This window comes from Bubalus bubalis, chromosome 13 (assembly GCF_019923935.1).
Source record: "Bubalus bubalis isolate 160015118507 breed Murrah chromosome 13, NDDB_SH_1, whole genome shotgun sequence".
Taxonomy (NCBI): Eukaryota; Metazoa; Chordata; class Mammalia; order Artiodactyla; family Bovidae; genus Bubalus; species Bubalus bubalis.
In genome coordinates, this window is record NC_059169.1 from 2,402,555 (window position 1) to 3,504,948 (window position 1,102,394).

At 45.1% G+C, this 1,102,394-nt stretch overlaps 3 protein-coding genes, 9 long non-coding RNA genes and 2 other non-coding genes across 28 annotated transcripts; 7 read left to right on the forward strand and 7 right to left on the reverse strand.

The window, feature by feature from the left end:
• Positions 1 to 70,419: 70,419 nt before the first annotated feature.
• On the reverse strand, positions 70,420 to 70,491 carry TRNAS-GGA. Its single transcript has one exon. It is a non-coding gene; the product is annotated as a tRNA-Ser (tRNA).
• A 13,310-nt stretch (positions 70,492 to 83,801) lies between these two features.
• On the reverse strand, positions 83,802 to 85,301 carry LOC102403045. The gene is made up of 2 exons (XR_326173.3): positions 84,697 to 85,301; positions 83,802 to 84,488 (listed from the first exon to the last, which is right to left on the reverse strand). It is a non-coding gene; the product is annotated as an uncharacterized LOC102403045 (long non-coding RNA).
• A 735-nt stretch (positions 85,302 to 86,036) lies between these two features.
• IRS2 (insulin receptor substrate 2) lies at positions 86,037 to 117,224 on the forward strand. 5 transcript variants are annotated; one of them, XR_006543963.1, is made up of 3 exons: positions 86,037 to 90,014; positions 114,807 to 115,252; positions 115,336 to 117,224. XR_006543963.1 is itself a non-coding variant. In XM_025262582.2 (2 exons), the coding sequence occupies exons 1-2, from the start codon at positions 86,042 to 86,044 to the stop codon at positions 114,809 to 114,811; spliced, it is 3,978 nt and encodes a 1,325-aa protein (XP_025118367.1). In that variant the 5' UTR covers positions 86,037 to 86,041; the 3' UTR covers positions 114,812 to 117,224. The 5 variants fall into 5 exon arrangements, 4 of the variants coding, with proteins under 4 accessions (XP_025118367.1, XP_025118365.1, XP_044783018.1 ...); XM_025262582.2 differs by having other exon boundaries at positions 114,807 to 117,224; XM_025262580.2 differs by lacking the exons at positions 114,807 to 115,252; positions 115,336 to 117,224 and adding an exon at positions 106,784 to 107,558.
• Positions 117,225 to 133,951: 16,727 nt separating this feature from the next.
• Positions 133,952 to 161,769, forward strand: LOC123328944. Its single transcript, XR_006543965.2, has 4 exons — positions 133,952 to 136,985; positions 150,334 to 150,442; positions 152,762 to 152,850; positions 161,633 to 161,769. It is a non-coding gene; the product is annotated as an uncharacterized LOC123328944 (long non-coding RNA).
• LOC102402830 lies at positions 152,846 to 163,106 on the reverse strand. 4 transcript variants are annotated; one of them, XR_006543964.2, is made up of 6 exons: positions 162,969 to 163,106; positions 161,625 to 161,735; positions 160,579 to 160,886; positions 156,447 to 156,871; positions 155,361 to 155,540; positions 152,846 to 153,988 (listed from the first exon to the last, which is right to left on the reverse strand). It is a non-coding gene; the product is annotated as an uncharacterized LOC102402830 (long non-coding RNA). The 4 variants fall into 4 exon arrangements; XR_006639881.1 differs by lacking the exon at positions 162,969 to 163,106 and having other exon boundaries at positions 152,847 to 153,502; positions 153,613 to 153,988; positions 161,625 to 161,739; XR_003102638.3 differs by lacking the exon at positions 160,579 to 160,886 and having other exon boundaries at positions 152,847 to 153,988.
• A 16,356-nt stretch (positions 163,107 to 179,462) lies between these two features.
• LOC123464527 lies at positions 179,463 to 187,020 on the forward strand. The gene is made up of 2 exons (XR_003102640.3): positions 179,463 to 180,553; positions 186,488 to 187,020. It is a non-coding gene; the product is annotated as an uncharacterized LOC123464527 (long non-coding RNA).
• Positions 187,021 to 190,066: 3,046 nt separating this feature from the next.
• LOC112578394 lies at positions 190,067 to 204,584 on the forward strand. Of its 3 annotated transcripts, XR_006543967.2 has the most exons (4): positions 190,067 to 190,290; positions 190,445 to 193,696; positions 203,285 to 203,355; positions 203,528 to 204,584. It is a non-coding gene; the product is annotated as an uncharacterized LOC112578394 (long non-coding RNA). The 3 variants fall into 3 exon arrangements; XR_006543966.2 differs by having other exon boundaries at positions 203,285 to 204,584; XR_006639882.1 differs by having other exon boundaries at positions 190,067 to 190,252; positions 203,285 to 204,584.
• A 28,047-nt stretch (positions 204,585 to 232,631) lies between these two features.
• On the forward strand, positions 232,632 to 250,412 carry LOC112578397. Of its 2 annotated transcripts, none has more exons than XR_003102643.3 (3): positions 232,632 to 236,872; positions 244,968 to 246,115; positions 246,595 to 250,412. It is a non-coding gene; the product is annotated as an uncharacterized LOC112578397 (long non-coding RNA). The 2 variants fall into 2 exon arrangements; XR_003102646.3 differs by having other exon boundaries at positions 249,827 to 250,412.
• Positions 250,413 to 363,118: 112,706 nt separating this feature from the next.
• Positions 363,119 to 376,768, reverse strand: LOC112578398. The gene is made up of 2 exons (XR_003102648.3): positions 376,595 to 376,768; positions 363,119 to 363,354 (listed from the first exon to the last, which is right to left on the reverse strand). It is a non-coding gene; the product is annotated as an uncharacterized LOC112578398 (long non-coding RNA).
• On the forward strand, positions 363,828 to 377,244 carry LOC123328893. Its single transcript, XR_006543893.2, has 2 exons — positions 363,828 to 363,956; positions 376,761 to 377,244. It is a non-coding gene; the product is annotated as an uncharacterized LOC123328893 (long non-coding RNA).
• A 52,213-nt stretch (positions 377,245 to 429,457) lies between these two features.
• Positions 429,458 to 434,803, forward strand: LOC123328945. The gene is made up of 3 exons (XR_006543968.2): positions 429,458 to 429,589; positions 433,486 to 433,599; positions 434,086 to 434,803. It is a non-coding gene; the product is annotated as an uncharacterized LOC123328945 (long non-coding RNA).
• Positions 434,804 to 441,297: 6,494 nt separating this feature from the next.
• Positions 441,298 to 958,814, reverse strand: MYO16 (myosin XVI). 2 transcript variants are annotated; one of them, XM_044927086.2, is made up of 35 exons: positions 958,663 to 958,814; positions 831,030 to 831,293; positions 799,383 to 799,453; positions 791,989 to 792,132; positions 766,781 to 766,889; positions 758,249 to 758,373; positions 745,311 to 745,436; positions 732,573 to 732,648; positions 729,710 to 729,863; positions 711,757 to 711,907; positions 704,121 to 704,231; positions 700,154 to 700,219; positions 698,274 to 698,401; positions 696,104 to 696,209; positions 689,700 to 689,817; positions 681,100 to 681,247; positions 643,950 to 644,061; positions 641,181 to 641,298; positions 640,348 to 640,419; positions 639,059 to 639,200; positions 618,951 to 619,023; positions 604,028 to 604,180; positions 600,938 to 601,138; positions 585,417 to 585,492; positions 580,186 to 580,361; positions 577,790 to 577,870; positions 576,487 to 576,692; positions 539,423 to 539,525; positions 519,066 to 519,162; positions 513,957 to 514,203; positions 510,034 to 510,305; positions 497,199 to 498,224; positions 470,558 to 470,716; positions 459,576 to 459,661; positions 441,298 to 442,583 (listed from the first exon to the last, which is right to left on the reverse strand). In XM_044927086.2, the coding sequence occupies exons 2-35, from the start codon at positions 831,253 to 831,255 to the stop codon at positions 442,374 to 442,376; spliced, it is 5,469 nt and encodes a 1,822-aa protein (XP_044783021.2). In that variant the 5' UTR covers positions 831,256 to 831,293; positions 958,663 to 958,814; the 3' UTR covers positions 441,298 to 442,373. The 2 variants fall into 2 exon arrangements, with proteins under 2 accessions (XP_044783021.2, XP_044783022.2); XM_044927087.2 differs by lacking the exon at positions 497,199 to 498,224 and having other exon boundaries at positions 958,663 to 958,775.
• TRNAY-GUA lies at positions 500,118 to 500,189 on the reverse strand. The gene has a single exon. It is a non-coding gene; the product is annotated as a tRNA-Tyr (tRNA).
• Positions 958,815 to 1,066,724: 107,910 nt separating the features above from the next.
• On the reverse strand, positions 1,066,725 to 1,099,481 carry TNFSF13B (TNF superfamily member 13b). 4 transcript variants are annotated; one of them, XM_006056228.4, is made up of 6 exons: positions 1,098,994 to 1,099,481; positions 1,098,808 to 1,098,895; positions 1,081,512 to 1,081,568; positions 1,073,556 to 1,073,668; positions 1,073,319 to 1,073,469; positions 1,066,731 to 1,069,895 (listed from the first exon to the last, which is right to left on the reverse strand). In XM_006056228.4, the coding sequence occupies exons 1-6, from the start codon at positions 1,099,309 to 1,099,311 to the stop codon at positions 1,069,783 to 1,069,785; spliced, it is 840 nt and encodes a 279-aa protein (XP_006056290.1). In that variant the 5' UTR covers positions 1,099,312 to 1,099,481; the 3' UTR covers positions 1,066,731 to 1,069,782. The 4 variants fall into 4 exon arrangements, 3 of the variants coding, with proteins under 3 accessions (XP_025118374.1, XP_006056290.1, XP_006056289.1); XM_006056227.4 differs by having other exon boundaries at positions 1,066,732 to 1,069,895; positions 1,098,808 to 1,098,898; XR_003102649.2 differs by lacking the exon at positions 1,066,731 to 1,069,895 and adding an exon at positions 1,080,378 to 1,080,728 and having other exon boundaries at positions 1,073,446 to 1,073,469; positions 1,098,808 to 1,098,898.
• Positions 1,099,482 to 1,102,394: the final 2,913 nt, after the last annotated feature.

Genomic DNA, 1,102,394 nt, shown 5'->3' on the forward strand with positions numbered 1-1,102,394 from the left:
TTCTTGGACGCCCTGAGCCGGCCGGGTGCCTGTGAGTCTCCCCAGGTTTGGCCACCATGCCTCTCTCCATCCTCCAGGAATACCATCTCATCGGAACTGTGCCGTCCAGACTCCCCCATGCTCCTTACCTCCATGTTCCGTCACTGTTCTTATTTCTGTGTGGACATGCCAAGCGTATGAAAAATGGTGACGGTGGTGGGTGTTCTTTTGGTATCAAGGGAGCTGTCCTGGATGGCCAATTGCAAAACAACCCCCATTTATAGCAGAGGCTTGGCTGCCAAGTTTCCTGGTCCCTGAGTGGGGAGTCAGGAGGGGAGGGGGAGAAACGTCTCCTCGTGGCTGTCTGTCTGGCGGTCTGCTGTTCGGGGCAGGAAGAGAACGTGTGTGAGGTGCTCCCTGTGTGTCTCAGATGAGCGCCTGTGGACGAACTTTCCTTTCTAAAATGTGTATAGTTGAGTGTGGTCATGCTTTGCTGTCTTCTCTTTGTCTTGGAGGGCTGTTTCAGAGGCTACTGGCTGGAATTCATGCTTGATAACAGCATCCCAGTGGACTTCCTGGCAATTTTATTTCTGTCATAAACGATTTTCATTAGCTATACATGTAAACATTATTGGGTGTCAAACAGTTATCAACCAGCTTTAATTCCATTGAACGGTGGACTCATCAGGAATCAGTAACTTGTGGTTGGTTCTCAGTTATGTGGGTGGACTGGCTGAAGTTAAGGAAGAAAGGAAGAGAGGAAGGAATAGGGGGGAGAGAAGTGGGGAGGAGGAGGTGAGGAGGGAGCCAGAGAGGAAGCTCTGAGCTCCTAAATCCAAAATCTGCCAGGCAATTAGAAACATACGTGAAGTGAATGTTGCATTTACTGACTACCTGCAGATCAGGAGAAGGCAGTGGCACCCCACTCCAGTACTCTTGCCTGGAAAATCCCATGGACGGAGGAGCCTGGCAGGCTGCGGTCCATGGGGTCGCTAAGAGTCGGGCACAACTGAGCGACTTCACTTTCCCTTTTCACTTTTATGCATTGGAGAAGGAAATGGCAACCCACTCCAGTGTTCTTGCCTGGAGAATCCCAGGGACAGGGGAGCCTGGTGGGCTGCTGTCTATGGGGTCGCACAGAGTCGGACACGACTGAAGTGACTTAGCAGCAGCAGCAGCAGCAGCAGATCAGGAAGTAAACGCCCTAATTAAAAGAGAAAATGCAGCATTCAGATAAGTCAAGTACATTGCGTTTCCTGTGCATATAAGCTAATATTTTATGGTTAAGAGCCATAGCCAGAATACGAATTCTATCTGGACACTTTTGTTGATATTTTTGTTATAAATTTAGAAGCATAGAACATACTAGGCTTTTTATAAACGTCACAGCTTATTAAGTCACTGGAAAGCTGGCAACAATCCACAGCTTTTCCGTATCTCAGTAATAATTCCCAGGCTGTTCTTCTGTGTATTCCCTTCTCCTGCCAAGTGCCTCCACCAAACAATTCATTTATTTCACATTAACTTCAGCCGTGCTCCGAGTTACTTCATCCATAGCCTTAAAGGAATGCAGTTAACCCTGCCAAGTATTTCTGCAAGTTTCTGCTTTACTTATAGTTTATCTCCTGCTTTCCATAGCCTTCGATTCCAGACATTAACTGGCATAAGTCAGGATGTACTGGAACCTTCACCTACTTACTGCTAATAGATGTTCCCTGAACAGTGTCTCTTTGGGGAGGCATCCTGACCATGCAGAATTTTCCTCTGATAGGTCATTGAGGAGTCTTCCTGACATTGAAATTTATTTGTCATTTTCCTTTCTGGAAGATTGCTCCCCGGGGTGAATCGTGCCTTTGTACCAATGAATCAACCAGTCTGGATCATCCGTCCGTGTGACTCAGTTACATCTGATTTTTATGAAAGTGGCTCAATTTTGTCACATGCCTGCCATGCCCTTAGATTGCCATCAACATGCAGAATTGCTAGAGATGATGTCTCAGTAGGAAATCCTGTGACTTTTCACCAGGAACTCATGGAAAATTACAGTATCTTCTGCCTGCCTAAAAAATAATAATAATTACCTTTAAACTTACAATGTATAAATTTTTGTCAGAAATTCTACTCACAAAAGAATGTGAGCTGATAGCTTTTTATGTCAACCTGAGGATCTCTGAGTGAGTCATGGCCCCAAGAGGGTTTGGGAGACTCAGGTCTAAATACCACCCTAATTAACATTGTTAGACAAAGATTAATTCGTTTGCTGTGGATTCACAGGGCACCTGAAACATGATTGCTCTTTATGAAGCAAAAGAAAACTACATTCCACTACACCATGTAGGTGAAATGTTAATTCTGGACTTTGTAAGACCTGATGAAGCTTAAACAAGCTAATAATATTTCACCAAAGAGAAGCTAATACCAGGTTGATGAATAAGGCCAATAGGAAAGCATTTTCAATTCTGCATGACACACTCTTGTCCCTTGTACTATAAATAAGAGAGTTGGGGACAGTCACATTGCTGCAGGCTGGAATTGTTTACCATCTGAGGTCACTAAAGCTTATTCTGGATCACAGGTTAATGACCCAACTTTTTTCTTCTAGAAGGAATGAGCCGTGGGTGAGTGTGTGTGTGTTAACTATGTCAGCAGCTAATTCAGTTCCTCTGTTCACTAGGTCTGGGTCTATTTTGAGCAAATGATATCAATAAAGTTGATAGAAGGACCACATGAGGTCATCACCCGTGATGCCTGCACGTGAGCGGCCACTTGGGGTTTTCTACACCAAGCAAAGATTTTGTCTTTGGTGATGAGAGATGCATAAAGACAAAAAGCAAGAGAAAGAAACCCAAATACTAGGCACCAATAACCTAGAAAGAGGCAAAGGAAGGCTTATTCTTGTTCAGTTATTAAGTTGTGTCCTACTCTTTGCGACTCCCTGGACTGCAGCATGCCAGGCTTCCCTGTTCTTCACATCTCCCAGAATTTGCTCAAACTCATGTCCATTAAGTCGGCCATGGAACCATCTCATCCTGTGTCTCCCCCTTCTCCTCCTGCCCTCAGTCTTTCCCAGCATCAGGGTCTTTTCCAATGAGTCCCCTCTTCCCATCAGGTGGTCAAAGTATTGGAGCCTCAGCAGGAAGGGTGCTGAGAGAAAAGCCGCAGAGGAGTCTTTAGACTTTTTTCCTACGGAAAAATCAGGTAATATCATGGAAGGCCACAAAATTTAAGTCAGTTCAGTTCAGTCACTCAGTTGTGTCCTACTCTTTGCGACCCCATGGACTGCAGCACGCCAGTCTTCCCTGTCCATCACCAACTCCCAGAGCTTGCTCAAACTCATGTCCATTGAGTCCGTGATGCCATCCGACCATCTCATCCTCTGTTGTCCCCTTCTTCTCCTGCCTTCAATCTTCCCCAGCATCAGGGTCTTTTCCAGTGAGCCAGCTCTTCACATCAGGTGGCCAAAGTATTGGAGCTTCAACTTTAGCATCAGCCCTTCTAATAAATATTCAGGATTGATTTCCTTTATGATTGATTGGTTTGATCTCCTTGCAGTCCAAGGGACTCTCAAGAGTCTTCTCCAACACCACAGTTCAAAAGGAAAAAGCATTAATTCTTCAGCACTCAGCTTTCTTTATAGTCCAACTCTCATACCCATACATGACTACTGGAAAAACCATAGCTTTGACTAGACGGACTTTGTTGGCAAAATAATGTCTCTGCTTTTTAATATGCTGTCTAGGTTGGTCATAGCTTTTCTTCCAAGGAGCAGGCATCTTTTATGGTCATGGCTGCAGTGACCATCTGCAGTGATTTTGGAGCCCAGAAAAATAAAGTCTGTCACTGTTTCCACTGTTTTCCCATCTATTTGCCATGAAATGATGGGACCAGATGTCATGATCTTAGTTTTCTGAATGTTGGGTTTTTCACTCTCCTTTTTCACTTTCTTTAAGAGGCTCTTTAGTTCTTCTTCACTTTCTGCCATAAGGGTGGTATCATCTGCATATCTGAGGTTATTGATATTTCTCCTGGCAAATCTTGATTCCAGCTTGTGCTTCATTCAGCCCAGAGTTTCTCATGATGTACTCTGCATACAAGTTAAATAAGCAGGGTGACAATATACATCCTTGACGCACTCCTTTCCCAATTTGGAACCAGTCTGTTGTTCCATGTACAGTTCTAACTGTTGCTTCTTGACCTGCATACAGATTTCTCAGGAGGTAGGTAAGCTGGTCTACCATGGCAAGATGGTATTCCCATCTCTTTAAGAATTTTCCAGTTTATTGTGATCCACACAGTCAAAGGCTTTGGCATAGTCAATAAAGCAGAAATAGATGTTTTTCTGGAACTCTCATGCTTTTTCAATGATCCAACATATGTTGGAAATTTGATCTCTGCTTCCTCTGCCTTTTCTAAATCCAGCTTGAACATCTGGAAGCTCGCGGTTCATGTACTGTTGAAGCCTGGCTTGGAGAATTTTGAGCATTACTTTACTAGCGTGTGAGATGAGTGCAATTGTGTGGTAGTTTGAGCATTCTTTGGCATTGCCTTTCTTTGGGATTGGAAAGAAAACTGACCTTTTCCAGTCCTGTGGCCACTGCTGAGTTTTCCAGATTTGTTGGCATATTGAGTGCAGCATATTCACAGCATCATCTTTTAGGGTTTGAAGGTCACAAAATGTAAGTCAGCTAATTTAATTTAATTTTATATTCTATTCGAGCCCAACAATGGATAGCCCCTCTGCTTGGAGTCAGAAGAATGTGACAAAGGAGAATTGTCAATGCTGGGATTCCCCGATTAAACCTCTCCCATTCTTATGAATTATTCAACAACAAGAAAATGTTGAGGATGGTGTAACGGCTGGTGATGTGGCTTTATTGTAAATTTCCCTTCTTTCCAAAGTATTTGGAAGGCAAACTGTAGTTCCTTAGATGAGGGAATCTCTTGAAATCGGGGCCGCCTTGAAACTGAGGTCCACCTTGAACATCAACTTGATGTTCTGAAGTCTCATAAGCTTTACTGGCATTATTTCACTGCTTAAACCTTCTAGCAACAGACAAATCCCATTATTTTTCCTGTGAAAAGTGCTACTCCTCGAAAAAAGCACCTGGTCCAGTTTCACTGGAGAGTCCGTTCTAGACTCCAAGGATAGTATCAGTGCTGCTTAAACCATTGCAGAGCTTTAGAAAGACTTCTTTTTCATAAGTCAACAAAAATAGAGTATCAAAATGTGATGACAATACTGCCTGCTACACACACACACACACAGACACATACACACACACACACGCGAACACACACACATACACACATACACACGCACACACACACACGCACACACACACACGCACACACACGCACATACACACATACACACGCACACACACACACGAACACACACGCACATACACACATACACACGCACACACACACACACGCACACGCACACACACGAACACACACACAGACACATACACACACACACAGACACACACACACACACACGCAAACACACACACATACACACATACACACGCACACACACACACGAACACACACACACGCACACACACGCACATACACACATACACACGCACACACACACACGAACACACACATACACACGCACACACACACGCGAACACACACACACACACGCACACGCACACACACGAACACACACACACACGCACATACACACATACACACGCACACACACACACGAACACACACACACGCACATGCACATACACACATACACATGCACACACATACACACACGAACACACACACACACACACGCACACACACGAACACACACACACACACGCACACACACACACACAGACACACACACACACGCACACACACGAACACACATACATACACACACACACACACGCACACACACACACACGCACACACACACGAACACACACACATACACACACACGCACATACACACACATACACACACATACACACACGCACACACATACGCACACGCACACACACATACACATGCACACACACACATACACACATGCGCACACACACACATACACACACATACACACATACACACATACACACACACACACACATAGACACACACATAGCCCAAACTCAGACTAACCTAAGAAAGCACATTGTGTGGATACATAAAAACTCTTACTTAAAACATCAGCAAGTAGAATTAAGGAGCACCAAACATTTGATTCTCCATGAACAATATGATAAGCCAGGGATACAAAGAAAGTTTCCAATGAAAATATATGTAATATGTACATGTGGAGGGGATGAAGAAGAGTTTATTAATAGGGGAACACTCTTCAAGGCTTTAGCATTTAATTACTTGGCAAAGACCTTGGAGATTGAAGTAATGTTACAAGTTTAACTCTTGAAATCTTACTTTTCAGTGTATTTTTGTATGCTAAATTAAAAAAACCACTCACAAAAAAGTAGTTTGTATCCATTCATTTTGTATGAATGTATAATACTAAGTTTCCACCTCAATATTAAGCAGATGAGAAACCCAATTAAAAGTAGCAGGAGATTGCAGAGACATCTTACAAAAGATGTATAGATGAGCAGACACATAAGATGCTCAACCCTGCTAGTCACCAGGGAAATGCAAATTAAAACCACCATGAGATGCCAACACATGAACACACACACACAGCAGAAAGTCTGAAGTCCTCGTCTCCTCGCCTCTCCATAAAATCTATTCCCCCCTTTTCCCAGATAACCAGCAACCCTGTTTCTGCCGCTAGAGATTAGCTCACCTTTAACAGAATTTTATACAAGTGTGCACGATTTAATCTTTCACGTCTGGTTGCTTTTACTCAGCAAAATAATTTTGAGGTTCACCTGCACAGCTGTGTGCATCATAGTTTAATCCCTTTTATTGGTGAGTGTTATCTCACTGTATGGATATATCAGAATCTGTTCATCTTGCTGACGGGCATTTGGGATGTTTCCTGTTCTGGTCTAATAAATAAAATTGCTGTGAACCTTTGTGTACAAGTATTTGTGGGGTATATGCTTTTATTTCTGTGGAGTAAACATCTAGGAATGAAATAGCTGGGTTATATAATAGATACCTTTCTTTGTCTTTACATTTAAAGAAACTGTTAGTTTCATGAAGTGTTGGACTGAAATGCTTTCTGCCCAACAACACTCAGCCTCTCTTGAACTCACTCAGTATGATAAGCCCAGCACCCTGTTTACAGTCTCTTGCAGTCGGATGGTGGCCTTTTCAGTCTCAGTCAGGTCATGTCACTTCCCTCCTCAGCCACCTGCCCTGGTGGGATGACGGTGGGACCACACAGAACCTCAGCCCTAGCTGAGTAAGCCCAGCCCGTGAGACCTGGGTCTGCAGGCCCCTGGACGTCTCATCTCATCTGTGCCGAGACCCGCTTTGCTTTACGCTTGGCTCCTGGAATAAGCCAAGCTTGTCTGGCTTCTGGGAATTTGTCCCTGGTCCTCTCCTTTCCCGGAACACTCTATTCAAGCATCTCATGAAGCAACTTCTTTGTTCTCTGCTATCTGATCTCTTCAACAGAAACTTCCCTAAACGTCTCATCTCCATGACGACCCAGTCTCACTCACTCTCCCCTCCCTTCTCTGCCCCTCAAGTCTCTCTGGCTGTGTGAAAAGGACCCGCGTGTAGCTGACTGGTCCATCTCTCACTAGAGCATACGCCCGCAGAGCCAGGGGTCTCCTCTGTCAGATGGCCCAGGTGTTGCTGCCTCTTCAAATCCCCAGGGAATCCATGCTGGACGCCACAGACCTCTGTTTGGGGCTCATGAGGAGTTCATGGTAAACCTGGGTGGTTTCAGAGCCCCAGGCTGTGGGCTTGGAGGCCGCGCTCAGGCTGGGAGGAGCCCTATCGACTTCTTGTACACCACCCGGGGCATTCGGGCAACTCAGTGCGGGAGACGGAGTGGAGGATTACACAAGGGGCCTTAAATCCTTTTCCAGAATGGACATCAGCCCTCTGTTCATCCTTTACTTACAGGACATGCCACACGGCCCTTGCCCGCTCCAAGGGCACATGGGCCTGGGGCGGAGGAGGAATGATTGCAGGAGGAGAAAGATTGCAGGAGGAGAAATGACTGAAATGATGTGCCCCCCACTGCCCTCCTATTCACTGGACCCAGAGCATCTAGAACTTAGTCACCAGGGCACGCCTTACCCTTGATTCGCAGTACATGCTTATTCAGTGAGACTCACCATGTTCAGATCTCAGTTTTTCTTGCCAGGGAGGCAAGATCCTAAGAGAATCCCTAAGAACTAGTGCCAGGGGTCCTACCCCCCTCCCCCTGGCACGTGTTCTTAGCCAGCGTTCTCTTGTACTTCACTCTCTCTCCCACTAGAGCTGACGCATTTGGTTATGCATTAACGCAGTGCACATGTGCGTGCTCAGTCGCTTCAGTCATGTCTGACTCTGTGCAACCCCATGGACTGTAGCCCGCCAGGCTCCTCCCTCTGTGGGGTTATCCAGGCAAGAATACTGGAGTGGGTTGCCATGCCCTCTGCCAGGGTGATCTTCCCAACCCAGGGATCAAACCCACATCTCCTGCCTTGACAGGCAGATCCTTTACCACTAAGCCACCTGGGAAACCCTAGTATTAACACAGTACTGAGAAATAATAGACTTCCCTGGTGGCTCAGACGATAAAGCGTCTGTTTAGGACACAGGAGACCCGGGTTCGATCCCTGGGTTGGGAAGATCCCTTGGAGAAGGAAATGGCAATCCACTCCAGTACTGTTGCCTGGAAAATCCCATGGACAGAGGAGCCTGGTAGGCTACAGTCCATGGGGTTGCAAAGAGTCAGACACGACTGAGCGATTTCATGTTCATGTTTATGAGAAATAATTGACAACATCAGCCCGCCACAAAGTATGGATATTACACATGGGTGTTCCAGTCTGGGAAGAATATTTTTTTTTGAAGGATATCTTTCTGGTGTTTTACAACTAGAAGGCCGGAGTGACCACTTACTTCTAAAAGGATCATTTTCTCTGATGCTCTCTATCTTGTTCGTTTTCATCACTAATCATATTACTGTTATAGTGAGCAATTTATCCTCTGCCCAGAAAGGTGGACTGAAGTTAGGAAAACAGCAAGCCTGTCTTTGAGTGTTCCTTCATTTTTGTCGGTACCAAGGTCTTGTCTGTGCATAGAATGATGTACTCAGGGTGTTGGAGGTCTGAGGAATCTTCTGTTCTGACTCACAGAGGAGCAAAGCAGAAGCCTGGGAGGTTGAAGGAGTCCCCTGGTTATACCTCTATCTAGGGGAGGATTAGGCATGAAAACATGAAGTCCCCACTTGTAGCCAGGAGCCAAACTGTCTAAGAAAAAAATACATAATCTTACTTTTGGTAAGTAGTTGGTTCTTTAAAAATTCATTCTTTAAAAGGCTGAAATAAGACTTCCCTGTTGGTTCAGTGGTAAGAGTCTACCTGCCAATGGAGGGCACATGGGTTCAGTCTCAGGTCCAGGAAGATCCCACATGCACGGAGCAGCTGAGCCCGTGTGCACAACTCCTGAGCCCGTGTGCAGTGACTACCAAAGCCTGTGTGCCCACGGCCTGTGCCCCACAATAAGAGAAGCCACCACAATGAGAAGCCCATCACCGCAACAGAGAGTAGCCCCCTCATAACATGAGAAAGCCCACTCTCAGCAATGAAGACCCAGCACAACAAAAATAAAGAAATGAAATAAAAGGGTGAAATAATTAAAACACGGTTCAAAAGGACACACACATCCCAGCTTCCATTGCAGCGCCGTTTACAATAGGTGAGATGGAAGCTACCTAAGTGTCCATCAACAGACAAATGGATAAAGAAGATGTGGTACCTACAGACAGTGGAATATTACTCAGCTGTTAAAAGGAATGAAACCATGCCATTCACAGGAGCATGGATGGACCTGATGTTTATCATACTAAGTGAAGTAAGTCAAACAGAGAAAAACAAATGTCAGATATATGTGATTCCAAAAGAAAAAAATGATACAAACGAACTTATTTACAAAATAGAAACAGACTCACAGTCTTGAAAGCAAATTTAAGGTTCCTGGGGGAAGGGTGGGGGAGGGACAGATTGGGAGTTTGGGTCACATACCCACTGCTCTGTTTAAAATAGATGACTAACAAGGACCTACTGCACGGCACAGGGAACTCTGCTCAACACTGAAATAGCCTAAATGGGGAAAGAATTGGAAAAAGAATATAATAGATTCATGTATTCATGTAACTGAGTCACTTTACTCTACACCAGAAAGTAACACAGCATTGTTCTTCAACTCTACATGGATACAAAATAAAAAAAAAATTTTTTTAATCTATCTGAACTCAAAGATGTCAGTAGGAACACACTATCTTCTCATCAGAAAGAACATATCACTTAAGTTCCACTGAAGTTGAGTCAGGATTTACAAAGCACCGGCAAAGCAAGCCCTTGAGGTTTCCATGAAATTTCATCCTGTATTTCTTGGAAATGACACAGAGATCCTTCATCACTGAGAGGAATTAAGTGAGATGTAAATTAAACTCTCTCCAGCAACAGCATGTAATTTACAGATATCAAACCCTCAAAACTGATATCATTTTTACTCTGCAGGAGAATTAAATTCTTGCTGGATCTTCATGAGCAGAAATCATGGAGCTTATATATTTTGGAACAATTGAAGAAAGGACTGAAAAACGAGAGTGAAATTTTTTCCCCCCTAAGGACCAATAAAATCTCCATGGTGCTATCTGCTTAAGCAACGCATTCCGACAAAGGCAACGGGGTGCAGAGGTTAAGGGCACGAACTCTGGAACCAGACTGCACCCGCCAACCCCGCTGCCTCTCACCGGCTGTGAGACTTTGGCCCGGCAGTGTCTGTTCCTGTAAACTAGGGGTGCTGAGCCTGACAGCCCCTGCCTTATAAGGGAGGTTGGATGAAATGCCTCAGAAGCATCAGTTATTGTGACCTGCTGTGTGTTACTCACATCTTTTTAAAAATATATTCTTTGTATATTTTATTGAAATATGGCTGATTTACACTGTTTCATGGGAATAGCAAAATGATTCAGTTCAGTTCATTTCAGTCACTCAGTTGTGTCTGACTCTTTGCGACCCCATGAATCGCAGCACGCCAGGCCTCCCTGTCCATCACCATCTCCCGGAGTTCACTCAGACTCATGTCCATTGAGCCAGTGATGCCATCCAGCCATCTCATCCTCTGTCTTCCCCTTCTCTTCCCGCCTTCAATCTTTCCGAGCATCAGGGTCTTTTCCAATGAGTCAGTTCTTTGCATCAAGTGACCAAAGTATTGGAGTTATATACCTATAAATACATCTATTCTTTTTCAAACTCTTTTCCATTATAGGTCATTACAAGAGTGTAGTTCCCTGGGTATACAGTTCAGTTCAGTTCAGTCATTCAGTCGTGTCTGACTCTTTGCGACCCCATGAATCGTGGCACGCCAGGCCTCCCTGTCCATCACCAACTCCCGGAGTTCACTCAGACTCACGTCCATCGAGTCAGTGATGCCATCCAGCCATCTCATCCTCTGTCGTCCCCTTCTCCTCCTGCCCCCAATCCCTCCCAGCATCAGAGTCTTTTCAATGAGTCATCTCTTCGCATGAGGTGGCCAAAGTACTGGAGTTTCAGCTTTAGCATCATTCCTTCCAAAGAAATCCCAGTAAGTTTTTGCTATTTATCTATTTTAATATAGTGGTGTGTATCTGTTCACCCCAAATTTCTAACTTATCCCTCCTGCCCAGATGGTACCAGCAGTGACCGTGCTGTCGTATCTGTGGTCTCTGATGGGACAGAAGGACCATCCACCCAACAAACACTGCCAGGTACCCACAGCCACGTTCCTTGGAGGGATCTCATATTTGAATATAGTGCACATAATTACCTGACTAATATTAACTAATTACAGAGGTCATGGGGGTCACCCCAAGCCTGAAAGTGAAAGCATTAATCACTTCAGTCGTGTCTGACTCTTGGCAACTCCATGGACTACGGCCCACTTGGCTCCTGGAATTCCCCAGACAAGAATACGAGGGTTGGTAGCCCTTCCATTCTCCAGGGGATCTTCCTGACTTAGGGATTGAACCTGGGTCTCCAGTATTGCAGGCTTATGCTTTACCATCTGAGCCGCCAGGGAAAGCCCTAAATGATCAAACTTCAGGTGGTTGTGACCTGCACGTGTTTAGGAGGCGCTGGCTTAGTAGCTAGCTATTGCTGATGTAAGGTCATCATCACGATGACCTTCATTATGATATATATTTTAATATGTACACAGGAATCGAACCGGGCTCTCCTGCATTGCAGGTGGATTCTTTACCAGCTGAGCTGCCAGGGAAGCCCCAATATATATTTTAATGTATCATAAAATGCATTCAATATACATGTAATAATTCAACTGTGTCCAGAGAGCTAGAAAGAGTTTAATTCAGATTTTTCTTGGGAAGAAAAGTTTATTAAGCAATTACATTATTTTTATGAGTCCGGATTAATTATCAGATTATTTCTACTCTCCTGGAAGAAGGGGGATCCGGGCTGAGTAAACCATACCAAGAGGAGGAAAGGGGCAGAGAGCCGAGAGTCCAGGGAGGCTCCAGAGGGTAGCACTGGGCTCCTCTCACAGGACTCTGGGGGCTTTGGGGTCTGGGAAGAGGGAGACAGCCTGGACTGGCCCCAGGAGGTCACTTCAACCCTGCTCACCCTTCAGTCCTGTAAAAGGAGACGGTACCAGTGTTGATGTCAAATCTCCATCAAGCGGAAGCTGAGACTGTCTGCTCCAGTGGCCAGATTGTGTAGTTCGTACCCAGCAGCTGCAAGGTAGGAAGCAGCCCGTCCCAGCTGAGCGGAGCCCAGGCTCAGCTTCCCGCCCGGGATTGCCAGGGTTCCCCCTCTTTCCTATCACCCCTTAGTACGCATCGTGTGTCTGGTTATAGGCAAAAGCTTTCCCACACTCTTTTGGTCATCAAGCTAGGCTTTTGAGTTGAGTCACCTTCACTAGAAAGGAGCTCATGCTAAGTATTTCTTTTTCTTTACAAAGGTAGAATATGAATATCATGCTTGTAAGAAGGGACACTTGTTTTGTATACACAATTGTATTTTCCAGACAGGAAACATTGTCATATACAGAACCACTGAATTACTTAGCTGCAGGTTCCCTTTGTCTATATGTGATGTGTTTGTTACACGTTTGTCAACCAACATCCTGCAAGTAGGCAAGGAAGCCGTCGCTACTTTGAAATTCTAATCATAATAATTGTAAAATTACAGAGAAACTGATGAGCCTGCAACAACCAGTTGATAGAATGTTGATGGTGAAAAATAGATTTGTAAGAAAGAGAGATGTTAGCCTCTCCGTCGTGTCTGACTTCTCATGACCCCATGGATTGTAACCTGCCAGGCTCCTCTGTCCCTAGGATTCTCCAGGCAAGAACAGGAAACCATTTCCTTCTCCAGGGGGGGCTTCATGACCCAGGCATCAAACCTGGGTCTCCTGCATTGCAAGCAGAGTTTTTACCATCTGAGCCTCCGGGGAAGCCTAGATTGGTAAGAAAGAGAGAGGGGGGCACCCTTACATCCACAACCAAACCTCTGAGAGGATGGGAAAGAAAAGTCACAGGTCACCTGTTTTGTCTGATATGCAGAGGTCAGGGAGGATGGGTCCAGACATGGCGGCCCGAGGGAGGGACCATGAGTCCTCCTGGGTGTGTGGAGAGGTCCCCGCCTCCCACTTCCCAAACCCTGATAAATAGGAAGATGTGTAGGCAGGGACCCTTCTTTAAGAAAAATTGAATATCTCTTTGGAGCAACATGAACTAGAAACCGGAGAAGGCAATGGCACCCCACTCCAGTACTCTTGCCTGGAAAATCCCATGGACGGAGGAGCCTGGTAGGCTGCAGTCCATGGGGTCGCTAAGAGTCGTACACGACTGAGCGACTTCACTTTCATGCATTGGAGAAGGAAATGGCAACCCACTCCAGTGTTCTTGCCTGGAGAATCCCAGGGATGGGGGAGCCTGGTGGGCTGCCGTCTATGGGGTCGCATAGAGTCGGACACGACTGAAGTGACTTAGCAGCAGCAGAACTAGAAACACTGATGGGTGAGCGCCCCCTATGAATAGACTGCTCTCTGGCTGGCCCCGAATCCTGCCTGTGACATCTGAGAGCCTCTGCGGGTCAGATCGCTGCCTTGGCCACCTTGGACCAGCTCTCATCCGCGCACGTCTGCAGGGAGCCTCCGGGGCAGCCAGTGGTGTCCTCGCAGTAGCAGCTCAGTGGACGGAGGCCCTTCCCTCTCCAGACTGGCTCCCTGGGAGCTCTTCTCACAGTGCAAACACAAGGCTCAGCCCAGGCTCCCTGGGGCTCTCACGGTAACCTCCGTGGGCCTTCATCACAGGACGAGAATTGCCCCTCTATCTGCACCCTTTGAAGGCTGCTGGATCTGACCCTGGTAGCCGGGACATAAGGAGTGGACAGTGTGTGTCTCTTCTCATGCCTTGCTTCTCAGCGTGTGGCCCCCGAGGCACCGGCGTCGCTGGGAAAGGCAGAGGCAGGACCTCCAGCCCCCTGGCCTGCAGCGCCAGCCTTCCTGCAGCCAGAGGCCCAGGGATGCAGGCCACGCCCGGGGCGGGATGCGGTCCACGCACGCCCGGGGGCGGGATGCGGGGGTGCGGGTGCACGCCCAGAGGCCCAGTGGCGCGGGTGCACTACCGGCACGGGATGTGGTCCACGCCCGGGGGCGGGATCCACCAGGGGGCGGGAGGCAGGTCGGCGCCCAGAGGCCCAGGGGTGCGGGTGCACGACCTGCGCGGGATGCGGGTGCACGTCCGGGGGCGGGATCCGTCAGGGGGCGGGATCCACCCGGGGGCGGGACGTGGGTCCACGACGGGGGTGGGATGCGGGTGCACGACCAGGGGTAGGATGCAGGCTCCTAAAGCCCTGCAGAGGTGACTGCCTGTGTTCAGGACAGTCTTCGCTTTCTAAACAAATTTTGGATCATGGGAGGGCTGGAGAGAAGTGGAAACACTCGTGTCTCTCTCATCCCTACATTTGAGGCCGCCCAACCGTGAACTCAGACATCAGGTCTCCTGATGTTCAGGTGACTATTTCTGGAGCATCACTGAATTTTTCCATTAAAAAAAAAAAGAAGAAGAAGAACTCTACGGTCTGACTACCACTAACATGTTTGTCCCATTTTCAGCTGAACATTGCACCCCAAGAAGGAAGGACAAAGACCGAGTGTCATGAAATACAGCTTATTTCTTCCTCTAGAGATCAAGAAGAAAAAAAAAAAAGCACTCTACGTCACCTTCCAAATGAATTTTACCTGAAATTTAACCCATTTTCTGAGTTGTTTGCTGTATCCTGTATCATCCCACACTGGAGCTGGGGTGTCACACATACCCTTGGGCTTCCCCGGTGGCGCTAGCGGTAAAGAACCTGCCTGCCAATGCAGGAGACAAGAGAGATGCGAGTTCGACCCCTGGGTCGGGAAGACCCCCTGAAGGAGGGCATGGCAACCCACTCCAGTGTTGTTGCCTGGAGACTCCATGCACAGAGGAGCCTGGAGGGCTTCAGTCTGTGCAGTCAGGAAGACTCAGACACGGCTGAGCGACTGAGAATAACAACAAATGCACACCCTCTCCTTTCTCTCTGTCTCTCTCTCTCTCACACACACACACATTAAAATAAAGACTGAGGACATGGCACCTTGTAAGTTGAGCTTGATCAGGGTCAATCTCCCTCCATACGGCATCACTTTGGGATTATTCCGTAATTCTGCTGCATCTGTTTTGTTACTGGGTTTAAAGCCAGCCTCCCAGAGACCTGAGCTGTGTGTCTGTGACCTGTTTCCCCTGAAGGGACTCCCATCCCGGGACGGGCAGGTCTTGCTTGCCTGCTGGTCTGGAATGCTCTGCGCCCTTGCTGTGTCTAGATGTGTGTGACTGTGCAGGCTTCTTCCATCGAAACCTCCCACCGCGCTGACTTGGCCTGTGTGACATGGGGCTTGTTCAGCCACCGCTTGGATAACCACCTCTACCCCACACTTAGATTTCGAGTTTAAAACATTAGAATGCATGCCCTTGTGGCTCTTAAAATTCTGCTTTGACCTATTTCAGTACATCCATGTTTATCCTGGAAAGAAACCAGCACAGTAGCCGTGGATTCTGTTTCGAGCAAAGTCAGAGACAGAGGGTGAGCATGGCTCTCGCTGTCCCAGGCTGACCGACACCACTCAGGGAAGCAGAGTTGCACTTCCCTGAAGTCAGGCGACAGGACTCCCAAAGCCCAAAGGAGGCTATTCCTAGGCCATCAGTCAGCTGGCCGACCTGTGTCTGGGCCCCTGAATCTCACAGATGTTCCTTTTACACATGGAGAATGAAAAGGGACACATTAAAGAGAAGATGCTTTACTAATGAGTAAAAGATCTGTTCATGCTCCACCAGTCCTTAAATGCTCGGGGTGGAGAGGGGACCAGAAACCCACAGAGAGCCCCCCTGCCCCCAGTCGTGGCACCTACATGGGAGACCTGCTCTGCACCCCCGTCTCCCAGGGCAAGAGAGCCCCCTGCCCCAGGAACGGTGTGGCGGGCATGGTGCCAGAGCGGTGAGAGTCTGTGAGCTCAAAAACCGCACAACAGCTCTTAAAAAGTGACGCTGTGATTGGAAACCCAACTGTTCGTTTTCTGAGGGCAAATCCTGGCATGAGTCCCAAAGTGGAAACCGCACTGAACAAAAGTGTTACCCTCATTTATGCGGTCCTCGCCCCATCCTCCTTATCCTCCTCATCCTCACCATCCTCCCTTCTATCGTCCCCTATCTTCCCTCCGTTCTCCACACTCCTCCCCCGTCCTCTCCCCATCCTCCCCATCCTCCCCTCCATCCTCTCTCTCCCTGTTTCTTTCTCCTTTGCTTCCTTTTCTCTCTTTTTTTCCTTCTCTTTTTAGACAAAGTACTCAGTGTCTCCATCAAATTCATTCCAAGTGTGTCATTTTGAAGGGCCCTGTGTATTAATCGGGCTCTGGGCTCTTACTGGGGCAGACAGTCCTGTGTCCGTCATGCGTGTGGATACAAACTCTCTCGTGTTTGGACACCTGTCAAAGCCTTGCCAGAAGCCAGGGCCGGCCGGGCGTGTTGCGGGTTTCTTTTATCCACGAATTGGTATCAGAAAGTGCTGGTATGGCTGGCTCTTAAGTTTCTTGGATTTTTGAGATGTTTCTCATACCAGTTCCAAAGATTATTTTATCAGTGACCTTTGTAGACTAACTCTGCAGTAAACAGGAAAATATCCAGCCACTGCGAATTATGTGATACTCTGAGACTGTCTAGACAGAGTGAGGAGGGCAGTGGATGGAGCGGATTCTTAGAAACGGAAAGCAAGTCGGCAGCAGGCTTCTCTACCGCAGGGACGTCCGTGCCTCCCTGTTGCAGTCTGTCCGTCCGTCTGCTCTGCACTTTTGCTTGTCCACCCTTTGGTCCCAGGACACAGAAGGATTTGTTTGTAGCTGGGTGTGTCTACCCTTTCTTCTGATTTAGTAACGGGGTGTAATGTCAGCGACAGGCTCATCCATCATATTTCTTCAGTCTCCTCGCTGCCTGGAAAAGTTAATAGGCGAAAAGTTGAGGGTTTTGCAGGCCAGGAGAACGCGTAACCGTGGAAGGTAGGCTGTGGGGCTTTAGCTACGAAGGCAGGAGACTTGAAAGGGGGACAAACGGATACACTCCCTTGAGCACGCTGTTGTTCATACACAAAACCCATCTTCAAGTGCTTTCTCCTCCCAGCACACAAAACACTGTGCTTATAAGCCTGTCTTTATTTAGAGCGTATTTACATGGTAGGTGTGAAATAAGACGTTATGAAAAAGACCTGATAATCCGGTCATCATTTACTGAGAAAGCGGGTGACTGTCTGATGAATGAATACATGCAAAACTACTGTCAGAAGAACTTTCTTCCTGAACGAAAACAAAACAAATCAGAGCTCCGTGTCAAGGTCCATTAGGAGCTGCAAGAAAGTACGAAGTAGGGCCCGGCCTGGGCAAAGCTTACACGTCCATCTGGGAGCAAGGCGGCGTGCAGATGAAGATGGTGATGCATCATGTGGTCCCCTCACAGGACCAGAGGGATGGGCTGATGGAAAAGATCAGGTTCCCATTGTGCCCAGGACTCAGAAATGGGTTGGCGGCCGTGAAAATGGCCCTGAAAGGAGGGGAAAGTGAAAGTGTTGGTCGCTGAGTTGTGTTTCTGACTCTTTGTGACCCCACGGACTGTAGCCCACCAGGCTCCTCCGTCCATGGGATTCTCCAGACCAGAATACTGGAGTGGGTTGCCATTCCCTTCTCCAGGGGATCTTCCCAACCCAGGGATCGAACCCGGGTCTCCTGCTTTGCAGGCGGATTCCTTACCTGCTGAGCCACCAGGGAAGGGAGGGGAGCCCCAGTCAAATGCAGAGGAAGAAGGACATACCCGTGAAGGTGGGAGAGGGTGCCCGGCTGAGTTGGCAGGCAGAGGAAGCAGCGGCCGGCTAGTCTGGGTCTGGACCGCTGGGGGTGTCCCGAGAGCCCCGCAGAACACCTGCCAGCTCTAATGTGCCAGCTCGCTGGGGCTGGAGCTGGGACCCCTCCTGTTCCCGCCGTACCCCACAGAGGCCTGTGGGGCAGCGTCTTCCCTGGGTCTGCCCCTGCCCCCAGCAAACTAGGAACCAGGGCCTCAGGTGCGAGCAGTTCACGTGGAAACACAACACCAGGGGGAGGTCAGCCAACAGAGGAGGGGCCATTCAGGGACGTGGGGGCACTTCTGCACGTGGCTGCCGCGGGGCACCCTCAGGGGGACGGGGACCCCTCGCTGCCGGGTGGCATCACCACAGACCCCCCCTGGGTCCTGGCCCCACTGCGGTCAGGCTCTCCTGGGTCCTGAACGCCCAGGAGCTGGTCGCGGGGAGCAGAGGCTCAGCCGGCAGGCGGGCAGCTGGGAGCGTGGGAGCAGGCAGGGCTCACCCATCTTCACAGCAGCTGCGGGGCCCTGCTGGACGTCTGGGTGAGATGGGTGAGTAAGACGCCAGCGGCACTTCCCCAGTGAAAATAAAGCAAAGCTGGGTCGCTGTTTCTACAGGGCTTCTTCACGGACTTGTTTTCAGTGACCGTGCCTTCGGGCATCAGGGATTGTCTGAGCCTGGGGCCAGGGGCTGGAGGTGGGCCTCTGCCTAGGTGCCAGCGCCCCTCCTCCTGGGGGCATCAGGGTTAGGGGAGGGCTGCAGGGGGAGGAGCAGGGGTGCCTGTCAGGACTTTTCAACGCTCCCCGAAGACAGGAGGAGCAGACTAGTGTGGAAAGACACAGGAGGGGGGTATTAGGGACTTGGGGGCCTTATTGGAAAACTGAGTCTTTGAATACTATTTTTTTTTTTGAAACATAACAATTTGTCACTTCCAAGGAAGATTCCCTTTGACTTCTGCCTGCTCTTTCCTCTGGAAAGAAGCTCAGTGGTTTCTGGCAATGTACAAGGATGGATGTTGATGAACACGAGAAATGGGAGCGAGCCTGAGCAGAGACCCCTGCCCCACTCCTGTGTCCCTCGAGAAGGATGCTGGGAGTCTGATTAGTGGATTCAATTAGGCCTGACCGAGAACCCTAGGCATGGCGGGGTCAGGCTTCCTGCGCTGTCCAGCAGCCTCCCCTGGCACTGCAAGGGCAGAAACCTCCCCGGGGCCACCGCACCAGAGACCAGGGTCTCCCCGAAAGGGTCTGAGGGAGCAGGGCTGACCAGCTTTCTCCACAAGCCTTTAAGAAAGAACCTCCCTCCCAGCAGCACCCTCCCCGCTTCATCAGGACCCCTTCCCCACTTTGAAGCCCCTCCTTCCTTGGGCTCACAGAGGGGTGGAGCAGAGCAGAGTGCATCATGGTTAGAGAAGAAGTCAGCTGGTCACTAAGAAATCAAGTCACTGGATGTCCCCTAGACTCTGCAGAGATCACATGAGCTGCCTGAGCCAGAGCAGCGTGGAAAAACCTTCCAGATTTGATCTCTGGGTCTGGAAGATCCCCTGGAGAAGGAAATGGCAACCCACTCCAGTATTCTTGCCTGGAGAATCCCATGGTCGGAGGAGTCTGGTGGGCTACAGTCCATGGGGTCACAGAGTCAGACACGACTGAGTGACTAACACTCACTTTTTTTTTTTTTTTTACATCTGAAACTAACATAGTAGTGTAGGTCAACTAGACTTTGATAAACAGAAACATGTATCATGTACAGGACTGCTCCCCTCATGCTTTCCAGTGCTAACCAGCAAAAACCTGGGAGGGGGTTCTCGCTTCTCCCCGCTTCGATGGCAGGCCTAGAAGCAAGACTGTGGCTCCATCTCTCCTTCCCAAGCCCTGAGGCCCAGGGTGCTGGTGCCATCACGGGGCTGAGGCAGGACAGTCTCCGCTTTGTGCACGAAGATCCTTTGAGCATGAGCTAAAAATCTGAGAAAAGCACCGCCTCCTGCCACCCTCTAAGCCACGCCCGGGCTTCATTCCAGCGTCTCTCCAGCGCTCACAGGTGCCGAGAAGACAGGCCAGGTGAACACAGACGCTCTCCAGAGGCCTGGGGTCCTCTGGAGGAGACCGGCCGCTTCCCCAGCAACCCCTCCTGCACCCTCGGCTGGCTATGAAGTGAAGTGAAAGTCACTCAGTCGTGTCTGACTCTTGGCGGTCTCATGGACTATACAGTCCATGGGATTCTCCAGGCCAGAATACTGGAGTGGGTAGCCTTTCCCTTCTCCCGGGGATCTTCCCAACCCAGGGACTGAACCCAGGTCTCCCGCATTGCAGGCGGATTCTTTACCAGCTGAGCCACCAGGGGCTGGCTGGGCCCTGCTTAACTCATAGGAGCTCGATTCTCCTGGGAAGCCGTTCCCTCCTGGCCCGGCGGAGTCAGGGTTGTGCCTGTCTTCGCGCCGTCCCGAGGACACATACACCTCACGCTGTGCCCCCGAGCTTGCCCCGACGGGTCTGAATCCCTCGCCTCTGTTGTCGCTGTTCGGTCACTCAGTCATGTCCGGCTCTCTGTGACCCCGTGGCCTGCAGCCCGCCAGGCCTCCCCATCCCTCTCCGATTCCGGGAGTTTGCCCACGATCGTGTCCATTGAATCCACTCCCCAGTACTGTCTCCTCAAGTGGGAGCTGTTCTGGCCCAGGCCTGGCCACAGAACAGAAAGCCCAGACGTGTTTCACGACAGAACCGGGGGGAATCAGAACACACGGTCCCTGGGGACCAGCTGTGATGGCGTGGGGGACACCAGAGTCTTCCAGGGGCAGAGCGTCCTGGAGAGTCCGGAGGCTGAGTGAGAGCTGGTCCAACCAAGAGCGGAGAACAGCCTCGTGGGCGGAGACTCAGTGCCGGCAGAGCCAGCGGCGGGGACAGCAGGGCTTGGGGGGCCCGAGAACAAGTCCCCACGAGGTGCAGGGAGGCCCCTGGGAGGAGGGGCAGGGCAGCCCAGAGGGCGACCGGAGAGTGGCCAGGGCATCGCAGAGGGCACCGGGGGTGGCGGGAGGCGGGCGTCACCGACAGGTGGACAGACGGAGCGACATAGCCCGGAGGTTCTGACGCCAGCGTCCCCCAGCAGCCCCACCCAGACCCTCCTGCAGAAACTCTCTAGTGGGACTCTCCTAGGTCTGGGCCTGAAAAGTCTGCTCTGGAGGGTTGGGTGGGCGTCCTGTGTCTTCCACAAAGGCCAGTGTTGCTGTTGTGAAGGAGGGAAAGGCTGGGAGTTTGGGGTTAGCGGATGCAAACTCTTATAGATACGGAGAATAAAAACAAGCTCATGCTGGGTGGTGCAAGGAACTATATTCAATATTCTGTGATAAACCATCGGGGAAGAGAATATGGAGAAGGATGTGCTCAGTCGCTCAGTCGTGGCTCTGCAACCCCGTGGACTGCAGCCCGCCAGGCTCCTCTGTCCAGGGGATTTCCCAGGCAAGACTACTGGATTGGGTTGCCACTTCCCCCTCCAGAGGAATTTCCTGACCCAGGGATCGAACTCGTGTCTCCTGCATTGGCAGGCAGATTCTTTACCACTGAGCCATCTGGGAAACCACGAGAAAGAATATATATAAAGTAATTCCCTTGTGGCTCAGAGAGTAAAGAGTCTGCCTGCATTGTGGGAGACCTGAATTCGATCCCTGGATTGGGAAGATTCCCTGGAGAAGAAATGGCAACCCACTCCAGTATTCTTGCCTGTAGAATCCCATGGACAGAGGAGCCTGGCGGGCTACAGTCCATGGGGTTGCAAAGAGTCACACACAACTGAGTGACTTCACTTTCACTTTCATATATATATGTATAGGAATAACTGAATTGCTTTGAAAAATTAATCATTTTGTTAATTTTTGCACTTAGAGCAGAAGTTAACACAACACAGTAGATCCACTGTGCTGCTGCTGCTGCTAAGTTGCTCCAGTTGTGTCCAACTCTGTGCGACCCCATAGATGGAAGCCCACCAGGCTCCCCCGTCCCTGGGATTCTCCAGGCAAGAACACTGGAGTGGGTTGCCATTTCCTTCTCCAATGCATGAAAGTAAAAAGTGAAAGTGAAGTCGCTCAGTCGTGTCCGACTCTTAGCGACCCCATGGACTGCAGCCTACCAGGCTCCTCCGTCCATGGGATTTTCCAGGCAAGAGTACTGGAGTGGGGTGCCATCGCCTTCTCCAAGATCCACTGTACTCCAACTAAAGAAATTTAAGACAAGTCCTGCTGATACTAACTTGTGTGGCCATCCCAGCAACCCCATGGAGGGGTCCTGTGTGGGCCGGTGTAGGACTGATGGGGTGCGGCCCGGAGGTGGAGGGATGGTCCGGCATCCACCCTCAGGTATCGCGAGGGCATGCTGACCAGCAGCCGGGTTTCGGGAGAACGGGTCCCCTGTCCCTTCCTCCAGCACACAAGCATCTCCAGGGCGGCCAAACCCCAGAGGGATGGATGCCGATGAGAAGATCAGCACGTCCCCGGGAGACGCGTCTCTATTTCCACGGAGGCTGCCGTTGCACCATTTTCATTCATAATCGTGGTGGCACAGCGGACGGTTACCGTTCTGTCCGTCGCGTGGAGGCTTCCTCTGTGAACAGGGTCCTCGCCTGCCCCCTCAGCCTCCCCCCTCTCTTTGACTCTCCGGATGATCCCTTTTGGATTCTGGGTCTGTTCCTGCGGTTTCTCAGCACTCCCCATCTATTCTCCAGGAGCACAGGAAGGGCTTCTGGGGATGGGGGAGACGGGCGACCCCTTTGTGAGCACGCTTCTTCTTTGTATGCCAGCCGCGCCCGAGGATGCCGGCTGTCTTTTGTCTGGGCGGCGGGCTGCTCCGTTGCCTGGCAACGAGCGGGCGCCTCCAACTTGAGAAACCACTTTCTCTTCCCGTCATGTGTGTGCTCGGCCAGAAAGACGACAGAGCGATGGGGGAGTCCTTGCCTCCTGGACGGGGTACCGCAGATGGTCCCCTCTCAGCTGATGCCTGATAATGTTTCAAGGGGCTGCTCTGTGTCATTCCCAGGAACACGGCCCTTCTTGTTCTGTCTGGAAGGAGGGGGCCTTGTCTGCCTCGGGGAAGGAGGAGCAGTGCTCTGGAAGGAGCAGTGTTTTCCTCTGGCCTCTGGGTAGCCAGGCGGCCAGGCCAGGTGTCTGCACCGTGTCCTGCCATGAACCTGCCAGGCAGACGGGCGCACTGGGAGCCTGGCCCCTTTCTGCATTTCCTGTGTGGCTGGCCGCTCCAGGCTGGGGTTTTCTCAGAAATGATGATGACAACTAGGTTTGCTTCTCATCCATCTTAGACAAGACAGTCGCGTAACAGCCAATCCGGCTGGCTGACATGATCGGCATAAAGTCATTACCCCGTTGATGCTCCTACCTTTCTGTTTGTAACGTTTGGAGACGATCAAGGTCTTCTGAAGCCGGGTGACCGAAGGTCAGGTTCCCTCGGAGTTTTATGAGCCCGGTGATCTTGGGGAGGAAGTAACAATAAAATCCTTCTAATTAGTCCGCCACATGGGTTGAGCTCGTCCTCCCTGCCAAGTATTGTGCTGAGCTCCAGCAGGACCATCCCATCCTCAACCCACGGGCATCCCGGGCAGGTGAGTCACTCACCTTATCTGCCCACTGTGGTTCAGTGGGGGATGATTAAGTTGCTTTCCTGAACCCAGAGACAGCCCTGGGCATCAAAGCCAGTGGCCTCCCAGGGGGGACCTTGCTTCCTGCCAAGCAGGGCACGGACGTGCTGTGATGCTGTGCCTGCCCCTGTCTGAACACCGCCCTGACTCACGGCCCCTAGTGCAGGCGCACAGGGACGCTTTGCTCAGAGCAGGATAAAGTCAGTCCTGCTCAGCTAGGCTCAGCTCAGCTCCCTAGCAGAGGGTACCAGCCACCCCGTGACCACGAGCAGGATGGCCAGCAACAGGCAGGAGCTTAGATCTTGTCACCCGAGACCCTGCGTCGGTGAGCAGCGAACCTGAGTCAGAGATTCCGTTGCCCACGACTCTCACAGCATTTGTTTTAAAGTGCATTGCACACTCGGTTGTGTCTGACCCTTTGGGACCCCGTGGACTGTATCCCTCCAGGCTCCTCTGTCCATAGCATTTCCCAGGCAAGAATACTGCAGTGGGTCACCCTTTCCTCCTCCAGGGGATCGTCTCGACCCAGGGATCGAACCAGAGTCTCTTGCGTCTCCTGCATTGGCGGGCAGATTCTTTCCCACTGTGGCACCTGGATTCTAACAGTTCTTGCTCAATTTTTAATAAAACGCTGATATGTCTGTGTGTAAGTCAGTCTGAACCAGCAGTTGACTCTAGTTGTAATTATTCCTGGTGACACCGTTTTCTCCGTTGTGTAATTTTTGGTTAAGGACCAACAATTCTACGTAAAAAGGATACTGGATCACTCTCCAAGTTTTAGTCCTACATCTGGAGCTCAATTATTGCATTTTTTTTATTGTCCCAGGCTGTGTGTTAAATACAATCTATGTACGCACTTTGAACTGAACTATAAAGTTTTGCCACTCAGTATTGGACTAAAATTGCATTTTCCAAGAACAGGCTTTGATCAAAAGGCAAGATTTTATTAAAGGACTGTAAATATTTCATAGCCTTTCTTATGTGTTTGCCTGAGTGTGTATGTGCATATGTGTGTGTAGACATAAATAGTATTATTGGTTGAATTATGTTCCCCCCAGTTCATATTTTGAAATCCTAATCCCCAGTACCTCAGAAAGTGACGTCACTTGGAAATAAGATCTTTGCAAAGGTAGTTCAATGAAGATAAAGTCGTCAGGGTGGACTTTAGTTCAGTCGGACTGTGTCCTTTTAAAACGGGGACCTGGGACGCAGGAGCACATATGCTGATAATGTCATGTGGCGATGAAGGCAGGGACCAAGGTGATGCGTCTACAAGCCAAGGACCACCAAAGACCGCCAGTCAGCACCCAGAAGCTGGGGGTGAGAAACAGGTTTTCCTTCCCGGCCTCAGAGGGAGCCAGACCTGCCCACACCTTAATCTCAGACTTCCGGCCTCCAGAGCTGTGGGACGATGTGTTTCTACTGCGTAGCCGCTCAGTCTGTGCAGTTTGTTAAGGCAGCTCCAGCAAACACATAGAAATTTATAGATGATGGATGGATGGAGAGATAGATGATTGGCAGAGAGATGATAATTGGCTGATGAGATTTAGCAACCTGCTTTGTATCCACAGTCATTTTCTTTATACATAGAGAGTCGGACACGACAGAGCAACCAACACATACATGTATATATATAGTCTGTTTATACATTTTATATATATATATATACTTAAATATATATATATATATAAATATAAATATGTGACTGTCGATCTGGATGCCTGCCTGCCTACTCAGTCACTTCAGTCATGTCCAACTCTTTGCAACCCCATGGCTGCAGCCTGGTAGGCTCCTCCGCCCATGGGATTCTGTAGGTGAGAACGCTGGAGGGGGCTGCCATTTCCTTCTCTGTATATCCGTGTTTATCTACATAAATTTTTATTGAAGTGAAATGTGCATTCAGACTGGTGCACGTGCTGTAGGCGGACAGGCTGGCAACTTTCTCAAAGTGGACGTATCTGTTAACCACTACCCGGAATCAGAAAGAGAACATGACCAGCCTCCCGAGAGGCTGCCCTCCCATCATAATCCACCACCTTCCCAAAGGTACAGCTATCCTTATTTCTGTTAACACAGGTTAGTTTGCTGACCTTGAAATTTATAAACATGGAAGCGTATCACACGTCCTATTGTGGACCTGACACTTTTTCCTATTAGGCTATGCAGTTTGTCCACGGTGTTGAGTGTAGCGGCATTTCATTTGTTTTCACTGCTGGACAATATTCCACGGTATGAACGTATCACACTTGATCTGTCATTTTACAGCTGAAGGTCATAATGTTGCCAGCTTGGGACTCCCACAAATAATACTGCTGGAAATATTTTTGCTTAAGTGTTTGGTGCACATTTGTATGCATTGTGGGTGAACATATGCTTAGGAGTAGAATTGCTGAATTGTAGAGCATGCATATGTTGGGTTGTAGAAAATACTACCACTTTCTACCATAGTTTCAGCTCCATGGGCTCACCAACACTCATTCCAAATCTTTTCTTTCTTTCTTTTTTCCCTTCTTGCTTGCTTTCTTCTGCTCTCTCTATCTCTCCTTCTTTCCTTTTCTTTCTTCTTTTCTGTTTTTTAATAACTGTAGCTATTCTGATGAATATGTACTGTTGCTTGGTTTTATTTTCATTTCCCTGCTGAGTTTGAGTATCTTCGCATGTTCTCATATGCTATTGGCTAGTTGGATAGACTCTTCTGTGAAGTACCGTTTCAAGTCCAGACTTAAAAAAAAAAATAGTTTTCTTGTTTTCCCTTATAGATAAGCAGGGAGTCTTCATTTATTCTGACAAGTCTCTCGTTAGCTATATGTATTGCAACATCTTTGGCAGCTTTGGAGTTTGCATTTCCAAGTTCCTTTTTTTTTTTTTTTTGGCGTTGCTGTGTCTCGTGAGGGCTTTCCTCTGGTTGCGGTGCTCAGGGACTGCCCCTCGTGTGATGGGCGGGTTGCTCACCGTGGCGGCCTCTCATTGCGGAGCTCAGCTCTAGGGCCCACACGCTTCGTTAGTTGTGGCGCTCAGGCTCAGTTTCTCCACAGCATGTGGGATCTTTCTAGACCAAGGATCAAATCCATGTCGCCTGCTTTGGCACAAGGATTCTTATCCACTGTACTTCCAGGGAAGACCCTCCAAGGTCTTAACAGTATCTTTTCATGAACAGAAGTTCTTCATTTTAATGAAAGTTTATCTCTGTCCCCCTTTCTGGGTAGCACGTTTTGCCTTCCATTTTTCTATAATTTTGCCTACTCCAAGATCATAAAGATACTTTATATTTCATGTTTAGATCTACAACCCACCTGGAATTTATGTGTATGATGAGGTGGGAGTCATAATATATTTGTAAAACATGGACACTCCGTTAATTCTGCAGCATTTACTGAAAAGGTCATCCTTTTCCCGCTGTATTACTGGGTCATCTTAAGCTTATATTAAATACGTGTGTATGAAGGGGGCTTTTTCCAGGTTTTCCTTTAGTTTTTCATCCTTGTGACAGTAACACACTATTTTAAACAGTGTAGTAAGAGCCTTGACATCTTCGAGGACAAATTTCCCAGTTTTGTTATACTTTTCCAATATTATCTTGGCCACTCACAGTTTTGAAACAGCTGCCAGTGTTTTGATTGAGGTCATGTTGAGTCTACAGAGCAAATCACAGACAGCCTCCAGCCTCTCACTCCACGAACATAGTATATCCTTTTACTTATTTAGATGTTCTTTGATTTATTTCTATACAATCTTCAACTTAATTACTATCATTAGATTAATTCCTGCTGCTGCTGCTGCTAAGTCTCTTCAGTCGTGTCCGACTCTGTGCGACCCCATCGACGGCAGCCCACCAGGCTCCCCCATCCCTGGGATTCTCCAGGCAAGAATACTGGGGTGGGTTGCCATTTCCTTCTCCAATGCATGAAAGTGAAAAGTGAAAGTGAAGTTGCTCAGTCGTGTCCGACTCCTAGTGACCCCATGGACTGCAGCCCACCAGGCTCCTCCATCCATGGGATTTTCCAGGCAAGAGTACTGGAGTGGGGTGCCATTGCCTTCTCCGAAGATTAATTCCTAGTTGCTGTCTTTTTAATGTCATTATATTTTGTGTTATATCCTATTCGTTTATTGCTGGTATAGAAATAAAATTGGTTTTCGCATGTGAACTCACCAGTGAAATTGCTAATTTGGTAAACTGATTTTAGTAGTTTGTCTGTGGACACATTTGGGTTTTCCATAGCTATTATCATCTTGTCTGTGAATGAATACATTTCTGTTTCTTCTTTTCAAATCCTCATACATTTTCTTTCCTTAAGATATTGGCTAGAAACTCAAGAAGAGCTATTCAGTAAAAGTGGCGGCAGCGGGCATTGCTGTTACTTGATCTCTAAGTCGTGTCCGGTTCTTTTGGGACCCCGTGGACTGCATAGCCCGAGGAGAGCCCAATCTCCTCTGTCCATGGTATTTTCCAGGCAAGAATACTGCAGCGGAAGGCCGTTTCCTCTTCCAGGGGATCGTCTTAACCCAGGGATGGAACCTGCATCTCCTGCATGGTGGATTCTTTACTGCTGAACCTCCAGGGAAGTCCTGGTCTTGGGGAGAAAACTTTAAACACCTTTAAAAAAGGTGTTTTGCATAGCTGTAGTGCACCTTTATCAGGCTAAAAAAATTCTTTTTATTCCTAGTAGTTTTAAAATCATATATGTATGCTGAATTTTATCAAACAGTTTATCTATATATATTAGAATCATCTGACTTTTCACAGTATAGTGAATTACAATGATCAATTCTTGAATCTTAAATCCACTTTGTATTCCAAGAATAAGTCTTGGCTTGGTTTGATGGATTACACATCTCATATATTGACTGACTCAGTTTTCTATATAGGCTTTCGTTCCGGGTTTTTGCATCTATACGAAAGCGGTGGCTTATAATCTTCCTTTCTGGTAATGTCCTCATCAAATTTGCTATTATGATTATGCTGTTTTCATAAAAAGTTGAGAAATACTCCCTGTATCTCTATGACCTGAAATAGTCTGTATTAAGGTCAATGTCTTTTTCTTCCTTAGAAGTTTGGAAATTTTTACCTGTGAAGCCACATGGCCTGGATGTTTGTATGGGGATGGGGATAAAGGTTTTTAATTAATACATTTATTCGTAAGATATAAGGCTCCTCCAATTTTATATTATTTTTGTCTTCATTTTGGTAAATTGTGTTCTTTCAGGAATTTACCCTTTTTATATAAAATTTCAAATTTATTGGTATAAGGGTTATATATAATATTCCATACAATCTTTCAAAGTCTATAATGTCTATAGTGATTTTCCTTTAGTGATATTGTTCATCTGGATAGTATTTGTCTTCTCTCTCTCTCTGTCTCATTCTCTCAATCTTGTCAGGAACTTAAAAATTTTACTACTCCTACAAAAAAACCAACTTTTTAACTTCTCTATTATCTTAATTGTGTATTTAGGTTTTAGTCTTACTTCTTATTATTTTTATTCCCTTTGTGTTTAATACGTTTGGGTTTTCAAACTCCTTGATCATTTACTGGGATTATACAATAGTTAGCCTTTCTTTGTTTGTAATATATAAATTTAAGGCTATGAATTTCCTTCTGAGTCTGGTTTTCACCTCACCTCACAAGTTTTATTGTGCTGCATTTTCATTATGATTTAGCAAAAAATATTTTCTAACTCCCTTTGAGACAGCTTCTTTAACTCATAGGTTTTCTTTAAGTGTATTACTTAATTCCTAATATTTGGCAGCTCCTGGCTATATTTTTAAATTAATTTCTAGCTTGTTTCCAATGTGGCTGCAAAACACAATTTTTAATTTTAATGTTTTGAGACTTTTTTTTTTTGAGATGTGTTTTATGGCCAGCATATTTTCAGTTTCGTTAAGCGCTTATGGGCTCTTACCAAAATAATCATATTCCTCTTTTGTTGGTTGGTGACTGCTAATTTAATTTTAGCCTCAGTTAAAGAACACTTGTGTTCCTTGATTCATTCCATTGGCTTCCTAGAGAAGAAGAGAACTTTAAATTTCTGAACGCTTACATGGCCATCAGCAAGAAAGACAAGCTCTGTTCATGGCACGTGCTATCGGTCAGGCCAAGTGGCAGCCTGTGTGGGGACAGATGTGCCCTCATCCGAGGCGGCTCACGTCCCTGGGTGGGGTGTCTGGACGAGGTAGACTTGCTCTTCTCTGCAGAGGTGCGCAGGGGTGTTCCAGGGTGTTTCCAGGCGTGCTCTGCTTCCTGTGGTCCTCCTGTTCATCCTTCCTCTCTCTTCCTGTCCCCTCTCTCTCTTCCGGTCCCTTCTCTCTCTCTTTGGCTGGGCTCTTGTTGGTCCTTCTCAGATAGGACTGCCAAGCCTCACGCCAACAGCCTCTTAACTGGTCTTGTTGCCTCTCATCTCACCTCAGCAAATAAAATGGTAAAATCCACACCACCCAGGTCACTGCTTCCAGCGGCTTCCCAGGACCTACAAATAGAGTCAGTCATGTCTCCATGACATCTGAGGCCCCCTGACCAAGCCCCATCCCGACCCCGTCTCATCACCCCGTGGACCGCGTGTGTGGCCGTGTTTAGCACAGCCCCTCGTGCTCAGATTTTAGGCTGTGCTATCCATGTGGGACGCTTCCCCCATCCTCACAGGGCCTACTTATTCTTTTTGTTTCACCTCTCTCTTAGCATCCTCTCGTAACTCTCCTAACCCCTTTGCGGCCCCACAGCTTGTCCTTTTCCTGCGATCTCCATCTCTCTTCAGCGTGTGGTGCCCTGTGTCCTTCTCTGTCACTCCACGATGTTGGCTCCTGAAATGCATAACCCTTGTTGAAAGTATGTTTTGGTCCCCTCCTTCCATGTGACTCCTTCAGAGTCACTTGATAAATGAATGTGGAATGGAATACCCTAGAGTCTGCTACTGCCCATAGTAACTTGTAAAGTATGCACACTTCTTAGAACCAGTTTTTCAAGTGAAATGAGTCATCTGAAGGTCAGGCTATATCAATGTGATATTTTCTCAGTAAGTATGAAGCAGGAAGCGTCAAACAGACAGCAGCCCAGAGCTGGGGATAAACAAGATTAAGGAGAAAGGGGCGTGTGGGTTGCCTTCCAACTTACAAGATTAGAATTTTCACTTTCTATGTATTAAAAATAAATCTACTATCTGAAATCTGAGGATGTGGTTAGCATGTTCCCTCCCCCACCGCCCCTTGGAGGGCTTGTCCTCTCGACGGCCAGTGTTTCAGAGTCTGCCTCTATAATCCTGAGCTCAGATATATCAGCTGCAGTTTGGGATGCTTGAGACGGGAGGGATTGAATTGGCAGAGAAAAGTAACCAAGAAGGAGCTGAGACGGCTCTCCCGATTATGTTTCATGTTCTTTTCCCTTTCTGTAAAGAAGGGGAGTGGACATCCTATCACACACCATGATGCAGCGGGCTTCTTAGCGCAGCGCCCAGCCTGGAAAACTTGACGCAGGGGTCAAGTCTGCGTGTCTTTCATTCCCTTCTTTTTCTGCTGCCAACGGCTGCTATTTCTTTCCCCGAAACTGACCACAGCTTAGACGTTTCGCTTCCAGCCTGTGCCCTCTAACCTGCCCTGGGCTCCATTGTTCCTGCTGGTTCTCGGGCCACCAGCGTCTCTCCTCTTGCACCACGTCGAGTGCGTTTGCAGAGCTATCTTCCTTAATCGAGGTATAGTCACGTCACTTGTTCCCACGAGCACACAATGGGTCCATATTCTTTGGCCAACCGTGTTTCACTTCCTCCGCCTAATTGTCAAGTCACCTCCTTACCCAATCCTGTCTGCTTCTTTTCGCCAAAATCTAGTGCAGAGTTTGCATGACTTGGTGGTTAAGAGGATGCATTTGGCTCCACTGTTTGCAGGCTCTGACACCAGTGAGAGCTATGTGCCTGAGTATCCTCACAGATAAAGCAGGTGCACTAATATCCCTTACAAACTGACGGTGAAAACTGAGTGCGCCTATATATGATGGTACCATACCTGGACTAAGCTGCAAATATGAAGATAATACGTACTGCAAGGAGGTGGATCTGCTTACTTCTACCAGCTTGTGTTTGCGCTTTCCTCTCGAATTCTACAGAATCATCTGAACTCTGGAGCCTTTCAAGACTGTGACCACATCCCAGGTCGCTCACAAAGATTAAGCTCCCCTCCGTGCTCCGAGCCCCCACCTTCTTAGATGGACTCTTCGAAGACTGACAGGCTAGCAGTTTCTTTTGTGATGGTTCATTTTTGTGTGTCAACTTGACAGGACATGGGGTGCCTGGATTATGCATTCTTTTTGGGTGCATCCGCGGAATGCATTTCTAGATGAGATTAGCATTTGAATCAGCGGCGCAGTAAAGCCGCTCGCCCTCCCCCAGGTGGGGGCAGGCGGAGGGGGGCACCCAGCCCTCCACTGAGGGCACAAGGGAACAAAAGGCCGAGGGCAGAGGAGTCTGCTCCGGGGCTGCCCACCCTCCAGGCAGTGCTGGGGGGTGCTGGCCTCCACCCTCAGACTGGGATTCCTGCTCCCTCGTGCTCAAGCCTTGGGAATTATACCACCAGCTGTCCTGGGGGGGTCTGCAGCTTCCAGATAGCAGAGGGTAGGACTCCTTGACCTCCGTGACTACTTGGCCAGTTCCTCACAATAAATATCTATCATCTATCTATCATTGTGCTGGTTCCTCTGAAAACCCTGACTAATCTGGCTTGCAAGTAGTTTATGTTGATCTCCCCTAGCTAAATTTTAATCTTAATTTATTATTCATGAATCCATTTTCTCAGTGAGTATTTATTGACACAGTGTTCCTGGCTTTGCAAACTTCTGCTCAGGGGAACACACCCTTGGTCTGCCTTGTGACCTGTTACTTTTATAATAGGATAATAAGCTCACAGTCTAGAGCAGACGTACCCTTTTAGTATTAGATCATTAGTGCTTATGTTAATTACGTCCTGGAGGCATCTGCATTTGTTCACTTGCGGTAAAATTTCCTGTAGGTATTTCTTTGGATATATATAAAATAAATATGTGTATAATATATGTATATATACATTTCAAGAAAAAAGTGAAAGTGAAAATGTTAGTCGCTCAGTTGTGTCTGACTCTTTGTGACCCCATGGACTGTAGTCTGCCAGGCTCCTCTGTCCATGGGATTCTCCAGGGGAGACTACTGGAGTGGGTAGCCATTCCCTTCTCTAATTCTTACTAATCCAGGGATCAAACCTGGGTCTCCTGCTTTGCAGGTGGATTCTTTACCGTCTGAGCAACCAGAGAAGCCCCTAATACATTTCATGTAAGATATAAAAACTCTATTCATACATAAATTCCATTCATATATGAATTCCATATATGTGAGTTTGATCTCTGTCTGTATATACACCTATGCTTGTCTGGTGGCTCAGACAGTAAAGAATTCGCCTGCAATGTAAGAATCCTGGGTTTGATCTCTGGGTCGGGCAGTTCCCCTGGAGAAGGGAATGGCTACCCGCTCCAGTGTTCTTGCCTGGAGAATCCCATGGACAGAGGAGCCTGGTGGGCTACAGTCCATGGGGTCACAAAGAGTTGGACCCAACTGAGCGGCTAACACTTTCACCCCACACATTCTTACCTGTGAAAAACAGTCATTGGTTAATGCCTTAGAGTTTTCACTGTGCAACAAGCGGTTGGTTGGTCTTCAAAGAAGCTCTGGAATGAGGTAGCCCAGAAGCCCCTCTGTGACAGTCACCATGAAAATGGACACATCGAGTCTCTTAAGTAAGCCTTCAGTAAAGAGAACAACTAACTTTGTTTAATTTAGGATTTTTCACACTTATATGGCCCTGCACAATTTTTCCTAAGAAATGTAGTGCGATGAGTTCTTATGACTAAAACTCTATCCCTAATAAGCAATTATTATTAAACAATATGTGTTTGTGGTAGTGAATGGACCCACAACGGATCTGAAAGAGGAAATATGAAGTGTCGCTAAGCTACCATGGCACTTTTACTATTTGTGCAAACGTAGGTACGGATATGGACTTCTCCAGTGGTCTGTATCTGGGCAGTAAAGAATCTGCCTGCAGTGCAGGAGACTCAGGAGACGTGGGTTCGATTCCTGGGTTGGGAAGATCCCCTGAAGAAAAGCATGGCAACCCTCTCCAGTATTCCTGCCTGGAGAATCCCATGGACAGAGGAGCCTGGTGGCTACAGTCCATGGGGTCGCAAAGAGGTGGACACGACTGAAACTATTTAGCACACACACACGTGTATAAAAGTTAATTATCGATTAAGCCTATTAACTAAATTCCTAAAATTCTGTTTATTTATTCCCTACCTGGTAGAAGCTAAAAACCATAATGGCATTCCTGTAATAGTCAAGTGTATCTTTTTCACTACCTGTCTTTTCCTGAAAATGTTAGGAGCCTATCTGGTTTGGCTGTAAGCCAGCTTGAATAGTTCACACCCCAAACCCACATTGTTCATCATTTCCCTATTTCAGTTCTAGTTTCATTTCACTCTGAATTCTTACTGTAAGTGAAGCGTCTGTTCCTTAGTTTTTAGTCAGTTGAAAGAATGCATAGGCTTTTACCATAAATTACTACACTAACATCGGAGAAGGCAACGGCACCCACTCCAGTACTCCTGCCTGGAAAACCCCATGGACGGAGGAGCCTGGTGGGCTGCAGTCCATGGGGTCGCTAAGAGTCGGGCACGACTGAGCGACTTCACTTTCACTTTTCACTTTCATGCATTGGAGAAGGAAATGGCAACCCACTCCAGTGTTCTTGCCTGGAGAATCCCAGGGACGGGGGAGCCTGGTGGGCTGCCATCTAGGGGGTCGCACAGAGTCGGACACGACTGAAGCGACTTAGCAGCGGCAGCAGCAGCAGCACACTAACATGGCCTTTCAGATGTGTGGACATTAGGAAAGACCCATTTTTTTTCTGAAGAAATATTGACAATGAATCCTTTTGGGGTAGACAGGGTAACGGGCCCCACCGGTGTCTCCGCCGGTCTCCAGAACACATAGACAGGATAAAGTTGCTGACCGGCTGACCCTGAGACGGGAGAGCTCCAGGTGACCCGGTGGGCCCGTGTGGTGGCGAGGGCTTCAGAGTCCGAGAGACACCCTGTGAGCCAGGCTCCATAGCCACTGCTGGCCTGGGGGTTGATGGGGCATGAGCCGAGGAGCGCAGCCCTGCAAACATCCTGACTTCAGCCCCGTGAGACCCATCTTGGACTTCTCACCTGCAAGACACCAAGATAAAAAATGCAAATTTACCACCAGGTGTGTGGTTGCTTGTTCCAGCAGTGGTTGGCAAGTAACATGCCCCCTCCTCCAGTGACTTGTGGGAAAGGAAGGAAGTGGTTCTCCTGAAAGTCTGTGCTGATTCAGCTTCCCTGGTGGCTCAGCTGGTAAAGAATCCGCCTGCAATGCGGGAGATCTGGGTTCGATCCCTGAGTTGGGAAGATCCCCTGGAGGAGGGAAAGGCTACTCCATCCAGTATTCTGGCCTGGAGAATTCCATGGACTGTATAGTCCATGGGGTCGCAAAGAGTCGGACGTGACTAAGCCACTTCCACTTTTCAGGCTATTAGAGAAAGCTTTTTGCTTACTGCGTGTGTGCTCAGTCATGTCAGTCGTGTCTGAGACAGTCATGTCTCTTTGTGACCCCACGGACTGTAGCCCGCCTAGCTCCAGTGTCTATGGGATTCTCCAGGCAAGAATCCTGAAGTGGGTTGCCATGCCCTCCTGCAGGGGATCTTCCTGACCCAGGGATTGAACTGGCATCTCTTATGTCTCCTGCATTGGCAGGTGGACTCTTTAGCACTGCTGCTGCTGCTAAGTCACTTCAGTCGTGTCTGACTCTGTGTGACCCCATAGACGGCAGCCCACCGGGCTCCCCCGTCCCTGGGATTCTCCAGGCAAGAACAATGGAGTGGGTTGCCATTTCCTTCTCCAATGCATGAAAGTGAAAAGGGAAAGTGAAGCACTAGAGGCAGAAAAAAGCTACCAAGGTCCATGAGATAGACACAGGGCTTGACGCAGTCATTAGACCAGCAGACCTCTCCCCACCTGCTCACATGGGACCTGGGATCCCTCCCCAGGGGCTTTGGCCCTGGTTCAAGCATCAGCTGGGACAAGAGGAGACCAGCGCTCAGAAGCCCCTCCTCTAGCTGTCTCTGCGCTCCCTCTGCTGTCACAGGTGAACTAACCATGCTGAAAGTCCGCTTCTCTGGTTGTGAACCTCTTCCATGGCTCGGTCCGTTCCTCCGAGCCTCCCTTTTCTCACGGCCTTTCTCAGGACGTGAGTCAGGAGCCAGCCTTCCATCTTCGTGCAAACCCCTCCCGACGCCAAACACCCATGATTTCACCTTCTGGAACATCCCTTCCGGCTCCTTGTCTTACCTCCCAGCCAGCACAAATCCCTGGGTCCGAGCCGCTCAGCGTCTGGTAACAGAGGTATCCTGGGGAGCCAGCGAGAAGCGGAGACTCAGTGCCCGGACGTGTGGGACGAGGCCTGCCTCCATGCAGGTCCCGGGTCCTCTTCTGTGCCCATCGATGTCCGAGTGGCATGGCCCACCATCCCCACCCTGTCCCAGCATCTCCATGCTGGCCCTCAGGACCCCATCCACCTCCTGGCACCTTGGTCCTCACGCCTTTGCAGGCTTGCTTCCTCACCCCCGCACCTGCGTGTCAGATGCCCTGGGCTCTCTGGCCAGACCCTTCTTCTGAAATTCAACCTGTTCTTCTAGCAGCTTCTCATCCATCCATGTGGCTCCTGGGGTCACTTACACATACCTGAACCCAGACACTGTGTCCAGCTGAGAGCTCTGTCTCTAACTCCAGGCTATAATGTATGTGCTGGGTGGAGCTCTGCAGCCTCCCAGCCCCACCGGGCACACGGCCCCTGGCCCACAGGACGCAGCTCAGTCCCAGGCTCCGCTGTTTCTCAAGGAGGCAGTGTCATCTCGACAGTCACCCTCAGGTCAACCCTGATTCCTCCTCTTTTCCTTATTCTACTTAGTGACCACACGACTGGAAAAGGGCAGTTTTCATTCCAATCCCAAAGAAAGGCAATGCCAAAGAATGCTCAAACTACCACACAATTGCACTCATCTCACACGCTAGTAAAGTAATGCTCAAAATCCTCCAAGCCAGGCTTCAGCAATATGTGAACCATGAACTTCCTGATGTTCAAGCTGGTTTTAGAAAAGGCAGAGGAACCAGAGATCAAATTGCCAACATCCACTGGATCATGGAAAAAGCAAGAGAGTTCCAGAAAAACATCTATTTCTGCTTTATTGACTATGCCAAAGCCTTTGACTGTGTGGATCACAATAAACTGTGGAAAATTCTTCAAGAAATGGGAATACCAGACCACCTGATCTGCCTCTTGAGAAATTTGTATGCAGGTCAAGAAGCAACAGTTAGAACTGGACATGGAACAACAGACTGGTTCCAAATTGGAAAAGGAGTACGTCAAGGCTGTATATTGTCACCCTGCTTATTTAACTTCTATGCAGAGTACATCATGAGAAACACTGGGCTGGAAGAAGCACAAGCTGGAATCAAGATTGCCGGGAGAAATATCAATAACCTCAGATATGCAGATGACACCACCCTTATGGCAGAAAGTGAAGGGGAACTAAAAAGCCTCTTGATGAAAGTGAAAGTGGAGAGTGAAAAAGTTGGCTTAAAGTTCAACATTCAGAAAACGAAGATCATGGCATCTGCTCCCATCACTTCTTGGGAAATAAATGGGGAGACAGTGGAAACAGTGTCAGACTTTATTTTTGGGGGCTCCAAAATCACTATAGATGGTGACTGCAGCCATGAAATTAAAAGACGCTTACTCCTTGGAAGGAAAGTTATGACCCACCTAGATAGCATATTCAAAAGCAGAGACATTACTTTGCCAACAAAGGTCCATCTAGTCAAGGCTATGGTTTTTCCTGTGGTCATGTATGGATGTGAGAGTTGGACTGTGAAGAAGGCTGAGCGCCAAAGAATTGATGCTTTTGAACTGTGGTGTTGGAGAAGACTCTTGAGAGTCCCTTGGCCTGCAAGGAGATCCAACCCGTCCATTCTGAAGGAGATCAGCCCTGAGATTTCTTTGGAAGGAATGATGCTAAAGCTGAAACTCCAGTAGTTTGGCCACCTCATGTGAAGAGTTGACTCATTGGAAAAGGCTCTGATGCTGGGAGGGATTGGGGGCAGGAGGAGAAGGGGACAGCAGAGGATGAGATGGCTGGATGGCATCACTGACTCGATGGACGTGAGTCTGGGTGAAATCCGGGAATTGGTGATGGACAGGGAGGCCTGGCATGCTGCGATTCATGGGGTCACAAAGAGTTGGACACGAGTGAGTGACTGAACTGAACTGAACTGAACTTAGTAACCAAAGCAAGGCAATGGCAACCCACTCCAGTACTCTTGCCTGGAAAATCCCATGGATGGAGGAGCCTGGTAGGCTGCAGTCCATGGGGTCGCTAGGAGTCGGACACGACTGAGCGACTTCACTTTCATGCATTGGAGAAGGAAATAGCAACCCACTCTAGTGTTCTTGCCTGGAAAATCCCAGGGACGGGGGAGCCTGGTGGGCTGCTGTCTCTGGGGTCGCACAGAGTTGGACACGACTGAATTGACTTAGCAGCAGCAGCAATTCTGTTTAACAGGGAAGCCTGGTGTGCTGCGGTCCACCGGGTCACAAAGAGCTGGACCCGACTGAGAGACTGAACTCAACTGGGGCACCCCCAGACCTCATCACTTCAGGGGACTCTCCTGTGATCCTCCTTCCCTCCCTCTGGGGCACAAATGCAGTGTAGTTCCGCAGTCACCTCTACAGTGGCCTTAACTGGATTCTTGTCCCTAGTCTCAGTCCATTGTTACCTGTTGTCTTTAAAAAAATACATAGTCCTGTAAGTCCCTTAATGAAGAACATGCAATGTCTCCCTGTTACCTATTGACCAAGGTCCAAATTTCTGTTAAGACATTCACATTTGCCTCTCATTTCTCTTAGTCTCCTCCTCCTGGTCTATGTTTTATATTAGTGACTCTCAACTCTACCTGCAATTAGAACCATCTTTGGTGATTTAAGGGGACCCCCCTGTAAAGAATGCGCCTACAATGCAGGAGGTACAGGTTCAATCCGTGGGTTGGGAAGATCCCCTGGGCAAGGAAATGGCAACCCACTCCAGTATTCTTGCCTGGAAAAATCTCACAGAGGAACCTGGTGGACTACAGTCCACGGGGTCTCAAAAGAGTTGGACACGATTTTGTGACTAAATAACAATGGTTATTCTAGAAGAACGGGTTGAGTTTCAAAATTGATACTTTAAGACAATCAGTGCCTGAGACCTGCTATACATCAGAGACTCTGGGTATGGGGTGGTATAGACATTATAATAGGAGTAGACAAGAATTCTTGAAATTCAAGGCCATACCACTTGCCATGGTTTCTAGCAGGTGGCATCTTAAGTCTCTACCCTAGCAAAGAATCATCTCTGTGAGGGAAATGAAAGAACATTCTTTCCTTTGCAAAGACAGCCCTTCTTGTAATAACCATAATGGATTTCACTTTCACTCCAACTTGGTAAAGATAAAAGTGAATGTAAGAAGTTCAGTAAAATATGATCTTCCAGGAATTAAGACTTGCCAGAGGATGCATTAACTTAATTGGTCTGTAGTAATAGAATGGGGCAAGTAAGAGTGGTCTTCACACGTATCATAAAAGGATATTTGTTGGGTAGATTTAAGAGAAAATCATAAAGTGATTTGTGCACGTGTGTGTACATCCAAGCATGAACTACCAGTGTGTGTGTGTGTGTGTGTGTGTGTGTGTGTGAGGGAGGAGTGTGTATGGGTGCAGGTGTGTGACTGTGGGGTCTTGAATGCTCTTTTTCATACCTGCTTTGTCTCTGAAGCCTGGTAAGGACACCCAGGAAGTCTGAGCTGGGACCAGCCGCACCCTGATCATTCACCAAAACCAGAGAAGGGGGGTGCTCTGGAGCCAGGGAGCTCGAAAGTCTCCTTGTTTTTTTTTTTAATTAATTATTTTTTTGAGGCTAATTACTTTACAATATTGTTTTGGTTTTGTCATACATTGATGTCGAAAGGCTCTTTGAATTGATCTACCTGGTGCCTCAGACAGTAAAAAAATCTGCCTGCAATGCAGGAGACTTCAGTTGGATCCCTGGGTCAGGAAGATCCCCTGGAGAAGGAAATGGCAACCCACTCCAGCATTCTTTCCTGGAAAATCCCATGGACAGAGGAACCTGGCGGTCTACTGTCCATGGAGTTGCAAAGGGTAGGACACGACTAAGCAACTAACTCTTTGACTCCATCCTGAAAACAGAAAAACTCACCTCTGGTGGAAATGAGTAACAGAAACGGATGGCAGAGTACTCCCATACCATCTTATTCTCAGATAAAGTAGAGTAAGGGAGGGAAGTGATGTTGCTACAGACAGCACCTGACAGGCACAGCCATTCACGACACCTACAAGAAACAGCACCCATGATGCTTCAACACCAACCAGAAGGGATAAAGAAATAACAGAAGATACTAAAGGGTGGCATAACTCAGAATTAGCACAGCTCAGGGAGGTGGGGACCGTAGTCAGGGATGAAGAGAGAAAATCATGTTGGAAATGAGATCTAAATAGGAAGAAATACAAGGCAAGAAGAAGGGAGCGTTTTAAGATCAAAAAGAGATTCAAGAAAAAGTGGAAAAATTGAGACAATAGGCAAAGACGTTTAAAAGAAGTATAGCAGAATTTTATAAAGAAGAGAGCAATGAAATAAAGGGTTAGAAACAAAACGTCAATCCATCTTCCCTGAAACAGAAAGGAAAGCCTATAGACATACTGAAACGAGCCCCAGCTTTCCTGCGGGGGTGAGCCCACAGGGCCAGCGGCTGGTGACGGCAAAGGGAGACTGACTCTGTGTGTTCGGCTTCTGTTCATGGGAACAACATGCGGATCCAGAACATCAACGTGGAGAAGAAACCAGTGAGGGGAACGAAAGGCTCAAAGCCCTTTCCCTAGTTCTGAAATGTGGAGCCATAACATCGCTATGGTTTCTATACTTAGGAAAACTCACTTTCTGTTTGTGATGAGTTTATCCAGATGTTCCATCCAGACAGACAATCCCTGCAATGGTGGATCTCGTCCACGGAGCACGTTGTCTTTCCAAAAGCGTTATCCAAAGACCTTTCAGGGAGGAGCAGGACCAGCTTGGTAACATCAGCTCCGCTCCCACGGCAGTAAATTAGGAAGCTCTGAGGGCAACCTCGGAGGAGGAGTAAGGTCATCTCCCCCGCTTAATTAAAAGAAAACAAAGCTGTGTGGCCTGACGTGTTCACTTACGCCACTGACACGTGTGCCCTGCTTGGGACCATCACTGGATCTGGGCTCACTAGTGTTCACGCCTGCCTTCCTTTCCTGGGAGGGCTATTTTGATTGTCTCACGATGAACACTATCATTCCACATCACAGCCACTCTGGCACTTGTGATGTTCCCTTGTGCTTTTCAAAGAAGCAGCTAGTAGGGCCATGAGGCCCAGCAGGATGAAGAACTGCAGATTGTTTTTCAGGTGTGAAAGAGAAAGAAGATGTCTGAAAAGTTCATTCTAGGCTCTCTGAACACAGCTAAATGCTCTGGAACTCAAGCTGGCCACTTAGCAAGTTCTTTCTGTATACAGCGAAACGGCTAGAGGTAACGTGATGGAGTCTCCTAAAGGCAAGAAAAGTCCACAGAAAATTTAGTTCTCCATCTTTTAGATCAGAAAGTTGGCAAGTTGGAAATATTTTATGAACATTTTAAGCATGGGATTTCTCAAGAAAGGGAGCTAACAAAGGAAATAGGTATTTTCTTATCCTGGAAATAAAACTGGAAAGAAACAAACAGGAGTTATTTACTTTCTTACCTAATAAGTAAGTCAAGTGTGAAGTCCTATAGGTGATTTTCCAGAAAGGGTGTTATAAGCAAGACACTTTCCAGAGAGGGCGTTGCAGCTAAACCGAATGAGCAAATATTTGGAACAGACCGTGTGCAAAGCATTCCCCCGCCCTGGGATTCCACAGAACACAGTGGTTTCTTCAGAAATAATAAAGGGCACTACACTAAAGTTAGAGATGAATTTTGACTTTTAAATATGAAAATTTAACTTTTGACTGTTGTTGACAGATGCCAAAGTCCCCAGTATCTTAAGGATTTACTTTGTTTGTATGGAAATGGAAGAAGAGTAAGAAATTATTTTTCTTTTTTAAATTTAAATACATATATATTTTATTGTAATAATATATTTATTTTATTGAAGTATAGCTGATTTGCAATGCTGTGTTAGTTTCAGATGTACAGCATAGCGATTCAGTTATACATGCATGTACACATAGTCTTTTTCAGATTCTTTCCCTGTGTAGGTTATTACAGACCATTGAGTAGAGTTCCTTGTGCTGTACAGGAGGGGGCTGCTGCTTAAGGCACAGTTGGGAATAGTCCATAAATAAGACCTGGGGATTTAATGATCACAGTCTCCAATGCTATACCATAAACTTCAAAATTGCTGAGACTAAGGTCTTAATTGTTCTCACCACGAAAAAGGAAATGACCGCATGTGACATGATGGAGGTGTTGGCTAACCCTGAGGGGGACTCACGTTGCAATAAATACATTTATGAAACCAAAAAATCAATACCCCTTAAACTCACACAGGGTTTATGTCGATTGTATCTCAATTAAAAAAAAAAAAAAAAAAAGACTTCTGTCCTGGAAGTGACATCCAGGTTCTGTTACCTCTCAAGAGAAAAGATGCCCTTGTAGTGAAAAGCGGCAATTTTGACTACAGAACGAGGAGCCGTGGCTTTGCATCTGGGAGTGCGTGGAAGTGAGGATCTGCCTGGTGAGGCCGGTCTGTACCTGTTAGAGCAGGAAATTGAGTAAATGTGACCATTTTGCCTTCTAACTGACTCTTCAAGCCCTCAGCTAACTCCTGCTTAACACCATTAAGTATCAGTGGTGATCTGCTGGGGGATTTGTTTCACTAACAAAGCAAACCCATGACTTGACCTGGGGCGCCTCTTGGACCACCTCAAGTGCCTATGAAAGCAAGAACAGATGCTGAGGAGCGTTCTTGGCTGGCATCTTGGAGATGTGATTTGACCCTGGAGGATTCTTCATGTTTAGGAAACACTTGTGCCGTGTTGAAACTTTCCTTGGTTTTCTTCCGCTGCCCAACTTTTCCATCAGGTACATTGTTTTACTCTTTCACTAAGCATTCTGAACAAAAGAAAGAAAACGGCATTTTGGCCTATTAATTTTTAAGAGGTTTGTGATAAGTTAAATCAATGGTAGTAACAGGCTTTGTCCGCAGACAGTGTGGGGCTTTGTAAAGAGAAAAGATGCCAGGTTGACAAACGCGGGTGTAGATCACTACTCTTTTTAATTATCTGCTGTGCAACTTTAAGTGGTTTAATTGACTTCTCTGAGCTGCGAACTCATTCTTTGCACAAATATGAGTGACTGCACCTCCTGCTGTAGAAGAATCAAGAGACCAGAACCCCCAGGAGGGGTTCAGGAAGTTCTCGTTTTGTCTTCTTTGTCCTTCACTCAGCCTTGTGACCTCATTACTGTGGATAATTGAGGAGGTTGTTGCTGTTGTTTTAAAATTTCAGGGGTCCTGCGTAGGTCTTGGGTCAAGTGTCAACTGACTGGGATCTTTCTGCTCAGGAATGTGCAGATGGCTGGCTGGATGAGGGGCAGGAGGGCAGGGCAGGGCAGGCGAGCTGGCCCAGTGGACCAAATGGAGCAGATAGCTGCCCTTCCCCTGTAGGCCCCACGGGAGGGTCCTGAGCCCCACCTGCCAGCTTGGCCTCCATCCTGGACTTCCCTTGTCCTATCTCGGGTTTCAAGGCCACTGGTCACCTGGGGCCAGCACTCGCCACCCAGAGCTTTCTTTCAGGCACCCACGTGATTCACATCCTTCCCCAATAGTGGAAAGACTGGATTCCTTCCGAAGCAAGCAGGCAGGGGGTGGACACTAAGGCTAGAATTTGCACGTTTTGAGGTCTGTTTTGTTTTGCTGCAAGCTAGCTGGGTAAACAGAGAAGGCAATGGCAGCCCACTCCAGTACTCTTGCCTGGAAAATCCCATGGATGGAGGAGCCTGGAAAAGCTGCGGTCCATGGGGTCGCTGAGGGTCGGACACGACTGAGCGACTTCACTTTCACTTTTCACTTTCATGCATTGGAGAAGGAAATGGTAACCCACTCCAGTGTTCTTGCCTGGAGAATCCCAGGGACAGGGGAGCCTGGTGGGCTGCCGTCTATGGGGTCACACAGAGTCGGACACGACTGAAGCGACTTAGCAACAGCAGCTGGGTAAAAGGCTCACTGAAAGCATTTCATTCAAACAGCTTTTATAGAACAAAGTGTTGGGTATTTTAAAATGAAAACCCTTTGGAAGATGGCCACTGGCTCAGGGCTGGTGGGTCAGGCGTGGAGGCTTGGTGTCACCAGCTGACATCTGGGCAGTGTGGCTCCTCCCGGGCTCAGTCCGGACGGCTCGGTGCTGGAGATTCCACCGAGCACCCAGTGAGTCCACCTAACTTGAGCTCTAGTGGAGTTGGGAAGATGCGTGGTGAATTAAACACCTCTAATGACTCATGCCCTGGAGTGTTTTTATAGAATGCAATGCAGCAATTGGAGGCTGTGTTCCCAGCTGCCCTGTGAGAGGGCAGTGGAGACCTGCTCTATTTTTAATAAGTGAGGTCATGGAGTATTTATATGTACCCTTGGGGCGGCCCCACCACAGAAACAGGAACGTAAAAATGTACACTTGAGTGACCCCGTGGCCCGGCAACTTCCAGTTTCATTACAGTCAAGCCTTTTATTACTTTGGTGTAAGGCAATAGAGAAGAGAAACAAAAGAAAAAATCTTCACGGATGAAGAAAGCATTTTCTCTTCACCTCCCCCCCAGATGTCGTTTTCTTTAAAAAGATCAACAGACTTGGTCTATTTGTCCATGGGATATTATCTGGTGATTAAGAGACATGAACTATCAACCCACAAACTTGCATGGAGGAATCTCTTTTTAAAAACTCTCTCCCAGAGCTTTCACTTTTGCTTCTTCTTTTTTTTTTTTTAATAAAAAACATGTACTGAAGTATAAAGTCGATTTACAGCATCATGTGCGTTTCAGGTGCATGGCACAGAGGTTCAGAGAGAGTGGGAGATGGCCCTACTCCCGAGAGACTGGGCAGAAGGATGAGTCCCATAGTAACGTGGCGAGTGCTGGGCAGAAAAGGGGATCTTCAAGGGGGATGTCCGGGGCAGACCTGTAGGATCAGCAGGAACCAGCCAGACCCAGAGGAGGGGGTGGGCAGGAAGGCCCCGCAGACTCCCTCCCGCAGTCCTCCAGGTGCCAGGTGGCTCCCCCGTCCCCAGGTTAGCTGGACATCCCGGCGGCAGCCAGGGGTACAGAGACCCATCCTCACCCTCCAGTGGTACCTCCCTCCCTCCAGGGAGCGTCCATCACTTCGTGGATTATCCTTCAAGGGACCGTCTCCAAAGTCCTTTGGGGCAGTTACACTGCTGCGTAATTTGAGCCATAACATCTAACACTTCTAACTCACCCGGTCACACAGCATCACAGTCACGAGGGGTCTCGGGAAGCCTCCATCCCTTCTAACGCTAAGGACTGAAGCCCTGAAGTCCAGTCTGATTAGTGCTTTCCCTTCACAGTAAGGCTATTTCTCAGAAGCAAGGTGAGAAGGACAGAGGAAACTTGGGGGGCAATCGCTTCATTTGGGCACCTTCGACCTGAACGACAGTGTGTTTATCACATCAAGGGCACGGATCCTGTGTTTTGAGGTCAGCCCGTGGATGGCCATGTACATACACAGTCCAAGCCGTTCTCAGGATGCACCCCCACTGCACACTCCTGCCCAGGTGTGGAGACTTCTGGGGGCATGTGACATCGCCCTGTTTCCTGGAAGTGAGCCTCTGGATCAATGGTCCCCTGCTGCTGCTGCTGCTGCTAAGTCGCTTCAGTCATGTCAAACTCTGTGCGACCCCATAGACAGCAGCCCACCAGGCTCCGCCGTCCCTGGGATTCTCCAGGCAAGAACACTGGAGTGGGTTGCCATTTCCTCCTCCCATGCATGAAAGTGAAAAGTGAAAGTGAAGTTGCTCAGTCGTGTCCGACTCTTCACGACCCCATGGACTGCAGCCCACCAGGCTCCTCCGTCCATGGGATTCCAGGCCCTGCCAGAAGCAAGACACAGGGGTGCTGGCTGTGGTCCCCAGAGCAGGTCTCAGCCTGCTAGCAAGGACTGAGAGCTGGCCCCTAAACCAAGCACCTTGGTTTTGTAGTAATTCACCTCCTAGGCATTCTCTCAGAGAAGGCAATGGCACCCCACTCCAGTACTCTTTCCTGGAAACTCCCATGGATGGAGGAGCCTGGTGGGCTGCAGTCCATGGGATCGCTAAGAGTTGGACATGACTGAGCGACTTCACTTTCACTTTCATGCATTGGAGAAGGAAATGGCAACCCACTCCAGTGTTCTTGCCTGGAGAATCCCAGGGACCGGGGAGCCTGGTGGGCTGCCGTCTATGGGGTCGCACAGAGTCGGACACGACTGAGCGACTTGGCAGCAGCAGGCACTGTCTGTTGCTTTGTTGCTGTATTAGTTTCTGGTTTTCTTAAAAGAGGACAGTGTGGTGCAGCCCTGAATATGCAGTTGGTGGCTCTGCTCTGTGGCTGAAGTGAAAACAGGGCTGAGAAAGGCCCTGGGGGTGGCTGGCTGGCTGACAGCATCCTCAAGCAAGCGTCTTTAGAGGGCGAGGGAGGTCGAAACTGTGGCTCCAAGACAGAAAACCACCACCACCACCACCACCAGCAACAAAAAATGCCTGTCATATGAAGATACAAGCTTTCCAATCCCAAACTTTTCAGTTAGCCTAGTAATTGTGAAAAGCAGAAGCTCTGTTTTGCTGTGTATCTGCCTGTCCCCATCCCTCTGATGTACTGTTTCGTCTGCAAACCCCGCGGGCTGTTGGTGTTGAAGGCGCTCTGTCTGCGCGGGTTCTCTGACGTTCAGGAAGCAAGCCCTCTGCGTGGGGAGCACGGGCCGCATCTCACGCGCCCCTGGTCTGCGTGGCGGGGTCCCCGGCCGGCTGTGCCGCTCAGGTTCCGGCTGCAGGGTGGTCGGGGCACACACGCCCCCACCCAGACCAGGGGGACTTTTCTCAGAGGAGGGAGCGAAGCGAAGGGAACATGCAGTTGTTGCAAATGAGAGGAGTTGAGACCAGGTTTGCAAACAGGTGTGTGTGCCGCCCAGACCGATCTGGGGCGTCAGTCACTCCCGTCAGGTCTCCGTCTCTGTGAGCCCGTCCCCAGGGGCGACTGTGGGCACCTTGGGGGAAGACGCGGGCAAATGGGAGGGCTGAGGGCAGGCAGGGTGGTCTTGATGACGCGGCTCGGGGTGGTGCTCCTCTGGAACTCACATGGGTGCTGGCCGTCCTTCCACTGGCCCAGCTGTGTAGCCGCTTCTGGGCGTCGGTTCAGATAAAGTCTGGGAGACCCTCCCCACCCCTGAGACGCTCTGCGAGCCCAAGACGCTTCATCCCGAAGGGCGATGTCAGCGGGGGTCCGTCCCCTTGCCTGTCCCGTCACAGCTGAGTCCTGTAGAGGAGAGGCCAGCCTGCAACTCTGTGCCCCACGACCCGGCACGGTCCTGCTGCTCATCAACATGGAAAGACAGCAAGGTGATACCACACAGCACATATTCAGTATCCTGTGATAAAGCATGATGGAAAAGAATATGTAAAAAATGCATATATATGTATAACTGAGTCACTTGATTGTACAGTAGAAATTCACACAGCCTTGTCTCCAATAAAAAGTAATTAAAAAAAAATAAAATGCTCACTCAAAAAAAAAAAAAAAAGGAAATTACCACAATGTTGTAAACCAACTCTGCTCCGTCAGTCGTGTCCAACTCTCTGGTACCCCACGGACTGTAGCCCGCCAGGCTCCTCCGTCCATGGGATTCAACAGGCAAGAGTACTGCAGTGGGTTGCTGTGCCCTCTTCCGTAAATCAGCTATGAGTAAGTGTTAGTCGCTCAATCGTGCCAGACTCTTTGTGACCCCATGGACGGTAACCCACCAGGCTCCTCTGTCCATGGGATTTTCCAGACAAGGATACTGGAGTGGGTTGCCATTTCCTTCTCCAGGGGATCTTCCCAACCCAGGGATTGAACTCCTGCACTGCAGGCAGATTCTTTTGGAAAAAAAAAAAAAAAAAGAAAGAATACTTGAGATGAACTCAGCCAGCAGGATGGGGGTGCTGAGCGCCAGCTCCTGGCCCCACCTCTGCTCTCACTGTCCCCCCACCCCCAGGCTAAGCACCCAGTTCCTGGACCACAGGAAGTAGACCCCACACATCACGGTGGCTTTATTGTCTCTGCGCTTAAGCTAATCATTCCTACACAGTCTTCCTGTTTTCTCTGAAATGTCTCTTGTCTTCCATAATTATATATATTTTGGAGTACTTCCTATGCCTCTGTTCTATTGTTTGCTTGATTATAAAAGAGAGGCTGCCTTTTTTTAGACTGAGCTATGAATTAGCCTATTGCACTAAGTTATGTAACAGGTATCATTTGAAACTGAATGGAAATCTTGCATTGTCATCCAAATGACAAAATTCCAGAGTTTTATGACGTGGCAAAAACTGGTTGCTTGGGTTAACTGATCCACAATATAGTTAATTCATTCAAGAGAAGTGCCCTAATTTTTCCTTTGATCACTCATGATTTCGTGAAAATGCCTTTTTTTCTGTCAAACATGGATATGCTTAAGCTTCAGCTGCTAAGGAAAGATATTGTAGAAAAATATCGAATGACGATAGAAAAACAGGCCTTACATATTAAATAAGAAAGTGTGTTAGAATTTCTATTACAATATGATCACAAATGTGAAAAAAGCTGGTAATCTTCTCTGGTTGGTGGGCTTATGAATGATTTTCATTTCCTTTTGTATATTTCTCTGGATTGGTGTTTTCTGAGATGAAACGAAATTTCCTCGTATCAAGGGGGGAAGTGTTTTAAAAATCTTTGGCATTTTGGAAGCTTAAGCTCTGCATTTCCTTGACCATCTGGAGAGCGAGGAGCCCTTAATTCACAGGAAGACCAGAAGAGCCGCACTGCTCTCCAGAGGTGTGCAAAGCTTCACTGCTGGGCTAGGTTCACAGCAGGAGGGAGGTCACTGGTATTTAAAGTTAGGAAGCTGAATTGGGGAAAGACGGGAGTGCTCTGAACTAAGAAGTCGTCAGTGACCAGGAGAACCATGGGCCCAGAAGGCTGTCGCTTCGGGGACTCACGTATTCAGAGAGCTCTAAGAGACCAGCCCTCCAGGAACAGTCGCTAAGTGCGTCACGGAAGGTCACGCCTTCCACGGGGACTCTAACAGCGCCCAGCGTTGCCTAAGGAGGGACAGCACCAAACGATGATATGGGAGAGACAGACTCTCCCATCACGTCTGCCAGCTCGAGATGCTTTGTTCAGAAATAACAGTTTCCACAAGGAGGAGAGCATTTCCAAGTGTGTGCTCTGTAAACCAGGCATTTTACATACGGCTTTCTGTTTGATGTCTGGAAAATAAATAACATCCCCATTATACAGATGACAACACTGAGGCCTGGGGAGTAAGAGCCCCAGAGGGAGGAAGAGGAACGATTATCACCCATACCTGCTCCCAGGTCCATCCAACCCTCCCCCTCCTCACCACCTTGCACCCCATCAGCAACAAAATGTGGCGGCTGCACCCCCTTTTTAGAAAATGCTTACTTTTTGGCCACATAGCACGGCATGTGGGATCTCCGTTCCCTGACCAGAGATCGAACCTGTGCCCCCTGCACTGAACATGGGGGTCTTAACCACTAGACCACCGGTGAAGTCCCAGCTGCACCATCTTGAACAAGCCCTTGTCTCCTAGCTTCAGCTTCTGCCTGTAAAAGGAAGTGGCTGAGTTAAGTGGATTTTGATTTCTCTTCAGCCCTTGAGTTTATGCTTCTTGACTGATTTCACTCATATGCTTGATGATGGCTTAATACAGGTTTTAATGAAACGCTGCACTCCTTTCAGCATTAACTACACACAGTCTAACGAGCAAAGCACAGCAAAGTCAAGTCAGGTCACAGGTTCAGGTGACAGGATTCCAGAAAGGCCGCCACCAGAACAGCATTTCCGGAGCCCCAGGCTTCCTTCACTGAATGAGAGCAGGAGGCTGGTGAGACCGGACCATTGCCTGCAGTGGGAGGGTGAGTTTCTGAGTGGTGCACTTAATTAAGCATTTACAGCGTGATCATGCTCTCCTTCCAAGATCCACACGATATGTACCGTTGAGGATACACAAGTAAACTTCCCATCTTGTTGAAATTCAAATTTCCTCAAAGTCTTTAAAACAAGACTCCAAAATGGCAAACGGAACGCCTCCCACCTTCACTTGGAGTCTGAACTAGGATTGAAATAAACATGCCCATCACACAAGAGCACGAAAACAAATATTTTCAGTGCCTGTAAGGGTCTGGGCTTGAGAGGCCACTGGAAACTGAGAGGATTAACACAGTAGCGTTTTAGACAATGAGCCAAGGGAGCCCTGGGGGGTCTTCTCTGGTTCAGGTAGCACTTGAACTTCGGTTTGTCTGCGGGTGATCTTTATCGAGTCTGGAAGGAAGAGTATGTTTGACTGCAAAAAACGTTACAATTCTGTTTTTTATCTAGTACTCAAAATGGGAAATTAAGTTCCTAATTTTTATGAATGTGTTTCTAAAGGCATACAGTTAGTGTTATTTTTTGAATTTTAAGAGTTGCATGTGTATTTATTGAGGTACAATTGACATATATTACATTTACATTTCTTTTTTATTTTCTTTTTTAAATTAATTAATCTATTTTAATTGGAGGATAATTACTTTACAATATTGTGGTGGTTTTTGCTGTACACAGACATGAATCAGCCACAAGCATACAGGTGTCCCTCATCCTGAAACCCCCACCTCCTCCCTCCCCACTCCACCCTCCGGGTTGTCCCAGAGCACCGGCTTTGAGTGCCTGGCTTCATGCCTTGAACTTGAACTGGTCATCTGTTTTACATATGGTAATATACGTGGAGGTGATGGAATTCCAGTTGAGCTATTTCAAATCCTGAAAGATGATGCTGTGAAAGTGCTGCACTCAATATGCCAGCAAATTTGGGAAACTCAGCAGTGGCCACAGGACTGGAAAAGGTCAGTTTTCTTTCCAATCCCAAAGAAAGGCAATGCCAAAGAATGCTCAAACTACCGCACAATTGCACTCATCTCACATGCTAGTAAAGTAATGCTCAAAATTCTCCAAGCCAGGCTTCAGCAGTACGTGAACCGTGAACTTCCAGATGTTCAAGCTGGTTTTAGAAAAGGCAGAGGAACCAGAGATCAAATTGCCAACATCCGCTGGATCATGGAAAAAGCAAGAGAGTTCCAGAAAAACATCTATTTCTGCTTTACTGACTATGCCAAAGCCTTTGACTGTGTGGATCACAATAAACTGTGGAAAATTCTTCAAGAAATGGGAATACCAGACCACCTGATCTGCCTCTTGAGAAATCTGCATGCAGGTCACGAAGCACCAGTTAGAACTGGACATGGAACAACAGACTGGTTTCAAATCGGGAAAGGAGTACGTCAAGGCTGCATATTGTCACCCTGCTTATTTAACTTATATGCAGAGTACATCATGAGAAACGCTGGGCTGGAGGAAGCACAAGCTGGAATCAAGATTGCTGGGAGAAATATCAATAACCTCAGATATGCAGATGACACCACCCTTATGGCAGAAAGTGAAGAGGAACTAAAAAACCTCTTGAGGAAGGTGAAAGAGGAGAGTGAAAAAGTTGGCTTAAAACTCAACATTCAGAAAACGAAGATCATGGCATCTGGTCCTATCACTTAATGGCAAATAGATGGGGAAACAGTGGAAATAGTGTTAGGCTTTATATTTTTGGGCTCCAAGATCACTATAGATGGTGACTGCAGCCATGAAATTAAAAGACGCTTACACCTTGTAAGGAAAGTTATGACCAACCTAGATAGCATATTCAAAAGCAGAGACATTACTTTGCCAACAAAGGTCTGGCTAGTCAAGGCTATGGTTTTTCCAGTGGTCATGTATGGATGTGAGAGTTGGACTGTGAAGAAAGCTGAGCACCGAAGAATTGATGCTTTTGAACTGTGGTGTTGGAGAAGACTCTTGAGAGTCCCTTGGACTGCAAGGAGATCCAAACAGTCCATCCTAAAGAAGATCAGTCCTGGAATATCTTTGGAAGGAATGATGCTAAAGCTGAAACTCCAGTACTTTGGCTACCTCATGCGAAGAGTTGACTCATTGGAAAAGACTCTGATGCTGGGAGGGATTGGGGGCAGGAGGAGAAGGGGACGACAGAGGATGAGATGGCTGGATGGCATCACTGACTCGATGGACATGAGTCTGGGTGAACTCCGGGAGTTGGTGATGGACAGGGAGGCCTGGCGTGCTGCGATTCATGGAGTCGCAGAGTCTGAGCGACTGAACTGAACTGAATATACATTTCAACGCTATTCTCTCAAACTGTCCCACCCTTGCCTTCTCCCAGAGTCCGAAAGTCTTAACTAATGACTGAGAACTGTTGGGGCATCTAGGTTATTTGGGTTGTTTGGTTAAAGGAACCTGTCTGCCAATGCAGGAGATACAAGAGACACGGGTTAGATGCCTGGATTGGGGAGATCCCCTGGAGGAGGGCATGGTGACCCACTCCAGGATTCTTGCCTGGAGAATCCCAGGAAAGAGGAGCCTGGCAGGCTACTGTCCACAGGGTCACACAGAGTTGGACACGGCTGAGCACGCATGCGTGTAGAGGGGTGTCTAGACTTCCTCTGTGTTCAAGGGCAAGCAGGCTATAGCTGGTGGCTGGAGCCGCTGGTGCCAGCTGCTGGCCAGCAGACTTGGCCTGGGGACAAGGATGCCTCCGTGTCTGAGCTCGGGGCGTGGGGAGGTCGTCTGGGATCCGGTTCTGCCGTCAGGCAGCCGTCGGGTTTTGGCTGGTTCTGCCACGTGTTTGAAGTCATGTGACCACAGACATGTCGCTCACCTTCTGAGCCTCCAAGTCTGGGAAGGCGGTTGAGTAACCCTGCTTCTTCCTAAGATGGCGGAGAGGCTGGCAGCAGATAGCCCAGCTGACCGGCCAGCTGAGGGCAAGACACGGGCCAGGAGTCCACTGAAGGCTGGCATCAGTGGGGAGGAAGTGGGTGTGGGGTGGAGTGCCCTCTCCAGGGAATCCCGGAGGGTGTGGGGAGGGGCGAGGGGGGCCCTGACCAGGGAAGGCCACGCTGCTCGGAGGAGGCCCCAGGGGTGGGTATCAGTCACTGGGTTCTCCTTCCCTCCCGAGACTGGCGCGTAACATGGTGTCTTCTTTCCTTTTTTTTAAAGCATCACTCATTGGACGACTCCGCCAACCACTCAGCATCACCTCAAAAATAACTCTCACTTGCATTTTCTCATGGGGGCTGCTCTTGGCTCTTGTGTTTGCAGGAAAGGTGAGTCCACAGACACGTATCTCCACCTGCCACGGGTTCTGGGGGCTGTCTCTGCACTGGTCTGCACCAGCAGCCCTTGCAGGCTGGAGAAGCTTGACGGCCGAGCCGACGTCATCAGCCAGAAAGGCCTGGCGCTGCGGCAGGGGCAGACCGGTGACCTGAGGAAGACAAGGGACTGGCCGACCAGAAACCACGCAGCAGAACAGGGCAGGGAGCGGACCTGGGGGATGGTGCACGCCGGTGACAAGGCAGGGGCCTGGGGAGCCCCCCGCCCCCACCCTCACGGGGGCATAGTGTCCCTGCGTTTCTCCCAGATTCGGCCATGGTCTGCCCTGACTGGATGGCTAATCTTGGATAATGTTGTCATTTAGAAATGTGAAATCGCACCATGCAATACCAAAGACACTCACTTTAATTTGAGGGAGGAGAAAGATAATTTCCATCTTTCATAGCTTCAGAGTAGAACGGAGCATAAGACCCACCATCCACTGAACGGTTTTGTCATTGGCTTAGAAAGTGGACGGAACAAATTTTGGTAAAGATATACAATCTTGCAATGCTAGTAAGCCAGGTTTGCAAAATTCACTTTTAACAGATGCTGATTAATCTGTAGGCAGCCATAAAATAAGAAGTCATGAGTTTTAAAAGTTAATTGTTTTATAGCATCCTAAGCTGTCCACCCATTAACCTATTTCTTTCTGTGGACCACCAAAAGCACAGATGGAAAGGGTTGTTTTTTTTTCCTGACCAGTTATACCATCATTTTACTTTCAAAGAAAGATCATGTCTGAACCAAAGGCTTACCGGGCAAAGTAAAGCTCTCCTGTGGGTACTCTTCAGGATGGTGTCATTACTATTTGTCCTGGCTCTTAATATTTCCCCATTGGTTTCAGCCAAGGGTGAGCGTGCTATTTAGAATCTGATGTACTACAAGAGTTTTCAAGGTAAGAATAATTATATGATCCTTATCTAGGGAGTGTGCCAGGGTTTTAATCTTATAATAGCAAAGATAACATTTTAACCTGACGTATGCCTGAGGTTCTATTAAACTATAACATTCAGAGCAATTTGGATTAAAATGCCCTGCAGTGTCTTGTCCTCAGGAGACTGTCGTGCTTCTGATGCTAATGGGGGGGGGGGGGAGTGTGGGTTTTGAAATAAACTCCCCACAAAACATAGTTAAAAAAATTCTCTTTCAATGGTGAGACAGAAGGTTGGTGCCTACTGAACCAACAGATGAGCAAATAAAGCTTCAAGGGAAGCTACAAGTTGTTACATTTGGTATTTTTTTTAAAAAGATACAGACAATGGGGTGCACAGTGTCGCTGGGTGGGGTGAAAGGGCAGAGACAGAACGGAGTGTGAGCCCTGTCTTGGAGGACAGGGGTCCTAGAGAGTAAGTCATATCACCCGCGAAGCTGTTTGTTACTTTACAGGAAAACAGCGATGTTTCCTTACCCGTCAACCATGGTGTTTCTGCATTCCACTTGGGGTCGATGAGGGGATTTTCCAAAAAAAGCAAGTCTTGGATACTTCTAGTCTGTTGATCCAAGCAATTCATATCGTGTTTCCAATAGTTTGCGTCTCAATGTTTATGGATGGATGTCCAGCCCCCCACCCCCTTGTCAGAAAGAATTGGAACCCTGCTTGGCAGGTCTGAGGTCTGGGGGAAGGGGCAGGAATGGGCCCCCATCTCAGCAGAAATCCCTCCAGAAATCAGGGACAGCACGTGAGAGACGGAGAGAGGGCCGAGCAGCGCCCAGATCTGCTGGGAAAACGTTTAAAATTCTAGGGCGTCTCAGTATCCCAGGCATGAGCCCTGCCTTTGGGCAAAGCAGATTCATAGGATCATAAACAAACCGGCCGATTGGCTGACTTTCAAAGTACATCTTATTGACAGGTCCTGTCTTCAAACATTTTATTAGTCAAATCTCTAATACTGCAACGCGTCCTCATTTGCTCAGTCGTGTCTGACTCTTTGCGACCTCAGGGACCGTAGCCCGCCAGGGTCCTCTGTCCATGGGATTCTCCAGGCAGGAATGCTGGAGTGGCTTGCCATCTCCCACCTCTGGGGATCTTCCCAACTCAGGGGTTGAACCCATGTCTGTTGCATCTCCTGCCTTGACAGATGGGTTCTTCCCACTGCACCACCTGGGAAGCCCATAAAATAACATTAGGAAAAGGGCTGCAAAATAAATAGTAAAAAATATAGGAGGATCTGCTTTAGAGAAAGAAGGGGGTGTGTGGGGGGCCCAGTGAGGTGCATTCTAGATGGTTGTAGGTGGTTCTAGATCAAAACAGCGAACTTCAAAAGCAAGGGAATTGCTGACTCGGGCTGTGCAGCAATTCAGGTCAACGGGAGCAGAAATGCTGCCAGAACCCAGTTCCTTTGAAACATGGTAGGATGATATTCAGTCCAGCAAACAGTGTGTCCATGGGAAATGCATTTCAGTAGGAGGTACATTGTTTAGGAAGCAGTAAGTAAGTGAAGTTGCTCAGTTGTGTCCGACTCTTTGTGACCCCATGGACTATAGCCCACCAGCCTCCTCTGTCCATGGGATTTTCCAGGCAAGAGTATTGGAGTGGGTTGCCATTTCCTTCTCCATTAAGAAGCAGCAGGATCTACATTTCATTGTAGAAGACTTTCTGTTGAATGGTTGAGTGAATATACCAGGTGTTAAAGGAGTCACCTTTTCTTTTCTTGTCTAGACAATTATTCTCACGAGGGGAAAATTCATTTAGTGACACTGGACAAAGAGGTGGTTTGTTAACATTAGACAACCTTCCACATACACTGGTCTTATTTTTCACGTTAACGCACCAATCTTTCGGGGCGTGGAGACCCCAAACAGGCACAACTAGCCAGTCTGCTCTCTCCTGCCCAGCACCTGGAATCTTCTCTGAATCAAGGTGCTGTTGGCCACGTCAGCAGTCTCCCCACTCGCTCTGTCAAGGTAACACTGTCTGTCAATCCAAAAGAGCCTGTTCTAGGCTCTTTGCTCGCTCTTGCCGGGTGAACACCAAGGATGTGTTAAACCACGGGGCGGAGGCTTATCAGAAGCAGGTGTCACAGCTCTATAAAAACTGCCGTGTCCGTGAAGACGAGCAGTCTCCGGGCGCTCCCTTCGCCTCTGCCCCTCCTCTCTGTTCCCGCCACCGCCCTCCCTGTGGCGGGAAGGAGCAGCCGTGGAGCTCTCCTAGAGGGAACAGTCCCGCTCGAGAACCCACAGGGATGGTGAACTGGCGCCTGGCACCCTGCAGCAACGCCCGCCTCGTGGTTCTGGTGCTGCAGCGTGCTTGTGTGAGGTCTCACCCTCGAGGAAACTGGCCTGTGGGGATCAGAGGCCTCTCTGCATCGTGTTTGTAGCTACCTGTTATTCAAAGTCAAAAAGAGAGAATCCCTTCCTAGTTGGGACACGCCCCTTCCCCCCATCTTTCTGGGTACCCCTCCTCCACAGCCCGGCTGGCTGGCCATAGTCACCCTGGCTCTGTGGGGTCTGGAGCAGAGAAGAGGATGGAGACTGGAGAAGCCAGGAGGCCCAGCCCCTTCTCCCCCTCCTCTGGGTTCAGATCCAGGCTGTCCCCGCACACCAGTCCGAGGAGCAGGGTGCCAACAGTTTGAAGGCATCTCTGCTATTTTGCATTCAGTACAGTGTCCATGTTCCCGGATGACAGCCCTCTTGAGATGGATGTTTTTATTACCTTAGAGGACAAACTCACAGCTATTCAAGCACATGGCTTTTTAGGTACTTTTCTGCATCTCATGCAAACGCCTGTAGTGATAACAGAGCTGATCAGAGGATGCCCTCTGGGCTCCCGGGGGCTGTGGGCGGGAGTCCAGGACAGTCCTCCCGGTCCGTTTGATTGGAGGTGAGGAAATCTGGGTGCTTTCCCCCACTAAAGTCCTGGGTAAAACGAGTAACATCACAGGACACTGGGAAAACCCAACAAGAAATTTTCAAGTGTTTTCCAAGCATTACTCCTCTGAAAAGCATTTATGTCCCGTCACCACATTTATTATAAGACGTATGCCTGTGGCATAAGGAACATATGCCTGTGCGTATAAGGAACTTTTCCCTCTGAGACCTGCAAAGTGTAAATCTGAAACAATGGAACAGAATTAAAGCATCTTCACTAGTGGAATGAAGATACTGCATTTTTGACATGTTGGCATAGCCACTGTTAATTTCTTTTTTTTTTCTTTAACTATTTTAGGACTTCTCTAGTGGTCCAGAAGTTAAGAATCCACCTGCCAAAGCAGGAGACACGGGTTTGATCCCTGTTCTGGGAAGATCCCACAGCCACCGACGCCCGAGCTCTGCAATAGAGGAGCGGCTGCAGTGAGGAGCCCGAGCCGCACAACTAGAGGAGGCCCTGCTTACTGCAACCAGAGAAAGCCCGGAGCAGCGATGAAGACCCAGAGAAGCCAAAATTGAAAAATAAAATAAAAAAAATACTTTATTGGGGTGTAGTTTGTTTACAATGTTGTGTTAATTTCTGCTACACAGTGAAGTGACTCAGTTACACGTACGCCTGCATCCTTCTTCCTGTGCTTTTCCATTATGGTTTATCACAGGACACTGAGCATAGTCCCCTGTGTTATAAGTAAGATCTTGCTGTTTATCCATCCTTAATAGAGTATATTACTTAGTTAGTTCATTCAGTCGCTCAGTCGTGTCCCACACTTTGCGACCCCATGGACTGCAGCATGCCAGGCCTCCCTGTCCATCACCAACTCCTGAGTTCACTCAAACCCATGTCCATTGAGTTGGTGATGCCATCCCACCATCTCATCCTCTGTCGTCCCCTTCTCCTCCTGCCCTCAATCTTTCCCAGCATCAGGGTCTTTTCAAATGAGTCATCTCTTCCCATCAGGTAGCCAAAGTATTGGAGTTTCAGCTTCAGCATCAGTCCCTCCAATGAACACCCAGGACTGATCTCCTTTAGGATGGACTGGTTGGATCTCTTTGCAGTCCAAGGGACTCTCAAGAGTTTTCTCCAACACCACAGTTCAAAAGCATCAATTCTTTGGCACTCAGCTTTTTTATAGTCCAACTCTCACATCTATACATGACTACTGGAAAAACCATAGCTTTGACTAGACAGACCTTTGTTGGTAAAGTAATGTCTCTGCTTTCGAATATGCTGTCTAGGTTGGTCATAACTTTCCTTCCAAGAAGCAAGTGTCTTTTAATTTCATGGCTGCAGTCACCAACTGCAGTGATTTTGGAGCCCAAAAAATAAAGTCTCTCACTGGTTCCACTGTTTCCCCATCTATTTGCCATTCAATGATGGGACCAGATGCCATGATCTTCGTTTTCTGAATGTTGAATTTTAAGTCAACTTTTTCACCCTCCTCTTTCACTTTCATCAAGGGGCTCTTTAGTTCTTCACTTTCTGCCATAAGGGTGGTATCATCTGTGTATCTGAGGTTCTTGATATTTCTCCCGGCAATCTTGATTCCAGCTCGTGCTTCATTCAGCCCAGCATTTCTCACGATGTACTCTGCATAGAAGTTAAATAAGCAGGGTAACAATATACAGCCTTGACGTACTCCTTTCCCGATTTGAAACCAGTCTGTTGTTCCGTGTCCAGTTCTAACTGTTGCTTCTTGACTGGCATACAAATTTCTCCAGGGGCAGGTCAGGTGGTCTGGCATTCCCATTTCTTTCATAACTTTCCTAGTTTGTTGTGGTCCACACCGTCAAAGGCTTTGGCATGCCCAAGGTGGGGGGTGTGGGGGAGGGATGGACTGGAATGTCACACTGACTAATCCCAAACTCCCCATCCAGCCGCCCCCCAACACCCACACGTCTGTCCCTTCTGTCTGTGAGTCTGCTTCTCATTTGTAGACGGGCTCATTTGTGTCATATTTTGCCACTATTAATTTCTAATTGTGTCATTACTTTAATGACTGTCAGATCTGTTATTAAAAAGGTTCAGTTATTAAAAAATTTTTGGAAAACAGTATTTAATAATTCTCAAACACTGACAGCAAATGAAGCATGTGAAAAATTTTCTCAGGGGTTTAAGTAAATTATTATTAAAGAACTGAACGTAAAAGGAAATAACTAATCCTGGTCTTTGAAGTCCATTTGGAATTTAATTGACTGTTAGGCCACCAACTGTCTTGGCACATGACCATTTAATAATGAGAAACTCAACCTTACATTAGGAAAGAGAGCAGCTTAATTCATCAAAAGCCACACCCCATTTGCATTGCTGTCGGTGAAGATTTTGGGGGAAAAGTGCAGAACATACAGTTTTAAGTGATTTATGAGCTTTTTAGTAGCGTTATAGCCATTGAGCTCTGGCAGTAATGAAGCTGTTTGTTGACAAGTTTTGTTTGACTTGGGCTGTGATTGCTCCCAGTCTCCTGCCTTAGAAGCTCAGGCTGAAGTTAATGAAGACATGGGGCGGTACGTTTTGAAAAACCTTAGTAATGCTGATAAACAAAAACATTTCCAGTGTTTCAACCAGGCTAAAACAATAATACCGCCGTATGAGTGAGTGAGTGAAAGTTGCTCAGTTGTGTCCGACTCTTTGCAATCCCATGGACTATACAGTCCATGGAATTCTCCAGACCAGAACACTGGAGTGGGTAGCTTTCCCCTTCTCCGGGAGCTCTTCCCAACCCAGGGATCGAACCCAGGTCTCCCACACTGCAGGCGGATTCTTTACCAGTTGAGCCACAAGGGAAGCCCAGGAATACTGCCTTATATTCAAACAAAATCAAGTTGGAAAATTGTATTGCTGTTCTGACAAATTTCATTCAACCCATATGGACTCTATTATCAAGATATCAACTTAACAATTAATTATCAGGCTTGAACAAGTATTACTCTCATGTTAGCACTGTGATATACATATAACCTGGAGAAGGAAAAGGCAACCCACTCCAGTATGCTTGCCGGAAGAATCTCATGGACAGAGGAGCCTGGCGGGCTACAGTCCATTGGGTTGCAAAGAGTCGGACATGACTGAGCAACTAACACACATATGTATAACTAAGAAATATGACCAACACCATGTTTACAAATTTTGATCTGGAAATGGACATAACCTTGGTTCCACCGCTGGGCTCTCCATGCTGAGGACACTGCATAGATCCTCACCAGCTTCTCTGTCTTGAGAGGTGGAACCAGAGACCTCAAAGGAAGGATTCCGCCTTCCCTTTGCATGAGCTCTGCTGCCCTGAGAATAGCATTTCGCCCCTCTGGACTGCAGGTCACTGCCCAGGATTCTAGAAGGTCATGGAGCATTGTGACTGTCAAGCTTCATCACATGAGGACCATTCATGTACCATTAAAATCTCCAGCAGCCACCATACAAAGAGCAGGCTTCCTTCTCCGCTGATGAAAAGAAACAAATAAAATACATGCATTTATTTAACTCCAGTCTATAAAGTCATTAGAGTTATGACTCTTAGCTAGTAAGCGTTGTGCTAATTACATACTTGACGTTAAAAGTGTACCTTATTAGTGTACTGATTTTACAGCTGAAGACACTGAGACCTTGAGAGATTAATTAACTTGTTCAGGATCATAGCGCTGGAAAGATGTGGATTATCGAACCTCCAAAATTTACCCCAGACCCTAAATGCCATGTTGCAGACCTTGTGTGGGGCACAGCCAGAAATGACTACCATAGGCTTCAGTGACATGCGAGTCTAAGGAAATTCTTCCTCGCCAGTCACTGGAGCATCAGAGGAGACAATTATACCTGTTTATTCATCCATAAGCATTGACGTGGGCTTCCTAGGTGGTGCTAGCGATAAAGAGCCTTCCTGCCAATTCAGGAGACGTAAGAGACATGGGTTTGATCCCTGGGTCAGGAAGATCCCCTGGAGGGGGGCATGGCAACCCACTCCAGCATTCTTGCCTGGAGAATCCCATGGACAGAGGAGCCTGGCGGGCTACAGTCCATGGGGTCGAAAGAATCGAACATGACTGAAGCAACTGAGCACATTGCTTACGCAGAAGCAGTGATGATGGGCTTTGGATGGATGCAGAGGGTGACAGATAAATAATCAGTTGTGTTGGCAATCCCATCACTGGCTAATAATGGGCTTATTTTGATTCCTCATGGCTGTGGGATGCCTCAGATTAGAAATGTGGGAGGCATGTACACTTTTGGAGAAAGCTGACTTCAGATGAATAAACAAAAAGATAACTCGAAACTTCTTCACATGGACACCACTGTATTATTTATCAAATGGTATAAATGCCTCCATTTAAGGAGGTTTCCAGGGTAAACAACAGGTAAGCAGCATGCCCTGCCCAGATTTTCAGGTATGGCTCTGTCTGAGTGTATTCACTGTGACCTAGTTTAGCACCTCGGAAAGAATTTTGCCCGTCTCTGCTAGAAGAACCTTATTTTCCATTGCGATCACTGGGCAGGTATATGACGCTGATTCTGAACTTACACCCAGTGGACACCAACTGACTCCTGATGTTTATGTCATGAACCCAACTCCACCGCTCCATCCAAACCAGAGTCCTTAAGCAGCTTTGGGCTGGATTAATCTCATCTGGGATTCAGTAAGACTCTTTTAACTGTAGGACTCATTTTTTGGGTGCAGGGGGTCCAGCGGTTACACACACGAGTGAATCAAGTGCACATGTTCTATCTCACTGTTACAAGAGGTTGGCATTTTGCCTGATCGAGCGGCATCTTTCCAATGCCGCGCTCCGTGCGTGTGTATTCATAGGGTGTCCTAGCGGAAATGTGCATCCACAGGTGTTGTCGTCTCGGTGACTAGTGTTAAATTGTTCCTAATTCCAACAGCATTGTTATTGTTTGGTTGCCAAGTTGTATCCAACTGTTTAGCAACCCTATGGACTGTAGCCCGCCAGGCTCCTCTGTCCATGGGATTTCCGAGGCAAGAATATTGGAGTGGGTTGCCATTTACTTCTCCAGGGGATCTTCCCAACTCAGGGATCAAACCTACATCTCCTGTACTGGCAGGTGGGTTCTTCACCATTTAGCAAGGAAGGCCCCCCACCCAAATTGCAATATCTCAGTATATATATATATATATATATATAAATCCCATCATGAAAGTTATTTGAGTGTGGTTTAAACGAAATCTTCACTCCTAATTATTTTTTAACCACATCCTTTATTTATTAACTTGAATCTTTACTTCAAATAGTCAGCAAGAGAAAACATCTCCCCACAGGAGTCCACTGACGCTGGAGCGATCTTCATGTGATGCCACTCTGCAGACGCCAACCGTTCTCCCTTCTCCAGGTTCTATTCGCTATTTGAAGTCTGACCAGCAAGTATTTACCAGCAATTCATATTTTTAAAGGAGTAGCAGAAATTTTCTTAACAATAAATATATTGTTAAGAATATATTTAACAATATATATTTAAGAATATATTTAACACTATGTCTCAATGATACTTAGATTGAAAAATAAAGGCTTCAAGAAAGTGTCCCGAGATGCAGAAATATGTGATACATTCTCAGTAAGCGCCAACAGGACACACTGTGTCGACTTCACTAATTGAAGCAAAAACAACAACAAAAAGCCATCCACGGACGTGTTGTTTTCAGGCTCAAAAAAATTATTGACGCACAGGTGCTGCTCACAATAGTGTGTGTCACGGGGTAACAGCGTGGTGATCCACAATTTTTAAATGTCACACACCATTTATAGTTACTAGAATGCTGACTTCTGTGCCCTGGGTGGTATACTCTTGGCATCTTATTTTATCCCTGAAAGTTCACTTACCCCTGTATTGCTCCTCCCCTTTCTGAACATAAAGAGCACTTTTGAAACTTTTCAGAAGCCCGACATTTCCCTACAAATTCTCTGAACAGGAATCTATCAGTTCTTTTCCTTTTGGCCAAAATAACAAAGTCCAGGCCTCTCAACATTTGTTTTATATGAATATTTTACCGGCGTGATTAGTTGCTGTACCTAATCTGTGGCTCATCACATCATTTTGAACAAAAATCAAAACCTGTCATTTTTTTCTTTTCCAAGGGGGCATATCCTCCAAAATATTTGAAAGACTCAAGAAAAGGAATGTTTGGAAGGAGGCGTCCCCAAGTAATGAAGATCCACCAGGTTCCGGACAGTTAGCACATCAGTGAACACGCGAGGTGCGGACTTTAGACTCTGATGGCAAGAAACACTGTACAAACTGGAAATTATAAATAAACATATTCTTTGCAAGTTACACAGAAAACTTTGTTATGAAAAACACAGCAGAGGAGGGGAGAGGAATTAGGTGTCATGTGGGTAATGCCCTGACGCGGATGGGAGAGTGTCCGGGGCAAACTCACGGTGCCACGTGCTGGAGTTCCTTGCCCGCCGCTGGAAAGAACGTCACGTTTTTCACCCAGAATGAAACAGGGAGCCAAGGATTGCCTGAGAGAAAGCCCGCTGTGCAGAGGGAATGGAGAGACACAGCTGTCCTTTCTGGGTTAAATCAAGTCCCCCAAAGAGACGCCAAAGCCCTAACCCCTGATAAACTGACAGACCGCAATGATACAGCTGTAAGCTGTACTGCTTACAAAACCAGGGCTTTGGGTTTAAAATGGTTGTTTAGTCCCTAAGTCACATTCACTCTTTGCTACTCCATGGACTGTAGCCTGCCAGGCTCCGTGGGATTTCCTAGGCAAGAATACTGGAGTGGGTTGCCACTTCCTTCTCCAGGGGATCTTCCTGACCCAGGGATCGAACCTGAGTCTCTTGCATTGGCAGGTGGATTCTTTACCACTTAGGCACCAGAGAAGCCCTTTAAACGTGGTGCATGCGTGCTTATTTGCTAAGTCACTATAGTCGTGTCCACTTTGCGACCCTGTGGACTGTAGCCCTCCAGGCTCCTCTGTCCATGGGATTCTTCTGGCAAGAATCCTGGAGTGGGTTGCCATGCCCTCCTCCAGGGGATCTTCCTGACCCAGGGATTGAATCTGAGTCTCTGGTGTCTCCTGCATTGGCAGGTGGGTTCTTTACGACTAGTGCCACCTGAGAAGCCCTTACACGTGGTAGAAGACTGTAATTTTTTAGAACAGGAAGGTGCCTTAGCAGACATCTAACCCAGGCACCTGCATGTGTTTAGATGGGAAGTATTGCTACTCAGGGTAAGTGTGCTACCCGTAATTACGCAGCTATAAATCGTAGGAACAGAAGCAGAATTCAGATGGCCGGTTAGCCCACCGCTGCTGCCACAACTACAGCTCGCTTGACTAAATGCCCATCGGCTCTGGCATGCCGGAAATGACTTTGAAGTGCACTTCTTTTGATGTGTCTGTTAATGGTTATTTAGAACAGCTTACTTAACACTTTTTAAGAATCAAACAGTATTAGAAAGAAGTAACTGTATTATTATATCTATGTTCTATTTTCACCCATTTTCTCTTCCTACTAAATTGCACCATTAAAAACAAAACAAAAAACCCTAAGTTATTATTGTGTCATTTAGCAAATGCAGTCACTTGGAGATTACGTGGAGGGAGCTGGGTAGCCTGTGTAGCAATTTGCATTGAAATGTATGCTAGACACCAGGTGATAATTTACGGACAATGCGTCCCCTTGTATTCGTCTGGTCATCGTGCGTTGAAAGGAAATATCGGTCATATGTGGAAGAATCCGCACCACTGGCCACTCGAGTGCACGCGCTTGTGTCTCACTCGCCGCCTCGCATGGAGTGGGGTGGAATTCCAGCAGGGCTGCCTGTGTCTGCTACTGGCCTTCAGTTCATGGTTCTGCTCCTCAGTTTTGTTGTTTTTCAGTTGCTCAGTTGTGTCCTACTCTTTGTAGCCCCATAGACTGTAGCCCACCAGGCTCCTGTGTCCATGGGCTTCTCCAGGCAAGAATACTGGACCTATTTGCCATTTCCTCCTCCAGGGGATCTTCCCAACCCAGGGATCAAACCTGCGTCTCTTGCATCTCCTGCACTGGCAGGCGGATTCTTTATCACTGAGCCTCCAGGGAAGCCCTCTCCGTGGTTTACCTATTTTCAGAATGTTCATGCAGGCTCAGTCTTCTTTTCCTTCCACTCAGCATCTCAAAGCTGCAGGCACCAAGCAACAAAGCCGAGGGAGGAGATGGGAGCTCACTTCCGCTCCGCTGAAGATGGCAGCGAGCGTAAGCTGAAAGACTGAGTGCTTTCATCTTTCCTGGGGGAGAGTCAAGGGGCTTCTGTGGTCTGTTCTCTCACGACTGCTCCTGCAGTACCTCTGCTGGCCCCTAGCTCTCCAGTTCCTTATTCTATGGGTCCTGACACTTCTCTTTCCACCAAGAACATTCCCCTCCATCCCACGTGACTCTGGCTGGATGGTTACCTCTGGGAACCCCGTCCTCAGACACCAAACGGGCTTCTGGCTCAGCCTGGCAATCCTGGTGTCCCATTTGCCCTTCTCAGGAGTGGATTCAAGACATAGAGACCAGGTAGGACCAGCTGGAGTCCTTTTGTGATAACCAACATGGAGATGCTGGCAGAAAGGCTCTTTCTGCCTCCAGGTCACTCGCTGTAAAGACCAAAGACCCAGTCGTCTCTCCAACCATGTGGAGAGAGTCAGCTTGCAGCTGTTGACAACAGAGCCTACAGGGAAAATGCAATATAAAGAAGTTGAGAAAGGGGAGGGGAGGGAGCAGAGGAGAGACAGAGGCTAGATTATACCCTACCATTTAAGCTTTAAACTCCAGGTCCCAGAGTGCATTCCATCTGGATTTCCTGCTCCAGATCAGTAGGTGTTTTCTAATGAAGTCAGGGCAGCATGTGGGTACCACGGGCTTCAAACGCCTTCTACATCTTTTCCCCTTTCTGCCTCCTAAGACACTCGAGCAGGTCCTGTGACTTTCCTGTCCTCCTCGGTCTTGGGCACACTCACTTTCTCAGACACTAAAAATCCCGCTCCCATCCTGATCAAAGACTTCCCCTTTCTTCCTGGTCAAAGAGCTCTTCCGTTCAGCTCAGGGATTCCCTAAAATGCGGGGATGGGTGAGGAGAGAGGAAGGCTGGCGTTTGTCCTCCGGTTCTCGGTGCCGTGGCTTCCCCCGGGTACACTGGCTTCCACAGAAGGGAAGGGAGTCGGTCCTGCCTGAACAGCATCATGGTCTGACTGTCTGTTCCTTGTTTGCTAATGTCTAGACACGGGCGTTTCCGCACTGCGGAGTCAGGAGACCCACCCCGACCCCACCGTGCCCCTCTGCCTTCCTGGGAGAAGTCCTGGGGCTCCATCCCGCTCAGTGACCTTTCCTGGGCCCCAGCTGGTCCCTGGGGAAAACTGGCGCCCTGGCCTGTCCACCCCCGATCCCGCAAGAGCGTGTTTCTCCGCCACGCCCTTCTTTGCTTCTGCCACTGTGGGTACTTCAGCCTTCCTGCTCCTCCAAGGAACAGCCAGTCAAGAGTCTCTTCCTCCAAATACGCCCGCCAACTCCAGGAGAGCCGGGCGGCCCCCTGAGGCTCCTGGAGGCAGACTTCTTGGTGCAGTGCAGGTCTTGTGAGGGTCTCGAGGGTACCCTATTTTCGTGAAAGTGCATCCTTGGTGGTCAAAGATTGCCCTGGATGTCCATCAGTTGACTTGAGAGCACAAAATCCAAAGTAGACCAGCAAGTGCCTTTGGGGACCGCAAGCTCGGCCATCAGTCCCCTCAACTTGCTCGTCTTCTGTCATTTTGGCTGGTGGTACTTGACGGTGAAGGGTCTCGGAGGACCTTCTGCAGGGGCTGTGGCCTTTCCCATCACTGAGGGGGGACAATCCCATCCCAGGCTTGAACCTCTGAGGCATGAGGGAAGTCCAATGTATTAATAATATCCCAAGACGGTGATTTCAGCTTAGACTGAGTTCATGGCAAGCCAAGGAGTCCTGACAGGTGCACCTCCTATATCTCATCTGTTCCTGAGGCCTTGGGGTCCACTTTTTATAGACACTAACTTCTCCCCTGAAAGGTTCCTATAAATGTCGGGCTGATTAATGTCTCAAATCCCTCCCATCCACTTGGCATCCCCTGGGAATTCCCCTCTGCTTACACAGAGGTCCCAAATATCCTCTTTCTCACTCTTTGGCAGCAAGCGCTGGATGGAGGTACAAACAGACAAGTCAGGGCAGAGAGGGACCCCCTGCCATCACCCTGCTGTGTCAGACCAGTAACGCTCCGTGTGAAAGTCCACGACCAGGGCTCACGACTGCCAGAAATGTCAGACCGTTTTCCATCCCCACAGAAAAGTACGCCTCTGTCTCTGTAGAGACTTGTCCAGCCTAGAGAAGTAAGCCCTATTAAATGATCTCAGAGACAATGAGGACTCTCAAAGAAAGGGCAATGAGTTGACATCAGCTTGAAAACAATGGAAAGGGAAGAGGCGCATCCACTGGCCAAGCCCGTAAAACACGGGTCTGATGATGCACTAGCGAGGGCAGGCCTTAGGCAGCTGCTACGAAGCCAGTGTGTTTGTAGTGGCAACCAGGTCAACATGTTCAACGATGCCAGACTCCCCAGAAACCCTGGCTGTGTCCTTGTCCACATCACGGGCCCTTGCCCCTTCCCCCAAAGCGACCACTATCCTGGCTTTGGCGCTTCCTTGCATTCTTTATTGTTGTACTGCTGTCTTTCAGTGGTAAGTCGTGCTGACTCTTCATGACCACAGGAACTGCAGCACGCCAGGCTTCCCTGTCCTTCACTATCTTCTGGACTTTGCTTAAACTCATGTCCATTGAGTCTATGATGCCACCCAACCATCTCATCCTCTGTCACCCCCTTCTCCCCCTGCTTTCCATCTTTCCCAGCATCGGGGTCTTTTTCAATGAGTTGGCTCTTTGCCTCAGGTGGCCAAAGTATTGGAGCTTCAGTTTCAGCATCAGTCCTTCCAATGAATATTCAGGGTTGATTTCCTTTAGGATGGACTGGTTTGACTTCCTTGCTGTCCAAGGAACTCTCAAGAGTCTTCTCCAGCTCCACAGTTTGAATGGCTGTATTGGGTTGGTACTGTATTGGGTTGGTCAGAAAGTTCAAAGATGCTATGAAAAAACTGGCAAGGATGTTTTGGTCAATCCAATAGTTAAACTTGATTGAGTTTTGAATTCACACATCACTCCCCACCATCTAATTCATGGGCTTACTGTTCATCTGTTGAAGAATGTGGACTATTTGTCCAGTTGTGCTTCTAAAGACTAGATCTTACTGATTGAGTCCAGCGGTTATCCTGTGCCTTCTGAGTGTGGCTGGATTCAAAGATTCGTTCAGATTTGGGTTCAGTTCCTTCAGTGAGGCCACATTGAACCGAACCCTCAGAAGGGAGGTCACGCCTGTTTATTTGTCCGTTTCGATGCCTCGATCCAGTAGATTACTGGGGATTGGTAAATAGTTTGAGTCAAAATTTATCATTTTGTTTCCATTTCTTAGCTAGAATAAGTTTATAAGAGCTTTCTCCTCATCTAATCTTTTTTAAATGTCTACAGTTGATGGCAGATAAGCATTAAAAGTGCTTGATTCTATCCTTTTATTTACTGAGGTTTCAAAATAATAGACTCGTTATTCATGCCTCTCAAGAAGTGACCAATTTGGCTTTTCAAAATATCATTATGATCACAAGGATTGAAGCCAATGTGACATACATCAGTCTTTGTCATTTCTACCCTTATTCAAACTCAAATTGCACCCTTTTGGCCAAGGGGGTATTTGTCAAGCTGGCTCATTAGTTCTTTTGAAATAAACCCAGTCGTCTTTTATTGCTTTGTAATTATCAGGAATTACAACATGTTTCAGGCTAATTGTGGTAGTTTCCCAGAGCTTCGTAGCGAAGTACCACAGATGGATGCTTTAAAGCAATAGAAATGTATTCTTACAGTTCTGGAGACCAGAAGTCTGAAATCGAGCTGCTGGTAGAGCTGAGCTGTGAGGGGAAGGACCAGGAAAAGCCGCTCCACACATTCCTCTTGGTTTCTGTTGCCTGCGATCCTTGCTGTTCTGACCCTAACAGGCCTGGCTCCAGTCTCTGCCTCCATCCTCAGGTGGCTCCTCCCTGAGGGTCACCACACCATCATCCCTCCCTCTGCGTGTCTCTGCGTCTCTTCTGTAAGGACGTGTGTCCACCACCACCTAGGGCATGTAAAAAAGGGAGACACTCATGACCATCTGCTCTCACCCCTCTGGGGCTCCACCTGGACCTCGTGGTAATGTTTTCCCATCCTTGCCAAAAGGTCAGAGACAGAATACATAACAACGGTTCCAAAGATTTACAAAGAACAATAGCTTACAGACCTTTATACCTGGGCCAAGTTTTTGTAAATCTGCAGCCACGTACTTTCAGGAACCCTCTTAGCATCACACTGGAAGTGCCATGCTGAGCCCAGGGCTCAGGGCTAGGGAATAGCCAGGGATTTCTGAATATGGCAGGATCCTTCAAGCCCATGTTTGCTCATGGTACCATGAGCAGGGCACCAGATGGGCTTCTCCAGCGTGGCTCTTGCCAGGGGCTGACTGGAAGCATCTGAACAGCGAACAGCCAGTGGATCGAGGTTCTGAGAGGCGGGCTGAGATCTGGGTTCCCTGGGGATTCTGTGTTGCTCTGGTGGCTGAAGGGTCTATGGGTCATTGTCTGAAACTCAGTGAATCAAGTGAAGTTGCTCAGTCGTGTCCGACTCTTTGTGACCCCATGGACTGTAGCCTACCAGGCTCCTCAGTCCATGGGATTTTCCCGACAAGAGTACTGGAGTGGGTTGCCATTTCCTTCTCCAGGGGATCGTCCCAACCCAGGGATCGAACCCGGGTCTCCTGCATTCCAGGCAGACGCTTTACCATCTGAGCCACCAGGGAAGTCCTGTTCCATTACTCGGGCAGCAGAATGTCTTGGGAGCCAGGACACCTGGCTTCTAGGCCTGGCTCTGACACCAGCTGCATGGCTTAGGGCAAATCACATCACCTCTCTGGGCCTCCGTGTTCACACCTGGACAGTCCATTCCTCTGAAAACCCCTTCAACATCTGGCCCTTTTCTTTCCTGTGGAATTCGTTCAGAAAAACTTCAACCCGACTTGCACTCCAACTTCTCCAGGTTCTTGAAGCAGCACTTAAATGTTACGGGCTGCGGAACGATGGGGTACTCAGATGGATGCGGAATGATGAAACTCAGAGCACTCTGCAAATCAAACTCAGCTCCTTAAAGAATCTGAGGGCTGAAGGCAGTCTCAGGTCACTGTTCCTTCACATCCCATCTCCCATCTTCCTTCCCCAGAGCTTCTCCCCAGGAAGGAAGGGAGGGGGACCTAGGACCCTAACCTTGGTTCCTGGTGTGTGTGTGTTAGTCGTTCAGCCATGACTGACTCTTTGTATTGCCATGGACTGTAGGCCACAAGGTTCCTCTGTCCATCCGATTTTCCAGAATATTGGAGTGGGTTGCCATTCCCTTCTCCAGGGGATCTTCCCAAGCCAGGGATCGAACCTGCATTGCAGGCAGATTCTTTACCGTCGGAGCCACCAGGGAAGCCTGTCCTGGTATGTAAGCACAGCTTCATCACTGCATCATTATTGTGATGTCTCTCCCAGCATACGGCTCAGCATGTTGCACACAGGAGGACCCAACCAGCCTTTTGCTCAGCTAATGGTGGGAACGGGAAAAAGTTACAGGGGCTGAGTGCATCCTGAGCCCGACTGTGGCCACACAGCTTTGGGGGTGGGGTGGCCCTGAATCTCCACTGTGCTCCTCAGTAGCTGTGGGATTTCAGATTAAGCACTGTCTGTGCCTCAGTTTCACCACCTATAAAATGGGGATGCTGAAGTGTTTGAGACCATCCCCGCTGTATCTTCTATTTCCTTCACTGTTTTATGTCCTTCCTCTTTGGGTCCTCATTAGTCAGGACTCCTGTGTGCAGGAGGGTCACAGGCATGCAGCAGAATGTGTGGACCACTGTCCACGTCCATGGACAGCATCTGCTGGGGCCACAGCGTCTTGGGGACACTGGCCATCAGACAGCGGTGATGATGCTCACAGGCTGATCTGGTTCTTCCAAATATGCCGAGCTTGGTGGCCCATGGGTAGCCCCAGGCCGGTGAAAAGACCAGGTGATTGCGGTGAACAAATGGAAGGGTATGTAGCCGTAAGACACCGATGCCACTGGGGACATTTTAAAGCAGTGTGGTTTCCATTTTGCACAGTAGCGCACATGCATGCGAAAAGATGGATACAAATGTCCTGAAAGTGCTGACGGCGACCACCTCTGGGTGGGACACTCATGTCGCCTTTTGGTTTTCCTCTATTCACTCCTCTGTAGTCTAAAGATGTTCTTCCCTAAGCAATTATTCCTTCAATAATCTAATCAGAATACAGAGGTAGCATTTTATACGGTGACAGAAATCAACCACCGTCTCAGCAAACATGTGTTCACACACGGAGGTTCAGTGGTGGCAAAGCCTCATGTGAAAGTGAGCGTGTGTTGCAGGAGGTTAATGGGGAAGACGGACGTATGTTTGTTATGAAATAATTACGTGGTTGGGGGTTAAAAGCCTCTTTGGGCAATCAAATTAGGGTGTTCCCCCTGGATCGTGGGTCCTGATGCTTTCTGTTCAAGGGCACCCCGGGTGATTCAAAATCAGGGCCTGCACCTCCCAGAACCCCCCAGGAGGGGCTGGCTGGTTAAACTTTTTTTGGATCTGGCGGATTAGAGTACTACCTGGTTCTTTTCTCCTTGATGTGGGAAGGTCAGCGTTTTGCATTTCAGCCTCGCCTTCCCTTCTTTAATTTTCTCCATCCGTTTCTGGTCTCTTTTTGAAATAAGAACATCTTTGCCAGCAAGATCATGCTGCAGTTTGTCTCTTTAGTGCTGTCGGGTAACCACGGAGTTATTTGAACCCTCTTGGTAGAGGTGAAGAGCTGTAATCAAGGTGCGTTCTTGTAGGTAGAATTCACATAACATAAAAGAGCCATATTAAAATACACGGTTCTGTGGCATGTAGTAACGTTCTCACGGGATGTAGTTTTGATACAAAGTTTAAGACTTTGTTTTTTTAGGGCAATTTTAGGTTTACCACAAAATTGGGAGGAGGGTTTAGAGGTTTCTCCCACCTGACCCCCATGTATAGCCTCTCCTGTTATCTTTTCACTCAACAGAGTGATACATATTTACCACTAGGGAACACATATTGACACATTATAATCACCCGAAGTCCACAGATCACCTTAGGTTAACTCTGGGTGCTCAATAGTCTGTGGGCTTGGATAAATGTGTAAGGACACAGAACCATCCTCACATCAAGCACAATTTTATTTTCACTGACCTAAAAATCCTCTCTGCTCTGCCTGCCCCCTCTCCTCCACCCCCAGCAGCCACTGCTTTCTTTATTTTCACTGACTCCATAGTTTTGCCTTCGCCAGGATGACATACAGTAGGAATTACACAGTAAGTAGCTTTTCAGATTGGCTTCCTTCACTTATTAACGTGCATCTCATGTTCTTTTACGCCGTCTATGGTTTGAGAGTTCATTTTAAAGAAATCAGTGAATAATGCTCCATTGTGTGAATGTACCATAGTTTATTTATCCATTGACCTATGAATGGTAGTCTTGACTGCTTCCGATTTGAACAATTATGAGGAGAGCCGCTATAAACATCTGTGCTCGCATTTTACACAGACATAAGTTTTCCACTCCTTTGAGAAAATTCCAAGGAGCATGACTCCTGGATGGTACGCTATGATTGGGTGTGGCTTGGAGAAGGAAATGGCAACCCACTCCAGTACTCTTGCCTGGAAAATTCTATGGATGGAGAAGCCTGGTGGGCTACAGTCCATGGGATCGCAAAGAGTCGGATACGACTGACCGACTTCACTTTTAAGAAATTGCCAAGCTGTCTTCCCACCAGCCCTGCCTTCCTCCCGCATCTCCAGAAGCCTTCCGTGTTTCTCTCATGCTCCCAGTCGCCGTCCACCCGAGTCTGCGTCACCTGAACCTCCCTTCCCTCCCGAGGCCGCTGCTGGCCGTCCACCTTGGCTTTGCTCAGAGTTCCGTGTCCTTTCTCGTCCCCGCCGCTCCTGCCAGGACAGCACTTGCAGCCCATCATGGAAGAGCTCATCCTCAGGGACGAGGCTCATCTTTCCTGTCTTCTCTGGGCTGCCTTCCGACCTCCTCCGCTCCACAAACACCTCACCCGAGAAATCAACTCCCGTCTGGACCCACAGTGGCTTCCCTGTCACCAGATCCGCCTCCCTGGGTCACTCAGCATCGTGATTCCCAAGGCTCTCCTCCATGCCTTCTCCTGATCCCGAACCCTGCTGTTTTCCCTGCTTCAAAGGCTGCCTCTCCTGAGTGTCCTCCGTCGGCTCCCCTTCCTGACCCTGACTTCGAAACCTGAGCATGATCTGGGCCCTCCTCCCGATTTCATCTCTCTCACTGCGAGTTTAGCACATTGTTGCTGTTCAGTCGCTAACTCATGTCCAGCTCTCTGCGACCCCAAATACTGCAGCATGCCAGGCTTCCCTGTCCTGCACCATCTCCCTAAGTTTACTCAAACTCATGTCCATCGAGTCGGTGATGCCATCTAACTATCTCATCCTCTGTCGCCCCCTTCTCCACTTGCCCTCAATCTTTCCCAGCATCAGGGTCTTTTCAAATGAGTCAGTTCTTCACATCAGATGGCCAAAGTATTGGAGTTTCAGCTTCAGCATCAGTCCTTCCAATGAATATTCAGGACTGATTTCCTTTAGGATTGACTGATTTGAGCTCCTTGCAGTCCAAGGGACTCTCAAAATTCTTCTCCAACACCACAGTTCAAAAGCATCAGTTCTTCAGCACTCAGCTTTCTTTATGGTCCAGCTCTCACATCCATACATGACTACTGGAAAAACCATAGCTTTGACTATACAGAGCTTTGTCAGCAAAGTGACATCTCTGGTTTTGAATATGTCATCCAGGTTTTAGTGCATCCCATGGATAAATATCCTACATGCCTGCACTCTCAAACCGATACCTCCAGTCCAAAACTCTGTGACCGCCTACCCAGCAAACCTTTCAGCATCTCAGATCACAACCACAAACGCACTAGGTCTACAGAGCCCTTAAACGTTAAAATACATTACTTTTACACCTCTGAATATTTAACAGATTCTTGTGTTATATTTTCCTTGCTTAAACCACACCTTGGGATGTTATGGTATGAATAAAGCTTTGACATGTCACAGTTGTATACTACTGCATTCATGTATGGTTTGACCAGTTCCAAATTGCTGATCTTCGACTTGCTTCCAAATTTCTGCTGTTCCAGGTGAGAATGGAATGAAGGTCCTCCAGAACATACTATTTCTCACACGCATATCAGGTTCCGTTCTCAACAATAAATACTCTTGCAAGGCAATTATTTCCCATATGTACCAATGATTTTTAGACATGAAATTGTCAAAGAGCACGGACATTTGTCACTTTAATGGACAGTCGGATTGCCCTGCGTGGATGCTGTTTGGGTCTGTACCATCAAGCAGCCTTGTATGGGAACCTTTCCTGACATCCGGATCAAGTAACCCAACTTCTTGATCGGTGCCAATCTGATGGATAAATGACTGTACCACACTGTGGTTTTAATCTGCATTTATCTTATTGTGAGAAAGGTTAAGCAGGCTGTTACTGGTTTAGACTTTCTTGCATTTTTTCTCATCACTGTGACCTTTGCGTCCAGATCTTTTCCCCCTTTTGATGTTGTGTTTGTGGTCTCTTTGTTGCTGCCTTTACAGGAGCCTTGAATGTATGAAGTAAACACACAATTAGCACTTCCTGTGATAATGTCTGTGATTTCTTTCCAGTTTGCTGTCTTTGATTTTGCCTTTCCTGTATTTTTCTGCACAGAATTCTATTTCAGAAAGTTAAATTTATCATTTGTCCCTTTCTCCTGCATCTGTGGTTTCATGTTTTAACATGTACATCTTTTATTCACCTGACATTTTCATGGAAGGAGACAGGGATGCAATTTTAGTGTGTCTTCAGATATATTTTCCGGTTATGCCAACATCATTTATCAAACAGTCTGTCTTCCTGAGACATGAAATAAAACGCCAGCTTTGGAGTACACCAACCTCCCCTGTGAAGCTGGATCTATTTCTGTACTAAAGGCTGCTGGCCCCTGGCTTTGCCTGTGTACACACAGGCTGTCTCCCCCTAGTCTGTGAGCTTCCCCGGGGGACTGAGACTTCGTTGCAATTTCCTTACGAGCTGATCACTTAGAGGCATGCTCACTGGAAGAGGAGGTGAGCTTTGGGGGTCCGTGGTTTGTGCCACAGAAAACAGCAAGACCTGCTTCTGCCCCCTTGTCCCCTCCCTGAGCATCACGGGGATAACATGAGCATCCCAGTGGTTGTCCCTGCAGCGGGGGCTGGGGTGTCCTGGCTGGTTCACCGGGCGTGGGGATCCACCTCTTTGAAGCAGGAAATAAGCAAGCCTGCTGTCTGTCCTGGAGGGAGCCATCCATCACTTTATTCCTTTTGTTGTTGTTGTTGAATCCCTCAGCTGTGTCTGACTCTTCTGCGACCCCATGGACTATAGCCCGTCAGGCTCCTCTGTCCATGGGATTTCCCAAGCAAGAATACTGGAGTGGGTTGCCATTTCCTCCTCCAGGGGATCTTCCCGACCCAGGGATCAAACCTGCGTCTCCTGCATCTCCTGCATTGGCAGGCAGGTTCGTTACCACTGAGCCCCCAGGGAAGCCCTCATCTCTTAGGGCAACTGCTACAAGCTCAGTGCCCAGAGGGGCTGGCACCAAGGGGACCCAGGGACTTGCATATCCAACTCACCCAGCAAGAGGTGTGGGGACCGGAGATACCCCTGGAAGGCAGCCCCTCCCAAGAGGCACAGCCGGGTGGCTGATGTACATTTGCATTTTGGAGTCAATAGGATCACACACACTTTAGCACAAAGTAGATGTTTAAGACACTGATAAATCTGATAGAATCAACTACTTTATTGGGTTAATATGAATTTATCACCAGATAATGTAACTGGGAACAATTTATTATTAATAGTATTTCCTACAAAGCAGGTAGTTCCTCATATTATAGACCTTTGGGATCATTGTCCAAAATATTAGCTTAAAAAATTAACTTAAAAATATGCTTGATAGAATTACTAATGTTTGACTAGTTGAAACGAATTTCCACTAAATGAAAGAAACTTTTTCCTTTTTTCTTTCTATTTTCATTCCCAGCGGAGTGGGTTTAAGCACTCTAAATCTCTCTTAAACAGATGTGCCTTGTTTATAAAATGGGCATTTTGTTGAAGTGAAGTGAAGCGAAGTTGCTCAGTCGTGTCTGGTTCTTTGCGACCCCGTGGCTCCTCCATCCATGGGATTTTCCAGGCAAAAATACTGGAGTGGGTTGCCGTTTCCTTGTTATTACAACTAAAATGTTTTAATGATGCCTTGTTACGTGTGAAACTGTAGTCCAGTCAGGACTGAGAACAGTATGCTGAAGGTCAGCTGTGGAGACAAAAACGCGTTTCCCCCTCCCCGGAAAGTAGCTGGAGATAGCAAACGGCACTTAGAAGAGTGAGCCTGCGAAGGATTTAAAAGAAGGGAAGAAAGAGAACCAGTGGAGAACAGCAGTGAGACCCACAGCGCGCAGTTTAACCACAGTTAGGAAAGACTGACATGAAGGACAGGAATGTCAATGCCATGAACATCGGGGTTGTTACTCTAACTGAACACGGATGAGGACTCGGAGGTGCTTGTGTGACCACGTGGAAGCCCTCTGACGGCTCAGGGCCCCCTGCAAGTCAGCCTAAATGTTAACTGCTCGACACCTAAAGTTGCCTCAGTTTACCTTTTATTTCTTCCCATGTATCCCCTTTCTTTGTTCTAACTGCAAACGGGATTTTCATCAGAAGATCGCTGCAAGTAACCAAGATGAAGTTCATTTCTGTTTTTTTTCCTTATTACATCTTCATATCACCTTTTCCTGGAATTTTCCTGAACGTTATATGATACGAGGAACTTTACGAAACTTCCTGGGCTTAAAGATGAAAATCACTTTATCTACCATATCTTATTAATTAGAAGAGGCTAAAACAGCAACATTACAAACTAAAATATAGTATTAAGAAAATTAAGAAAAATGCCATATGATCAGTGTCATAACAGACAATTTTTGTCTCCAAATTACATGCAACAATATTGTAACAAAAGATACAAAAAAAAAGAAACTCCTCCAATGTAAATCATTGAAGAAAGATAGTACTTTCTTATTTAGATAGTAAACAAAAGGGGCAAAACCTATGTTCTAGATAATTCTAACACGGTTGATGCTTAAACAGATAGTTAACGCATACCTTTAGTAATTTGATGCTTGCTGATTTTTATCTCTTGAGTTGAGAAAGATATAAATTCAACTGCATAATAAAGAATAATCCTACTTTTCTATTATTCTATAAGTAAAGAGTAATGTAACTTTTAACAATGACACTCATTAACAATCTGTGTATTTGTTTCCTTAAATTTATACCATGACGGATACAGTTGCCATTTTGGAATTGGAATCCACTCTTAGCGTGTAGAAGCTTTCAAACCAGGGACATACTTGCCAAAATAAAAACAGAATAATCAAGTAAAATACCAATATATTTCATTTTCTGTGTGCTGCTCAACAGCAGTGAAAAATATGGGTTTTTAATACTTACTACTATCGAAAAAGATATTCTTGTAGAATCAAATGTAATTTCAAGAAATTTTCAGTATTTAAGTCTTATTTTTTCTCTCTTTGAGCAAGGTGATAGGCTGACATCTCGGCGAAGAACTAGAAGCCATGAAGATGCAAGCTGGTGCAAGCACACCCAGTGACTCCTAGAATGTGCTTATCTGAACCGAAATCTCCACTTCACATGTAATAGCCAGCGGGAAATGGTGATAAGTGGCATCTGCTCTAACTTCACAAGTTGTTGCTCTAATTATTTTCTCATGAACCTCACGAATCCCTCTTTCCTCAAATTACTTCAGTTGAGTTAATATCATTTGTGTTCTAAGTGATTTAAACACGGCAAAAAAATATCCTATTCATAAAAATAGCTAGTCATTCTTAAACATTGTATATGGGCTCATAGGACCCAGAAGGGGAATTAAAGATCTACCTGGATGCTCGCTTGTGTCAGAATCATATATTTATAATATTGGCATTATGGGAAAACGATACGTTTATTATATTACAATAATATATTGATATACTGTTATTATAATATAATTATAACTATATTGCTAGTGGTAAAGAACCCGCTTGCCAGTGCAGGAGATGAAAGAGACCTGGGTTCAATCCCTGGGTGGGGAACATCCCCTGGAGGGAGGCACGGCAACCCTCTCCAGTGTTCCTGCCTGGAGAATCCCATGGACAGAGGAGCCTGGCAGCTACAATCCACGGGGTCGCAAAGGGTCAGACATGGGTGGCGACTGAGCATAGACATAACTATCCTAATTATATTAATATCAAGAATATAAATTATATTATTTGATTTGACTCTCACAGACTGGTGAACATCAAACGCCATAACATGTAAACACGCCGATAAACCACTTTCATCAGTTGTTATCATTATCATTGCTATTTTATGTATTAAGCTGTTGTTTTGTTTTTCTCTTTCATCCTGGTTAAAGGTACTTGAAGAACAAACTTGGGAGCAAATACATATGTCTTCTGATCCCTTCACACTGTTTGGATAACTTAGCTCAAATACCATCACTAACTTGAATATCTCTGTTATTGGCACTGCCAAAAAACTGAGACTAGAGCAATTATGAAAGAAGGTATAATTTATACTTTTAACTTTGATAAATAAGCTATGAGTTCATAAGTTCAAATTAATCAAAAAGGTAGGCACTTTTGCCATTTCACTGCCATTTGTCTTTTGTAGCTTTTAAAATGTTATTGATAGTTCTGAAAATGTATTTTCTTTCCTCCATACTTTTTCAAATACTTTTCAAACTCTCTCAAGATAACTTTGGCTTATTCTAAAAAAGAAAAAAAAAAAAAGAAGAAGAAATCGATAGGTCAATTTCGTGGAGAAATACAACCAAAAGTTTGTATCCTGATTGTAACCCTGAGGTTTGCTCCAGGAAATATTTGAAAATAATCTTGTTTAGATTCTTATTTTTAATTTGTTGGTTAGGTAGTTTTCTAAAGTCTTAAAGGACAATGACATACATTTTTTATATAATAGCTATTCTCGGTAACTAAAGATGCAAGTTGAGATATAAAGTGTATCAGAAAATGTGACCATATTAGGTTGATACTGAATCCAAAAAGAAAAGAAAAAATTATGAAGCTTCCTAACACAGTCATTCCTCATTTGTTATCTGACATCGTCTTTAGTCACTCCTTGATGCTACTTCTCTTTTATCTCAAGCAGTTTCTATCGACTCTAAATGTAAACATTTATGCCCAGCCAGGGTCGGTGAGCTTGCAAGCAGCTCTGCACAAAAGCAGGCACCTCTCTGGCTGTGAGAACTCGCAGGGGAGCTGGTCCTGCCTTGGGAGGAAGCCTTGCCAGTTGGTGGCAGCATTCACAAGAGCGGGTCATGTTTCCTCTCTTATCTGTAGGTTGGGTTTCAAAACAACTCTCGAAAACAGACTGAAAGGCGAGCTGGAAACGGCACGTGAACGACTGCAGGAAAGCGGGAGGCTTCTGACCGCAGCCCCAGACGCCAGAGCATCTGGCGACAAGCGGGCAGCCGCTGTCCTATTTACCTCCTGAGCAGTTTTGCAAAACCAGGGCGAAAGCTAGCTCCTAGAGCAAACGGTGCAACGGTGGGATCAGTGAGCTCTGGCTGACCTTCCTCCTTCCTTAACATCTGGGCTATGTTCAAGGGCACTCCCAGCTGGCCTCACTGCTCACCCCCTCCCCTCCCAGAAAGTATAGCTGTGTCATTTTAGAGCCCCCCCCCCTTTTTATTATGTCATCTGCTCAGGAAGTACATATTGAGAAGCAGACACTTTAATTCTGATCTGATAGAAACAAAACAAAAAACAAATAGAAGATAAACAAGGCTTTAACTCAGCAGCTAGCCATGCAAAACGTAAGCTATATTATATTTCAGGGCCAAGAATTCCAAGGAAGAGGGATTTTCTGAGAAGGAACAGTTTTTGTTTGTCTTGATGATTCAGTAATGTTATATAGCCATTAATGTAAACTTTTAATTTCCATCATGGAAAGTCTTTAGGGGAAAAAAGTGTGTATGTGTTTTAATATAGAAACATATTCTCAAAATTCAAACACAACAGAATTCAGGGATGAATGAATAAGAAATCTAAGTCACTGACTGTAATCACTCTGTAATTGCTTGTTTATATGTTAATATTTCTTCAATATAATTCTTTTAAAAATGAAAATGTTCTGAATATTGGATTAGCTGTCCTAGAGCTTACCACATAACTGAGCATTATTCTGAGCAGTATTAATTCAATTTCTACACTTTTCAGAATAATTCTTGAGCGTCAGAGTAGTTTGCTCAAGAATATATGCACATAAGAAATCATTTACTTTAGAAAACTCTTCTTCCCCAAAAGAATATTTTAAAAAAGGATTATTTAAAATGCATCAGGATTTTTAAAGAGCAAAATAAATACTGAAGTGGAAAGCTTTACCACTTCCAAGAAAATGATACAGCCTATGAACAAATCCTGCTTTTTCAAACATTTGCAAAGCCACCCCTTGACAGTAAATGATCCGAACAGCAGTTACATTCTTTCATGTAAAACATTCTGTTGCACAGCACTGGCATATTACAAAACCCTTGTGAAATTTCAGTTGAAACATATTAGCAAATATAGTTGTGAGGAAAAACTAGCAGCTAAAGTGTAGGAAGACCCCATATGGATCCTAGATGAGGGAAAGTCTGTCCTTGGAGTTCATTCATCACAGAAGGGGTAATGTATTACATAAGCTACTGAAATACATTATTAATTTATTAAAAAAATTTTTTTTGAAATACATTATTTAATATAGCAAACTTGATGGAATGCTGCCACTCCTTCTAAAGACTGGGACATACACCTCTGATGTTAAAATCTCTACTCCTAAAATACATTTTAAGTTAAAGCTACTCTAACTGCTCATATAATATTTCACTGACTGATCACCTTCAGTCCAGTTCAGTTCAGTCGCTCAGTCGTGTCCGACTCTTTGTGACCCCATGGACTGCAGCACGCCAGGCCTCCCTGTCCATCACCAACTCCCAGAGTTTACCCAAACTCATGCCCATCGAGTAGGTGATGCCATCCAGCCATCTCATCCTCTGTCGCCCCCTTCTCCTCCTGCCCCCAATCCCTCCCAGCATCAGGGTCTTTTCCAGTGAGTCAACTCTTTGCATGAGGTGGACAAAATACTGGAGTTTCAGCTTCAGCATCAGTCCTTCCAGTGAACACCCAGGGCTGATCTCCTTTAGGATGGACTGATCAGCTTAGTCAGTTCATAAATAGAGTCCATCAAGACAAAAGTACTGTCAAACAGCTACAGGGCTAAGAATTAAAAACAAAACCCAAAAAACTCTCATGTTAACTTTTCTCCTGCTATACACACTTCCTTATGTGAAACAGAGAAGAAAATTAATGGTCATTATTATTATTACTCCCTGGAGAAGGGAATGGCAACCCACTCCAGTATTCTTGCCTGGAGAATTCCATGGACAGAGGAGCCTGGTGGGCTACAGTCCACGGGGTCACAGAGTTGAACACAACTGAGCGACTGACACACATTATTATCACTATTATTTGTATTATGAATTATTGTATATTTTTAATATCACACTTTTATGAAATTGACTACTCTATGAAAGGTAATTAAATTATTCCAGAAAGGACTTTTTGGTTTGGTAAAAAAAAAAAAAAAAAAAATCACTGTGTAAGATTTTATATTAAAACAACAACAAAACCAACCAAACAAAAACCAATATTTGTTCGAAGATATGGCCATTTTGTTATCCATTTCGAGCCATGGGAAAACATTTCATCTGGGCTCTAGCTGGCAACAGGCCACACAAGCAGCACCCAGCCCTGCACAGGGAACAGGTTGGCAGATGTTATTAGCTGACTTTTGCTGGAGAACAGTTGGAAAAATCACAAGGTGTCAAACAAGCTTTAAATAAACAAATAGCTTATTTGGCAATGGAAAGGGAGAAAGACAACCAGTTCTTTCCTTGAGGAAGACTGGGATGTTTCTAATTACGGAGTTCCTTTCTGCTGGTTTCACCGGCTGACTTCTTAATGAGAATGGAAATTGTACTCCCACACTTGCAGCTAGAGGTTCTAGGACTTCAGAATGACAATTAGTTTGCAGTTTTGCTGCAGCTCTATGATCCTAGAGTATGAGAACACCACTGATAGAGAAGATAAATTCTTCACCCTTGCTTGTCTGTACCTAACCAGGGACTGACTAACTAGTATACGGGAGTGTCAGCTGCCAGCAGACAACTTCTGACACCATTACTGGAACGCTGGTATTGAACACCCATTGGAACAGCTTTAAGGGGTGGGGGGGGGGAGACAAAAAACAAAATCCAAGATGGACTTGTTGACATCCAAAGGGCACAACAACTAAATATTCAATGAGTATTTGAAAACTTATTTTGTTTGAAAAGCCAAAATCAAGCAGAGAAATCCTTTCTTTGAATAAATTATTATGGCATGATGCTAGAAAGAGGTTACCCCACAATCACCCTCTGCTTGCTAGGGTTACTGAACATTTAGGCAGGTCTGTTCACTGGAAATGATCACAGAGACAACAGAATTGGTCTTGAAGCTCCCGGATGAGAAGCCCCATCAACTCTCCTTGTTGGATGGACAGCTTGCTAGGCAACATCTGTTACCATAAAAGGGACAGCAAGATCTAAAAGTAATAGGACACACACACAATCACACACACACACAAATGTACATACACACCCATGCCCACTCACAGAAACGCGCACGGGTACACACACACACACACACACACACACACACACACCACTCATAGAAGTATTATTTTGTAAAGTATGGTTTGTCTAAAATGAAGGATCGACTTTGAACACACCTCTTTGAGGCAAATTCTGATGATTTTTGTGTCATTGATCCTTCTACGTTATTCATCAGTAACCATAATTCACATAGCAACTAACAAAACTACTACAATCTTTGGCTAAGTAGGGATCTCTCGGCCCGTAATATTAACTAGCAGAATTTTCAGGTCACATTTTTGCAAACATGTTCAAATATTTATCACTCTTTCAAAAATTACAATCTTAAATTATTTTTCTTCAAGGTATGACTCCATGACATTGGAAACGAAGACTTTTGTAAGGTATAGAAGGCATTCAAAGGCAAACTTCCAGGAGTTAAAAAAAAATTTTGTTTCAAATCATTTCATGAAGACGCAATTAAAAACAAACCAAAAAACCCGACTAAGGCTTGCGTCTATAGCCTTTTTCGTTTCAGCAGGATTCGTAGCCTGCTCGGATCTGAACTCGGGGACTCCCACCCTCAATAGCAGCCCTCACAGTCATTTAGGAGACGCGTTATATGGTAGGTCCTAATTTGTAATCGACTTTGAAAGTCACAGAAGCCACGTAGATGGAAATATCTGAAGCATCCAGGGGCATCTTTCACGCGGCACCCGCTGCGGGCGTGTAGTCCGGAGACGCCCACTACCGCGCCTCTGCGCGCGGGGCCGGGGGTCGGCGGGGGACTGGCCGCGGCCGCGGAGACCTGGCTCGGCTCGCCGGAGCCCGCCCTCTTCCTGGCACGATGGAAACTGCAGTCTTCTCCGCTCGCTCGTCCTCCCCTTTCTCCTGTTACATCTAAACAGACGATTTCAACTTCCCGAGAACCTGCAAGTGAATGGCGCTGATGACGCCCCGGAAAGGGCCCGCGATCGGGCGCGGGGGAAGGGCAGCCCTGAGCGGGTGGGACCCCAGGAGCGCCTGGGGCCCGCGCGGCGCGCGGCCCGCGGCTGGGGACGCCCCCATCCGCGCCCCTTACCGACCCCGGTTCCCCTTCCAGGAAGGGGCTCGAAGCTGCTATCGATCCTGAGCTCACCGGTGACTAATGGGATGCTCGTAAACAAGCCGCGGGCCGGGCACCAAGGGAACCACCCAGGCGCGAACCCGCAGAGGCGGGGGTGGTGGTGATGGGGGCGCGCGCCCACCCCCAGCCCAGGCACCGGATCCGCGCGCCGAAGTGTGTGCTGCTGGGGGAGGGAATTTCGAGGGGGCAGCCAAGTTCACTGCCTCCTCCGGGCCCCAGAGAGTGGGGCGGCGGCGAGGCGGTGCGGGGCCCGGGGGTGGGGGAGAGGTGCCACCGCCCCCTCCCAAGCCCCGAGCCCGGGCTGGCGGTCTCGCCCCTTGATCTCGGTCGGCCCCCGCCCCCTGCAGCGTCCCCTCCCGGGCGGAAGCTCCGAGCCCAATTAATTGAGTCAAAGGCGGGAGGGCCGGGCCCTGAGCGCGGCGGCCGGCCCCCGCCCCTCCCGCGCGCCCCTTTTCCCGCCCTGGGTGGCATCTCCTCCGCCGGCCTCCGCAACGAGCCTCTGATTAATGAGGCCCGGCCGCCCCCGCCCCGCCGCGCCCCGCCCCGGCCCGGGCCCCCTGCGGGAGGGGGCGGGGGAGGGGACGGCGGGAAACGCGGCCCCGGGAGAAAGGGGGGCGGGGCGGGGACGCGCGGCCCGCCCTCCCCGCGGCCCGCGCCCATTGGTCGCGCGCGCCGTCCGTCGGGGGGCGCGGCGCCAATGCGGACGGCGGGGCGGGGCGGCCGCGCCGTGTGTGCCTGCGTAACGGCGAGTCACATGTTGTTTTGCTCTTCTTAGTTCAGTCACTCGGTGCGCGATGTGTTACTCACTGTGCGGCGGGGACCGCGACGAGCCCGGGTCGCCGTTGGCAGCGGCAGCAGCAGCGGCAGCAGCGGCAACGGCAGCCCCGGCAGCGGCGGCACGGACCCCGAGTCCCCGGGCACACCCCGGCACCCCGGAGCGCAGCGCGGCGGCGGGACCCGTGCGGCCGCGCGCGCCGTAGGCTCGGCCCCGCGGCTCAGGGACCCCGACTCTCGGCCCAGCCAGAGAGTACCCCAGGCGCCGCCCGAGAGCCCGGGAGGCAGCGGCCGCGGGCAAGCCGGGCCGCGGGGAAGGAGGGGCGGCGGCCACCGCCCGCGCCGGGCACCTTCTGGGGCCCCGGATCGCAGAGAGCGCTGCGCCACCGCACGGGTGCCGGCCCCCGCGGGGCCTCTGTTCCGAACCTTCCCCACCTCCTGGGCCCGAGGGACGCGGGCTCCAGCGGGCGAGCAAGGGGTGGTGGGGAGCCGCCCGCGCCCCCCTGCACTCCGCCCCCCGACCCCCAGCCCCGCCCCCGGCCCCTCCAAACCGGGCCGGGCGGCGCGGCCTGAAGCGCCCGCGATGGCGAGCCCGCCGGAGCACGGGCCCCCCGGGCCGGCGGGCGGGGACGGCCCCAACCTCAACAACAACAACAACAACAACAACCACAGCGTGCGCAAGTGCGGCTACCTGCGCAAGCAGAAGCACGGCCACAAGCGCTTCTTCGTGCTGCGCGGGCCCGGCGCGGGCGGCGACGAGGCGGGCGCGGGCGGGGGCCCGGCGCCGCAGCCGCCGCGGCTCGAGTACTACGAGAGCGAGAAGAAGTGGCGGAGCAAGGCGGGCGCCCCGAAGCGGGTCATCGCGCTCGACTGCTGCCTGAACATCAACAAGCGCGCCGACGCCAAGCACAAGTACCTGATCGCCCTCTACACCAAGGACGAGTACTTCGCTGTGGCAGCCGAGAACGAGCAGGAGCAGGAGGGCTGGTACCGCGCGCTCACCGACCTGGTCAGCGAGGGCCGCGCGGGCGCCGGGGACGCGCCCCCCGCCGCCGCCGCCACCTCCGGGTCCTGCAGCGCCTCCCTGCCCGGCGCCCTGGGCGGCTCGGCGGGCGCCGCCGCGGCCGATGACAGCTACGGGCTGGTGGCGCCCGCCACGGCCGCCTACCGCGAGGTGTGGCAGGTGAACCTGAAGCCCAAGGGCCTGGGCCAGAGCAAGAACCTGACGGGCGTGTACCGCCTGTGCCTGTCGGCGCGCACCATCGGCTTCGTGAAGCTCAACTGCGAGCAGCCGTCGGTGACGCTGCAGCTCATGAGCATCCGCCGCTGCGGCCACTCGGACAGCTTCTTCTTCATCGAGGTGGGCCGCTCGGCCGTGACGGGCCCCGGAGAGCTGTGGATGCAGGCGGACGACTCGGTGGTGGCGCAGAACATCCACGAGACCATCCTGGAGGCCATGAAGGCGCTCAAGGAGCTCTTCGAGTTCCGGCCGCGCAGCAAGAGCCAGTCGTCCGGCTCGTCGGCCACGCACCCCATCAGCGTGCCCGGCGCGCGCCGCCACCACCACTTGGTCAACCTGCCCCCGAGCCAGACGGGACTGGTGCGCCGCTCGCGCACCGACAGCCTGGCCGCCACCCCGCCCGCCGCCAAGTGCAGCGCGTGCCGGGTGCGCACAGCCAGCGAGGGCGACGGCGGCGCCGCGGCGGCGGCGGCGGCGGGGGCGGGGGCCGGGGCGGCGGCGGGCAGCCCCCTGAGCCCGGGCCCGGTGCGCGCGCCCCTGAGCCGCTCGCACACGCTGAGCGGCGGCCGCGCGGGCAAGGCGGCGCTGGCGCCGGCAGGGGGCGGCCTGCAGCACAGCCGCTCCATGTCCATGCCCGTGGCGCATTCGCCCCCGGCGGCCACCAGCCCTGGCAGCCTGTCGTCCAGCAGCGGGCACGGCTCGGGCTCCTACCCACCGCCCCCCGGCCCGCACCCACACCTGCAGCATCCCCTGCACCCCCAGCGCCCCTCCAGCGGCAGCGCCTCGGCCTCGGGCTCCCCCAGCGATCCCGGCTTCATGTCCTTGGACGAGTATGGCTCCAGCCCCGGGGACCTGAGGGTCTACTGCGGCCACCGGAGCAACACGCCCGAGTCCATCGCTGAGACGCCCCCGGCGCGGGACGGCAGCGCGGGCGAGCTGTACGGCTACATGACCATGGAGCGGCCGCTGAGCCACTGCGGCAGCCGCGCCTACCGCAGGGTCTCTGGGGACTGCGCCCCGGACTTGGACCGAGGGCTGAGGAAGCGGACTTACTCGCTGACCACGCCTGCCCGGCAGCGGCCGGTGCCCCAGCCGTCCTCCGCGTCCCTGGACGAGTACACCTTGATGCGGGCCACCTTCTCGGGCAGCTCCGGTCGCCTGTGCCCATCCTGCCCTGCCTCTTCTCCCAAAGTGGCCTACCACCCTTACCCCGAGGACTACGGCGACATCGAGATCGGCTCGCACCGCAGCTCCAGCAGTAACCTGGGCACGGACGATGGCTACGTGCCCATGACCCCCGGCGTGGCCCTCCTGGGGACGGGCAGCGGGAGCTGCAAGAGTGACGACTACATGCCCATGAGCCCCACCAGCGTGTCAGCCCCGAAGCAGATCCTGCAGCCTCGCCCCGTGCCCGCCACCTTGCCCCCTCCTGGGGCCGCCGTGCCCACGCCCGCGTCGGCGGCCGGCAGGGCCTTTCCGGGCACCACGGGCAGCTACAAGACCGGCTCCCCGGCCGAGAGCTCCCCCGAGGACAGCGGGTACATGCGCATGTGGTGCGGTTCCAAGCTGTCCATGGAGAGCGCCGACAGCAAGCTGCTGCCCAACGGGGACTACCTCAACATGTCCCCCAGCGACGCGGGCACGGCGGGCACCCCGCCCGACTTCTTCTCGGCCGCGGGGGAGACGCTGCGGTGCGTGCCCGGCTACTGCTACAGCTCCTTGCCCCGCTCCTACAAGGCCCCTCACGCCTGCCACGGCGACAGTGACCAGTACGTGCTCATGAGCTCGCCAGTGGGCCGGGTCCTGGAGGAGGAGCAGCTGGAGCCACCCCCCGGCCCCGCGCAGCCGGCCAGTGCCTTCCCGGCCGCGGCGGCTGGCAGCGGCCACCCCCAGCCACTTCACCCCGCCGTGCCTTCTTCTGGGAGGCCCAGCGGTGGCGGAGGCAGCCGCCCCGACGGCTTCCTAGCCCAGCGCTGCCGGGCAGTGCGGCCCACGCGCCTGTCCCTGGAGGGGCTGCCGGCCCTGCCCCGCATGCACGAGTACCCACTGCCCCCTGAGCCCAGGAGTCCGGGCGAGTACATCAACATCGACTTCGGGGAGGCCGGTGCGCGCCTGTCGCCGCCCGCGCCCCCGCTCCTGGCCTCGGCCGCCTCGTCGTCCTCGCTGTTGTCTGCCAGCAGCCCGGCCTCGTCCCTGGGCTCCGGCACCCCGGGCACGAGCGGGGACAGCCGTCAGCGCTCCCCGCTTTCCGACTATATGAACCTCGACTTCAGCTCGCCCAAGTCGCCGCAGCCGGGCGCCCAGGGCCAGGACCCTGTGGGCTCCTTGGACGCCTTGCTGTCCCCCGAGGCCTCCGTGTACCCGCCGCTGCCCCCGCGCCCGGCCGCCCCCTCCTCTGCCCTGCAGCCGCCGCCCCCGCCGCCCCCACCAGGCGAGCTGTACCGCCTGCCTGCGGCACCCGCCTCCCAGGGCCCGGGCGCGGCCTCCTCCTCGTCCTCGGACACGGGGGACAACGGTGACTACACAGAGATGGCCTTCGGCGTGGCCGCCACCCCGCCACAACCGATCGCGGCACCCCCGAAGCCCGACGGTGCCCGCGTGAGCAGCCCCGTGTCCGGCCTCAAGAGGCTGAGCCTCATGGATCAGGTGTCGGGGGTCGAGGCCTTCCTGCAGGCCGGCCAGCCCCCAGACCCGCACCGGGGGGCCAAGGTCATCCGCGCGGACCCCCAGGGGGGCCGCCGCCGCCACAGCTCCGAGACCTTCTCCTCGACCACCACTGTGACCCCCGTGTCCCCATCCTTCGCTCACACCCCCAAGCGTCACAACTCGGCCTCGGTGGAGAACGTCTCTCTCAGGAAAGGCAGCGAAGGGGGCGGGGGCGGGGGCAGCGTCCTGGGTGGGGGCGATGAGCCCCCCTCGTCGCCTCGCCAGTTGCCTCCACCAACGCCTCAGCAAGCGCGGGCCTGGACGCCGGCTCAGCCCGGCAGCGGCCTGGTCGGCTGTCCCGGGGGCAGCAGCTCGCCGATGCGCCGGGAGACCTCCGCCGGCTTCCAGAACGGCCTCAACTACATCGCCATCGACGTGAGGGACGAGCCAGGGCTGTCGCCGCCCCTGCAGCAGCACCCGCACGTGCAGACGGGCGACAGGAGCGCCTGGGGCCGCACCCGAAGCCTCGGGGGTCTCATCAGCGCCGTGGGCGCCGGCAGCCCTGCTGGGGTGTGCGGAGGGCCGGGCCCCGGCGCCCTGCCTGCGGCCAACGCCTACGCCAGCATCGACTTCTTGACGCATCACCTGAAAGAGGCCACGGTGGTGAAAGGTGAGGGCCCGGGCCGGGGAGGAGCGCGGGCCTGCGGGGTGCTAGAAACCGCTTCCCTTCGGGGGTACCGTGACCTCAGTGCCCGAGTTCTGGCGCAGGGCTCTCGCTTTGTTTTGCCTTTGTCCCAGTGCCCGTCTTTCCCCAGAGACCTCGCCAGAGCGCTCAAGTCGCCTTTGAGTTGAACAGTGAGTTTTCCGACCGGGGAGGCAGATCTGTTTTCTTTGGCTCCAGAGCCCCTCTCCTCTTCCCTTCTGTGAACACCTGGCGTGGGGCGCGGCGCGGGGCGGGGCGGGGCGGGGCGGGGCGGGGTTGGGGGGCAGGTCAGCCACTCCCCCAGGAGGTGGCCCAGGGGCGTCCTCCCATCTGCGAGGTGGGAAACTTCCGCTTGGAGGGACCCGCCGCTGACGGCTCCCAGGCCCTCAGACGTCACCTTTCTCTTGGTTTTTCTGGAGCCTGGCCGGGCTGATTCTTGCTGAGCCTCAAAGTTTATAAAAACAGGCCCCAAACTTGTTTAGGAAACAAGCATCCATTTTGGCTGGCCGTTGCAGGGAGCCCTGAGCCATTTCAAGTTTACGTGGGGACCGTAGGAGTGTTTGCACCAGAGACGTGCCTCTTCTCTAGGGGCTGGAAGGGTGACGCTGCTTAAGCCAGCTCCGGAGCTTGAGCCCACCTGGGGTCACCTGGCGAGTCCCAGGCGGGTCTGGCCGGGCTGGGTGGCCCCATGCAGCGCATCTGGGATGTGGCTCCCAGTGCGCCTTCCTAAGAAGCTCCCCTGTTGCGCTGGTGCTGCTGGTCGGGGGGCCCTGGCTGGGGCCGGAGTTGGGGGCACTTGCCCCAGTTAGACTGCTGGAGCAGGTCTGAGAAACGACCTGTGGGGTCAGCCGCAGTCAAGGAAAGCGGCCAGTGGGCGGAGCCCAGGCGCCAGCATTTTCCCGGTTGCCCAGGCGATGAGAATCTGGGCTTCAGAGAAGACAGTGAAAGCCGGCCGCATGGGTCTTTTCAGGAGCAGTCACGGCGGGGCGGTGCCCAGTGCTGTTCCTCCCTGTCTCCTCATAGATGGGCAAGGACAGAGGTGTGCTTGCCTTGACCTGGTTGTCTCAGATCCTGAATGACGAGGGGGAGAAGAGGAGGGTGGGCTCAAAGAGTTTCTTAATTTTATAGCTGCTTCTGTGCAGGAAGATAGAGGCGCTGTGGGAACCCCAGAGCACAGAGTAATGAACAGTGCTCAGATGCCGGCCTGAGGTCAGCAGTCTGCCGGGGTTACAGGGTGATGATGGACACAGCTTGGGGATCTGTACACCTTGTTCTGAAAGCAAACGCTTCTGATGTGGCGTAAAGCCAGCATGTGTTTCCTCGCATCCGTGGGATTTAAAGTTACAGCTGGGTTCAAGAGGGCGGGGACATATGTACACCTGTGGCCGATTCATGTTGATGTACGGCAGATACCAACGCAATATTGTAAAGCCATTATCCTCCCAATAAAAATAAATTTAAAGAAGAAAAAAAAAAAGTTGTAGCTGTAGGGTGGATACCCTGTTATACAATAGAGGAAAAACTATTTGCTTTTTTTCTAAAATCACGTACTACAAGATGCAGAGAGGCACAGCGACCTCTCAGGGACACGGCCCTTCGGCATCTAATGATGCTGCTGGAAGCCATCAGGATGTGCCCCGTAAATGGCGATGCTCAGCTGAAGGTCGCTTTTCTTGGAGGCACTTAGGCCTACAGGTGCGTCTGAAAAATTGCTGGCATGTTTGGAGTTGAAGGATTATTAGGTGCTGTCCAAGACACAGGCCAGATAAACACAGCAGCGTAACTAGACTTGACTGGGGGAAAAATCCGCACGCACAGGAAGGGGTACAGACCACAGTGAACACCAAGTACATCTTGCTGAAATCTGATTCTCATCAGAAAAAACAGCCTGAGAACACAACACCTTTTACCGCCTCTGGTGGAGCAGGCAGGAAAAACCCGGACTGGACTGAGGAGGGCCCTGGGAGGCGGTTCTCGCAGCAAGCGGAACAGTGAGCTGGGGTGTGTGCCTCCAGGCCTGAAAGAATCCAAGGCCTTTCGGATAAAGTAGATACATTCAGAAACATGATTCAGGGCTGATATAATGCCCTTTTCAGATGAGGGAAAATTTTAAACTGCAAGAGATAAGTTTAGCAAGAGGCCTGGTCTGCCCTGTTTTGTTCCCGATTTCCCACCAGTATAACATTCTTCTCAACCTATAGGATTCAGGGCTCTGAAATCAAAACAGTTTGTAAGTTCCGTGGTCACTGAAATCACTTTGGATTGCTGTTTGTCCAAAGTTTCTGTGGGTGTTATGGTAAACACCCTCTTAAAGAAGGGAAAAAGACTTTTTAAGCAAAATAGATAACTACAATTGATCCATTGTGTCCAAACCATTTTTTCCCCCTTTCTTTCAAAAAGGCCTACATGCTAAATGGATTTCTAGTAGACCAATTTGAGCACAGAGAACAGCAGAAGAAGAAAGAGGAGGGTCTCATTTTAATTAACAAGGGAGGGAAGCTTAATTGTGTTCTGTGGAGCCAGAAAGGGACTGCCGGGAAACCTTGAAGGAGCATCCACTTTTATTTAACTCCTGTTTGCACATAGACATTGGTTTGTGATGCTCATAAATAAAAAGTTCACAGGAGATGAGTGTTCTTTGAGAGCATGATTTATGGAGGGAAGACTTGCAAAGCATTTCTTTGAAGATAAAATGGAAAGCGAGCTTCCTGAGTCATTGGGTGCATGCCCTGACCCTCAGAAGGGGCTGTGTTTCCACACCCAGCTCCTCGGGTTGCCCGTGGAAAAACTCGGTGAGCTCCACGGAGTTGGCATTGCTCGGGGTCCCTTGGGTAGTGTTTGGCATTTGGATAAGCGGTGACAAAGAGTTAAGGTTCCAGCAACGGGTTTGCTGGTTGGTTGGTTGCAGTAGAATTGGGGCTGGGGGCGGAGTTTCAGTGCTGGAGCCAATTAAAAAGTTAGTACCCCTTAGATTGACACCCAGACATGTGTTTATGTCTTTGTAAGTGGTCCAGAGAAGACGAAAATTTAACTCTAAGTTATGCCTCTCCCTTGGGAGCAGGGAGAAGGTGCTTGCTGTGTGTTTTGTGGGTGTGTCTGTGGAAAAGTCTAAGCCATCTTTACCGTGTTGTTGTTTGGGAGCAGACATGCTGCTGCTGAATTTACTGAGCATTCAAGCCGCTTTTTAAAATTAACTTTGTATGTTTGGTTGTTAGGATTATAGATTGTCCTACACTGTAAACTATGCTATTTTAGTATTCCTCTTTGGTGAGGTTTTTGTTCTAAAATTGGTGTGTGTGTATGTACAAGGCGGATTAGATAAGAATTACCCTGAAAGCATCTGTATTTAAATTTGTTTGATAAAAGGACTATTTATTCACATCCCGCAGAAAGAATCGTGGGATAAGAGAGCAACACCATCACCATGTATGTTTAAAAGTGTTGTCTGTTGAAGTCTTCAAGCAGGGGACCTGAATATTTTTAGAACTCCAAGGAGATGGCTTGACAAACCACACACACTTGACTTTCTCTGTGGTGCTTGCTTTTCCGCTTTGGTTGGCCGGCTCTTATCGTAATAAGCCAATCGTGTGCCCGGCTCCCACCCTGTTCCCAGGGGCAGGCGACTAAGGTGCTAATGGAAACACACACAGGCTTTCCTGAATGAAAGTCACATGACTCATTCTAGTTCCTTTATTGAAAGAGAAACCTTTACCAAAAGAGTACTGCGGAAAAGGAGGCAGGGTGTGTGAACACCAACCAGAAATCAGGAAACCAGGTTTCTAGTGCTGATCTTGGTGAGTCACGTACGAGACGAGTCCCTCTGTCTCACTTTCTCTGTCTGCAAAGCAAGGCCCTTATTACCCTCTCCTCCTGTGCTCCACCGGGAGGTCCAGGAGCTTGTCCACACCCAGAGAGCTTCAGCTCCTCTAAAGAAGAATGCCAATAAATCCCACGATGCTGTTGATACTTATTACCTTGAAACCGCGAGTATGTGCAGGAAAGACACTTCTGTTGATGCATGTTCTTAAATTAAAAACAAAACCCCAGACCCTCACAGTTGTCTGAACGTGGAGCCAGTACCTTCCTGAGAAATGCAGGCCTCTCCTGTTAGGTTTCACCCCAGTCTCTGAGAGCCTTTGTTTTCTCCAGACTCTGTTTCACTGGAGTTTTTTTTTTTTTTTTTTTTTTTTGCCATAGATAATTATCAGTTGTCACATAGTAGTGTTTTAAATCAGGTGGCAGAGTAACAGCAAAGGAAAATAGCATTCTAATCCTGAAACTATATCAGGACCGCACTTTCTGATGACCTTGTATGATGTGGCCATATATTTAGAGATATTGGCAAGATGAACATGTGTAACTGGAATGTAGATTTCTCAGACTGACAGTGTTGGCCCTTCATCTGCAGAGCATCAAGAGAAAAACAGACCCCTGAAGCTTTGAGCTGCTGAGTTATCACTGTTTGGGCCTTCACTGCTCAGGGTCGACTCACGAGAGTGGGCACTCCTGACTGTTTTTGGTTTGGTCGTCCCAACTGGCCAGGAAAACCTCCAGTGTTTGATTTATTCATTCTTCCACGGGCCCACCACCCTCCTGAAAAGGATTTTTAATAGATAATTAATGCTTTATTTTCTTTAGACCTTAGTATTAAAACGAGTCTCTTTCTGAAAAGAACTTGCAAAAGTTTCAGGACCAGCACGGGGATAATGGCTTTTCTGTTAAAATTCCCACTAATGCATTTTCTGTAGCAGCGGAGTTCCGAGAGCCAGTTAACTTTTTGGTATCAGATTTGGCAGGTGGAGAGGGTTTTTTGTTCTGTTTTTTGGGTGGAATCAAGTGTTCCCATTTCACCTTAGAAGCTTAAGGGAAAATGTATCTTGACTCTTTTATCTGCTTTGCCAAGTACACAGAGTGGGGGAAAAACTGAGCGGGAAGGCGACCACGGTGTCCTGCCCCAACAGCTGGGTCTTCACCAGGGCCCCTGTCATAGCTGAGTTTCTGTAGACTTTAGCTGCTGCAGACACGAGTAGAATGTTTTTCCATACAAGTTGGGGAAGGCTGTTAATGCTGGCATTTTTCATCCGCTGAACAATTTTCTGAACCTGCAAAATCAGTGGTTATAAACCTGTTACCGATCAGGTTGTAGGTTTCCTGAGAACAGTGCTCCTCACATTTCAGTGTGAAGATTCTTTCTGTGTTAGGTTCATCAGTTTGGATGCGTTCTTCAAGATGGCAGCGATTATTCTGAATCACTCAAGGCTGAATATTCTAGACAGAGCTAGTCTACAATAGATTTGTAGATTTGTTTCTGGAGAGAACTGGTGAAGTGATCAGTCAAGATGGAGGAAATGCTGAGGCTGGTAATTGCTCCTGACTCTTTGATGTCTTTCTGGCTGGCTGGCACAGACTTGCATTAACTGTGCGTGGAATTAAAGAGCAGAGAAGAAAGTGTGGACAGGGAGAGCTGGAGCCCATGTCAGAAACTAGCGTTCGCTCTGTGTGCTTGCGGGGTGGGGGGGGGGGTCTCATTTAATTGAATTCATTGCATCAGAATGGAATTCATTGAATTGGGCTGAAATGTAATTGGGTTAAAACTTGTAGGCTGCATGTTTACAAGTGTTGTAACAGTCGAGTCAGCAGTTCTGATTTCTTTTCTGTTGGATTAGGAAATGTTAAGTGTGTATCAAGTGACTTTTACCTGTCCGGAGACTTTTCTAAAAGTTGATCAGGCAAAGGTGTCTCCAAGCGTGGCCCTGTGCTCTCATGCCCATAGACAGGACTTAGAAAATATTCTTGGCTTATGGTACTTAATTTGGAATATTTGGTCAAATATGGTGGCCTACAACATACATTAAAGAATGATTACATGCATAACGTTTGGTAAACACTGGGCTTTTAGTATCAATTTTAATTAAAGAGTGCCAAACTTTGCATAAAAATTATCATTTGGGGGTGACGTGTGTGCGTGTATGTGTTTAGTTTCATAATTCCTCATCCAGTTGTGCTCCAAGAGGCTTGATGTGGATTTTTTTTTCATAATTCAAGCTCCAATGCTGAATAATAGTGCTCTCTAATCACGCGAAAGCCCTGTAACCTCAAGCATACTCACACTGCTGCCTGTGACTTTGGTCTGCCTGTTAGGTGTCGGGGCAGACACTTGAGTGAATTACTGCAGTACAGTGTTCAATTCCAGTTCTTTCAATGTGAAAAAAATAGGTACTATGTAGAGTTCATCAGATTAGTGATTTTAATAATTACCTTAAAATCCATATGTGTATCTTAATAATGATTTATATTTTTGCATAGAATCAATGCATAATCTTTAATATTTATAAACGAGACCTAGTACTTTTGCAATGCAAATTCAAAAGTCCATACTTATATCTGCCCATTTTTTTGCTTCCAAATTATAAGTGTAATTAGTAATCCCCCAAACGTGAAGAGCAGTGAATGAGGCTGAAAGAATGCTACTGAAAGCTGAGATGATGAAAATGCAACCGTTATCCTGGTCAGTGCTGAAAGATTATTGCATGTCCCTCTCTCTCTCCCCTTTCAGCCAAGAGAAGTGTTTAAAATTCAAAGAGTAGGGTTTTTGTCACTTTATAGTGTTCAGAGGTTTTGATACCTAGAGTCTCACATGGTACTCCAAAAGCCGTACCTCAGAGCAGAGCTGCCCGGGTCCCCATTTTTGGACTAAGGAGCCTGCAGCTCAGAGAGTCCCAGCAACCTGTCTTGGAATCCCTGAGCCAGGAAGGGTGGTGGTGGGTTGAACCTCACAAAGATGCCGTCTTACCACGTGACTCCCGGCCAGGGTATCCCGTCTTCTGCAGGCCCTACACACTGTCTGTTCGGGAAGTTCATGTGCTGTAGTGATCTTGGGATTTTCTGTAGACTCGCCTCAGGCAGCTTTCAAGTTAACAGCTGGGTTGTTGTTTCACTTGGTGCTACTTACTGAATCTCCCTGTCTTTTCTTCCACACATTCATTCAGAGTAAGATGGGGACAGCTAAGCAGGAAGACTGGATGATAAAGGAAAGTGCCCTCATTTTTTTTTTTTTATGTATGTATTTTTTTTTTTACACTTTTGTTGGTCTGTAATTGACTGATAATGTTGTGTTAGTTTCAGAAAGCTCCCTTATTTTTTAAACTGGTTTCCACACCTGCTAGGTTGAAGAGCTCAGGATTCAATATTATTTTCAAGGCTCTGGTGGTGGTGGTGGGTTTCAGAGTTGAATCAGACTGTTGGTTGGTCATCTGTTCTGGGGATCCCAGGCTGTCCTCCTGGACTTCCAGTGACCTGCAGAGTGGACACTTATATTCCGCAGCTATCTTTGTTTTCATAAAACAAACTGTATATTATACCTGATAAGATACTTCCCCCTTGCAACACCAAATGCTTGAGAGCTCTCTCCACACAGTGTGGTGAGAATCAGAAAAAAAAAAAGATCCAAGGTCGCTTTGAGGAAAAGGGGTGGAGAACTCTCAGGTCTAATGAAACTCACTTGAGGGTTGTGAAAACAGAGGCGGGGGAGGTGGGCGTCTTCTGCAAGGTCACTGATTTAATTAGTTGGTAGAGATGTTTGTAAACATTCTCAGGAAGGAATGGGATGTTCTGTGTCTCTGCGGGCCTGTGTGGTGATGAAGACCTTGCTCTTCTGACTCGGCCTGCCCCCTCTGGAATGATGTATTGTCTGTAGAAGTGCTATTTACTAGTCTTTTTTGTTTTGGAACCTCTCAGGAAATTGCTTCGTGCATGTGCTACGAGGTGTGATGGTGGACAGAAGCAGAGAAAGCAGAAACACTTAGATGAGGAAGCAGCCTGGAATCAGGGTGATGGCCCAAGCCCATGTGGGCAGTGTCTCCCGGGTGTGCAGAGGGCAAGGGCTCGGCGGTCAGTCAGACTCATGTGCTTCCTTGTAAGAAAAAAGAGAGAAGGAAGAAAGAACGTTCTTGGGGTAATTCAGATCAAAAGACCTCTACGATCTGGGAAAATGTAGATCCTTTTTCTTTGTTGGTGGGTCACCTTGGTCCACTGAGCCAGCATCTAGTGGGTCTGTGGTCTCCGTCATTCCGTGAGGGGTCCTTAAGATGCACTCCTTTTCTAAGTGAAATACCATTTACTCCTTATTACGGATAAGTCCATTAACAGTTTCCTAAGAAATGAGTCATCTGGTGGATGATGAGTCTGTCCGAAAACAATTTTAGAATTTGCCTGAGGACCCGTAAGTAACTCCTCAGTGGGGCTAAGTGGTGATCTTCTCCGGAAGAGATCATTTCACCAGTGCCCTTGTTGTTTTTGAGGTCTTTTTCTTTTTTTCTTGAGGAAAAAAATGTATTTTCTTACCTTCATTGTTACAGGATGAGACATGATTTTTCAGAAGGCGCTGCCTTCCTGAAGCGTAACTCCGAGCCCCCTTCAAATGGCAGAAACGAAGATATAAACACGTATAACGGTTCCCAGAACAGCTCTCCACGTTCAGAAGAAAGCGTAGTCGGGGCTCTTCCGCCTCGCGCCCTGGGGAGTGGTCCAGGGCTGTGTTTACACGAGCTGACAGTCTCGCCAGCATCCGAGCAGAGACCACTTCCTTCCTGGCAGATGCAGCCTGGGGGTCAGGCACCTGCCATCAGGAGCATGTGCACCAGCGATTCCCGCAGCGTCGCCGTCGGCCGGCGTGGGGTAAACAGGCCGGGAGTGAATGGGGTGATGAAACTGCCCCTTGGGATCAGACGGAAGCTGAGTTCAGGGGCCCTGTCTTGGGGCGTTGGCTCTGGGGAGCACTTCCCCAGTTAGGTGGAAAGCGGATGGGAATCGAGATGCGAGTTAAAGCCGCAGTGTCTCCCTGGAGGAGGTCTGACGCCTCCCCTAAAAACGTGCCCCCCTGCGAGGACCTGGGACGAAGCGCTGGCTGCCCGACCGGGTGCTGGTGCTGGAAAGCCACTGAATGTGGAGGCTGAGCTCAGTGGCCATGTCCCACTGTGGAGAAGCCCCGACCTGCCCTGGGAGAGACACACCTGTTCCCTAGCCTGCCAGGCCCAGTGGAGGCCCCACACGGTCCCTGCCGCTTCCCTCTTGTAGGGCTTCCAGAGCCCACGGTGGGTGGACGGCTGGATGGATGATGGGGCAATTGAGAGGTGGGGGAGAAGTTTTGAAATTAGGCCAGGGTGCTCTCCTTGAGTTCACAGACTGTGCAGGCAGTGTTTTAGAAACTCCAGGCAATAAGCAGGGTTAGGCAGGGAGTGGGATAGGGGCTGTGGTTCAGGTTGACTTTGTTTGAAGGTGAGGGATGGGGCAGTACAGCCCAGGACTCCTCAACTGCTAAGACGACGGGAACTCCTAGAAGGGGAAAGGGTCCGTTTCTTACACCACAGCCTGCATGCATTTTTTCAAAGATAAGTTGTTAACGTGATTTGTGGTGGTGCCATGCTATTGTTTTATTCTTATATGAAGTGAAATGAAGTCGTTCAGTCGTGTCCGACTCTTTGCAACCCCATGGACTATAGCCCGCCAGACTCCTCTGTCCATGGGATTTTCCAGGTAAGAATACTGGAGTGGGCTGCCATTTCCTTCTCCAGGGGGTCTTCCCAACCCAGGGATTGAACCCGGGTCTCTCGCATTATAGGCAGATGCTTTTACCATCTGAGCCACTAGGGAAGTCTCTTACATGATGCAGATACTTTTTTAAAGTTGTTTTCTAGCATAAAAGAGACCTAAAATAACACTATCCATATTATGCAAGTGAAACGGAAAACAAAGCCATAAACCACTCATATGCCCTTAACTTATAAGCTCAGTTATATTTATAACCAGATTTTTTAAACAAATGTCTAATCAAATATTTCTATCAAATAGGCTTGGCAAAACTACTACAAAGAACTCTTCTTACTTCAGCAGTTAAACTTTTAATAAAAGTACAGTTCAGTTGAAAATATTTAGATGGATTTTCACAAAATACCTTAGTAGCAAAACTGCAGTATCTGTTTCTTTTTTCTTTTGAATATTATATAACAGGGGTGGATGTTGAGCTCAGTTTCAGAAAACCCACCTTAACTGGTTGATTAAACAACAAAAAAATTAAACTTTAATAGTGAATGATGTGAATATATTCAATATGAAATATCGACACACTCCTACAAATAGCATTCATGGATTTTGAAACATTCTTTCAATTTCATTTATTTTGACAGCTGTTTGAAATGAGCATTTTCTTTCCAAGGTGAAAGTTCACGTAGCTTCCAAGTCGGTAGACGTTCCGGTGTTGAGGATCATATCAGAGCTGTGAAGACGCAGAATCAGGGACAGAACTTAATGCCGCTTTAGTTCTTGCTTCTTGCCACAAGCAGTTTAGCCTGTGGGTCGTGCTGGTTTATGAACAGACTTGGTACCAAATGCAATATGCACCCTAGTAAAACACCCCCGCTTCCCCGGCGTAGAGCGTTTCAGCCCCGAGAGGAATTCTGGGTTATGAGCATGCACCTTCGCCACTCCAGCCCGCGGCCATCCAGCTGGGATGCTCAGAGTCCATCTTTGCTTTCCTGCTTGAGCCGTTCTCGGCCAGAGACAGAGGATGGACCGTTGCTGCGGGGTCTGCAGGTGCCTTTGGCTGGAAAATTCCGGTGGGACCACAGCTTAGAGTGCCCCACCCACCCCCGCTCCGGACCACACACTCACTTGGGGTCCATCCAAGGAAGTGGAATTTCCACGCCAGTTTTCTTCTCTGAGAACCCCCAGGTTTGATCTGCTGCGGTCCCAGCCCTGAGCTGCCAGCCCCTCAGTTCTGGGCCATCTCACCTCACGACTCCCAGCATCACTCCATGCATCTTGTCTTTGCCGTCCGGCCCCAGAATCTTTGCTAGGTCCCGGGACCTGGCACCCCTTCCCCTGCTTTCTGAGTCTCCTCTGCTCGCTCATGACTCCTGCTGGAGAGAGACAGTCCCCTGCCGTCCATGCGAGGGGTGGCTGGACCCACGCCCACCCCAGTCACCTGTCTCTGCCTCTCGGAGCCGTGAACGTGAGCGTGCACTGTGTTCAGGGCTGTGGCTGTCCGTGAGGAGTCAGCATTTTGATTTCAGTTAATGTTTTTCTCATAAACGATCCGTGAACATTTCACATTATCACAATTCTATTTATAGGTCAGGCTTCAACCCTGCTCAGCTTTTAGACGTCCGGACAGTTTCTAAGGCAAGTTCTGTTTTCTTTAGCACTCCTGAAACTGCTTGGCACACCCTGACTTGAGCCTTTTAAAAAAACTGTGTGTTTTATCTTTTTTTTTTTTCCCTTGAAAAAGCAAGCAAACAAATGTCAGGAGCTTCCTTTCAGGGGCTCCAGGGAAGAGGGGAGGGTGGGCTTGGGAGCAGGAGAGACGGGGGCTGGGGAGGGTGCTCCTGCCTTCAGATTCAGACTCAGCCAGCTCGCTGTGCACGCGCCAAGTCTATTCAGTCGTGTCCCTGACTCTCTGTGACCCCATCGACGGTCGCCTGCCAGGCCCCTCTGTCCATGGGATTCTCCAGGCAGGAGTACTGAGTGGGTTGCCATTTCCTCCTCCAGGAGGTCTTCCCGACCCAGGGATCGAACCCACATCTCTTACCTCTCCTGCCTTGGCAGCCAGGTTCTTTATCACTAGTGCCAGCTGGGAGCAGAGATGCAGATTGTGACATGCTGTGGACTTTAAAACTCTCTCACCCATTTGAAAAAGACCAGAGTGCAGGCTGGGATGAAAGAGGTTAGACTTCCAAGTGGAAAAACAAACGAAGAAAAAGCAACCCCTACCCCACCACCACCAAAGCCAAAGGTACTGAATCTTCAAGCCTACCTTTGAAACTGAGGAAATAAATCTAATACTGACGTGTGTTCAGAGCGTGAAGTAATATAGGTGATAACAAGTGTTCCAGAAACTAAAACAAGGGAGAGGGGGGCAGAAGTTGAACAGGAGGCGAGGTCTAGGGATATTTATGGGGAGAGTCCGTGTGGGCAAAGGGAGTGACTAGGGGTGCAAAGGCCCTGGGGCAGAAAGTCGCTGGTGTGCCCCAGGACCAGAAGGAGACCCATGTAGCTGACGGGGAGGGAGCAGGGAGAGAGCAGAGGCTGCTGAGGATGAATGAACAGCCGCCTGTGGCCTGTGGAGCCTGGTGTCAAGGCTGTGTTCCGGCTTAACAGCACAGGCAGAAAACACAGTTGCTTTGGAGCCACATGTGAAGCGTTGAAGAGCTTTTCGTGTCGTTTCCCCATAGCGTCTTTTTTTCTTCCACTTAGGGTGCTCTATGTCACCTCTTGACTTTCTTTCTCAAAGATAGTGCATCACAGGTGGAGAGAACCCAAAGTTCTGGGGGAAGGAAGCCGCTGAGGTGTCACTGGGGTGGGAGGGCAGAGGGGACGTTGTCACAGGATGAACAGTGGCATCAGGGCACCCGTGTTCAGTCCCAGAGCTACGTATTCAGCTGCACAGACGTATCTGGAAAGCGCCTTATGATTTGTAACACGCGTTTGGTTGGTATTTCATCCTCAGGGCCTCCAAGGAGGACGAGTCTCTGTTCTTGCTTTTTAAAGGGACCACCCGAGGGGGAAGGGGCCCAGTGCTCGGCGGGCCTGGGGGAGCCACTGCCGGGCTGTGGGGAGCGATGCTCCGGGCGGCTCAGACTGCCTGGGGCTCCACGTCCTCTGGGCACCCCGGGGCCTTCCTTTGAAACACTGGGTCGGTTACTGCCTCCCTCCCAGGACGTCCATCCGGCAGGGGTGCTGTCCTGTAAGGAGCCCCAGGTCAGGCTCTGCAGCAGATGGGTTTCCTTCCTCAGCTGACTGGGAAACTAAAGGGGTAGATAAGTCAGTATTCCCTGTATTTCTTGGGGATGGGACCTCAACAGTTTCGAAAGTGCTGATGGGGTGATTTTGGAGCTGAGGGTGTCAGAGCCCAAGAAAAGCTAGTGAGTCACACGGGAAAGACCCTCCCCTCCTTTCATCCTGTCTTTGAGGAAACCGCACACTTGATACATAGACTGGTGTGTGGTTATTTGTAACTTCCTTGACTTTTAAGGACCTAACATGGGTTTAAGTCTGTCTATAGAATGTAGGCTGAGTTTTACTTAATTTTTCTTAAATAAGTAAGAAAGTGATGGTCTGGGTGAAGTATCTTAAGGAACTTCGTCCATTTGAACAAGAGAAAAGCGACGATGTCGTCCTAATTATTTATTTCATCGGTATTAGTCGTTATTTCTTCCCTTAGGGGCTGCCGTGACATCGTCCCAGACGGGAAGGATGAAATTCCGTTTTCTCGGTCACGTGTGTATCCGAGGAAACACACTTACGCGCCTGGGTCTCTTGATGTCTCTGGTTCATAAAGTTGGTCTAGAGAACTTGACGGGTAAGGAGTCCCGGCAGGAGGCTGTGTGTTCGCATGTCGGGAGTTTTGTGACCAGTACCTGGGGTCTCGGAGGGGGCCGTGCGGCCAGGGGCTGTGCCTGTTTCTCGGTGTCTGCCTTCCCGGCCCCGCAGGCAGACGGCTCACGTAGACTCGGAAATAACTGGACTCCCTCATCGTCTCGTCGGAGCCGTCCAAAACGTCCTCTTGTTCCTTTCGGTTATGGTTCAGGGCACCGTGGAGCCTCCCGCCCCATTCACGCTCAGTTCGATACAACAAGCAGGAATTGTGAAGTGGCGGCTGCCCTCGACGGACGATGGAGAAACAGGTTATCTCTTACTTCATGTGGAGCGGGTGTCACAGAGTCCTAACGCTGTGAAGTGCGACGCGGCGAAAGGGACCTTCCGGGTTGCGGCACCCTTGTCTGTGTGATGCTCCGCGGGGGTGGGGACGGGCCTCTGCGTGATCTTGGGGCGTCATTGCCGTCCTGTGCGTCCTCCGATTCCTGAAGAGGTGGGTGGGAGCCGCCTCCATTCTCGGGAGTCATAGAGAACTCCCGCCCAGCTTTTGGAGCCCAGGGATGTGTTCATGTCAGTCAGCACTTCCTATTACTGTAAGCAATGTCTTTACACTGAGTTGATCGTCTCCCTGCGTTTCTCTTAACTCTTCAGCGGCCTGGGAAGCTGTGTTGGCGTGGCTGGGTGTTGAGTTCCTGCCCTCTGCCTTCTTTCCAGGGGAGAAGGGCGGGGGAGCGGGTTTGTGACCAAGGCCTTCCCAGCCGGTCCCCTTTGTGTGCCGTCCGGACAGGCCTGGTTGTCCTCCATCTCGCGTCTGCGGTCCTCCCACCTGGAGGCACCTCCCTGCTCCGCATCTGACAGCTGGTGGCCCTGGGCCCTCCAGGAGGGGCTGGGGGCCAAGGGTTCCAACTCGAGGCTTCCACGGCTCTTGCGAGGGGCCCGGCTGTCCGGGGTCCCTCCCAGCAAGCTGGTTGAGGAGGAATTGTGCTGAGGTCAGGCTGTGCCGAGGCTCCACAGTTCTCTCGGCAGGTTTGCCCAGCCGAGGCTCCAGTTCTGAAGATATAAAGATGCTGCGGGTGTTGGCTGAACATAGGTATCCGGCAGCTTCACCTGGCCGGCCAGGCAGCTGATGTCTGCAGGTGAAGCTGGGCGGGGAGCAGGCGGTCATCTACAGATCAGGGGGTACCGGGGTCTGGGTTCCCCCGGCCGCTCTTCCCTGGGAAGGCGTGGCCATCAGCTGCTGCCTCCCCCCGCCCCTTTTTTTTGTTTCCAGTAAATGAAGCTGATAAAGGTGGTCTGGAGCTCTGCACGTTCCACGTTTTGTTACTAAAATCTCAATCAGGGGTACTTTCTTTGATCAGGCTGTGAACAGCTCTCATCGGCCACAGGGAATTGATACGTCCGTCTGCACTGGGGGCACGGCTGTGTGTGAGCCCGAGGGAACCGAGGTCTTGGGCCCCATGGTCCACCTGGCAGGGGGCTCCGCCCAGACGCGCAGGCCATGCTCGGGGCCTGCGGAAGGCCCCCGAGCCAGGCGCTCTGTGCCATGTCAGAGAACGTTCACTTCAAATGGCCCGGATTTAACCCCATCCCCCCCACCCCATCAAAAAACAATTCTGCTCTGTTCTGCTCCTTTCCAGTGAAAACAGGTGTATTCATTTTTTTCCGGGAGCTGTTTGCCCGCGTGTTTGTGCATTCATGGACTGTTTACTTGCTGCCCGAAGCTGCAGTTGCTGGTGACGTCACTCACGGGTGGAGGTTTGAATGAACCAAAGGCCTCAATGGCAGATGTGCCCCAAGACTCCGGAGCGCGGGGCTGCCCGGCTGGGGACCCGCGGCCTCCCCTCTGCAGGCAGAGCCTAGATCTCAGCCTGAAGGCCGGGTGGATTCTTCCCCCAAGGAGAGGAGCTGGCCGCCCGGTCAGGGATGTGTGGTCGGTGGGAGACTGACCCATCCCACAGCCTACGCTGTTGAGGCCCCCATGGTCTGTGTCCAGTGCTGGAAGACGGTTCAGGTCACTGGCTGGAGGGTGGCGGTGGGTCAGAATATGTTCCTCCTTTTTTCTTTAAATCCTTTCTTTTTTTTCCATATAATGATAAACAAGTCTTTCACGGCTCCTATTTTTAATACATTTCCAAGTTCTTGCATCATCCTTAAGTATAAAATATAGAGTTTCAGATTCCTGAAGGTGTATCTTTTTAACTAGACTCATAAGTATGTTTCCTATTCAGTGATATTTTAGAAAGGGTTTGAGTTGTGTTTGGCATAATTTCAGATTTCCGGAAGATGCTTATTTCAGTTTCAATAATAAAAACAAAATGAATCAAACTGTAAAACATAAAAGACCTAATAGAAACTCTTGAATATTTAAATATCCGAAGGAAAGAACAGTTCATTGGAATGTTATGTAACAGCAGGATATTTGGGGATGCTTGTATTTTGAATAAATTGTTATTCTACATTGCTTTCACTTTCTAGGTAGGTAGGTTTAGTCACTGTCGTGTCCAACTCTTGTGACCCCACAGACTGTAGCCCACCAGGCTCCTCTATCCGTGGGATTCTCCAGGCAAGAATCCTGGAGTGGGGTGCCATGTCTTTCTCCAGGGGATCTTCCCCAGTCATGGATTGAACCCGGGTCTCCTGCACTGCAGGCAGACACTTTACTGATAAGCCACCAGGAAAGCCCTTTATAGGAAAACTATAGTATTTAGGTTTGAAATATATACATATATATGTGTATATAAAGTTTCCACTTCATAAGAAAAGTATAGTATTTAGGCTTGAGAACTTCACCTAGACGCAGTATTAACATTTTTATAGTGTACCTACTATAGAGCTAAGGAAAGAATTGTACCATTCATAGATAGCATAGTTGGAATTTTAATGCATGTTCTATCATTTGGCCCCAAAACATTTATTGTTTTCGGGGGCAGACACATAAATAGTTGCATTTTCACATGACCCAAGAAAGAGAAGAGATTTGGACCCTTTTTGAGTTGCAGGTCTAATGTAGGTAACTTCTTTTCAAGTTGAAAGAGCAGTACTGTAGGATATATTTAGTTATAATCCGATTTATTCAATTCTGCTATGTTATTCATGAAACATCAAATAGACTTGTAAGGAAAACCGCTTCCAAAAGAGCGTGGTGGCTTCATAAATGACTTCATAACTTGCTTCCTCCTTCTCAGGAGGGTCTGTAACAGGATAGCAGGCTGTAAGTGGATGGGATCAGATCTCGAAAGCACGCAGGCTCGCAGATAATTTTCCAAGGGGCTATCCATGAGTCTCGAGGTGTAACACGCAGAGGGAAATACGTTTTAACTCTCACAAATTTACCCTTCCTCCTCCTCCTCCTCCTCGTGTTCCAGGGCCACAACGTCTCTGTCACCCTCACTCAACCCCACCGTTGAGAGTGAGAAACAGCTGCATCTGAGTGAGTGACCAGGGCCACGTTCTGATAAAACTCCATTTGCAGAAATGGCAAGGGCCGGGCTTGGCTGTGCATTGCTGACTTCTCTCTCTGAAGGCCACTCGTGTGAGGCGACAAAGGACTGCTTTCTCCCGGGCCTCGGACAACCCCGAGTCGCTTTTGTGCTCCTTGAGAAGATTTTCATCCCGCTTTTCTGCGTGTGAGAACTGACACCCACCACGTGGGTTTTGGTTTCCGTTGAACCCATCAGGGCTTTGTGAAGGACTTTAACAGGCCCGTGCTGAGTGCCGGGTACAAGATGGTCCAGGCGCGCCAAGCAGGGATCTACCATCCACAGGGCTCCATGTCCTGGGGGAGTTTAGAAAGAGCTGATGGTCGCGTGTAAAGGTTTAGACTCCAGGACCCAAAAGGAGTCCTCCTCACTCCTCCCTGGGTCCCTCCTGTCTTTTATTTGCAGAAAGGGGTAGCGGCGTCCCCCTTGCTGCAGTGACGAAACTTCTGGGAGAAGTTAAGGATTATCCTTTCTCGACGATTAGCCCTGAGGCGGCTGGCAAGTCACGGAGGCTCCCTCATTTGGCTTTACCTAGAAAAGGCCTTCGGAGAAGGCAATGGCACCCCACCCCAGTACTCTTGCCTCGAAAATCCCATAGACGGAGGAGCCTGGTAGGCTGCAGTCCATGGGGTCCTTGAGGGTCGGACACAACTGAACGACTTCACTTTCACTTTTCACTTTCATGCATTGGAGAAGGCAATGGCAACCCACTCCAGTGTTCTTGCCTGGAGAATCCCAGGGACGGGGGAGCCTGGTGGGCTGCCATCTAAGGGGTCGCACAGAGTCGGACACGACTGAAGCAACTTAGCAGCAGCAGCAGCAGAAAAGGCCTCAGTCGTGAAGTCAAAGTGAAGTTGCTCAGTCGTGTCCGACTCTTTGCAGCCCCATGGACTGTAGCCTATCACACTCCTCCATCCATGGGATTTTCCAGGCAAGAGTACTGGAGTGGGGTGCCATTGCCTTCTCCCGAGGATCTTCCCAACCCAGGGATTGAACCTGAGACTCTCGCATTGTAGGCAGATGTTTTACCGTCTGGGCCACCAGGGAAGTCAGAAAAGGCCTCAATTTCATAATTTGTAAGACAAGGGTCTGGGCTTCCCAGGAGGCTCAGCAGTAAAGAATCCACCTGCCCATGCAGGAAACATGGGTTCGGTCTCTGAGTTGGGAAGATCCCCTGGAGGAGGAAATGGCGACCCACTCCAGTATTGTTGCCTGGAGAATTCTACAGACAGAGGAGCCTGGTGGACTACAGTCCATGGGGTCGCAAAGAGTCAGACATGACTGAGCAACTAAGCATGCACTCATGCAGGAGAAGGGTCCGCTGGCAATTTAGGGGCATTTTTGCCTTTTGGGTCTTTTGAGTTGAAGCAAGTGCCTACTTGTTCAGTTATGTCCCACTCTTCCAGGCCAGAATACTGGAGTGGGTTGCCCTGCCCTCCTCCAGGGGATCTTCCCAACCCAGGGATCGAACCCAGGTCTCCCACATTGCAGGCGTATTCTTTACCATCTGAGCCCCCAGAGTTGGAGCAGAATCAGTAATATTTATCCTGTCATGATGGAAAAGTCTTGCCTTGAAAGAGTAGCTTATAGGATCCACACGTCAGGCTTTCAAATAACAAACAGGGAAGGAATGAGCACTTAAGTGTTAGGACATAAAGCCAGTGCAGACCGCCCACTGTAAAGTTCGTGCGGTCGCTGTGGACAACTGGGGAGGGGTGGGTGGGATCTGAAGTGTGTTACAAACAGTCTGGGCTTCCCTGGTGGCTCAGCTGGTAAAGAATCCACCTGCAATGCACGAGACCCAGGTTTGACCCCCAGGTCGGGAAGATCCCCTGGAGAAGGGAATGGCAACCCACTCCAGTATTCTTGCCTGGAGAATCCCATGGACAGAGGAGCCTGGTGGGCTACAGTCCTTGGGCTCACAAGGAGTCAGACACGACTGAAGTGACTGACACACACACCCACAAACACGCACACACAACAGTCTGGGACACCTGAATGCTCTCATCTTCGGTGGTTCAGGTCTCGTGTGCAGGTTAAACACGAGCAGAGCAGCAGAGATGCCTTTATTAGCCCAGCCTCCTATGAGTACTGGATGTCTCATCCTGTCTCCTATCGTGTCATTAACATCAAGTTGCAACTTGATGCCAGGAAATGTCTTTAATCACAAGCATTCAGGATGAAATGATTTTAATTGTCCGTGATGAGCTCACCTCCAGAAGGTTCTAGGTCTTCCACAAGTTGGGTTGGTCAAGTCACTGGCCGCACCCGTTTGTCCTGGGGACTCCGTGCTTCCGTATTTTCCTTGTGAGTTATTTTTTTTTTCCACTTGCAAAGTTTAAGTAACCGTTTTTCTTAGAATCCTTGGCTTGCTTGTTATCACACCCAACCTTACTTTTTTTTTTTTTTGTATATCCTAAGAGTGTTTTTGCTTTTAGTAAAGTGGGGAGATACTGAATTATCAGGTTGCCTTTTCTAGGAATTTCTCATGTAACTGAAAAGTTTATTTTCTCCCATCGGTTCTGTGTTTGACATAAGAAGTCTTAATGAACCTGTAGGACATGTTTGGGCTCAGCAGCGGGTTTAGCTCTTTTTTAATCGTGTTTGCTACTAGAAATATAAATGTTTATTTTAAGAACTATAATGCTTGCTTTTTGTCATGCAAACAAGTGTCCGTACTGCCCCTTATTCAGATCTGCCTGAAAATACTAACCCGTGTGTACCTGCTGCTTGGGTTTGCTTTCTGTCTGATGCAGTGCTGTTCACCAAAGCCCTGGGAGGTCCCGGTCCCTCCCAGGCAGGGAGGCCTACACGAGCCCCACTCGGGACTCTTGTCTACATCCAAACCCAAATAATCATAAGAGATCACTTTAAAAAGCCATGAGTCAGAACATGCTCCAGAATACTGTTTGAGTGTTGTTTTTTTTTTTTTTTTTTTTGGCCAGAGCACATTTCCCCGATTTATTTCTGAAACCTTCTTGACCCGCCACTCACCACATTTTGCACCGCGGTGTTTGCAATCTTGGAGGCCAGCTCGGTGGTGGTGTGACGTGTGTCCTATTCCGAGGCTTGGCGGCTCCCCTGCTTGTCTCAAGGACGGAGTTTTTCAGTGATGTGTTTCCTTTTTCTTTCTTTCTCTAAAAAATAGAGCATATTGGAGGCGGGCCTTTGCTGACAACACTTGTGCTCATCTGCATTCTGGTTGATCTTTTAAATGGAAGAGAAAGGGCGGAATTAGCCCTGGTCCCCAGGGAGTTACAGTAGCTGACAAAGGACTGTGTCCGTCACGAGGATGTCATTTGTCACCTGTGACAGAGTGGAAAGAAGAAGGTGGGCGTGGCCAGGCTGCCTGGTGTGCTGTGTGGAACAGCTTCAGTCTTTCTGCTGAAACATTTTTTTTTTGTAAATCAAGTAGCTCTCGACCGATGCTTCTGTGAATGGGTCTTTTTACACAGCAGTGTCTAAGCTACAGAGCAGTACCGCGTGTAATTATACGACCAGTTCAACGTACGTCAGTAAGTTTCCACTGTTTCTAGACACATTACCTCCAGGAGCAGAGTCAGGATTAGCATATGCTGCTCTGTGACTGTGTTCATGGGCAGCACGTGGTTCTGGCCACGTTTGCTCCTCATGTTACCCCGGCACCCCCTCAGTTCAGAGAATGTCTCACATCGTAGTGATCGGCGCTGTGGAGGGATCAGAAAATTAATCGTTTGTTCTTTGCCTTTAGTAGGATTAACATAGATAATAAGATACAGTTTTGCTGGAATTCATCGTTAATAAAGTTGGGGGTGATGATCTAGAAGTTTTTTTTTTCTTCTAGTTGGCTGAACCAGGCTAATTTTCAGGGGGAGGAGTGATTTTAAGCTTCCCTGGTGGCTCAGCTGGTAAAGAATCCGCCTGCAATGCGGGAGACCTGGGTTCGATCCCTGGGTCAGGAAGATCCCCTGGAGAAGGGAAAGGCTACCCACTCCAGTATTCTTGCTGGGAAAGTCCCCATGGACAGAGAAGCCTGGTGGGCTGCAGTCCATGGGATTGCAAAGAGTCAAACACGACTGAGTGACTGACACTTTCACTTTCAAAAGTAAATAAATAGAAGGTAACAGTGGGTACAGGTCCTGGGTCCCAGCTCCTACCTCTGGCCCCTTCTTCCTGGGATGCGGGGTGTGGGATGCAGGATGGAGCGACAGGACCAAGAGCGGTTCTGGATGCTCGCCTGACCGCAGAGAGGCTGCTTGCTCAGCGCACGTGAACCCTGAGGATCCTGGGTCGGGATTCCTGCCGGACCACATGCAGGAGGATTGCCCTGTGAGTCGGGGGTGAACCTCAGGGGTTTCAGCGGCGGGCGACGTGGGCAGCCTGGACTGACATTCTGGGGGCAGGGGATGCAGAGGCTTCCCGCCCTGACCAGAGGTGTTCGGGGGAGACAGCTGGCGTCCACGTTGTGCCGATGTGTCGGTCCAGGACACATCTACACGCTTGGATGACATCTCTGAGCTGACGCCTGTCCTCTCTCTGGCCTCAGCCTGCCCACATCCTCCCCATGTGCTGTGAGCACACCCTGCTCGCTCCCCATGATGGCTGAGTGTGGTGTGTGTGTGTGTTCTCGGGGCTCCCCCGGCCGCGTGCGGGGCCACGCCCCTGCCCCTGCCTTTCCTTGGAAGCCTGGGGCTGCCCGACCGTCGGCTCAGCGCCTTGGGGAGCCCTGTTCCTCGCTGTCCCCACGTCTGGCTGTGTCCCTGGGTTGCTGATGGCCCACGCTTGTGCCCTTGGAAGGGCTGTTTCTCCCTTCGCTGGTGACCACAGCTGAGCATCCTTCGGAATGCAGATGTCTGCAGAGGGCAGAGCACCTGTGAAACAGGTACTTGCTTCCAGGCCGGGACAACAGCCGTCCTGTGACTCCCATTCCGGCAGGAACTGCCTTCCTCGTCCTTCCGCGAGCCTCCCAGAGGCGCTGCTCAAGAGCAGAATTGGGAAGAAGGCCGAAAGGGCGCCGGGAATAAAACCACAGTTCACTTCTTGCCTCCTAGCAGCTCTCTGCTTTCATAATGCTAATGCTTAGAAATTAAAAGTTTTGACAGTTAATACAGTTTGTGCTTCAAAGAAATGACACATTCAGCTTGATTAGAACTGATGGAGTTCTAATGGTAGGAGTTATTTCATAGCCGTAAAACGTCTTTAAAAACAGAGCAAAAATGTCCATGGCCCTGTGAATCTGCAGATGGTAAAGGAAAGTAAGTTTTTCAGCAAGTATTAACCCTCATTTATATGACTGTGTCGGAGAAGGCAGTGGCACCCCGCTCCAGTACTCTTGCCTGGAGAATCCCATGGATGGAGGAGCCTGGTGGGCTACATTCCATGGGGTCGCTGGGAGTTGGACACGACTGAGCGACTTCACTTTCACTTTTCACGTTCATGCATTGGAGAAGGAAATGGCAACCCACTCCAGTGTTCTTGCCTGGAGAATCCCGGGGATGGGGGAGCCTGGTGGGCTGCCGTCTATGGGGTCGCACAGAGTCAGACACGACTGAAGCGACTTAGCAGCATATGACTGTGTGCTTAGAGTTTGAGGGGTTAGAGAACTTACTTGCTTAGCTGTTTTCAAGGTAATGGGGTTGAGTGTTAACATGAGATGTTTTAGCCACATTTAGCTAATCATTAGTATAAAAATAAACCGAATGGAACTCTTTCTGTAAGTGTGACCCGCAGGGTCATGACTACCTCTGCGGTGGCCAGAGGACTCTTACCGTAGTCAGGGCCAGGTTGACAAAACGCAGACTCATTTAGGGGGAGACTCGGTTCAGGTTGCTGTTGTTCAGCTGCTCAGTCGTGTTCAACTCTTTGTGACCCCTGGACCGCAGCACGCCAGGCTTCCCTGTCCCTCACCATCTCCTGGAGTTTGCTCAAGTTCATGTCCATTGAATCGGTAGTGCCATCCAACCATCTCATCGTCTGCCACCCTCTTCTACTCTTGCCCACAATATTTCCCAGCACCAGGGTCTTTTCCAGTGACTTGGCTCTTCACATCAGGTGGCCAAAGGATTGGAGCTTCAGCATCAGTCCGTGCAGTGAATATTCAGTGTTGATTTCCATTAGGATTGGCTGGTTTGATCTCCTTGCAGTACGAGGGACTCTCGAGAGTCTTCTCCAGCACCACAGTTCGTAAGCATCAATTCTTCAGTAGTTCAGGTAGATTTTGACAACTGCCTGTGTACTTAAGGGATGCAAACCCTTCACGTTCTCTGTTGAGAACCTGAAATAGATGGAGCCACGTCTGTGCTTTGGAGGAACTCAGGGGCCCTGTTCTCTGTTACATTTCATGTTCTGAGTAGTTTATGTATTAGCTTCCTTAAAAGATATAAGTCTTTTTAAATATAATGAGATAAAGTGCCACTGTCTCAAAATGCCACATTGTTGGGAACTTTAAGTCATGAGAAATGAAAGTGTTTATGTTGTGGGTAGACAGCCCTCGTCTGTGCTGGCTCTGGTTTGGGCACCGCCTGGCTGCAGAGCAGGTGCCCACTCTCAGCCGTGGGACACCCTGGACACTTCCGTCTCGCTGGCCGTCTTGCTGGGGTTAGCCCTCAGAGCTCAAGGTGAACAGAAAGCAGTAGATGTGCGAGGAGGTAAATCTGGGAGTATGATCATTAGAATTCTAAGTGATTTCAGAATAATACGCAGAGATGCTGGTTAAGTAACCTACAGCCTTGCAGGATGACACTGTTCTGTTTATGATGGCGTGTGGCCCACGAGTCGCTCATGTGACCGAGTGGTTACCAACACGGGGAGGGATGCTCCACCTGGCATTTTTGTTTAAGAGGCTTAAAAGAAAAGAGGTGGTGTGCTGCGACGTGCCAGTCTTCCCGGGTGGTGTGTCCCCTGAAGAAGGAGCAAACACATCCAGCAGAAGGAAGCTGAGGGAATTCGGGAAAAGTTGAGAAGTTTAGTCTCTCAGCCCAGAAGGGAGGAAGCAGTCGGAGCTGGTGGGCATCCTGCCAGGTCAGCACCAGGGGGGTTGTCGGCAGAGGAAGGTGTATGTAACGGGAGGTTTTGAAATCTAGGGTCATTTTAGGAACAGGGACTATTCATTGGAAGGACTGATGTTGAAGCTGAAACTCCAATACTTTGGCCACCTGATGCGAAGAGCTGACTCATTTGAAAAGACCCTGATGTTGGGAAAGATTGAGGGCAGGAGGAGAAGGGGACGACAGAGGATGAGATGATTGGATGGCATCACCGACTCAATGGACATGGGTTTGGGTGGACTCCGGGAGTTGGTGATGGACAGGGAGGCCTGGCGTGCTGCGGTTCATGGGGTCGCAAAGAGTCGGACAGGACTGAGTGACTGACCTGAAGTGAACGAGGAGTAGGGTAGAGGATCCAGTGAGAAGGGTTTCCTTGTGGGGCAGACGTGTGGACTTGTTACTTCTCCGCCTTTCTTCCTGTGACACATTTGCGTCATCCGTGGTCGGCAGCGCGCTGTGACTCGTGGTGAGGTTTTCATTGTCTCTGCAGCCCCGTGAGGGAGGCAGTGGTTCCTCCCGCTTCCCCCGACTATCCACATGATGATCTGAGCCCCGGGCAGTGAGGGGCCGTGGCCAGGTCACATGGCCTCTCCCCCCACCAAGGGGAGAATGCTGGCTAGTTTTCTTGCATTAAAAACATGACCCTCACTTGGTGGGTCTCACCAACACAGTGTGAGTCCATCAGCCCTGCTTCCAGGGACACCACGTGGGAGTCTGACCCATCGAGCTTGTCTCTGGAAAAATGGAGTGAGTAAACGTTTGCTTCCCAAAGAGGATCGTTTCCAAAAAAGGGACAAAAGACGGTGAAGAGGGGGCCCTTGCCTCCCCACCCAGGTGACTCTGTGTGCACAGAAGCCCACTGATGCATCTCCTTCCTCTTGCAGAGTGAAGACCTGTCTGGCTTCATCCCCGTGACGACACACATCACAGAAAACCATGGGAGGAAGATGCTCAGCATTTTTTTTTTAAACACATCGGAAGCTGCTTGCCATTTCCTTTTGGATCTGAGCGATCGTCGCGTGTGGACGCGCCTGTGACCCAGTTGGACGTGGACGCGCCCGTCTCCCCCGGTCTCTGGAGGTGGGGGGTGCGGTCATCCTCCTCGCGCTGTTTGTGTTTTGGTTTTCAACAACATGAGCGGAAGGAGTGACTCACGAGAAGGTCGAACAGTCTTGGTCGCGGCCAGTGTCTTTGTTCTCCTCGCCCTCGTTTGACGCAGCAGATGTATCCCGCAGAATGCTCGGAGATTCTCCCAGCTCACGTTCAAGTGGTAAAATCTGGTGTTTACGGACATCCGATCAAAACTACCACCGTCCTACCTCAGTCCCAGGTGAAGCCGGGTCGGCGTGGTTGGTGGGGGGGTCCCCCTCTGCTGGCTGAGTCTCCAGCGCGGTCATCTGCCTTATCCCCCAGCCCCGGACACAGCTGCTCATCGAAGTCCAGCCCAGGGACCTACGTGTTTACTCCCACACAGAGCCCCTCGTGGGACTGACGTCTCTCCACGGAGGTGCAACTAGAGACTGGACTCTGAAGATGGATGGATGAATAATAATTATTATATGTAACGGAAGCAAGCTACTCTTGCAAATCATCAACTGTACGGGGTGGGAGAGGGTGGGAGGGTAGGGTCTGGTAAGGCTGGGTGGGGATGGGGTGAGTATCTCTTTTTACCTTTAAGAGACTTGTTCCAGCTTCTCTTTGTAGGTGTTTATGTAGGCACTTCAGACTGCAGCCGCCTTTGATCCTATTGACAAGCTCAAACGTCTGTGCCGTCCTTAACCTTGAGCTTGCGTTTCTCTAACCAAAAATTCACGTAGGCATGGAGCCGTTCCAAGACGGGGGGTCAAGGGTTTGGCAGGTCTCTTCTAAAATGTGTCATCTTGACGATGACGCTCTCGTGTCGGGCCACGAGGCTTTCCCAAACAACGACAACAAAGACACAGACAGAAAAGGAAAAGGAACTGAGAAAGAAGGCATCCTGGGACACAGAGGAAGCAAAGCGATCTTGCAGTGCGTGTCACTTGTCAGAGGAATTCCCAACAAGCGACCCCCTTCTGTGTGTCTTCAGTGTTCTGGGAATATCAGTGTTGTGGCGATCGCTGAGGGTGTCCCCAAGAGCCGCCGCCCTTGAGCTGCAGAGTGTCAGGTCGCCTCCGCGCTCCTTGACGCACGGGGCAGGGAGCTGCAGGCGCCCCCCACTCCCACGGGCTCATCCTCAGTGCCTCTCCTCTGAGAGTCCTGTAGACGTTACACAAATTCGTTGGAGATACGAGTTGGGGTGTTTTTTTTGGGGGGGTGGTGGGGGAGAAAAATATATATAAATATATAGATATATATCAGTATAGAATAATGCATTCATAAAATGAGGCTTTTCTAGAGGAAGACCAAAAAGATTCAATGTCTTAAATCTATATTTAATCGCAATGCAAACGTCTTTCTCCTTCCACGCTGACCTTTCAGAACAGAGGATTGTATCGCAAGACAAAGTTGAATGTAAAGTGACCGCCCTGAACGTTGCTCAAGTTTCATGCTCCTGGAATCACACAGCACAACCGTGCACAGACCATCTGATGTTGGTTTGAAGGTCATTTTCAGTGTGTAATATAGAGAGACTTTATGAAAAAGATGTATAAAGTGTCCTAAAGTTTTGGTTTAGTTCTGGGACTCGGGATGGATGGAGTTGCTATGGAAACTGCCCCTCCCGCAGGACGGGTCGTGGACCCTGCCGGATGCAGCGTCAGAATTCCCTTCCCTCGCGTGGTCCTGCCACCCTCCCTGTGGTCATGTTCCTCCTGCCGCTTCAAACAAGCGACATAAAAAAGTTGATAATATACTAAATTTTCTTCTATCCTGTACATTTCAAAAAAATGAAAAAAAAAGGCATATGCAATATTTACATTTTTAATTTAGTTTACAGAATGGAACCAAAATGTATAAATGTTATGTTTGTTAAAACTTCACAATGTATATTGGGTCTTTGTACATTTTGCCTGACTTACCTTAAATTTAAAATATTTTTTGCTATATAAACTTTAACAGTTATGACAGTGTTTTCGTTTTGGGGGTACGTATTGTTTCTGGAGATCAAGATGTTAAATATATTTCTTGCTATCGTGAAATGACGAAAGACTGACTTCTGCTGTCTTCCACCGTCTCCGCTGTACGTAAGGACCGACATGGCACTGCCGGAAAGCAGACCCCACGGAACTAGACTAGTGCATTGTATTTAGTCTGTATTGATCATGGATGCTCTCCTTAATAGCCATATGCAATACAATAAAATGCATTATTTATGAAATGAAGACCATCTGCACGATGCTTTTTCCTGTGTGGATAATGAATTTGACATCAAGCCATTCTTCTGGTGTTCGGAGTCATTAAGTAAATATTTGGTTCTTTAAAAACGTTTTGTTACATCTTCATTTAATAGTTGTATACTGGAAACCAGAAAACACCCCCCCACCCCATGCCACAATGTGTATGAAAAGTCAATGTATTAAGAAAACAACAGAAAAAAATTCACTTTACCAAGCGTAGAATCATTGCAGGCATACAGGATGCTGTTTTGTTTTGTTATTTTCTTTATTGCCTTGATGTTTTTTTGTTATTTGATTTTAGTTATTTTCTTGGCCGTGCAGCATGAGGGATCTTAGTTTTCCCATCAGGGATAAAACCCCAGCCCCCCGCAGTGGAAGCTCAGAGTCCCAACCCCTGGACCACCAGGGGAGTCCTGGATGCTGTTTTAAATGCTGTGCAAACATTAATTCCCTTGTGGTTCCTAATAACCTTTGGTGATGGGAATTGCCATCCCATTTTATAGATGAGCAGACTGAGGCACAAAACAGTTAAAGGACTTCCTGGGGTGGGGGGCACAGAGCTCAGGAGGGGCAGAACCAGGACTCGGGTGCAGAAGCACACCCCTGAGTTGGTGCCCGTGTGCCTGCTGCGGCCCGACTCCCGAGATGCAGGTGTCAGACAGACAGCATCCAGGGCGTGGGGTGGTCACAGCACCGGAGCCAGGAGGTACAGAAAGCAGGAAAAGGACCTCTAGTGATTTTTATCAAGGGCAACTCCACCTCGTTAGAAATCGCTTTTTTATACATCCACTTCACTGGCATTATATCAATTGAAATGCAGTAACAGGGGTGGCATCTCTTTTGAACAAATAACAGAGCAATGTGGAAGGTGATTTTTGATTGAGGCTTTTAAATCTCAAGCCCATGAGCCCTGTGCAGCATCTGGGAACTTGGTGATGACATGCGGCCTGTTGGTGCCCAGACTGGTTGTTCTGGGGGTTCCTGTTAGACACCTAGGAGGAGGCATGATCCACAGGGTTAGATGCCCCTGAAATCTGCCATGTTAGTGATGAGAGGACTGTCAGTTTAAGGGAGACATATAAGGCAAGAATCAGAGTGTCTTTACCAACGTTGACTGTAAGTAAAGGAGGGAGGGGTTTTTAATCAAGGTCTCGTGGAAGCTGGAAGTATTCACCAGAAACCAATTTCTGAACTTGGAGGAGAATGCTAGATTAGCAGGGCATCATCCCAAGATGTAGGCTAAAGGCCCCCCACTTTGACTGGGGAGAGCTCGGTTCTGAGCTGTTCGTGGGCAGCGTGGAGGATGCAGATGGGCACCTTCAGGGATGACAGCACCCGTGAGCTCACCGGCAGGATCACAGCTGACCCGTCTCAAAGCCCGAGTCCCACGTGGGAGGTCGCTTGGCAAGTTTGCAGGCTGCTCGGACTGGTCATTCGCTGCTTTGTGCGTCTTAACTGTGAGCTGTGCGGGTTTTACTTCCTCATCCATTCCACCCTTCGGGGCCACCAGTAGAAAGACAAAGGGGGTCGTGGCCTGTTTAGACCTCGACGGCGCTGGGTCCACCGCCGCTCGTTTAGACCGCGCCTGTGATCGGTCCGCGCGATCCCAGATCTCCAGGCTGTGTGTTTGTCCACGGCTGGATGGCGTCACCGGCTCAGTGTATTTCCTCGTCCGTGGGGGTAATTGTCGTTTCCACATTGCTGTGATCTTGTTATGATGACCATCAGTGCAGCAAGGCCCGTGCTGCCCAAACAAAGCGAAACACACAAGACTCATGACCCTCAGGGGAGCAGAGATTGGCACCTCCGTTAAAATAACTGAAGATAAGCTTCCAATCAAGTGATGCCAGCTCTCTCGCCACGTTTTCCACCTGCCGCCTCCCTCCACCGTCCGGCGAGGCCAGAGGATACCCTGAAAGCATCACGCCCACAGCGACTTTACAGCAGTAGAGATTTGCTTGATAAGTGTCACGCCGGGTGTGCGGAAACCATTTTCCCCCTTAAAAATCGAGAGAGAGGCCAGGTTGTTAGTAATTTACAAGGGCATCACACGGCGAAAACCCAGGAAAGGCCCTACCTTTACAAAATTCTTTTATGGGTGTGGTCGCAGCCCTCTCAGACTCCTTGAAAGGGACGGGGGAGCCCTGGGCTGGGACCCAGCCTGGTGCTGCCTGAGGGACCCCCTGGTCCCTTCTCATTCAGGAGTCCTATCCTGGAAGAGCCAGGAGATGCCGCCTGGCCATTCTCCGTGTCCTCTTCCATCGGGGAGCTGAGCCCCAGTGGGTTTACCCCGAGCCCCACAGCCGGCCTGGGCTCCTCTGTCTCCCCTTCTGAGGGTGGGGGGAGCAGGGACCCCCGCCCTGGGTCCGCAGCCCTCCCACCACCTTCTGAGCATCCCCCGAAGGGGCTCAGCAGCCTCCAGGCTTCGCAGGATCCATGGGAGATGTCAGCTTCTCCCAGGTGGGCAGCAGAGGTTTTGCTTCCCGCTCTCAAAGCAGACCGGAGCTCCTTCCTCCCATCCAGTCTAGTTTTTGAAAACCCTCAGCTCCAGGCTGGCGGACTTCACTTCCTGCTTTCATCTGCTCAGCTTGGACCGAGGACGTCCGGCCCGCGGCCGGGGCAGCCCTTCCCAGGGCAGCACCTAGAGCCATACAGAGGCTGGGCGACCTCGTCCCCTCCCTCTGCTCTGGGTTGCTCGCTAAGTTCGGTGACTTGAAGACTCGCCCAAAGGGCAGTGAGTCCGCTGGGGCCACAGGGTCATACTGGGAAAATAATGTGTCTGCCTGCAGCTCATGCTCACCTTCACCCACTGGGGCGCGCAGGCTGCCGGCTCCCGGGGGCCCTCCAGGGTTCGCAGGAACTCCAGAGTCGCTCTGGGGACGGCCCTGTCAGGCCTCCTCCAAAGGGTCCTTGGATCCTGGAGGAAGCTTTCCACCGCAAATGTTTCCAGTTAGCAGGCAAAGCTGCTCCCCAACCCCTCCCACCACTCAACCTTCCTGCACACAGACTCCCCTCAGTGAAAGGGATGCTTGCCTTCCGCTCAAGGTTTTCTCCTGATCACCAGTAGGCATCCAGGTGTGGCTGGAAATCTGCTCCTGCCCTGGAGTTAATATCTGCCCCCTGAGGGCAGTGCACAGCTGGGCAGGCTGCTCTCCACACCCAGTGCGGCTCACGGGGTGATTCAGGTGGGAGGCAGGGCCAGGCGGCGGCCTCGGGCGAGGCTGCAGGGCGGCTGGTTGGTTCAGTTCTTCTGGAAAGGGGGTTTCACACTCCACATTCTTTCTGTGGGGGCTTTCCAGGTGGTAAAGAACCCGTCTGCCAATGCAGGAGACACAGGAGATGCGGGTTCGATCCCGGAGTCCAGAAGATCCCCTGGTATAGAACATGGCAACCCACTCCAGTATTCTTGCCTGGAGAATCCCATGGACAGAGGGCCCTGGTGGGATACGACTGAGTGACTAAGCACAGCGAATACCTCTCCTAAGCACCCACCTGTAGCAGGCATGGTTCGGTTCAGTCGCTCTGTCGTGTCTGACTCTGCGACCCCATGGACCGAAGCAGGCACAGGTCTTTCATAAAGTTCACTAATTTTACAATAAATGACAAGCACGAAGATAAGCCAGATAAGAAGCACTGGAGATGCTTCCCCCAATTCCCTAAACAACATTCTGTGAGACAGACGATTGTGTCAACCAGCTACTTGTTTGGTTTCAGGAACTGAAAATGACCCGTGGCCAAGGTCTCACAGGGCCCCGTGCCCGCCCCCGAGAGGTGATGGGAGGCCCGGCTCATGAGGAGACGGAGTGTGGGCCTCTCCTGGCTGTGGCCCGATGTGTCCGGGGAACGTGGAGCCAGCGGCAGGCACCAGGCCTGCTCCTCCGCGAGCCCGGCGGCTCCTGCCTGCTCTCCTGAGGGCTGGCCCTGGCGGCGGAGCAGGCCTGGGCTGGTCTCCTGGCTGACGGGGGAGCCTGTGGAGCAGACACTAGTCAGGCCGGTTGTCCCCACCCCGGACAGGAGCCCAGGCTAGACGAGGAGTCACCCTACTGACTCACAGACTCAGGGCCTGCCCTTCGGAGCAGAGGGAGAGGTGTGTGCACCCCTGGGCGTCCCTGCTACTTCCGTGGGTGACGTCGCGGGGCGGGGGGGGTTCCTCCTGCACTTCCTCCCCCAGTCCCCCCAACCCTGCCCCCCACCCTCCGTCACTGCTGCGCTTCCCTTTCGTCCAGCCCCCAGCCTGTCCCCCCCGACCCCGGTGGTCTCACGTGCCTCTCCATCCACATTATAGAGTCCAGCGGTCAGCCCAGAAAGTCCAGACACAGCTCACCTCCTGACCAGGGCACCTCGCGATCAGGGCCTCCTACACGGGACACCCGCCCTTTCGTTCCTGCCGCCCCCAGGATGCCCACCTGGGTTTTCTCATGCTCCCCTAGTTCGGCCTCCCCCTAGCACCCTGTCTCAGCACGGGAAGGGGGTCCTCGTTTCCACAGAGTCGTGTGCCCCATGCAGAACACCCACCCTCCCGCCTCCTCTTGCTGGACGACCAGCAGGTGAGCTGACCCTGCTCCGGGACTGGGATGTCGTGCCTGTTTGTTTGAGTCACTCTCAGGCTAGCTGGGGTGGGGGGCTGGGGTGAGGAAGTCAGCGAGCCCCCCTCGGGCCTCTTGTAGAGAGCAAAGACCAGCAGAGGCAGGACGCTGGAGCCCCCGGGGCTGCTCTGCAGTCAGGGAGAGCTTCTGAGAGAGAACCCGTCAGCTCCGTCTTGGAAGGAGGATGGATTTCCCCTCTTCCGGGTGGAGCAGGGCAGACCTGCGGGGACCGCAGGCCCTGCCCGCTGGCGATGGAGCCACAGCACCTTCTCTGCGGGCCGTTCACGATGAGACCCTCCAGTCTGTGGCCATCCTCACGCAGCTCTCCTGAGAACACAACGGTGGGAGCTGGGAGGCAGCTGTCCCCATTTCCCCAGGTGTGTGAGTTCGGAAGAGCACTCGGACGGGCACAGATTGTCAAGCTCCACACCTCCGCACGCACGGCTTTGCCTCCCCTGGGGTCCGGCCGCCCAGCTGGCCGCCGCCTCCTCCAGCCCTCCCTGCGTCCTCTGCCCTTTGACTCTCGTGGACCCCAGCATGCCTTCTGTGACCTCCTGGGCCTGCATTTCCCTCTCTGCGACCTCCTCCTTGGCCTCTGCTCCCACCCCTCTGCAGCTGCTCCCCAGCCCACAAGCCAGGATTGCACACTGACGGGCCTGCAGGCTGCCTCCGTCTGGATTTCTTGTTCAGTCGCTCAGTCTTATCCGCTGAGTCTTTGCAAAACCCCATGGACTGCAGTATGCCAGGCTTCCCTGTCCATCACCAACTCCCAGAGCTTGCTCAGACTCATGTCCATCGAGTCGATGATGCCATCCAACCACCTCATCCTCTGTCACCCGCTTCTCCTCCTGCTTTTCTGAATGGCATCCTAAATCTAACATGCCTGCAAGCATAACCTGTCTTCCCTGAAAACCAGTTCCGCCTCCTGACCATTTCCTCTGAGTCAATGAGGCTGACACTTCCTTCTGACAGCCTCTGTGGCCCTCCCCACGTCCCATCCATTTCTGTCTTTGGTGTCTCACCCGGCTCCATCCCTTCCTTCCCTAACATGTCGCTAATTCCACCTGCTCCGGTGGACTCTCTGCTCCAGCCTGTCTCTAGTCCCCACCTCTGTGTGTCTGCAGATTCTGTCGTTCTGATGCTCAGCTCAAATCATGTGAGTGCTCGATGCACAGACCCTCAGGAGATCCCTCTTGGTACCCAACAGAGTCCAAGCTCTTCTCCTTAGGGTTCCAGGCCCTCACGATTCAGCCCCATCTCCAGCCTCTCATCTGAGGATCCCCGGGGCCGTGTGGTCCAGGGACAAGAAGAAATCAGGGGCCCTCCCTACACATTTACGTGTAGGGAGCAGGCCCCCGGCCCGGCCCCAACAGATGTATATGTTTAGAAAATTAACTCAGAATGAGAGTATGGAGGTAACTGCGGTTTTCTAACCAGGGATAGTCCTTGTAGAAGTGTGAACATTCTCTAGAAGAGTGGATGGAGTAGTGATCTGTGGATGCGGAGGAGCGAACAGCTTGAGGGGAGCTTCAGCCCTTCGAGGGGCCAGACTCCCCCTTGGCCGAAAGTTTGCCCCTGTGCTGCTGGAGCTCAGAGAATGTGAATGTTTGGGTCTTCAGAATCATTTGCGGACTGGTGGGTTGATGTGAGGAGGCCGTTCTGTAGGGTCTGGGGTTTGATAAATGACGTTCATGGCCAGTTTGCTCAGCAGCTACACTCTGCTCTCTGCTCTGGCAGGTCTGTTCTTGGGTGATAGGATTATGTGTGACTCAGACAAACATCGTAAGCACGCATCATCTTTTTGGCCATTTGGATTTGATAAACCTTTCCATAAGAAAACTCCTAGATGTTTCTTTAGACGATCTAACCAGCTGATATTGGCCATTTGAGAAGCTCTCTCCCTGAATTCTTTCGTTCATTGAAAATTATGTTAAACCTCGTAACATGCACATCCATTTTTTTAAGGTATGGAGACTTGAAGGGGAATGAAATCAGTTTGCGTTGGGGTTGAGGGGGCAGCAGGTCTCGTGTTCCCTCCCTGAAGCCGATGCATCTTAATGGGAAAGGACGGACATCACTCCCTAAACCTACTTCCTACCCCATCAGCAGCAGATACAAGGACTCCTCCCTCTAGTAAGTTGGACGCTTCGTATTCTTGCTCTGTGCTTTAAGTGTGCCATCCTGGATTGGCGTCAGAGGGGCGGACGCACAAACAAGGCAGCAGGAGGAGGCTGCTTTTCTGTCCACCACTTCCTGTGCCTCCAGCTTCCTCATGCTCTCCACCTCCCTGCATCTCTCCCCCGCTCCTGTTCCCAGCTCTCGCTCTTCCTGCGTGACCTTTCAATGGAACTTTCAATCATGCAGATTTGACCTGACGCTGCCTCGGACCCCCTGACCCCCCCTTCCCAAGACAGCACCTCTCCACGTGGTCCCCAGAACCGCCCAGGCCCCCACCCGGCCTTGGGCTTGCTCCCACACTGCTCCGCTCGGCGCTCCCTCTGCCTTTCAGTTCATTCTTCATTCGGAAGCATCGTGACCCTGTTAAGAAAACAGGTCAGATGTGTCCCCGCGTCACTTGGAGGCAGTGTCTATGTCCTGGAAACCTTTCCGGCTCCGTTGCTGGCTCTGCCTCCCCTCCCCTGACTCCAGCCCTGCATCTCCTGTCTCTCTGCAGGGGCTGGTGCCTGTGGACACCTCCCTGTGCCCACCACGGAGGGCAGCTCCCTGGGCCTGCTCCCCGCCCGCCCCTCAACTTCCCTGCTGGGCTTCCTGGAGTTGGCTCCCAGATGAAGGACTTGAACCCAGATCTTTGCCTCAGGGACAAAGATTGGAGGCGCGAGACTGAGAGAATTATTTTCTCAGTCCGTGCTTCCCTGGCTAGTATTTAAAATGAAAACTTGAGCATTGCCTCAGTACTTCACACGCACTTTTCTGTCTTGCTTTTTCTTGCTTGTCCCTCTTCCCAAGACCATGTGTTTCCCTGATTGATCTTGTGTGCTGTCCATCTTTCCTATAGAACCTAAGTGACCGGGGGCGGTGAGGTCCGCCTTGTTCACACCTGTTCTCCAGACCCTAGAATAAGGCTGCCGTGCATACAGTAGGCATTCAATAAATGCTCTGTGAATCTTCCATCCTGGCAAAGTGGGACTGTCTCAAGCAGGTGTAATGTCATAGGCTCTAGGAGTTGGAAGGAGCCTCAGAGTGCTTGAGTCCTATTTTCTCGGCACAGAAATCCTAGGTAATCGATGAACTTGCGTCCCCTTGCGTTATTTTGGGGTTAAGGACTTGAAACTGCACACAGCCTGTTCCTCTGCTGGAGAGCCCCAGCTCCAATCCACAGACATTTCTAAGAGAACGCCGATGCCCATGCAGGCCTTACTGGATGTAGGTAAGTTCTCAGGCTGTCAGCCTGGGACTCCAAGAGGTGCCAGCCAGGGGCACAGTTAATGCAGGATGGATGAGCCGGAGGGTTGAGGTTGGAGACTGATGGGCCCTCCAGGCCGTAGCAGGCCCTGCCTCTGGACTGACTATGTTTCCTTATTAAATCAGCTAGTTTGGTACAGGGTCTCTGTGGCCCTAACTGGCTCACGCTAGCTATGCAGGTTGGGGGAGGGGCATGTACTCTAGACATATACTCAAAGCATGAGACAGTGGTGGTGGAATTTCTGCTGGTACTTTGTGTTTAGGGGTGAATGAGCACCCCTAAATGCTCATTACAATGAATCTTGACCTTCATTCATCTCTTTTGGAATTTTATAAATAGACGCTGATCTTCCCAACCTACGGATTGTCAAGCAGATTCTTTACCACTTGAACCACCTGGAAATCCCAAGTAAGGAAATAGAGTAGCTCTATTTTCAGTAAATCAACTGGATTTCCTTATTTATACTGCTATCTACTTCCACATGTTACATAAATTTTGGAGTAATCTGCTCTTTGGCTTAGAAACCGAATTGCCTTTGTTCAGTTCAGTTCAGTCGCTCAGTCGCTCAGACTCTTTGCGACCCCATGAATCGCAGCATGCCAGGCCTCCCTGTCCATCACCAACTCCCAGAGTTCACCCAGACTCACGTCCATCGAGTCAGTGATGCCATCCAGCCATCTCATCCTCTATCGTCCCCTTCTCCTCCTGCCCCCAATCCCTCCCAGCATCAGAGTCTTTTCCAATGAGTCAACTCTTCGCATGAGGTAGCCAAAGTACTGGAGTTTCAGATTTAGCATCATTCCTTCCAAAGAACACCCAGGACTGAACTCCTTTAGAATGGACTGGTTGGATCTCCTTGCAGTCCAAGGGACTCTCAAGAGTCTTCTCCAACACTACAGTTCAAAAGCATCAATTCTTCGGCACTCAGCCTTCTTCACAGTCCAACTTTCACATCCATACATGACCACTGGAAAAACCATAGCCTTGACTAGACGGACCTTTGTTGGCAAAGTAATGTCTCTGCTTTTGAATATGCTATCTAGGTTGGTCATAACTTTTCTTCCAAGGAGTAATTTTAATTTCATGAAATTAAAAGACACTTACTCCTTGCCCTTGTTACAGATGACCAATTAGCCTTATATTTTGCATTGTTGAATTTAAATCGCCTGACCCTTGATTTTATAGGGAACAAAGTTCTCTAAAATCACAAAGAAAGACGTATCCTTAACATCATCCAAGAAGTTTATGGATACAGTCCAAATTGTAATTCAGAACTGAGAAGGATGTATTAGGCTAAACTATCTAAAACCTAAGGCAATAACTATGACTTAACTTTGTTATCCTGGTGGCAGATACATGAACCACATGTGCGTAACGAGGAAGTCCTGGCATTATTGTATATCTTAAGGACCACTACCAACTTTCAATTTAAAAACGTGCTATTATACTGTTAGAAGTTGCAGATTGCGGATGCAGAGTCAGAGGCTGGAGCAGGCTGCTGGAAGCCGAGTCTGTCGTACAGTTTTGCAAGTTGAGGGTTCAGGTTTCTGCGGTTTTCAAACTTTGAGCCACTGTGATTCCCTAAAAATATATCATCTAGACAAGTCAACTTATTCCTTTTTTTTTCAGTTTTTTAAAAAAAATAGGGCATAGTTGCTTTACAATGCTGTGTTAGCTTCTGCTGTACAGCGAAGTGAATCAGCTCTATGTAGTCCCCTTATGCTTGAAATGTGAGCTGTTTGTGAATTTTCCAGACACGGCTGGGACAGGAAACAAGAAGAAAGGAACAGGCTCGTAGATGAGATGCCTACGGATTGGGAAGAGATGGACGCCCTTCCAGCCGTTTCCTCTGCAACTCAACTCCCTTAAATTGTACTGCACCGTCGTCTTTGCAGGGGAGTTGTGGGGGGGTTGGTGATGGATGAATTTTGAAAATCTGTGTTGAGGTGCGTCTCCTCCAGCACAATGCCAGTGAGGGCGGCCAGGGTCCCGGGGCAGACTCGGGAGAGGTTTAATCCTTGAACCTTGCATGAGGGAGGCAGGGGCCCCGCGGGGTGGCAGGCATGAAGGGCCTTTGCTGAACCCTGCCAGCCTGCAGGCATTCCTGATCGGGGAAAACACTTTAATTAATATGTAAAACAGCAGTGGGAAGAGCAGCCAGGTTAATTTCCAAACCACATCACTGCGGGCTGCGTTCCGGTTGTGAAACCCGGGGACCCTTCCCGGGGTTGCAGTTAAAGGCACAGAGGTGCTTTTGTAAATGTGGGAGCCGCCTCCGAGGTGCCCGGGGCCCTTTGATCTGCCCCCACCGTGGCATTCCTCTTCCCGTGCTCAGCAGCGATGCCTCGGCCGGGCAGGCTGTTGTTTTTCATCTCTGCTTTCTCCCACCGGCTGCTGGCAGTTGCCCGGGACCAGCCTGAAAGCGCATTGATGGGGGAGAGTGGCGGCCTTTTGTTCTCCTGCCTGCTGCTTGCGTCTCTCTGCTGCTGCTGCCTCTACCTGTGGAATGTGCAGAGGGGGCCCTCCCTGTCTGGGCTGGGACGGGAGCTCCATTCCCTGGCGGAGGTCTCCAACCCTGGGCGGAGTGTGTCACGTCCTCTCCGTGCTGAGCATCACGTGGTCCCTCCAGGGAGAGGTGTGTGAAGGAGCTGGAGCCTTCCCTGGCTTGGACAGGCCCCGCTTGCCCTGGCGCTGGACCGCTTAACCCAATTAAAGAGCAGGCGCAGCTGAGACGCGCGGGCCTGTGGGCACGTGTGCCCTCCTGGCTCGGCCGGCTCTCTGGCGTGTCTGTAGGCCGCCCTCCTCTGAGGCTCCCCCCGAAGAAAAGAGAAGCCTGTGCCCAAGTGATGGCCTCTCGTTATCCCGTCAAGGACCCCGTCCTGCCCGCTGGACGCCGCGCGTCTCCAAAAGCAGATAGGGGCAATTTTCTTGGGTCATGGACATCTTTTAATAATTGAAGCTCCGCCCCCAGGAAGAAAACCATATTTTTGCCTGTGTGCAAAATTTGCCCACATCCAAGTAGTTTTTCACACAGCCCGGTTCCAGCCCAGTCAAGGTGTCTCCACCAGCTTTCTGTCCTGTCTCCTCGGTCACCACTGCCAACGGCAACTCCACTGGCCACCTGGCTCTTGCCTGGATGGTTACTCTCACCCCCTGACCCCAGCCCTGGCACTGGTTAGCTTCCCATCCGAGATCCAGGCAGGTGCCTTGCCTTGAGCCCCAGGCCCCCCCGATGGCCTTTACAATGAAGCCCCAGCGCCAGCTTGGAAGCACAGCCCCTTGAGTCCCTCCCCTCCTCTGGGTGTGCCAAGCGCCTCGGCCACCCAGCCCTCCTGACCTCCCTACACTTTCCCGTCAGCCCCGTGTGAGTCCCCGGTTTGTCTAACACGCAGGCCTTTCTTACTCCCTCTGGGAATTCCTTGCTCCGAAGGACTTGCATGCTCCCTGGAGCACCACCCGGTCAGCCTCCCATGCCACTCAGTGTTCTCACTGGTGGCTGAGCGCCTTCTGCCTTCCCTTGGGCTTCTGCAGGCACCGTTTCTGTCGTCTGGGTCCTCCTCTCTGGACTGGCCAGGGCAGAGGCAGCCTCAGGTTTCCACAGGAAGGACTGTTGGGGGGCGGTGAGCTGGGGAGGGCGCTTGTCCTGAAGCTGAATTTCATGGCAAGGACCACGTGCCACGCCATGTGAAGTCCCTTCAGTCGCGTCCGGCTTTGAGACCCCATGGACTGTAGCCTGCCCGGCTCTTCTGTCCATGGGATTCTCCAGGCAAGAATGTCACCGTGGATTGCTGTGCCCTCCTCCAGGGGATCTTCCCAACCCATGAACTGAACTCACATCTCTCAGTGTCTCCTGCATCGGCAGGGAGGTTCTTTACCACAAGTGCCCCTGGGAAGCCCGGCAAGGACTATGTTCTAGCTTAAATCCAATGTATATTTGGGGCGGCTTGAGGGTTGGCGATTACACAGGGCAGGAACTAAGGCCCCAAGCCCGACCCTGCAACTGTTACCCAACTGGTCGACCAGACCCATGCCAGGGCCTGGTTCTGCAGCTGGCTCAGAGCCCACCCCATGGGACAGCTCTCTGTCCACCTGCATTCAGAATCCTAGGGAGAGGAAGGAACATGGGTTGAGCAAAATGCGACACGTGTCGATGTGTCTTGAGCTGGGCCAGGTACTCAATCTCTGGGAGCCTCACTTATCCAGCTTGTTGGTTCAATAATACTGCATCTCAGGGTCATTGTGGGGATTAGAAATATCACCTGCTTAAAACAGTCAGCACATTGCCTGCCACATAAAATATGTGGAATAAAAGTGGGATATTGGGGGAAGATGGCTTCATTCTGGGACCGTACTTCACCTGGGAAAGGTGGCTCCTTAGAGGTCTGGGGTGGGGGGATAGAGTGGAGCCCTGTTGGGGACTAGCCCACCCCCGCCATCACTGGTCCTCACCCATCTCTTGCTCCTTGACCGATGGCCACAGCCTGTCCATTTGCGTGAAGGCAGAGTCACTGTGGGGAAATGAGGCTTAACGTTTAAGGTTCATTCACCTCATTAGCACCCAGCAAGATCTGCATCCCTCTGGTCAGAGATGCTGGGGCTCAAAGAGGCTCCTTCCTGCTGCTAAGGTTAATTTTTGTGTGGTTCTGCTATTTCTTCTTTGAAGTTTTCTCCAAGACTTCAAGGAGGTCTACAAGAATGTGGAATTTTCCCTCTTGTCGCTGATGATGCCAACCAACTTTGTACCTCTTTCTCACAGGTCCCCACTCTGAGCTCCAACCGGGAGAGTGTCTCTTTGGAGCTTATATTAGGGTAATTATGGTACCCTTGTTTGGGGGCCTTTGCTGCTTGGCATGGACTCCCATCCTTCACAGTAACCCAGAGGCTTAGAGTGATAATAACTGGTTTGCAGAGTACTTAGGTGCTGGCCTTGAAGCCTCACAGAGCCTTTGAGGTAGGGGGTCCCAATTTGCAGTCATGGAGACCACTGCTTGATGAGATGAATGTCTCACCGGGAAGCCAGCCCCCCACCCCCGGCCAGTGCAGGCTGGCTTTCTCCCTTACAGAACTGGGAGCGTTGAGTTGATGTTGTTGTTCCAAATTGGATTACACATAAATTCTCTCTCCCTCCAACATTCAGCAAGCTTCCTGGCAGTCACTGAGGACTCCTGGCCTAATTGTTGCCACGGGTGATTTTCTCAAATCGCTGCCCTGGGCCCAGGGCCACTGAGCCGATTCACCACGCTCAAGAGATGTCTTGTCAGAGCACAGGTGATCATCCACCCTTTGATCCACCTCCCGCTCTGAGCCCCAGGTTAAACTTAGGAGTTGCGTAAGGCAAGGCAGACCCTTCTCACTCCTTCGGGAGTGGTGGTCAGCGTGAGTTCCCGGGGTGGGCGGCTCTGCTCCTCCCTGCCTTCACCCCAGACCGGAGCCGTCTGGGGGCCGGCTGCAGGTTCTGCGCCAACATCATTGGCGATCGCCAAGGACTTAGAATAGCCTGAAGATTATAATGCTGGACTTCAGATCCCATGGGGTCCCACTGCCGTGTCCCACTCTATCAGAACACTTAACACCCACTTCCTTTCTTGGCAGATAGATTTATGTACTTGAGTTACTTTTTTTTTTTAAACACCGAAAGCATTGTGTATTGGGGTATAGCTGATGAGCAGTGTTGTGATGGTTTCAGGTAAACAGTGAAAGAACTCAGACATATACATATACATGTATCCATTCTCCCCCAGACTCCCTTCCCATCTCGGCTGGCACATAGTGTTGAGCAGAGTTCCATGTGCTATACAACAGGTCTTTGTTGGTTATCCATTTTAAGTATAGCAATGTGTACGTGACCTTCCCAAAGTCTTTAACTATTCCCTCCCCCTGGCAACCATGAGTTCATTTTCTAAGTCTGTGAGTTTGAATTACATTTGATTGTTAGAAAAGTAAAAACAATCAATTTGGAGGGCCCTATATGCTTTTATGGTGGTTTCCCAGATGGTCCTTGTGGTAAAGAACCCTCCTGCCAATGCAGGAACCACGGGTTCAATCCCTGGGTTTGGGAAGATCCCTGGAGGAGGAAATGGCAACCTACTCCAGTATTCTCGCCTAGAGAATCCTATGGACAGAAGAACCTGGTGGTCTGCAGTCCATAGGGTCACAAAGACTTGGACTTGACTAAAGTGACTTAGCACGCACGCGCGTGGTTTTATACCTCCCTGCAATTCTGCTCTCGGGCTTGGAAGCAAGTGGATGAGTGAGTGAATGAATGAAAGCTCCGAACCTAAAGAAATCAAGCACTTGAGTATAGAAATGATGATAAAATATGTAATTGAGTTTCTGCATAGGGTCAATTAGAGCTTCTTAAAAGCTTGGGGCAAATTGCAAAGCATTCACAATTTATGGAGAAAGTAAATCACACGTTTTCAAACATCTGACACCATATATTAGCTATCTGAGTTTTTAAATGTCTCTACTGAAAAGATAACCCCTGCTGCCTCGACATCGTCGGTAGGAATGTAATGTACGAAGTGAAGCCATCATGGAAAACAGTATGGAGATTCCTTAAAAAAGAAAAATAGGATTGTCCTATAGTCCAGCAGTTCCACTCCTGGGCATAGATCCTGAGAAAGCTCTGATCTGAAGGTACAAGCACCCCGGTGTTCACAGCAGCACCGTTTACAGCAGCCAAGACGCAAACGCAGCCCAGAGGCCCATCGACAGCAGGGCGGATGAAGAAGATGTGGCGCAGATATATCCATATATGCAGCAGAGTATTGCTGAGTCACAAAAATGAGTGAAGTAATGCCATTTGCAGCAACGTGGATGGATCTAGAGATGATCATTCTAAGTAAAGTCAGACAGAGAAAGGTAAATATATGCTGTCACTTATGGATGGAATCTATAACAATGATACAAGGGAACTTACTTACCAAATAGGAACAGACTCACAGACACAGAAAACAAACTTCAGGCTACCAAAGGGGAAAGTGCGGGCAGGCGTAAACGTGGAGCTTGGGGTTGGCAGATCCACAACTGCATATAAAAGATAAACAGCAAGGAACTGTATAGCCAGGGAACTGCGTTCAGTATCTTGTAATCAACCTTTATTACATTATATATTACGTTAATAGAGGCTGAGGGCAAGAGGAGAAGGGGGCAACAGAAGATGGGATGGTTGGATGGCATCACCAACTCAGTGGACATGAGTTGGAGCAAACGCTGGGAGGTAGTGAAGGACAGGGAAGCCTGGCGCACTTTAGTCCATGGGGTTGCAAAGTGTTGGACACGACTAAGCAATTGAACACAACAATAAATCATAATGGAAAAGAATATATATACACATATAATTGAATCACTGTGCTATACACCAGAAACTACCTCAACATTGTAAATCAAGCATGCTGCTGCTGCTGCTAAGTCGCTTCAGTCGTGTCCGACTCTGTGCGACCCCATAGACTTCAGCCCACCAGGCTCCGCCGTCCCTGGGATTCTCCAGGCAAGAACACTGGAGTGGGTTGCCATTTCCTTCTCCAATGCATGAAAGTGAAAAGTGAAAGTCAAGTGGCTCAGTTGTGTCCAACTCTTAGCGACCCCATGGACTGCAGCCCACCAGGCTCCTCCATCCATGGGATTTTCCAGGCAAGAATACTGGAGTGGGGTGCCATTGCCTTCTACTTCAAAAAAAAAACCCAACAACTCGGGAGTACAACTTTTAAGAAATAAAGTAGAATGACTCCACCGTAGACCAGTGCTGTGCTATGACTGGGACAGTCAGGGCCGTGCTGGGATCTGCAGAATTTATTCCAGCCCCTCAAATGGTTTCATCTGACCACCTTTCTAACCTGCTTGTTATTCCTTTCCCCCGTTTTTTCTTCGTCTTCTTGGGAAGTATCACCTTAGTAGGGGGCACACCCATCACGTTTGACCAAGTGTTGAATTTAAGGGAGCCCGGAGGTGAATCCTTCTCACTGAATTTTGCCTATTAATGAAAGTCCGTATAAATCAAGGCTCCCACAGCTCTGGCGTGAATAAAATATCGCACCTGGAGGCAGCAGGGTGCGCCGAATTTTACTGTCTTCATTAATCTGCAAATTTGCCGTTCAAGGTAGAGGCTGCCCATCACGCCAGCGAGGAGATAGTCTACCATTTTCTTGGATCAAGATAGTGTTCTTTCTTTAGCAAGGTGCATCTCTTTTCTCTGATAAACACCTTGCTGTGCTTTTCTGAGGATTTACAAAATCACTTAGTCTTATTCTGCTTCAGGGCTTGGCTAAGCCTTTGAACCTTATCTTTAGGCGTCTGCTACCCAGAACCTAGACAGCATCAGCTAGACATCACTTTGCTGACAAAGGTCCATAGAGTCAAAGCTATGGTTTTTCCTATAGTCATGTATGGATGTGAGAGTTGGACCATAAAGAAGGCTGGGCCCTGAAGAATTGATGTGTTTGAACTGTGCTGGAGAAGACTCTTGAGAGTCCCTTGGACTGCAAGGAGATGAAACCAGTCAATCCTAATGGAAATCAACCCTGAATCTTCATTGGAAGGACTGATGCTGAAGCTGAAGCTGAAGCTCCAATACTTTGGACACCTGATGCAAAGAGCTGACTCATTGAAAAAGACCCTGATGCTGCGAAAGACTGAGGGCAGGAGGAGAAGAGGATGACAGAGGATGAGATGTTTAGATGGCATCACTGACTCAATGGACATGAATTTGAGCCAACTCTGGGAGATAGTGAAGGACAGGGAAGCCTGGCATGCTGCAGTCCATAGGGTCACAAAGAGTCAGACATGACTTAGTGACTGAACAACAACCTTTTACTCAGGTCAGACGTGGTAAAGACCCCAGTGCGGTCAACAGAGTAACAACTGGATCCCCAGATGCGGTCACAGGCCAGGTTCTGTGAATGAGGGAAAATCCAAGCTTAAGTCAAGGTCTAGGCAGGAAAGTTACTGTGAACTCTGGAAAAATTGAGACCTTAAATATTTTGGTATAGTCCAATCCAATAGTGAAAGTGACCTAGTCTGACAGTTATTCAGGATGTACAATATGTCTTATAAACTATCTTATCTACCGAGCAGATTCTTCCGTGGGGCCATCTGCTCAGTTCTGCAGCCCTCAGCTGTTCTTGGAACTGGAAAAAAAAAAAAAATCCTGCTTTGGGAAAAAAATCAATTACTTCTCTTATAGAGACATAGATTTAATGTGTCACAGGAATAGATGCTGTAGAAATCCGTAAATTGATCACACTGATTATGTCTCCACTTGATTGAGAGATCTTAGGGTAAATAAAGTGTGGCTCCATGTAGAGGCCGTCAGATGATGTAGGTTACCATTTTAATAATGGATTCAGCAGTTTTAGAAAGGAGAGTAAGAACACCATGGCATTTTCACACTGAAATAGATTTCAGGCATCTTTCCTGTCGTAATGCCTGGTTGAGGCTCTTTTCCTGGTGTTTTTGAAGCTGTGGTTCTCTGCTACCAGCAGTTTCAAAAATAAAAGCTTCGAATTTGGCTCCATTTGGGGTTCAGGCAAATTAGTGCAGTTTGTTCTGGTTTGTGCTTGAGGTGCTGTTGGGTCCAAGTCCTGGCATGGATGCTGTGTTTGTGAACAGGGCCTGCATCAGCTGAGCCCGTAAGTAACAGGAAAGGCTTGGCTGGCAGCGCTTGGCGGCAGTTACCCTGGTGCATTTGCATTCGTGTCCACAGGGCCTCTGCACTCCCTCCCAGAAGGGAGCATGGGCTCCCCCCCACCTCACCCTCATATTCAGGCTGAGCTTGGGGAGACAGAGATGGCAGGGTGTCAGTCGGTGGATAAATACAGATGTTGAGATGCCTGACTTCTGCTCCCAGCCCAGCACACCTGCCCAAGGGTCAGACACACACCTGTCAATGCTTGTGTTTGCTGCTGGGACCATGTGGGGTGGGGGGTTCTGAGGGGCAGGGCGCCAATGAGCCCCACCCGTGGGTCAGCGTGTCTGTCCTGCCAGGCAGCGCGCTCAGCCCTTCTTCCATCCACGTGAGCCTGGCGGTCCCCCCAGCTCGGCCCTAGGTCGTAGCGCCTGCGTTTTCACACCCGAGGAAGGTCAGGTCAGGAAGGACTGGACTGGAAAGCTCCACGACAGACAGTGGTGGGGCTCATTCAAATTCTTTTCAGCCCCCAAGTGGTTCTGTTTTCTGCCTCGCGGTCTCCGTAAATACAGGTGGATGGTAGCATAAATAAATTGTTAACTTCAGCATTTGTACAGGCCAAACATCTGTGAAAACCACAGTAGTCTGATTATAAAGATCTCATGTAAATCAAATATCTTAATATGGTACCACCAAGTGACGGCCACCTGTGTTACCTGAATGTAGCCTATGGTTGGCCGGGGATCAAACCCGTGCCCCCTACACTGGCAGGCGGACTCTTATCCACCACACCACCAGGGAATTCCCTAGGGAAGAACCTTTGTATCCTATTCCAAGTTCATCAGTAAAGGGGTGTTGCCTGTAAGTTTAAATTCTACATATAGACCCATCTCCGGGAACCCTGCCTCCCAGGTAATGAGGGCTAAGCTAAAATACCTTTGTTCGGCTCACAGGAGACATCCTGACCTGGCCCACCTGTGAACGGATGCAGGAAGGCAGAAACTGACACATCCCTTCTGAAGGCTGACCAGAACCAGGATTTGACCCCTTCCCCTTCCAGTATAAAAGCAGCCTGCATTCTAACTCAGGGAAAATGGGTCTTCGGGGTGCTAGTCCCCCATTGTCTCAGTTGACTGGCTTTCTAAATAAAATTGCTATTCCTTGTACCAGCAACTGGTCTTTAGATCCACTGGCCTGTCGTGCAGAGAGCAGTACAGCACTTACGACCGTAACAGCCACTTACGACCGTTTCATTAGGCCCCCTTCATCTCCTGCCCACCGAGGTGGGAAAGATACATCAGTATCCAGTTGATCAAGTAAGACCTAAGTTTAGTTGTAGACTCCATAACAATCTATGTACAAACCAAATCTATATCCATCTCTGCTTTCATTTGCTGTGGGTTAGTTAAATCGAGCAGGCAGCTAGAATATGCAGCCAATGCAGAATGTGGATTAAATAGATAAATGAAGTATTTATAGCACGTGTGATTATTAATTTTAGTACAGAGTAAAACTCTTACAGTGTGGTTTAGAAAGGTTGTGTTTTTCACTTTTTTAAAATGAAGGAATGATATTTTAATTTATTTTTTGTGTGTTTTGTGGTTTGCGTTCCTAGGTTTTCCTACAAGCTTTGCTCACAATTCTAACTCATGGTCCTTGGCTATGTCTTCATATATCATTACAGTCATCCTTTAAATGAACAAAATGGTCCCTTGAACCGTGGAAGAGGTGAATGACCTTTTGAAATAAAAACACACTGGTGCAATGCAGCCAGAAGAGCCAAACGAGTTGCAGCCAGATCAGAAGTGATTGGTTCAGCGGAGGTGCACCTGCCAAATCAAAGCTGCCAGCTGGGCGATTCTTGCGCATTTTCCTAAGTGGCTGTTGTATAAAATATTGAGGCTGTATATGTAAGCAACCATCACTCTGATGTTTAAAGAGTCTTGTTCTTTTATTTTTCCTTCCTGGAATGGAGAGGCAAGAGACCGGGGCCGACATATCGAGGACAAGAAACCAAATCAAACAGTGACTTCTTCTTTAAAGTAAGCCGGGCAAAGTCTTCCCACAGCAGATGTAATCGGGAGCTGCCTTTCTGCAGACAGAGAGAGGAGGTTAGGAAAACAAAAATCTCTTCCACTGAAGCAATTATCTTTAATTACTGATTGCTTGTAATGTTTTTCATTTGCACAAAATCTTCGGGGTAAATGATGCTGACAAAGACTGATGAAAAATGGGAAAGGCTGGTTTTACATTCGGGGGGGCGGCGGTGGTGGTTCTGAAGGACCACCCTTCCTCTTTGCCTACACGGACCCTGCTCCTTCAAAGCTCTGCTGCGACCCCTCCTCTTCAGGGCCCTCCCCAGCCCCTACCAGGCCCTGGTCCTTTCCAGCCTCCGAGATCCACCAGATCAGTTGCCAGAGCTTGCACCTCATCACATGGTTGAGCCCCTTCTCTTTAGCTGATAACCTGGGGGACAAGGGGGCCTCCATTCAGGGTTCATATTTAGCAGCGGAATTTGAGTAACTGTTTCTTGTATCGTCCCCGTCACATGGTCTGCACTGCAGACAGAAGGGAGACTGTGGATGTCTCTCTCTGTCCCCACAGGCCCTGGTGCCTGCCGGGTTGACCATGAGCAACTGGTGCATGGATGTGGAAATGTGGCCAGGTGACTTGGGCACTCTGGCTTCAAACGTATATTCAGATATTTGGAGCAAAATCAGACACTCTCTCCAACAGGTGGTAAACTCTGATCCTCCTGCCGCCAGCTGGGGGTGAGCGGGCTGTCTGCAGAATCGCAGTTGGCAGAGGACTTGACCTCTGCTCGGGGGTGTGCGTGACCAGATGCCAGGTCTGGTGCGTTGCTGTTCTTTGGCTTCTCAGGTCTGACCTTGGTGCAGCTAACGAGGTCCAGCTCTTCCAAGGCGGACCCATTGTCCACGGTGAGCAGTGTTGCAGTGGGAAGCTGAGGTTTCCTGATGAGATCATAGGCCTTCCAAACCCTGTGGCCGGCCCTTTATCACTGACCCTGACCAGACTCTGCCCAGGAGTTCATGACATTTGTTACCACAGGTCCTACCAATTCATCCCGAAGGCAAATTCTCATTCTGGATTCCATCGACATTTATTGCAAATATCACACACGGCACTAATTTCCTCCTCCAAAGGCAGTAGGCTCTCTCTTCTACTAGTTTTTACGAAGTTCTGAGAACTGTTTACTACTCAGAACACAGTTGGTATGTGAGACCAACTGTGAATTCCAAGTGCAAAACTAACCCTGAAGTATAGACAGGGTTTTGCCCTGGTGGTCAGCACAGTGGTGATGTATCTCCATTAAGTGGGGACGGTATGGATGGATAACAGCATTCAGAAATAGATTTGAGGGACTTACCCAGTGGTCTCGTGGCCTAGACTCTGCACTCCCAATGTGGGGGGCCCGGGTTCAATCCCTGGTTAGGGAACTGGATCCCACATGCTGCAGGGAAACATCCTGCATGCCACAACAAAGATCGAAGATCCCACAGAAATATATATATTTCAGTCCTTTTAGATATGCTTTCTATTTTTTTTTTGCAAAATACATATTTTATCATCCCAAGAAAACATGTGTCTCTCCAAAGTGTATTGAAATATTTAGGTTGGTAATTCAAGCACAATTTTCCTTGAAAACAAAGCATGATTTGTGTTCAGTTTCACAGGGTTCTTTGATTCTATTCCATACCCTTGAGATTTATATTTTAAGGAATTTCATCTTTTTGCCCTTTCCGTAATTCATGGTCAACCGTGAATCAAGTTCCAGAAACTACTGAGGCTGTTTTCCCAAATCAATAGGAAACTGATAATGCCCCCTTTTGGGGCTTTTTAGTATTAATAACAATTATATAGATATGCCATGCACTGCAAGCCTCTAAGGTATAGAGCAAATGCTTCAATGCACTGTCGCATATAAACCTCCCAGTGATCTTTATGCTTCAGGAGCTGATGAGATTTAGAGATGGGGAAGCTCAGCCAAGCCCACCCAGCCTGGAGGCAGAGATGCTATAGAAACCACACCCTGTGCTGGGCTCCTGCACTCAGCCCGGCTGAGTGAAATCCTTCCAGTTTGCTGGGTCGGAGCCCAAGGCATCCCCACCGTGAGCTACTCCTCTGTTTGAAATGTCAACTTTGTCATCAAAACAACAATCTTTTCAACTCAGTGCAGTGTTCAGGGGGGTGTTAAATTAAGTAGGAATCCTCCTTCCTAGTTTCCAAATAGCAGGGGAATCTGTTAGAACGAAAAGGGTCTTCTCATCCATAAGCCCTCACTTCAGAGCTGATGGGCACACAGGGTTGCTGGTATTTCTGGCGACGGAGGGTTTGGGTCCTGAAGGAAGTGAGTGAGCTGCCAGGCAGGACACCCTCTTAACGAGCAGGTCTGTGTTTACTGCACACAACTGACGCTGCCTGGGAAGCAGTCTGGCTTCCCGTCCATCATGTGGGCCTGGGGTGGTAGGCGGCCAGTCTCCAGGCTTCCATAGAAGGAGAGGGTCTCAGGTTCCCTTCTGAGACCCCTCATCCAGACAGCTGAAGAACATCTTTTCCTCTTGGCAGACCTAGAAATGGCCATGGGGACAGATGGAAGCTTTGAAAAGCAGACCTTGTAGGCTGGGTGTCCTGCACTTTCAGAAGGTCATGTTAGCCGTGTTCCTTACAAATACATCCATTTTGGGCAGAATGGAAGCCTTTGTAAGTGGGTTTTTCTGACTTGCCTTTTCAGATTGTTCAACATTTACTGCTTTCTCTAAGATTTACTGATCTTACAGACAAAGGCTTTCATACGGAGATTCAGGGAAATAGGAGTAGATGTATAGTATTTATATGACTAACTAATAGAATTATCCCCTAAAATTGTTTAAAGTCCAAAATCTAATAGCAATGGACTACCTCTCATTTTTGGTTGCCTAGATCAAATGTTTAGTTCTGAACATTCATTGGAAGGACGGATGCTGAAGCTGAAACTCCAATCCTTTGGCCACCTGATGCAAAGAGCTAACTCACTGGAAAAGATCCTGCTACCGGGAAAGATTGAAGGCAGAGAAGGGACGGCAGAGGATGAGACGGCTGGAAGGCATCACCGATTCGATGGACATGAGTTTGAGTAAGCCCCAGGAGTTGGTGATGGACAGGGAAACCTGGCCTGTTGCAGTCCATGGGGTCGCAAAGAGTTGGACATGACTGAGCAACTGAACTGAACTGAACTGAGATCAAAAACGATCAATTGAATCACTGTTGCTATGGATTCTGTGGAATTCTTGTACTAACCAGGGGCAATATGGGTCATCATTATCCATTTCTCTCATCAGATGTGATATTTTGATCTTTTTACATAATGAGAAGTTGAGCCCTCCAGAATCTACCTGCAAGGCAGGAGACCCGGGTATGATTCCTGGATCAGGAAGACCCCCTGGGGAAGGGAATGGTTACCCACTCCAGTATTCTTACCTGGAGAATTCCATGGACAGAAGAGCCTGGAGGGCTACAGTCCATGACTGAGTGATTGAACACTATGTTTAAAGAATTGGTGTCCCTTAGCAGTTTAGATCCTAAACTGAGCACCTTCAGAAAGAAGAGAGAGCATTCAAACAGAAGTGAGTTGGTTTAAGGAATGTAGTTCACGTCACCCACCTGATGAGTGACAGGTGCTGTAGGCGTGAACCCTCCTGGTTTCTCCCTGAATGGGCTATAAATGGCGACTGCAGCCATGAAATTAAAAGATGCTTGCTCCTTGGAAGGAAAGTTATGACCAACCTACACAGCATATTAAAAAGCAGAGACATCACTTTGCCAACAAAGGTCCGTCTAGTCAAGGCTATGGTTTTAGCAGTAGTAATGTATGGATGTGAGAGTTGGACTATAAAGAAAGCTGAGTGCCAAAGAATTGATGCTTTCAAACTGTGGTGTTGGAGAAGACTCTTGAGAGTCCCTTGGACTGCAAGGAGATCCAACCAGTCCATCCTAAAGGAAAACAGTCCTGAATATTCATTGGAAGGTCTGATGCTGAAGCTGAAGCTCCAATACTTGGCTCACCTGATATGAGGAGCCAACTCACTGGAAAAGACCCCGATGCTGGGAAAGATTGAAGGCAGGAGGAGAAGGGATGAGATGGATGGACGGCAGCACCGACTCGATGGACATGAGTTTGAGTGAACTCTGGGAGTTGGTGATGGACAGGGAGGCCTGGCATGCTGCAGTTCATGGGGTCGCAAAGAGTTGGACACTACTGAGCGACTGAGCTGAACTGAACGGAACTAGACTTGACTGACATGGAACCAGACGATTCTGGGTGAGAAAGGAACCATCTCATGGTGGCCAAATGGCACATTTTATGGGGAAAACTCTGTAAGACAGGCATTGTGACTTGTCTGAAGTCACATACCTGGCAATTGGCAACACGGAGATTATAAGTCAACTCTCCTGATCCTTAGTAGTGTTTCTCAACACAATCCCAACGTCACCAATTATTTCATGAGTCAGACCCGGGTTGCCTTCAGCCACATGGTGCTGCTCCGAAAGGGCAACGACTGTCTTCCTGCCCCTGTCTTTGCACAGCCGCTGTCTGCTGCACAGAAGGAGCTCAGCTGCATCTGCTGGACCAAAGCTTAAAGAACAAACATCGTTTCTCTTACAGCTCACTTTCAAGTGATTTTAATGCTTGTCTTTGCCAGTGAATGTCTGCATATTCAAAACTATGGTTTTTTCAGTAGTCATGTACAGATGTGAGACTTGGTCCATAAAGAAGGCTGAGTGCTGAAGAATTCATGCTTTCAAATTGTAGTGCTGGAGAAGACTCTTGAGAGTCCCTTGGACGGCAAGGAGATCAAACCAGTTTATCCTTAAGGAAATCAACCTTGAGTATTCACTGGAAGGATTGATGCTGAAGCTGAAGCTCCAGTCGTTTAGCCACCTGATGCAAAGGGCTGACTCATTGGAAAAGATTGAGGGCAGGAGGAGAAGGGGGCGACAGAGGATGAGATGGTTGGATGGCATCACTGACTCAATGGACATGAATTTGAGCAAGCTCCAGGAGATAGTGGGGGACAGGGAAGGCTGGTGTACTGCCGTCCGTGGGGTCACAGTCGGACACGATGTAGTGACTGAACAACAACAGCAAAGCGTATCTGAGGATACTAACGGTTTTGACCCTTCTGTTGCTCATGAATATGGTCATCAGAAGCTGAAAATAAGGAAAAAGAATTAAAATTCAGGTCTGCTTTGGTATTTGTTAGCAAAAGTGAGAAGGTTCTTGGTGACAGAGACACAGATGGATGGGGAAATAGAGTTGGGAAGCTGCTACTTCTGGCATCTTCTATCTTTGCTGTGTATGCTGCCATGATCGTGCATGGAGCTAATATTCACAAAATATGTATTTACAAAGCCCGTGCTCAGCAACTTTTGGTGATACTTAAGGCCATTAGGGTTGACCAATGCAGTTACAAACCCAATTAAACTTTGAAAAGCTTACTGAGCACTATCGCTTTCAGGAAGTCTATAGGAAAAGTATGAAAAAAAAATCCCAGCGAATTATTTTCTCTGGGGGGTATGGTTCCAAGAAAGCACTGTGACGAGCTTCTGCTGTTAATTCATCAATACAAGCAGATGTTTGAAGGTCATGCATGAAAACTATAGCCAGGGTACTAAGAAAAGCTACAAGTAGGTTTCATAGTTAGACACGGGATGTCATGTGAAGCATGGTGTGCGTCTGTATATCAGTCACTTGGTCGTGTCCGACTGCCTGCAACCCCGCGGGCTGTAGCCCGCCAGGCTCCTCTGTCCATGGGATTCTCCAGGCAAGAAGACTGGAGTGGGTTGCCATGCCCTCCTCCGGGGGATCTTCCCAACCAAGGGATGGAACCCGGGTCTCCTGCGTTGTAGGTGGTTGCTTTACCATCTAAGCCACCAGGGAAGCCCAAAAGAGTGGTAACTATAGTTAAAGTTGCTGTATTGCATATTTGAAAGTTGCTAAAGAGTTTTTTTTTAAATTTATTGAAGTATAGTCAATTTACAGTATTGTATTAATTTCTGCTGTATAGCAAGTGATTCAGTTATGAATATATGTGTGTGTATATATATTATTTTTCACATTCCTTTCCATTATGATTTTTATAGGTTATTGAATATGGTTTCCTGTGCTATATATAGGACCTTATTGTTTATGCATTCTATATATAGTAGTCAGCATCCGTTCATCCCAAACTCCCCATCCTTCCCTGTCCCACTGTCCCTCCCCCTGACAACCACAAATCTGTTCTCTATGCCTATGAGTTTGTTTCTGCTTCATAGACAAGTTCACTTGTGTCATACTTTAGATTCCACATATAAGTGGTATCATGAGGTATTTGTCTTTCTCTTTCTGACTTCACTTACTGTTGTTAATCTCTAGGTACAGCCATCTTGCTGCAAATGGCATTATTTCATTCTGCTAAAACAGTAGATCTTAAAAGTCTTCATCACAAGGAAAACAATTTTTTGATTACTATGTAAAAATTAAAAAAATATATTCTTAAAGCAGAAGAGAAATTTATTTTTCAATTTCTTCAGCAACAGTTTGTGGTAGAGCATGTTAGTTGCAGTGTTAGAAGAATCTGGTGAATTTTCAGGATGTAGGTTTATCTGTACTGGCTATTCTGTTGACTACGTCTTTACCTTTTCATTCTGCTCATGGGGTTCTCACAGCGGGAATACTGGAGTGTTTTGCCATTAAAAAGCAAAACAAGCAAAGACTTGCTGACAAAAGTCCATCTAGTCAAAGCTATGGTTTTTTCAGTAGTTATGTACGAATGTGAGAGTTAGACCATAAAGAAGGCTCAGAGCCAAAGAATTGATTCTTTTGAATTGTGGTGCTAGAGGAGACTCTTGAGAGTCCCTTGGACTGCAAGGAGATCCAACCAGTCAATCCTAAAGGAAATCAATCCTGAATGTTGATTGGAAGAACTAATGCTTAAGCTGAAGCTCCAATAATTTGGCCACTTGATGCTAAGAGCTAACTCATTGGAGAAGCCCCTGATGCTGGGAAAGATTGAAGGCAAAGGGAAAAGGAGGCAACAGGGGCTGAGATGGTTGGATGGGTCACCGACTCCGTGGACGTGAGCTGGAGCAAACTCCGGGAGACAGGAAGCCTGTTGTGCTGCAGCCCATGGGGTCACAAAGAGTTGGACACGACTTAGCAACTGAACGACAACAAACAAACGTCTTTACTTAACATGTTTTATATTACTTCTAAAGTCTGCTCTCCAGTATACAAACACCCCTCAGGGATCGTCTAAATGTATTTGAAGTCAAAAGTCAATACTTTTCCATTGTTTTTAGGGTTGGTGTTGTTTGCCTTCCTGCCTGCCCCCCTTACACAGATTCAAATTGCTTCTGAGATGATCTAGATGTGCTGAAATGTCTTGCATAGCAACACGGGAGCTGCCATTTATCTTTTCGGTCGAAGCCCAGCACCACGAGGTTAGGAGTCTGGACTGTACCAGAGACTCTTGAGTTGGAGTCTGGTTATCAAGTACGCTCTCCCTGCCTTTCCCTCCTGCTTTCCCCCCACCCCCAGGCACTGTGCCTACATCCCGTTCTCCTTCTTTCTCTCCGTGGGCTGTTGGCCAATTGCTCAGAAAGCATCGGCTGATAATTTAAGGTGTGACTGCTCCCAGGAGTGTTGCATTTCAAAAGGGACCTCCAAGGTAGAAAATACTTCAATTAAAGAAGCTGAGAAAAGGGAGGACCCTTGTTATTTTTTAACTTACTTGTAAGTGGATCCTCAGGACATTTAACTCAGTCCTTAGCTGGAGCCTCCTCGGAGCACCTTCCTGTGCATAATTCCTTCCAGTTCCGACAGCCCAGGACTCTGAGAGCACTTCCCACCTTCCAGGCATTACATCACAATAACTTCACCCTAAAATCTGGTTTACTCACCTGTGTCTTAGCTACAGACTGAGGCTGAGTGTGGTTGATTTCATCCCGAATACAAATATGAAAAATACTCAATTCTTGAAGGATGCCTCCACAGCCTGTGAAGAGAGAATTGGTATTTCCAGGGCCCTGCGCCTACTGTAACTAGCCACACTTTATAAACACAGTGATGGAGTTTAGGCTTTGAGTGTAAGATGCAATTACCAATTTGAGTCCCTGCTTCCCCAGATATTTGAATACACTGAAACATGAGGCTCCCAGTGTGGCAAAGTTTACTCACTAAGATTCTTTTGCTGCCCAAATCTGTATGAACAATCTGTACACACTATGCATGTTAACATGTGTATAGGATGTGTCTATACTTTGAATTCATTCTCTTGTAACACCACGCTTCCCTGGTGGCTTGTGGTGAAGAATTCACCTGCCAATGCAGGAGACAGGTTCGATCTCTGGGTCAGGAGGATCCCCTGGAGGGAGGGATGGCAACCCACTCCAATATTCTTGCCTGGAGAATCCCATGGATGGGGGAGCCTCTCTGGCTACGGTCCATAGGGTTGCAAAGAATCAGACATGACTGAAGCGACCTAGTATGCATGCATATTAATTTTACCTTTTTAAATGCTATTTTAAAACAACAATATCCTTTACTCTTAAAAATATTTTTCCATGGTCTTCTTTAGTCACTCAGTCGTGTTGCTGCTGCTGCTGCTGCTAAGTCGCTTCAGTCTTGTCCGACTCTGTGCGACCCCATAGACGGCAGCCCACCAGGCTCCACCACCCCTGGGATTCTCCAGGCAAGAACACTGGACTGGGTTGCCATTTCCTTCTCCAATGCATGAAAGTGAAAAGTGAAAGTGAAGTCGCTCAGTTGTGTCCGACTCTTAGCAACCCCATGGACTGCAGCCTACCAGGCTCCTCCATCCATGGGATTCTCCAGGCAAGAGTACTGGAGTGGGTTGCCATTTCCTTCTCTACCCTTTCATTTTTAAATTACATTTGTATTGAGTGATTAGTTTCTGCCAGGCACTGTGGGGAACAGAGGAAAAATAAATCTCCCTTGTAGACACAAGGGCTTCCTTCAGTCTGGAGGAGCTGGGGGTGGTGGCTGAATATTCTCTAAAGACATTCCAACTCTGATAGTGCATTTTTGGTGATTTATTTTATGTTGATATTTGTTCCCAAAGCATCCACTGTTCCCTGTTACCCATGGGATAAAGCTTTCAGGCTGACATTGGGGACTGACCACACTCTGACCCAAATCTGCCTTTCTAACTTACATTTCTCTTCTCCCTTACTAAAATCATTCTCTCCAGTTACAATGACTTCTACTATTATTGTCATTGGACACTGGATCACCAAAGAGTCCCCTCTGCTTCTGGGGCCCTCACTGCTTCCCGTGAGCATCCGATTTACACATATTCTCCAAGAGTCAGCTCGCTTCTCATCTCCTCTGTAGACTCCCTCCTCCACCCCTCACTGCTCATTCTGTGCAGATGCCCGTCTTCAGGTGTCCCCTCTGCCAGAGAGACTCCCTGACCTGGTACCCACTGTTCCCTGCAGGAACCTGCCTGGTTCCCATGGCAACCGCTATCTTCATCTTTCTCACCTCCCTCTTCAGCCAGGACGCTGGTGGACAGAAAGTAAGTTTGTGAACAGGAAGTAACTTTGTGGACAGGAAGTAAGTTTGTGGGCAGGAAGTAACTGTGGACAGAAAGTGAGTTTGTGGACAGGGAATTGGCCTCACTCATCTGGATCCCAAATGCCTAACCAACATGATGCTTGGTCCAGGGTGTACTTTCAGTAAAGGATTGATGGTGGATAAAAGTTCGTCTCTTTTCCTGTGTTGTAATATTATTTTACCTGAGTGTATGTGTGGGGAAGAGTGTGGAAAAGCTTTAAATCCTCCGTGGCTCCCCAGGTACAATTTACACAAGAGACCTTCAGTTAGCAGCAGTCCATTCCCAACATATGAAGTAGTTATATTTTCAGATCTTTCACAAGAGCTAATGATTTTAAAAACTAATCAATTGTTAAATACTTTGTGAATCATAACGAAGGTATTCTATGATAATTCTTAATTACATACAATTCCAAATGCTTCACTATTTGGAAATACCTGGGTGTCTTCAGTAGCTATATATAATTTATTTAATGTTTTTATAATCTGTGGAAAAATTTCTCAATATTTTTTAAAAAAGTATTTTCTTCTCTAATTATGCTTCAACTAAAATAAAATCTTAAAAACCTCCAATGATGGTATTCTGTGACTTCAGAGCCCCTGAAAGGCATCTGGAGCAATTTCATGGATCCTGTTTTATTTGAGCCTTAAAATAAACAGTGACTTAGACGGCTTCCAAGCGTAAGTACTCTCTCACAGTCAGCGATGAGGAAATTAGGTTAACACCCATCTGTGAGGAGCTGTGTAGAGAGCAGTAAACAAGCCACAGTCCGGTTCTTGTTGGCCCACGTGTTAACCACGGAAGCCGAAAGCTTGAAAGACGTCTGGAATATACATAATCTGAACAAGATGCAGCAAATCTGACAACCAGGGAAAGACAGGGGTTCTTAAAATTGTGACTTAGCAGCGTGGTGCTCACACACTGGTGGAGGGTGGTGACTGGTCCCCGACTCCTTGGGGTGAGTCCCGCTTGCCCTTCATCCCTCTGGCCTCGGGATGTTGCCTGACTGCTGGAGCCTCAGCCTCCTCGCCTCTGTGTGGGCGACAGAGTGGATAATGACGTGCTTCAAAACCCTGAAAGTTCTTACATCAGTCCTGGCATGTGCGTGGTCCGTGGCACGTGCTTGCTTCTATTATTATACAAATGAATTTGATAACAAGATGGTAACTTCACGCAGTATCTTACCGGTCTGTATTTTGTTCTTTATTCAGTTCATTCATTTATCCATAGATAAACCATTTTCACAGCAACGTCTCAATCCTGTGCTCACACGCGCTGCTTGACGGTGTTCCGTGAGAAGCCGCGTGCTGGACGCTACATGTCTGTGTAAGGCCAGGGGAGCAGGCCTCTGGACCCGGGTCCCGCAGGCCACAGGCGGCTCACACGCTGTTCTCACGGAGCCATCCTGAGGGCCCTGGCCCCAGTGACACATTTCAGGGAGCTTTCCTTCATCGCATGTGTGCCCTGCTGGCCTGGCCCGCGCTCACCTGCTGTGACATTCCCCAGGCTGGCCTCCTCCTTGGGAAGTAGGGGCCCTAGAAGAAGCTCCCCGTCCACCCCCCATGGCCCCCAGGACCACTGCGAAGGGGCACCGAGGACCTAGCATCACTAGGATGCTAGGACCTAGCAACACTGGCATCACTCCTGTTCTCTTCCCTTCTTGTGTGTGTGTGTGAGTTAATCTCTCAGTTGTGACCCTCTGCGATCCCATGGACTGTAGCCTGCCAGGCTCCTCTGTCCATGGGATTCTCCAGACAAGAATACTGGAGTGGGCTGCCATTCCCTTCTCCAGGGCATCTTCCTGACCCAGGGATCGAACTTGGGTCTCCAGCATTGCAGGCAGATTCTTTACAGTCTGAGCCACCAGGGAAGCCGTCTCTCCCTTCTTAGGGGATCTTATTCCTACCTACGCTCTGCTCCAAGCCCTCTTCCCATGACCCGTGGAGCAGTCACTCAGACTTTCTGAAATAAGCCTTGGCGTTTTATCTGAAGGTTTGCATTATGACCCCCACCTGCAAGGATTCCCAGTCTTTAAAGATGGATCCTGCTTTTCAGAGGAACCACCACTTCCCTGAGCTATGGGAGGCAGTCGGCCCCACCCTCGCCCTCTGGCCTCCCCTCATCTGCTCCTGGAGACTCTCCTGGGACAGAGTTATCCCCGCCTCTCTTTCAATTTCTCCTGTGACAAGAAGTGGGTCATTTTGCATCAGGTTGCATCAGATGATGTCAGAACGTGGAAGAAAACAAAGTGTCCTCCCCAGGGACCCAAAAATTCACAGCAGCGGGCTCGGGGGAGACTTGGGGGGGAGAGCGTCTATCTCAGCTTTAAACAGTCCCCCTTACACCCACTTGCTTTGTCATATTTTTTTTTCATGGGCATGAAAAACACATTCTTAATTCTTAAGTGTTTTCTAATGCTCGAGACTCATTTTGTTTATATAATAATATTCAAGGTTATATTCAATTCAATAATATTCAATATTCAGGACTTGATTTTGTGTTCATCCTTTTCCAAAGACAGGTGATTAAAGAAGCATCCACGGTAGGGCGGGGGGAATCTTGTAGAAAGCTTATACCCTGTTGATGACTGTCCTGATGCATTTAAAAAAAAAAAATGACTTTTTTTTTTGTCTCAGGATCAGATGTTTTGAAATAAAATTTATATGCCAAAAATATCTGCTTTTTTTTGTTTTTCTTTTGAGAGACAGAGGCAACAATAAGACTTGAACTGTACTTACTTCTTATCCTGGTTTCTTCTGCAGATGGTTTTTGATTACATTTCAGTAAAGAGTCTTTGACTCACATTGGGATGAGTTTGGGTAAACTCTGGGAGTTGGTGATGGACAGGGAGGCCTGGTGTGCTGCGGTCCATGGGGTCGCAAAGAGTTGGACATGACTGAGCAACTGAACTGATACATTTTCTATAGTGAGATCCTGGTCGACTAGCTCAGTGAAGGTTTTGGAGGGGGCCGGCCACCGGAGAACTGACTCAGGTCTCTGCTCAGAACGTGAGGGTTGGCTGTGTGGCCCTTGGAGCATCTGGGCCCTGCCCGCTACAGGTGTGAGGTCCTGTCTGTGAGAGGCTTTTGTGTGATAACTCGTCTGAGCATAAGAAAGGCATCCGCACGAGGGGGGAATATGTCGCTCACCTTGGCCTGTGCCTCTAACCCAGGGCAGCTGAGAATCAGTCCAGTTTCCTCCCTGCCCCGTGGTTTCTCCATGGATGCAGAGCCAGGCCATCCTGAGGCTTCCAGCTATGGTTCCCTGCATGGTGTCTGTCCACCCACAGGCCCCCCTATTTGAGGGGCATCCCCAGGACAGAAAGCCAGGAGAGGGTGACAGGGGGATTCTCCCTTGTGCTCTCTTCTCCCAAGATGATTTAGAATGTTCCACCGTGTTTGGAGACATTTTTTTTCAACTGCTTTTCACACCCAAGGACAGCTGGCCCCACTGCTGAGGGGGAAGTTCTGGAGGGCAAGGAGAATAATGGTGTAGATAGTGAACCTTGGGCTTCCCAGGTGGTGCTAGTGGTAAAGAACCCACCTGCCAATGCAGGAGACATAAGAGATGCGGGTTCCATTCCTGGGGTGGGAAGATCCCCTGGAGGAGTGCATGGCAACCCAATCCAGCGTTCTTGTCTGGAGAATCCATGGACAGAGGAACCTGGCGGGCTACCGTCCAGGGGTCGCAAAAAGTAGAACACAGACGCATGATTAACATTCTCCCTCTTCCCACCTGTCTGCTCTGTGTCCTTTTATTTATTTATTTTTAAATTTTCATTCATTCATGTTTTTATTTTACATTGGAGCAGAGTTGATCTGCATTGTTGCTCTCGTTCCAGGGGCACAGCAAAGTGATTCAGCTATGGAAATACATATATATCTATTCTCTTTCAAATCGTCTCCCATGCAGGCTGCTACAGAATGCTGAGTAGTTGCCTGTGCCACATGGTAGGTCTTTGTGGGTTCCCGATTTTACATATGTAGTCGTGTGTATATGTCAGTCCCAAACGGCCAGTTTATCCCTCCCCTCCTCTGTCTGTCTTGGCAACCGTACGTTTGTTTTCTAAGTTTGGGAGTCTGTTTTTTAAATAAGTTCATTTTTATCATTTTTTTTTTTTGGATTCCACATATAAGCGATATCGTGTGATATTTGTCTTCCTCTGATTTATTTCACCTAGTATGTCCTTTAGAATGTTTACATCATTTGTCTGTCTATCCATCCTCCTCCTCCTTCTCATCACCACCATCTCTGTCTTCGTACACACGTGTGTTCATACACGCATGTGTGTGTTTAGTTTCAATAGGGTGCGAGTGGTACTTGTCCCTCCCTGGCAGCACATAATATTATAATTATGCAACTTCTATCCTCTCCAAAACCAGGTGTGTGTGACTGAACTTGTCCCAACGGCAACGTAACCCACGTCACTCACGCTGACCACTCGAAGGAGTGTCCGCCGAGGCCAAGGCCTCCTGCGTTCCTTTAAACTACTTGTTGAGTGTTCTCAGCTTCCTGCAGCGGCCGGTGGTTCGTCCCCGACACTTTCTCCGCTTCTGTTCTCTGTCCTGGGAACTTTCAGAATTTTCCTCTCATGTTTGATGTTCTCACATGTCATCAGGATGTGGATGTACTTCTTCTTCCTGTTGGGTCCTTGGTGGACTGTGAGCTGAGCAACTTCAGCCCTGAAAACGATGCTTCAATCATTTCTCTTACTCTTTCTTTCTTTCTAACATCTCTGTCTCTGAATCTCTACTAGACAGTCTGAGCCTGCTGGACAGATCTTGCAAGACTGTGAAGTTTTCAGTTGCTCATCTGCCTGTTTAGCTTTGCTCCTGGATCCGAGGAATTGCTTTGACTCCGTCTGTGGACAGTCTGGCCCACACGGTGGAGGAGGACTGTCCAGATAACCAGCTCCGTGTTTCCATCCATTTTTATTTTGTCGATCCTGTGACCCTGATTTTATTTCCAAGCGTCTCTTTCTTTTCTGTGGATGCTGCTTCCTTCTTCTCCTTCCCCTTCCCTCTCCTTCTTCTAATCGCGGCCAATTCTAATTTTATGGGTGCAATTTCCTCTCTAATCTTTCACAATCAAATTGGGTTTATTATTATTATTATTATTGTTATTTCTGTTTCCTCTCTGGTGAGCTGCTTTATTTGTTCGTCATTATCCTTATCTTCCGCGCTGGTCTTTCCCCTCCTGTCTCGGGGCTCTGGATTTGCTGCCTTTTTATGAATGGAGGCCTGGGCTGGTTCCCGTGGGCGGTGATTGTGGGTTTCCTCTGCAGCCTGCACATCTGTTTCCTGAGCAGGCCTCTTCCGTGAATGGATAAGTCCAGGCCCCGTAGAAGCGGGTGAGGCGCCAACAGTAGGGAAAACAAGAAGGCATCCTGGGGGCCCTCCCCGCCCCCGCCTGGGCCAAGTGCCAAACCAGCGCGTTGATAACAGAGCTCGGAGACTTCTGTGCCTCCTCTGTCCTTGGCCTCGCGTCTCAGCGATTTTTCACAGCAACCCCTAAGTCAAAAGCACGTCCTTCCCCCTCTCTGTATAAGGAATTAGGTCCGCACAACGTATTAGCTATTTATGTCCTAACAACTTAGCAATGGTTTAAAAAACTGAAACCAGAGTCACATTACTGTATTATAAAATAGGTAAGCAACAACGACCTACTGTATAGCACAAGGCTCCACGTTCAACAGCAGAAAAGAACCTGGAAAATAACGTGTATGTGTATGTATAACTGAATCACTTTGCTGTTCCCCTGAGACACTAGAAATTAGCTATGCTCTGTTTAAAAACAAAACCTCCCAAATGCATGTAAACTTAAAAGAGAAAGCAGTATCTCTCTGCTATACTAAAAGAACCCCACGCTTAGTGGGGGCTGGATGTACCCGTTGGAATGGAGATGCGTCTCAAACGCTGGGGTCAGATCGAGTACCCCATCCCACATTTTCCCGCCCAGCTGGGTTTTGTCGTTCGCTGGCTTTTGTTATATCAGTGCCACTGCTCAAAGGTGTGATGTTGCGGGAAGGAATGTTCTTTACTGCTTTTTCCAAGAAAAGCTTGAGTGGCTTCATCCTCACTGAAGTGTCTCCAGCTTCAGTTCTAGACGCGTTATTCTGTTGTTATGTGTTTGAAGGTAGTGTTCTCTTTCTTCCAAACTTGCTGAGCAAAATCTGATTTTTAAGAAATTTGTATATCAGGGAGGAAATTTGACGTGTTGGCTGTATATGTGTGTGTATATTTATATATATATTTGTTGTTGTTGTCCAGTTGCCGAGTCATTTCCCACTATTTGTGATCCCATGGACTATAGCATGCCGGGCTTCCCTGTTCTCCACTATCTCCTGGAGTTTGCTCAGGTTAGTGACCAATGAGTTGGTGATGCTATCTAACCATCTCATCCTTTGCCACCCTCTTCTCCTCTCGCCCTCAGTGTTTCCCAGCATCAGGGAGTATATCTATATATCTATAGATTCATTTACTGAGATTTATCTGGGAATAATGGAGTGAGCTGAAAATCTTAGGCTCTGTGGTGTGACATTTAACATTTCTGCAAAGAATAATTTCAGTTGTATAATAGATTAGTTGTCAGGTTTGAAACACTCGTGAGATTTATTTTTAAAGCTGTGTGGTAGTTGCTGAGCGATTGGAAGGCCTGGATAAGTTCCCCCAGTTTGTAGGAAACTCCGTCTGTTTCAGAGCGTCTCCATGCCCTGGGGGGGCGGGGGTAGCAAGTAGCACATATTTGGGGAAAGAAAATGGAAAAGTCAAGGCTGGGGCAAAATACAGTTTCTGTCATAGTTACCTGAGGAATCTATAGGAGTGAAATTTGGGGAGTTTATGGCCAGTTCAAAAGTGAAGTTTATGGTCTACTGCTTGGGGAGAGAAAGGCGAATGAAGTTTCCAGGTAGGCTGGTGATTGTTCATTCAAAAAGAGGTAGAAAAATGGAATTGAGTCAGTCATGCTGGTTCTGACTTACACCTGGCTTGGAACAGAGTGGGGTTTTTCACCTGTAAGTGGACGTAAAGAAAATTGATGATGAGATGTATTGACTAAAATATACACACACATATATTTTTAAAGGAAGACTTATTGAAAAATCCAATTATTTCATTCCAACCTCTATGAATTTTGGTTGCCTGTGATGGACTTCCCATGAATTAGCCATGGTACCTCAAACAAGCCAACTTGCATTCCTAGGGCTCGGAGTCTTTAGCTGTGAAATGAGGCTGTGGACTGGGGAACACGCAGATGGCTCCCTGGCTCTGTGAGTGGCTGGGTTGCTCATCCATCCGTCATTTGAGAATAACTGAGGCTCTCAGCACGAGGGGCAGCCCTCTTGGATCCTCTCTTCTTTCCTCCTGAGATGCCATTTTCTCCTGGTTCTTTTCCTGCCTTCATTGGTCATATAGTCGCAGCTTTCTTCCTCTCTCTGTTCTTTTTAGATACTGTGATCCCTTTTGTTGCATTCCCAAACTGCTTTTTTCCTCCCGAACCTGTACGCAATTCATTAAAAGCAACTTTACCCATAAGTACGAATTCACCTATCAAATTAATACTCTTAGCCCAGGCCTCTTTCCAGAGCATCAGGCACGTATTATTCAATTCCCTATAGACATCTTGCTTCAATGTCCATAAATGTCTTTAACTCAGAATGTCCAGAGCTGAAATCATTATTTTCTGCCCTTAATTGATCTCTCACAATAGAATACTAATTGATTTTTTGCTTTCAATGTAACCCTCTCCAATCCGTCTTCCATCCTGTCACCAGAATGACCCTGATAAAACCCAAATCTAATCATGCTTCTCTCATGATTAAAAATCTTTCGTTTCCCCATTGCATTCAAAGTTCATTTAAAATCTCTTTGCAGCTCTCCACAACCCCGTGCTCACCTGCATCTCAAGCTTTTGTTCTCTACCAGATAGACCTTTCAAGCTCACAGCGATGGTGATATTTTTCTTGAGGTTTGCAGTTCTATCGGTTTTGATATGCGTGGATTTCCATGACCATCACTATGGTCAGGACACAAAATGGTCCGGTCAACTCCCCAAACCTCCCTCGGGCGATCCCTCACACACTCCCCACCCCTCAATCCTGGAAACCACTAAACTGTTCTTCATTGTTATTTGTTACTGTTCAGTTGCTAAGTCGTGTCTGACTCTTTGAGACCCAGTGGACTGCAGCACCCCAGGCTCCCCTGTCCTTCACCACCTCCTGGAATTTGCTCAGATTCACTGTCCATTGCATCAGTGATGCTGTCTAACCATCTGATCCTCTGCCGCCCGCTTCTCCTTTTGTCTTTAACCTTGTCTAGCATCTCTTTTCCAGTGAGTCAGCTCTTCACATCAAGTGGCTGAAGTATTGGAGCTTTGGCTCCAGCATCAGTCCTTCCAGTGAACATTCAGGGTTGATTTTCTTTAGGACTGCCTTGTTCGATCTCTTCTCAGTTCAGGGGACTCTCAAGAGTCTTCTGCAGCACCACGATTCAAAAGCATCCATTTTTTAGGACTCAGCCTTCTTTATGGACTAACTCTTATGTCTCTCACATTAGAGCTTCCCAGGTGGCTCAAGTGGTAAAGAATTGGCCTACTAATGCAGGAGATGCTGGAGAAGTTGGGGATGTGGGTTCAATCCCTGGGTCGGGAAGATCCCCTGGACAAGGAAATGGCCACCCACTCCAGTATGCTTGCCTGGGAAATCCCTTGGACAGAGGAGCCCACCGGGCTCCAGTCCATGGGGCAGCAAAAAGTCAGAAATGTCTGAACATACACAAACTTTGCACACACCTGGTTGAGAAAATGAATAGAATTATCCCATTTTAAAAAGTTTCCCCAGTTACTTAAATTGTTGGCACATTTATGGCTTACCTGCCAGAAAGCACTTAAACTGATGAAGAAAAGAGGAACAAGCACAAACTCCGAGCGGGATCCCTTGGATACAACTAACGGATGTTGCTTGACATCTGGGTTTTCCTAGAGAGCTGTCTTTGTAGTTGTGGATTTGGGTTGCATGCCTCCCATTCTTTTAAGCACTAAGAACGAAAAATCCTAGTTTGGAAAACAAGAGTTGAATATCAATACTTTCTTAGGCTTTGCAACTTTCTGGCGTTTCACTCCCTAAATATGTTTAAGGACCCCTGTTTAAATCCAGCCACTTTACTGGATACTCAAAAACACCAGTGAAGGCGTTTTGCCAGGACAATTTATGCCCAGAAATGTGTTACTGAAAATAAGGAGGGGTCCATTTTACTTGATATTGCTCATCTTTCTTTGTTTTTCTGGGTGATAAACAGGAGCTCTTTCCCCAAATTTCCCCATGTAACCGTTCAACGCTTCAGTTGATGTTGGCCGTTCTGTTACAGTTTAAAATGTCAACCACAGCGTTAACCTTTTACTGCAAAAGTCCAGACTTGCCCCAGAGCCTTTGGGCCAACGTCTTTTCTATTTGGTCTCAAAGGGCTCCATTTACTCCAAGAGGTCTGTCATGAGCCGGTTGCCATCAATCAGTAAAGGGTAGCTTTTGGGGGCAGAGACAGATGAACGCAGGGAGGAGCACAGGGACCCTGTCCCACAGGAGCCGGGCCTGCATCCACCCCCGTCCCCCCTTTGGCCCGCCTGGCCTCCGTCCTGAGAGGGTCCTGCCCTGTTTTGCCAGCCCTGGGCAGTCTGGAGGCACCGATGTCCCCACTCAGCCCAGTTTCTTGACCCTTCCCTTCGTTTTAGCCTGTTGACACAGCTCCGGGTCCAGATCTTAATCTTCTCTGTTTTCAGGCCATTGCCTAACGTTTCCCCTTTGGCCCGTCCACGCAGACCTGGCCGGAGGGGCCGCTCGCTGAAGCCCCACCTCGGCCTCTGTGGGCTCAGCTCCTCAGCTGCAGTAAACATCACCTTTTCCCCAGTCGACCTGCCGGTGCACAGAGAACACACCCACCCCTTCCTGCTCAAGTTACTCACTTGGACTTGACCGGGAGCCAAGCTGCTTTCACACAGGAGCCAATCGTGCGTCTCTAACTCTGTTTACCAAGGCGGGGTGGGGACCGAGGCTGCAGGAGGTGATACCAGAGGCTTTTTATCCTCAGGGCCACGGCAACCGCACAACATTTATTTCCATTAAGTGAAGTTTAATGTGAGGAAAGGTCGTTTCTCACGTGCCCCATTTTCAAACCTTGGCTGGTTCTCCATCCGACCACAGGTGGTCCCTCCCCGGCACGCTGGTCACTGAGATTTGCCCAGTCCTGTGCCCGCTGCCGGGGACCCGTGCACCCTGAGGGCCCAGCCCCGGGGCCAGTTACAGCTGTGTCCCGATCAGACTCTCTCTCCTGGCCATCCTGGCTCTTGGTGATGGGAGTAAAGACCGGAGCTGGCAGGTTCCTTAGGCCCTGAAACACATTAGGGAAGATTTCTGATGTGCAATAAACAAATGGGAACTGAAAACTGGCAGGTTGGTTGGGCTTCAGTGTTCTGGGAACAGGGTCAATTAATGCCACACTTTCACTGGACTTTAAATAGCTTAATGACTCTTCTTTGGTTTACGAAGCAAAACTTTCAGACTGCGTCATTCTCTCTGATGATCACCCCTCGTCCACCCCTACACCCCAGTCCTGAACCACTTTCTGGAGCCGCCAGCCCTGAGATGTGTAGATTGCATCCAGGACTCACCTGCCCAGGAGACCGGCCTCTTCTCTGCTGCAAGTTCCTCTCTCCACCTCTCTGTGTACCCGCCCCCCGCCCCACGTGCCCCTCCCTGGCCATGCAGGACTCTTCCCAGGAAAAGCACACACCTATATGATATCTAGACAGCTGGGCATCTGTGCTGCTGGGCTGGGGGAGGGGTCCTCTTCCCACCTTTGTAGAGCTGCCTTTCCCATGCTCTTCAAGAGTCATTTTAAACTTGAATGGTTTTCCCTGCAACTCCCCAATCCCTACCCCTAGCAACTGAGCAGGTGCCCTTGACTTAGACTTGCAACGAAAACAGAGACCAGCAGGACACATCCTCGCCTTGCAGACCCCTCCCCCACAACCACACTAGCTATCTCTTTGAAACTCAGGGAAGGTTGTTATGGACTGGATGTTTCCCTGTCTCCAAATTCGAATGTTGAAACCCTACCCCCTGTACCTCCAGCGTGCTGGTGTTAGGAGCTGGGCCTTTGTGGGGTGATTAGAGCTAGATGAGGACAAGGATGGAGTCCCCATGCTGGGACTGGGGTCTTTGTAAGGAGAGGAGGAGACCCCAGAGCTATGTCTCCCCTGCAGGAGGACCCTGGGCGGAGGTGGACCATACGGGCACCCTGCTGGTGTGCTTCCAGCCAACAGGACCCTGAGGTTCAAATTCCTGTCCTGGCTATGCGATTCTGTTACAGCCGCCGCGCTGACTGAGACATCCTGTAACTTCAGGGCAGCATGCACCACTGTCTTTTTCTGCACCAACCCATTATTTGGTGAAGTTCTCCTCTTCCCCTTTTCTTTCCTTTTTCCTCTTTTTTTTTTTTTGTCCAAGCTGTGCAGCATGCAGGATCGTAGCTCCAAGACCAGAGATCGAACCTGTGCCCCTTGCATTGGGAAGTGAAAGTGAAAACGGTAGTCACTCAGTTGTGTCCAACTCTCTGTGACCCCGTGGACTGCAGCCCCCCAGGCTCCTCTCTGTGACCCCGTGGACTGCAGCCCCCCAGGCTCCTCTCTGTGACCCCGTGGACTGCAGCCCCCCAGGCTCCTCTCTGTGACCCCGTGGACTGCAGCCCCCCAGGCTCCTCTGTCCATGGGATTCTCCAGGCAGGAATACTGGAGTGGGTTGCCATTCCCTTCTCCAGGGATCTTCTTGACCCAGGGACCAACCCGGGGTCTCCTGTACTGCAGGCAGAGTCTTTACTGTCTGAGCCCCAAGGGACGCTCCTCTTTCCTTTTCCTGCTCTTCCCCACACTCTGTGCGTGTATTTCTCCATACTCAGCACTGCATTGCCATCGTCACCCCGAAGTTTACCATTTCACACTCACTCAACAAACTTAGCGGCCATGCTGCTTGTGTCAAACACTAGATTGGCTCTCGGAAGGTAGAGAAGGAAGTGACAGCCACACTGTACCCATCGCCATCGGGGTCGTGTTGCTGATGTTCACTGATTGGCATCGACAGCCCAGGACTTGGGCCTTCAGCGCCGTGCGCCCGGTGAGAGCTGGGTCTGCACCGGGGCTGAAAGGCCAGCTACGGGAGAGAACGAGCGCGGTGCCCCATGGCACAGCTGCGTGTGCACGGGGACTGAGGGAGGGCTTCTGTGTGTGCCGAGCCAGAAGCTTCTCCTGCCTTTGCCTGCTGGGGAAGCAGTTCCTTGAGCTGAGTCTTCAAGCACGAGAAGGAAGGGGTCGGGGGTCGGGGGGTGGGGAGAGAGAGGGCATATCCTAGGCAGAGAGACAAGAAGGCTTGGGGATGAGGGGCTGGGGACAAGCTCGGTGTGTGCAGGGAGGTTGCAGCCAGAGAGAATTTCACAGGACAAGTGGTCCAGGTGCCGCCGGGGGGAGGGGAGGTAGCCAAGGTGAGCCCCAGCTTGAACCTAGGACTGTGGGGAGACGTCCAGGGGGTCTTCTGACTGTAGGACGGTGGGGAGACATCCAGGGGGTCTTCTGACTGGCCTCTATAGGGACCCTGTCGGTCACAGTGCAGCGCTGATTGGAACGGGGCCGGATCAGAGGAGGCAAACCTTTTTCAGCAACTAGGTGAGGGCCAGGGGGCCCTGAGCGATGGTGGGGTTGGTGAGAAGACCGCAGTTCTCCCGGCCTGGAGGGTGGGGTGTGGGAAGACAGATATCAGCTGTGTCCCCCTGGGTTTCAGAACAGGTCGACTTTGCCGACAATTTGATTCTATATCAGTTATCAATCTGTGCTGGTTGTTCAGTTGCTAAGTTGTGTCCGACTCTTTGTGACGCCACAGACTTCCCTGTCCCTCACTATCTCCTGGAGTTTGCCCAAGCTCATCTCCATTGAGTTAGTGATGCCATCCAGCCATCTCATCCTCTGCCGCCCCCTTCTTTGGCCTTCAGTCTTTCCCAGCATCAGGGTCTTTTCCAATGGGTCGGCTCTTCCCAGCCGGCAGCTGAGCTGGAGAAGGACAGACTACCGGTTTTCCTAGGTGATGAGGAGCTCTGGGGAGGGCAGAGATCGGGGAGGGGCAGGGGAAGGAGGACCCCCTGCCCCACTGGGCCTGCTGGGTTCTGGATCGCCGAACTGGGCTGGCTGGGCGGCGGGCAGGGTCTCAACCTGCTTCCATCATCCTGCTGCTCGGCTGGCGCGGCTCCCGGATGCCAGCCGTGGGGGGCACACCATCCTGCTTCTCCCTCCGGGCTGTGTTTTTCTCCGGTCTGTGTTTTCCGGCAAGTGGCCGAGTCAGGCGCTGTCTGAAACACACGGTTTCAGTCTTAAAGTTCCTTTGGGGGAAAAAAGTTAACTTCTTGGAAGAAAAAAAGAGCACCTTGGCACTAGCTGGTTTTCCGAGCTTCCTAGGCAGTACATGTGTGGGGGTCAGGCAAGCAGAGGAGAGGGCAGGTGTAGAGACACAAGGGGAAGGCGTGGTCCTCCATCCCGGGGCCCATCCTCTGGACCCACCCCCCGGGGGGACTCTGAGGAGCAGTCAGAGTCTCCAGGACACAGACTGCGTGGAGGCCCGGGGGTGTCAGTGGGCACCAGACGGGCAGAGCTGGAGACACATTTGATGACCATCCTCCCTGGAGATGGTGGCCTGCGTCCCGCTCTCCCCATCCTGGCTCCAGACCTGGGGGCACGCATCCCCACTGTGAAGGCTCTTTCACTGTCAACCCACGTTTTCCAGTTTTCTCTGGGACATCCTAGCCCTTCACTGCTCTAAGTCTTGGCTCCTGGACGCTGTCTTATCCGTGTCCCTGATGACATTTCCACCTTCTCTTTGCACCTCCTCTGATTCAAACAGAGCTCCTCCCAGAGACCCCCCCAGGGACAGCTTCATGCCTCTGCTCAGGTGTCCCCCTGGAGAACGTCCCGTCTCCGTGCGCCCAGGTCCCTTTCCAGCATCAAGGCCATCCCACGGGAAACTCCCCAGATTTCAGAGCTCTCTGATGTGACTCACATAGCTTGTGCGTCTGTCTCTGGAGGTTTCCTAGCCATCATTTGCGGTTGTGTGTTTTGCCCCTCCTGGACTGTGAACTTCCAAGGATGCGGCCATGTTTTGGTCCTAATTCAAGGTCCTTCCGTGTTCATCACCAAATTCTGCCCATGGGGGATGGCCAGTGCTGCGCCCGCAGGGATGGAAGGCTGACCCTTCTGCTCCCATCTCGGCTCAAAGGCTCATGTCAAGCTCTTCATAGTGGTGCCCGCGTCAAGGACAAGCCACACACAAAGCTTCCTTTATTTTTCTCTTCAGTCTCTACCCAAAACCTTTGAAATAAAAATGAAACCACTGAATACTGAAAATTCATTCATTCAGTAAGAAAATATTTCCTGTGTACAGACTATGTTGCAGGAATATCAATGGATGTCTCTCTCGCCTATCCCAACCTACCCCCAGAAAATCCCTGCCTTCATAAAGCTGCTCTTCTAGACAGACGGCAGATAATAACTGTAGACACCATGAATGTTAGGATGTGATAAATGCTGTAGGAACAAGACAAAAATAGAGCCATGTGAAGGGTAGAGGGCTATAATATTAGACAGGATAACCAGGGTGAGCCTTACTGAGGCAATCTGACAGTCCAGAGAGAGAGAGAGAATGAGAGAGCTTAGCCAAGCAGGCATCTAACGTAACAGTTGTTCAAGGATAACGGGAAAGAATTCTATCTGGAACATAATTGATAAATATGGCTTGTGTGGGTTTTGGGCATAATTTAGCTATTTTTTTTTTTTCTTTATCCCTGCATTAGAACTCTTCAAGAGATAACAGAGAAATTAATTGAATATTGTAGTAGAGTTTTTATTACAAATAGAAGACTTATAAATCCTACAGTAAAGGGCTTTGAATCCATCTGAATTTTCAAGGGAGGATTTGAGAATCTCATATTTATCTAACACGCGTCTCTGGGTGGAGTCTCCCTTGTTTTCGTCTTCCTCATCTGCTGTCCCGTGCATCTGGATGTTGCTTTGCTCTTCTCATGTCACTGATTTTTCTCTCTGACTTACCTTCCTAGCTGCTGCTCGTCTTCGTGGCGCCTAACTGAAGTGTCAGCGAGCGGCATTTGCGTTTCTCACGTTGCTGCGGCAGCTCTGTGCTTCCAAGATGAAAAGTTGATCCTCGAAACAATTAAATTAAAAATTATGTAAAACCATGATCCAAGATCACCACTTTTCATACAAGTTTTTAATTCAGATATTGAAGGTTCACATACAGCTGTGAGAAATAATATAGAGAGAGCCACATGTCCTTTGCACAGTTGCCTTTAATGGTGGTATTTTGCAAAACTACAGTAAAATATCCTAGCTGAGGCTGGCATCCACGCAGCCCCCAACCAGATTCAGATTTCTGTAATTCTACTTGTACTGTCTGTACAGGATTCAAAAGCACTCTTTTATAAGTATTGGTGGATATTCACAACCAATAGACCATACACCTTATTCAAACATTACTGAATTACGGTAGCTTTTGGTTGTATGTTTTCTCAAAGATTTTTTTTGTCAAACAGAAAGATTCCCCTTCTCCACCCAGATCTCACACATGTTCACATTTACACACACACACACAGGCAAGTCACATACCATACACATCATATACCCACTCAGATGCACTCACACACACACACTCGTACACCACTTGTACCATATGCGTCATACACCTCCTCATATGCACACATACTTACTCATATACACGCATGCAACACACACACCCCCATGCATACTATACGCTTTATGCACCCGCTCAGATGCACTCACACACACTCATACACCACACATACCATATGTGTCATACACCTGCTCATACGCACTCATACACACTCACAGACACACACACAACACACACACCCCCATGCATACTATATGCTTTATGCACCCACTCAGATGAACACACACACACTCATACACCACACATACCGTATGCGTCATACACCTGCTCAGATACACTCATATGCTCATACACACACACTATACACCACACACACCATCTGTAGATCCGGGTGGGGCCTGATCACCAGCATGTCTAGGAATAATGGCGTTTCTGCTAGGTGCCCCCGCTGGTCTGGGGCCCACCCCTGGGAAGCACCGGAGTGTGGGAACCAGGGATGCGGTGCAATTGCGCAGCTCTCCCCGGCGCGGCCTTGAGTAACTGACTTGCTCTCATTGAGGGTCGGAGGCCCCAGCTCGGCCAGTCTCACAGCCTTCCCTCAGCCCCGTTGTCTTTGCGCCCCCCACGCGGCTCTCCCCTTCTGGAAAGCCCCTCAATCCCAGACCCCTGTTGCCCCTTGCTTCCTCTCTCTTCTCCTCGGCCCCCGAGGGGTGGCTGCCCTCACGAGGTCCTCATGTGCTCCTCACCTCGCGACTAGCTCTCTCCCAGTGCTCTCACCCCCATTGCTAAGGCTTCAGTCCTCGCTTCTAGGCAAGTGATGCCCAATCTCTGTCCAGTCCCTTGGACGGCCGCATGCCATTCCTAACATGTCCTCAACATTTCCCCTCCACATCTGTCCTTGGTGTCTAAGCGATTAAGAAACAAGAGTTTCTTACTTAACATTTACTGATGTGGAAACTGGGGATGTGAGCTGGGGGCCCTGTCTCCACCAGGCCGTGAGCGTGTGCACAGCACAACAGGGAGTCCGCCAGCATACCTAGATTGAGAAATCAGCCTGCCTGCAAATCCAGCCCCAGCGGGCCGGCCGCGCGCTCCTGTAGACAACAGAGTGCAGATCCCCTGCCGCGAGTCAACTGCAAGCACAGTTCACTGAGTTGAGGATTTGTTATGAAATAGATCAACACGTGTGGTTTCCAGGCCAAAGTTACTCAAACAATGAAGGTCCTGGCCAAGTTGGAGGTTCTTTCTCGATGCTTCTTCGTGCTGCAGGTTCATTCACACTCAAACTCAAAGGCACACATGCCTTAGCCAGGAAACTGCGTAAGACCAGGTCCCCTAGAAAGTTTGATTGTAACGTTAGGTCCTCATCCAAATCCTAGCGACCTTTGCCTCCCGAGCTGATTGCAGGAAAGTAGGGCAGCGTCAAGGCCTTGCTGGAAGGCGTGATGAGGGATAAGAGCCATCATTTCTGCTTCATCGGCCATTGCCCCTCCTTTGGTTTATTTTATTTCTTTTGAGATATGATTCAGGTATCATAATATCCACCCTTTCAAAGTGTACAAGTCAACTGTGTTTGGTAGATCCACAGACTTGTGCAACCGTCACCACGGCCTCATTCGAGAACATTTACATCAGCCCTGAAGGAAGCCTTATCCATCTGTGGTCACTTCCTGTTCCTCGCCACCCCCAGCTCCTGGCAAACACCCATCTGCTTTCTGTCTCTGTTAACTTGGGCCTGCTGGTTATTTCAAATAAATGGAATCACACGCTGTGCGGCCTTTGGCGTCTGGCTTCTTTCATTTAGATAAAGTTTCAAGGTTTATCCGTGTGTATCAGTACTTCACTCTTGATGGTTGGGTAACATTCCATTGTACAATCAACCACATGTTGTTTCTCTGGTTTTATCATAAGGAGATTATTCTTTAAATGATAGCGCAATGTTTTCAAGGGTGTTCCTCCTGACACGGTCATGCCTGGATTGTCCCCTCACCCCTCCTGCAAAGCTCCTGTTGCTTATTTGGTGATCTCTCAAGTGGCGTTCTTTGCCGTGTTCTTGTCCTGCCTGGATGCTGCCTGTCCTGTAGACTCGGGTGTGGCCACAGCCACAGGCGGCTGCTGGTCTACCGTCACTGTCTCCAGGCTTTCCCTGAGATGGGCTCTCTGCAGTGGGGAAACGGGGGTCTTCTGAACCCACCAGCGAGGAGAGCACATTCCAGCTCCAGGACATGGGCAGCACATTTTCTGCACTGAAAGGAGAGCCAGCCCTGCTCTGTGTGTGTGTGGTAGGGATGGAGCAGGGTGGGGTGGGGTAAGTAGGCAGAAAGAATCAGTCTTTAGTTTTCCAAACACCTTTCAAGTCATGGAGCAGAGTCTATAAAAGTACACGGTGGTCCTCAAGACTCTGTTTCCTCCCCTCCATCCCAGGCTTCACCGGTTCAGAGTCAAGTGATGATCTGAGGCTCGGTGCCTGGTGGCATCACAGCCTGAATAACCCTTGTAGGGTCGCGGGCTCTCCCCGTGACATGACCGGCCACTCGGCCGGGCAGAGTCGATGGAGGGCTCGGTGGGGCTGGGAGAAGGGTGAGAGTCCAGCCAAAGCCACTGTGTCTGCTCAGCTTGGCTTGCAGGGTCCCCACCAGTTGGAGGAAGCTTCACGGTCTGAAGAGAGAACCCTCCACGGATTTACTGAGGAGCAAACACCCCCTTCCTCGACCCTGCACCCCAGCGATGCTAGGCTCCTCTCAGGCATGCCCCGGGAGCTGGCGAGGGGGCAGGGGGTCCTCCCCCAGCCTTGTGTGCCCTCTGCTGTCCACTGTCTACCTAGCTCAGCCCACCCTGGAGCACACGTTCTGAGAGCATTTGCTGAAGCAATCGTGAAGCTTGCCACAAAGATTTCTCTGACTTTGAGAGGAATATCCCCCTGTCTCAGAAGTCTGCTGTTTTGGTTTTGTGTTCTATAAGAATAAAATTAGTAACTGAACTTGTCTCTGAAGCTGGTGGAACAAAGAGATCCAAGAGCTCCAGTGTGGGATGGTCTTTCTTCAATTGTCTGGACTGAGCAGAGAGCAGACTTGGGCCCATGACTATCACGAGAAGGGAATGGCAACCCTCTACAGTGTTCCTGCCTGGAGAATCCCATGGACAGAGGAGCCGAGCAAGCTACAGTCCATGGGGTGGCAAAGAGTTGGACATGACTGAGCAACTAACACTTATCCTGAGGTCTAAATATTTATTGACTCAAGGTTTACAAGATTCTCTAAAACCAACCTCAGAGCAACATGGGAGGGGATGTGCTTTTGGGGGGACTCAGCCTGCTGAGTCACTGAGGGCCCTGCCTTCCAGGGTCTGGCCCCAGGTGGCTTCGGGAAGGCTCTCGCTGGTAGAGTTTAGAATGTGAACATCCCCCTCCATTTCTGGATTTCCTTTGTGACATTGGCTCAGGAAAAGTCACAAGAGGTCGGGTCGGCTTGACCCCAGCCAACACCAGACACATACGGTGGAGCTTGCACTCACCCCAGACCCTTGTCTCCTCGGGGGAGGGACGTAGGGTCAGGTGTCCAGCCAAGTTGCTGTCATCCAAACCTCTGACACACTGTGGGATGGGGGAACAGGGCAGCCCGCCCCCGAGAAGGGCCGAGCTGGTGGCCGTGGGGCTGCAGCTGGCTCAGCTGCTCTGTGGCCCTTCATCTGGACTGTGGATACCATGGAGCAGATTTAGAACATCTGCAGAAGACTCTACCATAGGAGACATTTTCTCAAGCATTTTCATAAAAGCAGCACGTCCTGGACAAGTGGACACAGTTCAGCTGAGCCCTGGTGCTCCTGGAACCATTAGGAGGAGTGACCCAGGGCCCGGTCTGAACCTCTGAACTGGACACACCTTAAGACCCCTCTCTTTATCTGCAGGGCATCAAGGGCTGGGGGGGGGGAATGTGACAGCCCCCAAGGCTCAGGACACAAGCAGGGCCCACCCCGGGGGACAGCAGGCAGCAACCCGCAGCCAACAGAGACGGTGCCTTCCGTCAGTGTGAACTGGGTACTTTGTGCATGAAGACGGGTTGGTCACGGGGACTTTTTGCCACATAAAGTGCCGCGTGTTTGTGCTTGCGTGTGCACTCAGTCACGTCTGACTCTTTGCAACCCCATGGACTGTAGCTCGCCAGGCTCCTTTGTCCATGGAATTCTCCAGGCAGGAATACTGGGGCAGGTTGCCATTCCCTTCCCCAGGGGATCTTCCCAACCCAGGGATGGAACTCGGGTCTCCTGCATTGCAGGCTCATTCTTTGCCATCTGAGCCACCAGCGAAGCCCAAAGTGCTGTGGCTCAGTAAGCAATGGGAAAGTCTGCAGGGCTGCTTTCTGCCGGGAAGGGGTGGAGAGGACCACCCCCTTCTTTCTTCTCCGTCACCTCCCTGTGCCCACCCTGCAGCAATGCAGAGAGCTCGGGGTGGGGAGGGGGCTTCAAGCTCAGCGGAGGTGGGGAGAGTCAGAGCCTCAGCGTGGTGGAGGAGGAGGAGGGCTCGCCCACGACTCAGGGCAGATTTCCGGGATAATTAAAATTTGAATTACAACCTTTCATACAAAACCTCTAGCAAACCGGCTCACATACTCCCTCTCACACCAGCGGGGCCTAATTTCACCTGACAGCTTTAAGCCCTTTGGACAAATATCCAAAGGGAAAAGGGAAGATTACGTTTCCAACTCGAGGAAGGCCCCGGTGGCCAACGACCGCAGCTGCCATGCGGAGTGAAGCCCACCTTGGTGGCAACCTGTGGCCCTGTGTCTTCAAGGAAGCATTCACTTAAAAAACGAGTGACTGTCTACAGGGAATATCTTTAGGGACATTTCTCACAGGATCACATCTCTGGTTGGAAACAATTATATTTTTGACTTGATTTTTTTTTTAACTGTTAGAAGCTGCTTTCTGATCTCCAAATACAAAATTCTAGATTCAAAACAAATACCTCGCCAGTCAACACCAACTAAGCCTTCTTCCTCCGCCCCACCAGAAAAAAACAAAACAAAACAAAAAACGGAAGCAACTCCCCCCGCCCCCCTCGCAGGGCCACGGATTGTAGGAGCTTTTAATCGGGTTTCAGAAACTCCAGTCCAAATAGGAATTCCTGACGTATTCCAGGCAGCTCTGATCTCCGGGCACTTAGCAACCGCGGGCACAGGCTTTTGAATTTGCTTAAAACTATTAAGAAGTAATTAAGTAGTTAAAGGGTCTTTTTCAGCCTGGCTGAGTTTGGGAAGGGGGTTCAAAGAAAGAAAACAGCACCCTTGCTGGCCCAGCCTTCTTTTGAGCTGACCTTGCATGCTAACAGATTCATCCTGTATTTTTCTGCTACTGCCAATTTATGGCCTACAGGAAACTAATCTTGTACAATAACTACCTTCCTGTACTTAGTTCCTAAATAGAGCCAAATGGATCTGGTGGCGGAAACACTCATCCGCGGCCCCCGGGAAGCCAGGCCGAGGCTGCAGGAGCTCGGAGGCTGAGGCGGGTGCTGGGCCCCCACCGCCGACCCCGCCGCGTCCGGATGCCCTCGCCTCTTGGCTGCCGTGTGCCCTTGTGAACGGAAAATTGAAAGCCATCTTCCGTGCCAGGCCTCCCGCGAGGGCCTCAGCTTCCATCAAGGGAGGGAGAGATGAGCCTTGGGAGACACGGTCGCGTGAATTTAGGGAGTGACGTGCACACAGCCTGGCACCCCGGCGCCGAAGACCTCAGATGCTCTGGTGTGAAAGAAGAATCCCCAGGGAGTGAATCTGGTGCTGAGCTGGTGACAGAGCTGTGTTCTCCTTTGAAAGTCAAAGTCTTGTATTATAAGGGGAAAGGAGGAAGAGACAGAGGCTGACTTTAGACCTGGTGACATTTATTCCAGAGTCCACGGCCAGGTTGAGACAACAAGGGTGGACCCAAGGCAACGTGATCCCAAGTTAGACAGCCTGTGGGGACCCTTCTCAGAGCCTCAGATGGCTGAGCTGGGAAAACTGTAGAGCTCTTGACTTTCCACAGGGGCCCTGGTCCTCGGGTTTTTCTGCTTCCCCACTTCTATCCCATGAATTAAATGACTTTACGTCCACTTTGCTCAGTGGCTCACTCAGTGCTGTGTAGACAGGGACCAAACCCAGATCTCCTGCATTGCAAGCAGATTCTTTACCATCTGAGCCACCAGGGAAGGCCCAGACAGAGTCCACTTCCTGTTAACTTAGGGTCTTGTTCTAAGTTGCAGGGAAGCCGCTAGCGCAGAGGGAAGTGGAGCCTTCTATCAGGGCTGGAAAACATGGCAAATCACCGCTGGGTCGGCACTTTAAATCCAGGGAGGAGGGGCCCCATGGAGGCACACAGGTGGGAAGCTCTGGAGTCTGTCTGTCCCAGGGGACTGACCGGTGAGGCCCAGGGCTTTCGATGCCCGTGCGGGATCCCAGGGCTCTGTGTTCAGCCTGAGCATTGTCACAGGGGAACCAGGGCAAGAGTGTCCCACATGGAGCCCCCACCCCGGGCCCCTTGTCCTGGGTGTGCTGGGCACCAGGTTCTCAAACCATTTACCTCCAACTGGGCCTTGAACCCGTGTGCCAGGACTGGAACGCAGCCAAAATCCGGTCTTCCAACTGAGATCACAGACCTGGTTTCAGGACCTAATGAAGCTCAGGCTCTTGATGTCTCATTGCAGAAAGAATTCAGTGAGAGACAAAGTGATAGGTAAGACGTGGATTTATTCAGAGAGAAATACCCTCCACAGACAGAATGTGGGCCGTCGCAGAGGGCGGGCGGAAGGCCTACAGACTTGGCGCAGATAGCGTTTATGGGCTGGATAACTTCATAGGCTAATGAGTGGGACGAATATTCCAGCTATTTTGGGGAAGGAGTGGAGATTTCCAGGAATTGGGCCACCACCCCCTTTCTGGTCTCCTGAGGTGCCTTGGAACTGTCATGGCCCTTCCGGGTGTATCATTTAGCTTGCTGATTGAGGATTCTCTGGGAGATCAGTTGGTGAAGAATCTGCCTGCAATGCAGGAGACCCTGATTCAATTGCTGGGTTGGAAAGACCCACTGGAGAAGGGATAGGCTGCCCACTCCAGTATTCTTGGGGTTCCTTGTGGCTCAGCTGGTAAAGAATCCGCCTGCAATGCAGGAGACCTGGGTTCGATTCCTGCGTTGGGAAGATCCCCTGGAGAAGATCCCCCGTATTCTGGCCTGGAGAATTCCACGAATGTTATAGTCCATGGGGTCACAAAGAGTCAGACAGGACTGAACGGCTTTCACTCACTTTGAGGGTCAAAGTCTAGTTGCAGTCCCTGTGTCTTCCTCCTGGACTCACTGGATTGTAATCGGTTTGTGTTGTGTCCTCAGGCCGCGCCTTTCTTTCAGAAGTTGTGCCCTGCCCCCTTCCCTCCTGTTGCAGTCCCTGTCTCAGGAGGAGATGTGAGCTTGCAGGTGGGGAGGTGATGATTCCTCGTCACTCAGAGCCCAGTGGGGATGTGGGGGAGGAGCGGAGAGCATGGTGCCGTGGCCACGGCCGCAGAGTGTCAGCCCAGGAGCGCCACTCTCCCCGGGGGCTACTCACCCGGTGTTCCTCAGAGTCCAGCCACGATGAAGCCCGCGGCCACGCATGGAGACCTTAATACAGGGTGCAGGAGTCCAGGGGGGCGGGCTCAGAGAGCAGCCCAGGGATGAAAAGAGGGGTGTCCAGGAGGGCAGGGGGTGGGCTCAGAGAGCAGCCCAGGGATGAAAAGAGGGGTGTCCAGGAGGGCAGGCTCGGAGAGAAGCCCGGGGATGAGTAAGAGGGGTGTCCAGGAGTCCAGGGGGTGGGCTCAGAGAGCAGCCCAGGGATGAAAAGAGGGGTGTCCAGGAGGGCAGGCTCGGAGAGAAGCCCGGGGATGAGAAAGAGGGGTGTCCAGGAGTCCAGGGGGTGGGCTCAGAGAGCAGCCCAGGGATGAAAAGAGGGGTGTCCAGGAGGGCAGGCTCGGAGAGAAGCCCGGGGATGAGTAAGAGGGGTGTCCAGGAGTCCAGGGGGTGGGCTCAGAGAGAAGCCTGGGGATGAAAAGAGGGGTGTCCAGGAGTCCAGGGGGGCGGGCTCAGAGAGTAGCCCGGTGATGAGAAAGTAGGGTGTCCAGGAGTCTAGGGGAGCGGGCTCAGACAGCAGCCTGGGGATGAGAAAGTGGGGTGTCCAGGAATCCAGGGGGGCAGGCTCAGAGAGTAGCCCAGGGATGAGAAAGTGGGGTGCCAAGAGGGCGGGCTCAGAGAGCAGCCTGGGGATGAGAAAGTGGGGTGTCCAGGAGTCCAGGAGGGCATGCTCAGAGAGTAGCCCAGGGATGAGAAAGTGGTGTCCAGGAGGGCAGGCTCAGAGAGAAGCCCGGGGATGAGAAAGTGGGGTGTCCAGGAGGGCAGGCTCAGAGAGTAGGCTGGGGATGAGAAAGTGGGGTGTCCAGCCCTCCAATCACAGACGGTGACCCTGGGCCAGTCCCTGGCATTGCTACCTCTGGGTCCTTAGCTGTGAGAGTTGGGGAATCCGCGTTACCTTCCTGGGATCGCTGGGATGAGCTGAATAGCAGAGTGAAGCAGGGTGGCCCTCGCTGCGCCGCCTGCTTGTGCCTGGCTCTCCTCACATGCAGTCAGCACCGCCCCTGGGTCAGCTTCAGATGTGCTGCAGAAGGTGCCGCCTCTGCGCGCTGTGAGACGCTGGCCACGGCCCGTCCGCGCGCTGTGAGACGCTGGCCACGGCCCGTGCGCGCGCTGTGAGACGCTGGCCACGGCCCGTCTGCGCGTTGTGAGATGCTGGCCACGGCCCGTCCGCCTGGCAGGTCACAGGCGTCGTGTCCTTTCGCCTTCCGGGCCTCAGGTTTCCTCCTCCCGCGGGGACACTAATTATACTCCCTTTGCAGGACGGCGGCGCTGGTCACATGAGATGCTGGAGCCGAGGACTTAGCGCGGAGCATAAACAGCCGCTCTGGTTATTTTTAGCACTGCCATTACCCGGTCCTGAGATTGCCCGGGCGCTTCTCACTGGGCGTTCACCTGACTGGCCTCCCCGAGCAGACCTTTCCTGACCCTCTCCTTTCCTCCTGGGTTGGCAGCCCAGGGGTGTCATTTGTGGCCTCACCGCAGGGGGTTTGGTCGCCATCCGCTGCAGTGGTGCCCGGGGCACGCTTGTGTCATCACCGGTCACACTCAAACGACCTGGGAACACCCAGTTGGAGTGGGGACAGCGTGACCCCGCGTGGGTCCACAGGGTCCCAGGGGTCCAGGGACTTACTTTCATCCAAAGTTCTTACCCTCTCTTTATGCATAAAGGAATCCCCTATAGAAAGTCTGAGTTTTAAACAATCATAAACTACTCACAGAAAAGCTCAAAGTACACCCAAATAATTTATTGCCTGAACCTTTGGAGAACGATTTGCCTCTGTTACATCCTACGACCCCTGAGCATTTTAATCTGTATCTTCTGAACACACGAATGGTCTCCACATGACCTCAACGGAGCCGGCAAAAACAGACTTAACAGAACACATCCCCAGATGGCAGGCACGGTTTCCCTAAAAAGCGGTGGAAAATGAAAGGACCCACTTCAGAACCTCACGTTGCATTTGGTCATCACGCTGCTTTGCTCCTCCCCGCCCTGGAGGAGCTCCTGGATCTTCTTTGACCCTCGCGACCTTGGGTCTGTCCGAGGCCTCCTCTTGACCAGAGGCAGCCAGGCGTCTGGCAGGAAGGGCCCTGCAGGGACGATGTCCATCCCTGGCCACTGAGATGGCCTCTGCTGGTGTCCTCACGCCTCCTCCCTTCGGAGATGACACCAGTCGGGTGGGAACCATCCTAAAACCGTGTGTGCAACCTGCTCCTCCTCCAGCAGTTGTTTATTCACTTGTCTATTTGCCCCTACTGGCGTGAACTTGCAGTTTCCAGTTCACTTGATGGATTATAATCTGTCATCACCATCACTCACCGTGATGCTCCGAGGTGCCTGGATCTGATGCTTCATCACCCTCTAAACACGTCCTCCCCATTGGCTTGAAGACAAGCTGCAGACGGACCGCGCCCCTCCCTGCCCTGGACTCCAAGGAGCGCTGGTTCCCCTAAGGGGAGAAGGGAACTCGGCAGCGAGGTCTGGAGCAGGTGCTGGTGTCTGTGGACAGAGCCAGCCGGCACGCGCACCCACAAGCAGCTCCAGACATATCTACTCATACTGAGAACCCCGAGTTCACACCGGAACCCCCTGTTCAGCAGGCTAGGATGGGCCCTGCCTCTCCTCCTGTGTCTGTAACCCCTGCCCCCAATGCTCAGCCTCCCCAGCCGCTGTCGACCGCCGCTACAACCTTCCCTGACCTGCAACCTTCCAGCTTCCATTTGGCCTCCTGCCAGACTGCAGCCCACCTGGGCTTTCTCCCCACACGGTCACCTCCACCTTGTAAGCTCTACTGTTGCTGTTCCTCCCACGTAACTCTCTCCTCCCCATGAAGCCTCTGGCCCTTTGTTCTGGTGCCTGGCACCTCCAGCTGTCCTCATCCTGCATCCCCACCCCAACTCCGACCTCCACTTGGATACACTCTCCATTCTGCTTGAGGTCCCAGTACTCAAGTGTGTCCCCGATCTCAGGCTGAAGCGGTCCCAAAGGCTGCCCTGTTCCCACGCCCTCCCCTCCCATCTCAGCCTCCATCCTGCTGCACCACAGCCCCAGGGACACCCCTGTGCCCAGCTGTGCCCTGGGCAAGGCTCACCTAATGCCACTCTGCCCCCCAGTCCTCCATGGCTCGTTCCACCCAACATGGACATTTACCTGGCTCCAGCCAACTGAGTGGCTTTAGGAGTGAATTGATGGGGAAGACAAGGGTTTCAAAGAAAAGAAGGAGACCCCCCTAAAATGCTTTAATGGTTTCAGCTACTTTCTAGAACAGTGCTAATAAAAACTCACTCTAAAAAATGTACCTTGTTATGCCCCAGGGCTTAATAGGCATGAAACTTGGTGAGGATGAGACATCTGGTCACCCAGACCTGCCTGTCAGTCAGCAGAGCCCCTGGGGGTATCCCTGGGGTGGGTGGAGGACGCCACAGTAACTGACGAAGTGCAGTGGCAACGGGCTCCCGGGAGCCTCCATGTCCATATCTGCATCGGACGTACTCTGTGCACCAAGCTATTGGCGGAAGTCCCGTGGCTTCTTTCTGTACTCTCTGTCGACCTCCTAGGTGATTCTCGGGACGTCCATTGGGGGGGGGCGGAGGCAGTGCGCTGGCTCTTACCCCCGTGTGGTCCAGGCCCAGGGTGATGCTGTCAAGATCCTTCGTATGGCCTTGAGACACAGTGTGTCTAGAGCCTGGACCCTCTGTGCTGGGCGTGCTCCGTCTGGCTCAGACTCTGCATCTGCTAAACACTTCAATATGCAGTGACTTGTTTAGTGAGTGCAATGTTTACTCAGGAAATGCCAACTAGCCAACAGAAAGGTTCACGAGCTCAGAGCCCATTAGCAACGGGGCCTTGTGAAGCTGGGGAGGGGAGGCGCCGTGGGAAAAGAAGGGCTTGCTCACCAGAGACCTGCTGAGACGTGATGCCTCTTTCCCTCCCAGAGTCACATACATTCTCGGTATTCCCATCTCATCTGTAGATGCTGAGGGTCACTTTAAGAAGGCATTTTCAGGGACAATTGCCCTTAGATAAAACGTTTATTATATGATTAAGTAAGCACATTCAAATCAAGTGGAAGATGACATTTCCGTTTATAGATAACGCTGGGATATCAGAATATTTGTAAACATCTAGCAAAGCAAACTGACAAAACTCAGATTCTTACTTCAAAGGGAATTTTAAAAATCGAGATGGACCAAAGGGTCAAATATAAACAAGAAAAAAACATATAAAGATCTAAACTGAAATACAGGTGGAAATGTAACCAACCTCAGAAGCGTGTTTTCTAAGCGTGAATCAATGGAAGAAACTACCAGAGGGAAGAGTCATAAATCTGACTTTGTAAAAATTAAAAACAAAAATTTAAATGAATGAAACCCAAGAGCAGGAATGAAATGAAAAGACAGAGACTGGGTAAATATTCTGGACAAATGGTTCATGGCCTCTGTTGAGGCAGCTCTTTTGCCAATCAGGAGGAGGAAAAAAAAAATAAAAGATGATTGTTCCCAAAGAGAAAATTTCCAAAGAGAAGAACAACAAAAATATAATTGCAAGTGGCCTAAATGAACTTTGAGCAAGTACAGAAGGAGAGAGGATGTTCCAAACTGATATGTCAGTCCCGGTGTAAAGAAAGCCTCCATTTGACACAGATCGCTATGACACATTCTGGAGCTGCTTACACATGCAACGGAGGAAAGGTGCAAAAAAACTGACATTGAAGGAAAAATTTCAGATCCAAGTCAGGAATTCTGCCAGCCCCCTAGCAGGCAGGGAGTGGTGACATGAGAACCCCGCGGACAAATCGGAATTATATTTTGTTTCATGACCACATTCAAGTTATTCTTGGGTAAAATGCATCATAGATTTTCCCAACTAGTTTGCTATGGTAAGTGTTCACTCCCTATCAAATAATCCATTTAATTAAAAAAAAAGAATAAAAATGATAGTACCTAATATGTACTGAGTACATTCTAGGTACAGTGTTACATATACAGAAATTTATTCAGTCATCACAATAAGCCTGAGCCTTAGGTTTTATTCTTATTATCCCTGGTTTATAAACGAGGGTTTTGTGTCTCAGCTTTCATGTATCAGTTCGTGCCAAAGACAAAATCTAAGTTCCAAGGGCTCCCTTAATGTTAGGCGTCAGCACCACCATCAGCTTCTTTATCACTGTCACCACCACCGTCACCATCTTCATCACCATCATCACCATGATCTCCATCATCACCACCATCAGCATCATCATCATCATCATCACCATCATCACCACCATCAGCAGCATCATCATCATCATCACCATCATCATCATCATCACCACCTTCACCATCTTCATCACCATCATCACCATGATCTCCATCATCACCACCATCACCACCACCATCACCATCACCACCACCGTCACCACCACCACCACCATCATCATCACCACCATCACCACCACCATCACCACCATCACCATCATCACCTTCACCATCACCACCATCACCACCATCACCACAATCACCACCATCACCATCATCACCTTCACCATCACCACCATCACCACCATCACCACAATCACCACCATCACCATCATCACCTTCACCATCACCACCATCACCACCATCACCACAATCACCACCATCACCATCATCACCACCATCACCATCACCACCATCACCACCATCACCATCATCACCTTCACCATCACCACCATCACCACCATCACCACAATCACCACCATCTCCATCATCACCACCATCACCACCATCACCACCATCATCACCACCATCAGCATCATCATCATCATCATCACCATCATCATCATCACCACCTTCACCATCTTCATCACCATCATCACCATGATCTCCACCGTCACCACCATCACCACCACCTTCACCATCACCACCACCGTCACCACCACCACCACCATCATCACCACCATCAGCATCATCATCATCATCACCACCATCATCATCATCACCATCTTCACCACCATCACCATCTTCATCATCTTCATCAGCACCATCACCACCATCATCACCATCACCACCGTCACCACCACCACCACCATCATCACCACCATCAGCATCATCATCATCACCATCATCATCATCATCACCACCTTCACCACCATCATCACCACCATCACCACCACCATCATCACCATCACCACCATCAGCATCATCATCACCACCTTCACCACCATCACCATCATCACCACCACCACCATCATCACCACCACCACCATCACCATAATTCTGGGCCCGGTTCCTTCTGGTCCTATAATCCCAAAGGTCTCCCACCCCTGATCTTTGACACTCCCACCGTTGCCACTTTGGCTGTTGAAAGATACTTTTCCTCCAAAGTAACTAAGTGTTAGTCGCTCAGTCGCGTGTGAATCTTTTCGGCCCATGGACTGTAGTCCACCAGGCTTCTCTCTCCATGGAATTCCACAGGCAAGAATACTGGAGTGGTTTGCCATTCCCTTCTCCAAGGTTTTCCCTCAAAGTGCATATCAAATGTTCCCTCTCTACAAACTCTGTGGTTCCACATCCTCAATGCCAAGTGAAGGCATATCTCCTTACTATGCTATTATATATATATATAAATTCAGTGATGATATGTGTCTATATCATATATAATGTATAAATATAAATATATATGTGTGTGCTTAGTCGTTCAGTCATGTCCCCATGGTTGTGTCCTCTCTGAGACCCCATGGACTGCAGCCCGCCAGGCTCCTCTGTCCGTGGGGATACTCTGGGCAAGGATACTGGAGTGAAGAGCCTATCCCATCTCCAGGGGATCTTCCCTACCCAGGAATTGAACTGAAGTCTCCTGCCTTGCATTCGGATTCTTTACCAGCTGAGCTACTAGGGAAGCCCTAACCATAAAAATATATATACACATGACTTTTAAAATGTAGAGTTTAGACCTACCCAAAGGTCCAGCACTTAGAACACTGCAGGTTATGGATTTGTGGAAAGCATGGAAAGCACATGACATTGCACAAGCTTCCTATGTTTGTATCAAATAAGTTGGTTACACACTAAAAGTGAACAAATTCTGCGTCACCCGCTCTGTCAATTACAATGCAGACCACAGCCACCTCCAGCAAAGCGCAAAACTATGGTGCCCACTTGGGAACAAATAAGGCCATTATTTGATATCTAAAGTGGACAGATCTCTTGAAAAAGAAATCTATTTGTTGGATTTCCCACCATCCTCTCCAGAATTTGACTCTTCTGAGTACGCCCTGGCTGAACAGGCTAAATGCTAACGATGCTCCGGAGTCTCATCACCTGAGACAGGTAAAGGAGGCTCCTGAGCCACGGCCCTCACTGTTTCAAAGCAGAGGCGAGAAATGACCAGTCCGCCATTGAAGCCGGATGTGTTTATCTGTACCCGCGTTCACTGGGGACAAATACCAGATCCACTTGTGATTTTTTTCCTACTGCTGGCAAGGCATTACCAAAATCAACATTGAGCTGCTGCGAGTGGGTTTGGAGATTATATGTATATATTTATTTAAAAATGAAGTTCTAAAATTGTAGCTAAAGCGGATGGGCACTGATCCCAGAGGACGGTGTTTCCTTCCGTGACAGCGCTTCTCGAGAGAGAATGTTTGCTGTGCTAAGATTCACTTTTAGGATTTTTGAATCTGTAGCTGCAAGAGCCCATCCAGAAAGACGAACATCCAGGAGGCAGATATGTACCTTACATGTGGAGCAGCTTGGTATTGCCAACTTAGATGCATGTCGATAGCAAAAAGCCTCTGTTTACGCTCCTTGGTACAGGGTTTAAGATGAGCGAGAACAAGGAAAACGTGCCAGACTCTCCCCACCCTCCCATCTTGAAAACTCCCGAGACTCTTTCCTCTGTCCAGTTAGATAATTTCATCATGACTATATAAAGGCTTTCATGGAGCTTGATTCTTTTAAAAACATACACCACGCCTTGGCATGGCAAACCTGAGACTCAGCATCATGCAGAAAGGCAGCGTCTGCATGTTGATTGCAGAATGGCCTCCCGCAAGGGCCGTGGTCCTGAGACTCAACAAACCTTTGGATGGTGGACTCTGGGGCTGTCTGAGGACACCTTCGGTGACAAAAGCTGAGCTTGCTCATTCATTCTGCTTGCCACCAGGAAAAACGGACAGCTGTCTCCTCTTGTGTGTGTTTCTTACAAGAGACAGGACAGCAGGGAGGAGGGGCAGAGACAGAAGGAAGGCATCCAAGAGGAAAGGACACTGAGGGGTCTGTAAACCAGCGACAAGGAAGCTTTATAAGGTAAGAGGCAGCCGATCTGAGAGACCCAGGCGTGGGTTCCTCTTCACGGTGCTTTATATGAGGACAGGTTCTTCAGATCAGAAGCGGCACAGACAGGATCCCACGGTCAAGGGAGTTTGCACTTTCTGCACCACCAGCGGACCCCCTGCCTTCCTGTTTGGTCACGTGGTTTAGCAGAAGCCTCTCCAGAGGGCCTCTAACCCGCATGGTTTAAAAGAAAATGCAGAAGAGGAATCTTGAGCATGTGGGAAGCCGCTGTCTCACCTCTCCCCTTTGGGACATGGAGAAGTCCTGCACCTGTGTGACCGTGAGGGCCTCTGTGGCTACCTCCACTTCCTTCTTTCTGTCTTGCGTCTCTCCCACAGCCCCCCTCCCATGGAGGAGTTCTCTGTCTGGTGCCCCAATGGCTCTCTGCTTCCCTGATAAGGAGCTTGCAAGGTTTCTAGCAACTTCCATGCCACTAATTCCTTCTGGGAAGTTCAGATGGACTGGAAGTTCCATGTAAAGGCACTGGATATTCATAAGGGCCAGGCTCTGCTCTGAGCTTTGCATTCAGTTTCTCATCTTTTTTTTTTTTTTTTCCACAAAACTGCTAGGTTTGAATCCCCACCCCCCACCACCTCAAATTATAAAGAAAAATGGCCTGGAGAATTCAAAATTTACCCCACTGACTTTTACATGGTGGCAGCCAAGATTCCAGCCAAGATGGGTAACTTCCGTCTTAACCTGAATATTTCCTGTGAGCGAGCAGGTCTTCCACATACTGTGAGATGATAGTTCCCAGAAACAAGCCTGATGGCCCAGGCCTCCTCTTGGGAACCAACCTGGGAGTCAAGGGCATCCAGGCTGCAGGCAGGCAGGGACTTTGCACGTGGATCTTGGAGAGAGCTGCCTGGAAGGCTGGTGAGGGTGGGGACTGGTGATGCTCAGATAACCCTGCCGTGACTCCCTGCAGTGGCCCCAGGGTGGGCTCCCCTCATCCACTCACTCTGGTCAAAGCTGTGGTTTCTCCAGCGGTCATGTACGGTGTGAGAGCTGGAGCATAAAGAAGGCTGAGTGCCAAAGAACTGATGCTTTCCGATCGAGATGCTGGAGAAGACTCTTGAGAGTCCCTTGGATAGTAGGGAGATCAAACCAATCAATCTTAAAGGAAATCAATCCTGAATAGTCATTGGAAGGACTGATGCTGAAGCTCCAATACTTTGGCCACCTGATGCTAAGAGCTGACTCATTGGAAAAGACATCAATGATGGGAAGGATTGAAGGCAGGAGGAGAAGGGGATGGCAGAGGACGAGATGGTTGGATGGCATCACTGACTCAATGGACATGAGTTTGGGTGAGCTCCGGGAGATGGTGAAGGACAGGGAAGCCTGTCATGCAATAGCCCACCTGGTCACAAAGAGTCGTACACAACTGAGCAAACGAACAACATCCTCTCATGTGCAACATCCTCCTGTGTCCATTGTTGCCTTGAGAGGATCCACAGAGAAGCCCTCACTTGTCTTATGAAGGTATATTACTGCTAAATTCAAGAGGAAGAGAAGGAAAAAGGGGAAATGAAGACATCCTTGGTTTAAAACTTAACTCTTCCCCTGAAACTGGGAACGAGTGTGTTGTTTATGTTGAAACTTCAGCCTGGCTTAGCTCACATGACACCATCTATCAAAATTCCTAGCTTGCAGATTCATCCTGCCAGACTCAATTATGGAGTTAATTCCATCCTAACTGGAAACAGAGCTTTTGGTTCATTTCCTCTCCAACCTCTCTTGGGATGCGTTTGATATGATTCCAGGGTGTCCAAGTTCAGGCCAGTTTGGTTGGAATCAATGGGCGTTTTCTGGCTCATCTTCTGTGGTGTAAAGACACACACACACATTCGCACACACCACACACTCACACATGTGCTTGTGTGCTGCCCCAAAGCACACACACGCACACACACTCACACTCAAGCGCAGGTGTGCACACCCACACTCACACACACACACGTGCACGGAAGCCCTGGCTCCCCTCACATCTGGCTGCACATTTTCGACAAGGTGTGCTCCTGCTCTTCCTCAACATTTGCAAGCCACGTTGTTGACCTCTGGCCTCTCTCCCAAGCTGTTTTCGTAGGTCACTGCCTTCATTCTCTCCCTCATTGCAAAAGTCCTGTTTCGATGAGCAGGGTCTGACAAGAACAGAACACCGTGTCTTCAGTGAACTCACCACAGATGCATTACAACACCGCTATCATCAGATCGCTTTCTCAGACGGAAGGAATTCCTGCCAGTTCTGATACGCAGCTGAGTTGCGGTTTAACTCCTCGTGCTGAGAATGCCACGGGGAGTGAGATGGAGCGGCCCTGTGTTCTCTCTACGCAGTGCAGGTAGAGAACACCTTTGCAGAGACAGATGCAACGTCACGCTGATATTCTCATTCATTCGCTTCAAGGTAATGCTGGCCAAGTTTTCTGCTTTTTGTTCAACTGGCTGTGTTTGGTAAAACTGTATAAAAGAATCATTTTTTGTAGGTGACAGTCACTGAAGATCATCAATTTATATGTCTTATCACTAAAGATAAGCTCCCATGGTTGGAAATGTCAGATAGAAGGAGAATATGGCTTTTGACTTTATTGTAAGACAATCAGCTTAAGCCTGCATGCTTTGTGCTAAGTCATTTCAGTTATGTCTGACTCTTTGCGACCCCATGGACTGTAGCCTGCCAGGCTCCTCTGTCCATGAGATTCTCCAGGCAAGGATACTGGAGTGGGTTGCCATGTCCTCCTCCAGGGGATCTTCCCCAACCAGGGATCGAACCTGCGTCTCCTGCGGCTCCAACGTTGCAGATGGATTCTTTACCACTGAGCTACTAGGGAAGCCCAATCAGTTTAAGAGAAAGCATACAACTTTAAATTAAAAACTAAATTAATTTAAAAACTATGGTCATTTTCAAAAATAAGAATATAAAAATACCCCAACTTTCTACACAAGAGCACTTACGTTTAATGACAACACAGATGTACTTTATTATTTATTTACTTGGCTGTACCATGCGGCATGTGGGATCTTAGTTCCTCGACCAAGCATTGAACCCAAGCCGCCTGCAGGGGAAGCATGGACTCTTAACCACTGGATGGCCAGGGGATCCCAAGCATGTACTTCAGTAGAATATACAAAATACAGTATATATTTTAGGCAGAGAGTCACTTCTAGTGAGAGGCCACTAGAAGTGGTCTAATTTAATTGTATCAGTTTAAATAAATAAATCAGTTTGTATAAAGTTTAATTGTATCAGGTTCTTGAGATGGAAATAAAATATGACGATGTGGTCATACAAGGTAAAATACATTCCTGAACAGGAAAAGCTCTTTTGTGAGTTGTATGTCGTGTTACCATCAGAGACACAGAAAGAGAAATTAAATAAGAACCATAGAAAGAGCAGATGCATGGAACTATAATTTCATGGAGAAAACGGTAGTTTTGTCTTTCTTGTAAGAACATGAACCATTTTGATTCTAAATGTCACTCCATCCCCAGATCCCGTGTGAGCCTGTCTTATAAACTGGGAAAGTGCATAAGCTTTTTAGCCCCTACTTTTCAGGTAGAGGGTTGCTCACAAGGTCAAGTTATCTGAGGCTACGCCAGAGCTCAGAGTTGGTCGTTGAGAGGGGTCAGTGGCTACAGGACACACTTCAGGGCTCCTCCAGGACAGAGGGCCGCAGAGCCTCAGCTTCTAGGCTGCGGGGAGGAGACCTTGGCTGCATCTCCGTCCTTGCTTTTCTGAGAGAGGAGGTCACGTTGTCGCTTAGCTGGGCAGTCACATCCCCACGTCGCGGGGCTCCAGGTGGGGTGCTGACAGTTGTGGGCCTCGGGTTCTGACTCCTGGTGTTCAAGTTCTTCTTAGTTGTATGACTTGGGCTGGGTTATTAAGCCTGGGAATTGCTTTCCTCCTGTTGGAATCATGACCTCTGCTCTGTAGAGCTGACGAAGGTGAAAGTGAAAGTGTTAGTCGCTCAGTCGTGTCCAACTCTTTGCAACTCCATGGACTGTAGCCCACCAGGCTCCTCTGACCGTGGGATTCTCCAGGCAAGAATACTGGAGCGAGTTGCCATGCCCTTCTCCAGGGGATCTTCCCTATCCAGGGATCGAACCAGGGTCTCCTGCCTTGCAGGCAGATGTGGGAGTTAAATTAGCCAGTTTTTGCAAAGCGCTCAGCAGCGAGCCCGTCGCCTGTGGAGCCATTGGTCAGTGTTCTCTGGGGACACAGCCACCACTGAATCACTTTCTGCACTGGGACCTTTAACCCCGTATCTCAGGCCTCTGGCAATAAGGAAACACTTCGTTTCCGGCTTGGGAGCGAAAACCATGACTCCAACTTTATGACAGGAAATACAATCCAAACAGTATTTTTTTTTCGCCAGGCTCAAGTTTCCTCCTTGAGATCACCAGGTGCCCTTTGCTGAGTCTCGGCGGGCACTTCCAGCACCGATTCCCAGAGGCCGGACTGTCACAGGGCCCTAGGGTTCCGGGAATGCATGTTTTCTGAATGTCAGAATCCTCGCACCCAAGTGACCCAAGTGGGGTCCCCAGACCTCAACTCCGTCACTTTCTCTCCAGGGGATATCTCCCTAACCAGGTCAGCTGGATCGTGTGGACATCAGAGCTCATGGCTCTCACCACAGTGTCATACGTTTCAGAGTTGAAGGGCACATTCAAAATTATTCTTCTAATCCCTTCAGTGTGCAGGGCATGAACCTAAGACTGGGCAAGCAGAGGACGGAGAAGCCTGTAGGCTACAGTCCATGGGGTCTCTGGACACGATTCCATACCCACTTCTGCCTTTTGAAGAGTCTAGCTTCCAGTCATCCAGAGCCCCGTCTGCATGTGGCATGAACTTTCTTGCAGGAGTGGAAACAACTTCCCCAAGATCGGCTGTCCCAGAGCCTTGGGGACCCAGCCTGGGCCCCCGGGCTCAGCCCTTTGGATTCTGTCTGGGTTAATGCTTCCATGGTGCTCAGACCTGGCAGGCAGCCAGGAGAGGAAATGTGCAACCTGGATGAAGAGCGGGCGCTCAGATGTTTCACCTCCTCCTCTCGTCAGTACCTTAAGGAAGTATTCATTTCCTCTCTTTTTTAAACTTCCTCTGGGAATGTTAAAAATGGAAGACTTTATTTGAGCTTATCTGAATTTGTTGTCACCTGCAAATCCAGACCTCCGTTTACCTGCTCACAATGCACTTGTCATCTGTGTCAGGAAGATTTTTACAGGTTCCAACATTCAGCTTGGATGAAATTGCCAAAATCAGGGAAGCGAGCCTATGTTCATACATACTCGTGTAAAAGAGGTTTTTTGGTTGCTGTCACAAGTCCTTAAATGTTTATTGGATAAATGAATGAATGACCCCTATAGCCACACCGCTGCTATGACTTGAGACAGACTCCATCCACATTCTGAATGTTTATTTCAAGTATCTATCTGCTGAGAACTTTTCTCTAAATAACATTTATATCTTGCAATAATTTTAGATTTTCAGAAAAGTTGCATGCATTTCGCAGAGAACTTTCCTAGTGTTAATGTTTTATGTAACCATGTTGCATTTTCTAAGACCCTGAAATTAACATTGCTGTAATACTTTTAACTATAGACTTTATTCAGATTTCACCATTCTTTAAACCAATGTTCCTTTTCTCTTCCAGGATTTAATTCAGGATACCATATCATATTTAGAAGTGGTTGGAGACTTTTTTTCTCCCTCATAAAATTAAACAAGCCAAACTTCCCCTAAGAAAATAACAACTGATGAAATTTACTGGGAGTTGGAAGGATTATTCTACAAAGGGCCAGATAGTACAGAAAATCCCATGGACGGAGAAGCCTGCAGGCTACAGTCCATGGGGTCGCAAAGAGTCGGACTCGACTGAGCGACTTCACCTTCGCTTTTCACTGTCAGCTTTGCAAAAGTAGCCACAGACAATGATTAAACAGTGAGCACAGCTGTGTTCCAATAAAACTTTATTTGCAAAACACGAGCTGGTCATATTTCAGTCTTAGGCAACAATTTTCCAACCTCTGATTTTATTGAGCTGTGATTTAACATCTAACTTGGTGTAATAGTCACTCCCTTCTTTCATTGTTACCAAAGCATGTGGAGTTCTATGCCCTGGAGTGAGCTACATAGAGCGCCTTCTCCTGTTTTCTAGACTGAAGGTGGCAGAATTCTCTTGACTAAAGATATCTCTGTCTACTTTAACCTACACTCAGAAATCCTCTACTGTAATACTAAGAGAACAATCACTATACAAATTTAAATTGCCAGTTAATGATCATTATCTTGCAATAAGGGTTGTATTAATATCCGCTTGGCTGAAGGGGAGAGGCTTTTGAAAACTGGTGAATCTTGTCAATCAATTCCACTTAACTGAAATGTATTTTTGTAAGATGCATTCACCTTTTATGTAGCTATGTTTGGAGATTACTTCTTTGAAAAGTGAGCTATTCATTCTGAGTTGTTAATCTTTTTTTTGAACGTATATTTTATTCTTTGGAGCATTTTTAGGTCCATGCAGGAACTGAGCGAGAGGCACAGAGTGTCCCCATAAGCCCCTTGCTCCCACCACTGCCCCCAGCTTCCCTCACTGGGTCATCCTGACTGGTCCATGGGGCCCAGATGTTGGTGAAACAGTGTCCTGGGTGTGTCTGTGAGGATGCTTTGAATGGGATCGGCACTTGCATTGGTAACTAAGTAAGGGCGATTGCTCTCCCCAGTGTAGGCGTGGGCCTCACCCAGTCAGTTGAAGACCTGACTAGAAGAAAGGCTGAACCTCCCCATATAAGAGAGAACTCCTCCCCGCTAACTGGCTCTCTGGGACTCTGGCTTTCCCTGAGCTCAGGCAGTGGTTTTTAATTTTAATGAAATCCACCCGATGCACTGCTTCTTTCCTGGATCGTGTTTTAGTGATGTCCTCACCAAATCAAAACTCATCTCGATTTGCTCCTGGGCCATCTTCTGGGAGTGTATGGCTTTGCATTTTGTGCTTAGTTCTGCCACCTATTCTGAGTTAATTTTTGTGAAGTTTGTAGGGTCTGTGTCTGGCTTTATTTTTTTGCATATGGATGTCCAGTTGCTTCAGGATGTTCCTTTGTTGCAGAGACTGTCTTTTCTCCATTGATTTACCTTGGTTCTTTTTTCAAAAATCATTTGTCTTTATTTGTGCGGGTCTATTTCTAGGTTATCTGTTCTATTTCATTGATCTGTTTTGTCTGTTCTTCTGCCAATCCCGTACCGTTGTAATTATTCTACTTCTACAGTAAGTGCTGAAGTTGGGTACATTAGTACTCTGACTTTTTTCTTCTTAAATATTGGGATGCTATTCTGGGTTTATTAACCTTTTAAAGTTCTGAAAGATTTTCAGGTGTAGATTCTTTACAACTATCTCTCTTTTTGTGTATGTAGGTAAAAATACATAGGGTTTTTAATTAATACATATAAATTTCTTGGAAATCATTCCTTATTTTCTAGGCCCTGAGCCCTCCAGCTATGTTGAGCTTCCTGGGAATACACCTAGAGCTTGATTTTATTTCATTTTTTCTGTCAGGGAAGCATGTGCCCAGTGCTGTTTTTGGTTGTTTTTAAAAAAAGTTTCTGAAAGCTTTTAATGCTTCGGCTATCATCTGTAGAAGCCACAGTCTGAGGTGTAGAGAGTCCTTTACATAGCTGTGGAAAATGAATTTCCCAGAGTTACAAGGTGTGGGTTTTGGCATGTTCAGTAAAAAAGAAACGAACGATAGTAAAAAGGAATTTCTAAGAACATTCCTTTACCTGTGAGTAATCTTGTTTTATTTCCTGCTTGATCTCCCTGAAAGGAATTAATCCTCCTGGGAACACCCCGAGGTTTCATGAGACCCCAGGGAAGTTGTGGTTTACGACAGAGCTAACAACCCTCGGTGCATGTCGCTGTCACAGAAGGAGGAGTGGGGGCTTCAGTCTGCGACTGCACACGGCTTGCTGTCTCCTTCTCCTGCCTTCTGGGGAGTTTTCTGGGCCCACGAATGTGACTGGGGAATCAGGCAGGCTAGACAGCGACATTGCCAGTGGGTTAGCGTGACCTTCTCTGGAGTAGAGTTTGGTAGAGTGACTGGCACCGTCATTATTAGGAAATTGGAGATTGTCCACTTTGAAATTTGTATTTTATTTTAAATCAGTGATTTTTAGCTTTTTTTTTTTTCAAACAGTTTGGGAATCTCCTGGCAGTTATAGATTGAGTCCTTGGAAAAATACTGTTACACAAAGCTTTGCTTATAATTTTTAAGAGATACAAAGATGTTCTGCATTTCAGAATGAGAACTTATCTTTTAAAATCTCATTTTTGAACTTACTTTTTGTAAGGTATACACCAGGTGTTGCAGAAGGAAACGGCAGCCCACTCCAGTGTTCCTGCCTGGGAAATCTCATGGACAGAGGAGCCTGGCGGGCTACAGTCCATGGGGTCGCGAAAGAGTCAGACGCAACTGAGTGGCAGAGCACATACCACGCTTGCCATATAGCTTCTTCTAACTCATGTTTCCTGGATGGATGCTCTGTTTACTTTAACAATTTTGTTTCAATGCTATAAACCAAGAGTGAGTCAACTGTGGCCCCTGGCTCTGGTATGGGCACCCACCTGTGCTTGTAAATAAAGTTTTATTGGGACGTGGCCCTGACCGTTTGTGTATCCGTTGTCTACTGCCACTTTCCTGCTACAAAAGCAAAGTGAATAGTTGAGAATGAGGTCGCACAGCCTGAAAAACGGAAATATTTACTATCTGGACCTTTTTGGAGAAAACTAGCTGACTTGTGCTATGAAGAGTGAAATTTGGGACGGTGCAATGTATGGCTTTTTATTTGATTCATGTCAATAATAAATTATATTTGAAACATTCTCCAGATCACACGAGCTTGATATTCATGTAGCAGGATGCTTAATGAGACTTGCCCTGTTATCTCAGAATCTGGGCCAAGCCTGCAAGCTGAGACAACGATCGCTCACCTCCCAGGCTGAGAACAACAACTCCCCACCCCCGCCTCACCAGAGACCCTCAGTGGTTCCACTCAACCTTGCCCAGCGGGTTCATCTCTGCACTCCCTGCCCTCGAACACACTGTTGAGAAAACAAATGAGTCAGTTCTAAAGGTTGCCATTACTCCATGTTAATGGGGTATCATGTGTGTTTACCTTTTTCACTGGCCTGCCAAGAGAATCCAGGAAGAGTCTGTCTCATAGCACCCAGCTCTCACTCTTAGCCATTGCGGCTGCTTCTACTTCTTGTATAAAAAGTAGGAACTCGGGAGTTGCATTCAGTCATTTCTGCAGCCAGCATCCCGTTGGGCGGCTTCCCCACTCACTGCTCTGAACGCGGCCCAGAAGTAGAAAGACAAATCAGTGCGGTGGTCTTGCAGCTGATGGCCAAGCCTGGACCTCAGGTCCTGCCTGTGAGCCGGCCACCCTGGGCGCCATTGTTTCTGCTGACCACGCATTAGGATGGGGGCAGCGCCGCAGGCTGGATTTGCTCCAGTCAACCGAGGAAGGAAAGTCCAAACTTAAAAGTTTTGTGCATTGGGATCCGCTCATCTCTTTCAGAATCAGTTCACCAGAGTGTAAAGACATCTGAATGAACAAGGCCAAGTGAGAAGTAACTCTGCCTTGTGGATCAGTTTGCATCCTTATGGTGGGAGAGGATGGGGAATGCAGAAAGCCATCCCCCACCCTTACTTTCCCCATTGCGACATGTCTGCCGGAGGATCCACCCTGCGGAGCCCTGGGTGTGACCTGTAGGGAGCATGCTGGGGATCCCAGGAGCATCAGATGGCGCTCACCTGCTGGGAGGAGTGCTCCAAGGACGTGCCCTCCCCAGCCTCTCCTTCTAGCACTTTGTAAGAGCCCCGGAGCCCCTCGCTCTGACCCTTCACGTGGCTCAGGCAGCACTAGGGGCGCTGGGCAGGATGGCACAGCCTCTCACTCCTCCCGGGAGGAGGAAGAGATGCTGTCAGAGCCGCATCTGCAAACTGCACGAGGCGGATGGTTTGGCTTAACGCTCCGAGGTAGTGTACACACTGGCTCCCAGACACATGCTGATGGCTCCAGCCGTCTGCTGGACGGACACCTGGCCGACGCTCAAACACAGGTGCCAAATGGCTTCAGGGGCACCCGCCTAAGGTAGACTGTGGGTCCCTGGGAAAACGCTCTGTGCCCGGTGGGGCTGACCTCTCCACGGAAACAGCGACGTGGGGCTGCTTCCCCTGCAGAAGGCGGGAGAGTTCCCACACTGAGCGGTGCTGAGATGCTGGAGGTCTGTTTTTATGTTAAATTCTGTAAACAGAATCACAGATGTAGAGAACTGACTGATGGTTGCCAAGGGGGAGGGTTTTGGGGGAGGCGTGGAGGGGGAGGTTGGGGTCTGCAGATGTAAGGTTTTGCATGTAGAAGGGATAAAGAAGGTCCCTCTGTAGAGCACAGGGAACTATATTCAGTGTCCTGTATAAGGGAAGTTGCCCAGTCGTGTACGACTCTGCGATCCCGTGGACTGTAGCCTACCAGTCAACTCCGTCCATGGAGTTTTCCAGGCAACAGCACAGGAGTGCGTTGCCATTTCCTTCTCCAGGGGATCTTCCCGACCCAGGGATCGGATCGAATCCAGGTCTCCCGCATTGCAGGCAGACACTTTACCATCTGAGCCACCAGGGAAGCTATCCTATATAAACCATATGGAAAAAATATTTTTAAAAGAAATGTATATATGTATAACTGAGTGACTTCACTATGCAGCAGGAATTAATACAACATTATAAATCACCTGCACTTCAGTAGATTTTTTGAAAAAGTAGTATGTCATTTATTTGCAACACCACCAGCAGAACCCCTGAGATAGGCAGATATTCCTTTATCTGCCTATGAACAGTGCATTTCCTTTCCTGCTTATGATGGAACATGCCTGACGCTGCTTGTCACCTGGCACCCACTTCACATCACGTGTCCTTCCCTCCTCCCCCCCTCCCAACCCACGTCCAAGGGCAGGTGTGGCCGCCAGCATCGAATTTCACACCCTTCAGATCTCCATGGGAAGAGGCTGACCTTTCCTTTCACAGGGAAACACGGGATCATCTCAGAGTTTTAAGAGCAGGAAGATCGTGTATTAAGAATTGCTCATTGGAAACTGGAACGAGAATTTCAAACGCTCTCCACACACCTCTTCTTAAAAACGGGACAGGGAAGTCATGAATTTGGTAGAACATGCATCTCCAACAGGGCAATGTGGTTCCCAGGAGGTGACAATTGATCCTCGATGGACAGAAAGCCCCTGAGATTTGACCGCAGTCTGTGGGCCTTCAAATGGCCACAGCGCACAGCACGTGCAGCGTATCTGTGACCAGAACAGGTCACGGGGAGGGGTTAGGAAGGACACGTCTAAACACTCCTTCAGGGGTGGACAAGAAAATGTTTGAGGGACAGCCACGCAGAGAGGAAATATTGCAGCAAGAATGAAGTCTGCAGGCAAAGTCACAGTGTTCCCTCTTTTATTCCAGAAACAGGCTAACCAGGGACCGAGAGACTTAATGGTTTACATAACACTCCTGGGAGACCTGCTCCCGTGACCAGGTTTGATTCCTGGCAGGGAACTAAGATCCTGCATGCTCTGCCATGAGGCCAAAAAAAAAAAGATGTTGCCTACTTTCTTCAAATTGAGGGTTTGGGCCAACCCTGCCTCTAGGAAGTCTCTCAGTGCCGTTTGTCCAACAGTATTTGTTCACTTGGTGTCTCTGCATCATCTTTTGGTAATTCGTGTGATGTTTCAAACTTTTTCATTATTATTATTGTATTTGTTTTGGCAATCTGTGATCAATGACCTTTGATGTTACGACTACACGTTGCAGGCTTCCCTGGTGGCTCGGCGGTAAAGAATCCGCCTGCAATGCAGCAGACGCAGGAGATGCAGGTTTGATCCCTGGGTTGGGAAGATCCCCTGCAAGAGGGCATGGCAACCTGCTCCAGTATTCTTGCTTGGAGAATCCCATGGACAGAGGAGCCTGGCGGGCTGCCGTCCACAGGGTCACAAAAGATCGGACACGAAGCAACGAGCACCCACGTGCACTGCGCTCTGCTGAAGCCCCGATGGTGGTTAGCATTTCTAAGCAATGAAGTATCTTTTAATTAAAGTATGTACATGCTTTTTAGATACAATGCTATTGCACACCTCCTAGGTGGCCATCCCTTGTAAATGAAGCTTTTATATGCACCAGGAAAGCAAAACATTTGTGTGATTCCCTTTATTGCGGTGTTTGTTTTACTGTGATGTTGGCTTTATTGCAGTGGTCTGGAACTGAACACCCGCATCTGAAGGTATGCCTGCAGTTGGTTTGCAAGGCTGGGGAACACCATTTTCTCAGACTCAACCCCAGAGAAGACACACACGGGATGATATTCCTGGTGACATGGTGTTCGGCGCAGGGCTTGTAGTGCTAGGAGAGGAAGGGTCTTTCCCCTGAGAAGGTCCCCCCTAAGGTAAGTCCGCAAGTCGCCTAAGTGAGACGGCCCGGCTGCAGAGGACGGCGCTCACCAGGGCCCCGGGTCCAGGCTTTCCGGGCTCCTCTGGCACCGTGGGGCAGCGGTGCCCCGCGTCCCTGGGGCGGCCCCTCCTCCGGGCCCTGTCCGCCCCCTCCTGCTCACGGCCACTTCTGAGGCCCCTGGCCTGCCTACTGCTGGCCTGTCCTGATGGCCAGGCTGTGTCCCACCAGCGTCTGAATTCAGGGCTCGCTTTCAGAGCCGGGTATGGAGGCAACTCCTTCTTTTCCTCACTGTGCCTTTTACATGCAATGTGCAGTTGATCTAATTTCTTAGTTTCCTATAGTTCTCCATCTGTAGGAACTTTGGGAAAATTTACCCGAGACTTGTCTGGGGGAATATTTGGAGAGTCTTACCTGCTGTACCCCTGTTTCCCTGAGGTGTCAGGACAAGCCTCCCCTGGGACACCTTCCATTCGCTGGGCCTTTAGAGGGTGCAAATAAACTGCACTGTTTTCTGTTGCAAAAACTCTAACTTTAGCCATTTGCCATTTCATGCTTTGTAGAGCTTCCCTGGTGGTTCAGATGGTCAAAAATCTGCCTGCAATGTGGGAGAGCTGAGTTGATCCCTGGGTCGGGAAGATCCCCTGGAGGAGGGCATGGCAACCCACTCCAGTATTCTTGCCTGGAGAATCCCACAGACAGAGCAGCCTGGCAGACCTCATGGAGGACCTTATTGCCAGAAGGACCCTTCCCAAACCTTCCTGGTGCCTACAAATACATATCCAGTCTCTTGTCACAATCAATATTCTTGGAAATAAGGAAAATGTATAGTTCTTAATACACTGATTTTCTCCACAAATTTATTGACCATGTCAAATGAAGTTGAGCAAGACACGCTACATCAGACAATTGTTTTTAATGTCTTTGTGCAATCTTCCTTTAAAAACAAAATGGGAACATTTTTGTGCTGAAGCATTTTGCAAGTTGCCAGGCGCTGGTTTGTATTTTGGTGTGTGTCACGGCAGAGGTTGGGACAGAACCATTGTCTTCTGAGGCAATCGTTTTCCATGGAGAACAGACAGCCTGGAAATGCTGGAAATTAGGGATCTTCTCATCTTTTGACCTAAAGGGTTGATCCAGACTCATTTATGAAGTTAAGGTGTGGAGTAAACAATGTTCAGGAAGGTTCAGCTTGGTAGCAATTACATAAGCAAAATCACTGGAACAAAACAAGCAAATAAAAACATCGTTTTGGCGTGTGTGGGCCCCGATTGCACAACTCGACGCCTTGAGCTGACCCTGTAATTAGTCATGATGGTTCCTGACGTGGATGTACCTGCATGGGGGCGGGGGAGACACGGTTACACCAACAAAAACATTCTCATTTTTGCATGACCTGACGTGGCCTCCTTTCTCCCAAAGGGGAGCTCATTTGGACAAATGATGTTCGCCACGGGCAGATTCTGAACTGGCAAATGCAGGGAAACTAACAAAAATGCAGCAATCAATGGAGAAAGAAAGTCCAAATCAATTCCACAATATGAAGAGGTGAGAAGAGGCAGGGGCCATCCGTGTGAAAAGCAATGAACTGGGAGAAAAATGTGGGACGGGCCTCTCTCCTCCACCTCAGTCAGACTGAGTGTCCCTCTTGAAAATGACAAGAGCCCTGGAAACGCAGACGTCAAATTCAGCAAATAGGTACCCTGTGTTTCTTCCGAACAGCACAGACTTTCTGTTAGAATGGGAATCAATCTATGAAAAGAAATCAATCTGTCAATATGTTCCTGTTTTTCTCCACCAGCAAGGAACTCAGCTCATTTTGAAAAGCCAAAAGGAACACAGGCTGCCTCTTAGAATGAATGCCCCAGGGAAGCTTAGCATTTGGAGGTCAGATGTTCTTAGGAGATCAAGAGAGCTCCTCAGTCTGCCTGGCTGTGGGGAGGTGGAGAAAGCAAGCCTGCGGTGATGCTATGAGGTTCCTCCACTCACTGTGTAGGGCGGGTCGGGCAGAGGAATCCACAGGGCCCCGGGTGGGTGAAAGTGGGAGTGTTAGTCGCTCAGTCGTGTCTGAATCTTTGCAACCCCACGAACTGTAGCCCGCCAGGCTCCTCTGTCCATGGAATTCTCCAGGCAAGAATACTGGAGTGGGTTGCCATTTCCTTCTCCAGGGGGTTTTCCCAACACAGGGATTGAACTCGCATCTACCACTTGACCACTGGAGGAGCCCAGAAACAGGACAACATGTGCTAACTCCCATGCAGTGTTTTATTGAGGGGGAAAAAAAGTCTTGTCTGTCTAGTGATTATAATTCTCTCTCCAGATGAGCCTCATTTCACCCTGGGCTTCTCATCTTGAAGGAAGGAAAAAAACAAGTTGTATTCAGCTATCAGGGATTCTTGCAGACCTGGTAGATTCCCTTGTTCAAAGCTCTTGGGTTTGTGTGAAAAAGCAAACAAACTCAGAAAGCAAAACCCTAAAGCTTCCAACAAATTGGAAATACACAGTCAATGAGGGACAATATTTATCTTTTGGAGAAGACCTTTAAATAAAGACTCAGAGGGAAAAAAAAAAAAAAGAAAAAGAATCATTTGGTGTATTTCCCCAGCGTATTGGCTTTTTGATTGTCAGTATATGCATTTTCACTTCCGCCAAGACATCTGCATCCATCCTTTTATTACCAGAGACTGAGCATCACCAGGCAAGACTGCTACTATGGCAAGTGCTTTTATCGGAAGAGGAATGTAAATGAGAGGAACTCACAAAATGTACGGCGAAAACAGGAAGGCAGAGAAAAAAAAATTCTTCCTTCTTGGGCCTAAGCATTTTAAAGGAGATGGTGACCATGAAATATTTAACAATTACCTATGTAGGTAAGCAACCTCATTGTAAGAACTGTAGGAGGCACCAAGGCAAACACGGGAGGTTTCCTGATCTCAAGGACCTCGCACTCTGGTTGGGGAATCCTGCCATAAGCAGCACAGATGGATGAGCCCCTCGATGTGATACACACGTGGTGAACTGAGAAAGAAGTTAGAAAACAGGTGCTTTGGGAGCCCAGGTAAGGGAGGTGCTGCTTTGGAAGCCCAGGTAAGGGAGGTGCTGCTTTGGGAGCCCAGGTAAGGGAGATACAATGGGCAAAGTTTGATCAAGAAAGATCTCTTCGGGGAAAGGGTGCGTAGACCTTGTTTTTAAAGGGCGGATGATGTCGGGATGGATCAGATACAGTTAAGTATTACGGAAAAGTTCAAATGTATATTCGACGGTTTAAGGGGTTGACTAAAATAGGGAAGAAGTAAAGGGAAAAGCTGGAATCCAGATGAGAAAGATAAATGCATCTCAGTTCTGGGGGGATTGCTTTTGAAAGGCTAAGGAATTCGGACGATACCCTGCAGGGAAGGGTTAGGGGCTATAGGTTTCTGACCGGTCCTGGCTTCCCGCTTCTTTCTAAATAGGGGCAGGTGTTGAATGACAGGTCCCCTGGTCCACCTTCCCCCACTGGGGTTGGGCTGGGGGCGTGGACGAAGTCCTCATTCAGCAGTTCGCCTGCTCACCATCCAGCTTTGTTCTCATTCCTGTTCTGAGCTTGGCAAACACTCCCCTGAAGTGTATTGTACTGTGTTTCCAGGCTACCCCTCACGTAGCACAGCCTTTGCAGAGTGTTGGCTCTCTGCCAACCAGCCCCGATCTGTTCCTGAATCAACATTGAGTGTCTGCAGCCATATCTCCCAGCAGCTTGCCAGCCCTCTGCGGGAACCCACCGGTTTCTAGGGGGTGCTGACTGCGTCCATGCCCTCTCACCGTCGTGGGCAGGGCTGGGCATCAGAGGGAATGGCTTGCACCCTCCACGTACACTTGGCCTGCCTTCAGATAGTCTTCTGGTTGCTTCCGAATTGTGGACTCACATTTCCAAGTGCTAGAAAAGTCCAGTCTCCATCACCCTTCCTGAGCTGGCAGACTGGATGCTCAGACCTGGTGGATACTCTGTCTTCACCAGGAATCTCAGCTCAGCTTTTCCATACCCAGTCTACCTCCTAGCTAACCAGGCATGGGCAAGGAACATGATCTAGAAAGCAATGCACTAGGGCATTAAACCTGCTATTGTGTAAAATGCATTAAAAGAACAGAGTGTTAGGAAGAAAGCGAGTGAAAGTGGCTCAGTGTCCACGCGGTGGAGAGATCTGGGTTCTGGAAGTGATAGGTGTTCTTAGTCGCTCAGTCGGGTCTGACTCTTTGAGACCCTAAGGACTGTAGCCCACCAGGCTCCTCTGTCTGCGGGACTCTCCAGGCAAGAATACGGGCGTGGGTTGCCATTTTCAAGTGGACTAGACGGGAAAGGAAGGGATAGATATGAGATTTGTTGTTTCTGTTCAGTTGCTCAGTTGTGTCCGGCTCTGTGACCCTTTGGACCACAGCATGCCAGGCTCACCTGTCCTTCACTGAGATAGATAGATGGGGAAAAAATGGACCAGGCACGGCAACTACTCGGCCCGAAGGAACAAACAGAACAGAGTCCAAGGCGACTGAAGAGCTTCTGGTGTGAATGATGGAGAGGAGGCAGGTGCCATTAACAGAAATAAGGAAACAGGAGGGACATTTACCATCCCCATCCCGGGCTGGGTGGGTTGAATTTAAATGCTCAAGTAAAAATGGAACTCTTTCTCAGTGTCTTAGAGGGGGAAGTGGTGCTACTGGGTGAATTTGTTAGTGAAGGGGGAAAAAAAAAAAGGAACAAACTGGTAAGAGATGCAGGAATTAGCTCAGGGAAATGTTCATGTTTAAGAAGAAGTTTGAGGGGGGAAGAGGAAGAAAAGTCAATAAAGAGATAGAGAAGTGAGAGCCAAAGAGGTCACGGTTGAGCCAAGGTAACTCAGGGTCACAGAAGTCAGGCAGCCCCAGATTTCAGAAGAAATACACCAGTCATGTCACATGCTCTTGAGAAGTCATGATGAGTGGGGAATAAGCCCCTAACTGGGAGAGAGGAATTCACGCATGTTCACTGGTGCAATGCACCCCTCCTGGTGGAGATGGAGCCAGATGCCGCCAGCCAGAGCGTTGATAAGTATAAATAGTTTGAGAAGTTTACCACAGATCTGGGTGTGAATAAGCAGCAATGGTTGAGAAATTTGGCAGAGTCAAGAATGAGGGCTTCTGTTCAGTTTGGGCAAAGCAGAGACTGAAAAGATTCTGGATGAGGGGGGTCATTGGTTAGAAAAGAGGAGGAAGGTATTTTATGCTCATTTAGAAGAGCATAAAATGTAAAGTACTTTTGTACAAAATTTGTGCAACTGTAAAGCTGAGCGCTGAAGAATTGATGCTTTTGAACTGTGGTGTTGGAGAAGACTCTTGAGAGTCCCTTGGACTGCAAGGAGATCCAACCAGTCCATTCTGAAGGTGATCGGCCCTGGGATTTCTTTGGAGGGAATGATGCTGAAGCTGAAACTCCAGTACTTTGGCCACCTCATGCAAAGTGTTGACTCATTGGAGAAGACTCTGATGCTGGGAGGGATTGGGGGCAGGAGGAGAAGGGGAAAACAGAGGGTTAGATGGCTGGATGGCATCACTGACTCGATGGACGTGAGCCTGAGTGAACTCCAGGAGTTGGTGATGGGCAGGGAGGCCTGGCGTGCTGCGATTCATGGGGTCGCAAGATGTCGGACACGACTGAGCTACTGAACTGAACTGAACTGAAACAATGTAGAAAATAATAAACATTTTTTACCAAGAAACATCAATAGAAACCTATATAAATGGAAGGATCTGAATATCTTATCAGAGGAATCATTAAAATATTTTATTTGTTTTTTCTTTTCTCCTTGTTTTTCTCTTTCTTTTTTAAGTTATGAAAATATGATAACATATTTATAGGAGACATAGAAAATACAGAGCAAAATTACATATAGTTCCACTATATACTACAATTGCTTGTTTTAAGTAGATAAATTAAGATTTTTAGTTGGAATTTCAATATCAAATCCTCCAAAATTAATAGAATGAGTGTAGAGAGAAGTAGAATACAGTAGACCTGAAAGACATTATGAACCAACTCGACATAATTAAGATTTACACAATTTTCACACAACAGTAGGGTACAAATTTCTATTCAAGTTCCCGTCAACTATGAACCAGGATACACTGGAGATGCTGGTACACTAAATCCAGAGACATAACAGCAGGTGCAGAGGTTTCATGGTGTAAAGGTATTGAATTAATTCTCTGATAATTGATCGGCACATTTAGTAAAGTCACGTCTAGATCCCATCACTCTTTTTCTTTCTCCTTTAGCAGCTCCACAGATTCCGTGCACAGAGTGTCTTGAAGCACAAAGATTTTGAATAAGAAACACACTTGAAACTAGGTGCCATCTCTATTTTTATTTATAGAATCTGACAGCCCTGCCTACTCTCAGCACCTGAAAAATTATCTAGGAATGTTCCCCTCTGTGGGCTTCTCAGGTGGTGCCATGGTAGAGACTGCCTGCCAATGCAGGAGATTCAGAGGACCCGGGTTTAATCCCTGGGTCGGGAAGATTCCCCTGGAGAAGGGCATGGCAACCACTCCAGTATCCTTGCCCGGAGAATCCCATGGACAGAGGAGCCTGGCGGGCTATAGTCCATGGGGTCCCACAGAGTCAGACATGTCTGAGCACACACGTGCATCCACTTCTGTATCTTTATTTTGGTGCAAATCATCAGTACCCAGTTCAGGATTTATTTCCTTTTTCTGTTAGTGAAAGAGGTGTGGTGGGGTCTGGCTTCCTGCTGCCCAAAAGCCGCTAAACAGGCCAGGATGGTGGAAAGGACAGTCTGCTCTATTTCAGACGCCGGGAACTAGGGAGGGAGGCGGGCAGACATCTGTCTGAAGCCTGACTCCCCCCACCCAGCCCCCAACTAATGGGGCAGGAGCTTTTACAGACGGAGTGCGGGAGAAGCGGAGCTACATCCAGAAACAGCACACTCGTCTCCGACAGTCGCCTTCAGATTGGTCATCGATGGTCTGATCAGCATCTTGCTGGTTGTTTTAGGTACACCTAATCTTCAGTTCCAGGGTCCATTTTTTCCCATTTGTTTGTGGTCAGTTCTCAGAGTGTGGCAGCTCGTGTCCTGGGTACGGTCTGGTCATCACGTAGTTATCCCGTCCACCTGGGGTTTCAGTATCTATAAGACAGCTCACACGATATGGCTCAGAATATCATCTATAGTCCTTGAGAAAGAACTGAAGGTCCTTGACTATGGTTAATGAGTGCATTCTTATTATTTGGTCTCCTTTGACTGTTTTCCTCTGTCTTCACAGGTTCTCAATTTTCTGCCAAGCCGTGGGGTCCTCGTCCCTGTCGGGTCCCGCTCTGTCTCATCCACATCATCAACTCTTCTCTTAGGAAAGCGTTCTTGTGGACATCTCTTCTCTCCTTGGGCACCTCCACCTAAATGTGTCTGAGAACAAGCTTGTTACCTTGTCTCGGAAACAAGCTAATGCTTCACCCCTGGCCTCCCTACTCACGTCAGGGATGCTGCCTCCAGATTCTTGGTTGCAAGGGACAGAAACTCAACAGGCCCAAATGCGGTCAAATGGCAATTTATGGCCTCGGGTGATGAACCTGCCTGAAGTGTGAAGGCGGTAGGGCCCAGGGTGGGTGGAGCAGGGCTCAGGCATGGTCAGCACCCTTCTTGTCCCTGACCACCCTGTCAGACAGCCTTGTTCCCTCCGGGCATGCGGGTCCTAGAGGGCAGCCCGGGCTAGACTCTGGCTCTGCCAGTTCACAGTACGACCCAGCACCTAGTTACCGACCCTTCCTGAGGCTCCCTTTCCTCCTCTGCCAGCTCCATTCTGAATTTGGTTCTCCAGAAGCAGAGAGATTTGGATGCACTTGGTTGCCCGAGGGGATAGTCTCAGGAGAAAAGGAAGCAGGGAAGAAGCCGGACAGGCTGGGGCAATGATGTGGTCTCAGCTAGAGTCTGCGTTCCCTCTGATTCCAAGGGGAGCTCTGCAGAGAGGTGGTGTGCAAAGCTGGACCCATTTTGAGACAAGAACCCCAGAACCAGCCTGGTGTCCCTGTGTTAGCTGGGTGCAGGTTGTCTTTGCGGGAGGCAGAGCTGGGGAGGAATAACCTCCCGGGAACAGAGGCTCCAGCAGGGTCAAGGCCAGTGGAGTAGGAACGGGTATCCTGGCAACTGGAAGCCTTGATGCTCAGCAGTGGAGGAGGCCAGGGCAGGACACCAACAGTATCCACACAGCACGTGGAAGCAGGACCCGCCTCGTGGGTCTCAGTCATGAGAGGTGCATGCCTGCAGGCGTGCTAAGTCGCTTCAGTCATGTCCGACTTTGTGCGACCCCATGGACTGCAGCCCTCCAGGCTCCTCTGTCCATGGGATTCTCTGGGCAAGAATATTGGAGTGGGCTGCTATACCCTCCTCCAGGGGACCTTCATGACCCAGGGTTCAAACCAGAGTCTCCTACGGCTCCTGCATTGCAGGCAGATTCTTCAGTGGTGAGTGACAAGGGAAGCCCCGTGAAGAGATGCTTAAGTCACTATCTGGCATACAACAGGCACTCCATAAATGCTACATTATGATTAGAGCTACTTTTCCAGTTTTACTAGTAGCTCATGAGAGATACTGGGCTTCCCCCGTGGCTCAGGTGGTAAGGAATCCGCCTGCCAATGCAGGAGACGCGGGAGACGTGGGTTGGATCTCTGAGTCGGGAAGATTGCCCTAGAGGGGGAAATGCAACCCACTCCAGTATTCTTGCCTGGGAAATCCCATGGACAGAGGAGCCTGGTGGGCTGCAGTCCATGGATGCGCAAAGAGTTGGACACGACTTAGTGATTGAGCACATGCATGAGAGATATTATTTCTGGAAAACAAAAAATATGTGTTTGCCAGAGTTGATAAAACTTTAAGGTTTTTGCTCAAGAATCTGTGGTCCGTGATCCATGGTTTTATCATTTTTTGGTACCCCTTTGGTAGTTCCAAATATTTAGCAAGGGTGACATGTTTGACTATCCCTTGACTGTTGGTTTTTAAACAGATTTTTCAGCATCAAATCCAAGGTCATCTTTGTTGTCAGTCAGGGTTACAAGAGGCTCCAAAGAAGCAGTTCTATCTGTTCTTACTAATTTCTTGGCAGCCTCTCCTTGGCTTTCTGTTCTGTGACAATCCCAACCTACACAGATGTATTTTGCAAGCGGGATTTTGTGCTACACTGTATCAAATGTATTATATTGCAGTCGTCCTTCTAGACATACATCAGCTGCATTGCTTTCATCTGTAAATCTTGTAATTCCATCACAAAAGCAATCAAGTTGTCTATGGAATGATTAGTTCCCTACAAACACCTGGTGATTATGGCTCCTGCTTCTATTACCCATGGATGCTTTCTGATTTCCCCCTCTCCTTCCTCCATTATTTACTGGAGATTCAGGGTGTGCACAAATAATTCAAATTTATCATGTCTCACTGATTATTTTATAACGTCATTAAGTAGGAAGATGGTACTGTATTTCACAGATGAAAAAGTTAAAACAAAGAAATGTGTGAATTGAAGTGCGATGGTCCAACTGTAATTTTTATCTTAAAAGTCCTCAAGTTCCCTGGAATTGAAAATTTGGTTTTGATAAGAGTTCACCTTGCCCTTCATTTCCTTTGGGATCTCTCAAGCCTTTCTGATTTAGTGGGGTTGCAAATGACTACCACCTTTTATCTGCCTATAGTAAACTAAGGTTTATCATTGTAGCTTTTCTTAGTGCACCTACTAAATTCGTGGCCACAGTTTTTCTCTTTCTCCATTTCACAGTATTTGGGAACATGTCCAAATGCTGTAATTTACATGATCACTGAGCCAGAATGTATTGTTGTGCATGGAATACGGGTTGTTGTTCAGTCGCTCAGCCATGTTGGACTCTTTGCGGCCCCATGGAGCACAGGGGGCCCTCAGTTCAAGCTGGAAAGGTGACCGAGTCACAGTACAGAGAGGACAGTCCCCGGGGCGAGGGTGCTCCAGGCATGCGTATCCTCTCTTCCTCTGACAGATGATTAGACAGTTGTAGTTGGGATAAGAAAGGGAAATAAGAGGAGAGAACTGGGGTGGAAGCACCCAAAGTGTTTGGCTTGAGCGGAAAGTGGGGAGCAGGACGTGTATGTGGCAGTTGCTGTCTTCATGTTAAGATCCTGGAGAGCCCTCCTTGTAAATGAGCTCTTTCCTGCTGAGGGCAGTAGAAATTGGTATGGATGGTTAGGAACAGAGGATTGAGCTGTATAGTAAGCAAGGTTTTGAAATGTCAAATTTTGTTGTTTAGTTGCTAAGTTATGTCCGATTCTTCGTGACCCCACAGATTGTAGCATGCCAGGCTTCCTTGCCTTTCACTATTTCCTGGATTTTGCTAAAACTCATGTCCATTGAGTCGGTGATGCCATCCAACCATCTCATCCTCTGTCACCCCCTTCTCCTCCTGCCCTCAATCTTTTCCAGCATCAGAGTCTTTTCCAATGAGTCAGCTCTTTGCATCAGGTGGCCAAAGTATTGGAGCTTCAGATTCAGCATCAGTCCTTCCAATGAACACCCAGGACTGGTCTCTAGGATGGACTGGTTGGATCTCCTTGTAGTCCAAGGGACTCTCAAGAGTCTTCTCCAACACCACACTTCAAAAGCATCAATTCTTTGGTGCTCAGCCTTCTTTAGGGTCCAGCTCTCACATCCTTACCACAATCCGAATGCATCAGTTCTTCGGTGTTTAGCCTTCTTTATGGTCCAGCTCTCATATCCATACATGACTACTGGAAAAACCACAGCTTTGACTAGATGGACCTTTGTCAGCAAGTTTAGGGGCTAAAAATCAAATTGCAGTCTGAGAAATTCTAGAAAACTAAGGACATGGTTGCTTTATGACTGCATTTTGTTGAAAGATGGAGAGAACAGGGTGGCTCTTTGGAAACTCCGCAGAGATTCTTAGATGCTGGGGGCCTGGGGGATGTTACCTCAACCTGCTGGCAAAGGCAGCTCTTTGGTCAGTGGGATCGGACGGAAGGAGGCTCCACTCTTACAAAAAGACTGGGTCTTTCTGCATCTAGGGAGTGGGTGGAGCATACTCCGGACCTGGTGTTCGCTGGCAAACAGAAGTTAAAAGGATGTTTAATCACGTTGTTTTTACATTTGGGGACAAGCAATTGTGGGAATCACAGAGTAGGTTTATTACTAGAATTGACATATTTGCATTGGATCTCATTTGCTTTTTTTCTTGTAATGATATCATTCAATTGATCTCTAAGTATTGATCAGAAACACTGTTCACTTCATGAATGGAAGACGGAGAAGAGGTTCCCGAAGCAGCAGACTGGAGAGACACCCTGAATAAATGCCTCGTTTACAGACACCAGTGTGGCTGCGTCCCCAACTCTGCCACCTATGGGGTTTATCGGTGCCCTAACGGCAACCGATGGGCCACATAAACACTTCACATATTTATACGGAAGGCTCTGGATCAAACACGCTGCATTTACTGTGGGGTCAAACCTTTCCAGCTGCTGGCACTCTACCGCCTATACTCTGCCCGTGATCCAAGCCATGGATAAAGTGCAACATATTTATTCCCAAAAACAAGACAGACTTACCCCAGTTTATTACAATTCAGCCACTACAAGCTCAAGATCATGAAGCCTAATGTTCCCGACTCACACTTTCCCACCCATGAGAGCAATGACCTTGCACAGGTGAAGGTCATGCCCCTGGAGAAGGGCCGAGTGTAGACCTGTGTGAGTGTACACAGGGGAGGCGGGCATGGGGGGCCTTCCAGGGCTTGCAAACGGGGTCTCCTGCTCTAGGGTGAAACAGCGAGTGTGGCTGGAAATGGGAGGGCTGGTGTCTCTGGGGACAGGCAGTGGTGAGTTTGCTCTGTGCCTGTCCTCTGGGCATCATGGGCTGTGTGGATGTGACGTCTGTGTGGAGGATGGGAAGCCGAGGTTGCCTCCGATCCACCTGCACGAATTAGCACAGCGGAACGGAAACAGTGCACTCTGAAGCTGCACAGACATGAATGTAGCTCCAGCTTTGCCTCTGTGTCGCTTCAGGGCTCTGCTGCCCTGAGCGGGGCGGTGCGGGGGCGATCCCTGGTTTCCTTCTGAGGGGCAGGGTGGCCGTGGTCACCTTGCCAGATCGCAAGCGCACTGTCCACCGTGTATACAGAGCAGCTGGCAGAGTGGCCATTCTAGAGATGGGAGTAGTCGTCACTTCCTTTATCACCGCGGTACATACATCAAGAAACATGTGAGGTTTTCTGGGTCTTTTCTGCTTTGTGTTGACCTGTAATACTACGTGCGGAATGAAGTAAGCCAGAAAGAGAAAAACAAATATTGTACATTAGCGCATATATTTGGAATCTAGAAAAATGGTAAAGATGAACCCACACACGGAGCAGGAATGGAGATGCAGACGCAGAGAGCAGATGTGTGACACAGAGGGGAAGGCTAGGGTGGTGTGGATCGGGAGAGCAGCGCTAAGTGTGAGTTTTCCTAAATGAAGAGAGCTTTGTAGAGTTAAGTTTGCAGTTCTTGTAAAACCATCTAATCGGTAGGCTATCCATCTGCTCTGATAACACGGGATCCCTGACTCCTAAATGAACAGGATTTTCATCATTTTTTTTTTCTCACCATTTCAGTTCTTTGACCAAAGTCAAGAATGAAAGGGAGAAGATGCTTCCTTAGTGGAAGGCAAAGGGGGACATTTTAAGTAAGTACATCTATGTTATGAGGTCATGGATCAGGATCTGAAACCTTATCTGCTAATTTTTCCTTCCATTTTATTTGCAAGGAAGAGAATGACTGTCATTATCTGAGGGATGTTTACTGTTGCATAGAGGGTTTAGCTTGAAAGCCTTATTGTGACTTTGGGGTCGTTTCAGTCCACAGAAATGTGCATGTGAGGAACGGGAAGCAGAACTCAGCTGCCTTGGTTTCCAGCGGGTTTGCAGCTGATGTAGGGGGAGCTCCCCGAAACCAGTGCAGCCGGAGCCCAGGGACCTGGAAAGGGAGACGCTCCGTGCCTGCCCCTCCCTGCCCCGCACAGGGCCCCCCTGCAGCCAGCACCCAGCGCCCCTCCGGCCACACTCTTGCTCCTACCGGCCTGGCCGCAAACAGCACCCTGGAGTTTGGTGAGTCTGCCCGGCGGTTCTCTCTGTGAAGTTGCCTCGAACACTGAACTAGGCCATCCTGAACCTTCACTTCGGGGGAAGCACAGCACTAGGAAGGTCCCGTGAGCTGCTGGGTGCCACATTTTCACCAGCTGACGAGAGAGAGCCCTGCCTTGGAGGAAAGAAGTTTGTTTCACGTGTCCTACAAAGGGTTCTGATCGCAGAGGAATACGGATAAAGCTGGACATGAAGGATATGAGGGTCATCCAAGGAGATGAGAGTGAGACGGAGCAGGACCCTGTGGGGCTCCTGGGCACAAAAGACGTCTGTGTCCCCCGTTTCTTGATTACAGGAATTAGGCTTCATTCAGCCTCCATGACCTTCCCTGAGTTCCAACAGGAAGGTTCAAACAGCTGCCAATCAGGGAAGGGAGGGGGTGCAGAAACCAGGAAAGAGCCGTCAAGAAACAGTAGGGCAGACTTGGAGCCCGGCCCTGGTTCCCCTCAAGGGATACACAGGAAGATATCTTGGAGCTTTCTGCAGATACTGAAACCCCCGCTACATAGGAGAAGTTAGCTGCTTTCTGCCCACAAACACGGAGGCCCCGGATGGCTTGGAACCAGAAAGTTGATGATGCTGACCCCACTTCCCTCACTGCCAAGCCATCAGGAGGGTGTCCATGAGCTGGTCATGCCCTCTGTGAACCAATACCATACAATTCTTCACTACTCCCTCCAGATGGGGTCAGAGTTTTGAAGGCATTAGCCCGTTGGGGCAAACCCCTTTGCCTGGCAAAGCAATAAAGCTATTCTTTTCTAGTTCACCCAGAGTTCAGCCTCTGAGATTTTTTTCTGTCCTGGGTACAGAGGTCAGACTCAGCATCAAGAGCATGGTATTGCCTTAACTGAGATGCCATCTCTACTTGCTCCCATGACCCAGCTTATGATGCTCTCGTCGGGACAATGACAGCTGAGTGGGAAACGGGATTGAGGTACAAGCATCAGGCAAGAAGGGGCTTTCCTGGTTACTCAGTGGTAAAGAACCCACCAGCTATGCAGGAGCCACAGGAGATGCGGGTTCAATCCCTGGGTCGGGAAGACCTCCTGGAGGAGGAAATGGCAACCCACTCCAGTGTTCTTGCCTGGGAAGTCCCACGGACAGAGGAGCCTGGTGGGCTACAGTCCATGGGGTAACAAAGAGTCAGACACAACTGAGTGACTAAACAACAGCCTGGCAAGAAAGAATGATGCAGGGAGAAGGGGATGATTTATAAGTCCTTCTTAGAGCAGAGAGCCATCTTCCTATGCGTTTCATAGCTGGCTCCCCCGGCTCTTCCAGACAGACCTGTGATGTCTGCATTATGATAGCTCTCTGCCTTTGTCCCTTGCATTTCTGTAACGTGGGAAGAGAGAGATTAATTGTATGGTGAAACTCTTCCACAATTTGCTGAACCTCTGCATTCCTGACATTAATCTTTCCCCAAGTGCCCTATGATTAACTTGAAAAATCAACCGGGCACAAGCATAGACTAGATTCATGTAAATGGAAACACATAAATAGCATGCAGGATGGAGAAGGGGCAAGGCTGTCTGGCTGCCGGATAATCTGTAGCAAGATGATACATGAAGCTTTTCTGCAGACTGCTTCATCCGCGGAACGTGTTGGTTATCCGTCAGCCGGTGCTCAGGAGTTAGAATCGCTTCTTCTGGGCAGGGGCCTGGTAAGAGCACAGACCAGGGCTCCATTTGCAAGCTGTTTTCAAGTCATGCAAATAAAAATAACGTTTCTGTCTTGATGTTTAACAGAAAATCTCTCTTCCTCTTTGTTTGTGGAGTTCAGCAATCAGGTGCCTTTACCTGGATTTTCCTCTTTGTGAAGAGAAACCAAGCACAGGAGGTCTGTTTGGAGATTTTCTAGACAACGTTCCTGCGCGTTTACATCAGAGATGCTCTCCTGACGCCAGCTCGGATTAGTCTTACGCAGTTGGCTAGAGGGCTCTGTTGATCTGTTCACTTTGTAAGTTCTGAACCTCCTTTTCCTGATCAGATACTTCCACACATGAATTTGTTCTTACATAAATAGAGCTCTTGGTCTGTGCTCACAGAATGATGAGGATGAGCTGGATGGAAAAATGGAGCCCGTGTGCAGGGAGGCGAACACGGCCCTCAGGTGAATCCACCAGGGGTGGATTTTACCCCAGAGGCAGCCCCGGGCGCCCGCGGTCTATGAGACCCTGAGCTGGCCTTCTCGTTCAGCTGCAAACTGTGATCTGAGTCATTCGCTACAGAGTTTCACCTTAAAGGCTGGCAGTTTGAGAATAAGTATGCGCCATTGTTTCACCGACTACTTTGAGCTTGCTAACCCTTGGGAGTCTACTCTGAACTACAGCCCCAGCACACAAACCCGTCATCCCCCAGCCACCTGATGGGGCTTCCCTGGTGGCTCAGATGGTGAAGAATCTGCCTGCAGCACAGAAGATCTGGGTTCAATCCCTGGGTTGGGAAGATCCGCTGGAGGACAGCATGGCCACCCACTCCAGTATTCTGGCCTGGAGAATCCCGCGAACAGAGGAGCCTGGTGGGCTACGGTCCACGGGGTTGCACAGCGTCAGACACGCCTCAGCGGCTAAGCACAGCACAGCACAGCCCCCTGATAGAGGCAAAGCGATCAGGACATAATTAAAATGCAGTTAGTCCAGTGGACAGACGTAAGTAGAGATTCTCAACAAGGGAATATGCTCAGGCCGTTTTCAGAGCTCAGTTGAAACTTAAATACATAAGTCATATCAAACCTGTAATGTTTGTGCTTGAAGCAAAAATTAAAGTGGAATTTAGAATGGAAAGCAGCTCCCACTGATTATATTTTTTCCTTTGTATATAGAAAGTGATTATATGACCGAGAAAGTTAAACCTTAGCAAAGGCTTGGATTTAAGTGAAAAGGCATGTAGGTTTATTTTCAATTATTCTTTCAATTAATGTTTATGGAGAGCTTCTGGGGTGCCTATCTCAGTATTCGGCACACAGTGATGAAGCGTATAATGTTGACAGCCTAAGACAAATACTTGGATGACAGTTAACGTGGTTACATTAAACAGCTCACACGCAGAATGTCCTGGGCCTAGCACTCTTGCCTCTCATGCTCATGTCTGTTGCTGGGAAGAACAAGAGAATAATTAGAGATTTCATGATTATGGACTTGTTAGGACTTTGATTACTAACTAAATTAATAATTTATTTTTATAGGCTAGATGTTCAGCTTAAAGTCACACATGAGTTTATATACGCAAGGGAAGTGCTTTTGAAATGTAGATACTTGCGGGGGTATAATATCAGGGCGCCAGATTGGACTAAAATTTGGTAGAAACATCACTAACCCACACAAACCATTTCCTTAAACTAAAGGTAGTGGTTAACACTTCCATGTCATGCTGTGCTGTCCCGAGTCGTGTCTGACTCTCTGTGACCCCATCGACTGTAACCCGCCAGGCTCCTCTCTCCGTGGGATTTCCCAGGCAAGAATACAGGAGTGGGTTGCCATTTCCTTCTCCAGGGGGGATCTTCCAGACCCAGGGATCGAGCCTGTGTCTCCTGCGTCTCCTGCGTCTCCTGCATGGGCAGGCGGATTCTTTACCTCTAGCGCCACCTGGGAAAGTGTTAGTTCTCCGTCATGTCTGACTTTTTGTGACCCCCATGGACTGTAGCCAGCCAGGCTCCTCGGTCCATGGAATTCTCCAGGCAAGTATACTGGAGTAGGTGGCCATTCCCTTCTCCAGGGGATCATTTTGACCCAGGGATGAAACTTGGGTGTCTCACATGGCAGGCAGATTCTTTACTGTCTGAGCCCAGGGAAGCCCAGGGCCACCTGGGAAGCATTTATTAAATTTATTAAATACTTAAATAGCATTTATTAATGGAGAAGGCAATGGCAACCCACTCCAGTACTCTTGCCTGGAGAATCCCAGGGATGGGGGAGCCTGGTGGGCTGCTGTCTATAGGGTCGCACAGAGTCAGACACGACTGAAGTGACTTAGCAGCAGCAGCAGCAGCAGCATTTATTAAATGCAAGGGATTGTTCTCAATTCAGTTCAGTTCAGTTGTTCAGTCGTGTCCGACTCTTTGTGACCCCATGAATTGCAGCACGCCAGGCCTCCCTGTCCATCACCAACTCCCGGAGTTCACCCAAACTCATGTGCATTGAGTCGGTGATGCCATCCAACCATCTCATCCTCTGTCATCCCCTTCTCCTCCTGCCCCTAATCCCTCCCAGCATCAGGGTCTTTTCCAATGAGTCAACTCTTTGCATGAGGTGGCCAAAGTATTGGAGTTTCAGCCTCAGCATCAGTCCTTCCAACGAACACCCAGGACTGGTCTCCTTTAGGATGGACTGGTTGGATCTCCTTGCAGTCCAAGGGACTCGCAAGAGTCTTCTCCAGCACCACAGTTCAAAAGCATCAATTCTTCAGCACTCAGCTTTCTTCACAGTCCAACTCTCATATCCATACATGACCACTGGAAAAACCATAGCCTTGACTAGATGGACCTTTGTTGGCAAAGTAATATCTCTTACACACACACAATTCATTTATTTCTTTAAAGGAGCCTTATGAAGGGGATGGACATCATCTGTGTAAATAAATAAATGAAGAGTAACAGAATGTGTCACCTAAAAATATGCTTTTTTGAGCTAAAAGAACTTGAAAAACAGCAAGTGTAACAAGGCTGCTCCATTTCCCCCTGCCTTCCTGAAGCCAGGAGATAAAAGTGCCACATGGAAGGTGTCCTCCTTGTACCAGGAGGGGAGACATACTCTTCTGACCATTGTTGGGAATGGAGGCAGAGAAATCTGTGCAAACAGATCTTGCTAGAGTAAGTCTAATCTTTCCTTTGGTCCCCGTGTGTTTCAGTCACTTTTCCTCAAGGGTCTGTCTTTGTTCCACCTGGTGTATGGGCAAGGAGGCTTTGCGCCTTCTTTGGGTCTTCATTTTTTCTGTGGGGGTCTCACAGACATGGACAAATTCTTGTGCCTTTCCCCTGCTAGTCTGTCTTCTGTCACTTTAGCTCTCATGCCCAGCTGGAAGACAGCTCACCTCCACTCCCCTGACACCCTTGGTGGCCCAGCCCAGTGGGAATGCTCACAGTGGTCTTCATCTTGCAGGGGACTTAGGGGATGGTGGCGACCAGCAGTCACACACCCATCAAACACCAATTTATGGCAGACCGTGGAGATGCAAAGACGGTCAAGACCCAACTGTTGGCCCGCAGCTTCCCTTTTGGAGAGAGGTGGGGGGCTGGAAAGCTGGTGAGAGCAGAGGGAGACCCCTGAGAAGGGAGCAGGCATGCAGTTCTGCTTAGAGCCCTCACAGAGGACTGGACACTCAGATGCTTGGGCTGTCTTCTTAGAAGGTGGTCAGGGCAAGGTGAAGTCATGTCCAACATTCTCCCGATTCTAAGCCTGGAATTGAGGCCATTTGGTGGTTCTAGCTCTGATCTTGTACCAAGCAGAGCTGTGGTTGAGATTATGAGCGAGTAAGACAGTGACTTGCTAGGCTTGTTCCTTCTAATGGAAAGATCTTGTCAACCCCAGGAGACAGAGGATGGAGACAGTGTCCTTCAGGTAAAAGCAGAAGAAACTGGAGTCTCTGGAGATAGACTGAAACCTTTTCTCTTGCCCCCTGTTCCATTCACGAAAAAAATCCATCAGCAACAGACCCTGACATTGACTCAGTATCTGGGGTAATGAGATTGCAAAAGCTAACACAGGGGAAAGGAACACTTCCGAGAACAGTATAATCCAGTGGTTTTAGCAGCTATCTTAAATCACTTAGTAAACATTTTTGAGGTGCTAAAACATGCCGGGGCCTACAAAGCACTTCCTGACGTGAGCGTTTTGGGAATTAGATCCTACACATGGTGTTGTCCACCACTGTGTACTGACACGTATGCACACATGTGTGTGTGTGTTTGTGCATGCATGTGCACGCTTGTGTATATGTATGATTTAACAGTCTCCAGTGACAACATGGGATGTCTCCCTCCCCACATAATTTACCTAAGACCCTTCACCTAATCTAGTGAGATCAGGCTCATGGGCGCATGCGCACTGGCAACAATCACGCACTTCCGACGGCTGTTTACTCAGACGAGCCCCGCTGCAGGCAGCTCTTTCCCTAGAGAAAGTGAAAGTCGCTCAGCCGCTCAGTCATGCCCGACTCTTTGCAACCCCATGGACTATACAGTTCATGGAATTCTCCAGGCCAGAATACTGGAGTATGTAGCCATTCCCTTCTCCAGGGGATTTTCCCAACCCAGGGATCGAACCCAGGTCTTCTGCTCTGAAGGCAGATTCTTTACCAGCTGAGTCACAAGGGGAAGTCCAAGAATACTGGAGTGGGTAAAACCCTTTCTCTAAAGCACATTATAACATGTAATGATTGCATTTTAATAGCGTTTCAAGCATTTGCAGGTCACTTGCAGTCTTTGCTAACTTTAAGAAGGGGAGCGGACTGAACACTTTATAACAAATGGCTGAAGGCTCAGCGTTGGTCCTTCCTGGCCAACTTGAATTCCATCATTGTGAATCATGCTGGGCATCTTTATTTGGCCTGGGGAATGTACCTAATGGAAATATTTGACCACTAACCACATAAAACCGTTATCAGACATCTGGGCACTTGCTTCATAAAAGAAAAATTGTAATCATGAGAAAAGTAAAATTTCCAATTAAGGTCTATATAAGTCATCTTTATGAGATGGAGACAAATCACAAATTCTTCAGCCTCTGAGCCCTGAAGAATACGTATCTCTTGATTGCTACCTGCCTGCACAGTATATTCTTTTGTCTGCAGAGCCATTGACCATTTTCTGTGATGATCCTTACTGGGTCAGGGAAAGCTTGAGAGGGAATGACTCTGCCTCAAAGAGTGGACACATGCTACAAGGAATCTCGTTCCTGGAATCCTACCCTGTAGAGTGGCCAGGGTTTTGAGAAGCTGTCAGCACTGGGAAAAAGAGACCATTTCTCACCTCCCCTGAAGAAGATTGTTATCACATCCCTTCGCCCTATTCTTTGAAATAAATTCTGAGAAATAAAGACACATTCTTCATATGCCAGGACAAAAATCTTTCTGAAACGAGCATTGGTGAGGACATGAAGAAATCGGAACTCTCGTCCACTGCGGGCAGGAATGTAAAATGGTGCAGTCACTTTGGGGAACAATTTGGCAATTCCTCGAAAGGTTATACACGCCTTTTGGCCCAGCAATACTACCCCTAGACCAACACCCATGAGAACTGGAAACTTATATCCAGACAAAACCTGTACACAAAAGTCCCTATCAGCATTATTCATAATAGTCAAGTTGGAAACAACCCCAGTATTCCCCAACAGATGGATGGATAAACAGAATGTGGTGTATTTGCACAATGAATACTCGGTATTTTATAAAAAGAAAGACGTTCTAATACGTGATACAACATAGATGACCTTGAAGGCATTATGCCCACTGAAAGAAGCGGTAATGGCAGGCTGGGTACTGTGCGAGCCCATTTACATGACACGTTCAGAGCAGACAAATCCGTGGGCACGGGAAGTAGGTTAGTGGTTGCCGAGAGCTTGGGAGGACTTTGGAGGGACATGGATTGTGACTGTGTCGTGTTTTATTTGGGGGCGACGACAAGTACAGGTGACGGTTTCCCGGCTCCGTGACTATACGAAAACCCACCGAACTACACACTTTAAAAGAGTGAACTTAGAGGCTGTGAATTATATTTCAGTAAAGCGGTTATCAAAAATCTTTCTGAGTGGCTTTCTCGAGTCCAGGCCTGCGTGCCTATGAATTCCTGTAAATGATCAAGATTTAACTAGTTGTTTTGAGATGTACTATAGCCTGAAGATAAAATAAAACCTTTTAAAAAATAAACAAAGACAACAAAGCAATAAAAAGTGATTTTTGTCACATGTGTTGGAGTTTCATGTTTTCAAACATCCGAAGGGAATCATCCATAAAATGAATCAGAATGATAATAGATATGTTTTTGCAATGCTTTCACAGATGGTCTTATTCAAACACATTCTGAGTGATGATAAATACAGAAGCTTATAGAGTCAGACTGCGCTTGTGAGACTCTGGGTTGGAGATGAGACCAGAGAGCCAGTTCTCTGAGGGAGCGTCTCTTATTTGTCTTTGTATTTTCCGGGGCATGAATGACACGTTAGCTGAAGGAGAGATTAAATGGGTTATCACTTTCTGAGGGAGCACCTTCAACCGGCAATAAAATAAATATCCCTTTATCTCTGAGATAATACAATCTTAAAGAATCACCCATTTCAGAATGTAGTAGATGCTGGGAAATGCTTCATGAAAGCATGCAGGAAGCAGTGCCCATGTGAACGGGGAGGTGTAGAGTGTGTGCAAGTGGTTATCTGAGCAGATCCCCTGTGGGCTTCTAAAATCAGCTTCTCCTTTGCCTTCAGTGTGGGCTTTGCTGGTGGCTCAGACAGTAAAGAACCCGCCTGCAATGTGGGAGACCAGTGTTCCATCCCTGGGCTGGGAAGATCCCTGGAGAAGGAAATGGCAACACACTCCAGTATTCTTGCCTGGAGAATTGCATGGACAGAGGAGCCTGGCGGGCTACAGTCCATGGGTTGCAAAGAGTCGGACACAACTGAGTGACTAACACTTTCGCTTTCACTTGCCTTCACTGTAATGGAGTTGGAATTTTGAAACATTTTTAAGAAATGAAATGATCCACAAATATTTGTGATCTGGTTTACGTGCAGAGTGTGTACCAAGATAGGCTTCCCAGGTGGCTCAGTGGTAAAGAATCTACCTTCCAATTCAGGAGACGCAGGAGACATGGGTTTAATCACTGGGTCTGATCCCTGGATCGGGAAGATCCTCTGGAGAAGGGAATGGCTACCCACTCCAGGTTATTGCCTGGAAAATTCCACGGGTAGAGGAGTCCATGGGGGTGCAAAAAAGTTGGCCATGACTGAGTACACACACACGTACACACCTGCAAAGTGTTCTCTTGTTTCCTGATTCCTTCATCAGTTATGCTAAGAATTTCAGACTTGATGGCACTGTGGACAGGCTGCCACACCCGAAACTAAAAGCAAGAACAATGTCTCCTGGTAATATACTGCAGACTCCTTATTCTGGAGTGAAACCTATCTCTCAGTTATATCATGTGATTAGAAAATGCCTTTATAGGAATTAAAGTTACATTGAATCAACGTGGGACTTTTCACCAATCTCTAACTATTGGTCTTCCCTTACACCAAGGAAAACCGATGTCCCTCAGCAATACAAGGATTTTAAACTTTCCCCAGTAGGGAAATGCTTGTTGTTTTCGGGGGGAAGGAAATCAAGGGGAATGTGGTTTCTGACTATTATCACATTCTTCATTATTTGAGTTTCCCATAATTTTTCACTTGCCTTTTTGAAAATATTTTTAAGCATTAAAGGTCAGCATGCTTCCCTCATGTTATTGAACTGGGGAAGTTTATAGTTCTTAGAATCTGTTCACGTACTGATTTAAAGAACAGGAAGGTCATCACTGGACTTTCTCTAAAATAACTGACACGCAATGAATCAGTTCACACCAGCCACTGGCTTCAGCAGCATCTACTTATGAGGTCAAGGTTCATAGCCCAGGAGGGCAGAAATGATGGTCAAATCAACCGATGTTTAAACATTTTTAGAATTTCTTATGGGTTTATTGACATGGACCAGCACATTCTGAGATGAAGTAATAAGTGCGTATGTCAGACTCGTGGGGAAACTCTTGAGTTAAACTTAGATATAATTATATTGCAATATTAGTCAGTATCACAGAGCATTTTATAGATAGAAAACTATACAGCGTGATAGATCTCCTACTTCTAGACTTTAAATGGCTGTTGCAGTTTTGCTTGATCAGTTTGGTTTCTCATCCTGTGACAGCTTGTCTTGTGTGTGCTGAGTCACTCAGTCTGACTTTTTGCAACCCCATGGACTGCAGCCTGCCAGGCTCCTCTGTCCATGGAATTCTCCAGGCCAGAATACTGGAGTGGGTTGCCAGACAGCTCATCTTAAGTCATAATAAATATGAGACCCCCATCACCTCCATTCTCACCTCCAACTAATTCAGTTCATGACCTCCCATCTAGCCAAACTCTCTAGTTAAATTCTCAACCCTCTGATTTCACAGCCTCCAATTCCTAATCCTGGCACTTTCTTCCCATCAGGATGCACAAGTCATCCACTACTCCAGATCTACTTATTCTGTAAAACGGCCTCTGGGTAACAGATTACAGTCCCCAACATATGAAGGACTTTGATTCCCAGCATGCCTTCATAAGTTCAACAAAGCTAGCCTAGTTATGCAGCTAACACAACTGCCTACACAGTAGTGTGTGTGTGTGTGTGTGTGTGTGAGACAGCCACTCAGTTGTGTTCAACTCTTCACAATTTGATGGACTAGACAGTGCATGGAATTCTCCAGGCCAGAATACTGGAGTGGGTAGCCTTTCCCTTCTCCAGGGGATCTTCCCAACCCAGGGATTGAACCTAGGTCTCTCGAATTGTAGGCAGATTCTTTACTAGCTGAGCCACAAGGGAAGCCCAAGAATACTGGCGTGGGTAGCCTATCCCTTCTCCAGCAGATCTTCCTGACCCAGGAATAGAACCACGGTCTCCTGAATTACAGGTGGATTCTTTACCACCTGAGCTATCAGGGAAGCCCATATAGTACTGTAATAGGTTTCTAATATGTTTCACACAAATAATACATAAAAAACAAACACAAAAATTAAGAAGTCATTTTTCATCTTAGAGTACAAGATCTTGAAACGTACAGTAGTCGTGGACAACAGCTGGGGCACAGGGGCTGGCACCGAGCGAGCAGGCGAGGAGAGTTCCTGAAGGGAGGAGGAGAGGGCTGAGCTGAAGGAGCGTCAGAAGTGGGAGACAGAGGTAGGGGGAAGCTGCAATTTCACTCACTCCTGACGCCGATGGAGTGAAGGTTTGCATAGTTGAAAGTCTGCAACTTGAAGGTTTGTCTGTAGGGGCCTTGTTGTACAAGCATATCACCCTCCTGTGAGCGCTTGGCCATTCTTCTCTGTCTCAGACACGCGGCACACACATTACCGACTTTGATTTTAAGTTCCACGCGGCAAGTCCGTGCCCGGTGCAAGACGATACGTTCCTGGAATTCACAGACCATCCTGGTTGATTTCTGCATGTGACTCCCTTCACACAGGTAGCCTTGCGATGACTGTTTGTGGACTGCCCGAGTGGAGGACAGGAGAGGAACACTGAGGCATGACTCCTGTAAGGGGTGTCTGAAGGGTGAATGATTAAACGGGCGCAGGACACATTCCGTTCTTCCGTTTGACCTGTGGCTTTGGAAGTTGAGACCCTCCCGTCTCTGGGGCATCAGGTGGGGAGACGAACTCCCCTGAGAAGTACCTGCAGAGAACTTTGATCGTCACACACAGAGCAGAGACGAGGACAGATCTGAGACTCTTGTTTTCTGTAAAGTGGTGTACTTTATATAACACCCCTTGGTCACAAATTGGCCATCTGTTGCTCAAAATAGTGTTTAAGATTTCACCCCCAGAATGCTTCTAAGGAACCCAGGATGAATGTATTTATCTTGATATAACAATCAACTTGATTTTGAGAGTGAAATTGTCATTTTGGTTTCCCTTACCTAGCAGAATGTGATAGCTACAAAGCCACAGGATTTCCGCAATTACCATAAACACATTTAACCGGGTAGATTGTTTTCAAAAGGTTCCTACACAGGCCACTTGGGTACAAAGGGTCAAACACAGTCCAAACAAATGCACACCAGTAATAGGTACAAAGGGCCCGTGTCCTTGGTGAATGATTAATCGTAAGCCATCATAAACAGAAATGTTCCATACATTTGATAAACAGGTTTGCAAAGGAGACCATAAGTACAGGAGATAGTCACATCTTTCCACAGGAAAGGTCAGTGGCAAGAGAGCTGTGTGGCACTGGGGCCTTTACAGTTTTGAAGGGTTTTGTGTAATACTTGGAGTCAGACCGGGGTGGCTATGTCTGTACCCACAAGTCAGTAACAATATGTACATCTGTAATTGAAACTTGAGGTATTTTTTTCACCCTCTTCTGTTTTCCAGTCAGTAGATTATTTTATGCACGTCGACTCCCAGAATGGTCTAAGGGGACACCAGTTTTCTCTCCCTGCATTTTCTCCTTGTGGGAATAAGACTTAACCATGGCAACCACAGATGGAAAGGCTGTTACACCCCATTTGCAAAAATAAAAACAAAACACCGTCACATCTTCAGAGTAGCCTAAGAATAGTAGGCCAGAAGACGGGAGTGGGTAGCCTTTCCCTTCTCTAGGGGATCTTCCCAACCCAGGGACTGAACCCAGATCTCCTGAATTGCAGGTGGATTCTTAAGCAGCTGAGCCACCAGGGAAGCCCAAGAATACTAGAGTGGGGAGCCTATTCCTTCTCCAGCGGATCTTCCCTACCCAGGAACCGAATTGGGACTTCTGCCTTGCGGGCGGATTCTTTACCAATTGAGCTGTCAGGGAAGCCCAAGAACACAGGGAGATTATAACAAAAGAGACAGACTTTTGTTTTTTATCCACAGATGTGCTGAATGACATAGCCAAGTGCATGTCTTCTACTTGGAAGATTACACAAATATTTTCCAATTTTATTTTTTCTGTATTGGACAGCAGAATCTGCTTGCTTCAGAACACTTCTCAAGCTTAACTTAAGGAATTATAATTGAGGGCCACTTTATATTAAAAAGTCACATAAGAAAACTATTTCTTTCCTCTGGCTGAGAGTCACCGGAAGTATAGGTACAGCCAACCTTCTCAGTACGTAAAGCAGGAAGGAAGCCTGCTGTGGACACAGATGATGGCAATAAAGACACCTCTGTGGGACTTCCCTGGCCATCCAGTGGCCAAGGCTGCCAGCTCCCGATGCAGGGGGCCTGGGTTTGATCCCGGGTCAGGGAAGTACATCCTGCATGCCACAATGAAAGACTCTACATGTCGAAACGGAGACCTCGGGCAGTCAAATAAATACATATTTAAAAAAAGAAATAAGCAAAGAATGAAATTCTTAAAGGAAAAAAAAGAAAGAAAAGAGAAGGAAGAAATCTGTGGGCCAATCCAGGCAGGCCCCTGTGACTTAGGGAATGGAACACAAGCGGAAAGAGCAGAGGGAGTGGGCCTGGCAATGAGAGTGCGTTAGGGTCATAGGTCGATGAAAATACTTAAGAAATGGTTGCTTAGCCTCATCCTTGGGGCCAAGGCAGAAGAGGCCCCTTTCCCTTTGCTACCACATCCCCCGCCTTCCCAGCCTTGGTCCTCAAGTCTTGTCTCTCTGGACAAGGAAAGCAAACCACAAGAAGAACAAAAGCCTACATGTGTTCCAGGAGATTTTGGTCATGAAGGGTCGGATATCTGGCTGAAGCATGAGGGAAGAAAAAAAGGGCAATAAAGAAATGGAAAGGCAAAAAAAAAAAAAAACCCCAGATCCATGTGTTTCCTGAAAGATGTTATTTCCTTTATGTAAATAATCGTTTTTTAAAAATTCTAGAGGATGAGATGGTTGGATGACATCACCTACTAGATGGACACAAACTTGGGCAAACTTCGGGAGACAGTCAGGGACAGGGAAGCCTAGCGTGCTGCTGTCCATGGGGTCACGAAGAGGAGGACCTGACTTGGCGACTGAACAACAACAACAATTCTAGAATCTGTGTTCTCTCCTTCTCCTCCCCCCAAGAGTACAAAGTCTGAAGGACCTGTGCGTGGAGCTGCCCACAGGAAGCGCTTTCCCTCCACGCTGTATCCCGGCCCCTGGGATGGGTGTGTGCGCCCCGGCGTGGTCTCCTGAGGGCCCACTCCTGCACTGACCCCCACGCCCCCCAGGCTCCAGGGTCCCTGCTCTGCAGTGCTCTTCATTCCCTTCTGCCCTCCTGGACTGGATCATGGAGGTCAGAGCCCAGGGAGTTTGAATGGATAGTACAGATTCTCCGATTTTGTCACCATTTTATGCTGGGGTTTTCTATACAAGGGGCTTTTACGAGATTCTCCAGTCCTCCAGGATTCTTCTCTTTGGAGAGAAACGTCAGCCCCACAAAGGGGTGGACGCATCAGAGCAGCTGGTGCCTAGGGCTTTTGTAGTGTGGGGCTGGGCATCACAGGAGCTCCTTAGAGGGATGGCTCCTCCTTCAGGAAACTCAGACGAGCATCACGAGCTCCTGACCCTTCCTGACCTGAAAGCTGACCCCTGCAACTTCACTGCAGCCCACAAAACCGGGGTCACCCCCTTGGAGGTCCTTCTCATCTCCTTTTTGCCTTTTCAAACATCCTCATTTTCAACTGTTCTTCCTAGGATATGATTCTTCTCTCCAAGTAAGTTCCAGTCTATTTTTACCAACAAAGCAAATATTTTAAAACTACCATTTTGATGGATATGTTAAAGTCCATGTATGTCAATCATCAAGCTATACACCTTAAACATGTACAACTTTTAATCTTCAGCTATACTTCACAAATCCAGGAAAAATTTTATATATATAAAAACATATATATATAACTTTTATATGTTTATATGTAATAACTTTCTATTTTGTAGTTTACTTTTTAAAAAAAAACTTATGCTTCCCTATTTTAAATGTTCTCAAGACATATTTTAAATGTTCTCAAGACATATTTTAAATGATTCTAATTAATAATGGTTATAGATAAGGAAATCCTATAACCGTTGGTGGGAATGTAAATTAGTGCAGCCATAATGGAGAACAGTATGAAGATTTCTTAAAAAACTAAAAACAGAGTTCTGATATGATCTAACAATCCTAATTCTGGGCATATACTCAGAAAAGACGAAGACTCTAATTTGAAAAGATATGTTCACCCCAGTGTTCATATCTGCACTATTTATAATGGCCAAGACATGGAAGCAACCTAAGTGTCCAACAACAGAGGGATGATAAAGAAAATGTGGTACATACACACAATGGAACATACTCAGTCATAAAAAGAATGAAACAATGCCATTTGTAATAACATCGATGGATGTATGTAGAGATTCTCATACTAAGTGAAGTCAATTAGAAAGGCCATGTATCATGTATATCACTGATATGTGGAATCTGAAAAAAAAATGATACAAATCAGCTTATTTACAAAACAGAAATAGCCTCACAGACATAGAAATCAAACTCACAGTTACCAGAGGGGAAGAGGGGGGATGAATCCTTGTATATAACCACTATATATAAAACTGATGAACCACTATATATAAAACTGATAAGCAACAAGGTCCTACTGTGAGCACAGGGAGCTATGTTCAATATCTTGTAATAACCTGTAGTGGAAAAGAACCTGAAAAAGGATACCTGTGTATGTATAACTGAATCACTTGCTGTACACCTGAACAGTTGTAAATCAATTATGCTTCAATAACACATAAGTAAAATAATGGCACTAGGCATGATCTCTTGCACAGACCACATGCTGCACCAAACCTGCTTCATTCACATCCATCCTGTGCTTATAATCAGCATTTCATAAGTGAAAACCATGATCAAGCCACAATACACGTAGGCTCCACACCTACCCAAGTTCATCACAGATGAGATGGAAAAAGCCAGGAGTCAAACCCAGATCTGACCATTTTCAGAGCCCGGGTTCTTCTCTGCCATCTGGTCTGTCTTTCTGCTTCTGTGTTTTATTCGGGTTATGGCTAGAAGGTTGCTCTGTTGCCTGGTAACATTTTGTAGCTCCAGCTCTTCGGCACCTTAGCCTGGTGGCCATGTTCCAGAGGTCCCCCTTTCTCTCCCACACTTCTCTCTGGTTATATTCTGTTTTGTAAAATCACATCCATGAACTGCAAGGAATCTGAGCCTGTAGATCGTCTGTCTGATGGACACCTGTCAGTTTCATGTTTCAGATACATTCCATGTTTCTTTGTTTGAATCAGGGTTGTCTTTCAAGTCTCATTTCTTTGGATCTACTTACTGTCAGAAACTTTCAAACTGCCTTATTGATACATCTGGTTTCCTAGGATGTGCTAGTGGCAAAGAATCCACCTGCCAATGCAGGAGACTCGGGTTTGATTCCTGGGTGGGGAAGATCCCCTGGAGGAGGGCATGACAACCCACTCCAGCATTCTTGCTGGGAAATCCCATGGACAGAGGAGCCTGGCGGGTTACAGTCCATGGGGTCGCCAAGAATCAGACACAACCGAGCACACACACACACACATTGATACACATGTGACTTTGAAGAACCTTTTATTTTATTTTATTTTTTTTGGTCTCTGCTCCCAGGGTCCTGGGCTTCCCTCACAGCTCAGTTGGTAAAGAGTCTGTCTGCAATGCAGGAGAGCCAGCTTCAATTCCTGGGTCGGGAAGATCCCCTGGGGAAGGAAGTGGCAACCCACTCCAGTATTCTTGTCTGGAGATTCCCATGGGCAGAGGAACCTGGTGGGCTACAGTCCATGGGGTCACAAGAGTTGGACATGACCTAGCGACTAAACCACCAAACCACCACCACCCAGAGCATCCAGTTCTTCCCCTTTATCAAATAGTTGTCGCTGCCAATGTCTTTTCTAAAATCAGGGTGACGACTCATCAGTAAGATGAAAGATGACTGTCTGGTCACATCCTCTGTGTTCAGCTCGACAGCTCTGGGGAGTTGAACTGTCCAACCATCTCTTTATTTTGCCTCTGTGTGAAACTTAAAAGCTAAACTGCAATCACAGCCTCAAGTTTGCTCTTCTCTTTCATCCAGTGGGTGATTTGTGTGTGCTCTCTGGCATATTAATATGGCCTTTGATCTTCACCAAGAGCCTGTCCTACACACCCAACCCTTGGGTTTGCAGCGTTTCTCAAAGCACAGCTCCGTCTTCCTTATGGGCATATTAGTCTGTTACGGCTCTTGTCAGCAAGGACCACAAACTGAGCAGCTTAAAATCACAGAAATGTATTGCACCATAGTTCTGAAGGCCAGAAGCCCGAATCCGGATGTTGGCAGGGCCACGCTTCCTCTGAAACTAAGGAAACAGTCTTCCTTGCCTCTTCTGTCTTCCGGTGGGGCTGTTCCTCGGTGTCCCTCGGCTCACAGCAGCATCAGTCTCTGATGTCACATGGCCCCACGTGTGCCTCCGCCTCTTCTCTCCGTGAAGACATCATCCTATTGGATTCGGAGTCCACCCCGCTGATCTCATCTCAAGAGGATCACATCTGCAAAAATCTTGTTCCCAAATAAAGTTACATTTATAGGTGCTGGGGGTTTGAAGATTTCAACACATCCTTTCCAAGGAAACCATTCAACCCACACTAGTTTGGAGTCCTGCTTCTTTTTAAGACTTAGTACTCTTTGTCACCAAGTTCCACTAATAAATCCCACGGGTCCGAAGCACCATGTCATTTGTAAGATTACAATTACCATCTTAAATGATGACCTCAAAGTCACATTATTTGTTGCCTTGGGTACTGGCTGGCAGAAAAATGGGTACACACGTCTTGTTCGGTTTTTTCTCTTGTCCTACCTTAGTATCTCAGGATATCAGCATTTCATCATCTACAGGTTTCTACGTGACGCAGCACCCACCACCTGCAAGGCAGTGTTCCCCTCCAGCCTCCAGAACCCACCGAATCACAGCCTGCCATTTTCCTCTCTCATCCTCTATGTAGCCCTACTAATGCGGTTTTCTTTTTTTCAAATCACTCTATGGAGGTGATTTAATATATACAACTGTAGATATTTAACATATACAGCTTAATGACTTTGGGGCTAAATACACGCCAGTGAAACCATTACCACCATCAAGGCCATGGACAGCTCCTTTGCCCCCCAAAGTTTCTTCATGTCCCCTTTATTTGTATTATTATTACTAGTGTGTATGTCTGTGTGTTAAGACCACTGAACATAAGACCTATGGTCTCAGCAAGTTCCAAGTATACAATACAATACTGCGAGCTGTAGGCATGTACTGAGCAGTAAACTGGTATTATTCATCCTGCATACGCAGAACTTCATGCCCTTCAACCTTCATCTCCCCATTGTCTCCTCCCCACGATCCCGGGAGACTATCATTCTCCCCTCTGTTCTATGGAAAGCGTCATCCATCTGAGCGCTTATATCATCATCTGGGATCTTGACCTGCACAGTTAGTCTTTCATTTCTTCCACCCTCTTTGCAGACATTTTTCCAGGCACAATGTGAGTGCTTTACCTCTATGTACTGTCCATAGAATCGTTTTAGTGGCCTGTACTTTGATCCCCTGCAGAAGGGAATGGCTACCCACTCCAGGATTCTTGCCTGGAAAATCCTACGGACAGAGGAAACTGGTGGGCTACAGTCATGGGGTGGCAAAGAGTTGGCCATGACTTAGCCACTAAACCACCACCATACTTTGAAGATCGGTTTTTAAGAAAATAAAATATACCGCCAAAGCTCAGTGGCTCAGAAACATTTTGAAATGACTCTTGACTCTAAAGAGAAAGCAAGGAGACGTGTCCTCTCTTGAAATGGGATACGGCTTCCAAGATGCCCCTTTCAGATCACACCTGCATAGGCCCAAAGGAAACGCTGATTCTGACTAGCTTGTAGGAAAAAGCAAGTGGTGGAATTGAATTCAGTATAATAAAAACAAAACGAGCAGATGAACACCAGAATACATGATCTCAGTTTGTGGGTGAGTCTGAAGTGAATAGGACTTGTGTTTACTTCTTGCTCCTTACATGTGTGTGGTCTGTTTCTCTGTGGGGCTGGGATCAGTTTGGTAAAAGTCCCGGATGGGACTCTGCCCATTAAGAAAGTCAGCTCAGAAGGACCGTGACAGAGGTGTTTGAACCTTCAAACACACCTGTAAGTTATGCCACATTCTCTCTGCAGAAGCTGGGCATGGGTGCCAGCCAGTTCCCAGCCCAGTGGAGACCCCCTCAGATGTTGTCTTCAAATCCCTTGGCTTACTAAATGACAAAGGAAGAAACCAACAAAACTCAGTTCCTTTTCCAAAACTTGGCCCTCTCCTCCTCTTCTGATCCTTCTCTGAACAGTTGAATGTGGTGCCTGTGATCACCTGTTGAGATTTAGCGATGTCCCTTGAGTTAATGCCCCAGTTTCAATCTACTTCCCTTCTCATAATTGACAAGCACGTGCCAGTCTGAGGGCAGCTGCGATACCCTTTGTGATTCTTCCTTTTCTCCCCATCATGTGGAAGGAGAAGGCCCACAACTCAGCCTTTCTTACCGGATACCAGCCTACAACTCGCCATCACATTCTCCTGCGAGTGAGAACGCAAAACCAATGTATTATTTCTGTCCTCTGGGGAAAAGGTCCACAGCTATGTGTTCACAGAAGGATGTGAAGAGCTGGACGAGGGTGCGGCAGTGGGCTTCCCGGGCAGATCCTCTGCTGGAGGCCAGGCTGTGTCTGCCTGGCTGATGGTCTGGACACCTGCCTCTCTGAAGTGGGCCACGGGAAAGGCACGTCAGGTGTGGACCTATGATTGTTGAAGACAGTCCACCGTTGACTCTAAACGGGAAGACCTTTTCTCGAGTGGGTCATTACAGCCATCCAGACTGTGCCAGTGAAAGTCACTCAGTCGTGTCTGACTCTTTGTGACCCCATAGACTATGTAGTCCATGGAATTCTCTAGGCCAGAACAGTGGCGTGGGCAGCCTTTCCCTTCTCCAGGGGACTTTTCCAACCCAGGGATCAAACCCAGGTCTCCTGCATTGCAGGCGGATTCTTTACCAGCTGAGCCACCAGGGAAGCCCAAGAATACTGGAGTGGGTAGCCTATCCCTTCTCCAGTGGATCTTCCCGACCCAGGAATCGAACTGGGGTCTCCTGCATTTTAGGCAGATTCTTTACCAGCTGAGCCACAAGGGAACTATGGTGACCAGTAAATGGCAAATGACCATTTCCAGATGTAATGAGCCAGGAAAGGACCTCTGAGATGAGGCAGAACCCTCCAAAAGCAATAAGTCCAAGCCAGAAATGCCACCCATTTTTACCTGCCTTTCACGTATCAATAATAAAAGTGCCAACCTGGTGAGAGGGCTCCGTGGGTTTCGCCCACTGGAGCTCACTCACCGACGTGTTCCAGCACTGAAAGATGATACTGCGGATGCCAATTAGCTCACGGGGCCAGGTGCGGCCTACCTGTCAGGTGAGGCCCCGGGCAGCCCCGTGCGCTCCAGGTGCGTACTGAATGTCCTCTGGGCAGCGGTCACAGCCGCTATTTGCATTAGGTTGTCACGGAGACACTGACGCTCACATTTCTGGCAGCAAATTGACTCTTCCTTCCTCCGTTGGCTGGGTTATAACATGAGGCGTAGCATATTAATGACCGATACTCACGTCAGAAGATTAAATTGAATGCGCTGAAATCCGAATTGGCTATTAAGATGTAGACACAGGAACATTAAAAAGAGAGAGAGAGAAGCCACAGACTGTTAACCCTGACAGCTCATTGCAGCCAGCGCTCTGCCTCCTAAGGTAACAGGGTGTTTGATTAACGATGCCCCCACTCCGCTCCCAGCATCGTCTCCACCTCTGTCTGCCAATTTCTTCTGTTTTTCATCTTTAAAAAAATTTTTTCTATATACTTTCCTTGTAGCCTTACTCCATCCTTAAATGAGATCATGCTTTTGCACATGAGAGCGAGTTCGTGTTGGAGAGGAGCTGTGTTCGCCCAGAAGATGTTGGGGTTCCTTGGAATGACATTAGTATCTTCACCAGGGTGTCCAGATGAGGTCAACAAGAAGGATATTCTGACAAAGAAGGGAGAATCCGCAGCAACGAGCACACTCCAAACCTCAGGGATGCTGGTGGTCTCCCCTACACGGGGGCCGTGAGCTGGGCAAAGCCCATATCAAAGGCACCCTGGGATGGCTGAAGAAAATGATGTTATATGAGACTGGTGCCCTGCATATGTGGGTTTCCCTGGTGACTCGCTGTGCGTATAATATATCAATAACTCATTCACTGTTGTTGTTCAGCTGCTCAGTCCTGTCAGACTCTTTGTGACCCTGTGGCCTGCAGCATGCCAAGCTCCCTGTCCTTTACTATCTCCTGGAGCTTGCTCAAACTCATGTCCATTGAGTCGGTGATGCCATCCGACCACCTCATCCTCTGTCACCCCCTTCTTTTGCCTTCAGTCTTTCCTAACATCTGTCTTTTCTAATGCTTTGGCTTTTCACATCAGGTGGCCAAAGTGTTGGAGCTCCAGCTTCAGCATCAATCCTTCTGATGAATATTCAGTGTTGAATTCCTTTAGGATGGAATGGTCTGATCTCCTTGCAGTCTCAAAAATTCATCATTGAGAATGGAGCAAAAAAGGAGTCAGAGGAAAATGCCCTCTCTCTGGCATCTCTGGCACCCCTCACTTCTGATCAGGGTGACCCGATCTCCTAACGGTGCCACCCCTCGATGGAGTCGGGTCAGAACTGAGGGAGGTCCACCTGCTTCTCTCAGCCTCCGGTTCAGATGCTCGTCTTATCTAGAAACATCCTCGCAGGCACACCCAGCATCACATTTGACCGCATGTCCAAGTGTCCTGTGGTTCAGTCGGGCCGACACATAAAATCAAGCCTCGCGCCTTCTGACCCGAATCCTTGGCTCTGTTAGTGACATTTTAGTAAGTGGAAAGGAGGGTTCCAGCTCCTTCTCAGGCCTCTCTTGGAATCAGTTGAGGTATCTAAGGAAATGGATGAAACCCATCAACAGAGTAAACTGTGGGTAATCATGTGTGAGATTAAAGAAATATGTGATCTAAACAAGCAAGTTTACAACAGGCTTTTACAGTGTTTTGCACACCAAGTAACTGCAAGTACATCAGATATAATTTGCCTTTCCAAATAAACTGACACACACAGGTCTTCCTGTGCCCTGCATGCAGAGACTTCTCTCTGAAAACAGCCTTGGGCCCTGTTGAAACGATTCTTCGTACCCTTCCTTTCTTGTTCCTGGGAGCTAGGATAGGAGGGAAAGGCAATTTACATGATGCTTGAGAGATTGTGCAGTTGCACAGGATAAACCACGCAGGTTCTGAGAGAAGACCTGTCCGGGGCAGATGGAAACGGGCTTCAACCCTCCTGCTGGTGGGGGTCACCACCTGAAGTCAAGAAAGATCATTCCTGGAGAAACACACCCACATGCACACACACGTGCGTGCACACGGGGCAGCTGAGAAAGGAGACAGGAAGGGGAAGATTTGAGTTGAAAAGCCACGTCCCCCCGGGACTTCTACTTTTCGCAGGCAATTTTCATGTCAATGGGTAAATCGAAAATGTGAATAAGAGCTTTTTATTTTTTTCCCTGAACCTGAGGGAAGATTCTATCTTTACCCCCAATTCCAGTGCATTCTGTGAGAGCTGTCAATTTCGGCTTTTAACACGAGGCTCCAGGCTTCCCTTTCCTCGAGCGGGGGGTGGATCACTCACTGTCACATACATAATAGAACCTGTGCTCCTCTCCCGGCAGCTCGAGTGTTACCGACGTCTGTAGCCTCACTCTTTTAAAGTCGGAACTGGTACCCAGAGCTCAAATCTTGCTCTTTAGATAAAGTGGCCCCTCGGTACCATTTTGACAATTTCGTCTCTCATCACTGTAGCTGGTGAGAAGGGCCCCGCGGGATAGTACTAATTTAAATTAATTCTTTTGTACCAAGATGATATGGGCTGTGTTCTCCCTTGCCATCTTTCCAGTAGTTTCTAAATCTTACTTCTCCCTAAGCCTCTCCGGGCCACCAGCCAGATTTGGGGCCATGACTCTCCCCCACTTCCACTTGGCGTAAACAGCCACCTCGCCCACCACCCCCTCCCCCCGCCCTTTGCATCTTGAGATGTCCCCATCAAATTGCTTTCATGAAACGGAAGTTTGCTTTTTGTTTTATGATCTGGGATTAGCACAGTGCTTTTATGGGCGTCTGTCTTTTCGTGTACCTTTGTTACTTGTTCCCGAGGGGTCTGTCCTCAATGAAAGGTTCAGGGTAGACTTTGGCAATTTACTTTGAATAATGACTATCAGGGTCCCCTCCAATATTTCAAATAAATACTGCGGACTGTAATAAAATGGAGTTCTGAAAGAAAGCCTCAGACGCCAGCCAGACTTCAAAACAAATATTTTAATATTGTACTGAACTGTAAAACCATTTATTACTAGAATTAATTGTTGCTCGATTTATTGCCATGATTCCCTTGGTATCAGACAGGAATTCAACAACATTGCAACTTACATCCTGCTGTCTGCTCTCCGTGTAATCGTTCTGCAGGGTGTACCCTGGCCCCCTGGGGGGGTCCAAGTATTTGGAAGTGGGGTGCTCTGCAGAAAGTAACTTCTGGGCTCCACTCCATTCTCAAAATTGTAGTTGATTTACAATGCTGTTGTGTTCATTTCTGGCATACAGCAGAGTGATTCATTTATATACATAGGTATATATTGTCATATTCTTTTTCATTTTCATCATAAGTTATTATAAGGCATTGAATATAATTCCCTGTGCTCTATATGCTGAACCCTCTGAAGAGAATTCTCAAAAGATGAGGCTCCAAGAACGTTCTGAAGCAAAGAAGGACAACTGAATTAAATCATAGCCTCTCGGGATCACAGGGCCATTGAGGGACTGGGCTGAGCTTCCTCTGTTTGTATTTAAAAGAACATGCTCTTCTGTGCCAAGGCGGCCCGAGCTGTGTGCCGAGCAGTGGGCTGCAGCCAGCGCCGGTGCTGAACGCCATGGGCCACCTGAACCCCGTTCTCCTTCGGGTCGCGACGAGCCCAGTTGTGACTTGACACCGGACTTTTTCCAATCTGCCCTGCTCCTGGACCTTCACAGGACGATTCGGGATGTGAATTGTGGATCCTCCCCACTGCCTACAAATAAAATAAACCATCGTTTCCCGCCTCTGTCCCCTTGATCTGCGGGCCACGGGGAAGCCGTCCAGTGCCTTCCTGGGAAGCCTCCCGCTGGCTGTGATCACGCAGGCCCACAGTGCTCTCTTCGGATCTGAATGAAGTCAGTTTGGCTTAAGTAGGAACAAACGCAGTGAACCTTGAGAAGCATCGCTCTTCTTCCTCTTCTGTGTTTCCCTTTGGCAGCTCTTCACGGGAATCTGGGTTTCTTGGTTGAGGACAGAGCCTTGCGTTCAGAGTGCATTGAAAGGAGAGGCGGGAGGAAGGAGCAGTCAAATTGAGCACGAAAGGCTTCCTTGACGAAAGTGGGCACGCCTAGAGCAATCTTTTTCCGTGGACGTGTTGACCTTTCAAAGTACCTGAAATCTCATATAAGCTTTTTTAAAATCGTGCAATAATGATACAGCAATGGTACGTCTGGTATTCCCGGCTCACGGAGTTAGGGCGATCGCTGTACCAGCAGGCTGCCCACGTGCCTTTGTATTTCTGTCCTTGGGGTCTCAGACTTCGGCAGAGTCAGCGCACAGGACCCCATTTTAAAAACCTACCAGGTCTCTGGACTGTAGGATGCAGTCAAGACTCACGCAGTCTCTTGTCTCAGATCTCAAGGCCGAGAGGGTCGTCCCAGCCATGGACCTTGAGCCCCACGGGGTCTCTGTTCTCTCGAGATAGACGTTACCTGGCGTGCTTTGCCAAGTGGAATTTTCGAGGTGACTGGCTGGCACACGGATGTACTACGTCAAGTCACTGACGTGTCTCTCTTTTGAAACAAAACAACATCCCTCGGGGTTGTCCCCTAGTGCGCACATGGTGGCAAATAATTGTTTGCCAAGCTTTCTCTCTCCTCCCTCTCTGTGTTCCATTGAGATCATGGACATGCAAAGCAAATAGCCATGGAGTAAAATGCCTCGGAGAGTATTTATTTAAGAGTATTATTCCAGGATATGCACACAGATAAAGACTTTGTGTAATGAGTGAGTGACTCCAGAGGCCAAATACCAAGAAGTCATGCTCTGTACCCACTGTGTCCTGGCCGGGGTGAGGTCACTCAGGGTCCCCTCAGGACATGCCCTTAAAAAACGGTCACCTTGCCAAGCTCCAAATCCACGCGCGCAGGCAGAAACTCAAGGAAGGAGCTTAGGAAAATACCCCAGGGTGCTGTCAGTTTGTCCAGAGATCTAGGTTAGAAGCAGGCAAACGAAACCCAGTGCGCAGAGGACAAGGGAGGCCTTCCAGATCCTTCTAGAGCCAGGGGGCACTGGCAGATGTCCAGGAAGCCTCCAGACCTGGCAAGCACTGGCAGCTCGGAGCTTGCTTCTCATTTAGTTCTTCAAGAACCCAAAGAGGCAATAGCAGCTCCTGCTTTTGATTTCCTGCGGGGTCTATGGAAATGACAGGAACCATCGGTGTTTGGAAATCAGGGTCGTGGGTGCCGACACGCCCTTGTTCCCTGCACGTGCAGCGGAAGACAAAGCGCTGACCGTCTGCTTTGGACTAAGACCTGGAGCAAGAAGCACACGAGTGTCTCTGCATATTTCATGATTATTGACTTTTTAAATTGGTTTTAAAATAAAAGCTTTCTGGGTGAAATACAGGTTTGAAAGGATGGCTAGGCAGTGTGGCTTAAACCTCACACTCCTTCTCGTTCATTCTTGCCTCCGTGCAATCACTTCACCATCCCCCTCGAGTTTCCCATAAACCTCTGTCTGCGCTGCAAATCGTTTTACCACCGAAAACGCCGTGCACGGGGCTAATGGGGTAATGAACAGATTTTTCATGAACAGACCCGTGTGTTCACTGACTGCCTAGGAAGCAGGCTTCAAGGTGCTCGTGAGGAAGCACAGCGGGGCCCAGCACCGTCTTCCTTAGGGAGCCAGGCTTCCCGCTTTCCATAATAAGAACATAAAGAATCGCTTTTTATTGATATGGGAATGCATTTTTATTGCTTTTTCTGATTTAGCATCTTTCCTGAAAGTAGTGGATTAGACTCCTCATTTCATTAAAGGAAGATTACTGGCCCTGCTTCATTATCAGCGTTCTGATTCTTAGGGAAAAGCAATTTTCCACAAAGCTTTTTGTTACTTAATGATTACAGAGGGTGGTGATCGTAAAATTCACATGAAACTCTGGTAGAAATGCACACGTGGTCTTTATGTCCCAGTCGTGGAGAAAGTGAAAGGCCATCTTTTTGTTTCCTTTGTTAGACTGCTTCACCTTAGTGAGAGAAAGGGCTTCCCAGGTGGCTTGGTGGTAAAGAATCTGCCTGCCAATGCAGGAGATCTGGGTTCGGTCCCTGGGTTGGGGAGATCCCCTGGAGGAGGGCATGGCAACCCACTCCAGTGTTCTTGCCTGGAGAATTCCATGGACCGGAGCCTGGTGGGCTCCAGTCCGTGGGTTGGCAAAGAGTTGGACGCGACGGAGCACACATGAAGACCAAGTGGGAGGAACGTTTTCAGCTCACCTGCTCAGCAAGAGATCGTCATGAGTCCTAGGCTAGGATGGTTCACAGTTATATATGGTGCCCTCAAGTCAGATGGGTACCAAGGAAATTTCCACTCTACAGATGGAGAGACTGAAAAGGGCAGTGTTGGTAACTCCCCTGGAAAGAGAAAATGTGCAAGTTGTGAAGTGGAGAGAATTTGAGATGCTCTGAAATTCCCATCAGCCCCTCCACACAAGACTTTTAAGAAATGGCAGTGGGTGCAACCAAAGTTTTTGCTGATTCATACCAAATAATCCTCACTTTCTCCTCTCTTGTCAGAGGGCCAAGAAAAACCCCTGTTGGTCTCTCCTGGATGTTCTGTTCCACCTGGATGTGTACCTGTGGTCACCTGCAGCGGCCCGCCAGGCATCCACCAGCCAAAGCTGGACGGTCCAGGCAGCTCCCACCCATGGGTGCTGCCATCCAGGGACCCAGGGCACACTCGCCTTCACATGCCTTGTTCCTCCTCTGTCTACACTGGGAAAGGGACCCTTGCCCGGCTGCCCAACTGCAGGAGATGCTTCACAAAAGCAGGGGTCTACCTCCTGGGGAGCTGGGGATGGAAAAAGGCATTCGTGGAAAGTGCTGGGGCAGCCCCACCCGCCTGGAGAGGACACAGTCTATGCCAGCTACGACCTCTGCTCTTAGTGGAGTAGGACACCAATACCTCCATTCCCTGGAATCTCCAACCCCCAGCGCCTGAACACTGAACCTGCATTTGTGGCTACCATTTCTGATTCAGTAGGAGGGACTTGACCTGGTTTAAACCCTTCCAGGTGACTATGATACGCAGCCCAGCTTGAGAGCCCGTTACTTTGGGCCCTGCAGTGGAAATGGCTGCCCCTCATTCATGGTGAACACAGAGGCTCAGAGAGCCCGAGTCATTTGCCCGAAGTTGCACAGCTGGGTGTCGGAGCTATGATTACAAGCTGAGGTTTTCTGAGCTTGAAGGCCGCACCCTGGCTGAGTATTGGGATCACCCAGGAAGGGGCGCTTGGGGACTGATGCCAGAGGCTCGTGTGACGTCAAGCATCCTTATTTTCAAAGTTCCCTGAAGAATCTAATTTGAAAACTGGATTTGAAGACAACTTCTCTGACCTGAAAACGGACTACCTGCTTCAAAATTTCCTGGGGGATGTATTAACAATACAGATTCCAGATTCTACCCCAAATCCTGCAAATCAGAACAGGTGAGTAGAAGCCAAGGATCTGCATTTAGCATCCAGGGAGAGCTTCTCTGGCAATTTCCTTACACATACACACGGAATTTTGAGCACCGGTGTTGACCTTATGCCTTCCAGCTACTTCCATTAGATTTCTCTCTGTTTCTTTCACTTTTCTCTTCCCCCCTCCTACCTCTTTTGGTTCTCAGTGTAATAATACTAACAACAATTTCTAAACTATGTTTTATTATTTTTTTTCAGTCAATAGCTGTGTAGAGAAAAAAAAGTTTCTTTTTCACACATACACACACACCTCTTCTGTAGTTGGTCTGACAGTCTGTGTATTAAAACAAAATGAATCCAGCTTCTTAGCATAAACTTCTTTTTAGACTGAAGACTTTTAGCAGAAAATTATATAGATTCTGATTAACCAGCATAGTTACGAGAAGGGCTGTCTTGGCCTTTGTCCAGCAGGCAGAGCTATGTATATGGTTGAAGTTTATATTGTTTTTAATTTAGATTAATGAGGTTTTACCCTTCCTTTTTTTTTTTTTGCCAGTTAGGGTAACACAGAATGATGTTCTTTTATTCACATAGCCTGGATTTGCTGGAACAGAGAATGGGGAAAAGCAAGAACACAGGAAAGGAACAGAAGAGAGAACAGAGGAAGATGAAGAACAGACTGAAGATGATAAAGCAGTAAGCCCAGCGACAAAGTGGAGGAGGTCAGGAAAGAAGGGCGATGGAGGGGGCGGGGGCGGGGTGGGGGATGGAGAAAGAGAAGACGCCGAGGAGTAAGAGGAAGAACCACTTGGCGCTGGGTCAGGGGTTGAACGCGTTCCTTCCTATTTGATCCGCAAGCAGTCCCAAGAGGGCAGCAGAACACGAGCCGGCGAACTCGAGCAGGTGGGAACCCTGACGTCCAGGAGGTCAGGACCTGCCCCCTGGCTCCGGGGTCAGAGCTGCGGCCAGAGCCCGGCGACCCGGTTTCCTGATGGCGCTTTCAGTTTTACTTTCTGGTCAGCGGGTCCCACAGAAAAGACTACAGGCACACTGCATCTGCCTTCCTCAGGGCAGGAGCCCGAAGGGATGGACAGAGAGCCGGGTGACGGAGGGAAGGAGAGCCGGGTGACGGAGGGGAGAGCCAGGTGACGGAGGGATGGAGAGCCGGGTGACGGGCGGACGGAGAGCCGGGTGATGGAGGGGAGAGCCAGGTAACGGAGGGCTGGAGAGCCGGGTGACGGGCGGACGGAAAGCCGGGTGATGGAGGGGAGAGCCAGGTAACGGAGGGCTGGAGAGCCGGGTGATGGGCGGATGGAGAGCCGGGTGATGGAGGGGAGAGCCAGGTAACGGAGGGACGGAGAGCCGGGTGACGGGCGGACGGAGAGCCGGGTGATGGACGGTCGGAGAGCCAGGTGATGGAGGGCCCCGCTTGGGGCTCCCGCTCGGCCAGCTGCCCCTGAGCTGTCACATCAGGAGGGGTCCTGCCTCCAGGCACAAAGCGAACCCGGTCTTAGTTTTCCAGTCTCCTTCTCTTGGCTAACTGAGGCAAGGGCTCAAGTTCCAATCAGATGTGAAGGCTTAGTTTCAAGGCGACTGGAATTTCCTTCCTGGGCGGTAAGCTGCTCCCAGGAGGCCTGTGGGGGGCTCGAGCTGCTCAGCTGCTGGCCAAGGCCACCGCTTGCCCTCAGATGCAGCGCATGCGGGGCCTGAAGGCAGAGAGGGACACTGGCCTGGCTCCTTTCTGACTCACCAGCAGTGTCTGCCTTTTCTCGTTCACTTTGAAGGAAGAAGTGTCCCTGTCTCAAATCTCCTCTACTACTTGGAAATACACAGAGGGAGCCTTCTACCTTTGGGTGGTTCCCAGGGTACGCCCACTGTGGGTGTTTTGTTCCGAACACTTGGAAGTGTCGGAAGTAGCTCTTTTGTAAATGAACTTGAAGACAGGAGCACCGAGTCCAGGGTGCAGGGTGGGTGTGTGTGTGTGCTGTGCTGAGTCGTGTCTGACTCTTTTGCGACCCCATGGACTGTGGCCCGCCAGGCTCCTCTGTCCATGGGATTCTCCAGGCAAGAATACCAGAGTTGGTTGCCATTTCCTTCTCCAGGGGATCTTCCCCACCCAGGGATCGAACCTGCATCTCCTGCATCTCCTGCTTTGGCAGGTGAATTCTTGACCGCTGCACCAGGATGTATTGTAAAGAAACAGAGCAGAGGAGGCAGAGGCTCCCGTGGGAAGCCAGCATGGAGCGCGGATGCAACTGAGTCAGCCTTCATGTTTCCTACTCTAAGGATGGTGCTTCATCAGAAAAAAACATCCCAAGATGACAGTGTTTTTCTCACCAGGATGTATTGTAAGGAAACAGAGCAGAGGAGGCAGAGGCTCCCATGGGAAGCCAGCATGGAGCGGGGACGCAACTGAGTCAGCCTTCACGTTTCCTACTCTAAGGATGGTGCTTCATCAGAAAAAAACATCCCAATGTGACGGTGTTTTTCTCCGCTTATCTCTAATGCATGTTTTATGAGCCTCAAGTCGTGTCGTCTGAGGAACACAGGAGTAGAAACAGCGGCACAGAAAGTCCTGCTGTGTATGCAAGTCTTAGAAATCTGTTTTTCTGAACAAACAAGTCCGTTGAAAGAACAAAGTCTGAAAGTGAATCATAAACTCCTGTTTTGTTGGAGCCGAAGCTGTTTTTTAAAACATCCCTGTTGGATTGGGGGTCACAGATGGGCAATGGAGGACCAGAAATTAACTATAAATTTCCAGGAAGGACACAGACCAGCTGACAAGTCTGTTCTGTTCTTTTTCTTTTTTTTCTTAATCAAAGGCAAAGATAACACAAAATTTCCAACACATTGAGAACATTGTACCCTGGGTAAGCTTCAAATAAACAACTTTTGTTAACTCTCACATAAATGAATGTAGTAAGTGGAAACAACATCCTTAATAGGAAAGCTTTGTCAGAAGCCCAGAATGAATTTTCAAAGAATTAATGCAAGCAATCTGGTAAAGACTTCTTTAAAAAAAAATCCTGAAACATTATAAATTCCTGAAAATTATGCAGCTGACCGAAATCCTCTGAATTGTATTATTTCTCTCCTGGAGGCAGGTATTGCTCTTTCTAATGGGAAAGCAAACTCTAGTAAATGGAAAAATCCAAGTACTTTACTTTGAGGCATTATATTCAAATATTTTCTTTTTAGAACATGAACATAGATACAAGGAAAGCTTTGGACATTCTAATGAAGGGTATAGGCTACTTAGATGGTAGAAATACTTGTTTGGGATACTTGAAAATTACTTAAAATCAATCTTTGATAATAACGGTGATCTGTGGATTACACGTAACAAGTTCAGTTTTCCATGTATACACACAGAACACTCGGGAGACACTTGTCCGTTTGTGAAAACTGGCAGACTTTGAAAATATCCAAGAGGGCGCATCCAAACAAAAAAAAAAAGAGCAAAAATACGAAGCTTTGGGCAATTTCCTTCAAAAACAAAAGTAAAATTTTCTTGAGTTTTAAAATAAGTAGATTTATCATTTAAGTTCCCCACTTTTGGATGACACATAAAAATCACCATAACTTAAATAGTTTTGGAAATCCCTGAATTAAACTCTGTTCACTTCCATTTGCCTCAGACGTCAAAACTGACCTATATTTGACTAGATGGAACGAATAGAAATACACAGAAGAATGAATTGTCTTCTTTAAGCATTGGGACATTTTTAAAAAAGTAATTACAAAAGGCTTGATCAAGGCGGCCATAATTAAAGGTCAAGAACAGGAAAATGCAATCTTAGTCCCGAACACGCTGACTTTTCACACTTATTTTCCTCGTGTCTCATTCTGTCATAATCTATGCATGTGAATACAGCCAGATGATGACTTCTGTTTCATCCTCCAGAGTGCCCATGAGATTCTGGGCAGCAGGTGGGCATGGCCAGGGCCCTCGAGACCACCGGCCGCCTGCCCCAGCCCGCCTTGCACGGGGCTGGCCTTCGGGCACACGGCGCCTCTGCACAGCCTGCCAGGGTGTGGCACGGATGTGATCTTGTTTACAGGGCAATGGTCCTTCTGCTGACACTCTGCCAGGAATCCAGGCTGCTTTCCCAGAAAGGATGTTTTCCGCAGGGTAGATCAATATTCCCTCCCACTATAGGGAGAGTCAGGGAGATAACCCGAGAACGGCAGGTACACACCCAGGGCTGGGTGTGCACACCCGGGGCATGCACGTGCCACGAGGGACACTGCGGGCACTCGGGACACCGCCAGGCGGCTGTATAGGGCAGTGCCCTGCCCTGGGCGCCCACTGAGGGCGCGCGACACAGATGCAGGGGGAGCGGGAGACAGATGTCGCCGGGTTCCTGAGTTCCACCTGGGAGAGTGTCAGAGAAGAGAGAAAACCGAGCTGGGGTCTGCGAGAGGGGCAGGGGCTGAGAAAGCCCTCACACACACGGCCATCAGCTGGGATGGGATGACAGGCTAAAGAAGGAACAGGGAACCAAATCTGGCCCGTTTCCTTAGAACCCAGCCCAGGGCAGGAGCTAGGTCCACAGAGGGTCAGCGGGGGAGGCAGAGGGCTGCCCCTGGAGGCAGGTGTGAGGACCGGGCTGCCCCAGGGGCGCCCGGCTCTGCTCTGGGGCTGCAGGAAATCTCTGTTGGGAAGAGCGGCTGGGGCCTGTGGTGGAGCATGACATGCAAGCTTCAAAGTTAAGTAAGTTCTTGGCATAGATTCGTGAAAGGAGAACCCGCCTGAAGTGTAAAGAGAGCATCGGGGTGACTGGGGCAAAGCTGCTACCTTGGGGAGGGGAGGGGATGGGGTGAGATGAGACGGGATACATTGTTTCTGCCTCTATTCCGTCTTTGTGCATTTATCGAGCAACTACTATTTTCAAGGACCTGCCTGAGGTGCTTCGACTACAGAGAGGCACGAAAGATCATCTCAGCTCCCCCGGCACGTGGATCCGCTGCGCCGCCATGGAGTCCTGGGGGAGGGGCTGGAATAAGCCCGGGGCTGTGCCCGCTGATCACCTGAACGGTGGAGGTATCCTTACTGTGGTGTATCGACTGTGCAAGCTGTCTTTTTTGGAAATGCAAAGAAACTGGTACCATTTATCTCTTGTAGCTGCTCCTGGCCTGTGGTAATAGAACCCTGAGATGTTTCTGTATCAAGTTCTGGTCGGAAAACCCTCATGTGACACAGGTTGTATCAAACAGTTCACGGTCTAGATGCCCCGCCTAAGCCGCGTTCCAGAGCCAGCATCTGGGAGACGTGAACCTCGCCAACTCTGCCTTGTTGATACAGAAAGTGGACGGATGGTTACATAACTTAGCCCCAGGATGTAGCAGGAGAACTGAACATGGAATTCTCAAAAAGTGCAGTTTGAAGGCTGTGGAGATCGAGGCAGCAGCTGACGTTTCTGCAGTCTCCGTGAGAACCGTTACCTCCCAGGCACCATGGGAACTTCTGGGGATCCAGAGACGAGTAACGCTTAGTCCCTTTCCTTCCGGAGCTGAGGACTCAGCAATGGAGGCAGGTAAGCACCTGAGAAACAGGTGCACACGTGCTTCCTCTGAAATCTCGGCTCATCCAGTCCGTGGGATTCTCCAGGCCAGCACACTGGAGTGGGGAGCCTCTCCCTTCTCCAGGAGGTCTCCCCAACCCAGGGATGGAGCCCAGGTCTCCCGCATTGCAGGCAGATTCTTTACCAGCTGAGCCACAAGGCAGGCCCTGTGTCCCCACACCAGGGTTCATTTTCTGTTTATGGATCCATTCTAGTTTCTTCCCTGGTGGCTCAGATGGTAAGGAATCTGCCTGCAACGCAGAAGACCTGGATCTGATCCCTGGGTCAGGAACAGGGAAAGGGATGGCTACCTGCTGCAGTATTCTTGTCTGGAGAATCCCATGGACAGAGGAGCCTGGCGGGCTACAGTCTATAGGGGTGCAGAGTCACACACGACTGAGCGTCTGATGCTTTCACTTCTAGTTTCTGCAGCTCCTCTTTCCTCTGTTCTCTGCCCCACCTCGCGCCCCTCAGAAGCCGGGGGCGGGCGGGGGGGGGCGGTCCGGAGGCCTCAGCAGGGCAGCTCCAGGCTGGAGCCGCTGGCTTGCTCTGGCTCCCTGTCTCCAGGGGAGTGTGGGGACACCCACAGCACAGCCCCCTTTCTGACTGTATCGCAGTGTCATCTTTGGGGTTGCGAGGGGAGTGTTGACATTTCAGGGCTTCTCAGGTATGGTTAGTGGTTAAGAACCTGCCTGCCAGTGCAGGAGATGTAAGAATGGGGGTTCGATCCCTGGGTCAGGAAGATCCCCTGGAGGAGGGCATGGTAACCCACCCCAGTGTCCTTATCTGCAGAATCCCATGGACAGCGGAACTTGGTGGGCTACAGTCCATGGTGTCCCAAAGAGTTGGACACAACTGACGAGCCTTGGCACACACGCACGCAATTTGACATTTCTGAGGCAAAGCCTCAAAGGGTTAACAGAACATTTGAAAGCTGACAGTGTCATGACCCAGAGGGCATCACGGGCTCTGGCTCCATCTGCAAAGGTCCAGGGAGGAGAGAGCTGCTGCTTTGGCAGGTTGGATCACTTCCTCACCACTTACACCTGATTCCAGTAAACATCCCCAAATGATCACGTACTTGTTGATACACGCTCTGCCTTTGTGATGCACAAGGGGCCCTCTTTCCTCTTTGTTTAATCTGCCTTCTGCTTTCCCATCGATCCTTTAGTGCATCACCGGAGGACCTTGCAGGTACCAGGCAAATGTCAAGCTCAGCTGCCAAATACAGTCCGGACAGCCAGTGGTGCCGCGGCACCTTCCTTTGTTTGCTGGGGGCCCAACTCCTGGAGGTTGGCTTGGTCCCAGGGAGACACAGGCCCCTCAGTATCTCATCCCAGACCACGGTGCATCCCTCAGAAGCCCTTTCTCAGCACCAGCCACTGAGTCCCTGACGTAAAAGACGACCAGGTGCATGGAGGTCTGTGGTCACCCTGCTGTCAAATAGCCCTGCTCTTCGGAGCAGAGGAGACTGAAGGCAGAAAGTATGACATAAAAGAAAAGACAAACTAATTCTCTTGTCCAGTTCTTCTCAGACAGCACAGATGCAGTGATAGGTTTTTGTGTAAGGACGTATGATTTCTTGCTAACACAGGGCTTCGCTTCCATTACCTTGATCTATTTTATGCACTGATTTTTGCTCCAAAGGTATTTTTGGATTAGCACCGATTTCACAAAAGTTGTGAAAGACAGATCAAGGGACATTTTACAACATTAAACGCATCAAACTACTCTTACATGTGTTTCCCTGGTGGCTCAGATGGTAAAGCGTCTGCCTGCCACGTGGGAGACTCAGGTTCAGTCCCTGGGTTGGGAAGATCCCCTGGAGAAGGCAGTGGCAGCCCGCTCTAGTGTTCTTGCCTGGAGAATCCCATGGATGGAGGAGCCTGGTGGGCTACAGTCCATGGGGTGGCAAAGAGTTGGACACGACTGAGTGACTTCACTTTCACTTTTCACTCTTACCTGTATGCCTGTGAAGGGCAAGTTGTTACATACATGAGGTATGATACCAATTTTTTACCTGGGAGCTCAGTGGATATTAAACACAAAAGTGAATTATTTTTAGTAAAAGTAGTTAATAAGACTTTATTAAATTTTTAAAAGCACATTTCAGCCTGTTTGAATATTTTGATGTAGAATGCTGTTATTCACGAATTTATGGCTAGTGGTTTGTAGGACTGTTAGAAAAAAGATGCAAAATCCTTAAAAATTCATGCAGTACAAATAATCCTCAAATGAATTTTTAAGGGAACTGTTTTGACCATGAACAACTTTATTTCAATTTTTGCTTTAATTTAAAATTTTCCTTCCATGAAACACTTCAAAGGACTATAGAAATATTTTTTGAATCTAGCTACCAATTTAAGTAAAAATTGCTATATAAATAAATTATCTGTATGATCAAATAAAATTATTTATATATTTGCTGCAAGAATAATGACTCATCCCATACAACCACATTATAGTATTTGATCATGGTATATAGAACTCATAGTTTATTTCCAAATCTATGAATTGTTTTAGGAATTTTATTTGTAATTTTATTTATAAAATAAATTTAAAATTTATTTAAATTTTATATAAAATTTCTGTTGCTTCAGCAGTCTGATATTTTTCCAAATTGAAATAACAAAAATTGCCTCATAAAAGTCTAAAAGCTACAAAGATCCAAGAAAGATTGCTTAGGGTGTTATTACTGCCAATAGGACACAAATTATGTAAGAAAAGTCTTCATGATAGCATCAAAGCTAAATTTTTAAAAATAAAGGCAAGGAAAATTGTTATGAAAGAAATATGTCATAATTTAATAATTGTGTATATAACTATTTCATCACTCATCCAAACATCTCCAGGCCATCAGCAGAACGTCTAGAACTAAGCATGTAGAATTTATTTTGTGATTATAAAGACACAGTTGTCAAGGTGAGAAGAGATTGCATTTTACTTAGCTGTTTATTCGTGTCTTTGTCCGTTTGTGCTGGTGTACCAAAACTCCTGATGCGAAGAACCAGCTCATTGGAAAAGCCCCAGATGCCAGGGACGATCGAAGGCAAAGGGAAAGGGGGCAACAGGGGATGAGATGGTCAGAGGGCATCACCGACTCAGTGGCCGTGACTTTGAGCAAACTCTGGGAGACAGTGGAGGACAGAGGAGCCTGGCGGGCTGCAGTCCACGGGGTCCCAAGGAGCTGGACACAGCTGAGCGACTGAACAGCACCATGATGGATGGGGATGTTTGCAGAATCCATTGTCTGTTGACCTTTTCAATGAAGGATTGAATTCTGCTGTGGAAAGAACACTGGGCTTCCCACCGTGCTCACTGTAGCTTCTTGATTCCAAGGTCAGGGAAGTTTGCAGGCATTTGAGCACCCAGGTTATCCAAGAAAGCATTAATCTAGACAGTTATACTAGAGAAGGGAATGGCCACCCACTCCAGTATTCTTGCATGGAGACTTCCATGGACAGAGGAGCCTGGTGAGCTACACTCCATGGGGGTCTTGAAGAATCAGACACTACTGAGTGACTCACACACACACACACACACACACACAATTATAATCCACACAGAGATGGCGCCCAAACCTGAGGGTGTCGTTTCATCTCCCCACACTCACAGTGAAGCCAGGTCACCACTGACAAGGCAGACACAGGAATTAACCTCAGAAATTTGTCACCGGAAAATAGAGCGACAGAATCATTGTTCTGTGCTTACTCGGTCATGTCCAACTCTTTGCGACCTCATGGACTATAGCCCACCAGGCTCCTCTGTCCATAGGGATTCTCCAAGCAAGAATACTGGAGAAGGTTTCCATGCCCTCCTCTAGGGGATCTTCCCAACCCAGGGATCAAACCCAGGCCTCCTGCATGGCAGGCGGATTCTTTTACTGTCTGAGCCACCAGGGAAGCCCACTGCCCCCAGTCTTCAGGGAGGCACTTTCTCAAGACATCAGTGTGCTCAAGGAACACAGAATCCGGTGCATAGTAGGTGTTTGGTGAACAAGCAAAAGTGAAAGTGAAAATGTTACTTGCTCAGTCATGTCTGACTCCTTTCGACCCCATGGACTGTAGCCCTCCAGGCTCCTCTGTCCATGGGGATTCTCCCGCCAAGAATACTGGAGTGGGTTGCCATTCCCTTCTCCAGGGGATCTTCCCAATCCAGAGATCAAACCCAGGTCTCCTGCATCACAGGCAGATTCTTCACCATGAGTCATCACAAATGAACAGGTAAAATGTACGTGCATGTGAGCATCACCCAACAGAATAAATAGAATTCACAGAATTCTGAAAAGGGCTTGAATCAGCTTGATGGTAAAGGCTGAAGTGAGAAACCACATACCCAGGTCAATCTGGCTTCTCTCCAAGTAACTATGTGAGAAGTGTTTTATTTGGACCAATATTGAAGAGTCCAGCATTTTCCTTCCAATAGTTATGCTACAGGGAGGCTGCTAAGTTCCCCAAATAGAGGAAGGAGTAGGCGACTCATCAAAAAAACTTTTTTTTCCCATTTTTTCTGCATCTTCTTAGAGCATTTAGTCATCATCGCTACATTTGTGGTCACATTTAAACACTGCCTCCATTCCCTAAGTGGCATCTTCCAGAATTTAGAGGCCAAAAACAGGGGGATCCTCAGTTTCCTGTTTGATCCTCATATGTTCAAAGCAGTGGATGCAGAGAAAAATTCGCACAGATTTTCCAGTGACTGCAGTATATCTGGGCCTGAGCAATGCATTCTATAAAGGCCCTGTAATAGGTTTTAGAACACGGTGATTCCACTTCAGCACATTGGCTTGGAAGTCCAGTAGTAATTTGCAAATGAACTTTGCTGACTTTCAAATCAGCAGTGGACTTGGAAGGAGGAGAAATCCCATTTTATCTTTTTAAAAACATGGAATCGGGCTCCCCTAGGTAACCAGCGCTCGTTACTGTTTCGTGAAGTGTAACTTGTTACACTTTAAAAAGGTGAAGCCCAAGGGAGCATCGCGAGACATCATTGCAATCTAGCATCTTTAAAATAAAAAGCAAGGCTTGTCTCTTACTTGCAGTTCCCGGAGCCAGCATCTCCCCTGGCTTTACCACGTGCACACGGGCACTTCAAGACCCCCAGGCTACTTTCCTTAAACTAGTTCCTCCGCCTTGTATTTTCATTGCCTCCTTAGAAAGTTCTGGGAAATTTTAAGCCCCTCTTCTTAAGAAAGGGAGTCAGAGTGTGGCATTTCTATATTATATGGAAAGAAAAGGGCCAGAGTGGAAAAATAACCCTGAAATGACTGGAGATTCCGGAAATCCCATAGAAGTACTGGCCACCAGATTCTGAGCCGAGTAGTCCCGTATCTCATTCCAAGGTTGCCTTGCTTGCTGTTGAAGTCTTTCTTAGTTCCTTAAAACAAAACTTCTCCACCAGGTTGAAAGCCAAGATGAGCATTTCCTGAGTCTGCATCCCCAAAAGTAGATTGAACATTTTCATCCTAACTGACTTTAAAATGTGACTTAAGCCCAGTAGGGTCTCTCTTTAAATATATATAGTTTACGTACATGCATAATATATACATATATGTACACATCTGAATCATTATGTAGCTTTAGCACAGGCAGAGAAAGAGCTGATTTCTTATGCAATTACCAGCTTCTCCCCTCTTTAGGAGAATTAACATATTATGTAAATTATTGGACAAATATGGCGCAGATGTCATTAATAAAACATGAAAGTGGATCTGTGTCACCAATTAGCATTTTCATTGTATTTCCAGTCCACTCTCAGCTTACAGATTCTCTAGTTTGTGGGAAAAAAAAGTGTTGCCATCCTCAGAAGCCTTCTCTATGTAGAGTTCCAGCCTGAGAAGAGTATGGCTGCAGGGCTGGTGGGGGGCTTCCTGATGGGAGAGGAGGGAGGGGACAGAGAGAGGAGAGTCCAGGTGGGTTCAGCCTCACCCCCCACCCCCACCCCCACCCCCGCCCCGGCTGTCTTGGCACCTACACGCCTGGCAAAGCCTCATGTTTCCCAGGTGATGACATTCTGGGCTTGTTTACGGAAGCTGGCTAAGTAGAAGGTCACATTTAGATATGGTAGACTTTACCCTCTTCTAATAGGTTGAGATACTATTTGGTGGCTGGATTCAGAATCATCCACACAGTGAAATCTGATCTTCAGTGGTTTGTTCTGGGGGCACTGGTTGTGAGCAGGAGATGCAAGATTCCCGTTTCAGGGTGGGCTTCTGGGCAGCCGTCATAGGACAAACATTAGCTTCTGCTAGTGTGGACTTTCGGAGAAGGCAATGGCACCCCACTCCAGTACTCTTGCCTGGAAAATCCCATGGACGGAGGAGCCTGGTGGGCTGCAGTCCATGGGGTCGAGAAGAGTCGGACACGACTGAGAGACTTCACTTTCACTTTTCACTTTCCTGCATTGGAGAAGGACATGGCAACCCGCTCCAGTGTTCTTGCCTGGAGAATCCCAGGGACGGTGGAGGCTGATGGGCTGCCGTCTATGGGGTCGCACAGAGTCGGACACGACTGAAGCGACTTAGCAGCAGAAGCAGCAGCAGCATTGTGGACTTTTAAAACCAAAGATGCTTCTTACTTTGAATCCTCTTTGGTTTTATAAACAGTCCATATAAACATAATGTGCCATTTCAAAGGGAAAGAGGGTTCTTTTTTTTTCCCAACAGGAACAGTGTAGTAATTGCCATCCGTCTTTACACGGCATCCCGGAGATGAGACGACGCCCATAACCTGGACAGAAAGCTTGGGAGAAAAATTACTTGGGCAGGGTTGTCCAGAGCGTGCATTCTAAAGTTAATTTCCCAGCCTAATGGAAATAATCATGCTAATAATTAAAAGGTGGGTGCTATCAGGGGGCCGGATGAGAGAGGAATTTATATCTCTTTGCTCGGATCAACTCAGATGGCATTATGTAGATGATTTAGCAAGGCAGGGCCACTGCTTCGGCTTCCATTAACCGGTTTGGGGAGTGGAGGGGGGAATGTGTGGTGGCTGAGGGGCTGGGGGTGGTGGAACAAAAGTCAGGGGGTCCAATAACCCAGCCAGACTGCCAGGTTGGCCACAGTCAAGGGTGGTCAACTCTCCCTTTCTCTGCGACCTTGGTGGGCCAAGCTGTCGTTAAACTCATGTCTCCTTTCTTGTTTTGAAATTCCCATTCTTCTTGTCGATCACAGAAACTCTCGGGGACGTGGTCAGGAGCTCCTAGATGAGGATAAAGGATGTAAACCTCAGTCACCCGCCCAGTCAGATCCTGACCCACGACTACCCGCAGGGCCTGGCCCCCACATCTTGCAAAACGCCAACAGCAGGCAGCGACCCTGCAGCAGCTCACCCGTCTGCCCTCCCTGGGGGACCCCAGCTGCATTTTGTTTTCAAATATTTAACTTTAACCTGTTTAATATTTAGTAAGGCTAAAGGAATAAAAGATGAATTATTGAAGAGATGAATGTTTTTAACCGGCCCCCCCGCCAAAGTCACAGCCAGGCAGCTTTGTATCAAAAACTCATTTCACAGGCATTAATTTTTTAATAAAATACTGATTGTGTGATGAAGAAGTGCTTCTAATAAGCTCCAACAGTCCGTGGGAAGGGCGTTCTTGTTTTCTTGGGCTAAGTACAATCCGAATTGAGTCGTTTATACTGTGGGTTCCAGAAACGGTTGGGGAAAAAAAGAGGGGGGGGGTAGACCCTTAAGTTTTCTCCTAATTTGTAATCCAAGTGACCATTTGAAACCTGGATAACACTGGAAACCTACCTCCCCAAGAAGAGGAGGCCATGGCTTTTCAGACCATAACTCAGCAGACAAAGGGAGCATCATTAGGAGTCGTGTTTTCTGGGGGCACAAGGAGAGGGAGGGGAGCCGGGGTGGTGAATATTCAAGCAGAGGCAATAGGTGGGGCTTTGTTAATAGAGAAATCCAGTCTGTAGCCAGCACAGATGGTGGGGCGGGGCAGGGGTGCGGGCGGGGGGGGCGGTGGAGGAAAGATGGTGGGTAATTTCTTCCCCCACCATTTTTTTTTGCCATGCATGTAATTTGCAATATCATCCTGTATTTCTCTTTTCTCTCTGCAGTTGAGAAGAGATGGGAGCCTCACATCTATTATTGCAACCCACAAAAATTCCTCAGTCATGTTTCCCAGGGAGGGGTATTTTCAGTAGTACATGGAGGTGATAGTGGTAGAGACCGTCCCTCGCATGCAATTTCAAAATGCACATTGCAGATGGAGGCAGATGAGGAAAGACGGTGGACAAGCTGCGATTTGGAGACTACTGACAAGATTTAGACTGAAAAGCCTTGCCACTGGGAGAAATTTGCAAGGTTAGAACATCCAATTGGAAAACAGGGGGAATCTTGGATTCAGAGAAAAGGCAAAATTGTTTTAACTGGAGAAGGAGACGAGTCTGTCCCCGCGGCAAGCACTGCAGCACCGAGTCTCTGCATAGCGACAGTTTACGGGGACTTACGCCTGCAGGGCTGCACGCATGTATTTGTACATGCATATTTATAAGGCCTCCCAAAGAAGCTGGAAGCAGAGCCGTGTGACAAGAGAGGGTCCTACTCAGAAAGAGTGACTCCTGCACCCCTGGGTGGGAAGGGGCTCCGGCAATCACAGACACGAGACCCTCTGTTTTCCTGGGGAAGACCAAGGCTGCGCTGTGCTTAGCATCTCTTAGAAGCTCTAAGAGCCACTGTGTGTGTGGTTCCAAAGACAGCACATGAGGAAATGGAAACCCACTTTCAAGGGATGCCATTTCACCAAGCTGGACGTGTGTTCCTTTTGTGCTCATTGTTTTGAAGGAATGGAAATTAGCAGCCAAGGTGAAGGGCTGCGGTGGTTGCAGACAGAAACACAGGCTCTTGAACTCAGCGTTTCACTAGAGAAAAATGCTAGACTGTGAAAACCCCTTTTTAAAAACATCGATACCTGCTATTTATAGGGCCCGGAAAATTGGTTTGAAGTCAAAAGCAATCATAGAGAAGGCCTTAAAACTCTGCACATGCAAAATCAACTTACAAAGATCTTTAAAAACATGAGGTCAAAGGTTCAGGAACCGACACGCGAGTCTGTCATCTCCAGTCAGTCTTGTGCACTTGGAGGAAAGTATGCAAAGTGACCACCAGACGTGGTTTTCATGACAGCTTCTACATTCTGATCCATTGGAGCCTGCACTGTTTGGCTGAGATAGATTTCTAGAGTTTTGTCTGATGATTTCTTTTGGTAAGTTAGATATTTTATTTTTCCTGAAGTTCAGTATAACTCATGTATTTCAGAGAATGAAAAATCTCTCAGCACAGGGACTACAGTTATGAGCAATCATTCATTGTGAATGTCTGTGACTGGTTGGTCTCATGTTTGCATAAATGCTTTCCTGGAGGCTCAGACAGTAAAGACTCTGCCTGAAATGCAGGAGACCCAGCTTCAATCCCTGGGTTGGGAACATCCACTGGAGAAGGAAATGCAACCCCCTTGGCATGGGAAATCCCATGGACAGAGAAGTGTGGCGGGCTACAGTCCGTGGGTTCACAAAGAGTCAGATATGACTGAGTGACTAACCTTTTCACTTCCCTTTCACAGTTAATTTACAATGTTGGGTTAGTTTCAAGTGTACAGCAAAGTGATTCAGTTACAGTACATATATATGCATATATATATATATATATATATATATATATATATATATATATATTCTTTTTCAGAGCCTTTTCCTTCAGAGGTTGTTACAAGACAATGAGTGTATCTCCCTGGGCTCTACAGCAGGTCCTTGCTTCAGGGTTTGTCTTATCCAGAGGTGCCTGCTGTGAATATGCTTCACATGAATCCTTCCTATGGAACTGAGAACAGGAATCGATTCTCATCAGACACAGCTGGGGCATCGGTGGCGCAGAGGTCACCCCACATGTCTCCCGCTTCTCAGGTTTTCCACCTGAGCCTCAATAACTCTCAGCAGATGGCTCTGCCCAGAATCCGCCGAGATAGATACACTCTCCGCGTGGTCTGCTCCTTTCCCTTCTCCTCCGTCGACCTTGGTCTTTCTCACCTTCACCCTCTCCGCCTGGCTGGGGACACACCCCTCTCCCGTTCACACCGGCCCCATCCTCAGCCTTCCCTCCAAGCCTGCTGTGTGCAAAGATGACCTCCCCTTCGCAGCCACCTCTCAGGGCTGAACTTGAGCCTGACTTCCACCCCTGAGCCAGATTGTAAGCTGTGCCACTCACTAGCCTCCCGTGCACTTTCCTCCTCTCTTTTCAGTCTCTCTTCCTTCGGCCTTGCCCTCACATCCTACCTTGAGGTCAAAAGGCCAGCAGCTGCCCCATCACTGCTGAGACTTCTCTCGGACTGAATCCAGGGGATCCTTCTGTCCTAGGGGAACCTTCCCCCTCCGAGGCTGGGCCACCCCCTCGGTCTGCCTTGAGGCCCCATGAGCCATGACCCCCAGCTGTCTCTGGGATAATCATCACTGATGGGGTTGCTTCCTCCCATCAGAGAGCTCACAGCTTAGAGAGAGAGTGACAGAGAGAGAGAGAAGGAGAGCATGTCCCCCTTAAACCCCAATGTGACTTAGTACAGAAGCCATGGTCCAGCCTGACCAATGACAACTGTGTGAATGTCTGGTCAACAAGGAGAAGAGCACCTCCCCTCCTAACACCCAAGAAGAAGCTCCTTTGAAGACATTGAACTCAAGGAATAGGATTAAGTGAGTGTTTACCCAGTTCCCTGCTAGGAGCACGTGGAATGCTGACCTAAGACCAGAAAATGCCAGAAACCCCCGTTCAGGGCGACTCATTGGGTGGGAAGTCTTCAGATACCCATGCCTCCAAACAGGATATGCGAGAGCGTGCTATCTTCTAGCGTTTGTAATTTGAAGACAGATCTTCATTTCAGCCATATTTATAAAGTTGAAGATTCCAGGAATTTTGAGGTGGGCTTTGGGGACAGTTTCTTGCTCCTTTTCACTTGGGGGTGGGTCTCTGCTGAGGTTGCCACTTCTGCAAACATCTGTGCCTGAAAGTGAAACAAAACTCTAGTTTCCCAAGAGCCAGGCAAGCCCATGAGTCTCCCTGGTGTCTGCTGAACGCTGAACATGAAGTTCCACAGTTGGGGTTAATGTTTAAGCAGACTTGGGGGAACTGAGCAAAGTTTTTGCTTTTTACTCCTTCTTCTTTGACACCAGACCCCAGGAAGCTCCCCGGCCCCAAGGGGTGTCAGGGGAGCTGGTGCTGGGAGACCCGCCTCCATCATCGGGTTATGGTAGCTCTCATCAGTGGTAAAGGCCAAGGGATTGGGTCCCCCACCAGGTGACTTTAGGGAAAAGAAGAGGTGGAGGAGTGGCCGATGGACATGAGTTGCTGCCCTTGGGGTCCAGCAACCCTGCCTGGCAGTAGAACCAGACCAAGGATCTCACCCTTCAGATACAGCTTCATCCAAGTGTGGTGTGAGGTTGGGTGGCTCACAACATGTGTGTGTGTGTGTGTGTGAGAGAGAGAGAGAGAGAGGGAAGGAGAGAGAACTTAGAGCCAAGGTTCTCCCCTTCAGGCAGACCCAGAGGAAGCGCCCCCATCTCAGATCACATGGAGGTAAGGATGAGGGGATAAGAAGGTAAACACAAGAGCTGAATGATCCCTAAACACCTTATCCTGCCCTCAGGGAGCTTGGAATCGAGACAGGAGTAGCATTCATTCCACAAAATCCATCATTCATAATATTAACACAGACTTGCTTTAGACGTGAGTCAGATGGAAGGGAAACACTGAGTTGGTGTTTGGAGCAGAGTCTTGTCCTGGAGGCAAGATGTTAATTAAAATATGAGAGATGATTCCAGCTCAATAAACAGAGAGCAAGGCATTTTGGATGGGAGCGCCTAAAGCAGTATTAAATATCTGATCTTTTACCTGCTCCCTCAACAGATTCTTTGATTTGGGGGTTCAGGTTGTGACAACAACCTGCTAATTTCACATAAAACACGTGTTCCTATTTTAGAGACAAAAACAGGGGTTTTACAGAAGCAAGTCGGGCACCAGATGCTGGTCCTCCTCCATTCATGGTCCTGAAGTTTAGAACTTGTTGCGATCGATGCTGTTGGCTGATGCACAAACAATAAATCATTTTTCTTTGGCCCCTGTCGTTCCTGAAGGGAAAGCTAGAATTAGACATATGAAGATAAAAATTCCTCAGGCGGAATGTTGTTAGGAGATTGAAAGTCCAAAGAGTTCTCATCACAAAGAGCCGTTTCTCTCCCCTTTCTTTTTGGCGTAGGCACAGATGAGGAGAGAGGTAAACTGGATCTAATCTGTCCCTCTCCCCCCTTGCCCCCCCCTCCCCCCCGTCGCCGTGAGTCTGTCTTCAGTCTGTGCGTCTGTTTGTTTTGTAAATCAGCTCGTGTGCATCCTTTTCTCAGATTCCCGGTCAGTGGGGTTTCATGTGAAAGCAGAGGGAAGCCACTCAGTGTTCCCTTTGGGGCGTTGACTTGTCTCTCTTGCTCAATTGTAACCGCGCGATGCTAGAAACCTGGATGAACGTGGCTTTGCCTTCCTAATAGCAGCAGATGCTGTGATTCGTCAGCTGCACATTTGCTAACGAGAGTGTCCGCCTCCTGAGGGTTTCTCTCAAGCTTTGCCCCCAACTTGAAAGGCCCTTGAGCTGCAGGAAGAAGGTACTGTTACCTTTGTTCCCTCACCCTCGGTATGTTTTACAATGGGAGGCAAATACTTCACCCAGTGTCAACGCGTGTATATTTGTGGAAGGACGAATGACTCCGCAGAGCACATTTCCTCCCTTTTGAAGTGTTTGGGTTGTTTTCTCTTGTTCCCTTCGGGCTTTTCCGGATATCACTGTGATGCTGCTGAATGTTTCCTGGAGCCCTTGGCTGTCATTTCACAGAGGAAAACAAATGGAGAGACCTCGGGGTGACCGTCTCTGTGTCCTGCACAGGGAAGCGATCGTTCTGGAAGCTTGCCCTCCTGGTCCTGCAGACACCAGACCCAGCCGGGAGTGTTTCATCTCGTCTCGTGGCTCATGATGTGAACCAGACAGACCTCTCCTCCTGTCCTCCTTGCTTATCCTCGCCTCAGCCACCTTTATTTATGACTTTTTATACCAGACAATTGGGCTTCCCTGGTGGTTCAGCTGGTAAGGAATCCGCCTGCACTGCGGGAGACCTGGGTTCGATCCCTGGGTCGGGAATATCCCCTGGAGGAAGAAATGGCAACCCAGCCCAGTATTCTTGTCTGGAGAACCCCGTGGACCGAGGAGCCTGGCAGGCTGCAGTCCACGGGGCCACAATGAGTTGGACATGACTGAGTAACTAAGCACAGCACCGCATACCAGACAATCATTAGCCACTGTCTCCTTCCAGGAAATGTACCTTAAAAGCAGAAATGCTCACATTTCTCCTGATGTTATATATATATATGGTTTCTCAAAGGATTTCTTGATGAATATCTCCTTTTATAAATTCATTGAATTAACAATTAGGCATATAAATGGATTGGATAAAGAATTCTCTTGAAGCCCTTTCTCCATGGTCTTAATTGAGTCTGCTTTTCCTGTTGAGGTGCAGCTGATTTACAACGTCGTCTTCATTTCCGCTGCTGTACAGCTAAGTGACTCAGGTATGCGTACACATTCTTTTCACATTCTTTTTCGTTACGCTTTATCTCAGGATATTGGACATAGTCTCATGTGCTACACATGAGACTTGTCTATCCATCCTATATATGCTAGTCCGCACTTGCTAACCCTGAACTTCCCCCCTGCCTCCATTTTTCTCTACCTTGAATAAAAAAGGATAAGGGTTTTTGCTTTACTTTCACGAGGTCCTCACCCCCAAGGATCAAAGCCTTATTCTAAGAATTGTCTTTAGAGTTATCATTTGGGGAAGGGGATGTTTTTGGTGGGCTTTTTTTTGTCTAGTAGAGTTGACGAGGAGAAGGGGACCAGAGGATGAGATGGCTGGATGGCATCACCAACTCAATGGACATGAGTTTGAGCGAGCTCTGGGAGATGGTGACGGACAGGGAAGCCTGGCGTGCTGCGGTCCATGGGGTTGCAGAGAGCAGACACTTAGGGACTGAACAGCAGCAGGCAGTGGAGTGGCAGAGGAGAAAGTGAGCTGTCTACGGTACCAGCAGTTCAGTGGGTACGCGGAGCCTTGTGTTGGGGGAGCTCAGTGGGAAACGTTCATTTGATATATGAATCTTTGGGGGTGAGCAGATGCAAACTAGCATATACAGGGTGGATGAACCACAGGGCCCTACTGTGGAGCACAGGGATCTATGTTCAATATCCTGTGACAAACCATCATGGAAAAGAATATGGAAAAGAATGGATCTCTGTGTAACCAAATCACTTGGCTGTACAGCAGAAAGGAATGTAACTAAACTTCAGTAAAATAGAATTTAAAAACACGACTCGAATGGTGGTAAGGACACAGCAGTGGGCAAAGCAGCGTCCCTCCTGAAGAAGTCACACCGGCTCCCGGCTGAGGACGCTGGACTGGACGGGAACACGTGTGAGCAGCCCCGGCTGCTCTGACCGGTCAGGTGTGGGGTGTGAGCGGCCCGGAAGCAGGAAGGACCGGGGCTCCTCCCCAGGACGTTACCACCAGAGCCCCTCAGAGGCCACATCCCACACTTCAGATTGTCACTGTCAAGCAGCCACAGAAGCCGCGACATGCCTTTTCCATGCATTGGGGGAAGGCTGCACTCTGTCTTCTTTGATTGTTGTTCAGTTGCTTAGTTGTGTCTGACTCTTTGCAGCCCCATGGACTGCAGCACGCCAGGCCTCCCTGTCCTTCACTGTCTCCCAGAGCTTGCTCAGACTCATGAGTCCATTGAGTCAGTGATGCCATCCAACCATCTCATCCTCTGTCATCCCCTTCTCCTCCCACCTTCAATATTTCCTAGCATCAGGGTCTTTTCCAATGAGTCAGTTCTTTGCGTCAGGTTGCCAAAGTATTGGAGCTTCAGCTTCAGCATCAGTCCTTTCAATGAACACCCGGGACTAATTTCCTTTAAGATGGACTGGTTGGATCTCCTTGCACTCCAAGGGACTCTCAAGAGTCTTCTCCAACACCATCATTCAGAAGCATCAATTCTTTGGTCCTCTGCCTTCTTTATGGTCCAACTCTCATATCAGTACATAAGTATCGGAAAAACCATAGCTTTGAGTGTTTTGTGTGGAAGGAAAATTGAGATAGCATTCGGGAGGGGGGAATCAGCCCTCCTATGATCTGCAAATGTTTCTCCCACGGCCTCTAAAATAATTTGGAAAAGCTATGGGTGTACCTCCTCACACATCTAAGAAGAAAATGAGGACTTTCTCACGTGCTGTTGCCAGGAAGAGCTATCCCTTACAATGTGTGTGGAGGTCTACTTGTTCTAAACGCATTTTTGTTCACACCTTGGAGTGGAAGATTTTTCTAGTCGCATTTATGTAAAATGATTATCACACGATCTAATTGAAACAGCCAGCTCTCAAGGTCAACCTGATTTGCTAAAGTAGACTTAATTTTTCCTAGAAAAAGGCTGACTTGGTCTTTTGCGTTAGCTGAGCGTGTCCCCATGGCAACCGTGTCCATTCTGAGCGCCATCCTTGGGAGGCAGACACAGAGCGATGGAACTGCCCTGAGGTTGTCGCCTATGTGCTGTGAGCACTGGGGTTCTCGGTGACCCTTTTCTAAGCTTTCTGGGCTTGTCCTCGAAGGACTGTGGTTGTTTTTCATGTCCCTTTGTTCAGCGCTCAGAGGATTTTTGGTCCCGCCCTGACCCCAGTCCAGTCGGAATGGGTGTGTCTGACTCTCTGTGATAGAGTGGGAGGTGAGAAACGTGAAGAGACGTAAATTCTCAAGCGGCGGTGGGGACGCTGTTTCAAGCTAAAGGAAAGAGAGTCTGTGTAAAGTAAGGATCCAAAAAAATGATCCCATGATAATTATTCCTCCTTATTTCCTACCTAGAAACCTCACACACCCTGGAACACGCAGACTGCTGGCCATAATGGCTCTGCTGTAGATAAGAGCAAGTGTTTGAAGAGCTCAGTGATCAGATGAACGAGAAAGTTGCCACTCCCTTGTTCCCTGGGATACACAGGTTCTCTGGGTACGCAGGGACCTGATCACCTAAGGGAAATGCAGGAGCCCTTCTGTATGGACGTAGCATCAGGCATTTAGATGTACATTTATTGAAGAGTATATGGCTTCCCTGGTGGTCAGACGATAAAGCGTCTGTCTGCAGTGTAGGAGACCTGGGTTCAATCCCTGGGTTGGGAAGATCCCCTGGAGAAGGAAATAGCAATCCACTCCAGTTCTCTTGCCTGGAAAATCCCATGGACGGAGGAGCCTAGTAGGCTACAGCCCGTGGGGTCACAAAGAGTTGGAGACGACTGAGCAACTTCATTTTCACTTTATTGAAGAGTGACTTTCAGCAATAAGCAATGAGCCATAATTTCTTTTCTGAACACTGACTTACAAAATGGAAGCTTTTATGTTTTGAATGTATATCAAATTAGAAAAAAAGGTTTTTCAACTGTTATTTTTTAAATCTTTTTAAAAACTATGTCAAGAGTTCAAATGATGGGCTGGAGGAAAGACATCAGAAGGACCTATGGTGACCCACGTGGACACCCGAAGTTTCAGGGCCACTGTTTAAAAGTAGACTGGCCTTGTTCTTACCACTTGAGAGCAAAAAGCACTCATCAAAAACATAGTGAAAAGATACCGAATGTTCAGTCACTGAAAATCATCATTTCCATGAAAAAATAAACCAGAAGCTTAAGGGTAAATGTATTTCTAGTCTCAGGAGCTAGAAACCCAGCTTCAAATATACACAGTGGTTTCAAGCTCTACTGAACCAGGGCCATCCCATTAATTATGGATGACATTAGGGTTTAAACAAATACAAACTGTTTTGCCCTCACCTTTAGAAGCTCCTGAAGCAAATGTTTTATTCCCAGTGAGAACTGCTTTGCAGAGCTCAGATCTTGAAATTATTAGAAAAACTGCAGTGCTGGGAGGCCATCCAAAAATATAACGGTGGCTTCTTGACACCTGGCTTTTACTGGGTTATTTACGGGAGGGGGCAGGGGGAGGACTTGAAGTTACTGAAGATGACTCGACGGGCAAATGAAGGAAAATGTCATCCCCAGGCCAAAGACTGCACACATTCTGACATTTGCGCGTAATCGGGGCGGCAGCAATCATCACTCACGGCTGAAGTTTCACAAAACTTCTCCACTCAGCTCGAACATAACAAGAATTTGCTAGGGTTTGTCGTAGTTACAGTGACTATGCTGAAAAACAAACAAACAAACGAAAAAGAGCTTGTTAGAACATAGAGCTCCAGTTAGCCACAAGCTGCTGATGCGAGAGACTGACTGCACCTCAGTTATAGCTTATCGGAGTCAACACGTCTTTCTTCTGGGTAGCCATGGACTTAAATGAGTTCGTCCGGCTTGGTCTATTCTATTCCCTCTTGTAGATTCAAATTATTTTGAAGGCTTTTTTAAAGACTTTCTCTTGGGGGACTGACATGTGGTGTGTAATCAGTGAGACCCAGGTCTGTATTTTTCTACAACAAGTGTCCTTTGTCTATGGGCTAATAGTCCAGTGTGCTTCTGTAATATCAGACTGAAGGCGGTGCCTGTGGGAAGGGAGACGTTTTTCCTGTTTTTCAGCCATGGTTCACATGACAAGCCACACGATCAGAAGCTCTGTCTGTGTATACAGGTTGATTCAACTGAAGTGGCTTTTGGTTTCATACCTTGTCACCCACTTCGGGTCTTCTCCATCTGGGTCACAAATCTCTCTTGATCATCTCTAGACTGGGAATGTGGTTTAATGAAAAGTGAAATCACTCAGTTGTGTCCAACTCTTTGCGACCCCATGGACTGTAGCCTACCATCCATGGGATTTTCCAGGCAAGAGTACTGGAGTGGGTTGCCATTTCCTTCTCCAGGGGATCTTCCCAACCCAGGGATTGAACCCAGGTCTCCCGTATTGCAGGCAGACACTTTACCACCTGAGCCATCAGGAAGCTTGGTTTAATGAAGAAGTACTGAATTCAAAATCCAAAGTCCTAGATTCAAAGCCCGTGTTCAGCTTTCAAAAAAATTTCTATAGTTTGGGGTTGATATGCATATACTGTTATATTTAAAATAGATAACCAGCAAGGACGTCCTGTATAGCACAGGGAATTAACCTAAATAGGAAAAGAATTTGAAAGAGAATAGATACATGTACAGATATAACTGAATTATTTTTCTGCACGTGTGAAACTAACACAGCACAAATCAACTGTAGCCCAATATAAATTATCAACAATAAATGTCTATTGAGAGCTTACATTGTTTTAGACATCGAATGTCAGCCTTTCACAGTTACTGTCTCATTTGACTTCACAACAGTCCTAAAGCAGATTCACAAGCTGTCCATATTTATTACAATGGAAAGAGTCCAAGTAGAATGTCATATGGAGCAAATACAGCAGCTAGGGTTTGAGCCTCTTTCTACCCAAGTCTGGAGACAATGCTCTCAGTCAAGATACTAGGTTGTCCCTTGCCAGTGTGCGACCTTGGACAAATTAAGCAACTTCTCAGAGCCCTGATCTTCCCATCTGAGTTTCAAAGTTCCCATGTGAAAAAGTGAGTGTGAGAATGACAACCACAGGGTGTTGCTGTGTTTGTCCAAAGAGGGGTGAAATTTCCTTGGGCGTATCCCTGGCCTACGAGGTCGTTTGCTGTTTCTATCAGAGGAAGGAGAGCTCAGTTCAGGAATGGGGAACTGATGGGAGATGAGAAAGCTGCTGAGGCTGGAGGAAGCCTGCCCATTTCACTCCAGGGTCCAAGCTGCAAGTCAGTCACAAATATGTCGTGTTCAGTGTGCTAAGAAAGAGTGAGTGAGTGAGTGAGTGAGTGAAGGCCGCTCAGTTGTGTCTGACTCTTGGCGACCCCACAGACCGTAGCCCTCCAGGCTCCTCTGTCCATGGGCTTCTCCAGGCAGGAATACCAGTCTGGGTTGCTCTAGTAAACAGCAACAGGTGAACATCTGGGCTGGTGGGGCACCTCTTCTGGTTTTTATACACAAGTGTAGTGTATCCTGTGGGTCCTCAAAAATGCTATGTGTCATATGACGGGGACTTACCCATTAAAGAGCTTTCATGACAAACTTTAGGAGGGTGGTTCTTAAAACGTCCATCAGTGCTGTTCTGCAAAAAGCCAGAGCACTGTGGCCCAGGGAGAGAGCCCTCTGATGGTGTGACTTGATTTGTAGGGGGGTCTAAAGGTGTAGATTTTCCAGCATCTCAGGGGAGTGGGTTGGGGGGGTCCTTGCTGTTCCTCTTCACCTGGTGGATGAGAACTTGGGGGCAGAGGTGAACCCTGACCGCTGAACCCAGAGCCAGAACACAAAGGATTTAGAGACGTTGACAGAGCTCCCCGCCCAACCCACAGCTGCAAAGATGATCTGCTGAAACAGCGGGACTGCATTCCCTGGGGGCTGGCTTGAGCTCAGTGACACCAGCTGATTTCAGGCACAAAAGGAGGCTGAGGATAAACACAGATGAGGCTCTCACTGCAGAAGCTGCCAATATTCTCTAGAATCTTCTGCAGTCTTTGGGCTAGTTGGGCTCCCTGGCTAATTAACTGATCATTCAATGCTTCTACCAATACTTATTGGGTCCACTTTGTCCTGGGAACCATACAAAGCGCTTGCTTATGGATAATCCCTAACTTCATGGAGTCCCTCTTGAAAAGAAGCTGGATACAGTGTGTCATTATATGAGACCAGGAAAGATAACCTGCCAGGAGCAGATGGCTCAGGGTGCTCTAGCAGGGCAAAATCACTGAAGATGAGACTCAACGATGAGTAGGCGTTCACCCAGAGAGGACAGTGATGGACAATGTGGAGTGGGATGTGGAAGGCAGAAGGCTATGCAGAAGGTGATGTGTTTGAGGAGGTGCAAGGATTCTCCCTGACCTGAAAAATGCAAAGATGGGGATGATGATGGACAGCAAAGGAAGATGAGTGTAAGGAAGGAAGCAGGGAGCTAGACAACTGATATGCAGGCATTACCCCTTTGATAAAAAATAATGAAAGTGGATCTGAAATACCTTATTGAAAGAGAAACACTCTCAGATGATATATACAAATAGCTAAACTCCAATCATAGCCCACGAAGTCTAAAAACAGGTAAATGCAAAACACATACCCGGGAAAATGCAAAAAGGAGGGCAGGACGGCAGGAAGGGAGGAAGAAAGATAAGGAGCGACATAAACATGATTTGGTTAAGGTATTTCAAGGCGCATGTGAAAAGAAAAAAGCATAGGTTTGAAAAATGCAAATGCAACATAAACTCAAATGTCACCAACTTTCCAAATATCAAGAGTGCTGGCTTCTTCCCTCGCGTCCTGCCAGGTGAGGTAACACACAGCTGGTAGCAACCAGCTTCAAGGCTGCTTGAAGATCAAGTGCGGTGCTTTGGGTTTTGGTGGTGTCACTGCTCTGCTGGTTCTAACTGGGGTCGACACTTGGGACATTTCTGTCCAATGCATACCAATCTGCACACAGAGAGGATAATTGAAGACAGAGATGAGTGAAGATGCTTTTCAAGAGTACGAAGAAGTTGAAAGGCTTCTTTGATGCTCACTGTAGCCACAGGATTTAGAAATGTTTGGGAGACTCAAATGGGGAGCCAGGCAGGCCAGTTTTGTGGGGCCCCGTGCCTTTTCCTGAGGGATCCTTTGATCACTGGAGATGTATGCAACTCACTGGCAGCTTTGCAGCCACGTGGATGCAGGATGTGTTTCTGTGTGAGAGACAGTGCTTGAGTCAAGCTGTGATGATTCACGTTGGGAGAGCACGGGTGATGCTGTGGGAAGCGGAACATCACGGTGACTCAGTGGGAAAAGGTGAAACTGTAGGCGAGAGGCGGGTGGGATCGGTCTGTCACCCACTTCCCAGCTCACGGTCCTCTAGTCCAGCACACTCGACACCTAGAGCCTGACTCCTGGCTTGCTGAGGCGGGGGAGCAGGGCTCAGCATGGTCAAGGCTGTGAGTTGGATTTCCCTAGTGAAGAGGTTGTCTTGTGGGACAGGTAAGTGAGTAACCAGGCTGAGAAACTGATCGATTTTAGAGGCAGATCAGTTTCATTCCGTTGGGACATACACCTGGGGCATACTCTGATGGGGAAAGAAAAAGCAGCCAGGAGACCCCAACATGCAGCTTTACATCCAGAATCCAGTGCCCTGTGGATGGTCTGGCTCCCACCGTCTGCTGTCCTGGGGTTACAGGTGTGGGATGATGTACCCACGCTGGCCTTCCCAGAAGTAAAGCAGAGAATGACTGTGCTGCTATCAAGTTTAAGCTTCGTGTCACTGAAGGGTTCTGGGAGGGATATAGAAGAAAGAAAATGCCTGGGGGGTGGGCATCTCCGGGGGGCTCGGGAAGGAGGCAGATAACGCTCCCTGAGCCAAAAGCAGAGGTGCATGTCAACACTGCCACCCAAGACAGGTGGCTCTGAAGGTGGCCAGAAATGTGTCTGTTTTCCCGCCCTGGCTTTCTGCAGCCTCCCAGCGACTTTAGAATCAGTGAGGCGAACGAGCACGGTTTCATAGCACCGACTCGAGGACCAACTGGAAACTCAGCAGACCCCGGGCCTGCGTGCTCTGCCGAGGGCTCAGGTACCCTGGATGGCTCAACAGGAGCCACGCGAAACCCACGGTGGGCACAGCTCAGCCTTCTGGTCTCTTCTGACCCCAGGGTCCTCTCAGCCCCTCTCCCGGCCATGCCGTCCACTCACGGTGTCCACGGTCCTCCCTGCCTGGTGAACTCCAGTCCCTCCCACCTGGATGACTCACCATCTCTTACACCCCCAGTGGGTGTGAACTCTAGTCTCTTTGCAGGAAGACTGAACTGACTCCAACTTGGGAGGCTTTTCTCAACTTGTGTCTCCCTGGATTGAATGGTGATAAGGACTCAACTGGTTGTATTAACAAAGTCACACACAAACACATGTGCTTATGTGTGTGCCTCTCCTGTGAGGCTGGAATCCCCACAAGGGAGATACTGATTTCACTCCCAGTTGAATTCCCAGTAGAGCCTAAAGCTGTATGGCACAGGCATGCACATGTGTGCAAGATCAATGAATCAATACTGTTCGTGCACCGCTATACTGGAAGGCTTTATAGCCTCCTATTATGGGTCCTGGGGCTGGGAAGATCCCCTGGAGGAGGGCAGGGCAGCCCACTCCAGTGTTCTTGCCTGGAGAATCCCATGGACAGAAGGGCCTGGCGGGCAACAGTCATGGTGTCTCAAAGAGTCGGACATGATGAGCACACACATTATTGAGATAAGGTTACCAAAGAGGTGTGTTGTAATTCTAACCCCCAGGACCTGTGAACGTGAACTTATGTGGACATAGAGTCTTTGCAGATGTGATCAGGTTAAGAGAGGGTCAGCAGAAGAGGCCCTAATCCAGCATGGCTGTGCCCTTCTGGGAGGAGAAAAGCCACATGGAGACAGACCCACAGGGAGAAGGTCATGTGATGATGGAGGCAGAGCTTGGAGGGAGGCAGCTGGGAGCCGAGGGGCCCTGAGGCTCAGCGGCCACCACCAGCAGCTGCGAGAGATGAGGCGGAGTCCACCTAGGGTCTATGGAAGGGCGGCTCTGGGGGCCCTTGGATCTGTGAGAAGACATGCTTCAGTTGCTTTCAGCCAGCCACTCGGCGGCACTTTGTTGTAACGTGCTGCTGTCGTTCAGTCGCCAAGTTGTGTCCGACTCTTTGTGACCCCTTGGACTGTAACATTCCAGACCTCTCTGTCTTCTATGATCTCCCAGAGCTTGCTCAAATTCATGTCTATTGAGTCGCGGATGCCATCCAACCATCCCATCCTCTGTCGTCCCCTTCTCCTGCCTTCAATCTTTCCCAGCATCAGGGTCTTTTCCCTTGAATCAGCTTTTCACATCAGGTGGCCAAAGTATTGGAGCTTCAGCATCAGTCCTTCCAATGAATATTCAGGGCTAATTTCCTTTAAGATTGACTAGTTTGATCTCCTTGCTGTCCAAGGGTCTCTCAAGAGTCTTCTCCAGTACCACAATTTGAAAGCATCAATTCTTCAGTGCTCAGCTTTCTTTATAGTCCAACTCTCACATCCATACATGACCAATGGGAAAATCATAGCTTGAGCTAGATAGACCTTTGTCGGCAAAGTGATGTCTCTGCTTTTTAATATGCTGTCTAGATTGGTCATAGCTTCCCTTCCAAGAGCAAGTGTCTTTTAATTTCATGGCTGTAGTCACCATCCATGGTGATTTTAGAGCCTAAGAAAATAAAATCTGTCACTTCCACTTTTCCCCTTCTATTTGCCGTGAAGTGATGGGGCCAGGTGCCATGATCGGAGTTTGTTATCCTTAGGGTACTCTTTTTGCATTCTGTTTAATCGATCCCTCTCAACAATCATATGCTTCCTCCAAAGAAAGGCAACTTACATTGACAAAAAGTTGTTTTCCTGGCTTCTTGCAGACAGAAAGCCAGGAGGAAGGGGAACAGACAGCAGTGTTAAGACGGCACCTGTGAGAGAGGACTTGAGAGGGTTTTGACAAGACGTAGAGACTCAGACAGAGAAGGCAATGGCACCCCACTCCAGTACTTTTGCCTAGAAAATCCCATGGATGGAGGAGCCTGGTAGGCTGTAGTCCATGGGGTCGCTAGAGTTGGACACGACTGAGCAACTTCACTTTCAATTTTCACTTTCATGCATTGCAGAAGGAAATGGCAACCCACTCCAGTATTCTTGCCTGGTGAATCCCAGGGACGGGGGAGCCTGGTGGGCTCCCGTCTATGGGGTCGTACAGAGTCAGGCATGACTGAAGTGACTTAGCAGCGGCAGCAGCAGCAGAGACTCAGAAGACATCCTGGAAAGGAGCCTGAAGGGTCCCAGTGCCCCGCCAGTCACCGAGCATCCTGCCGTGGGGCTGTGCCTCCAGGATGACACACAGGTCTCGGAAGGCTGGGCTGACTCCACCCTGCAGGCGCTCCTGGGCCAGCACGACCACCCTTCACCTCCCCTTGGGTCCCAGCTCTCTCACCAGCCCAGCCCAGCCCAGCCCAGGGCTCTCTGAGATGCACGTCTGGCCTCCGGGTCCCGGGTTCTGGGGGGACTAGGGCTGGGTGCCCCCTCTGCTAGACAAGCTTCCTGTAGCAGAGAGTTGGGCTGCAACCCAACAAGAGAGGAGAGAGCAAAGGACTTTTGAGCTCCAGTGGGGCGAGAATTACTCAGGAATAGGAAACAATGATTTTTTTTTTTTCAGCAAGGCTTGTTCAGTGTCTTCTGGGGAATACTAAGCCCTGAATATTCATAGATAACCTTCTCTCGTGTGGTGCTGGGCGCTGCTTCTTGCTCTGGAGTGGATGCTGGGGGCTCACAGTGCCCGTTTGGCCCCAAGCGCTCTTCCCCAAACCCCCGCTTCCAATCACCACCCACTCAGGGCTCTGTTTATTGTTGTCGCCGCGTAGTTTCTAATGGATCCTGAAACGCGCTCCCTTCCCCAGGCCCGCTGGACCAGCATGAGGAGACTGCAGTCCTTGTCCAAGCAGGAGAAGCCCCTGCGTTTCCAAGGGGACCGCACTGCTTCGGCTTCCTGCCTCTGGTGGCCGGCAAGGCGGTGCCCTCCCTGCCGCCACAATGGCCCCAGCCCCAGTCCCCAGACTATGACATTTCACATGGCCAGAGGGTCTCTGCCCATGTGTGTAGTTCAGGATGGGGAGATGGTACTGGGTTACCTGGCTTCCCAGGTGGCTCAGTGGTAAAGAATGGATTTATGTACATGTGTAACTGGGCTGCTTTGCTCTACTCCTGAAGCTAGCACAACATTATGAATCAACTCCGCGGCTTCCCTGGTGGCTCAGGTGGTGAAGAATCTGCCTGCAATGCAGGAGACCCAGCTTTGACCTTTGGGTTGGGAAGATCCCCCGGAGAAGGAAATGGCCACCCACTCCAGTATTCTTGCATGGAGATTCCCATGGACAGAGGCGCCTGGCAGCTACAGTCTATGGGGTCACCAAGAGTCAGACACGACTGAGAGACTAAACAGCAACAACCGGGTTATCTGCTTAGGCTCAAGGTGACCACAGGGTCCTTATGAAGAAAGAGGGAGACGGGAGACTCAGCATCTCAAGATGCACTGTGAGAAACTGATTGTCGGGGTCCTTGAAGAAGGAGGAAAACGCCATGAGCCCAGGAACACAGCAGTTTCTGGGAGTTAGAAAAGATATGGAAACTTCCTCTTCCCTGGAGCCCTCAGAGGGGGCCAGCCCTGCAGGCTGCGAGACACTGTTTGGATTTCCAGCCTTTACGAGGGTGAGCTTTGCTCAGTGTCAAGAAGACAACATGTGTTTGGTAGAGAGGAGAGAAGAATGGAGCTGCAGTTTGCTCAGGGAGGAAATTGCAACACTTAAGGAGGAGATCTTGTCCAAGGTTTCAGCTCTGTGTGTTTCATCCCTCGTCACCGTCTAGTGCCTTCATTGTAGAGTTCCACCTGCCCTCTTTCCTCTTGTTATTCTCAGCAATCATATGAACATGAAATAAAGCATCAGTAGACTTCTTAGAGGAAAAGGATCATCAAGCAACATTTAGCAACATGGAGAGATCTTGAAAACGCAGCACCAAGTGGAAAAACACAGCAGGGACTGGAGCCCAAGATTGTTTGGGCGGCTGAAGATCACATTTACATGGTACCTCTTTCAAGGGCACATTTGTATCCGAGGACTTTGAATAAATACATCTGAATGGGTGCCTGGTATGGAAAGGGTCGTGGCATAGATGAAGAGGAAAATGATGAAATGGAATAAAACAGGAGGGTCCTTGGATAGGCCAGTAATGACGACGTGCCTCGATGCCCTCAACCCTCAGTTGAGGGAAATGGAGAGAGAGAACTAAAGTGAAGAGATTTTTTTCCCAGTTCTCTTAACCCAGTCTCTGCTTTGAGCACACACATCCTGTCGCGTTCAGAACCACCTGGGTTTCAGTCATTCTATAGGAACGAGGAGCTGAAGGGAATCTGACCGTCAAAACCTGTCTTTTCTGGAAGAGCAGAGGTTTGCAGGGAGATCAACTGATGGGATGGGATGGATCAGGTTTTCCAAAATGTCCTCAAACTGAGTAAAATACACACACATATACACACCACCTCAGAATTCTCTGAAAGTGAAAGTGTTGGTCACTCAGTCATGTCTGACTCTTTTGTGACTCCATGGACTGTAGCCCGCCAGGCTCCTCTGTCCATGGGCTTCTCCAGGCAAGAATACTGGAGTGGGTGCCATTCCCTTCTCCAGGGGTCTTCCTGACCCAGGGATCAAACCCAGGTCTCCTGCATTACAAGCAGATTCTTTTTCAACTTAGCAACCAAGGAAGCCCCTCTAAGGGCTAGAAAAAATATGAACAAAATGACACCAGAACCGGGTGAAGGCAAGCATAAAAGCTGATATGTCAAAGTTTGGGCACAAATGAGAACTTTGGCAGCATCATTTTGCAGATAGATGTGGCCTTTGGGGGCCTTGGGTATGCTCGCAAAATCCTGTAGTTGAAGTCAAGCCTCCTGCACGAAACTAGGACAATTGAAGGAACTATATATAGCTTCAGAGAAATGATGACCGAAAACAAACTGCCTGCCTGCGAGGAAACCGAGACGACCTCTGTCCCTTTCCGAAGGGAAAAATCGTCTCCTCTGAGGACGCAGGGTCCTGAGCGTGGCCTCTCATGGACCTGGAGCTCCACCGTGCTGCTCACCGCCTTGTGCTCAAGGAACCCCACCCCAGGCACTGCATGAGCATCTCCAGTGAAGTCCAACAGATTTAAGGCAGATCCTCTAAGGGGAAAGTAATTCCTAATTCTGGACCCCAGGGAGATCCACATGTCCATCTGGACACATACTGTGTGCTCAGTCGCTCAGTCATGTCTGACTCTTTGCAACCCCGTGGACTGTAGCCCACCAGCCTCCTCTGTCCATGGGATTATCTCAGCAAGAACACTGGAGTGGGTGTCCATTCCCTTCTCCAGGGATCTCCAGGGATCAAACCCAGGTCTCCTTCCAGCTCTTGCATTGACAGGCAAATGTTTTACTGCTGAGCCCCCTGGGAAGCCAGATATTGGACAGATATTAGCTCACAACAGAAAACAAATCACCACACCTTACAGACACAAGTCTGTATGAGGGAAAATAAACAAGCCATAAGTGACTCTTCTCAATTCACAAAGACTTCACACACCATAAGGATCGGACACATATATAAAATGACCAAGAAAACAGAGTCCAGGGAGGTTAAGAAAGAAGAATTGATAACAGGGAATTTGTCAGAACTGATGAAAAGAAATGAAACCAAAGGTGCAGGCTAGAAAAACAAATTTGGATAAATTTGGATGGCACCTTTAAAGGAATGAGAAAAACGAACTTCAGCCTGGGTTTCTGCCTGTGAGGAGATGATGTCGCGAGATCTAGAACGAAATAAGACGTTTTAGAAAAACGAAGACTGAACAACTTACAAACCCTGATCCTTCCTAAAGAAATTGCGGTGGAATCGATTTCAGAGAGATGAAGCATCTCATCTCCAGAGGAGAACCTGGAGAGCAGGTGACCTTGGGGCCCGTGGGAAAGTCCAGCCATCATTGGCTTGTGGAACGGTAATTGAAACATCTAGTTTATCGGGATGAAATTAATGCTATGCGATCACACAGCCAACAATAGCAGGGAAGCCAGATGGGGGCGGGATGAGTTTGCTAAGTCCTCTGCATTGTTTATGAGAAGAGTTGATATACTGAATTAACTTTAGACTATATTTTAATTCAGTATGCATACATATATACGTATGTATACATATATATGAAATATGCATACATATATACATATGTATATATACATTTGTAAAATAAATGAGAACAGAAAAATGAAATAATGCTGAAAACAGGGTGACAAAGAGAAAGGACAAAATGAGATGGTGGAAATAAATCTGAATATGTTAGCAATCACAAGGAATACATTTGCTAGGTAAAGAGATTTCCAGACGGAATTTTAGAAATCAGATTATGTGCTCTTTGCAAGAGATATGCCTAAAGCATAAGAACATAGAAACGCTCACGTAATTAATTGAAAAATGTATGCAGGGCAAATAATGACCGAAAGAAATCTGACCTAGTAATATTAACATCAGAAAAAAAGGCTAAAAGGGAAAAACATTGCAGATGAAGGAGGTCATTATATCTTGATTTAAGTTTAAATTGCCTACGAGGGCATAAAAATTCTAAATATTTATGGGGGTAATAAATTAGCCACAAAATATAAAAACAAAAATAGAATTACATGGCGATGCAGGCAAATTCATTAAGAGGCTTGGATACTGGCCACATAACTTGGTTAGAGATTGACAGGTCAGGCAGCAAATATTTAGTACAGATAGAAAGATTTAAACAACACAATTAACAAGCTGGATTTAATGGGCATACAATAAAAACTCCACTCAATTGTGTGGGAATACCATTATTTTCATTGCTGCAAGGAACATTTACATAAATATCATGCCCTGGGCCAGAAAATAAGTCTAAATGAGTCTCAAAGAATTAAAATAAAAACCAGGCCACATTTTCTGATTGTAATGCAGTCAAGTTGTACATCAAAGAGAGGACAATAATATTGAAAACTGCCAATACTGAGACATTGAAAACCTCTGATTTATATCTCAAATATCTATTTAAGAAAAATCAGTACAGATCAAAAGAACACAACTAAGCAATAATAAAAATACCACCCATCAAACTATGGAGGGACAGTTCAGGTGAGGCTCACAAGGAAATTGAGAGAAATATACCAGGAGAGAAGTTAACCAGATATTAATGTTAAACTTTTTATTTAAGATGCTAGAAAAAACTAAGCAACAAAAGACTGGGATATAGAAAGAAGCAATAATGATAAAGGTAAGAACAGAGAGAAATAAAATAGGAAAGATAATACTGGGATGGTCAGTCAAGTCAACAACCAGTTCTTGGAAAAGATAGCAAAAGCAATCTGGTGACATGATCCAGAATAGATGGGGTGGGGGTCACAAATGCTCAAAAACAGGGCTGCAAAGTGCACCGCAGGGCAGACTTAAAATGCTTTTAAAAATTTAAACAAAATGGACAGATTCCTAGAAATCTATCACAATTGGCTTTTAAAAACTGGAGATGATCTGTATTTGAGTTAGAAAACCTGAACAGTCTTATCAGCATTAAACAAATTGAATGAATATTTTAAATCTTCCCATATAGAATACCCGTCTTCATCAATTTTACAAGCAAATTCTTCCAAGTTTTCAAGGAACCCTTTGTTTTGAACTTTGCAAACTCTTCTTGAAAGTAAGAAATGAAGACCCCACTCCCAATCATTCTTGATATCAAAATGAAAGAAGGAAAGATGCAAAATAAAAATGAAAAATAAATCTCATTCAGGAACAGAGGTGAAATTCCTAGACATTACAGGAATGATCTTGGTGATTCCAATCTGAATCCTGAATCATTCTGGGAGGAATCGGCTTTCATAGCTACACGTTAAGCTTCCTAGAGGTGGCCTTTCTCACCACCTTGGAGCTTCCCTACCAGAGAGTGTGGGGGGAAGTGAAGAAGGCAGGCAGGTGGGAAAGGATCAACAGTGGCCCTGGGGGTGATGGGATTTCCTCCCTGCCATGGGGCCTGACTCTGTCCTCGGCTCCCCGCATCTTTGCTAAGAACCAGTTGGCATCATGTCGGCTTGTGTGTTGTGCTTCCGTGTGCATGCCCAGTCGTGCCTGGCTCTTTGAGACCCCATGGTCCGTAGCCACCCAGGCTCCTCTGTCCATGGAATTTTCCAGGCAGGAACACTGCCATGGGCTGCCATGCCCTCCTCCAGGGAATCTTCCCAACCCAGGGGTTGAACCCATGTCTCTCGTGTCTCCTGCACTGGCAGGCAGATTCTTTACCACTGCATCACCTGCAAAGCCCTTGGGGTTGGTTTGCCTTGGTCCTAATCAGGAGCAAAACAGCCTCGATCCTTGTCCTCTTAGAGCATCCAGCCTCCTTAGAAAGACAGACATCAAGCCAACCACCACAAACACACACAAGTACAAGTGCAAACCGTGGCAAGAGGGAAGACCTTGCAGGTCCTCATGGTTATAGAAAAGCGTGTAAGGGAACCTGGCTTTGCTTGTGGGTTAGTGAAGCCCATGGGGAAGGAATAAAGTTTAGCCTGAGATGTAAAGATGAATGCAGAGTTAGCCAGTTGAGGAAAGGAAGGAACGACGGACAAAGCAGGGAGAAGAGGATGCCCTCTTGCTCCCACTCGGGAGGGGACACGGCGTCCTGCGCCCACAATGGGTTTCGCGTGGCTCCTGTTGAGCCATGCCAGAGTACCTGAGCCCTCGGCGGAGCGCGCAGGCCCAGGGACGCCTGAGTTTCCAGTTGGTCCTTGAGTCAGTGCTATGAAACCTTGCCCGTTCACCTCACTGATTCCAAAATCACTGGGAGGCTGCAGAATTTTTGCTTCTTAAAGTACAGTGCATTTTAGATTTTATCAAGAATTGAAAAAGCAAGATAGATCTTACTAAGGTTCGTTGCTGCTGTTTACTCACTAAGTGGTGTCCGACTAGTTGCGACCCACGGACTGTAGCCCGCCAGCCTCCCCGTCCATGAGATGCTGCAGGCAAGGATACTGGCGTGGGTTGCCATTTGCTTCTCCAGGGGATCTTCCTGACCCAGGGATTAAATCTGGGTCTCCTGCTTTGGGAGGTGTGTTCTTTACCCACTGAGCCATCAGGGAGAGCTTTCTGCTAAGGTTCAGTTGACTAGTTAAGTAGTGTGTCCTTATTTCTTGGAACTGGAGAGCCTTTGCCTCCTTGGAGGCTACTCACACCGTGGTCGGTGACATCCTTTGGGAAGCAAGGTGCCCTTGTCCCTTTTTTCAGCAGTGGTTCCACCCTGAGCCTGTCTTTCTGCCTCTTAGGTACCTCTACAAGGACTGCCTTTGGGCGGGATCACGAGCACTTTATAAATGAAGTGGGGCCTGAACCACGTCTATATGCTAAAGGGACAAAGAAGGAACAGAGAAAAACTAAGGTATCAACTATTTTGTAATTTAGATTTTTTTTCCTTTCCTCAGATCTTTGAGGCTCCAGGCCAAACAATAGCAGGGAAAAAGGAAAAGGAAAAAAGATGGCCATATATGTTCAAAATTCTATATCTAAATTGTTCATCATTTGTTTATCCTTGCCAGTTCTATTAATCTTCGGAAGAGTAGCCACATGCAGACTGAAGCATTTTAATGCATTAAAATTACACAGAGAAATGTGAGTAAAGTTTCAAGAATGTGCATATAAAATATACATATAAATTATAATTTAAGGGCCTTTCCAGGGACATTGGCTTAATACACAGGAAGAGAATGGGAATTTTTGCAGTGGTAATTATGACACTACTTTCTCTTTCCAAACCTCGCCAGATGCCGGGAGACGCGTTACAGGTGCTCATTTGGAAGAGAAATAATCTCTAACACACATCTCATGAGACGACTGCAAGGTTAAAGAAAGCCACAGCTCGTGGTTCAGAAATGGCTGTTTCAGAATATTGTAAATATCAACGGGTGTTTGTGTAGTGATGGAAAGAAAACATGTTCATTCAAAGGTAACAAAGACTGTCCTAGCCCCGGTCCAGGAAATGGGTTGGAATAAATCCATGCATCGTTTCAAAAATAGAATATGGAGAGGCTTGGTTCTGACCAAGATTGCTCCAGTGACTGTGTCATTAAGGAAGAGGGTATTATAATAGGAGCACAGGCATACTCAGTCACCTCGGAAGTATTTGCACTAATAGACTAATAACGTTCTCAAGTGTTCCCCTGGCACAAACCCACCTCAGGTTGGTTTCGCGGAATGCAGAGGTCAGGCAGGAGTTCAGGAATGCGAGTGAGGTCATTCCTCTGCCGCCTCTGGATGTGCTGTGAGAACCCACAGAGAATCAGTCACAGCTCAGGAACCGAGCAGCAGGGTCCAGGCTGCAGTGAAGGAACCCACTGCACGAAGCTTGTGAAGTTTTGACTCTGTGGAACAAGGCATCGGAAGCTCAAACTAATCATTATGCCAATCTTACAAGTGCTGTTCTCCCTTAAAGGTAGTAGACCACGCCGGGCTTTGTCACAAGTGGGAACTGAAATTAGAAGAGATTGTCTAGGCACTTAATCCAATGTCCACGGCCAAGCTGAAGGGCTCCCGTGCAGGGCACAGCCAGAAGTGTCTTTTACCCCCGTGGGCAGTTTCTGAGACGCCTTCATAGCCTCAGAGGTTTACTTTACTGGGGGTAATGAGGATAAATGTGGTTCAAGCTCTCATAGCTTCTTCGTTTCTAATTGCTTGAAACTCTGAGATCCGGACACAGTGTAGGGTGAATTAGGGGTGCTTCCCTCAGTGTCCACAAACTGGCTGCCATTGACACTGAAGTAAAAAGTAGCCGGTGTATGTACTGTGCTTCCTTCTCATGCAGGGCTTCCCCTTCCTTCCGCTCCCTCCTTCTTCTCTCCTCTTTTTCTCCTTTCCTTCCTTTCCTCCTCCTCTTGGCTTCTCCCTTCGCTATGTTCCCGTGTCCCCCGCCTCTCCCCCGCCCCCCACACACACTCTCCATTCATTCCAGCCATCATACACTGGAGGAGTAGAAAGAGATGGGAACTGTTGCCACGTCACGTGCCCCCAGCCAGGGTCAAGGCGTGTTCTGGATGCCCCAGTCCTGTCTCCATCCTTGGGGAGGCAGGGACAGTGGACATCATCCCCAAGAGGGTGCCTCGGGGGACAGGATTTCTTGATTTCACCAGGAGAGTGAGTTTCTAGCATGTGAGGCCACAAGGCAGACTTCTTTGACTTTTATATTTGTTCCTCTTTTATGTTACCAATTTTTCATTTCAAACGAGAATAACACAACTGTTTATCCTTATCCGTTGTATAATTCTTTTAGCAAGACAATAGCAGTATTGTTACTAATAATATCATTCGGAAGACAGCTTAAGGCTTTTTGTTTCAATTTGTGTTTGTTTTCAGTTCCCTTCCTCCTCACGTTATAAGCCACTGAGAAGGTGCACTGAAATGAAAACAACATCACTTGAAGTAACATTTCTCTGTGTGATGAGTCCTCCATCTCAATACACAGGTAGGTGCATATAGCTGCCGTTCATTTTCACTTTTAGGTATTGCTTTGTAAAATTGTGTATAATTCCATACAACGTTTGCATAGTTCCTAAATCAAGTCTACAAAATATATTATAGACAAAGTTTAGCTCCAGTCCCCTCAACTTTATTCCATTTTCCCTCTCCGTTTATAGATAGCCTTTTAAAAAGATGTTGGCTTATTTGTCCATTTTTGCATGTTTATGCACATGTACAGACACACATATATATGTATATACTTAACACATTTTGTTTTGGTTATTTACCAACATGCAACAAATTGCCGGAAAACCGAATGACATAAACATAACCACACTCATTTTCTCTCTCTCTCTGTTTCTGTGCAGAAAGTCTGTGGACCAGCTGAAGGGCTCAGCTGGACAATCTGGGCTCAGAGTCTCTCCTGGGGTTCCACTCAGATGCCGCCTGCAGCTGGAGCAGGAAATGGTGTCTCTGGGAGCAGCTGGGACTCTTTCCACGTAAATCTCAGGGCTGCTCCATGCAGAGTCACTTAATGGGCCAGGTTAGGCTTCCTTAAGCATGGCAGCTGGCAAAGATGACAGGCAAGACACCAAAGCCTGCTTGAACAACATGAGTGTTAATAATAATAACATAAACATGAATGGTAACAAATGCATGGAAGAAACATAATGTATGTTTAAATCTGCTGGTTCATAATGATAAAAACATTTTTATAAAGAACTCATTGGCCTTCCTCACTTGTTTAAAAGATGCTGGAGAAACAACAAACTATTTGGAAAACCAGTCGATAAAGGGAAAGACTCAAGCCTTTATCCTGCCTTTCCTAAAGGCAGGAGGCCAGAGGCCCTGAGACCCCTTGGCCAGAGGCCCTGGCTCCCATGCAGACTTGTCTGCTCATGGAACATACCAGCTACATACTCTTTAAAAAGCACCTTTGGGTGAATGATCCTTGGGTCCTTCCTGTTTCCAGCATCCTCCTGCTTCCCGTCAAGCTCTTGCCATGAGTACTACCACAGGAAATAAAGACACAGAGAGACTTAATTACTAGAAGAGGAACAGGAAGACCGAGGCTTTCCTCTGCAGCCCTGTGGATGTTGTCGAAGCCGATCCTGCCCAAGCACCGGGTGTCACTTCAGGGAGCAGGTGCCTGCTCTTTCTTCTCTTCTAGAGGAGGGTGGGGGTTTCTGTGCTCACACAACTTGTCCCGGTGTTCCTGAGTTAGGTCTGAGGCCACCGTTCAGAGCTCAGATGGCGCCAGGGGAGGCCTGCCCATGCAGACACACGCCTCCAGCGGGTCCATCCTGGCAACGCCCAGGTGATGCTCCATCTCAGGTCTCATAAGCAGTCACGAGCTGTGGCTCCCTTTGCAACAGGGGACTCGCAATGCTGACATGAAGCCGGTTCATCTTCTTGGAGCGCAGGCCACGCTGACTTTACCCTGTGTCTTTGCATTTTCGAATCAGAGGAAGACACTGTCCCCCATGTGCTGAGTGGAGCAGAAGCTCGTTACTGCTTGCCTGTCTGTGCTGAGGCTTGCACACAGCAGGAAAGATTGACTGATCATCAGAAAGAAACACGTGTGGGAAAGAAAACACCAGAGGAATGTGTTTTAGCTCACAGGCTGGGAGAGAAACGGATGCCAGCTTTGCTGTCCACTCTCTGCTGAGCTGCCATCAGTGAACAAATTTCAGCCCCAGATGGTCTGGGTGTAAAGCAAGCTGTTAAATCATTTAGTCCCGTAGACCTCTAAAGAGAAGGGTGGAAATGTTTCCACTGGCCCGGAAATGTACCTGCAGCGGCTTCTGTTCGTGTATTGTAATGGCTGATGGGAGGCATTCTGGAAAATGGGTGGATAATTTTATACCACTTCTCTGATGATTAACTGGGACCCACAATTGGGTTTGGTTGGTTTGGAAACAACATCATTTTCTTTCTTGCGTGTGTGCGTGCTAAGCTGCTTCAGTCATGTCTGACTCTTTGCAACCCAATGCATCATAGCCCACCAGGCTTCTCGGTTCATGGGATTCTCCAGGCAAGGATACTGGAACGGGTTGCCATGCCCTCCTCCAGGGGGATCTTCCCAACCCAGGGATCAAAGCCCTGTCTCTTGCGTCCCCGGCACTGGCAGGCGGGCTCTTTACCACTACTGCCACCTGGGAAGCCCCATCTTGTTTTTATCATCACGTAATAATCACAGGTAGAAACATGAAGAAAAATTGATGAGCTATATATTGTGTCTGTAAGGCGAAGTGATAGAATCCTGAATGGAAGGCAGGGGTTTTCACAGAAGGAACAAGTTTTGTGTCCGTTCTGTTCATTGTTATTGCCATGATGAGATACCCTTTGAAAATAAATCATATGTATTCAATCACTTCTTGGAGGCCTGTCATTAAAAAGAGGAGCATTTATTACCTAATAGGTAATTCTCTTCTGCTTTGTCAGATATCTCACAGTATTTGCTTCCTATTACAGCTCAAGCAAAGATAAACGGGAGAACTAAGATAAAATAACGTCTCAGATACTATACTTCATCCCTCATCACAAAAGGCAAATCAGATTTTTCACAGTGAGCGTTTCTCCTGCGACGTCACGCGGCTCCCCTTTGTACGAGATGAGTCAACACCCCTAAAGCACTAACACACCTTTGGCAACACATTTGTGTTATGCTGGTTTTTAATGTTTGTGGCTAAAAGCAAGTTGATATTTCCTCCCAAACCCAGTGCTTCGTGTCATCAGCTTTATGAGGTAACTGACGTCAATCCACAGCTGATTAATAGCCTGTGATTAAAAATAAATTGTTTTTGAATGGCAGACCATGATCATAACATCAAAAATATCCCCGGAAACCAGAAACAGAAGCAGCCGTGCCCATGGCTGCCTGCGCCTGTGATGAGACATCCCTTCGCCACCCTTCCCGGGCTGTACAGACTTCTAGAAAACGCTGTTTCTGTGAAATCTAGGTTGTCAGCATGCAAAGAAAGTTGGCAGAACACAGGGTTCTGTTGCTAAGTGATCCTTGGCAAATAAGATACGTGTACATTATGGCATTTGATGACACCTTCAGGAGAGCAGAGATTCCAGCCTGATGGGAAACATGGTTTCCTAGAGATGGGAGAGGGGGAGGGGTCTGTCCTTCCTGCCAAGAAGCCCAAGCCTGGGGTCGCCTCAGTCTCACCTGGGAAATGAAATCAAGTTCTGTTTAATATTCAGAGTCTCGGCTCTCTCTCCCTGTTGACTCTCGCTTGACCTTTGAAAGGGACAGAGTGATGGGTCTGGTGTTTCCTTTCACTTGGTCAGAAGGCAAATTCAGTGATAGCTCCATGCCCAGGTGAGCAACAGCTCTTCAGGGCAAAAGAAAAGGAAAAGCATTTCTTGAATACCACTGCATGCACTGGGGCAGGGCAGGGGGGAAGCATCTGAGAAAATGCTGGGGGGGCGGCTGTGGTTTTTAGTACCAAGTTCCATTCACTTAGACTGGTCTAGTTTCCTGCTTCCCATGTGAGGTCCAGAGGCGTGGGATGACCGGCCCGTGAGTAATGACCTACAGGGACCTGAGTCCAACCTTTGAACCTCTGTAGGGTATCCCTCAGGATGTGGCCATGTCTCTGCAAATAAACCAAGTGAAAAGACACAGGTGCTGATCTTTGAGAAACATGGACCCTTAATTTATGAGCTCTTTAATTTCACTGAGAGTTACCCTTAAGGACCCAGCAAAGACACCTTCCAAATGAAGACGAACGTGGATGACAGATTTGATCGCAGGATCGCCAGCTCGCTTGGTGGGACTTCCCCCATCACTCTCCTCTGAGTTGGCTTGGTTGTGGGTATTTTCTCCTGATTTTAACTGAATCCATCGGATTTTCTGGGCCAGTTGCTCTCAATTAGAATCGACACCTTCACCCAGGTCTTCCCAGCGCTTCAAGATGGCAGCTGCGCCCATGATAACAATCCATTCTTTGTGTGCTTGGGGTGACCTGATGTTCTTAGCTACGTCCACTGCTGTATACACAGGGCTGTTGCACATGCCTGGAGGATGCTGACCAGAACGGTCAGCCATGAGGAAACTCGACAAAAGCAAGCAGAACTTGGCCACACTGAGAGAAGAAAACCTTTCAGAACAGGGTACTGTTCCGAAATTGAGACGTTTTTCTAGCAAACAACATGAGTCTGGCAGTTGAAAATTGCCCAGCATGGATGTTCAACAGGCATTTCATTTCAGTGGGGACTCCTTTATCAGCTGTAGAGAGACTGCATCATTGAAAGCCTCCTCTATTTCTTAATCCTCCACGGTCAACGCTCTGAATATTGTGGTGCTAACACGTAGGAAAGTCCCCAGTGTGAGGATCTTGAAGGCTGGATCTGTTTAACTCAGGGGCCTTGAGTTAAGAGCTCATTGCCTGCAGATGTTTAGCCCTAACGGGACTGGAAACCTGGCTGCTAACCACCAGCTATAAAACGGGGTAAGTGGCCATCACTCCAAGTTTCAGTTTCTTTACCTATAATACGTGGAAAATAAAACTACTACTTCTCAGGGTTGGTATAAGATGTATATTAGTTAATATGTATGAAGTGCTTAGCACAATAAATACGTTACCATTACTTCATCTGTAAAATTAGGATAATAAAAATATAATACCTACCTGTAGGGTCCGGGAACACTAGCAGCGAAAGCCGTTCAGCCGTGTCCAGCTCTTTTCAGACCCTATGGACTGTCCACGGAATCCTCCAGGCCAGAATACTGGAGTGGGTAGCCTTTCCCTTTTCCACGGGATCTTCCCCACCCAGGGATTGAACCCAGGTTTACCGCATTGCAGGTGGATTCTTTACCAGCTGAGACACAAGGGAACCCCAAGAATACTGGAGTGGGTAGCCTATCCCTTCTCTGGAGGATCTTCCTGACCCAGGAATCGAACTGGGGTCTCCTGAATTGCAGGCAGATTCTTTACCAACTGAGCTATCAGGGAAGCCCAAACTGACCCCAAATGACAGGAATAAACAAAGCAGACAAATTACCAAAGGGAGAAACGAGCACAGTTGACGAAGGACTCAGAGAGGTTCGTAGATGAGTTCCAGCAACTTTTTAATACCCAGATTACCTCAATACTACTTCCACTCCTTCAGAGCATGAGAAAAGAATTCTGGATCCTTTTTTGTAATGTTACCATTAACAGTAAACAAGAAAAAAAAAGAGAGAAGCTGCAGGTAAATCTCACAAATGATGATACAAAAGTACTAGATTATATATTAGCTTACAAAAATGTTAAAAAGCACCATATGAAGAAGTAGGTGGATCTGGTTTTAAAACAACTCCATGTTAGCCAACCTATCCATATGATTTTTATATGAATGTTGTAAAGGAAACAAATCCCAAACTTAAATTCATTGAAGCTGAAAAGGCAGGTGTTAAAATCTAACATCTGGAAATTCCCTGGAGGTGCTTGCCTGGAGAATCCCAGGAACGGGGGAGCCTGGTGGGCTGCCATCTATGGGGTCGCACAGAGTCGGACACGACTGAAGCGACTTAGCAGCAGCGGTGGGTAAGACTCTGTGCTTCCATTGCAGGGGGCACAGGTTCCATCCCTGGTTACGACTTAGCAGCAGCGGGTAAGACTCTGTGCTTCCGTTGTGGGGGCACAGGTTCCATCCCTGGTTACAACTTAGCAGCAGCGGGTAAGACTCTGTGCTTCCATTGCGGGGGCACAGGTTCCATCCCTGGTTACGACTTAGCAGCAGCGGGTAAGACTCTGTGCTCCGTTGTGGGGGCACAGGCTCCATCCCTGGTTACGACTTAGCAGCAGCAGTGGGTAAGACTCTGTGCTCCGTTGTGGGGGCACAGGCTCCATCCCTGGTTACGACTTAGCAGCAGCGGGTAAGACTCTGTGCTCCGTTGAGGGGGCACAGGTTCCATCCCTCGTTACGACTTAGCACAGCGGTGGGTAAGACTCTGTGCTCCGTTGTGGGGGCACAGATTCCATCCCTGGTTATGACTTAGCACAGCGGTGGGTAAGACTCTGTGCTCCGTTGCGGGGCACAGGCTCCATCCCTGGTTGGGGACCTAACATCTCACATGCCGTGTGGTGCAGGCAAAAAAAAAAAAAAAAGTTAACATCTATTTGTAATTTAACAAAATGTAAGATAGCAATAGCTAGATAATAGTTACATATGAATAGTTCTGTGTCAGCCCCAATCCAACATAGTACAGGCTTAGAGGGCGAGCGCGAGGCAGGCCCCTACTAGCATCAGCCGCCGTCGATGATGTTTACTGTCGTCACCACTTGTAACTTTGTTTTGGAAAAACCAAGGCATTGTTAGTTAAGAGGAACAGAGAGGAGAGGCAAATGCAGCAGAGAGAGGGCAAAAGCAAGCAAATTCACGCACAGATTCCATATATACATCTTCTGGTAAATGATAAAGCGGTATTTATAATCACTGGGACAAAACGGTTTGGTTATTTAATAAATGGTGTTGGAACAATTGAATCGCCATCTGCAGGAAAAAATAATGAAGTGAGATTCCCTTCCTCATTGCCAACAATAAAATAACTTTCAGCTGGATTAGACATTTGTTAAAAACAACAACAAACATACAAGTAATACAAGTTCACATGAAGGCTGCTCTCACAATGATTTAGGAAACAGAAAGCTTTACTCAGAGTGCCAAAAACTCAGGTAATTCAAAGAAAGCGCTGATCAATTTATTACAGGGTACTTTTTAGGAGATTTCATTAATAAAAATACAAGACATAGAGTCACGACATATTCAGAAAAAAAAATTTATAACACAAATTCCAGTGCTATAAATTGAAAACATCAGACTAGTTAATTTCTAAAATTCCTTCCAGCTCTAAATTTCCATTAACTTAATTTAATAGAATTCACATTTATTGAGCCATACACACTAGGCTTGCCCTGTACATAAAGCAAAACATTTGGGTTGAGTTCCTAACCCCTAGAAAAATCTAGAATGTGGTTGAGGTAGCAAGTACATGAGATACTTAGAAGACTTGGAAAGAATGAATATCAGGAAATCTGGGAAGATGGTGTTGCTGATGCCTAGATAGTTTTGGACTTTTCTGAACATCTATATAAAACAGCAATTAGATGATCAAAAAATCAGTCAACAACATTTATTTGCTGTTGTTGCTTTTCAGTCACTAAGTCCTGTCCAACTCTTTGCAACCCCATGGACTGCAGCATGCCAGGCTCCTCTGTCCTCCACTATCTCCCTGAGTTTGCTCAAATTCATGAAATCATGTCCACTGAGTTGGTGATACCATCCAACCACCTCATCCTCTGTTGTCCCCTTCTCCTCCTGCTGTCAATCTTTCCCGGCATCAGGGTCTTTTCCAATGAGTCAGCTCTTTGCATCAGGTGGTCAGAGTACTGAAGCTTCAGCTTCAGCATCAGTCCTTCCAATGAATATTCAGGGTTGATTTCCTCAATGCTTTATACAGCAAATATTAAAAGTTACCATGAAATATAATGTATATTGATCCCTATATTCATTTAGCAAATTTATAAAGAGCCTTTCAAATGTGCCAGGCACTGGCTTGACACTGAATATTGTCCCTGAGAGAAAGCCAAGGGGAGCCGGGGTGCAGCATGAGATTCAAGTCTGGGAAATTTCAGAAATCTGAAATCCCAGCCAGTTAAATGATTTTCTGAATCTTGCTCAGATTCAGACCAATTTGAAAATAGAGGTAAAACACTCAAAGACGCTTATTCCTGAAGCGAAGACCTGAAAACAAGCATTGCCATTTGCAGGCTTAATATTAAAGAAATCCATTCTGCACACACCCACCTGTGGGGCTGGGAACAGGCGAGGTACACTGTTATATTCTCATGTCCCACAGGCTTCCAACTGGTCAAAGCTCCAGTTAAAATGCAGCCAAAGATACAAAACGGCCAAAAGTTCAGCCAAAATGTTCCCTAACAGCATTGGCCAGAATGACGACTTTGCAGATGAGCCTTGAGTCGGAGCTGGACACCTTAACCTGCCTTACAAATTGGAAAGCCAAGTGACTGGGGGTGCTTTTACAATAAACAATAAAGGTGAAATCTCCGAGCGGTTCCAGCTTGTATCCAGGATATAAGACAAAGGAGTGTCTTTGAGAACAGAAATATTAAAGGATCTGTCACCTTTGGCAAAGGATGTGGTCATTGGGAAGACATCTTTTATTTAGAAACACTCGAGCCCTTTGTTTGAAGCTATTTTATGTTGCTTTTGTGTGTGAGAAAGGAAAGTTTCTAAGCAACCGTATTTTACATTGACTCTCTAATCCCAGTAAAATCAGAGTGCTTTTTTCCTGCTTTTTTTCTAGAAAAAGACTATGTATCTATTTTTTATGTACTGAATCCTTCAGATGTGTGATACTTGGTTTTCAGAATTGTTTGAAAATTGATAAATTGTTGACATTGAAGTTTCCAGGTGAGAGAAAAGACAAAGCCAGAGATAGACAGAAACTGGATTGTTTTTCCCCTGCCTGCAAATGAAATACCTACAGCTTATTCTCATGTCATCCCTTATCCTTGCCAACAAATAGAAAAATTAGATGAGTTTTCTTTTCCACCCAACAAACCCATTGATGGGTTTGATGATAAACGGAAAAATCAGATGCCATCCAGTGGGAGTTTGGACTTGAGCAACCATTTGCCACCAAGAGAGCTGATGCCTCAAAACACAGCAGTCTGGCCAGTTTTTAAAATCATTGCCCCTAGGCTTGTTAATGAGCAAAGCCATGGATCCTACATCTTCCAGGGAAACGAGTCTGATCCCTTGGCTTGGGGAGTTCATGTAGATGAGGCCCTTTGTGTCATGACCACACGCTCTTTCCCTGACAGACAGCATCTGGTTGTTCAGTTCATTACATTATGTTTATAAGGCAACATCGCAGGACAACAATTATGGGCCAATAATAAACAATGACTCTTTCTTAGTCCCTTAGAGTTGGGCATAAGGCTGCTGTTGTTGTCCAGGCACTCAGTCGTGTCTGACTCTTTGCCATCCCATGGACTGCAGCACGCCAGGCTCCCCTGTCCTTCACCATCTTCCAGAGTTTACTCAAACTCATGTCCGTTGAGTTGGTGATGCCGTCCAACCATCTCATTCTCTGTCTTCCGCTCTCCTCTTGCCCTCCATCTTTCCCAGCATCAGGGTCTTTTCCAAAGGCTTGGTTCTTCACACCAGATGGCCAAAATATTGGTTAAGAGGATGTAGTTTGTAGTTAAATGCGCAGACTGGGAAGACGAATTGGGTTCATACCTTGGATCCACCACTCACTAAGTGTGTTTCTGGACAAGTTAGTTCAGCTCTGTGTCTCTCCATTTCTTTATGAAACTGAGCCAATGGCGTCTCACTCATATTGTGATGTAAGTGCTCATTAAATGGCATCTGTTATGGGATATTCAAGCCTTATTATCACAATTTCTCCACAAAATAATAATTTATATCAACTGAATAGTGTGTTGGGGACTTTTCCCTAGAATCCCTTCACATACATTTATGTCAGGAATAAATGTATGTCACACACATTTATGTTATTCAAGCAGGCCTGACCACAACTTGGGAATCAGTCTTTAATCTCATTAAAGTGTTCTTTGGACTACCTTTTTCTGGCAATGCAGTGTGCATGTGGGATCTTAATTCTCCCAACCAGGGGTTGAACCCAGTTCCCACCTGTGCAGTAGAAGTTTAGGGGTTTTAATCACTGGACCAGGGAAGTCCTTGGGCCATCTATTTTGGGAAAAAAAATTAGCAAGTGAAAGATCTTGGGCCCCTTTTTGACTTAGAGAGCAGAGGATGTGGCCAACTCGATGATGACTTTGTGCCCGGTGCCCTGCAGAATTATTTCGCATTTGGTCTGAAGCCAAAATACCTCTCTTTGCATTTGCACATGTTGGAGGGAGACTGGTTTGCTTGTGGCGGGACGTGTCCTGGTCTGTTTGGCAACATCCTTTGCAGCTGCCCCCATTTCACTGAGCTTCTGTCTCAGTGGAAACTTCTCCACCAGGACAGAATACTAAATAGACAACAGCCAGAGGATGTGGGCCTGGGTTCACTGCCAGGTCAGCTGGAAGCAGGGCGAGGAGGGAAACAAGAGGCCAGGAGAATAGCAACTCTGGACAGTGTGGACCTTGGCATGTGGGCAGCCCTGAGTGGACGTGCGCCAGCAGGTTCTGAGTGTACACTGTGTGTGTGGGTGCCCCCAGGAGGGAGGGAGGCAGAGACCTCAGTGTTATGCAAGGTCCCCTGCAGAGCACCCAGGCTGGGAGGATTCCCAGGGATGCTGTGCTTTATCTCTGTGTTCAGCAGCATTTTGAACTTGATGGAGCAAGAGGGGTGGACCTGCTGAATGCAGTGTGCATACTGAACACCTTATCTGATGCAGCAGGACTTGGGCAGACATCCAGCAGATATTCTTCCCACCCAGAAAGAAGATGGAGGGGCTCCTGAGTGTCAACACGGGGCCTCTGTTTCCTGTGCCTCAGGGTCAGGTCCTGGGAGAACCGTGGACTTTTCCAGTTTGCCTGTGGCCCTGAGGAAGCATGCACAGTAACAAAGCAGTTGCACGTGGGTAAGTGCAGAGTGGAGGTGCTCCCACCTTTAGGGTCTGGAGGGGAGAGAAAGCCTGTGCTTTCTGCTCCTCCATTTCCATGTGCCCAGCTCTCACCCTGTCCATCAGTCCTCCACCCTCTGCTCCAGTCACACCATCCTTGGGTAGCTAAATCCCAGAGAAGGTCTGGTGCCCAGGCTTCTTCTCAACACAGGTTGAAGCCCAGTGGGTGGTTGTACAATTGTTTTTGATCAAATTGAGTAGAATGGAAACAAAGTCAGAATTTATCATGTTCAGTAAAGACAGGAATCACTTAATGAAATTTTTGTTTCAGTGCTATGTGTGTGTGTAATGGTAGATGCACAGCCATATAGTTTTGCAGTATGAAATGCATTTCCTCTCACCAGTCACAGTCTATGACATCATGGACTTAGAGCAGAGGCTCCACAAGGCCAGGGCTACTGTGAGGATGCCCCACCATGCCGGCTGTGAGGATGTCCCACTGTGCTGGGCACGGCCCACAACTGATGTGAACACGTGGGGGGCTCTCCAGTCTCGGCAGTTGAGCTTGGACCACAACTCTTCCCATCACTCATTAGAAAGTCCCTGATGAAAAACTAAAAGTAGAGCTACCATACCACCCAGAAATCCCACTCTTAGGCATACACCCAGAAAAAACAGAAACTCAAAATTGGAAGAATACATACACCCCTACGTTCACAGTAACATTGTTTATAATAGCAAAGATGTGGAAGCAACCTAAGTGCCAGTCAACAGGAGAATGGATAAAAAGATGTGGCATGCATATACAGTGGAATATTACTTAGACATAAAAAATAATGAAATAATGCCATTTGCAACAACATAGATGGACCTAGAGATTATCATACTAAGAGAAGTGAGTCAGATGAAGACCAGTATCATATGATATCACTTATATGTGGAATCTAAAATATGATACATATGAGATTATTTACAAAATAGAAATAGATTCACAAAGAAAATAAACTAGCTGTTACCAAAGAGGGAGGGATAAATTAGGGGGTTGAGATTAGCAGATACACACTACTATGTATAAAATAGATAAACAACAGGATCTACTCTGTAGTACAGGAACTATATTTGATACTCTTCAATATCTTGCAATAATATATTACCTCCCCCCAGGCAAAAAGGTTGCCTGCATGCAGCTCATTGTGCTGAGGGTAGAGAGCAGGAGGGTACAGCCTAGAGCTTGGACTGGCAAATAGAAGCCTGGGATGGGGGGAATCAGTGTGTGTCAGTTTCCTCCCCCAAAACAACTGAACTTTTATAATATCTGAAAACTGGGGAAGGGGGCTTCCCTGGCAGCTCAGATGATTAAGAATCCACCTGCAATGCAGGAGGCCTGGGTTCAATCCCTGGGTCAGGAAGGTCCCCTTTATAAGGGAATGGCTACCCACTCCAGTATTCTTGCCCAGAGAATTGCATGGACAGAGGAATCTGATGGCCTACAGTCTAAGGGGTTGCAAAGAGTTGAACATGACTAAGCGACTAACATACACAGAATAATGTATGCTGGAAAAGAATATACAAAAGATTGTATGTTTATAACTGAATCACTTTTCTGTGCATCTGAAACATTGTAACTCAACTACAGTTCAATAAAGATCTTTAAAAACTTAGAGAAGGCTTTCTGATATTCTCTTGTCAGTGTAATATACAAAAATATCATAAACATGCTTTGCCCAGCCTACATGTGCTGTGTGCATGCTAATTCACTTCAGTCATGTCTGACTCTTTGCGACCCCATGGACTGTAGCCTGCAGGCTCCTCTGTCCATGGGATTCTCCAGGCAAGAATACTGAAGTGGGTTGCCATGCCCTCCTCCAGGGCATCTCCCCAATTCAGGGATTGAACCCACATCTCTTATATCTCCTACATTGGCAAGTGGGTTCTGTACCGCCAGCGCCACTTGGGAAGCCTTCTACATGCAGTACCTGTGAGCTATTTGTGATGCTGTGAACAAGGACGCAGTTACAAGAGCATCCGGGCAGGCTGTCCTGCATGCTGCCCCGACTCAAGTCAGAGAAAGCTCTGCAGGAAGTGGCGGTTTCTGGAATTAATGGTTAGCCAGCCAGAGGCTCTGCCCTGAGAACCTGATGCTCTTTGCTGGGGAGTTTTGAATGCATCAGCATGGCTGTCTGTAATGGCTGTGAAGACAATGAAAATGTTTCCATGCCACGTGTTCTGCTTTCACATTTGTTCTCCACCTCCTGGGGCTCTCCTCCAAGCCAGGCTTGCCTTCCCTGCGGGCTCCACGGTCCAGTCTTCTCTGCGGCAACTTGTTCCTAATTCTGTATCTCGATTGACCTCCAGCCCCACATCCGGCAGACATAAACGAAGCTACGGATTCAGAGAGCTCCTCCCTTGGGTGTTGTCTCTGGTCTCGGCAATGGTAATTTTTTTTTTTAATCTAAGACATTTTTATGTGAATAAAATAATCTCAGTTTCTAAACGAAACAATTAAACTCCATTTTACCTTGTTTCCCCAGGCCGGTGAGGCCTTAAATTGAGGGAACATCTTTGAGCCGTGGATGGGAGCTTGGCTTTTATTCTCTTTATTGACTGACATCTCTGCTCTGAATGCTTCCTGTCTGCACCAGGCAGACTGGATGGGGTGGGGATGAGTGGTGCCCTGCAGGTGTCTGTCTGAATAGTTTAAACCCAAGTGATAACCAGGAACTTGGGTTCGAGGTCCTGTTCTCCTTCCCGAAGGCCCACATCCCGGTGGGGGCAACAGCTGAGCCCCTCCAGGGTCAATTCCTGAAACTCCACGCAGGCGACAGCATTTCCCTTCTGTGCCCAGGGCCCTGTGGCTCCGGTGTCACTGGGGGTACCGCCAGCCTGAGAACTTGGTCGCCTGTGAAGCCTGTCATGGGGGAGCCCTGAGTCTTGGGGGGTTGGTTTTGTTGTTGTCTCCTTTTCTGACGGACGACACTTCTCTACTGGTGGACACCAGCCGTGGCCGTGGCTTTGTAAGTATTCCTTCTGAGAGAGGTCTTGGGAAGATCAGGTCAGCCCGGCCCCCACCTGGCTGAGAGGCTTGTCTTGTGAGTGGATGGTACAGTGAGAGAGGGGGTGACTGAAGCCTCAAAAGCCAGTCCACAGGTCTCCTGTTCCCTCCATTCCTCTGTGTCTAGATGGATGAATGCCCAGATCACGGTTCCCTGGGGTTAAGTCCCAGACTGAAGATAGCCCTGAGCACAGCTAAGGCTGACCTCGATGGATGCAACCACGAGCAAGAAGTGAAGCTCTGTGGGGCAGTGGTAGTGGTGGTATTTGTTAGTAAGCAGCATACCCCAGACTATCCTAACTGATACACTTTCTCATCTGCAGGTGTTTCCCAGAGAGTTACCACACCTTTGAACCTGGGGCCCACTGTAAATCGTTCTCTTTGGCTCCTCAAATGAGAGGATCCTAGTTCTAGTCCCCTTCCTCAGTAAATATTCCCATATAGGTTTTTTGACTACAAAGTTGTACAGTGACTTTTACTGAGAGGTTGAAGGGATGTCAGCCCTGGTGATGGATGGAGAGTCACTGGGACCAGGGCTGGTGTGACTCGAGCTGGGTGTGTACCCACGGTGTGGAAGACACAGGGTTCAGAAGGGACTGTCTCGGGTGGAGCCGGGCGAGCTCAGAGCCCCACGGAAGGGTGTGCAGGCCTCTCAACTCAAACTCACGCACCGCGTGCCTTTCCCCGTCCCACCACAAGTTTACATTCCACCTGAACAGCGGCGGGCGCAGCGTCATAGCAACGTGTGACAGAGGGGATCGTAAATGGAATCCACCCACACGCTGCACAGACATCGCACAACTTCAAAAGCACTAGAGAAGGACTGGGTAGGTGGGACCTTGATCATTTTTAAAATAAGATTCCTGACTGAGTTCCTGCACAAACTTTGTGGACAGAGGATGCTTTTCTGTGCATGCATTTATATGGTGTAATGTATTGGTTTTGACAGGGGCACTGAGCATGAACAGCTCATAAAATACTTGGAAAAGAGGAAGCTTTGTTGTTGTCACTTGAGAAACAAAAATGGAGAGAGTAAAAGCACTTTTGATTCATGGGGTGAGGGTCACTGAGAGGTGTCTTGCCTGAGGAGTGGGTGTCTTTAGCCCTGGAATCATGGCTGTTTTGTTCCCACTGAAAGCAAGACCTCAAATGATTAAACTGCTCTCAGAAAAGTAGCTGTGCCTGAGAATAAAGCCTGAGGATATTTGTAGGAATCTAGAAACATCCATCACAGACTAAGTCCATGATGTCTATCATTCAGTAAAAAATTGTCATTATGTAAAGAACTAGACAAATAGGAACAGGCTCTAAACAGATCTGAAAACCACATAAAGGATGGAATTAGCAGACAAGCATTTAAAACAGTTGTGTAACTGTGTTCTTTATATTCAAGAAATTAGAGGAAAAATCAAGCATGCCAGTGACAGAGACTCAGAAGACAAGAAACGACTCATCAAGCTTCTAGTGTGTCTGTGCCAATCCCAATCTCCCAGTTTCTCTCTCCCCACCTCCCCTCTGGTAACCGTAAATTTGTTTTCTACATCTGTGACTCTATTTCTGTTTTGTAAATAAGTTCATTTGCACCCTGGTTTTAGATTCCACATAGAAGTGATATCATATGGCATTTGTCTTTCTCCGTCTGGCTTACCTCACTTACCATGACGATATCTAGGTGCATGCATGCCACTGCAAATGAAAAATAGATAAACGAACAAAAAACCCAACCCCTTCCCAAACTCCCAGCAATGAAAACTCTGGTGGCTGAGGAGAAAAATACATTCAATGAAATTAGTAGCAGACGAGATATGGTAGAGGAAAAGATACTTGAAAAAATAAATCTCAAATGAACTTGAAAACACTGCAAAAAAAACTCTCCAAAATGAAACAGAAAAAAGATGGACACACACACAAATCAGACGGTCCCATCAGCGGTCTGTGGGGCAGTGTCAAGCGACCTTGTTTTCATATAACTGGAGGCCCCAAAGAAGAAGAGAGGAAACACAGAAAAAGTATTTGAAAAAAATAACATGCAAAAAAGTTCCCAATTGAATGAAGGCTATAAAATAACGAATGTAAACAGCTTAACCAACCCACCTAAAAAAAAAATGCATAAAGAAAACGACATCAGGGCATACAGTACTCAGTGATGGGTACCTCGGTACTGAGGGGCGGTCCTCTTTCCTCCTTGGGCGTGGAGGTTTTATTCCACAAGAAGCCCTTCCGCTTGCTCCCCCTCACCTGGTAACGTTCACTTTGCATTTTGCGGGGCCGTGGTTTCTTCCTTCTTCCCATCTCAGCTTCAAGGCCTCCTCACGTCAGTTGTCTCCCACTGTTGCCGTCCATCACGGCACGTCTTTCCTTTGAAAGCCATGTCACCTCTTGTGGTAAGGCTGGTTCTGATGGAATGGGCTCTTTGCTTCTCTCTGATGTGTGCACAGGTGTGGGAGGACCAGAAAATTAGGGAGGGTGAGGTTCCAGGCATGGCACAAGGACGCTACCCGTGTGTGTGTGAGGTTCGTGCCACGTGGCTCTCTGGCCTGGTAGCCCTCAGGAGGAAGGCCCAGAGAAAAGTGTTTTGTTTCATCTTCAAGCACAAAATGGAAACCCTTTACTGATCACACAGAACACTGTCACCCCAGGACCGTATTTCCCCCTGGGAACAAACGCGGTTAGTATCACGCGAGGTGCTCATAGAGTGTGCAGAGGTGATGGGAAGGCTGTGGGGCCACTTGTGTCCTTTTGAAAGCTTTATAAGTAAACAAAATTGCTTTTAAAATAAAAAGGCTGTGATAGGACTGGCTCTTCCTGGAATTATTCCCAGGACAAGCTATATAACAGAACGAATGTGTTTGTGAGTTAAATGAAAGAGCCATGAAATTCTTGGATAAAAATGGAGCATGTTGTGTTTTGGTCTACGAAAAGGGAAAATACCCTTTCCACGATGCCATAAAGGGATGGAGCTTTGGCATAACTAATGAAAATAAATTACATAGTCTTACAGAACATACGGAAAAATAGGCACTATTAGTAAACTTAGAAAAACGCTGTCAGTGAAAGACATTTTCATATGTTTCTGGGTTTAAAATGCACTAAAGGATGCCTTGGTTATGAGCGCTGGTAATTTGGTAATAACATAATGTGCTAGTTGGGTGACTTAGTTTGCATTAATTCGAAATTAGGGATTATAAAAAAACCCATTATTTTAAATAAGCTATATTACATCTTAAAAACCTCAGTCATATAATTCATTACTTAACTACAGTTTATGAACTGTTTTCTTTGTACTTATGTGCTCCTGGACACAGTAGTAGATATGCTTTTGAGTTAATGAATTTTATTAGACTGGTGGATTCATCAATTTGGGGAGGGGGCTATTTTCAACATGTACAAATACTTTGAATAGTCTTCATGTATTCAAGCAGTCTATTAGACATCTCATCTTCTGTAAGTGAAAGTCGCTCAGTCGTGTCTGATTCTTTGCAACCCCATGACAGTCCCTGGAATTCTTCAGGCCAGAATACAGGAGTGGGTAGCCGTTCCCTTCTCCAGGGGATATTTCCAACCCAGGGATCGAACCCGGGTCTCCCGTATTGCAGGCGGATGGATACTTTACCAGCTGAGCCACCAGGAAAGCCCTATCTTCTGTAAGGAGCATTTAAATTCCTCATCTTTCCTTCCTTCCATCCTGCCCTCCCGCCTCCCTTCCTTCCTTCCTTCTCTCTTACAAATTTGACCTCCCCTGTGTGAAATAAGGTAAAACACTTAAACAACTTCAAAAATAGGAAAACAACATATTTTGGAAGCGGGTATGTGAAGGCACAGCCTTCCTGATGCTAAGGAATTCTTTGAAATAGAAAGGAACATCCCAGAAGGGAAAAGGGAGTCCTTGAAGAGTGAATTTAATCAAGAATAAAGACCAACAAGGGTGATTGTAACAAAGGGCAGATCACTTATTGCTTATAATTTACAAAAACTATAACAGATGAAGCATATTAATAAATCTCCTAGCAAAGTACTGCAGAAAAACCACAAAACCATTTCAAACCCTTTGAAATCCCTAACAGGCTAATCCTTGAGAGTTTAGGACTATTTCCCCAGTTTTATAGATGAGGGCATTGGGAGAGTCTCTGGTTTAAGGCCATGAAATGAGCAAAGAAAGGGGTGAAACTCATAATCAACAGCTCTGCGCCCAGACCGCAGAGAGACAGCCCTTCCAGTTTACAGAGGGCAAAATGAAACAATTCCACTGCTGTTCGGAGTGACCGGTTCAGCTGACATATGTATTTGCAACAGACAGAATCTGTCTCTGCCCCCCGCCCCTCCTCCCCACAAAGCCCAGTGCTCCACAATAAACGTCTGTGAAAGGGATGAATGCAGAGAACAAACAGATAAACAAGCAGGCTTCAGAGAGAATGTGCGCGCGTGTGTTGGGTAAACGCCCCGTTACCAAACGTTGGACCACAGTGTTCCCAAAGAGAACCTGATCACGTAGGCAAATGGGCAAAACCAGGAAGTGGGGCCTTGGCGGATTAGCCCTGAGGCCCATTCAAACGTTCCCTTCTGATACCGAGCCAGGACCTGCCGGTGATGACGTGAAGACAGAAACACACAGCCCTCAATCGCTGCTTGGGAAAAACCATTTTTTCTCTGGGTTTAGGGACGAAGTCATAACTCTCGTTCACAACAACCATGCCTCATTCATTTCCTCTTTTCAACTTCTCAACGTGACAGTACTTTCATTGCTCTTCTTCACTTGGATCTATGGGGTTTGTGGCTGAAGTTGTGGTGCAAAAATGTATGTAAACAGCAGAGGTTTAATCGTTGAACAGTAGCTCCCTGCTGCCTCTGCCTGGCCTTCCTGTCTACTGGGAAACAGGGCCGCGGGCACTGAATGCCAGTGACCTACGCAGCGTTGATCTGTCAGCCTAGAGACAAGTTTGCAAGAGGGCTCACCACCTCCGCAGACCTGGCTCTCAATGCTGAGCTGCTCAAGTCACTTCTATCTTGCTGTGCTCCCTTCCTCAGACACAGGTGTGTTTGTTTAATTGAACTAGAGTTGATTAACAATATTGTGTTAGTTTCAGGTGTACAGCACGATGATTCAGTTATACATGTGAACCCTGAGACCCCATGGACTAGCCCACCAGGCTCCTCTGTCCATGGGGTTCTCCAGGCAAGGATACTGCAGTGGGTAGCCATTTCCTTCTCCAGGGGACCTTCCTGACTCAGGGATTGAACCTGGGTCTCCTTCACTGCAAGCAGATTCTTTACTGTCCGAGCCACCAGGGAACCCCCATATACATAAACACACATGTACATATATATTCTTTTCCAGATTGATACAAAGTAGCTCCTGGTGCCATACAGTACGACCTTGTTTCTTACTCGCTTTATGTTTTATCCGTAGCGTGGTGTTTATGTTAGTCCCAACCTCCTAGTTTATCCCTTCCTTTCCCCTTCCCCTTTGGCAACCATACTTTGTTTGCCGTGTCTGTGGGTCTATTTCTGTTTTAAAACTCAGTTCATGAGTATCTGTTTTTTCAGGTTTCGCATGTAAGTGACCGCATATGGTCTTTACTTCACTTAGTGTGACGATTTCTAGGTCCATCCATGTTGCTGCAAACGGCATTATTTCCTTCTTTTTCACGGTTGAGTCGTGTTCCGCTGTATATATGGACCACCTCTTCTTTATCCACTCATCTGCCAGTGGGCATTTGTGTTGCTTCTGTGTCTTGGCTATTGTGAACAGTGCTGCTATGAATCCTGGGGTAGAGCTGACTGGAGTCAGATGACGTGGGAATGAATAGGCGCGAGCCAAGTACTGGTCTGGCCTGATGCTGAAGCTCCGGAGTGGAGACACAGAAGATGGATTGGAAGGGCATCCTTTCTCAACATCTCTGGGGGAAACACTTGACTAAGAAGACCCTCCTGGATGGTTGCAAGTTAGAAGGTACATTTGGGAGTCAACAGAAAAGCCAATAGGGGGCATGGAATTATGAAACAACATCATAAACCTTCCCCAGAGGAAATTCTTCTAATAACATCTTTTCTTCCTTTATTGAGTCTGAGAGTTTATTTGGTTATTAAAATCAGGAAGAGGATCTTCAGCTTCAGGAAAGATGGACAAAGAGAAAAAGACTTCAATCAAGATAATGCTTTTTTGGGCTGAGAGTACACAACATTACTGAAGCGTGTTTCATTTTATTTATTCATTTTTTTTTTTCAAACCTGGGTAGGAAATTTTCAGCCTATCCTACTAAATTGTTCTGTTTATTTATAGCAGCATTAAATTGGTACATTAGTGATTTCCATCTTGCTTTGCACAGTACATTTTTAATTATATTTATTGTAAACATCTCAATCTATTATCACTAAAATGTATTTTAATGCACTTTAATTTAAAAAAAAATCCACTCAAGCATGGAGGAAGAGATTTATGCAGGAGAAGCGGGGGGTGGTGGTTGTTGAAAAGTCAGACAATGAGAGGGTGAGCTGATCCCAAAGCCTGAGAACTGTGGAGCCAGATATTTCTGGAATTTCTTATCACCCTTTCCCTTCATCCATCAGCCTTGACCTCGGAAATACACCAGCATCTGTGACAAGAATAGCTTAACAAAACCTGTCCAAACTTCCAACAACTCTCCCAACCATTTCAGACTTTCTGCCTGAGGCTCCACTCAGGACAGCGGGTCCCCAGGCCTGGAGTCCCCCTGGGGAACCGGACCAGGGCTGGCCAAGCCCCGGCTCCCCCTCAGGGTCTGGTCAGAGTCCCATCTCACTCACTTTAGTTGGAGGGAAGTTGAGTGTGTTAGCCCAGGGTTCATGTTAGGAATCACAGCTCACCAGATCTGGATTTGAAAGTTGACTCTTCTTTCCTGGTCTCCGTCAACCTCCATCAGTTCAGTTCAGTTCAGCCACTCAGTCGTGTCCGACTCTTTGAGACCCATGGACTGCAGTATGCCAGGCCTCCCTGTCCATCACCAACTCCCGGAGTTCACTCAAACTCATGTCCATTGAGTCCGTGATGCCATCCAACCATCTCATCCTCTGTTGTCTCCTTCTCCTGCCCCCAATCCCTCCCATCATCAGAGTCTTTTCCAATGAGCCAGCTCTTTGCATCAGATGGCCATTGCCGGCAATCACTGACCACACTTAAGGCTTCTCTTTTGTGGTCCAAAACGAATGACTGGATATTTGTTCTCCCTTACGACATTTGGGAATGTCTTTAGCTCCTGATGCCTGGGGGCTGCAGAGATGCCCAGCAAGACTCTCACTCACCCAGACACAGGGTGTCCAAGAGTCTGTCTTTCTGGGTCTCTGGAGCACGGCCAGACTGTCCTTGTCCCCTGGCGAGGCTTACTGCCCACCCTCGCCCCATTCTTGTCAGATCTGTTGCCGAGGACAGAGCCCCGTTTCTGCCGTGGGCACAGGGGACGGATCTGAGTGGCCCGCCAGCCCCCTCCTTCTCCTTCTGCTGTTCTGTCTTCTTCCTGTAACAGGAGCCTGAACTTGGGCTGGAGTTTGACCCTGGCCCTTGAGCATGCGGTCTAGCATATGCAGCCCACCCCTAGAATGGGGAGAAAGAGGCTCCCACTCTCACAGGTGACTCCCTGAAAGGCCAGCCCTCCTGTTGCCTGGACTTGGTGCTGCAAGATCCACAAGAGCCCTAACTCTGTGGGTTTTGGGCAAAGTCTCCTCAAAAGTAGGAAAGGCTGTTCTCAATGGCTGTTATAATCATTAAATTTGGTGACATGTCTAAATGGCCTGGTAAATGCTTCATGATGTTTTTAAAAAATTTTTTTCTGATTACAGATTGGTTAATCTCTAAAACACTTAAATGCTTGACATGGCAGCATTAGACTGATTGTTGATCCTGGATTATCAAAGATGATTTTTTTTTTTTTAGAAAAAGGGGATGTCTGACCTGAACGGTGACTAGGAAGCCCAAAAACAACATGCATTTTCTCCCTTTTATGAGAATGCAGAGGATGCCTTGCTGACTTGAGCATCGGCTTCAGCGACACCAGATTTAAACACTGTGATATCTCCTGGGAATGGCCTTGGTCTCAAGGCGTCTTTTCACCTGTTTCAATTTTATTCACTATTAAAATCCTCCCAAAAAGGGTTGGGAGGAAAGAAAATAAAAGAGATATTGGCATACTCTGGGCTACAGAAACAGAACATCAGATGGGAGCATGAGGCTAATCCCATCTGCTGAGTATCCAGAACCCAGACAAAGGGTCAGGATTTCCCCCTTTGTTGTTGAAGGCTGTCACGTCAAAACCTATTACAGTGACTGACACAATCAATAAAGATGTGCTGAATGAATGATATGCACTTTACAAGGAGGCAAGCGAGCCTTGGGGAACACTTTCTAAAAGCACAATTCAATATCGCCCAAGTCTGTCCTTCCAGCTGCTGGTGCTAAGTCTCTTCAGTCATGTCCGACTCTGTGCAACCCCATAGATGGCAGAACACCAGGCTCCCCCATCCCTGGGATTCTCCAGGCAAGAGTACTGGAGTGGGGTGCCATTGCCTTCTCCGTCCTTCCAGCTACAATGTGTTAATTACTTAAAAGTCATCTACTTAAGCCTTAAATTTAAAAAGCAGACAAAACTGCTTTTTTTTTCCTTTGTATAGGTTTTGTTTTCATGTTCAAGTCACATCATCTGAAAGAAGTCGCTGTCACCTTTCAAAGATAAGGTCAGTTGAACAGAGAAAGTGGTACAATGACCACCACAAGAGGAAATGCAGCATTCACACCCATAAGAGCAAATTTTATTCCAATAACTGAAAGTGGAGTTGGAAATAGAATGATAATCTGGTAACTAATGGAGGAGTCTCATCTTCACGCTTTGCTGAAAAAATGCATAGGTACATTCATCAATTTTTCTCTCCGAAATGGAATAGGTAAAACAAAGGAGAGACCTAATCCATATTTCAAAGAGGTGAAAAGAAATGGGCTGAAATCCAGTTAGTTCTTTGAGAAAAAGAAAGAATATAAATGAGGTTTGTTATGAGGCTTTTGGAAACTAACCATCGAAGGTCAGCCGTAGGAAGATGCTCTCGGTCTGGATGTGGTTTATCAGTGCCGTGAGCAGAAAATTCAACCTTGGGTTAAGGCTCCACCTGATCTGAAAAGGTGTACATGTGCTGCAAAGGTCTGAATGTACCGCACATCAGCTGAGAGTGTGCGGAGCGACTGCTCTGCATGGCTCTTTCTATCTCATTGCCATCTGTTACTGGGAATGTTGTCAAGCCGCCATATTGGCTCACTTGGATTGGCTGGCCGTGAGCAAGAATTGATAGTCTTTGGGCCATAAGCACACACCATCCACCTTCTTCTCAATGCAGACTTATCCTCACACAGGTGTGGGTGTGTGTGTAGGTCTAGGAAGGTGTCAGTGTAAATAAAGAAAACCAATGAAAAGACATGACTTAAGATAATGTCAGACTCCTATTGCCATCTTTGACTTCCCTCTGCAGTCCTTATGGGAAGAAAGCACACGTTCCAGGGTTTACAACTTCTTTTCCCATTTGCCTCCACTCTGCCGTCACCAGACCCAGACTTTATGTACCAGTGGACAAATCTGTACCAGTGGGCCAATACTTTAGCCACCTGATGTGAAGAACCGACTCATTGGAAAAGACCCTGAGGCTGGGAAAGATTGAAGGCAGGAGGAGAAGGGGATGACAGAGGATGAGATGGTTGGATGGCATCACCGACTCAATGGACATGAGTCTGAGCAAGCTCCGGGAGCTGGTGATGGACAGGGAGGCCTGGCGTGCTGCGGTCCACGGGGTCTCAAAGAGTCGGAGACGACAGCAACTGAGCTGAACTGGGCGGATCATGCTGTTAAGGCTCAGATCCCTGTTACGCACCCTGTCGCAGGGCGACTGTCTTGAGCACAAGGAAACGCTGCCTCAGTCCCACACACAATTCGCAGACGGCCCGGACTGCACCCTGACGCTGTCATATACAGGGCGCCGTCGGCTTGAAGAGCTTCAGGCAGCCCTACACACGCAGGGAGCTTTGTGGTCATGTTCACGCTGTGCTCCACGAGAAGGGGGTGTGCCCGGCTCCCTAGGCTCCCAGCCGTCTCTTCCAGGGGCTCCTCGTGCTTTGTATTTTCCCCTCATGACGTTGTTTGCGTGCGTCACAGCATCTCAGAACTTTGCATGTGTGACAATAGTTGGGAGTTAGGAGGAGTTGGACTAAAGTGTGTCCTTAACTAGCTATTTTTTAAAGTTATTATGCAGCCAAGAGAATGGAGAGAAAATTATTTAAATCCACATTATGTATTATATGTCAAAAGAAATATAAGAGCTAAAAATCAACCAAGAATTTATTTCAGAAAAAACAGGAGAAATTTTTAAAATTTTCCACAATTTTGGAGAAAGCACATCAGACAAAAAATGAAGCTATGAAAGAACTGATTGATAGACTTTTTTTTACTATAAAAATGTTATGATCATCAAAGATGAAAAGAAACAGAAATTAAAGAAATAAGGAAATAATAATAGGGAAGACATTTGCATCAAGTAAACTATAGAGAGAAGGTTAACACCTGAAATACACGGAGTTCTTCACAAAAATAATAAAATCACAAAGACTACAGTAAATGAAAGAGCCTAGCATAGGAATAAAAAATTCACAATGAAATATAAATAGTAAGAAGAAAATGTCTATACTACTCTTAGTTACCCAGGAAATGCAAATTAAAGCAAGACTTGCAACCATTTTATCCCTGTGAATCTTTTTTGAGAGAATAGCATTCTATTCTGCTGGGCCTGTTGGAATGTTTTCATAAATAATAAGCAGTAATACAATCTGATACAGTCCTTCCTTGGTGAATTGTGTAATATTGGATATACAAGCAATTGAATAATATTTCAATGCCCGCGATGTTTCAACCAACCTCTCATTCATTCAAGAAATATTTATTGAGCATCTATGATGAGCCAATAACCGTAATATGCTGGAAAATTTATGGTTATTGCCTTCATAGTTCTTACAGTTGTTCTAAGGAAAAAAGGATACCCCAATTTGAAGAAAACAAAAACACGAGTTCAAAAAAATACATGCACCCCCTACCTTCACTGCAGGCGTATTGACAGTAGCCAAGACACGGACACCACCTAGGATGCCATCAACAGGAGAGTGAATAACGAAGATGTCGTAGGGCCCCCCGGTGGCTCGGTGGCAAAGCATCCTCCTGCCAATGCAGGTGGCGCGGTCACGATCCCTGATCCAGGAGGATCCCACATGCCACAGAGCAACTAGGCCCGCGGCCCACAAGGAATAAGTTGGGCCCTGGAGCCGGTGCTCTGCAACGAGAGAAGTCACCACGGCGCGAGAAGCCCATGCATGGCAAGGAGAGTCGCCTGAGCAGCAACGCAGCCCCAGCACAGCCAGAAGCATAAATAAATGGACAAAGAAAAACTGTGAAAGAGTTTAAAATGGCCCACAGCAAAAAAAAAAAAAAAAAAAAAATGTGGTACGTATACAATGAAATATGACTCAACATTAAACAAATGAAATCTTATCATCTGTGACATGGCTGGATCTGAGTGTATTACGAGAAGTGAAATAAGTCTGACAGAGAATGTCAAATACCGCGTGGTTTTGGAAAGAATAAAGCAGTGCCATGGTGGGCCCAGTAACTGCCGCTTCTCCAAAGATGCCCTGGTCCCTGTCCCTAGAACCTCTGGCTCTTGCTACCTCTAGGGCAAAAGAGGCTTTGCAGGTGTGGTTGGGTTAAGAACTTTGAGATGGAGAGATTATCTTTGGTTATCTAGTTGGATCCACTGACTTCACAAGGATTCTGATAACAGGGAAAGAAAGCAGAGACAATGAGGAGATGTGAGGATGGAAGCGGTGTCATGTGAGAAGCCAACCCTCCATCGCTGGCTTTGAAGATGGAGAAAGTGGAGCATCAGCCAAAGAACCCCAAGATGAGGAAGTGGATTCTCCCCTAGAACGTCTCAAAGGAACGCAGCCCTGCCCAGGGACGCCCTGTCAGACATCTGACTTACACAACTGTTAGATAAGAAATCTGCATTCTTTTAAGCCACTAAGTTGTTAGTAATTTGCTACAGTAGCCGCAGAAAACTAAGGCAATGTTCAGTAAATATTTATTGAAATCGAACCAAAAGAGCTTACAAATATATAATGTATGATGCATTAATCATACATGGAAAGAGAAGAGTTTAAATATGAGAGGTTCTGGCAATTAAGCTTCTGAATGTTATGTTTCAGAGCATGAGACAAAAAGATGGGGCTCAATTCAAGATTCAGAAAGATGAAAATTCCCCAATTAAATGAGATTGTCGAAACCACGTTGAAGAGATAGTATGCGTCAACTTCTTTGAAGCATCTCTTGGAATAGGAAAGTGTTCAGAAAAGACAAAATATTTGAAGGGACATAGAAATTACTACATTTCTATTGCTTTAATATTTTTTGAACTTGCATTTCTGAAGCACATTAAGAAGTGATGGAAGGTCCATTTCGTGGCTTTTCTTGTGTAATCAATGCCTTAGGAAGCCCCTCTCCCCTTTTCTGGGTTATGACCCCTCAAACTAGGCAAGCCTTTGCTTTCAAAAGATATGCATGAGAAATAATGGCTATCTTTAATAAAAGTATTTTGCAAAATATTGAGATATCTGATGAGATAATCAAGGGACATGATGGCTTTTTCCCAAGGTAATTTTTGTAAATCTAATTCTGATCCATGGTCACAGTCAGCTGATTTAGCACTGAAATCTGTCATTGCCAATGCTTTTCTTAATCCCCTAAGAATAGTATGTTACTAAAAACCCTTAATTTTTCCCAATAACCATACGTATCTACTGCTTTATAACTACATTTGGAAAATAATATAATTCTTTTTGAAAAAAAAGTATTTTCCGTTATTATCGTTTAGTTTCTAAAAATAGGGTGGAATTAAATGTCATGTACCTTTGGAATTCATTTTATAAATACACTTGGTAACTAGGAAACTCACATTGCCATTATTTATAATCTAGGAATTCTTTCCATGGCAACTGTTATAAGGTCACGATTGTGGCGTTGCAATGGAGGCTATTTAAGAATCAACCAGAAAAGCCTTTTCCCAAGAGGTGGTAATGTCTGATGTCTCTATCACCCAGATTAATGAGGCGAGGCTTACTGACTTCAGGCAGTGGCCCCACCTCCAGTTCGTCTCTGGCTTCTTGCCATGGACCTTCTTTGGCCAAGAAGTGTTGCCAGCAGCACCAGCCCTTTGATTTCAGAGCCCTTGGAGACTGGAGTGCCATTTATAGTGTGTTCCCCCTCTTGTGACACCATGAGTAGGTCAATCACACTGGCATATCACAGGGCTTGCCAAAGTCCAAGATGTAGGGGAGAAGCGGGAGGCAAGGTCAAGTGTGGCTGAACTTCCTCACATCCCAGAGCCTTGCTGGGCAGCCCGGAGGGGCCCCGGGAACAAGCCCCAGGGGACAGGTCCCAGCCATCAGCTTATTCTCTGATCCCACAAGAGGTGGAAATTGGCTCAAAAGCCACACAAAGAGTGCTTGCTCTGAGATGATGTCACAATTCATTCATGCTAATGAGAGATGCATCCTCTTGTCCTTATGCTGACAATCTTTACCGTGCCAACAACTACCCTAACCCCACTTGAAGTGGAAAAGACACTGAATTAGGATGGGCATTGATGACAGACAGCAGCCAACAAGATCCAGGTGTCCAAAAATAATCCAAGGGCTTTGTTTTCTAGCAACCAGATTAGTCACAAAGGACTTAAGCCCCATTTGAAAGCTTAGTGTGTAAAGAATCTGCCTGCAATGCAGGAGACAGGAGATGCAGGTTCAATCCCCGGGTCAGGGAGATCCCCTGGAGGAGGGCATGGCACCCCACTCCAGAACTCTTGCCTGGATAATCCCATGGACGGAGGAGCCTGGCAGGCTGCAGTCCATGGGGCCTCTAGCTTCAGGAGATGCTGGCAGGGCAGCAGGTGGAGGCAGAAAGTCCAGCTAGAGGGAAGGTACCTCACTTCTTCTTGGAAGATGGAAGAGCATCCAGGGCCTTTCATCCCCACCCGAGGACAGCGGCCTCATAGGAGAGGGTTATTCTAGTCCTATCCTGACACGCATTACAACCAACTTTGAAAGGATCTCGATGCCAGGAAATGTTAAGGGGTGGGTGTACGGGCTGCGGTGCTTCCCTGGTGGCTCAGTAGTAAAGAATCTGCCTGCAATCCAGGAGACTGCCTACAGTGCAGGAGACACGGGTTCAATCCCTGGGTCGGGACGATCCCCTGGAGTACGAGATGGCAACCCACTCCAGCTCCAGTATTCTTGCCTGGAAAATTCCAGGGACACGGGAACTTGGCCAACCCCAGTTCATGGGGTCACAGAGATTCGGACACAACTGAGCAACCGAGCACACAAACAGCAAAAGCACAAGCGTTAGAGCAGCTAGTTTAAAACTCGGTCAACCAGTAATCGTGATGCTTTCGATTCAATGATGCTCTCATTTGTGGCTGGTGGGAGAGTAGATGGTAAAATAAATGACTTGGTGGTCACTGAAAAAGTCGAACACACATCTTCTCTATAACCCAAGAACGTCACTCCCCAAAGAAAGGAAACAAAAGAGCACCAGAAAATTTATGCAAAAGTGTTTGCAGATGATTTATCCACATTACATGTAATCCATAACACACTGACACTAGGGAGGGACTTGCGGGGGCTCGGAGGGCTGGGGGCGGTGGCTTTGAGAGTCACACTTGCTGCCGTCTGACTTTCTGTATTAAGATAGTTTACCATATCGCCCACAGTGTGACGGAGCCTGCCAGGGTTCACGTAAAAATCTTTACAGTTTTACACTATGCTTTGAAGCCAATTTTGGATTCTCTTTGAGTCAGCAAATTCATGTCTAGAAATGGATCTGAAGATAACAAGAATGTCCTTTACAGGGCTATTTATAACAGCAGAAAATTAGAGGCAATTTAAATATCCCAAAATAGGGGTTGGGTGGTAACGATTACAGTGCATCTATACAAGCTTTGTCAACAGCATTGAAGGAGAATATTCAACGCCACGAACAACATACACTATCACACAAAAGACGTGCGCCCTTGCGTGAGATCTGGAAGGCCGTATTCTGAAATGCCAATAACCAAGGTCTCTTTATCTTCTGTAAGAACATGTCCCAATTTCCCAAAAGGCCTGTCCTCTCTGCCTTAGCGCTCTTTTTGGAAAGCTGTGTGTGTCCACCTGCATTGCCCTTCAGGACATGGGGGCAAAGGACGTCGGTGGAGACAGGCAAATGCTCACGCTGCTTGCCCTGAGTGAATCGTAAAGTTTTTGCCACCAACCCGGGAGTCTTGGGTCTTTTGCCAACATCTATGAAACTCTGAGGAGAAGGCAATGGCAACCCACTCCAGTACTCTTGCCTGGAGAATCCCAGGGACGGGGGAGCCTGGTGGGCTGCCGTCTATGGGGTCGCACAGAGTTGGATACGACTGAAGCGACTTAGCAGCAGCAGCAGCAGCATGAAACTCTGCCCATCTAACCCGATGACTTGTGGAAAGGGCAACACAGCTGGCCCTTTGTGGCTCTTTGCAGCTCGGATGGGGCCAGAGGCTGGCATTTTGGGTAGAGACACTGCTCCACCAGTCTCATCAACTGTGAACACACTCTATTCTTCCCAACTTCCGCCAGCCTTGAGCATCACTTCTTCATGAGAGATGCTGGTTATTTCATGGGTTTTAACTCTGAATAGCGGTCTCCGTATTTCTCTCCGAGCTCAGGGGACTCTCACATCTGGCAGGGCAGGAACCCCAGTCCAAGAGACCACTTCTCTTGTTCATCACAGGGCTTTTGTATTTTATTTTATTCTTAATTTTTATTTTTATAGAAGTATAGTGTATTTACAATGTTTCAGGTATACAGCACAGTGACTCAGTTATATATATCCTTTTTCATTATAGGTTGTTACAACATTGTAAGGGCTTCCCTGGCGGTTCAGTGGTAAAGAATCCATCTGTCAGTGCAGAAGCCGTGGGTTCAATCCCTGGGTCAGGAAGATCGCCTGGAGAAGAAAATGGCAAGCCACTCCAGTATTCTTGCCTGGGAAATCCCATGGACAGAGGAGCCTGGCAGGCTACAGTCCATAGGGTCGAAAAGAGTTAGACGTGACTTAGCAACTAAACAATAATAACAATAAGAACCCAACATAGTAAATAAAGTTCCCAGTGCTATACAGTAGATCTTTATTATTCACCTATTTTATATAAAATAGCGTGTATCTATTAATCTCAAACTCTTAATTTACTCCTCCCCACCTTTTCCATTTGGTAACTACAACTTTATTTTTTATATGCTTAGGGCTTTGTGGGATGTTCATTTTAAAAATCACTCCTCTCTAAAGAGATGCATCTCCACCAAAACATCTGAACACCAAATTCCAACCAAGAAAAAAATTAATCAGACAAGATGCTGGTGACCCTAATCCCACAAAAAAGTCAGAAAAGCTCATTTGGTGTACATCTCACAGATTAATCCTAATTTCTAATTAAATCAGTTCAGTTCAGTTCAGTTGTTCAGTCGTGTCTGACTCTTTGCAACCACGTGAACTGCAGCATGCCAGGCCTCCCTGTCCCTCACCAACTCCCAGAGCTTGCTCAACCTCATGTCCATAGAGTTGGTGATGCCATCCAACCATCTCATCCTCTGTCATCCCCTTCTCCTCCCGCCTTCAATCTTTCCCAGCATCGGAGTCTTTTCCAATGAGTCAGTTCTTATCAGGTGGCCAAAATATTGGAGATTTAGCTTCAGCATCAGTCCTTTCGAGGAATATTCAGGACTGATTTCCTTTAGGATAAACTCGTTGGATCTCCTTGCAGTCCAAGTGACTTTCAAGAGTCTTCTCCAACACCATAGTTCAAAAGCATCAATTCTCCTGCATTCAGCTTGCTTTATGGTCCAACTCTCATATCTATGTATGACCACTGGAAAAACCATAGACTTGACTGGATGGACCTTTGTCAGCAAAGGAATGTCTCTGCTTTTCAATATGCTACTATGTCATAGCTTTTCTTCCAAGGAGTAAGCATCTTCTAATTTCTAATTAAATACACACATTTAATTGACAACAGGGACACTTACATGAGAAACAAAGGTAGATGTTGTGCTGTTTTTTCCTCTAGATACTGCAGTACCTATATGAGATGATGGATTTTTACTAATTTATTGTGATAATCACTTAAGGTCGTATATGAGTCAAATCATCACACTGCACACCTTAAACTGTACAGTGCTGTATGGCAATCATATCTCAATAAAGCAAAAAGGATGAAAACATTAGAAGATTTTTGCAGTGATGTGGGACTGGGGTTACTTTGGCTCCCAGGGAGACTTTTGGCTATGTCTGTAGACATCTGGGCTTGTCACAACTGGGAGGAGCAGGACTTCCCTGGTGGCTCAGATGGTAAAGAATCCGCCTACAATTCAGGAGACCTGGGTTCCATCCCTGCACTGGGATGATCCCCTGGAGGAGGGCATGGCAACTCACCCCAGTATTCTTGCCTGGAGAATCCCCATGGACCGAGGAGCCTGGCAGGCTAAAGACCATGGGGTGGCAGAGTCCTATACGACTGAGTGACTAAGCACAGCACAGCTGGGAGAGGAGTGACTGCTGACAGTGCGTGGACAGACCCAGGGGTTCTGAGAAACACCCCACAACGCACAGGACACCCCCCGCAACAAAGCCATTGAACCTGGATTCGTCACAGTGTCGAGGTTGAGATGCCCTAGACAGAGGGACAAGTGACTCTCCAGTCCTGGGTCAGTGCAGGGGGGCAGGGAGGTATGAGGTCTGAACTGGAAATATGGCGGCCAAGACGAAAGCAATGGATGGACTCAGAACACGTTTCAGGGCAGAACCCACAGAACTAGGAATTGGCGAGCCCTGAGCGCCTAGGAGAAGGCTGGGTTCAGGGCGACACCTGGGCTTCTGAGAAGAGGCCCCCACTCCCTGTCACAGCAGGGCCACACCTGGGAGGGGCACTGATGCGTCTGACCCAGTAGGGCTTTCTAGCACCCGGCTGGAGTTCGCTGTCTGGTGAATGACTGAAAATCGATTTTGAAGGCGTTTGAAAGCCCCAGTGGAGGGATGGAGCTGTGCTCTCCAGGAATGCATCCCGTCACAGCCTTTTGTCTCCCTCGTAGCAATGGTTGATGGAGCTCTTCTTTGTATACGTTTGTTTGCTTGGTACCGTCTGTGTCTTCCCTCTTGAATGGCACTCCGCAGGTGCAGGAGTCTGGTCCACCCTCCTGGTTGACATGCTTCCAAAGCCTAGAACCATGCTTGTCGCCAAGGCACTGCTTCACTGCTCGTTCATGTGATCATAGAATGAACACATGGATGGATGACCACACACATGCCCACATCAAAGAACGTGTGTACGGACCTCAGCAAAGCTCAAGGCTGGAAATACGATTTTCTGAATTTATTTATTTATTGCTCTGCTGGCTCCTTCATTGCTGCCTGGGCTTTTGTCTAGTTGAGGTGAGTGGGGCTACTCTTCCTGTGGTGTGCAATTTACTCATTGCTGTGGCCTCTCTTGTCGTGGAGCATGAGCTGCGGGCTGCTCAGGCTTCAGTAGTTGTGACACGTGGGCTCAGGAGTTGTGCTCCCAGGCTCTAGAGCACAGGTTATTCAGGAGTTGTGGTCCCGGGCTCTAGGGCACAGGTTATTCAGGAGTTGTGGTCCCGGGCTCTAGAGCACAGGTTATTCAGGAGTTGTGGGTCCTGGGCTCTAGAGCACAGGTTATTCAGGAGTTGTGGTCCCGGGCTCTAGGGCACAGGTTATTCAGGAGTTGTGGGTCCCAGGCTCTAGAGCACAGGTTATTCAGGAGTTGTGGTCCCAGTCTCTAGGGCACAGGTTATTCAGGAGTTGTGGTCCCGGGCTCTAGGGCACAGGTTATTCAGGAGTTGTGGGTCCCGGGCTCTAGAGCACAGGTTATTCAGGAGTTGTGGTCCCGGGCTCTAGGGCACAGGTTATTCAGGAGTTGTGGGTCCCGGGCTCTAGAGCACAGGTTATTCAGGAGTTGTGGTCCTGGGCTCTAGAGCACAGGTTATTCAGGAGTTGTGGGTCCCGGGCTCTAGGGCACAGGTTATAAAGGAGTTGTGGTCCTGGGCTCTAGAGCACAGGCTTAGCTGCTCCACTGCACGTGGGATCTTCCCAGATCGGGGATTGAACCTGTCTCCTGCATTGGCAGGTGGATTCTTTACCACTAAGCCCCCAGGGAAGCCCTGGATGGAAATACGACTAGAAATGGTGAAGCAGGTATTGTCCCCGCTCTGAGCGTGGTGAGACTTATCTTGGAGAAAGAGAACCAGGCATGGGAACAAAATCAAACCTGGAAAGCACCCGAGAAACATGTGAAGTCAGGAGAAGGAGAAGCCTGGGAAATTATCATAGAAGGGGCAGAGAGGTACCCACTGAAAAACTACCGGAGAGTGAGCAAGGTGCTTGGGGAAGGAGCGTGAACGAACAGTCAGGACACTGTGAACATCAGTGGACAACCAGGAACGGCAGGCCTGGTTTAACCTGCCCAAAGGAGAGCATCAGTCCCCTGAGACGTTTATTCAAAGCCTGTGGCCCTCATGTATATGCAGCCCCTTAGTCATGGGCACCACCCTGACTGGGACCCGACCCTACAAGGCCCTGCCTGACTCAGCCGTGGAATACCCTCCTCACTCTCCTGGCTGAGTCTTGATCTCGTTCCCACCACTCCCGCTCCCCACCAGCCTGTCCTCCCCCAGCTTGCGCGTGTTCCTTGCTCTGTCTGCGGCACCGCCCTTCCTGGCGGTTTCCTAGTGGTCCCCAGGGACTCCCTTGCAGAGGGTCCTGGTCCCATTTTGCAGCCTCTCATATCCCCACAATGCCTCGTATACAGTTCAGTTCAGTCTCTCAGTCGTATCCGACTCTTTGCAACTCCATGGACTGCAGCAGGCCTCCCTGCCCATCACCAACTCCTGGAGCTTGCTCAAACTCATGCCATCCAACCATCTCATCCTCTGTCATCCCCTTCTCCTCCTGCCTTCGATCTTTCCCGGCATCAGGGTCTTTTCAAATGAGTCGGTTCGTCACATCAGGTGGCCAAAGTACTGGAGTTTCAGCTTCAGTATCAGTCCTTCCAATGAATATTCAGGACTGATTTCCTTTAGAATTGACTGGTTGGATCTCCTTGCAGTCCAAGGGACTCTCGAGAGTCTTCTCCAAAACCACAGTTCAAAAGCATCAATTCTTCGGCGCTCAGCTTTCTTTATAGTCCAACTTAAGCATTCAGTGATGCGTAGACTCAGGTAAGAGAAGAGATTAGAGAAAGCAAAAGTAATCCACTCTTTATGCAGTGTGATTATTTAAGGAAATAAAAGTGTGAAGATACGAACACCCCCAAATACGTCAGCCTACAGCCCGTATTCCTTCATCCTGTCCTCAGGGAGAAGCACTAAGAGATCTTGTGAAGAAACCTTATCAGCCTCAGATAATATTACAAGAGCAACAATTAGGCAGATGTCTGCCAAGCACTTTCCACGTGTCAGGCAGTCAGCTCTGTAACATGACTTAATTTAATCCCGGGCAACACTCTGCTGCAGCTCCGCCTGTTTACAGAGGAGATGCTGTCGGACTTGTGTGCCATGGTATTCTGGGTGCCTGGTAGAGGACCAGGCTCCTGGCACATGCTTCATAAGTGTTTGCTGAAAGAAAAAATGAACCCGTTTTACAAATGAAGAAACTGGCTTGAGAGGCATGAAGCATGTTGCCAGAAGCCCCACAGTCAGGGAGTAACAGAGCAGGCATCTCCCTACTGACTCCAAACCCCCCTGGGAAGATGGCCGATTTCCCAGTGCCCTGCTGGTGGTGTGACCTGAGCATTCTCCAGGGTCTGATGGAAGGACCCACTCCTCACCCCTTTCATAATGTGTGTTGGACTTCACCTTCAGTCTCCTCCCCACCCTCACACTCCAGTTACTATGGAAGGTCCCTGTCCTCTATGTAGGTGTGTGCATGCCAAGTTGCTTTAGGCATGTCTGATTTTTGTGACCCCATGGACTGTAGCCCATTAGGCTCCTCTGTCTGTGGGATTCTCCAGGCAAGGATACTGGAGTGGGTTGCCATTTCCTTCTCCAGAGGATCTTCCCCACCCAGGGATCAAACCTGCATCTCTTACATCTCCTGCATTGGCAGATGGGTTCTTTACCTCTAGCCCCACCCGGGTGCATTGTAGCAACTGAGCCAGAGCTGAAGGGTCCTTTTCAGCCTGGTGAGTCCCGTGCTGTCCTCTTTGTGAGGGAAAGTAGACCCTCCCCTTCCCCAGGCTCCCTCTCCTGTTCCTTCCCAAGAATCCCGGGACCAGTAACTCAAGGAAGTCATCTCCAATCCATTATCGATTTTCACTTCCTCACAGATGAGCGATGGCTTCCTGGGACTATCGATTTCAGCGTTCTCGAGAAGACAGCGAGAGCCCGCTTGTGTGTGGAGGGCGGGGGGAGCGGGGCTCGGGGCACGGCCGTGTGTGTAGGCATGTTTCGAGGGTACTTGAAGCCGCAAGCACTCACATCGTTCCGGTTTTCACATATGCCCCACAAGCATGAACTTCGTTGTTCACGCTGCTCGGATCAAAGATTCCCTGTTATTTAATTGCGGTAAAGAGCCTGTCCATGCCGTTAATGAAAGCACGTCACCCTATACGCCTGTTAAAAGTGATATAGACGAAGTGTAGAAAGTGCTCTTTAGGGAACAGTCTGATGCTGGTCCCTTCGGGGATGCTTGAGATGAACTAATAGGTCTCTTTCATGTCTAATTTATATGATTCTAATTATAGAGTCATTTTCATTCCTGTGGTTCTTCTCCTCTGCCAACATAAATGTGCTATACTCGTGACCCAGCCATCACTCTCTCCACTTTGCAACTCCCTCTTGGGTCTTCTCTCAAACTTTGATATCACTCCTTTTAGGAGACATTTTGCAAATTGCAGGCTTCTCCCCAGCAACACTGTACATTTAATAGAGACAGAAGAAGCCCAAGAGAGAATGCTTTCTCTGAGATCAGTGTGAAATAAGTTCGCTGTGGGTGAAAAGAGGGCAATCGTAGAGAACAACAAGTCAGAGGAATGTGGCGATGTAAGCCACGTGCCAGTGGGAGAGTTGGACCATAAAGAAGGCTGAGTGCTGAAGAACTGATGCTTTCAAACTGTGGTGTTGGAGAAAACTCTTGAGAGTCCCTTGGACTGCAAGAAGATCAAACCAGGCAATCCTAAAGGAAATCAATTCTGAATATTCATTGGAGGGACTGATGCTAAAGCTGAAACTTCAGTACTTTGGGCACCTGATGCGAAGAGCTGACTCATTGGAAAAGACCCTGATGCTGGGAAAGATTGAGGGCAGGAGGAGAAGGGGACGACAGAGGATGAGATGGTTGGATGGCATCACTGACTCAATGGATGTGAGTTTGAGCAAACTCTAGGAGGTGGTGGACAGTGAAGCTTGGCATGCTGCAGTCCATGGGGTTGCAAAGAGTCAGGCACAGCTAAGCAACTGAACAACAACAATGGAATCTGTGATTCTGTTCAGTGGTCATGACTGGATCTCACGTAACACATTCATGTTCAGTGTTTCGGCAAACACCTCAAACTATTGCAGAGAGGATGGAGTATGTTCCAAATCCCAGACTTCTGGTAGCTTTTTGCCTGCACTGAAAATCAGAAGATGAAAAAATGGTCCAGAAAGAGCATGTGCTCCCTGGCTCGTCTTACGCTGGGCAGGCTTGGGGGAAACAGAGAGCTGATTGTGGAAGCTCTTAGGACAGGTATGATCAGCCCAAGGAAGGATACTCTGCAGAAAACGTCTGAAGCCTGGGCAATTTGCTCTTGGTTTCTGTCCAATCAAACGGCAGAGGAGACAACCCAGGGAAGAGATGAAACAGTGTTCTCTGGTTATATGTCCAGGAGTGGGATTGCAGGGTCAGAGGGTAATCTGAAGAGATATACGTACCCCAGGGTCCGTAACAGCACTGTTTACAACAGCCAACACTTGGAAGCAACCTGAATGTTCGTTGACAGATGGATATGCATATATACAATGAAGTACTACTCAGCCTTAAAAAGAATACAATGATGCCATTCGCAGCATCATGGATGGGCATAAAGATTATCATACTAAGTGAGGTAAGCCAGACAAAGACAAATATATTGTCTATATGTGGAATTAAAAAAAAAAAACCAAATAAACTTATTTACAAAACAAAAATAGGCCGACAGACATAGAAAACAGACTTATGGCTACCAAAGGGGAAAGGTGAGGGGGTGAGTTAGGAGATTGGGGTTAGCAGATACCCACTGCTGTGTGCAAACTAAGAACGAGGACCTGCTTTACAGCACAGGGAACTCTCCTCAATACCTCACAATAACCTAAAACGGAAAAGAACCTGAAAAAGAATATATTATATATGCACAGTTGTTGTTGTTTATTTGCTCAGTTGTGTCCAGCTCTTTGCGACCCCAAGGACTGCAGCACGCCAGGCTTCCCTGTCCATCACCATCTCCTGGAGTTTGCTCAAACTCCCGTCCACCACGTCAGTGACGCCATCCAACCATCTCGTCCTCTGTCGTCCCCTTCTCCTCCTGCCTTCGTGTATAGATGAAACTGAATCACTGTTCTGTACACCAGAAACTAAGCCAACACTTTACATCAAATTTGAAAGGAATGATGCTAAAGTTGAAACTCCAGTACTTTGGCCACCTCATGTGAAGAGCTGACTCATTGGAAAAGACTCTGATGCTGGGAGGGATTGGGGGCAGGAGGAGAAGGGGACGACAGAGGATGAGATGGCTGGATGGCATCACTGACTCGATGGAGGTGAGTCTGGGTGAACTCCGGGAGTTGGTGATGGACAGGGAGGCCTGGCGTGCTGTGATTCATGGGGTTGCAAAGAGTTGGGCACGACTGAGCGACTAAACTGAACTGAACTGATGCTTCCATAAAAAATAAAAATGAATGTAGAAAGGCACCCAGAGCAGGTCGCAGACCTTTTTCCAGACGCCGGATGGCTGAGATGGGCTTCTTGGTGCCCCTCGGGGCTTGCGGGCGAGCCGTGTGTGAGGGGACAGGCAGAGCCAGGCAGAGGGTGGTCTGCAGTGGGCTTCTGCCCGAATCCGTTGCTAAAGTCTCCACGTGTGCGTCCCCTTGCGTCGTCTTTGTTTTTACTTACCCTTCTGCTGCTGTGCTGTTTCCTTTCATCTCTCTGCAGAGGCTACACCGTCTTTCACTGTGTCTGACTTCCTCAAAAGATTTAAGCCCTGCCAGTGGCGGCGGACTGGCAGCCATAAATATTCAGCTTTGAAAATCCACACTAATCAAACAATTTCCCTATGTCGTTTGCATATTTTGGTGACTAGCAGATGAAATTAACTCACCAGGCAATCTTTACACACACACACACACACACACACACACACATGCTTTCATCACTGGAGAATTTTAGAATAATATCGTGAATGATATGCGTTTTTCTTTTACACAAAGACCCTCTCTTCCGATGGGTGTTTTTGTCTAAATTTTGACCTATTGAAAAAAAGGAAAGAAAACAAAATACTCTTGCAAAATAGTTTTAAGTGTGTTTAAAGTGCACGATGGTTCCTTGGACCCATTAAAGCCGTCTGTCTCAGCAACAAAAGATGGAATCAACAGAGAACACGAGTGGAATTATGCATGTCATTTATAATGAACCTCATTATACAAAGGGGCCTCATTCTATTATGAAGCACTGTAGTTTACAATCTTATTGCTATTCAGCTTTGAATAATGACAAAGAAAAAAAAATCCCCCCACCCATGTCAGAGCTAATCTTTTTTAATGCTCGCAATTTTGTATTACTTGTATATTTCCCTCAAAGAAAATTTCCCCATCACGATCATTCCACTCAGCTGTGTTACACCTGTCACCTTAATGACATTTAGCTTCTTACTTTCTCATGTCCTGAGAAAAATGAAAGAATTCCATATATCCTTCTGCCTCTGATAAGTCAGACACAATGGCCATCTCGCAGTTGAATATGGCATCAAATTTATAAACAATAAGGTCTATTTACCATCCCGGGTAAGCCTCTAATTCCATCAAGAGTGTTTATGTGCCTTCTTTGACAGAATTATAGCTGGGGGTGCGTTACATGGCCCAGTGCTGTGTGCTGGCTGTTTGCGTGGCTTCGAGGTTTAATAAGACTATTTGCCATCAAACCCCTTTTCTGTACATTTTTATGACTGTACAATAAATTCAGAGGCGGAGAATCTGTTTGGTGCACGCATATTTGGAGGCATTTTGGGGCTGTTATTTTTAAGCACCAACTCGTAAATTGCAGAATACGGTTTTAAACGTTGGAGCGTTTCAGCCTGGTGCGGCTCTCGTTTCTGATACAACGCCCTGGAGTCAACGCATGTCTCCTGCTTACCTGGGCTGTTCGTCAACATCATTTATTTATCTGCACAGAGAAGAAAGTCATGTTGGGACCAGGGGAGAGACAGGGAAGAAACAGAAAAATTAAGCTCTGTTCTGAAAGTGGTGCTGTTTGTGTGTGTAAGGAGACAGAGGGCCTACCTGTGTGTGTGGCTCAGGAGTGCTCAGGAAGTCTGAACAGCTGAGGGTGAGCGCAGTCAGCCCCGAGCTGGGCTTCTCCGCCCGGCCCTTCTCCTCCCTTCTCTTCCTGCACCGCCGCCTCCTCCTCTTCTGTCCCAGGCAGAGGCTGATTCGTAGGTTTGGATGCCAGCTCCATCATTTCCTAGCGGACTGTGGGATGGGCCCTTAGCACCCACTAAGCCTCATTTTCCTCAGCTGAGGAATAAAGATAATAGCAATTCCTCCACCACACGTATGTGGGTGAAATTTCATTCACATGAGATGTGCCTAGAAATCACGGTGCCCCGTGCCTAAGAGCCACTCAGTCCCTGATATCTTTGCTTTCCAGCTTATACCCATTTTTAAAGAATTTATTTGATTGAAGTATGGTTGATTTACAATGCTGCGCTAATTTCTGCTGTACAGCAGTGAACCAGTTTTATATATATATTATTTTTCACATTCTTTTCCGCTGCAGTTTATCACAGGAGACTAGAGTTCCTTGTGCGGGACCGTAGGACCTTGTTTATCCATCCCATACACGTTTGCATCTTTAACCCCAAATGGATGGGGTTATGGCGGATGGATATTTATGGCGGATAAATGCCATATGGCGGATGGATGCCACTCCATCGCTCTCCTCCACCATCCCCTCTGGCAACCACAAGTGTGTTCTCTACGTCTGTGACTCTACTTCTGTTTCATAGATAAGTTCATCTGTGTCCTGTTTTAGATTCCACATATAAACGGTATCACACAGTATTGATCTTTCTCTGACGTACTTCGTTTAGGATGATCATTCAACTTACATCCATTTTAAGGAGACAAACGAGAGCACTGACTGGACCCTTGAGTTTGGTGGTCAGCAAAGCCCTAACCTGTGTGGGTGAAGGGTTCTGATTGTCCGAGTCACTGTCAGTGATCGGAAACAAACGGCAGACTGAGTCGGAGATGAGTCAGCGATAACTGACCCCTGACTCCGGTAGGACCGTCTCTCCACGGAAGCATTTATGAAAAGGCAGGAGGATGTTAGCTCACAAAAGGCTGAAGGCGCCGATACATGCCCCAACACTGACATCCTTGAAAACTCTAGCCAGTCACAAAAGACCCTCTATCATACGATTCCATTTATATGAGATGTCCAGAGTTGGTAAGTACATAGTCAGAAAGTAGTGGCTTCCCATGCGACTCAGTGGTAAAGAATCCACCTGCCAGTGCAGGAGACGGGGGTTCCATCCCTGGGCTGGGAAGATCCCCTGGAGGAGGGCATGGCAACCCACTCCAGTAGTCTTGCCTGCAAAATTCCAAGGGAATAGGAGCTTGGTGGGCTATGGTCCATGGGGCCTCAAAGAGTCTCATACACGGATTTGTGGTTGCCAGGAGCTGAAGGGGCCGCTGAGGAGTCAGATCTTACAAATTCGGTTTCTTTGGGTAGGGAGGAGAATGAGAGAGCTGTGATGTTTACCCAGCTCTGTGACAGTCCTAGAAACCGCACGAGGTACACTTGGAAAGCGTGGATCTTATGGGATGTGAATTCTATCTCAATAAATCTGCTTTGGAAAGAATCAGAGCAGGGCCACTGTCAGATCCTGAGGTTCCGTGCATGTATGGGTGCTGTCGCTTCAGTTGTGTCCAGCTCTTTGCAACCCCATGGATTAGAGCCCGCCAGGCTCCTCAGTCCATGGGATTCTCCAGGAGGGAACACTGGAGTGGGTTGCCATGCCCTCCTCCAGGGGATCTTCCCGGACCCAGGGATCGAACCCGCACCTCTTCTCTCTCCTGCATTGGCCAGGCGGGTTCTTTACCTCTAGCGCCACCTGGGAATCGAAGTGGTTTGATAACTAATGAATTGTGTAATGGTTTTTCTTTCTGGAGTTGATTCACTAGAAATAAATCCAAATAGCATCCACCTCATGAACCCACATACAAACCCACAGGAGATGTGAGGGGCAATGTTTTCCTTCATTCTTGCTGCTGCTGCTGAGTCACTTCAGTCGTGTCCGACTCTGTGCGACCCCATAGACGGCAGCCCACCAGGATGGCCGGTCCTTGGGATTCTCCAGGCAAGAACACTGGAGTGGGTTGCCATTTCCTTCTCCAATGCATGAAAGTGAAAAGTGAAAGTGAAGTTGCTCAGTCGTGTCCGACCCTCAGGGACCCCATGGACTGCAACCTTCCAGGCTCCTCCATCCATGGGATTTTCCAGGCAAGAATACTGGAGTGGGGTGCCATTGCCTTCTCCTTCCTTCATGCTTATCTGCTGGTAAAAATCTTCCAGTAAAGCAAGACACCTAAACAAGGATTAACTAAGATAACACCATGATGCATTTTGATACTATAATGCATTTGAAGAATCAAAACTCCTGAAAGTTTTTATCAAAAAAATGTTGATGAAGCAAACAAAAATAGAGTGAACTACCAGAATTCTTAGCACTATTTAATAGTTAGAAATGATTGTGTGCTTTAGACACTAAATATTAAGTAGAACTTTAAAAAAGATTAGCATCAATAAGAGTGTTTCATTGAAAATTAGAGCAATGGACCCTGTTACCACAAAACTTTGATCTTTCCAAATAAGACAGTAAGTTTTTTGAAAATCATAAAAATCAATGCAGTAAAATTTCAATCATTATTGATGGCAAGGTTTCACCGAAAGCTCTTTTAATAATTTCATGTGACATTCAATATTTTTGAACTTAGTGATGTTTTCTAGTGATCTTGGGAGCTGTAAGTGATGTTATCGGAAAAAAAAAAATCAAACCTTGTTCTTCGTACGTGGAAAAAATAAAAAGGCTTACAATAAAAAACTTATTGGATTTTGTATAGATGTTATCCAGACAAAGTAATAGAGACAATCTGAAGTTTCAGCCAAAATTTAGAAACATACACTTTTAAATTTGGTGACATCAAAGTCATGATAAGATCACTATTCTGAATGTGTTATAAAAGGTGAGAACTGTCAGGCTCCTGTTTGCTGCTCCAGATAAATCTCATGTTTGTATGATGTGCCAAATAAGCGCTAGAGAAAATTCAATAATGTATCTGAGACAAGTGGGATTTAAACAAGGAAAACTGAAAGATAATTCAGTGTTGATAGTATATTAGGTTTAAAGTTGCAAAACTTATTTGAAGATTGCATCACAATTTTTATACTCACTTTAGTAGCTGTTGAATGTAGAAACAGTTAAACATCAGAAAATATTAATCATTCTTTTTCATATTGACTTTGTTAAAACAAACTCCTTATGAAAAAGATGTTACTCTCTTTTTTTTTCTTTAAAGCAGTTAAACCATTTCTTTCTGTTAATAGCCATCCAAAAGCATTCAAGTTACTCTCTTTGACTTAACAATAAAGAAGTGTTTTCAGTCATCAAGGCCAATCTATTTCTGCAAATCTCTTTGGATTGAGAGTGATCTATTAATAAAATTAAGTCAATGAATGGATGGAGCATGCTGATCAACAGTGTCTGTTGACTTGGCTAACTGAGATATTGAATGTTTTATGCAAACCTCAGACTGTATAACTGAGGCTAGAAAATACTTTGAGTATAATCACTGTTTGTGGAAAAAAAATCTGAGGGAGTAAGGCTTGAGCAGTGAGATGAATAACGTGGGTGATAGTGTAAATTCTCTGCTTGCTGAGGCTGCAAGGACTCTAATGACTGTCCAGGGACCGGAGGTGTCAGTGGGAGAGTTTGCTGCAGTCAGTCCTGTCAGGTCACAACAGACTGGGTCGCCCCCGATCTGAGGACTGCAGTGTCAAAAGATCGTTGAAACAATTCCTCACATATCAACAAATAATCTGGAAATTACTGTGATCATTTGGGAGAAAGTTATGCTAAAATATCACATGATAAACACTTAAAAAATATGTGTAGTTTAATTCAAGTAGTGAATGGATAGAGAAAGACGTGGGTTTCACTCTTTGATTTGCATATGGATTCATATGTATGTAATTCATATGAACATAACAGTTAAAATTTGCAATGTCATTCGCCACGTGACTCAGGGAACCTAGAGGGGTGGGATGGGGTGGGAGGCGGGAGGCAGGGTCAAGAGTGGGGGCATATGTACACCTGTGGCTGATTCCTGTACGGCAGGAACCAGCACGACATTGTAGAGCAATTATCCTCCAGTTAAAAGCCAATCCATAAAAGACCATTTCCCCAGAAAGAGACATCAAACAACTTAAATTAATAAGAGCTGAAAATTCAGAAAGCTGAATACCTTATTTTTTCTTCTCAAAAATTGTTGGTTTAGGGCAATTGCAAACAAAATTCCCTATGGAAACTTTGGGCTGGGGTTATAGGCAAAGTGAGTCCGAAAATGATCAAGAAGATCAGCCACGTGAAATTGAACAGTAAAATTTTGAAATAAAGTAGCGAGAAGCATTTTTGCCTAGACACAAAGCTCTGATAGACAAGTCACTTTGGTCCTGGAGAAGGGATCAGTGGATGAAATAGATGAATAAGAAACATGATGGCATAGCGGCTTTCCTGGCAGTCCAAGAGTTAAAACTGCACGTTTCCACTGCAGGAGGCCAGAGCTAGATCCCTGGTGGGGGGAGTGGGGTGCAGGGGGCAGCTAAGATCACGCATGCCATGCAGTGTGGCCAAAAAAATAAAAGAAACACAGGGATATACTGCAAAAGCAGTAACTAATAATAATAGCATCATGAGGTTATGAAAAACAGAAGGATTACAGTTTTCTGAAACAATGTATTATCTGTTGAGAAAACAAAAACAAAACCAGGTCAGAGTCTATCTTTACATATGGTGCAAAATGCAGGGGAAATACTTCTCTGTTCTGAAGACGGTCAAGAATTTTACAGTCAAAGCAACGGAAGAGAGCGTGATGGTTAATCAATACCGTCAGCTACATAAAAAGCTCCTCTGTTTCACAAATCAGCATAAATAATATTAAAAGGCAGCAACAACCTAGGAAGAACTGCAGCAAACACGGCAAACATTAGATTAATGTCCGTTATGCAGAAAAACAGGGTATAAATCAATAGATGAGACAGTAATGCACCTAGAAGGGAAGTTGGCAAAGAATGTGAACCAGCAATGTATTAAAGGAAAAGCTTAGAACCAATATATGTGAAGCCATCTTAACTTTGCTTTCAAATAAGCAACTTTTCTATCATGTTAATAAGATTGTTTTCCCCTGAGGACGTGTTCAAAAATATGCTGTGATCTGCTGTGCTTTCCACTCTAAAGTTACTATTATCCCCCTTTGTGATCAATAAGTATCACATAGAGAGATAATTTGAGATTATGGAAATAACTCGATTCTCATCACATTTTGGGAACCACTTTTAAGGTCCAGCCCTGATTTTTGCTTGAAACGGTGTCTGCTGTGGTGCTTGTCAAATGGAGATTTTCTTCATTCTTCATTTTCTCCGCCTATATTTATTAACTGGGATTTTACTGAAAGGTCAGACATCTCCATTGGTGGAGAAACCTCCCAGGCGCCACCACATACAGTAGCATGCCGCATTGATGACTCAGTCATGTCCCAGTCTTTGTGACCCCATGGAGCCCGCCAGGCCCCTCTGTCCATGGGATTCTCCAGGCGAGAATACTGGAGTGGGTTGCCATGCCCTTCTCCAGGAGATCCTCCTGACCCAGGAATTAAACTCAGGTCTCCTGCATTGCAGGCACACTCTTCCCCACCTGAGCCACCAGGGAAGTCCCAGTGGGGTCTACCAAATGGTGACTTTCTATTTCTAACTTTCCTTCTACTTGTAATAATTGGGGTTTTACTGTGAAGACAGATTTTTTTTTCCAACAGTGGAGAAACCAGGCAGAAGCCACATCACCAAATGATCAAAGTTACCTTCAGCAACGGAGCAAGTAGACATGTTTCTAGGTGTGATGCACCTTAAGCACATAGTATCTCCTCTGTTAAGAATTCAAAACCGAAATGCCATTATGGGGAAATGCCAGTCACACCAAAATAGAGGAATATTAGGTAAAATAACTGACCACTATTCCTCCCACGTGTCAAGACCTCTGAGGACAGACCCATGAAAGATCCACATTAAAGGAAATTAACAAAACATGGCAATGCAACCGACTTGCTTTCTTAAATTTTATCCTGGACCAGAAAATGGACATCAGTGTAACAACTGGTGAAATTTGAATGAAATATGTAAGTTAGATAACAGTATTATAGCAGTGCTCTTTTTTTCTAATTTTTTAAAGCTATTATCATAAGAAGAATTGGGGTGAAGATATACAGGAATTCTTTAAAGTATTTTTCCAACTTTTAAAATTCAGCAAATAAAAAGTTAAAAAGGAAATGAAAACATAATACCTTTTTGAAAATAGTTTATTGATCTCCTTTAAGACACTTAACACTGTTTCAGCATTTCTCCACTTCACTCTTCTGTATAATTTTCTTAAAGAAATAATCAGAGTTGCTCTCAAAAAACATATTACAAACATTTTCATAACAGTATTTTCATTTTTATATAAATGCAGTAAATTTACATCCAGACTGCCATTGAAACAACAAAAATTGTGTCTAAATATTATTTGATGGCATGATATTTCGGAGCTGGGTGGAAGAGGTGTTATATACAGAGAAATCCTAAACCAGTCTGAGAGCCTCAAAAGAACACTCATCCAAAGATAAAAAATAAATTGAAAATGTTCAGATCTGTTTCATTAGTAAACAGGTCTTCTGCTGAGTTGCAACACCAGGGCCCGTAAAGCAGCCCACGGCGCCAGTAGGAGCCGTGGTCGGGGTGGATGGTCCTCAGCCGTCAGAGGTGGGCAGGCGGGACTCCCGGAGCAGAGAGCCCCCTCGCCCTCCCCACTATCTCACCGCTGACTCCGTGGGCGAGGAAGCGCTCTGACGGGGTCCATCCAGGTCACCCTTGATGAGCCTCCAGGCAGAGAGTGGGACGGAGAAAGGCAGACAACAGGTGTCCCTACTTCGCAGCTGTTTGATTCTCTCCATTTTAAAAATTTTGTTGAAGCATAGTAGATTTACAATGTGTTAATTTCTGCTGTGCAACAAAGTGACTCAGTTATCCAGGCACGCATCCTTTCCCGTCTTCCTTTCCCTTTCCGTTTAATCCCAGGATACTGAACGCAGCTCCCTGGGCTCTGCAGCAGGTCCTTGTTGTTTATCCATCTTGTGTGCAACAGTTCGCATCTGCTAAACCCAGGCTCCCAGTCCTCGCCTCCCCACTTGGCAACCACAGCTCTTGGATCTTTTGATCTTCCACTTCTTTCCCCTCGGACCTCACCAGAAAATTCCTGTTCATCTGGAGCTCAGGGGCTCCACTGTAAACCTGAACCCCAATCCACCAAGGCTGGCACTCGACCTGTCAGAGGAGGACGAGCCGGGAGTTAGCAAACCCCGTCTCAGGGCGGAATGATGGTGAGAACTCCTGGTGGACTTGTGAAGAGGAATTCACTGACCCCTCTGAGCCTGAGAGGAAAACAAACAAATCCGAGTCTTTCTCAGCAATGTCTCCTGGTCTTCCATTCTGAATGTCAGAAGCTACATTTTTTTCTGGGCATCTCTGATATAAAATCTTCAATCCTTCAAGGCAACTGTGTCTTGGGAAGACCCTAGTGACTGTCTCACTGGGGAAAACGACAGATACCCAACATATTCCAGTTTATGTTTCTCAGACGATTCCTATTTCTCTAGGAAAAAATAGAACTGGAAATAACGTAACACAGTAATACTGGGTTTTAGTCAAGGGATGGTATTGTGAGAAATTCTAGCTTCTTTTACATGTTATTTTTTTTCCAAAATGTTTTTATTTTTATGATCAAGGAAAGAAACTTTTTTTTTCTTCAAGTGACCGGAATCATACTGGATGATAGAACACCGAGTTTGAGAGGTTACGTTTGGGAGAAATGAGGCATGTGCCCATCATTGCCCTAGGTACTCAAAAGGTGAGTGTTAGTCACTCAGTCGTGCCTTGCGTCTCTCCAACCCCATGGACTGTAGCCCACCAGGCTCCTCTGTCCATGGGATTCTCCAGGCAAGAATGCTGGAGTGGAATCTCCTTCTTCAGGGGATCTTCCTGCCCCTGGGATCAAACCCAGGTCTCCTGCATTAGAGGCAAATTCTTTACTGTCTGAGCCATCAGGCAAGCTCAAAACTCTGATAAATTTTTATCTTTAGAGGCACACATAATCATACTGTATTAGCTTTTTGCAGAGTCACATTTTCTGAATTCTGTGACAGCCACACCTTTTATTCAATGTTGCTCCTCTTTGACGATTTATGAGACTTCACACGCATATGTTAAAAGATATCTTATAAAATAAAATTGCTCTTTTCTTTGGAACATCTGTCTCCCTTATGTGGCAGTTATAGGGCAATTTCTTTGGAAATTTATTATTAAAACAGAAGAAGGAAAAGAAGTCTCAGGATAAACTATGAAAATTATGTTGGGTATGGCATGCTTAAAAGATGAGGTGCCCTGAAACGAAAATTCTGGAAAGGCTTTTCCTTTTGCAATGTTTTCTTGATTTTATGCAAATAATTTGAGCTCCCTTTTTAACTAAGTTTCTCAGGATGGGGTTAGTTTGAGCATGTTCTAAGACAGCCAAGCTTGAGTACACGCAAATAATTGGGAATTTTAAAATACGATGATATCCAGTTTCTTCCCCAAACTGTCAGCTAAATTGATATTTTCTTCAAGACAGAGTAGCAGGTGCCAAATTAAAAGGCAGTTTCTACAAGAAGCTGTTTTGTATCCCTGAGATGTCATTTTGTTAGACCAAATGACAGTGACTAGCCAAGAATTCGCTCCTTGGAAAAACTGGCCAGCAAGTGCTGTTAAACAGTCTCCATCTTTACTTCCCTCCCTCCCTCCCTTTTTACCCCATGTCCACTCCTTTCACGCGCGCGCGCGCGCGCACACACACACACACACACACAAGCAAGCAATTAAGTGCCAGCAAAGTGCAAAGAACAAGTCAGGACAAGAATACTTTTTCAGTTCAGTTCAGTTCAGTCGCTCAGTCGTGTCTGACTCTTTGCGACCCCATGAATCACAGCATTCCAGGCCTCCCTGTCCATCACCAACTCCCGGAGTTCACTCAAACTCACGTCCATCGAGTCAGTGATGCCATCCAGCCATCTTATCCTCTGTTGTCCCCTTCTCCTCCAGCCCCCAATCCCTCCCAGCATCAGAGTCTTTTCCAATGAGTCAACTCTTCCCATGAGGTGGCTAAAGTATTGGAGTTTCGGCTTTAGCTGCAGTCCTTCCAGTGAACACACAGGACTGATATCCTTTAGAACGAACTGGTTGGATCTCCTTGCAGTCCAAGGGACTCTCAAGAGTCTTCTCCAACACCACAGGTTAAAACCATCAATTCTTCGGCGCTCAGCTTTCTTCACAGTCCAACTCTCACATCCATACATGACCACAGGAAAAACCATAGCCTTAACTAGACGGACCTTTGTTGGCAAAGTAATGTCTCTGCTTTTGAATATGCTATCTAGGTTGGTCATAACTTTCCTTCCAAGGAGTAAGCGTCTTTTCATGGCTGTAGTCACCATCTGCAGTGATTTTGGAGCCCCAAAAAATGAAGTCTGACACTGTTTCCACTGTTTCCCCGTCTATTTCCCATGAAGTGATGGGACCAGATGCCATGATCTTCGTTTTCTGAATGTTGAGCTTTAAGCCAACTTTTTCACTCTCCACTTTCACTTTCATCAAGAGGCTTTTGAGTTCCTCTTCACTTTCTGCCATAAGGGTGGTGTCATCTGCATATCTGAGGTTATTGATATTTCTCCCGGCAATCTTGATTCCAGCTTGTGCTTCGTTCAGCCGGACATTTCTCATGATGTACTCTGCATATAAGTTAAATAAGCAGGGTGACAATATAGAGCCTTGACGTACTCCTTTTCCTATTTGGAACCAGTCTGTTGTTCCAAGCTTATTATCCAGATTAGACAGAAACAAGGATGTATACGTTTAGGATGTGAACAAAAAAGTTACAATCTTTCCTGTTCTTTCAAACAGGTTGCATAAGCCTGGGTCCTAACCATATATCTCTCTGCATTATTATCAGTCGGATGGGAGTAAAAAAAAAGCACATGACTTCACGTTGGCATCTGCTAGTATAAAATACTTAAGAAGCTGGTCAAACCTGTAGTGATTCACATACATATATGAGAAAGACTAGCTAAGAAGATGGGTAATTGGAGAGGACAGCAGCAGGCACCCTCCTCACAACCGAGGAGCAGGTCAGGGCCTTAAAATGCACCCACATGGTAATTTTTTAAAATTAATTTTGCAAATGTAGAGAAGGAATTAGATACCCTAGATCCTATTGGGCTACACGTTCTTATCCTTTCCTGACATAAAGGGAGTTAGCTGGCTCTTTTTTCTAAGTGAAAAAGAAAAGACTTCTCTTTAAAATTTATCTTCTAAGAACAATAAATGAGTTCTATGGAGTAGGTTTTATTTTTAGCTCACTAGGAGCTATAGCAAGATGTCTTATGCGAAATATCTCTTCAAAATGTACCTTTTGGGGAATATTAGTTAGTTCTTTGAAATAGGAATCTATGATGAGTTCAAAGGGAACAGGCCATAGTTTCTTTTTCCTGAGAGATCCTTTAAAAAGTTCTGAGTTCTGAATTTTTGTCTAAGTACCATGAAAACTAAAATAAAAACTCTTTCACTCTGAACAGTCAAAAAAAAAAAAAAGGCAAGTTATTCGTCCCATGGTGTCTGATCTGGAAAGTCCGTTAGCCACGGGGCGTTTTGGTTCTTTGAAGATTTCATTATAGCAAGTAGAATAACACATGCCAGAAAGAATGCATACACAATATAGGGAGCGCACAGCATATAAACTCTTGTGGAGCTAATTCCCTTCATTAAATAGGAGAAGGCACTTTGAATGGCTGGGTTAGCACCTGCAGAGTCATAAGCTTCGTGTGGATTATAATATTTCTATTTGATGTTTCATGGTTTTTGGAATCACGGGGCACATTTAAGGTTTTGACTTTTAAGGTTAAAGCTGGTGTATTTACAGCCAGGCCTAATTGGGAACTGGGCACCTCGAACTGTGTTAAAGCCACCGTGCTTTACCTTTGCCTCCGTCTTTTTTGGATAATCAGGCTCACTCTCCCACCCAACAAGGAAAACTGCGCTCATCGCTTGCAAGCAAAAGGCTCTTTCACAGATAACAGCGGTGCTGCGGGAGGCTCTGCAGGCAGCCTGCCGCTCCCTGGCGGGCAAGGCCAAGTGCTCTGCTAAAGGAAGGGGCGCGTCCTGCACGTGGAATCCCAGGGCGACCCTCGCTTCATTCCAGCCACAAGCGCTTTTGGAATTTAAACTTTTTTTTTTTTTTAAGGACGTCTCAGTTGAGGGTTATAGGAGGCCGCTTCTGGTGTTGGGAAAAACAACCAAAATATGTGTTCTCTCCCTGTCTAGACAGAATGGTACTGTCCCAGACAGAAAGGTCTCCACAGGCCAGACAGTCCATGTAGTGCCCAGAGCACTGTGATGCCCTGGTGTGAGGCTGCGTCCTCAGGATAATTAACAAGACCGCCAGGGAGACAGCCGCGTGCGCGTGCGCGTGTGTGTGTGTGTGTGGTTCTCGGCACGAAGCTCACGTTCTTGGACGCACATTCAGACACGAGCCCAGGGCGATAGCGATCCACAGGGATCTGTAAATGCTGTGAGTGCACACAGAGAATTATTTTGAGCCCCAGATTGGTGCTAACGGAAAAACACAATTCGGTCTCACTATTTTATTTTAAAAATCAGTTTTCAAACTCAGAATTTCAGCCATGGTATCGTCAACATCTAACATTTATTTGGATTTTGTGTTTGGAAGGAAAAAACAATGGTTCAAAATTCATATCATTTGGAGTGTGCATGTTTTTAAATCTTAACATGGTAAATTGCACACTTTCAAAAAAAAAAAAACTTTTCTCCTCATTTTTCACCTGGTTCCTAACCATAAAAGACGATGACTTAGCTTCCTTGTGGATGTCCCCTGGTTTTCCTGGGACACAGGCACCCATTTATCATTCCAAATCACTATTTGATGTTAGGAGACCCAAAAGAAAGTTTGTGTGAATTTGGGGTACATTTAATCCTTAAGGTCTTACTTTGTCTTAAACAGACCCCTTACTGAAGATCAGAGAGAATGGCAATTTAGTCCCTTTTTGCATATTTTTCTGCTTTAAGAGCACAGTAAAATGTACTTGGCTTTAAATAACTTAAGTGTGCTGCTTTGTACATGGAGAAAAAAGTCACAGTGTATCTCAGAGTTTATTCTGATTGGTCCCTCTAAATGATGGAAATGGCTTCCTCTGCTTACAGACCAGTGCCGTTCATCTCCTTAGTCCAGAGATGACAAGATTTGAGAAACACTGCCGGAAGTAAGGCCGTGGGCTCGGCCAGAGTCCCGAAGATGCTCACCTAATATATCGTCAGATTTCAGAAGATAAGAACTGTGATTTCCAGGTGCAATTTTGAGTCTTCACGGGCAGGTGCTTCTGCTGAAAGCTTCCTGCAGGAAATCTTTCCTGATGTATCCCAGTGGATGCACTTGGTCAAAGAAGCTGTGGCCAGGAACAGAGCTGGCATTGTGCCATCTTTCAGCTCTGTGTCCAGGGACAGGAGGGAGCCCAGCGGTGGCTTTTGGTGGAAGGTGGCCTTCTCCCCCCAGAAGTCCTGAAGTCAGTGAACAATTTCATCGCCAGGCAAGCACAGGTTCTGTGATGCAGAGCACAGAGGAACAGGACGCTGCCTTTGAGATGAGGTGGTGGGCATGCAGACTTGAGCCCACCAGGAGGGCAGCCTCACCAGGTCCTGGAGGAGGTGATCTGGGGCAAGGGGAGTGGAGGGTGCGCCCCACGTGCCCAGGAAGCAGCTTCAACTCGGTCCCCAGGAAGAGGGTCCACCTCCACGCCTGCCCCACGTGGCAGTGTTGTCTCCTGGCCTTTGGGCTGGTGGCCTGCCCACCAGGTCTGTGTTTGTCCTTGGTCACCTCGCCCTCCACAGTCCAGCCAGGGACAAGCTGAGGATTTGCACAAACACACCAACGGCTCCCCGAGCTGCAGGTGGCTACCAGCAGCCCAGAGTCTACTTTAGTCTATTCTGCAGACTGGACGTGTGGACCAGCACTTCATTTTATGCCTGATGTGTAATCTAAAATTGTCCTTGCAAAAGAAATGCCTAGGGGTAGGTTATTAGAGTGGGGAAAGATATAAAAACAAACAGAGTGGTGAAAAAAACGGAAGATCCCCAATAACAGCTGTATTCCACAAATCACAAGAAAAAGCTATTGGACTGAAATTGAACCCTCAAATACCAGTTTGAAAAGTACAGAATGGTTATACCTGACTCAGAAAAGCTGAAAAATTGGTTTCTTTAAATCTCAGTCTACAAACTTTAAACTCTATTTTTGATGTTCATATCTTTAAGAAGGATATTTTAAAGTATTTGAGTAGAAAAATATCCACTGTCAAAATCATTTTCTACAGATAAGAAACAATTTATCTACCATGTAGCTTTCTACATGGAAAGATTTCTCAATTCTCTACATTGAGTACTAAAATAATAAATGCATTTTCTCAAAAACTATAGTGTTCAGCATTGTATGTTAAAGTCAGTCATCAAGCACAAAAAACAAAAAAGCAAGTCCTTCCCAACTTGGATATTTCAGGTTTTTTTCAAGGTCTCTACTAGTTTGAGTTGCTGTTTTGTTGTTTAGTTGCCAAGTCGTGTCTAACTCTTTTGTGACCCCACAGACTGTAGCCCACCAGGCTCCTCTGTCCATGGACATCCCCCAGCAAGAATATGGCAGTGTATTGTCATTTCCTCCTCCAGGGGCTCTTCCCAACCCCGGGGATCAAATCTGCATCTCCTGCATTGGCAGGTGGATTCTCTACCACCGAGCCACCGGGGAAGCCTGTACTAGTTTAAGGGAGTCATCTAATTGAAAGACACATGGAAAAGTGTGCAAAACGGTTATCCTGGAAGGGCAGAGTTCTAAGGAAACTGTACTTTCTTCTGTATGAGGTTTGATATTTTTTAAGTTTTAGACAATAGACCATGTTAATTTAGAAATCTTAGGAGTACTTAGATTAGGTGATGGAATTCCAGTTGAGCTATTTCAAATCCTGAAAGATGATGCTGTGGAAGTGCTGCACTCAATATGCCAGCAAATTTGGAAAACTCAGCAGTGGCCACAGGACTGGAAAAGGTCCGTTTTCATTCCAATCCCAAAGAAAGGCAATGCCAAAGAATGCTCAAACTACCGCACAATTGCACTCATCTCACATGCTAGTAAAGTAATGCTCAAAATTCTCCAAGCCAGGCTTCAGCAATATGTGAACCGTGAACTTCCAGAGTTCAAGCTGGTTTTAGAAAAGGCAGAGGAACCAGAGATCAAATTGCCAACATCCGCTGAATCACGGAAAAAGCAAGAGAGTTCCAGAAAAACATCTATTTCTGCTTTATTGACTATGCCAAAGCCTTTGACTGTGTGGATCACAATAAACTGTGTAAAATTCTTCAAGAAATGGAAATACCAGACCACCTGATCTGCCTCTTGAGAAATTTGTATGCAGGTCAGAAAGCAACAGTTAGAACTGGACATGGAACAACAGACTGGCTCCAAATTGGAAAAGGAGTACGTCAAGGCTGTATATTGTCACCCTGCTTATTTAACTTCTATGCAGAGTACATCATGAGAAACACTGGGCTGGAAGAAGCACAAGCTGGAATCAAGATTGCCAGGAGAAATCTCAATAACCTCAGATATGCAGATGACACCACCCTTATGGCAGAAAGTGAAGAGGAACTAAAAAGCCTCTTGATGAAGGTGAAAGAGGAGAGTGAAAAAGTTGGCTTCAAGCTCAACATTCAGAAAACGAAGATCATGGCATCTGGTCCCATCACTTCTTGGGAAATAGATGGGGAAAAAGTGGAAACAGTGTCAGAGTTTATTTTGGGGGGCTCCAAAATCACTGCAGATGGTGACTGCAGCCATGAAATTAAAAGACGCTTACTCCTTGGAAGGAAAGTTATGACCAACCTAGATAGCATATTCAAAAGCAGAGACATTACTTTGCCAACAAAGGTCCGTCTAGTCAAGGCTATGGTTTTTCCTTTGGTCATGTATGGATGTGAGAGTTGGACTGTGAAGAAAGCTGAGTGCTGAAGAATTGATGCTTTTGAACTGTGGTGTTGGAGAAGACTCTTGAGAGTCCCTTGGACTGCAAGGAGATCCAACCAGCCCATTCTAAAGGAGATCAGCCCTGGGTGTTCATTTGAAGGACTGATGCTAAAGCTGAAACTCCCGTACTTTGGCCACCTCATGCGAAGAGTTGACTCATTGGAAAAGACTCTGATGCTGGGAGGGGTTGGGGGCAGGAGGACAAGGGGACGACAGAGGATGAGATGGCTGGATGGCATCACTGACTTGATGGACGTGAGTCTGAGTGAACTCCGGGAGTTGGTGATGGACAAGGAGGCCTGGCATGCTGGGATTCATGGGGTTGCTAAGAGTCGAACACGACTGAGCAACTGAACTAACTGACTGAAGTTTTAGACAATAGACCGTGTTAATTTAGAAATCTTAGGAGTACTTATTTTAAACAGAGATTGTGTGTTGCTGGGCTGCAGAGAAAGCATCCTCCTCCCGCCCTCCTCCCCTGGTTTCCAGGCTGCTTCTTTCCCTTCTCCTTCTCACTTAACGCTTTCGGGCAGTCCCGGGCTTACTGCTCTCAGGATCCATCTCTGGGGCCCCACATCTTATGCCCCTGATCCCAGCACATTCAACTGATTCTCTGTACCCTGACCATCTCTATGATGCCTGAATGGTCAGCCAGCCTCCCACACTGTCCAGCCCCTCGGTGGAATCCCTTAGGCATGTCACAAGAACCCCTGAAACTCCAATTTCAAAGCGGCATTCACCTGCCTCGCCCAACCTCTTTCTAGGCGGTGTTCTCATCTCCACTCGCCGAAGCTGCCGTCCGGTGGGGGGACTTTGACGCGAAACCTCACCGTCCTTCTACATCCGCCCTCAGCAACGGCGTCAATTCCTGCCTGTCCACCGACTACAGGGCTTTCTCCCGTCACCGTTGCCAGGGGCCTCTAGATTGGTTTCCTAGACTTTGGGCTCATCTTCATTTGCTACCAACTTATTTCCTCCCAAGGCTGCCAGTGACTCCTTTAAAAAACCACCTCTGATCACACCATTCCTCTCTGTCAGGTCTTTTGATGGCCCCAAATTGCCCCTAGATGAATTCAGACGTCGTGGTCCAGTCAGCGAATTTCAGCCTCTGCAATCTCCTCTCCTCACACTGGACTTCCTGAGCCGTCAGGTTACTAAATTACTTGCTGTTTCTATAATGAGCCTCATGTTTTCAAACCCACGTTTTCAGTGAATGCAGCCCTTTCCCCAGAATGCCCTGCTTGACAAAACTCCCACTTCTTATTTCAGAATTCAGACCTATTGTCCCCTCCTCCAAAAAGACTTGTCTGAGCAGAGTTGGGACCCTCTCCAGGGTTTATCATGCCCAAATAGTTCCCTGCAGCCACTTCTCTACTCCCCATCTAGAGCTCTGTAAAGGCAGATTTTTTTTTTTTAATAATTCATTGTGCTGTTTCCAGCCTTCTTCATAGTGCCTGGCACATAGTTGATACTCAGTAGATACTTATTGAGTGAATGAATGTATGTTGTTGCTGCTCAGTCATTAAGTCATGTCCAACTCCTTGCAACCCCATCAACTGCAGCATGCCAGGCTTCCCTGTCCTTCAGTATGTCCCAGAGTTTGCTCAGATTCATGTACATTGAGTAGTGATACCATCCAACCATCTCAGGGATTCTCAATACATGTTTAAGACTACAAGCAACTAGGTTTGGAAACCATTAAGGGGCCAAATATGACCCCTTATTGTGAATTTCAGGACACATCATATGTTTCCTGAGCAGCTGTCCCATATTTAAAGCATCTCAGGCCTCAGGTAATAATAAATGATATGGAAATGCAACTAAATTTCAGACAGAATTGTTGGACAGGAAGGCCACCCCCAAAGAGATTGAAAAGCCCAAGTCTTGGGGGTCACACAGGGCTCGCATGGTGACTCTGACTGCTACCTGACATTAGCCAAACCCCAAATCGTTCAGTGTTCGCGCCTCCATTTCTTCAGTTTTGAAACATGTCTGTAAGGTTTATAAATAAAACGCCTACACTATGCAGCCATCTCTTTGGGTAGGGTGGGAACTTTAAAGAAACCAACATCCATTTGTAACCACTCTCGGCTTAAGAATTTCTTCTTCCCAGTAAGCAGGTCATCTGATCTCAACCTTTTCCTTCAGATTCTCAGTTTCACCGAGTATGTTGCGTTGGGTGCTCTTCTTCAAGTAGCTTGGCATCTTTGTGTCCCTTCTTGTCTCAGTGTGGCATAGTTCCAAGCTGTTGTCATCGGTATTTTATTTTCCTTAATTAATGTTAGCTATCTGTGATGCCTAGTTACACCTTTTGAAACGAAATCAATGTTTAGAAACAGTCGCCAATAATCCTGAACCGGTGTGTATCTCTTAAAATCTGAAGATTCACTGAAAAAACCAGTAACACAGACGGAATGTCTCCGTCTCGCTATTTAACATTTTTTTTTCCTTTGAGACTGATCTACTATGCACTTAATTACCAATAATTGCCCACCAGGTATGAGATTATAAGAAGTAAATGTCAATAATTAGCAATCGTGTGAGACAGTTTAATTTTTTCCTTCGGAGAGATTTATTTCTAACTGTCTCTGTGGTGCGTAGCCTTTGAAATATTAGATAATGGATTTTTATTGATTTTTAGCTGAACACGGAAGAGGTATGAAATACATTTCCATAACTTTGATGGTCAGGAGACTCAGAGTATATTGATTGAATTGATGTAATACATGGGTTTGTTTAGAATATTCACGTCAGGAGAAGAGAAAGCACGTTTCGGCAGATAGATGCCACGCTCCGCCCCAGAGGAGGAGGAAGACGAGGGGGAGCAGAGGATGAAGGCGGGGCGGGGATGGTGTTCGGGATCTGATGGCAGGCGTCAGCCTGACTGACTGTGTGTTTCAAAGACCCGCTCATCATGCCCACTGCGCTGTGCTTCTGGGCACCCAGAGTGCATCGCACAAATGCTCGGTAACCTTAGCCTCCTCCCCTTTAAGTGACTGAGGCCAGGATGCAGCAATTGCCTCTTAATGCGTTTGTGGGAAGAGAGCTTAGGAAAGCACAAGACAAAGCTCTGAGCCTGACGGCAATGCGGCCGGGGAGGCTATCTCATCAGAATCACTTTCAGAGAAACGGTCTTCCAAGTGAGGTGCCAAAGGGGTCCCAGGGGCCGAGTTCTGGTCCACATCTTCCTTTCTTCCCCAGAGACACCTGAACAGTTCATTCAGAGGTGAACGGGGCGGCCCAAAAGTGCGGTGTTAAAACATTTATTAGAGAGACAGTTTGGGCTGGATTGTTCAGGCCTTTTGTTGTTCAGTCGCAGAGTCGCGTCTGACTCTGCGACTCCATGGACTCTAGCCCACCAGGCTCCTCTGCCCATGGGATATTCCAGGCAAGAATACTGGAGTGGGTTGCCATGCCCTCCTCCAGGGGTCTTCCCGACCCTGGGATCGAACCTGCATCTCCTGCATTGCAGGCAGATTCTTTACCGCTAACTCCACCTGGGAAGCCCACAGGTTTTAGACATGTGACTATATGTTCCGTTTAGCTGTGTCCTGTCTGATATTATCTCAATATGATGATTCCAGGCTCATGCATGGTTCGTTTGTGAATCTTTTCTAGGAAAATGCACTTTCCCACAACTTCCAGAGGCACTGAGTAATAATGGATTTCAGTGTTGCTGAGCTCCTTGAAGATCAAGTGCAACCCCTGAAGGTGGGTAAAGTGAGGTTCGGGGCATATCCGAGGCGTCTCTTGATACTTGCTGGCAGAACGGTTTCCCTTCGGTGTCGTTAAGTGCTGTCCCCTCCATGGGGTGTACAACTCCTCGGGGCTCTCTGGAGTCAGTCTGTTGTTCTCTGCCTCTGTGCCGAGTAACCCTGGAAGGCCAAGCCACACGATTCTGTGTGGAGATTCGGGAAAAAGAGAAAACATTGTGGGATGTGTATGCTATCCTTAAAGCCTCCTCTTTAGCTCTGAGTCGCCTGCTTTGATGACTTATCTTTATTTTCTCAGAATGATGTTTATTCTTTCCAAAGCCTTTAGGAGATAATAAAATAAGGATGGAAATAATAAGAATATATTTAGAAACCTAAAGTGACCCAGTATCATCAGGGTTTAGTCATTTCAAAGGAACATATCCAAGAAATTCAGCCCAGAATTAAACTTGGGGAATAAAAATAATACCTTAAACATTTGTGGTAGACCAGGGCAGAGAGAATGATTGCTAAGATGACTCTTCCAAGGAAACTATCCCTGCATTGCATTGAATATCTTATTGTTGTTTCTCTTTATTCTCTCAGTCGCGTCCAACTTTTGTGACCCCATGGACTGTAGCCCACCAGGCTCCTCTGTCCATGGGATTCTCCAGGCAAGAATACTGGAGTGGGTTGCCATTCCCTTCTCCATGGGAATCTTCCCAACCAAGGGATAGAACCCACATCTCCTGCATTGCAGGCGGGTTCTTTCCTGCTGAACCCCCAGGGGACCCCTTGAGGGATTCTCGTGACCACTATTTCCCATGGCATAAAGGAGGCGATGCAGGTATAATGTGGTGATTGAATGAAAGACCTACCTGCTGACCTGTACACTAAGTGGAGTGGCCCTGATGGATTTCACTCAAATCAAATTTGAAAACACACAAACAAAAAAATGTGTTGGAGTCCTTCCCTTTGCCTTCCTTCGGTTTTCCTGTGTCAGGAGGGGAAAAAAAAATCAGTAGATCCAAGAGCTCAGGATGGGATGCTCACTGCCTGCCCCTCCCCTGCCGCGGCTGCGTGCACGTTGCCATCTGGCCTCTCTGTTTGCTTCGCAATTTCCTATAGTTCATCATCGATTCCTTGTTTATGTGACTTCACCTCTCATCGGATGACGATCCATACCTTTGGAAGCTGTCTGTGGCTTTCTATCTGAGCTGACTTAAGTAAACAATCAGAAAACAAATTGCAGCCTAATATTGTCTCAAGATGAACGGAGGATTACTGTCTGGAAAGACGGTTCTGTGCGCGGCGTGTCAGGGTTGTCATCCCCGCTGTTGTTTGTAGAAATGTACGAGCCCTTCACGCCAAGATGATGCTCTAGGCGGTGGGAATAAATTACTCGGAACCTGTTGTCCTTTCTACCGGGAGGGCGTGTGCACTTGTTTGTGTTTCTGCCCTGTGGTTGCAGCGGTGGCCGCTTCCAGGGGTGTTTCCTCTCCCATTGCTGGCTGCTCCTTGGTTCCCTTGGTTTCGGCCCTTACTCCATCTTCTCACGGTGTGGTTCCACTGTGTGCTCCGCATGAGTTTGTTTTTCCACTAGCTGTTTCATGGTAACATTATTTCACGATGTTTCACCATAGCCTTGTCTTTCTTTTCCTTGCTTGTGCGTGCGTGCTCAGTCGCTTCAGTCATGTCTGACTCTCTGCAACCCTATGGACTGTAGCCTGCCAGGCTCTTCTATCCATGGGATTCTCCAGGCAAGAATACTGGAGCGCCTTGCCACGCCCTCCTCCAGGGGATCTTCCCAACCCAGGGATCAAACTCAGATCTCTTCTGTCTGCCTTGGCAGGTGGGCTCTTTACCCCTGACACCGCCTGGGAGCAGTGCTTCTACTTTCCCTAGGGGCACCTTCCACGGTGCCTGCAATAGTTGCCTCCCTGTCGTCACCAGTGGTCCTCCCTTTCACACTGACCAGGGAAAGTGTTGAAATGAAAATTATAGTGGGGGTTTCTCTCCCCCCCAGATCATGACATCTCTCAGATTTTATAACCATCTTCTGAGGATCTTTATTCCAGGTAAAGACTGATTTGATAGGTCCTTAATTTGGATCCACCATCCCCTGCCATGAATGAAATCATAAAACGGGGCCAAGCTCTGAACCTAAGACTCAGTCCTAACGGGTGATTCTAAACGACAGACAGGGCGGGAGAAACATTTTCGAGCCTGCTAAACCTTTCTAGTCGTTGCTGTTGACTCAGAAGCTGCTAATGGTTCTGGGCTTGGCAGCGTGATCACTGGTAGTGAGCATGTAGCGATCACTTTATTTTCCTCTTTCCCTCAACACGTCTATTATATTTGCACAGACTGTGCACCAAACAGTGCTCTTAGCATAAAGCTGTATCCATGAGGGTATCAGATAAACCCCCTACTGTTTATTCAGAGGGATGGAAGTAGAGTCACAAAATGACAGGTTCAGTAATTAAATCTTGAAACAAACAAACAAACAAAAAAATCAGATACTATTAAGGCTTGGGGAAAAAAAAAGTGATATGATAGAAGCTGAAAGCTGCCAAGGAGCATAGCTAAGGATGAGAGACCCAGGAAAGGTCCTCAGAAACTGAGGTGGCATTTAAGAAGAGAACCAAATGGTCCATCCCCTTACTTTTAGCTGGACAGGGCTCACCCATCGTCCACTCCATTTTTCAGACTTCCCTTTGGCTAGCTGTGGTGTGTGAATAAGGTCTAGCCAATAGTTTATAAGATGAAGCATCGTGTGCAGCTTATGGAATGCAGCCTTAGCGCGAGGCATGAGCGTCACTGTTTTTATCTTTTCCGTTTCCTTATTCTGCTGCTTGGAATGGAGCCTGGGCTCCCGGAGCTCGAGCAGCCATCATGCACAATGTGGTACAGCCGAGTGCGGAGTCTGATCAGGGGAAGGTCCTAGAAGGGCCCCAGCTCCCTGCTTCTTCCGATGTCTCTCTGGCTCTCTTCAGCTCTGTGCTGTGTTGCACTTAGTCCTTCAGTCGTGTCCCACTCTTTGCGGCCCCATGGACTGTAGCCCGCCGGGCTCCTCTGTCTGTGGAAATCTCCAAAGAAGAATACTGGAGTGGGTAGCCTATCCCTTCTCCAAAGGAACTTCCTGACCAGGAATCAAACCAGGGTCTCCTGCATTGCAGGTGAGTTCTTTACCAGCTAAGTGTCCCGAGAAGCCCCTTGTTCAGCTCTTGATGCTTTAAATAAGAAATTGATGGTATTAAGCCACTGGCATTTCAACTTTTCTGCCACACTCAGTTGTGTCTGATTAAAACAAGCACTAACAGCCCCAAATGCAGAATGCTCTCGCAATGCATCATGTCACGCAGGCCAGCAACTCAGAGGAGATCATCTGGGGTCGGAGACTTGGAGCTGAGCTCAGGAGAGGATTCTGGTGGGGTGGGCTGGGGGCAACAATATTTTGAAGACTCTAAGACAGGAGAGAATGCACATCATCAAAAAGCCCAAAACTGCGGCTTGAGCAGAGGAAACCCATGTTTAGCAGGAGCCTGGAGAAGCTGGCAGGGCCAGATTATCTGTGACCTTGGAGGCCATGGAGCAAATGTCAGTCTTTATTCTAAAATAAAATGGGAAGCTATTTCAGAGTTGTATGCAGGTATTTTGATGATCAGATTGGGGTGTTTGAAATATCACACTTATCGCTGTAGGAGAACTTATTGGACTTGAACAAGGATGGGTAGAAGAAGACCATCTAGGAAGTTAGTGGGGTCACATTTGGCCCAGGGGCAGGAAGAGGGGCCAGGAGGTGGCGTGGGAGGGTCAGCAAGAGGGCGGGGCTTCTGGCTTCATCTGGATTTCCCCTGGATGGGAATGACCTTCTCTGCTCCCTGCACATCTCCATCTGTAGCGTGCCTACTGTCTCCCTTCCATCTTTGCATTTTCTCTCCCACCCAGCAGAGTGCCTTGCTCACAGTAGGTTCTCAATGCATATTTACTGATTTAGTTAAAGGGTGGGTGAATAAAGCACAGTTGTATAATTCTTCCCAAAGAAACCCAAGGATGCTCACAGATCATGCTGCAAAGCTCCTCGGAGACGTTTTTCTTGCTGACTCTGTCGATGTTGGTCACTATGGCGGCATCATCTGGAGGCGTGGGTCTGATGTTGCAAACGCCTTTGCCTATGAAAACACCTCGTGTTGCAGAGCTATTGGCATGAGCAACAAGGATGGTGCAATCCTGGCGCTTTGGCAAATGGGATTTCTGAAGGAAAAAAAAAAGTACAACTTTAACCCACTTGCTCTTTTGCAACTGTGTAGCAATATCTGTAGGAGGCCAGTAGCTTTTCCCCCTTGGTAATAATGTAGGTTGAAGTAACAACGTTTGAGTAACAAATGATTTTGTTCTGTCTGGTTAATTATTATGGGTGGTTTACCCCTGGATTGAATGCTCTTTGCAAGTATCAAGAAATGAAAATGGGAACAGAAAACCATCCTGTATTCCGAGAATTGCTAGGGGCTGTGTGAATCAAATGTTCCGTCTGTAACAATGTCGTTCCTGGGCAGTGCCCGCCTTCAGGGTGAGACATCCCAACGACAGAAGCTCAGGACAAGACAGGGCCATGTTCAGAAAGGCCTCCTGTGTGATGTCAGTGTGACCCACCCGACAGAGGTAAAGGAGGGTGCGAAGACCACCGCCGGGGGTGCTGCAAACTGTGTCCTCACAAGGACTCAGAAGGAGCCCACTTTTAGGGGCTCCTTCAGCACCCATCAGCAAGTTCATGACAGAGAAAAGTCAGTGACCCCGCTAAACGCTCACAGATCAGCTCAGATCAGTCTCTCAGTTGTATCCAACTCTTTGCAACCCCATGAATCGCAGCACACCAGGCCTCCCTGTCCAACACCAACTCCCAGAGTTCACTGAGACTCACGTCCATCGAGTCAGTGATGCCATCCAGCCATCTCATCCTCTGTCGTCCCCTTCTCCTCTTGCCCCCAATCCCTCCCAGCATCAGAGTCTTTTCCAATGAGTCAACTCTTCACATGAGGTGGCCAAAGGATTGGAGTTTCAGCTTTAGCATCAGTCCTTCCAAAGAAATCCCAGGGCTGATCTCCTTCAGAATGGTCTGGTTGGATCTCCTTGCAGTCCAAGGGACTCTCAAGAGTCTTCTCCAACACCACAGGTCAAAACCATCAATTCTTCGGCACTCAGCCTTCTTCACAGTCCAACTCTCACATCCATACATGACCACAGGAAAAACCATAGCCTTGACTAGACGAACCTTTGTTGGCAAAGTAATGTCTCTGCTTTTGAATATGCTATCTAGGTTGGTCATAACTTTCCTTCCAAGGAGTAAGCGTCTTTTAATTTCATGGCTGTAGTCACCATCTGCAGTGATTTTGGAGCCGCAAAAAATGAAGTCTGACACTGTTTCCACTGTTTCCCCATCTATTTCCCATGAAGTGGTGGGACCGGATGCCATGAGCTTTGTTTTCTGAATGTTGAGCTTGAAGCCCACTTTTTCACTCTCCACTTTCACTTTCATCAAGAGGCTTTTGAGTTCCTCTTCACTTTCTGCCATAAGGGTGGTGTCATCTGCATATCTGAGGTTATTGAGATTTCTCCCGGCTATCTTGACTCCAGCTTGTGTTTCTTCCAGTCCAGCATTTCTCATGATGTATTCTGCATAGAAGTTAAATAAACAGGGTGACAATATACAGCCTTGACGTACTCCTTTTCCTATTTGGAACCAGTCTGTTGTTCCATGTCCAGTTCTAACTGTTGCTTCCTGACCTGCATACAAATTTCTCAAGAGGCAGGTCAGGTGGTCTGGTATTCCCATCTCTTTCAGGATTTCCCACAGTTTATTGTGATCCACACAGTCAAAGGCTTTGGCATAGTCAATAAAGCAGAAATAGATGTTTTTCTGGAACTCTCTTGCTTTTTCCATGATCCAGCGGATGTTGGCAATTTGATCTCTGGTTCCTCTGCCTTTTCTAAACGCTCACAGTGACCCCAAAAGAGGCAGACATTGCAGAGCCCCAGGGGTCAAAGACACCCACCAGAGGCCCAGAGCAACCTGGAGGGGCGGCGTTTCCTCCCAGCAGGCCACTTGGTTTTCTGCTGCTGCTAAGTCGCTTCAGTTGCATCTGACTCTGTGCGACACCATAGACGGGAGCCCACCATGCTCCCCTGTCCCTGGGATTCTCCAGGCAAGAACACTGGAGTGGGTTGCCATTTCCTTCCCCAATGTGTGAAAGTGAAAAGTGAAAGTGAAGTCGCTCAGTCCTATCGGACTCTTAGCAACCTCATGGACTGCAGCCCACCAGGCTCCTCCGTCCATGGGGTTTTCCAGGCAAGAGTACTGGAGTGGGGTGCCATTGCCTTCTCCGACTTTGTTTTCTGCTCACACATAATTGGTGATGGCTTATTAGGAATCACTCTGACTTCAATATTTCCTGGAACCATGTAAAATACACAAGAAGAAAATGCACAAATGTATGTGTTCTCTCTCTTTTCCACACACACGTGCACACACATACACAGCTTATCCCCGATCCATAAATTTTGGAAAGTCACAACTGTCTGAATCATGCAGTGTCCAGCTATTAATCAGCAAATTTAATAACCAAGAACATCAGAAGAACTGTCATCCAGTGAGATGAATAACCTCTGAAAGACAATCGCTCCGTCTGGAGGCTGTATTACGGTTTTTTTTCACTGCATACTTGCTTTTGTCCTAAATCTCATCTTGTGAATGTCAGAATTCAAAAAAGAATGTGTGACTAAGCAGATATAGTTTCCTGTTTTTTTGGTCACAAATTTTATTTTAATTACAAATGGCCTATGAACTCACTGTGAAAATGTAGACAACACGCAAGAATAAGATTACTGGAGATGCTGTTTTGAAGAGTTTGTTTCACATTCTGGGCTTTCTGAAATGTGCACCTGGGGACTGGTGGAGATAACTGTGCACTTTGACTGCACACGTGTCAGGCGTTATTGTGATATTGTACCGGCATCAACTCAGCTGTTTATCCAATTCTGCGTGACTTTGAATTTTCTTATTATGCCTTTCAGACACACTTCTGTGTATTCTTTTCTATATCTTTAAAAATTCTTAGTAAACATAATTTTTAACGCCTGTGCCTTTTATGGGGTAGATGTATCAGGGCAGGTTTATGTCATGCAAACAAGTAATGTTTCCAATTTTCCATTAATGTGAATAATGTAAACATTGTAATTTACTATAACTGTATTACAATTATTATTCTGATGAAAAATCACAAGTTATTTTTATATAAATCCTCAAATGTGTTTCTGATTGTGGAATTAAAATCGATTCCCAGAAGCAAAATGCTGGCTCAAAGGCTTGGAATATTTTCTATATATAGTATTTTTAAAAGGGAATTTTCACAGCAGAAGGTATTTCAGTTTGACCAGATTGGCTAAAGTGCAAGGCCTGAATATCAGTTAATTATTCAGTTTCTCCCCAAACAGGGGAAGTGGGTGATTTGGAGCCCCTGGTCGGTGGGATATTTGCTTCTAATCCTGTTCTGCTTTTATTCAAATTCCCTGAGGAAAGTCGAAAAGAGCACACACAGTGCTCAGTGTCCCAGTGATTTCTGATGACTGGGGGCAAGGGGCCCAGGCTTCCTTTGTGAGCCCCCAGGTGCTGCCTCAGGGGCCTGTTTGTCAGAAAGGCATCCTGCTGGGCGGGGCCTCGTGGGAGCCTGGACGGATGTCTGGGAGCAGGGCTTGGGTGTCTGGTGCCCCGTCAGCCCTGCCTCACCCTCTATACAAGAGGACAGGGTTTCCAGGTCCGTCCCCGCTCAGAGCACACTGGCACCAGCAGCGTTGGTCAGGACCCGGAGAGCATCTCTGAGTCATCGGCACCTTTGAAGCCTCATCTGTGCCTTCCACTGAGAGAGACCGGATTCGGGGGGTCCATGTGGAAAGCCGCTGGCTTCCTACATTGCTGACGCCATCGTCCTTTTCTGCCTCTCTTCCTTGAAAGTCAGGACCGTGCTTAAAATAGAAATGAGTAAACTTAATATAGATGCAGCCTAACCGAGAGTCTTCACGCGGGAACCAAAACAGAGGAAATGAGAGGGATGTTCATACGGAGAAACCAGTTTGTTCACTTTATCCCACGTCACGGCTGACGAAAGCCTCTCAAGATAGTGGAGTCAAATCGAGACTGCATCCCTGGAACGTGAATCGAGCACCTATAATGGCAATGAAGGAGAAAGTGGCTCTGTGATTCATAGAGTGTGGCGGGACCTTAGGTCAGCTCTGGAAAGTTTACTCTGAGCTGATCATTAAGTGATAGGGGAAGTGCTGGCAAGATTTTGGATGTGGTGAACTATTTTGCATATTCGGTGATTGAGCCAGACTGTGCACATCAAAACTCAACTCATTCTATGAGAAGAGAAACACAGATGTGATTTTAATAGATTTATTGGCACATGATTAGCAATCATAAAATGCACATATTTAAAGTGTGCAGCTTGCTAAGATCTGGCCTGTGTGCACACCAGTCACCATCCCCTGCCCCCCGCAGTGAAGGTGATGCGGGTCCATCCAAAGCTTCCTCATCATCCTGTGTCATTCCTTCCTACACGACCCCCCAACCTCCTGCCCCAGCAAGTACTGTTCAGTGCTCCATCCCTATTGATTAAATTGTTGGAATGTTATAGAAAGGACCAAAAGTAGCCATTCATCCGTTGCTTTAAGAGTAAATAATACCCTAAACAACACGTGTTTAAATAATAAGGATCAATGATGCTATAGAAAACCCATCAATCATCTTGGGCGCCGGAGAAGCCAAAGTCCACTTGATTGCTCCATGCAACATTGCAGTGTTACAAACTCAAGAACCTGGGTTTCCCACCCTGTCAGGACTTCTTGACTCTTACTGGAACTTAGTGACCATTGTGTTTAGCTATTCTCAGGCCATTATAATAATAACCTTCTAGATTCTCTCTAGGGATGTACTTTAAATTCGCCAACCTGCCCTTTGCCTTACGGGAATCTGCGTTTCCTTGGGGGGGATTTGAAATGTTGTCTATTCATCTTTGTTTTCTGCCGTCTTTCCTTCTGCTCTGTTTTTCCAAGATCACGAAGAAGCCCCAGCGATCACTCTTACAGAAGTTCTCTGGCCCCTGAGACTTCATTGCAGGAGCTCACAGCTTGTGTCCCTGCTTCTCCCACGTTGGGTCTCTAGTCTGCTGGTGCGGTTCTGAGCCGCTGGGTTCCTGTTGGTCTCAGCACGCCATTATTTCCAAGATTAGCCTCAGGACAGAAAACGAGGGGGAAAGAAAGAGAGAAACGAAGGAAGAAGCGAGGGCGAAGGAAGGGAGGGAGGGAGGGAGAGCTGCCGTGCTGAGTACTTGACGGCATCACCTCATTGGCAGGTCCTGCTCATCTCTCACTGGCCAGGGGCCACTCTGAGGCACGAGAGTCTGGGCCTGGCTTTCCAGACTCTCAAACACATCCTTTAAATCTCTTCCAGCTCTTCTCGGCTGTGTTATTCTTTTCCTGCATTTTCTCCTTTTTGATGGACCCCTTAATCAGCTCTGCATTCTCAGCAGCTCTCCACGTAACTGTTCCTCACTAAAAGATTTCCACTCTCCACAGCTCTACCCTGAAGTCCATGGCTGTGACCTAGAACTTTCAGCAACATTCCAGCCTCATTCATCTCACACCCAGGCCCTTTGTCTCTGTCTTATCTTGTCCCTGAAAAAATAGCAGTTTGGGTTGGGGTTATTCTGGCTTAGCTGGGGGTGGGCAGCGGGAGGCCTGCAGGAGGGAGGAGAGGGGTCAGGCGCTGTGAGCATCCGGGGCGGAAGAAGGGGTTTTCTGTCGCTGGTGCCACTCCTTTTCCACGGCGCAGGGGCTAGGTTTCAGTTTACAGAGGGAGACGTTGAACAAAGGGCACATTCTTTAAAGCCCGCATGTGTTGCTCGCCACAGCCACCCAGGCACTCGGGGACCCCACGCAAACGTGCAGTGGCCTCTGGAGAGGAACTCGTGGTGAATATTTAAGAAACAGCAACAGAAACAAGAACAGAAGCACCACCGGCTGGCAGAGCCTGAAGCCCAAAATCGCAAGTTTCTTCTGCATTTTGAGACCTTCTTCAACAACACGGACACTCTGCTTGGTGAGTCGGTAAGAACGCTCGCTCTTAGACGCAGTGAATCCCTGTCTTTGTCAGGCTGGGGGGCTGACATGGCAGAGAAAGGCCGTGATCTGAATTTCTCCAACCAGGTGAAACCTAACAAGCACGTGGCTGGGGTCAATGTTGGGTGAACACCCAGGATTACCGGGCAGATGTTAGCCTCCACCTGGCTGGGTGCTCACAGAATCCCTTTTATCCCCCGAAGAATTGCTAAAACCAGCAATTAGGAACAGTAAACGCCAGTACTTTGCCTTGAGGGGACTAGGAGCTTCAAGGCAAAATATCTAGGAGATGTGAAATCTGTCATTAAACACAGCCTTGGTCTTAAATGTCCACAGCCCTCTCCTTGCACTTGACTTTTGGCAACAACTTCTTTCTGAATTTCGCTGCCTCTGTTTAAGAGTTTGTTTTCTTAGGGAATAAGCTCTGTAAGCAACCAATTGTTTTTCATTCCTGTGTTGTTTTTCCAGCTCTCTTAATTGGGATAAATGAACATATGGCTTGACTTTTAACCTAATTTACCTTGTGCTTAAACCAAAAGAGTATACCATTATTTGTGTGTGTTCTGTGCACTGGTTTATTATCAATTCCAAGGACCTTACCAGTATGACCTGGGAGATTCTACAAAATGTGCAAAACTGCTCTCACCCTTTGCTATACCTAAAATCAATGGTGCAATGAGGATAAAATGGACTCTGATATGCCGGACAGCACTATCTTTAAGGAAAGACTGCTAGCAGTGGTATTTTGGACAAAGAGAGTTTACTAAGTATCTTTTGCTGAAAACTTTTCGTAGTACAGTGGATAATGGTTGTTATTCATGGTAGTTAAGCTCTGTAGTCACTATGAACACAAAATTAGTGAATTTCAGGAAAACTTAGGAAGCATCATTCCTGTAGAAAATAGTTCCTGCAAAGTTCTGCTATGACATTTTCACCAGCCAACCGATTCATACCTTTGTTTTATGTACGTTTCTGTTTAAAGGTACCTTATTTAACAGATACCGATGGTTCTGTAATGATAAGGTTGAACTCATGGTCAACCGCCTTGTAACTCAGTCCCAAACAAAGCTGAACTAGCAAAGGTTTTCTCCACAAGGCTTGTCTCAGCCTGCTCACGCTTAGGGAGAGCAGACAGCACTCCAGTGCCACACTTGAGAGTCATTTTAAGCAGCAAAATCACCCAAAAAAGCACATGACGTGGAAAATGTGGCACTAAATGCCATAAAAGGACCCCAGTCTCCAGTCTGAGGGCTGGGGCAGGAAGGCAGCTCAGTTCAGTTCAGTCTCTCAGTTGTGTCCAACTCTTTGTGACCCTATGGACTGCAGCATGCCGGGCCTCCCTGTCCATCACCAACTCTTGGAGTTCGCTCAAACTCATGTCCATCGAGTTGGTGATGCCATCCAACCATCTCATCCTCTGTCGTCCCCTTCTCTTCCCGCCTTCAATTTTTCCCAGCATTAGGGTCTTTTCGAATGAGTCAGTTCTTCGCATCAGGTGGACAAAGTATTGGAGTTTCAGCCTCAGCATCCGTCCTTCCGATGAACACCCAGGACTGATCTCCTTCAGGATGGACTGGTTGGATCTCCTTGCAGCCCAAGGGACTCTCAGAAGTCTCCTCTGACTCCACAGTTCAGAAAAGGCAGGCTGTCCCTGTGTGTCCTCACCTGGGAACATGCCCACCGGGCCCACTTCAGATTTTTTCAACTACGTCTATGTCCGTGAGTGAGTAAGTAGCACAGTATTGATCTGGGGGTTACAGAGAAATGTAATGAGTTGATCTATTTGCAAATACAGAATCCATGGCCAATGAGGACCAGCTGTACTTCTGGAAGAATCTCTGAAGGCATCTCTAGTCTTCCTGTCCTAATATATTTTTTGCCAATACTGATTATCTCACTTCTGACTATTCCAGCCTTCCTGACTTAACGTTCTCTTCTTAAAAAATTTCGTGGAACTAAAAAAAAAATTTTTTTTTTTCTGGTTCCTTATTCTCCACACCCAGCCTCCAATTCAGAATGATTGCACTTTGGTTGTCTGTGTAAACAATGATGGGAAAGGACACTCAGAGGTTGCAGTGAGTGTGCCCCCCACCCCCGCTTGCATCCCCACACCTCGACATCCCCCAGCTCACCCCAAATACAGGTGCAGACATGCTGGAGGCTGGCTGAGTCTTTTTGTCCACGGACACTCTCTGTCCAGAGGAATATGCTAGATCCCCAGAGGGCAGAGCAGGGAAGGGGCAGACAAGGCGCGTGCGAAGCGATCAGACGCCCAGATCTTCACCCCTCAGCAGGAGGATTCTGGGGCATCTCCCCAGCAGCACTTGGCCCCCCTGGCCCCAGGGCTCACCTGCACCCATCTCCTCATGACACCCTGTGGATTGCCTCTCTCATTAACTCGACTCAGGGACTAAACCCATCTCAGGCATTGAAATGCCAGGGCTCCTACATTGCAGGCAGATTCTTTCAGATCCACCAAGGAAGCTCTCTCATTAACAACCTTTATTCAAATCCTTAATGCAGGTTCTAATGCAGGTTCCTTAATGCAATGCCCTTAAGGTAACTCATACTAAGGTGGAAACACTTTTGGGGTGGAGTGGGAATCCTAAGGAAAGATTTGCATTTCTGTAAGATGGTTTGAGCTGAGAGACACCAGAGGGCCCAGAGAAGAGGCTGCCCTCCGGACCTGGCCTCAGCTCCCACAAGACCCTGGCCTCTGTTCCCACTGCCGAGTTCCTTGGTGCCCTTGGAAGTTTCCTGGGCTGCTCTCACAGATCCCTGCCACCTGGTGCAGGTAAGTCCAGGAAAGGCTTTCTTTCACCACGTGGGCGGCCAGGAGCCTGGAGTACAGGTGCTGGCAGGGTCATGAAGGCTCTGAAGGCCTGTCCCTTGGGCTCCGGGCTGGCCAGCAGTCTTGGGTGTCCCCTGGGCCATGGACACGTCACTCCAGGGTCTGTGTCATGTCAGCATCCACGTCTTTGCCCTTCTTCCTATAAAGACACCAGATGTTGGATTCGGGCCCATCCTAGGGCCTCATCTTTTCTGCATTCCGCCTGCAAAGTCTCTGTTTCCAAATGAGGTCATGTGTACAGAGGGTTGGGACGTGAGCACACCTTCCGAGGATGCCCTTCAACTCAGAACCGTGCCCGACGCCCTTGACTATGAAATGCAGGCGTTGGGTGGACAAGTGATCTCTGAGTTCCACTCTAAATTGTGTAGGTGCACGATTTAGGCGTCACCGATAAGTGTTGCCAGCACTTTCATGGCTATTGTTTTTCTTCTCTTTACTCTCTCACTTTCCCATTATAACCACAGTAGAAATCAGACTGTTGTTGTTTAGTCGCTAAGTCATGTCTGCCTCTTGCGACCCCATGGACTGTAGCCCGCCAGGCTCCTCTGTCCATGGAATTTTCCAGGCAAGAATACTGGAGTGGGTAGCCACTCCCTTCTCCAGGGGATCTTCCCGACCAGGGCTGGAACCAGAGTCCCCTGCATTGGCAGGCAGATTCTTTACCTCTGAGCTACCAGGGAAGCCCAGATATCATATTGCTACTGCTACTGCTAAGTCGCTTCAGTCGTGTCCAACTCTGTGCGACCCCATAGACGGCAGCCCAGCAGGCTCCCCCGTCCCCTGGGATTCTCCAGGCAAGAACACTGGAGTGGGTTGCCATTGCCTTCTCCAATGCATGAAAGTGAAAAGTGAAAGTGAAGGCGCTCAGTCATGTCTGACTCTTATCGACCCCATGGACTGCAGCCTACCAGGCTCCTCTGTCCATGGGATTTTCCAGGCAAGAGTACTGGAGTGGGGTGCCATTGCCTTCTCCAAGATATCATATTACAGTTCCTCTAAAAAGAAATGCACATATCACCTCACATTAAAATATAGAAAAAATAAAGCATACATCAAATTGACGTCTCTTCCAATAATTACATTCTCACCTCTAAGCGTTTAACTTTCTAATTCAACCTCAGATACTCACTGAACATTTATAAAACATTTTGAAAGCACTGGGTGAAGGTAACTATTAGTCATGACACAGATTTCCTGAAAGACCATTATGTTACTTCTGATCCCTCGCTCAGGTACAACGTGTTACAAAATTAATGTCAGAATGTTATCTGCCCAGGACTCCAGTGGGTTTGCAAGGTTCAGGGTGCCTTCCCCACAGTTTAACTGCTCCTGCCAGGGAAGGGACGAATAGAACCGACTGTATTTTATTTTTCTCTAAGCTGTAGTGTGTTTTCTGCATGTCAGGGGACAGGAAATGAGAACAACAGGTATGAATCATATCATTAACCCCGGGGAGCAAAGTCTGAGCGAGTCTGCTCTCCTGGAAGGCTGGTTTTTCTTTTTTTTTTTAGTCTGATTGTTTATTTTGTGAGATTTTTACTTTTTAAAAAGATGCTCTGTTTACGCTATAGCCACCAATGGAAATAAAAGCAAATTATCCTTGGAAGGAGGTAGGAAGTGTTTGTGATGCTGTGCAGTGGGGCCCTGGCTGTGTCCACTGAGAGGAGAGATGACGCCTGGCCCAAGGGGCTGAGGGAAGCCACGTGGCCACCGAGCCCCGCCCCAGTGATGTCTCCCGAGTCTGGGGACGGGAAGTCATGTGTGGTGTCATTTTTAGCTCCAAAGGGAGGCAGATGCTCCCAGATCGATATCGCGCTCCAGTGTCAAAGAGGTCTTGTGATCTTACCAGGTATCTTTAACCAAAGAGAACAGCAAAACTTTTATTCCATGGGACCTGGCAGGAGCCTCCAAGGTCTCTTCCCTTTTCTCAGTCAAAGGGGTGAATCTAGGCTGAGCAGGTGATGCATTTCCTTTTTTTTTTTTAATAGTTTTATTTATTTATTGCATTTATTTTGGGCTGCGCTGGATCTTCGCCGCTGTGTGGCTATTCTTCAGTTGCCACGAGCGAGGGCGCCTCTCTGCTGCAGAGGGGGCTTCTCACTGTGATGCCTTCTCTTGGTGCAGCTCCCAGGCTCTGGATCACAGGCTCAGTAGCTGTGGTACACGGTCTTAGTTTCCATGAGTTCTTCCTGGGTCAGGGATCTGACCTCCGTCTCCTGCATTGGCAGGTGGATTCTTTACCACTGAGCCACCAAGGAAACCCCTGGGGTTCTTAGATATTTGGAAACCTCCTTCAGCTGAAAGCCAGGATGGTCACTTTGAGCTGATTATATTGTTCGTTGGGGCAGCAGTAACCCTTCTGGCCTCTTCCAACTTGAATGGAGAGTCAAGCAGTTGATACGTCCATGTGCTGATGAAGAAGCTGGTCAGTATCCTGCCATTTCACGAGGCTCATAAGCTGTCGTCTCAAGATGAACAGTTACATACGAGGAGTCTCAATGCATGATGAACACGACTCTCACCTTCAGAAGTTACCCAGGCAAAGTCAGGTAGAGAATTGAGGTGATCTGCTCTGAAAGGAAAAGGGGAAATTGGCTTCACTTTTCTTTCTGCATGAACAGCATAGTCGGCCTAATTTTTCACTTCACACTGTGGTCGCACAGGAAGGTGGACACTGCCAACAGGAAGCCTTCCAGGCTTTCATTCGTATTTTTCCCAAGTGCCTCCACCATCAGACCATATTAGTGTTTTGTGGGCACATGCAATATGACTGGAACGTTGTAAGAGCCTTCTCCGGTCCCTCCAATGTCATTTTCTACAGGTATTTCCACAGGTGGCAGAATATGGTCTTATTGCCACATGCCCAGAAAGTGAGGAAGTAGCCACGTTTTGCACACTATACATTTTAAGAGCTGGAGGTTAAATGACGTCCCTGAGGTCGCCCCAGGGCAAGAACGGTGGATAATGTTTGCTTAGTCTCCAGACTCACTGCTCACCCGACTGCCCACATGGGGAACCCCAAAAGCCGTGGTTTTAACTCGACTAGATTCAGACAGAGGGTATCTGGCTCCCCGATCGCTGGGCCCAAAGTCAACAAGACACATGCCTTTCTCTGGCAATTGGAAACTTTTCAGTCTCTCGCATCAGGTTCCTTAACATGTATCTCCTCATTACTCAGCTGCACTGGGGACTTGTCCGGGTGAGAACACATTCAGAAAGGCAACGATGTGCTGGGACCCCAGTTCTCAGCCTCATTTTGCAGGTCTCACCACCCAGCACAGAAGGCCCCTTATCAACACGTTTCCATTTTTCTTGCAAAGAGGGTTTTCGGTAAGAGAAAACATGGCAGTGAGGAGATACCCCTCATCCAAGGTAAGGAGCAGCGGCTGCGCTTTGCTGGAGCAGCCGTGAAGAGATACCCCACGTCCATGGTAAGAGAAACCCAAGTAAGACAATAGGTGTTGCAAGAGGGCATCAGAGGGCAGACACACTGAAACCATAATCACAGAAAACTAGTCAATCTAATCACGCTAGGACCACAGCCTTGTCTAATTCAATGAAACTAAGCCATGCCCTGTGGGGCCACCCAAGATGGGTGGGTCATGGTGGAGAGGTCTGAACAGAATGTGGTCCACTGGAGAAGGGAATGGCAAACCACTTCAGTATTCTTGCCTTGAGAACCCCATGAACAGTATGAAAAGGCAAAATGATAGGATACTAAAAGAGGAACTCCCCAGGTCAGTAGGTGCCCAGTATGCTACTGGAGATCAGTGGAGAAATAACTCCAGAAAGAATGAAGGGATGGAGCCAAAGCAAAAACAATACCCAGTCGTGGATGTGACTGGTGATAGAAGCAAGGTCCGATGCTGTAAAGAGCAATATTGCATAGGAACCTGGAACGTCAGGTCCATGAATCAAGGCAAATTGGAAGTGGTCAGACAAAAGATGGCAAGAGTGAATGTCGACATTCTAGGAATCAACAAATTAAAATGGACTGGAATGGGTGAATTTAACTCAGATGACCATTATATCTACTACTGTGGGCAGGAATCCCTCAGAAGAAATGAAGTAGCCATCATGGTCAACAAAAGAGTCTGAAATGCAGTACTTGGATGCAATCTCAAAAACGACAGAATGATCTCTGTTCGTTTCCAAGGCAAACCATTCAGTATCACAGTAATCCAAGTCTATGCCCCAACCAGTAACACTGAAGAAGCTGAAGTGAGTGGTTCTATGAAGACCTACAAGACCTTTTAGAACTAACACCCAAAAAGATGTCCTTTTCATTATAGGGGACTGGAATGCAAAAGTAGGAAGTCAAGAAACACCTGGAGTAACAGGCAAATTTGGCCTTGGAATACGGAATGAAGCAGGGCAAAGACTAATAGAGTTTTGCCAAGAAAATGCACTGGTCATAGCAAACACCCTCTTCCAACAACACAAGAGAAGACTCTACACATGGATGTCACCAGATGGTCAACACCAAAATCAGATTAATTATATTCTTTGCAGCCAAAGATGGAGAAGCTCTACACAGTCAGCAAAAACAAGACCAGGAGCTGACTGTGGCTCAGACCATGAACTCCTTATTGCCAAATTCAGACTGAAATTGATGAAAGTAGGGAAAACCACTAGACCATTCAGGTATGACCTAAATCAAATCCCTTATGATTATACAGTGGAAGTGAGAAGTAGATTTAAGGGACTAGATCTGATAGATAGAGTGCCTGATGAACTATGGACTGAGGTTTGTGACATTGTACAGGAGACAGGGATCAAGACCATCCCCATGGAAAAGAAATGTGAAAAAGCTAAATGGCTGTCTGGGGAGGCCTTACAAATAGCTGTGAAAAGAAGAGAAGCAAAAAGCAAAGGAGAAAAGGAAAGATATAAGCATCTGAATGCAGAGTTCCAAAGAATAGCAAGAAGAGATAAGAAAGCCTTCCTCAGCAATCAATGCAAAGAAATAGAGGTAAACAACAGAATGGGAAAGACTACAGATCTCTTCAGGAAAATTAGAGATACCAAGGGAACATTTCATGCAAAGATGGGCTCGATAAAGGACAGAAATGATATGGACCTAAGAGAAGCAGAAGATATTAAGAAGAGGTGGCAAGAATATACAGAATAACTGTACAAAAAAGATCTTCACGACCCAGATAATCACGATGGTGTGATCACTGACCTAAAGCCAGACATCCTGGAATGTGAAGTCAAGTGGGCCTTAGAAAGCATCACTACAAACAAAGCTAGTGGAGGTGATGGAATTCCAGTGGAGCTATTTCAAATCCTGAAAGATGATGCTGTGAAAGTGCTGCACTCAATATGCCAGCAAATTTGGAAAACTCAGCAGTGGCCACAGGACTGGAAAAGGTCAGTTTTCATTCCAGTCCCAAAGAAAGGCAATGCCAAAGAATGCTCAAACTACCGCACAATTGCACTCATCTGACACGCTAGTAAAGTAATGCTCAAAATTCTCCAAGCCAGGTTTCAGCAATACATGAACCGTGAACTTCCAGTTGTTCAACCTGGTTTTAGAAAAGGCAGAGGAACCAGAGACCAAATTGCCAACATCCGCTGGATCAGCGAAAAAGCAAGAGAGTTCCAGAAAAACATCTATTTCTGCTTTATTGACTATGCCAAAGCCTTTGACTGTGTGGATCACAATAAACTGTGGGAAATCCTGAAAGAGATGGGAATACCAGACCACCTGATCTGCCTCTTGAGAAATTTGTATGCAGGTCAGGAAGCAACAGTTAGAACAACATGGAGCAACAGACTGGTTCTAAATAGGAAAAGGAGTACATCAAGGCTGTATATTGTCACCCTGCTATTTAACTTATATGAAGAATACATCATGAGAAATGCTAGGCTGGAAGAAGCACAAGCTGGAATCAAGATTGCCGGGAGAAATATCAATAACCTCAGATATGCAGATGACACCACCCTTATGGCAGAAAGTGAAGAGGAACTAAAAAGCCTCTTGATGAAAGTGAAAGAGGAGAGTGCAAAAGTTGGGTTAAAGCTCAACATTCAGAAAACGAAGATCATGGCATCTGGTCCCATCACTTCATGGGAAATAGATGGGGAAAAAGTGGAAACAGTGTCAGAGTTTATTTTTGGGGGCTCCTAAATCACTGCAGATGGTGACTGCAGCCATGAAATTAAAAGATGCTTACTCCTTGGAAGAAAAGTTATGACCAACCTAGACAGCATATTGAAAAGCAGGGACATTACTTTGCCAACAAAGTTCCATCTAATCAAGGCTATGGTTTTTCCAGTGCTCACGTATGGATGTGAGATTTGGACTGTGAAGAAAGCTGAGCACTGAAGAACTGATGCTTTTGAACTGTGGTGTTGGAGAAGACTCTTGAGAGTCCCTTGGACTGCAAGGAGATCCAACCAGTCCATTCTGAAGGAGATCAGCCCTGGGATTTTTTTGGAAGGAATGATGTGAAGTTGAAACTCCAGTACTTTGGCCACCTCATGCGAAGAGTTGACTCATTGGAAAAGACTCTGATGCTGGGAGGGATTGGGGGCAAAAGGAGAAGGGGACGACAGAGGATGAGATGGCTGGATGGCATCACTGACTCGATGGACATGAGTCTGAGTGAACTCTGGGAGTTGGTGATGGACAGGGAGGCCTGGCGTGCTGCAATTCATGGGGTTGCAAAGAGTTGGACACGACTGAGCAACTGAACTGAACTGAACTGAATAAGAAATAACAATGCGTTCTTCAATTCCAGCTTTGGGTCCTGCAAGCCTTCCATCTGGGACTGGAAAATGGGCTGACCTCCAGCAACTGCTCTTAAATGTCCTGGAGCCCGGAGCTCCATTGAATGGATACACCCAGGACGTAAATGGGGTGCCCAGTGTGCTGGTTTGAATCACCCCAAATCTGGAGGTTCATTGTTCCCAGATTCTCATATCATGTCGTGTGCACAGTGAGTGTTTCTTCAAAGAGCCCTTAAACGTTCACTAATCAGACAGCGTGTTCTTGCCACACTCTCAAGTTCAGTTCACACCTGCAGCAGGCATGTGGTGCCGAAGGAAGGCATCCAGGATGCTCGTGATGTGCACAGAGCGGAGAAAGACGCATTGCCACGTGGCCCCAGTCCCTGCGGAGACTTTGCAGGAGCGCACGAGGGGAGCCCTGTGCAGAGAGGGAGAGAGCCACATGCATCTGCGGAGCTCTGGAGAGGGCCTGCAGACAGAGACAACGTGCTTTCCCTCTTTCATAATTAGCCCCTGTAAACATGTAAGGAGTGGTTTTATTTTGCATGGGGAAAAAAAAAACTATGCTGTTCATGGGACGGTTCATTTATTTGTGAGACAGGCACCAGTTGGGCTCGGAGGTCAGGGGGGCCGTGTGGTGGGTTTCTACTGCGAGAACCCCTGCCCTGGGTGCCACACTGCCGACTTCGCATTGTGTCTGCACGTCGCAGAAAGACGGCTGGGGCTCTGGGGTCCCCTTTACAAGGGCCCTACCTCAGGGCATGGGACTCCACGTCCCCAACTTACTCGTATCCCTAAGGACCGACTCTCTAATTCCACCACCTGGAGGTAAGGATCTCAACCAGTGAACTCTGAGAAGACACAAGCGTTCAGTCCACGCACCTCTGTCCAACGGCTGGTCAAGGCAGGCATGCACACTTCGCCCCTGTTGCTCACCTCCTGACCATCACCCAGCCCCGTCCCGACCATCACCGAGCTCCGTCCCGACCATCACCCAGCCCTGTCCCGACCATCACCAAGCTCCATCCCAACCATCACCCAGCCCGGTCCGGACCATCACCCAGCTCGGTCCCGACCATCACCGAGCTCCATCCCGACCATCACCGAGCTCCGTCCCGACCATCACCCAGCCTGGTCCGGACCATCACTGAGCTCCGTCCCGACCATCACCCAGCCCGGTCCCAACCATCACCCAGCCCCGTCCCGACCATCACCGAGCCCCGTCCCGACCATCACCCAGCCCCGTCCCGACCATCACCCAGCCCCGTCCCGACCATCACCGAGCCCCGTCCCGACCATCACCGAGCCCCGTCCCGACCATCACCCAGCCCCGTCCCGACCATCACCCAGCCCCGTCCCGACCATCACCCAGCCCGGTCCCGACCATCACCCAGCCCCGTCCCGACCATCACCGAGCTCTGTCCCGACCATCACCCAGCCCCGTCCCGACCATCACCCAGCCCGGTCCGGACCATCACCCAGCCCCACCCTGACCATCACTGAGCCCCGTCCCGGCTCCAAGGCCCTGGTTAGCTCAGTGCATCTGCCACCCAGCTCCACCTCCCTGGACACCATCCTGCTTCCTGTCCCCTGCGCTCACTGTTCCCTCCCCTTGTCCCCAGTGGACTTCCTCTATGCAATAGGTGTCTTGAGTCTGCTTCCTGGGGAACCTGAGCTGTAAGTGTTCGGTCAAGGGCAGCCTGAGAAAGTGGCAGGTCAGCTCGCTGTGAGGGCGGCTGGGCCACGGCCAGCGTCCGGCATTGGCAGGGCTGCTGCAGCTGATGTGACTTCCTGCGCAGGAGATCTGGGCTGGGGTGGGGGCGGGAGGGTGGGGGACCGAGTCACAGCCTTAGCAGCGTTCCAGGCTCCAGGAGCAGTAATCACAAAAGAATCCAGTGTCCTTGCTGGAGGGAACTGATGCATTAGAGCGGAGGTTCTCAGCAAGACTGATTTTGGCTCCTTGGGGATATCTGGTGCTATAAGACCCATCACGACTGAGAGGGGACACTTGCTACTGACTGACATCGAGGGGCAAAGTCCAGGGATGCTGCTGAACACCCTGCAGTACACAGGACAGCCCCCAAAACAAAGAACCACCAGGCCAAAGGTCAACAGGACCAAAGTCGAGAAACCCTGCATTCAAGGCAGTGAGAGGCAGGGAACCTCCCCGGAGGACCAGTGATTAAGACTCTGAGCTTCTAATGCAGAGGCCGCCGGTTCAGTCCCTGGTTGGGGAGCTAAGATCTTGTGTGTCCCACAGTGCAGCCAAAATTCTTTTTAAATAAATGAATTAAAAATATTTTAAAGATATTGAAAAGCTAAGAATGATTAAGTTACGGCAAGTGTGAAAGTCAGAGGTCTATGTTGCTGAAGCTGAAGTTCCAATACTTGGGCCACCTGATGCGAAGAGTTGACTCATTGGAAAAGACCCTGGAAAAGATGCTGGGAAAGATTGAGGGTGGGAGGAGAAGGGGGATGACAGAGGATGAGATGGTTGGATGGCATCATCGACTCAGTGGACATGAGTTTCAGCAAGCTCCAGGAGTTGGTGATGGACAGAGAAGCCTGGTGTGTTGCGGTCCATGGGGTCGCAAAGAGGTCAGACAGACTGAGTGACTGAGCAACAACAACGTGTCATTTGCTGAATGTTTGTGTCCCCAGATTCCTGTGCCGAAGCCCTAACACCAATGAGCCGTTACTAGGAGGTGGGGCTTTGAGAGCTGATTAGATGAGGTCGTGAGGGTGGGCCCCCACTGTGGGATTAGTGCCCTTGTAACAAGAGGAAGCGGAGAAGGCAATGGCACCCCACTCCAGTACTCTTGCCTGGAAAATCCCATGGATGGAGGAGCCTAATAGGCTGCAGTCCACGGGGTCGTTGAGGGTCAGACACAACTGAGCGACTTCACTTTCACTTTTCACTTTCATGCATTGGAGAAGGAAATGGCAACCCACTCCAGTGTTCTTGCCTGGAGAATCCCAGGGATGGGGGAACCTGGTGGGCTGCCATCTCTGCGGTCACACAGAGTCGGACGCAACTGAAGCGACTCAGCAGCAGCAGCAAGAGAAAGCGCCACCAGGGCTCCTCCTGCGATGTGTGGACACAGAGAGATGGCAGCCACCTGCAAGCCAGGATGAGGGTCCCCCCGCCCACAGCCCAGGAGCTGAATCTGCCACAGCTTGATCTTGGTCTTCCAGCCTCCAGCACTATGAGAAGTCAGTCCAGTCTACGGTGTTAGAGCAGCCTGAGCTGACCAAGAAGGCCTCCTTGGCAAAACATAAAGAGACTACCCTCTCCTCTAGCTGGAGGGCAGAAGAAGCTGAGAATGGAGATTAGCATCTGGGGGTTAGGGTAGCAGGTCCCAGAGGAAATGGGATTCCCACCTCCAGAAAACCTGCTGAACTGTACCCAGTCCTGATTTCAAAGCAGCTGGGCCTTGAAATATACTTCTTGGTGAAGAAATATGGTTAGTGGAGGTTAGTGGAACTGTTTACAAGATGAACAGGGCAAACAATGAAGGAGCCATGAAAATCTTATTCATTTATCCATTCGGCAGAATACTGTTTTGTCCCTTTAACGACTCTGGAAACGTTCCCATAATGTGGAAACATGGGTGTAATAGTATTGAAATAATATGGTAAATGCTGTAAATGCCGTATCAAATGTAAAAAGTTATACAATGTAGAGAAAATGATTTAAAGTATGTAAGATGTTTTCTTAAGAAATGAAAAATATATGAAAACACTGTTTTTCTATGTTGTTAGAGTGTTGAAACTGTGCCTTGTGACCCAATAAAACGCCGTTTCTGAAATATTTTTCTGAATGACTGTAAATTAGTAAGAGTACTACCCCCTTAGGGCTTCCCAGGTGGCTTAGTGGGTAAAGAACCCGCTTGCAATGGAGGAGACATAAGAGAAGCAAATTCAATCCCTGAGTCGGGAAGATCCCCTGGAGGAGGGCATGACAACCCACTCCACTATTCTGTCCTGAAGAATCCCATGGACAGAGGAACCTGGAGTCAGACACAACTGAAGTGATTTAGCATGAACACACACTACCCCATTGCCGTAAATATAATTTGTATAGTCATATGCCCTGCACAAAGGCTCCTGGCTTTGGGGACTAACATCCAGCCCAGAGAGGGTCTCCAATTAGCTTTCCTCATTTGCAGCAGGATGGATTTTCTAGCTGGCAGACAGGCTCAGCTATGCTGGGAAAGAACCTATAGAAAGTTTCAGGATGTGTCCACCAAGAGGACAGCTCTAGACTTACTTGCTTTGCAAAGGGGTCCCACAGACACATGATTAGACCTCTACCCAGAGGGGATTTGACCGATCGGGCTCGAGTCACTGTCTTCCCTTCTGTGAACCGGGATGCATTCATGAATCAGGAGACGGTGAGGGCTCCACCTCTCCTCCTAGCCCGGCTTTCTAACAAAGATCCTGCTCTCCTGCTCCGCTTTTCAGGCGTCTGTGAACAAGTGCCAGGGTGAAATGTGGAAGGCAGGTGCCGGGAAGCCGCTGGTATGACCTTCCCGGGTGCCATGACCCATGAGAGCAGGGCGGGGGAGAGGAAGTGAGACAGCACAGGTGCCCTGGGGCTGGGACTCTGCATCCGTCCACTGCCTGGAGAGAGGAGGTCGCCACGGAGCAGAGTGACACTCCGGAACCCTGGCCACGCTCCGGTTGCCCTTGGAGACACGGCCGGATGGCAGAGGAACAGGACCCAGAAGGCATGCTAAGGGCAGAGAAGTAACACACGTGGCCCCTGACAGGTGCTCCCGACCCATCAGCTTTCCTAAGAAACACGGGTGGGCTAGTGAGGGTGGGTGTGGATGGACGCAGGGGCCTCTCGTGGCCCTGGGAGGTGATCTGGGGGGAAGATGGGGCGGGGTGTAGAGGGGAGGTTTTACTCTTACCCCCAGGAGCAGGGAAAAGCCGCTGCCCGGGGGGAGGGCAGGGTGGCAGCTGGGCTGGCCTAGAGCCGGGCTCTGCATGTGGCGTAAGGTGCATCCTTTTCCTGCCCGACCTCGGGGCTCCCCTCCAGTCCTGAGGGGTCCACAGATGGCAGCACGGGGGCCCTCTTGGTTCAGGTCTGCACCTTCTGGTTGCTTCACCATCACCGTCAGGTGGTTGCTCCTTAAGGAGGTGACCCAGGGGTGCTGAGCCCCTGAATTAAGCAGGGAGATCTCGGAACTGGGAGGGTTTCCCTCAGGCTTGGAGAGGAACAGGAGGCCCCCGAAGCCCTTTTCCAGGCTGGTGGTGTTTCAGAGGCTCCTGTCCTGGAAGAGATGGGAAAGGGGCTTGGCCAGGACCCCTGGGAGCCCAGCAGAGTCCCGTGGACTGCCTGAAGCCCTCCCTTGAGTCAGTTCCGATTTGGGAATTCTGAGTCCAGTGACCAGGTTGCTTTCAATGGATTTTTCTATTTTTGCCACTGCCTCTGCGGCTGATCTCCAGAGCATATTGGGCACTTACTGCCCTGGGGAGTCCATCTTTCAGTGTCCTATATTTTTGCCTCTTCATACTGTTCATTGGGCGCTCAAGGCAAGAATACTGAAGTGGTTTGCCGTTCCCTTCTCCAGTGGACCACATTCTGTCAGAACTCTCCACCATGACCCGTCTGCCTGGGGTGGCCCTACGTGGCATGGCTCATAGCTTCATTGAGTTAGACAAGGCTGTGGTCCATGTGATCAGATTGGTTAGTTTTCTGTGATTGTGCCAGAAATTTTGATTTTCAGTTTGTCTGCCCTGTGAACTGACTCATTTGAAAAGACCCCGATGCTGGGAAAGATTGAAGGTGGGAGGAGAAGGGGATGACAGAGGATGAGATGGTTGGATGGCATCACCGACTCTATGGGCATGAGTTTGAGTAAACTCCAGGAGTTGGTGATGGACAGGGAGGCCTGGCGTGCTGGAGTCCATGGGGTTGCAAAGAGGTGGACATGACTGAGTGACTGACTGAACTGAACTGCTGCTGAGGACAGATTCTAGCGTTATCCACTCTTTTTACAGCTCCTGCTACCTAGATGGAGATACAAATATTATACACTGGCACAGGCTGTTCAAAATCAGGGCACCAGAGAAATTGGAAAGGGAAAGAAACAACATCTTTCTGAGGTGTGTTGCCTTTCCTCTGCCAGCCAACGACACTTAATGTCACTGAGGTGGGCATGTGGGCTTGTTTACTACAAATCGGCATTCTGGTGACTTCCTTATTTCAGTGATCTTTGAAAACTAGCCCAATGAGGAAAAAGCCTCGTTTGTCTGTTATGACTGCACGGGGGCAACCCCTTGCATGGCGTTCTCTTCTCACTGGACCGCCTTGTCCCTTGGGGCCTGGCCAGAGAGACCTGCCGGGGTTGTAAACCTCCTCTGAGCGTCTCCTGACACTACGTGTGAGTGTGAGTGAACATGTCCGGAGTCTCGGTGAGAAGCTGAGGGTGGGGCAACACGAGGGGGCAGGTGATGGAAAGGGCCCCCTGGGGACCAGATCCTGGGAGATTTACTCTCCTGAATTCTGGAAAGGGAAGGGCTAGATGAGCTGGCGGTTCCCACAGCGTGGGGGTCCCTGTGGTTTCCAACAGGGTAACAGCGCATCACAGGCTTGAAGAGATTGTTCCGAAGTAAGCCTGGCCCTCAGCTCCAGAGCCTCGGCCACTGACTAGTAAATAGAGGGGCCGTGTAAGTTCTCTGGGGCTGCCGGGAGCAAGTATCACAAACCAGGCAGCTTAATAGACATTTGTTCTCTCAGAGTCTCGGAGGCAAAGATATTGGGCTCAGGGTTCTGGGCAGGGCTGGTCCCTCCCGAGGCTGCAAGGGAAGCTCTGATCCCCAGGCTCCTCTCTCCCAGCTCGTGATGGTTTCCCGGTCATTCTTGCTCTTACTGAGCGTGGACACGCATCCCTCCCAGCAATGCCTCCATCCACGTGGCTTCTCTGTGGCCAGACTTCCAGGCCCCATAAGGCCACCAGCCTTACTGGATCAGAGTTCACCCTGATGGCCTTATCTCACCTTGATTATCTCTGTAAAGTTGATGTCCAAATATTATCATCTTCAGAGGTTTTAGAGTGTATAGTTTCAACCTGCTTTTAAGGGGGCTAGGGAGCTGGGCAGGGGGTGAGACTGCTCAACTCGTGACAGCCACCAGGGAAAACTTTGCTTGGCCAGCTCATGACCTGCCCCAGGGACATGTTCCGTGTCCCTCGTTTATTGTGACCTACCTGCCGAGGACCCAGAGAGAGCTGGCTGTTCAATCGAGGAGCGCTTCAAAGCAGCTTTAAAATTAAATATTTATCTTGATCTTTTATAACCCTACTTACACAAGGGGCAATTACTGTGATGCTAATTAGTTTTACCAGCATATAGTTCTTGGCAATAAAAGGCCTTGGTGCATAATTAGCTTGCAAGAAAAAACAACCCTGGCAAATATTAAATATTTAAGAACTCAAAATAACTACGCGTTGTACTTGACCATAGGCTGGACAGTCCAGGCTCCAGAGTGCGCTGATGGTTTAAAGGGTTCATAAAGCAAGCGCGTGTGCATCCCTTTAGATCTTACCTGCAAGCAGCTCAGCCTGCAGGCGACCCTCTCTTTCTGGCTGCTCCCCTACCAGCCCCACGCTCCCAGCCTGTCCACAGGCGAGTGGAATGAAGGACGGCGCCACTTCCGCTGGATGGCAGGTGTGAGCGCCGTGTGGACAGGCCTTATCATGACCTTCAGTTTCACCCGGGGGCTCTTGAGATTAAGGCCGCATGTTCTGCCAGAAGCTCAGTTTCTTAGAAATAATCTTTCCGAAAGCACTGGCTGCGCTTAAGCTGCTACACAAATGGGACCATTATGCCATTATCATTGTCCTCATCATTTCCATGACCTCTTTCAACACTGCTAGAGTGACAATCTCAGGTCCCCGTGCCCTGGACCTGTACAGGCAGGCCATGGGGCAGGTGGCGTTCCCCTTCACGTCCCCTGCTCCTGGAACTGTTGGCCTCCATGTCCTCTCCCCGAGCATGGCCAGACTCCCACCCCTCACTGAGGAGGATGCCCAGCAGAAGTGCTTAGTGAGGTCGGCTGGTAAAGCACCTGACCTTCCTGCCTTCCCCTCCTCTCCTCTGTCCCTCCTCAGTCGCTGACTCTGATGAAGCTAGCAAGGCCCACGGGACAGGGGGCTGAAGGCAGTCTCAGGCCCACAGCCAGAGAGGAAGCCTCAGGCGTGAGTTCACCCCTTGACTGAGCAGGCAGTTCAGTTCCATTCAGCCGCTCAGTCGTGTCCGACTCTTTGCGACCCCATGGACTGTAGCATGCCAGCCTCCCTGTCCATCACCAACTCCCGGAGCTTGCTCAAACTCACATCCATCAAGTTGGTGATACCATCCAACCATCTCATCCTCTGTCGTCCCCTTCTCCTCCTGCCTTCAATCTTTCCCAGTATCAGGGTCTTTTGAAATGAGTTAGTTCTTCTCATCAGGTGGCCAAAGTATTGGAGTTTCAACTTCAGCATCATCCTTCCAATGAATACTCAGGACTGATCTCCTTTAGGATGGACTGGTTGGATCTCTTTGCAGTCCAAGGGACTCTCAAGAGTCTTCTCCAACAACACAGTTCAAGAGCATCAATTCTTCAGTGCTCAGCTTTCTTTATAGGAAACCCTCTTAATAGGGCTTACAATGATCAGAGACCTGGGTGTATTTCCTTGGTGGCTCTGTAGTAAAGAACCCTCCTGCAATGCAGGATTTGCAGAAGATATGGGTTCGATCCTTGGGTCTGGAAGATCCCCTGGAGAAGGAAATGGCAACCCACACAAGTAATCTTGCCTGGGAAATCCCATGGACAGAGGAGCCTGGAGGGCTACTGTCCAAAGGGTATCAGAGAGTCAGACATGACTGAGCAACTGAGCATGCATGCATAGACCTGGGTGATGTTTGCCTGCAACCTGAGTGGTGTCCAGGCTCCCCATGGGAACTGTGAGTCATAAAAATAGTTTACATCTGTTAGGGACTGACTTGTTGCCTTGCAAAGTCTACATGTTGAAGCTATAAGGATCATCACGGAGCTGCCAAGACTTGCACTCAAGTCTGCGGGGTGAGAAGAGATCATTGGAGGAAGCCAGCTTCTAACAAGTCAGACAAAGAAAAAACTGAAGAGAGCTATTGAGAAGGGGTCGTGTGTGTGAGAAGAGAAAAACCAGTATCTCCCAGGAGTTTTCTAGGTTGGAATAGCGTTCGATGCCAAACACAGTAGAGACATTGCGTACGTTCTGGGCTTTTGGGAAATCCACAGTGACAAGCTTCAGAGGTTTAAGAACAGAAGCAAGATCCCTGTTCACTGAGTGGTAGGCGAGCAACGTGACTGTAAAGTCAAAGGGAACTAGGGCGATGGGTGGCCAGATCACCTCGTGGTGAATTCTGGTGTGCGGACCCTCCCCTACGGCGTTCCTTCCTGATCTGATGCTACAAGTGCCTTCGTTCAGCTGGGTTGTGGATGTCCACACGCTGCTCTCCTTGAACGTTTTCTTCCTTTTTCCTCCATCTAGAGCATCACTGTGGAGCACGCCATCAGATGCTGACTGGCAGGCAGCACGTGGGGGAAGTGCTGAGGTCCACACGGGGCCATAGAGATCAGACTCGTGCATTTACGCAGAGGGAAGGTGTCTCAGAGCCCAAGCACCTCCAGGCAGGTCTTCCAGCCACCACACCCCCCACAAGTCCATGAGTGTGGGGCAGTGCGATTCTTGAGCCAAAGAAAGTTTGGATTGGAAAAGACGGAGCTCAGAGTTGCTTGAGATTTCATCATCTTTGTAAGATTCCGAAAGTCCAGTTGTTCACTTCTCAGTCTACAGTAGAACGCAGCATGGCGGGACTGGACCGCAGCCGCGACACAGCACGGCCTGGGGTGGGGGCAGTGGTGGCTGTGGAGGGGCCCTGGGATGTGGCCAGCAGTGTGTGATGCCCAGGCAGTAAGCAGTGGGAATTCCGAGGCTCTCAGAACAGTCACAGGGACCTGAGATCCGCTCTTTGTAAGTTGGGACCATGGCAGCTGGCAGAACGCCCTTTGGAGGTGACAAAGATCACGGGTGTGTCTCCTGATGGACGGACCTGCTGTGACCCCAGTTGGCCATGCCCAGGTTGCCCGGGCAAAAGGAGGGGCTGGTCCTCCCTGTCACTCTCGCTGTTGTTTCTCTGCATCGTGCTTATTGTGAACCCACCCTTCTCTGCTCGCCCTCATTTCTGCGTGGTGTCTGTGGGCCGGCTGTGTCCCCAAGAAAGTGTCGTCTGAGTGATGCTGGGGCCTCTGTCCCACTGGACCTTCACTAGGTCCCGGTGTTTGCTGCCCTCTGTCCTCTCCCGGGGCAGCCCTGGACTGGTGGTCTGTGGTTGCTCAGCGTTGTCAAATGTGCGGTTGTGCCCCCCAGTCCCCTCTCTCCCTGCTGTCCCCGAATCTCTTTCCTGCTCTGTCTGGGGAAAGGCTGTCAGGATGCCAGGGCAAGAAATCCAACTCCAGGTCGTCATCATGCCATTAATTTGCTTGATTAGTTTAGACAGATATTCTGGGTTGAACTGTGTCCCTCATACACAAAAAGGGGGCTTCCCAGGTGGTACTAGTGGTAAAGAACCAGCCGGCCAGCGCACGTGCGGTCAGAGACGAGGGTGCAACCCCTGGGTCAGGAAGACGCCCTGGAGGACTGCATGGGAACCCACTCCAGTGTTCTTGCCTGGAGAATCCCATGGACAGAGGAGCCCCCAGGCTACAGTCCATGGGGTCGCACAGAGATACAACTGAGCGACTAACACTTTCACTTTCCCTTTCCCTCCTGGTGTTAACATTAATGGCTATTAAGTAGGTCTTTCTTTAGTTTCCAAGTGAAAGTGTCGGACATCCTATGTCATCAATGGGATTGACTAATGCTGCCCCCTCGGGCCTTGTGTCCAGTGTGTATGGAGTAAACAAGAATGCCAGCCTGGCCTTGTAACATCCACCCAACCTTACCACCTTGTGTGAAATATTGATTCACACAAGCAGAAATAGGAGGCAGCAGCCAGGTAAGCTAAAAACTGAACAAGGATCAGGGACAAGGCCAAAAGAGAATGAGACCAGTTTAAGGGAGATCTTAGGATCACTGAGAAACATCAAGGCCATGCATCATTATGGGACGTCACAACAGTTTCTTCTTCCTGAACGTGTTTCCATGTCCTGAAGAATGACGAGAGTCGGGTGTCAGTTCTCATAGTCACTCTTCGTATGCACAGCTATTGAGATCATTTCAGTTGGATAAGCACCAGGTGTCTGGGATATGAAGACATAAATAAATACCATGCTGTCTGTACTTTAAGTCATATTTTGCCCATGGGTCTGGCTATAGTTTTGTCTTAAGAGTAGCTCAGGTTAGATCTACAAATAAAGGGGGAAATTCTGACAGATCTGGGTCATGTTCATTATGTAGAAAGCAAGAGCTGGAGCTCCTGCTGAAGGTACATTGGAATCTGGTGGCCGGGTGGGTAGTTTGAGTTGGAGTCCTTGATGAGACAGTCTATAATGAAAAGGGAACTAAGAACTAGTGAACTTTTCTAATGATGAAGCGTTGTGTAAAGTAGAAACGTAGGAAAGGTTAGAAAGTAATTGAATTTCTCCTTTTAGTTCTCTGGACACCTCGATGTTATGCGGTTATGACACCATTCCCATTTATCTACCTCTGAGCAGACAGAGGCTCTGGATATACCTACATACGGCAGTGATACAGATATATTAACCACCGATCCATGGCCAGCTAGTGAGCGGGCCATATTTCACAGCTCTAATGTAATCAGAAGCTACAAAATTTAATCAAGGTCTACGATATTTCATGCTTGTGAGGCCATTACTTTGAAATACTGTTGCTTTTTTTTTAAGCACCAAGAAAAGACCAGTACTTACGTTGGATTTTAAACCAGTATTATTGAAATATTCAAAAGAACTTAGATGAACCATGTAACACTGAGCTCAGATGATTGGAAATCTTAATCTGAAAACATTTTCCAAGTAGGAGATGAAGAGCAAAGTTGTCGGCTGTTTTTATTTTCACTGCTTCCTCAAGTAGAAGATGACTGGTGGGTGGCCAAGGTATTGTGCTCAGTCAGAAAAGAGAGAAATATTTCTATTATAATTATTCCTTTAAATGTTTCAGGGAACAGATATCAGCAGTTCAATTTTATAACAATTATAAGTAAGCCTGTCAAACTTTTCTGGACAAAAAAGTATTGCCTCAATGTAATTTTTATGAATTGTTTTTAAAGCCAGAGTATCATGGAGTGATGCTAGACTAAGTGTAACATACTGATGCGGGATACCATCCTGGGTCCTGTTCCTCCGGCACCAGAGCTTTCAGTTTAGGGCTTAGAGACCTCATCTTTACGAGGGACGATTTATAAAGACCTTTCAGACCTTTCAGAAAGTCACTAGAGTTATTTGCAAGTTGGCAACAGATAATTCCCATAGTAAAGAGAAAACCATAAGTCAAAAAGATGCATCCACCCCGATGTTCATAGCAGCACAGTTTGCAGTAGCCGAGACACGGAAGCAGCCTAAACGTCCATGACCAATAAATGGATAAAGACAGTGTGGTACAGACCCACAGTGGAATATTACGCAGCCATAAAAAGGAATGAAATAATGCCATTTGCTGCCACATGGATGGAACTTCAGATTGCCATACTAAGGGAAGTAAGTCAGAAAAAGAAAGACAAATATGATATCATTTAAATGTGGAATCTAAAATATGATACAAATAAACTTATTTATAAAGCAGAAACATACTCATAGACACAGAGAACAGTCTTGCGGTTGCCAAGTGGGAGGGACTGGGTGGGAGAGGGGTGGATTGGGAGTTTGGGATTACAGATGCAAATATTATACACAGGTTGAATAAGCAACAGGGTCCTACTGCATAGCACAGGGAGCTATATTCAATATCCTGTGATAAACCATAATGGAAAAGAGTATGAAAGAGTGTGGAGAGATATATATATAGGGCCTTCCTCATAGCTCGGGCGGTAAAGAATCTGCCTGCAGTGCCGGAGACCCGCTTTCTGTCCCTGGGTCGGGAAGATCCCCTGGAGAAGGAAATGGCAACACACTCCAGTGTCCTTGACTGGAAAATCCCATAGGCGGAGGAGCCTGGTGGGCTGCAGTCCATGGAGTCGCAAAGAGTCAGGCAGATTGGGCAACACACACACACATATAAACTGAATCACTTTGTTGCACATCAGACTATACAGCAAACAACAGCTAAGCTTCAATTTTTAAAAGAGAAGCACGGCAACACCCCGCAGACGGATGGTTTCCAAGGTTTCTTTCAGACCTTACTGCTTTATAATTCTGCTCCCTTCATCAGGACATTTTAAAGAACCGCGTGTTCTCTGTTTCCAACTTTTGGCTTTGCCCGTCTCTTCCTTCCCCAGACAACCCCTATCTACAAATCACTCACTGGGGGAGATTTATGTGGAAGTATTATCAAAAAGACATGCTTTTGTAGCAAGTGTCTTTCACAACACACCAACCCAAAGCATTAAAAAAAAAAAAAAAAAAAAAAAAAACTTCAATAACTCTAAATCAAAAGCACGCGTCCCTCCCTCATAGCTCAGGACAGTCTTCAGAGTGTCCGGCACACTTTCCCGTTGTGGGTTCCTGCAAGAGCAGGGGAATAACTGTCTTTAAATAGTGGCTGATCTTCGTATCATGAATTTCCTGCTCCGAAAACTGAAATGCCTTGTAATTAACCAGCTGTAAGAACACATAAGACGGTACTAAATTTTCCTTAAGTACAGCCTATTTTGAAAACGGAAGCCAAAATATATAATTAGGTTGGTATTAGAATTCGCTAGCTGTGTGTCTGGGAGGGGCACCAGGGCTGGGGCCCTTGTGAAAGGCAGGCTGCCTGGGTGATGGAGCAGAAAGCATTATCTGAGAGAGAGCGTGCCCTCTCTGGCCCCGTCTCCACGCCAGCACGGCCGTCCTACGACCAGCCTGCCAATACAGCAGGATTCCACTTGGCAGGCTCAGCCAAGAGAAGCAGCCTTGCCCATCTTTGGAGCAAACGCCTGCCCAAGTAAATGAAAGCAAGGGCTAATCAGATCACTGGGTTCCAAGATGACTGGCACAGGAAAACAGGCTGTTGTGCCCATTTACATGAATAAGCATCGCACTCCTTTTCCTGGAGGCTGCTCACGGGACAAGGGTCAGGCTTTTCCAGAACGAACTCCAAGAGCACTCTTCAGAAAAGGAAGGAAAGGCATGTGCTTTGACCTCTGGTCTGTCTGTAATTGTGATTAAAAGTCACTGTGATTCTATGACACATACCTTGTGTCTATATGCTTTAAAAAAAAAAAAAAAAAAAACTCTTGTGATGTGGCTGCTGTCAGACCAATGTGAACACTTGGACAAGAAGAAAATAAACGTCTTCTGCTCACAGGTGGCTTCAAGTTTACAGCATATTCTTAAGAAGCAAAATTATATTGGCAGTTGCTGGGGTGCTGTCCGATAATTAAGCTCTTCTGACCAATAAAAGGGAAAGCGTGTCAGACTTGGTAGCTGGAGAAACAAATCCTAATTACTATTAATGAGATTCATTATAATATGGAGTCTCCCAGCAGTGAATTTTAAATGTCCCTTGTCAGTTTTTCTATCATCGTGGCACAGCAGAAAGCATCTGCTCAGGAGTGCCCATGGAATGGCATGCTTATTAGCTGATATGGTTAATCTATTTATTTGGGGACTCATCATGTTGGTAGACAAGGGATCATCCCTCTTTCAAATCAATTTTTCCACATAAAGCTGAAAGCTGGGGTGTATGTGTGGCATGTTTTAAAAATCATATATTAAAAATAATTGAAAGGAATTAAACTCTAATGGCTTTTTTCTTCTTTCTTTTCCATTTTCTCCTGTTTGGACTAACACAAATGACCCTCGTTGCTTCTTGTTATCAGAGGGAGGGAAGCCCTATGCTGGTATATTTCAGAAAAATCAAGTATTTTTGTGAACGATACAATTCTAACTCTTTATTGGAGGGTGAATATTCGAAAAGTGATGCCCACTAAAAATGAAATGTGACCCGTCTAAGTAGTTTTAAATTCTCAGTAGCCACCTATTCAAAAATAAGAAGAAACATATGAAATTGGCTTCAATGATGCTTTATTTAAGGCAACAGATCTGAAAGAGCTTTGTCAACATGGAATCAACACAAACATTGTGACTGACTATTTTGCTTTCTCTTCTTGTATTTCGCACTCACGGAACTTCATCACCCTCCTTTCAAGGTCTCCACAGACTGACGTGTTAGTGACATCACCTTGTACAACCCTGGTCCTGAGGAAATCCTCTGATTCTTATTTGAGAAACTGGAAGGCAATGCTTTAAAAAAGAAAGACAACATTTAACAAAGAGAGACTCCATTTCATTGAAGACGTTCAATGAAACATTTTTTAGATAAAATCTTTGTGATTACACAAGTGAAGCAGCGTAGAGCTGTTAAGCCTCACCCTTCTAACATCTGAATGATGCGTCATTGCTAAAATGCAAACTTTTTCTTTTAAAGGTTAAGACTTAATTAAATATATTCGGGATGAATTTCACCAGCCAAAATTGCTTCAGATCTTCAGAATATCTAGCCAAGCTTCAGTAGATGTAAAACAATTTAAAATTTCTACATGTAGAGACAAATAACTTTTCTCTATGTATATTGCATATGGAAATTAAGCAACTTAACGCAATAACATAGCTATTTATAATAGTTTTAATTGGTCAAACATATCTGAAAATATGTTCATAAAAATAATTTTTAAATTTATTAATTTCATTCTCCATCTAAATCCTATTAATTTTTTAGTATTATTTGAGAAGACGACCCAGAAACATTGCCTGCTCCAGTTTTCCTGACAATTCCACTGCATCTAGTTCTAAGTGGTGACAGCCAACCACGTATGCTCCAAAGGAGGCATTTTTTGGAAGACAAGGTAGGGGTGGGGGGTTGTTTTTCTGTTTTTTTAATTTTTGTTTTATACTGGAGTGTAGTTAACAATATTGGGCTAGCTTCGGGTACACAGCAAAGTGATTCAGTTATACATATACATGCATCTATTCTTTTTCAAATTCTTTTCCCATTTAGGTAATTACAGAGCAGCGAGCAGAGTTCCCAGTGCTATACAGGGAGTCCTTAACGGTTATCTATTTTATGTATAATAGTGTGTACACATCAATCCCAAACTCCCAATCTATCCCTCCCCACCACCCTTCCCCCAGTAACCATATGTTCATTCTCTAAGTCTGTGCCTCTGTATCTGTTTTGAAAAAAAGTTCATTTGTATCTTTTTTAAGATTCCAAATATATATGATACCATGCGATATTTGAGGCTTCCCTGGTGGCTCAGCATTACAGAATCTGCCCACGGTGCAGGAAATGCAGGAGACACGGGTTTGATCCCTGGGTCGGGAAGATCCCCTGGAGGAGGAAATGGCAACCCACTCCAGTATTCTTACCTGGAGAATCCCATGGATGGAGGAGCCTGGCGGGCTACAGTCCATGGGGTCACAAAGAGTTGGACACAACTTAGCAACTAAACAATAACAACAACTCCAACTCTTATTGAGACCACTTTGTGCTCCACCAGATTCTCTGATCATGACCCAGTAGTAACTGTGAAGAAACCTGTATTGATTTTTAGCTATGTGTAGTGTATTTTAAAATTTTGCCATAACTGCTCCTTTGTGGGCCTTTAAACATCCTCTGAGTATGATGTTAAACATACTTCACCATTAGAAATGGCGTAACTATCCAGATTTGGCAGTATGTGTATGGGAACTCTTGCTGGTAAACGTCTGTAGAAAACCAAGAATCAAGTGCTTAGCATTTAAAGAATGTTGACACGTTTACCATCACTATTATTTGTTTCTGCAGAGAGCCCTGTGAACTGCAGAGCAGGTAAAACAGTAACTTTGGTTGTGTTCAGGTACCAGTGGCAGGACTGGGGAAGAATTCAGACCACAGCCCACAAGAAAGCTGTTCCCACTCTGGATGACTTACATACCCACTCAGGGCTTCAGATGTATTTGTAAATATTAATATGTATTTACTAATGCTTTGATTATCCTCATATTCTGAATACTCATTGGAAGGACTGATGCTGAAGCTGAAGCTTCAATACTTTGGCCACCTAATGCAGAGAACTGACTCACTGGAAAAAACTCTGATACTGGAAAAGACTGAAGGCAGGAGGAGAAGGGGACAAAGGAAGATGAGATGGTTGCATGGCATCACCGACTCGATGGACATGAATCTGAGCAAGCTTTGGGGGATGGGGAAGGACAGAGGAACCTGGCTACAGTCTACGAGTTCACAAAGAGTCAGACATGACTTAGCGACTGAACATCAACAACATCGTCATTTTCAAGGTTGGAATTGAATCACCAGAGGAGAAAGGACTTGCCGCAGGTCTGACAGCCACAGGATCCTGGTAGGAATGCTCAGAGGAAGTGTTATCAAGACCAGTAGGAACCCTCGGCTCCGGTTCCCGGTTAACAGATGATAGAAGGCAAAGCCCCTCCTCTCCAGTGGTTTTTTCCAACCTTCTCTGTTAGTAGGACCCATCTTTCCGGTGAAGCTAGGGAAGGAACAGGAGTTGCATCCCAGACAGCTAAGGGGAGGGTAGCAGAGCGCTGGCTCTGTGCCAAGGATGGAGGCTCCAGTCCAGGGGACTTTTACTGGAAAGTGTGCAGAACGCAAATGTGTGATTTTGCTGCTGCTGTTTTTGTTTAGTTGTTCAGTCATGTCCGACTCTTTTGTGATGCCATGGACTATGCAGTCCATGGGATTCTCCAGGCCAGAACACTGGAGTGGGTAGCCTTTCCCTTCTCCAGGGGATCTTCCCAACTCAGGGATCGAACCCAGGTCTCCTGTATTACAGGTGTATTCTTTACTGCTGAGCCACCAGGGAAGCCCAGATGTGTGATTACAAAGCCCATTTCAGCTACATTTGAAGAATCCCAGTAAAGATGAAAGGTCAAAGTCATGGGTATCAGAAGCTTCCAATAGACAGACTTGATGACACTTTCTGGGAAAACTGTAGAGTGAATTATTAGACCATAGATTTATAGGTCCTTTGGATAAAGAAGGAATGATTTTTGAGGAGTCAGTGTGGGCTTGCTTCCGGCAAGTCATGCCTCGTTTTCTTTCTGAAGCTCTCACTAGTCTGGCAGCTCCTGGGATGACAGGGACACGATGTATCTGGCTCTCATCAAAGCAAGTGACAGAGCCTTTTTAATGCTCATGGAACAGCAGGATGCCATGATCTGACTGATAGTAAGAGTGGATGAAATGTAAAGGAGTGGATAGCCGTTAAAAAAAATGGTGATTAATGTACTGATATCCACCTGGGAGGAAGTTATTAGCAGCAAGGCGAAGGGCCCTGATGTGATTAAGTTCAGTCAAACACTTTTATCATTCACTTACTTGAAGGCCTAGAAAACATGCTCCTCAAATGGGAAAGTGATCTAATGATCAGGAGGAAGAATCTACCACAGGAGATGAGTGTCTCAGATTCAAATAACCCAGACCTGCTAGCGTGAAGCTGAAACAAAGTGTCAGGCCCTTCTCCCCTAGAAATCTTTCTGAGCAAGGGATACGCCCATCAGCTTGAGGTTGGTGAGGATTCCTGCTTTTACCATGGCGAAGGGAGGCTGGCACTTCTCTTGTAAGAAATAACTCCACAACAAGGGGCAAAAGAGAAATAAGTAAATTTCACTATTGATGAAAAGGAACGAAGGGGGAAAATAGGAGAACAGTCTGTCAAAAGCAACAGACGTCAAACTTAGAAGTCATGGAAGGTGACCGCTGTGGTCTCAGGTCCCAGAGAAGTCTGACAAAGTCTACAGGTTTGCAGGAAACAGAAACCCTGAGGAGCAGACCCAACCACACACCCACGAGGTCTGCAAGCTAGTCTCTCCAGTTGAAGGAGACTTGACCCACCTGTCTTAATCCCAGAGTGAGTCTGGCTCTGAGAAGTGGCTGAGCACACAAATGCACATTGGTGAACTAGAGTTCATTATAAAACAGCCAACATCGTGCAATCTCGCTGAGATTCTTTTTGGTAAAATTCAGTGCACGCTGTAATACAGTGTTCTCAAAGGTGTCATGAACCATTTGCTTTTCTACTTTACTGGGGACAGCATGCCTGTGAATCACATTTAAAGAGGGCAGCTGGATCCTTTATCAAGATTTGAAGTGTACATAATCTTTGATTCAATAATTCCACTTTTGGAAAAAAATCTACTGATATATATGCATGTTGGCAAGATAATATGAAAAAAATAACATATAAAGTAGTATTATAAGCCTATACGATATAGAATAAATATCAATTAGTCCATGCTGTTATAAAAAATGATTGAATAATCCTTCACTATTGTGTGGATAAAAATAATTCTGCTAGTATGTAAGTCAGCACAAACATACTTAATGTTGGAGTCAGAATGGAAGGCTGCAGCTCAGGACTGTGTCTTGCATGGGGGTCTTCCTCTCAAGGCCATTTTCAGGTATTTCATTATGATATCTTTTCAAGCATCTCCTATATAACAAGTCTAGCCAATTGGTATGTTATTGTTTAGTTACTAAGTTGTGTACAACTCCTTTGCAATCCCATGGATTGAAGCTCACCAGGCTCCTCTGTCCATGGGATTTCCCAGGCAAGAATACTAGAGTGGGTTGCCATACCCCTCTCCAGGGGATATTCCCCACCCAGGGATCAAACCTGTGTCTCCTGCATTGGCAGGCAGATTCTTCACTGCTGAGCCACCAGGGAAGCCCATTGGCTAATTGGTCTGACTGTCTGCAAAATTGAACTATTTGAAGAAGGTGATGTGTCTTTATGGATGCCCAGAACGCGAGTGCAGGCTCACACACTGCAGTAGAACCACCGACACTGACATCCTGAGAAATTATTTTGCGTGTGTTTTATTTGTGGTGGGTCATCGAGGTTTATGCAAGTTAAAATACACGAGAGAATGAATGGTATGGTTTGTTTCTTGTTTAGTTTTCTTCTTCGCAGGGACAACACAAGCCTACAGAGGATAAAAATTCCATGGACCAGAATGTGACTTTTTATGAATTGAATTCCAAGAATAGGATCACTACAACTGGAACTGGAAAAAAAAAAAAAAAAAGTCAAAGACTGCAATTAAGCAAGTCACTCACATCAATATCCGTGTCTGGGCTTTCAGCCCATGAGCTGGCTCATCGTCAAGGCCAACTTTGCATGACCCTAAATTCAACAGGTGTGTTAAAGCTATGAGCACCATGATTTGCTGTTTCCTGAGACAATTTGGTTACACAGTCCTCCTCTCTCCAAAAAGGCTGAGGCGTTTATACCGTCAAAGCTAAAAACCTAATCTTCCTCATCACCTGGTAACATCCCCTGGCTTTTAACAGTTGTCTTAGGAAATGCCACCAAGAGTGCAGACAAGAAACCACAAGAGATGGCAAAACCTCCCCAAAGGTGCCATTTTTGGTCTTTGTCATGTTGTTGACCTTGCATTTTCATGCGCACAGAAGTAAAGTCCAGATATGCTCTTCTTCTTTTTGCAGGAGCTCCCCAGGATTTCAACTATGACTCTAAAACAGGAGGCTCAAAGTTCATATTTTACAAGGGTCTTTGTCTTGTCTAGTGCAGAAACTGCCCCTTTAGAGTGCAGGCTTTGTTCCTTTTTTATTGCAGCAATGTTCAGCATGCTGCTAAGGGTCCCCCCCCACCCCCACCCCGGTCTTCAAGGTCCTCATCACTCTTCTCTGAACAGAGAGTTGCCTGCAGAACTATTTGCTATTGACCAGGGCTTCCCTCGGAGAAGGCAATGGCACCCCACTCCAGTACTCTTGCCTGGAAAGTCCCATGGACGGAGGAGCCTGGTGGGCTGCAGTCCATGGGGTCGCTAAGAGTCGGGCACGACTATGCGACTTCACTTTCACTTTTCACTTTCATGCATTGGAGAAGGAAATGGCAACCCACTCCACTGTTCTTGCCTGGAGAATCCCAGGGACAGGACAGCCTGGTGGGCTGCCATCTATGGGGTCACACAGAGTCGGACATGACTGAAGAGACTTAGCAGCCAGCAGCAGCAGGGCTTCCCTGGCAGCTCAGCTGGTAAATAATCCGCCTGCAATACAGGAGACCTGGGTTTGATCCCTGAGTCAGGAAGATCCTCTGGTGAAGGGAACGGCTGCCCACTCCAGTATTCTGGCCTGGAGAATTCCATGGACTGCAGTTCACGGGGTCACAGAGTCAGACACTCCCTCCCTTTCCCTTTCAAGGTTCCAAGTTTTTCTCGGAGGCTCAGACCTTGGGATTCAAGGCAGTGGTCCAGCTTATGATTCTGTGGTCCTGCCCTGATTACCTTTCAAATGCACTTGGGACATAAGTTTGTGTCCATCCTTTGCTGACAGATATATCCTGGATCTTTAGACTTAAATGCGTTTTCTCAGAAAAACCCAGCCATAATGTTGCATTAATGAAGCTCATTCATTAGGTTATGTAGGATTCTATTCTTCCATCAATGTGAATATTTAGTTCCCATTCACGGTGAATTACGTGGACATATTGATGCAAAAGGGCTTCCCCAGTCACTCAGATGGTGAAGAATCCGCCTGCCAATGCAGGAGGTTCAGGTTCCACCCGGGGTCGAGAAGATCCCCTAGAGGAGAAATGGCTACCCACTCCAGCATTCTTGCTGGAGAATCCCATGGACAGAGGAGCCTGGCAGGCTACAGTCCATGAGTTCGCAGAGTCAGACACGACTGAGCGACTAACATAACACATTGATGTTAAGACTGGACTGTGCAGAGAACATTTGTTAATATGTACTTTCTTTAAAAAAAAAAAAATGTCACAAATCAGAAAAAAATTACTTTGGAAAGAAAGAGGAAAAATCTTTTGCTAACTTGAGAAGAATAGGGTTTGAAAGAATGCCAAGCTGGGTTCTCAAGTATAAGATCAAGGACTGTGTTTCCCAGTAGGAGGCATCCAGAAGGAAATGCGCCTTTGTTCCAGCCCCCTCCTTTCCCTCCCAGTTCCTACTGGCCGTAGTCTCCTGCGGCAAAACCATTCCCTCTGTGGCCGCCCTGCCTGTGATGGATAAAGGGCAAGGGGGGAGGGGGGGTCCACTCTACTGGCCACACGGGCCCTTTTGTGAACCCAAGCATATGCTGTCTGTGTACGTCCTCACTGAAGTCCCCAGTCAGACTATTTTTCTTCTGGCCTTTAACTGACTCCTGGGGGTTGTTTGGGCCGGTGATGGGCCTGGACCAAACCTCCTAGGAGCCGGAAGAGAGGAAAGGAGGGGGCCAGAGTTCGGCCAGCGGCAGGCCCTGCGGGTGCAGAATGGCCCCGCGGCGGCCAGCGGCTGCAGCGAGGCCTGGAAGCGCTCCACGGCGGGGCGTCCTCCGACCCCAGCTCCAGCCTTCTCGGGACCCCCCCCCCCCCCCCCGGCGACTCCAACAGGGCTTTGTCCAGGCCCAGGCAGCACCTAGATTGAGCCCCGGCAACGGGTGAAGGTTTACAGGCTCAACAAGGACCAGCCGTGGGACAACCGGGGCGCCAGGCATGTCGTCCCACCGCGGGGAGCGGCGCAAGGGCACGTCCCTGCCAGTCAGAACCTGGTAAAACATGGTCCCCCGGGGGAAGGGAATGGCAAACCACATCACTGTTCTTGCCTCAAGAGCCCCGTGAACAGAGTGAAAAGGGAAAAGGCCATGACACCGGAAGACGGGTCCCCAGGTCAGGCGGTGTCCAATGTACTTCCGGGGGAGAGCAGAAAAACAGCTCCGGAAAGAACGCAGAGGCTGGGCTAAAGCGGAAACGGAAACGTCTCTCAGTTGCTCGTGTGTCTGGCTGTTTCAAGGAGCTTGGCTAACTGAAGCTGCTCTTCCCTGGCAGTTCCTAAAAGGGTCCCTTTTCAGCAAATGGCCAAGCCTCATAATTTTCTCTAGACAGCTTGTTTGCTTGCCCTGTGCGAGCTCATGGTGATGGCAATGAACTTGCACTTTTGAGTGATAATTCTGCATAGCACGGGGCACATGATTCAGAACCCACACCGGGTCTTCCCGTTCCTCGTGCTGTGCCCGGCGTTGCCGTGGACTCCGGTTCCGCCAGACGTGTGAATAATCTCCATCACAAAGGGAAGGAGCCGCACAAAAGAGTCAGGGCTGCTCTGAGAACAGGCTCTGCCCCCCTGGGGTTTCCTTAAGGCCTGACAACCTGAGCGGTGGTGACAACCTGCACAGATGGTGTCGGCAGCTGTGGGAGCCAGGTGCAGACCTGGACCGACTTCAGGAGGTCTATCGTGTTGTTAGAACGATGTAGACGCTCTCTAGAGAGGGGCGGGGAGGAAAGGGGAGTGGGCAGGGGTGCCAGCTGTCCCTCTGGTCTGCCTAGGTTGGTACCTACCCCCCCCCCCCCAACCCGTGTCGGTAATGTGACCTTTATGTCACCTGTACAAAAGCCTGTCTCTCTCTCTCTACCGGGGAGACGACACAGGAGCTGCACGGGATGGGGAGAGAGTTAAATTCTCACCAGAAGCACAGGAAATAGTAAACAATTGCTCTTCTCTCCCGCCTCCCAGCCCCCCCCCCCCCACCCCCCCACCCCCGTTTCAATTAGAGATGTAAATATATTCAAATGTTCTGCCTGATACACCCTAGGATGGTGCTGGAAATTTGCTGCCGTAGGCAAGATGGGGGAAAAAAAGAGCCACAAACCCACCTACCCCCTCACAGCTTACAGACCCTCCCATGATAAAGTCACTAAAACATTTTGCAGCCCTAGGCAACCACCTGCTTTTCCTGTAAAACCCATCCTAGGCCTGAATCCAACTCAACCCTGTGGATTCAGATCACAGGAAGACAACCTCAGGTCAGGGTGAAAAGCAATTCAACTGCATTCTAATGAATCAGTAAAACAGAACAGTCACCCCTCCAAACTAGACTGCTTTCAAGCTCTTCTTGTTAAACCATGGGTCTTTAGTTCTTTGCTGTCAGGAAAAGACTGAAGGCAAAAGGAAAAGGGGGTGGCAGAGGATGAGATGATTGGATGGCATCACTCACGCAGTGGACACGAATCTGAGCCAACTCCGGGAGATGGTGAAGGACAGGGGAGCCCGGTGTGCTACAGTCCGGGGGATCACAAAGAGGCAGACGCGACTTACGGCCAAACAACAAAAACAACATTGCTGTCATATTTCCTTTGGGATTAGAAATTCTAGATTACTTAGGAAGAAGCAAAGAGGAATGAAGTGGGTTTCTTTGTTTGTTTTACCAGAAACAAATTTTATCTCTATTTCCTTCCCTTTTGATCACTTTTCCAACTTTCATATTATTGTATCACATATCCCTTCCAATGTTACCTGGCTGGTCCCTGAAAGTGAAAGTTGCTCAGTCATGTCCAACTCTTGGCAACCCCATGGACATCCATGGAATTCTGCAGGCCAGAAGGGAATAGCCTTTCCCTTCTCCAGGGGATCTTTTCAACCCAGGGATCAAACCCACATCTCCTGCATTGCAGGCTGCTTCTTTACCAGCTGAGCCACAAGGGAAGCCCGGTCACCACACATTTTTAAAAATCCCTTTGAAAAAGAACAAAAATAAGCAAGTCAAAGTAATGGCTGCATCGAATAGCTTCTTGGTGTCCATGTATGCGCTGTGCATCTGTGTGACTTGCTTGCTGTGTGTGTGGGCAGTTGGCCCCTCCATTTGTGGGGGCCAAGTCAACAATGCAAATGTAGCCTTCACACCTGTTACAAAAGGAGCTGGCAAATAGTTAATTCTGCCTGCTTATCCATATCCAGAAAGGTTGGATTTGAATTGGATATTCTCAGATCCTTCTAACATCTAAGCTGGAATCAGGACAGGACTTCATGACCCGGCACCTCTTCTAGCTTCTTATCTTGGTCTTTGGTGTGCAGGTGGGCCCCCAGCCTGCAAGTCCAGGTTCGGTCCATTCCCCACAAATAGTGCTGGCTCCCTGGGGTTGCAGGACCCCTCACGATGATGGATGGGAATCTGTTACAGGCTTTGAATGTGAATTCAAGAGTGTTTCCTCGGGATTCCTGGATCCAGAGGATGCAGAGTGTGGACTAGAAGAGAAAGCATCTCACTCTTTGGAAGGACTAGGCCAGAGGAGGACCGGAGGGGGACCTCCTTAGCTCGGGCCGAACAGTGATCTGCATTTGTCTGTTGGGACCTTGTAAGCTTGATTCTAGCCAGGAGTCTGCACTCTGATCACATATCAAGTTCATTATCTCATTTAGTCCTTGCAGCTCCTGCAGGCTGGGTGTCACTCCAAGCAAGGGAAGGCACCCTGGGGGAATTAGCTCCCATAGGGGTGAGTGTACAGCAGAGATGACCCTGAGAGGGGACACGTGTCCCACTTCTTTCCACCACACCCAGGATGTGGGGCATTGAGTGAGCATCACGTAAGGACGGAAGAGGAGCACTGAGAGCCCAAAGCTCTCACGGAAGAACATTCTTCTACCAGCTGAGGAAGGAAGACAGGGTATTGAACTGTCAGGGACTCTCCAATAGGACATCAAAAACTGCAGTGCTGGAGGAGACTCTTGAGAGTCCCTTGGACTGCAAGGAGATCCAACCAGTCCATTCTGAAGGAAATCAACTCAACTATTCATTGGAAGGACTGACACTGAAACTGAAGCTCTAATACTTTGGCCACCTGAGGCGAAGAGTGGACTCCTTGGAAAAGACCCTGGTGCTGGGAAAGACTGAAGGCAGGAGGAAAAGGGGACGACAGAGGATGAGATGGTTGGATGGCATCACCGACTCAACAGACGTGCGTTTGAGCAAGTGCCGGGATTTGGTGAAGGACAGGGAGGCCTGGTGTGCTGCAGTCCATGAGGCCGAAAAGAGCTGGACACGACTGAGTGACTGAACAACAACAGCATCTCCAATAAGAGGGGGAGGGGCTTATAAATGACCCGGAAGAGTCAGAGTCTCTGCCAGCGTCTCAGGACAGTGAAGCCACCTGTCAGGCATGAGGAACTCCCCAGCCTGCTCTCCCCTGAGCCGTCCTCTTGAAGCCCTGGCCGCTGCAGGGCACTGGTGGGCCCGACCCCCCTCTGTTTTCTGTTCCCAAACTCCTCGAGCCCTCGCTTTCAAGTGGAGTCACACACCTGTTGTGCACCTCATAGCTGCTGCAGAAGGTGGTTTTTATGGCCTCTGTAATGAGCTCATTTCTGCATTAGGCGGCCTCTCAGTCCAGTCAGGAAACTTAACACCTGGAGCTCCAGGTCTTTCTGAAATGCCCTGTATTCTGATACGTGGATTTAGAGTCAGGTTCCAAACCTGAAAGTCAGGGGTTGAAATGTCAACATTTCTCAGCCCAGGAGCCTCCTACCTAGGGGCAGTTTGGGTAGCGTTGCCATGGTAATCCCCAGCCAGTTTCAGATAACTGATGGTTACCCAGTGCAGGACAAAGGAGGAAAGATCAGCTTTCCAGGCCAGGTCCAGTGTGAAGGCTGAAGAATGAGGAAAGCCCTATTTCCCAGCATGGAGGATTCTGCAGCTCGGAGCGGGGATATAGCACGGGTTTGCGAACACTGACCGCGAGCACCCTCCACCTAGCGCACGCCAATTGTGTTTTCGTCTTCCTACTCTGCAGTCATTATCCTTAAACTGTAAACGTTGGCGCAAAGAAATCCAATCTGTGAAATCCTTCTTTTGTGTTTAGATGGAAAAACAGACGTGGTGTCTGAGAAGCATCGTCTTCCCTTCCCACCTGCCTCCTGCCTAGTGGGCTTCAGCATCCAGGCTGAAGGCTGATGGGGTTCCAGTGGGTGGAGCTGCCAGCAGACGCTGGGGATTCCAGGTGGGAGAGGCAGGAAGAGTCCCACACTGAGAGATGCCCAGTGACGCAGTGGCCTCCAAGTACCATGTCCATTGGCACCGCCAATACTTGGAGCAAAGAAAAAGCTGTCTGGTCCTTCTTGTAAAATCCATTTGTCTCAGAAAACATAAGAGCACAACATTTAGGGTTGAGCCATCCAGTTCAGAAACAGATCCACTCTCTGATTTTAAAGGACCACACATTTCTCGGTACTTGAACCGTAATATTGATGCTGTGAGTATTGACTTGCACAAGGCACACCCAGGAAGGAATCCTGATTAAATGTAATGGGAAAATGATGACCTGTGTACCCCTCATTGACATCATTATGACATCAACCAGTTTGCATTCTTGCTAGATGAACAAATTTGTGTATTAAAAAACAAAACAAAACAAAACCGGGGATCGTGGTGAAAGCAAAGCAGTTGTTAATTAAGAACTGAATCCATAACTGTGATGCATGGTTATGACTCATCCAGGTCAAAAACAGATTGTGAGTCTTGAAACCTGGCCTTGATTATTTAATATCATTTGATAATGCAGCATGCAGTGTTTGCTAAGTGCTTGCGTAGGAACTGAAGGCTGTGGGCTCTGGTTGCTCAGCCTCCGGGGCCTCCTCCTACGTATCAGGAAAACAAGGCAGTGCATATAGGTGATTTTCAACCTCCGCTGCACATTAGAGTCACCTGGGAAGTATGCTTACAAGGGTGAGGCGGGAGTCCCATCCCAGACACGAAGAATTAAAATCTTCAGGCAGATGTGCTTTGCACTCACTCTCTAAATATTTCTAAGAGCATCCAGGCTTCAGAACTGCTGTACGACTAGCTTGACTTGTCAAATTTCCATTCATTCCAGAATACCATGTCTTATGGCAGTGATTGGGCTTCCCAGGTGGCTCAGTGGTAAAGAATACACCTGCCAATGCTGGAGACTCAGGAGACACAGGTTTGATCCCTAGGTCAGGAAGATCCCCTGGAGAAGGAAATGGCAATCCATTCCAATATTCTTGCCTGGGAAATCCCATGGACAGAGGAGCCTGGTGGGCCACAGTCCATGGGGGCTGCAAAAGACTGAACAACAACAACAAAGGCTCCCACCCTGAGAACATCTCCTGAGAATCCCTTGAAGGGCCTGGTATCCAGCAGGTGGCTCAGGCAGCACTTCTGAGCTCCTGACCCATTTGCCTGAGTCTGGGTCTTGGAAACTTGGATTTCTAACAAGTTCCTAATCAGTCCTGATGCTGCTCTCTGGGTACCAGCCTCTGAGAGTCTCTGTACTAGGGTATATTTACACCCCCAAATTGCACACAAGCTTGCAATTTAATAATATATATGTGATAGTATGATGTTACAATTTCACAGCCTAACGACTTCCCATAACAGAATCCCCCAAATGATTGCATTTCTGTGGATGGTTCTTGGGGACACAGCCCAGGGAAAGAAAACCCTGGCAAGTGTCCAGAGGGTTCACTCCCTGGAGGTGTCCGCAGATGGTCCCTAAGCATCACTGCTTAGCCTTCATTGACTTACGATTGCTCGAGTCTTCACCCCAAACGGGCAGAGAGATTTTGTTCTCCCAGCACACTTTCCACCTTGCTCCCCCCGCCCCATCCATCATCTGCGGCGCTGGCTCTGGGACCAGCACACACAAGATAAAGCCGACGGGCAGCTTCACCTGTGCTATTTTCCAAACCTTTTTGGCTCCCCCGCTTCTGGTACCTGGAAGCTTCCTCCTCCCGGGTTCCCGTTGTGGAGCGAGGGCCGTGTGACAGGGGCAGCCAGTGAGTGACGAACTGTGAGTCCTTGTCAGGCTGAGCGTCCGTCACCCAGAAAAGCACACTTTGCATCTTCCGCTTTCCTAAGCAGTGTCTCTCTGCTCTCTCAGCCTCAGATGCAGAACGAGGAGACGCTCCAAGTGATGGGCATGGAAACGCTGATAGAGAAATAAACCGACTGCTGCCAAACCTCCGAGACCCCCAGGCCGTTTGTGACTGCAGCAGAACCGCGCATATCCTGACGCAGACCCCGGGCCCGGTTGCCTTTGCTTGTATTCACACCAACCCAGAACGTTTCCGGTCCAACCGAGAACGCTTCAGGTCCTCGGTCCTCGGAGTGACCGCCCAATGCGCAGTCAGTGCTTCTGCCCCCGTCTCTTCCCTGGGTCTCAACTTCTGCCTTGCGTGCTTGCTACTCTAAAAATCTGAATACAAATTGCCGCGCCTTCATTTTAAAACTGTTGAATGTTGACAAAAGAATAGTCAGTTCTGGTTTCCTAGTTTTCCCAGTTAATGTTTCTTCACCTGTCACATGATAACAGACACAGAAGCGGCCTTCGGGAGGCTTGGTGTCAAAGGTCTATCTGAGTTTCAGTGGATGTCAGACTCCCAGCGGTCCAGAGCCCTCGACTTGGGGCACCCAGAGTCTTCTGGTGTGTGCCGGGACATCCCCTCTGTGGTGTGACTGTGCCCTGGGGCCTCCCCCAGGCACGGCCTTCTCCTCGGCCACTTCTCTTACCGCAGCCGGCTCTCTGCAGAAGAGCTGGTTTGGAGGAAGTGTTGTGTGTTTTCCTTTCAACGCATCTGGGCTAAAACCTGTATGCTATATGAGGTCCATCCAAATATCTGATGTCATCATTTCCTGAGTGTCCTCTAGGTAAGTGCTGGGCACAGAATTCAGAGCTCGGCATGAGTCATTGGACCTTCACAACAAACTGGGAGTAAGTATTGAACCCATGTCACAGGTTAGGAAACTGAACCTCAGAAAGGGCAGGCTTGTAGCCCAAGATTCAGGCTTCACTGCTCAGTAGCTCAGTCATGTCTGACTCTTTGCAATCCCATGTATTGTAGCCCACCAGGTTCCTTTGACCATGGGGATTCTCCAGGCAAGAATACTGGAGTGGGTTGCCAAGCCCTCCTCCAGGGGACCTTCCCCACCTGGGGATCGAGCCCAGGTTTCCTGAAGTGCAGGTGGAGTCTTTACTGTCTGAGCCGCCAGGGAAGCCCAGATATATACATGCATCCCCTCTTTGGGGGATTCACTTCTCATTCAGGCCCCCACGGAGCGCTGAGTACAGCTCCCTGTGCTGCATGGCAGGTTCTCGTTCATTGCCTGTTGTACACACATCATCTGTCAGCAGAGTACATGTGTCAACCCCAGTCTCCCCACTCATCCCACCCTCTTTCCCCCGCCTTGGAATCCATGCCTTTTTTTCTCTGTGTCTGTGTCTGTGTCTCTATTTCTGCTTTGTAAATAAGATAGTCCATACCATTTTTTTTTTTTCTACAAGAGGTTTTAAAAGTGCAGAATACAGTCCTGGGCTTGGGAACTCAAAGTTCTTTCCAAAACTGGAATGACTGAACCTCACCCCAAGCAGTGCTCAAAATAATAGCCCTTCTGACTATTCTTGTTAGCGACCATTGGTGGAATAGTATTTTCTCTGGAGTCATTCTGTTAAATTCACTTTATGTATCAGTAAATGGGCTCTTTCAAACAGTCGTCCAAATAGAAAAGATGATCCACTCAGCCACACAGAGTGAGAGCAACAATCTTCATACACTCCGGATCCAAAGCTAATTTGCAGGGGTATATGTCTATTTTCATTTTCTCTGGAGATAATCCCATAATACGAAGCTTCTCCACAGGGAGAAAATTCCACAGTGGGGGATGAGAGGTCCCAGCTCTGCTCTGAGTATTCACCTCTGGGCCAGAAGACCCCATGTCAGGTCCCCGTTCCCCTAAGCCCCCACCGCACACAAAGGAGATGGGAAAGCCCTAATGCTCTTTACCTGGCTCCCATGCAAAGCAGAAGATAGCTGGCCGATTTTCAGCTTCCAGTGGGGTGATTCATTAGAGAAACAAAATTAATGCTTGTGAAATTTGGGAAGCAGATTTATTACAGTCTGAGGACCTGCTCATTAAAATTTAATTTCTACAAAGTGGAAATAAATACAGATTTACTGAAGATCTTAAAAAGAAAATGATTGGGATAAGTGTTGGGAGGAAGGAAAAGAAATCAATTTCTTTGTCCTGAACCAAAGTGGAAACTAAGAATTGTTTTGAGTTTTCACCTCTGAAAGCTTGAGTAGAAGGGAATCTCTTTTCAAATATGTAATCTATTTTGCTTTCAGTTTTTCCTTTGTTTTAAAATGTATACTCAAATCACTTGCTAAATGAATATTATCAGTCTTGGTTTACCTTTGAGTATGAGGATCTTCCCATCCTAAAACCCCACAGTAATGTCTGTGAAGATAAAGGCTGGGGAGACTTCCTTGGTGGTCTAGTGGTTAAGACGTTGCCTTCCAATGCAAGTGGTGTGGGTTCAATCTCTGTTCAGGGAGCTAAGATCCTGAATGCCATGCTGTCAGCCAAAAAAGAAAGAAAAGAAAAAGGAAAGTATAAAGAGAACTTGAAAAACCCCAGAGGGTTGGAAAGTTGAGAAAGGCCATAGCAGCTGCCATGAGGGATGACTTACTCCAGTTCTGCACCCTTCCTGAAGGAGGGAGCACTTGGCCCCTCTGGGTTTCCTTATTTCTGGTGGTTGTGAGATGCAAGTAAAACATAAGACATTTGTAAAGCACTGCCCTGGCATATCCTAAGTCCTCAAGTGATGGTTGTGGTTATTATTAAATATTCTATGACACACCAGTAATATATGTGGTCCTTTTGTTGTTTTTTGTTTAGTCGCTCAGTCATGTCCCACTCTTTGCAACCCCATGGACTGTAGCCCACCAGACTCCTCTGTCCATGGGATTCTCCAAGCAAGGATACTGGAGTGAGTTGCATTTCTTCCTCCAGAAGGTCTTCCTGACCCAGAGATAGAATCCGAGTCTTTGCTTGGCAGGCAGATTCTTTACCCCTGACCTACCAGGGAAGCCCACATGTGGTCCTAAAGTGGAAGAATTTCCCACGCTTTATCCTGAAAATTACCAAGATCTTTTCTCTAATATGGAATCTGGTCTCATTCCTACTTGCTTTGTTCACCACGGGCCATGTTGCAGAGATGGGGAGGTTTGTTTAATTAGAGAGATGTGTGCAATTTTGGCTAGTGGTCAAACATGCCCTACAGTGGGGCTCGTTCCAAAGTTAACAATTATCTCAACCTTGGGGCTTCCCTTGTAGCTCAGTTGGTAAAGAATCTGCCTACAATGCAGGAGACCCGGGTTTGATTCCTGGGTTGGGAAGATCCCATGGAGAAGGAAATGGCAACCCACTCCAGTATTCTTGCCTGGATAATCCCATGGACTGTAGCCTGCCAGGCTCCTTTGTCCATGGGGTCACAAGAGTTGGACACGACTTAACGACTAAATCACCACCACCAATATTTACCTTATCAAGGGAGCTGCACTCTTTGCCTTTTCTTTCAGGGAGCTCTCCTGCTGAATAAAGCTCAGATCAGTCAAGGCAAGTGTTAGCTTTTCAGAGCATCGTGCTCTGGACCTGGGAGGTGGGTTGCGGGTCACTTTGAGGGTTGCAGGTGGGTTGAGGGTCTCCTTTGAGAGCCCCTATCTTCACAGTAACATTGTCTCACCTTGCATGTCTGATCGATAGCTTTCAGCAGGTGGCCTCTGCACATACATGTTTTTCTTCCAAATTATGTCAGCGTGTGGCATAATGGATAAAGCCCTGATCATTTTCTTCCGCTAAGAACAAGTGAAACTTTCTGAAAACCTTACCAAGAAGTAACTGTATTGATTCTTTTTATTATTTTCATAGTTGACTGTTTTATCTTATCCAAGTATACGCCCACCCACCACTGAACTGAGTGTGGCATACAGCATCTTGGGACGTGGGCCTCCTCCCTCAGAGGGTCATAACCAAGGTCAGTGTGAAGTGACCAGAACATGAGACTGGTGACCCCAGAGCCACAGCCCAGCCTTTAATAATGGCCAGATGTACAAGCAGGACTTTATACCTGTTATAAACAAGTGATTCAGGCCTCTAACTTGCACCTGATTTCTGAATTACTTTGAGATGGAGGGTCCAGCCATCACACCGCTGTCCTGTGTTTCTGTAACACTGAATTGCATTATGTGATGATGATGTGCCAAATTAAGAGGTGAATGGTGACCACGGAAGCTTATGCAGATCTCAGGGTTAATTTACCAGCCCTGTCATCAACCCCCAGGAGAGAGAGCCTCTCTGTGGGGACCTGGCTGTGGAGGATACGAGAACGTGTGCCACATCACACCTCTCGGGAGGAACTTCGGACCTGGGTGAGAAGATTTATGGGCAAGAAGTAATTAGAGAATAATACAATTCAGTAGATAGTCAAGCACTTAACCGACTATAAATATGACCGATTAATGAGGAGAAGTGTTTAATGGCACTGAATAAGAGAAGAGCCTTTTTGAAAGAAGGCAAAAATGGGTTGGATTTGAGATACTTTTACTCCCTATATATAAATTTTTGGCAAATAATCCTTATTGATATATATTAATTTTGACAATGTTACATACATTTTCAATATTCAGTATTATAATATATAGGGCCTCCCTAATGGCTCAGATGGTAAAGAATCCATCTGCAGCGCATGCAGGAGACCTAGATTTGGTCCCTGGTTCAGGAAGATCCCCTGGAGAAGGGAATGGCTACCCACCCCAGTCTTCTTGCCTAAGAATTCTCTGGACAGAGGAGTCTGGTGAGCTGTCGTCCATGGGGTGGCGAAGAGTTGGACACAACTGAGCAAACAGACACACACATTATAATAAGTATGTTTGCATTGCCAAAATTATTTGCTCAAAATTCGTATGCCTGTGTATGTGAGCATGCTAAGTCGCTTCAGTTGTGTCTGACTGTTTGCGGCCTTATGGACTGTAACCGCCAGGCTCCTCTGTTGTGTGTGTATAGCTTTGCCAAAAATTATTTATGCACAAAAAGCAACAGAATATAACACATACAACACTGCTACTTAAGGTACTTTATTGCACACGCGCACACACACACACACACACAAACACCACTATAGGCTCCAGCATCACTGAACCATTTGAGGACTTGGAAAAAATGTTGTGTGGCTTCAAAATGTTATTGTACTAATTCTCAACCTTGACCACACAGATAAATCACAGGGGAGCTTTAAAGATTACTAATGTCTGAGAAGAATCAGGCGCAATCGGGTACATTCAGGAAGGTGTAGCCAGAGACATCACTGTCTGAAATAATCAAATCTCTTGTTTGGGTGACAGCATCCAGGCAGGACCTGCATTTTAGGGCTTTGGGTAATTCCAGTGTGCAGCCAGGGCTGGAGCAACACTCCTCCAGGCAAGCGTCGGCTATATTTTCTCTCAAATTCCCTCTCTCAAGGTTCTGTCTTCCAGGTGAGCCTCTTTGGACCTGTCAAAACCGTCACAGAGTTAAACTTTGCAATAAAATCCCTGCTCCTCCCGTCTTTCCAATGCTGGTATAGAGAGTCACTCTTTCCTTTGTATCTTGAACTGAAGGATAGTTCACATTCTGCCACCACCAAACCAAAGCAGGTGACATCCATGGACCATTGGTTTCATGGTGTGAAAACTGGGACACATTGGAGGTATATTTCAGATTCCACAGTCCCTCAAGGGGCCAGGCTGAAGCAACAAGCCTTCTGCAGTCACACCCCCCTGCCTCCTTAACCATCCCTGCTCTGGGCTCACTCCCTGCCCAGGGTGCCATGGACGCACATCCTATTCTTGGCTGATTCTGCAAGAGACTAAGACACAAGACCTAAGGCATTCACAGTGGTATTTAATCCAGGGGTGGACTGGAGCTGGCTTGTGTGTGTGTGTGTGTGTGTGTGTGTGTGTGTGCACTCAGTTGCTCAGTCACTCTGTCTTATCTGACTCTTTGCAACTCAATGGAGTATAGCCTGCTAGTCTCCTCTTTCCATAGGATTATCCAGGCAAGAATACTGGAGTGGGTTCCCATGCCCTCCTCCAGGGTATCCTCCTGACCCAGGGATCGAACCTGAGTCTCTTGTGTCTCCTGCATTGGCAGGTGAATTCTTTTTTTTTTTTTTTTTTTTTGAGCAGGTAAAAGTTTATTGTGAAATCTGTAATTTACATTGTATGCACAATGATTTAATTAACCTTTGGTTCCTTCATCAGATTATAAGCAACACAAATGTAGAGTGTCTCTGTTTTTTGTATTTAGCACAGTTGCTGGCCCATACTGGCTATTCAAAAAATACTTGCTGAATATTTAACAGCATTGCCTTGGTCTAGTTTTAAAAGCCATCTCCATTCTTTTCAATACCTAGAATTAATACTGACAAGTCAGATATGGTTCACATGCTACAAGAAAAGTGTAGCAGTTTCTATACTTAGCACTCTACCCACTGTAGCTCTCACCTTAAGAAGGCAAACAGGCTCCTCGAAGAGATCCCAATTATGAACCATTCTTAGTAATTTACTCTCTGCAACCCCATGGACTGCAGCCCGCCAGACTCCTCTCTCCATGGAATTCTCCAGGCAAGAATATTGGAGTGAGTAGCATTTCCTTCTCCAGGGTATCTTCCTGACCCAGGGGTCAAACCCTGGTATCTTGCATTGCAGGCAAATACTTTACAGTCTGAGCCACCAGGGAAGTCCCAGTAATTTATAAGCTTCTAAAGTCTACAATTCAATTTCCATTTAAAATTTCAGTCTACATTGTAAGTGTTAAAAGATTATAAGTGTTCATACAGACACACACATAAGTAAAACTTTTAAGAAACATTATATTGAAGCCAACCTACTTGTAATAATTAATTTAATAATGAAGTAATTTAATAAAGTTCTAAAACTCTAACCACTCTGAATACATGCTTTATCAAAGATGTTTTCAAATATGACTAATATCTGAACCAAACTACACCACTCTCAGTTAGTCCCCATAGTACAACTGTGTTAACTTAATTCATTTCTAAACCTAGGTCAATCCACTAAAGACTGATAAAACAGAATAAAGAATATTTCAATACATTATAGCATCACACACAGAAAAATGCTTTACTGATGTCCATGACAGCCCAAATTGCATTGACGTTTGTTATTGACAGTTCCAAAATAGCAACATCTATTCTGTATAGCAAATTAAGCAAGACTAGCTAGTCTATTACTATGCAAATAAAATTCATTAGTGAGCTAACAATTTCATTTCTACAGATGCTGCTGGACTTGAAGTTCTAGTACTATTCAATATTATAAGATGTTTTTGACTGAACTGAATTTCAGTAAGATAAGAACGTAAAAATGTATTTTTAAGATTTCTATCAGTATTTTGTATTTATTTTCTTTTTTTTTAATTTTATTTTATTTTTAAACTTTACATAACTGTATTAGTTTTGCCAAATAGCAAAATGAATCCGCCACAGGTATACATGTGTTCCCCATCCTGAACCCTCCTCCCTCCTCCCTCCCCATTCCATCCCTCTGGGTCGTCCCAGTGCACCAGCCCCAAGCATCCAGTATCGTGCATCGAACCTGGACTGGCAACTCGTTTCATACATGATATTTTACATGTTTCAATGCCATTCTCTCAAATCTTCCCACCCTCTCCCTCTCTCATAGAGTCCATAAGACTGTTCTATACATCAGTGTCTCTTTTGCTGTCTCGTACACAGGGTTATTTACCATTGTGCCACTGGGAAGCTTCTACCAGCTTACAAAAACTAATTGTGAACATCTTGTCTCAGATCTGTACTGAGGGAAGTCATATTGATAGCTTGAAACCATCCACAGTGGGATGCGGCAGAGAGACTGAGGATTTAGAGAAATTGTATGAGTAGAAGCCATGAGAGCAGTTGTTGAATAAAGGAGTGTTACAGATAATTTTAAGACAATTCTGACTCAGGGAAAGGTAACCAAAGCTCCCATGGTGCATTTGGTCTGAGGTGCAGAGTAGATGTACAGTTTGAGAATCCAGGAAATGAACCAGACCTCCCACCTTCAGAGGTCACAGGCTCATCATAGCAGGTCAAACCAGAACTGGAAAGATGGTTGTACCATGGGGAAGGGACTTTGGAACTTTCCAAGATACATGAGACCTTAGTTATAGGTAGGAAGTGACCTGGCAAGAGCAGAAAATAAGCCGGTTCCCTGGGTCTCCTTGTACCTAATTAGACACTCTTTCCTAGGTCATTGTTTCTCCTAGTCCCCTGGATGGTTCTCATTGCCATCCAGACATGCAGTTACCTCCTCCGGGTAGCACTCTGGCTAACTCCCCACCTCTCCCGTAGGTTCTGTGCTATTGTCTCCCATGCTGCTTCTATTCACTCGAGAGCTGTCTTCCGTGGGGGTCTTCCCCCAAACCCTGGAGGTTTGCTGACGGTTTCTTTGGCACTGTTCCCAATGAACAGTTTGCAGGCTCCTTCTCTCTGTTTCCAGTGATGCTTTCACACACTCGATTACTCCATCCACGAAGGAAGACATTCTGGTTTTGCTGCTACATCCCAGGTCACTCCTTCTGAGTCTCCTTTGCTGGAGGATATTCCCCATCACTCCAACTCTCTCACTGGGAGGGCTCCAGGCTCTGTTCATGGTCTTTCCCCTCCTTAACATGAATTGACTCCATGACCTCAGCCAAGTGTACACCTTTCAGTGACAGCCATATCCTTTAGGACTTCCAAATTCCTATTAGGTCCAGACCCCCCTCTTAACCCCCAGATTCATATTCCACTCAATATTTCCCCTTGGGTGCCTAAGAATCATCTTGAATGTTACAGGTCTAAGACAGAAGTACTGCTCCCCGCTGCCACACACACACACATATTCATGTCCTTCCCTGCCGTTGTTACCTCCGGTCTCAGAACACCATCATTCTACTTTCTTATCTATGACCTCTCCTTTTTTCCACACTCCACATCCAGTCCATCAGAAATTAATTTGTCTCTACCTTCAGAGTGTATCTAGGATCTGATCTCATCAGTGACCTCCACAGTGACCTGCCTGGTCTAAGTCTCCATCGCATCCCAAGATCATGCCTTACCCTCCTAACTGGGCTTCCAGTGTGCATTGCAGCCCTCCTGCAGGACATGCTCAGCACAGCCATTCCTCTGAAACGTGTCAGCACATGGTCATTCCTCTGCTGAAACCCTCCACAGGGTCTCCATTTCTCTCTGAAACCAGAGTCCCTATGTGGTCTGGTGCAGGGGTCCCCAACCCCCGGGATCTAAAGCCTGATGATTTGAGGTGGAGCTGATGTAATAATAATAGAAATAAAGTACGCAATAAATATAATGTGCTGGAATCTTCCCCAAACCATCCCCTTCCCCCTGGTCCAAGTTCCTGGAAAAATTGTCTTCCACAAAACTCATCCCTGGTACCAAAAATGTTGGGGATGCTGTTCTCATGGACAAAGCCCTTCATGATCAGGTCCCTATGTTTCTCCCCTCCTCAAGTCCTTCAAACCTCATGAGCCACCTCTCAGGCCCCCAAACCCTTTCCTGGACCTTTTGGTACTTGCTTCTCTCTCTGCTTGGAAATTCTCCCAAGTATCATGTTTTCATTGAGGCCACTATTTAAAGTTGCAATTCCTCTCCCTTTGGGACTGTTATTAGCAAGCTCCCTATTTCACTTCTCCACTGACTTTATCACCATCTGACAAGTTGCATAAACAGTCCCATCACTTTAGTGCTATTTGATTCCTGAGTCGGGTACTCAGTTAGAACATCATGAGATAAGACATTATCAGAATTTATTTGGTGCCTAAATTTCAGATAGCAAGTAATGAGAATTTGGGTAACAAGAGATTTACCCAAATATTTACCTGTAGATGTGCAGTTCCCATCTTTGGAAAGCTAGGAATCCTTACTAAATTTGCTTATTTATTTTGCTTATAGCACTCTACAAGTGAGATCATAAATGCATGGATTTTTCCTGTTTCAGTTCAGTTCAGTTCAGTCTCTCAGTCATGTCCGACTCTTTGCCACATGAATTGCAGCACGCCAGGCCTCCCTGTCCATCATCAACTCCCGGAGTTCACTCAGACTCATATCCATCGAGTCAGTGATGCCATCCAGCCATCTCATCCTCTGTCGTCCCCTTCTCCTCCTGCCCCCAATCCCTCCCAGCATCAGAGTCTTTTCCAATGAGTCAACTCTTCACATGAGGTGGCCAAAGTACCAGAGTTTCAGCTTGAGCATCATTCCTTCCAAAGAAATCCCAGGGCTGACCTCCTTTACAATGGACCGGTTGGATCTCCTTGCAGTCCAAGGGACTCTCAAGAGTCTTCTCCAACACCACAGTTCAAAAGCATCAATTCTTTGGCGCTCAGCTTTCTTCACAGTCCAACTCTCACATCCATACATGACCACAGGAAAAACCATAGCCTTGACTAGATGGACCTTTTTTGGCAAAATAATGTCTCTGCTTTTGAATATGCTATCTAGGTTGGTCATAACTTTCCTTCCAAGGAGTAAGCATCTTTTAATTTCATGGCTACAGTCACTGTCTGCAGTGATTTTGGAGCCCAAAAAAATAAAATCTGACACTGTTTCCACTGTTTCTCCATCTATTTCCCATGAAGTGATGGGACAGGATGCCATGATCTTCGTTTTCTGAATGTTGAGCTTGAAGCCAACTTTTTCACTCTCCTCTTTCACCTTCATCAAGAGGCTTTTGAGTTCCTCTTCACTTTCTGCCATAAGGGTGGTGTCATCTGCATATCTGAGGTTATTGATATTTCTCCCGGCAATCTGGATTCCAGCTTGTGCTTCTTCCAGCCCAGTGTTTCTCATGATGTACTCTGCATATAAGTTAAATAGCAGGGTGACAATATACAGCCTTGACGTACTCTTTTTCCTATTTGGAACCAGTCTGTTGTTCCATGTCCAGTTCTAACTGTTGCTTCCTGACCTGCGTACAAATTTCTCAAGAGGCAGGTCAGGTGGTCTGGTATTCCCATCTCTTTCAGAATTTTCCACAAAGTCAAAGGCTTTGGCATAGTCAGTAAAGCAGAAGTAGTTTTTCTGGAACTCTATTGTTTTTTCACTGATCCAGCGGATGTTGGCAATTTGGTCTCTGGTTCCTCTGCCTTTTCTAAAACCAGCTTGAACATCTGGAAGTTCACGGTTCACGTATTGCTGAAACCTGGCTTGGAGAATTTTGAGCATCACTTTACTAGCGTGTGAGATGAGTGCAATTGTGCAGTAGTTTGAGCATTCTTTGGCATTGCCTTTCTTTGGGACTGGAATGGAAACTGACCTTTTCCAGTCCTGTGGCCACTGCTGAGTTTTCCAAATTTGCTGGCATATTGAGTGCAGCACTTTCACGGCATCATCTTTCAGGATTTGAAATAGCTCCACTGGAATTCCATCACCTCCACTAGCTTTGTTCGTAGTGATGCTTTCTAAGGCCCACTTGACTTCACATTCCAGGATGTCTGGCTTTAGGTCAGTGATCACACCATCGTGATTATCTGGATCGTGAAGATCCATTTTCCTGTTTAGCTCACAGCAATCTTCTAGAACAGCACCGAGCACAATGCAGGGCATTCAACAGATAAATGTTGGCCAACTGAGGTAAGGGAGCAAGGAGAAAAAGCGAGAGACATCAACTAAACGTAGATGGACATGGAGGTCAGGATATTTAATACCTTACATCTCCTCCAACCCTAAAATATTGGCATTCAGCAATGCTGATCCTATTAATTCCAAAAGCAACAGCAAGATCAGTCAGAAGATCAGGCATCAAGCATCATTGCTGTTTGAGGTCTCAATTCATTTCTGTGTAACTCCACTCACTTTGGAGGGTTCCAGGTCATGAGTCCCATCTTCTGAAAGTAGGTATCTATCTTCCCCAACCACCCTCGAAGCCGAGACCCCATGTATCCCACGGGTCCTCCATAAGATGTACCTGTCCCAGACACTGATGAAGCTTGCACAGAGAGCAAGAGGCCCCCACAGGGCCCTCTGTCTGCAGAGAAGCTCACAGAGGCTGAATCTCTGGACCACTTCCCGGTGGCAGCAGCAGAAATGAGTGTCTGTCTTGGGCCCGCTCTGCCTTGTGGCCGCAGCCCTTATGGGAGCTCAGGGTTACCCTCTTAAAGCAGCCCTCATGAGGACTTTTGGAGCAGTTTAATTTTCTTTGATAAACTTATTTCTTTTTGGCTTAAAATAGACAGAGGTGGGATTTTGGCTTTTGCAGGTTGGTACCAGGTTTTACTGGGAAAGACTGAAGGTGGGAGGAGAAGGGAAGGACAGAGGATGAGATGGTTGGATGGCATCACTGACTCAATGGACATGAGTTCGAGTAAGCTCCAGGAGTTGGTAATTGACAGGGAGGTGTGGCGTGCTGCAGTCCATGGGGTCGCAAAGAGTCAGACATGACTGAGCGACTGAACTGAACTGACCAGGTCTTAAAGGGAGAAGTTCTGGTTACTAGGACACTTCCTGCTTCCTTTGGGAGAAAAGGATGGGAAGCAAATTTCTTGGTAGGTCAGTCTTTTTTTTTTCCCATTTGTGCTTATCTTTCTCCCCCCCCTTTTTAAAAAAAAAAATTTATTTTTAATTGAGGCATAATTACTTTATAGTAGTGTGTTGGTTTCTGCCATACATCAAGACGAATCAGCCATAGGTATACATATGTCTCCCTCTTGAACCTCCCTCCCGCCTCCCACCCCATCCCACCCCTCTAGGTTGTCACAGAGCACTGGATTTGAGCTTCCTGCATCATACAGCAGTAGGGAGATTCTTTAAAAGAAAACAACAACTAGGAATAAAACTACCATGTGACCCAACCATCCCACTACTGGGGATAACCACTGCGGAAATCATAATTGGAAAAGACACACGTGCCCCAGGGTTCACTGTAGCACTATTTGCAATAGTTAGAAGACGGAAGCCATCTAGATGGTCATCAGCCAATGAATGGCAGCTTGGCTTTTTAACTGCACTTTGAAACTTTCACAGTTGAAATGCTCGAAATCTTTTATAAATCGCTATTCTTTTGTCACTAAGTTGTGTCTGATGCTTTCCGATCCCATGGATTGCAGTCCAGCAGGCTCCTCTTTCCATGGGATTCTCCAGGCAAGAATACTGGAGTGGGTTGCCATTTCCTCCTCCAGGGGATCTTCCTGATCTCGGAATCTGAACCACGTCTCCTGCATTGACAGGTGGGTTCTTTATCACTGAGTCACCTGGGGAGCCCCTTCTTATGACTTATTTAACTGATAAACAGTCCATCCAGGCCAGGATTCCTAAGGCTCAAGACTATTGATATCTTGGGGTAGATTGTTCTCTGTTGTGGGGCATCCTGTTTACTGGAGGGTGTCTCCCAGCCTCCCTAGTTTCTATCCACGAGAGCCCGGGAGCATCCTTCCCTGCCCATGAGAACCAAATATATCTCCAGACACTGTCCGTCCAGTGCCGCCCCAGGGAAAAAGCACCCTGGCGTCTGCAACCTCTACTCCAGAGGCAGCTGCACTGGTCTTCCGTGAGTTTCCTTGTCGCGTGAGGGAGCCACGGTGGGAGGGACCACGGTGGGAGGGAGGGAGCCACGGTGGGAGGGAGGGAGCCACGGTGCAGGGCCAGGACCACAGCCAGTGCCTCCCCCATATCCAAGGACGATGCTCTTCAGGGCCCCTGGTCGATTCCAGAAACCATGGATGGTACCAAACCCTATGTATGCCGTGTCCTTTCCTATACATGCATACCTGTGATAAAGATTAATTTATAAATGAGACACAATAAGAGATTAACAACAACAAATAATAATAAAATAGAGCAATTATAACAAGATACTGTGATAAAAGTTATATGAATGTGATCTCTCTTTTCCCCAAAAAAACTTATGGCACAAATTTTGCTTCTTAACTAAGCCCTTCTCATGCACCGTGGTGGGAACATCTGCCATTTAAGGTGTGACAGCAGACTAGCATGACTTTCTTCTTCCCAATCTCATGGAGAAAAGATGCGCTCTTACTGCAGATCTTAGCTGTCTAAGCATACTGACTTTTTTACCTGTCCTTGTGACATTGAGAACTTGGACTTTTAACTTAAAGGAAAGTGAGCTTTGGCATATCAGAGTTGCCAGCATGACTTGTCTTGCGCTTTGGGGCCATTATTAAAAAAAATCAGAGTCACGTGAACACCAGGGCTGTGATCCGTGACAGCAGATAGGATAACTGAGGGGCTAGCAAGTGGCAGAGGAAAGGGACACCGGGGACAAAGGGAAGGTCCACGTCCCAGGCAGGCTGGGGCAGGTCAGTGAGAGATTTCATCACGTGACTCAGAACTGGGAGCAGTTTACAACTTATGAATTGTTTATTTCTGAAACTTCCCATTTTAGTGTATTTGAGCTGTGGGTTGGCCGCAGGTAACCGAAACTGCCGAAAGTGAAACCAAGGGTGGGGGAGAGGACTAGATGATTGTTTGCTGGATGCGAAATTCAGAAAGAGTAGATTTTGTCCAATTGAATTCCTTATTGCTATATGAAAAATAAAACACAACAGTTGCTTTGAATCATAAATACTCTATATTGTCTTATTGCTAAAATATCTATGAGTTAGTCACTTCTCTATTATTAGAAATGCCACACTTTTATATCATATAGCATTTCTTGAAATGACTTGGCTGTCTAAAGTTAAAATCAGCAATGATGTATTTGGGAAAGCATATAATTGTGGATAGGTAGATATATTTAATGTTTTCCCCCAGATAAAGCCTTGCTTGCGGTCAGCCTCTTCCTGCTCAGGCCCTAATGCTCTGTTATTTTCATGTTTGTGTCGTGTTTGTAATATCTATTACTGCACATTTTACATTTCCTGGAAGTTTTATTAAAGCCATTTATTTGTAATAATAAGGTGAACAAGATATTTATAGCAGTCTCATTTTTAAAAATACTGTAAACACATATTACAAACCTAATAGACCATAGCTAGAATCTTGATATGTGGAAAATCTGTCATTAACACAACAGAATTACTGATTTTCTAGCACAGCCATAAGATAGGTTATGGCCAACAATGATTCCTAAAGATTACAAAAAATTTGAAAACCTATTGTTAATATTATAAATAATTGATTATCATTTATTACAAAATAATTACCTTTAAGCAATTATCACAGTTAACAAGCAATTGCTTCGGGATTATTGCTTAATTACTATTAAACAGCAAAGTACATATGGCATATAAAATTCATTGTTTATTATTATTTTTACAAGCACAGATGGCTTGGTACAATCAGGAAGACTGATGGAGAGTAATCTTTTTTTAATGTAATTACCACATGACTATGTCAAATGATTTTTTTTGTTGTTTTGCTAACATTATAATGTTATTTTAATTAAGAGGCTAAGGACAGTAATTTTTCCCACCTAATTAGACCAAAAGGAAAAGAGATATTCAGGATATTTTTAAAACTTTATTATAAAAAATTTAAATTTCATAAATATGAATCACATTGGTACATCTATCCTTGCTTTTATCTTAGATGGAAAAAAATGCATTTAAAAAAATCTTGTAACTCAGTGGCAGTTCAGTATATCATAAAACTCTAATGGCTTGTAATAAATAATAAAGTATCTATTATGGATGTGTGTATAGCTTTGGAAACTGTGGTGATGAGAAGAAAAGAGAGCACCAGTGATGACTGATGGTTCAGAAGATACTCAGATTTCTGCAGGTCTTTGTAAGACCAATACGGCTATTCATAAACGTTACATACGATTCCACACCACTTTTGTAAACACAAGACTGGCAATACGGACAGATGATTTTCTTTAGGGGGGTTTCTGCACCACCACCATCTCCCTGCAAAACTCTGAGACCCACCTTGCATTTCCTGTAATTAAGCCCAGCATGAGGTGTGTCCAGGTTTAAACAAAACCAAATGTGGGCAGAAAATAAGCTGGTCCAGGGGTGAGTGCCTCCAGCTCTTGAGAGGATCAGGGTTTCCCGGGAGAGCTGATTCACAGCAAGTGTTGCCCTGAAGTCTAGGGCATTTAAAGACTGAGTTTCAGAGCAGACCCCTGCTTTTGAGGGGAAAAGCAGCCTTGTGTGCAAAACACAGATGGTCAGCCGACTTTCTGGAGGTGGTTGGAAGATCTGTTTGGTCAAACTGGAGAGCTGGCTGGCAGTTTGGCTCCCATCTCTGGTCAGAATCATTGCTTTCGGCCACAGATGGTTGCAAGATGGTGGCGCATATGGTTGTTTCCGACTCTAGGGCCATCAGCATGGTCACCTCCTGATAGGATGCTCAGACCTTTCAGGGCTCCCCAGGCAGGTCCTGAACAGATGCTGAGGGTTCTCCCTGGGGAGCACACGCCATCCATCCTGGCCACAGGGGTCAGGGGGCTGCTGAAAACTGCGTTCAAGTCCCAGGATCCAGCTGTGTGATGATACAAAGCCCGATTCCCAGTGCACAGTGGTGACCTTGTGTGGATTCTGTAAAGCTTTCTCTCCCCGGTGGACACCAGCACCTTCCTCTCCTAAGGCGATGCCAGCCTCCAAAATCATGTGTTCTCTGGAAGACACATTACTTCCTGCTTCGAAGCGAAGCCGTGTGTTACTATCAAAAACTGGGAGAACGCAGGGCTGTGTGGCCCTAGGGGCCTGTCCCCAGCGTGTGGCCACCTGCCACCAATTCACCAGCAGGTTCTCTGAGCTCATGACTGTCCCCTACTAGCCAACCCCCTAGGGAAGGGGTCCAGCATCCACCAAGAGCCTCCTCTCGCTTCCTGAGCTGAGGCCGTCAGGGCCAGCGTCGGGGTTAAGCTGGAGCTCTTTTTCGCCCAGAGATTTATTTCAAGTTCCTAAGAGTTCAGGCCAGTGACTACAGACAAATCACTGGAGTCTATCTGAGCTTGTTCTTCCCTCCATCGTACGGTGAGAGTAGACTTTCAACAGCCTGCCTCTGAAGTGACAGAATCCTTCTCACAGTGCTTCATCTGACTTTTGTCCTGCTCCCAGGTGATTCTCAAGGCTGGCCACATGTTACAGGCATCTGGGATCTTTTAGAGGCCACCTGAGGCCAGGACCACGCACATTCTCACATACCTACTAAGGACAGGGTATAGGTAAGAGAGCTAGGTACGCCTACTAAGGCTTTCCTCCTGTCTAAATTAAACCCTATGGTTTATTCCCACTAAAACAATCCCACTAAATAAATACAGCTTTCTGAAAAAACCCCTGTAATTGTCTATCAGAGAAATGATGCAGAAGAACTGGGCAGAATAACCAGACTTCTCCCGATTTAAGATGTTTTTAAAAAGAACAAAGAGAGAAGAAAGAGAGAGAGAAAGGTACTCATGACTAGTGTGTCGTTTAGTCTTCTCTGTGAAGAGTCATCCATTCCAATTAAACAATTTTGTTATATTCTAGAGAAAAAAACCATGAACTATGAATTTCAACATATTTCAGTCTTGGTAGTTTATAAGGTTTCTGTCTCAACTACTCAGCTGTGTCATTAGCAAAAGCAGATATAGCCAGCAGGTGAATGGGTGAGCATAGCTGCATTTCAACAGAATCTATTTGGAAAATCTATTGGGGGCTTCCCAGGTGGCATTAGTGGTAAAGAACCTGCCTGCCAATGCAGGAGATATAAGAGATGTGGGTTTGATCTCTGGGTTGGGAAGATCCCCTGGAGGAGGAAATGACAACCTGCTCCAGTATTCTTGCCTGGAAAATCCTATGGACAGAGGAGCCTGGCAAACTATAGTCCATGGGGTCCCAAAGAGTTGGACACAACTGAGCAACTAACACTACTATTTGGAAAAACAGGCACGGCTGAACCCACAGAGGACAGTTTGCTGACCCCCGGTAACTCCGAGCGAGTGATAAAGTTGCATCACTATAGCTTAACACCAGCTTGACGATAGGCTCTGCAGAGTACATCGAATCATCTCGTGTGGGAGCTTCAGCCCCAAGTTCCTCTCTGTCACGGAAATGCAGTGAAGTATTTTGTATTGTTTTCGCTTCGTTTCCGTTGCTATTATAGAATGCAAATCTTTGAAAGGAAGAAGAAACAGTTCTCAGAGGTTTCTGAGATGCTCTTTCTGGGTTATAATTCTCAAATTTGGCTGAAATAAAATTTTCCACTTCTTTGATTAAAGAAAAAAAAAGAATATTTGATTCCCCTCACAATCCCCTTAGTGATTACAAAAAAAACACACACACACAGAGGCTGGGCTGAAAGTCACATCCACTAATAAGAGAGATCACATCTAGTAAAAACTCTGATTCCTTTGCAAGATGCAAGCAAGGAAGCAGAAGCTTCCTCCGATCTCAGAAGCCTGCATTCAATACCTGGGATGGATTTTGCCAGTGAGAGGGATAAACTCTATCAGGTTTTGGAAATACAAATCCAAGGATGACTTGAAGGTTAATTGGAAATGAATAAAACCCAAAAGTTCACATAAGTTACAGGGGGAAACCAAGGAGCTTGTTTCTAAGTGTGGTTTGGCATTGAGATCGTGTCAGCTAGGTCTTGTCAGGATACTTTCATGCAGGCATTTCATTTCTTTTCAGTTTTTTCCTCTGTGGTTTTATTTTTGTTGCTGGAGTAAACATTGAACTAGTGGAAAGTAAATTCAGATTTCAGAGAACCAGTTTTGTTGTTAACCTGCTTGATGAACCCTAAGGGGACCTGTCCACACCTCAGAAAGAGGACAGACATCGTCTAGGACCTCAAATCGTAAACTCCCAGGAATCACAGAATTCTGACTGGAGGAGCATGGAGACCAGCATATTCCACGTCCACTCTCTTGCCAGCTTGCTCTTCATCTAGGAAAGCCCTCCTTTGGGATGGCAGGCCCCAGGGCCCCTGGCCAGGCAGGTGACGCTGCTGAGGCTGGACAGTGGAAGAGGAAGAGGGATGAAGGGAGGTCACGTCTGTCTCCGGGTGAAGAGCCTGGAGTCCTTGACCAGCAGCTTGTTGTCCAATGGATGCCAATGGCCCAGCTCCTGCCGATCCCTGCCTTGGAAAAATGTAGCCTCTGGGGTTTCACATCTAATTTCTGAGGATTGGTTTGAAAATTCCCAATTTGTCAATATCGGTGCTTCTTGTTTCAGGGAAAAGGCCAACCTCCCTGTGCATGCCAGCAGCAGCTGGTGGGGTGGTCATCTGCTTAGAGCCCCTACTTTAGCTCTTGGAAGAGTATTTACATTTCAGGGATCTCCCTTAATTACAGAGAAAATAATCTTGGGGGAAGGTAATGAAATCATTACCAACAACTCTCTTAGTGTGTTAGTCGCTCAGTTGCGTCTGATTCTTGGCGGCCCCATGGACTGCAGCCCACCAGGCTCCTCTGTCCATGGGATTCTCCAGGCAAGAATACTGGAGTGGGTTGCCATGCTCTTCTCCAGGGGGCCTTCCTGACCCAGCGATTGAACCTGGGTGTCCTTCACTGGCAGGCAATTTCTTTACCATCTGAGCCACCAAGGAAGCCCTATGGTAAGAGCAAATTAAGAGATTCTAGTGGCAGAGGGGCTGTAGGCAGAGGGGTGGGAAAGCCTCTGTTATGAACACCATGGTCCTCATACACTGCTTTGATGGGTCCAGAGCAAAAGTGTTGGTGGGAAGCACATGTCTGGTACATCTCAATATTGTTAAGTTATGCCCGAAAATTAGCCTGAGTTAAAAATCCTCACTCCACGACCCCCTCACAAACACACATAACAATGAACTGAACAAGCTACGCAAATCTATGATACCAAGGGTGGACAATTACCTCTTCCTCCTTGATTTGATGACTGATAAAATGACTAACTGGAGGGAAAAAAAAAGATTCAAGTAAGGACATATGCAGGGAAGTTTCACAAAGAAATGAGCCTCAAGGAGGCAGCCAGGTGATGGAGGCGTATACACACCTTAGACCAATGAAGGAAAAGGGATTTTGAACTTCCAAGAGGGAAAGGCAAGTTATGGGAAGATGAGGGGAGAAAACGTAAGTGGATGAAGACCTTCTTGTTATGCAGGTAAGAGTCTCTCAGGTGACGAGATTCGCGTCTGGAGTTGCTCTCTTCCTGGTAGGAGAACACCGTTCGTAGTGGGAATTTCCTTTACAAAAGGAGAACCTTATTTCCTATTTTTAGGCAGCTGGTGGGAGGTAAAGAGCTTTCCTATGTCTGCTGGGGCTCAGTCGCCTGCAGTTCAGCTAATCCTCGAGCCAGAGGCGTACTTTGGGTGACTCATCCCTGTGAGCTCCACGTGTGCTAGCTGCTCAGTGTCTAACTCTTCGAGACCCCATGGACTGTAGCCTTCCAGTCTCCTCTGTCCATGGGATTCTCCCAAGAATATTGGAGTGGGTGGCCATTGCCTCATCCAATGGCCAGTGGCAACCTGGAACTTGTTTCAGGGGTAGAATGTTGTCCTCTTAACAAGTGCCTTCCAGTCATAAGAACTGACTACTTAAAGATGATTTTATAACAGAATTCTAACTATAGAAGTTCTAGTCTCACACAACATAGCTTCACCTTTAGTGTGCTGCTTTCTGCTTATTACCCACCTAGGATGGGGCTTCCCCAGTGGCTCAGGGCTAAAGAATCCTTCTGCAATGCAGGCGACCACTGTCCAATTCCTGGGTTGGGAAGATCCCCTGAGGAGGGATAGGCTACCCACTCCAGTGTTCTTGGGCTTCCCTGGTGGCTCAGCTGGTAAAGAATCTGCCTGTAATGTGGGAGACCTGGGTTCGATCCTTGGGTTGGGAAGATCCTCTAGAGAAGGGAATGTCTACCCACTCCAGTATTCTGGCCTGGAGAATTCCATGGACTGTATAGGCCATGGGGTCGCAAAGAGTCGGACACAACTGAGTGACTTTCCTTTTCACTTTCAAGGATGAAAAGCTATGAATTGGAGCTATGGAAGGTGTGGTATAATTTTGGGGTGCCCTTAGTCGGGGGCAGGAATCTGCCTGCAATGCAGGAGACCTGTGTTCAGTCCCTGGTCTGGGAAGATCCCCTGGAGAAGGGAATGGCTCCCCACTCCAGTATTCTTGCCTGGAGAGCTCCATGGACAGAGGAGCCTGGAGGGCTATGGTCAGTGGGGTTGCAAAGGCTCAGACACGACTGAACGACGACACTGCCAGGGGCAGCGTGTCCCCACAGGGACGGATCCACCTCGTGGCTCATGGCCATCCAGACATTGCCTGTCAGTCTCCCAGGGGCCCGGAAAAGCAAGTTCAGTAGCACTGGAAGAGGCAAGAATCTGATAATGGGTGTTTTCGTGGGCGTGAGGACTAGTTGGCTGGGACACAAGGGAGAAATAAAAGTGTTTTCACTTCTGGGATTTTGGCACCTTGTGAGTTCATGACCTGGTTTGCAGCTCAGTCATGGAATGGCTCCATGAACGAATGGATACAAAGGTCCAGCACAGAGACTGCGGCGTAGCGAGGAGCGGCTCCATGAGCGAATGGATACACAAGCCCAGCATGGAGACTGCAGCGCAGCGAGGAGCCAGTTTAACGTCCTGGCTGAAGAAGGACGGGAGGCGTGAGAAACCGCACAGGCTGCCACCCCAGCCCTGCAGCCTCCGTCTAATGATCCCTAAAGGAAAACGGGGTGAAGTAGATGTTCTCTCAGCAACTTCCGGGAACAGATCCCGTGCCTTTGCTGAATATCCCACCCAAGGCCAAGACGATGAATTCTGTGCGGGTGTCTCCTCGCTGGCGTGGGAACCATGTTCTTCTGCCTCCTCCCTTCTGTGGCATCTTTACCACGTGTCTCTGCCCACACCTCTCTATGTCACTGTAATTATGAATATGTGCTGTGCTAAGTTGCTTCAGTCGTGTCCGACCCTTTGTAGCCCCATGGACTATAGCCCCCCCAAAGGCTCCTCCATCCATGGGATTCTCCAGGCAAGAAGACTGGAGTGGGTTGCCATTCCCTTCTCCAGGGGGTCTTCCCGACCCAGGGATCAAACCCCCGCCCCTTACATCTCCCCCACTGGCAGGAGGGTTCTTGACTACTAGCGCTACCTGGGAAGCCCGGTTATTAATATGTATGTAATTAAATACTGTGAGATAAAATGCAGCAAAATTGGAGGGAAACAGGTGTTGCTATGGAAAGCACAGTTAAATTATTTGGAAGACTTGGATACAAACAAGATGTTATTTTAGACTTTTTCCAGATAAGAGTAGGTGAGGTTGTTGTAAAGGCACAGATGACGCCTGTATTTAATTGAAAAGAGAATAAGGAAGAAGAGAAAGAGAACTATAGCAACAGAGCGTCGGCCTTATGGTCGTTGGCAGAGTCGGATGCCTCATGTTCCAGAGGCCTTTTGGGCTGAAATCTTTATATATGGTGGTGGGTGAGGCTTTGGAGCCCAGGTTCAAAGCCATTGCTTCCACTTACTTGGTTGAGTTAGGAAATGAGATTTCTCTGAAAACTAGCATTCCATCCGTAAGATTTCCAACCGTCCTATAGGTGAGAGGTAGAGCTTTGAGGCGTCACACCTGCCTCTGAGGAGAAGGCAGACCCTCAGGCTGGCTCCCTGTCTCTGCTCTTCTAAGGCATTTTAACTCATCTGTCAGCCCGGGGACGTGTCATGCAAGCGGGCCCCTCCACCTCTGAAAGTGAAAGTGAAAGCCGCTCAGTGGTATCCAGCTCTTTGTGACCGCATGGACTATACATTCATGGAATTCTTCAGGCCAGAATACTGGAGTGGGTAGCCTTTCCCTTCTCCAGGGCATCTTCCCAACCCAGGGATCAAACTCAGGTCTCCTGCATTGTGGGTGGATTCTTGGGGGAAGCCCAAGAATACCGGAGTGGGTAACCTTTCCCTTCTGCAGCAGATCTTCCTGACCTGGGAATGGAACCGGGGTCTCCTGCATTGCAGGTGGATTCTTTATGAGCTAAGCCACGGGGGAAGCCCAAGGACAATAAAGTGGGTAGCCTTTCCCTTCTCCAGCGGATCTTCCTGACCCGGGAATGGAACCAGGGTCTCCTGTTTGCAGGCGGATTCTTTACCAGCTGAGCTGTCAGCCCACCTCTGCCCGTGCCTTATTCTTAGTGCTGTGAAACAACGGAGCAGTGAGGGGCACCGTCTCTTCGGCCAAAGGATCTCAGCCCGCAGAGGGCCCTGTTTGGAACAGGGAGGCTGCCTACCACTTGCCAAAACACGTTCATTCCAGCCTGATGGCAGCCCCTTGCTTCCACGTTAGAAATGGGCCTGGAGCTCAGAAGATGTGGTGACAAAAAATAATGAGCTCTCAGAATGGATTGAAAGTCGCCCTTTGCAGAAACCAGCTCATTTAGGTGCTTATTTAAGTGCTGCCAGCGCCCGCATTCTTGTTTGTTTCTTGTTTCACTCTAACCTTGTGCTGTGCTAAGTCGCTTCAGTTGTGTCTGAACTTTGCGAGCCCGCCGCCACCTCCATGGACCGTAGCCCACCAGGCTCCTCTGTCCACGGGCTCCTCCAGGAAAGAAGACCAGAATGGGTGGCCATGCCCTTCTCCAGGACACCTTCCCAACCCAGGGATCAAACCCATGTCTCTTATGCCTTCTGCATTGGCAGGCCAGTTTCTTTTTACCACTAGCCCCACCTGGTAAGCCCCCACTGTAAGCGTTCATTTTACTCTAGTGTAAATCCATGAGCAGTCAAGAGCATTCTCCACCCGGTGGCCATTCACCGGTGCTGTGTTCCCTGCCAGGCCTGCTGCCGGGTGCTGCCTGGAACAGCAGGATGTGTGGGAAGAGTGGATGCGAGTTGGTCAAAGGCACAGATTCCCCTCTTCCCTTCTTCCTCCCACCCTCCCTCCTTCCCTCCCTCCCTCTCTTCCTCTCTGCTCTTCTTCTGTCTTCAGTTATTTGTTTCGCGTCTGCAGTGCGGCAAACACTGCATCTCTACGGGTGCATCCATTGGACCTACTCTGCTGCGTAGACTTTACAGTCGGATGGAAGAGAGAAGCGATACGTGTCAGCCACATTGTAAAGTGCCCTTTGAGGCCCTTGTACACAAGGAACATATTGAACGGCAGCAGAAAGGCGCTGTGTTCTGCCCAGCAGAGGCCGCGGGCACTGACAGGCATCCCAGGTCCTTCATCCCGCTTGGCAGCCTCCCGGCCCGGGGACGTGGCACGGCGGCCGCACACAATGGCTCCTTGGTGTGACCAGGCTGGCGCTCTTTCTTACACATTCTGTTGCTTCAAACAGAAATGCCACTATCTTCCTCACCCCTTTCAGAGGAAAGTTGTTTTTTCCCCCATCTGATCCTCCAGAGCATTCTATTCTGTGCAGATGTTGGTGGCAGGATATTAGAGGCTTTCCTGGCAAACGAACAAGTCTGTCTTTCTAACAAAAATAAGCAAGCAGCCAAATGCGCAGGAGACGCAGGGTTGAAAATAGCTCAAGATAGAGGCCAGCTCTCTCGTATTAGAGACCTGGCCTTCGTCTCAGGGCAGACATCATCATCATTACGAGCTGGAATTTAGCTAGAAGGTGGGTTCTTCTCTTTCAGCTGTCAGAGCTTTGGGAACAGATGGCGCTCTTCCTCAGGGGCACTCGGTGGCTGATTGGCAGTGTGAGGCAGAAACAGGCAGAACTGCAGAAAAATCCTATATATTGGACCCTAGCAGCCTTTTTTATTTGGATTATTTTCCTCTGAGTGATGACAGCAGAAACCACGCAAATGCAGAAACCCATCCAGAGGAGATTTTGCAAAAGACACATGAAAAATCTACTAGAAAGCCGTCATTATCTTCCACTTGAATGGGGAAGAGCCCGACATACAGCTGTGTCTTGTTGAAATGGCCCTGACCTGTCACGTTTAGAGTGACCCAAGTCTATAGTCCAGAGAAGGCAATGGCACCCCGCTCCAGTACTCTTGCCCAGAAAATCCCATGGACGAAGGAGCCTGGTGGGCTGCAGTCCATGGGGTCGCTAAGAGTCGGACACGACCCAGTGACTTCACTTTCACTTTTCACTTTCATGCATTGGAGAAGGAAACGGCAGCCCACTCTTGTGTTCTTGCCTGGAGAATCCCAGGGACAGGGAAGCCTGGTGGGCTGCCGTCTATGGGGTTGCACAGAGTCGGACACAACTGAAGCGACTTAGCAGCAGCAGCAGCAAGTCTATAGTCAAAGCTGTGGTTTTACTAGCAGTCCTGTATGGATGTGGAGCTCACCCATAAAGAAGGCTGGGCGCCAAAGAACTGATGCTTTCACACTGTGGTGTTGAAGACTCTTGAGAGTCCTTGGACGGCAAGGAAATCCAACCAGTCCATCCTAAAGGAAATCAGTCCTGAGTGCTCATTGGAAGGACTGAGGCTGAAACTGAAACTCCAGTGCTTTGGCCACCTGATGCGAAGAACTCACTCATTTGAAAAGACCCTGGTGCTGGGAAAGATTGAAGGCGGAAGGAGAGGGGGATGACAGAGGATGAGATGGTTGAATGGCATCATCGACTCAATGGATATGAGTTTGAGCAAGCTCTAGGAGTTGGCGATGAACAGGGAGGCCTGGTGTGCTACAGTCCATGGGGTCGCAAAGAGTCGGACGTGACTGAGTGACTGAACGGCAAGATCTTCACTTAGCGAGATTGAAGGAACTGCCTGTCTATCACCACTAGTTACAGGAGAACAAGAGCAGCACTGCCGTTGGTCACCCGCAGATTGTGTAACTGACCAGGACGCTATGGGACCTTCCCAGGACAGGGGTGGGGCTTCCCCCATATCCTCTGCTTTAGCTCCTCTCTGAAGTACCTGTTGAATAGAGAACAGAATGTGATGCACGTTTCCTGAGTTGTTTTGCAGATGTGACACTCCCTACCCCACCAAATGGAATAAGTTGACGGATTGATTGTCATGAATGCCTAGCCCTGGGCCTCCTGGAGCCTCAGGACTGAGAATGTTAATCTCCATGACCCAGCCCTGTTACCACATCACCCACCACACCAAACCAACCAAACAGAGAATTGTCCGAGAGCTGATCACACACCCCGAGACCCTGAGACCCTGAGAACCCATCAGGAGCTCAAGGCTTTTCAGGGCACGAGTCACTGGATCTCCTTGCTTGCCCTGCAATACAGTTTGCTTGACCTCATGGTGCGTGGGGCACATGAATGCGTGTTAACCGTTGTTCCTGAGTGTTTTCATACAGGGTGTTTCATAATATACTTCAACGGAGATTTACATATGCATTGTGGAAATCCGTCCTGAATATTCATTGGAAGGACTGATGCTGAAGCTGAAACTCCAATACTTTGGCCACCTGATGTGAAGAACTGACTCATTTGAAAAGACCCTGATGCTGGGAAAGATTGAAGGTGGGAGGAGAAGGGGATGACAGAGGATGAGATGGTTGGATGGCATCACCAACGCCATGGACATGGGTTTGGTTAACTCCAGGAGTTGGTGATGGACAGGGAGGCCTGTAGTGCTGTGGTCCATGGGGTCGCAAAGAGTCGGACAAGACTGAGCAACTGAACTGAACTGAATTGTTGGAGACACAGATCAACAGTTCAAATAACTGAAAATTACGGACTGGGCTGAATCTCAGCAGACAGGGTCCTTGCTTGTCCACTTTCTCTTCCCTTCCCTCTCTGCCCTTCTTCATGTCCCTCTCCTCTTCCTTCCTCTAGGACAAGTCAGCACCAAGAGCAGCATGACCAGAGTGGTGGAGACGGGCCTGGGGAACCACTGCTTTGGAAACTGGGGTTACTATGCTCTCTCCAGGCCACACAAAGCTAGGCTGATAACTTAGAAATGTGGAAGGCATGGTGAGGCTGGACCCTAAAATTTCCAAGATTAAGAGAACTTATTTTATTATGCAAGTTATAATAAGACCATTGTAAAGAAAATTAACTGTAATACTATAAATTATGAAAAAGGAAAAAAAAATCACTAGTAGTCTCTAGCTAATGTCACTCTTAATATTAATATTTGTTTCCAGAATTTTCTCCAGTTTTGCATGTTTGTGTGTATGATTTTTAAAAGGTGATGCTATAATTATTTACAAAAATTTGCCTTATAAATTTGCCATGCCAATACATTCCAATCTGTTTTAACATTCTTAGACTGAGGACTTCACTTTCACTTTTCACTTTCATGCATTGGAGAAGGAAATGGCAACCCACTCCAGTGTTCTTGCCTGGAGAATACCAGGGATGGGGGAGCCTGGTGGGCTGCTGTCTCTGGGGTCTCACAGAGTCGGACACGACTGAAGCGACTTAGTAGCAGCAGCAGCAGCACATACATACTGTGCATGTCTACAATATGTGTTTAATGATTTAATAATGCCTCTATTAATGATCAGTTCAAAGTCTGATATCTCTCATGTAAAAGCAATGCTGTGAGCATTCTCATGTATATATTTGTTAATTTGTCTTCTGTATTTGGATCAATTTCTGCCAGCGGAGTTCCTGAGCCAAAAGTTAGCTGACATTTGAACTCTGATTCCTACGACCAGAGGTTTACGACCCAACAGCCCCATAAGAAGAGCATGGTATGCTGATCCCAGGCAGAGAGGGGATTTAAGTCAAAAGACAGGACTGAGGCCGGCTCTTCTGGCTCATGGCCCTTCTTCCACACGTTCGCATACATCTAAACCTAGTCTGCCTTCCCAGCCAGCTTCTCTGAGACTTCTCATCACCAGGAGTCACCCTGCTCCTCTCAAGTTTCCACAGATTTCATAATTATTGAGAAAAGACTCCCGGAAAGTTAAGAGAACACGGGAAGCGTAGTGGGTGTGAGCAGGGGAAGGCTCGCAGCATTGGTGGGGTTCAACAGGATGGCAGGATGGAGGCGTTTAGGTGCGGCGGGGATGGGGCTTAGTAACTGGACCATCTCACCTCTGGGAGGATTTTTCTTTAGTTGGGAATATTTATATGATGATGGGAAGAGCCCAGGAGCAAGGAGGGAGACCTGAACACACAGGAGGGAACTGTCTATCAGTCATCATGCCCTTTGATTACTAAGCAGATGAGACGAATGGGATCCAAAGCAAGGCAGGGGAGGCCAAGAGGAGGCTTTCCTTCTGTGCCACAGGTCTTCTGTGTAACAAGAGGGGAGGAGGCCAGTGAGCGCCAGCTCATGGCAAGTAATAGATCATGGATGACCTTGATGGAGGAGCTGCCCCCAAACAGCCTTGTAAGGAGGGGAGCTGGGGGCTGCCCCTGACTGTCTGGGAGCCCATGGAATCATCACCAGCAGCTCCTGAAAAAAGCCTGAATAAAGGAGCTCACAGTGCAACCAGAGGGAGAAGCATAGAATCTCAGAGAAGTTTTAACTTAATTTCACCATCTACTTTCTTAGAGCTCTTTCTTTCCCCCCTAAAAATCAGCCCACAGATGATCTTCTTTCCTCTGAGCACCAGCCCTGCCCTGCGTTTCAGGCTCTGAGTCATGGGCGTCTCAGCCCAGGCTGCCTCTGCTCTGTCTTGGCCAGTTGCAGGCAAGCAAGCGGTCTTCCGAAGGCCCTCTCATGATGGGTGAGCAACCATTTCGCCTCCCTCTTTTGAGCCCCTTCCATTTCTTATCTTGGAGGACAATGAGCCACATTCCAGTTTCATCTCTTCCATAAGAATATAAAAATATCACCATTCTACCCCGCCCCTCCCCTTGCCCCATCGCTGTGTCTCTTGGCCAGGGCACAATGTCATGCTCCAGGACTAGCCCCTGGTTCACCAATCGGACATGTGTATTTCAAAAGACACACCAAGGCCACTCCTTTGGGGCTGGCCCGCTCCCACATCTCGGGAGTGTGTGTGTGTGTGTATGTGTGTGTGTATTAGTGTCTCAGTTGTGTCTGACTTTCTGCGAACCCATGGACCATAGCCCACCAGGCTCCTCTGTCCATGGAATTCTCCAGGTAAGAATACTGGAGTGGGTTGCCATTTCCTCTTCCAGGGGACCTTCCCGACCCAGGGATCAAACACTGGTCTCCCACATCACAGGCAGATTCTTTATCTTCTGAACCACCATCTATTTGTTTAATAAAAGTTCTGTCTGTTTGAGCTGTTAAAAAATAAAAAGGCACATTGAGGGCCTGGTTTGGATGTGAGAGGGGAAGGAGAGAGATTATTAAAGATGAATCTTAGGTCTTAAAGCAGGAACACCAAAGACTCATCACATCGTGACAAACGAGGAGAATTGAGAACGTTGGTTTGAGGAGGGAAGACCCTAGATTTCCTGTTGGCTTGGCTGACCTGGTAGACTTTGAGGCTCTGCCAGGGATTGGATCTCTGATAGAACACTGGCTGCCTGTAAGCAGACCTGTGTCCGGGTGGACACAGTACCTGATGTACAGCCAGATGGCCTGCCTGCAAATCCGAGTGAAAAGTCAAAGTGTTAGTTGCTCAGTTGTGCTGGACTCTTTGCAACTTTACAGACACTCACCTGCCAGGCTCCTCTGTCCCTGGAATTCTCCAGGCAAGAATGCTGAAGTGGGTAGCCATTCCCTTCTCCAGGGGATTTTCCTGACCCAGGGACTAAACCAAGGTCTCCTGCATTGCAGGCAGATTCTTTACCAACTGAGCCAGAGGGAAGCCCATGGAAAAGGAGCAGCATGGTGGTTCAAGGCACAAACCTTCACATTCCAGAAAACACTGTTACCTGGAGCTGATGTGCGTGCGTGCTAGGTTGCTTCAGTCGTGTCTGACTCTGAGCGACCCTATGAACTGCAGCCCGCCAGGCTCCTCTGTCCATGGGATTCTTCAGGCAAGACTGCTAGAGTGGGGTGCCATGCCCTCCTCCAGGGGATCTTCCTGACCCAGGGACTGAACCCACGTCTCTTACGTCTCCTGCATTGGCAGGAGGGTTCTTGACCACTAGCGCCATCTGGGAAGCCCGGGTGAGGCCAGGCTAATCTCTCAACCTCTCCCAGTCTGGTATTCCTCGCTCTTTCAATGGGGATGATTTGGATGGTAAGAAAAGCAAGGCTGTACCTCACGAGCAGTAATGAAACGGAAATAGGGTGAATTCTCTGAAAATACTTTTTTAAGCTTTATAGAGCTTTTTGTATGTCAGTTGTTATTATTACAGAATATCTGAAAATTGATTTCCCATGAGAAACAGAGTGAGCTCTAAAGCCAGATGCCATCTATAGTGTCTACTTCATAGGGTTATTGTTGGGATTAAATAAGTGAATACGTGCAAATTCCTTAAGACAGGACCTGGCACATGATGGATGCTCAGTAAGTGCAAACACAAATCCCTTCTCCTGTGAAGCTCTTTATTCTTTTTTTTTTTTTAACTGGAGTAGAGCTGTTTTACAGCATGGTGTTAGTTTCTGTGTAAAACAATGTGATTCAGCCATATGGGTGTATATGTATATATTCGTCCCCTCCCTCTTGGACCTCCCTCCCATCCCCCCATCCCTCCCCTCTAGGTCATCACAGAGCTCTGAACTGAGCTCCCTGGGTTCTACAGCAGGTTCCCACCAGCTATCTATTTTACACACAATAGTGTATACACACACCAGGTTTCCCTGGTGGCTCAGACAGTAAAGAATCTGCCTGCAGTGCAGGAGACCCTGGTTCGATCCCTGGGTCAGGAAGATCCCCTGGAGAAGGGAATGGCTACCCACTCCAGAATTCCTGCCTGGAGAATTCTGTGGACAGAGGAGCCTGATAGGCTATACTCTGCAGGTTCTCAAAGAGCTGGATACAGCCGAGTGACTACCACCGAGTGTGTCTAGAGCAACTCCAGTCTCCCACTCCTCCTCCCGGTCCCCACCACAGTGTCCACATGCCCCGTCTCTACATCTGCATCTCCGTTCCTGCTGGGCAAATAGTTTCCTGTCTCTGTTATTCTTAAATGGGTCAGTGACTGGAGGGAGAATGGAGTGCAGAGCATCAAAAAATTGTCTCTCTGATTCAATAAGACAAGAAAGGTGAGCTGACTGGGGGGAAGTCCTCCAGTGGGTGACTTGGAAAGGAGCAGAGCTCAACGAGGTTTCATCAGAGGTCAAAGTCCCCCAGTTCCCTCATGTGACTTGGGGAAACACGGCCCGTCCTCTGCCTCTGGGGTCTAAGGGAAGACATCTTTCTCAGCCTCCACAGAAGGCAAGTGAGCTGGGGTGGAAGATCTTGGTGCCGATCGCTCGCGTCCCTGGGTCCCCAAGGAAGCGACGACTCAGGAGAGCGGCCCCGTTTCAGTTGACGAGCCTGTTCTCTGGAATCACTGTTTGGATGATGGGCGGATTCCTAGGAAGCCTGGCCGGGGCTGTGAGCCAAGTGGGTGAAGGTGGAGAAGGCGGGGCGGCCGCTGGGACGGGGTGCCAGGAATCCACAGCCTGACCCCCCGCCCCGCAGGGATGCAGGATCTGCAGAAAGGTCTTCTTACTTCTTCACAACAGTCTCTTTGGATTTTGGATCTTTCCACCCATGATAACTTAGATGCTTTCCACATGAAGCCTCTCGCCGTGAAACAGTAGAGGGAGAATAGCTTGGAGTCAGGCCGCTCTTTTGACCTCTACTTCAGTCTTGGCCGGAGTCGTTCCCCTAAATTTAGCCTTTGAACGGGAGGCCGAGCCAGGTCCCATGCGGCCGAGTGAGTAAGAGTTGGCTGTGAAAGCCTGTTTTGTCTGCAGTGATCTAAAGAGAATTCAGATCCAGGGGCTCCAGAAAGCCCTGCCCCTTTCAAGTCCACTGCTCCTCTCGCAGCTGTTCGGTTGGGAGCAGGGGAGAAAACAAAGAGGAAGCCTTCCTTTCTTCATCAGGGGATCGGTGTTGTTTTAAAAGAAAGAAGAAGCAAAACAAAACATCTCTAGGCAACCCGTTCTTAGAAGACGGTGTCCCTGTGGGAGAGGCCTGTGTCTGAGCTCTGTGACTCCTGCAACGCACAGGCTTGCTCCTCTGCTTTATGACTCAGCACATACTTCTGGATGAGATTGCCATGATCACTGGGTGAATTGCTCCCAGATTACCAGGTTTTCAAATGCAATGCCCCAGCCAGATGCCTTTCCTGACTTGACTATTAATTTTAGGTGTCTAGTTAGCTGGGCCAGAGTGCCCAGATCTTTGTCTAAATATTATTCCAGAGGTTTCCAAGAAGGTATTTTTAACATGAGATTGTGTGTGTGTGTGCTAAGTCGCTTCAGTCATGTCTGACTCTTTGCAACCCCATGGACTCTTTGTGGCCTGCCAGGTTCCTCTGCCCATTGGCTTCTCCAGTCAAGAATACTGAGGTGAGTTGCCATTTCCTCCTCTAGGGGAGCTTCCCGGCCCGGGACAGAGCTCGAGTCCCTTATGGCTCCTGCATCGGCAGACAGGTTCTTTACTAAGAATACTGAGGTGGGTTGCCATTTCCTCCTCTAGGGGAGCTTCCCGGCCCGGGACAGAGCTCGTCCCTTATGGCTCCTGCGTCGGCAGACGGGCTCTTCACCACTAGTACCACGTGGGACGCCCGGATACGCCATCACTATGTCCCAAATCTGGAGAACCTTCTCCTAATTTGTGTAACTCCTTTATCATCATGCCTTTGGTTTCTAGACGTCCATCTGCCTCACTCTGCCCTCCTACGATTGACAGCTCCTTTCCCTCCTAGGGATGTCCGTGGTGTTTCCCTGACATCCAAATAAAAATAAAGGAGAAATTATGACTAAGACCTACCCTTACAGGTCATCCATTCTCGTTCCAGGCACTGAGTAAGTGTATGTGAAATGAATAAATGAATTACATTATTTAATAATGTGGGTAAAAATAATCATAAAGGTTTAGGGTTAAAGAGTCCTGAGACATTACTGATTATAATTACTTGTCTGACGTTGTCTCCTCTGAGCAGCACTGAGCCATTTGCGATAATTAAAAATTTTGATTTTTAGTGTCTATCAGCGCGTACCATGTTCAAAGCAAATCAGAAGGAGGTACCTAATGCTGTAGAAAGTTCACAGACCTGGTGTGCACCTGACTCCAAGCCCTTTCAGGGCCACTTAGCATGTCCTGGGCTCCTGGATTGAGGCCATTTGCCTCTGGACCTCAGTTGCCATCATGTCTCTCCAAGTCATGCTCCCCAGCCCTTCCTAAGACTAGAAATCCTCATTAATGGGCAGCATTTTTGTTTTTAAAGCTCTTTCTGAAAAGTGGTTTTCAATTTTCCTTGACTTTATTAGAATAGATACTGAAGAGTCAATGAAGAGTTTCCTTAGGTATGCATATGGACAGGTCAGCTCGTCCTTGCAGACCAAGCTCCATGGGATCAGTCAGCCAAGGGCATGGCATTTACTGAAGGGTCCCATTACCTTCCCGGGTCTGAGGTGTGAGCTTCCACTCCACCAGGAGCCTGCAGGGGACGTAAATAATTTTCGTTCACTGAATAATCCACTCACAAGTGATCATTAAGCATCTGTCAGCCAAAAGCATGAGCCCAACCTCTGTGTTTGAATGTTGGCTGGGCCACATGTGAGTGGTGTGTGTCCAGGCAGGTGTTTTTACCTGCTGACGCTCAGTCTGCCCACCTGTCAATGGGCAATAGCTTCACGGACCTCGTCAGATTGCGTGAGGGTTGGATTCACCAGTGCAGGTGAAGCTCTGGACCAGTGGGGTCCATGGTGAGTGCCTGGGGTTACCTGTGGTTGTGGCTGTGTGATTGGCCTTCACATCCAGTCCTCTATGATGGGGACACATGTTTTTTAGAAGACAGACGATGCCCAGGCCCTCGTGGGTTACATCTATTGCTGGGAAGATGGGTAAACTGTCCAACAAATGACCATGCAATTAATTCAGGCCATGAGAAAGGCCATGACAACAAGTAGAGCAAGGTGACAGCAAAGAGCGTGACAAGAAGTATCGTCTTTAGAAATAGATCAGGAAAGACAATGACTGGAACATATAAATGGCCCAGAAATCCCAGCTAAGGAAATTCCAGGAGTCTTGAGAAGGTCTGCAAAGGCCTTCTGAAAGGATTTAGTGGGTCTGACCTACTCAGGAAAGGCCAAACACCGAGCTGAGGGACATGGGGCAGAGTGCCATCAGCGGACCATCACGGAAAACCAGCAAGCTGCCTGGCTCCAGGGCCCGGGAGACTTTGGTAAATGATGGAAACCACTTGCAAGTAGCCAGGGCAGAGCTGGGTCATGAACAACCTCCAAAGCCAAGTGCACAGTGCAGACTGGCTCTGGGAGACACAGCCTGTCAAGGACTTTATGTGGTCACATGATGTTAATAGTGTCTATAAGGAGCAGGACAGGTGGTGGAAACAGCTGGACGGTCCAACCCCCACCTTCCTGTGAGGTCAGAGGACCCAGCAAGTCACATTTCATATGAAGGGTATGGGATGCAGGGGGAATGATCCTTTCAAGGCCCCTGGCAGACTGAACTTGAAACTGAAAATGACAAATCCACAGAAGGACAGCAGGCATGCTTGGTCACTTCCATTGTGTCCGATTCTTTGTGACCCTGTGGACTGTAGCCCACCAGGCTCCTCTGTCATGGGATTCTCCAGGCAAGAATACTGGAGTGGGTTGCCATGCCCTCCTCCAGGGGATCTTCCCAACCCAGCGATTGAACCCACGTCTCATGTCTCCTGCATTGGCTGATGGGTTCTTTGCCACCTGGGAAGCCCCAGAGAAAAACACGTATGTGTGTCGTAAAGAATCTGCCCGCAGTGCAGGAGACCTTTATCCATCCTTGTTGATCACGAAGCAGAGAAATGGGTGGTGGGTGATGAGAAATGGAATATTTGCTGCCATATCTGTAAAAAAGGATGCCACAGTCATCAGAAATTGCAGCCACCATGAATGGTGAGCTGGTGAGCCTTGAGGGAAGTCAGGAAGGAAAGGATACCTGCTATCTGGCAGCCATCAGACTGCAGCCACTCCCTACGGTGAGCCCTGAGGAGACTCAGGATGTGAAAACACAAGATTCTGGCCACAGATAGCTGAGATGCATATCAAAGGAATGATTTCAGTGAGCCCAGACTCATTACAAAAGCCACTGATGTTGAGAAAGGTTGAAGACAGGAAGAGAAGGGGGTGACAGAGGATGAGATGATTGGATGGCATCACTGACTCGATGGACATGAGTCTGAGCAAGCTCCAGGAGTTGGTGATGGACAGGGAGGCCTGGCATGCTGCAGTCCATGGGGTTGCTGAGAGTTGGACATGACTGAGAGACTGAACAACAACACACTCTTGCATCTTTCCGTACATAGGAAAGCGCTTCAATCCTTGAAATGCATGGTTTTCTCTTTTGATTCTCAGACTACCTGCCCTTTGTTGAAAACCTTCTATATAACCTGGATTCCCCCTCCCACTCCGGCCTCCCTGGAATTGTTCTTTCAGGGTCACTTGAGATGCTGCCTCTGAAGCTTGAAGTCCTAAAAATTCCTGCCAAATAAAACAGAACACTCAACTTCAACATGGTGCATAATTTTTCAATAGACAGTGAGCAGAGCAGAGAAGGGAGGGTAGAAAGAAGGTGGGGGGCTTTGTGGGGGAGGCTGGTGGGGGGCAGGAGGAGAGCAGGGACTCTGCTCCAGAGCCACTGGGACGTTCGGTGCTCCCCGAGGTGTGGATGACCCACACGTTCACACTTGAGTTCCGACACTTCTCTTTTAGAGATCTGCTGTTTTTGCTGCTGTTGAGTCACTCAGTCGTGTCCAGCTCTTTGAGATCCCAAGCTCTTTGGGATTCACTTGTGGCTCAGACAGTAAAGAATCTGCCTGCAATGCTGGAGACCATGTTTGATCCCTGGTTTGGGAATATCCCATGGAGGAGGAAATGGCAACCCACTCCAGTATTTTTGTCTGAAGAATCCCATGGACAGAGGAGCCTGGCAGGCTATAGTCCACAAGGTCACTGGGCTGGACACAGCTAAAGGGACTTAGCAAGCACACACACACACCACACACACACACACACACACACAGAAGAATTAGATTTCATTTTTCACTGAAAAAAAAAATCCAAAACTGTGCCAGCTGCAGATTAGCCACTTCAGGTTTGTAGGTTTTGGAAAGGACCAGAAGTAGATGCAAGTTAGGGGTGATGTCAAGGGCCCAGTCCTCTTTCAGAACAAAGGAGCCCTGGAGTCACACGTCTCTAGGCCCGTTCTAGCAAGTTTGATCTTTCCATTAACCCCTGGGAAACATAACCCCTTCCTAATGCCAGTTAATTAACTGATTCCGGTGTGTTACCAAACGGATTTCGGGCCGGCTCTGGTGTGGCCCCAGGTCTGCCGCCGGCCTTTGTCCTCACACTGCTCTTCCTGTGGGTTCACATCACTGTGAATCTCAGATGAGCCGCCTAATTAATCTGCAGCGCTCCTTTGGGATGGGGGGCCTCTGTCCATTATCTTCACTCTGCAGATAGCAACAATTTAGAGGGCTGGGCTAAGGTCACAGGAGAATTAGCAGGAGAGACAGAATGAAATTCCCGGTTCCTAAGCCCCCATCCTCTTATCCTGTTCCCTAGACAACATCGTTTGGTGCTCTTGGTATAAAATTAGTAAATGCAGTGCACGGCCCTCCCTGCCTGGGGATGAGCTACTGCTTGTTTGATACACGTGACCCAGTGGCTGCAGGGCTTTAAAGATGCACAGACCAGGCCCTGACTGTGTTTATTGGAGAATCTATCGTACAGGATGGTTCTTAGACCTCATCCTGGAAGCTGTCCCAGCACAAACAGTCACACACACGAGCCACCTAACACTTGGGTTAAGAGGTTCTAGGTCCATGAGGATGTGTGGTCCCTCAGGCATTTTCTTGCAAATTAAAGAAGAAAGAAAGTCAAAAGTATTAGTTGCTCATTCATGTCCATCTCTCTGCAACTCCATGGACTGTAGCCCATCAGGCTCCTTTGCCCATGGTATTCGCCAGGCAAGAAATACTAGAGTGTATTGCCATTCCTTTTTCCAGGGGATCTTCCCAACCCAGGAATCGAACCCCGGGTATTCTGCATTGCAGGCAGATTCTTTACTGTCTGAGCCACCAGGGAAGCCCCAGTGCAAATACAATGTGGGTGAAATGTTATGAACTCTGTGTGACCTGTGATGACTGTAGAAGATTACCTGTGTGTGTGTCTGCGTGTGTGTGTCTGCGTGTGTGTGTGTGTGTGTGTGTGTGTGTGTGTGTCTTTGTTCTGCAGTTTTGCTTGACTACTGAGCGTGGTTAATGGCGATCTTATGGTGAGAGACATCTTTTCCCAACACAGCAGGAAACGTCTCACTAGCTTTGTATGGCTGAAGCACAGGCTTCTAATTTTTTTCAGAATTAGATGTCTGGCAGGAAAGGGTATAAACCCAAGCTGTACTTACTCAGTTCAGCAAACACACTCAGAAACACCATCTCAGAACCAGTTGGGGGCTGTGAACGGACTCACAGGCAGGCCGGGTTCCCAGGCAGACTGTCCGATGACCCTCCCCGTGCGTTTATTTGGAGAATCAGAATGGCAGCTCTGATCTCCTGGTTTCCTCCAGATCAGCTGTCCAAGAACACTCTGAGCACATCAGAGAAGTTTATCTTAGTTTTGATATTCAGTTGACTCCAAAGGTAGATGCCCACCCCCTCTGTTAACAAGTAAACAAGTTCTTAAGCAGATCCTGGGAACTAAGTAATGAGTGATTAGTGGCATTCCATAAAGTCACTAGAATGGAATCCCAGGGTGGACCCCTAGATGAGGGGAGAGTCTTGGATAATGCAAACACATTCTTGGGATTCCAGGTTTCAGCTGGGATTCTAAGTGGCCATGGAGCTTGCTGAGCTGAGATGCTGACCAGACTCCTAGGAGGGCCTCTCTGACCCTATGAGCTGTTATCCAGCAGGTCAGCCTGGGCAGGATCACTGGAACCATTCTGATATTGGTTGTGCCTGCTTTGAGAATAAACGCCATCTTCATACATAGGTCGTGCAATCTACACTTATAACCTTACTGTCAACATGCAGCCCTGAAAAACCCTACAATTGTTATTAATGCATTTGAGTTGATTTTCAAGGAAACGGACCTTCTTTCCATTTGGAAAATTGCGGCCAATAAGAGGCATTCCATTTATCATGCACTTCTGAGACGTAACAAATAGTCCTCCTGATAATTATCAAAGCTGAATGTTCATGGGAGAAACACCCTGTCCATAAATCTAAAAAATTGCTTATCCTTATAACTGGAGCATGTCTCAAAATTTGGAAATCATTATGAGTGTTTGTTGACTAGTTAAAGCTGACACATGGTAAACAGAAATGTCATTTATTTCATTAGAACTGAAAAAGCCCACTTCTTCTCCTCCTCCAAAGTCTGATGTTCTCTTTTGATGAATTGGTCGATTATTTCCAACAATATCGTTGCACAAATAGACATTAACTTGAATGATGGTGCCATGTCACTTCCCTGGAATTGCATTCAGAAGGCCCGCCTCTGACAGCTCACATAGTCTTGTCTTCAGGCCTGTTTTTATGCAGCAGGAAAATAGGCTTTCTCAATGGATCACTTCATCACAGGTGTCTTACCTACCTGAGAGACAGCCTCCTGTCAAGACTGGCAGACTTTCTCATGTGTAAACGACCCTGCACTCCACTGGGAGCTGAGGACATGATCAATTAGCTGAAAAGAGTTCATTTGTTTTGTATGTCAAACCCAAGCAGAAGCCCCGAGGTCTAAGTTTTGCAAGAGACTGTGCTTTTTTGACATGTGAAAGAAAAACAAGAAAAGAAGAGAGAGACAGAGACAAGAAAGTCAATGGAGTTTTCGAAGGAGAGCCTCATGAGAATTGAGTTCTGAGAACATCAAAGCCAGTCCACTGTTGTTCATGTAAGGAAAGAGATGCCTAGGGGTGACTCTGGTTGGCAAGTTTACGGAGCAAAGAGGCCATCTGACAGACCCTGATGCTACCTGTTGCTGCTGTAAAAAGGCATCCACGGACCCCAGCTGGCCTCAGAGGGCAGCCTTCCCCAGATAAAGTCACCGTGCTCAGGGGCTTACCCTCGGCTTTGAACTCCCAGGAAAGCAGATCTGTCTGTCATCCCATGAGGCTCTGGATTCAGGGGAACCGATGTAAATGTCAAAACAGTAATGCACAGTGGGAGATGTGAGTGCATAAAGGGAAACATCACGCCCTCCCTTCCTGGTGCCCCTCTAGGACAGGAGGCACCCTGGCAGTGACCATGGCAATGAAGTGAATCTCCAAGTGGCCGGGTTAGTGTAGAAAGGGCCGGGAAGAGAATGGGGCCCAGGCCCGACATCTGGCCACCCTGCTTTGACCACCAAGGTCACTGCTTTATTACGGAGCTGAAGACTGATCACCATCCCTGTCTCTTTTCTCTGAATAATCATGGCAAAACGCTGGCTTTCTGGACTTCCTTCCTCGATAATCCATGTTGGGCGTTGCCTACTTAGTTTCCAGACAGTTAAGTAACATGGACGTGGTCTCACTTGACTGGAGCTGATTCACATTTTAATTTCCCCCCTTGAACCAGTCACCTTGGTTGGAGCTCTGGGGGTAGTCTGTTTTCCTTTTTTAAAATAAACTTATGTATTTATTTTTGGCTGTGGTGGGTCTCCACTGCTGTGTGGGCTTTTCTCTAGCTGTGGTGAGCGAGGGCTCCTCGTGGCTGTGCCGTGCAGGCCTCTCGTTGCACCAGCTTTTCTTGCTACAGAGCATGGGCTCTAGGTGCACGGTCAGCTGTTGCAACACGCACGCTCAGCAGTTGAGGCTCTCGGCCTTAGTTGCTAAGCAGCATGTGGGATCTTCCCGAACCAGGATCAGATCATGTCCCCTGCAGTGGCAGACGGATTCTTTACCCCGGACCACCAGGGAAGCCCTTGGGGTTAGAACCCCTTGACAGGGGTTCTTACGGGACACCGTTTTTCCTGCTTATTGGGCCATTTCTCAGAGAAGAGAATATGAAGGTTCACGTTCCGCAAAACCCTGAAGTGTCAGACCTGCCCCAGCAGATGCTGTCACTGGTGTGCCTGCTGGGAGGAGAGGAGAGGAACGTGGCCCTCTGTCTCCATGAGAGGGGGCTCACCAGGACCCAGCATTTGTCTCCATGAGAGCGGACTCACGGGGCCCAGCGTTGCAGGTGGCGCACGCGCCTCTCTCCCTGGAGGGGACGATGCTGTCCTCCTCTGCACTCTCCTTTGCTAAGGATGCTTTCTTTGCTTCCCCACAAAGTTGCCAGACAAAAACCTGCTTGTATTTTTATTTGGACTCAGAACGTTTTACTCTCTAAAGACACAGTTGTTCATCAGACCTCACAGAATCAGTCATCAGGATCCCACAGGTAAGTGTCAAGCATCTCAGCCCCTTGTTTGCAGCCCATTGCTTGGTCGATTATCAGAAACAGCAAATCGAACTCATCACGTCTGCTTTCGGTTAGTTTTTCCTAGTAGGCTGCCTTAGGTCAATTCCTCAGGGGTGGGGATTGAAGAGCCTCTGACCACTGCTGCCCCAGAGTGGGGCTCGGGGTCCCAAATGAACCTAGTGGTCCTGGGAAAGCAAAGGAAGAGGCAGTGACAGACAGTGTGGGCGCAATTCCAAAGGCAGCACTGGAAGGAGGAGCTGAGGGCGAGGGAGAAGCTGATGCCAAAAATCATGGAAACAAGGACCAAGGGAAAGGACTGATGGTTAAAGCAAGCTCTGGACATGGCACCTTGTTAGCTGCTTCTAGCTCTTTCCTGACTGAGACGCAGTTTCTCACTTAGTGGGGGACCTGTCTTTCAGGGCACATAAAGAGTCTGGTGGGTAGCTGCCTATGATGGACTTTATAGGGAATGTCAGAACATCCTTGGGAGACAATGCAATGGAAAAATTTTATTCTTTACCATTGCTCCTTGAAAGGTCCCTCTACGTGATTAGAAAAAGTACCAGATAAAACTTGGGTTGGTCCTGAAAGTGTTTCCTTCGAGGAAGATGCCTGAAAAATAACAAGTTAAATTCTCTCTTGTAACTTCAGGGCTTTTCTTCTGTTAAGGTGACTTGATAGTTACGAGGATGTCAAGTATTTGGGGTGGTAAAAGTGGTCCTTTTTCTTTTCTGTTTTTCCATGTTCTGTACTCAGCTTCTCTCTTTTTTTTTTTTTTTTCAGCTTCTCCTAATGCATGTTTCACAAATCTTTATTGCCCAATAGGCAGGTGGCTTAGATAATAAGGAATCTACCTGCAATGCAGGAGACCCAGGTTCGATTCCTGGGTTGGGAAGATCTCCTAGAGAAGGGCATGGCAACCCACTCAAATATTCTTGCCTGGAGAATCCCATGGACGAGGAGCCTGGAGGATTATAGTTCATGGGGCTGCAAAGAGTCGGACACAACTGAGTGACTAACACACACACACAGACCAAGCTGCTCCTGAACTGGGTACTCAGCTGTTTCCATCTGGGCTTGCCTTTCCCTTTCTCTGTCCTACTAGCTCTTACACATAAATATCAGTCGTCAATATTGATTGCTAATAAATATCAATAATCAAATACTCAATAGCATGTAGCACTTAACACATGTTGCCTGGCTAAGAATTCTGACCCCATCACTTGCTAGTGATATCAACAGCTTGATGAGGGCAATTTAATTAACCTTTCATGGCCTCGGTTTTCTCATCTTTAAAAAAAAAAAAAGAGATGCTCACACTCCCTCATGGGATTCTTTGGGGATTAAACGACAATACACATAAAGCCCTGCTGATAACTCCTGCCACATAGGAATTGCTCAATCATGCCAGTTATCAAATGTGCTCGTTAAACGCCAACTGGATATTTGTCGTCCGCCTGCCACTGTCCACAATGTCACACACATCAACAGTAATTACAAGTTCATGCGGTCACATCCTCACAATAAAAGTCTTAAGAGATAATAAGCAAGGGATCCTGACCCTCTTTAAACAATAAACCCAGTTGATGGTCAAGAAGGTTAAGTGATTTGCCAATGCATATATGGTCCGGTCTTCTATAATTGAGCCAAGGGATATTTTCCCAATTATATTTTGAAAATACCAGATTGTTAATCATTTTGAATATCTAATCTGTAGAACTTTAGAAAGTACAGCAAAATAGGGTGAAAAAATTCAAGGTTGACCACAGGATGTTGATGTACAAACCCAGGTCTGCGAGATTAGAAAACCCTCTTGTCTTAAAAATCAAGGGATCATGGTAAAACTGGTAACAGTTTAGAGACTCGGCCAGAAGGGAAAGCAGAACATCTTTAGAGGTCTTTATACAAATTAAAGAGGGTAGCCTCTCCATGTGTGATCTTGCTAGAAGACGACGGTTCTGTCTGATCCCGGCAGTGTGGGGATGCCAGTCCCTCTGTTGTAGACGAGAGTTTGGTCCCGCGGAACGTGACTAGTGGGACCCCACCCAGCACGCCCCACTGTAGACGAGCAGCTGGGGCCCTTTGCAGAGGCAAAGCTGTACAGGCAGGAAGCACCGGGGGCAGCGGGTTAAGGGGGCTGTCCCCACTCCAGGAGACCACAATCCCATGAAAATAGGCCCATTCTGGCTGGGGGATGACAAAAGAGCTTATCAAAAGTAATTCTGGGGCTATCCCTCCTTTAAATGTCATCAGCAATAGAGAATCCACCTGCAAGGCAGGAGACCTGGGTTCGATCCCTGGGTTCGGAAGATCCCCTGGAGAAGGAAATGGCAACTCACTCCAGGATTCTTGCCTGGGAAATCCCAGGGACAGAGGAGCCTGGCGGACTGCAGTTCTTGGGGTCGCAGAGAGTCAGACACGACTGAGTGACTGAGCACGCATGGGCACATTCTCCCTACTACGTAGGATTTCTTGCTATTCTTCTCGGGCATCTCATCGAAAGTATGAATAAAAACGTTTTAAAACTGGCTATAATTTGCAGTCATTTGGGGTGACTTACACTTGCTGTTTTCATGAGCCTTTAGAACTGCACAAACTGAAACGGTTTCTGTGTTGGGCATGCTTCCCTTCCTGCTGTCCTTCCTTCTCTGCCTCCCTCCCTCGCTTCTTTTCCTCCTTCCTTTGTCCCTTCCTCCTTTCTTCCCTTCTAAAACTTAGAGACTGTTAGCTCTCAACTATCTTTTTACTACGAAGAAATCTATAAATTGCTACTGATCTCAAAACTTCTTTTATTTAAACTAATATCAATGGTAAGGCACTTTTAACTTTACAATATTGTATTGGTTTTGCCATATATCAAAATGGTAAGGCACTTTTAAAGGCACTCCTTAAAGAATTATTATGGAAATTGCGAAGCGCTAAGAAGCAGAGAGAGAAGGTATTAGAAGAACTCCACAGACTAATGATTCAGCTTTGAAACTTGACTTGAGGATAGCCTCTCACTTCATCTCCAATTCTAGCTTGTACCCCCTCCCTGATTATTCTGAAATGAATCCTATATATCATATCAATCCTTCCGTAAATATTTCAATGAGCATCTCTGAAAGACTGCTACAAATGTAACCTCAATACCATTATTGCATACAGAAATTGAGAGTAATTCCTTACTACTATTAAGTAGCCTGGGGGTGCTCAAGTTCCCAGTTCTCTCTTTTTATTCTCTTACAGTTTCTTTGAGTCAGGATTTCCATCAAGTTACAATCATTGCACCTGCTTGACCTTTGAGTCTTTCTAAATAAAAATATAGCCCCACCTTCTTTTCTTGCATCGTATTTGCTGAAGAATCTGGGATGTTTGTCCTAAAAAGATGTTTTACAGTCTACGTTTTGCTGTATACCAGCTGAATGATTCCCTTGAATCCCATATTTTCTGTAAATTGGTCGTTAGGCCTAGAGTTTTGATGAGATTTGGATGATAGTTTTATTTATCCCACTTTTTATGCAAAAACATCTCATAGGCAGTATTATATAAGTCTGTCAGGAGGCACATGGAGTCCAGCTATATTTCTTTTTGTAAAGAGAGCTGCCATTAATAACCTATCTAGAATAGGTTAAAAGTAATTTAGAGGTTGCAATATGGTGATATCTTAATTTGAGCATTCCTTTTTAATTTATTGTCTATAATGTGTCTTTCTCTCATATATTATTCAACTACCCTCAGGTAGAATCCTTTCAGAATATAAAAGTGCTTGACTATATCATCTCACTTACTATTCTTCAAAATAATGAATTGTTTTCCTAGCATCCTCTAAATATGGCCAATGAGATTTATTATTATAAATACATGAATTAATATCTTTGATGTGCTTCAATTTAGTGCACTTGTTAACCTTACATTTTTGTTCAGATTTACCCACTGTGCTCACTCAGTCATGTCTGACTCTTTGCAACCCCAAGGACTATGGCCCACCAGGCTCCTCTGCCCATGGAATTTTCCAGGCAAAAATACTGGAGTGGGGTGCCATTTCCTCTAACAGGGGATCTTCCCGATGACCCAGGGATTGAACCCACATCTCCTGCATTTCCTGCCTTGGCAGGCAAATTCCTCACCACTGAGTCCACAGTTCAGTAAAAACCTCTTCAAGGTGAATTTTTTGTCCGTGAGTCCAGTGGTCCTTGCTTGTTTCCCGATTTCTGGTCCTAGACTAGCCCTCTAGCCATAAACAGATACACAACCTATACAAAATGCATGGCTTTCAGCTATCAAACAAACAATAGCTCAGGAATATAATCCACGGTAGGAAAGACACTTACGAGGTCTTTCTGATGTCTTGGCTTTCTGCCTGAAAATTCTTCTGGGTCGTGGCCCAGGAATGGGAACCCAAACAGAGTGCCGGGCCCCACTCATCTACAGGGATGGAGATCAGAGTTTGGGAAGCTGAAGTTGTTAGTTCCCAGGTCATTTCACAAGGGATGCACACTTGGGATTTGTGGGACAGAAGAGTGGGGGACAAGGAGCTATGCAGAGAAAGAGCTTCCCTTGAGTCTGAGTGTTAGTCTGGACAACTATTAAAGAAAGATCACCACCAGGAAACTACAAACAGAAACCTACTGAGGTTCACAGAGAGCTGGGGGGTATTTGAGTCCCACCCAGCCTGAGTGGAAAGACCTTGCTGAATCCACAGGGCATTCAGTAGTGGCTCCAGAAGGGCCGTGCATCAGGAGTAGGACTAACTAGCCCTGAAAAAAAGCTACTCTAAGCCCTAACAAAGCATTAAAGACAAAGAATTAGAAGGGTTAAACTAGTGTTCATATTAATTGCCTTCCAGAACGAAGCCCAGTGCTTTGGAAAGGACAGTAAGAATCCATGCACTGGACAATATAGACAATGTCAAGCACTGGGTTAAAGTTACTGGGAATGTGGAGAAGCTGGACAGGTGGCTCAAGACCAGGAGAAAAATTAGTTACCAGAAACAGAGCTGTGATTCCTAATGACCAAACCTGAAGATTTGAAGTCAGTAGTGATCTTCCTACTTGCCGTTGCATTGTGCGATGCCCACAGCCACACCCCACAATCACCAGATCCCATGACATGAGGCCGCCTAGTTACCCATCACTCCCATTTCCTTTGTCGCTTAGTTGCTAAGTCGTCATGTTCAACTCTTTTGTGACCCAGCCAGGCTCCTCTGTCCATGGGATTTCCCAGGCCAGAACACTGGAGTGTGTTGCCATTTCTTTCTCCAGGGGATCTTCCCGACCCAGGGATTGAACCTGCACCCCTCACATTGATAGGCAGATTGTCTACTATTGAGCCACCAGGGAAGCCCCTGTTGGCCCTTGGGTCGGTCCTGTTCCTAAGTATTAGTCTACCTCGTGGCTTGTATTTCTTTCTGGCTGACACTAAAAGTTCTCTTGGACAGTCTCATCAATCCCTTGTCTTCAACTACATATTTGGCTATGCAGAAAATCCTGCTTTTATAATAATAAAAATATTACAGTAATTTTTCTCATTGTTGTGCCTATATGTATTAGGGGAGCTTCCCAGGTGACGTTAGTGGTAAAGAACTGGCTTGCCAGTGCAGGAGACATAAGAGACACGAGTTCAATCCCTGAGTTAGGAAGATGCCCCCAGAGGAGGGAACTGCTACCCACTCCAGTATTCTTGCCTGGAAAATCCCGTAAACAGAGGAGCCTGGTGGGCTACAGTCCAGGGGTCGCAAAGAGTCGGACACGACTGAAACGCATATGCATTAGATTTCATCAAGCACTATTATATAAATGATCTCCTTTGCTTTTCATGAAACTCCTGTGGGAAGGAAAATTTAGGGACTCCTTCACAAAGAAGGAAATGAGAGCTCAGAGAGATTAAGAAGTGCGTTTCTCTAGGTCACCTGTCTGGCACAGTGTAGCATATAGGATTTCTGGCTCTTGGAAATGTGCACTTTGCAAACCTCTAGTTTCCCCACAAGGACCAAACACGTGGTGGATTATCTCACATTCAGTAGTCGTGACACTTGCTGCTAAGAAATTGGTGGGGAGTTCGCTTAATTTTGGAAGAGAAAAGTCTCCTTTTTGGGCAGTGATGTGCAGACGGAGTTTCTTTGCATAATGTCTTTAAATGGACCTAGGCAGAGCCCATCAGGTGATTCATAGGCCACGTCCACATTCCGAAGAGTCAGAGGGCTCAGCGAGCCTCTGGCTTTCTCCTCTGAGCAATGTGAACTATGTGAGCGCACATGTCCTCTCGTGGAGTTCTGTGCCAACGTGGATGTTCCGTTTCATTACAGAGTGGATTCTTACCCCGGTGGAAAGAGTCAGGAAGGTCCAGGGTAACTCCAGTCTCGGGCCTTGGGTTGCTTACCCTGGAATGCACTGGTGTTCACTTTCTTTATAGGGAACCCAGCGGCTTACGTAACAAACATTTGTTACTGGCGATGACAGCTTCTTTCTGGAGTTCATGCCCCATCCGAGCAGTTAGGAATGTCCCTTTACGCAGGAATCCCTAACACACTCGCTGATGTAACCCCATCGTTTTTGTTTGCTGTCTGACTTGGAAAGTCAAAGGGTTGGACACATTTTAACTCTCAGCAGGTTGCCTTAGTACAGTCAAATATGGGTCAGACTCAGTGCCCCAGGAAAGAAGTCTGTCTGTCCCTCCTCCACTCACTCACACACACACACACACACACACACACACAAACCACCCTGAGAAAACAGAAGTTCTGTTGAAGCTCTTTTCTGTCCAGATCTAGCTTATCACTCACAATTTTAAAGTATTAATGCAAAGCATAACTTAATCTAATAAAAAATGTTAAATCAAAGCCTCTGTTATACTTGTGAATCTAGCAAACACCTTTTCTATTTTTCAGATTGCTTACCTAAATCCTGCCTGTGGGATAAGTCACTTCAGTCATGTCCGACTCTTTGTGACCCCATGGACTGTAGCCTACCATGCTCCTCTGTCTATGGGATTCTCCAGCCAGGAATACGGAGTGGGTTGCCATTTCCTCCTCCAGGGATCTTCCTGCCCCAGGGATTGAACTCGTGTTTCTTTGGTCTTCGGCAATGGCAGGTGAATTCATTAGCACTAGCACCACTTGGAAAGCTCCCTATGACCACAAAATTAAAATTGTGTTGTTTTCAAAGGAGGAACAAATTTCATATTTGTAGATATGAGCATATAAAATGCTAAAAAAATTGTGTTAGTGCCCTGTGATATAGCGTTTATTTTAGTGGGTGTAAAAAAAAAAATAGGGGCCTCCCCTGTGACTCAGAAGGTAAAGAATCTGCCTACAGTGCAGGAGAGCTAGGTTTGATCCCTGGGTGGGGAAGATCCCCTGGAGAAGGGAATGACAACCCACTCCAGTATTCTTGCCTGGAGAATTCCATGGACAGAGGAGCCTGGTGGGCTACAGTCCATGAGGTTGCAAAGAGTCAGACGTGACTGAGCAACTAACACACAAAATAGTATTTTGTAACTTTGTTATTTATTTCTACGTAAAAAAAATGCATGCTTGCCGCTAGAAAGCAAAACTAAAGCTAGGGGAGTAAGGAGCCGAGAAAGGGTAAATTTTGGTGTCTTTTCTGAATTCGTTTCACCCATGTGCTTATATCATATAAGTAGCTCACAACAGGGGAAATGTTGCTTTCTGCTGTTTTTTGAGTTTTGTGTTGTTTGTCGTACACTTTTTCACACCAGGCATTCACTCAGTGCTCCACAACGGAATCCCCGTGGTGAAGCCCGTATTTCCTTTTGCAAGAGCCCGAGCTAATGATGTTTCTCGCCACCTTGAAACAGTTAGGTTTAATATGGAGGCTTGTGGCAATTCAGTTGGCATGAAAGCAAGATAGGGTTTGGTTGACTTATGTTTCTAGAAGATGCATGATGTTGATTTCGCTAGAAAATGTGTTTATATCAGCAGCTTAGTAAGTAGATCACTGTGAGTTTGTTTGCCAGGATGTTTGCCAAAATTTAAAGTTGAAAGTGGTGATAAGATAACACTACGTGAGTCCCCACGTCTTCCATGGAAACTCAAGGCCTCTGGCTGCACCAGCATGGGCTGGAAGCTTTTATTCCGCCACATGGTAAGGACTGTAGCGGTGGGTGGCGCCTGCTTAGAGCTACAGGCTTGATGGGGGTCACAGTAATCCTGCATGGGTCTATTATCACCTTCATTTAATTAATGAGGAAACTGGGGTTCACATAATCTAAGTAATTCCTTCTCTTACTATTTTAGGAATCTATCTCTTGTTAGCTTATTCTAAGTTTTCAAAAAGTTGGCTTCCCATGTCCATCAGTGACAAGAATGCTTATTCGAAGTCTAATGCATATTTAAATCAGGTTTGTAATGAGTCCATTTATTTGGCCTCTGCAAACTGTGTTACAGCAATGTTCCATCTAAAGGGAGAGAAGCTGGGCTCAGAACCAAGAGCCAAAGAACTGGGTACAGAGGTCAGTGCCAGCAGCTGCCTGGCTGGGTCTGTCCTTGTAGAAGCCTTAGGTTCTTCCGACATAGGTTCCTTGTCTGTGTCATGAAGGATTAGGTGACGTAGCTTCTAGGTCCTTCCGCTGCTAAATTTCTGTGCGTCTGTGCGGCATCATTTGGTTACAATGCATGTTCTCTTTCAATCTTTTTGCCTACTACACAATCCATGAGATAGACTAGAAATAGGTTTTGGTTAGATAGCCCAGCTGCTCTATGGGGACTGAATCCTGGTGGGCAGAATAGACTTTTAAAGGGGGGCTCTGGGAGAACCTCACGTGGCCTGGAGGACCTTTTCAGGCATGACAGAGCCCTAGGGCCATGTGCCTGTGGTCTGGCTGCCTCTGAAACCTCATCAAAACAGGCCATATACGTTCTTTTTTTCTGATTTTTGGAAGAACTTACATAATGAAAAGTTGCTTTAGCTGTCTATTTTAAAGTAACAGATTATCTGGCTGAAAACTCCCCTCCATGATTAAAATTAATTTCATTCAAATCAAACATTTAGCTAAAATGTTTTCTTCTCTGCTGATCTGAATATGTAGACTTTAAAGTAAATGTGGTCAGAATTTTATGTTTTATTGTTATAAATAATGTTGCTGCTGTGTTGCTGTTTAGTCACTCAGTCATGTCCAGCTCTTTGCGACCCCATGGACTGTAACCCCCCAGGCTCCTCTGTCGAGGGGATTCTCCATGCAAGAACACTGGAGTGGGTAGCCTATCCCTTCTCCAGCGGATCTTCCTGACCCAGGGATCGAACCCAGGTCTCCCGCATTGCAGGCAGATTCTTTACCAGCTGAGCTGCCAGGGAAGAGAGTAAGTTTCCTAAAAACAAAGGGTCATTTTCTGGAAAGACTATTTAGCTTAGCAAATTTGAGAGAACTTCCATGTAAAAAACAAGCAAACAAAAAACCCTTTTGTTCTTGATTTAGCAAACTGCGTCAATCCATCTGCAGTGAGAAATATTCTCAAGGTGTTTGGGTCTTGCTTCCAGCCTTGAAACTTGCAAGATTTAATGACTGAAGATGACCCAGAGCATCCTAAGGACAGACTCCAGCCATTGCCTTGAGAGTAAACTCCTGTAGTCTCAGTTAGGACCAACTCCTGACTTCCTACAGAGGCAACATTGTTTTTCTTTTGTTCTTTAAAACTCTTGCTCAAAATAATGTTTTATTTTTGGCAATTTGGGTGAAGGAGGAAGAAGCTATATAAAGCTACAGTTCATAGTTTAAATCAGGTAAATGCTACCTATTTTCCTTTCCAAGCTAAAATTTTCTTTCCCTCTCTTAAATCTGACTAGGTTCCTAACAGGTACCTCTTAATCATTGTATTGCATTTCAGGCCCTTTAACTGAACCACACATTATACTTTTAATGTGAGGGAGGAAACAATTTTGTTGACAGTTCAGTAGAGAAAATATCTTTCAATAGTCTTTGATCCTTTCCAACTGCATCTCTGTTGTATCTTCAATACAATATTTTAAATCCTGTTGCCAGAGAAGAAAATCCTCTGTGGTCTGGTCGTTCTGATTGCCTCGATTTTCTTGTTACACCCTTTCCCTCAACTAAGTGACCTCAAATGTGTTACACTTTTTCGCTGTCTTGTAATGAGCACATACAATGCCCTTGTGAACTATTGACGGAGTTTTACTTGGAAAATAATGCCAGTATTAATTCAAAGAACTTGGAAGAAACCAATTAGCTTCCTCAAATCAACAGTTCAGATTTGCAGGTGGTGTTCAGGGGATTTTTAATAATGAACACTTAGCCATATTGATCTAGAAAACACCCAATATTACTTTGAACAAATCCCACTGGCTCCATAGATAAGGAAGTCAGACTAAATCTGGCACCTGCTCAAACAGCACCAGGCAAGGTGTGTGCCGGACTTTTCCGAGCTTTTAGGCAATCGGTCAGACTAAAAGTGTCCACTGAGTTCTCACTTTCTAAATAAAAGACGTGAAACAAGAGACACCGTTTTGGCCCCACCAGACTTAAGGCATTAATATAGAGAATACTAAAGAGTTGCAAAAGCATATTATACTGTGCCTGGATCCTTACATGCTCAAGGAGTGTCAGAGTTAAACTTTGAAGAGCTGAGAATAAGGAGTGATGAAGAAAAGAGTGGAGTAGAGGAGCAGTGTTGGGCAGGAATGAGACAAATTCTGATAGATGAGAGCATTAAAAAAAAAAAAAATCCTTTGCAGTGAAAGCAGGGTGGATGTGGGATCAAGGCCGTGGTCATCAGCTTTCTTTTCTTTACATGACAAGTGGGTCAGTTGTCATGGCATCCTGAAGGATGCCCCTGTCAGTAATGGGGGAGGGTCCCAGCAGCGAGAGACTGAAGATTCCTGTCTACCCTGGGGGTCCACATGCCCTGGCTGTTCCAGGACACCCCGTCTCCCCCACACCGTTCTGTGTTCCTCTCCCAACGGTCTCCTCTGCTGACTTGGACTCAGCAAATTCGCGGAACTCATTGTAAAAAGCAAGCAAGCAAACAAAAACACAAGATTATTGGCAGTCATGAATGACCGGGTATCTCTACCAGGTGAAAAGTGAAGAGTGCGGGAGACTCGTTCACTCGAATTCAAAGCCACGTTTCCAGTTCTTGAAATTGGAAAGGTCATTGTTTATTTGCTCATTTTTGGCTGCACTGGGTCTTCATGGCTGCTTGCAAGCTTTTCTCTGGCTGCGGCGAGCAGGGGCTGCTGTTCATTGTGGTTTGCAGCCTTTTCACTGCGGGCGCGTCTCCTGTTGCCGAGCCCCAGCTCCAGAGCACACGCTGCACAGTCGTGGCAGTTTGGGCTCAGCTGCCCTGCGGCCGGCCTGGGGGATCTTCCTGGACCGGGGGGGATCCCGTGCGCCCTGCCTGGGCAGACGCTTAACCCTGGACCACCAGGGAAGTCTCAGAAAGGTCATTCTGAATGAACATTTTATAGCAGAAGGCCACCCCGAAACATCCTCTGACCCTCCTCCCCACCCCATCCAGGACCATTCCTATTTCATTCAGAACTAGAAGAGAGAAAAGGAGGCAGAAGGGGGAGAAGGACCAGGAAGGAAGAGCGGAGCTGCAGCCTGAGGGCGCCTCCATGGCTGTTTCCTCAGCCAGCTTCCCTGCTGACTCCTCTCCAGTCGCTGTGCTGTGACCATTCTGCAGTCAGGACAGATTTTCTTTTGACAGATGAATTCTTCTTGCCTTTCTGATGTTGGTGACATAATACTTGCTCTGTGCCTACTACTTTTATAGAATCAGGAGCAGGAGGAGACAGGGGTATGGGTTGTGGAGGTCAGGTATATAGTCCCCACCCCCTCCCAAGTGGTCCCGTTTTGAATGCCCTGGGCCTCCAAGTACCTAAGGCTCAGAGGAAAATAAAGACACATGATGTTCAGCCTTTCTTCAGGGAAAAAAAAAAAAACAAAAAAAAACCAGGGAGTCAAAATGTAATTGTAAGCCTTATTATTCCTTAGCATTTAATAAAGCCCCCAGTGAGAGATGTGAACATAAAATAAGCTGGCGTGGTATCTGCTTTTTGAAAAACTGAAACTCAAAAGACAAACCAGAGAAGCCAAACTATACAGATGGGCCAAGGACTGAAGCAAATATGAGGAAGAGGACCCAAGGCAGATGGTCAGGTCCTCAGAGCCTTCCTTTTTTTTTCCTCCAAGATAATTCTTCTGGGTAATAAGGACCGCAGAACATTCTGGAAGGAACTTAAAAAAAATTTTTTTTTGGTTTCATTTGCTTGGTTGTATTTAATCAAGATTTGCTGTAAACAGTGAAGCCAAGCTTCTCTTAATCACGCTTACCATCAGGGGGTTTCAATACAAAACTCCCACTTAAAATTACAACGCTACTTTGATGAAAAACCTTCCCAACTCACTGCATTTTACATTTTTCCTGTTGCTTTTCTAAAATAGGACTGGAAAGTGCTAATGGCGTGTTTTGGAACTCCGAGTTCTTTGTGGTTTTTTAAGCCTCGTTAAAAAAAAAAAATATTCGGTCCTTATCACCAGTAATCAAGGCTTATGTGTGACTGGAAAATTAGACGGTTCACACGTGGCAGGCAGGCAGGAGGCATGGAGGCTTGGGCTCAGAAGGAAAACATGTAGACGCTGCTGCAATTGCTGAGGACAGACGATTCCCTGGTACCCGTGTGGGTCTGGACGCCTTCCAAGGTATTAATAGCTGTGGGGACAGGACTGTACATTAGACTGTTTCCTCATCGGCGGGAACAGAATGTGAGCTGTGGGGACTGTGACATGGAAACTATGTGGCTGGCTCTCCCGGGCTTTCTTTTCTCCTTTTGAGGACTTCTGTCCTTTATGCTTTTACTTCCGCTTGTGGGCAAACATCTCCGTGGACGACGAACAAGAAGTGACCTCATGGAAACAGTTTGGGGGTGACCCTCGACTGTTTCAAAATAACGCACCCGGATTGGGCAAGGGGGCGTCTGCTTTCCCTGGGGCTGTCTTCTTGATCCACCAAAGAGAATAAATCTGAACCTCTCTCCCCCGAATCTTTGGGGTGAAATGCCTGTCCCGGGAAATTCTGGCCTCAGATTTCCCTTTGGTGAGAAAGAGAGCGTTTGTGTTCCCGTTGAGGTTGGGATCAACTCAGAAAGGGCAGTGGGGTCTCCCACTCCGCACTCAGCCCCTCATACCAAAGCCAGGTCCTGGGCAAAAGCCAAAACGAAGGAATGAATGAAACCACAGAAGGCAACCTTTACAAGAAAATAACCTGGGATGGATAAAATAATTCCTTCATTATTTGTTCTTTTTATTCCAGTTGTTTCTAAAATAGGGCTGTGGCTTATTTTAACTTCATTTTTATTTGTATTGGTGTATGGTTGATTTACAATATCGTACTGGTTTCAGGAACATGGCAAAGGGGTTCAGCTATGCATATACATATATCCATTATTTCAGACTCTCTGGGGACAAACCAGGAGATTGGGATTGATGTTTGCACAGCACTGTGTATGGAATAGATAATCAACAAGGACCCTATAGCTTAGGGAACTCTACTCAATATTCTGTAATAGCCAATATGGGGAAAAGAATCTCCTTTCAGTTCTATTGAGATATAATTGACAGACGTGTGTACTCAGTCAGTCAGTCATGTCCAACTCTTTGGGACCCCATGGACTATAGCCCATCAGGCTTCTCGGTCCATAGGATTTCTCAGGCAAGAATACTGGGGTAGGGTGCCATTTCCTTCTCCAGGGGATGTTCCTCACAGAGAGATCAAACCCAAGTCTCCAGCACTGTTCAATATTTTTCTTTTTCTTTTTGGCAATGCTTCTTGTGGGATCTCAGTTTTCTGACCAGGGATTGAACCTGGGGCCGTAGCAGTGAGAGCTCCGAATCCTAACCTCTAGGCCACCAGGGAGCTCCCCAGCACTGCTGAAGGTGTATGACATGATGAATTACCTTACGGACATCATGAAATGTACATTCATAAGTTTAGTGAACACCCACCATCCTCATATTGATCCAAGATGAAAAAAAAAAAGAAAAACAGTATTTTTTGCGTAAGAGAAGAACTCTTAGGCTTTACTCCCTTAATAATCTTCATGGATGACAGAGCAGGGCTAATTACATGCATTGTGTTGAGGATTCCCTTCCTAGTATTTGTTTATCTTCTAAGTGGACGTTCGTGCCTTTTGACCACCTTCATCCAGTTCCTCCTCCCTCTCCCTACCTCTGTAAACACAAATCTGACCTCTCTTTCTACGTTGCTTTTTTGTTTTTGAAGCATAACTGACGTCCAACACGACGTTAGCTCCTGTTACACAACATTTGCGTTGTGTGCTTGCTCAGTCATGTCTGATTCTCTGTGACCCCCTGGGTTGTAACCTGCCAGCCTGCCCTGTCCGTGGGATTTCCCAGGCAAGAATATTAGAATGGATTGTCATTTCCTTCTCCAGGGACTGACACACGGATGGAACTCTGGTCTCCCGCGTCTCCTGCACTGGCAGGCAGATTCTTTACCACTGCGCCACCTGGGAAGCCTCTACAGCATTAATTTTAGTGCATTTCTTTGTCTGTTCAAAGAGATATTACCTTTGTTATCTAACATCTAAGAATTTGTCCAGGTGTAAAACAATCTGGGTTTGGGGGTGCCATGTGGCAAGATGGGATTTTGGGGTGGCATATAACTCCATGTCTCAGAATTAATTTATTATTGTCCGCAAGCTACCTCTTCTCACAGTGGCTAGATTTGCATGCTTTAAGTCTTACGGCTGCTACTATTACTCAAGGGTAGAGATTGTTATATACTCAGGACCTGGAGCTCTGGAATTTTCAGTTTTTGTAAACCAAGGGACCACTGTAGACTCACCACATGGTAAATTCTCAAGAATATGGGTTGTTTGATTGTTTCAAGGGCCTAAGATGCTCTCTTTGGAATGATGGTTTAGAAAGCCATTCATTCTGCTGTTGTCTCTTCTCCCCACCCCTAGTATATTCGAGGGAAAGACGACTACAGACCGAGCAAACACATAATGGTTTTACTTGGAAAAAAAAAAAAAGTTATGCTGTCTGCCTAGTTCAATTTCAGTTTTAATAGCTATCTAAGTAGTTAAAGGGCTTCCCAAGTGGCTCAGTGGTAAAGAATCCACCTGCCAGTGCAGGAGACCCAGGGAGCTCAGGTTTCATCCCTGCATCAGGAAGATCCCCTGGAGAAGGAAATGGCAACCCACTCCATCATTCTTGCCTGGAGAATCCCATGGACAGAGGAGCCTGGTGGGCTACAGTCCATGGGGTCGCAAAGGGTCAGACATGACTGAGTGAGTGAGCACACACATGTATTTAAAATGTGCACCGAGACAGCAGTTTAGGGGTCTTTCCTGTTGCTTTGATCTAGAATCCTTCTAGATTTTGTGGAGGCTCACACAGGAATTCTTTAAATTCCCACTTTACAGTTCTTGCCACAGCTTTAGATTTCAAAGGACCCACCAGTGTGGCTGTACCCTGAAGACGTGTGCATTTCAGGAGCTCCTCTTGGTAATACCCCTACTTGGTCGGGTTGGATGTTCTTTTCTATGAAATCATCTTTTAAACCTTCCTTGCAGTTTTGAAAAAGATCCTGTTTGACTTTGATAAACCCTGGCACTCTGAATTCCTTGTGTTTCTTCATCTTCTTCCTTGGGCTTGCCGGAGGCAAGGTCTAACACTGTCAACTCATTAAGGAGGGGGGCTTTATTTCCAGTTCCAAATCATCTCTATTTCATCATCCAGAAAGAAACACCACATCTTGGGAATAAAGGTCACAGCCTTCTTTGAAGACAATGGGCTCATGTTCCCAGCACAGTGAATCCTTGAATTCACTTTTCTGCTTTATTTATTTTAACATGTATATATTCTTAAAACCAACTGTGTGCCTCTGATGGGTTTCAGGCCACCTCCTCCTTTGGGGTTGACCGTGGCTTTTATATTTTTCGGTTGGAACAAAAAAAATCCTTTAGCTATTCTACTGTGGTTATTTTTTCTGCCAAAATGTCGATTATCTGATTATGATGAGAATCGTAACATTTTAGAATGATCATGTAGTGACTTACTGTGCATCCTCTCAGGTTGGGCTTCCGTGGTGGCTCAGTGGAAGAGAATCTGCCTGCCAACGCAGGAGACGTCGGTTTGATCCCTGGGTTGGGAAGACCCCCTGGAGAAGGAAATGGCAGCCTCCTCCAGTATTTTTGCCTGGAGAATCCCATGGACAGAGGAGGGCTACAGTCCTTGGGGTCGCAAAAGAGTCAGATATGACTGAGGGACTAAACAACAACACATACATCCTTTTGCCTCTCTGCTCTGCAACACACATACAAAGACAGGCTACCTACTAACCAGGACTTAGAGCCTGGACCCTAGAGTTCCAGCCCAGAGCTCCTTATGAAGGAGCAACATCAGACCCCTTCGCTTGGCACATAGCAGGGGCTGGCCTATTAATTTTTATCTTTCCCAGGGCAAAACAGAATAACAAATAGGACCCATATTTATTCTTTTTCTTTCTTCGCCTCAGGGCTGTCTGAGATCACTTAGGAAAGGCTAAAGTTCAGTATTTTTCCCGTTCCAAGGGCTGCTGCTGCTGCTGCTAAGTCGCTTCAGTCGTGTCCGACTCTGTGAGACCCCAGAGACAGCAACAGAGAGTGAAGAGACGGAGCAGTTTAAGCCCAAAGCAGTGATTCCAGGTAAAACCACGGCAGCTGATGCTTGCACAGTCGACAAACTGCCGTCACGCGTGTCTCCCCATTTCACGCTCACGCCACCTGCACACGGAAGACGTCCACGTGACCCCGCTTCTGTCGTCGACCAGATCCGGGGTCACGAGACCTGAAGGGATTTTTCACAGAAGGCGATGTATCTGACAGCGGATTCTGTTTCAGCTACTGGGTTCCTCATCTTCCTTTCTTTCTTTAATTTTGTTCTCTCTCTCCTTTTTTAAAATGCACTTTGATTTTTTAGAAAAATACATTTTGAATGTCACCATCTTTCCGTTAAGTGAAGATAATCGGTCTATATTTGCTATGACTTCTGATATTTTTAATTTAGGCTTTTAATGGGCAAAGCCTTGGGCTTGTTTATTGATGTGTCAGGTCCTGCCTCTTGTGATTAATCGAGTTAAGTTTTCTTTTTTTAGGTTTAAATTTTTTCTTCTATATGTTTAAAATATAAAGGTCTGTATCATTCCTCCTATAACTGCAACAGAAGAGCCTCAGAGTTGGTCCACGGGATCCCCTCTGAAGCCAGCTCCCGTGTTGTGTTGCTGCGAGGACTTCCTTGCGTTCCTGTCAGCCCAGACCACCCAGGCTCACTGACTCGGAGGCGACATTGACCCGTTAGAAACCTAGGTCTGCGTGCTCCGTGGATTCACTGCTCATAGGGTTTGTTAAGGTGCTTTCAGTGGACAGAGCTTGGTTGTTGTTGTTGTTTTTTTTCTGTTTTATTCTGAAAACAAAACCAAATCTTAAACCACAGAATTCTTCCTCATGTTTCTCTATGGCTCTTATTAACATGTCAACTCATTTGGGTGATTCTATCACAAAGCCAAATAGGTTCAGAATTATTTTTATGATACCAAATTATCAGCAGAGTTATTAAGTAAAATTCAAGTTCTCTTTGGAATTCTTTTCATCTCTTTGTACATCTAGTAAAGATGTACAAAGTACTCATTCAAAAGTTAGCTGAATTAATTTCTTTAATATATGATTACGCTGTTATTTTGATTGGAGGAGGAAGTGGCAACACACTCCAGTACTCTTGCCTGGAAAATTCCACAGACAGAGGAGCCTGGTGGGCTACAGTCCATGGGGGTCCCGCAGAGTCAGGAACGACTGAGAGACTAAGCAGATACATTACTTTGATATGCATCTTGGTTAATTTGCAACTACACTTAATTTCAATATTTACTTTTTATTATTTTGATTAAATTTTACTTTTTAATAAGTAAAACACTTAAATGTGTCAAAATTATACAGAAAAGATACTCAGATGTAGAAAAGATACTCAGATTTATCACGTGTATGTGTGTGTGCTAAGTTGATTCCGTCGTGTCCGACTGTGACCCCATGGACTGTAGCCCACCAGACTCCTCTGTCCATGGGATTCTCCCGGCAAGAACCCTGAAGTGGGTTGCCATTTCCTCCTCCAGGGGATCTTCCTGACCCAGAGATTGAACCCAAGTCTCCTGCGTCTCTGGCATTGTCAGGCAGATTCTTTACACTGAGACATGCGGGAAGCCCCCTGTACAAGTATCACAGTCCCCAAAATCAGTGAAAGGAAACAATGATTATTAGAAACACTCATGCAAAAAAATTTTTTGACTGTTTTTTTCATTACTGACCCTCTCTGAAGCCAGACTGAAAAGTACATGCATAGAAATTACGAGTTTTAGTGGACACTTTTGCCTAGGGAGATGTTTGGAATGAGGAAAGAGGTGCTTCCTATGAGAACAGAGGTATGGAGACATGGGTTTCTGTGTCTAATGCAGAGGGCAACTCTCAGCCCCCTGTTTTACCCAGAGGAAAATTTGAGGTGACATCATTCTGCCAAGTGAGGGTAGAGGATGATTTGAAATGTGTGAGTCATGAGTTCTTAAGCTCCAGAATGATTAAAAATGGAGAAATCCTTAAGTGGGGGCAGGTACAATGCAATTAATAGCAAAACCTTACAGCTGAGTCATGGGGGAGAGGTCCTTCTGAATAAGGAAGGCTTTGGGAGCATTCGAGTTCATTGTGTATTTACATACTTTAAGGATGTATTTGTTAGAGGGGATTGAATTGCGACTCCTCTTCCTCAGTGTCCAGTCAACACTAGGATGACGGTCATTGAGACACCACAGGGAGGGGTGCTGGGGAGTCGCTCAGTCGAGTCTGACTCTTTGTGACCCTGTGGACTGTAGCCCGCCAGGCTCCTCTGTCCATGGGATTCTCCAGGCAGGCATATTGTAGTGGGCTGCCATTTGTTTCTAAGAAACAGGTTCCGCATGCGAAGCCGGTAGGTGATTTTTCATCTGTTCCAGGGGTCTCGGCCCTTTCTGGGCTGGTTTCAGGGATGCCAGCTTTTCCATGGACTGGGGGTGGCAAAGGGGCGCTTTCAGGATGACTCCAGCGCAGTACGCTGAATGTGCACTTTATTTCTGCTATTATCACACCAGCTCCACCTCAGGTCATCAGGCATTAGGTCCTGGGGGTTGGGGACCCCTGACATAGCCAGCGTGAGCCAAAAACATATGTAGGGCTGCAGACTCAAATAAGACAACTCCTTGCTGGGCCAAACACCTACCGCCAGGAGCAAAATTCAGGGATGTAGCACCTCGGATCTTTAATGAGTCTTTTCTTAGAGTCATTGTGAGCAAGCAACCTTGTGGCATTTGGGCGTCTGGGCATCAAGCATTCTGGCTCTGGAGGGTCTGCCTTTCACCTGGGGCTGGAAGTTAGGCATTTCCAGTGCCCAGCAACGAGGCAGCGTCACCTCAAATTCCCTCCGTCCCTGCCCTTGACAACCTTCAGGAGCTGAGATCACGGCCATGTGGATTTCCAGCCGCGTCTCTTCTCTTCTCCTTGGGAAGTTATCTTGCTTTTGAAAATATGGAACGTTATCTTCTTAAAACAGCTCCAAGGCCTAAGGGAATCACAACAGTTCTCCAAACGCAGAATTTTTCTGAAGAATCCTTTCCCCTACAACAGAAATGTATATACAGTCTGTTTATATACAAAAGTATTCCAAAAATGCTCCATTTGTTATTATTAAGGTTGCTTATGTTAGTCAACAATTATGTCGGTGAACCCCAGTAGGGCCTCTGCTGGGTGGACCAGCTCTCCTGATTATCATACGAGACCTCGTTTGATGGAATGTAGCTTAATAGAGCCCCCAAGACAGGTTCAATGAGAAGAACCTCACGTGATGTGACAGAGTTTACACACTTTTCCACTCATTGTTTTAGATCAGGGACCTCTTTCTCTTTGTTTGCAGGAATCTTCAAAGATCAAAACCTTCAGTTGAATTTGGTATTATTCCATTTTTCTTTAGTGCTTTGATCTTTCCCCTTGGAATTTATCAATAGTTTCATTCTTTTTCATTTTCTTTATAAACTAAGTGGGGACATCAGGAGAATGTCATCCGGGCCAGCTCTGGAGCCTTCTTTTGAAGCAAATCCGCTCCCCAGGGCTCTAGGAAAACGCAAGCAAGCAGACAGGCCTGGATGTCTGTCGATGATTAATTCAAAGGAGAGAGAAGACACATCGGATGCATTCCTATTATAAAACAACAATTGAAATAAATGCATAGGTTTATCTACCTTTGATATTTTCTTATGAGAAGACATCAAGATTTTCTTCCGCCATTGTAACGATCCAGGAAACAACATAAAATTCAGATGCTATTGTGCTGTCAGATCATACAAAATTGCTATTTGAGGTATAAATAGATTAAAAAAAAACTGAAAAGTCATCTGAGAAATTAGAACAGGTGATGGAAACGTATTGTAGGCAATCTATTAAGACTTATCCTTTCAAAGTGTCATCTTTACAGTTTTACAAAGCATCCTCTGGGTTTCTGAGAAACTTACTGAAACCACAATAATGGAACATCCCAGGGGTCTGTGGTCCTTAGGTAAAGAGAAAGACCACAAAGGTAATTCTTCCAGGCTGTAACTCAGCATGTTCCAACCCCTTGCTAGGTGGGTAACTTTGTAACTCACAGGGTTCTTAGAACATTGTAGGATTTGTTTGATAAAGTCACTGCTTATGAATAAGATGTAAAGGAAGTACAATAGGGGTGAAGAATATATTTTCAGTTTTTTGGAAGCAATGCTAATGTTTTGGGAAACCATGAACATTGTGGAGTACCTACCATTGCACAATAAATAGAAATATAATGGCTTTAATCCCTATTACCTGGATTTTTATGTACAGCTTTGAAAAATGTAATAAAATTACATCAAACTTTTACTTGGAACACTTTTTTTCCAACCTTTGAATGACTTTTGTTGCAAATTTCCCAATGAGAATCAAAATAAAAATCAAACTTTTAAACTTCTAACTAAAGGCATACATGTAAAAGTTGAAACAAAGGGCTTCCATGGTGGCTCAGATGGCTAAAAATCTGCCTGCAATGCAGAAGACCTAGGTTCAATCCCTGGGTTCGGAAGATCTCCTCCAGGGGATCTTCCCCTGGAATACCCACTCCAGTATTCTTGCCTGGAGAATCCCCATGGACAAAGGAGCCTGGCGGGCTACAGTCCACGGGTCTGCAGAGTCAGACACGACTGAGGGGCTTTCACCTTAGCGGTGAAATGTGTCCCACTCTGGAGTGTGGGACTGTGGTACAACTTGTGGGATCTTAGTTCCACAAGCAGGACCTGAACCTGTGGCTCTTGCACTGGGAGCCCAGAGTTTTAGTCACTGGACTGCCAGGGAAGTCCCAAATGTTGTAATAACCTAGTGCTCTTTCTCATGATTGGAGTTGAGTTTGATGTCTGGCTAAAAATGGGCAGGAATAGAATTTTCCCAGAAATGTATCCAAACTTCTGGACTGTGGAATTCATAATATACGTTTTGTCCAAGTCTGTAATGTTCTTATGTGAGGTTCATTTACACATCTAAGATTTTAATTGGCTGTTGCTTTTATTGGGTAGCATAATTCTACTAAATTACATACCACTATTTAAGAATACTAATGATATATTTTTCCACTGTAGAAAATACATTTTAAATCATTTTAACCCACTATGAACATTTTGATACTAGCTTTTAGAGCCCCCTCATAAAGCATTTCTTTAAAGCAATGAGGCTGGGCAGTGTTTGAACACAGGGTAATAATTCATACCAATTATATTGCTAAACATAAGGTCTCAAGCCTGATCATATATCATAATTCATACCTTATGGTCTGATAGCAATTAAAATACCATCATTAAATATACTGCAAACATACATATTTGTTGAAATCTTGCTTATGTGGAATAACATTCTGTGCTTTATTACCCAGAATAGCACCCCTGTTTATTATCCTGACAACGCTGTAATTGCTAGAGAACCAGTTTGAGACTACATTTAATACCCCCTCAGACTTGGACTTTATCTCATATTATTACAACTATTAATTTTGTTATTAATAATACTATCGTGGCTATGAATGCTTTGCGTCTTGGCTGATTTTTCCATCATGTAAGTGGAGCAGGACAATCCACTGGGTGCAGGGTAGTGATGAACACTGAAATCTCTCCACTGTGTGGAGAAGACTAGTACTGACTGAGTCAGGAGACTGTTTTAGAGAATCTTCAAGGGGTTTGGCCTTTAGCTGTAGAAGATGAATGACCTTAGATGAGACAAAAGGATTCAGTTCAGTTCAGTTCAGTCGCTCAGTCGTGTCCGACTCTTTGTGACCCCATGAACTGCAGCAATCCAGGCCTCCCTGTCCATCACCAACTCCTGGAGTTTACCCAAACTCACGCCCATTGAGTTGGTGATAGCATCCAACCATCTCATCCTCTGTCCTCCCCTTCTCCTCCTGCCCTCATTCTTTCCCAGTATCAGGGACTTTTCAAACGAGTCAGCTCTTCGCATCAGGTGGCCAAAGTACTGGAGTTTCAGCTTCAGCATCAGTCCTTCCAATGAACACCCAGGACTGATCTTCTTTAGGATGGACTGGTTGGATCTCCTTGCAGTCCAAGGGACTCTCAAGAGTCTTCTCCAACACCACAGTTCAAAAGCATCAACTCTTCAGTGCAAAAGGATTACTAGATATTAAATATTTATTATTGCATCACTCGAGGTACCCTGAGAAGGTGATGGTCAGGATCAGATTGTAATTACACGAGCCCCTAACCGTGACGATTGATAGAACAGTGTGTCGTCTGGATCCACCCGCTCCTGGGAGGCTAGCTTCATGCACAGTTCCCATCACAGGTCTTCACCAGAGCTGTAGCAACAGTGCAACCTCCAAAAGACCATTTAATCAAGTTTCTTGAGACAGACTTCCACACAGTAAGTATAGCGTTTCAGTATATCACGTTCAAATGGCCCGGGGTTTGGAACCGTGAAGATGAGGGTTTATATTCTGAGCTCAATTAAAGCTCTGAGCTTCAATTCAGGGTCAATACTTAGATGATGAGAATTATCAAGAAGGCACAGGTCAGTATCAAGATTGGAATACCGGGTGCAAAGCCACTGAAACAGTCACAGCTAGGGCTCTATGCACATTTGAAACAAGTTCTCACAGGTCGAATGCCCGAACTGTTCACTCTTCCCTCTGGTCTAAATAAAAACACAGTGTGTTAGGGGCAGAGATCCAGTTCACCCCTTTCATCTGACCAGGGCCACAGAGTGCCTTCGGTGTGAAGGTGTGGCCGGGGAAGCCTGTGTATCAAGGACAGTGGGGTCTCTGTTGTCAGGGGCCGAGGTTCGGAAGGCAGCTGTCAGGGGGTTGGGCTGGGTGACACCCCCCTGAGATTGTTGGATGTCATCGGTCCTGGTGCGTCTTACCCATGTCTCAAATCCGCCTTTAATTTTCTGCGTTCTGATGCTTCCGCATCCCCGCCTGGCCGAGGCTGGAGGAACGGCCTCTCCCGGGGGCACCTAAGTCCCAGGGACAGAGAACAACCACGACCACCCCAGACACCCCCCCTTCTCCAACCCCTTTCCCATCCCCTGACTCCAGAGCATTGTGCCCCTGCTTGGGGCCAGCAGGCGACAACCACGGGCAGCCTCAGCACCAGAAGTCCCCGAAATCCTCCGAACCCATCAGTTCTGGACATGCACGCCTCGCCTCGGCATTTCTTCCCAGGAAACCCAGGAAACGCTCAGCCCCCCAGCTCCCTTCCTCTGTCTCCTGCCCCACCCAGGAGCTTCTCTGCGTGGTCTCCTCCACTCAGTGTGCAATCTGTGAGGACACGCACTGTCTTTCAAGGGAAGGCCTCTCCTCATGTACTTGCCTATTATTACTCCCATATAATCAACATACTATGCCTACAACTGAAGTATGTCTATATAGTAGTTTTATATGAATAACCATAAAAATCTCTTAAACCAGGGCACTTCCCTGGTGGTCCAGTGGTTAAGACTTGACCTTCCCACACAGGGGGTGCTGATTTGATCCCGGGTTGGGGAGTTAACATTCCACATGCCCTAGGGGCAACACCACGCCCCTCCCCCCACCCAGAAAAACAAACATAAAACAGAAACAGTATTGCAAGAAATTCAATGAAGACTTTTAAAACTGTCCACATCAAAAAACCTGTAACACAAACAAACCAAAAATCCATTGATTCTGAAGTTTGCAAGATGCTGTGAGAAGAATGCAGGAAGGGAGGTCTCCTTGCCCCCGCAGATCAGGAAGCAAAAGCAACCGTGGAAAACGACGACAGCACATTCACCACACCGCGGGAGAACAGAGTTGCACCCTTTTATTGGCACAATAACTTGGCAAAGGCTGGTATGAATAAAAAGTTCCAAGGTGCAAGACACGCCAGTCCCAGCCCAGCAGAAGCGCACGGAGGAGCAAGGCGGGCGCATCACCACAGGGGCGGGGTCTAGCAGGGGTGAGCGGGCAGCGGAGCTCGGAGAGGACCAGAGTCTTGCGCCGCATCACTGCTCAGACCAGCCATCTCAGCCCACTTGCCGGTACCGTGGAGACCTTTGAACGGCTGTGTCCCCTGCATACCCCCTCAGCCACGATTCTGAAGCCGCACTCATTAAAGGAGGGTGCATCATTTCCTGTAATCCCTACTGAAGTCAGAGGATGAGATTTCAATAAAAGGCTCACCATCCATGTGCCCGGAACACAGGGCAAGGGAAGGAACCGTCTCCCGATCAATGAATGAAACAGAAGACATCGGACTCGAGCTGTAAGTCGACAGAGCTTGCCACGGCGAAGCTCAAACAATGACAAGATCCCAGGAATTTCAGGTACTTTACATCAAAAAAAAAAAAAAAAGTAGGAAAAAAAGTTCTAGAAATGATTTTTTAAAATCTGTATTTTGAAGAAAGGGAGCACCACTCATGGCATAAAATTATAAAATACAGTAACAAACATGTAAATCATTATCAGGATTGTAATTCCCATAAAACACAAACACCTACAGAGAAATAAAGCCTATGTCCTGGAGAGTGCATGAGAGGCAAATGACTGGGGGACAAGAAACACGCGGCGGGACCGTATGAACACAGGTGTGCGGTGCGGGGGCGCCCTCTGCACCAGCCTCCCCTGTGGTCCATGCTGGGCCTGGCCTTTCCCTCACCACCTCGGGGTAGCACGGCCCGGGGACCACGGAGTCTGGAGGCCGGAGTGTATCCCCATAGAACGGGCGAGAGAGCGCGCACACACACAGGGAACCGCGAGCATTTGACCCGGCTGTCTGTGCTTTTGTGTGGCTGTGCAGAGAGCCCCCGGCGTGTGTCGGGGCAGCCTCTGTCCGTGAGCTTGGCACCCTCGGGCGGCCACCCCGCGAGTCTCCAGCGGGCCGTCACAGGGTGGAGTCCCAGAACTCAGGGGGCAGCCTGCGGCAGGGGGCCCCCTCGGGCTTCCTGCACGGAGGTGGGGGAGGCGCCCGGGGCTCCCCGGGGGGCAGGATCCGGGGCCAGTCCCCCCGCTCCTCGCAGAGTCTCCGTCTCCAGTCCAGGAGCTCCCGCAGGGCCACGCTCTCGTTCTCCGACAGCCTCAGCTGGTGGATAACCTGGGGGAGGAACGCAGGAAGAAAGAGGAGCATCAGACACCGCGCAAGAGTGAGACGGAGGGCAGGGTCAGCGTCACACGCCGGGGCTCCGCTGGCTGGGGAGAGATTTTGAGAGCCCCCCGAGACCATCCCAGCACCGCTGCCCTGGGAAGTGGCATCCTACGGAGAAGCTGACCTCTAAACAGCAACCTGGAAGCCAGAAAGCAATGCATCACAGGTTCAAGTACAGAAAGAAATTCAACCTCGGATTCTAGACTCAATACAAATGTCCCTCAAAACTGAAGGTGAAATAAAAAATGTTTTTGGACAAACGAGAACTAGGAAGTTTCGCTATCACAAGTCTTGCCTATTGTGTGAACTTTAACAAAACAGGCAAGATGAAAACAAATGGAAATTCAAGAGGGAAGGGAGGAGCCTGGAATTGAATACATGGGTAAACGTAATTCTGTGTTGGGATGTTAGACTTTAAGTTGTACGTAGAACAATGCACCGACAATGGCTGCAAAAGTCAGGAGGGGCCACGTGGAGCTCAGAGGCTCCGAGGTTCTAGCAGTATTAGGAAAAAGACAAAATTAAAGCAATTTAAGATGAAATTAGGGTTTCCCTGGTGGCTCAGTGGTAAAGAATCCACCTGTAATGAGGGTTTGATCCTTGGGTCAGGAAGATCCCCTGGAGGAGGGCATGGCAACCCACTCCAGTATCGTTGCCTGGAGAATCCCATGGACAGAGGAGCCTGGTGGGCTACAGTCTGTGGGGTCGCAAGAGTCAGAAAAACAACAACGATGATGAAATAAATGAAGATTCATGCTTTATTTCCTAGTGAATGTACAAAAAGAATAATGATAGAATGTGTAATTAACAAATTAATATGAAATAATAAATTTCAATTAACTTAAAAGAAAGTAAGGTGCAATATATATATGCAGAAAATATATATGTGTGTATATGAATACATATATACAGGAGAAGCTATATATATATCTAGGTGAACATTATATATATAGGTGAACGTATTTGTGGACATATAGGTGAATATATATCTAGGTGAACATATATATAAATGAAGGCCAAGTCCTCATGAAACGGAGTTGAGCAGAACAGGATCCAAATCCCCACCCAGCAGCTGGGGCTGCTCCTCCTCTGCTGCTGGCTGGCGTGTGCTGTGCTTGCTTCCACGCTGGTGTGACCACACACCCCTCCTCCTATCGAGCACAAAACACCTCCATTCTATAGCTCATCTCCATGCGAAACTCTTTTCAGCAGCTTTTCATAATGACCACAAATACAGACGAGCTGGGCGAGGTGTGACCCTTGGCCGAGACCTTCCTAACAGGGAAGACCGGGAGACTGAGTCACTCCAGGCACACCCTGACCTGCAGACAGTGGCTTGCAGCGGCTGCTGATCTGAATGAGGCTTGTGGGGAGGGATTTTGACAAAAAATGTCCTAAATCCCCTGAGTCATTGCTTCACTGCGGGAAAAAAAAAAAGGTCTCTACCCTTTCAAAGCTTCTCAACGTTTACTAAAAATATCTGAATTCCCAAGCACATTATAAAAGGTGAAACCTATACACACAAGGCATTAGAAAGCACTTTCTTAACGAGTATATCGATGTCTTGAATAATGTGGCGGGTACAGAAGAACACCATCTTTGAATCAACCACCAAGAGCTTTCTATGCTTCCTTGATAAGCAAAAAATCTGACTGATGTTTGCAATAATCAACTAATGCTCAGAATAAACCCTCTTATTGAGAGATCCCATGAAACTTGATTCTGTATCACAGATTAATAGGTATTGAGTAAAATCTAATAGGTATAGAAAGTTGCCAGAATGGCATAAATGGGATACTAAAATATTAACATTATTGATCTTCATTTTAAAAAAACACACACAACAAATCTTCACAGGTTATATCTTACACGAAGGTTAAAATTCCGTGTAAGGACAAGTGACGGGTCACTACTCTCAACACGGTGAAGTTCAGAGGGCGTTTTAAAACGATGACCCGAGAGGCAAGAAACAGACGATCAGAAGGTGAGGACGGGGCGCCCTGCCTGATGATCCTGAACCTGATTTATTTAGATTTATTAAATGTATCAGGCTATGAGGCACAAAGGCTGTATTTGTCACAGTGAAGGAGCTTTAATATTTTAGAATAGCGAGCACATGCAACTATGAATGTTTTTTAATAACTGTGAATGTTATTTAAATGGTGGTCAAGCAATAGGTGAAGAATAAAAAGTATCTGCAATGTTATCCAGCACGGTAAAAACATCTAAATCACTTTTATCATTCTTTAAATTTCATGCCCTATTGGTAGTAACAAAAACTCTTACAACTTCTCTTATCATTATTTGATATTTCACAAGTAACATCATTAATGATACAGAATAATACACGTATTATCATTACAAAGCCAACAATGGCTTTGTAAAATTTTGGCTTCAGTGTTGAAAGGGAACCATTTCTTTCCAGGAGGAGAAGTGACCCTGGGGGTTAAGGATGTTGATGTTTCTGGGAACTTGGAATCAGCTGGCATCACCCCAGGCCTCACTGATCCTGACATGTGGAGGATAAAGGATGGCATATTGGTGTCCTTTAAATATCTTCTCATTGCTGTAAAAGACATATCTCCAACCCACACCACCACTTCAGACAGCTACTTCCTTACTTATTTTCTTATCTGGCATGTTTTATAGAATAGTGTTTGCACAGAAAATCATTCTCTTTCCCAGAACCGGAAGGTAAGAGTTGTAGCTGCGGAAGTAAGAATGGTTCCACACCCAGTGACCTCTGCGTTCCACATGGCACCACCTCTGGGCTGCATGAAAATGACCAACGCCCTGTTTTTAAGGAAACTTCTAGACACGTCAGTCACGTAAGCGTCTTAACACGCTGCATGTGGCGTGGAGACGGAGGAGTCAACAAGAGTTTGACTCTTGTTATTAAGTTTTCCTTTCTTTGTTTTTACCATTTACCTGGGAAAAGGGGGTCTATGAAGGAAGGTCTGGAGAGACTTCACAGAGGTGGGAACTTTCAGTCTGAATTTTGAAGAAACGAGAGGGGCATCAGTAGAACAGGGGAAGAAAAGACTGGGGGGGGGGGGGCATTTTCACACGGCCGATGCAGACAAGCGCCAGTTATGACGCTGAACGTCCTTCTCTAACGGAGTCACAAATCCACGGGGATTTGGACTCGGGTATGAGCAGGGATGTGATGGTTGACAAACCAGGACTCTGCAGCCAAGGCGTCTGGACTGGAATCCTGAATCTGCTGCCTGATGACTGTGTAACCTGGAGCAAGTGAGTTGGCTTCCTCATCTGTAAGTGGATTCCAGTAATCACACCTCAAAAGGACAGGTGTGGGCTACTCCAGTGCCCTAAAAATGTAATGAGCGCTCTGTGAATGTGAGCTGTTATGACTGTGTCATTGCTACCAATAACTGCTTGACTTGAGAAAATCCCTAAACCTTCTGGTTTATGGTTATCCTCAGGACTCAGTCAGATAATGTTACATGAAAATAATTTGTGGCCCAGCTCAAACGGTAAAGACTCTGCCTGCAATGTAGGACCCAGGTATGATTCTTGGGTCAGGAAGATCCCCTGGAGAAGGGAACGGCAACCCACTCCAGTGTTCTTGCAGGGAGAATCCCATGGACAGAGGAGGGTGGCGGGCTACAGTCCGTGGGGATGCAGAATTGGACAGAACTGCGTGATTAACAAGGAAAACAGTATAAAATAGTCTTCTCCTTTGTTATTCATAAGATCTCAAAATAAGAGTAACACGCTGGATTTATAACATAACTGTGACATACAGGGCTCTAAACTGACACATGAATGATCACATTCTGAAGCCATTTCCCTGTGGGCTGGGATCCTCATCCTTGAACAAAATCTCTTCGTTTCAGCAGGTTTTTCAGAAGATTTCTTCACTGAAACAAATCCTTAGAAAATAGTGACACTAATAACTTTATACAGGGAACAGATGGTTGCTAGACTTAACATGGTGATCCTTTCCTAATATATGCAAATAGCAAATAATTACCCCTGACACTAACGCAGTATAGTAAGTCAACTGCATTTCAGGTAAAGGCAAAAAAAAACACCACTGGGAGACACTGGGTTCTCTCCAGTCTTTCTGACAACTGCATGCGAATCTAAAATTCCCAGCTAAAATTTCAACAGGAAAAAAAAAAAGAAAATAGTGTTAACTAAGACACTGGTGAATAGGACCTGGAGAGTTTGGTATAGGGGGTTAGAAATAATGTTTTCTTCCAATTTTTGAGAAAATCTTGCTGATTAGGTATTTAAACGTTTAAGACATGAATCGAGACTCAATCCCCCCACCCCCAACTCCAGAATTATAAACTGTTTTGTGTCTTCTAATGTCTTCCCTGGTGGCTCAGTGGTAAAGAATCTGCCTGCCAATGCAGGAGACAAGGGTTTGATCCCTGGGTCAGGAAGATCCCCTGGAGAAGGAAATGGCAACCCTCTTCAGTACTCTTGCTTGGGAAATCCCATGGACAGAGGAGCCTGGTGGGCTACAGTCCATGGGGTCACAAAGAGTTGGACACGACCGAGCGACTAAAACGAACAACAGACACAAGGCTACGTTTGTGCGTTTGTGTGCACACAATCGTGTTTGACGCTTTGCGACCCCATGGACTGTAGCCCACCAGGCTGCTCTATCCATGAAATTTTCTAAGCAAGAACACCGCAGTGGGTTACCATTTCCTTCTGCAGCGGATCTTCTACACCCTGGAATCGAACCTGTGTCTCTTGGGTCTCCTGAATTGTCAGGCAGGTTCACTACCAGCTGAGCCATCAGCGAAGCAACAAAGAATGTATCAGTTCTGTTAGCTCAGTGGCTCAGTCATGTCTGATTCTTTGTGACCCTATGGATTGCAGCACACCAGGCCTCCCTGTCCATCACCAACTCCCGGAGCCTATTTAAACTTATGTCCATTGAGTTGGTGATGCCATCCAACCATCTCATCCTCTGTTGTCCCCTTCTCCTCCTGCCTTCAATCTTTCCCAGCATCACCGTCTTTTCCAAGGAGTCAGCTCTTCACATCAGGTGGCCAAAGTACTGGAGTTTCAGCTTCAATATCAGTCCTTCCAATGAATATTCCGGACTGATTTCCTTTAGGATGGACTGGTTGGATCTCCTTGGAGTCCAAGGGACTCTCAAGAGTCTTCCCCAACACCACAGTTCAAAAGCATCAATTCTTTGGTGCTCAGCTTTCTTTATAGTCCAACTCTCACATCCCTACATGATTACTAGAAAAACCATAGCCTTAACAAGACGGACCTTTGTTGGCAAAGTAATGTCTTTGCTTTTTAATATGCTATCTAGGTTGGTCTTAACTTTCCTTCCAAGGAGTAAGCATCTTTTAGTTTCATGGCTGCAGTCACCATCTGCAGTGATTTTGGAGTCCCAAAAAATAAAGTCTGCCACTGTGTCCACTCTTTCCCCATCTATTTGCCATGAAGTGATGGGACCAGATACCATGATCTTAGTCTCCTGAATGTTGAACTATAAGCCAACTTTTTCACTCTCCTCTTTCACTTTCATCAAGAGGCTCTTTAGTTCTTCTTTGCTTTCTATCATCAGGGTGGTGTCATCTGCATATCTGAGGTTATTAATATTTCTCCCAGCAATCTTGATTCCAGCTTGTGCTTCTTCCAGCCCAGCGTTTCTTATGAGGTACTCTGCATATAAGTTAAATAAGCAGGGTGACAATATACAGCCTTGACGTACTCCTTTTCCTATTTGGAACCAGTCTGTTGTTCCATGTCCAGTTCTAACTGTTGCTTCCTGACCTGCATACAGATTTCTCAAGAGGCAGGTCAGGTGGTCTGGAATTCCCATCTCTTTCAGAATTTCCCACAGTTTATTGTGATCCACACAGTCAAAGGCTTTGGCAGAGTAAATAAATAAAGCAGAAATAGATGTTTGTCTGGAACTCTCTTGCTTTTTCAGTGATCCAGTGGATGTTGGCAATTTGGTCTCTGGTTCCTCTGCCTTTTCTAAAACCAGCTTGAACATCTGGAAGTTCACGGTTCACGTATTTTTGAAGTCTGACTTGGAGAATTTTGAGCATTCTTTTACTAGCGTGTGAGATGAGTTCAATTGTGCAGTAGTTTGAGCCTTCTTTGGCATTGCCTTTCTTTGGGATTGGAATGAAAACTGACCTTTTCCAGTCCTGTGGCCACTCCTGAGTTTTCCAAATTTGCTGGCATATTGAGTGCAGCACTTTCACGGCATCGTCTTCTAGGATTTGAAATAGCTCAACTGGAATTCCATCACTTCCACTAGCTTTGTTCGTAGTGATGCTTTCTAAGGCCCACTTGACTTCACATTCCAGGATGTCTGGCTCCAGGTGAGTGATCACACCATCGTGATTATCTGGGTCATGAAGATCTTTTTTGTATAATTCTTCTGTGTATTCTTGCCACCTCTTCTTAATATCTTCTGCTTCTGTTAGGTCCCTACCATTTGTGTCCTTTATTGTGCCCATTTTTGTATAGCAGATACCAATTAGATATGAAGACGGAATGTAAGTGATATAAAGACTGACTTCTTGCAAGTTTTTGCATCCCTAAATAGGAGATTTATAATTTGTTCACTTACTGTCAAGGGTTAAAAAATCCCACAAAATCTCTCACAACCCAGAGGGAAACACAACATGATGTAAAGGCTTAATGAGATTTATTACATATATATCTACTTACTAATTTTTAATGGTTTTCTATTGTGTCATTAACAGAGTCCTGTGACATGAACTAATTACAAAATGAGATTCAAATTTTCTTCACTTCCTGTGGCTATGCATTTTTATGAATAATATTAATAAATGTAAATTAATAATTTGCTGCTGATTTTTACCTTAAGTCTTCCCCTTCTAGGATAAAAATAACCTTTGTTAAATAATTCATATGTAAAATCATGTTGCTGTTCATTTGTCACAGAATTGATTTTCCTATTGACTGTTCACCCAAAGGTGAAAAGAGGCATTTACTGACATTTATGGAAATTAAGAGAAGGAAGCGGCTTGGCTGACTCAATACTGAATATTAGCGTTTCAAATGCAAATCCCATTTCCACTCATGCTAACAAGATGTTGGAGGAAAAAAACAATACAGAATGAAATTCAAAAATCAGTTTGTAAAACCAAAGTTTACCTAAATAGACCCCAATGATATAGCTTAAAATGAAATGCCCTTTAAAAAGTCTTTGATTAAAGGGGTGTATATCTCCACACATTTTGAAAAAATTAAAAAAAAAAAGATCTGAAATCGAAACAGCATTTCTCCTTTAGGCAGACAAAGAGTTGATCCTTCTTAATTCAGAAATAGTCATTTATACAGCAATCCAATTAAGTTCATTCTTGCTATCTTGTTTCCTGTTTTTGCCTAAGGGTTAAAAAAGGGAAAACAACTCTTCCAAGGAAAAAATTCTATTGGAAATAAGAGTGTGTCTGGACAGCAGGCGGTGAGGGAACAGAGGACTTTAACTTTTTACCTTAGTCGTGCATGTTGACTTCTTAAAAAAATTAACCACTCTCCTTTACTTTTATAATAAGTAATATTATATTCGGAGAAGGCGATGGCACCCACTCCAGTACTCTTGCCTGGCAAATCCCAAGGACGGAAGAGCCTGGTAGGCTGCAGCCCATGGGGTCGCTGAGGGTCGGACACGACTGAAGCAACTTAGTAGTAGTAGTAATATTATATTGGAGCACACTTAATATAATTTAAACAGACATTTATTTGCATTTTGCAGCTGATTTTAAATTCATAGCTAAGAATAAAAGTGGACTCTGATGACCAGATGCATGTTTTGTTCCTAATGATGGAAAGTCATGAAATAGAAATTTATGACTATACATCTCATGATATAATTAATCTGTGACATTTCAGAATATGGATTTTATATGGGCTCTAGTCTCTTACCTCAATTCATTGAAAAAACATGGCAGCACCAGTATAACTGACTAGAAGATTGTAGCAAAAATGAATAACATCTATTTCGCACACATTTACAGTAATGGCATAGAGTAATGGGTTCAAGCACTGAGAACATATGGAAAACCATAAATCCGTGTTATTGGAAGCATAGAAAGTAAGAGTCTACAATTCCTTTAAAAATATTTGTCCTGGGATTATATGGGAGACTCACTGCAAGGCCCAGGAGGTATTATTAAAGACAAACAATCTATTGGATTTTCTCTCCAAAGGACGTCTGTTTATATACTTGGCTTGTTCAAAAATCTTCAAAGCCGCTGCCTTTCCCTAGCCTAAACAGCCAAGTGCACCTACCTTAGCGTGTTACAGAAAGCCCTGTATTTCCTGACCACACTAATCACTCCAGCTTTATCATCACTCATCTTCACATAGACTCTGTGCCAGTCTAATCAGAGGTACCCGTCCGATTACAGAACATGCTCTGTAACGCGACGTATCTTCTCTGTAACAGCCCCAGTCTGTGCACCCAGATACAGAAAGCTCTGCAGTTCTCAAAAGCCCATTCCAAACATCAACTTTGTGATCTTGTTTTATATATTTTTTTAACTTTTAAAAATTAAAAAAAATTAAATTGGAATATTTACAATGTTGTTGTGTTAGTCTCTGCTATGAACATGTGAACCATCTACATGTGTACATATGGCCCCTTCCCCGTGAGACTTCCTCCCACCTCCGATCCCACCACTCTCGGTCATCACAGAGTCACATGTTATCCTAGGAAAAAATCTCATAACCATGTGAAATAAGCAGGTTAAGGATTGTTAGCCCTCTTTTCATAGATGTTGAAATCCATCTTTAAAGCCCAAACTCACTTCGCCAATCAGTGGTAGAATCTGGATTCAAATTCAAGTACATTGAGTTTAGTCAACCTTCTTAATCACGCTGACTTCCAAGTTTTTCCTGTCTGCTAGTCAATGAATGCACATGCTTTCAACAATTACGAGACAGAAAGTGCTGTGATGGGTTTACAGGACTTAGAAGCACACAATATGACCAGCTCCCTCAAGAGGCTTTCATTCAAAGTGAGTGATAAGATGTAAAACTCAGAGAGTTAGATGAACAAACATGCGTAAACAGGACATCAACGCAAAAACCGCATGAGGAAGCATAGCATTAATTGGCCAATAAATTGCAAGACTGCAGAGACGCGACTCGTTTCAGGGCAGCATGGCCAAGAAATACCTACTGGGCTGCGGGATTTGTACTGGAATGAAAGGATGAGTCAGACACTAAAAGAAGAAAGGCTACTTGAGTCAAGTGAATCAGGAACCCCGTCCATCCTGTTGTTCACATCTACACCGACAATGACCCAGAAACGCAGGAGACAGCGAGCGCTCTGCCACGTGGTGTGCAGCTTGAGACTTAGCTCCAAGCTAGCAGTGGAGAGGGAAGTCAGAAGGGAGCAAGATGCCGGTGTGGAAGTAAGCAAAGCAAGGGTCTCAACCGCGGCAGCTAAGTACTCCACAGCCTGCAGACGACGAGGTTCACGTCCAAGGACGCTCACCCCCACTGTCCAAACAGCCAGCACCTCCACTTGCATCAGTTCGTAGGGCACAGCTCACCTGGTAAGTTATTCATTTCTCAAAATACTTTTTCTGGAAACAATTACAATCTGTGTGTCATGATATTAAACATAATTAAATAAGAGTGAGAAAAACCACTTCATGAAACTGAATGCTAATAAAACCTTTAGCCCAATTCAAATAGATTTTTTAAATCAACCATAATTAGCTAAAGGGTACAGTTTAGCAACTCCATGGACCGTGAACTTACTGCATGGGGGAATAATCTCTGTCTTCAGCCTCGAGTCTCCCTCCCAAGTCTAGCTGCCCACCAGAGCCGCTCACTTGAGAATGAGAGATAAGACAGGCAATCCTTTCTAATCATGAAATGCACAAACAGGTCCTGAAAGCGTTAGACCGTTTCTCCAGGGCGCCCAGTGTATCACAGGGGCTGATTTTGTCCCTGATTAAAATCAAGTCTATTGATTTTGAGGAATTTCTAAGTGACCAGTTGTTAAGAACTGCAAGCTTCTGTTTTACATATGTATGACTTGGTGGGGGCACTAATGATCATTATTTTGTATTAAAATGTCTGATAAGTAACATCCCAGCAATTCTATTATCAGAAGATATCAACAGGCATGTTTTTTTACTATCTTAAATAATAAAGATTGCTAAATAATGGAGGCTAAACTTATTATTTAACTTTATAATATTTAACCTTATAAAGATTAGGTTAAACTAATTATTTATAGTGCTTAATTAGGTTAGGTTCGTCTAGTCAAGGCTATGGTTTTTCCAGTGGTCATGTATGGATGTGAGAGTTGGACTGTGAAGAAAGCTGAACGCCGAAGAATTGATGCTTTTGAACAGTGGTGTTGGAAAAGATGCTTGAGTGTCCTTTGGACTGCAAGGAGATCCAACCAGTCCATTCTAAAGGAGATCAGTCCTGGGTGTTCTTTGGAAGGACTGATGTTAAAGCTGAAACTCCAATACTTTGGCCACCTCATGCGAAGAGTTGACTCACTGGAAAAGACTCTGATGCTGGGAGGGATTGGGGGCAGGAGGAGAAGGGGACGACAGAGGATGAGATGGCTGGATGGCATCAATGACTCGATGGACCTGAGTTTGTGTAAACTCCGGGAGTTGGTGATGGACAGGGAGGCCTGGCATGCTGCAGTCCATGGGGTCGCAAAGAGTCGGACAGGACTGAGTGACTGAACTGAACTGAATTAGGTTAAATTTAATTAAGCACCATAAATAATTCTCAGTAGCAACATGTAAAACATTAGGCCAAATAAATGATAAAAGGTATCCATCTGATGTTTGACAGAAAACAACAAAATTCTGTAAAGCAAGTATCCTTCAATTGAAAAAATAATAATTTTTTTAAAAAAGGTATCAATGTCTTCTACTCAAGCTGCTATCTGTAACTGGCAAACCACAAATACCAATGGACTGACGCCAAAGAAGTATATTGCTCATGTTAAGGCTAAAATGGGTATTTCTGCTCAGTAGATGACCTTCTACATTGTTGTGACTGTACTTTGCATCTTCCAGGGTCTTGGAATATTGTGCAGCCAGCTTTTGGATGGGAAAGGAAACGGAACACTCATAGCTGAAGGGAGGTTTGTGGGGGTCATGCCTGGACAGAGTGCATATCATGGTGGCTCCCTTTCCATTGGCTAGAACTCAGTCACATGACCACTCCCAACCACAAGGATGCTGGGAAATGTAGTCTAGCCAGGTGCCTCAAAAGAAATGGATTAGGTGGGCATTAGGTCTGCCAGGGTGCGATGTCTGGGGTGAGTGACAGCGTCTTTAAGATATAATCATGGCAAACCGCTGGGTACAGACGCTAGAGAAAATAGGGAAAGGAAACCAGATGTCAGGAAGCATTAGGAAGAAAAAGAGACAAGATTTTGCCAAAGTTGGCAACATAAGAGAGCAAATCTCTTTAATCAAGACTTCCTTCCCAAAATAGATAATAAAAATCACCTGCAAGTGTATAAAATTAATTTAAATCCACTAGGGCTTCAAAATTTAGGCTTTTTATATCATTGACTTCATGACACTTCTTCCCAATATCATAGTTCATCTGTTTTAGAACCTATTTCTGGCAGAGTCAGAAATACGAAATGACAGTTTCAAATAATAGTGTAATCAAAGAGATCAGCGAAGAATCAGGCCCTGGAGGTCTTCTAAGGTCATAAAATAAATTCCTTCACTGATGTGGGCTGATTACGTTTTAGCACCATGGAAAACTTTCTGTTCCTTTAGCCTAAATTTTTCTTTCAAAGTTGTCAGATCCCATTAATATACAAAGCATCAATAACCTCAGATATGCAGAAGACACCACCCTATGGCAGAAAGCAAAAAAGAACTAAAGAGCCTCTTGATCAAAGTGAAAGAGGAGAGTGAAAAAGTTGGCTTAAAGCTCAACATTCAGAAAATGTTGATCATGGCAATGTAAGATCATGGCTTCTGGTCCCATCACTTCATGGCAAATAGATGGGGAAACAATGGAAATAGTGAGAGACTTTATTTCGGGGGGCTCCAAAATCACTGCATATGGTGATTGTGGCCATGAAATTAAAAGATGTGTGCTCCTTGGAAGAAAAGCTATGACCAAGCTAGACAGCATATTAAAAAGCAGAGACATTACTTTGCAACAAAGGTCCGTCTAGTCAAAGCTATGGTTTTTCCAGTGGTCATGTATGGATGAGAGTTGGACTATAAAGAAAGCTGAGTGCCGAAGAATTGATGCTTTTGAACTGTGGTGTTGAAGACTCCTGAGAGTCGCTTGGACTTCAAGGAGGTCCAGCCAGTCCATCCTAAAGGAGATCAGTCCTGAATATTCATTGGAAGGACTGATGCTGAAGCTGAAACTCCAATACTTCGGCCAACTGATGTGAAGAACTGACTCCCTGGAAAGACCCTGATGCTGGGAAAGATTGAAGGCAGGAGGAGAAGGGGGCGACAGAGGATGAGGTAGTTGGATTGCATCACTGACTCGATGGACATGAGTGTGAGCAAGTGTTTAAAAAGGAGAAAGGTGACCTGCAGAGACATCATGAAATCTTTCTCCTTTTGAAAACACAGTCACCAAGCATCCTTCAATAGTTCAGTTTGGTTCAGTCGCTCAGTCGTGTCCGACTCTTTGCGACCCCATGGACTGCAGTGGGCCAGGCCTCCCTGTCCATCACCAGCTCCCGCCGGAGCAGTAAAATGTACAAAAGCACAGTCACAATTCTGCTCTCTCATCCTTGTCATACTTCTTAAAACTGAATTTTCTTCTTTGATGACAGTCAATGTCGTCACCAGAAAAAAACATCATGCATTTGAAACATCTAGGTTACACATATGGTAGAATCCTATGAAGGAAACATGTAAAATATGGAACTTATTTTTGTTATTTTCCAAGTTTCTATATATCTCTACAGGACATGTCCCTTCTGTTGAAAGTGCTGCCGTTTAACTTCTACCATCCAATTAATTTACTGCCTTCATTTCTTGCACATAATCTGGAAGTCATGAGGTGTGCATGCAGATTTCCTGAAACCTCAGCTGTGTGGAAGCACGCTCTGTGTTAGGTCTCCCTTGGTTAGTAGCTTATCAGTGAGATACATATGATTCCATTTGAAATGGTTGTCTAATTTCTAATTCCCAGCATGTGTTTTAGAATCACGCCTTAACAATTAAAACGAAAGGTGTCTACATTTTACTGTTTTATCTAGCACACTGATTCTTTTCCCTGCCACAATACATTTCAAGCAGTCCGTGTGACAAATAAAATGGATAGAGAAAGAAGGCATTGGGTTTATTGAGTGGTCTGCAGCTCTTCATTTCTTTGATATGTGACATTACAAAAAGGTTCCTTTGATGGTTCAGTAAAACAAACCACATAACAATTTGTTTCTTGATGTGGATCAATTGCATATTGATTGTGTTCGGGCTTTCATTGGAGGCTGTGTCGAGAGGCAGTAGATATTTATTAAGCTCTCAGGCACTGGATGGCCACTATTTTATCAGAAACCATCTACAATTTCTTACAGTGAATATCTGAATACATAAGATAGTAAGAACAACTTTTAGTGCTCTTTATAAAAGCTAAAGGATATAACAGAAGGCTTGGCAAGAAATACGATAAATGGAATGAAAATTAAAGATTGTAAACCACACTGTATCACTGTGAGGGAAGGAAAGAGATGGACTAGGAGTGTGGGGTTAGTAGATGAAAACCCTCATATAAAGAATGGATAAAAAACAAATTCCTACTGGCTAGTACAGGGACCCTATCCCAGCTCCTGGGATAAACCATAATGGAAAAGAAAATTTCAAAAAGTATGTATGTGTATAACTGAATCACTTTTCTGCACAGCAGAAATTAGCACAGCATTGGAAATCAACTATACTTCAATTTAAACAAAATAGAGAATAGAAAAATAAAATTAAAAAAGAAACTTGTGTCTCTAAAGTAAATTTTATAGATAATGAGAATAAAATCAAATTTGTGTGCCAGTCAAAATTCTTCTTTGTAAGCAACAGAAACTAACTCTCACAGGCAGAAGCGTTACTGGAAAGCAAAGTAACTGGGCATGAATTTAAGAAGGGCGGTTTTGGCACGTGGGCAGGACCCAAGGCGACCGCAGTGGCTTGTGGTCACAGACACGGGCTAATGGCTGTGGCCCCTGGAGGGAGCCACCACCCCCAGGTGGCCCCCCAGGGGTGACATCTATTCTCGACCCTTCCCTTGTATGTCTGATAACTCATAATCCGCGGTGGACAGACTGAGTGCGTGTCACAAGGATCTGTCCAGCTCTCCAAGGAGAGGAGGAAGGTGAAACCTCTTCCCTTAAATTGTCACTGTGGTCAGTGAGCAGCTAAAAACACAACCACAGATGTCCACTACAGCTATTTAAGACTTTTACCTTGACCCAAACTACTTTTGGTTTGATCTTGACCTAAGTCTTTTGGAAGACTTTGCCTTCCAAATTTTACATAAAAGCTAGATGACATCCCCATCACTTTTAGTGAGTTATGGCAAGTTTCTTCTCAGAAACAAGACAGAGGATCTTGACATCCATTCAAACCCTGGACTCTGCATTTTCCCTATGATCTCTGGCAAGTTACTAAATCTATTTCTTGATTTCTTTATCTGCAATAATGCCCAGACATTTTATCTTCCTTAAAGGGATTTCATTAAAATCACTGATGATGTTAATTAAAATACAGACATCCTCAAAGAGGAATTCAATTTTTAGTCAGCATTTAATTTTATTGCTGCATGCCCAATCAGTTCAAGGCAGATTTTATAGAATTCTTACTTAATTGCTTTACTAGAAAATCTAGAATGCAAGATGCCTGATGTGTTTATATTTCCTCTATAAACGTCACCCAAGAGGCATTTATGCTGAGAGATGTGTGGTCATTCAAGGCAGAGCTCCGCCTAACCGCGCTGGGCACTCAGCACTGACCCACGTGTCCTGCCAAGAGAAAGCCTGCACCAGGCAGGCAAGAAAATGAGCTTGGTTTTCCATTTCCTTAAAAAAAATGTACTATGAGATAACTGGGGGTTGCCTGCCTTTGAAAATAAGCTCTTAGTGAAAGCTGGGAATGGAAAAGTATTCCCAGGACTTCCTTGGGGGTCCAGTGGGTAAGACGTTGCCTTCCAACGCAGCAGGCGCAGGTTCGGTCCTTGGTCAGGGAGTTAAATCCTACATGCTTTGTGGCCAAAAGAAAACACACACATAAAACAAAAGTAGTATTGTAACAAATTCAATAAAGATTTTAAAAATGGCCCACATCAAAAAAACTCTTAAAAAAAAAAAGACAAAACAGAAAATTAGTCCTGGTGACCTCTCCCATCTCTCTTGACAACCAAATCAATGGAAGACCAGAGGGAAGTTGCCAAGATGCCTCTGTTAACGCACCTTCTTTGCAGATGATCCCTCTTCTCTGTGACCCACAGCACAGCAGAAACCCTGGGAAGGGTGTCTCTATTGCTGTGCTCCAGCACATAGGAGTCGACCCTTTGACAAAAATCAAGCCGATGTTCTGTTCTTTGCAAGCAGGTCCCCCGTGACTTACCGTAGATAAAGCATCTGTGATGTTTACAAGGTAAAATAAGTGCATCTCTGAGGAACAGAGGGGAGATCAGCACAATCTATTATTGCAAGCAATCAGCATTTTTTTTTTCTATTTCAAAGCCTATATATCAGCGTAAGTGATTTCAGTATATTGCCTACTGTAAGATTTATCTTTAAGATTAAAATTACTGATTTTTCTCACTACCTCATCAGTGTTATTTAGAAAAATCTCAGTTGATAATATAACTGTGCCTATATAATGTCAAATATTCTGATGGAAACTGGATCCTTAGCTGGATAGCTGGTTTCATGGAAACATCCAGATACTTGACTTCAGATAATTTTAGTGTAGATATCTGACGTAGCAAAAGTTGTAACGCAGCTTCATACAAGATAATCTTGTTGCTAAAGCAATGATCTTTAATATATCAACAGTAAAATCTTTAATACATTTTTGGTTGTGTACCACCTTCAAAGCAAAGTCCTATTTTTTAAAGACTTTATTTTAAAACTGAACATAAAAAGCACACTAAACTATTGATATAAATCCTTCTTCTTTCTACAAATGCTAGAGTTTATTTTTAAGTGATAATCCTCTTTCTTTTGGCGAACTTTTTGAGGCCAAACACATTATGAATACATGTGAAATCATTGAAGCATAGCAAAACAGTTTTGTGAGCTATAAACTCATTTTGATTCTGCAGTGTTCTGATGATGGGATAGTTTGTAGATGCATTTGGATTATGTGGGATTTGAGGTGCTAACCGAGAGATAATGGCCATAAAACTACATGGGCCTCAAGCATTTTATGTCCATGATGTCACTTAAAGCCTTCTTACTTCAGCTGAGGTCAAATGCAGGAAATATGAAGACCTTCAGTGACTGCAATGTTCTCGTCACCTGACGCTGACTCTGTAATGCCACAGATAAAGTATGTCTATAATGCTTCATTTAAGACCATTTGTCAAGTTTTATGTGTTCTGGATATTCTTCTTTTAAATGTTATTCACTCAATCATGTCCAACTCTTTGCAACCCCATGGACTGTAACCCCCCAGGCTCCTCTGTCCATGGGATTTTCCAGACAAGAATACTGGATCTTCCCGACCCAGGTATCGAACCTGGGTCTCCCACACCGCAGCCGGATTCTTTACTGCCCGAGCTACCAGGAAAGGAGCAGAAAATAAATAGGAGTCAGCCAATACAAAAGGAGCGAGAATGTTGAGAAGAAACTTAAGGCAGAGTTGGAAAAAACTGTGTTCCCTAGTCCAGCGGGAACAAATGCTCTTGGTCACACCTTCACGAAACTCTTCTTGTCTTTTAGCTCCAGTTATCACAGCAAAGGTGAGCATCAAAACATCAAGGGGTCCTTACCTGAGTGGTGTGACTCTCTCTGTGTCTCTGAAAGGAGGAGGCCCCACCCCCAGACAGCCTGGAGAATCCGTCTTCTTCAGGTAATCCTACAAGGGCAACACAGCGCAGCCATTAAGTTGCATGTCCTTTCCTCGAATAAAGTAAGTCAGGAACTTATTGAACAAACTGAAAGAGTGACATTTCACAGACTGCAATGAAGGTCAGTAAACACTCGATGAGTAACAAAGTTCTCAAAGCAGCTTGGGAATACAGGCATTGCTGGAGGTTTAGCTAAGCAAAGAGGAAGTGTACTGGCCAAAAAAAAAAAAAAAAAATAGAATGATAGAGAAGAAAAAATGTCATAATAGCAGAGAAGTGAGCAAAGAAGGACTGAAGGGGAGAAGGGGAACTTTTCTAGAGGCTAAAAATAAGTCTGACGAAACTCTGATGGGGGAAAAAGAGAAGCTTGTGGACAATGAGGGTAAATGGGTTCCTGGGGTTGCAGTTTGTGGGGTCAGGGCAGTTAACAGGGGAAAAATAAACCTAAAAACAAAACACGAAAAAGCAGGGGAAGGGTGGGCGGAAATCTAAGATCAGACGCAGGCTGGCATTTCCGGGGAGCTGGATGAGCAGCAGTCAGGAATGAAATGTATGGCCAGGTAGTGGGGCAAAGCTACAAGCTTGGGCTTCGTGTGAACGAGGGGTAGCAACAGTGTGAAGGGGACATGGGGCCCGTGACACGCGAGCTTAACGTCTGCTTCTGGAGAATTGGGTTCACTGGACTTCTTACAGAGAATGGGGACCTGGGCAAGGAGAAGAGGGCCATGACCCACTTTTTAAAACTGATTTATCAACTGGAAGATGGCTCGCAGAATCCAGACGGAAACTCAGCTCAGCGAGTATCCAAACTCAGAACCAAGTCAACAGCAAGACCCGCTTGACACAAGGCCAGCCGAAGAAAGTCAGGGAGTATCAGGGTGCCCTCTGGGTCACAGCGCTGGGAGACGCGATCAAGAGCCAAGAGAAGTCCTGCATCTGAGGATCTCAAGTCTTAACGGGAATGATTCTTAAGAAATGGAATCTGGAAAGAAGGTACTGACAATCCTTCGTGCAGGACAGCAAAGGAGACACAGACGTCAAGAACAGACTTTCGGACTCAGCAGGAGAAGGGGAGGGTGGGACGATTTGAGAGACCAGCGCTGAAACATGTATGTCACCATCTGTAAAACAGGTGACCAGTGTGAGTTTCATGTAGGAAGCAGGACACCCAAAGCTGCTGCTCCATGACAACCTGGAGGGGTGGGGCGCGGAGGGCGGGGAGGGCGGGGGGAGGGGGCTCAGGACGGGGGTACACATATACCCACGGCTGATTCATGCTGACGTATGGCCAAAACCACCACAATGCTGCCAAGTAACTGTCCTCCAACTAAAGTCAGTGAATGAATCTTAAGAAAGGACACAGCAGGACGGGTCATAGGTTATGTGGAGCGTGAGTGGGGTTGAACTGGATCTGGAGAAAGCAAGCATTCCCTCTGGCTGGAGGAATTGAAGGAACAGGGATGGTGGACAGGCCACAGGCTGCGAACCTTCCAGGAGGGGTGGATTTTGAAAGGTGAGGACGGGCTAAGGCAGCAGAACACGAGAGGATTCCGCATCCTGGGGGTGGCCTGCAAAACGGGCAGGGCCGGGGTGGGGACGTTGGAGGGGATGGCCTGGAGTCAAAGGCCCTCCCGTTGGTCATTTTCAACCCAACTTCCCAACTACAGTGGGGGAAACAGAGTGAAATTAAGTCCCAACTAGAAGTTACTTAATATGACTTCAAAATATCTTCAAATGGAAAGGAGGTGTGGGGCAGGGCTCTCCGAATGCCTGAGGAGCCTGCTGCCCTTACAAAACTACCTTCTGCTGCTCAGAATAGATAATTGCACAATATTCCAGATTGTCAAGTGAAGGCTTGCTTCTCAGGGCAGGTAGGCTCTGAATCAGAAAGCAGCATGAGTTCCAGAGAATCTATACAATTCTCACAAACAAGGTGATGTCGTAAAACCCATAGTTGAGTATATTCCACGGATCCCAACCAAAGGCTCCATCCCCAGTGGTCTGGATCTATTCTTGAGTATAAGAGAAAAAGCCTTTCTCCGAGGTTCCCAGAGCAGTGTGGTTGGGTCCTACTATGGCACTGGGTTCACTATGGCCTTAGGGTCTATGCAAAGAATGCAGGGCTTCCGGTCTTGTAAGTGGTCTCACTCAGTACTGTATCGTCATAGATTATCCTTAACAATGTGCTGAGGATAAACACGGCACAGATTTAAAAAGGCAAATCTTCTGAGAGTGGTAAATGTAAAACCAAATGTAAGGACTCTATTCTTTTAATTGCCATTTTTTCCCCCGATGCCCAACGATAAAATCCGTACTCATTCAAGCAGCAGAAAGTGGCCTATCTAGAATTTGTTAGGTCTGTCCCCACAAAATAAACATCTTGAGATTCACAATATTTTGTTTGATATAATGACAACGTTCTAGCACTAAAAACTGTTCTCTAATCTAATGATAAATAACCACAAGTCCAGGGAATAATTAAGTATACGAGAAAAGATCTAAGCCTGTGTTCACATCAGTAAAAGATGGCAATTAAAGTAAGTGATAGCTATAATTACCCACACATAACTATATTTCAGCAAATGAACAAACAGATCATTATTGCTGGGTAGCAGAGGTAGGGTGCAGATACTGGCATTCAAGAGAAACTGTTTCCTCGAAAATAACACGATTTCTGATTCAATTAAAACTTCAAGTGATTTTAAGCATTTATTCCCATCTCGTGACTTTATTCAGAAAGCATATTAACTATATGCTGTTCGTTGTGAATCAGTACTGCTAACCGATTTGGGTTATAATGGCCACATACGTATCATACTTTGTATATATGTAACATACTTAGGCCACCTGATGCGAAGAGCTGACTCATTGGAAAAGACCCGGATGCTGGGAAAGATTGAGGGCAGGAGGAGAAGGAGACGACAGAGGGTGAGATGGTTGGATGGCATCACCGACTCAATGGACATGGGTTTGAGCAAGCTCTGGGAGTTGGTGGACAGGGAAGCATGGCGTGCTGCAGTCCACAGGGTCGCAAAGAGTCAGACACGACTGAGCGACTGAACAACAGTGTATCACGTGCTGTACACGTATGATACTCAGTCAGTTTTTATCATACTGACTAGAAGGGATTTTCTGACTCTGGCCTCGGCACAGGACTCACAGGTTCCTATGAAACATGCAACGCTGTTCCAATCAGTGAAGGCTGGTACTGCATCGCCAGAGGCTTGTGCCAGATATTTTTATAGTCATGGGAAGGTTTCGTGGTGTCAACACAAGCAGGTCAACATAAACACGTCAAGTTCCTTTGAAAGGCTGAAAGCCTAGCTGAAATAACTTTCCTTTTGTGCACATAGCTCTTGAGATTTTCAAGTGATCATCTACGAATTGCAATACAGACCTGGCGTTATTTTAAAGTCTGTTCTCTGTCAGCATTTAAGGGGTAACATATAAATCTGTGTCCCAGGGTTTGAACATACACTATCAGTTACATACTGAAGTTTAGAACCCCAATATTCCTAAATACTTAATTTTATATGGTTAATTTCAGGCAACATATCCCACAAAAATTTCCATTTGGTCTACAGGAGTTTTGGTTCTACCGGTTTTGGGATTTAGTTTGATTGTTAGAATAAGACTCAGAGTTTTTGGTATTTCACGAAGCCATAGTTTTTGGCTTTTGACTCAAAACACAGACAAATTAAATATTTTGTCAGAGGGGCATGCCTATTTTCTCTTTGCTCAGGAAAGAACAGCATCACCCCAGATCAGCTAGGGAGAATGGCAGGGAGTGAAAATTTAGTAAAAATGAAGGGATATATGGTTACCGTTTTAAACATTTGTGTATTCAGTTTTGATCATACAATATATTTTAAATTCCTTTTTTGTCTAGTAGCTATCCTTAAATACCCCAAAATTGAAAATAAATAGTAAATTATTACCTTCATACTAGATACATGCAGCCTTTGAGAGTCGCTTATCACGTACTTGTTGACTATTGCCATCATTCAAATTCCATTTTTACTATTTTAGAAATATGTAATTTCAATGTAAGGGTATACAATGTTTTTGTTATCCTTTTCTTTTTATAAAGGGTTATCATCAGAGAGTTTAGAAAGCGATGTTTTTGCTCTTTAACTTTTTATGTTGGAGTGAAGCCAATTAGCATTGTTGCGATAGCTTCAGGTGAAGAGCACAGGGGCGCAGCCAGGCACACGCACGCATCAGAAAGGGGCGCAGCCAGGCACACGCACGCATCAGAAAGACTGCAGCTCTGTGTGTCCATCCAGACACACACACACGCCATTTCAAACACTAACATGAAAAGTTTTACAAAATGCCTATTTCAATCAAGTTGGCGTAATCTAACATAAACACCTAATGTTATTTCAAGGGTAGAAAATTGGGAGATGATTCTAATATCCAACAGGTTCAGTTCAGTTCAGTTCAGTCGCTCAGTCATGTCTGACTCTTTGCGACCCCATGAATCGCAGCACGCCAGGCCTCCCTGTCCATCACCAACTCCCAGAGTTCACTCAGACTCACGTCCATCGAGTCAGTGATGCCATCCAGCCATCTCATCCTCTGTCGTCTCCTTCTCCTCCTGCCCCCAATCCCTCCCAGCATCAGAGTCTTTTCCAATGAGTCAACTCTTCGCATGAGGTGGACAAAGTACTGGAGTTTCAGCTTCAGCAGGAGTCCTTCCAAAGAAATCCCAGGGCTGATCTCCTTCAGAATGGACTGGTTGGATCTCCTTGCAGTCCAAGGGATGCTCAAGAGTCTTCTCCAACACCACAGTTCAAAAGCATCAATTCTTCAGTGCTCAGCCTTCTTCACAGTCCAATTCTCACATCCATACATGACCAAAGGAAAAACCATAGCCTTGACTAGATGGACCTTTGTTGGCAAAGTAATGTCTCTGCTTTTGAATACGCTATCTAGGTTGGACATAACTTTCCTTCCAAGGAGTAAGCGTCTTTTAATTTCATGGCTGTAGTCACCATCTGCAGTGATTTTGGAGCCCCCAGAAATAAAGTCTAACACTGTTTCCACTGTTTCCCCATCTATTTGCCATGAAGTGATGGGACCAGATACCATGATCTTCATTTTCTGAATGTTGAGCTTTAAGCCAACTTTTTCACTCTCTACTTTCACTTTCATCAAGAGGCTTTTTAGTTCCTCTTCACTTTCTACCATAAGGGTGGTGTCATCTGCATATCTGAGGTTATTGATATTTCTCCCAGCAATCTTGATTCCAGTTTGTGCTTCTTCCAATCCACTGTTTCTCATGATGTACTCTGCATATAAGTTAAATAAGCAGGGTGACAATATACAGCCTTGACGTACTCCTTTTCCTATTTGGAACCAGTCTGTTGTTCCATGTCCAGTTCTAACTGTTGCTTCCTGACCTGCATACAGATTTCTCAAGAAGCAGGTCAGGTAGGACTCGCTTATTTAAGTCATGGTAGTCGTATCTGATGAGAAGCTATGAATCGCATACATTAATGACCAGCGGTCAACAACACAGATATGCATTGCTCACCTAGAGACAGACCACCTGAGATCCTTCAGGGAAAAAAGCAGGTGGTTCAAGCCATGGGTAAAGTGTAGCTCAAGCTTTGTAAAAAAAAAACCAAACATCTTATATAAGCACACAGATACACTTGTATGAAAAAAATACAGAATTCTACAAAGTGGAATATGAGACATGTTTTGGGGATTTTCAGGTAATATAAGGAATAGTACTTATTGTTTATTCTCTCCTATATTTTTCAAATTGTCACATAAACATGTAGTTCCTATAACCTGCATAAAATGAAAACATCACGTGAAGAGTAAGAGATTACTTAAGAAGGCTGCTCAAGTCGGAGATAAAACTTAGGAAGACCTGTGCTGCAGGACCCCAGGCGCTGGTGCCGTCTCTGCCTGGTGTTGGCGGTAACACAGTTCTGGGTAACTGCAGGTCCTCTCCCTGGAAATCTTTATGGCCGGTATAAAAATCCTTCCGTGTCTTCCCTGTGTCATTTCCTCGCAAGGCACCAGAAAGCCGCCATCCTATGAGTCAGCACTTCCAACCATTACATGTGATCCCTGCTTAATATTGGGGTTGTGGGTGGCCAGCATTCAGAAACAGCTTGGGGTGTTTTCCATGTGCATGCCACTGAACCAGTCTTGTTGCTGGGTGCCAACAGAACCCTCCCGCATTACCCTGGGATCCTTCATGCCAAGCTTGAACAAACCCCGCTCCAATCACTTCCCCACCCCATGACTCCTCCTAAGCAAAGCAAGACTGGTGATGCAAATCGCCTGCTAGATTTTACCCAAGATCCATTTGCCTCCTCCTGCTGGGCAGGTCAGCAATGAGCATCCTTGGGTGAGCAACATTCTCAGATGAAAAACTACACACACCCTATGACCTTACGTGGACCTGGAAGGAAGTCAGAGAAAGCAGGGTAAAGCCAGGGTACCACCATCCTGGCTACCAAACGGCCTTTGGGAAATACCTTCTCACCTTCCTGCTCCCTCATTTTAAAAAATATGGTATTTCATTGTCTTTGAATGTCCACTGATTCTTTGAAGGTAATTTGTCTTTGTATTTTAATCTCTGGCTACTTTAAAGAATCTGCCTGCAATGCGAGAGACCCGGGTTCAATCCCTGGGTTGGAAAGATCTCCTGGAGAAGAGAAAGGCCTGGAGAATTCCATGGACTATACAGTCCATGGGGTCGCAAAGAGTTCGACACTACTGAGCGAATTTCACTTTCAGTGGCTGCTTTTAAGATTCACACTTGGTTTACTATGATATGCCCAGGTGTGATTTTGTTTGTATTTATTCCACTCAGCGTTTTATTTATTTTTAAAAAAGTCACACTTACAGACAGAAAGATTCACCTTTATCGTACATGCTGTGCTGTGCTTAGTCGTTCAGTCATATCTGATTCTTTGTGACCCCATGGACTGTAGCCTGCCAGGCTCCTCTGTCCATGGGATTCTCCAGGTTAGAATACTGGAGTGGGTTGCCATGCCCTCCTCCAGAGGATCTTCCCGACCCAGGGATTGAACCCAGGTCTCCCACATTGCAGGCAGATTCTTTATCGTCTGAGCCACCGGGGAAGCCTGAATTTACAGGAACACACTCACTCCTGTTTGTCAATATCACATGCCCATCTGCAGTCTGCTGTGGTCTTAACATCTCTGTCCCCCTAAAATCCATATGTTGGAATTCTAGCCCCAATGTGGTGGCATTGGGATGTAGAACCTTTGGTGGGTAACCAGGTCCCTGAAAGTCTGTGTCCCCCTAAAACTCACATGTTGAAATCCTAATCCCAAAGTGGTGGTGTTAGGAGGTGGGATCAACCTTTGGGATGATTAGGTCCTGAGGGTGGAGGCCCCACAAATGGGGTTAGTGTCCTTATAAAAGTGGCCCCAGGGAGCTGGCTACCTTCTTCCCTCCACCACTTGGGGACAAGCAAGAAGCCGGCCACCTGCAGCCTACAGGAGGGCTGCCACCCAAACCGGCGCCCTAACCTTGGACTCCAGCCCCCACCACTGCGGCCACGAAGCCACTGCTCGTCACAGACCAGCCGGCCTGGATGTTTCCCTACAGCAGCCCAGCCCAGTCTCTGGAAGCCCACTCATCTCTCACTGTCCCTGTGCCTGCATTTTCCAAAATGTCAAATAAATGGACTCAGAATCTTCGGATGTTTTTTTTGCAGTGCCTTCGTGATGCATACGTTTTTGTCACCCGCGGTAGCGGTTTATCCTTTTTTATTGCAGAGTTCATCCATGCGCTGGGCAGCCTGTGAAGTGGTCCCTGATGGGCCCACCTGGAGGCACTCACCCCTCACAGAACCCCCTCCCGTGAGTTGACTGGACGTGTGGCCCAAACCCAACAAGCTGGACGTGGCCGGAGCGCTGGCTGTCTCCTCCAGGAGCAGCCGTGCGGTGAGTGTGGCTTCCACCCCGGGGACTCTTCCCAGCTTTCCTGTGGACAGCTTGCTCCAGGGGAAGCCCCAGCCCTGTCGTGAGGCCTCCCTTGTGGAGATGCTTGAGCAAGTGATACTGAAGCTGGGCCATCTCTCCAGCTAGCCTCAAGAAGCCTGCAGTTCCGGCTGACGGCTGATCACTTCCCTGTGAGAGACCCTGAACCCAAGGCACTCAGCTCAGCCACACCCAGGTTCCTGACCTGCAGAAACTACAAACAGCCGCCTCTGCATTCTGGGGGCGGAGGGTAATTGTTACAGGGCAGTAGATATCGAATACTGTCCAGTCACCCGCTGAAGGGCACTTCATTTCCAGTTTTTGTTGTTCAGTCGCTCTGTTGTGTCTGATTCTTTGTGACCCCATGGACTGCAGAACGCAGGCTCCTTTGTCCCCTACTATCTCCCGGAGCTTGCTCACACTCATGTCCATCCAGTCGGTGATGCCATCCACCCATCTCATCCTCTGTTGCCCCCTTCTCCTCCCGCCTTCAATCTGTCCCAGCATCAGGGTCTTTTCCAGCTCTTCGCGTCAGGTGGCCAGAGTACTGGAGCTTCAGCTACAGCATCAGGCCTTCCGATGAATATTCAGGGTTGATTTCCTCTAGGATTTCCAGTGTTAGGTGACTGTGAGCGTGAGCGGGATTTGCATTTGTGTATAGGTGTTCCTGCGGATGCTGTTTGCGTTTCTCTTCTGTAAACACCTCAGGGCGGGGCTGCTGGGTCCCGTGGAAGGGGCGTGTTTATAAGAAACTGCCAACGTAAGCCAGTTGCTTAGTGTTTGCATGAGTGCTGGAAAATTCTCTCCAGTTTCTCACAAAATCGTGTCTCTCCCCCATGGACTCCGTCTTCTTTCCCTAGGATTCCAATGACCCTTCTCGCCATATCCTTTATGTCTTTAAATCAATTTCTGAAATTTCCACTCTGCTTCTTTGTGCTTCATTCTGGATATTTTCTGATTTATCTTCCTCTTCCCTAGGATTTTTTTTTTTTAATGGCTATGTCTAATTAACTTGAAGCTCATCCTCTATTGTACTTAATTTTATGACTGTATTCTTCAATCTCGGAATTTCCATTTGATATGTTTTTATGGTTTCTGATTTCTGCTGAGATTTTCATTCTTTTATCTCCGTAGGCAAAGTAAACATACTTACTTCAAAGCATGGGCCTCTGAACTCCAGTCTTTTGAGGCCCTGTGGATACGCTGCTATTTCTGCTCGCAATTTTTCATCTTACTTTGTGTCCTCGTCTGCCTGTTTCCTTTGGACGACATGTTGAACTCTGTATTTGAAAAGTGGTTTGTAAGGACATCCTGAAGCTAAGGATGATGTCACTGTCCTTCGAGGTAGATCTGCGCCCTCTTCTCCTCCGGGTGCCTGTGGCCTCTGTCGTCCTGAAGGACCTCAGTCCGGCCCCAGGAGCTGAGACGATTCACAGACGAGCTGGGGGCCAACAAGCTCTTCATTTGACTCTTACAGTGGACCCTTCAAGCTCACCTAGAGCCGTGGGAGGTTCTAGACACAGCCTGTCCTCACAGACCTAGGAGACACAGCCCAGCGTCCCAGCTGCCTCCAGTAGACTGGTGAGCACCTCTGATGTCCTTCAGAGAAAAGCCTAGAATTGAGGCCTCCTGCTTGGCTTTCATTGCAGCCCACACCCATGCCCTCAGGCTCTTTAAAAGAAGGTCGGTCTGAATTTTCTCTTCAGACATTACCTAGAAGCCCTGGGCTGCTTCTAGGGTGGAAGGAATAAGCTGTTTGTCTAAGCCACTGTTGGAGAGCTTTTAGATACTCACAGCCAGGTCAGTTTCTGTAAGACATGTCCACTGACATACCCGCATCGAGTACCTAGACCTTCAATACTACTGTCCTTCACTCTTCTGAGGCATGGAAATAATCAACAGGAACTTTACTCACTGCTTGTAATAACCTATCAGGGAAAAGAATCTAAAAAAGAATATACGTGTGTGTGTGTGTGTGTGTGTGTGTGTGTGTATCTGAATCACTTTGATGTACATCTGAAACTAACAAACGCTAACAAATCAACTATTGCATACAAAAATTTTTAATTAATTACTTTATTTTAATTGGAGGCTAATTACCTTACAATATTGTAGTGGTTTTTGCCATACATTGACATGAATCAGCCATGGGTATAAATGTGTTCCCCATCCTGAACCCCCTCCCACCTCCCTCCCCATCCCATCCCTCTGGGTCATCCCTGCACACCAGCCCTGAGCGCCCTGTCTCATGCATCGAACCTGGACTGGTGATCTGTTTCACATATGATAGTATACATGTTTCAATGCTGTTCTCTCAGATCATCCCACCCTCGCCTTCTCCCACAGAGTCCAAAAGTCTGTTCTTTACATCAGTGTCTCTTTTGCTGTCTCGTATACAGGGTTATCATTACCATCTTTCTAAATTCCATATATATGCGTTAATATACTGTATTGGTGTTTTTCTTTCTGACGTACTTCACTCTGTATAATAGGCTCCAGTTTCATCCACCTCATTAGAACTGATTCAAATGCATTATTTTTAGTAGCTGAGTAATATTCCATAGTGTATATGTACCACAGCTTACTTACATACAAATTTTTTTTTAAAAAGAACTATATTTTTCTTTAAAAATGCTATCAGAGCATCATCTCCCCTGCTCAGGATAAGTTTCATTTTATACTGGCTTCCACAGACCAAATACTCCACAAAAATCTCTGGGGAAAAAAGCTAGCTAATACTGAATGCAATTTTAATTCTTTAACTTGAAAATAATAAGTTGACAGTATACCCTACAGTGATATTTCATCTTTTATGCCCTTTCCCAGTTTTTAAGCCTACTTCATTTTTGTTTTAAATTCATTCCCCTAGAAAGTTGATACAACTGAAAACTTGTATCTATTTACTTCTGAGTTTAAAGAAGTGCTTACCGTTTGAGATGGAATTTCCATTTTCAGCAGTCATTGCACTGGAGAGTGAATTAGAAAATTGAATCCCATGGTTATTTGCATTTCTGTCCTGCGTCTCTGATGTAATTTCTGAAGTACCAAAATCATCGCGGCTAGCAAGGTTCATGTTCGTTTCAAAACCTAAAATAAATTGTAGAAAAAAATGATTCTTTCCTGATCAAACGTACCCAATAAGTTGAATCAAATAGTGGAAGGAAATAATAAAACTCAGGAAGTCAAATGTCCATTACATTTGAAACAGTAAATTAATAATCATCCCTAATCAAATTTATGGTCTACAGTATATTCATCAGTCTGCTATTCCGCTATTAAATGCAATGGGCTGCATTAAGTGACAATAGTGAATTTCATGAATCGGCTATTTTCAAAGTTCTATAGCATTTTTGATGTCATATGTGTAATTATAGAACTGCGTATCTCGTGAAGGTTATTTCCTGAAAGACATATGATGATATATTCATGCTTTAGAAGTTTTCTGAGTTTTTAAGTAGAGCTGAGGCAAACTTAACAGTTTTGAAAAAAAAACAACAACAACTATACTTTTATGGTTACAAAATATGTTATTATCCACTTAGGAATGCGTGCATGCTCAGTCACTAAGTCTTGTCTGACTCTTTGCGACTCCACGGACTGTACCCACCAGGCTCCTTGGTCCATGGGATTCTCCAGGCAAGAACACTGGAGTGGGTTGCCATGCCCTCCTCCAGGTGATCTTCCCAACCCAGGGATCAAACCCGCGTCTCCTGCATTGAATGTGGATTCTTTACCTCTGAGCCACCTGGGAGTCCCCACTTAGGAATATTAAGACTTCAAAACCCTACTTCTGCATTCTGTACGTAACAAAGTCACCTAAATGTCAACACGCACGTCCTATATTGAGCTCTCTGAGATGCAGAAACAGAGAAACCACTGCCCAAATTAGGCTGAGGAGCCAAAAAAAAAAAATAGAGTTCCACCCCTGGGGGATTCCTGTGTGACATCAGGATTTTCCATGCTGCCTCTGCCCCTTGGCTGCGGGTGCCCAGTAGACTCTTCTCTCTCTTAGGTTCTTCTGAAGTTTTAGGCTAAGATGTTGTTCATAAGGATAATAAACGTAATGTGCTTTACTGGATTTTACAGATGGTGAACAGTTCATCTGCTGTGATGCCGAGGGCGGCAGGAGGAAGGCCGCGCTCACCCCTGGGGCTGGGCTGGGCGGGACCCTAGCTCACCCTCCTGGACACAGCCTCCTCCTGGTTCCGAAGTGCACTCAGATAGCACCCAGGCCCGGAGCCCCTACCCAGAGGCCCCATACTGACTCACACTTCTGGGCCCAGGGCGGCCTCTTCCCAGCTCAGCGCCAGCTCCCCCCACCCAGGGTCCTGCTCAGATCCCCCTCCTCCGTGCCATGTGGCATCCACTCCATTACGAGTGAGCACACAGGAGTGTGTGCCAGGCTTAGAGAGGCAAGAGGTGGGCAGACAGAAGGAGGGCAAAAAGAGCAATGCTTTGACAACCAGCCAGGAGTGTTTACATTTCCGTGACCCAGGGAGTAGCTCCTCACTCTTTGCATTTAACACACAAGTGAAAAGAGCACCCCTGGCAGCTCAGTGGTCAGGAATCTGCCCGTCACTGCAGGAGACGCGGGCTCGGTCCCTGATCTGGGGAGATCCCACAGACCATGGGGCAACTCAGCCTGAGGGCCACAACTATTTAGCCTGTGCTCTAGAGCCTGGGAGCCCCAACTCCTGAAGCCTGCAGGCCCGGAGCTGCAACTCCAGTGCGGTCCCCACAACGAGAAGCCCCATTCACTGCAACTGGAGAAAAATCCACGCAGCAAGGAAAACAAAGCACAGCCCAAAATAAATAAATGAATAAAATTATATATAGAGAGAGAAAGTGATAGTGAAGTTGCTCAGTCTTGTTTGACTCTTTGCGACTCCCTGGGATTTTCCAGGCAAGAGTAATGGAGTGGGTTGCCATTTCCTTCTCTAGGGGATCTTTCCAACCCAGGGATCCAACATGGGTCTGCATTGCAGGCAGACGCTTTACCATCTGAGCCACCAGGGAAGTCCATATGTGTGTGTGTGTGTGTATGTATATATATATATATATATATATATATATATATGAGTGAAAAGGCTTCGGCCAGGCCGGCATGGGAACAGTGACGGCCAAGGTCAGGTTTTGGAATCATCACCCTCTTGGCTCATGATAACCAGAGATCATCCAACAGGCTGGAGCTGAAAGAATTACCTGTTCGATTTGGTCAACTCTATTTTGCCTTTTTCAGAAAAATCTTCTGAAAATTAGTAAAACACATTTGGTTTTAAAGCCGTCTCAAGACACACACATTTATCTGCTTCTATTTCTCTTGAAACTATTTGTTTCCACTCTTTAATTCAGCCGTTTATCGTTTATTGAGAGTTTCTCTGCCCAGACTCTCCCCAGACTGTCCCCGGGGCTGGGATACCGTGAGGAACAGGCAGGGAGCTGGGAGGTCACCTCCCAAGAATGTGGTCGACAGCCAACAAGCAAAGGATCAGACCAGCAGGTGATGGACCGCGGTGGGCTCCCAGTGGGGCGGCAGTGGGGCAGGGCAGTCCAGGTTCTCAGGCCTTGTGGGTCAGGAAGCCTCCTCCAGGGGTCTCGTCTGGGCTCAGGGCGTGAAACAGGGCATTGCCCAAGGTAACAGGGACTCTTCTTAGGTCTGGCAGTTCCGTACTCGATCCTCTGAGACGGTGTGTGGACTCGTAAGAGTGTGTAATGCTAGCATCCCCCAGAACGAGCAGCCAGCTCATAAACAATGGATATATTTAATTTTGGTCGGACCCTCCATTTTTGCTATTAAAAGTTTTAAAAAAATTCTCATAATTCCAATCAGCAGGTTCAACTGCAGCCAAGAAATGTTTTAAAACGTGTCATACAAGTTAGGCTGCGATCCTTATATTATCTACTAAAGTGTTCTTTATGTATTTATCATAAAAATGGCTGTTGTTCAGTTGCTAAGTCGCATCCGAATCTATGACCCCATGGACTGCAGCACGCCAGGCTCCTCTGTCCTTCACTGTCTCTCAGAGTTTGCTCAAACTCATGTCCATTGAGTCGGTGATGCTATCTAACCGCCTCATCCCCTGCCACCCTCTTCTTTTGCCTTCAATCTTTCCCAGCATCAGGGTCTTTTCCAATGTGTTAACTCTTTGCATCAGGCAGCCAAGGTATTGGAGCTTCAGCTTCAGCATCAGTCCTTCTAATGAATATTCAGGGTTGCCTTTCTTTAGGATTGACTGGTTTGACCTCCGTAAGACCAAATATTTGTGTATTCCAAGGATGGCTCTGAGCTGGAATAAGGGAGTGAGTCCTTCTTAAGACATAAGAACGCGTGATCACCCTGATGACGATTCTTCACGCGGTTCTTAGGGTAATCAGCACCTCCCGGTGTTCACTGCGTGCCAATCTCCTGCTGCGGGCGGGACTTGACTTAATTCTCCCTTTCCTAACAGGGCGGTGGAGTCCTCACTCCCTCGCCTGTTTTCCAGATGATGTCACGAGGCCCGGGAGGTAAACCCACCTGCGGACGTTTCACAGTGTCCGTGTAGCCGCGGGGTTTAGACCGAGGCGTGCAGGGCTCTGCCGTCCACCCACTCTCATTCCTCAGCTTGGCCTCTTACGTCAAGTCTTTCCTCCTTATTTCACCTGCTGATGTAAAGATAAGGCAGTTTCTTTTCCCACTGTGCCTTGGTGGGAATGAACTGGGAGCCCCAGGTTGAAGAGCTGTCCTCTGGCCACTGAAAAGAGAGTTGCTACCTCAATACTGACATCCTCACTTTGGGGTTATGCTTATTCATGAATATCAACCAGGGGAGTCTTGGTTTCTACTTTCTGTGTCAGCTTCTGCCCCTAAGCGCCCTGATTCCACGGTGGATCCAAGCGCGTGAGAGTCTGCGTTCCAGGCTGTTCATCTCTCGATTCAGCCTCAGCGAGGGGCACAGGCAGAGGCTCCGGACAATTTGGTTTTGCTCTCCGTGGTCAGTTTCGTGGTGGAACGGCTGCAACATTCCTTGTCAGAGGTACGCCTGTGACCCTGCTTAAGCACTGAAGACATTACAACAGCAAGACGGCAAGAGGACTCTGGCAGGAAGCCTGGAGAAGGCTTAGGTATAAAACCGCAGGTTAGATGCCTACTTTGTGGAAAACTAGAAAAAAAACAATAACATGGAACCAATAAGGCCATTGTTTGTTCATGCCTCCAAGCCGTGGTCCTCAGGGTTTTGAGGGTGAAGAAAAGTCACAGCAAAAGAAAACGTTTGAGATTCTCAACGAATCTAAGCAAACAAGTAGGCAAGTGAGTGCTGGAAAACCCTACCCAGAGCTTTAAAGGAGTGTCTGGGTCCTGTCTGCGTCCCTGCACCTGGTGAGATCAGTGGTCCATGTAGTTCAGGGCAGACTTCCGATGGACCGAGCGTTGACACTTGATAATTCAAATCCCTGCGGAATTTTCTTGTAGCCTGTGAACTCGGATTCTCTGTGACCCCACCTGGGGCTGCTCTCAGAGGTCTGCGGAAGATGAATCACGCTGGGATCTGACTCAAAGATGAAATCCTGGCCTTTATATTAAGATACGATGACTGAGCATAAGGAGGCCATGAAGGCACATTCTAGCTGAGTATTAATTGAACAAGAGAATTTGAGCCAATCTCAAAATCGAAATGCAAACGAACAAAAACCCCGTAGTCCAATGCTAGCTTTTGTATATACATTAGTTATCCTGGGTGGTGTGATGTTTCGAAAGCTGTGACTTTCAGTAAGAGACGACTCCGCACCCCCAAACCTCCAGGGGACATGTGACGCTGTCCGGAGACATTGTTGGTTGTCACACCAGGGAGGTGGGTGCCCCTGGCGTCTAGGAGGGATGTTGCAAAACCGCTCACAATACCCAGGACAGAGCCCGGCGTGAAGACTCACCTGGCCCGGAGGTCCATTCACCTGGCCACGGAGGGCTGAGGTGGACAAACACTGTTTCAAAAGCTAAGTTAGATAGGTTCATTTGTACCACTGCGGGAGAGAGATGCAGACGTAGAGAAGGGACTGTGGACACAGCAGGGGAAGCAGAGGGTGGGATGAGCTGAGACTGGGGTTGGCGCATATGCATGACCATGTGTAAGACAGACAGTGGGGAGCGCCATATAGACAGGGAGCTCGGCTCGGGGCTCCGTGATGGCCCGGGGCGGGATGGGGGTGGGAGGGAGGCTCCAGAGGGAGGGGATCTATGTGCACATATGTTTGATTCATGCTGCTGCATGGCAGAAACTAACACAACATCATAAAGCAGCTATACTGGAAAAAAAATGAAAACTTGGAATTAAAAACATAAAGCTAAGGCAGATCCTGCTCTTCCCTACTCGTGTCTCTCTGCCAGTTTCTAATTTTGTTCAGGTCAAAATCCAAAGGCTCCTTGAGGTTGACAGACTGCCCCTCTCTAACCCCAGGATCCCACTCCCTGCTTGTCTTGACCTCATTTCCAACTACCCGCCGGCCACCAGCCTCCCCAGCCTCGCCAGCATCTCCACAACCCTCAACTCAGCCTTTGACTCTCCCCGGGGTGGTCCGAGGGGTGGGGCGGGGGCTCTGTACTTTGTTCAGGGCTCGGCTCAAACCACCCTGAGCAGAATGACCTTCCTGACCACCTTTGAAAAAAACAGCACTCTTGTCCTCACCCAGGTCAGTTTCTGTCCTTCTCACCATATTAGAAGGTCCTTCTCACCATATGACATGCTACAAGTCAATTGTTGGCTTATTTTCTGTCTCTTCCCTCCAGAAAATTGACGCCATGAGCTCAAAGGCAATCTTGGTGCCCCCAAGAGTGCCTGCACAGAGTAGATGCTCCACAAATATTTGTTGAAAGAAACAGAAAAAAGGATGCATAATGAATACAACAACGTTATACAAAAACCCACTTTCTAAAAGAAACCACACTATGTGTAACTGGAAAAAGAGTTGACAAATTTATGAACTGAAAAACCCGTGTGAATTTTTATAGAAAAATCATACATCTCAGCAATTACTTCTCCCCGTTCACATGAGATTATTGGAAACATATAAAAGGATTTCTGCTGTTAATGATATGCCTTTTGAGTTTTAATCACTACTTAGAAAATTATAAGGTAAGGAAGCTTTCACACTCTGTGAGGTAGATGTGCTCTACTCATTCAAAGGGCCAAGGCTGTTTCTTTCCACCTAAGACTGCTAAATTGGACAAGACCTAATAGCCAAGAGATAGAAGCAACCCAAGTGCCCACTGATGGATGAATGGATAAGGAAGATGCAGTACATATCCGCAGTGGAATACTACTCAGCCACGAAAAATGAAATCTTGCCATTACTGACAAGGGTGGAGGCATTGTGTTAAGTGAAATAAGTCAGACGAAGACGAATTCTGCATGCTTCACTTGTATGTGGAATCCTGAAAACAAAACAAATGAACAAACAACAAAACAGAGTCAGAGATGTAAACAGGTGGTTACCAGAGGGGAGGGTGGAGGCAGATGAGAGAGACAGGAGAGGGAGACTGAGAGGAACAGGTTCATTACAAAATAACTGGGAGTGAGACATGCAGCAGAGGGAATACAGTCAACAGTGACATCGTAGTTTTTAAAAACAGACAAAATCAAAAGGCCAGAGCGGTTTGATTTCTACTAAGAGTGTTAACTTGCAGAAGAAAAGATGTGTGGATGTTAGAAATCTATCCCTGACCGATGGTGGGAGGTTTCACGTTTTCACTATTTTCCCAACAATCACTACTGATAATTATGTCATTATTGTTCCACAAAGGTCCTATATAGTCTCTTTAAACAAAAAAACCTCAGTGTTGAGTGTGGCCTCTTAGCAGCTGGAGATGGGTAGAGGCGAGTGGACCCCAAGGCTAAAGGAGGAGGCTCCAGACTCCACCCTACTTGGAAAGGCCATTTCTAAGTCAGGCAAAGCACCCAGCTCATGTCTGTGTGCCTGACTGCTTTTTTGGACAGAATTTCTATAATAACCCTGTTGTAGTAATACCTTTGTTATTTATTTTTTCTTTTTCTTTCAACAGATCTTCATCAAGCGTCCACTGTGCACAGGTACTTTTCTAAGCATAGAATAACGAGTATTTTGCTTAGACTGATCTTCTCATGTTAAATAGATGTCCACTTCACTCCTTAAATTTGGGTCATTTTTACTCTTTTTCTTAAAGAAGTTCCTCCTTCCCCCAATTGCATAAGTTTCAATTTCTTGAAAATAAGAAAAAAAAAAGAGTCTGCTGCAGGCAAGAGGACTCGAGGACTCCAGCAGTAACTCAGCTGGCCCAATCCTGACCCCTGGGGCCTGCCGCTCCCGAGGGCACGTCACTGAATTAGGGGACGAGGGCGACAGAGCAGCGAAATGCTGGGCCTCACTGACACTCTTTGCAAGCCTGACGCTGTTTACACGGGTCCTCAGGGCAACGTCCGGGCAGAGAGAGCCCAGCTCCTCACCGGGCGCTGGACTAGAGCGCAGGTGTACCTGGACGTGGGAGGTGTGCGTTCAACGAGGCGACGGGTCTGCAGCAGGAGAGGAGCCAGGCGTGTTTGGTGGGGGAGAAAGTAGAGGGGAGACAGAAGCTAAGGAGAAGAATTTCTCTCGGGGAAGGGAGGTGAAGATTTTCAAGAGGGGAGAGAAGCTTCTTACTAGAGGGGAGACGGCTCCTTGAAGAAGTCTGGGGAGCTAGAGAAACCTCTGAGTACAGTGAGTGGCTGAGAGAACTTCCAAATCCAGAGCTGGAAAGTGTAAAAGTGAAAGTTGCTCAGTCATCTCTGACTCTTTGCAACCCCATGGACTATACAGTCCATGGAATTGTAGGCCAGAACACAGGAGTGGGTAGCCTTTCCCTTCTCCAGGGGATCTTCCCAAGCCAGGGATGGAACCCAGGTCTTCTGCATTGCAGGTGGATTCTTTACCAGCTGAGCCACAGGGGAAGTCCTGATTTGGAAGACAGTGGCTAAGGGCAGGCTGGCCGATTCGTTCCTAGGGATGCTGAGATGCCCCTGAGCTGGTGGCTGCCTCGGGGGCTTCCTGGGAACTGCCGAGTGGAGAGCCCTGAGCCAACCTCGTTCTTCCTCCGCACCGGGAGATTCCTCCAGGGATGGCGTTCAGACACTAAGCTGTATACAGTTCAGACCGCATGCAAAGAGTTAAGCCAAACGGTTTTTCAGAAACATATATCTGAAAGAAGTGATTCCTCAAATGTTCTCATCCGAGGAGGGCGGTAAGACGCAGTGAATGATGGGGATGTGTGGAACCCACGGATGACCGCAAGAAGGGACTGTCCGACCACGCTATTCCGGAAGGCTCTCTTTCTCCTGGGCGGAGTTAAGGTTTTGCTGGAGCTTTTTTTGCGTATGTGTTAAAGCCTTTGACACTTAAAATGCCAACAGGAGGGGGAGGGACACCCGGTGTGCGTCCTAACAGGTTGCCCCTTCTCAGCCTGCTGGGCGGGACTCGACTCAGAAAGTGACAGCTCGGAGCGGCCCGCCTGCTCCCGACCAGCAGGGACGCAGCAGCGGGGAAGGCCACGCGGAGAGGGAGGTCGGGCAAACGCCCGGGCCTGCGCAGGAGAAACGGGGCTGCGGCGGGCGCAGGAGCCCCGCAGGGCGGGCACGGGGTGGGGTACCGCGGGGTACCACTGGGTACCGAAGCAGGGGCGGGGTATGGCGAGGAGCGGGGCAAGGGAAGGCCGAACGCAGAGCGCAGGGCGAGACCCTCGAGGGCCCGGCCCAAGCTCGGCCCGTCCGGGTGACGGTGAGACGGGAAGGGCACTGCGTTATCAGCCCGGCACCAGATGTGGACGGCTGACCAGCTTCAAGGAGGGCTTAGGAACGGAAAAGCAGTGAGAACTGAGCCTCGGGCAGCGGCAGGACACATGGAAGTCGGGGGTTAGCTAAGTTACGTATCCCTGTGAGCCCAGGGCTGGGGGGATGTCAGGACCATCGATGAGCAGAAGTCTGGGGCCACGATCGTGGACTCTGGAGTGACAGCCACCTGTTGTCGTTACTGTTTAGTCGCTAAGTCGTGTCTGACTCTTTGCAACCCCATGGACTGTAGCCCACCAGGCTCCTCTATCCGAGGGATTTCCCAGGCAAGAATCGTGGAGCGGATTTCCATTTCCTTCTCCTGGGGATCTTCCCGACCCTGGGATCGAACCTGCATCCCTTGCATCTCCTGCATTGGCAGGCAGATTCTTTATCGCTGGGCCACCTGGGAAGCCCTCGGGGGTTGTTAAAGAGAGTGGTGATGATTTGGACAAGAGCATTTACTAGGACTGCAAACAGAATGTCTAGGGGGAGACTTAAAAGTCCCTCGGGAGGGAGAATTTCTTCCAGGAAAAGCGACATTCCTATAAGGAGGCAAAAGGCAGAGCACACGTGACGGTGGATACAAACGGATGGCTGGAGACTCGGGGTCGGGGGCGGGGGGCAGCACACGGGCGGGGGCGGGGCAGCTGGCGGGGCGGGGGCTGATGGTACCCAATGCGGAAGAAAGGTCAGGGGGATGAGGAGGGGCTGAGCGAGGGATGCTGTCTTTAAGAAGACTGCTCAACACATGGCTTCTCTCTCAGGTACCTGAACTTGAGGTAGTTTTAGGGTGTGTGTTGGAAACGGATGAGACTACAATCCAGGTTGCAGTAACGCAGGAGCACAACAAATTACAGCTGTTTGATTTAATGCAGAGAGTGCTCTGTAAGGCATAAAAAATGTGAGAATACATTTGAGACTCATTACTTATGCTGGCTATCGTTCATTTTGCAACTCTATAGGAAAATTCCTCTGCACAAAGGCTACTGCAAGCAAGAATGCGTTTGTTTTTATCCTATCTGGCGCTAAGGAAAAGCATGCAGGCTGAGAGGGAGCCAGGCGTGGACCCGCTGCTTCTCAGGCTCTCGGTTCTGGAATTCAGAAGTTGCGGCTCGCAGTCTCTGCTGATGGGCACCGTGGACAGTGTGTCATGGCAGGTAAGCAGGGCCGCTCAGACCCCAAATCAGCCTCCGGCTTGTGTTAAACTAAATCTGTTCACTACTTTAGGGGGCTTCCCTGGTGGCTCAGATGGCAGAGAGTCCACCTGCAATGCAGAAGACCCAGGTTTGATTCCTGGATCCAGAAGATTCCCCGGAGAAGGGAATGGCAACCCACTCCAGTATTCTAGCCTGGAGAATTGCATGGACGGAGGAACCTGGCAGACTACAGCTCATGGGGGTGACAGAGGCTTGGACACAACTGAGAGACTAACTTGATTCAGTACTTTGTGTTTCAAGGAACAACGCCTGAAGTCTTACGTTATTGCACACGAGTAAAAGGCACACATAGGGACTCAGAAATCACTCCGCAGTACCCCCTGCCCTCTTCCATAACAGGCTTCTAAGATGTGAATTAGACTTTTTTCTTGCCCATGATAGTATAATCCAGACATTTGGCATCTTGTCTCAGAGAAAGACAAATGCCAAGTGTCGGGATTCACCCAGACCCAGTGGCTGGTCCTAAACTCAAACACAAAGAGAGATTTCCCATGTAGGTCTACATAAGGAGACGCCACATGTGAGCAGAGGGCACGTTTTCAGAGATGAGATCAGGAGGACACACGCTGCAGCGGTGTGTTTTCAATGGCACGCTTCTAAATGACCCTCAGCCCCAGGATCAGACTTCATCACCACTTTGCTAAGACACAGGAGTGAGTCAAGAGACAGTGTCCATGTCTGCCGTGATGGGGAAGGGGGACCACGTGAGGTCTGTGCGATGGGTCGTGTGGCAGGCACATTGCACACATGGTCATATCTCTATAGGAGCTGATTACTCAGGAAGCAGCAAAGCACGACACTGGGATGGGCGAGGACGAGGATGGGCGGTTGAGCAAACGAACTACCAGACCTGCTGATACCCTGAGAGGCCAGAGCCAGCCCTGGCACTCCCTTATGAAACCACCACCCTTGAGTAGATCAAAACTGCTCTTGAACTCGATGCTGACCATTCTTCTGCAGCAGAAAGTGCCACCAAGTCTCATGCTCGGGGTTAAGTTGAATGGAAAGAAAGAGCTTCCTTGGCCACCCTGCCTGCCCCTGCCAGCTCCCGCCACCCACTCCCCTGCCAAGTCTTGGGGAGATGGTTTGTGCTAAAAACACCAACCGAAGCAGGAAGCAGAGTGATATCTTCAACAACATATGTGCTGAGCAGGGCAAGAATGTACCCATAGTAAAGCTAAAAAATGACTGTCAGTATAAATAAGGTTTGCAGAACCCAAAAAGGCACAGAAATTTATGTGGTGCCAGTTTTCTTTCCAGGTTGACCAGCTGGCTCTTTTTGGGTCCATCTCCTCTGTCCATGCCATAACTAGAAGACGCCTGGCCACTATTCCGTTCCTTGGAGCTCGTCTTCCCTGTAAGTAGCTGAATGTTGCTGTTGTTTAGTCGCTCAGTCACGTCCAACTCTTTTCGACCCCAGGGACTGTAGCCCACCAGGCTCCCTTGTCCATGGGATTTCCCAGGCAAGAATACTGAAGTGGGTAGCCATTCTCTTCTCCAGGGAATCTTTCCGACTCAGGGATTGAACCCAAGTCTCCTGCATTGGCAGGCAGGTTCTTTACCACTGAGCCACTTGGGAAGCCTGTAAGTAGCTGAATATGTAACATTTAAACAAGCTGGCCTGGCCTGGAGACCCATTCCTAAAGCGTCTAATCTCAGAGGTCACACGGGCATTTGCACACCCAGTGTTTCTACACTTCCTCAGCGCCAGGTGGTGATGCAAACCCAAGAGGTCGAGACCACCGCACCTGCGCAGCTGCTGGGGGCGGGCAGTGTGTGTCCCCCGCTGTGTGAGCTCGCTCCAGAAGCAAAGGCAGAGGGGGGTTATTCCTGCTCTTCTCCTGGGAGCGCTCAGTATTCGTGACATGTGCATGGTGTCACAGTGACAGGAGGCCGATAACACCACCATCTGGAAAAAAAGAGGCAACTGCCCCCAGGACAGCTCCATCTTCAGGTCCCACATCCTTTCCCAGGAGAACAACCGATGCCCAGGATCAGCAGGCCCCTTCCGATGAAGAACTGCTTATTTATTTATGTTTTCATTTCCATGAGAACTGTATTGACTCTATTTTGTCTCTTGGTATTTAACCACCTTTATATATGGCTCATAATAGCGCCTCACTTGGATTTCTAATAGATAAATTGCTTTAAGAATAACTACTTGGTTCTTCACCTAGCTTCCCTGGTGGCTTAGACGGTAGAGAATCTGCCTGCAAGGCAGGAGACCCAAGTTCAATCCTTGGGTTGGGAAGAGCCCCTGGAGAAGGGAATGGCAACCTACTACAGTATCCTTGCCTGGAGAATCCCATGGACAGAGGAGCCTGGTGGGCTACAGCCCAGGGGGTTGGAAAGAATTAGACATGACTGAGCCATTAACACTGTTCACATTCTTTACTTCAGTCCTCGAGAAAAATATAATCTACATTTGTTCCACGTCAGGGACGACAGAATGCTCATGTCCGTCGTAACATGGTTTCTAGTGTCTTCTGGCCAGCCCCCGCCCCACCACGTGAACCTCGGCACAACCGGACGTATGGCTGAATCACTTACACGTCATACGAGATGGTCAGACTCTCATTTTTGGCGTTCATCTCACTGGTGTGGTTCCAGCTGAGTCAGAGAGCCAATGAAATCAATGCAAGTGAAAACCCAAACAGCACTGGTGTATGTTGAATCTTTTCAAAATCCTCGTTCAGAACTAATTATGAAATTTATCCACCCAAGGTATTTAAAGGGTCTTCTCTATTGGCATAATCGGTAAAGAATCTTCCTGCGATGCAGGAGACCTGGGTTCGATCCCTGGGTTGGGAAGATCCCCTGGAGAAGGAAATGGCAACCCACTCCAGTATTCTTGTCTGGAGAATCCCATGGACAGAGGAGCCTGGCAGGCTACAGTCCATGGGGTCACAGAGCATCAGACACGGCTGAGTGACTCACACACACACACAAGCTATTAAAGGGCCCCAAGGGCACAGATCAGGGCCAGTGGGAACAGGCAGAAGCCACGCACCTTGAGCCTCTGCCTGAGTCTGCATTTCACGGAGGCAGGCCTGGGGTGGGAAGTCCCAGGAGTTGGGGGGTGTGCACTTGGGAGCCCTGGGGGGCTCAGGATGGCAGCAGTCTCCCCGCTACAGACGTGTGCCCGCAGTTTCACAGCCTGGAGGTGCCGTGCACGTGTGTGGATCAGCCCACTGCCCACAGCAGTGGCTGCCGCCCAGCAGCTCTGAGGCCTTACATAACAGATTAAAAATATCTACACAGACTTAAAAGTCTTGTCACAAGTCTCCTCAAGCCACGTGGCCAGTCTCTCTGATGGCTCCTGTGGCTGCATCCTTTATGGAGGGGGGCTGGCCAGCCTCCCTGACTCTGCGTGGCTCCCGAGCCTCCAGACCTGGGACTCAAGGTCCCCAGGAGCGGTCACTCAGGAAGGATGAGTCACTGGGACTCTGCAGGGGCAGGCTGAGCCAGCCGCCAGTGGCCCTCATTTCCCCTGGAACAATCAGGAGAAAGCCCCTCGGAGCCGGTCAGGAGGTGGGGGCCCCCTCCTTGTATGCCCACCACCCAGCATCTCTCATCCGTCATTTTTAAGCTGTATGTTTACACAGAAATGAACACAGAAGAACCCTTTTCGCACCCCCTGGTGCAGCTCCTCCAAAGCATTACGTGGTGATGCCATCACGCCCTTGGATAAACCCTCCTCCTTAGGGTTGTAAGATGCCCCCGTCTCAGCCTGGGGTAGGGTACCCCCTCTTTCTCTAGCTGCTTTGGCCTCATCAACCCCCCTTTCCTCCAAAGGAATCCTACCTTCATTTGGATCGGTTTCAAAGGACATATGTATGGGTTGAAAAAAATCAATTTAGTGTGTCATGATAAGCATTGAATAGTCAAAGAGAGTAGAATGAATCGAATAAAAATGCAGCATTTCTCAAGCATTAGGGGTAAGCTGTTTGAGAAACCCAAACAGTGTCTTCACTGACAACGTTTCTCGCTGTCCAGGGACCTTGTGAGCTGCCTGCGAGCCGATTCCATATTTTACTTTTAAACTCATACAGCTTAGGACAATACTCTGTACAAAACGCATCCTCAATGTATATTTCGAATGAATGAATGAAGCCTGTCCCTTTTATTTACGATTTGTCCCCCCCAACCCTCTTTGAAAACTCGACGCAAGTAGCAGACAGCAACACAAAATGTGGCTGCTCATCAAATGGTTTTGCTTGAAGTTAACCTCGGATGTTTTTAATCCTGAAAAGAACTACGTGTCTCGGGGGCGACGTCACAGATTGGTTGTATTATCTGGAAAATGGAACCTTTTCCCTAAAGTCATTACAAAGGGTCCCTGTGATGGATTCCACCCCTGCAGCAATGGAAACGCTTTCTGGTTAGCAGCTGGACCACATCAGAGGGCTGTCTAATGAGCATCAGATTAAAGAGACATTTGTATAATCCCCCATCACCATACAGAAGCCCAGTGCCTTTGCCCCGCGTGGCTGTCCCAGCTGCAGAAATTAGACGAGATTTCCAGCCTGAGTAAGGGAATAGAGGAGATTCCCCTCTTAGCTGTGACTTCATCAGTGAAATGAATGCCAGCAATTGGAGTCTGACTGTCCCATTTGACATATAAATGATTCATCACATCTCTGGTTGTGCTAGGACTCACACGGTGGGGCAGGGGGTGGCCAGAAGGCACTAGAAAGCATGTTACAACAGGAGCACAAGCTGGTGTGTGAGATGGAGCAAAGGATTACATTGTTCTTAAGGACCGAAGTAGTTCTGAGCACAATTTTCTATTAAAACTCCAAGAGAGATTCCATCACGAGCTATATATATAAAGGTGGTTAAATACCAAGGACAGCAAGGTCCAACCAGTCCACCCTAAAGGAAGTCAACTCTGAATATTCACAGGAAGGACTGATGCTGAAGCTGAAACCCCAATACTTAGGCTACATGATGAGAACAGCTGACTATCGGAAAAGACCCTGATGCTGGGAAAGATTGAGGGCAGGAGGAGAAGGAGATGACAGAGGATGAGATGGTTGGATGGCATCACTGACTCAATGGATGTGAGTTTGAGTAAACTCTGGGAGCCAGTGGAGGATAGGGAAGCCTGGTGTGCTGCAGTTCATAGGGTTGCAAAGAGTTGGACACGACTTAGTGAGTAAACAACAGATATCAAAAGACAAAATAAACTCAATACAATTCTCATGAAAATACACAAAAACAAAAAACTCTTTAGCTCTACAGAATCTATTGCTGGGCACTGGTTATTTATTTGAAAACAGATATGTGAACTGTGAAAAGTATTGCCGGGCTGGTTGGTTAGTTGCTCAGTCGTGTCCGACTCTTTAGTGACCACATGGACTACAGCCCGCCAGGCTCCTCTGTACAGGGAATTCTCCAGGTAAGAATACTGGAGAGCACGTCATTTCCTCCTCCAGGGGGTCTTCCTGACCTAAGGCATTGGAATCAGCTCTCCTGCACTGGCAGGCAGGTTCTTTACTGATGAGCCACCTGGGAAGTTGGCGTGCTTTGGTCTTTTGTGCTTGGTGTGTACCCCTTTCTGCTCCTAAACCAGCCTGACCCCATCCAGGTGAGCTCACCTGGGAACTGGAACTAACTCCAACAAGCAGACGTGACTTCAGGAGTGATTTAAGGGCTTTGAGCTTTGGTTTGTGTTTCAGTAACATGGACACACCTGCATAGGGGCAGTGTCCACCCACCGCTCTGTCCAAGTCTTCTGTCTCCTACTTACTCCTTCCTGGATCTTTCCATTTCAAAAGAGAATAATAAAACCAAGATGGAAAACACGCCAATTTGCTTGGGAATTACCCTGTTGCACCCATAGTGTACACGCCAGTCCCTCCATTCTTTAAAGTGGACATTTTTGGGGAAGAGTGTGTTTGATTTTGAGCCAGAGTCTGAGGTGTGAAGAAACTCTTTTGCAGGTTTTGCAGGAGTTTGGGTGATGCACACATTTGCAGGTATCGTACCCTGAGTGTTCCACCGTAAACGTGTGTCAGCTCAGATCTAGCTCACGTCTGCCGTGGTTCAGTTCAGTCGCTCAGTCGTGTCTGACTCTTTGTGACCCCATGGACTGCAGCACACTAAGCCTCCCTGTCCATCACCAACTCCCAGAGTTTACTGAAACCCATGTCGATTGAGTCGGTGATGCCATCCAACCATCTCATCCTCTGTCGTCCCCTTTTCCTCCTGCCCTCAATCTTTCCCAGCATCAGGGTCTTTCCCAATGAGTCAGCTCTTCGCATCAGGTGGCCAAAGGACTGGAGTTTCAGCCTCAGCATCAGTCCTTCCAATGAATATAATTCTGGACTGATCTCCTTTAGGACGGACTGGTTGGATCTCTTTGCAGTCCAAGGGACGCTCAAGAGTCTTCTCCAACACCACAGTTCAAAAGTAGCAGTTCTTCAGCACTCAGCTTTCTTTATAGTCCAACTCTCACAGCCATGGTTTGGTTCCTGCATATTTTAAGAATGAGTCATATGCGTGGGGAGGGAAGTGACATTGTCACTGGTCGGTTTATTACAATTAACATGTATCAGCTGCATGTAAAATTGCAATGCCCAGTAACTGCCAGTGTTCGACATCTAAGGATGAGCATTACAGACTTCAAGAAGAAATCGGAAAAAGGGAGACGTGAAAACCAGGGCAGCAAAAGAAAAGGCCCGAGAAGCTGCACACACAGCAGGTGTGAGGCGGCTGCTGACTCACAGGGTGCAGCGCTGGTGAAATGACGCTGAAAGCGGCGAGCTCTCAGGCGGCGTGGGATTTTCTAGGTTAATCTGAGAATTAATCACAAAAATGATTCAGGTCGGCATAAAGGCCCTAAACACTCATAGGTAGTTGAGAAATGGGTTTTTCTCTTCCAATACACTTAAGGAGAGAGAGAGAACACAGCGGTGATCCAGGTCATCTTCAGGAAAACGTGCACGCACCCTGTAGCTTCTAAGCATTTCTTCACAAAAGGAAGAACACCCCGGGACTGTATTCTGTGGCAATAATGAGATGCAGATAGCCAGGAAGGTCTTTATTAACTAGCTATGGGAGAGTCGCTGAGTGGCTTAGAGGATAAAGCACCGGGTTTCTCCTAGGAGCCCCCAGTGGGAGTTTAATTTGAAATCTAGTCTAGAGACCACCCCCTCCCACACACAATGGCTACTTGCTTTAATGGGTTGATGGTATGAAAAATATGTACTGCTTATGAAAGATAATCCACTTCTGAAAAGACTGACTGTTTCCCCCGCCAGAATTCCAGGTACAAAAGATCTCCTCCCCCTGGATAGCGCACCGAGAACAGTCCAACTGGGATGAGTCCTCTGCGTCCTCCGGCTGTCTCAGAAATGATGAACTACTTATGCATGCTCCCTATCTCTGGTCTGACGGCATGCTGGCGGCTGTAGATTCACAGCCAAGCCGTGAAGGAAATTTCCCAGGAGAGTTGCACACCATTCGCCGGGTAACTTTTTGATCAGGTTGATCTAAATATTTAATTGCCACAACTCCCTGCTTGGTTTGATGCCTGGGTTTCAGAGAAGAAGGAAGCAGCCACGTCCAGAGGAAGTAGCAAGCTCAGGAGGCCTTTGAGTTTAAGATTCTCCCAACAAATATTTATTGAGGGATCTGAGTATGGGGCTGACGCTCATTTTTTTGTTGTTGTTTTCAGCCGTGCTTCTAATTTTGCCATTACAGTATCTATATCTCTATATAGATATGTCTGAATATCTATATCTGCAGCTATATCTGTTTCTATAGCCACATAATCTAGGAAATAAACAGTTGCTGTAGAGACAGATGAAGTCGGCTTTTTTGGGCTGTGTGCCTTTCTCCTGGGCTTCCCGGGAATCCTGCCAGCGTGGGATACACTAGAGACAGGGGTTCAATTCCTCATTTGGGAAGATCAGCTAGAGGAGGGCATGGCAACCCACTCCAGTATTCTTGCTTGGAGAATTCCAGGGACGGAAGAGCCTGGGGGGTTCCATCCATGGGGTCACAAAGAGTTGGACACGACTGAGCGCCTGAGCACACGTGCACACCTTTCTCCTGCCCTGGATCGTGCTGTCTGTTGCGAATCACCGCTGACCATCCGAGCAGCCCTCAGCGCAGCCCCTGGGACAGGGGGAGAGGTCCCTGTGGCTTCACCATGCGGCCAGTCCTGAGCAGGCATCCGAGACGCCGCACTCCCAGGACCGACACTCGGCTTGCAGTAGAGCACTTCCTCAAGGCAAGATGCTGGGTGAGCGTCTTGCAAGTGAAAGGAACTGCTGTGAGTGGCTGCTCACCTGTAATTGGGAGCTGTTCCCAAGCAGAGCCTTACAGAGGCAGAGACAAAGCAGACAGAAAGCCAGGAAACAATCCTTCCGAACCAGAGGAATTATTCTGGCCTCACCTGGGTGCTGTGGGTCCCTGACATTGCAGAGAGCAGACTGTGGGACGAGAGGGTAGAAAGGGCCTCTGTCGAGAAGCTTACACTGAAGGAACATTGTTATTGTTTAGTCACTCAGTTGTGTCTGACCCTTTGCGACCCCATGGACTGCAGCCCGACAGGTTCCTCTGTCCATAGGATTCTCCAGGCAAGAATCCTGGAGTGGGTAGCCATTCCCTTCTCCAGGGGAATCTTCCTGACCCAGGGATGGAGCCTGGGTCTCCTGCATTGGCAGGCAGATTCTTCCCCACTGAGCTACCAGGGAAGCCTTTCAAGGCTCGTGGCCGCATGCTAACAGGACCAGGTACCCTGAACTCATGTTCGGAGACAGGGCTCCCCACACACGGGCTCCTCTTGCTGCCCCACCTGCTCCCCTCTTTCTGCACCAACCTGGAGAACTCCCAGCCCCCCGCCTCCTGCCCCCATCATCGCCCATCAGGCGTCCTGCTCGCGGGTCAGCCCTGGCGGGAGGCTCTCCGAGACACTACCGCAGCAATGAGCTCCTGCTCTGGGGCCGCCAGCTGTGCCCCCCTCCCGTGCCCTGCTCATCAACGCTCCGTGATGAAGTCTGGTCAACCTCTCCCCAAACAAGGCCCGAGCACACCGCTGGGGTTCACAGGCCACGTGGGGCTCAGTCACAGACCCACGGTGGGGGGGGGTCTATGCCCCCCAGGTAGAACCTCACCTTGAAATGGGGCGGACCCATCTGCCGCCCGCCCTGTCTGGAGAGGGCAGGGCACCCAGAGCTCTCTCTCTCCTCTCTGGATTCCCGGGGGCAAGCCCTGGGCTTGCATCAAGTGAATGCCTGGTGGATGACTACAAGGGAGTTAGCTCTACAAGTTAATGCAAGTCCTGGGTACAGGGCCCTGGTTGCACAACTTCCCTGAGTGAGAGCTCTCGGGCACTGAGAGAGGAGGTGCTGTAAACAGGGAGAGAAAGGTCACAGCGCTCACAACAAATATCAGGCACTTAAAAGAAAATGTCCAATTAACACGGAAGACAAAGAGCTCTGTGCTCTTAACGTAGGTATGCCTGGCTATAGATCCGTGTATTCCGGTTGAAAGCTCATTTGCAAGGGGAGACAGACTAAGGATTATTTCAGCTGGGCATCCGGGGAATGAGGAACACTGCAGCATCTGGTTGCAAGTCCCAAACACAGAGACGCCTGTGCTGCGGTGGGGCCAGGAGCTGCGCAGGACATCCTTTGCTCACACAGGGCCCCACGCGTGTGTCAAAGCTCAGGTTCGCTGACCCGGCCAGGGCAGCCACATGCTACAGCTCATCCTTTCCATATATCCACCCAGCGACGAGCGAAGGACTTGCTTCGCTAGAGATGCTAAGCTTGCCTTCCCCGAGGACTTCTTCGTTTGGAAAAACGAGGGAAACTTGGGGCTGATTTAAAATGGTTCCAGAAGGCAGAGGGATGCCTTCCTTTCACGGGAGGGCAGCCAGAGTGCCCTTGACTACACATCCATAAAGTATGTGCCTGCTCCGTCCACGCCCTTTCTAACATTCATGAAGCCTCAGGCCACCACCCCCAACAAATAAATCACCACGCCGAGAAAGCAAAGCAGCTGGAGAGTGAGAGAGGTTAACAGCTCAGCACAGGACACACAGCTAGAAGAGCCTGCAGGTAGGCAAGACGCCTCGGGGATGCCGAGCCCTGCATCCCAGCTTGGGATGCCGAGCCCTACACAGGAGGGTGGATGTCTTTCGCTGACATCTCATCAGAAGGCGTCAGAGGCGAAACAGAAGACAAGCGTCGAAACGTCTGCCCCAAACACCAGGAGCAGAGAACGGCAGTTTACCAACGCTGCCCTTGAGTACAGGTCACAGGTTTCCGCCTGTAATTCTGTGATATTTCAGCGATTTTAAAGCATCTTCTTGTTACCAAACAACGCATAAGTAATTGCGCTTAATTTGGCAGAGAAGCTTCAAAATCTCACTCAGTACTGATTGAGGAGGCAATGGGGGCTTCCCTGGTGGCTCAGTGGTCAAGAATCCACCTGCCGACGGAGGAGACAGGGGGTCGATCTCTGGTCCGGGAAGATCCCCACACGCTCCTTGGGTAACTAAATCCATGTGCCCTAACTACAGAGCCTGTGCTCCAGAGTCCGGAAGCTGCAGTGAGTGAGCCCACGCACCGCAACTACGGAAGCCCGAGTTCCGTAACAAGAGATTCCACCACAGCTAGAGCGTGCTCCCCGCTGGCCCCAACGAGAGAAGCGCACACAGCCACGAACACCCAGCCCAGCCCCAAACAAATCAAAACAATTTCTTTGAAAAGATGCAGTTGTAATACATACTTGAGAGATCAATCTTTCATGCTTAGCTCTGTTTGGACATGACATTTAGAAATTCACACCTTGAGGCTGTCGCTGTAGAAAAGTTATCCGCACAGCTGTCCATGGAGGGGGCTGTGCTCACAGACCCTGTGGAAGTTCTCGAAGGCCAGTGATTTCTGTTGGAAAGCTGACTCCTGAGAATTATTTCAGCTGCATCATGAAAAAATGATGCTCCAGCGTCTTAGGGGCAGCTTCTGTCTTGAGCAGCAAGATGATGTTAGTTAATCAAGTCTAAGATGTTCAAACGGATCGACAGTTCTGTACTTATTAAAGTGACTTAAGAATAAATCTTTTATTTTTTTTCTAAAGGACTTCCCTAACGAAATTTATACAAATATTTATCAGTAAATTGCTCTGACATTGGGACATATTTCCACATAATTGAGTGATGGTAGAGGAAGCTGGAGATGAGCTAAGATTGGTCACAGAGATAGTTCATTAGTCCGCTGTACTTTTGTATGTGTTTGAAATTTTCCATAAAGCCAACTTTGAAAATAATTCTTTAAAAAATAAATGGTCTTATGGAATCAAGCATTACACTGTAAAAATTTCATTTATATAATGCAAGTGAAAGTATTACTCAGTTGTGTCCAACTCTTTGTGACCCCATGGACTGTAGCCTGCCAGGCTCCTCCGTCTGTGGGACTCTTCAGGCAAGAACACTGGAGTGGGTTGCCATTCCCTTCTCCAAGGGATCTTCCTGACCCAGGGATCAAACCTGGGTTTCCTGCATTGCAGGAGGTTTCTTTTACCATCTGAGCCACCAGAGAAGTCAAAACTCAAAATATCCTTACTTGGAGTATTTATGCAATGAAATAAAATATTTGAAATTAAGAGTAATTTCCATTTGGCTGCAGTGGTTCTGATTTGTAAAAATGCCCCAGGGCCATATTTATCAAATATATTTATATGCAAACTGCTTTTTTAAAGGTAGGTTTTCATCAAATGTATTTACTAAACACCTAATACATGCAAAGAAATATTGTCTCTATGTTTCTTGTTGCCAATATAATTTTTAACTACCTATTTACATTATGTAAACTAAAGATGCACAGTATCACAAAGTCACAAAATAATTTTTTTTTTTTTTACATATTCTGCAAATCAGACTCCTCCACTTTCTTCCCCAGGTTTCTGAGGCGTACTGCATTTTTGTTAATGCCTGATCATCCTGCTCTTTTTCAACAGACACAGAAAACATGCTCATTTTATTTCACATTCTAGATAAACAACCAGCCGCCGAAGGAACCGTTTGGAGCAATGGCGCACCCTCGTGGCCCCAAGAAGCAAATGGTATCCTCTCTGCATTTGAACTCCGTCTCATAATTTTTTGAAACTAAGCAACTATAAAAAAATTAGCATAATAATATTAACCATAATACGACATCAGAAGAAAAACACCTTGTGAATGAATGGGATCAACAGAAAGGACAGACAATTAAACACGTGGTTGTTCTTCATTCTAAGGCCCAGCAGCCCCCAGGACACATTCTGCAGTTTTATGTATCCCTGAGCTGTGAAGCACATGTTTGGAATTTTATGAAGCAGGTTTCTTATCCAAACTGCAAGACTCTTACTTGCTGCACCTTGGGTGAGTAAATATTGCTTTTTAAAGCCTTACCCTCTGTTTTAATTCCCTGCAGTTCTGGGCCTCACGGGGTAGGTAACTGAGACCGTCACCTCTAGAGCCAGAATCACGGCATTTAAGTCAGGCTGTGTCTCTCAAAGTGGGGAGCACGTTTAATCTGTATGCCTTAGTTTTCCCATCTGTAGAATGGGGACACCACAGCAGACACTGTTTCGTCTTGTGAGGACTGAACAGGTTATTAAAACCATTAGCCACAGCAGCTACAGCAGCTAAGATGCCTCCCGCCAAGCTGTCCTCACAGCCTCGCCTGGACCATCACATTTTGTCCACCTGCATTCTGGACTCAAGAGCTTCTGTGACTTTGTGTTCCTCCAGCTGACTATCCAGGAGTCTATAGGAATATGATAGTTATGAAATCCCACATTTAGGTCTACAGAGTAGCAACGGAGTATAATTAAACACCACAGGACCTTGTTTGCTATCCACAACTCACCATTCCTTACGTGTTAATCAGTGCCAAAAGCAGTTTGGAGCGAATCCTCTGAATGCCTTTTCTCAAGCCCAAAGCAAGGAACTGTCAACACTCGACTATTTCTAGAGAGACGTTATTTTATCAACAAAGGTCCGTCTAGTCAAAGCTATGGTTTTTCCAGTAGTCATGTACTGATGTGAAAGTTGGACTGTGAAGAAAGCTGAGCGCCGAAGAATTGATGCTTTTGAACTGTGGTGTTGGAGAAAACTCTTGAGAATTCCTTGGACTTCAAGAATATTCAGCCAGTCCATCCTAAAGGAAATCAGTCCTGAATATTCCTTGGAAGGACTGATGCTGAAGCTGAAACTCCAATCCTTTGGCCACCTGATGTGAAGAGCTGACTCACTGGAAAAGACCCTGATACTTGAAAAGATTGAAGGCAGGAGGAGAAAGGGACGACAGAGGATGAGATGGTTGGATGGCATCACCAACTCAATGGATCTGAGTTTGAGTAAACCAGGAGTTGGTGATGGACAGGGAGGCCTAGCGTGCTGCAGTCCATGGGGTCGCAAACAGTCAGACACGACTGAGCGACTGAACTGGACTGAGGTGGCTCAGACGGTAAAGCATCTACCTACATGTGGGAGGCCTGGGTTTGACACCTGGTTCAGGAAGCTTCCCTGGAGAAGGGAATGGCAGCCCTCTCCAGTATTCTTGCCTAGAGAATCCCATGGACAGAGGAGCCTGTCGGGCTACAGTTTATGCGGTCGCAAAGAGTCAGATACGACTGAGTGACTAACACATAATCTCTTCAAGGTCGCTCTCCAAAGAATCGAGGGGGGAAGTTCTGAAATGCTCCGCAAATTTGCGGTACAATTTCCCCACATCACAACTGTCCAAGAATCGAGCTGTAATTAATTCAGGTGCCTTGAGGCAGAATTAGCTGCCCACTGGATTCTTTGATAAGAAAGCTCTTTCGGGTGAAGAGAAGAGCATTTTTAAATACAAAGAGGGTAAAGAAAAATATTTGTAATCTTAAAAGAAGTCCCAGGACTTCAGTAAATCATGAATTAACAGCCATGCAATTCATTCAGTAGAAAATGGATTCCTGGCTCCTGGATCACAGTGTGTAAACTTTAATAATCATATAAGCAGCTCTGGTGATTAGCTCCAGTGTGATGACTTTTTTTTCCCTTCCCAGTCTTCTCTTAAGCCCCTCCTGCATGCTAAAAGAATAACCTGGACGATGCCATGAGGACGCGTTCTGTGCTGTGGGCCAGGAGTTTCCCGAGTCACGAACCATGAGGGATCACAGGGTTCTCAGCCGCACAGCTGGGCCCCGGTCACCTGGTGCGTGGGGACAAGCCTCTCCTACTGCAGCTGCCCTCCTACAGCCACTGTGCTGGGGGCAGAAGCTGCCAATGCAGGCATCTGTAAGAAAGTCTTAAGTGGCTCCGGACAACCTTTTCTAAGTGAAGAGTATTTTGTAAAAGCCCACAGGAGGAAAATAGATGCTTTCTAATTTTAGAGTTGCACTGACGATGGTGTCCTTGAGGTTTTGATGGATGTTAGCAGGCACTGGTTAATGTCACCACGGGGAAATATAATTAGCATATCCGGGCACCCTGGCTGGAGACCTCTCTGTGGTCCTCCCTGTGAGTCCTAGACTTCAGTTCAGTTCAGTTCAGTCGCTCAGTCGTGTCCAACTCTTTGCGACCCCATGAATTGCAGCACACCAGGCCTCCCTGTCCATCACCAACTCCCGGACTCATGTCCATCGAGTCGGTGATGCCATCCAGCCATCTCATCCTCTGTCATCCCCTTCCCCTCCTCCCCCCAATCCCTCCCAGCATCAGAGTCTTTTCCAATGAGTCAATTCTTCACATGAGGTGGCCAAAGGATTGGAGTTTCAGCTTTAGCATGAGTCCTTCCAAAGAACACTCAGGACTGATCTCTTTTAGAATGGACTAGTTGGATCTCCTTGCAGTCCAAGGGACTATCAAGAGTAGACTTAGGGATTTCCAAAGGATTGCCACCCGTCTAGAAAATCATTAACTTCACTTTTCTGAATACATCCGAGAAGAATTCACCCAACTCTCATCTATAGTAAAAGGAGGCTTATGACGCTTGAATAAACTTTTAGTTCCAAAAGCAAAGCAAACATTCATGTGTTCATGTAATGCTTTTCTCTTAGAGTCTGTTTTGTTCCTTGGAATGAAACATATGACTTGTGAAATTCAAGCCATCCCCTACTTACAAGGACAATTTCTTTTATTAATGACTTATAATTAAGAAGAAATGGCTAGCTAAACAAAGGATTAGCTTATTAGTCTGAAGAGTAAACAAAGAGCAGGTTATTCATCCATTTGCTAAGTGTGCTTAGCCTTGACGTACTTTTCACTTACTGAGAACATTTCCTAGGTTTTCTAGGGGGTTTTTTTGTACCTCATCAGATGATGAAAGCCAATGCAGCTATGTATTTTCTTTAGGAGAAAGAGCAGGTAAGCTGCTACTTTCGGTCCTACTGCCTGACCTTGTGGAAGGTGCTTAGCCTCCTTGCCCCGGAGCCTCCCATGTCTGTAAAGTAAGGATGGCACTAGCTGTCATCTACATGATGGCATTATGACCGAGGGGCCCGTTACAGTTTTAAGAGAAGATGCTTTATACTACTGCAGTTCGCTTCCCAAATACAGAACGCTGGAAAATAGTTTGGTTTCATATAAAAGCCTTCAGATGCTTTTTGGAAGATGACTATGTTCTTTGTGGTTATTAAGAGAATCTGAGCCCAAACGCAACCTCATCTGAATGAGGTGAGCTACTAACAAGAGATCAACAAAAAAAATTCTTAATGAGGTTTTGTTTTGTTTTTTGATAGCTACATTCTACTTTTATAGGGACACAAAGTAAATACTTTTTGATACAGGCAATGGTCTCTGGCTGCCACAGTCTAGCCCTGAGCTCACTGGGACTGGCTTGTCAACAGCTGAGCAGTTGAGATGCTCAGCAAGAAGATGCAGACAGAACAGAATGGAGTGAAAATGGTCCTTGGGACCAGAAGGCAAATCATTTACCAGCAACAACAGTTGAAGAGGCTGGCCAGCTCCTCCGGGGAGGCTGCCTAGAGGCCTGAAGTTCGGGGGTGCGGACCGTAGGAGGCAGGGGGAGGGGGCCCCGGCAGTGGCCTTCCTGGGCTGGGCTTCGCACGGAGTGGTACTGAGCGTCAGAAAGTAACTGAGAAGTAACCACTCCAGAGGCAGGGAATGGAAGTGAAACGGCCAGCGAGGCCAGGGTGTTCGGGTAACCCGGGCAAAGGACAAAGATGCCCCAAAGGGACATCTCAATATAACAGCACGCGGCAACTGCCATTTCCAAGTTATACTCGGATATTGTTAGCAAACGGAAGTCAGTGGCTCAAGCTGAGTTTTGCTCCAATGCCCATCGTTTCACCAGGCTGTCTGAAGCCTGGTTTTAGTGCAATGTGTTTTTAATATCATGAACTTGTGTCTGCAAAATGGAAAGATGCATTCTTAACTACTTGGCCATACCAGTTGCATATAAGATGATCTTAAAGCCGCTACCTGCTCTGAAGGACCCCACAGGGACCCCGCACATTCCTTAACACCACATCCCTCTGCACAGCAACCCTACCCTCACATCTGGACCTGTCTCAGCGCGCTCAGTGCTCTAGACTCACCCTGGGGTTCGCGGATCCTCCTGCCCACCGCAGACCTCCGGAGAACGCTCCTTCCGGAGTTGAACAGGCTGGCCAGCTCGTCCAGGGGGCTGCCCAGAGCTCTGGAGTTCGGGGGGCTGTAGGGGGCCGGGGAGGGGGCGCCGGTGGTGGTGGCCTTCCTGGGCTCCCCTCGGGCTGTCTTCCCCGGGGAATACGGGGTTTTGGGGAGGGGGCTGCAGGGCACGCCTGTGGGGGCCGAGGTGGGCTTCGGGGGGACCCTGGGGGGCTCCACTGGGGCCGCGAAGGGGAAGTGCGCGGGTGGCCGTGGGGCGGAGGGGGGCGCGGGCGGGGGCGTCGGGGGCGGGGAGGCTCCCTGCGGCCCCGCGAGTGCGGGGGCGGCAGGGGACGCGGGCCGGTCGCTGTCCCCCTTGGGGGTTTTGGGGTGCTGGGGGGACAGGGGGCTGGAGCCCTCGGACTGCACGGGGTACTTGAGGTTGGTCTCCAGCACCGGCAGCTTCTTCACCTCCAGGGGCGTCAAGGGCGACTCGTCGGACGCGGGGGAGCAGGTGGCCGGCGTGGGGGGGAACACGAGCAGCGGGGGCCGGTGCGCCAGCAGGTTGGGGAAGGGCGCGGGGATGCCGCACGCGTCCCCGCCGGCGCCTGCGTCCTCGGGGGCCGCGGGGGGCGACGCGCACGCCGAGCTGGCGCCCGCCCCCAGGCCGCCCGCGTCCCCGGGGGGCGCCCAGTACTTCATCTCCTCATACACCGCCTCGGCCGGCTCGGGGCTGCCGGCGCGGCCCAGCATCTCGATGTAGACGGGCTCGGGGTCGGGCTCCGGGGGCGCGGGGGGCGCGGGGACCCCCGGGAGGCGCTGCGGGCCGCCCGCTCTGCGCCGCGCGCCCCCGGGCCCTGCCGACCCTGGCCGGGCGCCCGAGATCTCCTCCGAGGAACCGCTGAGCTTGGTGTGGGGGCTTCGCTTGGGCTTCCGAGGGGGGACCTTCTTCATGGTGCTGTAGTCGTCGCTGTGCGGCCGGGGCCGGGTGAGAGCTGGGCCAGGGACAGAGAGGGGGCCGGAGCGTCAGCGCGCCCCAGGCCCCAACCCGCGCCGGCCTGCCCCCTCCAGGGGCCCCGTCCCCCAACCCCGCAGGGTCCGGGTCTCCCCACACTCCCCGCGACTGCCCAGGAGAAAACCAGTTTTGGTCTTGGAGCTGGAGGACAACCGCCACCCATCAAGGAGGAGGTAAACTGGCCATAAGGAGGCCCGGGATGCCAGGGATAAAGGGCCTGGGATGTGGCGGGGAGGGCACCTCCCATCTCCCCTGGAGCCTGCTCACACCTGGGTTCTAAGGGCCTGACACGTGAGGACTGAGGACTGGCCGGACAGATCCTCAGGACTTCTAGGAGACTGGGAGAAGGCGCAAATCAGAGACTTGGTGCCCCCTGGGTGTTTCCTATAGGAAATCCTCAGAAGCTGGGTTGTTGAAATAATCTAGGGCTTCCCTGGTGAGTCAATGGTAAAGAATCCACCTGAAGTGCAGGAGACACAGGAGACAGGGGTTCAATCCCTGGGCTGGGGAGAACCCCTGGAGAAGGAAATGGCAACCCACTCCAGTATTCTTGCCTGGGAAATTCCATGGACAGAAGAGCCTGGCGGGCTACAGTCCATGAGGTCGCAAGAAGTCAGATATGACCGAAGCAACTGAGCAGGCGCCCAGGCGACACGAACACAACCCACCAATGCAAACAACTGCAGCACGGAGGGATTATCTTTCTAAAAAGGACTTGGTGAAAATGGTGCCAAGAGTGAGGTTTACAATTAACTAACATACTTGGGCTGGAAGAAGCACAAGCTGGAGTCAAGATTGCCGGGAGAAATATCAATAACCTCAGATATGCAGATGACACCACCCTTATGGCAGAAAGTGAAGAGGAACTCAAAAGCCTCTTGATGAAAGTGAAAGAGGAGAGTGAAAAAGTGGGCTTAAAGCTCAACATTCAGAAAACGAAGATCATGGCATCCGGTCCCATCACTTCATGGGAAATAGATGGGGAAACAGTGGAAACAGTGTCAGACTTTATTTTTTGGGGCTCCAAAATCACTGCAGATGGTGACTGCAGCCATGAAATTAAAAGACGCTTACTCCTTAGAAGGAAAGTTATGACCAAACTAGATAGCATATTGAAAAGCAGAGACATTACTTTGCCAACAAAGGTTCGTCTAGTCAAGGCTATGGTTTCTCCTGTGGTCATGTATGGATGTGAGAGTTGGACTGTGAAGAAAGCTGAGTGCTGAAGAATTGATGCTTTTGAACTGTGGTGTTGGAGAAGACTCTTGAGAGTCCCTTGGACTGCAAGGAGATCCAACCAGTCCATTCTGAAGGAGATCAGCCCTGGGATTTCTCTGGAGGGAATGATGCTGAAGCTGAAACTCCAATACTTTGGCCACCTCATGCGAAGAGTTGACTCATTGGAAAAGACTCTGATGCTGGGAGGGATTGGGGGCAGGAGGAGAAGGGGATGACAGAGGATGAGATGGTTGGATGGCATCACTGACTTGATGGACGTGAGTCTGAGCTCCGGGAGTTGGTGATGGACAGGGAGGCCTGGCGTGCTGTGATTCATGGGGTCGCAAAGAGTCAGACACGACTGAGCGACTGAACTGAACTGAACATACTTAAATCCTAACAAACAGTAGGGAAATCAAGAGTGTTATATTTTACTAAGAACTTAAGTGGGAACTGAAGTTGGGAAGAAGGACTGTATTTAGAAAAACAAACAAGCATACTGTTGTGTATTAGTTGCTCAGTCCCGTCCGACTCTTTGCAGCCCCACCTGGACGTGCAACAGCTACATGGACTGTAGCCTGCCAGACTTCTCCGTCCATGGAATTCTCCAGGCAAGAATACTGGAGTGGTTTGCCATTTCCGTCTCCAGAGGATCTTCCCGAACCAGGGATCGAACCTGGGTCTCCTGCATTACAGACAGATGCTTTACCATCTGAGCTACTAGGGAAGCCCAAGAGCATACTATTAGAACTAATTTTGGAAGAGGCAGAAAAACTATTTAAATATGACTCAAAACATTTATTAAAGTTAAAAATTCTGAAAGTCCTTTTCCTAATATTTTTACTATAAATCATAGTAGATTTTATTGAATACAATTTCTCTGGAAACTGAGACGTTAATTTTAGAAAATTACATACAGTTTTGCTGAAATATCAAAACTTCTCAAAAATCGTGAACTGTTTTACCAATTTGGTATTGTGCTAATCTGTATGAAGTCTTGATCTAAATAAGCACATCTAATTTTGCTGAGTTCCTGAGTTATTTAAGGCAGGCAGCCAGGCATTTCTGTCATTATGACTGTACATATGAGAGTCTCCACCTCACTTTGGGGCAACAATTCCACTTTTAGGGTTAAAATGAAAGGCTCTGGAGTCAGACTTGCATTCAAGCTCCAGCAGGACCAGCATTCCATGCTGTTATTCATTTAGCTGTGTGTTTAACCAACATTTCTTAAGACACATCAGTGAACACACAGAAAATGTTCCCTGTCTTCCTCTGCCCTCTTAGCTGAGTCAGAGAACTAAAAAAAAAAAAAGTTATTTCTAATTCTATAGCAATTAGAACATGATATATATAATGAGGTGGGAAAATACAGGCCATAAGAAGGGGTCACAGAATTGGGTGTGTGTGCGTGCTTGTGGTTCTGGCATTCATGCAAATTACAATTTTAGAAGACCTCTTGGTCACATCCCTCTAAGCTTCAGTATGTGAAAGTCGCTCGGTCGTGTCTGACTCTTTGCCACCCCATGGATATACAGTCCATGAAATTCTCCAGGCCAGAATACTGGAGTGGGTAGCCTTTCCCTTCTCCAGGGGATCTTCCCAACCCAGGGATTGAACCAAAGTCTCCCACATTGTAGGTGGATACTTCACCAGCAGAGCCACCAGGGAAGCCCAAGAATACTGGAGTGGGTAGCCTATCCCTTACTCCAGCGGATCTTCCTGACACAGGAATGAAACCGGGTTCTCCTGCATTGCAGGCAGATTCTTTAGAACTGAGCTATCAGGGAAGCTTCAGTATAGTCATGCATAAAATGGTGATATCAGTAATTATCTCAGAGAAATAAAATGGTGTGTGCAAAGGGCTTAGTTCAGACGCTGGCACTTTGTAAACATGAAACAAATGGGAGACATCCAGACGAGAATGGAAAAGAACAAAGTTAATTTTCTAACTCAATGGACATCTTTGGAGGCCAGTATTATACAGGGTTCACCAAAGCAGCCAACTTTTAAGAGCAGAAAATACCCCCAAATGCACAATTCTGTAATTAATGCGCATTATCCCAAAGGCTTTCAATGCGCTAAAGCACAGCAACTCATAAGCTTCTCCCAGAAACTTAATGAACCAAACAAAATTTTAACATTAGTATTATAGACTTGTTCTGAAGATTTGAATAATTTAAAGGATGTGTGGCAGACTGTATTTTCCAAAATTGCCTTCAACAATATTCTTAGCTCCTGCTGCTCTTCCAGAGCCTGGAAGCTAGAAGGACCTCTGTGCCGGCCCCATGAATAAAACATGGCGAAAGGAACACCGCGCCTCCGCTGAGGCTTGCCGGGGCGGCGTGGCCCTGCTGGCTCCTCCTCTCTTGGGACACATGTCTCGGTGGCCCTGATCTCTGCGGGAGAAGTCTGCGGACGCTGAAGCAGCCCTGCTGTGGGGAGGCCAGATAGAGGAGAGAGATGACAGAGCACCATCTGCCCCAGGCCCCAGCTGTCTGCATTTCCCCAGCCCAGACTCCAGAGACCCAAAGAGCTGAGCCTGTGGGCTGTCCCGGCCCCGCTGCCGTCTAAGTACAGCTGGGAGACAGCTTGCAGGATGCCAGCCAACTGCTAGAGTGGAGAGACAGACAGATCGACAGACAGACAGAGAGACAAAGAGAAAGAGACAGAGAGAGACAGACAGGGAGAGACAGAGAGCAAGACAGAGAGACAGACAAATAGAGAGACAGACAGAGAGAGAGAGACAGAGACGGACCGACAGACAGACAGAGACAGAGACAGAGAGAGACAGACAGAGAGACAGAGAGAGAGAGACAGACCGACAGAGAGAGACAGAGACAGAGAAGAAACAGAGACAGAGAAACAGACACAGAGACAGACAGACAGAGACAGAGAGAGAGACAGAGAGAGAGACAGAGACAGAGAAAGAAAGAGAGAGACAGAGAGAGAGACAGAGACAGAGAAAAAGAGAAAGACAGACAGACACACACACACACACACACACACACACACACACACACACAGAGGGAGGGAGGAGACTGCTAGTCTTCGTCATTTTAAGGCACTACAGTTTGGAGAGGTTTGTTACATAGCAGCAGACAGCTACTGCAGATACTGGAGCCTGGAACGCAGTGCTACTATTCACAAGAAACGCAGACTTTAAAAGCCTGGCAGGAGCCCTGGGAAACGGGAGAAATCTTGACGGTACTGTTAGCAGAAGTGTGACCTTCAAGAAAGCTCCCGGTGAGATTTAAAGCAAAGTGAGAAAGATGCTGGAAGCGGAAGGAAACATGGCCGGTTTTGCACCTTTGTGGAAAGCTTAGCAGCCCTGTCACCTGCAGCCACGTGGACACAATCCAACACGCGTGAGGAGCCGGATGGTCTACGACAGGTCTCGTCAGTGTGTACGAGTGGACTCCTGGGTACCTCTACTTTCCCGTGGGCAACACGGGAATAAAGTGGTGAGCTAAAGAAAGGACCAACTATTAACTGTAAAGGAGCCTGGGATTTCTGAGTTTGAAAATAAGATGGTTTCTCCCTGGGCCATCCAGATAGCAGATAACTCTGAAGTTAAGAAATGCCTGGTAAGCAGAGATTAAATCCGGGCTTATTTTCAGGAAAATATGATCTGAAGATGAAGCCAAGGTCGTAACTATGAACCACTTTATTAAGACCCAAGAAAGACTCGAGGTGGTGTTTCATGGATCCTTTCAAAGAAAGAAAACCACAAGACACTCTAAGAATATTAGAACTGTATATATAAGATATATAACCATACAATATAAGAATCACAGTCTAAGAATATTAAGGGTATTGCCCTACAGAAATCTTTCAGGAAAAAAAAAAAAAGGTAGAGAGGAGGTTATCTTAAAGAGATTTGTAAATGTGGCTTTGACTAAAGGAGTGGAATTTGATTCACAGGAAACTCAACAAAGTTTTTAAGGGAATTGTATCAGCTTGCAATGAAAAAGGAAGAATCAGTACAAGATAAAGAGGTTCTGGTGCCTCAGAGTTCTGTGAGCAGGAATCAGGCTGAGAAAACGACCACCCCCCCAAACAGGACTAGCCTCTTGTAGACTAGGAAATAATATCCTAAGGTAAGCCAAGATTCCAGAGCATGGATCAAATGGCCATGGAAAATACTTTCTAGGCACCAAGACTAAATCCTAACCAAGCTACAAGCAACATGCTAGTTGTGAGGAGAACAGGTAACTGCCTTCAATCGTTAAGGACAGTCCTAGACGAGCTGCCCACCTAAGGAGCCTGGTCTGAGCAGCTGGGATACGTGGACTGGATTTACATGGTAGGATCTGGAACTGGGACTTGAGCTTGGTAGTGGGGTGAGGCTTTGGGGAGTTCAGGGAAGGGGTGAGTGCATCTTTGAAGCTGAAGCTCCAATACTTTGGCCACCTGATGTGAAGAGCTGACTCATTGGAAAAGACCCTGATGCTGGGAAAGATTGAAGGCAGGAGGAGAAGGGGATGACAGAGGATGAGATGGTTGGATGGCATCACTGACTCAATGGACATGAGTTTGGGTGAACTCCAGGAGTTGGTGATGGACAGGGAGGCTTGGCGTGTTGCGGTTCATGGGGTCGCAAAGAGTTGGACACGACTGAGCGACTGAACTGAACTGAGTGCATCTTCCCTGGAGAAAGAAATGGCAACCCACTCCAATATGCTTGCCTGGAGAATCCCACGGACAGAGTTGCTGGGTGGGCTACCGTCCATGGGATTGCAGAGTCGGCCACGACTGAGTGACTGAGCATGCACCCAGACATGAGTGCATCTTCCATGTGGGAGTGATGTGAGCTGTTTTGTCCACAGTCAGAGGCAGTCTGAATTTCCCAAAGCTTGGCCACAGTCGAGTTCCCAGTCCCATCAGGAGGTAGAATCTGTTTGGCCCATGTGTGTGCTCAGTCGTGTTCAACTCTTGTGACCCCATGGACTGTGGACCACCAAGTCCTCTGCCCATAGGATTCTCCACGCGAGAATACTGGAGTGGGTTGCCATTTCCTCTTCCAGGGGGTCTTCCCGGCCCAGGGGTCGAACCCGCGTCTCCTCCAAGTCTGCTATAGTGCAGGTGGATTCTTTATACCTTGGAGCCACCGGGGAAGCACCAGAATCTACTTCATCTTTCCTAAACCTGGGTGTGCCTTTGGGACTGCCTGGTGGATGGAAGTGGTGGAAGTGCTGCTGTGTAACTTCCAAGGCAGGCTCATCAAAGGGAATATACTGACCACTGGGCACTCTCTTTCCTGGATCATGTGCCTTGGACACGCTGACTCTCCGTGTGAGAAGCCCAGCCGCCCTGCAGCTGTCATGCTGCACAAACCAGGTGGAGAGACCCCGAGACACAGAGACGGCCAAGCAGTCCCAGCCCTTAGACATTTGGGGGCCCCCGGAGGTGCAAGTCACCGGCTTCCAGGTGACTGCAGTTCCCTCCTGTGGCTTCATGGAGGACCCTGAATGACAGCCCCTCATGCAGATGAGCCCAGACCCTGAGACAGTAATAAAATGATCAGGCTCAGATGCCGATGCCGAGAGCTGCCCAACAAAACCTGTCCTGTGCCGCTGCTTCACCATCCGGTGGTCACCGTGTTGGTGGGAACGTCCGCTCGCTGGGTTTAGAAACTCAGCTCCTCAGGAAAAGCTCTCCGCTGGGAGCTTCTCAGCAAAGAAAAAGTGAAGTCACCGCCTGTTCTTCCCTTCCTGGTCTCTCTTTGCAAAGAACAATCCTAGACTTCTAAAAATCGTACTTTCAAATAGTTGGCTCTCGCTTGTTAATAGTTTGCAAACACATGTTAAAATTTACTGGCTCATAAAATTGTTTCCAGCTTTTCAGGCACAAAGATAGTGAGAAAAAAAAAAAAAAAAAGCCCTGGCCAGATGACCACGTTTACTGGATGAAAACCTCTAGGAAAGGCACGTTACGAAGAACAGGACTGGGCATAAAGGAATCTACTTCAGGGTGACCTAACTACTGGCGTCTCTACAATTTTTGACCTTCACTCTCCGGTCGCATCTCTTTTCACTCTACAGCCTTCTGAGTTCTTCAGCAGCTTTATTTCATAAAAGAAAAGATCTTGAAGTTGATTTGTGGTCTTGTTCTTATGAATGGTGTTCACCCAACATTTCAAGCAGTGATCAAATTTCCTTCCTATCTTTTGCAGAAGACAGATAATGGTGTGATACAGTTCTTGGTGGAGAAAACTCAGTATTCCCCTTGTGGTAAAACCATGAATTTGAAATTAGTGCTAATTTACTCTAGCGCCACTAAAAGCCTTTGGGTACTTTGGGTAAATTAGCATAGATGCTCTGAGTTAGGGGCTTCCCTGGTGGCTCAGATGGTAAAGAATCTGCCTGCAATGCAGGAGACCTGGGTTTGATCCTTGGGTCGGGACGATTCCCTGGAGGAGGGCATGCCAACCCACTCCAGTATTCTGGCCTGGAGAATTCCATGGACAATCCTGGAGAGCTACAGTCCATGGGGTTGCAAAGAGTTGGACATGACTGAGTGACTCACACTTTCACTTTCTCTGAGTTAAAGTCCCCTCATGGTTCAGCACATAAAGAATCTGCCTGCGATGCGGGAGACACAGAAGTTGTAGGTTCGATCCCTAGGTTGGGAATATCCCCTGGAAGAAGGCATGGCAACCCACTCCAGTAGTCTTGCCTGGAGAACCCCATGGACAGAGGAGCCTGATGGGATACAGTCCAAATGGTCACAAAAAGTCGGATATCACTGAACGACTAGAGACGCAGGCATGCTTGTCAAAACAACACTACAATCCCCAGCATCTTTACTTCGAAGAGTTGTATGTGTTCAATTGAACAAAAGTGTTTAGAAGGTTCATGAAAATTTTTTAAATGTACAAAAATAAAAAATTTTTTGTTCTCTTTAAACAAATAAAAAGTTAAAAAAAATCAGTGCTGTCTATAATGCCATATACAATGACAAGGAGGAACCTGGAGATTGTTCTACTGAGCGCTGCTGCTGCTGCTGCTGCTGCTAAGTCGCTTCAGTCGTGTCCGACTCTGTGCGACCCCATAGACGGCAGCCCACCAGGCTCCCCCGTCCCTGGGATTCTCCAGGCAAGAACACTGGAGTGGGCTGCCATTTCCTTCTCCAATGCATGAAAGTGAAAAGGGAAAGTGAAGTTGCTCAGTCGTGTCTGACTTTTCGAGACCCCATGGACTGCAGCCCACCAGGCTCCTCCGTCCATGGGATTTTCCAGGCAAGAGTACTGGAGTGGGGTGCCATTGCCTTCTCCCCTACTGAGTGAAGTAAGTCAGACAGAGAAAGACAAATATCATATGATAACAGTTATATATGGAATCTGAAAAAAAAGGGGTACAAATGAACTTACCTATAACATGGGAGTAGATTTACAGAATTACAGGAGACAACAAACTTATGATTACCAAGGAGGTAAGGAGGGATAAATTGGGAGATTGGAACTGACACACACACTGTATATAAAGAGATAACTGATAAAGGTCTGCTGTATTAGTATTGGGAACTCGACTCAATACTCTGTAATGATCTGTCTTGGGAAAACAAGCTAAAAAAGAGTGGCTGTTGGACACGTATAATTGATTCACTTCGCTGTACACCTGAAACTAACAGAGCATTGTAAATCTACCATACTGCAGTTTAAAAAAAATCAGTGCTGTCGGATCGGCTTTTGTGACGATAAGAAATTTCCCACCAGCTGCTCTGGAGTCCTTGGCACTGATGACTGAGAAACTGAACTTTTAGACTTTGCTTACTTTTAATTATTTTAAACTGAAATAGCCACTAGTGGTGAGTGGGCACTTTCTGGACACCTTCGGCTCCTGCGATGATGGCGTGAAAAGGACCAGGGCCACTGCTGACGGATGGTGTGCTAGACCCTGCGGATCGGAGCGAGTGAGCCCGAGTCCTAGAGCGACAGATGCCAGCCAGCACAGCTGCTCTACCCAATCAGTCAGGTTAATTTTCCCATCTGTAAAGACCCACTTAAAACACACTGCTGAACGCAGGGATTCACCTGGAGCCTCAGGAGACATGTGATGGCTGTCAAGCCCTCAGGATTAAGGAAGAAGCACTAATGTGGATGGTGAAGAAGCAGCAGATTTATGGACTGGCCCTGCCTCTACGGTGTGAGATCCCCCGGGGTGGGCCGCAGTGGGGAGACACCAAAAGCATCTCAGAACCACCTGTGAGCTGAGATTATATTTTAAGAACCTATAATTTATATAAAAGTCTTGCAAATCTAATGATATCACAGCATGTTTTTTAAACAGGCAGCATTTAGCAGCTTTCTGATTCTCCATGTAGAAGGAATCTCAAGAGTTTTACACCTGGGGTCTTTCTTGCTTCCTTTCATTAATCTTTTTTTTTTTTTCCTGTCATTTGCTTTTATGTATATTTTTATCCCCTGTGGTTCTTGACTAACATTTTTAAATTGACATTTGCTTTCTGCCGCACATAGCAAAGACTCTCAACTGTAGCCTCAATATTTTGTCTCCTTTCCCAACTGTGTGACAATTGGCACCTGACTTCTCCAAATTCTCAATTCCAAGGCAGGTAGACTTCTCATGCACACACAAACAGAAAGCATGTTTAGGCTTTACAGGCTATTGCAAGGCCTGTTTATACAAATTAATAGAGTTCATGGATGGTGTTCAAATTTGGTTGGGGCTCCGTCTTATATACAAGATTGCAAATTTTCCATCTTCTTTAGTATTTTTTTTTAATTTATGATGCTGTCTTGAGTCTGTATTTTACATTTTCCCATCCCATTGTGCTGTGCTGTGCTAAGTTGCTTCAGTTATATTATGACTCTTTGTGACCCAATGGACCATAACCTACCAGGCTCCTCTGTCCATGGGATTCTCCAGGCAAGAGTACTGGAATGGGTTGTCATGCCCTCCTCCAGAGGATCTTTCCGATCCAGGGATTGAACCTGCATCTCTTATGTTTCCTGCATTGGCAGGCCAGTTCTTTGCCCCTGGGAAGCTCCTCCCATCTCATTAGGCTTAGCCTTTTAGATGCTATTCTTCCTTTCCTAACATATCCCCCCGGCCCCAGTTTTATTTCAACCACAGTGATCTGCTCTATAACCCACTGTAGAAATCTACAAGTAATACTGGTGAAGTGGGACCTGATCTGCCTTCTCAGGGAGCATATTTACAACTTGCAGAGACTGTAAGACCCTCCTAGTTTGTCTTGTACACTGGGAAGAAGAGGAGATGGGCTTGTTCCTTTGGAAGGCCTTCTCTTTCTATTTATGTTCACATCTAAATCCACCTGAAGGCTCTCCTCCAGACGGTTTCTCTCATGTTTTTGCTATGTCCCTTATTATCATGATGCTGAAGACACACATTTGTCCTCTTCTCCCAAAGTAATGAATTTCTCCTTCATCTCCATCTAAGCATTACTGTAACGTGACTCGTACATGACAACAGCAATTTAAAAAAATTCTCCTGAAGATCTATTCTTTCTAAAGTAACGGATGAAGAGCGTCTTTGAAGATTACTAGGGTCAAGTCCTTGCTGTGAAAGATCTCACAGACCAGATTTCTGGTCCATGGTCTGCCCATCTCCTTGGTGTCAAAGATGAACTTACGGCTTTGCTGAGCTTTGGCATTTTTGGCTCATTTATTTACCAAAGAATTTGTGTTCCCTCCTCTGTTCATGTAATATTTTCCAATGAAACCTATGCAGCCATCTCATCTAGAATCTCACCTGGCATCACCACCTCTTTCTCTATTTCCCTATGCAGCCGTGGTCTTCTAAAATACTCTGTGTATTTATCTGTCTCTTGTGTTTTCCATCTGTCTCCCCCACTAAAGTGCAGGCCCCAGGAGGGAAGGTATCTTGGTTTGTTTCATATATTGTGCATCCTCCTGAGCCTAGAATGGGGCCTCACATTCCAAGGGTGAGAGCTAAAATCTGTGAGGTTGTTAAAATATTCTGCAAAGAAGGACTGCCTCTGCATTTCATAATTCTAAAAATTAGTAATTAAGCAATAATGCCACATGAACTAACCTATGATAAGTTTACTTGAGAATAAACTGTGGTTTTGCCTAAATATGTCTAGACCACCAACGCAGAAACTTTTGTTGTCTGGTCTCCAAAATTTCACTCATTGAGTTCTGCCGAGTCATGTTTCTCCCCTGCGTGAATTGGTTCAGTTACTCTGTGCAGATAAAGCAGGCTTAATTTTTAATTAGGTTGTGATAACAGGGAAGCCGGATGAATCTCTTTAGCTTTCTAATTCGCAGAAGTTTACATGGACTAGCGACCGACTTTCTGAACTGTTCTGTTTGAGGCTCCTCATTGGATGTGGAAGTTGGGATAGGAGTGAAGGAAAGTGATATATAAGTAGCTTTTCCCTAAGAGGCTTAGAGATTTGAATTAATATTCTTTATCTTTAATGATTAAGGGGCCCCTGGCAAGCCAAGGATGGATTTAATTCTATTAAAAATATACCAGGGCGGCAGTGCTGCACGGGGCACCCAAAGGCCGGAAGTCAAGCATCCATGACCCAGCGGGGCAGCCCCTTCCCTCCCCAGGGCTAACCTTCATTCGCCGAGTCCCTCGCTGCAGCCCATAGGCAGGCGCTCACAGCCTCGTAGGAGGCGCTCAGCCTCGTGGCTGGGTCCCTCTTTGGCTTGGGCGGAGGCTGTTTCCGTGGCGACGGGAGGCCGCTGCCGTCATCCAGGCTGAACACCGAGTGCAGAGAAGGGGGCCTGGAGGGCGGACCAGCCAGGGACTGGGCCAGGCCGTCCACTGCCGCGGGGACTGAGATGGAGCTACAATGGAGACGCCTGGGTCCGCTCTTGTCTTCAGCTCTGTGGGGAGAGAATGAACATGCAGAGCCCCAGCGGAGGGACCCAGAGCCATCATTCAGACGGTAGCAGTGAAGCGGATCAAGTACACGTCATCTCGGCTCTTGGGTAAATCCGCCTTCCCGCGAGGCTGGAGGATGCCTGCGGCGCTGCGGTACCCAGGGCCTCTCGAGGCAGCCACTCCATCCTTCCAGCCCCGCTTCCCGACAGATAAGCACGTGCGAACCTCATCATGATTACTTCAGAAAAACATCTCACCCAAACCCAAGACGTCTCAAGGAGTACCACATTTGCCATCAGGCATTCGCTGAGTCAATTTTTCACACTCCAATTATTAAGCAAATCAAAAAACCAGAATTTCAATCTGAATGATAATTTCTGGGAAATTCATCTTAATAGAGAGTTACTGATGCATCAATTGCTGGGAGTTCATCACTGTTCATCCTTGCAAAAGAGTATATACTTATAATGATCAAAGATTTTTATTTTCCCGGTCTCTCTCTCTTTCCCTTGCCATTTAAATTCCATCAGCAATTATTTAATTATGTGCAGAATTGTTATTTTTCTTCTGTGGCTCCATCTGGTTGCCCAATGCCAAGTGAACTGCTGGTATTCAATAAGTAAATAGACGAATGCTTCTTCACTTAATTTTATAGCAGGCAAATGAATACATGATGAAATTGAGAAATTGGGGTGGCTGTTTAGCTCCAGCAGAGAAAATAATAAATATTATTCTGGAAGTCATATAAAATTAATAGTTATCTGGTTAAAAAAAATTTCCTTCTGGCTTCACATGTCAATGTAATCGTGTGCGAGGGAGATGCCAATGCGTTCATTTCACAAGGAGTCTCGGAGCATTTGTTTTTATAATTATATCTTTGTGTGGCAGAGAACCAACAGGGCTGGGATCCACTGCCAGGCAGATCAGACGCCCATGTAGGAAATGAACGAGCTGAAGATGAAAGTGTGGCACTCGGAGGATAATTTGTTTTCCCTGTAATGTTTAATTACAGTTTTCCGTACAAAGGGAATTTTTTCAGCATTTAATCACTGAGATAGTTGAAGCTAATTAGTGAGGGACACACCACCATTTCCACTTTAATAAAAAATCATTTGACATCACAGTCAAGGCCAAGGGGGGCGGTCATCTGCAGTGAGGAGCAACCAGATATTGCTGTGTTCCTATGGGAAAGTACCTCCCTGAGACTTTGGGAAGGTCATGTACACACTGCTATATTCAAAGTGGAGAGCACAAGGACCCACTGTAGAGCACGTGGAGCTTGGTGTCACCTGGCAGCCTGGATGGGAGGGCCTGGGGAGAATGGATACATGTATAGGATGGGAGGGGCTGGGGAGAATGGATACATGTATAGGATGGGAGGGGCTGGGGAGAATGGATACATGTATAGGATGGGAGGGGCTGGGGAGAATGGATACATGTGTAGGATGGGAGGGGTTGGGGAGAATGGATACATGTGTAGGATGGGAGGGGCTGGGGAGAATGGATACATGTGTAGGATGGGAGGGGCTGGGGAGAATGGATACATGTATGGGATGGGAGGGGCTGGGGAGAATGGATACATGTATGGGATGGGAGGGGCTGGGGAGAAAGGATACATGTATAGGATGGGAGGGGCTGGGGAGAATGGATACATGTGTAGGATGGGAGGGGCTGGGGAGAATGGATACATGTGTAGGATGGGAGGGGCTGGGGAGAATGGATACATGTGTAGGATGGGAGGGGCTGGGGAGAATGGATACATATGTAGGATGGGAGGGGCTGGGGAGAATGGATACATGTATGGGATGGGAGGGGCTGGGGAGAATGGATACATGTATAGTATGGGAGGGGCTGGGGAGAAAGGATACATGTATAGGATGGGAGGGGCTGGGGAGAATGGATACATGTATAGGATGGGAGGGGCTGGGGAGAATGGATACATGTATAGGATGGGAGGGCTGGGGAGAATGGATACATGTATAGGATGGGAGGGGCTGGGGAGAAAGGATACATGTATAGGATGGGAGGGGCTGGGGAGAATGGATACATGTATAGGATGGGAGGGGCTGGGGAGAAAGGATACATGTATAGGATGGGAGGGGCTGGGGAGAATGGATACATGTGTAGGATGGGAGGGGCTGGGGAGAATGGATACATGTGTAGGATGGGAGGGGCTGGGGAGAATGGATACATGTATAGGATGGGAGGGGCTGGGGAGAATGGATACATGTGTAGGATGGGAGGGGCTGGGGAGAATGGATACATATATGGGAAGGGAGGGGCTGGGGAGAATGGATACATGTGTAGGATGGGAGGGGCTGGGGAGAATGGATACATGTATGGGATGGCCGAGTCTCTTCATGCTGTTCCCCTGAAACTACCATACACTGATAATCCACTATGCCCCAAATACAAAATAAAAAGTTAAAAGTCTGGGGAAAAACAATCTTCCTGACAGCAAATTAGGATGGAAAGGACCAGGGAGGGCTATCGGGCATGAGTATCTTCATTTGTCACAGGGAGACAAGAGTGGTGACGTGGAGAAGGACCTGGATTTCTTCACTTGTTTATTTCAAGCTCAGCATCCACCGTGAACTCTAAAAGCTTTCCCTGAAGCTTTCCTTATTGGCAAAGAAGATGAGAGAGCTTCCTAAGGGAAATACAACACAGGCCACCACCGACCAAGTTCACTGCTTTTGTGTTTTTAGAGCGGCTTCTCCATTTTGGGGGTCAAATTTTCAGATGTTCCTGTAAGTCAGCCTTATTTATATATGTGACACTTGCGTAAAGATGTCGAGATCCCAGCTATACGTTTTTGCTAAGGTGGAAATATTAGATGACTTAAAACTCGGTTGGTGAGGAACTTCCCTGGTGGCCCAGTGGTAAAGAGTTCATCTGCCAATGCAGAGGGCACAGGTTCGGTCCCCAGTCCCAGATTATCTCACATGCTGTGAGACAACATGGCCTGGGCTCCACAAGTACTGAGCCGGAGCCCTAGATCCTGTGCTTCCCAACAAGAGAATCCGCCACGATGAGACGCGCACTCACTGCACCTCGAGTGTAGCTCCTGATGCCTGCTCACGGAGACCAGAGAAAACCAGTGCGACAACAGAGACCCAGCACGGCTGATCAAGACGAAATAAAAAATTAAAAACAAAAATCTTGGTGCTTGAGGTGGCAAATGATACAGGCATTAGTGTAGCAATTATTTCACGTGGCCTGAACTAACACACAGAGCATCCGTTTTCTAGAAGGGACGCCCAGGCAATGTATCCTTTCAGATGTCAGGAGGTTTCACTTTACACAGCGGGCATGCATATATGAGTGTTCTTCTCCCTATGGTCATGTGTGATTGAACTTCACATTAAGAGCTATCAGCGCTGGGACTTCCTTGGGGTCCGGTGGTTAAGACTTTGCCTTCCAAAGCCACGAGGTGTGGGTCTGGTCCCTGGTGAGGGAGCTGAAATCCCACGGGCTTCGTGGCCAAAATACCGAAATATGAAACAGAAGCAATATTGCAACAAACTCAATGAGGACTCTAAAAATGGGCCATATAAAAAAAACTTATTTTGAAAAGCACTGTGGGCATTTTCCTGCCCCCCCACCCCGATGAACCACATGGGTGACGGAAGCTGGACACCGCCCGCCTTTACCTTTTGGAGCTTTCCTCCTGCTTGCCCCTGGCCTCCAACTTCTCTTTGTGGAAAGCAGCGTTCATCTCGTTCCGAAGCCGGTCATTCTCGCGGGCAATGTCCGAGGCGTTCTGAACAACCAGGGCGTCATAGGTCTTCAGCCCCAGGTCCTCTGTGACCTGTAGGAAGCTGTTGATGGATGTGACCTCCTGCTGCCGTATGCTCCTTTTCTGATGCAAGTGCTGGCGGGCTAAAAATCCTCTGACCACTTCAGTGAAAGAACACAACGGTGGGTCAGAAATCCAGACGTACACCAACAAGCCACAGATACATCATGTCTAAAGAATAAGTGTTAGCTGCTCAGTCGTGTCCAACTCTTTGTGACCCCATGGACTGCAGCCCGCCAGGCTCCTCTGTCCATGGGATTCTCCAGGCAAGAATATTGGAATGCAGTTGCCATTGCCTTCTCCAAGGGATCTTCCTGACCCAGGGATCAAACCCAGGTCTCCCACATTCCAGGCAGAATTTTTACCGACTGAGCCACCAGGGAAGACATCATGTCTGAACAGCTCTAAAATAAAATATTCTTCACCCAGTCTAGGACTTTACTAAAACATTCTAATGTTGTCTTAAAAAAGATACCCACACTTTTAGGAATGACAGCAATGGAGGTAAAAACCCTTACCCTGACCAGGCAGGTAATATCCTGACAAAGCTCCCTCCTTCTATGGTAACACAGTCTGGACATTGATGGAAGGAAGTCCAAACCCCAGAGAATTCTGGGTGTGTCCCAAGGCACCAACTGCAGTATATCAGATTCTAACAGAAACCTCTGAGGCCCCTGGAAGTAGTCTCTGAGAATGTCATGCACATACTGTTCACAGGACTGGGATTTAAGTCGTAGAAAAACCAGCTCTGCATTTAAGGCTCTGGGAAGAGATTGTGTAGAAATATGGGGCATCCTTCTGCTTTCTGGGGAAGCAGGGCTAGAAAAACATGCAAGAATCGGGGGAAAACAGGTGGGTGAACACACTTTGAAATCACTAATATGTCAATAACAAATGTAAGACTTGCAAAGAAGAATCATGCCCGCTGTTCAAAGGCACTGCCACATGCCAGGATCCCATCCCATCTTTCAAGGCCCAAACTCAACGATCACTGATGTACCCACCCCTTCAACCTGCGGGCTTCCAGGTGGCACTAGTGGTAAAGAATCTTCCTCCCAAAACAGGAGATACAAGAAACACGGGTTTGATCCCCGGGTTGGGAAGTTTCTCCGGAGAAGGAAATGGCAACCCACTCCAGTATTCTTGCCTAGGAAATCCAATGGGTGGAGGAGCCTGGCGGGCTACAGTCCATGAGGTTGCAAAGAATCTGACACGCCTTAGCAACTCAACAACAACAAATCTTCATTTTGTACCCAAAGAAACAGAAGCTTACTGAGGTTAAGAAAATTCCTCCAAGGAGACATGGCCAACCAACAGTAGAGGCCAGGGTTTGAACCTCTGCTCTTACGAGGCCAAACTCCATCATGCAGCCCTGGAGACATGCTCTGTAGCTCTCCAGATCGGGTCACAACAGGGAAGGTATAAGGAAGTGCGTTTGGGATCAATATGAGGAAGAAATTCCCAACAATGAGCAAAGCTGGCAAATGGATCAGGCATGTCATGGGAAAGAGGGTCAGTTCCCAGTCCCTGGGCAAGTTCAAGAAACAGGATGGGCCCTGCTCAGGGAGGCTCTGACAGGTGTGGGGGGTGGGGGGGGAGCGGTTTCCAATTAGATGCCCAGATGTGTCTCTTCCCAGTCTAAGTTTCTAAGACTAGAAGGAGTTGTTTGGATTATAGGAAGAGCTATAATTGTAGGGAAAATTAATGTGGGTATGTGCTCAGTCGCTCAGTCATGTCCGACTCTTTACAATTCCCATGGACTGCAACCCACCAGGCTCCTCTGTCCATGGGATTCTTCAGGCAAGAATACTGGAGTGGGTTGCCATTCCCTTCTCCAAATGTGCTATGCTGCTGCTGCTGCTGCTAAGTCACTTCAGTCGTGTCTGACTCTGTGCGACCCCATAGATGGCAGCCCACAGGCTCCCCCGTCCCTGGGATTCTTCAGGCAAGAATACTGGAGTGGGTTGCCATTCCCTTCTCCAAATGTGCTATAAAGACACTTTATTCTCCTCTGTAGGGAGGAAATTACCCTGCAAAACATTAAGTGTTTTAAAATATTTCCTGGCTATGGGAGGACAAATGTGTAGGTATCTACATATGTCTAGGATATTTACTGAGATACCTTGACTCTGTTCAAATTGTTAATCAGCTATATCACAATACAAAATGTTTTTGGTTAATAAAAATAAATTTAAAAAAATTTTAAAGGGTGGGAAGGTGAACACAACTTTCTACAATTATGGCTTTAGAGGCAAAAAATACACAGATGTCTAAAATGCTCAAGGGCTCTTTTTTCTCAGACGGCAATACTAAATGTTTAGTTACTTTGAAATGCAGTTGTATTAAGTTAACTGTAGAAACAGTCATGCTGAACTAATCTAAAAGAGAAAAAGATTAAACAGTGAAAGGTACAATCAGACTTCAGGAATATAAAATGCAGAATAAAACGCAGAAATATTAACCATGTGACAGGCACAGGGAGAGAGAGAAGCAGAAAGCCTCAAACTGGCCAGTTGACTCGCTCATTTGAAAAAGAGAGACTGTGACTTTTTGGTAGCTGAAGGGGAGGGTATATTCAAGATGTTTAATCTCTCAGAATAAAGAGATGGTTAATGTGGACAAGCCAGACTTCTGACCTCCGACTACAGAAGGACAATTCATTGGATTTGTGTTCACCTGGGAATCCACTGTCTGCTGTTCAGACTCTGTTTTCCTGCACTTCACGCCAGTGATCGTCAAAAAAAATTTTTTTAATTGTTACAGGAGTTGCTAAAATGTGGCATCTTTACTATGAGACAACTAATGAACTAAATCTGCCACAAATAGGTAATTGATTGTCTCTTTCTGACAATTCCATGCAGGGTAAAATGAAGGTATACAGTCAGAGGAAAACTTCTGTTGGGAATAATCTGTAATTGAAATGATTAAACTTAAGAAAGTTACAGCTTTCTTCCACCTAATATTTACAAGGAAAACCTGAGAACTCTTGAAAAACTGGAAATGACTCCAGATGCTATAACTTCTGAGTGAATTTCACATGTGCAAAAAGGACCGAAGCTATGGTTCCAAGAGATGTAAAAATAAAAATCAATAAGTAAATACTTTGCATTGAAGAGCCTGTCAATTAAAAAAAATGCTTTTACAGCCATTATTTCATTTATGCAATAGAAAATTATGGTTTTTATCTTGGTGCCATTTTTAAAAACCCATTCTCGATTTTTATCATTAGAGCTAAGGAAAGAACCACGGTTCTGCTCATTTCTTGTTTCAGCTCTGCAGGGCTCAGAGACTTAACTCTGGTAACCAACCCGAGGAGGCACTTCTAGTGGGCACCCCTGCTGGAGGGCAGAGTGCACAGTCCTCTAATTATACGTTCCAGGAGAATGTGCATGCTAGTTGCTCAGTCGTATACGACTCTTTGAGACTCCATGGGCTGTAGCCTGCCAGGTTCCTCCACCCATGGGATTTCCCAGGCAAGAATACTGGAGTGGGTTGCCATTTCCTCCTTCAGGGGATCTTCCCAACCCAGCGATCGAACCCAGGTTTCCCACATTGCGAGCAAACTCTTTATCATCTGAGCTACCAGGGAAGCCCTGCAAGAGTGATGTGTATAACAAGGGGGTGACTCCACAGCCCAGGGGCTAGCATACTCAGTCCCACCTCCAGCCCGAGGCTACAAATACACATTCAGATTCAGGGGGTCTGGGGCAGGCGGGGCCTGAGACTCTGCATTTCTCACCAGCTCCCAGGGGATGCCAGGTCTGACCACACAAACAGGAACTGCAAGGGTGGTGGTCAAGAGCGGACCCGTGAGCCCAGCCTTTCCCTACACTGTGTACGTAGGCTATATGTGTGCTTAGTCACTCAGTCATGTTCGACTCTTTACAACCCCATAAACTGTAGCTGACCAGGCTCCTCTGTCCATGGGATTCTCCAGGCAAGAATACTGGAATGAGTTGCTGCTTCCTTCTCCAGGGGATCTTCCCCACCCAGGAATCGAATCTGCGTCTCCTGCACTGCAGGCAGATTCTTTAACATCTGAGCCACCAGGGAAGTCCGCAAAGGAGGCCAGACCAGCCTAACCCAGACAGAAGCAAGGAGTGCACATAGCTGGGAGTTGGCCCTTTCCTCCCCGGAGGCTCCTCCCACCACCCCGATCACCAGGCTGGTCAAAGTGACCTCAGGGGACCAGGCAGAGAGCCTGCCATGTGGTCTGGGGTTTGGAGGAGTGGCTGCCAGAGGCTGACTGCAGGAGTAGCCCAGGAATCTGAATGCAGAGCTGCACCCAAGTGTCACATGGGGCTTTTTCCCTCACCGCAGGCTTGGAGGCTCCCTCTTCTTGTCCTGTGTTTCTTGCAGGATCAACAAACTGGTTATTTTCAAGGTGTGCATGTGTGCGTGATTAGTCACTTCAGTCGTGTCTGACTCTTTCCGACCCCATGGACTGTAGCCTACCAGGCTCCTCTGTCCATGGGATTTTCCAGGCAGAATATTGCCATTTCCTCCTCCAAGGGATCTTCCCAAACCCAGGGATCAAACCCTTGTCTCCTGTGTCTCCTGCATTACAGGCGCATTCTTTACCCACTGAGCCAACAGGGAAGCTCATTTTCAAGGTGAGGGATGCATCCATTAAAAGATACGCATATCCCCTCTTCCAAATGATGGCTTAGGTGACAATGAGGCACAGAACTGCAGATGGAATGACCATGGAATAAAGCACACTCTGATCTAGAAACAGGTAAACAGCCAACTTAGCCACAGTGCTTTCTGAACTCCAGAAACCTATTTATTTGCCCAAAGGTGGTGCCATGGGATGGACAGACGTAGGGCCATGGCAGGGTCCTCACTAACGTAGGTCCCCCAAAGATTTAAACGTGGGGGTTCACTCAATGGTTTGTATTTCACAGTTCAGCAAAGTTCAGAACTGTGACTGCAGTGTGACTGTGAGATGTGTGACTGTTACCTTTTTGGCAGGTGATAATTTTTCTCTGCAGCTGGCGGCACAGATCGTTCAGCTGGCTGGCGTGCCAGTATTTCAGGAACACTTTCCGAACTCCAATCTAAAACGCAAACAGCAGGGAGACATTTAGCAGCAGGAAGATGCCAAAATAACAATGGGAAAATATTCAGGCAAGAGATTTTTTTTTTTTTTTTTTCAGAAAAGGATTAGCAGGAGCAAAGCTAACAAAAGTAATTCCAGTACCTCTTCTATTTTTTTTAAACATTTTTCCACTTAATCAAAATCTCAAAGCTTTTGCCCTAATAAGTATGTTTGCTGTATGTAAACAGTGTCACTAATGTTTGCAAATACCCATCCACTACAGTTGGGGTGGCTGCACCAGGCAGTCGAAAGAAAAACACTGGTCTTGACTCTTTATGGGAAGATACAACCATTCCCATGAATGAATTCCCAAGTTCCAGAGCTAAACTCTTATCTTTCCTCTTTTTCAATCCTTTTCTTTCCTCAGCTCACAGTAAGGAGGGCAATTCTGTGAAAAGGGAGAAAAACGAACAAACAAAAAGACCATAAACAAAACCTACTTAAAGCTGACACATGGAACTGTTTCATGTCAATGTTTTTTTCCTACTACTCCATATATTATTATAAACCAAGTGTTTACGCAACGGCAACTGCAGAAGTGCAGCACAAAAGTAAAGTGTCTCCACACAGTCGTCTCTGAGCAACAAGCTTCTCGAGGTCTGCCTGAACAGTAGCCATACCATGAGCATCCTTATCTAGGGTTTGAAAAACGGAGTTTAGGCGTGTTACCGAATCAGCTTCTACTGAAAGCTCTGGTGGTATACAAGTTGGCCCAAATGTTCCACTATTGATGAAGACAGCTGCCAAAGAATGTTCTTAAAAACACATAACAATAAGCCACAGCCGTGCATTTTCACGATAATTTTCCGGTGTGTTGTGCTTATTTTCTCAGAATTCACAGGACTGGGGTAGGTGTGAGGACTGTCCTTCACAATGGAAATGCTCACAGTCTCTTCAGGGAAGCAGAAGTGAATCAGTGCAGAAGAGCCTGGGAAATACTAAGATGAAGGGGCTGTGGACGCTCAGAGGTGATGTCCTGTTAGATAAGAAAAAATATGGCCCAGGCAGACCTTGTGATACTGTTCATGGTCATCTCCTTAGCGCTGGAGACAAGCACCATGGAACACGTGCTCCCAAGCATGGGCTGTGAGCACTGACATGCTGACCCTTGAAGCCTGTGGCCAACCTCACAGGGACACGAGGCTGGCACAGGTCTAAACACCATTAGGCATCAGAGAGGCTGACAGGTCAGACTGGTTATCAGACTGCAGAGCCCGAGGTGATGTTATGAAGCTTTTCACATGGAAGCTGAGTTGACTCCCAGACATACTTTGTCACTTTCCAGAGATCAAACCAGTCAATCCTAATGGAAATCAACCTGGAATATTCCTTGGAAGTACTGATGCTGAAGCTGAAGTTCCAATACTTTGGCTACCTGATGTGAAGAGCCAACCTGTTAGAAAAGACCCTAATGCTGGAAATGATTGAGGGCAGGAGGAGAAGGGGACGACAGAGGATGAGATGGTTGGATGGCATCACTGACTCCATGGACATGAGTTTGAGCAAACTCAGGGAGATAGTGAAGGACAGGGAAGCCTGGCGTGCTGTAGTCCAATGGGGTTGCAAAGAGTCTGATATGACTTGGCAATTGAACAACAACAGTCTTTCCATCTAGCTCTCCCGTAGGCCAGTTTGCTGTGTTCATGAAACAGTTTTGCCCGAGATTGAGACCTAAATCTTGCATTACGGCAGTTGGGCTAGCTCTTTGAACGGGCAGGGAAAGCCCTCTCCACTCTCCTGTTTCTGAGGCTCCTGGTTGACTAGATGTCCTCCTTCATTTACTTTTCTTTTTGTTGGCTGAAGTATGAGGCAGGCACCTGAGTGGGTGGCCACAGAGAATTGGTACTTTTCGCCCCATTGTATTGCCATTCTGTCTCCCCAGTTCTTTTCCATAATTCATAGTGTTGTGTTTTTTTTTTTTCTTTTTTTCTTCCCAACTGCTGACTTATTTTGGCAGTCAACAGGAAGAACAGTTGGTACTGTCTGTGAGCACCACGGAGCAAATCTGTGAGACAGGCACTCGGTGGGGGCGTGGGGGGGCATGTCATCTTCTGTTCATTGTCGATTGTGGAATGTAACTCACTGTGGATGTGTGTGTGCTAAGTCGCTTCAGTCATGCCTGGCTCTTTCTGACCCCGTGGATTGTAACCTGCCAGGCTCCTCTGTCCATGGGATTCTCTAGGCAAAAATACTGGAGTGGGTTTCCATGCCCTCTTCCAGGGGATCTTCCAGACCCAGAGATCAAACCCATATCTCTTATTTCTCCTGCACTGGCAAGGACTTCCCTGGTGGCTCAGATGGTAAAGAATCTGCCTGTGATGCAGGAGACCTGGGTTTGATCCCTGGGTCAGGAAGATCCCCTGGAGAAGAGAATGGCTACCCATTCCAGTATTCTTGCCTCGAGAACTCCATGGACAGAGGAGCCTGGCAGGCAGGCTACAGTCCCTGGAGTCACAAAGACTTGGACATGACTAAGAAACTAATACTTTCGCTTTCTTTACCACTAGCGCCACTGGGGAAGCCCATGTGACTCACGATAGGAAACTAAATCCCCAAAGCAAAATCTATGCACACTTGGATTCTGAAACAAAACTCCCAAAGCGTTATAGGTAGCGATGCTACACAGCAGGCAGCCTCAGTATGACCACTGCAGGGCGCTCGCCATGGAGTGAGCCCTCAGAGTGGAGATGCAAGGGCTGGAATATAGTTCTTCTCCCTTAATTTGGTGGAGACCATGGGTGGGAAGAGAGCTGGGTGGGATGGCGAAGATCTCTTCTAGTGATATTTCTAACAGCCACTCCAAAAATTCCAAGTAGGTGGATCTTGAGAACTTTGCTAGATTTGAGGATACAAAAAGAATTTCCAGGGATGATGGGAAAAGATGAAAGTGGAACAGGAACACTAGGCAAGGAGCAGAAAACAACAAACAGGCTTGAGTGGAGAGGCAGGAAGGAGGAGGCCACACCTGTCCCTGCTGGCCACACTGGGAGGCACATTCCCGGGAAAGCATAGACACTGTCCTGTGAACACAGGGCATACACTGGGAAATTGAAGAGGAGGCCATCTAACTTTTTACCAATTATTCTGGAAAGTTATGAGGTTCCAGAAAGTCAGAAAGAGAAAAACAAGTATCATATATGAACACATATGTGTGGAATCTAGAAAAAATGGGACAGCTGAGTCTATTTGCAGGGCAAGAATAGAGACACAGATGTAGAGAGATGTGGAGGCCGGGTGGGGAAGGCGGGGTAGGGTGAACTGGGAGGCTGGGATTGACATATATGCACTTCCAGGTGTGAAACAGGTCATCATGGGAAGCTGCTGTATAGCACAGAGAGCTCAGCTCGGGGCTCTGTGATGACCTGGAGGGGTAGGATGGTGGGGTAGGGAGTCCCAAGAGGGAGTGGAAATATGTATGCATAACGCTGATTCAGTTCATTGTACAGCAGAAACTAACACGACATTGGAAGGCAACTATAGCCCAATTAAAAAAGCAAGAAAAGACTGGCTTGAGAATGGATTGTTGGGTATGGTTTTGGCAGGACACTATAATGGGATCAATGATTCAGGTTTGGAAGATTCCACAACTGCTGCTTGTCCGTTGGCCGATTTCCATTTGTCCTGGGGCCCCGCCTCCAGGAGTGGATTTTTGATGCCTGTTTCTTCCCATCTGGTAGGGCTTGCATGACCTTCATCTGCTTTCCCAGAGTAGCCGATGAATGACCCTTAGATTCTCTCAGCATGCTGCAGTAGGTCTTCACCACTGCACGTGGATATTTACATTTCCGGAAGAATGTAAAGAAATACTCCTGAACTTCACAAGCGGTAGGGTTGTGAGGAAGGTGACCGATTAGAAACAGAAGATGAGGAACTGTGAAGTCCTGGTAAAAGATGAGTCAGAGAAACAGATGATAATGTCTTCCAGGATGAAAAGAAGGTATGATGAACACCGAACACAAAGCCAGGACTGGAAGTCATTCAGCAAGTTGGAAATAAGACCTGGGACTCAGTAGGTGATAAGGATAAATGATGGAGGGACTAACTGAAAAAGACAGAAGACAGAAGGTTGGGCACGATGATGTAGCTATTTAGCTGATCCCTCTCTTCCTGGATAGCTCAGTTGGTAAAGAATCTGTCTGCAATGTAGGAGACCCCGGTTGGATTCCTGGGTCAGGAAGATCCCCTGGAGAAGGGAAAGGCTACCCACTCCAGTATTCTGGCCTGGAGAATTCCATGGGGTCGCAAAGAGTCGGACACAACCGATCGACTTTCACTTTCTCCTCTACCTTGGGCTTTCCAGGTGGCCCTAGTGTCTACCGTCCATGGAGTCTTGAGGAGTTGGACATGACTGAGTGACTTCACTTTCACGTTTCACTTTCATGCATTGGAGAAGGAAATGGCAACCCACTCCAGTGTTCTTGCCTGGAGAATCCCAGGGATGGGGGAGCCTGGTGGGCTGCCGTCTATGGGGTCTCACAGAGTGGGACACGACTGAAGCGACTTAGCAGCAGCAGTGGTAAAGAACCTGCCTGCCAATGCAGGTAGATGTAAGAGACGTGGGTTCCGTCTCTGAGTTAAGAAGGTCCCCTGAGGAGGGCAGGGCAGCCCACTCCAGTATTCTTGCCTGGAGAATCCCATGGACAGAAGAGTCTGGCAGGCTACAGTCCATGGGGTCGCAAGGGTCGGACACGACTGACCAACTAAACCACCACCACCACCACCATCCAATAGGCAGATTCATTCAGTCATTCTTTATTTTTATTGTTTAACCACATGACTTATCTATGGGTTGCTTATGTCTGGAGATGCTCATTGAAATTTTTGCCTTCTTATACTGTTCATGGAGTTCTCATGGCAAGAATATTGGAGTGGTTTGTCATTCCTTGCCTCCAGATTGAAGGCAAAAGAAGAGGGCAGCAGAGGATGAGACAGATGGATAGCATCACTGGCTCATCACCAACTCAATGGACCTGAACTTGGGGAAGCTCCGGGATAGTGAGGGACAGGGACACCTGCCCATGGGGTCGCAAACGGACACCACTTAGTGACTGAACAACAGCTAAACTTGTTAGCATTTGCTTGGCTATGCTGGCTGAGGCAGCTTTCCCCAAGAGGGCAAACTGAGAATAGGGCCACGGTTGTGATAAGCAGGACATTATGAACAGAACCACACAGTATAACTGAGAAAAAAAAAGAGCATCTTATTTGTTGACACCATGCTAGGATATGTGGCTTAGATGGTAAAGAATCCACCTGCAATGCAGGAGACTCGAGTTTAATCCCTGGGTCGGGCCTGGAGAAGGGAATGGCTACCCACTCCACTATTCTTGCCTGGAGAATCCCAATGACAGAGCAGCCTGGCGGGCTACATCCATGGTGTCGCAAAGAGTTGGACAGGACTGACAGAGTAACATTTTCACTTTCACTATGATAAGATATAAGAACTTAATGAAGCATTACTGTATGTACTAAACATGTAGTCATTTCAAAGAGATTGTAAAATAAAATATCCCAAATTTTATTCTTCAAAAATATGAAACAGATTCACCCCCAAAATGTTTCTTTCTCCTTAAAAATGAAATTAGCCATTTAGTAGTATTTCAGATTCCTTCTTCAGAAATTATTCTGAATAATACATTTCAGTCCTTAAGGCCTCGGCTCTCAATGATACCAAGGATTACTGTTGCTGTTTAGTCACTCAGTCATGTCCAACTCTTTTGTGACCGCATGGACTCTAGCCAGCCAGGCTCCTCTGTCTGTGGGATTTCCCAGGGAAGAATACTGGAGGGGCTTGCCATTCCCTTCTCCAGGGGATCTTCTGACGCAGGGATCCAACCTTTTTCTCCTACATTGCAGGTGAATTCTTTACGGCTGAGCTACCAAGGATCTATACTAAGGATTAGTAGGACATAAATCAAGGAATCTATCTTCATCAGGAAAACCCAGACAAGATCCCTGCATTTTCAGGCATTTACCTTGTCTATTAATGACACCGACTAGGAGAAAAGTGTTGGTCATTTTGATTTCATTTGCGTGCTGAATTCATACACATTTACTCTGAAATCAGTGCCTTGCTACGCTATATCAAATCCAGTAAATTAAGATTCATCTGAATGAGACCAAATGTTGGGAGCACCTCCACTCTTGACTTTGGTTGCATTCTCTTCTAAAAAGCTGTTCTCACAACCAGAGAAAAGGAGAGCCTGACACGTTCTGCCACCCAGCCCTCCCCGTGTATACCCTGGAGGCAGCGTGTTCCTATCTGAGATGAAAACCTTAATGTCATCCTGACTCCTGTAAAGTAAGCCATCTGTGAGTACAGTCATTGCTATTTTTATTAGAAAACCATTAGGTTTTTTTTTTCTTTCTTGAAGGGACAGATTTTAAAAGACGAAACAAAATTGTCATTGATGACTTGGAGAGTTTCAACAACTGATACAGTTTTTAGGGGTTTTTCAGGGATGCAGGCTACGGGAACAGAGACAAGGCTGGATGGGTGATTGCCATGCAGTGCAGGTGGCCTGGAGGCTGCGCTAGAGATGCTGAGGGCATCTGCGAGGTCCCTGCCCTGCTTCCCTGTCCTCATCCTCAACTCTGACTGTCACTTCCAACCAGAGAGGCAGACACGGAGGGCTGCCCTTCTTGGGAAGGGGAGAGGGTCCCACACTTCCTGCTTCTGTGGCCTCACCTTTTCAGGGGCGTCCTTCAACACTTCACCACCCTTTCTGCATCACTGGCCTCACCTTTTTAGGGACGTTCCCCCATCCGATCACCCCTTGCTGTTTGGAAGATCGTGGGCAAAACTACCTTCAGAAGAGCCATCTGTGAATTAGTCATCACTGTTTTTATCAGAAAACCATTAGGGCTTTTGTTTTTGTTTTCTGAAGTGACAGATTTTAAAAGATTAAACAGAATTGTCACTGAGGACTTCAAACGTTTCAATTACTGATACAGTTTTGAATGTATCTTTCTAAACACCAGTCTCATTATGTTCTGTTGTGGTTCAGTCACCCAGTCATGTTCGACTCTTTGCGACCCCATGGACTGCAGCATACCAGGCTTCCCTGTCCCTCACCATCTCCCGAAGCTTGCCCAAGTTCATGTCCATTGCATCTATGCTTAAAATTATTTAGTAGCAGGTCATGATTTCCAAGATCATGCTCAAACTCTCTTGAAATGTTTATTAGACTTTCTATAGTACAAGATCCTTTTCCAATGCAATTGAGTTTATTCTCAAATTATATCATCTTTCTTATTGTTTCTAAATAGGAACATTTTTCTCCTTCTGGCTTAACATATAACACTGTATTTTTCTTCATCTCTCTCTCTAAATCATCTGCTAGAATGGCTCCTATTCATCCTTCAAAACCCAGATGGCTTCATGAACTCTCAGTCTAGTGGGTACTTTATAATAATGAATTCATTAAAGTAATGTATCTATGTCACTAATGTACCTTGTAGATATCTCTATCTTCTAATGTACCTTCTAGAGATATCTCTACAGTGGAAGGCCACTGAATTCCCATTTTTGTCATTACTGAAATACCTGTTGGAATGTTCAACTTGACTGTGAAATATTTGTGGGCTAGGATACTGTTGGAAAAATATAAAGGGCACAATATACACATATTAGGTGAAGGAAAGCAGATGGCATGACAAAATGGAAAAGACAGAATTTCAAAGAAAATGATTTTAATGGATAGTAGCTACAATGTGAGCTAAGATTTTTAAAATTATTTATTTCAAATAATTGAATCTTAAAAAAAATAAATCCATTTAAACTATGCGAATGCATTTATTTAAGGAAAAAATGTGTCTACTGCAGCTGGAGAAACAGATGTTCCGTGTCATATTTCTGGTACCATCACATTCTGGTATAAGATAACTGTATCCAAAATCTAGGACTCCATCCTCTAATTCTTTACCTGCCCTTGGCTCACCTTGCCACTGCCTCCAGTCTATTAACACTCTAGAAACCTTTCCATGATTTTGTATTGCCTGTAAGCTAAAATGCATACTTTGGGGTTTGGCATTCCAACGCCCTCATAATATGATCTTTATTAATCTCTGATGGCCTAACACTTTTTACTCCTCTAAAAGAGATGTTATTGACTTGAGATTCTAACTCCCCATGCACTGAGGGCAGAAACCCACGGGAGCCTTGTGTCAAGGGCCCGCAGCAGCCGAGCAGCGTTCTTAGTGAATGATGTCACCGCTGTGGCCACTGTTTCGTTACGTGCCATCCCTGTATATCTGTGTCTGCGATTATTGGCAACTTTTTATTAATAGTTACCACAGATTAGATTTGACTGAGAAAGAGTTTACTGTGGGGGCTGATATTTTTGCTGCAAAATGCTGTACCCTTGTTATTATAGATAAAAAATTACTCTTTGAAATTTTTAATCTCCTTGGCTCTAAAAACACTAGCATTATTCAAATACATACTTCCCATATAAAGGCAAGATATATAAAATCATAGCTGGATTAAAAGTAGTCAACTTCTTTCACTGTAATGTTGGAATTTAAAGTGCCCTCCCAATGTCAACCTGTTCAGTTTTCAAAACAGCTTTATTGACAACGACAAGGACAACACACTGTCTTATGTGTTTTGATGTCTGTGCCTCTCTCCCATCAGATTTGTTCCTCTCCCTGCTGATCTGAGAATGTCACCGTGCTCCTGTAAAACAGTTCTCCTTTTCACCATGCAAAGCACTTTCTGTACCTACCAGGTAATCTCTTCCAGACAGAAACAGTCCCCCACGAACGCCTACATTCCCACTTGCGTGCTATGAACAGACCTTCACACATTCCCGGCTATTTGTCATTTTCACATAGGACTTAGGTGCATTGTGTATTATATCTTTCCTGGTTTTCCTCTCTCACGTTTGTTCACCCACTTATCCTACCATCTGTCTTATCTGTCTCTTCACTCATCATTCATCCATCCTCCTATCCACCCCTCCCTCCCTCTTTACATCCAGCCCTCTATCCATCCCTCCCTCCATCACCCTGTTCATAAATCACACATTTGTCAAGGGCTTTCCTAGTACCAGGCCCTGTGCCAGGCTCTAGACCACAAGGATGAATGGAATATGTCTTATACTCTCAGGAAGCTCAGTGAAACAACCACTTAACTAAAAGCCATCTCCTCCAGGCTGAATTCACATATTTCCCCTATTTACTTCTTTTTAAAAAATTTTTTTCTTTTGGGGTAAGAAATGGATTTATTCAGGTTCAGAGAGAAGCACACTCCACAGACAGAGCGTGGGCCATTGCAGAGGGTGAGTGCAGCCCTGTTTACTTCTTTGGTCTGTTACATTTCTACAGAAGATCACTGTTTTATGAATTTATACTTATTATTAGTATTTCCATATTTTACATTTTCATGGTGGCTAATACAGATATCCTAAAGTTCAGTCTGGCTCTGATTGCACTTTAAAACATCACCAAAGGATACATTTGTGCTAAACATAAGTTCTTTTCTCTTTTTTATAAACAGACCATTCTTGAATTTTAACTTTAACACAGAAAAGATAATTACAGCCACACACTCTAATAAGTACTGTATCTTCTGGTATTTGAAGAAGGTGGTTTGGCTTGAATTACATGTAATTACAGATTAAGAAAAATTAATTACTCTCACTCAGAATACTATGACCTGTATAGCAAGCAGTGATGAATAAAAACCACTATTTTGAGCTTATGAGTGAATTATGTACCACGTGACCCTATGTATTATTTCATTATGGAAATCATACCAATCTGGTCAAGAGTGCTCAAAACATATCTCTTCCTCCCAGAGCGACACTTTGTGAAAAGCAAACCAAAGCCAAACCCAAACAAGGTTGATTAGCTCCAAAAAAGTGCACTGGGTAAGTTAATGGATCCTCTCAGGGAGCACCTTTACTCTGTCTTTTTAACAAAAGGGCCTCAAGAATGTCAGTAACAGTTACGCTGCCCCATGGAATGAGGTTACAAATGATTAACAGCAGCATAAACACGATCACAGCCGTTGTCCCCTCTGGGGTGTGGACACAAGCGCGAGAGTCCTGCCACCACCAGCATCTCCATGTTACTGCCCCCGTGTGCCCTGATGTCGGCCTTACTGCTAAAGACGCGCATCTTCATGCGCCTGTGTCCTCATCATCTGGTCTTATATTCTTCTTCCAGAGTATTTTAGTGTGTTAGTCACTCAGCCGTGTCCAACTCTTTGCAACTCCATAGACTGTAGCCTGCCAGGCTCCTCTGGCCATGGGATTCTCCAGGCAAGAATGCCATAGCGGGTTGTCATTCCCTTCTCCAGGGGATCTTCCTGACCCAGGGATTGAACGTGGGTCTCCCGCATTGCTGGCAGGTTCTTTACTGTCTGAGCCACCAGGAAAGCCTTCTAAGATATTTTTAAAAGATTACCTAGCCTTCCTAGTTTTACAAATATTTCTTCTGTGGTTCATTCATATTTGCTTTGCAACTCACCTATGTTTATTTTGTGAACTGTCTTCTGCCTTCAATGGCTACAGGGCCAGGTCTTTTCCATCTTTTTTTTTTAGTATAATTTTTACTGGAATTTAGTTGATTTACAGCATTGTGTTAGTTTCAGATGCACAGAAAAGTGAATCAGCTATACACACACATGGGGCTTCCCAGGTGGTGCTAGTGGCAAAGAACCTGCCTGCCAACGCAGGAGAGATCAGAGACTCAGGTTTGATCCCTGGGTTGGGAAGATTCCCTGGAGGAGGGCATGGCAACCCACTCCAGTATTCTTGCCTGGAGAATCCCATGGACTGAGGAGCCTGGCGGGCTACAGTCCACAGGGTCGCAAAAGGTCAGACACGACTGAAGTGACTTAGTGCATAAACACACACACACACATGTGCCCACTCTTTAGATCTTTTTCCCATATAGGTCATTCCAGAGTATTGAGTCCCCCGTGCTATGCCTTATTACTTATCTATTTATATACAGTAATGTGTATATATCAATCCCAATCTCCCGATTTATCCCTTCCCCTCCACTTCCACCCTGGTCACCCGAAGTTTGCTTTCTACATCTGTGATGCTATTTCTGTTTTGTAAAGAAGTTCATTTGCACCATTTTTCTTTTAGGTTTCCCATGTAAGCAATATCATATGGTCTTTTCCGTCTTTGAGAGCTCCACTCTTATTCTGTGCAGCAAATTCACACTTGGACATAAGAGCATGAGCGCATTCCTGACCTAAACTGATGTGCTGGTTTTAAAAGAGTGTTCACTCTTTGAGTCAATAAAAGGTCACGTGCTTGTTGACTGAAGGTCCCTGTGAGGGCCTATCCCTTCCCTCCTCAGCCGCCCTCTGTGTCCATTGCCCTGCTCCGTCTCATGTGGGTTACTACCTAAGGCTTGTTGCCTCGCTCCCCAGACCTAGATTTGCTTTCCAGTGATGTTTTTCTCCTTCTTCTCATGTTTGAAGCGTGAATTGGATCACGGTGACACTCTCCTTAAAGCTCAATGGCTTCACACTGAACTTGAAGTAGGACGCTGAGCTTTGCTCCCATAAGTCCCTAGGGCTCTGGACCCCATGTCCTTCTAAGCATCCATTCTAAAGGGCGATTCTGCCCTAGAGAGTGACACTCATTCATAATGGGCAAAACCCCTTAGCTATGACAAGGTGGTGGTATACAACAGGTGCTTAATAAGGGCCTGCTGAATGACTACCTCATTCCAGGTGGCACAGTGGGAAAGAATCTGCCTGCCAATGCAGGAGATGCAAGAGACCCAAGTTTGATCCCTGGCTAGGGAAGATGCCCTGGAGGAGGAAATGGCAACCCACTCCAGTACTCTTGCCTGAAGAATCCCATGGACAGAGGAGCCTGGCGGGCTCCAGTGCATGGGGTCGCACAGAGTTGGACAAGACTGAGCACGCACACAGCACACGGCGGACTGATGGAGAAAAGACGGACCTGGGGCGGGCGTAGGCACAACCCCCGCTCTCCCAGCAGCAGGAAGCCGGAGCTTGGCCGACCCGGGAAGGCGAGCCTCGAGGGGCTGCAAAACCCCTTAACAGCGGAGGGACTCTGTACCCCCTGCCGCAGTCCTAGTGCCTCATCCATTGTCCTTCCTGGGGAGCGGGATTGACAGGCGAAGAGCAGAGGCTGAGAAACATGGCCTCAGAGGGGGGCGCTTCCCCCTCACGGCTGGGGCTTGGGGCTCTTCTCGGAGGCCCCCCGGCAGCACGCCCGCCCCACGCGCTACTTCCGGCCCAGCCCTTGCCTTGCCGCGCGCTACTTCCGGTCAAGCCCGTGCCTCGCCAGCCTTCGCGTTTCAGCCTGGACTCTGTGGCTGTGGGTGTGCCCTTCAGGTCCCCGCCTACCTGACCCCGGGCCCCCCGGATTTTCCCCCAGCGAGGGCTTGCAGGACCCTAACCGGTAGCTGTGTGTGGGTTTTCTGCTCACGGTCCACTTCCCTGTTCCCCTCGTGAGGGGCCAGGCCGTTCCTCCCCGAGATGGCGGCACCCCTGCCTGCGTGACCGCGGGACACACACAAAGTGCGGCCAGCAATGGGGCCGCCTCGCTCCCCCAGCAGACCTGGAGTCAGAGGAGCCGGGGCTGATTCCTAAGACGTGAAAGGCCGGGCTCGCAGCGGGCATCGCCGCTCTCGCTCAGCAGTGGTTGAGTGCCAGGCACTACCACCCTGAGCTTTCTGCCTAAAGAGGCCGAGAGGGAAAACGCAGAATCGCTTTAAACGAGAGACGAGCACACGGAGCGGCAAGACTCGACTGCGCGTGCTTCCCTTTTCAAAGGGCGCTTGGGGTGAGGAGGAGATTCGTTCACTCAGCCCTTCAGCAAACACAAGCTGAGTGTCTGTGCTCACCAGACCCCTGGGGGTGTGATTGTGAAACACACACTACACACACGTGTGTGTGAAAATATATAAGAAAAAAAAAGAGACGTAATATCCGTCCTCAGAGTATAAAGGGATACACGCTGACCAAGAATCAAACATCTATAATGTTATTTTTAAAAACCGACTGAATACACACCAAGCATCCGGGGTAATCTATAGGTAGGTCAGTTAGTGATGGGTGTGATCTATATTGTCTTCTTTAACTTTCTCTATGTGTCAGATTTCTTACAAAGATCGAACCCTTTGTAACAAAATCACAATCACATATATGTGTATATGAATGTGTTTAGAACCTGAGAAAAATGGAAATAAATATATGTGCACATATACAGTAATTCCCAGTCATAATGCACACAGTACTAAGAGATACTCTTAGATACCTATTTTTTATTATGCTCAACAGTAATAATGCCTGAGAAAGACGAAGAACATGAGAGAAAGAGTAGTTTTATAGGCTATTTTCTAGCTTGTACTTGTGGTTGATTTACGAAGTGCTCCTCCAGTAATAAAACAAAGGCTATAAACCATTAATTTATTGTACTAATAAGAGCCAAGGGCCCTAATACAATTGTCTCGTCTTCAAAGATGTAAAGAAAGTGGAGCATGTTTAAAACTTGAACAATTTCTTGCTCTTACTTTTATTATCTTTTCTCTACTGGACTATTTTAGATTAATGAAATAATAAATCCTTCATCCAACTGATTTTATTTAATGTTATGGTAAAATGTTAATCTTGCAATTCTCAGTACTGTCAGAGTGAATCCTTGCGAGGCCATATATTTCAGAAAGACACGCAGTGGAAACTAGGCCATGCCTTACGAGAGAGGGTGTGGAGGATGAAGCCTGCCTCAGAGGAAGGGGATGCAGAAAACAAGGACTTCGATTGCTCCGGTAGCGAATAAGCACAAACAGGGCGAGCAGACGTCATTGAGTCTGGGGTTCGCTTTCTGCTAGTTCTTTCAGAGTCTCTTTTTTCTTCCTTAAAGAAAGAAAATTTCTTCCTACATTTAAAAAAATTTTTACTGGAGTTTAGTTGCTTTAAAATGTTGCATCAGCTTCTGCTTTACAGCAATGTGACTCTACTGTGCATATACATATATCCCCTCTTTTTTTGGATTTTCTCCCCATTTAGGTCGCCACGGAGCACCGAGGAGAGTCCCCTGCGGTACACAGTAGGTTCTCATTAGTCATCTGTTTTATACATTGATGTTGTTTAGTCCCTCAGTCGTGTCTGACTCTCTGAGCCCACAGACTGTAGCCCACCAGGCTCCTCTGTCCATGGGATTCTCCGGGCAAGAATACTGGAGTGGGTTGCCAGGCCCACCTCCAGGGGATCCTCCCGACCCAGGGATCAAATCTGGGTCTTCCGCATTGCAGGCAGATTCTTTACTTCCCGTCTGTGGCACCTTGAGCAAGTCATTGGGAGCCCTCTTGCATCTGACTCCCCATCCTCACAATGTTAGGGAAAGCAGGAAGTCTCCCTGAGGTTATCATCTCAGCTTCTCTTTCCACGATGTCCTGTGACAGATGCGCACGGAACACCTTTGCTCGTCCACGGGGCTCCCCTCACCCCAGAGTCCCAGAACTGTCTGGAAGGACAGTAAAAGCCATCCCTGTGGAAGCCTTGCTAAGCAGGGGGCTGCCCGGTGCCCCTGAACAGAGAGATCCATTTCTCTCTTCATCACCCTCCAGATGGCTTGAAAATGAATATAGCATTCAAAGAACTACACAGAAGACAGCATCCCCTACCCAGTTGATTCATATAAAATGTGTGAAAATCAGACGATACCACTTATTTTTCCACTTAGACTTAGTTTCAGAAGTTTCCCCCTTGACGGAAGTGACAGCATGGCTAATGCAGGCCCACCCGTCGCTGGTGTATGGCTGTGAAAATCGGGCAGAAAGGGTTCGATAAATGAACACAGACTGGAGGGATGATTTTTAAAGGTAACTTTTAAAGTGGGACCGAATTAAAAATACATATATTTAAATAAATGAAATACCTGAATAATTTTTAAAAATACTAGATAGTAGAAAGTTAATAACTAGTAGCTTAATTTAACTTATTTTCAAAACGGGTTTTTTTTTCCCCTCACAAAAGAAGCAATCCACAGACCTTTTGTTTCATGAAGAAAAATACCTCTGGTGAGACACAAAACCGTCCTGGAATTCACTCCTGTAGAGTCTATTCGAATTGTTTCAGGAAACTTCAATTGCTTTTTGAGCAACTTACTTAAATTCTGCTTTGAAATAAGGATAAAGCTCGTCCAGCGTGTTTTTAAAATTTGTCATTTCATGCACATGAACAGGAAACCGCCAAGCACTGATGCCTTTCTAGCCTCACAGTTTTCCTTCACTTCCCATCAAGTTAAAACTGCCTTCTATTCAGGCAGTGATGCTGCTAATGTACAGGAAGCAATGGCAGGACTGAGTCTGCCCAAACTTGTGGTGACCAGCTCAAATGCTGTGAAGATTCCTTGGAGAAGTAAGGGCCGGTGGCGTGAACTATCCAACAGGCTAATCGCTCTTTCAGAAACAAAAGTGCTTTAGAAAAAGCACTGTCTGTGTGACTTACAATTCTTTCATACATGCTTAAAATAATTAAATTGGCCCCATGCAGTATTCCACTTAAGCTGTATTTAGGTAGTGATTACAAATTCTAAACATCATCTTTAATTACAGAAGTAATCCACGAATTCATTTCACCTTCTAAATATAGACATACACTAAAATTCCATTTGACTCTCATCTCGAAACCATCCTTCAAATACCAGAGCTCTTAGGTTTCTGTGAATTGTTCCAGATTTGAAAGGTTCATATATGTCTGTGTATGTGAGTGAGTGCTTAGCCTCTAAGTCGTGTCTGCTCTTTGCGACTCTGGACTGTAGCCTGCCAGGCTCCTCTGTCTACGGGATTCTCCAGGCTAGAATACTGGAGTGGGTTGCCATGCCCTCCTCCAGGGGATCTTCCCAACCCAGGGATCGAACCCAAGTCTCTTACATCTCCTGCACTGGCAGGCGGTTCTTTACCACCGTGCCACTTGAGAAGCCCACGTCTGCATATATAGAGTCGTTTGGTGGTTTCTTATCGATAAAGACTCATTGACTGGCCAGGCAAGTCTGCACCAAGCACCTGCCTGTGAGACGCCCTTGCTGGAGACACGCAGTCCACAGGGCGGACACGGCCTCTGCAACGCGCTTACTCCACTGGTGGGGGACAGACAGGCAGCGGCTCGGTAGAAGACGGGCTGTGTGACCCCAGGAACGGGGACAAGGCCTGGCCACCCGCCTGCTGGGGTGCTGCCACCTGGTTCAGCAGGACGGGTCTCCGCCTGCCTCTGCCCACGGGATCAAGGCGAGGTGAGCACTCCCAGGGTGGCACCTGGACCGTGGATGCCGGCCAGCCCTGCGCATCCCTTGCCTGGAGCAGCCAGGTCTCCACTCTCAGACTAGAACAGACATTACACACGGGACAGCACCAAACATTTCCTCCCTTGAGCCCAGTTCCTCCGCTTCTCCCTTTTCTCCTTCTCCTCCTTTTTCCTTAAGTCAGGACCCAGCCTCCCAAAGCCGTGGCTGTAGAAGGGTCAGGGGGCTGACGCTCACTTAAGAAAGATTCCAATCAGAACTGGCAGCAACGGCAAAGCAGCCAGCGTGTTTTATCTCCATCTACCGGGTGCATGAGAAACGGGAAAAAAAGACACTAACCATGGGAAGCAATCTGCTAGGCTCATCAAGGAACCTCCCAGTGCCTCTGATCAAAGCCCTGGTCTGGAAGCATAATCTGTGCCTTTCAAGTTCTGTCGTCCGAGTAAAGGGACTTTCAGTGGCTACATTAAAAGATACAGATCGGAGCGAGTGCAGCGGAAAGAACCCGCCACCGAAGAGCCCGGTCTGGTCCCGGCAAAGGGCCTTCCGGCCCAGACGAAATATTCACCCCACCTTGCATTTTGATCAGGAATCCGATCTCTACAGCGACTTCCTCATGTCTGCAGTGAGGTTATTCCTGTTCCCTGCCTCCTTTCTTTCTTCTGCATGGCATTGTTAGCTATCAGGGTTAACTTGGATAGAGCAAAGCAAAATAATAAAAACACCCTTGGAGTTGTTGTAACAGACTTCCAGGATAAGAGGAATCATTACTGGTGAGACTTCAGAAATTCCAAGGCCTCGAATACTGACTCAAAACCCACGGCTACGTGAACAGTAAACAGCACCCGCGGATCACTAAACAAACGCACAGCACTGAAGGGAAGACGACTCTCTCTCCTCCTGTGTGACAGAAGCAGACCCCAGGGTTCAGTAGCGCATACGGAATTGCTCTAATGTGCAAAAGAACAGGAGCGATGGAGCTAGAGCCCCCGTGCTGATGCTGTGAAGGTTTCCTGCATGGGTTGTGATGGCTGTCGGGGAGAGAGGAAGTGATCTCATAGGATCCTCAAGACCCACGGGAGCCACGAGAAAAGACCGGCTTTTCAGTTCAGAGAATAGAATTTCTCGCTAACACTCCGCACCAGATTCACGTAGCCAAGAACGACTCCAGTCTCTTCCTGTTCGAGCATCACTTCTAAGTGCAATGGAGGAGAATAGCCATCAGTTTCATGCTAACCACTTGGAGCCAGAGGACGCATAAAGGCTGCTTCATGGAAAATATGTTGGCCTCTTAGCAATCTGAGGACCATGGTGCCTGAACAAAACCGCCCATTAGGACCTGCTGCTGCTTCAAACATTTCTTATTTAATCCTCGTCCTTGTTAATCTCCCACAAAAGACTGGTAACAACTCTGCCTGTAACTTTCAACACATTTCAAACAAACGCTTTACTTCTGAAACTGAGGGGTCTGGCTTTCTAGGTAAGAAGTTTTTTTTGTTTTGTTTTGTTTTTTTTTTCCCAATCATTTGCCTTCTGACTAGTACAAGAGTGAAATAGGAATACACTTTATTTCTCTAGAGTCAATAATTTGTCTTATAGCATAGAGAATATGAAAGGTTACATCTTAGAGAAGCTGAAGAAAGCCACCTTTCCTAACTATTCAAGATGGAACGCATAAACAAATACGATCTGCAAATGAATACGTTTCTTCTTTTCTTTGGCCTCCTTTAGGGAGACAAAAAAAAAAAAAAAGCCAAGGAAAATAAATTAGTGTAATGAAATGGGAACTCTTCCCCGTGTTTTATTTTGATGTACTTTTTCAAAGGCCCAGTGTATGTGTGGTTCAGTGTCACACCATACCCAGCGGCAAAGTCGAAAGTGTCCTAGCACACGTGGGGGAAGGGACAGCTGCCTGGCTGCCCTGGGTTGTCCCCTGGGCCCCCTCCCTCCTCGTTTGACCCCAGACTCCAATCAGGTGTCTTGGAGGACCGAAGGCTGGTCAGGTGTTATGGTTCCTGCCAGTCCCTCTCTCAGTGGAAGAATCTTCCCAGATGCCTCAACAACTCAACATTCTTTCTCAACAGTAATAAAGTACATCATTCTTATCTATGTTTGTTAAAGAGCAAAATGCAACAAAATGCAACAGGAAACTCTTTGTGTTCTGTATTCACTTCTGTTCAGTTGTTGTTCAGTTGCTCAGTCGTGTCTGACTCTCTGCGACCCCATGGACTGCAGCATGCCAGGCCTCCCTGTCCATCACCAATTCCTGGAGTTTACTCCAAAACTCATGTCTGTTGAGTCAGTGATGCCATCCAACCATCCTGTCCTCTGTCGCCCCCTTCTCCTCCTGCCCTCAGACACTGGCTTAAAGTTCTGAGAGTGAGTCAGCACGCCAGCCCCACGTCTGATGCCGCTGAGTCCTGCGTGGCTCGCTGACTTCACTCTCTGTTAGCAACTCCTCCTTCCTCCTCCTTTTTTATCCTGTCTTTTGGCACGGATGTGCATCTGTGCCTACTACAGGCTGTGTGCGCGTCCTCCTTCAGACCGCTATTTAAAGTTCAACTCCGTTATTAGTTAAAAAAGGGAAAGAACAGGAGAAAGGATAATAAAGAAAGTGCCTGGGTGGCACCGACAATTAAACCGTTACTCATCCCTGCTAAAATGCTAGGTTCCTGGTTCTTCATCACAGACGGGTGAGGATGCTGGTGTCAACCCAGGGCTCAACACCTGCCTTTCCCACCCTGTCTTCCCCTTTCAGACACCCCAGCAAGTCTGCACCTCCTCTTCGTGTCGTTTCTGCACTAAAGCACCCTTTTTTGGCCTCATCCACCATCATATATTTTCCCTCGGAGGCACTCGATCTCCCTATCATTTTTAAAAGATGGGACTTATGTCTGCTTTCCCATAATTGTTCTGTTTTGCCGAAACTGCTGCTGCTGCTGCTGCTAAGTCGCTTCAGTTGTGTCCGACTCTGTGTGACCCCATAGACGGCAGCCCACCAGGCTCCTCTGTCCCTGGGATTCTCCAGGCAAGAACACTGGAGTGGGTTGCCATTTCCTTCTCCAATGCATGAAAGTGAAAAGTGAAAGTCAAGTCGCTCAGTCATGTCTGACTTTTAGCGACCCCATGGACTGCAGCCTACCGGGCTCCTCCGCCCATGGGATTTTCCAGGCAAGAGTACTGGAGTGGGGTGCCACTGCCTTCTCCGTTTGCTGAAACTACTGGCTACCAAACTCTCTGCCTCCTGTGCAAGTTCCAATGTTTTATAGCTAGAAACTTGCAGGAGTTCCTGGTGTCAAGGACCCCGATTCCCATCATTGCTCAGTTCTGTTTCTCAGTTCTTTTACATCTCACGTTCCTCTTCCTGGCACTACTCACGGCAGTCTTCTGAGTTGCTTCAGGGATTAAACAAAATCCAGGCTCCGCCGCTGGGTTTCTGAAGAGCACATCCCTGCTCTCCGTCTCCTGCTCCTTCCTCCTCTGGAAGCATGGCTACCACCCCAGGGAACCCTGGGCTCTGTCAACCACCCCTGTTTTGGTTCCTCTGACTTCTCCCCTTTTAGACACTCCAGAAGGCTCTGCTGCCTATGTTGGGGTCTGAGATGCAGGCAAACTCCATCCTGAACTCTTCCCTGAGTCATGAACATTGGCTCCGGGCTTCCTTCGTCCTGTGTTTGCTGATGAAATTGGTGAATCAGGGCTGCTGTGTGTTCACGGACTACGCTTGGCATCTCTCTTTGCCAAACACATCACAGCACTTTGGTTTTGCTGGTGAGTCTCAGGCAGCGGCAACCCACTCTAATATTCTTGCCTGGAGCATCCCATGGGCAGAGGAGCCTGATGGGCTACAGTCCACGGGGTCGGACACAACTGAAGCGGCTGAGCGCACACACACACTTGGGCGGCTCCCGCAATGACTCAGCTCACCTACTGGCAACCCTGACCTGCTCTGGTAGGAGCTTGGGGGTCACCCACCTGCCACCCTGGTAACGGGCAGTGCTTCAGGGCCAGCCGGCACCTCTCCTCGGCGGGCAGTGTCCTCTCGTTGCTGGGGAGGGTCTCGGCCAAGGGCCTGTACCTGCAAAAAGCAGCGGGGACAGGAAAGCCATGAGTGAACTGGTCAAGCAAACGACTTTTTTCAGCAGCGTTGCCTTTGTTACCCAGTTTTTAAATCCTTCCCCTTTCTTACTTTGTCCTCTGTGCCCTCACACCTCTGTGTGTCGTGAATTTCGCCCTGGATCACTTGGAACGGCCCTTGTCCTTTACATGGATGTGATTTTAAAAGGAACCAAATATACTTCTCAGTCCTCTAATGTACCTTTAATATTACCAGGAGAGATGCAAACCATTTATCAAAAGCACGTTCCAAGAGAAAGAATACGAATTTATTAGTTCTCATTTAGATTTTTAGAATACTCAAAATACACCCTTTAAGATTTTCCAGCATTCTTTATCAATGTTTGAGACTGAATCTAGATGAAGTTAGAATCTATAATAAAGGCAGACCAAAGCACCCAGAAGTCTTATTTAAGTGAGAGGTAGAGAAGTGCCCTCCCCATAGAGTAGAGATTGAGTGCTTTAAATCTTCTAGAGAGACCCTTTATTTTTGGAAAATTCTTCCAAATAATTAAATTTCACTCTCTGGTTGAAATTCATGGCTATATAAAGTTTTCCTCTGGGTTTCTTAAAAAAAAAAAATGTCTTTAAAGATTATATGACCCATTAAAAAAAAAAAAAAAGGTGCAAAGGCATTTAACCTGACATGCAAGCAACACAGCATTAGGAGAAAGGGGAGGGGAGGGGCAGGGAGGGTGAGCACAGGAGGAAGGAGAGAAACACAGGGGCTGCATCTGGGGCGTTTACAGTCCTCACATTGGGCCACCCTGGGAACTTACTGCCGATCGGTAAGTCACTGCAATTCTGTCAGTTTCTGTGGAACATCTTAGCTTTCCATCTAGAGTTTGTTGCAGCAAATCTGGCATCTTCTAAAATGTGCTCTGCTTCCTGAGGGAAGCAGTGAATTCCCTGCACCCTTGGCTGTCCACCCTCCCCACCCGAACACTGACAGGGCTGGACGTGTCCCGCTGGCGGTCACGTGGGCATGCTCGGTCACCCAGTCGTGTCTGATGCTTCGCTACCCCGTGGACTGTAGCCCACCAGGCTCCTCTGTGGATTCTCCAGGCAAGGATACTGGAGTGGGTGGCCATGCCCTCCTCCAGGGGATCTTCCTGCCCCAGGGGTTGAACCCATGTCTCTCCTGCATTGGCAGGTGGATTCTTTACCCCTAGAGCCACCTGGGAAGCCCCACTGGCAGCCACACCACTTCTTCATTTCTGCAAGTACAGAAGAGAAACGAGGTGTCCATTGTGCAGGGTCGAGGGCTGGGGGCAGTGCAGCAGGAACTATGGATCTGGGGCACAGCATAAACCCTGAGAAGATACACCGGTGTGACCTTTTCAACAGCAGACTTTTGTTTCCTCTCTAAAATCCTTTTAGCACTGTCCCCCACAACTCACCATTTTATCTGCCCTGGGTTGAGCATTGTCATCGTCCTGCTAACCATGAGTCAGGCAAAATAAATATGGCAGCATCAGCAACATCCCTTCCCTCTCAACCCTAGATTTTCCTCATGTATTAACTCAGGGTACAGAAGGGAGTAAAAATAGCAGCAGAGACTGAACATGCATTTGGAGTGCCAGAGGCGAGGCTCTGAAAGCTCTCGCTCATTGTTTTGATCACACCGAATGGTCTAAGACGATCTGTGGATGATATTCAGTGATTTTTTTTTTTTTTTGATAAGAGGCAAGAATATGCTTTCCTACCCAGTAGGCACTAGACTTGGTATCTGCTGTATTTATTTTTTAAGCTGGTCTTATTGTGGTTGCTGCAGAAGAGAGTCTTTCTAGGCTGGCACAGAGCAGAGGAAGCAGGGATAACAGAGGTTGTGTGTGGGGGCTTGGGAAGCAGGAGGAAGCTGCAGGGGCAGTGGAGGGACCACTGGGCATTCCCCAGAGATGCTGGCATATGACCTGAGGGCATCAGTGGGCAAAAAGGGATAATGCGTTACCACGTTCAAGGGGTTCAAAGGTGATACCTACCATAATTGTATAATGTTTCTGAATAGGAAAGAAACTGGACTGGGGACCTAAACCCAGACTCAGGTTTCAGCTTTGCAGCGATTTGCTGTGAGGTCCTTGGCAAGACACCGAGCAGGAATTCTCCCCTCTCTTGGTACTGCACCTGTGTGCTTCTCAGGATGTGACACAAATTCTATGTTATGCTATAAAGGTGAATTTACTTTTTATCTGTCCCTGAAGTGTGTGATCTTCCCCAGGGCACTGGGTTGTCTCTGTACATCGCATGGTGTCTACAGAATTGTTTATGTGTGGAGAAAATAACTAGTGCATTGGCCAGAAAGTTCTTTGAGGTTTTCCTGTGAGGTGGTATGGAAAAATCCACAGGAGCTTTGTAAGCAACCCGATCAAGGATGGGAGGCCAAGAAGCTGGACTGGAGGAGTGGAGGACAGGGAAGAACGTTTCTCGGGCACCGAACAAGTGCCAGGAATTTTCACCTGCTTCTTCCCACGCTCCTTGAAGGTGCAGCACGTCTGGATGACTACCCTCTTTCAACAGTGAGAAGCTGATGGTCACGGAAATGAAATCCCTTGCCCAAGTTGACATGAATGATGTTGAATTGTGTTCCCCCCCCAACCCTCCACTGCACGGAATAGATAAACGGCTCAGTGGGTAAAGAGTCTACCTGCAATGCAGGAGACACAGGAGACACGGGTCCAGTTCCTGGGTCAGGAAGATCCCCTGGAGAAGGAAATGGCAACCCACTCCAGCATTCTGGCCTGGGGAATCCCATGGACAGAGGAGCCTGGCGGGCTGGTTGCAAAGAGTCAGAGACCACTGACGACCAAGCACAGCACAGGGGATACACGGATGTGACCTGATTTGGAAATAAAGGCTTGAATGAAGCAATGCAGTTAGAATGACGTCAGCAGGCAGGGCCCGAATCCCACAGGACTGGTGTCCTGACAAGAGGCAGAAATGCTGTGTGAAGACAGAGCCACAGGGAGGACACCACTTGGTGAGGGAGGCGGGAGTGGGGTGATGCAGCTGAAAGGACTGGGGGCCACCCCCAAAGCTAAGGAGGCAAGGAAGGGCCTCAGAGGGCTGGGGCCCAGCTGGCGTCTCCGGGACTGTGAGAGAGTTCGTTTCTGTGGTTCAAAGCCCCCCCGAGAGACCTGACACAGACGTGAAAGGGGCTGAGCCGGGCTGCACTGGGGCGGCCTGACTCCGGAGCCGGTGTCTGCACCAGCGTTGGTCGTTCGAGGCATGAAGGAAGCCTCCCCGGCCCCAGGTGGTTCCAGAGTAAAAGGGACGAGACTGGGCACAAACGTCTCAAACGGCCAAACCCCCGGGGGCCCCAGCGGATGGCACTCTCAGAGACAGGACTCCTTGGTTCTCTGACCTCTGGGTGACTGAGCCTTCCTCTGGCAGTAAACTAAGCTCCTAATGAAATACAGACTCATTCAAACACTCAGGAAAATCAGCGCATTTCTACCACTTAGCCGGTTACACAATGAAATGAAATCACTCACATTATCTCTTTATTCTTTTATAATTGTCTCATTCTGGAACTCTGCTAATTATCACGGAGAATGGAATTGACATAATTCAAGTATCTGAATACAGTATTAACAAGTCAGAACAAAAGTCTTAACACGCGGTGCCTTTCTCTTCTCGTTTTATATCGTTCTTTTGACACTTAAAGTGGTATAATTCTGACATTTCAACCGAAAAGACAAAAGCGTCATCTTAGACAGGGTGAGGTACTCTATTTTAATGTAATTAAAAACATCTTGTCTCTGGAATCTGAGTGTCACCTCTAGATGGAGTCACGGGTCCACCCCTGCACTGAAGCTTGGCCTCCGGGAGACTTCCATCCCAGACCGAAAGGTGATGACCACCGCAGAGCCGCACATGGTCCTGAGCACAGGGGGTGGGGATCTGGAGAAGGGGCTTCTCCTCCCTTGTTCCCACACATCCCTGGCCTCTGGTCCAGGAGGTGGTCACCTCCATCCACCCAGGCTGACACCTGCTCTGGGCCGCAGAGAGACCAGCCAACCATAAGAAGTCAATGTCCACTCTTCCAGCTGACCCCCTCCTGTCTCAGCCCCATCTGGGATGAGAGACGTGACTGGTATCTGGTTCCATGTCCAGAATCGCGTCCTCTGTTTCATTCATTCGGGCTCATTTAATCAACCAACCAAAACTGACTCAGCACAAAACAGATCCCAGGAATGCAGCGGGCAACAAAACAAGTGTGTCAGTCGCTCAGTCATGTGTGACTTTTTGCAACCCCATGGGCTGTAGCCCGCCAGGCTCCTCTGTCCAGAGAATTCTCCAGGCAAGAATACCGGAGGAGTGGGTTGCCATTTCCTTCTCCAGGGGATCTTCCCGACCCAGGGATTGAACCCGGGTCTCCTGCATTGCAGGTGGACTTTATCATCTGAGAGCACACAATAGATTCCAGGAACACAGCAGGAAGCAAAACGGACAAAAGCCCTTCTGTTCCATGACGGAGACAGAGAATAGAAATGTAAATGAGGAAGGAGGTCAGATCCAAGAGAGATGGAGAAAAATGAAGCAGGGGAGGTTTCAGGGTGAGCAGATTCCTGCCCATCAGGAAGGGGCAAGGCCCTCTCAGGTAAACAGGATCCACACTGGACGTGTGGGGTCCGGCAGCCTGGGGCAGGTCGTGTGCGCATGCTCAGAGAACCAAGGGGGCGGGTGGAGCACGTGGGAGGGTATACGGAGGAGATGGACCCAGGGGTAACCACACGGGGGGACGAGGACCCCCACGGGTGACATGAAGGGCTTCATCTGGGACTCGGAGAGTGCTAGGGAGCAAAGCTTTGGGCAGATGAGCCACATCAGTGGACACTTGAAGAATCATCAAAGCTGCAAGGCAGAGAGCAGGCAGAGGGAATGAGCAGAGGGAATGAGCAGGGGGCTGGGGAGAGCCTCCCAGGACGTGGCTCTTCCAAACGATGGGAACTGATAAACTCGGTCCATATTTGAGGCAGATCCAATAGGCTCTGCCACGCATTGATGTGGATGGGAAGGAAAGAAAGGATGACCCCAAGTATCTTGACCGAGGAGACTGAGGACGAAGTTGACATTGACTGAGATGGAGAAGTCTGGGAAGATAACTTATTTTCCTGGAGGAACTCTCCATAAACAGAAGGAAACAGTCGTGCAACTCCGGAGACCCAGAAGGGGAGCGGAGGCGAAACGCCCAAAGGAGGTGTGGACCAGATGTCACCAACTCCCCGAACCAGACTTGGCGCCTCCCTGGCTGTCCATTCCTCAGCTGGGGTCAGCTTCTTTTCTGTCGGGACCTTCTGCCTGACTGGCAGGACAGTACTGGCCATGCGGGAAACTGGGTCTGTTTCCTTTATGATGCATAATACTCGGGGTTCTCTTGGGGTTGAAAGCTAAAACTGTGTTAGACACTCCATCTGTCTCATGTCTCTTGTGAAATGTGTCTCTGATGACTTTCAACTTCCCCTTCCTCCTGGTCTACAAGCTAAATTCCCAGCAAGTTCTAGCACAGTTCAGTCAGTCAGTTCAGTCACTCAGTCGTATCTGACTCTGCGACCCCATGGACTGCAGCACGCCAGGCTTCCCTGTCCATCACCAACTCCCGGAGCTTACTCAAACTCACGGCCTATCACAGTTACTGAAAAATTTTACGGTGCCCATACTCATCATTAAGTGCTCTTTCTACATCGAGGATTCATGAAAACTCTCCTCGGTGTACTCACAGAAGATGATGATGGAATAGTAACAGATGTGACCACCACTGACAAAAGTGTGGGCGAAAGAACCGCATCACTGGCCCTTTCCTTCTGGGGTCTCTATCTAAGAGGGCTAGGGTGAAGTTGCAGTAATAGACAAGAAGCTAACAATTAAGATGTGCAAAGTAGAATCTAAGGAAAGTGATGAAATAAATATTCCTCTTTTCAAAATGGGTTGTTCCTCCTAGTTTCAAGAACAATATTGAGATTCTCTCCCTCATGGTCCTAGAAACAAAAAAAGAGCTCATTCAGTAACTGCAGGAATCTGGTTAAACATTGTAAAGACTCTTAGCTGACTCTCATGAAATTGTAGAATCACTGCCTTAGAAAAATACAAAGGATATATATTAAGCTAATGCTTAAAAAAAAAACTTAGATGCAATCTCCTGAAATCGTTTGTTGAATGTTCCTCTCTTCTTTCTCAAAGAAAATTCTTTCATGGAAGTTTCAATCTCAAAACCCCTTAAAATTTAATTCTATTCAGCAAATATTCTTTGAGCACCTATTACGAGCCGCATACTCTGCCAAGGAATGCACTGGTCACTGAGTGAAGTCGCTCAGTCATGCCCGACTCTTTGCAACCCCATGGACTGCAGCCCGCCAGGCTCCTCTGTCCCTGGGATTCTCCAGGCAAGAATACTGGAGTGGGTTGCCATTTCCTTCTCCAGGGGATCTTCCCAACTCAGGGATCGAACCCAGATCTGCATTACAGGTGGATCCTTTACCAGGGAAGCCCAAGATGTGTTCTAATTACTGCATATGCTCAAAGACGAAACACGCCTTTTTCTGGCTAAAATGATATCTCTGGAAAGATGTGATTTTTTTTAATTTCAAGACCTGATGATTACATTTCTCTTATTAGGGACTTATTTTAATTACTTCACTGAGAACAATGAAAGGATGTTTGAGGATTCCTGATCACTTCATTCTCCCAGAGAAAGGCCTGGATAATCCACAGGAAGGGGAAGATGTTGGAGGGAGCTCGTCCTCAGGGGAAAGACGGAAGACATTGGGTGAAGGTGAGTGTTTTGCTTCTTAGAGCCAAGGAAGAGCGGCCGGACCTTACAGGCAGCGCCGGTGGAAATCTACAGATTCTACATTCTCCCCATGCTTATTTTTGTGTATTTCTGCTTTTCTCCAGGTTAACTTGTCCATTAATTTTTAGCTCCAGAACGATGAGGATGCAGTTTCTTCTCTAACCATTCATTCCCTTGATATTTCTCATACAGGGCCCTGCATGGTTTCTCTACCTGGTGTCCAGCACAATTGTAGCTGTCTGGCTGGGGGAAAGCAGGATGCATTTCGCCCCTTCTACACACGTGCCTGGATTGCCATTTTGCTCCGCGTATTCCTGCTCTCGCGGTAAACACAGTGCAGGTGCGGAAGGGTGATTTTCTAGCTATTTGGGGCTAATTTCCAGCATTCGGGAGGCTAAGTGGTGGGTTGAGGGTAACAGCTGCCTAGCAACGGGGCTGACATGCATCATGAAAATAGTGAGAAGTACGAAGATGAGGGAGCACAAGTGGGCTTGAGAGAGAAATAAAATCTATCTCAGCATGGAGGCTGCGGGGAGGATGAGAAGGAGAGATGAGACACACACAGAGAGGATTCACACAAGTGCTTTCCAACTGAAGAGGATCACTTGTTCTTCCGTCTAAAGAAAAGGATGCAAAAGCAAAGAGAGAAAGTTGTCCAAAAAACCCTCTAGTTCGCACAAAAATCTGTGTTCAGTGTTGCCCGTTCCTCTTTCTCTTCTTCTGTGACATTTAAGGTTCAGAAGTCCCCTTCCCGGGCTGTAGGTTGGTCTGAGCTTTATCCCCACTCAAGGGGGGGCCCGTGTGTTGGGTGGGCTCTGCCTTTTGGCACCCCCCAGGCCCTCCCTGCAGAACAAAGCCTGAGATGCTTATCGGGTCCCATGGAGCCTTTCCCACCTGCACTGGCCCCCCTTCTATCAGCTCCCACGACCCTCTGCATTGAGCCGATCGAACCACTGCCGCCCCCCTCATTTCTCTGCCTCTGCTGCGCCCGGTGGCTGGACCTCCTCAGCCTGAAAGTTTCCAGTGGGCTCCCCTCCCTCCCCTCCTCGGCCTCCACTCAGCTTGAGAGGATAAAGGTAACCATGGTACAGATGAATGGATAAACGAGGAGTATCAGCAACAGGAAACGGCAAGAGCCAGACTCCATGCTACTGCCTTCAGTGCCAAGCCTTCCAAATCAAGGCTGCTTTCTCCTTCTCTCTGTCTCCTTTTCCCCTCTCGTTAAGCTGAGGGTACTGCTCTTGTGGCCCTTATTTTAATAACATTATTAGGCGATTATCTTCATGTTATTACATGCATGTTTACTAGGCATTGATCTGTTACGATTCTTAAACACAGCATTCAAAATTCAAACTCAGGGCCTGACTTTTGCGTCATGGCCGGCGGAGATCCAGACGCACGAGAAAGGAGGTAACACAGAGGAGACGGTGGGGTTCTGGGCCCAACCCACTGGGCCAGCTGAGAGCCTGGGCGAAGCCCTCTTCCCCTTCCCCCTTTGGTGTGAGTTCTACCGAAGGTATGCTCTGTCCCTTGGCTGTGGTCACTAAGGTGTCCACTGGCTGCAGCCTCTGAGCAGCTGGCAGGGCGAAGGCGGCGGGTACCACGGACCACTACCGAAAAAGCAAGTCCACTGACACTCTAGCCACTTCCTTGGACGCATCTCCCCCTTCATCCTGTGGCCACACAGCCTGCCCGGAGATGCTGCCTCAATCCTGCAATGTCCATTCATGCAAGACATATAATTAAGCCAGAGGTTCTCATCCCGGACAATATGGGAGCCGAATAATAATAATAAAAAAAAGAATGCGAAACTGTACCTTGGCTCCTGGGACTAAGCCAGTATACCAATCTGCAGATAAAAAATGAATTCAGAGCACCTGCCTAGAATTTACATGACAATGCTCTCAAGTTCTCTGACTTCAAGCCAGCCCTACCATCTCATCTAAACTGTACAATAGAACGATATGCTGGTTTTTCAGTAAGAGGATGGAAGCGAAACACTCGGAAGTGTCCTGGTGTGAAATACACACAGGGTTCCGTTTCCTGAACAGGCTATGCCTCAGGGCATCTTCTCTTGGTCAGGTTTGTGGGGCCAACATGGCCTGAGTTTATCTTTATATAGAGAATACCCACCCGTGCACACACCGCACTGCAGGGTCATCTACTGTGGGGACATTCAAAGCTGGGATCTGTGATGGAGCTGAAATAACCATTGAGGCCAAGGACGCCCAGCCTGTCGTTTTCCGATCTCGTCACACGTGGCCAGGAGGGTGCTGAGCACTGCTGGTGGATGGGGAGGCCGCCGGGCTCCATCCTGCCCCCTCATCCCTGCTCTGCAGAATGTACTGGCTGAGCCATTGCCTGTATTTATCAGGTACTAGAACAGCTTGTCTCCCTAAACTGAAAAGAACAGCTGTTCTTTTGCTGTTTAAGCTGAAACGAGAGTCCTCTCTAAGCTTTGTGACTTAAGTAAAATTACCTCGTCCCTAAATCAATTTACTTCCTAATCAAACATCCACTGGGGTCAGTCTGACCTCTTATGCTTGAGTAGGAACAGGAAACCAAGGCAGGTTGGTTTACTTGTTGGAGATATTTGTTGCTTTAGTTGTTGTTTCTCTGAACAGTAGAGAGTTGTTTCTCTCCCTACTAAACAGAGAAGGCACTTCTCCTTGAAAATGGCTGAAGCATTTTATGGAGATTGGTGGCGAATGCCAGTTATTTTATGATTTCAATATGTTTATGTCAAGTTCATATACTGAATTGAGTTACTTACAACGATAGAAACCTGCTGCTCTGAATATCATTGTTATTACAATTGGTTAGCAGATCATGAAGAGGAATGAACTTATTCTGATCTCTGAAGGAGCAGCCTGGCGCTGAAGCAAGCTCTCACGATTCCCACAGAGATGAAACTCTTTTCTGAATATCTACTGTAGAAAGTGTGTGACGAGAGCTGAAAAAAGACTTGGGGTTCAGTATTTGAACCCAATTATGTTTGCTAACTTTGGAAAATATTAATTATCTAAAAAATGCTTTATTGAAGTGTGTGCATATTTACTACATTCACTGGGTGAGTTTGGAAATACCTGTACCTCTGTGAAATGACTGCAGCTATGAAATTAAAAGATGATTGCTCCTTGGAAGAAAAGTTTCAACAAACCTAGACACTGTATTTAAAAGCAAAGACGTTTCTTTGCCAACTAAGGTCCATATAGTAAAACTATGTTTTTTTCCAGTAGTCATGTATGGAAGTGAGAGTTGGACCATAAAGAAGGCTGAGTGCCTAAGAACTGATGCTTTTGAACTGTGGTGTTGGAGAAGACTCTTGAGAGTCCCTTGGACTGCAAGGAGATCAAACCAGTCAATCCTAAAGGAAATCAACTCTGAATACTCACTGAAAGGACTGATGAAGCTGAAGCTCCAACACTTTGACCACCTGTTGCAAATATCTGACTCATTGGAAAAGACCCTGATGCTGGGAAAGACTGAGGGCAGGAGGAGAAGAGGGTAGCAGAGGATGAAGATGGTTGGATGGCATCACCGATTCTATGGACATGAATTTGAGCAAATTCTGGGAGCTGATGAAGGACAAGGGAAGCCTGACCTGCTGCCATCCATGGGGTCTCAAAGAGTGGGACACGACCTAGTGACTGAACAACAGCTGTGAAACCATCGCCACTATGATGCCATAAACACAACTACCACCTCTAAAAGTCTCCTTTTGACTTCTAAAGTTTCATTTACTTACTTGTGATATGAACACTTACATAAGATTTACTCTCTTGGCACATTTTTAAGATAACGAGAGAGCACCAGTAACTACAGATGCAATGCTGCACACGGACCCCCGAGGCTTACAAATCTTGCAGAGCGAAAATGTCGTCCCCCTTGACCGTCACCTCCCTGTTCGCCCCTCCCTCCACACTGTGGCAACCACACCCCACTCCCTGTTTCTGTGATTTTTGACTACTTCAGAGCCAAGTGAGATCATACAGCATCTGTCCTTCTGGGTCTGGTTTATTTCACTCAGCATCATGTCCCCTAGGTTCATCTATGTTGTCACCAAAGCAATTCATCAAGCAGAACGTCCTTTCTTTTTAAGGCTTACCTACAATGGAATATACATATTATATGTAAGTACCATCCAAAAAAGTATTAATTTTAAAATACATCATATAATCAGACTGAATGACTGAACAACAAGTTCTTAACTTGTCCAAAGAGGAAATACAGATGGACAACAAGCACATGAAAAGATGGTCAACATCACTAAATATCAGAGAAAAGCAAATCAAAACCGCAGTGAGATATCACCTGATGGTGGTCAGAATGGCTGTTATCAAAAAGTCTACAAATAACAAATGCTGGTGAGGACGTGGAGAAATGGGAACCCCTATACATCGTTGGTGGGAATATATAAATTGATGTGGCCCATATGAAAAACAGTACGGGAGTTTCTCAGAAAACTAAAAATACAACTACCAGATGACTCAGCAATCCCACTCTTGGGTATATATCCAAAAAACACAAAACCAAAAATTTGAAAAGACACTATTTAAAATTGCAGAAGGCATGGAAACCACCTCAGTGTCCATGAACAGACGCGTGCAGAAAGAAGATGTGGTGCACACATACAGTGGAATATTATTCAGTCATGAAAAAGAAAGAAGCTTTGCGGTAGCATGGATGGACTTGGTGGGCATTATGCTGAGTAAAATGTGTCAGATGGAGAAAGAGAAATGCTGTGTGGCACTGGTTATACATGGAATCTAAAAACTACAACAAACTAGTGACTATAACATAAAAGAGGCAAATTCATCGATGCAGAGAACAAAGTTTTACCAGTGGGGGGTGGGGTGATGTAGGGGTGAGGGGAGGGGAGGCACAAACTACCAGGTGAAGGCAGGCTCCAGGAGACGCTGGCGTGCAACGTGGGGAACACAGCAGAGATTTGTAATAACTGTAAATGGAAAGCAGCCTTCAAAAATTATATGAAAAGAAAGAAGAGAAACTAAAAAAAAAGACAAAATTGACATTTGCATTGTGGTGAGTCATGGAAAATTAGCAAGTAGTAAATTCTAATGTTAGTTAACTGAGTTGTCATCTTGAGCCAAGAAATGCAAGTAATGCACATTTTTAAAAACATAGGATCAAAATGCTACATTTAACATCTAATTTCTTTCCTCTTCAACGGTGAAGTCAAAGTCACTCAGTTGTGTCCGACTCCTGGTGACCCCAAAGACTGAATTCTCCAGGCCAGAATACTGGAGAGGGTAGCCGTTCCCTTCTCCAGGGCATCTATCCAACCCAGGTCTCCCGCATTGCAGGCAGATCTTTACCAGCTGAGCCACCAGGGAAGCACAAGAATACTGGACTGGGTAGCCTAACCCTTCTCCAGGGGATGTTCCTGACCCAGGAATCGAACTGAGGTCTCCCGCATTGCAGGCAGATTCTTTACCAGCTGAGCTACCAGGGAAGCCTCCTCTTCAATGAGACACTTTAAATACAGATATGCCACTCTTGAAGGCTATAACAGGGATGCTTTGATAGTGAAGAGTAACTAGCACTTTTGAATTAGAACCCAGCACACCCATAGCTTGAGGCAAATAAGATGTGCATGTAATTGTCATATTAAATCTTGATGACTTATTATTACTATTTGAAAATATTGATTGAATAAATCCAAATGGTATAAGATGCATGCTGTTTGAGATATCTTCAACATTTAAGTATGTTTTGAATTAAGACATGTTTTGATGTCATGATGGGGGAGGGGATGGCCCTGGAATCTGGTGGTAGTTTCCAGGGATCCTGCTAACCAGCCTGCAGTGTGCGGGTCAGCTCACCATGACAGTGATCTCACCCCAAAGCAAATATTTTAGGCTCAACCTTCCCTTTGTAGGTGGCCCTAGTGGTAAAGAACCCGCCTGCCAATACAGGAGACCTGAGAGATGAGGGTTAGATCCCTGGGTCAGGAAGATCCCCTGGAGAAGGAAATGGCAACCCACTCCAGTATTCTAGCCCAGGAAATCCCATGCACAGCATAGGCTGGTGGGCTATAGTCCATGGGGTCTCAAAGAGTTGGGCACGACTGAGCACACACACATACTTACTGCCTTTGCAACGTGAAAGGAGCCACAAGCAGCACGTGAACAAACAGGGTGCTGTGCGCCGATGACACTTTCCCTAATAACCAGGCTTCCAACCCGTGTGGCCCGTGGGTCGTAGTTTGCCAACTCCTGATGCAGCGTGAAGGGGAGTAAAACCACATCATCACACGGTTTCAAACATTTAATGCTTATTGGCTACAGGGTAGCTAAGGGTACCCAAGGTACAGGGTAGCCGAGTTTTGTGCCTAAAACACACAGTTCTTCCTTCCTCTGGGCTCTCATTCTGTCTGATGTACTCAGGCTCCTGCAACGGGAATATCCTCCCGGGATGCCTTCGGATGCTCTTGACCGCCTCTCTTTATTCAAATCAGATCCTTAGGTCTTGCTCCAAGTCTGGGGTTTCCTCCATGACCTCGTGCAAGGAGCTCATTCGTCACCATCACCCAGGAGTCCTCTCGGAATTCTGTCCGGTGGGGTCACAGGCTTAACTTCTAGGCTCCGACAACAACCCTGGTACCATCTCAACCTGGGAGACACGTCAGACTTGGGCAAGACTGACTCATCTTTGTATCCTTAACACGTAGCACAGCCTCAGGTCGTTTGAAGGAACTCTATTAACTCTGATGAATAACTTTTATAGAGATGTCTTTGAGCACCCAAGCCGCTAGGTCTTTAGAGAATTCTTGGGTAAGATTTAGGGCAAGAAATAAAATAACTTTCAGAGGGAGATAAAGGACAGGCATCATGTAATGTTGCACTTCGCTAGGCTGCATGTGTGATTGCTACTTAATGTTAAAAACTTCAATGAGTGATACGTCTGCAGTTTCATAAGACTTTCTTTAATGAAATGAATGAATGATGTGAAAATCCTGAGGAAATAATATAATATAAATATATACACATTGTATTAATATATTTATGTATTTTTTATACACACACACACACATATATATATATATATATACACATTTCAAAGCCTGTGTTAACTAGCCTTTTTGTTTCTTAGAAACAGATCAGCTGTTTCTAGTATTATATACCTATTATATATTTTACTGTATATGTTATGTATATTAGTCAGTTCAGTTCAGTCACTCAGTCATGTCTGACTCTTTGTGACCCCATGGACTGCAGCACACCAGGCTTCCCTGTCCTTCACCACCTCCTGGATCTTTCTCAAACTCATGTCCATTGGGTCCTTGATGCCATCCAACCATCTCATCCTCTGTCGTCCCTTCTTCTCCTGCCTTCGATCTTTCCCAGCATCAGGGTCTTTTCCAATGAGTCAGTTCTTCACATCAAGTAGCCAAAGTATTGGAGCTTCAGCATCAGCCCTTCAAATGAATATTCAGGACTGATTTCCTTTAGGATGAACTGGTTGGATCTCCTTGTGGTCCAAGGGACTCTCAAGAGTCTTCTCCAGCACCACAGTTCAAAAGCATCAATTCTTCAGTGTTCAGCTTTATGGTCCGACTCTCACATCCATACATGACCACTGGAAAACCCATAGCTTTGACTAGATGGACCTTTGTTGGCAAAGTAATGTCTCTTCTTTTTAATATGCTGTCTAGGTTGGTCACAGCTTTTCTTCCAAAGAGTAAGTGTCTTTTAATTTCATGGCTGCAGTCACCATCTGCAGTGATTTTGGAGCCCAAAAAGTAAAGTCTGACACTGTTTCCATTGTTTCCTCATCTATTTGCCATGAAGTGATGGGACTGGATGCCATGATCTTAGTTTTTTGAATGTTGAATTTTAAGCCAGTTTTTTTCACTCTCCTCTTTCACTTTCATCAAGAAGCTCTTTAGTTCCTCTTCGCTTTCTGCCATAAGGGTGTTGTTTCTGCCAATATCTGAAGTTACTGATATTTCTCCTGGCAATCTTGATTCCAGCTTGTGCTTCATCCAGCCCGGCATTTCGCATGATGTACTGCATATAAGTTAAATAAACAGGGTGACAATATACAGCCTAGACATACTCCTTTCCCAATTTGGAACCAGTCCATTGTTCCATGTCTTGTTCTAACTGTTGCTTCTTGACCTGCATACAGATTTCTCAGGAGGCAGGTAAGGTGGTCTGGAATTTCCATGTCTAAGAATGTTCCGGTTTGTTATGATCCACACAGTCAAAGGCTTTGGTGTAGTCAATGAAGCAGGAGTAGACATTTTTCTGGAACTCTCCTGCTTTTTCCATGATCCAACAGACGTTGGCAGTTTGATATCTGGTCCCTCTGCCTCTTCTAAATCCAGCTTGAACATCTGGAAGTTCTCAGTTCATGTACTGTTGAAGGCTAGCTTGGAGAATTTTGAACATTACTTTGCCAGTGTGTGAGATGAGTGTGATTTTGCAGTAGTTTGAGCACTCTTTGGCATTGCCTTTCTTTGGGATTCCCTGACCACTGAAATGGAAGGCATTAGTACACAGTAAAGGCCAGAGGCATCTGCTTAAACCTCAACTTTTTGACCCTATTCTTGACCTGATAAATGGCTGATAAATGGTAGAGCAATATTTGCATGCAATGGTTGCAAAGATCTGTGAGATAACATATGAGAAATGTAAGTAAAAGGTACTTCTAAAAAAGCAGATCTCCCCATCCTTGTTACTTATTCATTTTTGAAATGCTTTAAGGATCTTTTTATGTCTCAAGAGTTTCCCTGGGTTAAATTGCTAGCAGGTCATCTACTAGAGAATGAGAAATTTCCTGTGAACTCATAAAATTCTACTGTGGGCAAAGCAGGTGAAACTTTTCTCTTGAGTCAAAGGTTTTTTTTTTTTCTTTTTCTTTTTGCATGGAATGGGGGGCAGAACGTTCATAAATCTATTTAGGGCCCTGCACATAAATATGCATTTCTGGCCATTTTGGTCAGAGAAGCTTCCAAGCCATGAATTGCCTAAGAAAAAAGTCATCAGCTTCCTGGACAATTTCTAACGTGCTTAATTTTAGCTTAATTAAAATCCCATGCACATTCAAACAAATATAGTATTCGCCTCCACTTCCTATCCAAACTCTTGTCTAGCATCATCTTATAAAATACCAGCTGCTCTATGCTAATTTTTATTCAGAGATACAAGTATGTTTAGGAAAAACTGGTATACATAATTTGAAGATCAAAAGAGAAAAGCATACCATTATCCAGGCTATCAAGAATTACCTTTAGAATACAGAAGCTTTCAAATAATAGCGTTCATTTTAGTAAGTTTTCTGTTGAAAGAAGAGATTACGGGTACTCACAAGCTAGCCCAGAGACAATTTAATAGAGAAACTTCCCATCTATTAGGAAACCAATATAAAAAAATAAGTTTATAAATGTCTGCTTTCAGTTAAGATGGAGAAACAGGGGCCAGTTTGACTCTCCCTCCTCAAACAATTTAAAACTGGACAACATGTGTGAAACAGTGGACACTCAACAGGGAAGGGCAGTGACCTCTGGGAGACAGGAAACAGATGCATGAGGGCCTGGGAGCCCCCAGCTTACGGCCTGGCCTGGGAAGGGGGTTTGTGGTTAAAAGAGGAATCCCAAGCGACGCCTGAGGCTCTCCCCGAGGGCAGGAGATGGCGCTGGAAGAAGAGGGCCACCAAGGCAACTGGAATTCACAATCCAAGAAGACAGAGCCACACCAGAGAAGACGCCAGAGAGCCCCAGAGCTGCCCCAAGTCTCGAGCAGAAGAGCAATCACCACATGCAAGGGAAGAAATCATCTATGGCCCGAGGAAGAACCACCCACATGGAGGAGAGGAAACCATCCCCACAACAAAGGGAGGAAGGCTGTAGGGCTCTTCCCATCAGCCAGAGTGAAAACTTCCACAATTCATTGGGCACCAGAAAAGGATGGAGAAGGCAATGGCACCCCACTCCAGTACTCTTGCCTGGAAAATCCCATGGGCGGAGGAGCCTGGTAGGCTGCAGTCCATGGGGTTGTGAAGAGTTGGACACGACTGAGCGACTTCACTTTCACTTTTCACTTTCATGCATTGGAGAAGGAAATGGCAACCCACTCCACTACTCTTGCTTGGAGAATCCTAGGGATGGAGGAGCCTGGTGGGCTGCCGTGTATGGGGTCGCACAGAGTTGACACGACTGAAGCGACTTAGCAGCAGCAGCAGCAGCAGCAGAAAAAGAACTCAGCTGCTTTGCATCAGCAGTGTAAAACAATTAGGCCCAGACTACACACTGATTTGGTTCTAACAAACAAAGCATGTAAGAGAAAACTCTAAACAACAAGCTTTTCCAAGTGACTTAACTGCTTTTTAGGCAAAATACAAGAATATTTATTGAAATAAAAAATACCACCTGAAAAAGTCAAACTCACAACATTTGATATCTAATGAAAAATAATTATCAGAATACTGTCACAGACCCTGTAGATATTAAAAGTGTAATGAGGGAATGTCACAAACAACTCTTTATACTAATAAAAAAAATTATCAATTTAAACAGTGCAACTCCTTAAGACTACAAATTACTGAAATCCAACCAAGATGAACTAGGCAACATGAATGTCCCTAGAACTATTAAATGAATTGAATTCATACTTAAAATTCTCCCAAATAAGAAATCTCCATACCTAAGTGGTATATCTAGTAAATTCTACCAAATATTTAAAGAATGGGCTTCCTTGATAGCTCAGTTGGTAAAGAATCCACCTGCAATGCAGGAGACCCCAGTTCAAATCCTGGGTCAGGAAGATCCCCTGGAGAAGGGATAGACTACCCACTCCAGTATTCTTGGGCTTCCCAGGTGGCTCAGCTGGTAAAGAATCCACCTGCAATGTGGAAGACCTGGGTTTGATCCCTGGGTCGCGAAGATCCCCTGGAGAAGGGAAAGGCTACCCACTCCAGTATTCTGGCCTGGAGAATCCCATGGACTGTATAGTCCATGGGGTCATAAAGAGTTGGACATGACAGAGCGACTTTCACTTCATTTCATTTAAAGAATAATGAACACCAATTCATTGCAACCTTTTTCATGACATAGAAGACAGGATATAATCTTGGAGAAAATGCTTGCTAATTAAATGTTTAATACATACGTGTCTTCAGAATCTATAAAGAACTCTAAAAATCGATGAGCACAAAGCAAAATTAGGCAAGACATCTGAACAGAAAATTCATCAGAGAAGATGAATGGGTAGCAAACATGCCCATGGGAAGGTGGTTCACACCGTTAGTCATTAGGAAAGTGCAAAGTAAACTCACAGTGAGATACTGGCTTATATTCATTAGAATGTCACAAACGACGTGACTGATCACACCAAGAGTTGGAGAGGATGTGAGTAACTAGAACTTTCATACCCTGCTGGTGGGAATACAAAATGGTATGACCATTTTGGAAAACAGTTTGGTATTTTTTAAAAAGTTAAACATATGCTACCCATATGCCTGAGTCATCCCACTCCTATATTTCTACCCCCAAGTCCATCCCTAAAATGAAAACATGCATGCAAAGATTGGGACACAAGTGTTCATGGCAGCTCTCCTGATAATAGCAAATACTGGGACAAACCTAAATACCGACCAACAGGCGAGTGAACAGTCAAAAGGAATACAACCCAGCAAAACCCGGATGACACGCAACTACACGGTGAAATGTCAACATTATTATGGTAAGCAAAGGAGCTGGATTAAAAACAAAGAGTACACAATTTATGATTCCATTTGTAAAATGCCTTAGAAAATGAAACTAATCTACAATGAGCAGCAGCATCAGTGCTTGCTTGGGGCTGAAGAGGCAGAGATGGGAAAGGAGGTGAGACTACAGAACAGGCAGGAGGAGTCTTCTGGGGCCACTAGGTACATTCACCAAGTTGACTTGTGAAAGGGTTTCTGAGATGTGAAGTGAAAGTCTTAGTCTCACTCAGTCGTGTCTGACTCTGTACAACCCCATGGACTGTAGCCCAGCAGGCTCCTCTGTCCATAGGATTTTCCAGGCAAGAGTACTGGAGTGGGTAGCCATTCCCTTCTCCAGGGGATCTTCCCAGCCCAGGGATCGAACCCAGGTTTCCTGCATTGTCAGCAGATTCTTTACCATCTGAGCCACCAGGGAAGCCCTCTGAGATGTAGGTTTATGTCAAAACTTGTCATTTTTTTAAACTGAAAAACAGTTGCCGTTTACCACATGCCAATCATCATTTATTAAAACTGTTAAATTTTTGAGAAATAAGTAAATTCACATTCATAAAGAGAATTCAGAGAAACAACAAAAAAATCTGTTCTGCACGCTTACAATAGAAACCAACGTTCTCGCTTCTTCTGATGTTTAGTTTGTATGTTAAGTAAACACCAGAGGAATATCTCCTCTTGATGGAAAAAAAGCAAGGAAAACAGATTCAACATTTGCTGTTTATCTGAAATTTAACTGGATATCCTGTATCTTATCTGGCAATCTTACCTCCTCCCCAGGGCCCCAAGACACCCATCCATGATTTTTTTTTTAACACAAAGAAAGAAAGCCTTCCTCAGTGATCAATGCAAAGAAATAGAGGAAAACAATAGAATGGGAAAGACTAGAGATATCTTCAAGAAAATTAGACATACCAAGGGAACATTTCATGCAAAGATGGGCTCTTTAAATAAAGAACAGAAATGGTATGGACCTAACAAAAGCAGAAGATATTAAGAAGAGGTGGCAAGAATACACAGAAGAACTATACAAAAGATTTTCACAACCCAGATAACCACGATGGTGTGATCACTCACCTACAGCCAGACATCCTGGAATGTGAAGTCAAGTGGGCCTTAGGAAGCATCACTACAAACAAAGCTAGTGGAGGTGATGGAATTCCAGTGGAGCTATTTCAAATCCTAAAAGATGATGTTGTGAAAGTGCTGCACTCAATACGCCACCAAAGCAGAGACATTACTTTGCCAATAAAGGTCCATCTAGTCAAAGCTATGATTTTGCCAGTAGTCATGTATTGATGTGAGAGTTGGACTATAAAGAAAGCTGAGTGCCGAAGTATTGATGCTTTCGAACTGTGGGGTTGAAGAAGACTAGAGTCCCTTGGACCACTAGGATATCCGACCAGTCTATTCTAAAGGGGATCAGTCCTGAATATTCATTGGAAGGACGGATACTAAAGCTGAAACTCCAATATTGTGGCCACCTGATGCAAAGAGCTGACTCATTGGAAAAGACCCTGATGCTGGGAAAGACTGAAGGCGGGAGGAGAGGATGAGATGGTTGGATGGCATCACTGACTTGATGGACATGAGTTGGAGCAAGCTCCAAGAGTTGATAATGGACAGGGAAGCCTGGAGTGCTGCAATCCACGGGGTCACAAAGAGTCAGACACAACTGAGCGACTGAACTGAACTGAACAACTTAAGTAGTAGCCACCAGTCCTGTATCTGGTCCTGTGTTAGGTACTAGGGACACAATCTATGATAGGAAACTGGTATATGTCACTAAGGTTACATCTAGATCATGTTGTAAGGAGATATTACGGTAGAGTGGGAAGACCAAACTGCTTTATTCCAAATATTTCCTATTCCAATACTAAAAGAGTTGGGCTGGGGGAAGATGCCTTTGACATTGCATTTCTAAGGTACGTTATAGCACGGTGTGAAGAAATGGACCATTCTCAGTGAGCATGCACCCAGGAGTGTACCCACTAAGAGGTCCAACCTGCGCTGCAGAACAAGAAACACAACCAGGACACGGAAGCTGCGGCCGTATGAGACTGTCGGTCAACTGCCATGAAAAAAAGGTGCTGGCTTAGGCACCGGAGGAAATGCAGACCCTGTTAGCAGAATGCGTTTGCTTTATTTGGAGTAAGGATTGAAATACAACAACGAATTAGAAGTCAACATACAAAAGTACCTAATTACACTGTGCTGCACTGTTCAGTTTGAGTGCAGGAAGAAGTTTATGATGTCCATGCTGGTGCTGAAATGGGGCGCACTGGGCACAGAAAATAAACTCCCTGCACGCCAGCTGCCCAGTGTTCCCAGCACCACTTATTGAAGAGACTGCCTTTCCCACCATATAGTCTCGCCTCCTTTGTCAGAGACTAGGGGGCCATAGGCATGTGGGTTTACCTCTGGACGTCCTATCCTGTTTCATTGATCTGTATTTCTGTTTTTGGGCCAGTACCATATTGCTTTGATAAATGTAGTTTTGTAGTATAGCCTGAAGTTCAGGAGCCTAATTCCTCCAGCTCTGTTTCTCTCTCTCAAGACTGCTTTTTGGCTATTCAGGGTCTTTTGTGTTTCCATACAAAGTGTAAGCATTTTTGCTCTAATTCTGTTAAAAATACCATTGATAATTTGGTAGGGATGGCACCGAATCTGTAGATTGCTCTGGTAGTGTGGTCATTTTCACAGTATTGATTATTCCAATCCAAGAACATGGTATATCCCCCCAGCTGTTTGTGTCATCTTTTAGTTCTTTCAAAAAAAATCTTCTTGCATCTAAATCTGTTCCAAATACACCTTTCACTGGGACAACACAGGTAGGTTTTTAAAATAGCCCAAGGAATGACTCCTCTTAATAAGTTTCTTCCTGATAATCCTATCAACGTTAATGTAGAAACGGCATGTATGTCGGTCTCTAATGGGAAATGTATAGGTACAACCTGCTTGTTTTACTATCTTGGTAAATAACCATTGCTTTATTAAATCTAGTCTATAAATGATTGCTTCTGTTCCTCAGCTTTGTAGAGCTCTAATAGATGTTTCTTTAAAAAAAAAGTGAAGGATGTAATTTTGCTGAGTGCCACATTTCGTGTGCTAGTTCTTGAGTGGGACTCTGATTTGTAGTGTCATGATGATCAGAGCTGGAACAAAGTCATGTTGCCCCATCTCTAACCATCTGGCAGTGGTTGAAAAAGCTTTTCATTCCTATTAAAGTATTTCTTCTTGAGTCCCTCACTATGTGCATTGATAATTTTCAGGTCACTCTGTATGATTCATTTTCCTGCAAACTTCATTGTTTTGAATACATTAGAAGTTCTTTCCTAATATAAGTTATCCCATTTTTGACAACTGTGAAGAAAATAGCCGAGAACTATGTACAGAAATACATTGGAATTTTTTTGGTCGTAAGTGGAGAGAGATCTGTAAGAATATTAGTTTAAAAAAGTTGTCATCACCGTACTTTTAAAACCATGAATTAAAAAAAAGTAAGAATTTACTAATAATAAAACAAATTACTTTTATTCCTCCAAAATTGATTTCCACTAAATGCAGAAATCTTTATTTCAATTATTAACTTGCCACAAAAGTAAATTTTCAGCTGTAAGTAATAGGGTCTCACAATGATGTAGGAAATGGTTCAGGTGAGTATACCGTGAAGATAGTAGTAAGTGGGTCAGCTCTACCTATAAATTAACTCTTAGTTAATAATAGCTTCTCCCTTAAATATAGATCATGAAACCAGTGTCTATTGTGATGTTTTTATTCCTAAAAGTATTTTTACCACGTAAATTGATCCTCCACTTTACAGTATTATGGAGAGTACTTTCAGTTAACAGAGCATTTCAAAGAACAAAGAAAGATCCATCAAATGAAGCCATTTTAAAAATCAATATAGAATGCTAACCCATGCGCTGCTGTATAGCTATAATACGACTAGAAATTTCAGAGAAGGACTCAGTGTTTTTTGAGGAGTGAGAATAATATTAAGCTGTGACAAAGGCAAGCATGGGATCTTTATCTCATACTAAAGTTTAAATGGCTACCCGAAAATGAGAATGTTTAAGGACCTCTCTGGCAGTCTGGGGGCTTCCCTGGTGCCTCAGTAAAGAATCTGCCTGCAATGCAAGAGACCTGGGTTCGATCCCTGGGTTGGGAAGATCCCTCGGAGAAAGGAATGGCTTCCTGCCCCAGTATTCTTCCCTGGAGAATCCCATGGACAGAGGACCCTGGCTGGCTGCAGTCCATGGGGTCACAAAGAGTCAGACACAACTGAACAACTAACACACACACACACACACACACACACACACACACACACACACGCTCACACACACAGCAGCAGTCCAGTAGTTAAGACTCCATGCTTCCACTGCAGGGGGTTTGATCCCTGGTCGGAAACCAAGACCCTCCATGTTGCATGGCATGGCCAAGAAAAAGGCATGATGACACCATACATTTTAATTGGTTGGCCCAGGAACACATCTCATATAGATGTGCTGAATGATACTAATGAAAACTACTTGTTGGACACAGAATTTAGGGCTCAGTTATAAAATGATACAGGAAACTAAAAGGTTATTCATGTCCTAGCTTATTGAACAAATGTTTATCAGCCACCTATTATATGCATATTGTTGCTGTTTAGTCCTTAGGTTGTGTCCAACTCTTTGTGACCCCATGAACTGTAGCCCACCAGGCTCTGTCCATGGGATTCCTAGGCCAGAATACTGGAGTGGGTTGCCATTTCCTTCTCCAGGGGATCTTTCTGACCCAGGGATCGAACCCACGTCTCCTTCATTGGCAGGTGGTTTCTTTACTGCTGAGCCCCCTGAGAAGCCCCGTTATGTGCATACAGAAGAAGGCTTTCTGTAACAGGGCTTCTAGTCTACTGGGAATGACAGAGGTTAAAGACTCATGAAATGCAAGGGTACTCAGATAAGTAGAGGTTAAAGAGAGTTTGGGTGACCTATTTTCTGGTATGCCAGGGACAGTCCCAGTTTATACCTATATTTCTGGCAAGATTATTAACAGTGGCCCTATTTCACTCTTAAACTTGCCCTGGTTTGGTCAACATGCACATGATCATTCTTATCACTGGGAAAACAAAATATTAGATTCTAGAATTCTTCCTGTAATATACTGCTTAGAGACTAGGGACAGAGTTCTACATTTTGCACACATGACGTTAATGCCCAAATGACCTTATGTTTAGTATTTACTCATTGGACTCTCACTGGGAAACTGATGAGAGACTTGGCACTGATACACACCACAAATGAGCTCTAAATCAGTCACGTCATCAATGTCACTACCATGCACTGAATGTTTCTGCCCCTGTCCCTGCAAAGAAACTTCATATATTGAAACCCTCATGCCCAATGTGACTGCATTTACCTATAGACCCTTTAGGAGGTAGTTAAGGTTAAATGAATTCATCAGGATGGAGCCCTAATTCAAAAGAACTAGTGTCCTTTGAGCCAGAGGCATTAGAATTTTTACTGTCTCTCTCTATCTCCCTGGCACCTTGATCTTGGATTTCCAGTCTCCAGAACTGTAAGAAAACAAATGCCAATTGTTTAAGCCACCCAGACTACGGTATTTTGTTACGGCAGCCAAACAGACTAACACAATGACTAACTGCTCAGAAAGTTACACTGAAGGGCCCTCAGCTCCAAGCAAGTCATCTGGAACCTTTTTAGTTAAGTCTGAGCCAAGTCAGAAGAATGGAAAGAATGCTTCAGAAACAGCCAGTTCACTTATGCATATGGAATTTGGGACATTTAATTCAGAAAGTCAAGATAATCACATTTGGGATTTCAATTCCTTTGGGACTGAATATCTCTGGACTTTCATTTGCAATATGTATTAATCCTTCTCACCAGGAACATAATAACAGAAGAAGATTTAGAGTCAAATCTGAGAACATTACGGCTTTCCTGGTGGCTCAGACGGTAAAGACTCAGCCTGCAATGCAGGCGTTCTGAGCTCCATCCCTGGGTCGGGAAGATTCCCTGGAGAAGGAGATGGCGATCCAGTCCACTCTTCTTGCCTGGAGAATCCCATGGAGAGAGGAGCCTGGTGGGCTGCAGTCATGGGATTTCCAAGTCAGACACACCTGAGCAACTAACACTTGGGAATATTTAGGCTACTGGGGTTTTATTACTGGAGTTACTCTTTTGTTTTAATATTTTCACTTATTCTCATTGCAGAATCTCTGATGGGCTCTGTTGCACAATGTGTCAGAACGGGGTTTGAGATGGGAGGTAAAATGCATTATAGTCTTGAAAACAGAGTGGCCTTGAAATCAATTAAAGTAATGCACTGTTGGCCCACTTCAAAATCTTTGGGTACAAAATCTATATTGCTTCTCAGTGGTCCCAGAAAGACATGCAGGGAAGCAGTGGGTGAAGACAAAGGAAAGAATATTCTGAAAGCCTCAGCTGTTCCCCCAGGAGCAGAGCCAGTCCCCCTTTTATTGCAGGCTTCCTGGATGAGATCTGTGGTCAGAACACGATACAAGGCACGGGGCACTTCCTCGTCTCTGCTGCTTCCTTAGAGTCAGAGGTAGGGTGATGCTCTGGGTCACTCTCTGATCCTTCACGATTCATGAGGGGAGGTGAGGTGGCCAACTAATCTAATCTAACCAGTAATTTTAATGAGAAGAAAGACAGGATTCTCAGCTGTTTGAGAACTGTTTGGAAGAAAAGTTGTTTTCCTTCTTTTCTGTGAGGTCCATGCTTTACCTGAGCAGCGTCTGTCATTGGACGGTCTGCCTAAGCCCACATTGTCTGTAATTGGGGGAGGAGGGTAATTCTGCCCAATTCTGGGGTTCCACTAGCAGACACTGTTGCCTCTCATGCCAAGCAGTGTCCTTCAATCTAGACTTTATGCAAGAAATGTGACAGTTTGATCGTTTTTGTCTTTGCATTTTGGTCAAGAACTGGATAAGTAAAATGATAGGAATCAGGTCCATTCCAATGAACTACTGATAACTGGAGCTTCTTTGTGGATTTCTAAGTTCCTAAGATCATTTAGATACTATGAATGAAAACTATCACCTATGTCTCATTCAACAGTACTCCTATAAAGCTCTCCTATAAAGAGAATCATATAATTCATAAGGAATGAAACAAGTGACTTAGGTAATTATTTAAGAGTGGTTTGGCCCTGCAAGCAAGGTCATTTTGCAATTATGTTTTACCTGACATAACTTATAATTAAAAATATTAAGTTATATCGGTGGAGGCTGGAAATGGGTGAGCCCAGTTAAATCAAATAATCCATAAGATTCAGAATTCTGGGACAGAATTTTTTTGATGTACTCCCCAAATTTTATTAAAAATAAAGTATAACTCTCAATATACTGAATTCACCCTTTGAAAATAACTTCTGGTCTATTTCCCTGATTTCAGTTGTTTCATATTGAATGCTTTCTTGTTGCTGTTTAGTTGCTAAGTCCTGTCTGCATCTTTTGAGACTCCGAGTACTACATCCCACCAGGCTCCTCTGTCAATGGGGTTCTCCAGGCAAGAATACAGAAGTGCATTGCCATTTCCTTCTCCAGGGGATCTTCCTAACCCAGGGATCGAACTTCTGTCTCCTGCACTGGCAGTCTGATTCTTCACCACTGAGCCACCTGGGAAGCCTTAACTAAGTGGAATCGTATCTTGGTTTTAAATCATTTAGACTGGTCAGTTTTGGGTATCATCTCCAATGTTGTTTGAAAGTTAGTGAAGCCTTTTTGATTTCAATTTTCATGTGATTTTTAAGGAAAACGTGCAGTTCTCCATTTTCAAGTGTCATTTTTCTCACTCTTCTTGAGCTGATTTTCAGAGGTCGTCACCTGCTGCAGCGTCAGCACGACACAGATCTGCAAGATCCCTAGTGAGTACGGGAGTAACTTCTGTCCAGGAAACTCCACAGAATTAACCGGATTGCTCATCAGGAAACCGAGCAAAGGCCATCCAGGGTCAAGGGTCTAGTGCTGGACTTTAGAACTCTCCAGGGTTTCTTTGCCCCTACTAATGTCATAGAGCTGTTTGGGCATCCCTGTGGTCTGGCCTGTGGCTGCGAAAGGCAGTCACACCACACCTAAAGAGACTGCACACATCATGGAAAAAGTAGAAAGAGCAGGTCCTTGAGGACACGGCCACTATCAGCACCAAGGCTGACGGAGGAGTAGTTAAAAATCCGCAGGGCTGAGGTGTGTGAGGCTCTGGACCACCATCGTGCTCCTTGGGATCTCGGTTTTCTCAACTGTAAAGCGGGCAGGGACTGGTAATACAGCTCATGGGGACGCTGCGAGGATTCGATGAGACAACGCTTGCCGTCAGTCCTGATCAATCTCACCCAAGGCAAAAGTCCCGCAATTATTAGTTATATCGTACTAACAGGTGTGTAGTGAGAGCAGTCACCCCAAAAAAGGTTATTATGAGGAACAGAATCACGTATAACGTGCAGATCTGGAGCTTCACCCACGGCGGGAATTCAACAACACCCATCGGTGACGCCCCAGGTCCTCCTGACGGGAACTTCCCGAGGTGTAAGGGCACTCTGAGTCAGTAAAACGCCTGAATAAATTAAGCTGCTAAGTCGCTTCAGTCGTGTCCGACTCTGTGCGACCCCAGAGACCGCAGCCCACCAGGCTCCCCTCTCCCTAGGATTCTCCAGGCAAGAACACTGGAGTGCGTTGCCATTTCCTTCTCCAAGAATAAATTAAGAGTGAATGGAATAATGACAAAGAAGTGAGTGGTGAAGGAATGAGTAAATTAATGCTTTCATGGGAGACCATCTAGCTTATTAGAGTAGAAATTAGGATCAAGGCCAGATACTGGGGATAAAAGAGCAAACATCAAAGTCACCTTTCACAACCTGTCCCTTTTTCGATGGAAAAACATCCCCCAAATTCTATCAGAAAGAAGATAAGACTAGATAAAGGGTTAGATACCCGTGGGTCAAAACCACCCACCTTCTGGTAATGCCGACAAAGTTTAGCTGCGGTCTTGGCTGCAGACTTGGAAAGGTCCTGCATGTGATAAATAAACTCTCCTCACTTGTTCACTGACATGCTGTCTATGTGTCAGTGGCTGACTCGTGGCTACCTCCTGCCACGAGGCAGAGCTGAGTAGCTATGTCAGTGATCTTGTGGCCTGTAAACCTCTTAGAGAAAAAATTTGCAGATCTCCAGTAGATTAGAGGGGAATTTTATGATTCTTAATCCACTGAGCAGTAGAAAAAATTCCCAATAAAGATAAACCTAATTGTATTTAAACTGAAATGGCCTCGAGAATCTATTATACTTCTCGTTCCTATTTTTATATTTCATTGAAAAATAACAGGTCCTCATTCCTCCCAACCTCATTAAACTTTAGACAATCAGCCAACCCTGCAGAAGGGTTTTAGCAGAAAGAATACACTGAGACTTGGCAAAATTATCCCTGAAGAAACTATATCCCTTGCCAGTTACATTAGAATATTTAACAGCTCCTAAACATGTTAATTCTCATTTCTATTAAAGATGTATTGACAGTAACTGACATCACTTCCAAGGAACAAGGAAGACGTTCAGACGATCCCAGCCTGGGCCTGGAGCTGGTGAGTGCTGCGCGGCGGGGCGGCCTTGGCCCTTTCATTCAACCCAATCAGCTGACGAGCGTCTCCTTTCATGGTCTCCACGCACCCAATTTAACGTCATGGCTGTGAGCCTTCACGGCCTGACCTTTCAGCAACAACTGTGTCATTTAAACAAGCTAAATGACTCAGACTATTTCTACGAGGGATGTCATCCAGAAACAATCTCAAAACAGAGATCACAGGTCCTCACCTTGCCAAGCGTAATACCAGTCCCTGCAGTGCTTTTACTGGACAAGCCCTTCTGTCTTCTGCAAATAAGGCACCTCATTAAAGGGTCAACCTCTTCCCGTGTGGGGGATACTGACCTGCTCTCCCCTCCAGCCACAGAGAAGTCCATACACAAATGACGTGCATGACCCTTCCAAGTCTGCCACCCAAGACCCACAGCAAGATCCTCAAAGATGTCCCTTCTACATCTGGAAAAAGATTACCATTCAAAAGGCTAGCACCCTGAGAAGAGTGGAGATGCGTAGGACTAAAATCTGGTATGCCGCTGCATGACCATTAAAAAGCCACGTTACCTATAATGTCATAAGCATCGTTGTTCCCTGTTCAGTTGCCAAGTCGTGTCCGACTCTTTGCAACCCCATGGACTGCAGCACGCTAGGCTTCTCTGTCCTTCACTGTCTCCTGGAATTTGCTCAAACTCATGTTCATTGAGTCAGTGATGCCATCCAACCATCTCATCCCCTGTTGCCCCCTTCTCCTCCTGCCTTCAATCTTTCCTAGCATCAGGGTCTTTTCCAATGAGTCAGCTCTTTGCATCAGGTGGCCAATGTGTCAGCTCTTTCTTTGCATCAGAGACCACTTGAGGCCAGATTCAAGGAATGCAGGCCCTGCATACATCCAGACCCTTATCAGCATCCCTGCCCTTGCACCACTGGATAAAACTCCCCCGCTAATCCCCCGGGTGGTTGGGATCCACAGTTTTTGAGAAGCACAATGTGACCACTGTGTCCTTCTTTGCTTACAAAGCAACAAAGCTGCTTTTTTCCACTTCACTTAAAATTCTGTCTCTGAGATTCAGTTTTGCACCAGAGCACAAAGGCAGAGTTTTCGGCATCATTTCCAGTTAATTGCATGCTATCCCTTTAAGAGGATGTTGTTGCTGTTGTTTAGTCACTAAGTCACATCTGGGTCTTTTGTGACCCCATCGACCATAGCTTGCCAGGCTCCTCTGTCCATGGGATTTCCAAGGCAAGACTACTGGGGTGGGTTGCCATTTCCTTCTCTAGGGGGTCTTCCTGACCCAGGGATTGAACCTGCCTCTCCTGTACTGCAGGCATATTCCTTACCACTGAGCCACCAGGGAAGCCCCCAAGAGGATGTGGTAGCTTGTCCCAAGCTGGCTACTGTCAATCGCCTGCTTCCTAACAAAAATATCTTAGCTGCTCTGCAACTTTTTTGACCAGTAACATACAGAGGAAGTGATGCTGTGCTAATTCCCAGCCCAGCTTGTAAGAGAAGTTCAGGTTTCCTCTCTTGTCCCTGGGAACAGAGCCACAAGGCAAGAAGTCAAGACTATTCTGCTGGAGAAAGACCACATGGAGGAACATTGAGGCGCCAGGCACAGGGATGAGAAGCTGTCTTGTCCATCCATCGTAGGCCAACCTCTCCCACTATATGGCCACAATGGCTGGAGAAACCCCAAGCAAGTCTTGCCCCACTAAGCCCAGTTATCCCACAGAAGTGGGAGAAATAACAAACTGCTATTTCATGCCACAGAGTTTTGGGGCAACTGGTAACTGAGCCAGACGTGTACACACCTCCACTCTTTCTCACCTGCTCCCTGGTGGCTCAGCAGTAAAGAATTCACTTGCAATGCAGGAGACTGCCTGAAATACAGGAGACTCTGGTTTGATCCCTGGGTTGGAAGATCCCGTGGAGAAGGAAATGGCATCCCACTCCAGTATTCTTGCCTGGAGAATCCCATGGGCAGAAGAGCCTGATGGGCTACAGTCCATGGGGTTGCAAGAGTCGGACATGACTTAGCAACAAAACCACCACCGCCATCATGTGGGTTACCTCCAGTAAGTAAGGCGATTCTCCAAACCACAGGTGGCGGCCTAGGCCAGGTGGCCGCTTTAACAATGGAATATAAGAGAGCAACAGATGCTGAATCTCAGCACACATTGTAACAGCCACTCAGCCACGCCTCTTCTCCCCTGATACAGGAAGGACATGTCCTAGACCTGGGCTATTCCTTAACCCTGGGGTGCATCATAAAACAGAGACCCAAATCAGAGCTGATTCAAGCTAACGTTTGTGACTTCTAAATACAGTCAAATATAACGTAAAAGAGAAAGAAACCTTTGTTGTTGCAAGCCACTGACTTGGAATTTTATGTTCTACAGAATGTACTGGTGTGTCTGTGTTTTACAAAGCCATCAGAAAGTTCTCACAAACTGAAGGATCCAACTAACATTAGAGAAAGCTGTTGAAAGGAAGACGACGGCAGATCTTTCCTGTTCAGTTTCGAGTGTAGACCCAGAAGCACGACAGGTGGCTGGCAGCCCAGCCCAGTGCTCATGATGGTGTCCATGCACACAGGGAAACCTGCCCTCACCCACGGAGCCTGTGGTCTAGGGGAGGCATAGTGACTTTTTTCTGCAAAGGGCCAGAGAGTAAGTATTTTATCTTTGTACGTCAAGAAGCAAAAATGAGGATATTATGTCAGTTCAGTTCAGTTCACTCAGTCGTGTCCCACTCTTTGCGACCCCATGAATCGCAGCACGCCAGGCCTCCCTGTCCATCACCAGCTCCCGGAGTTCACTCAAACTCACGTCCATCAAGTCGGTGATGCCATCCAGCCATCTCTTCCTCTGTCATCCCCTTCTCCTCCTGCCCCCAATCCCTCCCAGCATCAGAGTCTTTTCCAATGAGTCAACTCTTCGCATGAGGTGGACAAAGTACTGGAGTTACAGCTTCAGCATCAGTCCTTCCAAAGAACACCCAGGGCTGATCTCCTTTAGGATGGACTGGTTGGATCTCCTTGCAATCCAAGGGACTCTCAAGAGTCTTCTCCAACACCACAGTTCAAAAGCATCAATTCTTCAGCGCTCAGCTTTCTTCACAGGCCAATCTTACGTCCATTAATGACTACTGGATATTATGTAGGTAACCATTTAATATTTGACAATTTTAAAATGTAGAAGACATTCTTATCTCTCAGGTCATAACACAAGTAAGTGGCAGGTCATATCTGATCTGATCGTCTGCTAACCTCTGCTCCAGTGAATATTTTATAAATATTAATAAATAATATTTGGATATAATATTATTCATAAATACTACTCATAAATATTCATAATAAATGAATATTTCCAGTGAATGTATAACAAGTATAATACATAAGGTCTTTTTGAAGCTTAGAGAAGAGACACAAACCATTTGGGGATTTTATAAATGATTTTTCAATAAGAGGATGCCTGAGTGAATCTTAAATATCAAGTAAATGTCACTGAGTAAATAGACAAAACAGTAGAAATGTGATTACGTGAGCAGAGACACAAGTTGTTGAAACCCCATGATATGTACATGTTAACTTGACTTCCTCCCATCAGCACAAGGGTATCATGTAACACAAACAAGCTATCCAAAACTTCTCAGTCAAACCCCTGTGTAACAGGTTTGCTACCTATTGGCCCCATAGAAACACATACCCACAAACACAGGTGCCTCAGCCAGCTCAGTAGACCACAGAGCTGGAGGGTTGTAGCAACAGAAGTGTGTCTTCTCAAAGTTCTGGAGGCTGGGACGTACAGCATGAAGGTGTGGGCTCATTCAGTTTCTACTGAGGTCTCCTCCTGGTCTGCAGACAGATGCCATCCCACTGGGCTTCCCCGGTGGCACAGGAGGAAAGAACCTGCCTGCAGTGCAGGAGACCCAGGTTCGATCCCTGAGTGGGGAAGATCCCAGGGAGAAGGAAATGGGAGCCCACTCCAGTATTCTTGCCTGGGAAACCCCATGGACAGAGGAGCCTGGAGGGCTATAGTTCACGGGGTCGCAAAGAGTTGGACGCAACTTAGCAACTAACCCAGCACCATGTTGCCTTCCCACTGCAAGTTCAGAGAGCAGAGAAGGAGATGCTCTCTGGTGATTTTTCCTATAGGGACACTAATCCTGTTGGTTCAGAGCCTCACCCTTATGACCTCATTTAACCTTAATTACCTCCTCATAGAACCCTCTCCCTGGAGAAGGAAATGGCAACCCACTTCAGTACTCTTGCCTGGAAAATTCCATGATGGAAGAGCCTGGTAGGCTACAGCCCATGGGGTCGCAAAGAGTCCGACTCGACTGAGTGACTTCACTTTCTTTCTTTCCATAGTTCCTTTTGGAGAAAGGAAATGGCAACACGCTCCAGTGTTCTTGCCTGGAGAATCCTATGAATGGAGAGGCCTGGTGGGCTATGGTCTATGGGATTGCAAAGAGTCAGACACGACCAAGCAACTAACACACACACATACAGAACCGTCTCCAAATACAGTCACATCAGGGGTTAGGGTTTAACATACGACTATTAAGGAGAAACGATTCAGTCCACAGTAGGTGATCCAATGATGTGTAATGATTTGCACTTAATAATTTACTTCTATTGCTCTGTTCCTTCTTCCTCCTGTACCTAAACTTGTGAGGTCTTTGCCATGGAGACAGTATCTTGCCTTATTACCCCACTCAGAAGCTACTGCTGCTATTAGGGGGAAAAATTCGACAAGCATGCTTCTTATTTAATCAAAATAGGATTTCTTCACAAACACAATTCTCCACTTTTGATTAGGAAGCCTCAGAATGATGGACAGCTATTAAAGCCAAGAAATCAGGAGGCATGTTTGCAAATACCGTCACGTCGCCTCTGGATTCCACAGAATATCCATTACCTGCATCCACTGTCATGCTGGGTTTCAGAAGCAATAAATGCAGGTCCGATGAATAGGTGCTTGTTTCAAAACTGGACATGGTTTTCTTTGTCCAGTATTTTTCCAGTAACCATACTCCTCTTTGTAAACTAAACAAAGTAATTGGTTTGATGGGTTTAGGTTCTCTAACACGTAAGACAAGGTGATATGAATAGAAATGTTTTACATAGGAATTGTTATATGATATTCTGGCAACCAAAAACTTCTACTAATTTGCACATTGAGGCTTTGTTTATACAACAATGCTTGACTGCCTGGGGGAACTTCAAGGTTCCGATGAGCTTTATGAATAAATATGTTACTTGTTGATGTGAATTGTGTTTTATTCAAGTTCTATAGAAATTGAGAATCTCTCTATGGATCAGTGTTTTTGTGATAATATTCCAGACAGGTGTCCTTTATTCAAGCGATATGGTGACAAATGTCCACTGAAATACATTAATGATTCCATTCATGGATGTGCTTAGTCACTCAGTCGTGTCCAACTCTTTGTGACCCCATGGACTGTAGCCTATCAGCCTCCTCTGTCCATGGGGATTCTCCAGGCAAGAATACTGGAGTGGGTTGCCATGCCCTCCTCCAGGAGATCTTCCCAACCCAGCGATCAAACCCATGTCTCCCACATTGCAAGTAGATTCTTTACCATCTGAGCTACCAGGGAAGTTCAATTCCATTTATACTGATATGCAATTGTAAATAAGGATGATAAATTGAAACTCACATCTCCTTTTATGTAAGGGGCCAGTTAAGAAATGCAGAGATTTACCAAAAAGCATCATTTTCCAAGCAAATATAGTGTAGCTATGCTCTCTGTTATGCAGAAACAGTACTTTAAATTGAACAACTATTGACCTCCAATGCCAGCTTCATTCTGAAAACACTGACTAAACAGACAAATGCACAGGCACTGTGACTGAATGAGAGAAAGTCTCTGTCTGGAAGTCAGAATAAAGCAAGAAATGTATATATGTGGAAAAGGGTACTTAATTTTAAAAGACAATCATTACAAATACTATTTTAATAGAGATAAGTCTTGGTAAGTATATATGTATATATATCAAATGAGACAAAAAGAAAGGTCAAAATTTTTCTAATTATTATGCCATATAATATTGTATACACACACAGACTCATGTTCTCCACCCTCTTCTGGGAAAATAAGACAATTTAAGTGACTACTTGCTGGAATAGCTATAAGGAAGATCCATGCAGCTATTAAAAATTATTCCAGAGAAACTCTGAGGGACACTTTAAAGCCAACTTTCTTTGATTGCATGAGTCTAAGACACTCTAACAAAATGAAGAGCAGAGAATACATTGAATGAGCTTTAAAAAATTGTTTATAGAGTGAGATTAATCCTATTTCATATCCAATTCAGAATCCATTTACAGTGTTCCAGAAACTTCAAATGTACACAGATCATTTGGAAATCTCAACAAATTTGCAAGTTTTAATCCAGTAAATCAGTAAATGCCTGAGATTCCCTGGTGGCTCAGATGGTAAAGAATCCGCCTGCAGTGCAGGAGACCACGGTTCAATCCCTGGATTGGGAAGATCTCCTGGAGAAGGGACTGGCTACCCACTCTGATATTCTGGCCTGGAGAATCCCTTGGACAGAGGATCCTAGTGGGCTACAGTCCATAGGGTCGCAAAGAGTCAGACAAGACTGAGCAGCTAACACTTTCACTCTGCGTCCTCAGCAAGTTCCCTTTGACAATCATCAAGCCACTCACATACTTCCAATCCTTGGTGGAAGAAAATCAAACCAAATAAAATAAAGATACAATCTCCAAGTGAGTAGATGTTCTAGGGCGGTGATTCTCTAAAGGTTGTCCTCATACCAGCAACACCAGCTTCACCTGGGAACTCGCTAAAGATGGTAATTTGCGGAACTCATCTAGACCAGGGGCTTTCCGGGTAGCTCACCTGGTAAAGAATCTGCCTGCAATGTGGGATACCTGGGTTCAATTCCCTGGGTCAGGAAGATCCCCTGGAGGAGGGCATGGCAACCCAGTCTAGTATTCTTGCCTGGAGAATCCCCATGGTCAAAGGAGCCTGGTGGGCTACAGTCCACGGGGTTGCAAATAGTCAGGCATGACTGAGTGACTAAACACAGCACAGCACATCTAGACCTGCTGACTGATCTAGAACACTGGGGCTGCCGCCCCAAAACCTGTATTTTAACACGCCTAAATGGACGCTAACACTGGAGAACCATTGCTTTCCGCACAACTTGGGAAGGGAGTCAGTACTGCTGAGTGAACGACGATTCATCAAGGCTGGGGACCCTCTGAGATCATATGATGCCTGCAGATAACAAAACCATACCCTTCTCCATCAGATAAACCAGGGGTCCCTGGACCCCACTCTCTGTTGACTGTCGTCCAGAAGGTCTGGGGTAAATATGGGGATCTATTACTTTAAACTTGTATTGGGCAGGTTTCAAACTCATTGATCCAAAGACTTGGATTGAAAGGGGTGGGAAGGCTGACTTTTAATACTTAAATTCTTATGCATGAGAAATACATACTCATGAACAGACCAAACATTTCTGGGGACTCTAAACAGCTGTCCATTGGGGAAGAGCAAGAGGCAGATCAGAGCTACCAGACACCTCTCAGTGTAGAATGAGCAGTGATGGTAACACCACCATCCCCGCCCAACAAAAGCACAAATAATTCCTCCATTCAGCACGTATTAATTCTTAATGTAGCCCTGAGTACTGCCCAACTTTGCAGTTCCTCTCTATAGATAGGAGGCAGTGTGTCTCTTCACTCATGAATAAGCATCTTTTACGTTTAAACCAAATATTTTGTCTATCTGCTCTACACATTCTGCAGGCTAAACATGTTCATTCTCCAGATACTTTATCCCTAAACGTGGCGAGTTTTATCTTCTCCCTTCTGAACAATCGATCACTTCTTTAACAATGAATGGCTCACACGATGTTTACTTTCTTATTTGTGTCTTTGGGAAATTTAAAATGCACAATAAGCAACTTCTATTTCTGTCCTTTGGAAAAAACAAAGGTTGGAAACGCTAAATTTAGTCACAGTTTAAATAGTATGCCCTTTGTTATGACTATTTCCAACTTGGTGATTTAAGTTTTTTGGTTGATAGGTTGTTTGAGTTTAGCAGCTTCTTTATACCAGTGGCCCAAACTGCATTGCTGCTCAACCAAAGTCTTAAACTCTCTTCTTTTAAATAAATGGTTTCCCAAATAGATTTCACCACACTACTGGTATTCTAGTTTTTATCCATTAATGTTAAATTTTGTACTCATAATATTGATATTACTTTATATCAATATCATTTTAAATTTCCTGTTTTTATATAAGATTACCAAATACTTTCTTTTTTGTCCACACTGCTCTTATTGTTTGACTGCCTATAAAACAGATATTCTCATTATGTTCACTGCCTGTGTTCCAATAAAACTTTATTTACAAAAAATAGGTAATGGGCTAAATTTGGCCCATGAGTACCAACCCTTCACCTAAAAAATATTTTGTTCATACATTTAAGGAGAAAATAATCCCACACATAGCTTCTTATATTCAATTGTAATTTTAAGTCAATATTATAAGCAACAGTTTTATAAATATTTAAATCCAAGGGAACCTAAATTTAAGGCACTATGAAAATTGTTTCCAAGTGACTGTCCTCAGCAAATTTAAAAGCTTTTTATACAAGTTTTTATAATAGTCATGGTTTCCCAGAGCATTTTGTTTACTCATGGTAAAAGAACAAACAATAGAAGAAATGCCAGAAAAGCAATCAGAAGGTCCACCTACAATAACATCAGTATGGTTCTGGGGATGGTAGACACAAGAGAAAAACCTACCTCGACAGGAAATCGGAGAAGGAAAGGCGGACAGAGTACCCGTGTCGGATGCTCTTCACCATCTCCAGGATCCCGACGTACTGCAGCTGAGCGGACACGTAGAAGTTATCAAAGGTGTCTGGCAGCTTTGAGTTATTGGGCTTGATGCAATGAATAAAGTGTGGAGTGCACTTCTGAAGTTTCCCAGTAATATCCGTCAGAGTTTTCTAAGGAGAGAAGTAAAACACAACTGATTCTCCAGAGAAGACCCCAACTGACCAGGTTGGGGATTTTAAATAAAGGTTGGCAATTTGTAAATAAAAACCTTAATCTTCAGTCCATGATTCTTATGTATTATGCATTCACTCACTGTGTGTGTGTGTACATGTGCGTGCATCTTCAGTCCCTGATTCTTGTGTTCTATGCATTCACTCGCGTGTGTGTGTACATGTGCGTGCATCTTCAGTCTGATTCTTGTGTTCTATGCATTCACTCGCGTGTGTGTGTACATGTGCGTGCATCTTCAGTCCCTGATTCTTGTGTTCTATGCATTCACTCGCGTGTGTGTGTACATGTGCGTGCATCTTCAGTCCCTGATTCTTGTGTTCTATGCATTCACTTGTGTGTGTGTGTACATGTGCGTGCATCTTCAGTCCCTGATGCTTCTGTTCTATGCATTCACTCGCGTGTGTGTGTACATGTGTGTGCATCTTCAGTCTCTGATGCTTCTGTTCTATGCATTCACTCGTGTGTGTGTGTACATGTGTGTGCATCTCCAGTCTCTGATGCTTCTGTTCTATGCATTCACTCACGTGTGTGTGTACATGTGCGTGCATCTCCAGTCCCTGATGCTTCTGTTCTATGCATTCACTCGCGTGTGTGTGTACATGTGTGTGCATCTCCAGTCTCTGATGCTTCTGTTCTGTGCATTCACTTGCGTGTGTGTGTACATGTGTGTGCATCTTCAGTCTCTGATGCTTCTGTTCTGTGCATTCACTTGCGTGTGTGTGTACATGTGTGTGCATCTTCAGTCCCTGATGCTTGTGTTCTATGCATTCACTCGCATGTGTGTGTACATGTGTGTGCATCTTCAGTCCCTGATGCTTGTGTTCTATGCATTCACTCACGTGTGTGTACATGTGTGTGCATCTTCAGTCCCTGATGCTTGTGTTCTATGCATTCACTCACGTGTGTGTGTACATGTGCATGCATGCTCACTTTCCTGAAGTTACTCAATGGTCAAAATGGAAGAAAATTCCATGTAAAACCTTTACAGTTGATACAACCAAAACGGAAAATTTTGAAATCTGAAAACTTCACTAACCCTGAGTTGCGATGCAATGGTGGCTGGACCTCCCCGGTCTAGTCTTTGAAGAAATGTAGAATTTCCTTTCTTTTTTAATAACTGTAATGAAAACAAAAGGAAAGCGTGAGCAGGTTTGTTTTACTAAGTTCCAGTGTAGGAGAAAAAAAATTAACCCTCCCATGCATGTATGTTCACTCACAGGCAGATGGAGATTTAAAAGAGGCTATAAAAAACGGTGCCAAATGATTTTCTGCAATGGTAGGAAAATAGGCGACTACATGTAAAATAACCTCCACTGTGTCCTTTTAAGTCCGTGGCTGCCACCAAGCTGCAACTACTTTAATTTGAGAATAAACAGATGTTGACTAGCTTGGTGGTACAAGAAACTGACCCTGGTCTCCTTGATTGTATTACGAATTGTTTGTCATGAAATGCAGCTTATTCTGGGGTAAAAGGATGCTATTTTTATGTTACAAAAATCTGATGTTTTAATAACCATTGTTTTGTTCCCTAAGTTACCTACCATCGGTGTCTTACTCATTTTCTCCCTTCCTTTCCTTCTTTTTCATTTTTTAATGTTACAAGGGGTTAGTAAATTGCTCACCTATGAAAAGTGATGGTAGGCTTTTTTTGATAAGTAATTATATATAGCTCTTACAGAAAAAAATTCATGTGCGGCAAAGATGAAATGATTATGGATATAAAAGAATTAAGTGAAAATGAAGGCAGCGGGTGAAGAGAGAAAGAGCAGAAGGTAATTAATTAAATTCTACCAGGGGTTAAGAGGAACCTCAGCCACTAACGTTCTGTTACATTTCACAGCATCATACACACCGCAACCAACGGATCTATCGATCCAGAATCACTTATCTTAAACTAAAAGGTCTCGATAGAAGAAAAATTTGATGAAACATTCTTGTCAATATGGTGCTGCTATCAAGGCAGTAGCTCATTTCCTCCCATTAGGATGAAGTGTCAAGCTGGAATGATCAAGTGCAACTGACAAGGGAAGGGAAAATGAAGTGACTGGTCGAAGATCAGCCTGTTTTTTATAAACACAAAGCTGGGCGTGATGCTCAGTTGAAGGGTGGGTAGAGAGCAGCCCCCTGGTCACAGGGGTGGGTGTGCAGGGGTGAGGACCCTCAGAGGGAAGTGAAGGATGGAACACTTAAGGAAAAATCATAATAAATAAATCTTCATCCGGTGAAATTGAACACTCTATTTCCCTTTCTGGGTGGAGGAACGGCTGTGAATTATCTCGCTTTTGCAGTCCTTTAGGGGAAAGACTAATGGCATCTCTGCCTGGTAATGTTTAATAATTAAGGTTAAAAATTACAGTTTGGAGGTGTGTGGTGATTTCTTGCTCATGATTTCCAGGATGATTGAGAAAGCAGGGGCCAGAAGTTTCAGTGAAACCCCCAGGAATAGAGATCTTCCTTACAAAGGGGAACTCTTTGTCTTTTTTATGTAAAAGATGCCATTTTAATATGCAGTGAGATGGAATTCCTGTGATCCTCCAGTTATGTAACAGCTATATCAAAAGATTCGTAACTCTAGGGTCTACTGGCTAAACACACACACACATTTCTAATAGGCTGTACACATTTCTGCCACTCTTCTGTAATAGAGCTGATTTTAATCATGCTTTTATTTTAATTGGTAAGCAAAAATGCATTCCAGCAGGCTACAATGACTGAATTTCTAAAATGGATCATCTTGGACCCCTTCCCAACCATACTTCTCGTCTTTTAAAGTTTTTGTAAAGGCAAGCAAAACAAACTGGCACTGAATTCATAAACTAAATACATTTCAGTCTGAAACAACTCTTCACTGAATTTTTTGTTCTATTTTTACAAATCATCAAAATCTTTAGGTTGTAAGTACAACCTCACGGGTGTGGAACGAATACACATTAAAAAATTAGCGTAACGCAGAAATAAATTAAAAATCTACAAAACACACAGTGAAACACTCCAGGACCTGAAAAATACACGATGTCTGTGTGAGAAACTACAATTTATTGTTTAGAGACCTAAAACCTCTGAAGTGACTAATGGCAACGGAATAAAGTAGCTAGTGTATTCCCTTTAAACCTTCTGTCCCTGAAGTTACCTCCCATTCATCAAAAACACAGTCGCAGAGATGAGACTTAAAAAGGATGTTGCAAAGACAACCAATAAAGTGACTAATCCTGTATTTACTATCAAGTTTTCACTCCACTGCATGCTCTCATACTGTCCTCTCTCCAAGGGTTATACTTTGGGTAAGCAGTCTTTCTGTTAATTTTGTTAAATTAAAATACCAATTTCTTTCCATTAGCATAGAGGACTGTACATTTTTTGTTCTTTAAAAGAAGCAGCAAATGTGCTGAGCAAATTTAAAAACAACCGGACGCGAATCATAAAAACTCCTACCTTACTAAGTTCTAGATAATTCCTGTTTTCTCCCATCATTGAAGATGCTGTCATTCTCTTACTGAGCCGGGCAGATTTATGTCCTCTGAATTTAAAAGAAGGAGAGGAAGATACGAGGGCTCCTGTTTGTGACAGTTTGGACTGGAACAAATGGTTGATGACGACGTTTTCACTAGCTAGGAAATAAACAAATGAACACCGTAAGTGGCATTAGAATCGTAATTTACGCAAGCATTAAGCTAGCCCTCATCCTAGCGCTCTCACCACGAAAGCGTGCGGGGAGGGAATCGACGTTTCCTTCTGTCCTCTTTGTTTTCATTTTCCCCACTACTCATCACACTGTTTGATGAATTCTGACTTTCTTTGCCCTCCACCCAGAGTCTGGATCCCAAGCTCTCCTGCCCTCGTGCTGCGCCCTGAAACCTTCGCTTTCAAATTGAGGGGCACTCGCTGCTCTCCTAACATCCAGAACCAGATCGGACCTGCTCGGACCTAAGACCTCAGGGCACTTGACCAAGCCATGAAGACTTATGGTTTCCATTATCAGCTCTCCGTTCCAGGAAAACAACTGCCAGGAGCCCACAGCCCCAGGAGGAAGCTCTCAGGGCGTCTGCAGACATCAGGGGAGCCCCTGACTCACTCGGCCATCTCTGCTGTTGGGGAAGAGGTGCCTCTTTTTCTGATCCAGTTAGGCTGCAAACGTGAAAGCAAGCTGATAACTTTTAGATGTCGGGTTACAAAAATTCTAGTACTCCTGGGTCCATATGTGTTTCCTGACACCTCAGGGAGAAAAGGGTGCATGAATGAATGGAGTTTTGGTGGCAAATCTGAACAGTCAAGTGAGAACCATGTCTGTCAGTTAAGCACCTAGAAGGCAAGCTTCCCGTGTTACTTACAGCTGTATACAGGAAGTGTTTAAGCCTCAATTTCCTTTTCTATAAAATAACCACTGAGTATCTACTTTGTGGGTTCCTACAAGACTGAAGGGTGATGTAACGTACATACACTGTTTGGGATCAGTCTTAGCCCACTGGACAGTCAGCAATGGCAGAAGCAAAGTGGTTTAGTTTCTACCATTTCCACACTCAGATTATTTCACTTGCCCAGCTACTGTATAGCAGTGCATTCAGTGAAAAGTCACTGCAAGAATTAAAACAAACAAACAAACAAACCAGTGAGGCAGGAGAAGGGACAGAGAAGCGAAGACACAATTATGGATTACAGGAAGGTAAACAGGAGCTTTGTGGTTATGGGTTGGAGTTTTGGGAATCACAATAAACTCATGATTTTTAATATACAGTTTTATATATGTGTGTGTGTATAAAATCTATATGTATATTTTAAATTTTCTAGTTCTGAAAGGGTCTATAAGCAGTAAGACTCCAGTTGCAATGAGCTCAGCCTGCCCCCATTTCTAAGTTTCTTAATACTATTTGTTCATAAAATAAGGCATCTTGGGTAAGTGCCTAGTTTAGGATGTGAGGCAAGGTAGAGGATCTTAGAATATTTTGGAAAGCCAGAATGTAAAACAGTGCTAAAAAAGGACAAGAGAACCTGTCAAAAGAACACAAGAACCAGCTTGGAGGGGTTCTCATTGGCTAAGTCTTGGGCAATTTTAGTATCAAAATAATGACAGTAATGGATTGTGTCCCTTAAATAAAATAACAATTCGTGAGTCCATACTGATAATGAATGAACAGATGGATGGATGAATTATTAGAAAGGAGAGTTCTTATAGCAGGATGTCATTGCTGAAGATGGGGGTTATAAAAATCACACTTTTGTAACCAAAAGAGCAATCACTGATGTAGGCAACAATCATTGCCTCAGTCAAAACTAACGGGTGAAAGCTTGTGACAAACACTTCTTTAGAAATGACTTATCAGTTACAAACCGAAAACAGTGACGTTAGGGAGCTCTGAAGGACAGAGTGATCAAGGTGAAGGTCACCATGAGCTTTGGAACACAATATGCTAAGAAGGAGGCATCGTCACCTCCGTGGGGCTCCTGCCAAGAAGGTGGAGACTGATTCCAACGTGAGGAGATAGCAAACAAGCCCACATTGAGGGACATTCTTCAAAAACTGGTCTTCCACTTTTTAAAACATTAATGTCAAGAAGAAAAGCTGAGGAAGGGTCCCAGATTAAAGAAGACTACTGAGAAGTGGCAAGTAAACTCACAAATGATCCTGAATTGGGGGGAAAATCATTCTGAAAGAGATTTGTGGGATAATCAGGAAAGTGGTATTTGAACTCTGAATTAGATACTGGTGCCATATCAATATTTAATAGTCTGATCCAGTGTTCTTGCCTGGAGAATCCCAGGGATGGGGGAGCCTGGTGGGCTGCTGTCTATGGGGTCACACAGAGTCGGACATGACTGAAGCGACTTAGCAGCAGCAGCCATATCAATATTTAATAGTCTGGTCATTTCCTGGGGTTATGGAGGTCATGTCCTTGGTCTCCGGATAGGGACCAAAGGATTTGGGCAGAAAGACATTTGGCCATTCTCCTGTGGTTCAGAGCATGTGCGAGACACACACACACAGATGGGAAGTAGACAGCAAGAGAGAAAAAGAGGAAGAAGATGAAAAAAGTCAGTCTGGGAAAAGAGCATATGGGAGTTCTTTGTACTAATTTTGCGACTTTTCTTTAAGTCTGAAATTGTTTCAAAACAACAGTGAAACAGTAAACATACAATGCCACGACCTGTTTAGCTAAATTAAAAATATTATTTATATTTATAACTAGTCTGTGGATGAATGGAACCACGCATAAAACAGTGCCGCAAGTCATTCCCATAATTGGGGAAATGTCTTTACTAAGCCCCTCAACAGTAGAAGTAACTATGAATGGAAACACATAACTGACGGTGTCTGTCCCTTCTCTGGATTGCAGGCTGGGACCGCGTGAAGGTCAAGTGGAGAAGCCTTTCCCTGTGATGGAGACATGTCATCGTGGGACAGGCGGGGCGCGTGCGCTGAGACTTTCGGCCTTGGTGCCGCGCCTAAGAACCTGGGGAGGAAGCCCTTGGAGAAGAGCCAGCTCTGGCCTCCCTACTCGATTTCTAGGAGTCACCTGCTGCAGGCATTTTCCTGCAGGTCCCCATATGCACAAGCGGCAATGAGAAGCACCCCTTGCCGGGGTCTCCACACAACACTCTGGGCGCCTTCCTGCCAGGAAAAGGGGATGAGCTAACTGAGGTGCCCAAGGTCTGTAAGCAGGAATGCAGAACCGCCAGCAGCATCATCGGCGGTAGCTTTCCTCTACTTCTGAGCAGACTGAAGAGTCTGGATTTTAACTTCTCTGCATCTTTTGGAGTCCAGTGGACCTGACTTCTCAGCTCAGGTGCCCAGAGGGACCCATGCTTATTTTCTGTTTAAGCGGTTGTCACCCAGCTCCCAGTCTGCACTGGGCAGGGTCTCAGAGACCCAGCCAGGTTGGCGAGGATCCTGCCACAGACCCCACCTCCTTCCTCAGGCAGAGCTTTTGGATAACAGGATACAAATCAGGTGCTGTAAGCAAAGTTCTCAGCAAGGTGTCTGGAAACATTACTGTTATCTGTAAACTACACTTTCTTTTAATAACTGTTTGCTATCTCAATCCTCTTTGCTCGTATGACAGAATGGGTGAGCCAGTGTGGCTTGGGTGCCAAACCCAGCCCCTTGCCTGTTTTTGTAAATAAAGTTTTATTGGAACACAGCCACATCCATATGTATTGTCTGTAGCCACTTCCTCCTTATCGTAGCAGAGCTGAGTCGCTGTAACACTGAACTTATGGCTTGCAAAGCATGAAATATTTATTCTCTAACCCTTTGCAGAAAGTGCTTGCCACCTCTTGTATGAACATATAAGGACACATTGTAAACTTTATGCTCATGTTCAGATGTATCTATAGTCTAAAATATTTAAAGTAAGGTTCACCTGTTTTCTCTTGGCACTTGTCAGGCAGCATACACAAAAGAGTAACTTTAAAATATAAGGCCTCTATTAAGATAAGCAGAATTACAATAACACAAGCTATCTTGTTTTCATTCTAAATACATATTCTTGTGCCAACTTTGAAAACATGCTGTACACTAGACCTTCATAAAATATATGGATTAAACTGAAGTATGTTATAAATGAAAGTCCAAATATTTGAAAACCAGAAGGAAGGTATTTCCAGTGATCATAAGCTCAATTATCTCACTCTTTTCTTTCTACACGGTATTATTCCAAGTCCATGCTTGTATCATTAGCCTCAGCCTTTAAGAGAACTCAATAACCATACATCCCGAGAGGCAAGTGGAGTCATTCTCCATGAAAAGCAATACATTGCAACTCTGCTACTTGATTTAAGGTAACGATGTTCCTCAAGCCAGAAGTGATATGGATGTCTTGTTTCCAGCTCAAAGGCATCCAGCTATTTCATGAAAGGCTATCATATGCTTCTTTTCCCAGGAATGATAAATGGCTTCACCTCATTTAGAGCAACTTAAAGCACAAAAGATGATACATTTTAATTCTTTGAAGAGGTTATTAGGAAAATGTGAATCACTGCAGAAGTGCTAGTAATAAAATAATTACTAGAGGGGGTAGAATTTATATGTAATATATATAGATCTGTATATGGGCATCTATGTATACAATTATACTCTATATAAATACAGTACATCATTTTACATATACTATAGGCTTATATATATATATATAAATATATGTATATAAAGTACTAAGGTTCACTAAGTAGCTGTTGCGTATAAATCTATATTGGTATATACATATATGCATGTGTGTGTGTATATATAAACTTGTACTCTCATTTTACTTTATAAACATCAGCTCTTTATATCTGAAAGTGCATGAGAATAAAATACCAGCCTTCGGTGTACTCCTGAGTCATCTTAAGTAATGGAATTCACCCTGCTGTGGCCTAAATAACTCTGGAAACCATATTCATCTTCATCAGTCCGCACAGAAGAGCTTTTTTATATTCACACCACCAGAGTGGGAAAGGTGTTTTATATTTCTATCTGCTAAAAGCTTAGTTAAATTATGGTTTCTACTAGACTCCAAATTAAATTGTAACCCAAGTATAGCATGGCAAGATCCATTCCTTATTATTCTGGGCATTAGAATGCAAAAGATATTTCAATTATCCTTAGCTGGTGGCATATTTTACAGGACCATGTTCAGAGACAGGGACATAAAGAATGGGTGGCATTTTAACCAAAGAGGAGGGAAACTTACTTTTCATTACAAATAGAAGATTCTGTGAAAGGGAGTCTTTATTTTTTTCAATTGCTCCAACAGCTTCATACATTACCTATAATAAAAGAAAGTAGCATCATTACTAATGGTTAAACATGACCATGAAAGTAATTTTCTTTAAAGAACAACTTGACTCAGTGACAGTTTTAAATTATTCATAAGAGCAGTGTCTTCAGGTCATAAAGTTTTCACTCCAAGCAAGTTCAAAGCTCTCCTTCCCAGGCTCTCCTCTGCACATTGAGTCAGGGATGCCTCTCCTGTTCGGATGGGCAGAGTCCTCCTCCAGTGTTGGAGAAAATGGCGCTGATTCACGTCCACTGTGGTCCCTTTGGTTTCAAAAACTCTCACATGCTCAGAAAACTCTCTAACCCAAGTTAGAAAGGCTTCACGACACCTTGGGAAGGAAGCAAGTGTCACCTCAGGACGAGAAATGGGATGGCTTCTGCATTAAAAACTAAAAGTAGAGCTACTGTGTGATCCTGCAATCCCACTCCTGAGCGTATATCCAGAGAAAACTCTAATTCGGAAAGAGACGTGCACCCCAATGTTCATGGCAGCACTATTTGCCATACGACAGCCAGGACACAGAAGCAACCTGCATGTACATCGATAGAGGAATGGATAAAGAAGGCATGGTAATGGAACACTACCCAGTCACAAAAAGAATGAAATAATACCATTTACAGCAACATGGACGAATCTAAAAATTACCATATTGAGTAAAGTAAGTCTTTATGATGCTGGGAAAGATTCAAGGTGGGAGGAGAAGGGGATGACAGAGGACGAGATGGTTGGACGGCATCACCGACTCGATGGACATGAGTTTGAGCAAGCTCCGGGAGCTGGTGATGGACAGGGAGGCCTGGTGTGCTGCAGTCCATGGGGTCGCAAAGAATCAGACACGACTCAGCGACTGAACTGAAGTGAAAGTAAGTCATGCTCAGTCAGGCAGTCATGTCTGACTCTTTGTGACCCCATGGACCGTAGTCTGCCAGGTTCCTCTGTCCATGGGATTCTCCAGGCAGGAATACTAGAGTGGGTTGCCATGCCCTCCTCCAGGGGATCTTCCCGACCCAGGGATCAAACCTGCATCTCTTGTGTCTCCTGCACTGGCAGGTAGATTCTTTCCCACTAGCACCAGCTGAGCTAAGCGGTAAAGCCAGACAAATAAATAACTTTCAGATACTTCTATAATTACTACCCAGTTTGGTCCTAGGCCAAAACATGGCTTACCAGTGTCAGAATGTGAGCTATGTTATATATTACACGTTGTTGAATACAAGCAAATTTCTATATCATCTAGAGCAGTGGTTCTCACCCAGGGGTGACATTGACCCTAACCAGTGCCTGGAGACATCTGTGTTTGTCACAGCTGAGGGGTGGGAAGGACCGGAATGCTGCAAACACCCTACACTGCCCTGGAAGCTCCACAGTGAAGAGTATCTGCCCCAGATGCTATCGGATTGGGGTTGAGAAACCTCAACCCGGAGCGTGGCTCCTGCACGCCCTCCTGTATTAGAGGCAGTGGCGCCCCTGAGACTCCCGACACCCAGCTAAGGCATCTACGTCTTTGGGTAGATGGCAGGTTATTTAGCAGGGTATTTGGTGGGTCATTTGGTGGGTGTTTGGCAGGTTATTTAACATCCCAGAGATGACCCTGCAGTGTTGGGTCCTCCTCTCTACAGTCGCAATCTATAACTCTAACTTCTGCTTTTCAGAGGAATCTGATGATTCTGGATTGAACACACACACACACATACACACACACACACACACACACACAAACACACACAAGTGAACGACTGTCTCTAAAAACATTCGTCATCTGTCTTTGCTCCTGTTACCCCTTGTTTTCTGAGGGGCCTTCTCTTGTTTCTGGAGGGAGCGACTACGGATTGTTCAGCTCTGCCTCTGCAGCAACAAAGTGCCTTGTCCTTTGGGCAGATTCATTAAATAGTCAATGAAATGAACAAAAAGTTTTTGTTATAGTGACCATCAGATCAGATCAGATCAGATCAGTCAGTCGTTTCCGACTCTTTGCAACCCCATGAATCGCAGCATGCCAGGCCTCCCTGTCCATCACCAACTCCCGGAGTTCACTCAGACTCACGTCCATCGAGTCAGTGATGCCATCCAGCCATCTCATCCTCTGTCGTCTCCTTCTCCTCCTGCCCCCAATCCCTCCCACCATCAGAGTCTTTTCCAATGAGTCAACTCTTCGCATGAGGTGGCCAAAGTACTGGAGCTTCAGCTTTAGCATCATTCCTTCCAAAGAAATCCCAGGGCTGATCTCCTTCAGAATGGACTGGTTGGATCTCCTTGCAGTCCAAGGGACTCTCAAGAGTCTTCTCCAACACCACAGTTCAAAAGCATCAATTCTTCAGCACTCAGCCTTCTTCACAGTCCAACTCTCATATCCATACATGACCACTGGAGAAACCATAGCCTTGACTAGACGGACCTTTGTTGGCAAAGTAATGTCTCTGCTTTTGAATATGCTATCTAGGTTGGTCATAACTTTCCTTCCAAGGAGTAAGCGTCTTTTAATTTCATGGCAGCAGTCACCATCTGCAGTGATTTTGGAGCCCAGAAAAATCAAGTCTGACACTGTTTCCACTGTTTCCCCATCTATTTCCCATGAAGTGATGGGACCGGATGCCATGATCTTCGTTTTCTGAATGTTGAGCTTTAAGCCAACTTTTTCACTCTCCACTTTCACTTTCATCAAGAGGCTTTTGAGTTGTTCTTCACTTTCTGCCATAAGGGTGGTGTCATCTGCATATCTGAGGTTATTGATATTTCTCCCGGCAATCTTGATTCCAGCTTGTGTTTCTTCCAGTCCAGCATTTCTCATGATGTACTCTGCATATAAGTTAAATAAACAGGGTGACAATATACAGCCTTGACGTACTCCTTTTCCTATTTGGAACCAGTCTGTTGTCCCATGTCCAGTTCTAACTGTTGCTTCCTGACCTGCATACAAATTTCTCAAGAGGCAGATCAGGTGGTCTGATATTTCCATCTCTTTCAGAATTTTCCACAGTTTATTGTGATCCACACAATCAAAGGCTTTGGCATAGTCAATAAAGCAGAAATAGATGTTTTCAGCACAAAATCATGCTGCCTGTTTTTATTTAAGATTATGTTGGTGGTTAAGTCACTCCCTTATGTCCGACTCTTGTGACCCCATGGACTGTAGCCCACCAGGCTCCTCTGTGCATGAGATTTCCCAGGCAAGAATCCTAGAGTGGGTTGCCATTTCCTTCTTCATGGGATCTTCCTGACCCAGGAATTGAATCTGGGTCTCCTGCATTGCAGGCAGATTCTTTACCAACTGAGCTTCAGGGGAAGCTAAGAGAGTATGTTGATGTCATTAACACAAGATCCTACACTCTAGACGTCTCATGAATGGCATCCTGATTGTATTTGGATAGTTAGAGAAAAAGCTAGAGGTCTCCCACCAAAACAAAAGCTCAAAACTTGCCAGTCAGAGACTCCAACTGGCAAAGTTACACGGAAAAGGTACTGAACAAAATCCATGCATGTGCAGACACTCAAGGAGGGCGGTTCGATGCCTGTAGAAAGCATGGATTGGGCAAAAGGTTCTGCTTCATATAAAATCGATGAATCTTGAAGCAGGTGAACTTCATTATTTTGTGGCAATGGGTTTAGCTCTCTAAGTGTGTCTTTTTGGGGGGACAGACAAGGCTGTTCTAGCTTAGCTGGGCCACTCGGGAGGGGAAGAGCAGGTGCTGCTGGATGGCAGGAAGCAGGCTTCAGGCGTGGGTCTTTCCAGGTCACTCAGCCCTGGGGCTCTGATTTCAGCCCCGCCCTTCCCCTTTCTGCTGGTTTCTTACTTACGGGATGAAAGGAGAGAAAGCCTGAAAGTCACAAAAGACAGAGGCCAGGTTAAATGCTCTTTTCCGCCCTCTGTCTTTACATAATTGAAACTCAGACTAGTTTTTTTTCTTCTTTTTCCTCTTAGGATTCATGCTGTAAGTGACAGCGTCCCTCACGCATGTAACAGAGAACTGTATATGCACAGGGCCCCCTACGAATCTTTAAGGAAATTGTCATGTAGTCAAAGGTTTCCTTTCGAATGATTCTGTTGAGTAAAATGGCTCAAAGGCAACGGATTCTTTCCCCCACGTTTCAGCAGTTAGCACACTCATCTGAACGCATTGCTGTGGACGCCAGGCTGGGAGGACAGCGTAAGCTGGGAGCTGCAGTCGCGCGTGCTCCTTTTTTGGATGTACTCGCTGTAGCACAATAGCAGGTAAATGCAGTTCATGTCCCTGAAAGATGAATTATGTTCGCCGTATATAAAAACAGGGGTATACAACTTTCACCCTGGGTGTGAATCACTATCCATCAAGGTTCCTGGGCTCTTGGGTCCACAGAGAAAAGTTTACAAAAGGCCAGACCACACACACGGTCTTCCCAACTGGAGGTTGTCAAGCTCAGGCTTGGCTAATCGCCAAGGAAAACTGCGGTGCAAAGGTGAGTGAGCTCCGAGGAGACAGCTCCAGCCAGCATCTCTGGTCTTAATTCCCTGAGTTAAAGCAAGAGCGGCGGGCTTACAGCCTGGGTGAAGAAGGTGTGGGCTCTTCCAGCGTGTCCATACCGAGTCACTTCAGTCGTATCCACATTCTGCAACCCCATGGACTGCATCCCGCCAGGTTCCCCTGTCCATGGGGATTCTCCAGGCAAGAGTACTGGCGTGGGCTGCCGTGCCCTCCTCCAGGGGATCTTCCTGACCTGACCTGTGTCTCTAAATCTGCCTTGGCAGGCAGGTTCTTTTATCAGCAACGCCATGTGGTTAGCCTGGCGTCTTCCAGTACGAGGTCCTGACTCTCCAAGTCTGTGGTCCCAGTCCACCTCCAGACGTTGGCACGCAGGAGGAGGGCTCTGTGAGGTCCAGGAGATGTGCCGTGGGAGCACCCACTCGGCGGCTGATCCACTGAGGACCTGCAGCGTGTCCGTAGCGTGAGCACCCACAGTGTGTCTGGGACTCATGGACCACACTCTCTGGTGTCGAATAAACACACACACGCCTTGGACCCCACCCAGACCTTTTTTTCTAAGATTTACTTATTTATTATTACTTTTGGTGCTGCTCTAGGTCTTTATTGCTATGCAGGGCCTTTCTCCAGTTGCGTGGAGCAGGGAGGACTCCTCCCCGCGGTGGCCTCTCGTGTTGCAGAGCACGGTTCTAGGCACCAAGGCTTAAGTAGTTCAGTGCACTCAGCAGTTGCAACTTGCAGGCTCAAGCTCACAGGCTCAGTACTTGTGGCCCACAGGCTTAGTTATTCTGTGGCATGGGGGGGGGGTCTTCCCTAACCAGGGATCGAAACTGTGTCCCCTGCATTAGGAGGTAGATTCACTGGATCACCAAGGAAGTCCTCCAGCCCGTCCTTTCTGATCATCGTTTAGAGGGGCGGGGCCCGGCAATCTGCATTTTGAACTTGCCCCCTAGCTGATCCTAGTTCACGGTCAAGTTTGAGAATCACGGCTCCAGGGACTACTGACCTGATGCTCTGTGAACTCTGCCTCTGGTGTGATGCTGGCCGGAGATGGGGCGTCTGGGGACAAGGTCTGCAGAGGATCAAGGCTTCCTGGGCATTTTAAATATGGAACAGCTACTAAAGCAGATATTTGCTCCTAAAGTTTAAGACTGGTGCTAAGTTTAAGATGAGAATACAATATAATTATGAAGTATCTGAAGTGAAGGTCGCTCAGCTGAGTCTAATCTCTGCGACCCCATAAGCTGTAGCCTACCAGGCTTCTCTGTCCATGAGTGGGTTGCCATTTCCTCCTCCAGGGGATCTTCCCAACCCAGGGACTGAACCTGAGTCTCCCGCATTGCCGGCAGATTCTTCACCTTCTGAGCCACCATGGAGGTAAGCTGGGAGGTGAAAATCGTGGCCAGCAAGCAGGCATCACCACCTCTGTTTCAGGACTATTATTAGCAAGTGGAATCAGGGTCATCACATTTAATCGGGACAGTGTTACCAGAGAAACAAGAAGATACATGAAGCAGAGGCGGTCCGCATGCCTTTAAGTAAAGAGACGCATCCATCTCTTTACTGAGAATTCACATTTTTTTCTACCGGTGAGAATTAGGAGACTGCTGAAGGGACCCAAGAGGGAGAAGGACATGACCTTGGCTGCTGAGATGGGAAGCGGTTGTTTGGATTCCAGGATAAACAGGGGACAGAAGTGCTTGTATTCGGTCATTAACTGGGCTTCTGGTTTCACCATGAATTGACAAGTGGGACTAATATGGAAAATCAGTTTCATTTATTTATTTACATTTTTAGAGTCAGTTGAGGGAGTGTCTGGGGATTTAGTTTAGTTGAGCTTCTGGATTTGTGAACATGAAGACATGACGCAAGCAGAGATATTAAAGGTAGACACGGAGCTGTGAAGCCCATAGAGACACAGGCAGGAGAGAGACGGGAGCCATCCCCATCAGAAACCGAGTCATGAGAGCATATTAACTCCCCAAAGGAGACAGAAAATACTGTCTTGGGAAACACCAACATTTACAGAATGGAAGTAATTTCACTCGTCAGTCAATCCCCATCTCCACCACGATATTTACATGATGCAAAATATAATCCATGGGAAAGAGATGGGATTAACAGCTGATAAAAATCAGACTTTTGACATACATTCTCGAATTCTCTAGACCACATCAGAATGTCTGTAAAGTTGGATTTTAGCCAAAGAAATAAGATTGTTTTTCAGCAAATGTAAATGGGTCTGATAATTTTTCATGCCTGGCTTCAGGTTTCTACCGGAGGTTTGCTGAAGAAGTCTGGACTTCATGTGTAGTGGTAAACTGATCTCTCTATAGCATCAGTATTTGTAAGCAGAGGTTTCTGTTTTTTATTTTTCCATTAACTGATTCCATCCAGTAGTTTTGCTTGCTCTCATTCTGATTCACTTTAAGTTGATAGATACTAATCAACAAAATAAGTTACTAGGAGCAGATAGTATTACTGTTAAGTGTTTTTAATATAAATATCTAGAATCTGGATATGGGCATTGAATTGAAATTACCATATCTGAAATTTATGAACACGCTTCTTTGGTTCCTTTTGAGAAGAAAAAAAATACCAATCAACTAACAATAAGATATCAATATTCAAGGAAATTCTAAAGTTTCCTATGTATAAATGTCTGTCATCCACGAAGATGAAGGAACCAGTTAAATCTTTGGAAAAAAAAATAGAACAGTGAGATTCCCTAAATAAAAGCCTGCATTTTTTTTCTTCCTAATAAAACCCTGGATAAGGAAACATTTATCAAATCTACAAAAATCTACACCAAAGGTGATACTGACACAAGAAATGGAGCACCAGGAGCCCGGCGGAGCTCATTCTTATTTTTCTAAAAGTCTGCCCAAGGGGTGAACAAACGCAGATGTAGATTAAGCTCTTTCTGTATGGGTCAAAACATCCTGGTCAAATAACCTTTAATAGTAACAGTTTGGCTTAGACCAGACGGATTTCATTGTTATGTCTGGGGATTCTGCCTGGAGAAAAGAAGGAGAGAAATAAAAGGAAGCTTCCTTATTGATTAGTGCATCTCCTTTTCCTGCTGATTTAAAGGTTCACTTTCAGAGCCGTCTTGGGCACATGGGGTCTCCCACAAATCTCTGGGGGTGAAGGCCAGCCAACAAGCTACAGAAGACGCTCCTGACACAGGTGGCCTGGGGAGATTGAAGGGACCAAGCCATCCCCCCTCCCCCGCACACATGTTATGTAAATATGTCTGAGGGCAAAGAGGTTGGCTGTCATCCGCGTATCACCCAGAATGTAATGTATGGCAGCCTCCGTGAGATAAAGATCTCCGCTTCTCAGAAGTCTGGGCAACACCATAAATCTCACCCGACATGTTTCACACTTAATTTATTCCGCAATAGGGGTAGATCCTTTTCAAGGAGCAGGGGGAAAAAAAATCACGCATTTTACAGACTGGCCACAAATCAGTCTCTCCCCCACATCACTCCGATCAGCAATCTTTTAGTAACTGGGTTCCCGGAAAGGCTTGTGGAAATGAGTGACATGATGATAAGGGCCAGGGTCCACTGTCTGGGATTACAACTTTATCCATCTCGCTAGGATGTGACTTAGGGGGCTGGGAAAGGAACCTCGGTGAATGCAGTCACGCCCCACCCTCATAAAGATGCACCTACGAGCACATCATATGAAGTGCTATACCTTTTCCTCCTGCCGTAAAATGACATCTCAGAATACGTATGGAAATTGCAGAGAGTGCTTCCATTTTCTTAAGGGAAATAACAGTGAAAGGATCTTTAAAAATCTGCAATAAAACTTCAAAGACCTTACAGGTGTGTGCTTGATTAAAATATTAGTCACAATGCTTAAATGGTAAAGAATGTAATTTTTACAAAAATTGTCTTTAATCAAGGTAGCATTACTGATCACAAAAATCACCAGGTAGTCAGTGAAAAACAGAATGTCACATCAACATAAGGTGAAACAGATTTCTAAATACTCTTTCTTTTAATATTATAGTTTCCACAGATAGAGGAAAATCTCAATTTTCCACACTAACCTTCCAATGAAGGCTTTCAAATGATACAGGAAGTGTAAGAAAAGATGACGCCATGGCTGTGGAGGTTACATATTCCTTATCATCTGCTAAAGCTGCATTAATACCATGATAAATAAAAACAAATATTCTAACACACATAGAAACATCGATTTATATAACACGAGCATATGTATAACATACAAGAAATAACAAATATCTTTTCTAACAAATCCAGGGCATTTGCCAATAATTTAGAAAAGTCAGTCGGGACTCCAATATTCTCAGTGTAGCCAGTTGATTAGATGGCTCCTGAAATACGTTCGTGACCTCAATATCTGTGATTGATGAGTTTAAAAGCGTGCTAAATATGGTGGTAATTCTGCATAGAAAGACCTTCAGCTCTTGTTGGGGAAACGTGACTGGTGTCTTTGACACAAGGCTGCACAACAGTCCTCCTTGCACTGATTTCGTGCTTACCACTTAACCTTCACTTGATCTTAGCCAACAAGCCGAGAAGCGGGACCGCTTAAACTTCAAAGCGAGTTTTTTTGAGGTTCACAGCTCTGTTCCTCTTAATCACAAACTCCACGGATGTGCCGGCTGAGGGTTAGCGTACTCCGCAAAGTCACAGCAATGGAGCCCCAAGCGCCCTGGAGCATCTATCACGCAACGCAGATTCCATGAGGTGAGGTAATACAGACTTCACCACACGCCACAGTAGAGAGAAAAAGACGTGGGGGTGGGGGGCAGCAATGAGAAAAGTGAGACACGCCCCCCAAAATTCATGCCCACCAAGAACCAGAATGTCAGAATGTGCTCTTTTTTGGAAATAAGATCCTTGTGGATGTAATCAGTTACGATGATGAGGTCCTACTGCATGGGGGGTGGGGTGGGCAGGGGGGTATGCAATGACTGGTGTCCTTAATAAAGAGAAAGGGATACACAGAGACCCAGGCAGAGAGAAAACCTCATGAAGATGGAGGCAGAGACCTGGGTGCTGTGTCCACAAGCCAAGGAATGCCAGCTGCTGGCAACCCCAGAAGCTGGGGGAGAGAGACCTGGAACAGATATTTCTCAGAGCCTGGAGAGGGATCCGACCTGCAGACACTTGATCTCAGACGCTGGCGGACAGAACTGTGAAGGATACATTCTACGGCCTGAAGCCACGCTGTGTGAGGGAGCTTGTCATGGCACCCGCAGGAGGCTCACTCTCAGCGGTGCAGTATTTGTTAAGTCACAGAACACTGTTCCCCCCCACCCTGGAACATCAACACCGACGATTGGGGTGGAAGTGTTTCAGAGGCACTTTGCAACTTGAAAACGGCTATGCAATCATCAGGCATGCTTGCTGATGAGGGAGGAGAGAGCAGAGAAACGTGGACGAGGAAAGAACTGGGGCCTCGGGAAGACAGGAAAGATTTGGAAAGAAAGAGGAAAGGGGTGTTCCAGGTGAGGAAACCGCGTGAGCAAAGACAGACATGGGGCAATGCAGATGTCATTTTCAAATGAATCAGATGTAGTTTAAAAAAACCAAAACTACAGTGTTACAAGTTACAACTCCTCACTACTTTTCTAATCTGTAAATGCTGAACCAAGGAACAGGCGCATTAATTCCCAGAGCTGCTGGAACCAACAGCCACTCTGGAGTCAGGCATCCCTGCTTGCCATCCTGGCTTCTTCCAGCTTCTAGAGGCTCCAGGCTGCATTCCTTCAGTCCTTTCCTCTCTCAACTCGCCCTTGCCTCACGCTTATAAGGACACTTGTCACTGGGCTTGGGACTCAACAGATAATCCAGGAGGATCTTCTCCTCTCAAGACTCTTGACTTAACTACACATGCAAAGACCCTTTTCCAAATCAGATCCCATCTGTAGGCTCCAGGGGTGAGCATCAGGGCCTGTCCTGTGGGACGGGGGCACTCTCTCACCCACTGCGCTGCTTGTGTGTTTGGAAAGAGAAGGAGGCTGAAACACAGACACAGCACCTTAGGTAAGAGACATCACCAGCTTGATTTCCATGAATCATCAATGGGACACTTACCCATGAATCACTTCATGCCAAAAAAACAACAATGATCACAACAAACAAAGTTCAGACAAAGACTTGCTGAGTAGACACCAAAGAGGATCAAATACATGTCATATCAGTTCAGTTCAGTCGCTCAGTCATGTCTGACTCTTTGCGACCCCGTGAACCGCAGCACACCAGGCCTCCCTGTCCATCACCAACTCCCAAAGTCCACCCAAACTCATGTCTATTGAGTTGGTGATGCCATCCAACCATCTCATCCTCTGTCATCCCCTTCTCTTCCTGCCCTCAATCTTTCCCAGCAGCAGGGTCTTTTCAAATGTGTCAGCTCTTCGCATCAGGTGGCCAAAGTATTGGAGTTTCAGCTTCAACATCAGTCCTTCCAATGAACACCCAGGACTGATCTCCTGGTATTATAGGACCTGTCATATATTTGACAGCTATTAATCCTGATCTCTATTTTCATGAATTTAAGTTTTATTATTTCAGATTGCTTTACTATCTGTTGATTGATCCTCTTTTCTCACATTAAAGTGTAGGGACTTCAAAATACTATTTCTTTTCAAGTTTAGGAATCACCTTCAAGAAATTCAGCTTTCCTAAGAGCCAATGTCTTTCACCAAATCATAATTCCTCCTTCCTTCAAGATTCTTAATTTTAAAAGCCAAATTAGATGCTCTTCCGGATTTAGTGCTTATCCATCATTTAAATCACCAGAAGTTTAAGAGCAATCCCTAAAACAGGTAACCCCATATACAGTTTAAAATTTGCTAAAACAAATAACAACAACTTAAAAAAAATCCCACACAACTCACAGCTTCTTTAATTCAAATTCATGCTCACTAACAAGACCTTGTTAATATTTCATGCACAGTCTCTTCCCATTGACTTTAAAATATTTCTGAAATGGAGAGTGGAAAATACATCATGCTCCTATGAGTAATGAAAAATTCAAATGTGTTTAGGGAAGATCTTCGGCTATAATTTAAATAATGTTGCTTAAACATTTCTAAAAGACCTCTGAGCCTCTGCTCCAAATGAGATTCAGAAGCCTGGTCGGGGCTCCTGCAGTCGGATGTGTGGGTCCTGGGGGCGGGCGGCTGGAGTCAGAATCATCACCAGCAGTGATGATCGCCCTTCCTGTGAGATGCAGTACCCTTCTACTAACAAAACCAGGTAAACGAGTCACGGAGGAACAAGTGGTGATGGGAGGGACTCTAGCACATCTGTCTGGGCAAAGAAGAGACGCCCATCAAGCCCTCGACCCCCCAAGCCATGGCAGTCTCCCTGGGGATCAACTCGGTCATCAGAGAGCTAGTCAGGATTGCTCATCCTACAATCCAAAATAGACCCCTGCCTGCTGGTTTTAAGCCAATTAGCTCTTTGTTACAACTTCTGAATTACAAGATGCAGAAATGTGCTGCTTTCCTTGAAAATGCAATGCCTCAGAATTGAAGTGTACGAAGCTACATCTGATGATTGGAATGGCATATGGCTTGACATACTGCCACAAATTACATAGACTCTATGCTTCAACATGTGAATAGTCCTCAGGGAGTCCTTGGGCTAAGACTCATCAGTACATCTCAGTGAAATGAAAGACTTTCATAAAACCACAAAATTGACTCCAATTATGGAAAATCCTGCTTTAAAGTATAAAGGTGCTTTTACAGGAAATTTTGTGATTCCACAGGGTCTTAGCTATGTGGCAATTAATCAATGGGCTTTCTCTGCTTTGCTTTATTGCTCTCAGAGCTCGGTGATTGCTCTTCCTTGCTTTCCCCTAGATTTTCTTAAAACAACTGAAATTTTATTAAGTGTTTGTGTAATACTTTTTGAATGCAAACATAAACTAATTAGCAAGCAAAATATTATTCCAAAGCGTGGTACCATTCAGTTTAATGCAATTAGCATTTACGGAACATCTAGTATATCCCCAAGATACAACACAAACAGACTTACAAGGCAGGTCAGGAGGGTCAGGTGTATAGTTACTGAAGATGAAACTTGCAGAAAAATAAGTTTTCAACTAAATCCTATGAATTCAAGAAATTATTTTTTAAATCATCAAATAATTCATTTATTCATCAAATATGTATTGATATCTTTTACGTGCCAGACACTTTCCCAGGCAATGGGGATATGAAAGAATATAGAAACAAAGATAGTTGCTTAATAGAACATCCATCAACAGATTAATGGATGAAAAAGATGTGGTACATATACACAATGGAATATCACTCAGCCATGAAAAGAACGAAATAACGCCATTTGCAGTAATACAGATGGACTTAGAGATTATCATACTGAGCGAAGTAAGTGAGAAAAAGACAAATATCACAGGATGAACTTATTTGCAAAACAGAAAGACAGACTCACAGACGTAGAAAACAAACTATGGTCATCAAAGCCGAAAAGGGCAGAGGGATAAATCAGGAATTTGGGATGAGCAGAAAGATAAACCACACGTGAAAGATAAACAAGATCCCACTGTATAGCACAGCGAACTATACTCAGCACCTCGGAATAACCTACAATGGAGAAGAATCTGAAAAAGAATATATGTGTGCATGTGTATATACACACACATAAATATTCTTATGTGAAACTGAATCACTTTATTGCACACTTGAAACTAAACATTGTAAAGGAACTAAACCTCAACATTTTTTTTTCTGATGCAAAAAGTTTTCTTGAAATGAAAAGTTTCCTAACTTTCTAATGGTATTTTATTATGCAAGTATCTTTGTTTCTATGTTCTGTAATAAATTCTCAATGTAAAGAAAATATAGACCAAAAATCTAAACACAGGACTAAAAGATTGTCAGTGTTATAAAAATTTTAATGGCTAAGTATCTCAAATACAGAGATAGTTCATAATTTCTGAGAATATCCATTCATTATATAAGATCATCCACTGCCTTCCTCCCCACATCTGAGCCATCGCACTAGAACTTCCCCAGGTGTTCCTGCCTAACCACCCTGTCCAGGCACACTTCCTGTTGGCCCTGACCTCTGCTTCCCTCTTGGTTTCCGTGATACTCTCCTTTCCTACTAATATCTTTCTCCCTCTTCTCCACGTTCAATTATCAGATACACATTTTCCAAAATATGACTGTTTCTAAAAACAACCAACCTCCCAGCATCATTTTCAGCATCTCCTGAGGGTTTCCATTCAAAACTCTCCAATTCAAAATATCTGAAACTGAGCTGCTTCCAAGGCAGCTTCCAAGCTGCCTTCTTCTCTAGCATTTCCCTTCTTGGTTGGCCTGTGACAACCTCCCATCAGTCAACAGGGTGAGACCCTCAGAGTCATTTCCAGTCCAATATTACTCTAAGCAAGTTATAGCATAAACATTTGTTAATTTATCCTCTCCTTACTTGACCGTGGTATATTTGAGGTCTCTGGTTCGCTAACGCCTGGGCTGTGGCAGACGGGAGCATCCAGTAACCACTGGTTAAAATGAATTGAAATACACTGAGAGGGAGAGAGTAACCAGGGATCCCCCCCAAACGGTTATTTGTACTACATCCCAAACATGGGGGGCAAGCCTGGAGGCTACAGATTCAGAAGTGGAAGAATTCACTATGGATGGGAGCTGGATTGGAGGCCAAGTGGGATGTGTAGGTAAGTATGGAAAGATGGATACAATTGGCCCTTGAGAAGAAGACAGGAAGGTATTTCTAGCTTGAGTTGTGAGGGGCTTCATCTGGGGGTGCATAGAGAGCTGCAGGAAAACAGTGAGTGGACTGGAATAAAGCATCTGCCTAGAGGTTTTGTAGAGGAGAGCTGGGCACATGAGCCTTGGAGGAAGTGATGCACCCACTTGGAGAAGCCCAACATGAGCCTGGCCTCAGGGGTGTGACGGGTTTACACAGATCAGAGTTGGTCCGTGAAGGATGTGAAGCATGAAGCATGCTTTACAAACCTGGTTAGGGAATGGAGAGGGACCTGAGAGCAACTCTCCTAGGTAGACATGCTTCAGGAAAAGTAATTTCATACTAACAACTATTGGAAAAGACCCTGATGCTGGGAACGCTTGAGGGCAAGAGGAGAAGGGGACGACAGAGGGGACAACATGGTTGGATGGCATCACTGACTCAGTGGACATGAGTTTGAGCAAACTCCAGAAGATAGTGAAGGAGAGGGAGGCCTGGCATACTGTGGTTCATGGGGTTGCAAAGAGTCGGACACGACTGAGCGACTGAACAACAGCAACAACTATTTTGAGGGTAAGTAAACTCAGGTGTCCAGGTGGATTTTGAAAATATCCCGAAGTTCACAGCAGACCTTCTGTATTAAATCCAGCTCTCTTTTGTTCATATTGTTACAAATCTGGCATGCAAGCTCAGTCACTCAGTCATGTCCCATTCTTTGGGACCCCATGGACTGTAGACAGTCAGTCTATATAGTCAGTCCTGTGTCCATGGGATTTCCCAGGCAAGAATACTTGCCTGGGAAAGTATGTAGTTTAGAATTTTCAACAGCAGAAAAGTTGTATTTTTTCTTTCTGGTACGTAGACCTATATGTGTGCCTGACTGCTAAGTCACTTCAGTCGTGTCTGACTCTTTTCAGCTGCATGGAGTGGGTTGCCATTTCTTCCTCCAGGGGTCAAACTTGAGTCTCCTGCATCTTCTGAACTGGCAGGTGGATTCTTTACCACTTCACCCCCTGGGACGTCCCAAGTTACAAATCTGGCAACATTATGAAAAGAATTCTACTGCACGCTTCATCACCCATGTTCTGAAGATGCCTAGTCCTTATCAGGCAGAAAGGAAACAGCTCAGGGAAGAAAGAGCTTGTGGGTTGTTCGCCCAGTATCAGTGACCAAAACTCTACAATGTCAAGATCTTAAAGGGTTGCCCTTAAGGCCTTCGGTCCACGAGTGCTCAGTCCTGTGAACTCACCCGGCCTGCGTAGTGCATGACGATGAAAGCTGCACCTTGGTCTCGGAGGGCGAGGTTCCCATTTCCATCCTTCCCAGGGGAGTAGACCGCATTTGTGTTTGAGGATTCTAGCAGACCGTGGAGCTTTTTGGGAAGACTTGGTTCCACTGACCAAATCATTTGACTTTCTTCGTCCAGTAAAGAGAGAAATCCAGAAGGCTTCTGAAAGTTAAAAAGACAGTTGTTTTTCCCTTCCATTCCTCAGTCTGCTATTTTCGTTATTGTTCACACATACCATTTGCAGCCTCATCATGTTAATACGATCACTCAGAACATGAGTTTGCCTTTCAATACACGTCTATTTTTGTTCTTCACTGTGTCCCCACCACCTAGCAAACCTCTGATGTAATGTTGGCCCTCAGTAGTATTTTTTGATCAGGAATTAATAAATAAATAAAATAGCGTGCTTTGACGTCCTGAAAACATGGGCGTTGTTCAAATATATATTCTCATCTTAAGAAAAATAGAATTTCCAACCACAGAAAAGTTGTATTTTTTCTTTCTGGTATATAGACCTATACGTGTGCCTGCCTGCTAAGTCACTTCAGTCGTGTCTGACTCTTCAACTCCAGGGACTGTAGCCTGCCAGGCTCCTCTAAACATGGAATTTTCCAGGCAAGAATACTGGAGAGGGTTGCCATGCCCTCCTCCAGGGGATCTTCCTGATGCAGGGATCGAACCTGTGTCTCTCAATTCTTCTGCATTGGCAGGTGGGTTCATTAGAACTAGTGCCACCTGGGAAGCCCACAGACCTACATATTTATGTAAAAATGCAACTTTCACTCTGTACTTGGTATGTCTTTTCGTTGCACTTTGCAGAGATCAAAGAGAAGTAGCAGCGGAAATCCCGACTGTCATTTCCAGACCCTTATGGCAGAAAGTGAAAAGGAACTAAAAAGCCTCTTGATGAAAGTGAAAGTGGAGAGTGAAAAAGTTGGCTTAAAGCTCAACATTCAGAAGACGATCATGGCATCCGGTCCCATCACTTCATGGGAAATAGATGGGGAAACAGTGGAAACAGTGTCAGACTTCATTTTTTTGGGCTCCAAAATCACTACAGATGGTGACTGCAGCCATGAAATTAAAAGACGCTTACTCCTTGGAAAGAAAGTTATGACCAACCTAGATAGCATATTCAAAAGGAGAGACATTACTTTGCCAACAAAGGTCCATCTAGTCAAGGCTATGGTTTTTCCTGTGGTCATGTATGGATGTGAGAGTTGAAGTGTGAAGAAGGCTGAGTGCCAAAGAATTGATGCTTTTGAACTGTGGTGTTGCAGAAGACTCTTGAGAGTCCCTTGGACTGCAAGGAGATCCAACCAGTCCATTCTGAAGGAGATCAGCCCTGGGATTTCTTTGGAAGGAATGATGCTAAAGCTGAAACTCCAGTACTTTGGCCACCTCATGCGAAGAGTTGACTCACTGGAAAAGACTCTGATGCTGGGAGGGATTGGGGGCAGGAGGAGAAGGGGACGACAGAGGATGAGATGGCTGGATGGCATCACCGACTCGATGGACGTAAGTCTCGGTGAAGTCAGGGAGTTGGTGATGGACAGGGAGGCCTGGCATGCTGCAATTCATGGGATCAGAAAAAGTTGGACACGACTGAGCGACTGAACTGAACTGAACTGAATGATGAGGGTTCCGCTGAGATAACCATTCCAAAGATGACCCCCAAGGATGAGAGTAACCAAAGAGATAAATAATTTTGTTCCACTGACCACTGTTTAGCAGCCAAGGACACAGCAGCAAGTGAGGAGGAGGGCAGTGGTACCCAAGGCTTTCCACATATGGTTAAGTATATGTTAACTTAAACGTATGTATATGTATATGTTGAGTATATGTATTGTCAACCCATTTTTAAATGAAGAGTTAGACTATATATTACGTGCATCACTGTGAGAGGAGGCTTTCTGGAAGAGAAGGACTTCTGTGATTAAAGCACAGCACACTGCCGAGTTAGCAACAGGAAGGAGAACACTTTGCATGTTATTAAGAGGAAAATGAATAAAATAAAATAATTTATAAGTACACAGATAAAAAATAAAGGGTAGAAAGCCATATATTACTCTTTCCAACAGTGAAATGGCATTCGTTTTAAACAATGTTAAAGTGTTTTAAAAATATTATTTGCAAATCTGTATAATGCCTTATGTTAGTAGACACAGATTGCTGTTTATATGAGAGATTTTCATTTTTATGATGGTGACATGGAGGCAAAGATTCTTGCTTTATAAGGTACAAACAATAAAGATAAGCATAAACACCCACAGAAGTACTAAGATTATATGGCATGTATGTATACACATTTTTTTTCCTGCCAAAATTTTCCATATTCAGACTCAGAAATTTGGAGATAAACAAGATTTTTAGAATTTATTTTATGATCTTGCTAGTTTGGAAGTGAAAGTTATTCAGTTGTGTCTGACTCTTTGCAATCCCATGGACTGTAGCCCACCGGGCTTCTCTGTCCATGGAATTCTCCAGGCCACAATACTGGAGTGGGTAGCCATTCCTTTCTCCACGGGCTATTCCCAACCCAGGAATGGAACCCAGGTGTTCCGCATTGCAGGCAGATTCTTTACCAGCTGAGCCACCAGGGAAGCCCAGGAATACTGGAGTGGGTAGCTTATCCCTTCTCCAGCAGATCCTCCTGACCCAGGAATTGAACCGGGGTCTCCTGCATTGCAGGCGGATTCTTTACCAGATGAGCCACCAGGGAAGCCCCTCAGTCTTGGTACTATTTATAAAATAGTATATTTGTACAACGGGTATTGTAACTATTCCAAAAGGAGAGTTTTAATGATATAACTGCTGTTGAATATTTTCATAACAAAATGATCTGATTATTTCTTGTTCTTTCAATCAATTGGTAATCCTTCAAGCACCCTTTCAGAGAAAGATTGTATGCTCCTCAACTGACCCTGAATGATTATAAATGAATTAGAAATCATCAAGTCTCTTATAAATTTTCTTGAAAGAAAATTCTATGTCTCCAGTACTTTGAAATTCATGCATCCTGTGAAGTATCCAATTATATTATATGAATACCTGGAAAAAAAAATCCAAAACTCCAGTCTGGTTACCAAGAGAATAAGCCGTTTCCATGGAAACTCCCTCTTGTACACATTCTGCTTGCTCCTGTAGAAAAAGCACTTCGTTGATGTAGCGGTGCAGCTTCTCATTGGTCATGTTGACACAGAGCTGTTGTGGGGAAAAAGAAAACAATTCACAGGTGATTCGGCAGGCACATGCGTCATTCCAGTCCCCATTTCAGATGGGCCAAGTGCTGACTCAAGAACGGTCAGCACCAATTAGCCATCCAGTCGGCCCTGAGAAGCCAAAGTTGAGAGCTTCACCGGATGTTGTTGAATTTATATGGTCTGATTATGCAATTGAAAATGAGTATGTTAAAAACAACAAGAAGTATAATTCCAACATTAACTTACAAATTTGGGGTCTAAAATATACTTCAGTATTTAAAATATATATTTCCAAAATGAAATTATATGTGGGCCCTTGTCAACAAGTGAAGATAAAAGCTCCATTTTAATGTGAAACCAGAGAAAGGAGGAGCAATTTTTGCCTCCTCATTTCTGAGGTAAAAAACAAAAACAAAAACAAAAACAGGGTTAAAAATGACGGTCTAGGGGCGACCGCCCTGTTTCCAGCAGCATTTCTTGCACCTCTGCTTCACAGTAAAAAATGGTTTCAGTAAATTTGATGATAAGTGAATGTCTGTAAAGCTGAAACTGCAGTACTTTGGCCACCTCATGCGAAGAGTTGACTCATTGGAAAAGACTCTGATGCTGGGAGGGATTGGGGGTGGGAGGAAAAGGGGACGACAGAGGATGAGATGGCTGGATGGCATCACTGACCCGATGGACGTGAGTCTGAGTGAACTCCGGGAGCTGGTGATGGACAGGCCTGGCGTGCTGCGATTCACGGGGTCACAAAGAGTCGGACACAACTGAGCGACTGAACTAAACTGAACTGAACTGAATGTCTATAGACTGGATAAGCTTCCCTATTGCTTCAAGTACAAAATAAGACCTTTAAAAAAGAATTAACAAGAAAGAGGGAAAATTGCTATTAATATCTCCCTTATTCTCAATTAATAGTTTGAAATAAAAAAATATTTTTTAAAAGTGTGTCTGTCTGAAGATCCCCTGGATTGCCCCAGCCCTGGCTGATGTCTGAAGGCAGCAGGCACAGGGGCCTGGAGGGGCCAGTGGGCACTGGGGCCTGGCTCGGGGTATTCAGCTGTGGCCTCGCGAGAGGGGCAGAGGGAGGGGCCCGCGGCATACGTTCATGGGCAGCTGCGTGCCCAGCCTCATGCTTGTATGTAATTGATTAAACAAGGCTTTTTATAAGCCCCTCCCCGAAGAGTTACAAGTAAAGTAAGAATGACCGCTGCTGTCTTGTAAATCATTTTAAAATTGAAATAACTTGAGAGAGAATTCGTCCAGACTTGGAACATCACCTCTTTCTTCTACCACTCCATCTGGGATCTCTGAAATTTCTTGAATTTTCTTCTTTCTCTCTGATTTGGCCAGTAGATAACCAGAGCCTTTTCTCTCTTCCTCTTGATGACTACATCTCATGAGATATATGCAAAGCTGGAAGGGTTTTAAATTTAAAACTGTTTCCTAAATTAACTCACAACTTTCAGATCAATTCTCTGAATATAAACATATTAAAAATATAGTTGCTTTATTTGAGAATGTACCATATAGAACGAAGTTTCCACTCTTGGTTGTTAAGGCAAAAACATTTTGAATACAGATACAGACCCATAAATCTGCATATGAGAGCTGGGAAAGGAAGGTACAGAATTCAGAATTTAAATATCATCTGAAACATATTTCTTTCCTGATACAATCCTGATACAATTGTGAAGTGAAAGTCTCTCAGTCATGTCCGACTCTTTGCAACGCCATGGACTATACAGTCCATGGAATTCTCCAGGCCAGAATACTGGAGCGGGTAGCTGTTCCCTTCTACAGGAGATCTTCCCAACCCAGGGATCGAACCCAGGTCTCCTGCATTGCGGGCGGACTCTTTACCATCTGAGTCACCAGCGAAGCCCAAGAATACTGCAGTGGGTAGCCTATCCCTTCTCCAGCAGACCTTCCTGACCCAGGCAATTGAACCGGGGTCTCCTGCATTGCAGGCAGATTCTTTACCAGCTGAGCTACCAGGGAAGCCCCGACTGTAGCTGATACAGTCTAGCACATTCATCCCCCTGACTTGTCCCATCAAAACTAAGTGATATCAATACATCAAGATCTATGTTCATCTTTTCCATGTGGTATAAATCTCTGGGAATGATTCGGGAAAGACAAAGTTTTCTCTGTAAAACTATGCAGCATCTGTCCACAACGGGAGCTCACCGTGAAAGGGATATATTTTCTTATCACGGTCATTATAATCATAAACGAGTAACAGAAATTTCTGAAAATTGTTGACAGAGTAAAAAACACAAAAATTAAAAAATACTTCACTTTACTTAAAAAAATAATAATTTGAGGTGTTCCTCAAAACTAATAATGTGATAAACTCCTTTTGTGCTGAGATAATTTCTGTACCAAAGGTTAATAAATGCTATAAAAGAAATTTCTTCAATTTGAAGTGAAATATTTACAGTAAATGTACAGAAAATAAATGGCTCCGTTATGAAATGAAGCCATTGGAAAAGATTCACGTTGATTAGATGATATACGCAATTGAAATTTTTCAAACTTTTTGACATTCAAATATGCATTGAATCATCTAAGACAACACAAATAGATCCTGCATCTCAGCAGTTTGATTTAAAAGCAGTTACAGAAGGTGTGCCTGAATGTTATATATTTGGGGAATAGATCACCCAAGACTTAAATGGAGAAGCTATGAAAAATAACATGATGTCCATGACTGCATGAAAAAATAAAAAGAAGTCTGATAAAGGATTCTGAAATAAGCCCAGCAATGGCTGATTCTCTGCTGTAGAAGTGACATCCCAATTAAGTGAGACTTATCCTTGCCCTCATTTTGCGATGCTCGAGTTAAAAAGACTTAGGTAGATGTAGATTTCTCAAACATTTAATATAATAATTTTATATAAATTATATAATATATGATATGTATAAATTATACGATAGTTCTCTTATCGTTTTGCATTCAGAATAGACTTCAGCTCTGTTATAAAAATTACTTTTGGTGACAGCTGACTAAATTCTCTTGCTCCTGACTGTTTATAGCTGACCACCTCTATATGTACACCTGGCTGCAGTGTTTGAACTGACTCAAATGCTTTTATAATAAAAACTAGACATTTTAATTGGTTTTGCTTCCTAACATTTTACTGAACTGAATATGGATTTCAGCAAATTGATCCACTGTTTAGAAAGAATGACAATACCAAATGAGAATGTGGAGAAAGCCACCGTCCTTAGAAAGAGCTGCAAAAAGGGTTTTCGGTCTTTTTTCCCCCTACCTTTTTTTTTTTTAACCCCAGGAAGGAAAGTCTAAAATAATCTACCAAACTTTGGGTAACAACAAAAAAAAAGATTTGGATTGCACTTCTAAATAGAGGAAGCCAAATGAATGCTCTCCTGGTCAAAATGATTCATAAAACATACAGCTTCTGTCCCGAGTGTTACCGTTTTGAAGCTGCAGTGTTGGGTGGGACTCGGTGACAGTCCCACCATATATATTAAAAGTTCCCATATATCGGAACTTTTAATTGTACACTGTGTTCTTTGTATTCTGGGGAGAAAAAAAAATTTATTAAAATCCCCAGGAAAACTCCAGTTAGATACGTACTGCTGAATAGCCTGTGATTTCTGACTTGCAGCCTTTTTAACAGAGGCGCTTCCTGAAACCGAATGTGGGCCTGGATTTCTAACAGCGCTGAGCGATGCATTTAAGGAAATCACAGCGAGCACACGGGGTTAGAAGTAGATGCTTTTCAAACTCATTTTGAAGTCATGCATACAAACATTTTCACCAGAACAGTTTTCCTTTCCCTATTCTAAATTGTTGGTCGCACTCACTGTTTCAGCCAAGGTTAAAATATAAAAGAAGTGCTAACAGCATGGACTTCAGAACCACCAGGACAGGCAGCTCGGGGGACGGCTGTGGACACATTGCCCTGAGGCAGGCCCCTCGCTGAAAAGAGAAAAAAATGCATGCCACTAACGGGACGGTGGCCAGAACCAGGACGCGAACCTGCACGCTCTTGGTTTGTCCTCACTGAGCTGTCTGTGTTACGCGTGCACATGCATGAGTGTGTTAAACACCGTCAGAGACAGACAGACACAGAGACTTGCAAAGGCAAAGTACTTTGCGTATCTAGAAGCATAAATCTGCATCAGTAATGAGCCTATCACTGACGTCATGCAAACAGTCATTATTTTTATTTTTCAACTCTATCCACGGAACTGTGTTTGACTTTCATTAAAACCCCCCAGTATTCCCTGGAGTAGATGTTAATGTAGGTAAAAGGTGGGTTTTCATAAATGATAATGAACAATTATTAAGAACTGTTTAATTAGCATGCACCTTCTCTGATTAAAATACATGCTTTGTGCGTTAGGTGCCATTGTGGAGCGGTTTAATAATAAAAACCATGCACCCTTTGAAAACACTCTTTAGTAACAGGCCATTATTGCTTATCCAGATGGCCCATCATTTGTATTAATGACAAACTTAATTTCTTGAGTAAATTTTCACCAACTGTTCTCCCTTTATTTTTATTACTCAGTGAAATTTATCTGAAGCAAAAATATAATAAAGCATGACATATGCATCAAGGAATTAAAGTGGAGATTAATTAAAGCTGACTCCAGCTGAAGGCAGAGCCCCAGGCGTCAGACGGGGATTCAAAATCCTACTGAACACTGGAATTAACCAGGCGCTTTTAAAAAAGGCTGATGTCTGGGTCTGACCCCACACCAATTAAATCAGAGTGTGGCCTGGCATTGATAGATTTTAGAAGTTTTCCGGGTGATTCGAACGTGGAGACAGATGATGGCATACACAATCCATTAACTGATTTCCACATCAATTTCCACACACACACATATGCATGACATATATCATACCATTATACCTTAAAGGACATTTGTTTCTGTCCAAAGTGTCCTTTAGTGGGAGCGAGGCTCAAGAGGCAGGGGACACATGCCTCCTTACAGCTGATTCATTCTGCACAGCTGAAACTAACACAACACTGTGAAGAAACTATTTGTTGTTGGTGGGGTTTTAGTTGCTCAGTAGCATTCAACTCTTTCTCGAGCCTGTGGGCTGTAGCCCACCAGGCTCCCTTGTCCATGGGATTTCCCAGGCAAGAATATCGGAATGGATTGCCACTTCCTTCTCCAGGGGATCTTTCCTACCCAGGGTTCAAACCCATGTCTCCTTCATTGGCAGGCAGATTCTTTACTGCTGAGCCACCAGGGAAGCTCAAAGAAAATATACCCCAAATTAAAATAAATTAAAACAACAAAAAAGAAAACACCAAAATGTCCTTTAGACATCTGCCTCATGAGGCATTTGACCCATCCCACACCAAAAGGTCCTTGATATTTGCGTGCCGGCTCAGTTGCTTAGTCGTGTCCGACTCTTTGCAACTCTATGGACTGCAGCCCACCAGGCTCCTCTTGTCCATGGGTTTATCCAGGCAAGAATGTTAGAGTGGGCTGCCATGCCCTCCTCCAGGGAATCTTCCTGAACCAGGGATGGAACCCACGTCTCTTACGTCTCCTGCAGCAGCAGGCGGGTTCGTTACCACTGGAGCCGCCTGGGCGATCTTCTGGGAGGATTACTGTTTCCTTAAGAAACCAAACACCTTTCCATCTCTCTGGGTTCTCACTGAGATTTCAATCAAACTCTGTGTCATAGGTTTTAAGCTAACAGAGCTGGCACTTACTTCACAGGCATGGAGACATTATTTTCATACAGATAACAAAAACACTTTCTCTTTCGACCGTATTTCTTTTACGGATTCTGTCATTCAGTGCGACAGGGGTTCAAAAAATAAATTCAAGGGAGGTGGGAGGGGGGTTCAGGATGGGGAACATGTGTATACCCGTGGCAGATTCATGTTGATGTATGGCAAAACCAATACAATATTGTAAAGTAAACAAACAAACAAACAAAAAAACCCAAAAAATAAATTCAACATTTTAATGAGTTTAATTCGTACCTAAAATCTCCTTTAACGTAAATCGCCAATATTTAGGGGTTGGTCAACAATAAACGTATTGGCTAGTTTTCTGGCCATATTCTGCATCACAGTCTGCTAATGTCAGATTGAAACACACAAACACTACTGAAATAAAGGTCTTTTTCAAAGAGTTCTCCTTATCCAGGATTAAACACAAAGCCTAGAGATACGGGCCACAAAGGAGGCTGAGCACCGAAGAACTGATGTCTTAGAAATGTGGCACTGGAGAAGACTCTTGAGAGTCCCTTGGACTGCAAGGAGATCAAACCAGTCCACCCTAAAGGAGATCAGTCCTGAATATTCACTGGAAGGACTGATGCTGAAGCTGAAGCTCTAATACTTCGGCCACCTGATGTGAAGAACTGACTCACTGGAAAAGACCTTGATGCTGGGAAAGATTGAGGGCAGGAAGAAAAGAGGGTGACAGAGGATGAGAGGGTTGGATGACATCACTGATTCGATGGGCATGAGTTTGATCAAACTCTAGAAGATGGTGAAGGACAGGGAAGCCTGGTGGCTGCAGTTCATGAGGTCACAAAGAGTCAGACACGACTTAGCCACTGAACAACAACAAAGAGATACTGAAAACATCACAGACTTCAGAGCACTGGGTAAGGTGCCAGAGAAAGAAAGAGAATGGCACAAAAGTGCCACTTTGGGACCCAATGGATTTGCATGTGAATTGCCATGTAGCCCCAGAAAGGTTTCTAGATGTCCCTCAACTTTCTGAGAAGGTGCTGCAAGAGCTAGTGATCATAAAGGAACATCCGGGTTACAGGAGCAACTCCAGAAATTGTAGCCACTATTGATTGTTAGCAGAAGGCTAAATGGAACCATGCTCGAAGTCAGCACTCGTGGGGCTTTGCATCTGCAGACTCATTATCGTAAAGCTGAGCTTCTTCCTGGTCAGTTGTCATCAGAAGAACTCAACTGACTCTTATCTAAAGTGACCTGATACATATTTTCAAATACATTAATTCTTCCTATTCCTTTTTTAACACCTCCTTTTAATCACCCTGGGGCAGGCACACTGGAGATACTTTGAGTTTAGTTCCAGACCAAGGCAGGAACAGGAATATGGCAATAAAGCTAGTCACATGCATCTTTTGGTTCCCCAGACCAAACTTCTTGGTGAATGCAGGGGATTCACCGAGAAATGTTACGCATATGCTACACTGCACTCTATTAAGTGTGCAATAGCATTATGTCTAAAGAAATGTACATAATTAAAAACAACTTTACTGCTAAAAATACGCTGAACAGCGTCTGGGCCTTCAGCAAGTCTTAGCAGTAATATTAATGCTCACTGATCACAGACCGTCATAACAAATATGACAATAACAAACAAGCATGGTGCGTGAGAATTACTAAAACACGACAGAAAGACGTGAGCTGAGCAAATGCTGCTGGAAAAATGGCTCCAGTAAAGCATGCTTGATGAAGGGTTGTCCCAAAACTTTAATTTGTAAACAATGCAATGTCTATGAAGCCGAACGGAACAAAGTGCAATAGAAGGCCTGCCTCCACTTTACAGGGAGGAGGATACACCTGCACTCGCCAACTCACTTATTTATATTAAACAAATGGATTTGCTGAAAAACTTCACTATGAAAAAAAACAATGGCATATCAAATTTATTAAAGGTTTATTGCTTCTGTATTTAATAGAATAAATAATATAAATAAATAAATAATACTGTATCATAAGAGAAATACAAAAAAAATACACCCATAAGAAGGTACCAATTAAAGCTTAGGAAATGTATAATATAATAATACTGAATCTTTAAGTTTAACTTTCAAACAACCTTTGAAACGTTCTGGAATCAGATGCTGGTTCTGTGTATTCTTCCTTGAGTCACTTAAATTATCTGAATCTTAGTTTCTTTAGCTCTAAAATGGAGATGTCGCTTAAGTTAAAAAGTTTTGAGGGGAAAAAATTCATTTAATGTGCACTTTCCAAGCTCAAAATTGCTTTCTTCTGCTTCATTTTTTTTGTGCCCCCCAAAATGTTCTCAAAACTGTTAACCTGAAGACCTCTAACCACACTACTTTTAAACATAGACTGTGATATTATTATAAGAAGTACATTAAAATAGCATGTCATTAATTAATCTGCTTATTTTTCAATAGGAATCTGAATAGAACTATACTAGGGTTCTGCTATGTAAAAAAATAAATTTCCTCATTTGATTTTTTCTTATATTGTATTATCAATAGTGTGGTGAGTTCCTGAAAAAATTCCAGAAAATTAGATTCCAGAAAATTAGAGAGAAGAAAATGTTCTCAGAGCTAGACATTTAATGAATGCATGATTTGGGAATTTAAATGTGAAACAACTTAATAATATTTCTTGTATTCGTAGATCAATTCATTGAGCTGAAAATAGATTATATTGATACCTAATAGTCTATCAGAACATGTGCTATGATTAAATACCACAATGAGGTATCACACCCCCAGCGGTCAGAATGGCCATAATTTAAAAATCTACAGATGCTGGAGAAGATGTAGAGGAAAAGGCACCCTAAAATAGGTTAGAAACAAGGACCTACTGTACAGCATAGGGAATTAAATTCAATTTCTTGTAATAGCCTATAATGGAAACGAACCTGAAAGGGAATCTATATATATACATAACTGAATCACTTTGCTGTATACCTGAAATCAACAAAACACTGCATAAATTAATTATACTTCAATTTAAAAAAATCAAAGGAACAATACACGGGACTTGCCATACTAGGGGTGAAAACAGAAGCCTTTTCCTCACTAAGGTTTTCCTAATTCTTCTCCCAAGATATCCACTTAGAATTAGTCCTTCTCACATTTGTACCCCACCTACCTCGCTGTAATGTCCCTACCTTTCCTAGTGCCTAATGCAGAGTCTGGAACTTGGTACACATACAAAAACCATTTGTTGAATGAATGAACCACAGAGAACTCTGATGCAAATGAGGCAGAAAAAATGGACCCTTCCAGGTTCCGAGAAAACACTTTCTTACAGAGCAGAGACCATAGCACTCTCAGTTTTCCCATCTGTAAAATGGAATTATCTACATCAAGAGCAAATGGCTTGAGTTCAACTGATGGGTTCAATTGATGGCTGTTAATATATCCTCTGGGCTTCCCTGGTGGCTCAGATAGTAAAGAATCTGCCTGTAAAGCGGGAGACCGAGGTTCATTCCCTGGGTCAGGAAGATTCCCTGGAGAAGGGAACAGCAACCCACTCCAGTATTCTTGCCTAGAGAATCCTGTGGACAGACGAGCCTGGTGGGCTACAGTCCATAAGCTGGCAAAGAGTTGGACATGACTGAGTGACTAACACTTCCACTTTCTTTCCATATGTCCACTGATCTCTCTGTATCATATCTAGGATAGTGATTTCACAACTAGGGATTGCATGGGGTTTTTTAAAGGTTGAGGTTGACAAACTATATAATCTTATTTCATAGAACTTTACAAGTCCAGGCATTTGGCTTTTTCCAAACCTTTGAACACTTTGCCCAAACCTGAGTTATTGTTCACCAGGACTTTCCAAAAAATCTCACTCTTTAGAAAAGATTTTGTAAGCAGGGAAACGTTTCAAATCCTTGAAGACTCTTCTGAAATCCGCTTAGACGAAGCCTCACTTGACGACTGGTCAGCTGTCATTATCTTAGCTTCTACAACAGAAGCTTTTACTTTGAACAACTGTGTTATCTTTCCAAATTCTCTGTATTCTTATAGCAAATTGCTGATAAGCAGTTTTACAGACTCCGTGGCTTAAGTTTCATTTCATGTGGCTGCATGCTATGTGTCTAGTGGGAAATGGGGGGAAATTATTGAAAGTTAAATCATTAGCTTCCACTACTTTGTTCTTTATGACTTTGGTGAAGATCTGTAGCCTGCAGAGCTTGGCAATAGCAACTGTTGGGAGAACACATTCTAGCATTTATTAAAATAATTTTCATATAATCTTAGAGTTTTCTCATTTATTCTAGATAGTATAGGCATACCGTATTTTATTGTGCTTCTCAGCCACTGCCTTTTTTACCAATTGAAACTCTTGAGTTCCATTGGGTCAAGTAAGTCCACCAGCATCAGCTTTTCAACAGCAGCTGTTCTACTCATGCCTCTGTGTCACATTTTGGTAATTCTTGCAATATTTCAAACTTTTTTTATTATTATTTTATTTGTTATGGTGACTTGTGATCATTGATCTTTGGTGTTTCTACAAAGACTTGCTGAAGGCTCAGATGATGGTGCTTTTTAGCAACGAAGTCTTTATTATTAGGGCACATGCATCGGGTTTTTCTTTGTTTTGTTTTTTTTTTAGATTTAAGCTATAGCACACTTAATAGATACAGTGTAGTACAAACATTACTTTCATATGCACTGTGAAACAAAAGGAAATACATGTGACCAGCTTTGGCAGTATTTGCTTTTTCACTGTGGTCTGAAGCTGAATCAGCAGTATCTCAGAGGGGCACCTGTATATTATGGACGATCTCAACATACTCAGTGATGAAAAGAATAACCCAATAAACCCCATCTGCAATCAACCGACTGCAACAATTATCAACAATTACCACCTCATGGCCAATTCTGCCTTATCCATTTCCTTATCCATTACCCTCAAAATTAGATTCACTGAAGTAATTCTCAGACATTGTGTCATTTAACTGCAAATATTTGAGTATAATTCTCTAAGCTACAATGTCTTTAAGAAAGTACCTTCACAGTATCTATATCACATGTAATTTCTATCAAGGATAATTTTTTAATTTTGTCAAATATCCAGATTTCACATTACATTGATTAACTCATAATTTTTATACTTAAGCAAATCAGGACCCACATAGTGCCTATATATGTAACTGATTTATAAGTCTCCTGGAGCTCCTTAAATCTGTAAGTCACCTTCTTCTTTCACATTTTTATTCTTGCATTTTATATGTTGAAGAAATCAGGTCATTTGTCTTGCACTGTTTCTTACAGTTTAGATTTTGTAGGAACTCTTGTGGTTTAGTTTATCATTCTGTCATCAGCTGTTTTTTTAAGATTTTTTTTGATGAGGACCATTTTTAAAGTCTTTATTGAATTTGCTACCAATATTGCTTCTGTCTTATATTTTGAATTTTAGGGCCTTGAGGCATGTGGGATCTCAGCTCTCGGACCAGGAATCAAACCCACAACTTGGCAAAGGAAGGTGGAGTCTTAACCACTGGACCGCCAGGGAAGTCCGTCCTCAGTCCCCAGTTTCTGTTAGTTAGTAGTTACATCAACACACTTCATTACGCTCAGGACTTTTCCTTTCCTTCCTTCCGCCCTCCCTTCCTTCCACCCTCCCTTCTTTGGTGAGACACCTGACAAGCATCTGGTATACTGTCCGCCTTCTTTGTAAGCCAGCTGTGATTGGCCCTCATCGCAGAGACGCCTATATTCATTACTTATCAGGAGTGGTGATGCTGACTTGCTCTAATTCTGTCATTCATTCTTCATTTATTTGTAGTGAGATCGCACCAAGTTATACTTATAAATTAACCTGGGGAGAATCCGGATCTTCGTAATAGCAAGGCTTTCTAATGATGCAGGAGGTCTTTTCGTTTTTCACCTGTAATTATGCACCTTCCAGGAGCATTTTAGCTCTCACTTAGGCCAGTGGCTAACTTTGCTAATGTAAATGTTTTCTTCTTTTCCTCTGTCTTCCGGTAAACTGCCTTAAGAACACACAAAAGTCCTTTGTTTGACGAGCTGATGCGCAACGTGCCACTGTATCAGGCTCTCTCGCTGTCTGCGGCCATGTTTTCATTCATCCTTTTCAGCTGCCTAAATATTAATCAACTATGGACTGAAAAGTATTTTTGCCTCTCCCTGTCACATCATGCCTTAAATTGCCTTTGCTTTTCTAACATCAGTGGTACCACGATGTCCAAGGGCACTGGCATTTCCTAGTAGCAGAAACAAACCCTCAGGTAGAGCATCACAAGCTTTCAGCTAGTTTTTGGGAGCTTCTCGAGCATACCCAGGCTGGTGGTCCTGATTTTTGGAGCACTTCTTGGAATCTTCTGAAACTGTCCCTGTCCTAAATATATGTCAAGTTTCTTATGGAAAATGCTTATGGATGAACAATTGTCAAGAAATATATAAATATATATTTTCCTATTCCTGAGCAAGAAGAACCACTAGCAAATTTACTAAAGATTTTTTCTCATGAGTGTGCTCTTTAAATTTTAATTGAAACACATTTGTTAGTGACCGGTCACTCAGTCGTGTCTGACTCTTGGTGACCTCATGGACTGCAGCCCACCAGACTCCTCTGTCCGTGGGATTCTCCAGGTAAGAATACTGGAGTGGGTTGCCATTCTATTCTCCAGGGGATCTTCCCAACCCAGGGATTGAACCTTGGTCTCCTGCACTGGAGGCAGATTCTTTACTGTCTGAGCCACCAGGAGAGCAAGATTTTTTCTTAAGAGTTTACTCTTTAAATTTCAGTTGAAACACATCTGCTAAGCTTGTTTTCTATGCATAAAGTGGTATCACACCTGACTGCACTCTGTGGCGGCTGACATTCTAGTGAGAAGCTCATAGGTCAATAAGCTCAAAACAGAATAGAACAGATACTTATAAAGACATTAAGATCCTTCTGGGTTTGGTTCTGAATATAATATTGATCTGGTAAACACTCTGCTGCAAGTTTCCAGTGGAATAAGACATGCGGAAGTTCACCGTTCTATCAGCAACTTCGAATCTAAAATGCATCATTCAAACCAATGGCCTTTAAAACACCTCACAGGCAAATTCAGGAATCTGCTAAATCCACCGTAAGCTGTGATATGATTCCTCACAAAGAAAATAATTTTATTTTTCAGATGCCTCTTGGGTACTGTTGTGCCCCAGTAATTAAGCAAGCCAGTGAAAACGGCATGGCCAACCTACCCAGCAAACTAAAAGCACATCTTTCAAAATATTTACTGTTTTCTTAATTTAAGTCTAAAAAACTTGGTCTTGAGCTTTTACCCTTAAGTATCTAAAGCTTTTGGTATTTAACAGACTTGTTTTTTTAGATTAAAAAAAAAAGCCATTCTTTGTTATATAAATATCTCAGACCATGTATATGTTGTTAACTATATAATTAAAATATTTTAACTTAAGGAAAGAGTGGTAAGGGACCCATGTAACTGTAGTAAAGATGTTCGTTTTCATGAAAAGATAATACGAATGTTTTGCACATTTCAGCTGCCAGCACAGGCCTTATGGGTGCCCAGGCATGGGTGCAGAGTGGAGCCTGGGAGCCCAGCCCGTGCGGACACTGCCCACCTGTGATTTTTGCGTATCACTAACCAGGAGATGCAGAAACTGTGAGTCTCCTTAGAGACCAGAAATCCGTCTTTTTCTAAGACAAAAATGTAAGGAATCAGTACGACTGGCATCAACATTCAAACATGGGGGCTGAGCTGCATTGGTGGAGGCGGCTGCAGGCCTGCATCTCTCGTGCGACAGCCTGCTGCCGGCTCTTCACTGCCTTCTTCCTTACGGGCATCACTGCTTCTCTTAATAATAAGCAGTAAATAAACAGACCATGAAGTCCTCCCTTTTGCATGAATCCATGGGCACAGAAGCACAAAGGGAGAAGCAATCTCTGGTCTCCTTGGTATTATTTCAGAGGAGAATTTGGGTAGAGCTTTGCAGAGAAATGATTCATGATGATTCACCCTGGACTAAGTGAGTCAGCATGATTAAGACCTAGTCACAGGGCTTTGCATCCTGTTTTTAGGGGGATAAAGGCCGAACTGGAAAAGGTTTTTGGGTGTTCCCACTTACAGAGGTGATCATAGCTACCCACCATTTCTTACACACGTGCAGAGAGCTGGAAAATGACACCAGAACCTCCATAATAGGCATCTTGTCTATGCTCACAGCTCTGTGGGTCTGTTGCCATCTTGACATTACAGATAAGGAAACCAAAGCTCATTACAGATTCTACATCTTGGCCAAGACAGCTCTGCTAGTAAAAGTCACAGAATTGGGTTTCAACCTCATGCTAGTTAATTTCTTATCTGGTGTCACTAACCACCCTAAGCACTGCATGCTTGAAATTTTTCATGTAATATAATACAGTGTGGCTTTTCCTTTTTCCACCTGTACCTTTTACAGGTTTATTTTTCCTTCTCTTCTGAGGCAAATTTTATTTCTATACTTAACATTTAATTTTTAGATACACTTAATTCAATTAAACTATTTGCACTATACTAATAGCATGCCTAAGGAACTGAGTGCCTTTCAAGTCCCCAAATTGTAAATGGATTAAAAATAATCAATGCCTCTTTAACCTCCTTTTATGAGTTGGCTATTAGTCATATGTATGCATATGGCGTAAAGCTGAATCTGCAAATAAGATCATTGACCATGAAAGTATGTCCATTCCGATTTTTGGCCAGGGCTTGCTAAAGCCCTTCACCCTCGTTTCAGAGATGCCCACACTGTCTCTGGCCCAGTTGAAATGGCATTTCCATAAATACAGCTCCAGTCTTCATCAAATACTGTCTTTTAAAACAAGCGCCTCTGTTTAAAACTAAATGATTAGGCCAGTTTACAAGGTCATATAAAAATGATGACTATGTCAACAAGCCAGGGACATTAATTTAAAACAGGGTGGCTAAGTACTTCTTTTAATTATATGTGTGCAAGAAATCATGAGACAGTCTCTCCTGAATTCACAAGAGGTAACTATTCATTGGAAAAACCATTCAAGTTAATAAAATTTCAAAAGAAATCCACTTACTTGTTCAAATTCATTCTTTTGAAATTCTTCAAATCCGAAGATGTCCAGAATCCCAATGCCCCACGTCTGTGAGCTGAAATGGAACAGAACACAGTTGAACAGGCATCCTTAACCCTGCCCACAGCCACTCCAGGTCGGAGAAACCTGGCCACTGAGCACGTCGTTGATAATCTGAAGTAAAAGCATGCACACGGTGATCTTAACCTGGTGAAAAACTGAAAATTAGGAGGGAAGAGTGTTCTTTGAACGCTTCGATTCAAACACAGACTCATTAACAAAAATTCATTTGATATCTAAGTACAAACTGCAACAACAAATGGATGGTTTAACATTTGCTTCTCTGCAATACCTTCTCTGTCGTCTCCTTCAACCAGACTTGCTTCCTCTGAAGGACTTTGCAGCTACCTGTTGAGTGGGTCTCCTTAGCTAAAACTTGTACCTTGCCAGGCTACCCCAGCCACAAGTCAAGCAATTTCTTCATCATACATAAGTACAACACGAGTTAACCCCATTAAGTCACACGCATGTTCTTTCACAGATTAAACTGAGCCTCAAAGTGTTCTTGTAAATAAAGAACTGTGAAGATCATGAAATGCAGGTGCAAAATGGACAGGGATCCATGTAATGACTTCATTCTCCCGAGTAAACTATCATCCTCAGAACTTGCTCGTCCCGGACGGTTAAAGCACAGACGCTGGCCACCTCGCTCTATCAGCCCGTGTCCGGTCCTGCATCCTCTTTCAACCGCCCCGCCTCTTTCCACGCCACACACGGAGTCAATGAGGAGAGGAGGGGGACTGTGCTTGACCCGGCGACACCGACAACCTGGATTCTGTGGGGCTGTGGGGGCAGCACAGGGTGGGGTGGGGGGTACCCCTGAGGAGCTTCTTGCAAAGAAAGGCCTGGATGCTTCTGGAACACTGGTCAGCCCACCCCTCATGTTAATGTCTCTCTCCAGTGCATCTGCAGGGGGAATGCAGTCCGCATTTTCCGCCAGTGGGAATAACGGTCCCTCACCACGACGGTGCTCCCTGTCTCATCACGTCTCCTTGCTGGCGCAGAGGGTGCGGGTTTTGCTTTTGTTTGCTTGGCCGCGCCGCATGGCTTGCGGGATCCACTATCCTGTCTCTATTTACTGCCAGTAGTACAAATATGAGCTTCCTAAGTAGGAAGGAGAGCACTTTTAAAGTCCTAATACAAACATCGCATGGCAAAGAGTGTGAGTCAGTTAAGGAAGCAGAGAACCATTCACTGGAGGTCTCTAGGTAACTAATTCAGTATTTTAGAAGAGAAAAAAAAAAAAAAAAACTATTTCCCTCTCTGTCCAAATAAACTCTACATGGTTTAGAGAGTCAAATGCTAGAACAGAAAGCTATAAACACATACAGGAAAACAAATGTAACCATTTTTTCCCCCTTGTCTTCAGTTCTGTGTAAGGTCAAAGGAAAACATTCAAAAGTATGATTATGCAAGTACTAAACTCCTCTGGAGGATAACTAGTATAAATGCAATTAAACTCTGTTAGAAGTCACTATTGTTTTAAAACGCACAGTCTCTTTCATGTTCATAGATCTTTTGCACTGACTTTTGCCCGCCCCGCCTCTTTCCACCATCTTTACAATGTGGACAGAGGGACGCTGGGGGTGAAGCTCGCTCAGTGGGGACCGTGGTGCTGAGGTTCAGGCTGACTGTCGCTTTGCTGTGTGTGCGTGTGTGTCTTTCATGTAATGAGCTGCATCATTTCTCTTGTAGGAGGCTAGTGATGAAGCTTGTCAAGTTTGGGAGTTACTCTATCTTCACAAGGATCCTGATTCAAACACTTTTTAGTTGGATAACTTTGGCAAAGTCATTAATACTTCAATTTTCTGGGCTGCAGTTTCATCATCTGTAAATCTAAGATAACAAATCATATTTATCCAGCTAAACATTTCCTATGTAAGAAGTGAGGTAAAGAAAGTTCTAGAATAATAGCTAGTACACAGTGCGTCTCCAGTCACTGGAAGTTGCTTTAAGAAAAGTTGTTTAAACATGCTCTTGAAGGAAAGAGGGTGGCAAACAGAAGAAACATAAACATCAAATCAGCATAGTAAATGTCAATCTCATGAAAACTGCAAAGGAAGTAAAATTCTGAAAAATTATGATGAGAAAGATATTCCCGAATACTTTCATTGGCAGCTGAAACTGGCAGGGCCTTCTTGAAAAATGACTTCCTTACATGGCATACGGAGAAGGCAATGGCACCCCACTCCAGTACTCTCACCTGGAAAATCCCATGGACAGAGGAGCCTGGTGGGCTGCAGTCCATGGGTCGCTAAGAGTCGGATATGACTGAGCGGCTTCACTTTTACTTTTCACTTTCATGCATTGGAGAAGGAAATGGCAACCCACTCCAGTGTTCTTGCCTGGAGAATCCTAGGAACGGGGGAGCCTGGTGGGCTGCCGTCTATGGGGTCGCACAGAGTCGGACATGACTGAAGTGACTTAGCATAGCATAGCATAGCATACGTGGCATAAAGCTTTGAAATATTCATATCATTTGAACCAGGACTTCCATAAGCAAGAACCAATACTAAGACAATGATCAGAAATGCAATTAAAGACAGAGTGATGCCCATTGTTACAGTTAAACAACAAAAAGAAGTAACAGATACCCCACTCTAACGACACAATTAATTAAACAACATGCATCCTAGGAGGGATTTAGTGAAACTGTCAAGTTAATAGAAATCAATACACAAATTCTGTACAAATAAGCCCTATTATATATCTAGAAGACCTAGAAAGAAGTACAGTCCACCTGAGAAGAGGACCTGGAAATGTCTTCAGTGGTAGACCTAGAGGTGACTTCTTAATGTTCACCATGTTCTATGAGTGTGAGCGTGCCCAGCTACTCAGTCGTGTCCGACTCTTGAGACCCCACAGACAGTAGCGCACCAGGCTCCTCTGTCCATGGGCTCTTCCAGGAAGAACACTGGAGTGGGCTGCCATTTCCTCCTCCAGGGGACCTTCCCGGCCCGGGGCCAGCCCTCAGCTCCTGGAGTCTCCTGCACTGCACGCGTTACTGCCGAGCCCCCAGGCTATTACAATTCTATTAGCCTTTGCTGGAAAGACGTGTGATTGAATGCAGAGTGGTCACCTTTTGAGCTGGTGGAGGAAGGGTAACTGTGACCTTCAGGGCAATGGAGCCTAGCCGAGGTGGTGCGGACAAGGGTCTGTTTTTCAAGGCATGGGAGGTGCAGCAGGGACCCTGGGAGTCAGGAAACAGCAGGGCTGCTTCCTGACGGCCAGGTGCCGGCCCAGAGCACGGCTGGTCACTGCCACCCGGCACCAGGACCGCGCAATCGGGCTCTCAGGTCCGACTCCCCAGACTGGCTCCTGGCTGCCTGCACAGCGGACCTCCTCCAGTAACCCCCAGCAGTGTAGACAGAAGTCAGGAGAAAGGGGGACAGCCACGAGTGGCTAGACCTCACACACACTCTCTCCCGTTCTGTAACAACAGGGGTTTTGTGTGGACAGAGGACGCCAAGGCAGTCCAGCTGCATGCAGGTGAGCATGACGTTGATCATGGTTCCGATTAAGGAAAGTAAATTATTAATTAGTAACGTAGACTAGCATGTATTTGGTTCAAAGAACACTCCTTTCATTTATTCACATTGCATACGTACCAAATTCCAAACTACATTTTGTTACCAGATAAAATGTTTAAAAAAGATGGAGAAAAAGGAATAACTATTTTCAGGGAAAAAAAATTAACCCAGGTTTAATGCATTTTAAGGATTATTTTTGCAACTACTGACAGACAAAATGTGTTTGCTTTTTTTTTTTTTTTTTTCAAAAATCTATTTCATCATTTATGATTGAGTAGAATTTTGTTGTTCAGTGACTCAGTCATGTCTGACTTTTTGGGACCCCATGAACTGCAGGCTTCCCTGTCCTTCACTTTCTCCCGGAGTTTGTTCAAACTCATGCCCATTGAGTTGGTGATGCCATCCAACCATCTCATCCTCTGTCGTCCCCTTCTCCTCCTGCCTTCAATCTTTCCCAGCATCAGGGTCTTTTCCAATCAGTTCGCTCTTCGCATCAGGTGGCCAAAGTTCCAGAGATTCAGCTTCAGCATCAGTCCTTCCAATGAATATTCAGGACTGATTTCCTTTAGGATTGACTGGTTTGATCTCTTTGCAGTCCAGGGGACTCTAGAGAGTCTTGTCCAGCACCACAGTTTTGAAAGCATCAATTCTTCAGTGCTCAGACTTCTTTATGGTCCAACTCTAACGTCTGTGCACGATTACTGGAAAAACTACAGCTTTATGTGACTGCTACTTCAATAGCCGCCTTGGCAGGAGGGAGTCCAGGGCCTGCAGCCAGCAAAATGCCTGTTCCATGCGGCAGTCCGCAGCGCTGTCATTTCACTTATTGATATCTCGACTCGTATTACACAGGCATTTAACTCAACATCCAATTTCTAGCAAGGACGAGCAGACAGAGGTCATCAGATGAACCCGGATTCAATCCGTTAGGCAAAATTAACATATTAATGAGATGATCTGCTTTAGTTCAAATTCTGCCCTGGAAATCTCCTGAGGGTTTTCTTAACGGTTAACAAAAATGCCTACCCCGCATCGACTCATTAGTAAAATACACCACTTTCGATATCAGACAAAACGCTAAATGCCAGGGCATCTGTCTGACTTTGATTTGCCTTCCAGGCCTGTGGGTATGAGAAAGGGGAAAGCCTGAATTAAAGAGCATGTCCTCTTCGGAACACGGATGAACTAATTTTATTTGGGCAGCGAGGTTGGGGGATCTATCCACATCAGGTTTTGTCCTCAGTCATCTCCGGGCAAGGAGGTGAACTGGCAGTTACCTAAGTAATTCAAAGTCAGCTCAGGAAAGAAATGAATGCTGTTTGGCACAAAACCCTTAGATGGAGCCAGAGCTGAATCAGACCCTGTGGCTGATCCCTGACACATCAGACCCCAGACGGGGTAAGAAATACTAACATCCTAGCATCATCTGCAGTGTAGAGGGCTGATTCAGAGTTCACCCCCTGCCAGAACGCAGGGGGCCACCCGATGTTTGGATGTGACCAGCATCTTCCAAGGGCTCCCTTAGTGGCACTGGTGGTAAAGGATGCAGACGGAGGAGACGTGGGTTTGATCGCTGGGTCGGGACGATCCCCTGGAGTCGGAAGTGGAAACCCACTCCAGTACTCTTGCCTGGAGAATCCCAAGGACAGAGGAGCCTGGTAGGCTGCAGTCTATGGGGTCACAAAGAGTCGGACATGAGTGAGCAATGGAACACTGGGGGAACATCTTTCAAAATATCCTGACTAGGAATCATAGAATCCTAGGTCCTGAAAGCACAACCAAGCCAGAGAGATAAGCCAACACCCTTCATTTGTAAGTAAATGAAATGTGATTATCGCAGCTTCAGAGGTTGAACAAATTAAGATTCACAAGACATAAATGTCTCACTAAAGATTTCATTAATGCTAAGTGTCAAGCTTAGAATAGAAACCCAGATCTCTCGATTTCCAACTCCCTTTAAAAAAAATTAAAACTGAGTTAAAAGATAAAATTGCTGTATTCATAAATTAACTACCATCTTGAATATCCACAAAAATGAGATCTATATAACATCTCAGCCCACTAGTCGAAAGTACAGTAAAAAGTGCTGCTTCATTTTTCACTTATTATGCTTTTCTCTTTTTTCAACCATTTTACTAAGATTTAATTACATACAATGTTGTATAAGCTTAAGGTATACAGCCTGTGGACTTGCCCCACACAGACTGCAAAATTATCATGCTTTTCTTAACAGGGTTCCTTTTCTCCATAATAATTCTGTCTGAATCCAAACCCTTCTTTTTACGAGGTTCCTTCTATTTAAATTTTAAAGAGCACTTTGGATTATCTTTGCCAGTTAATAGTAGATTTTGAAAATTGTTAAAGTTTGTGATTAGTCTGCCCCCCAGATGATGATAGAGAAGAAAGTTTGGAAGAACTGGGATCCACAATCATCTCAGAATCCCTCGGACCACCCAGGAAATGGACACCTGTCTTTCTAACAATCACCTTGAAGTACATATACTTGTAACTTGAGGTTCAAAGGAACCGCCATGAAAATTCAATTCACTGGATAGTGACTTCCAGCAAGTGGCTATTGTTGGTAAGCAACCAGCCCAAAACTCCCTGACCAAACAAAACAGGAAGTCCTCATTATGGTTCTAGGTCCTTTTGTTAGCGTGGGTGGCCTGATGGGGGTTGGCAGATCTAAGACAGCACCCTCCTCCCCAAGGGCCCTGGGGTTGGCCAGCCAGCCCTTGGCTGGCTCACAGCACCTCTCCCCACCTGAGAAGAACCTGGGCTCAAGCGTGAGGGGCAATGACAGGGATCTCAGGGGACTCTTGCGAGGCATTAGAGTTGACGCCTCTTCACTTTGGCTGTATTCTCTTGGCTACAGCAAGACACGGGGGCTGCTCAGATGCCAAGGTAGAGAGAACAGACCTAACCTCCTGATGAGAGAAGCGTCAGAGCGGTATTGGACAGGGCAAGGATGCAGAGATGCAAGCAACTGGGGGCAGTTTTGCCCCACGCTTCTTCACTTTATTAGCTCGCTCACCTTTCAAACGGGTAGTCTGAAAAGTGCACCTCGATCTGCAAAGCACACTGCTGGCTGACAGAGACCCAGATACAAAGAACAGAGGGACAGAGGGCAGTGCTTTCCTCAGGGACACGCCCATGGACAGACACGTTAACTCTAAATTATCATCTTGGGAGGAAATAAAGAAACCGTTTATATTTTTTAAAGGTAGCTTTAATTTTCTGACCGTTTCATTGTGGGAGATGTTCCTGGGAAAACTCAGGTTTCAAGTCTGACACGCAGGGTTCATACTCCAAGCCCACTAACTTCCCCCAGCTGGGTGACTGGGTTGAGCTGACTCAACCCCTCTGAGCTCCAGTTTCACCATCTGAAGAGCATGCTCAGTTGCTTCAGTCAAGTCCAACCCTTTGTGACCCCAGGGACTACAGCCCCCCAGGCTTCTCTGTCCAAGGGATTCTTCAGGCAAGAATACTACAATGGGCTGCCATTTCCTACTCCAGGGGATCTTCCTGACCCAGGGATCAAACCCGAGTCCCCTGCATTGCAGCCGGACTCTTTATTACTGAGCCACCTGGGAAGCCCCTATCTGAAGAGAGGAGACAATAATTCCTTCCACACGCTAATATCAATATTAGCTGCAATAATCCCTGGCTCAAAGCCTGGCTCATTTATAGGCAATTTCCAATAAAGGATAGCCACAAGAAATGCACCTCACCACCTATTACATCTGCACCCAGGAAAAAGCCAGGTTTGGAAAGTATATTTTTAATAAGACGGTGTGTCAAGAGAGAAAAATTAAAAGCTTGGAGCTGACAAAAACTAAAAATGTCCTTTAGTTGAAAAGTCCATCCTCCTCCATGAGAAAATGATATTAGAACAAGGCACACCCCATTTAAACAGCAGGGAGGTTTCCTTCCCGGGTTTCCTTTGGGGAGAGGCAGGGTCCCCGAGAGCCGGAGTGGGGCGTCCTGCTGTGGCCTCTGAACGGCGCCACGCCATCATTTATTCCAGCAGAACTGCCAGTGTGCGCCAACGACAGGCGCGGAGGAGCTGAATGCGTACAGATTCCGTTAACTCTACCCAGCAGGACAGGTTATCGGGGGTGGAGCAGAGGCCGGACGCATTTCCCCAGCGAGAAATGAAACAAGAGCGTGGGCGCCGCTAGCAAAGCCATGGGTTTCACCCTCCATATAAAATAGACACGCTTTAGCCTCTGCACTCTTGGCTCAAGACAGAGCTACAGAAGGCTCATGGGTTTTTATTAGCCTAATAAATCACTGAATTTCTTACGTACATTATTAAATCTATTTGGCCCTCAAATAATATTTGCAAATCACATACTAGTCACTATCAAAAAGGAAAAGCACCACTGTTCAATACTAAAAATGCCATGGTCTCATAGATCTGAAAGATCACCTCTTTCCCCCCATGTCTCCTAAACACACGCACTCAGGGGAAAGTACACAGCTCTCTACTGGTTTGATAAGTGACCTATTCTTGAAATAATTTATCATATTATCATGATTAATATTTGTATTTAAACATTATTGTGTCCATAGTATGTGATAATTTTTATAATAAGGATGGTAATTTTTAACCATTTTATATTTATTACGAAGTATTTTTAAAAAATTTGAGTAATACAATATACATGAAACTTTGGTAAACCTCTCACATTTTTTTATTTCTCTGGATACTTTTATTTTTAAAAAAAATGTATATCACAAAAAAATGAAAAAAAAAAAGTGCAATTACAAAGAAAAGGTTCATAGCTCTTTAGGAAATCATTATACATATGAGTGTTTTGGTAAGGAAATGGAGCAGAAGGAGAATTATTTAGAAAGCAGGTTTTGTCTTAGATATTTTGCTAAATTGTGTAGTTTTGGTTGTCATGGCAATAAGTACCATGATTTAAATGTCTATGCAGAAATAGAAGTCACTCCTACCATATCCATAAGAATCAAAGAAATCTCATTACTTAATGGAAAAAAAATTCTCAATTTGGATGAAGGAGGGAAAAACACGGTATGCCAAATTTATTTTTCTGACAAACTGCTTGTTATTTAATCTCTGAAACAAAAATAAAGACAAAATATTTAGAATTAAACAACAAAGGAAGAGCGACATACAAATCCCCTGGAATGCACTAAATAGGCAGAAGGTACTTCATACACTCAGGTCAGCAAAATCATCAGAAGCTATGAAACAAGCATTCCAGTGAGGAAGTCAGATAAAAAAGAGAAAAATTCAGAGGCAAAATAGGGTATCATAAAACTGCAAAGATTAGTCAGATAAATAGCATACACACGAGAAAGGACAACAAGACAAATAAATTGAGTTTTGAAGACAATCCGTACAGGCAAATTTAGGCAAGATGTGTCAGTGAAACTGGGGCAAAGGCATAAATAAATAGTATCAGGACTGAAAGCTGTCAAACCAGAATTATAAGAGATACTGACTGGAAGATTATAAACAAAAGAAAACTGTGATTTAGTTGGTGAATGTACTTAAAATCTTAAAGTGGGCCATTTTCTAGAAAATATATATGACCTTAAAAAGAGAGAAAATAATCTGATTAGATCCACACACTTTAAGATAGTATTCATAGGTCAATTCTCCCTTCACCTCCTCAAAAAATTTTTGGGAGAATTTCACCAAACACTCAAGGCATATATAATTTTCATTTAAAACATCTTAGAAGAGAAGAAAAACAGAATGCTCTCAATTCTTCCTTAAACATAGATGCAGAGGATAAGATGGCGGGATGGCATCACTGACTCAATGAACATAAATTTTGGCAAACTCTGGAAGATAATAGAGGACAGAGGAGCCTGGTGTGCTGCAATCCATGGGGTCACAAAGAGTCAGACACAAGTTCCCCACTGAACAACAACAGCAACATAGACATAAAATAAAAAGATTCTATAAAAAAAAAAATCTTGTCTCATTATTGAAAATAAGTGCAAACATCCAAAATAATGACTAGAGAATCAAATTTAGTACATCATGACCAAAATAGGACTTACCCTGAAAATAAAGAATTACTCGACATCAAAAAAATATACATCACTAAAATTTGCCACATAAGCTAAAAAAGGAGAAATAATCTTAATAGATAAAAGAAAAACATTCAACAAAACAGTATCCATTATGGTGAAAACATTCAGCAAAGATTATCTACTGGAACTCTACCTAAACAGATTTGCTGCTAAGTTACTTCAGTTGTGTCCGACAATGTGAGACCCCATAGACGGCAGCCCACCAGGCTCCCCCGTCCCTAGGATTCTCCAGGCAAGAACACTGGAGTGGGAACCCCATGGACTGCAGCCCACCAGGCTCCTCTGTCCACGGGATTTTCCAGGCGAGAGTACTGGAGTGGGGTGCCATTGCCTTCTCCTACCTAAACAGATTACTCACTGACAAATATTTAGAGGTATTACATTAATTTGGACACAAGACAAGAATAGTCTACTATCACCATTAATTTTTAACACTGTACTGGGAGTGCCGGCCAATGCAATCAAATAAGAATAAAGAGAATGACGAAAAAGACAAAGAAGACAAGCTCACTATGATCATTTTCATGAAGATTTTCCACTGGAAAATTATTAGAACTAATCAAGTCAGCAGGGTTTCTAGATATCAACATATGAAACTCAAGATTGAGTATCCCAATAAACAAATTAAAATATAATAGAAAAAGAGCACTCATCATAGCAACAGAAAGTACAAAGTACTTAGAAAAGAATGAAATAAAAATGTGCAAGAAATTGATAGAAAAAACACAAACATATTTAAGAAATTACAGAATGTATGAAGAAAGAAATATATAAGAAAAAATATATATTTCGTATTTATGAAAGCAAAGAATCAACAGTCTAAAAAGGGCATTTCTCTCCATATTAATCTATAAATATATTTCTCCACAAAATCCCAAATGAATTTTTTAATGGACTGAATCAAAATGACTATAAAATTCATATGCAAAAATAGAGATCCAGAGATAACCAAAACAAATAAGAAAAATAAGAACGTATTGTGAGAACTTACTTATTAAAACAATATATTAATGATACAGTTTAAGTCAAATAGATTAAAAATCAGGAGGGGGTAAAAAAGTATTTCTAATAAGTGAGATAGGGATAATTGAATATCCATCTAAAACATAACATTAAATCAGTTTCTCATAAAAACAAAAATAAATTCCTGATGTATGGAAAATCTCAAAGTTTGGGGGGAAAATGTAAGATGACCTTGAAGTAGGAAAAGAATGACTGTGCTAAGTGCCTAAGTCAGGTCCCTGTAAATCCCTGAACAAAGACCACCACGCCTATACGAGCACAAAACCACGGGGGCAGTGTAGAACCTGCTTTGCGTGTAAAACCTCACTGGTAGTCAGAGAAATGCAGGTTAATACTCTCCCCACAATTCTGCTACTAAATATATACCCCAGCGAAAACTCTAAACAGATATCTCAGGGTGCGACATTGTGACTGAGAAGGAAAGGAGACCTAAGTGTCCATGTAAATGCACGCAGATTCGGGCACTGTGGTTTCTCTGCAGGCGATTCAAGCAGCAGAAACAAAGAATGAATTAGCTCATTAGTATCAATATAGTTAAACCTCAAAAGCCAAGTAGAGTTAAAAAGGGGAGCACAGCATAAAGTGTACTGTATGAGAGCATTTCCTTACTTCTTGATGACTCATGATGTTACACACTTGTTATGAAACACCAACATCCAGATGAATTTTTAAAACTGTGGGATATTTACACAGAATCGATGACAGAGACTTCCTGTGTTTGAGCAGGAAGGAGAGGGATGGATTTATGCAGGATAAACAAAAGTAACTTCAGCTTTAGCTGCAATTTTCTATTTCTTTTGTGTTAAAATATTCTGGCGCAAAAGTGGCAAATGTTAATCATATGAGATAATTGGTAAGGCTCTTCCTGATTATTAAATCTTTCACCTCCCCCAAATACACTTAATGAAGGAAGGTATTACATGCTAAATGGGGGGAAAAAATCAAACGTCTATTTTCCTTTTCTCACAAATGCACACCAGGTATTTTAGTATTTCTATGAGACATCTGGGAGTTAACAATTTAAATTCATTTATTAAGAAGTGTTTTACATCATAATTAACAAGGCAGTGTACAAAACATCATTTTACCAACTCTTAATTACTTACAAGTGTTGGTATAAATTTTCAGATTATCTTTCTTTTGGATTTGCAATATCCATCAGAGAACTTAAATCTTTATAATCATTTTAACAAAGTTCTAAGAGGGAAAGATAAAACTAATAAGTAGATACTCGAGTCTGAATCAGATTTATTTACACATTCAGTCTCTGCTTTGGCTGCAGGTTTTGCTTTGTACTTTTGTGTCTGAAATGAGGATAGATAAACATGAGAGAAACAGAGAATGAGATATACTCAGGATTCACAAGTGATGTTAAATGTATCAACAGGATCAGACGTTTCCTGGTGGAAATTAATTTCCAATTTTGTTATCAAAATAACGGTGAAAAGCATTTAATTTCTAGACGTTGTTCTCCTTACTTCATTTTCTCATCACCCAGTTTACCAATTAGATAGTTAATTTATTTTGGTCTCAAAAATCCTGTGTGCGTGTGCACCTGTGGATGATTCATGTCGATGTATGGCAAAAACCAACACAATACTGTAAAGAAATTATCCTCCAATTAAAATTAATTAATTAATTAAAAAATTCTGTGTGTGCGAATGCTAAGTCACTTCAGTCTTGTCCGACTCTTTGCAACCCCATGGTCTGTAGCCCACCAGGCTCCTCCGTCCATGGAATTCTCCAGGCAAGAATACTGGAGTGAGCAATAAAATTCTTCCTCACTGAGATTCCTTGAGTATAATGGGACAGATGTGTGTGGTTAAAGTAAAAAGTATTTAATTTTGATATTCCTCTGCTTCTCAGTGGTCACACAGCCCTGCCAAGCCCTGTCCTGAACTACTGAGAATTAATACAGATCAGCTAGTGGATGGTCTCAAAGAGGAAAAGTATTTAAGCCTGGAGGGAGGTGACAGTTACCTGAATTCCATTACAGATTTGGCAGGCACGGGGCAGGGGCCGGGGAGGGAGCAAGCAGATATCTGACAAAGCGTGTTGCTTCTTTTCAATAAAATTTTTCCCCAACCTCTCACTCAGGAAAGAGGAAACACTGACCACCTTAACACTTCCTGTTGGAGAGAATGATGGCAGATCCTGGGCTAAGACCAAGGTGACCATCTCTGAGGAGGCAGGGCAGGACAGGCGTGCGGATGCTTTGAGGCCCTTTGGAGAGTTTCAAGTCCCAATAATGAGGGATTACAGTCGCCTGGGATGTAACCAGTGGATGTGGCCACTGGAGGAGATTAATCCTCAAATTTTAAACTCAAAGAAGTAACCTGACCAAACTGACTTCCTTGCAAAAGAGGAAACAAATGATACTTTTGTAGGAACCATCTGTAATTCCTGATGGCTACATTCTAGTCCTTTTAAAAAGTCACGTGAAGTGAAGTCGCTCAGTTGTGTCCAACTCTTTGCAACCCCATGGACTGTAGTCTACCAGGCTCCTCTGTCCATGGGATTTTCCAGGCAAGAGTACTGGAGTGGGTTGCCATTTCATAGACATTTATTTAAAAATTCTTTTGTTTAAACAACTTAAAAAAAATAACCGCCGCCCCCCCCCCCCCCCCCCCACACACACACACCTGATTTGAATTTTTAGACATTCACATCCTGGGAAACAGGAGGAGATGGTGCAGGAAGCATGAGAAATCCAGCTGCACAAAAAGCTAAAACAACCTGTAGACAGAATTTGGAAACTGTCCTAAGACTCTAGGTAAAGCATTAACATTTACAGGTGGCGTATGCTAGCAGTATGGGCATGGACTAGAATCTAGAAGATGTTTCTCATGGTTTGTCTGTAATGCAGAGGACAGGGCTCCATCTTCAGGCCCCGAGAGTTTCATAAACTAAGACGCTGACTTCCTGTCCCTGATGGATGAGATCCTTGACAAATCCTCAGTTACAGCTGCAAATCTAATCTACTGAAAATAATCTTAACAAGATTAACATTCTTACCCCCATATTAGTGTAGTAAAAATCACATCTATCAGGGGGTATCTCAGTGAATGTTTTTAACAATCATAGATTATATCTAAAACTACGAAGTCAATTTTCTAATTAAAAAGAAAGTCAACAACAAAATCATTACAAACAAATTATTTGACTTAAAAATCCTCAAAAACTAGCAGGAGACTATGAACCAGATTGGCGGTATTATCTCAGAATTTATTAATTTATTTAATCAACACATTAAGAAGTTAATACAGTCCAGTGACATTGTTTGTTGTTTTTGTTTTTTTTTGAGAGGAGAGTCCCCCAAAATTATATGTAAAATTGTGCATTTATTCCATTCATCAGATTCTCAAACTGGACTTTGACCTTAAATAAAGTCTAAATATACTATAACATTTCATAAGTACATTAAATGCTATCTGGTTACATCAATGAGAAAAAAATGGAAATCATAAAGAAGATTCATTACATCGTATCATGTATATTATATCATTTCAACATAATATACAGCAAAACAGTCACTTCTGTTTAAAAATCCTTGGAAATTCAACCAGTGTGTATATACGCCATTGACTATTCATAACTAATACTACACACAAGGAGTTCTCAGCAGAACAAAGCTAAGAAAGATTCCCAAATGAAAACTTGAGCCATAAATCCACTTAGCCCCGTGAATTCACCTTGTCTTCATCTCAGAGCATGAAGGTAAAACTCTGCTTCCACTCCAGTTCAGGGGGGCAATCTTCAGAGCAGCTACATAAGATCCCAAATCCTGACCTGGGTTGTTTCTAAACCAGCCTTTAGAGTTCTTCAAGGCTATCCTCACTCTTTCCCCATTTGAAACACCTGCTGCGTCTAGGAAAGATAAACAAGTCTCACCTGTGAAGAAGCGCCATTTTTCTGAGCATGAAACTTACACTGCTCGCTACAATCTCTCGAGCGCAGCTCCGCTGCATGCATTCCGACGCATCTCATGTTGTCAGGTGCTGGAGAGGACCGTGCCCACCTCCCGCCAGGACCGCAAATCCACGGCCCTCTGCTCTTCCGCCTCAGTCCAGGGAGTGAGGTGCTGGCTGTGAGACGCCAGGACCCGCTGTTAACATCACCGTCCTTTACAACGACTCACCCGGACTGCTGGGGAACACATGTGCCATGGCAATGCAGTGATGCAAATCTCTCTGGAGACCCAGGGCATTCCATGCTGACTTACAAAATCACTTTCTTATAAATTAAAACATATGAATTTAGAAGTGAAAGTGTGAGTCGCTCAGTCGCATCCAACTCTGCGACCCCGTGGACTGTAGCTCTCCAGGTCCTTTGTCCATGGGATTCTCCAGGCCAGGATACTGAAGTGGGTTGCCATTCCCTTCTCCAGGGGACCTTCCTGACTCAGGGACTGAACCCACATCTCCCGAGTCTCCTGCACTGCAGGCAGGTTCTTTGCCTGCTGAGCCACTGGAAAAGACCGTGTTGCTGGGAAAGAATGAGGACAAGAGGAGAAAGGGACGACAGAGTAAGACATGGTTGCATGGCATCACTGACTCGATGGACATGCGTTTCAGCAAACTCCAGGAGATAGTGAAGGACAGGGAAGCCTGGTGTGCTGCAGCTCATGGGGTCACAGAGTTGAGCATGAGTTAGTGACTGAACAACAACAATGAATTTAGAAATGGGATAAGATACCAAAAATATCCTCCTGATAATTTAAAGAATTAAATCATTGCATTGATGTGTGGATTTTAAAACAAAGAAAATAACTTCAATCTCTATTTAAAATAGTCCAGCTTTTCTCACAGGTATACCTATTCTACACTTCTTCCTGTGTCTTCTCTCTCCAGGATCAATCTAAATCTACAGATCGAAGGACAAGGCCTCTGGACAGTTTCTGGAATGGTGACCCCTGCCTCCCGATGAGAAGCAGGATCACTTTGATGTTTCAAGCCCAGAGCCTTCATCCCAATTTGACCAGCCACCTGTCTCCCAGTGCTCACAGGGTTGGCATCTCAGAGATCCCAAGTTTCCCCCTCGTCCAGTGCTTCCTCCACCACGTGGCCAGTTTCTGTCTACTCACTCGCCTGTCCATGCAAGGATACTATATGACTTTTTCCTCAAGGAGCCCCCACCAAGTGGGAAATGCCATGGTTACTAAGCCTCATGGACTTTATTTTTCCAACAATCAAAGCCCACAAACTGCGCTCTGGACCCCAGGTAATACTCTGCAAACGTGTTGCAGACGTGTCAAGAGAGAAGGGAAGGAGGGGAGGGGTGTGGGTACTGATCAGAGGTAATCCAACATCGCTGCTTCCTCTAAACTCAGCCAACAGAGTCACGCCTCAGATCCCAGTGGTGCACAGGAGTAGCGACACTACTCTTTCCACTACTCTTTCTTCTTACTCTTTCCCCATTTGAAACACCTGCTGCCTCTAGGAAAGGTAAACAAGTCTCACCTATGAAGAAGTGCCATTTTTCTGAGTATGAAACTTAAACTGCTTGCTACAATCTCACGAGCGCAGATTCGCTGCATGCATTTCGATTTGTTACTGTAGTTCAGTCGCTCAGTTGTGTCCGAATCTTTGCAACCCCCTGGACTGCAGCCCGCCAGGCTCCTCTGTCCCTGGGATTCTCCAGGCAAGAACACTGGAGGGGGCGTGGTTGCTGTGCCCTCCTCCAGGAGATCTCCCTGAGCAGCAACATCCCTATTCTTTAATTATTTCCTTTATTTGCTATTCTCCAAACAAGCAAGATTACAGAATCCACACAAAACAAGGAGTCTGGACTACACCTAGGGTTTCCACCATGCCTTCCATTTGCCTGTTTTTCCCAAGCTCCACATCACCACGGATGAACTAGGAAAGCTTCTTTCCAGCCACAGCCACCGGGATGCTGCTGTGGAACCACCCTGCTGTGTCCGGCACTGTGCTGACAGCTGTATGTCCATCCCTCTCATCCTCGGGTGATCCTTGAAAGGGAGAGGGCGATGGCGCCCCTCCAGTGTTCCTGCCTGGAGAATCCCACGGATGGAGGAGCCCGGTGGGCTGCAGTCCATGGGGTCTCGAAGAGTCGGACACGACTGAGCGCCTTCACTTCCACTTTTCACTTTCACGCATTGGAGAAGGAAATGGCGACCCACTCCAGTGTTCTTGCCTGGAGAATCCCAGGGACGGGGGAGCCTGGCGGGCTGCCGTCTATGTGGTTGCACGAATCGGACACGACTGAAGCGACTTAGCAGCAGCAGATGCTTGAAACCAAGCAGAGTTCTCACCACCAGGCGCTGACCAGAGGGGCCGGCTTGGAGACGCAAGAACTCAGGATGGAAATGGGTCAGAGTGAACTGGAGGGTTTGGTATCTGACGACATTTGGAGAGCTCTCCAAATTTTCTATGATTCACTGAAGTAATTAATCATAAATACTTACATGTTTATGTTTAGCTCAAATAAAATATCAAAAGAATGTAATATAAGCATCTTTAAGACTTCAAGGGCTCAGTGACAAACAAAAAAATCTCCATATGTATGCTTGAAACTCAGTTTATTTACTGTCTTATAATCTGCATGCCAAATTGTGCTCTCCAAAAATGTGGGTTCCAGATCATGCAGACATAAATGAATAAATGAATGAGTGAATGGAGCATGTCTTCATCGCTCCTCTACTGAGTTATCTCCAAACGTCACCTACTTATAACCTTCCATCTATCAATACTTACTGTTAAGGTACTTCTATGGTAAAAAGTGGGGGCTGTTCCACAGGTTATATTCCTCAGGTGTCCCCGTATATATAAACCACTTTATTCAGAACTCATGGTGAAAATGAGTAAAAATAAACTAGAGGTTTCTATAGCTGAAGAAATTTTCCAAAGTTTCCACGCCTTCTCTGCGTCCCCAAGACTCTCTAACTTACAGGTGTCTCTACAGTAGGCATGTTAATACCAAAACTCGGCTGACGATGTCGGTGCAGGAGAAAAAAAAACAACAAAACTTAAAATCTAACACTGGTAATTCAACCCTGGATAGGAAATGCAGAGATTGGGAAATAGGTCCAGTTATGAGAGATGCAAAAATGTGTTATCATTTGAACATTTTCAAGTTATTATTGTTCATTATACCTTAGGAAGAATCTGTATCTCATTTCATAATCACAAGGATAATAAACCTATTTGGAACCGAGGTAGAAAAAGTAGAATTTTTTTAAACGTATAACCTTATTAATATTGTTCCTACTCTACTATGATCCAGAAAATGAACTCAGCATTCTAGAAACAAACATGTCATCTACCTAAATTTCACTTATTTTCCCTTTACAACTTGTTAGAGTACATCTTATTTATATTTATTCTCGCAAATTTTACAAAAATTATATACTTTGATAAATATGTCCTATTAATATAAAGCGTGCCTGCCCATGTTAACCACAGGGAGATACAGATATATATAGATTTTCTGACATAATTACAACATTTTTAGCAAGTTGAGGACTCATAAACAATAAAAGTCTATCCCGAGTTTATCCAAGTTTTGAGACTTCTCTGTGGCTTAGGGAATGGCTCTGTAAATCTATAAGCTTTCCATGAACTTCAACTAATTAAAAATACTGCAAATACAACCTTTCTATGCATTATATTTGTATTGAAACCCAGGTTTGGGTGAGTCATGGGAGAAACAGAGAAGAAAAAAAAGGGGAGTTATGACTCAAATGAGAACACTGTCTTTTAGAAGTCAAACTTCTGATACATTAATTTATCTCTAATTTTCCAATAATCCCTGTCCTTATCCATTCACTTAGTAAATAAACATGGAGCTAAGACTTACATCATAAATCTGCACACTGACACAGTAGCCGTACTCCCACGGAAAGGGAAATAAAGTGTTTTCCAAGGTTTATGTTTTCCTATGTGTGCAGTCAAAAATCCAGACTTGGTGTCAGTTTTTCCAGCTGTATAATCTAAGTCTCTATAAGATTTAAATGGCAAATGGAAATTTCCTAAAAGTTCTTACCTGCTGCTAAGTCATTTCAGTCGTGTCTGACTCTGTGCGACCCCATAGACGGCAGCCCACCAGGCTCCCCCGTCTCTGGGATTCTCCAGGCAAGAACACTGGAGTGGGTTGCCATTTCCTTCTCCAGTGCATGAAAGTGAAAAGTGAAAGTGAAGTCGCTCAGTCGTGTCCGACTCTTAGCGACCCCATGGACTGCAGCCCACGAGGCTCCTCCGTCTGTGGGATTTTCCAGGCAAGAGTACTGGAGTGGGGTGCCACTGCCTTCTCCAAAAGTTCTTACCTGCAGCAGGACTTAAATACATTAAGGGTTTCAATGTCAGCTTCAGCAGAACAGCCAACAATTGCATACAAGACACATTTGGTTGTCTTTGCCTATTAGTATTATCCTGTGACTCGTCTTCATATTTAAAGGGAAATCACAAAGTAACTGGTAGCAAGAAATAATGACAAAATCCTGAGTCCTCACCACATCCAAGATTATGGATTATCTGCTTAAATGCAGGTAACACTACAGTGACCCTCAAGTCACAGACCACATATGGAACATGCTGATCAATGCTCTGGGTTTTTTTTTATGTGTATATTTTAGTGAGAATTTTAGTATGCCTTTGTCCTTGGAATCTTCTGAGATGTCTGCATGTGTTTAAGAACTTTCCTGATAATACGCGGCCGTGCTAATGTTTTCCGGGGACCCTCTAAAAGGAGCGGCTCTCAGGAGTTTGGTGAAGTCTGTATGGACAACAAAGAAACCCTCAGGACGCGGCGTTCAAAGACCAGCAGACGTGTAAAGACTCCTGGATGTGATTTCGCTTCCAGTGGCCTGCCCAAGGTCATTATTGGTGATGACCAATTGGTGATGAGAATACTGACAAAGCCTTCCATTGACAAGGTGCCGAGGGGATTTGTCGTTTTTAGATGATCAAACATCCCCGAAAAGCTGCTGCTTAAAGATGACTGAGGCCAGGAGTCAACGTGGTTACCATAGCAATGCTTCATCAAATAACCCCCAAAAAAGGAGGAAACAGGAGGGATGACCAAGCTGAAACACGGCATCCCATCGGGTCTAGAGAGACACGGGCGTCTCAACAACGGCAGGGCTGCAGATATGCTCGAACTGTCCTCTCCCCAGATGTACACATTTCTTCATACTTCTAGGTGCTCAAAAGGCCACGTATGGCTTCAGCCCAGAGAGAAGGCATTTGCATCTCTATGCACAAGACATGACTGATTAATTCACCCAGGGGGGTGGGTGGGGGGCTCAAATCCCTTTAAAAAATAGTCTCTGAAATCCTGAAAGTAGAATCACCTCACTAAAATGAACTGTTTTAGTGACACTGGACTAGGAAGCATCTTTAAGAGCGCGCCTGGCTGAATCACCCTGGCGGGAAGGACGTGTGAGCAGGCATCCATCACACCTACCTGCTGGGCTCCTCGTCACCGCGGAGGCAACAGTTCACCGCGTTCACCAGAAAGCTGAACAGACGACTGTACAGGGACTTGGCCAGAAGATCCCGGTAAAACTCAGCCATCGCCACGGTGTGCCGCCGTGTAATCACCTCTCCTGGGAGAGAGAGGAGGGGAGAGTAAGTGAGCTCGAGGCTGCTCCTCGTTCAGAAGCCAACAGAGCTGGGCTGTTTATCCCTCCACATCCGCGCACATCAGAAGATGCTACCAACATGCTGTGACTCTGACAAACGCAGCCCCTGCCAGTTATTACAAAAACACATAGTGGCGATTTTGAGAAGAAAAAAAAAAAAATCCAACGGAGGAGGAGCCCTCAAAACCACAATCCAGAGGCAGGCTGGTGAGGCAATGAGATACAGGGAGTGAGGGAAGGATGTTTGGGGAAGCCCTTCTGTGCGTACTGAGTGCAGACCCACACCACAGAGACGGCCTCGGGAGCGTCCACTCATCAAGTCACGCCCGACTCTCTACGTGTGACCCCACGGACTGTAGCCCGCCAGGCTCCTCGTCCATGGGATTTCCCAGGCAAGAATGCTGGAGTGGGCTGCCATTTCCTTCTCTAGGGGACCTTCCCAACCCAGGGATCGAATCTGCATCTCTTGTGTCTCCCGCATTGGCACGCAGGTTCTTTACCAATGAGCTACTTGGGAAGCCCATGAGTTGGATGGCGTCAGAGTCTAATTCCCAGCATGCGATTTACTAGTGATTTGATGCTCAAGTTTATCTAGCCTCTTTGAATCTTAGTTCTCTCATTCACTAAAGTGGAAAGAGGAGGGGATGGTTGGATGGCATCACCGACTGGACGGACATGAGTTTGAGCAAGCTCCGGGAGTTGGTGATGGACAGGGAGGCCTGGCGTGCTGCGGTCCATGGGGTTGCAAAGAGTCGGACACGACTGAGCAACTGAACTGAAAACGGAAAGAATTAAATCCATGCCTTAGCAATGTGTGCCAACTAAAAAATCCAGTGCTCATAGCACCCGCTACAGCTCCCTTCAGTTCACAAGTGCCCAGGAGGCAGCAGCTCTGGTTCTGTCTGCTGAAGCGGAGGGAAGAGGGTGCTCGCCAAGGAGGAGGGCGGGCCGCCACAGCCAAAGCCGATGTTTTAATGGAACAAATCCTCTTGGATTGATGACTCTATGTCTAAAATGACCCATTACCTATAAAAACACGGCTCATCAGAATGGTCTCTCAAAAGCGTAGAGATGTTCACAAAGGTGGAAGGCAAAGTACAGAAAACCTTACCCTTAAAATACTGGATGTCAGTGGTTAAAGCAGATGCCAGCTCATCCGGAGATACCTGTAGCATTCCAGCCACTGAAATTAAAGCCGTGATGAAAGCATCAAGTTACACACACGTTGACAGTGAGAACATGGCGTTTTATAGTTGAGAAGTGTGTACAGACCCATTAGAATATGTGTGTCTCAAAGAAAAGGAGCTACCACTCTAACTGGCAAATTCAACTAGAGAAACAGCTTGATTAAAACGTCGAAGAGCTCCTGGGGCTCCGGCATTAAGCTGCTGCAGGAGTTTCCCCCTCCTCACCCTTACTAACGGCCCGGGATGCTTTTTTCCCCAATTCCTGGCTAAATCACTTAGATATGGGGTGAAGTAGTCACCACAAGCATCTTATCTGTTAAGGTTATTTTGAAAAAAAGCTGGGAGTGACTAACAAGGCCACTTCAAAGGAGAGAGGTTTTTGGCAAGATCTTAAAGGGAAGTAATTATGTTCTGTTTAAATGTTTAGTTAATAACATGCCCTCCAAATATACAGGGTAGAGGGGTGGGGTGGAGAATACTCAGAACGATACAAATAAACCCAATTATGCACCAGAGCAACAACGCTGTTACTCAGGCGGGCAGCGTGCGGACATCAACGTGCATCTTATTAATTCACATGACCAGAAAGACAAAAGAAGAAAGCGGATCTCGGTTTGTTTTCCCCACCACCCTCCCTGAATCCCACTCTGGCAGAAAGTGGGGTGATCCCCCTGACTTTTCTGTACTGTGTCTCCATCTACTGGCCAGCCTGGAGAACTGCACGTCAAGCCATCGATGGTCCATGAGTTCCACTGACCTTGTTCCAGGAGCTGGAGGTCAGACACCAGCGCGGAGTCCGCCTCGGAGAGAGCGGTGAAGCCAACGTCGCCGAGGTGCAACACGGCTGCTAGAATCACGCACAGGTTCTCCACCTCCTACGCGGGTGACCAACAGAGAAGATAAAGGCTGTTGCTTAGGAAGAAAAGATGCAAAGACCGATCCTTTGGAAAACTTCCAAGTAGGTTAAAAAAAATGATGCGCGGCTGTGATTTTTTTCCGACTCAGAATGTCCCATAAGGGAACCACCGATCAATGGTGAAAATGGTACAATGGTGAAAATGGTACATCCCATTTAGGGCAAGCAAAGTTAACCTTAAAAATTCCCAATAAATTCCCGGATTCCTAATTGGTACTTTGGGCAGGAAAAGCTCCTGCCGGAGAGAGTTTTTTGCTAAGAACAATTCTCATTTGCTTTATAGGCATAGACTTGACACAGTGTGGGCCCTGTGCCATCCATGAATTTCGTCCTGAACTTCCAGCTTTCAGGACAAGGTAGTTTTATTATTAACAGCTTTAAAATGAGCGCATTGAAAAGGATAATGTGTCATTTTCAGGTATAATCCTCTATGACTTCAGCGTTACTTAGACATGCTTTTGGTAGCCTCCAAATCACAAATTAGGGCCTCAGATTTTATTGATCTGTGCCTGTCTGAAGAACCTTTTCCAAGCTCCTTAAGCTACTCAACATCTCCCTACGACAGCTCCCTCTCCCGTTTTTAAATAAATCCAGTAACTCCTCATTACATTTCCCAGTGCTCCAAAAGAGACACACTCCTGGACACAGAGATGAAGACTTTGTTCCGTCATCAAGGTTCTTGCGGTTCCGTACCGTGATGGAGACAGAACGGTGAAAAGCAGCCCGAAGGTGAGTGACAGTGTGGGGATACTAACAAGCTGCTCTGCGAGCAGGGGGCGTCGGCTGCTGTCCTGTGTCCACCTGCGGTGAGCAAGCCCCCTGTCATCTTGCTGGTGATGGAGGATCACCTTCATGGTCAGGTCTCCCGGAACCACACTCACGAGTTCTGACTCAAGGGTCTTGCCAGCCCAGAAGTACCTTCCTCCCAGTCTAACTTGATCTTTTCCTGCTGATGGACTAAAAGTGTCACCATCTCAGTCACACCTGAGGATCAAGACGATCAGTTTTCGGTCTTGGTTTAATCGCATGAATTTCTTTAATCAAAAAGCTTGTTAAATGCCCTGTTTGGCCCCTTATGTGGAAGACATATTCTGTGTGCCCTGCCTTTGAGGATCAGTCATGGGTTTCTACAGCCCCGTTTCCAACGAGCTGATATTTGGTGGAATGATTCCTTACCCGCCTCTCTATCTCAGTTTCCTGTAAGTGAGTAGAGATTGCAGACATAAATGGAGGAAGGGAAAAGAAGTAACAACAGCAAAAAAAAAAAAAAAAAAAAGTAGCAAATGCAAAGACTGAAGAGTGCAAGTGGCAGGAGTTCGGGAAAGAGAGAAACACGGAGATGGAACAGACAGAGCAACAGAGAACAAAATGCCATATGATCACTCGTTCCTAGAATTCCAGTCCCTGAATGCAGTGAGGCTGGCGTGGAGCCAAGTGCCCAGAGACATCCACTGAGGCGGAGTCCCCACCTCCTACCCCTCCCTTGCTGTCTCCCTGCAACCCCTTCCACCCCTTGCTGCCCTATGAGCCGAGGGGAAAGGCAGGGACCCAAGTCGATCGATGTATATTGAGTTTAAGAAAAAAAAATTAAATCTGTCACTAAATCTTGGCTCATGAACTACAGGCATGCCAGTTACCCATGCAATCTTATGTTGATTGCTAATGAGGAACTAGCTGTCATTTAAAGTGACCCCATACTGAATATCGGGGACACAGAGATGATGCATAGGAAAAGGAGATTTGTGGGAATTTCCGAGGTCTTGGTGGCTCAGTGGTAAAGAATCTGCCTGCCAATGCAGGAAACGCGGGTTCGCTCTCTGGGTCAGGAAGATCCCCTGGAGGAGGAAATGGCCACCCACTCCAGGATTCTTGCCTGGAGAATCCCATGGACAGGGGAGCCTGGGGGGCTACAGTCCATGGGGTTGCACACAGTCGAACCCAACTGAAATGGCTGAGCACACTTCACATCTCTTGTTCTCTAGACCTGTGTTATTCAATTCAGTGAACACTAACCACGCAAGACCGTGTCAGTTTAACTTGATCAGATTTTTTTTTTAAAAGTTAAAAATCCATGTCCTCAGTCTACCTCAGCTTCCTCTACCGTGCCCGGCAACCCCAAGTGGCCAGTGACTGCCATACTGTAAGTGAAATCTAGAACATTTCTGAGATCATGGAAATTTCCATTGTGTATCAGTGGGCTTATGCACTTTAAATAGTACGTTTCAGCTTTGGAGGTATTTGATAATTCTTTAAGAATTAAAAAAAAAAAAGCATAGCATTCTAGAAGATAGTTTAATTAAGTGATTACTCTCCCAAGTGGTACTTGGCAGCAGATGGTCCTTTCCGTCTGCCATTTTTCTCGAGTCAGCCAGTGCCCAGTTCTTATCTGTTTTGCTCACGTGGTCCCTGTGGGAAAAGGTCTCAGCCGCCTTCTTGAAGACGGCAGCCCATCTTCCCGGTACCCTGTGGCCCTGGGCATAATGTTTGCTCATGTCTCTCTCCCACTAGCATGCAAGCTCCACGAGGCAGAGGAATGTTTCTGAATGAATAACTTTTACAAACTAGCAGAGGGTTGATTTCCTCAGTGGAATATTTAACCGCATGACTCACCAAGTTACTGAAGCCAATTACATTGAGGGCTTGTTTCAAAACAGCAAATTTCTCCCTGTTCAGAGAATGCTCTGCTGCTGATATATCTTCTCTAAGGGTCTGGCGCAAATACCTGTGAGGAGGAAAAGCACATGGTTTTATGGCTTGGCTTGTCAACAAACCCCAGCGGTGAAGTCACCTCAGCCATGTCTGGTCTCCAGAATGATGGACATCACCTGGACACTGTGTCCCTGTGGTATTTATCCGGCTTTGGTCCCTAAGAGCACATGCTGTTTCCGGAAGGAGGAAGGAAGGTTCTTGTTGTACCAGAACGTATTTACAGTGTTTTCCTTGGTTCTCACTTGAGTGGCTCCCCTCCTCAGAGAAGGTCATGAGTACTTTGTGTATTTCATATAGAAATCTAGCAGATTCTACCGCACGCTTTGTAATTCATATTTGTAGTCAAGATTTTAAACTGAGAGCAATCTACGATTTCTTCTCGTCAATATCTTTTAATTACGAGGTGGATGATTAATTCATGGATTTATCCCTTTTGTTCAAAAAGCACAAAAAGGAAAAAAGAAGTTGACAGTGTTAATTGCTCAGTCGTCTGACTCTGCGACAGCATGGACGGCAGCCCGCCAGGCTCCTCCGTCCATGGGATTCCCCAGGCAAGAACACTGGAGTGAGTTGCCATTTCCTTCTCCAGGGGATCTTCCCGACCCAGGGATCGAACCCAGTCCTCCCACATTGCAGGCAGATGCTTTACCGTCTGAGCCACCAGGGTGGCCCTAAGCACAAAGGACTCGCCTACCAAATACACAACACGAACACTTGAGGATATAAAGAGCTTATCCTTGGAGGCTCAAGAACACACACGGTGTGTCCACAGGCAGAGACAAGGGAAAAAACATGGCTGGGATGCAACACGGAAGCAGAATAACAGAGAAGGCCTTGGCCTGTTCGCCGGAGTGCAGAAAGGGAACCCGGGGAAAGGCTGTGGGCCAGGATGAGGCTGCGGTTTCAAGAGCTGACATTTGAGTAAGGATTGCCCAGGCAAATCCGAGATCCAAGGCGATCCTTGGAATAACTGGCACCACATGCAAAGGCACACAGGCAGGACCATGTGATGTGTGTTTGCTGGAAACTTGCGTTGTTCGGCACAGTTGGAGCCTCTGGGGAGAGAGGCGGAGGGTGATGAGGCCAGACAAGGAGCCAGGGCTCTGTGTGTCCTGCAGAAGAGTTTCCATGGTGGCGTGGAAGTGATGGCTGCACCCAGGGTCTTGAAGCAAGAAAGACGGGCGGCTCAGCAGGGATTTCCCCGCAGCCAGTGAGCTGGCCTGGAATTAGCACTCAGCAGCTGTAGTAGTTCAGTCGCTCAGTCGTGTGTGACTCTGTGCAACCCCGTGGACTGCAGCCCGCCAGGCTCCTTTGTCCATGGGATTCTCCAGGCAACAATACTGGAGTGGGTTGCCATGCCCTTCTCCAGGAGATCTTACCAACCTGGATCTCCTGCATTGCAGGCAGATTCTTCACCGACTGAGCTACGAGGAAGGCCTGGGAAGAGATGAGGCAAAGAAATGAGCCGGCAGGTCTAGGGAGAGACCAGCAGTGAAGAGAAGTGGAGGAGATGGAGAGGCAGGTGGGCGAGAGGAGGGTTGGCTGTTCACAGGGTCAGTGGGGGGGATGTGTCGATGGCGCTTTGTAAGTTTCCGTCTGGGGAAGTGGGGTGGAGCAGGCCTCAGTCAGTCAGGGGGGCTTCTCGAGAGGAGGAGTGCGTTCTTGAGAGAGGAAGACAGAGTTGATCATGGCTGTGTTCGTTCACTTTGAAGTACCTGCTAGAAGTTCATGTGGTGTTCCAAGAAATAATCGGCTAGAAGGATGTGAAATTCAGAAAAGTCCAGAAAATAAGCCCTGGAAGTCATCAACACAAAGACGACTAAAATCACGGGAGTGGATGAGCGCCCTGGAAAGAAGGTTCCCACATTTTACGGATGAAGACAGGGGCAAGGGGAGGGAGTGACAGCAGGCAGGTGCAGACTCTGTTGGTGTCGACAAGGGGTCTGAAAGGCCTTCTTTGCCCTTGACCTTGGCTGGGATGGGGGTCAAAGTGAAACAGCCCACCGGATGGGGTGGGGAGTAGGGAGATCTCAGGAGGCTTATATGGTGAGGCAGACGCACATTAAGACTGGAGGAAATGAAAAGACAGAGGAGGAAGCAGAGGGTCTGGACTCGGTGCCCCTCGGCCCAGTGGAAGGACACTGCCTTCCCCACATTTGGGTCAGGCGATAAATACCGTCCGGTCACCAGACGTCTCAGGGAGTACAGGGACCCCTTCTCATGGCCTCAGTTTCTCTAGGACAGAATGTAGTCGAGGTTTAGATGAGGGAAAGTGGACTTGAGGAATGGACTGAGAATCTAAGCCACTGGCTGTGGACAAGGGACATTGTGGTCAAGCAGAGGGCTTCCCAGGTGGTGCCAGTGGTAAAGAACCCACCTGCCAGTGCAGGAGACACAGGAGAGGTGGGTTCGATCCCTGGGTGAGGAAAGTCCCCTGGAGGAGGGAATGGCAACCCACTCCAGTATTCTTGCCTGGAGAATCCCAGGGACAGAGGAGCCTGATGGGCTACAGTTCATAGGGCCACAGAGAGTCAGATATGACTGAAGTGACTCAGCAGGCATGGAGCCAAGCAGGGATTCACGGGAGGTTTAGTGAAGCAGCTGAGGACCCCAGGGAGCTGCTGGCCAGCTTCAGCGGGGCTCTCTCTTTCTCCAAGGATAGGTGAGCTGGGGGTTGGGGCCTTGGACCAAAAGGAAAAGGTCACGGGCTACCATGCTAGCAAGGGGTTGAGTTAGGATGGTCAGAGCCATCTGGCCTAAAATTCACAAAATTCTAGTGACTAAAAGGTCTTAATGATAAGAAGCTGTAACCAGTCTTAATTCTTCCTGTTCTTACAGAAGTTTTCCATCCATCTTTGCTGGTGTCATCTTTTCTTTTCTGCTTGTAACACAGGATAGAATTCCATTCAGAGTGGTTACTTGACATCTTGTAAAGAACAATTAGCTCTCATTAACATTACAGAGTCAAATATGCAAAACACCACGGTTCCTTTCCACATTCTTGCAAGTTAATCAGTTAATAAACTCCCCCTATGGAGAATTCAGGTATTTCTTTAAACCTCAGCATCTCCCACTTTGTGTCTTTATGGTGGGAATTTACGGTAGCTCTGACCTACTCCATGAAGCAGTTAAATTCTGGGCAGAAGGAAGCATTGGCGTTAATCTGGGTAATTTAGACAGGGCTATTAAATCTGTAATGGCTCATGAGAAACCAGATCAAAACTGGGGGTTTTCCAGGGCAGCTGACCTGATGGCAGGAATGATGCTTGAAGACTGTCTGCGTTTTCCTCGATAATCAGAAAACGTGTTGGTATGAGGACAATGCAAAAAAAAAGAAAAACTAGATCTCAATGTCTTCTATACAAACTTTACAATCCTTCTACTTTTCAGTAAGGCCAAGGTTGATTTCACTAGAAATATAGGTCTTTACTTAACAGCCAAACTCTATCTTAAAGTGGGAAGGTGAGTATCAGGAAAAAAAAAATCCAATGTCTACATTTTAGACATTAAAAGTACTTTTTTTCCCTTTGAAATCATTTAATAATGAAACCGCACATATGGCAGGAGCTTGAGCAGCTCCAGGAGACGGGGACGGACAGGGAAGCTGGTGTGCCGCAGTCCACGGGGTCGCAAGAGTCGGCACGACCGAGCAAGGGAACAACAAGGTCACACAGGCAGGAAGATCCTGGAAAAGTACGCCTGGCAAAACAGTGCAACCAAGAACGCAGCAGAGCTCTGTCTGACCCTTTCTGATGGCATTTTAAACTTTTATTATCCATAAAATGGAATAAAAGTAGGTTAAATGTGAAATTTAAAATAATTCATTTCTCCTTCATGATGACTTTATGTTAATTAAATACGACACTATGTGTGATATGCTTTCTAAACTCAGATTGCAATGTACACATAGAATAGGAGTATTTCCTGGAAAAAAATGTATCTTGCATATGTGGAGAGCTTTTTCAGCATGCTCGGTCACTAATGAATCTCTTTAATAAGATATATAGCTAAGTCAAACGAAATACGGAACATTTTGAGAAATTACAACACACGCTATTAACCATGTAGAATATTTTAAACTGTAAAATATACTTGTCTGTTTGCCAATAGACAAAAGTAATAAACAGATAAAGAGATCAAAATTTTCACTTCCTGATCATTTTCTCCCCCAGTGTGAATCATTTGAAGATTGACAATCACATGTGTGTTTCCATGTGGTTTTAACACTTGAACAGAGGCAGGAATGACCGTGGGCCACGGTTGACTGACGTCCCTGTAGACGAGCCAGGCTCCGTTGATGCTTTTCCCTGATCTCAACACCGTGGTTGAGACCCACCCGGACAAATCTGTGCAAGTGTTTTGTCTGATAGCTTCGGACTCTGTCACCTACCCATTGACGGTTGCACACGTCACGGCAGGTTGGCACTTGCCAGGAGCACTTGTCAGCAACTGAACAGCGACGACCACAAGGGCCTCTGCCGTCTGCCTCTGCGGAGATGGGACCCTGTACTGCTGCAGCTGCTCACCTTCGACACCCCCACAGGGAATTCAGGGCGGAGACGGAGGCACTCTGTGCTCCAAGGAAACTGGTGGAAGACATCTTCAGATGGACAGATGTTTTCAGGAACTGATTTCATGATCCCAATCCTCGCATCTCCTCAGATGTTGAAGCGCACTGAATCCCTTTGTGGTGACATCAGCTCCTCGTGACTAGCAGAAAAGTTTTTGTAAAGTAGGTGCTTGATGGCATCGAGCTCCCCCTTCAGCAAAATCTCATATTTGGACCTTCCCCAGTGCCTCTCTGGAGCGGCCTCTCAGAGCGAGCTGTGGTGCTCGCTCCCCAGCTGGAGTCCTCATTTTGCATCAAATAATAACTCACAGCTCACGCTGTGCATCGTTTTTAGTTGACACACAATTCCCAGTATTCAGATCTTAGAATATCAATCTTCAGGGTCTTTCATGGCATCTTTTATGTCTTGAAAGCCAAATACTTGTAGCTCAAGCAGTCTGCTTGTATCATCTCCTCTCAGCTCATACAGAACTCGGAACAGCAGCATTTGGCAACGCGGACATGTCTGACCAGAGACAGAAACATCAGCAACGTGTCATTTGTGGAACCAGGAACTGTTGCTGTTTTATTTTCAAAAGGTGGACAGACCAGGGGACGCTCCGGGTGTTGTCCCGCCACAGAGCAGAAGACTGTAACATGGAGGCTGGACCTTGTTAAAAACAGTTGGTGGGTTAATACTCTTTGATTAACTGGACTCAAAAGGAAAGGTGGTGAGAACTGAAAACACGTGTCAGACACTTCACTGGAGGTTCCAGAAGCACTTCCATTCATCTTCAGATTGATCCTGAAAAGCAGAACTATCGTTGTGCCCATTTGTGATGAGGGAACTGAAGCACATTTAAGATTTCCAAGCCCCCACCTGGCCGGTGTACAGCACCCTCTGTGCCTCTCAGCCCTCCTGCGAGGGGCCGGGAGGAGAGGAGAGGCTGAACAGCACCACAAGGCACCTTCCTCAAGTTACAATTGGGCTTCAAAATGGGGTCGAAGGAAAATGAGACGTGGAATTACTATTACACACGGATGGGTTTTAAACAGAATGCAAAGTCTCATGAGGTTTTAAGATTCCACAGCATAGTTTATGATTATTCGATTCTGTCTCAACTCTATACTGTATTACAGGGACAAAATGGAGTAGCTGGTAACTGAGCAGGACCCCATGGGACCTTCCAGGGACAGACACCCCTGAACCTCCACCTGCCTCTTGTTTGTGGGCAAGTTTAGCTCCCTAGATCTTCCCCCCGTTCCAAAGAATAAACTTAATCAGAGAAATGAGAACATGCAGAAACAGAGGAAAACAGTCAAGTAGGACAAAATTATAATAGCCTGATCAGAACTGATGTCTTCGAAATGTGGTGCTGGAGAAGACTCTGGAGAGGCCCTTGGACAGCAAAGATCAAACCAGTCAATCTTAAAGGAAATCTACCCCGAATAATTATTGGGATGACTGATGCTAGAGGTGAAGCTCCAGTATTTTGGTCACCTGATGTGAACAGTGGACTCATTGGAAAAGACCCTGATGCTGGGAAAGATTGGGGGCAGGAGGAGAAGGGGGCGACAGAGGATGAGATGGCTGGATGGCATCACCAACTCAACGGACATGAGTTTGAGCTACTCCAGCAGATAGTGAAGGACAAGGAAGTCTGGCATGCTGCAGTCCGTGGGGTTGAGAAGAGTTGGACACGACTTAGCAACTGAACACAACAATCATTAAACAATGATTAATGATTAAACAAAGTCAAGGACCTTTAGTTCTTCCTCAAGAGCTATAGACACTATGCTTTAGCCATGTCCTTGAGCTGTTTTGCAGATACTGAAACCCCCACCAGGTGGGAGAAGTAAACTATATTCTTCCCTCAACAACTATATTCTATTCTATATATAGACCCCAAACGGGTTGAAACCAGAAGGTTGATGACATTGGCTCCTGACCACTTCACCACCAGCCAATCAGAAGACTGTCTGTGAGCTGATCACACACCCTGCAGCCTCTAGCTCCCTCAGTCTTCAAGGCCATTCCCTGGAAATCACTGGGGAATTTGGATCTAGTGAGTTTTAGCTGCCTGGACGCTAATGAGACATAGCAATGGCTGTTCCAGTCACACTCCTGTGACTGGATGAACTCATTTATTAGTTCCAGAAAAGAGTTTTGCTTGGGGTAGGTTCCTTGGGTATCTCCCCTCTCCTTTGTTGCTTTTTTATATAAAACATGATGGTGATTTATTCTGAACAACTAAGTTTATAAATCTCATTTTAATGGATCAGGATGAGAAAAGCACATCTGTACCAAAGAAACAAATGACTTTGTTTTCACTCACATTAAAAATAATAGCAAAGCAGGTGACTAGGTGTTAAACTGAAAGGCACAAAATCCCACTCGGCTCTGAAGGTTTTCATTACAAGTTAAATTTAAGGTGAGCCAGTAACAAGAAATGTTGACTTATGCTATTTCTAATCAACTGTTCCATCGCTCCAATCTGTTGACTGCTGTGAGTATTCCAGGAACGCATGTCCTAAGGTGCGGCAAAAATCTTGCTTGTGTCTGTGGTGTGTATATGCCTGTGAGTGTGTGAGTGAAGGGGGTATGTGTGTATGTATTGATAACTTAGGCTTTGCCATAAAGGGACACAGATTCTGGAATACATTTCCTATGGGTAGAGGGGCAAATTAAAATCGCTAATCCCCAGGGTATGGCACCGCTGAGACGAGGGGGACGGAATTCAAGGTGGCAGCGATTTGATCGGAGTATCAAACAATGACCTTTTGCAAAAGAAGCAGAATTTCAAGGGCGTGGTACCCTCCGGGGCACCTGCACCTCCCTTCTCAGAGCCCAGCCTGACACAGCACAGCTGTGAACTTGCAACTGGCGGGTGAATGAGTCCTGCAGATGTGATGTGCGGCATTGTGAACCAGTCTACCAAGGCGTACTATACGCATCAAAGTTCTGCTAAACCTTAATAGTTATCCCCACAAAAAAAGAAATGATGATTACGGGAGGTGACGGAGGTGCTAAATAGCACTAGAGCCACATCCTATTTCAATGTATAAATGTATCAAACCAGCACGTTGTCCAGCTTCAACCGACACAGCCGTGTTAGTCTCAGTCGTGCCTGGCTCTTTGCAGCCTCATGGACTGTAGCCCGCCAGGCTCCTCTGTTCGTGGGATTCTCCAGGCAAGAATACTGGAGTGGTTGCCATGCCCTCCTCCAGGGGACTTTCCTGACCGAAGGGTTGGACCCGGGTCTCCTACCCTGCAGGCAGATTCTTTACTGCCTGAGCCACCAGGGAAGCCCAAGCTCACCACACGAAGCTGTATGTCAATTACATCTCAAAAATTAACTGACTTGATTTAAAAACACAAGAACCAACAGAAACAGCCACGCTGGCCGTGCTCATCAGGCCTCTTGGTTCAGCAGACGGCGGACGGCTCTTCTATGCCCACACGAGTGCCCAGCACACACGGGGAGAGCAGCCTCCAGTGGAAACGCTGTAACGGGGGTCCCTCCTTCAAACCACGTGCCTGCCCCTTCACCAGGGCTCACAGACCACAGACGGTGATTTTTTGCTGGTGTTTGATCTGCCGCATAAACAACAGAAGAACAATGTCTTCTGACCGTGGGCAAAGCTGCCTTCTACTTGGGGAAGTTTAATATGTAAGCAGAAACCAGATAAGGCCCAAACCAGACAGTCGGCATCAACAAAGACAGCCCTGTTTACCAGCTGACGGAGGAAGATGGCCGAACACTCCTTCCTGCTCCCCCACCCCCACCCTGCTCCTCAAAGGAAATTCTTTTCTTGACTGTTTTAAAACAATCTGGAAAGTATTAACCAATTTTAAATCCTCCCTCCATGGAATATGAATAAGATTTTTTTTTTTAATTAACCGCAGGTTCAGATCCATAAATCTCCCCCAATGAAAATGTTAATCTATTAGCCGCAAACTGTTTTGTTTGGAGACAGGAAACCCTGCCCGTGGTCCTAGGAGAAGAACAGAATCCGTTTAATAAATTACGCATTCAGAATGACTTCGGGTCTTGTGACATTCCCAGAATAGTTTGTCCATATTTTTCTCATCAGTCAGAATATTTCTGCAAAACATCTGGTGGGACAAACTCTAAACTCTCACCATCTTTCCAACGGGGGTGGGGGTGGGGGCGGTTGGTGCTTCTGATAAAGTCGTTTAGTTCTTGAACACAGAGGTGGAGAGGCGAGAACAGAGCGGCTGCCTCCAGCACAAAGGGTCCAGGACACGGATCTGGGGGTTGAACCCCAGGCTGCACTCCATCCCCAGCCCTGTGTCTGGAGGGGACTCCTTCCTGCCAGCGGAAGGGGCGTCCTTTCCTCCTCGCAGAGACATAGAGGACCAGCAGTGATTACATGGATGACTCAGTGAGATGGGAAGAAAGGGACATTTTCGCTCAGAGCCGGGGTCAGGGTCTGGCTTTTATGAACCTGTTTAACTCTCCAAGGCCTGGGGTGGGGGGGGGTTGCTGCGTCTGCTGGGTGGAGTAGGGGGGCTCCATACTTTCCCCAAGTCCAGGTCACAGCAGACCAGCTCAGGTTCTGCACGTGGGGAGGGCCAGCAGGTACGTCTGTATTCATCTGGCTCGGTCCAGGCTGAGCAGGTGCAAAAGTCCTCCTCGGGAAATCTCACCAAAAAGCTTTGTCTAGGGTCATACCCACAACACTGTGGTGAAGGATAACTCGACCTACCCTGGGGTTTGAAATCCTGACTGAGGCTGACACCTGCATGGGAACGCCGGTCATCTGCAAGTGTTCCAGAAGGTGACAGTCCCGCTCATGACCGTGTAGGCACGGTTACTGCTGATGCAGGGATTCCAGTGCTGGGACCCACTGTGGACTTGCACGGGTGTTTGTGCAAGGTTACCCGTGTGACAGTGCCACGCTGGTGGCGGCTGTGGTTTGGCCGCTCAGTCGTGTCCAGCTGTGCAACCCCACAGACTGCAGCTCGCCAGGCTTCCCTGTCCTCCACCATCTCCCAGACTTTGCTCAAACTCATGTCCATTGAGTCGGTGATGCCATCCAACCATCTCATCCTCTGTCGTCCCCTTCTCCTCCTGCCTTCTATCTTTCCCAGCATCATGGTCTTCTCCAATCAGTCAGTTCTTCGCATCAGGTGGCCAAAGTATTAGAGCCTCAGCTTCAGCACCAGTCCTGCCAATGAATATTCAGGACTGATCTCCTTTAGGATGGACTGGTTGGATCTCCTTGCTCAAGACTCAAGAGTCTTCTCCAGCACCACAGTTCAAAAGCATCAATTCTTTGGTGTTCAGTCTTCGTTATGGTCCAACTCTCAAATCCATACATGACCAGTGAAAAAACCATGCTGCTGCTGCTGCTAAGTCGCTTCAGTCGTGCCCGACTTTGTGCGACCCCATAGACGGCAGCCCACCAGGCTCCCCCGTCCCTGGGATTCTCCAGGCAAGAACACTGGAGTGGGTTGCCATTTCCTTCTCCAATGAAAAGTGAAAGTGAAGTCGCTCAGTCGTGTCTGACTCTGAGCGACCCCACGGACTGCAGCCCACCAGGCTTCTCCGTCCATGGGATTCTCCAGGCGAGAGGACTGGAGTGGGGTGCCATCGCCTTCTCCGTGTCAGAACCATAGCTTTGACTATAAGGACCTTTGTCAGCAAAGAGACCACCAAAGGCGAGTCTTTGAATCCCACCAGGGGGAGCACGCCAAGGAGCCGTCCCTCTGGACTGAAGAGCCTGAGTGTACAGGCGAGTCCCCCGTCAGATCAACCTTCCCAAGTCTTACTGGCCTCATGTCAACTCTCTACTCAGCTGAAACTTTCCCCTAATGACAGCCTCGTGCATGTTTTCCAGCCTCCCCACAACACTGCCCTGCTCATCAACCCTTCACTCTGTCCTGTTCCTGGGGGCCCCATCAGAGCTGGCCACCAGGCACCGTGACATTGACCATCTGCGCTTGGGAGCAGTCACCCAGATTCTCTTCCAGCCACACCCATGTGCCCAGGAAGATTCATCGAACAAAAAGGCTGACCCTTCCAAAGGTAAGAGGGGTCTCCTCGCCCCACTGTCTTCAACCAGGACACTATCTTCTTGTCTTTACAGACCGGATCTGAAACATCCGCTTTTCTTGGGTCTTGAGCCTGAATGCTTTTGCATTGGAGCTCAAGCCACTGCCTCTCCTGGGGCTTTAGCTCACCCTCAGCAGCACTGGGGACTTCTCAGCCTCCATATCTGTGTGAAATCAATCAAGTATATATATATGAGCTTCCCTGGGTTCAGCAATAAAGAATCCACTGCCAATGCAGATGTGGGTTTGATTCCTAGGTTGGGAAGATCCTCTGGTGAAGGAAATGGCAACCCCTTCCAGTATTTCTGCCTGGGGAATCCCATGGACAGAGGAGCCTGGCAGGCTATAGTCCATGGGGTTTCAAAAGAGGCAGACACAACTTAGTGACTAAACAACAAATATATATATGTGTGTGTATATATGTATATGTATGTGTATATATATATATACACATACACATATACATGCATATATATGTCTATTACATACACACACAGACATATATAATATACATAGAGATTTATTCTTCCCCACTTTGTTCACACATTAACACACTTAAATAGTAAATAGTTTTCATTTAACATCTACAACTTATAGGTCATCAATTTGACTCTTTTTGGATAGAGATCATGACAACCATGTTCCTGATTCAGATTCTTATAAAATCTAACTCAGTACTGACTGTAAGATTGTTTCCACACACACCTGAACATTTCCATGTGTCTTTGGGTTTTCCAGATACACCTGCTTGGCTCTGTTTATACCCCGTAGGTTTCCAACATGCCTGTGAGAGACCATAGGTAACTGGTTGATACATAAGCAGTGAACAGAAACTCCACTTTTTTCTTTGATTAAAGGTTGGCAAAGTAAGAGAGAAAACAAGACCATAAAACTCAATCCTTCTTTCATCAGAAAAAAACCAAAACAAAGAAAACCCCAGTGATACTACAGTGAAGAATTTCTCTGGGAAATGTTCTCGTGAAAAGGAGCTTAGGGTAAGAGAGACAGACATGCACGTACATGATCAGAGGTGATGCATCCGCTTTAAATTCTTCAAGGAAGGGCCGAAGAGAGGTATGAGAAAGCGGATGGGGGGAGATGAGAAAACAGAACATTTCTAAACAGAAAAAGAGCTCGCTTCATCAGTTTTTTGGCCTTTCTGGATAACGTAAGTAGACAAGTAGCACCCTTTCTGGAAAACAGTGCATGTCCAGAGCAGGCAGAAAGACACCCACCCGTGGGCAGAAGCTCATTGCCCTGGCATCAGAATAGCGTCCATGCTAGCGGGTCTCTGTCATCTGAATAAGAAACACCAGGCTCTCCTTTTCAGCAAGCTGGGATTTTTGTAAAGAAGTTAAAATGAGTAAGGTCAAAATATGCTACGTCCGTAACTTTCATGAAGATTTTAAAAATAAAGTTCAGGAAAATCTCAACCACAATGCCTTATTAAAATGCAGGTAATGCATTAAAAAGTAATCTTGCCCAAGGCTAAGTGTGCAACCAGAAGATTTCAGAAGTGAAATATTAGAACTGGTTATCCCAGGAGAGATTCATAAATTAAACTAAATATCCCAGTTTTTCTTTCTGATAAATATCAATTCTCACTGAAAAGCTAAATAAAATTGTTCACACACACAAATACTCCTGTACTCACAACTGATCCTAATGATGTCTAGAAAAGGGGATGGGGAATGAGATGTCTAGTCCAAGCCCTACTATTCTATTGTACTTTTGCTCTTAGTTTTGAATATTTTCTAGCAAAATACTTTTGTTGAACCTGTCCTTGTGATTACAAATGTGCTACATATTTTCAATAAAAGAATATATTATATAAAAATACAGTATAATATTGTAACACGGAATTTAAAAAATCAGAGCCACGACCATCTAAAGGAAAAATGATTGTAACTAAGTCCTTAGCACTCAACATGAAATGTTAACATATTCTCAGTTCAGTTCAAAACTTCTCTGAACTACTGCAATATTTCCAGCTGAATGCTGAACTTGAACTACTTATTAGTAACAACAAAACACTATTCCCGAAACAACCGAGTTCAACCAAGTGCTCGAGTTAAGTCCAGACAAGTGATCGCTGTGAGCTCCCCAAGGCTGCACTGTGTTTCTAGGTCGAAATCCTTCTATGTGAGAAAAGAACACTTGCAGAAAAGGCCCAGGCATGTTGCCTAACTGCCATTATTCCCTGACACTTAAAAATTAACTGAAAGTCAAAACTTCTGAAAACATTATTATTGACGGTGGGAATGACGTGCTTTATCTCTTTATCTCCAGATGCAATAGCCTCATTGTGATATGTCAATACGAGAAATCCAGGAAGTTACACAAGAATACTAAAAAGCCAGCAGTTATGCCGAGAGGTGTAGAGTAAGTAAAAAAAAGTTCAAAACTAGTTTTTCCAAAGAAGGATGCTGGAACCTTCAAAGCCAGTAGGCATGGCTGTTTTCCATGCCTACATATGTTCATCCATCCAGAGCAATAGTAAACATTCTGCTTCAGCTTTCCTCTCCAGTGCTGAGGAAATGAAATGATGCTGTGACCGAGCAGCAATCAGGTCACTCTTCAACTATTCCTACTACCCACTGTAGTATCATTCTTTGTAGAAATAATCTGATAGTTTTCTAAACCAATTCTACTCTTGACAATGTTAATAAGTAACACTTTAAAGGGAAATATGATGAAGCTCAGATACACCTTCCCTATCAGATTTACTTTAAATTTTCATATGTACAAAACTGCACATTTCCTTAGAAATAAATTTAAATGGATTTTGGGTACTGTGGATTCTTTAAACATTCTGCTGCTGCTGCTGCTAAGTCGCTTCAGTTGTGTCCGACTCTGTGCGACCCCACAGACAGCAGCCCACCAGGCTCCCCCGTCCCTGGGATTCTCCAGGCAAGAACACTGGAGTGGGTTGCCATTTCCTTCTCCAATGCATGAAAGTGAAAAGTGAAAGGGAAGTCGCTCAGTCGTGTCCGACTCTTAGCGACCCCATGGACTGCAGCCTAGCAGGCTCCTCTGTCTGTGGGATTTTCCAGGCAAGAGTACTGGAGGGGGGTGCCATTGCCTTCTCCTTTAAACATTCTAGAAACATTATAAACATTCTCTGGTATCTTATTTCTCCCCAATCTGCTGCTTCTAACAACTTTAGTCTTTATATTTCAGGTGTGAAATATAAAGAGAGTTAACCCTTCAAAGAGTTAACCCTAACGCTCAAATTTTTTTGAAAATAAAAGGCTCTAAAACTAGGAAGATTTAAATCAGTAGGTATTCCCTTCTGATTTGTTAGAAGACATACAACTTAAAATTGAGGGGCAGGGAGGGGGGGATGGTAAGGCAGAATTAAATTATGGTTTCCCAGGTGGCTCAGCGGTAAAGAATCAGCCTGCCAATGCAGGAGATGCGAGTTCAATCCCTGGGTCAGGAAGATCCCTGGAGAAGGAAATGGCAACCCACTCTAGTATTTCTTGCCTGGGAAAGTCCATGGATAGGGCAGCCTGACAGGCTGCAGTCCATGGGATTGTAAAAGAGTCAGACACAACTTAGTGACTAAAGAACAACAGGATTAACTTACACAAATTAACTAATAAAAGTTAAAAACCATAGCTGTCATTATTAAAAAAAAAAAGAGGGTGATCACTGCCTATTTCCCTGCAGTGATGATTTTAGGAAAGCTTTATTTGAAAATCAGGTGGCATGGCCTCTTTCGATCTTTCTTTTTTCTTTCTCTTTTTCTTCTCCTCTCCAAGAGTGATGTTCCTGTCCCAAGCACAGCGGTAACAGAGGAGGTGGAGTACAAAGAAAAAACATCTAGCATTAATGTTTCATCTGTTCTGCGCTTTGTTTTCCTTCCTCTGGCTTCTAACCTTAATCAGCTGATTTGCTCACAGCTCTAAATTTCCTTCTCACTTCCCACTAATCTCCGTTTTCAGATAAGAAATCTCTTCCTGCTGAAATTGAAAAGCTTCCACTAAATGGAATCAATCACACTATCAGCCAAAGAGAAATCAAGATCCATTTGAAAAGGTCGGATAAAGTAGGACATTTACAATGTTGATGATGCTACATTTAAACAAGTGCACTGCGTCCTTATAATGACCTAGTTCAGGAAATTGCTGTGAAGTTTAATGATATGTTACTAAGTTACTCTGCATTTCAGCAGCCTCCATATATTGTGATGTGAGCCTTGTAAATAATATTCTGGTAGCTAAAGCAGAAATTTAAAGGCAACATTTTATCAACCATAATTTAATTTGCCCAACATCTGATGCTAAAAGCGCAGTGCTTATGCTTGGACAATGGGTACTCATAAAAATGTTCGTGTACTTTTTCTTTTGGGGGCCAAAATTTCATTTCTTTCACTAGATGAACATTTTTATCATCACAGCAAATAATCTGAGTTTTGTTTATGCATCAATTTATTCTCTGTTATTTTCAGGTGTCTAATTTAACGCCAGTCATGCTTTCTTAGGCTTCCCAGGTGGCACAGTGGTGAAGAATCCACCTGCCAATGTAGGAGACGCAGCAGACAAGGGTTGGGGAAGATCCCTGGGTTGGGGAAGATCCCCTGTAGGAGGCAATGGCAACCCACTCCAGTATTCTTGCCTGGAGAATCCCATGGACGGAGGAGCCTGGCGGGCTACAGTCCATGGGGTCACAAGAGTTGGACAGGACTTAGTGAGTAAACCGCCAAGTCTGAGAGACAAGCCAATATTTGAAAAGGTGAATATTTTGGTGTTTTGAATCCTGAAATACTCCTTCATGTTTCAATCAACAATCGGTTTGATCAGAAGCTCTCAGTGTGCACTTCAATTAGCAACAGGATCAAATGTTAACAATTCTGTAAATGCCCTTCTCAGCCTACTGTCTAAGAGGCTTTATAATCTTGGGGGTTTTTCAAACATAAAAAAAAAAAATCCCTCGTCTAAGGGAAGTGAACTTCGAAGTAATGCAGATACTTAGAGGAAATGTGCTTGTAACAGTAATTCTATGATGCAAGACAAAGAAAAATTGTCAAATAATAGAGTTACTGTTTGAAACAATAATGAAGGATTAAAAAAAAAAAAAAAACTCTAATCAAAGATGAGGTAAAACAAAGCACTTTTCATGAAATACAGACCTCTTAGCCATGCTGGTATTCCTTGAAAGTGAGGAATTGATTATTTTACAGATTCAAAACACAGTCTATTTCTGCCAGTTAGTACACAAAACAGATTACTGCATTTACGCATAATTAAACTGACTTCGAGATATGAAGGAAAATTCAACGTTAGTTGAACAAAATTAATTTGCTCTGAGACAAGGAAGAAAATATGTTTGTAGTACCCAGAGCAGTAAAGCATGGTATGCTAATTTTGAATTAGTTAGAACTTTGGTGGCCACAGTGAGCTTTTCATATCAATATCTACAGGAAGGGGCATTTCAATTCAGTCAATGTTTGGGAGACATTTTTTAAAGAAAATAAAAGGGCAAATGTGCATGGCTATCCATTTTCTGGACCCTTCGAGTGTATCTGTGGCTTACTCTTTCCAAGGGGGTCTTCTGAACATGGGATAGAAATCTCAGTAGGTGCTTTTCAAAGATGGAGGGGGCAGGGGGCCCCTGTCTGTCTATCTTGAGGTCCTGTCTCCTGCCACTGACCTCCAGTGACCTCCCATTCTGGCTGCCGCGTTCCTGAAATGGGTTCACTCCTGCAGATCACGCAGAACCACTCCTGCAGCAGACCCCAGCCCAGCCCGGCCTGGCACAGAGCCTGTCCTCTGTGGAAGCTGTGTCTGTGCCGAGCATCTCCAGCCATGGCTCCCACCGAGGCCCCAGCACAGTCCTGCATCCTGGGAGGGGGCTTGAGGCTGGTAGAACACACAGCCAGTGATCCTTCCTGGCAACAGTAAGGAAAGACTCTCTTCTGTGTAACGCAGGTCAAAATGTGCGTGCATGCGTGCTAAGTCGCTTCAGTCGTGCCTGACTCTTTGCAATCCCATGGACCACAGCCCACCAGGCTCCTCTGTCCATGGAATCTTCCAGGCAAGAGTACTGGAGTGGGTCGCCGTGCCCCCTCCAGGGGATCTTCCCGACCCAGAGACGGAACTGGAATCTCTTACGTCTCCTGCCTTGGCAGGTGGGTTCTTTACCACTAGCGCCACCTGGGAAGCCCCTACAGATCAAAATACTTGAGTTTATTTCATTTTTAAAGCATTCACTGTGAAGAACACCTTGATACGATATCAGATTTATACCCAATATACCTCAGTCTCTTGTATACCTCAGTCACATAGAAATGTGTGCGTTTTGAGTGTTCAGGGTCTCTTTTTATTACGAATGCATTTTGCAAAGGTTATCAGCAAGCAGTGATTTCCTGGTGAGGGTTTACAGGTGATTTTACGAAGCCAGTGCACTGGACGTAAGGGATGACTGAGAAATAGATCCATCGTCACTGCCGGATGTTCTGTTTACTGTGAAATATTTAAACAGGTGGGAGAGTGCAGTATTCCAAGCACACGCTCTTCTGTACCCGGACACACACACACACACACACACACACACACGTGCCATATTATACGTGACCCAACCACTTGTCAACATCAGCATGGGGTCACTATTGTGTCACGCCACCCAGAGGCTTCTATTGACATTGATGTTTGTAGCACTTGTCTTCCTATGAAAGAGTTGGATTAATCTGTCTAAAAGCTAAAGCTCTGGACTAGCTGGGTCTAACAATATTCCCCAAATAAGTACAGAAGTGTTTAGAATCTGTCCAAATATTTAGCTACAATCAATTTTAGTTATATGCATTTCTTGGGTGCATATAAACATACGTTCAGTCACACACACACACACACACACACACATCAGCACAATCTATTCTACATACATAGATTGCTCATAAGTCTTAACCTAAAACCACTATTCACTCTAGATTTGTAGTGAAGGAAGAGTCCCTTCATTTCTCCAAAAAGGCCATATTTTAGGTTGGTGTGAAAGTAATTGTGATTTTGCACTGTTGAACTTTGCCATTTGATAACAGAATATATTCTTAAATAAATGTGGCTGTGTTATACATCATTTTAATGCACATTTCTCACTTTATGTTTTTCTGGTAATGACTTATTACTTGTTGTTTATTTTATATTTATTTTAGATTATAGAAACGATGTTAGACAAATAGCAAATTCAAGTGAGTTTTTTTATTCAAGTTCAAAATGGGTTGTTAAGCAGTGGAGACAACTCACTACATCAAGAACGCATTTGGCCTGGGAACTGCTAACGAATGTACAATGCGATGGGGTTTGCAAAGGAGAGGAGAGCCTTGAAGATGCGGGGCGTGGTGGCCAGCCGTCAGAAGTTGACAACGGCCAGCTGAGAGCATCATCAAGCTGATCCTCTTACAACTACACGAGAAGCTGCCCAAGAACTCACCATCGACCACTCTATGGTCTTGGCATTTGAAGCAAATTGGAAAAGAGAAAAAGCTTGATTAGTGGGTGTCTCTGGAGCTGACTGAAAATAAAAAAAAAACTGTCATTTTGAAGTGTCATCTCTTATCCTACACGACAACAGCGAACCATTTCTCCATCTGATTGTGATGTGCAATGAAAAGTGGATTTTAAATGACAACCTGGCGATGGCCAGCTCAGTGGGTGGACAGAGAAGAAGCCCCAAAGCACTTCCCAAAGCCAAACTTGCACCCAAAAAATGGTCATGGTCACTGTTTGGTGGTCTGCTGCCAGTCTGAGCCACTAATTTTCTGAATCCTGGCAACACCATTACATCTGAGAAGTATGCTCAGCAAATTGATGAGATGCATGGAAAATCTCACCGCTGGCACTGGTCAACAGAAAGGGCCAGTTCTCCTCCGAGACAACGCCTGGCTGCATGCCGCACAGTCAGCGCTTCAGAAGTTGAACAGACTGGGCTACAAAGCTTTGCCTCGTCTGCCATCTTCACCTGACCTCTTGCCAACCGAATACCGGTTCTTCGAGCATCTCAACAACTTTTTGCAGGGAAAATGGCTCCACGACCAGCAGGAGGCAGGAAATGCTTTCCAAGAGTTCGCCAAATCCCAAAGGACAGATTTTTATGCTACAGGAACAAGCAAACATTTGTTGTTGGTAAAAATAAGTTCATTGTAATGGTTCCTATTTTGATGAATAAAGACGTGCTTAAGCTGAGTTATAATGATTTCAAATCCAACCACAACTGCTTTCGTACCAACCTGAATATATCAGTAGCAAAGAGCACCTCCTAAGTGCACGTCTGGGACCGTGAGGACCAGATAAACTGAAACCTGAGTAAGGAGTGGCTCCTCGGCTCCCCAGCTGTGGCCTGAGCCTCAGCGTTCACAGGGACTTTGGTTTCTTCTGTTAACCAGGGGGCTGAGGTTCATGTGGGAAGGAGAATGTGGTTTTGGCCCTAGATGTCACACAAAGCCAGACAACCCAACGGCTTCTACCTCAATGGAAGAAACACCATAAAAACAAAACTCGTCCATAGACACAGACAAGCAACACGGAAACACATCTGGGTGGATTCTGGGAGGGCAAAGGGCACTCTACAGAAGTCACAACCACAGCCAGACCCTTCTTGGTTTCAGGCGTTTACATGCAGGCTACAGGTGCCCTTAGGACATTTTAACTAAAGAATTAGCATTAGAATGGTCCTGGGTCTTAAAAGGCCCTGAGCATTGACCAAAGCCAGAGACACTCTCTAGCCTGCAGTGGTCCACAAGGTTTTGCCATCTGGGAAAGACCTGCTTTCCTGCAACACTATTTCTCCTACAGATTGGCTGGGGGTGGGGTGGGGTGGCGATTGGGGATGACTCAAGCTCATTACATTTATTCAGTTCATTCGGTTCAGTAGCTCAGTCATGTCCGATTCTTCACATTTACTGTGAGCTTTATTTCCGTTATTATTACATCGGCTCCACCTCAGAGCAGCTGGCATTAGATCCTGGAGGCTGGGGACCGCTGCTCTAGGGAGTTAACCCTTGACCCGGGACTCTCCCAGCCTGGCCACCAAGGGACACCAAGTCACACCGAGTCACACCCCATAGGACAAACACCAGGAGACATAAGCTTCCCTGAGCGGCTATCAGCAGACGAAATAAACAGCAATACTACAAGCTTGAGAGCTTCAGATAACACAGTGACTGGTTACAGACAGTAAAACAAGCATGTGGAAAACAAATAAAAGAACTGGAAATATGAGAAAAGAACAAGAAGCAGCATTCAAGACAACGCAGATTTGAGAGAGCAAAGTACAACTCTTAGAAATGGGGGAAAAGTCATTGAAGTTAAAATGCATGGTATGCGTTAAACATCCAATTAATAACAGCTCCAAAGGAACACGTAAACCATGAGAAAGCACTGCAGAAGTTACTAGAATGAAGCACAGAGCGATACAGAGATGGAAAACATAAAAGTCAGGGGAAGAGAGAGAAAATGAGAAAGAACAGCATGGATCTAACAGGAGTACCAGAGAGAGGGGGGTCATTCACAGAGATGCTGGCCAAGAATTTTTCAAACTTGGGAAAATATATGCCTCTGATGATTTGCAAATCAAAGTCTCAAGCAGAATAAATAAAACGAAACTCATATCTAGAATCAGTGGTATAAAATTAGAAATCTCCGTACACACCAGCATACACACACATAACAATGTTTGTTTTTTCATCCGTTTGGTATCACACCTATTTTGCACTGACGATATTGCCAGGCCCCGGAGGCATTAAGCTGCTTAAGTCAGGCTCCCAAGTCTTAGAATGCTTGCTTCTTCGGCAAAGACAGCGACGCAGTCACACAATATATACAACCCCGTGATGAGCTCCACGGCAGAGATGAACCAGGACATACTGGAGTTTAGCAACGAGAGACTACACGTGGTCCTTGTCACCATGAAGGACCTTGGAAGGAGTCAGGCAAAGCGTCAAAGGGTGGAGGTACTTGAGATGAACTTTTAGAATGAGGGTGTTTTCTGTCAAGAAGGAAGAGCGTGACGGCTTTGATTCATCCACTCATTCATTCACTCACTCACTCCTTCATTCATTCACCCACCCATTCATTCATTCAGACACTGGTTCATGCACTCCTTCACATATTCATCCACAGAACCCACTCTACCAGAATCTTGCCACTGGAGGACAGAATTGGTGGGAACTGGGAGAACAGCTTGGTCAGGGCTAGGTGGAGATGTGTGCACGTGACTCTTAGGCAGAGCAGAATGCTGCAGAGCAATGATTTCAGAATTTCTTTTCCATCATGAAAACTTTGAATATGAATCTTAAGGGATTTCAGTACATAAGACAGGTAAAAACAGAGATGCTCAGATCTGCTCAGACGAGGAGGAGTGTGTACACGTGTGAGTGGGTTTAAGAATGTATGTGTGTGGGTGTGTTCACAGTTGGAGCCCTATGAGTCACAAGTCTCTGTTCTCAGGTCTGCATTTTATATACTAGGTCATTCTTATTCACAGACACTTTATACTTCAGCAGTACTGTTAAAAGAACAACCTCTGGTTGTCTGTGTTACCTAAGTGGTTACGGGTGGTACATATATGACCTTTTCATTTTTGCATATGTTTGTTTTGTAACTCAAAACCCTACTGAAATGTATTATTAGTGGAAATTCAGTTCAGTTCAGTTCAGTCGCTCAGTCGTGTCCAACTCTTTGCAACCCCATGAATCTCAGCACGCCAGGCCTCCCTGTCCATCACCAACTTCCGGAGTTCACTGAGACTCACGTCCATCGACTCAGTGATGCCATCCAGCCATCTCATCTTCTGTCGTCCCCTTCTCCCCCTGCCCCCAATCCCTCCCAGCATCAGAGTGTTTTCCAATGAGTCAACTCTTCGCATGAGGTGGCCAAAGTATTGGAGTTTCAGCTTTAGCATCATTCCTACCAAAGAAATCCCAGGGCTGATCTCCTTTAGAATGGGCTGGTTGGATCTCCCTGCAGTCCAAGGGACTCTCAAGAGTCTTCTCCAACACCACAGTTCAAAAGCATCAATTCTTCGGCGCTCAGCCTTCTTCACAGTCCAACTCTCACATCCATACATGACCACAGGAAAAACCATAGCCCTGACTAGACGAACCTTTGTTGGCAAAGTAGTGTCTCTGCTTTTGAATATGCTATCTAGGTGGGTCATAACTTTCCTTCGAAGGAGTAAGCGTCTTTTAATTTCATGGCTGAAGTCACCATCTGTAGTGATTTTGGAGCCCAGAAAAATAAAGTCTGATACTGTTTCCACTGTTTCCCCATCTATTTCCCATGAAGTGATGGGACCGGATGCCATGATCTTCGTTTTCTGAATGTTGAGCTTTAAGCCAACTTTTTCACTCTCCACTTTCACTTTCATCAAGAGGCTTTTGAGTTCCTCTTCACTTTCTGCCATAAGGGTGGTGTCATCTGCATATCTGAGGTTATTGATACTTCTCCCGGCAATTTGATTCCAGCTTGTGTTTCTTCCAGTCCAGCGTTTCTCATGATGTACTCTGCATATAAGTTAAATAAACAGGGTGACAATATACAGCCTTGACGTACTCCTTTTCCTATTTGGAACCAGTCTGTTGTTCCATGTCCAGTTCTAACTGTTGCTTCCTGACCTGCATACAAATTTCTCAAGAGGCAGGTCAGGTGTTCTGGTATTCCCATCTCTTGAAGAACTTTCCACAGTTTATTGTTATCCACACAGTCAAAGGCTTTGGCATAGTCAATAAAGCAGAAACAGATGTTTTTCTGGAACACTCTTGCTTTTTCTTTGATCCAGCGGATGTTGGCAATTTGATCTCTGGTTCCTCTGCCTTTTCTAAAACCAGCTTGAATATCAGGAAGTTCATGGTTCACATATTGCTGAAGCCTGGCTTGGAGAATTTTGAGCATTACTTTACTAGTGTGTGAGATGAGTGCAATTGTGCGGTAGTTTGAGCATTCTTTGGCATTGCCTTTCTTTGGGATTGGAATGAAAACTGCCCTTTTCCAGTCCTGTGGCCACTGCTGAGTTTTCCAAATTTGCTGGCATATTGAGTGCAGCACTTTCACAGCATCATCTTTCAGGATTTGAAATAGCTCCACTGGAATTCCATCACCTCCACTAGCTTTGTTCGTAGTGATGCTTTCTAAGGCCCACTTGACACCGTTTTAAAAATCCTCCACCACAACCACAACCTGATTATTTTATTTCCTGAAATAAAGTCATTTCTTTCCTACTTATATATCTGCCTCTTTGAACAGTGCGTTTTATGTCCATGTCCATGATTTTTACGCATGTGTGTGGGGCTCCCTAGGCAGTGCTTCTCCACCAGGACGACTGAGTGCTGGGGTCTGATGACTCGTGGCTGTGGGCCACCCCGCGGCGGGCAGGGGGCTCTGCCGTCCCACTGCCTCTGCTCACGAGCTGCCAGTGGCAGCCCTCCCCAAGGGGCCAGAGCCAAAGACGTGCCCACGTGCTGCCCAGAGCATCCTGTGGGTAACACCCACCTGCCTTGGTTACGCCTGAGGCCAACCTGAACAAACACCGCTCCCCAGAGCAGCCGTCCGGATCTAAACTCTCGTCGGGGGTGTGTCAGTGCGGAGCCCGTCCTGTTATCTGGTTCGTTTTACTGGTGCAAATATTTTCACTGTGAAATGGCACCCAATTATCTTTTCAGTTTGCATTTCCTTGATTACTTGTGAGAATATACATCTTTCACGGGACCACTGGAACTCTGGGGTTTCCTTTCTGCATAAGCTGCCTTCTGAAAAGGGAACAAAGAATAGTCTGCAATCGGTCATTTCTGTGATGCTTTAAACAATTTTCTGTTCTTTGAAGCTTTGAAAGTACAAGCTTTGGAACTTCCTGGGCGTGCCTTCTTTCGGGGATGGAACTTGTCCAGGATCCTTCTGGTTTTCATCTCATTTTTCAGAGTCAGTGTCAATGGATTTTTGTTTCTTCAGTGTCACACCCTCATGATCCTATATCCTTTGTCTCTGCCACCAGGGATCAATATTTGGTTTTCTAGTGGCCTTTTGTTTGCTTGCTTTTACTTCCACGTTTGGTTTCTAACTTTATCACTCTGTAGACAGAGAACAGACCCTGTACAATTTCTGAATTGGGGGATTTATTAAACTTTACTCTGTGGCCTATGATGTGCTCAATTTTTTAATAAGTACACCACAGAGCCCTGAAACACAGCATTTACACAAAAAGCGCAGACTTGGCTATAAGCTTTCATCTGCTTACCCGCTGCATCTCAGCTTGTCATTTTACTTTAGGTTATTTCAGTTCAAAAGTAAATATAGCTTTAGGCTAATTCCTTTTCTATGAATTTTCACTTTACAGAACTGATTTATGTGGTCCTTCACATAACCTATGCAGCCTGCCCACATACATCCCTTTTACCTACCCAGGGATCAAACCCATGTCTCCTGCATTGGCAGGAGGGTTCTTTACCACTGAGCCACCTAGGAAGTCCACATATTATTATATATATTACAAATAAAGCTGATTTCTCCTGCTTTATATTTGAGCTGTGATGTGGCACTCACTCACCTAGAAATTCATGTTTCTTGGATGCTAACATATTGGGTTGACCGAAAAGTTCACTCAGGTTTTTCCATAAGATGTTTTGAATTAACGAACATTTTGGCCAACACATATAACATAAGGATGCCTTGGAGAGAAGTCGCTCAGTCATGTCTGACCCTTTGCGATCCCATGGACTGCAGCCTACCAGGCTCCTCCATCCATGGGATTTTTCAGGCAGGAGTACTGAGGTGGGTTGCCATTCCCTTCTCCAAGGGATCTTCCCGCTCCAGGGGTTGAACCCAGGTCTCCCACATTGCAGGCAGATGCTTCATCGTCTGAGCCACCAGAGAAGCTTCGTGCTACATGTAAAGGACTGAGCAAAGAACAGTTGTAAAGGAGTTTGGGAAGGGCGTGTGGTAGGCTGGTGGACCGGTGGAGAGAGGTCGGTGAGGCAGGGCCCAGCAGGCCAGAGACCAAGCTTCTCTTTCCCTTTCCATCCTCACTGGGAAGGAAACCCCACAGCCCTGAGTCACCTAATCCAGAGTACCCCCACCAGCTCTCAGCAGTCAGCAGCCCCGTCCTGTGCAATGGTGCTACCAGAGTCAGAGACTCTTAGCAAAGTTTGTTGAGTTGCACTTGACCACCATTTCCTGCAACTCCTCACTCTTCCCTGTGTCCGAATTCACACCAGTCTGAAATGAAGTGAAACTCGCTCAGTCGTGTTCTACTCTTTGTGACCCCATGGACTGTGTAGGACCCCGGCCTCCCCGCCTCGGGTGTTGGACAGCCTTCCTCTGGGTGCTCTGGTCTTTTGTGGCTTCTTTTCAAGTGTTTCCACAGAATCTCTCATGTGTTTCTAGAAATTAGGGTTTGAGAGGCAAAGACGTGAGGTGTTTAAGACAGGCTCCTGCATTCCTAGGATGTGACTTCGGGTGTTACTCACTCAACCTCCTGTCAGGCTGGGCTGTGGATAGAGTGAGATGATACACATCAAGTTCTTAGCATGAGCAAATGTTGGTTATTCTGATTTTAATTATGCCTCCCACGTGCTTTTAGACTCCACTGTGGATTCGCAAGAACAAACAGCCTTTGCTGAAAAGTGGTCCTTCTTACCACTGCCTGGAATGTCATTTTAGATCTGTGCGTGCGCACGCACGCAAATGTTTCACTCTAGGATTCTGCACAAATATCCACATCGTGTTATCAGTCTCCAGACTCACCCCATGATAGACACAACGCACAAGTGGTGTGAACTGACAGAACCCACTTGGGGAGACAGGTGATGGAGAAAGAAGCATGCATTCCAAAATCTCATTGGGGTTATTGAACTCTCTGAGAAGTAAGTGCAGGTTTTTTGGATTTAAAAATCTATGTTCGTTTTTTCTTTTCCCCCTACTATAGCTGGTACAGAAAGGCAAAGAATCTGGGGCACACGGATGGATTTTCTGGTGCAGGGAAAACGTGAACAGGAAGGTCTCCATGAGTGCGCAGGTTCTGCCCAGGGCTGCGCTTTCCCCGGTATCTCAGTCTCAGCAACGCGATGCTCTCCGCGGAGGTGGGCTCCTTGGGCTGATGGGAGACCCCCGATTTCCCAGCCCCTGCTGCCGCCGAGGGGCCCCTGGTCCCCCTTTCCATCCTTCACTTCTTCAGGAAGGCTGCATGGACTTCCATCAAAAGATCCAATTACGTGTGGATCACCGAAACAAGTCATTCATCAAGGGGACCGGAGACTCAGAGCCCGACTGGCACAGCAGACACCGGGGAAGGTCCAGGGGAGCAGCCACGTGGAGGCAGAGTCAGAGCTCGGAGGGAGGGCAGCCCACACCCAGAGCTCCTCTGAGTGCTGGGGCTCTGATGCAAACCCCTCATCTGCTTCAGAACAATTACCAATTCGGGGGGTCTCAGGGACTTGGATGGGAGAGAGCCCCCATAATCATGGTGACAGTTTTGCTGGTCCTTCTACAGCGCGTTCTGGGACCTTCTCCGGAGGGCTCCTGAGGCAGCCCGCACCGTCCTCAGTCACAGCAGTGCCCGCAGGTCAGCCCTGCTTCACCCACAAGCACACACAGGTTGCCTGATTTTCCCCAACTGCCCAGCAGTTGAGTGAAGTGGCTCAGTCTTGTCCGACTCTTTGCGACTCCACGGATTGTAGCCCACCAGGCTCCTCCATCCATGGGATTCTCCAGGCAGGAAGACTGGACTGGGTTGTTATTTCTCGAGAGGCGGCTTTAAACTGTGTCCTTTCAGCCAAGCATACTGCTCTTAGCAGACCGTGCATGTTTGCCAACGCATATCGGGGACATGCAAAAGAGAGTCACCTGTCATGGAGGGCAAGTCCCTCCACAGGCCAGCAGGTGCAGGACTTGACATCACAGGCTTCTGAGGAGCCTCTGCTCACAGCTGCTCGTGTTGACTGATTCCATGATGTGACTGTGTGAGAGTCAATTCCTAGGTAGGCTGATAAGAAGTCCAGGGTTCCCGAGGAGGAGAAAGGGGTCTGGGGCTCTCAAGGAGAAAAAGACAAACATTCTTTTCTACGTTGCTTTTCTTAGTCAATATAACCATGTATCTGGCTCCAGGACATGTGTCTCCTTAACAAGAACCTTCTGACTAATCCTGTCATCTTAAAATGTATATTATGGGAGTGGGTCTGGTAAGATCTTTCTATTATTCATTCTAATCTTGTTCCTTTAAGATGTATGTTGTGGGAGTGGGTCTGAAAAAAGTGTATAAGGTCCTGATAAAACTAGCTGGGGTGGGGGTGGGGGTGTTCTGCATCCCCCTTCTGATGTCTATGTCAGAAGCTTTTCTTTCCATTTTCCGACTTTCATAAAACTCTGCTACACCAAAGCTCTTGAGTGATCAAGCCTGGTCCCTGGTCCTAAAGCTAAATCTTCTTCTTTGGAGATCACAAATCTGACATTGTTGACCGTAAGCTATCAACTACCTCGATAGGATGAGGAACAGCATCTTATCCACTGGTTCATTTCAGTTCAGTAGCTCAGTCGTGCCTGACTCTTTGCAACCCCATGGACCGCAGCACGCCAGGCCTCCCTGTCCATCACCAACTCCCAGAGTCCACCCAAACCCATGTCCGTCAAGTCGGTGATGCCATCCAACCATCTCATCCTCTGTCGTCCCCTTCTCCTCCTGCCCTCAGTCTTTCCCAGCATCAGGGTCTTTTCCAATGGGTCAGCTCTTCGCATCAGGTGGCCAAAGTATTGGAGTTTCAGCTTTAGCATCAGTCCTTCCAATGAATATTCAGGACTGATCTCCTTTAGGATGGACTGGTTGTATCTCCTCGCAGTCCAAGGGGCTCTCAAGAGTCTTCTCCAACACCACAGTTCAAAAGCATCAATTCTTCAGCACTCAGCTTTCTTTATTGTCCAACTCTCACATCCATACATGACTGCTGGAAAAACCATAGCCTTGACTAGATGGACCTTTGTTGGCAAAGTAATGTCTCTGCTTTTTAATATGCTGTCTAGGTTGGTCATAATTTTCCTTCCCAGGGGCAAGCGTCTTTTAATTTCATGGCTGCAATCACCATCTGCGGTGATTTTGGAGCCCAGAAAAAATAAAGTCAGCCACTGTGTCCACTGTTTCCCCATCTATTTTCCAGTAAGCCCTGTCAATTCTGTCCCTCTGTGAACTGCAAAGGAAATCTGGGAGATGGTGCGGGTGTGCGTGTGGACAGCGCGGATGAGCCCAAGGGGCAGAGCAAGTAACTGACGTCTGCGTGCTCCTTCCTCTCTCCTCTCCACTGTCGGGTAGACATCGCTCACAGATGGCAGTAAAAAAGCCATGGACCCTGACTTCTTCCTATTGGCCTTTTTCACAAGTGAAATGTACCAGCCCACCCACTGAAGTGATCCAAACTTCCTTGTACTTTGAACAGGACCTTCAGCTAAGGTGATCAATGCACTTCAAACATTTTCTTATGCTCCTGGATAAAGAAATGGGCCAGGATTGCTTTTTCTGGTAGTTAGAGGGGGAGAGACTCCAGAAATGCCCTGAGTTAGTTGTGCTTACCTGACTGTAAATATTAATAAAAACGCGCATACACACTTGACCCTGCACTTTCCTTCTCATCTTCTTTGAAATCTCCTGGATGCAAAGGTGCAAACACAGGAGGTGATATTTTACAGGCAACGTTGCTGCAGAGACAACACAGGTTTAAGACCAAGAGGCAGACTCGGCTCCTGGCCAACCTTTCCATCCTCACGGCCTGGACCGTCTGGTGAGGGTGCGGTCCTGCACTCTCTGCCCTGTAACAGGTGGGGGTTCAACATGACAAGGGAGACCCAGGAGAGGACCCCAACTGTGGTAAGTGCTCCGTAAGTTGCAGTATTACAGTTGTGATCATCATTTAATTAATAACAGAATCAGTCAGAAACAGAATGTAATACCTCCTGCCTCAAACCTTTGTCTCAGGACCATCTTTAAGCTTTGAGTGCATAAAATGTGTATCGAGTAAACTGTGGATTATATCACAGCATCGTTAAAAATCATCCTCAAAGAAATTTAAATTTATTCTTAACTTCTTAAAATTGTGTGCGTCTTTCTCAGGTTAAGTTCAACACGCATAATAAACCCTTAGCAAGAAAAAAAATGCATGTTCACTGAGAGTTCAGAGCTGCCTCACCTACGGTGACAGGTGTACTGGGGCAGCCCTCTCAAGTTCAACTGCTCGGTGAGTCAGAGTTTCCCTTCACTAACACGCAAGGTTAGAAGCAGGTCACACACACTGAATCAAAGGATCGCTTGCTCTCGGTTTATAATTCAAACCTGACCTTTGCAGAGAATGCTCTGAGGCCACACCCCAGTCATTTCCATCATTAATCAACATGAAGGGAGGTGAGGAATGACTTCTCTAGATTTCTGAGCCCAGCTGTTCTGGGACTAAACCCGTAAGAGCTGTGTAAAGCAGGCTGAAGATAAGCAATTGATGATTGCTTCTGACTTTCTTTAAATCTCAATTCCCAGGAACAGACACTGTATTTGCTTTCCAGATGCAGTGTTGGTATCACTTAAAATGTTTTGAAATAAAATCTGAGAAACAAACAGCCAAGAAAAAGGAACAGGGAATCATAGGAAGAACCGTCAATAAAAGAGACCTTTGGAGACAGGATGGGGGCGGGGTGGGTGGGCTGGAGGGCGGCTCCCCTCGCAGATTCCTCGGGAACACACCCTCGGATGTGGAGGATCTCACAGGGCAGCAGCTGAGAGCTGGCAAGTGTCCCCGGGCACCAGAGAGGAATGTACAGATCCACGCAAAACCCGGGAGGGTGCAGGAAGGAGGGAGAAGGAGGAGACTGAGCAGGACCAGGCCTGCACCCGAGACAGCAGGTGGGGCAGGGGGGACCGAAGCAGGGGTCTGATCCCCCATCAGCGAGACTGTTCAGGACAGAGGGCTGGCATCGGAGGCTCCTGGAGAGCGCAGCAGCACATCCGTGACCAGCTGAGGCTGAAAGGACTGAGAACCATGCGGACAGTCCCTGCTGCTGCTCTGTGTACCCCAGACAGGGACGCAAGAACCCTAAAAAGCACAGCAGCTGGGTGCTGGGCCGGGGGGATCGGATCAGAGCTTAATCCCAGGGCAAGGTCTGCTTTGACTGCAGGGAGAGGGCCTGGGGAGACGTGAGGGAGGGCTCTGCGGTGGGAACACCTCGGGGGAACTGGCAGCCACAAGGCGACACTGCTGAGTCCCACGCGGTGGCTGGAGCCGTCCCTGGGGCCTCTCCACCCACTGCTGGCAGCTGAAGAATCGAGAAGGACCCCGGAGGAAGGTGGCCTTTACGTGCTTGATGCACTGAGTGACAGAGAAGGTCCCCAGCCAGGCGGGATGTTTAAGTGCCTTGAACACGCAGAGCCACAGAGCAGGAGTAGCCAAAAAGGATCATTTGAACACCAGCGGCCAGAGGCTGGAAAGCGGCTCCAGTAGGGTCACAGCTCCCTCGACCGAGGCAGCTGGCGTCCCTGCACACTCGGCGCCGCCAGGGTCCCCGCAATCCAAGCAGGTGCGCCCCCTCCACGCTCAGTCCCCACTGGGGCAGCGCTGCCAGAGGCTCGGAAGAACCCTAAGAGCCCCGACCCTCCCTCTTCCCTAGCCGCCAGCTCCACTGGGTGCCGGGTGCTGCCAGGGTCCCCGCGATCCAAGCAGGGGATCTCCAAGCTTGGATCCAAGCAGGGGATCCAAGCAGCGCCCCCTCCACGCTCAGTCCCCACTAGGGCAGACCCAGGTCCTCCAGGGCCGCCTCAGGAGGGAACTCCAGTGGACGACAACACACAGGCAGCGGTGGATGTAAAAGCACACCCGAAAACCAACTGAAAACCAGGGGCAGTGTGGCTAAGGAAGAGGCCAGGAAACCTTCCCACCAGCTGTACAAGCTGCAGATTAAATCCACATGATCAACGAGGCAGACTCTGTGCCTGTCGAATATATAAAAGGACAATGAGAGTTCCCGCAAAAGAAAACTCAGTAGCTCTGGCAGCCAAGGACTTCGGAGGCAAGAACACGCAGCAGCAGGACTAGATGAGAGTCCGGGCTGCCCCACAGCAGGTCCAGAGACCCCTGCGGAGTTGGAGGGCATCCTAGGAGCTGAAGGTGGACTCTGACTCACAGCGAGGGGAAGGATGTAGGCAGCTGAGAGCTGAGAAAGACCTTTCTTCTTCTTCTTCATTTTGACTTGTTCTATTTGGTTCTAGATAATTTTATTCTTCTTTTTCTTTTTTTTCCTCTGTTGCTGTGGTTGTTGGTTTTGTTAACACTAATACCTCTATTTAAGACTTTTTTTTTTAATCCCACTTTTTATTTCCTTTATATATTTTTGCCTCTCTGTTGGACTTTTGCAATTCTGTGGGGTTTTTTTTTTAATTCAAATTTTTCAAAATTTATTTTTAAACTATTTTTTGTTTGTTTTCTTATTGCTTTTTTCCTGCTGTAGATTTTCTTTAATGCATATAAACCTTTTTTATATACTCTATTTAACTTTGCTTTTCTATTCTCCCTTTCTTTTCCTATTTTTCTTTCTTTTTTTTTTTTCATCATGTTTGTTAGTTTATTTTGTCTTCTCTGCTTTCTTCCCCAGTTGGCACCTTGCTTTGATTTTCTTTTCTGGTTTGTGCTTTAGATAGCTTTTTTAAATTGGTCAATATCATTTTTGGTTTCCTTTGCTCACTGGGTTAGTCTCTTGTACTTTATTTCCTTTGGACTGTTTTGGTTTTGTATGGGTGTGTGCATGTTCCATTATTTTTGTTATTATTTGCTTGATTTTGTACTCGCCATTTGTCTGGGGTTTATCTTTTATTTCTTGTTTCTGTGTTAAGTCAGTTCAGCCGTGTCTGACTCTTTGCAACCCCACGGACTGTAGCCCGCCAGGCTCCTGTGCCCATGGGATTCTCCAGGGAAGAATACAGGAGAGGGTTTCCACTTCCGACTCCAGGGGATCTTCCCGACCCAGCAATAGAGCCCACGTCTTTTATATCTGCTGCACTGGCAGGCGAGTTCTTCACCACTAGTGCCTCGGTATGTTTGTTTTAATCCCCTTTAATGGCAAAACAAACGACTTGTGGAGTCTCAGTCCCCTGGCCAGAGACCGGGCCGGAGCCTCTGGAGTGGGAGCAGTACGTCCCAGACCCTAGACTGCCAGGAACTCCCAGCCCAGGGAGCATTGATTGGTGAGGACTTGGCAAAGGCCTCCCTGTGTACACGAGCTGCCATGACCCAGCGGCTGCCAGCACTCAGGGCAAGATGCTCCGCCTGAACAACAAGCAAGACCAGGGCCCAAACCCAACCAGCGGCAGGCAGGATTACCAGGGACACCCAAAACATAAGGCCTCACACAGCCCTACCCATCAGAGAGGAAAAAACCCCCAAAACTCACTTCCCCCACCAGAATGCAAACAGAGATCACTCCCAACATGAAGCCTACACGAAACACTGGCTCAACCGTACCATCAAAGACAGAAGCCAAACGGAAGAAGGAACACGACCGTACAGCCTGGACAAAGGAGACTGACCAAGGATCCCTTTCCAAAATATGCAAGCAGCTTACACAACTCAGGAACCGAAAAACAAACAACCCAATCAAAAAGTGGCCAAGAGACCTGAACAGACATTTCTCCAAAGAAGACATACAGATGGCTAATAAACACATGAAAAGATGCTCAACATCGCTCGTTATTAGAGAAAGGCAAATCAAAACTACAATGAAATATCTCCTCACACCAGTCAGAATGGCCATCATCAAAAGACCCCACAAACAATGAATGCTGGAGAGGGTGTGAAGAAATGGGAACCCTCTTGCATTGTTGGTGGGAAGGGAAAATGATACAGCCACTGTGGAGATTCCTCAAAAAACTGGGAGTAGAACTACCAGAGGACCTAGCGACCCCACTACTTGGCGTATACCCTGAGGAAAACAAAATTAAAGAACACACATGTACCCCAGCGCTCACTGCAGCGCAACTTAGAAACGCTCAGGCATGGAAGCAACCTAGACGTCCATCAACGGATGAATGGATAAAGAAACGGTGGCACGTATATACAATAGAATGTTACTCAGCCATAAAAAGGAACATATTTGAGCCATTCTGCTGAGGTGGATGATCCTAGGCTCTACTATACAGAGTGAAATAAAGAGAAAAACAAATATCATATATTAATGCATACGTATGGAATCTAGAAACGTGGTACTGACCAACGTATTTACAGGACAACAGTGGAGCCGCAGACTCAGAGAAGAGACTCGTGCGCACAGCGGGGGAGGAAGGAGAGGCGGGACGAATGGAGAGTCAGGTGGAAGCACGCACAGCCGCACGTGTAGCGTAGACAGCCGGCGGGCATCTGCTGTACGACTCAACCCCGGGCTCTGTAGCCACCTAGAGGGGTGGGATGGGGTGGGATGGGGTGGGATGGGGTGGGAGCTGGGAGGGAGGTCCCAGAGGGAGGGGAGACACGGATACCTATGGCTGACTCATGTGGAAGCCGTAGGTATATTGTGAAGCAACTTTCCTTCAATTAAAAATAAATAAGTTTGGGGAAAAAAAAGAAACCTTTACTGATGGAGACGTATTTTGGCCGTCTGACTTTGTGGAGAGTTTGCCATCTAGAGGTGATTTTCTATAATGCAACTTACTGCTGCTGCTCAAAATGTCAGGACCCAGAGGCATTTTTCCTGTGGTCGTTGTTTAAACCGTCTGTCCAGGAAGACTGTAGGCAAAGTGTTATAAATATTGCTTTCATGCAGTTAAGCAATAAGATTTGATATCTAGATCTGCTCCATTTCTATTCTATAAACAAGAGTGCTATCTGCTTGTTCTAGATACTGTTCCAATTATACAAACAAGAGAGTATTTTTAGGTGCATTTAACACTAAAATAAACCTCCATAAATTTTCATGTGAGACTCTGAAAACTTTTAGTTCCAAACCAGAGTCAAAGTTAAAAACAAAACAAAACAAAAACACTTCTGTAGCTTTAACTGCAGTAGCATAGCACTTCTTAAATAATCCTTTCTTCTCTTTGGAGTTCTGATCACATAAGGACATGTGATGAATCTTGGATATGTCTTCAGCTTACAATTCCTGTTCCATGTTTATTTATATGTTTCATGTAGGTAACGAGTGGGTAGTAATAAAGAAAAGAGGCATTTTAAGGAGGCAGGTTTGCAAACGTTTGTAATGTTTGCTTTAAAGACTCAACATACATCATCAAAATCTCAAGACACGTTGCATTATGGAATAAGCATTGATAAGCAAAGGGACATTTAGATGGTAAAGTAGATGCTAATTTGTTCTACCTGATAATATATCAATATCTCTTAAAATCAGATAAGTAGGTGTGATGATAATATTGTTTATATATAAACAATATGTAGTTTATTTATATATTGTTTATGTAACAATATATAGTTATATAAATATAGTGATATCCTTTACCTATGAATTCCTTAAGGAGGAAACTCAGAAAGATCATCAAATTGTGAAAGGTTAGAAAGCTAATAAGTTATTAATACTACTGATTGTGAGCAAGCCAAACAATTTACAAAACTCTAGTACTTAATGTATGTAATGACTAAGCAAAGATGATGTACCCCAATACAAATATAAGCTCCTCAAGCCTGACCAGGACTGTAAAGGTGAGAAAACCCACAAACTCTGTGACTGTTAAAAGACCCACAGGACACAAATCACAGAACTATCGGGATGTATAGGGCATTATAACTTGCAAAACTGCTGGTTTTATTATTAAAGAATACTCTGTCTGTGGAAATGTCATTGTACAAACGCTCCAATGGATATGTTTTATGAATCTGGAGTGGCAGTGTACATTTTTACTGAGGAATGTTGTTTTGCACTCCTTAGATATTTATAATTCATTTTAATAAAATAACGTCTTTGTTCAAGAGAGTTGAATTATTCATGATTTTGCTGAGTTCTTTCCTGTTGGGCCTTCTCACAAAGCAAGCCCTGACGTTTGACTTTCTAAATGGCCTCAGTGATTTCAAGCTCTTTTGCAAAGAGAAACGGATGTTGGAACGGAGGTCAATAAAGAAACACTTGTTTTCTCCCACACGCTCTCACACTTCAAAAGAGGGGTCCAAACCGTGGCCCAAGAGGCTGAATCGTATCTTTGAATGCTGGACTAGACGGCTGCCTTTTGTTCCTCAGTGGCTCTGCGTCTGCAATGCCAGGCACATGCGTGTACAAGCACGCACGCACACGCGTGCAGACGCACCACCTAACGCAATGGTCTGCCGTCAGCTTTGAGCCTTTGCTGGTAGGAAAGATGAGGAATGCAAGCCACCGAGACTTTTCTTCCCCACAGGCTGCCCAGAACACCCCAAGAGCCCCCAGTCGGATGCTTTCCCCTCCTGTCTGAGATGCCCGATGCAGAAAAACAGAGAGTGATTCAAGACCGGGTTATCTCACTTCTGCTGTTGTACTCACTTCGGTATAGACCTCCCTATACCTCCAGATCTGATTTCTTCCTTTAGGAAATGAGGTGATTTGATAAAAAATAAAAATGCCAGCACTCTTCTAGGTTTGCTGTTGTTCAGTCGCTCAGTCGTGTCCGACTCTTTGTGAGCCCGTGGACTGTAACATGCCACACTTCCCTGTCCTTCACCATCTCCTGGACTTTACTCAAACTCGTGTCCACTGAGTTGGTGATGCCATCCAGCCATCTCATCCTCTGCCGTCCCCTCCTCCTCCTGCCCTCAGTCTTTCCCAGAATCAGGGTCTTTTCCAATGAGTCAGTTCTTCGATCATGTGGCCAAAGTATTGGGGTTCAAAAGAGTCTGTTTTTAAAATCGCTTTTGCCTGGGCTATGATTCTTCAGTACCAGTGCTTTCTTTTTCTTCTGAATTTCTCTTGTTTGGGGGACAGTAAATCTCCAAATCATCTTTCGCTTTGAACAACAATTTTGCTAAGGCCTTCTTCACTTTAAGTCTCTATCAACATGATAAACGGGATCTGTATTGTTGGCTGTAATAGTTTCAAGGAAACCGAGTGAGTTGTCATTAAATAATGTCATTAAATAATTAAATAATGTAATTAAATAATAATCTAAGGGGGCCTTCGAATAAGGCCAGTTCATTCCTCGCCCCTGGGTGCATGCCCCACCTCCTTACCCTCTGCAGCCGTGGTGACACAGACGTGGTCCTGTCCCTGCCTGGACAGGTCTGGGGTTCAGCTCCATGGAGACCCCAGGGGGCCTGGAAAAGGCCCCTCTCTCAGTGCCGGCACTGGACCCCTCCACCTCCCTGTCCACTCAGCGTGGCCTTCAGCTCTCAGACGTGACCGGTTCTCTGGCCATGCTCCGCCCTGCCGTGCATGTGAGCTTAGTCACTCAGGCGTGTCTGCCTCTCTGCGACCCCAGGGACTGTAGCCCACCAGGCTCCTCTGTCCATGGGATTCTCCAGGCAAGAATACTGGAGTGGGTTGCTATGCCCTCCTCCAGGGGATCTTCCCCACCCAGGGATCGAACCCATGTCTCTTGACTCTCCTGCATTGGCAGGAGGGTTCTTGACCACCATCGCCACCCGGGAGGCCCTCCTCCTCCTCCTCACGCATCCTTTATTTTCTCTCACAAAAATTCTCATAAAATCACGAGCACATCATTCTTCTTAAATCCGGCAACAGCCAGTGAACAAACACTCAGGGGTCAGTGAATGTTTGAAGTTAATGCACAGCTTTATCAGAGCGCGGCCCCTCCTCGCTGCTCGGCCAGGAATTCACCACTGGGTTTGGACCTACCCACCCGCCACCCTCTCCCCCCGTCTCCCCTACTCCTCGTCTGAGTGGGGTTTACACTCCTTGCTGGCTCATTCTCATCCTCTCCAAGTGTGGACCCGTCCATGAAGGGAGACACACAGGGTCAGGCGGTCGGCGAAAACGTATACGTCGCAAAGTCACCCCTTGCACGGCCATCCTGTGACCAAGGGCCCCTCCTTCTAACAAACACGGTCTGCCTCCCCTGCAGAAAATCAGTGCCCCCAGCTTGTGTGCATGGTTCATCTGAAGCCATTATGTAACCTCATCTGTTCCTAATGCACCATAATTGCTCAAATACCATGTCCCATTATTTCAAAAGACAACCCCAAATTAGGAATTCATAACTGTTACATCCAAAATATCCAAGGGAACACAAATGCTTATAAATGTGCTAATCCATTATTCTGATCTGAAAACTAGAAAAATATAAGATAATACACACACAACAAACTTCACCTAAACACTCAATAAATGGTAATACACAGATAGTTCAAACCTAACAGTATATCCAATTATTCTCCTAAAAGAAGTCACCATTTCTTCTCTGAAAAATAAGAAGAAACTTTAAGACTGCTAAAACGCAGTCACAATTTGAGGGCAGAGCAATCAACCTGAAAACACATAATCACTTACCGATGGGCATGTAAATTATTAAGGTGCAGTCCATACTTCTCTTCAGCAGATAATCCGTCCATCAGCAAGTAGAAGATGAGAAAATTGCTCTGGCCAGGGGACTGTGAAACGAGTCTGGATTTCTCTAGCATATACGAGAAGATTCTGGCTGGTTAAAGAAAAGAAGAGGAATTCTGTTAAATGGCATTGTTAGTTTCAGCTCTGTACATTTACACGTATTAATCTGAAGAGACAAGAATGCAGCTTCCTTTCAAACAGACTTTTAAAAAAACAAAATAATAGACTTTGTTTTCAGAGAAATTTTTTAAGTCCAGAAAAATTAAGCAGAAATTACTGAGAGTTCCAATATATCCTTTCTCCCTTCCCTAATAAGTCGTTTCCCTTGTTATTAATGTCTTGCATTAGAGTGGTGCATTTGTTAAAATGAATGAACCAAATCTGATACACTATTATTGACGAAAGTCTGTAATTTATATTGGTATTCACTCTTTGTGTTAGACAGTTCTATGGGTTTTGAGAAATGTATGCATCATGTGTGTAGATTGGATGGCTGAATGGCATTACCGACTCAATGGACTCAGGAGTCTGAGCAAGCTCCGGGAGACAGTGAAGGACAGGGAGGCCTGGCGTGCTGCAGTCCATGGGGTCGCAAGGAGCTGGGCACGACTGAGCCAGTGAACGACAGTATGTCACGCGTGCACCCTTACGGCATCATACACAACAGTTCCACGGCCCTAAAAGTCACTGATACGCCTACTCCTCCCGCTGCCCAGCTCCCGGCACCCAGCAATCTGCACTGGAGCTATAATTTCACCTTTTCCTGAATGTTATATAGCTGGAATCACACATTAAGAACCCTTTTCAGACTGTCCTCTCTCACATAATAATACGAAAGTGTCCTTTTTCGTTTTTTCAAGGCTTTATAGCTCATTTTTTATTAGTGAATACTAGTCCACAGAATGAATGTACTACAGTTTATCCATTCACCTATTAAAAGACATCTTGGTTGCTTCCAGTTCTTGGGATGATGAATGAAGCGGTTATAAACATTCATGCCTACACCACGTGGAGATGTAGTTTTCAACTCAGTTGAGTCAGTGCCAAGGAACATGCTTCATGGATCGTATGTCTTTCACAGAATAGAAATTTTTAATTGTAATGAAGTCTAGCTTATGAATTATTTCTTTTATGGATTGTAGATGATGAAATTCCATTTAAAGTAGGTGGGAAATGATGAAAGTATGTAGCATGGAAATGACAACCCTGGCGCTGCTTCAAAGAGGGCTGGAAATTCAGACTCTGGTGTTGGTCAGACCTTTTGACATATATTTGACATGTTGAAAATTCTACGGTTTCTGGAGTATGCTTTTCATTTGAATTTAGGTTTATTCTTATCCGTGTGAATGGCAGTAAATAGTTACACATTTCAATTTTAGATGCAATAACTATAGTTTTCCACTTTGAACCAAAAATTTCTGATCAGTAATTTTTTTGGATCCTAACAGCAGTTTTAGAAAGGCAAATAAATTCAATTTCCCTTACATTTGAATTATAAACAACTCATATAATGAGTTTGCAACTAATTATTCAAGAGTCCAGTTTCTAAAAGCAAGAATGTGAGGTCTCCAAGCTTGTTTCTATACAGTGAACCTCAGGGAACCAATGCAATCACTTCTTCTGTGCTTTATACCTGTAAATTTTGTGAGTGGTCAATTTAGTCTCAGAATGATGATCAGTGCTTTAAAAGTCTCAAAATTCATAAATTTTATTAAGAAAAGTTCTCTCACTGGACACCTTCTAGAAAGGTTGCCATGAGTGCATAAAGAAAGACTCTTTCAAAGTATCCCTTTAATTAGTGGTATTAAAGCCCCAAAGTGATAAAATTAGAAAGAGGTGGTATAATTTCTTTTCCATTTTTCCATAAGCATTGAATCAGTTGGTAAATTTCAAGTTGAGGTCTAAATTATTAAATTTTACTTTTCTTTCTTAAGCAAAATGCTGAAAACATGTTCCATTTGTTGTTAATAGTATTGATCCTGAAGTAGCTAACTGCTAAAATCTGCACTCCTAGGAAATAAACTGTCAAGAGTTGTCCCTACTGTGGTTTTCTATTCACTAACTAAAGACATCTCAGGTGGAAATGGAGGACCTTCATTCATCCTTCTGATCATCAAGCTTCTAACCTCAGAGAAAAGACTGACTTGATGCCCATTTGTTCAAGCCAACACACAAGCTTAATTTAAAGCAGCATTCCGAACTAATCAAATTCCACATCATAGAGCGACATCAATACACTTCATCTTTAAAAAATGGAATAATTAGTAATCATCCTAGTTAGCTCATCTCCAGCAGTGAATAAAATTACTGTGGATTAGCAGAATTCTGATCAGTAGATTTTTTTTTTAATCCATCTTGAAGAAGCTTTTACATGGAAGAAAACACAAAACAACCAAAATTCAAATTTTCATGAGACTCCAATATTCTTCCAAACAGGGGAAGTGCAGGACTTTCTGCTGTGCCTGAAATGACACTGGAAGGAAGAGGATAGGTTTTGGAGCCAGAAAGGTTTCTGACTCATTCGTGCAAGTGACCATGATCAGAAAGTTCCTACTTATTTCTCAAGGTTTCAAGATGTGTATGTTTTAAAAAGTGTTTCATGTCAGAAATAGTCTTGACTGGAAATACGTCTGTGATCCGCCACATTTTCAGAACTCTATGTGAACATATCTTCCAGAAAGTTTCACAACTGAAAACATACATGTCAATATACACCTTGGCAGATTATATATAATACGCTGTGAAAGCGTCTTACAGATCTGGACACATTTTTGATCAAGATGAAAGGAGATGGAGGTGAGAACGCTCCCTCTCCTTCAAGAAGGAAGGTGCCCTTGCTGTTAAGGGAGCCACTGACTGAAGAAGGGTTTGGGCAACCTAGAAAGGTTATACTGTCAAATAAGTAATCAGATGGGGGAAGCTTGGGCTAAAAGTCAGGCTAGAATGTTATTTATTGATTAAAATTTCTTCAAATTAAGAAACAATCCTTACTTCACTGTAGCAGATGGTTCATAAAACTGAGACTTGTATTTTTTATGTTACAATTTGTGTTTGAACGCCTGATCAAGGAGTTGGCATTATATCAAAATATCAGCAATAGTATCAATAAAGGAAACATACAGCATCTGTCACCCTTAAATGAGTAAGATAGCATTCCCAGTATAATAAAATCACATACGGATGTGAGAGCTGGACCATAAAGAAGGCTGAGCGTCAAAAAATTGATGCTTTCGAATTATGTGCTGGAGACAACTCGTAAGAGTCCCTTGGACTGCAAGGAGATCAAACCAGTCACTCCTAAAGGAAATCAGCCCTGAATATTCAATGGACAGACTGAAGCTGAAACTCCAATACTTTGGCCACCTCATGTGAAGAGCTGACTCACTGGAAAAGACCCTGATGCTGGGAAAGATGGAGGGCATGAGGAGAAGGTACGACAGAGGATGGGGTGGTTGGATGGCATCACCGACTCAATGGACACGAGTTTGAGCAAACTCAAGGAGACAGTGAAGGACAGGGGAGCCTGGTGTGCTGCAGCCCATGGAGTTGCAAAGAGTCGGACACAACAACTAAAGAACAACAACAACAATAAAATCATTACAACTATTATATTTGTTCATAATTTAAGGACATTGCTGTTCAGTTGCTGAGCTGTGTTTGACTCTATAAAGCACAAAATGAACCTGTAACCTACATATATTTTACCTAATTTGAGGTGTAAAAACCTTACTCCTGTTTGATTAACTATTTTCGTGAATGCTTAAAATTCAGAAGGCTTTTACCTGGAACTAATTTGATAACTCAGCTCCCTTTAAAAACCATGTAAAGTGAATTAAATTAATACCTTTTATATTTTTCATTCATAAAAAGGGCTCTTGGTGATGAAGTTATTCAAAACTCAAAAGTCAGATCTTACAGCTCCTTGAAGTGTTCACAGAGTGCCTGTTTTTGGAGGTGATGACGATACTTTTTCTTAGACTGAAAATAATTTTGAAAAGTAAAGACAAACACAATAGATCTGCCCTTAGTCTCTGTTGTGGGGTGAATCATGTCTCACATACAAAGAAAATAAAACACTTAAGCACTGGGCCCTGTGATGGGTGACCCTGGGCATGAGGTTTCATCTGAAAGCGGGTGCTGGCAGGTGCTCTCACGCTGAGACAAGGCCATGCTGAGCAGCACGGGGTTTCCAGATCACAGCAGCCTCTCCGGGCCTGGCATCTCACACTCACTCCACTCCATTCTCGTCCAAGCTCTGCCTGGTCTCAGCTCTAACTTCTCCATCCTACGAATAAGCCTAGAGCCTCTATGGGGTTTGATCCAGGTCACAGAAATAGGTACAGAGGTAGAACTGAGCCTGGGCCCAGGACTTGTGGAATCTGAGCTCAGAGTGCGACCATCAGCTTCAGCCCCTCTTTGGAATCCAACAAAGACTTGTAAACACTCAGAGCTGCCAATCCTGGGCTCACATTCCTTTGTGTGCGTGCTCAGCTGTGAAGTTGTGTCTGACTCTGTGCAACCCCATGGACTGCAGCCCGCAGAGGCTCCTCTGTCCATAGGATTCTCCAGGCAAGAATACTGGAGGGGGTTGCCGTTTCCTACTCCTGGGGATCTTCCTGACTGAGGGATCGAACCTGTGTCTCCTGCATCGGCAGGTGGATTCTTTATCACTGTGCCACCTGGGAAGCCCGGTGTTCCTCCAGAGCTTTTCTAGTCCTTGTCCTCTGTTCGTGTTTCTTCTGTAACCTCCTTCCGCCCTTGATTCATTTGCTCACCGTGTATCTACTATCCCCTGACTCTGCCAGACGCGGTGCTAGACGCTGCGGATGCAGCAATGGACAAAGTGACGCATGCTGGGGGGAAAGGGTCAGAAAGACACGTCTTAGCCCCCAGACGACCCTGCAGGCCTCGAAAGCAGGACGCACTCCAACTGACTTCAAAGTGAACGCCCAACACAACAGTATAAACAGAATCATCTAATAAAACGTAGAATAACTGTTTTTTAAAACGATAAAATGGACAGAGTGGCATGGGTCCTAACCCAACATGACTGGTGTCTTGGTAAGAAGAAAAGAGACGCAGGAAGAACCCCCGTGACAAAGCAGAGCAGGGCGATGTCTCTACAAGTCAAGTATCAGCCAGAAGAATGAGGACAGACTCTCCCCCGAGAACCCGAGGTGGCTCAGCCCTGCTGTGCCTGGATGCTGGGCTTGCAGCCTCCAGAACTGTGCAGGATAGCTCTCCGCCAGGGCGTGGTGCCTTGTTACAGCCGCTGCCGGTCACTGATGCCCTCGTCTCCTCCTGTCGACGCTGTGTACCCTGTGCTGCCAGCACCGGGAGGCAACGGTGCTGACGAGCCACTCTTCTCGGCATCGGAAGAGCTCATCAGTGTTACCACAGGGCACATATTTGGACCCAGAGAACGCGGAACAGGGGGACGGTCCGTAGCACCCTCTGGTCCAAGCTCCGCATCGCAGTTTGGACCGTCTTTAGCATGTGAGCACGTGCTCCGCGTCCCGCGTGAACGTTTGCCTGGGGTGGGAGAGAGCACAGCGCAGTCACCAGCAGGCTCCTTCTCCGGAACCTCGCCGACTCTCTGCCGCACACAGAATCCGCCTTTGTATTCAAGACGCTCTCCCCGTGGGGGGTGAATATTTGATGCCACTCGTCACATCTTACTCAAGTCTTCGGCTTTGCAGTGTACACTTAGAAGTTTCTTCAAAGTTCACTCCAAAGACAGTGCCCTTGAACTCTCACTCTCCTAATAAGCATCCTCTGAACATTCCTCGTCTTCCTCTTAAACAGAGTAAAACTAAGATCTGAGCCCACAGACTGCTCCCGTTAGCCTCCCCCGACCTCTCATGTCCTAGGCATTACACATTTATTAGTGTAGTCTCAACAAGCACCAACTTTTTATGCTTCTTTATTTATTAGCAGTTGTACTATTCTTCAAATTAAAAAAAAAAAATATATATATATATATAACCACTTCAAAATCAATTTGCCACATTTTTAAAAGAACACAGCAGGAGGCTGCCCAGCAAACACAGGCGACGGGACCTGAATGAAGGGTGATCCTCAGGAGAAGGGGATGGGGGAGAACCACAGGGCAAGTGGAGCTGCCGGGCGCCCTGCCCCGTGGGAGCCTGGACCAGCACGTTCCTAAGAGGATGCGCTCAGCTGCAGGCCGGGCTGAGACTACACCGATGCCCTCAGCTCAGCACCTACGCCGGGCGCATCCCAGCATCCGGGAGTGCCTCCGGTTCGCCTGCGGGAGTACTTACCGTCCCCGAGTCACAGCCTGCAGCCCGGGAGCCGGTCTGTGCGGCGGCTCTGCGGGGCTGCCGGCTCAGTAACACAAGGCTCCCCTCGAAAGCCTGCTTCTGTATGCTTTTTGTATGGCATACGCTAATTTTCTGAACTAACATGCCTGCAGAGGACGTGTTAAACTCTATCCAGAAAAAAAGTAAATGAAGTGAGGAATGGATAAGACTGTCAGAAGGACTTCCCTGGTGGCTCAGATGGTAAAGAGTCTGCCTGCAACGCGGCAGACCCAAGTTCGATCCCTGGGTGGGGAAGATCCTCTGGAGGAGGGAATGGCAACCCACTCCAGTATTCTTGCCTAGAGAATCCCATGGACAGAGGAGCCTGGCGGGCTTCCGTCCGTGGGGTCGCAAAGAGTCGGACAGGACTGAGCGACTAAACAATGCGTCCGTCAGAAGCCACTGAGTGTGTCTCCGTCTTGGCCAAGGGAATACTGACTCAAGAACAAGCTGCATCTCCTCCAGGGCAATCGTGTAGAAACCCTCGCATCCGGCCGTAGTCGGGTTGGCTTAGAACCACAGCTTTCAGATGTCAGGGTCTGTCAGAACTGCCGGGGAATCCTGTTGAAGATTCCCAGTCCTGAGGTTCAGGGTGGATTATGAGACTGCAGTTCTAACAAGCTCCCTGATTACACTCGGTGCTTATCTTTGGGTCCCCTGGAGTGACAAGGGGCTGGAACATGGGGCCTCTGGAACCCCCCGAGCTCCCAGCTTCTGTGGCTCCAATCCCTGGTGCCTGAAAAGGTCAGGAGGAATTAATGCTCCTAATGAAGTGATCCCTTCACTTGGAGGGATGTTCTGACTGGGGTGTCACAAGCAAAGCTGTGAAAACAAGAGTCTGATGCTTAAGACATTTGTCCTCTGAGGTTTTCCTAAATAGCAGACCTTCAAGTAGAGCTCTTAGACATGGATTAAAAAATCAAAAACAAAACAAAACAATTTTCCTATTGCAGAATTTAAACCTCTAACTTTAACAGCTAAAATTATCTTTTCCTACTCCTCTTATGCATTTTTTTTTTACCAAATTTCATTTAGTCATAATGGGATTTAGACATACGCTAACTGCAAAATACAGGCTTGTTGTTCTTTAGTCGCTAAGTTGTGTCCAACTAGGTGTGACCCCATGGACGGTAGCCTGCTGGGCTCCTCTGTCCGTGGGATTTCCCAGGTAAGAATACTGGGAAGGGAGTGGGTTGCCATTCCCTTCTCCTTCTCCAGGGGATCCCGACCCAGGTATGGAAACAGCATCTCCGCTATTGGCAGGCGGATTCTTTATCATTGAGACACCTGGGAAGCACAAAACACAGGTTATTTGTTTCTAAACTTTGGTCAGAAGTGACTTTCGTTTCCTGAAAGGACGATAGGGTAATTTGAAATGCCAAATAAAATTGGTCTACTTAAAAGGTCATTACAATTAGCAATTGTTTTCGTGCCGACCGCTGTTACAAAATTTTGAAAATTAATATTTCTTCCAGGTAGATTCAGGCACTCTATATACAGTTGTATTTATGTTACTAATTTGCATATATACTCTCTTTTGATTTGAAAGATATAAAATCATGTTTATTTTAAATTAGTTGGGTTTTAAACAGGAACCCCTAGTTTAAAATATATATTAAATATATAAATAAAACCAGAAAGTTTGGTTTGGTTTAGTGGAGTGATTATTTTGATTTTTTGACTTGTTTTAATTCAATCATTTTAAAATACAGATTCACTGTTCTTAAAAATAGATTTCACTGTATGTTGCATGAAGGAATTATATACTCAAGTTATATTTTATTTTGATTATTTTAGTTTGTTTGGCAAGTGTGATTCATTTCAGCTGTTTTTGGTTTGGTTTCATATCATACAGTTTGTACAAACACTGTTGTAAAAGGTTCACCTTGCATTTCAGAATAGTTTTCAATTTGCAATCATTTTAGAACTCATAATTTGACACCCTGGATGTGCACGCTGGCACACTATACACACACTATATACAAACAATGCACACACACACGCATGCGTACGCACACACACGTACACGCACACACGTATGCATGCACACGCACGTACACACGCACACACACGTACACACATGCACGCACACACGTGCACACGCACACACGCATGCACGCACACACACGCACACACACACCTGTCACTGTTGCTGCCATGCTCGGTGTCTTTGGCCCCTTCTTGTAGCTCCTGAGGCCTCCTTGTTAATTTTACACTTACCTCCAGTTAAGTGCTTTTTCCTCTCACAGAACTGTAGCTCAAAATACTTTATGAAGCAGCTGGACAGGTCATTAAGAGTGGTCCTGGCATGTCCAAATGCTTCTAAGATGCTCATGACCTGTAGAAAAAGGGAAACAGTTACTGTGCTAATAATGTGCTTAAATAAAATGGGATGATTATAGCAGAGACAGGAACATTCCATCAGCTAAGAGGTCATCCACTGCCCATACAACACAATATTGCATTTTTAAGGTCACTCTTTCCTCAAGTGCAAACTGTTAACATCCTTCGTCCCTACGGGTAACTAGTGGTAACAAGATAGTGATGCACAGAGCACATGACTACCTTCCTCACACTACTCTCTCAGGGTAAGTGGAAGATGGCATTCTCTTCACACACACACACAACTCAGCACGTACTGTTGGTTTTTTCTAACTTAAGAGTAAAAGTGCTTCAGTAGCTTTGGAAGGATGAATTAAGAGTTAATATATGCAATGATCAGAATTTCTTTTAAAGATAAAAAATTCACTTACACATCTGTTTCCAACCTGCTTTTTGACCCGCGTATAGGTACCATTCTGCACCCACCCCCTGGGTCACCCTCCCACACCCTGGTTTCACTCCACGCCAACCATTCTCCCCGCGGGAGCAGGAATTAGAATTCTAGATGAAGCCTTGGACCCAGTGCGTCTCATTGCAAGGTGCTACTGCAGAGACAGCTGTTTGCAGCTTTAAAGTGTTGTTACCACAGACCCTCAGAAAACTCTGGCCTCTGAAATTCTCTCTTGATGTATATCCTTAAAAATTGACTATAGAACTAATGCTATTCTTTTCTCACAATTAATTGTACCCGTGATAATGAAAATGCTCAATATTCTCCAAGCCAGGCTTCAACAATATGTGAACCATGAACTTCCAGATGTTCAAGCTGGTTTTAGAAAAGGCAGAGGAATCAGAGATCAAATTGCCGACATCTGCTGGATCATCGAAAAAGCAAGAGAGTTCCAGAAAAACATCTATTTCTGCTTTATTGACAATGCCAAAGCCTTTGACTGTGTGGATCACAATCAACTGTGGAAAATTCTGAAAGAGATGGGAATACCAGACCACATGACCTGCCTCTTGAGAAATCTGTATGCAGGTCAGGAAGCAACAGTTCGAATTGGACATGGAACAACAGACTGGTTCCAAATAGGAAAAGGAGAATGTCAAGGCTGTATATAGTCACCCTGCTTATTTAACTTATATGCAGAGTACATCATGAGAAATGCTGGACTGGAAGAAGCACGAGCTGGAATCAAGATTGCCGGGAGAAATATCAATATCCTCAGATACGCAGATGACGCCACCCTTATGGCAGAAAGTGAAGAACTAAAGAGCCTCTTGATGAAAGTGAAAGACGAGAGTGAAAAAGTTGGCTTAAAACTCAACATTGAGAAAACTAAGATCATGGTATCTGGTTCCATCACTTCATGGCAAATAGATGGGGAAACAGTGGAAACAGTGTCAGACTTTATTTTTTCTGGGCTCCAAAATCACTACAGATGGTGACTGCAGCCATGAAATTAAAAGACGCTTACTCCTTGAAAGGAAAGTTATGACCATCCTAGCTGCTAAGTCACTTCAGTTGGTCCGAGTCTGTGCGACCCCATAGACGGCAGCCCACTAGGCTCCCCCGTCTCTGGGATTCTCCAGGCAAGAACACTGGAGTGGGCTGCCATTTCCTTCTCCAATGCATGAAAGTGAAAAGTGAAAGTGAGGTCCCTCAGTCGTTTCCGACCCTCAGAGACCCCATGGACTGTGCCTTCCAGGCTCCTCGGTCCATGGGATTTCCCAGGCAGGAGCACTGGAGTGGGGTGCCATCGCCTTCTCTGATGACCAAGCTAGACAGCATATTAAAAAGCAGAGACATTACTTTGCCAACAAAGGTCCATCTAGTCAAGGTTATGGTTTTTCCAGTGGTCATGTATGGATGTGAGAGTTGGACTGTGAAGAAAGCTGAGCGCTGAAGAATTGATGCTTTTAGACTGTGGTGTTGGAGAAGACTCTTGAGAGTCCCTTGGACTACAAGGAGGTCCAACCAGACCATCCTAAAGGAGATCAGTCCTGGGTGTTCATTGGAAGGACTGATGCTAAAGCTGAAACTCCAATACTTTGGCCACCTGATGCTAAGAACTGACTCACTGAAAAAGGCCCTGATGCTAGGAGGGATTGGGGGCAGGAGGAGAAGGGGACGACAGAGGATGAGATGGTTTGAATGCATCACCGACTCGATGGACATGGGTTTGAGTAAACTCCTGGAGTTGGTGATGGACAGGGAGGCCTGGCGTGCTGCAGTCCATGGGGTCACAAAGAGTCGGACACGACTGAGTGACTGAACTGAACCGTGATGATGAAGATGACCCATCAGTTCTTCCAAAAGAATGAAAAGCTGGAAGGTTCAAAAGTATTTTTCTGATCTTTCAAGATATGCATGCATGCTCAGTTGTAACCAACTCTTTGTGACCCCATGGTCTGTAGCCCACCAGGCTTCTCGGTTCCATGGGATTCTCCAAGCAAGAATACTGAGTAGGTTGCCATACCCTCCTGCATGGGATCTTCCCGACTCAGGTATCGAAGCCCCGTCTCTTGTGTCTCCTGCATGGGCAGGTGGATTCTTTCCCACTGCACCAGCAGGGAAGCCATCTTTCAAGGTGCTGACAAGCTACATGCAGTTCCTCCATCAGCCACAAGAGGGCCACAATAACACCTTATTGATACACTGGGTGGCGGTTACAATTTCTGATGACAGTATAAGAATTTTATTCTAAATTTTAAAATTTTGCAGCTCCTCTTTAACTTTCTGGATACTGCTCCACTAAGGCATTCAATTCTCCTGGAAGTATTTTATATTGTGACAGATTGCAAAACAACATTAATTCTAATCACAGGTCTAAGTACTAAATAAATGTTGGGCAAACAGTGAAATATATGAAAATGTCTGTTTTTGAAGTTTGAACTTTTGGAGAGAAACAATGAATCCTTACACAAACTCTGTGATTTAGGTCTCTTTATAATAACCTAAATTTAAAGATCACAAGAGTGCATTGTTAGTGGTAATAGCAGAAATATTTCTGAAAAGTAATTTGAAAGAATACTTATGAAGGTCCTATATTTTGCCTTTTCCCCAACAACTTAATATGAAATAAATATATAGCAAGATTATACTGTAATTATATCACATTTAAACCTTTACAGTAGTTCCTTCAAATAATCGTTTTAAAACTCATAAAAAAGAATCGAATAAAATTTTTAAAGTGTTTTTTGGCTTCTAGTTACATTGGCATTGGAGAAGGCAATGGCACCCCAGTCCAGTACTCTTGCCTGGAAAATCCCATGGATGGAGGAGCCTGGTAGGCTGCAGTCCATGGGGTCACTGAGCAACTGAGCGACTTCACTTTCACTTTTCACTTTCATGCATTGGAGAAGGACATGGCACCCCACTCCAGTGTTCTTGCCTGGAGAATCCCAGGGACAGGGGAGCCTGGTGGGCTGCCATCTATGGGGTCACACAGAGTCGGACACGACTGAAGTGACTTAGCATAGCACAGCAGAGCATACATTGGCATTGTATATGCTAATACACGGATTTTTTTATAACAGAAAATGAATATAAAAAGTAATTAATGACATGCTCCTAGAAAGGAAGTATGCTGCTGCTGCTGCTGCTAAGTCGCTTCAGTCGTGTCCGACTCTGTGAGACCCCATAGACGGCAGCCCACCAGGCTCCCCCCTCCCTGGGATTCTCCAGGCAAGAACACTGGAGTGGGTTGCCATTTCCTTATAGGGTAAATAATTCAGTGCATGTGCCTTGGAATAAGAGACACCTGCCCTCAGACTCCAACTCTGATAATGACAAATGCTATAACCTTGAGCAAGTTTTATAAATTTCCAAACCTCATTTGTTTTATTCTAAATAGAACAACTCAGTGATGATCAGAGTCCAGTGTACGAAGTGTTCAGCTTGGTGCCTGTAACATGGTAAGTATTCAACAAACAGCAGAATTTAATTTTGCTTTTGTTAATAATAGTAGAGAACAATTATATTGCACATTATATTGTACTGACTATGTGCCAGGAACCATATATATATACACACACACACACACACACAATTATATATACGCATACATGAATGTACATTTATATGTATATCTGTACATGTATGTCATTATGTGTAAAATTATATATAACTGTAAATACATACATACATACGTATGTATGACTGTATATGCATGTATGTGTTTATTACATCTTTTAATCCTCACAACGAGAGTCTCCATTTTATAGAAAAGGAAACTGACAAATCTAGAAAATTTCCCAAGATTGAAAACTTATACATAGTGGAGCTGGGATTAAAACCTGAGTGGTGTCTTGGGTCGGTGTGTTTAGTCACGGTAACAGAATGACAGTAAAGATGTACAAGTGATGAGAGCCGCTGAGCAAAATATAAACATATGCATGTCTTCACTGTGCACGGCTGACCCATGATTCAAGCGTGAACTGAAGCAATGAGTGGTGTTGTTTCCTCTTTTATCATCCTCCTGGCCAATAGGTGGCACCAAACAAATGTGTTAAGAGAAACACTGCAAAAAAAAAAAAAAAAGGCAAATTGATTCTGCTCTGCTGCTGCTGCGTCGCTTCAGTCGTGTCCGACTCTGTGCGACCCCATAGACGGCAGCCCACCAGGCTCCCCCGTCCCTGGGATTCTCCAGGCAAGAACACTGGAGTGGCTTGCCATTTCCTTCTCCAATGCATGAAAGTGAAAAGTGAAAGTGAAGTCGCTCAGTCGTGTCCGACTCTTCTCGACCCCATGGACTGCAGCCCACCAGGCTCCTCCTTCCATGGGATGTTCTGCTACTCAACTTTAAAACAAAATAATAAGAAGACTGTGTCATAATAAAACTTTAAATAAAAATACAGGCAAAGGGAAACATGTATTTCCTCAGTATTCACTGATTCACATTTTATTGGCATGATTTGTTCCTATTTATATTGGAATTTTTTTCTATAAACTGTTCGTAGTTCTGCCATTAAGAGCTGTGCCCTATTATTATGGTAGTAGGTAACCAATTGGCCTTTCTAAAAGTAAAGACTTGTACCCTCCTCAATAAAAGATAATGGCTTAATCAGGGCGACCCCATCACTCTGCTCTGTACAAAGAGTTGCTCAATAAATGTTGATTTAAGGAACTTAAATGGGATTGAATGTCTTAAAGTTGAAACTCATTTGGACCAGAATTAGTGAAGAAAAGTCCCAGGCAATTGTGTTTTTTCCCAAAACATGAACTTCATGTTCCAATAAACCTACTGCCGTGGAAAGTCCCTGTTTCCACAGCTTGAAGTTCAAATACAGGGACTAGAAACAACTGCTCTCCTAGCTGACCTCAGCAGTTTTGAAGTTGCCAAGGGAAACACAAGCCATGTCTATAGTGACAGGACTCAAAGCCACACTGCTTTTCCCAGGTTGGCCCAAAATGTGAGATTACTTTGAGCTGTGCTGTAGAATTATGCATGTGCCTAGTGTACAGATCAAGCGTAATAAATGGCTGTGAATTAACGTCATGAAGGAACACATATGATACCACAGATACACTGCAGAGGGATTTATCGTACGTTTTTTGTGAAGTGAAAAACTGAGAAGAGCTTCTCCTTATAATCTGATAAACATGCTAACAGAACTTGCTAGAATAGTGTAAAGACAAGAGAATCAGACTACTTCAGGTGTCTCCTTGAATACACTGAATTTTACTATGTGAAATTGGACCCCTCTCTGAGCTGCCAATAGGCTCTCAATCAGCTCTCAGTGATTCCCTACAAAAGATGCTTATCTGGTCAATCCCCACAGATATATCCTATCTACTCCCCAAACTGTCTCTTTATCGGTAAAAGTAATCAACTCTAATTATATTACACATTTTCAGTTCAACTGTTCTGAGTGAATACAAAAGAGTATGTCCACAATATATTAAAATACATACAAGAAAACAAACCTTAACTTCAACAATATTCATTTGCACAGAGCCTCCATCTTTTTTCCTTTATTTTCACAAATTTTGACCAACTTATAGTTAAAGTGAAGTCAAAGTCACTCAGTCATGTCCGACTCTTTGTGACTCCACGGACTTTAGCCCACCAGGCTCCTCTGTGGGATTCTCCAGGCAAGAATACTTTCCCTTCTCCAGGGGACCTTCCCAACCCAGGGATGGAACCCAGGTCTCCTACATTGCAGGCCGATTCTTTACCATCTGAGCCACCAGGGAAGTCCTATGGTTCAACTTAAAGCCTATTAAGATTCCTCCCCTTCTATTTGCAATCAGATTTTTCCGATCCCCCCATAGTCTCTAACTGAAACCAGTGACTTACATGCTTAAATTTGGAATCGAATATAGGCCTGCTGGAGCCAGACCTGCAGGTGAGGTGTCTCATTATCTGCTTGCTGGCTTCAGACTTTCCAGATCCTCTTTCTCCACTAAAATAAGACAGAAAAAATATATGCTTACTGTTTTGGCAAATATAGTAAAAAAGGAACCAGACAGTAATTCTCAGACACAAAGAAGGTAAGCAAATAACATGCCGACTTTCAGCGAGAACATGCCATCATTTGACTTTCCCACTTGGTTCGCTCATTAGTGTAAATACAGAAAGCTGCACGGTAGGGAAGACAATCAAGGGAAGCTACACATCAGTACAAACACCAGTCTTGAAAGAAGAAAGAAAACGCCTCAACTGAGCATCACCAGATCCCTGTGGTCACTGATGTGCTCCTCATTTCTTGACCCTTGAATGAAAAAAAATGTTTTTTTTTTTTTTTTTCTGAGTAACGAGTTGATACATGGCATCATTAGCCTTTAAAGATGTCCCAAAGGAATACTAGTTCTGTGGAAAATTAACAAATCTTACTATTGATAGAAAAACAATCCCATGAGCAAGGGCATGTAGAAACAAGCAGATTTCTTCACTGATGGAACATGCTTGGCATTGGGAGCTCTGTAATTGGCAGGTCCCCAAAAGACATCATTGGCTCTTCAGAACTTCGCTAAGAACCAAAGTTTTTGACAAGAATTAAGTGCATTCAGTGAGAATTTAGTTAAGGCTGTGGATTTGTGACGGTCATTTTAGGGGAGGCTGGGGGGACCTCCGAAAGCCCCCTGAGGTGAGCGGCAGTGGATGAGCATGGCTGTGAGTGTGGGCAGGGGGCACTCAGGCTCAGGAGCCAGACTGTTGGACTCACATCCCAGGGAGACCCCGGACTAAGGATCTAACCCTTCTAACATTCAGCCCTTGACACATAAAATAACAGCAATAACACTGGTCATAGTAACATGCATCCTACAAGATCACTAAATCAATGGACAAGATAACGCGTGGACGGCGCCTAGCAGAGGGGCTGACATCAGCAACTCTCAAAAACATTGGTTGTTATCACTGTCAACACGACTACACACGCCTTGCCATCTCCCTTTTTTTTTTTAAGTTTCCCTTTTTGTCTAAGCAAGACCAGGAAACCCAATAGATAAAGCAGATAAAAGCAGCATGTCTTGGCTCAAGAATGCCAGGGTCCCCTAACCCCCACCGGGGGACCCTTCAAAGCAGGTATAGAAACAGCCACTTGCAGCTATTTTGAAAACCACATGACCGAAGTCTGCAACACGCCGATCTGACCTTCCATGGGATTCTGATGGGGTTAATAATACAGAAGTATATACAGAAGTGCTTATTTACAGATTTAATGTTACTTGGATTCTTTCCAGGGTTCCCTCTTCACTCTTCGATCTCGCTCTGACTCAGGCTGTGCAAAGCTTTATTTACATGTTCAGTCTTCAACTGATGCTATTGAGGATAACTATGCAAAGACAGGGGTATTCATGGATGTCCCCCTCTCATGGAGGTGTAGCCTGATATACAACATAATTCTCAATGCAGATTGTACTTTGATACCGAAATATTTCTTTAATTCTCTATCAGTACACACTCACATTTCACCCTTACTTCTTGCGATACAGTTTTTTTTTTCGCTCCAATGTAAATGACCCTCCTGAGCATCTTGACATTTAGGAGCTAACACTGCCATCGCATTCCAATAAAAATGACTTTGGGTGTATAATTTTGGTGACATGAGCCAAGGTAAATGCCTAGAAGCAGCTGGGAAATTTCACCTCTGCAGGCTGCTGCACGGTGTCTCGCTCAGCACCACATTTTGGAGAAAGGTGGAATACTAGTCCCGCGTGCATTTCTTTCCCAGTGTTTTCTAAGGTTTGAAAGCAAGGCGCACTGGTTCTAAGATGTAAATCTTCAAAATGAACTGAGCTTCAGGTTAAGTTTGTTGAAACTGATCCAGCCACACCCAGGGCCGTTTGTAATAACAAAGATGGTTCTCCTCTGTAGCGAGTCAAGTGTACCCACTGCAAAGACTTACAGGGACACAAACCAATGAGGAAGTCAGTAAACGAAAAGCAGAGGAAATGTGGACAGGTTTACTGCCAAGCTCCCAGGGCAGAGCCGAGCCTGGGGCTGGGGCAGGTGGAGGGCTCACCTGAGGATGAAACACTGAGGTCTCCGCTCCTGGAAAAGCTGGTGGAAGGCTCTCTCCGCGCAGCAGAAAATGTGAGGCGGCAGGGAGGGGTTCGGCTGCCCCGTGCTGCTCAGGTACAGCTCAGAGACCTGGAGAACAGGGCCGGCATCTCTGTCAAAAGGATTCATGATCCTTTCCCCCATGAAGACACTGATACATTTCCAATACACAAAAGCACATAAATCTCTAATCTTGAGTCTCACTTGTAAATACAAACCATTTGCGCAATGATGCCCTTCTCGGCACATTTTAAACATCTCTAATGGTGGCTCCGTCTGGTCAAGGCTATGGTTTTTCCAGCTATGGTCATGTATGGATGTTAGAGCTGGACTATAAAGAAAGCTGAGCACCGAAGAACTGATGGTTTTGAGCTGTGGTGTTGGAGAAGACTCTTGAGAGTCCCTTGGATGGCAAAGGGATCCAACCAGTCCATCCTAAAGGAGATCAGTCCTGGGTGTTCATTGGAAAGACTGATGTTGAAGCTGAAACTCCAATATTTTGGCCACCTGATGTGAAGAGCTGACTCATTGGAAAAGACTCTGATGCTGAGAGGGATTGGGGGCAGGAGGAGAAGGGGACGACAGAGGATGAGATGGTTGGATGGCATCACCGACATGATGGACATGAGTTTGAATAAGCTCCGGGAGTTGGTGATGGATAGGGAGGCCTGGCGTCCTGCAGTTCATGGGGTCGCAAGGAGTTGGACGCGACTGAGCGACTTTCACTCAATCACTTGATCCCACACAGCTCGGTACAGAGTGTTGTGGCGTTCCCTCTTCCACACGGTGGGTCTTTATTGCTTCTGGCATCTATTTTATACACAGCAGTATGCCCGTGTCCTCCTCTCCTTCCTCCCAAACCTTCTCCTCCTCCTTCATCTTCACCTATAACCCCCAAAATAATACGGGTAATTCCTTTTGCCCTAGTCAATCCTACTTCCATACATCTGCAGACAGCCCAGGGATGGGACTGGGGTTGGGCTGGGTGGGATGAGGAGAGTGGGCAGGTTTCAAGGCAGCTTTAAAGCAGCAGTGGAACTGACTTTTGCTAAGAAGAGAGGAGGGTCGGGCAGTGAGGGACCCTGTTTTACCCAAGAAGTATTTCTGTGCTAATTCTTGGTTGATTCGTTGGGATTGTCTCTCTCCCTCTCTCTTTCCCTCCCTGTCTCCACCCCACCTCCAGCATCTAAAGGGCATCCTTGCTTCAAGAACACAGGCTTCCTCCTTTCATCTCCTGCTCCCCCACCAAGAATTCTGCTTCACACTGGAGGCAGCCTGTGGTTGCACAAGAAACAGAGTTCCCACGATGGCATTTTGATCCCAAAACACTTGGCAAAAATCATACTGTGCTTTCAGTTGCCTGGAATACTTTTTCAAAAGCAGTTTCTCTTTTAATTTTGACTCTCATGATTAAAGCTGGAAAGGCTCGGAAAATGTGTAAAGGCAGCACCGTCCTGTCTGATCCAATTACCTACACATCACAGGGCTCTTCTGAAAGTGTTCAGAGAAGAATTCTAAACCAACCGATCTTGAACTAGTCAAAAATGCATGGGAACACAGAGTTAATACAATATTTGATTTTAGAAGTCTGCCTAGGGACCACAGTCATAAGAACCACACATGACAATTGCAAGGGACTCTTTTGATAGAATAACATTCCTTTTCAATATGTTCTCAGAAAAAAATAAAGTCACTATTATGTAACCACTCAGGGCAGAATTTTCTGAGGAGCTTGATTTTACTCCCAGTTTTGATTTTTCTTCTTAATCATTTGACACAATAGGTATGTCTAATAAGTGGTTACTCTACATCATTAAAGGACATTTTAAATTTTATACTCACCATGGTGGAATAAATTGGAATCTCCTTGAATGGATTAACCAGCAGGAGGATGTCCCCAATAAAAGTCTATTAAATGGAAAGGATAGAAATTGTTATTGGACCACATAAATAGCACTTTTAAAGTTAAATATTGTATAATTTTAAAATCACTGAGAAAACTATAGAGAATAAATAAAAATCACACTTTAACATTTTGTGAATTGTTTTAAAAGTTTGTAAATAAAAAGTCAAATTCACATAAAATTAAACCAATAAGCTTGTCCCATTGAACATGCAACAAGTGAAATGACTGTCTTAAGTAATTAATTGAATACATGGATGAAATTTTGAAATAAATAATTACCAAGTGGAATAATTAACTCGCATTGAACACTATTACCAAGAACTGCACAATGTATGTTCATTTAAGTTGAACACCAGCCAGTTCCAGTACGTTTAAAGGGTTTGAGTCACATAAAGTGCATTCTCTGATCATGGATTATGATGCAAATTCACCATGGATAGCTAGAAAATCACCAAAAGAGTGGTGATTATACATTTTGCAAATAACCTATGAGTCAAAAAGAGAAATCATAATGCAAATAAGAAAACATTTTAATTATGATATATCATAACATGTGAGATGCTACTAAAGATATACTCGATATGAAATTATTGCCTGAAATGTATGTTAAAAAAGAATATAGGCAGGTAATGATCTAAGTATCTGTTTCTAGGAACTCATCAAATAACATGAAATTATCAGAAATAAGTAACCAACATATGAGCAGAAATGAATGGAATTAGTAAACAAAAACCATGGAGTAAATAAACTAAAGCCAAAAGGCGATCATTGGAAAAGTCAAATAAAAACCTGGTGTCCTAACAAGACTGACTGAGGAAAGAAGAGGAAACAGACCACCAATATGCCAAGTAAGACATCACTACGGATCCCACTGACGTGGGAACAGATGAAGAGGGATATTTAGATGATGTGGACGATAATCCACAATCTTACCAAAACAAATGCAATAAGATGTCAGAACTCTAACTAGATTTTCGGTAAAAAATTGAATCTAGGTCTAAAACCTTCCCGCAAAGAAAACTAAGAATTCACCAGGGAATTCTTGCCAACACTGATGTAAAAATAAACAAACTTCATACAAATTATTCCAGAAAGTAGCAGAAGAGGGAACATGAATCACTTCATTTTAAGAGGTCTGTGTAAACTTAGTATTAAAAACAAATATATTGAAAGAAAATTATAGGCTGTTTTCCTTCACTAAAACACATGCTAAAATAATGAGAAAAATACAAACTGAATCCAATAATACATTCAACAAATAATAAATTTCAACCAAAGAGGCTTTATTCTAGTAATTCAAGGTTGGCTTCATATCAGAAATCAACTCTTATAATTTGTATTACTAAGAAGTCAAGAATAAAATTTATATGATTACCTCAATAAATGCAAAAAGCATTTAATAATAGTCAATTCCCACTCTTGATTAAAAATAATAATAACTTTGAAAACTACTAATATAACAGAACTTTCTTAATCTATACAAAGTAATTACGCATGCAGTAATAACTTGCTTAATGATAAAACACTAATTTTAATGATAAAACAGCTTTCTGCAAGGATCAGAAACAGCACAGAAATGTCTAATATGCTGACTTCCAGCCAAATTTTTAAATTAACAGCCCCTATATCATCAAATGGGGCTTCTCAGGTGGCGCTAATGGTAAAGAATCTGCCTGCCAGTGCAGGACACCAGTTCGATGCCTGGGTCGGGAAGATGCCCTGGAGGAGGGCACAGCCACCCACTCCAGTATTCTTCCCTGGAGAATCCCGTGGACAGAGGAGCCTGGCGGGCCATGGTCCATATTGCAGAGTTGGAAACAACTGAAATGACTTAGCACGCACACATATATTATCAAACAAGGCAGAAAAGGTAAGGATCTATCAGGGTTTCAAAGAGAAACATGAAAGCCATTATTTGGCTCCCACTTAGTGGTGTGTGCAGAAAGCCAAAGAAAGATGGTCCACAGTAACTTAATCCGGAAGCCCTGGGAAGGTTTACTTAGAGACTGAAAAAGTACCGAGAGGGAGTTTATAAAGCTTTGCACTTCATGGAGGGAGAAAGAGAACTCCAGGGAAAAATTCTAAGGGGAGTCCCAGATGCAGGAAGGAGGGCAGTGACTAGGAATCACCAATGATCGTGTTTAGGGGCCAGACAGGGAATAAGGACATGTGGCCATCCTTCCACGAAAAATGACAAGCTACCGAAAAGTTCTACGGCTGAGAGTTTTGAGATTACATTTTTGCTTCACAAAAATGGCCCTAGTTCCTTGTAAGATCAGACTGAAAAGGGGTGAAGTTTCCTCTAGGAAGGCAGGAGGCTGCTGGGGCCAGGACGACGAGGGTGGTGAACACGGGAAGGCAGAGGACGTGAAGGTCGCTCAGGCGTGTCCGACTCTGGGGATCTTTCCCACCCAGGGATCGAACCCAGGTCTCCCTTACTGCAGGTGGATTCTTTACCAGCTGAGCCACCAGGGAAGCTGTGGACTAAATGTTATTTGGGAGAAAAAGCCACTTGAAAGGCATGAACGAAAGAAAGGAAATCAGAACCATTCAACACAGATTTAGAGAACAAACTTATGGTTAGCGGGGGGAAGGATGAAGGAAGGAGGGAGTTTGTACACACTGCTAGATTCAAAATGGATAACGAACAAGCATCTGCCCTGTAGCACACGGAACTCTGCTCAATGTCATGGGGCAGCCTGGATGGGAGGGGGTTTGGAGGAGAATGGATACGCGCATACGGATGGCTGAGTCCCTTCACTGTGCGCCTGAAACCGTCACAACCTTGCTCATCGGCTCTACTCCAGTATAAAATAAAAACTTCAGTGGTCTACTGATAATGTGACTAAGAAGTTAACAGGAAGAATAATCAGCAAGACATTATGGAAAGAGAGACAATGGCACAAACCACACAAGTGGCAAGGCAGCAGCAGAGACCAAAGTAATCAGGCTCTGCCTCTTCATGCTGATGACTCGATTCCATTAATTCTGATAGAAGTATTTAGTTTTAAGTGTATTTACAGTGGCAGGCAATTTATCCAAGTGTTAAGATGCTGCCCTGAATTTTCATAGGTTAATCAGCACCTGACAATTTATTACTTGTAAAGAAATCTCAGATTTCACATTTACATGAAAATTACTTAATCAATTGCTCAGTGGAGGAGGGGAAAAAAAAAAAAAAAAGAGTGTAATCCAAAAGGGATAGCAGACATGTGCATGATCAGATTTCCCTGTAGACCTTCTGATTGAATTGCTCTGAGTTGAATTTAATGAAATCAATGAGAGAGAGAAAGAGAGTCTGAGATTACATACTGCCAAAACCGATCCACGTACTGGAAGAAATAACACATATAAACCAGAGTAGAACCAAGCAAATCAATCCTCCGTGCTGTTTGTCATCTAAGTCAGATATCTGTATCTTATTATCAGAGATATGTGTATAAATTACTTACTCAACAAAGACATTTTTTGATAATTTGGAAAAACAGTATCTTTTTTCATGCAGACAGAGGCAAGCCCTCAAGGCTCACTTAGCTTTTCCTCTCTGGCTTCCTTTTCCAGATCTGAGTGGCCGAGTTAAAGCAGATGAAACAAGCAGCATTTTTATAACTGACCTGCAGATCCTGCGGGTTCTAAGCAGGATCTTCTCCTCCAGCAAACCTGACGACAGAAAGTTGTCTACCCTCAGGTAGACAACTTTAACCACGCTGAAGTGTGGGTCATTGCTGAAACCGCCTCATACCTGAATCAGAAGAATTGACTTGAACCCTGAGAAATCCACCTTAAGCTATCGGCATGACCCTAAGTAACAAAGAGCCCTCTCCTTGTAATATTAGCAGCACGGAAGGGTGAATATACACAGCAAGACAAAGCCATGCAAAAGGCAATTTCAAGGGCACTTACGTAAATCTGATTGTTCCCAAAGCGCTTCTGAATTTCATAAAGCAGGCTGCTGTCTGTGAGCTCGCTGAGCGTCGCCAGGTCATCATTGGGAGCGGGAGGCATCAGCTTGACCTGAGGAAAAACCAGGTAAGATCAATTCTACTTCCCAATCAACTGTCCTCACAGCTGGATGTTCCAGTTTCAATTACATGTCAAAAGTTTACAGACCACATGACTGTGAAACTGTTATTAAAAGATGATACGGTTCACTTAAAAGGAGCAAAAAAACCTCACCAACCATAGCAATGTATTCAGATGAGAATCTGTTTCTGTGCCCGCCAGCCTGCACACGGACATGCACACACACACCAACACACACACGCCTCATGTGGCCCAGCATCCATCACACCCTGAAGTCTGTCTAATTTACACAGCTCTGAGCTGCGCTGAGCCCTCTGTAAGGCCAGCTGTTAAAATGCTCACGTTTGCAGCACTTCTGAAACTAAAGGAAAACTCTTTTCAGGAAACTGAAATGGGAAGAAAGCAGTGTACACAGACATCAGCTTCGGCACACGTGAGGAGGGTGCTGGAATTCCACAACAGACTCTAGAATTTTGGCTTGTAATTTTCATCCTGTCCTACATTACTCTTAAGGCAGTGGTGAGGTTAAGGTAATTCTGCCAGAAAGAAAGAGAGAAAAAACTGTTTTCCCACTCCATTTAATGTTGAGTGACAGAGTTGAAAAACTGGAAAACACTTCAAATAAAAAAAGAGATGAATTTGAATTATTTAATTAGATGAAAATCTATCGTTAACAAGTCAGAAATGGACAATGTTTAGTTTTATACACATAGACTAACACCTCTAGCAAGTTACCATACATGTTGAACTTCCAGAGCAACCATAAAAGAGAAAAACCAAGAGCAGGATTTTTTTTTTTCCTTTAGGAGTAATGATTTACACTAAGATTATAAAATTCTCTTAAAGTCACTGGTCTAAGGAGCAGAAGGTAAATTTGAGTGCACGCTTAGAAAAAAAATAAAAAAGCATGAACAGCACTAACAGAAGTTTCACATTTGTCCCAACGAGCCTGAAAGAGCTATTGCAGCATCTCCTTGGAATTCTTGAGGATTTTCATCCACAGTCACAGCTGCTCCATGGTGAGAGAAAGTACCAGGCTGACGGTAAAAATGTGAAGACTTCCCAGCCAGCTTGTCGTGATGAAACATGAAAATACAGTCTTCGGGTAGATCAAGGGAAGAATTCTTTGTATTTATCATGTCGCATTCCAGACTGATCAGGAATGAAGCTCTGATAATCAGTCTTAAGCAAGGCTCCCCAAGGGACACATACTTCATAAAGATTCCTAAAGCATTATGACAGCTGACAACCAGTAGAAAGAAAAACAGAAGTATGTCTGTGGATATTTTATGTTCAGAGTGGAAGGCTCAGTAGTGTATGCTACCAATGTCTCCCGAACAAGTACAATTACAGCCAAAACAGAGACAGCATAAATATGTAAAAAAAATTAACATCTTCACTCGGATTGATCATCATGGTTCTCATCAAGATATGCACGTTTCCATACGCACTGCTGTGCTTTGTTGTATCTGACTCTTTTCGAGCTCCATGGACTGGAGTCCGCCAGGCTCCTCTGTCCACGGGGATTCTCCAAGCAATAATACTGGATCAGGTTGCCATGCCCTCCTCCAGGATATATATGTGTACACACATATATTTTCTCCTCTTTATACATCCCTAGGGAAGGAAATGGCTACCACTCCAGTCATTCTGCTCGGGAAATACCACAGACAGGGGAGCCTGGCGGGCTACAGACCATGGGGGTCGCGGAGTCAGACATGATTGAGCCACTGAGCATGCACACTTTATATACATGTATATTTCCCAAAATAGAGATCTCAGACACAAAACATACATAATTCAGGATAGAAAGTCAGGGAGAAATTAGAGAAGCGTTTTGATAAATGTTTTAAGACCCAAAAGGAATTTACATCTTGGAAATACTCTGAATTCACCCCTTCCTGTTTCCTATTTGTCAACACGGCTGTGAGTGCTGTCAGATTTATTGCTTTGTTCTCTTTTGTTTGACGGTGTTTTCTCTCTACGGGACATAAGTAGTGTATGTCAAGGAGCCAGGAATTCAGTGGGCAAAGAGGAGTTCTGACAAATGGAATAAGTACAAGAAGACCCTGAGGAAAAGGTTGTTTAGGAGGAAAGAACCAAGGATGCATGAATGAAGAGGAAATTAAAAAAAAGAAAAAAAGAGCTGCCTGGGATGGTCCTTCCAGGGAAAGGGGTGACGATCTGACCAAATGCCATGCTCCGCAAAGCTGAAGCCCTCACCCTGCCTGCATAGCACCGTGACTGCTCTTACCTGCTTCTGGGGAATTCCCCGAGAGCTCACCTGCAGAGACTCTCAACTTCAGCTGTTTGGCATTTCCTGCTTTGTAGAGCTTCCCTGGTGGCTCAGACGGTAAAGAATCTGCCTGCAATGCAGAATTGGTTTCCATCCTTGGGTCAGGAAGATCCCCCGGAGAAGGGATGGAACCCACTCCAGTATTCTTGCCTGGAGAACTCCATGGACAGAGGAGCCTGGTGGGCTGCAGTCTGTGGGTTCACAAAGACTGGGACACACCTGAGCCACTAACACTTCACACTTGCTTTTTAGTCCACTTCTTAGAGAGTGCGGTTTATCAGGTCCTTTGCTTGCTGAGGATTTACGCTTTTGTGTACCTGGGTGTTGGTACAGAAGGAGAACCACTGCCAACCTTCAGAATCCCTCTATGCACAAGGAGCCCTGGGACACACGCTTTGTCTCCCATGCGTAGAACTGTCCCAGGTCAGTAGGGCTGTGGGAAATAAACCTGGAGCTTGCAGTGTTTTCCCCAAAGAGCACTGGACACTGGAAAAGAAAACACTTGTGATTCTAGGCATCTTGAGTTTGTTTGGTCAGCTGAAATACTCAATTCGGAACTTGAGTTGTCAGTTGAGAAGTGAAAATGAATTTTGAGAATTAAGATAATATATGTGAAAGTGTTTTTGTAAGCTCTTAAAGTACGATTTTGTATTATTATTTTTTTAAAGTAATCTATCCTTACACTGCAAAAAAAAAAAAAAAAAAGAGGAATTACATGAAGTAAGAGCAGACAAATGAATGGACAGAAGACTAAGCTCCTGGGGCAAAAGCTTACAGTCAGTCTATACAAGTCACAGTCATAAAAGCAGGAACTGTGTCTTACAGAGTTCATTCATGCTTGGCAACTCTGCTGTCATATTGCAAGCTTAGCCTTTGTCATCTTCAGAACAAGCAAGTAAGGTGAGTACTATGTGCCCATTTCACAGAGGGGGCTTACTGAGGCTAAGGGGCTCCCAGAGCACAGAGCTCCAAAAGCAGACCCGAACCAGAGCAAATCTGCATGACCATGTCCTCCTCTGTCTTCAATCCCAGGAAAACACACCTTCACTAAACAGAATAAAATGACCTGAATTTTAAGCTGGAGCCAAATTTAAATAAATATACTATGAAAGGAAAGGAGAGAGAAGAGAAGAGGGAGAAGCCAAGGAGGTAGGAAACTAAAAAGAGCGTGGAAGCGGGCAGGCAGAGAGAGGAGGGATGGGAGGCAAGAACAGTACAAAATGAAAGAGAAGGAAAATACCACACATTTTTCAGCATCTTAAAAAAAAAAACTCTACATTCTCAGAGATACGATCAAGCTAATGTGAATTTTGGTCACCATCAGAATCAAGGAAAAAACGTTCAAATCAAGCCTTGAATATTCATTTACTTAGTTTGCTCTTGTTTCCACTAAGTTGTGTCTTGCTCTTTGTGATCCCACAGACTGTCGCCCGCCAGGCTCCTCTGTCCACGGGATTTCTCAGGCAAGAATACTGGAGCCCTCCAGTATTGCCATCTCCTCCTCCAGGGGATCTTCCTGAACCAGGGATCAAACTCAGGTCTCCTGCTTGGCAGGCAAGTTCTCTGTCACTAAGCCACCTGGGAAGTCCCATTTATGTAGTTATCATTTGATAACACCTACATTTTCTAAACATCTGGAAGGAGAGATGCTGTGGATTTTGTTCAACTTGAATGACACATGATGTTTCTCTTTAAAACGTGAATCAGAACTTGATTGCTCTGAGAAGGCTGAAGCCCTCCCAGGAAGGGTGGGTGAAGAATCCAGTTGATGGACAGTCATGCCATGAAACCAAGCACCTCGAGATCAAGAACGAATGATGGCAATGATGGCAGATGCTCACGGCGGGAGGTGGGAGAGGAGATCCACCCAGGCCATCCTAGAGGACATCAGTCCTGGGTGTTCATAGGAAGGACTGATGCTGAAGCTGAAACTCCGATACTTTGGCCACCTGATGTGATGAATCGACTCATTTGAAAAGACCCTGATGCTGGGAAAGACTGAAGGTGGGAGGAGAAGGAGACGACAGAGGGTGAGATGGTTGGATGGCATCACCGACTCAATGGACATGTGTTTGGGTAAACTCCGAGAGTTGGTGATGGACAGGGAAGCCTGGCGTGCTGCAGTCCATGGGGTCGCAAAGAGTCAGACACGACTGAGCGACTGAACTGACTGAACTGATTCCATAGATAACATAAGCACATGAAACCTGAACACTAACTTCTCCTCATTTAATACCAGATCAACACAACACGATGAAAGTTGCTTTCAATGCCTGTGACACAATTATAAAGAGCTTACAGGAATAGATTGAAAAGGTTTTCCACAATGATCACACTTGACATTATGCTGCTAATGTCCTTTCATTATTTCAGATTCTATTTTTTAGAGCTGCTTTAGGCTCACAGCAAAACTGACAGGAAGGGACAGAATTTCTCATATACCCCAGCCCCCCCCTGGATAGCCTTCCCTATTATCAATATCCCTCTCCACTGTGGCTCTTCTGTTACCATCACAAACCTCCATTCCAGGCCCATGGTTCACATCAAGGATCTGATGTGAGGCTGGATCCTTACAGCCTGGCCACTCTTACATCCTTTCATCAAGGCCACTCTTGGTGTTACATGTCTTCTGGATTTGGACATATGTGTAACTTCAGGTATCTATCCTTACAGGGTCATACAGAGAGAAGCTCCACTTCCCTAAAGACTCCCTTCTCCTCCTATGTATTCCCCCCGCCCCGATCCCTGGCAACCTCTAATGTTTTTAGTGTCTCAATAGTTTGATCTTTTCTTGAATGTCAAATAGTATAATCATACAGTATATAGCCTTTTCAGACCAGCCTCTGTCACTTAAGAATATGTATTTAAGGTTACAGAATGCTCATAGGATCTTTAAAACTGTTAAGAAAAAGCTTTGGCTTAAACTTCACCTAACACTCAATTTGCCTGTCACTATGGACTGAATCAGAGAAGGTAATGGCAACCCACTCCAGTACTCTTGCCTGGAAAATCCCATGGGCAGAAGAGCCTGGTAGGCTGCAGTCCATGGCGTCGCTAAGAGTCGGACAGGACTGAGCTACTTCACTTTCATTTTTAACTTTCGTGCATTGGAGAAGGAAATGAAAACCCACTCCAGTGTTCTTGCCTGGAGAATCCCAGGGTCGGGGGAGACTGGCAGGCTGCCGTCTACGGGGTTGCACAGAGTCGGACACGACTGAAGCGACTTAGCAGCAGCAGCAGCATGGACTCAATGTTTCCCCTCCTCCAAATTCACATGTTGAGGTTCTAGCCAGCATATGACACTGTTTGGAGATAGTGATTAACCACAAGAAAAGGCCCTAAGTCATCTCCAATTCCTTGCGACCCTGTGGACGTAGGGCTCCTACAGTCCATGGGACTCCTCTGTCTGTGGGATTTCCCAGGCAAGAATATTGGAGTGGGTTGCCATTTCCTTTTGCAGATCTTCCTAATCCAGGGATTGAAACCATGTCTCCTACACTGCAGGCAGATTCTTCACCACTGAGCCACCAGGGAAGCCCCATAGGGACTTTAGGAGGTTATAAAGTTTTAGTTCAGCTCAGTTTAGTCGCTCAGTCGTGTCTGACTCTTTGCGACCCCATGAATTGCAGCACGCCAGGCCTCCCTGTCCATCACCAACTCCCAGAGTTCTCTCAGACTCACGTCCATCGAGTCAGTGATGCCATCCAGCCATTTCATCCTCTGCAGTCCCCTTCTCCTCCTGCCCCCAATCCCTCCCAGCATCAGAGTCTTTTCCAATGAGTCAACTCTTCGCATGAGGTGGCCAAAGTACTGGAGTTTCAGCTTTAGCATCAGTCCTTCCAAAGAACACCCAGGACTGATTTCCTCTAGAATGGACTGGTTGGATCTTCTTGCAGTCCAAGGGACTCTCAAGAGTCTTCTCCAACACCACAGTTCAAAAGCATCAATAATTCGGCACTCAGCTTTCTTGACAGTCCAACTCTCATATCCATACATGACTACTAAAAAGCCTCTTGATGAAAGTGAAAGAAGAGAGTGAAAAAGTTGGCTTAAAGCTCAACATTCAGAAAATGAAGATCATGGCATCTGGTCCCATCACTTCATGGGAAAGAGATGGGGAAACAGTGGAAACAGTATCAGACTTTATTTTTGGGGGCTCCAAAATCACTGCAGATGGTGACTGCTGCCATGAAATTATAATGTTTAAGTGAGGTCAAAAGTGTGGGGACCTGAACCTATAGGATGGGTGTTCTTAAAAGAGACACCACAAAGGCTGTTTATTCTCTCTCTCTCTGTCTCTGGTAGAGACAACATAAAGCGGTTGTCTGCAAGTCAGAAAGAAGACCTTCACCAGAAACGAGTCAGCCAGTGCCCTGACACTGAACTTCCAGTCCCAGAACCGCAAGAAAAAAGCTTTCTGGTGTTTAAGCCACTTGGTGTGGTGTATTTTATTCTGGAAGCCTAAGCTGATGAATACACCCACTAAAATTTAAAGATATTTCAAAATTACAAAAGTGAATTTGTTATTTTAAAATAACAAAAATGAATGAAACTAAAAGTAGAGGTTCTTGAGAAAACCTCAACAAACTGTCTTTAAAACATCGAAATTAGATACAGTAGAAAAACAAAACACTTTCAGAGATTACTCTGACATTTATAAAAATGCTCTGTCATTTATAAAACATGAAATGTAAAACTGTCATTTATTTCTGTGGAGTTGACAAACGAATACATTAATTTCTATTAAGTTCCTCAAAGTAATCTCCCATCTTTTCGACACTGGGACAAACACACACACACACACACACAATACACCAACACAGTTGCATTTAATAAGTGGCCCAGTGACTGACTTGCTTTTTTTCCATGTTAGGTAAAATAGTTGATATTTGTAAGAAACAAAAAACACAGTCTACATAATAATCAAAATGATGACTAATGCCATAACTGAAAATATTCAGAAATTTATCGTATTAGCTGAACATCCATTCCTGGTTAAGTCAAGATTATAAAATTCAAATCCTTGTGAAATACAACAGCAATTTTTGTTAATGGTCAGTATAATACCATAACAATATGGGCATTTCACAAAATATTAACATATGCACTTATTAATTTTTCTTTGAATGGAAATTAGCGGGAGTTTGCTTCTGAAAAGTTGGCCCTAAGGCGTGAACTCGTAGCTGCAGCCGTGGCGGACACGCAGGAGGGTGTGATTACCTGCTCAGGCTTGGCGGGGCCGTGCATGGGGGCGTTCTCCGCTGTGCTGTCCTCAGACTGTCGCTTGCAGAGACCTTTGGTTGCATCTTTGAACATAATGTCTTTTTCCAACAGGCTGTCTTGCTTGGCGATTGGCAATACCAGGGGACTGCTGTAGGAAAGAATCCATGCTATAATTAGTCTCCTGAAGTTGCCACCTCAATCAAAAACTACCATGACCAAACAGCTCAGTCTGGTTCACCTAGGAAACACTCTCAACGCTGCAGGTAAAATCAGTGAGAAACTTGAAGCTTTTCTATCAGCTCCAGATTTCTTTCAACTTTACTTCCAAGAGAAACATATACTTATTTCAACTGGAGAAGAAAATGGTTATGAATGTACAGTACATAGGCCTTAACAGACGACCAATGGGCACTTTAAAAGCTACGGTTGAAACTCGTGACTAAACTAAGCAAAATATCTAAATGTGAAAATGAAGTACAAACAAGTGAAAGCAACATTCTACAGTTGATTAAATTGTAGGATTAAAAATATATTATAGAATCATGTGAAAGTTGCTCAGTCGTATTTGACTCTTTGTGACCCCGTGAACTAAACAGTCTATGGAATTCTCCAGGCCAGAATACTGGATCGGGTCCTCCAGGGAATCTTCTCAACCCAGGGATTAAACCCAGGTTTTTCACATTGCAGGCAGATTCTTTACCGTCTGAGTCATCAGGAAAACTCGAAAGAATCATGGGAAACAGTTAAAATAGTTTGTGATGAAATGTTAACAGGGGAATTAAAACTGAATGACACAATAAAGGGCTGCATTGTGATAAACAAGTTCTATTACTTCTTTACCATTCAATTTAGGGGAAAAGTAAATAAATAAAACCTATATCATTTTTTTGTTGTTGTTCTTCCATTGACTTCATGCAAAAGGGCTCAGTTTGGTCAGTTCAGTTGAGTCACTCAGTCATGCCCAACTCTTTGCGACCCCATGGACTGCAGCATGCCAGGCCTCCCTGTGCATCACCAACTCCCGAAGTTTACTCAAACTCATGTCCATTGAGTCCTTGATGCCATCCAGCCATCTCATCCTCTGTCATCTCCATCTCCTCCCACCTTCAATCCTTGCCAACATCAGAGTCTTTTCCAATGAGTCAGATCTTGGCATTAGGTGGCCAAAGTATTGGAGTTTCAGTTTCAGCATCAGTCTTTCCAATGAATATTCAGGACTGATCTGCTTTAGGATGGACTGGTTGGATCTCCTTGCAGTCCAAGGAACTCTTGAGAGTCTTCTCCAACACCACAGTTCAAAAGCATCAATTCTTCAGTGCTCAGCTTTATCTATACTCCAACTCTCACATCCATACATGACTACTGGAAAAATCATAGCTTTGACTAGATGGACCTTTGCTGGCAAAGTAATATCTCTACTTTTTAATAAGCTGTATAGGTTGGTCATAACTTTCCTTTCAAGGAGCAAGTGTCTTTTAATTTCATGGCTGCAATCACCATCTGCAGTGATTTCGGAGCCCAGAAAAATAAAGTCAGCCACTGTTTCCCCATCTATTTTCCATGAAGTGATGGGACCAGATGCCATGATATTAATTTTCTGAATGTAGAGCTTTAAGCCAACTTTTGCACTCTTCTCTTTCACCTTCATCAAGAGGCTCTTTAGTTCCTCTTCACTTTCTGCCATAAGGGTGGTGTCATCTTCATACCTGAGGTTATTGATATTTCTTCCAGCAATCTTGATTCCAGCTTGTGCTTCATCCAGCCCAGCATTTCTCATGATGTGCTCTGCACAGAAGTTAAATAAGCAGGGTGACAATATACAGCCCTGACGTACTCCTTTTCCTATTTGGAACCAGTCTGTTGTTCCATGTCCAGTTCTAACTGTTCCTTCCTGACCTGCATACAGGTTTCTCAAGAGGCAGGTCAGGTGGTCTGGTATTCCCATCTCTATGAATTTTACACAGATTGTTGTGATCCACACAGTCAAAGGCTTTGGCATAGTCAATAAAGCAGAAGTAGATGTTTTTCTGGAACTCTCTTGCTTTTTCCATGATCCAGCTAATGTTGGCAATTTGATCTCTGGTTCCTCTGCCTTTTCTAAAACCAGCTTGAACATCTGGAAGTTCAAGGAAGTTCACGTATTGCTAAAGCCTGGCTTGGAGGATTTTGAGCATTACTTTGCTAGCGTGTGAGATGAGTTTAAGTGTGCAGTAGTTTGAGCATTCTTTGGCATTGCCTTTCTTTGGGATTGGAATGAAAACTGCCCTTTTCCAGCCCTGTGGCCACTGTTGAGTTTTCCAAATTTGCTGGCATATTGAGTGTAGCACTTTCATGGCGTCATCTTTTATGATTTGGAAGAGCTCAACTGGAATTCCATCACCTCTACTAGCTTTGTTTGTAGTGATGCTTCCTAAGGCCCACTTGACTTTGCATTCACACCATCTTGATTATCTGGGTCATGAAGATCTTTTTTGTATAGTTCTTCTGTGTATTCTTGCCACCTCTTCTTACTATCTTCTGTTCTTATTAGGTCCATACCATTTCTGTCGTTTATTGACCCCATCTTTGCATGAAATATTCCCTTGGTATCTCTAATTTTCTTGAAGAGATCTCTAATCTTTCCCATTCCATTGTTTTCCTCCATTTCTTTATACTGATCACTGAGGAAGGCTTTCTTATCTCTCCTTGCTATTATTTGGAACTCTGCATTCAGATGGATCTATCTTTCCTTTTCTCCTTTGCTTTTTGCCTCACTTCTTTTCACAGCTATTTGTAAGGCCTCCTCAGACAGCTATTTTGCCTTTTTGCATTTCTTTTCCTTGGGAATGGCCTTGCTCCCTGCCTCCTGTACAGTATCACGAACCTCTGTCCATAGTTCTTCAGGCACTCTATCAGATCTAGTCCCTTAAATCTATTTCTCACTTCCACTATATAATCGTTAGGGATTTGACTTAGGTCATACCTGAATGGTCTAGTGGTTTTCCCTACTTTCTTCAATTTAAGTCTGAATTTGGCAATAAGGAGTTCATGATCTGAGCCACAGTCAGCTCCTGGTCTTGTTTTTGCTAACAGTAAAGAGCTTCTCCATCTTTGCTGCAAAGAATATAATCAGTCTGATTTCGCTGTTGACCATCTGGTGATGTCCACGTGTAGAGTCTTCTCTTGTGTCGTTGGAAGAGGGACCAGTGCATTCTCTCAAAACTCTATTAGCCTTTGCCCTGCTTCATTCTGTACTCCAAGCCCAAATTTGCCTGTTACCCCAGGTGTTTCTTGACTTTCTACTTTTGCATTCCAGTTTTCTATAATGAAAAGGACATCTTTTTTGGGTGTTAATTCTAGAAGGTCTTGTAGGTCTTCATAGAACCATTCAACTTCAGCTTCTTCAGCATTACTGGCGGGGGAATAGACTTGGATTACCATGAGACTGAATGGTTTGCTTGGAAACAAACAGAGATTATTCTGTCATTTTTGAGATTGCATCCAAGTACTGCATTTCAGACTCTTTTGTTAACTATGATGGCTACTCCATTTCTTCTACGGGATTCCTCCCCACAATAGTAGATATAATGGTCATCTGAGTTAAATTCACACATTCCAGTCTATCTTAGTTCTCTGATTCCTAGAATGTCGACGTTCACTCTTTTCATCTCCTGTTTGACCACTTCCAATTTGCCTTGATTCATGGACCCAACATTCCAGATTCCTATGCAATATTGCTCTTTATGCATCAGACCTTGCTTCCATCACCAGTCACATCCACAACTGGGTGTTGTTTTCACTTTGGCTCTGTTTCTTCATTCTTTCTGGAGTTATTTCTCCACTGATCTCCAGTAGCATATTGGGCACCTACTGACCTGGGGAGTTCATTTTTCAGTGTCCTATCATTTTGCCTTTTCATACTGTTTGTGGGGTTCTCAGGGCAAGAATACTGAAGTGGTTTGCCATTCCCTTCTCCAGTGGATCATGTTTTGTCAGAACTCTCCACCATGACCCATCCATCTTGGGTGGCCCTACATGGCATTGCTCATAGTTTCATTGAGTTAGACAAGGCTGTGGTCCATGTGATTAGATTGGTTAGTTTTCTGTGATTGTGGTTTTCAGACTCCCTGCCCTCTGATGGAGAAAGATAAGAAGCTTATGGAAGCTTCCTCATGGGATAGCCTGACTGAGGGGAGAACTGGATCTTATTCAGATGGGCGGGGCCATGCTCAGTAAATCTTTAATCCAATTTTCTGTAGATGGTTGGAGCTGTGATCCCTCCCTGCTATTTACCTGGGGCCAAACTAAGAGACCTAAGTTCATAAAATATAAGCACAATCTGAATGCTTAATTTGTAACATTTTAGTACAGTAAAATTTAAAAATGTACTTCCCTAATTGTGACTATAAACAGAAATACATACATATTTAATCAAATGCAACATATATAATTATTTCATGAATTTTACAGTAGTAGTTGTGATTCTAATTAAAGCATAATGTATTTTGCTGGTTTTAGAAAGTTTTAGTTTTAAGGAGGATTTACAAATAGTAAAATTCACTCTGTAGATAAACAGTTCAATGAGTCTTATCTACATATATATATATATATAGTTATACATAGTTGGTTAGATATATAGACACACACACACTCATATAACCCATGTAACCAGCAACACTTAGGATCTTCATTGCTCCCAAGTGGCTCTTTGCACACGGCTATAAAGTCATCAACTTCCACAAACCCATCCCCTGTGGTGGTGGTGTTTTTCAGTTGCAAAGTCGAGTCCGACTCTTTGCAATCCCATGAACTGCAGCATGCCAAGCTCGTCTGACCTCCTCTATCCCCTGGAGTTTGCTCAAATTCATGTCCGCTGCATCAGTGATGCTATCTAACCGTCTTATCCTCTGCCACTCCCTTCTCCTCTTGCCCTCAATCTTTCCCAGCATCAGGGACTTTTGCAATGAGTTGGCTCTTCGCATCAGGTGGCCAAAGTATTGGAGCTTCAGCATCAGTACTTCCAGTGAATATTCAGGGTTGACTTCCTTTAGGATTGACTGGTTTGATCCTTGTAACCATGGGTAATGGTTTTGCGTTTTCTAAAATGACATATGGGATGAATTACAGAACGTGTAGCATTTTGTGCCTTGCTTTGTTTACTTAATATGTTTTTGATATTCACTCAAGCCGCCGCACACACCAAGTTTTTCACGTTTCGTCTCTGAGCAGCGTCCTCCTGTAGGACGCACTGCACTTTGGCTGACCTTCAAGGCTTTGGGATTGTCCAGTTTTTGTCAATTATGAACAGAGCCTCTATACACACTCATGTGCAGGTGTCTGTGCTGATGTAAGACATATGCTTTCATTCGTCTCCCAAAATACTTCCCTCCTTATCTCCCTTTATACTCGCTGTCTCCCTTTTCTGCATTGCCAAGAAATTAAAAGAAAAACAAAACAAAACTAAACTAAAGAGAGTTTTTGCATATACTGAACCTTTTGACTACAAAGCAATTAATAAAGCAATGGTTAGATTAGTCAAGGTAGAAACTAGAATGATAGTTTATAAAAATGTAAAACAAACTCTAAAGGATTTCTAAAAGGAAGAAGGACAGAAATGGTATGGACCTAACAGAAGCAGAAGATATTAAGAAGAGGTGGCAAGAATACACAGAAGAACTGTACAAAAAAGATCTTCATAACACAGATAATCATGATGGTGTGATCATTCACCTAGAGCCAGACAGCCTGGAATGTGAAGTCAAGTGGGCCTTAGGAAGCATCACTACGAACAAAGCTAGTGGAGGTGATAGAATTCCACTTGAGCTCTTTCAAATTCTAAAAGATGATGCTGTGAAAGTGCTGCACTCAGTATGCCAGCAAATTTGGAAAACTCAGCAGTGGCCACAGGGCTGGAAAAAGTCAGTTTTCATTCCAATCTCAAAGAAAGGCAATGACAAAGAATGCTCAAACTATCACACAATTGCACTCATCTCACACACTAGTAAAGCAATGCTCAAAATTCTCCAAACCAGGCTTCAACAGTATGTGAACTATGAACTTCCAGAAAGCTGGTTTTAGAAAAGGCAGAGGCACCAGAGATCAAATTGGCAACATCTGCTGGATCATCGGAAAAGCAAGAGAGTTCCAGAAAAACATCGGAGAATAGCACTGAAACATGTAAAATATCATGTATGGAACGAGTTGCCAGTCCAGGTTCGATGCACGATACTGGATGCTTGGGGCTGGTGCACTGGGACGACCCAGAGGGATGGTATGGGGAGGGAGGAGGGAGGAGGGTTCAGGATGGGGAACACATTTGGCCACCTGTGGTGGATTCATTTTGATATTTGGCAAAACTAATACAATTATGTAAAGTTTAAAAATTAAATTAAATTAAAAATTAAAAAAAAATGTCACTATAAAAAAACAAAAACATCTACTTCTGCTTTATTGACTATGCCAAAGCCAATGACTGTGTGGATCACAATCAATCAACTGTGGAAAATTCTGAAAGAGATGGGAATACCAGACCACCTGACCTGCCTCTTGAGAAATCTGTATGCAGGTCAGGAAGCAACAGTTAGAACTGCTCCACATCCACATGGAACAGACTGGTTCCAAATAGGAAAAAGAGTACGTCAAGGCTGTGTATTGTAACCCTGCTTATTTAACTTATATGCAGAGCACATCATGAAAAATGCTGGGCTAGATGAAGCACAAGCTGGAATCAAGATTGCCAGGAGAAGTATCAATAGCCTCAGATGTGCAGATGACACCACCCTTATGGCAGAAAGCGAAGAAGAACTAAAGAGCCTCTTGATGAAAGTGAAAGAGGAGAGTGCAAAAGTTGGCTTAAAGTTCAACATTCAGAAAACTAAGATCATGTCATCTGGTCCCATCACTTCATGGCAAATAGATGGGGGAAACAATGGAAACGTTGAGAGATTTTATTTTGGGGGGCTCCAAAATCACTGCAGATGGTGACTTCAGGCATGAAATTAAAAGATGCTTGTTCCTTCAAAGAAAAGTTATGATCAAAGCAGATAACATATTAAAAAGCAGAGACATTACTTTGCCAGCAAAGGTCCATCTAGTCAAAGCTACGGTTTTTCCAGTGGTCATGTATGGATGTGAGAGTTGGACTATAAAGAAAGCTGAGCGCTGAAGAACTGATGCTTTTGAACTGTGGTGTTGGAGAAAACTCTTGAGAGTCCCTTGGACTGCAAGGAGATCCAACCAGTCCATCCTAAAGGAAATCAGTCCTGAATATTCATTGGAAGGACTGATGCCGAAGCTGAAACTCCAATCTTTTGGCCACCTGATGCAAAGAGCTGACTCATTGGAAAAGACCCTGATGCTGGAAAGATTCAAGGCAGGAGGAGAAGGGGACGACAGAGGATGAGATGGTTGGATGGCCTCCCGGACTCAATGGACCTGAGTTTGAGTAAACTCTGGGAGTTGGTGATGGACAGGGAGGCTTGGTTTGCAGCAGTCCATGGGGTCCCAAACAGTCGGACATGAGTGACTGACTGAACTGAAGTGACTGAAACGGAAGATGAGGCTTTCCCCATGGCTCAGTGGTAAAGAATCTGCCTGCAATACAGGAGATGCAGGAGAGAAGACTTGGGTTTGATTTCTGAGTTGGGAAGATCCCCTGGAGCAGGGCATGGCAATTCATTCCAGTATTGTTGCCTAGAGAATCTCATGGACAGAGAAGCCTGACAGGCTACAGTCCACCGTGTCACAAAGAGTTAGGCATGACTGAAGCTACTGAGCACGCATGCATACAAAAGGAAGAACTGGTGAGTTTACTAAAACAGCTGAAATACTTCTTTCACATCCCAAATCTAATCGCAGTGTTAACAGAAGGCTCTTTGAAAGGTACACTTGAAAAGAAGACTGGTCCAGGAATAGTATAGTGACCTCATTCTACATCAGTCCTGACCTCAATATGGTTTCTACCTGACCTTCTAAGACCTTTAGCATCCCTGAGCCTCAGTTCCACCTTTGCCAAATGCAGGAATTAGAATATCTAAATGTATTTCAAGTCCAAATATTCAGTGATGTTAACACACTCACCTGCATTTAAAAATATCATGTACACACTCAATAAGATCACAGGTTATAAACCCTATGACTTACTACCAACAATAATTATGATCAGCTAGTTACGAACACCCTCATTCGTGTAAGAATAATGCCTTGCAATGATTTGGTTGGGTTGATAGACAGCATATTAATTAGTCAGGCAGATATTTTGTGTAAGAAAGTGAAAACCATGTACTTAGGTTCATGGCATGTGTTAATGTTTTGACATCTATGGAACAATTTTTCCTCAGGTTTCTATTCTAGTTTTTAAACAGAACACGTTTTATCCATAATCACTGTGGTTAACAATAGCATCCCCGTGTTAACGTCTATATATTTAGTTTTTCACTGATTATCCATTTGTCGAATATAAACATACATTAAAATTCTATTCTTTTAGAAAAAGGAAGACTCTTAAAATAATCATGGGTATTTTAATGCTCATTAAACCTTTATAAATTGTGGCAAAATATTTGATATAAGATTAATTTAAAAAATAAGTTGCAATTATATAGAAAGAAGAATTCAGCTTCATAAACAAGAAACATATAAAGCATATGAAGAAATATGCCCAGTGAATAGCAGTTTGCATCAAAAAGATAGACTCATGCTGAAGAAGGCAGTACCATTGCTCTCATTCCAACGGAGCTTCTCCCTGCTCTGGATCCCTGACCCTTCACTTCTTAGAGAAATTACTTTAAAGATCTTAAGATCATGATTTTTTTTTTCTCTGCCTGCCTTTGAGATGTAAACCCCTCCCAGGCTTACAAGGGCTTCCCACGTGGCTCCAGTGGTGAAGAACCTGCCTGCCAGTGCAGGAGATGCAAAAGACAGGGCTCAGTCCCTGGGAAGAATGGCTTCCCCAGTAAAGATCCCCTGGAGGAGGGCATGGCAGCCCACTCCAGTATTCTTGCCTGGAGAATCCCATGGACAGAGTCTGGCAGTCTACGGTCCATAGAGTCACAAAGAGTCAGACACGACTGAAGCGACTTAGCACCCACGCACGCCCAGGCTTACAACCCAGGGGTTCTGTCTGCAGGAACTGACAGCCACCCTTCTGAGACGCAATCCTCATGACAGATGGCCCCTGGTCTCCCTGTCACTGCCAGAGGGCAGGAGCCTGACTTCCATAAACACCAGCGAGCAAACTCATGCCTCATCACTCCGACCAGCTCTGGTTAACTTCCTCCAGCACTTTTCCTCTAAGCCCTGCACTAACAAGCTTTCTGGCCCTTACTCTCAATCTCTCTTCCCTACTGCTGTGCATGTGTGTGCTCAGCCACTCAGTCGCGTACCACTCTTTGTGACCCCCTAGACTGCAGCTCGCCAGCCTCCTCTATCCATGGGATTTCCCAGGAAAGAATATGGAATGGGTTTGCCATTTCCTCATCCAGTGGGTCTGCCATCCTCTTGAATTAAGTATTTACTGACTTTTCTGGTGCACTTTTTCTTTGATGCTAACAAGAGATTACTGTCATACTTATACACTCTTCATATTTTCTTCAATGAAAAAGAATTCTGATTACAAAAAAAATTGTAGCTAGACATCCATCAGTGAGAAAGAAAAAATAGGATTAAATAGTTTACTTTCTAGAAGAAGGCTTTTGGTAAGGCAGCCTCCATAAACATCAAGAAAATGAAAGAGCTACCAGCCAAGGGTACTTTAGATCGATGCAGAGAGGTAAATTTAACTCGACTGTGGAAGAAATTAGATTGACCTACACCAGCACATGCCCAGTTTCTGAACTCGACTGGATTTGTTCAAGACTTACTTATTTCTATGAACATAAAAGGCGTTTCATGCAGAGCAAGTGTGCCTGGAGGAACTGGGATTCTATTTCTGAAAATTGAAAGAGGAACATCATAAAACTAACGAAGGCAACAATTATTGCCCATTATAACTCAGGCAGTTTTAGAAAACTAAAGAGAAGAAATAAAATGGACTATATTGAGATACCTTTGGCCCATAAGGGAAGAAAACTTAATAGAAACAAATGTTGAGAAATGGCAAATGTGATTCAGTTATTTTGATGGTTAAAGTAATGGACCAAGTAGATAGTTCCCAGTTTTAATCTTAGGAACATAGCTACATAAATTATTACAGGGAATTGGAGTTCTTCTGCATCAATGAAATAAAATAATTAACCAAAGCTTAATGTGGAATGAAACATTTCTTGGAAAGTGTTTCAATTAATTGCTATTGTTGACACCCCCCCAAAAAAAACAACAACAAAAAAAATCAACCTTAGGTTTTGTAAGAAAAACCTACAACTTAAAAAACCACTTTGGTAAAATATCACTTGTCACTAAAACAAAAATAAAAACGTCAGTGTGTCACTTGTGGTTGGATTTGAAATAATTCTGTTTTTAAGACATTCATGCAAAGATGGGCTCGATAAAGGACAGAAATGGACCTAACAGAAGCAGAAGATATTAAGAAGAGGTGGCAAGAATATACAGAAGAACTGTACAAAAAAGATCTTCATAACCCAGATAATCACGATGGTGTGATCACTCACCTAGAGCCAGACATCCTGGAATGTGAAGTCAAGTGGGCCTTAGAAAGCATCACTATGAACAAAGCTAGTGGAGGTGATGGAATTCCAGTTGAGCTATTCCAAATCCTGAAAGATGATGCTGTGAAAGTGCTGCACTCAATATGCCAGCAAATTTGGAAAACTCAGCAGTGGCCACAGGACTGGAAAAGGGCAGTTTTCATTCCAATCCCAAAGAAAGGCAATGCCAAAGAATGCTCAAACTACCGCACAATTGCACTCATCTCACACGCTAGTAAAGTAATGCTCAAAATTCTCCAAGCCAGGCTTCAGCAATATGTGAACCGTGAACTTCCTGATGTTCAAGCTGGTTTTAGAAAAGGCAGAGGAATCAGAGATCAAATTGTCAACATCCTCTGGATTATTGAAAAAGTAAGAGAGTTCCAGAAAAACATCTACTTCTGCTTTATTGACTATGCCAAAGCCTTTGACTATGTGGATCACAATCAACTGTGGAAAATTCTGAAAGAGATGGGAATACCAGACCACCTGATCTGCCTCTTGAGAAATTTGTATGCAGGTCAGGAAGCAACAGTTAGAACTGGACATGGAAGAACAGACTGGTTCCAAATAAGAAAAGGAGTACATCAAGGCTGTATATTGTCACCCTGTTTATTTAACTTATATGCAGAGTACATCATGAGAAATGCTGGACTGGAAGAAACACAAGCTGGAATCAAGATTGCCGGGAGAAATATCAATAAGCTCAGATATGCAGATGACACCACCCTTATGGCAGAAAGTGAAGAGGAACTAAAAAGCCTCTTGATGAAAGTGAAAGTGGAGAGTTAAAAAGTTGGCTTAAAGCTCAACATTCAGAAAACAAAGATCATGGCATCCGGTCCCATCACTTCATGGGAGATAGATGGGGAAACAGTGGAAACAGTGTCAGACTTTATTTTTCTGGGCTCCAAAATCACTGCAGATGTTGACTGCAGCCATGAAATTAAAAGACGCTTACTCCTTGGAAGGAAAGTTATGACCAACCTAGATAGCATATTCAAAAGCAGAGACATTACTTTGTTAACAAAGGTTCATCTAGTCAAGGCTATGGTTTTTCCTGTGGTCATGTATGGATGTGAGAGTTGGACTGTGAAGAAGGCTGAGTGCTGAAGAATTGATGCTTTTGAACTGTGGTGTTGGAGAAGACTCTTGAGAGTCCCTTGGACTGCAAGGAGATCCAACCGGTCCATTCTGAAGGAGATCAGCCCTGGGTGTTCTTTGGAAGGAATGATGCTAAAGCTGAAACTCCAGTATTTTGGCCACCTCATGCAAAGAGTTGACTCATTGGAAAAGACTCTGATGCTGGGAGGGATTGGGGGCAAGAGGAGAAGGGGACGACAGAGGATGAGATGGCTGGATGGCATCACTGACTTGGACATGAGTCTCAGTGAACTCCGGGAGCTGGTGATGGACAGGGAGGCCTGGCGTGCTGCGATTCATGGGGTCTCAAAGAGTCGGACAAGACTGAGCGACTGATCTGATTTGATCTGAAGACATTCATCTGAGGATAGTCTCATTCACCTTAGAGGAGTTCTCAACAATTATCACCAAAGAAACTTTAAAAAAGTCTCTTAAAGTAAGCTGAATCCAGAAGTGCTGTGCATTACGAAGGGAGTTTCTGAATACGTCAGGAGTTACACAGTCGCTTAATCACTGAGAACAAGCCCACAAGACACGGGCCACCCGAATCATCCTGTGTTGTACGACAGTGTGTTTCCGACACAGATGGACCACCAAGAGTCAGCATGAACCCCCAAGGTAAGGGCACTGTCCTCAGCAAGTCAGTCCCACTTCGGATGTCAGCCACAGGTCTGGGCATTCCCAGGCCACCTGCACTTTGGAGCCAACTAGCTGCAAATTCAGGTGTTCCCTCAAACTTTCTCAGGTTAGATGGTTCCCTGGAATGACTCAAGAAAGCCTTATACTTAAAACTGCATGGCTACAAACTTCATTTGGGTTTTCCCATAACATCTCAAACCAACTTTTTGGGAGCTTCAACATGAAGTATACAGACCAAGATAAACAGACACACACGGTAAGGTCTTGGAGGGCCCTAAAGTCAGGTCCTGTGCCCTCTTTCCATGGAGCAAGGGCACATTATCATCCTAGTGTATCAGTATGTTTATCAACAAGGAACAGAGGTTAGGCTGGCTCAAAGCCCCCATCCTTATCCTGAAATTGCATCATTGGATTTTAGATGCTCAGAGTGAACCAGGTCAAAGGGTTGGGTGGATAAGACATGGACAGATGGAAAACAGTGGCCCCGTCTTGTTCTAATCCTATGGGCATCTCTGTTAGGAAAGCGAGTTCACAGAAGACGGCAAGGACCGTGAGCGAGGATTTTGTTGAGGCCGCCATCACCCTAATACCAAAACCAGACAAAGAAAACTACAGGCCAATATCACTGATGAACAGAGATGCAAAGATCCTATTTCCTTTTGCATTGCTAAGTTGACTTGTTCATTTTACCTTTCCCCTGAAGGCAAAAGGTAGTTTTCTTTCTTTGTCTGGTTTTGGTATTAGGGTGATGGGAGCCTCAACAAAATTCTAGCAAACGGAATCCAACAACATACTAAAAAGATCATACATCATGACCAAGTGGGCTTTATCCAAGGGAAGCAAGGATTCCTCAATATCTGCAAATCAATCAATGTGATACACCACATTAACAAATTGAGATAAAGTTCAATTTGAGATATGATTATCTCAATAGATGCAGAGAAAGCCTTTGCAAAATTAAACACCCATTTATGATAAAAGCTCTCCAGAAAGTAGGCAAAGAAGGAACATACCTCAACATAATAAAAGCCATCTACAATAAACCCACAGCAAGTATTATCTTCAGTGGCAAAAAATTGAGAACATTTCCTCTAAAGTCAGGAACAAGACAAGGATGCCCACTTTCACCACTACTATTCAACACAGTTTTGGAAATTTTAGCCACAGCAATCAGAGAAGTAAAAGAAATGAAAGGAATTCAGATTGGAAAAGAAGTAAAACTCTCATTGCTTGCAGATGATCCTCTACATAGAAAACCCTACAGACACCACCAAAAAATTACTAGAGCTAATCAATGAATAAAGTTGCAGGATATAAAATTAATACATAGAAATCCCTTGCATTCCTGTACACTAACAATGAGAAAACAGAAAGAGAAATTAAGGAAGCAATCCATTCACCATTGCAACAAAAAGAATAAAATATGTAGGAATAAATTTACCTAAGCAAACAAAAGACCTATATATAGAAAACTATAAAACACTGATGAAAAAAATCAAAGATGAGACAAATAGATGGATAAGTATACCATGTTCATGGATCAGAATAATCAATATAGTGAAAGTGAGTATACTATCCAAAGCAATCTGTCGATTCAATGCAATACTTATCAAGCTACCAAAGGTATTTTTCACAGAATTAGAACAAATAATTTCACAATTTGTATGGAAACACAAAAAACCTCAAATAGCCAAAGCAATCTTGAGAAAGAAGAATGGAACTGGAGGAGTCAACCTGCCTGATTCCAGACTATACTGCAAAGCTATAGTCATCAAGACAGTATGGTACTGGCACAAAGACAGAAATATAGATCAATGGAATAAAACAGAAAGCACAGAAATGAATCCCACACCTATGGACATCTTATTTTTGATAAAGGAGGCAAGAATATACAAGACAATCTCTTTAACAAGTGGTGCTGGGAAACCTGGTCAACCACCTGTAGAAGAATGAAACTAGAACCCTTTCTAACACCATACACAAAAATAAACTCAAAATGGATTAAAGATATAAATGTAAGACCAGAAACTATAAAATGAGGAAAACATAGGCAGAACACTCACTTGCTTGCTCAGAAATCATAGCAAGATCCTTTATGATCCACCTCCCAGAGTAATGGAAATAAAAGCAAAAATAAACCAATGGGACCCAATTAAAAGCTTTTGCACAATGAAGGAAACCATTAGCAAGGTGAAAAGACAACCTTAAGAATGAGAGAAAATAATAGTAAATGAAACAACTGACAGAGAATTAATCTCAAAAATATACAAGCAGCTCATGCAGCTCAATACCAGAAAAATAAATGACCCAATCAAAAAATGGGCCAAAGAACTAAACAGACATTTCTCCAATGAAGATATACAGATGGCTAAAAAACACATGAAAAGATGCTGAGCATCACTCATTATCAGAGAAATGCAAATCAAAACCACAGTAAAGTACCATTTCATGCTGGTCAGAATGGCTGCTACCAAAAAAGTCTACAAACAATAAATGCTGGAGAGGGTGTGTTGGTGGGAATCCAAACTAGTATGGCCACTATGGACAATAGTATGGAGATTCCTTAAAAAACCTGGAAATAGAACTGCCATATGACCCAGCAATCCCACTGCTGGGCATACACACTGAGGAAACAAGAACTGAAAGAGAAAGGAAACCAGAATTGAAAGAGACACCTGTACCCCAATGTTCATCGCAGCACTGTTTATAATAGCCAGGACATGGAGGTGAGCTAGATGTTTATTGGTAGAAGAATGGATAAGAAAGTTTTGGTATATAAACACAATGGAATATTACTCAAGCTATTAAAAAGAACACATTTGAGTCAGTTCTAATGAGGTGGATAAAACTGGAGCCTATTATACAGAGTGAAGTAAGTCAGAAAGAAAAACACCAATACAGTATATTAACACATTTATATGAAATTTAGAAAGATGGTAATGACAACCCTATGTACAAGACAGTAAAATAAACACAAATATAAAGAACAGACTTTTGGACTCTGGGAGAAGGTGAGGGCACAATGATTTGAGAGAATAGCATTGAAACATGTATATTACCATATGTGAAATAGATGACCAGTCCAAGTTTGATGCATGAAACAGGGCTCTCAAAGCTGGTGCACTGGGACAACCCAGAGGGATGGGATGGGGAGGGAGGTGGGAGGGAGGCTTTGGAGCAGGGGACACAGGTACACCTGTGGCTGATTCATGTCGATGCATGGCAAAAACCCACCACAATATTGTAAAGTAAGTAGCCTCCAATTAAAATAAATTAATTTTTTTAAAGGAAATAGGAAGCTGGGGGTTTAAATGATGAAGAAAGATGGGCAACTGTAATTCAGATGAGGTTTTATTTGTTAAATCTTCATAACGAGGACTAGAGATAAAAAGTGGGAGAAGAAAAAATTATAGAAGAGAAACTGTAGATTATATGGAGGAGAGAAGACATTTTAAGTTCTTTATAACTCTATGCTTCTCCTATCAATGAATATGCCCTGATCTGTCCTGGGAAAAATAAGGAAAGGGGAAAAAAAAGGAGGGGAGCTTGCAGAAGATCTCAGCAACGGTGAGGAGAGCAGACAGAGACCCAAACCCGCCCCAGACGCTGGATGTTGTAACCACTGACTCCCACAATACTGGTGGTTAGGAGAGAAATGCTGCTTTGTAAATGACGCCTAAGAGATTTTTAAAGAAATACATTTCTGTTTCCTGTCAATCATGTCAATTGTCTGATTCACTTCATGCATGGCCTCTACTTGAAAATGTCCCAACGTAGCTCAGTAAATTGTTGCCCAAATCAATCACCACTGTGAAACTGTGATAAAAATCAACAGCTAGTCTTATTTTTTCTCTAAAAAATACACGCATTTACCAGCTTTAAAGAAAGTGTTCTCATTCATAATGTTTGTGGGCTTCTTTATAGCTGAGGTTGTTGTTTTTGTTCAGCTGCTCAGTCGTGTCTGACCCTTTGGGACCCCATGGACTGCAGCACACCAGGCTTCCCTGTCCCTCACTATCTCCCAAAGTTTGCCCAAGGAGACTTCAGATGTCCACATTTTTTCTTCCCACACTAAAACAAGGTCTGAAAGTCAACTATAGAAATTAAGAATTTTTGCCTTAAAACATAACTATACCTAGTTATTTTCATCCTGTTTATTCCAGTTCATATTTATTTCTAACACTACAAAGATAAAATCATGAATGATAAAAGAAACTTTACAAAATATCTTAGTTGTTAAACTAAACAAGTTTACCTGTCACTTGAGTTGCTCTTCAATATAATTTTTGATTTTATCCCCGAAGAAAGTCTTAACATTAGACTTAATCTCCACTGCCTGACAAAACAGATTCAGAGATGGGAAGCACCTTCCTCAAGGTCCCACTGATTGTATGCAGCAGATTTTTGCTTTAGTCTGAAATATTTTTCCCTCGTGCATGTATCTTACCGAGATATAATCTATGTAGCACAAAATTCACACTTTCATGGAGTACAAGTCAGTGCTTTTTAGCACGTTCACAAATGTGTGTAACCATCTCATCTACTTCCAGAAAATTTCCATCATTTCCCTAAAGAAACCCCATATCCATTCAGAGTTACTTCCCATTTTCCCCTCACCCTGCTCATCCAACTACTAATGTACCTTCTGTCTCGGTGCATTTGCTAATCCCAGGCATTTCATTATAAATTCAGTAATACACTATGTGGCCTCCTGTGTCTGACTTTCTTCATTTAGCATAATGTTTTTAAGTTTCACCTTGTTTATAGCATGTGTCAGTCTTTAGGACATACTTTAGATAGTAAGAAATCATTAGTTTTATACTTAAGACAGAAAACAGTGACTATTTGTATTAATTCCCTCATAGCTTAGTTGGTAAAGAACCCGCCTGCAATGCAGAGACCCTGCTTTGATTCCTGGGTCGTGAAGATCCCTGGAGAAGGGATAGGTTATCCACTCCAGTATTCCAGGGCTTCCCTTGTGGCTCATCTGGTAAAGAATCCACCTGCAATGTGGGAGATCTGGGTTTGATCCCTGGGTCAAGAAGATCCCCCAGAGAAGGGAAAGGCTGCCCACTCCAGGATTCTGGCCTGGAGAATTCCACGGACTATATAGTCCATGGGGTCACAAAGAGTCAGACACGACTGAGTGACCTTCACTTCACTTCATTTGTATTAATATTCCCTACTTGAGCAAATTTAGCCATGATGATAGTTACTGGAAATCTCTTGGTTTCTCGTTAGATAGTTATTGGTTCAGTTAGAAATATGGAATGTAGTTAAAAATGCTATCATTGGTCTCATGATGACAAACTGCATGAAGGACTGAAATGGTGATGCTTAAACATCAGAGGGTTTTCACGCCTGACTTATCTACTGTCCACAAGCATCTTTCAGCAAACACCGATAGGCAGGCTCTAACTTTTGGCTGCGAGACAGGCTTAACGTTCACTGAAAGATGACAGGTGACTAGAGAGGATGCCCAAGGAGGAAGACTGAGTCCTCGGGAGTGAGGTCGATGACTTTGTGATCAGGGAGGAGGCACTCACAGCTTGCTGGGAAGGACCGGAAGGTCAGGGACGATCTCTTCATAAGGGTCCTCTTGGGCCAAGGTCTGAACACAGAGAGACGCCTGCGTTTTTCCTTCCCAGGCAGACTCGGCCTTCAGCAGCATTTCCTCAATCAACTCCGACGCGGCGACGTCTGCAAGAAACCAAGAGGCGATGGGAGCCAGTGAGTGCTAACGTCACAGGAAACCACTCCCTTTCAATGACCCTGCTACGCTTACCATGCTACGACTTATCAACACACGAAGCAAAACGAAAAACATGAAAAGTCCACGGTGGGAATGCAATGGCAGCGTCACCATTGTGAAAGACCATTCCTTGGTACATCAGTGAGTGCATATTTAATTACAAATGAAAAGAATAAATACAAAAATAACGTTCATGGAGTGGTCACGGGTAAAATGCGAAATCACTGAGAAGCCGGGCTTGACAGAACTTAAAGTCGGTTTTCTTCCATGAGAATATCCCTTCATCCTGGTGAATATGAGTCAAGAGAGGAAAAGAGCTGTACCCTCCCAACAACTGGGCGCTTATAAAACAGGCAACAGGCATTCTACAGGCATTCTTCTAAGTGGGCAGATGGACGAGTAAATACTCGGTTGTGCCTTTAAAAAACAGTGGGTCTGGCCTCTCTCCATAGCCTAGTTTTCACTTTCAATAAGAAATAAAAATAATCATATTTCCCTACAAATCACACATTAACAACGACATCCGAACATTCTCGGGCAGCACTATAGATGTGCATTAATCAGATTTACGCTTGTTAGCAACTGAAACTGAAAATCAGCACATCCTGAAGAAAAAGTCACATTAATAACAATTAGAAACCTGATGGCCACAGCTGCTCCTTTTGGACTCTCACAACTAAATTGTGTAACCTCCCGTGTCCATGAACTTGAGTTATATGGCTTTACAGGCTGGGTGAAGTAACTCACCTACTGCAAGAAGATATTTAAGCCAGGATTTGATTATCATTTGCCTTAGATTAAATCATTCCTGTGTAATGAGTAGGAGACAGCTCAGGGCCCTCATCTCGGGAGATTATTTCTGTACCAAGAAACAGTGCTACGTCAAACTGCTTTTAACCCCTAGATAATCCTTCATGTGTTCATTCCAAATTCAAAGAACACAAAATAGCAAGAATAGAATGTAGCAGTGATGAAATGGTTTTTCTGTGCTCAGGCGAATGGGTGTCGCTCACTGTCCTTTGCACTATTATCTAACTCCTCGCTCTTACAGTTGCATGAGATGCAGTGTACCCTGTGTCTGCTTGAAGCTTCTCACTGCCTCAAAGTCCTCTGTCCCTCGTGTGTGTGAGAAGTATTTTCATTCAATCAGCAATGTTTACTAAGAATCTACTTTGCACCCATCACGATGTCCCCTGTGATCAACACGGCATGGAAAAAGGATTACGCGGATGCCAGACGCTGCGTGAGCAAAGCAGGCAAAACTGTCTGAGGCTCATCAGACACAAGGCCTGCGGCGGCCGGGGCGAGTCTAGACCAGCAGGTTAGTCGCTCCTGGGGCTCTGGGACTGTCCCTGCCAATCGCCTTGGGTCTCTCTTTTTTGGCAAGTTGATACTAGACCTGAAAGGTCAAAGTGTGACAGACAGGGGTCCCTGCAGTCTGAGGTCAATCATATACACTATTCTCCGGGAGAAACGCCAGAATTACGATCCTGGAAAAACGTCACCTTCTATTAGAACTAGAGTTAACAGAAGACATGACTTGAATTTCCAATAAAAATGTTTGGAAAAGAAATGGAAAAAGCTACAAATTTCTATTTACTCTTTTCATATTTACCATTAAGCACATATTTTTGTAGATAATGGTAAGATTACTACCCTATCATTAATATTAACGTGATTCTGAAGTTTGAAACTATTAAGCTATCTTACAGTGGTTAGTTAAGTCTTCAGTCTATTTTCAGCAAATTAGATGAATAAACATTAGACAATGATACTTAATTCCAATAAAATAAGAAATAGAGCATTGTGTCTTAACTTGGAGGTTTATCAGGTAATCATACTTCGCCTTGAGACACCCAAGGTGATTGAAATGAAATTAAGTTCAGGCATGACAAGCTTTTAGGTCACTAGAGGAATAAAAATGAGAAGAATAAGTATATTTATGTTATTCAGATCAATTACTACTTTCAAAAACTTTATATCATTTTGTTACTTTTGCTAGATTTTTCTCTTTGTTACTTAGAACTTTTATTTTTTAATATACTAAAACACCTTACAGGTAGTAACATTGTTGTCAACTTTTAAAAATTAGAAAATTAATGTAGCACTCAGGTTTTAAAAGAGTGGCAGAAAGAACTCTAGAAAACTTCAAAAGGTATTTATTAGAAAATAAGCAACATTAAGATTGTCAAAGTTTTAAATTTGGTTGGTAACACTAGTCTTTATTGCCTGCAGTATAAATATTTGTGCAGAAAGAAAAAAATACTATTACCATTTTAGAATACCCTAAGGAACAAGCATGTATTCTAGAAAATGTATTTTAAAGTGAGCGACAGTGCAAGAATCACTGCCCAGAAAATTTAAAGCCTCAAAAGCACATTGCAGTGCAGTACAATGCAATGATCCCTGTAAACGCTGCTGCTGCTGCTGCCGCCGCTGCTAAGTCACTTCAGTAAAGGCTAACTGTCCTCTAAGAGACTCCCGTAGCAGAGCAGTGTGCAGGAATCAGTGACACATGCTTGGCTGGCGTGAAGTGGGGGGTGGGGAGGATTCACAAAGCGTCCCAGGAGACACTGACTCATGCCGTGGCTGGGGCAGAGATGGGCCAGCCACTCCAGGATGACGGAAAGGGGCCCGTTATGATGTTCATGGCTTACCCGAAGCCTTCTCCTCATGGCAGTTCAGAAGGTGTGGATTTGCTTGATGCATCAGAAGAAGCTTCACCAGGTTCGCCTGAAACAGGAAAGGTAACTGACGTAGTAACGATTACGCTGGATGCTCAGGATTCAGCGGCAAAGTGTCCACAGCCACCATCCTCCAGGGGCACAGACGGAAGGGGAATGTGTGACCTACTGCCCCAGAGGTTTCTTACTCTCTGCTCCCAGTCCTTAGTCATTTTTTTTTTTTAAATGACATTCAAACTGTTTCATCAATGAACACATTCATATAAAATATTATTCATCAAATAAGGGTTAAATCATTGAGGATTTGAAAAGGTTCACTTAACATTTCTCAGGTTTATTTTAGGGCATTGTTTGAGAGGGAATGGGGCTTCCCTGATGGCTCAGCAATAAGCAAGCCACCTCTAATGCAGGACAAACTGGAGATGTGAGTTCTATCCCTGGGTCAGGAAGTTCCCTTAGAGGAGAAATGGCAACATGCTCCAGTATTCTTGCCTAGAGAATCCCATGGACAGAGTTGCCTGGCAGAATACAGTCGCAAAGAGTTGGACATGACTAGAGTGACTTAGCGTGCACACACACACACACACACACACGGGAGGGTTTATACGTTATAGTGTGCTTTGTTTTGGGGAAGGAAGTGGCAACTCACTCATTATCACTGCCTGGGAAATTCCATGGACAAAGGAGTCTGGTGGGCTAGTCTATGGAGTCACAAAAAATAGTTGCACGTGAGTTAGCCACTAAACGAGTGCTGTGTTTTAGCAATTCATGAAAGTCACACTTCTCATTTCTCTCCATCCATTACAGCACCAGGGCTGAACAGGAACCTAAGGTCCCACTGGACAATTAGAAGAACTTCATCTCAAGTTATCAGAATAAAGCACCTTGATGAGAGAGTAATATATTTTTTAAGTTTATTTTAAGACACATGATACATACAAAGAGTATATATAATGGATATATACCACTGAGAGAGCAAATAACGAGTAGAGTCCCACGCACTCAAGGTTTAAAAACGTCATTCATGGTATTTCTGTGTGTTCTTCTCCCAAATTATCCCTGTTCCTACTTCCCAGAGTTGGCCACTGTCCTGAATTTTGTGTTATCCATTACCATGCTTACTCTGCAGGCTTAGTCCCTAGGTATGGGAGGGCCCCTAATCAACATATCACTTGGCTTCATATGTTGTTTTTTTTTTTTAAGTTGGTTTTTTTTTAATTTTATTTTATTTTTTAACTTTACAATATTGTATTGGTTTTGTCATATATCAAAATGAATCCGCCACAGGTATACATGTGTTCCCCATCCTGAACCCTCCTCCCTCCTCCCTCCCCACACTATCCCTCTGGGTCGTCCCAGTGCCCCAGCCCCAAGCATCCAGTATCGTGCATCGAACCTGGACTGGCGACTCGTTTCATACATGATATTATACATGTTTCAATGCCATTCTCCCAAATCATCCCACCCTCTCCCTCTCCCTCTCCCACAGAGTCCAAAAGACTGTTCTATACATCAGTGTCTTTTTTGCTGTCTCGTATACAGGGTTATTGTTACCATCTTTCTAAATTCCATATATATGTGTTAGTATACTATATTGGTGTTTTTCTTTCTGGCTTACTTCACTCTGTATAATAGGCTCCAGTTCTAACCCTCATTAGAACTGATTCAAACGTATTCTTTCTAATTGCTGAGTAATACTCCATTGTGTATATGTACCACAGCTTTCTTATCCATTCATCTGCTGATGGACATCTAGGTTGCTTCCATGTCCTGGCTATTATAAACAGTGCTTCAATGAACATTGGGGTACATGTGTCTCTTTCAATGCTGGCTTCATATGTTTTTGACATTTATAGAAACGAAAGTCCTGATGTATGAATTCTTCTGTGCTTTACTTTCAAGAAATAATACTGCATTTCTGAGCATCCTTGGAGGTGATGGGTTTAACAACCCTTCATTCCTCTGTTTGGCTGCACAGATTGCCTTGTACAAACATATCACATTTTAGCCACCTTCCTCCTGGTGGACGTTCAAGCCACAGCAATCATTCATCTATACTTACAAATAATGTTGTTATAAATACTCTAGTTTATATCTCTTGATGTACGCCTTGTTCAAGATGGCGGTGGTGATAGGCTATGTGCAGAAATCTTCACTTGGCATTGGAGCCGTGAGCAAAGCGACTGTGCTCACCCTGAACTTCTCCTCTCCTACCGAAAGATCCCCATAAACCAGCCCTGCCCACACCTCTCCGTCCTCTGATCGGAGAACAAAGCTTCCACACAGGGGACTATACTCAATATCCTGTAATAGACCATAGAGGGAAAGAATACTAAAATCAGTAACCATGTGTCACTGAATCACTTTGCTATAGACCAGACACACACAACATCGTAAATCAACTCTACTTAAATTAACAAAAAAGAAGAAGCTCCCCTTGGTTCTGAACCAGCTGCTCAACCCCTGTTCTATTGCTGTGAGTGAAGTAGGCAGGAGGATCCTTTCTGCGGCCAGATTTGAAAGGGTCAGTAACAGCGTCTCAGTAATATTCATCTCAATACATGAATATGGCTTACTGCCCCATTTATTTAGATCTTCTTTAGCCTTTATTACATTGTTTCATATTTATATTATATTGTTAAATAGTTTCTAATGTATAAATCTTACACATATTTTGAAAGAAGATTTCTATATATTTTATGCTTTTAATGAAATACTGTGAACAATTTAATGGTTCTTGTTTTGTTTTTTGTTTTTTTTTAATTTTGGGAGATTCCTTTGGAATTTTTATTCTTTCTCTTCCTAACTTTGTCCTTCCATTTCTTGGTTTATTATATTGATTAAAAAGGGGCTGGCTTTTCTGGTCTGTGGCTTTGTTGTTTTTGCAACACTTGAGGGTCATTCTCCACCCACACAAGCACTCTGTCCAAACACCCCCGAGTATTTCCCCACCCACCACTTACTGATTTGTTAGTGCTCTCATTCAAAAATGAACTACATTCTAAATAGTCTGTCCCCTCGCTAGCTCTCCCACAGGTCCATCCCAAATCAGGGTTTGGCTTTACAGAACATGAAATATAATCATGTTACAGCAGACTGCTTCTATCTAGGGTTTATTTTTATTTCAAAATATACACAGTTTACTAAAGATGCGGATGTTCTCTTGAAATCTGAAAAGATATAATACATAAAGCAGGGTCCCAGCACATTAAAGTGGGTTAGGAAAGAGTTTTGTTTTATATTAAAAATGTGAGAGATCTGCTTGCTTTTCAACCATAAGAAAGGAAGGGAGGTTGGGAGGAAAGGATGGGCGGCAGAGAGAACAGAGTGGAGTGAGGGAGGAAGGGAAAGTGGAAGAACAGGAGAAAGGAAAGACAGAAACGCAAAGCCAAGAACTAAGTAACATCACTCTTGATTTTCACAATTTGGAAAAAACGGCAGCACCTAAAGGCTTTTACGTCTCGGCAAAATTGTCAGATTGTCGGGAGAGTCTAGCAATCACTCTGCATTTTCTAAATTCAATTCACTCTTCACGGCACTCCAGAGAGAAAACAACCTCCCTCCCTCCACAGCTTCCCCTGTACCTGCAGAGAGCATTTAAGTCATCAAAGCAAATGGTTTCCTACATGAAAATCTTTAACAACAAAAAGTACTTCCATTTTATTTCAGGCCTGTAAAAAACAAACATTCATCTGTGGAATGAAGAAGCTTCTCTCGCTTGGGGAATTCCATTCTTTTTTTTTGAAAGTCAGTAATTCCCGAGAGCTTCCGCTTGGAAATCAAGGAGGCATGCTCCAGAACTAAATTAAGCAGGGTAGTGGTGATTTCACTCTCAGAGTAGTCTGGAACATGTGTCTTAACCTCAGAAAAGATCTTGGCAGTAAATGACTTCAATGCGAGTAGTGAAGTGTGGAACCGAACAAGGACGCCCCTTCACTATTACAGAGGCTTTATAATCACCAAAAGGATCAAAGGGTAGTAAGGTGACTGATGTTCTGCGTGCGTGTGCCTGAGTGTGTGTGTGTGTGTGTAAGGAGGCTCTACATGGCTGATAGAAAATGTATTTAAGCTGAAATTTAAATTCACACTGGCTATGGACTTTACTCATTCCTTGGATAATTATATTTCGGTTTGGATAAGTTCACCAAAATTAATTCCTTGATGGTCATTTTAAATGACTTCTTTAAAAAGTAAAAAAATAAAATGAGTGTTCAAAGACAGCCAAATTCCTAGTTCAGAAGCTAAAAGAGATTGTTTCACTTAATAAAGAGAAATTATATGTTAAAGGTCTCCGGGAATTCAGAATTTATATGTACCCTCCACTCACTGGCTCACACGCTACATCTTCCTGAGTAAACGTGTCTTAACTCAGGACCATCTGAAAACCGTCAAGTGTACAGACTCCTCGATGGCCTCTTTGGACCGCTAACATGTTCTGCCCTTCATGGGGCTCCCTCTCCATCCTGTGCAGTTTCTTTGGCTCGTCCATCAAAAGCCTCTATATCCAGCCCCACCTGCACGCGCCCAGCTGTCTCCTGGATCTCCACCTGAACATGTCTCCCGTCGGCCCAGGGGTCTCACGGTGTGTGCTCACCCACCCTTTCTTCACACATGTGTTCAGTGACACACTGAGACAGACAAGCGTCTGCACAACTGGAACATTCACTGGCTCTCCTTAATAAGCACTAACTGAGAGCTCTGTGCCAGCCCTCTGCAGACAAGAAACCAGCATTGCTCTCGGTTCTCCCAGACTGGAGAGCTACAAGGACAAATGCTAGAGACATTTCTAACACATGGTCACTGATGTGATGGGACGGATACAGGTGCTAGGCAGGGCGCCTGAGGGGGAATCTCACTGGGACCCAGAAAGGTAGGAAAGACAGTCAGTGAAGTGACGGCTCCGAGCCATGCTGCAGGGCAGGGAAGGGTGAACCAGTCAACACTTCCAAGAAAAGCAAAGAACATGAAAAGGATGAACATGGTGGCCTATTCCAGAAATTAAAAGAAGTTCAGTATCACGGTGTCCTCCAACCTGGTGGGGGAATAGGAAAAATCATGAAGGAGAATTAAGCAGAACTCCTGGCGCATGGGGACTCATGAACTGTGTTACAGAATAGGCATTTTATGTCATCAGCTGTGGAAAGGATGGTGGATTGAATACTTTGTTTGTATGTCCATACAGAAATCTCACTGTAGCCCCACTGCTGAGAGTGGAGTGGCTAAGAACCAGGGGACTCTGCTAGGAGGCTGATGGGTTAATCCGGACACCACAATGCTGATCATGGGGTGAGGGCAGACCCCGAGGATGCACAGATTGGTCGGCCATGGTGGCAACTCGGGCAGCTCGAAGCTATTCACCAGGGAGGAGTCTATGGGCGCAGTGGTTTCCCACGTACAAGACAGGCAGGAAAATGACCATGCCCAGGTTTGTGATAAGACAATGACAAAACACAGAAGGAGTGACAGGCGGGGGACGGGAAAAGAAGAGGGTAACTCCCTTGGTACCAAAGGTGACGCTGAGGACAGGTGGACAGAGATAACCCACTGGGCACTGGTCCTCATGGGCCGGGAAACTCAAGAGAGGGCTTTGGGGACCGTGATCATGGAGAGTATTTGGAGCTGCAAGTGTGAGATTCTCTGAGGACGTGGAAATGCTGAGAACACAGGGAACCTAGGGTGGACCACTGAGCTGGTTGATATTTGATGCTCAGAGTGGTAGGAGGAAAACCAGACAGCGTTTTCAGTTTTTTCCAATGGAAAATAAATACCCAAAGGAAAAAAAAACCTCTGAATATGTCTCAATTCTTATGTAATTGGGCAAAATGTATTTGAGAATACAAATAACTCCTTTGACCATCAAGATACTCAGATGTGTGATACAAATAATTTTGAAGGGAAGGAGATTTGGATATAACATTTGTATGATTATTTTATCCTTTGTTTCAGGATTGCCAATCTTATTATAAACACTAAAAATATATACAAAGGTAGAAGCAAGTTCCATTTTATGTACAAATCATAAAAATTGTAAAATCAAAGGACTTATTGCTAACATAACTTATTCAATTCCTAGTTTTAGACAAGAATAGGCATCTATTATTCTTCTCACTGGAAAAGTTAATATATTTATAAAGGCAAGATTTAAAATATGTATACATGTCAGTTATAAATCCCAGTACAGACGTCAATTATAAATATTTTTATAAATTATGGACCTCTTTCTTCATAAAGGTATTTATATTTGTAAGACATTTATAAGAAACTGAAGTTGCTATGAACATCTGTAAAAATGTCATTAGTCTCTCCAAAATGTGAGGCTTTCTAAAACATTTTTCCACTCAACTGAGATGTATTTATTTACTTCCTTAGAGAGTTATAAATCTCCTGTGCATATAAACTGATATCCAGATAATACCTCTTTTGAAAGTATCATTCCAAAAATGAATATTAAATGGTATTTTTATGGGTGAACAAGTTTTTAAAATATCGTATGGTTATTTTCTTGACAAAATAATTAAGATGCAATCTGCTCAGAATCCTCTATTAACATAAATCTCGGTTGTTTCTTGGATCTAAATCAAGGAAGAGTATTTTGGGTTTGGAGTTTTGTATTCTAATAGAAAAGCCCTGCTCTGACTCAGGGCCAGCGCTCAGCTCCTGGTTCTGGGCTGATAGATCCAGCCATTCGAGTGCTTCCGTGACTCTGCTGGACACCAGGAACGCACACAGGCCGACACAGACAAACTCTGCCATGCTGGGTCCTATCTTCTGGGGGTGACTCCATTCACGTAGGTTTAATGGATTAAAATGGAAAAGACAGGTGATCGTCAGACCCTATCCTTAGTATCAAAGTGTTTGAGGATTTAGAAAACTCTGAATCAACGGTGAGTCACTTTCCAGAGATGCAGAAGACAAAGGTGAGACGACTTTGTTTAAAATTTGCCTCATGTGCACACCGTGATGGCTACTTTTGGAGAACTCTGGGCTGGACGTCTGTGTGAAGCTAGCAGCTGGATCAGTTGACTTGGACACTGGCTCCCTGACTGTCTGATACATTTGCCTCCATAGTCTTCCCCAATCTTCTGAGCTACGTAACCAGAAGGGGATGGTTCTCACTGATCAAAGACCGTGGCTGGGTCCAGGCTCTAGGGACGGAGACTCGGTGAGTCTGGTCAGGCTCACACGGCCAATGAGGGCTGGCAGGTGCCCAGAGCCGGTGAGAGGCCCTGGAAATCCTTAGCACAAAGCTGCTTTAATCCCTGAGATGTACAGAATGACTTGCAAGTGTGTCAAGGTGTGAAGCAGTGTCTGAGAAATAGAAGGAAATATAGGAATCCCCAAAAGGAGGAATATGTTTTATAAAAGTTGGGGTCAGATATTGTGCAGCTGGTTTGGGGAAAAAAAATGCAGCAACTGTAAAGCATTTCTTAACTTATCTGTTGTTGTTCAGTTGCTCAGTCATGTCTGACTCTCTGCACCCCATGGACTGCAGGACGCCAGGCTTCCCTGTCTTTCAGCATCTCAGTAGGTGATGCCATCCAACCATCTCATCCACTGTCATTCCCTTCTCCTCCCAACTTCAATCTTCCCTAGCATCAGGGTCTTTTCTAATGAGCTGGCTTTTTGCATCAGGTGGCCAAAGTATTGGAGCTTCAGCTTCAGCATCAGTCCCTCCAATGAATATCCAGGACTGATTTCCTTTAGGATTGTCTAGTTGGATCTCCTTGCAATCCAAGGGACTCTCAAGAGTCTTCTCCAACACCACAGTTCAAAAGCATCAATTCTTTGGTGCTCAGCCTTCTTTATGGTCCAACTCTCACATCCATACGTGAGTACTGGAAAAACCACAACTTTGACTATATGGACCTTTGTTGCAAAGTAATGTGTCTGTTTTATAATATGCTATCTAGGTTTGTCATAGCTCTTCTTCCAAGCGTCTTTGAATTTCACAGCTGCATTCACCATCTGCAGTGATTTTGGAGCTCAAGGAAATAGTCTGTCACTTTTTCCATTGTTTCCCCACCTATTTGCCACGAAGTGATGGGACTGGATGCCATGATCTTAGGTTTTTTAATGTTGACGTTTAAGCCAGCTTTTTCACTCTCTTCTTTCATCTTCAAGAGGCTCTTTAGCTCAGCTTCACTTTTTGCTATAAGGGCAGTGTTGTCTGCATATCTTTGGTTATTGATATTTCTCCTGGCAGCCTTGATTCCAGCTTGTGCTTCATCCAGCCCAGCGTTTCACATGAGGTACTTGACATATAAGTTAAAAAGCAGGGTAATGATATACCGCCTTGAGGTACTCCTTTCCCTATTTGGAACCAGTCCATTGTTCCATGTCTGGTTCTAACTGTTGTTTTTTGACATGCAGGTTTCTCAGGAGGTAGGTAAGGTGGTCTTGTATTCCCACGTCTTTAAGAATTTTCCACAGTTCGTTGTGATCCACATAGTCAAAGGCTTTAGCGTAGTCAACGAAGCAGAAGTAGATATTTTTCTGAAATTCTCTTGCTCTTTCTATGATCCAACAGATGTTGGCAATTTGATCTCTGGTTCCTTTCCTAAATCCAGCTTGAACATCTGGAAGTTCTCACTGTCATCACTCAGCTAGAGCCAGACATCCTGGAGTGCGAAGTCAAGTGGGCCTTAGGAAGCATCACTACAAACAAAGTTAGTGGAAATGATGGAATTCCAGCTGAGCTATTTCTAATGCTAAAGGATGATGCTGTTAAAGTGCTGCACTCAATATACCAGCAAATTTGGAAAACCCATCAGTGGCCACAGACTGGGAAAGGTCAGTTTTCATTCCATTCCCAAAGAAAGGCAATACCAAAGAATGTTCAAACTATTGCACAATTGCACTCATTTCACATGCTAGCTAAGTAATGCTCAAAATTCTCTGAGTCACGCTTCAACAGTACGTGAGCCAAGAACTTAATTCCTTTACCATTAATCATGAATAAATTGTGAGTGTTGGAAATGTAGCAAGTACAAGGGAAATACAGTAATAATAACATTCATCTTAATTACTCTTCCTTTTGTAAACTACATGCAAATGTTGAATCATATTTCCCACATAAGTTCATGACTGTGTTTCTCTAGGCTAAAAACATAGATCTAGAAAGGTTTTGGATCATAGATCAGGAAGGTTGTGGAATGTGACAGATAATGGGGTGGAATTCTGACGTCCTCCAACGCTCCCTGCCTGATTCATCGATGATTCTTCTGTCTCTTGACTTCTGTCTGACAACAGTTCCAGGAAGTTCTGTGAACGAAGCAGCACTTGTGTTGGGCTTATGTGTCTTACACCAAGCTCTGCTAGTCTTTCAGAAATAAGCATTTTTTAAAAAAATAGAAGCAGTTGTTTTAAAACATAGCAGCTCAGACTGATTTCTTACTGGTCCTCCCCATTAATTACAATAAACTCGGGAAAAAGCAAGCAATCCCAGAAGAACTCTGAAAAGTGGAAGAAGGAAGATGGACTGGCTCGGCACCCGTGGAGGGGAGGAGCCACAGGGAGGCAGGGCGGTCTGTGTCCTCACACACAGCAGAGGAGGGCAACTCTGGGCCCAATGCTTCAGCCCAACCCAGCAACGGAAGGGCAAGGGCGTGTCCCTGGTGGGCAGGCACACGCTTCCCACATCTTTCAAACCATGTCTCCCTGACAATGTCAGGTGGAGCCAGCGCCATGACCCTGCGAACAGTAAGTGCCAGAGGAGGCACTCTTTATCCAATGAGACCGATACCCCCCACCCCACTCCATGAAAGACAAGGGTGGCTGGGGAAGGGGGGCTTGTGAGCAGCGGGGGCACAATCAAAAGCCTCCAGCCCTGGAAGTTTGCTATCTCCATAGCAATTCTCCTACCCTACCCAGAGACATGGGCAGCTTGGCCCAAGGAAACACCTTCTGTCCTTCCTGGGGCACCAAAAAGAAACTCACAAGGACCCGAGGGACCCAGGTAAACCAAGCTCACCAAAGTAATACCTCGAAGGATCTGAAAATTAAACCATCACTGGACCCACATCCCACTCAAGTAGACCAGAACCTGGATGCTAAAGCTGAACAGAGCTGCTGTTTGCTAAAATAGATTTCCATAGGACCAAGATTCTCCTAACAAAATAGTCAAAATGTCCAAGAAACAACTAAAAACCACTCATCCTAGTAAAATAAAAATCAGAAGAGTACACGTTGGTTGATAAAAGACAGTTGACACCATAAATCAAGATGAAGCATGTTGAAATTATTTGACGATGATTTTAAAGCAGGCATCATAAGAATGCTTCAACAAGCAATTACAAATTCTCTTGAATTATAAAACAGAACACCTCTTCAAAGACACAGGAGTTTTAAGAAGGAACCAAATGGAAATCACAGAACTAGAAAATATCATAGCAAACAGAATACATCAACTCATATGAAATATTTCATTTGACCTGAAGGCAAGTAAAACAAAAAACATATGCTGGGTTCTGATAAAACCATTTAAATGTCTAATAACAGATCTATCAATAGTGACATGTCTTAAAAATTTTTTTGTTGTTGTTAAATTCTAGTCCTGTTCCTCCAGAGTTGATAACCTTATGAAAGTGGTTGCTGCTGCTGCTGCTAAGTTGCTTCAGTCGTGTCCGACTCTGTGCGACCCCATAGACAGCAGCCCACCAGGCTCCCCCATCCCTGGGATTCTCCAGGCAAGAACACTGGAGTGGGTTGCCATTTCCTTTTCCAATGCATGAAAGTGAAAAGGGAAAGTGAAGTCGCTCAGTCATGTCCAACTCTTAGCGACCCCATGGACTGCAGCCTACCAGGCTCCTCCGTCCATGGGATTTTCCAGGCAAGAGTACTGGAGTGGGGTGCCATTGCCTTCTCCATGAAAGTGGTTAAGGGAGCCAATTGGTTACTCTGAAATGATGCCTGACCCAAAATCTGAAAGTCCTGTCAGCCAAAGTGAAAAACTGGGTCAAATGATGCATTCAAGTCTGCGCAGTGCTCTGCGACATTTCACCACTTCCCGATTTAGTTGCTTGTGCTGTGATTCATGGGGTCTCAAAGAGTCGGATACGACTGAGTGACTGAACTGAACTGGAAGCAATCTCCGACTACCTTGGTCACATTTTGATAATTCACTGACCATCACCTCCTCAGCACAAGCCAATAAGTTGTGTCCAAGGAAACAGTACTAGCTTATAAGTCCACTTCTCTGTTTTTTAGAGAACTTCTCCCCTAACACATCCTGGGATCCTGCTATGCACGGGTGGACTACTGGTATACTGATGATGTACTTTTGATGCCCCAGGACTCCTGTGATCTCGAGAGAACTGGAAAGCCAGAACTCTGAGGCCAATGGTTTTAGCTACCTCCAGCCTCAGCTCCTCAACACAGCCATTCACTTACACACCTGGTATTACTAACAGCATGATAAAAATGTTAATTGAATGAATGAATCTTTTTCTACAGGAAATGTTGTCAAAGCAAACAGTGTTATTAGTTTGGAAGAAGCATATCCTCAAGTAATATACTTTTCCTAAGATGCCTGAGATGCAAATAATTTCAGTGTTTTCAACAACTGGATGATTCAACTTGTATGATATATATTCTACACATTGGCTAGTATCTAAGGGATTTAACTTACTATGGATTCAGTGAGTGACATAGTTGGCACCAAATTAATGCTTGGACATCAAGAAGTTTAGCTCAAATCTTCATATATATGTAACCTAAGTTATATTTTATACTATTAATACTAAGGCTTTCCCTAACACAACATATTATATATCTTTTAAAAAATCAACTTTAACATTAATAAATTATTATGAATACTGCTGAATTACATTCACTCACATAAATTAAATAAAATTGTATTTCTTCTTCATGGTAAGTCATAACCTAGTGAGAAGTTAGTTTGTGCAATAGTAACTCAAGATACATTAGCTATAGAGAATCAATTGAGAATTAATCAACTGAGAGTCAATTCAGAGAAAGAACTCTGCTATCATCCTTCATTTGTTACAATGAAATATAATTTATTAAGGAAAATAAAATATAAAATATTATTTTGCTTTAAATCTACTAACTGCAGGAAACAAACACAATTATTATAGACTCATGAAACCTGTACATTGAAAAGGACTGCTGCTGCTGCTGCTGCTAAGTCGCTTCAGTCGTGTCCGACTCTGTGCGACCCCATAGATGGCCTCCTACCAGGCTCCCCCGTCCCTGGGATTCTCAAGGCAAGAACACTGGAGTGGGTTGCCATTTCCTTCTCCAATGCATGAAAGTGAAAAGTGGAAGTGAAGTCGCTCAGTCGTGTCCGACCCTTAGCGAACCCATGGACTGCAGCCCACCAGGCTCCCCCGTCCATGGGATTTTCCAGGCAAGAGTACTGGAGTGGGGTGCCATTGCCTTCTCCGTGAAAAGGACTATATAATGTTAAAAAAAAATAGTATTAAGACCATAAGTCTATAAAGACTGTTTCTGGTTTTGACTATTTCTCCAATGAGTCGGAGTACATTATGCATAGTGTTGAGGAATGTAGGTTATGAAAGCTCTTTTGGAAAGTAAAATTTTTCTTTCAACCAAAAACATATTTTCTCAGTAAAACAATCCCATTAAAAGTCAAGTTACATCATGTCAGCACACATTTTGAAAAAAATTAAGTATGAAATGATGCAATGATCATATGATAATTTTCAAAACTGAATTCAGGGCATATTTTACCTGGCCATACTTTGCTGCCAAGTGAAGCGGGGTCCAGTACTGATTATCTGCAGCATTGAGGTCCCCACCATGTTCCAGGAGGAGACACACTACTTCCTTGTAGCCGCTGGCACACGCCATGTGCAACTGCAAGAAAAACACACTGTGTCATTTAATGTGGAAGAGTGGTGACAGCGGTGGACTTCATTTGGCGGTTTGAAGAGATGCATTTAATAAAGTATAGGAGCTAAAATACAAAGCCCTTTAAAAAGTTATATATAATTGTATTTGTACAAGTGGACATCATTATTCTTCGGGAAAAAAAAGCTAATGGGTTAAATATTATTTTCTGACTCTGACAACATGCATTTTTTCATGTAATTGTTTCCCTCTCCAGTGCTCCTTTCTACTACTATAATCTGAATACTTTCAAATACAAAATAAAATATTTAGGTACATTATCCCTTCTTTTTTTAAATTTATTTTTAATTGAAGGATAATCACTTTACAGCGTTGTGTTGGTTTCTTCCATACATCAGCATGAATCAGCAATAGGTACATATACGTCCCCTCCCTCCGGCACCTCCCTCCCGCTTCCCACCCCAAATCTCCCCTCTGGTGTGCCACAACACTGGTTTGAACTCCCTGAGAAATACAGCAAATTCCCACTGGCTGCCTATTTTACATGTGGTAACGTATGTGATTCCACGCTGCTCCCACCATCTCTCCCGCCCCCTCCTTCCCACACTGTGATCACAAGTCTGTTCTCTATGTCTGCATCTCCAGCTCAGTTCAGTTCAGTCACTCAGTTGTGTCCAACTTTATATGACCCCATGGACTGCAGCACGCCAGGCTTTCTTGTCCGTTACCAACTCCTGGAGCCTGCTCAAACTCATGTCCATTGAGTCGGTGATGCCATCCAACCATCTCATCCTCTGTCGTCCCCTTCTCCTCCTGCCTTCAATCTTTCCCAGCATCAGGGGCTTTCCCAATGAGTCAGCTTTTCACATCAGGTGGCTAAAGTATTGGAGCTTCAGCTTCAGCATCAGTCCTTCCAATGAATATTCAGGACTGATTTCCTTTAGGATGGACTGGTTGGATCTCCTTGTAGTCCAAGGGACTCTCAAGAGTCTTCTCCAACACCACAGTTCAGAAGCATCAATTTTTCGGCACTCAGCTTTCTTTATAGTCCAACTCTCACATCCATACATTACTCCTAGAAAAACCATAAGTTTCACTAGATGGACCTTTTTTTGGCAAAGTAATGTCTCTGCTTTTTAATATGCTGTCTAGGTTGGTCATAGCTTTTCTACCAAGGAGCAAGTGTCTTTTAATTTCATGACTGCATTCACCATCTGCAGAGATGTTGGAGCCCAAAAGAATAAAGCATCTCCATTGCTGACCTGCAAATGGGTTCATCAGTACCATCTTTTGAGATTGCACATATATATATGCATATATATATAGTTATATATATGTGTGTATATATAGTTATATATATATAAAATTATATAACATATGTTATTTTTCTCTTTCTGACTTACTTCACTGTGTATAATAGGCTCTAGGTTCATCCACCTTATTAGAACTGACTCAAGTGTGTCCCTAAAAATGCTGAGTAATATTCCATTATATACATATATATACCACAGCTTCTTTATCCATTCATTTGTCGATGGACATCTAGGTTGCTTCCATATCCTAGTTATTATAAACAGTGCTGCAAAAACACTGGGATACATGTTGTCTTTCTCAATTATGGTTTTCTCAGAGAATATGCCCAGTTGTGGGATTGTTGGGTCATATGGTAGCTTTATTCCTAGTTTTTTTTTTTAAGATATCTCCATACTGTTCTCCACAGTGGTTGTATTAGTTCACACTACAACCAACAGTGCGAGAGAATCCCCTTTCTTCACACCCTCTCCAGCATTACTAACAATTTCCCCTTTTAGGTCAGCATTTGCCTTATGAATTGAGGTGGTCTTATGTTGGGTGCATAAATATTTAAAACTGTTATGTATTTCCCTTGGATTGATCCCTTGCTCATTATGTAGTGTCCTTCCTTATCTCTTGTAATATTTTTTAAGGTCTATTTTGTTTGACATGAGAATTGCGACTCCAGTTTTGATTTCCATTTGCATGGAATATCTTTTTCCATCCTCTCACTTTCAGCCTGTGTGTGTCTCTATGTCTGAAGTGGGTCCCTCGTAGACAGTATAGATAGGAGTCTTGTTTTTACATCCATTCAGCCAGTCTGTGTCTTTTAGCTGGAGTGTTTAATCCATTTACATTTAAAGTAATTATTAGTGTCTATGTTCCTGTTGGATTTTCTTAATTGCTTTGGTTTGTTTTTGTAGGTCTTTTCCTTTTGTTGTGTTCCCTGCCTATAGAAGTCCCTTTAACATTTGTTGTAAAGCTGGTTTGGAGGTGCTAAATTCTCTTAACTTTTGCTTGTCTGTAAAATTTTATTTCTCCATCAGTTTTGAATGAGATCCTTACCAAGTAGAGTAACCTTGGTTGTAGGTTTTTTCCCTTTCAGTACTTTAAATATATCCTGCCACTACCTTCTGGCCTGCAGAGTTTCTGCTGAAAGATCAGCTGTTAATCGTATGGGGTGTCCCTTGTATGCTACTTGTTACTTTTCCCTTGCTGCTTTTAATATTTTTCCTTTGTGTTTAACCTTTGTTAGTTTAATTAGTATGCGTCTCTTCACTTTCACTTTTCACTTTCATGCATTGGAAAAGGAAATGGCAACCCACTCCAGTGTTCTTGCCTGGAGAATCCCAGGGATGGGGGAGCCTGGTGGGCTGCCGTCTATGGGGTCGCACAGAGTCAGACACGACTGAAGTGACTTAGCAGCAGCAACATGCTGCTGCTTTATCCTGTTTGGGACTCTCTGCGCTTCTTGGACTTTATTATTTCCTTCCCATGTTAGGGAAGTTTTCAACTATAATCCCTTCAAAAATCTCTCAGACGCTTTCTCTTTTTCTTCTTCTTCTGGGACCCTTATAATTTGAATGTTGGTATGTTTAATATTGTTCCAGATGTCTCTGCTGCTGCTGCTGCTAAGTCACTTCAGTCGTGTCCGACTCTGTGTGACCCCATAGACGGCAGCCCACTAGGCTCCCCTGTCCCCTGGGATTCTCCAGGCAAGAACACTGAAGTGGGTTGCCATTTCCTTCTCCAATGCATGAAAGTGAAAAGGGAAAGTGAAGTCGCTCAGTCGTGTCTGACCCTCAGCGACCCCATGGACTGCAGCCTACCAGGCTCCTCCGTCCATGGGATTTTCCAGGCACGAGTACTGGAGTGGGGTGCCACTGCCTTCTCTGCCAGAGGTCTCTGACAGTATCCTAAATTATCTTCATTCTTTTCCTTTATTCTGTTTGTTAGCAGTTATTTCCACCATTCTATCTTCCAGCTCATTTATCTGTTTTCCGCCTCATTTACTCCATTGATTTGTTCTATAGTTTCTTTAATTTCAGTAATTGTGCTGTTTGTCACTGTTTATTCTTTATTTCTTCTCAGTCATCGTTATATGTGTTAAATAATTCTTGTATTTTTTCCTACCTATTTCTCAGGTTTTGTATCATCTTTACTACCATTACACAGAATTCTTTTTCAGGTAGTTTGCATTTATTTGGTCTTGTGAGTTTTTAACCTTGTTTCTTCATTTGTGCAATACTTCTCTGTCTTTTCACTTTTTTCAAACTTGCTGGGTTTGAGGTCTCCTTTTCCCAGGTTTTAGGGTCGTACTTCTTCTCCCTTTTGGTTTCTGCCCTTGGTGGGCGAGGCTGGCCCAACGGTTTCTGTAGACTTCGTGTTGGGAAGGACCTGTGCCTATGCTCTGGTGGGAGGGGGTGAGTTTTTCTTCCTCTGACGGGCAGGGCTGTGTGAGGTGGTATGTGGTGGGGTGCCTGTGGGGAGCCTGTCTGCCGATGACTGAGTTTGTGGTTTTGTCTTGCGTGGTGTTTGGGTGAGGTGTCCTGCACAGGGTGCTGCAGACAGTTGGGTAATGCCGGGTCTTGGATCCAGCGGGAGGCCTTCATGGGAGTTCTCACTAATTAATACTCCCTGGGACCAGGGGTTCACCAGTCCAGGCCAGTGTTCTGGACTCGCTGCTCCCACTCCAGAGGCTCAGGCCCGATCTCTGGCTGGGGAACCGAGATTCCGCAAGATGTTTGTTATGGCATTAAAAGGGATTAAAAGAAACACACAAAAACAAAAAATAAAGCCAGAAACAGAAGACGAACCCCAGACAAGTGGTAAATGTAAAATCAGACCCAGAAGAAAGAACAACTGCATACACACAGACAACCAGAACAGTTCATACAAAACAAAGCACAAGGAAGTTACCTGGCAAACAAAGAAAACTGAAAATAACGTCAACCAATTAAAAACAAAACTAACTAAAACATACACCAAAAAGCAAGACCAATGAGATGCCAACTGGTGAATAAAGCAAACAAAACAAACTAACAAACATGATGAAATAAAGGAAGAAAAGAAAAAAAACAGGAAAGCAAAGTTAAACAGAAGTATAGAAAAAATATTTCATATATTAAAGACCAAGTACAACAGCAAAAGAACGTAAGAAAAACAAACAACAACAAAAATTAAAGAAAAAAAACAAACCATAGAACCACAAAAAGCCAAAGTGATGAAGAAATATATAAAGAAAATAAAAAGTGTGATTAAAAAAAAAGTTCTCAAAAGCTTAAGTAGAATTAATAATAAAAATAAAACAACCACAGAAAAAGAATAAAAAAATCTAGAATCAAGTACAGAATGATTCAAAATACAATAATAATACATGTTTTTCTTACATCTCTGCTGTCAGAGCATCCTTCCCCTCACTGTGAGTCACAGTCCACCTGACCTCCCCAGGATGCCCTCCAACTCTGCACTGGTCTCTAGACCCGCTGTGGGGGCAGCCTAGACTTTAACCTGGCTCTATTCCTGCATGTTCTTGCCTCCAAGGTCTGCAGCTGCCAGAGCTAGGATGTTTTCTTGTGCGGGAACTCTGTCTTTTTATATCTTCCATAGACACAGAGTCTGCCTAGTTGATCGTGTGGATTTAATCTGCAGCTTGTACAGCTGGTGGGAAGGTTTTCGATCCTCTTCCTCAGCCGCACTGCCCCTGGGGCTCAGCTGTGGTTTTACCTCCACAGCTGCCTATGTGTCTCCACAGGGGTTTGCTCCTGAGGCTGCCCTGGAGGACCTGGCTCTCTCCCAGGGAGGACCAGCTGTGGAGGGAGTGCAGCAGCTTGGATTGCGGGGACCCTGGCAGGGCCAGGTGCACAGGGTACCTGGCAGCCAACAGGCACAGGAGATATGGCCCTCTTGGAGATTTTGCTAACCTCTGGCAGCTCTGCCCAAGTGAGAATCAGCGTGGAGGTGGTTCAGCTGCTTAGATCGTGGGGACTCTGCAGCACCAAGTGTGCAGGGCCATCAGCGGCCTTGGATGCGGGAGCTACAGCATTCAGATCAGTTCAGTTCAGTCCCTCAGTCATGTCTGACTCTTTGCAACCCCATGAACCGCGGCACCCCAGGCCTCCCTGTCTATCACCAACTGCCAGAATCTACCCAAACCTATGTCAAGTGAGTCGGTGATGCCATCCAACAGTCTCATCCCCTGTCACCCCCTTCTCCTCCAGCCCTCAATCTTTCCCAGCATCAGGGGCTTTTCTAATGAGTCAGCTCTCCACATCAGGTGGCCAAAGTATTGGAGTTTCAGCTTCAACATCAGTCCTGCCAATGAACACTCAGGACAAATCTCCTTTAGGGATGGACTGGTTGGATCTCCTTGCAGTCCAAGGAACTCTCAGGAGTCTTCTCCAACACCACAGTTCAAAAGCATCAATTCTTCAGTGCTCAGCTTTCTTTATAGTCCAACTCTCACATCCATACATGACCACTGGAAAAACCATAGCCTTGACTAGACGGACCTTTGTTGGCAAAATAATGTCTCTGCTTTTTAATATGCTGTCTAGGTTGGTCATAACTTTCCTTCCAAGGAGTAAGCGTCTTTTAAGTTCATGGCTGCAATTACCATCTGAAGTGATTTTGGAGGCCCAAAAATAAAGTCTCTCACTGTTTCCACTGTTTCCCCATCTATTTGCCATGAAGTGATAGGACTGGATGCCATGATCTTCATTTTCTGAATGTTGAGCTTTAAGCCAACTTTTTCACTCTCCTCTTTCACTTTCATCAAGAGGCTCTTTAGTTGTTCTTCTCTTTCTGCCATAAAGGTGGTGTCATATTTTCCTAGCCCCTGGCCTCCGTGGCTGGTCCTTCGCTACTGCTCAGCACAGCAGGCGCTTAAATGGTACCCCTGGCCTGGGCCCTTCTCCATCGCTCAGCACACCAGGCACAGATTGCCACCCTCTCTGTGGTCCTTTTCTATTGGCCAGCTGCCGGCCCGGGCACGTAGGGAGAGAAAGACCGCAGTGACGGTTCCACCCCAGGCATGACTCGGCAGCAACGCCGGGCCTCCGTGTCTGCCGGGCGTTCCTCCGAAGGCATTCCCCACCGTGCTCCCACCCCTCACGACTCCTCCGGCCACCTCCCCGCGGTTAACAGCAGATCCTGCCCTGGGATTGCTCTCCAATCCCCAAGCCCCAGCTCCCAGTCGCCTCTGGGACATCCCTCCCTGTCCAGGTACGTAGTGCTGTGGGAAGGATTGTCCGCGTGGTTCTCATTCCATGCAGCCGGTCACGGATGCGCTGCTGCGCTCTCCAGGAGCCTCCGATGCCAGCCCTCTGTCCTGAACAGTCTTCCTGACGGGGGATCGGTCCCCCCTGCCCCACCTGCTGTCTCGGGTGCAGGCCTGGTCCTGCTCAGTCTCCTCCTTCTCCCTCCTTCCTGCACCCTCCCGGGTTTTGCGTGGATCTGAACATTCCTCTCCGGTGGCCAGGGACGCTTGCCAGCTCTCAGCTGGCGCCCTGTGAGATCCTCCGCATCTGACGGTGTTTTCCATGGATGCGCATCCCTGAGGGGAGCCGCACTCCAGTCCACCCACCCCGCCCCCATCCTGTCTTCCTGGTTTCCTTTCTTACTGCAAACTGAACTACCACGATGAGATCAGGGGGTGGAGGAAGTTTTCAAAGTTTTCTTACAGAGGAATTCTGCTTCTAAGGCAACCGGATTTATCTGTAAATTATCATCACACTTGGGTTTCCCTCTAACTCAGTCGGTAAAGAATCAGCCTGCAGTCCAGGAGACCCTGGTTCGATCCCTGGGCCAGGAAGATCCCCTGAAGAAGGAAATGGCAACCCACTCCAGTATTCTTGTCTGGAGAAGCCCATGGACAGAGGAGCCTGGCGGGCTGCAGTCCATGGGATCGAAAAGAGTCGGGCACCACTGAGCCACTGAGATTTCACTTCACTTTACATCACACTCAATTTAAACTAGGTTATTAAGTAACTACATGGTCGATTTTGTAATCGTAATAATTAAGAAGAAGGATCTATAAGGAAAGGAAAAATAAAAACTAATTAAAAGTAGTAAAAACAAGGACTTCTAGGTTTTGAAGCATAGAATTTTGTAGCATAATTCCTTTCCATTTTTATTACAAAGACAAAATTACAGTAAAGTCAAAAGGGTTTATTAAATATAAATTTTGATAAAATTCAGCAAAAAATTTGCTTTTTGGCCTTAATTATGCTCTTCAATCTACAGTTACATTTGTATGTTTAAGTTTTATATGTACTTTCAACTACATTAGAATAACAAATACATTTAATCTAACTTAAGGCATAAACATTCAGAAGTTAAGTTTCACATTAATCATGCCACACATTGTTACATACAAACTTCATCTCATTAACATCTTATCAAATACGATGTAGCCACAGATATTTTAGAGAAATATGAATTTACATACATATTCACCTGAAGAACTCATTTTTCACCTGCTTCTAAATTTATTCCATATTATCTGAATCATCAGTCAGTGACTGGCAAATTGTTGCGCTTTAAGCACCAGCAAGTGGATTTCAGATGTTGTCTTGCAGGATAAGCCTGCAGGAAGAATAGGTCCACTCAGTGGTTAGTGCCTGATACTAATGATGCAAAGTTCATAGGCTCAAACCCTTTATGAGTAGGTTTGCTTTCAATGCAGCAAAAATCCTGCTCTACCATTTAGAACATAGGCCGAGCTACTTACCAGGGAAAGACTAAAAGGAAAATGATCTTGGTTCATTTAGTAGCAAAGCTGCCCAGAGCAGGGGCTACCAGTGACATTTGGGACAGCAAGCAACTCTAATCCCAGATAACATCAAAACAAAAGCAAAACACATAACTTTCTTTGAAAGTTGAAATGTGGTTGATTTACAATGTCATGTTAGTTTCAGTCATTTATATATATATATATATATTTATTTTTAGATCCTCTTTCCTTATAGCTTATCACAAAATATATACTATATATATAAGTATTATTTATAAATATATTATATATAAACTCTTATATGCAAGCATGTGAAGTCCCATTAGTTGTGTCCAACTCTTCATGACCCCGTGGACTGTAGCCCGCCAGGCTCCTCTGTCCATGGGATTCTCCAGGCAATAATACTGGAGTGGGTTGCCATGCCGTCCTCCAGGGGATCTTCCCCACCCAGGGATTGAACCTGCGTCTCTTATGTCTCCTGCACTTGCAGGCAGGTTCTTTACTACTAGGGCTACCTGAGAAGCCTATTATTATAAAACTATTATATATATACTTATTGTATATATTTATACATATACAATAAGTATACATAATACTTTATATATATACATATATACTTATATAATATATATAAATATACTATATATATATACACACATTTATAAAGTAAATAACCAACATAACCAACAATAACCAACAACAAAGTTCTACCATGCAGCATGGAGAACAATGCTCAGTATCTTATAATAACATATAGTTGAAAAAAATCCAGAATATATATATATATATATATACACCTCTGTGTGTGTGTGTGCATATATATATACATGTCCAGAATATATATATATATATATATAAATAAAATACCTGTGTGTGTGTGTGTATATATATATATACATGTACAACTGAATCACTTTGCTTTACATCTTTAACTAATAAAACCTTGTAAATCAACTATGTTCCAGTAAAAATAAAATAAAAAATGTTAAAAAGATTTGTCTTACATTTGGTTATTATACTGCATATTCTAAAAAGGAAGAAAAAGCAGCAGCATAAAAACCATCTTACTACGAGCAGATCTTCACTGAGTTTTTTGATAGTTTTTTGATAGTTTAATCTGTTTTGCAGTGTAATAAAAATGCCCAATTTTGAATCACAGCTGAAATTCCAACTCAGCATACAGAAGCCGTATGTGGATAAGACTTTCTCCTTATCATTATCAGCAACAATAGGCGAGCACACACCATACACATACCCTTCACAGAAAGACAACTCGAAGCATTAACATAATCGACCAACCAACTCAGACCCAAGAATCAAAGAGGCTGCCGCTTGCTAACTGCTGTGATCCTCAGGGAAGGGTTGCCTCCTGTTCATTGTTCCTTTCTCTGTACAAAGCTCAAAGATGATCACAACATCAATAATAAAACCAGATTCAGCTATTACAGAATAATTATATGCCGCATTTGTGTTCTCTGTTCAATAAAAAAGAAAAGTCACAAGGAATGTCAAAATCGAAGATGGCTGAAAGTGATAGCAATTTATTGCTGTGTATTGATTCTCTCCATAGCTAATCTTCTGAAGTTTGTAAGCCTTTTAATTTAGCAGGCATTTGAACATGTGTGCTGTTTTTATTTAGCTGTGATTTCAAAAGAACAATATGAAGCTGTAATATCTTCTGCCAAACTAAGAAACAGAGAGCCTGCTGGATTTTTACTGAGTTGGATGTCTTAATTAATGTAGCTCATGTGTTAAATCAACTATGGATTATCTTTATGTTTAATTTTTTTATTGTGGTGAAAGTAATATGAAACATCCTATTTTAACCGTATTTAACTGTATAGTTTGCGGTACTGAGTACACTGCGCTGTTGTCCAACGCTCACCAGCATCCTGAAGTCCTCGCTTTCCTAAACTGAAACTCTGCCCCCATTAATCTCTGACTCCCCATCCCCCCTCCCCACCCCCACCTCGGGCCCTGACACCCACCAGTGCACTTCCTGACACTATGATTTGACTATTCTAGGCATTCCGTGTAAGTATTTGCACCTACTGTATACTGGAATGCATTTTTAAGATTAACTTCATGTATGACCTACAAACAGACTGTACCTTCTTTCCCCCCCAAGATATACAGTAGAAATGAACTATTAATTAAACAGCCCACTCCAGTCTGATTTTCATCCCATTGCTTCACCAAAGCTGCCCTGATAAGAAAACCAAGGACTCCCAGTTTCTAAGCCTGGCAGCAAGTCTCTGTCTCTGCCCACTTGACTTCTCAGTGGTATTTATTTGATGGTTACTCATTCCTCCTTCTGCTGCTCCTCCCGCTTTCCTTGCGGGGCTCCCAGGACACCTCACTCTCTTGGTTTGCCTCCCACCTTGGGAGTTTGCACTCCCCCCTCATTCCAGGACCTTCCACTTTGCTATGCTCCATGGTTCAGTCCCCAGACCTCTTTCCTTCATATCAGATTAGTGACTTCATCCAGCGCCAAGGGCCTCAAGAGCACAAACATGCTAGAGATCCCAACATTGCTTCTCCAGTCTGAACAGAACCCAAATTCCAGACACCAGTTTTTGTTATTATTTAGTTGCTAACTCCTGTCCAACTTTGTGACCTCATGGACTGTAATACACCAGGCTTCCCTGTCCTTCACCATCTCCCAAGGGTTTGCTTAAACTCATGTCCATTGAGTCGGTGATGCCATCCAGCCATCTCATCCTCTGTCGTTCGTCCCCTTCTCCTCCTGCCCCCAATCCCTCCCAGCATCAGGGTCTTTTCCGATGAGTCAGCTCTTCGCATCAGGTGGCCAAGTATTGGAGTTTCAGCTTCAGCATCACTCCTTCCAGTGAATATTCTGGGTTGATTTCCTTTAGGAAACCCTTTATGCATTAGACTCAATAACCCGCCACAAACTCAGCATCTCCATGACGATGGCTAAGAGGCACTTCTAACTTCACGTTTCCAGAATCCACCCTTATTTCCTTTGCCCTCAGCCCGTTCTTCTTTCATTCTGTGTCAACTCCAGCATTCCAGCTGCTCAAACTAGAAATACTCAGAGTCACGCTAAAGTCTTTTCCTCATCTCTCACCAATTTCCATCAGGAAATCCCAGCGGATCTTGTTTTAACGTGGACTTTAGAAATGAGCCACTTCTCACCGCTGCAGCGCCTACAATCTCGGTTTGAGTCGCATCATCACCTGTTGGACGAGAGCCTCCTCACTGAACTCTCGGCTCCACTCCTGCCCATTGACAGTGCATCCTCGTCGCAGCAGTTGGAGTGAAGATCCTTCCGGAACTGAAGGAACATCCTCCTCTCAGGACTCTTCAGCTTATTCCTACTTCATGCAGAATAACTGCCTAGGCCCTCACACGAGCCCACCAGACCCGGGGTGGTCCGGTCCTGGTTGCCGCCTCCTCTTGCTTTCTCTGCTCAGCCATGCTGGCCTCCTAGCTGTTCCTTAGTCACAGCACACCTGGCCCTGCCTCAGGACCTTTGCATTCCCAGTGCTCAGCCTGCAACACTCCGCCTTCACACCTGCAGAGGGGGCAGACTTCCTGCAGCTCATCACTCAGAGCTCTTCATGTCAGTGAGCTCTTATCTGTCTACCGACCCAAAAATGCCAACTGTACGTCTACCACATCTCGGTCTTTGTGTTATTTCTCATTTGCGTTTAGTACTATTACTGCATTATATCCTTAGCCCACCTACACTGCATAGTGAATGTCTTCCCCAACGAAATGTGAGCCCCGACAAAGACAAAAGGACTTTTGTGGTTTTGTTCACGATGATGTTGTACACAGGACACAGTTAGTAAATATTTCCTCAACAAATGAGTTGGAATATTTTTCCATTAGAAGATGTTATTTTTCAATAAACTCTAAAACTGCTTTGTCCTCTTATAGCTTAGAGTTCCATTTTCGGTAGTCTTCTGAAATTTATATTCCAAAGATCAACATCAATGTCTGGGAAGATAACTCTATTGAGAAGTCTCAAAGCACTTAATTTGCATTTAATAAATCTACAAAGGTATCAGGTCTCACACAAGTCTTATTCATTCAGTTACACTGCTTTTCCTCATCTACTGTGTTCAACCTCACACCATATTTTCCCATAGTAGAAATGGAATCATTTTCTAAAATTGGTTGCAACTGCTTCTGTGCACCCCTTGCTTCAGAGCTTTTCCCTTTTGCTTCTGTAGCTTACTTTCTTGAGACAACACCTTCATCTCCATAATAATTAACTCTAACCCCAGCATGCCCGATCCAAGTAATTTTTATGGGTCAATAGGACCAAATGTTCTTCCTGTGATGATAAGACATTGTGCTTACATCCAAATGAGTCCACATTTAATTGTTATATGTTCAATATAATGCAACCGTGCCTGAGAGCATTAAAAAGCAATGGCAGGCGTTTGTTTGAATTTAGAAATTCATTCATCAGAGTAACATAGGTTCTTTTGCTTAAAATGAAAACAGTCTCCTGTAAGTTGCAGCTCAAAAGTCTCACACTGACAAAAATAATATAAAAATTACTCTAAATTTGTAGGAAAAACATGCATAAGGCTTAACGAGAATATATCAACAGATAAATGTTGGGTGATGGTATGTTATTTGCACTTTTTTTTTGCATGTCTGTTTTGCAAAATTTCTGCAATAAATATTTATTACCAATATAATCAGAAAATTAAAAAACCTTATTTAGGAGTTAATGGTACCCAATTCTATGTTTTCAAAATCAAAGCACATTCACGTTGTAAGCAGTGTCTCCTAGTGAAGCGCTGTGACTCACCAGTGTTACGCCATCGTCGTTTTTCTCATTAACGTCTCCTCCACGGGACAGGAAGTGTTTGACGTCCGTTAACATGCTCACGGGTCTCTGAAGCTTCATCTGCCGCAGTGAGGTGAGATCCACTCCTGGAGGGAGAGGGGGAGAGCCTTTCAGACACAACGTAGAGCTGTTTCTCAGCTGCTGGGGGTAAAAATGTCATCTTGTATATTTCAATGTGTTCCTCTTTGAAGCCCCTCTTCCGCTTTGAATTCTCATTCAAAGCAGCTATAACTGTTTCTCTTGGCATACAGTCTTACTTCCAGTCAGAAGATAGTCTTGAATAATTTTCCTTTTATATCCCAAAATATGACAGAATGCCTTAGCCATGGGGATCTCTCCGTGGATTTCTGTGTTCGTATAAATCATCAGCAGAGACTGCCCAAAGTATTGTAAAGTACCTGGACTGAATCGAAATGAGTTTAAAGACATGCTTTCTGTTCCCTATGATTTTCTCTTTAAAATAGCTGTTTCTAAAAGGAATGGAATAAAAAAAGGATTTAGTGGGAAAACTGGAAAATTTTGGATAAAGGCTGTGTTATAGATAATAGTATTATACCAATGTTTGGATAAATGCACCATTAATTCGCACATGCTAAGTCGCTTCAGTCATGTCTGACTCTTCGAGACTCCATGGACCATGGCCTACTAGGCTCCTCTGTCCATGAGATTCTCCAGGCAAGAATACTGGAGTGGGTTGCCATGCCCTCCTCCAGGGGACCTTCCCAACCCAGGAACTGAATCTGTACCTCTTATGTCTCCTGCCTTGGGAGGTGGGTTCTTCACCACTCGCACCAGCTAGGAAGCCCATGGCTGTGTACATTTTGAATGTGAGAAGAAGCTGGGTGAAGGGTACCTGGGATCTCTCTGTACTATTTTTGCAAATTTCCTGTATATCTAAAATGTCTTTAAAATATTTTTAAAGGATGCTCCAATTGATCATTTCATGACTACTAATTTTAATAAGAAGAAATAAACTGAGGGGAGAACTTGAGAACTGGGCTTCACTGAGGTGGGTGATTTATGCAGCAAAGATTCAGGTCAGCTCACCTGTTCATACCTCTGTGCTGTGCTTAGTCATTCAGATGTGTCTGACTCTTTGAGACCCCATGGACTGTAGCCCACCAGGCTCCTCTATCCATGGGGATTCTCTAGGAAAAAGTACTGGAGTGTGTTGCCATGCCCTCCTCCAGGGGATCTTCCCAGCCCAGGGTTCAAACCCAGGTCTCTCGCATTGCACATGGATTCTTCCCATCTGAGCCATCAGGGAAGCCCAAGAATACTGGAGTGGGTAGCCTATCCCTTCTCCAGGGGAACTTCCTGACCCAGGAATCTAACTGGAGTCTCCTGCATTGCAGATGGATTCTTTACCAGCTGAGCTACCAGGGAAGCCCATTCATACCTGTATCCAACCTGAGCTTTCATGGTGGTGTAATCTCCATGGTAGCATGTATCTCTGCATTTCTGCATCTCCTGTTCCTAGCCCTGGTTCCTGGACATATTAGGTGTTTACTAAAGGGAAATAATCCACATCATTCCAAATAAAAGTAATAATAATAGAAATAGTGATATTAGTGATGTTGATGATGGTGATCATGATGCAGGTGACATGAGATGACATCTGATTCTGAGAAAGTGTTTGCTGAGAACCAGCTACACTGCTGAGAATTTTTCTCTCTCGTGTGATTGAATCCTTGCTGCAAAAATGGGGAGTCAGCGGTGGGCTCGACCAAAAACGATAGTGTGGTCCTCCTGGTTCCCCTGGACCGTGGCTGGCTTCCCCAGGGTGGGACTCTGGGAAAGTGCTTTAGCCTCGCCTTCCGTAACCTCCATCACAGAAAAAATACACATCCCAGAGGAACGAAGCTAGTGGTAACACCTGGAAGACCCAGCTGCTTGGCAGAGGCTGGCATAGTGCCCATCGGCGGTCATGTCCCCTGTGAGCACGCCACGCCGGCCTCACTGCAGCCTCCTTCCCTGAGCTTGGACGAACTCCAGAGCAGAGATGGTCCAGAGCTTCAGTGGCACGTCTTGCACTTATTACTTGTACTGATGGGGTCAGGTAACTTATCCACTGCCTCAGTTTCCTCATCTGCAAAAGGGGCTGACAGTTTCTTCCACTAGTTGGCATGAGAATGACTCAAAACACACACAGCATAGAAAACAGAGCTTGCAGGAAGCACTCGATGAAAGGGGCCCAGCGTTTTAGTGTTAGTCAGCCTTCTGGTCCAAGCATCACCTGCCACTCACTCAGGGATGTTTTCCTTTACAATAAGGAGGCAGGGAGAAATCAAACAAAATGAAGCCAAATGTAATACTTGAAAAGCGTAGCTCATTTCAAACACTCTGTTCAAGGTAAACCCAGTTTAGTGGAAACAGGAACAAGAACCACCAGCAGCCATATCTCAGCTTCCTGGTCATCAGAAGTCATCTCGGAAGAATTAACAGATTTCCCCAATGGGCACGTTGGTGGTTTCTTAAGAACCAACTAACACTGTCACTGTCCTCTTCCTTCAAGGATTTTGGAATTTGACATGGGAGTTACATTTGGAAAACACTATTTCTCAGATGTCAGTGTTCAATTTTGGATGTTGAAGTAGCAGAAAAACCTGATGGTTACAGTACTCTATGGCTTTGCTAACTTTTAAATGTTGCATGCTTACTGAAATGGTATGCATCTTCCAGAGAATTATTTAAACATGCAATTAATGCTGAGTGATAAAAAAGAATAGGGCTCAGATGAAAGACACAAATTAAAACAGAAATTAGCTGTCACTCATTTTTTACTTATTCGCATTACAACATGTTATGGGAAACAATCTGTTTCCGGTCGCTGCTGTAAAGATATGACTGGAAAGATATGACATTGTATCCCTTTATTTTAAAACTTGATTTTGAGTCAAATATGATACCAAGTAAGACATAACTTTTAGATTTTTGTAATGTGTTCAGGGAAAAAAAGCACAGATGTATTTTTGGTAAAACAATAGAATGGAAATTCCCTCATTTCTTGGTCAAACAAATTTCTTAAGATGCCCCTGGGAAAAAACCAATCATGATGACTACAGCCCATAAGAAACCTATTATTTTGTGGTGAGTAACTGGCCAATCTGAAGCTGAAGCACCAATACTTTGACCACCTGATGTGAAGACCTGACTCTTTGGAAAAGACCCTGATGCTGGGAAAGACTGAAGGCAGGAGGAGAAGGGGATGACAGAGGATGAGATGATTGGATGGCATCACCGACTTGATGGACATGAGTTTGAGCAAGCTCCAGGAGTTGGTGATGGACAGAGAAGCCTGGTATGCTGCAGTCCATGGGGTCGCAAAGAGTCGGACATGACCAAGTGGCTGAACTGAACTGGCCAATACTTGGTTTTTTATTTTCATACAAGTTTTTGAAAAAATTAATACCTGGCCTGCTTAGATTGGCTTCCCAGCTGGCGCTAGTGGTAAAGAACCCACCTGCCAAAGCAGGAGATGCAGGTTCAATCCATAGGTCTAGAAGATCCTCTGGCAACTCACTCCAGTATTCTTGCATGGAAAATCCCATGGACACAAGATTCTGGCAGGTTTTCCTTATGGCTCAGCTGGTAAAGAATCTGCCTGCAACATGGGAGACCTGGGTTCGATCCCTGGGTTGAGAAGATCTCCTGGAGAAGGAAGTATTCTAGTCTGGAGAATTCCATGGACTGTATAGTCCATGGGGTTGAAAGAGTTGGACATGACTGAAGTATATTAATCTAACAATCTGCTCAGATTTATTATTTTGATTGGAATTTAGTAATTTTTTTTGTCTAATTAAGAACATAAGAAACAAATCATTTACCTGAGATGCACAAGTTATTACATGTGATACAAATTATTATTGCCTGATTACATTTGATCATATCAATAAATGCTTGTGTGGAATGGAAAAGACATTAACACCTCAGGTTAATCTGAACTTTATCTTAATTTTCCTTAACTGTCCCTCTTAAGGTAATATTGTTTTGCAACAATTCAGCTTTTCCTTTTCTCTATTATCCATCCTGTATTGGGGATACTCTCTGCTGCTTTCAAAGATAATTTTATCATTAGGCTATGATATGACCCATCCCATGACTCTACAGTGGGAATCCTTAAGCTCCGAGAATTGCATCTAATTTCAGATTTTGTCTTCATGGTAAGTTTTCTAAGAGATCCAAGACTTCAAAGAAAAAGGGTTAAGCAGGCAAATAAAGGAGTTGCAGCAAAGAAAAATAAACCAGGGATGCCAGACAGGTGTCATAGACCTCTACCAAATCCTTTCCTCCAACTCTGACCACAAGTATGCTGCAGGGCTGTTCTCGGCAAACTAGGAGCACTGTCAGCCCCAAAATGGGTGATTCTGAAGGGGCTGGTGCAGGAACAGCATTCCGAATGAACTTTGTTACGCGGGAGGAGTATACAAGGTCATCTGTGGACTGACAAATCTGGAAGTCCTGTGAAAACTGCAGAGGGAAGGCTAAGGCTGGAGGCAAGAACACTGGTGTCTAAGGCTGTTCCAAAATATATAGAAAGACCAGGATTTTAATCAAGGCAGTGATAGCATGGCTGGTGACATATTAGAAAGATTAGAAAAAGGCTCTGTAAGATTTGGTGACGACAACTCAATGGGAGGGATTTAGGAGAAGAAAAGTGATGGTCAAGTACTCAGATTCCTGGGTGCAAAGGCAAGCAGTCCAGAGGGCGTATGAAAGGGCAACAAGAAGTTCCATATCGGACAGATTATCTCAACTTATCTGACATCCAAGTCAAAGACGCAGGACAGGTAACAAAACTCACATACAAGGTTGGGAAAGACTTCTAAGCTTCAGGAATGTCCCTGGGGTCAGGTGGGCGCTAAGTACTGGAGGAAAGGGAGAGATGAGCCAGAGACAGTGTGTGGAGAGGAGATGTTCGAAGACAAAGCCCTGGGAACAACCAACATTTTGGCTTCTGGGTGCATAAGCAGCACATCCAAAGGAAAGTAAGAGAAGGGAGAAAAACAATGGGACATTCGTGGAAGGGAGATTTCAGAGCAGAGTGTGAGCAAGGTCACTGAATGTCACAGGGAGGGGAGGTAAAGAAATACTGAACAGAAAATTGACAGCTGGACAGAGAAGCAAGGGCAATGGCAGGCGCTGTAGGGAGTTTCCAGGTCAGTAGGGGTAGAAGTTGAATGTCGGTGGGCTCAGTGGAGAAGGTAGGGAACTCAGAAGATAAATGTGAGCTCCTTCTTCTAAAATGATGCATTTGAAAGAAAGGAGAAAGGGCTACAGGTGAGGATATATGTAGAGCAACGTAAAAAAGTTTTGCTTTACTTTTCAGGGCCTTGAAAAAACACATCTCTATGTTTTCCAGTAGACATGTACAGATGTGAGAGGTGGACCATAAAGAAGGCTGATCCCAGAAGAATTGATGCTTTTGAACTGTGGTGCTGGAGAAGCCTCTTGAGAGTCCCTTGGACTGCAAGAAGATCCAACCAGTCCATCCTAAAGGAGATCAACCCTGAATACTCATTGGAAGGATTGATGCTGAAGCTGAAACTCCTAATACTCTGGCCAGCTGATGTGAAGAGCCAACTCATTGGCAAAGACCCTGATGCTGGGAAAGATTGAAGGCAGGAGGAGAAGGGGATGACAGAGGATGAGATGGTTGGATGGCATCACCGACTCAATGGACATGAATTTGAGCAAACTCTGCGAGATAGTGGAGGACAGGGAAGCCTGGCATGCTTCAGTCCATGGGGTCAAAAACAGTCAGACACAACTTGGCGACCGAACAAGAACAGCATTTTGCCCACGGTGAGCATCCTTCCTGGATACCTCGAGCTCCCCCAGCAGCGCTTCTTTCTCTGCCAGCTCATTTTATCATCAATTTGTTTTCCTCGAACACCAGCTGCTTTGCCGCACACCGGAGATGTCACAGGCATCAGATGCTCGATCAGAACTCCTCAGCCATCCCGTCTTCCAGCCCAGGAAGCTCAGGCAGTGAGCCGAGGTTAATTGCTGTGCGCGTGTGTACAGCGTATGTCGGTGGTGACAGTACAATTAGAACTTGTGTCCAGCGATCTTCCATGTAATCAACTTGCTCACGACCCGGCCTGCCTCCTGCCACACGCATCCTGACAGGACAGCAAGATAAGCACCCCGATTTGAAACGGGGTGACGCAGAGGGAAAACGCCAGGTGTGCCTCCGCCGAGTGAGAAGACCGCGGTGCACCGAATGATGAAAATCCCATCTTGGAATATGAGAGATTTCTAACAGTATCAGCCCATGTTGTCACAACAGATCACTCTGAAAGGGCACCAACAAGGGAGGGCTCAGGAAATAAATTGAATTAGACAGTATTTACTGGAACTATGGCAGCGGACCTAGATAAGGAGGAGGGATGCAGGCAGAAATGGAACCAGATTGTGAGCGGGGCAAGGGGGGGGCAGACGACTGCAAGGCAGAGGCTGGGGCAGGGGCAGCGACAAATGGAAAACAGAATTAAAAATGTAAGAGATATTAAATTGAATTTGTTCCAGCAAACATGCATTTCACAAACAGACTGTGACAGCCAGCATCGTGATGGATTTTTCTCCCAACCATCCAGTCAGTATCTCCCTTATATTTTTTTCCTTAATCGTTTTTAAAACCAAGAATGCACTTATTTTTCTTTATATGGGATAGCAATACCGCTCCGGCAAATACTCAGTGTTCTCGTGGAACAAAATCTTCTTGTGAGTTGGAAAAACGTAGAAGAAAAGCAAATTATTTTATAAATAAAGATTTTTAATTTTAGTTTCCAAACAGAAAGACCTACAACTGTAGCTATTAGGAAAACAGATCAGTGAGAAGGAAACTATGCTACAAAAGTGAAAGTGAAAGTCGCTCAGTCGTGTCTGACTCTTTGTGACCCCATGGACTATGCAGTCCATGGAATTCTCCAGGCCAGAATACTGGGCTGGGTAGCCCTTCCCTTCTCCAGGGGATCTTCTCAACCCAGGGATGGAACCCAGGTCTCCCACATTGCAGGCAGATTCTTTACCAGCTGAGCCACAGGGGAAGCCCAAGAATACTGGAGTGGGTAACCTATCCCTTCTCCAGGAGATCTTCCCAACCCAGGAATTGAACTGGGGTCTCCTGCATTACAGGCGGATTCTTGACCAACTGAGCTATGAGGGAAGCCCATGCTACAAAAGTGGCCCAGCTAATTAAGACAGCCCCAGACAGCCCCGTTCTTCACTCAGAGGCACCCCAAGTTTTGCAAAGATCCAAATAATAAACCTCCCAACAGTGGAATGTGCATAGCTTTCAGCTTGTTCCCTTTGGAAGCCGTGGGGTCTGACTCTGACAACTCACAGCTGACAAGATGTGAGAAAGTTCAAGGTCCCTGCTGCAGGAAGGAGCAGGTACCAGGGAGTGACTCCACCATACCGCCTGTCACCCCAGGGATGTGACTCGTGACTTGGTGACCTTCAGACCCACAGCTCAGCTCACACTGTCTCCAGTGAAGATAGCATCCCTTACCTTGCTTTCAGAATTAATGAGACAATTTTTTTTAAGAACCCATGGCTGCGAAGCACTAATTATTATTATTCTAAGCCATCCTCAGAATAAACCTTTTGAGAGGCACGATCTGGAGGAGGTGCGGGACCCAGAGAACAAAGAGGCTGCTGTGCAGGCTTTTCTGGGAGGCGAGAAGTGCACAGTCTCAGCACGGCGTGCCCCTCGGACATGCTGCACCGTTTCTCTGACAAAAGATCACACTTGAAGGGACTGGAGTTTCTTTGGTGTTATTTATACCTGAACCGCAGAAAGAAAAAAAAAAACTAAAGATGGGGCATACTTCTTCAGTTTAAGACCATATGGAACTCAGGGTTCCGAATGCCTCCCACTTGGCCAAGGCTGGACTTACTCATGAAATTACACACCGGGGCTGTGCAATTAAGCGTTCTCTGTCAGGGGACACATCTGGGTCCCCAGCCTCAGCTTTTCAGGATGGCACCGGGACCGACCGTGGATTTCTTCGGACAAGGGTTGAGCTTCCAAGTGTCCCCAGGAATGGATGCAGAGCTGCTGGGCAGACTGCCCTTGACTTGAGGCCTTGCTCACCTGCATGAGATGCTTAGGAGGCTGGACGTGTTCTCCCAAGAGAAGAGACTGCATGCGACCTCACGCTCATTAGCCCCAAATTCAGCTGGGCTCATTCACTTCTCCTCCCCTCCCAGCAGACAAGAGATTATAATTACAAACCCAGTCCCACTAATTAGGGACTTTGGGGGCCTGTTAAAATGTCCCTTTATGGTTGGCCTCCAGATTTCTGCCAGCTTGCAAACGTGCACTGATGAACCTGACTATAAACACTGCCCAGAACGAGACCCCGTTTCAATCCAGGGGATGACATCTGTCTGAACTTGTGTAAGGACAGCTAAAATATATGCACTAAGAATCCTACCATCCTCTCTTCATCTACTGTTCCATGGCTTTTCGCAACATCAGCCTACCATTTTCATCCAGGTAGGTCAGCAAGATGGAGCTCGAGTCAGTGCCTTCCGTGGCATAATCCAGCGGGATGTTTCCATTGACGTCCTGGAGAAGGACGTTGGCTCCAGCCTACAAGCAGAAAAGAAAAATGAGCACATACACGGTCAGCATAAGGGCTTCCCAGGTGGCTCAGTGGTAAAGAATCTGCCCGCCAATGCAGGGACTCGGGTTCCACCCCTGAGTTGGGAAGATCCCCTGGAGAAGGAAACGGCAATCCACCCTAGTGTTCTTGCCAGAGGATCCCATGGAAAGAGGAGCCTGGCGGGCTACAGTCCATGGGGTAGAGGAGAGTTGGACATGACTGAGCAAATAAGCATCAACAACTGTTAACACAGAAAGCAGATCAAAACTTGCATTTCTAGCCTATTTAGGAAACCGACCCAGGAAAGTTCGTGTTAGATACAGCTGGCAGGATCACATGGGAAACTGGATTTATTTTTTGAAGACAAATTATAGTAGATGTTTTGTGATCAACTCTGATGGACCAAAAGGTTCAACTGACCCTTGATAGGATCAAGAGCCCAGCCCCAAGTACTCATCCCCACCCCTACCCCCCATGCTGTGCCGTAAGACGCTCAGTCATGTCTGACTCTTTGCGACCCCACAGGCTGTAGCCCACCAGGTTCCTCAATCCATGGGATTCTTCCAGGCAAGAACACTGGAGTGGGTTGCCATTTCCTCCTCCAGGGGATCTTCCCAACCCAGGGATCGAACCTGCTTCTCTTATGTCTTCTGCATTGGCAGGCGGGTTCTTTACCACTAGCGCCACCTGGGGAGCCCCCCCTCCACAACCCCCCTGAAAAACCCCAAATAGCCAATCCCTGGCTGCTGAGCCAGGCACACCTCTGTGCCGCTGCACTAGAGCAGCCTGGCTGTCCTAGCACGACACAGTGGCCCTGCCTTTGGAGTCTGACGTCCCGTGTGAACTCCGAGCTTCCCCAGACCATCCTGTTAAATCCTTATTCTCCTTGCTCTCCGCAGAAACTCACTGGAGAGCTGTCCTCATGTTACCATTGCTTTCATGAAGCCTGACCCCACAGACTGTAGCCCGCCGGGCTCCTCTGTCCATGGAATTCTTTCAGCCAAGAATACTGGAGTGTGCGGCCATTCCCTTCTCCAGGGGATCTTTCCCACCCAGCGTTTGAACCCGAGCCTCCTGCATTGCAGGCAGATTCCTTACCATCTGAGCCACAGGCGAGTCCAGCACAGTCACATGACAGTCCCTTTAATAAAGACTGAGCTCATGGCTTCTGGCTGGTTTTTCTCTTTCCAGAAACTGCTGCTGCTGCTGCTAAGTCGCTTCAGTGGTGTCAGACTCTGTGCGACCCCAAAGACAGCAGCCCACCAGGCTCCCCCGTCCCTGGGATTCTCCAAGCAAGAACACTGGAGTGGGTTGCCATTTCCTTCTCCAATGCGTGAAAGGGAAAAGTGAAAGTAAAGTCGCTCAGTCGTGTCTGACTCTTCGCGACCCCATGGACTGCAGCCCACCGGGCTCCTCCGTCCATGGGATTTTCCAGGCAAGAGTATTAGAGTGGGGTGCCATTGCCTTCTCCTCTTTCCAGAACTGCTTTCTGACAAAAAGGCATCATCCGGAGACGTTAATGGATGAAGTACATCGGATACGTCTATCAGACATCTTTCAGCTTCACAGGCTCTCTCCCTCAGGCACCTCTGAGCCCACCTGCTCGACGCTCCCCCTCCCCCAGCACAAACACAATGACGGATGAGCTTTCATCCTTATTAATAAACAAGCAGTCACAGCAACGGTTACCCTGTCTCCACCTTCTTTAATGAGCTCCGTAGAATTTACCAGGCAAGACTTCCCATACGTCTCCTCCCAAAAACCTGTCACTAAACTCAGGCCAGGAAAGTGAACGTTTCACCCTATTCTTCTTCCTGAATACAAGTGTGTACGGCACTGTGAGTATAGGTCATATGGTTCATATAATATCCAAACCATGGCTTCACATAAAGGAATCGCTTTTTATATTAAATAGTCTGTCTATTTATAATATTAGGGGCTTCCCAGGTGGCACAGTGGTCAAGAATCAGCCTGCCAATGCAGGAGACCTAAGAGCTCTGGCTTCAGTCCCTGGGTTGGGAAGATGCCCTGGAGAAGGAAATGGCAACCCACTCCAGTATTCTTGCCTGGAGAACCCCATGGACATAGGAGCCTGGTGGGCTACAGCCCATGGGGTAGCAAAGAGTCAGACACAACTAAGTGACTGAGCACACACACGCATTTATATATTAAATAGCCATATAGCAATGGTTTTCCCAGGTGGCGCTAGTGGTAAAGAACCTGCCTGCCAGTGCAGGAGACCTAAGAGCTGCAGGTTCGATCCCTGGGTCAGGAAGATCCCCTGCAGGAAGGCATGGGGACTCACTCCGGTATTCTGAGATCTTGCCTTGTTTGAATGTGTGTGTGGCCATATACTGCTTCCCTAAGCCTTAGCAAGTCTGCACAGGTGTTCGAAAACACTGCTCTAATTATAGTAAAAAGTAGGTCAAAGTGGTAGAACATTCCAAATCTTCATGTTTTCCCTCCATGTAAGCTGTACTGCTCACCTGACCGTCCAGAGTGAACCACATTCCTACAGCCATAAAAAGAGACTCCCTTATTTGAATAGGATACGTTAGATATTTCCGATTTTCCCTTACCTAAGGAAAACTTCATTTTAAAGGTCTAAAGACGTCAAATTATCTTCTCGGTGCGTTTCATTTTCATAGTCAGAGTTTGAAAGGAGGTTACTTGAGGCAGTAGTCTGAAGTAGATTTGCTAATGATTTTTTTTTCTCTTAGTCTCCAACCAGGCGAATAAGGTTTTCCATATTTATCCTGGCTTCACTGGTTAAAGAATCAATTAAGACACAGAACCACAGGGCGCCCGTACTTAATTCAGTTCTAACAGGTAGGAGGTAATCAAGTTATTTTTTCCCCAATGCATAAATGTTTCAGGTAGAATCTTATCCATGTCAGACATCTGGGTGGCAGATGACAGTGAATATAATTAAGAGTCACATATTATCAGTAACAGCAAAAATAAATAGTACAGCATCGAGGTAGCCCTGAAGGCAGGGCACTGGGGGAGAATGCTTTCTTTTCTTTAAGGACTAATGAGGCTTTTTCAGAGAAAGTCTGAAAACGAAAGGTGGTGCTGAATATTTCATTTGGGTTCATTCACTGAAATTTCCACCCACTAATCACTGGTCTGTGCTGCTGAAAAACCAGGTGTCGTCCCACGTACAGACCTTCCCAGGGTGGGGGTGGGGCGGGAACTTCCCTAATCACAGACCACGGCTAGTCCTCTTTATGTTCCCGACAGTGCCTGGCGCATATTAGATCCTAAAAACTATGTACTGGAAAAAAAGAAAAATAAGCAACCAAACACTGAACTTAGTTACTACAAATTGAGGCAAAGGATTATGATTTCAGGGAAAGTTACTTTTAACTAAACTTTCTGACATGCGTTTTTAAGAGTCGATACATACAATTACAAAATCACTCTATGCAAACTTGTTTCCAGCCTTCACTGTTTCTAGATAGGTGACAATTGCAGGGGACTCTTTCATCCCTCCCTCTCCCCATCTCTCCTTCCTCTATATTTCCCTGCCTTCCTCTGTCCCTCTGTCCCTCCTTCTCTCCCTCCCTCCCTTCCTTTGTCACTGGACACGGGTGAGACATCCCACCAGTGGTGGATCTGTCCCCACAGTGCGACTGTCTGGTCTTAGCCAAGGTCTCCAGAAAGCCTGATCCTGTGTAGTAAAACATGCAGCCAAGGGACACCCCGAAAAGGCAGTATTTCTTGACTCAGAATTCTGAAATTGTTCACATGTATATAAAAACCGCACTGGCAAGATTCCTGACTGATTGTCATTCTTTAGTCTGACGAACTCAGGGTTCATGCACACTGATGGCTCCTAATGGGTCCCCCTGGAACGGAGCTGCCGATGACCTGCAGAGCAGAACTCCGAGGCAAGGCCTTCCGTTGGGCGTCAAGAAAATCAATCACCCCGTGATTGGTTTCATCAGGGAAATGAATGTTGCATTATGCAAAAGCAAAGTACTCAAATGCTTTTGCAGTTGAGGATTGGATAGTTCCTACTGGGAGTCCTGAATACATCTTCTCTCTCATAATTCAAACTGGAAGCCCCACTTTGTCCTAAACTCTGCTCCGGGAGTATTGAAATAGAATCCAAATCTCCCATTCTCCTCAAATAGGAATCTTCTTTCCTGCATGTCAGATAACATACGAACGAATAAATGCACATTTCTGCAATTAAATGTTTTATTAGTTTATGCAACAATTTAATGTCAGTGAATAGAAACTTGTCCATGTTTCACTTAATAATAATTACCGAGCATATTAATATTGAAATTTGATGGACTTTTAATAAACAAATACCACTTTTTATATGAAAATACTTTGGTAACTTTTAGTTTTGATATAACTACAAGTTAGCTCAAAGTTGCAAGCATAGTGCCAGGAACTGCGGTATGTCTGTTATGGGTTGAGTCGCATGGCCCCCAAAGAAATGCTGCCACCTGAACCTCTGGTACCAGTGAATGCGACCGTTATGTGGAAACAGGACCGCTGCTGACTTGCTACGATGCCATAAGGATTCGGGGGTAAAGTAAATGACAGGCGTCCTAACAGGAAGAGTGGCACTGGGGCGGAAGACAGAGGGGAGACAGCCACGTGAGGAGGAGGCAGAGACTGCAACGACGGCTGCCACAAGCCAGCAGGTAGCTGGGACCACCAGGAACGGAAAGAGACACAGAAGGACGCCCTCCAAGAGGTGTCAGAAGGAGCACAGCCCCACCAACGCCTTGAGGCTGGACTTCTAGGCTCCAGAACTGTGAGAAGCTAGTTGCTTCAAGCCACCCTGCTTATAGAACTTTATTATGGCAATCCCGGGAAAGGAATACCTTACCCTTTACTCAAATTCACCAGTAAGTTTACTTGCCCTTATTTTTGCTTTGTCTTTGTCTCTTTTGTCTTTCCTGAATCTCTTCAAGTGAGTAGAGCATCATGTCTCTTTACTCCTAGATATTTATGTGGTTGTTGTTCAGTTGTAAGTCACGTCCGACTCTTTGCGACCCCAGGGACTGCAGCGTGTCAGGCTTCCCTGTCCTTCACCATCTCCCAGAGTTTGCTCAAACTCATGTCCATTGAGTCGGTGATGCCATCCAACCATCTCATCCTCTGTCCCCCGCTTCTCCTCCTGCCTTGAATCTTTCCCAGCATCAAGATCTTTTCCAATGAGTTGGCTCTTCGCATTAGGTGGCCAAAGTATTGGGAGTTTCAGCTTCAGTATCAGTCCTTCCAATGAGTATTCAGGGTTCATTTCCTTTAGGATGGGCTGGTTTGATCTCCTTGCTGTCCAAGGGACTCTCAAGAGTCTTCTCCAATACCACAATTCGAAAGCTTCAGTTCTGTGACATTCAGTCCTTTACAAACCATAGCTTTGACTATTTGGACCTTTGTCAGCAAAGTGACGTCTCTGCTTTTTAATATGCTACATTTCAGTAGCTTTCTATTTTGGCATATACTTCAAAAAATAAGGACATTATTTCGAATGTGTTATCAAAATCAGAACATCTGACATCACAAAAACTCTATCCTATACAATAGCACGGACCATATCTGAGCTTCATTAATTTCTCTGATGACATCCTTGATCACCATCACCCTCTGACTCAGGAGGGAATATGGAGTCTCCCAGTTTATTGCATTTCCCTTTCTCTTTAGCATGCTTCCAGCTGAAACAGTTCATCTGTATTTTTAATTAAGACCATCTCTCATTAGGTTCTTCCAATGAAATTTTTGGCAGGCCAAGGACACAGGGACTCACATTGGGTATGACACCTGGGTCCCTGGTGATGCAGGTAATTGGATCACCTGGTCAAGTGATGTTTTTATGCTGTGAAGTTGCAGCTAGGAACCCATGGCTTCATACTGATATCAGTAAAGGAATGAATCCCTGATACATGGGAGAAGAAAGCTCTTTCATACAGTAGAACACCAACTAATAGATGCAGCAGGAATGGCAAGGTTAGAATCTAACATTCATTATAGGAATAATTTAGAGGTTTCCCTGGTGGCTCAGCAGCAAAGAATCCACCTGCAATGCAGGAGACTTGGGTTGGATCCCTGGGCTAGAAATGTACCCTGGAGAAGAGAATGGCAACCCAATCCAGTATTCATGCCTGGGGAATCCCATGGACAGAGGAGCCCGGCAGGCTACAGTCCATGGGGTCACAAAGAGTTGGGTATGAATGACTAAGCAACTGAGCACACAGATAATTTTGATCAGATGCAGACGGAAATGATGATGCACATGTTTTTGCGCAGTCCCTGCCCTCTCCACTCTGCACCACTGTGTACTCTTATTGTTGAAACAGATGGATTGGCAAGGATTCTATTTTATTCTGCATTATTCAAGCCACCAAAAGGAACTAGTGGACAAACACCTTAATCTGGGTACCTCAAACAGTTGAATCGCAACCCCTTTCCCCAAACCTGAGCTGATACGTCAGAGTTGTTAGTCTCGAGGAAGTCAGAGAGACGCTTCAGGCAGGGTGTGTACCAGCAGACAGCCGTAACAGAGCGACTTAACCCTGATGACCACTTAACCCTGATGAACAGGGCTGGGAAGGAAGGACTCACCATCTTGCCATTCCATCCCTCCTGTTACTTGAGTCAGACCACCCAGAGGACTTCAGAGCTGCCACCTGCCTGGCAGGGCAGGGAACACAGGGAACTGAACCCAAAAGTCCATGCATCCCTTGTCCCAAGCAGAGACTTTTCCACCAATCCCCATTGTCCAAGCAGAAAGAGAAAACTAGAACCACATAATTTTCCTTTGGATCCTAGAATTTTGGGCAGATAACACAGGAGGCAATACCACTGAGGAATCCATGTATTCATCAAGGATCTACATATTAAGCACTTATTATGGTGAAAGTGTACTTTGAGATTTTAATGATGGTGAATTTCTATGGTAATAAAAAATTGAAAACCTGTATGACAAGCATTTAAAATTTTCTAACAGTTGAAATTACATTGAAACCCATTTTTACAGCTCCCTCTGTAAACATTCTGAGGTCAGTAATTATTACTTTGGGAGCATGTAAATATTTATGTGTAGCATGGCTGCCATGCTAAACAGTAAACCATGCCAAGAAAAGAAACCCTGCAACAAAGAAAAGGTAATTGTAGAATTCCAAGGGACTGGGGTGTGAATGGCATTTACAGTCCTAACTAAAGAAATCTCTAACAGTGATCCGACGGAAGTTTAAGGTGACCACTAGCAGAAGATGAGCACGTGGACAGAATGGGGTATCCAACCAGAGGTTAAAGGAGCTGAAGCCCTGTCTTCCAGACTGAAGATGAAAAATCAAGGTGCAGCAATCTAAACAGCTATTTAACTCGAAACACATATAAAAGTCAGAGGAACCATCTAAAAGAGTTAGAAGTGGTTGTATCTGGGAGGAAAAATTTGAAGGGTAGAGCTAAAGAGAAGAGAGAAGGGCTGAGCTTTGCAGGGCTTCCAATAAGCCTTGGAAAACTCTCTGGCTTTTGAAAATATGGGTATGCATGACAGTTAAAAATCTAAAATAAAAAAAAAAATGCATGATAAGTCGCTTTGGTCGTGTCCTACTCTTTGCGACCCCATGGACTATAGCCCACCAGGCTTCTCTGTCCGTGGGATTCTCCAGGCAAGAATACTGGAGTGGGTTGTCATGACCTGCAGGGGACTTCCCAATCCAGGGAGCCCACCTGTGTCTTCTATACCTCCTGCTCTGCAGGCAGATTCTTTACCGCCGAGCTGTGGGGGAAGCACACACACAAAAGAGTGGCATGCGTACAAATACGGCATGAGACATGATTGCCCTAATCATAAGATGATGTGATAACAGTATTCTAAGAATAGAAAGTACTGAAAACACACCAAAAAGAGGATAATACTTAGTTGAGGACATTTTATGATGCCACTGCATATCATTGAAAACCATGATGCAGAACAAAATTTTAAGGCCTGGAGAAATACAGAAAAAGTGAATATAAATAGGCTACCAAGATGTATATATTAATATCAGATAAATTCTGTGTGAATTTTACATGTGTGGGGAAGAGAGAGAAGAGAATGAGATTGATTTAAAAACACATCAAAATATATTTATTGAGGACATCCCTGGTGGTCCAGTGGCTAAGATGCCCTGCTTCTGCCGCAGGGGACACAGGTTCAACTCCTGGTTGGGGAACTAAGATCCTGCATGAGGTGCAGTGCAGCCAAAAAAATAGAAAAAGAAACTTAAATAAGTTAGTATTAAAGTAAAAGAACAAAACAAAAGCAAGAAGTTATATATATATATATATATATATATATATATATATCCAATGACTATGTGAAGGAATTATGAATGATATCAATTTTCTATACATTTGTGGGTGTCTTTCCAATTTCTACAATAAACACGTGTGATCTTGATATTGAGAAAACTATCTTTGAAGCTGGACTGGAAGAAGCACAAGCTGGAATCAAGATTGCCAGGAGAAATATCAATGATCTCAGATGTCATCTGCAGATGACACCACCTTTATGGCAGAAAGTGAAGAGGAACTAAAAGGCCTCTTGAAAGTGAAAGTGGAGAGTGAAAAAGTTGGCTTAAAGCTCAACATTCAGAAAACGAAGATCATGGCATCCGGTCCCATCACTTCATGGGAAATAGATGGGGAAACAGTGGAAACAGTGTCAGACTTTATTTTTCTGAGCTCCAACATCACTGCAGATGGTGACTGCAGCCATGAAATTAAAAGACGCTTACTCCTTGGAAGGAAAGTTATGACCAACCTAGATAGCATATTCAAAAGCAGAGACATTACTTTGCCAACAAAGGTCCGTCTAATCAAGGCTATGGTTTTTCCTGTGGTCATGTATGGATGTGAGAGTTGGACTGTGAAGAAAGCTAAGTGCTGAAGAATTGATGCTTTTGAACTGTGGTGTTGGAGAAGACTCTTGAGAGTCCCTTGGACTGCAAGCAGATCCAACCAGTCCATTCTGAAGGAGATCAGCCCTGGGATTTCTTTGGAAGGAATGATGCTAAAGCTGAAACTCCAATACTTTGGCCACCTCATGCGAAGAGTTGACTCATTGGAAAAGACTCTGATGCTGGGAGGGATTGGGGGCAAGAGGAGAAGGGGATGACAGAGGATGAGATGGCTGGATGGCATCACTGACTCGATGGACATGAGTCTGAGTGAACTCCGGGAGTTGGTGATGGACAGGGAGGCCTGGCGTGCTGTGATTCATGGGGTTGCAAAGAGTCAGACACGACTGAGTGACTGAACTGAACTGAACTGATCTTTGAAGCTGAACAATGAACGAAACTATGAGATGAGATGAGATGAAAACTCATGACCATTCTCTTGGGTCCCTGGCAAGTTTTAAATTTACTAAATTCAAAGGTGAGGAGTAAAACTGGAGACAAGTCAACGATGACCTGATAAGCTGGCTCCAGTAACATTTGAATTAGTCAATGGCCAGAGTATAGTTAAAGGTCGACCATCCAATTAAAAGATACAGTTTCGTAAGCAAGCTTATTGAATGTGAATTTCTGAGAACAAAAAGTAAGAAGAGAGATCATGGGTTCGAGGGTTCATAAAGATCCCCCACATGGTTATGGTTAAGTTCAACATCATTTCAAGTACTGGGCACATGTTACATGTTCTATGAAGCCACTTATTTCTTCCCATAGGCTGCTTTGCTGGAAGCACATAAACTTCAGTAAATATCTGTTGACTAAGACCTGAAAGAGCCAGGACATTCCGATTTCATTCATCATCCATTCATACTGTTATTCTCCAATACCATTCTGATGTTTATTCTGCTTTTAAAAAAAGCCTGTTTGACTAATCAGAACATGTGTTATCTGTTATGAGAAAACACAGCCTTTTCTGGGTCTATTTAGCAATAAGCTAAGAATACAGGCTGTGAATATTCTCTGTCCCTTTAACATGTTGTGTTGTTGGTCTTATCTCCAGTGGGTTTATGGGTTTATCTCCAGTGCCTTATGATATCAGCGCCTTTATCTCCTTTTCCTTCTGAGGTGCAGAAAATTCTATGACAGTTTTCAGGTTCCATGTTGTAATATTTAGGTACATACACAAGGGAAACCACGTAAAGTTTAATATGCTTTTACACTTGATGTAAGGATTCAGATTGCAATTTTCTCAGAGGTTTGCTTTTTTCATGTTTCAATGACTAGCTGCTATAGAGTAAGTCCCCCAGATACGAACGAGTTTCATTCTGAGAGCGTGGCTCTAAGTCCAATTTGTTCCTAAGTCCAATGCAGTCAGCCAAGGCACTAACACAATTCAGATCAGATCAGATCAGTCGCTCAGTCATGTCTGACTCTTTGCGACCCCATGAATCACAGCACGCCAGGCCTCCCTGTCCATCACCAACTCCCGGAGTTCACCCAGACTCATGTCCATCGAGTCAGTGATGCCATCCAGCCATCTCATCCTCTGTCATCCCCTTCTCCTCTTGCCCCCAATCCCTCCCAACATCAGAGTCTTTTCCAATGAGTCAACTCTTCGCATGAGGTGGCCAAAGTACTGGAGCTTCAGCTTTAGCATCATTCCTTCCAAAGAAATCCCAGGGCTGATCTCCTTCAGAATGGACTGGTTGGATCTGCTTGCAGTCCAAGGGACTCTCAAGAGTCTTCTCCAACACCACAGTTCAAAAGCATCAATTCTTCAGCACTTAGCTTTCTTCACAGTCCAACTCTCACATCCATACATGACCACAGGAAAAACCATAGCCTTGATTAGACAGACCTTTGTTGGCAAAGTAATGTCTCTGCTTTTGAATATGCTATCTAGGTTGGTCATAACTTTCCTTCCAAGGCGTAAGCGTCTTTTAATTTCATGGCTGCAGTCACCATCTGCAGTGATGTTGGAGCTCAGAAAAATAAAGTCTGACACCGTCTCCACTGTTTCCCCATCTATTTCCCATGAAGTGATGGGACCAGATGCCATGATCTTCGTTTTCTGAATGTTGGGCTTCAAGCCAACTTTCTCACTGTCTAACACAATTAACTGGCTGTAAATACTGTATGGTAATAGGTTTATAATTCTTTTCACACAAATAATAGAAAAACCTTGCAGTACAGTAGAGTAGGCCAGTACAGCAGCTGGCATCCAGGGGCTGGCATCCACTGAACAGGAAAGAAGAGTTACAGACTGGAGGAGGGAGAGGAGGTGGGCGATGGTAGAGCTGAACCACCAGCAGCAATAGGAGATGCAGGGCGAGCTGCAGCTCCACTCAGGCCTTGATGGATGCACATCCACATCGTTGAAAGCTCGCAACTTGAAGGTTCTTACATAGCAGATGTATTGCGATTAGTATAGCCCTCCCATCACCACAAGGAAACTCTCAAGGCATTTATCCCCTTGACTTTCATTGTCATGAAATATAAGCTTCTGATTCTCCTTCTAAATCTGGCTCGCCTTTCTCAATCTTCTCTGTAGCATCCTGTTTCTCTCAGAATCTTTTGATTAGTTTACTTTGGCCCCATTTCCCATGTTCTTTCTTGGACTTCACATTTTCATGGGTTGATCTGATTTACTGGAGGGCTTCTGTTACCCTGTGTATACAAATAAGACTCCTCTCTCTCTCTGCTGAGTTCCAGAACTAACTGCATCCTAGACTTCCCCAGGTGGATGTCTTCCTGTCTCCTATTGATCCTGACCTTCAAATATTCAAAGAAGTCCACAGTCCTTCTCATGGAAAAAGATTTCTTGGCTGCTGTTTGCTTTCTTTGTACATTGCAACCTCTCTCCCAATTTTCAGAATCAGAAAGCTTTAGTTCATCCTAAAATCCCCTCCTCTTCTTTAATGCCTACATTTCAAAAGTCAATATTACTATTGACTTCAATGCAAAATATATCATCAGTATTTCCTTCATTCCCATGGTTACCAGTCTCAACTCGCAATCACTGGGTTTCAGGAAATGTTCTACCAAATGCAGGCTCTCCAGGGAGATGTCTGTTGGATTTTACTCCACTGCTTCCCAGGCCTCTCAGACCAGCTCAGACTCTCGACTCTCGAGCTTGCAGAGCACCCTTCACTAGCTCCTCACAGGCCTCACAGAAAGCTAAGACTGGATGCATGATATGCATAAAAATATGCATGCTGCTGTTGCTAAGTCACTTCAGTCGTGTCCAACTCTGTGCAACCCCATAGACAGCAGCCCACCAGGCTCCCCTGTCCCTGGGATTCTCCAGGCAAGAACACTGCAGTGGGTTGCCATTTCCTTCTCCAAAAAATATGCATAAAAATGCATAAAAAAACAGGACTTCCCAGGCGGTGCAGTGGTAAAGAATCTTCCTGCCAAGCAGGAGACACAGGTTCTATCCCTGGGTCGGGAAATGGCAACCCACTTCAGGATTCTTGCCTGGAAAATCCCCATGGACAGAGGAGCCTGGTGGGCTACAGTCCATGGGGTCACAGAGTCAGACACGACTGACTGACTTGACTTATAATCTTTAAAGTCCTAACCCAATGTTTTAATAATATTCTTCAAGAATTATAGAAAGGAGCACCAGCACTTGTGTCTAAAAAATTGTTCCCAAACTAAATTTTCTTTTGCATTTTAATGCCTAGGAAGTCAAATTGGATTACATTTAAATATATTTCATAGTCTAATCACACTTTTCCACATCATTTCTTTCATATGACATTCCTTCATTTTCCCAGTTTTTGGGCATATAGTTTGCTCCTTTCTTCCTGAGTCATCACTTATCAATGACTTAGCCAACAGCAACATGCCTACCAAACAAGTACCAAAAATACAGGATAGTCATAAAAGCAAGGGTATAATGTGTGCATTTTATGACACAGTAATCCTCACCTCATCTACATTCGCATTTTAACATAGAATTCTGAAAGTTTGTTAAGATGTTTGCAAATTACACAGTTCTCAAAGTAAAAGTCTTTGGAGGGTTTAAATATTACTTTTCTTATAGACTACAATCATTAAGAGAATATAGCCTACAGAATTTGTCAAAGAGTGATTTTCATTTGGCAAGTTCTGGCTGGAGATTTCTAAATTAAATTATTTTAAAAAACGTGGATCTCATAATATCTTCATTGAAAGAGATAAAGTATCTAAAGTGTAAATGACCTAACATCATATTTCTATTAATATTAAAATACCCAAATCTTACTACAGCCATTGATAAAATATTGAAAAAGAAATAAGGGTGTCAAGAATAACGAATGCAGACAGAGACGTTAGATTAAAGCATTGATCAGGAGTTATGACTGTTCTGGGTCTGATATCTCTGTGTTTCCCCAAAGTAAGTGAGCAGTTTTCACTAAATGGTATAATACAGCAGTTTTCAAATGTGGTTTAAATGTTCTATGTTTCTTTAAATTTAAATGTGAAGAAATTTCTGATTTTGTGCAGCTTGATTTACTAGCAAACACTACAGACTCAGCTCCCTGGGATGAATTCTGAACCAAATGAAAAATCACTGATAACTGCCACCCACACCGGACACCAAGTGAGCCAGCCGAGTGTGCTCTCCTCCTGGAGTCGGAGTGTGAAGCAGCGAGCTCTGGTGACTGAAGTCCAAAGAGCAGTATTCCTGCCCCTGCTCAGGCACAGGGATGTGAACTCATCCTCTGCTCAGATGAATGGGCTGTATGGAAGTCAGCCTCAAAACTGAGCAGTCCTGAATAACACACGGAAGTGTGTTATATACAAGCCATTGGCACTGAACCAAAATGCACACTCACAAACAAGCTCTAGGCATAGGACACACGGTTAGACAGATGTGCACGGGACCCTGGTGAGCGGCTTCCAGGGTGTGCAACTGAGAAAAAGCACAAGGTGGATAGAAAGTCCAGGTGCCAAATTACAGGATTCAGGGTGCGGCGTTTGCCTTCCGATAAATGTCTGGGTGTGACCTGAGGGTTCAGTACAGGTGTGACTAGCACTGAGTTAAACGCTGAAATAACCATCCTTCCCTAGAAAGTTCTTAAGATATTCTCTTTACCTTTTTCTTTATGCTACACCATGGAGGGAAGATGGCACGATTCTGCCAGGACACACTGACTTCCATAAAAAATCCTTGCTGATGCTTCCATTGCTGATAATTTGCAACATAAATACAACGACTATCCAAGAACCTGATGTGATGTCTGTAACACGAATACCCAGATAGCATCAGCTGTGTAAGATCTGACAGCTCTCAAAATACAGTGCTGGTTTTTTCAATGTATTTTATAGTAACCATCCAGGTCATTAAATGTAAGAGGAGTGCAAGTGGATGGAGACCCTGATTCTTTTCCAGCTAACTATCATTTGATAGGTTCATTCTGATGGCCCAAAGGGGCCTTATTTTCAGAAATGTAATTTAAGAGTGTAGGAAGGCTACAGGAGCAGACTGAGGCATTCCAATAGGTTCTATATTATCTTAGATTTTAAAAAGCTAATGAATTTCCAGGATCCTGCTTTTACTTAACAACTATTTCAAAATCCATTTCACTTCTTTAACTATGAATGAGTTAAGTCTCTTACAAAGTGTAGATTCCTTGTAGAAGCCTAGTAATATTTTTGGATAACGGATAACTCAATAAAGCCATTCCTGAAAAGAAGTAACTCCAAAGAGAAAAAGTACATTTAACTAATGCAAAAACATATAAAATTCCAAAATAGCGGGGTTATGCTTTATTGTTGTTAAGCCTCTCTTATTATGCATTGGATTTATTATACAATACTGGTATAATGTCCCAGTCCTTACATCCTTTAGATCAACCTTTTTGATGTACTTACTTGATGTGATTTAATGTTTGACATATTTAATAATCAATGTACTTATTTTAGAACCAAACATTAAATATTTTAATACTTGCTTAACAAAATTATTTTCCTCTACAAATTCATATATTTTTTCAAATAAAATGGAAATTTCAACCTGATATCAAGCTCTAGTTGGCTGGATTCACCTGTGGCTCAGATTTTGAGGTTGAAATATATTCCCGGCAACTTCAGTTCTCTGATGGGTCCAAGAAAAAATACTGATTTTCAGTTCATTCAGCCTTTTTTCTTCTTTTAAGGACAGGAATGACAAATTCCTAGCATATCTGAGCTGAAACCAGAAATCATCCGTATGTGTTTTTTTTATTAATGACACTTTGCTTATTTTCTGAAATTTACTTTTATGGTCTTAATCACTGTTTAAAATGAGCAAGTATTTTCACTATAGATAAGATGCTTATACCATCAACTCTACTGTTGAGAAAGTCGAGGTAGCAATAGATTTAGAAAAACACAACTTAAGAACAACCAAAAAATTCAGAAACAGAAAAGAAAAGGTGGTTCCCAAGGGCTGGAGGGCGGACAGGATGGGAGATGCTAATGAAATGGCAGGAGCCTTTAGTTCTAAGATGAATAAGCCCTAGGAGTGAATGCGTGTTATGGAGACTACAGTTCATAATATTCATTGCACACCTGAATTTTGCTAAGAGAAGACATTTTAAGCATTCTCACTCCAAAAAAAAAAAAATTAATGCTAACTATGTGAGATGAAAGTGAAAGCTGCTTAGTCGTGTCCAACTCTTTGTGACCCCATGGACTATACAGTCCAGGGAATTCTTCAGTCAGAATATTGGAGTGGGTAGCCTTTCCCTCTTCCAGGGGATCCTCCCAACCCAGGGATCGAACCCAGGTCTCCCGCATTGCAGGCGGATTCTTTACCAGCTGAGCCACCAGGGAAGCCCAAGAATATGGGAGTGGGTAGCTGATCCCTTCTCCAGGGGATCTTCCCAACTCAACAACTGAACTGGGGTTCCCTGCATTGCAGGCGGATTCTTCACCAGCTGAACCACCAGGAAAGACCATATGAGATGATGGATGTGTTCATTTACTTGATTGTTGTAATCATTGCACAAAACAGACTTAAGTCATCATGTTGTAAAATACATATAGGCTTATTTGTCAATTACACCACCATAAAACCGAAAAAAGAAAAAAATATATTATTAATCAACAGTCACTAACCGGGCTTATACCCAGAGTAGCTGTCTTCGAATTTGTACTCCAATTAGCGCAAAGAATACAAACTTGAGTAAAAAATATTGAATATTTGCCCCATTTCCTTGCTTGACAAACTTGCTTTTAAACCTAGTGAAATATACATTAAGTGGGATAAACCATGAAATGTGTCCACTGACCCCATCACAGAGATGGCAAAGCATTCTTATCAAAGGGCCATTTGAGGGGCTTGAGTGGAGAGAAATCATGTGGAGGGATGGGGGCCATAAATTAAGGTCAGCAAAAGTACACTGTCCTTCAGAGAAGTTTGACTATGAACATGAGAAGCATAACAGGGTGACCATCCAAGGAAAGGACTTTGATCAATTTTCTATTCTTTTGTTTTTCTGATTTTTTTAAACTAATGGAAAGTACTAGAACATCAGTCAGTAAGTTCAGGCACTCAGTCATATCTGACACCTTGGGATCCCATGGACTGCAGCACGCCAGGCTTCCCTGTCCATCACCAACTCCCGAAGCTTACTCAAACTCATGTCCCTTGAGTCTGTGATGCCATCCAACCATCTCATCCTCTGTTGCCCCCTTCTTCTCCCACCTTTAGTCTTTCCCAGCATCAGGGTCTTTTCCAGTGAGTCAGTTCTTCATATAAGGTGGCCAAAGTATTAGAGTTTCAGCTTCAGCATCAGTCCTTCCAATGAACACCCAGCACTGATCTCCTTTAGGATGGACTGGTTGGATCTCCTTTAAGTCCAAGGGACTCTCAAGAGTCTTCTCCAACACCACACAGTTCAAAAGTATCAATTCTTCAGCGCTCAGCTTTCTTTACAGTCCAACTCTCACATCCATATATGACGACTGGAAAAACCATAGTTTTGACTACACAGACCTTTGCTGGTAAAGTAATGTCTCTCATTTTTAATATGCTATCTAGGTTGGTCATAGCTTTTCATCCAAGGAGCAAGCATCTTTTAATTTCATGGCTGCAGTCACCATCTGCAGTGATTCTGAAGCCAGCCAAAAAAAAGTCTCTCACTACTTCCATTGTTTCTAAATCTATTTGCCATAAAATGATGGGACTGGATGCCCTGATCCTACTTTTCTGAATGTTGAGTTTTAAACCAACTTTTTCACTCTCCTCTTGCGCTTTCATCAAGAGGCTCTTTAGTTCTTCTTCGCTTTCTGCCATAATGGTGGTGTCATCTTCATACCTGAGGTTAATGATATTTCTCCCAGCAATCTTGATTCCAGCTTATGCTTCATCCAGCCCAGCATTTCGAATGATGCACTCTGCATATAAGTTAAATAAGCAAGGTGACAATATATAGCCTCCTTTCCTGATTTAGAATGAGTCTGTTGTTCAATGCCCAGTTCTAACTGTTGCTTCCTGACCTGCATACAGATTTCTCAGGAGGCAAGTCAGGTGGTCTGGTATTCCCATCTCTTTCAGAATTTTACATAATTTGTTGTGATCCACATAGTCAAAAGCTTTGGCATAGTCAATAAAGCAGAAGTAGATGTTTTTCTGTAATTCTCTTGCCTTTTGAATGATCAAACAGATGTTGGCAATTTGATCTCTGGTTCCTCTGCCTTTTCTAAAACCAACTTGGACATCTGGAAGATCACGGTTCACATACTGTTGAAGCCTGGCTTGGAGAATTTTGAGCATTATTTTGCTAGTGTGTGAGATGAGTGCAATTGTGCAGTAGTTTGAGCATTCTTTGGCATTGCCTTTCTTTGGGATTGGAATGAAAACTGACCTTTTCCAGTCCTGTGGCCACTGCTGAGTTTTCCAAATTTTCTGGCATATTGAGTGCAGCACTTTCACAGCATCATCTTTTAGGATTTGATATAGCTCAATTGGAATTCCATCACCTCCACTAGCTTTGTTTGTAGTGATGCTTCCTAAGGCCCACTTGACTTCGCATTCCAGGATGTCTGGCTCTAGGTGAGTGATCACACCATCATGATTATCTGGGTCATGAAGATCTTTTTTGTATAGTTCTTCTGTGTATTCTTGCCACCTCTTCTTAATATCTTCCGCTTCTGCTAGGTCCATACCATATCTATACTTTATTGTGCCCATCTTTGCATGAAATATTCCCATGGTGGAGAGTTCTGACAAAACGTGGCCTGCTGGAGAAGGGAATGGCAAATCACTTCAGTATTCTGGCCTTGAGAACCCCACAAACAGTATGAAAAGGCAAAAAGATAGGACACTGAAAGATGAACTCCCCAGGTCGGTAGGTGCCCAATATGCTACTGGAGATCAGTGGAGAAATAACTCCAGAAAGAATGGAGAGATGGAGCCAAAGCAAAAGCAACAGCCAGCTGTGGATGTGACTGGTGATGGAAGCAAAGTCCAGTGCTGTGAAGAGCAAATTACAGAGGAACCTAAATGTTAGGTCCATGAATTAAATGTCCATGAATCAAGGTAAATTGGAAGTGGTCAAACAGGAGATGACAAGAGTGAACATTGACATTTTAGGAATCAGCGAACTAAAATGGACTGGAATGGGTGAATTTAACTTAGATGACCATTATATCTACTACTGCGGGCAAGAATCCCTTGAAGAAATGGAGTAGCCATCATAGTCAACAAAAGAGTTTGAAATGCAGTACTTGGATGCAGTCTCAAAAATGACAGAATGATCTCTGTTCATTTCCAAGGCAAATCATTTAATATCACAGTAATCCAAGTCTATGCCCTGACCAGTAATGCTGAAAAAGCTGAAGTTGAATGGTTCTATGAAGACTTACAAGACCTTCTACTACTAACACCCAAAAAAGATGTCCTTTTCACTACAGGGGACTGGCATGCAAAAGTAGGAAGTCAAGAGATACCTGGAGTAACAAGCACATTTGGCCTTAGAGTACAAAATGAAGCACGGCAAAGGCTAATAGAGCTTTGCTAAGAGAATGCACTGGTCATAGCAAACACCCTCTTCCAACAACACAAGAGGAGACTCTACACATGGACATCACTAGATGGTCAATATAAAAATCAGACTGATTATATTCTTTGCAGCCAAAGATGGAGAAGCTCTATACAGTCAGCAAAAACAAGACCAGGAGCTGACTGTGGCTCAGATCATGAACTCCTTATTGCCAAAATCAGACTTATATTGAAGAAAGTGGGGAAAATCACTAGACCATTCAGGTATGACCTAAATCAAATCCCTTACGATTATACAGTGGAAGTGACAAATAGATTCAAGGGACTAGATCTGATAGACCGAGCGCCTAAAGATCTATGGATGGAGGTTCGTGACATTGTACAGGAGGCAGGGATCAAGACCATCCCCATGGAAAAGAAATGCAAAAAAGCAAAATGGCTGTCTGAGGAGGCCTTACAAATATCTGAGAAAAGAGGAGACACTAAAGGCAAAGGAGAAAAGGAAAGATATACCCATTTGAATGCAGAGTTCCAAAGAATAGCAAGGAGAGATAAGAAAGCCTTCCTCAGTGATGAATGCAAAGAAATAGAGGAAAACAATAGAATGGGAAGGACTAGAGATCTCTTCAAGAAAATTAGAGATACCAAGGGAACTTTTCATGCAAAGATGGACTCGATAAAGGACAGAAATGGTATGGACTGGAACATAACCATGAATGAAGTTAAAGGAAAAGGATACAAGGATGACTATGGAAATGAAAGCTCCATAAATGATAATGGAGAAATCTTTGTAGAAGGAGCAACTCATAGACTCTGAAGAGGATGTGGAAGGAATTAGCTTATAAAAGAGAACAAACACCTCTCTAAAGGTGGAAGAAAGCCGGAGTATATTTAGGAAAAAGTCAATACAGTTTTTAGTAGGAAGTTGAAGGTATTGAAGCCTGAAAACTTCAATTTTCTCAGAAAGAGTTGAGTGATACTCATATGTTCTGCCCAGTTCCCACTGGAAACCAAGGCGTATCATGAACTGTTGGGCTTTAGCTCATCTTCTAGGGAGAAATAAAATGTCATGAAATGGCAGGGTACCCTGTGTTCTAACATTTAACAGATCAAAGTGATGGAAAGGGTAATTTATAATTAAACAAATACAGAAAACTGTGTACTAAGATTTAACCTGGAAATAGTCTAAGTAATGAATGAATGAAGTCTGGAATGATTTAATTTTGGTCTATCAACTTGTCCAGGCTCTCCAGGTGGTACAGTGTTGAAGAATCCTCCTGCCAGTGCGGGAGACGCAAGGGACAGAGGTTTAATCCCTAGGTCAGGAAGATCTCTGGAGGAGAAAAGGGCAATCCACTCTAGTATTCTTGCCTGGAAAATTCCATGGACAGAGGAGCCTGGCAGGCTACAGTCCATGGGGTCGAGACTGAGCACAGCACACATCGGCTTCAGCCACCTCGCACGGAGCAGGCAGTATGTGTTTTGAAACATCATTTGCTATTTCAGTGACAGCAGAACTGCTAGGTTCCAGCGGTTGCCTGCAGCACCCGTTAAAATGACCTGGTCCCGCTGTGCCCACTGAACACAGCGTGTGACACACTACATCCCACAGGCAGAGACGTCGCTCACGTGAGACATGCAAACTCCAAAGGCCAAAGGTGGAGGAAACACACAGGGCAGTTCAGGGCATCAGTCCTCTGTTGCTGGAGTGATGCAATGATAGTATGTCCGTACTGAAACACTGCTGTTTCATTATTAGTGAAACAAGCACAGTATTGGTCTCACTCACTAAATGACTATCTATGGGCTGGTATGTCCTACACTTTGTGATTTCAGGGAGTGAAAATATACTGCAAGATATCCTGGGAAAATTTAACAGTAAGGGTTCACCAATTCACCGTTCGCTGTCATCCCTTGAAAAATAAAACTATTAAATAACACTTTATCCTTCAGTTATCTATTAGTCATATATTGACATTATGTATAATAGACATCCTTTAGAGTAAGGTTTATTAAACAGATCCAAGACAAGTGAAGAATCAAAGTTTTTCCTCCCCAAGATAAAACAATCTGAGATGACTATTTAGGAACACAGGTAATCATTTTCCCCCAATAGAAGCATCTTATACAGTGCTTAACTCAAATTATTTTCCATTTAAAATGATTAACTCCGCTATAAAAAAATAATTTGTTTCTTATGGTTCAAAATGCAATGGGCTGCTAAAGTGGACAGACTGGTCACAGTTTTAGGATTGCTAACAGGACAGGGCAGCTTAGCAACTGCAGCCACAACAGAAAATTAAATGTGAAAATTCAGATCTAGCATGCCTCAGATACATGCAACCCTCTTATCCAAAGTCAGGTCAGCGAAGAAGTGGACACAGAGCAATGCTATTAAGACACCATGCTAAGAAATAGCACAGAAAAGTCTATGGTTCCTCTCTCCACAGGCAAGAGACACAGCAGATTCTGACGCTTACAAGTATACATTCAAGGCACAGATGCGCTAATAAAACATGCCATAAATCAGATATGTATGTAATATAACTATATATATATATGATCAGGTTGAAATAAATATGAAGTCAAGACTTTCAAGAGATGGTTTGAGTTAACCACTTTTCAGCTTTTACAATTTACTCTTGGCTAACAGAGAAGTTTCTTAAAGTCTGGAAAACAGCAAATCACTATGGAATTATTTTAAAAGAAGTCATTTCATGTGTTGATGATTGTAGCAGCAAGTGGGAGAAAATGCAAGGAAGAGGGGAAGACAACGAAAGTACCCCCAGGAGCAGGGTCGAGAAATCCTTCTCATCAACATGGAGCTATCACCGAGTCTGACAATGACATGAAGGGGGTGTCCCCAGTCAAGACAACAATTTAGTACTTCTTCAGATTGTCATTTTTTTTCTGAGCAAGAATTTGGGAAATGGTATTGGTGCCAGAGCTTCTTGATTTTCCTTGGAAGATACTGTTTAACCTCAACAGGAACAAGGCTCACATATATTTCCTCAGATATGCAAAAGGTCATACGGAAGACCTAACTAATTTGCCACTGTATGTCTAACTTATTTCTATAATTATTGTGTACCTTCTATATTGACACCAAAGGTACCAGTTCTTGCTCTGGTTACAATCATGCCTCATCCCTGCCCTCAGGGTGGTCAGGGTGATTTTCTACTTCTGGTCCATCAGTGATATTTCTGACAGCCATGCTGCTTGAGACCAGAGTCTCCATATGCTGAAGGGGAGTCTTCTGCATGCGGTTAATGTTGCTGCGCCTTCAAATCACAACCCTGCCATTATCGAGCCCTTCCCCCGGCTGTCCGTAAAAGTTTAAATTATCAGCATCATATGAGATGCCTAGACCAGGACTAAGTGCAGACTCTATGAAGAAGTCAGATCCTCCTACCCTTTTCCATCAGAAGAAAGAAACAGATATTCCAGAACGAAGGCAGGAAGGAAATCCTGGCAGGCAGTGAAATAAGGGCTGACAAGCTCTCTGAACTCAAGAAAGTCTTCATCCAGCAGTATACATTGAGGAAATGAGAGAAGGATTTTAAGAATTCAAGTGCAGTCACATGAATATGGGGTTCTCAGAATAACCATAGGCATTTTGCATGAATGAAACAGAAATAGAAAGCCTATTCTGGCAAAGCTTTGGCGTAACTAATCACAATCAGAGAAAATAAATGGAGATGGGGCTTGAAAAAGTGACTGAATCTCTCAACTAATATTCAAAAAAAAAAATAAATTGAAACATAGGAAAACCACAAAAGCTATGAATCTAATTTTCTATCTTATTCTTATAAAATTAAAGTTCAGCATCACTCAAGTCATCCAGTGGTTGAACTTTCAAAAAAAAAAAAAATATATATATATATATTAGAATGTTCCTGGCAGTCTAGTGGTTGGGAAGTCATGCTCCCAGTGCAGAGGGCGTGGGTTCGATCCTTGATCTGGGAAGCAAGATGCCACAGGCCTTGCATCCAAAACAAACAAATAGCATGGGAAAGTGAGGAATAAATGATTTCTAAAAAGTTAGCCTGCTCTTCTATGAGTTCAGAGAGTTCTAAACAGTTCACAGTTGATGATTTCATAATGTCACTTGAAAGGTCATATGGTTCTCTTCTGAAAAATCTTCCTATAATAATAAGCAACTAAGCAAACCCCACGGTTTTTATGATGACTCGCAGTGCAGTTCCTCTTAGGCTAAGTTTCTGTAAAATGAAGACTTGTTCTTACCAATGAGCTAAGTGCCTTACTGTGTGTTTTCCTGTAGAGTCCAAGCCCTCCAAATGATTCTGTTTCAAGCTAAACAGTCCTTATTTCCTTAATCTTTTTTAATTCATTTATTATAGCTGCCACATTCCAGGATTTGAAAGGAACACATTTCCAGTGACATACACTTCTACTATAAAAACAAAATATATATATATATATATATATATATATATAAATTCTTGAGGGACAAATTAGACAAAACTAGGCCAAATTAAACCTCTTACAAGATTAAGGACGTATCCAGTCATAGTCTTCATCCTAAAATGCTTCTGCTTAGGATCGTAAAAAGGGAGAAGAAAGCAGTGTGGCGGGATTGTGTTTTCTAAAAGGATGTGTTCAAGTCCTAACCCTAAAATCTGTGACAGATCTTATATGGAAATAAGGTCTTTGCAGATCAAGGTGAGAGGAGGCTGTATCGTGTTAAGGTAGACACTAAACCCTATGACTGGTGTCTTTATAAAGGGGTATTTGGATGCAGACACATAGGAACGAAGGTCCTGTGATAATGCAGCCAGAGATTAGAGTTGCTGCTGCTGCTAAGTCGCTTCAGTTGTGTCCGACTCTGTGTGACCCCATGGACTGCAGCCCACCAGGCTTCTCCGTCCATGGGATTCTCCAGGCAAGAACACTGGAGTGGGTTGCCATTTCCTTCTCCAATTCATGAAAGTGAAAAGTGAAAGTGAAGTTGCTCAGCCATGTCCGACTCTTAGCGACCCCATGGACTGCAGCCCACCAGGCTCCTCCATCCATGGGATTTTCCAGACAAGAGTACAGGAGTGGGATGCCATTGCCTTCTCCAGAGATTAGAGTAGGGCATCTCTAAACAAAGAACACTAAGGACTGCAAGGGGTCTCTAGAAGCTAGGGGAACCCACAGAAGAATTCTTCCCTAGAGCTCACAGAGGCAATGCTTACTGCGTTGCCCACATCTTGATGTTAGACTTCTGGTCTCCAAAATGCAGGACAATATGGTTCTTTTATATTTAGCCATCAAGCATGTGGCGATTGGTTAGGGCAGGCACCAAGACCCACGGGAAAAAGGATCAACTTTGGACAACGATCTTGGGTTCAAATCTATACCGTGTTTTCTGGACTATGGCAACTTGCTTAATATCTTTGAGTATCAATTTGCTTGCCTGTGAAATCTTGAGGGCTTCTGTAAAAAGCCAGGTACATAATAGAAAAATCACTAAGGAATTATATGATTTTTATCAATAAAGTGAAAAAGCAAAATCATTCACTCTTACGCTTATATTCTAGTATGCATTCTAACAATCCTGCATAATTTCTTAAAATCTTTGTTAGAGATAAACCAATCAGAAAGGATTCCAATTCTAAAATAATTACAGTATGTGTAAGGACCCATGTCTATGTCTGAGCTATAACTTAAGACAATGACAGCAAAATAATTCCAGTGATTTTATACTTAAAGTTTGCACTTTCCTGGAAACACAAATGTTGTAGGCACCTTTTTGCTAGATTCTAACAAGAGAAGAAGATTCAATATAAGCCATATATCCGTACTATCATATGCCTGGTTTGGCTGAACATTAGGAAAATGAATTGAGAGAGAAGACAATAATCATCAAACTATTTAGTTAGCTCTGACTTGTGAGGTATCAAGGCATACAATTCCCAAGAAAAAGGTTAGAGGAGTTCAGTTTGGTATGATATCTACACAAATTGTTTTACTACCTATACAGTGACCCACAACCTCAGTCTCCTAATTATCTTGTAATTCCAGGCAAATAAGTGCTGACATAAACACACGTATTTTTTCTCAACTGAAGTATCACATACTATCAAAGAGTATTAGTTAAGTATGTAGACTTTTCTACGTCTGGATACTTAGTTAAGTATCTAGACTTCTCTATGCCATCAAATCTCTTCAAACGGTAACAAACTGGATCGCTTTACTTACTAATATAAGCAGCAGGACAACGTCAGGGTTGTCACACGCACAGGCAATGTGCATCGGTGTCCAGAAGTCTTCATCCTGGTGGTTGACATTGGCCCCTCTGTCAATCAGGATCTCTGCGATGAAGACATTATCATACCGAGCACACTAAAAAAAAGAAAGAAAGAAAAGAAAATATACTATTGCAATAAACCATGATAGGCTTGCTCCTATTCCAAATTTCTTTTCTACATACAGAAAACTTTAGTGCCAATTATGGAAGCTGGGAGGTGGAGCTCAGCTGGCGAGGAATTTGCTCCCCTTTTGTACAAACTTACAAGGAAAGAAGCTTATGTAAGAAAGGAAAACCGCATCTATGGACAGTAGAAAGGAAAAACAGACTAGGTATTATAGAAGACAAGATTAGTGACTTAAACGCAGTAAAAACTATATGACATAAAACAGAGAGAAAAATGACTAAATAAATGAACGGAGTATCAGTGAGTTGTAGGAAAACGTCAAACTGACTGACTGATAACCCAATAGACTGACAACATTGGAAATGGGGACTACAGGATAAATTTCTGGTTTTGTCATTATTTAATTACCTTTAAAATCAGCAATTAGAAGACAGCCTAATTTTTAAGCTTCCCTGGTGGCCCAGCGGTAAAGAACCCACCTGCCAATGCAGGAGAAACAGGTTCAATCCCTGGGTTAGGAAGATCCCCTGGAGAAAGAGATGGCAACCCACTCCAGTATTCTTGCTTAGGAAATCCCGTGAACCAGAAGAGCCTGCTGGGCTACAGTCCCTGGGATCCCAAATAGTTGGACAAGATTGAGTGACTGAGCAGAGCAGGAAAGTGATTAAAACACTTGGAATTTAAGCTTCTAATAAAAACACAGTTCACAGTATTTTTGCATTAATTTCTTTTACTGCATAGAAACATACATGTTTTAATGTTCAAGCAATGTGTAAACAGAAAGAGTTAAAAAGAAAAAGGAGATTCTGCCTCCTCTCCCATTTGGGTCACTGATAAAAATTCCTTATCTACTCTTCAAGATTTTCTCTGCTGTTGAAAAAGATTCTCCCCCTCCTCCATCTATCTGTCTTGAGTCTAGAAAATGTACTATTCTCTAACCTGTTTTTGACATTTAACAATATGCCCTGAGCATATTTGCGAATCTGTTGCAGCTTGTTTCCATTATGCTCATGTGTGTGCTCACTCAGTCGTGTCTGACTCTTTGCAATTGTATGGACTATAGCCCACCAGGCTCCTCTGTCCATGGGATTTCCCAGGCAAGAATACTGCAGTGGGTTGCCACGTCCTTCTCCAGGGGATCTTCGCAACCCAGGGATTGAACCCAAATCTCTTGTGTCTCCTGCATCAGCAGGCGGATTCTTCACCACTGAGCCACTTGGAATTCCACTGCAATGGACTTCTGCTGTCATAGCACAGAATCAAAAGAATCCACATTTCATACTCCAGTCAAGGGTGTTTCCTTAGAACCAAGAGCTCCTTCTCAACAGTTTATACATTAAAGGTCTGAACTTATTAATAAAACTCCAGACAGCATTTCAGCAAAGCCCTTTGTGACTCTGTTTTTAACTCCATACATAGCACCTTTCCTTCCAAAGAGTTAAGTCTGAGTTTTTTCTATACCGCCCTCAAGAGACTAAATCCCTGGGGTGGAAAAGATTGTTACTTGTTTTCATTATTTTTCCTCTGATAGTAGCTGACACCTGCCAGAGATTTGATTCATCAATTACTGAATACAAATAGGCAAATTCAGACTTACTGAAAGCTTATTAAAACATGTTAAAACTAAAGACTGCATACGATGAAAAATATTAAAACCTGTGTATCAATTATCGAGGGCTTCCCCCGTGGCTCAGTGGTAAAGAATCTGCCTGAAATGCATGAGTCCCAGGAGAGAGATGTGGGTCCAGTATTCTTGCTTGGAGAATCCCATGGACAGAGGAGCCTGGCGGGCCACAGTCTATAGGGTTGCAAAGAGTCAGACACGACGGAAGCAACTAAGCCCTCAACATGCATCAATTATCCACCTTTAACACGTATGGAATTATTCTTCTCCAACTTCACAGTTACTGGGCATTTCTAACAGAGGTCTTCCAGAAATCTCACTTAGACTCAGATACTCAGTGAATAAATGGAGTTAAATAAATGAAACTGGAAAAGCTCAGCAACTTCCACAGCTTTTTCCTGATGCCCTGCATAAGCATGCGATGTCTTTTTCTCAAAGATGTTGATCTAAGAATATATAATTAGAATGTTGGTGCTGATAAAGCATCAGGACTCATAATGCAGGATACCCAAGAGGTGGGGTGAACACAGAGCTGCTCACGCTTGACATTTTCAAGGGCGAAATTGCCTTTTTCGGTACCGAAGGCATTTTGAAACCCTGTAATTTTGTCTCTCTGGCAACCTGCAATTTTTTATTTGTTTTCATTTACTCAGTAACCCCCGGAAAAGGAGGTTCAGTGCTGAGCCCACATTCCTGCAGCCGTCAGGAGGTTTCCTTACATGTATTCCAGCTTCAAAGCCTCTTCATCTTAGCCTGACAACCAAAGTCTAACAGTACAAAGATGCAGAGTATTTGCACTGGATTCAGAGCTAATTGAGTGCTTCCTGTTCACCTCATCACCTTCATCTTCTCATTTCTTCTTTCTTCTAATTCTACCATTTCTGAATCTTTTTACTCTGCTCCCTGGGCTGTCTCATTAGGCAAAGATCCCTTCTTATAGTTCATCCATCCATCCACCCATCCCTTCATCCACCCATTTATCCTTTTAGGATGTACTGAGTACCTACTATGCATCACAGGCTAAGGATACAAACATATTTAAGACATCACAGTTTTTGAAAATTTACTCTAGCAAAGAGAAAAGGCACGTTCTCCACTCATTACAATCCGTTATGACAAGATTTATAGCAGAAGCAAGGACCATGTGTGATGAGATCTTGGATAAAAGAGTAACTCAGTCTGACCGGGAGGGCAGAGGAGGCTTCAGAACTGGCCTCTGAAGGTGGCCAAGTGATGCCATCTTCTTCCTCTTTCCTATCACCTGCTTATCGCTCGTGCAGGTCTGCTGTAATCAGTTTATTTCTCTGTCTTTCTGAAAACTCCACTCTAAATAAGACTGCTTGCATCTTAACTCGTAATATCTATCACAGTATCACATTAATTAATTAAGCAATTAAGGGGTTAATGTGGCTCCCCAACAAATCAACTGAGCACCTCTGAGCGCCAGGACGCCCGTAAGTGCTACAGATGTGATGAAACTGGCCAAGTCCGAGCCAGCCCACAGTCTGGTAAACAGAACATAATCACCCTGAGCCTATAATCTGTTTGGTGGCGACTGTGTGATAAGAAAGGAGACAAACAACTACATAAAAGTTGAGCTGATTGTGGGCTGGTGGGGGTGGGTTACCATATCCTTGGGGACAAGCCCTGGGAGAGTGTTTTCGGTAGATGATTTTTGAGCAGAGATGCAAAGCAAGCAGAGGAGGGAGCCATGTGGATTTCACTGGAAAGTGGAGTAACAGAGAGCACGGGGGGCTGGGGTTGGTGGGCCTGTTAAAGGATCAGGAGGGGCAGCAGAGGTCCCTGGACATGTGGGCACGGAGTGTGAGCTCATCCCGCGTGGCCATCGGCGGAGCTCGGGGTCTTCCCTGAGCGGGAAGGGAAGTCTCTGGGACATTTTGACAGAGGAGTGACCCAGCCTGGCTGCTGTGGGGGACACAGAATGCAGGCTGGACACAGATGGGGCCATGGAAGTGTGCGAGGAAGCTGCAGGCCCAGGGGAGAGGGCGGTTTAGGGGAAGACTGTTTATCCAGGTGAAGAGAGACGGCAGCATCCTGGCCGTATTTCAAAGGTCAAGAAAGCAACCGCTGCTTTGCTGATGGACAGGATGGAGTTCTATGTGCTCAATAAAGTTGGACACAGTATGTGTATATGAAGAAGTGGTCATCCTCCTCTGCTTCTTTCTCTCCGTCTGTCAAACACACACACATACACACACGCACAGAGAGTAAAAATACATTACATTCTTATCTCTTGCACTACTATTGGGAATGCAAATTGATATAGTCACAATGGAGAAATGGAGGTCCCTTAAAAAGCTAAAAATAGAACTACCATGTGATCCAGCAATCTCATTCTTGGATATATACCCAGAGAAAGCCATAATTCAAAAAGACATACACGTCCCAGTGTTCATGGCCGCACTATTTACAATAGCCAGGACATGGAAACAAACTACATGTCCAGTAACAAAGAAATGGATAAAGAAGACGTGGGCCATAAACACAGTGGAATATTACTTAGCCATGAAAAGGAACAAAATTTCATCATTTGTAGACATGGATGGACCGTCAACAATGAATTGACATGATTTTTTTCCAAAGAAAATATCTGTCTGCCACTAGTCCAATGGAATATGCATTCTCTGAAAACTTAACCTAGGTATCGCTGGGAAACTTACTGTGGAAAGACTACAGTATTTATAGATAGAAGGTCAGAGTTGAAGCCCTGGTACTAATTACTGCTGTGTGAGTTTAACTGTGTTCCTCAGCTGCTTACCTACTAAGGTAGATAAGCCTAGGCCCACACCCACAGATCTGCTATGAATATAAAAAAAAGTCAAACGAGATGAAAGTACATCATAAATACTACAATGCAGGGCATGTATTGATTAATATCTAACATATCAAAATCACTTTATGGTTTGAAAGTCATTTGATCATCACAATTCATACTTTGAAGTCCTGTTCATCATAGTAAATACTTTGAAAGTTATCAGCTTGTATAACATCTCCAACTCACAAATGGGAAAAAAAAAAAAAAACGAGGCTCTGTGAGCTTAGAAGTCTCCTGAAGCTTAATGGAAAGGGTACATGGACCCCATGTGATCACACAGAGGGGAAAAAAGACAAAGCAGCTGGCACGTGACTTACTTCCCTCCTGCTCACGTTCTGAAGGGGGACACAGAGGGAGGGGTCGGTGCCCCCAAGAAAAGAAGGCAGGGCCAGGGTGGTCTCCTCGAGAACATGCAGACTGCTGGACCTCTTGGTAAGGATGCCGGTGATACTGACCAAGAAGAGAATCTTATCTCCAGGAAGTCCTTAGTCTAAGACTGCTTGTTACAGCCAAACCTGGGACCCAGAACTAATGCGCCACATGGCTCCTTGGAAATGTCATGTAATCCAGGTAATGATGTGAGGATAAAACAGAGACTTCACAGCCAAAACACCCTAGAACCAATGCTGGAGCGAGGTGGCTTTCTAAGGATAGAACAGAGACTTCACAGCCAAAACACTCTAGAAATCTCTTTCCATCTCAATCTGTGCTGGAGAGAAATGGCTTACATGCTTCAGCTGTGTTCCCCATCCAGATTCTGAGTTATCGTTCTACTCTGCTGCATGTGTAGTATGACTGCCTGCACCCTGGGTAACCCCCAGGCTTTGGCAGACACAGGTTTCTCTTGCTGGCAGTGGTTCTCAACCTTGCCCATAAATTAGAATCACCTGGGGGAGCTCTGCACCACCCCAAAGTTCAATCGACACCCCAGAAAAGTGAAGTCAGAATCTCCAGGCTGGGCTGTCACCAGAAGGTAGATGTTGGCATCTTACAGCTGCCAGGTGACTCTAGGAGGCAACCAGGCTCAGATCCAGCCCCAGGTTAGAGAGCTTCCATCTGATCGATGCGTGACCTCCCTTAACATGGTTTGTGCTAAGTGAAGAAATGCAGTATTTTTAAAATACTGGTACACAATTATAAATTAGGCTTTTATATTAATCTGGGCATTTTTTCAAAATCATGTCTTATGCTTAAAATTAGTCCTAAAGACCACTAAACTGAATAGTTATTAACATCTTCCTTTACTTAAGTTTTGCCCTTAACTGAAACAGCAAAAATTTCTTGCATGTGAAACGGCTGTATTTATTTGTTTATGTGGTTATTTACTTGTTTATTCACTTAATCGTTCCCTGCTTGTTTCCACAAGAATGTAGTAAAGTTTTATGCACATTTATATTATCCAGGCCATGAGCAGAGAATTGTAAAAGCTCAATGGGACAAGAAAGTAAATAAAAGAAAGGACGGCTGCCTAATGCTCTTTAATTGATACAATATTATTCTGCTTATTTGTTGAATACAATTCATGTTCAAAAGGATCTTCTTTAATGCAGATACGCAAACTCCATTCACTAAAGATTAGCTGGCTCAACAGTAAAGAAGCTGTGTCTTCCTATTTCTGACCAACAATACGGTTCTCTGGGCCATATAGTTTATCATTCAAAACCGTTCAATTAGATAGCATATTCAAAAGCAGAGACATTACTTTGCCAACAAAGGTCCGTCTAGTCAAGGCTATGGTTTTTCCTGTGGTCATGTATGCATGTGAGAGTTGGACTGTGAAGAAGGCTGAGCGCCGAAGAATTGATGCTTTTGAACTGTGGTCTTGGAGAAGACTCTTGAGAGTCCCTTGGACTGCAAGGAGATCCAACCAGTCCATTCTGAAGGAGATCAGCCCTGGGATTTCTTGGGAAGGAATGATGCTAAAGCTGAAACTCCAGTACTTTGGCCACCTCATGCGAAGAGTTGACTCACTGGAAAAGACTCTGATGCTGGGAGGGATTGGGGGCAGGAGGAGAAGGGGATGACAGAGGATGAGATGGCTGGATGGGATCACTGAGTCGATGGACATGAGTCTGGGTGAACTCCGGGAGTTGGTGATGGACAGGGAGGCCTGGCGTGCTGCGATTCATGGGATTGCAAAGAGTTGGACACGACTGAGCAACTGATCTGATATATTTCACCCTGGGTTGGGAAGATCCCTGGAGAAGGGAAAGGCTACCCACTCCGGTATTCTGGCCTGGAGAAGTCCATGGACTATACAGTCCATGGGGTTGCAAAGAGTCGGACACGACTGAGCAACTTTCACTAACTCACTATTGACAGAGAGAGGGAGAGAAAGAGAGAGAGAGAGATGAGGTCGTTGGTGGTTCAGGGGTAAAGAATCCTCCAGCCAATGCAGTAGACAACAGAAGACATAGGTTCGATCCCTGGATCAGGAAGATCCCCTGGAGGAACAAACGGCAACTCACTCCACTATTCTTGCCTGAGTAATCACATGGACTGCAGCCCACCTGGCTCCTCTGTTCCTGGGTTGCAAAAGAATCAGACACGACTAAGCAACTAAACAACAACAATTTACAAACTATACTAGGAGTAATTAACAAGCATCAACATGTCACTATTCAGGCCTGTTCATCTGAAGCACATCACTGCACTGGTCGTCTGATACAAGTGCATTCCGCTACGGAGTTTGGCGTCCACAGTTGGTTCCCCTTCCACCGCGTGTCACCCACTCCCACCCGGGCATCACAGCTCTTACCAGATGGAGCAGGGACCCTCCGGAGGACACAGGCATGTGGGGGTCGGCCCCCTCCTTCAGGAGCTGCAGCACTGGAAGAATGAGAGAGGGGAGTTACAGCACATCTTTGTTCCACACTGTGAACCAGAAGGTGCAGCGTTTCATGCGTGTCTAAATCCCAAACAGCCATGAAAGCAAAGAAGATGCACGAATCGCCGTCCAACCTTATTTTGGGGATTTAACCTTGGCAGCGTTTCTCGTCACACTGAAACCCGTTTCTTGGTTTGCCAACATCATCACCTATTTCAGCCCGTGAATTATTCCCAAAGGGGACCACACTCTTACAATTTATTATTTCAAAATGCCTGGCTTACGCTTCTATCATAGATCAAGGAGAAATAAGCAAAAAGAAGGGAATCACTTCACTCAGCTCATGTATGCTTTAGCTCACTCTTATTTTTTTAAACTCATTAGGACTCATTGGCTTAAAACAATAAAAGCTGACACTTTGCACATTAAACTTTCCTTCGTGCAATTACCCCTTGGCCCCACTTCCATCATTCTCCCAAAGCCATTTGTAGCTAAATTAGCAATGTCAGACAGCTCAAAATAGATGCCACTCGTCAGGATAACGGCACAGCTGGAAGGTGACCCGTGTTTCCATTTGAACAGCAGAGGTGGGCCGGGTAGGGCGTGGAATGCAACAGGCCTTGGGAGACAGATTGTGTTGCTAATACATCTTCTGTGACACTCTGTGGGCTCCAAGAGACCCATCCATTCCCCAAGACACTATTCCAGTTCCCACTGTTAAGAGCAGTATCGTAGTTTTCATAAAGAGCCATGCATGCCTTGTCCACAAATAGATAACTAAAGCAACAGTTCTTCAAGTTTGTTATTATACAGAACTGTACAAAAATGACTAAGATTCAAACTCATACTTTCTAGAGCAAACTTCTTTCCACTAACTTTCTCTGTAACTTGTTCATGTTATTAGAACACAGACACAGTCCTTGTCACCCCACTTGACATACCTGTCACCCCAAGTCTTGACTGTGTTCCAGTCTCTGGTTTGTTACCATCTTCCCCAACTTTAACTGCACATCACAGAGGACAGACACAGCTCCTCTCACACCACTTTCTCTCCCAGACAGTCTCTTCCGAGACGCTTGCATGAGGGATGAAGAGGAGGCGTGCCAGCCCCACGGGCCTGACAAACCCACACCCAGCCCAGTGCAGTCTCCAAACAGCCTCTCCTGAAATGGGAGCATCCCTGTCCAAATCTCTCTCCTTGGGAAAGTCCGATGCATTCCTGCTCTCAGACCAACAGTGACATTTGGCCTGGCTCCTTGACCTCACAGCTTGGTCCTCCCAGTCCTCTTCCACAAAGAAGTGTCTCCATAGAAGCATGTCTACATTATTCATTCACCCAACAGCTTTGCTTGATGATGTTCTTTCTTTAATAATTTAACTCTTTTTGTAACCTAGACAAAGGTATATACCTGGCATTATATGGGTCATCCATTTGCAGACACAGGTATCTCCCTTGTCTGCCCTCTACAGGATAGTCCAGGAAGGTGAGGCCTTGGCTTCTCTTCCCATCTCTGAGCTGCTATGAACCACCCTGTTCCCCGGCTGTATGTCAACGGGCTCCCTTGCTCCCTTTCTCAGTCTTCTTCTGCACATACATGTAGTAAGTGCATGCATGTCTTACTCCCTCATATACTTCCCACTCTTAATTTTAGAAACTGTGTTCATGAAAACTGAAAGTTCCTTAACTATATTTACCAATAGTTTTCTCAGAATGAAAATAGCACTTTTACCCTAATAATTATTGCTTAACAAATGAAATTATTCATCTTGAACTGGCTGAAACCTCCTTGGTGCTTTATGGTCTTTACAACAAAGAACTTGTGTTGGTTTGATCGCACTACCAATAGTGAGGAAGATTATATGTTACTAGTTAAAATGTTAGTAAAATGCTATTATATTTCTACAAAGAACCCACCATGCACACATGTGGTGAACTATACATTATATAAATCAGTGATACACTGGCCTTGCAGTTTGACCCATTTGAGACTGAGCCCCATTGGAAAAGCTAATGGACTTCTCTCTACGTCTTAGTTTTCTGTTAGCAAAATAATAGACAATTTTTGGACTCCCACGATGAGCGTGTAGTGTGAATTCAATGGAATAACACATATAGCAATCTGATCAAGCTTCCTGGCCCTGGTCAGGGGTCACTAAATGGTTTTTATTAGCAAAACCACAGTTTAAGTTATGAAACCAATAATCATGTATCAATAAACACATACCTTAAGGTTTATTCTAAATTTTCTCAAAACTTTCTGATTATTAAATGCTGAATTTAAGTATAGGATGTAAGCCAATGCAAATTTACCAATATTTATTGAAAGAGGAGTATACAATTTATCAGGCAGAATAAAGGGGCAGAAGAGGCCAATGGAGGAGATGATGGGAGAATGATGAGCAAGGGGGGAGCAAGCAACAGTCAGGAGTAGAAGGCTGTGTGTGACTTGGAGGAATGTGTTGTGGGATATTTTACATTACACTGCAAGATGCGGGCATCATTCTGTGGCCAATGAAGAGGATCATAGCCTATTAAGCAAAGAAGTAAAAAAATCCTTAGGTAGGTGCTATGGACTAAATGTTTGTGTTTCCACAGGAGCAGGTGGGCCACAATGATGTGCTGGTGAATGCTCAAGGATGGATGGAGGTGTCTAGATGATGGATGGATGGATGGGCTGGTGGATGGATGGAGGGATGGGATGGTGGATGGATGGATGGATGGGCTGGTGGATGGATGGATGGATGGGATGGTGGATGGATGGATGGATGGGCGGGCAGATGGATGGATGGATGGGATGGTGGATGGATGGATGGATGGGTGGGTGGATGGATGGTTGGGCGGGCGGATGGATGGATGGGCGGGCGGATGGATGGATGGGTGGGCGGGCAGATGGATGGATGGGTGGGCAGATGGATAAGCATTTAGGAATTTGCTGCTGTATAGGCTGTGCAGCCCACAATTTGTTGTAAGTTCCATATAATCAAATGATTCTCACAAAATGATTGTGATTTTTACTTAACATTTGTATCCACACAGTCAATCTTTGTTTCCAATTAATGAGTGGGACCTTAATATTCTGGTTGATATTTTCACTGAAATTAATGAGTATGAGCCAGGGATCAGGAAACTCTGGCTGTCAGGCCAAATCTGTCAGCATACAGCCCTTAAGCTAAGAATGACTTCTACAGCTCTGAAAGGTGTGTGAGGAAAAGATAACAATTTTTTAAAAAAGACAAAAAATCCAAGAAGAATGTGTAACCCAAATTGTATGTGACCCTTAAAGTTTAAAATACTTGCTAACTGACCTTCACAGAACACGTCTGCTGGCTTCTGAGTAAGACTGAAGTGAAACAGTGAAGGATGTCAGAACTTCAGGAATTTATAAACAACCTGAGCGACATCTTTGCTAATCAGATATTAGTTTCTGAACAATGTAATCATATTTTATGACATCTTTGTGCTTTTCACAATATAGTGGCCACTGACGCAGTACATTTTAAAGTACAACCTGCATCATCAACAGTTTCTCCACCACTTCTTGGATTCTACCAGTCAGGATAATAATTCAAGCTCCGATTTCTAGCACTGGCCAGTTCTTTTGGTGTAAATCTCCCACCATGGCTGAGCCCAAGCTACCAGGGTGTGGTGTCACTGAACCCAGAGTTTGGAGGCTATGTGACTCAGCTCACAGTTCTGAGGCATTTCTATCACACAGACAAAAGAGACAAAACGTTGACAGCAAAAAAGGAGAGGGAATGTAGAGAACTGATTAGGAAGCGATGAGCTTTGAGTTTTACCTTTGTGTTTATTACGATCTAAGTATGGCACCCCACTCCAGTACTCTTGCCTGGAAAACCTCATGGACGACGGAGCCTGGTAGGCTACAGTCCATGGGGTTGTTAAGAGTCGGACACGACTGAGCGACTTCCCTTTCACTTTTCACTTTCACGCATTGGAGAAGGAAATGGCAACCCACTCCAGTGTTCTTGCCTGAAGAATCCCAGGGATGGGGGAGCCTTGTGGGTTGCCATCTATGGGGTCACATAGAGTTGGACATGACTGAAGCAACTTAGCAGCAAGTAATAATGAGTTAATTACAATTCAGTACTTAATTTTAAGTTTATATACTTTAATTGTTAATATAGGTTTGCTTTTTTCTTAAAAACTGTTTTACATCCAACCCATTAATTGCTGACATTTCAGCACTCGGCTCTCAGGGGCTGTGAGAATAGCCACCAGCATGGTACAGGAAGCACCACGGTGGAGAAGCGTGAGGTGGGTAAGGAACGGTGTCCGAGAATATCCAGGAACGACTGACTCTGCACCCAGCAGCTGCAGCGCACCCTTCCTGCCACAGTGAAACCAGTGAATAAACTCCAGCCCCCCTCACCCAGGCAGGCTTCAAACTCAGGAGAAAAAGAAGGCAAATCTGGCATTTTCTCCTCCTAGATACAAAGACCGTTTTCTTAAGCATTGTTCACCCTATCAGAACTAAAGTGGAACCACAGACTGGTTATGGGCTGGTTTGCCCCTAAACACCATGGATCCAGAGCAAGAATAAGACAGAATTGACTACTGACTAAAGAAAGAAACAGTACATGCCTCACATATACAAACAGCAGACTGTGCTACATTGTAAGCCTGTGCTAAGGGTTAAAAATGACATTGTAAGATACCCAGATGTAAAGATATAATAAAGAAAATATAAATGCATGGTAAGCACACACTGAGCTTTCCGAAGTGTGCAGGGATCTGATACTGCTCTCAGTGCTTTAGTATAAGAATTACTTTGATTCTCCCAACTCTGTGACACAAATACTCTACTTGCATACGTGTCAATGCAATTGATAAGGACACTGAGGCTTTTCAGCTATGTGATGGTAGCATGATGGGTGTAAAGCCCGTGGCTTCAAGGATTGTGTTCTTAACCGTGAAGAGCATCAGGACCCTTTACCTCTCATGTGACAAGAGACTGGAAGGGTCATCTCCAACTCGGGAGCAGCAACAGGATTCAAGATCTACAGCAATGTCCTGACAATTACCAATTTTGTGGGAACCTGTCCCAATTCAGGTTCAAATACTTTCTTCAAAAAGGTTCCAGTTCATAACAACTTTATAACAACGTGGTTGGAACTGACAGGCAAGTGAAAAGGCACCTTGACTCAGAGTCTGTTACAATAAAATCTGCAAGGAAACAGCTCAAGGAAAAACAGCCATCTGGGGACCAAACAGAATAATGAAGCCGAGGCTCCTTTTAGAGTGTTGCTGCTTGGAACCGATTCAGCATTTATTGTATATTTGTGGCTTCATCATCAAGCTGCCACAGAAGTTCCATCGCAATGTCTGTGTGGGGGCCATGATTTGATATTTAAAAAGAAACATTCAGTCTCTAAACCGTCAGCTATTGGGGTAAAAATGGATGCAAATCCATTGTCAATAGGATCTGCAGCTGTCTCCCCTGCACATCCCCACCATCACCAACCAGCACCACACCAATGGTGATGTCAGTCATCGCTGTAAGTGTCTAGACACGACAGATTTACCTGTGCTGAGGACAATCAGCACATCGATGATGGTAACTTGATAGCAACTTGACAACAGCAAGTGCTTTGCTGATCACAGGAGCTGGGGTGGACGTCTGATTGCACGGCCATCTCTGCTCGCACGTGGTTCTCGTGATAACAGGGGTTTTGTATTCACAAAGATTTCACATTTGAAATCAACAGGGTCAAGGAAGACTGAAACAAAACATTACTATGGCTTCTAAGTTGCGTCCTCATAGGAAGCCCTGCGAAGGAACATTCTCTAGAGTACTCAAGTTTAGAAATGTTGGTTACTAAGTAGTAACTGCATGCATACTAAGTCACTTCAGTCATGTTTGACTCTTTGTGACCCGATGGATCACAGCCCACCAGGCTCCTCTGCCCATGGGACTCTCCAGGCAAAAATACTGGAGTAGGTTGCCACGCCCTACTCCAGGGCATCTTCCCAACCCAGAGACTGAACCCGTGCCCCATGTCTCCTGCATCGGCAGGCGGGTTCTTTACCACTAATGCCACCAGGGAAGCCCAAGTAGTAACTCTTTTTTGGTAAATTTACCTGCTACAACTAATATCAGTGAGAACAATGAAAAATGAAGATATGAAGTGGCAAGGTGCTCCTTCATTCTACAGGACATTTTCTTATCAAAAAGCCAAAATACCTCCCTATCAAAACCCATAGCATTTTTTGTAGAAAAAAGACAAGCAGGTCCTAAAATTCATAGGAGACTCAAATAGCCAAAATAATCTTGAAAAAGGAAGAACGGAAAAAAGAAAAAGATAAAGCATGTGGGATGACTCAGTTTACAATTTCAAAACTTACTGCAAAGCTTTGGTAATCAAAACAGTGTGGAGCTGACTGAAGACAGATAAATAGACCAATGAAACGGGAACGAGAATTCAGAGCAGCCAAAAGGTGAAAACAACCCAAATGCCCATCAATGCCTGATGAGTAAAGAAAGGGAGTTAGAGCTACATAATGGAAAATTGTTTAGCTATGAAACAGGAAATAAATTTATGTTACAAGATCAATTCAGTTCAGTCGCTCAGTCATGTCCAACTCTTTGCAACCCCATGGACTGCAGCATGCCAGGCTTCCCTGTCCATTACCAACTCCCAGAGTTTACTCAAACTCATGTCCATCAAGTTGGTGATGCCATCCAACCATCTCATCCTCTGTCATCCCCTTCTCCTGCCTTCAGTCTTTCCCAGCATCAGGGTCGTTTCAAATGAGTCAGTTCTTCACATCAGGTGGCCAAATGATTGGAGTTTCAGCTTCAATATCAGTCCTTCCAATGAATATTCAAGACTGATTTCCTTTAGGATGGACTGGTTGGATCTCCTTGCAGTCCAAGAGACTCTCAAGAGTCTTCTCCAACACCACAGTTCAAAAGCACCAATTCTTCAGTGCTCAGCTTTTTTTTGTAGTCCAACTCTCACATCCAAACATGACTAGTAGAAAAACCATAGCCTTGACTAGGCAGACCTTTGGTGGCAAAGTGATGTTGCTGCTTTTTAACATGCTGTCTAGGTTGGTCACAGCTTTTCTTCCAAGGAGCAAGTGTCTTTTAATTTCACGGCTGCAGTTCCTATCTGCAGTGATTTTGGAGTCCAAAAAAATTAAGTCTCTCATGGTTTCCATTGCGTCCACATCTATTTGCCATGAAGTGATGGGACCAGATGCCATGATCTTTGAGTTTTAAGCCAAACTTTTCACTCTCCTCTTACACTTTCATCAAGAGGCTCTTTAGTTCTTCTTCGCCTTCTGCCATAAGAGTGATGTCATCTGCATATCTGAGGTTATTGATACGTATTGAGGTTAATGTTACAACATAAATGAATATTTAAAAACTAAGTGAGAGAAGCCAGACACAGTAAGCTATATAGTGTGTGATTTCATTTATATGAAATATCCAGAGGAAGGAAATTCATAAAGATAGAAAGCAGTCTGGTGGTTGTCACTGGCTGAGCGAGGGTGAAATGGAGATTGAGTGTCTAAAGAATTCAGCATTTCCACTTGGGGTGATGGCATGCATGTCCTAAAATTAAATAGTGGTGATAGATGCAGAACATCGTGAATGTGCTAAATGGTACATTTTAAAACAATGAAAATGGGCAGTTGTATTTTAGATGGATTTTATCACAATAAAAAGCTATAATCCTCCTACTGTGATGCTCTTATTGAACTTTATAACCTTCTTAAACCACATATGCTTTATTATATCTTTAACCTTTGTATGAAAGTGAAACTCAAAGTCAGTCATGTCTGACTCTCTGTGACCCCATGGACTATACTGTCCATGGAATTCTCCAGACCAGAACACTGGAGTCCAGGGGATCTTCCCAACCCAAGGGTTCAAACACATGTCTCCTGCATTGCAGGTGGATTCTTTACCAGCTGAGCCACCAGGGAAGCCCAAGAATACTGGAGTGGGTAGCCTATCCCTTCTCCAGTGGATTTTCCTTACCCAAGAATTGAACCAGGGTCTCCTGCATTGCAGGCGGATTCTTTACCAACTGAGCTACCAGGGAACCTATGCAAAAAATGTATATAGAATGAAAAACAGAAATAGTTTTATTTGCATAAATCCTATTTGTGTTTCTCAGTAACTCTGAAGCAGCATGGGAATAATTCTGAGTGATAATAAAGTCTTCTTATCTGTAAAATATCATTTTGGAAAATTTTCCTCCAATGTGCTGAAATAGGTATGTTTAGCCAAAAGGATGTACATAGAGAGCAGTTCTGAGTTCAGAAGTATAGTTTCTGGTCACTTAAGAATGACTCAGCAGGGGTGTTCAAGTCTAGCACCCTAGACACTACTTTTTACAGTTTTCAACTCAGCATCAAATAAACCACATGTTAGTCGTTACTTGACTCCGATATTTCCCAGGTTACTATTGCAATGTCTACCTTTTTTTCTGAGTCTCATTCATCAGTACAATTTTCTTTTTTATGCTCTGACCTGTATGCCATTAAGCATTTGTAACTGTTGTCCCCAGAGATGCTCATGTGGAAAAATATGTACCATGTGACACATTTAGGAAAGAGATAAACACTGCCCCTAAGAAATGATCAATTCCAATTTCAATACTTGCCAGAGGCTTCCACACTCAACAAAACAGAGTGAGCCCGCCCTTGCCTTGGTGCTCATGACCTCAGAAGCTACCATAAAAATCTATTTATCAGAGGTACGTCTTCACAGAAAAGAACTGCCCTACAAACGCAAAATCAACAGTTTTTCATGTCCCTGCATGTTGCATACTTTATTTTAATTAACCGATTTCAATTTGTGTCTTAAATACTCTTGAAATCCAGCATTCTGTGCGCAGGCTAAGTTACGCCAATGAATCCCAAATACCTCTGTTCGTCTCAGAAGTACTGAGGACATTTCTGTCTCATGAAAAATCAAGGAAACATAAGGCATGCATCATGGATATCATTCCTTAAAGAGCAGGTCTTGAAGAAAAATCTGTTCCTGGTACCCAGCTCTTTATTTAGCTGAAATCTATACTGAGCATTTACATTTGACTCGTGACGTTATGTGTTTAAAATTCCATTATTAAGTGAAGTGAAAGTCATTCAGTCGTGTCCAGCTCTTTGCGACCCCGTGGACTATACAGTCCATGGAATCCTCCAGGCCAGAATACTGGAGTGGGTAGCCTTTCCCTTTGCCAAGGAAAGTTCCCAACCCAGGGATTGAACCCAGGTCTCTGGCATTGCAGGCAGATTCTTTACCAGCTGAGCCACCAGGAAAGCCCAAGAATACTGGAGTGGGTAGCCTATCCCTTCTCCAGCAGATCTTCCTGACCCACGAATTGAACTGGGGTCTCCTACATTTCAGAGAGATTCTTCACCATCTGAGCCACCAGGGAAGCTCGTTATTAAGTGTGAGGGGAAAACAAAAAGGCAGAGGCAAGTGTCCAACAAGTTAGGCTTTAGGGATGTTTCAAAATGCCACTGAAAGCAGTGCCTTTTAACGTAGAGACACTAATGACAAATCCGCTTTTGGATCTGAGAAGGGCACTTCTGTGTTGTCATCCAGTCAACCTCTAAACCGAGGTCAACACCTGTGCGGAGCAGGCCTTCCTGAAAGTTCAGGAATGTGGCCGCAGTAACAGACGCGGCTCTTTTTCTAGCCTATTTATGTTCATTAAACATGTAACCCATGAGAGTGTGGACTGCAAAAGTCACCTCTCTTCAAACCAGAAATAACATTGACTTAGCTAGATATTAGAATGGCTAAACAAGTGAGGAGCTATATCCTCCACCACTCTGGACTCAAGACCAAAAGAATCCTAATAACACAAACAGTAAACAGAAGCCCAAGTGATGAAATGGCCTGTGCTCAGACTTCGTGTTTCTTTCTCTCCCCTCACTACTTTTTTACACTATTCAGACCAGGATGGTTTTCAACTTTTCTTTCTGCTACTGAGAATACAATCCTGGGATGTCCCTGGTGGCCCTGTGGTTAAGGCTCTGCGTTTCCAGTGCAGACAGGGCAGGTTCAATCACTGGTCGGGGAACTGAGATCTCACATGCTTCAGGGTGTGGCTATGAAGTTAAAAAAAGAAAGAAGAAGAAGAAAAAAAAAATAATCTAACGGGCCAAAAACTGGAAGGCCACAAAATACATACCATCCAAAATACATTCTTTCTGTGAGAAATAAATGAAGGAGAGTCAAACACATTCCTGAGCCTCACACTTACTTCAATTACACAGGCAGCTATTCTGGCCAACATTTACCTGAAAATATTAGAAAACAGAACCATGCCCATTTATGGCAAGTAGATTGACTCTAATTTGGATATGAGAGAAAGTAAATTAAAAACCTGTATAAATAATTTGTTAATATCTTGTCAAGTTAAAATTAATCAAAACCTACAATTACAGTAAGAATCATCCTTTTACAAACAGGAGGGAATGTTAACTCAGGACATGTAAAAACGCTTAGTTACATTAAGTACAGCAGTGACGGGAGCTTGTGTAAAATGTGAATGTGAAGAACTGGTACAACTTCATCGACACTCTCCTGGCCGCCAATTTTCCTACCTATTCGGGATGTGTGTTTTGGGGCTATGACTTTGCTGGTTATGTGGCCTTCTCTTTGTAAAATAAAAGAGTACCCATAAAAGTTTTCAATCTTTTCAGAAGCACAATATATTATGAATATTAATTCATTAAACACAAAAGTGAGACGAGTTGAAATTTGGCCATATTGATGTCCTATGTTGCCCAAAAATAGCCCTGCTCTGGACCATTGCTACACAAACTGCTATGTAAATCTGAGATTCACTGCCAACTTTGAGATACAAACTCAAATAAAAATATTAAATTGTATTTATTCTATGTTAGGAAGACTCTACCCTTCCCAAAAGGAAATCAACTAACCTAACTACATGTGTCTTTTTTTTTTTTTTTACATTTAACTTATTAATTCAGCCTCCACCTGGTTAAGTTCAGGGCAGGATTTAAAACTCCTTGTGATTTTCACTGCTCTTTTGCGTCTGATCCCTTTGCTGGCTACACAGATGCACGTCGGGTACCACATAATGTGGCTTCTGCTGCTGCGTGTCCGACTCTGTGCGACCCCATAGACGGCAGCCCACCAGGCTCCCCGTCCCTGGGATTCTCCAGGCAAGAACACTGGAATGGGTTGCCATTTCCTTCTCCAATGCATGAAAGGGAAAAGTGAAAGTGAAGTCGCTCAGTCATGTCCGACTCTGTGCGACCCCATGGACTGCAGCCCACCAGGCTCCTACATCCATGGGATTTTCCAGGCAAGAGTACTGGAGTGGGGTGCCATTGCCTTCTCCACACAATGTGGAGGAACCACAAAAACCCCAAGGTGGGAGAAAGTTGTGCTTTGAAAACTACCTGTAAGAGAATCTGATTAAACGTGTCCCCCTTCTCACCTTAAGTCATCCAGCAACGTTGCTACCAAATGATTTTTTGTTCAAATTAACCCATTATTCACCTCCATGTACTAAATAAGCTTCATTTTTCTCAGACCATAACAGTCCATTCAGTTCTAACAAACATTGTTTTATCATTCTCTAAGCCATGTTCAGAGTTTTGGGCTGACACATGCATTGCTCATCACTGCTTCAAGTTTTTGTCTAGTGGATTTAAGTGTTAGTTCCCAAGGCTTGTGCAGTTGGGACTAGAACCCATATATTCAAATCATCAAAAAGTATTTTTAGATTATCACAGAACTGAGGTTAGGAAAAAAGGTATTTACAATAAAAATGTATACTAAAATGTCTATGTAATAAAACACATTTAAGCTCCAAACTAAGAAAAAGATGCTTATTATTTTTATTGGATTAAAAAGACTTAGCAACGTTGAGACACTTAGTACATTGGCAGCTTTAGTCTACAGTACAGTTGACCATGAAGATAGGCAGCTATCTAGAAGATTAAGGGATTAAAGAGTGAGTCAAAGGAAAACAGACAAATGAGATTGCAAGGAACGAAGGGGCTGAGGTGACTTCAGGGAAGCAATGAGATGCAGATATAGAGGAAATATAGAACGGTACAGCTGGTGAGCAAGTGAGGCAGCTACCAGATAACACCACAGAGAAGATGGAGAGATGTATGGTCCACCAGCAACACTCTAAGATAAAGCCTCCCCCACACACAAAAGGCCAGACAGACATGGTATTTTACAGCATGATTATATGAGCGTGTGTGTGTGTGAGAGAGAGAGAGCACGACAGAGATCAAGTATTTTCTGCTAGTATCATTATTTTAATTTCACTGATTACAATCAACCCTGATTATCAGAGCAATCAGTTAAAGTAGCTTAATTTAAAAATTGTCTAAATTATGTAGAACAAAATTTACAGAACACATGCAGGAAACATGAATGTAGCACAAAAGCTGACTGTCCCCTGTTGCACAGATATACTAATCGGTTCAATGTATTTCACAGGTCATGGTCATCCTCCGCATGCGCCTAACAGCCTAGTCTTGTCTAACTTATCTACTCTTAAAAATGTTTTAAGTTTTGTCTTTTTCCTCTCAAAAGGAGTTTTTGTTTGCTCTTCAATCTTGATCTCACAAAGAGCATCATCTAGTTGCTGTTTTTCAACAGACCTTTTCTTTTTTTTTTTTGGTTTTATAATAAATATATAAAAAAGTAAAAAGGTGACTTAGAATAAAGATTAAAAGAACTATTTGGCTAAAATACATTTGTAAAATAAGATTATAATCAACAGCATAGGTAAAGGTTAGCATGGATAACAGAGCATCTTTGTAAATTCTTTTCCATGAACTAATGGTCTAATTTAAATTTTTCAAACCACATAGCACTACTAAAAGAAGAAGGAAAAATATGTATGCAGTAAAGAATAAGATTTTGCATGTTGGGGTGGCATATATCACCAGAGGATCATTTCTTCAAAGTGGTTGCTGTGAACAGTTTAGAAGAGTTTCAATGGCTTGAATTGTAGCTAATTTGCTTACTTCTAAAAGGTTCGCTTAGAACCTTTAGCAGTTAAGTTCAATTAATAGAAAATACATTTAGGAACTTTTATATGAAAAAGATTTAAGATTAATGAAAAAAAATTTTGAATGAATCTCTTCAAGGACGTGGAATTCAAATGATCAAAAGGAGTCAGTGCATGCCTCTGTGTGTGTGAGAGACAAGGAAACAGAGAAAGTGAGACAGAAATTCAGACATAGGTCTTCATAACCAGGCTCCACTCATGGAGAAGGCACAGCAGTATGGTTGGGAGGCATTCCCGAGGGCACCCCCCTCCCGTGACCCGCCCTCTGGTGTTCATATCTGTTATGACTCTCTCTCTTTGAACATGGTTGAGACTGTGACTTGTCACCAAGGTTCTGGGACATCAGTTCCGTGACTGTCTTGACAGATTCACTCTAGAGACTCTATTTGAATTTGGCCTCAGACTGAGCTGAGAGGCGGCTTGCCAAGAAGAAGATGGGATCTAGGACCCGAGACATCCTGCAAGAAGCCAGGGCCCTTAGTCCTAACCCCCAGGGAACTAGTCAGCTTGTAAGAAGGTTCTTCTCCAGTCAAGTCTCCACGACAGCCCACCCTCAGCTTAACCACAGCCACTTGAGACCCTAAGTAACAGCCTCAGTGATGCCACGGTCAGATTCCTGAACCACAAAAACTGAGACATACCAAGTGTGTGCCTTAAGGGGCTATGTGGGTGATTAATTTGTTACAGAATAATCATTGTTGTTCAGTCGCGCAGTCAGGTTGACTCTTTGTGACCCCATGGACTATGTAGCACCCCAGGCTTCCCTGTCCTTCACCATCTCCCAGAGCTTGCTCAAACTCACGTCCATTGAGTCCGTGATGCGATCCAACCACTGAGCAACAGAAAACTCGTAAAGCCCACCCCAGAGTGATTCGTGAAAACAAGCTTATCAATCAAGGAAAACACAATTTCACACTTTTGAGTATCTGGAGACTTTTGGAAGAGAAAAGAGAGGAAAAAAGAGGAAAGTGGTGGAATATTTTAGCAGGTTTTTGGTTACAGATATTTTATTTAGTGGAGGAACACAGCAGAGGTTGAGAGAAGAGGGAAAAGTCTTTGCATTGGAACCAGTACTATGAAGAAAGCTGAGAAGCCAAAAAAAAAAAAAAAAGAAAGAAAACAAAGTGAGATGTATTTGAATAAACCCAGAGAGAAGACTTAGAGCAGGGACTTAAGTTGTAGTGAAATTAAAGATATTGAAAACCATGCTGAGATCAGGTTACAAAAATCTTGAAACTACACAACATGAGAGAGTATCTTCATTCTTCCAGAAAAAAATGGCAGGTAGGCTTCTGAGGCTAGGAGTGGCATTGCTGGATCTTTGGGGAACAGCAATTTGAGTGTGTGAGATATCAGAAGAATGAAATATTGAAGGTAGAAACTCCAGATAGAAGACCATTGAAAGTAAAAAGTGAAAGTGTTAGTCGCTCAGTCCAGTCCGACTCTTCGTGACCCCATGGACGGCTCCTCTGTCCATGGAATTCTCCAGTAGAGAATACTGGAGTGAGTAGCCAGTCCCGTCTCCAGGGGATCTTCCTGACCGAAGAATCAAACCTGGGTCTCCTGTTTTGCGGGCATGGTCAGAGTTAATGCTGGCCTGGCCAACTCAATCCATAGTAAGTATCGCCCAAACATAAAAATTCGGAGAAGGCAATGACACCCCACTCCAGTACTTTTGCCTAGAAAATCCCATGGATGGAGGAGACTGGTGGGCTGCAGTCCATGAGGTCGCTAGAGTCGGACACGACTAAGCGACTTCACTTTCACTTTTCACTTTCATGCATTGGAGAAGGAAATGGCAACCCACTCCAGTGTTCTTGCCTGGAGAATCCCAGGGATGGGAAGCCTGGTGGGCTGCCGTCTATGGGGTCGCACAGAGTCGGACACGACTAAAGTGATGCAGAAGCAGCAGCAGCAAACATAAAAATTATGGTGGTGGTTCTGAGAGTATTTCAACTTGTCACTGATGTTCACTAAGTTATGAGTGAAAACAAAGAAATTAATGAGAAGAGTCAATTGGGTTGTTATATATTCTGCAAGCGTGTTTCTCCATCAGATAAAGATTGATGAAAATGAATGGACTTTGGCTAAACAATGAGTCTGACATCTACAGCCAGCCCTCTTCCAGTTCTTGAGTAGGAGGTGAACTTGGAAGTAGGGGAAGAAATATGCAAATAAATTGTCAAATAAAACAGCGGGAATTTCAATTTTAACCACTGTTGTGCAAAATAGCAGAAAGAAAGAAAAGCAGGAAAAGCCAGTAGAAAGAGAGAAATCTAAGAAACAGTTGGTGCACTCTGTCTCGCAAACCTATGCCTCAGTCAGAAGCACTCACAGAAACTCCTACAAGAGCATTTTTGTTCTGTTTTGTATGGTATCCATGTTCTAAGACAGTAACCTGACCTTTACATGAACAGGATTGGAGGGTGCCTCGTGGAAGGCACTGGACTTACTAAGCGGGAAAATAGAGATTTTAAACAATATTGAGAGAAAAACAGTGGAAAATGAGCTGAGAGCTGGCTGATGGACAGAATGGTAAAATCACTCAGGCACATACATAATTCATTATATTCTGTGACATTCTCAGTCCCCACTGAAAGTTGTTACAGAATTTTATTTAGAAGATGGTTTCTGTATCATGTTAATCTCACTGTTCCTCAGTTAATTGGTGCTTTTTTGTTAGAAATGAAGCATCCACTGCTGAGTGGGCTGTGGGGTGTTTCCAAGTCCGGTTTGGTATTTCAGGGGCTTTTCCACTTCCACTTCTAGATCACTATCGTGGTTTTTCTTTTAACATTAAAAAATATTATTGGAGTAAGATAATTTACAAGGTTTTGTTTGCTTCTACTGTACAGTAAAGTGAATCAGTTAAACATGTACCTATACCCACTCTTTCTTTATATTCCTTTCCCATTTAGGTCATTACAGAGTGTTGAAAAGAGTTCCTTGTGCTTAGAGTAGGTCTTTACAGGTTATCCCTTTTATATAGAGTAGTATGTACATGTCAATCCCAATCTCCCAATTTATCCCTCCAACCACCCCCCACCTGCCTTCCCCTCTAGCTACTATTGTGTTTTTATCCTTCATATTTCAGAGATTGCGTGTTCATACACTTTATAAGAAATGATTGTTAATGAAAAGAGAATAGGCAAGGATATAGGGTATTTGTCTGGTTTAACAAAGATACACTTTGACAATGAAAGTGTATTGAATTCTTACCAAACATAGTCATGGCAAGGATAATCAAAAATGTCTATTACTCACTAAAAGGTTTTTGTGAGGCATTTGAGTAAAATGATTAATTTTAATTCCTGTAATATAGCCCCTTGATAAAATTTGGGGGTCAATTAAAATTAACTTCATTAGCAAGTATGATTTAAAAAAGGTCTAACTGTGACATTTAAAGATAAACACATGCACACTGCAATAGCTAAATTTACAATTGTCTTCAATGTATTTTTGAAGGTTCTTAAAAATTGTGGTATCACATAAAATTTCAAAATTAAATCCCCAATTGTGACATGATTAGCAGTTTTGAAAACTGTTTAAACTACGAAAATAAAATTTAGTTAAACTTCAAATGTCAAGTCAACACTCTATGTTCTTAAAGCTTGTAACCTAAAGTTTTAAAAGTGTCACGGTAGTTTAGGGCACTATTTTAATCATATCTTCCTAGTGATAATTATGAGTTATAACAAGTATAGTGACAATGCTCATTCTGAACAATAAGACAGCTACCATTTAATAAGTATCTACCCAATGTCCAATCTTTACACGCTTGCAAACTAGTATCAACTCCATTTAACAGGTAAGAAACTTGAAACTCAAAGATGTCGAGTTGACTTGCATGACGCTGACACCTTGATCCTCGATTTCAAGGCTTCAGAAACACGAGGAAACATCTGCCTGTCATCCGGCCGCCAGCCTGTGTTCGAAAGCCACGGCAGCCTCAGCTCACCAACACAGCTGGGTCACACCGGCATCTCGCTCTGAAGGCTCCTCCAGGTGCCTCTGCATCCTTCCCCTTTTCTCCCTGCTGGTGTCCCCCCCTCCCCCACCAAATCTCCTACACATCTAATTTCATCTTGATGTCCACCTTCCAGGGAGCCAAGAACAAGCAGTCCTGGGAATGAGAATTCGAGGGAAGGAGAGGGTGGGATGAATCAAGAAAGTAGCTCTACCGTGTGTAAACCAGACAACAAGTGCAACTGCTGCAGAGCACGGGGAGCCCAGCCTAGAGCTCTGCATCGAGAGAGGGAGAAGAGGCCCAGGAGGGAGGCGATAAACATACACACACATAGATGTGACGGCTGACTTGCATTGTGCGGCAGAAACCAACAGAACATTGTAGAGCAATTATCTTCCAACTAAAAAATTAACGAATTAATATTTAAAAAGAAATGAGAATTCAAACAAAATACACCTTTGTGAACAGAACTGCATCCTCCCCAAATCAGTACGCTGAAGCACTAATACGCGCTGGAACCGCATTTGGAATACACGTGTGCATGCTCAGTCGCTTCAGTCATGTCTGACTCCGTGACCCTATGGACTGTAGTCCACCAGGCTCCTTTGTCCATGGGATTTCCCAGGCAAGAATACTGGAGTAGGTTTCCATGCCTTCCTCCAGGGAATCCTCCTTACCCAAGGATCGAACCCGCATTTCTTACGTCTCCAGCACTGAAGGCATGCAGGTTCTTTACCACTTCACCACCGGGGAGGAGACTTTTGAGGAGGTAAAGTTAAATGAGACCACACGAGTGGAACCCTGGTCTAATAGGATTGGTGTCCTTATATCAAGAGACACAAGAGAGCTCATTTTCTCTGCAGGTATCAAGGGAGAGTCATGTAAGGGTACAGGAGAAGTCACCCATCTGTAAGCCAGGAAGAGAGCTCTTGCCAGAAAGCAAATGTGCCCAAAACTGCAATAAAATTAATTTCTGATGTTTAAAGCTTTCATTCTGCAGCATTTTGTTATGGCAGCCCATGCAGACAGATACACAACAGGTTTCCCCCTGAAGACAATCCCACAAGTTGGTTAAAAAAAAAAAAAAGGTAAAATTCCTCCTCAAGAGGCACCATATTGTCATCCAGCTCATGCACCCTTTCTGCAATGTTGAAGACGGCAATCCACTTCAAATCCTCAAGAGTTTCTAAAAGCAGAAAGCATGTTGCTCCTACCAGTTGTCCTAGTTGGAAAGGAAATTCAGAGGATGAATGCCAAGGGCCTGAATTCTCAGGCTTAACATCAAGCTTTATCTTCCTAAAATTCAACTTGGACATAAAATTGCGTTTGTGATCCTCATTTTATTAGAGCCAGAAGGTAATCTTGTTTTCCTATAGAATCAGTTCCAACTGAGAAGGAAATAGAGGCAATTGTCAACTCTATGTCACCCCAGGGTCTTCAGAAATGGCTTCTAGAATTACACAGCTGGAATGAGGTGGACTTACAGCTTCTTATATCACACGCCAATTCCACGTGAAGCAGCTCATTTATCAGACACAGATTTTTGCTTGTAGATGCCTCCCGTGAGAGTTTGGTCATGGGTTGTAACGTGTGGGTTTTTCCTTTTTTTTTTTTCCGTATTTCCAGACACTGCTAAATCAGGCAGTAGCACTCTATTCTAGTGCTCAGGAGCTGCTGCAGTGAGGAAGGAAAAGAGAGGGGTTCCTACTCTGAACCAGCAACTGCAACTTGGGACAGAAAGCGACTGAAGACATAGCTTTGTTGTGAGTTGCACAGAATAGGGAAGATAGGCATTTATATCAAGAAGGACATTAGAAGGCAGATGTAAGTAAGTGAATCTAGATCCATGAATAAAATGCATAGGAGACTTTCTTTTGGTATTGCCAAGGAGAAATATTATTAACATTGTTTCAGAAATCAGAGATTATTTAATTCAAGTCTTGAAAGGTGAACAGAATACAGACATTTTGAGATGAAGATCAGAATAAGAAACAAAGAAACTAAGAGGAGCAGGAAGCCAGCCTTGTACTCAAGGCCTGGCAGCATCTCTGTTAGATCAGATTCATCACGCTCTTCACAGGGACGACTGGGGCCTGAGACAGGACTACTCTCTGTCATGGCCCCACAGACGGTGAAATGTGTGCCTTCTTTGTCCCTTGGACAGAGAATTTCAGTGAATCCCAAAAGTAAGTGTGACAGACATGCCCAGTGGGAAGCACAGCAGAATCCCCAGAAGATCTCTTAGAACACAGCTTCCTGCCCACTCCAGACTTTCAGATTCAGCAGGTCTGGGACAAGGCCAGCCGACCTGCATGTCTAACAGGCTCCCAGGTGTGGGCGATGCTGCCCTCGTGGGACCACTCTTGGGGTAGCGTTGTCGATGGCCCACAAAGTAGAGAAATGAAAAGTAGCACCAGAAAAAGGAAATTATGAAGGGCTGTGAAGAGTAACTGAGTTACAGGGAGAAAGTCTCTGAGATGCCTAACTGCACTCCAAACGTACAGAAAGGGAAACAAAAAGCACCTGCATGGTTGCAGAAATCTCTTATGAGAAAACATGAATATCCATATAAAATATTTGCTCGTGTAGTTCTCCATTCCACAGGGAGAAAAAAGACAAGCAAGGGATTTGTTGCATAGTGATAAGTGCAACGAAAAAAATGAAAAACATGGACAAATTCTGAGGAATTTTGGTTAAAAAGAAACCAATGAAATGAAAGGGGTGTGGTTTAGTTTAGTTTTCTTTTCTCATCACTTTGGAAAATATTACAACATATTTTTTCCCATGCAAAGGATCTTGTGCTATGAACAATGAAGGAGAACCTGGGAGAATGAAGACCTTGAGAAGGCCGGAGGGAGCGGCCTCCCAAGGGGGTCTGCAATGCGCTGCTTCATAAAGCAGCATTCTTAAGCTCCTAATTCTTAGAAACTGTCTGCATGTTGAAAATCCTCAATAAAACCTCTGATAATATAGTCTGTCCATTCTTACATGCACTAAATGACTTCTCTGCTCTTATAGATGGCAAATATACATTTTCCATGTAAACACCTTACTTTGGAGTGTACAACAGTCATACTGTTGAAGGCAAACATGACCTGCAGAGTGTCTGGCTGCTGCTTTTGTACCCTCAGCCGCAGTCGGGGCCTCTGACAGATTGAGCCTTTTTTCTATGACAATTACTAGGTTTGTTTTGTTTTTTCCTTTTTCCATAGACTATTCTAAGCACAACGACTCAGAGAACTCTTGGTTTACACCAGTGGCAGCAGAGCTATCTAAAATGTGATGGATTGAAGACCTCAGCCATCGTATTAATTCAATGAACTAAAATACTTGTTTTCTTTCTCAGCCTCAATTTAATTAAAACTTGAGAGTATGCAGCTGAGAAATTGCAGATGTTAGATTCTACCACTAATTCTCATGAGACATTCACATTAGTCAAAAGATACCGAGTCTAAGAAGCAACTTCACATAGAATAAGACATTGACACAGATGAGTGATGCTGTAAAACTATAAGACAATATTTTCTTGCACACACCAGAATTCACTACCTGTCTTTCTCTCCCCTAAAATATGGAAACTAATGGGTTAATTTTTTAATGTACTTTTTAATCCAATATTTCCCTTTCACACTTTTTCTTATATTCATGTAAGAAATGGTATTAAAAAAAGGAAAGGTATGATACCTAACTGGAGGCAGGCATGGCAACCCACTCCAGTATTCTTGCCTGGAGAATCCCACGAACAGAAGAGCCTGGCGGGCTACAGCCCAGAGTCAGACATGACAGAAGCGACTGAGCATGCACGCAGGCATACCTAAATGATTAGTTTCTACCTTTACACTCATGCTGCTGTGTTGATGCTCTTGCTGCCATATTGCTATTCCGTCAGATAGCCAGCAAAAGCTTTGAGTCCTTGTCCATGGAGAGGAGAGGGCTGACAACATGCATGCTGGGAATGCGAAGGTTCATGTGTATCTAAAGCCTTTACCCTCACAAAAGTTCTGCTAGCCCTGCTGACTCCTCCCTACAAAAGAAATGCCTTTTTCTGTTTAATTCTGAGATGCTCAAAGGTCCTGAGGTTGGAGTGCTCCACCTATTTCAACAGCATCACTTAATCCCCTTTCAAGGCCTAATAACAGCGGATATTTATTATGCCTGTAGTAATACATGACAGATATAAGTTCTTTGCATGCATTATTTAACCGATCCTTACAACCACTTATGCGAGATGGTCATCTCTGCCTCTTAACCTTATTTGCAGAAGAGGAAGGTGAGAATAGGAAGGTGGCCTGTTCCTGACCTAGGACACCCACCTCCTAAGTTTTGGGGTTGGGATCAAACCCATCACTCCAAATGCAGAGTTAAAACTCTTAGTGCTAACTTCTGCCATGACACTCTGCTATAAGAAACCTGTTTTTTCTCTGCCTTCAAGCTGTTTTTCCCAACCAAAAAGTCCCTTTATCTCTTCCTACTGAACTCTGAAAATTTCCCAAAGAGCAGAGTTTCTGATTCATCTATTCCTCACCTCAGCCCAACAAATGCCCACTGAAATTGCTTTTAAGTAGATAGACTTCTAATTTCATTTTTAAAGAACAGTGTATCTTTCCACCTAGATTATAACTGCTTATGAAGCACAATTTTTTCTCTAGTTTTTTTCCCCCAATTACTCTCAGTACCCAGTAAAGCTGTGATTACATGGCAGGCATTTAAAATAATTAATACTTCTCAGAAATATCCATTTGGTATTGATGAACTACTAAGCCACTCATTCAATTCATACAGAATCCCACAGAATTTAAATGCACTAAATTTGAGGCTATTTATGATTTTATAGCCTGTTTTGAAATGTGTGTGTATGCTCAGTCACTCGGTCATGTCCAACTCTTTACAACCCCATGGGCAATAGCCTGCCAGGCTCCTCTGTTCGTGGAACTTTTCAGGCAAGAATACTGGAGTGAGTTGCCATTTCCTACTCCAGGGGATCTTCTATGACCCAGAGATCAACCTGGGTCTCCTGCATTGCAAGCAGATTCTTCACCATCTGAGCCACCAGGAAAGCCCATGTCAAGTAAATCCTCCTAATTTTAAGTTCTAGGCATATTTGTCCTTGTGGAGTACTTAACACGCATCACAATTATGTTGAGAACAAATGCAAGTAGGGAACGAGGACTGGGTACCAAATTATTAGATTCGATCACTGTTCTCATGTTGGTAGAGTCTTGGTATCATTTCTGTACGTATTAGCTTAAATTTGCCCATGGACCATCATTTTCCAACTGCCTAATTGTGCAGCTGGTGGCAGGGAGGTTGGAGAGAGAGAACAAGGCTGCATTTGGTAAAAACTCATAGTTTCCACTGGGGAAACACCACCAGAGCACAGGGGTCATGTTCATAATGATGACCTAGATGGGTGGAATGGTGAGGATGGGAGGGAGGTTCAAGAGGGAGAGGATATATGTAAACATGCAGCTGATTCGTTTTACAGCAGAAACTAACACAATATTTTAAGGCAATTATAGTCCAGTAAAAATTTTTAAAATAAATAACAATATTTTTAAAAGACTGTATCATTAGATGGTAACAGTGAAAAATCTTAATTGGCACCTCCATTTATACTCTAGATACTAAAAAAATAAATACATATAAATTTTATACAAATTTTTAAAATTTAAATAAATTTATGATGCAGCCAACTACTTCAGAATTTTAACTTCTGTGCCAATCCAGTAAATGAAGGGAAAGGGCTAGGAGCTTTACTAACTGCAGTCTCATTTCATTTTTCATCTATGAAACACATAAATATATGAAATGCATTCTTTGACCCAAGGCTTCACACTTGGTCCCCAATGATCTACTTATGAAATTCTAAGCAGAACCTCTTAGGAGATGATCCAATAGGTAGTGAGCATTCACTGCATTTTAGGCATATTCTTAGAAGGCTCTGGATAATATGCAGACATCTGACATTACCCATAAACTATTCAGGGGAGGTACAACCATTAGCACTTTACAAATGTGTGCCTAAATCAATGTGACCTCCAGATATCTGGACCAGAAGGTGGGGAAGGGGGGTGACATTAACTGAAACAGAAAACAGGAGTCTGGGATTGGGAAAAATATGGGGACAAGTACTCAATTTTGAACATAAGTTAGACGTGTGAGGCCATCAGAATGGTGGCATCTGGAGCTGAGAAGAAAGAACTAAAAATGATTTGGTAATCGTCAGAGTGGGTGAAGGTAGATGCAGTGGGGAAAGGGGAACCTTCCAGGGAAGATGGGTGGGACGAGAAGAGTTCAGCTCAAAGCTTTGGCTCATGACTTTAGGCCACAGCCTTCCAGGAAACCAAGGACCAGGGGTTGGAGAGACAGGAGAAGGAAACAGAGTCTCGCATTCCTATAATTTCATAGCTTCCTTTTTCCTAAGTGACGACGTAGAACTTTGAGTTACATGGAGTGGAGATAGACATGAAGCTTGACATTACAGGTCAATAACTGTGCTTTCAAGCACTCTGGGTATCTGGAATAAAGCAGGCTCTCGGTGGGTACTTTATATGTAAACTAATGAATAAATCGTTTTAAATTGTAAAAAGGTGGGGGAAAAAGGGAGGGGAGCTGACCATGGAAAGAGGAGGGAACACACTAGAGCATATCTGTCCAGTCCTTTGGCCGTTCCCTTAACAGCAGACTGAAAGTTCACCTGCCCAGGAGAAGAAATTCAAATGGCCGAAGGAGGAGATCAGTGGGGTGGAGGGCTCAGCTCATTTTACCATCAGAGATAAGCTTGAGGGGCGCTATAATGTTCTCACCACAAAAGAAGAGAATCTAATGAACAGGATTAGGGGAGTGGGAGAGGAAACTTCAGAAGGTGATAGATGTTTATGGCCTTGATGCTGGTAATGGTTTCTCAGATGTCCATTTCTCTCCAAACCCATGAAGATGATACATTAAATGCGTACAACCATTGCATGTCACTCTTATCTCAACAAAGTGATTTTCTTTTTTTTTAAGAAACTAACTTAAGAGACAGTGTAGTGTTGTGAACAAAAACAATGAATTCTTCTAAGGTTCAACGTCCTCACACACACTCAGGGGAGAACATTCTTGTACCTACCGAATATGGTTGTTGAAAGACTAAGTGACTAAAATCATACAGGGAACAAACACTGCTGAAAACATCTGTAGAATGCTAAACAGCAAACGCATAGGGAAGTCACTCCACTGCCGTTTACATTACTGTTAGTCAAAACATATTGTGGACTAATTAGTGAAAACTGCTATCTAGGAGTAGCAATTCTAACAGAGGAATTGCATTCCCATTTAAATATTTTGTTCATATAGAGAAAATTTCTCTCTCTTTCTCTCTCTAACATGGTATAACTTAAAGAGAGTTAAATTAAAACCCCTAAAACAATTTAGAAAAAAATTTGCTTTCTAGATGGAAAAGAATTATTGAGCACATTTTAAATTGATGGAATACATTAAAATGACAGATTACACACTGAAAAATCACTATCTCCCTGAAGAGAACAATAAAGTGTTGAAGACACTAAATTTATACTTACAAAAAGGCAACATTTAGAAAGTTAAACAGAAATCCGCAAATTTCTTGTTAATGAGATACCATAAACCTCAGCACATATAACATGTTGTCCTTTGACAAAGTATATTTGATCCCTTATACTCAGCAAGCCTCGGGGCTTCCCAGCTGGTGCTAGTGGTAAAGAACCTGTGTCCTGGTGCAGGAGACATAAAAGACCCAGGTTTGATCCCTGGGTCGGAAGATGCCCTGGAGGAGGGCATGACAACCCACTCCAGTATTCTTGCCTGGAGAATCCCATGGACAGAAGAGACTGGTGGGCTACAGTCCACGGGGTCGCAAAGAGTTGAACACGACTGAAGCAGCTTAGCACACACCCGCTCAGTAGGCCAATGAAAGAAGTTGAGACTAAGCGACAAAATAGTTTAAGCAAATACACACTCTGCATAGTTTTTTAAATAATTCAAATGGAAAGTTTTTTTCTTATGGCAACATATTTTGGTGTCTTAATTGTATAATGTATACATTAAAGTATGTGAGTAGCTTAAAAATAAATAAAAGTATGACTACCGTAACTATATGAATACTGTCACAAACCTAGACAGTGTATTAAAAGGGGAGAGACATCGCTTTTCCAAGGAAGGTCCATATAGTCAAAGCTATGGTATTTCCAGTAGTCATGTACGGATGTGAGAGTTGGAACATAAAGAAGGTTAAGTGCTGAAGAATTGATACTTTTGGACTGTGGTGCTGGAGGAGACTCTTGAGAGTCCCATGGACTGCAAAAACATCAAACCAGTCCATCCTAAAGGAAATCAACCCTGAATATCCATTGGAAGGACTGATGTTGAAGCTGAACCTCCAATACTTTGGCCACCTGATGCAAAGAGTCGACTCATTGGAAAAGACCCTGATGCTGGGAAAGACTGAAGGCAAAAGCAGAAGCGGGCAGCAGGGGATGAGATGGTTGGATGGCATCACCAACTCAATGGACATGAGTTTGAGCAGACTCTCGAAGACAGTGCAGGACAGGGGAGCCTGGTGTGCTGCAGTCCACGGGGTTGCAGAGAGTGAAACATGACATAGGGACGACAACAAAAGTTCATCTATCGAATACCCTCAGTGTGCAATTAGGATTTGTGAGCCTTTGGGGGGTAGTTAGGTTTGGGTGAGGCCAGGAGGATAGAGTCCTTGTGATGAGATTAGTACCCTTGTAAGTAAAAAGACAGGAGTCTCTTTCTCTCTGTCTGTCATGGGAGGACACGGTAAGAAGGCAGCCATCCATGAGCCAGAAAGAGAGCCCTCAATAAGAACCGGATCAGCCAGCATCTCAGTCTCACACTTTCCAGCCTCCAGAACTATGAGAAAGTAATGTTTATTGTTGAAGCCACCAGGACTCGAGTATTTTGTTATGGCAATCAGAGCTAAGACAACCTCTGTGCACAGAAATTTTTATTTTATATTTCAATAATGTACTTAAATGTTTATCATTGACTACAAATTAAAACTCTGGCTGAATCTGAAGCCATTCAACTATTTCTTCATCATTTGATGGCAATATTGACCTTAGTTAATGAACATCATCTCTGCTTGCATTAGTAACAAAAACGCTTTCCTGGGAGAAGGAAATTTATATAAGTTGTATTTAAGGACATTTGTCTCTAAGAATCTTCAGAAACTGATTGTGTTGTTTCACCCCTAAAGAAGAAACAGGGTAGGGGCTTCCCCGGTAGCTCAGAGGTAAAGAATCCACCTGCCAATGCAAGAGACATGGGTTTGATCCCAGGTCTGGGAAGATCCCCCATAGTGAAGTGAAAGTCTCTCAGTTGTGTCCTACTCTTTGCAACCCCATGGACTATAGATATAGAGTCCATGGAATTCTCCAGGCCAGAAAACTGGAGTGGGTAGCCTCTCCCTTCTCCAGGGGATCTTCCCAACCCAGGGATTGAACCCAGGTCTCCCACATTGCAGGCGGATTCTTTACCAGCTGAGCCACAAGGGAAGCCCAGGAAAACTGGAGTGGGTAGCCTATCCCTTCTCCAGCAGATCTTCCCGACCCAGGAACTGAACCGGGTCTCCCACATGCCATGGTGCAATAAGCCTGTCCTGCCATAACTACTGAGCCTGTGCTCTAGAGCCCACGCTCCGCAACAAGAGAAGCCACCGCAGTGAGAGGCCCACAAACCGAAACTAGAGAGTAGCCCCAGCTTGCCACAACTAATAAATAAATAACTTTTTTATAATGAATAAATAAAGGTCCATCTAGTCAAAGCTATGGTTTTTCCAGTGGTCATGTATGAATATGAGAGTTGGAACATAAAGAAGGCTGAGCACCGAAGAATTGATGCTTTTGAACTGTGGTGTTGAAGAAGACTCGAGAGTCCCTTGGACTGCAAGGAGATCCAATCAGTCCATCCTAAAGGAGATCAGTCCTGAATATTCATTGGAAGGACTGATGCTGAAGCTCCAATACTTTGGCCGCCTGATGCGAAGAACTGACTCATTGGAAAAGACCTTGATGCTGGGAAAGATTGAAGGCAGGAGGAGGAGATGACAGAGGATGAGATGGTTGGATGGCATCACCGACTTGATGGACATGACCTTGAGCAAGCTCCGGGAGTTGGTGATGGACAGGGAGGCCTGGAGTGCTGCCGTCCATGGGGTCGGAAAGAGTTGGACACGACTGAGCAACTGAACTGAACTGAACTTATAGCATAGGGAACTGTATTCAATATCTTATAATAAACCAGAATGGAAAAGAATGTATTATATATGTTATATATAGAGAGAGTTATATACTTACATATATACATATACATATAATACCCTTACAAAGGGTACATAAAACTCATATATGTACCCTTTGAAGTACACCCAAAACTAACACAACATTATAAATCAACTATACTTCAACTGATAAAAAAAAAAATCTCCTCTTAAGAGCTCTCCATATTCTCTGGGCCCATTTCTGTTTTCCCACTCTGTTAGAACTCATACCTTTACGATTTCTGCTTCTTACAATTCGCCAAACCAATCATCTCCATATTCCTAAGCTTGATGGTCAAGACCCAACCTTTATCCCACTGGACTGAGCAGAAGAATTGAGAACAGTTGATTACTCATCCCTCCTTGAAAATTTCTCATTATTTAACTCCAAGAAAGGTACCCTCACCTCATTTTTCTCCTTTCTTCTGCGGGTTTTACCTCACTTCACTCAACTCTTAATACTGGAATTCCTTGAGACCCAATCCTTGTACCCCTATAATTTTATCTAAACTCATTCCCTAAGTGATACTATAATACCACTGGGCTTTTGATAGCATCTATACGTTCATCTATCTCAAGTTTACATCTCCAGACAGTGCAACACCCCCTCTTATTCTGACTTCCTAGAGGCACCCCTAACTCAGTTAATAGCATTTCATTTTTCTGATTGTTCAGGGCAGAACAAACTTGAGGTCATCCTTGAGCTTCTCAGTCCCCATGGCAGGTAGGATTTTGCTTCCATGAACTGCACCTTCTGATGTTATTCATGTGAATATGTTACATGATCTGGGGACAGAGAATTAAGAGTGCTAATGAGCTGACCTTAAAATAGGCCCATTTGCCTGAATTCTATCATACAGACGAGCCCAATGCAATCACAGGGCCCCTAAAAGAAGAAGAGGAGGGCAAAACATCTGGTCAGAGAGATGTGAGCAAGGACAGAAAAGAAACAAGAGGAATTCAAAGCTTGAGAGGCAGGTTCAACCTACCGCTGCTGATTCTGACAATGAAGGAGGAGGCTAAGATTTCATGGATGCAGATGGCTTCTAGAAACTGAAAAAGTTCTGCAAGCAGACTACCAGATAGAAACTCCCAGAAGGGAGCAGCCCTGATGATAACCTTGATGTCAGCCCACTGGGACCCACACCAGACATCTGTCCTTTGGAACCATATGATAATTACTGAGATTATTTTCAGCTGCTAAATTTGCAACAACTTGTTATGGCAGCAATGGAAAATTATTATATTCCCCGTCACCGGTTCATCAGCATTTCCTGTCAGCTCTATTCTAAAAATGTATCCCCAAATTGACTATTTCTCACCACATCCTTGTTCCATTTTGGTCCAAGCCCCCATCATCTCTCGCTGAGTTTATCAATAGAGCCTCCCAACCAATTTCCCCGCTTTTGCCCTGGAAATCCTTCCATGAGTTCAAAATGCAGCAGCCAAGCCAGTTCTGATAACTCACAAGGGAGTTAACTCTTCTGCTTAGATTCTCCAACAGCTTCAGCAGGCGAGGGACACAACAGCCAGAGGCCATCCCACGACCCTCCAAGTCCCCAAGGGATCTGGCTCCTCTCCTTCTGTCTCCCCACTTATTCATCTGCTCCCACCACCCTGGCTCTTTTATCAAGCTGGGATGCTCCCTGTCTCTGTACTCACCTGACATGCCCCTTCCCTCATATATCTTCAGGAGGCAACTGTGGACTCCTCAGCATTTATCGCCATCTGCATTCTACACAGGGCTTCCCAGGTGGTGCTAGTGGCCAAGAACCCACCTACCAATGCAGGTGCCTCAGAAGACACGGGTTCAATACTTGGGTCAGGAGGATCTCCTGGAGGAGGACATGGCAACCCACTCCAGTATTCCTGCCTGGAGAATCCCCGTGGACAGAGGAGCCTGGCAGGCTACAGTTCATGGGGTCACAAAGAATTGAATTCAACTGAAGAATCCCCATGGACAGAGGAGCCTGGCGGGCTACAGTTCATGGGGACACAAAGAGTTGGACTCGACTGAAGCGACTTGGCATGGACTACTCCTTTCAGACAGAGCTCCGTGTGTGGGACTCTCCATTCTCTGCAGCTGTTTACCTGCACTGCTGCTCAAGGGGAGTGATTTATTCTTTTCCTTCCTTCAAGTATCTAAGCTTTAATCAACCATCAAAATCAGAGTCACTCAAAAAATCACAGCCGCCAGAAAACTTTGCCCACTCTGCCACCTCCATCAGACTTCATTTTTAGTCACTGTTTTCTATTTTACTGATTTTTTCCTCTCTTTTTCTACTTAGATTGGAGTTTTTCTGAAGATAGGATTCATCTCTCTCCCTGCTTTTTGATTACCAAGCGACAGCAGAGTTCCATGCTTACAGCGACTCTTTAAAAATATTAATTCAGATTTTATGGTTCCAATGTTTCCACAAATTATAGTTCTTAAGATAATATATTAGAGTTCCCTCTGGTTTTATTATTTTACTATGCTTAATTTCTTGTTAACAGTAACTTAGGTATTAATTTTTTCCTGTAACTATTTTACACAGAGGGCTTCCCTGGTAGCTCAGTAGTATAGAACTCAACTACCAAGGAAGGGATGCAAGCTTGATCCCTGGGTCAGGAAGATATCCTGGAAAAGGAAATGGCAACCCACTCCAGTATTCTTGCCGACATAATCCCATGGACAGAAGAGCCTACAGTTCATGGGGTCGCAAGAGATATGCCTTAGCAATTTAATAATTTTACACAGAAGGCTTTATAACTTTGTAAATATTTTCTTGCTGTTTCTTTACTTTTAAATCAACATAGGGCTTAAATCCACCTGCATTCCAATTTAGGAATTCTCCGCCAACACCTGCTGGGTAAACTTGGAAAAATCGCTCACTCTTTCCCTTCACACCCATGGAGGGTACTGGGAGGGGCAGGTGGGTATGCTGAAAAGGACAGACAGTCCCTTGTCCCTTGATGTACATACAGCTTCACAGAGGAGACGGCCATTCAAAGAAGAGCTTCACATGAGCAGAGAATAATAAAATGGGAGGTGAAAGTGGTCTGGGACAGCCTTCTATAAGATTTGACACCTTGACTGACTCTCAGCTCCTTCATGTGTAAAATAAGAGATTAGACTGGGTGATTTCTTAGGTCCTTCCCAGCTAGGAGATTCTTTGTCACTCATTCTATATCACCAAAAAAAAAAAAAAAAACAACAACTCATAACTTCTAGTTTGACTATCAAGCCCACACAAAACCATGAAAAGAACTGCTTTAGTCTTCTTATTACTGCTGTTATTGTACAGAATGAACTGACAGTCTTCTAAGATCCACAGTTCCTCTTTGAAAGCTTTGGAGCCAAGAATGTTACTAATTTCTCCAGACTGGACAGGTTAGAATTATAAATAGCTCAAGGGACAGTTCTTCCACTAAATGAGTTACACTCTCCCTGCCCCCTACGGCCTCCCACCCACAAAAAAAAAAAAAAAGAAAGAAAAAAGAAAACTTGTTTTCCAGAGATTTTTATTTTTAAATGTAATTAATGGGTCATGGGTCTCTACTCTTTGTATGTGTATGCCTGCTTTAGATCAATTCAGCCAGTAATTTTAGAGACAATCAAGATAAATTAACTTATATTCGATTCTTTGAAGCCTTCTACATTTAAACCTAAAGTTGGAGAGTTTCTCTCACACTGGAACTTTGGAAAGTAGACTATAAACCAAACAAAAACATCATATAAAAGAATACACAAAAACTGAGAAACTTTATAGTATTGTAAGGGCAACCAAAATTTTAAGTGTGTATTCTTAACAAGATGTGATACTAAAAGTCAACCAACTTAAAAGGATAAGCCAATTGATTATTCTATCCTGTGAGTTTTGGAAATAAGTGACTTCACTACTATATCTATCCAGCTAGCTATAAGACAATAATAAATTTTATAACACAATCTCATTAGAAACAGGAGCAAGTTCATTGGGAAAAATTTTCATAACAATCTGAACAATTTGCAAGGAAATCACTTGATTTCCATGTAGGTAATTTTAATATATATATATATAACAATTTTACAAAAATTTTGCCTTTTTTCATCTTTACTGAGAGATTTGGGACCCTAACCTATATTCACTGAAGAAAGCTATTTTTTTCCTTGAATATTTCATACAGTTAAAAGAAAACCTCTCATATTTAAAAGCAATTCTATCTCGCACTTCTCCACCAAAAAACAACAAAAAATACGAAACACCACACCAGAAAATGATTGTCTTGTCATTACCTTCCTTGTCATCATGGTGGATAATGGCATCCTGTATCATGTCAGCAAGATTAAAGTGAACCTTCTGGTTCTTCCCATGCTTCAGCTTCTTCAGGAGCCCCTCCTGCTTCTGAAAAGCTTTCTCTCGCTCATAGTACGCTTTGACTTGCTCACAGCGCATGCGTTTCACCAGCCGCTGCCGTTGGCCCAGGGGGAGGGACTCCAGCAAGCACTGGTCAATTTCCATTTCATGGGATCGGAAAACGTTACATAGCTGAAAGCAACCTGAAAGAAACAGTGCAAAAGTCAGTAGACCTATCGCTACAGCCAAGACAGCAGCGCTGCAAGCATCTCCCATCTTTCAAGCTGGAAGCCCATTCATTCCTCTTTGTGTTCAACAACTAATACAAACCCTTTCAGAGATTCCTGGAAAAGCAAAGCAAGTGGAGTCTTACTCAAGACTGCAAGAGGGACTTCCCTGGTGGTCCAGTGGTTAGGACTCCGTGCTTCCACTGCATGGGGCACGGGTTGATCCCTGGAACTAAGATTCCACAGGCTGTGGGTCATGGCCAAAAATAAACAAAAATAAAAATTAATGGGGAGGGAGGAGGGAGGAGGGTTCAGGATGGGGAACACATGTATACCTGTGGCGGATTCATTTTGATATTTGGCAAAACTAATACAATTATGTAAAGTTTAAAAATAAAATTAGAAATTGTTTATCTTTAAAAAAAATTTCATGATGAACAAAAAAATCAAAGCTAAAAAAAAGACTGCATAGTAGTAAAATAGATGACATAATGAGATATCAGTTCAGTTCAGTTGCTCAGTCATGTCCAACTCTTTGCGACCCCATGGACTGCAGCACACCAGGCCTCCCTGTCCATCACCAACTCCTGGAGTTTACCCAAACTTAGGTCCATTGAGCCGGTGATGCCATCCAACCATCTCATCCTCTGTTGTCCCCTTCTCCTCCTACCCTCAATCTTTCCCAGCATCAGGGTCTTTTCAAATGAGATACAGATATGTAGTTTTGCTCAACATAATTACTAACAATCCATCCTTTCATGTTTCTTTAAATCCCTACCAAAGTCTTAAATATTTTACCACAGCATTAAGCTCCTTTGTCATTGAATAATGCCAACTAAATCTTACACGATAAATTTTGGCAGAAAGCCTCCAGGTCTTTGCAAACACCCTTATAAAACTGTTCTAATGACTCTGCTGAGCTAATGTAATAGAACATATGGTGGTGGTGGTTTAGTGCTAAGTCATATACGACCCTTGCGACCCCATGGACTGTAGCCCACCAGGCTCCTCTGTTCATGGGATTCTCCAGGCAAGAATACTGGAGTGGGCTGCCATTTCCTTCTCCAAATAGAACTTATCAATCAGTTCAGACAGTTTAGTCACTCAGTCGTGTCTGACTCTTTATGAGAGTCAAATAGAACATACGCAAGCTAGCAATTGTCTGTATGACACAGTGAGCATTTTCCACCAATTTATTGCTGACCCCTTTTCCTTGTCACTAGTGACGTTCATTTCTAGAAGACCTAATGAAGGTTAAGTATAAAGAGTGTGCAATGGAAGACAGATTTTTCTCTTGGCAACTCAAAATCATGGATGGAACTGTTGCTGTCAAATCTTTATCTTATTAATATAATGATTAGCAAAAGTGAGTTCTCTGCTGTGGACCTGAACTTCACCCCTTTCTATTTCCTATAAACATGACCCAGAACACCTATAATGGATTATACAAACATGTGTCAAAGTCTCTGTCTTATTAATATAGTGATTAGCAAGATGAGTTCTCTGTCCTGGACCTGAAAACCATCCCTATCTCTTTCCTATAAACACCACCCAAAACACCTGTAATGGATTGTACAAATTTGTATTGAAACCAGACAAAAGCTTGTGGGGTTCTCCTAGGTTAAAAAAAGCCTTCACTGATCCCCGGTTTCTTGTTTGTAGGAAAAAGGTTTCAGCCTCCTAAACCTGCCTTGAGTTCAAAAGGGCAGATTCAAACAGCCACAAATTAGAGGAGTGACGGAAACGCAGAAGCAAAGGAGGGGCGGTGCAGACGGCAGTGCAAGGATGGGGCAGGGACCTGGCAAGCTGCGCATCTCCTGAAGGGCGCAGAGAGCACTTTGACACAGATCTCTGAGTTCTTCTGTAGGAACTAAGGCCCTCTTCAAGAGGGACGATGGTAACTTCAGGCTGAGCACAGGCAAGCGGACCCCAGACTGGCATGACTGAGACTGCCAAACACTATCCTGTTACCTCCCCACGAACTGATCAGAGGAAGGTCATGTACCCTGCAGACGTCCCTGCCAATTTTGTCTATAAAAACTATTCCCTGAAATGCATCAGTGAGTTCAGGTCTTGTGAGCACAAGCTACCCATTCTCCTTGCTTGGCCCTGCAGCTGGGAGCTTGTTTGGGCTTACTGCTCCTCAGGCACACACACTTGGGTTTGACACTGCATATCTACCACGACATTAAAATTTTACTATTGGCAGAAAATAAATGTTAGACCGCTGAAAATTCTCAAATGTGGCTCGCAAATACAGGTTCAGATCATTGTTTATAGGTTCCTCTCTTAAGATATTTATGATGTAACTCTCAGGAAAGTCAAAGTCACTGCATGCACAAAAATGTGGCTGATCATAAGTCACGTCTGGGAAGATCATACCATAAAGGTTTACTTCATCTTTGAAAAGATACAGTATTCCTCTGACAGTAAGGAAAACTGTGACAAAGCTATTTTCATTTTAATTTCATGTGACACTCTGAAGAACTTTATTCTCACATGCACCAGGCATAACCATCCCTGCTGTGCAGGAAAAGAAAGCCAAGTTGAAAGAGGCTGTGACTTGTCCAAGGCTAAAGAGATGATATTATGACAGAGTCAGAAATGCTCCATAGAGGCTCAAGACAGAAACAAAATAAAAGACAGAGATTCCTGAAAGCCAGATTTTATGTGTATTATTATACATGTACACATATGCACAAGGGAGAGAAGCAGAGATGGGGAGCTGTGTTTTAGTTGTTTGTTAGAGATGACAAAAGAACCATACGTTTTAATAAAATGCTTCATAAGTCTTTGCAAGAGTGATGTTAGAAGCATCAAATAGCTACACACAAAACATTCCCTTTCCAATGACCCAAACCCAAAGGGACACCAGGGGTTCTGAAATTATGACAAATGGCTCTCCAGTATGTCTGTCTGATAAAAGCCACGATCACGGCCATAGACAGATTGCCTGTGAGGGCTCATGAATAATGGACAGGAGCTATCCTCTGCCTTCAAACCTGTTTAGAGGACATCGCCAGGTTTGATTTATTAACTTGGATGCTCAGGACACTCTGACTTCCTGTGACTCTGCCAGTTTGTCAGTAGGTGCCCAGGGAATCTGGGAAAGCCACGGAAAAACCTAAAGAAGTAAAACAAATGACATCGCAGAGCGCCCTGCGCTTATCAGCATGCAGGCCAAGGGGGAGGTTAATCTAATAAACTCACAGTCCTCTGGTTTTTCACTCTTAAAGAAGGGTCTCATGGTGAAATTTTCAATTAACTTTTGAGGAATCTGTGGATACAGCTGGTGATTCATTGAATACTCTCCACTGTCAAAAAAGGAGCAGAGAGGGTTATTCCTAAATGAATTATTCCCTTATGATTTGGAAAAGCAGAAGCCAGGGCTGTCAAATTTCAAATCCATACGTGTACCAAATATTGCTCTTTTAACACTCTGTTGTTCAATAATCCCCCATGCTTTGATTTTAAATGGTCTAAAGTTTGATTTATTTTATATTGCTGAAAATATACTGGGCACTGCAACTTTCTTTTTAGCTAATTATGGGTGGATCCATTTTGTCATGTGTATGCGCTCCATGAATCTGTAAGATAGACACTAAAAATAGAGTTATGGGAAGCATAGCTGTGAGGCAGTTTACTGAAAATCTATGTAACTTTGTCACCAGGGCACTCAGAATAACAGTAGCTAATTCTTCAGGTGATAATCGGAAGGGCCAATGCAGAGGACAGGAGTCTGAACTGGCCCAGACTGGTTTTCTCCTGGGACGGGAGTCCTGAGCAGGCACTGGTCTCCGGTGGTGTGATGGGGTTGACAGGGTAGTCTGCCCACCTACTGAATCTGGATCTCTTGCCTGATAAATATCCCAGTTCTTTCCCCACTATTTTGACTCTGTTTGCCTAGAAAAAAACACACGTGAACCACCGAAGCTTCAACTTTCTACAGACCTCTTTCAATAATACAGGAGTTCATTGGTATGACAAAGACACAAGCTGTATTAAAACAAGGCGTATTTTCATTCTCATACAAACTGACTACCTGAAACAAGCTTTGTCTTCCCTTAGACAAGTGAGTGGACTTCATTTGCCAGGAGGTGGGGAGGGTGGGGGAGGAGATTCCTATACATATATATATATGGCGACCCTCTAATTCTAGATAAAAATGTACAGACAGCCACAGCCAGAAGTCCCTCCTCAGCAAATGTGCATCTCCATATGACAAAAACTGAGAGCCAGCAGACAAAATACGTAAAGGGAAAAAGCCAAGATCTATATTCAGAAATAAATGTGCAACATCTATTAAAAAATTAGTAGCCCCATGCTTGGGCTTTGGCGGGCACCATACAATGTGCTGATTTCAGGACTTTATACTGTAGCAAACCAAAAATACAAACAGTAAGCTAAAGGAACTAGGAAACTGAACTCCTAAAGTTATTCTACTGTACAACTACCAGAAATGCTTTCATCTCAGTTAGAATCAAAGTCTTCATGTGGTCATGGCACACTCAATGTGGGAGATTTTTATGCTTATCTCTCCATGACTGCTGGGCTTCCCTGGTGGCTCAGATGGTAAAGAATCCACCTGCAATGCAGGAGACTCAGGTTCAATCCCTGGGTTGGGAAGATCCCCTGGAGGAGGAAATGGCAACCCACTCCAGTATTCTTGCCTGGAGAATCCCATGGACAGAGGAACCTGGCATACTATAATCCATTGGTTTATCAAGAGTCAGACATGGGTGGGGGGTGGTCCCAAGATGGTGGAGGAATAGGACGGGGAGACCACTTTCTCCACCACAAATTCATCAAAAGATCATTTGAATGCTGACCAACCTGTACACAACAACTTCTGAAGTGTGGTGGAGGACACCAGGCACCCAGAAAGGCACCCCATTCTCTTCAAAAGGAGGTAGGACGAAATATAAAAGACAAAACGAGAGACAAAAGAGTTAGGGATGGAGACCCGTCCTGGCGGGGGGGAGTCGTGAAGGAGGAAAAGTTTCCAAACAGCAGGAGACACTGTCACCAGCAGGTCTGTGGGGAGTTTTGGAATCTCAGAGGGCAACATAACGGGGGAGAAAAACCCCACAGAATATGCACCTAACTGCAACTGCCAGCAGAGAAGTAGCCCAGACCCTCACATCCGCCACCAGCAAGCAGGGGCTGGACAGGGAGGTGCGGGTTGCATGCTTAGGGTCAGGACCAGGCCAGAATGCCCTGAAGACAATCTGAGGGAGCTAACGTGAGATAGCAACCCAAACTGTCGGATAGCCAGGGAGACAAAGGGAAAAAAAAAAGAGGGAACTTTCCCATGAAAAGCTCTAACTTAAAGCACAGCCGGGCCCACTCACAGAACAAAGGATTGAGCGAAAACCAAAGGAGATCTAGCCAGCTGTGGACTGGTCCTCCCCCAACTGGTGGCAGAGAGGCAGGCGGGTGACAGCCAGAGTTGGAAGGCAAGGGGCAATCTGGGCACTAGAGACAGCATCCCCCACCAAACTGTGAGCAGGCTCCCAGTTGCTAACCATGTCTTCCTGGGATACTGGCTGGCTGACATCTGCCAGGAGGGTCGCAGCCTGACATCTGCTCCCCAGAGGAGACACATGGCACACCTGAGATGGTACTCTTGCAGCGCACCCGGGAGCGGCCAGGACCAGGGAGGTGATAAGACCCACGGCCCACCTGGGACAGTGTGCTCACCAAGCACCTGGTTGTCTGAGCTGCTCGGACCTGGGAAGGGCACAAACTCATGCAAACAACTGAGTCTGTGCCTTTGTGGAGTCCTCCAGAGCCTGAACCTGAGAAGCTTAGACCTGGGAAGTGCATGAAACCCGGGGCCTGCTTTGGACAGATCCCCTTCAGAGCAACCTGGCGCCTGAGCGGTGTAGACACGGAAAGCACACACTGCCGTGAGCTGGGGTAAACCCAGTGTGGTCCATACACTGCGAGCACTCCCACACATGAGTGATATTTGTTTGCAGTGTTCCTCCCTCCCCACAGCACAACTGAACAAGTGACCACCTTCGCCCCCTTGTGTCAGGGTGGAAATTAGACACTGAGGGGCTTGCAAACAGAGGAAGCCAAAATAAACAAAGAAGAGGGAACCGCTCTGGAAGTGACAGGTGCTACAGATTAAAACCCTGTAGTTAGCACTGATTAAGCTTTGGAAGGGGCCCATAGACCTTGAGAAATATAAGCTGGAACAAGGAACTATCTGAAACTGAACTGACCCCACTGCCCTCAACAGCTCCAGAGAAATTCCTAGATATATTTTTACTATTATCATTTTTTCATTTTTTAAAATTTTTACATTCTTTATTACTCCTTTAATTTTCATTTTTATAACCTACTATTACCTTGCAAAAAAAAAGACCGTATTTTTAAAGCAAATCTCATATATATATTTTTTTAATTTTTGTGATTGATTTTGTTTTGTATTTTTAATATTGTATTTTTGAGAGTCTAACTTCTACTCCAGATTTTTAATCTTTGCTTTTTGGTATTTGTTATCAATTTTGTACCTTTAAGAATCTAATCTTCAGTACCCATTTTCACTTAGGGGTGTGATGACTGGCTTGATTGCTCTCTCCCCTTTGACTCTCCCTTCTCTTCTCTGGGTCACCTCTATCTCCTCCCTCCCCCTTCTCTTCTCTGCTTAACTCTGTGAGCATCTCTGCATGTTCTGGGCTGTGGAGAAAACTTAGGGAACTGATTACTGGATAGAAAGGTCTCTTGCCTTTGACTCCCCCTCTTCTCCACCTGGTCACCTCTATCTCCCTCCTCCCTATTTTCTTCTCTATGTAACTACAGGAACCTCTCTGGGGGATCCAGCCTGTGGAGAGCACATAGGGAATTGATTACTGGCTAGATTGCTCTTTCCCCTTTTGATTCCCCTTCTTCTCCTCCTGGTCACCTCTATCTCCCTCCTCCTTCTTCTCTGAAACTCTCTGGGTGTCCCTCACTGTGGAGAATCTCTTCACCATTAACCTAGATGTTTTATCAACTGAGCTATATGGATGAAGTCTTGAGGCTACTGTAAGAATAAGACTGAAAGTCAGAGGCAGGAGGCTTAAATCCAAAACTTGAGAACACCAGAAAACTCCTGACTCCAGAGAACATTATCTGACAAGAGCTCATCCAAAAGCCTCCATGCCTACACTGAAACCAAGTTCCACCCAAGAGACAACAAGTTCCAGAACAAGACATACCACGCTAATTCTCCAGTAACACAGGAACACACCCCTGAGCATTAAAATACAGGCTGCTCAAAGTCACACCAAACCCATAGACACCCCAAAACTCACTACTGGACACTTCATTGCATTCCAGAGAGACAAGATCCAGCTCCACCCATCAGAACACAGACGCAAGCTGTCCTAACCAGGAAACCTTGACAAGCCACTAGTCCAACCCTACCCACAGGGAGCAGCCTCAATAAAGAGGAACCACAAACTTCCAGCCTACCCCAAAGGCCACCCCAAATATAGAAATATAAACAAAATGAAAGGCAGAGAAATATTCAGCAGGTAAAGGAGTATGATAAATGCCCACCAAACCAAACAAAAGAGGAGGAGATAGGGAGTCTACCTGAAAAAGAATTCAGAATAATGATAGTAAAGATGATCCAAAATCTTGAAACAAAATGGAGTTACAGATAAATAGACTAGAGACAAGGATCGAGAAGATGCAAGAAATGTTTTACATGGAAGTAGAAGAAATAAAAAAGAGTCAATCAATAATGAGTACTATAATAACTGAGATCCAGAGCACTCTGGAGGGAACCAACAGTAGAATAACTGAGGCAGAAGATAGGATAAGTGAGGTGGAAGACAGAATGATGGAAATAAATGAAGCAGGGAGGAAAAAAGAAAAAAGGAATTAAAAGAAATGAGGACAACCTCAGAGACCTCTGGGACAATGTTAAATGCCCCAACATTCTAATCATAGGAGTCCCAGAAGAAGAAGACAAAAGAAAGGCCATGAGAAAATACTTGAAGAGATAATAGTTGAAATGGATTAAAGATCTAAATGTAAGACCAGAAACTATAAAAACTCCTAGAGGAAAACATAGGCAAAACACTCTGTGACATAAATCATAGCAGGATCCTCTATGACCCACCCCCCACAGTAATGGAAATAAAAGCAAAAATAAACAAATGGAACATAATTAAACTTAAAAGCTTTTGCACAATGAAGGAAACTATAAGCAAGGTGTAAAGACAGCCTTCAGAATGGGAGAAAATAATAGTAAATGAAGCAACTGACAAAGAATTAATCTCAAAAATATACAAGCAGCTCGTGTAGCTCAATACCAAAAAACTAAATGACCCAACCAAAAAATAGGCCAAAGAACTAAACAGACATTTCTCCAAAGAAGACATACAGATGGCTAACAAACACATGAAAAGATGCTCAGCATCACTCATCAGAGAGATACAAATCAAAACCTCAATGAGGTACCATTTCATGCTGGTCAGAATAGCTGCTATCAAAAAGTCTACAAGCAATAAATGCTGGAGAGGGTGCAGAGAAAAGGGAACTCTCTTACACTGTTGGTGGGAATGCAAACTAGTACAGCCACTATGGAAAACTGTGTAGAGATTCCTTAAAAAACTGGAAATAGAACTGCCATATGACCCAGCAATCCCACTGCTGGGCATATACACCAAGGAAACCAGAATTGAAAGAGATATGTGTACCCCAATGTTCAACGCAGCACTGTTTAAAATAGCTAGGACATGGAACTAACCTAAATGCCCATTGGCAGACAAATGGATAAGAAAGCTGTGGTACAAATACAGAACGGAATATTACTCAACTATTAAAGAGAATGCATTTGAATCAGTTCTAATGAGGTGGATGAAACTGGAGCCTTTTATACAGAGTGAAGTAAGTCAGAAAGAAAAACACCAATACAGTATATTAACGCATATATATGGAATTCTGAAAGATGGTAATGATGACCCTATATGTGAGACAGCAAGAGACACAGATGTAAAGAACAGACTTTTGGGCTCTGTGGGAGAAGGCGAGGGTGGGATGATTTGAGAGAATAGCGTTGAAATATGTATATTGTCATATGTGAAACAGATCACCAGTCCAGGTTTGATGCATGAGACAGGGCACTCAGGGCCAGTGCACTGGGAGGACCCTGAGGGATGGGATGGGGAGGGAGGTGGGAGGTGGGTTCAGGATGGGGAACACATGTAAACTCATGGCTGATTAATGTCAATGTATGCCAAAATCCACTACAATGCTGTAAAGCAATTAGCCTCCAATTAAAATAAATTAATTAATAAAAAGAAAAAGAGTTAGGCACAACTGAGCAACTAACACTTTTACTTTCTTTCTCCATGACTGCCAGATTAAACAGGGAAAAAAAATTAGTAAGGGCATAGATAATTTGATCTAAGGGACATCAATAGAAACATGCTCTCAATTTTCAGGGAAAAATCTTTTTCTAAGAACTCATGGATGATTTACAAAATTGACTATGTCTTAGGCCAAAAAGCAAAGCAAATTTCAACAAATATGGAAGAAGTGACATTAGACATTTTCTTAACCCAGTTGAGAATTAGATTTCAACTACAGAAACAAAGCTAAACCTCCCAGTATATTCAAAAACTTGCTAAGTTGCCAATACCACCAAGAGGTGGAAACAATCAAAATGTCCACGGACAAATGAACAGATGAACCAAAGACATATATATATATGGAGTACGTATAAGTAAATTCCATATAATGGAATATTATTCAGTCTTTTTTAAAAGAGAAATACTATCATAAGCTGTAAAATGGATCGACTTTGAGAACACTATGTTAAATGCAATAAGCCAGTCACCAAAAGATAAATACCATGTGGTTCCAGGTATATGAGGTGTCTAAAATGGTCAAGTTCACAGAGACAGACAGTGAAACCAAGCAGAACCTCGCAGGGCCTTCCATTGGACAGACCCCTCCCTTGGTGTCACTCAGCTCTTGCTTAGAGAGAAGCCGTAGTGTCCTATGCCTTCTCTGAGGTCCACAGAATAAGTTTCATCAGTTAAGTGAGGAAATGTGAAAACAAAGGCAGACAGTCAAGCAAGACAAAATAACAAGAAGACCTGAGCCACATCCTGTGAGCTGTTTTGCGGACACTAAAACCACCCACCAGTTGAGTTAATTGCATGCTGACCAATAGCACGTAGACCACAGACCAGCTGGATCGAAAAGGTTATTGATGTTAAGTCCTGAAATGCCACCTGATATCTCACCACCAATGATCAGAAGGCTGTCCGTGAGCTGATCACACACCTTGCAACCCTCTGCCTCATCTTCCTTTAAAAAATTCTTCCCTGAAAGTCTTGGGTCTTCTGAGGATGAGCTGACCCTTCTCCTTGCTTGGCACTGGCAATGGCTTTAGAATCAGTTCTAGGTTTGAGAACCAGTTCCTTCACTGGCTCAGATGGTGAAGAATCTGCCTGCAATGCAAGAGATCTGGGTTTGATCCCTGGGTCGGGAAGATCCCCTGGAGTTATGGCAACCCACTGCAGTACACTTGCCTGGGAAATCCCATGGACAGAGAAGTCTGGAGGGCTACAGTCCATGGGGTTGTAAAGAGCCGGGCAGGACTGAGCGACTTTCCCTCTCCTTTTGCTTCACCACAACCTGGTAACAGGAGGCACATTACAGCACATTGGGTGGGGGACCCAGGTCAGGAGCTCAGGCTCAGGAGCAGAAGTAGGATGGTGGTTACCAGGGCTTAGGGGAAGAGGGAGACAGGGAGTTGTTTAACCAGTATAGAGAACCATTTTTATTTTAATTTTTGACATATATACACTACTGATGTGTGTGTGTGTGTGCACACTCAGTCACTCAGTTCTGTACGGCTCTTTGCAACGCCATGACTGTAGCCCTCCAGGCTCCTCTGTCCATGGGATTTCCCAGGCAGAAATACTGGAGTGGACTGCCATTTCCTCCTCCAGCGGGTCTTCCCAACCAAGGGATGGATTATATTTCTCTTGCACTGGCAGATGCATTCTTTACCACTGAGCCACCTGGGAAGCCCACACACTACTGATACTATGTATAAAATAAATAGCTAATGAGAACTTACTGGATAGCACAGGGAACTCTACTCAATGCTCTGTGGTGACCTACAAGTGAAGGAAATCCAAAAGGAGGGGATACATGTAAACATATAGCTGATTCACTTTGCTCTACAGTAGAAACTAACATTGTAAAGCAACTCTATTCGAATTGAAGATTTTAAAAAGAATCAGATTTTAAAGATGAAACATTTTGGAGATCTGTGGCCCAGGAATGTGAACATGATTCCACTACTGGACAGGACATTTTAAATTGCTTAAGGGAGTAAATCATCAGCTCAGTGGACATGAGTTTGAGCAAACTCCAGGAGATGGAGAAGGACAAGGAAGCCTGGCATGCTGCAGCCCATGAGGTTGCAAAGAGTCAGACACAGCTGAGTGACTGAATAACAACAAAGGTAGTAAATCCTATTTTATATATTTAATCATAATAAAAGAAGCAGAAAAAAGAGAATAAGATGACACAAAGGGATGGATCACAGGAGATTTAAAAACATACATAGATTAAGTATTTTTTGAAAAATGCAGTTGCAAGCTTATTCTTTATTCCACTTTATACTAATGTTTTCTATGGACTCCAGGAAGGTAGTTGTCTGGGAACAAAATTAACATGCTTACACATGGGTGTTACATGTACACACACACACACACATTTTATCTATGCACCCAACAACTCTCCAAGCAGAAATTTCATCCTCAGAATCAGTTGTTACAACATGCTTCCAGAGATATTTTTACTGCATATACAATGACAGTGAAACAAAGGAACAGTGAGGATTTTCAAAGACGAGTATAATCAATTTCAACATACTCCCCCAGAGTATTAAAAAACACCCCTTTAAAGCCTTTTAAAAGTGCTAGATTTTAGCATCCTAGTAATCAAGCTGTAGGTCCGTATCCCTATTTGCAGAGCAAAAAATAGTAAAGAGAAATTATATTTGGGGAAGATATGCCAAGCCCAAAAATATCTCAGGATTTAGGTCGACAATGCCTGTCTCGTGTAACCCTGCACTGAAACACTTCTCTGAAAAATGAAGAAATAAGCTTAAATAAAATAATTCTTCTCAAGAAAATCAACAATATTTGCAAATTTATGTACCAAGAACTGATTTCTTGGGTTTCCCTCCCATTACTAGGGCATGCTTTTCTAATGAGAGAACGTAAAAAAAAAAAAAAAGTTTTCTTTTTAAATGAAAATGGGAATGAAACAAATACAAATGACATAAAAATGACTGTGCACTCTTGAGTGCACATTTATTTTTTACACATCCATCTATACTTTTCTTTTTACTTATAATCTTTGTGTTACCACATTTCTCCAGTAATGAGTGATTTGATTATGATAAACAACTTTTCAGTGGAAACAGATCCACAGTGATAATTCTTTCCAGGATTTGTTCCAGGGTGACAGTAAAACTGAAGATCATCACCCTGAGGTGATGATGTTCCTGGTTTATTACCGAAGTGGATCCACACTTTACCAAATCTACGGTTAACAGAGGGTGCCATGTGATGAATGCTCTGTCCCATGTCATCAACAGCTCCACAGTCGCACCCATGTGTTGGTGCCCTGCACACTGACTTATCCTGATACACAGAGCGCTGAATGACCAGGCTCCATTTCGGAGAGAAGCTGGCTACATTCAGGATCTTCAGAGCCTGCTGACTGACTCCCACCCAGATGTCAACTAGGAAAGTGCAAGTTGCTCAACCGTGTCCGACTCTTTGTGACCCTGTGGACTATACAGTCTGTGGAATTCTCCAGGCCAGAATACTGTATCTTGTCATATGCACATTCAGTGAGAACTTCTCTGAGGCAGTCTAGCTTCTTTAATATCAGAATTGCTTGCTGATGGCTGGAATGTTCTGCCATATTGCGGAAATGATGCCCTCTTTTCTTGAACGTCCCTGCCTTTCTAAACACCATGATTCCACCACTGCTTATCTCTAGGACTTTGAACTAAAATTGGTACCCTGTCCTTTCAAGGGACGGCAATGCCATGACATTAAGACAGTCTCAGACAGGGTTGAATTGCTGGGTAGCTCAAAGAGAGGTATTCTCTTTGGACTTACAAGCAACACAATACATTTAGATCCTCTACTCCCAAATATATGTTTTTGGACCCTCAAACCTTAAACAGTTTTCTTCCCTGAACCCATATCTACACATTTCATCCTTAGTCAAAATCTTCACTTCTAGTTGGAAGAAACTCAGCTAGCTCTATTCCTGCCAGACAATGTATTTATTAGACAAATTCCCAGGTGTTCAGATAGTCTCAGAATGGGATTCGTGCCAATTTCAACACATTAGTCCCCTCCTAAGGCAACAGAACCCGTGACTGGCGCAGGGCCCTCACCAGTGAGTCATGAAGCTTCCTGGATGCCTTGAGTCTGGGTTCTGAAACAACAGGGTAAGATGAACATTGTGCATTTCAAGCTCAAGGTCAATGAGTGAATGTCATGTGTGCTTTATTAATGTTAACAGTTCCTTTTTAATTTTCTTTTTTAATTCAGAAGTTTGTGTATGCATCCATACAACATAATATCATGGCTGCATGTAATTTTTTTAATGTTACCGTTTCCCTGAGTCTTACAAAATTTTCTATTTAAAATGTTACTTTAATGCATAATATTTTATATTTGACATAATTTTTATATAAAGTATTTTCAGTCCTGAAATGTGAATTTCACATTTAATGTTTAATTTTGGCTTTAATAGAGTTTCTGGTTCCTGCCCCCACCCCATTCTTTGTAAAGGGAAAACTTTAGGGAAAATTCAGGTGCTAACATTTTTATTATCCTTTGTAGGATAATAAATTTTCTAGGTTATAGTTTGTGTCTTTTGTGATTTTGTTGTTTGTTTAGTCACTAAGTCATGTCCAACTCTTTCCAACCACATGGACTGTAGCCCACCAGGCTCCTCTGTCCATGGGATTCTCCAGGCAAGAATCCTGGAGTGAGTTATCATTTCCTTTTCCCAGGCATCTTCCCAGCTACTGCTGCTCTCAACATTAATTTGTAAGACACATTCAGATGAAAGAAATTTTCAAGGTCAATTTCAAACCCAATGTCAGAACAAATAATACAATTCACAGGGAAATCTCCCAGTGTCCAAAATAAGAACTGCTCTTGTCCAAAGTCTTAGTTACCAAATTAAACAACCTTGGCTTTGGTCACTCGCCACTCCATCCTGTTGGTCAGACTTTTCAAAAATAGTCATCTCAAAACTAACACAAATAGGGGTATAATTACTAAAAGTAGTCAAAATCTATATGCCCAGCATCAAAGGGCTCCACCCTACTCAAGGAAGATTACCACTCATTTGTGCCTCATATGAAGAAACCAACCTTCTACATATCTTCCAACTTTACTCCTGTGTTCCTGCTACTTCGTTATATGGAAGCTGAAACTATCATTAACAACCTAGGGTTGTCCGTCATATCTTCTATAGCACCCTCCTCCTGGCCATCACTTCTCCTAACTCACTGCTTGTGGTCCTAGTGGGGAATTAAAAATGCTGTCCAATTCAACTGCCCACAGAATTGGAAACATAACTAGGTTGAGTCCACCACCATGGCCAGTACACTGAGGACCAGTGACTGGTTCTGGTGTGGGGATGTGGGCCTTGAGGGACAATTCATGATGCTTTCATGAGATTTGCTATATGGACACTGGGAGATTAAAAAAAGACCCGGTCTTGTTGTTATAATATCAATTCACTAGGAAAGAGGTATGTGTCTCATATCTTCTAAGACAGAGAAAGAAGCAGAGAAGAAAAAGAGATAGAGATAGAGAGAGTGCATAATATCAACTACATCTCCAGATCCCAGGTCCAGCAGTGCCTGAAGCCAATTGAAGTTAGAATTTCCAGGTATTTGGACCATTTTCCCCAGGGCATAATGGTAAAGAATCCGCCTGAAGAACCCGCCTGCAATGCAAGAGACACAGGAGATGTGGGTTCAATCCTGATCTAGAGATGGCATGGCAACCCACTCCAGGATTTTTGCGGAGAATCCCCAGGACAGAGGAGCCTGGTGGGCTACAGTCCATGGTGTCTCAAAAGAGTTGGATATGGCTGAAGCTACTGAGCACATGGACTATTTCCCAGACATGAAAGCTAATATTCCCTTTTGTGCTTAATTCATTATGAGTTGGTTTTATACCAATGGCAAACAGGCAACTCATAAAACAAACTAGTCCAAGAGGATATTTTCTTCCTTCCTCCTAAACAATACATTCTTATTACCATCTACTTCCTTTCTCTTCTGCCATGACTGTGCATCTTATTCCCACAGAAGAGGAAGGGTTTAACTTTTATGTCATAGTGAATATTTATTATAGATTATTTATTTTACAATAATATGTTTACAAATTTCAGAAAATTTGCATGGTGTATGTTTCAGATGTGCTGGGTTTAAGATGGAGAACAAAAATTCCTTTTGTCTGCCAATTCTCAAAAGCAAGAAAAAATAAAATGAACAGAGAACGCCCCTCTTCTTTCTAATTTATTCTTTCCCTTCATGGAACCAACATTTTTTCTTCATGTAGACTTGGGATCACAAACTCAGGATTCAGGAAATTCATGCAGCCCCGGTACGTGCATGTGTGCTAAGCACTTCAGTTGTGTCTGACTCTTTGCAACCCCATGGGCTGCCAGGCTCTTCTGTCCATAGGGATTCTCCAGGCAAGCATACTGGAGTGGGTTGCCATGCCCTTCTCCAGGGGATCTTCCCAACCCAGGGATCGAACCCGAGTGTCTCATGTCTTCTGCATTGGCAGGAGGGTTGTTTACCACTGGCAACACCTGGGAAGCCATAGTCCTGGTACACAGGTCACAGTCAGCCTGAATTTTGGGTAGAGTGGGAATGAGGCTGTGAGTGAGTCCTTGGAAAACACTCTTAAGAAGGGCTTCCCTTCTCCTCCTGAATCTCCACCTCCCTGTGTCCTGTTCAGTCTGAACTAGGGAGCGTAGGTCTCTGATTCTAACTTTCTCCATGGCTCCAGCTTCATGTGGTTGGTATAGATCAAGGTGGGAGCAGGAAAGGATGGAGAGAGGATAAAGGGTGAGACAGGGAGTGTTGGGTTCTGCTGTCATTTGGGGCCAAATCTAGTCCTTTCAGCTGCTTCCACCAGCTATCATCCTCCTCTATTCCTGTCCAGAGGTCTGTCTTCTCCTTTGTTACTTGGTTTGCCTGTTTTGCAGAAAAGCCAGAGGTCTTTTCCCCATAATTATTGTGGGTAAATGAAACAGTGCTCCATATTCTGGGGTAGGTTTGATGGAGAACATGGTGTCAGGAGATCTAACCAGAGGTGGGCAAGACCGAAATCACTGAATGTCAAGAAAGCGTGAAGAAAGTGCATCCATACCAAAGCTTACAAGGTTAAGAGGCCACTGCAACAAAGGAGATTGTTGTGGATACTGGGAAAATAAAGAGAAAATTTGTGAAAACACAGCTTTGTCACAGAATATTAATGACAGTCATTAGGTGAACTGATAACCATTGATGATGCATTTTCATTTATCAAACATTATAGCATCATTAATATGTGTCCAATATTATTGATGTAAGTTTGGCTTTACCACTGAATCAGGATTGTTGTAGGATCAGTCTTCTGCTGCCTGAGGGACTTCAGATCTAGCTTAGATCTGATGCAAGTAAGCCCTGACCCTGAGTAAGGGAAGTATGAAGCTCCCCAGGGGGCGCTAGTGGTAAAGAACCCGCCGGCCAATGAGGAGATGTACGAGACGTGGGTTCGATCTCTGAGACCAGTGATGAGTGCGGAGATGGATGAACGCATGATGGATAAATGAGTTTAGTCCTCATGGTGTAAACTCAGCCCCACAAAGCTAACCTAACGAGTAAAGTTCTTCAGATAAAGAATAATGAACTAGAAATTTAGGAGACGATTCAATCTCCAAATGGCTTTCTCCCTTCAATGATGCTCCACAGGATTGAATTTTACAAGCTTACAATGTGAGGCACCAAGAGTCATACCTTTATCAATCTCGTATTTTTTCTCAGCCCACTTCCTGAGTGTTTCCTCTTTTTCCACCTGCATGAAGAACGGCCAATTGATTTCCATAAAACCAGTCATTAATTTGTATCTGTCTCTCCTGTCACTCCTCATTCCTAGTACATAAATAATTCAAGCTTCCTTCATCTTTGCTTATTCAAAAGACCCCGAAGCTTTTGCCTTTTATTTGTCCTTTCCTCGACCACATCCTATGAGCAAAAGACCCTTCTAAGCTGAACTAAGCAAAACCAGAGGCAGTTTTAGAATGCACCATTGATTCATGCAATGCCATGATTTCCCTTCTGCATTTTATCATTGTGCTTTAAGGTATACGGATGCTCCCAATGGCCTTTTTTAAGCAAAACTATCTGTAGAGATAACATTTATTGAACTGTCTATAGTGACATGTGCATAGTGTTCTGAGGATAGAAGTCGATTTAAAACCCAACAGTTTAAGAACCATTTAAATGAGCTCTGCAGTTGTAGATGGCTTCTCCTTAGAAAGGAAAACAGAATTCCACTGTGATTTGGAACAGAAGTTTTCAAAGCATGGCACACACAGGGCTATTCTCCTAGAACATCTCCTATAACTAGTACAGGTGCTGCTGCTGCTGCTGCTGAGTCGCTTCAGTCGTGTCTGACTCTGTGCGACCCCATAGACGGCAGCCCACCAGGCTCCTGTCCCTGGGATTCTCCAGGCAAGAACACTGGAGGGGGTTGCCATTTCCTTCTCCAATGCATGAAAGTGAAAAGTGAAAGTGAAGTCGCTCAGTCGTGTCTGACCCTCAGCGACCCCATGGACTGCAGCCCACCAGGCTCCTCCATCCATGGGATTTTCCAGGCAAGAGCACTGGAGTGGGTGCCATTGCCTGTACAGGTGCTATTCTAGCATACATTTATTTATGACAACTGATGAAAACCAAGGTTTCCTTTCTGTCAAAGCTCTTCTAAATCTGCATTGCCCTCGATGTTATTATCATTGTTGCTATCATTAATTTCTTAAGCAATTAAACTACGCTCAACAATATAAAAACACAAAAACAAAACCAGCCCCAACACATAAACTTTAGTGATAAGTATGGAGTCATAGATGGATGTGAGCTTACCAAGATGAGGAAGTATTAATAGATACAGTGAACAAAACTACTCAAACATTTCCTATCTTAAAAGCGAACTTTTCTAAGCTCCACGTCTCTGGCCACCAACTGCCCTTTCTTTTCTTTTCCTTTTAGAAGAGACCGTCTTCTAACTCCCTAAGTCTCCTTTCATTTTGCTTCCCTGAAAAATGTCCTTGTAACTCTGACTGAGCCAAACTAGACCAATATTTTGAGATAAATGGTGAACAAAAGTGTTTGACATTTCAGTGCAATAATGGTATGGAAGCTAAAACGCAGTAATTGGGTAGCAAGACATTGAAGGGACATCTACAGAGAACTTTTTAAGGAAGTATGGAAGTAAGACATTAACTTGGGATATTAACTTGAATAGATAAGAACATCAAAATAAAAAACTGGTATTTACATATAAGTTTGAGAAGTATTAGTAAAACTTTAAACAAAAAAGTTGACTTCTGAGAGCTTAGATTCTCAGAATCAACCTGCGAACCATGCCCATTCTGGTCAAGGGGGTTTGCACCCACTGTTCCTTCTGCTGGGCACACTCTGCCCACAGGTCTTCACACCCTGCCTGCTCACTTTATTCAAACACTCACAGGTCAGTTCTCAAGAGTGGCTGTCCCTTAACCACCTTTTTAAAATAGTTCCTTAAAATTGTTCTGTTCCCAGACCACCCATTAGATCTTTCAGTTCAGTTCAGTTCAGTTGCTCAGTCATGTCCGACTCTTTGCGACCCCATGAACTGCAGCACACCAGGCCTCCCTGTCCATCACCAACTCCCAGAGTCCACCCAAACCCATGTCCATTGAGTCGATGATGCCATCCAACCATCTCATCTTCTGTCATCCCCTTCTCCTCCTGCCCTCAATCTTTCCCAGCATAAGGGTCTTTTCCAATGAGTCAGCTCTTTGCATCAGGTGGCCAAAGTATTGGAGTTTCAACATCAGTCCTTCCAATGAACACCCAGGACTGATCTCTTTTAGGATAGACTGGTTGGATCTCCTTGCAGTCCAAGGGACTCTCAAGAGTCTTCTCCAACACCACAGTTCAAAAGCATCAATTCTTTGGCACTCAGCCTTCTTCACAGTCCAACTCACACATCCATACATGACCACTGGAAAAACCATAGCCTTGACTAGACGGACCTTTGTTGGCAAAGTAATGTCTCTGCTTTTTAATATGATGTCTAGGTTGGTCATAACTTTCCTTCCAAGGAGTAAGCGTCTTTTAATTTCATGGCTGCAATCGCCATCTGCAGTGATTTTGGAACCCAGAAAAATAAAGTCAGCTACTGTTTCCCCATCTATCTGCCATGAGGTGATGGGACCAGATGCCATGATCTTCGTTTTCTGAATGTTGAGCTCCTTCACAGCATTGGCTGATACCAAATATTTTACATCTGTTTCCTTATTTACTCTCTGTCTCACCACTGGTACAGGAATTTCAAAATGTAAGGAGAGCCAGCTAGGTCTATTCTTCTTGTATGCATAGACCTTAGACCAGGGCTTGGAAAACTATAGTAGTTCAATGGTATATCTTGAATGAATAAATATATGAGTTAAGAAATGGATGAGACAGAAGGAAAATGAAGCCAACTAAACCGACCCACTTACTGTAGTTGCCATGGCACACCGTGCCCCTCAGGAGGCACCAGTACGAGCCAGCCACGGAGGGTGCGAAGAGTCCCCTTTCATTCACCAAAGAACCTACAGAAGGGAGGGCATCACGTTAGCATAACAGACGCCAGGTAAGGACACTGGTGTGGAACCCTCAGATATAATGAGAAGCCTTTCATTACACAATGTCAACACTGAGGCAATACATACAGCTATATAATGGATGGGCCATCAGGACACAAGGAGCCTTGACACTCCTAAGAATCTTTATAAAAGTGAAACACATGTCAAAAGTGGAACAACAGACATAGACATAGACTCTAGCAATTGTTCATTTTACACAGTCTTCACAGTCAGTCTTCAACTCTGTTTCTTCACAACTGATGACACAGGAAGAATAGATACAGATAAAAAGTACAGACAGATAGACGGGTAGATAGATGTGTGTCTGCTCAGTCACTTCGGTCGTATCCGACCCTTTGCAACCCCATGAACTGTATGTAGCTCACCAGGCTCCTCTGTCCATGGGATTCTCCATGAAAGAATACTGGAGTGGGTTGCCATGCATTCCTCCAGGGGATCTTCCCAACCCAGGGATCGAACCCACATCTCCTACACCCCCTGCATTACAGGCAGATTCTTTACCTGCTGAGCCATCAGGGAAGCCTTATGGGATAGATAGATAGATATTAGATTTGTATATAGAAAGAGATATCTTACATTAAAGATTTATCTTTAGCAACATATTTAATGGTTTCCATCTTGCTCTTAACTGTATTAGGTTTATGAGTCCTAGATTCATCACTAGATGAGAATTTTAAGCATTTTCTTTATTTTAAAAGATGCTCAATAATGTAATGTTGATAATAAAATATTTCATACATATAAGAAAGATTCATATATTTATCAATGTACTGCTATAAAGGTATCACTTTGGGGGAGTTGTGTTACATATTGAAACTAATTGATTTAGCAGAACTATAGACACGATTGATCTACAGATCTTATCCTAATATATTATTAAATCTAAACTTCTGAGCAACATTTTTAACCTGATCGGGGATTTTCAAAAAGTTAAGATTAGTTGAATAATTTTAATATTGAATGGAAAAGTAAATTTGACAATATCTAAGAAAGGTATGAAAAATAAGAAGGGACACGCTTTATTATATATTGAAATTACTATAAAGACACAGTAAACAAAAGCATAAGGCCCAGAACTAGACAAACAGATCAGCGTAATGAGGGGAAAAGGGATCCTCATCTTACTTCATGCAAGCATATTAATTTTACAAGGACTAGAATTTAAAATATAAAGATTAAAGTTTAGAATAAGATGTAAAAGATCAATCATTAAGCTTCAGGAAAAAAAGGACAACCCAAAGGAATAAATGAAACCAAAATCTGTGAGAGACAAGACAGCCATTGTTTCTATACAATTATTGGAAAACTAGATGCAAACCAATGCCCAAAGCCAAGACAGAACAAAAAAATAGGAAATCTCTCTTCACCACATATCCAGGAAATATGACTATTTCTTAACAGAAAAATTACATAAAGTTGATAAGAAAAAGATAAATCTCAACATAAAACAAAAACAGGTTTGAAGAAATAAGACTAATTAAAAAATGGAGAAAATATCTTCATTATTAGTAAAATAAAAATAGAACCTTGTGAGAAACTATATTCCCACCATGGAGTTGACAACACTCATCTCGAGCTGGCAGAGATGCCAACATTCTCTGCTGGTGGTGGGAATCTTGCTATAGCTACTTGGAAAGAAATCTGGCAGTTTCTACAATACTTAAAGATGCACATGTTATTTGATTCAGCAATACTGCTTTTGTGAATCAATATTCTATAAGCCAAAAATACTAAAATATAATGTTTTCATGCTTAACAAAATGGAAAGAGTGTATAAATAAATGGCTTTGTTGTTGTTCAGTCGCTCAGTCCCATCCAACTCTTTGCAACCCCATGGACTGCAGCATGCCAGGCTTCCCTGTCCTCCACTATGTCGCAGAGTTTGCTCAAACTCATGTCCATTGAGTCAGTGATGCCATCCAAACCCTCTCATCCTCTGTCGTCCCCTTCTCCTTTTGCCCCCAATCTTTCCCAGCATCAGGGTCTTTTCCAATGAGTCGGTTCTTTGCATCAAGTGGCCAAAGTATTGTAGCTTCAGCTTCAGCATCAGTCCTTCCAACGACTATTCAGGGTTCGTTGCCTTTAGGATTGATCTGGTTTGATCTGGTTTGATCTCCTTGCTGTCCAAGGGACTCTCAAGAGTCTCCTTCAGCACCACATTTTGAAAGCATCAGTCAGTATGAAAAGGCAAAAATAAATGGCTTAACAAATGCTGAAGAATGTCACTTAATTATCAAAAAAGGAATGTTTAGATATACCTCCGTTAGCTGGAAAAGATGTCCATATTATTAAGGGAGAAGCGGGGGGATACCTGGGTTAAAGGGACATATCTGAGAAAATATAGATGGTGTTTAAACCACAGGAATGAGTAAGGTCACAAGGGATTTTGCAAAGTGTCAGGACCAAGTTCTAAAGAGAAAAGGCTGACAATGAGGTAGAGGACAAGCTGCCAGGGAATTAGGAGAAATATCCTAAGAAGTGTAAACGAGGAGGCAAAATCCCATGAGAAATTAACTCACACGAGGAAGGACTAAAGTCTGTTTGGTTTAGACACACTAAGGTGGTTTAACCAAAGCTCATTCAGGGGAGTGGTGAATGCACCAACTTGGGGAGTAAAAGAAGCTGACAAGGTTCATAGATCATGTGTTTCAATGTTCCCAACGTGTGACCCTGAAAACAAAGAAACAAGGTGTTGGCCAAAAAGGAACAGGAGGTGGAAGGGAACTGCTGGACTGCATTTAAAGCGATGGGAATGCTGCTGCGGAGAGCGCTTGGTGGCGCAGGAGAGAGGAGCAAGTGAATGAGGGAGGCGACAGGTAGCACCCAAAGCACCTTGGCTTTGGGTACAAGGAGGAACTACTCAAGCTTACACAACAGAAGTGAGCACAGAGAACTCACATGCTGGCCCTCCGCAGATGTCACGGTGGGAGGATGCAGCAGTTACATTGACGGTTTCCACTTTCTCAAGCAGGGAGACCCCGAGGGGTCTCTAGGTCTCAGCCATCGTGACCACTGGGGGAATACAGTCAGAGTGTGGAAGCATGTTCTCTGTCTGAAGTGAAAGTGAGGTTGGTCTGCTTTTCCTCTGACAGCCTCCTTCAATGACCATCCATTACCGGAAGGACAGAGGAGTTGGAACGCTGGATTCGACCAGCGTCAGACCTTTGTCCCTCGAGTGCAACAGAGGGAGGTGAAGACGAGGGAGTGGAGGGGCTTCGGGGTGGACCATGGGTCTGGAGTGGGCAGAGGGCGAGCTGCGAGAGAGGGGCTGGCATGGCAGCAGCATGAGCTGATGGGACTATGCGGGGGAGGTTTTCAAACAGGTGAAGAGCATGCACAGTCAGTGCGAGATCTGGGAAGGCATCTTAGCAGAAGGAGCGGTTACGAGAATGAGTGACAAGAAACAGATAAGGTGACTTTGTGCACTGTAGAGGGCTTCCCAGGTGGCACTAGTGGTAAAGAACTTGACAGTCAATACAGGAGACAGAAGAAACGCGGGTTCCATCCCTGGGTTGGGAAGATCCCCTGGAGAAGGGAATGGCTACCCCACTCCTGGACTCTTGCCTGGAGAATCTCATGAACAGAGGAGCCTAGAGGGCTACGGTCCATAGGGTCACAGAGTGTTGAACACGACTGAATCGACTGAGGATGCATACACTGTAAAAGGTACTTAATGTGCCAAATATCATCCTTTCTGGTACAGTTCCTCCTCAGTTGTCATGGCTGAATTAACAGTTCTAGAGTCTATTCATTGTAAATAACTTTAATCTTTCTCCAACCACAAAGGATGGTGCCCCCACCCCACGTGCTTAGAGAAGAACCGAACTAGGGGAGACAGAAGCTTGGTGAAGTTGTTCCAACACTTTGATTCCCAAGACACAGAAGGAAATTTCACGAGGCAGACATGAAGCTTTTGCTCCAGTTTGTTAAGAGGAAACCAGGAGTGCGGTCACAAGGTTTCATGAGGCACTGGAACTCTGAGGCCCACAACTCACCTGAGCTCCATTTCTCATTTCTTCTGGGACCTCGGCTAAGGCTTCCGGCCAAGTTGATACATCATCTCATCAGGTGACAGTGAATGAAAGTGAGAGTGTTAGTCACTCAGTTCTGCCAGTCAGACTCTTTTCAACCCCCATGGACGGTAGCCCCAAAGGCTCCTCTGTCCATGGAATTCTCCAGGCAAGAATACTGGAGTGGGTTGCCATTTCCTTCTCTGGGGGATCTTCCCGACCCAGGGATTGAACCCAGGTCTCCTGTATTGCAGGTGGATTCATCACCATCTGAGCCAACAGGTGTGTCCGGCCAAGTTCACACATCATCCCACCAGGTGTGACTCAGAGTCTCACTGCAGACCCACCAGAAGGTCCTTCTGAGCCACAGAGACGCAGGAAACATCAGCACGTTGCAGTGGTGTTCCTAAATCTTCCTGCTACACCTGCTTCCACAATACGCTTTTACACTCAACTTTGTAACATTTCTGAGTGAGATGTATGGTGTGGCTCAACTGGTAAAGAATTTGCCTGCAAAGTGGGAGACCTGGGTTCAATCCCTGGGTTGGGAAGATCCCCTGGAGAAGGGAAAGGCTACTCACTCCACTCTGGCCTGGAGAATCCCGTGGACGTGGGTCGCAAAGAGTTGGACATGACTGAGCGACCTTCACTTTCACTTGTAGCATTTCTGAGTAAGATGTATGGTGCATGCGGAATTAGGTCAGGTCCCGTGGAGTCAGAAAGGAATATGGGTGTTGGTGCGGGTCTAATAAGCCATTTCTTTCTCTGAATAGTCTCTTCTACAATGCCTTAAAGTTCTGCTTTTCTGACTGTAAAACATGTCCACTGTAGACAATTTTTAAAACACAGAATAGTTTATCAAAGTAACTGATATTATTATCCTATAATTATGCATTTAATTAGTCATAAGTAATACATAAATATTTATATATAAATGTTTAATTATAATTGATTATTATGCTAATGGATGATTATAATACCAATTATAATTCATTTTAATCAGTTAATTAAATTATAATAACTAATAATTCCATAAGTCAGAGTTAGCTACTGTTGCAATCTGTGTTCAGACCTTTCAGCATATACATGCTTTAACATTAAATAATGACCATTTCCACAGGTGACTCAAAGTTCCTTCTAAGGACTCTTCATGGTCTCCCAACATCCTGCCATAAGGTTCACTCCTAGGACCACATGAGGTTCTGTTGCCGAATACTTTCAGCTCTGTCTCCTTCCCTGGGATCACTCCACTTCCTGGATTGGAAGGAATTGGTCCATCATGGAAGTGGACACATGGTATGGTGATTAAACAGGGGCCGGAATAAAAAGGCAGGCATGTGGAAGAAACAGAGCTCATCACAGAAGGAATGGAGTATAAGAATGGAGCAACCGATCACCCCAGGACCAAGGTCAAGGGAACACAGTGTGATATCTTTCGCATCAGGAATCATGATTAAACTGTGGATTATGATCCTTATCAATAGCCCTTGCTGATTCTGTAAATGTCCTTGTTTCCCCATCTATATTCTAATCGTCCTTCAAGATCAAAGTCAAGACTATAAAATGTCCCTTGAGTCATGGCACATGACGAAATATAATGTCTGAGCTCCTTTCACCTGCTGTACCATCCCACCCGAGGAGAAGTTAGCATTTGACAATATCCATGCTGCTTTCACTTTTTACAGCTACTGCCAAACACAGAGCTAAGGACACAGTCCAATCTTTAGTAAGAGGTTGGCAATTACTCTGATAAATTCATCAGGAACACTTTTTTCCCAGGTATTTGGAACATTTCCCTATTCATTCATTTTAGATTTCACCTGGACTGCAAGAATGATCTCAAACGTGTCCCTGGGTCAGACATCATCCCTCCTTCTAATTTTCTGAACTTCTAAATTCAGATAATTCAGCTGCAACAGAAGGAACATAGGGCAGGAAGGGGCAGCCTCAAGTTACATTTGATGACTGACTGCTCCCTGAACCTCCAAGTTCTTGCCACTCTGTCCCTTTGAACTTCTGTTCATGCCCAGGGGTGCCTCCCACCAGGTGAGTGCTCCCTCCCTGGGAGCACCCGGGCTCCTTGTAGAAATGGCGCAGAGGGTTCCGGGAATTTCCTCTGCAGAAGCACAGGGAGGGGAGAGAGTGACATTCTGCTGGTGCAATGAAACATGAGGGGCAACACAAAAGCCAAGAGTGGGATCTCCTGTACATTTCACCAGGATGGGAACCCCAAGATTTCCGGGGTTCAAAGACTCCTCCTGATTCCTAAAGATGCTGCCCATGATTAATAAATCACTTTCAATTCATTAAAGAGCTAATTTTTAAACTTGCAAACAAGTGATTTTTACAAATGAATTGTTTCTGGAGTTAAAATTGTCCTGCAAGCCAAAACCATGCTTCTATGGGTGTGCTGAATAGCACGGAATTTTTCTTTTCATGAATCATAGAGTTTTCATGCCTATATGTATTCCCCACAAAGGTGACTATTGTCCCTTCCATATTATCATGATTGTTTTAGGTCCCCTTTCAAGATCCATTCCAAACACATGTTCCCTGAATGATGTTACTTAAATTTAACATTATTATGTCTTCTGCCAACCTTCATCTTAGGAAGGAACCATTTTCTACAAATATCATTCATCACTTTCAGACAATGACATATATGTACAGAACTTTACAGAAGTGCTACAGAAGGAAAAAATGCATGTCTAGCAAGCTATTTTTACCAAAAATGTCTCCCTCTTCATTATAAACCAGAAAAGGCTTAGATGCAGCATTTATCTAGCTCAGAAAATCCTGTTAAAAATTCAGAAACTAAAGAAACCCTTGATGAACCCGTGAGAAAAGCCAGTGCCAAGCTATTTTTCACCAAACTAGCCTCAGTGTGGAGCGCCTGGTCACAGAAGTTACCTGAGCCCCTGAGTACGGCAAGGTGAACGGTACAAGGACAAAAGTTTACAGTCAAGGAGAAACCCAAGGTGAAGCTCACAAGTTAAGCATGAAATGTAGACACAAGCAGCACAACCTGAGAATAAAATAAGTAAATGGAGTCAGCCACGTATTAACAAGCTAAGTTTCTATGCCAACATTTTATTCATATATGCGCATACCTAGAAATAAACCTTATAACATTCTTTTTCAATAATTGCTTTTTTTAAAAAATTGCTGTATCTTGTTCTTCAAAAGCTAGAGTTCTAGAGATTTTGATACTATCAGCATTTGGATCACACAGGAATTATTTCAGAATCCGGTAGGGAGAGGACATTCACTTAGCATGTGAAACACCTTTCAAAGTCACCGTTCACTCAGGCACATGTGGCATGCCAGCAGACCAGCTGGCATCTGCATAAAATAGTGTTTCAAGACCACGAATAATCAGATGAGCCAAAGAGCAAGGTTACTTACAGCACTTGATAAAATGAGAGTGAAACATCTTTCCATCTCAGACAGAAACCTTGCTACGGGTTCCAGCATTCTCTTGGGCTGCAACTGCCGTCCCCAGGAAATGCATTAGCGAGGGCTCCTTCTCAGGTGGCACTTTACCGCGGGACGCATTGCTGAAGCGAGGCTCGGGTCCACGGTAGTGCAGAAAGCTCCCAACTCGTTCTCATTCCGCAGCTGCGGCTCAGATCGCGCCCCCGGGGCTCTGGAGCCACCTCTGCCGCACGTGCTATTGTAGCGCCTTGATTGACAGGGCTCCCGTGCCAGGAACCCAGGAACAGTCGCGGCTAATTGGTCCTCACAGACACCCCACCTTCCGCCGGCTCCGAGGTGTGCTGCAGTGCGGCGCTCTCTCCGGGTCCTGCCTGTTAATGGCTTTTCAATAGCTCTCAGATGAGGGGGCTGCAGAGAAGCGACTGCAGGAGGGACCCTGAATCTCATTTCTGCACGCTGTCCATGAGCCAAATGTGACCAGATTCTTAGCTGGTCCCGAGCTGATTATTTTTAGTGGCCACCAGTTGCTGTGTGTGAACAGAACATTGATAGCGGCATCTCAGAATAACCACCTCCTAGAATCACAGGTCTTAGGAGCTGCCTCTCCTAACGAGGAAATTGCATTGTGCTTCTCAATCCATCTTGCTGGTTTTCTACACAGAATGTGAAACTTAAAGGATCCACAAAAAGCTTTTGGTTTGCAACACTTTACAAATTTAGGTTTGCTGCTACCTCTGCAGACTGCAGTGAATGCCACTGTACAAGCCGGCAAAGTAATTCTCACTGAATTGGATTCAGGAAGAAGGATGTGTATGATCTTCAAGGGTTATTGCAATAAAAAAGTACAAAAATATCATATTCACAATGCAATAGCCACATGAACCAAAGAAAAGGTCATTTATAAGTCGCTTATGAATACAACATAATTTTTTAATTAATTTTTTAATGATGATCTCAAAAAGAAGTTGACATAGTCAAGAAGCTGTGTTTCAAATTTTGAGGGCATGGGAAGATGAATATGAACAGTGTACATCCTTCTAAGATAGAAGCCTAGGTCTTAGGTTCCCTTACTAAGCTAAACTCAAAGAGTAATGCCTTTATTAAACCCAAAGATTGTAAAATTCAGGTCTATGTAACAAAGGCCATAACTTAGATGACAATCGAGGAATCATTCTATTTTTGGAGTACGACACAGAACGAGTTCAAGGTTTCGATCAGAATGGCCTGATTCCATACTTAGATTCTATCCCTCACCATGGTGTCAAACTGGACAAGTGATTTGGCTTCCAAGAGTCTTAGCTTCCTCACCTACAGATGGCAAGTGCAAGTCTTAACCTTTGCTCTGAAGGTCAGAAAGATGTATATACAAATTCTAGTTGATATCATTGACTTTCAACAAAACGGGACTATCAGCAGTAACAAGGAAGTGATTGATATTTAGCTATATACCAAATGACTACTATAGACACTTGAACTGGTTTCCCCAAGAATTAGGATGAGGCTTTCAGTCATTATCATAAATGCATAGTCCTCATTTATTCGTTCATTCCACATTACTTATTGAAAGTCATTGTGATCAAGTCGCCATTTTAAGTGCTTTTCAGGAATTAAAAACATGTCTAAAACATACCCTCTACATACATGGATTATAGAGTCTATTGTCTAAGATTTCCTTATGTGTTTTGAAATGATTTCTTATAAAACATAAAAGACAACTACATATATCAGCTTCCAGCAAAGAACAAAAGTCTCTCCTCCTACTTTAACACGAGTCTCCACATACACACATAGTAATATCATTCAGTGTCTCTTTGGGGAAAGTACAGCTGATCTTGATACAGCTGTCCCCTCCTCTGAACAAAAGGTGATGTGTGTTATTTATATAGCCTCCTTAAATACATGCATTTCTTTGTTTCCTGCAAATTGCACATCTCTACATAATACATTCTCAACATTTTAAGTCCTATGACACCATTTACTCATCGAAAGGAAAAAATATAAAGTATGAGAGTCAGAGAAGTATGGTATGTTCCTGGCAAAGAAAATATGAAAAAATGAAAATATAATTGAGTTGAGCTTGAAAAATCTATTATAAAGTAACTTAAGCCATGCCTCCTACAAGAGCTCTTGTGTGTGTGTGTGTGTGTGTCTGTGTGTGTGCACGCGCACGCGTGCTCAGTAGTATCCAACTCTCTGCCTCAGCCTTGTCCGACTCTTTGCAACCCCATGGCCCACCAGGCTCCTCTGTCCATGGGGTTCTCCAGACAAGAATACTGGAGTGGGTTGCCATTTGCACCTCCATAGGATCATCCCAACCCAGGGATCGAACCTGCATCTCTTATGTCTCCTGCATTAGCAGGCAGATTCTTTACCACTAGCACCACCTGGGAAGCCCTATAAGAGATCTTACTAAAGTCTTTTGTGAGAATTGACATCTTTCCCCATAGATTAGCGGCTCATTACCACATGTGTTTATTATGGATTCATTACATAAACATTTGACAAGTCATTGACTCTTGCTACTTGAAGTACATTGGGAAAGGTGACTTCATCCTTGCCCTCAAAGAGTTTATAATCTGGTGAAACACACACAATCAAGTTAGGACAGTGTAGTGAACTAAAAACTATATGACAAGAACTGTGTGTAGGAGCAACATCCAACCTACTTTTGGGTTAAATGATACTATCACCAGAAAGTTATTCTTAGCTTTATCAAAATACTTAGAATCTGGTTCATATGGATTTTTTGGTTTATAATAGATTTTTATAGTAAATATAAAAAACCTATTATAATCCATATACAATCTATATATAATAAGTCTATTATAATTTGGTTTATAATAGATCTTCTCAGACTCAACTCAATCATATTTTCAATAGTATACTTTCTTTGCCAGGCACGTACCATACTTCTCTGACTCTCATACATTATATTTTTTTTCTTTTTGATGAGTAAATTGTGTCATAGAACTCATTTGTCTTAAGATGTTTGTCAAGTATGCATTATGTAATACATAATATTATGTATTATGAACTGTAGATACATCTAATTCTCCCTGATTAAGAGTTTCTCTCATCTTTTCTTCTCTCAGAACCCAACACTCATGCTCAAAACACTAATAGAATTACATTTAACCACACAGAAATATATCTTTATATTTTCCATCATTATCAAACAAAACGTAGCTTCTATTACAGGCATGATAACTGATGAAAAATAATTTTGGCTCTATTCACTTCACTTCCTTTATAAAAAATAATGAAAAATACTGGTAATTTACAACTGTTTAAATTCCTTGATCTCTGCCCAACTCTACAAAACTTAATTCAGTGTTAGAACGTCACATGGACCACTTTGGGGTTCTGTGAGTCTGATATAAGAAATATAACAGAAGAATTGGTGATGATGGAGGCAAAAAGACCTAGACTGTATTAGATATAATGTTAACAATTTATTTCACAAGAATATGTCATTAGGTACAAAAGGAAATTCCACATTTGAAAGTTATTTTTCATTGCTACAAAACTTAAAGGCCAATAATGCATGAGGATTTGATTATCATTCAGAATTTATGGTGAACAATTGTTCTCACTGAATGTCATGAACAATATTTCAAAAGCAATTTGGAATAATAAAGAAATTCATGTTTCTCTTTTATACACCAAACATCTGCTCACTGTTCATGCTAATTCTGATTTTTTTAAAAAATGACTTTTTTTTCTTTTAAAGGTTAGCATCATTATACCAGATTTTTTTTCAAATAAGTCTGAACTATTTCCAGAAAAACAACAAAAAAGAAATATGAAACTGGAATGATTCTAGTGACAGACAAGCACTTGCTTACTATTAAATATCTTTAAAAATGGGATATATGTGACACCAAGCTTCCAAATAGTTTTTCTCATGAAAACTCATAGGTGAAATACCCATTCCAAACCCTATTTGGTGGGATCTGTCATGCCAGACTTTGTGCAGATAATTCCCAAATCCAACACTTCTGCATTTTTTTCAGAATTTAGTCAATGGTAGAATTAAAACTCAATTTTATAGAAACCACCAATTCCAAATGAGGTTATAAATCACATGCACAACTTGTTAGTTAAGCAACTGCAAGTCCTGGGACAAAGTCATCTTTGTTTCTGCTGGAATTGGTCGGGGGCTTAAAAATATTAGACTTCGATGGAGAAAATCACAAACAGGTTTAGGAACCTTAATCCACAGGTAATCACCTCCACAAATGTCTGGAAACCTAATTTATAGCATCGCCCACCACAAATAATGAATACTTCTGACTGATGGAGTCGAGGTCTTCTCTCCTGAGGACAATAATCTGGGTTAATCATTTAGGACCCTATAAGGTTAAATGGTCCAAAGGCTGTGAAGAAGGAAAGACCCAAGTTTTCAAGAAGAAAAGCTGTAAATACACTCAGTTCTTGCTAGACTTTCGCCTCACTAGTCATCCCCCCGGCCCCTCAGGACCAGGATCGAGCCTGCCTTGCCTGACTGATCAGACCCCAGCCTCTCCACGCGTGCCCCCTTCCACAGTCTGCTGACTGTTGGGGCCAATGTGGTTTTCAATCAGACCATTCAACCATTGGCAATCAGATTTCAGGTCTCCTCACCTTCAAAACAGCCTCAAAAGTCTCCTTCCAGAACAAGCGGACATTTAACTTAGATGTGGACAGTGGTGGGGCTAACAGAGGAAAGAATTTACAATATGGATCTGAATAGCTAGAAGAGAGAATAGAATAATGTAGACCCCCCTTTCTGTGCCAGCGTTAACAGTGAGGACGCAAACCCAGCTGAGCACGGCTTGAGGGTCTAGATGAGGATACATACCATAAGGGCCAGAAAATGTTCATCAGCATTTACACTAATATTTTCATAGAGGAGCAATGTAAAGTAAAAAAAAAAAAAAAATTACAATCTTGAAATTGCCCCACAAAAGATTAAAAATTAATTTTTATGCAATGCAATAGAGTCCACAGAATTCTCCAGGCAAGAATACTGGAGTGGGTTGCCATGACCTCCCCCAGGGGATCTTCTTGACCCAGGGATTGAACCAGCGTCTCCTGCACGCAGGCAGATTCTTCACCACTGAGGCACTGGGGAACCCCACATATATATTGAACCAGAAAAATAGATACGTATAGAGAGAGACAGATAAGGATGCTGCTATACACACAGGCTATATGAATGCTCAAATTGATTCATAAGGGCATCTGGTTACCACATACCTTTTGTGATTTTTTTTTCTCACTAATCACAACAAAATACTTTGAATTCTAATGTGCTGTGTGCTTAGTCGCTCAGTTGTGTCCAACTCTTTGCAATCCCCATGGAGCCTGTCAGGATCCTCTATCCACGGGGATTCTGCAGGCAAGGAATACCAGAGTAGGTTGCCATGCCCTCCTCTAGGGGAACTTCCCAACCCAGGGATTGAACCCAGATCTCCCACATTGCAGGCAGATTCTTTACTGTCTAAGCCATCAGGTACCTAGCAAGGGAAATTTGTAAAACCTTCACAAATTCATTCACTCGCATGTTAACAACCACTTTCAAATCTCTCCAGCATATGTTACAACTATCTAGGCTGACTTGCCCATTTTCAGACATTGTTTCACCTCCCCAAGTGTGACCTTGCCAACAAGAGTCTGCACATCTTAACTGTAAGTATGCAGTGGACAATGTCAGCTTATGTCTGTATGACTGCACCTAAGTGTGTGTGCACAGGTGCGTGTATAGGAATGATGGAGCCTTCTCCACCTTGTTCTTCAATCCCCTTGGAGCAGTGAGCCACTCTGTAACTGGGGAAACAGGCACAGGAATGACATTCCACTGATGATGAGTAACTATGGGGATCAGAGATGGGCCAACTCAGAGAGCTAGATCTGGGACAGGAGGCTCAAATGATTGTGCAGATCTGTACACAACTGCCAACTAGAAGACAATTATCTAACGTATCGGGTTGGCCAAAGAGTTCGTTCAGGTTTTTCATACCATCTTACAGAAACACCCAAACAAACTTTTTGGCCAACCCAATATTTTAATGACCTCATATATGTCAATTTTCCTGAAAAGGAAATTTTGAGACAATTTCCTGAAAAGGAATTTTGAGACAATTAAATCTGGAGGCTGTACTTTACACTTTCCCAGTTGATATACATTCCTTTAAAAAATGTCTCATAGAAAACATCTCCTTGTCCACAATTTAACCACCCATGCGCTTATCTACATACATAACAAGTTACTTGTTCACTTTGTATGCGTCCATTGATGTTCACTTCAAACCCATTTAACCTAAAAACTCTTCTTGGCTGATGTTGGCTAAGTAAGTCCTGGCCTTACCTTGAACCCTCTGCTCCCTTTTCCATGGGACAGTCCATCTAGCCTCTGGTAATACAATGCTTTAAAATATTCTTTACTTGTATCACAGAAAAAGCCTCTTTTAGCAAATAATTACTTATTTGAGGTATAGACTTTCTAATTTTCTTATTTCCTATGAAGGCTAAAACATCAATGAACACTCAAGGGTCATCAAATGAAGAAACAGAGAATTAGAAATACTCTAATGCATCTTCTGGGGCACTACACGTAACCTCACAGGAATATTTTATTAAATGCAGGATTATCAAACAACTGGGAAAACATTACTATACTTGAGAAAGGAGAAGAGGTGAGAGGTGGAGTGGAAGATAAGCCTTCTTCATGTGAGTGTAAAGATACAATAAACTTATTCATCTGCCTTTTCAGTTCCCTACGAAGGCTCCTTTAAAAGGCCTTATAAGATGATTTGAGGGCAAGTTTAAACACTGATGACTTCCTTCTTCCAAATAAATTCCCTGGTTTAAGATTTTACCTTTCTTGTTTGTTTTTTAGTTACGTTTTAATTGGAGGATAATTGCTTTACCATGTTGTGCTGGTTTCTGCCATACAACAACGAGAATCAGCCATGATTATACACTCACCCCTCTAGGTCATCACAGAGCACCGGCCGGGCTCCCTGGGTTACACGGCAGCTTCCCACTAGTTGTGTGTTTAACATGTGATAGTGTATACATGTTAACGCTGCTTTCTCAATTCGTCCCACCCTCTTCTGCCCCTGCTGTGTCCACAAGTCCTTTCTCTAAGTCTGCATCTCATTCCCTGTAAATAGGTTCGTCAGTACACTTTTTCTAGATAAAGAAGATGTGGTACGTATATACAATGGAATATCACTCAGCCATCGAAAGGAAACAAATTTGAGTCAGTTGTGAGGTGGATGAACTGGAGCCTGTTATACAGATTTCACTTTAGCTTTCAAAGGATAATGTATGGTCTCTAAACTGGGCAGGGGGGTGGGAGGCATGCAGACAAAATGTTAACAGTATTTTAAAGTGATTTGGAAAAAGAACTGTATGGTGAAATATCCAAATCCATAAATAATATTATTTCCCATACTTAGAACCGTAATTTTTTTTGGAGAAATTGCAATAGAACTCATTGTTTGGGAACAGATCTCCATAACTGTTTGCACGTCTACACAGTCTGCTCTGCAGGGCAAAGGGCATCAGCCACTTTGGTTTAAGGATAATTACCTAAAAACACTCCTGGGAGGCTAGGGATGGGGTAGCTCTGGGGAGATTTAGAGAATCATCTCTCCAGACTCATCTGGTTATATTTGAAGGTGATGGAGATGGAGACATCCTCCTCCCTCTCTAGAGGTCTGCATCCTCTGTGTGTGTGTGTGTGTGTGTGTGTGTGTGTGTGTGTGTAGATGGGGAGAAGTGCCCAAAGTCTACATAAGCTTCGTTTTCTAATTCTCTCCATACCCACTGTAATAAGGGGCTTCCACTGCATTTTTCCGTGGGGACTGGGGCTCAGGAAACCAGCACTGGGATGCTCCGTGAGAACACAGTCTGCTCTCTGATCCGTAATCCATGACCTCACATTTCTCGCGGAATCTCTCTCTGCTCTGCCTTCTTTTTTCTCTTCCTCTTTCTCCCCATCCTCCCCCTCATCCCCTTTCTCCCTCTCCCTCCTTTTCACGTCTTTGGATGATTGGAGAACCTTCTCAGAGTTAAGCAATAAAGACATGGCCATTCTGCCAACCTTGGGTGAAGCTGATGAAATGCTAGAAGGATGCTGCCTCCTTTGCAGCACCAAGGCTCCTGCAGTGAGTGACCTAGAGAGGCGAAGGTGGAGAAGAGGCGCAGGCAGGTAAAGTGAGGTGGGGACACAGGAGGACAAGAATCTGACCCACGGCCCCTCCCTGTGCCCCACGCCTTTGTCCTCAGCTTAGCTGTGCCTGGCTGCTTTATCGCTGCAACGCCCCCTGCCTCTGCATCCTATTCAGGTTTATTTATGTCCACTGTGGGCTTTCTCTCAAAACGCTAATATGATGCTAATCAAATGATGTTTACTCTTACACCTAGAGTATCCATCATGGCAGACACTGCAATGTGGGGTCAGTCATCCATAAACGTACAAAAGGGTTCAGAAAAGATTTACAGATAGAGTAGGACATTATAGAGGGGAGAGGGGTATATCTTTATATGTGGGAATTAAGTGGGTAGAGAGGAATGGACTTTTTAGGTGCTTATAAAGCATCTAAGCTGCAGCACCTTTAATAGAATCGTTTTTCTATTTAATAGATATATGCTGGCAACCATATGTAAGCTGTTAATAGTATAGAATAATTTCCAGAGCACCAAAGATGTTAATACACATCTCTAGACCCCAATATGGAGGTGCTAATTAAGTGGTTTAAGGTAGGTAACAGTGTGAAGAAACATCACCAAAATAAAAGTCTCACATGAAGCTGATGGGGGGATATTTTGAGGGTGTCAAATTACAGCTCTTGGTTTACAAGACGTTCAATAGCAGGTAAAACTAATTTATGATGATAGAAGTCTTTAAAGTGAAGTATTGATGGAAAAGGAGCATAAGGGAACTTTCTAGAATGATGAAAATGTTTCCAAGTTGATCAGGATTATATAAGTACAAATATATAGAGATATAAGGGTATATAAAGATTTACTGAACTGTAAGATTTACCATATCCAAATTATATCCAAGTGTTTCTCTAATTATATCTAAGATTTTTTTTAAGTGTCAAAGAAAGTGAAATAGTTCCTAATACAGCAGCAAGAGGTAATAGCAAAAGAAAGATCTCCAAAGTGTATAAAGCTAAGGCAATTCACCCGACATTTATTCATTTAACAGCCACCCACTGACAGGCTACATATATCATGCTTCATCCTCGGGGCCAGGCTTATTTAATCTGGAACCTCATAAACTCCCCCAGACTCTCTGGAGAGGGTGCACAGCTTTTCAAAGGGGTCCCTGACCTCCCCAAATAAAGACCACTCTTGAGACTGACGGAGAACAGCTAGCAGATTTTAAACAGATGAGCTAAATGCTGAAATTTCTCTGAAGGGCAAACTTGAGGGAAACAAGATGAGTAACAGGGAAGTAAATTAAAAGCTCTTATTAAAAGCCCAGGGTCTTCCCCAGTGGCTCCATTGTAAAGAATCTGCCTACAATGCAGGAGTCCCTTTCAATCCCTGGGTCGGGAAGGTCTCCTGGAGAAGGAAATGGCAACCCACTCCAGGGTCCTTGCCTGGGAGGTCCATGGGGACGGAGGAGCCAGGTGGGCTACCATCCATGAGGCCACAAAGAGTCGGACACGACTGAGCAACTGAACACAGAGGGGACAGAGAAGGTTTTCAGGAAGCAGTCATGCTGAGATTGCCAGGATGGGAAGTGAGATGCAGCAGGGGAGAAGGGAGACCAAACTGGCCACCACTGTCTAGCTGCTTGCTGTTCAGTGAGGTCCTGAACAGACAGCAGAGGAGGAAGACGCAGAGGAGAGGAGGGGGGAGAGGTCTGGGGAAAGGTCAATAAGCTATTCTCCGGAGACAAAAATGTAACCAAGCAGGGCCCTAAGAGACCTTCTGAAAACAGAGCCCTCTCCAGCATCCTCCGCCTACCTCCTGTCTGTAGAAAAACTTTAGCCCCCTAGGCTTTTATTCTAAAGGATAAATTGAATCAAAGTGATAAATAAATGAAGATTTGATCCACAAAAGAGTGCATTGAGTAATGCAATGATATAAATCAATATAACTTTCCAAACAGGGAAAACTAAGCCATGAAATTTTCTGTTTTTTTTTTTTTTTAATTTAAATTCACATTCAGTAAGTAAAATTAAAGGGAGGAAACTAGGCAGCCTCAAATCTATTCAGGAGGAAGATTTCATAGAATCTGATGGATTCCTTGATGATGGGTTGAGAGATTGCAGAAGCTGCGATCACTGTGCCTGGCTAGGACATTTTGAGGACCACAGTGAGGGCTACAGACATCAGGATGAGCTCAGAGACAGTCTGTTTTAGGATGGGGTGGCTTCCTGATCTTTCAGGGAAGCATGAAATAGGGAATGAGTCATTTCAATCTACCTAGGAAGGAAGAAAGATAAGGAAGTCCAGATTTCAGAATAGCATACACTGGTCAGAAAAGGGAAATGCATGTTTTAATTTTATAATAGATTGCCCAGTATGGAGGTAGACAGCTGTAGACGGTGCTGTCTTGAAACGAAACCCAGAACAATCTGAATGCCTCTGGCAACCACTCAGGCACTTTCCATCTCTTTGGATTTGCCAATTATGGACATTTCATAAAAGGAATCATACTATATGTGGCTTTTTGTGTCTGGCTTTTAGACTTGGCATAATGTTTTTGCAGCGTGGAACAATGTTCTTTCCTTTATATGGTGGAATAATACTCCGTGTGTCTGTGTGTGCTCAGTTGTGTCCAACTCTTTGCAACCCCATGGACTGTAGCCCACCTGGCTGCTCTGTCCATGGAATTTCCCAGGCAAGAATACTGGAGTGGGTTGCCATTTCCTCCTCCGGGGGATCTTCCCAACCCAGAGATCAAACCCATGTCTCCTGAGTCTCCTGCATTGCAGGCAGATTCTTTACCACTGAGGCACCAAACGGTGGATTGGAAGCCAAATCCATTGTATGGACAGACATTTTGCCTAGTTGTTTCAATCGATGGATATTTGGCTTGCTTCCACTTTTTACTATTATAAATAATATTTCTATGAATCTTTATGTATAGGTTTTTGTTTGGACATATTTTTTTAAATTATCTTGGGTAATATGCTGAAAGTAAAACTGAAAGTCGCTCCATCGTATCTGACTTTTTGCGACCCCATGGACTTTACAGTCCATGGAATTCTCTAGGCCAGAATACTGGAGTGGGTAGCCTTTCCCTTCTCCAGGGGATCTTCCCAACCCAGGGATCAAAACCAGGTCTCCTGGATTGCAGGCAGATTCTTTACCAGCTGAGCCACCAGGGAAGCCCAGGGAAGTAGTGTATGCCGACTGGTAGAATTTCTGGGTCATATGATAACCCTATGCTTAAAATTTTGCATAGCAACCAAACCGTTTTAAAGTGGGTGTACCCTTTAACAATGATACCAGCAGTGTGCTAGAGTTATAAGTTCTTCACAAACTTGTCAGGACTTGATACTATCTGATTGACTTTTTTATTTTAATCATTCTAGTGGATGTTAAGTGTAACTCGTTGTAGTTTTGATTTGCATTTCCTTACTTTTTCTAGTAATGTTGAGCATCTTTTCATGGGCTTATTAGTCATCTGTATGTCCTCTTTTAAGAAAAGTTTATTCAAGTTCTTTGCCCATTTTTTAATGGGGTGGTTTGTCTTTTTATTGTTGAATTATAAAAGTACTTAATATATTCTAGAGCAAAGCTCTTCATCAGATATATAATTTTCAAATGTTTCCTCCCATTACGTGAGTTGTATTTTCATTGTCTTGATGGTTCTCTTTCTACCACACAGTTATTCATTTTGATCTATGAAGTTTATCTTTTTTGACTAATGAGTTTAGTCTCATATCTAAAAACAACCATTGCTAATCAAGGTCATAAGGATTACAAGGTCACATTACTTCAATGTTTCATCCTAAAAATTTTATCATTTTAGCTTTTACATATAGGTCTGAGGGCTTCCTTGGTGGCTCAGACAGTAAAGAAACTGTATTCTCCCGAAATACAGGAGATCCAGGTTTGATCCCTGGGTCAGGAAGATCCCCTGGAGAATGTAAAGGCTCCCCACACCAGTATTCTTGCCTGGAGAACTCCATGGAAATATGAGTCTGGCAGACTACAGTCCATGGGGTTGCAAAGAGTCAGACACAACTGAGCAACTAACTCTTTCACTTTTCTCTTTAGGTCTATGACTTATTTTAAGTTATTGTATATGGTGTGAAGTATAAATCCAGCTTCATTCTTCTGAATGTGGATATTCAGTTGTCTCTACACTATTTGCTGAAAAGCCTACTGATGCCCCATCGGACGGTCTTGACAACCTTGTCAAATACTGACCATAAAGGTAAAGGATTTCCTCTGGACTCTTGATTTCATCCCACTGATCTATATATCTAGGTCTTTGCTAGTACCATACTGTATTGAATACTGCAGCTTTGTAGTAATTTTGAAGTGGAAAGCATCGGTATTGTTCTTCTTCAAGATTGTTTTCTCTAGTCTGGGCTCCTTGCATTTAAATATTAATTTTAAGCTCTAATTGTCAATTTATGAAAAAGGTAATTTTGATAGGGGTTGCATTTAATCTGTAGACCAGTTTGTGGACCACTGTCATCTTTTCAACATTAAGTCTTTTGATCCATAAACACAAAATGCATTTCTGTTTATTTTAGGACTTCTTTAATTTCTCTCAACAGTGATTTGTATTTTTAAATACACAAATATTGCATTTTTTGTTAAATTTATTCTTAAGTATTTCATCCTTTTTGTTGCTATTTCTAAGTGAAACTGTTTTCTTAAATTCACTTTTGGATTGTACATTGTTGCCTTATAGAAATACAACTGATTTCTGTTCACTAACTGTTTATCCTGTAAATTTGCAAAACTCACTTATTAATAATATGTGTGTTGGGAGGGGAGAGATTCCTTAGATTTTCTATATGCAAGATCAGGTTTTCTAAGAATAGATCATTTTACTTCCTCCTTTGCAATCTCAGGTGGCTTCCCAGGTGGCTTAATGGTAGAAGAATCCCTCTGTCAATGCAGGAGACGCCAGAGACATAGGTTTGATCCCTGGGTGGAGAAGATGCCCTGGAGGAGGAAATGGCAACCCACTCCAGTAGTCTTGCCTATTATTGAGTTAAAGTGATGAGAGAAAATGTCTTCTTGATCTTAGGGATGAAGCTTTCTGTCTTTTACCATTATATAATTTGAGTTGTGGGTTTTTCATAGAGGTTCCTTATCAGGTTAAGGAAATTTCCTTCCACTGAGTATTTTTATTATGAAAGTATTGTCAGATTTTGTCAAATGTCCTTTCTGAGTCTACTGAGATTATCATGTGGTCTTTGTCCTCTGTTCTGTTAACTGCACATTGATTTTCATGAGTTAAGCCAACCTTGCATTCCTGGGATAAATCCTACTTGGTCATGGCATATAATCCTTTTTATATATTTATGGATTTGATTTGCTAGCATTTTATTGGATCCTTTTCTTTTTATATTCATATGGGGCTTTTGTGTAGTTTTCTATTTGGAAGGTCTTTGTGTGGTTTTAGTATTGGGGAAATACTGTCTTCATAGAATGATTAGGGAAGAGCCCTTTCTCTTCTAGCATGACACCAAGTTTTGAGAGTGTTTTGTTACACACTAAAGCCCTAACTCACATGAACATAATATGCTGGCATAATAACTTCACTGGACGTCAAGAATTAAAGAGACGGAAGGAGGAAAGACGCATTTTATAAAGTCTCAAGAATATCCAGAAATGAGGGCATATTTCGATGCCATCACTCATTTACATATTTCCAATGTTTTTACAGGCAGAATGTCAAATCCAGAAGAAATATGTAGATTTTCCCAGACATTCAAATGTGTCCTACTATATTTAGAAAAAGCGGAAAACAAGTAGCTTCACATTTTCGTCAAATTTATCTGTACTTTAGCCATTCTCAGACAATGTGTCCAAACTACTTTCTTGACCTTTAGACATGTCCATAATCAATCCCACCTTTCCAAGCTATAAACATTATCCAACAACTTCAGTCAGGTGTACTTGTGGTCCCTTTCAGTTCCACTCCCTAAATAGTATATCACCTTCAAATGTGCAGTGCTATTTCTTGCTTCAGAGTCTGTCTCCGAATCATCCCCTCTCCTCATCCTGGCTACTTCTCCATAAATTGTATCCTAGTTTAATTTCAGGAACCAGTTAAAATAAGAACTACCCTTTCTTAGCTTCTTTTCTCATTCAGCAGGAGAGACAGGGTCTACTAACAGAGGAGAAGAACACGAAACGTTGCTTCTGATTACCGACTGTACATGCCCTGCAGTCTAAGGGTAGAGGGCAGAACCTAATTGGAGGATCGGTTGTTGTGGACCCCAGTCCCTACTCCAGTTCTCCCCACCTAACCAATCTCACTGCCTCATACCCAATAGAACTGCTTTCTTGAGCTCCCCTGTGTGTGGGGTAAGGATAGTCTTGGCATCCATCGCTTGATACACCATTTATTCACTTGCTTGGGAGCCTTCTGTGAAAGCCACATATGCAAGGACCATGTCTTATTTGACATTTTAACCTAACTACTGTACTTGGGGCATGTTAAGTGGTAAATTAGAACAGTGCATTCAGTTCACTTCAGTTGCTCAGTCATGTCTGACTCTTTGCAACCCCATGGACTGCAGCAAGCCAGGCCTCCATATCCATCACCAACTCTGGGAATTTACTCAAACTCATGTCCATTGAGTCCGTGATGCCATCCAACCATCTCATCTTCTGTCATCCCCTTCTCCTCCTGCCTTCAATCTTTCCCAGCATCAGGGTCTTTTCCAATGAGTCAGTTCTTCACATCAGGTGGCCAAAGGATTGGAGCTTCAGCTTCAGCATCGTCCTTCCAATGAATATTCAGGACTGATTTCCTTTAGGATGGACTGGTTTGATCTCCTGCAGTCCAAGGGACTCTCAAGAGTCTTCTCCAACACCACAGTTCAAAAGAATCAGTTCTTCGGCCCTCAGTTTTCTTTATGGTCCAACTCTCACATCCATACATGACTACTGGAAAAACCATAGCTTTGACTCGATGGACCTTTGTTGGCAAAGTAATGTCTCTGCTTTTTAAATAGTGCATTAGAGTTCTTTAAAATTAAGGTATTCCTCTGTCAAAACTGCACAGATAGTAACTAGAACTATCTCATGTCTAAGGCCCAAACATACCATTTCACATAGAATCGTATATTTTAATATAATGATCAGCTAGAGTAAACCCATAATTCAAGTATATTAAAAACTTCTGTATCTGGCATCAGCAGCTTATGTGTGTTCCCTTTTTTATCCTTGAAGATTCCTTCTTTCCTGAGGCATTCATTCACTCATTGAACAAGCAGTGTACAAGATATGGGACTACAGGATGAGTAAGTTTCATTCCGTGTCCAGAGGAAGCTTCAGAAGAATCAACTAAATAGGCAATTAAAACATTATAATGCTCAGTTGTATCCATAAACTAAACCTTACAGTTGATTCAAATCTCTGCAAAGATGCTCACACATGCATGTGTATGTGTAAAAAGTAAAGCATATACTTTATCAGCATAGATCATCTGCTTTCTATCTAGCTCACCTGAATACAGAACTAAAACATGAAAACTTGTCAGACACAGATACATTTCTGTTCCACGCCTCTTGTCTCCTTTGTTTAATAAGTACTATGCCTGAAACGACAGAGGATGAGTTGGTTGGATGGAATCACTGAATTATGGACATGGGTTTGAGTAAACTCTGGGAGTTGGTGATGGACAGGGAGGCCTGGCGTGCTGCGGTTCATGGGGTCGCAAAGAGTCGGACATGACTGAGCAACTGAACTGAACTGAACTGATGCCTGAAAACAGCAGTTTAGAATTGTGGGTTTTGACTCCAACTCTGAGATATTTAGGTGAGACGGGTATCACCTAGCTGTTTGTCTTCTCCCAGTCTCCTTGTGCTCAACTGTCACGTGGGATGGAGACCTTTGCTAGACTTCTCTGAGGTTTTGCAGAGAGAGGGCACAAGTTCAAGTAGAATTTTTGAGTCCCTAAATCATAAATGTGATTTATATTTTCCCTGATCACTAATTACTAACCGAAATCCTAGACAGGCACCAACATTATTTATTCTGGTTTTATGTTCTTTAAATGGCCTTTTTTAAAAAGTTGTCCTCATATGGGAATCTCTAAAGATTGTAGTATTCAGATTTTACACGGCTCTTGGTGAGGCAGATGGTAAAACATAAAAGTTGTTCTGATTTTAAATTGAACTGAGTCCAACACTGGCTACATGTCATTTTTCTAGTTGTTCCAAATTAATTCCTTTCTCATTTGTCTCAGTGTGACTTCCAACTTGGAATTTTTAAATGATTAATTTGATTCATTGAATTGGTGCTTTTTAAAGTTTCGTCTGCATGTGTGTGCTTTCTATGATTGAATACAGGTGAAAACAACAGACGAGGTCCACTACCCAAGTCTTTGAAATTAGAAAGCTAAAGTGTTACTTTGTTCATATCTCTTTATATCTTATATTGACTTACTCTTACTTATTTAGCTAAGTTATATGGATTTTTAGATCACTAAAATGATACATCTTTCAAATTTAGACAGAAGATATGACTTTTTTTTTTCAAAATGACATATGTGATACCTAATGGATATCTTTAATTTTTAAAGTTCATATAAGAATTCATCACTCAAAACATCATGGCATTTGCGCCCCTGCTGGTTTTCCTATCACATTTTTTAATTAAAATTAGTCAATTTTTTAAATGAAGCATCTGGAAATGAACGTCCAGCAGATCTTTATTTATCTGGAGGAAAAAATACTCTAACATATCCAAAGTTAAAGAAGAGCAGATGCTTGCTTTTTAACTTCCACCAATTCTATCTGCTCAGCTCTCTCAGCTTTCCCTTTGCTTTTTCTCAAGGCCACCAGGGCCCTGTGCGGACAGCACAGCCTTCACTTATCAGAGCTTCTGCCAGATCTCACAAAACAGAAGCCAAGAGTGGAGCGAACACAAAAAGGAAGATTTGCTGCGAACTGCGATGTGAGTGCGGCTGAGACCGAAGGCCCGCAGCTTCAGCCCAGAACTCCCGCATCAGCATCTTTCCACACACATTCGACATCTTCCTTGCAGCATCACCGCTCTGCACGACCCTTCCTAAACCACTGCTGTGGCCTTATCTGTCCCTCCCACAAGGTGAACCGATGCACGGGAGGACTGCAGAAGGAGCAGAAGAGCCCTATACCCCACAACACACCCACAGGCTTCAGAAAGCACCGTTTGGAAGAGCAGTCCAAGAAACAAATCCCTGCACACCACAGTCATTAAAGGAGAACCTGGAGAGAGGCAATGGTCCAATCAGACAAATGGTAAAGGAGAACCCAGAGGGAAGCAATGGTCTGATCAGACAAATCGCAATAAATGCGGCACGTGAACAGAAAGGCCTCCATCTAGTGATCATGAACTTGACATGCTCTGACACATGGGCCAGTCTCTGGGTTAAGCCCTTGAGGTGCTTTCTCTCCTTTTATCTTCACTATTAGTTGCTTAGCCATGTCTGACTCTTCAAGACCCCATGGACTGTAGCCCGCCATGCTCCTCTGTCCATGAGGTTCTCCAGGCAAGAGTGCGTTGCCATTCCCTTCTCCAGGAGATCTTCCCAACCCAGGGATCGAACCTGGGTCTCTCGCACTGCACATAGATTCTTTAGTGTCTGAGCCACCAGGGAAGTCCCTTTATCTTCACATATCTTAAGTTCTTGTTTAACACATACTCATTACAACCTGTTCACAGATGAGGAAACAGTGACTGTTCAAGGTCAAAAGAGAATAAGGCCTGGATATCTGTTTTGGGCAAAGCAGTCTGTCCAAAGTCATTTAGTCGTGTCTGACTCTGTGACCCCATGGACTATACAGTACCCAGACCATGGAACTCTCCAGGCAAGAATACTGGAGTGAGTAGCCGTTCCCATCTCCCTATTGCTCCCATCTATTTTATGAATTACATTCATGACTTTATTTGTGAGAATGTGAGTCCTTGCATTCAATATACATGACTTTCTGGCATGCCACACGATTTCAAGGCCAGTGTTTCTCTCCCCAGCATCCCTGCATGCATCCATCATCTGTCATTTCCAATTACTATTAGCGGTGTTAATTCTAGCCCATCTGTTTAATGATATGGTGTAATTTCATGAGACTTCTTCTCAAATGACTATTTATCTTAGGATGTCCATCAGCACTGCTACATTTTTCCTACAGATGGTAGGGGTCATCATGGCTTGTATTAAAAACACAGAAAGCATTTGCATCCGATTTAGTTCAGATTTCACACCATATACATATATATATATATTTGAATTCGAGACAAGAAAGGAGAAGTGACATTTCCATCTGAGCAAACACAGCTAAAACTTCACTTCTGCTGGATCCATCCTGTTCAAGTCCTTCTCTGATCTCCCTCTAGCGTCTCAACGCAGTACTGCAGCTACTCAGCTCCACAACTTCATGACTCCAAACTGTTCCTTCCTTTATTCATCAACCAACACCCCCGGGCTCCCTCTGGGGGCCCAGCATCCACTAGGCCTCTGCTCTGTGGGGCCAGCAGCCTCTCACAGGATTGGCATTAAGGACCCAGTACCCAACTGCCTGAGAGTGTCCCTGGACACCTTTTCTTGCTTGGGGCTCCCTGCCTGTGTGCCCACTTGGTGCGGCACTTTCTGCCTGGTGGAGAGACTCAGAGCTCAGCTGTTTATGTCGTAGCAGCAGAAGACTGGCCAGGCCAGGTGGGGACACAGCCCCCAGAGAGGACACCCAGGAAGAAGGGAGAGGCTCTGGGAAGGCTCCATAGGTACACCCCGAGAGAAATTCCAGGAGCCTGCACAGAGAGGAAACAACAGGAGCCTGGGGGGCAGAGTCGGCTGGACGTTCCCAGGCTGGCCCATGGCAAGGTTCTCGTTGTTAGAGAGTCAGAGGACCCCAACTCGCTTTCTGGGAAAATCAGGAAAAACAAAGACAGTGAGGAAGACGGCTGAGGATGACTGTGCCGGGTCACACAGGAGTCGATGACCTTTAGTGGTGCTGCAGAAGACTCTTGAGAGTCCCTTGGACAAAAAGGATATCAACCCAGTCCATCCTAAAGGAAATCAACCCTGAATATTCATTGGAAGGACTGATGCTGAACCTGAAGCGCCAATACTTTGTCCACCTGATGCAAAGAGCCGACTCATTGGAAAAGACCCTGATGCTGGGAAAGATTGGGGGCAGGAGGAGAAGGGGACGACAGAGGATGAGATGGTTGGATGGCATCACGGACTCAATGGACATGGATTTGAGCAAACTCCGGAAGATAGTAAAGGGCAGGGAAACCTGGCGTGCAGCAGCCCACGGGGTCGCAAAGCGTTGGACACAACTGAGACTGGACGATGACAACAACATAAAGAAGTCCTCACACAGGCTCCGTTTTTGACGCTAATTTTGGGTAGGGGAGGTGTCGCTTTTTAAATGCCGTTTCCTACATAGAATGGGCTGACAGGCGCAATGATTTATTCGGTTTACACACAGGTAAGTACATAAGCATTTAGATAAAATTTGTGAAAAATCCTGTCAAGGTCGGGAATAGGGCAACAGGAAAGAAAATAACAGAGAAGTGTAATTGGATTGGACTGTGCGAGGAGGGGTTTCTGGCCAGGTCCGGCTGAGAAGCGGCTCTGGGATGAGACGGGCTTGATGGACAGGTGTCAGCGGGGCGGGGATTCCCGGCCGCTGCAGTCCAGGACGCAGGGGGCGTGACGGCAGGTTATTAATAGGTGAGCTGAAAAAATACCGAGGCGGCTTCCACGGAAGAGGAAGGAAGATCCGTGAAGGTTACAGGCCGGTCGTGCAGGAACTGCAAATGCCTGCTAACAGGCCTCTAATGGATTTCAGTAAATACAAGGTCACGTTTAAACACTGCCTTAGGCTGCCTCCCAGGACTCACATGTGGAAGGGAGGCTCCAAACCCGCGATGGAAACTAACATCCGAGTTTCCAGAAATGTGCAAAACGGAAAGGGATAATTATCGATGGTTAGACTCACAAAATGCCATGGGAAAGAGATCCTGACTAGCTGAGAAAATCAAGGGGAGCTTAATGTTGTTTACACTGTTTATTTTAAAAATGGGCCGTTTTTAGACATTCGGAGATGGAGCTCTAAGATCAGAAAACTGTGGGCAAGGCAGCGGAGGGACGAAAACTCCCACCCACAGGAGAACAGCCAGGGAGTAAAGCCTGGCCGCGCAAGAGGCCGTGGAAGACAGAGGAGGGGTCCTCGGGGTCCGACACCATCGCGCTGTGCACCGCAGCTGAAGGACACGCCAGCATGCAGAGTTTAGTTCTAGAAAGTTCCAGGTACAGAGAGGGGGTAGGGATGCCTTTTCAGGTGAGAACCACACATCTAGGGGCCTGGGGACCCACTCACCATCAGAGAGACATTAAAGCGCAGGGTGACTGTGGGGCGTCAGAACATTTAAAGGGGTTTCTTTCCTTCACATAGAGTAAACGAGATAAGAAGTATTCTTACTACATAAACACAAGGATCCACTCTTAGACCTATGACTAAGACAGCCTCCTGAGGAACACAGGCAACTGTGTTCCTGGCGCTGAGGCTGTGTGCGAGTGTGCTCAGTGGTATCCGACTCTTTGCGACCTCATGGACTCTAGCCCACCAGGCTCCTCTGTCCATGTAATGTTCCAGGCAAGAATACTGGAGTGGTCACCGTGTCCTCTTCCAAGGGATCTTCCCGACTCAGGGATCGAACCTGCGTCTCCAGCATTGCAGGCAGACTCTTTAACAGCTGAGCCACAGAGGAAGCCCACCAACACCTGCATTTAGCTGTGAAGTATAATTCTTTCACAGGAATCTGTACTGTACCCATGAGTAGGTCCTTTGACAAATGAGGTTAATATGTAATTATGATACAGGACCATGATATAGGATGCAAGGAATTTGCTTATAACCAGAACCCAAGTACTATTATCAGACATGATTTCTTTCCTGTAGAATAGTCCATTGATAACTGCTGGAGGAGTGGAAATGTTTTTATGGGGATTGCAAGTTTCAAAAGTGCATTGTCTTGCTGAGGTCTCCCAAATCCACCCATCCGTGTAGATGTCAACCAATCCACCTCTAAACGCACACATCATTTCTTCAGCCTTATTGCTAATAGTTATTGCAGTTGTTAGTATTTTAATCCATCCCTTTTTGGTAGAGCAGATCTTTTCCACCAAAATATTTTTAGCGTCCCTTAAAAAACTGCATGTGGTACATGTAGGTCTTCACACATTCACTGGAAGTATTTGTTGTATCAGTCAAGGGTCACTGGTGATTAAGGTGAAAAAAAAGATTTGGGAAAAGAAGGATCAGCCTTGGCTTAAAAACAAGAAAAGTGCATAAAAATGGATGTCAGGTTTAGTTGGAGGGTTGAATAACTGCTTTTGTCCCTTTAATCCTGTTCCATCATAGCCACTGACCTGCTAAATATAGCTAATTATAGCCAGTGCCATGAAAAATAAGCCATTCAAATGAACTTACGTTGAGAGAAAATTAACACATTAATCCAAAGAAGTTAATAGTATGTTTTAAAAGAATGATAAGTAGTTTCAAATAAATTTAAAGGCATCAATCAATCCAAACATCAACAGAAGTGACAGTCAATAATTCAAATAATGTAAGTAAAAGATTCAACACCTAACATGACAAAAATGAAAAAAACAAGTTATATATTAAATAACGGAATGATATTATAGATTAAGATCATAATTTTTGCCTCCTTTGGCATATTTCAGAAATAAAATACAAATAATCTCAGAGCCAATAAGCAGTATTCCTATTAGGAAGAGCAGTCCATTTAGGGCTTCACAGACTGATCACAACATTTTGGGATGATATAAATATTAACAGGATTTTCTGTAATTAGGAGAATTAGCCCTTTCCCCTACCTTCATTCCCTAACACACTCACAACACACACCAAAGCTGTCTAGGCTAGTGTTGGCAAGATGTTTCAGGATATTTCACAATACCCTCTTAGAATATATCCTCTGGAATAGAGATAAGTCCTTTGCAAGTTGTTTTAGATGCTGAGTCTAAAATTCTCATTTATAGATACTGAAACTCAGCAAGAGCCTGTGGTGTCCTCCCAGGTACAAAAGCCCCTCCATGTCCCTTGCCTCTTATTTTTAGAAAAACTGAAGTCTCCCAGGCCTCCTTGAGTCACAAAAGAGCAGGCTCAAGCAGTTAATGATTAGGACAATGGAGTCACAGAACCTTCAGTTCCTCCCTGAAGGACTTGGATAACAGTGTCTCATGCACATTCCTGAGTTGAGTTGCAGATACCATAACTGCCGCCAAAGGGGAAAAGCTAACTGCATGCTGACGAGACCGCAGTCATGACGCGAGTGGCTCCATCTTGAGCAGCACTGAACCTATGGCCTCACAGCTGGCCTCAGGAGAATAGGAACAAGCTGACCCTGGAGTGGAGATCACCTCCTCCACTAGTTATTGTGGGGTTTTATCTTCTAGTCCAGGGGATTATAATCGGCACAATGACTCTTTGCAAAGAATTACTTTTTTAAAAAGTGAGTAATGAGATGCCTCTTTAGAATCTCAGCTGGCACTTAAGAGAACCAACAAAGCGCCTTGTCAGATCCTTCCACTCCAAGAATCCTTCAACACCCATGCTCAGCTTGAAGAAGTTCCAGAAGAGGGACCTTTGTGCTTTTTTCATAGAAATGGAAGGGAAATCTGACGGCAGGGCCTGTCACTGAGGTGGTGAGACTGTAGCTAGGGACTCTCGGATCCGCAGCATTGCCGAACTCTATGTCTTCGTTAGCATACAGCTATGATCTTGTGCTGACTACCCTGACTTCTATCCCAGTTCACCATAAACTGAGCTTAGCTTGTGGCTGATGGACAACACTGTTGATGCAAATCAAGACTGAAGATGAGCTGCTCTGTGGTCTTTACCCTTGTTCCTCACTCTTCAGGACTAATCTCAAGTGAACCAGAGAGTCACGACTGACTTACGTTCCAACAGCAAGCCAGACTTGACGGCTACTTGGAGTCTCGTGATCAAGACAATTGTCTCTAACCCTCCCCGGCATGTAGGCAGCCAACTGTTCTTTTCTCTGTATAATCTCCAAGCAAAACCTGGGGAGTTGGGAGTTGGTTCTTTGGACATGAGTCCACCTTCTCCCCAGGATTGCTAGCTTCCTCATTAAAGTTGTCATTCCTTCCATCAACACTTGTCTGTCAGTATTGGATTCCTTTTTAATTAATTTATTTTTATTGAAGTGTAGCTGAGTTACAATGTTGTGTCAGTTTCAGGTGTACAGCAAAGTTACTCAGTTATAATTACATATATACCTATTTTTTTCAGTTCTTTTCCTTTATAGGTTATTATAAAATATTGAGTATAGTTCCCTGCGCTATGCATTAAGTCCTTGCTGGTTGCTGCTCTGCTGTTCAGTTTTGACTCTTGGTGACCTCATGAACGATAGCCCATCAGGTTCCTCTGTCTATGGGATTTCCCAGGCAATAATACCAAAATGAGTTGTCACTTCCTTCTCCAGGAGACCTTCCTGACCTAGGGATTGAGCCCGAGTCTCTTGCATCTCCTGCACTGGCGGGTGGATTCTTTCCCACTAGTGCCACCTGGGAAGCCTCCTTGTTGGTTACGTATTTTATCCACAGTACTGTGCATGTGTTGATGCCAAGCTCCTGATCCTCCTTCCTCTTTGGTAATACGTTTGTTCTCTGTGTCTGCGAGTCTGTTTTGTGTGTAAGTTCACTTGTATCATTTTCTTTAAGATTCCACATATAAGTGGTATCATAAAATATTTGTCTCTCTGTCTGGTTTACTTCACTCAGCATGACAATCTAAAAGCATTATTTCATAAGTAATATTCCATTGTATATATACACCACATCTTTTTTACTCATTCATCTGTCAATGAACATATAGTTTGCTTTCTTGAGTGACCAGCAGCCAAATCTGAGCTTGGTACCAGTGCTTTTCATAGACCCTTTCTTTCACTTTCAAACCACATGTTACTGAAGTCGGGTTTTCCTTGCTGTTTGAAATACAGAAGGAAATATGATGTGAACAGTGAAGGTCTTTCCAGGTTCTTTCTCTTGCAGCATTCTGTTCCCTCAATTAAAGGTAAGGTTTTTTTAAATTAATTAATTTTAATTGGAGGCTAATTACTTTACAATATTGTGGTGGTTTTTGCCATACATTGACATGAATCAACCATGGGTGTACACGTGTCCTCCGGTCCTGAACTCTCCTCCCACCTCCCTCCCCATCCCATCCCTCAGGGTGGTCCCAGTGCACCAGCTTTGAGTGCCCTGTTTCATGCATCAAACTTGGACTGGTGATCTATTTCACATATGGTAATATACATGTTTCAGTGCTATTCTCTCAAATCATCCCACCCTCGCCCTCTTCCACAGAGTCCAGCAGTCTGTTCTTTACATCGTACTTCACTCTGTATAATAGGCTCCAGCTTCATCCACCTTATTAGAACTGGCTCAAATGCATTCTCCTTAATAGCTGAATGATATTCGATTGTGTATATAAACCACAACTTGCTTATCCATCTGTCTGTCAGTGGACGTCTAGGTTGCTTCCGTGTCCTGGCTATAGTAAACAGTGCTGCGATGAACACTGGGGTACACGTGTCTCTTTCAATTCTGGTTTCCTCAGTGTGTGTGCCCAGCAGTGGGATTGCTGGGTTGTATGGCAGTTCTATTTCCAGTTACATACCTGTGTTACAGTCTCTTTAGGTTCACCTACAAATTCAGTTAACAAGAGAAGGTTATAAAAGCTGAGATGGAAAATCAAGTGGTACAAAATGAAAGTTCTTCTAAAAAATATTGAATTATTTTCTGCAAGATCATTCTTCAGTATTCTCCAAAGTATTGCAGGGCCAAACCATCCATTTATAATGTGGCCTTTACTTAACATTTCAAAGCCAAGACAGAGAAGATTTTTTTCAAAAGCAAGACTCCCCACCCAAGTTACAATATATAGCACATTTTTTTTTCCTGTGTTTGGTGACATTTTAACGTTTCAGCTTATTAGTGACATATTCTATGACTGCTTTGGTTTTGAAAAATACTCGATGGGAGGAGATTTAGTCCTGCCAAAATACATCAAAATCCTACTGACACCTTAAAATCCAAACATACAGTTTCAAGATTGGAATTATATATAAAATGACTACCAGAATCAGCTAAGAATAACCACAAGGTGCAGAGAAGTAGAAAGCCACTGGTAAGACGCTGTGAGCCTGTGTAGGGAAGGAGGATTCAGAACACAAATGAAAAGGTCACACTTTCTCAAAATGACCTAAAGGCCAAGTAACCACTCAGTGGAGTTAGCTTAGCTCATAGCTAAATTCTAAGCCGTGTGGGAAATAGGAAAATACCAAACTAGACTCAGCATAGGGTCAGGGAGGGGGTCCTGGTCTAGGATGCAGAACAGCCTGTAGGTCCTGGGGATCGTTCCACAATTTCCCTGGTACACAGTCTCTAAATACACACTGTACACAGGAGCTAAGCATCACCTCGAACATGAAAAATTACTATACTATCATTATTAACAAATAAGACCTGTCCCCAAACTGAGTTTGAGGTGACCCTACGATTTACAAGTCTCTAAATGTGGAAGAATTATTTTTCCCTTTGTTTTCTATATTCATGACCCAAAATTATGTCCCTATTAGTTTAAAAAAAAAAAAAGACTATTGGGAGAGAACCCACTGAAAGATCAAATAATTTTCTCTGACAATGGAGTGCAACTATTATAATAAATAGGAAAAACTTCTCTCAGATTGGTTTTATGAAGCTTTCTCATTTTCTGCTTTTTACAACACAGTCTAAAGTCCCTCAAATACTCATTTCAAAAGCTTGTAATTCAGTCTCAGTGCCCCCATGGGCTACATTCTCCTAAGGAACAACATGTGTTGAAAGGAAGGACAAGTTCACAATTATCTCTGAGCTGCCTCTCAAAAAGTGGTCCTTTTTTGGTAGATTTTTATATGGGTCACAACACCTACATGCTGAGTTCAAAGTCATCTAAGAACCACTCAAGTAAAAAAGGCACTCTTATTACATTTTTCTCTCGCCATATTTCTCTCCATTAAAAAAAAAAATCTTCTAGCGAAAAATGTACCACAGCTCCTCAGTAGCCCGCAAAAAATGACTTTTTAAATAAGATCCACTGGAAAATATAAACTTGAAAAAGCTGATTTACTTATAAAATGATAGTGAAATGAGTAAAAGGCCAGCATTTAAGCAAGACCAATTTCACCATCAGAGATCTGTCATGGGCTCCATGTACTAAATGCTCAAAGCTGCAGACAAGAAATAAAAGGAGAAAAAAAAAAACAAACCAGGGCTGCCACTGATAACAGCGGTTGCTAAGTTTCCAGCATTTCCAGTTAAAAGCACTAAAATTTCTATCAGAAAGTCAAGTGGTCCAGCCATGCTAGAAGTCAAATGGACCATTTTTTCCTCCACATGCACACGTGTTTTTCTAGTTCCACTACTTGAGTCCCTCCTAGGGAACTCTTTTTAAATGTAGTAAATATAGTAGAGAACATTTCGAAAGATGACACAGAACTTCAACAATCCAAAGTCTTTGAGTGAAACAGGGCTCACAATAGCGGTATGAATAGTATGATTCAACAAAAGAAAAGGATCGGCTACTTCTGAAAAGCTAAACAGCATTTTATGCCCCTTCCACGCATGATATGCTCACAGCTCGATGAAGCAGGTAAAATGTTATAATTGTCCGCATTTCATAGGAGGACAGAGCTTAGAGAAGATGAGCAAATTAACCGATGTCAAAGATCAACAAATACAGAGCCACAGTGTGAACCCAGTTCTGCCTGACATCACTGCAAACTCTTAAGCAACTTTTGTTCCTCAGTCCACACTCCCAGGGCAATGTTGCCAGAATCTCTGCATTGGAATCAGAGAACTAGAAAATGTAGTCTTAAAAAGTCAGGAATTAGGGCAAATAGGAGTAATTAGAGAAAGGCTTACTTTGTTCACTTGAATAATTTTGTTTGTAAAAGCAGGTTCTGTGGTGGGCAGGATGTCTGGGCAGAGGAAAATGCAAATAGATGGCCTGATAGCCGCACAGAAACACCAAGAAAATGTTCCGAAACTTGGAATAAAGTCTGCTTCAATCACAAATATATTTTCTTTCGTTGACTTTCTTATCCATGATATACCACGTTAGGAAAAAAAAAATCAAAGGAGTCTAATGCCATTTCTGAACCCTCTTCACACAACAGCAAGAAAATATGAATATTTTTGTGAGACAATCAGAAAATTTTGGGCTTCCCAGGTGGCTCAGTTGGTACAGAATCTGTCTGCAATGCAAGAGACTGCATGGAATAGAGGAGATCTGGGTTTGATTCCTGGATCAGGAAGATCCCCTGGAGCAGGAAAGGGCAACCTACTCCAGGATGCTTGCCTGAGAAACCCCATGGACAGAGGAGCCTGGCAGGTCCCAGCTCTTGGGGTCACAAGAGTTGGACTGAGCAGCGAACACCTTCATTCTTCAGAAAATTTTAGTAATTGGTGGAAGAAGCAGTCTTGAACAAAAAGGAACCATAAATATTTTAGCCCCCCTTCCCGTAGGAATTCACAGAAAATTCTGAAAAGGTATCTGATCTCCTACATCATTGAAGAGGGGGATTTTAGTTAATTCTATTCACGCACTGATGCCAAGTATATTCATTGAGCACCCATCATGTCTGTGATGCTCCTCACCAGGTACCACTCCATCTTAGATGTGAGTGGACTGCAGCCTATGTCGGAAGCCAGGAAAACAATAACTTAGAGGAGCACAGCCCTGGCTGCTGCCCAAGGCCCCCCCCACAAGAAGGAAACGACCATACGAGGAGCAACTAAACCACAAGGAACTTGGTTCAACAATCTCACTGATCATACACACAATATTTCCTGCTCTCGTTCTCAAGGCAGAGCCTAAGTCAGGCCAGGGAGGCTGTTTTAGGTTCTGATGAATAAAAATAGTGTAAGTGGAGATCACAAGCATCTCTTCAAATCACAGAAGGTATCAATACACACTTGTCCATCCCTGCCTATTTTGCCATGAAAACCATTTTTTAATGAAATAACAGGCCCAGCAACAAAAAGGGATACATAACAATTCACATACGATAGGACCAGTTAAACAAACAAACAAACAAAACTTAAGTAATCACTTCAATAGCAGCCTCTAAAATGTTTTTTCAATTATAAAAAGATAATTCACTTGTGGTATGTGTTATAAATTTAGTATTTCATAAAAAAGTCAGTGGCTCAAGCAGTAAAAAATCTACCTTCCAGTGAAGGAGATGCAGGAGACAAGAGTTCGATCCCTGAATCAAGAAGATCCCCTGGAGGAGGAAATGGCAACCTACTACAGTATTCTTGTTGGGAAATCCCATCAACAGAGGAGCCTGGCAGGCTACAGTCCATGGGGTCGGAAAGAGTTGGACATGACTGAGTGACTGAACACACACACACACACACACGGAAACACAGACTCTTTCGGAACCAATGCAGTGATACAAGTGAGAATTCTACTAACCGTATGTTAGAGATAACAAATCTGGTATTAGAGAAAACAAAGACTTTTGTATTCTACCAGCACTCATTCAGTAAAAAAACAAGTCAACTCACAGGACAATCTGAACATGCTCTAAAATCTCAGTGAATTTGGGAAGCATGTCAGCCCAAGTTCCATACACATGTGCACGCGTGCATTCACACACACACACACTCAGTCCCCCACTGTTTATTTTGTAGAATGCCACAAGATGGCCACACAAGAGTGCCATCCCCCTGAAGCCTGGGACCTGTGTCTGATTTACTCTTGTCTTATCCTGGCGTCTGGCATGTGGTAGGTGCTCAATAAACATCTGCAGAACAAATGAATGAAAGTGACGCCGACACTGATCGCTGCCCACCTTCTTCATCGATGTCCCTGATACAGCTCTCCCCAACATACTAACGACGAGCCCAGCCTGCACTGAAAGCACCCCTGAATCAACGAATATTCTCAAAGGCTGAGCAGCCGCGCCTCTGGGTAAGGAAACAATAGACGGCTCAAATGGGAGTCCATTCTAAAGTAAAGAACAAAAGGGACAGTAAAGAATGAAGACTTCATCTTTTACATGGTGCATCATATTTCTAAACACATTTACATTATCATGGAATATGCATAATATTAATTGGTCTTCCATTTCAAAACCCATCCATTAGGCACAGAAGCCTTAATAATGCTTATGAAATGCCATGTAATTTCTATACACCTTGAACACGACCACAAGAAACTGCCAATTTTATAGGTCAAAGGCCGGGGCATGTCAGCAATTTCATACTCCTATCAGCTCCAAACCGATCAAAAGTAAAGTGTGGCTGACAGAAACTGGGAGGCGGGGGGGGGGATGGCAGCTCAGGAAAGGGTGGGAGAAATAACATCCATATTTTATAAAATAGGGAGTTCAGAATACTCTCTGTGGCTGACAGAACCACAGATGCAGATGAGGTATGAGTATGTTTTTCTGAGGTTTCAATGGTAAATGACCAGGAAAGAAACTAAAAATAACTGTGCATTTATTTTTTATTTATATTTATTATTTTATACATATATTCAACTGAGTGGGTGAAAGGGAGCTGGAGGAGGCATAAATGAGGCACATGATGAACTAAATCCTTAACCATCAGCTGGACATCAAGAGACAATGAAAGTCTTGATGAATGGATAAAGATGTGGCACATATACCTCAGTTAAGTTAGTTCAGTCGCTCACTTGTGGCTGACTCTGCGACCCTGTGGACTGCAGCACGCCAGGCCTCCCTGTCCATCACCAACTCCCAGAGTTTACCCAAACTCATGTGCACTGAGTCTGTGATGCCGTCCAGCCATCTCATCCTCTGTTGTTCTGTTCTGCTCCTGCCTTCAATCTTTCCCAGCATCAGGGTCTTTGCCAATGAGTCAGTTCTTCACATCAAGTGGCCAAAGTATTGGATTTTCAGTTTCAACATCAGTCCTTCCAATGAATATTCAGGACTGATTTCCTTTAGGATGGACTGGTTGGATCTCCTTGCAGTCCAAGGGACTCTCAAGAGTCTTCTCCAACACCACAGTTCAAAAGAATCAGTTTTTTGGCACTCAGCTTTCTTTATAGTCGAACTCTCACATCCATACATGACTACTGGAAACACCATAGCTTTGACTAGATGGACCTTTGTTGTCAAAGTAACATCTCTGCTTTTTAATATGCTATCTAGATTGGCCATAACTTTTCTTCTAAGGAGCAAGCGTCGTTTTATTTCATGGATGCAATCACCTTCTGCAGTGATTTTGGAGCCCCAAAAAATAAAGTCAGCCACTGTTTTTCACTGTTTCCCCATCTATTTCCCATGAAATGATGGGACCAGATGCCATGATCTCAGTTTTCTGAATGTTGAGTTTTAAGCCAACTTTTTCACTCTCCTTTTTCACTTTCATCAAGAGGCTCTTTAGTTCTCCTTCACTTTCTGCCATAAGGGTGGTGTCATCTGCATATCTGAGGTTATTGATATTTCTCCCGGCAATCTTGATTCCAGCTTGTGTTTCTTCCAGTCCAGCGTTTCTCATGATGTACTCTGCATATAAGTTAAATAAGCAGGGTGACAATATACAGCCTTGATGTAGTCCTTTCCCAATTTGGAACCAGTCCATTGTTCCATGTCCAGTTTTAACTTTTGCTTCCTGATCTGCATACAGATTTCTCAAGAGGCAGGTCAGGTGGTTTGGTATGCCCATCTCTTTCAGAATTTTCCAGAGTTTGTTGTGGTCCACACAGACAAAGGCTTTGGCATAGTCAATAAAGCAAAAGTAGATGTTCTTCTGGAACTCTCTTTCCTTTCTGATGATCCAATGGATGTTGGCAATTTGATCTCTTGTTCCTCTGCCTTTTCTAAAACCAGCTTGAACATCTGGAAGTTCACAGTTCACGTACTGTTGAAACCTGGCTTGGAGAATTTTGAGTGTTGCTTTTTTTTTTGAGTGTGTGAGATGAGTGCAACTGTGCGGTAGTTTGAGCATTCTTTGGCATTGACTTTCTTTGGGATTGGAATGAAAATTGAATGAAAATTGACCTTTTCCAGCCCTGTGGCCACTGCTGAGTTTTCCAAATTTGCTGGCATATTGAGTGCAGCACTTTCACAGCATCATCTTTCAGGATTTGAAATAGCTCAACTGGAATTCCATCCTCTCCACTAGCTTTGTTCTTAGTGATGCTTCCTAAGGCCCACTTGACTTCGCATTCTAGGATATATGGCTCTAGGTTAGTGATCACACTGTGATTATCTGGGTCATGAAGATCTTTTTTGTACAGTTCTTCTGTGTATTCTTGCCACCTCTTCTTAATATTTTCTGCTTCTGTTAGGTCTATACCATTTCTGTCCTTTATTGTGCCCATCTCTGCATGAAATATTGCCTTGGTATCTAATTTTCTTGAAGAGACCTCCAGACTTTCCCATTCTATTGTTTTCCTCTATTTCTCTGATCACTGAGGAAGGCTTTCTTATCTCTCCTTGCTACTCTTTGGAACTCTGCATTCAAATGGCTGTATCTTTCCTTTTCTCCATTGCCTTTTGCTTCTTTTCTATTCTCAGCTATTTGTAAGGCCTCAGACAGCCATTTTGCCTTTTTGCATTTCCTTTCCTTGGTGGTGGTCTGCATCCCTGCCTCCTGTACAATGTCATGAACCTCCGTCCACTGTTCTTCAGGCACATATATGTGAGTGCTAAGTCGTTTCAGTTCGTGTCTGATTCTTTGTGACCCTACGGACTGTAGCCCGCCAGGAGAATCCCTTGGACACGTCCTTCTCCAGAAGATCTTCCCAACCCAGGGATGGAAACCACACCTCTTACATCTCCTTCACTGGCAGGCGAGGTCTTTACCACTAGCGCCACCAGGGAAGCCCCGTGGTACACACAGACAACTCAGCCATAAGAAAGAATGAAATAACGTTATTTGCAGCAACGTGGATAGACCGAGATCATCATAGTAAGTGAAGTAAATCAGAAAGAGAAAGACAAATATCATATGATATCACCCATATGTGGAATCTAAAATACGACACAAGTTAACTTATCTACGAACCAGAAACAGACTCACAGACATACAGAACAGAAGTGTGGCGGCCAAGGCAGGGTGGGGGAAAGAAGGATTGGGAGCTTGGGATTAGCAGATGCCAACTATTATACACGGGATGGATAAACAACAAAGTGCTCCTGTATAGCAGCGGGAACTATATTCAACATCCTGTGATAAAGCATAATTGAAAAGAACATAAAAAGAATGTATATATAACTGAGCCACTTTGCTGTGCTGCAGAAATTAACACATTATAAGTCAACTATACTTAAATGAAATAAGTTTAAAAAAATAGACAATGTCTACGTAAATCCACTGCCATACTGTAACAGTGTTAGAATCTGGAGGTAGCTCCCTAAAAAACTGAAAACAGAATCAGACATGGTTGTCTCTGGAGTGCAAAACTAGGTGAATATATGATGGGGCCAGAGATGATGGGTTTTTACTGTGAGCCTTTCACTTCCATAACAGGCTTCTGTGGAGGCTCAGATGGGAGACCCAGGTTTAATCACTGGGTGGGGAAAATCCCCTGGAGGAGGGCATGGCAACCCATTCCAGTATTATTGCTTGGAGAATTCTATGAACAGAGGAGCCTGGCAGGCTACATTCCATGAGTCAGACATGATTGAGTGACTAACACCTTCACTTCCATTTGGTAATTTGAACCATGGTATGTACCATTTTGATATAAACATATTGTAAGAGAGTAATAAAAATGCCTAACTCAGAGGATGAGATGGTTGGATGGCATCACCAACTCGATGGACATGAGTTTGAGCAAGCTCCAGGAGTTGGTGATGGATAGGGAGGCCTGGCATGCTGCAGTCCATAGGGTCACAGAGTCAGACATGACTGACTGACTGGACTGAGATCATGAGTTTGTTGTAAGTATGTAATAAGACCACACACAAAGGCCTAGCAGAGTCTGGAATACAGGAAGCATTAATAAATGGTGGCTATTACCTTTTAAGTTATTGTCAAGGTTGAAAAATTCAGACCATCTAGATGCTAGAATCCTACAAAAAATACACCAAGTTTTGTGAAAACAAAGAAAAATGTGTGCAATTTTAAGTCACCCAATACACCTTACAGCAACATTTAAAATGTATGTTTACTTGTTCCTCAAGACGAAAAGTCACCATTTTCTACTACAAGCTTCAATCTTACATCAATCAAGCATGAGAATTTGCCAAAGCATTTTTAACTGAGAAAATCACCTTCTTTCCTCCTCTGTCTTTCAGAACGTTGCCTATCTTTCCTTTTTGAAGGTATGATTCCCTAAGGAAGACTTTCAGAATTCAGTTGTTATTTCCAGGTTTAAGTAGAGGTAAGATTTTCAAGAAAGGGACTGCATTAATCTATATTGAGTCTAACTATCAAACAGCAAAAACAGAAACCAAAACAAACAAAAAAGCTTTGATAGCGAAATACACACATTCTGAAGTTCCAATAAGGGACTTAAAGTCAGCTTGTGGACAATGCAGGGTTAATTCTGCAGGAGTTTTCCCTCCTCTCCTAATAGGAAGAGTGAACTAGAGTTGACCCACTTACCAGTGTGGACCAGACACTCCGCCCAGAAGGGAAAGACAACCTTGGCCTACCTCTCCTCGGCCTTACTTAGTCTCAGGCTTCCATGGCGGCTCAGCTGGTAAAGAAACCACCTGCAGTGCGGGAGACCTGGGTTCGATCCCTGGGTCGAGGAGATCCCCTGGAGAAGGAGTGGATACCCACTCCAGTATTCTGGTCTGGAGAATTTCATGGACTGTATTCCATGGGGTTGCAAAGAGTCGGACGTGATGGAGCGCCTTTCACTTTGTCACTTACAGTTAATTACACTTGGTCACTTATTTGCACCCTCCACGCCCTGCCCCCGCCTCTACCACCCACCCCAGGCGGCTGATGCGGCCATTCTTGTAAGTCAAACCGTGACTTTTTTTTTTCTTAGGTCATTCTAGAAAACAAAGCAGCTCAGTATGACCTAAGGCAGCCCCAAATTCAGTTCCACAGCCATCAGCCACTGTTCTTCTATGACTGTAGTACAGATCTTTAATTCACAGGAAGAGAAGAATTAAGTCTGCTCAGGGTAAGAAAAAAACATTCAAGTCTTAAATTTGGTAAAGGACTCTGGCTTGAGCACTACTTTTAATCTCCAGACACACTCAAAGGAGCCAGTGTGATGAACATCAAAATCAATACAATGATAAAGTTAAAGGTTCACCAGTAAGACAAGAGTGAACCTGAGGGGAGTTGGGGGAAGAGGAGGGTGGTGATCATAGCTTTGTTTACTGAAGGGATCAGAGGCAGATTCAGTGTCAAAACACTCCACAGGAGGTGGACAGGCGCTGTGATGCCACCGTGATTGGACAGCCCAATGTCCAGAGGCGGGAGGAGGGCTTCTTAGAGGCCAGATTTAAGACCAGTCTTCTTAGAGAGCCAGTGGGCTTCCCTGAGGGCTCAGACGGTAAAGAGTTCTGCAGTGAGGGAGGCCCAGGTTCAATCCCTGGGTCAGGAAGATCCCCTGGAGGAGTGCATGGCAACCCACTCCAGTATTCTTGCCTGGAGAATCCCACGGACTGAGGAGCCTGGTGGGCTACAGTCCACGGGGTCGCAAAGAGTCAGACAGACTGAGCGACTTCACCTTCACTTTTCAGAGGCCAGATAAGCTTCCTTCCACTAAAAGAATGTCACCACCTTAACCGCAATGGTTGTTTTAATCACTTGGGAGCATAACCTTGTATAATATTCAAAACTGTTTTGAGGAAATTTTTTGAAGGAAAAAAAAACAAAACAAAACTAAGAGCCAGCACTGAGTCAGGACCAGACATTTTTCTAGTCATGTCAGGCTGGGGAGATTTGACCTGATTCCATGAATCCATTCCATTCTGTAGAAGGAATTAAACAAGCCTATGAGACTTCTATGAAAAACTGAAGCAAGATTAATAATAAAATATGAACTACAGTTTTCCAATCTGACTGTACAAGCTCCTGGTCCCTGAAAGAAGTAAATTTCTGTGTAAAACAATGAGCTGATTAAAAAGGAGAGATGAAATGTACATGAAGGACAAATTCTCAAGAGAAGTCAAGACTTGAAGTTTTTATCTCAGAATTACCCACACGGTCAAAATACCCATGAAATATACAGACTGAATATATTTTAGAGTTCAAAGTCTGGAAAGGAATAAATTACTTTATATATACTTTATATATATATATATATACTTTATATATATATATATATACTTTATATATAACTGATCACAAAGAAGCAAGAAAAATTCCTTTTCTTCAAGGAAAAGGAACCATAACATCACAGAATTTTAGTTTAGAAGGGGACTTGCTAAGGACTGGTCCCAACTCTTTGCCAGCACAAAGATCCCATCCAGCCCAGGACTGAATGTTTCTAGGAGCTCATGACTGTCATATGTCAGATGGTGATGGCCCACGACCGGTCACGTGCTCCGTAACACAACGCTGGTGGAGCCTAAGGGAACTAACCAAGCTACATTGCAGTGAGATGGTCAAGCCCTGCATCCCAGAGCTGTCTGAAAGTGATCGGTACCCCAGTGTCCCATTGGGAGACAAGTAATGGGGAATTCGAGGATGGGTAAATCAGAGCTCATCTCCCTGTATGGATGCCCACATGGTGAAGGAGGAGTAGAATAAACCAGCTGGGATTCAGAAGCAGCTCAATTAGCCAGAGGGTGACAGAAGCAAGCGTGGGGGAAGGTGGGAAGAAAAAGACAATGCCTCCAGACAGACCACCAGGAACACTCCTGAAGTGAAGCAGGTTTGAGTGGCATGCACGGCATGGAGGGACAGTGCACATGTCATGGGGCTGCAGAGCATCTCAGCAAGAGGGGCTCGTTAAAGGACTGGCGGCGGAGTTGGGGAACTTTGGAGTGGGTTCTAGGATCTGAGATTTTTTTCTGGATCATATGATGTCAAGATGTTGGGTTCATTCTGTGATTGGTCTCAATAAATCATATCCCTTAAGAGGGAGGACTGGGCAAGACTAAAGATGTAATTGGTCCAAAAGCAGCATCATTGATATTGACCAGCGTGAGAGATGTCCTTTCATTTCTGTGGCTTGAGGATGTTCAGGTTTTTGTCTGTATTCACACAGGACAATGGAAGGACCTTGTTTTTGTCTCAGTCCACCACAGATGCAGGGTTTGATATTGATATTCGGTAAGTGTTTATGTTCATCAGAAGAAGACCCTGGGCTGGCAGTGGGTGCCACGAAGCTCCTGGATGGCAGGGGCTCCTTTACTCTTCTCAGAGGCTGGGAGGGGGTGTGGGGTGAGGTACTTCTGCTGGGCAGGGGGCTGGCTTGCTGGGATGCTTGGGAGCCGAACTGGGAGCCGCAGACACCCCCAGGCAGTAATATTCTAAGTGTAACTCCAGCTCAGGTTTGAGAGGAGGGGATACCCACTGACCTTGGGCGAGAGTGGGTTTCGTGGAATCATAGGCAGGGGCAGAGGAAGGCAGGAGACTGGGCTGGAGGTAACAAGTCGCTCACTAGCTGGTCCCACCCATGCCTGTCTTGAGTTCTCGGCAAATACTTCCCAGTGGGTCCAAGTTTGCCACTATGTAAACCACAGTCTGACTCCTCATTGTTAAATACACAGGAAAACTATATCTGCCAGGCTTCAAATTGTAAAGAACACATTGTACTCTCCCGTCCTTAGTGGCGTCTTGGACGGGTCCAGATCAAAGATTCTCAGTAGCACTCACATCCATCTCTAGAGCTCTGCCTTCAGGTAAGGAATTTCCCAAAATCCACTACCAGTTCTCTGTCCCATTGGACTAACCCAACTCCAGCATCCCTTCTGTACCCTCCATAAAGCTTACATCATCCAGTGGCATATGTTTTGATCTTAAATCCTCCTCTAGAACAGTTTCTTGAATTTGAGGCTTGAGTACTTTATTTTATTCTCTTTGTTTATACTAAATAACTGCTAATAAATCCTTCACCATGAGTTCTGGGTCATCTAAGCATAATACTCACCCCTACTCCACCACTCTTCATTTACCCATAGGTCTCAAGAGAGAAAATATTACCCTATTAGATAACATTGAAATGTTAGTTTAAGTATCGGCTTTCACATGATACAAAGTACAAGATGTTTTATTCCATCCATGTTCACAAAACTACCAAAAGAGGTTATCACCCAACTAGTTCAGTTTAACCATAACTCTGTAAAGGGAAGGTATATTATTTTTAAAGGCACTATACTTATTTTTTCTGGAGGCAAGAGTACAATGGCTTACAAGTGTAAATGAATAATTACATAAAAACCTTCCATTTCAGGAGATCAAACCAGTCAATCCTAAAGGAAATCAACCTTGAATATTCATTGGAAGGACTAATGCTGAAGCTGAAGCTCCAATACTTTGGCCACCTGATGGGAAGAGCTGACTCATTGGAAAAGACCCTGAAGCTGGGAAAGGTTGAGGGCAGGAGGAGAAGGGGACTACAGAAGATGAGATGGTTGGATGGCATCATTGACTCAATGGATATGAGTTTGAGCAAATTCTGGGAGATGGTGAAGGACAGGGAAGCCTGGAATGCTACAGTCCGTGAGGTCGCAAAGAGTCAGACACGACTGAGCAACTGAACAACTTCTATTTCAACAACAGCATACTTTGTTCCTTTATTAAAAAAAAAAAAAAAACATTTGCCATGAAGCCCTGTTGAAAATGACTACATGCCTCTCACAAAGCACCTAAGATAGAAAGGATCCTACATAGTGAAGGGTATGCTACCCCAGACTATGACCACGGGAGTTCAGGACATGGCACCCCAAAATGTGTGACTGCAATTTGATCATTTTACAAAACAGCAGATTCAGCTGGAGCTCCCTCTGAACCCCCTGATCTGCCTCAAGACAGATCCTCTAAGGAAGATCCTCCAAAGGAAACTCACTAGTCATAAATCCCCCACCCTCCAGCCCCTGGAGTCTCACCCACCGAAAGGTGGACCCCACACCCAGGCAAGCTCTGTCTCAAGTTTCCCCACCTCCCACCAGTTCTAAGGCCCATTCCTCCTTCCTAACAATCCCTGAGACCTCCTGAGGCCTCCGCCCTCCTCCCCTTCCCCTAGTAAGACCTACTGAATCCTGAATTCTAAGCCTCCCCCCGCCCCTGGGTTGCTCATTTCCTCCTGGTGTATAAGTGGCCTACAGTTAGTAAACTTCTGTTTGTTTTTCTCCTGTTAGTCTTTTATTAAAGACAGTCTCAGCAAACAACTCAGGAGGGTGGAGGGAAAATTCTTTTTCCTCCCTACAGCAGCTCAGCACACACACAGCACACACACACACACACACACACACAGGATTTGCTCCCTTAAAGATTAGTCATCTTATGTCTCAAAAGTGGGTAACCATCTTTTTATTTCTTATTTTTTACATTTTAACGAAAATGCTTCTATTCATAGAGTGCAAACATTGGCAGGCTGGTGGCTTTCCTTTCCAGCAAAAAAAGTTCTCGTGAGTGGACCGGTAAAAATAAAAAATAAAAGAACACAGGAAATGCTCTTTTTCTTCTCCACACTCAGCCATGTTACACTCAACGTCAGGACCTCTTCCAAATTTGCTAGAAAAAGACAGAATCAACAGCCAAATAAAAGCCTATTTAACTTCTTTTTATTTGAAACTTCAAAGTAGGTCATTTGCGCAGTGAGAAGGACACGGGAGAAGAAAGAGAAAGCCGTTAACATACAAACGAAGGCTGCACAGCAGTGAAACCCACATCCAAGCCCTCCTTTTTCCCGACACCACATTGTCCAGCATCATCAGGAAAAATAAGTCCCACAATCGGTTTGGTTGTTATGTCTCCTTCCAGTCCTGGTGAAAGGCCATTGACTGGAAGCTGAAGAGGAGAAAGTAAATAGCCTGACGCTCAAAACCCAAGGATGGAAAATTAACCATTTATGAACCCAAAACCCAGACTTATCTTTCAAAACCCAAGCGAATCCATATTTTCTGTAGAACTTGGTTTTTAACTATGTTTTCCTTTCTGTGCAGGAAAATACATTGTACTCATCCACTGACTGCATTCCCTGGGAGACTGAAGAACATATTCATTTCAAAAATTATGTTCATGGCTTGGGCCACCAAGTTGCTGCTTTGGGGTACCTCCCCACCCCTCCAGGCCAGGCCTCTCAAACCACAGGGCAGCACAGAAACCATGCAGGGGTCTTGTTCAGAAGCTGTTGGGACTCAGGATTCAGGACATGCACTGGCTTCTCCAACCGGCCCCAGGTGATGCCAGCGCTGTGGCTACCCACTGCTGGGCCCGGAGAAGTACGGAAAAGCCCAGGAACCTGTGATCACACCCAGGACTTGGTGTAAGTCCTTGGGTGGTACAAACCAAACCTCTTGATCTTCATAAAATCCAACCAAAGGCCGCAGCGTGCTGGACCGGCGTCCTGGGGCCACGGTCACTAAGGGCCCGAGCTGTCTGGCTTACAGCACCAGAGAGTCCTTCCCGTTGTGACTGGAAGCTAGGGATCCAAAATCAAGGCACTGGCTGGCCATGTCACCACCAACACGTCCAGGGGAGAACGGCGCCGGTCCTTCCGGTCTCTGGTGTGGCTGGTGGTCCCCATGCTCCCTGGGTGGTCTATGCATCACTCCAACCTCCATGGCCATCTCCCCAGGGCCTTCTCGCTTTCTGTCTCCTCTGCCTCTGTGACCTCACATAGCATTTTCCTCTCTGTGCAACTTAGCGCCCGAATTCCCCTCTTTGTAACTTACGATTTCTTTCTTTCTTTATTTTTTTGATGGCACCATGCGGCAGGCGGGATCTTCCCTAACTAGAGACAGGAACCCTCCTCTCTGCACTGGAAGTCCACAATCTCAACCACTGGGCCACCAGGGAAGTCCCTCACTCTTCTTTCAAAGACACCAATCACTGGATTAGAGCCCACCCAACCTCATCTTAACCAATTACCCCTGCAAACACCCTATTTCCAAATAAGCTCACATCCACAGGTACAGGGGTTATAACCTCAACACACCCTAGGGACACGACTCCACTCAAAATGTGTGGACAGCAGAGGCTGCTGCTGCTGCTACTGCTGCTAAGTCATTTCAGTTGTGTCCGATTCTGTGCAACCCCATAGATGGCAGCCCACCAGGCTCTCCGGTCCCTGGGATTCTCCAGGCAAGAACACTGGAGTGGGTTGCCATTTCCTTCTCCAATGCATGAAAGTGAAAAGTGAAAGTGAAGACACTCAGTCTTGTTTCTCCACACTGATGACTCATTAGAATCACCTGGGGAGTGTTCACAATTACACTAATTAAACCTGACCCTTGGGGTAAAACCCAGCATTCCTGTCTTTAAACACACAGCATTTCTAGTGCACGGCAAGGGCTGAGACCCACTGCAGGAGAGTCAGGTTGTATAGCTCTTTGTGAAAATGTGAAATACTTAAAAAAAAAATTTTTTTTAGCATGAATTAGAGAAAAATTTACTGGTAATTTAGTCTACGCTAAAAATATGCTGTTCAAAAAAACAGAGACATTTTGATAATACTCTTCCAGAACCCAAAAGTTTCTCATCCACATAATTACAGATATTTCGTGAAAGCATTATCCGCTCAGTCGTGTCAGACTCTTTGCAATCCCATGGACTGTAGCCCTCCAGGCTCCTCTGTCCGTGGGATTCTCCAGGCAAGAATACTGGAGTGGGTAGCCATTCCCTTCTCCAGGGGATCTTCCCAACCCAGGATCAACCCCACATCTCCAGCACTGGCAGGCATCTTCTGTACCATCTAAGCCACCAGGGAGGCCCAACAGATATTTGGTAATTTCTTTCAAATGGACATAATACAGATTATGAAAGTTACTCATTATAGACATCTAGAAATACAAGTACAGGGTTAAAGAAGAGAAAAGCATATGAGAGAATAAAACTGAAGACATGTGAACTTGGGGAGTTACTCTGCCTACGTTCTCGATACCTTGACACAGTTTTCAAGTCTCATCCATGGTGCTCTCTAATTTTGCTCCAAAGGGACTATAATAAAAGACTGTATTAGGTCTATTCCCTCCAAGTTGATCCCAATTTTCCAGAGTTATGATTTCAGAAAATACTTGAAATGGCTTCTAAATTTCTTAAGTAGATAGATGCAATTTCTGGGTTAAAAAAAGAAGAAGAAAAGAGAAATGGAAGAATGAGGTATTTAATATACATACAGTCAGCCAGGAGCTCTAGAAAATATTTTGGAAAAGCTTAAATGGGTAATATTGCATGTCACACACCCAACCACGAAAGGCCTAGAAAGGGAAGACCTGTTTTGTGTCTGCAAGAGGTAAAATGGAACTCTTTGCAAAAATCACTCATGATTACCATCAAAATACCTTCCTCACTCAGCATCCTCCTGAACCCTGCTCTTGCTATAAACTTTCTAGTTTGGGGTGTGGGCTGTTGTTCTGGAAGGGAGGCCGTGTCTGACTTCTGTCTCCCGTTGTACAGTTTGCGTAACTTTCTAATGAATGTAGATAAGGGGCTCCCACTACAAGAATGCTGCAGACGAAGCCATGTTTCCTGTATGCCACTTTGCTTCACAGATTCCTCTGTTTCACGCTCAGCAAGCAATGAGGCATGTCTGTGATCAGCATGGCCTGGGAAATAGCCACATTTGTCAAAGTACAAATTAGGAAAACGTCCCTTTTCCAAACAAGCAACTGATTGTAACACACAGGTGGTGTTCCTTTAAGACACGGGATTTTGAGTAGATTGCATTTAATCCTCTGAGAAGCAGAGAGCAAATTCCATACCCAGAAGGACCTTTACCATGAAAGGGCTTCCCAGGGGGCTCTTCTGATAATGAATCAGTCTGTCAACACAGGAGACTCAGGAGACATGGGTTTAATCCTTGGGGTCAAGAAGATGCCCTGGAGAAGGAAATGGCAACCCACCCCAGTATTCTTGCCTGGAGAATTCCATGGACAGAGGAGCCTGGTGGGCTACAGTCCATGGGGTCACAGAGAGTCAGACAACTGACAGACAGACAGACATACACACACAGAGTCCATGGGGTCACAGAGAGTTGGATAGCTAACACACACACACACACACACACACACACACACACACTTCAAGAGAAAGTCCTGGAAACCAAAGCATCATTCTGAAAAGTACTGGGGAGATCTGAATTAACTCACATTAAAAAATTAGGAAAAAAATTTAGGTCTTCCTCTTATCCTGGAATGGCCTTAATATACAGAGAAAACATATTGAAACTATACTACTGAATCTAAGTGATTTACAGTCTCTCAGAAGGAAACAATGAATATGCATTAGTTCAATAAACACATTGGGAATGCTGGAAGCATTTAAACAGCTTCACTTGATTCTAACAGAGCTAACTAACTGAGCCTGCTTCGTATGTTGCCCAGGGCTACCCCTTGAGACAGAGCAAAAGAAGAGTAAACCCTAGTGAGAGCAGGAAAATGAGAAATACAGATATTACACCCAAAAATAAGCAAGAAGAAAGGTGGAGGTCTACAGGGAGGAAAAAAAAAACACCTCAGTTACTGAAAACAGCTTTGAACAAGAATCAGATAGTAATAGAGTTTGAAGATTTTGTTCAATGTAGCTTATATTGAATAGTTTCAGTATGTTTTTTTGCATGCCACTAAGGACATTCCAGAATAAGATGAATACTTACAATGTTTCCTAATTTTTTTTACTGTAAGTTCAGATCCGCCAGTACTTTTAAGCCTGATGTTTTGGTTTTTCAGGACTTTCTCCTGAAGGTATGTGACTATTTCAGATTCAACTTGCATATTATATGCAAGCTACATTGTATATGTCATCTGTATATGACTTAGGGTTCTGACAGTCCCAAAAAACTTCAACCAACATCTCTAATGATATTCACATTCCTAGGATGTGATTCTACCTTTAGGTGCCTTAGGTAACATACAGCCTACAGAACGCCCCTCTTCCCTCTGTGAAGTATGTTCATCCACATTGGTGGCATTGTGACCACAGTCAGCCTGGAGAATTCTATTCCCACCTGTAGAGATGGGAGTTCCCCAAGAGTACATGCTGCTGCTGCTAAGTCGATTCAGTCGTGTCCGACTCTGTGTGACCCCAGAGATGGCAGCCCACCAGGCTCTCCTGTTCCTGGGATTCTCCAGGCAAGAACACTGGAGTGGGTTGCCATTTCCTCCTCCAATGCATGAAAGTGAAAAGTGAAAGTGAAGTCGCTCAGTCGTGTCTGACTCTTAGCGACCCCATGGACTGCATCGCACCAGGCTCCTCCATCCATGGGATTTTCCAGGCAAGGGTACTAGAGGGGTGCCATTGCCTTCTCCAAGAGCACATGACCTAGTCCCAAATAGGGATCTGCTGCTTGTACTTCCTATGGTCACATAATTGAACTAAATTAGCAGAGAAGCTGGAGAAGGCAATGGCACCCCACTCCAGTCCTCTTGCCTGGAGAATCCCATGGATGGAGGAGCCTGGTAGGTTGCAGTCCATGGGGTCGCTAGGAGTCGGACACGACTGAGCGACTTCACTTTCACTCTTCACTTTCATGCATTGGAGAAGGGAATGGCAACCCACTCCAGTGTTGTTGCCTGGAGAATCCCAGGGACAGGGGAGCCTGGTGGGCTGCCGTCTATGGGGTCGCACAGAGTCGGACACGACTGAAGCGACTCAGCAGCAGCAGCAGCAGCTAAGCAGTACAAATACAGTTTTCACAATGAAAACTAAGCTTAATATTCTGCAAACAAAAAGCTGCCCAAATGAATACTGTACAGTTAACTGGGGGACAAGCAACTTTAATGCTTGAGGGGAAATCCATAAAACCTAGAAAAACTTCTGCATTCAAATTGTTGGGTGTATGTCTTTCTGTTCTGGTTTAAGAATTTTAAACCTAGACATCACAGGGCATGTAATTATGAGGGTGATTAAGAGAAGACAGACTCTTGAACAATCCACCAACCTGTGGACCTCTACCCAGGAAAGCCTTCCATCAGAATGTTCGTGTATATGTTTTCAATAAAGTATTGCAGTATATGCAAAGCATAGCATTAATCATGCTCAGTCACTCAGTCTTGTCCAATTCTTTGTGGCCCCGTGGACTGTAGCCCGAACAAGTTCCTCTGAGCCTGGAATTTTCCAGGCAAGAATACTGGAACGGGTTGCCATTTCCTACTCCAGGGGATCTTTCCGACCCAGATTCTTTACCACTGAGCTACCCGAGACTAAATGTCTAAATGGCTTTTAATTTGAGTTCTTGAGTTTGTCCCAAAGACACTGGTGATTGATGGAAAGACTCCACATGACGTAGGGAAAAGATACCAGCAACATGCACGTCAGGGAGGACATACAGTCTTAACTGCAAGCAATGAACTGCATGGAGCGCGGGCCTCCACCGTGTTCCAGGTCCCAAGACGCCCACAGGCCCCGTGGACCCCTCTCCCCTTTGCGTCTCTAATGGGCTGTGTGGGACCCACCTGGTCTCTTCCCTGGCCCCCCAGCCCCACTAGTAACTCTTCCAGGCAGTATGACTCTGTACTCCCTGCTTCCCAAAAACAAGTCCCTGGGGCACAACAGCACTGTCCTGAATGTTTCCTAAAGTGAAGAAAGTGTTAGTCACGCAGTCATGTCTGACTCTTTGCAACCTCATGGACTGCAGCCCACCAGGCTCCCTGTCCCACGGGATTTCCCAGGCAAGAATATTGAAGTGGATTGCTATTTCCTTCTCCAGCGGATCTTCCTGATCCAGGGATTGAACCCGGGTCTCCTGCACTGTGGGCAGATTCTTTATCATTTGAGTCACCAGGGAATCCATAATGTTTCCTAAGACCCCAGGAAACCAACCCTCCGTCTCTTCGGTACTGCAGCTCTCCACACAAGGCAGCGTGAGCTCCCTGAGACCACCCCAGCGGCCCCTCAACAACACGTGACCCAACACTTTGGCTTGGATGACTTTCCTGGACATGATCCACTTTCCTCGTGAGTCCAGCTCCTCAAAAAGGATCCAGGGATTGACCTCCAGCCCCCGTGAAAGATCCTAAACTCTCCTCTCTGCCCCAGCTCCACAGAGCAAAACAGGGTAAGAGAATCTTCTGTCCAGCACCTCTAAGCACCATGACTTAGAGGGGAAGGGATGAGAGAGGGTGGGTGTGTCAGCCAGTAGCTGCTGGAAGACAGAACCACACCAGCTCGTGTCTCCAGGGACTTAGGCATAAAGTATGCAGCCACGACCCCTAGCATCTGGGGAGAGGCTTGAGAGTAGGTGTTGGTGCTGAAACCAGGGTCCTAGAGAGAAAATGCTGCCTGCACTCACTAGCATGTTGAAAGGAGCATGAAAAACTGGAATACTAGATTATGCCCCAGGAAAGAACTGCCAAGGCTAATATCTCTATGTTAAAATCAACCATCTGATTTTTAAAGGAATACTTGCATCCTAGGGCATCCACCTACATACAATTTTGTAGTCAATGCCTGTGGAAAACTCAAGTGTTTGTACCTTGATTTTAAGTAAGTCCTTGTAATGTTATTTAGCCTCTAAACTGAAATATCTATATCAAAGGAGATATATAGCTTCTTTGTAGCTTAGAAATAAACATTAGTTCCGTTCAGTTGTTCAGTCCTGTCCGACTCTTTGTGACCCTATGGACTGCAGCACACCAGGCTTCCCTGTCCATCACCAACTCCCAGAGCCTGCTCAAACTCATATCCAAAACTGATGTCCATCAAATCAGTGATGCCATCCAACCATCTCATCCTCTGTTATCCCCTTCTCCTGCTTTCACTCTTTCCCAGCATCAGGTGGCCAAAGTATTGGAGCTTCAGCTTCAGCATAAGTCCTTCAAATGAATATTCAGGACTGATCTCCTTTAGGATGGACTGGTTGGATCTCCTTGCAGTCCAAGGGACTCTCAAGAATCTTCTTCAACACTACAAATCAAAAGCATCAATTCCTCAGTGCTCAGCTTTCCTTATGGTTCAACTCTCACATCCATACATGACTACTGAAAAAACCATAGCCTTGACTAGACGGACCTTTGTTGGCAAAGTAACATTGCTGCTTCTTAATATGCTGTCTAGGTTTGTCATAGCTTTTCTTCGAAGAAGCAAGCGTCTTTTAATTTCAAGGCTTCAGCCACCATCTGCAGTGATTTTGGAGCTCAAGAAAATGAAGTATGTTTTGTTTCCCCATCTATTTTCCATGAAGTGATGGGACCAGATGACTTGATCTTAGTTTTTTGAGTGTTGAGTTTTAAGCCAGCTCTTTTACTCTCCTCTTTTATTTTCATCAAGAGGCTCTTTAGTTCCTCTTCACTTTCTTCATACATTAAATGAAGAGCAATTGGAAAGTGATTTAAACTGGATCTTAATCAATAGATGATGTTATCATTTTGATATCAAAATGATATCTAGCCACATAGATTCTAGCCACATAGATTAACTATATAATTTCTATACATGCAAAATTCTCCACACTGATATGGAAGAGAACATGTACATCTCTATTTTCTTAAAAAAAAATATCAATTTTGGTTTTATCCCCTAAAAACAAAATCTTGGTTCTTTCTCACATCTCCAGTCAAAGTTACACACAGTCAATGTCTTTAAGACATTGTGAAAAATTCTGAAAGAGATGGGAATACGAGACAACCTGACCTGCCTCTTGAGAAGCCTGTATGCAGGTCAGGAAGCAACAGTTAGAACTGGACATGGAACAACAGACTGGTTCCAAATAGGAAAAGGAGTACATCAAGGCTGTATATTGTCACCCTATAAATAGGGTGCATACAATAAATAAATTTAACTTATATGCAGAGGACATCATGAGAAACACTTGGCTGGATGAAGCACAAGCTGGAATCAAGATTGCTGGGAGAAATATCAATAACCTCCGATATGCAGATGACACCACCCTTATGGCAGAAAGTGAAGGAAAACTAAAGAGCCTCTTGATGAAAGTGAAAGTGGAGAGTGAAAAAGTTGGCTTAAAGCTCAACATTCAAAAAACTAAGATCATGGCATCTGGCCCCATCACTTCATGGGAAATAGATGGGGAAACAGTGGAAAAAGTGTCAGACTTTATTTTTGGGGGGCTCTAAAATCACTGCAGATGGTGACTGCAGCCATGAAATTAAAAGACGCTTGCTCCTTAAAAGGAAAGTTATGACCAACCTAGATAGCATATTAAGAAACAGAGATGTTATTTTGCCAACAAAGGTCCGTCTAGTCAAGGCTATGGTTTTTCAGTAGTCATGTATGGATGTGAAAGTTGGACTATAAAGAAAGCTGAGCACCGAAGAACTGATGCTTTTGAACTGTGGTGTTGGAGGAGACTCTTGAGAGCCCCTTGGACTGCACGGAGATCCAACCAGTCCATCCTAAAGGAGATCAGTCCTGGGTGTTCATTGGAAGGACTGATGTTGAAGCTGAAACTCCAATACTTTGGCCACCTGATGTGAAGAGGTGACTCATTGGAAAAGACCCTGATGCTGGGAGGGATTGGAGGCAGGAGGAGAAGGGGACGACAGAGGATGAGATGGTTGGATGGCATCACTGACTCGATGTACATGAGAGTCTGAGTAAACTCCGGGAGTTGGTGATGGACAGGGAGGCCTGGCGTGCTGCAGTCCATGGGGTCACAAAGAGTCAGATATGGTTGAGCGACTAAACTGAACTGACCTGAATGTCTTCAATCTCCATTATCTATATCCCAAAACTTTCTAACAGTTTCTTTGCTCTAATATTAACACATTCGCCTTAATAGTTCCAAAATAATTTCTTGAAACTCAAATTGCTTATGCCATAGCTTCAAGTGACCAAACTGTAGACCAAGGGCCAGAGAAGTTCTCTCAAAGTGCAGATAGTAAGTTTTTGGACTTTGTGATCTACCCAGTTTCAGTAAGTGAAAGTTGCTCAGTCATGTCCGACTCTTTACTACCACATGGATTACACAGTCCATGGAATTCTCTAAGCCAGAATACTGGAGTGGGTAACTGTTCCCTTCTCCAGGGGATCTTCTCAACCCAGGGATCAAACCCAGGTCTCCCGCATTGCAGGCAGATTCTTTATCAGCTGAGCCACAAGGGAAGCCCAAGAATACTGGACTGGGTAGCCATTCCCTTCTTCAGTACTCTTGCCTGGAAAATCCCATGGACAGAGGAGCCTGGTAGGCTGCAGTCCATGGGGTCGCTAAGAGTTGGACATGACTGAGCAACTTCACTTTCACTTTTCACTTTCATGCATTGGAGGAGGAAATGGCAACCCACTCCAGTGTTCTTGCCTGGAGAATCCCAGGGACGGCGGGGCCTGGTGGGCTGCCGTCTATGGGGTCACACAGAGTCGGAAACGACTGAAGCGACTTAGCAGCAGCAGCAGCAGCCATTCCCTTCCCCAGGGGATCTTTCCAACCCAGGAATCGAACCGGGGTCTCCTGCACTGCAGGTGAATTTTTTACCAATGGAGCTAGCAGGGAAGCCCCAGTTTCTATAACAAAATCACAGAAGCAGTGCTAGACAATACTTAGACTAAGGGGAGTATCTGCTTGCCAGTTAAGTTTTATTTAGCAAAGACAAAGGGTGAGATTTCAATGGGTAGGTGCAAGCTGGGCCCACGGGCCAAACCCAGCCTGCCTCAGCACTGTCTACACTGGGTAATGTGTCCCCAGGCACTGTCCACACAGCCTGAGGTGGTTTTCACACCACCTGGGCAGAGCTGAGTAGCTAGTTGAGACACTCGTATGCTTCACAAACTGGAAACCATTTGCATTCTGGTATTTTACCAAAAAAAAAAAAAAAAGCTTGCTGGCACCTGCTCTAGAAAAGAAAGTCCAAATCCCACTGCTCAGTACATATGTCTTCAGGGTCAGGCTCCTGCTTACTGACATCTGCCAGGGCCCCCATGCATCCTACTCTGGGACTCTGCCAATTGCCAACCCAAACTACAGATCTCTGTCTCTTTTTTAAGATTGAAGGGTAGTTGATTTACAATGTTGTCTTAGCTTCTGGTGTGCAGCAAAGTGACTCAGTTATACCTGTACATATAGGTTCATATATTTCATATGGGCTTCCCTGGTGGCTCACACAGTAAAGAACCTGCCTGCAACTCAGGAGACTCAGGTTTGATCCCTGGGTCAGGAAGATCCCCTGGAAAAGGGAAGATTCTGTCTCATATTCTTTTCCACTATGGTTTATTACAAGATATTGAATACATTTCCCTGTGCTATTGTTGTAGGATGTTGTTGTTTATTTATCTTAAATATAGTAGTTTGTATATGAAAAAAGTGAAAGTGTTAGTCACTCAGTTGTGTCCGACTCTCTGCAGCCCCATGGAATGTAGCCCGCCAGGATCTTCTGTCCATGGGATTCTCCAGGCAAGAATACTGGAGTGGGTTGCCATTTCCTTCTCCAGAGGATCTTCCTGACCCAGGGATCAAACCCATGTCTCCCGCATTGCAGGCAGATTCTTTACCATCTGAGCCACCAAGGAAGTCCAATTTGTATCTGCTAATCCCAAACTCCAAATTTATCCCTTCCCCACCTTCTTCCCCCTTTAGTAGCCATAAGTTTGTTTTCCATGTCTGTCTGTTTCTGTTTTATAAATAAGTACATTTGTATGATATTTTAGATTCTACATATAAGTGATATCATACGATACTTGTCTTTCTTTGTCTGACTTGCTTCATTTAGCGTGATAATCTCTAGGTCCATCCATGTAACAGCAAATGACATTATTTCATTCTTTTATGGCTGAGTGGTATTGCATTGTATATATGTACCACATCTTCCTTATCCATTCATCTTTAGATGGACATATAGGTTGCTGCTATGTCTTAGCTATTGTAAATACGGCTGCTAAGATAGATGTTTTACAAATATCAATACAAAAAAAAAAATCTCAACAGTTACAAGCAAATGAAATCATAAACGTATAAAAAGGACTATATACCTGATCAAGTAGAATTTATCCCAGCAATGCAAAGTTGGTTTAACACATGAAAAGAAAGCCATGCAACACACCATATTCATAGTATAGAGGAGCAAAAAATACATGATCAGTGCAGCATAGAGGGAAGCCTTTGATAAAGTCCAACAACGTTCCTCACCAAACACACTCAGCAAACCTAGGAAGAGAAGCGAACTGCCTTAACTTGATACAGAGTATCTACAAAAAGCCCAGAGCTAGCATCAGACTTCATGGTGAAATCCTGACAGATCAAAACAAGACAAGGACGCCTGCTCTTACCACTTCCATTCATGGTAATGGACTTTCTCGCCAGGAGAGTCAGGCAATAAAAGGAAGTAACAGGCACCCAGCCTGGAAATGAAAAATAAAACGACCTCGATCAACAAAGACATGCTCTTGCATATAGAAAACTCCAAGAAACCTGCACCAAAAAAACCTTTAAGAACGAATAACTGAAATGAGCAAGTCTGCGGAGCACAAGATCAACCTTCAAAAATCAATTACGTCTCTGTGCACTAATAATGAACACATCAAAATGAAACTGGGAAACATTTATTTACAGTAGCAACCAAAATAATGAAAATGCTCAGCAATAATTACACAGGAATTTACAAGTAGCAACCAAAATAATGAAAATACTCGGAAATAATTACGCAGGAATTTACAAGTAGCAACCAAAATAATGAAAATACTCGGAAATAATTACGCAGGAATTTACAAGTAGCCAATTTTGTTTTCAAAGACAAAACGGCATTAGATAAATTGCTTGAGGTTCTTCGCATGCCCATGCTGGTGTGAAGTTTACAGCGCTGCTCCTCCTCTATTCCTCCATGGCCTGCAGGTTTGAAGCCTTTTAAAATATGTTTCACTCTCAGCATACCACCAACGAAAACCTTAAATTACAGTTCACTACCACACTCCTGATTAGTCTCTTACTTCGGAAATTTCTCAAATCAGCTTCACTATCAGGAACTTGAGCATCCGCAGCGTCCCCCCGCCCGGGCACAGGTTTTGTGTTTCCTACTCTCCACAGTTCACCAACCTTGACAATTCTGTCTTGATCTCCTCCCGGGGCTAAGCCTCAGTTCTGAGCCATCCTCTGATGCTCCTGCTTTCATCTCCAGCAGATCCTCTTATCCTTAACCGGTGAGCCAATTCCTAGACTTCCACAGTTCACAGAGATTCAGTCATCAAAGAAGTATTTTCTTAGAGCCGGAAGGAAAAAAAAAAAAGGGAAATACAGCAAAACTACTTGCCTCATTATCTCCCTTTTTTTTGCCTTTTACCAATATTAAAATCTGAAATAAGCAGATCTGGACTTGCTTCTGCCACAAACCAAAATGACAACAACCTGTCCGTGTCACCTCAGGCCTCCTAAGAATGTCTTTGATAAATGCATTGTCCACAAAGCTAACTTTAAGCAAGTGTCTAATAGACCCAAGAGATGTTTTAATTCAAAACAATGGCCCTCTCCTAGGAAAGCCCTAATCTCAGCACAAAATCACTGAAGAGCTTAGCTGCAAGACAGAATAACAGACACAAGACCAGAAAAGAGGCAAGGCTCCTCACCTTAACAATGCCATTTATAATCATAAACAGATTGGATCATTCTCAATTTTTTAAATTTCCCTCAAGTCCTGAATTAAAGTCTTCCATGTATTATTATCTCAGACATATACATTGACTTGGGGGAACCTACAAAGTACTTCAGACTCTTGTACCCAAAACAGGCAACTAAGTACAAAACTCTAGCTTTAATTGTTGGCTTTCCAGGCCCATCTGGCTTTGTTTGGGAAGCAGAGCACACTTTTAAGGAAGAAGTAATACCAATTCTTCACAAAAACTTTCAAAAAATGAAAGATGAGAAAATGTTGCCCTTCTATGAGACCAATATTACTAAAACCAAGTAGATATCACAAGAAAACTATAGAAAAATGTTTTAAGACTATAGCTGCAAAGAATCCTCACCAAAATAAACGCATTTGAACTTTAGGAACATATGAAAACAACCATACACCATGATCAAGTGGGATTTATCCCAGAAACGCCAAGTTGGTTTAACATGTGAAAAGAAGTCCGTGCAACACACCACATTAACAGTATAAAAGACAAAAGCCGTACGATCGTTGAAATAGATACAGAGAAGCATTTGATATTGTTAAAAACACTTAACAAACTAAAAAGCGAAGGGAATTTCTTCAACATAATAAAGGAAAGTGAAAATGAAGTTGCTCAGTTGTGTCTGACTCGTGCGACCCCATGGACTGTAGCCTACCAGGCTCCTCTGTCCATGGGATTTTCCAGGCAAGAATCCTGGAGTGGGTTGCCATTTCCTTCTCTAGGAGATCTTCCCACCCCAGGGGTTGAACCCGGGTCTCTGGCATTGTAGGCAGACGCTTTACCATCTGAGCCACCAGGGAAGTCAACATAATAAAGGCATTCACAAAAAACTTAGGCCTAGCATCATATTTAATGATAAAACCTGAAAGCTTTCCCTTGAAGATCAAAACAAGACAAGGATGTCTGCTCTTACCACTTCTATTCAATACGAAAATGCAGGTTCCAGCCAGGATTATTAGACAATTAAAAAAAAAAAACAACAACAGGTTTGCAGACTGGAAAGGAAGAAGAAAAACTATTTCTATCAACAAAATGCATCCTCTTGTATAAAGAAAATCCTAAGGAATCCATACCAAAAAAAATCTATTAGAACTAAAAACTGAATTCAGCAAGTTTTCAGGACATGAAATCAACATACAAAAATTGATTCTATTTCTTTGCACTAATAACGAACAAGCCAAAATAAAATTAAGAAAAAAACCTATTTAAAATAGCAACAAAAATAATGAAAATGCTTAGAAGTAAATATAACAGAAGTTCAAGATTTGTACAATCAAACTTACAAAGCATTGCTGAAAGAAACTAGAGACTGTATAAATGGATAAGCCATATTCATCAATGAAAAGTCAAAGTATTATTAAAATGGCAATATTCCCCAGAATGATCTACAATGATTCAACACAAATCCTATCAAATTTTAGCAGACTTTTGTGAAAAAATTAGTAAGCTGATCATAAAAGTTATATGAAAAGGCAAAAGACCCAGAGTAGCCAAGACAGTCTTAAAAAAAAGAACAAAATTAGAGAGCTCACAAAGTTATGGTTTTTCCAGGAGTCATGCACAGATGTGAGAGCTGGACCACAAAGTAGACTGAGCACCAAAGAACTGATGCTTTCACACTGTGGTGCTGGAGAAGACTTGAGAGTCCCTCAGACTGCAAGGAGATCCAACCAGTCTACCCCAAAGGAAACCAACCCTGAACATTCATTGGAAGGACTGATGCTGAAGCCAAAGCTCCAATACTTTGGCCATCTGATGCAAAGGGCCGACTCATTGGAGAAGACCCTGATGCTGGGAAAGACCCTGATGCTGAGAAGACCCTGATGCTGGAGAAGACCCTGATGCTGGGATGCTGAGGGCAGGAGGAGAAGTGGGTGACAGAGGATGAGATGGTTGGATAGCATCAGCAATTCAATGAACATGAGTTTGACCAAACTCTGGAAGATTGTGAAGGACAGAGAAGTCTAGTGTCCATGGGGTCACAAAGTGTTGGACATGACTTAGTGACCGGTGGTGGTGGTTGAGTCGCTAAGTTGTGTCCAACTCTTATGACTTCATGGAGTGTAGCCCACCAGGCTCTTCTGTCCATGGGATGCCCCAGGCAAGAATACTGGAGTGGGTTGCCATTTCCTTCTCCAGGGGATCTCCCCGACCCAGGAATCAAATCCAGGTCTCCTGCATTGCAGGCAGATTCTTTACCAACTGAGCTACAAGGGAAGCCCAAGGGAAGACTTCACAATTAGACAACAACAGCAGAGAGCTCACAATGACAATTTCAAACTGACTGAACAGTGACAACAATCAAGAGGCTGTGCTGATGGGATAAGGACCATAGATCGACAGAAGTTAATTGAGAGTCCATGAATAAACCTTTATATTTATGGTCAATTAAATTTTGACAAGGGTACAAATAGGAAAGAATAGTATTTTTAATAAATGATGCTGAAAACCTTAGTATCCCCACATTGTGAAAGTCTCTCAGTTGTGTCCTACGCTTTGCAACCCCATGGACTATAGAGTCCATGGAATTCTCCAGGCCAGAATACTGGAGTGGGTAGCCTTTCCCTTCTCCAGGGGATCTTCCCAACCCAGGGATCGAACCCAGGTCTCCTGCATTGCAGACAGATTGTTTACCAGCCAAACGACAAGGGAAGCCCAGTAGTCCCACAGAAGAATAAAGTTGGACCCCTGACTTAACACTATATAGAAAAATTATCTCAAAATGGATCACAGATTCAGAGACCTAAAAAATAGTGTGGTTCTACTAACGTATGCAGCTCACACCATTTGCAACACATCACACAGGCTCAGAGGTACCTTATATGGTCCCTGCTGATCAGAGATGGGTCCCCTGACCAGTTCCCTGGAGTCACAGCAACACCACACTGTCTAAATATTCCTAAGCACATTCTGTCAACATCTGTCCATTAAAGACCAACAACAACAACCAAAAAAACCCATGAACCAGCACTGGTCCATCTAAGTGTGCAAATTACTATCGTGATTGTCTAAAATGTCATTTTTAAATGCAAGTACCCCAAGCAGTATACACAGTAATCTTCCTAGAAATGGAGCTCATTGCTAATAAATTGTCACACCCTTAAAATCCACAGCAAATGACATGCCAATGGGTACCATGGCAGTGATTTCAAAGTGAATAATCCCTTTTTCTACACTTCTGATCTACTCTTATGTCCTCTGACACTCAAAGTACTTTCTGTGAAAAAGTTTACTTGGGCAAATAACACTGGAAGGTTGATTACAGAGGCCAGATTCAGAAATGCTCTCAAGACACTGATGGAGTGAGATTGTGTTTAGAAACATTTTTCTTGTGTCCTGAGATTCCATTTTGAATACTGCTGATGTAGTACCTTCATATCAGAAAATATACCATTATTCTAAAAGTAACTTGGTACCAGAAGTTTGTTTGTTTGTTTGTTTTTTCACTTACTTGCTCGAATGGCTTGTCTTATTTAGTATTTCGAATACGCATTTTTCCTAAGTCTGGGTGTTGAGAGCTCTAAATGGATTTACACATAAGAAACAGGTAATAGCATTTATATAGAAACATAACTACGAGAATACAAAGTAAAATTTGATTTACAGCATCACATTCATGGGCCAGCGTTTCAAATCAGTGTGATCATGAGGCAAAGGGGAATACATTTTATAATACCTCACCTCAATCTGAATTAAAAAAACACTCATATCTTTTGATAAGAAAAATCAGTGGATCCACCTAGAACTGTTAGAAAGTCATAATATGCTGGAAGCATTGTTTGAGTTTAGAGAGTTCCATTTTATTGCCCAAGGAGAAATGCATCGTCAGCAAGGGTTTTGCCAGGATCTGGCAAATGCTGCCCTTGGAAGACTATGCCCAGAGAAAAGAAGAGAGCAAATATTGGTTTCTGTTATGTAAACAAGTCATGCGCTTCTGTTCTCCAAGTTGAAGTAATGGGAAAGTAGACAGCTCTTAGCATGGACTGGGCCCCTGGGGTTAGCCATGTTCTCACTGCAAACTGGTCATGCCTGATAAATATACTTTGTTAATGTGAACCACATTTAATAGAGGCATTTCAGTAATTACCACATAACAGATCTTTCTCTGGTCCTTTCTGCTTCTGCAACCTTATGAGGAGACAAAGCCGAGTATGTATTATAAGTAAGAAATGAAAGAAAGCAAAGCACATCCATTTTATCAAATTACCCGAAATAAGCCATTTATCATAAAGATTACATTGACCAAGTTCAAGACCTATCTCATACCTAGAATAACACTATGTAATAACTACATGCTAAAAACGAGTGCTAAGCACAATTCAGTAATATGCCGTGTGAATATATGATTTTTATAAAGCCTTAACATGGGCTCTTTAAATACTAAAATAGCAAACCTTTTATTTTTTCCCTGATTGAGACTACTTACATGTTACAACTATTCAATGTAAAACGGAATTTACATTTTACAAATGTTATCTAAAAATAAAAACGTACAATAACGACTTTCATTTACATTTTCTAAAAAGTCATTTCTCTAAACATGTTCATCTAAACTGAGCAAATAAAAGCAGCTTGACATCAAGGATACATAACTTATAGGATTCATCTCAAATATAAAATTCTGCTTTAGATATCCAAATTTAGATGAGTGAAAACAAATTCAGTGTTACCTGAAATAACTGCAGAGCATTTATAAAGAGCATAAAATTTCCATAATACACTTAATTTTCAAACATCGTTTTACTAGAATATCCAAAGTAAATATTTAACATCATGTCTATATAATTTAAAATGCAGTTTCCTACCAGAAATGTTATCCTGACAAATTTGGCTTGAGCGTATTCCCGTGTACAACTGAATCAATTTCACACTTACTCACCTCCCTGTCTCTGGGAGGTGGTCCATTCACTGGCTTGACATTGCCATGGCAACTCTGCAACATGGTAACATACCAGCCAAGCTCTGCTCCTCCAGCCCCAGTATATAGTGAACTGCCTCATGCAGATAGCATCACTGCGCCTTCATAGGCGGGTCTTTCCCACTCTTAGCCTGTTATTTTAAAATTGATATTTTAACGCCTACTAAAGATAATTCAGCACTAGGAAAGCAAATGTAAGGTTACTTCTTTCTGTTAGCGAGTGTGTGTTGGAGGGCATATCTAAAATGTTCTAAAAGCCCTCATGAAAAGAAGCGGAGCTCACTTGTATTATCACTGTGACAGGTGTGAGAGGACCTGTCGTTTAGCCGAACAATGTTTAAGTCACTAGTGTTCAGGGTGAATCACAGGTCACTATATTATACTTTCAAACAAAAGGCAGGTCTCTGAAGTGATGGTGGTACCGTTCCTTGTTTTTCTGACAGGACCTTCCTGGAATGTGTGTTTGTGTTGGTTTACTAGGACTGTCGGAGCAAGGCGCCACAAACTGGGTGGGTTGAAACAACAGAACAAGATTCTCTGGCAGTTCTGGAGGCCAGAAGTCCAGAATCGAGGAGTGGGCAGGGCGGTACACCAGGGGAGGCTCTCCCATGCCTTCCTCTCAGCTCCTGGTGGCTGCCCCCAGCCCTTGTTCACCGAGTTTGCTGCGGCGTCACCCCAGGCTCTGTCCGTCTCTGTCCTCCCCTGGCTCAGCCCTTGTTCACCATGAGCTTGCTGCAGCGTCACCCCAGGCTCTGTCTCTGTCTCTGTCTTCCCCGGGTTCTCTTCCCTCTGTGTGTCTGTATTTCTTACCAAGACATGGGTCACGTGAGGGCTGCTCTAGGGCCTCACCTTGGGGCTTCCCAGGTGGTAAAGAACCCGCCTGCCAATGCAGGAGACTTAAGAGATGACAGTTCGATCCCTGGGTCTGGAAGATCCCCTGAAGGAGGAAATGGCAACCTGCTCCAGTATTCTTGCCTGGAGAATCCCATGGACCGAGGAGCCTGGGGGGCTACAGTCCAGGGGGTCACAAAACAGTCAGACACAACGGAAGCCCCTGAGCATGCACACATCTTCATGAATTACATCTTCAAACACTCCACTTCCAAATAGTCATATGCAGAGAGGGAAGGGCATTGGATTTCAACAGCTTGGTGGCGCGGGGGAAACAAATTCAACCCGCCGCGGTGCTGCTGAAGGGACGTTTTACAAAGTGCAGAAGGACCAAAGGCCTCATCAGGCCCTGCTCCATCCATCCGTGCGAACAGGCAGCGCTAAACGGCGCTCGCCAGCGTGAGGACAATAAGAAAACGATTCAGCACGTGCCAAGGGACCTGAGGCGACGCCTGCCTTGGAAGCTGCGCTCTTCCCTGGCACCTCGCTGTGCTCCAGGGCATCGCTGGGGTCTCCGAAGCAGGTTCCCACCCACTTGGGCACTCAGGGGGCAGAGGAGCCAGAGGGAGGAGCCGGCCCTGCCATCTGGTGCTGGGAACACCCCCCGAGGGCACACCATTCATAATCCATCCGCGAAGCCGGGTGGGCGGTGGTTTTGGCAGGACAACGATGAACGCACACCCCTCTCACGTCCCTCACACACATTTCCTCCGCAGACATCCCACGAAGCAGAGCCTGCCCTCTGCCTTTCTCCCCACAGCTGCTAATTTCCTTCAAGAAGACCCCCGTCGCGGGGCCCTCGCTCAGGACATCAGGCCCCCGGCAGCAGCTTCGCCCTGATTCACAGGGGAGCGCAGGAAACAGGACCAAGGATGCTCAAGTTCACCGGAAGTCTCCTCCGAAAAGCAAGTGGCCGGGAGACTAGGGACTTGTCCTAAAAAAAATTCGGTGGGAGCCCGAGCTCGGCAGGAATCGCCCAAATCAGTTGGACCCCGACATAAAACCGGCAAATTGGCACAATGAACAGCCTGAATGCAAGAGAAGGGAACCCACTGGTTTGTGGCACCTGGCACCGTTACCTTTGTTAGGAGAGTAACTCAAGCCCTCTTTGTGGAAAACTGAAATCACAGTATTTTTTTTTTTAATTTCACTGCAGCAAAGCTCCTAATATTTGGAATCCTTCTTTAAGAAAAATGACAATAATAAGACTTCAATAAAAGATTGCCTTAATTATTCTCAAGGAATGCTGGTGGTTGGCCGCTAGACTTAGCCTAATATCATGAAGCCCTACTATGTGAAATGTGTGTGTGTGTCTTTCATTTATCTATCTATCTGTGTATTTGTATACAGACATTCAATTTTAGACATGCTGTTAATCACAATCTAGCAATCAAGTTAAATGAGAGGAAATGCATGTGCAGCACTCAAGGCTTTACTGGCATAATCCCTTTGGCCTTTAAAAGAGATTGGTGAATGAGTAAGCATTGCAGCTCTTTCTTTTGAAGAATTTATTAACCCAGTATATTTAAATAATTGAAAAATTCTATCAAGTTTTAGCATAAACATAACTTTTTTCACTTTGAGGACAGAAATCGATAGCAATTGTGCCCAGCTGCGAGTAAACTACGGTGGGCTTGTTCAAACTGTGGAACCCGTTTAAGGGGGACCAACCAGCATTGTTAGCAGACTTGAAAGTATCAGCCTGTCTCATGGAGTGAGACAAGCATTGCTTTTGTAACTTTTGTTTTCAGTTGTAAGCTCCAGTTACAAGTGTCTGTGTACATGTGTCTGGGGTAGTTTGGTGCAGCACTGAAAACATTACCTAATGTGTATCATGGTAAAAATAAAAGTCTGAAAGCCACTACCTCTCAGGGACCTACCCATTGTGCTTGTACCTAGCACACATGACCAGAGGTCAGCTAACCTGTGTCCCTGTGACTTTATTCAACTTTGAGCTTTAATTGACAATGAGCACTTGATGAAAGTCTGTTGAATGCTGAAGAAATGGTTTAACATTTAAAGACCCTTTTTTAAAGAATAACCAATTGATTAACAATGACTTCAATACTTGCTAGATGTCCAATGACAGCAAATAAAATAGAATATATAAATTAGACAGCTTTACGGTCTGAGAAGAGCTACCCTGGTGGGTCAGATGGTAAAGAACCTGCCTGCAATGCAGGAGACTGGGATTTGACCCCTGGGTCAGAGAGATCCCCTGGAGAAGGAAATGTCAACCGACTCCAGTATTCTTGCCTGGGAAATCCCATGGACAGAGGAGCCTGGAGGACTACAGTCAATGGGGTCGCAAAGAATCAGACATGACTGAGCCACTAACATGTCTGAGAAGGTGGCTTTTATTAGATAATACCCAGATCTCTTCTCTTATAAAAGACCATCGCCAGAAGATGAACTGAGGCACCTCATTTTCAGATTCAAGATGATAAAGGTAGCCTGGAGAAGCGAGTAGAATCTGCGGAATATTAAAATCTCCCGGAAGCAGACAATAGTAAGATCACAGCTAATACTCAGAGAAGATGACAAAATTAATCATTTAGAACAGGGAGCCAAGATAATAAAGGTAGCCACTCAAAGAAGGGATCAACACTCTGTGACAGGTATTTATAGAAAAGATTGGAAGATAGCACATACCTTAAATGTCTACCTTTGGTTAAAGAAAAGCAAAAGAAAAAGACCCAAGGAAAGAAGTCAAATAATAATAAAAAAGATTAGAGTAGCATGACAGGGCAATATCAGAGAAGAAATATTTCAGGAAGGAAAAACATTGCCATAGTGTACAATTTCCGCAATTGTTGGCAAGTCAAGAGAGCACAGATCTCGATCCATGAACAGAGTATAAAATAAAGAGAGAATGGAAGTGAAAAGAAGGTGAAAGTTGCTCAGTCATGTCCGACTCTTTGCGACCCCATGGACTACAGAGTCCATGGAATTCTCCAGGCCAGAATACTGGAGTGGGTAGCCTTTCCCTTCTCCAGGGGATCTTTCCAACCCAGGGATCGAACCCAGGTCTCCCACACTGCAGGTGGATTCTTTACCAGCTGAACCACAAGGGAAGCCCAAGAATACTGGAGTGGGTAGCCTATCCTTTCTCCAGTGGATCTTCCCAACCCAGGAATTGAACCAGGGTCTCCTGCATTGCAGGTGGATTCTTCACCAACTGAGCTATCAGGAAAAACCAAAGAGAGAATGCTTGCCCCCAAATGTAGAGATCCCCCCGCTAAGAAGCTTCACAAGGCACGTGAAGGAAACCAATGCCCCTGTGAGAGAGCTTGGCTGCTTTGGGACATTGAAGGACTGGCTTCATCCTTTTTCTCCGGCACTAAAGTTGTCAGCTGCAGACAACAGGGGGCAGCGAGGCGGGGAAGGACAGCAGTGTGGTGACCTAGTCCACGAGGCATCTGAGAGGACGGTGCCAGGAACATGCACGACATGCCCCTTGCGATTTCTTAACCTCTTGGTGGAGGGCACGGTCTTGAACTGGAACCAGCATATTTGCAACTGGGAACTTCGCTATCAAACCCACCACATAATACTCCCCCATGCTGGAATAACTCAGAACGCCAGCAGACACAAGACAAAGTTGCTGCCCAGAGTCTTTCCAGTCCAACGTGAGAGAGCAAAGCAGCGCGTGTGAAATTACAGTCAATCGTAATTAAATACTACCACAGACAGAGACAAAAGAAGCATTGTCTCCCGGACTTCTGGTCCACACTGGAGGCTCCTGGATGCTTCCGAAGGGAAGAGAAGCAAGATCAGACCTTTAAGGGTGAATGAAAAGTAGCCTTGAAAATGGAAGGTAGACAGATGGAGAGGGACGCCAGGTCATGGAGACACACATCGTGTGAGGCTAGAGCCAGGCAGCATTGGAGGTGATGCATTTGAGAAAGTGTGGTGGCTGAGACAGTAACGAATCTGCCAGCAGTGTGAGGGGCCTGGGTTTGATCCTTGGTTGGGAAGATCCCCTGGAGAAGGAAATGGCAACCCACTCCAGTATTCTTGCCTGAAGAGGAGCCTGGCGGGCTACAGTCTGAGCGGTGGCAAAGAGTTGGACACAACTGAGTGACTAACACTTTTGACTCTTATTTGGAAACATTTAATTCAGATTGAAGGACAAGACATATGAACAGGTTGCACAAACTCTTATACAAAGTATTCAATGTAAACTGCGGGCAAGTCGGTATTTCGTGAGATAAAGGCAACTGGCAGGGAATGTGCGAGCAGAAAAGTGCACAACATAGGCAGAACCCGGGAGAGTGTCGGGGAGCTGCGAGACGTGCCAGGACACACGGGTAAATAAAAACAAGTGCCAACAAACAGGAGTACTGTCTGAAGATGGCACGATGGCAGGACCACACCATGATCTTGCACTTCTGAGACGAGAGCTCTGTCCCCCGAGTGGGCCACCCACCCGTGACACTAAGGATGTCACATGTGGTGACATCCACATGTGTGGATTTGACCCCATGTGTGGTCTAGGCCCTAGAAAAGCAGAGAAAGCCCACATCCGATGGCAGGTTGATGAGCGAGCCCCAGCTGTGGCCGGGTAAACCTGTTCTCCAAAACGGGAAGCATGTGACATCAGCCCAGGAAGCCTTATATCCACAGGCCCCTGGTTTGGCCCTCAATCTGGGTGCATAACCACACCATCACCATCATCAGCTTGTCCCAGGACTCAAGGGGTACATATGGGCCTCCAGCTGCCCGACCCTATCATATACACATTCCCGCACCCAACTCTTTGCCCAGCTCTTGCTGCGTGTTTCAAATGAAGTTAGTGGCATTTTAATTTGGTGAGCTTTTCTGTTCCTGTGACCCCTGGGACAGCCTGGCTGGTAGTGCATCTGGAAGCTACCCTTACATCAGGATCATTCCCCCAACAAGAGTATCCTTGAGGAAACCACTGGGAATTCAACATGCTTGGAATATTAGATGTTAGCTGTGAAGTGGCCAGAGACAAGCTGAGAAAAACAAGACAGGCACCAAACCATAAGGCTTATCTACAAAGCTTCAGGTTGAAGAAGGGTGAAGAATTTATCCCTTCGGCAACGCCAAAACCTGGAAAGATTTCACAAGAGGAAAAATGGGATGATATGTGACATGCTTCGGGAAGAACTATTGAGAATGAAAAGGAAGGGAACCAGACTCGAGGAAGAAGCAACAGTCAAGATGGTCACATACAATTGCGATAGGAAATAAAGAAGCCTCGGTGCAGGCTTACCTGTGCAGTCTTGGGTGATGACGAGAAAACAGACTCAAGAGATGGCAAGTGAGCAAGACCGGGTGACGGCAGGACTGAGAGGGCTGCATTTACAGCCAGACAGGACTAGCCGCTTCTTTGTGGAATGAAGAAATGGCAGTTGATTTGGAAGGCAGGGGGTAGGTGATGAGTTCGGTCTCTGACCCAGGGAGCTAGCCACAGGATGGGGTCCTCTAGCTTGTGGTGTAGACGCATCTGAAACTTAGGAGAAAGACTTGGACCTAAGAGTAGATAAGGAAGTTACCTGGAAGAATGGCAAGATGAACCCAAGGAAACAGCTGCAATCATCCCAGGGGACTGTGTAGTGTGAAAACAGAGACAGAACAGATGGCTTTTTCAGTACCCCAATATTTAAGAAAAGTACAGATAAAAATAAGCACGTGAAGAGAGAGAAAGGAAGCATGAGCTGCTCCATCACAGGTGACAGTGAGATTTGGGCATTTATACAAAAGGCAAATAAGAAGTTTCAGCACAATGCCAAGCGCTACACAGTATGGACTTCCTGATACTGTATTTATCAAATGCATAAAATGTTAGATTCCACTTTAATCATGCAGTATGGCTGTGGATACCATATTTCTCTTTAAGACACAGTCTCAGAGAGCAAGTTAACACAGATGGAAAAAGAATTAAAGAGAAAAATAATGGAATGTTCTTCCCCCAAATGCAATAATTCATTTTCAAAGCATTAGCAGGGATTCAATAAATGTTTTTTAATTGAAAAAGCAAATTTAGAAGAGAGAGACGGCTCTGGTAAGCATAATAAAATAAAGACAAATGGTGATCATTACTTTCCTCTTTCAATTTAGTTTATTACTATTACAGATCTACAGACATAATTTAAATAAATCGCAAAGTGCCATAAATGATTCAATATTATTTGCTTTAGTTAAAAGTCACGACAGAGTACACACGGCAGATCTAACATCACCAGCTTGGCTTTTCTATTTAGAGTTAGGTTTGTAACTCTAGCAGGTGATAGAAAAACTATTTTTATACTTTCTTTAAAGAACCCCAAAACTCCTTATTCTGGTCCAAGGTGTTAAGTCGAAGGAAAGCGTCGATATCACTTGGAGGATAATTTTCTGACGTCACTCGAGCGTGCGTGCTCCGCGTCTTTGCCCACCGTTACGTGTTGGGAGTTAAATGCTCAAGGGCACAGCAGAGCTGGACAACCAAGCAACTGCAAAGACTTTTGTTCCCTCCGAGACTCTGCACAGTTGCCAACAGGCTGACGCCACTGGCAGCAGCACCCCTAGACCTCTGTCAAACGGCAGATGGGGGGGCCCGGTGTCGCCAGTGACTGGACCATCCCTGAAGGCGGCTGTCTCGCCTCACAGCTCACGTGTTCTCCGGCCGGCCCATCCGCAATCGAGGCTGGGGCCGAACAAAGACAGTGAGACGGTGTGCCAGCCAGCTGGCCCCGTCAGCATCCCAGTCGTGAAACGGAGCTGGGTTCCTTTCCAACAGCATGGGAGACCATCAGAGACAGAAAGCCCAAGCATCTTGCCCAGGCAGGGACCAAAGTGCCTGCAAGACATGGCTATTTCTTCTGCTTCACATTATTACCAAAACTAGCTTTCCTTTCAGGTCAGATTTGTCCAAAGGTTTTAAACCAAGATTTTACATTTTTAGAGAAGACTCTTGAGAGTCCCCTGGACTGCGGGGAGATCCAACCAGTCCATCCTAGAGGAAATCAACCCAGAATATTCATTGGAAGGACTGATGCTGAAGCTGAAGGTCCAGTACTGTGCCCACCTGATGTGAAGAGCCAACTCATTTGAAAAGATCCTGATGCTGGGAAAGATTGAAGGCAGGAGGAGAAGGGGGTAACAGAGGATGAGATGGTTGGATGGCATCACCAGCTCAATGGACACGAGCCTCAGCAAACACCAGGAGATAGTGGAGGACAGAGGAGCCTAGTGCTGGAGACGGTGCAGTCCCAAAGAGTCAGACGTGACTTAGTGACTTAACGACCACATTCATTTGTTGATTTTTGGCTGTGCCTTGTGCCTTGTGGGATCCTAGTTCCCTGACCAGGGATCAAACCCAGGCCCTCAGCAGTGAAAGTGCGGAGTCCTAACCACTGGACGGTAAGGGAATTCCCACAGAGCAGCTTTAGATCCACATAAATTTGAGGGGAAGGTACAGAGGCCCCCTGGGTGCCCCTGCTCCTACAGCGCACGGCACCCCCCAGTATCAGGATCCCCCAGAGGGGGCATTTGTTACAAATGATGGGCCCACATGGACACATCAGAAGCATCCAGCGTTTACAGTTTACGGTGCAGTCTGCTCTTAGTGTCTACCTTCTGTGGGTTTATCCACCATAATAGAATCGTGCAGAGTATTTTCACTGCCCTAAAAATCCTCTTTGATCTGTCTATTCACATCCACCCCCAACTCTTAGCAACCACTGATCTTTTTACTGTCTCAACAGTTTGACTCTTCCAGAAGGTCATACAGTTATTAATAAAATCATACAGTATGTGGCCTTCCAAAATTGGCTTCTTTCCCTTAGTAACATGCTTTTAAGGTTATGTGTGTGTGTATATAATTGAAATAGCATTTTAGAAAGGCATAAAATTGTTAGCTTACTTATAGACTATACATTAGATAACGTGAGATAAAACACTATTAGGCTAAAGATTATATTATGTAAAAGATAATTCACCATGAGTTATGTCTCAAAATATAAACAAAGACACCTTTCATGCTGAGGTCTTCTAGGCCAAGATAAATTTTTTTTAGCATGCTGAATGCTTTCAAGGTAAGCAGATGAACTAAAATTCATAATTTGAATAAGTAATATTTAATTTCTCACTAATAACTATAGACCTCTTGGTTGATATAATTCTGAAACACATATCAGAATTTACTAAAAGGCAATATTAGTTTCTCAAAAGGTCTCTGACTTTCCCAGCAAGGCAGGAAATCTGCGTGAGGAGACTATAAAATCTGACCAAACAAAAACCGGCTGACAGCAAATAAATTGGAACCAATAAGTAATCATCATACCTTATCATTTAAATCTTTGCAAGAAACAAGACAGATATTCTGGGCCATTCCCACCCAACAAAAACAACCATTTAAAATCCTGATTTCTATTATAGGGTGCACTTGGCAATGGAAGCACTGTCATGATGTAGCCGGCATTCTGATTGATTACCTCTTTACCATTTTCTCCCAAATGAAATGCATCATTGTTGATACAGCGCATGTATGCAACTGCATGCGTGCACACACACACACACACACACACACACACACAGCAACACCGCGTATACACGTTTCCGGCAGAACCTGGCCTCACTCAAGAAAATAACAAGGATACATTTAGTGTTTTAAAAGTTTCCAGTGGAAATAGGCAGTTTCAACATAATAGTTACCTACATTTTAAGTGAGATTGTGCTAATTGGAATGAAAATAGAGCATAATTATTACATAGAAAGTATAAACAAAGTTCTTAATTGATAAGAAAGGCATGGATAGCTCTTTAAAGACATAAACTTACTACAGACACTAAATGGCATCTTTCTGCACCTTAAGTCTCTCACCCACGTTCTGTTTGATTTCTTATGCCAGGCATGAATCATGTTAGCACTGGTGGGAGGATTTATGTAAATAATAGATAACTTTTCTTTCCTGTAAACATACTTTTTGTATAGAACCTCTTTTCTTTCTTTCTCAGAGACGGAGAAGTTAAGCAGGCTGGGGGGCCTTCAAGGTCCATATGAAATTAAACTGCTTGCTGGCCTAATGCCACCAGAGCTTCCCCCCAAATAATGGAGAAGAGGACCTTGGGTAACTGAGCACCGGAAGGAATGTAGGCATTGGAATTCCTTGCCTGTTCCACAGTACTAACCCACCCTAATGTAACTAGTTACAACAATTAATGAGCGCCCAAGGAACTTTACTTGCTCACTTGAATCTGAAAGACTCGAGAGGACAGCCAAAGGAGGGGTATTAATTAAAACCCCCACCATTATCCCCATCATCCCCAACATCATCATCCCTAATATCATCATTGTCCTCAGCATCATGTCACTGCCTTTATTATCAACTCCACCATGCCATCACCAACATCATCATCACCATCTTCCTATACCACAGCAGTGTTACAGCAATGAACACTTATAAGCTGATTTTTATCATTTGAATACATCATTTTCCATCAAAACAAGCTTGCAAAAAAAAAAAAAACGATTTTTTTAAAAAGATTACTTCATGTATTTCACATAGGAAGACAACTTGGGCTCAGATCAGTGAGGACACTAAGGGACCTGCCAACACCTTCTGTTTGAAAGTAACGAACCCGTTTTCAACCTAAACTTTCTGACGACTCAGGACTCATTCCTCAAAACCATGCCGTCTCTCAGAAAGCATAAACAAAGCGGTATCTGAACTAGAAGGGATGATACAAAGAATGATCTGAACCAGAAGTAGAGGATGGGGCCTGCCCTCGTGACTCAGTCTGGACACTGAAGAGTCCAGCTTGTTTAAATTCTGTTAGCCAAAGCTGCTCGTGCAGGATGGGAAACCCCACCCACCTCAGCACTTGTATGGCTGACCGTTAGACAACCGGTGCCTAATGACGTCAGGGCACGCCCTTTATTCATCCGTTTACCAGTTTTATTGTTAAGCTCCTGGATGACAGGGTATTCTGTGCTCTACATCTTTATAGCTGCTAGAGTCCATTGTGCTGCTCTTGGGAATAACAGAATAAAGATCCAGTTAGTGACCCCCTGAATATCCCAAAAGGTGTGCATCTCTTCCAAGCTCTGTGTTCAGTAACGTCATGTCAGTGCCTTGAAACCCGTCATAGTAAGACTATACATACTTCAGACGCTAGGAAGTGCTGCTATCAGGGTCCCTTCCAGCCCTGGGAAGAGCCAACTGTTAACACTGTGGACGTTGCTGCCTGCAGGCACACGTGAGATGGCAACAGCCTCTATTCAACAGCCCTGGGTTTTGCTCTGAGCCCTGATATGTGTTTACTAAGCAACGCTGAACCCAGCTCCGATTTCTGCTATCGGTCTTTATTCTGGAGAATCATGGTTACCAGTTGCCAACCTCATGTGAATTCTCTCTTGAGTTATTTGAAAACCAGTTTTGACATGGGGACTGCAAACACAAAATTCTATTATTTTGATTTTCCTGAAACATAAAAATGAGGTAAGAAGTGGAAACACAAGGCCTCGCCTCTATCGATGGGTCTGTGTTGTACTGATGTTGCAGTGAGAGAAATAAAGACTCTGACATCTTGTACCTTAAGCTCTGAGGATCTCAGTTATCAGTTGAATGCTCTGGCTGTGAGGATTATCTCTGCTAAACATTCCGAGAGCAAATGAGGGAAGTAAACGTTTAGCACTGGTAAGAGCCAGCAAGCTTTATAATAACCTACATTTGGAACTGAGTGTGTGTGTGTGTGTGTGTGTGTGTGTGTGTGTGTGTGTGTGTGTTAGGGGGGTGGGGCGGGGAGGTCCGAGATAAATCTATTCTCCAGAGATATTACATTGCCAAGTTATACACTTTACAAGGTCCTCCTGATGTTTTAACACGCTTCAACTAAATGCCCTAGAAAAGCCGACTTTGAGAAGAGCCCCCAACAGAGGCGGGCTTCCCCGATGGCTCAGCAGTAAAGAATTCACCTGCAATGTGGGGAATGTGGGTTCGAGCCCTGGCTTGGGAAGATCCCATAACCTGCTCCAGTGTTCTTGCCTGGAAAATTCCATGGACAGAGGAGCCTGGCAGGCCACAGTCCTTGGGTCACAAAGATGACTGAGGGACTAAGCACCCAAGGCCCTCAAGAGGGCACTTTCAGTTTTTATATGCAAAACACCAGAATAAAAGATGGACAGCTGACCACAGGAGCCATGTACTCGAGACACAGCCCAAAGGGCTTCAAGCCAGCAGTGACCTCTGCCCCCAAGAACCCTTGTGTTATCCAAAGGCCACTACTCCAGGCACGTCTAGGTGGGCCATATCTCACTTTCGTCTGTACCCCATTTTCACATGCAGATCACACTCAGGCCTGCGTGTCTCATAATCATGAGGTTCTGGCTCATGCAGCGCAGTGGGGCCCAGCCTAGCTGAAACGGAGTCATGCCACCATGACCAGCGTCCCAATCTCAACATCATGGCAACCTTGACCTTCAGTAACTAGAGCACATTGAGAAATCATTATCCACACATTCTCACATTGGGTCCTCATAGAAACTATGAGGTAGACACCTCCAATTCACAATAGCTAAAACAATCTGAGCACAGAGATGGTGACTGCAGCCATGAAATTCAAAGACCCTTGCTCCTTGGAAGAAGAGCTCTGACAAACCTAGCATCATATTAAAAAGCAGAGACCTTACTTGGCCAACAAAGGTCCATCTAGTATAAACTATGGTTTTCCCAGGCGTCATGTATGGATGTGAGAGTTGGACCATAAAGAAGGCTGAGTGCCAAAGAACTGATGCTTTTGAACTATGGTGTTGGAGAGTCCCTTGGACTGCAAGGAGGTCAAACCAGTCCATCCTAAAGGAAATTAGTCCTAATATTCACTGGAAGGATTACTAAAGCTCCAATACTCTGGCCACCTGATGTGAAGAGCCGACTCATTAGAAAAGACTATGAAGCTGGGAAAGATTGAAGGCAGGAGGAGACGGGGACGACAGAGGATGGGGGTGATTGGATGGCATCACCGACTCAATGGACATGAATTTGAGTAAACTCTGGGAGTTGGTGAAGGACAGGGAGGCCTGGCGTGCTGCAGCCCATGTGGCCACAAAGAGTTGGACATGACTGAGAGACTGAACATCAACAACAACAGAGAAAGTGGCAATATTGGAACCCAAACTCGGTCCTGACCCCATGTGTCAAAGTCCCGGTCACTAGCAGGCACTGCACCAAGGGGGCCCCAAACTCCGCTCCTGTTCAGCTGCAACCTTTAGTTAAATAGGACCTCACGAGTCCTTCTATTCTCATCTAATAGCTAAGATATTCTCATCTAATAGCGAAAATGATGGGAAAATTTCTGAAGACTTGTGCCCAAAGGGAGATTCACAGAGGGTAGGAACTGGCCTCTACATGCATCCTATAATAAATCAGATCACAAATAAGAATTTTAATTGAAACACATGAATATATCCAAGTGTCTACAAACCACTGAAATTTAATACTGTACAGTTTGGGAGATAAAAAAAAATACACTAAGGAAGGTATCATTCTCTCTTATGATAAAAAGCATTAAATGACAGCAAAACAGTTTGTCTGGCATATTTACTTTGATTAAAGAAGAGAATCTAGGCTTCTAGTTTGCTCAAATAAAATCTTATTTTATAAAGGTATATTAGCTTTAAAATATACCAAAATTACTTACTTGGTATTATGCATTTTATAATCACAATAATCATAGATGTTGGCTGAGGGTAATTAAACTTTAAATACTTGAAAATTTCTCTTTCTTCAAATAAATAAGTCTGAGGAATCATTCTTTATTTTGTTCATTTAATGATGAATTTCCTTATATTTACCAAATATTCATTTGATATTTTCTACAAATAGAAGCTTGTGAATTTGATACTGAAAAATGCTTTTTATTAAAACAAGTAAGTAGGATATTTTAGGATGAAATCAAGCATCTGATTTCTGGGGTAAAAGACAAAACAATATTGTATCTGCTCATAACCATCTCCAGGTAGATGTTAATGTATCATAAAGAAATCACCACATCTGTTACATAACAATAAAACCTTAATTTAACAATTAATGGCTTACTTAAAAATTAATAAAAGCATAAAATCCAGATGAGCTTCATCATAATTCTCCCCAACTCACACATTTACTCCAGTCAGAGAAAACTCTTTCTCAATGTATTATTAAAAATTATAGACATAATCAATTTTCTCTTTCATACCATTATGGGATAAATTCCAGTACCTTGTCAAAATATCAGTAGCAACATTTATGTAAATTTCTCTGCGTTTACTACTTTCTGGGAATTTGTAGATAAAATTTTAAAATGCTTATCTGAAGGATAAATTTGCTTATTACCCTATCTCAAGAAATATTAAAGAATTTCAACCACTGAAGAAAGTCACAGAACAAGAAGCTCCAATAACTTTCTTGTTAAGAAATAAATATTAATAGTTTAATTTAGAGTATCAGAATATTTCCCATACTATTCTATTTCCATGTTTGTCGGAAACTTTTTCATGCTAAAATGTCGAAAAGGAAGATGAAAGAAAATGCTGAGCCCATGACTTTAAAGCATAACATAAAAAGTATGGAACAAAATCACCTAGTAGCTAAATTGATTATTCATTGACTATTACAGTGCATTGAAAATGCATTCTTTCTAGAATATTGTGTATATGCCTGTATTCATTTTAATATTCACACAAATATATATAAAATATGTATATGGATAAATATACATAACATAGATCACAAAGAGTTGGACATAACTGAACAACTAACACTTTCACTTTTGGGGCTTCCCCGGAGGTTGAGATGGTAAAGAATCTGCCTTCTAATGCATGAGACTTGGGTTCGATCCCTGGGTCAGGAAGATCGCCTGAAGGTGGTCATGGCAACCCACTGCAGTCTTCCTGCCTGGAGAATTCCATGGACAGAGGAGCCTGGCGGGCTATAGCCCACGGGGTCCCAAAGAGTCGGACAGGAAAACAGCCAGGGGTAGGGCGTCATCTGAGGGTATTGAGGAACTTCCGGTTACAAGCATTCAATAATACCAATTCTCCTTTGGAAATCCTGTGGTCTTGGAAAAGTCTCAGTTCATCTCAAATGAAAAGAAAAAAAAAGCAAAAACATACCCTCTGTCTTCATATTTATCTCACCTACAGTTTTTCCTGATCTTCAAATTTCTACTTATCATGTGAATTTGGAATAATACAATTGAGCTTTATAATTTTAACATGTAGAACATTAAAATTCTGCTATCACTTTGTGAGACAGAAGTTTCTCCTTCTTGGCCAACTGACTTGGAGCCCGCATTCTTTAGAACAGTTCTGCTTCTGGAGAAACACAAAGTTGGATACACTTCTGATCCAAATAAGCCATTTCACATTACTTCCTAAGAGAGATGCTTCAGAAACAGAGTCTTTACGACTTTCCTCTTAAGATAAAAATGGAAACAGGTGAAGAAACGGGAATGGTATATTTCTAACTAAAGAAGACATACTGCAACATCAAAACGATTATATGCCTCTTTTACGTGAATGGAAAAAAAATAAAACTCCAATTTTCTAGCCTTTAATAGAACTGAGCTTTGAACATCACTGTTTAAAACCATACAAATTATAAACAATCTCCTTCTTGTGTGATATTTTTAAAGTTCGTTAATTTTTCATTGGAGGCTAGTTGTTTTACAGTATCGTCTCGGTTTCTGCCATGTGTCAGCATGAGCCAGACACAGCGAGCCACATACCCCCTCCCTCCTGAACCGCCCTCCCGGCTCCCACCCCATCCCACCCCTCCAGGTTGGCACAGAGCACCTGCTCCCTGCACATACAGCAAGTTCCCACTGGCTGTCTGTTTTACACATGGCAATGAATATGTTTCCATGCTACTCTCTCCCCTGCCCTGCGGTGCTGGAGAAGACTCTTCAGAGTCCTTTGGACTGCAAGGAGATCCAACCTTAAGGATGGACTGACTGAATGTCCATTGGAAGGACTGATGTTGAAACTGAAACTCCAATACTTTGGCCACCTGATACAAAGAACTGACTCATTGGAAAAGACCCTGATGCTGGGAAAGGCTGAAGGCAGGAGAAGGGGACGACAGAGGATGAGATGGTTGGATGGCATCACCGACTCAATAGACATGAGTTTGAGTGAACTCCAGGAGTTAGTGATGGACAGGGAGGCCTGGTGTGCTGCAGTCCATGGGATCGCAAAGAGTCAGACACGACTGAGCAATTGAACTGAACTGAACTGAACTCCCTTACCTTACTGTGTTCATAAGTCTGTTCTCTTATGTCTGAATCTCCATTGCTGCAAACAGGTTCATCAGGACCATCTTTCCAGACTCCATATATATGCATTAATATACAGCACCTATTTTTCTCTTTCTGATTTACCCCACTGTGTATAATAGGCTCTAAGTAAAGAGGAACTTTCAGTTACCATACAGACTAAGGTCCATCAAGGTGTTTCTTGATCACACCAGGCTCCTTTCTTTTGGATGACATCTCCAAGCCCCATTGTGAGTAAAATAAAGGCTTCTTCCAAATGGACAAGAGAAAAAAATTTTTCCAGTATCCTCATTTTACACAAGAGTTACTGTGATTTAACTGTTCTTCAGAATATTGGCTTTTCCACAGAGCAAAATCCACAAAAACAGGCATTCCAAATTGACACCACAAAGCGCTTGGCATTTCTGCCATTTATGCTGACCATTACATGACCATGCAGATATGAATATTAAATCTTTTCTCACCTGTGTCCTTTATTACAGTCTGGTTTATGTAGAATCTAATTCAACAGCTGTGTCTGAAAAGGGATAAAGCTAGTCTTATACATACAGAAAACAAGCTGATCGTTGTCCCTAAAATTTTTAATCTTTTTCTCAAGAAGGTTCTGTTGATGATGTACGTTTCCCCTGCCACTGTGTGCTATTAATTTGAATTTTAGTGACAAATACTGGTTGCATAATCCTGGAATGTGACTATCATCTTCAATGACACAAATGATCTAATACTACTCTTTGTCCAGCCCTACACCCCCTTGAAAATTATTGGAAGGACTGATGCTGAAGCTGAAGCTCCAATACTTTGGCCACCTGAAACAAAGAACTGACTCATTGGAAAAGACCCTGATGCTGGGAAAGATTGAGGGCAGGGGGAGAAGGGGACGACAGAGGATGAGATGGTTGGATGGCATCACCGACTCACTGGACATGACTTTGAGCAAGCCCTGGGAGTTGGTGATGGGCAGGGAGGCCTGGCATGCTGCAGTCCATGGAGTCACAAAGAATCGGCAGTCACAACTGAACAACAAAGGCCTCCTCAAAACAGAGCAAGGAGAATATATGTGTATTTCCTCTTCCTAGATGACCAATGACAAAAGACAAAATAAAATATTGATCTACTCTTTGGACTGAGCCTTCTGAGGTCTGTAACCATCCTCTTCTTAGCTGTGAACTGAGCAAAATCCAAAATTGATTATCCCTCACTTCTAGATCTGAGCTTTATGGATCTTCAACAGCTGACTAGTTAATTAAATACAGTAACAGAACACCAGATTAGAACTTTCTTTATAAGCCTGCCGTTAATGAACCTATTTTTCATTGTAAGAAACATCGGCACATAACCACTATAATATTCTTTTTTAACCACAGCATTTCATTCACTGTTTGATCCTAAGTTATTTGACCCGCTGGGAGAAAGATCATCAATTCACAGTTCCTTGTCCCGGTTTCCTGGCTAAACCCTGATGTTTAATATACATTTGAGGTCGTTCATCATTCATTTGCTCAAAGGATAAAATGCCAGCTCTCTAAGAACTGAAAACTGAAAGAAGGCTCCAAGTCTATTGCTGCTGGACCAGCAACAGGGAAATGTGAGCCTGGTCTCCTTTGCATGTCCATCGATGAGGACTCAGTCTATAAAACAGCTTGAAAGCGAAAGCTTGCTCTTCTGCAAAACAGATATTTAGTATTATTTGTCTCTGCCTCATGTAAATTATCAACATCAAGAAGAATATTTTCTTAGGAAGACACAGTCTTTGGAAAACACTGATGAAGTCCATTTCTCTTAACTGAAGCACAGAACATAGAATACTGAAAAGCCATTTTTGTGATAAACGACACCTCAGCACTGTGTATTTTTTTAATCTGGTGGCGTATCGAGAATGCAATGTCATCTGGGAAAACACCCGTGGGAAGACACAGGGCCCCGGGGTGCAGGCAGTGAGAAAGGACTTGATGGTGTGTCTTTTCCAGTTGAAAGAACTAAAAAAGAAAGAACATTTAAAACTAATGTCCACTCTTGTTGGAATTTAGATCAAATATTCTTACAGACACCAGGGACCACGTCCAACTTAGGCACTGGCGCCTGGAATAGCACAAAAACCAGCTTTATGTTGGCGTGTCAAGAGAGGCTTTTTCATTCCTTCCACAGATACACTTTTGAGTGTTGTAGCCACTGTGCTCAGCTCGAGGGATAAAGAGAAGAATCACAGGGAGACCTGTCCTTTAAAACCCTGGATGGAATGAGAGAAAGGCAAGGAGACCACAAGGACTCAGTCCTAATTGGACCTAGACAAACTCTTAGGCCCAGAGTGACAGGCTGCCAGGAGAATGTTCTGGGCATTTCATCCTGACCATCACTGAGACCGTCCTGGCCTCTGCTGCTCTGAGCCTCATTGTCTTCCATTCTTCCAGGGACCACCCCCACCCCACCGCCACCTTTCTAAATCAGGTCTTCTATATCTTGCAATTTCAACCTATTTCTTCCAGTTGGACAGGTCCTTCTATATCCAAACACTCTTCAGAATCAACCTATTTCTTCCAGCGGGACTGATCCTTCTGCATCCAAACACTCTTCAGAATCGTTTATTTTACAGCATCCATTTCCTTCCATCTGATCACTCCCCACTCTCCCCATAAACAAGCAGGAAGCTGTGGCCAGCTCACTCCACACCCCTCTTCAACACACTCCAGTTTCTCTCCTGAGGCCACCGTTCTGCCCAAACAGCTCCACTGAAGATCACCAATAAATTCTCTATTGCTTACACTGGTCCTCATTCGACCTGACCACTTAGCAGGATTTTACACACTTGATTATCCCCTCTTCTTGAAATAATTGCTTCTTTGGCAAACCCACTCCAGTGTTCCTGCCTGTAGAATCCCACCGAAAGAGGAGCCTGGCGGGCTACAGTCCAACAGTCCATGGGGTTGCAAGAGTCAGATGGGACTTAGTGACTAAACCACCAACATCCCTGGTTTTAATAGCTGCCCATCTTCTCACACTTGCCCATTTTTCTGTCCTGAGGTCCCCATCCATCTGATCTCTACAAGCAGGATTCCTCCCAGTCTGGAGTCAGCCTTTTCCCTCACTCGGACACTGTCGGCTCCTCCACACCCACAGGCGTTCATTGCCAGCGGTGCACTCTGATATTTCATTCCCAAGACAGGCCTGGCTGGTGAGCTCTACGGAGCACAGACGTGCCCCCCTCATCCCAGGATTCAGTGTCTCCCCCACCAGCGGCTCGGACCAGAAATCTGATCAATTTCCCCGCATCCTCTTCTTCCTCCAAATCCCACTTGAGCTCTGTCCCCAAATCCTGGTGGTCGTGCCTCTCACGGGGTCTCCTCCACACAGGCTGCCCTGGACCACAGGCTCCCGTTTCAATGCGGACCACTAAGAGCACCCTGACTGCACGCCCTCTGCGTGCTCCACCCTCGCCTAACACCAGCTACGCCGTCTTCACCACTCCACCTACATGACAACCAGAGTAGTCTTTAAACTCACTAAACCATGCTCTTGTCTAAACACCTCCATCTCCCCCGGAACAAAGACTCCGGTCCCGAGGACGGCCTTAGAGCCCTGCTCACTGTGACCGCTGACCATCCTTCTCGATTGCTCTTCACCCATCCCCACAGAGCTGGAAATGAGAAGAAGCCTGGGGGGCAATCAATTCAGCACTGATTTCATAAACAGGATTCAGGATAGGGCTGTGTTTTTTTATTTCTTTTTCAGAATTGTTTGTGACTTTTTCTACCAATTCAGTGATGCTCTCCACAAATCAAGTAACAGGTTCAAGGGGCGGGGGGGGGGGGACAGCCTTGAAGACGATTAAACTGGGGTCCATCGTCTGACGCGGCTACTGGTCCATTCATCCTGACAGCATTTTTTTAGTCCGTGTGTGTGGGGAACATTACCAGCTCTAGTAGAGCAAGGAGCTGACCCTGGTTTTAAAGGGAAAATACAATTTCAAAATAAATAGAGGGACTACTCTTCTTTCCCACTGGAATATCTGTGAGCCTCCCAAAGAGGGCACTTTATTAAGTTATAAAAATAGGTTTAATGTGAAACTGTATAAGGTTCCAGATTGACAGTTCAACAAATGAGGACGTAAAGTATTTAATAAAGAATGTATTCTCTTCAAGAATCATGGTAGGTGCAGGAGCAATAAAAGAGTACAAAAAACAAACAACCAGATCCTACCTTATAGCACAGGGAACTTCATTTAATATCCTGTGATGAACCAAGATGGAAAAGAATAGGAAAAAGAATGTATATGTGTGTGTAACTGAGTCACTTCACTGTATAGCAGAAATTAACACAATATTGTTAATTTCACAAAATTCAATAAAATAATCTTTAAAAATGTAATGGAATCAGTTACTAAGCAGTAGACTGCAGCTGTAGTGAGGTCTACTTCAGAGGCACGTGGAATAATGAGGAAATCATAAAACAAGGAGCGTATCTTGGAAGTCCATGAATAAGTAAGAAAACTAACATCCTCAGGTTCAAAGAATCTTTTCACTGGCACACTTGTGAACACAGAGATTTTAGAAAAGCAGACTGAGAAAAACTTGTTTTTTAAATAAAGTAGGCAAAGCAAACAGGATTATTATTGAACCAAGATTCCTGTTTTAATAATCCTCTCAAATGAAATGAGTAAGTTGTGAAACTGCCTTCTCCTGTTTAAAGAATCCTTTTAAGTGACATATGCTGTCCTCACGTAAATGTTAGAGCAGCCAGGCTACGCAGACTGATGACTCGTAGACAATACAAGTCAAACTGCCAAACAACTCTGAGCTCCTATAGGAATCTCTGCTAAAGGATCTCTTAACTGAGTGAGCATGGAAATGAAAAACACTAAGCCCCATATTCTTTCACTCAGCCTTTACTCAAAATTATAACCACAGCCAGAAACTCCAGACCTTAATTGATAGTTTAAGAAGGAATTGTGAAAAGAATTACGGCTTCCCAGGTGGCTCATCGGTAAAGAATCAGCCCGCAACGCAGGAGACACAGGAGACACAGGCTTGCAGGTTTGATCCTTGGGCCAGGAAGATCCCCTGGAGGAGGAAATGGCAACCCACTTTTCTTGCCAGGAGAGTCTCATGGACAGAGGAGCCTGGAGGGCCACGGGTCATGGAGTCACACAGAGTCTGACACAACCGAGCACAAGCTCGATGAAAAGAATTCAGGGAAAGTTAATACAGGGAACTTAATGAAATAAAGCACACGTTATCTATTACAGCTTATTAAAAAGGGAGGAAAAAATGTTGTAAAATTTAGTTACTGATTACCATCAAGTTCAAGGTCATTTACATTTAATCTGTCACTTGCTATTATAAACTTGAATTTCTAAAGAAACTCAGTTTGTTTATAATGGGAAGAACAGTTTTCCTAGAGATATTTCAAAATAGGCTTAAATAGTTTAAAAGTTCCAAGGGCTGTATTTCCAATTGCTTGTTACAAGAAGCTACGCTCATTAGAAATTTGTCTCTGAAAGCTATACTTGTTGACTTAATATAAGCCATTCTGTCACAGAAGGTTGATTTTATCCACTGATCTGATGATAATTAACTCACCATCTGTGATTTCACAGTATTTTGTAACTCCATCCAAATTTAATAACTTGACCTAATTGTCAGTGAGAGAGCAGAGATGACGCTTTGTGATGGCTTTCTCTGAAATCAACCTATTGCAAAAGGAAGATATGAACCCAAGCAGTTTGACAATAAATTCCTGCTTTTAACCCTAACACTATAATGCTTCTTCATGAAAGAAATGAAATATTAGAAGGAATATTAACAGTAGAGTTGGTAACATGATGACTAGCAGAGGAAGACCAGAAGTTAAATAGAATATTCACAGGAATATCCCATGGACTAGTTAATGAAACACTTTGACCCAAATTCAAATTTAGTGGATTGAGGAGTAAATGGGAAAGGCAAAAGAAGAAATGGTAGGTAGATTATAATTTTGGATTATTAAGATCCTTCCTTTCAACTATATAATGTAAATTAAAATAATTTCATTTATAAGATTTATTAATATAGTAACATCAGGATCAGCAAGGATCCTGTTTAACCATCTGCATTTTTGAAACACTCTATTTCAGTGCAATTAAACCATTAAAATGATCAGCATTTTGAGGGGGGAAATGTGTCCCCCCAAAATTGATGGCTCAGATGGTCGAGTCTGCATGCAATACGGGAGACCCAAGTTCAGTCCCTGGGTCAGGAAGATCCCCTGGAGAAGGAAATGGCAACCCACTCAGTACACTTGCCTGAGAAATCCCAGGGACAGAGGAGCCTGGTGGGCTACAGTCCATGGGGTTTCAAAGAATCAGACACGACTGAGCAACTTTCACTTTCACTTTCAAAATGTTGCTATGAGCACAGCACATTTTAAGAGTCAGATATTAGCAGGATCACTCTTCACCTATCTGAAAGTTTCCTACTTCTAAGACAGATGCTTCCACTTTAATCCAGCATTTTGTGACATATATTTATCCAGTTGTATTGAGCAGAAATTCAAGCACTACCAAAATGTTAGTGAATTAATACATTTTAAAGTGCATTTCCAAGGCAAAAACATGTCGAGTCGAAAATTTTCATTAGATGTGGCATCTGTAACAAAGCTTCCAGTGTCCAAATCCCCCCAAATTGCAACATACGCTTCTGAGAAAAAGAATAAAGTATCTGTTCAGTTACTGGTAATCCTAAAAGGGCAGGAACAGCTGCCAAAATCATTAGAGGTTGGTAATCCATGTGTGTCTTTTTTGAGGGAGACAATCTGTAATTAATTCCGCATTCGCCAGCTGGTGTCATTCCCGTCCCTCTCCTCCCCCGCTAAAAAAATCAGTCGTGGGAAGATGAAGAGTAGTGTCTGCTGCCAGACTTAGAAAAAGAAGAAAAGAAACTGGCGCCACATGCCCAATACACTCAGAAAATGTGTAAAATGAGTAAGAAGTAATTCTACTTCATTCGTTACATGCAGTACGCTTGCTGAAGGAATTATTAATGTATGGATTTTAATTTAATTAAATTGTTTTAATGTATGGATTTTAGCTTCAAGTGCGGGTGTCGTTGTTCAGCCGCTCAGTTGCGTCCAACTCCTTGTGACCCCGTGGACTGCAGCCTGCCACGCTCCTCTGTCCTCCACTATCTCCCAGAGTTTGCTCAAATTCAGGGCCATTGAGTCAGTGATGCCATCTAACCATCTCATCTTTATGTTGCCCCTTTTCCTTTAGCCTTCAATCTTTCCCAGCATGAGGGTCTTTTCCAGGGAGTCAGCTCTTTACATAGGTGGCCAAAGTATTGGAGTTTCAGCTTTAGCATCAGTCCTTCCAATGAATATTCACGTTTGACTTCCTTTAGGACTGACTGGTTGGATCTCCTTGCAGTCCAAGGGACTCTCAAGAGTCTTCTCCAACACCACAGTTTGAAAGCATCAATTCTTCAGTGCTCAGCCTTCTTTATGATCCAACTCTCACATCTGTACATGACTACAGGAAAAACCATAGCTTGGACCGCAAAGTGAGTCTTGTCAAAGCTCCTTTAATCAGATAACAAGTCTAGGAGGCATGCGAAAGCAACCATGAAGTGAGGCACTGATAGATGTTCTTCACAAAGTATTGAATATTTGGCCACTTAGTGGAATGAAAACTAGAATTACAGAGTTGGCACTAATATCTAGATCAGTGGTTTTCAACTGAGGGTGATTCTAAACCCTAAACATCTGGCCTTGCCTGGAGACTTTTCTAAGATTTTAAAACCTGGTGCAGGGCGTGGCTTCCAGCATCTCAGGTGGAGGCAGGGATGCTCCACCCTGCCTCCTTTAGGAGGAGGGTAGCCTCCTTAGTAGCCTCCTTCCAGACGCTAATGAATTTCCCACTTTATAGGTCTCTCTAGTGATGCTTCCAAAGAATTCGAAAACATCCCTTGGGTCAGGATGTGCCTGCAAGTCCCACAGTCAGTCAGCTGGTGGCAAGGCTGGGACTAGAAGCTGTGAGAACCCCCTTCTTATCCCGTTTCATCTCCTGAGATGGAAAATACAAACTACAAAAGGCTACTGCAAGACTGGGACACCACACCATTCAAACTCAGGCTCAAACGGAATCACAAAACATGACAACTTCCCCACACGGTCCAAGGATCACACACAGAGTACAACCTTCACACGGTTTAGTAACTGGTCTTAGTTCATCATTTTTATTATTTCCATTATAAATGGAAAAAAAAAGCCTAATACTTGTTACTTCAAAGTTGGCAGATCCAAATAATTTAGCTATCGATCAGACTGTTTCCTAACATATTATGTTCAGTCATGCTATTTTTGAGGCAAAAACACTCACTGTGAAATGTAGTGATAAGTGAATGAAGTAAGGGAGCTTGGTGTGCACCTTCCAAACTCATTCCCTCTCTGTCTCCTGGTGACCTAAGGTGGTTCCCACTGGGGTTCTTGGCAGGACCCAGGTGTACCATCTATGCCTGCCATGAGTGCATCTGTGGTCCCCAAATAGACCTCTTTTTTCTCTGATTTCACTTCTGCACTTGGACTAGTCATATTATAGCTATTTGATTTTTTTTTTAGTTTTAAAAATATAAACCATATAGCAATCATTTTACCTTAAAATCAGAAATGATCAAATATAGGGAAGGTGATTTTAAAAGTCACCTTCACATTTTCAAAAATAAATTGTATGTAAACTATCCACCCTTTAACAAGACTTTATATCTAAATTCCTCCTATCCTTTATCCTACCATCTACTACCATCTCAATCTTTAGTTCATCACTTCACTTAAATATGTCACTTGTCACATCATCACAGCATAACCCTTGGCTCAGGTGTGATTATGTGACAACCACAGTCATTTTCCATCTGGAGGCAGCACAGGAACCAGGTCCTAAGGGATGAGGTTAACAGGAGCAAGGATGAAGGTCTTCTGGGAAGAAGACAACGAACATTAGTGTAAGAAGAAGCAGAAGAGGAAAAGCATAGCCGCGTGCTTACAACGGTCCTGAACAGGGGTTGGCTGTTAACAGGCAAAGGTCCCAGAACTGGGGACAGAAATAAGACAGGGCCAGTTAGTTGGGATGTGGTTGACGGACTCATGCATTTTGAGGGGATGAGGGTAAACCCCAGGACTTCTAAAGTCCACTCCCAAGCTGAGATTCTTCTGCCCTACTGAACACTGACATGAGAAATGTAGGTCAAGGCCAGGCTGTGAAAAGATTTGACTGCTTGTTGGGGTAGAGAGCTTGAAAAAGACTGACAGCTAGGGAGAGGATACGGAAGGTTTGGGACCTGCAGAGTAAAGACCCGAGGTACCACGGTGACGTGTCAGATAGCGAGATGCAGGATGGATGATGAAGGTGGATGACAAATTCAGTGCATCACAGGAGGCTACCAGCCACGTCACTGACGTTCTGGAACTAAGGTTGGGGTGGGGGGAGAGCAGAGAGAATGGAAGGAAGGGAAAAGACACAAGTAATTTATGAGATTCCTGGCCTAAAAGAGTGTAATGGAGGAGCACGAAGACCCAGATTCCACTGGTCCATGAATGGAATTCAGAATTCAGGAGCTGCTGCAAATTCAGTTAGAAAACTGAGTTTCCTTTTAGACAAGTTACATGTGAGGTTCGTGTTCACCAGAAGAATTCCAACACATTCTTCAACTCTCAGATTCTACCTCCTCTGTAACGACTTCCTCGACATCCTCAACCACACGATGGCTGTGGCATGATTACCACCACTTCACAGAGACTCTCAACACCTACATCTTCCTCTGTCTCAGCTTCTGCACTTAATCTCATCCTCTGTCTAGGTGATTCCTACGTAGAAAAGATGGGGGCCTTTTTTTAACACACTGTTATGGGTTGAATTCAAGAACTGAACACTCTTGAGATACCAATTTTAAATCCATGGGGGGAAAAACGTGACAGATATTAAATATAACTTATCTGTCTACTCATTTGCTCATTCAGTAAACAAACAGAGGTTTGCCTTCCTGCACTGTATTTGGATCACATAATTCAAGAGGACTTTCCTGGTGGCTTAGATGGTAAAGAAGCTGCCTGCAGTGCAGGTATAGACAGGTGCTACCCCTGGGTCAGGAAGATTCCCTGGAGAAGGGAAGGGCAACCCACTCTAGTATTCTTACCTGGAGAATCCCATGGACAGAGGTGCCTGGTTATAATCCATGGGGTTGCAAAGAGTTGGACACCACCGAGTGACCAACACTAACTCAGTTCTTGTCTTAACACTAATTCAAAGAAGTCGCTGCTTTCTGTACAGGAAAGAATTTGATCATCTCCAAAATTCTGGCCCAGTTCCAGCCCCATCAGAGCACACGTATTAAAAGAGACTGTCCTTTCTAGTACGACGGCAGTAAGGTCCACCACAGTCTTTGTACGTGTTTCTTTTCTTCTTCCCTGCATGACTTTGATTTTGCTTTTACACTTAGAAAATAAAAACTACCTATTCAGCATCCTTTGTACCCAATGCTGAATACATTCTACTGAGGAGAAGAAAGGTTGGAACAAGTACAAAGAAACAGTCACAGAAATCTACATCACAGTTGCGTTGTTTGAGACTAATAATCATGAAGTTGTGCTTATGGTATACCTAGAACAAAGTAGAAAAAATACTCAACATTAGGAACATTTAGGAACATTTCTACAATGTGTGATGCCCACATTCCTTTACTTTTTTCCACATTCTAATTCAGTCAACTATCAAGCCACTGTGCTTATAAAACAGATCATTAAATATAATTATATTTACGAGCAAAACTACTTGAGGTCCCAACTACCAGGATCAGAGGCAGATGATCAGACCTCAGGAGGACAGTCGTCAGTTTGCGGAGCGCTATTTACCAGGCTGCTGCACTATGCTGGCGGAGGGAAGCAGCGTGCAGACACCTACTGCAGTTATATTACAGCCAATGGTGTGTGAGATGGAAGAAGCTGGAAAACAAGACTGCTGCACAGGTATCCGTGCTAGAAATAAACCTTGCAGACAATTAAAATCAGTTGGAATCCACCAGGAACATTTTCATTGTTTGCATTACGTGCTACCTCACACTGAGATTACAAAACAGAGTCGGTAAAGGATCGTATCTTATCACGTAACCTTGACTTTTATTATCCGCATAACTTAATTGTTTCTGACCTTCGGGCATCTCAGGAGACCCACAACACTTCCATGAGGTCTCGCCCACCCACTCCAGTCTCACTGATCTGCCGTGTTTCTGGACCGCTCTTGGACTGCAAGGAGATCCAACCAGTCCATCCTAAAGGAAATCAGTCCTGAATATTCACTGGGAGGACTGACGCTCAAGCTCAAACTCTAATACTTTGGCCACCTGATGGGAAGAACTGACTCTTTGGGAAAAGACCCTGATGCTGAGAAAGATTGAAGGTGGGAGGAGAAGGGGACGACAGAAGAGCAGATGGTTGGATGGCATCACCAACTTGATGGACATGAATTTGAGTAAACTCAGGGAGTTGCTGAAGGACAGGGAAGCCTAGTATGCTATGGTCCATGGGGTCGAAAAGAGTCGGACACGACTGAGTGAGTGAACTGAACTGAACTGGACTCCCTGTCCACCTCAGTCCTGTTGGGACACGTCCTCATAGGCTGCCTTGCTGTTTGCTCATTTCCCACCCCTCTGTCTAGAGTGTGACTCCAGAAGGTCAGAGAACATGCCTCGTGCTGCTTGGATCTCATAGCCGGCACCACAGGGCGACAGGCCCTTCGGATAAAAGGAGAAAGGGAAGTAAAGACAGAAAGTGGAGGCAGGGAAGAGGAGGACAGGAATGGGGGAAGGGGAGGGCGGGAGGGAACACACGCGGCAGGGACCTGCCGTCACACAGAGGAACCCAAATCTATCGGCCCAAATCCTGATCAAGGCCAATCCTTTACCAACTGGAAGAAGCCAGCATGTCAGAGCCCCTGCTGCCAGTGATCAGAGAAGGCTGGAGACGACCCTTACAGCCACTGAAACAGTTTTACCTCCGAAAAGACACCCTTTCATTCAGTTGCAAGTTCAAGTTCATTTGTCTTCTTTTTTTCACTGAAATATAGTTGATTTTTTCCCATAGTCATGTATGGATGTGAGAGTTGGACTATGAAGAAAGCTGAGCACCGAAGAATTGATGCTTTTGAACTGTGGTGTTGGATAAGACTCTTGAGAGTCCCTTGGACTGCAAGGAGGTTCAACCAGTCCATCCTAAAGGAGATCAGTCCTGAATATTCATTGGAAGGACTGAAGCTGAAGCTGAAACTCCAATAGTTTGTCCACCTGATGCGAAGAACTGACTCATTGGAAAAAACCCTGATGATGGGAAAGATTGAGGGCAGGAGGAGAAGGGGATGACAGAGGATAAGATGGTTGGATGGCATCACCAACTCGATGGACATGGGTTTGGGTGGACTCTGGGAGTTGGTGATGGGCAGGGAGGCCCAGCGTGCTGCAGTCCATGGGGTCGCAGAGTCGGACACGAATGAGTGACAAAACTGAACTGATAGTTGATTTACAATGACTGAGGGGTACACTAAAGCGATGCGGTTCCATACACACATGTACAAAACTTTCCCAGATTCTTTTCCATTATAGGTTATTGCAAGACATTGAATGCAGTTCCCTGTGATACAGTGAAAATTCTTTTCGCCTACCTATTTTATATTAACATACAGTGGTGTGAATCTGTTAATTCCAAATTCCTAATTTATCCCCTCCCCACTTTCCCCTTTGGCCAACATAAACTTATTTCGTAGGTTTGTGAGTCTATTTTATTTTTGCAAATAAATTCATTTGTATCATTTTTTTCACAGTCCATATATCATATGATATTTGTCTTCGTCTGACTCATTTCACTTAGTATGAGAATCTCTAGGTTCATCCATGTTGCTGTAAATGGCATAGCTTCATTGCTCATAGCTGAGTAGCATTCCACTGTATATATGGACCACATCTTCTTTATCTAGTCATCTGTCAGTGGACAAGTAGGTTGCTTAAATATCTTGGCTATTGGAAACTTGTCTTCTTTGCTTATGAATTCAATGCCCCCATACCACAGAGTGTGTTAAAAGTTTATTGACTTAAACACATATGAAACTAAGGAAAGTTTCAATCTATAATTTAATAGAATTGCAATAATACACCAGACTGTCAATAGATTTTTACAAGCCTGGTTTTCTCCTTGACAAATACCGATTTTGTTCAATGTACCATATTTTATTAATTCAAGGTTTCCAGATCATTAATTCTCCCACATGAGTCTTTACTGGCAAGATTCTATTAGTAAAAAAATAAATCTCAAATTCACAATGTAGATAAAAATAATTTGATAATTATATTTAATTTATTTATAACTATATTTATAAATAAGCTCAGACAGTAAAGAATCTGTCTGCAATGCAGGAGACCTGGGTTGGATCCCTGGGTCAGGAAGATCCCCTGGAGAAGGAAACGGCAACCCACTGAGTATTCTTGGTGGGAAATTCCATGGACAGAGGAGCCTGAAAGACTAAAGTGCTCGGGGTCACAAAGAGTCAGACAGGACTGAGTGTGCACGCACGCACGCACACACACACTTTACTCACAAACACAAATTATATTTTTCAAGTAAAATGATCTAGGGTTTCTCTATGATTATAATTGCGTATTTTTACTTATAGAGATACGTGATAGTAATAAATATGTGTATACACAGAGTGCATATTACAGTCTTGAAAATGACTTTCACAAGCATCATTTCATTTGGCCCTCACTAAAACTGAAGCAGACCAGACAGAATTTATGATGCACACTTTACGAAACACTATAACACACAGTCACACAATGATGTGAGTGACTTGCCATGGATCACAAAGAAGTGGAGAGAGAAGGAAAAAGAAGACAGTGAAGGAAAGAGAAAAGGAAAGCTGGTGACTATAAATATGCTAAAGGCTTTATTCTCATTTTTCTTATTTCCCCAGTGGCAATATTCTCAAAACTCTAGTAAGTTGCTGCCCTGTAAACTGATGGTTCCAGAGTCATAAAAGCTAAGCTTCCTTTAGATGCGGTTCAGTAAATCAAATTCTTTATTAAAACAGATGGGTATCAAAATGTACAAGTGCTCAATTGTTCACAACTTGCATTTTTGTTTATGTAATGCCCACAATGCCAAGTCCTTCTTTTCAAGGAATGAGGAGACAGGAGAGCCACTTCCTAGCACATTTTCTCTGAATCTCACAAACAGCCTTCCCATCATTATTTTCTTAATTTTACATAATGTCCATTTATGATATAGTTTTTATAAATGATCAGAAAAGATTTGGACTTTGCTAAAAGTTGGAACTTTTTGTTCCTGATATATATGTGTGTGAGAGAAAGAGAGAAAGAGATACACATATTACATATTGCTTATTTTAGCCGAATAAGTTTCATTTTTACTATTTATTCAGTTCTGTTCAGTCTCTCTATCATGTCCAACTCTTTGCGACCCCATGGACTACAGCACACCAGGCCTCCCTGTCCATCACCAACTCCCGGAGTCCACCCAAACCCATGTCCATCGAGTCGGTGATGCCATCCAACCACCTCATCCTCTGTCATCCCCTTCTCCTCCCGCCCTCAATCTTTCCCAGCATCACGGTCTTTTCAAATGAGTCAGCTCTTCCCATCAGGTGGCCAAAATACTGGAGTTTCAGCTTCAATATCAGTCCTTCCAATGAACACCCAGGACTGTTCTCCTTTAGGATGGACTGGGGGGATCTCCTTGCAGTCCAAGGGACTCTCAAGAGTCTTCTCCAACACCACAGTTCAAAAGCATCAATTTTTCGGTGCTCAGCTTTCTTTATAGTCCAACGCTCACATCCATACATGACCACTGGAAAAACCATAGCCTTGACTAGACGAACCTTTGTTGGCAAAGTAATATCTCTGCTTTTGAATATGCTGTCTAGGTTGGTCATAACTTTCCTTCCAAGGAGTAAGCGCCTTTTAATTTCATGGCTGCAATCACAATCTGCAGAAATCTTGGAGCCCAGAAAAATAGTCAGCCACTGTTTCCACTGTTTCCCCATCTATTTGCCATGCATGATGGGACCGGATGCCATGATCTTAGTTTTCTGAATGCTGAGCTTTAAGCCAACTTTTTCACTTTCCTCTTTCACTTTCATCAAGAGGCTCTTTAGTTCTTCTTCACTTTCTGCCATAAGGGTGGTGTCATCTGCATATCTGAGGTTATTGATATGTCTCCCTGCAATCTTGATTCCAGCTTTTGCTTCTTCCATCCCAGCATTTCTCATGATGTACTCTGCATAGAAGTTACATAAGCAGGGTGACCATATACAGCCTTGACGTACTCCTTTCCCTATTTGGAACCAGTCTGTTGTTCTACGTCCAGTTCTAACCTGTTGCTTCCTGACCTGCATATAGGTTTCTCAAGAGGCAGGTCAGGTGGTCTGGGATTACCATCTCTTTCAGAATTTTCCATAGTTTATTGTGATCCACACAGTCAAAGGCTTTGGCATCGTCAATAAAGCAGAAATAGATGTTTTTCTGGAACTCTCTTGCTTTTTCGATGATCCAGCGGATGTTGGCAATTTGATCTCTGGTTCCTCTGCCTTTTCTAAAACCAGCTTGAACATCTGGAAGTTCACAGTTCACGTATTGCTGAAGCCTGGCTTGGAGAATTTTGAGCACTACTTTACTAGCGTGTGAAATGAGTGCAATTGTGGAGTAGTTTGAGCATTCTTTGGCATTGCCTTTCTTTGGGATTGGAATGAAAACTGACCTTTTCCAGTCCTGTGGCCACTGCTGAGTTTTCCTAATGTGCTGGCATATTGAGTGCAGCACTTTCACAGCATCATCTTTCAGGATTTGAAATAGCTCAACTGGAATTCCATCACCTCCACTAGCTTTCTTGGTAGTGATGTTTCCTAAAGGCCCACTTGACTTCACATTCCAGGATGTCTGGCTCTAGGTGAGTGATGACACCATCATGATTATCTGGGTCATGAAGATCTTTTTTGTACAGTTCTTCTGTGTATTCTTGCCACCTCTTCTTAATATCTTCTGCTTCTGTTAGGTCCATACCATTTCTGTCCTTTATTGAGCCCATCTTTGCATGAAATGTTCCTTGGTATCTGTAATTTCCTTGAAGAGATCTCTAGTGTTTCCCATTCTATTGTTTTCCTCTATTTCTTTGCACTGATTACTAAGGAAGGCTTTCTTATCCCTCCTTGCTATTCTTTGGAACTGTGCATTCAAATGGGTATATCTTTCCTTTTCTCCTTTGCTTTTCACTTCCCTTCTTTTCTCAGCTATTTATAAGGCCTCCTCAGACAGCCATTTTGCTTTTTTGCATTTCTTTTTCTTGGGCATGGTCCTGATCCCTGTGTCCTATACAATGTCACGAACCTCCATCCATAGTTCATCAGGCATTCTGTCTATCAGATCTAGTCCCTTAAATCTATTTCTCACTTCCACTGTATAATTGTTAGGGATTTGATTTAGGTGTACCTGAATAGTCTAGTGGTTTTCTCCACTTTCTTCCATTTCAGTCTGAATTTGGCAATAAGGAGTTCATGATCCAAGCCACAGTCAGCTCCCGGTCTTGTTTTTGCTGACTGTATAGAGCTTCTCCATCTTTGGCTGCAAAGAATATAATCAATCTGATTTCGGTGTCGACCATCTGGTGATGTCCACGTGTAGAGTCTTCTCTTATGTTGTTGGAAGAGGGTATTTTCTATGACCAGTGCATTCTCTTAATATTTTTTCCATTGTTCAAATTTTAGATGAGATCCCTTTAGGTATAAATTTATTTACATATGCAGTATGTTTACCCAAGCAAGGAAAAAACTAAGCACTGTGGACTCCACGACTTGGAAAGAAGGAATGAAGGAAGGGAAGAAAGGGAAGAAGGAAAGGGGGAAGAAGGAAGACAAGTTTTCTACCCTACAGAAAAAGTCACCATCCGCTTTTGTTCTTCATAAAGCAGGCTGCATTACTGGCTTCCTCAGAGCCTCATTGCTGTTAGGAATTGTTGTTGGCCACTGCCCCGAGCCATCTGCTGAAGAAGACCAAAGAATTCTGTGCTCACCTATGTGAAACCTGGACTTCTTGCCTCCGGCAAGATGATCCTAATGCAGATTAAAGAAACTTATTATGCTACTGCTATCTTGAGAATTTAAAAAGATTTAAGCAATAGCATCTCCCTTTCTTTCTATCTTCTTGGCACTTTTAAAGCAGCATCTCTTCCAAACGCTTAGGGACAGTATTTCTTACGTACATCAATTTCAGGTCACATCATTAAATGCATGTCCATTCTCTGACCAGAGAACTGAATTCTGTTAAATTGTCTTAGAAAAGTAAAACAATCATTGGGTTTCTAACACACATGGATTCTGACATCCTTCTTTCTCAGCAGGAATCCCCTGCCCTGTAATTCCTGTACTTCTGTCAGTCAAGGTTATTCTGAACTAAGTAAGCTAGAGGTCTACAGAAGACCCCATAAAGGGTATTCACCTTGGATGTGATTTTGCACAACTTTCTTTATCAATGTGTCTGTCTTGCTGTTGCTGCTGCTAAGTCGCTTCAGTCATGTCCGACTCTGTGTGACCCCATAGATGGCAGCCCACCAGGCTCCCCCATCCCTGGGATTCTCAAGGCAAGAACACTGGAGTGGGTTGCCATTTCCTTCTCCAATGCATGAAAGTGAAAAGGGAAAGCGAAGTCACTCAGTTGTGTCCGACTCTTAGCGACCCCATGGACTGTAGCCTACCAGGCTCCTCCATCCATGGGATTTTCCAGGCAAGAGTACTGGAGTGGGTTGCCATTGTGTCTGTCTTAAGGGTTACCTTTTCCTTTGTTTTGACTTTATCCTTTTTTTTCAAGTAATAATTATTCACATGGAAAATAGGTGCAATTGTCTGAGTCACTTTACAAATGGTAAATGGAAACTATAATTTAGGACTAAGAAATATCTCCCTGTTCAAGATGTACAGAAATGTTTCAGCAGGATATTTAAGGTTGCCTAGGATTTCTCTGATGGGAGTGAATTTTTCCTGCCTCTCCTGAAAGGGAGATACAGAATCACATAAGACAATTCCTAGTTTTAAAAATCTCTTTTTTATCCGATTGATTTGGGTTCTTTGGATAACCTTGACTAATATATCCCTACTTTCAATAATGTCTGGAGCAATCAGACAGAAGACCAACAAGGAAAGAGAGGACTTGAACATTCTAGACCAAGATGGCCTAACAGACCTGGACAGAACACTGCACCCAGACACAGCAGCAAGCACATCTTTTTCCAGGATGAGCCATTCTCCAGAGGAGATCACGTAACACGTTTAACCACAAAACAAGTCTTACAAACGTAAAAGGTAGAAGCCATAGCCACTGAGTGAAACCAAAAATCAGTATTAGACAAATAACTGAAATATTAACAAATATGTGGAAACTGAGCAACACAGGCTTGAAAAACCAATAAGTCAAAGAAAGCATCATAAGGGAAATTAAATAATATCTTGAGTCAAATAAAAGCAAAAGCACAACATACCAAAAACACGGGATGCAGTAAGTCAGTACCAAGAGGAAAGTATACAGCAGTAAACACATGCAAAGGAAGAAAGATCTCCAAACAAAACAAAACTTTACACATCAAGGAAATAGGGAAAAAGCAAAACTGAGCCCGAACTTACCAGAAGGAAGGAAATAATAAAGACTAGAGCAGAAATAAATAAAATAGAGAATGGAAAAATACAGGATCAATGAAGTCAAGAGTTGTCTATTGAAATGATCAATAAAATGACAAAGAGAAAACTCAAATACATAAATCAGAAATGAAAGAGGAGATATTATAATTAATGCCACAGACATAAAAAAGAGTATAAGAGACCACTATGAACAATTATACGTCAATATTGGATAACTCAAGAGAAATGAATAAATTCCTAAAATACACAGCACTCCAGTACTGAATCATAAAGAAATAAAACTTTTGAGCAGACCTCTACCTAGTAAGGAGATTGAACGAGTAATCAAAACATCCAAACAGAATTCCAAGCCCAAATGGCTTCACTGGAGAATTCTACCAAACATTTAAAGATAATTAATGCCAATCCTTCTCAAATTCTTCCCAAAAGTTGAAGTCAAAGGAGTGTTTTATGAGGACAGTATTACCCTTATACCAAACCGAAAATACTACAAAGAAAGAAAACTACAGGCGAATATCCATGACAAGTACTGATGCAAAAGTCCTCAACAAAATACCACCAAACTGAATGCAATGGCACATTAAAAGTATAATAAATCATGACAAAGTGGGAATTAGTCCTGGGATAAAATATGTTTCAGTACATTAAAATGAATTAATATCCCTGATGCTGGGAAAGATGGAAGGCAGGAAAAGAAGGGGTTGACAGAGGATAAGATGGTTGGATGGTATCACCAACTCAATGGACATGAGTTTTGAGCAAGTCCAGGAGTTGGTGATGGACAGGGAAGCCTGGCATGCTTCAGTTCATGGGGTTGCAAAGAATCGAACACAACTCAGGGACTGAACTGAACTATATTAACAAAACAAAGGATAAAATTCACATGACCATCACAAATGACATAGATAAAGCATGTTGCAAAAGTCAACATCCATTTATAGTAAAAATGCTCAACAAACTAGGAATAGAAGAAAATTACCTAAACATAAAAAGCCATATATGAAAAGCCCACAGCTAACATACTCAATGGTGAAAAAAAAACTGAAAGTGATTCCTCTAAGATGACTAAGGTTGAGTGCCAAAAAATTGATGCTTTCAAATTGTGGTGCTGGAGAAAACTCTCAAGAGTCTGCAAGGAGACTGCAAGGAGATCAAACCAGCCAATCCTAAAGGAAATCAACCCTGAATACTCATCGGAAGGACTGATGCGGAAGCTGAAGCTCCAGTACTTTGCCACCTGATGCAAAAAGCTGACTCTTTGGAAAAGACCCTGAGGCTGGGGATGATTGAAAGCTAAAGGAGAAGAGGACGGCAGTGGATGAGATGGTTAGATAGCATCACCAACTCAACAGACATGAAACTGAGCTAACTCTGGGAGATAGTGAAGGACAGGGGAGCCCGGCATGCTGCAGCCCATGAAGTTGCAAAGAGACTGATGTGGCTTAGCAACTGAGCACAGTAACAAAGATCAGAAAGAAGGCGAGAACGTCCACTCCTATCACTTCTCTTCAACACAGTACTGAGGGTCCTAGCCAGAGCAATCAGGCAAGAAAAAGAAGTTGAAGACATTCAAATCAAAAGGGAAGAAGTTATACTGTCACCAATAAGTTCTTATTTATTAAGGAGAGTCAAGTCCATCATGGCACTTCCTCTCATTATTTAGATTTGGCAACAATAGCTTGTGAGATGGCAACACAAACTTTTAAAAATAACTCAGACTGTCAAAGAATAAAACATTCAGCAGAAGCCCTAATATATGAAAGTCTATGGCAGTCTAATATATTAAAGTCCGTATCAGGCTAACAGCACCTGCAATTTACAAAGTTTCTCAACCAGTCCATCCTAAAGGAAATCAGTCCTGAACATTCGTTGGAAAGACTGATGCTGAAGCTGAAACTCCCATACTTTGAAACTCCCTGATGCGAAGAACTGACTCATTGGAAAAAAACCCTGATGCTGGGAAAGACTGAGGGCGGGAGGAGAAGGGGACGACAGAGGATGAGATGGTTGGATAGCATCACCGACGCAATGGACATGAGTTTGAGTAAACTCCCAGGAGCTGGTGATGGACAGGGAGGCCTGGCATGCTGCAGTCCATGGGGTCGAAAAGAGTTGGACACAACTGAGCGAATGAACTGAACTGAAACATATACTGGAAATTTTATCTCATTTAATCCCACATTTAACCCTACAAAGCAGGCACTCTGCTCATCCCATTTCACAGATGAGTCTTAGAAAGGTTTCTCATGTATTCATGGTCGCAGAGAAATATGAAGCAGAACTTGAAATCCAACATAAGCTTCTTTACCTCAAATTTACCCTTTATGTAAACTACATTTTGGTTTTTGTGCCTCAAGGCCTGTCATTCCGTGTATTAGAAAAACCCTACTTACCAGGCTTATTTGAACTTTATCATGTATCTATAGTTCCAGCAAACCCCTTCCAGGGAAATAATGTATCTCAGGTCGACTCTGAAACACTATGATTTCTTTCTACAGGCTATAAAGTGAAACTAGCAACCTAAAACCATATGAAATATTCTGCAATATTCCACTCAACTAAATTTCTTTCTTCTTTATGTCAAAGTTCTTTTGTCTTGCTTTTGCATTTAGTTTTAAATTATTGAAATAGATGTAAAGTGAATGACTCGCTGTTCCAAATTATAAAGATAAAAGGCATATTAATAGACTTTTTAAAAGAAGATTTGGGAGGTCGTGAAATGATTTCCACCCAGGGACTCCCAACTACATATTACCGAGCTGCTTATAACCAAGAATCTAAATTAGAAAGAAAATGAGCAAGTCTGAATAAGACTTTATCATTCTTAAAGGAATTAGTTAATATTTCAAATGTGTTCATTAAAGATACACAGTGCCACAGGCCAGAGGCTTTAACTTCCCAAGCTTATTTTTAAAACCCTAATTATAGTAATAAAAATGAAAAAAAAATGCACTCCATACATTATTTATAGAAAAAAAGCATATTTGAATGCCTATTTTTATGTATAATTCAATTCCTCTTATAAGAATTTGAATATCAAACTCAGCTTATCCATACCCACAATGATATTTTTTAACCAAAGTGCCCACAGTGATTCTTACAAGGACTTATCTGATTTAACTTACATTACTTAATAGTAATGATGCCTTTCATGGTAATTATTCATGGGTAAGTGAGAAGCATCAAAAATGGAAAAAATAAACACAGGACCTCAGCCATCTGAATGAGGTATGAGTTATGCCTTGATTCTTTTCCTCTTAAAATTCAGTTAATGTGTCTAGTTTTTCCCAGTATTAAAATTAGTCAGTTTCCACATAAATTAAACTAGTTACACCTCCATCCAGTCCCATTGTTCCTCTGGGACTGCAAAATTTTTCTGCAAAGAGCAAGATGGTAAATATTTTAGGCTGCAAGGACCATGGGGTCTCAGTGGGTCACACGTCTTTTGTTCTTTATTGTTTTTTGCTTATTTGTTTGTATTTGCTTATTTGTTCACAGGCTGTACATAAATAGGACTTAAGTTACATCTGGCCCTCAGACTATAGTTTGCTGCCCCCAGCGGTGATGGTTTCCTATAAGGCACCTGTTAAAGAGGCTTTTTTTTTTCTCTCTTAAGAAAAAAGAAGTTGGATTTTTGCTGACTGATAAAACCACTATAATATTGTAAAGTAATTAGCCTCCAATTTAAATAAATAGATTTATATTAAAAAATAAAGAAAAAGAAAAGGCTTTCAGCTTTTCAAAAAGAAAAAAGAACTTGGATTTTTGCTGAGTGATAACTTCTATGAGACTTAATCTCCCATAAGCTAGTGGTACAACTTTGAACAAATTACTCAGTCTCTCTGGGTTTTCTTTTCTGATTTACCTATAAATGAGCAGATGACTTTCACGGGAGGGAGGAGACAGACAGATCCATGGGTCTCGGGGTAGGATGTGCGGTGATAGGAGAGAGGAGAGCCCCAGTAGGAAGTGGGTGGAGGTTCCACGTGGTCAGAGCTTGGGAGCTGTGGAAGCCAGAATCTCCAAATGGCGTTGTAGGCAGCTTGCCTTCTGCCAGCTGCAATGGTTACATCCATCCATGTAACATCTATGAAATCTGGACACCTACACAGAGATGAATAAAGTATTCACCTCAGCACAGTTGTAAGTCCAATATTCAACTGGAGACACAGGTTTGATCCCTAGGTCAGGAAGATCCTCTAGAGGAGGAAATGGCAACCCACTCCAGTATTCTTGACTGGGAAATCCTATAGACAGAGAAGACTGGCTGGCTACAGCCCATGGGGTCGCAAAGATTCGGACACAGCTGACCTCATATTGCCCACCCCATGAGAGCTCGATAGATGGAGTTGTTGGGAAAAGGAACAGAGACTTTATTCAGCAAGTCAGCCGATGGAGAAGATGGTGACCCCCTGTCTGGAAGAATCATCTTGCCTGAGTTAGAATTCAGGTTTCTTTTATACTAAAAGGGGTGAGGCTTACTGTCACACATTACCTGGAGCTGGCCAGCCTCCCAAAGGAGGGGGGCGGGGCCTCTTTATGTCTTCTTTATTGCCTCCCTCCACAGGTGGGCCAGATCAGGAGGGGAGGTCAGAAAGCTGGACATCCCTGGGGAGAGTTTCTCGGGAAAGACGTTCTGGATTTGACCCCAGCCCTGAGCAAAGACAGAAGCAGCACCTTCCCAGCTCGAAGGAGCAACAATCAGGTCTGTGGGTTAAGAGATGCTAAGTTCCACGTGGAGGGGCACATGCAGCTCAGGGTGGTCCAAGCAGAAGACGGGAGTCAAGAGAGTCGAGAGGAGGTTGGAGGGTGGGCAGGATGAAGTCAGGAAGGACAGCACAGGTCGTGTGGAGCAGCCCATGCTGGGCGCTGTGGGCGAAGGGATTCACTGAGGGCTTTTCAGCAGGAGGCCTCAGGGTCAAATCCACATTTATGATAAATCACCCTTGCGTCTGTTAGACTGGATGTGAGGGAACAGGCTAGTGCAGGAAGATGAATTAGAAACTGATCCCTTATCCTGGGCAGGGGGTGATGAAGCCCTGGCTAAAAGTCATAAAAAGTCAGAATAGAGAAGATGAATCTCAGCAGTACTTGTAGAATTGTAAAGACTTGGGGGCTGATGGGAAGTACTGGGAGGAAAAGGGAAGGGCAGAAAAATGAGGAGACTATGGACGCTGCTTCCCACTTCACTGGGTGGGAGAGAAAACCCAGGAATCAGAGGCCAACCGCGATTAGGGACTCCAGGGCAGACACATGACGGTGCGGAAGGTCCAGGGAAGGATGGAACACCTGGGAAAGGTGCCCTGTGGGCAGACGTGGGCCAGAAGGAAGGTGGGCAGAAAGGAGGACCACCCAGGAAAGGAGTGAGGGGCGGGGAGAGAGCACTGATGTGAAAACTGACCACCTACAGACCCCCACCATCACACCTGGCGGACACTCCTGCAGGCAGAAAGAGCAAAGCCTAGACCAGTACAGACCCCCACTGTCCCACCTGGTGGACACTCCTGTAGGCAGAAAGAGCAAAGCCTAATAACCTTGCCAAGATCGAGTTTTGGGATCTTGACCAAAATGACCCAAGAACTCTGGGCCTCCTGTTTTTCATTTGCAGAACTGGGGCTTGAGTAGTTTATCTTACAGGTTCCTTCTCACCCAGCCTTCTCTCATTCTATAAAATGCGCCGTCATTGGCCAGGATTTGCCCTAATGATAAGACCTCAAAGAGGCAGATATACTTCTGCGGTCCTCAGCTAAGCACATGCTCAGATTCAAAGAAACGTCATATTCAAATACCCCAGTTCCATAGCAATGTCTCTTCTCACCTATGCAAATGTAATAAATGCAAAGATCTGCAAGTCACATATATACAGGTAAGTATGTACACACATACATATGTATCACATAGGATCACACAGGCATTATACACGTTATGGTTTTACTCAACAGATTGCTTTCCTGATTTCTTAAGTAGGAGGAAATGTGTCTATTTTTATTCAGTCTCCCTCGAGAGCATTCATGCTCTGCACAGGTTTATATTCAGTGGACATTCTCTCTATGTGAAGGAGTGCTGATTTACCCCAGATTACATTGATGACCCACCCCAGTAGCCTCTGCAGCTGTTATAGTCAAGCGTCCTCAGATCAGAAGAAGCAAATCTTTAAAGTATTAATTGCTTGTGCAAAATAGACTAGCTATTTCAGATTAAAATATACTAACTACTATACACAAAATAGATAACCTACAAGGACCTACTGTATATCACAGGAAACTACAACTCAATATTCTGTAGTAACCTATGAGGGAAAAAGAGTCTGAAAAGCAAAACATAGATATGTATTCAGTTATATATATAACAGTATCTATTCAGTTATATATTTTTAGTTTTAGGTGTATAGCACAGTGATTCTGTGACCATACATACTATAGTGTGTGGCACACAATATATAGTTATATAGGTATACACATATACAGTTATATATATATTAAACTGCATCGCTGTGGCTATACATCTGAAACTAACACAACATTGCAAAATTAGAGTTTAAAAAACACTTCAACTATCTTACTGTGTACTAAAACCATTTCACTCTCCCAGATTTTACAGGACACAGATAAGCTCAACCATACCATTATAAAACTGTACTGATTAAATGTATTTTTCCTTTAATAAATAAACATCCCACTTGGAATGACTTTTTATAGCAAGTACTATATCCCTGGGGCCTATCAGTCTCTAAAGCAATGGCATGTACTCTGGTTTCCCAAAAGCCCATCAGCTATAACCTCATATGCACACACAGGTTGATCACACATGATTAGGGACCCTGGCGTATCACACATGCTTGTGGAATTTTAATAAACTAAACAGCGTCACACAGACAGATAGATATATTCAGGAGGACCCTTAACCCAAGGATGACAAATCACCTTCAAAGCCTTTAGAAGTTCCCAGAGCAAAACGTAACCCACCCTGGCAGCTAGGCAGTAACCCCATAAAGAGGCTGCTAGCCGGCCCGGGCGGGGGTGTGGCTCCCCTGCCTTCCTCCCAGTCCCAAGGTTTCGTTTCAGGATCTCAGGGACAATCTTGGAGCCTCTTGCTCTGAATCACTAGGAAATTCATACAGTCTGTAGGGGGTTCATAAATAACGCCCCCCCAAAACAAACAAACAAACAAACAAAGCAAACGTTCGAGACATTTTAACCTTCACCTGAGCAGAAATTCCAGCCACCCTTACGAGATCCCCAAAGAAAGCCCCCTCTCAGAGGATGAGCGCTTCCGGAGCTTTTGCACTTAGCAGGATAAAGACCGCCCGGCGCGCCCCCCTTCCAGCCCACGGACTGCTCAGGCCAATTCACAGCAGCTAAGTTTTCTTGGCTCCGCTGAGCAGAAGACAACCCTTCCTCCTCCAATGGCTAAGAAATTCTTCTCAGTAGCAAACGCTTAACACACAACTGAAATGCCTTTGGCTCCTTCCCCCCCAGTACTGGAGGTCTGAGACCCCCGGTGAGTAGCTACAGCTTTTCCATAAACGACAGAAATGCTAACAGAACTTGACGATAATCACCTCCCTTACCTTTCCGGGAAGTGGGGCGTACAAGGGACCATTAAACCCAACATTTTCACAGACCTCCTTGGTTTCCCCCAGCCAGGAAAGATGGGGCGGGGGCTGGCTGGGGTGGGTGCGGGGGGAGCGGGAGGCCCGAATGAAGAGCCCGGGGCGGGGACCGCGCCCCTCGCCGACGTGGCCCACCGTAGTGGCCGGACCCCTGAGACAATGGAGCGACATTGTCCCGCGGGGGGTCGCGGTCAAGGGTCAGTAGATGGGTGGAAGGCGGCCTGGGGGACCTCCTTCACCCCTATATCTTTGTTCTCTGAAGTAGTCGCCCTCTTGCATCCCCAAAGAAAAAGAGAAAGAGGCCGAGCCGCCCCCCCACCCCCCGCCCCCCAGGAGTGGCCGCGGAGGGCCCCCAGCGCCGCTCCTCCCGTCTCCCGTGGCAACCAGAGGCTTCCAGCCCCTCTCAACCGGCAGCCTGTCGTCTCCTCCCGGGCTGGTCCAGAGTTCGGAGGGTTCCAGCTCTCAGCCCGCGTCCCCTTCCGGGAAAGAGATCGCCAGCCCCCTCTCCACGCCCGCTCCCGTCTCCACCCCGGGACTCTGGCTGGGGAGGGGGGAACCCGGCGAGGCAGGTGCCAGCAGCCCACACCCTCCCGGGGTCGCCCCGCCGAACCACGGGACCGGGAGGCGAGGCTGCCTGGCCAAAGCACCCCGCGCTGGGGACCGCGCCCGGCGCCCGCCGCAGCCCCTACCTGCTGGAGAAGGGTGCCCCGCAGCCCGGACCCCGGGAGTCGACTCCGAGTGCGCCCCGCGAGGGTGCGCGGCGCGCTGCTGCCCTGCGCTTCCCCGGGGCCGTGGCGCGCTCGGGGCGGGCGCGCCGGGCGCACCCGGGGCCGGTGAGCGCCGTTCTCGTCCCGGCCGGCGGTGCGGGCTGGGCGGCCGGGGTCCGGGTTCCGCGGCCGCGCTCGGGCTCCGGGCGCCGCTCCGGCCGCCGGGGCTCAGCGGGGCCCGCCTCCGTCCGGGCCGGCCGCCGCCTCCTTCCCACGCGCTCGCGCGCCGGGACCGCGCCTCTCTGCTCTCGCTGCGCCTCCGGTCCCCCCTCCGGCTTCTCCCGCCTCCCGCCTCGCAGGCCAATCTAAGAACGGGGCTCACTCTTCAAACTTCTGCGTCCGGGCTCGGCCAGAAGCGGGGCAGCGAGACCGGAACGCGGGGGTGGCGGCCCGGGCGCGGGGCCCCTGCGCGGTGGCCCGGGGCTGCGACCTGGAGCGGGCACCCCCCTTGAGCCGGCCGACCCGAACAAAGGCCATCGCGAGGACTGTGGCATTTGTCACCCGAGCAGATGAGTAACCCTGTTTAAAGACGCAGAGGCCCTGACCGTCCTTCCCGCTCTGGTATTCGAGAGCCCCTCAGATTCTCCTGAAATCTCCGAAATGACTAACTTAAGCCTGGGACGACCACCCCCGGCAAGGAAAAGCCCGACTCCAGGCAATTGCGCTCTGTTGCAGTTTTCAGGACAGAATAGAAAGCTGCCCTGCCCACTCCCCAAGATTTTGGTTTTGGTTGGCTGTGTAAACATATTTCACTGTCCACATTTTGCTATGAGGACCGTATTCGATATTAATTCCAGAGTTAATGTGATATACATATATATATATGTACAGATGAGTTTGTAAACATATGTACAGACACATAATAGTATATAGTAGCAGGCGGATAATGGCAGAGGTCTTGTTTATAACACCCGGTAACTTTATTCCAGTGAGATTATAATTAGATTAATTATTAATTATCGGATATATTCGCACAAACCCTATGCTACATGTGCATATGAAAAATAGAAGATCTAGGGATGTCTGCATGGAATGTAAGTTTCATATTAAATGACATTATACCAGTGCACGTTCAGGAAAGGATTAAATAATGACTCTGAGATACTGTCTTGATTTTCATTTATATCTCATATATTTCTGTTATTTGAGATACATTTTTTTGAATTTCAAAATAGGATCAATGAAATGAGCTAATTTACTTTGTAATGATGTGAGACTGTCTGGAGACACTTTCTCTATATAATGTGAGGAGAACGAATCCCAAGCCAGATTTAATTTCTTATAAAAATAATTTACAACATCATAGAATTTACCAAAGCAATTCAACAATAGTTTTAAAAATAATGTAGACTAGTAAGAATGAGTATGAATTCAAAGGAAAATAAATATTTTCGCACTAATTGTTTTCTTGTCCTTTTATATATTAACACCAAGAGATAGATACGGACTGTGAGGACTATTACTCATTTCTGTGTTTATTGTGTTGTATAATATGTGAAACCAATCCATTTCTCTCTTTTTTTTAACATTTTATTCTGTATTGTTAACCATTGTGATCATTAACAATGTTGTGATAGTCTCAGGCATACAGGAATGGGACTCAGTCATTCTCCCCCAAACTCCCCTCCCATCCAGGCTGCCACGTAACATTGACCAGAGTTCCCTGTACTATGCAGTAGATCCTTGTTGGTTATCCATACTGGAAGAGAGCTAACCTACCAAAGTTAGCTCTGGTAACTAGCTTTTAAGCTCCTGGTGCTTCAGACAGTGAAGAACCCACCTGCAAAGCAGGAGACCCAAGTTCAATCCCTCAATCGGGAAGATCCCCTGGAGAAGGGAATGGCAACCCACTCCAGTATTCTTGCCTGGAAAATTCCATGGGTAGAGGAGCCTGGCAGGCTACAGTCCATGGAGTAGCAAAGAGTCAGACATGACTGACTGCTATCAAACTCTGCACACAGAAAATAAAAAGTGCCTATTAAAATACTAATGTGAATTCAGCATGAGCGTTTACTGTGAGTATGACTAGCATGCTTATATTCCTCAAATATAGGTTGTGTATTTGATATAGGTTTATATATATTATATATGTTTCTACAATAGCAGCTTATAGTTATAGGAAACTAAAAGAAAATATGTTCCTAAAAACCTATGAATCATAAACAAGATCACATTTATATTCCAGCTATTCCCATCAGATTCTGCATCCCGTAGTCATACAACAGTGGCTTAAAATACACAATTGATGTTGATAAGGTTTTAAAAAATGATTTTGCTAACCAAGCATATAGGCAATATATTATTAAGAATGTCAATGTTGGTTCAGTTCCCAGAGGTAATTTTTCTCTTTACAGTGATATATAAATGCTGGTTTGCCATTGGCGAGCACTGTTTACAAGAAGACATCCACTTCTGAAATAGTGATTCTCTTGCGAGCACAGAAGCAGGCCTTACCCAACTTCGGCAGCCCCGGAAGGTGTGCGGTGGTGAAAGAGGGTTGCCGCGAATAGAAACTCCAACACAGCTACTTTCGCATCCTGACTGAGAGCTCCTGTCACTTTTCAGAACATAAATTATTATGGGAAAGGGTGTGTGGTAAATGCTTTGTATTTTATTACACTCATAGTCCACTGTACCTCTCACGTACCTGTCTTGAATGAACTGGAAATTTTAAAATGAAAATGCAGTAATTTGCTAATTCTTAACATTGTGGGGGAACGGAGCTGTTCATTTCCCATAAAATAACACGTCTAGATTAAAGTTATGTCCTTAATATTCGGTATTGCTATGGGACAGCAAAAAGAAAATTTCATGTCTTTCACTGGGAAACAGGATCATATTTAAATCAATGCACAGTTATAACTCCTGTGTCTCCGAAGTATATGAGAGTCCAGTTTCCCTCTTTATTTCCTGTGAACTGAGTGCTTGTATGTCTCTGAAATTCATCTGTGTATATCCTCACCCTGAGGTGAAGGTGCTCAGGGGAGGGGCTTGAGGTCATGTGGATGGAGCCCCCATGATGGGGTTGGTGACCAGAAGACAGAGAGCGTGCTTGTTTGCGCTGTATTCTCTGCCATGAGAGAACACGATGAAAAGACAGCCATCTGCAACACGCAAGAGGGCCTTCCCCAGAGTCAGACCATGCTGGGGCCCTGATCTGACTTCCGGCCTCCAGAAATGTGAGAAATGAATTTGTGTTGTCAATAAGCCTACACTAATTTGGGTTTCCCAGGTGGCTCAATGGTAAAGAAGTCAAGGTTCAATCCCTGGGTCAAGTAGATCCCCTGGAGAAGGAAATGGCAACCCACTCCAGTGTTCTTGCCTGGAGAATCTCATGGACAGAGGAGCCTGGTGGGTTACAGTCCATGGAGTTGCAGAGAGGCGGACTAAACAGCAGCAGCAACAGATACTTTGTCATGGCAACCCAAACAAAGGCATTGTTCTATCAGTTGTTGAGGGAGGGGTACTCAAATCTCCAGCCATGATTTTGAGTTTTTGTAGTTTTCCTCACAATTCTGTGAGTTTTTACTTCATGCATTTAGAATTTCCATTTTCAGTGTGTAATGTTTAAACTTGTTCTGCACTTCTGGTGAATTGTTCCCTTTATAATTTTGAAATGATAGAAATGGTATGGACCTAACAGAAGCAGAAGATATTAAGAAGAGGTGACAAGAATACACAGAAGAACTATACAAAAAAGATCTTCATGACCCAGATAATCATGATAGTGTGATCACTCACCTAGAGCCAGACATCCTGGAATGCAAAGTCAAGTGGGCCTTAGGGAAGCATCACTATGAACAAAGCTAGTGGAGCTGATGGAATTCCAGTTGAGCTCTTTCAAATCCTAAAAGATGATGCTGTGAAAGTGCTGCACTCAATATGCCAGCAAATTAGGAAAATTCAGCAGTGGCCACAGGACTGGAAAAGGTCAGCTTTCATTCTAATCCCAAAGAAAGGCAATGCCAAAGAATGTTCATACTACCACACAATTACACTCATCTCACACGCTAGTAAAGTAATGCTCAAAATTCTCCAAGCCAGGTTTCAAAAGTACTTGACCAGAACTTCCAGATGTTCAAGCTGGTTTTAGAAAAGGCAGAGGAACCAGAGACTTCCTCTTCAGAGAGTCTTTAGAGACTTCCCTGTAGCTCAAACGGTAATGAATCTGCCTGCGAGGCAGGAGACCAGGGTGCTATCTCTGGGTTGGAAAGTTCCTCTGGAGAAGGGAATGGCAATCCACTCTAGTATTCTTGCCTGGAGAATTGCATGGACAGAGAAGCCTGGTGGGCTACAGTTTGTGGGGTCAAAAAAAGTCAGACACGACTGAGTGACTAACCCAGTCCACAGAGGAACCAGAGATCAAATTGCTAGCATCTGTTGGGTCATTGAAAAAGCTAGAGAGTTCCAGAAAAACATCTATTTCTGCTTTATTGACTATGCCAAAGCCTTTAACTGTATGGATCACAACAAACTGTGGAAAATTCTTCAAGAGGTGGATATACCAGACCACCTGACCTGTCTCCTGAGAAATCTGTATGCAGGTCAAGAACCAACAGTTAGAACTGGACATGGAACAACAGACTGGTTCCAAATCGGGAAAGGAGAATGTCAAGGCTGTATGTTGTCACCCTGCTTATTTAACTTATATGCAGAGTACATCATGAGAAATGCTGGGCTGGATGAAGCACAAGCTGGAATCAAAATTGCTGGGAGAAGTATCAATAACCTCAGATATGCAGATGACACCACCCTTATGGCAGAAAGAGAAGAGGAACTAAACAGCCTCTTGATAAAAGTGAAAGAGGAGAGCGAAAAAGTTGGTTTAAAACTCAACATTCAGTAAACTAAGATCACGACATCTGGTCCCATAACTTGATGGCAAATAGATAGGGAAACTGTGGAAACAGTGACAGACTTAATTTTCTTGGGCTCCAAAATCACTACAGATGATGACTGCAGCCATGAAATTAAAAGACAGTTGCTCCTCGGAATAAAAATTATGACCAACTTAGACAGCATATTAAAAAGCAGAGACATTACTTTGCCAACAAAGGTCCATCTAGTCCAGGCCATGGTTTTTCCAGGAGTCATATGTGGATATGAGAGTTGGACTATAAAGAAAGCTGAGCAGTGAAGAATTGATGCTTTGAACTGTGGTGTTGGAGAAGACTCTTGAGAGTCCCTTGGACTGCAAGGAGATCCAACCAGTCCATCCTAAAGGAAATCAGTCCTGAATATTCATTGAAAGGACTGATGTTGAAGCTGAAGCTCCAATGCTTTGGCCACCTGATGCGAAGAGTTGACTCATTTGAAAATACCCTGAACCTGGGAAAGATGGTAGGCGGGAGGAGAAAGGGATGACAGAGGATGAGATGGTTGGATGGCATAACCGACTCGATGGACGTGGGTTTGGGTGAACTCCAGGATTTGGTGATGGACAGGGAGGGCTGGCATGCTGCGGTCCATGGGGTTGCAAAAAGTCAGACACGACTGAGTGACTGAACTAAACTCCTAGTATTCTTTGGAATAAAGTTTACTTTTTCTGATAATGATATCTCCAGATTTTTTTTTTTGGTTAGTAGTTTCTTCGTGTCTCATTCCCTCTTTTAAACTTAAATTATTTGGGTCTTTATGTTTAGAGTATGATTCTGTGGGAGGAGGTTATGGACAGAATGTGACCACCGGTTGACCCCCGAGTTGCGCGTGGGCAAGCAGGAGCTCCTCACCCCTCCCCTGAGCCTGAGATGTCCATTCTGCCCACTGTCCCCGCAGGGGGCACTGAGTTCAGGGATGCAGTCCTCAGGTCACTGTGAGACCATCCGGACACTGCCTGTGCCTGAACTCCACTAAGGTCTTTCTGTAAACTTTTAAGATTCTACTGGGCAAGTTCGGCAGTCCATTCGTCTTGCAGAGTCCAGGACAAGCCTTGGAGGTAAGTCTCCTTGCTTATTACACCTGCCAACTACCATTCTGGAGAAGCTGCCTCTTTCTTGGTCTCTCCTTGCCCTCCAGGACAGGGCCAGTTTCAGATTTCACCTGGGGAATTTCTGAGGCTGGGAACCATCATTTGGGTGCCTTCGTTACCGTGGAGATACTGATATCATTTGTGTATGTGGAGCCTATTGACAAAAAGATGAGGCTCAGACAACTTCAGAAATGGTGTCATGGTTGTTGAGACCACATATGTGGTGTGAAATCTATTTATACATCTGTGTGTTGTTCATGAAAGTGTTTGCCATTTTATAAATGGTACCAACAATCTAGAAACACTTTTAGTTTTAAAATATTCTGACTTTCTAAAATATCATTGTTTTTCTTCTGGTTTAAACATATTGAACCTTTAATTCACAGCTAACCCATAATTGTTGTGCCTCGACTGATCTCAGTTTCCAGGAGTCAGAACAAGGCAGTGGTCAAGTGGTCCTGCAAACCCCCTAGGTAAAAAGGATCCTCATTTCTGCTAAATTCTCTGACTGGAAAAACAGCATCACTACACACTATAGCGTTTTTATTAAAACTATTTGGATTACATCTTTTTAGCTGTTTGTCTGTTGCTGGACACTTAGGTTGTGTCTGTGTCCTGGCTGTCGTAATAGTGCTGCAGAGAACACTGGGGCGCGTGTGCCTTTGTGAATTCTGGTTTTCTCAGGCTGTACGTCCAGGAGTGGGGTTGCTGGTCATATGGTAGTTCTGGTTTTGGTTTTTTAAGGAAACTCCATACTGTTTGCCATAGTGGCCACACCAATTCACATTCTACCAACAGTGCAAGAGGTTCGCTATTCCCCATGCCCTCTCTAGCACTTATCGTTCGCAGATTTTTTGATGATGGGCATTCTGGCTTGGTTATATCAAAAGATATAAGACTAACTGTCGTTGTTCAGTTGCTAAGTTGTGTCCAACTTTTTGTGACACCATGGACTGTAGCCCACCAGGCTCCTCTGTCCATGGGATTTCCCAGACAAGAATATTGGAGTGGGTAGCCATTCCCTTCTCCAGGGGATCTTCCCAACCCAGGGATTGAACCTGGGTCTCCTGCATTGCAGGCAGATTCTTTACCGTCTGAGCTGCTGCTGCTAAGCTGCTAAGTCACTTCAGTCGTGTCTGACTCTGTGTGACCCCATAGACGGCAGCCCACCAGGCTCCCCCGTCCCTGGGATTCTCCAGGCAAGAACACTGGAATGGGTTGCCATTTCCTTCTCCAATGTGTGAAAGTGAAGTTGTTCAGTCGTGTCTGACTCTTAGCAATGCCATGGACTGCAGCCTACCAGGCTCCTCTGCCCATGGGATTTTCCAGGCAAGAGTACTGGAGTGGGCTGCGGTTGCCTTCTCCAGTCTGAGGAAGCCCAATATAAGATGGTACCTATCATAAATCATATACCCTATTGAATTCAGTTATAAATGTTTTAAGATTAAAAAAAAACTAAGGGAGAGAAACTGAAAGCTGTGTTGTTAAAAATTACTGTAATTACAACAATTTCAAAGAATGTCTTACTTTTCTTGTCTAATGAGCATGTAGCACAATAATAATTACAGAAATCATTAGATCTGTCAGATTTAGCTGGTGGAAAGCATTTATTGCAATAATACAGTCAACACGCACATGCCAATCAACAGGAATTATTGGAATTGTAATAGGGTCATATGTTCACTTGGGCTTCCCTAGTGGCTCAGCTGGTAAAGAATCCACCTGCAATGTGGGAGACCTGAGTTCAATCCCTGGGTTGGGAAGATCCCCTGGAGAAAGGAAAGGCTCCCCACTCCAGTATTCTGGCCTGGAGAATTCCGTCAACTGTATAGTCCATGGGGTCACAAACAGTCGGACACAACTGAACACCTTTCACTCACTCATGTTCACTTACCTGGGTCATTTAATCATATCTTTAAAATTTGAACGTTTTTTCCCCTGTGCTAAACAGTAGGTTCTCATTATTATCTATTTTATACACAGCTGCTGTTGCTGCTGCTAAATCGCTTCAGTCGTGTCCGACTGTGTGACCCCATAGACGGCAGCCCACCAGGCTCCCCCGTCCCTGGGATTCTCCAGGCAAGAACACTGGAGTGGGTTGCCATTTCCTTCTCCAATGCAGGAAAGTGAAAAGTGAAAGTGAAGACGCTGAGTCGTATCCGACTCTTAGTGACCCCACGGACTGCAGCCCACCAGGCTCCTTCGTCCATGGGATTTTCCAGGCGAGAGTACTGGAGTGGGGTGCCATTGCCTTCTCCGTTATACACAGCAGTGTATATAATTCAGGAGATGGATGCTGGTGAGAGTTGCTCGACAATGTATACGTACTTTAGTGCCACTGAACCACACAGTTAAATATGGTTAAAATAGCACTTTTCATATTATTTGACTTTTACCACAATAAGAAAAATTTAAAGGTATGAAGTTAACACTAATTAGAAGTAGAAACAAGCCACGCTCTCCAGTGTGTGTTAACAATACAGTAATAGGTAAAGTACCTGTATCAGGGCAGGAATGAGTCACACAGCTACAGTTTAAGCAGCTTTCAATGAGATGGAGACAGACATCAGTTTCCACCTGAGGGCTTTGATCCGGGAAGGAAGTCGGTAAATCAGGGTCCCGCATCTTGGTTTAGGTCATTTCATTTCAGGTCTGCAGATAACAAGTTCATTTGCTTGAAAAGACAGGGGTAACTGAAGGAATAATGAACCTGGAATCAGAGCCTGTGAGTCGTGAAGCCTGGATGGAATGAGTCTAAGGTAGTAAGACCAAGAAGATGAGTCTACAGGACAGAGTGAGGATCGCTGGAGGAAAAGGACTCAATTTATGAGAAATATCCAGACTGCGGAGGTCCTGTGACAAACGCACCAGGGGTCCCATCCCTGGGTCGGGAAGTATGGTACGGTCATACGACTAGCATCCTCCTCCTGCTTAAAAAAAAAACAGTTTACTTTCATATCGTTTTAAATTGCTTAGCAACAAAAGGAAAGAGAAAAATGTTTTAAACAAAACTGTTTGAGTGTTGGAGCTGACCTAGAAGAGGAAATTTATTTCTAATCAGGGCAAATGATGATTCAAAGTCTTTTCCATCTTAGACATCAGGAGATACCCTTAAGAGCAGGTGGAAACAAAACACTGAACAGTGAAGCAAACTGGATGAAGACTAGAAACTCCTAAAGCCAGTGTCTCTGATTCTATCATTTTCCTGTACCTTCTTAGTCAAGAAATGAGGACTGATAGGAGTTCCTCCAGAAACATTTCACATCCACAGGAGTCTCAGAGAACCATCTCCTGACTGTGGGCAGATGCACCAGAGGCCATTCTGATGCTTAACCAAGGTCACGTGTCTCTTAACTGTGGTAAAGCCTTACGTGTGAAGCTCCTTAGCACCTGGGGCCCCACTTGTTTCACTGCTGAAATCTCTGGAATCAGTCGCTTTACTGTATTTCAAATCAATTGCATGGATACCATCACCTCTGGGCATTTTAGGAATTTCTCTTGTACTGGAAGGTCTTTGTCAGAGAAAATGAGGCATCGCTTCAAATAAATCTCTAGAGACCAAAGTGGTCTGTTTTAGCCATGGGATTTTCATGTGGCTCCTGTATATTCCTGTTTTATTAGAAAATCACTAAGAATAAAAGCAAAGTATCACTGGCCTCTGAAAAACACAATGCTCAAAACTTGAATGTTTAACAATTACGTCTTGTCTTTCTAACAATATTGAGTACAGTTGTGATGTCTGATAACTCAACATCCTTAATGTAGCTTTATGCATTTTAAAAATCTATATTTTATACAGATATATTTATATTTACAATTACACTTATAAATATATATTTAACTTATAAATGCATGAATCTAATTTATAGATTATATATAAAGACAATTATCACAAACATAACTCATGAACAGTATTCTGAGGTATCTATTTATTTATTTTTATTTATTCTTCTCTTCCCTCCAAAAGGACTGAGAGCTTACAAGGAGAAATAAAGTGGAAAGATATGAATAGATTTAAATAAAAGCAAAGGCCAAACAGAAGCAAAATCATACGATGAAAGAAGTTATTGGTATATACCTCTGTGTGTTGCGAAGTTTCTGGCATGGCGATTTTGATGAATAATTGATTAATAATGTAGTGAGCATGAACGGCTGCTAAAAGTGCTCCTCATCCTTGTTTAAGTCGAAGCCGTAAATGAATGCAAATATAACCTACATTATATTTATAGATGTGTCAACATTTGTATTTTTCACCAAATACACGTGTACTATTTGCTGTGGAGGAGGAGCACTTTCTTTCCTTGTTTTTTGTTCCTGGAAGCATAGCTTCCACGGGGCATTTTATGTAGAGACACATATAGTGAGGCTGTCAGAGAGGCAGTGTTTCAAAAGTGATTGTAAGTGAGAACCAGCTGCACACCTTGGGGAACTCAGTGCTCTGTGGGCGCCTAAATGGGAGAGAAATCCAAAAAAGAGGGGTATGTGTATACATATAGCTGATTCACTTTGCTGTACAGTAGAAATTAACAATATCGTAAAGCAACTATGCTCCAGTAAAAATTAATTTAGTAAATAAAATGCTGTGTGTGCTCAATCACTCAGTCGTGTTCGATTCTTTGCAACCCCATGGACTGTAGCCCACCAGGTGCCTCTGTCCATCCAGGCAAGAAAAATAGAATACTATATAAGTTTAAAAGTAATTGTAGCTAACTTTACCAATAATAATATACAGGTGTAGAATATCTCAAGTATTTCAAGATAGAAGCAAAAAAAAAATAACATGTATTTAGTACTAGAAAGCTTTCAAATCCCTTTTCTATCTTTTAATCTTACTCTTCGTGTAAAATCATTAGTATCACTACTCCCATTTTATGTCTGAAGTCACTGGGCTTCCAGATTTTGAGCAACAGATCTAACTGGGTGAGGGGAAAGGTTTAAGACTCAAGTTTTGATCCCGTGATTCCAAATTGTATGATCTTTTCACCTGCCTCTCCTGAAATGGAGGCATAAAAGTTACATTCTAAATCTGTCATTTATATTTTTAATTTACCTTAAAGAGTTTTTCTTCTGAATTTCGATCTGAGGTCAGCATATCTTAATGTATTAAGAAGAATTTAAATTAGCACATAAAGTTAATCCAAGAAACTTTTTTAAGTGTCAATAGTCGTTTGAGTGTCTGCTGTCTTTTTCTTTCTTAGTCACTCAGTTGTGTCCGACTCTGTGACCCCTTGGACTATAGCCCACAAGTCTGCTCTGTCCATGGGATTCTCCAAGCAAGAATAGTGGAGTGGGTTGCCATTCCCTTCTCCAAGGGATCTTCCTGGCCCAGGGATCGAACACGAGTCTCCTGTGTCTCTTGCATCACAGGCAGTTTCTTTTCCCAGGTGAGCTATCAGGGAAACCCCATCTTCTATCTACGAAGGTGGTTCAGAAGGCTGTTTCTCAGCCCTGAATGCACATGTGAAGCACTTGGTAATCTTATAAAAGTCCAGAATCCGACTCAGTGTTTGTGGGAGAGGGCCTGCCCTGACGCGCTCACCTTTTCCATCGTGCCATGTTGATCTCCAGCTTTTCCCTGCTCTCAGCTTTTGGAGCTCTTCTCTGTTTACAGATTTCACTATAAAGTGTCTCCTTGGAGAACTTCAGCCCTGTTTAATGTGTCCGCTGTGCACTGATATTATTGCTCTTATTTTACAAATAAAACTGAATCTCTGGAGGAGGTCAGTGGTGCTCAAAACCATTCCCTTGACTTTGGAGACAATGATAAAGCCATACCGAGGGCCAGTTCCCTGATCCCAAAACTCTTTGCAGCATGTCACCCCCACCCCAGAGAGACTGCTGTGACCTCTCATCAGGCACAAGGGACGCTGCATCGGCAACAAGGTGGGGTCGTGACCCAGCCTGGCTGAGACCACTTGTCCCCAGCTCATATCCTTCCAAGACAAACCGGTGACGCATTGCTTGGCGGGGGCAGCTTTCTGGACCAGGCTCTCCCCTGGGACCCCAGAGTGGGTGGAACAGTGCTGACTCTCCCCAGCCCCGTCTGAGCCCACTTCCCAGTTCACGAGCAGCTGCCCTTACCCAGCTGTCCCCCTCCCCTCTCCCATCCGTCACTCCTCCTTTTGCCTGGATTCATTTCCATCTCTCCCCTCAAAGACAGTCTCCACCCTCGCTGCTGTTGCTGCTATTCTGTCCCTCAGTCGTGTCCAACTCTGCGACTCCAGGGACTAGCCTGCCAGGTTCCTCTGTCCTTGGGATTCTCCAGGCAAGAATCCTGAAGAAGGTTGCCATTCCCTCTTCCAGGGGATCTTCCTGACCCAGGGATCGAACCTGTGTCTCCTGCATTGGCAGGTGGATTCTTTACCACTAAGCCACCCTCCCTTATCTCATCTGTAGCTTTTGTTTCACTTCTTTCCCTCTTTAGAGCCTCCTAAGAGGAAACTTACCTGTAGACTCAGCAAAATGGTCAAAAAGACATTCTTAGGGGCTTATTTCTTCTTGTGGAAAAAATGCAATTGCTCAGGGTTTTTAATGCTTGTGTCCTTTAATCTTCTAAGTTTTCCCACCTTTGTGATTTTCCTAGAAGATTCTTTCCAGCACGGTCAGAAGAATCCATTACATTTGACTGACTGACTCTCAGCTGAGTTCTGCACCCCAGGGTCCCATCCTCAAGCTGCTCGGCTCATAAATGTTGAATGATAGTAATGATGCTTGCAGAACCATTTCACATAAGCCCAAAAGGTGTGACTGGCAACTACCCATAAAAGAAGCACTGTAAATTTCCATAAAAGAAACCTGATGACAATGACGTACAATGTTGGCAAGGTGATATTGCAATCCAAAAGCGTCGGAGCCTCCGGTGAGGGTTTCATGATGTCCGCAATAATATCATTCAAGAAACACGGCTTATAAATGAGGGCTGTCTTTGCCCAAGAAGATTTAAAAAGCAATAATAATGCATACTGCAAAAACTGTCTTTTCCCCCCAGTTCAATCAGTTAGCACAGCAGGCATGGATACGAAAGAGACGAGCACAGTGACTTCCCTGGTGGTCCAGTGGTTAAGACCTTGTGCTTCCCATGCAGGGGGCGTGAGTCCAGTCCCCGGCCAGAGAACTAGGACCCCACATGGTGCACATCACGGCCAAATTATTTTTTTTAAGATACCATTGAACAAGAGCACAATTCCCTGCCCCAAATAGACTTGTTGTTGTTGTTCAGTCACCAAGTCATGCCCGACTCTTTGCGACCCCATGGCCTGCAGCACGCCAGTCTTCGCTGTCCTTCACTATCTCCTGGAGTTTGCTCAAACTCGTGTCCAGTGAGTTGGTGATATTATCTAACCATCTCATCCTCTGCCATCCTCTTCTCCTATTGCCTTCAGTCTTTCCCAGCATCAGGACAGAATTAATTTTAGCAAGAGCAACTGTGTATGTTTTACATGTGTACGTGTGTATAAGACTATATGTACATATAGATAACATGGAAGAGAGTGACTACATATATGTAGCTATATATATTAACATATGTAGCTACACACATGTATGCTTTAAAATATAGGTGCTATTATTGTTATTCAGGTATGATTAGGCCAATATTTCGGAAGATGACTCATTGAAAAGATGAATTGTTTTCATCACAGATCCCAAGAAGGGGGGCACATCATGCCAGACGGGCACACAGATAAGCAGCTCTGTGGGTCAGAAGGCAAAAGGGACAGGCAAAAACATGACCTTTATTGTGGTTTCTGATGGCAGAAATAGAGCAGCCAGTAGGCAGACTAAGGACTGGCTAGTCTGAATAATTTCCGCTTGCTCTGGGGGGCAGGGACGTCCTTCCTGGTCTGCTCTCTGGCTCTGCAGTGACTGGGGTCAGGAAGGAGGGGGTAGGAGGGTGGGGGTCTGGACTGGCTGATGTACACGTGACAGGCACCCTTGCAGACTGCGCGGGAGTCCCTGACTATCTCTAGAAACTGGCTAACCCTGGGCAGGGAAGTCTCTCCAGGGTCCTCAGCCTCCCAAATCACAAAGCATCAAAAATGCAGAAAATAAACAGACCCGGCCAGTAGAATACATAGTAGACTAAAACATTTATGCAGAGGATTCTATCTTTCAGTGCATAGAAGCACAATAAAAGAGGTTAAAAATTATGCTTATAAACACTTTTGCAAATCATTCCTCACTTTAGTTCAGTTCACTTCAGTCGCTCAGTCGTGTCCGACTCTTTGCAACCCCATGAATCGCAGCACACCAGGCCTCCCTGTCCATCACCAACTCCCAGAGTTCACTCAAACTCACATCCATCGAGTCAGTGATGCCATCCATCCATCTCATCCTCTGTCATCCCCTTCTCCTCCTGCCCCCAGTCCCTCCCAGCATCAGAGTCTTTTCCAATGAGTCAACTCTTCGCATGAGGTGGCCAAAGTACTGGAGTTTCAGCTGTAGCATCAGTCCTTCCAAAGAAATCCCAGGGCTGATCTCCTTCAGAATGGACTGGTTGGATCTCCTTGCAGTCCAAGGGACTCTCAAGAGTCTTCTCCAACACCACAGTTCAAAAGCATCAATTCTTCGGTGCTCAGCCTTCTTCACAGTCCAACTCTCACATCCATACATGACCACAGGAAAAACCATAGCCTTGACTAGACGGACCTTTGTTGGCAAAGTAATGTCTCTGCTTTTCAATATGCTATCTAGGTTGGTCATAACGTTCCTTCCAAGGAGTAAGCGTGTTTTAATTTCATGGCTGCATTCACCATCTGTAGTGATTTTGGAGCCCAAAAAAATGAAGTCTGACACTGTTTCCACTGTTTCCCCATCTATTTCCCATGAACTGATGGGACCAGATGCCATGATCTTTGTTGTCTGAGTGTTGAGCTTTAAGCCAACCTTTTCACTCTCCTTTTTCACTTTCATCAAGAGGCTTTTTAGTTCCTCTTCACTTTCTGCAGAGTGGTGTCATCTGCATATCTGAGGTTATTGATATTTCTCCCAGGATTCTTGATTCCAGCTTGGGCTTCTTCCAGCCCAGCATTTCTCATGATGTACTCTGCATAGAAGTTACATAAGCAGGGTGACAATATACAGCCTTGAAGTACTCCTTTTCCTATTTGGAACCAGTCTGTTGTTCCATGTCCAGTTCTAACTGTTGCTTCATGACCTGCACATGGGTTTCTCAAGAGGCAGATCAGGTGGTCTGGTATGCCCATCTCTTTCAGAATTTTCCACAGTTTATTGTGATCCACACAGTCAAAGGCTTTGGCATAGTCAATAAAGCAGAAGTAGATGTTTTTCTGGAACTCTATTGCTTTTTCCATGATCCAGCAGATGTTGGCAATTTGATCTCTGATTCCTCTGCCTTTTCTAAAACCAGCTTGAACATCTGGAAGTTCATGGTTCACGTATTGCTGAAGCCTGGCTTGGAGAAATTTGAGCATTACTTTACTAACGTGTGAGATAAGTGTAATTGTGCGGTAGTTTGAGCTGAACTGAACTGATACAGCTTGTTTTTCTTTAAAATGTAACCTCTCTATTGTAAAACTACATTGCTGATGGGTTAAACATTTCACTGTTAACATGAAATCATAACAGAAGTAGGATAAATTATAGGTGAGATTTTTACAGTGTTGAGTTTAAGGATTTCTTAAAATATCCACTGTTCAGTTATCTACTGACATGCAATGATTTCTCCAAATCTTAGCAGCCAGAATCAATAAGCGGGCATCATCTCCGTTTCTGTGGATTAGGAGCCGGGCGTGGCTTAGCTTGGAGGTTCTGACACGTCACACTGGATGCTACAATCAGGTTGCCAGCCGGGATGCTGTTATCTCAAAACTCAGTTTGGAAAACAAAAGGTCCACATTCGCTCACATGGACCTCCCAGCCTCTCCACAGAGCTTCCTCCTGGGTTTTCTTCAAAGGATAGTGGGGCACATGACAAAATCCACAACCCATTTTGTCCTATAAACTTGGAAGCGACTTCTCACCACTTTCTCCACATTCTGTTCATCAGAAGTGCCTACGTTCGGCCTGTGTTCATGGGAGCAGCTTACACAGGGCAGGGAGTGGGTTTAAAAAATGTGGAATACTTAACAACCTGCAAAAATTAAGCAGTTAGTAAAGAGCTTATTAAGGGTCTAAATATACAAAGGGCTCTTAAAAATAATTATTAATAATAACAAAAATTTAATTTTTAAAGAGTTTTCAGAAAACCAAAAGGCGGTTCAGAAAAGAAGGAATTCATACTCCCACTAGACATATAGGGGAAAAAAATTCAACCGTACTAGCAACGAAAACAAAATACTCATTAAAAAGTAAAATTATGCTTTCCAACATCAGATAGGTAAAAAGGAAAAAAATAATATCTAGAGAAAACATACATGACTAATGGTATAGAAACTGGTATAGTTTTTTTTGAGGAAGCAAGTTCCCTGTGAGTATAATAAGCTTTCGCTTCCCGGTGGTGCAGTGGTAAAGCATGTGCCTGCTAATGCAGCAGATGTGGTTTTGATCCCCTGGAGAAGGAACTGGCAACCTGCCCCAGTGTTTTGGGCCTGGAAAATCCCATGGATAAAGGAGCCTGATGGGCTACAGTCCACTGTAGTCGCAGAGTCAGGCACGTCGGAGTGCGCACGCACACACACACGCAGACACACACGGTAAGCTTTAAAAAGTGCTTGCACGCTTTATACAGAAATTCTCATTCCAGGCCTTTGGAAGAAGAAAGAAGATGTAGAGGCAGATTCAGCAGAAAGATATTTATCAGAGAATGACTCGTATGGGAAGAAAGTGAAAGCATTTAAACATTCAACATGAGAGAAATCGATCCTGCAAATGGAAAAGTGGCACTCACACCACTCACCTCAATAGGAAGCAGAACAGCGGAGGCATTTGTAAATAAGAGTCTAAGTAAGGAGGCCAAGTGGAGGGAGCCCCTTCTAAGTCAGAGAATATTCCAAGAAGTTGCCCCAATTCAACTCAAGGAACGACATCGTCCGGAAGATGAACCGTTTCCTAAAGTACAAAGGACACACTCCGCTTTACTCCTCAGAGAGCAGGGACAGACGAGTAGGTGAACACGCAGAAAAGCAAGAAGAAGGAAGAGAGATAAATGCTGAAATGCTGGAAAATAAAGTCTGAAACTGGAACCCTAAAAAAACTTCCTCAACCAGGACTTTACTATGAGCAGTGACATCTGTTGTCAGCCTTCAGGTTGTCTGCATTGTCCAAGCAGGACCCCTCCAGCTCCCCAGATCCTCCGTCACACATACGGATGCCTTCCTGGTATTTTTATTAAGGAAAATACCTGAAATTCATATCTGGGTCTGTGTGGCACTGAGGAGATCTATGTGAGATGGTGAGAAGATTCTCAGGGTGAACTGATTTAATTGAAAAGCCTGAACATCCAGTTAGGATGGATGGTGAGAAAATGACGCCTGTGGTAATTTACGGAAATCCTGATGAGGGCACTGGACTTCCTGTCTATCATGTGCGGATTTTGAGCCAATCTCTTAGACAGCTTAGAAAGCAGGGTGACTCTGATGGCCGTGTCAATTGCCCAAATCGTAGAATTCTACCCAGCCGTTATAAACAAAGCTTTAGAGGAATGTGTAGTGGCAGAGAGGGTGTCTAATGCTTATATTTAGCGAATAAGCCAGCAGAAGAGTATAGCCAGTATTGTTATGTAATCATACATATACGGAGAGACATCGAATATATAAACTGTGCCCAAAGTGCCTATCTGTGGACAGTGGGGTTAAAGTGAACTTTATCATCTCTGTTCATGTGTATTTTATACAATAAAAAGCAGTGCTTGCTATTGGAGATAATCAGATATCCAAGCCCTTGAAAAGGCTGTCTGTGTGTTTATACCTCTTAGGCCAGGCTCCCAAAAAGCAGAGCTTGAAATGGGAGTCCTTGTTTAAGTAATGTACAGTGTTTCAGCAGGAAGCAGCCTAGGACAGGTGGAAAAACTAAGCAAGAAGGTTTAGGCATCTCCGGCATTCCACAATATTCCCATTTTCCCTTAAAAACTAATTCTTACATGGTATTAAACTCCAGCATTAGAAGATTTTAATTTACAAAATGAATCCATGCTCATGGGTAGTTCAAACTGTTTTGAATTTTTCCTGTGACTTTTCTGTAAGTGGTAACTTAAAGATACGAAAGATATATCCGTCTGAGTGCAGAGTTTCAAAGAACAGCAAGGAGAGATAAGAAAGCCTTCCTCAGTGATTAGTGCAAAGAAATAGAGGAAAACAATAGAATGGGAAAGACTAGTGATCTCTTCAAGAAAATTAGAGATACCAAGGGAACATTTCATGCAAAAATGGGCTCGATAAAGGACAGAAATGGTAGGGACCTAACAGAAGCAGAAGACATTAAGAAGAGGTGGCAAGAATACACAGAAAAACTATACAAAAAAGATCTTCATGACCCAGATAATCACAACGGTGTGATCACTCACCTAGAGCCAGACATCCTGGAATGTGAAGTCAAGTGGGCCTTAGAAAGCATCACTATGAACAAAGCTAGTGGAGGTGATAGAATTCCAGTTGAGCTATTTCAAATCCTGAAAGATGATGCTGTGAAAGTGCTGCACTCAATATGCCAGCAAATTTGGAAAACTCAGCAGTGGCCACAGGACTGGAAAAGGTCAGTTCTCATTCCAATCCCAAAGAAAGGAAATGCCAAAGAATGCTCAAACTACCACACAATGGCACTCATCTCACATGCTAGCAAAGTAATGTTCAAATTTCTCCAAGCCAGGCTTCAACAGTACATGAACTGTGAACTTCCAGATGTTCAATCTGGATTTAGAAAAGGCAGAGGAACCAGAGATCAAATTGCCAACATCCATTGGATCATCAAGAAAGCAAGAGAATTTCAGAAAAACATCTACTTCTGCTTCATTGACTATGCCAAAGCCTTTGACTGTGTGGATCACAATAAACTGTGAAAAAGTGTGAAAAAGATGGGAATACCAGACCACCTTATCTGCTTCCTGAGAAATCTGTATGCAGGTCAGGAAGCAACAGTTAGAACAGGACATGCAACAATGTACTGGTTCCAAATAGGGAGAGGAGTACATCAAGGCTATATATTGTCACCTTGCTTATTTAACTTATATGCAAAGTACATCATGTGAAATGCTAGACTGGATGAAGCACAAGCTGGAATCTAGATTGCTGGGAGAAATATCAATAACCTCAGATATGCAGATGACACCACCCTTATGGCTGAAATACAAGAGGAACTAAAGAGCCTTTTGATGAAATTGAAAGAGGAGAGTGAAAAAGCTTGCTTAAAACTCAACATTCAAAAAAATGAAGATCATGGCATCTGGTCCCATCAGTTCAGTTCAGTTCAGTTCAAGCCTCCCTGTCCATCACCAAGTCCCGGAGTTTACCCAAACTCATGTCCATTGAGTTGGTGATGCTGTTGTCCTCTTCTCCTCCTGCCCTCAATCTTTCCCAGCATCAGGGTCACTCCATGGTAAATAGATGGGGAAATAATGGAAACAGTGACAGACTTTATTTCCTTGGGCTCCAAAATCACTGCAGATGGTGACTGCAGCCATGAAATTAAAAGACGTTTTCTCCTTGAAAGAAAAGCTATGCCCAACCTGGACCGCATATTAAAAAGCAGAGACATAGTTTACAAACAAGGGTCCATCTAGTCAAAGCTACGTTTTTTCCAGTAATCATTATGGGTGTGAGAGTTGGACCATAAAGAAAGCTGAGCGGTGAAGAATTGGCGCTTTTGAACTGTGGTGTTGGAGAAGACTCTTTAGAGTCCCTTGGGCTGGAAGGAGATCCAACCAGTCCATTATAAAGGAGATCAGTCCTGAATATTCATTGGAAGGACTGATGCTGAAGCTGAAACTCCAGTACTTTGGCCACCTCATGTGAAGAGTTGACTCACTGGAAAAGACTCTGATGCAGGGAGGGATTGGGGGCAGGAGGAGAAGGGGACGACAGAGGATGAGATGGCTGGATGTCATCATCGACTGGATGGACATGAGTTTGAGCAAACTCCGGGGTTGCTGATAGATAGGAAAGCCTGGCATGCTTCAGTTCATGGGATCACAAAGAATCGGACATGACTGAGTGACTGAACTAACTGGTAATTTAAAGACCTATAGCAATTTGTACAGCAGGAATCATTCAAGACTGACCTCTTGTTCGATGATGTGTGTTGTCCAACACTGAAGGCAGGATCCAAGCTAATCAGATATTAGGTCAAATGAAGTACACATATTTTCCTGTAAGAATGAACATCCCATGATCCACGTCTACCTTGGGTGCCAAGTGAGTTTCTCAAACCTTCTCTGTACCCCACTTGTCCAGGCTTGGTGACAGAGGATGAGATAGTTGGATGGGATCATCGACTCAGTGGACATGAGTTTGAGAAAATTCTGGGAGATAGCAAAGGACAGGGAAGCCTGGCGTGCTGCAGTCCATGGGGTCACAAAGAGTCAGACACAACTTAGTGACTGAACAACAACAACATATTGCCCTTTAGTCTTGGCCATCAAAGCACAGGGTGGCTCTTTTTTCCATCTGCTAGGGCCAAATTCCTGAGAGTAAACCTGGGTATTCCTTGCACATGTAATTCGGGAGCCAGTTCTTCTGACTCTTCCTTCAAATTGCAGACACAGTCTCCTAAGCTACTCACATCTCATCACTTGGTTGAACCGTCCTTGTTTGTGACTTGGGCTGTTGAATTAACCTCCACACTGTTCTCCTCACCACTCTTGGCTCAGCTGGTAAAGAATCCGCCTGCAATGTGGGAGACCTGGGTTCAATCCCTGGGTCAAGAAGATCCCCTGGAGAAGGGAAAGGCTACCCACTCCAGTATTCTGGCCTGGAGAATTCCATGGATTGTATAGTCCATGGGGGCGCAAAGAGTTGAACACAACAGAGTGACTTTCACTGGTCTCTTCACACAATCACAATGGGCATTAGGTCTCCATAGGCTAATCTTCAAAGAACACAAACATTAAGACCTTCAGTTCAGTTCAGTTGCTCAGTTGTGTCCGACTCTTTGTGACCCCCATGGACAGCAGCACACCAGGTCTTGCTGTCCACCGCCAACTTCCGGAGTCTACCCAAACCCATGTCCATTGAGTTGGTGATGCCGTCCAGCCATCTCATCCTCTGTCGTCCCTTCTCCTGCCCTCAATCTTTCCCAGCACTGTGGTTTGTGTATTACTAATTGTTCTGTACTCTGCCTGTGGTGTACTTTGGGTCTAGTCTTCATTAATTGGAATATACTCGTGCACACTTTTTAGCAGGAAATTACTCCAGCTTCTGTCCCGTCTTCAGTTCCTATGAATAGTATTACAATAAACACATTTAACATGGAAGCAAACTCAGTGTAAAAACTAAATTCAGCTGAAACCCAGGCAAGAGCATATTTTAATTTTGTTTGAACAAAACACAATGAATGTAGCTACTCTTTTCTCTTGCTCTTTAATTCCAATGAATTTTTAATATTTCAAATATCAACTTATGTAAATACAATTACATCATTCAGGTGCAGACCTGTATTTACACTGATACTAGCCTGGTGTTCAGCCTCAGATACAAGTTTATTCTGGTCTTCATTATACATGAACTTGATTTTAACCTATTTCAATAAAACAGTGAAAACCATACACGCACCAGAGTGTACTGTTGGGCTTTTGTCCTTGGGGGTGAAAGAGGCCGGGCCGTTACAACTGTGCGTCTCTCCTGCAAATTCTTATGTTGAAGCCCTAAACACCAATGTGAGCATCTTTGGCGATAATTAATGTTAAATGAAGTCATAAGCGTGGGGATCTAATTTGATAGAATTGATGTCCTTATAAGAAGAGAAAGAAACACCAAGACTCTCGCTCTCTCTGTCATATATGGACACAAGCAGAAAGAAAGTGAACATCTGCAAGACAAGAAAGAAGTTCTCACCAGAAATCAAAATTTCTAACACCTCGATCCTGGACTTTCAACCTCTAGGACTGTGAGAAAATCCCTTTCTATTTTTTAAGCCACTCAACACGTGCTATTTCAAGATGGCAGCCTAATACCATGACATAAACCTGCTGAGAAAAGTAAGCTGTAATTTAACTGCGACCCTTGCTGTATAACCATGGTGAGGGTGGATGGCATTTTCAGCTTTCCTTGGGAATCCCCTTGGTGGGCATTTGCAGAAGGTATGGGGTGAAAGGGTTAAGTAATGTTTAACCAGGATGTATACTTAGTTCCCTTTATCTCCCGGAGACTTATTAGCACTCTGAGTATCAATTCACTAGGAATGACTAATACCTTGAATGACATCAGCTTCCGCCGACATGCAGAGGTTACTATGGCAATGGAGAAAGTTTGTCAGAGCACAAAACAAGGACCGTGCTTGATATATTAGTCAGCCAGGGAGAGCAGTCACATATAAGCTCCAGCATTCATTCGATGAATAGTCATTTACGCAGCATGCATGTCAGCAATTCCGCTGTGTTTTTCCGAACATCAAAACTTTGGCAGTTGAATTGAGAATCTTGGCGGATTTACAAAAGTGGGAGCACTGATTTTCTGGGCCTAGTTTGTTGGGTTTTGTCTTTTTTTTTTCATTCTTTATTTCTTGAAACCCATATTTTCTAAAGGTTCACAGGGTTTCAAATCCAAGCGCCAAAGTGAATGTTTTCTGCTAGGGTTCACACCACTGTCCACGGCAAAATCAGCACTGCTTTTCCTTCCAGTCATTCAGAACTTACTTTCATTTTATTAATTATATGTGGCCTTGTTTTTTAGTACAATGTTTTATTACACTGTGTCTGGTTCTATCAATCATTGTTAAATTCCTCCTAATTGGTCTTTTCAAAAAGGCTATAGAGAAAGAATGAATGACCAAAGTACAACACTACTATAAAAAAAATATTACTAGGTAGCTAGTAAAGACCTGCTGTGTCGTTCAGGGAACTCTCCTCAGTGCTCTGTAATGGCCTTTATGGGAAGAGAATCTAAAAAAGAGCGGATATGTGTGTATGTATGACTGATTCGCTCTGCTGTACACCTGAAACTAACACAGTATAAATAATAAAGCAACAGTACTCCAACAAAATTTTTAAAATAAAACAAAAAAATTAATGGCCAATCTATCCTCATCAGGTAGGGTGTAGATCTGACTTCAGTATGTGGGTAAGAACCAGTTCCTTCCCCATGAACAGATTGCTTGAGAGAGAAAGTAATCATTAAACCCAGAACCAAAGCCCGTTCTCTAAATCCAAGGTGTGCAAGTGAAAGTGTTAGTCACTCAGGTGTGTCTGACTCTTTGGGACCCTATGGACTGCAGCACACCAGGCTCCTCTGTCCATGGAATTCTCCAGGCAAGAATACTGGAGTGGGTAGCCATTCCCTTCTCTAGAGGATCTTCCCGACCCAGGGATCAAACCCAGGTCTCCCACACTGAAGGCAGATTCTTTCCATCTGAGCCACCAGGGAAGACCACAAAGTGTAAAAAACTAACATCATTCGTTTTCTTACTAACATCATTATACAGAAAGGAAAAATCAAAATCATATAGTATGTCTTGATTTTAGGGCACTTAATGGTCTCTCATGGGATTATTTTGCATGAAACTCCCCAATCCTAGTTCCAGTAGGAATTTCTATGCTGAGAAATCTGCAGCAAGCTGAAGCCAAGGTTGGCAAGGTCCAGGCCATGTACTGGATCTGTGGTAAGAGGACCAGAAAGTTGGTGATACCTGTGATATGGACAATAACACTTGGTATCAGATGGGCAGGTGTGCAGAGCAGAGCTGGGTCTGCCGGTCGCTCCATGATCACCCGACTCCCCTGCTTTGGACTTGGTGATTATCCAAAACCTGAGGGGACACAGAGTCTTCTGTCTCCCCACTGTGGTGTGGCTAATGGTTTAGTGAGGGAATGGACATAGAAAACTGGAAATGAGAGTTTCTGAGGAGTCTCAGAGGGACCCCACTGAGATAGATTAGAGAGGGATCAAGCAGTGACTTTTTCCCCTTACACACTTGTTTATTTTGCAATTAACCAATTCCAGCATTTTTGTCAAGAATGATGAAGGGCCACCACCTTTAGACTTGAGTCATCGAAAGAAAGATCATCTTCAAGAAAGAATTCATACAGTTATGTGTTTGGCTTCCTCTGATTTTTTTTTTTTTAATCAAAATATAAGGAATGGTTCTTTAAAAGCAATGATGTACTTGCTGGAGTCATCAGATTCTTTCTTCTTTCTGACTGATGCACCCAAAGGCAACTCAGCTTTGCTTTTCCTGACCATTTAAGTTTTTAATGTGGGACAATTTAAAACAGCTTTGGTGACACAATTATTATAATTTTAATTCTGCAATGATAGAGCCCATTAATCTACATTTATACGCGTAAGTCATTTGGGAGATTTGCAACTTGTTTTTCTCCAAGAAGGAAACAAATGCAGAATGATAGTTTAAACAGATCATCAATAATGCCTATTAAAGACCCATCTGACAGTTTTGGTTTCAGAACACATCACTATATTCAACTCAGAGTAGAAATAAGTAGAAAAGGCCAAACCACAAAGTCTGGTTTCAGTTCCAGGGCTCACCACAAGAATGACTCCGATGCAGCTAAGGTTACTTTCACTTGGGGTTATGATCAAATGGGTGGATGCACAGCACAAAGGCTCCCGAGAGATCCTGAAAGCGCAAGTTGTGCAGGAGCTACCTGTGCCCCCTGTCTTCCTGACAAATTCTTACCTGATTCGGGACCTGGCGTCCACAGGGCATCGGTGATCCCTCAGCTCTTTGTTACCTGGAATCTCAGGATAGCCCAGGGATCACGGGCAACGCTGCCCTTTAAAGGCTGCAGCTGCAATACCAGGGAGAGCGTGAGTGCCCGGCGGCACTTGGTGGGCCTTCCTTGCCACGTGCGTGCACCTGCTTCTTTGTGTTTCAGGTCTTCACTGAGTCCTCAGAACTGTCCTCCTGGTCGGAGGAAAAGGGCCGGAAGTCGCCTGCCTTATGCATGACACTCTGAGAACTACTTCCAACCGCTATTAATTTAAACACTGAAAAATAAGTTAAACTAGTCGGAGAAGGCAATGGTGCCCCACTCCAGGGCTCTCGCCTGGAAAATCCCATGGATGGGGGAGCCTGGTGGGCTGCAGTCCATGGGGTCGCTGGGAGTCGGACACGACTGAGCGACTTCACTTTTCACTCTTATGCATTGGAGAAGGAAATGGCAACCCACTCCAGTGTTCTTGCCTGGAGAATCCCAGGGACGGGGGAGCCTGGTGGGCTGCTGTCTCTGGGGTCGCACAGAGTCGGACACGACTGAAGCGACTTAGCAGCAGCAGCAGCAGCAGTCATGAAGCTGTCAGGCTATAGGGAAGGGGGCAGATGCTATAAATTGTGGGGCAGAGGAAAAGCACAGCTGAGATTTCTAACTTTCAGAAGAAACATAAGCAGCACGAGAGTCCAATAAATTTCATGATGCGCCTGAGTTAACCTGTGTAAGAACAGTGTTTGCAAATGCACACCTGAGCAGCAGGACAGGGTCAGGGCACGCTCTGTGCTCTGTGGCTCCAAGGTTCTGCTCCTTAAAATCAAAGTGTCCACGTGCAAGGATCTTCAAATACTCCATGCCTTGGTTTGCTCATCTGTACTATGCGCGTGACAATGGCAAGTGTCTTGAATGTCGTTAAGAGAACAAATGAATGAATACACACAGCCCTCCCAGCATAGAGTGCAAATTAAGTATCTAAACTGGTATCATGATTCCTGCAGGATCCCCAGACTCTACAAAATGACCTCTAAGCTCTCCAAATTCAGGTTGAATTCTTTCGCTGCTTATTCATCCACTACTGAAGACCATTCATTTCCACTGGGAGAGTCTCACTTTCCTTAGCTCTTCTTTTTATGAAATACCCTTTGGATGAAAAAAAAGCCGTTTGTTTCCTGTCGAGTCTTGACTGCCGTCATCTCTGCTAATAGAAGAGGTGAAATTAATGAGCAGGGGCAGGTCTGGGAACTTCCAGCGGTGAGAGAATGGAACTCAGACATGAGATGGGAAATCCTGAATGTAGACGCAGAGGAATGGCCTTGGACACGAGTTCCTCGACCATCCAGGCAGCCCTCAAGGTCAATGTCAGCTTCCCGAAGAATCAAATAGTGGTAAAGACAGTAATCCTAAGAGCAATCGCAGAAGCAGCCACGTCACCAGGCACTGTTCTAACGGCACCAACAAATGTGCCCACGTTTAATCCTCATACTAGCAGCCTCTACCACTACTCTTCATTTTATGATAGAAATCGGACCCAGAACCATGCAACTCGCCCAAGGTCACACAGCTTCAGACGGGGCTGGTCAGACATCAAGTCCACACTCTAAAACAACAGCCCAAACGGACTCCCAGGAAGTACTTGAAACTGAGACACACAGCAGGAATCTTATTAGACATCCTAGAGTAGTTGATGAAAAACATCTCCACATGTAGCGCTCCTATAGACCTGGCTTAGCTTTCTACACAAGATACTATTTGAAAGTGCACGTAGCTCTGCTTAGAAGCAATAATTCCGCTATCACACTTTAGCATTAGCTTCATAAAAAGAAACAAAAACAACTAGTAGAGAAGTTTAGAACAGACTTTCTCTTTCGAAGTCAGATTAATGCCACTGCACAACTGCTTTTTTTCTGTCATTATCACTCTCAAAATATATTTTTAAAAGTACTGCTACTTTCAGATGTCTAAAAGAAGCTGTTTGTCTCTGAATCATAAACATTCCTCCCCTAGGATTTTACTCATAATTCTGCTTCCACAGAAATGCAAGACCTCTATCTCAGATTGACTGCTTTTTTTTGTGGCAAAAATAGAACAAGATTTGTGTTGTCCAAATGACATACTTCAAAACCAGTTTTCTTTTTCTTGTTATCGGAATTACTTTTCTGGTGAAAGGATTGAAATAATTCAGTAGTGCAAGGGATTATCAGGGCAAATTTTAAATATCATTTCTTTTTTCATTAAATTGCTATGTAATGGGTTAGGGGTATGGCAACCCACTCTAGTATTCTTGCCTGGAGAATCCTGTGGACAGAGGAGCCTGGAGGGCTGCTGTCCATAGGGTCACACAGAGTCGGACATGACTGAAGCGACTTAGCATGCATGCATGCATTGGAGAAGGAAATGGCAACCCACTCCAGTATTCTTGTCTGGAGAATCCTATGGACGGCGGAGCCTGGTAGGCTGCAGTCCATGGGGTTGCTAAGAGTCAGACACAACTGAGTAACTTCCCTTTTGCTTTTCACTTTTATACATTGGAGAAGGAAATGGCAACCCAGTCCAGTGTTCTTGCCTGGAGAATCCCAGGGATGGGGGAGCCTGGTGGGCTGCCGTCTATGGGGTCGCACAGAGTCGGACACGACTGAAGCGACTTAGCAGCAGTAGCAGCCAGTATTCTTGCCTGGAGAATCCCAGGGACAGAGGAGCCTGGAGGGCTGCCGTCTATGCTGTCTATCGCACAGAGTTGGACACGACTGAAGCGACTTAGCAGTAGCAGCAGCATTCAAGATAGACCACTTCCTAAGTGGTGCCAGTGGTAAAGAATCTAGCTGCCAGTGTGGGAGACAAGAGAGACTTGGGTTCGATCCCTGGGTCAGGAAGATCCCCCGGAGAAGGAAATGGCAACCCACTCCAGTATTCTTGCCTGGAGAATCCCATGGACAGAGGAGCCCGGCTGGCTACAGTCCATTGGATCGCAGATAGTCAGACATGACTGAGCCCACATGATGTAAGAGGTAGAGAAGCTGCCTTCACAGAATAAGCATTTTAGGGGAGGAGAGAAATGAAAGAAAAAAGGCAAGAAAGAAAATGGGAGGAGGGGTGGGGAGGAAGGAAGGAACGTTAACATTCTTTAGGACTGAGAAAGAAGGCAATTATAATGAATTGATCAGCACAGACCTACTTGGAAAAAGTTGGTTAGAGAAGACCACCTTTATCTGTGAATTAGATTTTGAAAAAAATTACATTTCTCAATGAGAAAGAGAAATTTCATTCATGTGGTCTAGTTCTGATTTACAAAAAGATAGTTTTAAAACATCAGTAATTTCCAGATAGTCTCCAAAAGCAAGATTCAGACATGCTTTAGAATATTCCCTCTGCTCTTTTTATTTTTCCTACTCAGAATGGCTCCTTACAAAAGAACTTAGAGAAACCCTGTCCATCCATTCAGATCCTGAAGAAGCACTGAATTGCTCTTCTTTGGTTTATTTTGTTTGTAGTTTTCATGATAGCAGCTTTGATTCAACGTTGAGTACTTTTCCATTTTCTTTTATTTCAATAAATGTTTAAAGAAAATGTTAAGACTGAGCTTTGAAAAATCAAGCGTGCTCACTTGAAATTGGTTTCATAGCTTTTATCTGATGAAGAGCGTCTCCCTTCTAACATAGGCCTGTGGTTCTGACCTTACATGTCAATCATTCAGATCCCTGAATAATATCAATGAATATTTTAGAGACAAGCTAATCATCACAAGAAATGGTGCTTCCTTCTCTGCTGTCTGAAACATGCACCCGCTTTCGTTTTTATCAAACATGAGCTCGGAAATCTTCTGTTTACCTGGTTTACTTTCATTTACAGTCTATTGACTGCCTCTAACATTCCAACTAACAATTAACTGTGCGTGCTGAGGAACGATTTTGATAGTTAAATATTTGATCACTACCAGAGGCCTGGGAGATTTAAAGGCTCTATGCTCTGAAAAAAACCAGCACCAGATAATTGTATACAGTGGGTTGTGCGCCTAGGTTGCTTCCTAAATTGGGCCTCTTTATTCCCACATGTTGCAAAAAATGCTCATTATTATTCTGTTTTATTATAAAAGCAATAAAAGAATAATGTGGGGAATTTGGGGAAAAGTTAAAGTATCATTTACCTATATCTCCACCACCCGTAAATAATCACATGTACTTTACAAATGATTCTCTTACAAAGCTGAAGATACACTTCTCTTACATGTTACAATTTCTTGGTTCACTTTAAAATGTAAGATTTTTCTTTTGATGTATTTTTAATTTTAAATACCCTCTAAGAAGATAACTTTTGGTGATTTACTGAACATTTTTAGAATAAAAATACTAGGCTGCAGAATACCCGCTAGCATGAATGTACCAAAACTTAAGCATGTTGTTCCATTGTTTGACATTTTTTGAAATTTAAATTTTGTAACACCAAAAACCATTGTCTGACATGTTTGCTGCTTCCAAATTCTGTAAACAGAACTGGGGTTGACATCCTTGTTATAGAAAGCTCTTACTGTATCTCTAACCATCTCCTTGGGATAAATGACAAGTGTGATCAATGAATTAAAAGACATAAAATTTATAGCACATTGTATGTGCACAGTCAAATTTTAAAATATGTCCAAACTCACGTTCTCCTTAGCACAGGATGACCATGCTTACCCTCACCCTTTTTACACTGACTGGTTTTACTTTGCTGAAATCTGGAGGACATATAGTCTTCGGAGGAAGAAGATTACTATTTGACATGTAACAGAAATTTAAGATGTGGGTTAGGCAATGCCTACGTGAAATTTACTGACCTAAACATTAATGTCATTAGACAAGAATGAATTAAATTAAATTCCACCTTTGGAGTAGATCCTGCCAATCAGCTCTCATGTTGCGGCCCAAGTGTCTTTCTAAATGCAAATTTCATTCTGTCTTATCTGAAACCCTTACTTCATTTCCTGTTCCTTCAGGATAAAAACCTAATTCCTTAGCTTAGCGTATAAGGGCTCTTAATTATCCATTCGCTGCTTATCTTTTCAGCCTTAAATCTTACCAGCGCCCGTTCTCATTTGACTCTTAGTACACAAAAGATAATACCTGCAGTTCTCTGTTCTCATGCCTCCAGACTTGAGCACATCCACTCTCAGCTATAAATGACCCCTCATACCTTCACTTCAGTTTAGTCGCTCAGTCGTATCTGACTCTTGTGACCCCACGGACTGCAGCACACCAGACTTGCCTGTCCATCAACAACTCCAGAATCTTACTGTCCCATGTCCCATGTCCACTGAATCGGTGATGCCATCCAGCCATCTCATCCTCTGTCGTCCCCTTCTCCTCCTGCCCTCAATCTTTCCCAGAATCAGGGTCTTTTCAAATGAGTCAGTTCTTCACATCAGGTGGCCAAAGTATTGGAGTTTCAGCTTCAACATCAGTCCTTCCAATGAACATTCAGGACTGATTTCCTTTAGGATGGACTGGTTGGATCTCCTTGCAATCCACGGGACTCTCAAGAGTCTTATCCAACGCCAGAGTTCAAAAGCATCACTTCTTCAGCGCTCAGCCTTCTTTATGGCCCAGCTCTCATATCTTTACATGACTTCAGCTCAGTTCACTTCAGTCACTCAGTCGTGTCCAACCCTTTGCGACCCCATGAATCCCAGCACGCCAGGCCTCCCTGTCCATCACCAACTCCCGGAGTTCACTCAAACTCATGTCCATTGAGTCAGTGATGCCATCCAGCCATCTCATCCTCTGTTGTCCCCTTCTCCTCCTGCCCCCAATCCCTCCCTGCATCAGAGTCTTTTCCAATGAGTCAACTCTTCGCATGAGGTGGCCAAAGTACTGGAGTTTCAGCTTTAGCATCATTCCTTCCAAAGAAATCCCAGGGCTGATCTCCTTCAGAATGGACTGGTTGGATCTCCTTGCAGTCTAAGGGACTCTCAAGAGTCTTCTCCAACACCACAGTTCAAAAGCATCAATTCTTTGGTGCTTAGCTTTCTTCACAGTCTAACTCTCACATCCATACATGACCACAGGAAAAACCATAGCCTTGACTAGACGGACCTTTGTTGGCAAAGTAATGTCTCTGCTTTTGAATATGCTATCTAGGTTGGTCATAACTTTCCTTCCAAGGAGTAAGCATCTTTTAATTTCATGCCTGCAGTCACCATCTGCAGTGATGTTGGAGCCCCAAAAAATAAAGTCTGACACTGTTTCCACTGTTTCCCCATCTATTTCCCATGAACTGATGGGACCAGATGCCATGATCTTCATTTTCTGAATGTTGAGCTTTAAGCCAACTTTTTCACTCTCCTCTTTCACTTTCATCAAGAGGTTTTTTAGTTCTTCTTCACTTTCTGCCATAAGGGTGGTGTCATCTGCATATCTGAGGTTATTGATATTTCTCCCGGGATTCTTGATTCCAGCTTGTGCTTCTTCCAGCCCAGCGTTTCTCATGATGTACTCTGCATAGAAGTTACATAAGCAGGGAGACAATATACAGCCTTGAAGTACTCCTTTTCCTATTTGGAACCAGTCTGTTGTTCCATGTCCAGTTCTAACTGTTGTTTCCTGACCTGCACACAGACTTCTCAAGAGGCAGGTCAGGTGGTCTGGTATGCCCATCTCTTTCAGAATTTTCCACAGTTTATTGTGATCCACACAGTCAAAGGCTTTGGCATAGTCAATAAAGCAGAAATAGATGTTTATCTGGAACTCTCTTGCTTTTTCCATGATCCAGTGAATGTTGGCAATTTGATCTCTGATTCCTCTGCCTTTTCTAAAACCAGCTTGAACATCTGGAAGTTCACGGTACTTGACTTACTTCTATTTAATTCCTTTTTTTGCTGGATGATGGGGATCAAGTGTCACCTCTTTCAGAAAACTTTTATTCTTCTCACTATCCCTCCATCGTCTGAGCCACCTTGCTCTCCTGGGAGCTCTCTCAGCCCTAGAGTGGGGCATCTTGCCATCACAGGACCATTTTGCTGCATCTTGATGGTCTATTAACTTACTCTTTTCCTCCATCCACTGCTGTTTGAGAATAAAGCATGCATCTTACCTGTTTGTGTTCTAAGTCCCACTTGCAGTGACTGGTACTTAGTAAGTGCAGCATGGATGTTAACTGAATTAATAAATGAAAATTATATTTGGATTAATTTACTATGGTCAGTATTCAGTATTACTGAAGACAATACTCAGAAGTGTGTGTTGATTCTGTAAATAATCATGTTGCTACTGCTGCTGCTAAGTCATCTCATGCTGGGGTCCAGCCCCGGCTGATCCAGGGTATTCGAAGGAGAGATGGCGTAGGTGAGGGTCAGGAAACAGCTGCTTAATTAAATGTTAAGTAAAGATATAAAGAGTAATAGAATGAGGATAGCTCAGTAGGAAAATTCAGTGGAGAAAAGAGGCTGAGTAGCTTGGTTTACGCGGGAGACCAATAAAACTTCAAGACAAGAAATTTGCACCACTTACGTAGGCTGCAGGCGTCCTTCCGTTCTCCCGAAGGAGAGGAGACACTGAGGCCTCCCCGGTCGGATCTTAGAAGCCCAGGCATAATTAGCAAGCATGGCGGGTTCCGCGCTCCAGATGGAGACTCAGCCAGAATTTGAGAGAGAGAGCGACATGGGGAGACCAAGTTTCAGTGAATAAGGCCTGCACTTTATTTTCCAAAGTAGTTTTTATACCTTAAGTTGTGCATAGAGGATAATGGGGGAAGGGGTGGAGTCATGCAAGGACAGCAGTTCCTGGTCCTAATCGAAGCCAGGCTTTCAAACTTATCATATGCAAAAGTTCAGGTGATTGACATCATCTTCTGGCCAGGAGGCCTGTTAACATTTTAAGAAACTTATTTTTCTCTAAAGGTGATTATTCCAAAGTCAGGCACCAGCCTCCGAAAAAGCATTGGACAAAGCTGCATTTTACATTTCTATACACCCATTATATCAATCAATACACCGCCAAGGACACAGTATGTAAGAAGTATGGAGACTTAGCAGCAAACATTGGCTCAATAAGTGAAAAACCCTTCACCAATACAATTTCTAATCAATCTTTTAACTACTCAAAAGAATCTGTATTTAGACAGTTTAGAACATCTCCTGCCTCTCACAGTTGGAAGGCTCTGAACAATCACATGTGGCCAGAAAAACCTATTCAGGCAGGCTAGAGGATTTCCAAAGGAATTTGTAGGTTAAACACTGTCACACCCAGGAATTATTAACTGGAGCTGTAAGCTAATTCTTTTTTCAGAGAGAGGTAGTGGGGGACAGCCCCCCGTAAAGTCAGAGGTGTAGGTGAAAGCACAAGCAGAAAGTAAGCAGACTCTGGTTTTGGGGGTAGATGCTCGAGAATTTCCAGGGGGACTCCTGAGGCTGATCCCGCCTTTGTGTATGCCGAGCCTCCTTCCTCATGACCTTTGCCATGGGCGGAGCTCCTGCTCCCGGCAGTGATAGAATTCCAGTTGAGCTATTCCAGATCCTGAAAGATGATGCTGTGGAAAGTGCTGCACTCAATATGCAATATGCACTCAATACGCAATATGCCGGCTCCCGGCAATCTCAGTCGTGTCTGACTCTGTGCGACCCCATAGACTGCAGTCCACCAGGCTTCCCCTTCCCTGGGATTCTCCAGGCAAGAACACTGGAGTGGGTTGCCATTTCTTTCTCCAATGCATGAAAGTGAAAAGTGAAAATGAAGTCACTCAGTTGTGTCTGACTCTTAGCGACCCCATGGACTGCAGCCTACCAGGCTCCTCCATCCATGGGATTTTCCAGGCAAGAGTACTGGAGTAGGTTGCCATTTCCTTCTCCGTAAATGATCATAGTTATTGCTTAATTATAATTATTTGTGAATTATATATGTGAATTCACGTATTATATGTGACTCATGACATGAATTATAATAATGTCATAGAAGTCATTTTCCTGACTTTTTAATGAGGTTACTAAGATTGCTGGGAGAAATAACAATAACCTCAGATATGCAGATGACACCACCTGTATGGCAGAAAGTGAAGAGGAACTAAAAATCCTCTTGATGAAAGTGAAAGAGGAGAGTGAAAAAGTTGGCTTAAAGCTCAGCATTCAGAAAACGAAGATTATGGCATCTGGTCCCATCACTTCATGGCAAATAGATGGGGAAACAGTGTCAGACTTTATTTTTGGGGGCTCCAAAATCACTGCAGATGGTGACTGCAGCCATGAAATTAAAAGACGCTTACTCCTTGGAAGGAAAGTTATGACCAACCTAGACAGCATATTCAAAAGCAGAGATATTACTTTGCCAACAAAGGTCCATCTAGTCAAGGCTATTGTTTTTCCAGTGGTCATGTATGGATGTGAGAGTTGGACTGTGAAGAAGGCTGAGTGCCGAAGAATTGATGCTTTTGAACTGTGGTGTTGGAGAAGACTCTTGAGAGTCCCTTGGACTGCAAGGAGATCCAACCAGTCCATTCTAAAGGAGAACAGCCCTGGGATTTCTTTGGAAGGACTGATGCTAAAGCTGAAACTCCAGTACTTTGGCCACCTCATGCGAAGAGTTGACTCAATGGAAAAGACTCTGATGCAGGGAGGGATTGGGGACAGGAGGAGAAGGGGACGACAGAGGATGAGATGGCTGGATGGCATCACTGACTCGATGGATGTGAGTCTGAGTGAACTCCGGGAGTTGGTGATGGACAGGAAGGCCTGGCGTGCTGCAATTCATGGGGTCGCAAAGAGTTGGACGTGAGTGAGCGACTGAACTGAACTGAACTGAAGGTATAAACGCACCATGAATTTTTTCAGCTTCCCTAAATTCACTCACATTATTCCTCTGCCTGGAATTCTGTCTCCCTTGTCGCTGATCAAAATCCCTTCTTTCCCTGAAGAACCCCAAAGTTCTACCTCTGGGCACACCTGGAGCCCTATTCTCTGCCAACTCAGGCACCCCCAGTTCTCACCCGTTTTTGTAAAGTTATTTTTTTCTCATTGACCTTCTCTCAATTCCAGTCATTTCATCACACTTCATAGTCTAAGTAGCTAAGAGTTAAATTTTCTGGGAAGGACTCTAGGTCCTGAATCCTAGTTGGGTGACAGATAACATCCCCAAGTTTCTCTTCTGGCCTCAGTAACAAAGGAGGACCTGTATCATTTCTCTTTATGTTATCAGTATTAAAGTCAGCAACTCTTCAGCTTTTGCATGCTGTTTCCTTTATTTTCCCATTCAAAAAAGATATCAAACTTATATAAAATAATAAACAAGAGTAAAATGAATGCCATGTATTCACCATCCATTTGGAACTATTCTCAATATTTTTCTAGTCTCATTTTATCTGCTTCCCTCACACTGAAAGCAAACAGCAGACATCATGCCCCTTAATCTCTGATAACCTTGATCATTTTCCTAATTTTCCAAATAAATTGCTTTTTATAACTCTGTACTGAAATGATGGTTAGAATTAAGAAGCAGAGTGGAAGATATTAGATTAATACAGTTGCATATAATTTTCTACATAAAAATTACACTCAGTTAAATTTTTTCACCCCTATGGGCTTCAAAGATAACTGAAGCCCTTCAGAGTCTATTCATTTTAAATCTTATTCATTTCATTATGAACAAAGCAAGTAGTAAGGTTTTATGCTTGGCCTTAACTGACTTGATTAACTCTAGTTCAAAAGATTTATAAGGTTAACATGAAGTCAAGATTGTAAAATAAAGGCAAAACATACCCAATCAACTTCTGTTTCCAAAGCTCCAAGTGCTTTCACGACCCTGGACTTGGGTCCAGGACGCCTGCCCAGTAAGGAGGTTCCAGCCTTGTCACAGCATCGCTATGGAAATGCCTGCCTTAGGTTGCCAGGGTTGCCATGAGAAAGGGCTGCAGACTGGGCAGCTTACACAAGAGAAATTTTAATTTCTCACAATTCTGGAGGCTGGGAGTCCAAGATCAAGTGTCCCTTTGAGGCCTCTCTTCTTGGCTGGTGGATGGGTATCTTCTGCCTGTGAGTGTCTGTGTCCTGACCTCTTCTTCTTATAAGAACGATGATCATGTTGGATTGTGTGTGCATGCTAAATCACTTCAGTCATGTCTGACTCTGTGACCCCATGGACTCTAGCCCACCAGGCTTCTCCATGGGATTCTCCAGGCAAGGGTACAGAAGTGGGTTGCCATGCCTTCCTCCAGGTGATCTTCCCAACCCAGGGATCGAATCCACACCTCTTACAACTCCTGCATTGCAGGGGGATTCTTTTCCACTGAGGCACTGGGAAAGCCCCATGTTGGATTAGAATCCACTCATATCCTTATTTTATCTTAATTACCTCTTTAAAGATCCTCTCTTCAAATGCAGCCACATTCTGAGGTGCTGGGGGTGAGGCTTCAACATGTGAATTTGGGGGGACACATAACAGTGTCTTAGCTGACTGTTAGGAGGATTAAATGAAATAAGGTTTGGGAAAGTTACTGGCAGACCACAAAGTATGACACAGTATTTGTTTATTGTTTGATCATGAAAGTGAAAGTGAAGTCGCTCAGTCGTGTCCGACTCTTTACAACCCCATGGACTGTAGCCCACCAGGCTCCTCCGCCCATGGAATTCTCCAGGCAAGAGTGCTGGAGTGGTTTGCTGCTCCCTTCCCCAGGGGATAGTCCCAATCCAGGATCGAACCCAGGTCTCCTGCGTTGCAGGCAGATTCTTTACCTTTTGAGCCACCAGGGAAGCCTGGTTTGATTGTAATGCATCTTTTAATCCACCAGAATTTAATTATGTGCATCCAATACATTCAGTGGGGGGCCTTCCCTGGTGGCTCAGAGGGTAAAGTGGGAAATGGCACCCCACTCCAGTATTCTTGCCTGGAAAATCCCATGGATGAAGAAGCCTGGTGGGCTACAGTCCACGGGGTCGCAAAGAGTCAGACATGACTGAGCAACTTTCACGCAATACATTCAGTGCTGAGGGAGCTGCTATCAGAATCCTTATATTTTAAGAATCCATAATCTTAAAGAGAAATCAAAATGAACACATGTTAAATGAAAAGCAGGGTATGTATCATCAGTCCAAAGAAGGGGCTCTCATGAGGCCAGCTAGGTGGTGTCTGAACAGTGTTTTGAAGGAGAATTATGATTGTCTATGGTGGGATGAAGATGCAAAAATGACTTTGTGTCTTCTGGATACAGAATGAAATCTGGCCATACCCTACACTCTGCTGAAAGGTCGTGGGAAACACATTTAAATGGGCAAAACAGGGCTAGATTCAAAAAGACTTGAAAAATCTGGCAGATGAGGTTCGGGATGATGAAGAAAATTAGACCTAAGCCACAGGTATAATTATTTCTACAGCTATGTATTCATTCTTGATTTAACTATTTCCTAATAACAAAAACCAACAACCAAAAGGAAACTCCTGAGTGTGATAGATACGCCTGCTGTGATTTTATTCTTTATTTTCTGTTCACAATGATATTGGGCCAGTGTATTAGCTATCTCTTACTATGTAACAAATTTGTCCCTGAATCTTAGCAACCTAAAGCAATAGTTATTATCTCACATGCTTCCCTGGTGGCTCAGTGGTAAAGACTCTGCCTGCAATGCAGGAGACCCAGATTCGATCCCCGAGTCAGGAAGCTCCCCTGGAGAAGGGAATGACTATCCACTCCAGTATTCTTGCCTGGAGAGCTCCATGGACAGAAGAGCCTGGCAGGCTACAGTCCACAGGGTTGCAGAGTCGGACTGAGCAACTAACAGTATTATCGACATGGTTTCTGAGGGTTGTGTGCCGGGCAGTTGCTTAACCTAAGGCTTAGGCTCAGAGCTACTGGTCCTGGCTCAGAATCTCTGAGGTTGGAGTCAGGCTGTCAGCTGAGGACGTGGTCATCTCAGTGTCCACTAGGACTGGAGGATCTGCTTCTAATTTCACTCCTGCGGCCATGAGGAGGCTGTGGTTCTTCACTAGCTCTGACCATTGACTTTGACCATTTGACCATTTACTGTTTCTTGCCATTTACTTAGGACTTCACAGCTGGTTTCGACCAGATGGGGTGGTTTGAGAGAGTAACAGAGAGAAAAGAGAGAAAGGAGAAAAGGTCAGACAGACAGACAGACATTCTGTCTGACCAAAGAGGGACCAGCTTGGAGGCTGTTTGCTGGAGCCAGTTATAAGGACATGCTCTCGCTTTTAAAGTAATAGCTTTTGTCAATACTACATTGAAATTTAATCTTTATATTATCAAGGGTTAATGAGTTCTCACCTATTTCTTTTCATTATAGGAAGTAAATCGGGGTTAAAATCCTTCAGAAGCTTCGTATACTCTTCAAATACCTTCTTTGGTGGAATGAATTCTAAATTGAATGGCTGTGTTATCTTGCCATTTATCAATCAAAATTTACTACTTTTGCAATTCTGTAAGCAAAATTTCAGGTGTAGAGTAAAGGTGAGGAGTGGATTCACATGGGTTTAGGCAGTTAAAGGAAGTCACTTGCAGCAGTCCCACAGCAGATGAAGAAAAGATTGGTGAGATACTCAAGAATCTTTTGCTTGAACTGAATAAGATAGAAGGTGTTATTTAAAGACTATTTAGCACACAAATTGCAGGAAATTTAAGCACAAAATAACACTCCTGGTGATACAAGTGATGCTTATTATTTCTAGAACTCATGAAAGAAGCAATTAAGCTGGGTAAGCAGTGTTTTGACTGTGCTGGTAGGAGGTGACCTGAAATGCTAGTTCAAGGGGACAGATGGAGAATTCATGACTCTGTGAAATGAAGTGGAAGGCGAAGAATCTGAAGCAATTGTCACTTCTGACTTCTTGGATGTGAACTCTGAATTGGATATCAGGCACAAACACGAGGCCCCGATATAAATAAACACTTTTATGAAAAAATTATGAACAGCGTCTCTCAAAATATACAAGGAAATAAACAAGAAAAGAATAAATCTGAATTTTCTTGATTTGTGAAAATTAAGAAATATGCATATGAATAGAAAACCATCAGTTCTCTGTCACTGGTGTTTCTGAAAAAGATAAACTGTTGGAAACTCTGAAGCAAATAACTTGTAAGCTCCCAGCATTGGTGACATACGTGTCCCATCAACCTTAGAAAGGATAAATCTATGGCCTTAGGGCAGGAACCAAGAGATTTGTGTGGACAGGGCAATATAGTGTGGGAAAAACGTGCTCTGGGTGTGTGTGTGTTTGTGTGTGTGTGTGTGTGTGTGTGCACAAGAGCACAAGGGCGGGTCAACCAAGGCAACTTTGGAAGCCTGAAGCCAAATTTTATGTAAATGTGTAAAACTGTAAGGACCCCTGCGGTGGCTCAGTGGTAAAGAATCCACCTGCCAACGCAGGAGATGCACGTTCAATCCTTGGATCAGGAAGATCCCCTAAAGAAGGAAATGGCAACCCACTCCAGTACTCCTGCCTGGAGAATTTCTTGGACAGAGGAGTCTGGCGGAATACAGTCTATAGGGTTGCAAAGAGTCAGACACAACTAAGCCACTGAACAACAACAACATAAAACTGTAAACCATGGAGCGATGTAGGCTTACGCTGTATCTGAGGGATGATTGTTGAGTCGTAAGTAACTACTTATCAAAACAAAATGCAAATGTGGGCTTTGACCTCATATACCCTTCATCCAACGTCACTGTCATGAAAGTCTTAATCAGACTGGAACAAAGGGCCCCTCTTTCTATTTTGCACTGAGTCCTGCAACCCATGCAGCTCTTCTGGGCCCCTGGTCTCACGTTCGTTCTGTGGTTGGCGCAGTACAGCCTTGAGAGAGTCATTGGTCCTGAGAGAGTCATTTCCTAGGCAGGTTGATAGGAAATCTAGGGGTCCCCAAGGAGAGAGGGGTCTCCAAATGGAGGAAATAGCCTGCAAGTGTCAGACATTTTTATCTCTCTTAAGCGGCAGGAGGAAACAAACTAGCAATATTTTTTTCCTTCTCTATACAAATTTAAAGGGAGGTTTCTCTTAAAATACTGTGTTGCCATAATGACACCTGGTTTCGCCTGAAGTTAGCTATTCTTGAGCCTAGAGATAACCAATGCCTTTTTCTTATGGAAATGTTTGTCTTAAGCTATGCTAATGTACTACGCCTTTACCCCAAACTCGGTCTCCAAGTCGGTTCTGCCTCTTGGCCCAGAACCTACTTGACAAACCAGTATGTTATACTCAGATATTGTTCCCCTAATCTATGTAAATGAAACTATTTGTATGGTGGTCTGCCCTTCTTTAAGATTCAAGTTAATCATTTTATGGCCCAGGATAAACCATTTGGTGCCAAGATTATCCCAAAATGCATCTTATGGGTGAGGGGCCTGGTGCTATTCTGAATTTTAAGACATTCCTTTCTTTCATTAACAGACTGCTAGTGACTATATAACATCCAGCTGAAGACTAGCAGGGGGGTACTCTTTCTGCCCCCTTCTGATGCCTATGTCAGAAGCTTTCTCTATCTCCTTTATACTTTAATAAAACTTTATTACACAAAAGCTCTGAGCGATCAAGCCTCGTCTCTGGCCCCGGATTGAATTCTTCGACTCCAGGGGCCAAGAATCCCGGTGTATTCGCGTGATTCAACAACAACCTTTCAGTCCCGCCTGAGGCCGACGTTCCTGGGGTGAAAGCCTCCCGTCGTCTGTGCCTCTGTCTCCTCACCCCTAAAATGGGGCTGCCGGCAGGTTCACGTCATAGCATGCCCCTGAACTAAGATGGGCCTGGGACCCATCACGGCCTGGCATGAGTAAGGGTGTGTGCACGTTAACAGCTCTTGTTTTGTTTACGTTTCATGGTTTTATTGGTTTCCTGCAAAATTGGTAAGAGGAAAAAAATCCAGTCCAGACTGCCAACCACCTTGTGTAAGAAACACTCAATCCAGCTGTACATGTGAAAGTGACAACCAAACCCATCAGACTCGAGGTCACTTTGTACACTTTCAGTGAAATAACTAACGTGACTAGTTGGCGATAAACGTTTCAGATAAACCACACACACACACACACTACTACTATTTAAGGCCGTGAGAGGACTTAAAATTAGTTGTATCTTTGGAATATAGACAGGGGGTTGTTGTGTTCAAAATAAATACTAACCATTAAAGATAAACTCCTTATCCAATTGTGAGCAAACCTGAATGTAAGAAGGGACCAGGCCTGGAGGGGTTGGAGGAAGAGCAAAGAGACAGTGGGTAATGACAGGGGAACAGGAAAAGCATCAGAAGCAAAGGCACGTGGTGGTGTGGAGACAAAATTGCCCTGCATATCCTTCATCAGCAACAGTTTTGTTCAGGGAATCCATGGACCCATAATCCCATCAAGCATCCCCACGGGAGTGATCTAGGTCGCCCCCGTTTCCTTCAGCTCTCAGTTCCAAAGAGAAAGCATTCCATGGAGATAACTATGCTTTTGAAACAGTGAAAGCATAAATTCAAAGTCCCTCCACACCCCCCTGCAAATGAATAAGGCATATATGAGAAAAACCCCACCCCATAGTGAATACATAAGAGGCCACTTTTTGCTCGTGTTTGAAGGCCAAAGCTCATTTAGAGTCTAGCTGCTTTAAATGCACTCATCGTCAAGGTGCTGTTCAGGAAAACTCATATGGTTACTGCAAACCCTGTGAACCAGTACGTAGAGGGCTGTGAGCCTAACTATGATACAAGACTTTTTAAAACTTTAACTAATGTGAATCGTAACATTAGCCAGTTTGCACACCCCTAATGTCACCCTTCCCTGGCAGAGAATAGCAAAACAGACAAGCCGCCTGATGGAAACGCGGCACGTAATGAAACTGGAGGAGGGTCATGGGTCCCCCGGGTGACAGGTGTTATTAAAATTTGAAAGGACATTATTGTTACAGTTGGGCAGGGAATTTCGAATATTGGCATTGTGGGCCATTAAGGCCATCTGTCTTGTGCAATGTGCCTGGTATTAAAGAAAACAGGAATGAGCTGCTATAATTTGAAATAAGGCACAATACTTAAACCACTTATCTTAAAACAGACACATTCTCAATAGGATGCCATTTCTGAGTCTCTAACACTGATGCCGCCTATGCACAGAATCAACTTGTTTTCCTCCTCTCTGTTTACATCTTCCCAATATTTTTTAAGTGGAGGTTTCACGGCCAGAGAGAGGAATGCAAATTCCTCATACTGCATTGGGATCTATCATTTGCCTGCAATTAGATGACTCGCATAATACTGTGCTCTTGGGAAAACATGCCCTGAAGAATGTCTTCACTATTTCTTCCACTACACAAAAATTATGGGGCTAGAGCAGTCTTGTAGACAGCCTTCCTTGAAAATGTCTGCTAAGTAAATTCTCTTCTGCCTCCGATGTTCACATTTCTGGATCCTCTCAAATGTTATCACATCTTTATGCCTCTGAGGGTTTATGCCTCTGAATGTCTGTCATAGAGTTCTCTTCTGTCTGCTTAGAATCCTCCAGCTTCACTGGTATGACAGATGGAAGGATTATAAGACCTCGGGGTACAATGATTCCTTGGTTACAGCCGAAGTCACCCTGAATTTGCCTGCTGGTCGCTTCAAATCTCTATCTGTTTTGCAGTCTAACAGGTCTTTCCCAGCCCTCCAGCCCGTGACCTTTTAAGTATTTGCCCTCCTGATTGATGGTGATCCGAATTGCTGGTCTCTGGATCCGTGAACTCACATTATTCAGGCTAAAAGTTACCTTGTTATTTCCCGTATGTATGTGTAACTTCCCTTGTTCTATTTTAGATATTAGATTCCTCTCCTTGGTGATGCTTACAACACTTACCAAATTGGGATCAATTTAGAAATAACAAAGTAATTGCTGTTTGTCCTCATTTCCCTGCCAAAAATACAGACGCACAGTAACCGCGGTGTGGTGTTAACCCCAGTGGGCCTTCAACAGCAGCATGTCTTGAGGTCAGTACACTGTCATTTAGTTGGATTTGTCAGTGTTTGGTTCTTTCATAGCACATAATTGTGAAATAATTTCAGTTCTTTGTCTCCTCACAGAGAATGGGTAGCTTTGAAAAGAAGAATTTTGTTTTCAACTTACAAGGTACTTTGCACCACGTTCTCGCGGAATAGTGAAGCCTGGTGGCTCAGCAGTAAAGAATCTACATCTCCTGCATTGCAGGCAATTGAATGAGGGTTCGATCCCTGCGTCAGAAAGATCCCCTGGAGGAGGACATGGCAACCCACTCCAGTAGTCTTGCCTGGAGAATCCCATGGACAGAGGAGCCTGGCAGACTACAGTCCATGGGGTCGAAAAGAGTCAGACATGACTGAGCACTCACACATATATTCCTATGAAGTGTAAATTCATACAGAGTCCCCTGTAAATTAAGAAAGAGTGTAGGAGAAAATTCTTGTGCCACAAAGGAACCAGTTTGATGGGCCTTTGTGTTCATCTATAATGTTTCACTAAGAAAACAGGAGCTGAGAAGGTAGGTGACTAAGCCAAATCCTCCGTGGTGTCTGTAAAGAGTCCTCCAGGAGTTCATACACAGGATTTCTGTTCTGAGTTGCTCCATACTAAACCTGGGGTATGCTCCATACTAAACCTCCGTTGGACAGGCTGGGGTGTGTCCAACGGAGCGGCTCCAGCTGTAGGGGTATTGCAAAAGGGGGCTTTTTGAGGAAAGCTGAAGGAAAGGAGAATGGTCAGCTTGAAAGTGAAAGCTGAGAGAAGCGTCATAACTGCCTGGTGTGTGCTAGCGTGTCATGCTTTATGCAAGGCATGATGCTTAACTGTGTTATTTCAGGGGGCAGAAGAGGAAACCACAGGACTGCCAAAAACAGTGGGAAGCTTTCTAATAACCAAAGATAAGGAAACTGGAATGGACGTCCTTGGAAAGACTTGAGTTCTCTGTCATGAAAAATCATGCAAAGGCTGCAGAAGGTTAGGATCTTCTGAAAAAATAAGAAAAAGAGCTTACGGACAGTTTCTAATGAGAATGGCCACTCTCAACTCCTTCCGCTAGGACAGTTTCCTCTGTGTCCGGGTCATGGGAGGGGCAGCACCTGGTGACATCTCTGAGTTGTTGCAACACAAAGAGACCCTGTAGCTGATGAGCCACCCAGCCAGCACGGTCTTTAGCTCAACTCCGCATGAAGATACAAACAATGGTGATGAGACATGACAGAGCTTGATGGGACCATCTCAACGCACTTGCTCTGAATCTAGATTTCTTCACCTACTGGTCCTTGCTGCCTCGTCTGTAGCCTGGAATCAGTCACAGACAGCACACAGGGAACGTGGCTGTGTGCCAATACAGCTGCGGCTATGGCCATTCACACTTGAACTTCACGCAAATTTCATGTCTTTTCAATTCTTCTTCTTTTGATATTTGCCAACCATTTAAAACTGTAGAAATCTACTAATAGCTCATAGGCCATCCAAAAAAAAAAAAAAAGGGATTTGGCCTGTAGACTATAGTTTGATCTAGGATGTTCTAAAAACTACTGCCTTACTTAGAAACAGTTTGGGGATATGATATGGCCACTCTCAGTATTCAGAGATAATTGTAGTGATTGTGATCTTTATTTACTATGTATGCTGGTGGAAAGGTGGCTTTTCTTTTCTTTGTTTTAGACATTTTTATGTGAACCATTTTTGAAGTCTTTATTGAACCTGTTACAGTACTGCTTCTGTTTCCTGTTTTGGTTTTTTGGCCGAGAAGCATGTGGGATCTTAGTTCCCTGACTAGGGATCAAACCTGCACCCCCTGCAATGGAAGGCCAAGTCTTAACCACTGGACTTCCAGGGAAGTCACTGGAAAGGTGATTTTTCAAAGGGTACGCACAGAGCTTACAGAAAAGTGCCATGATGGTTGCTGTCATTGCTGTGCAATAGCCGAGTCTCATCTTGTCTGAGACACAACTGCTCCAGCTCCTGGAGACAGGTGGGGTGAGCACAAACGCCTGTGGGATGCAGTTAAGGACAGCATAGTTTCATCTGAGAGAATGGAAGCTTCCAATTTCAAAGTCCAACTTAATTGGAGGAGTGGACCATATCTGCTGCTGCTACTGCTAAGTTGCTTCGGTCATGTCCGACTCTGTGCGACCCCAGAGACAGCAGCCCGCCAGGTTCCCCATCCCTGGGATTCTCCAGGCAAGAACACTGGAGTGGGTTGCTATTTCCTTCTCCAGGACCATACCTACATGACAGCAAAGAAGCCTGTGATCACTTTTGATCCCACAGAAAATCTGAGAATAGCTTATGAAGCTTGTTTAAAGAGAATCCGCTGAAGGTCCTCTAATAATGGCACCTTTCAGTGTAGACGCTGGGTTTAATTCCCTGACATTGGCATGATCCATGAAGGACGATGGTGACTCTCACTTATTCACTACTGTTTAGAATTGGGTAATGGAAAGTGACAAGGTTATCTAAATACAAATTCAATGTAGGCTTAATCTCATTCTTTTATAATAGAAATTTCAGCCAAGAGCCGGTCTGCTCTGAAAGATGCCTTTCTCTAGGGCTGTGGCTTCTACTCCAATCCATGATTCAGATATCAAAGAAATGGAAATTAACAACCAACTCCAGTATTCTTGCCTGGAGACTTCCACGGCCAGAGGAGCCTGGCGGGCTACAGTCCATAGGGTTGCAAAGAGTCAGACACGACTAAAATGACTTAGCATGCAGGTACATCTATAATAACACATACTTATGTTTATAAAATAAAATGCCATAGGTGAAAATAATGCAGAAACTTGGGGAAAATATAAAGCAGCTAGCATTTCCAAGCTGTCTAGAGAAACTTGAGATAGATTAATAATTGAAAGCCAAATAGAACCAGTGGTTCATCTGCTGACACATCAGTGGAGTTCATCCCAGCTTCAGGATGGGCATGAGAACTGAACCCATTCACAGACAGTTTATTCAAGGGCAATTTAGACCCGAGCCAAAATAATTCTATCTCAAAAGATTCTGGTCTTCCGTACCCATGGCAGAAGTTCAAGTTGGGCAACATCCTATTTCCAACCACAAAATAGCCTGGTCGAGATGGATGCTTATTAGTCTCATCTTGGATGCTTACATTCTTAGCTTTTCTAAATTCTCACTAGTATCTGTTGGCATTATTTACCAATTTTCTTCCTCTTAAATTGTATGCTTCTGTCTTACTTTAAAACAACAGAGAAATACTGGAGTGGGGTGCCATTGCCTTCTGCAGAAATAAACATGCTTTCCTGATAAATCAAATGTGGGCATTTCTTTGTTTTGAGATGATTCACAGTGCAATGATCAAGAAGTGGATGATGAATAAGGCAAAAATGGGAGCATGATTCCAGGAGCAAATTCTTATTAAAAAAAAAAGATAACTTACAATATTCATCCTTTGAACCAGCAATTTATTTCAATTTTAAGATTTACCCTAGGGAAATTATCAGATTTTTTTACTAGAATAGATGTTGAAGCATGACTCATCAAAGGAAAATTGGAAATAATTTAAGTAGCTAATGCTTTGACTGAGCTTCTTCAATTTGAACATACCTTTAAGGAAAACCTAACTAGTATTTTGTTGTTCCTGAAATGAGCCATTAAGCCCATCAAGGCATCTGGCTATTTCACGCTTCACTAAATTAAACCAACGTAGGCTCTTCTGCTTCTACAAGTGTAGAAATGCCAGGTAGCTGTTAGAAGGGCAATCAAATTAAAATGGAAACTCCTGTACAAAAAGAAAGGGGTGCAGTCAAGTTATGGGAAAAACTCAGTAGGGAAAAAGTCCTCATAACAAAATCAAAGAATGCTTTGCAGGATGCTATATTCAATTGAACATACTCAGTTGAAATCACTTTTTAAAACAATTCTGCATATTTTTTTTCAAGGCAATTTGCAAGAATAAGATTTCATTTTGATGGGAAATAGAATAACACCCCAGATGAAAACCTTTACATTTTTTCTGATTAATTGCCATTCAATAGAACACATATTGTTTTGGACACAGCCCTCAGCTGCGGCAAAGACTTTAAGGTTCGAAGAGTTTGCTTGGATTGTGTTCAAGGGGTTTTGTGCCCACATCAGAGAACCTGATTATATGGTTGCTTTTCATGTCCTGTCATCTGTCACAGAAAGCTTTTCTTTCATATAAATTCTGTTTACTGAAATTATCTTGTAAACCACTTATTTTCAATGTTATGGGAGAGAGGAATACATTTCATGAAATCCAGTAAATCATGAAATTCCAGTAAGACTGGGGAACTTTCCCAGACTGTAGTTGTTCAGTCACTAAGTCATGCCTGATTCCTTGCAACCCTGTGGACTGCAGCACACCAGGCTTCCCGTTTGTCACTATCTCCCGGAGCTTGCTCAAACTCATATCCACTGAGTCAGTGATGCCATCCCACCATCCCATCCTCTGTTATCCCTTTCTCCTGCCTTCAGTCTTCCCCAGCATCAGGGTCTTTTTCAATGAGTCGGCTCTTCCCACCAAGTGGCAAAGTATTGGAGCTTCAGCTTCAACATCAATCCTTCCAATGAATATTCAGGACTTATTTCCTTTAGGATTGACTGGTTTGATCTCCTTGCTGTCCAAGGGACTCTCAAGAGTCTTCTCGGGCACCACAGTTAGAAAACATTACTTCTCTGGTGCTCAAAGGAAAAAGAGTAGCAAAGTCTAGAGAAAACTGTATTTTAAAAAGGAGATGGTAAAGTGCCAGATGCTATACAGAAAACAGAAAAGAATGCATTGAATTTAGCAACAAGGCGGTCACTGCGGGATTCAGGGAGTGATGAAGGCCGAAGCTAGAGATCATGAATCTTCTTTATTATTCTTTCTCCAGCACCTGGAAGATTGTAGGAAATCAATAGGTTTGTGGAATTAATAAATGAATATATTGACAAACAAATTAATTTGAACGGAGGAAGAGATTAAGAGAGATTCACTTATTCGACAAAAAAATACTGAGATGATCTCTATGCGGCCGGATCTACTATAGGTGCTGCTGTTAAAACAGTGAACAAAACAGAAAAGTCTTCCTCCTCTCAGGGAACTGCGCTTTAATTGTGTCTGGAAAATCCCATGGATGGAGGAGCCTGGTGGGCCGCAGTCCATGGGGTCGCTAAGAGTCGGACAAGACTCGGGACTGTGCTTTCACTTTTCACTTTCCTGCATTGGAGAAGGCAATGGCAACCCACTCCAGCGTTCTTGCCTGGAGAATCCCAGGGACGGGGGAGCCTTGTGGGCTGCCGTCTATGGGGTCGCACAGAGTCGGACACGACTGAAGCGACTTAGCAGCAGCAGCGGCACAGGATGAATAAATAAGTGGCTGAACAACAATAAACTTTCCTTTTATATCTCTGGCCACTTCTCAGCCTCCTTTGCTGTTTTCTCTCTTCTCCCTCATCTCTGCAGTTGGTGATCCTGAGACTTGGCTCAAATCCTTCAGTTTTTCTTCTGAATGCCTTATCTGGGCAATTGTACACATCTTCATTTAAAAAAATATATAATTTACATGTTAATGGCATCAACATTTCTGAACTCAGCTAAAATCTCTCCTTATTCTCTTAACTGTCTCCAGTTCCCAGAACAAAGTCCGGCACATGGTAGGCTTTTAAATTTGTGGACTTGTCTGTTAGATGGTTCTCTCCCCTGAGCTTCAGGATCAAAGCTCCTGTGAGCATCTTCTGCTTGAATATCCCATAAAACAGGCTCCATAGAAAGCCCAACACTTCCTCCACCAAACTCCCAGCTTCCAGGCTGCTTCCTCATTGAGTGGACTTGCCATCAACATGGTTGTCCACACGTTCCCTTCAGTTCAGTTCAGTCGCTCAGTCGTGTCCGACTCTTTGTGACCCCATGGACTGCAGCATGCCAGGCCTCCCTGTCCATCGCCAAGTCCACACTAGACTTCCACACCATTCTTGACTTCTTTGCCTCAGCCCTCTAGATCCAACTGGCCACTGAATCCTCTGGTTTTATCGTTTAATAGTCTTTCAGTTGACACGAAGCAGAAATGTCAGCTTCATCTTCAGTGAAGATGGAGATCCTTCAATCGCCCAACCCCTCCCCTCTCCAAAAGCAGAGTGTTGCCCGAGGGATTTCAGGAGGAGGCAGACTACCTGCTCTGTATGCACACACTGAGGCCATTTCCTGGGTGGGGCAGTGGTAGAGAACCCGCCTGCCAACGCAGGAGATGCGGAAGCTGTGGACTTGATCCCCGGGTCAGGAAGATCCCCGGAGTAAGAAGTGGCAACCGACTCCAGTAGTCTTGCCTGGAAAATCCCATGGACCGAGGAGCCTGGTGGGCTCCAGTGTATGGGTCACAGAGTCCAACAGGACTGAGCACGCACGTGTGTACATACTGAAATGACCTCTATTGGCATCCACCAACTAGAGGTTTTCAAGCAATTACACTAACTCTGAATTAGGAAATATTGAAACTTAGTATTATCAGAACCAGCAAATCATATATATCTCAAAATGGCTATTTGAATGCAACTATTATTAAATCTTAAAACATATATACAGCTTTAATATATTTCTGCAATCAGAATTGCCTTTAAAAGCACTAGCCATCCGTTTATTTTTAAATGAATAGAAATTCATTTTACTTAATAGTTCTAAAAGTGAAAAGATACAAGTGACAAAATAGGAGTGTTGATTTCCTATTGATTTTCCATGGATACAAATAAAACTAAATACTATTATGTTTGGGGATAAAAGAGTTCTTTTTAAAATAATGGGTGGAAAATATCTCAAAAGAACACAATTTTCAGTAATACTACCTTCAAACTCAAGAAAAATAGGGCAAACATAAGGCGGTTGATTTTTCACAAGCCTGAACAACATTTAAACCACACAAAAAGCCTTTTAGATGAATCAGAAAAAAAGAAAAAAGAGTTCACAGAGAAAAGTAGAGCATGGGTCAAATTTTCAGTAATATAGGGAATGTGTAGAGCAGTTTTTTACAAGATGACTTGAGGATGTATTTAAATGAAAAACGACACAAATAATTAAAATTTTTAGCTTGTCCAAATTAGATAGCATTAATTTCACATATATTGGCCGAGCTGCTAATACGTTCCAAACACTTTTCTGAGCACTGAGAATTGAGTGATGAATGCTGCCGCTGCTGCTGCTAAGTCACTTTCGTCGTGTCCGACTCTGTGCGACCCCATGGACTGCAGCCCACCAGGCTCCCCCGTCCCTGGGACTCTCCAGGCAAGAACACTGGAGTGGGGTGCCATTTCCTCCTCCCATGCATGAAAGTGAAAAGTGAAAGTGAAGTCGCTCAGTCGTGTCCGACTCTTCGCGACCCCATGGACTGCAGCCCACCAGGCTCCTCCGTCCATGGATTTTCCAGGCAAGAGTGCTGCAGTGGAGTGCCATCAGGCAAGGTATTTGCTCAAAATCTTCCGCTGCCTCAGAAGGCGGTGTGAACCTGGTGCCTGACCGGAAGTGAGCCGGAGTCCCGCCCCCGCGCGTCCTGCAGCGTCTACTACCTCGGAAGCACATCATTCAGGCTCTGCCTCAGCTCGTGAGTCGTTTTGCCCAGTCTTAACAATAGTAAGTAAACACTGTGTAAACCAACCAACCAACAAATCTCCTCTGGACCCTCTTTTTATTATGCTCTTTTTGCATAATTTACCCTGGTGGTAAATCATTATCATCATGCGACTGTTACATTTGTTCTTGGAGAAGGAAATGGCAACGCACTCCAGTATTCTTGCCTGGAGAATCCCATGGGCAGAGGAGCCTGGCCACAGTCCATGGGGTCACAAAGAGTCAGACACGATTGAGTGACCAACATTACATTTGCCCACATAAAGAGCAGAAGATTCTGGTATAAATGAAGCCTTCTTACACTACATGTATACTGGAAACGATGAGGATCTTTATGCCGTGAAAAGACTCTCAAGTCCTAATGAACTACAGGACTCATTTTAAGCATTTCTCAAATCGATTAATTCCTGTTGAATGATCACTTAGACACATTCTTTGAAGTGTTTGGTAGCTGATTATCTATACTTGTAAACTATCTTTCTAAACAGCTTATTTATTTTTCAAAATTTTACCTGAAATGTCTTTATTTTGCTTTCCGTTTAATTTTACACATTTTTAAAACGTTAAAGTTTACTTTCCTTTTACAGTTGCTACAAAATATTGACTGTGCTCCCAGTGCAGTACAATGCATCCTTGGTCTATCTTTTACCTAATAGTTTGCTTCTCCACCTCCCCTCCATCCCTGCCCCACTGGTGACCACGAGCTTGTTCTTTGTATCTCTGAGTCTGCTGCCTTTATGTTATATTCACTTGTTTGGTGTCATTTTCAGATTCCACCTACAAGCGATATTAGAGGATATTTCTCTTTCTCTAACATTTCACTTAGCATGAAGTCCTCCAGGTCAATCCATGTTGCTGCAAATGGCGCAATTCCATTCTTTTTATAGCTGAGCAGTATTCCAGTGTGTGTGTGTGTGACATATTTTTTATCCATTCATCTGTTGATGTCCACTGAGGTTGTTTCCACGTCTTGGTGATTGTAAACACGTCTGCTATAAACATTGGGGGGTTTTTTTTTGTTGTTTTTTTTTTCAGATGTATACTCAGGAGTGGAATTGCTGAATCATATGGTAGTTCTAGTTTTACTTTTTTGAGAAACCTCCACACTGTTTTCCTCAGTGGCTGTACCAATTTACATTCCCACAACGATCTTCAGGAGTTCCCTTTTCTCGGCAACCTCATCAATATTTTGTTGTTTGTGAACTTTTTGATGATAGCCATTCTTACAGTTTGTGATTTTGACATTCATTTCCCTGATGATTACCACTGAATCAGTTTATTGAAAGCTGTGGTAAATAAAAGGCAACACCTGGTTCGTTAACGCACAAGTCCAGAGGTTTGTGTTTGTAGATACAGGTGGGCAAGACCTGAAAGGGGTATATTCACCTTGACTCTACACAGAGACTAGAAAGTCAAGATAAAAGACTCAGTACACCTGTATGGCTGTTAATTATAAATACCTGGATTATAAATCTTTCAGAACACACTGTAAAAAATTGTTAAATTTCTATCTTAAACCCTTTCACCAGCCAGGTATTGGAAATATTAGTTACAAAATAATTTTTTAAAAGATAAAATGAAACACTTTAACATTAGCATGTTCTATTACTAGATAAGATATTTCTAGTTTCCTGTTTCACTTGCATTGGAACAAAGAGTTTAAAGTGTATAGAAAACATTCACACATCAAAGTCCAGCTACTACAATATAATCAGCTCCTTTTTATATAAAGAATAATAAAGCTGTTGCTAGATTGGCTGTTCTTGCTGTCTTATGTAAAGTACGTTTTAGTTCAGCACTCTCTAAGCGGCAGAGAAAAAAAAAGGGGTTTTATCATAATCTGTACTGGCTATATCAATTAGTTTTTTGTAAACCTGGATCCAGAATTTAGCATCTATTGCCTCATCTTTAAAAAAGGAAATGATAACAAGTGAAAAGAAATGTAAATTTGATTTATTGTATCAAAGATAATTATTCTTTTACATTTATAATGCATTCAAATTCTGCATGAAGAGGAAACTAATTTTAGCTAAATTATTAAAAAAAAAAGGCACAAGCATAACTCCTTAAATTAGTAAAAATCCTACAATAACAGCTTACCTCTTTAATCAAGGCTTGACAGACTTACTTGGATGTTAATACCAAATGGGTTCTTAGTCAGTATTTGAATACTCTTTCCATGTTTATGTGATTTTACTCTTTTGTTCTGCTTACAGTCTTCTGTGAATTAAAAGAAAAAATGTTAATCCTCCTCCACTGTTGGTAAGAATGTAAATTCTTACCACTATGAAAAACAGTACGGAGGTGCCTCAAAAACTAAGAATAGAGTCACCATATGATCCAGCAACTCCATTCCCGGGCATATATCCTGAAAAAAACTCTGATCGGAAAAGGGACATGCACCCCCAAACATCCATAGCAGCACTGTTGACTATAGCAAGACATGGAAGCAACCTAAATGTCATTGAAAGAGGAATGGATAAAGAAGATACGGTATATATATATACACAATGGAATATTCCCCAAAATGAAAAATGCCATTTGCAGCAGCATGAATGCACCTAGATACCATCATGTTGCATGAAGTAAGTCAGACAGAAAAGCAGGATATGATATCACATGTGCTTAGTCATTCCATTGTGTCTGACTCTCTGTAAACCCATGGGCTGTCACCCGCCAGGCTCCTCTGTCCGTGGGGATTCTCCAGGCAAGAATACTGGAGTGGGTAGCCTATCCCTTCTCCAGCGGATCTTCCCGACCCGGGAATCAAACCGGGGTCTCCTGCATTGCAGGCAGATTTTTTACCCGCTGAGCTACCAGGGAAGCCTGATATCACCTATATGTGGAATCTAAAATAGGATACAAATAACTTATTTACAAAACTGAAACAGACTCAAAAACGTAGAAAACAAATACGGCTATCATAGGGGAAGAGGGGTAAATTAGAAGCTTTGGGTTAGCAGATACACACTGCTGTATATAAAATATATATTCCGGATCCTATATTCAATATCTTGTAATAACTTCTAATGGAAAAGAATCTGAAAAAATAAGAAACAAAAAAAGATATTCAAGAGAAACAACGCTCGTTTCCTGCTAGGTGTTTATAAACATGAGTCAGTTTCTCATAATGAGGCAAACACATTTATCCTCAGAAAAACAGCAGAAGTACAGCAAGAAGCAGACACCATTGCTTCCTGGTCGGTCCCCAAGAGCTGGGAAATGGGCGTTGTTGTTGTGTAGTTGCTCAGTCATGTCCACCTCTTTTGCCACCCTTTGGACGGTAGCCCATCAGGTTCCGCTGGCCATGGGATTCTCCAGGCAATACTGGAGTGGGCTGCCATTTCCTGCTCCAGGGGAACTGCCCCATCCAGGGATCAAACCCGCATCTCTTGTGTCTCCTGAATCGGCAGGTGGATTCTTCACTGCTGAGCCACTAGGCAAGTCAGAAGCAGGCGTGACTTCCTGGCAAAGAGACCCAGAAATCAGTTCTCCTGAGAGGCATGAAAGTGAATCAGCTGCGTTTGCAGGCGCTTCAGAGGGTGAGGGTCTGCGTCTCTCCAGACCCCTGCTCCCCTGCTCTAGACCCAGCCAGGACTGACAGGACAGCTGCAGGAGGAACATGCCATCTTGATTAGAAACCAAGCAAATTCATTCAAGGACAAATTGCCTATGGAAAACTAGAAATTAAAGCCTTAATTGCATACAGCAAATGAAACCAACAACAAAATGAAAAGGTGACCTACCAGATGGTGGAAATATTTGCAAATCAGGCATCAGGAGTTATCATGAATCGTGTATAAGGAGTTCATATCCAACATTTATGAAGAACTCATGCAACATAATAACAAAGAACAATCCAATTTAAACATGGGCAGAAGATCTGAATAGATATTTTTCCAAAGAAGACATACAAATGGTCAGCGGGGACCTAAAAAGACAGATGCTCAACATCACTCTTCATCAGGAAAATGCAAGTCAAACCCATAATGATATATCACCTCATACCTGTTAAAATGCCTTTTATCAAAAAGGACAAGAGAGTCTGTGTTTTGGCAAGGATGTGGAGAAAAGGAAATCCTTGTGCACTGTTGGTGGGAGTGTAAATTGCTGCAGACACTGTAGAGAACAGTATGGAGATTCATCCAAAACCTGAAACTACCGTGGGATCCAGCAATTCCACTTCTGGGTGCTGAGATGTGAAAGGAAGGCAGCTTACAGGTTCCAGCTGACGTTTTCCAATGTGGGGAAAACTCAGGGATAAACACGATTGCTCTTCTTGAAAACGAACTTGATGGAGAATGCGACCAGGAGGCACACAAGCTTTCTCTTAATCTAGGACTCTGGAGGTGACTGTCGATTCACCCCACAGTTGGGTGAACTTGATCTGTTTGGGCAAGCGGCTCCCGTGGAGAGCTGGGCATCTTGAGTGGTGTGAGAACAACTTCCCACCCGGCTGACTGAGCAGAGGGCATCCTCCCCACCCCCAGCTCCTTTCTTGGTGTTGAGGCTCCAGTGGGCTTGCAGACCCTCAGGACGGGGCTCAGCGCCAGGCAGCTTTGTGTGCAGAGAAGCCTCCGTGCTCAACTGCAGGTTTGACATCATCTGTTAGCTGGTTTCCTTGTCTTCAAAAGGCTTGTTTGCCTTTCTCTTTCAACTGGATGTTATGGTTTTATTTGCAATTTGATTCTGAATTAGACAGCCAGTCTTTGTTTTCTCTGATGCTTTCTTGCCCTTAGCATTTTCACAGCGGTTCAGATTTGACTTGCTTAAATCGGTTTTCACTATGTGACTGAGAGAAGTTATTGACAGAGCACATTGTCTCAGTATTTCCTGTAATTTTCTTTCTTCTTGTTGCAGACAAGGAGCCAGGATCTGTGATTCTTTCATGAATTCCTTCTCCTCCCAAGCTTTTGGCCAGGATGGAAGCAAAAGCAGTCTGTTTCCCCATCTACTATAAAATGCTCAACCCACTGGGGAGATGACCCTGAATTTCCTGGAGAGTCCTGGGCAGGAGGGAGCCTTGAGAGACAGGAGATGGGGTGGGGGTCCCAGAGCACCTGGAAGGGGGTGAGATCCATGGGTCCTGAGAGGCGGGCTCCTGCTGAGGGGCTCTGCTGCCTCTGTGGCACATGGGAGCCCCTTCAGGTACTAGGACTAATGTGTCTGTGTTCCTAAGGAAGTGGGGATGGCAGTCCCTAAGGCCCCTGGATTATCTGCCTGGCTCATGGGGACCAGGAGTGTGTGTGTTGGATAGATCTGGGCAGGCTGGTCTCCATGGCCTTGAAGCTGCTTCAGAGCCTAAAAACAAATGAAGCTCAGATATTCTATTTTCTGCTTGGAATGCAGTTTTTTCATTTACAGTTGATCCTTGAACAAGGTGGGGGTCAGGGGTACTAAGCCTCCTGACTGAGGAAAATCTAGATATAACTTATGGTCAGATCCACCCATTCAAGTCTCCTCCAAGCCCACTGATGCATTGGGGATTCAACCAATCCCCAGACTAAGTAGTTCTGAAGTACTGACAGTGGAAAAAAATTTGTGTGTAGAAGTGGGCTGTCGAAGTTCAAACCTGTGTTGCTCAAGGGTCAACTGTGTATGCACGCGCGTGCGCACACACACACACACACACGCACGCGCGGAGCACAGGTGATTTTCATCACTGATCTTGATTTTAGTGTATTTTAACTCTTAAAATGGTAACTGCTACCACATAACAAATGATATCTAATCTTTCTGAGAGGTGATTACTCTTAAAATAGCATACATCTTCTAAATTTATTTATTTGCATGGGAATACATGTGCACTTATTAATAATATCACTCTATACTTGGTTTGGAGAAGGCAATGGCACCCCACTCCAGTACTCCTGCCTGGAAAATCCCATGGACGGAGGAGCCTGGTGGGCTGCAGTCCATGGGGTCGCTATGAGTCGGATACGACTGAGCGACTTCACTTTCACTTTTCACTTTCCTGCATTGGAGAAGGAAATGGCAACCCTCTCCAGTGTTCTTGCCTGGAGAATCCCAGGGACGGGGGAGCCTGGTGGGAGGCCGTCTATGGGGTCACACAGAGTCGGACACGACTGAAGTGACTTAGCAGTATACTTGGTTAATATGACTCCTTGGCCATATTTCTTGACCACCCACCAGTCTCCTTCTAATTGATTAGCTACCCAGTATTTATTATTGTGTAAAATGATTGTTCTTTAATCTGTAGTTTCACATCTTTATTGATAGGCATATAGTTGAATCTAGAAGTGGATGGAATTCCTGGCTCAAGAGATACATACTTTACAAAAATTTTTGGTTGCTTTTACCAAATCAGCCTCCACAATGTTAGCACAATTTGGTGCTCAAATGCTCAGTCATGTCTGACTCTTTGTGACCCCATGAACCGTAGCCCACCAGGCTCCTCTGTCCATGGGATTCTCCAGGCAAGAGTACTGGAGTGGGTTACCATTTCCTTCTTCAGGGGATCTTCCCCAATCAGGTATAAAAACCACTCACAAAAAAATATTTAAAGCACACAGGTGATGTGAATCCAGCCCCTATTGACACAGGAGAGACAGCCTGTGGTTACAGATGAATTTGAGGGAATGTATTTGGGGTGTGCTTTTTCCAAAACAAGCTGCTGGCTCATATTTCTGTATACTTGGTCTTGACAATTTTAATATTTGAGAGCTTTAGTACTTGCTTGGTGCTTAAGCATGCATTTATTAAAAAAAAATGTCTGAAAGAATTATCCAGCATTTTATAGAGTTAATGTATGGCTTTCCTGATTGGCCATATTGTCATTTCTGGCAGCTTTGTCTCTGCTTTGTTTCTGATCTTACTTTCAATACACAAGTAGTAAGTTGTTATGGAGTCAAATTTGTCAATATTTCATTTGCTATAAAGGTTACAACTGATGGCATTTCTACCGACCAATGTGATACTTTTAATAGAATTAAAGAGAATTGTTTTGAAATTGTGATGCTAGAGAAGACTCTTGAGAGTCCCTTGGACAGCAAGGAGATCAAACCAGTCAATCCGAAAGGAAATTAACGCTGAATGTTCACTGAAAGGACTGATGCTGAAGCTGAAGCTGAAGCTCCAATATTTTGGCTACCTGTTGTGAAGAGCCAGCTCATTGGAAAAGACCCCAATGCTGGAAGAGATTGAAGGCAGGATGAGATGCGGGTGATAGAGGATGGTTGAATGGCATCACCAACTCAATGGACATGGGTTTGAGAAGACTCTGGGAGATAGCTGAGGACAGGGAAGCCTGGCTGCAGTTCATGGAAGTTGCAAACAATCAGACATGACTTAGTGACTGAACCAAAAACAAAACATAATTGGACAGGAAGCAGGGAATCCGTGTCTTTGTGACTTTAGGTTCTTTGTCATTGTTGTATTTACCTAAAATTATAGAATAACGTGCTTTTTTGACCTCCGAAAACACCTAAACATCTATATATGTGAATGTGTAACTTTCTAGTTGAAAGGGAACATAGAAACTGTAAAAGTAATTTTATTAAAGTGGAATCCATTTATGTTTGGCTCTCTTTTCTTCTTGGCTCCAGGGCATAACAGTTTACATCTCTAGAATTTTTTTCACCACTAAAGCAAATGGCCACCAATTAGACAAAGTCTGTCCTGGACTTTTGACTACTGAAAACTTAATTCCTCATCTAGTTAAACTTGTTTAAAAAAAAAAATCTCAGACGTATTATTGCCCTTCATTTTAGAAGATGTAGGATCAACACATCCTAGAAAAATAAAGCTAAATTGATCTAGAATTTTCTATGTCCTCAGAAAACACCAGGAAATATCCAGGAAAGCAGGATATTAATATAACAAATTTAAAAGCCAGAGATCAGTAAAGCAATTGGATTAGTGCTTATCACCATGCCAAGCAGCTAACTATCATAGTTTTAGAGTCATGTTGATATATGGCAAAACCAATACAATAATGTAAAGTTAAAAAATAAAATAAAATTTAAAAAATATTATACAATAAAAATAAAGTCAGGTCTGCCATTGATCTGTTTAACTGACCTATTGCTGGTAGTCAGCATTTTAAATCAGAATGCTTCATTAGATGACTGAAGCTTTATGAACACCTTAAAACTGGAAATTAGGTTTTCACATTGCTAAATCAATTAATTGGTCGAGTGAAGAAGAGTCATAGGAAAAAATATGGTGATGTCATAAAAATCAAATAAGAATGTGATGTACTGGTGTGTACATGTTAATCCCAAAGTCCTAATTTATCCCACTGTGCCCCCGCTGCCCCATGCCAAACTTTCCCCTTTGATAACCATATCATTGTTTTCTTAGTCTGACAGTCCATTTCTGTTGTGTAGGTAAATTCCTTTGTATCTTTTTTATTTTTTTTTAGATTCCACATATATAAAAAAGTTATATCATATGGTTTTCCCTTTCCCTGTCTGACTTTCTTCACTTGGTATGATGATCTCGAGGTCCTTCCATGTGCACTATATATAAAATATATTAGCAATCAACAAGGATCCACTGTATAGCACAGGGGACTCGACTCAATATTCTGTAATAACCTAGAAGGGAGAACAATTTGAAAAAGAATAGGTCCATGTATATGTATAACTGAATAACTTTGTTGTTCATGTCTGAGTCTTTGTGACCCCATGGACTGCAGCACGCCAGGCTACCCTGTCCATCACCAACATCCAGAGTTTACTCACACTCAAGTCCATCCAGCCAGTGATGCCATCCAACTATTTCATCCTCTGTCGTCCCCTTCTTCTCCTGCCCTCAATCTTTCCCAGCATCAGGGTCTTTTCAAATGAATCAGTTCTTCGTATCAGGTGGCCAAAGTATTAGAGTTTCAGCTTCAACATCAGTCCTTCCAATGAACACCCAGGACTGATCTCATTTAGGATGGACTAGTTGGATCTCTTTGCCATCCAAGGAACTCTCAAGAGTCTTCCCCAACACCACAGTTCAAAAGCATCAGTTCTTCGGTGCTTAGCTTTCTTTATAGCCCAACTCTTACATCCATACATGACTACTGGAAAAACCATAGCCTTGACTAGACGGACCTTTGTTGGCATGTAAAGTCTTTGCTTTTTAATATGCTGTCTAGGTTGGTCATATCTTTTCTTCCAAGAAGCAAGCATCTTTTAAATTCATGGCTGCAATCACCATCTGCAGTGATTTTAGAGCCCAAGAAAATAAAGTCTGCCACTGTTCCCCCATCTATTTGCCATGAAGTGATGGAACCGGATGCCATGATCTTAGTTTTCTGAACGTTGAACTTTAAGCCAGCTTTTTCACTCTCCTCTTTCACTTTCATCAAGAGGCTCTTTAGTTCTTCTTCACTTTCTGCCATAAGGGTGGTGTCATCTACATATCTGAGGTTATTGATAGTTTTCCCAGCAATCGTGATTCCAGCTTGTGCTGCATCCAGTCCAGCGTTTCTCATAATGTACTCTGCATATAAGTTAAATAAGCAGGGTGACAATATACAGCCTTGATGTACTCCTTTCTGTATTTGGAACCAGTCTGTTGTTCCATGTCCAGTTCTAACTGTTGCTTCCTGACCTGCATACAGGTTTCTCAAGTGGCAGGTCAGGTGGTCTGGTATTCCCATCTCTTTCAGAATTTTCCACAGTTTATTGTGATCCACACAGTCAAAGGCTTTGGCGTCGTCAATAAAGCAGAAATAAATGTTTTTCTGGAACTCTCTTGCTTTTTTGATGATCCAATGGATGTTGGCAATTTGATCTCTGGTTCCTCTGCCTTTTCTAAAACCACCTTGAACATCTGGAAGTTCATGGTTCATGTACTGTTGAAGCCTGTCTTAGAGAATTTTGAGCATTACTTCACTAGCATGTGAGATGAGTACAATTGTGCGGTAGTTTGAGCATTCTTTGACATTGCCTTTCTTTGGGATTGGAAAGCAAACTGACCTTTTCCAGTCCTGTGGCCACTGCTGAGTTTTCCAAATTTGCTGGCATGTTAATCGCAGCACTTTCACAGCATCATCTCTTAGGATTTGAAATAGCTCAACTGGAATTCCATCACCTCCACTAGCTTTGTTCGTAGTGATGCTACCTAAGGCCCACTCGACTTTGCATTCCAGGATGTCTGGCTCTAGGTGAGTGATCACACCATCGTGATTATCTGGGCTGTGCTGTGAAGATCTTTTTTGTATAGTTCTGTGTATTCTTGCCACCTCTTCTTACTGTCTTCTGCTTCTGTTAGGTCCATACCACTTCTGTCCTTTATTGTGCCCATCTTTGCATGAGAGATTCCCTTAGAATCTCTAATTTTATTGAAGAGACCTCTAGTCTTTCCCATTCTATTATTTTCCTCTATTTCTTTGCAGTGACAACTGAAGAAGGCTTTCTTCTCTCTCCTTGCTATTCTTTGGAACGCTGCATTCAAATGGGTATATCTTTCCTTTTCTCCTTTGCTTTTTGCTTCTCTTCTTTTCTCAGCTATTGTAAGGCCTCCTCAGATAGTCATTTTGCTTTTTTGCATTTCTTTTCCATGGGGATGGTCTTGATCCCTGTCTCCTGTACAATGTCATGAACCTCCGTCCGTAGTTCATCAGGCACTCTGTCTATCAGATCTAATCCCTTGAATCTATTTCTCACTTTCACTGTATAATCATAAGGGATTTGACTTAGGTCATACCTGAATGGTCTAGTGGTTTTCCCTACTTTCTTCAATTTAAGTCTGAATTTAGCCATAAGGAGTTCATGATCTGAGCCACAGTCAGCTCCCAGTCTTGTTTTTGCTGACTGTATAGAGCTTCTCCATCTTTGGCTGCAAAGAATATAATCAATCTGATTTCAGTATTGACCATCTGGTGATGTCCATCTGTAGAGTCTTCTCTTATGTTATTGGATGAGGGTGTTTGCTATGACCAATGTGTTCTCTTGGCAAAAGTCTATTAGCCTTTGCCCTGCTTCATTTTCCAGACCACCTGACCTGCCTCTTGAGAAATCTGTATACAGGTCAGGAAGCAAGAGTTAGAACTAGACATGGAAAAACAGACTGGTTCTAAATAAGAAAAGGTGTACGCCAAGGCTGTATATTGTCACCCTGCTTATTTAACTTATATGCAGAGTACATCATGAGAAACGCTGGGCTGGAGGAAGTGCAAACTGGAATCAAGATTGTGGGGAGAAATATCAATAACCTCAGATAAGCAGATGATACCACCCTTATGGCAAAAAGCAAAGAAGAACTAAAGAGCCTCTTGATGAAAGTGAAAGAGGAGAGTGAAAAAGTTGGCTTAAAACTCAACATTCAGAAAACTAAGATCGTGGCATCCAGTCCCATCACTTCATGGCAAATAGATGGGGAAACAATGGAAACAATGACAGACTTTATTTTCTTGGGCTCCAAAATCACTGCAGATGGTGACTGCAGCCATGAAATTAAAAGACACGTGCTCCTTGGATGAAAAGTTATGGCCAAAGTAGACAACACATTAAAAAGCAGAGACAATACTTTGCCAACAAAAGTCTGTCTAGTCAAAGCTATGGTTTTTCCAGTAGTCATGTATGGATATGAGTTGGACTATAAAGAAAGCTGAGCGCTGAACAGCTGATGCTTTTGAACTGTGGTGTTGGAGAAGACTCTTGAGAGTCCCTTAGACTGCAACAAGATCCAACCAGTCCATCCTAAAGGAAATCAGTCTTGAATATTCATTGGAAGGTCTGATTCTGAAGCTAAAACTCCAACACATTGGCCACCCGATGCAAAGAGCCGACTCATTGGAAAAGATTCTGATGCTGGGAACAATTGAGGGCAAGAGGAGAAGGGAACAACAGATTATGAGATATTTGGATGGCATCACGGACTCAATGGACATGAATTTGAGTAAACTCCAGGAGTTGGGGATGGACAGGGAGGCCCTGGTGTGCTGCAGTCCATGGGGTTGCAAAGAGTCAGATGCAGCTGAACAACTGAACTGAACTGCTTCATTCTGTACTCCAGGGCCAAATTTGCCTATTACTCCAGGTGTTTCTTGACTTCCTACTTTGGCATTCCAGTCCCCTATAATGAAAAGGACATCTTTTTGGGGTATTAGTTCTAGAAGTTCTTGTAGGTCTTCATAGAACTGTTCAGCCTCAGCTTCTTCAGCATTACTGGTCAGGGCATAGACTTGGATTACTGTGATATTGAATGGTTTGCCTTGGAAACAAACAGAGATCATTCTGTCATTTTTGGTACTGCATCCAAGTACTGCATTTCGGACCCTTTTGTTGACTATGATGGCTACTCCATTTCTTCCTCAGGATTCTTGCCCACAGAAGTAGATATAATGGTCATCTGAGTTAAATTCACCCATTCCAGTCCATTTTAGTTCACTGATTCCTAGAATGTTGACGTTCATTCTTGCCATCTCGTGTTTGACCACTTCCAATTTGCCTTGATTCATGGAGCTAACATTCCAGGTTCCTACACAGTATTACTCTTTACAGCATCAGACTTTGCTTCTATCACCAGTCACATCCACAAATGGGTGTTGTTTTTGCTTTGGTTGCGTCTCTTCATTCTGTCTGGATTTATTTCTCCACTGATCTCAATCCTCTACCCCTTGGTTCATGGCCTGGAATTGAGTTTACTTCAGAAATAAGTTCCATGAAATGAAAGGGGTCAATACTAATCAAATGAATGACATGGCAGCAGTGGAATGACTTTCCCGTGTAGAAATCCCTCAGTAGTGAAACCACATATCAGGCAATATCTAGCCAGGATTTTTTTGCTAATAAATTTATTAATAAAAATGCTGCTTTTAAATAAAAGGTGTAAAATTTAATATAACTTGGATTTAACAGAAGGAAAAGAGTGAAACTAAAAAATGTCACTTTTGAATGTCAAATAAATCTTTCTTTACCACAGAGATATGGATTTATAATATATCCTATTAAGGATATGCAAACAATATGACAAAAATATTAAAAAACTTGGAGTCCTTCTCCTCTTGGCTTTTTAAAACTATGCTTTAATATCAGACACTATTGATCGATTTCCTTGTAGAAATTAAAATGTTTCTTTCTATATAAAAACTCCATGAAGCTATACTTACTTTTATAACTTTATTGCTTTATTAAAGTTTGTAACTGTAATTTTTTTAATTCAAAACCACAGTTTTCACAGGTATTATCTTATTCCTATATTTAAATAATTGTTACGCTCACCTGTTTTCTTTCTCCAAAGCTTCTCTAACTTTGAATCATGCCACTGTATCTATTTTCGTCCATCCATCCATTAAGCTATCATTTATCCATCTTTTTGTCTATTATCCAAAGAGGTAGTTTTCATCTTTAGCTCATTAGTTTGTTTCTCCAGAACTGTCTCTAATTACTATGAAAACTATATATGTCATGAATGGTTACTTTTTCTTCCTTGTATCATCTGCTTTTATTGTTTTATTAGCTGTACGTTATAAATTCTAAAATAGAGTATCAAAACTCTGCATCCTTTTTTTCAGCGTCACTTACTCTTGCAGACCTCTTAAGTTCTTGAGTCTCCTGTTTTTCTTTCCTGTGTCTACCTGTCTCTTACTGTTTTATGTTCCTTCATCATTACTCTAAAAGGGATTACTATTGCTTCAATAGTTACTGATTCCACTTTGGGCATTGATCCCTTATTTTCAAAGAACACATTCTAAAGTAAAGATTAGTAGGGATAAACTTTCTGAGTCCTTTAAAAAAAATCTCTTACTTTTAAATTTTGTTTTACTGAAATTCTTTCTGCAACAACATTCTAAATTAAAAATTGTTCTTATGTATAATTGTGAAGGTGTTAGTCCTTGAACTTGAAATTTTGTGGTTAAAACTGTGAAAACCCAATTCTTTTCTGACTCTCATTCCTTTGTGAAAAGTGAAAGTGAAAGTTGCTCAGTCACGTCTGACTCTTTGTGACCCCATGGGCTAAACAGTCCATGGAATTCTCCAGGCCAGAACACTGGAGTGGGTAACCTATCCCTCTCCTGTGGATCTTCCCAACTCAGAAGTCAAACTGGGTTCTCCTGCGTTGCAGGTGGATTCTTTACCAACTGAGCTATCAGAGAAGCCCTTTGGGGTGACTTTTAGTCTGGACATTTTAGGAACTTCTCTTTAAACTCCCTTCCAAGATGACCTTAATTGATTATGACCTAATTTTATGTTTCTGTATATGTGCGTGTTTATACATGGAGAAGGCAATGGCACCCCACTCCAGTACTCTTGCCTGGAAAATCCCATGGACAGAGGAGCCCGGTAGGCTGCAGTCCATGGGGTCACTGAGGGTCGGACACGACTGAGTGACTTCACTTTTACTTTTCACTTTCATGCATTGGAGAAGGAAATGGCAACCCACTCCAGTGTTCTTGCCTGGAGAATCCCAGGGAAGGGGGAGCCTGGTGGGCTGCCATCTATGGGGTCGCACAGAGTTGGACACGACTGATGCGACTTAGCAGCAGCATACATGTATAAATACATATATGTGTGTGCATATTTTTGGTTTACTTGCTTGTGTTTTGTCTCTTTGTTCTGACAAAATCTGGGGGTAAATATTATGTTTATGGTAATTAAGCCTTTGCATTTCTGATACCCCAGGTATAATTATTTAATGCATCCTTATTAGGCACATGAATAAGGTTATATATTGACTCTCCTGGGCCGCATATGGCCCACAGGCATGTTTTTTTGGCACACACGGTTCTGCAATCATTGGAATGACTCCCATATAAAAATGCAGAGATTCAGTTTTATTGAAAAACTCTGACTAGGCTTCCTGGAGGCCATATTCTTCCTCATCAACAATCCTGGTCTAGCCTCTAGTTTCCCTCTGGCGCGGGTCCCGTAGGCTCCACGTGGTCACCATCTTCTGTACTGTTGACTGTCATTTAGTCATTGACATCATCTTTCTATCGCCTATATAGATAGGAGAGTGTAATCTCTGGAGTGATGATGAGAACATTTATATCTTCACTTTAAATTTATTCTTCTATTTTTTTTTCTGCTCTTACATGTTTTGTAATTCTTCTTTGTGGATATTATTTGCTCTGTGCATGTGTGTGCGTAGAATGGGAGCTAGAAAAGGTGCCAGATTCCCGCCATAATTTCAAGCGCAAGTAACGGAACTCGGAGAGGCACAGGGCAGGGGGTGGCGGGATCTTCCTCACCCTTGGCGATCAAGGGGGCTTCTCTGAGAGCGATGCTGTTTCAGGTGTTGAAGCTTGTTCATCCCCCTTTGGAGGAGAAGAAACACGAGACTTGCGGTGGTCCAGTAGCTAAGAGGCTGCACACCCAATGCAGGGGGCCCAGGTTCCATCCCTGGTCAGGGAACTAGACCCCACATGCTGCAACTGAGGGCTTCCCAGGTGGCACTAGAAGTAAAGAAGCTGCTTGCCAAAGCAGGAGATGTAAGAGACGCAGGCTCAATCCCTGGGCCTGGAAGATCCCCTGGAGGAGGGCGTGGAAACCCTCTCCAGTATTCTTACCTGGAGAACCCTATGGACAGAGGGGCTTGACGAGCTACAGTCCATAGGGCCACAGAGAGTCTGACACAACTGAAGCGACTTAGTATGCATGCATGCCGAAACTAAAAAGATCCTGCACACCCCAATGAAGGTCCTGTATGCTACAACTAATACCCAACACAGCCAAATAAGTATATTAAAAAATAAAAATATCAAAAAATAAAGGAGAAGAAATGGACTCAGAGGTGGCAATAAACAGGGTAAAATTCACGGAGATATGAAAGGCTGGATCTTGGGCTTATTTTATATTCAGCCAAGTGTCACATCTTAGTTTTGCAATTTTGGATAGTAATTTTAACTCTTTTCACTATTTTAATATGTCTCTAATCTATTTCAGAAAACCAAGCTCCCCAAACCACTCCCAGGATATTTTGAGTCATTCTGACTAGCTTTTTGTTTCACTGGCATACAAGTGAAAATATGGGACTCAGCTCACAGTGATCTATTCTAATTTCTCAGCTCACTGACTATTCTAATTATCCAAAACTTAGCACTATCTATTCAATACCCTTCACTGAGTTGCATGTAACATGGTGTGAATTTGTGTGTGTTACATAGAGTGTGCACATTTAATAAGTAAGTTCTGCTAAACAGAATATCAGGGAATCTTGTCAGCCAGCCATCTTTCAAAAGAATGTGTATGCCAATGTCTTAAAAAGAAGTTAATTTTTTCAAATAAGCCTCACAGTAATTTTAGTAGTCTGCATAAAACTGCTCTTACATAAACACCAAACAGAACAAATTGCTTTTCACGGTCAAGGGGGCTTCTCTGAGAGCGATGCTGTCTCAGGTGTTGAAGCTTGTTCATCCCCCATTGGAGGAGAAGAAACACGAGATTTGCGGTGGTCCAGTAGCTAAGAGGCTGCACACCCAATGCAGGGGGCCCAGGTTCCATCCCTGGTCAGGGAACTAGACCCCACATGCTGCAACTGAGGGCTTCCCAGGTGGATAGTAATTTTAACTCTTAAAGAATTATGCATTAAAACTATAAGTTTTTTAAAGTTAATGTTACATTTAAATTCATTTTCAATGATTATAATAAGCCAACACATGAGTTTTATGATGTATGGGTTTAAATTATATTTTCAAAACATATAAAAGGATTTCTCCCCATTAATTTAAATAAAGCCATTATTCTACATAAACACATTTGAATTGAATTGCCTTTCTAAAAGCCAAACTATTCAGTTGTAAAATATCTATTTAATGCATGATATAATTCATTATTAATATCCAAGTTTAAAAGAAGAAGAAAACAACCACTGCAAGCTAATATCTTCTGGAATGTGGAGAGATGGTAATGAGTTAAAATGATGGGGAAATTTTGATTTAATTTTGGTTGCTCAATTTTACTTTCATTATTTTGATTGCTCAATAAAAACTCTGCAGTAATCTGCTCATTAGAGTTGTTTCCTTTAAAAGAAAAGTTTTGTGGGAGAAATTGGGCTTCACGAGTGACAGATTCTTCGGTCACCCCACAAGGGAAGGATCACTAGAGGGAAACTAACAGTGTAAACACCCAGTTCCGGGTCTGGTGCCCCTTTTTGCAGGTCTGGGGAGTCGATGGCTGACACATAAGAGGCTAACATGTCCCAGCATGCTGACGTCACTGAAACTCACACTTACATAAAGTGTGAATTTATGTTACATCTACTGGGTGTATGGGGGCTGCCCAGGTGGCTCAGTGGTGAAGAAGCCTCCTGCCAATGCAGGAGACGCAGGAAATGGAGGTTTGATGCCTGGTCGGGAAGCTCTTCTAGAGAAGGAAAATGGCAGCCCACTCCAGTATTCTTGCCTGGGAAATCCCATGGACAGAGGAGCATGGAGGGCTACAGTCCAGGGGTTGCAAAGAGTCAGAGGTGACTGAGCACACAGGCACACAACAGGAATATGTGTTACAGGCTGTTGTTGCTCAGTTGCTCAGTCGTGTCCAACTCTTTGTGACCCCAGGGACTACAGCATGCCAAGCTCTCTGTCCTTTACCTTCTCCCGGAGTTTGCTCAAACTCATGTCCATCGAGTCAGTGATGCCATCCAACCATCTCATCCTCTGTCACCCCCTTCTCCTCCTGCCTTCAATCTTTCCCAGCATCAGGGTCTTTTCTAATGAGTTGGCTCTTCGAGTCAGATGGCCGAAGTATTGAAGCTTCAGCTTCAACACTTGTCCATCCAACAAATATTCAGGGTTGAGTTCTTTTAGGACTGACTGGTTTGATCTCCTTGCTGTCCAAATGTTCTATAGATTACAGATATTCGCTTCCAATTTGTAGTTTGTTTTCACTCTATTTGTGTTGTGTGTTGGTAGCAGTTTGAATCTCTAATTTTAATTAGACCGACTTTATTAATCTTCAGTATTTAGTTTTGTATGCATATGTGCTTTACTTAATAGGCGCTGCAACAACCGTGACATATATCCTCCATGTTCTTCTATTTATAGAGTTTATTTTGTATCACAAATCTTAATCTAAATGAAAGCATGTGTATGTATGTGTGTGCACATGTGGTTGAGATAAAGATCTAGTTTTATCCTTAGTATTTGTACAGTTAATGATCTTAGTAGGTATTCTGAGGGCTTTATGGTATTTCTGGGCTTCCCTGGTGACTCAGTGATAAAGAATCCATCTGCCAGTGCAGGAGACTCAGGTTCAATCCCTGGGTCAGGAAGATCCCCTGGAGAAGGAAATGCAACCCTCTCCAGTGTTCTTGCCTAAAGACTCCCTTGGACAGAGAAGCCAGACAAGTTACAGTCCATGTGGTCTCAAAGGGTCGGACACAGCTGAGCGACTCAACAACAGCAACAGCTAGGTATATGGGATACTTGGCTTTCCCAGTGATCAGCTGTGCCCATCCCTTTGTGGGATGTTGTGGAAACCAGATCACAACAGAAGTTAGTCAGCGCTCTCAATGGTTCTGGGTGGGATGCTGAGATAATGCATTTCCTACTCTCCTGTTACACTGTTGCCACTAACCAGATATTTGTATTCATCCACAGAAAAAACTTAAATACTTTTTAAATACCTTAAATACTGTTTAACGTACTTTAGACTATTATTTATTTTTATATTTAATTCTCAATATTTTTAGCACTAACTCTTACATAGCTTACACATGTGTTAATTTATATCTCATTATTGTACTGGAAGATCTTTAAGTTAAATGAAAAATGGAAATGCTAAGGAAGGTACACTTTTCATCTTTTCACATGAAAAATTCATGAGAAAATGGTTTCATCAGCTATGTATTGATTTATATAAGTTAAGGATTTAAAATATAAGGTATGTTCTGAACATATAATGTTTTATTCAGTTTTTATCTGCAGTTTTTATCTTAAGCACAAGAGATGGTTTATTTTTTATAAACTTGCACATAATTTTCAGGGTATACAGGCGAATCAGAAATACTATAATAAATATTTCAGTAACATTTGGGGACATCAATATATCTTAAAGTGAATCCGTCAGTCAAGGTAAGAAAGAATTCATGCATTCATATAACAAATGTTCATTGAGCTCTGTTTTGTTTTAGCTACTACTGGAAATACAGAGATAAGTGGATATGGTTCCTGTTCACAGGAGCCTACAGACCAGCAGACAGAGAGATATGGGAAAAAAATACTTTATAGTAGAGCATTTGCCTACGTTGGAGAAGGGAATGGCAATCCACTTTAGTATTCTTGCCTGGAGAATCCCATGGACAGAGGAGTCTGGTGGGCTACAGTCCATGGGGTCACACAGAGTCGGACATGACTGAAGTGACTTAGCACTGCACTTACTAGAGGTAAATACAAAAATCTGCACAGTTGTAAATATGAAATTTTGGGATCCACTTGAGGCCACCTAGAAAGACTCCCTAGAGAGAGCAGCACCTGAGCAGAGATTTGCAACCGACAAGTTGCCCAGGACCTCCAAGCCTAAGGGACCATCATCTACCAAGACAAAAATGTGAGCAAATACAGGAGAGTCTGGGATCTCAAAGTAGTTTACTGGGGCTGGAAGTAGAAATGAACAAGGAGAGCAGCCAGTTCGGAAAGGGATTTCCAATCCCTACAAATATTTTAGGATCTTATAAGGAAACAGGCAGTGGTATTCTTTCCTTAGACTTCACGTTCAGATCATCGAAGGTTCACAAGAAATGCTAGAAAATACCAGTTCAGTTCAGTTCAGTCACTCAGTCATGTCCTACTCTTTGGGACCCCATGAATCGCAGCATGCCAGGCCTCTCTGTCCATCACCAGCTCCCGGAGTTTACCCAAACTCATGTCCGTCCAGTCCATGATGCCATCCAGCCATCTCATCCTCTGTCATCCCCTTCTCCTCCTGCCCCAATCCCTCCCAGCATCAGAGTCTTTTCCAATGAGTCAACTCTATGCATGAGGTGGGCAAAGTATTGGAGTTTCAGCTTCAGCATCAGTCCTTCCAATGAACACCCAGGACTGATCTTTAGGATGGACTGGTTGGATCTCCTTGCAGTCCAAGGGACTCTCAAGAGTCTTCTCCATCACCACAGTTCAAAAGCATCAATTCTTCAGTGCTCAGCTTTCTTCACAGTCCAACTCTCACATCCATACATGACCACTGGAAAAACCATAGCCTTGACTAGGTGGACCTTTATTGGCAAAGTAACATCTCTGCTTTTTAATATGCTGTCTAGGTTGGTCATAACTTTCCTTCCAAGGAGTAAGCGTCTTTTAATTTCATGGCTGCAGTCACCATCTGCAGTGATTTTGGAGCCCAAAAAATAAAGTCTGACACTGTTTACCCATCTATTTGCCATGAAGTGATGGGACCAGATGCCATGATCTTAGTTTTCTGAATGTTGAGCTTTAAGCCAACTTTTTCACTCTCCTCTTTCACTTTTATCAAGAGACTCTTTATTTCCTTTTCTCTTTCAGCCATAAGGGTGGTGTCATCTGCATATCTGAGGTTATTGATATTTCTCCCAGCAATCTTGATTCCAGCTTGTGCTTCTTCCAGCCCAGTGTTTCTCATGATGTACTCTGCATATAAGTTAAATAAACAGGGTGACAATATACAGCCTTGATGTACTCCTTTGACCTGCATACAGGTTTCTCAAGAGGCAGGTCAGGTGCTCTGGTATTCCCATCTCTTTCAGAATTTTCCACAGTTTATTGTGATCCACACAGTCAAAGGCTTTGGCATAGTCAATGAAGCAGAAATAGATGTTTGTCTGGAACTCTCTTGCTTTTTCCATGATCCAGCAGATGTTGGCAATTTGATCTCTGGTTCCTCTGCCTTTTCTAAAACCAGCTTGAACATCTGGAAGTTCATGATTCAAATATTGCTGAAGCCTGGCTTGGAGAATTTTGAGCATTACTTTACTAGCGTGTGAGATGAGTGCAATTGTGCAGTAGTTTGAGCATTCTTTGGCATTGCCTTTCTTTGGGATTGGAATGCAAAGTGACCTTTTCCAGTCCTGTGGCCACTGCTGAGTTTTCCAAATTTGCTGGCATATTGAGTGCAGCACTTTCACAGCATCATCTTTTAGGATTTGAAACAGCTCAACTGGAATTCCATCACCTCCACTAGCTTTTTCGTTGTGATGCTTTCTAAGGCCCATTTGACTTCACATTCCAGGATGTCTGGCTCTAGGCCAGTGATCACACCATCTAATAAATATAGACGATCTGATTTGCAAAGCAGAAATAGAGACACAGAGGCCGAGAACAAAGGTATGGATTCCCAGGTTGAATGGCGGGGTTGGGTGGGGGGGATTGGGGCTGACAGACACACGCTATTGTTGTCTAGTTGCTCAGTCGGGTCTGACTCTTTGCGACCCCATGGCCTGTAGCCTGCCCGGCTCCCCTGTCCATGGGATTCTCCAGGCAAGAATACTGGAGTGGGTTGCCATTCCCTTCTCCAGAGGATCTTCCTGACCCAGGGATCAAACCTGAGTCTCTTATGTCTCCTTCATGGGCAGGAGGGTTCTTTACCACTAGCACCACCTGGGAGTAAGTGGTGAATACAGTGTGTAAAAGCTATTAAATAATAGTAGATTTATGAAGAAGGAATGCAGATCTCCATCCTAAGCATCACGTCTTCTTTCTGTATGGCTCCCAGAAGAGCCGCACATAAGGAAAATGGATGTTTAATGCTGTCCAGGCGATTGAACATGAGGGCAGGCCTAGACCTGCCAAACTGCAGTGCGGTTTCTGAACCAGAGTGTCTCAGACCTTCATGTGCACACAGATCACCAAGGGATCATGTTGACCTGCAGCTTCTGATTCAGTCACCCTGGGGCCACTGGAGTCTCACTTTGGATAACAAGGCTATCAACGCTAAGGTCTTGGCTGCTCATCGGTGGTACCTGGGGAGGTTGAAATAGTCCCCATGCACTGCATCGCTGCCAGAGAGCGTGGTTCGGTCGCCCTGGTCTGGCGTGAGCCTGGGGATCGGGGTGGCCGTGGCTTAGCCTCCTGCTTGTAAACTAGGACCCCTACCCTTCCCACGGTGACACAGGACCTATAGCAACCCCCAGGGTGGGCCACCTGAAGACAAGTGTGGCAGCTAAGGACTTGTCCCAGAGATCAGACATTATTGGAACCTTCCTGAGTTGTGCCTAGCAGCAGTGGATCAGAACCCAGCTGTTCTTTTGCAGAAGGGTGTCGGTCATATAGTGGAATAACCAGGAAAGGCCATCTTGTGGAGCTCCTGATCCTGGGAGGAGGGCGAGGCTCAGGTGAGCATGTCAAGTAAACAGCAGCAGTGTATTGCTGGGGGAGGGGGGGGTGGGTTGCACAGTGTCCTTTCTGCTCCCCATCATCAGTACCCTGGCATGGTACCTGCCAGGGCTGAATGGAGGGAAATGGAGAGCACAGGTTCTCGGATCTGAATGCCCGAGACCCAGCCTTCCAGACCGATCTGGAGGGAGCCAGTGACTGGTCTGTGCCACCGTCAGATCCAAGGGACAGAAACTCTCAACCTTGCATGTGCGCATGCTCAGTCACTCAGCCGTGTCCAACTCCTTGCGACCCCATGGACTGTAGCCCAGCAGGCTCCTCTGTCCATGGGGAACCTCCAGGCAAGAATACTGGAGGGAGTTGCCATATCCTGCTCTGGGGGATCTTCCCAACCCGGGGATCTAACCCATGTCTTGTGTCTCCTGCATTGGCAGACGGGTTCTTTATCACTAGGGCCACCTGGGAAGCCCCTCAACCTTGCAGTTGCTTCGTAAGTCGGGAAAAAAGTTAGGTCCACACGTGTGCACGGCCCTGACAGCGCTGATGCAGATGCCCAAGTGAAACAGGTGGCCTTGGAGAAACACAAAATCATGGAATTCGTTTCTAAGATGTCATGGCTGTGGGCCAGGAGGCCTCAGTCCACAGCGGGGGACACCTAACAACCTGGAACAATTTCTTTGTCAGCAATAATAGTGAAGATTTGGTAAACCGTGACTAGTTGACAGAGTGTCCTAAGAGTTGAGCATGTGTTGTCAAAATTAGCCACAACCAGCACACCGTGTCATAGGTGACATCGCCTTTTGGCACGAGTAGAAACAAGGCACATGGCTGTTCCACAGATTCCCAAGGTCACACAAGGTCATCCTAGCGCCTCCACCAAGACAGCTGTCTCCAGAAGCTGTACTTCAGAACACTATGACCGCATGCTCATACGCACAGCCCTGCCCCTCCCTGCAGAAGCCTAGCCATCTCTAAACAGAATGCTTATTATATCATCAGATTGCTAACGATGGTAGTTCTTTCCACACTGCTGCATGACTGGCAAGTGATTGCAACCCCTGAACTTTGCATTTTATTCCCTTTACCTGGGACTTAGGGGGCAAGCACCAGAGCCTCCGTGGGCTCATTCTTTAGCAACAGCTGCAGCTCCATATGTTAAGTGAATTTTGCTCTGATTGCTCTCCTGTGAACTGGGAGTGCTAAACACAGTGTAATTGGAAGCTGGAGTTAATTACTAAGACTTGGAAATTTTCAGAAAAGAAGGCTAGGGGAAAATGTGTCCTTTAAAAAAAAAAGACTTTGGTCTATGGTTAGTTGGCCTAAACTTACAGGATCCCTGATTTACCAAGAATAATTTCTGGGTGATAGTCTAGCTTTGCTTTACAAACAGAATTATTGTAAATGTTTCCGAAGAGTTATGATGCCCTGGGTTAATGTCATCTTCTCACATATAAGTCACAGTTGACCAGTGAAATATTCAAATTCTCACAGACTATCTAATATTATACGTTTTTCATGGTAAAATTATGAATCGAAAGAAACCTCAGTTTTATATATTTCCACCTTCCTTCTTCCCATTAAGTTAATGACGGGAGAATTGGAAAGTGAGCTCCCTTGCAGTTTATAGATGACAAAGCCGAGGCCAAGGGGTGAGGTTGGCTCAAGGTCAAACCAAATGTCAACTGCAGATAGAGAATTATAATAAGAATGATGCAGGGGTTTCGACTCTAGGACCAATTTAGCAAATTGGCAATCAGTTTACTGCCCTGGGGGCTGACAGACTCTGAGCCTAGCCATCAAGCAGGCTAGTGAGGTGATTGGTAACGTCTGCAGAGGGGAGTAGGGATGAAAGATTTGCTGACTTTGACAAGAAGAGGGGCTCATGGACTTTCAGCATCCCAATGGTATTCCATCCGTTCAGTTCAATCACTCAGTCATGTCTGACTCTTTGTGACCTCATGGACTGCAGCATGCCAGGCCTTCCTGTCCATCACCAACTGCAGGAGTTTACTCAAACTCATGTCCATCGAGTCGGTGATGCCATCCAACCATCTCATCCTCTGTCATCCCCTCTCCTCCCACCTTCAATTTTTCCCAACATCAGGGTCCTTTCAAATGAGTCAGTTCTTCACATCAGGTGGCCAAAGTTTTGGAGTTTCAGCTTTAGCATCAGTCCTTCCAGTGAATATTCAGGACTGATCTCCTTTAGGATGGACTGGTTGGATGTCCTTGCAGTCCAAGGGACTCTCAAACATCTTCTGCAATACCACAGTTCAAGAGCATCAGTTCTTCGGCGCTCAGCTTTCTTTATAGTCCAATTCTCACATCCGTACATGACTCCTGGAAACATCATAGCTTTGACTAGATGGACCTTTGTTGGCAAAGTAATGTCTCTGCTTTTTAATATACTGTCTAGGTTGGTCATAGCTTTTCTTCCAAGGAGCAAATGTCTTTTAATTTCATGGCTGCAGTCACCATCTGCAGTGATTTTGGAGCCCAAGAAAATATTCTTACACTGTTTCCCCAACTATTTGCCATGAAGTGATGGGACCGGATGCCACAGTCTTAGTTTTCTGAATGAAATGACTTCAAAATAACTGGAAGAATAAATTCCGTAAGTGAAATGCATGAAATTGCAGCACTGAATATGAAGATGATGTGTGATTCTAAAATAAAATGACTTGAATATTTTTGACACGGTTGCACAAATAGCTGCTTTATAGAAGTCGATTGAGTTCAGCATAAAACATAAATAGACAACATCCAGAAAAATAAACTTGTCGTTACAGAAAAGTAAATATTTTATGGCAAAAATAAATTGCAGACATAAATAAATTTGACATTTATGGGCAGTGACTGATTTTTTATGTCATCCATGCTTATAAAGAGAGATGGCAGCATTCAAGAGAGTATATGGCATTGGACAGTTCAGTACATCATTTAGTATAAATGTCAGTGCATTTTATGGCTCACCTTCATTGTGCTGATTTTGACACGATTTTTCTGAAACATGATTTTTTATCTTTAGTTTAACACACTTTGTTTCCAATTGAAGTCACTAACTCTGTGCAAATGTAAGTTGTAACTCAGCTACTAAGATCTAAATCAGTCTCAACGGGGGTGGGGGCGGTTTTGCTGCCCACCCATCAAGGACAGTTAGCAACGCTGGGGGACATTTCTGAACATCAGGACTGGTTGGGGAGGAAGGGGGTGCCACTGGCTAGTGATGCTGTTAAGCATCTTATAGTGCACAGGATCGTCCCGCCTACAAAGACTTATCCAGGCTGAAATGTCAATACCGCCATGGTTGAGAAACCCTGATCTAACTGGATTACAAATCTGAATGAAATTATGCAAAATCTTTCAATTTCTTAAAATGTAAGCTAGCTATTTAATCACTTAATAGGCTCCAAACCCAGGTACCAGTCAAAATACACTTCACAAATTAGCCAGTAAAGGTTTCAAGGGAGAAACTTTTCAAGGAGGATGTGATGTCGGGGAAATAAAATTGTATGCATTTTCCATCCAATTTTCTGACTCATATTATCCAGGCAATGTAGTTCTCAGGAAGTGAAATTGTCCTCCCATTAAAGTGATTGCTGTGTAAACAATTCACCGGGGACTATAAAAGCAGACTTTTGTTTTCAGCCTTAGCAACTCCACCCCGGAAGGTTCATGCCCCAGACCCCCAGTGAGTTTCAAAGGAAATCATGTGTTTTATAAACGACTCCTGTGCTGACCTCTTTTTCCCAAGCCAACCAGGCAGAGTAGCCAAACTTGAAGAGCAGGGAAAATGTTTAATTCCTGGGGATGGTCTCGGAAGGGGAGTTCTCAGAGTCATGTGGGGCTGGACCGCCTAGAAAGCAGCCTCCTCTGCACTGACCTATTTAACTAAAGATCAAGGTCAAACTGGTCCCAGGACAACTTTAGAGCATATGACTGTGATGTCTTTACAAACATTGGTTCTCAAATTCATACTTTTCCCCTGAAAGCTGCTATTGTGAATATGTACAGTACATACTAAAATTGAAATAGGGTGGGGCTGACCGATAACTAATCATAACTCTCCAATTCCCATAAAAGCATAAGTTAAAAATCTGAAACGGAACTTGAAGCACATACGTTATCACATGTTACTTCTTTAAAGGTTGGATTGGTTGTTGAATGAAGTTGGAAGATGCGCAGGACTCGATTTTAACTCTCATTGTAAAGCTGCTATGATCAGAACAGTGCTGGACAGTGCCTCTGAGTGGGTCTCAGTGTGAAACATGCCGAGCAGAAGGTAGCCAATAAGCGCTCTTGAAACATAGAGCACACGTGCTTGGGAACACTCAAAGCAGAAGCAAGACACCATAGTTAGTTAGTTAACTGCCAGATCCATTCTCCAAAGACATTTGGGGGAAGAACACGGAAAAGGGGGATAGTTTCAGTCCCAGCAAAAGGACCACCTATTTGTCATATCTAAGAGCGATGGCTCTTTTCCGGTCATCACAGAGGGAAGTCTGTCTGTAAATAAGGCCACCAACAAACACAGGGTTTCTATTCAGTTTTTCTTCTTCAATATGAAAACCAGTCATTTTAAGAATCCTTATAATATAAAGGGGAAAAAGGCAAAATGGCTCAGGAAGATGAGTCAAGGAACAGAAAATAACAACAAGAAAGAAAGAAAAATTTAATTGGGAGGTGTATACAAATTCAAGAAATGAAAAATGAGAAAGAAAAACGAGAGGAAAAGATAAGTGACCCAGACTATCATTACGGGAGGTACAACTTACAGCAATTTGCAGAAGGGGGGAATTAAATCATCAAAGAGTGACACGTGACCCTTTCCAAAATCGAAGGGGCAGAAGAATTCCATGGGAAGACACCAGGGGGAGACGGACAGATCTTTGCAGAAGAGGATGTCAGGGCTTATTATACTGCCCGTGGCACTCCTCTTCTCCCAGGACAATACACCCCTGAGGTATGCCTTCCCTGCCCCACCTCGCCCCAAGCCATCCGCCACTGAGCCAACACTATGACGGAGCAAGAAGTACAGAGTTACTAGGGTGCACTGAGATCTGGGGGGCTTTTTTCCAGCAGTTCATACACTCTGACTGAAATAGAAACTGATAACTTGATTAAGGCTGATGTTACTGTAACATTGGGTTAGCCAAAACGTTCGTTTGGGTTTTTGAACAAACATTTTGGCCACCCCAATAAAAAGCTAAAGAAATGAGACTAAACGAAAATGTGTGGTGCTGGCATTGCAATGAAATGCTGGTCAAGAAACAGCTTTGCCGAGTAGATTGTAGGAAATACACGCTATAAAATAGAAAAACATTTGGTAAAAGTATAGTCTGTGATATAAAAGGTTGGAAGACAGAAGATCAAAATGTATGTTGTTTGCAGTGGACTGCATTTAGCCAATATTATAAGACAGAAATGAGCTCAAGAGAGTTAGAGAACAACTACACATACAGAAATTGTCGGAAGAGGGAAATTCCATAAAACCTGGATCCTTAGAGAGTTATAGAAGCCTAGTTTCTAGAACCAAATGTTAATGGCCTGAAGTCCAAACAGCAACAGCAACACAAGCAAGGTCCACTCCCAGTGGAGTGGAGAAGGAAATGCTCACGGTGTTTTCAACTAATGAACTGTTAAAGACAAGTGTGTGCTCAGTCGCTCAGTTGTGTCCAGCTCTTGTGACTGTAGCCTGCCAGGCTCTTCTGTCCAGGGGAGTTTTTCTAGTCAAGAATACTGGAGCAGGTTGCCATTTCCTACTCCGGGGGATCTTCCTGACCCAGGGATCAAACCTGCGTCTTTTGAGTCTCCTGCATTGGCAGGCAGATTCTTAGCACTGAGCCACCAGAGAAGCCCCTATACTACACTTGATCTTCGCCAGAAGGTATAAAGGTAACTCAGTGGTACTACCAGCTAGATGTGGAGAGAAGCCAGAGTTGGGGTACTAGTAATGTTCCAGGTCAGTGCTGATCAGAATAAACAGACCGAGCTACATGTGATTGAAAATACTCGGTAGCCACGCTTGCAAAAAGTGAAAAGAAGCTGAGAACTACTTGTGTTTTATTTTCTACAAAAGGAAAATGGTATAAAAAGTAGTGCTTTACTTCATATTTTTGTATCAAGCCTTTGCAATCAGTCTTTTTTACATTTGGAGCCCTCAGTTCAAACACTAATTTTTCAACAGAAATTCTTGATCTGTACTTAGCTTCTATACATTATACAGAGAGAAATGTACATTTGCACACTCACGCTGCTCCAAATATACTTAAACATTGTCCAACTGTTGAATCAGTAACTGGTTTTCGTAAGTACGTCATGGAATAGGGAATGGCAACTTGCTCCAGTATTCTTGCCTGGAAAATTCCATAGCCATGGACGGAGGAGCCTGGTGGGCTACAGTCCATGGGGCCACAGAGAGTAGGACACAACTGAGCAACCGAGCGTGCACGCATGCACGCAAGTACGTCATAAGTACCTCTGGCTACTGCACTGGATCGGGCCCCTGGACAGGTGACCTAGGTGATGGGTACATCGTGCGTTCAGTGTAAAAATTCACTGTGTACTTAGATTATTTGTGCCTTTTCCTGTACATAGGTTATTATTCAAACTGTAAAAGAATTTACTGCTTTGCAAGTAAGCCTAAGAGTGAGAAACACAGGATCAGGAGTTAATTTCTGGGTTTGTTTTTTTTTTTTTAAGTAAATCAATTTTTATTTATTCTTGTCTTTATTTTTAACATTTGCGATCCATTTTATTTATTTTTGTTGGAGTATAATTGCTTTATAATATTGTGTTAGTTTCTGCTGTGAAAGTGAAAGTGTTAGTTAAGTCTAACTTTTTGCGACCCCAAGGACTGTAGCCCACCAGGGACAGCTCCTCTGCCCATGAAATTCTCCAAAGAAGAAGCTGCGGCTTCCCTGGTGGCTCAGATGGTAAAGAATCTGCCTGCAATGCAGGAGACCCAGGTTCCATCCCTGAGTTGGGAAGATGCCCTGGAGAAGGGCATGGCAACCCACTCCAGTTTTCTTGCCTGGAGAATTCCCTGGATGGAGGAGCCTGGTGGGCTGCAGTGCATGGGGTCACAAAGAGTCCAGACATGACTGAACAAATCTGCACATTACAGCTCATAAACCTGCAATGTCTGTCTTGTGGGACATGCATACACCATCAGTCTCAGGCACTCAGCATCTGCTACCATGATTACCCTGTTGGTCACTCTCCCCAAAAGCAATATTCAAATATTACTGATAGGCCCTCCCCCACCAGATTTATACCCTAAAACTGACCACTGTCTGTGATCACACTCATGCTGTATACATTCTTCTCATGAATGGTGTTGCTATAATTGATGAACCCTGACAGAGGGCAAATCAAAGCCCACTTTGAAATTGCTTTTCCTTGTGGTTCAGATCGACTGTGAAATAGTCTTGTTAAAACCTCTGTCTTGTAAAATGGGGCTGCTAAGTGTTAATTGTTCCATTGATGAATAGGTAGCTGCTGACTGATCCCACAAAGATAAATTGGTCTCTTTCAAGTACATTTTTTTAAAACCTTGTGCAACTGTGTGGACGCTCAAGGATTGAATGAATAAACAATTTTTCCCCAGGAAAGAAAATTTCAAAATTTCTAATGCCATAAAGACAGCCTCTCAGTCATCCAAGAATAATCTACTTATCTTAGTAAAAGCACAATAGTAATAAGTTTATCCTCATGTGATTCTAAATTCTAGACTTAAGTCATAACTATTTTCATTCCTTAAATTTGTAATTATCTTTTAAAAACATCTTTTGTGTGTGGTGATGTTAACTAGACTTATTTTTATCATCATTTCACTATATATAAATATAGAATCATTATGTTCTATACCTGAAACTAATACAATGCTTTATGTCAAAATTATAGCTCAATTTAAAAATGTTTAAATAAAATAAAAATCAAAACGAGGTGCACATACAAATTGAATAAACAGCTATTTCTATCGTGGATTGGAAATATTTCATTATTCAGATTTGTATTTTGTACTGGCTCTTGGGGGAAAAAACTGCAGTGTGTTTATCTGCAAAATGTCAGGCTGGAGGTGAGGGGAGGGTGAGATGTATGGAAAGAGTAACATGGAAACTTACATTACCAAATGTAAAATAGATAGCCAACGGGAATTCGCTGTATGGCTCAGCAAACTCAAACAGGGGCTCTGTGTCAACATAGAGGGGTGGGATGGTGCAGGAGATGGGAGGGAGGTTCAAGAGGGAGGGGATATATGTACACCTATGGCTGATTCTATAGGTGTACGGAGAGGGCAATGGCACCCCACTCCAGTACTTTTGCCTAGAAAATCCCATGGACGGAGGAGCCTGGTGGGCTGCAGTCCATGGGGTCACTAGAGTCGGACACGACTGAGTGACTTCACTTTCACTTTTCACTTTCGTGCATTGGAGAAGGAAATGGCAACCCACTCCAGTGTTCTTGCCTGGAGAGTCCCAGGGACAGGGGAGCCTGGTGGGCTGCCGTCTATGGGGTCGCACAGAGTCGGACACGACTGAAGCGACGCAGCAGCAGCAGCATGGCTGATTCATGTTGAGGTTTGAAAGAAAACAACACAATTCTGTAAAGCAATTATCCTTCAATAAAAAAATAAATTAAAAAAAAAAAAACAAAACAGAGGGAAGACAAAACTTCATTTTACCTGAAAAAAAACACAAAAGTGTCAGGCTGCAAGTTCTTTAAATGTCATCTGTTTAGGTCTCAAGTTTCTAGTTGGTCCATTTTTTCCTTTAGATCTGTGCCAGTCTACCAGAGGTAGAGCTACAGCCTTGGGTAGTAGTGACAAGCCCCGATTGTGGTCATCTGGGCTCAGTAGTCGGTCATCCCTGATGGCGGGGGCATCGCAGGAGGAGAAAGAAGCTCCGGGGCATGAGAGGTGCTCTCACTTCCCCGCAACCCTGGGGTCCTCAGGACTGCACAGGACTCCCCTGGGCTGCTTTCAGGAAGTATCCATGCGTGAACTCCTGGATCCCACGTTCTGATTGACTCTATCTACAGAGAGACTGGGCTCCTGGGATGTTAAGGTTCCCCTCCCTGCAGGTGACTGGGACCCTGGCTTATCTCCACGCCCCACTACTCAGAGTTCTCTCCCCTCACACTAACTTTATCTAAGACAAACCACATCACCTTCTTTTTAGTGGGAAACCTAGTTGTACAGGTTTTGGGCTGTGCAGCTGATCGGCACGAAGCAGAAACTGGAGGTCCAGTCTCAGGACTCAAGGTCACCTTGTCCCACTGAGTCACACTTGTTCCCAAATGTGAGAGATGCCAGCGAGGGAGGTGCTACCCAGCCTTAATCATAGGCCAACCTTCTATGGATCAGAGACGGAAGTGGCAACGCACTCTAGTATTCTTGCCGAGAGAACCCTGTTGACAGAGGAGCCTGGTGGGCTGCTGTCCATGGGGTTGCATAGAGTCGGACACGACTGAAGCGACTTAGCAGCAGCAGTTCCGTAGATCAAGGATGAGCTTCATTTTTCACTGTAACGCTCACTCATCTTCGTGATTCCCGGTTTTAGTTTTCTTCACTTTTGTCATCAATAATTCTCTCAAAGTTAGGGCCCATGCAAAAGACGCAAAGGAAGGACCACTTGGTGAAAATCCTTGCCATCATGTTAGTCTGGATCGCACCTCTGCCTTGGCTGAATACATTAACATTTCAGCAAACTAGCATTAGCAAGAATTAATTCAGAGCAAATATATGAACACACTGCAAACAGCGCTATTATTCTGCATGTTTTGCTGCTGTTGAAAGGCCTCTAAGTCTATACTTCACAGTTAGAGAAACAGTTGCCTAATCCTGCGCTACAGGGGGTGTCATTGTCATTTAGAGGCAGAGATAGCGGTGATTTCGGTCCATTGCGATTCTGGGATCAGAGACTCTTCTAGTGCCGTCCCTCTGGTATGCAGGTGACATTTCTGACCTACCACTGGGAGGATATGCCATTTGAGGTGTGAGTGGATGTGTGGGCTGTGTGCATGCTAAGTGGCTTCAGTTGTGTCCACCTCTTTGTGACCCTGTGGACTGCAGCCCGCCAGGCTCCTCTGTCCATGGGATTCCCCAGGCAAGAATACTGGAGTGGGCTGCTGTGCCCTCCTCCAGGGGATCTTCCCAACCCAGGGATCGAACCTGAGTCTCTTATGTCTCCTGCATTGGCAGGCAGGTTCTTCACCACTAGTCACCTGGGAAACCCGGATTTGTGGGTTACTCCATGTAAATTTCCTTCACTTCTTTTGTCCTTAGTTCGCACTTCTTGTAATTAAACTTTAAAATTGTAAGTTATATATTGTCAGTCTATAGGAACTAATGGGTTATTCGGGCAAGTGCGTTGCCCTGTGTGAGGATATATCCCCAAGCCTGTAAAATGTGGAAACTGACACACACCGCAAAGATGGTCACCGGGATTAAATGAGATGACGGATGTCTCGTGGACCACGACAGATGCTCAACAAATAGTATCATTTGAAAGCATTCAAGAGAACCTGGATCAATTCAGTAAGGCTGAGTTAAGACGTGTTGATACGTGGATTTCACTTTCTTGTAAAAAAGAAAATGAAATCTCTCAGTCTGCTTCAGCTTTTTGCCCTGTCTTGGAGAGTCTGTAAACTGCTAGGAGTTCATGCAGCTGTGCTGCGTGTGCTTGGCTTTCCGCTGTCAAATCTGGCAGCCCTCTATTCAGACACATCTTTCATACACTTCATTACATTATGGTGTCATTCGGTGAGGGTTTTTAAAAGTATTCCATGCTGCTTGAAAGGTCTGATTCTGTGGCTTTCATTTCTGTTTTTCTTAAGGAACAGGAAAACCTTTGCTATGATAGTAATTAACAACTGGTACTCCGGATGGCATCCATCAAAAGTTCACCCCAGAGCAGCTGTAGTTTTTGGAATCTGACACCCAGCTGTCCCAGATGGTATTTTTAGCATTACGCTCTCTAAATACAGGAGGTGGTGTCAAAATACATTCAAAGGATAATATTATTATGGAGATTCTCGCAACGGAATTGGGTTTCCTCTCTTCCCTTTTCTAAAATAAATGTCCTCTACAAATAAGTAAACCCTACCATAGTTGACAAGTCTATCCTCATGGGAGGGTCAATCAAGAATCACCAGGATACACTTTTGAAAATTGAAATTGTGAATATGCCTTCAGAACTCTTCTCATTTCTATTATACTTGAGTCCTATAGCAATAGTTTAAAATTAGGGCCATTATTATGATCCTAAAATTTTTAAATGATGATAACATTATATACATTTTAAATGGTGATAAAATTATATAAATTTTAAATGACTATAAAATTATAAAAGGAGAAAAAGGCAGCAGAGGATGAGATGGTTGGATAGCATCACTGATTCAGTGGACATGAACTTGGGCAAACTCCAGGAGATGGTAAGGGACAGGGAGGCCTTTCGTGCTGCAGTCCATTGGGTTGCAAAGAGCTGGACAAGACTGAGCGACTGAACGACAACAAATAAAATGATTATCTCTAAACAAGAAAGTATCCGCTGAATGCTTCCTTCCTGTTGTTGTTGCTATTTAGTCATCGTCCTGTCCAACGCTTACTAGGTGTCTAAAGTTACTATGAATTGTGCAAAAAAGATCCTTTCTTTGTAAAAACAAAACGACATTTTACTGTCTAGTTGGCAAACTCATTGTAAATGAATAAAATAAAATGCTGAATTGTGGGGAAAATATTTTAATACATGAATATATTTGCATTTGTGACATAATATTTGCATCTGCAGAATTACTAACAACTGAACAACTGAACAGTTCCGAAGACTCAGATCCACAGTTATGCAATGGTCAGAGCGAAGGTCAACTGTCAACCAAGCCAGTGACCCCCTGGGAGGCCTAAACAGAAGCTGCTCCCAAAGGAGGCCTGGAATTCCTCTGACATTCCAGCCACCAGCACAAGCCTGCCCTGAACATCCCAGGCCTGCCCTCAACTCCAATCTCTGCCTCTTTGTCTGTTCTGAGGCTTTAAAAACAATCGTACCAATTCTCTAGTTGCTATCATCAAGTTCCGTAGCTTTAAACACTACCTATGTGTTGATATGTCCCAGTTATCTACAGTTCAGAATTTTCCCCAAATTCCAGAAACCATTTGTCCCTGCATCTACTGATCCTCCCATTGAGAATTCTACTAGTTTTAAAAAACTTACATCTAAGGACTTCCATGGTGATCCAGTGGCTAAGACTCTACTCTCCCAAGGCAGGGGTCCCAGGTTCAACCCTTGGTCAGGGAACTAAATCCCACATGCCACTACTAAAAAGCCTATATGCCCACAACTAAGACCCAGGGCAGCCAAATAAATAAAATACAAATATTTAAAAAAAATTACATCTACAGAGCAGAAACAGACTCACAGAAAAGACAGAACAAGCTAGTGGTTACCACTGAGGGAAGAAGAGAGGGGACAAGATGGGGCATGGGATTAAGAGGTTAAAAACTACTAGATATAAAATGATAACCAACAAGGACTGACTCTACCACACAGTGAACTCTGCTCAATATTCTGTAACAAGCTAAATGGGAAAAAATTTTAAGAATGGATCCCTGTATATGTATAACAGAAGCTAACACCTGTACATCTGAAGCTAACACAGGGTTGTTAATCAACTGTGTGTGTGTGCTAAGTCGCTTCAGTCATGGTCAACTCTGCAACCCCATGGGCTGTAGCCCACCAGGCTCCTCTGTCCATGGGATTCTCCAGTCAAGAACACTGGAGTGGGTTGCCATTTCCTCCTCCAGGGGATCATCCTGACCCAGGGATCAAACTCACATCTCTTTTGTCTCCTGCATTGACAGGTGGGTTCTTTACCCACCTGGGAAGCCTTAATCAACCATACTCCTCCAATATAAGATAATGATTAAAAAGGAAGAAGAGATAAGCCACAAGTGTATATTGTACAGCATAGCGAAATATAGCCATTGTTTCATAAAAACATTAAGAGGAGTATAATCTATAAAATATTGAATTGCTATGTTGTACACCTGAAACTAATATAAAATTGTAAATCAACTATGCTTCAGTTAATAAAGAAAGAAAGAAAGCAAAAAGAAAAAAATAGCTGTATCTAAAAACAAGTTTCTCCATTCCCACCCGTGTGAAGACTTCCCCGTCTCAGGCCATAGGAACTCTGTGCTATGAACCTCCCCTCTGTCTGCGGTACAGTCAGACCTTGTTGGTTATCATTTTATATCTAGTAGTTTTTAACCTCCTAATCCCATGCCCCATCTTGTCCCTCCCCTTGTTCCCTCCATGGTAACCACTAGCTTGCTCTCTCTTTTCTGTGAGTCTGTTTCTGCTCTGTAGATGTAATTTTTAAAAAATTGTATTTATGTATTTGGCTGCCCTGGGTCTTAGTCAGGACATGGAGGTTCTTTAGCAGCGGCGTGTGGAATATGTGCTACGAGCCTTCCCTCTGGAGTCTGCTCCTTCCAGGAACAATCATGTGGTCTTTTCTCACTGTCTTCATGACGGATCCCCTGGTCAAGAGCATCATGAACCCTGGGTTTAATCACGGAATCTAACTTGCCCCTGCTTCTGCCATGGCTCCTTTCAGTATATTCTCCACGCGTGTCAGTATAAGCCTGTGAAAGCAGAGGTCACACATGGTCACTCACCTGACACGACGCTACGAGACAGCCCCACCTGGGAGTAGACGCAGAACTCTCACCATCCTGTAAGATGTCCCGACCTCGTCTCCTGCCAATCTGCCCCCTGTTCTCGGCTTCCCAGGCACCCGGTTCCCCAACATGCCAGGCATCTGCGCCCAGGACCTCGATGCGCTGCTCCTTTCTGCTCCTCTCCTTTCACCCGTGACCAGCTCCCTGCCTTCATTCAGGGTTCATTCAGAAGTCACCCTCTCCATGAGGCATTCTGTGTCTACACTCCCCAACGTGTCCCTGTCTTTTCCTGCTCCTCCCCTGGACTCTGACACTCCGTAGCCACCCCCTCCCCCTCAAGCCAGCTTTGAGATTCTTCTCCTAAGCTCTAAGTATTGGTGCATATACTGTCTGTTTCCTGTATTGACTTTGCTGATATTGTCTGCCTCCTGCCCTGAAATATACCTCGCTGCGCAGGGGTTTTTCTCTTGTTCCTCACAACATCTCCCAAATCTAAAACGGAGACTGACCTGGAGACGCCCGTCAACTAAAACCTGTTTCATAATCATTGACAGGGCTTTAAGGATGACTCTTCAGGGGCTGTGGTCTAGAGAGCAAGCAGACGATTATGGTTTTATACACACAACACCAAAACAGCCCATCAAGAGAGTGAAAGTGTTAGTCGCTCAGTTGTGTCCAACTCTTTGCAACCCCGTGGACTGTAGCCCTGCCAGTCTCCTCTGTCCATGGGATACTCAAGGCAAGGAAATGGGTTGCTATTTCCTTCTCCTAGGGATCTTCCTGACCCAGGGATTGAACGCAGGTCTCCTGCATTGCAGGCAGATTCTTTACCATCTGAGCCACCAGGGCATTGAGAGAGTACATTCAGTTAAACAAATGAACAAATAAACAGGTTGACTCATTTGATTCTACTCATACGATCAGTTAAGGTTGTTCTTACCACAATAAAAACAAAAGCTCACCCATGCAGAGTATTTCATGCATCCATCTCCTGCAACTTTAGAATCACCTTCTCATCAATGAGCGTTTCTTAAAAATTACTTTGTTTGCCCAAGAAGCCAGAACACCGCCTTCCATGAGATGGAGACAGAACATAGACACACATGCAGACAGCTCTGTGATTTCTGAAATAAATCTGAAATAAAGAGGAGGATGGCGTTCCTCTCGGCCCGAGAGGTAGGCTCTAACTGCTCCTCAAAGGGCTGAGGAAAGTGTTTGGGGACGTTCTTATGAGCAAGGTACTCTGTCGCTCAGGAGATGAGTAAAATCTAATAAAGGGTGTTGATTGCCCACCCTGGGGCCCCTCCTACCCTCCCAGGATGAGGATTCCCTTCTGATGATTGCTTCCTGTAGCAGAAGAACAAAACTTTAGTAGGAACATGTGGGAGTCAAACAGCATTGCAGGAATCACCCCCTAGTTGCTGATCACTCACTAGATTAAAACTGAACAAGTGCAGAAGTTGCATTCTGCAGAAATGGAGAATAGCATTCCCAAAGAGTGACTGAGCCTGCCTTGAGAAGAGCGTCCATGTCTTTTCCATCTTGAACTCTGCGCTCCTGACATCTGTCTCATGTGTACTCAAAAGTGATTGTTGGTGGAAAGAGACATGTGAAGCTCTTAGAATAAACTATTGGATCGCAGCTTCCCACTGAATGTTTTTAGTAAAGCCAATGCGCCCCCAAGGCAAATCCATTAGAACGAAGCAATCGAGCAGAGCTCACCAGCGTCTCTGTCAACCCTGCTTAACCATTTTCCATCCAGGAGCTATACTGTTAGTTACCTTGCCAATATTACATCGATGAAGAGAAAGGTTGCATTCATCTTCCTGTCTTGCTTTCTGTTCGGGCCTCGACTCGGTGACGCTTCAATTGTGAAAACCTAATCACAGGGCATTTTTACTCCCCTATTTCCTGAATGTCGAGCAAAGTTAAAAATATGTCAGATCCTTCCAGCAATGTGTCTTCTTTGACACGAGGTAGTTTTGAATAAGTGTGTACATCACCTAGGATATAAGTGCTTTGCTCAGCGGACAGAGCGCTTGGAGTCACCACAGAGAGGTTCAAGGCATCCATGGCTCCTTTGACTTTAAATACAATGGTTCTTAGAGGGTTATCTAAGGAAAAGGTGAACTTGACAAAGACTTTGAATTCTGTTTTCAACCAATTGCCAAAGCACAATGATATTCTTTCTTCTGTGGCGGTCACAGAATTTCAGAGTCTTTGAAATGTAGCCAAATAAATGCACCTTGGGATCTTTAAATAAAGAATCATATTCCCAAAGGGCCAGAGGGGGAACTGCAATAGCAGACTTATACGTTAGTTTCTGGGAGAGCCAAGACGAAACTCTCCAGAGGGAGAAATGCACAGCTTCCCTCGGCAGACAATCGCAACGCTCTCGAGTCACTTTCAGGAAAAAATAGAACCCGAATACTGTGTCCTCTGGGCCTCTTCTCGTTCAGCAGCCTCTGAACAGTGAAGGCGGCCAGCGTCCCTGTCTTCATACTGAAGGTCACCCTTTATTCTCACTCCATCCTTTGCTTCTCTTGCTGAGATAATCCGTGGTGCCTATTGGATTCATATCAAACCAAATGGATTTAAGAATTACTATTAGCACTATGACCTCAGGAAACTAAAGTGGCAGTGTTAAACCCTGGCGATAATAGAAGGGCACTCACTACATAAGTGACAGTCTTCCTCTCCACTGTGTGTCTCCCCTCAGCTCTATTGTGTCCTTAGACCCCTAACAGCTCACTCATTAATTTGAATTATTAAACTGTAAATAATGCTTTTGTGGTAAGGATGGCATTTAACCAAAAAATGTAATAGTGGAATTTTATTATTACAGTAAGCAAAGAAGAATAATAAAGTTGTACGGTCTTCTTGCAGCATTCTCAAATCTCAGTAAACTGATGTCTGCTTCTTTAAAAAGTGCTGTGGCCTATGGACTTTAGTTAAAAAGAATGTATTTAATTGGCTCATCAACTGTAACAGGTGAATCATACTAAGGGAGCAGGGTAAGAGGGTGTATCAGAAATCTCTGTACTTTCTTTTAAAGTCTATTTTTTAATAAAGTTCTCAAGCAATTGAACTTGTTTAAAAAAACAGTGCTGTGAAAATATAAGTCAATATCCACTGACAAAGTTAAACATTGTAAAGAATGGGAGAAGTGTTTGAACGGGAAGGAATAGGGTGAGCACAAATATAGGTTACAACTAACACTTTAGAAATGAAAACATCTAAGAATTGGAAAAGAAATGGAGGAGAAATAAAATAAACCATTATATGAACCATTTGGATAGCTTCTAATATTGCTAAACACTGGTTAAGAGTCCACCTGACAATGCAGGGAACATGGGTTCAATCCGTGGTCTGGGAGGACCCTACAAGATGCGGAGCAACTGAGCCCGGGAGTTGCAACCACTGAGCCCAGGTGCCCCAAGTACTGAAGCCCACACACCCTGGAAGCCCTGCTCCCCAGCAAGAGAAGCCAGCACAGTGGGAAGCGTGCACGCTGCAGTGAAGAGGAGCCCCTGCTCGCCACAACCAGACAAAGCTCGTGTGCTTCAGTGAAGACCCAGCTCAACCATAAATCAATAAATAAACCTAAAAAACAAACAAACAAACAAAAACCTTCATGTAACCGGACGATCTTTATTGTCATTCCGGCTCTCATCTTTGTTCATGTCCTGGGTATTTACAAAGACTTTCTGCACTTTGCAATTTGAGGGGACTTCAAACCTCACATAGACTTTGTTTTTGAAGGGATTTATGCCTCAGCCATCCTAGGGGGACAGCTGCAGTTGCGCTGTGTCCCAGCTGGGCTTCACCTGCCCCTTCAGACAACCGACAGCTGTTCCGAGCAGCAGGAGGACCCCCAGCCCCACCAGCTGGGGCCGCTGCGTGTCGGCACAGAGTGGTATTTCCACTGCGCGCCTGCTCTCCCGCTTGGGAACACTCCTCCCCGGGGTGGGCTTGGAACCACAAGATCTTCAGTTCTCTCCGAATAAGCTCTTTACTGGGGACCTGAAAGCTGTCATCCAGGTCAACCTAGAGTCTGGGAGCTCAGGGTGTTGGAAGCCGGTTCCAGGAACTGACGCAGCAAGGGCTTTGTGTGACAGACTGCCTGAGTGCACGCGAAGTCGCTTCGGTCTGGTCTGACCTTCTCAGTTCCCTGTATTAAAGCCGTTCAAGTGGAAACACTGAGTGACTTGTTTCTCTGACAACATCCTTCTTGGTGCTCAGACCCTGTCTTAGTTTTCTAGGACTAGCATCACAAAGCCCCACGGACTGTAGGCTTGAAGAGCAGAGCTTTACTGTCTCACAGTCTGGAACCTGAAAGTCCGGGATGGAGGTGTCCAAATTTGGTTTCTTCCAGGGCCGTGAAGGATGCTCCTTTTCATTTCTCTCTCCTTGGTGTGTAAATGGCCATTTTCTTCCTGTGTCTCTTTGCTTTCCATTCCCCTGTGAGTGTATCCACTTCCAGACTTCCCCTTTTTGTAAGGAAACCAACTGCATTGGATTAGGACCAACCCTACTAACTCCATTTTAACTTAATTATCTCACTAAAGACTGTGTCTCCAATAAGGTCACATTTAGAGGTACTTGGGGATTAGAACTTCAACATATAAATTTGAGGGAAACATAAAATTAAACCCACAAAAGATTCAAAATATCAGAGACTTATACAAGACAGATGGAGAAGGAAATGGCAACCCACTCCAGGATTCTTGCCTGGAGAATTCCATGGACAGAGGAGCTTGGCGGGCAACAGTCCATGGGGTTGCAGAGAGTCAGACATGACTGAGTGATTAACATACAAGACAGAAGCTGATTATTTCTTATATAATCTAAGGATATTATGTCAACAGCTGGTTTACTGCCCAACATTTTAGGTTGGCAAGCTCTTGTTTCTCAACTTGGCGTGGATGTTGTCCCTAAATTCACCTCATGGACCAAAACTGCTGCTGCAGCACCAGCCATGAAGACTATATCCCAGCTGGCAGGCAGTACTAGACAAAAGAGAGAGTGACAGCGAGCATAAGCAAGCTATCTGTTAAGAAAGCTTTCCCAAAACTGCCCACAACATTTTTGCTTACATTCTTTCGCCCAGCATTAACTCAAATGGCCCTGTCCATCTCTTGTATGAGATGCTGATTAACATGTTCTGAGAAACGATTAACCTGGTAAAAACTCTGTTGCTCTGAAAAAAAGGGGAAAGATGAGTATTAGAGGTCAACTGGCAAATTTCTCCACCGTGAAGCTATTACAGAATTATAGGCCATGGTTTCAACTATTTGGTTGAAAAAAATAGTGAAAAGACTTACACAGGTCAACCGAAATACTGTCTACTGTGTGGATTATGTCAAGACCCCAGCATTATTTCTAAAAGCCGGATTTCTTTATCAAACATCTTTGGACACAGTGTATGTCTTGTCAAAGGAAAACTCAGACGCAGACTCACTTTCGAAAGGAAGGTGTTTCTTCACAAAGACTTCTAGGAAAATCAGACGTCTGATTTTCAGAAGGTGTCAATCAGAAGGACTGGCTCAACAAACATAAAATGCAACAAATATTTTTAGCAATGGCAAATGACTGAGCTTAGTACGTTTGTATTGGTCTGCTCATGGTGGAAAAATAGCAGTTCTCAAGCACTTATTGTATTCACAAAGTTATATTCAAACAACAACACAGGAAAAAAAATCAGGGACAAATTTTTGTGAAGTCCAGATATATACAAAGTAGACAAGATTTTATCATTTGGGGTTATTGTTGTTTAGGTGCTAAGTCATGTCTGAGTCTTTTGTGACCCCCTTTCCTGGGTCCTCTGTCCATGGGACTTCCCAGGCAAGAATACTGAGTGGGTCGCCATTTCCTTCTCCAGGGGATCTTCCCAACCCAGGGATCGAACTTGTGTCTCCTGAGTCTCCTGCATTGGCAGGTGAATTCCTTACCTGAGCCACCACGGAGGGCCCATCATTTCGGGTACCAGAACCCATAGGGTGATCTGTTAGTTCAGTTTATCCCAAGGCATACAGTATCTTTTATGACCATTCTTAGACATCGTAGCAGCAGAGTGTTCATTTTTGATTCTGCAACATCAACCACAAACGTAAGTCCCTCCCTGCCTGCCTCCATTTCCATCTTCCCTTTTATGTCCTTGGCAACAAGCACAAGGTATCAATCTGGACCTTTCCTGTAGAGATTTGAAGGCTCAGCTCTCCCTTCTTTGGCCTGCAGGTAAAATACTGGGATAACATTATTATAGGCCCTCCTGATCTCGACTTCCCAAATGGCTAGCACTCAGATGCCACCCGCAACTTGCCATCACTGGCCACCTGGCACTGTGGCCATTTTCTGCTGCTTCTGTGGGGCGGGTAGGGGGTGGCTAGAGGGATGTGGGACCTGGCAAAGTACTATCCAAACACAGAACTGGTAAAACTGGAGGCCGGATTCCACGGCCATTAAACGGTCCACCTCTCATTTTCAAACGACAGTCTATCAGTTATGTGAGTGTATGAGTTATGAGCGTACAGGTTTTGCAGTTGCTCAGAAGCAAAGCTTTCTATTATTAGCCGCTGAAGAAATGGAGGAGGCGTTGTTACTGCACTCCATCTAGCGGTCAGCCCTGCAGACATAACGCTGCAGCCTTTTGTCTTCAAAGTCAAGGACCAGGATTGGATGGGATTGAAGCCAAGTTTTATCCTGCCTTCAACTCTCTCCTAAGCCACCCAGAAAAGTATATTAATTTTTTAAGGGTGAGATGATCAGCCAGTGAAATTTAAGACTGATACCCCATGAAGAAATTTCTTTGAAGATTTACATTAAATGAGAGGTCATTATAGTTCACTATTAGCCTGAATAAATCATCACTTCCCTGTCACTGTACCTCTTCCCTTTTCTCAGAAGAAGGTATTTTTAATATGATTTTCTAATGCAGGAATTGAGAGTTCTGGTCAGGAACCTTTTACTATATTACTAGCGTCTCTGCAAACACTCTATTGTTTGTTTAGCGGCTGCTAAAGATTTATACTTTTCAAACAAGCAACAAAATGCTAGGCGCGTCCTGCCACTTGGAAACTGTTACTCAACCCTGATCTTTTTCCGACAGACTCCAAGCAAATGATTGCTTTATCCATTAGGACAATCTCACTAATGAAAAAGACCCTTTAGGACCACTCCAGTTAATTGGTACAGCAACACAACACCCTGTGTGAAAAAACCGAGTATGATTAGTCTGGAAGCAATTTAGCCAAAGCACTTTGGCTTACTGGAATGGGACCGACAGAACGGAAGATGCTCAACCCCAAAGCCCAATTGAAAGTGAATATCCTTCCAATAATGAGTTTGTCTTTTAAGTATGGTGCTTCTCAAAATAATTTCTTAAAATATCTAAGAATTTTGGAGGGAAAGATTTCTACTTTATTCCCTCCTGACAACTGAAAAAAAAAATGTGCAACTTGAAAGTGGAGAATCATGTTTTATTCATTGGACAAATCTGAGGACATAAGCCTAGGACACAGCATCTCAGATAACTCTGAGAAACCGTTCCAAAGAGGCAAGGTGGGGAGAGGGGGCAGGCAGTGGGTACCCAGGACATACAGGAGATTTTTTTTGCAACAAAAGACAAGGAAATCAGAACATCAAAAGATTACTGTTAATATTAAATATTTATCAAAAGAGATTTCTAAAGGAATTTAGGGCTTTGCTATGTAGGGGAAGATGCAAGCGTCTGGGCTCACTGAAGTCATTCATTTGCACCTTAGCTGTTTGGGCTGGTCACCTGTTACTTCCCATCCAAATTCCCTGAGGGATCACCTTTGGGGTGACTGCAGGCTGATCACTACAAGGGCAGCTGTTTTTCCTCCGTCCTGAGTTCCCTTAAGGCTCACCGTCCAGGCACCTGTGATGCGATGGCTTGATGTCCACAGCATCCTTTGTTTACTGACATGACAGGCAACATTTTAGTTCACATTCCCAGTTTATGTTCTTTTATCACTGCAGTACACGTTTTGCTAGAGCAGAAAGGTCCAGTGCCCCCACAGACCCTCGTGAAGCCTTTCTAGTGACTTCCTCTGGGTCACCAAGGTTGTGAGGTGTTCTTTAGAGGGCAAATGCTTTTATTTTTCAACTTCAGTTCAGTCGCTCAGTCATGTCCTATTCTTTGCGACCCCATGAACCACAGCACGCCAGGCCTCCCTGTCCATCACCAACTTGTGGAGTCCACCCAAACCTATGTCCATCAAGTTGGTGATGCCATCCAGCCATCTCATCCTCTGTCGTCCCCTTCTCCTCCTGCCCCCAATCCCTCCCAGCATCAGGGTCTCTTCCAATGAGTCAACTCTTTGCATGAGGTGGCCAAAGTACTGGAGTCTCAGCTTTAGCATCAGTCCTTCCAATGAACACCCAGGACTGATCTCCTTTAGGATGGACTGGTTGGATCTCCTTGCAGTCTAAGGGACTCTCAAGAGTCTTCTCCATCACCACAGTTCAAAAGCATCAATTCTTCAGTGCTCAGCTTTCTTTATAGTCCAACTCTCACATCCATACATGACTACTGGAAAAACCATAGCCTTGACTAGACGGATTTTTGTTGGCAAAGTAATGTCTCTGCTTTTGAATATGCTGTCTAGGTTGGTCATAACTTTCCTTCCAAGGAGCAAGTGTCTTTTAATTTCATGGCTGCAGTCACCATCTGTAGTGATTTTGGAGCCCAGAAAAATAAAATCAGCCACTGTTTCCACAGTTTCCCCATCTATTTCCCATGAAGTGATGGGACCAGATGCTATGATCTTCGTTTTCTGAATGCTGAGCTTTAAGCCAACTTTTTCACTCTCCTCTTTCACTTTCATCAAGAGGCTCTTTAGTTCTTATTCATTTTCTGCCATAAGGGTGGTATCATCTGCATATCTGAGGTTATTGATATTTCTCCTGGCAATCTTGATTCCAGCTTGTGCTTCCAGCCCAGTGTTTCTCATGATGTACTCTGCATATAAGTTAAATAAACAGGGTGACAATATACAGCCTTGACGTACTCCTTTTCCTATTTGGAACAAGTCTGTTGTTCCATGTCCAGTTCTAACTGTTGCTTCCTGACCTGCATATAGGTTTTTCAAGAGGCAGGTCAGGTGGTCTGGTATTCCCATCTCTTTCAGAATTTTCCATAGCTTGTTGTGATCCATACAGTCAAAGGCTTTGGCATAGTCAATAAAGCAGAAATAGATGTTTTTCTGGAACTCTCTTGCTTTATCCATGATCAAGTGGATGTTGGCAATTTGATCTCTGGTTCCTCTGCCTTTTCTAAAACCACCTTGAACATCTGGAAGTTCGCAGTTCACATACTGCTGAAGCCTGGCTTGGAAAATTTTGAGCATTACTTTACTAGCGTGTGAGATGAGTGCAATTGTGCAGTAGTTTGAGCATTCTTTGGCATTGCCTTTCTTTGGGATTAGAATACAAACTGACCTTTTCCAGTCCTGTGGCCACTGCGGAGTTTTCCAAATTTGCTGGCATATTGAGTGCAGCACTTTCACAGCATCATCTTTCAGGATTTGAAATAGCTCAACTGGAATTCCATCACCTCCACTAGCTTTGTTCGTAGTGATGCTTCCTAATGCCAACTTGACTTCTCATTCCAGATGTCTGGCTCTAGGTGAGTGATCACACCATTGTGAGTATCTGGGTCGTGAAGATCTTTTTTGTACAGTTCTCCTGTGTATTCTTGCCACCTCTTCTTAATATCTTCTGCTTCTGTTAGGTCCATACCATTTCTGTCCTTTATCGAGCCCATCTTTGCATGAAGTGTTCCCTTGGTATCTCTAATTTTTTTGAAGAGACCTCTAGTCCTTCCCATTATGTTGTCTTCCTCTATTTCTTTGCATTGATCACTGAGCAAGGCTTTCTTATCTCTCCTTGCTATTTTCTGGAACTCTGCATTCAAATAGGTATATCTTTCCTTTTCTCCCTTGCTTTTCACTTCCCTTCTTTTCACAGCTATTTGCAATGCCTCCTCAGACAGCCATTTTGCTTTTTTGCATATATTTTTCTTGGGCATGGTCTTGATTCCTGTCTCCTGTACAATGTCATGAACCTCCATCCATAGTTCATCAGGCACTCTGTCTATCAGATCTAATCCCTTAAATCTATTTCTCACTTCCACTGTATAATTGTTAGGGATTTGATTTAGGTCATACCTGAATAGTCTAGTGGTTTTCTCCACTTTCTTCAATTTCAGTCTGAATTTGGCAATAAGGAGTTCATGATCCAAGCCACAGTCAGCTCCAGGTCTTGTTTTTGCTGATTGTATAGAGCTTCTCCATCTTTGGCTGCAAAGAATATAATCAATCTGATTTCAGTGTCGACCATCTGGTGATGTCCATGTGTAGAGTCTTCTCTTGTGTTGTTGGAAGAGGGTGTTTGCTATGACCAGTGCGTTCTCTTGGCAGAACTCTATGAGCCTTTGCCCTGCTTCATTCTGTACTCCAAGGCCAAATTTGACTGTTACTTCAGGTATTTCTTGACTTCCTTTTTCAACTTCAGTCTATTACAGATAGAACTAAATCAATTAGAAAAATTATAAAAATAGAAATCGAAGCGATTGATAAAGGTCTGAAAATCTGATAAAAATATTCAAAGATGGAAAGGGGTGCAAAGCTCCAGTGAGGTACCAAAAATATCACTATTCAAAGAACGTGAATGCACGCTAAGTCGCTTCAGTCGTGTCCGACTCTTTGTGACCCCATGGACTGTAGCCCACCAGCTCCTCTGTCCATGGGATTCTCCAGGCAAGGTTACTGGAGTGGTTTGCCATACCTTTCTCCAGGGGATCTTCTCCACCCAGGGATCAAACCCAGGTCTCTTATGTCTCCTGCATTGGCAGGCAGGCTCTTTATTACCAGCACCACCTGGGAAGCCCTATTCAAAGAACACTGGGTTTTAATCCTTAACATTATAATTTGACTAAGTTATCCTGGGGACCAGTTTACACTTGGATAAACAATATTGAACCAACCACCTGTGGGTACAGAGGGATGGACTGGGAGACCTCGGGCTCAGGCAGAAGCAATGAGATTGATCAGAGACGTCGCAGTTACAGGACGGGGCACCTATGTGACAGTATGCTCACCTGCTGGGAAACGCATCATATGTCTATGAGCAAAGAGAAGATGTCTGAGGCCCACATCTCAACATCATTATCGTGCTGGAATAAACACTGCAAAGAAATCATGAAGACTTTCCCCTAGCATCACCATTTAGTGAAAAAATATAGTTTGAAACAAAATCTTCTTCCAACCTGGAAATCCTCTCCATAAAGTCAGTAGAGAAAGAACATGGTTTAATTGTTGAAGAGACACTCAACCAGAACGTGATGCACAGAGCAGGAGGTCTGCTACGAGATTGCGGGACCAGAAAGAGATCTCACCCTCCTTTGTCGCCAAGTGGATGCAGCCCATTAGCTACATGTTCTCAGGATGAACAGTAGAGTAATCCTCAAGTAACAGGACTTGACAGCAACATCTGTCCCACGTAACTCACCCTGCATGTACCTGGTAATTGGGGTGACCATCCGTGTCTGTTAATTGACTTCATACAAAGGAAAAACAAATGCCTATCTCTCTTACAGCAGGGAACCTTCCTGGAAGTTACACTTCAAGGAGATGGCTCCCAGGTCCTTGAGAAAGACTTTCCTGAGCTGAGAAACCTAAGTTTAGCTTTCAGAAAGATTTACATACACTTCGAAGAGATGGGGAAAGAACTTGCCAGCTTTCTAAAGAACATGGTCTAAGAAAAAGGAGGGGACACAGCTCTTCCCTGATCCCTAACGGGTAGCAGGAGGCCTCTTCTTTCTTTTTTTTATTTGCCCCACACCTGCTATCTTCCCTGGTGGCTCAGAGAGTAATGAACCTGCCTGCAATGCAGGAGACCAGGGTTCAATCCCTGGGTCGGGAAGGTCTCCTGGAGAAGGAAATGGCAACCCACTCCAGTCTTCTTGCCTGGAGAATCCCCTGGACAGAGGAGCCCGGCGGGCTATGGTCCATGGGGCCGCAAAGAGGCAGACACGACTGAGAGACTAACGCTTTCGCTTTCTTTTCTGTCCTTGCTTTTCCTGCAGCAGCAGCAGTGCCTCTGCCATCCTGTATCTTCAGTGCTAGCCGGTCAGGTCCTGAGGAGCATCTTCCTCTGGGAGGCTGCTGTCCAAGTGGCCCCAAACTCCCCCACCGCTCGGCACCCACAGGTCTGTTCTGTCCTCCATGCCTGTGAGTTGTTTCCGCTTCATTGATGCGTTCATTTGTGGCCTAGTTTAGATTCTACACATAGGTGGTTATCATATGACGCTTGTCTTTCTCTTTCTGACTTACTTCAGTTAGTTTGATAATCTCCAAGTCCGACCAAGTTGCTCCAAATGGCATCGTTTCATTCTTTTGTCTGGCTGAGTAATATTCCATTGTAGATAAATAGCACGCTGTCTTTATCCACTCATCAGCTGATGGGCATTGACGTTGTTTTCATGCCCTGGCTATTGTGAATATCTTCCTCTAAGAATTGATTTCCTCAGTTAAGAAACATAAACTGATACCTTTTGTGAACAAAACGGTGAGCTAAGTGACGGGGGTAGAAAAGTGGGTAAGATAGAGCCAGCCTTAGCCCCGATCAGCATCATCCTGGTACCAAAGGCACACTGGACTAGAGCTCATGGCCACACCTGACCCAGGCAGAAACTGAGCTGCTAAGTGAGTTTGTAAGTTTTATAAACTTATCTCTGGTTCTCACATCCACTCTGTACAGATTCCTATCCCTGTTTTACAGATAAAAAACAGAGACTCAGAAAAATGAAGGACTTACTCAGGAACATGTATCTAAAATTAACACAGTTGGAATTCAAGTCAGTTCACTGGACGCCAGGACCCCATGCTTCTGCCACAACATTACATTGCTTTTCCAGGTAATTTTAGGTAATTTCTGGGTAATCTAGCAAGCCCAGTCACTAAGACATATCCAACTCCTTGCTATGCCCTAACTGTAGTCCGCCAAGCTCCTCTGCCCACAGCATTTCCCAGGCAAGAATACTGGAGTGTGTTGCCACTTCCTTCTCCAGGGGATCTTCCAGAGCCAGGGATTGAACCCGCATCTCCTGCATTGCAGGCAGATTCTCTACCACTGAGCCACCCGTGTAATAGGTAGGTAATAGTAAGATACATCAAATAGGTAAAAATGAAGTTCTGTGTCATATCAGCAAAGGCTTAAGCAACTCCCAAATGGAGAGAGTTACAAAGGCTTCACGGTAAAGAAAGTAAATTCCTAGACAAACACACACTGGTATTCAATTTTTAATTAATCAAAGCAAAATAGAAGTGATTCCACCCCCAACTGCCACTCTAGAGACATGTACACTGCTCCAAATTATTAATTCAAAGCTTGTACGTTCAGAGAAATGTGTGTGGGTGAAGATTTACAGAAGACGTTTCTTAGTTAAAGAGCAAAATATGTGTGGTCTTTGAAATATCAAATATGCCCTGTATTGAAACACTGTTTTGGTCTGGTGCATTAATTTAAAAGCAAATTGATGGACTGGAACTCCAAGATAAAGATGAATAACACAGTCATTAAGACTATGATATTTCTAGATATGGATAATAAAATCACAAAAATTGTCTTATTTTAAAATATGCTATTAATACGATTCACAATACAGATAAACCCCTTTACTCCTAGTGACGCATGGCTGATCCAGTTCAAACAAAGGTAACTGAACATCAATGAGGCTGCCTCTAGGCTCAGGGTCTGCGAAACCTAATTTTTTTATTAAATTCACAAGCTAATTAGAAATGAGAAGAAAGCAGGACGAAGCTGCACACCCGGCCATGAATGCAAGCAGTTTGGTTCAGCAACCACTTAAAGATTATGGTCATTTCAGCTTGAATGGAGCGTCACCGCAGGAACTTCAAAGAGACTGGCAGGTATTTAGTTTAAAGATAAAGTTTGTCACCGAGGCTGTGAGCTGGTGTGGGTGGCTCGCAGAAGGAAGAGATGGGAAGTTTGAGGGGCCGGGCGGTGTGGGCCATCCCACCGTGTCTGCATCGGTGTGGACAGTGTGGAAAAAAGTGTATTAAACCACTTATGAAAGGCGATCTGACTGCGGCCTCAATAAGCTGCTTGAAACTAGGACCACCAAGTCCTTTAGCAAAGAAGGCCACTGGGACTTTGGATGTTCACACGGACTGGATGGGAGAAGATGAGTGGGGAAAAGCAAAGGAGTCCGAAAGGTCTCCCTCACCCTCGCGGCTGCAGGGAGATGGGAGGAGAGAAGGGGGAACAAGAGGGGGACCAGGGGCCCAATCCCGCGTGGAGGGCGGGGGCGTTTCCCACGGAGGGCGGGGGGCGTTTCCCACAGCCCAGCGGAGATGCCTGCAGAGGGGCTGCGAGGGGCGGCCGCGGATGGTATGGGCCCTCGGCCTGGAACCCGCAGCCATTCGCGGAGTCGGGAAGTTCAGCTCTTGAGTCACAAAGAAAACAGGGTCTCTACGGCGTCATGTTCCTTTTCCTTCTCTAGACTGACCGGCGCGTCCTCAGCGCCTGGATTATCCCTCTGGTGCCGCGGTACCTAGACCGACCTCCCCGCTTTCCCGCCGGGTCCCAGGCCTCTCGCGCCGGGATGCTTCAGGACCTCCTCTCCTGTATCCTCCACCAGCTCTTCCCCAGATCCAGGCTTGGCGCCTGCGCGCGACCCAGGATGCCTCGTCCAGTTCCTGCGCTTACTCCCTTCCCATCATCCGATGGCTGAGAAACTCCTCTCTTTCGTCATCAAATGCCTTGAATTGAAACGCTTTGTACTGCGTTCCCCAAGCCCCTTCCATGACTCCGCTCCCTGTAAAGTGACTTCTAACCACGCGCACGAGCATCCCCTGCTCCAGGCGCGGGTCTCCCCCGCCTCCTCCAGGCCCCCGGCCCCTTGGGGAGGTTCGGCAGGCCCTCCTGGGGCCCCTCCCCGTTTCTCCTCCCGGCCAGCGATGATGCTGAGAAAGTGGATAGTTCCAGCTCCACGACCTGTGAGCGTGGAAAGGCTGATAGCACAAATTCAGTTCAGTCGCTCAGTCATGTCTGACTCTTTGCGACCCCATGGACTGCTGCACTCCAGGCCTCCCTGTCCATCATCATCTCCCAGAGCTTCTCAAACTCATGTCCATCGAGTTGGTGATGCCATCCAACTATCTCATCCACTGTCATCCTCTTCTCCTCCCGCCTTCAATCTTTCCCAGCATCAGGGTCTTTTGCAATGAGTCAGTTCTTCACATCAGGTGGCCAGAGTATTGGAGTTTCAGCTTCAACATCAGTCCTTTTGATGAATATTCAGGACTGGTCTCCTTTAGGATTGACTGGGTAGATCTCCTTACAGTCCAAGGGATGCTCAAGAGTCTTCTCCAACACCACAGTTCAAAAGCATCAATTCTTCTATGCTCAGCTTTCTTTGTAGTCCAACTCTCACATCCTTACATAACTACTGGAAAAACCATAGTTTTGATTAGATGGACCTTTGTTGGCAAAGTAATGTCTCTGACACAGGACACTTAGACTAAAATGAAGTAGCAGATTCCACATCAGGGTGGCCGTACTGCCCAGAAAACATTTCCTTGTTGAAAAAGAGAAAAGTACTTAAGCTCCTTTGGAGCCCCCTGTGGCTCTCTGGCGATGCGCAGGACAGAAAGACAAGCCACTCCTTAAAGAAGGCCTGTCAGATGCTGAAGGTATTACTCAGCAACCCCCACTGCCTCCCCTCACGTCCCAAGTCTCCCCCTTTAATAAAAATTGCCTGTTATACAGAGTGAAGTCAGAAAGAGAAAAACAAACATTGCAAGTTAACGCACAGATACAGAATGTAGAAAAATGGTCCTAATGACCCTATCTCAGGGCAGGGATAGAGACCCAGATGCAGAGAACGGGCGTGTGACCCAGCCGGGAAGGAGAGGGTGGACAAATGGACAGAGCAGCACTGACCATGGACACCTCCACGTGGACAACAGGCAGCTGGAGGGCAGCTGCTGCGGGCCAGGGAGGCCAGCTCCCGCTCAGCGAGGACCCGGGTAGAATGGGAGCAGGGAGGGAGCTCAAGAGGGAGGGAGACAGTTATGACCGATGCCCACTGCTGTCGGGCAGACACCAAGCAATTATTCTCCAATTAAGAAATTTAAAAACCAAGTCATAACTTTAAAAAAAAAAAAGAAAAGTTGGCAGAGGTGATAGTACACACGCAGTGTTGGTCACCCACCTTTTCTCCTGGGTATCTGTTTGGATGAAACCAATATTCTAGCCCTCGGCCTGGGAAATCTCCAGGCCAAAGTGATTAAAAGTAAGGAGAACTGACCCCGTGGCCTGACTCCTGACACTTCATTTTCACTTCTGCTGAGGACAAAATGAAATCCCCTGGGTTAAGTTATTGTGGGTTTTCCCTGCTCTTTCAAGAAACCACGCTATTGTTCTCTGACTATGAAAAAAAAAAAAAAAACAACAACCCTGCTGTTGATTTGCATGTAACTTTTTGGAAGCAGGGTTTGATTTTACGGTATTTAAAAGTCTATTCTTAAACATTGACTCTGGCTAGCTCACTGCATTTCCAAGCAGGCGCCGGTTTCTAGGGTAACATGAATGGAAAATAGACCAACAGGAGGGTCTCAGCGGAGCACAGAGGGTGCATGGTGCACAGCTCATACCGACGAACATGAAAGTGAAGACGTGGTTGGCTCTGCAGACCCAGCGCCTCCAGGGGCCCCAGTCCAGAAGCGGGTGCTCTGGCTTCTGAGACCTTGCGTGAGACATGGCCCCAGTTCCTCATCTACAAGACAGAGTTAATACTAACACCTCCAATCACAGGGTGGTTGCAAAAATTAGATGTAAGGGAACAAAATGAAAAAATCACAAACTGGAAGGAAATCTTTACAAAACACACATCGGATAAAGGAGCTATATAAAAAATAGACAAAGAACTCTTAAAACTCAACAATAAGGAAAATATGTTGAAAAATGGGCAAAAGAAAAAAAGATCTGAACACACACTCAGCAAAGAAGATCTACAGATGGCAAATAAGTCTGAAAAGATGCTCACCATCCCATGACAGGAGGGAACTTCGAGTTAAAACCACAAGGAGGGAGGGCTTCCTGGTGGTCCAGTGGTTAGAACCCCCCCACGTCCACTGCAGGGGTTGCGGGTTCCATCACTGCTCAGGAAACTAAGAGCCCACATACCTTGAGGCACGGCCAAAACAAAAACAAAGAAACAAACAAAAATCAAGATTCTGCATGCCGTGGCAAAAAATAAATAAATAAATAAATAATGTGTATGAATCAGCTTTGTGCAGTTACATATATATACATAAATCATTATATAACATTAATATAATGATTTTTAAAATTAAACAGATGTAACCATTTCCTGGTTAAAAAGTCAGAGATAGGAAGAGATTTCTGCGAAACCTGGGCCAGTTTAGGGAGGAGACTGTCTTCCAACCCTTCTGTCTCCAGTCCCTCCCTGCCATCTTTCTGCCCCCAGCTTCCGTGGACTATAGGGTAGTCCAAAATTTTCTGGGTTTACAATTAGTACAACCACACAGGAATCAATTTGCATCACAGGGGAACAGATTTGAAAGCTTTAGAAATATGTTGCAAGCTTTAGTTAGGAGTTGAACATGGTTTAAGAAATCATTAAAAGGGTTTGGTTGGTCTTTTAAAGCTTGTCCAGTTCTTGATTTTATCATTCTTAGTATTTCTCTACTAAGATCATGGCATCCATGCCGTGACTTCATGGCAAAAAAAAAAAAAGGCGTAAGAGCGAAAGCAGTGACATATCTGATAGACTTTATTTTCCTGGGCTCCAAAATCCTTGTGAATGGGGACTCCAGCCATGAAATTAAAAGGTGTTTTCTCCTTAGAAATAAAGCTATCACAAACCTAGACAGCATGTTAAAAGTAGAGGCATCACTTGGCCAGAAAAGGTCTGTATAGTCAAAGCTATGGTTTAGTTAGTAGTCATGTATGGATGTGAGAGCTGGGCAGTAAAGAAGGTTGAGCACCAAAGAATTGATTTTGAACTGCGGTGTTGGAGAAGACTCTTGAGAGTCCCTTCCACTGGAAGGAGATCCAACCAGTTATTCCTAAAGGAAATCAAGCCTGGATATTCACTGGAAGGACTGATGCTGAAGCTCTAATACTTTGGCCACCTGATGCAAAGAGCTGACTCATTGGAAAAGACCCTGATGCTGGGAAAAATTGAAGGCAGGAGCAGAAGAGGATGACAGAGGACGAGATGGTTGGATGGCATCACCGACTCAACGGACATGAGTTTGAGCAAGCTCCAGGAGATGGTGAAGGACAGGAAAGCCTGGCGTGCTGCACTCCATGGGGTCCCAGAGTCAGACACGACTGAGCTGCTGAACAACAATTAGTTGTTCTAGCGTTCCCTCTGGTGGTTGTGCACGGGTATGACATTTCTACGATGCAAAGGTAAGGCTGTGTTTCCAAAGTAATAGGAAACATGAATTTCAAACTAGTTCCTCGAGAGTTTGGTGATTACTACCTGGCCAGGTGACTACGTGTCTCTGATCTGACGTGATGAGAAGGCTGCTTCACTTCGGGGTTCCTCCCCCAAAATCATAACTGCATCCGAATCATGAGACAAGCATCAGACAAATCCAAACTGAGGGTCATCCGACAGAACACCTGCCTAGACCTCCTCAGAACGCTAGGACCAGGAAAACAAGGGCAGTCCGAGATACGGGCACAGCCCAGAGGAGGCGAAAGAGACATGGCAACCGCATGCAGTGAGGTGCCCTGGCTGGGATCCAGGAAGGAAAAGAACAGGCCTGGAAAGATCAATAAAACTGCGATAAAGTGTTCAATTCAGTTCAGTCGCTCAGTCACGTCCGACTCTTTGTGACCCCATGGACTGCAGCCCGCCAGGCTCCTCTGTCAATGGGATTCTCTGGGCAAGAGTACTGGAGTGGGTTGCCATTTCCTTCTCCAGGGCATCTTCCCGACCCAGGGATCGAACCCGGGTTTCCTGCTTTATCAGCAGATTCTCACTGTCTGAGCCGCAAAGGAAGTCCTAAGAAAGACAAGCTGCCCTCTCTGGGGTATGTTTCACCTCCTTAAACACTGAAAAGGTTTCTTTCTTCCCCCTGCCTCCCTCCACTGCTTCCTCTTCCTCTCTGTCCTTTTTTCCACGTTTTTCCCTCCTGTACAGAAATGTCTAGTGTGTTGACTGTCCCTCACTTGGCACTTCCCACATTGCTGTCAGGTGAGCTTGGGAGACACAGGGGCCCTTCCACTTGTTGTGCAAAAGACTCAGTCAACGGGGCAGTGAGGAAGGTCAGGAGGAAGCCGGAGACAGCCTCAGACAGCGCTTCAAAGACAATGCCCTCCTCCTCCTGGTGGCGTGGGCACGGCGGAGCAGGGCCGTCCCTGTGCTTGGGGTCGCCCGTGGCCCCAGGCCAGCCTGTGGAGCCCACCCTTCCCCACAGAAGGGAACCCAGAAAGGAGAAGGTGATCTCATAGGAGCCGGGAGACCTTGGACCCCCTCTAACTCTGATGGACCTGTGAAAGTGAGTCAGAGTCTCACTCATTTACAAATCAATTTAGAAACGTGAATGAGCCCATGGGTAATCTGGAGTAAGTTCTATACAGAATCTTAGCACAGGCCAGAGAGATAACACGGGGCCAAAGAGAGCCTCAGGGTTTACAACAAAGCAGAGGGCATCGGCCTGGCTGAAGTCGGCCGAAAAAAGACACTAGCCTTGGCAATTGTGGTCTCGGGTAGCCTGATTTCTGTGTGACTTTCTGGAAATTGTTTATGATTCAGGACATGTTTTGGAAGTACTAACTGAAGCAGGGCACACCGTCTATATCATAACAATGTGTTTCCACAACACTGACATATATACTCTGGGCTTCTTTGGTGGCTCAGACAGTAAAGAATCTACCTGCAATGCAGGAGACCCTGGCTTAATTCCTGGGTCAGGAAGATCCGCTGGAGAAAACAATGGTTACCCACTCCAGTGTTCTTGCCTGGAGTATTCCATGGACAGGGGACCCTGGCGAGCTCCAGTCCATGGGATTGCAAAGAGTTGAACAGGACTGAGTGGCTAACACTTCTGGGTTTCTCTTGTGGCTGAGGAGGTAAAGAATCTGCCTGCAATGACATATATACAGTACTGCATGTAAAACAGAGAGCTGTGGGGACCTGCTGTATAGCACAGGGAGCTCAGCTTGTTGATGACCTAGACGGGTGGAAAGAAGGCTAAAGAGGGAGGCGATACATGCATGTGTGTAGCTGATTCATGTTTTTGTACAGCAGAAACTAGCATTGTAAAGCAATTATACTCCAACTTAAAAAATAAAAACAACAACAAAACACAATTGCAGTCTTATGTGTAAATCCACCAGATCATAGGGGTCCTCAAAATATTTTCAGAGACTATTCACAGTTCAGAGAATATTCACAGAAACATAACTCATGACAGGCCCAAACGGGAAATAGCCCAAAGTCTTTCAATAGTAAACAGACAAATATGTTGTTATATAATTGCAAAATGAAATTCTCCTCAGCCAAGAAGGAGAATGATCTGTCTCTATAGGAAACAGCGTGGAAGGGTTTCACAAAGCAGTGAACAGATGTTCAAAAGCTTACATGCTGTAAGGTCCCATCTCTATGAAGTCCAAATGGCAAAACTCTACCTCAAGGACAGAAATCGGAAAATCTCTGAAGGTCAGAGAGGAGGTGACAGACTTCGGGGTACTGGTGAGATTGGGGTGCTGAGATTGGGGAGGTGATGTCAGGAGGGAGTCCACTTTGTGAAAACATATCACCAGGCTGTGCCCTTATGATTCTTAGTATTATTGCACGTATATTATAATCCCTCTCCGAGGCTGCAAAAGAAAACAGCTGTATTTCTGAAAGAAGTGTAAATGTCCTGTTTCATGTCTTGAGTCTAGAAGTTTATATTCGAAAACAACTTGAAAATGAGGAAGCAACGTGGCAGCCAAACCAAACATGTCCAGGCTCTCTGGTGGTCTCCCAGAGCAGGAGAGTTTCCTAGAGCAGGTCTCTAGAGCAGTAATGTCTCCTCTCCTGGTTCGGGATTCAAAGGGCAACAGAATTCTTGAGGTTCTTCTCTGGACAGGTTGTTGTGCCCCTAACAAAGCACCCTGGGAGGACCTTCTCTGCAGAACCTGGAGGATGGAGGGACTCCTCCAGGTGTCAGTGAGGGCTGCACCATGACTTCCTTGGGATGTTCTGCTCAGCCATTCAGGGCCCACTTTCCTTGGGCTCCAAAATCATTGTGGACGGTGAATGCAGCCATAAATGCTGCATTCATGAATGCAAACTTTAAAAGATGCTTGCTCCTTGGAAGAAAAGCTATGACAAACCTAGATAGTGTATTTAAAAGCAGAGACATCACTTTGCCAACAAAGGTCTGTCTAGTCAAGGCTATGGTTTTTCCAGTAGTCATGTATGGATGTGAGAGTTGGACCATAAAGAAGGCTGAGCGCTGAAGAACTGATGCTTTTGAACTGTGGTGTTGGAGAAGACTCTTGAGAGTCCCTTGGACTGCAAGGAGATCCAACTAGTCCATCCTAAAGGAGATCAGTCCTGAATATTCATTGGAAGGTCTGATGCTGAAGCTGAAGCTCCAATACTTTGGTCACCTGATACAAAGAGCCAACTCATTGGAAAAGGTCTTTCCCTGATTCTGGGAAAGATTGAAGGCAGGAGGAGAAGGGGATGACAGAGGATGAGATGGTTAGATCGCATCACCAACTTATGGACATGAGTTTGAGCAAACTCCAGGAGAGAGGGAAGGACAGGGAAGCCTGGCGTGCTGCTGTCCACAGGGTCACAACGAGTCGGACATGACTTAGTGACTGAACAACAGCTGGGTGGTTATTTAGCATCACAAGTCTTGATTTTGGATTTAAGACAGAAGAGTATCTGGCCTGGGCCCATATACTTAAGTCTTAGAAATTTTCTTGGTAGGAAATCCCAAGATAACATCTTTTTCTGCTAAAATTAATTGCAGGAAAAAGAGAGAAGGGTGAACCTGGGTAGGAGCACTGACTGTTGCAGTGAATTTCCCACACAGACCTCTGTATCAACCTGACCTTTTTTTGAATTTATTTTTATTGAAGTACAGTTGATTTACACATGTTGTGTTAATTTCCGCTGTACAGCAAAGTGACTCAGTTATACATCTATACCTTCTTTTTCATACTCTTCCATGATGGTTTATCACAGGATACTGAATATAGTTCCCTGTGCTGTATGGTAGGACCCCATGGTTCATTCATCCTGTATATCCTAGTTTGCGTCTGCTAATCCCAGATTCCACCCCATCGCTCTCCCATCACCCTCCCCCTTGGCAACCAAAAGTCTATTCTCTGTCTCCCTGATTCTGTTCATGTTTCGTAGATCAGCTCATTCGTGTCATATTTAAGATTCCACATAGGAGTAATGTCCTATGGTATTTGTCTTCTCTTTCTGATTTAATTCTACTTCCTGATGGCTACATAAGCTTTAATTCAACCAATGTCTGATTTTCCTCACAATTTCACTTACAAGGAAGATAAGAGTCACATTTTAATGCTGGGTTGAGTGGAAAGTGAAGTAACATTGAAAACTATTTTATGTGGCTGAATTCCACATCTGCTGACAAAATATGCTAAGTCATTTAAAAAGCAAAATGCTGCAAGCTGTAGATTACAAAAGCTTACAGCCCAAGCCTATCATTATAGTATTATCTGTAGCTAACCTGTGCGTGCTTCAGTTAAGTCGCTTCAGTTGTGTCCAGCTCTACAACCCTATGGACTGTGGCCTGCCAGGCTCCTCTGCCCATGGGATTCTCCAGGCAAGAATACTGGAGTGGGTTGCCATGCCCTCCTCCAGGGGATCTTCCCCACCCAGGGATCAAACCTGTGTTTCTTACATTTCCTGCATCAGCAAGAGGGTCCTTTACCATTAGCTTCACCTAGGAAACCCTTATTTAACCCAAGTCCTAAGAAATATTTGATGTATAACTTCACATATATAGTATTGAAGTAAACAAATTCTTTTTGAAATAAAAAGACATATTTATGACTTCAGATACTTTACATCACAAACTAAGACACATACACACACTAATTTATAATGTTTTATCATTTACGCACCTAATTTTATCATTTTAGTCTTTTTTAATTGAAGTATAATTGATTTACAACAGTGTGTTAATTTCTATACAGCAGAGGGACTCAATTGTACACATATATACATTTTTTTCCATACTCTTTTCCATTATGGTTTACCACAGGATATTGAATATCATTCACTTTGTGTACCTAATTTTTATGACAACGTTCAGTGTTACAGAGAGAAACCAAAAGATGGATGGTGTAAGACGAACAATTCAAAAACGAGGCAAAGGCTCTGACGTGCGCAGCAACACTGAGAACACCTCTGACTTCCTTCTAGTGTCGAAGCTTCTACCCCGCCTATCACTTTTTTCATTATCATATTGTAAAACAAATAAATTCAGAACATGTTTTATTTTAACCCAAAAGCTGAAACTATAGGAATCAGAGTGTTGAACAAAGGTTAATTTTAGACACAAAATACAAACATTTGTTTTGAAAAAATACCTTTAAAAATATTGTAATGTAGACTGGGGAACACTCGTGCAGACGAGGGTCTGTTTTTCCATCTGTTTAAACGATGAAGTAAACGGTGTAAACTGATGACATTTTAAAAAGTGAAACAAGTGATATTATAAAAGATAAGTAGTATGATATTCTCAAAAATGGTTCTTTATAAAATGAAAATCAGGACATTGTCTTCTGGCACGTGATAATGGGGTCGCAAAGAGTCAGACACAACTCAGTGACCGAACAATAACAACAACAACAACCTTTAGAACAAGCGCATGGCATACACCCTGCTCAGGATGCCCGGAACTTTAATCAGTCCTCAACTTCTGAAAAGCTATTAACGTGAGTATTTTTTAAAGGCTGGGATATGTGAACTACAATAGCAGCAGTTTAAAACAGAAGAATAGGAAATAAAGGGAAATGATATTACATCATTACAAATGTGTTTATTAACTTCTATGGCAGATTTTATTTTTATGTAAAAACAATGATGGTTACTTTTTGCAATGAACATTTATATGCATGAGTTGAAATTATATTAAAAGTTTCCGAAGTAACTGAAATTAGCTGTAAAAAATACTCTGAAGTGTAGACACACGAGAGAATGATTTCCCTTCTGTGAAATATGTCACAGAGTGTTTCAGCGGGTAATACATAATATTAGAGCTAAAACTGCAAACTCGAAATAAACCTAAATGACTTAAATAGTAACAGTATCCTATTTTGAGTCCGATTATCTAATACAATATTTAAATTTAAACTTTTAGTTACTTTTTCATGTATAGAATGCAAGATTTCTCTACCTTTTTTTTCCCCTCCATTTCCTCAGTATTAATAGAAGAAAAAGACAGGGTATTTAACATAAAAATAGAGGATAAATCCTGAGATTTCCCCCCAAATGTCACAGGCTCTGTTGCACAGTAAACAGTGGAATATCATTCTGGAAGAAACGATTACCGCCCCCTTGAATCCTGTGCTTCTTCCAAGGCGGTAAGCACTAAGTTGTCCAACGTGGCATTATAGTGTAAGTCTTTCTAATTCTATTTTTCCGTAAATAGGCTCTAGTTCTCGTAATTCACATGACACCCTTTGGCTGTGGTTGTCTGTTAAATTTCCTGTTTTGGTTGAGTTGCAGCAAACCAAAACAAATAGCTCCCAGAAAAGGCTATGGTAATTATTTTGTTTTTCCCTTTTGGTATTTCCAGTTAAGTGCTTTCTCTTTTAGAGGCACAGAGAAGGGAAGAAAAGAGCCACACACAAGGTGTGAGCAGGTCACAGAAGCTTCAGGGCTCCGAAAAACGTGCCATCTCCATCTCGGGATATCTTAGCATCTTCCCGGGGTATTGCCAGTTGGAGTTCATCTCCTTCCTCCAGCTTCGCGATGCCTGGAAAGGAATGATTGGTGACAACTTGAAGCCGTTGTGCAGGTAAAGAAGAGGAGAGGGCAGAACATTCAAGAAGACGACTTGGTTTTGGGGGAAAAAAAATTCACATAGGCATTCATTTTTCACATTACACCAGTGGGTTTCTAGACCAGTTATTATTCTATTTGCCTAACAATTAAAAAAATAGTAAGAGAAATGAGCAGAAGGAGTTATAACAGAAAACGAATGTGTGGGGTTGGCCAGCATGGTCACTTGGGTTTTTCTGCAAGATGTTATGGAGAAACCCAAGGGAACTTTATGCCGGCCCAATATCACCTACTGGTGATAAAACAGAGAATCCAAATAACCAAAAGTCTAACTATAAGAAAAAAAGTTTAGTAAATCATAGCACATCCCTAGATGGAATCTTATAAAGTTAAAAGTGGCTCTGCCTCACTTGACATGGGAAACTTTAAAAAATAATGTTAAATAAAAATACAAAAATGCACACACACACTGCATAGCCCTAAATACACTTTCAAATGGGCATATAATGTGTGAATTATTAGAAAGTAAAAAGCAAAACACTACTTATTAACAAAACACATCTGCTAACAGAGTCTTTCTGTAGAGTCCAGACTGTGGAATTTGGAGTCATTTGGAGTGCTTTTTATAGTCCTTTATATTTTGTGTTTCCTTAAATGACCATAACCTGTCTTTTTAATCAAAAGTAAGAAGCTAATTAGCTTCTCAGAACTGATTAATCTGCATGTGCCTAATTTACAATAAGGTAGCCTGTGATTCAGGAATACAAAATGCAACTCAGGAACTACACTCAGGGTATCAGGTCATTCCTGACCCCATTTTGAAAGAAAAATATGAAGAAAAAAAATAAAGAGGAGCGGGGGCAGAGAAGAAAACCAAGGAACAAACAAATAACACATTGACACAACTAAATTGTCAATACTCACAACTAATAATTTTAAAAGCAGGTGCATTGTTTCATGAGCAAGCCATGGAAATATATTTACAGAAACACATCTACCTTAACCTCAATTCCTCTGTCAAGCCCCAAACACCTGGGTTTCCTCCAACTATAGCCAGTGAGTGTTTATTCCCTGAACATTTCAGGTATACCAGACACCTTCGCAGACATGTTGGGGCAGTGATCAGAATGCCCAAGGAGTCATTGTTTTTTGATAACAGACCAAGACAGACAGTAACAAAAGAACTTAGATATTATTAAGGGTGATGTGCATTCTTTCCGGATTCCCATGGCATTTGATGATTACATTAAGTAGTAAAAAAAAAGATTGAAGTGATTTGTTGAATAATTAGTAATTATCACAGATATTCAAGATAATCTAATAATTTGACAAAGGCTGTGGTTCACACATCATTAGGTAACAGTAATTCTCAAAGTCGGTGTAAACTAACTGCTGCTGCTGCTAAGTTGCTTGTCGTGTCCGACTCTGTGCGACCCCATAGACGGCAGCCCACCAGGCTCCGCCGTCCCTGGGATTCTCCAGGCAAGAACACTGGAGTGGGGTGCCATTTCCTTCTCCAATGAATGAAAGTGAAAAGTGAAAGTGAAGTCACTCAGTCGTGTCTGACGCTCAGCGACCCCATGGACTGCAGCCTACCAGGCCCCTCCATCCATGGGATTTTCCAGGCAAAAGTACTGGAGTGGGGTGCCATTGCCTTCTCCGTAAACTAACTACTACTTTTCAAAGTAGGTCCTACTTAAAAATTCAACACTGAGTTACTGGCTATTTCAGTTCTTCCAGATGGTAGCAATCGCTCATTTGTTAATGACATAATGAATAAGAATCAGTTTCATGTACAAGAGAGGTTCCTTGGTGTGATACTGGACTCTTCAAATGGACCACTTTAATTTTTTTCAGATTATTATGGAAACACTTTATACACCAATGTGTAGCTTTTAATGATTGTAAAACAAATTTTCTCTAGAACAGATAAAAATGGCAAACCTGAAATTTCCTAGAGAACACTTTTTGTAAATGATGCTAAGCTATCAGCACTGAGAAATATCTTTAAGGTCAAGTTATTTATTCTTAAAAAGTCAGGCTAGGAAGTAACCTTGAGGAGCTGATGATCAGAAAAATTTATAAAGGAGTGTGTTGTAAAGCTCCAAGTGCTAATTAATGTAAGTAAACAACAGGCTGAAGTGACCTCACCATTTATAGGTATTTTGCAACAAGAAATACTGGTTACCACAGGCTGCAGGATAACAGTTCTCTATGAAAATTAGGGAATTCAAATCTAAGCAAACTTCCTCAACACCCCGTCAAAGCTCTTTATGGCTATTGGTCCAGGATGACAAGCATCTGCATTATTATCTTTCTGTCTTGATTCCTGGTGCATTTGTCAGTAAGTGCCTTTGGAATATATAGCTTCAGAGCACATAGCCAACCCCCACTCCCTGTTCCAAACTGTCATTCATGCTGTCTGGAAAGGAAAACATTCCTTGGGGTCCTGAATGGAGTTGTCAAAACCACCAGAGAGAAATAAATGTGTTTAAAGCAACTTTTTTTTCAAGTACTGGCCTTGATTAGTTTGAAATTACCCCCAAATAAAAGGAAGGCTTTGATGGCAATTCATTTGGCTGAGATGGTTGGATGGCATCACTGACTCAATGGACATGAATTTGAGCAAACTCTGGGAGATTAGCAAAGGACAGGGGAGCCTGGCATGCTGCAGTCCCCGGGTTCCAAAGAGTTAGACACGACTTAGCGGCTGAACAACAATAACTGAAGGCAGTCACAGCCCAAACAGACCTGAAATGAAGACAGCCTGCATGTCCCCTTTCCTCTCCAGTCCTCTGGCCCTGAGTTGAAAGGCAGGCTCAGTCCTACCCTTTAGCATCCCAACCATATCCATCTGGTGTCCACTGACCCCAGAAGAGAAACGGTGCCCCTGGATCTGACATTCAAAACTGGCCAAAGGGCATTTCTTCCACAGGAGGGAGGTAAAGAAGAGGTGAGATTCCGTGACTCCCACTCAGGCAGACTGGCTGATTTAAACCAAGTTCTGGAGCTGCTCAGCTGTGCAGCCCCAGACAACGTGTGCTACATCTCTGTGTCTCAGTGTCCACCTCCCTTTCTTAAGGAGGATTACAGCAGGGAGCGCGGATGGATGTGCCTGGCACAGGTCATCATTCTCTTATGATGCAAGCACTCTTATCACAGCTCCAAGAAAACAAGCTTGTTCTAGAGTGGATCAGTGTGAAGCTACTGCCCTTTCTAAATGTATATAAAAATGATAAACTTATTAATAGCTAGTTAGCTAATAATTAATTAAAATCTAAAGTAATGATTGCATCTGTCTCTATCAAAACAGACTAACTCATCATTCGAGACCATAAACACCACACAGTATATGGAGGAATGTCTTTCTGTCTATGTATATAGAACTATTATTTACCAGCTGAGTAACAGGAATTATTGGGTAGTGTTTCAGGCATGTTTTGAATACATCGAAACAAAGTCACCAGACTCAGTTCGTCCCCAAAGACATGGACTTTTTTCCTCTGTATTAGGTGTCCCATGGCAAAGGTGTTATCGGTGTATAAAACCTGAGGAACAAACCAAAGAACTTAGTCAGAAGTCAGCACGAAATGGGGGCGTTGGACAGCGGCGGTGGGTTCAGGGTCGAACCTACCTGACCGTAGATAAAGAAGTAGCCTGTCTCTTTGACCAAAATTTTATTCTCTTTTTCTTCTAGGGCTCTTCCTCTTTTAAAGCTGAGAAGCCAAGGAACAAAGGTGTATGCTCCTACAATGAAGAGAACGGTTTTTAAGGGAAAAGAAAACCCCTGAGAAACGCAGTTTTTCACCTCCATTTGAAACAGAGCAGGACTCCATGACCCTTGCCCCCCGACTGTGTCCCCTGCCTGCCTTTTTTCCGTGGAAAACTTTCGTCAAAGAATAAGTTTAATCAGAGAAGTGAGAAATGCCGCAACAAAGGAGAACAGTCTAAGGAGACTAAATAGTAATAGTCAGTAGGCACCGTCAGGGACCTTCAGCTCTTTCTCAAGGGCTACAGATCATACTCTGAGCCACATCGTGTGAGCCGTCTTACAGATACTGAAACCCCAGGTGGAGGAGTTAGCTAATGATGACCAGACCGTACCCAGGGCACGAGCTGCCCCAGTTCCGAGAACTGACCACAAAGAAATGGAACAAGTGCACCCGGGACTGAAGACTGTCCCTGAAATGACCGAGATGACGCCGGCCAGACCGCTGATGACCACTCTGAGGATGACTTCAGAGATGGCCCCCCCACCCCTGACTCTGTCTATAACAGCTCTCACCCGCTGCCTGTCAGCAGGGGGTTGGGGGAAGTCAGCCTTTGGACAGATGTCCACCACTCTCCGCCACATGTTGCCAGCATCTGAAATAAGGCAAACTTTCCTTTCCACCAACTGGCCTGGTTTTTGGCTTTTGAGCGATGAGCAGCCAGACCTGACTCACATACCTTTTGACAACATGCTTAGTTACTAACCTAAGTCTGAAACTTAGAGGAGAATTTCATCTTTTAAAAAATGACCATCCTCTGGCAGTTTCTCAGCATCATTTACATACTCCCCCAGGCCAGCTATCAGATACAGGAACTCGAAAGCAAGCGCTTCATATGTCATGTCTGGGGTTTTGATTCCTTCTGTATTTCAGCAACTTTCATAATAATGTCTAGTCTGGATGGGAGAGTTTGAGGCCAAAGAAAGGTCTCTGAATAACACACGGATAGAGATTTTCAGTTTCTATTTGAGTCTGTTGGGGAGGAGAAAAATTTTCCTCTACCCTTCTTGGAGGGGGGTGGGGAAAAAGGAGAGAGGAGGCAGCAGGGAGGGGTCCTACAGCTCACCCCTCCTCTCCTCAGTTCCCACACAGGGGGCAGCCCGATCCCCCTTTGGGAACTTTCTGTTCCCAAAGATGGTCTCTGAGAAACCCCTTCCTTTGGTTCAAACCCTCCGGTGCCACCCTGGGTAACGACAGTCCACCAATAAACATCTCCCTGGTTACACAGAACAGAGGTAACCTCATCATCGCCTGTTTTCATACAACATCATTTCGGGGAAAAGATTGTAATGCCGTAGCTTTAAATTCTGTTTAGAGATCACATGCCCACAGCATTCTTTAAGGTAGAGTTCTGAAAATGCGAGGAAGAATTAATATCAGGGTTGTTATTATTAAAAGTCATAAATACAAGCTGATGACTGAAGGCAACTATTTTCACGTTTTATTTGACACTCTGAGCACAGAGGCTTCTTGCCCGCCTTCAGAACCATACACATCTTAGAGTCCAACTTCTCTGAGCCTGGGCACTGTTCACGTTTGGTTCCCTGCTGTTTACTCAGGGCCTTAAATGATGCCCGACCCAAAACAAATGCAGCAAATATGTATTTAAATAAATACTAATCATTGTGCTATGCAATTAGTCACTAGCGTTCCATGATTTAAAAGCATCTTACTACCTGGTTACTGAATCTCTGGGAAATGAAACACTCTCCATCAGAGAGGTAATATGAACTCTTGACGTGAAACACGTATTTCTAAGTCTGCATGCTTATATTCTGACTAGACATATTTACTGACTACAAAAGTGTTTTACAGTACTTTACATTGATCCCCTATTTCTCTACACCATACTTATGCCTATTAAGTTAGGCAGTTCTTACCAAATCTCACCATTACATTGTCAGAAGAAAAAGAAAAACAAGTCCTTATTAGGCTTATGTTCTTATTTTCTCTTTTATTTTTGGCACTTCATCTTATTTTGCTGGAAATACTCTTGTTAGAGAGAATCATCTACTTGTTTTTATTACTGTGTACATTTCTCCCCCAACCCTGCCCACATACATGAGAGCATGCGTGCACACACACACACACACACACACACACACACGTGTGGATTACACTCCATCCAGGCAGCAAGAGTGGTAAAGAATCCATCTGCCAATGCAGGAGACACAAGCGATGCAGGTTTGATCCCTGGGTTGGGAAGATCCCTTGGGGTAGGGAATGGCAACCCACTCCAGTATTCTTGCTTGTAAAGTTCCATGGACAGAGGAGCCTGGTGGGCTACAGTCCATGGGCTATAAAGAGTCAGACACAACTCTATAAAAAGCGCACATAGATCCGTGTTGCTGACACTGAGGCTGAGGCAATGACCATCCCATAGTGACAGCCGGAAACCCAGGGGCCAAGAATGCAGCAGAGCACACAGTACGCACTCCAGCAATTTGTGCAGCTAGGTGAATTTTAAATTTAAGAAAATACACTAAAAAATCAACTAAAAGGTAAAGGGATTATAAACTTAAGCATACATGATGTGTTTCTACATATTAAAAATTACTTAGTGTTTTTTGCATGCTAGTTAGACCACAGATAGGTAAATGCTAAGAAGAAAACATGCACTAAATGCCTATTCTATAGAAAGCTTCTCTAAGCTAGTAAGAATCACTTCTTACAGTAGATATTTAAGAATGTGGAAAGGAAAGATTTCAATGACCCCAGATTCTTGCACCTCCTCCTCGTACATAGAAAAGCACTAAAATCATTGAAGTGAGATATCTGTTCTTTTTCTTTGTGATTAGCAGTAATCTTTTGTTATTCCAGAAAAAAAAAAATTACATAAATCCAGGCTTCTGCCTTACTTTGAAATAGTCTCTCAGAGCTCTCTGAGAGGCTGTTTCCTGGGCTAGACTATAGTTCTCAGTAAGACACTGAATAAACTCAACTCACAGTTCTTATATGGTAGGGTTTTATTTCAGTCAATGAAGGTAAATACTAGGAGCATTAATGCTTAATTTTGTTTTCAACAGCTAAAATACTAATATATTTTGGTATATAAAGTGTGAACTTCCCAGCTCCACGCAGCTTTAAATATTTGATGTATTTAAATGTCTTCGAAAACTTAACAAATTACTATGTACATTAACATGTGAAATTAAATTAAAATGACAGTATTCAAATATAAAAATAATTCACATGTATTTCTGAAAATGCCTGCTTTTAAAAGAGTAGATCTTTCCTGTTCTATGTGAAAGACTTGTAGATAAATTTTAGAACAATACATTTTATAGGAAAATCAGATCTATTTTGCTAATATTTGTTTTGTATTCTATTTTATGAATAGGAAACGCCCTCCCAACTACTTATTCTTCCAGTGTTACTTCCTTAAATAATTGACCATAAATGCTCCAGAGCCTCTGTCACTCACAGCCATCAGCCCTGGCTACTTCTCTTGATTTTCTATTTTATTATCTTAAAATTCCTGGAAATAGTGTTAAAGGAGAAGAGATACTGATAATATTTTTGAAGACAGATGAAGTGAGCCAAGTCAAGGAATAGGGATTTACATTTTACTTGAACCCACATGTCTGGCAGTGAAATCCACAGGCATATGGCTTTGCGGCTGAGGCAGGACTAGGAAAATCCGCAGAAACAAACCAGACCGGCAGAGCCACGCAGGCTGGGCCGCCAGAGAGGCGATGGGAGGCCCGGCAGGGCTGTGCGCAGTGGAGAAGAATGGCGACGTCTGGGTTTTAGAAACACCTCTGTGGAGCTCCCAGGTGAGCAGAGCGCAAAACTGGAGTCAAGGGAACCAGCCAAGGGGAGAGAAGACGGGGTTTGTACTAGGAGGGTAAAATGGAAATGAAAAGAAACACATCAGTTCAAATTACATATATGAGGAATCGTCAATCAAGTTATGAGATTAATGCAGTGACTTCAAGGAAGCAGTCAAGAGTGACTCCCAGAATTCTGGGTTGAACAACTAAAGAACCAGCACACTGGAATATGGAATACAGGAATAAGACCAGATGTGGGGGAAAGGTCTAGAGTTCACGCTGAGATGTCACCAAGATACTCAGGAAGAGGCACTCAACAGACAGAGGCATAATCTGGATCTCAGGGAAGTCTACTGGACTAAAGATCTACACTGAGGCCATCACACATGGCTGTTAAGTGACAACTCAGGAGGATTTAAGACTGCAAAGAAAGAAGAATGAAGATAAGGGGACTGTGCCAAAGGTCTGAAAAACGTCCACATTGACAGAATTTTTTTAAAAGTTTAAAAAAGCAGTGGGTAAAAAAAGCAAGGAACATGGTTGGAGAAACAAACCAAGAAAAGCACATGTTTTGAAAAGAAGGGAGGATTTCCCTGATGGTCCATTGGTTAGGAATCCACCTGTCAGTGCGGGGGACATGGATTCGATCCCTGGTCCAGGAGGATCCCACATGCTGCGGGGCAGCCAGGCCCGTGTGCCACGATGACTGAGCCCGCACTCTGGACCCTGCGCCCTGAAACAAGAGAAGCCGCTGCAGGGAAAACGCTGCACGCTGCCCTGGGAGAGCAGACCCCTCTCGCCACAACTAGAGAAAGCCCGCACGCGGCAGTGAAGACCCAGCGCAGCCGAAACCAAAAATCAACAATAAAATCTTTTCAGTAAAACGAGACTTATCAACTGTCAAATTCTACTGTGAGATTAAACCTCATCACTGCCTCTATGAAATCATTATGTTGAAAAACCGAAAGAGACTTCCGTTATCAACCCAACCGTGGGAATCACCTCTCTCCTTTTTCACCTCCCGTAAGCCCTGTGCAAGAAACAGACTGATGTCTGTTGTCTGATACAGAGTGATGTCTATACCCTCCAAAATAACTCCAAGGTAGGCTGGAAGCGACTGAGGTCACACCGAAGCTGAGCGTAAAAGTCAAGAGAAGAAGCCAAGGAAATGGTCAAGGGCCGGGAGGCAGCAAAGTTCACAAAGAGTCAGCAAAAAATCAACTCACAGAAGGTGATGAATCTCTCATATACACGCAGGAATCTACAGGCAATACAGTGTCAGCTGTCAGCTAAGAGGATTCGGGAAATTAGGAGGGAAAAAAGCTCACATAGATGAATGTAAAAGCTTCAGAAGCGAAACATAGACTCTGCACAAAGCAAAATGAGAGGGAAATAAAGAAAGCACTAAGAATTTGAGAAAAGTTGTAGAACTATAGGAAAAGAAAAAAAAAAAAAAAACAGGTCAAGAATTAACAGCACAGGAACTTCTCCACTGGTCCAGTGGCTAAGACCATGCTCCCGATGCAGAGAGCCCAGGTTCAATCCCTGGTCAGGGAACTGGATCCCACATGCCACAGCTAAGAGCCCACAGGCTGCAATGAAGACAGAAGGCCCCACATGCCACAGTTAAGACCCGGCACAGCCAAAAAATAATTACCAGTGTATACATAATTAGAACCCCGAGAGACATAACTAAAGCAAGAAAAATTCAAGCAGAGCAACCACTTGGCATGATTACAGTCTTCAAAGGCCCATTATGTGTCAGGGAAAGTTGATTCAGAGGAGTGTCATTAATTTATTATTACAGCTGTAAAAAATTACCACACACAGTGGCTTAAAACAACACACATTTATCATCTCCCATTTCAAACATCAGAAGTCTCACTAGGCAAAGTCAAACTGCTGGCAGGTCTGTGTTCCTTCTGAATGCTGGAATGTCCAGCCCTTGGCTCCCCCAGCTTCTGGAGTTGGCCTGCTCTCCTGGGCTTGCGGCCCCCCCGTCCTCACAGGCAGCCGTCTCCTTACTCTGAATTCTGCTCTCACTGCCACCTCCCCTCCTCTGACCCTGAACCCCTAGCCCCCTGGAGAAGGGCCTCTGTGATTATCCTGGGGCCACGCCAGGATAGAGCAATCAACTTTCCCAGGATAGAGCCTAGAGCATGGGGCTGGTGGAGGTCTGATGGGGCTGGTGGAGGTCTGGGAGATTAGATGGGGATGTCTGTGTGCTGTGCTCAGTGTCTGACGCTTTGTGACCCCAGGGACTGTAGCCCACCAGGCTTCTCTGTCGTGAGATTTTCCAGGCAAGAATATTGGAGTGGGTAGCCATTCCGTTCTCCAGGGTGTCTTCCTGACCCAGGGATCGAACCTGGGTCTCCTGCATTGGCAGGCAGGTTCTTTACCGCTAGTGCCACCTGGAAACACCCAAGTCATCCAGGATAATATACCCAAATTCTGTATTTTACTCATATTTTCAAAGTCCCTTTTGCCAGATAAAGTAATAAACTTACAGGTTTCAGGGATTATGGTGTGGACATATTTGAGGAAATATGTTTCTACCTACCATAATACTTGATGTGAATATAAAACAAAATCAGTATTGCATTTTTAAGGTAAATAATTCTTTGTATACCCAGGCAACGTGTATGCTAAGTGGCTTTGCTTCAGTCATGTCCAACTCTTTGCAACCCTATGGATTGTAACCCACCAGGCTCCTCTGTCCATGGGATTCTCCATGCTAGAATACTGGAGTGGGTTGCCATGCCCTCCTTCAGGGGATCTTCCCCACCCAGGGGTCCAGCCCGCATTTCCTGCGTCTCCTGCACTGGCAGGCAGGTTCCTTACTATGATCAGCACCTGGGAAGCCCCAACAAGGCAATATCTTGAGACAAATAACAAAGAAGAAACACAACATACCAAGATTTCTAGGATGCAGTCAAGTAGTACTGCGGAAACGTCCACACACACCAACATTTATTTACACGGTCGAGATTGACTGGAGTCACAACTCATCACATGGCAAAGGGTCCACATAAGCCCCGGGACCCTCCAGGGAGGTCAGTGTGGAGCGGCCGCCGCGCCAGGAAGACCACGGTTCCGTGAAGCGCGAGCTCACAGGGGAGGAGCAGCCGCATCCTTCACGGTGACGAACAGCATGTTTGGTTTTGGCCAAATGTGTAAAACAAGACTTTTCCAAGTTATAATTTTTCACTGGTCTTTCGAATCTTCTTCTGGCTCTATCTGAATTCTTAAGAGACAATTTGCTACCTAATAAAAGTTGCAAACATTTGACTTTGGAAAATGTCAAACAATAAGCAATAACAGAACTTCAAGTATTTTAGTATTGGGCTTGCATTTAAGATAAAGTCACAGTGAAAAATACAGATGCAAGATAGATTTTACTTGTTCATTTGCTTGTTTTCTGTTCTCCCCTCATAGAAGGTAAATCCTGTGAAAATGAGGACTTACATACACATTATTCGCTGCTAAGCCCCAGTGCCCACACTGTAACTGGAAACTGTGTATTTTTAACCAGCACATGTAAAATATAAAGTAATAATTTCACACTGAAGGTTTATCACAAAAATGTTATTTATTTGTACATATTTTATACTTATTGATAAATAATTAATATAAATGTCTTTATGTTCAGTTTTATCTTGATCCTGTTAAAATATTCTATGACCTAACGTAACAGGGGAATGAATATTTCTGAAGATGATCTTGAGGCATTATAGAAGCCAAAATCATTTCTAAATAAAAAGCTGACTTTGATTTAGTATTAATTTTGCTTTATCACATGCTAATTATTTAAAATTTCTTAGTATTATGTCCTAAAGGTAATTCTCTTTGTTAGGTTATTATAGGAGCCTACATATTTATTCCCCAATTATTTTAAATGAATCTATTATCTTAAATCTAATTATAAGAAGTTTTGAGGCAGATCATTGATTTGAGGTGGGGTTCAAATACAGTTTTGGGGCATGAAATGTACAGGTAATTGGACTGAACTGAATTCTAAGTGGAAAAGTCGTTGTGATGCTTGATTACCTTTTCGTATAGTAGGTGTGTCACTGTCTGCAATCAGCTGCAAGCAGTCTTGAGTGACTGAAAAGCAAAAATATATCATTTTAGTTACATGAATAGAAATAGTAAGGGAACGAAGATGACCAAGAATACAAAGCTACAAACCCACTCTTCCAATGGCCCCTGATCAATCATATCAATACTTTCTCACTGCCTACGTGCTGTTCTTAAAATCCCTTTAGGAAATATGCCCACAGAGCTCAATATAACTTCTACTTTAAATGCAATATGTATATACTTAAAATTCAAGTTTTAGAAAAACTCTATGCTATTGAAATATAGTAGTTTTAAAATTATTTTGCCAACAAGTGAAGTCCTGTCTGACTCTTTTTGACCCCATGGACTGTAGCCCACCAGGCTCCTCCATCCATGGAATTTTCTAGGCAAAAGTACTGGAGTGGGTTGCCATTTCCTTCTCCAGGGAATCTTCCCAACCCAGGGATCAAACCTGGGTCTCCCGCATTGCAGGCAGATGCTTTACCCTCTGAGCCACCAGGGAATACCATCTAAACAGTTTAGCTAAACTTCTTCTAAAACATACGCCTGTATAGAAAGAAAGTTTAGCTACTGTCATTTGTTCTCCAGTTCCCTCAAATATAGGAGCCAAATGATCAGATTCCTCTAAAATGATTTTTTGTTTTTTTAAAAAAATCTAACATTAAATCATAACTCACTAGTACTGAAAATACCACTATTAACATTACTGAAAATAATAATAATTGCTAACATTTATTGAGCTAGTATAAATCCAGGCGACTTCACAAAAATCCTAAGAATTACCTACTGGAAATTACATCTTGGAAAGCGTAAACAACTTGTCCAGTCCCCAGGGATAGACAGTGACGGGGCCTGAATTTAATCATGCCTGTTTCACTCTGGAGCCAAAGTCAGGCTTTTGGTAAAATGTTTGGGACTAGAAAGAGGAGAGCTACGACATCTTTTTAAGATAAAATAGAACATTTCCCTAGGCAGCTGCATTACCAGTAAAGCATCTGGGACACATCCACTCACATCTATTCACATTGCACATTGCATACAGAATATTCCACAGAGTGCACCAAAGAATACGCAGTATGAAAGTCACTCAGTCGTATTTGACTCTTTGCGACTCCATGGACTATACAGTCCATGGAATTCTCCAGGCCAGAATACTGGAGTGGGTAGCCTTTCCCTTCTCCAGGGGATCTTCCCAACCCAGGGATCGAACCCAGGTCTCCCACATTGCAGGTGGATTCTTTAACCAGCTGAGCTGCCAGGGAAGCTCAAGAATACTGGAGTGGGGAGCCTATCCCTTCTCCAGCGGATCTTCCTGACACAGGAATCAAACCGGGGTCTCCTGCATTGCAGGTGATGCTTTACCAACTGAGCTATCAGGAAAGCCCAAAATAATATATAGCTATTCTACTAAATGAAGACAGTGCCTTCAGGTTAAAAGCGAAATAGGTACTCTGTCTGTAGGAAAAGAAAGCACAGCAGTATCTATGAAAAACATGGACTATGAAGCTAAGTGTGCCTATTTTAAATTAAGAAAATATTAGTTTAGATTATTTTATACCACACATCTTAGAGTTGAAGTAAGGCTTTAAAAACATGCTTCACAATGTATACATTTTAAGAGCTTATTAACATAGTGGAGAGTTCCCACTGCAGATCATTAGTGGAAACCATGGAATAACAGATGTAATAATTATGTGATATTCTGAAGCTATGCAAATACAGGCCTAAAAAGAATGCTGTTAAAGGCAGTGATCACATAAGAAACTCTGCTAGGAAATTTTCTTTAGTACTTAAAAGCAGAACTGTAATGTTAAAAACCGCAATCCTTTTTAACCACGAGATGTTTCTGACACATTTTTATATCACTCTGATGGTTTGGATAGGAGCAGAACGCTTTGGCTAGCTTGTGGCTCTTTTTTTTTAAATTTCTTTTTATTGTTGATTTTTTATAGTTGATTTACAATGTTCTGTTAGGTTTCAGCTGTACAGCAAAGCGAGTCAGTTCTACATATGCTTCCCTGGTGGCTCAGATGGTAAAGAATCTGATCATTTCCTGGGCAGGTTAATAAGAAGTCAAGGGTCCCTGAGGAGGAGATAGGGGTCTGGAATTCTCAAGGAGGAGGAAATGACAGACTGTATTTTTTTTTTTCTTTACATTTCTTAGTCTTAGTCACATAAAACATTTTTTTTTTCTTTAAGCCCAGAACTGATGATTACACAACTCAGTTTAAACTCTGTACTAGGGATTATATAACAACATTGTATCCTGGTTGAGGACAGTTTCTGCTTCCTGAAAACCTTCTGACTAATTCTGATATTTTAGAATGTATATTATGAGAGAGGGCCTGGTAGGATCTTTCTATTGTTAAGTTCTAATCCTGTTATCCTAAAATGTAAATTGTGAGAGTGGGTCTGGTAAAATTTTTACAATCTTGAGACATTCTTTTGATTTATTGTAATAACTAATTAAAAAAGTATACAGCTCCCTTGCTAACACTAGTGAAGGGGCCGCTCTCCATCCCCCTTCTGATGTCTGTGTCAGAAGCTTTCTCTCTCCTTTTTTATACTTTAGTAAAACTCTGCTACACAAAAGCTCTTGAGTGATCAAGCCTGGTCCCTGGTCCCAAAGCCAAATCTTCTTCTTTATAGATCACGAATCCAACATTGTTCACCGTAAACTATCAAATCCACCTGCAATGCTGGAGACCCGGGTTCAATCCCTGGGTCGGGAAGATCCTGTGGAGGACGGCATGGCAACCCACTCCAGGATTCCTGCCTGGAAAATCCCATGGACGGAGAAGCCTGGTGGGCTGCAGTCCATGGAGTCGCGCAGAGTCAGACAAGCCTGAGCAACTACCACTTTCACGTGTCATTCTTTTTTAGATTCTTTTCCCACATAGGCCATTACAAAGTACCGAATAGTGTTCCCTGTGCTACACAGTGGTCCTTACTAGTTATCTATTTACATATGGGAGTGTTAGTGCTCAGTTGTGTCCAACTCTTGTGACCCCATGGACTGTAGCTCGCAAGGCTCCTCTATCCCTGAAATTCTCCAGAAAAGAATACTGGAGTTGTAGCCATGCCCTTCTCCCAGGGGATCTTTCTGACCCAGAGACTGAACGCAGATCTCCTGCAGTGCAGGAGATTGCTTACCCTCTGAGCCACCAGAAAAAGAAAAGTGAAAGTGAAGTCAGTCAGTCATGTCCGACCCTTTGCGACCCCATGGACTGTAGCCCACCAGGCTCCTCCGTCCATGGAATTTTCCAGGCCAGAGTACTAGAGTGGGTTGCCATTTTCTTCTCCAGGGGCTCCTGAGCCACCAGGAAGTCCCTTATTTATATACAATAGTGTGTACATGTCAACCCCAAACTCCTAGTTTATCCCACCACATCCCCCCCTTGAAAACCATAAGTCTGTTTTCCACGTCTGTGACTCAATTTCTGTTTTGTAAATAGGATCATTTGTGCCATTTTCTTTAAAGCTGGAAAACAGTAGCAGGAGTGTCTGTGCAGCAGGGAAACGTGGCTCATTACTGCAGTTCCTACAGCAGACCCTCTGCAACAGCAAATACGGAAATGCATCAGAGCGGGCAGAGTAGCTGTGAGTGAGGACAGCCTGAAAGAAAGGAGCAGCAGAGCATCCACGCTCTCAAGCCTGAAAGGCACAGTGTCTAGAGCTGCCATATTCCACCTACTTTTCTCACAAACACCTCTTAAGGAATCACTACACACAAAGGGCCACGGTAAGTTCTGCGAGGGATGCAGGCGCCAACTGGAGCATGCGAAACTCTAATTTTTCCTCCACACAGAAAAAGAAGAGGATGTTGACACAAGTCCAAGTCAAATTTCCAAATTGTCCATCTTTCCTTTGCCATGGACATGCATACTGTTAAGACTGAGTGAGATGATGTGCCTGAAACATTTAGCAGCGTACCTAGGACAAAATCATTGCAAAGTCAGTCTTGGCTATTACTAGGAGTAGCTCGAGCATTATTGTTCTTAATGGTATTGAACCAAATACACTGGGAGCACGATGGAAGGATACTGTGAGAGAAAGAAGGCCAAGGGAACAGATAAAGAGACCTAGGAAATACTAGGAATACTATTTCAGAGCTTCACTGGTGGCTGGGTGGTAGAGAATCCACCTGCTGATGCAGGAGTCATGGGTTTGATCCCTGATCTGGGAAAATCCTACATGCCCTGGAGCAACTAAGCCAGGCACCACGGCTACTGAGCCTGTGCTCCAGAGCCCGGGAATTGCAGCTACTGAGCCCACGTGCCACAACCACTGAATCCCAAGCACCCTGGAGCGCACGCTCCATAACAAGAGACGCCACTGCAACGAGAAGCCCACGCAGCGCCGTGGAGAGCGGCCCCCACTCGCCACAACTAGAGAAAAGCCCACTCAGCAATGAAGACGCAGAGCAGTGGAGAGTGGCCCCCACTCACCGCAACTGGAGAAAAGCCCATTCAGCAATGAAGACCCAGCAATGAAGACGCAGCGCAGTGGAGAGCAGCCCCCACACGCCGCAACTAGAGAAAAGCCCATTCAGCAATGAAGACCCAGCAGGGCCACAAATAAACAAACACCTTAACAAAAAGGAAACACCATCTCAACTAGCCCTCTCCTTGACCTTTTCCATGAAACGCCTATAGTAGATTCACCTCCTCCTCAGACCGAAAGGGGTTTACCTAATGAATGATATCTGGAAACTACCAAACTAATATGAAATACCTGAACTTTAATCTCCAGAGCCCGACTAAAACTTGGCCACAGCCTACACATTGAAAAACAAAGGTCTAGGGGACTTCTCTGGAGAAGGCAATGGCACCCCACTCCAGTGCTCTTGCCTGGAAAATACCGTGGACGGAGGAGCCTGGTAGGCTGCAGTCCATGGGGTCTCTAAGAGTCGGACACGACTGAGCGACTTCACTTTCACTTTCCACTTTCATGCATTGGAGAAGGAAATGGCAACCCACTCCAGTGTTCTTTCCTGGAGAATCCCAGGGATGGGGGAGCCTTGTGGGTTGCCGTCTATGGGGTTGCACAGAGTCGGACACTACTGAAGCGACTTAGCAGCAGCAGCAGCAGCAGAGACTTCCCTGGTTGTCCAGTGGTTAAGACTCTGCCTTCCAGCGAGGAGGGTGCAGAGGTTCAATATCTGGTCGGGGAACTAAGATCCTATATGCCTTGTGACCAAAAAATCCAAAACATAAAACAGAAGCAGTATTGTAGCAAATTCAGTAAAGACTTTTAAAATGGTCCATATATTTAAAAAATCGTTGTTTAAAAACCCAATGCACGGTAGCAGAAATATAACTTTTAGAAGACAATACACAATGAAGAGAAATTTTTATTTCAAAAAACCTTCAGAAAAGAAAATGGGACATTTAAATGACAGTTTAATAGCAGGGTTTGAATTATACTCACTGAAGCCAGTGCTCTTCATTAACTTTCCTTATTCTGGAGAAAGTCACGGGGCTTTGCAAGGACACACGTTCTTGGAAATAAGAACAGGACCTTGCATCCTGTCCTGGTTAGATGCCACTCAGGTTTCATCAACCCCATCAGTTCTCTTAACCTCTTCACCTTTTAACTCTTCCCATTCCCTCCTCTAGGGGATCTTCCCAATCCAAGCATCAAACCTGGGTCTTCTTCTTTTTAGGCAGACTCATTACTGTCTGAGCCACCAGGGAAATCCCTTTTTAGGACATATGGTATCTATTAACAACTTATCTCCAGTTAAGTCTTTCAGGACTTTCTTTCCAATTCGACATACAGCTGATCTTTGATCTATAGATTATTGCTTACGAAAAGTGGGTCAAAAAAAGGGCAGCATTGTTTTTTTAAAATCTCCCAATGGCATAGATATCCAACCACAAGAGTTTTGAGGATGCATAGTCTAAAATAAGAAACATAATATTAATAACAATTGTAGTATTAATTGATGGCATTTGGTTTTCAGATGTCTTTTATACATCTTCCCTCTGCTACAGTTGAGGGGAATTATATAAGAGTTTGAGAATAGTTTATCTTTTTAACTTCTTTTTAACTAAGCAAGGCAGCAGCATACTTTAAAACCTTTTTCTGTCAATGGGAGACACATATTTCTAAATATATATATATATGTACATGTGTATCTATACATATATTACATATAATGATCTGAGAAACACAAATGATTAATCTTAAGTACAGTTTTACAGCATAAGAAAATTCACTCATAATATTAAACCCTGTGAAAAATATTTCTAAAACAATACATTATATTGATGACAAAACTAATTTACAAAAGAGAATTCCTAAAATAAGAACTTTCAGGACATAAATCATTTAGTATTGCTCAATATTTGATATAATAAAATCCAACCAACTTTATAATTGGAATAGTGGTTGGACTGATTGAGGTTGAAAGCCACTTTTTAAAGTGTGACATTCAGATTTCATTTAATCAGGAAAAGAGCCTTGCCAGTTCATGGAATTGCTCATATCTGATGACTCAGTGGTAAAGAATCCACTTGTCAACACAGGAGATGCAGGTTCAATCCCTGAGTCAGGAAGATCCACTGCAATAGGAGATGACAACCCACTGCCATATTCTTGGGAATATCAGGAAATCCCATGGACAGAGGAGTCTGGTGGGCTACAGTCCCTGAGGTCACAAAGAGTCAGAGAGGACTTAACAATTAAAGAATAAACAAATAGCTGTTGTACTGCATTCTGTGTTGGAATCAAACCCTTTCAAACCGGAATCAGTTTCTTATACATTATTCCAACAAAGCTAAATCTAATAGAAACTACCATAAATCATGCAATTATTGCATATTGTGTGTGGTTCCCATGAGAAGCGCCCCACATTGGACTTTTCCCATTGCACATATTCTGTCAATGTGACTGTCCGTATTCTGTCCATCTGTCCTACTCCCATAGTTCTCCTCACTCATCTCATTCAAAAAACTTCTTCCAAGCTCTTCAGTCTGAATGAAATGTCCGCCCTTCATTTTCTTTTATCTTTCTTCTTTCCTCTGTCTTCTTACACGTTACACTGTACATGTTTTAAAAATGAGGACTCTGAAAGTGATGCCTAACATTCAGTATACAGAAGTCAGGACAAATGTAGGAATTTGATTTTTTTTTTTTTTTTTTTGACCTGCTTGTGTACTAAGTCACTTTAGTCGTGTCCAACTTTTTGTGGCCCTTTGGACTGTAGCCCGCCAGGAATCCGGGATTCTCCAGACAAGAATACTGGAGTGGGTTGCCGTTTCCTTCTCCAGGGAATCTCCCCGCCCACATCTATTCCTTAGTCTCCTGCATTGATAGGAGGGAGGGCTCTTAAACACTACTGCCACCTAGGAAACCCTTTGCTTGAGTTAGTTTTGAATAAATAATCAGTGGCTGTAAAAATTTAATTGGGAGAAACCCCTTAAAGATGCACATGTTGACCTAATCCTGGACATAGATTTATGAAGAAATCGAAGAAGTCATGGTTTTGGGATAAACATCTCTATCGGAGTGGGAATACAAAATTTGAAGAGTGGGAACAGGATTATAAAGTTTTATTATCAGACATAAGCAGTTTGCCTTACCAGCAAATTTTGTTAAGTTACTTATTTGTAGCTTAGGAAACAATACGAGTTGAAAGAGTTTTAAAAGAATTTCTGGAGAGCTAAATTGAGAAGTTTGTTTCTGACCTGGTATAAAACAGGAAAAAAAAATTTAGGAATTTTTAATCTTGAGAGGGGCTTGCCTAACGCATTCTGTGCTTGAGAAAGATCATACATGTGTCTCTGTGTAGAATCAGTTGCTATAAAGGGAGAACGAAAGTCAAGATTCAGCTGATGACTGGTAATAAACATAATAACGAGGGTGATTTGGTCTAAAAAGCAATTATGTAAGTGGAGCAACCAAAACAAACTGTGAAGAAAATTTGAAAAGTTTCTGACTAATGGGTATATGTGTTTGAAGGAGAATTAAAAAATAATCATAGAAGCAGCCTCTCAATTCTGGTGAATTCAGAAAGACCGCAGCACTATAATGGCCCTGGGGAGGGAAGAAAGTGGTGCTGATTTTTAGGAGGGCTTGGAATGAAGCTGATAAAATACAGTAGAAATAGATATAACTGATAGAAGTAAAGAAATATATCTGAACGTGGTCTACATGTATATGTGCAGAAAAAGTCTTGGATTACCTGTACATTGTCATGCACCACCCTTAGTCTATTCTTACTAAGGCAACACAGGGCATGTCAGATGGTCGCCCTCTGCATAGCCTCTTAAGCACTAAGAATAAAATTGCTGTTGTTTAGTTGCCAAGTCATGTCTGACTCTTTTGTGACCCCATGGTCTGTAGCTCTCCAGACTCTACTGTCCATGGGATTTCCCAGGCAAGAACATTGGAGCGAGTTGCCATTGCCTTCTCCAGGGGATCTTCCCAACTCAGGGATGGAAATCGCATGGCCTGCACTGAGAGGTGGATTCTTCACCACTGAGCCACCAGGGAAGCCCCAAGAATAAAATAGCAAAAACAAAAAACCGCTATCTTCATGTTTAATTTTGCAAATGGTCAAGTATTTCAACTTAAAGTTACCAGTTCTTTCATTGAGTCATCATCTCCACAGGATATGCTTCTTCTTTCGTCATGACTTCTTTGTATTATTTTAGGATATTTCTCTTTATTAAAGAGGAATACTCAGGAGGCACTGGGCAACCTAACTCAACAGTGAAGAACATTAGCTTCATGACACAATGTGCCAACAGGTCTGAAGTCAAGGAAGGTAAAACCGAAAGTAGAAACTCAGCTGACCATCTGGAGAAAGGTAGCAATAAATCGTCTAGTTGGCTGTTGCATGTTCCAGTCTCCAGGGGACATTGCGCCTGGATGCCGCAGTGATCCCCAAGTTTCACACGCCCCGAACCTGTTTCTTTACCCTCGCCACACACACTCACCTCTCACTCCTCGGTTGTCCTCTTAGTGAATTCTGAGTTGCTCAAGCAACACTAGCTTAAAATCTCCAACTCAATAATGGGTTCCTGGTAAGAGGGACTGACTATGTCTGGGCTGCTTCCCTGGTGGCTCAGAGGTTAAAGCGTTGGCCTCCAATGCGGGAGACCCGGGTTCGATCCCTGGGTCAGGAAGATCCCCTGGAGAAGGAAATGGCAACCCACTCCAGTATTCTTGCCTGGAGAATCCCATGGACGGAGAAGCCTGGTAGGCTACAGTCCACGGGGTCGCAAAGAGTCAGACACGACTGAGAGACATCACTTTCACTTTCTTTCACTTTCAAAGTGCAGACAGCAATGCCAACCTCCTGGGTTTATTAAGAGGGCAAATGATAATCATGCGTCCACAGGGCCAAACCCAGAGCTTTCACATGGAACTCATCTCTCCCCTTTTCTGTATGTTCCAGAATGCCTAGCTCAGAGCTTTACACAGTAAGCGTTTCCTCTATTTTGAGAAAAGTCTGTTTCTCTAACTCCCCAGAAATGCGGATACTTTTTAAAAAGGAAATCCCACCACAACAAAAGAGCAGCTGACCAACACAGGTCATGTAAGTAGGACTTGACCCATAAAAAGTGCAATTAACCAGTAAAATGAATATCATCCATTTTTACAGAACCATTAATGAGACTGCATCCCTCAACATTATGACTTTATTTCTAAAATACCTATGTGTGCATGTGTGCTGAGTGACCCCATGGACTGTAGCCCACCAGGCTCCTCTGTCCATGGGATTTCCCAGGCAAGAATACGGGAGTGGGTTGCTATTTCCTCCTCCAAAGAATCTTCCCAACCCAGGAATTGAACCTGAGTCTCCTGTGTCCCCTGCATTGGATTCTTTACCACTGCTTCACATGGGAAGCCTACGCATGTCTGAAGTTTTTTAATGTTGAAAGTATAAAGAACAATTGACCTTTCTGGAATTAGATACAAAGACTTACCCTGGCCTCTCTTATTTGAAATAGAGACACATCCCCTTGCCCTTCCTCACCCTTAACTCTGCTGGTTCTCTTAACCTCGCCCTAAAATGTTCACTTTTGCGATGTATTTGCTATTTTCAAGTGTTATAATTTACTCATCAATTATGTTTATTGACTGTTTTCTGTGGCCTCCCACCTCACTGCAGTGTGATACCCCATGGGCAGGAAGCTTTCATCTGCTTGTTCTCTGATCAATACCCAACAACAGCACAGTGTTAGGCACCTCTGAGGTTAGGGAAGCTTGGAAGAGACACAATATCCCATCTGGCTACCCTGGTTGATCTGCTTCCTGCCTCTTCAGTTTCCCAAAACTTTAAACTTGATAAGAACAGGGTTCAGAGATGTGGTTATCAGGTCACTATTTGCATTTTAAATACTTTTGTGGAAACTGAACAGAAGCCAGCTCTTGCAACACTGAAAAGAAGTCTCTCCTTATTGAAGCAGGGGACAAGAAAAATAACACACAGGGAAGGCTCTGGTCAAAGATCACCATGACAGCAACCATCTGTTTCTGTTCTAGGAAAGAACACGCCCTTGCTGGGTAAGAGGCTGCAGCCCCATGTGGGGACAGAATGGATGGTTGAGTTACACACTGCATACTTGCAACATGCATTTTACAGCCTTGGAAGTTACAGCTGAGACCGAAATGTCGATAAAGCAAAGACTGGATGCTACAGACCCCTCAGACATCCCGTCTTTTCTTGCAAAGGAAATGGACTACGGATTTCAAGACTCAAAAAAAAAAAAAAAAAGTGTTGATATATTTCTGTTTCCCCAGGTGGCACTAATGGTAAAGAAACCACCGGCCAGTGCAGGAGGCCAAGAGATGCGGGTTCGGTCAGGAGGACCCCCTGGAGGAGGAAATGGCAACCCACACCAGCATTCTTGCCTGAGAATCCCACTGACAGAGGAGCCTGGTGGGCTACAGTCCAGGGGGGTCACAAAGAGTTGGACACGACTAAAGTGACTTAGCATGTACACTTATGTTTAACAATAGAAATGTTTACCCCAGGGAAATATTTAAGTTATCATATTGGGCATTAATTTATGTGCATTAAGGAGGTAGAGGTGGCTCAGTGGTAAAGATTTCATGTGCCAATGTTGGAGATGCAGACTTGATTCCTGGGTCAAGAAGATCCCCTGGAGGAGGAAATGGCAACCCACTCCAGTGTTCTTGCCTGGAAGACCCTATGGACAGAGGAGCCTGGTACACTACATTTCATTGGGTTGCAAAGAGTCAGACATGACTGGGCATGCATGCACTCATATTTATTATATTCAAAACTCTGATTTTTAAAAAAAAATCAAATGCATTGTGGTGTCCTGGATGGCTCCTGGAACATAAAAAGACATTAGGGGAAAAGCTGGTTAAATTCAAATAAAGTCAGGGCTTCTCTGCTGGCTCAGACAGTAAAGAATCTGCTTACAGTGCAGGAGACCCAGGTGCAATCTCTGATTTGGCAAGATCCCCTGGAGGAGGGCATGGCAACCCACTCCAGTTTTCTTGCCTGGAGAATCCCATGGACAGAGGAGCCTGGTGGGCTACAATTCATGGGGTCGCAAAGAGTCAGACATGACTGATTAACTAACACTTGCAGGAGTTTAGTTAAATCCATGTTGGTGTCTGTGTTGTGAGAAAGGCACCAAGGTAACATAAGATGCTAACTTCGGAGGAAACTGGATGGGGTCATAAGGGGACTCACTGAACTGTTATTGTAACTTCTCTGTAATTCTAAAATAATTCCAAAAAGTTTATTTTAAAAATGGAGAAATATAAAGTAGAATGGTCTGAATCTTACAGGAAATATTTACAAGATAAAATTTGAGCAATTCTTTTCCTGCTCTTGTTTTTACTTTCGTTAAAATGCTCATGCTTTCACCACTATTTTTGTTATTAAAATTGAGACAAGTATAATAAATATTAATAAAAATAATTTTTGTCTTTCCATAATCTGAAACACATGGGTTTCCGATAACTTTTAAATTCCCCACTGAACAAGGGAGAAAGCAAAAGGTCACCTCATTTTATTAGTGAACTGTTAGAGTTGAGTAGAAATGCATTTGGAAGAATTCACTTTCTTGATGGACTCTCAAGCTGATTATCTTTAGGTTCTTATGAAGAGAACCACAGCTAAGTTCAGGTTCAACACATGGATCACTGTGATTCCATCACTGAAGAAATATTCATGCATAATATCTTCGAAGCTGTGTCACTTTAGGGTTGTTTTTTTTTTTTTTTTTTGTAATTGGGACTATCTCCAAACACACTTATGGGCTGAAAAGTGAAGTTTTGGCTATTGTAAGCCATTTGGCAATTTTACTCCTGGATTTCCCCACATTTCTGTTTGTTAGACTACAATCAGAAATTCTTATGAAACCTAGGAAACTTGCTAAGACGTTCATTTGAAACATAACATAGTTAAGAAAAGCAAAACTGGAGCCCTAGCACCCAATCCTAGAATTACGTGACTGCAGTGCCCTTACCCCTGGGTGGGGTGAGGGTGTCTGCAAGGAGTGCTGACTGGGTGTGCAGGCTGACGCGGGCGCTGCCCTTCATGCACTGACGTGCAGTTTGTGAATTTCACTGACTTGAAGATACGTGCTCTTTTCTGAGTATGTAAAGAATACATCAACTAAAATTTAAAAAAAAATTAAACTAACAATCCATGAAATTATAGTTAAAGAAGTTGCTGAATAGGGGAGCTTCTCTGGCTTTTCAATGAACCCAAATACTGCCTCTGTCTGGGGTAGCGAGCGAGTCTGAGCCGAAGGGGTTTCCGGACCACACCCCTGGGACTTGAGTCTTCTGATCATGCTCATTCTTTGGTTAAGCAGTTCTTTAAAAGGTCAAGTTAAAAAAATTTCATAAGAGGGCCTTTGATCAAAACTTGACAAATGAAGAAATATGGGAAAATCCCTTCCCCCCCCCCCCAAATGATGTCACTTGGTGCTGGGTGCTCAGTCGCTCAGTTGTGTCCAATCCTTTTTTGACCCTTTGGACTGTAGCCTGCCAGATTCCTCTGTCCATGGGATTTTTCAGGCAAGAATATTGGAGTGGGTTGCCATTTCGTCTTCCAGGGGATTGTCCCAGCCCAGGGATTGAACCTGTGTCTCCTGTGTCCTCTACGTTGCAGGTAGATTCTTTATGGCTGAGCCATGGGGGAAGCAAAATGATCCCAAATCATTCCTAATTCATTCTATCTTATTTGATATTGAGCCCCAAATTGATTGATACCTGTTCATGGAATACCTAGAGGGTGCAAGGGTCATGATGACTATACAATAGGAGAAATGGGACCAGACCACAGAAGTCTCCACTATTTAGTTGTACAGATAGTCTACACACAAATGAAAAGAACCTTCCTGGGTGATCTGTGATGAGTATCAGATACTGAAAGAACTAGGCTTGCTGTGTTCTGGAGAGGTCAGACTTTCTAGCCCACAACATACTGGAATTTACTTACAAATTGAATATATACCCAATAAAATTGAGATGCCTGCTGAAATCTGGGTTGGATTTATAGGAAAATAAGAATGGGTAACATTCTGATATATTACTTAACCATATTTAGCTGTGAAACTTTTGAGCATGGTTATAAAATGATGACAAAACTGACGTTGAGAAAGCAGAATATTCTAGGAAAAATCTAGAAGAATATTATAATTCTGTTAGTTATAAATCCACTAAGTGTCTTGGTGTGGCTTAAAAATAAGTGTGAGGTCAAATACTATACATCATTTACTTGAAAACTCTGTATTTTTTTTAAACAGTTTAACAAGCAATTTGAAAATGCCAAGGCTCCAAAGTAACAGTAACATTTTTTAATTAATCATGAAAGAATAGTGAAACCTATATAAGGAAAACTGCCTTATTGTGGAATTTAAAATTCTATATTTAATATAGATATTAAAAATTCTTGAATAGATAAATTCAAAATGTGAAAATTCATTTTTCCTCAGTTACAGGCTTTATAAAATTCCAATAAAATGCATCTAAATATATATAGATAACTAATAAGTGAAATGAAAACTAACATTTTAAAACTAAAAGGGATAACCTAAGGCTTTTGAGTTTTACTTAAAATAAGTCACAACTAGAATGGAAACAAAAACCAAAGAAAGTTCCATAGATTCAAACTGCATAGAATCTTCTCAATTCCAAAAGAAGGACCTTACCAAACGAAAAACAGAGAAAAATCATGGAGCTTCATACAAACTTCTTGGTATATACATAAACAAATTTTAAAGTAGTGCTAAACAAAATGACATTTTTCCTGCATGAAAGGATGAAACAACATTCAAGTCAATTTTATTGACAAGATTTGCTGATAATCACTGTCATTGAGTTTCTTATCTTTAAATTTTTCCTCTGGGATCTATGAATGCTATAAGTATATGTAGCGAGAGACATAGAGATATATATGTGACTAAGTACTGCATATGTAACTAAGTATACAGTGTATATACTGTACATATATACATAATATATACAGATATATGCAGTATGTACTGTGTATATACACAGTATACATACACAAATATAATACATATATATACCATATATGTGCTACATTGAAGTTTTATAAAAATTTGAGATAAACCATGATATTGATAATAGTGATTACATCTGTGCTATGGAAACTGGGTGGATTCTTATTCATTGGTTAGAATTTTCTGCTATTCTCAAAATTTTCTAAAAATTGAAAGTTATTTGGAGAAAAATTTTTGTGAGTATATCATTTTTGGATGCCTTAGAAACACAAATATGAAAAAACATTCACATGGGATGAAATTTTAAAATATTAATGTATTAATAGAACATATTTTGGGGAAGTCGGACTTAGGGAGTTATTCATTTCTTACTCAGTATTTTCCTTCTTAAATCTGCTGTAATGAGTCTATATCCTCTTGGAATGGGAGGGCTAGGGTTTATTTTTAATAATAAATTTATAGGTAGGAGTACTAGCAGACAAGGTTGAAGGAGAATGAGGCATTTTCATCCTACTAGATATTGAAGCTCATTTTATTACAAAATTCCTTAAAATATTTAATGCAGATAAATAGGATAATAAATCAATGAAAAAAAGCAGTCTCAAAATAGATTCAACTATATATGAGGAACTCAATATAGTAAGTGTATCAATGCAAACGAATTAAAAAGAATCATCTAATTAATTTGGTTTAAATATTTAGCAACACTTTGGAAGGAAAAAGTAAGAGAAGAAAGGAGAAGTTAAGGCTAGTATAACATGATTCACCAAAATAAACTCCAGGACTAATGGATTTAATACCAAACTACAACACTAAATTACTAGAAAAAAGTCAAAATGGCAGAAAAAATAGCAAACTACTTTAAGAGATTATGGATAAATGTGTATTTTAACTTTGATATCTTAGAGAAAATTTTTTAAAAGGGTATCACATTAAAATATAGAGATGCAAGATCTCTGTACAAGTTCTAAAAAGCAGCAAAATATTGTGAAAACATTTACATCAAAATTTTGATAAACAAGATGCCTAATACAGAGTTTATTCAAAATTATTTTAAAAATAGGACAGATGAGTAAGGGAAGTTATAAATAAAAATTAGTAGAGGATAAAATTAGAAGCTATCAAAATATGCAAAAAGAAGATAATTCTTATTTGTAAGCAAGCCACAAATTAAATTTGAGGCACTATTTTTCAACTACTGAGCTAGCCAAAATATATCTTTAAAGGTAAAACGTGTAAGGATGTGAAGAACTTGTACACTGCATTTCTGTTGCATTCATTTATAATTCATTTGGAAAACAATATTGCAACAGATAGCAAGGGTGATAAAGACGTTCACCCTCTTTGGCTCAGACATTCTATCTACGGAATTTATATTGAGCATATGCATCAAATTCCTCAGAAACAAAGAGATTTGCACAAATATTTTGACATGTTCCATTCTACCAAAAAAAATTGGAAATGATCATGATAATTATAAGATAACAAATAAATTAATATATGTGAGAATTACTTAGAAATGAGGAAAAAGCTTATTGTGCAATAAGTCAACACAAAAATATACCACAGTATATGTGCTGTATTTTTTCAATTATGCAGAAAATATGGATGACAAAATGCAAAATATGAAAATAAGGATATTAGAGTATAGTAAAAATATGAGGGTTTTCCAGTTTTAAAATGTGTAAACCCAGTTATTTCTGACAACTGGCATGGGGATATGATAAGCAGATACAAAATGTTTTGCCGTATAAAACTAAAGAGGAATTTTTTCTATGAATAAGGCATTTAGTGAAAAAATAAGTTTATAGAAGGAGCATCCTCTGTGTGTGTGTGTGTGTGTGTGTCAGAGAGAGAGAGAGAGGCAGAACACCTAATCTGTCTCTCAAGCACTCTCCTTCAAAGTGCAAATACAGGTAAATAATTACACCTGATCAGTTTGCCTCATAGTCACCACTAAGGTTAAAGGAAACAGGAGACGCGACAACACCTCTCCCCCATACAAGCCTGCCTGGCACATTCTAGGGGCTCAAAAAATGCTCCTGCAATATAAAAGGGAAACAGCACAAAGGGTTTATTAAATTACAATATTAGTAATGCAATGCAAATTCTCTTTTCCATCCTTGACATGAAGGAACTGGAGCTGAAAGTTTGGGATGTCCCCCCCTCCCAAATCTGAGATGTCTGTGGAGCAGGTAGAAATCACTAAAGAACTATTACAGGAGATTATAAACCTGCGGAGCTCCTGGAAGAGCATTATAATAAGGAAAAGCTTTAAAATCTCTTTGCCCCAGTGTGTAAAATAGGCTTCTTCTTAAAAAGGGAAGAAATCAAACAGAGCACCAACGTGCACCTGCCTGGTCTCCACGTGGTTTCGCAGCAGCTACGCCCCTCGGAGATGCGGTCTGCCCCTCGTATGGACCAAACCTCATTCCAGACTAGCTCCTGGAGCTCCCCGCCCCTCCCCCGCGCCCGAGGACTGCCAGACGGTGCTCCTGACATGGGCGCGAGCTCTCTCTTTGAGGGAAGAGGTGAGACCCTCTCCCCTCTTCTGTGCTCCAAGCGCCGCCGCACAGACGGATGCCCCCGAAACGTGCTCCCAGGAGGACAGAACACGCGGTCAGCCCAGGACACTGGCCAGGGCTTGGCTCCGCCCTGGGGGGCACACGGGCTTGGGATGCCTTTTCCAGCCTCCGGCTTCTGTTCAGCGCCCCTCTCCCAAGCAGGATCCTCTCCTCCTCACCTGGGCCTTGGAGCCTGGACCCCCGGGCGCTTCTGTTCCCGCGCAAACGTACCTGTTTCTTCTGCCTCCTGCAGGGCACGCTTACTCCTGCCGCTCTGGCTGGAATTGCTTTCTCCCGGAGCTGGGGGTGCAAAGATCCGCTGCTAAGAGAAAAGCCCCACCACGTTACTGCCGGGGCGGCGGGGTCTGGGGGGTGGGGGGCGGCGGTGGGGGGCGGCGGCTACTGCCGCACACTCACTTTCAGGGCGGGGGTGACGCCGGGAGCCTCCCGCGGGGCCGCGGCTCCGGCCTGGGGGGCGCCCGGCCGCCCCCGCAGCTCCGCCCGCAGGCTGCCCAGCTCCGCTTGCAGGGACGCCACCCAGCAGAAAGCCAGCACCGTGAGGCAGCTGGACGAGGCGGCGAGCAGCAGGGTCACGGCCAGCAGCTTTCCATCTTTGGAGCACCGGCCGGAGGGGCTTTCCTCCTGGGGCAGGACGGAGCCTCCCTCCTTCAGTTTCATTTCTTCTCTGGTCTGAGGGCAAGAAAGGCGGGACTGCTCCCCGGTGGAGTCATCCATTTCCCTCCTTGAACTTTGCAGGTTGGGGCCCCTAGCCTGAGTGACCACAGAGAATGGATCATTTCCTGTTATCTGGGTTTGTTGATGTCCCACATTGACTACACGGCCCAGCCCGGCTGCGCTCGCCCCGAGGCGAGTTCTCCTGAATTTTCTCCTCTCTGCCGCGGCTGCATCTCTTGCCCCAACTGTAGGCTAGGTCTTCCTGGCATTCACCCTTCTATCCGATTGCTCAATCGGTCTTCCTCATTTCACTTTCAGTTTTTGTAAGAATTTTAATGGCATCTCAGAACACTCATGCACGGACCCGGGGGTGTGGGGGGCCGAACATCTACTGATGGGGAGGGAACTGGCAGTTCGGACCAGCACACTCTGGGGAGCTTTTAAGATAGGAAGGTGTTTAAGGAGCTGCCCCTCAGGCATTAGGAGAGGACTGGGTCCACTTGGGGCCACGTGGCTTTGTAGGGAAGGGGGAAAGAACAGGAATAAATTCCTGCTAAGTGTGATAAAGATAATTCATGTGAAGGTCAGATAAGCTAAGTGCTTCAGTGGTGAACTGGGCTCCGATGGAGAGTGATTTACGAACAGTCTTTAAGTAGGAAATAAAATGAAGTGTCCTCAAAGGAGGCACAGAGGTCCACTGGGAGGCACTCTGCTCCGTTATGGTCTTGGCGCTATTATAAAAAGAATGTTCTTACATTCTGGAGAACTGTTTAGATCAGCTACCCGGAGGGTGGGTGGGAGGTGGGGGGTGGTGGGGGTGGGTAGTCTTTCTACGTGGGTGGGTGCAGTTTCCAAGAGAAATCTGAGGTCTTCCTCCAGGGACTCGGGGGTCCTGGGAGGCTGGGAATCAGTCATTCATGGGCGGGCCAGGCTCCAGGAGCCCTCCCACCTCTGCGGTCTGCACTTCTGGAGCTGCAAGTCCCCAGCACACTGGTTGGGGAAGAAGCGACCTTCTCTGGCTCTGGGTGCCTGGGAACCCTCATTAACTGCTCTCTTCCTAGAGCAGCTTATCTGCTCGTCCCCGTTAGGCCCACTCGAGGCAGTCGATCATATGACCCAACCTGGGTGGATGCGGCTCCACCCAGAGGGGCTTGGACTTCAAGTCTCCATTGTTGGATGTGGTGTGTCCTGTGAGTCAGTGTCCTCTCTGGGTGGGTGATAACTGTCCCTGAGAATCCTAACAAGACTCCCAGGAATGTGGAACAAGCTACCTTTAAGATGCTTCCATTTCCATTCATTCCATTCATTCATTATGTGGAGTCTATTCATTCATTTTTTGAACAGAATGTTTCACGTATTCAATTGTAATATGTTCATTATTGCTGCAATGGATGTCTTTGTGCCTTTCCCTGGGCATAGCTGCAAGGGCTTCGCAGGCACCCACCTGCTAGAGAAAAGGCCTGTGCTCACCTTGACCAGGTGTCTCCCCAGTTACCTGCCAGGACTGCCTGCTTCCTCCGTGTCTCACTAAAGAGTCATGTCATCAGCCTTATTCATTTTTATCTACTGGGATTGGTTTTTTTTTCCCCCTTTACACCTGCAAGCTCCAAGACTTTAAAAAATGACTTTTAAAAATATTTTTCTGTTTAAAAAAATGAAAAAGTGTTTCAGTGATTCCCTTGGTCCCATTTCGCTGGTGGGAGTCATCATCTGTCAGTGGGTGTGCAGAATCTTTTGTGGAACACAAGCTTCCTGACAGTTCTTGTTTCCAGTCAATCAAGATAAAACACACCAGATAACAGTTCAGTTTTTCAGTTCAGTTCAGTTCAGTCGCTCAGTCGTGTCCGACTCTTTGCGATCCCATGAATCGCAGCACGCCAGACCTCCCTGTCCATCACCAACTCCCGGAGTTCACCCAGACCCAAGTGCATTGAGTCGGTGATGCCATCCAGCCGTCTCATCCTCTGTCATCCCCTTTTCCTCCTGCTCCTAATCCCTCCCAGCATCAGAGTCTTTTCCAATGAGTCAACTCTTCGCATGAGGTGGCCAAAGTACTGGAGTTTCAGCTTTACCATCAGTCCTTCCAAAGAACACCCAGGACTGATCTCCTTTAGAATGGAGGACTGGTTGCATCTCCTTGCAGTCCAAGGGATTCTCAAGAGTCTTCTCCAACACCACAGTTCAAAAGCATCAATTCTTTGGTGCTCAGCTTTCTTCACAGTCCAACTCTCACATCCATACATGACCACAGGAAAAGCCATAGCCTTGACTAGACGGACCTTTGTTCAGTTTTTCAAAAGAGGATTAGTTTGGGGATTACTTTCTGACTGAAAGTAATTGGAGCTCACCCAGATTATATGGGTGTGTATTCCCAGGTGGTGCTAGTGGTAAAGAACTCGCCTGGGTTGGGAGGATCCCCTGGAGAAGGACATGGACAGTGTTGCCTGGAGAATCCCATGGACAGAGGAGCCTAGCGGGCTACTGTCCATAGGGTCATAAAGAGTTGGACACGATTGAAGCAACTTACCACACATTCATAGTACTTAAGCACATAGAAAAACAAAAGAATTCAAGGCAGTGCTGGAAGCCAATTCCTCTCTTTTTCACCCTGGACACCTGCAGTGTCTTTCTGTGGGTGGACATCCTTCCCCTTCTGACAGGCCACTTCTCTCTGTGTTCTGCAGTTAAAAGTTCAGAAAAGAAAGGGAATACTTTCCTATAAGAAGTTAGCTTTGCCTTCAGCTGCTCTTCGGAGAGAACCATGAGCAGTCTGCTGGCATCCCGTGTGGTCTGGACCACCAGTGGGCAACCCTAGCTAGAGCTCCCCCCTCCAAAGGCAGAAGGGGGAGGACCCTGCCCGGGACATGGGCAGGTGAGGTCCCCCAAGCCCATGATATGATTCAGTTTCTCAGAAAACAGGTAGAAAATGAAGTTGGCGTTGGTGTGCTCTCAAATTTCTTACTAGAGGAGCAAAAGGAAGTTATTACTCCATCAATCTAGGATCTGTTTCTGGCAGAGGAAAGGGTGTGACAGTAATTTAACTGAAAATTTGTTCAACAGATCGTAGTCCTTAGTCATTGACTCGGTTACATTCATGTTTATTCAGGGCTGGAGCTGAGCCAAGACTTCTCTGCCGTGATTCA

Coding starts and splice junctions, on each gene's coding strand:
- IRS2 (XM_025262580.2), top strand. CDS start 86,042: ATGGCGAGCCCGCCGGAGCACGGGCCCCCCGGGCCGGCGGGCGGGGAC. Junction 90,015..106,783: donor AGAGGCCACGGTGGTGAAAG/GTGAGGGCCCGG, acceptor CTCGTGTTCCAG/GGCCACAACGTCTCTGTCAC.
- MYO16 (XM_044927086.2), bottom strand. CDS start 831,255: ATGGAAATTGACCAGTGCTTGCTGGAGTCCCTCCCCCTGGGCCAACGG. Junction 729,864..732,572: donor CCATGAGGAGAAGGCTTCGG/GTAAGCCATGAA, acceptor GGTTTCTTGCAG/ACGTCGCCGCGTCGGAGTTG. Junction 459,662..470,557: donor TGGAAATTCCATCTCAAACG/GTAAGCACTTCT, acceptor TTGCCCTTGTAG/GATTACCTGAAGAAGACGGA.
- TNFSF13B (XM_006056227.4), bottom strand. CDS start 1,099,311: ATGGATGACTCCACCGGGGAGCAGTCCCGCCTTTCTTGCCCTCAGACC. Junction 1,073,669..1,081,511: donor CACACCTACTATACGAAAAG/GTAATCAAGCAT, acceptor TCTTCATTGTAG/GAGCATACACCTTTGTTCCT. Junction 1,073,470..1,073,555: donor ACTTCTTTATCTACGGTCAG/GTAGGTTCGACC, acceptor TTTGTTCCTCAG/GTTTTATACACCGATAACAC.